Source organism: Lactuca sativa, chromosome 8 (genome assembly GCF_002870075.4).
Source record: "Lactuca sativa cultivar Salinas chromosome 8, Lsat_Salinas_v11, whole genome shotgun sequence".
Classification (NCBI taxonomy): Eukaryota; Viridiplantae; Streptophyta; class Magnoliopsida; order Asterales; family Asteraceae; genus Lactuca; species Lactuca sativa.
This window is the reverse complement of record NC_056630.2, coordinates 312,196,171-313,349,603: the sequence shown is the minus strand read 5'-3', so window position 1 is coordinate 313,349,603 and position 1,153,433 is coordinate 312,196,171. Positions and strand designations below refer to the sequence as shown.

The 1,153,433-nt window shown below is 38.3% G+C and overlaps 2 protein-coding genes and 1 non-coding gene across 3 annotated transcripts; all 3 read left to right on the top strand.

The window, feature by feature from the left end:
* The first annotated feature begins 452,926 nt into the window (after positions 1-452,926).
* LOC111882343 (small nucleolar RNA R71) lies at positions 452,927-453,033 on the top strand. Its single transcript, XR_002847142.1, has one exon. It is a non-coding gene; the product is annotated as a small nucleolar RNA R71 (small nucleolar RNA).
* Positions 453,034-965,655: 512,622 nt separating this feature from the next.
* Positions 965,656-966,532, top strand: LOC111882339 (zinc finger protein 5). Its single transcript, XM_023878701.3, has one exon. The coding sequence runs from the start codon at positions 965,735-965,737 to the stop codon at positions 966,386-966,388; it is 654 nt and encodes a 217-aa protein (XP_023734469.1). The 5' UTR covers positions 965,656-965,734; the 3' UTR covers positions 966,389-966,532.
* A 14,352-nt stretch (positions 966,533-980,884) lies between these two features.
* Positions 980,885-985,714, top strand: LOC111882338 (chaperone protein dnaJ 16). The gene is made up of 10 exons (XM_023878700.2): positions 980,885-981,266; positions 981,541-981,664; positions 981,746-981,828; positions 981,921-982,032; positions 982,126-982,230; positions 982,322-982,372; positions 982,485-982,574; positions 982,650-982,755; positions 982,862-983,064; positions 985,251-985,714. The coding sequence occupies exons 1-10, from the start codon at positions 981,130-981,132 to the stop codon at positions 985,443-985,445; spliced, it is 1,206 nt and encodes a 401-aa protein (XP_023734468.1). The 5' UTR covers positions 980,885-981,129; the 3' UTR covers positions 985,446-985,714.
* The last annotated feature ends 167,719 nt before the right edge of the window (positions 985,715-1,153,433 follow it).

The following is a 1,153,433-nucleotide window of genomic DNA, read 5'->3' as shown; positions in this document are numbered from 1 at the left end:
GTTGAAGGATTTCTTGCTCTCTAGAATTATAGGCGCAGTAAAGAGGTAAATGGAGTATCACGTTGCCTTTTATACTGTGGGTAAAGGAGAGAGAAAAATCTTCCCAAATCTTCGATTGAAAAACGAAGGGTTTTTCGGAGGTGACTGACGTGTGACAGTTGGCGTAGCCGATGATCACGCATGAGAGAGAATGTCAGGCCCTAATTACACGCCTTCCCATCAGACGCTGTTTGGATATGAAACGGTTCCTATTCGCACGCGGTTCCCTGTTGCGCCGTTTGAAAGCAAATCGATTGGACTCCCGCCGTTTGAAATCATTTCGTCATCTTATCCCTTTAGAATGAAACTGCATCTTTAAAATTAAATCGCCACGTGGATCAATATTAACCACAACTTTTGATAACAGCCAACCCAATTAAAATTCCTTAGAATTAATGAAACCGGAATTTTGGAAAATCAAAAAGATTTTCGTGCTGAGTGTGTAAAAGAAAAAGAAATAAAGCAGCACTTTTGAGGGATTATGTGATGTCAATAAAGACACGAAGCAGTGGATCCCGGGCACGAATCTCTTCCTTCAGAGTCAAGAGAGACTTTAAAGTGTTTGTGTGGTTTCCCATTGAATAACGATCAGACACTTATGAAGAAGTGTTGAAAGGCTTCTTTTAATTAGGCTTATGAGGGTGGCTTTCGCTTCGATTCAGAATTCCTAAGCTTGATATAAGATAGAGATCGAACGAAGTACTTGTGAGACCAATGTAGTCTGTTGAACAAGTAGGTTGGAGATAATTTAATTGGCAAGGTAAACTACTGTACGTGAAATCTCAAAAAAAAATTAAAATTGGATCCCAAGGGAAGAAATGTTATTGGACTTAACAATTTCATAGGAATCACTCAAAAGAAAAAAATAGAGATTTCATGTTGTACCCCCATGGAGAAGTTCGTCAATTCATTAGTGAAAGCTAGAGCAAATTAATTGTTCACCGTCAATGCATAATGGGTATTGAATTTTGGGTTTCACTTAGCACGTAGTGACACAAAGCTAAGATCATGAACACAGAAATTGTGCAACCATAAACCTCAGTGGTAATGTCTGAGAGTCTCAAGGGTTATGTTTGTGAAACGAGTGAGATGGAGAAAAATGATGTAGATGGTATAAAGAAACCAAAGTACCTCTGCTATAAAAATAGGGACCAAGCAGACAACTCTTATCTCATGTGAGAAGAGAGTTAGTTAGCTCATAATTAGAATAATTATGAGAGCCTAATTGGGAAGACAAGGTTTGTTTGTACCAAGTCAGTAAGGCTATTATTCAGAATCAGATGAGGCTTTGGACACATACAACAGCATGCTTCTATGGACACTTAGCTAGTGAAATAATTTACCCAAAACAAGACATAAAAATAAAATAAAAAAAATAAGAGCCAATAAAAAATTGTTTTAGAGTTTTTGAATTTATATAAAAAAATTGAATTAAAAAAATTGGTTTTTGGAATTTTTGACAAAATAAAAAAATAAGACATAAAAAAAATTATACAAAAAAAATGTTGGAACCGAACTCGAGCGTTCGGTTTATTTCGGTTGAGAAAAATTTGGAACCGAACCCGAGCGTTCGGTCTATTTCGGGTGAGAAAAAGTTTGGAATCGAACCCGAGCGTTCGGTCTATTTCGGTTGCCAAAAAAAATTAGATTGAAAAGGAGAAGAATTTTGACAATAAGATAAATGAATTAAGAAAAATGATACAAAAGATTTACAACCATAGAAACTACCTTTGAGTGATAGGCGAAAATTAGATGATACAACCGAACCCGAGCGTTCGGTCTATTTCGGCACACCAGATCAAGACCCGAACTCGAACGTTCGGTCTATTTCGCTTCTTACTTTTGATCTTGAGAGGTAATTTTTGGTACTGACTCCGATTCCATCATTCCAAGCCCTTGTAGAATTTTGTTAAAAGATGCTTCAGGGAGAGCTTTGGTGAAGATGTCAGCCAGTTGATCAGTGGTTCGAACAAAATGAATTTCGACGTTCCCATCTTCCACATGATCCTTAATGAAGTGATACCTCAATGCGATGTGCTTAGTCTTGGAATGTTGAACTGGGTTATGACAAATCCTAATTGCACTTTCAGAGTCGCAATATAGTGGGATCTTTTTAATATTGAGTCCATAATCCCGGAGTTGGCTTTGGATCCAAATCACTTGAGATGTACAGGAGGCAGCTGCGATGTATTCTGCTTCAGCGGTAGACAAAGATACACATGTCTGTTTCTTTGATTGCCAGCTAAACAACTTCCCATCAAGGAATTGGCAGCCTCCAGTGGCGCTTTTCCTGTCTAGTCCACAACCTCCAAGGTCTGCATCTGAGTAGGCTTGAACGAAAAAACCTGAGTTTGATGGATACCATAAACCGAGAGAGGTAGTTCGTTTGAGATACCGGAGTATGTTCTTCACTGCAAGCATATGAGGTTCACGAGGATTCGCCTGAAATCTAGCACAATAACAAATAGAAAACATTATATCAGGCCTGCTAGCAGTAAGGTACATTAGAGAACCGATCATCTGGCGATATAGCGTAATATCGACTGCTGGCTTATCCAAGGATGGAGTGAGCTTGGTGCCGAACGCCATTGGAACTTTAACCTTTGAGTCTCCCATCATGCCGAATTTAGCAAGGAGAGTCTTGGTGTAAGCTTCCTAGTTAATAAAGATGCCTACGGGTCCCTATCTGATATTTAAACCAAGGAAAAAGTGAATCGGACCCATTGAGCTCATTTCGAATTTAGTCTCCATCATCTTTCTGAATTCAACTGTTATGCTAGGATTCGTTGAGCCAAAGATGATATCATCGACATAGATTTAAACAATCATAAGGTGGTTACCTTCCTTCTTACGAAAGAAGGTTGGGTCAACCGAACCTTGTTTGAATTTGAATATCTTTAAAAACTTGGTTAGCGTTTCATACCAGGCCCTAGGTGCTTGTTTCAGTCCATAAACTGCTTTGTCTAGAATATAGCAGTGATTGGGATATTTTTCATTAACAAATCCCGGAGGTTGCTTCACGTACACCATTTCTTCGATTTCTCCATTTAGAAATGCGTACTTTACGTCTATTTGGTAGACCTCAAAGTTCTTGTGTGCAGCATAGGCAACAAATATTCGAACATATTCCAACCTAGCTATAGGAGCAAAAGTTTCCTCATAGTCGATTCCTTCCTCCTGGCAGTATCCTTTCACCATTAGTCGAGCTTTGTTCCTTATCACATTGCCTTCCTTGTCCATTTTGTTCCTAAAGACCCATTTGAGACCAACAACCGATGCATCTTAAGGAGTTGGAATGAGGCGGGTAATTTGGATCTAATTTGGATCATATGATGGATCTAATTCAGCATTTACCATCTCTTCTAGTTCGGATTGACTGTCATCGTCATAAAACATGTCGGTATTCTCCCCCTCGACTGATGAGCTTTCAGGTAAATCTTGACTTTCCGGAGCAACAGGAGTTTCGGGTGGTGTCGAGCTTTCGGGTGTTGTAGTACCTTCGGGTGCAGTAGAGCTTTCGGGAGCTACAGTACCTTCGGGTGCAGTAGAGCTTTCGGGTGTAGCTGGAGAAGAGTTCTCCCCCTCAACTTGTGAACTTGGCTATTTTGAAGAAGATGGATTCTCCCCCTCAGCTGAAGCACCATGCTGAGAAGGTTCAGTTGGAACTGATCCTCCTTCACCCAGTCGTTTGGCAGCGTCATCGACGATTTGCTTCAGATGATCAACTTTGTTGTCCGCTGCATTAGCTTCAGAGAGTAGCCTTCTCCGGTTCATTGAACAACTCCATAAACTGCTCAAACAAATTTGCAATCGAGGCTGTGACTTGGCCTGTTTGAGAGAAGATTTCTCCAACTATTTCTTCCATGGCCTTCAGCTTCTTGACATAGCTTTCATCGAAAGTCACATAATACGTTTCTTCAATCTTCCTCGAACGCTTGTTTAAAACCCTGTATGCTTTCGAAGTGAGAGAATATCCTATAAAAATCCCTTCATCAGCTTTTACGTCGAACTTGTTACGATGTTCTTTAGAATTGAAGATAAAGCATCGTGAGCCGAATACGTGGAAGAATTTGACGTTTGGTTTTCTATTATTGATGATCTCATAAGGAGTAAGAGTGAAACGCTTATTGAGATAGGACCTGTTCTGTGTAAAACATGCTGCAGCAATAGCATCAGCCCATAAATATAGAGGTAGAGAAGTGAAACTTAGCATAGTTCGTGCTGCCTCACACAAAGATCGGTTTCGTCTTTCGACAATCCCGTTTTGTTGAGGGGTGTACGGAGCTGAGAAGTTGTGGCTGGTCCCTTTTTCAGCTAAAAAGTCTTCAAATTCTTTCTTCTTGAACTCCAGCCCATTGTCGCTTCTGATGTTGCGAACGACTTTCCTCAGCTGCACTTCAACCTGCTTGATGAACATCTTTAGCTTGAGAGTTACTTCAGATTTGTGCTTCAGAAAGAACACCCAAGTAAAACGTGAAAAGTCATCAACAATAACAAGAATATACTTGCTACCACCAATGCTTTCGATAGACGATGGACCACACAAGTCAATGTGAATCAACTCAAGTGGTTCAACGACTTTAGTGTTTATGATGGATGGGTGACTTTGACGACTCTGCTTCCCCATTTCACACGCAGCGCACAAATGTTCTCGATCAAACTTGAGCAATGGAAGACCCCGAACATGACCTCCGATGACAAGTTTGTTGATATCCTTAAAGTTGAGATAGGAGAGCCTTCGGTGCCACAACCAGCTTTCGTCAGAGTGTGCTTTGGATAACAGACAAATAGTTGGATTTCCTTTGATAGGTTTGAGATTAAGAGGAAACATTTCGCCTTTGGGCTCCGATTTGAGAATCAATCTTTTTGTTTTCTTCTCTATTATTTCCGAACCCTCATCATCAAACGAAACTTTAAGACCGGTACCTCCAACAAGCTGAGATACACTGATGAGGTTATGTTGTAGTCCTTCAACATATGCAACTTTTCTAATCGTGAAGTCTCCATTTGTAATCATCCCATAACCTTTTATTGTGCCGTATGAGTTGTTCCCAAATTTGACATTCCCGCCGTTTGGAAGAGATCAAAATTCCCTCAGTTCTTCCTTCCTCCCTGTCATGTGACGTGAGCAGCCACTGTCAATATACCATTCTTCGTCGAACTGCTCGTCACTGATAACCTACAAAAATCAAGCAGGTTTAGGAATCCAAAGTTTCTTGGGTCCACGTGAGCCTTTCACAGGAACAGGAATAGTAAGAGAGATGTCAACAAGATATGTTCTTTTTATTAAAGTTGTATCATCTTTCTTTTTAATGGTGAAAACTTTAATTTTGTTGGGATTTGTTACAGACGGTTTAGGTTCAGGATTTGACGTTTGGGCCTTGGAATGCTTTTGAACATTCTTGACTGAGGAAACCTTCGATTTTCCTTTCAAATCTGTTGAATGTTTTGGATTTTGAGTTTGAACAGAATTGGATTTATAATGGGGTTGAGAAGAATTAGAACGAGAGAAGTTAGACTGAGAAATTTTCTTGACTTGAGGTTCTAGGTGCCCCTTTTGTTTTTGGTCATTAGTGGGACCAAACCTTGAACCTTGATTGCTTTTGCTCTCGGAACCGAACCTATGCTTTCGGTAGCTGGTGTTCTCCGAACCGAACCTTTCCCTTCGGTTGTTATTCCTTTCAGAACTGAACCTGTCCTTTCGGTTGTAACTACTTTCTGGCATTCTCATAGTACTTTTCTCTGACTTGGAATTTTTGGCATGATAAGAGAAATGGGCGTTTTGAGATCGCCAAAACTGTTTTCGTTCTGAGAGATTCTTCTTGTATCTCAGATTCCTTTGCTGCTTCTGATCCTTTACTTGCTTCGGTTGTCGGTGGATGTGGCTTTTTGCTTTTGCTTTTTGTCAGCCGGTTCACTTTGAACTGATGATGTTTCGCTTAAGGGAGTGACTTCTTCTACAGGAACTTCTTTTGTATCACTAGTACTTCGCACGTCGAAGTTATCAGGCTTGTTTAGCGGCTCTGGCACATATCTGCCTTTGGTTTTCCAGGAAGTCCACTCTGACAGACCAACAGTTTCGTCTGCATTATCTATAGGAGCAGACCAACAGTTCGGCTGTCTGATGTTCGGTTACTCATGTGACCTTATATCCCTGATTTGGTGTTTTTCTCACCTTTTGGTACACAACAGCCTTTTCTTCTAGAATCGGGGACTTATTTTGGGACAAACGAGCAAACTCCACATAATTTTCAGAAATAAGATTTTTGTGGTTTTCTGGTTCGCTCTTGATAAACTCAGAACAGTCAACTTCATCCTCTACAAAAATTTCAGTCATATCATCATCCTCATTAAGCTCAGACGCGTTTTCAACATCTATTTTATTTTATGAGCTCAAGTTGGCATTCAATGAGTCAAATTTTTGTATGGTTTCAGTCCTTAGTTTCAGTTTATCATTTTCATCCAAAAGGTTTTTCAGCATGTCCTTATGGTTCTTGGATTTTATGAAAGATTCAATTTTGTCTAGACCATACATGTAGGTTGGATTCACATCATCAAACGAAACTACACTTTCGCAATTATATGCTTCAGCGTTGATTTCATCCTCCTTGAATTCAAGGAAGGGCAAAATCATGTGATGAATTTTCTGTCCTATTTCACAGTTCAAATGAAGCTGAATGATGTTAGAATAAAGACGCTTAGCAATTAAACAAAACACATTTCTTTGTTTCAAAAGTTTCAAATTGTCTCTTTGTAAATAAATGTTTTCGTCTTTGGATTTAATCAGCTCCGACTCCTTCAGCTCTATCCACATCCTCCGTTCCTCACTCTTTGATGATACCCTGCTTATTTGGTCAGTTAAGTTAGAATTGGTGACCCGTGTTTGAGTTAAAATGCTATCTAGATTTGAGATTCTTGAGTTTAAGCTTTTCAATTCTTTTTCATATGAGTTTTGTGGGACATTATATGAAATAAAAACGGATTGTACCTTCTTGATTAATTCATCAAGCTCATTGAATTGCACGCTGAGAGGTTTTGCTTTGAAGCATAAGTCCTCTCGCTCCTTCGTTTCTTCATTCCCACCGTCTGTATTGTATCCCCTCATTTGAGATACATTTGTCACCATCAAGCACTTCCCACTGCTTTCTTCACCTCTAGCAACATACGCCTTTCCATGAGATGGCTTCCTGACCTCATCATCCTCTGATTCGGTTGACCAGACCTGCACAACACCGAACTCATCATCCGCTGCCGAACCCTGCACAATTAAAGCATTCATTGAAGGGTTAGCAGTAGCTTTCTTTCTCTTGATATCTTCCAGCTTTTTCATCAGCACAGCCTCTTCATCATTTTCCTCGTCCTTCTCTACCATTTTCTTCAAGACACAGTCTTTGGCATAGTGGTTCTTTCCTCCACAGTAGTAGCAGTTCACACCAGAATCTCATTCAGCTTTCGGCTCTTTCTTTGGTTCTTCTGCCTTCGGTTCCTTCCTCACCTTTTTAGAACTATAGCTTTCCTGCCAATTCCGATTCTTATTTGTAGGTAATCTTTTCTTAATGAACCTCTTTGGATTTGACACCATCATTGCATAATCCTCAGATGTCAGATCATAATCTTCTAAGTTGAGATCTTCATCCTCTACTACACTTTTGCTTTTGGACAGAAGAGCCAAAGATCCCAAGCTTGAAACCACACTTTTCTCTTGTAAGACTATCTTTTCTTGGGATTTGAGAATCCCTACTAGCTTTGCCAAAGAATAAGATTTGAATTGCTCATGAGCTTTTACAGTGGATACAACTGCTCTCCATCTCAGATCTAAGACCATTCAAAAAGGTAACCTTTTGTTCAATCAGCTTCCTTTCTATATCGTGTTTGATCATCTTACTAAGAAGATGATTGAAGCAATCGAACGTCTGAGTAACAGTTTCATCGGGATTCTGCTTAAATTCGCCAAACTATGATAAGAGTAAAGTCTGAATTGAATGCTCTTGATCTTCATCTGTGGAATATAACTCTCGCAGCCTATCCTAGATCTCTTTAGTAGTGCTGCATGAACTCACTAGCCTGAACGTATCGGATTGAAGAGCGAATCGAATTAGTCTCAATGCTTTAATGTTGCACTAAAACTTTTCCTTTTCGTCTTGAGCAACATCATTTACGTCTTTTAACAGATCATTGTACTCTTTCTGAGTTTTAATGATTTTTGACGTTGTAGAATGAGCAAATGGTCCAGAAACTATTGCTTCCCAAATAAGGTATCTATTGTCTTCCGATCCAATGACATAATCTTTGAAGTGATGTGCCCAGACTTCATAATACTGGGTGTAAAGAATAGGAATCTTCGTCGTTGATCCGATGCTGTTTGAGATATTGATGGGATTTGATTGTGACTCGTCCATGCTTGATCGTTTAACCTGTTTGAAAGATCAGACTTGTAATGAATAATATTAGGTCAAAACAAATAAATGTTGAGTTACGTCAATTATTGAATGACGGCTCAATAAATATTAGTTAATGCGGAATAACCCTAATCGCAAACTCTTTCACAGAAAAGATGTGTATGAATTACACAGCCTCCTGCTCTGATACCAATTGATAAGTTATTAATTAATTTGATGATCGATTAGATCTATGTAACAGGTAAGCGATGAATATATAAACAGTAAATAACCCAAGTATGAATCAAGATGTGTTGAATGATTAGATTACTCAATCCTCAGCAGAGCTCGACTAAGAACTTCCGCTGTAGAGGATTCTAGGGTTACAAAAGATAAGAACTTGTACGCTATCAAATCTCTATCAATCTTACGTTAAGAATGCATGCAAGCATCTATATATAATAAACCCTAAACAAAACTCATGGATGGACAGGCCTATACCAGAGATACATATTAGACTAACTAACGAGCCCAATAGACGCAACACAAAATGCGACCCAACACTATGCATGAGTACTTTGGTGTTTTGAAATGACGGCTTCGCTACAAGACGTTTACTGATAAAGAGATGTACGTATGAAGTTGTTTTCGTGAGGATCAAATTGAATTGAGTCGTATGATAATGTTGGAATCATAAGGACACTTTAATACATTAGATTTGAACATAAGGCGTTATAGACAAACACCACAATGTAACCATCAACAGAGTTACAATACTTTAGACTTACTACAAGACTATTGCTACAAATATGGTATACTACAAAACACAAGTATACGCTGCACGAGCATCCCTATACCGACAGGATCTCGCAAAAGGTAAGACTCTAGTTGCACTAGTTCTGGATGTTTCATAAGTCTGTTACAATGAAACGCCTAAATTACATTAACTTGGGTTCGGAGCAGGTTCTCCTGCAGCTGTGATCCTGAGAATCTTCCCGTCTGTGCCAGAGTTCTTTGTTATAGGGCAATCCTTCTTGAAGTGCCCTGTCTCACCACATTGGTGGCATGACTGGCTAGTACTAGCATTGGTGGTGGTAGTGCGGTGTTTAGCCAGTGTTATGTGGACACGAGTGCCTTCCTCATTACTCCACCTTGGAAATTGCTTCCTAAAGCGTTCTGCTGGAGTTGCCACTTGTTGTTGTGGCATGGCAAGTCTCGCTCCTTTAGGGCTTGACGATATCGTGTCTTCCTTTCGGTCTTACGGCTTTGCAAGTCCATGACTGTTGCCATTTGTTTGTTTCCTGGTTTGGTACCACCATCATGATTTTCGACTCCTTTGCCAGTCTTGCTTGTGTTGCCAGAGTTGATGTGTGTAAGGAAAGTTGCCACAGCAGCTGCTACTGCGGCTTGTAATGTAGCGGCTTCAATTTGGAGGATAAGGGTTTCATTGCTCGACTGATTGTTTCCGGATGACGACATGATTCTGTAACACGAAAGATAAGGATTTTGTGAGCGATTCTGGTTGACTCTAGATGTACTTCGATTGTTCAAGTAAGGAGTAAGAGTATGTTCTCGAAAGTTTGACCAACATCCCTATGACGCAGTCCTAGCACAGAACGGAATTATGTTTCCGAAGGTTTGACCTACATCCCTATGATGCAGTCCTAGTACTGAGTGGAAGAGTGTTTATGAAGGTTGACCTACATCCCTATGATGCAGTCCTAGTAATGGGTGGAAGAAAGTTCTAACAATGGTCTCAAGACGTTTGACGTTCAGGCCGAGGTATCGTTGGTTGGTGAATAACATGATCCAGCCACTGACAGAGACTTGGAAATGTCTCTGGAGCTAAATTACTCTAGTCCAATGACTTGACTAAAGCATGTTTCAGATAGACTCCAATGAAAGTATGATAAGAGTACTTGAATAAAGAATGACACATAAGTTAGCCGATTGTCAATATCTTTGATATTCACGACGTAAAGATTCGGGAAAATGACCTTGTAAAAGTCTTACATCATATCCAGAGAAGATAGTCCTTGACAACATAAAGCCCTAACCAACAGTACTTACTGTACAAGATAGTTTCATAGAAAATGCCTCATCGGGCAAAGACAAAAAAACGATTCCTTCGTAACAAGGAAAATAAAGTAAGGCATCTACTACTGGCGACGGTCATCCCTCTGGTGAATTCTCAGTTCAGCCAGTTGACGTTCCATATCAAGTAGGTGTCTTTCGTACACCCTCTGGCGTACTCGGAGCTCTATGACTTCAGCTCGTGATTCGGCCAGTGCTCGCAGTAGGGTTTCATGGTTTCTCTCAGATCTCTTGCGAGCATCTTCTAGACGAATGGTGCGGAGGGTATGCATTCTCGCATCGGCGACTACTTTAGTGATCTGTTTTAGGGCTGTCCTGCCTTGAATCTCATTTCGGGCCACTCTACGGAACAAGATTGGCAAGATTCTGTCTGCTGAGCCCCCAATTACTCAGGTCATAGAAGCTTCGGTCGCCATTAAATGGCATGGGCTGATCTTGTCCTTGGCTCCATGTTTCCAAGCTTTCCACCCACTCAGGCTTCGGGCCTTGAAAAGCTAGACGAGGGTTAGGAATTGGAAAGGGAGCTGCCTGGGGTAGGTTCTCAACCTCGGGTTCGGAGTTAGCATCGTCTGAAAGGTCTTCATCATGGTGATCATTCACAGGGATAGGATGATCATTCTCTGGCTCTTCTTCAAACCATCCAACAATGACCGCGTTCGGAAGGTACGGGTTACCGTGGGGATGGAGTCCAGCCATGTTATCTATGCGAGAATTGGGGTAAGAAAATAATCATTAGATGAACTATATAGATAATTATTTAGAAAATCTTCATTAGTTACATCACTATTTGTGAAGTGCATACCCGTTATATGTAATCGAAACAGGATAGGCCTTCGAATAAGTGATCTTAACTCCAAATTCACACAGAATAGGGGTAAAGCAGAATTTTCATAGATTCTAAGTCTATAACATGCTAGTGACATATAGCCTTAGTGTATCCACTTAGCAACTATCAAGTTAGTAATGAAGATCCCTTTTTAGTTCTCAAGTATAAAGTACTGATAGTAACACCAAATACCCCTACGGTATTTTAAATTTAATGTTATGTTCTACTGTTCTCATTGTGGTATTGTTGGTAAGATTTTAGACTTGTTGCAACCACACAACTACACTTAGGCACATGCTAGTCAACCCTCGGATAATATAGGTGATCAGGCTATATCTTCCCAGTTTTGACCATATGTCTCTAAGTCCACATGTGTTGCCCAACAATCGTAATTCTTTTGTATTGTCCTAGCAACACTTATTTTAGTATGAATGCAGGCACGTATACTTACTTAAATATTTTATTATTTAAAGTATAAACTCTTGGTCAGAGTATTTTAATCCCAATGTATTTATAGTTAGTATATCTTTTATGGGTTGATATACTTAATTCACTATAAACAATGCTCTGATACCAATCTGTCACACGCCAAAACCATGAACGGCGGAAACGTTCTAGGGCGGAGGACATAATGTACAGTATCACAACAATGAAAGGTAGTAAACAAGCAACAACATCATCCCTAAACCTTGCATCGGTACCTGTCTATGGTTGACCTGAGGATACAAGTGTGTACTGTCAAATTGTAATAGACACTAAAGAATAAATCAAAATGAAAGATGCGTCTTGAACGAGCACCATCTTCCCTAAACCTTGCATCGGTACCTGTCTATGGTTGACCTGAGGATACAAGTTATTTTGAAAGCGAGTATCAGCTATAAAACTGGTGAGATCATAAGTATTTTAGTGTCTCATTTTTTATGTAAGTATTTGTATGTATGTGAACTGTAAGTATTGAAAATGTTTTGTATGATCCTTGGATGCCCTATATTTCCTACTAATCGTATCCTTATACCAAGGCATCTAGTATATGTGTGTGTGGCTCTTGTAAGAGTGTGTATTTTCCCAAATCTGACTATGATTAACCAAAAATATAGTTTCTACATTACCGTGCGTTGTGTGAATGTTCACGAAGTGAATGTAATGGGAAAATGAAATAGTACTATGGTGTAGTGTGGAACTACGACCGTACTAATTACCTTAAGTCTAGGGTAATCTCATAAGTATTGTAGTATTTGTAATAAGTGACTACCTTTGTACTCCTATTGCCTTATTTGAGGGATAAGGCATAATGTGGTGGCTAGATCCCAGGCTAAACACTCCCCTGTCAAAGGGATTTTAGGACCTTTACACGATGCCTGCCTGTATGCAAGCCGTGAACATCCACATTACTATGATCATGTATACCCGATATAACTACCACAATGCGTTATGATTCATCGGTATAGTTAGATCCTGAACTTGTTCTATGCTATAGCACCTAGTGATGTCTGTCCTATCAAAGTATATATAACCGCACTCATGTAAACATATATATGTAAACGTACTCATGTAAGTGTAATCATGTAAAACATATCTATGTAATAGTATAGTAATGTACTGTAATGTTCTGCGTGTGCTAGCTGTAACCTGTGTTCTCTCTCTATCTAGCATTAGCAATGTACTATGTGTACTAGCTGTAATGTATGTTCTCTCTATCTAGCAAGTATTGACTCATGAATGGACTGACTCATTGTAGGATATTGCGTTCTAGTAATAGTCCTAGTATCTTCTTAAACTACCCATACGGTAGCTTACTAGTAATGTAACTGGTATGTATAAACATGGATGTGTACCCTTGCTACCCAAGGTTATTGAACTGAACTGGAAGAACCTTTATAACGATATAAGTACACATGATATATAACTAATATTTGAACGACCTTCGGACGAATACCCGATATCCCGCCAGACCACATCTCAAGCACGAAAAGGAAATAGGGTGAATAGCCTTCTTAAGTTATTTAAACATTTCTTATATAACCATACATATATAGGCATGCAATGGACAATATAAAAGCATAAAATAATTTTTGTAAAACCTTTTGAACAGGATTACTATCTAAGCAAAGATTGACTTGATGTCAATCTATAAAATGGGTCGGAAGTATTTATCGAACAAAACAGTTTTAAATACAAAGAAACATTTGTTTGAAACATAATTGTAAATGAGTTTGAAATGAAACATACAGTGTATAATGAACAATTAAATCAGGAGTTTTAAACATGTAAAAACATATATGAAAATCCTTTGAATAACAATTGTTTGGTAAAACAGCTAATGTGTAGCAAATCATTCAAATGTGGCTTATTAATCACATGTGATTGATATAATAACTAGCATGATTCTACTCGTATCCCCCCATAAAACATTTCAAAAACATTTAAATTATTGATTAAGGGGTATGAACTCACCTGTTGTTGGTGATACGGATGAACTGAAGAGGTAGGACTGCTAGGTGAAGTGAAGTCTTGAACACACTCTATGATCCTAGTTAACATATAATATCACATATATGTAACAAATTAGTCTAAAAACAACTAATAAACAAGTCAAGACACCCTGGGACATGCTAAACACCTTTATCAAGTTTTATTAGCCTCTAGGATTGCATCTAAGTGTTTGTAGGGGAAGCTATTGTGTGTAGGGCTCAAGGAAAACTCCACCATGAAGTTCATGGCCCTAATGAAACTACGAAATGAGTTTACGGTTGTAAACTCATGAGTTTACGGCCGTAAGCTCATACTTAGGTGACCATGTTGTGTTTGATGCTCTACAATACTCTAAGAAGCATTTCTACTTAATGGCTTGGTCTATGGAAGAGTTTGGGGCATTATATAACTCCTTTTAGGAGTTTACGGCCCTAGGACCAAATCCCATGGAGATTACGGCCGTAATATCCCTTGGATGGGTGTTCTTGGTGTTTTCAAGTCCCTAAATGAACTAGGAACTAAACTATGCTAGTGTACAAAGCTTTAGAAGAGTTTATAGCACCATTTGGCACTATTGTTTGGAGTTCACGGCCCTGGAACTTCTTGGGCCGTGAACACCTTACTCTTGGTGTTCTAAAGGTGTTTGCTAGTCCTAAACACATTATGGTACATGTCTAAACTAGTCTCTTGCCTTAAGGAAGGCTTTTAGGGTGTTTTGGCACCTTAAAATGGAGTTCACGGCCCAAGAACATCCTTGGCCGTGAACTCACTTCTAGTCTTTGTTTCTAAATGAATTTCTGGTGTAAACATGTCATGGTAGCTCTAGGTTGAGTTCCAAGGCTTTGAGGGGCATTGGGCACACTTTGGACCTTTTATAAGAGTTTACTCCCCAAGGTGTTCTTGGGCGGTAAACTCTCAGATCTTTGTGTTTTCCTATGATTTCTAGTGTATTAAGCATATAAGAAGCTTTAAAACAACAGTAGATAGAAGTACTCACTTTCCAGAACGAAAGTCCGAAGATCATTGAGAGAGAATTCGGCTTTTTATCTAGTTGGAAATGTTACTAATGAATAAATATGGTTCATAATTCTCTATATAGTCCTGCGATTTTTGGCAGAAAATATTTTATTCTTGAAATGAACTCTAATATCATAGAGTTTTGGAATAACAGTGTTGGACAAAACCCTAGTGAATCACTCTCCTGATATCTCCTTAAGTGTAAATCCTGAAAAACTATCAAACTTATACCCAAAAGTCTGGAACTTCACTGTAATTGTTCTAACTTCTATTGACTTGATATGGTTTGTACAGAATCGAAATTTCGGGTTGTCACATCAGCCCACCGACATGCCGAGTCCATTCATTAAACACATCATCAGGCGCGATCCTACTTGATGAGTTGAGGCACCAACTCGTCGAGTCCCTCTCCAAAATCCAATATATTTAAATAAAATAATATACCTAGAAATTTGGATGTTATAATTCTCCCCCACTAGGATCAGACTTCGCTCTCGAAGTCATGCTCCACAAATAACTCGGGATCATGCTCTCGCATCTCTGACTCCGACTCCCAAGTCAAATCATACCCCATACGATGCTGCCACTGGACCTGAACCAGGGGCGCTTCCTTATTTCTCAAAACCTTTACCTTCCTATCCAACACTACGATCGGTCTCTCAGCATAATTCAGGCTCGCATCGATCTAAATGTCCTCCAGCGTGACAATTGCAGTCTCATCGGCCACATACTTCCTCAATGGGTACGTGGAGGGTGTTATGAATCTGCCTCAACTCCTCAGGTAGCTCTATGTGACATCCCCATATTCACGACCAGAATAGACCGATTTTGTTTATGCTTTGTTTGAAAATCAGAGTAACATTTTAAATAAAAGTGTTGCGGAATTTGTCCCAAAACAAAATATGATAAAGATTTATCAAAAGCATTTCCAAGGAAATGTATTTCATTAAAAGACTTGGGATGTCATGTTTGATATAGATCAAAAGCATAAACAGTACAATATAAGCCTTACTACATTATTCCGTATCTACATGCCTATATCCGTAATCCCTCATCCCAAAACATCTCATCTATGCTCCTGCACCACTACCTGTCATACAAGAAACTGAGTGGGTCAGGCTGGGGAGCCTGGTGAGGACATTGGGTTTTCAAGCCACAATAAATAAGTTTATTAATTTCATCAATCAACACTAACCCGATTACACATTCCCGTTATCCTCACTTTACGTCCCTAAACACCTATCATAAGGGACCTAGCCTAAGGATCATCATCGGGATGGACACTACTGCTAAGGGGATTCCTTACCAATAACTGTTCTAAAGGCAACCATGTGGGGGATGGAGTACATCGGTGAACACATCGTTCACAAACACCTACAGGTTGCAAGCCTGCTAGCGTTCCACTGGACTGTCTAGAAGAGTCTGTGGTGGTCATCCATATTCCGCTAGATGACAGAATCAACAACATCAACATCGAGGCCTCTCATCATTTTATCACACATCACTTATTACATCCACCCACGTTTCACCCCAACATTGCCGTAGATGTAAAATAGATATACAGTTTAAATCATGGAAAACATGTATAAAAACGTTCATCCAGCATAGATAGCAAGTATTCAGATAATATGCACACATAGCACGTAATTTATATAAAATAATTCATATCTATGTGTAAGCTGAAAGTAACTATGCACTCACCTGATTAGGTGGTGACTTGGTACTCGGACAACACTTCGTTATCTCAAAATAATTTTTCCCTCGGCAAAACCTAGTATCAATATCACCAGGGTTTAGTCTAACGTTAACCGTGACTAATTAATAGTCCATCTATTATTATTATATAAGCGTTAAACAACGCTCTATATAAATCATAATAATAGCCCAAGTAATTATTTTAACGGACTTAATAACATTACTATAATTATTTAAAAGCTATATTTAAAATAGCGTACGCGTAGCTCACTTACAACGGGTTTTAAAGAAAACTGTTCTCCGCTGGAGCAACATTCCCGAGCCGAAAGGCTCTTCTTCTTGGAGCCGTCGGGCACTCCAGGGCTTCCGCCTCATGCTAGGGAGGTTCCCTAGGCTTTTCGAGGGGTTTCGGGGCTAGAGAGAAGTTCTAGAGAGTGGGGGGAGTGAGGGGAGAAGTGAGGAATGAATGGAGGCCTCACCACTTATTTATAGGGGCTGGAGGAAGGTTAACATCGTGAATTTTTAATATTCACGTCGTGAGCCAGGCTGGCTACAGCCAGGTGTAGCCTGGTGCTGACACGTGGCATCGCACACAGGGTGGAAATCAGCCGATTTTTAAAAATTCATAACTTTCGCATACGAACTCCGTTTTTGACGTTCGCTATATCCACGCGCAGGTAAAAACAAGATCTACAACATTCATTTAGACTCCGTCGGCTAATTCTCGACCGATCTCAAATTTAACAGTAGAAGGAGTTTAGACTGCTAAATGACCGCGAAGAATTCGTAACTCCTTCATACGGAATCCGTTTTCGTCTATCTTTTTACTGTTGAGTTCTTATTAATGAGATATTCAACTCTCGTTTAGGTCGCGTAACCAAAAACCGCTCGAACTAAAATTCGAGCTTTGGGCCGTGCACTGCTACGCCAAATCTTAGAAAATTCATAACTTCCTCACTAAGGCTAAAAAGTCCTCCATCATAAATTCACTATTTACTTCTCCCGGTGTCGTGTCGGTTTTGCCATAAAACTTCAACGGGCCATAACTCCTTCGTTGTAACTCAGATTTCGACATTCTTTATATCCCCGGAATCCTTGTTTCGACCACTACAACTTTATGTAAAGATATCGGGCTTATCTCACACTTTAATTTTCACTCTTATTTTTATCTTTTATTTATTAAATATTTATAAATACATAATAAGCATAAAAGTTCACATAATTCACATAATACTGAAATATTTCATCTTTATTACTTCAAAAAGAGTTACAATAGTTGACCTAGACTATTACATTGTCTAAAAATGCTTAGCCCTGAAACCCGCGCGTTACACTCTAGCTGATAGGCTACGTTGCCCACCCTGTCGATCACCCTAAACGGTCCAATGTATCGAGGCCCCAAGTTTCCCCGCTTCCTGAACCGGATCACCCATTTCCATGGGGAAACCTTCAGGAGCACAAAATCTCCGACTTGAAACTCAAGCTCGGAGCGTCTCCTGTCTGCATAACACTTTTGACGACTCTTGGCTGTCAGTAACCTCTGTCCGACCTGTTGAATCTGCTCGGTTGTCTTCAGCATTATATCAGTGCCGCCCATAACTCTTTTCCCCACCTCTCCATAACAGATGGGAGTACGACGCCTCTTCCCATACAGGAGCTCAAAGGGAGGCATACCAATGCTCGAGTGATGGCTGTTGTTGTACGAAAACTCAGCCAGTGGTAAATAAGTGTCCCAACTTCCTCCGAATTCCACGACACAAGCGTGCAACATATCCTCGAGCGTCTGGATTGTCCGCTCACTCTGTCCATATGTTTGCAGTTGGTATGCAGTACTGAAATGCAAGCGCGTGCCCAACTCCTTGTGAAATTTCTTCCAAAACCTGGTAGTAAAACGCACGTCTTGATCTGACACAATCGAGATCGGCACTCCATGCCGAGATACCACTTCCTTCACATAAATCTTAGCCAACTTTTCGACTGAAGAGCTCTCAATAATGGCAAGAAAATGAGCACTCTTGGTCAGTCGATCCATAATCACCAAAATTGCGTAAACTCCATGCGCCGTCCTCGGTAACTTGGTGATGAAATCCATAGAGATCGGTTACCACTTCCACTGGGGAATCTCCAAAGGCTGCAATGGACCGTGTGGACCTTGGTGCTTTGCCTTGACCCAACGGCAGGTCAAGCACCTCTCAACTATCCATGCAACATCCCTCTTCATGCAAGGCGACCAATAATCTCTTTTTTGGTCTAAATACATCTTAGTGGCCCCGGGATGGATCGAGAACCTCGATTTGTGCACCTCCTCCATCAGTATGCTACGTGCTTCGCCCGTGTAGGGCACCCAAATCTTCCCTCGAAAGGTCATACGTCCTCGGCTATCCGTCACAAACTCAGATATCTGTCTAATCACCCGCTCCCTCTTGCGGTTCTCCGGTCTCACGACCTCTGCCAGGGCCTCTCGAATGGTATCCAATACCGGAGTTATAACTGTCATCCTCATGCATATATCTCAAATCAAGGCACTCTCCACCCTACGGCTCAAGGCATTGGCTAACACATTAGCCTTGTCTGGATGATACAAAATCTCACAATTAAAATCTTTTACCACATCCAACCACCTCCTCTGGCGCATATTCAGGTTTGGCTGATCCATAAGATACTTCAATCTCTTGTGGTCCGTGTATATGGTACACCAAACCCCAAACTAATAGTGGCGCCATATCGTGAGGGCGAATACCACCACCCCAACTCCATATCATGGGTGGGATACCTCGTCTCATTTGCCTTCAATTGCCTTGAAGTGTAAGCTATCACGTGCCCTCTGTGCATAAGCACTGCACCCAAACCCGATATAGATGCATTGCAGTAAACCACAAAATCCTCCATCCCCTCATGAAGGGCTAACGCTGGAGCTTCGCACAATCTCTGGTGAAGAGTCTCGAATGAGGTCTGCTGCTCGGGAACCCAAACAAAAGAAACACCCTTCCGGGTCAACCTGGTGAGAGGAACGACAATCTTGGAGAAATCTCTGATAAACCTCCGATAGTAATTGACGAACCCAGAAAACTCCTGATCTCGGTGGGGGATCTCGGAACCTCCTAACTCATAACAACCTCAATCTTGGCCGGATCGACCAAAATTCCATTATGACTAACGAGGTGCCCCAAGAACTAGACCTCTCGTAACCAGAAATCGCACTTGGAGAACATGGCATAAAGCCTCTTCGATCTCAATACCCCAAGAATCTCTCTCAAATTCTCCTCGTGATGCTCTCTGGATCTCGAATACACCAAGATATCATCGATGAACACAATCACAGATCGATCCAACATATTCCTGCACACCCAATTCATGAGATCCATGAATGTTGTCAGTGTGTTGCTGAGCCCAAAATGCATCACCACAGACTCGTAATGCCTATAACGAGTCATAAATGTTGTCTTCTGAATATCCTCATCACACACCCTCATCTGATGATACCCAGATGTCAAGTCAATTTTGGAAAACCAAGACGCATCCTGCAACTGATCGAACAAATCGTCGATCCTCGGTAGTGGGTAACGGTTCTTGACCGTCAACTTGCTCAACTCCCGGTAGTCAATCCACATCCGATGTGAACCATCCTTCTTTTTCACAAAAAAGGATCGGAGCTCCCCATGGCGAGCTACTCGGTCTAATGAATCCCTTCCCTAGCAGCTCCTAAAGTTGAGAGGATAATTCCTGCATCTCTGGCGGCGCAAGGCGATAAAGTGCCTTGGCAATCGGCGCCGCACCCAGAATCAGATCAATCCGGAACTCCACCTGCCTCTCAGGAGGCACACCCGAAAAATCATCAGGGAAAACATCAGCAAACTCACACACCATCATCACATCAGAAACAGAACTCGGTATGGCATCAACAACCCGTGTATCCATCATATACGCTACGAAACCCATACAACCCTTCTGTAAACTCTATCTCGCTCGGGCTGTAGAACAAAAGGCTGATCCGGACCTAGTACCCTCGCCATACACCGTAAGCACTCCCCCACTAAGGGCTCGTATCGTCACCAACTGACGCTTGCAGTTTATAACCGCTCCAAATCGACTCAACCAGTCCATGCCCGCAATGCCACAGACATCTCCCATCGTAATCGGTACCAGATCTATCGGAAACTCAACACCGAAAATATCAAGCATACATTCCCGAGACACATCAATAGCATAAACCGCGTGCTCGTCGGTTATGGAAACTCGCAGAGGTCGACTCATCGCCTCTCGTCGGATGCTAATGTGACAGCTAAAGGCTATCGACACGAAGGATCGACTCGCACCCAAGTCAAATAACACCAAAGCAGGTACATAATTCACAAGAAAAGTACCTATACATATAATAATATATGCATAATATATTTCAATAACATAATGAGTAAGAGAATACATACCAGCCACAACATCGGGTGCTGCACGGACCTCCTCTACAATCAACTGAAAAGCTCTACCGCGCCCCTCAGAACCTCGGCCTTCACTGGCCGACTCTCTGTAGCTCATGCAACAACAGTGGTAGATCCCTGTGCTGGTCCCTGCGTCAGCTGTGGGCACTCAGCCTTCCGATGGATAGTCTAATTGGAGTGGAAACAAACCATGAACCCCTTAGGGAAATCCTTGGTTATATGCCCGTCCTTGACACACTTGTAGTAGCAAGCACACGCCCGACAAGTCCCCTCATGTCCCTTGCCGCACTTCACATAAATGCGGCCCTTCTGGCCTCCAGTCCTCGAATCGGCGGGCTTTGCCCGCTTGGCCGCTGGCTGAGACTGTACCGGTCACCTATCCCTCTTCTAAGACTCTGCATCCTCCCTGGCCTGAGTCTTTAGCTCAATCTCCCTCTTCCGACCATTTTCTTGAAGCTCATAAATTGTCTGGTATGCTGAGTTTGCCACGAACTCATGAATTTCCCTCCTCAGTATGCTCAAGTATTGGCTCATTCGTTCCTGCTCAGAAGACACGTGCTCAGGGCAAAACGGTGCCCTGTCATGAAACTGTTGGGTTTTGAGCATTCTAACACTCCTAAGTGTACATGCAACCCTAAATACCTTGGATCTATGTTTTCTCTATTATACATGCAAATAAGAACTTCCAAGGTATTATTCTAATCTAGCATACAAAACAATGACTATAGCAAGATAGAATACATACCTCTTTGATGTAGAAAGTCTTCATGAAGCTTGAGTGCCTAGTGCCCCAAGTGTGACACCTCAAATGGAATCACAATCATCAAAACACTTGGAATGATTTGAGAGAATTCTACACTTTTCAAAATCGGCTAGCCCTTTCTTCACTATCTCTAGTGGCCAATTTTTCCTCAATAATAAGATGCTTATATAGTTACACAATTAGGGTAAACTCTTAATTGTCATGGCTTTCCATTTCCTTGGATCCATGGGTACAAATACACCATGGAGCATCCATGGACCATCCTATGGGTTTTAGCCCAACTTGATTATCCATGGAGCATTAGCCCACTATACAAGTATGGATGATTTACACAATCAACCCATATATTTAATTAGTCTTCTTTTGATCACTTAATTAATCCTAGATTAATTCTTGATCAATACTAATTAAATAATCTTATTATTCTTACTATTAATATACTAGAACTTATAATATATTAATAACCATAAGTGTCTTATTTCTCTCATTCAAGTGCATGATGGTATGCAACCCAAATGGACCATGCTGGGTCGGGTCAAGTCTTACCAAATGTAGTTATGGACTTAGACATTAATCCAACAGTCTCCCACTTGGATAAGTCTAAAACTATTATTGCGTATGACTTCAGGAACCAACCGGCAATCGTAGCTCTCAAAAGCTTCTGTCGAACTCTGACCTTGTAGATGAACTCTGACCTTTGTCAGTGACTTGTCCATTAGATAAGGGATCATATATTCCTCCATTCTAGATATCATATGGACTGAGACATGGGTTATAATCATTCTCTCTGTCCATTTGTTGTTTCCCGATTTCCGATTTATGACAACTGACTAATTGAACAAATCAAATCAGTCCTGGCCCGGCCGAGCACTTCCATTTGTCATCATCAAATCATCGAGGGGCCCACAGATATCGCTTTTATCCCGAAGGTAAAAGGAACGGATAAACTTCGACTCATATGGCTTGTTCTACTACTTGTTGAATCATACACAAAGGCACGTTTTATAGCACCGAGTTACCAAATGCGTTTTCGTGCTATCAATGTACTATCAACTCATAGTAACAACTCATATCTCTAGGTTTGAAGAATATAAGATATTATCGTCTCATGATCACTCGTGATAAAATCCATGAAGTGATTCCAATGAGCGCGGGTTGAATCCAATACTCAGAACTTATGAGCACTCATGATTGTTGTAGCCTTGTCCAACACCTTAGACCTCTACAACCCATCATGACAGTCTTAATTCATATCTACTTCCAAAATACGACCGACTGTGGATGGTTTGAATAACTTAGTCATTCCGGAAGAATAACCTAGTTTATTCGGGAAGTCAAAACATGCAAAGTGAAACACAATAATAATTGAATCCAATATGGTATCAACCCTTTGAACATAAATAAAACACCTTTTATTTATCACCATATGATTACACATTATTCATTGTACACTGTTTCAGCTATCAACTTTATTCTTGAATTTAAAACAATAGTTGTCCCATGCTCCAAGCATGTACACTATGTTTTTTTTCAAAACACTAGTCATGCCACACACCAAGTATGCATACTATGTTTTTCTATGATCTTTACTTTGTGAACTAGATCAATTGAACATAACTTCAATGATTCTCTTTTCACACCCCCAAATCCTTACTGCAAATGCAAGAATTCCAAATTCATGCCATTTACTGAAATCTGTTAGATTCTAAACTTATATGCATTGATCCTCTTGTAATGATTATGCACAAAGTCAGAAAGACTTGACAACAATCATTACAGAGTATTCCAAAGGAGATCAGCTCCTTGGAAACATCCTTCTTGCATTAAGTTTCCTAATCTTAAACAGATTGAAAATTCTAACTTTGAAACATTTCCAGATTCCATTTTGACTATCACTTCTGAACAAGAGTTGCCTCCTTACAGACTATGTCAATATGGTCCTTCCAGAATTATCACTATACTTCCAATTGTCCTTGAGCAACCAATCTTTGGTAAACCTTAGATTGTCCTCGACAATTGTTTAATCCTTTTAGTCATATCCAGTTCTAAACCTTTTCCCTTCTTAATGCCCCAGGCATTTGGAAAATTTTAGAACGGATGAATATAGCACATGTAATCGATCCTATATCCGAAGCATATGGGACACGATTCATGATGTCTTACATAAAGACTAAACCAGTCTTTTGCTATAACATTTCCATTTCAATTTGCCAAGTTCTCATAATTCAGATTATGAAAAGGGATGCCGTAATCATAATCGAATTTTAGAACGCAAATAATGGACTCATATACAGAATTTCCTTATGTTGAGCCATTCCAACATGAAATTCATATATATATCCTTGACTAAATGATTAAAACCTCAGATCTAAACCTTATAGATTTGATATGAAGTATAATTTCCTCTCCCTTAATTATAGCAAAACAACTTTTTCCCAATTGAAATTTTTTGTTTTCTATAATTAACATTGCTAACTTGCAATACTTATCATAATTATCATGCTCCCACTAACATGATGATTATTAGCATAACACTTATGCTCCCACTAGCTTTGACATGTACTCAGAAATCAGCTGACTTTCTTACCAAAGTTCAGATTTCTGATACTAGATTGTTTTGATAAGTCTTTATCAAAATCATACACCTTCCCTTAGATAGCACACTTGTGTATCTAAACAATTATGAAGAGGGATGCCGTAATCATAATGTTTAGACCTTTTTGCCACTTCTCACAAGTCCAGGTTAGTGTGCCGGTTAACCACACGCGCTCCACTAACGACTTTGAGAATGCAAATATCACAATTGCTATCTAGATAAAATCTACTTAGTGAAAGTGTTTCCTCACCATCATTTTCATGAATCGGAGAGAAACCTTATGACACTTAGATTTATATGGTGTATGAGTTCCTATCCATATGAATTTGTCAAACCATAATCACAAGACAAAGATAATGACAAATCCAAAACTATATGGATTGAACTCAATCTTAACTTCTTGCCACCTGGCAGCTCAAGGGCCTGCCATTGCTTCCAAGTTGTTATGCAACAAACTGAGAACTCTAAGAACTCATATGCAAAGCCAACTTTAACTGGAATGGGCACTGATATGTCAACACAATAGATTATAAACCTCAAATTGTGTGCTAGAGAAGAACTTTAGGTTTTATTCTTGATTAGTTCTTGAGACTTTCAAGACCTTTAAGACTCCCACTGTCCTCTTGACATATAAGACTCCCTTGTCAAACATCCAAGAGATAGTGCGGATTCTAATCAAGAAAAACACTTTACCCAATTGGCCTAAGTTGGTCTTTGTTTTATCCAAAACATCACAACTTACCAATTTCAAATGTACAAGAGTAGAAAACTTTTACTCTTACATTTGACAAGTGTTTTAAACCTTCTTTAAGACATGTCACTCAAATGACAATCTTGGAGTATGACTCTAAGACTTGTATTGGAACGAAGTATGACTCATCTTCTTGATTTAACCATTTCAACAATTCAAGTTCCTCTTCTTAGTCATAAGAATGCACTAAGATTTCCTTAGAGAACTAATTTCGATATGGTTTCTTAATCATTAAGATGATCACAAAACTGATACTAAAGTACTCTCCCATCTTTTCAGATTTGAGAAACTTTTATCCTTCTGCCTTATTTGATTCTTCTTATCGATCTTTAGTGGTGGACTTAATCAGTGCACAAGAATGTGTACTCGATCCCTAAGTCTTTTACTTGACTCACACATCCATGTGAACAAGTAATTAGTCTTAATTTTCCAAAACTTGAAAGTTCTCATTCATCATGCGATACAACTTGCATGATTCCAAGTTCCGGTCCAATTGAAACTTGGGTGATGAGAATCTTTCCTTATTTGGTAAATTTAGACATTACCACAAATGAAAGAATCAATTTCATACTTCCACTCTTGCTACTAATGGAATCTTATAAGCAACAAAAATTTCCACAGATGCCATTGTAAGGATATTTTAAAATAAATAAAATCAAAAATTTCCTTTTATTTTAAAACTTTGCGGAAAAACTATCCTTACAATCCATATGAAAACTTGTTGTTATCTATTCCTAAGCAATATCTCATAACTCCTAAGAAGTAGCTCAAGAATCCGATTTTTCAAACTATGCGATAGAAATCCATCTATGCGATCAGATTCAGCATATTCTTCCTTTAAGTTTCTTCACTTTCCTTTGATTCTTAAACCATCACCATGCGACCCGGTCACATCATGTATCAAGAATCTCAGAATAGAAACTTAACAGAGTTAGATAGTGGATTTTACCTGAAGTAGAGTCAAACTTATTGACTTTAACATCCTTAGGTAAATTTGGCAGCTTCGCAACCAATGCCCTTTCTTTGGCAATACAAACATATGGACCCTTTGATAATGGTACACAGGACTATCACAGACTTAGCTTTTCTCTTTACCATTTGGTCAACCGAGTTGACTATAGCCGATCCCTTTCCATTGGGAAGAGAATGCTTTACTGGATATCCAATGTCATCATTGTCAATGTCCATAAAGTTTTAGGAAGTTGATCTTAACAAATAGATAAGATCATTAAGGGTCTTGTCATAGTCTTTTTCATAGGTGTTCCAAAAGAACTCACTATGTGACTTAGAAAGTAGTTGAACCACCAACTTTCTCAAGACTTTGACACCCAACTCTCCCGGCTTGTCAATATGTGACTACATCTCCAAGATGTGACCACACCTAGACCTTGCCTTGCCAATAGGGCCTGAGTGACCTTAAACTTTTCAAGAACTTGTAGGTTAGGGAGAATAATTTGAAGAGGTGAAGAAGTATGATATCCATGGGACATCATCTTCATTAGGAAACCTTGTTTCAAGAGATTTGGGAAGATCATAGGTGTCTAAACCAGACATCTTTTGGGAGATATTCAAGATAGTTGATTTTAAAGTCCTTAATATGACACCCAATATGAAAATATTAAGGCTAGGACCCAACAAACTATTTTATAACTTAGAAGAGGTATGCCGTAATCCAAGCTATAAAATATTTGAAGGTAGGTGAATGACGATTCACCAATTTCCACCAAGATAAACGAAATGTATTATTAGGTTTTAATTGGTTTTGAAACTCCTAGATCTTTGAGATTCATTGAACTTTTCAAAGGCATGTTTCAATCTCGAGTGTGCCCTTCAGGTTTTGTGACTGGGATGCCGAGGATCACAAAACAAGGTGTGAAGTAACCATGCAAATCACTTGGTACCGTTAATAAATTACCCCTCAATCGATGTGCCGGTTAACCACACACGCTCCATCGATACTATGATAAATATTAAGTCACCCTTTACCTACCTTGTTAAGTCCAAGTTAGTGTGCCGGTTAACCACACACGCTCCACTAACGACTTAGACAAAGTGTAAAGTGTAATTTCATGGATTAGCACCTTATTCACATTTTTCCTAAGTAACTAAGATTGGGTATTATTAAGAGTTTAGTTACTTAGTATTTTTCATTAATACTTTTAATGAAGGGAGAATTCTAGTCCTGTCAAACCCGTTCGGCTAACGACCCTCCACCAGTCAAGCAAGCGGTGGGTGAGAGTGGACACCCATTAAGTTGCCATTTTATAGGCAACAACCTTATACCCACCTTATAGACCGGCTTCGTGAATGAGGCGTACTAGCGGTAAGACTGACTTTACTCTTATACATATATATATTATTAACTTATAATATTATAAAGTATAAGGGTTGAATTTTAACTTTTAAAATTCTAAGGGCTAACTTGGAATTAAAGTATTCATTAGAGAAAACTTTACAAATTCCAAAACTTGAGGGCAAGTTTTGAAACTATTCAAAACTAATTAATTCCATAACTTATGTGTTTAAAGTAGTTTTAATCCAAAAACTCTTCAAGTTCCATAACTTGAGGACAAGTTATGGAAGACTTTAAACTAATAAAAGAATTAACTTTTCTTTATTTTATAACTTATGGAATCAATTAAGGTTACACTTTTATTTTATTTTATTTTATTTTATTAAATGAAGAGACTCTTGGTCCTCCATAACTTGAGGACAATTTATGGAGTCATAAAACCATTTAATTAGAACTAGACTCTTCATTTTGTAACCTTTGCCAATTTTTATGAGTTTTATGATTCTTAAATGTGACTTTTCATATAACTTGAGGACAAGTTACAAAAACACATTTTTGAATCAATTCTTAGATTAATTTGGATTGAAACCAACTATCACATAATTTTATTCATTAATCTAAATTCACTCATAAAACAAAGTAACACAAAAAACTTTTGGTGATCCATAACTTATTCTTAAGTTATGGAATCCTTTAAAACATTAACACCAAATTTTTTGTAACTCCATAAAACTTTGAATCAATTTTTTTTTAAAACCTTTTCATATCCATAACTTATGGAGGTTTCAAAAAATAAAACTCTTTAGATCAAACTTTTAAAACTAATAAAATAATCATATTATTTTATCTTTTATTAAATTTGACCTAATTCAACTCATAAAGCAAATTATTCAAATTTTACAAATAATTAGTTTTTCACAAGAACAAGTAATTATCTTAAAATTTGACGAACTTCATGTTTTTTTTTTCTTTTTTTTTTCAACTTTGAAAATAAAATATTTGCATCAATATAACAGAAAACAACCCGTGGCTCTGATACCACTGTTGGGTTTTGAGCATTCTAACACTCCTAAGTGTACATGCAACCCTAAATACCTTGGATCTATGTTTTCTCTATTATACATGCAAATAAGAACTTCCAAGGTATTATTCTAATCTAGCATACAAAACAATGACTATAGCAAGATAGAATACATACCTCTTTGATGTAGAAAGTCTTCATGAAGCTTGAGTGCCTAGTGCCCCAAGTGTGACACCTCAAATGGAATCACAATCATCAAAACACTTGGAATGATTTGAGAGAATTCTACACTTTTCAAAATCGGCTAGCCCTTTCTTCACTATCTCTAGTGGCCAATTTTTCCTCAATAATAAGATGCTTATATAGTTACACAATTAGGGTAAACTCTTAATTGTCATGGCTTTCCATTTCCTTGGATCCATGGGTACAAATACACCATGGAGCATCCATGGACCATCCTATGGGTTTTAGCCCAACTTGATTATCCATGGAGCATTAGCCCACTATACAAGTATGGATGATTTACACAATCAACCCATATATTTAATTAGTCTTCTTTTGATCACTTAATTAATCCTAGATTAATTCTTGATCAATACTAATTAAATAATCTTATTATTCTTACTATTAATATACTAGAACTTATAATATATTAATAACCATAAGTGTCTTATTTCTCTCATTCAAGTGCATGATGGTATGCAACCCAAATGGACCATGCTGGGTCGGGTCAAGTCTTACCAAATGTAGTTATGGACTTAGACATTAATCCAACAGAAACATCCTCAAAATCACTGTCACAGACTCGGTCCCCTGCTTGAGGGACAAGAACTCCTGAGCTAGCCGTTCCCTCTCCATCGGAGGGACATACTCATCACGAAACATAGTGGTGAACCTCTCCTAAGTCACTGCAGTGAGCTCTACTAGATTGAAATCAACTGTCAAAAACTTCCACTAGTCCTTCGCTCCCAAGCCAAGCTGGTGCAGCACGAACCGTACCCTCAGATGTTCCGAGCAGAAACAAGTGTAGAAACATCCCTCCATGTCAGAGATCCACCTCATCGCGGAAATCGGATCCTGGGTCCCATTGAACTCTAGTGGCTTCATGTTGCTGAACTCCCGGTACAACAACGAGTCACCCCCCTGAGGCCTAGTAGCAGTGACCGTTGTAGTGGTTGCAGTAGCAGCCGCCTAAGTAACAACAGCGTATCGCTCATCAAACGTCTCAATCAGTGTGGTCTTAATAGACACAAACACCTCCGGGATAGCCTCATGGATGGCTGCGGCCACCTCCTTGTTGGGTTGCATATTTGTTTAATATTGCGTCATTGGGCTCGGTTAATTGTTCAATTATTTTGTACTCCGATTTGGGCCTGTCCAACCATGAGCCTGTTAGGTTTACTATATAACAATATGCTTGCATGCATATTAGGTTAACGATCTAGAATACAAGATAGAGAATTACGATAGCTTTGATTTTCTTCATCGCTCCTGTAAACCTTTTAACCCTCTACAGTTGATGTTCTTGATCGAGCTCTTCTGAGGGTTGTTTTATAATCATTCGACACGTTTGATTCATTCTTGAGTTGTTTATTGTTTTTGTGTTCTTGCTATTTAATCTTTATGTTACCTATTTGAGATCTAATCGATCTTCAAGATTAAGTTTTAATCTCATCAATTGGTATCAGAGCAGGAGGCTGCGTAATCGATACACTTCTTTTCTGTGAAAAAGGTTTCAATTAGGGTTTTCCGCAATTACTGATATTTATTGAGCCGTCATCTCATTATTGACATATCTTGATATTTATTGTTTTGCCCTAATCTGATTTATTACAAGTCTGATCTTTAAACAGGTTATTCGATAATTATGGATGAGTCGCAATCGAATCCCATCAATATTTCGAACAGCATTGGATCTACCACGAAAATTCCCATCCTGTACACCCATGATTATGAAGTCTGGGCGCATCACTTTGAAGATTACGTTATAGGATCTGAGGATAATGGATACCTCATCTGGCAAGCAATTATTTCTAGACCGTTTTCTCATTCTGCAACTTCAAGGATTATTAAAACTCAAAAAGAGTATAATGATCTTCTGAAAGATGTTAAAGATATTGCACAAGATGAAAAAGATAAATTTCAGTGCAATATCAAGGCGTTAAGATTGATCAGATTCGCACTTCAGTCCGACACTTTTAGACTGGTGAGTTCATGCACGACGGCAAACGAGATTTGGGACAGGTTACGTGAATTGTACTCTACAGACGAGGATCTTGAACACTCTATCCAAACCTTACTCTTGTCTGAGTTTGGAGAATTCAGGCAAGGAGCCGAAGAAACTGTGACCCAAACGTTCGATCGCTTCAATCATCTTCTCAGCAAGATGATCAAACATGACATCGAAAGGAAACTTATTGAGCAGAAGGTTACATTTTTAAACGGTCTAAGATCAGAGTGGAGAGCAGTGGTGTCTACAGTTAAAGCCCATGAGCAATTTAAATCATATTCCTTGGCGAAACTGGTGGGTATTCTCAAATCTCAGGAGAAGATTGTGTTGCAGGAAAAGAATGTGGTTTCAAGCCTAGGTTCGTTAGCCCTCTTGTCCAAAAGTAAAGCTGTAATGGAGGACGAAGACCTCAACTTGGAGGATTATGATCTCACGTCTGAAGATTATGCTATGATGGTATCTAACCCCAAGAGGTTCATCAAGAAGAGATTCCCCAACAAGAAAAACCGAAACTGGCAGGGGAGTTATAGCTCAGAAAAGGTTAAAGACGAACTGAAGGTTGAAGAGTCTAAGAAGGAACCGAAGGCAGAAGGTGATTCTGGAGTAAGCTGCTACTATTGTGGGGGAAAGAACCACTATGCAAAGGATTGTGTCCTCAAAAAGATGGCTGAAAAGGATGAGGAAAAGGATGAAGAAGCTTTGTTGCAGAAAAAGCTTGATGAGATAAGGAAGAAGAAATCTACCGCTAACCCTTCTATGAATGCTCTAATTGTGCAGGGTTCGGTTGTTGATGACGAGTTCGGTGGCGTGGAGGTTTGGTCAACCGATTCTGAAGACGATGAAGTGAGGAAGCCCTCTCATGGAAAGGCTTGTGTGGAAAAAGAGGAAAACAGTGGAGGAAGATGCTTGATGGTGTCTGACGTATCTCAGATGAGGGGATACAACATTGATGGTGGAAGCAATGAACCGAAGGAGCAGCAGGATATGTGCTTTACAGCCAAACCGCTCAGCGTGCAGTTCAACGAGCTCGATGAACTCATCAACAAGGTACAATCGGTGTTTGTTTCATTTAAAGTCCCACAATGCTCATATGAAAAAGAACTAAAAAGCATTAATTCAAGAATTTCTCATCTAGATAGTAGTTTAACTCAAACTCGAGTCACCAATTCTAACCTAACTGATCAATTAAGCAGGGTGTCTTCGAAGAGTGAGGAATGGCGCGTGTGGATCGAATTGAAGGAGTCAAAATTAGTCAAAATAAAAGATGAAAACATTTATTTGCAAAGAGACAATTTAAAGCTTTTGAAACAGCGAAATGTTTTCTGTTTGATTGCTAAACGTCTTTACACTAATATTACTCAGCATCACTTGGATTGTGAAATAGGACAAAAGATTCATCGCATGATTTTGACCTTCCTTGAGTTTAAGGAGGATGAAATTGATGCTGAAGCTTACAATTGTGAGAGTATGATATCATCTGATGACGTCAATCCGACCTATATGTATGGACTGGACAAAATAGAATCTTTCATTAAATCCAAGGACCATAAGGACATGCTTAAAAACCTTTTGGATGAAAATGATAGACTTAAACTGAGAACCGAAACCATACAAAATTTTGACTCTTTAAACTCCAACTTGAGCTCAGAAAACAAAATTGATGTTGAAAATGCATCTGAGCTTAATGAGGATGACAATATGAGTGAAATTTCTGTAGACGACACGGTTGATTGCTCAGAATTTGTGAAAAGCGAACCTGAAAACCACAAGAATCTAATTTTAGAAAATTCAGTGGAGTTCGCTCGATTGTCCCAACAAAAGTCCCCGATCTTAGTAGAAAAAGCCGTTGTATATCAAAAGGTTAGGACCACTCCAAATCAAGTGCACAAGGTCACAAGAGTAACCGAACATCAAACTGTTGAACTCACAACAATTGTAAACGAAGACAATGCTGATGGTTGCGATGAGTTCTTCTGGTCCGCTCCAATCGATAATGCTAATGAAACGGTAGGGTTATCTGAAAGGACCTCATGGAAAAGTAAAGGTAGATACGTACCAGAACCCTGGAACAAGCCAGATAATTTTGATGTGCCAAGTACTAGTGGTACGAAAGACATTCCTCAAGAAAATGGAAGTCCGGCAAAAGAAGTCACAACTTCAAGTGAAACTTCCTCAGTTCAGAGTGAACCAGCCATAGAAAAACCGAACCCGGAAGCTAATATCCATCATCAACCGAAGCAGATGAGAAATCACAAACGTCTGGCAATCCCAGAATGCTTATTTCTCTCATCAAGACAAGAACTTAAAGTATGAGAAAAATCCTGTTGAAATGCACGAGAGCCACAACAACCGAAAGCAAAGGTTCGGTTCAGAGAACGAAACCAACCAAAAGCAAAGGTTCGGTTCTGAGAATAACTCCAACCGAAAGCAAAGGTTTGGTTCAAAGAAGGAAACCAACCGAAAGCAAAGGTTCGGTTCTGAAATCAAAAGAGATCAAACCTCTAAGGTCAGTCCCACAAATGATCAAAAGCAAAAGGGTCACCTAGAGTCTCCAGCCAAGAAGTCATCTCAATCTAAGCCCTCTCAATCTCACTCATCTACTTCTTCTAATTCTTCCAATTATTCTCCACCTCTTTCTAAATTCCATTCTGTTCCTTCTCGAAAATCTCAATCTTCAGCTGAACAAAAAGGGAAACAGAAGGTTTCGGTGTCTAAATCTGAGTCTAAACCGAACGCACCTAATCCTAATAAAATCAAAGTTTTTACCATCAAAAAGAAAGATGAAACAACACTAATAAAATGAACATATCTTGTTGGCATCTCTCTTACTATTCCTGTTCCTGTGAAAGGCTCACGGGGACCCAAGAAACTTTGGGTTCCTAAATCTGCTTAATTTTGCAGGTTATTAGTGACGAGCAGTTTGACGAAGAATGGTACATTGATAGTGGCTGCTCGCGTCACATGACAGGGAGGAAAGAAGAACTAAGGGAATACAGATCTCTTTCAAATGGTGGAAACGTCAAGTTCGGGAACAACTCCTTCGGCACCATAAAAGGATATGGAATGATTACTAACGGTGATTTCACGATAAGGAAGGTTGCATACGTGGAAGGGCTACAACACAACCTCATCAGTGTATCTCAGCTTGTTGGAGGTACCGGTCTCAAAGTCTCGTTTGATGATGAGGGTTCTGAAATAATTGAGAAGAATACGAAAAGAGTCATTCTCAAATCTGAACGCAAAGGTGAAATGTTTCCTCTAAACATCAAACCCATCAAAGGAAACCCAGCTATCTGCTTGTTATCAAAAGTGCAATCTGACGAAAGCTGGCTGTGGCACTGAAGGCTCTCTCATCTTAACTTTAAAGACATCAACAAACTTGTCACTGGAGGTCATGTTCGAGGTCTTCCACTGCTCAAGTATGATAGAGATCATTTGTGTGCTGCATGCGAAATGGGGAAGCAGAGTCGTCAAAGTCATCCATTTATAATAAACACTAAAGTTGTTGAACCACTTGAATTACTTCATGTTGATTTGTGTGGTCCATCATCTATCGAAAGCATTGGTGGTAGCAAGTATATACTTGTTATTGTTGATGACTTTTCGCGTTTTACATGGGTGTTCTTTCTAAAGCTTAAATCTGAAGCGACTCACAAGCTAAAGGTGTTTATCAAGCAGATTGAAGTGCAACTGAAGAAGGTTGTTCGCAACATCAGGAGCGAAAATGGTCTGGAATTCAAAAATAGAGAATTTGAAGAATTCCTGACAGAAAAGGGAATAAGTCATAACTTCTCAGCTCCCTACACACCTCAACAGAACGGAATTGTTGAAAGACGAAACTGATCTTTGTGTGAAGCTGCACGAACCATGCTAAGTTTCGCTTCCTTACCTCTTTATTTTTGGGCTGATGCTATTTCTGCTGCTTGTTTTACACAGAACAGGTCATATCTCAACAAACGATTCACGCTCACACCTTATGAGATTCTCAACAACAGGAAGCCCAATGTAAAATTTTTCCATGTGTTCGGTTCACGGTGTTTCATTTTTAACTCCAAGGAACACCGCAACAAGTTCGATGTCAAAGCCGACGAGGGAATCTTTCTAAGCTATTCTCTCACTTCTAAAGTGTACAGGGTTTTAAACAAGCGTTCAAAGAAAATTGAAGAGACTTACTACGTAACCTTCGATGATAGCTATGTCAAAAAGCTAAAGGCCAGTGAAAACACTGCAGGGGAAATCTTTCCACTAACTGGCCAGGTTACGGTCTCGATCGCTAATCTATACGAGAAGTTTCTGGAGCTATTCAACGAACCAGAGAAAGCCACTCTCTCAGAAGCAGGCGCAGTAGATAATAAAGTAGATCACATGAGGCAAATTGTCGAAAAAGCTGCAAGGAGAATAAATGAAAGAGGATCAATCTCTGACGAACCTCCATCACCCAATGCTTCTGTCGAGGGGGAGAATCCACCATCATCATCCTTGCCAAGCTCACAATTTGAGTGGGAGCCAAGCCCTTTGCTAACCGAGAGTGCTTCACCATCCGAAGGGGCATCAATGCCTGAAAGACCAGCACCACAAGAAACCTCTGAAGCTCAAGATTTTCAAAGTATTCCTGAAAGCTCATCTATCGAGGGGGAGCAAGCTGATATGTCATTCGACTACGAAAGCCAATCTGAGCCAGAAGAAATGATCAATGCTGAACTGGATCCAACCTTTGATCCAAACTACCCTCCTCTCACCAAATGGACCAGAGATCATCCTATCTCTCAAGTTGTTGGTGATGTTTCTGAAAAGGTTCTAACCCGATCACAACTCAAGGCAAAACAAACATCCTTATTTTCCAAAGTTGAATTTTGCATGTTTAACTCATTCGTATCAAAAGTTGAACCGAAGACAGTTAACACTGCTCTTGATCACTCCGATTGGGTTCAAGCAATGCAAGACGAACTGAACGAATTTGAAAGGAACAAAGTCTGGCGCCTCATTCCAACTCCTCCAGGAGCCTCGGTTGATGGTCTCAAATGGGTCTTTAGGAAAAAAATGGACAAGGAAGGAAACGTCATAAGGAACAAAGCTCGTCTAGTAGTCAAAGGATATTGTCAAGAGGAAGGGATTGATTATGAAGAGACTTTCGCTCCTGTAGCTAGGCTTGAATCCGTCAGAATATTCCTTGCCTATGCTGCCCACAAAAACTTTGAAGTTTTCCAAATGGACGTAAAGTGTGCATTTATTAATGGAGAACTCGAAGAAACAGTGTATGTGGAGCAACCTCCTGGGTTCGTGAATGAAAAATATCCAAATCATTGCTACATTCTAGATAAAGTTGTATACGGATTGAAACAAGCTCCGAGAGCCTGGTATGAAACGCTAACTAAATTCTTAAAGATGTCTAAATTCAAACAAGGTTCGTTTGACCCAACCTTCTTTCGCAAAAGGGAAGGTAACGACCTTATGATCGTTCAAATTTATGTCGATGATATCATCTTTGGCTCAACGAATCCCAGCCTAACAGCTGAATTCAGAAAGCTGATGGAGACTAAATTTGAAATGAGCTCAATGGGTCCTATTAACTTTTTCCTTGGCTTAAATATTAGACAGGGACCTAAAGGCATCTTTATCAATCAGGAGGCTTACACGAAGACTCTCCTAGCAAAGTTTGGTATGATGGGAGACTCCAAAGTCAAAGTCCCAATGCCATTCGGCACCAAGCTCACCCCATCCCTGGACAAACCGGCTGTTGATATCACGCTCTATCGATAAATGATAGGCTCACTGATGTATCTCACTGCTAGCAGGCCTGACATTATGTTTTCTGTGTGTTACTGTGCTCGATTTTAGGCAAACCCACGCGAACCTCACATGCTTGCAGTGAAGAACATTTTACGCTATCTCAAGCGAACCACCTCTCTAGGTCTATGGTATTCTTCCAACTCAGGCTTCTTCGTTCAAGCCTACTCAGATGCAGACCTTGGAGGTTGTGGACTTGACAGGAAAAGCACCACTGGTGGCTGCCAATTCCTTGACGGGAAGTTGGTTAGCTAGCAATCAAAGAAACAAATGTGCGTGTCTTTGTCTACTGCCAAAGCTGAATACATAGCAGCTGCATCCTGCACCTCTCAAGTAATTTGGATCCAGATTCAACTTCGAGACTATGGACTCAATATGAAGAAGATCCCACTATATTGTGACTCTGAAAGCGCAATTAGGATCTGTCATAATCCAGTGCAACACTCCAAAACCAAACACATAGCACTAAGGTATCACTTCATCAAAGATCATGTGGAAGATGGAAACGTCGAAGTACACTTTGTTAGAACCACTGATCAACTGGCTGATCTCTTTACCAAAGCTCTTCCTGAAGCATCATTCAACAAAATATTACAAGGGCTAGGTATGATGCAATCAGAGTCAGTACCCCAAACTACCTCTCAACCTCAATCGTAAGAAGCGAAATTGACCGAACGTTCAGGTTCAGTTGCATCATCTGCACTCGCTCATCATTTCAAAGGTAGTTTTCTGGGTTGTAAATTTCTTGTACATAGTTGTTTATCTATTCGTCTAAAGTATTACCTACTTGAATGTCAAAATTCCTTGGTTTCTAAAAATTTTTCAAAACCGAAACCAACCAAAGTTTCGGGTTCGGTTTTCCAAAATTTTTCAAAACCGAAACCAACCGAACGCTCGGGTTCGGTTTTTCAAAATTTTTCAAAACCGAAACCAACCGAACGCTCGGGTTCGGTTTTTCAAAATTTTTCAAAACCGAAACCATCCGAACGCTCGGGTTGGGTTTTTCAATATTTTTCAAAACCGAAACCAACCGAACGCTCGGGTTCGGTTTTTCAAAATTTTTCAAAACCGAAACCAACCGAACGCTCGGGTTCGGTTTTTTTCAAAATTTTTCTCAACCGAAACCAACCGAACGTTCGGGTTCGGTTACCAAATTTTCCAAAGTTTTTTTTAATCTTTCTAAATCTTATTTTTTTCTTCTTGCTTGTTTTTTATTTTAATTTAATTTATTTTTTTTATATATCAAAAACTCCAAAAATATTTTTTTTATTTTATTTGTGTGTTCGTTCGTCTATGGGGATAAAAATTGCTGGATTAGTTAAGTGTCCCTAGAAGCATGCTTCTGTATGTGTCCCAAGCCTCATAAGATTTTTAATAATAGCCTTAATGACCTGGTATAAACAAACCTTGTCTTCCCAATTAGGCTACCACATTTATTCTAATCGTGAGCTACCTCACTCTCTTCTCATATGAGATAAGAGTTTTCTGCTTGGTCCTTATTTTTTTGCAGCTGAGGTACTTTACTTTCTTACATCATCTCCATTACATTTCTCCATTACATTCGTTTCATCAACGTAACCCTTGAGACTCTCAGAAATTACCACTGAGGTTTATGGTTACACAACTACTGTGTTTATGATCTTAGGTTCATGCCACTACGAGCTGAGTGAAACCCAAAATTTAACACCAAATCTGAATTGACGGTGAACAATTAATTTGCTCAAGTTTTCACCAAAGAATTGACGGATGTACCTTGATGAAATCTCAAAATTTATTTTGTGTGATTCCTATGAAATTGTTAAACCCCATAACATTACTTCCCTTGGAATCTAGTTTTATTTTTTTTGTGTTGAGATTTCATATTTTCCAAGCCACTTTAAAATTAATTCCTACCTACTTGTTCAACAGACTACACCGGTCTCACAAGTACTTTGTTCACTTTCTTTCTTATTTCAAGATTAGAATTGTTGCATCAAAGCGAAAGCCACCCTTAAGTAGCTTAATTAAAAGAATCCTTTCAACATTTCTGAATAAGTGTTTGATCGTCATTCAACGGGAAACCATATCAACACTTTAAGGTCTCTCTTGACCTTGAAGGAAGAGATTCGTGCCCGGGATCATTTGTTTCGTGTCATTATTGACATCACATTTATTCCTAAAAAGAGTTGCTTTATTTCTTTTCTTTTTACACTCTTAGCACGAAAATCTTTGATTTTCCAAAATTCTGGTACTAATAATTACAGGCTGTTTTACTGAATTGGAGGTTATTTACAAGTTATGGTCAAAAATAATCCACGTGGGAGACTTATTCAAAAGATGCCATTCAAAAGATAAGATGACGGGTTGCTGACTCAGGCGGGAGATAAACGGATTGAATTTCAAACGGCGGTAAAAAGGGACGCATGCAAATTTGAAACGCCGATTCTTTAATTGACGTTATGGACGCGTGTGCGAAGATGAAGCGGTTCCTCTCTGGCACAAACATGCGCGTGTGAATTTGAAACGGTTTCTTCTGCAATGGCGCTTGTTGGGAGGCGTGTTACAAGGAATGTGACACTCTCTTTCATGCGTGATCATCGCATACCTTAACTATCACGCATCTATCATTCCGGAAAAACCTTTCGTATTTCGATAGAAGATTTGAACATATTTTTCTCTCTCCTTACACCCACTATAAAAGGCAGTCTCCTCTCCCATTTACCTCTTTACTGTATCCGAATTCCCAAGAGAGCAAAAATTCCCTTAAACCCTTACTGTTCATCTTCTTCTTTCCAACTTCAACAATGGCAGAATCATCGTCAGTTCACGCTACTTCCCACATCCTTCCCATTCGCCCTCAACAGTGTTTGGTGATCGATTTAACCCCTCAGGCGTACGATTCCTACATGTTCCCGATTATTGAGTGCCTGAAGTACTCGCCGATCGCTCCTGCACTTTCTAAGGTTGAATCTGTGCCTATGGAGCTCCTTTCGCAGGTGTATGCGACTGCACATTACGATAAAGCAGTCGATAGGGTTTTCTTCGAGGTTTCTGATCACAAGACCTCGATTTCAAAGCAACGATTTGGCGCATTGCTAGGGTTTGCTGCTGACCCTTCCAGGGTTAATCCGGAGACGATTCCGATTGGCCATATCTACAGTATGTTTTACAACATGGGGTACACCGAGGTGCTCACCTCCGTCGCGAAATTTAAAAACTCTTGCTTGCCGCCACAGTGGAACGGTATGTTCACTGTTCTTTTTAAAGGTTTATCTGAACGGAGCTCAGGATCCAATGGCTCTAGTCGACTCTTCCTGTCGATCATGTACGGTGTCTACAACGGGATCAACGTCGATTATGGGTTGGTTCTCTGGCAACAACTCATCCAAAGCCTCTCTTCTTCTTCACGACATTCTGAGGTGTCGTATGCAAGGTTTTGGGCTCTCATCACAAAATGGGTGATGGATAAATTTGATGTCCCCACTGCTGCCGGTGCATCGATGTCTTCGATCGGTACTTTTCATACCACGAAGATTATCGTCTCAGATGCATCAAAGTTCTCATTCATTGGCTCTATTCCGGAGACCATGTACGACGATGTTCCATCTGACAGCCGGATCATCCGGACTATTAAGGAGTACAAACAGTCAGGACCAAGGGAACTCACACAGGAAATGCTCAAGTCCATCCATGATGCAGACAAGCCTGTTCATAGAGGCAAAAAGGCAGATAAAGGGAAGCGAGTGACCAAAGGGGCTAAAGGTCCTTCTCCCAGGAAGCGGAAACCAACCACAGCTGCACAATCCCCGCAGCCGAAGAGGCGAAAGACTCAACCGAAGCGCAAACTCATAATCGCTTCTTCTTCGAGTGACTCAGAAGGCGAGAGTTCGGATTCGGACGGCTCTCAACGAGGCGAAACCCCTCCAAGAGGCAACACCCCACCCCGATCACCTACCCCAGACATGGAAATCCATATCTCACCCATTCCTTCACCCACTCAAACAATCCCTACTTCCATTCCCACCATAAACCCCTCTAACACCATTCCTAAAACCTCTTTCCCTATACCGCCACCCATTTTCACTGATACAACTACAACAACTACTGCAAAGGTTACAACCAACGTATCTGATACGGGGGTTCATACCGATGCAACCGAACCACCACCAGTAACCGAAACCACCCATACTCAACAACCACCCGAACCTACCCCAACTCACACTCAACCTGAACCTACTCACACCACTACACCTCCAGCTTCACCATTACCCCCATCTCCTGGTCATGCCTCTGACGGAGATAACCCTTTCCTTGGAGGGGAAAATATTGTTGGATTAATGTCTAAGTCCATAACTATAATTGGTAAGACTTGACCCGACCCGGCATGGTCCATTTGGGTTGCATACCATCATGCACTTGAATGAGAGAAATAAGACACTTATGGTTATTAATATATTATAAGTTCTAGTATATTAATAATAAGAATAATAAGATTATTTAATTAGTATTGATCAAGAATTAATCTAGGATTAATTAAGTGATCAAAAGAAGACTAATTAAATATATGGGTTGATTGTGTAAATCATCCATACTTGTATAGTGGGCTAATGCTCCATGGATAATCAAGTTGGGCTAAAAACCCATAGGATGGTCCATGGATGCTCCATGGTGTATTTGTACCCATGGATCCAAGGAAATGGAAAGTCATGACAATTAGGGTTTACCCTAATTGTAACACTATATAAAGATCTTATTCTTGACAAAATTGGCGACTAGTATGATTCTAGAAAGGGCTAGCCGATTTTGATAAGTGTAGAATTCTCTCAAGCTATTCTAAGTGTTTTGATGATTGTGATTCCATTTGAGGTGTCACACTTGGGGCACTAGGCACTCAAGCTTAATGAAGATTTTCTACACCAAAGAGGTATGTATTCTATCTTGCTATAGTTATTGTTTTGTATGCTAGATTAGGATAATACCTTGGAAGTTCTTATTTGCATGTATAATAGAGAAAACATAGATCCAAGGTATTTAGGGTTGCATGTACACTTAGGAGTGTTAGAATGCTCAAAACCCAACAGTGGTATCAGAGCCTAGGCTTGCTTTCTCTTATACTTGATGCAAATTGCTGAAAAATGCTGAAGAACTCGATTTTCTGGCTTTCTGGGCACTGTACTCGCCGAGTCCTCTGATGAACTCGCCGAGTACATGAGTAAAATCATCCTACTCGCCGAGTAGGTTGATGCCACTCGCCGAGTAGGAGCCCCAGACAGCATATATTCGAGGTTTTTGGCTAGAAATGGACTAGGAACATTACCCTAAGTTGTTTTTGATCTTATAAACTTGTTTTTGATGTGGTAATGTTCATGCTAATCCATTTTCAAAGATAATTGTCAATAGACTCATGTTTTGTATTAGTTTAAGGTTTAGACTAATTACATGAAAAAGTTTGATTTGAATTATCTTGTTCTTATGAGTTGCTTAGATTAATAGAAATGTTGAGTGAAATAGTTGTTTTCAATCCATTTTAATCTAAGAGTTGAGTATAAAATGTGTTTGTGTAACTTGTCCTCAAGTTACATGAAGAGTCACATTAAAGACTCATAAAATTATTAAGAGTTGGCAATGGTTACAAAATGAAGAGTTTTGTGTCATTGAATAATTTTTATGACTCCATAACTTGTCCTCAAGTTATGGAAGTTCAAGAGTCACTTCATTAAAGAAAAATATGTAACCCTAATTAAATCCATAAGTTATAAAATAAAGGAAAAAGTTAGTTCTTTTATTAGTTTAAAGTCTTCCATAACTTGTCCTCAAGTTATGGAACTTGAAGAGTTTTTGGATTAAAACTACTTTAAACACATAAGTTATGGAATTAATTAGTTTTGAATAGTTTGAAAACTTGCCCTCAAGTTTTGGAATTTGAAAAGTTTTCAAGTATGAATACTTTAATTCCAAGTTAGCCCTTAGAATTTTAAAAGTTAAAATTCAACCCTTATACTTTATAATATTATAAGTTAATAATATATATATATATATATATATATATATATATGTATAAGAGTAAAGTCAGTCTTACCGCTAGTACGCCTCATTCACGAAGCCGGTCTATAAGGTGGGTATAAGGTTGTTGCCTATAAAATGGCAACTTAATGGGTGTCCACTCTCACCCACCGCTTGCTTTACTGGTGGAGGGTCGTTAGCCGAACGGGTTTGACAGGACTAGAATTCTCCCTTCATTAAAAGTATTAATGATAATACTGAGTAACTAAACTCTTAATAATACCCAATCTTAGTTACTTAGGAAAAATGTGAATCAGGTGCTAATCCATGAAATTACACTTTGCACTTTGTTTAAGTCGTTAGTGGAGCGTGTGTGGTTAACCGGCACACTAACTTGGACTTAACAAGGTAGGTAAAGGGTGACTTAATATTTATCTTAGTATCGATGGAGCGTGTGTGGTTAACCGGCACATCGATTGAGGGGTAATTTATTAAGGGTACCAAGTGATTTGCATGGTTACTTCACACCTCGTTTTGTGATCCTCGACATCCCAGTCACAAAACCTGGAGGGCACACTCGAGATTGAAACATGCCTTTGAAAAGTTCAATGAATCTCAAAGATCTAGGAGTTTCAAAAACAATTAAAACCTAATAATACATTTCGTTTATCTTGGTGGAAATTGGTGAATCGTCATTCACCTACCTTCAAATATTTTATAGCTTGGATTACGGCATACCTCTTCTAAGTTATAAAATAGTTTGTTGGGTCCTAGCCTTAATATTTCATATTGGGTGTCATATTAAGGACTTTAAATCAACTATCTTGAATATCTCCCAAAAGTTGTCTGGTTAAGGCACCTATGATCTTCCCAAATCTCTTGAAACAAGGTTTCCTAATGAAGATGATGTCCCATGGATATCATACTTCTTTCACCTCCTCTAATTATTCTCCCTAACCCACAAGTTCTTGAAAAGTTTAAGGTCACTCAAGCCCTATTGGCAAAGCAAGGTCTAGGTGTGATCACATCTTGGAGATGTAGTCACATATTGATAAGCCGGGAGAGTTGGGTGTCAAAGTCTTGAGAAAGTTGGTGGTTCAATCACTTTCTAAGTCACATAGTGAGTTCCTTTAGGACACCTATGAAATAGACTATGACAAGACCCTTAATGATCTTATCTATTTGCTAAGATCAACTTCCTAAAACTTTATGGACATTGACAATGATGACATTGGATATCCAGTAAAGCATTCTCTTCCCAATGGAAAGGGATCGGCCATAGTCAACTCGGTTGACCAAATGGTAAAGAGAAAAAGCTAAGTCTGTGATAGTCTCGTGTACCATTATCAAAGGGGCCATATGTTTGTATTGCCAAAGAAAGGGGCATTGGTTGCGAAGCTGCCAAAATTTACCTAAGGATGTTAAAGTCAATAAGTTTGACTCTACTTCAGGTAAATTCCACTATCTAACTCTGTTAAGTTTCTATTATGAGATTCTTGATACATGATGTGACTGGGTCACATGGTGATGTTTTAAGAATGAAAGAAAAAGTGAAGAAACTTAAAGAAAGAATATGCTGAATCTGATGGCGTAGATGGATTTCTATCGCATAGTTTGAAGATCGGATTCTTGAGCTACTTCTTAGGAGTTATGAGATATTGCTTAGGAATAGATAACAACAAGTTTTCATATGGATTGTAAGGATAAGTTTTTTTTTTCGCAAAGTTTTAAAATAAAATAAGATTTTTGATTTTATTTATTTTAAAATATCCTTACAATGGCATTTGAGGAAAAATTGTTGCTTATATGATTCCATTAAGAGCAAGAGTGGAAATATGAAATTGATTCTTTCATTTGTGGTAATGTCTAGATTTACCAAATAAGGAAAGATTCTCATCACCCAAGTTTCAATTGGACCGGAACTTGGAATCATGCAAGTTGTATAGCATGATGAATGAGAACTTTCAAGTATTGGAAAACTAAGACTAATTACTTGTTCACATGGATGTGTGAGTCAAGTGAAGGACTAAGGGATCGAGTACACATTCTTGTGCACTGGTCAAGTCCACCACAAAAGATTGATTAAACTATTCGTCATAGTTTACAAAAGATCAGTAAATATGATTATACTTACATGCTTAAGTGTAACTCTGAGACATTGGAAAAAAGGTTCCAATGTAAGGCAGAGCGAATAAGAAGAATCAAATTAGGCAGAAGGATAAAAGTTTCTCAAATATGAAAAGATGGGAGAGTACTTTAGTATCAATTTTGTGATCATCTTAATGATTAAGAAACCATAGCACAAGTAGTTCTCTAAGGAAGTCTTAGTGCATTCTTATGACTAAGAAGAGGGATCTTGAAGTGTTGAAATGGTCAAATCAAGAAGATGAGTCATACTGCAAGTCTTAGAGTCATACTCCAAGATTGTAATTTGAGTGACATGTCTTAAAGAAGGTTTAAAACACTTGTCAAATGTAAGAGTAAAAGTTTTCTACTCTTGTACATTTGAAATTGGTGAGTTGTGATGTTTTGGATAAAACAAAGACCAACTTAGGCCAATTGTGTGAAGTGTTTATCTTGATTAGAATCTACACTATCTCTTGGATATTTGACAAGGGAGTCTTATAGGTCAAGAGGACAGTGGGAGTCTTAAAGGTCTTGAAAGTCTCAAGAACTAATCAAGAATAAAACCTGAAGTTCTTCACTAGCACACGACTTGAGGTTTATAACCTATCATGTTGACATATTCTGTGCCCATTCCAGTTAAAGTTGGCTTTGCATATGAGTTCTTAGAGTTCTCAATTGGTTGCACAACAACTTGGAAGCAATGGCAGGCCCTTGCGCTGCCAGGTGGCAAGAAATTAAGATTGAGTTCAATCCATATTAGTTTGGATTTGTTATTATCCTTGTCTTGTGACTATGGTTATGACAATTCACATGGATAAGAACACATACACCAGCAAATCTAAGTGTCATAAGGTTTCTCTCCGATTCATGAAAAATGATGGTGAGGAAACACTTTCACTAAGTAGATTTTAGCTAGATAGCAATTGTGATATTTGCATTCTCAAAGTCGTTAGTGGAGCGCGTGTGGTTAACCGGCACACTAATATGGACTTGTGAGAAGTGGCAAAAAGGTCTAACCATTATGATTACGACATACCTCTTCATAATTGTTTAGACTCACAAGTGTGCTATCTAAGGGAAGGTGTATGTTTTTGATACAGCTTTATCAAAACAATCTAGTATCAGAAATCTGAACTTTGGTAAGAAAGTCAATGAAGTATTGATTTCTAGAAGTCCAGCTGGTTTCTGAGTACATGTCAAAGCTAGTGGGAGCATAAGTGTTATGCTAATAATCATCATGTTAGTGGGAGCATGATCATTATGATAAATATTGCAAGTTAGCAATGTTAATTATCGAAAACAAAAAGTTTCAATTTGTGAGGTTGCAGGGGTTGAACAAGTTGTTTTGCTATAATTAAGGGAGAGGAAATTATACTTCATCTCAAATCTATAAGCTTAGATCGTGAGGTTTTAATCATTTAGTCAAGGAAATATATATGAATTTCATGTTGGAATGGCTCAACATAAGGAAATTCTGTATATGGGTCCATTATTTGCGTTCTAAAATTCGATTATGATTACGGCATCCCTTTTCATAATCTGAATTATGAGAACTTGGCAAATTGAAATGGAAATGTTATAGCAAAAGACTGGTTTAGTCTTTATGTGAGACATCATGAATCGTTTCCCATATGCTTCGGATATAGGATCGATTACATGTGCTATAATCATCCTTTCTAAAATTTTCCAAATGCCTGGGGCATTAAGAAGGGAAAAGGTTTAGAACTGGATATGACTAAAAGGATTAAACAATTGTCGAGGACAATCTAAGGTTTACCAAAGATTGCTTGCTCAAGGACAGTTGGAAGTATAGTGATAATTCTGGAAGGACCATATTGACATAATCTGTAAGGAGGCAACTCCTGGTCAGAAGTGATAGTCAAAATGGAATCTGGAAATGTTTCAAAGTTAGAATTTTTCAATCTGTGTAAGATTAAGGAAACTTAATGCAAGAAGGATGTTTCCAAGGAGCTGATCTCCTTTGGAATACTTTGTAATGATTGTTGTCAAGTCTTTCTGACTTTGTGCATAATCATTACGAGAGGATCAATGCATATAAGTTTAGAATCTGACAGATTTCAGTAAATGGCATGAATTTGGAATTCTTGCATTTGCGGTAAGGATTTGGGAGTGTGAAAAGAGAATCATTGAAGTTATGTTCAATTGATCTAGTTCACAAAGTAAAGATCATAGACAAACATAGTATGCATACTTGGTGTATGGCATGACTAGTGTTTAGAAAACATAGTGTACATGTTTGGAGCATGGGACAACTATTGTTTTAAATTCAAGAATAAAGTTGATAGTTGAAACAGTATACAATGAATAATGTGTAATCATATGGTGATAAATAAAAGGTGTTTTATTTATGTTCAAAGGGTTGATACCATATTGGATTCAATTATTATTGTGTTTCATTTTGCATGTTTTGACTTCCCGAATAAACTGGGTTATTCTTCCGGAATGACTAAGTTATTCAAACCATCCACAGTCGGTCATATGTTGGAAGTAGATATGAATTAAGACTGTCATGATGGGTTGTAGAGGTCTAAGGTGTTGGACAAGGCTACAGCAATCATGAGTGCTCATAAGTTCTGAGTATTGGATTCAACCCGTGCTCATTGGAATCACTTCATGGATTTTATCACGAGTGGTCATGAGATGATAATATCCTATATTCTTCAAACCTAGAGATATGAGTTGTTACTATGTGTTGATAGTACATTGATTGCATGAAAATGCATTTGGTAACTCGGTGCTATAAAACGTGCTTTTGTGTATGATTCAACAAGTAGTAGAACAAGCCATATGAGTCGAAGTTTATCCATTCCTTTTACCTTCGGGATAAAAGCGATATCTGTGGGCCCCTCGATGATTTGATGATGACAAATGGAAGTGCTCGGCCGGGCCAGGACTGATTTGATTTGTTCAATTAGTCAGTCGTCATAAATCGGAAATCGGGAAACAACAAATGGACAGAGAGAATGATTATAATCCATGTCTCAGTCCATATGATATCTAGAATGGAGGAATATATGATCTCTTATCTAATGGACAAGTCACTGACAAAGGTCAGAGTTCATCTACAAGGTCAGAGTTCGACAGAAGCCTTTGAGAGTTACGATTGCCGGTTGGTTCCTGAAGTTATACGCAATAATAGTTTTAGACTTATCCAAGTGTGAGACTGTTGGATTAATGTCTAAGTCCATAACTATAATTGGTAAGACTTGACCCGACCCCGCATGGTCCATTTGGGTTACATACCATCATGCACTTGAATGAGAGAAATAAGACACTTATGGTTATTAATATATTATAAGTTCTGGTATATTAATAATAAGAATAATAAGATTATTTAATTAGTATTGATCAAGAATTAATCTAGGATTAATTAAGTGATCAAAAGAAGACTAATTAAATATATGGGTTGATTGTGTAAATCATCCATACTTGTATAGTGGGCTAATGCTCCATGGATAATCAAGTTGGGCTAAAAACCCATAGGATGGTCCATGGATGCTCCATGGTGTATTTGTACCCATGGATCCAAGGAAATGGAAAGTCATGACAATTAGGGTTTACCCTAATTGTAACACTATATAAAGATCTTATTCTTGACAAAATTGGCGACTAGTATGATTCTAGAAAGGGCTAGCCGATTTTGATAAGTGTAGAATTCTCTCAAGCTATTCTAAGTGTTTTGATGATTGTGATTCCATTTGAGGTGTCACACTTGGGGCACTAGGCACTCAAGCTTAATGAAGATTTTCTACACCAAAGAGGTATGTATTCTATCTTGCTATAGTTATTGTTTTGTATGCTAGATTAGGATAATACCTTGGAAGTTCTTATTTGCATGTATAATAGAGAAAACATAGATCCAAGGTATTTAGGGTTGCATGTACACTTAGGAGTGTTAGAATGCTCAAAACCCAACAAATATGACCTTCGATTCGGTCTACTACAATCCGTTTCAGGTCCAAAGCGACGACGATGAGGAAGCTCCAGTAACAAAGAAACATCTTAAGGAGCTGCATGAGAAGGTTGATCTGCTTATTGCTTCATCCTCTAACTCACAATCCTCTCTCTCTGAAGCCGCTCTTCAGAAGATCGTTGATGCCTTTTCCAGGGCTCAACATGATTCTGTTGCTTCTGCCATTGCAACAATTGACGCTTCGACAAAAGCTTGTGAGGCGGCGACCGAAAAAGTCGATAAACTATTCTCCGACGCCTCTGCCTTATTACAATCTCTACAAGAGAGTGCTGTTGCAACCAAGACAACGCTGGAACCGATTGTTCAACAATTGGCCACGTTCGTCTCAACGGATTTGAAGTCGTTCGCTACCCTTCGCCAATCAATTAGTGACGACAACTCGGCCCTTCGTGCCTCCATTGACGAGCGCCTCTCTAAACTCCAAGAGGATCTCGCTGCAGAAAACTCGTTGATGGACGTTCTTGCAAGCAAAACCACCGCCCTTAAGGTCAAGAGTGCTCAGCTTTCCAACTCGCAGCAACAACTTGACACTCTTCGATCCGAACGGGAGGTCATCAAGACATGTGTTTCGGATGTACACTCAGCCATTTCCAACATCCTGGAAGCACATGATCCAATTCTCAACCAGTCGGTGAGGCGAACCCTTGCTGAAAAACTTGCTCCTGCCCTGGACCTCCTCAGCAAAATAGAAGGGCTACCTAGTTTCGTGTCCACTCCGAAACAAGGGGGAGAAGTGATGTCCGGATCGAAACCACCTCCTTCCTCAAAAGCTGCTCACACAACCGAACCTCCTCCTATTGGTCAAACTTCGGGTTCGGGTGTGAAGGATAAAGGAAAGAAGATAGCTGAGGAAGAAGATGAAGATGATAAAGAAACCATTGCTGACTTGCTGAAACGCAAAAATAGTCGCAATGTTGATAATGACAACATTCGTGTGGCGCGTGAAGCTGAAGAAGACGAACGCAAGAAGAAAGAAGCCCACGATCTCCTCGAGAGCAGGAAGACTCTTTTCCCTGCTTTGACTCGAGAGAGAATGATTAAGGTGGCTATCGATACTCCGAGCATCCTTTGGCTCGAACCAGTGATCTCCTTCAACTGCTACAACTCTATCGACTCGCAGTTCGACATGCCCTTAACCCGAAAGGCGTTTATCTTCCATGCCTTCTCCAACATTTTTGAAGTCCCTCATCCTAATCCTGAGGTTGATCGGGAGTTAATCGATTTCTATCTGAAGGCTGCTCAACCACAGTACCAAACATGGAGCGCTCAGAAGATCGTTAATGTTCGGGTTTTGAAGCCTTATTCTGAGGGGAGATTCATCAACGTTCGGTTCAGAGTGATTCGAGGGTCTGCAAGAACCGAACATCTTATATCCTTAGCAGATCTACTGAACCTCAACCCCCATGACTGGATTGTTCTGCATAACATCCTCTTGACGAATGAAGCTGAATATGGTCCGATTATAGACCATCTCAAAAGGATGTTAGTATGCTATATCATGGAGGTCGCCTTGATGGATCAGGAGGTAGCCACTGTCTTCAAGAAGAAACCGAAGATATCTCCTGTTGGCTCAGCCAGTGATCTGAACCAGATGAAGATGGGCAAGATTGACCCGAGGCGTAATTCGGTCATGTTCACTAGAGCAGAAGGACAGAAATGTCTCTTTGCCTTAGCGGATAAACATCTTTATACCACTGCTTGTCTAGAGCATGTGCTGGAGATCATCCATCGGTGTAAAGAGAATGCAGCGGATGATATCAAATACTTCAATGATATGATTCAATGGTACATCAGATTCAGACAAACGATACTTGCTCTTATCTCTCGTCTGTTTCAGACTGTAAAGAAGAAGGTACTGGCTGCTGCTGCTGGCCCAAGTAAGAAGTGAAGATCTCGCTCCAATTGACGCAAAGGGGGAGATTGTTGGGTTGCAGATTTGTTTAATATTGCGTCATTGGGCTTGGTTAATTGTTCAATTATTTTGTACTCCGGTTTGGGCCTGTCCAACCGTGAGCATGTTAGGTTTACTATATAACAATATGCTTGCATGCATATTAGGTTAACGATCTAGAATACAAGATAGAGAATTACGATAGCTTTGATTTTCTTCATCGTTCCTGTAAACCTTTTAACCCTCTATAGTTGATGTTCTTGATCGAGCTCTTCTGAGGGTTGTTTTATAATCATTCGACACGTTTGATTCATTCTTGAGTTGTTTATTGTTTTCGTGTTCTTGCTGTTTAATCTTTATTTTACCTGTTTGAGATCTAATCGATCTTCAAGATTAAGTTTTAATCTCATCACTCCTCATGAATCATCCAGCATATCTCCTCGTCACTGGAACCACTGGTACCGCTGCCGCCATCTTTGTGGCGCGTAACCACAATGATATCTCTAAGACACAACAGAAAATAATCAGAGACTTAACCGAGATCACTCACACTCAATCACTCACTCCTCCTTGTTCCTTAGCACCCTAAGGATTCTTACTTGGACTACGCACTAACCCAGTGTTTTCAGTAGTACGGGCCCAATACTACCTTCCACACCGCATCTGTATTCATTCCAAGTCTTCCTCCTAGGATCCTAGCTCACAAATACTCTATATCTCATCAGGCATCGACCACTCGCATAGGAGATCTATCACAAGATCATTCCTGCTCCTGCTTGCACTCATGCAAATCACAGATAGCAACCCCTAGGCTAAGGCATCACAAATCAAGCCACTCTAGTCCTAAAACATGAAATACTTAGCCTATTCTCTAGCATGCATATCATATCTCATATCAGTTCATGACACTTAAAGTCAGGGTATTTTGGGAAATCATCATTCGGGCGCTGGCTGATTGTACACACTGCTCGTTTCCTCTTTCTCTTATAATCACTTATTCATTTTTAGGAAAATCATTTCTTTTTCAAGCTTTTCTCAAATCCTCATTTTGAGTCTAGACATACCTGCAGGTGTATCCGAATCCCTCAAACCCAGGCTCTGATACCAAATTGTAACGACCAAAATTTTCAATGAAAATTTACAATTTTATATTCATAAAAACACATGTCACATCATTAATTCTCAAAAGTCAAATCGCAAGTTTCCAAAAACAATCATTCAAATCCAATATCATATCTCCATCTTGATGCAGGTGTACAATCATGCCGGTGCCTTCCCGGAATCCTCTGAAGTACCTGAAACACATACCACGTAACACGGTAAGCATAAATGCTTAGTGAGTTCCCCAAAATACCACATACACATATTAGCCTCTCGAGACTATAGCACTAGATGACCTTCCGGTCAATGTGTCTCAGTGGGACCTTCCGGTCCCACAGCTGTAGTAGACCTTCCAGCCCTACCATGACTTGCCTTCCGGCCCCAACTTTGTTTTCCTTCTGGCCCAATTCATACAACATATACATTTCACAATAAACATATCACATAAGTCACATAACTCATACAAATACATAAGACCTTCCGATCACACATAACTACCATTCCAGGTGATGAGACAAAATCTCTAGATCGTTTACATCTTTCACAGGTAAATCCACAAAGAACAAACAATTAAATCAAAGAAGACGGTGAACATAAGATGGAATCAATATAATGCTTATGATTCAAATGTAGTGACGCATCTGCAGAGCACGATTAATAATTTGCACTGTAGAGGCGAGTTAGGGTTTACAATACTATGATAAGAAATATAAAATCGTCCTTAAACAAAGGATGCATGCATGCACCTTAAATACTAAAACCCTAGAATAAAATAATGCACGGTTGGACAAGCCCAAACCGGTTACAAAACTGGGCTAAAAGGAACGAGCCCAAGACGCAACAACATGATCCCAACAATCTCCCCCTTTGCATCAATTAGGGCAAGACATTCAGTTCGGTTGTGTGACCTTGACTTGCTTCACAACTTTAAACAACCGAGGGATAATAGCAAGAAGCGTCTGCCGAAACTGAATATACCAACGAAGCATATCAGTAAACAACTTCTTGTCAGCTTCACTATTCTAATTACACCTATGGATGATCTCCAAAATATGCTCCAAGCAAGCAGTAAAGAACAGGCGTTTGTCAATAAGAGCAAATAGGCATTTTTGACCTTCGCCCATAATGAACATCACAGTATGAAACTTCGTGTCAATCTTTCCCTTGATCATCGTGTTTACATTCCCAACTCTTCCAATCTGTTTGACCGTAGGACGCTTGTGAATAGCAGTAGAAATCTCTTGATCCATCTTTGCTACTTCATGAATGTAAAAAAAAAGCATCCCTTGATATGATCAATGATCGGCTGATACCCCTGAGGATTGCATATCAGAATATTGTTGAGGAGTATCCAATTGTGTGGGTTTAGATTTGTAAGGTCGGCCAGGGAAATGGTATGAACCGAGCTATCTGAGCCTCGGATCACCTTGAATTTGACATTGATACATTTCCCAGCCGAAGACGGCTTCAATACTCTGACCGTTGTAATTTTCTTCAAGCTTCAAGTCAGGTATTGTTGTTGAGCAAATTCCAGATAAAATTCCAGCAAGTCCCGATCAACCTTCGGGTATGGAGAAGGAACGACAGCGGTCGAGGCAAAACAGTGAAAGATGAATGCCTTTTGGTTGATTGGCATATCGAACTGAGCGTCCTTCGAGTTCTCAAGACGGAACGATAAAACGGGTTCAAGCCAATAAGTACTCGGTTCATCAATGACTTCCTTCTGGAGAGATTTAATAGTCCATTCAGGAAACATTGACTTCTTTTCATCAAGAAGTTCATTCTCTTTCATTTCTTTCTACAACCGATCCATCTTCTCCCGAAGCTCTTGCCTAGAAGGCTTGAATTTTGGATCAGGCTTGGAAGAAGCTCCTGTAACAATATCATCAATATCATCCTCTTCATCTTCATCATCTTCTCCAATTATCTTCTTTTTCTTTTGAATTTTACTTGCCGAAGCTTCATTATCCTTCGGTCTAGTAGTAGCTTTTGGTTCTGGAGGGGGTGGAGGTTGAGATTTGTCAAGTTTGCCTCCTTGTTATTTCTTTTCTCTGCCTTGTTTTGGAAGAAAAACGGTCTCTGAAACACCTTCAATTCAGATGAGAATATCCAAGGCTGGACGTAGATTCTCAGCTAAGTGACGGCGAATGGAGATTGTTAAGATAGAGTCATGGGCCTCTAGGAGATGAAGCAGGATCGAATGGACATCACCAATAGAGTTGAGAATCACTTCTCTTTCAGATTTTAAATCATTAGGCTCTTCAGTTGCGGTACGGAGGTTTAAGTTTTGAATTTTGAGCTGAGAGGTTCGCTTGTCCAGCTCATCCATGACTTTGTTTTCAACTGCAAGCTCTGCCTCAAGTTAAGTTAACCAATCATCAACTTTGGAATGAAGCTCTTCATTAGCAGCTTCAATGGCTTTATGAGCCACGCCAAGTTGTGACAGTTCAGCCTCCAGTGATCATTTGAGAGAATCTACCAAAGCATTCATGGTATGTGTATTTTTCTGATCACCGACTTGAAGGTGTTGGGCTGAAAAGAGTTTTGATGTTGCGTCTTTTGGGCTCGTTGGATTAGCCTTTTATTCTCCGGTTTGGGCCTGTCCAATCGAGAGCCTTTTATGTATTGTATATAAGTTAAATGCTTGCATGCATATTAGGTTAAGATTCTAGAGATTCTCGATACAGCGATTGATCAAGAGTATTATATTTTTCTGTAATCGTTCTTGTAATCTTCTAATCCTTTACAGTTGATGTTCTTAATCGAGCTCTTCTAAGGATTTTATTTAATCATTCGACATATTTGATTCAAGCTGTTTGTTCTTATTATTGCGTTGTTAACTGTTTTATATTCATATACTTGTTCAAGATCTAATCGATCTTCTTAGATTAAAAGTTGTTTTAATCCCATCAATTGGTATCAGAGCAGGAGGCTGTGTAATCGATACACATCTTTTCTGTGAAAAAGATTTCCATTAGGGTTTTCCGCAATCATCGATATTTATTGAGCCGTCATCTTAATTGACGTATCTTAGTATTTATTGTTTTGCCCTAATCTGCTTTATTACAAGTCTGATCTTTGAACAGGTTTTTACGATCATTATGGACGCAACGCAATCAAACCCTATTAATATTTCAAACAGCATCGGTTCGACGACAAAGATTCCAATCTTGTACACCCATGACTATGAAGTATGGGCGCATCATTTCGAAGATTATGTGATTGGATCGGAGGACAATGGTTATCTCATATGGGAAGCCATTATCAGTGGACCGTTTTCTCATTCTACGTTGTCCAGAATCATTAAGACGCAAAAAGAGTACAATGATCTGCTCAAGGACGTGACAAATATCGCGCAAGATGAAAAAGACAAACTCCAGTGCAATATTAAGGCACTTAGGTTGATCAGATTCGCCCTTCAGTCCGACACTTTCAGGCTGGTCAGCTCATGCACTACGGCAAAGGAAGTGTGGGATAGACTTCGCGAACTGTATTCCACAGACGAAGATCTTGAACATTCCATCCAAACCTTACTTCTATCTGAATTTGGTGAATTCAGGCAAGGGGCCCAAGAAACTGTGACCCAGACGTTTGATCGCTTCAATCATCTTCTCAGCAAGATGATCAAACACGACATTGAAAGGAAGCTTATCGAACAAAAGGTTACTTTCTTGAACGGACTACGATCTGAATGGAGAGCAGTTGTTTCCACAGTCAAAGCCCATGAACAGTTTAAATCATATTCTTTGGCGAAACTGGTGGGTATTCTAAAGTCCCAAGAGAAGATTGTGGTTCAAGAAAAGAATGTTGTCTCCAGTCTTGGTTCGTTGGCCCTCCTATCTAAAAGTAAAGCTGTGGTGGAGGATGAAGAGCTCAACTTGGATGAATATGACCTCTCAACTGAGGATTATGCCATGATGGTATCCAATCCTAAGAGGTTCATAAAGAAGAGATTCCCCAGCAACAAAAACCGAAACTGGCAGGGGAGTTTAGCTCAGAAAAAGCAAACAATGAACCGAAAGCTGAGGAGCCCAAAAAGGAACCGAAAGAAGATGGCGATTCCGGAGTAAGCTGTTTCTATTGTGGTGGCAAGAACCACTACGCTAAGGACTGTGTTCTTAAGAAGATGGCTGAAAAGGACAATGGAAATGATGAGGAAGCTGTGCTGCAGAAGAGATTGGATGAGTTAAGAAAGAAGAAGTCTACCGCTAACCCTTCTATTAATGCTCTTATTGTGCAGGGTTCGGTCAATGACGATGAGTTCGGTAGCACTGAAGTTTGGTCTACTGACTCAGAAGACGAAGAAGTGAGAAAGCCTACTCATGGAAAGGCATATGTGGCTAAGGAGGAAAGCAGTGGTGGAAAATGCTTCATGGTGACTGAGGTGTCTCAAATGAGGGGATACAACACCGATGGAGGAAGCAATGGACCGAAGGTGCAGGAGGATATGTGCTTTACGGCTAAACCACTCAGCCAGCAGTTCAATGAACTCGATGAACTGATAAAGAAGGTACAATCTGCTTTTATTTCATTTAAAGTCCACCATCCTCTTACGAGAAAGAACTAAAAAATATCAATACAAGAATTTCTCATTTAGATAGTAGCCTAACTCAAACTCGAGTCACCAATTCTAACCTGACTGATCAATTAAGCAGGGCGGCGTCGAAGAGTGAGGAGCGGCGAATGTGGATTGAGTTAAAAGAGTCGGAATTAATTAAAGTTAAAGACGAAAACATTTATTTGCAGAGAGACAATTTGAAATTGTTAAAACAACGAAATGTTTTTTGTTTAATAGCTAAACGTTTATATTCCAATATTACTCAAGTTCACTTGGACTGTGAGATAGGTCAAAAGATCCATCGCATGATTTTGCCCTTTCTAGAATTTAAGGAGGATGAAATCGATGCCGAAGCTTACAATTGTGAAAGTGTGATATCGTCTTATGATGTCAATCCAACCTATATGTATGGACTGGACAAAATTGAGTCCTTCATTAAGTCCAAAGACCACAAGGACATGCTCAAAAACCTTTTGGACGAAAATGACCGACTTAAACTGAGAACCGAAACCATGCAAAAATTTGACTCTCTTAACGCCAACGTAAGCTCAGAAAACAAAATCGATGTTGAAAATTCATCTGAGCTTAACGAGGACGAAAACATGAGTGAAATTTCTGTGGAGGATACGGTTGACTGCTCAGAATTTGTTAAAAGCGAAACTGAAAACCACAAAAACCTTATTTCTGAAAATTCTGTGGAATTCGCTAGATTGTCCCAACAAAAGTCCCCGAAATTAGTAGAAAAAGCTGTTGTGTATCAAAAGGTCAGGACCACTCCAAATCAAGTATACAAGGTGACTGGAGTAACCGAACATCAAACAGCTGAACTCACAGCTATTGTTAATGAAGACAATGCTGATGGTTGTGATGAGTATTTCTGGGAAGCTCCTATTGATAATGGAAACGAAACCGTTGGTCTTTCTGAAAGAACCTCCTGGATGAAGAAAGGGAGGTACATACCTGAACCCTTGAACAAACCTGATAATTTCAGTGAACCAAGTACAAGTGGTACCAAAGAAATTCCTCAAGAGGATGATTGTTTAGCAAAAGAAGACATTCCTTCAACACCTACAGCTCGAAGCGAAACTTCATCAGATACTCCTTCCACTTCCTCAGGGCAAACTGAATCTTCTTCAGATATTCCATCTGTTCCTTCTGCACAAAGAAAAACTCCTGAAGTTCAAAAGGAATCAGTTAAAGTTACAGCAAAAACAAGAGCGAACGTTCATCATCAACCTAAGCAGATGAGGGATAAGAAGATAGAGAGGAACCAAAGATACAGGAAAAATCTTTCTGAAAGGAAACAATTCTGGCACTCCCAGAACGCATACTATACACACAAGGACAAGAATCTGAAGTATGAAAACAATCCTGTACGAAAGCCTGAAAGTTCCACTAACCGAAAGCCAAGGTTCGGTTCGCAAGAAGATACTAACCGAAAGCCAAGGTTCGGTTCGCAAGAAGATACTAACCGAAAGCCAAGGTTCGGTTCACAAGAAGATACCAACCGAAAGCCAAGGTTCCGTTCTGAAAAGGACTTCGACCGAAACCAAAGGTTCGGTTCCAAGAACAACACCAACCGAACACAGAGGTTCGGCTCCAAAATAAAAAAGGAACAAGACTCAAAGGTTAACCCCACCAACGATCAAAAGCAAAAGGGTCACCTAGAGTCATCAGCAAGGAAAACATCTCAATCCAAATCCAAATCCTCTCTTCCTAATTCTTCTCGTTCTTTTACTTCCACTCATTCATCTCCATCTAGTTCCAAAACTAATCCCGCTTGCCCTCAAAAACCTCATTCTTCAGCTGAACAGAAGGGAAAGCAAAAGGTTGATGAATCCAAACCTGAGTCCAAAACGAACATCCCTAATGTTCATAAAATAAAAGTCTTTACCATTAAAAAGAAAGATGAAACAACTCTAATAAAACGAACATATCTAGTTGACATCTCTCTTACTATTCCTGTTCCCATGAAAAGCTCACATGGACCCAAGAAACTTTGGGTTCCTAAATCTGCTTAATTTTGCAGGTTATAAGTGACGAGCAGTTTGACGAAGAATGGTACATCGACAGTGGCTGCTCGCGTCACATGACAGGGAGGAAAGAGGAGCTTAGGGAATACAGATCCCTTGCAAATGGTGGCAACGTTAAGTTTGGAAATAACTCTTTCGGGACCATAAAGGGATATGGGATGATAACGAATGGTGATTTTACCATAAGAAAGGTGGCCTATGTGGAAGGACTTCAACACAACCTCATCAGTGTATCTCAGCTTGTTGGAGGTACTGGTCTCAAAGTTTCATTCGATGATGAAGGTTCTGAAATCATAGAGAAAAAGACAAAGAAATTGATTCTGAAGTCAGAGCGAAAGGGTGAAATGTTTCCTCTGAACATGAAACCCATCAAAGGAAACCCAGCTATATGTCTACTATCAAAAGCTCAGTCCGACGAAAGCTGGTTGTGGCACCGAAGACTCTCTCATCTCAATTTCAAAGATATCAACCGACTTGTCACTGGAGGTCATGTTAGGGGTCTTCCATTGCTCAAGTTTGACAGAGAGCATTTGTGTGCTGCATGCGAAATGGGAAAGCAGAGTCGTCAAAGTCACCCATCCATAATTAACACAAAAGTTGTTGAACCACTCGAATTGCTTCATATCGATTTGTGTGGTCCTTCATCAATTGAAAGCATCGGTGGTAGCAAGTACATTCTTGTTATCGTTGATGACTTCTCTCGATTTACATGGGTGTTCTTTCTAAAGCTCAAATCTGAAGCGACTCAAAAGCTGAAAGTGTTTATCAAGCAAATTGAAGTCCAGCTCAAGAAGGTCGTTCGCAACATAAGGAGCGACAATTGTCTCGAATTCAAGAACAAAGAGTTTGAAGAGTTTCTTGTAGAAAAGGGAATCAGTCATAATTTCTCAGCTCCCTACACACCACAGCAGAACGGAATAGTCGAAAGACGAAACCGATCGTTGTGTGAAGCTGCCCGAACTATGTTAAGTTTCGCTTCCTTACCTCTTTATTTTTGGGCTGACGCTATTTCTGCTGCGTGTTATACACAAAACAGGTCCTATCTCAACAAGCAATTCACGCTCAGACCATAGGAGATAATAAATAACAGAAAACCCAACGTGAAATTTTTCCACGTGTTTGGCTCAAGGTGTTTCATCTTTAACTCTAAAGAACACCGCAACAAGTTTGATGTCAAGGCTGACGAGGGAATCTTTCTGGGTTACTCACTCACTTCAAAGGCGTACAGGGTTCTAAACAAACGATCAAGAAGGATTGAAGAGACATACTATGTGACCTTCGACGATAGCTATGTCAAGAAGCTACAGGCCATAGATGACACTGCCAGGGAAATCTTTCCTCAAACTGGTCAAGTCACAGTCTCAATCGCCAATATGTACGAGAACTTTCTGGATCTCTTTGACGAACCGGAAAAAGCTTCTCTCTCCGAAGCAGGTGCAGCTGACAACAAGATAGATCATATGAAGAAGATTGTCGAAGAAGCTGCAAGAAGAATACATGAAGGAGAATCGCCCACTGATGACTCTCCAACCAACAATGCTTCAGTCGAGGGGGAGCCAAGTTCTCATATCAAGGGGGAGCAAAGCTCTACAACCTCACCCGAAGGTACTTCTCCAACCGAAGGTGCCCCTCCAAACGAAGGTGCTTCAATGCCTGAAACTCATGTTTCTCAAGACTCATCAATTGAGGGGGAGCATGATGATATGACGCTTGATGACGATAGCCAATCTGAGCCCGAAGAGATGATCAATGCTGAACTAGATCCAACCTTCGATCCGAATTACCCTCCTCTCACAAAATGGACCAAAGATCATCCTATCTCCCAAGTAGTTGGTGATGTATCTGAAAAGGTTCTGACCCGATCTCAACTGAAGGCAAAACAGACATCCTTATTCTCAAAGGTTGAGTTTTGTATGTTTAACTCATTCGTATCAAAAGTTGAACCGAAGACAGTGAACACTGCCCTCGATCACTCTGATTGGGTTCAAGCGATGCAAGACGAACTGAACGAGTTTGAAAGGAACAAAATCTGGCGCCTCATTCCAACTCCTCCAGATGCTTCGGTTGTTGGTCTTAAATGGATTTTTAGAAACAAAATGGACAAGGAAGGTAATGTCATAAGGAACAAGGCTCGTCTGGTTGTCAAGGGATACTGTCAGGAGGAAGGGATTGATTACGAAGAGACGTTCGCTCCAGTAGCTAGGCTAGAATCGGTTAGAATATTTCTGGCCTATGCTGCTCACAAAAACTTTGAGGTTTTCCAAATGGACGTCAAGTGTGCATTTCTCAATGGAGAACTTGAAGAAACTGTGTATGTGGAGCAACCTCCTGGGTTCGTGAACGAAAAGTATCCAAATCATTGCTACATTCTGGATAAAGCTGTGTACGGCCTCAAACAAGCTCCGAGAGCCTGGTATGAAACGCTTACAAAATTTTTGAAGATGTCCAAATTCAAACAAGGTTCGGTTGACCCAACCTTCTTTCGCAAAAAGGAAGGTAACCACCTTATGATAGTTCAAATTTATGTCGATGACATCATCTTTGGCTCCACGAATCCCAGCTTAACAGCTGAATTCAGAAAGTTGAGGGAGACTAAGTTTGAAATGAGCTCAATGGGTCCTATTAACTTTTTCCTTGGTTTAAACATAAGACAGGGACCTGAAGGCATCTTTATCAATCAGGAAGCTTACACGAAGACTCTCCTAGCGAAGTTTGGAATGATGGGAGACTCAAAAGTCAAAGTCCCAATGGCATTCGGCACCAAGCTGACCCCTTCACTAGATAAACCGGCTATTGACATCACGCTTTATCGTCAAATGATAGGCTCATTGATGTATCTAACTGCTAGCAGGCCTGATATCATGTTTTCTGTGTGTTATTGTGCTCGATTTCAGGCTAACCCACGCGAACCTCACATGCTGGCAGTGAAGAACATCCTACGCTATCTCAAGCGAACCGCCTCCTTAGGTCTATGGTATCCATCCAATTCAGGCTTTTTCGTTCAAGCCTATTCTGATGCTGACCTTGGAGGATGTGGACTCGACCGCAAAAGCACAACTGGTGGCTGTCAATTTCTTGATGGGAAGTTGGTCAGCTGGCAATCCATGAAACAAACATGTGTGTCGCTGTCTACTGCTGAAGCGGAATACATTGCCGCTGCATCCTGCACATCACAAGTGATTTGGATCCAGAGTCAACTTCGAGACTATGGACTCAATATGAAGAAGATCCCACTATATTGTGACTCTGAAAGTGCAATTAGGATCTGTCATAACCCAGTGCAACACTCTAAAACCAAACACATAGCACTGAGGTATCACTTCATCAAAGATCATGTGGAAGATGGAAATGTCGAAGTTCACTTCGTAAGAACCACTGATCAACTGGCTGATGTCTTTACCAAAGCTCTTCCTGAAGCATCATTCAATAAAATATTGCAAGGGCTCGGTATGATGGAATCAGAGTCAGTTCCTCACACTACCTCTCAATCTCAACCGTAAGAAGCGAAACCAACCGAACGTTCGGGTTCGGTTCAACCATCTGACTCGCTCATTACTTCAAAGGTAGTTTTTCTGTGTTGTATATTTCTTGTGCAAAATTTATTTTTCTTTACGTAACAAGTTTTTTTTTATCTCTAAACTCCTTGGTTTCTTAAAAATTTTCAAAGACCGGAACTTCAAGAAGGTTCGGGTTCGGTTTTTCAAAATTTTCAAGAACCGAAACCAACCGAAGGTTCGGGTTCGGTTTTTCAAAATTTTCCTGAACCGAAACCAACCGAAGGTTCGGGTTCGGTTCTTCAACTTTTTCCAACCGAAACCAACCGAACGTTCGGGTTCGGTTTTACAATTTTTTTTCTTTCCAGAGTTTTTTTTTAGTCTTATTTTTATTTTAACTCTTACTATTTTTAATTTTTTTTAAACATTTCAAAAACTGCAACAATATTTTATTTATTTGTGTGCTCATTCGTTTATGGGGATATATTTGATGACTTACTTAAGTGTCCCTAGAAGCATGCTGCTGTATGTGTCCCAAGCCTCATAAGATTTTGAATAATGGCCTTCATGACCTGGTATACACAAACCTTGTCTTCCCAATAAGGCTAACTCATTTATTCTAATCGTGAGCTACCTCACTCTTTTCTCACATGAGTTCAGAGTCTCCTGCTTGGTCCTTTTGTTCGCAGCAGAGGTACTATGTCTTCTTTCACCATCCCCATTACACTTCTCCATAACATTCGCTTCATCACTGTAACCCCTGAGACTCTCAGAAACTACCGCTGAGGTTTATGGTTACACAACATCTGTGTTTATGATCTTAGCTTCGTGCCACTACGAGCTGAGTGAAACCCAAAATTCAACACCAATGAATTGACGGTGACCAATTAACTTGATCAAGTTTTCACCAATGAATTGACGAATGTACCTTCATGAAATCTCAATTTTTTTTGATTCCAATGAAATTGTTACACACCATAACATTTCTTCCCATGGTATCCTGTTATAATTCTTTTTTCTGAGATTTTATACTTAACCAAGTCACTTAAAAATCAACTCTACCCTACTTGTTCAACAGACTACACCGGTCTCACAAGTACTTTGTTCACTTTCGTTCTTATATCAAGAATTGAATTGTTGAATCAAAGCGAAACCACCCTTAATTAGCCTTATTAAAAGAAGCCTTTCAACATTTATTAATAAATGTTTGATCGTAATTCAACGGGATTCCACACTAACACTTTGAGGTCTTTCTTGATCTTGAAGGAAGAGATTCGTGCCTGGGATCATCAGTTTCGTGTCATAATTGACATCACAGAGTATCCCAAAAAGAGTTGCTTTATTTCCTTATCTTTTACACTCTTTGCACGAAAATCCTAGATTTTCAAAATTCCGTTACTAATTATTTTACAGGCTGGTTTATTACTGAGGGATTACTAATGAAGTTGTGGCCAAAAATTAGCCACGTGGGTCCTCAATTGAATACAGCTGATTAAAAAGGGGAAAAAGACAAAAAGTTGCTGACGCGGCGGAAGTTCAAAGGATAGATATTCAAACGACGGTAAAAAGGAAGGCGCGTGAATTTGAAGCGGCCGCGCTTTTTCTGACACTTTTGGACGCGTGTGTAGTATTGAAGCGTCATCCATCTGGCATTAATGGCGCGTGTGGAAATGGAAACGGTTCCTCAAAGCCCCAAAACCTTCTCCCAAGAAGCGCAAACAACCGAAGGCTGCTTCGTCACCACAACCGAAAAGGAGGAAGACCCAACAAAAGCGAAAGCTAATCCTTTCCTCCTCATCAAGTGAATCCGAAGTTGAGAGTTTGGACGCTGAGGGATCACAAGGCGATGTCTCTCCTCTACGAGGCAACACACCCCCTCGGTCCCCAACCCCGGAGATGGAACTTCACCAATCCCCAGTTCCTTCCCCTCCACCCACAATACCTATTTCCATTCCCACTATAACCCCTACTATACCACCAACCTCATTCCCTATACCTCCACCCATATTCACCACCTCAACCGAAACACCACCTGTAACCGAAACCCCTCCCGTAACCGAACCTCCACAAACCGAAACCCATACACAACCACCACCCGAAACTAACCCCCCACCTACTCAACCTGAACCAACTAAACCCATAACACCCCCAGCTTCACCACCACCTCAATCTCCAGAAGACGCCTCCGATGGCGATGATCAATTCCTTGGTGGTGATCACATGAACTTTGATTCGGTCTACTATAGTCCGTTTCAAGTTCAGAGTGATGAGGAGGATGATGCTCCAGTGACAAAGAAGCATCTCCGCGATCTTAACGAGAAGGTTGATCAACTTCTCGCCTCCTCTTCAAACCAGCAGTCCACCTTATCTGAAGCTGCCCTTCAGAGGATCGTTGATGCCTTCTCCAGGGCTCAACATGACTCAGTAGCCTCAGCAACTGCTGCGATAGACGCCTCCACCCGAGCCTGTGAGGCAGCGACCGAAAAAGTCGATAAACTATTCTCCGACGCTTCGGACCTGCTAAAGTCTCTGCAGGAAAGCGCCAATGCCACAAAGACGATTCTTGAACCGATTGTTCAACAATTGGCCAAGTTCGTCTCGACGGAGTTGACTTCGTTCGCTACCCTCAGCCAAAACCTCAGCGACGACAACTCGGCACTCCGTGCCTCCATCGATGCCCGTCTGGCAAAACTACAAGAGGATCTTGCGGCAGAGAACTCTCTGATGGACGTTCTGGCAAGTAAAACAACTGCCCTAAAGGTCAAGAGCACGCAGCTTTCCAACTCTGAACAAAAATTGGAAGCTCTTCGATCCGAGAGGGAAGTCATCAAGACGTGTGTTTCGGATGTCCACGCGGCTCTATCCAACATCCTGGAAGCACACGACCCCATCCTTAATCATTCGGTGAGGCGCACCCTCGCTGAAAAGCTCTCCCCGGCCATGGCCCTCTTAAGCAAAATTGAAGGCCTTCCGAGTTTCGTGTCCATTCCGAAACAAGGGGGAGAAGAGAAGAAAGGATCGAAACCACCTCCGTCCTCCAACGCTACTCACACAACCGAACCACCCCAAACTGGTCATGCCTCGGGTTCGGGTGTGAAGAACAAGGGCAAACACATAGCAGAGGATGGAGATGAAGATGAAGATGAAGACAAGGAGACTATTGCGGACATGTTAAAGAGAAAGAACAGTCGCAATACTGATGACGATGTCAGTCGTGTGGCACGTGAAGCTGAAGAAGCCGAACGTAAACAAAAAGAAGCCAACGATCTCCTTGAGAGCCGAAAGTTGCTCTTCCCTGCCTGGACCAAGGATCGGTTGATAAAAGAGGCCATAGAGACTCCATGCATACTATGGCTCGAGCCGGTGATATCGTTCGACTGCAACAACACCATTGATTCGCAGTTCGATATGCCACTGACTCGAAAGGCGTTCATCTTCCACACCTTCTCTAACATTTCTGAAGTCCCGCATCCGAACGATGAGCTTGACAGGGAGCTCATTGACTTCTACCTGGAGGCCGCTCGCCCTCAATTCCTTACATGGAGCGCCCAGAAGATTGTCAATGTTCGGGTGATGAAGCCTTTTGCCGTGGGGAGATTTACAAACGTCAAGTTCAAGCTTATCCGAGGATCTGCAAGAACTGCCCACATGATCTCTCTGGCGGATCTGCCCAATCTGAACCCTCATGATTGGATAGTCTTGTACAACATCCTGCTGACAAACAAAGCCGAATATGGTCCCATCTTAGGCCATGTCAAAAGGATGCTGACATGCTACATCATGGAGGTGGCCCTAATGGATCAGGAGGTTGCCACAGTTTTTAAGAAGAAACCGAAAGTCAAGCCTGTGGGATCGGCCAGTGATCTGAATCAAATGCTAATGGGCAAGATAGATTCGAGGCGAAACTCTGTGATGTTCACTAGAGCCGAAGGACAGAAATGTCTCTTCGTTTTAGCTGACAAACATCTTTACACTACAACTTGCTTGGAGCACATCTTATTCATCATCAAGCAGTGTAAAGACAATTCGGCTGATGATATCAAATACTTCAATGATATGATCAATTGGTACATCCGGTTTAGACAGACCATCCTTTCCATAACCAAGTGTCTGTTTAGTACCGTGAAGAAGAAGGTACCAGCTTCAGCCGCCGGCCCAAGTAGGAAGTGAAAGTCTCGCTCCAAATTGACGCAAAGGGGGAGATTGTTGGGCTGAAAAGAGTTTTGATGTTGCGTCTTTTGGGCTCGTTAGATTAGCCTTTTATTCTCCGGTTTGGGTCTGTCCAACCGAGAGCCTTTTATGTATTGTATATAAGTTAAATGCTTGCATGCATATTAGGTTAAGATTCTAGAGATTATCGATACATCGATTGATCAAGAGTATTATATTTTTCTGTAATCGTTCTTGTAATCTTCTAATCCTTTACAGTTGATGTTCTTAATCGAGCTCTTCTAAGGATTTTATTTAATCATTCGACATATTTGATTCAAGCTGTTTGTTCTTATTATTGCGTTGTTAACTGTTTTATATTCATATACTTGTTCAAGATCTAATCGATCTTCTTAGATTAAAAGTTGTTTTAATCCCATCAGAAGGGAATCTATGAAGATTTGAGCTTCTGAAATTAGTTTTTCGACTTTTGCGGTCGCATCCTTGCAGTCTTTAGTAGAGGCTTCCACAGCAAGCGAAGCCTTTAGGCATTGAGATGTGGAGACATCAATAGCCTTTGCTGCATTGGAGATAGAGGTGTCATGCTCCATAACTGCAGAAGAGAACAGGGCCTTGAGAATCGAACTCCAAGTCCTCACCTCCAAGAACAGTGTTGGTTTCGGTTGAATGGGTAGGAGATGGAGGTTTGGTAGTGATAGGTGTTTCGGGTGGAGAGGAACGAACCCCTGTATTAGATACGTTGGTTTGAACTCCCGTGGTAGTGGTAGTGGTAGCTTCGACAAAAATGGGTGTAGGAATGGGAATAGTGGAAGAAGGTTGGGATGTGATAATTGGGAAAGTAGGAGTAAGGGAAATAGGAATGGAAACAAGTGGAGGAGAAGGTGCTTTAGAGTGAACAAGTACCTTTAGGGTTGGCGATCGAGGAGGGGTATCACCACGAACTGAAACCTCCTCATCAGAGGTTTCGATCTCAGATGCAGTAGGAGAGGGTCATTTATGTTCAATAGGGACATAATCAGAATCTGAATCGATCGAGGACTGAAGAATAAGCCTCCGAGCAGGCTTCTTTGTCTTTTTCTGCTTGGGCTGTGAAGGTGCTTCCTTCTCAGTCTTTCGTTTCTTTGGAGTTTGCCCCTTAGCTCCTTTGATAAACAGTCCTTCATTCTTTTTATCTTGTTTTTTTTCCCCTCTTGGATGGTTTATCGGCTTCCTTAATGGAACGAATCATTGCTTGTGTGAGGTCCCTTGGGCCCGAAGATGGAAGTTTCTTGAATTCTTGAATGATTGCACTCTCTTCAGACACACAGGCATATATGGATCCCGGAACCGATTCAATAAACAGGTACTTGGATGGATCAGTGACTAGGACCTTGATTATGTGAAATGTGGCAATGGAGGAGAGAAGCGAATCTGCCATGATTGGGACATGGAGATGATCCATCGCCCTTTTTGTGACAATAGACCAGAAACTTCCACATGAAACTTCTGAATGGCGTGAAGAAGAGGAAAGCTTTGAACAAGCTGTTGCCATAGAACTGAGCCACAATCCAAATGTACGCCATTATACAAACCATAAAGAATGGTCATAAATGACTTGCTGGCACCAACAGATCCAGCGCTTCGCTCAGAAAGACCTTTGAACAATAATGTGAAGAGGCCATTCCATTGAGGAGGAAGGCAGGATTTCTTGAACTTTGTCACTGTGGTTAGGGTTTCAGTGTATGCCATATTATAGAATATTGAGAACAATTGACCAATGGTGATGGAATTAGGGTTTACCATAGTGGGTTCTTGAGCAAGACCTAGCAGGTTGCAGAAGCGATTCTTGGAAATCGAGTACTTCTCATTTTGAATGCTGAAGTGGAGTCTCTCAGAAACTTTGTCATAGAGCAAGCTCCGCCTGGGATAGAGCGATAACGTGTGGAGAGTATTTGAGGCACTCCACCACTTGCACCATGTAGGGTTCATAGGTTGATGGTGTAAGGTCGATAATGAGATTCTGGTTGGGTTTAATGGCCAGAAGTGTTGAACGAACAGAGGTGTCTTGAACAGAGGAGGATTCAGCCATTGAAGAAGCTTCAGAAGAAGATGATGAATAGTGAAAGAAGGAGAAAGAAAAACTCGCCTGAAATCTTGTCTTTTGTGAAACGGTTCCTGATGCAATGGGGATTAGACAGTTGACAACCCCGATGATGACGCAGGAGAGAGAAAAACGTGTCACTTTTACGCGCCTTCCATAGATATTACCTATTTCAAATCGACGAAAATTTTGGATAACTGTTGACTCATTTGTTGTGCTTTATCTGAAACGTCACCAACATAAATAACTTGAACCTTTATCAACCTGATTGTTTCATTTGAGAACTGACATAACACCTTTAGAGCTCAAGCTATACGAAAAATAACTTATACAAACTAGAACCAGAATTTTGGAAAATCAAAGATTTTCATGTATACACTGTGAATGATAAAGAAATAAATCAAACTTTGTGGGATATTGTGATGTCGATTAAGACATGAAACAGTGGATCCCAGGCACAAATCTTGTCCTTCCAAGTCAAGAGAGACTTCAAAGTGTCTTTGAGGTTTCCCGTTAGAATACGGTCAAGTGCCTTTTAGGAAGCAATGAAAGGCATCTTTTATATATTAGGCTTGTAAGGGTGGCTTTCGCTTCAATTCAAGTTTCAGTTCGTGATATAAGACCAAAAGAGAATGAAGTACTTGTGAGACCAATGTGTCCTATTGAACAAGTAGGTTTAACATGTATTCAATGACTTGTTGAAAAGTAAGAAATCCCAAAAAAATAAAAATGGATCCTTGGGGAAGAAAAGTCTTGGTGATAGACAATTTCAAAAGGATCGCTCAAAATAAAAGAGATTTCATTGGTGAAAGCTAGAACATCGTAATTGTTCACCGTCAATGCATTTAGGGTTCTGAATTGTGGGTTTCACTTAGTACGTAGTGACACAAGACTAAGATCATAAACACAGATTTTTGTGTAACCATAAACCTCAGTGGTAAGTGCTGAGAGTCTCAAGGGTTACATTAATGATTTGAAGTGAGATGGAGAAAAATGATGTAGGTGGTTTAAGAACCAAATGTACCTCTGTTGTAAAAGTAGGACCAAGTAGAAAACTCTAAACTCATTATGAGAAGATTAAGGTAGCACACAATTAGAGAGAATGTAACAGCCTAATTGGGAAAACATGATTTGTATGTATCACATTATTAAGGCTTCACTCAAAATCTTTAGAGGCATTGGTCAACATGCAGCAACATGCATCTAGGGACACTTAACTAATCTGTACAAAAGAATTTATACCTGCTTCAGATCCATCATTGAGAGTAACTTTTATACAAAGAAAAACATCAGAAAAATGAAATAAAATGGAAAATATTTTTGTATTTTGTGAAAAATTTCTAAAGAAAGAGAAATAAGAACAAAAGGAAAATTATTTTTGGATTTTATGAAAATAAAAAAAAATGAAAAGAAAAAACATAAAAATGAGTATGTAAAAGAGTGTACAAGAGAATACAACCAAAATTCCTTTTAGTCAAAATGAAGTGAACTAAGTTCAGTAGGACCGAACCCGAAATAGACCGAGCGTTCGGTTCATTTTGGTTCCCGGGTGAACCGAACCCGAAATAGACTGAGCGTTCGCTCTATTTCACTTCCAACCTTTAATGAAGCGAAGGAAATTTTGGTACTGATTCAGCTTCCATCATTCCAAGGCCTTGTAGGATCTTATTGAAACTTGCTTCAGGTAAGGCCTTAGTAAAGATGTCAGCTAATTGATCAGTGGTTCTAATGAAATGAATTTCTACATTACCATCTTCCACATGATCTTTGATGAAGTGATACCTCAGTGCGATGTGCTTTGTCTTTGAGTGTTGCACTGGGTTATGACAAATCCTAATTGCACTTTCTGAGTCGCAATATAGTGGGATTTTCTTCATGTTCAGACCATAGTCTCTAAGCTGACTTTGTATCCAAACGACCTGAGATATACATGATGTTGTAACTATATATTCTGCTTCATCTGTGGAGAGAGAAACACAGGTTTGTTTCTTTGATTGCCAACTTACTAATTTGCCATCAAGAAATTGGCATCCTCCAGTAGTTCTTTTATGATCTAATCCACAACCCCCTAGGTTAGCATCTGAGAATGCTTGGACAAAACATCCTGAGTTGGCTAGATACCATAGACTGAGAGAGGAGGTTCGCTTCAGATAGCGAAAGATGTTCTTCACTGCCAGCATGTGAGGTTCTCATGGGTTATCTTGGAATTGGGCACAATAGCAGACTGAGACCATTATATATGGCCTACTGGCTGTAAGATACATCAGTGACCCAATCATCTGACGATACATTAGTGACCCAATCACCTTTGAGTCTCCCATAATGACAAACATGGCAAGCAATGTAACAGCCAAGATTCCCAGGTATTATTCATTCTTATATTTTTGGTGATTTGTGGGGAGACTCGGCGAGTTGGAGCCCAAACTCGCCGAGTATGATTGCGGCTATGGGCACGGGTTCGCGTCTAGACTCGGCGAGTCCATGCTGTTTAGTGAAACCCTAATTCCCCGGGTTTGGAGCCTATTTAAGGGCACTTATAGCCTCCCATTGCAGCCACCAGTCTCTTGAGAGAACCCTAAGAGAGCTAAATCGTTTTGGGAGAGAGGAAGTCACTTTTGGGCCCTTGTATTCCTTTTTTAGCAAGAAGAAGGTGGCAAGAGCAAGGAGGAGGTGAGATTCCAGCAGATCCAGAGTCCATAGGCTTCATTTTGAGGTAATAGCTCGAATCTCCTTCAGTTTTAGGGTTGATCTTTAGAGTAAGGGTTTTCTAACCCCTTTGTAGAGTGATTATGTGAAGCAAATGGTCGCTCTTCGAGTTTGTGCCTGGGATCTGGACTCAAAGAGGTCTAGAGACCTTAACCCTTGGAGCTTTTTGGGTTATTATGGAGTTATCTGACCTAGGTTGTCATTTTTGGGAACAAATATCCTTTTTATGCCTTGTGGGAGTTATACAAGCATCAAGTTTCGAACTTTACGTGACATTCATGCTTGGGAAGGCCAGATCTATAGTTTGGGGAAGCAGATCTGACCTCAGAAGGTCAATAGAGTTTGTGCATGGCATGAACTCGCCGAGTTGTTCTTGGGACTCGGCGAGTAGGGTTGGGGTTTCGCGTAAATTGTTCAGCGAGTAGACTCGTCGGGTTGGGGGATGACCCAGTGAGTCAGGGAGAGTCAATAGGGGGTTGAGTCAAGCTGAAACTCGCCGAGTTGTTCTTGAGACTCGGCAAGTTGAGTCGTGGTGGCCCAGTGATTCACGCCAGGTGGAACTCGTCGAGTTAGGGAAGTACTTGACGTGTCAAGAGAGGATCCGAGGGAGTCAGTGAACACGTATAGACTCGCCGAGTCGCTCTAGTGCACTCGCCAAGTCTGGTCAAAGTTGACCGTTGACCATTGACCAGAGTTGACCAGTGTTGACTTGATAGGGTTAGTCAACCTTAGTTGTGAAAGTGTTAATTAGAGATATATTGTGTTATAGGAGGATTTTAGCTCGGAGGATCGAGCGCGAGTGATTTCCTGGATTTGCGAGTTATCGAGATACGCGAGGTGAGTCTTCTCACTATACTTTACCTTGAGTAGGTAATCAGAGTTATGTGACAGAGTACTTGTATGCTATATGTATGTTATGTGTTGTACTACATTTGTAGGGTTTCAAAGCACTCCATGGATGATGGCAATGGGCCCCTTTGATGAATTCTAGGTTAAAAGCCCAAGACTTGTCTTTTCCCTATAAATAGTCATGTATTATTCATTATTAGGGTTAAGAGTGTGGCAAAATGTAGCCGCCACGTGAGGTTTCTTGTAGAGTTAGATTCTTATTTCTTAAGTGTAATTCGTTCCCCACAATTCAATAAATCGAGTGATCATTCAACATAATCTTCATTATTGTGTTTGTTCTTATTTTCCGTATCTTGTTCATCAAATCACAATTAGGGTTTTAATCCCAGCAAGTGGTATCAGAGCGGGTCTTTGAAGATCTATTGATTTTTGAAGTATCGGTTCTTGATTTGATGATTTTCTGCACATATATTGAAGATTTTTGGTGTTTTGGTGGTATGGAATCAAGATTTTTTCAATCAACTGTTCATGGAGAATTATGTTACTGCGCTGTTCATCTGGGTATTTTTTTCTTGACCTGATTCGTATTTTTCTCTGATCTAATAAATCGTTTAGTCCGGAATTAATACATTGCTTTGTGGATCAATCCCTTTCGATTTAGCCCAAAGAGTTATTCTATACTGTTCATCCTACTTCTTCAAAGCCCAATAGTTTCAACTGTTGCTTATTGTTCATCTATCGTTCATCGGTGTTTGAATTCACAAAATTCTGAATCTCGAATGTCAATATTCTTATTCGATTCATGGGTTTAACTTCATGACGATTAAGCGTTCTTTTTGGATTTCACAATTCTTGATTTTTATTTATCTCACTAATAGTTCTGTCCTGAGTTGAGATTTCTGAAAAATATCATTATCAAAATCGATTTTGATTTTGTTCATCTATCATGTTCCAAAATCAACCTGTTTGGCGCGGAGATTAAGTTGAGAAACATTGATTTTGTGTTTGGCGTTAATTGATTTTGGTTGTCAAAGCAGAAAAGTCAAAATCGGTATTCTTGGATTTCTGATTCTGATCATGATCTCATTATCTTAGCCAAATCTGATAATTAGATGAGATTTCGGAAGTAAATGGGCGAGTAATTTCAGAATTGATTTTGGAAGGGACCTGACATCGGAATGAAGGCTGTTGTAATTGCAAATTATGTTTCGCATTTTTCACTCGCAATCGAACAAATGTTTGAGGAATCAGAACTAATATCATAGTTGAACTGGAACTTGCCTTCAGATTTATGCTAGGGAATCTGGACGCATTCTGAATGGAAATTGCATTCGGAATCGGTACACATCAAAACAAAATCGGAATTGGAACTTATCGGAATGATTGAGCATTTGTTCTTGCAGGTCAAACGAAATGTCAAAATCGCTGTGAAATTCTTACCTGTGAATGCTCGTTTACTGTTCTTCTCTTTGGGGTATAATCGTCAAAATTGAAGCGAATCTATGATTGGGTTTGTTTGTTGCCTTGGAACGAAAGAAAGGAAGACAGAAAGCGAACTTGGGTTCGGGTGCTAGCACTTGGAACGAAAGGGGGGAGATTCGCGTTAGCAGCTCATGGAACGAACCTCGATCTTGTGTTCGTGTGTTTATGCTGGGACTGTAATAGGAGATGAACCGAAAGCGAACCTGTGATTCGTGTGACAACCCGATATTTCGAGACAATGTAATGTAAAACCAATCAAATTTAGGTCAAAATATAACTTTCCTAAAATCTTATTTGGGTTAATTAAAGTAGTAGGAACCGTATCAAGGTTTTCGTACATTTAAAGAACCCTAAAATCCGAGTTATAATGAAGAAGTTATGACCAACCGAAGATTCTCGGAAAAACCGGCATCAGCGATTAATCGTAAAACGCGAAATTTCGATGCAATAGTTTTTAGCCTTAAGTATCTAAATGGAAGTTATAGACAACCTCAATCTATGATCGTGCATAAAAAGAACGTACAAATCTGACTTCGGATGTGAAAGTTATGAATTTTAGAAGAAATTCCTTAATCACGTCATTTTAATAAATAAATAATTAAAATAATTTCGGAATTTGCCAACGGAATCTAAACGAAAGTTGTAGATCATGGTCTCACCTTCGCGTGGATATAAAGAACGTCAAAAACGGAGTTCGTATGAGGGAGATATGAATTTTAGAAGTTTAATTAAAATAAATTTAAATTTAATTGTAAATTCCTGGTATTATCCGAAGGGGAGTCATCGGATAGGTCCGAAGTACGCCCTGCGTACCTTCGTACGCCCCGCGTACTGAGATCAAGGGCTTCGGATCGTCCACGTCGCCACTATCCGAAGAATCCGACCCGTCCGACCCGCTGTCCCGTCCGACCCGCCGTCCCATCCGACCCGCGTACCCAGCAACCCGTCCCATCCGAACCGAGGCAGTCGAGGCTTCGGTCATGCATGACGTACGCGTACGCGCTGCGTACGAGCGTACGCCCCGCGTACGGAGGCGGTTCAGCCTTCCTATAAATAGGATGCGAGGCTTTCCGAAAAAGTTGCTCAATTCTCTCATTTCTCTCTCGATCTTGCCTCGTTTTCCGTGCCCGTTATAACCCGAAGCTCTGGTCTTTTTGCTCAAGTCCCGAGGGTCGATTTTACTCCCGAGATTCCCGAGAATCCCGAGGAAAATCCGTTTCCCGAGAGAAAACTCTGCCCGGTTTTCCATCTCGCTATCTTCAAACTTTCATGTGAGTTCATACCCCTTAAATAATGTTTTAAACTACTTTTAAATGCTTTATGGGGGGGGATACAAGTAGAATCATGCTACTTATTATGTCAATCGCATGTGATTAGTAAGTAGGAGTATATTACTTATTACATCAATCACATGTGATTAATATACAACATTCAAAAGATTTGGCTACTCATTAGCCGTTTTACCAAACAGTTTCCTTCAAATGATTTTTATAAACATTTTATATGTTTTAAACTCCTTATTACACTGTACCTCTTACTCTGTTTATCATATTTCAAACTTATTTACAACTGTGTTTCAAACAAATGTTCCTTATACTTATATTGTTTTATCAAACTTATGCCTTCAAATTGTTTTATAGATTGACATCAAGTCGATCTTTCCTTAAACTAATATTTATGTTTCAAATGTTTTACCAAACTTATTTATGCTTTTATATTATAAATTGCATGCCTCTATATGTATAGTTATATAAGAAATGTTTAAAAGACTTAGGAAGGCTATCCACCCTATTTCCTTTTCGCGCCTTGAGATGTGGTCTGGTGGGATATTGGATACTCGTCCGAAGGTCGTTTAAATATTAGTTATATATCATGTGTACATATAAAGTCATAAAAGGTTCTTCTAGTTCATCCTATGCCCTTGGGTAGCAAGGGTATACATCCACGTCCATACGTATCACTTAGATTACTAGTAAGCTACCATTTGGGTAGTTCAGGAAGATACTAGAACCATTACTAGAACGCGATATCATACAACGAGTCAGTTCATTCATGAGTCAATACTTTATAGAACGTTGCTGTGCAATACATATACATCTATATTAGGACGAGAACATATACAATTATACTAGAACACTTACATGACAATACATGCTAGCTAAAGAGATCACACATTACAGCTAGCACACGTAGAACACTTCAGTACACCATAAGTACAATTACGTGATCACACTTACATGAGTACGCTTTCATATACATAGGATAGACGTCACACAGGGCTATAGCTCAGAACCAGTTTAGGATCTAACTATACTGATAAATCACACCACGAATGTGATGGTTATATCGAGTATACATGATCGCAGGTAATGTGGTGCTCACGGCTTGCATTCATGCAGGGGTCGTGTGTGGGTCCTAAAATCCCTCTGATAGGGGAGCGAAACAGTCTGGGATCTAGACATCACATTATACCTTATCCATCAAATAAGGCAAGTTGAGTATCGGTGTATTGATATATATACCAATATATATATCCAAATACTGTGGTACTTGGTAGGTTTACCCTAGATTTAAGGTAATAGGTACGGTCGTAGTTCGACACTACACCATAGTACCATTCCTTTCCCATTACATTCACTTCGCGAATTTTCATAGGAAGCGCGGTAATGTAGATGCTATCTGTTGATAAATAGTAGCCCTTTTAGAGCTACGATTTAGTACTACGTTAATTTTTCCAGTACATATTTCAGTGATAACCTCACTTAAACATAAATATACAAAAGATATTTTGAGTAATGATAGTTATACTTTGGAAAAATACATACTCTTACAAGAGACACATACACACAGAACAGTTAAGTCTTGGTAGAAGACTCCTTTTGTTACTAATAGGAATCATAGGGATTTCTAGGGATTTCCAAACATATACAGTTGAGCTACAAACATTTTCATACTTATACTCGTTTTCTTTCAAAGCAATGTCAAGTCTTAGAAATTATAAGTTTTCACACATTAAGACACATTAATACTTATGATCTCACCAGCTTTAAAGCTGATACTCGCTTTCAAAATTACTTGTATCCTCAGGTCATCATAGACAGGTACCGATGCAAGGAAAAACGGAAGATGGAGCTTATTCAAGACTTATCTTTCATTTTGATTTATGCTCTAGTGTTTATCAAAATTTGTCAGAATACAATTGTATAATAATTATTTTATTAATGCAATGGATGATGTTGTTGCTTGTTTACTACTTTACATTGTTGTTGATATTATACATGACGTCCTCCGCCCCAGAACGTTTCCGCCGTTCTCGGTTTTGGGGTGTGACAATTCGGCTTGGCTAAAATTTCGCTCCTTATTCTAATCGGGATGCTCGGTTTTGCTTTTGAAACTGGGTTCGGTTGTTAATGGTTGGAGCGATCGACGGATGAACCGAAAGCGAAAGGGGTTTCGCCTGATAATGCTTGATTTGAAACGAACCGAACGTTCGGTTCGCGTGATTACATGGCGATCTCGAAACGAACCTTGGTTCGGTTGCTTGTGCTTGAAACGATTGTGGCTCCGTTCGCTTGAAATCTCCTTCCAATCGTGTTCTTTATATTGGGGAAGAAGACTTAATGTTTCATTTTTGGTCCCTGAAACTTCAGCGAATTGGCTCTTTTGGTCCCTGTTGTTTTCACAGTTTGGTATTTTTGGACCATTTGCAGAATTTGTTACATAAAAAAAAAGAGTTTGTTGATGCTGAATTACCATTCCAGCCCCTGTCTTTCAGAAAGTGACAGTTTCGGCCCAATTTTCAGAAAAGTTACTACATTGAGGGCCGGTGAACAGTTTTGGATTCTTTAACGCTCATATTTTTTTGTGAACAGAAAAATAAAGATTCCATCAAGTCTTGGCGGTTCGGAAAGTCGTTTTTTTTTTTTTTTAACGTCAAATTTTTCACGACTTTTTCGGATTTGATACTTCATTGTGTATATCGTTTTGTCGCGGGGGAGCTTAGTAATTTTTTTTTACATTCAAGATCATTCTCATGACCATTTGAAGGCTTTATAATCATGTTTTTGATTATAAATCGGGGGAGAATTTGGTATGGCCATTCGAAATTGGATTTGTGACTTTTCAAAGTCGAAGATTTTTGATAAAGCTTGTGGGAAAATTATGAAGGTAGCTTTTTTTACAGAAGTTCTTTATCGAGCTCTACTAAGGTTTTTACAGAGAAGTATCCTTTACAGCAAGAGTTCTTCATCGAGCTCTGCTAAGGACTTGTTATATCTCCGACTTCTTGTATTTTCTCGATCAAGTGGCGTTACGAATCTTAAAGTTTGGATTGTTACATGATATTTTTTGATGGCTTATATCATTAGCTTATTTGAAGATCGTTGTGACTTGGAGGGGGAGCTCTTCAAAGACAAGAAGTGATTCAGTTTCTTTCTTCTGAGATGGGTTTTATGGCGGGTTTGGTTTTCATGAAGATTCTTTGGGATTACATTCGAAAATGAAGTTTAAAGACATTACTTCAGTGCTTGATTTATATATCCTAGAGCCCGTGTTTGAAGACTATTGAAGAATCAAGATTCGTGGATTGCTTCATATATTCCTCGTTGCAGATCTTTTTATTTGCTAGATGCTTGTTTTGGAAGTTAAAGCATTGTCATCCATTCCATACTTTGAGGGGGAGATTGTAGGGTTTCAAAGCACTCCATGGATGATGGCAATGGGCCCCTTTGATGAATTCTAGGTTAAAAGCCCAAGACTTGTCTTTTCCCTATAAATAGTCATGTATTATTCATTATTAGGGTTAAGAGTGTGGCAAAATGTAGCCGCCACGTGAGGTTTCTTGTAGAGTTAGATTCTTATTTCTTAAGTGTAATTCGTTCCTCACAATTCAATAAATCGAGTAATCATTCGACATAATCTTCATTATTGTGTTTGTTCTTATTTTCCGCATCTTGTTCATCAAATCACAATTAGGGTTTTAATCCCAACAACATTATTTCTATGTGATTTATGTTGTGCATGTTTATAGAGTTGGAACTGGAAGGTTCACTGAGTTAGAACCAGAGGGTTCACAGAGTAGGGTCCACGGACCCACAGAGTTATAGCCTCGAGCGGCTAATATGTGTTATGTGTGGTATTTTGGGGAACTCACTAAGCCTTGTGCTTACAGTGTTTGGTGTTTTTTGTTTCAGGTACTAGTGATGACTGTGGGAAGGCGCCGGCTTGATCAGTATACACAAGGGATTTTTATGTTATGAGATCTTGGGATTTTTATATGTTATGGATTTGAGTTTCAAACACTGATGTTTTTATGAATACTAAATGAATTATGCTTTTATAAAATGCGAAAAATTGTGTAGAAATTTACGGTGTTACAAGTTGGTATCAGAGCCTTGGTTTGAGGGATTCGAGTACACCTTCGGGTGTATTTGAACTCAAACTGAGGATTTGAGAAATATTTTCAAAGAGAGTAAAAGATTTTTGGAAAACACAGAGCATAGTCGTGTGTACGATCAGTCCGCGCCCGAACGGTGATTTCCCAAAATACCCTCATATTATGTGTTATGATATTGATATGATGTATTCCCATGCTAGAGTAGGCTAGGTACTCCTATTAGGACTAGAGTGGCCTGATTTGTGATGCCTTAGCCTAGGGAGAGGTGAGCTGCTATGAGATGCTTGAGAGTGAGTAGGTAGCAGCGAAGAGCTTATGAGAGATCTGATAGAGAGTGTATTATGCATAATAGAGTACTTGGAACTTGGGATCTGAAGAGGAGGACTTGGGGTGTATTCTGATATGGTAGGGACAGTAGTATTGGGCCCGTACTACTAAAAGCACCGGGGCGGTGTACAGCCCAAGTAAGAATCTTTGGAATGCCAAGAATCAAGGAGGAATGAGTTGACGAGTGTGAGTATGCTCAAATGGATTCTAATTTATCGTATGTTGTATTTTAGAGGTAGATCATGGTGAGGACACGTCTTATGCCTAAGAGCAGTGGGGCCAGTGATAAGGAGATCCGTCGGATCATCCATGAGGAGGTGGCTGCGGCCATCAGGGCAGAGATACCAGAGATGTTCGAGTCTATTAAGACCACGTTGATTGAGACTTTCGACGAGCGTTATGCTGCTTTTTTTGAGGATGCTGTTGCTGCGGCCACCACAGCTATTGCTGCCGCGAGGCCGCAGGGTGGTGATGCATTGCTGTTCCGAGAGTTCAGCAACACAAAACCGTCGGAGTTTGATCGGACCCAGGACCCGGTGGCGGCTATGAGATGGATTTCTGACATAGAGGGGTATTTCTTCACTTGCTCATCTCCTGCGCATTTGAGAGTTCGGTTCGCGCTGAACCAGCTTTGCTTGGGAGCGAAGGACTGGTGGAAGTTTGTGATGGCACACTTTACGCTAGATGAGCTTGCGGCAGTGACCTGGGAGAGGTTCACTGCCATTTTCTGAGATGAGTACGTTCCCCAGGTGGAGAGGGAGTGTTTGGCCCAAGAGTTTCTGACCCTCCAGCAGGGTACTGAGTCTGTTATGATGATTACCAGGATGTTCCACGAGAGGGCGATGTTCTGCCCTGAGCACGTGTCCACTGAGCAGGCACGTATGAGCCGATATTTGAGTATTTTGAGGCGAGACATTCGAGAGTTCGTGGCGAACTCCTCCTACCGGACATTTGCTGAGCTTCAGGAAAATGCCCGAAAGAGAGAGATTGAGCTAGAGACTTAGGCAAGGGAGGAGGCGGAGTCTCAGGGGAGGGATCGGCGACGGCACAGTCCCAGCCAGCAGCCAAGCGGGCCAAGCCCGCTGATCCCAAATCGGCGAGCCAGAAGGGCCGCACTTGTGGAAAGCACGGCAAGGGTCATGATGGAGTATGTAGAGTTGGATCTTGCTACAAGTGTGGCAAGGAGGGGCATATGGCCAAGGACTGCCCCAAGGGGTTTGCAGTGTGTTTTCACTGCAACCAGACCGGACACCGGAAGGCGGAGTGCCCGCAGTTGCGGGGATCAGCTCAGGGAGCACTTCAGGGATCTGCCCCTGCTGCCATCAGAGCTACCGAGAGTCGGCCAATGAAGGCCGAGGCGCCGAGGGCACGAGGGAGAGCCTTTCAGTTGACCGCGGAGGAGGTCCGCGCAGCGCCCGATGTCGTGGTTGGTATGTATTCTTTCGTGTATTTATTTTGATGTTTTAGATATTATGCTTATATTATGTTATGCGTAGCTACTTTTCTTGTGAATTCTGTACCTGCCTTGGTGTTATTTGACTCGGGTGCGAGTCAGTCTTTTGTATCTTTGGCTTTTAGCCAGCATATCAGTGTTAGTCGTCAGGCGTTGAGTCGGCCTCTGAGAGTTTCCATAGCTGACGAGAGGGTGATATATGCCACGGAGGTTCTCCGGGGGTGCGTGCTCGAGATCTTCGGTGTTGAGTTCCCGATCGATTTGGTTCCTATTGTGATGGGTGATGTCTGTGTCATTGTGGTCATGGACTGGTTGAGCAGATTCGGTGCGGTTATCGACTCCGAGCGACAGCTGGTGACCATACGAGACCCTAGTGGGGGAGTTCTTACGGTGTACGGCGAGGGTACATGTTCTGGGTCAACGTTTTACTCGGCCGCTAGGGTGAGGCAGTGTCTACAGTAGGGCTGTAAGGGTTTTGTGGTGTATGTGATGGATACGCGGGTGGATTTCGACAGGCCGAGGTCAGTTGAGGAGGTTCTGATAGTGCGTGAGTTCCCGGATGTATTTCCGGAGGAGTTTCCGGGTGTGCCTCTTGTGAGGCAGGTAGAGTTCAGTATCGATTTGGTTCCGGGGGCCGCGCCTATCGCCAAGGTGCCTTATCGCCTTGCACCTCCAGAGATGCAAGAGTTATCCTCGCAGCTTCAGGAGCTGCTGGGAAAGGGGTTTATTCGGCCGAGCAGCTCGTCGTGGGGAGCGGCTATCCTGTTTGTCAAGAAGAAGGATGGTTCACACCGGATGTGCATTGATTACCGAGAGTTGAACAAGCTGACGGTCAACAACCGTTACCCTTTGCCGATGATCGACGATTTGTTCGATCAGTTACAAGGAGCGTCTTGGTTCTCCAAGATCGATTTGAGGTTTGGATATCATCAGGTGAGGGTGCGAGATGAGGACATCCAGAAGACAACGTTCAGGACGCGTTATGGGCATTACGAGTTTGTGGTGATGCCTTTCGGGCTCACCAATGCCCCGACAGTGTTCATGGATCTCATGAACCGATCAGCAGGCCTCCTTTGAGACGCTTTGCCAAAGGTTATGCGAAGCCCCGGTGTTAGCCCTCCCGGAGGGGATGGAGGACTTTGTGGTATACTGTGATGCATCGATCTTGGGGTTGGTAGCGGTGCTAATGCAAAGGGGGCATGTGATAGCATACGCATCGAGGCAGCTGAAACCTCATGAGACGAGGTATCCCACCCATGATCTAGAGTTAGGGGTAGTAGTGTTCTCCCTCAAGATTTGGCGTCACTATCTGTATTCGATAAGAGTCTGAAGTATTCGATGGATCAACCCAACCTAAATATGCGACAGAGGAGGTGGTTGGATGTGGTCAAGGATTATGATTGTGAGATTTTGTACCATCCGGGCAAGGCTAATGTGGTAGCCGACGCCCTGATTCGCATGACAGAGAGCGCCCCATTGCGAGGTGTATGTTTGCGATTGACCATGATGGATCCGGTGTTGGACACCATTCGTGGAGCACAGGTTGAGGCCGTGAAGACGGAGAACCAGAAGAGAGAGCGAGTTGTTGGGTTGGTATCGGAGTTCGTTACTGCTGGTCGGGGGCTTAAGACTTTTCAGGGGCGTACATGGGTACCGTTTGTGGGAGGGGCGCATACCATTTTGATGGAAGAGGCTCATCGGTCGAAATTCTCGATCCATCCTGGGGCCACTAAGATGTATTTGGACCGGAGGAGGGAGTATTGGTGGCCCTGTATGAAGAGGGATGTTGCATGGTTTGTTGAGAGGTGCTTAACCTGCCGTAGGGTTAAGGCCAAGCACCAGAGACCGCATGGTAAGTTGCAGCCGTTGGAGATTCCCGGATGGAAGTGGGAACAAATTACCATGGATTTTATTACCAAATTGCCAAGGACTGCTAGGGGAGTCGATGCAATTTGGGTGATTGTGGACAGGTTGACAAAGAGCACCCACTTCCTTGGTATTAGTGAGAGCTCCTCCGTAGAGAAGTTAGTAAAGATGTACGTGAGGGAAGTGGTATCTCAGCATGGGGTGCCGATCTCGATTGTCTCAGACCAGGATGTACGTTTCACTTCCAGATTCTGGAAGAAGTTTCATGAGGAGTTGGGTACTAGGCTGCATTTTAGTACCGCATATCACCCCCAGACAGATGGACAGAGTGAGCGGACGATTCAAACGCTTGAGGACATGCTCCGGGCATGTGTGTTGGATTTCGGGGGGAGTTGGGATACGTACTTGCCCTAGGCAGAGTTTTCCTACAACAACATCCATCATTCGAGCATTGGTATGCCATCCTTTGAGCTGTTGTATGGGAGGAGGTGTCGGACCCCCATTTGCTGGGAAGAGGTCAGACAGCGTGTGATGGGCAGTACAGAGATCGTACTTCAGACGACAGAGCAAATCCAGCAGGTCAGACATAGGTTGTTGATCGCTCAGAGTCGTCAGAAGAGTTATGCGGACAGACGCCAGTCCGAGCTTGAGTTTCAGGTCGGCGACTTTGTGCTCCTGAAGGTCTCTCCTTGGAAAGGAGTGATTCAATTCAGGAAGAGGGGCAAGTTGGGGCCCCGATACATTGGTCCATTCCGGGTGGTTGTGAGGGTAGGCAGAGTAGCCTATCGTTTGGAATTGCCAGCAAAGTTGGGGCAGATTCACGACACTTTCCATGTGTCACAATTGCGGAAGTGTATAGCCGATGAGTCGGCAGTGGTTCCATTAGAGGATATTCAGGTGGATGCGAGCCTGAATTATGCTGAGAGACCAGTGGCAATCAGAGATCGGAAAATCAAGGTTCTGAGGAACAAGGAGGTACCCTTGGTTTTGGTTCAGTGGCAACATCGGAAGGGGTCCGAGATGACTTGGCAGGCGGAGCGTGCGATACGTGAGTAGCATCCGGAGTTATTTGCAGAGCGAGACTTCGAGGGCGACGTCTATTTCTAGTGTGGGAGAAATGTAACAGCCCGGATTCCCAGGTATTATTCATTTTTATATTTTTGGTGATTTGTGGGGAGACTCGGCGAGTTGGAGCCCAAACTCGCCGAGTATGATCGCGGCTATGGGCACGGGTTCGCGTCTGGACTCGGCGAGTCCACGCTGTTTAGTGAAACCCTAATTCCCCGGGTTTGGAGCCTATTTAAGGGCACTTATAGCCTCCCATTCCGAGTGGTTCTTGGGACTCGGCGAGTAGGGTTGGGGTTTCGCGTAAATTGTTCAGCGAGTAGACTCGCCGGGTTGGGGGATGACCCAGTGAGTCAGGGAGAGTCAACAGGGGGCTGAGTCAAGCCGGAACTCGCCGAGTTGTTCTTGAGACTTGGTGAGTTGAGTCGTGGTGGCCCCACGGTTCACGCCAGGTGGAACTCGTCGAGTTAGGGAAGTACTCGACGTGTCAAGAGAGGATCCGAGGGAGTCAGCGAACACATATAGACTCGCGGAGTCGCTCTAGTGCACTCGCCGAGTCCGGTCAAACTTGACCGTTGACCATTGACCAGAGTTGACCAGTGTTGACTTGATAGGGTTAGTCAACCTTAGTTGTGAAAGTGTTAATTAGAGATATATTGTGTTATACGAGGATTATAGCTCGGGGGATCGAGCGCGAGTGATTTCCGGGATTCGCGAGTTATCGAGATATGCGAGGTGAGTCTTCTCACTATACTTTACCTTGAGTAGGTAATCAGAGTTATGTGACAGAGTACTTGTATCCTATATGTATGTTATGTGTTGTACTGCATTATTTCTATGTGATTTATGTTGTGCATGTTTATAGAGTTGGAACCGGAAGGTTCACAGAGTTAGAACCAAAGGGTTCACAGAGTAGGGTCTACGGACCCACAGAGTTATAGCCTCGAGCGGCTAATATGTGTTATGTGTGGTATTTTGGGGAACTCACTAAGCCTTGTGCTTATAGTGTTTGGTGTTATTTGTTTCAGGTACTAGTGATGACCGTGGGAAGGCGCCGACTTGATTAGTACACACATGGGATTTTTATGATATGAGATCTTGGGATTTTTATATGTTATGGATTTGAGTTTCAAACACTGATGTTTTTATGAATACTAAATGAATTATGCTTTTATAAAATCCAAAAAATTGTTTTTAAATTAACGGTGTTACAAGCAATGTCTTTGTGTACGCCTCCTAATTGATAAAAATGCCTGCGGTTCCCTGTCTAATATTCAAGCCAAGGAAAAAGTTAATCGGACCCATTGAGCTCATCTCAAATTTAGTTTCCATCAACCTCCTGAATTCAGCTGTTAGGCTGGGATTCGTGGAGCCGAAGATGATATCCTCAACATAAATTTGGACTATCATAAGGTGGTTACCCTGTTTCTTACGCAAGAAGGTTGGGTCAACCAAACCTTGTTTAAATTTGGACATTTTTAAGAATCGAGTAAGGGTTTCATACCATGCTCTGGGAGCCTGTTTCAAACCATATACTACCTTGTCCAGAATGTAGCAGTGATGTGGATATTTTCGTTCACGAAGCCTGGCGGTTGCTCTACGTATACCATTTCTTCAAGTTCTCCATTGAGAAAGGCACACTTCATGTCCATTTGATAGACTTCAAAATTCTTGTGTGCAACATAATCAATAAAGATTCGAACTGACTCTAATCTTGCAACTGGAGCGAAGGTCTCTTCATAATCTATACCTTCTTCTTGATAGTATCCTTTCACAAGCAAGCAAGCCTTGTTGTGAATCATGTTCCCTTCCTTGTCCATCTAATTCCTGAATACCCATTTGAGACCGACAACCGAAACATCCTTTGGAGTTGGAATTAGTCGCCATACTTTGTTTCTTTCAAACTCGTTCAGCTCTTCTTGCATGGATTGAACCCAATCACAATGATCAAGAGCTGTATTTATCTTCTTTGGTTCAACTTTGAGACGAAAGAGTTGAACATGAAAAATTCTACTTGATAGAATAATGCAGTTTGCTTCGCTTTCAGTTGTAATCGAGTTACGACGTTTTCAGAAGATTCTCCAATGATTTGACTTTGAGGATGATCTTTGGTCCATTTTATAAGAGGAGGGTAATTTGGATCATAAGAGGGATCCAGGTCTGCATTTATTTCTTCTTCAAGTTCTGATTGTGTATCATCGTCATTAGCATTTGTATTCTCCCCCTCGAATGATGACACGAGTTCAATTTCAGGATCAGAACACTCCCCTTCGTTTGGACTTTCGGTTGAACTTGATGACGGTGATGATGGATTCTCCCCTTCGATTGATGAATCTTGATTATTTGGAAGAGATGAACCCACCCCTTGGATATAAGGACTATCACCGGAAGGTTCGCTTGGGTCTGGCTTTTCAATTGCTCCGGTTGTTCATCTGTCATCTTCTTTACAGCATCGTTAATAATTTGCTTCAAATTATCGACTTGGTTATCTTTAGCCTTGGATTCAAAATCAATAGCTTTTTCTGGTTCATTGAAGAGTAGCATATATTGCTCGAAAATATTTGAAATCGGCACCGTGACTTGACCAGACTTTGCAAAGATTTCTTGCATTGCATCTTCAGTTGTCTTTAACTTCTTGACATAGTTGTCATCGAAAGTGACATAGTATGTTTCTTTCATCTTCTTTGAACGTTTATTCAGAAATCTATATGTCTTTGAGTTCAAGGAGTAGCCCAAAAAGATCCCTTCATCAACCTTAGCATCAAACTTGTTTCGGTTCTCCATTGACTTGAAGATGAAGCATTTTGAACCGAACACGTGAAAGAACTTCACATTTGGCTTGAGGTTGTTCAAGATCTCATAAGGAGTGATTGAGAAGCGCTTGTTCAGATACGATCTATTTTGCTGTAGCAAGCAACAGCAATAGCATCAGCCTAGAAATACAAGGGTAAGGAATCGAAGTTCAGCAAAGTTCGGGCAACTTCATACAAGGAACGGTTTCGCCTTTCAATGATTCCATTTTGTTGTGGAGTATATGGAGCTGAAAAATTATGAGTTGTTCCCTTCTCTACTAGAAATTCTTCAAAATCCTTGTTCTTGAATTCCAAGGCATTTTCGCTTCTCACATTACGAAACACTTTTCGTAGTTGAACCTCTACTTTCTTTTTAAAGAGTTTGAGCTTGGAAGTGGCCACTACTTTTTGCTTCAAGAAAAATATCCATGTGAAGAAAGAGAAATCATCTACAATAACAAGTATGTACTTGTTTCCACCAATGCTTTCGATAGAGGAAGGACCACATAGATCGATATGTAGCAGCTATAATGGTTCTATCACCTTTGTGTTGATAATAGAAGGATGACTTTGTCGACTTTCCTTTCCCATTTTACAAGCTGCACATAGATGTTCTTCATTAAATTTGAGAACTGGAAGACCACGAACGCGATGTCCAAGCACCAGCTTGTTGATATCTTTGAAATTGAGATGTGAGAGTGTAACGCCTGTGTTTCTGGGCTTGTCATTAATGTTGATATAATAGTCTAGGTTAACCTTTGTAACCCATTTTGAAATAATAGAAGTGTATTATTTGAGTATTATGTGTTTTGTGCTTAATTATGTGATTTGATTAATTAAGAATAAAATGAGCGCCAAAATTTAAGTGTAAAATAAACTTGATATCTTTGAATAATGTTGTAGTAGTTGAAACGAGGTTTCCGAATATATATAGAACGCCCAAATCTGACTTCGTATGAGGAAGTTATGATTTTTTGAAGTTTCGACTTAGCGATGTGCAACCCGAATACTCGATTTGAGATCGAGCGGTTTTTAGCCGAAACAATCTAAATGAGAATTGAAGATCTCGTTTTTATTAGCGAAACGATGAAAAGTTAGGCGAGAACGGACGTCGGACGAAGAAGTTATGAATTTATAACGAAGTTTTTCTGTCCAGGCCTTCTAAAAACAAATAATAAAAATATATTCAAAATTAGCCGACGGAGTCTAAACGAAAGTTGTAGAGTGTAGTCTCACCTACGTGTGGATATAAAGAACGTCGAAAACAGAGTTCGTATGAAGAAGATATGAATTTCCGAAGTTTATTAAATATTTAATATTTAAATTTAATTCCAAATCTTGGTATTATCCGAAGAGGAGTCATCAGACTCATCCGAAGTACGCCCAGCGTACTACTGTATGCCCAGCGTACAACGAAGCGTGACGTCCCTTGCACTCGTGTTCTTCGGATACGTAAGCAATGACGAATTCAGACGCGTATGCCCCGCGTACGCCTGTACGCCCAGCGTACTGCGAGGCTCCAGCCTCCTATAAATAGGATGCGAGGCTGCCGAGTTCTTTTGCCATTTTTCTCTTCTCTCTCTCCCGTTTTGCGTCGTTTTGCGAGCCATTTAAGCCCCGAAGCCCCGGTAATATTCCCGAGCCCCGAAGCAAGATCCGAAGCCCCGAGAATTCCGAAGAGCGTTATTCCCGAGCCGAAGCTCTGCCCACGAGAAGTTCGATTTTTTGTGGAGATTTTCCAGATCTACGGAGAATACTACTTCTGCATGCCGTAGTGCTGCCCGATCATCTTCTGATCAAGTGAGTGTGTAGTTACTTTCTTCTAACGCATAATTATGAAGTATTTATATACGAAATATGTGTTATGTGTATAATTTTGTTGTTATGTGTGTCAATGTATATTCACTTTCTTCTATCTCATAAATCCGATTTGTTCTCTATGAAATACATGTTATGTGAGTGTGCCTCATCTGTTATGTGGAATATGTATTGAATGAAAATGTTATACAGGTTTTTAAACTATGTATAAAAATATATATTTTTATCTACTAATATGTTGGGTAGAACATGGGTAGATAGTTGGTTTGTAATAAACAGATGAGAGGCCTCGATGTTGTTGTTGTTGATCTAGTTATTCAGCGGAGTATGGTTAACGACCACAGACTCTTTCTAGATAGTCCAGTGGAACGCTAGCAGGTTCATAACCTTTAGGTGTTGTGAACGATGTGTTCACCGGTGTACTCTATCCCCCTCATGGTTGCCTGTAGGATATCTATTATTGAGGAAACCCCTTAGCAGTAATGTCCTTCTTGATGAAAATCCTAGATTAGGTCCCTTGAGATAGATGTTGTTTTAGGGACGTAAAGTGAGGATAACGGGAAAGGGTAATCGGGATATTGTTGGTTGGTGAAATTAAATATAATTATTTATTGTGGGTTGAAAACCCTATATGCTCACCAGGCTCCCAAGCCTGACCCACTCAGTTTTATTTGTATTACAGGAAGTGGCACAAGGGCATAAGATAGATGAATTATCGAGTTGTTTTGTTTACAAGACTGTATATGTATATATTTGTTGAATGACTTGTAATGTTATCGTTTATGCTTTATGGTCTGTATCGGAACATGACATCCCAAGTTTTGATTATATAATGAAAATGCATCTCTTGATGAAATGCTTTGATAATTATTATTTTATCATATTTTGTTTTGGGAACAAATTCCGCAACTCTTTTAAATCAAAAAGGATTTACTCTGAAATTATTTTAAAAAACATAAATGAAATCGGTCTTTTCTGGCCAAGATTTTGGGGATGTCACGGAGAGCCTTCAATGCCATAACCAGCTTTCGTCTGGGTGTGCCTTCGTTAGCAGGCAAACTGTTGGTTTCCATCGAATTGGATTGAGATTTAGAGGATACATTTCTCCCTTTCGCTTCGACTTTAGCAGAATATTATTTGACTTCTTTTCGACAATTTCTGAGCCTTTGTCAGCAAAGGAGACTTTCAATCTGGTGCAACCTACCAGCTGTGAGACACTGATGAGGTTGTGCTGCAACCCTTCAACGTATGCAACCTTTCTGATCGAGAATTCACCATTTGTAATCACACCATAGCCTTTGATACTTCCAAACAAATTATTGCCATATTTCACCGTTCCACCATCCTTGAGAGACCGAAATTCCCTCAGTTCTTCCTTTCTTCCTGTCATATGACGCGAGCAGCCACTATCAATGTACCATTCTTCGTCGACGTGCTCGTCATGAATAACCTGCAAAATATCAAGCAAATTTAGGAACCCAAAATTTCTTGAGACCTTGTGAAGCTTTTACAGGACAGGGAATAGTAAGATAAATATCAACCAGATAAGTTCATTTTATTAGTGTTGTTTCATCTTTTCTTTTTATGGTAAAAACTTTGATTTTATTTTACTTGGACTCATTTGATTTAGAAGTAGGATTTGTGTTTTTGACGTCTGCATGCTTTTGGGTCTCTTTCGGGCATCTTTCGTATTCTGGAAGGAGCTTTCCCTTCCCTTTTGAATCTTTAGAAGAATGAGAATGAGAATGAGAATGAGAATGAGATGAAAGAGGTTTAGAAGCAAGATTAGATCTTTGATTATTGCTCTTCCTTGGTTGACAATGAAAACTATCTTCCCTTCGGTTCTTCTGACAATTGGATTTGGGACCCATTCTTTCGGTTGCTTACATGTTGAGAACCCAAACCTTCCTTTTGGTTACTGACATGATGTGGACCGAAACCTTCCTTTCGGTTGTTATTGTCACGGGGACCGAAGTTGCCCTTTCAGTTGTTGATCACCCGATGTCCGAAACTATCTTTTCGGTTCTTATGACTTTGTGAACCGAAACTTTGTCCTTGGTTGTTTTCGTGGTATTAGCTGAAATCCTTGTTTCGGTTGTTCTTGCGTCATAAGGGAGACTGCTTTCGGCTGGCTCTTGGTTCTCCTTGTGACTTATTTGTCTTTTCATACCTAACGTAACGAGGTTTCTGGGATCACCAAAACTATTTTCTTTCTGAGAGATTTTTCATGTATCTCAGGTTATGTTGGTGCTTTCGTTCTGCCACCTGTTTTGGATTTTTGTGAATGTTGGCCTTTTTCTTCGATACTTGAGCATGACTTTTGCTCTTTGACGAACATGTCTCACTAGATGCCATCACTGGTTTGCCTGAAGATGCTTTGGTACCGCTTGTACTTGGCATATCATATTGTGTAGGTTCATTAAGTGGTTCTGCCACATATCTACTCTTCTGTAACGCCCCGTTTATTTAAATAAACTAGTAAATGTGAGTCCCGGACTAATTTGTGGAGAATTTTAGAAGTCGGGGGTTAAAAGAGTAAGTTCGGGATTAAATTGAAAAGATTTGAAGGATGAAGGGTTTACTGGTAATGCAGGGATCTATTATGAAAGAAATTTATGGGATTAGGGCTTAAATGTAAGTTTTGGATTCAGTTTGTAAAGATTTTGGAAGGCAGGGTTGAAAGTGTAAAATATGAACTTATTTTGAAAGAAAAGAAGGAAGGAGGGACCAGGATTGCAATTATGGGAAAGTTATAATAAGGACCGGGTATATATATTCCGATGAATCATTTGTGAACCCTAACCCTAAAGAAGTGTTGGCCGCCACCCCTCCACTCCTCTAGCCGCCATCATCGGTTTCTCTCTTGCGCTCCGACCAGATGAGGCCTCAAATGCCTGCCACCTGCTGCCTCACCATTTATATACCATCGGGGTCTTGCTGCTGGTGAAGACACACTGCCACTGTTCCATTGCACCCAATGTAGGAGTTGAGGACCGCCAAGACGAGGGCCAACGAAGACGTGGGATGCGAAGCTCGAGCCATCGCTGTGATCGAGATAAAGTGGACGGATAGCAACCAACCTTCAATCGAAGTTGTTTAGCGCTGCAGAGGAAGTCTCCGAGGCACTGAGCGATAACAATTGGTCACTGCTTTCATTTTTTCGCCTCCCTTTCTTCTTCTACTCCCAGCTCTTGCTGTCGGCGTCGTATGGAGTCGGAAAATCACCGTGAGCCTCCGTTGCTAGCATGGATGAAGCACCTTGCACCAGTCGACATGTTAGGCGAGCTTGAAGTGTTGTTGGGCAGTGGATCTAGAGGAAACGCCACCACCACCGTGAGGTGGTGGCTGTCAAAAGAAAGTTGTCGCCATCTCACGCCTTCACCGCCATGTACGCCAACAGGTGGGTGGCTGTGTTACTGTTCCGGGAAAAGAGTGCTTGTATGTGTTCATTTTAGTGTAGTGGGGGTTTTGTTTAGCCGGATTTCTTGGGAAAAACCACCACCACCACCGTGAGGTGGTGGCTGCCGCCAAGCACCACCACTGCCCACCACGGTGTGGTTGTATGTATGTGTGTTAGTTAGTTAGTGTGTGTTTATCCTTGAGTAAAGCATTGTAATTATAATTTCCAAAAGATTAATGAAAAGAAACTCAAACCACCACCGTGAGTTGGTGGCCGCCGTCGTGAGCCGCCATTGACCACCACCACCCGAAGTGGTAGTGAGTGGTGCCCCGCAAGCAAACCCTAATGGGCTTAGAGATTGGTTTTCGGCCTATTAGGCCATGTTTGGGTGGAAAACCCTAATTATGAGTATTGGGCCTTAGACTAATTTGGCCACTTGTGGGCCATTGCGATTGGATTGTGAATTAAGCCCAAATTATTCCATGTCATTTATCTAGTAGAGTAAAGGACTTAATGGACTAAGTCCTTAATGGGCTAATTGAGAAAATCCTAATATTTGAGAAATTATCAGGACACACACGAGAATTATATAATAAGTGAATATTAAATAATAATCATTGGCAGAAAGTAATCTAAGCAATAATGGACTTAATGGATTAAGTCCTTAATGTATTTAGTCCCTAGTGTGTTAAGTCCTTAGTGCGTTAAGTAAGAAACACTTAACCCTAGTTATCATTTGATGTGAAACCCTAATTTGACTTGGGCTTTGTGTTGGGCCATCCAAGAATAATCAAATGGACTACAGTAATTAGTTGGGCTCTAGGGTAAGGCCCATATGAAGGATTGGGCCCAATTTGGAAAATTGGGCCATAGATGGGCCATAGTTGGGCCTCGTTGGTTGTATGATATTAGGCCGTTAGAAGGAGACATGTTGGACGGGACTGAACAATTGGGCCTTAAGGGAAGTCCATGTAGAGGTTTGGGCCCAATTTGGAAAGTTGGGCCATATGTTGGGCTTTGATCCCTAGCTGACTTTGGGCCTATGGTTTTGGGCCTTGGGATTGGGTAAGCCAAGCTAGGGGTAATGTAGTAATTATCCAAGTATGTATTTATAGTATGTGTTAGGACCCAATTATTAATTGGTTGTTATTTTCGTGTTGACAGTTCGGGAATCTGTCATCCAGCAGCTAGGGTTTAGTCTGCGGGACTTCAGCAATATGAGAATTGTGTCTATGAGACTTCAGCAGTGTGAGGTGAGTTTCCTTCCAGTAGGAACGGGTCTACGGCCACAATGTCGGCCCGTTTAGTTAGTAGTAGTTCCGTACTTCAGTCTGATGCAGTAGTTCAGTATGCTTGGTGTCTTTGTAATACAGACATGGTATGAGTTATGTGTACCGTACTATGGTCCGATACAGTATGCAGTATATGTGTTCATGCTATATGCTATGATTATGTTATGCTATGTTCAGTTAGTTCCGGACCTCGGTCCGATGCAGTAGTTTGGGTGCTTGATGTCTTTGTGATGAAAGCATGTTTTGTGTTATGTGTTATGGACTCTGTTCCGATGCAGTATGCAGTATATGTGTTCATGCTAGTTGACATGTTATGCTATGTTATGATTCAATGAGTTCCGGATTTTAGTCTGATGCAGTTAGTTCCGGACTTCGGTCCAATGCAGGGGACAAGGTCCCAGTAAGTTTCGTACTTTGGTCCGATGCAGTTAGTTCTGGACTTCAGTTCGATGCATATTTTTGGACTTCGGTTCGATGCAGAGGGCAAGGCCCTGGTCAATTTCCGGACTGTGGTCCGATTTAGTTTCCAGACTTCGGTCCACTACAGTGGGCAAGGCCCAATATTTGTTTATATGTTATTTTATGGTATGTGGTAGCTTGGGGGAGCTCACTAAGCTTCGTGCTTACAGTTTTGGTTTCAGGTACTTAGTTTTCAAAAGAGGTGCTCGGGAAGATTGCAGTGCACACACCATTTGTTCAGCCTGGGATGTTTATACTCTGATATACTTGACAGTTGTTATGATATTTTGAGATACATTGCTTATGATATTTATATGATGTTTATCGACTATGGTTTTTATTACTAAATTAAACGAAATTTTCAGACTGTGTATTTGGGATGTTTCAACTTGGTATCAGAGCCTTGGTTTGAGGGATTCGGGCGCACTTCCGAGTGTGTCTGAACTCAAACTAAGGAAGTGGTATAAAGTTTTCAAGAGAAAAACCATGGTTACAAAAGAATTTTGAGAAAATAAAGCAATTTTAGAAAAAGTATAAAGAAAAGAGTTTTAGAAAAAGCGAAAAGAATTTTGAGAAAAGGAAAAAGGGTGCGGTGCATGCGATCAGCCAAGCTCAAGTAAGTACTCCCAAATTACCCATACAAGTTTATGTTATGATTATCAGTTTCATTTTCAGTAGAACGGCATGCTAGATAGGACTAAGGATCTAAGAGGATGCCTTATGTGCCTGCTATATGGTTTTAGGTTTATGAGAATTGCATGTTAGTATTGAGTAGACAGTAGTAGGATAGCATGTTTAGGTTCTACCTGATAGTATTAGCTTAGCATTGTATGCTAGTACAGTTTCTCGTTATGAGAATAGATTTGCTTGAGTAGTTTCCTGTGTCCGAATGCTGCTTTCTTTGTGCTTTGTAGGACTCTGAGTGATGGGAGTTAGCTGTTAGGTGAATACGTCACGTCACATGTGATCAGGGTTGAATAATCTCAGAGTGTTGGATTTGGCCCTATCGCGCAACTCTTGTGTGTGCCTAACTGTTGTAGGGCCGAGTCTTTTACTCAAAGGTTTATCTGAGCCTCACCACATGTGATGGTATTCAGGTGATGGCTAATTAGCATTATAGGGAGGCCTTCACCAACTGAGGACTGGATTGGGGTGGAGTCAGAGATTTCCTTAGGGCAAGCCTAGGATGAGATTAGCAGAGATCAGTAGTAGTAGAAGTGACTTGGTGGAGTTGAGGCATTACTTGAGGAAAGTACGGATAGATGTGGAAGGTAGTATGGGCCCGTACTACTGAAAGCAGAGAATCCGTACTCAAATCAAGGAAGGCTGAGATGAATCCAGTAAATTTGTAGTGTGTGAGATCCCTCGAGTTTTGATGAGTATTGTGATGTTAGTAATGGTATATTGTCGAGTATAGTGACGCTACGTGGTAGACCAGGTGGTAGTTCTGGTGTCGACGAGGGATTAGGATCGGACTCGGTAGTCGGGTAGCCGATGATCAGATGAGGGAGTTCATTCCATCTAAGGTTACGTCCAGTATCATTGATCAGACTCCTGTGATCCTCAGTATGATCAAGGAGGGCACCATAGAGATTGTGATGAGAGGCCGAGTACACTCTGCACTAAGATAGAAGTCGTGATAGGGACGCGTACGTTGGTGTTTCGGAAATTTAGAGTTTATGAAGCTTTAGATTGTCAGGGGGTTAAGGACCCCATTATTAGCAGCAGATGGTTGGTAGATATCACCAACACTTTTTGTACCAGACACTGTCTCGAAAGGAGACAAAATCTGACTTACTTCTTGTCTCCTGAGGGATAGAGCATGAGATTGATAAGAAGAGGTTGGTAGTGAGTCGAGTGATGAAGCAATTGATGCTATGTCATGGGATGACTTTTAGACCAGATTCTGGGCAGAGTGTGCCCAGGAGATTAAGGCGTAGCAGTTGGCGCAAGAGTTATTAGATATCCACCAGACAACCGAGACTATGCAAGAGATCATTGCGAAGTCTCGGGAAAGAGCTTATATGGTACCACAGTATGCAGCAGATGAGGAAATGAAGAAGGTAAGTTATCAGAACATATTGTCGAATGATAACAGGGAGATTGGGAGTATCTCGAGTTGTAAGACCCTGAATGATATGACTTCTAGAGCTCGAGAGCGAGATTGGGAAGTACAACGTCATCTTGGTTTATTCCAACCCTGAATGATATGACTTCTATTCATAATTCGATTTTCTTCACTAGAATTCAAGTGATTTTTACTTTCTCTCTCTAGAAAACCCATTCAAAATCACTTTCTCTCTCCAGAAATCTTCAAGGTTTTGTGATCATGGTGGATTTGCCATATGATTCTTGGATTGTGATTGTTGAAGATATCAAATACGAAGTCAATGAAGATCAATTTTATGGGTTGGTGTTAAGCAAATTGATTTCATGGGGTAATATGGTTTCTTATGGAGGTTTGATGGATGATCATGGAAGCTTGTTATTTCAACCAATTTGTAAGATTGCATGGTTGAATTGCCTTGTCCATATTAGTTCATAGTAGAAATCAAAAGGAAGGAGAAGAAAGAGATTTGTTCAATAAGAAATACATTTCTCTTGTTGAAGACCCAAATGATCTTCGTGCTCTTAAGGTTGTTGAAATTGTTGACAATGGAGTTCAATGTGATGTTATTGATGTTCTTGAAGCTCATGATAAGAAGATTCAATTTGATTCTCAAGATGAAAAAGTTTTTTGCTCGATTGGAGTTCAAACGATGATATTTTGTGTTCTTGTGATTCATTTGAAGGAATGATTCCTTATCGGAAGCCGGTGATCCAAGAAAATCACAAGTATCAAACTCCAAAACATTTGATTCAAACTCAAAATGTTCATGTTGTTGAAAGTGGGTTTGTTCATGAAATCAAGTCTTCAAGATGCATAAAGATGAGAAAGAAAAAGAAGAAGAAGATCAATCGCAAAAACAAGCGGGTTTATTCACAAAAATCGTCAAATGTTGTTGTTAAATCGAAATCCATGAAGCAAATTTGGGTTCCAAAGCAACAATCTCCAAAGGTTGCATTGAATTTGAAGTCAAAACCCAAATGTGTTGGTGATTCTCTTGAAGATGTTCTTAGTTTGATGAAGAACATGAAGAACAAGTTGTACATCTCGCATAATGGGTGGTACAATGTTCAAATTGGAGATTTTCTTGTTCCAACAAAAGAACCAAGATCTTCTAAGTTTGATTCGTTCGTTGCAAATGGATCTCGATTCGTCAAAAAGGTATTACAAATTCTCGAATGGATTCCAAAACATCCATGATTTCAATTCGTGCTTTGCGTTTTTCATTTTTGATCATTTTGTCTCGATTGGATCGAATTTGTTTCAAGCCCAATTGTAGATCCAATCTATTTTCTTTCATAGATCAAACCCAATTCAAAATCAAAATTAAATTCTCAAACGAGATATGTTTACTGTTCACCGAGTCCATCTTGAGAAATCCAAATTGATGCCCAAATCATCATTTGTAACAGTTCATGTTCGGTTAAGATCAATATTAATTTGAATTCATCCGATCCAAATTCGTTTTTCAATATTATTAAGATCTCTTTTGTCTGATCTTTCACGTGTTGCTATTCATATAATCGATCAATGAAGAAATTCGATTTGTTGTATGACTTTGCTCGTTCTATCAAATTCAAGCTAATCGCATTGACATCCAGATCTAATTGCTTATACGATTTTTGATTTATGTTCTGAAAGCAATTTACAAATCTAGTTCTCGTGCATAAACATTGATTCAATTCCGATTCGTGTTATTTCATTTCTCGATCAGTTCATTGGTAGTCTTTTGTTCGTGAGTTTTTGAAATTGAATCGGTTAATTGGCATTCTTTTGTTCGATTGGGATTAAATTGATGATTGGATTTGTGAATCAAATGTTGTGAACGACTCAATTTGATGAGAAATTTCAAAAAGTGATTGTTGATGATTTCTAGTGAAGAACAAACGATGAATATGATGAATTTGGTTGAAAGTGGGTACTTTGATCTGAAAAGGAAACGTAAGTGGAAAAATTGTTGTTTGTCATCAAATGAACGAAAAGTCAAAACAACGAAGGTCAAAATGTGGTTCTTGTGTTCAATATCTCATTTGATTTGAAAGTCAAAGTATATGAAGCGTTAGTCTCTGTGTAATGAATTGGAGAAGAAAACAAATATCTTTCGAAATTGGTCCCTGTAGGTTCGAAGAAATGGCATAACTAGTCAAATTTCGACATTTTTGAAGACAAGTGGACAAATTTTCGAAAGTAGCATCCATAGTTTTGAAAAGTTGGCAGTTTATACCCAAATTCGAAAATGGGGATATAAAGCTGAGAAATTGCAGAATTTTCAGTTCTGGTCCCTGCAGTTTGTGCGAATTTACATTTTCTACCCAGTTTGCCAAAATGGGGGAGAATTTCTCATATTTAGCTATTTTTGGCGCAATGGGTCCCTGTAAGTTTCAGAAAGTAACAATTTCTATCCGGTTTTTGAAAAATCTTGCAACTTTCACCTAAAAAGTCAAAAAATTTCATAAATTGGAAATTTTTTGTGGCTTTTTCGTGATTGTTTTTCCGTGCAAGATTTTTGGTGATTCATTTTTGGTACACATTAAGGGGGAGTATCATGAAGACTATTCCTCGGGCGCTTCTCACCCTTAATGGGTTTTATAATCATTTTTTATTTTAAAAAGGGGGAAAATGATGGGTATTCGAAGCTTCTCGCGTTAGTCGAATATTTATTTGTGGATTTGAAGACCAGTGTTACTTTGAGGGGGAGTTTGGTCTTGATCGCGCTAGCTCGTTAGAGATTGAAGCCGGACATCTAATCCTAACTTTGAGGGGGAGAATGTTAGGGTGAAAAGTCACTTTTGGATGTAGTGTTTTTGGCTTACCCTCTTGTATGTGTAAATGGGTTGAGTCTTACCTATAAATAGGAAGTGAGTGACTCCCATTAAAAAGTGAATCCATTTGGAGTGTTAGACTAGAGAGAGAAATTTTTACAAACCCATTTGTATATTCCTTCTAGATCTAATAAGAGCTCACAAAGATTTATTTACTCCTTGTGTTCTTGATTTTACATGATGATTCACTAGATCTTTCTAATTCCGCACAGGCCATCATAATCAACACCACTACACGATCACTAGATGATTGGTTTGGGAAACTAGGTTGAAGATTTTCTCGGCAGGACATGATATTAGTTAAGATATAAGACTACGGGACAGCCGTAGCATTCACCAGTAGGTGGATAGTACGGGAAGTGTAGCAAGGCTATAGGATGACCATAGTAATCACATTAGATGATAGTTGGTTCCGAAAAACCAGGTTGGAGGATCGCCAATAGGATTCGAGAAAGTCAAGATGCAGATTTAGTGAAGGTCGGACATGGGATGCTTTCAGATTCGTAGGCGGTGTAAGGTCAGAATGGAGAGTGTAGCAGGACTGCGAAATAGCTGCAGCATTCCCCAGCAGCGAGTTAGTGAGGGAAGTGATGTAAGTCTACGGGTATAGCCGTAGCATTCACTAGAAATCCGATAGTATCAGAGTGTTGTAAGTGTACGGGTGTAGCTGTAGCATTCACTAGGTTATTAGATAGTGTGATTGCGTTGTTAGGGCGCGGAAAGAATAGTAGTACCCACCAGTTCGGGTGTAGCAGTAAGGATATGGAAATCCATGGATTGGATTTCGGAATTACCTAGAAGGATTAGATCAGGTTGAGTCAATGATACGACTGCAGGAGTGCCACTGTAGTTGTGGGATCAGGGAAGCAATGGATTGTATAAGATTGATTGTGATATGGGGCTACCATCGGTCAGGTAGTAATCACTTTTAGCCTGCATTTGGTGACGTCAGGATTCGACATACGAACCCGATCGGTTGGATCAGGAGGTTGTTAGAGCCTCAGTGACATGATAACTAGTAGTAACTAGTTCCAGAGAAGGATTTTGTTCAGAAGTTGTGTGAGGCGACTAGATAAGGAGTCATTTGGCTCCGTAGCTGGGCTGGAACCCGATATTTCAGATGGCTGATGAATGAATTGAGACCAAGAAGGTCTCGATAGATGTTGGAAAGCAGCCATGTAGCAGCATGGTGGTCAGGCAGTTCAGTGTTTCGGGCAGTTCAGTGTTCAGGTAGTTCAGTCTTTCAGACAGTCAGTGTTTCAGGCAGTTCAGTGTTTCCAAGTAGACTAGTGATTCGGAAAGCTTGCGATATGCTAAGTCACTTACAACAGGATTATTTGAGTTTTTGTCAATATAAGTGAATCACAAGGATAAGTTGGATCTGTGATTTGTTTTTCTAGTGGGAACCTTGAGTTATTAGGAGATCAGTAGGCAACTAAGAGACAAGTAAAATGGATTCGGCAATAATGATTCAGTAAGAGTGGTCTGTCGGGGATTCAGACCATCTCGAGACAACAGATTTCAGACGGAGTAGATTTGATCTTGTTGCCAAGAATTCGTTCATCTGCAGAATTTAGGGCTTTGCGATGATTGGTCACAACTACCCTGAGAAGACTAGGGTGTGCCCATGATTATGGCCATGTTACATGAGTAGTTAGTGTGTAAGGAATGATTTCGAGGATGAAATCTAATTTAAGTTGGGGAGTGTTGTAACGCCCTGTTTATTTAAATAAACTAGTAAATGTGAGTCCCAGACTAATTTGTGGAGAATTTTAGAAGTCGGGGGTTAAATGAGTAAGTTCGGGATTAAATTGAAAAGATTTGAAGGATGAAGGGTTTACTGGTAATGCAGGGATCTATTATGAAAGAAATTTATGGGATTAGGGCTTAAATGTAAGTTTTGGATTCAGTTTGTAAAGATTTCGGAAGGCAGGGTTGAAAGTGTAAAATATGAACTTATTTTGAAACAAAAGAAGGAAGGAGGGACCAGGATTGCAATTATGGGAAAGTTGTAATAAGGACCGGGTATATATTCCGATGAATCATTTGTGAACCCTAACCCTAAAGAAGTGTCGGCCGCCACCCCTCCACTCCTCTAGCCGCCATCACCGGTTTCTCTCTTGCGCTCCGACCAGATGAAGCCTCAAACGCCTGCCGCCTGCTGCCTCACCATTTATATACCATCAGGGTCTTGCTGCTGGTGAAGACACACTCCCACTGTTCCATTGCACCCGATGTAGGAGTTGAGGACCGCCAAGACTAGGGCCAACGAAGACGTGGGATGCGAAGCTCGAGCCATCGTTGTGATCGAGATAAAGTGGTCAGACAGCAAACAACCTTCAATTGAAGTTGTTTAGCGCTGCAGATGAAGTCTCAGAGGCTCTGAGCGATAACAATCGGTCACTGCTTTCATTTCTTTTCCTCCCTTTCTTCTTCTACTCCTAGCTCTTGCTGCCGGCGTCATATGGAGTCGGAAAATCACCGTAAGCCTCCGTTGCCAACATGGATGAAGCACCTTGCACCAGTCGACATGTTAGGCGATGTTGAAGTCTTGTTGGGCAGTGGATCTAGAGGAAACGCCACCACCACCGTGAGGTGGTGGCTATCAAAACAAAGTTGTCGCCATCTAGTGCCTTCACCGCCATGTACGCCACCAGGTGGGTGGCTGTGTTACTGTTCCAGGAAAAGAGTGCTTGTGTGTGTTCCTTTTAGTGTAGTGGGGGTTTTGTTTATTCGGATTTCTCGGGAAAAACCACCACCGCCGTGAGGTGGTGGCTGCCGCCAAGCTCCACCGCTGGCCACCACGGTGTGGTTGTGTGTGTGTGTGTGTTAGTTAGTTAGTGTGTGTTTATCCTTGAGTAAAGCATTGTAATTGTAATTTCCAAAAGATTAATGAAAAGAAACTCAAAACACCACCGTGAGGTAGTGGACGCCGCCGTGAGCCGCCATTGACCACCACTACTCGAGGTGGTAATGGGTGGTGCCCTGCAAGCAAACCCTAATGGGCTTAGAGATTGGTTATCGGCCTATTGGGCCATGTTTGGGTGGAAAACCCTAATTATGACTGTTGGGCCTTAGACTAACTGGGCCACTTGTGGGCTATTGCGATTGGATTGTGAATTAAGCCCAAATTATTCCATGCTATTTATCTAGTAGAGTAAAGGACTTAATGGACTAAGTCCTTAAATAATAATCATTGGCAGAAATTAATCGAAGCAATAATGGACTTAATGGATTACGTCCTTAATGGATTAAGTCCCTAGTGTGTTAAGTCCTTAGTGGGTTAAGTAAGAAACACTTAACCCTAGTTATCATTTGATGTGAAACCCTAATTTCACTTGGGCTTTGTGTTGGGCCATCCAAGAATAATCAAATGGACTACAGTAATTAGTTGGGCTCTAAGGTAAGGCCCATATGAAGGATTGGGCCCAATTTGGAAAATTGGGCCATAGATGGGCCATAGTTGGGCCTAGTTGGTTGTATGATATTGGGCCCTTAGAATGAGACATGTTGGACTGGACTGAAAAATTGGGCCTTAAGGGAAGTCCATGTAGAGGTTTGGGCCCAATTTAGAAAGTTGGGCCATATGTTGGGCTTTGATCCCTAGCTGACTTTGGGCATATGGTTTTGGGCCTTGGGCTTGGGTAGCCAAGCTAGGGGTAATGTAGTAATTATCCATGTATGTATTTATAGTATGTGTTAGAATGCAATTATTAACTGGGTGTCATTTTGGTGTTGACAGTTCGGGAATCTGTCATCCAGCAGCTAGGATTGAGTCTGCGGGACTTCAGTAGTATGAGAATTGTGTCTACGGGACTTCAACAGTGTTAGGTGAGTTTCCTTCCAGTAGGAACGGTTCTACGGCCACAATGTCGGCCCGTTTAATTAGCAGTAGTTCCAGACTTTAGTCTGATGCAGTAGTTCAGTATGCTTGGTGTCTTTGTAATACAGACATGGTATGAGTTATGTGTACCGGAGTATGGTTCGATGCAGTATGCAGTATATGTGTTCATGCTATATGCTATGATTATGTTATGCTATGTTCATTTAGTTCCGGACCTCGGTCCGATGCAGTAGTTAGGGTGCTTGATGTCTTTGTGATTCAAGCATGTTTTGTGTTATGTGTTCCGGACTCTGTTCCGATGCAGTATGTAGTATATGTGTTCATGATAGTTGACATGTTATGCTATGTTATGATTCAGCGAGTTCTGGATTTCGGTCCGATGCAGTTAGTTTGGGACTTCGGTCCGATGCATGGGACAAGGTCCCAGTTAGTTCTGGACTTCGGTCCGATGCAGTTAGTTCCGGACTTCAGTTCGATGCAGTTTTTCAGACTTCGGGCCGATGCAGAGAGCAAGGCCCTGGTCAGTTTCCGGACTGCGTTCCGATGCAGTTTCCGGACTTCGGTCCGATGCAGTGGGCAAGGCCTAATATTTGTTTATATGTTATTGTATCGTATGTGGTAGTTTGGGGGAGCTCACTAAGCTTCATGCTTACAGTTTTAGTTTTGGTTTCAGGTACTCAGTTTTCAAAAGAGGAGCTCGGGAAGATTGCAGTGCACACACCATTTGTTCAACCTGGGATGTTTATACTTTGATATACTTGACAGTTGTTATGATAATTTGAGATACATTGCTTATGATTTTTATATGAGGTTTATCGACTATGGTTTTTATTATTAAATTTAAAAAAAATTTCAGACTGTGTTTTTGGGATGTTTCATCTTCACCCTCCATGATGCTTTCTGAGATAGACCTTCTATTTCATCGGCGTTATCTATCGGTGCTGACTAGAAAAACTCATCACACCCATTCACATTATCTTCTTCTACCAATGTTGTTAGTTTGGCGACCAATGCTGTTAGTTCGGTTGTCTGTTGTGGTGTAACTCCTTGAACTGTGTAAACTTGATTTGGAGTGGTTTAAACCTTTTGATATACAACAACTTTTGCTTTGAGGACTTTAGTCTTGTCTATCGATGAGCAAGCAAACTCAATAGAGTTTTTAGAAATGAGATTTTTACTTGTTTCGGGTTCGCTCTTGACAAATTCAGAACAGTCCACCACATCCTCTACAAAGAATTCACTCATATCATCATCCTCATTAAGTTCAGATGCATTTTCAACATCAATTTTATTTTCTGAACTTAATTTGGCATTCAACGAGTCAAATTTATGTACAGTTTCGGTTCTGGGTTTCAGTTTATTGTTTTCATCCAACAAATTTTTGAGCATGTCCTTATAGTCTTTTGACTTTATGTAGGACTCTATTTTGTCAAGACCAATTTTGTAGGCAGGAGATATTTCATCAGAAGATACAATATTTTCACAGTTGTAAGCTTCGGCATCGAATTCATCCTCATTCAACTCAAGGAAGGGTAAAATCATGCGATGTATCTTCTTTCCTATTTCACAATCGAGATGTAACTGAGTGATATTAAAATATAATCTCTTAGCAATAAAACATAAGAAATTTCATTGTTTTAAAAGCTTAAGATTGTCTTGTTTCAAATAGATAGATTCATCCTAAACCTAATTAATTCCTTCTCCTTCTACTCAATCCAGATTCCCCTCTCCTCACTCTTCGACGATACCCTGCTAATTTGATTAGTCAGGTTAGAGTTTGTGACACGAGTTTGGGTAAGACTACTACTTAAACTAGAAAGTTTGGATTTTAGTCCATTTAGTTCCTTTTCATAGTTAGTAATAGGAATTTTTAGAGAAATCTGTGCACTGACAGGTTTCGCAGCGAAACATCCGTCCTCTCGCTCCTTCTTATCATTCAGTCCACCATCTGTTGTGTATCCTTGCATCTGTGACACACCATCCGTCACCATCCGTCACCATCAAAGATCTTCCTTCAACCTTTTCTTCTTTCACCAGTAGAGCCTTGCCATTAGTGGGCTTTCTTAATTCTTCGTCTTCTGAATCTGTGGACCACACCTCCACTCCACCAAATTCATCATTATCACCTATATCCTGCACAATTAAAGCATTCATGGTGTTATTGTTAGCTGATGATTTTTTTTTCTTGATCTCCTCCAGTCGTCTCTGGAGGTTCGCTTCTTCATCGTCTTCATCAACTCTTTCAGAATTCTTCTTCAGCATGTAGTCTTTGGCAAAGTGATTCTTTCCTCCACAATAATGGCAATCAAAACCTGAGTTACCACCAATCTTCGTTTCCTTCTTAGATGACCAAATCGATCAAAAGCCTGAATAAGTTTCTCTTCAGGCTTCTGTTTGAAATCACCAAATTCAGAAAGTAACAAAGTTTGAATCGAATGTTCCAGATCTTCATTGGTAGAATACAATTCCTTTAACCTATCCCATATGTCTTTTGCTGTAGCACATGAACTCACCAATCGAAACGTGTCCGATTGTAAAGCAAACTTAATCATTCTTAAAGCTTTAATGTTGAACTGAAACTTCTCAATCTCGTCTTAAGGAATGTCTTTCACATCATTCACGAGCTGATTGTACTCCTTTTGAGTTTTGACAATTTTTGAAGTTCTTGAGTGAGCAAACGGACCAACTGTGATTGCTCCCCAGATCAAATACCAATTATCTTCTGAACCGATTACATAATCTTCGAAATGGTGCGTCCAGACTTCATAATCCTGAGTATATTGTATTGGAATCCTTGTTGTTGATCCAATACTATTGGAGATATTGATCGGATTGGATTGTGAATCGTCCATAGACATTTTGATGATGTTTGATCGATAACTGTTTAAGATCAGACTTGTAATTTATCGTTGCGCAAGATCAACAATTAATGAGATATGCCAATGAGGAATGACAGCTCAATTAATATCAATCAATGTGGAAAACCCTAATAACTTCTTCAACAAAAGAGATGTGTATGAATTACACAGCCTCCTGCTCTGATACCAGTTGATGATACAAAATCTCTAGATCGTTTAGATCTTTCACAGGTTAATCAACTAAGAACAAACAATTAAATCAAACAATACAGTGAACACAAGATGGAATCAATATAATTCTTATGATTCAAACGTAGTCACGCCTCAACAGAGGTCGATTATGAACTTCCGCTGTAGAGGCGAGCTAGGGTTTACAATACTATGATAAGAAATATAAAAGCGTCCTTAAACTAAGGATGCATGCATGCACCTTAAATACTAAAACCCTAGAATAAAATAATGCACGGTTGGATAGGCCGAAACCGGTTACAAAACTGGGCTAAAAGGAACGAGCCCAACACGGAACAACATGATCCTAACACCAGGTAAAGTATGGTGAGAAGACTCACCTCGCAGCTAGAAGAATACCGTCACTCTCTCGGAATCCTGAACTAGCCTCAGCTTAACATATTTAGACAAACATCACATTCATTATCCATCCTTTTACACATAAAACCCTATCGTTCTCTTTCTATCTCTCGGAATGTGTAAAAGACCATTTTACCCCTCCGTGGTCTCAAGTAATCAACTCAAGTCAGCAAAGTTCAGTCTGTTCAGGTCTACCTGACTCGCCGAGTGCACTCCCATGACTTGCCGAGTCCAGTCACATATCATCGAGTCTCGCCCTAGGGTCCACTCAGCTTGTCAAGTTGCCCCTCAACCTCATGAGTTCATACTGAGTTAAAGATATCATGTCAAACCTGCTACGACTCGTCGAGTCATCTTATAGACTAAGCTTCTAGCACCCAATAGTCACGTAAAGGTCCGATTTTAACGTCCATGCATTGTAGATCTAGCTCTGTTTGACAAAATAACTCTCGTAATGGTGCTCTAGACCCAATACTCTTATGTGACCGCATAAAGCTTGAATCATGGGACTCTCTGGACCTCTCAAGGTCCAGATCTGAAGTATAGGACTCAAAGAGGCTTCATATACCTCATAATTTCAACTAAAAGAGGGTAAAGAAACCCAAGTTCATGATATCTACTAATCAAACGAAAATAAGTACATATTTATACCTTAAACAATAGCCTAGAATGGAATGGAAGTAGATCTGAACCCCTCTAGCCAAAATAACTTACAAAATCCCCTTTTTCCTTGTAAGAATTCACCAAGATGATGACAATTAGCTTTCACTTTATCTCTCTCTCTCTCTCTTTTTATGCTCTCAGGACCGATTAGGGTCTCTCAAAGGGAGTGTGGCCACAAATGAAGGCCATAAGCTCCTTTAAATAGACCACATGCCCGGGAAATTAGGGTTTTCCTCAGCAGTGCTGACTCGGCGAGTCAGCCCACCGACTCATCGAGTCCAGTCATTAAACACGTGATCAGGCGCGATCCTACTCGACGAGTTGAGGCACCAACTCGTTGAGTCCCTCCCCAAAATCCAATATATTTAAATAAAATAATATACCTAGAAATCTGGATGTTACACCACCACTGTCAAGTCATCACTCCCACCGAGGGTAAGGACACAATCCTGAGTCCTCCGTAGGTACTTGAGAATTTTCTTTATCGCAGTCTAGTGAGCCTTGCCAGGATTCCCTTCATATCTGCTGACCATGCTCAAAGAAAAGGCCACATCAGGTTGAGTACAAGTCCTAGCCAGTTTTGCATTGCTCTGGATCGGTAAGTCACCTTTCTTGGAATCCATCATTTTGAATCTTTTCAACACCTTTTCCAAGTAGGTACTTTGACTAAGTCCAATTAGTCTCTTGCTCCTGTCTCTCAATATCCTTATCCCAAGAATATAGGCAGCTTCTCCGAGGTCCTTCTTAGAGAAACACTTCTCAAGCCAGAGCTTAACCTCTTGCAAGATTGGGATGTCATTTCCTATGAGAATTATGTCATCCACATACAACACCAGAAAGCTAACTGTACTCACACTAGCCTTGACTTATACACAGGACTCATCCTCGCTTCTTGAAAATCCAAATTCTTTGACTTTCTCATCGAAACAAAAATTCCATCTACGAGATGCTTATTTCAATTCATAAATGGATTTCTCAAGCTTACACACTCTATTAGGGTGCTTTAAACCGACAAAACCCTATGCCTGACTCATGTAAACATCCTCATCCAACTTTCCATTAAGGAAAGCGGTTTTGACATCCATTTGCCATATTTCATAATCATGAAATACACCTATAGCTAGAATAACCCTAATAGACGTAATTTTCGCTACTGGCAAGAAGGTCTCATCATATTCAACTCCCAGAGTTTGAGTAAAGCCCTTCACATCCAGTCGCGCCTTATATGTGTGTACTTTCCCATCCATGTCATTTTTCTTCTTGAAGATCCATTTGCACCCGACTGTCTTACGACCAAATACATTGTCAACCATGTTCTGAACTTGATTGTCATACATGGATTGAATCTCGCTGTCCATCGCCTCTTTCCATTTAACAGACTCGGGGCCGGCCATGGCTTCCTTGTAGTTCTTACGTTCATCCAAATTTATCATTGTGCTTCACTGATAAGTGTATCACCTTCAGTTGTTATATGGAAACCATATGACATAGGTGGATCACTAACTCTACTGGAACGCCTCAGAGGTATAGACTCGTTAATAGGCTCAACAGGAGTTTCGTCCTCAGGTTGATCGCTAGTGTTTGAGGTTCCTTCACCGATTGACTCTTGAAGCTCTTCAAGGTCAATTTGCCTCCCACTGTCTCCTTGGCCTATGAGTTCTCTCCTGTGAAGGACTCCTCTCCTCGCAATGAATACAACACTGTCACTCGGTCTGTAGAAGAGATAACCAAAGGATTTCTACGGGTAGCCGATGAAAACACACAGCTCACTACGAGGTTCGAGCTTATCGTGAGTCTCACATCTCAAGAAAGCCTTGCAAACCCAAACCTTGATGTGTGCTGATGGAACCTTCCATGTCCACATCTCGTGAGGTGTTTTGGCAACCTTCTTAGATGGGACTAGATTTAGGATATGGGTGGCAGTCTCTAAGGCATACCCCTGAAATGAGATAGATAACGAAGCTCGACTCATCATGGAATGAACCATGTCCAAAAATCTTCGATTGCGTCTCTCTGCCACACCATTAAGCTGTGGTGTCCTAGGCGACGTCAATTGTGAAACAATTCTACATTCCTTAAGATAGTCAAGGAACTCGATACTAAGATACTGACCACCTCGATCAGATCGAAGCGTCTTTATCTTCCTTCCCAGGTGATTCTCTACTTCTTATTTAAACTATTTGAATTTCTCAAAGGTTTCTGTCTTATGTATGATTAAGTAGAAATAGCCATATCTACTGTAATCATCAGTAAAAGTCACATAAAAGCGGTTTGCATCCCTTGTGGCAGTTTTGAAGGGCTCACACACATCCGTATGTATGAGATCCAAGAAACCTTCACCCCTTTCACAAGTACTATTGAAAGTTGACTTGGTCATCTTTCCAAGTAAGCAAGATTCGCAAGTGTGATTCGAACTTAAGTCGAATGACTCCAAAACTCCATCCTTTTGGAGTTGGCCTATGCGGTTCTTGCTGACATGTCCAAGATGACAATGCCACAAGCATGCCTTATCCAATTCATTGGAAGAATTAATGTGCAACACATTATTTCCTAGGTTATCTACAACCATCACAGTTTGATATACACCATTAGAAGGTAATTCTTTAAAATAAAAAACACCATTATAAAAAGAATTAATAGCACTAATTTCATTATGAAATGAAAAACTAAAACCTTGTTTGTACAAACCATGAAAATAAATAATATTTCTCACCATTTCAGTCGAGTAGCATCAGTTATTCAAATCTAACTCTAACCCACTACTAAGCAATAAAGAGTAAAATCCAATCTTGGCGACAGGTGAAACCTTCCTGTTCCCCTTGATCAAGTTTATCTTCTCATGCTCCACATCCTTACTTCTTTTTAGGCTCTGGACATCAGAACAAATGTGAAATCCACAACATGTATCAAGGACCCAAGAACAAAAATGTGATGAGTCATTAGATAGAATAGTATAAATACTTGCATGGGTGGCCTTAACATTCCCATCTTTAACATCCTGCAAGAATTTGGGGAAGCTTCACTTCTAGTGCTGTTTCTCATGACAATAGAATGCCTCCTTAGGAATGGTAGAGGGAGCAGCAAAACCAGCCTTGGTCCCACTTGAAGGGGAGCCATCCTCTTATTCCCCTTCCCTTGTCCAGTTGCCAGAACAGGGGCGGTGGTAGGAGTAGTAACAACAGAATTACCTTTGAGACTACTTTCAGCAGTCCTTAAAAGCCCTTGAAGTTTGATAAATGTGACCTCTTCCTTGTTCATATGACAGGTCAGGCAAAAATGATCATAACATGGAGGTAAGAAGTGTACAATGATATCTACAGCCAGCTCCTCATCGAAGTTCACATTCAATTTTAGCAAATGGTCCACAAACCTTTGCATTTTCTACAAGTGGTTCGTGATGGGTTCACCATCCTTCATCTTAGTTGTTATAATGGAAGAGATGATTTCATACCTCTCTTGACAAACACTCTGATGGTATCTTTCCATCAGGGCTTGGTGCATCTTGAAAGGGTAGAAGTCCTCATAGGACTTTTGGAGTTCAACTGTCATGGTGGCCAACATGATACAAGAAAACTTGGCGGCATCCTTATCATGAGTCCTAAACTCAGCGATCTCCTAAGGAGTAGCAGAAGACTCACTGGTACCCTTAAGCTCCTTGTCTAGGACATATTCTTTTTCCTCATAGCGAGTGACCATTCTGATGTTCCCAATCCAGTCATTGAAGTTGGAACCATCAAAGATGACTCTCCTACACAAGTTCATGAGATAGAAGGAGCTAGTAGGGTTTGAGCCAGAAGCAGTGTTGGAAGAGATCTGAAAAGAAAAAAAGACAAAGTTTAGATTAGATAAAAGTCGTTAATATAACACCCACATGATATATTAAGGCTAAGACCCAACACAATATTTAACAATTTGGAAGAGGGACTCCATAATCCAACTTGCAAAATATTTGAAGGTAGGTAAATGACGATTTACCAATTTACACCATAAAAATGAAATAGATTATTAAATTTTAATTGGATTGAAATTCCTAGATTCGTTTGAGATTCATTGAACTTTTCAGTGGCATGTTTAAATTTCGATTATGCCCTTCAGGTTTATGACTGTGATACCAAGGATCAAAAACAAGGTGTGAATAACCATGCAAATTAACTTGGTACACTCGATGCCATTTATAACCTAATCAACGTGTCGGTTAACGAAACGTGCTCCACCGATCTATGATAAACACCAAGCTACGCTTTGCCACCCTTACTAGTCCAAGTTAATGTGCTGGTTAACCACACATGCTCCATTAACGACCTGGCAAGGTGCAAAGTGCAATTTCATGGATTGGCATCAAATCCACATTTTCCTAAAGTAAATAATATTGGGATTTTAATAAAACATTTAGTTACTTTATAATTTTCAATATATATATATATATATATATATATATATATATATATATATATATATATATATATATATATATATATATATATATTAAACCTATAATGTTATAATAGAATAAACGTTGAATTTTAAACTTTTAAAACTCTAGGGGTTTGGAATTAAAGTATTCATAAGTGTGACTTTACAAATTCCAAAAGTTGATGACACGTTTTGACACTATTCAAAACTTTTTATTTTCTTAACTTATTACTTTAATGACTTTTAAAGAAAAGACTTTTGGTTTTCCATAACTTGTGGACAAGTTATGGAGTCCATTAAAACCATTTAGATCATTAATTTAATCAACACAATAATACATACATGATCAAGTTAAACTCATAAGCGTAAGATAATTCATATCATCAATCTTCAAGAAAATAGCTTAATCATATAAACTAATAAAACCTTGAAATTATGACAATTATCTTTTAATTGGACAAGCATGATATCACTACCTTATGAAAAAACATATTTCATGGTTCAAAAACCAGTTTGGGGTAATGATCCTAATCCAATTTTTGGCCAAAACTCGAAATTCTGCACACTGGACCACCAACTCGATGAGTACATGAATTGGACTCGTCGAGTGGGTACATATTTGAGTGGACTCGGCGAGTTCACCTATCTGAATGCAGAAATTAGATTTTCCAAACTTTGAAAACCAATAAAACATCAAGTATAATAGAAAACAATCCTAGGCTCTAGTACCACTAACGAGTTTTGAGCACCCAAACAACCTTAAGGTGCACATACAACCCTAAATTCTTTGGTTCTATGTTCTCTCTAATTACACATGCAATTTGATTTTCCAAAGCATTATCTTAACTAGCATGCAAAACATGGGTACTTGTATAACAAAACTAGTTAGTTGACATACCTTTTCTTGTAGCTTGTTTCCTTGGACCTTTAAGAGCCTAGCACCCCAAATGTGATGCCTCAAATGCTTCACACACCACTACCAAAAATGGAGGACTTGACAGAGGATTACTTGCAGACAAAATCGGGTATGCTCTTCCAAAGATCACTAGATGCCGATTTAAGTAGCCTAGGGTCTTCTTATATAGTATGGATAGGATTAGGGTTACATCTATGTAAACCCTAATGTGCATGACTTTTCGTCTTACTTAGTATCCATGGGTTAAACCTCGATGGAATACCATATTGGTTTAGTCGATCCTAAATAACCATAAGCCTATACCATAAGAATGATTGAGTTACCAAATCAACCCCTTATATTTAATTAGCCTCTTTTGATCACTAAATTAATTCCAAATTAATTCTTGACCAATACTAATTAAATAATAATATGATTTCATATTAATATATTAAACCTTATAATATATTAATAAAGAATAAATATACTCTTCTCAAAAGTCCATCCTTACAAATTGTTTTGGTGACATACAACCCAAATGGACCATGCTACTCTCAGGTTAAGTACATACCAATTATAGGTATGGGCTTAGACACTAAATCCAACAGACATATGGGTCATGGGTCATGTGGTAGTTGGTTATAGTTTCATGGTATACCCATGGATGACATATAGGTCATTAGTCAATGTGGTAGTTTCTTATAGTGTCATGGTAATAACCATGGATGACATATGGGTCATGGGTCAATGTGGTAGTTGATTATAGTGTCATGGTAATACCCATGGTTGACTTATGTGTCATTCGTTAGTGTAGTAGTTGCTTATAGTGTCATGGTAATACCCATGGATGACATATTGTGACATCCCCAAAATTTCGGCCAGAAAAGACCGGTTTCATTTATGCTTTTTAAACATTTTCAGAGTAAATCCTTTTGATTCTAAAAGAGATGCGGAATTTGTTCCCAAAAACAAAACATGATAAAATAGATTTTTATCAAAACATTTCATGAAGAAATATAATTTCATTCCATAATCAAAAACTCGGGATGTCATGTTCCGATACAGATCATAAAGCATAAACGATAACATTATAGGTCATTCAACAAATATATACCTATAGAGACTTGTAAAAAAAACAACTTGATGATTATCCATTTTATGGCCTTGCGCCACTTCCTGTAATACAAAGAAACTGAGTGGGTCAGGCTTGGGAGCCTGGTGAGCATATAGGGTTTTCAACCCATAATAAATAATTAAATTAATATTCATCCACCAACAATAACCCAATTACCCATTCCCGTTATTCTCACTTTATGTCCCTAAAATAACTAATACAAGGGACCTAGTCTAAGAATATTACATCGGCGCGACAACACATGCTTTCGGGGGTTTCCCGGCAATATATGTCAAATATGGCTACCATGGGGGGATGGAGTACAACGAATGAACACCCAAGTTCATTAACACCTACAGGTGGCGAGCCTGCTAGTGTTCCACAAGACTGTCTAGAAAAGTCTGTGGTCGTCATCTAAACTCGGCTAGATGACTGAATCAAAACAACATCGAGGCCTCTCATCTGTTGATCACACATCAACTATCTACCCATGTTCTATCCAACATATTAGTAGATAAAAATATTTACTTTTATACATAGTTTAAAACCTGTATAGCATGCTTTAGTCAATACATATTCCACATAACAGATGAGGCACACACACATAACACGTATTTCATAGAGAATAAATCAGATCTATGAGATAGAAGAGAGTGAATATACATTCACACATATAACAACTAAATATATACACATAGCACGTATTTTATATAAAATACTTAATAATAATGTGTTGGAAGAAAGTAACTACACACTCACTTGATCAAAAGATGATCGGACAGCACTACGGCTTCTAGAAGTAGTGTTTCTCCGTACATCTGGAAGATTTTCACAAAAACCGGGCTCCTCGCGGGCAGGGCTTCGGCTCGGGAATAATGCTCTTCGGGATCCTCGGGACTTCGGATCTTGCTTCAGGGCTCGAGAATGATACCGAGGCTTCAGGATATGATTGACATGCAAATCGAGGCGAAAACTAGAGAGAAGAAAGAGTTTGAACAACAGAAAATGGTTGATCTTGGTTTCTATTTATAAGTTGGTGGGTCTGGGATTACGCTGGGCGTAATTTCAATTTACGCTGGGCGTACTTTGACGTCACTGCATGCGTCAATTGGTGGCACTCGAGTATTGGTCAGGCAACTTGTACCCTTCTGAGTACGCTGGGCGTACTCAAATTACGCTTGGTGTAATTTGACTCGTCAAACTTCTAAATTGCGTAACTTTCGCATACAGGGTCCGTTTTCGACGTTCTTTATGTCCACGCGTAGGTGAGACTACGCTCTACAACTTTTGTTTAGACTCCGTCGACTAATTTTGAATTTATTTTTATTATTTAATTTTAGTAGGCCCGGACAGGAAAACTTCGTTATAAATTTATAACTTCTTCGTCCGACGTCCGTTCTTGCCTAACTTTTCATCGTTTCGCTACTAACAACGAGATCTTCAATTTCCGTTTAGATTGTTTTTGCTATAAACCGCTCGATCTCAAATCGAGGATTCGGGCTGCATACTGCCAAGTCGAAACTTTAGAAAATCATAACTTCCTCATACGAAGTCAGATTGGGGCGTTCTTTTTATGTACGCTCTCGGTTTAACGAACTCTATGACTTTCATTTAGATAACTAAGACTAAATTTCGATAGGTCGTAACTTTCACTTTTTACGTCATTCAGCGATGCCGGTTCTGTCGCAAAATTTCGATAGGTCGTAACTTCTTCGTTATAACTCGGATTTCGGCATTCTTTATATCTTCCGAATACTTGTTTCAACCACTACATCTTTATGCAAAGATATCGGGATTATTTCATACTTTAATTTTGACGCTTATTCTATTCTTAATTCATTAAATTATAATAATTAAGAAAATAAACACATGATTCACATCATTCACATAATACTGAAATAATACATTTTTTTTATTTCAAATTGGGTTACATAGGTTAAACTAGACTATTACATCAAGGATAATGCCTAGCCTGGAAACGCGGGCGTTACAATTCTCTCCCCCTTAGGATGATTCTATCCCCGAAATCACACATCGACAAACAAATTCGGATAGCGACTCAAAATGTCACTCTCCGTTTCCTAAATGAGATTTGTCCCATTCGAATGTTTCCAACGAACAAGCACTAATTCGACCATCTTGCGTCGAAGCTTCTTAGTCTTTCGGTCAATAATTGCCTCTGGTTCTTCAATTAACCTCTTGTTTTCATCAATTCTCAATTCAGAAATTGGAATTAATCAAGAACTTCTCCCATGAACTTCCTCAAATAACACAAATGAAAAATGTTGTTAATACTACTCAGTTCTTCTGGTAGTTCTAGCTTGTAAGCTTGGTTCCCAATCCTCTGAAAAACTTTAAACAGTCCAATAAACCTCGGACCTAACTTTCCCCATTTACCAAACCTTATAAGTCCTTTCCACGACGTGACTTTAAGTAAAACCGAATCTCCAACTTCAAAAGTCATCAGTCTTCGCTTCTTGTCAGCATAGCTCTTTTGACAATCCTGAGCTGCTAACATTTTTTCTCTAATTATTTTCAACTTCTAAGCAGTCTGATTGACCATCTCGGGTCCCATAAACTGCTTTTCTCCCGCCTCAAGCCAACAAGACGGCGTATGACACTTTTGTCCGTACAAAACTTGATAAGGTGTCATCTTTATGCTCGAGTGGAAACTATTATTGTAGGAAAATTCTACTAAAGGTAAGTGTTCATCCCAGTTGCCTAGGAATTCCAGGGTACATGCTCTCAGCATATATTCAAGTGTTTGTATCGTTCTTTCACTCTGACCATCAGTTTGTGGATGGTAAGCTGTACTTAAACACAACATGGTACTCATTTCCTCTTGTAGAGTTTTCCAAAACCTTGAGGTGAAACGACTATCACGATCTGACACATTCGTTATCGGGACACCGTGAAGCCTTACAATTTCCTTCACATAAGAATTCGCAAGTTTATCCATAGACCATTTCTCCTTCGCTGTTATGAAATGCGCACTCTTAGTGAATCGATCAACGACACCCAAATCATGTCGTGACCACTTTTCATTCTGGGTAGTTTAGTGACAAAATCCATCGCAATGTATTCCCATTTACCCATAGGCACATGTAAAGGTTCTAAACTCCCATATGGTTTTTGATGTTGTGTCTTGACTCTTGCACAAGTCACACACTCGACCACATACTTTGCAACATCAAGCTTCATCGTTGGCCACCAGTAGTAGGGTTTCAGGTCCCTATACATTTTAGTGTTGCCATGATGAATTGAGTACATGGTTTTGTGAGCTTCTTCCATCAGAAGATCTCTTATTCCTCCTGACTTAGGTACCCAAATACAATCTTGGAATACCTTCAGTCCATGACCGTTTGTACCAAAGACCAACGTTTTGCCCAAACTTTCCTCCTTTCGCTCATTCTTCTCAGAAGCTTCCTCTTGAGCTTTCTTTATACTTTCCACAATTTTTGAGACAACTTCTATTCTCAACGCTCTTGGCCTTTTTCCTTCAAGATTGACTTTCCGACTGAGAGCATCAGCAACAATATTAGCTTTACCGGGGTGGTAAAGTATCTCACAGTCGTAGTCCATAAGTAATTCTAGCCAGCGTTGTTGCTTCATATTCAATTCTTTCTGACTAAAGAGATATTGGAGACTCTTATGATCAGTGAAAAGTTTTCACTTCGTGCCATAGAGGTAATGCCTCCATATTTTTTGAGCGAAAACTACCGCTGCCAACTCCATATCATGAGTCGGGTAATTCTTTTCATGCTCTTTCAGCTGTCGGGACGCATATGCGATCACCTTATCTCTTTGGGTCAAAATACAACCCAATCCAACCCGAGAGGCATCGCTATAAACAACGAATTCTTCAACTCAATCGGGTAGAGATATAATTGGTGCCTCACATAGCCTCTTCTTTAGCTTCTCAAATGCTTCTTTATGCTTATCACTCCAAGCATAAGTAGCTCCTTTGTGGGTCAAAGCTGATAATGGACTAGCGATCGAAGAAAAGCCTTGGATAGACCTTCGGTAATATCCAGCTAATCCTAGAAAGGTACCTGAAGCGACATCAGCTTCATCTTTCGCAGCCTCAAGTGTCATCTGGAAGGCTCTCGCCTTCGGCTTTGGTGGAATGTTGGGCTTCGCTGCCTCCTTCTTCTTCGGACAGTCTTTCAAAATATGCCCCTCTTCATTACAACCAAAACACAACCTTTTGTTGCTCGGACACTCATTGGCAAAATGTTCAATTTTTCCACACTTGTAGCAGGTTACATCCTCACTAGATTTCCCAAAATGCTTTTTCTTGCACTTCTCACACCATTTTGCTTCGCCTCCCTTTCCTCCAAACTTCTTCGAATTTGACTTCGAAAATTTACCTATCTTATTGGAACTTGAAGTTCCTTCAATTTTTCTCATTTTGCCAACTTCAACCTTGTCGGCGGTCCTTCCCTTGATCATGTCCTCAATAGACTTGGCAGCCCAAATAGCTGCCTCTAGAGTAGGTGCCTGACGCACTGGCAATGCATACTCCCATGGAAGTCATTTTGCGTATCGGTCAACCTTTGTCATCTCATCTGACACGATGTGCAAAGAAAACTCCATCTTATCGGTGAAATCGTTTGTGTATTCATCAACTGACATGCTGCCTTTCGTCAATGTCAGAAACTTATTCTCTAACTCCAACAGATTTTGGGGCGAACAGAACTTGCGCTTGAACTGCACCAAGAATTATGCCCACATTAGTTGCAGTGGCTCATTAGGGCTTAAATTCTTCCCTAGAGTGTTCCACCAACGAACGGCTCCACCTCGGAACTGACGCACTACATAGATAGCCTACAACTTGCCTCGGTAGCCACAAGTCATGAAGGCCAACTCTATTTCTGAGATCCAATCCATAACTCCAATTGGATCCTCCTTTCCATTGAAGGTCTATGGTTTGCAAGTTAGAAAGTCCTTGTACTTGCATCCCATTCCATCATTCCTTCCATCATGGTTGTTTTTCCTAACTATCGGTGGGTTGGCTTGACCAACAGACCCACTGAAGTTTCCGCCTTCCGAGTGCCCTTCATTTAATTCGGGCTCTTCCACTTGAATTGCCAGTTCTTCACGATTCTGTTGAAGCAACCACCTAGTCTCCTCCATTTGACGATCCAACATCGTTTGAATCATCAATTATACACCAGCCATTGTTATCGGCTCAGGTGCTACTGCTACGATAGGTATTTGCTCAATCACTAGTGGTTGATTCCTGTTTTCATCAGCATTTCCAACTCCACTTCTTGTTCTCACCATTTTTGATCTACACACCGAATAAGGTGAAATTAGATCCTCATTCACGATAGATATTCAAATCATCCTTATCACTCCGAAACGTTTACATGCTAATTCTAATGTCCTAGACGTACGCTTAGAATCCTACACACATAAGATTTCCAGATTCGGTCGGCAACAGACCATAGATCCGAACAAATAATATCATATATGGCAAACATATAACATTTAGCACATAAAAGCATTTTATGCAATTTTCCTAAAATAAACTAGTGCTCGTGTCTAAAATATCACAGACATACATCTCAAAATTTCACTTAGCATTTTATGTTTAAGTCTAGAAATCCTACAAATTCCTAGTTCGCTTAAACTAATGCTCTGATGCCAACTGTGACATCCCCAAAATCTCGGCCAGAAAAGACCGGTTTCATTTATGCTTTTTAAACATTTTCAGAGTAAATCCTTTTGATTTTAAAAGAGATGCGGAATTTGTTCCCAAAAACAAAGCATGATAAAATAGATTTTTATCAAAACATTTCATGAAGAAATATAATTTCATTCCATAATCAAAAACCCGGGATGTCATGTTCTGATACAGAACATAAAGCATAAACTATAACATTACAAGTCATTCAACAAATATATACATATACAGACTTGTAAACAAAACAACTTGATGATTATTCATCTTATGCCCTCGCGCCACTTCCTGTAATACAAAGAAACTGAGTGGGTCAGGCTTGGGAGCTTGGTGAGCATATAGGGTTTTCAACCCACAATAAATAATTAAATTAATATTCATCCACCAACAATAACCCAATTACCCATTCCCGTTATTCTCACTTTATGTCCCTAAAATAACTAACGCAAGGGACCTAGTCTAAGAATATTACATCAGGGCGACAACACATGCTTTCGGGGGTTTCCTGGCAATATATGTCAAATAAGGCAACCATGGGGGGATGGGGTACAACGAATGAACACCCATGTTCATTAACACCTACAGGTGGCGAGCCTGCTAGTGGTCCACAAGAATGTCAAGAAAAGTTTGTGGTCGTCATCTAAACTCCGCTAGATGACTGAATCAAAACAACATTGAGGCATCTCATCTGTTTATCACACATCAACTATCTACCCATGTTCTACCCAACATATTAGTAGATAAAAATATTTATTTTATACATAGTTTAAAACCTGTAGAGCATGCTTTAATCAATAAATATTCCACATAACGGATGAGGCACACACAGATAACACGTATTTCCTAGAGAATAAATCAGATCTATGAGATAGAAGAGAGTGAATATACATTCACACATATAACAACAAAATATATACAAATAGCACATATTTTATATAGAATACTTCATAATAATGTGTTGGAAGAATGTAACTATGCACTCACTTGATCAAAAGATGATCGGACAGCACTACGGCTTGTAGAAGTAGTGTTTCTCCGTAGATCTGGAAGATTTTCACAAAAACCGGGCTCCTCGTGGGCAGGGCTTCGGCTCGGGAATAACGCTCTTCGGGATCCTCGGGACTTCGGATCTTGCTTCGGGGCTCAGGAATGATATTGGAGCTTCAGGATATGATTGGCATGCAAATCGAGGCAAAGACTAGAGAGAAAAAAGAGTTTGAACAAGAGAAAATGGTTGATCTCGGTTTCTATTTATAAGCTGGTGGGTCTTGGATTACGCTGGGTGTAATTTCACTTTACGCTGGGCGTACTCAGTACACTAGGCATAACTTGGTTACGCTGGGCGTACTTTGACGTCACTGCATCCGTCAATTGGTGGCACTCCAGTATTGGTCAGGCAACTTGCACCCTTCTGAGTACGCTGGGCGTACTCAAATTACGCTCGGCGTAATTTGAGTCGTCAATCTTCTAAATTGTGTAACATTCACATACGGGCTCCGTTTTCGACGTTCTTTATATCCACGCGTAGGTGAGACTAACATCTACAACTTTTGTTCAGACTCCGTCGGCTAATTTTGACTTTATTTTTAGTATTTTATTTTAGTAGGCCCGGACAGGAAAACTTTGTTATAAATTCATAACTTCTTCGTCCGACGTCCGTTCTCGCCTAACTTTTCATCGTTTCACTACTAACAACGAGATCTTCAATTCCTGTTTAGATTGTTTCGGCTATAAACCGCTCGATCTCAAATCGAGGATTCGGGCTGCATATTGGCAAGTCGAAACTTCAGAAAATCATAACTTCCTTATACGAAGTCAGATTTGGGCGTTCTTTTTATGCACGCTCTCGGTTTAACGAACTCTACGAATTTCGTTTAGATAACTAAGGCTAAATATTGCTCTAACGTAAATTTCACTTTTTACGTCATTCAGCGTTGCCGGTTCTGTCGCAAAATTTCGACTGGTCATAACTTCTTCGTTATAACTTGGATTTCGCCATTCTTTATATCTTCGGAATCCTTGTTTCGACCACTACATCTTTATGCAAAGATATCGGGCTTATTTCATACTTTAATTCTGACGCTTATTTTATTCTTAATTCATTAAATTTTAATAATGAAGATAATAAACACATGATTCACATAATTCACATAATACTCAAATAATACATTTTTTTATTTCAAATTGGGTTACATAGGTTAACCTAGGCTATTACATCAAGGATAATGCCTAGCCTGGAAACGCGGGCGTTACACAATTGGTTCATAGGTCAATATGGTAGTATGGTAATACCGATGTATGACATCTGTGTCATTGGTAAACGTGGTAGTTGCTTATAGTGTCATGGTAATACCCATGTGTGAAATATGGGTTATGGTTCATGTTGTAGTTGCTGATAGTGTCTTGGTAACACCCATGGATGACATATGGGTCATGTGGTAGTTGGTTATAGTATCATGGTAATACACATGGATGACATATGGGTCATTAGTCGATGTGGTAGTTTCTTATAGTTTCATGGTAATACCCATGGATGACATATGGTCATGGGTCAATGGGTAGTTGATTATAGTGTCACGGTAATACCTATTAATGAGATATATGTCATTGGTTAATGTGGTAGTTGCTTATAGTGTCATGGTAATACTCATGGATGACATATGGTTCATGGGTCAATGTGGTAGTATGGTAATACCCATAGATGATATGGTTCATGGGTCAATATGGTAGTTGGTTATAGTGTCATCGTAATACCCATGGATTACATATGTGTCATTGGTCAATTTCGTAGTTGCTTATAGTGTCATGGTAATACCCATGGATGACATATGGATCATGGGTCAATGTGGTAGTATGGTAATACCCATGGATGACATACACCATAACCCTTAAGCCTTAAGCCATATGTTATAATCCACAAGCAATAAGCCATAAGCCATAATCCATAAGACATAAGCCATAAGACATAAGTAATAAGCATAAGCCATGATCCATAATTCTTGAACCCTAAGCCTTAGGATTAAGATTAGGGATAATGCTTTTGCTTAATCCATAATCCATAAGCCTTAAGCATTAAGCCATAAGCCGTAACCCACAAGCCTTAAGCCTTATCCCCTTAACCATAAACTAGAAGCCTTGATTTTTAAGCCCTAGTTGAAAAGTCTAAAGTCTTAAACTCTTTGCATTAAGCCTCGAACTATACTACATAACCTCTTAGATATAAGCCTCATTCCTTAAGCTCTAAACACATAACTCTATACACCGTAATCCATAAGTCATAAGCACTAAGTTCTAAGCCTTAAACCCTAGTCCATAAGATCTAAGCCATATGCCATAGCTGGGTGAGTATACGGTAAGTCAAATGGGTAGGTGTAGGCTATGAACGTAAGGGTGGGGGTTGGTGGGTAAAGGTAAGGGTAGGTAGGAATTTAATTGAAAAATAATACTACTAAATGTTATCTTATAAAAAAATCATAAAAATGTATCTAACATTGTAAAAAAATACCATATATGAAAATTTTAAATTAACAAAGAATATGAAAACCTAATTTTTTTTGAGATACTCAATAATTTTGAAAAAGAAGTCAAATATATGAAAATAAACTGAAAATATGGGCGCCAAATTTGTCGCCATGCTATGTTGCTAACCATTTTCCCATATTTGCTAGATATCAAAACCTTGTTTGTTTTTTGGGTAAACATAGAAGAAATCAGAGCTCCATCGGGTTAGGGAATAGGAGGCGGATGATAGTTGACGTTTGTCATCAATGTAAGGAAGCAACCAAAGAAATTATGGCCCTCAATGTAACACTCTAAAAAATTCAACCAATTTAAACTTTTCGAAAACAACCCAATTTCATAAAGTTATTACAAAAAGGTTTTCAATACAATTATTATCAGAGTCTTCCTAGAACCATATCATAAAACAAAATCATGAGGAGCGGTACAATCACGCCTTTTCCTTGCCACGGTCTCCTGAAGAACCTGAAAAACATTAAACCACAAATGTATGCCCGAAAGCTTAGTGAGATACCCCCAAAATACCAACCACATATACCATACACGCACAACATGCCATATCATAAAAGACACAGAACAATTATGCACTTCGGGTTTACTGTGTGACTAGTCCGCCGCACTGGGCCTTCAATATACCTGGTCCACTCTCTGAGTCTACAATATGACTAGTCCGTCCGCACTGGGCCTTCAATCGGCCTGCTCTACTCTCCGAACCTCGGCACGTTTGGTCCGCCCTCTTGAGGCCTACAGCCTATCCAGACCGCTCGTTGGGCCTTCGGGATAACCGGTCCGCCCTGGGTATGTTGGCCTACAACACAAAGCAGGACCCGCCTCAACCCAACCCCAGTCCAACAACCATGTGCACATAAACATTCAATCATATAACAATTGACATCCAATCAAACCGATCTAGCAGATCACATAGCATAACATCATCCTAACCAGGATACCGACCTAACCGAGTCTCTAACATATACCTCAGTGACATGATAACTAGTGGTAACTAGTTCCAGAGAAGGATTTTGTTCAGAAGTTGTGTGAGGCGACTAGATAAGGAGTCATTTGGCTCTGTAGCCGGGCTGGAACCCGATATTTCAGACGGATGACGAATGAATTGAGACCAAGAAGGTCTCGATAGATGTTGGAAAGCAGCCATGTAGCAGCATGGTGGTCAGGCAATTCAGTGTTTCAGGCAGTTCAATGTTCAAGTAGTTTAGTGTTTCAGACAGTCAGTGTTTCAGGCAGTTCAGTGTTTCCAAGCAGACTAGTGATTCAGAATGCTTGGGATATGCTAAGTCACTTACAACAGGATTATTTGAGTTTTGGTCAATATAAGTGAATGACAAGGATAAGTTGGATCTGTGATTTGTTTTTCTAGTGGGAACCTGGACTTATCAGGAGATCAGTAGGCAACTAAGAGACAAGTAAAATGGATTCGGGAATAATGATTCATTAAGAGTGGTCTGTCAGGGATTCAGACCATCTCGAGACAACAAATTTCAGACGGAGTAGATTTGATCTTGTTGCCAAGAATTCGTTCATCTGCAAAATTTATGGCTTTGCGATGATTGGTCACAACTACCCTGAGAAGACTAGGGTGTGCCCATGATTATGGCCATGTTACATGAGTAGTTAGTGTGTAAGGAATGATTTCGAGGACGAAATCTAATTTAAGTTGGGGAGAGTTGTAATGCCCTGTTTATTTAAATAAACTAGTAAATGTGAGTCCCAGACTAATTTGTGGAGAATTTTAGAAGTCGGGGGTTAAAAGAGTAAGTTCGGGATTAAATTGAAAAGATTTGAAGGATGAAGGGTTTACTGGTAATGCAAGGATCTATTATGAATGAAATTTATGGGATTAGGGCTTAAATGTAAGTTTTGGATTCAGTTTGTAAAGATTTTGGAAGGCAGGGTTGAAAGTGTAAAATATGAACTTATTTTGAAAGAAAAGAAGGAAGGAGGGACCAGGATTGCAATTATGCGAAAGTTGTAATAAGGACCGGGTATATATATTCCGATGAATCATTTGTGAACCCTAACCCTAAAGAAGTGTCGGCCGCCACCCCTCCACTCCTCTAGCCGCCATCACCGGTTTCTCTCTTGCGCTCCGACCAGATGAAGCCTCAAACGCCTGCCGCTTGCTGCCTCACCATTTATATACCATCGGGGTCTTGCTGCTGGTGAAGACACACTCCTACTGTTCCATTGCACCCGATGTAGGAGTTGAGGACCGCCAAGACGAGGGCCAACGAAGACGTGGGATGCGAAGCTCGAGCCATCGCTGTGATCAAGATAAAGTGGTCGGACAGCAACCAACCTTCAATCGAAGTTCTTTAGCGCTGCAAAGGAAGTCTCCGAGGCTCTAAGCGATAACAATCGGTCACTGCTTTCATTTCTACGCCTCCCTTTCTTCTTCTACTCCCAGCTCTTGCTGCCGGCGTCATATAGAGTCGAGTGAGTCGAGTGATGAAGTAATTGATGCTATGTCATGGGATGACTTTTAAATCAGATTCTAGGCAGAGTGTGCCCAGGAGATTAAGGCGTAGCAGTTGGCGCAAGAGTTGTTAGATATCCACCAGACAACTAAGACTATGGAAGAGATCACTACGAAGTCTCGGGAAAGAGCTTATATGGTACCACAGTATGCAGCAGATGAGGAAATGAAGAAGGTAAGTTATCAGAACATACTGTAGAATGATAACAGGGAGATTGTGAGTATCTCGAGCTGCAAGACCCTGAATGATATGACTTCTAGAGTTCGAGAGCGAGATTTGGAAGTACAACGTCATCTTGGTTTATTCCAAGACTGAGGAGCAGCACGAGAAGCAGCTGAGGGAGGTGCTAGAGAATTTGAGGAGGGAGAGAATTTTCACAAGGTTCCCTAATTGTGAGTTCTGGTTGCATGGGGTGCAATTTCTTGGACACCTTGTCAATCAGAAGGATATTTTATTTGATCCAGCCAAGATAGAGGCCGTGATATAGTGGGAGATTCCGAGGTCTCCAATTTAGATTCGGAGCTTCCTAGGTCCAGCAGGTTATTACCAAAGATTTATTCGGATTTTTTTTAGATGTTGGGTGATCTTTTGGATTAGCTGGTGTTGAAAACACTAGGAAGGGTAAGCATGGTTCTAGCAGATTAGTCAAGGGTGGTAAGAAGGATTGGGAATCGTTTCTAGACAGGGAACTGTAAGGAGCTAGTTGAATCGAAGTGGGGGAGGAACCCTCGTATAGTCAGGAACGGAAGAAAGTACGAAGTTCGGATAAGTTCGCATCTTTGTTGAGCATGATAGTAGTCTGAGTGGCTGATCGGATTCAGAAACGCGTGAGTTGGGAGTTGGGAAACTCCCTGGTATTAAGTGAGTGTAATAGCGATCTGTTAGGGTGCAAACTCACTCTTGGATGTAGTGTTTTTGGCTTACCCTCTTGTATTTTTAAATGGGTTGAGTCTTTCCTATAAATAGGAAGTGAGTGACTCCCATTAAAAAGTGAATCCATTTGGAGTGTTAGACTAGAGAGAGAAATTTGTGCAAACCCATTTGTATATTCCTTCTAGATCTAATAAGAGCTTACAAAGATATATTTACTCCTTGTGTTCTTGATTTTACATGATGATTCACTAGATCTTTCTAATTCCGCATAGGCCATCATAATCAACACTACTACAATTGGTATCAGAGCGGGTGTTCTTGATTTGATCAAGAATTGATCCTTGATGGCTTTCTAGATTTGGTGATTCATTTTATGATCTTGGATCTTCATGGTTTATAGAGTTTTTGGATTCTAGAAATCGAATTCATCTTTGATTCTATTCATAATTCGATTTTCTTCACTAGAATTCAAGTGATTTTTACTTTTTCTCTCTAGAAAACCCATTCAAAATCACTTTCTCTCTCCAGAAATCTTCAAGGTTTTGTGATCATGGTGGATTTTCCATATGATTCTTGGATTGTGATTGTTGAAGATATCAAATACGAAGTCAATGAAGATCAATTTTATGGGTTGGTGTTAAGCAAATTGATTTCATGGGGTAATATGGTTTCTTATGGAGGTTTGAAGGATGATCATGGAAGCTTGGTATTTCAACCAATTTCTAAGATTGCATGGTTGAATAAAATTGCCTTTTCCATATTAGTTCATAGTAGAAATCAAAAGGAAGGAGAAGAAAGAGATTTGTTCAATAAGAAATACATTTCTCTTGTTGAAGACCCAAATGATCTTCGTGCTCTTAAGGTTGTTGAAATTGTTGACAATGGAGTTCAATGTGATGTTATTGATGTTCTTGAAGCTCATGATAAGAAGATTCAATTTGATTCTCAAGATGAAATTTTTTTTTGCTCGATTGGAGTTCAAACGATGATATTTTGTGTTCTTGTGATTCATTTGAAGGAATGATTCCTTATCGGAAGCCGGTGATCCAAGAAAATCACAAGTGTCAAACTCCAAAAGATTTGATTCAAACTCAAAATGTTCATGTTGTTGAAAGTGGTTTTGTTCATGAAATCAAGTCTTCAAGATGCAAAAAGATGAGAAAGAAAAAGAAGAAGAAGATCAATCGCAAAAACAAGCGGGTTTATTCACAAAAATCGTCAAATGTTGTTGTTAAATCGAAATTCATGAAGCAAATTTGGGTTCCAAAGCAACAATCTCCAAAGGTTGCATTGAATTTGAAGTCAAAACCCAAATGTGTTGGTGATTCTCTTGACGATGTTCTTAGTTTGATGAAGAACATGAAGAACGAGTTGTACATCTCGCATAATGGGTGGTACAATGTTCAAATTGGAGATTTTCTTGTTCCAACAAAAGAACCAAGATCTTCTAAATTTGATTCTTTCGTTGCAAATGGATCTCGATTCGTCAAAAAGGTATCATAAATTCTCAAATGGATTCCAAAACATCCATGATTTCAATTCGTGCTTTGTGTTTTTCATTTTTGATCATTTTGTCTCGATTGGATCGAATTTGTTTCAAGCCCAATTGTAGATCCAATCTATTTTCTTTCATAGATGAAACCCAATTCAAAATCAAAATTAAATTCTCAAACAAGATCTGTTTACTGTTCACCGAGTCCATCTTGAGAAATCCAAATTGATGCCCAAATCATCATTTGTAACAGTTCATGTTCGGTTAAGCTCAATATTAATTTGAATTCATCCGATCCAAATTCGTTTTTCAGTATTATTAAGATCTCTTTTGTCTGATCTTTCACGTGTTGCTATTCATATAATCGATCAATGAAGAAATTCGATTTATTGTATGACTTTGCTCGTTCTCTCAAATTCAAGCTAATCGCATTGACATCCAGATCTAATTGCTTATACGATTTTTGATTTATGTTCTGAAAGCAATTTACAAATCTAGTTCTCGTGCATAAACATTGATTCAATTCCGATTCGTGTTATTTCATTTATCGACCAGTTCATTGGTAGTCTTTTGTTCGTGAGTTTTTGAAATTGAATCGGTTAATTGGCATTGTTTTGTTCGATTGGGATTAAATTGATGATTGGATTTGTGAATCAAAAATTGTGATCGACTCAATTTGATGAGAAATTTCAAAAAGTGATTGTTGATGATTTCCAGTGAAGAACAAACGATGAATACGATGAATTTGGTTGAAAGTGGGTAGTTTGATCTGAAAAGGAAACGTAAGTGGAAAAATTGTTGTTTGTCATCAAATGAACAAAAAGTCAAAACAACGAAGGTCAAAATTGGGTTCTTGTGTTCAATATCTCATTTTATTTGAAAGTCAAAGTATATGAAGCGTTAGTTTCTATGTAATGAATTGGAGAAGAAAACAAATATCTTTCGAAATTAGTCCCTGTAGGTTCGAAGAAATGGCATAACTGGTCAAATTTCGACATTTTTGAAGACAAGTGGACAAATTTTCGAAAGTAGCATCCATAGTTTTGAAAAGTTGGCAGTTTATACCCAAATTCGTAAATGGGGATATAAAGCTGAGAAATTGCAGAATTTTCAGTTCTGGTCTCTGCAGTTTGTGCGAATTTACATTTTCTACCCAGTTTCACAAATGGGGGAGAATTTCGCATATTTAGGCTATTTTTGGCGCAATGGGTCCCTGTAAGTTTCAGAAAGTGACAATTTCTATCCGGTGTTTGAAAAATCTTGCAACTTTCAACCAAAAAGTCAAAAAATTTCATAAATTGGAAATTTTTTGTGGCTTTTTCGTGATTGTTTTTCCGTGCAAGATTTTTTGTGATTCATTTTTGGTACACATCAAGGGGGAGTATCGTGAAGACTATTCCTCAGGCGCTTCTCACCCTTAATGGGTTTTATAATCATTTTTTATTATAAAAAGGGGGAGAATGATGGGTATTCGAAGCTTCTCGCGTTTGTCGAATATTCATTTGTGGATTTGAAGACCAGTGTTACTTTGAGGGGGAGTTTGGTCTTGATCGCGCTAGCTCGTTAGAGATTGAAGCCGGACATCTAATCCTAACTTTGAGGGGGAGAATGTTAGGGTGCAAAGTCACTCTTGGATGTAGTGTTTTTGGCTTACCCTCTTGTATGTGTAAATGGGTTGAGTCTTACCTATAAATAGGAAGTGAGTGACTCCCATTAAAAAGTGAATCCATTTGGAGTGTTAGACTAGAGAGAGAAATTTGTACAAATCCATTTGTATATTCCTTCTAGATCTAATAAGAGCTTACAAAGATTTATTTACTCCTTGTGTTCTTGATTTTACATGATGATTCACTAGATCTTTCTAATTCCGCACAGACCATCATAATCAACACCATTACACGATCAGTAGATGATTGGTTTGGGAAACCAGGTTGAAGATTTTCTCAGCAGGACGTGATATTAGTTAGGATGTAAGACTACGGGACAGCCGTAGCATTCACCAGCAGGTGGATAGTATGGGAAGTGTAGCGAGGCTACAGGATGACCATAGTAATCACATTAGACGATAGTTGGTTCGGAAAAACCAGGTTGGAGGATCGCATACAGGATTCGAGAAAGTCAAGATGCAGATGTTGGGTTTTGAGCATTCTAACACTTCCTAAGTGTACATGCAACCCTAAATACCTTGGATCTATGTTTTCTCTATTATACATGCAAATAAGAACATCCAAGGTATTATCCTAATCTAGCATACAAAAACTATGAATGTAACAAGATAGAATACATACCTCTTGATGTAGCTTGATGTCTTCAAGCTTTAAGAGCTTAGCCCCAATAGTGTGGAAGCCTCAAGTGGAATCACAAATCACCAAGACACCTTGGAATACTTTAGAGAATACGATTACTTGGTTCTCTCTAGTGAAATTGGCTAGCCTTTCTTTAGTGTATCCACACTAGTGCCAATTTCACCAACCAAAGACATCTTTATATAGTATGGAGGATTAGGGTTAAACCCTAATACCCATGACCTTTCATTTCCTAGGATCCATGGGTTAAACACTCCATGGACTATCCATGAAAGCTTAGCCCAACCTAAATGAACTTGGCCCATTCCATATATATAAGAGTCCATATTTAATTAGTTCCTTTTGATCACTTAATTAATTATAAATTAATTCTTGATCAATACTAATTAAATAATATGATTCCATATTAATATATTAGAACTTATAATATATTAATATTAATCATAAACATACTATTCTCAAAAGATTATCCATATAAATTGTGTCGGTGAAGTGCAACCCAAATGGACCATGCCGGGTCGGGTCAAGTACATACCAAATATAGTTATGGACTTAGACATTAATCCAACAGCAGATTTAGTGAAGTTCGGACATGGGATGCTTTCAGATTAGTAGGCGGTGTAAGGTCAGAATGGAGAGTGTAGCAGGACTGCGGAATAGCTGCAGCATTCCCCAGCAGCGAGTTAGTGAGGGAAGTGATGTAAGTCTGCGGGTGTAGCCGTAGCATTCACTAGAAATCCGATAGTATCAGAGTGTTGTAAGTCTACGGGTGTAGCCGTAGCATTCACTAGCAGCTAGACAGTGATAGATTGTTGTAAGCATGCGGGTGTAGCTATAGCATTCACTAGGTTATTAGATAGTGTGATTGCGTTGTTAGGACGCGGAAAGAATAGTAGTACCCACCAGTTCGGGTGTAGCAGTAAGGATATGGAAATCCACGGATTGGATTTCGGAATTACCCAGAAGGATTAGATCTGGTTGAGTCAATGATACGACTGCAGGAGTGCCACTGAAGTTGTGGGATCAGGGAAGCAATGGATTGTATAAGATTGATTGTGATATGGGGCTACCATCGGTCAGGTAGCAATCACTTTTAGCCTGTATTTGGTAACGTCAGGATTCGACATACGAACCCGATCGGTTGGATCAGGAGGTTGTTAGAGCCTTAGTGACATGATAACTAGTGGTAACTAGTTCCAGAGAAGGATTTTGTTCAGAAGTTGTGTGAGGCGACTAGATAAGGAGTCATTTGGCTCTGTAGCCGGACTGGAACTCGATATTTCAGATGGCTGACGAATGAATTGAGACCAAGAAGGTCTCGATAGATGTTGGAAAGCAGCCATGTAGCAGCATGGTGGTCAGGCAGCTCAGTGTTTCGGGCAGTTCAGTGTTCAGGTAGTTCAGTGTTTCAGACAGTCAGTGTTTCAGGCAGTTCAGTGTTTCCAAGTAGACTAGTGACTCAGAAAGCTTGGGATATGCTAAGTCACTTACAGCAGGACTATTTGATTTTTGGTCAATATAAGTGAATCACAAGGATATGATGGATCTGTGATTTGTTTTTCTAGTGGGAACCTTGAGTTATCAGGAGATCAGTAGGCAACTAAGAGACAAGTAAAATGGATTCGGCAATAATGATTCACTAAGAGTGGTCTGTCGGGGATTCAGACCATCTCGAGACCACAGATTTTCAGACGGAGTAGATTTGATCTTGTTGCCAAGAATTCGTTCATCTGTAGAATTTAGGGCTTGGTGATGATTGGTCACAACTACCCTGAGAAGACTAGGGTGTGCCCAGGATTATGGCCATGTTACATGAGTAGTTAGTGTGTAAGGAATGATTTCGAGGAAGAAATCTAATTTAAGTTGGGGAGAGTTGTAACGCCCTGTTTATTTAAATAAACTAGTAAATGTGAGTCCCAGACTAATTTGTGGAGAATTTTAGAAGTCGGGGGTTAAAAGAGTAAGTTCGGGATTAAATTGAAAAGATTTGAAGGCTGAAGGGTTTACTGGTAATGCAGGGATCTATTATGAAAGAAATTTATGGGATTAGGGCTTAAATATAAGTTTTGGATTCAGTTTGTAAAGATTTCGGAAGGCAGGGTTGAAAGTGTAAAATATGAACTTATTTTGAAAGAAAAGAAGGAAGGAGGGACCAGGATTGCAATTATGGGAATGTTGTAATAAGGACCGGGTATATATATTCCGATGAATCATTTGTGAACCCTAACCCTAAAGAAGTGTCGACCGCCACCCCTCCACTCCTCTAGCCGCCATTCAGCAGCTAGGATTGAGTCTGCGGGACTTCAACAGTATGAGAATTGTGTCTACGGGACATCAGCAGTGTTAGGTGAGTTTCCTTCCAGTAGGAACGGGTCTACGGCCACAATGTCGGCCCGTTTAGTTAGCAGTAGTTCCAGACTTTAGTCCGATGCAGTAGTTCAGTATGCTTGGTGTCTTTGTAATACAGACATGGTATGAGTTATGTGTACCGGACTATGGTTCGATGCAGTATGCAGTATATGTGTTCATGCTATATGCTATGATTATGTTATGCTATGTTCAGTTAGTTCCGGACCTCGGTCTGATACAGTAGTTAGGGTGCTTGATGTCTTTGTGATTCAAGCATGTTTTGTGTTATGTGTTCCGTACTCTGTTCTGATGCAGTATGCAGTATATGTGTTCATGCTAGTTGACATGTTATGCTATGTTATGATTCAGTCAGTTTCGGATTTTGGTCCAATGCAGTTAGTTTCGGACTTCGGTCTGATGCAGGGGACAAGGTCCCAGTTAGTTCTGGACTTCGGTCCGATGCAGTTAGTTTCGGACTTCAGTTCGATGCAGTTTTTCAGAGTTCGGGCCGATGCAGAGAGCAAGGCCCTGGTCAGTTTCCGGACTGCGTTCCGATGCAGTTTTTGGACTTCGGTCCGATGCAGTGGGCAGGGCCTAATATTTGTTTATATGTTATTGTATGGTATATGGTAGTTTGGGGGAGCTCACTAAGCTTCATGCTTACAGTTTCAGTTTTGGTTTCAGGTACTCAGTTTTCAAAAGAGGAGCTCGGGAAGATTGCAGTGCACACACCATTTGTTCAGCCTGGGATGTTTATACTCTGATATACTTGATAGTTGTTATGATATTTTGAGATACATTGCATATGATTTTTATATGAGGTTTATCGACTATGGTTTGTATTATTAAATTAAGCAAAATTTTCAGACTGTGTTTTTGGGATGTTTCATCTTCACTCTCCATGATGCTTTCTGAGATAGACCTTCTGTTTCATCGGCGTTATCTATCGGTGCTGACCAGAAAAACTCATCACACCCATGCACATTATCTTCTTCTACCGATGCTGTTAGTTCAGCGGCCAATGCTATTAGTTCGGCTGTCTGTTGTGGTGTAACTCCTTGAACTGTGTAAACTTGATTTGGAGTGGTTTAAACCTTTTGATATACAACAACTTTTTCGTTGAGGACTTTAGTCTTGTCTATTGATGAGTGAGCGAACTCAATAGAGTTTTCAGAAATGAGATTTTTACCTGTTTTGGGTTCGCTCTTGACAAATTCAGAACAGTCCACCACATCCTCTACAAATATTTCACTAATATCATCATCCTCATTAAGTTCAGATGCATTTTCAACATCAATTTTATTTTCTGAACTTAATTTGGCATTCAACGAGTCAAATTTATGTACAGTTTTGGTTCTGGGTTTCAGTTTATCGTTTTCATCCAACAAATTTTTGAGCATGTCCTTATGGTCTTTTGACTTTATGTAGGACTCTATTTTGTCAAGACCAATTTTGTAGGCAGGAGATATTTCATCAGAAGATACAACATTTTCATAGTTGTAAGCTTCGGCATCGACTTCATCCTCCTTCAACTCAAGGAAGGGTAAAATCATGCGATGTATCTTCTTCCCTATTTCACAATCGAGATGTAACTGAGTGATATAAAAATATAATCTCTTAGCAATAAAACATAAGACATTTCATTGTTTTAAAAGCTTAAGATTGTCTTGTTTCAAATAGATAGATTCATCCCTAGACCTAATTAATTCCTTCTCCTTCTACTCAATCCAGATTCCCCTCTCCTCACTCTTCGACGATACCCTGCTAATTTGATCAGTCAGGTTAGAGTTTGTGACACGAGTTTGGGTAAGACTACTACTTAAAGTAGAAAGTTTGGATTTTAGTCCATTTAGTTCCTTTTCATAGTTAGTAATAGGAATTTTCAAAGAAATCTGTGCACTGATAGGTTTCGCAGCGAAACATCCGTCCTCTCGCTCCTTCTTATCATTCAGTCCACCATCTGTTGTGTATCCTTGCATCTATGACACACCATCCGTCACCATCAAACATCTTCCTTCAACCTTTTCTTCTTTCACCAATAGAGCCTTGCCATGAGTGGGCTTTCTTAATTCTTCGTCCTCTGAATCTGTGGACCACACCTCCACTCCACCAAATTCATCATTATCACCTATATCATGCACAATTAAAGCACTCATGGTGTTATTGTTATTTTACGATTTTTTTTTCTTGATCTCCTCCAGTCGTCTCTGGATGTTTGCTTCCTCATCGTCTTCATCAACTCTTTCAGAATTCTTCTTCAGCATGTAGTCTTTGGCAAAGTGATTCTTGCCTCCACAATAATGGCAATCAAAACCTGAGTTACCACCAATCTTCGTTTCCTTCTTAGATTCTTCAGACTTAGAAACCATCTTCGGTTCCTCCTTCACTTTTTTGGAACTATAACTTACCTGCCAGTTTTGGTTCTTGTTGGCGGGGAACTTCCTTTTGATAAACTTTCTTGGATTGGAAACCATCAGGGCATACTCTTCACCAGTTAGAGCATATTCAGCAAGATCTAATTCTTCTTCATCTTCAATGACACTTTTTCCTTTGGAAATTAGAGCTAACGAACCCAAGCTGGAAACCACATTCGTTTCCTTTGACACTGCACTTTCATGGGACTTCAGTATTCCCACCAGCTTCGCTAGAGAATAAGATTTGAATTGTTCGTGTGCCTTCACTGTAGACACAACTGCCATCCATTCGCGTCTAAGACCATTCATTAAGGCAACCTTCTGCTCAATAACCTTCCTTTCGATCCCATCCTTTATCATCTTACTGAGAAGATGACTAAATCGATCAAAAGCCTGAATAAGTTTCTCTTCAGGCTTCTGTTTGAAATCACCAAATTCAGAAAGTAACAAAGTTTGAATCGAATGTTCCAGATCTTCATTAGTAGAATACAATTCCTTTAACCTATTCCATATCTCTTTTGCTGTAGCACATGAACTCACGAATCGAAACGTGTCCGATTGTAAAGCAAACTTAATCATTCTTAAAGCTTTAATGTTGAACTGAAACTTCTCTTTCTCGTCTTAAGGAATGTCTTTCACATCATTCACGAGCTGATTGTACTCCTTTTGAGTTTTGACAATTTTTGAAGTGCTTGAGTGAGCAAACGGACCAACTGTGATTGCTCCCCAGATCAAATACCCATTATGTTCTCAACCGATTACATAATCTTCGAAATGGTGCGTCCAGACTTCATAATCCTGAGTATATAGGATTGGAATCCTTGTTGTTGATCCAATACTATTGGAGATATTGATCGGATGGGATTGTTAATTGTCCATAGACATTGTGATGATGTTTGATCGATAACCTGTTTAAGATCAAACTTGTAATTTATCGTTTGCGCAAGATCAACAATTAATGAGATATGACAATTAGGAATGACAGCTCAATTAATATCAATCAATGCGGAAGACCCTAATAACTTCTTCAACAAAAGAGATGTGTATGAATTACAAGCCTCCTGCTCTGATACCAGTTGATGATATAAAATCTCTAGATCGTTTAGATCTTTCACAGGTAAATCAACTAAGAATAAACAATTAAATCAAACAATACAGTGAACACAAGATGGAATCAATATAATTCTTATGATTCAAACATAGTCACACCTTAACAGAGGTCGATTATGAACTTCCACTGTAGAGGCAAGCTAGGGTTTACAATACTATGATAAGAAATATAAAAGCATCCTTAAACTAAGGATGCATGCGTGCACCTTAAATACTAAAACCATAGAATAAAATAATGCACGGTTGGATAGGCCGAAACCGGTTACAAAACTAGGGTAAAAGGAACGAGCCCAACATGGAACAACATGATCCTAACACCAGGTAAAGTATGGTGAGAAGACTCACCTCCCAACTAGAAGAATACCGTCAATCTCTCGGAATCCTGAACTAGCCTCAACCTAACATATTTAGACAAGCATCACAATCATTATCCATCCTTTTACACATAAAACCCTGTTGTTGTCTTTCTATTTCTCGGAATGGGTAAAAGACCATTTTACCCCTCCGTGGTCTGAAGTATCCCTTATTGATCCATTAACTAATCAACTGAAGTCAGCAAAATTCAGTCTGTTCAGGTCGACCTGACTCGGCGAGTGCACTCCCATGACTTGCCGAGTCCAGTCACATATCATCGAGTCTCGCCCTAGGGTCCACTCAGCTTGTCAAGTTGGCCCTCAACTCGATGAGTTCATACTGAGTTAAAGATATCATGTCAAACCTGCTACGACTCGTCGAGTCATCTTATAGACTCGACGAGTAAACCCCATGAAATTCTCATTCAGCCTTCTAAGGTCAGATCCGTGAATCTAGCTTATAGATCTAAGCTTCTAGCACCCAATAGTCACGTAAAGGTCCGATTTTAACGTCCATGCATCGTAGATCTAGCTCTGTTTGACAAAATAACTCTCATAATGGTGCTCTAGACCCAATACTCTTATGTGACCGCATAAAGCTTGAATCATGGGACTCTCTGGACCTCTCAAGGTCTAGATCTGAAGTATAGGACTCAAACAGGCTTCATATACCTCATAATTTCAACTAAAAGAGGGTAAAGAAACCCTAGTTCATGATATCTACTAATCATATGAAAATAAGTATATATTTATACCTTAAACAGCAGTGTAGAATGGAATGGAAGTATATCTGAACCCCTCTAGCCAAAATAGCTTGCAAAATCTCCTTTTTCCTTGTAAGAATTCACCAAGATGATGACAATTAGCTTTCTCTCTCTCTCTTTCTATGCTCTAAGGACCGATTAGGGTCTCTAAAAGGGAGTGTGGCCGCAAATGAAGGCCATAAGCTCCTTTAAATAGACCACAGACCCGGGAAATTAGGGTTTTCCTCAGCAGTGCTGACTCGGCGAGTCAGCCCACCGACTCATCGAGTCCAGTCATTAAACACGTGATCAGGCACGATCCTACTCGACGAGTTGAGGAACCAACTCGTTGAGTCCCTCCCCAAAATCCTATATATTTAAATAAAATAATATACCTAGAAATCTGGATGTTACACCACCACTGTCAAGTCATCACTCCCACCGAGGGTAAGGACACAATCCTGAGTCCTCCGTAGGTACTTGAGAATTTTCTTTATCGTAGTCTAGTGAGCCTTGCCAGGATTCCCTTCATATCTGCTGACCATGCTCAAAGAAAAGGCCACATCAGGTTGAGTACAAGTCCTAGCCAGTTTTGCATTGCTCTGGATCGGTAAGTCACCTTTCTTGGAATCCATCATGTTGAATCTTTTCAACACCTTTTCCAAGTAGGTACTTTGACTAAGTCCAATTAGTCTCTTGCTCCTGTCTCTCAATATCCTTATCCCAAGAATATAGGCAGCTTCTCCGAGGTCCTTCTTAGAGAAACACTTCTCAAGCCAGGGCTTAACCTCTTGCAAGATTGGGTTGTCATTTCCTATGAGAAGTATATCATCCACATACAACACTAGAAAGCTAACTGTACTCACACTAGCCTTGACTTATACACAGGACTCATCCTCGCTTCTCGAAAATCCAAATTCTTTGACTTTCTCATCGAAACAAAGATTCCATCTGCGAGATGCTTATTTCAATTCATAAATGGATTTCTCAAGCTTACACACTCTATTAGGGTGTTTTAAACCGACAAAACCCTATGCCTGACTCATGTAAACATCCTCAGCCAACTTTCCATTAAGGAAAGCGGTTTTGACATCCATTTGCCATATTTCATAATCATGAAATACACCTATAGCTAGAATAACCCTAATAGACGTAATTTTCGCTACTGGCAAGAAGGTCTCATCATATTCAACTCCCAGAGTTTGAGTAAATCCCTTCGCATCCAGTCACGCCTTGTATGTGTGTACTTTCCCATCCATGCCATTTTTCTTCTTGAAGATCCATTTGCACCCGACTGTCTTACGACCAAATACATTGTCAACCATGTTCTGAACTTGATTGTCATACATGGACTGAATCTCGCTGTCCATCGCCTCTTTCCATTTAACAGACTCGGGGCCGGCCATGGCTTCCTTGTAGTTCTTACGTTCATCAAAATTTATCATTGTGCTTCACTAATAAATGTATCACCTTCAGTTGTTATATGGAAACCATACGACATAGGTGGATCACTAACTCTGCTGGAACGCCTCAGAGGTACAGACTCGTTAATAGGCTCAATAGGAGTTTTGTCCTCAGGTTGATCGCTAGTGTTTGAGGTTCCTTCACCGATTGACTCTTGAAGCTCTTCAAGGTCTATTTTCCTCCCACTATCTCCTTGGCCTATGAGTTCTCTCCTGTGAAGGACTCCTCTCCTCGCAACGAATACAACACTGTCACTCGGACTGTAGAAGAGATAACCAAAGGATTTCTATGGGTAGCCGATGAAAACACACAGCTCACTACGAGGTTCGAGCTTATCGTGAGTCTCACATCTCAAGAAAGCCTTGCAACCACAAACCTTGATGTGTGTTGATGGAACCTTCCATGTCCACATCTCGTCAGGTGTTTTGGCAACCTTCTTAGTTGGGACTAGATTTAGGATATGGGCGGCAGTCTCTAAGGCATACCCATGAAATGAGAAAGATAACGAAGCTCGACTCATCATGGAACGAACCATGTCCAAAAAGGTTTATTTGCGTCTCTCTGCCACACCATTAAGCCGTGGTGTCCTAGGCGGCGTCAATGGTGAAACAATTCTACATTCCTTAAGATAGTCAAGGAACTTGATACTAAGATACTGACCACCTCGATCAGATCGGAGCATCTTTATCTTCCTTCCCAGGTGATTCTCCACTTCTTATTTAAACTCTTTGAATTTCTCAAAGGTTTCTGTCTTATGTATGATTAAGTAGAAATAGCCATATCTACTGTAATCATCAGTAAAAGTCACATAGAAGCGGTTTGCATCCCTTGTGGCAGTTCTGAAGGGCTCACACACATCCGTATGTATGAGATCCAAGAAACCTTCACCCCTTTCACAAGTACTATTGAAAGTTGACTTGGTCATCTTTCAAAGTAAGCAAGATTCGCAAGTGTGGTTCGAACTTAAGTCGAATGACTCCAAAACTGCATCCTTTTGGAGTTGGCCTATGCGGTTCTTGCTGACATGTCCAAGATGACAATGCCACAAGCATGCCTTATCCAATTCATTGGAAGAATCAATGTGCAACACATTATTTCCTAGGTTATCTACAACCATCACAATTTGATATACACCATTACAAGGTAATGCTTTAAAATAAAAAACACCATTATAAAAAGAATTAATAGCACCAATTTCATTATGAAATGAAAAACTAAAACCTTGTTTGTACAAACCATGAAAATAAATAATATTTCTCACCATTTCAGTCGAGTAGCATCAGTTATTCAAATCTAACTGTAACCCACTACTAAGCAATAAAAAGTAAAATCCAATCTTGGCGACAGGTGAAACCTTCCTGTTCCCCATGATCAAGTTTATCTTCTCATGCTCCACATCCTAACTTCTTTTTAGGCTCTGGACATCAGAACAAATGTGAAATCCACAACCTGTATCAAGGACCCAAGAACAAAAATATGATGAGTTATTAGATAGAATAGTATAAATACCTGCATGGGTGGCCTTAACATTCCCATCTTTAACATCCTGTAAGAATTTGGGGAAGCTTCACTTCTAGTGTTGTTTCTCATGACAATAGAAACAATCTGCCTCCTTAGGAATGGTAGAGGGAGTAGCAAAACCAGCCTTGGTCCCAGTTGAAGAGGATCCATCGAGAGACTTTCCCTTGCGGATCATAGAGCGAGCCATCCTCTTATTCCCCTTCCCTTTTCCAGTTGCCAGAACAGGGGCGGTGGTAGAAGTAGTAACAACGGAATTACCTTTGAGACTACTTTCAGCAGTCCTTAAAAGCCCTTGAAGTTTGATAAATGTGACCTCTTCCTTGTTCATATGACAGGTCATGCAAAAATGATCATAACATGGAGGTAAGAAGTGTACAATGATATCTACCGCCAGCTCCTCATCGAAGTTCACATTCAATTTTCGCAAATGGTCCACAAACCTTTGCATTTTCTACAAGTGGGTCGTGATGGGTTCACCATCCTTCATCTTAGTTGTTATAATGGAAGAGATGATTTCATTCCTCTCTTGACAAACACTCTGATGGTATCTTTCCATGAGGTCTTGGTGCATCTTAAAAGGGTAGAAGTCCTCATAGGACTTTTGGAGTTCAACTGTCATGGTGGCCAACATGATACAAGAAAACTTGGCGGCATCCTTATCATGAGTCCTAAACTCAGCGATCTCCTCAGGAGTAGCAAAAGACTCACTGGTACCCTTAAGCTCCTTGTCTAGGACATATTCCTTTTCCTCATAGCGAGTGACCATCCTGATGTTCCCAATCCTGTCATTGAAGTTGGAACCATCAAAGATGACTTTCCTACACAAGTTTATGAGGTAGAAGGAGCTAGTAGGGTTTGAGCCAGAAGCAGTGTTGGAAGAGATCTGAAAAGAAAAAAAGACAAAGTTTAGATTAGATAAAAGTCGTTAATATAACACCCAAATGATATATTAAGGCTAAGACCCAACACAATATTTAACAATTTGGAAGAGGGACTCCATAATCCAACTTGCAAAATATTTGAAGGTAGGTAAATGACGATTTACCAATTTACACCATAAAAACGAAATAGATTATTAAATTTTAATTGGATTGAAATTCCTAGATTCCTTTGAGATTCATTGAACTTTTCAGTGGCATGTTTAAATTTCGATTGTGCCCTTCAGGTTTATGACTGTGATACCAAGGATCAAAAACAAGGTGTGAATAACCATGCAAATTAACTTGATACACTCGATGCCATTTATAACCTAATCAACGTGTCGGTTAACGAAACGTGCTCCACCGATCTATGATAAACACCAAGCTACCCTTTGCCACCCTTACTAGTCCAAGTTAATGTGCTGGTTAACCACACATGCTCCGTTAACGACCTGGCAAGGTGCAAAGTGCAATTTCATGGATTAGCATCAAATCCACATTTTCCTAAAGTAAATAATATTGGGATTTTAATAAAACATTTAGTTACTTTATAATTTTCATTATATTTTTAACGAGAATTAATGTCCTATCGTACCCGTTCGGCAAACAACCATCCACCAGTCAAGGAAGCGGTGGGTGAGAGTGGATACCCACTAAACCACCATTTTATAGGCAGTAACCTTATACCCACCCCTTATAGACCAGCTTCGTGAATGAGGCCTACTAATAGTAAGATTGACTTGTCTTATATATATATATATATATATATATATATATATATATATATATATATATATATATATATATATATATATTAAACCTATCATGTTATAATAGAATAAACGTTGAATTTTAAACTTTTAAAACTGTAGGGGTTTGGAATTAAAGTATTCATAAGTGTGACTTTACAAATTCCAAAAGTTGATGACACGTTTTCACACTATTCAAAACTTTTCATTTTCTTAACTTATTAGTTTAATGACTTTTAAAGAAAAGACTTTTGGTTTTCCATAACTTGTGGACAAGTTATGGAGTCCATTAAAACCATTTAGATCATTAATTTAATCAACACAATAATACATACATGATCAAGTTAAACTCATAAGCGTAAGATAATTCATATCATCAATCTTCAAGAAAATAGCTTAATCATATAAACTAATACAACCTTTAAATTATGACAATTATCTTTTAATTGGACAAACATGATATCACTACCTTATGAAAAAACATATTTCATGGTTCAAAAAACAGTTTGGGGTAATGATCCTAATCCAATTTCTGGCCAAAACTCGAAATTCTGCACACTGGACCACCAAAACGACAAGTACATGAATTTGATTCGTCGAGTGGGTACATTTCTGAGTGGACTCGTTGAGTCACCCAGTGGACTCGGCGAGTTCACCTATCTGAATGCAGAAATTAGATTTTTCCAACTTTGAAAACCAATAAAACATCAAGTGTAATAGAAAACAATCCTAGGCTCTAGTACCACTAACGAGTTTTGAGCACCCAAACAACCTTAAGGTGCACATACAACCCTAAATTCTTTGGTTCTATGTTCTCTCTAATTACACATGCAATTTGAGTTTCCAAAGCATTATCTTAACTAGCATGAAAAACATGGGTACTTGTATAACAAAACTAGTTAGTTGACATACCTTTTCTTATAGCTTGTTTCCTCGGACCTTTAAGAGCCTAGCACCCCAAATGTGATGCCTCAAATGCTTCACACACCACCACCAAAAATGGAGGACTTAAGAGAGGATTACTTGCACACAAAATCGGGTATGCTCTTCCAAAGATCACTAGATGCCGATTTAAGTAGCCTAGGGTCCTCTTATATAGTGTGGCTAGGATTAGGGTTACATCTATGTAAACCCTAATGTGCATGACTTTTCGTCTTACTTAGGATCCATGGGTTAAACCTCAATGGACTACCATATTGGTTTAGTCGATCCTAAATAACCATAAGCCTACACCATAAGAATGATTGAGTTACCAAATCAACCCTTTATATTTAATTAGTCTCTTTTGATCACTAAATTAATTCCAAATTAATTCTTGACCAATACTAATTAAGTAATAATATGATTTCATAGTACTATATTAAACCTTATAATATATTAATAAATCATAAATATACTTTTCTCAAAAGTCCATCCTTACAAATTGTTCTGGTGACATGCAACCCAAATGGACCATGCTACTCTCAGGTTAAGTACATACCAATTATAGGTATGGGCTTAGCACTAAATCCAACAGACATATGGGTCATGGGTCATGTGGTAGTTGGTTATAGTGTCATGGTATACCCATGGGTGACATATAGGTCATTAGTCAATGTGGTAGTTTCTTATAGTGTCATGGTAATAACCATGGATGACATATGGGTCATCGGTCAATGTGGTAGTTGATTATAGTGTCATGGTAATACCCATGGATGACTTATGTGTCATTCGTCAATGTGGTAGTTGCTTATAGTGTCATGGTAATACCCATGGATGACATATTGTGACATCCCCAAAATCTCGGCCAGAAAAGACCGGTTTCATTTATGCTTTTTAAACATTTTCAGAGTAAATCCTTCTGATTTTAAAAGAGATGCGGAATTTGTTCCCAAAAACAAAACATGATAAAATAGATTTTTATCAAAACATTTCATGAAGAAATATAATTTCATTCCATAATCAAAAACTCGGGATGTCATGTTCCGATACAGATCATAAAGCATAAACGATAACATTACAAGTCATTCAACAAATATATACATATAGAGAGTTGTAAACAAAACAACTTGATGATTATCCATCTTATGTCCTCGCGCCACTTCCTGTAATACAAAGAAACTGAGTGGGTCAGGCTTGGGAGCCTGGTGAGCATATAGGGTTTTCAACCCATAATAAATAATTAAATTAATATTCATCCACCAACAATACCCCAATTACCCATTCCCATTATTCTCACTTTATGTCCCTAAAATAACTAACACAAGGGACCTAGTCTAAGAATATTACATCGGGGCGACAACACATGCTTTCGGGGGTTTCCCGGCAATATATGTCAAATAAGGCAACCATGGGGGGGATGGATGAATACCCAAGTTCATTAACACCTACAGGTGGCGAGCCTGCTAGTGTTCCACAAGACTGTCTAGAAAAGTTTGTGGTCGTCACCTAAACTCGACTAGATGACTGAATCAAAATAACATCGAGGCCTCTGATCTGTTTATCACACATCAACTATCTACCCATGTTCTACCCAACATATTAGTAGATAAAAATATTTATTTTTATACATAGTTTAAAACCTGTATAGCATGCTTTAATCAATACATATTCCACATAACAGATGAGTCACACACACATAACACGTATTTCATAGAGAATAAATCAGATCTATGAGATAGAAGAGAGTGAATATACATTCACACATATAACAACAAAATATATACACATAGCACGCATTTTATATAAAATACTTCATAATAATGTGTTGGAAGAAAGTAACTACACACTCACTTGATCAAAAGATGATCAGACAGCACTACGGCTCGGGAATAACGCTCTTCGGGATCCTCGGGACTTCGGATCTTGCTTCGGGGCTCGGGAATCATACCGAGGCTTCAGGATATGATTGGCACGCAAATCGAGGCAAAAACTAGAGAGAAGAAAGAGTTTGAACAAGAGATAATGGCTAATCTTGGTTTCTATTTATAAGCCGGTGGGTCTGGGATTACGTTGGGCGTAATTTCAATTTACGCTGGGCGTACTTTGACGTCACTGCATGCGTCAATTGGTGGCACTTGAGTATTGGTCAGACAACTTGCACCCTTCTGAGTACGCTGGGCGTACTCAAATTACGCTCGGTGTAATTTGACTTGTCGAACTTCTAAATTGTGTAACTTTCGCATACGGGCTTCGTTTTCGACGTTCTTTATGTCCACGCGTACGTGAGACTACGCTATACAACTTTCTTTTAGACTCTGTCAGCTAATTTTGAATTTACTTTTATTATTTAATTTTAGTAGGCCCGGACAGAAAAACTTCGTTATAAATTCATAACTTCTTCGTCCGATGTCCGTTCTCGCCTAACTTTTCATCGTTTCGCTACTAACAACGAGATCTTCAATTTCTGTTTAGATTGTTTTGGCTATAAACCGCTCGATCTCAAATCGAGGATTCAGGCTGCATACTGCCAAGTCGAAACTTTAGAAAATCATAACTTCCTTATACGAAGTTAGATTTGGGCGTTCTTTTTATGCATGCTCTCGGTTTAACGAACTCTATGACTTTCATTTAGATAACTAAGACTAAATTTCGATAGGTCGTAACTTTCACTTTTTACGTCATTCAGCGTTGCCGGTTCTATCGCGAAATTTCGATACGTCGTAACTTCTTCATTATAACTCGGATTTCGGCATTCTTTATATCTTCGGAATACTTCTTTCGACCACTACATCTTTATGCAAAGATATCTGGATTATTTCATACTTTAATTTTGACGCTTATTTTATTCTTAATTCATTAAATTATAATAATTAAGAAAATAAACACATGATTCACATAATTCACATAATACTCAAATAATACACTTTTTTTTATTTCAAATTGGGTTACATAGGTTAAACTAGACTATTACATCAAGGATAATGCCTAGCCTGGAAACGCGGGCATTACAATTCTCTCCCCCTTAGGATGATTATGTCCCCGAAATCACACATCAACAAACAAATTCGGATAGCGACTCAAAATGTCACTCTCCATTTCCCATATGAGATTTGTCCCATTCGAATGTTTCCAACGAACCAGCACTAATTCGACCATCTTGTGTCGAAGCTTCTTAGTCTTTCGGTCAATAATTGCCTCTGGTTCTTCAGTTAACCTCTTGTTTTCATCAATTCTCAATTCATAAATTGGAATTATATCGAGAACTTCTCCCATGAACTTCCTCAAATAAAACACATGAAAAATGTTGTGAATACCACTCAGTTCTTCTGGTAGTTCTAGCTTGTAAGCTTGGTTCCCAATCCTCTGAAAAACTTTAAACGGTCCAATAAACCTTGGACTTAACTTTCCCCATTTACCAAACCTTATAAGTCCCTTCCACGACGAGACTTTAAGTAAAACCGAATCTCCAACTTCAAAAGTCATTGGTCTTCGCTTCTTGTCAGCATAGCTCTTTTGACAATCCTGAGCTGCTAACATTCTTTCTCTAATTATTTTCAACTTCTAAGCAGTCTGATGGACCATCTCGGGTCCCATAAACTGCTTTTCTCCCGCCTCAAGCCAACAAGACGGCGTATGACACTTTTGTCCGTACAAAGCTTGATTAGGTGCCATCTTTATGCTCGATTGGAAACTATTATTGTAGTAAAATTCTACTAAAGGTAAGTGTTCATCCCAGTTGCCTAGGAATTCCAAGGTACATGCTCTCAACATATCTTCAAGTGTTTGTATCGTTCTTTCACTCTGACCATCAGTCTGTGGATGGTAAGCTATACTTAAACACAACATGGTACCCATTTCCTCTTGTAGAGTTTTCCAAAACCTTGAAGCCTTACAATTTCCTTCACATAAGAATTCGCAAGTTTATCCATAGACCATTTCTCCTTCGCTGTTATGAAATGCGCACTCTTAGTGAATCGATCAACGACACCCAAATCATGTCGTGACAACTTTTCATTCTGGGTAGTTTAGTGACAAAATCCATCGCAATGTATTCCCATTTACCCATAGGCACATGTAAAGGTTCTAAACTCCCATATGGTTTTTGATGTTGTGTCTTGACTCTTACACAAGTCACACACTCGACCACATACTTTGCAACATCAAGCTTCATCGTTGGCCACCAGTAGTTGGGTTTCAGGTCCCTATACATTTTAGTGCTGCCATGATGAATTGAGTACATGGTTTTGTGAGCTTCTTCCATCAGAAGATCTCTTATTCCTCCTGACTTAGGTACCCAAATACGATCTTGGAATACCTTCAGTCCATGACCGTTTGTACCAAAGACCAACGTTTTGCCCAAACTTTCCTCCTTTCGCTCATTCTTCTCAGAAGCTTCCTCTTGAGCTTTCTTTATACTTTCCACAGTTTTCGAGACAACTTCTATTCTCAACGCTCTTGGCCTTTTTCCTTCAAGATTGACTTTCCGACTGAGAGCAACAACAACAATATTAGCTTTACCGGGGTGGTAAAGTATCTCACAGTCGTAGTCCATAAGTAATTCTAGCCAGCGTCGTTTCCTCATATTCAATTCTTTCTGACTAAAAAGATATTGGAGACTCTTATGATCAGTGAAAAGTTTTCACTTCGTGCCATAGAGGTAATGCCTCCATATTTTTTGAGCGAAAACAACCACTGCCAACTCCAAATCATGAGTCGGGTAATTCTTTTCATGCTCTTTCAGCTGTCGGGACGCATATGCGATCACCTTATCTCTTTGGGTCAAAATACAACCCAATCCAACCCCAGAGGCATCGCTATAAACAGCAAATTCTTCAACTCAATCGGGTAGAGATATAATTAGTGCCTCACATAGCCTCTTCTTTAGCTTCTCAAATGCTTCTTTATGCTTATCACTCCAAGCATAAGTAGCTCCTTTGTGGGTCAAAGCTGATAATGGACTAGCGATCGAAGATAAGCCTTGGATAAATCTTTGGTAATATCCGGCTAATCCTAGAAAGCTTCGGATCTCCGTGGGACTTTTTGGCTGTTCCCACGTCATTACAACTTCAATCTTTGCCGGAACAACCATTATCCCTTCTTGGTTGACCACGTGACCCAAGAATTGGACTTCTCGAATCCAAAAATCATATTTGGAGAACTTCACATACAGCTTCTCCTTCTTCAAGACTTCTAACACTTCTCGCAAGTATCTCCCATGCTCCTCTTGGCTTTTCGAGTAAATCAGAATGTTGTCTATGAATACTATCACATATTTATCTAGAAACGGATTACAAACCCTATTCACCAAATCCATCAACGCTGCTGGAGCATTGGTTAGTCTAAATGACATAACCAAGAACTCGTAGTGTCCATATCTAGTTCTGAATGCAGTCTTCTCTATATCCTGCTCTTTCATCTTCAGCTGATGATATCCTGACCTCAGGTCGATCTTTGAAAAATAACTTGAGCCTTGAAGTTGATCGAACAGGTCATCAATCCTCGGCAACGGGTATCTATTCTTTATTGTTGCCTTGTTCAGTTCTCTGTAATCGATGCACATTCTCATACTTCCATCTTTCTTCTTAACAAATAACAACGGAGCTCCCCAGGGTGATGAATTAGGTCTAATGAAACCTTTGTCCAATAACTCCTGAAGTTGCATCATTAGCTCCTTCATCTCCGTCGGTGCTTTTGCAATTGGCGTGGTTCCTGGTAACAAGTCAATACGGAATTCCACTTGTCGATCAGGTGGTAATCCAGGAAGATCTTCGGGAAATACCTCCGGATAATCACACACTACTAGAATACTCTGCATCACCTTCGTTTCCTTCTTAGCATCAATCACGAATGCTAAATATGATGTACATCCCTTGGTCAAACACTTTCTGGCTTTCATTAGAGAAATGATTCCAGAATTTACCCTGCGTTTGTCCCCATACACCATAAATGACTCTTTCCCTGGCAACTTTACTTTTACTATCTTATTTCTGCACAATATCTCGACGTCATTGGTGCTAAGACAATCTATTCCCAAAAAGATGTCGAAACCATTAAGTTCAATAGGAGATAATTCCTCATGAAACTTATTCCCATTCAGGTCGATTAAGATTTTTTTCATACGAAGGCTAACAGGTACGAACTTGCCACTAGCAACTTCGACTAATAAAGCATTATCTAGTCTAACAACAGGCAAAGCTAGTTTTCTACCAAAATCATGCGACATAAAGGAGTAGTTGGCTCCAGAATCAAACAAAATTTGAGCAGGTAGTTCGTTAACAAGAAAGGTACCTGAAGCGACATCAGCTTCATCTTTTGCAGCGTCAAGTGTCATCTGGAAGGCTCTCACCTTCGGCTTTGGTGGAATGTTTGGCTTCGCTTCCTCCTTCTTCTTTGGACAGTCTTTCAAAATATGCCCCTCTTCATTACAACCAAAACACATTCTTTTGTTGCTCGGACACTCATTGGCAAAATGTCCAGTTTTTCCACACTTGTAGCAGGCTACATCCTCACTACATTTCCCAAAATGCTTTTTCTTGAACTTCTCACACCATTTTGCTTCGCCTCCCTTTCCTCCAAACTTCTTCGAATTTGAATTTGAAAATTTACTTTTCTTATTGGAACTTGAAGTTCCTTCAATTTTTCACTTTTTGCCAACTTCAACCTTGTCGGCGGTCCTTCCCTTGATCATGTCCTCAATAGACTTGGCATCCCAAATAGCTGCCTCTAGAGTAGGTGTCTGACACACTGGCACTGCATACTCCCATGGAAGTCATTTTGCGTATCGGTCAACCTTTGTCATCTCATCTGACACGATGCGCAAAGAAAACTCCATCTTATTGGTGAAATCGTTTGTGTATTCATCAACTGACATGCTGCCTTTCGTCAATGTCAGAAACTTATTCTCTAACTCCAACAGATTTTGGGGCGAACAGAACTTGCGCTTGAACTGCACCAAGAATTATGCCCACGTTAGTTGCAGTGGCTCATTAGGGCTTAAAGTCTTCCCTAGAGTGTTCCACCAACGAACGGCTCCACCTCGGAACTGACGCACTACATAGATAGCCTACAACTTGCCTCGGTAGCCACAAGTCATGAAGGCCAACTCTATTTCTGAGATCCAATCCATAACTCCAATTGGATCATCCTTTCCATTGAAGATCTATGGTTTGCAAGTTAGAAAGTCCTTGTACTTGCATCCCATTCCATCATTCCTTCCATCATAGTTGTTTTTCCTAACTATCGGTGCGTTGGCTTGACCAACAGACCCACTGAAGTTTCTGCCTTTCGAGTGCCCTTCATTTAATTCGGGCTCTTCCACTTAAATTGACAGTTCTTCACGATTCTGTTGAAGCAACCACCTAGTCTCCTCCATTTGACGATCCAACATCGTTTGAATCATCAATTATACACCAGCCATTGTTATCGGCTTAGGTGCTATTGCTACGATAGGTATTTGCTCAATCACAGGTGGTTGATTCCTGTTTTCATCAGCATTTCCAACTCCACTTCTTGTTCTCACCATTTTTGATCTACACACCGAATAAGGTGAAATTAGATCCTCATTCACGATAGATATTCAAATCATCCTTATCACTCCGAAACGTTTACATGCTAATTCTAATGTCGTAGACGTACGCTTAGAATCCTACACACATAAGATTTCCAGATTCGGTAGGCAACAGACTGTAGATCCGAACAAATAATATCATATATGGCAAACATATAACATTTAGCACATAAAAGCATTTTAGGAATTTTCCTAAAATAAACTAGTGCTCGTGTCTAAAATATCACAGACATACATCTCAAAATTTCACTTAGAATTTTAAGTTTAAGTCTAGAAATCCTACAAATTCCTAGTTCGCTTAAACTAATGCTTTGATACCAACTGTGACATCCCCAAAATCTCGGCCAGAAAAGACCGGTTTCGCTTTTTAAACATTTTCAGAGTAAATCCTTTTGATTTTAAAAGAGATACGAAATTTGTTCCCAAAAACAAAGCATGATAAAATAGATTTTTATCAAAACATTTCATGAAGAAATATAATTTCATTCCATAATCAAAAACCTGGGATGTCATGTTCTGATACAGAACATAAAGCATAAACTATAACATTACAAGTCATTCAACAAATATATACATATACAGACTTGTAAACAAAACAACTTGATGATTATTCATCTTATGCCCTCGCGCCACTTCCTGTAATACAAAGAAACTGAGTGGGTCAGGCTTAGGAGCCTGGTGAGCATATATGGTTTTCAACCCACAATAAATAATTAGATTAATATTCATCCACCAACAATAACCCAATTACCCATTCCCGTTATTCTCACTTTATGTCCCTAAAATAACTAACACAAGGGACCTAGTCTAAGAATATTACATCGGGGCGACAACACATGCTTTCGGGGGTTTCCTGGTAATATATGTCAAATAAGGCAACCATGGGGGGATGGGGTACAACGAATGAACACCCTTGTTCATTAACACCTACAGGTGGCGAGCCTGCTAGTGGTCCACAAGAATGTCTAGAAAAGTCTGTGGTTGTCATCTAAACTCCGCTATATAACTGAATCAAAACAACATCGAGGCCTCTGATCTGTTTATCACACATCAACTATCTACCCATGTTCTACCCAACATATTAGTAGATAAAAATATTTATTTTTATACATAGATTAAAACCTGTATAGCATGCTTTAATCAATACATATTCCACATAACAGATGAGGCACACACACATAACACGTATTTCATAGAGAATAAATCAGATCTATGAGATAGAAGAGAGTGAATATACATTCACACATATAACAACAAAATATATACAAATAGCACATGTTTTATATAAAATACTTCATAATAATGTGTTGGAAGAATGTAACTACACACTCACTTGATCAAAAGATGATCGGACAGCACTACGGCTTGCAGAAGTAGTGTTTCTCCATAGATCTGGAAGATTTTCACAAAAACCGGGCTCTTTGCGGGCATGGCTTCGGCTCGGGAATAACGCTCTTCGGGATCCTCGGGACTTCGGATCTTGCTTCGGGGCTCGGGAATGATACTGGAGCTTCAGGATATGATTGGCACGCAAATCAAGGCAAAGACTAGAGAGAAAAAAGAGTTTGAACAAGAGAAAATGGCTGATCTCGATTTCTATTTATAAGCTGGTGGGTCTGGGATTCCGCTGGGCGTAATTTCAATTTACACTGGGCGTAACTTGGTTACGCTTGGCGGACTTTGACGTCACTGCATGCGTCAATTGGTGGCACTCCAGTATTCGTCAGGCAACTTGCACTCTTCTGAGTACGCTGGGCGTACTCAAATTACGCTCGGCGTAATTTGAGTCGTCAAACTTCTAAGTTGTGTAACTTTCTCATACGGGCTCCGTTTTCGACGTTCTTTATATCCACGCGTAGGTGACACTAAGTTCTACAACTTTCGTTCAGACTCCGTCGGCTAATATTGACTTTGTTTTTATTATTTAATTTTAGTAGGCCCGGATAGGAAAACATCGTTATAAATTGATAACTTCTTCGTCCGATGTCCGTTCTCGCCTAACTTTTCATCGTTTCGCTACTAACAACGAGATCTTCAATTCCTGTTTAGATTGTTCTGGCTATAAACTGCTCGATCTCAAATCGAAGATTCGAGCTGCATATTGCCAAGTCGAAACTTCAGAAAATCATAACTTCCTTATACGAAGTCAGATTTGGGCGTTCTTTTTATGCATGCTCTCGGTTTAACGAACTCTACGAATTTCATTTAGATAACTAAGGCTAAATATTTCTCCAACGTAAATTTCACTTTTTACGTCATTCAGCGTTGTCGGTTCTGTCGCGAAATTTCGATTGGTCATAACTTCTTCGTTATAACTCGGATTTCGAAATTCTTTATATTTTCGGAATCCTTGTTTCGACCACTACATCTTTATGCAAAGATATCGGGCTTATTTCATACTTTAATTTTGACGCTTATTTTTTTTTTATGTCGAATTGGGTTACATAGGTTAACCTAGGCTATTACATCAAGGATAATGCCTAGCCTGGAAACACGAGCGGTACACATATGGTTCATAGGTCAATATGGTAGTATGGTAATACCGATGTATGACATATGTGTCATTGGTAAACGTGGTAGTTGCTTATAGTGTCATGGTAATACCCATGTGTGAAATATGGGTTATGGTTCATGTTGTAGTTGCTGATAGTGTCTTGGTAACACCCATGGATGACATATGGGTCATGTGGTAGTTGGTTATAGTATCATGGTAATACACATGGATGACATATGGGTCATTAGTCGATGTGGTAGTTTCTTATAGTTTCATGGTAATACCCATGGATGACATATGGTCATGGGTCAATGGGTAGTTGATTATAGTGTCATGGTAATACCCATTAATGAGATATGTGTCATTGGTTAATGTGGTAGTTGCTTATAGTGTCATGGTAATACTCATGGATGACATATGGTTCATGGGTCAATGTGGTAGTATGGTAATACCCATGGATGACATACACCATAACCCTTAAGCCTTAAGCCATATGCTATAATCCACAAGCAATAAGCCATAAGCCATAATCCATAAGACATAAGCCATAAGACATAAGTAATAAGCATAAGCCATGATCCACAATTCTTGAACCATAAGCCTTAGGATTAAGATTAGGGATAATGCTTTTGCTTAATCCATAATCCATAAGCCTTAAGTCTTAAACTCTTTGCATTAAGCCCCTAACTATACTACATAACCTCTTAGATATAAGCCTCATTCCTTAAGCTCTAAACACATAACTCCATACACCGTAATCCATAAGTCATAAGCACTAAGTTCTAAGCCTTAAACCCTAGTCCATAAGATCTAAGCCATATGCCATAGATGGGTGAGTATACGGTAAGTCAAATGGGTAGGTGTAGGCTATGAACGTAAGGGTGGGGGTAGGTGGGTAAAGGTAAGGGTAGGTAGGAATTTAATTGAAAAATAATGCTACTAAATGTTATCTTATAAAAAAATCATAAAAATGTATCTAACATTGTAAAAAATACCATATATGAAAATTTTAAATTAACAAAGAATATGAAATTCTAATTTTTTTTTAGATACTCAACAATTTTGAAAAAAAAGTCAAATATATGAAAATAAACTGAAAATATGGGCGCCAAATTTGTCGCCATGCTATGTTGCTAACCATTTTCCCATATTTGCTAGATATCAAAACCTTGTTTGTTTTTTGGGTAAACATAGAAGAAATCAGAGCAACATCGGGTTAGGGAATAGGAGGCGGATGATAGTTGATGTTTGTCATCAATGTAAGGAAGCAACCAAAGAAATTATGGCCCTTAATGTAACACTCTAAAAATTTCAACCAATTTAAAGTTTTTGAAAACAACCCAGTTTCATAAAGTTATTACAAAAAGGTTTTCAATACAATTATTATCAGAGTCTTCCCAGAACCATATCATAAAACAAAATCATGAGGAGCGGTACGATCACGCCTTTGCCTTGCCATGGTCTCCTGAAGAACCTGAAAAACATTAAACCACAACTGTATGCTCGAAAGCTTAGTGAGATACCCCCAAAATACCAACCACATATACCATACAAGCACAACATGCCATATCATAAAAGACACAGAACATCTATGCACTTCGGGTCTACTATGTGACTAGTCCGCCGCACCGGGCCTTCAATCTACCTGGTCCACTCTCTGAGTCTACAATAAGACTAGTCCGTCTGCACTGGGCCTTCAGTCGGCCTGCTCCACTCTCCGAGCCTCGGCACGTCTGGTCCGCACTCTTAAGGCCTACAGCCTATCCGGACCGCTCGTTGGGCCTTCGAGATAACCAGTCCGCCCTGGGTATGTTGGCCTACAACACAAAGCAGGACCCGCCTCAACCCAACCCCAGTCCAAGAACCATGTGCACATAAACATTCAATCATATAACAATTGACATCCAATCAAACCGATCTAGCAGATCACATAGCATAACATCATCCTAACCAGGATACCGACCTAACCGAGTCTCTAACATATACCATCCTAACTACCAGGATGCAAACATAGCAAAGCAATAACATAACAACGATACCCGGATTACAATCCGATAAAGGGCCGGCCTTGGTGCCGTAGACCCTGTCGATATAGTGAGGATAACTCACCTCGCAACTGCCGACTGAAAAGATAAGACCAAGATGCTTTGACCACTGACACGATCTCCACCACAAGCCGACACCAACACTGAACTCAAAACAAAAGCCAATAATTACCAAAATGCCCCTGGAAGTCAACTGGTCAACCCTTGGTCAAAGTCAATCTCCTGACTGACTCTACTCACCGAGTCAACCCAATGACTCATCGAGTCCCCATGCTCAGAACTTCCTCAATCCACGACTCAACTTGCCGAGTCACCCTGAGACTCGCCGAGTCCAACAACTCTGAGTCCCCTCGCACTCAACCCACCGAGTCATCCCTTGACTCACCGATTCGTGGCTCATCCAGAAGAAGCTTAGGACCTTACGACCAGACTCGCCGAGTCCAAGAACAGACTCGGCGAGTCCAAGGCTATCTTCAACCAACTCGCCAAGTTGTTCTTCCAACTCGCCGAGTTCCTGCCCATCTTCAAGCAACTTGCCGAGTACACCTATGTGACTCGCCGAGTACCTCTAGATCTTAATCCATACAGAAGCTTTCCAGGTCATGCAAATGATCTAAACCACAAGTCTACCCTTCTACAACCCATCCACCACGTAAAGTGGCAAACTTTACATGAATCCAAAAAGATCTAAGCATAAGACACTCTAGGGTTAGGGTTTGGGACAAGATGGCTTCACCAATCACTCAAGAACAGGGACTTTAATGCACTCTAGACCTTCTCAATTCCAGATCTGAGGTAGCAACCTCAGATCTAACCTACAAACTCAAAAAACCACATGCTATCTTTTCCAAAAACTCCAAAATGATGAATAATAGCCCAAGCAACGAAATAATACCTCAAAGGAAAGCTCCAACAGAAGAGAAATCCAAATCCTTGCAAATCCCCTTGCTCCAAGCCTCTTAGCTTTCCAAAATGTCTTCCAAAATCTCTTCTCCAAGGTTCAAAAGCTCTTAAACCACTCACAAACGCGCCTTAGGGTTTTCTGGACTTCAAGAGAGGGAAAAGAGGCTGGGGAGAGGGTGTAATTTCCTTTAAATAGGGCTCATCCTCCGAAATTAGGGTTTTCTCCACTCAGCACCAACTCGCCGAGCCTAGCCGCCGACTCGCCGAGTTGGCTACTTAACACGTGACCAGAGTCATGACCCTACTCGTCGAGTCCACCCATGGACTGGCCGAGTTCCCTTTCACATTTACACTTTGAATCCCTGAACTTGCACTCTTGAGTTACGATTCTCCCCCACTTAAATTAGGCTTCGTCCTCGAAGCCTGCGTCAACATAACTCCAGAATTACTCTCGCAATGCACCTCCTGGCATTAACGAAACCAGGTTCCTCAAAAAACAACCACTGAAACCCGACTCTTCCCCTGCGGCGTTCTGACCACCGCCTCAAGCCGGCCACCGACCTCATCCTCAGATAACCACTCTTAACAGCCAAGTACCACTCCACGATAGTTCACTCGTTCTAGATCACAGCATTCCTTTGACTCATATGAGCTAGAAATGACCCTGAACTACCGGAATCCCGATCTGAGCCCAACTTTATCCACTCCATGCTAACAGGATGACACATCCTTCAGCTTCAGAGCAACTCCCATGAGTTCTCCTCCGCAATCACATACACATGCTGAACTAGCTCTAGCATCCTTGGGTTGGGAATACACGACACACTGACAACACCTCTAAACACCTCCAGGATGAATTACTACTACATACACAATTCCTAGATAAAAATCAAGCTGGGAATCAAAGACTCCATCCCTGCATTCCTTCCGAGCCTCTTGGCCCTATACCCGCGGAATTGCTTTGCGACCTCAGTAGACATCTAACCCGGATGTAATTCCATACCACTGCTGCAAACACGCTGCTTAATGACCATAATTGGAACACCCCAATCATAACCCCACACTACTACTTTCACTTTCGTGAACTTACACTCCCTCTCGGAGCTACATTCTTTTCCCTTTCCTTACCAAGGAAAACCACTTGACTGCCTTGACACTACCACAAGTGCCACGGTGCTCACCCAATACTACACCATTTCCTTATAGCCTAACCGTTATCCCATGCACCCCACATACTCTGAATCCACTCGCAGGGACTCTCGAGTCCATTCAGTACCTCCACTAATCATGATCAATATCCGGGGCTAGACCTTCTGATGCTATCACATCGCGACATACTCATTCCATATCCTCATACAGATCTATCAATACATGTAGAGTCTTCCGCATGACTGGACCGCCTTACCAGGCCTTCAACTCATCTGGACCACTCTCAGAACCTTCAACAGGTCTGGACCGCCCTCCAGGGCCTTTAGCCTGTCTGGATCGTTCTCCGAGCCTTTGGCCTGACTTGTACGCCCACCGACCTTCAGTGTATCCGGACCGCTCAACTAGCATTCATCATCCCGCGTTATCCCTCTAGAAGACTCTCCCATGCATACTGTTCCAGCCCTCTAGGGGTTCCGAACTCTATCTCCACCCTACATACTCAAACCCGGCCTGATCCCAGGCCTTCCACAATTAATCACCCATGGTCTGCATCCCGCCCCACTTGTCTGATACTTGCCCATACCAGCCTACGCTCGGCTGACATAACTACTATTGAATCCCAATAGCTAAAAAACCTCTCATGCTTATCGATCTTCCGGAGAATTCTCCAATTCTCCCCCACTTAGAGCACTGACTATCAACCACCGGTCGCCATCACCGACCTCCCTCGACAACCCTACACAACACAAACCCTTACACACGAACTGATTCCCACCAGAACGAGCAATATTCACAATTTACATAACAACACTGATCATCCCGGGCTCGAAAGAAACCCGATATTCAGCTAACCACTCCTCATACTGCAGATGCTACCCGACATTCAGACCAAAAGCCAGATTCCCACTAATAATCCTTATGAATGATAACGAACGAAATTCCCAACACCAAACTATAACCATACCACAACCCTCAAGGAACAACGACTACAATTCCAAAAATCACACAACGAGACTAGCAGATAAACAATACTCCACAAAAAATCACCAAATAACAAGATCTCAAGAAAGAAACATACCCGCAGCTGCATCTGGCACTGCCCTGACCTCCTCCACTGTAAGCTGAAAATCACGACCCTGAGCCCTTGGGGGCTCCACTCCACCCTGACCTCTACCTGTAATCCTCAAAGTGGTCGGTGCTGGAGCCTGCACCGGTCTTGCAGCAAGCTGTGGACAGTTGACCATCAAGTGTCCAACCTGATGGCAATGATGACAAATCCTCAAATCCCGAACCGGGGCTGTCTGCCGACAATCCCTCTCATAGTGCCCCTCCTTTCCACACTTGCGGCATGCACCAACAGACCTACAAACTCCGATGTGACCTTTCCCACACTTCCCACAAGTGTGGGCTGCTTTGATCTCCCAATCTAGAATCAACGGTCTTGGACCATTTCGGCGCCGGCTACGACTGCACCGGAGCCTGCCTCTGCTCTCACAACTACAACTCAATCTCCAACTCACGCCGCCTGGCGGCCTCCTGCAACTCCAGCAAGGTCTCGCACCTCTGCGTAGACACAAAATGTCTGATATCTCTCTTGAGCATACTCAGATATCGGGACATCTGAGCCTGCTCCGAAGCGAACTCAGTGCAAAACATCTCCCTCTCAGTGAACATCCTGGTGATCTCCTTCACCGACTCCGAATCCTGCTTCAGTTCCAGGAACTCCTGAGCCAACCTCTCTCTCTCTCTCTCAACCCGCGGAACATAATGTGTGCTAAACATCTCCCGGAATTGGTCCCAAGAAATCGCAACCCTTTGCGCATCCGAATATGACCCTATGGTCAATCTCCACCAATCCTTCGCCCCGAGCCTCAACAGGTTCAGAGCACATCTCACCCTCTGATCAGCAGGACATGAACACGAGAAGAAACACCCCTCCATGACCGACAACCATATCATAGCAACAATCGGGTCCTGAACTCCATCGAAGGTAGGGGGCTTCGTATTATCGAAGTCCCGATACTGAAAAACTCGATCGGCTCCTCCCCCTGCTGCTGCTACAGCCGCTGTAGCTACCGCGGCAGCCGTCTCTGTAAGACCGCATATCACTCATCAAAATACTCAACCATGGCGGTCTTGATCGACCCAAACAGCTCCGGCAACTCGGTCTGGAATAACGCAGCAACCTCATCATGCAGGATCTCATGAATCCTAGCATCCAACTCGTTTGTGCTCATCTGACCAATAACCTCGGGCGGTACTGACCCACCCTGACCACCCTCTCCTGCTCCCGATCCTAACCCGGATCTGCTCCCAGCATGCCTCGTAACCACCATACTGAAAAAACACCACAAGATCTCAGATACTTCCCACAAACCCGGGAACCAACCCCCAACCCAACGCTAGAGGTCATGGTTTCTTTGATACATATATGGGTCCGGTGCTTTCAGTAGTACGGGCCCTTACTACCCTCCACACCTACCCATATTTGTATCAAGTATTACCACAACACCCTAGTGAAAAACATATATAACAAGCACTCAACCCTTACTCTTAGAGGAACACCGGAAATCTCCCACAGAGGAACCCTAGGCTAGCAGGCATCATAAATCAGGAAACATTATCGTGAAATCCTGAAGATCCCCAGCCTAGTACTAGCATGCTGATCTATTAAAGCTCAAAAACAAATATCATGTATGGTATTTTGGGGTTACTTACTGGCTCCGGCTAATCGTACCTCCGCGTCCTCCTTTACTCATTTTGAAAACCATTTTAAATTCTCTTTTGAAAACTCTCCTTGATTTGAGACTGGATTCACACGAATGTTCCTCCAATTCACTCAAACCAAGGCTCTGATACCAACTTGTAACACTCTAAAAATTTCAACCAATTTAAACTTTTCGAAAAAAACCCAGTTTCATAAAGTTGTTACAAAAAGGTTTTCAATACAATTATTATCAGAGTCTTCCCAGAACCATATCATAAAACAAAATCATGAGGAGCGGTACGATCACGCCTTTGCATTGCCGCGGTCTCCTGAAGAACCTGAAAAACATTGAACCACAACTGTAAGCCCGAAAGCTTAGAGAGATACCCCGAAAATACCAACCACATATACCATACACGCACAACATGCCATATCATAACAAAACACAGAACAACCATGCACTTCGGGTCTACTGTGTGACTGGTCCGCCGGACCGGGCCTTCAATCCACCTGGTCCACTCTCTGAGTCTACAGTATGACTGGTCCACCCGTACTGGGCCTTCAGTCGGCCTGGTCCACACTCCGAGCCTCGGCACATCTGGTCCGCCCTCTTCGGGCCTACAGCCTATCCGGACTGCTCGTTGGGCCTTTGAGATAACCGGTCAGCCCTAGGTATGTTGGCGTACAGCACAAAGTAGTATCCGCCTCAACCCAACCCCACTCCAACAACTCATGTGCACATAAACATTCAATCATATAACAATTGACATCCAATCAAACCAATCTAGCAGATCACATAACATAACATCATCCTAACCAGGATACCGACCTAACCGGGTCTCTAACATATACCATCCTAACTACCAGGATGCAAACATAGCAAAGAATAACATAACAATGATACCCATATTACAATCCGATAAAGGTCCGGCCTTGGTGTCGTAGATCCAGTCGATATAGTGAGGATAACTCACCTCGCAACTGCCGACTGAAAAGATAAGACCAAGATGCTCCGACCACTGACACGATCTCCACCTCTAGCCGACACCAACACTGAACTCAAAACAAAAGCCAACAATTACCAAAATGCCCCTGGAAGTCAACTGGTCAACCCTTGGTCAAAGTCAATCTCCTGACTGACTCTACTCGCCGAGTCAACCCGATGACTCGTCGAGTCCCCATGCTCAGAACTTCCCCAATCTGCGACTCAACTCGCCGAGTCACCCTGAGACTCGCCGAGTCCAACAACTCTGAGTCCCCTCGCACTCAACCCACCGAGTCCTCCCTTGACTCACCGATTCATGGCTCATCTAGAAGAAGGTTAGGACCTTACGAACAGACAAACCGAGTCCAAGAACAGATTCGCCGAGTCCAAGGCTATCTTCAACCAACTCGCCGAGTTCCTGCCCATCTTCAAGCAACTTGCCAACTACACCTATGTGACTCGTCGAGTACCTCTAGATCTTAATCCATACAGAAGCTTTCCAGGCCATGCAAATGATCCAAACCAAAGATCTACCCTTCTACAACCCATCCATCACGTAAAGTGGCAAACATTACGTGAATCCAAAGAGATCTAAGCATAAGACACTCTAGGGTTAGGGTTTGGGACAAGATAGCTTCACCAATCACTCAAGAACATGGACTTTAATGCACTCTAGACCTTCTCCATTCCAGATCTGAGGTAGCAACCTCAGATCTAACCTACAAACTCAAAACACAACATGCTATCTTTTCCAAAAACTCCAAAACGATGAATAATAGACCATGCAACGAAATAATACCTCAAAGGAAAGCTCCAACAGAAGAGAAATCCAAATCCTTGCAAAGCCCTTTTCTCCAACCCTCTTAGCTTTCCAAAATCTATTCAAAAATCTCTTCTCCAAGGTTCAAAAGCTCTTAAACCACTCACAAACGCGCCTTAGGGTTTTCTGGACTTCAAGAGAGGGTAAAGAGGCTGGGGAGAGGGTATAATGTCCTTTAAATATGGTTCATCCTCCGAAATTAGGGTTTTCTCCACTCAACAGCAACTCGCCGAGTCCAGCCTCCGACTCACCAATTTGGCAACTTAACACACGACCAGAGTCGCGACCTTACTCGCCGAATCCACCCATGGACTCACCGAGTTTCCCTTTCACATTTACACTTTGAACCCCGAACTTGCACTCCTGAACTCGGGATGTTACACTCAACAACCGTCACACATCTGCCACCATCATCTACAACCTCTGAGTGCTTTAATTTCTCATCAATCCAACACTTCAACTTACTCTATACATCGATACATGTAAGTTTGGACAATTTTTCTCAAAACCCGCACAAAAATATGAGTTTTTAACCAATCAATTATGGATTCTTGGTGATTATTTGGAGTAATTGGTTTTATATTTTTGTTAAATCCTCTCTCAGTAAATCATCATTTTCATTAGACTAGAGGCATGTTGGTGAGGTTTTCAAATGAGTTCACCTTGTTTTCACACATACTCTATTGTATGGCTTTTTAACACATTATGTGATTTATCAGTAGTTTTTTACCCTTCTTAACCAGATTTAGTTGAAATTCTTTTTAGTTTAAGATTATTAGACACTATTTGGGCCATTTGTATAGAAATCCCAGTCAACAGGTCACTTATTTCTGAAATGGGTCTTGACTTTTTTGAAATTCTATGATTTTGTTGTTGATTATTGCACTGTAATCTAAACACAAAATCTTATTATGGTGTTTATGTTGGAATAGTGTCTAAGGCTGTAACTATATCCGGTTGTGCATGGTCCTTTTGGGTTGCCTTCACCATAGCAACTTGATAGGATGATTTATTAAGAGAGAATAAATGTTATTAATATATTATGGGAATAATATAATGAATAATATATATTGTTATTTGATTAATATAAGTCATAGAATTAATTAGAATTAATTTGGTGACTTAAAGAGATTAATTAAATAAAGGGGTATAAACTGTCAATTGTTTGATAGTTAAGCTTTAAACTGTAAATCCATTTGGATATACTTTGGACGGATTCTAAGAGCTTTAGGAAAGCTAAAATCGTCCATATACTTATCTATGGAATGGATTTGGATAGCCTTAAGAGAAGATTATCTGATAGGGACTTATCTGTAATCCTTAAGGAGTCTACAAGTATAAATAGACCCCATGGCTGATGGAATTCGACACTTCTGCAAAAGCAAGAGAACTCTGGTCGAATTCCTCCCCTCTCCTCTCTCCTAAATCATCCTCCTTGCTTTGGTGTTTGTAAGCCATTAGAGGAGTGACACTTGTGACTCTAGAAGCTCCAAGACCTCAAGATCAACAAGGAACTCAAAGGTATGATTCTAGATCTGTTTCAATGTTCTTGTTTAATCTAATTAGTAATTAGAAGTCTTGGATTCAAAGCATGTTTATTAGAAAGCCTAGATCCAAGCATTAGGGTTTTGCATGCGCACATAGGAAAGTTCTTATGGCTAAAACCCATCAGTGGTATCAGAGCCTAGCTTGGTTTTCTGTAAATTGTTGCTTGATTAACTGAAACAAACCTGCAAAATTCGATTTTTTGGTTTCTGAGTCATGGACTCGGCGAGTCTCAAAGTGGACTCGGCGAGTAGGCCTGACTCGGCGAGTCCCTTTGTGCACTCGGCGAGTCCAGGCGTCAGGAATGGCCAGATTCGGGATTTCTTTGTGTTTATCTTATCTTAACTTACCATAAACTAATTAGATCAACATTAATTCGTTTTTCTGATAAATATAACTATTATCTTGATCTAGTTAAAGGTAATTATCAACTATTAAATATTTAATTTCCTTATATGATAATTAATTAATTATTTTGATTATTTTGGTAATTATCTTAAAAAGAAATCTTGAATAAATCAAATATAGATAATTAGGATATTAATTGTTAATTGGAATTATTTGTTATTTGATCCTCCATGTTTTAAATGTTTAAAACCTACCCTCATGTTTTGAAATTTACTTTTGTGATTAAAAGCTTTAATTTAGACAACTTAAATTTCAAGCCCTAGATTTTAAAAGTTTTAAAATACAACCCTATACTAATATATGATATTACTAGAATAATATATATATATATATATATATATATATATATATATATATATATGTATAACTAAATGCTAGTCTTACCGTTAGTAGGCCTCATTCACGAAGCCGATCTATAAGGTGGGTATAAGGTTGCGGCCTATAAAATGGCGCTTAATGGGTGTACACTCACACCCACCGCTTGCTTGATTGGTGGAGGGTCGTTAGCCGAACGGGTAGGATAGGGCAACCTCATCCTCTCATTAAAAGTATAATAAGAAATACAAGTAACTACACATATATTTTAAAATTTCCCAATCCTAGTTACTTTAGGAAAAGTGAATTGATGCAATCCCATGAAGTTACACTTTGCACCCTGCTAAGATGTTGGTGGAGCGTGTGTGGTTTACCGGCACACTAATTGGTTCTAAGCGAAGGTGGCAAAGGGTGATTCATTGTTTATCATAGTTCGATGGAGCGTGTGTGGTTTACCGGCACATCGAATAGGTGATCGTTACAATGAAGGCACCATGTGAATTTGCATGGTAATTCACACCCGCTTTGTGATCCTCGGCATCCCAGTCACAAACAAGAGGGGCATATCGAGATTTAAACATGCCATTGAATAGTTTCAATGAATCTCATCCGAACCTAGGAATTCTCAAAAACACTTAGGACTAATAGTTTAAGTTTCGTGATGGAGAATTAGTGAATCGTCATCCACTTACCTTCAATTTATTTACATGTTAGATTACGGCATCCCTTTTCTAGTATGTAAATGTTATTGTTGGATCCTAGCCCTAATTTTCTTATTGGGTGATAATTAGGGATTCTTATTCTAATCTATCTTTGTCCTTTTCTAATTATAGATGTCTAACGCAAACAACGCTGCTGCTAGTTCTTTCACGTTGATGAGCCTTTGCCAAAAGGTCACCTTCGATGGAACGAACTTTAGCGAATGGATAAGATACATTCGCACCATTGCTCGCTATGAGGACAAAGAGTATGTCCTTGATGAGAAACTCGAGAAAATCAACACCGAAATCGCTACTCCAGCCGAAATCACCGCATTTGAAACTCATGAGCGAGATGCAACGAAGGTACATTGCATCATGATCGCCACCATAAACTCCGAATTCCAAAAGTCCTACGAGGACATGTACCCGTACGAGATGCATCAAGACTTATTGGAGAGGTACCACCAAAACGCGAGACAAGAGAGGTACGAGATTTTCACTAACATGATTTCCGCGAAGATGGGTCATGGAGAATCTCTCACCGTGCACTTGCAAAAGATGCAAAGGTATGTCGACCGCCTTCGCAAGTTAAATGTTGACTTCGGTGAGGATTTGGCGATCGACATGGTGCTTCACTCTTTACCTCCGATGTACAATCAATTTAGGATGACCTACCACATGAACAAAGAAGAGGTCACCCTAAGCAAGCTCCAAGGTCTCTTGAGGGTTGCTGAGAGCAACTTTAAAGACAAGTCTGTTGCACCTACTCCCAATCCGCCCGCTGCTCCTGTCTTGGCTATTGGACATGGGAAGGGAAAGAAGAGGAAAGCTTCATCAAAGAACCATCGCAAGGTGAAAGCCCGAGATGGTGCCTCTTCTAGTGGGACCAAAGTTGATCCCGCCAAGCCCTGCTCCAACCCGAAGGAGGCAGAGTGTCACCATTGCCACAAGATAGGACATTGGAAGAGAAGCTGCCCGGATTACCTGCAAGCTATCAAAGAAGGAAAGATCAAGCCATCTTTCGCAGGTATATATACAATCAAATCTAACGATTCTAATCATGCTATTTCTTGGGTTCTTGATACCGGTTGTGGTAATCACATTTGTTCTAATGTGCAGGGACTAAGAAGAAGTAGGGATGTGGAGCAAGGAAGGATCAATCTAATCATGGGGAACAGAAGATCGTCGCCTGTAACCAAGATTGGAGTGTATTCCTTAGTGCTTAGGAATAGTTTAGTTTTAGATTTGAACAATTGTTGTTATTCGCCAGAAATGGCAAGAAACATCATTTCATTTCATGGTTTATTTAGACAAGGATTTAGATTTTCTTTTAATAATGAGAATGGTTCTATTTTGGCTTATCTAAATGGTGTCTTTTACTTTGAAGCTATACCATGTAATGGAATATATGAAACTGTTATGATTGTTGATGACTTTGGAAATGATGTTTTGAATATTGATTCTTCCACTAGTATGGATAAAGCATCCTTGTGGCATTGTCGTCTTGGACATGTCAACAAGAAACGCATAGCCCAACTCCAAAAGGATGGAGTGTTGGAGTCATTCGACCTTAGGGAAGATGACACATGCGAGTCTTGTTTGCTTGGAAAGATGACTAAGTCGCCCTTCACGAGTACTTGTGAAAGGGGCGATGGTCTATTGGACCTAATACATACCGATGTATGTGGACCGTTTAGATCAACCACGAAGGATGGGAACCGCTTCTATGTGACTTTTACCGATGACTATAGTAGATATGGGTATATCTACTTAATCAAGCAAAAGTCAGACACCTTTGAAAAGTTCAAAGAGTTCAAGAATGAAGTGGAGAATCAATTGGGCAGGAAAATCAAAATGCTTCGATCCGATCGAGGAGGAGAGTACCTAAGTCTTGAATTCCACGATTATCTCAAGGAGTGTGGAATAGTTTCACAATTGACGCCTCCTAGGATACCGCAGTTGAATGGTGTGGCAGAAAGGCGTAATCGAACCTTATTGGATATGGTTCGCTCTATGATGAGTCGTGCTTCACTACCAATCTCTTTTTGGGGGTATGCCTTAGAGACTGCCGCCCATATCCTTAACCGAGTCCCTACTAAGAAGGTTGCCAAAACACCTCACGAGATGTGGACAGGGAAAGCTCCCTCGTTGGCACATATCAAGGTTTGGGGTTGCAAGGCTTTCGTAAGACGAGATACTCACGACAAGCTTGAACCTCGAAGTGAGCGATGTATTTTCATCGGCTATCCGCAGACATCCTTTGGATATCTCTTCTATAGACCGAAGGACAATGTTGTCTTCGTTGCAAGGAGAGGAGTTTTCCGAGAGCGAGAACTCATAAGCCAAGGAGACAGTGGGAGGCAAATCGAACTTGAAGAGATTCAAGAGTCGATGGATGAAGGAACCTCTACCGCTGGCACTCAACCCGAGGAGGAAACTCCGGTTGAACCAATTGACGAATCCTTACCTCTTAGACGTTCCGATAGAGTTAGAGTTCATCCCCAGTTTTATGGCTTTCATATTACTACCGAAGGGGACACGTATATTAGTGATGGTACACTAGTAAATCTTGATGAACCTAATAGCTACAAGGAAGCCATGGCAGGCCCGGAGTCTTTAAAGTGGAAAGAGGCAATGGATAGCGAGATCCAATCCATGTATGATAACCAAGTTTGGAATTTGGTTGATTACGTGCCCAGACGTAAGACCATTGGGTGCAAATGGATCTTCAAGAAGAAGACCGACGTGGATGGGAACGTACACACATATAAAGCGCGATTGGTCGCGAAGGGCTTTACTCAAACTCCCGGAGTTGACTATGATGAGACCTTCTCACCAGTTGCGAAGATTAAATCTATTAGAGTGATGTTAGCAATTGACGCATTTCATGATTATGAGATTTGGCAAATGGATGTCAAGACCGCTTTCCTTAATGGAAAGTTGGCTGAGGATGTTTACATGGCTCAGCCAGAGGGGTTTGTGGATCCGAAGCATCCGGATAGAGTGTGTAAGCTTGAGAAGTCCATTTATGGACTTAAGCAAGCATCTCGCAGATGGAATCTTTGTTTCGATGAGAAAGTCAAAGAGTTTGGATTTGTACGAAGCGAAGACGAATCTTGTGTATATGTCAAAGCCAGTGGGAGTATAGTAAGCTTCCTCGTTCTATATGTCGATGACATATTACTCATAGGAAACGACATTCCGACTCTGCAGGAGGTAAAGTCCTGGCTCGGGAAGTGTTTCGCTATGAAGGACCTCGGAGAAGCTTCTTACATTTTGGGAATAAGGATAATAAGAGAAAGAAGTAAGAGACTAATTGGACTTAGTCAGAATACTTACTTAGAGAAGGTACTAAAACGTTTTAGTATGGAAAACTCAAAGAAGGGAGAACTACCGATACAAAGTAATGCCAAGTTGAGTAAGACTCAAAGTCCGAGTACCGAAGCTGAGATAGCAGAAATGAGCCGAGTACCATACGCTTCCGCAGTTGGCTCAATCATGTACGCTATGACTTGTACTCGCCCTGATGTAGCCTTCGCTTTGAGCATGGTTAGCAGATATCAAGGGAATCCTGGCAAAGCACATTGGATTGCGGTGAAGAATATCCTTAAGTATCTTCGGAGGACGAAGGAATGGTTCTTAGTCCTCGGAGGAACTGATGACTTGAAGGTGCGAGGGTACAGTGACGCCAGTTTTCAAACCGACAGGGACAACTACCGTTCACAGTCGGGCTGGGTCTTTACCCTAAATGGAGGAGCAGTGACATGGAAAAGTTCCAAGCAGGAAACAGTAGCTGATTCAACGTGCGAATCAGAGTACATTGCAGCGAGCGAAGCGTCGAAGGAGGCAATATGGCTAAAGAACTTCATCGGTGATCTTGGAGTCGTACCTGCCATAAAGGAGCCAATGGAGATTTTCTGTGATAACGAAGGTGCGGTTGCCTTAACCAAGGAACCGAGGGATCATGGTAGATCAAGACATATCGACAGAAAGTATCACTTCATTAGACATCGTGTAGAAGAAGGACAACTCGTAGTTAAGAGGATATCATCAGAAGATAACCCAGCAGATCCGCTTACGAAGGGACTGAGTAGGGTTAAGCACTTGCAGCATGCTAGGAGTATTGGGCTGAAGGATGATATTAGCATAGATTAGATAGTATTAGAAACGTGTAATAGATAAATGTAATTGACATTTGATGATTAAATAAAGGAGTTTTATTTATGAGTAATGTTACTATCTTATGTTAATTGTTTAGCTATTGTTTCACTTTGCATGTTTTGACTTCCAGAATAATTGAAATTATTAGGAATAATAGAATTGTTCAAATGATCCACAATCATTCATATATTGGAAGTAGATATGAAAGAAGATTGTCATGAATTGGTGTGTAGAATGTCTAAATGGTGTTAGACATAGCAAAGGATTGCTGCAACGTTCATGAGTGCTTATGAACTAGTTTTGAGCATTGGAATAAACCCGCGCTTGCTGGAATCACCTTATGGAATAAGATATAAAAGGTGATCGCAAGACGATAATATCATATAGTCTTAAAACCTAGATATATGGTTTATTATTTGTTAATTGATTGTACATTGATAATACGAAAACGCATCAGTAACTTGGTGTTATAAAACGTATTGTTGTGTATAGTTGGTAAATGAATAAGTAAATGCATATAAGTCGAAGTTTATCTGTAACTTTTATCTAAGAAGGTAAAAGCGATATCTCGGCCGCTCGATGATTTGATTTGACTTATGTGCCGGGCCCGGTCAGAACTGAATTGATGTGTTCGATTAAGTTCTATGTCAAATGAATCAGAGATCGAGAAACCTAAATGCTTGACTAACCATTCCATAGGATTGTCAGCATGATATCTAACAGAGGACTGTACGTTCCCTTATCTAAAGGACAAGATTGATTAGATCAGAGTTGACAGCGTCTTTGAGAGCTACGATTGCAAACCAAATTGTACTTGTATAGTTACTAGACTTATCCAAGTGGGAGACTGTTGGAATAGTGTCTAAGGCTGTAACTATATCCGGTTGTGCATGGTCCTTTTGGGTTGCCTTCACCATAGCAACTTGATAGGATGATTTATTAAGAGAGAATAAATGTTATTAATATATTATGGGAATAATATAATGAATAATATATATTGTTATTTGATTAATATAAGTCATAGAATTAATTAGAATTAATTTGGTGACTTAAAGAGATTAATTAAATAAAGGGGTATAAACTGTCAATTGTTTGATAGTTAAGCTTTAAACTGTAAATCCATTTGGATATACTTTGGACGGATTCTAAGAGCTTTAGGAAAGCTAAAATCGTCCATATACTTATCTATGGAATGGATTTGGATAGCCTTAAGAGAAGATTATCTGATAGGGACTTATCTGTAATCCTTAAGGAGTCTACAAGTATAAATAGACCCCATGGCTGATGGAATTCGACACTTCTGAAAAAGCAAGAGAACTCTGGTCGAATTCCTCCCCTCTCCTCTCTCCTAAATCATCCTCCTTGCTTTGGTGTTTGTAAGCCATTAGAGGAGTGACACTTGTGACTCTAGAAGCTCCAAGACCTCAAGATCAACAAGGAACTCAAAGGTATGATTCTAGATCTGTTTCAATGTTCTTGTTTAATCTAATTAGTAATTAGAAGTCTTGGATTCAAAGCATGTTTATTAGAAAGCCTAGATCCAAGCATTAGGGTTTTGCATGCGCACATAGGAAAGTTCTTATGGCTAAAACCCATCAGTTTAGAGTATTACCCTGATGTTTCATGAGTCAACATGGTTCTCTGAATCACCTTGCTCAGGAACAACAAACATTTCACCTGATTTTGAAGGATCTATAGGTTGCCCCTGTTTCTTCGTCATGCTCCTGGAGCTTCTTAGCTGGTGTTAAACCTGCAATAGGTACATGAGGCCAAATTTAATAAAATGTTATCAACTTTGGAATTTTCTTATTTATAATTGAACTTTTTTTGGTGTAGGGAGATTTAATTGGACTACTTCGAGGAATAGAGAAGTATGGTTCTTTTATGGGACACAAGATCTCTACATACGTCTATTGGTGGATACGCCAGGTGAGGATTACATAAAGGGATTGCATATTGCTAGGTAACCTAAAATTTGTAAATGCTTATAAGTGTTATAATATTACATATTGCAAAATCAATAAAGAAGTTGAAGTATATTCCTATCATGGTAAAGAAATGTAAGTACAATGTGATTATTGTAATAAATGAAACACATTTTGTAAGTTTCAGCTTACATATTGCTATTATCAATAATGCAATGTAAGTATGTTGCTTGCTACTATAAGTATATAAAATGTAATTATTATGCTACAATGGCAAAAAAAAAAGTATGTTATCTATATTGACAGTGAGAGTAAAGTACATATGGTGTGGTTTAACGATTTGGGCTTTTTAGGCCCTTTTGAATCTTCCTTAATTTGTCTTCTTCGGCTTGTGGGTTTGAAAATATTGGAGTTGGATGCAAATAAATTCTCTTACATGGCATCATAATGTAAAATACTTTGCAAAATTAGTACAAAACAACCCCTTTAGCTTTAATTTAATTATATAAATTGTCTCTTTTTACCGAAACACAAATGTATTTTTTTTTATTAAAAATTACAATTTCAAATTTGTTAATAAAGTTAACATGTACTCAAATAAGTATTAATATTTATGGGTTATAATTAAGGGTTTACATGATACAGTTTATGGCTTATAACTTACATCATATGGTCTACGGTATAAGACTTAGTGTTTATAACCCCTAGACATCAATCCAAACTCCTAGGGACAAAAATGTTCCGAAAACATATGAAACTCGTCAAAATACCAACAAAATTTATTTCATTAACATATTTGTAATGAAACATCAACGGTTAATTTACTCTATATCAAAATAGCTAATAAATTGATCTGTAGCAACATAACTATGAATTATTATTCCTTAGCAAAATTGCTAGGGAATTTAATTTCGTAAAAAATTCATCACAAAACAATAATTAACATTTACCCCATTGCAAACCATCTACAGAATCAATTTTCGTATCTAATATATGTTGCTAAATAACTTCAAAATTTTTAATTTCTAACAAATTTCGTAACAAAAGTTGCAACGAATATTGGCTCCATAGTCAAACTTCCACGAGTATTATTATCGTTGCAAATTTCCATTGCTAGCTATGAATTTGAAATTCATTGCAAATTTGCTATGTAATTTAATTTCGTAACAAAATTCTTAACAGCGTAGCTAGGATTTCTTTTCATAGCTAAACAAGCAACGAAAATAAAATATTGTAGCATAATTTTGTAAGTAAGAGCTATGAATGCTACTTCCATAGCGAAACAATTATGGAATTCTATTCCGTTGAAAAATTCCGTTGCAGATTAACCACAATATTTAATTCTACAGTAGAATTACAAAGGAAAGTATGTCGTAAAAAATTTTGTTGAAAATTTGCTACGAATGGTTTTTCCATAGAAATACCAGTAGTAATATACCAATGGATTTTGAGTCAGTAACAATTTCCGTACAAATTCTCATGTTTTCTACAGAAAAATAATTCCATAGAAAATGTGGTAGCGAATAAGCTATGGAACGACATTTCATAGTATGATCTGTTGCAAATTAACAATGGAAAGACGTTCCCTAGTGACCTTCCCTAGCAAAATCGTTTTTTTCTTGTAGTGATTTTTACGACGAATATCTCTTCAGTCATGATTACATAAAAACGAAGAAAACATTTTGGGTATAAATCGGGACTTCTTCATCATAGGTCACCTTTACAAGCAATTTAACTCTCTCTCTCTCTCTCTCTCTCTCTATATATATATATATATATATATATATATATATATATATATAAGACTGCAAATCGTCATCATCCTCAAAGCTTTCACCATGTCAATGTTGGATTAGTGTCTAAGTCCATAACTGTTTTGGTATGTACTTGACCCGATGGTGCATGGTCCTTTTGGATTGCCTTCACTAAAGCAACTTGATAGGATGAATTATAGAGAGAGAAGATTAATTATGATTTAGTAATATATTATGAGAATAATATATTAAAGGAGAAATCATATTGTTTAGTTAATATTAGTCAAGAATTAATTGATAATTAATTTTGTGACTAAAAGAGATTAATTAAACTTAAGGGACTAGAAATGTAATTATAAGATAATTACATTTGGGCTATGGATTACCTTGGAATAAAAGGTTGGACGAATTCTATGGGGAAACCCATTAGAAATCGTCCAACGGATATTCTAAAAGGGTCCATGGGCTGCTTACGGCTTAAGCAGTCAGATTAGGGTTTCCTAATTGAAAACCCTAATAGCCTACATGTATATATAGCACCCTTAAGCCCCAAAAACGTGGTGAAGATTTCCACTAGGGTTTCTACAGGTTTTGGGCAACCTCCTCTCTCCTTATTCTTCATCCTCTTACTCTTGGTAATTGTGAACCATTAGAGGAGTGACACTTGTCACTCTAAGCTTTCTAAAGTCATTACAAGGAGGATTTGAGATTGTTATTGCTACATAACAATCAAGGTAAGATCTAAAAACCCTTTCACATGTGAATACGATTAATTGTATGCTAGAATTATGGTTTAAAGTCTTGGATGAATTGCATGTACAATAGAGAAACCTAGATCCAAGCATTAGCGTTGCATGAGCACATAGGATGTTCTTATGAATAAAATGTTGGATAAGGTGTCTAAGTCCATAACTATTTCTGGTATGTACTTGACCCGACCCGGCATGGTCCATTTGGGTTGCATGGAACCATGAAATTAGAGAGACTAAATGAGAGAAGTAACACTTGTGGTTTATTAATATATTATAAGTTCTAATATATTAATAATATTATTTAATTAGTTTGATCAAAAGATAACTAATTAAATATGTGGGTTGATTATGTAAATCATCCATAACTTATATAGTGGGCTAAGAGGCTCCATGGATAATCAAGTTGGGTTGAACCCATTGGATGCTCCATGGAGGCTCCATGGGAGTTACAAACCCATGGGTCATGGAAATGAAGAGTCATGACACATTAGGGTTTACATGGTGTCACCCAAAATGTGTCAACACTATATAAAGCTAACGTTTCTCCCAAAATCGGATATAGACATGCATACTTGAGGGCTAGAGCCGATTGTTAGAGTGTTATACTTTCTTTCCAAGTTTACTCCATAGCATTTGGTGTTGTGTGAAGCATTTGAGGCATCACACTTGGGGTTCTAGGCTCACAAGGTTTCAAGGATCAAAATCAACAACAAGGTATGTAGTTCTATCTTTTATTCAAGTTAAAATTGTTCCCCATGTATGCTAGATAGGATCATAGCCTTGGAAATTAACTTTGCATGATAATTAGACAAACATAGATCCAAGGTTATTAGGGTTGCATGTACACTTAGGAAGTGTTATAATGCTCAAAACCCATCATAAAACCCATCAGTGGTATCAAAGCCTTGATTGGTTTCTATTGTATTGATGCCTTGGTTAATTTTTCAAGCTTCAAAATCGATTTTTTGGCTCCCTGACTGATGAACTCGGTGAGTTCCAATGTGGACTAGGCGAGTTGCTCCAACTCGGCGAGTCCATAGAGGAACTCGGCGAGTTCGAGCGTCAGTAAGAGCAGATTCCGGGATTTCATGTTGTTTCTCTTGAGGATACTTTCCTTAATTGTTTTGGGTCTTTAATATTCGAACTGTATCTTATATTTGAGTATATCCTTGATTAAACAAAAGATAATTACCAATTGATTAGATAATAACTTACTTATATGATTAAAGATTCATTATTTGTATTAATTCGGTAACTTATCTTGCAAGAAATTGAAATTAGATCAAATATAGATAATGACAAAATTAATTGTTTAATCTCTATTGTTTGTTATTTGATCCTTATGTTGTGAAAAAGTTTCATTTGTGCTAATGTAAGTTTTATGGTTTAAATTTGGACTTAAAGGTTTTGTTTTGAAATTTAAATAGTTGAAACCGTAATGTTTCAAATAACGCCCTTATGGTTTTATTAATTAATGAAGGTGTATAATTAAAAGAGACTTGATAAACCCATAAAGTTTAGGTTTACATTTAACTAAATTAAAAGTATAATTTAGTTGAAACCCTAATGTTTCAAATCATGCCCTTATGGTTTTATTAATTAATTAAGGTGTATAATTAAAAGAGACTTGATAAACCCATAAAGTTTAGGTTTAAATTTAACTACTTTAAAAGTATAATTTATTAAATTAGAACACCTAGTATTTTCAAAGTGTAAAATACACCCAATACTATATATAACATTAAAAGTCTAATATATATGTATGAGTAAAACTCAGTCTTACCGTTAGTAGGCCTCATTCACGAAGCTGGTCTATAAGGGGTGTTTAAGGAAATTGCCTATAAAATGACGATTGAATGGGTATCCACTCTTACCCACTGCACTCTGGACTAGTGGAGGGTCGTTAGCTGAACGGGTAGGATAGGACAGAAACCTTCGATTATAAGTATAATGAAGTACAAAAGTAACTAAATGCTTTTACAAATTTCCAATCTTAGTTACTATAGGCAAAAGTGAATTGTTTCAATTCCATGAAATTACACTTTGTGCCCTTGCGAAGACGTTAGTGGAGCGTGTGTGGTTAACTGGCACACTAAATGGTTCTAAGCAAAGGTAGCAAAGGGTGACTCAATGTTTGTCATAGTTCGGTGGAGCGTGTGTGGTTAACCGACACATCGAATAGGTGACTCTAAAATGTGGTGGCACCATGTAAGTTTGCATGGTTATTCACACCCGCTTTGTGATCCTCAGTATCCCAGTCACAAACTAGAGGGACATATCGAGATTTAAACATGCCATTGAAAATTTCAATGAATCTCAAAAGATCTAGGATTTTTCAATAGATTTAAAACTTAATCTATTTTTCGTTTTTTCATGGTGGAAATTAGTGAATCGTCATTCACTTACCTTAAAATATTCTACAACTAGATCACGACATTCCTTTTCTAGGTTGTAGAGTATTGTGTTGGGTCCTAGCCTTAATATCTCATTTGCGTGATTTATTAAGGACTCAATCAATCAACTAACTTGAATTTAATTTTTCTCCCGTTTTGTAGATGTCAAAGTATGACAACTATGGTCTTCCCAAATCCCGTGGAACAATCTTTTCACATGAAGATGATATTCCACGATTCGATCGAGGAACACGAGATCATGCTTCACTTCCTCCACCTCCTCATATTATTCTCCCTAACCCACAAGTTCAAAAGATTGAAAAGTTCAAACTCACTCAATCCCTTTTGGCAAGTAAACATGAAGAAGGAAAGTCAATGTGTGCACACGTCCTAGAGATGAAGTCACACATTGATAGGTTAAGAATGTTGGGATCTGTTGTCTGTGAGGAGCTGGCTATTGACGGGGTTCTTCAGTCACTTCCTGACTCATATAGTGAGTTTGTAAGAGAGTACTATACGATGAACCATGACGTGTGTAATAACCTGAAATTCCGTATCACTTCTTGTAACTCTTTTCGTAATCCAATTCGACCAATCAACAGTCGTTTTCAAATTCGATTCCGATTTCTTCGTTTAATTAAGTCATTAACTTGTATTGATCTAAAATGACTTAATGGGTGTCTTAATGCAATTAGAAATCATTCTAACACCCCAAATTAGTGATCGGAACATTTCTAGAATCGACCATATCGGGTTACGACAACTTGGCCGGGTGCGACCAAAAGCCCTGTCTAAAGTCGGTATCGAGTAGAATTTCACCGTGTCGAATTACCAAACACTATTTAAAATGTTCTAAACATCCATTTGAAGCTTTTGGCTCTCTCTCACTACTCTCTCTCTAACCTCTCTCCTCACCATAGATCAAGGTCCAAAATCAAAGATTTAAGGCTCCGAATCATAGAGGTAACCTTCCTAGCTTGTTATTCAACCTCTTAAGCCTTCAAATCCGTGTTTAAATTATGATTTAGGACTTGGAACATGTGTTTACGACCAAGGAGCATGCTTAGGCCGTAAACACATAAATATTGGGGTTTTTGAGCAATTTAACCCTTCCAAATCATTGTTGGGACTTAGATATGACCGTGAGGCTTGCAAACTGGGACTTGAAACACCTTAAACTTGGATTTTGAGGGATTAGCATGAGTTTACGTCCAAGGTATGTTCTTGGGCCGTAAACCCCTCAAACATGGGAGTAAACTCACTTTTACATGTTAGAATGCCTTGTAACTTAACCAATAGCCTTGTGGTAAATCCTAGAACCATCTAAAAATAGTTTGGAGACCTTAAACATAACAAAACCTTACATATGAGAGTTTACGGCCATAGAACATGCTCCAGGGCCGTAAACTCCTAAATATATGTTGTTTGATGCCCTAAATTCACCACAAGGCTTGGAAAATTAACTAGAATCACATGTGATTGCCCTAAACATCACAAATTAAATATGGTTTGAGCATGGGAGAGTTTACGGCCATAAACTCCAATTTTACAGCCGTGAACTCTCAAATGTGATGTATATGTTGATACAATTAAATCCATGGCATTAGAAAAATCCATTACAACATTCCCTTGTCCATTTAAGCCATTTTAGCACTCAAAACCACCCAAACATGAGTTCACGGCCGTGAACTCATGTATATAGGGGTATATGGCCGAAAAATCCATTAGGGAGTTTACTCTTGAGGAGTAAACGAAAATCCCAAGTCCCTCGCTACATTTCAAGTCCGTAGATGTCACCCGGGTCACTCCAATCACTCGTTTTGAGGTGTTTTACCTCATTGGAGTGTAATGTTCCATCTAATTAGTGATTTTAAATCTAATTAGATATATTTGGATATTATTTCATTTTGCATAGGAACATCGTGAGTAATCAAGCCCCGAATCAACGTTTAGTGTCCGAAACCGTAACAATTCCTTGTCTGGTGAGTTCATACCCCTGCCCTTTTTCACTGTTTTCACTGTTTTCAGGGGGGAACACAAGCAAAGTACAAGGGATTACTTTTACACTAAAACTTCTTTTCATGTGTGTGTTTCACATTTTATATGCTTTTAACACTGATTGATACAACTGATAACCGTTTGAACATGTAGATCACGTAAACATATTATTTCTGAAATGGGTTTATAAACTGTTATGTTTTATATATTTCGCAAATGGTTTCCACATTTTATCAGTTAAAAGCATGTCATTAGAACTTTTGAAACATAAAACTTGTACATTGTATATCCTCGGTAACACTCCACAGAGATACGCGAGTGGAGGATTATTATATTATTACTAGTAAATTTGTTAGTCCTGTATGATTGGAGACACGTCCTCGGTGAACACTCCATAGAGATATGCGAGTGGAGGACTACAACCGTAACCAGAATCTTTGGGATTAGAGACCGTGACTTGAGTGTATAGATTTATACGGGGCTGACTACCCCACACCTGGCTGCTAGCTACAGCCGAACCGAAATGGTTCAAGGGTAACGAAAGTCATAAGGTGATGTGGGCTACTTATTGCCACAGTTAGTCTATTGTATGGTTATGGAACTCGCAATTAGGATAACAGAGATTTACTTAATAGTAATAATGTACAACATAATACATCTTTCACATTGGTAACCAACATTCAGGAAAGTATGGGACTTTTCTGGGAAAAACATTGAACATAACCACGTGTTACAGAATACATCTTTTACATTGATAACCAACTATTCAGGAAAGTATGGGACTTTCCTAGGGAACAATTAACATAACTAGAAAAGTGTAACAAACCGGATAACTTTACATCGTTTACAATTGGTAACACATAATCAGGAAAGTATGGGACTTTCCTGGGAATACATTGGTACATAACCAGAAAAGTATAATGAACCAGATAACCTAACAATACATTTTCACATGAATAAACGTGTTTCAGTGTACAACTTCACTTTACTTTACATGTCGAGGAACAGTAACCAACCTTCTTAAGAAAATATGGGATTTTCTTGGTGTGTGTAACATTTTCAGAAACAGAAAGGAAACTCGAACATTTTCACAAAACAAAAACCGCTTATGAACTCACCAGCGTTATGCTGATTTTCAAACCGCTTGTGTTCTTAGGTCAATGTTAGAACAGGTACCCGAAGATCATTTTGTTCCAGGTTGGAGTGCGCAGAAGACCAGTTCGTTTTGTTATTATATACTATGTATCACAACTGTATAACTTTACTTTTGGAACAAATGTAAAACTTTTCTTTATGTAATGTAACGGTTGTTCTACTTTACTTACTATGTGCATTGGATTTGATACTCAACGTGGATTGAACCCCGAAAATGTTTCTGCCTTCTATTTTTGGGGTGTGACAACGTGACCCTCATCGATCTCACCTATATGCTTATTTCTGCTGAATCAGCAATGATTTGGCGCACTGGAAAAGCAAAGTTGATTGGTGGATCTGCCTTCCAGACCTCTGTGGATATAGGCAACGAAAGGCATGCCAGGATCAAAAAGTTTGATCATAAGAGAAAGGCAAAGTCAGAAGTAGTTCCATGTGTTGTTCCAAAAGAGTCAATTTGCTTTTATTGCCAAGAGAAGGGGCATTGGAGACGAAGCTGCCCTATGTACCTAAGAGATCTAAGAGATGGGAGAGTCAAAATGTATGACTATACTTTAGGTAAAATCCATTAACTAACTCTTTTAAGTTCCTATTATAGATTCTTAATGCTTGATGTGATAAGATTACATTTTGATGTTTTGTAGGATCAAAGAAAATAGAGGAAGCTTAAGGAAAGAAGTTAGCGGAATCTAATCATGAAGAAATGGATTTCGATCGCATAACTTGAAGATTAGAATCTTAAGCTACTACTTGGAGTTAGAATAAAATTGCTAAGAAATATGTATTAACATAGGTTTTCAACTGAATTGCATTGTAAGGACAAAATGTTTCCGCAATAAAATATATTTTGATTTTATATTGTTTATTTATCCTTGCAATGGCGTGTATGAAAAATTGATGTTTGTAAGTCTCTATTATTAGCAATAATGGATTTGATTCTTAATTATGTTAATTGTGGGAAGGTCAAGAATTTACCGAATAGGGAATGTTTCTCATCGCCCAAGTTTCAATTGGACAGAAACTTGGAATCATACAACTTGGTTGCATGATGAATGAGAAATTTCATATTTGGAAATTAGACTAATTCATTGAAAAGTGTCAAGTGAAGGACTAGGAGATCGAGTACACAAGTTTGTGTGTTGATCAAGTCCACCACAAGAGTAACAAAGATATTCAGCATGATTTACTATGGTTAAGTAAATATGATTATACTTATGAGATTAAGTGTAATTCTCAGTTGATTGAAAGAGTTTCAATAAATAGCAGAACGAATAAAGAAGATTCAAGTAGGCAGAAAGATAAAAGTTTCTCTATTCTAAGAAGAAGGGAGAGTACCTTTTGTTATGTTTTATGATAGGTCTTAATGATTAAGAACCATATCTCAATTGATCCTCTCAAACGAGTCTTAGTGCAATTGTATGTCTGAGAATAGGAATAAAGAATTGAAGAAATGGTTAAATAAAGAAGTAATTCATACTTCGTTCCAAAGACAAGTCTTAGAGTTAAGATTATGAATTGAGTGACAAGTGTTAAGAAGGTTTATACCATTCATCAAATGTGGAATCTGTAAAAGGTTTTCTTATTCTTGTACATTTGAAATTGGAATGTTTTGATAAGAACTACACTAACTCTTGAATATTTGTTTTGTTAAGGAATGTTTCTTGACAAGAGAATTTTATATGTCAAGGAGTCGGTGGGAGTCTCAAAGGTCTTGAAAGGTTTCAAGAAAAAATCAAGAATAAACCTTATCGATCATCACTAGCACACAACTTGAGGTTTACAACCTAACATGTGGACACTATCTTGTTTCTGTGTCGTTCCAATTGAGTTAATTATGCATGTAAGTTCTATGAGTTCTCATTTGAACGCATAAAAGGCAAGCACTTTGATCAATGAAAAGTACATTGATAGGAAAGGGTGAGCTACTTAACTACTTGGAAGACATGGTGGGCAGTCGTGTTACCATAAGGCAAGAGATCAAGCTTGAGAAGGTTCGGTCCATATGAATTTGGATTTGTCGCAAACTTTGTTTTTCACGAATTCGCATGGATAGGAACACATGCACCATAAGAATCTAAGTGTCATAAGATTCCCTCCTTCATGAAGATGATTGTGAGGAAATGCTTTCACTAAGAGAGATTTTAAAAAGATAGTGATTGTGAAATTGTATTCTCAAATTCGGTTATGGTTACGGTATCCCTTTCCATGATTCGAACTGTGAGATTTGGCAATTAGTCTGAATTCTTTAGACACATATATGAGCTATCTAAGGCAAATGTGTATAAGTTTGAGAAACTTAGATAAAGGATTATCAAAGCATTAGGTATTAGAAATATGAACTTAAGAAATTCAATAGGTATTATTTTCTGAAAGTTAAGCTATTTTCTAAATACATGTCAAAGCTAGTGGGACCATAAGTGTTATGCTTATATGATAATAATCATCATGATAGTGGGAGCATAAAAGTTGTGCTTGTATGATTATTAAGTCAAGTATTGCAAGTTAGCAATATTAATTATAGAAAACAAGAGTTATATTTTGCAGAGTCGTAAAGGTTGAATAGTTGTTTTCCTATAATTAAGGGAGAGAATATTATGCTTCATTTCATATCTAACGGCTTAGGTTGTGAAATGTTAACAAATTTAGTCAAGGATACATAGCACATTTAGAGGGAAAAAGGACAAGAATCGGTTTTGACTAAGATAATTAAACAACTATCAAAGGACGATCCAAAGTTCGCTGAGGATTGGTCGCTTATGAGTAGTTGGAAGTATGGTATTGGATGGACCATATCGACATTATTATGAATAGATAAGATTGTATTAAGAATGAGTTGTCATATGGCAAATATGGAAATGTTTCCATATTGGGAGCTGATTATTGAGAATCTATGTCTAGATTAGAAACTTTTATGCAAGAATGATGTTCAAAGGAATGTACTTTGAGTGAGAGACATCATATCTATAGAATTGTTTCTGATAGAGATTGGCCAAGTCTTGATGATTTTGAGCTATGACCTTACAAAAGGATCATTGCATAAAATGTTAGAATCTAGCATATTCTATAAGTCAAAAGAATTTGATATTCTTACACTTGTGATAAGGATTGGGAGTTGTGAAATGAGTATGATTGGAAATGTGTTCATTTGATCTGTTTCACAAAGTAAGGACCATAAGTAAACATTGGGTGCATGCTGAGAGCATGGGACAAGTATAGTAATAATTCAAGAAAGAAGTTGATTACCCGAAACAACAAATAATGAGTAATCAATATGGTGATTAAATAAAATGTTTTATTTATACACAGAGTTTGGGGCCATATGGGATTAGTATTATTCTTGTGTTTCACTTTGCATGTTTTGACTTCCTGAATAATTAAATTGATTCAGAAGAATCAAATTATCCGAACAGACCACAGTCGTTCATATGTTGGAAGTAGGTATGAATGAAGAATCTCGTGAATTGGTGTGTGGATTGTCTAAAGTGTATTAGACATAAGAAAATGTTTGCTGCAACGTTCACGAGTGCTTATGAATATGATTTGAGCATTGGAATAAACCCACGCTCACTTGGATCACTTCATGGATTTTATCATGAGTGATTGGTGAGACGATAATATCTTATATTCTTGAAACCGAGATATGTGAGTTGTATCTTGCGAGTCGGTTACAAATTGATAATATGTAAACGCACCTGTAACTTGGTGTTATAAAACATATTATTGTGTGTGATTCGGTGAGTGAGTGCAACCAAGCATTGAATCAAATTTTATCCGTTCCTTTTATCCAAAGTAGGATGAAAGCGATATCTGTGGGCCCCTTTATGATTTTGTGATGGCACCTAAGCGCTTGGCCAAGCCGAGACTATTAGATGTGTTCAAATGTAGTCTGTTGTCAGTCATCATAAATCGGAAATCGTGAAACAACACATAGATAGAGAGAATGATCTAAATCCATGTCTCAGTCTATACAATATCTAGAATGGAGGAATATATGATCCCTTATCTAAAGGACACATATCTGATAAGATCAGAGTTGACAACGGTTTTTGAAAGCTACAATTGCAGATCAGGATCTACAGTCACACACAGAATAGTTATTAGACTTATCCAAGTGGGAGACTTCTGGATTAGTGTCTAAGTCCATAACTGTTTTGGTATGTACTTGACCCGATGGTCATGGTCCTTTTTGGTTGCCTTCACCAAAGCAACTTGATAAGATGAATTATAGAGAGAGAAGATTAATTATGATTTATTAATATATATTATGAGAATAATATATTAAAGGAGAAATCATATAGTTTAATTAATATTAGTCAAGAATTAATTGATAATTAATTTTGTGACTAAAATAGATTAATTAAACTTAAGGGACTAGAACTGTAATTATAAGATAATTACATTTGGGCTATGGATTACCTTGGAATAATAGGTTGGACGAATTCTATGGGGAAACCCATTAGAAATCGTCCAAGGGATATTCTAAAAGGGTCTATGGGCTGCTTAGGGCTTAAGAAGTCAGATTAGGGTTTCCTAATTGAAAACCCTAATAGCCTACATGTATATATAGTACCCTTAAGCCCCAAAAACGTGGTGAAGAGTTCCACTAGTGTTTCTACACGTTTTGGGCAGCCTCCTCTCTCCTATTCTTCATCCTCTTGCTCTTGGTGTTTGTGAACCATTAGAGGAGTGACACTTGTGACTTTAAGCTTTGTAAAGTCATTGCAAGGAGGATTTGAGATTGTTATTGCTACATAACAATTAAGGTAAGATCTAAAAACCCTTTCACATGTTAATATGATTAATTGTATGCTAGAACTAGGGTTTAAAGTCTTGGATGAATTGCATGTACAATAGAGAAACCTAGATCCAAGCATTAGGGTTGCATTAGCACATAGGATGTTCTTATGAATAAAACCCATCAGTCAAAGCCCTTGTACAAGTTTGCTCGCAGTACAAACATCATCAAAGGTCCTCATGCTTCTGACTCTACCATCGTCATTCAATCCACCAATGTGGTGTTCTCGGATGAAATCCCAAAGCAGTTCGCAAACTTAGGAATCGAAGACTTTGTCGACTATGTCAAAGGTGGTCCTCTTCGATATGCATTCTGTGATTTCCTGGACCCTTTCTACCCTAAACAAGTATGTGAGTTTTACTATACATGCTCTGTTGATACTGATGCTCGAACCATCACTGGAACCACCGGAGATGGATAATATAGGGTTACCATTGATAAGGAGCCTCTTTGAACTGGTCTTTGTCTTCCTCGATTTGAAAGTTACTCTGAAACACCCTATCGGTTCGTGAAAAAATAGGGTATAACTTCAAACTTCTAGGCCTCAATCGTGATCTACACAAGAGCACTCTTCTATAATGTTTTCATGCAGGATGGAAGTACTTAACATGTGTAATTGGAAAATGTCTTCGATACAGGACTGGAATCTTGTTTCAATTGAATCTCTTGAGAAAGGGATACCATATTCAATTGTTTACAACAAGAAACTGAACTTTGCTAAACTTTTTCTTGATCAAATGATTCACTACTTTACTAGGAACAAGAAGCGATTGAATGCCCCTTATCAATGTTGGCTTGGTCTGATCTTGTCTTGTAAAGAAGGCTATATTGAAAGTCATGGGATTATCATTCCAATTCCCGCTCTTTCCTCAAAGATTATTAATGTTGCTCCATCTCAGAATGATTTGCAAATTACAGTAAGGATGCAAAAGTGGATTGAAAAACCCTATGTGGTTGATTCCTCAGACCATGAAGAGGATAATAACAATGATGATGCTGATTATGAAGAAGATAATGATAATAATTCAGAAGCTGATAATAAAGAAGGAGCTAATGGAAGAAGACACCGATAAAGATGAAGAAGACTCAATAGCTGACATAGGATATGACTTCACTTAGAAAATGAACTCTCCTCAAAGGTTGAACAAGTACGTACATTTTTCAACTACTTCTACATCCTCTTCCTCTGTTAATGACACTGAACATCATGGATCAACCTATCCTGTTGGGGATACTACTAAGCCAATGATCCAAGATGAACCTTCTCCAGAACCATCTCCTTTTCCTTAAGCTGGTATTTTTCATTGAGCTGAAATGGTTCCACCTGCATCATCACCCATTATTACTGTTCTTCTTCATTAGGATGCTCAGGGATAATCCAACTCTAACTTTGAAACAATTATGATTTCCCAACTCTCCTTAGTTGTGCAGTTAACTCAGTCAACGGATAAAATGTTGACTAAAGTTGAAAGGGATGTGGTTACAATGAAGAGACTTATGGTTGTGGATGATGATGATGGTGATATGGTTGTTGTTGACACTCCACCAAATTCTCCATGTGATAACCCTCCTCCACCACCTCCTCTACTATCTCATCCTCCTCCAAGAACTCCTTCTCCTCATAACTCTCCTCCCCACTTTAATGCTACCAAAAAGAGGGAGAATTATCGAGAGGGTCCTAAGCCAATGTAAATGCAGGTGGTGATTGCATCTCAGCTTGAGATGACTGGAAAGGTTGAAGCTGAAACTGAAACTGAAAAACTGATTGTTGTTGCTGATGCTGATGCTACAACTGATTAGCCCATTCCAGACACTGGTGACCAATCAGAAACTGATGACTACGAAGGGTTTCTGGATCTTACTTTTATGAAACAAGCTATTGTTTTTGATGTTCCATTAAATCTTGTCTATCATGGTACTTGTTTTGAGGGAGAGATTTATCAAGAGGTTCCTCAAGTAACAGATAGTGACAATGATTCTAATGATGGTGTCCAACTCAATCATCGAAAAAGGAAGGCTTCTTTCTCAGGGGAGTTCTTAACACTGAAGCTAGAAGTTTCTCTGCAGTCGGTCCTCCTAACAAGAAAATCAAGCTCATTTTTTATCTGAATGAGTTAGTAGAAACACGGAGCTTACCTATCGAGGAAGTTAGACATATCATGTTGGAATACAATGCTGCTATCCGAAAAAAGCAACAAGATAGAAAACAAGAATGTTTGTCTCTCAAACTTATTCAAGAACTTGTTTCCACTTATAAGATTGTTGATGTTCAAAGCACTGATAATCAGTTCAAGAAGATAGAGTATGAATATATTGATGCTAAGGAACGAGTCACTAAAGCTTCGCTTGGTAAGAACGAAAATAAAGTATGAATATATTGAAGTTGTAGCTACTCGTGAGTTATTAAAATTTGGCTAGAATATGTAGATGCAAACTCAAGGAATTATAGACAAAAACAAGGGTGTTCGTGCTTAAGAAGTGAAGTTAGAAATCCAACATCTTCTCAACAAAATAAAGAAGCTGAACCAAGTGCCATCCGCTGGTACATCAGCTAGTACATCAAGATCTGCCTCATGAGGAAGAATAAGCGCTCCGAGAAAGTCCAATAATACCAAGTTTATTCTTCCTGATGGCACTAGATACATCAATAATGAATTGACAGCTGGTGTTGAACCTATTAAGTACATGTTTATTACGTAACCAATGTAAGGTCCTGAAAACGGATCTTTACCAATGATCAAGCAATCACACAATCAAATAAAATAAGAAGCAATGTAGAAACAGAATTGAAACAAGCTTGCACATGCTTATATTGCATAAAATGCCTGGTACAACTTGCTCTCTATGACCGTGAACTATTGTGGAATCAACAACCATTAATGACGTACACAACCCCTATATATAGTGGACTTGGGCCGGACACTGGGTTTACAACCGAAAACAGGCTTCCAGCCGTAAACTCACTACTTGGCCATAAACTAACAAACAACCTACCGAAACCTCATAAAGACTCAAAAGAACTTATTACAATGAAAGCCTAGACCAAACCACTAAATAGACCCTTCAATCTCCCCTTGGTTTTGTGCTAGCTTGAGCACAGTCATTGTCGACCACCAACACATCTGACTTACCCATTGCTCCGTTCCATATCCGTTTGTTAATGATTTTCACAACCATAGTTGTAAACTCTTTGGCAGCTGGCTCAAAGATGTCTTATGCAACTTTAATCTGATGATGGCTCAGCTGATGTATATCCCACTTTCCAAACATAAGCAGGTCTCTTTTGTCGTACAAGCGGATGCATCCCTTCTCAAGCTTGATGACAGCAGATGCAATGGTTTCATCAAACACCCAGTACTCCATGGTTCACAGAGATCCATCTGGATGATCCTGAAGGATAGGAATCTGCTTCACTTGTTTGGTAGTTGGCCACATCACAACTCGAAGAGATTGATTGGTTTTAGGATCAATTACGCTTGGGTACACCTTAATAATTGACTCTGCAATCTTCATTGAAGGAAAACCCTTGAGTAATTGATCCTCCATGAAATGATTGAACTGTGTAGTCTGGGGATTTTGAGAGGGATTGACAAAAGGAGCTCGTGACAACTCTGAAAGATCAAACCTGGTCCAAGAATGGAAGTCATAAGCATCTTTATATAGCTTAGTGGTCCCACTCTTACGTCTCACGAGCCACATGTTTAAGGCGTCGTGAAATCCCAATGAGATGATCCCTGACCTATCATCATAGGTATCTTTAAAACAATTCTCTCCAAGATCTATAATGGTGATGGTGGGCTGATCCGCAGGAGCATTCTGATCTGAGCCCCTTTTAAACAAGTATTGACCTTTCTTAGTAGATTTAGCCAGTTTGTCACGTTTTAAGGCCACAACACTTGGAGCTTGAGCTGGCTCTTCTTCAAACCTATCAACAATACGTGATGTTGGAGCAGATGTCACTATAGGATGAGCCTGAATGTGCAGATTGATCCTTGACTCATCAGTGGATGTCTTGAACTTTTCACCAAGTTCCTCTTCTAACTTCTTCTTCAAATCAAAATAACTTGAAGTAAGGAGATTAAAGTGCTCTTGTAAGTCAGAAATCTGCTTGTTCTTCAAAGCTTTATCCTCTTGAAGATCAGAAACTTGAAGCTTCAGATTTACATTCTCGCTCAAAAGATCATTAACTTGAATACTGAGCTCTTTGTTCTTTTGATCAAGTACATTTACTCTCTTTTGAAGCTCATCAATGAATGAATCATCTTCTCCTGAAATACCTTCTCTAAAAGAAATTCCTTTATCTCTAGAAGAAGGTATTTAAGTTTGTTCCTGAGCTAGATGCATGGCTAGCCACACAGAGGCATCATCAAGATCTGGATTAGGAGAAGAAAATCTTGCTTGAGCAGAAGAGCCACCAACCTCAAATGTGGTGCTAGGATCTTCACTAAAAGGTTCTAAAGAGACGATGGCAGGGGTAGATGTTGGTGTAATTGGCAGGCCTTGAGATAAGTCAAAATCCAAAAGCCCATGTCTAGGATCACGTCTTCTTCTCTTTGATGGAGGTTGTAAGGTCTGGATTGTTGCATCATCACTCTCAGTGATTCAGTTATAGGTGAAACAACATCAAGGGGAGGAAACCCTGACACTGTCACCATGGGAGTTGTCGTATCAACCACTTGATCGGTAGTAACAGGTGTTGACTCGAGAATGTCATCAGAGTCCCTTATCTCCGTTGCTGGAAGAGCAACATCATTGATATTGTTATGTAAAGTGTTGAGGTTGAAATTCGACAAAAAGTCTTCATTACTTCCAACATTTGTCAGAATCTCATCTTTATCTAAGCCCGTAAGATCAACGTCTTTATACAGATCAATCTCAGTCATGTTCATAGAAGACCCTTCATTATAGTCACTTTTGACTTGGACAGATTGTAGATTATGCTCCTCAGCTTCAAAAATATTGGGAGCAACTGTCTCTTCTCTTTCTTGGTCTGACACGGTGATCACATCCTCCGATGAAATCACCTATTCTAAGGAAGTAGGCTCAGAGGATATTTTGTCAGAGGATCCATGAGACTCGGATGCCTCATTTGGCTCAGCAAATCTTCCGAACTTCACAAGTGGATAAAGTCCTTGAAAGAAGACCTTTCACTTGCGATTTTGCTTGATGAGCCCAACAGTGTGGGGACATAAGGACTTCATGTCAAGTGTATCTCCCTCCTTGACTATATCAGGAAATTGTCTGTTGATGAATAGCTGAATGAACATGGGATACATCAAAAAGGTATCCCGGGTGATGGCAATTATGTTGACCACGAACTTGTCCAGGATGAACCTCGAAAAGTTGAAGCCAATCCCCGCAACAAGAGAAACGATGGCTCCAATGTTTCTCAGAGATATTTCATCCGCACCAGACCTCCTGCCTGAGATGCAGCTCACGAACACATGAGCTAAGGATCTCCAATAAGGTGACAGAAGCTTCTTCACTGTAGGAGGAGAGTCGCCTTCGTTCCCCATCTTTTTCAGAATCTTCTGAGCATCTTCAATCATGATCTCAGTGGGAAAACTAGGTAAATCATTGATCAGCAACATTTCCCTAATGTGCTCCTCAGTGATCACAACCTTGCATCCCTTAGCAATCGCATCCACAGTCACTGCTCCATCGTCATCTGTTTCATCTTGGCAGTCTTCCATAACTCCCTTATGATGTTCTGATAGACCATAGTGTTCATGGTGATAGCAGAGGCCAGGCAACATTCTCTCAGGCCATGAATCATTGACCTGAATTCTCCATCTGCAACTAGAGGATCTGCCAGTACAATCGCTAAGTTGTGCATGTCTGTGAATTTTAAGCTTGCCATTTGATCTGCACTAAAACAGACCAAGTAAGAAAATAAAAATATTTGAGCAAATAATATTTCAATCTATTTAAATTTAGCCCAAAAATTAATCATTTTGTCCAAAGTTAAGTTCATGGTCAACCAGGAGTTTACGGATAACCTGTAGTTTACGACCGTAAACCCATGGCCGTAAGCTCAGGGCCGCAAACTGAGTTTATGGCCGTAAGCTCCTTGGCCATAAGCTTGGGCCGTAAGCTCCGACAGACATATTTTCGTCGATTTTAGGCTCAAAACTCAACGATTTCGTGAAACAAATAAATATCCATGGTCGGAATCTTACTACCTATGAGATGATCAGAGCAATTTCACAGAAAAAATTAATTTTTTTTCGAAGATGAGAGAGAAAGAGAGAGAATTTGCAGCCGGAAGCTGAAAAGTGAAGAATGAGAGAGTTTCCGGCTGTAAACTCTCTTTTATACCCTTGACTATTTTACCTGCTATCCACACAGTGTAAGGCACAATCCAATATTTCAAATAATTTTCAAAAGTAAAAGTTTTGAGGATTTGAAAAATTAAAATTAACATTAAAATTAAAAAAATAAAAATTTCTAAAATTTAAAAAAATTAAAAAAAAAAAAAAAACTTTGTCAACTTTTAACAATATAATAAAAATTAAAATTAAGATTAAAAAATTAACATACACAAAAATAAAAATAAAAATAAAATAATTTCCAAAATTTAAAATTTTAATTTTTGATAATTACAAAATAAAATTAAAATGAAACAAAAAAAAATTAAAATAATATAGGCAAAACTTATCTAAACAAACATTGAATATAATTTTGTGACTTAGGGATCAAAGTTGTTAGACAGTCTTGGTCTACTTATCAGTACCTTTACCTTAATGTCTATGTCTGATCGATCGTCAGTATTGTGGTCCACTTAAACACGAAAAAATTGCGATAAAATTTGGACAAGCTAATAAAGATAAGATCATTTTGATTCTATATTCTTAAATAAATTTCCTAGGGACCATTTATCTGACGACCACCAGGGATATTGTTGTTCACGTAAATTGAGCAACAATATCTATAGACAATCTACAAGTGTTCAATTTTAATTGTACTAGAACATGTTTCCCGTTTCCTGATATGCTCCAGTAATCAAGAACTTCCAGAATACTCCTTACATCGGGTGAGGAGACAATTTTTAAGAGAGAAGATATATTTAGAATGCATATGTTGTACACCCAATTCGGATCTCTTCCAATCATGCAGAGGATAAAACATATGACTAACTGAAGTTTTAGAGGGATTGAGAGAAAGAATGATGCATATACTGTGTACTGGGTCGGATTGTGAATCACGTAAAGTAGACAGTATATGGCTAACAGATAGTAAGAATTGTGTAGAGAGAAGATACAGAGAGATAAAATAGCATATGTTACAGTCCAGGTCAGATCTTTCGATCATGCAGAGGAGGCAACATATGACTAACAAACAGAAAGAAAGAAAATAACCTTCTACCGACCTAATTTATCTTAATTCCCCAGTCACCCCATCAATACCGGAATTAAGGACAAAATCTGCACATCGAGGAAAAGTTAATCCACAGTTGTAGATACGGGTTCTTTTAATGTGACCAATAGACTCCCATGTATATCTCCCTACTCAACCTATCTGAGCGTCGTATTGTCAGGCTAAACGGATCTACCTAGTTCAAGATTTGTCAAGTCCTTGAATTTCTTAAGTTCAAATCTTCCTAGTCAAGTCCATTTAGAATCTTTTGTTCCTACCAGCGCATCAAACACAAAGCGTAGACAATTTAATTTTGGTACATTATGCAGATTTAGATTGCCTGTTATCACTTGATAATATCACTTCCCAATACATCACCTACAAGCAAGACTATCATCAACATATTTTTGATTTTCTGATTTTTTATTGTTTTTGGATTTTTGAAAATTTTCAATTTTTTGTTTATTTCTCCTCCTAAATTTGTGCGTGGGTGAGAATGAAATCACTAAAATGCGCAAATTTAAACTAATCTAACCAGAAATAAAATAAAATAGAAGATAATAATTAAGAAAATAAAAATAAAAAACTTAAAATAAGTAAAAAGGTAAAAAATAAAATTAATCCGCAAAACGAATCATTTTCCAAAATCCCACAAGCACATCGAATCGAGCTTTGTTAAATGGCTTGGTGAACAGATCCACCACATTATTAGCATTGGGAACCTATTTCAACCGGATGAGTGAACGTCCATAACAGTCTCTGATAAAATGAATTTTGATATCAATGTGCTTGGCTTTGGAATGTTGGACAAGATTTTTAGCAATTTGAATCGCAACCTCATTATCACAGTAAATAGGGGTTTCTAGATAATTCAAACCGTAATCCAACAGCTGATGTTGGATACAGATAACTTGAGAGCAACAAGCAGATGCAGTTGTGTATTCCACTTCAACTATTGAAGTTGAGACAGTGTGTTGCTTCTTGCACTGCCACGACACCAGCCTATCTCCAAGATATTGACACCCTCTTGAAGTAGATTTCCTCTCAAGCTCATAGCCTCCATAATTACTGTCAGAAAAAGCATATAAATCAAATTCTGGATTTTTCAGATACCAAAGACCCAATTTTGGGCTACCTTTGATATACCGAAAAATTCTTTTGACAGCAATAAGATGTGAAAATTTAGGATTAGCCTGATAACGTGCGCATTGACAAACTGCAAACATTATGTCTGGACGGCTTGCAATAAGATACATCAACGATCCGATCATCGATCTGTAGTGTGTCTGATCTACGGATTCGGCATCGATGCAGGTTCAGCGTCTTGAAATCCGAACTTCTCAAGAATATCCTCCACATACTTGGCTTGATGTATCAGGATTCCAGTTGAATTTTGTTTAATCTAAAGCCCCGGAAACATGGTCATTTCTCCCAACGAACTTATCTCAAACCTCTTCTTCATGACGCATTCAAACTCTTTGCATAGTTGCGGACAGGTAGACCCGAATATAATGTCGTCAACATAGATCTGAACCAGAATCTGATCATTAGCAACATGCTTGATGAACAAAGTTTGATCGATAGTGCCACAAGAGTATCCATGCTCGAGCAAGTTCTTTGTGAGAGTTGCATACCACGCTCGAGGAGCTTGATGTAACCCATACAATGCCTTGTCCAACTTGTAGACCTGATTAGGAAACTTAGAGTTAACGAACCCAGGGGGATGATCAACGTAGATTTCTTCCTTCACCTTGCCATATAAGAAGGCTATCTTGACGTCCATTTGATAAACTGGAAGTTCATGTAGGAAGCATATGCAAGGAAGATACGAATACCCTCCAAACGTGCTACTGGAGCATAAACCTTAGTATAATCAAGACCCTCGACTTGTCTAAACCCGCGAACCACCAATCTAGCTTTTTTTCACACTATAAGTCCAAAATCATCCTACTTATTTCGATAGACCCAACGTGTGTCAAGAAACTTTTTTCCCTTTGGTAACTCAACCAATTTCCAAACCCCGAGCTTTTCAAACTGATTCAGCTCTTCATGCATAGTATCTACTCAGCTGGGCTCATTCAGAGCCATTTCAACATTCTTGGGCTCTATTTGAGAGATAAAGCAAGAATAGAGACATGTATTGACATCTACACTCTGACTTCTGGTTTGAAATCCATCGTGCAACTAACCAATGATGTTCGCGATCGGATGATCGCGTTGAATTCTTGAGGGTAACTCCTGACTGATATCATTAAGTGAGACAAGAATATTATGAATATTGACGCCTCCTTCATTTGCTGATTGTTCCACATAAGATGACTCTGCTACAAATTCATTAGAAATGTCTTCAGGAAAGAGTAATTCCATAAAAGTTGAAGTGACAGCGGAAGCATCTGTAGACATGAACTCTCTTTCAACAGGAGAAAGAGCCGTAGCATCAGCATCAGGAGTATCATTCTGAACTGGAGATTTGGGACTATCAGGTGGTACAAATGACTCCCCCTCAGTTGAAGCAGAGGACTCCCCCGCAGATGGTGAAGAGGATACCGTTGGGAGTCTGTAGACAACTTCTTCGTGTTCATCTTCAGAAACATTCTTCAAACCATAGGAAGACCCAGATGAACTATCTACAGACACATTTATAGACTTGAAAAGCGATGTGTAATCAAATAACCAATCCGGACCCACTCGAGCATCCGTTTCATTCTCCTCCAACCAGCACACATCAAAGGATTCCACAATTTGCTTCGTAATCTTATTGTAGACCCAATATGCGGTGCGTGCAACATACCCTACGATGTAAGAATCATCGGCTTTAGCATTAAACTTTAGGTTGGATTCTAGGTGGAGAAGGGTGCAAGGGCAGCCAAATACACGGAAATGACTAACTGATGGCTTGTGACCATATAGAATCTCATATGGTGTCTTCATCTGAGCTTTGTTGATCAACACACGATTCTGAACGTAGCAAGCAATGTTAATCACCTCGGCCCAAAAGAAAACCGGTAACTTGGAGTCACACAACATCATCCTTGCAGCACCTTTTAAAGTGCTATTTCTCCTTTCAGCAACACCATTTTGTTAAGGTGTGTGTGCGGAGCTGTATTGACGCATAATAAGTTTTACAGTGCAAAAATGATCTAGAATAGAATTCTTGAACTCTATTTTGTTGTCGGTACGAAGCGCCTTCAGCCGATTATTGGTTTGGTTCTCAATCAACACTATGAACTTCTTTATCAGATCTTCAACCCCAACTTTGATGGATAAGAAGAAAACCCACGTAAAACGAGAGAAAATCATCAATCACAACCAGACAATACGAACTTCTATTGATGCTTAGGACGTTGACTGGACCGAACAAGTCCATATGTAATAATTGGAGCACCTGGTTGATTGAGTGAACCACGGACCATCTCATTCTTTGCAAGACGATTTAGGATTTTGGCGTTAGCATGACCAAATCTTCGGTGCCATAACATTGCATTTTGTTCTGAGACCTTTGAAAAGAGGCAAGTAACTTGCTCGGGAATTTTTAGAACAATGTTATATCAGGATCGATAGATTCTAAGAAAGCTAATGATTAAGAATGGAATAAAGAACACGAGTATGGCTTTGAATATGTCGTATGATTAATGCTTCAACACCTCAGAAGAGCTCGATTAAGAACTTCAATTGTAGAGGTGTTTTAGGGTTACAAAATAATGAACATGGTAATCAACTGCATATAACGCATACATGCATGCATATATATAGAATAACCCTACTAGCTAATCTAGATAATCATGGATGGATAGGCCCAATCCGGATACAAAACGTAAGGCCCATGACGCAACACTAACAAACTCAACAGGAATGTTGCTATTCATATCAATAATATAAGCATTTCCACCCCTCTTAGATTTGACAAGAATCCATTCTTCCGGGATGGAAATGCCTGGCTTGAGAATCATACATTCCTTGTTAGTGAAATTTAAAGAATAGCCTTTGTCGCATATCTGAGACACATTCAACGAACTATGCTTTAACTCGGGAGCAAAGTTGACATTCTCGAAAATTAACACTCCATTTGTAATGGTTCCTCTCAGAGTGATCTTGCCACCTTCTCCACCCGCAAAGGAATCATATCCCCCATTAAAAGATCGAATGTTGTTCAGTTGGGTGATGTCTCTTGTCATATGCTGGGAGCAGCCGCTGTCGACAAACCAAGGTCTGGCGACATTCCTCCGCAACTGTCCCTGCAAAATGTGCGGGATCATTCAGATTTGGGAACCCATGTCATCACTTTCCCGGGTTAACCCTTCACTTTTTCAGGTTTAACATTATTTACTAACTTTTTAGAGGATGCTAGTGATGGATTAGAATTTATTTTAGGCATCCATTGGTAATTAGGTTTTCTAACAGTCACCGATGGTTTTGAAATAGGTTTCTTATTTTTTTTCATTGAGAACTTGGGTTTTCTACCTGAAGTGGTTGAGGACCCATAGCTGCTCCTTGACGAAACCGATCTTGGCGGAGCCGTGTTCGGTTTTGGCAAACTGTTTGGGACTTTGTTATGAAAAACCCTTTTTTTATTAAACTGCCTTTTTCTACTATGATCATCCTTCCAATCATCATTCCGATAACGAGATCTAGAGGAATTTGTAGTTAAAGACCGTCCTCAAAATTTGTTCTCACCTCTTTGTGACGTATAATGTAAAAACATTATATTAGGACAATTCCTAGCTATATCACCACCAATACCACAATTAAAACAAATATGTTTGTTATTATTAAAACTTGTACTGCCTTTTTCAGATTTATTTTCCATACCAACACCCATACTTTTCTCACATGAACATGAACAAGAAGCAGGTTGTGAGATAAGTGAGGGTGTATCAGATGGAGTGACTTGTGGAATGATGAGTTTATATTACTATCATTACAAACATCAGAATTATCAAACATCTCATCAAACACTTTAAAACAATTCAAACCAGTATCAGCAGGTGCAGAAAAATCACAAAAAACATTGTCACTTTCAACATCAGAAAAAATAAAGTATTTATTTAAAACTAAAACTTCAGGTTCAAACTCAGTTTTATTATCAGAAACAGATCCTTCAACTTCGTGCTTTGACTAATTTAAGGATTGATCTACAAGGGAAGTAGAAACATTAGTATTTTCAGCATTAATAAATCCTACTGAAACAAAACTTGTTGGTTTGCCATAAACCATGAATGGTTCGTTAGCAATCTCCTCTTTAGTCAAAGGGTGATACTGATATGTGTGATTAAAAGGATGAGGTACATTATCGTATCCTAAACCTTCTTTCTAGTTTTGTTTAAACTACAGGCAATGGTCAATCATGTTGGCAACTACCTCGCTTGATACATCATATTTTTTAAAATCAAAGTTTGTTGTATCAAATTTATTCTTTAATGTATCAAGCTCAGCAATGAACTCAACATTTTGTCTCTTGATATAATTATAGTTTTCACATTTATTACTGTAGTCTTCTTGGAGTCTCCTAAAGTCCTTTATTTTTGTCTCTAATTGGGCCTTTAAGGGTTTTTGTCATTTTCTAAGTTGATAGCCCTCATATCTAAGGTCCTCTACTTCTCTACGTAATGATTGTATTTCCTCACGAAGAATTTTAAAATAATCAATACAATCTTGACAGCAAGAAGGCAAACTTACCTCATTTTTTTTCCGTTTAGAAGTAGAAGATACCATCAACGCAAACTACAGCTCCATCATCTTTTCTTCAGCTGCAACACTCTCCATGGAAGCTTCATCCTTAACTTGTTCCAAGTGAGCATTTTCAGGTTTTGAAATGTTCAGGGCCTGAATCTGGTCCTCCCAGTCAAATGACTAAGCAACCATAGCCTACTCACTATTGACCTGAGCACCTCCTCGATTGTTTCCCACTACAACCATTGTCCGATCATTGTTTAATATTCTATCCGACTTCGGGCACTCACGAGCAAAATGACCCGGCTCGTGACAGTTGAAACAACACAACTTCCCTTTGTTGACCCCTACCTCTTTATTAGCATTCATGCCCCAGTTGTTCTTCCCATTTTTCTTGGTAAACTGCTTAGCCCTGAATACAGCTATGGCTATCTGCCATGTGATGTCCATCTCTTCCACATCTTCTAGATGAATCTGATCCAGATCAGCAAATGACAACTGAGGTGGAAGTTCTCCAGCAAGAAGGGAATTATACAGTTAACAATTCCTGCAACAAAGCCAATATTTTCATCACACTCCTTTGCGTTTGAGGAAGAGGCCACAACTGGGACACTAGAGGAGGGAGCAACTTGAGGAGTGACATGCAACTGCCTTTGCGAATGAGACGTCGATGACGCATCAACATTTGTTTGGATCTGAGGCTGCTGAACAACAAATGCTTGACCTCAGGAAGGAATGACTGATGAAAGAACATTGTGAGAGGAAATCCCCAGGTTTGTAGTTGAATACGAACTCACATGATTTATCTCCCGCTGTTTGTCATCAATATCACAAGCCTTGATGATCGCCATTATTTTAGCAAGAGTAAGACGATTTAGATCCTTGGTCTTCTTAATGACAATTACATTCATGTCCCATGACTTTGGAAGAGCATTCAGTAGCTTTTTATTTATTTCATACTTGTTCAGGAAGATCCCAATTATAGTCATCGCAATGCTGAGAGTTGTGAATCGTTGCATCTGTGCCTCCAGGGTTTCTCCAGGAATGTAGTTGAACATGTTGAACCTTTGACGCAACATATCCTTGCGACTTTCCTTCATGTCTTCATTACCTTCATATACCTCAATCAGGGCTTCCCAGGAGGCGTTAGCTGAAGTATACTCTCTGAAACCTTGAGCAATATCAGGAGATAAAGCCATGGTTAGAGTGGCCAAAGCCCTTTCCTGTTCTTCCACTTTCTCAAAATCTTCATCTATGTAGTTTTCAACTGCTTTGTCAACTACTTGTCCTGCAACAGTGATGGTAATTCTGACAGGATTCTTGATAATGCTTCTCCAAATCTTGAAGTCCTTCATTTTAATATATTTTTCAATCCGATATTTCCACTCAGGAAAACCATCTACAAAAAGTAGTCTTGGAATACGTGTAGTGGTGCCCATAATAGAATCCAGCTCATAATGATGGGTTTGACTTTGAGAATCGGTTTATTCTGATTTCAAAACTTAAAAATTAAAAGAAAAAAATTGTCAAAATTGAGTTTACGGTCAGTAGTTTACGACCGTAAACTTTGTTTACGGTCGGGTGTTTACGGTTGGGGTGTTTATGGTTGGGCAGTTTATAATTAAATAAGATGCACTGATTACGGTTTAAGAACACAATTTACGGCTCTTGAATATGCTTCAGTTTATGGCCGTAAACAGGGTTTACGGTCGTAATCTTCTAACAGTAAACTCCCAAAAGTCTCAGAAAACGCAAGTTTGATGCAGTTTTGACCCCCTTTGCGATGAAAGCACCAAACCCTAATGAAGAATATGAGTTTAAATGGCTGAAAAGTTGATTGAATGATGCTTTGACACTGGTCTCGCTCTGATACTAATTGTAAGGTCCTGAAAACGGATCTTTACCAATGATCAAGCAATCACACAATCAAATAGAATAAGAAACATTGTAGAAACAGAATTGAAACAAACTTGCACACGCTTATATTGCATAAAACTTCTGGTACAACTTGCTCTCTATGACCTTGAACTATTGTGGCATCAACAACCATTAATGACCTACACAACCCCTATATATAGTGAACTTGGGCCGAAGACTGGGTTTACGGCCGTAAACAGACTTACAGTCGTAAACTCACTACTTGGCCGTAAACTAACAAACAACCTACCAAAAACTCATAAAGACTCAAAAGAACTTATTACAATGAAAGCCTAGACCAAACCACTAACTACATCCTTCAACCAGAGCATGAGATCTTCTACCTTGACAGTCAAAATTAGATATGCTTTCAACGCATTGATGACCTTTCTTCTGCTCCCACATAGCACTTGTTTCATCTTCGCTTGGAAGGACTAGGGGAGATTGTAAGGTCACACCTGATGATCTGATAGGTAGAGATTGTAAGGTCACACCTTATGATCTGATAAGTCAAATACATGACATACTGATCTATCATCATTAGCATCTACACATCGACAATGCCATCCTATACCAACATCAGCACTTAGTATAGTTATTTTCTGTAATCTTTGTATATTAGTTAATGATATAGATAATTATAGAATTGCTAACAGATCCACTATCTTTGTGATAAGATCGGTTCTTAGTTTAGATTAGATACAATCCTATCATTCATGTGATACACCTATATAGGTGATTATGTATACAACATTAGGGCAAATCCTAATTTGTGTAACACGGATTTGTGTTAATCGTCTTTGTGGCTGTCTTCTTTGTGAAGTCAAAACCTCTTTTCTTTATGAAAGGGAAATTTTGGAGAACTTTTGTGTTATTTAGTTTATGTTAATTATTTTGCTTATATTAGTTTCACGTTTCTTATTCATACTTGAAGTGTATCCGATCATCACAAACCTTCAATTTCCTATTCCATGAATGGTCAGTAAGAGATGTTAAGTTAAGGTTTTTCCGGTTTATGAAGGATGTTACTATGACATCCACATTTTCATGGTCTCTTTAAACTCTTAGTTTATTCTTATTTAAACATTTTTTATTGTGGAATTGGTCCCAAAATATCCTTGACATGATATAATAACAAAATCAAGTCATTTTAGAAGATTTTATATTTTAAAAACCTGGGATGTCATAACGGATACAAGAAACATTAGCAAAAATAGAACCTTACAATGCCTTAATATACTAACGATCTACATCTCCTTGAATCTCTCATCAAGCATGTACCTTTGTATCACTACCTATGATACAAAAAACTGAGTGGCTCATGCTTGGGAATCTGGTGGGCACATAGGGTTTTCAAGAAACGATATTGTTGTATTATTTTATGTATGTTTCAACATGCCAAACAAATTTAATCTGTATTACCCATTCCTATTATTCTCTCTCTTTGATCCGAAAATGATAATCTCAAGGGTTTTATCGTAAGGATCTGTGTAACAATGAGTAGAAAGTATTTCCTCGTGAATTCCTTAGCAATACATGTGAATAAGGCAACCATGAGGAGATAGAGTAATCAAATGAAACACAATCCATACTCTTGGTTTGTGTGATTCATTAACACCAACAGATTCCAAGTCTTTTAGTGTTCCAATAGATTGTCTAGAATAGTTTGTGGTCGTCATTGATACTCTGCTAGATGATTGATCTCAGTAGTACAATGGTACTAGTATCTTTTTCTCTCATGGTCTCTGACCTCTAATATCTCTTTCTCTCATGGTGTCTCACCACTAATGTCTCAACTCGAATGATCTGTTACTCTTATTCTCATTTCTCTTATGGTCTCTCACTTTTACCTCGTCTCTTGAGCTCTCTAATTACTATCTCATATCTTAAGATTTTTCTATACCCTTTTTACCCAATACAATATATGTATGGAAAATTAAATATATAATTACTTCAAGTAAAATCGTTATTTCATTTAGCAAACAATTTAGGAATTCGGATAGTAATCACATAAGGCAGTTATGCATGTTAAATACTTGATATTAGTGGAGAATTTGGCAGCACTTCACCAAATTCCATGACTTTTCCTCTAATGTGGCTTGAATGTCACTAAGTCTTAGTCTAGTATTACCGGTGACAAATAATAGTCTAGATTCCTCACTAATCCCAATGCCTACATCAAGATCTGTCAAGTAGAGAACACCAGGTGGGATCATATCAGAGGTAGGGTCTGTTTGGTATACAAAGTATACTATATGGAAGTTTTACTTTAAACACCTCCCTAATCTAATGTAGAGATCACTCCTATAAGTAGATCAATCAGTATAATAACTTGGGATCACTGATAAATCTTAATTATAGGTTCATAATAACAAATATGACTATAATTAAAAGTTACACTTGAATAAAATAAGTGTAGCTTAACATACAGAGTAAGCTGATGAAAATTGGTTATTAAGTGGATGAAGCTCTGACTCAAGAGTTCCTAATCATTGCCTATCTGACAACGTAGTGCTTCACCGACAAAAATCTTAAGGGAGAAAGGGCTTAAAATTGAGAGAAATCGAGAGAGAAATCTTTGGAGGGTGTGAGAATGGTCTGAGATTCAAATCCTATTAATAGCTGAATTTATATTGCATGTCGTGCACCTGGTCTCCTACACGCCCTGCATTTGGTCGGAAGTGATGACGTGTCATTTTCTATGTGGAGTGTCAGTGTGCGCGACACACTTTATTGTTACGTGCGAGCTTTGCACGAAGAATTTTCGTTTCTTCAAAAATTCATCTCCTCTTCATACAAGCTCTTTTTTTGACGGGTTTTATATCCACACATAGCTATCGACAAGATCTATAACTTTTATTTAGACCTTGTCGGCTAGTTTTGACTTTATTTTTAAATTTATACTCTTAACAGGCTTAGAATGCTGAAGTTTGTTAAAAATTCATAAGTCTCTCGTATAATATCTATTCTCGACCGTCTTTATATCGACATATAGGTATTGACAATGTCTTCAGCTCTAGTTTAGATTGTTTCTTCTAACAATCGACCGAATTCAATTTTAGTTTTTGAGCCGTAACATTGAAATATTAGAAAAATCATAACTTCCTTTCATGAAGTCAGATTCGGGTGTTCTTTATATGTATGGGATCCTTGTCATATATACTATAACTTTGGTTAATATTATTTATCCTAAATAATCTTTTGACAAAATGTCATTCATCGTTTATTATATATTAATTGGCAAGCCCGAATCTACGGGTGTTACAGTTACTATATCTTTGACAAGCATCCCACTTTTGTTCACGGAAGAAGGCATCCTTTTTCATTGTTAGCCAGTAATACCATGTCTTTCAGAACTTGTACAACTTCATGATCTTCCGAACGTCTTAGGTATGGAACTTCCATGGACTTTTTGTATAATTTCCCTTGGATCATCACAAAGCATGAGACCCTCATCTTTAACGCTTTTTTGCTTTTTTCTTCATTTGGGATTGTGCCATATCAAAGGTATTCTATGATACGCTTGCTCCACGATCTTGAAGGATGTTGCTTATTTTGTCTACTAGGATCCTGGCAAGCGGGTTGAGGATCAGGATCTTGAATTGTTGCGATGTTGGCTATCTGATTATGGTTATTGGGATCTTCTTATCTTTTGGTAGGATCATCAATTGTTGGGATCATTAAATAGATTATTGGAATCCTCATGGATGGTGGGGTCCTAAGGGAAGATCCTAAGTTGGCCAATGCATCTGCTTTGGCATTATCTTTCCTGGGAACTTGGTTCAGGATAATGGATTTGAATCTGGAGGCTAATTTTTTTAAGAATTTGAAGATATGATGCTAGCGTTTTGCCTTTAACTGCACATGATCCATTAAAGTGGTTAGTAATTAGTAACGAATCTATGAATACCTGAAGATCTTTGATTTGAAGATCCTTCGCTAGTTGCAATCCCATAATCAGTGCTTCATATTCTGGTTCGTTGTTGGTTGCATCTAACTCATAGCTAACATCCAGGGGTAGTATGTCCCCCCTGTGGTGATTTCAGTATGATCCCATGGCTGGTTCCTATTTGTTTGGATGCTTCATCTGTGAAGAGCGTCCAATTGTTCCATGTTTTCTTCTTCCAGGATTTGTCTTGTCTCCATTTCCTCTTCGGCTTGTAGATCATCATTAAAGTTAAGTACAAAGTCTGTTACTGCTTGTGACTTTATTATACATCTTTCCTCATACTTTATATTGAATGTGTTGAGCTATACCAACCATTTGGCTATTCTTTATGAAAACTATGGTTTTCTCATAACATTCTTAATTGGATAATTAGTTCTTACATGTATGGTATGAGTTTCAATAGTGTCTTAACTTAGTAAAAGTCATTATGAGTTGTAGTATTAGTTTTTTGAGATAAAAATACCTAGTTTCAGCATCCAGTAGACTTTTACTTACATACTAGGTGGGATGTTGGTCACTGTCAAGATCTTTGGCCAAGACTACACTTACGGTGTTCCAGGATACTCAAAGGTTTAGGAGGAGTGGCTCTCCATCTAATTGTTTTAATAGTAGGGGTGTCGAACTTAAATACTTTTTGAGGTCTTTGAAGTCTTTTTCATGTTTTACGTTCCATTCGAACTTCTTGTTACTCTTTAGGATGTCGAAGAACGATTTGCACTTCTTTGAGGATCTTGAAATGAACCTGTTTAGATCCACTACTCTTCCAGCCAACTTTTTGATATCTTTGGTCATAGTTGGGGGTCTTAGATTAATTATGCTTTTGATATGTTCAGGGATGGATTCTATTGCTCTCTTGGTGACCATATATCCAAGATAATTTCCTACCTTTATTCTAAAATTGGCATTTAGGAGGACTCAGTTTCATATTGTATTTGTCTAAAATGTTGAAGGCTCCTTTAAGATCATTGAGGTGATCTTCAACTCTCTTATACTTGACCACCATGTCATCAATGTATACTTCCATGGTGTTCCCTAGTTTGTCCTTGAACATTCCATTAACTAGCCTCTAGTATCTTATTCCTGCATTTTTATTACCAAAAGGCATGGCAATATAACAATATATACATGTGGGGGTTATGAAGGTAGTATCCTCTTGATCAGATGGTTCCATCTTTATTTGTTGGAATCCTGCTGAAGTGTCCATGAATGTTAGTAGCTCGTGTCTTGTCGTGGCATCTATCATTGTGTCTATGTGTGGTAAACGAAAATGGATCCTTAGGGCATGCATTATTTAGATCGATGTAATCCAAATACACTCTCTATTTTCCATTCTCCATTTAGGCCACTACAACGTTAGCTAGCCAGCTTGGGAACTTCACTTCTTTAATCATCCCTATTCTGATAAGTTTTTCAACTTCTTCTAGACTTATTTCGTTCTTTTTTGGATCCTATCAGGTGCAAATTTCCTTCTTTTTTGGTGTATAGGCCTGAAAGAAGGATCTATATTTTGTTTATGAGTTATAATTTTCTTATCTATACCTGTCATATTCTCATGCTTCCAAGCGAAGGTCTTGTTTCATTAAAGATGATCTCCTTGATACTTTTTATCGATGTTTTTGTTGGATTCCTCCTTTCCGTCTTGGACACTTTGGCATGCCTTTTAGCTGAAGAATAACAAGTTCCATAAATTTCAAATCCTCCGAAAATGTCACTCCCCGAAAACCGAAGGCGGAAACATTTCCGGGGTTGACTCCACGTTGAGTATCAAATCCAATGTACATAGTAAGTAAAGTAAATCAACCATTACATTACATATATGAAAGTTTTACATTTGTTTCAAAAGCAAAAGTTATACATGTGATACATAGTATATATAAACAACGCGAAACGAGTCTTCTACGCATTTCTGCTTCACCAAAAGAGATCGTCGGGTACCTATCTAATGTGAACCTGAGAATACAAGCGGTTTGAAAATCAGCAGAAAGCTGGTGAGTTCATAAGCGGTTTTGTTTTCTGAAAATGTACGAGTTCCCTTAGTTTTCTGAAAACGTGGTTATCCAAGAAAATCCGATATTTTCTAATGTAAAGTTAGTTTCCATATCCGAAAAGTAAAGTAAACAATGTATAATGAAAACATGATTGTTCTTGTGAATTGTAGTTCAGTTATTTAACTTATTACACTTTTCTGATTACATACTACTGCTACTCAGGTAAATCCTGTATTTTCCTATATGTGTGTATGTGTGAGCTGTTACTGATTCTGTTTATACAAACTGTTCCCGATTCCAATTTTGTTCAATGTTGTCCCCAGGAAAACCCCATGTTCTCCTGACTATATGTGTGTGAACTATTACCAATTCTGATAATGTTCGATGTTCTTCCCAGGAAAACACCATGTTTCCCTGACTGTGTGTGTATCTTTACCGGTTCTGGTTATATTCAATGTTCTTCTCAGGAAAACCCTATGTTTTCCTAAATGTGTGTGTACTTTTACCAATCTTGTGTATGCTAACTGTTACCGATTCCGAATATGTTCAATGTTATCCCCAGGAAAACCCCATGTTCTCCTGACTGTGTGTATGTGTGTGCCTGTCATCCTTGAACGTACATTAGTTTTATTACGTACAAAAAACTAATAAATACTTGTAAAGTGTTAATAATCCTGATTGCGAGTCCTTAACCGTACTCAGACTAGATATGACTCGGACCAGGGTCAATATCCTTTTTATGACTTTCGTCACCCTTGAACCTTTCGGTTCGGCTGTAGCTAGCAGCCAGGTGTGGGATTGTCAGTCCCGTATAGATCTATACTCTCAAGTCACGCTCTCCTACGTACGGAGATTCTGGTTACAGGGGCAGTCCTCCACTATCTCGTGCCATGGAAGTGTTACGAGGACGTGTCTCCAATCTCTGAGATTCCTCTTTACTTTTCGACTAGGAAAGTAGTATTTATGACTAGCTAAGTTTCTAACGTACCTGTCCTTTACACTCGAGCCTTGGTGTTTTATTAAGGACATTACACTCGAGCCTAGGTGTTATCTAATGATGACTGTCCTTTACACTCGATCCTAGGTGTCTTATTAAGGACGTTACAATTGATTTGTGTGTCATGATGGTATTTATCTTTCACACTCGAACCTAGGTGTATTGTTAAGGACATACAGATATTTCATGTTTTCTGATGGTGTCTGACTTTTACACTCAAACCTTAGTGTTTTGTTACAGACATTACAATGGTTTATGTGTTCTATCAATATATGTGTGAACAATCATATGTAAAGTATACAATATAACAGTATATGATAAGAATTGAAAATCGAGTTAAAACAAACAACACTACAAGTTTTAAACAGTTGTTAAGAGGTTTTCAATTCTTAAAAATGTACAAATATGAAACCATTTAACTAAAATAGTAAGTTTAAGTACAAGATATTCTTGTACTTTTGCTTGTATTCCCCCCCCCCCCCCTGAAAACATTGAAAAAAACCATTGAAAAAGGGTAGGGGTATGAACTCACCGGACGCGGAAGTGTGTCGGTTTCGGATGCTAAACGTCGAATCGAGGCCTGATAACACGCAAGGTTCCTATGTAAAATGAAATGGCATACAAATATATCTAATTAGATTCACAAACTCTAATTAGATATGAAGTTACACTCCAACGAACGAAAATACCTCAAAACGGGTGTTTGGAGTGACCCGGGTGACATCTACGGACATGAATTGAAGCGAGGGACTTGGGATTTGAGTTTACTCCCGAAGAGTAAACTCCCTAATGAAGTTTACGACCTATACACCACTCACACATGAGTTCACGGCCGTGAACTCATGTTGGCAAGATTTATGGTGCTTAAAGGGTCATATATTGCTATTATCACTTGGAAAGGGTTGGAACAATTTTACCTAAGGCTTGGAATGAATTAAAATCACCGAATACAACACTTAAGGGAGTTTACGGCCTTGGCATGGATCCTATGGCTGTAAAATCTCATACTTCCTTGAATAATTGCTTTTAAGGTCCCAAAGTTAATCACATGTGATTCTAAAAATTCCTACAAGCCTTGAAATGATTTTGGACACAAAATGACATGCTTTTAGGAGTTTACGGCCATGGAGCACCTTCTATGGCCGTAAACTCTCAAATGAAGAGTTTTTTTATGTTTAAGGCCCTTAAACTATTTTTGGTTGGTTCTATGATTTATTCCAAGGCTTTTGGTGGTGTTAGATGGCTTTCTAACACTTTAGAAGTGAGTTTACACCCATGATTGAGGAGTTTACGGCCCAAGAACATGCCTTGGCCGTAAACTCATACAAACCCCTCAAAATTTAAGTCTAAGGTGTTCTAGGTCCATAACCAATATTCTAAAAGTCGTATCTAAGTCTTGTTTGAGCCATGGAAGGGTTTAAGAGCTAAAAAACCCTTTAAATATGGGTTTACGGCCTAAGCAGCATCCTGGGCCGTAAACTCATATATAAGGCTCTAAATCATGGTTTGAGGCATTCTAATTCCATTTCATAAAGTCATGTAGCCATATTCAAGGTCTAATTGTGGTTTGGAAGGGTTTTGTTGCTCCAAAAACCCCATTTATATGAGTTTACGGCCTAGGACTGTTCTAGGGCCGTAAACTCTTGATAATGGTCCTAATCCATGGTTTAAACTCGAATTTGAAGGCTCAATATGATGCAAAATGAGTATAGGAAGATACCTTGAAGATTTGAGACCTTAAACTTGAGATTTGGAACTTTAAATCTAGTTTGAGGAGAGAGGTTGGAGTGAAAGTTGTAAAATGGAGAAAAAGCTTCAAAATGAAGACTTGGATCACTTTAAATAGTGTCCAAGTTCGGGACACGGTAGAATTCTACCCGATACCAGCATTAGACGGGGCTTTTAGTCGCACCCGGCCAATTTGCCATAACCCGATATGGTTGATTCTAGAAATCTTCCGATCATTAATATGAGACGTTAGAATGAGTTCTAAGGGTATTAAGACACTCATTAAGTCATATAATAAAATATACATTAATGACTTAATAAAATGCCGGAATCGGAAACGAAATCGGAAACGGCGATTGGATGATCGGAACGAGTCGCGGGTAGGGTTACATTTAGGGATATGAATTTCGGGTTGTTACATTATCCCCCCGTTAGAGGGAATTTCATCACGAAATTCAAAGATTCGAACACAGATCACGAAGTGAAAAGAGATATGAGAATGAATCTACTGCTTCGGGTCTTCAAGCTCCTAGGTGGAATCGGATCTCCTCTTACCATTCCAGCGAACCCTCACTGTCAGGATGTGGCTTTGTTACGCATGGTTAACCTCTCCATCCACGATCTCAATTGATTCATCCATGAAGGTTCGGATGTTTATCGGTTTTTGTCACACCCCAAAACCAAGAACGGCGGAAACGTTCTGAGGCGGAGGACGTCATGTAAAGTATCACAACACAGTAAATGTAAATAAGCAAACAACATCATCCATTGCATTAAATATATAATTTTAATACAAGCATGTTCTGTACAGTTATAGACACCAAAAATAATGTAAATCAAAATAATAAGATGAGTCTTGGATGCGCTCCATCTTCTCAAAAGCTGGCCTCGGTACCTGTCTACTGATGACCTGAGAATACAAGTTATTTTGAAAGAGTTTATCAGCATTAAGCTGGTGAGTTCATAAGTATTTTAGTGTCGGTGTTTGTTATCCAAAAACGTTTGAACATGTGTCAAGTATAAGTTGTAAAATGTAAGTAAATGTTTGTAAGTGTTTGTAAAAGTTTGAATCTCTCAAAAAAATCTATATTTTCTATTAAAGTATCCTTCTACCAAGGCTTAATTGTTTTGTATGCTCGTTTGTTGTAAAAGTGTGTAATTTCCCAAGTGTAACTATCATTTAACAAAATATAGTTTGTACATTAATGTTTAAGTGAAATAATCACTAAATGTATGTAATGGGTAAATCATTGTAGTACTGTAGTGTTGTATTATAGGAACTACTGCTGTACTAACTACCTTAAACCGGATTTATATTAAGGTATAATATGACTAATTGCACCATACTATCGACTGGTAACAACGCCATATGAATGGTCGTAATAACGAAATGACGTTTGGCACCCGCAGACCTGCAGGTCCGGCTGTAGCTAGCAGCAAGGTGTAGGATAGTCAATCCAGTATAGATCTATACGAAAACTCACGCTCTCCCTCCAAGAGAATTCTGGCACAACTCGGGCCATGACATTTAAGTCATGCTCCGATACAGTGGATCCCAATTGTTAACGTATTCTTGTATATGTAATGTAATGTTACTCGTTCTAGTATAGTTGTATATGTTCTCCTCCTAGTATAGTTGTATATGTTCTCTTTCTAGTATAGTTGTATATGTTCTCTTTCTAGTATAGTTGTATATGTTCTCATAGTAATGTAAGGTATAGAATCATAAATGAACTGACTCATTGATCTAGAAATTGTAGTAATATGATCCTGTGTTACCCCGATGGTAACTTACTGATGATGTACTGATAAGTATGAATAAAGGAGTACTTTTATGTCTATATATGTACATTTGATATATAATTAATATTGAAACGACCTTCGGAGGGCTACCCGAAATACCACCAGACCACATCCAAATCGAGAAAAAGGAAATAGGGCGGATGGCCTTCCTAAGCCCTTTAAACATTGCTTATATATCTATACATATATGGGCATGCAATTTATAAGAAGTAAAACAAAGTTTAATAAAAGCATTTGATAAGTAATAGAGTTTGTAAAACATTTTGATGTAAAACAGTTTGATAAACAGTTTGAACAATGATAAAATCATTGGTTTTCTAGTTATTAATCACATGTGATTAATTTAATAACTATAAGCATTTAACTTGTATTCCCCCCCCCCCCATAAAAGTATTTAAAACATTTAAATGTATTTCAAAGGTTAATTAAAGGGGTATGAACTCACTTGTGTGAGTGGATTGGATTGAAGTGTCGGATACCGTGCTAGGTGGCAAACGGAGACTTGTTCACACACATGAGCCTAGTTGTCATATAATGAGCATATATATAACTAATTAGCCAAATAATAACTTAATGAAATAAGTTGGGACACTCAGGAACCTGTAAACACTTGGTATAAGTGTTATAGGTCCTAAGGGTTGCTTCTAGGTTGTTATGGGACAAGGCTAAAGGGGTTTAATGTACCAAAGGGCCTTATATAAGAGTTTACTACCCAATAAACCCCACACAAGGATTTACGGTCGTAAACGCTTGAGTTTACGTTCGTGACCTCCAATTTTGGTGGTAATGTGTGTTTTGAAGTGTTATTTGATTTCTAGAATAAGCCTAACTTGGTGGTTTAATCCTTTGGGTAGTTTAGGGCATAGATAATACTCCTTTGACGAGTTTACGGCCGAAAGACCATATCCCTTAGAGTTTACGGCCGTAAACTCTCATGGGATGGGTGTTTTAATTCTTTCAACTCCCAAACACAAGTAGCATAATTTCTAGGCATTTGTTTAAGGCTATGGAGGACCCTAGGCACACTTTGGTGCCCTTATTTGGTGTTTACGGCCCAAGAGTATTCCTTGGCCGTAAGCTCCCTTTAAGGGGTGTTTTTGATGTGTTAATGTCCCCATATTAGGTAGAAGTAGTTGAGGGTTACTGTCTAAAGCCTTTAGGAGTGATTAGGGCACATTTAAGCCCTTGAATTTGGTGTTCACGGTCCAAGAAACTCTTGGGTCGTAAACACCTAAAGCTATGTGTTCTTGATTGTTTTCTAGTCTCAAATGTGTTGGATTAGTGTCTAAGTCCATAACTATTTTGGTATGTACTTGACCCGATTATGAGCATGGTCCTTTTGGGTTGCCTTCACCATAGCAATATGTAGGACGATTTAAGGAGAGAAAGGTTTAAATGTGATTTATTAATATATTATCAGAATAATATATTAAAGGAGAAATCATATTGTTTAATTAATATTAGTCAAGAATTAATTGTTAATTAATTTTGTGGCTAAAAGAGATTAATTAAACTTAGGGGACTGAAGTTGTAATTATAAGATAATTATAATTGGGCTATGGATCACCTAATAATATATAGGTTGGACGAATTCTATGGGAAGCCCATTAGAAATCGTCCAAGGGATATGTTTAAGGAGTCCATGGGCTGCTTAGGGCCTAAGCAGTCAAATTAGGGTTTCCTAGTTGTAAACCCTAATAGCCTACATGTATATAAAGGGCCCCTATGCCCCAAAAACGTAAACAACACTTTCATTAGGGTTTCCAGCCGTTTTTGGGCAGCCTCTCCTCCTCTCCTCTTCATCCAAGTTGTATATGGTGTTTGTGACTCCATTAGAGGTGCAGCACTTGAGGCACTAAGCTTTCTAAGGCCAATCCAAGCAAGGAATTAATTGTTATTGCTATATAACAATCCAAGGTAATTCTCTAAAGCCTAATTCAGTTTATAATATGTTAGATCTAAGTTTCTTAGTCTTGGATTCAAAGCGTGTACAATAGAGAAACCTAGATACAAGCATTAGGGTTTGTATGAGCACATAGGATTGTTCTTATGCCTAAAACCCATCAGTGGTATCAGAGCCTTGATTGGTTTCAGTTGTATGTGATGCTATGTTGAATTATTTACTGAAAAAACAATTTTTGGCTTCTGCCCGACCTGACTCGGCGAGTCAATGGAGGAACTCGGCGAGTCTGTCTGACTCGGCGAGTCCATTCCCTGACTCGGCGAGTCCAGGGGTCAGACAGAGGGAATTTCGGGTTTTTGCTGCTGTTTTGACTTGGATTTGATGCCTAATTTGTTTTTTGAAGTTAAAATCCATTTTTTTTATCTTAAATTAGTGAATATCCTTGCCAAAACAATAGGTAATTTCAAATCTTTTAAATATTAGTTGTTTATGTGATAAATATGGATTATTTAAAGTTATTTCGTAATTATCTAATGACTAAAATAAGATTAGGTCAAATATAGATAATGAATAAATTAATTGTTTAACTTATATTATTTGTTATTTGATCCCTTGTGATGTGAAAAAGTTTCAATTGCACCCTTTAGGTTTTATAGTTTAAATTCGAACTTAAAAGTTTTGTTTATGAAATTTAAATAAGTTAAACCCTAATGTTTTGAAATGTTTCAAAACTTGTCCTGAAGTTTTGGAATTTTAAATTTGATTAAAAGGTTAATTTTTTGAAATGTTAAATTCTGAGACCCTAGTAATTTGAAAAGTTCAAATCACACCCTTATGGTTTTATTAATTAATTAAAGTGTATAATTAAAAGTGATTTAATAAACCCATAAAGTTTTGGTTTACATTTAATTAAATTAAAAGTATAATTTTACTAAGTTAAACCACCTAGTATTTTAAAAGTGTAAAATACACCCTATACTATATATAACATTAAAAGTCTAGTATTATATATGAGTATACAGTCAGTCTTACCGTTAGTAGGCCTCATTCACGAAGCTGGTCTGTAAGGGGTGTTTAAGGAAATTGCCTATAAAATGGCGATTGAATGGGTATCCACTCTTACCCACCGCACTCTTGACTAGTGGAGGGTCGTTAGCCGAACGGGTAGGATAGGACAGAAACCTTCCATTATAAGTATAATGAAGTATAAAGTAACTAAATGCTTTTTCAAATTCCCAAATCATAGTTACTTTAGGCAAAATGTGAAATTGTATGCTAACCCATGGAATTACACTTCGTACCCTTGTCAAACGTTAGTGGAGCGTGTGTCGTTAACCGGCACACTAATTTGGGGATGACATTGGTAGCGAAGGGTGACTCGATGTTTGTCGTAGATCAATGGAGCGTGTGTGGCTAACCGGCACATTGATTAGATGATTGTAGCATTGGGTGCACCACATGATTCGTATGGTTATTCAAACCTTGTTTGTGATCCTCGGCATCCCAGTCACAAATAGTAGGGCATAATCGAGATTAAACATGCCGTTGAAAAGTTCAATGAATCTCAAAAGATCTAGGAGTTTCAATTCATTTAAAACTTAATCTTCCTTTTTGCTTTTCATGGTGGAAATTGGTAAATCGTCATTTACCTACCTTCAAATATTTTGCAACTAGATTACGGTATCCCTTTTCTAGGTTGTAGAATATTGTGTTGGATCCTAGCTTGATGTTTCATTTGGGTGTTACATCAAGAATTCTAATCAACATAACTTGAATTTTCTCCCGTTTTGTAGATTTCTGAATCTTACAATGGTCTTCCCAAATCCCATGGAACAAGTTTTCCAAATGAAGATGACGTTCCGAGATACGATTAAGGAAATGAGAGTCATGCTTCATTTCCTCCACCTCCTCCAATTCTTCTCCCTGACCCACAAGTTCAAAGGCTTGAAAAGTTCAAGCTCACTCAAGCCCTTTTGGCAAGTAAACACGAAGATGGGAAACCTGTGTGTGCGCACGTCTTAGAGATGAAAACACACATTGATAGGTTAAACATGTTGGGTGTCGAGATTTCAAGTGAGTTGGTTGTTGACTGGGTTCTTCAGTCACTTCCTGAATCATATAGTGAGTTCGTTAGAGAGTACTATATGATGGACCACGACGTGACCCTTATTGATCTCACCTATTTGCTTATAGTTGCTGAATCAGCAATGATTTGGCGTGCTAATCATGCAAATTTGTCTGGTGAATCAAACTCCCAAACTTCAATGGATACTGGCGACATTGGAAGTCCAAAAAGAACTAAGTCTGTGATTGTCCGATGTGCTGTGCCAAAGGAGTCCATTTGCTTTTATTGCCAAGAGAAGGGGCATTGGAGACGAAGTTGCTCTAACTACCTGAGAGATCTAAGAGATGGGAGAGTCAAGATGTATGGCTCTACTTCAGGTAAAATCCATTATCTAACTCTTTTAAGTTCCTATTCTAGATTCTTAATACATGATGTGATAAGATTACATTTTGATGTTTTGTAGGATCGAAGAAAAAAGAGGAAGCATAAGGGAAGAAGTAAGCTGAATCTAATCGTGAAGAAATGGATTTCGATCGCATTACTTGAAGAATGGATTCTTGAGCTACTACTTGGAGTTAGAATAGATTGAATTGCATTGTGAGGACAAATTTTTTCTGCAATAAAATGAATTTTGATTTTATCTTATTTATTTATCCTTGCGATGGCATTTATGAAAAAAATTGATGTTTGAATGTTTCTATTATTAGCAACAATGGATTTGATTCTTAATTATGATTTTTGTGGAAATGTCAAAAGTTTACAAAATAGGGAGAGTTTCTCATCGCCCAAGCTTCAATTGGACAGAAACTTGGAATCATGCAATGTGTATTGTATGATGAATGACTAGGAGATCAAGTACACTAGGTTGTGCGTTGATCAAGTCCACCACAAGAGTGAAAAAGATATTCGTCATGATTTACTAAAGTTTAGTAAATATGATTATACTTATAAGATTAAGTGTAATTATGAGTTGATTGAAATAGTTTCAATCAATAGCAGAACAATAAGAAGAATCAAGAAGGCAGAAAGATAAAAGTTTCTCCATTCTAAGAAGAAGGGAGAGTACCTTTTATTGTGTTTTATGATAAGTCTTAATGATTAAGAACCATGTCTCAATTGATCCTCTAAGTGAGTCTTAGTGCAATTGCATGTCTAAGAAGAGGAATCAAGAATTGTAGAAATGGTTAAATCAATAAGTCAATCATACTTCGTTCCAATATCAAGTCTTAAAGTCAAGATTGTGACATTGAGTGAAAAGTCTTAAGTAGGTTTATAACACTCATCAAATGTGGAATTTGGAAAAGTTTTCTTATTCTTGCACATTTGAAATTGGAAAGTTGTGCTGTCTTGGATAAGACAAAGACCAACTAGGACCAATTTGTGAAGTGTTTTGTCTTGATAAGAACTACACTAACTCTTGAATATTTGCTTTGTCAAGAAATGTTTCTTGACAAGAGAATCTTATATGTCAAGGAGTCAGTGGGAGTCTTAATGGTCTTAAAAGGTTTCAAGAACAAATCAAGAATAAACCTTATAGATCATCACTAGCACACGACTTGAGGTTTACAACCTATCGTGCTGACATTATTTTGTTTCTATGCCATTCCAATTAGGTTAATTGTGTATGTGAGTTCTATGAGATCTCATTTGAATGCATACTAGAGCCTTAGTCGATGGAAAGTACATTGATATGTAAGGACGAGTTACTAAACTACTTGGAAGACATGGTGGGCACTCGTGTTACCATAGGGCAAGAAATCAAGATTAAGAAGGTTCGGTCCATATGAGTTTGGATTTGTTGCAAACCTTGGTTTTGGCAAATTCACATGGATAGGAACTCATACACCATAAAATCTAAGTGTCATAAGATTCCCTCCTTCATGAAAATGACTGTGAGGAAATACTTTCACTAAGAGAGGTTTTAAGAAGATAAATTGTGAAAATTGTATTCTCACATTCGATTATGGTTACGACATCCCTTTCCATAGTTCGAATTGTGAGATTTGGCAATTAGTTTGAACATTTGGAACTTAGTAACATAGATTCTAAATTGATTAAGCACACATATGAGCTATCTAAGGTAAAGGTGCATAAGTTCAAGAAGCTTAGATAAAGGCGTATCGAAGCATCTAGTATTAAAAATATGAATTTTAGAAATTCAACAGGCATTGTTTTTCTGGAAGTTCATTTGTTTTCTGAATACATGTCAAAGCTAGTGGGAGCATAAGTGTTATGCTTATATGATAATAATCATCATGATAGTGGGAGCATAAGTGTTATGCTTGTATGATTATTATGGCGAGTATTGCAAGTTAGCAATATTAATTATAGAAAAACAAAGATTCAATTTGCAAAGTTGCATGGGTTGAAAAGTTGTTTTAATATAATTAAGGGAGATAATATTATACTTCGTTTCAAAATCTAAAGCTTAGATTGAGAAATTTTAATATTTTCAGTCAAAGGATACATTGTGTGTTCTTAAAATTCGATTATGATTACGGCATCCCTCTTCATAGTTTGAATTGTGAGAACATTACACATAAAATATTATGGCAAAAGATTGGTTAAGTATCATATCTTTATGTAAGACATTATGCATCGTGTCCTATACGCTTCGGGTATAGGATCGATTGGAAATGTTATAATATTTTACCATCCTAAATTTTTTCAAATGTCTATCACATTAAAAGGGAAAAAGGACTAGAATGGATTTTGACTAAAATTATTAAACAACTATCAAAGGACGATCCAAAGTTCGCTGAGGATTGGTCGCTTGTGAGTAGTTGGAAGTATGGTATTGGATGGACCATATCCACATTATTATGAATAGATAAGATTCTATTAAGAATGAGCTGTCATATGGAAAATGTGGAAATGTTTCCATATTGGGAGTTGGATATTGAGATTCTGTGTCTAGATTAGAAAACTTTATGCAAGAAGGATGTTCAAAGGAATGTACTTTGAATGTGAGACTTCACGTCTATGGAATTGTCTTGTAACAATTTCTAAGAAAGTACTTTGTAATTTCATTAGCCAAGTCTTGGTGACTTTTGTGCGATGACTTTACGAAAGGATCGTTGCGTAAAATGTTAGAATCTAGCATATTCTAGTAGTGGAAGAACCTTGTGTTCTTACACTAATAATGGGGGATTGAGGAATTGTGAAATAAGAATCATTGGAAAAGTTTTTAATTGTTATATTTCACAAAGCATGGACCATAGGAAACAAAGTGTGCATGCTTAGAGCATGGGACAATTGTTGTTGTAATTCAAGTAATGAGTTGATTATCCGAAACATTAAATGATAAATAATGAGTGATCAATATGGTGGATAAATAGAAGTGTTTTATTTACTCTCACAAGTTTGGGGCCATATAGGATTAAGTATTATTGTCATGTTTCAGTTTGCATGTTTTGACTTCCAGAATAACTAGGTTATTCAAACATCCACAGTCGGTCATACGTTGGGAGTAGGTATGAATAAAGACTGTCATGAATCTGTCTGTAGATTGTCTGAAGTGTTTAGACATGGCACAAGTTTGCTGCAGACTTCATGAGTGCTTTGATAAGATTAGAGTCTTGGATTAAACCCACGCTCACTTGGATCACTTCATGGTTTTATCACAAGTGATTAGTGAGACGATAATATTGTATATTCTTGAAACCAAGACGTGTGAGTTGTTATTTGTTGGTCGGTTACACATTGATAATAAGTAAACGCACCAGTAACTTGGTGTTATAAAACTTATTGTTGTGTGTGATTCGATCAGTAAATTCAAGCGAGCATTTGAGTCGAAGTTTATCCATTCCTTTTACCCAAAGTGGGATAAAAGCGATATATGTGGGCCTCTCGATGATTTAGTGATGACACCTAAGCGCTTGGCCAAGCCGGGACTAAGTTGATGTGTTCAATTGTAGTCTGTTATCAGTCATCATAAATCGGAAGTCGAGAAACAGTATAGAGAGAATGATTGAAATTCATGTCTTTTGTCTATACGATATCTTGAGAATGGAGGAATATATAATCCCTTATCTAGAAGACACGCTATCTAATAAGATCAGAGTTGACAACGGCTTTTGAAAGCTACGATTGCTGATTAGGTTCTAAAGTCATACGGAAAATAGTTATTAGACTTATCCAAGTGGGAGACTGTTGGATTAGTGTCTAAGTCCATAACTATTTTGGTATGTACTTGACCCGATTATGAGCATGGTCCTTTTGGGTTGCCTTCACCATAGCAATATGTAGGATGATTTAAGGAGAGAAAGGTTTAAATATGATTTATTAATATATTATCAGAATAATATATTAAAGGAGAAATCATATTGTTTAATTAATATTAGTCAAGAATTAACTGTTAATTAATTTTGTGGCTAAAAGAGATTAATTAAACTTAGGGGACTGAAGTTGTAATTATAAGATAATTATAATTGGGCTATGGATCACCTAATAATATATAGGTTGGACGAATTCTATGGGAAGCCCATTAGAAATCGTCCAAGGGATATGTTTAAGGAGTCCATGGGCTGCTTAGGGCCTAAGCAGTCAAATTAGGGTTTCCTAGTTGTAAACCCTAATAGCCTACATCTATATAAAGGGCCCCAATTCCCCAAAAACGTAAACAACACTTTCATTAGGGTTTCCAGCCGTTTTTGGGCAGCCTCTCCTCTTCTCCTCTTCATCCAAGTTGTATATGGTGTTTGTGACTCCATTGGAGGTGCAGCACTTGAGGCACTAAGCTTTCTAAGGCCAATCCAAGCAAGGAATTAATTGTTATTGCTATATAACAATCCAAGGTAATTCTCTAAAGCCTAATTCAGTTTATAATATGTTAGATCTAAGTTTCTTAGTCTTGGATTCAAAGCGTGTACAATAGAGAAACCTAGATCCAAGCATTAGGGTTTGTATGAGCACATAGGATTGTTCTTATGCCTAAAACCCATCAAAATGATCATACATATTATCCTAAACTAGTTACCTAACAAGTAAATGGGACTAGATGGCCTTTAAGCTTCATTTTGGACTTTACTCCCCAAGAACGTTCTTGGGCGGTAAACTCCCGAATCACATATATTTGACAAGCAATCTATGTTATTAAGCATAAAACAAGCATTATTAAACAACTAGAGAAGTGTACTCACGATTTGGGATGAAAACCCGAAGATCCTTGAGAGAGAAAATGGCTTTTCTCTAGTTGGAAATGTGAATAATGAATGAATTTAGTTCAGAAATCTATTTATAGTCCTGAAATATTTTGGCAGAAAATATTTTTATTCCGGAATTAGACTCTAATATTATGAAGTTTTGAAATGCTCAAGTTTCACAAATCCACGAGCATCCACTCTCCTGATATCTCCTTAAACATAAACTCTAATGTACACAAACTTATTCGGAAAAGTCTGAAATTCATTGAAACTGGACTAGCTTCTATTGAATAGCTAATGTTCGTACAAAATGGAAATTTCGAGTTGTCACATCATCCCCCCGTTAGAAGGAATTTCGTCCCAAAATTAGATTTAAGCAAACAAGAAGTTACAAACAATTAAGCGAAAAGATGAGGGTATTTCAGTTTCATCTGATCCTCGCGTTCCCAAGTGAATTCCGGTCCTCGCTTTGCGTTCCAGCAAACCTTCACGATAGGGATACGACTTTGCTTCGTCTACTTGACCTCACGGTCCATGATCTCTACCGGTTCTTCCACGAAGTTGTGGCTCTTGTTGATCTCGATCTCCTCGAGTGGGATTACAAGAGTCTCGTCAGACAGACACTCTTTCAAGTTAGATACGTGGAATGTAGAATGTACGTTACGAAGTGCGTCGGGTAGGTCGAGTTTGTAAGCTACGGGGCCGACTCTTGCAAGAATCTCGAAAGGCCCTATGTACCTCGGATTAAGCTTCCCACGCTTTTTGAAGCGTATCAAGCTCTTCCAGGGTGAGACTTTGAGAAGGACTCGGTCTCCCACCTGAAATTCCAAAGGTTTTCTTTGCTTGTCAGCGTAGCTCTTCTGTCGGTCTCTAGAGGCTTTCAATCGTTCACGAATCTGAACGATTTTCTCTATCGTTTCCCGAATGATCTTCGGACCGGTGAGAGTACTTTCGGAAGCTTGCCCCCTGGCTAATTGGGTATCACCCACCTCAGCCCAACACAGAGGGGATCTGCACTTTCGGCCGTAGAGATCTTCAAATGGAGCGGCCTTGATGCTCGTGTTGTAACTGTTATTATAGGAAAACTCGACAAGGGGTAAATGAGTATCCCATGCCTTTCCAAAGTCAATCACATAGGCTCAAAACATATCTTCCAGTGTTTGGATGGTCCTCTCACTCTGTTCGTCGGTCTGTGGATGGTAGGCTGTGCTCATGTCTACCCTTGTTCCTAGGGAATGCTGTAGGGATTGGCAGAATCTTGAGGTGAACATACTATCTCTATCGGAGATAATGGACATAGGTACACCATGTAGCCGTACGATTTCCCTAATGTATGTTCTCGTAAGTTTCTCCATCTTGTCAGTTTCTTTGATAGGCAGGAAGTGTGCAGACTTGGTCAATCTATCGACGATAACCCATATGGTATCAAGTCCACCCGTTGTCTTGGGCAACTTGGTTATGAAATCCATAGTGATCCGCTCCCACTTCCATTCTGGAATCTCTGGTTGTTGCTGTAAACCAGAGGGCTTCTGGTACTCGACCTTAACCTTTGCGCAAGTAAGGCATTTACTTACGAAGGTAGCAATCTCTGCCTTCATATTAGGCCACAAGTATAGCTTTTTAAGATCCATATACATCTTATCTGAACCTGGGTGGACGGAATACCGAGTGTTGTGCGCCTCGTTCATGACCAAGTCTCAGAAACCACCGTGCTTCGGTGTCTAGATCCGGTTCATGAAATATAAGGCTCAGTCACCCTGGGCCGCCTGAATTTGCTTAGACAAGTCTGAATGGATGGTTATTGACAATGAATTGACTTTGCGACCAGAATATTCCTTCCGACTTAAGGCATCTGCTACTACGTTGGCTTTACCCGAATGATAACGAATATCGCATTTGTAGTCACTGAGTAGCTCGACCCACCGTCGTTGTCTCATGTTGAGCTCCTTCTGCTCGAAAATGTGTTGTAAACTCTTGTGGTCGGTAAAAATAGTGCTTTTTGTTCCGTACAAGTAATGTCTCCAGATCTTCAGAGCAAACACCACTGCTCCCAGTTCAAGATCGTGGGTCATGTAGTTAACCTCGTGTGTCTTCAACTGTCTCGAGGCATAGGCGATGACCTTACCTCGCTGCATCAGAACACACCCGAGCCCTTGATTTGATGCATCGCAATAGACTACGAAGTCTTCTATCCCTTCAGGGAGGGATAGTATTGGCACGATGCACAAGGCTCGCTTGAGCGTTTGGAACGCTCTCTCCTGTTTCTCTTCCCAGTCAAAGGTGACGCCTTTCTGGGTCAAGGTTGTAAGGGGTTTCGCTATTCAGGAGAAGTTCTGTATGAATCTACGGTAGTAACCAGCGAGGCCTAGAAATTGACGGATTTCTGTAGGCGTCTTGGGTGCTGACCAGTTCTCAATGGCTTTAATTTTGGATGGGTCCACGTGGATTCCCTCTTCGCTTACCACGTGTCCTAAGAATTCGACTCTTCGGATCCAAAATTCACATTTCGAGAACTTTGCATAAATTTTCTCCTTTCGTAATGTCCCTAGAACTTGTCGCAGGTGATTTCCATGTTCTTCCTTACTTCGGGAGTAGATCAGGATGTTGTTAATGAAAATGATGACGAAATGATCCAAGTAAGGTCGGCATACTCTATTCATCAGATCCATGAAGACTGCGGGCGCATTTGTCAATCCGAGTGGCATCACCACGAACTCATAGTGTGCGTAACGAGTTCAGAAGGCTGTCTTCGACACATCCTCCTCTAGTACTCGTAACTGGTGATATCCGGATCTCAGATCAATTTCGGAAAAATAGCTCGCCCCTTGCAGTTGGTCAAATAGATCGTCTTTGCGAGGCAGAGGGTAACGATTCTTGACCGTCAGTTTGTTGAGTTCTCTATAGTCGATACACATACGGAATGATCCGTCTTTCTTCTTAACGAACAAAACCGGTGCTCCCCAAGGTGAGAAACTTGGTCTTATAAAGCCCATACTGAGCAGTTCGTTAAGTTGACCATAGAGTTCCTGCATCTCAGCTGGTACTAAGCGGTAGGGCGGCTTGGCTACTGCGGTAGCTCCTGGGACTAAGTCGATTCTGAACTTGACCTATCGTTGCGGAGGTAATCTAGGTAGCTCTTCTGGGAAAATGTCGGGGAAGTCGCTCACTACTGGGATGTTCTTTAGTTCTTTCGTTTCGAGGCTCGTGTCGACGACGTGAGCAAGGAATGCATGGTATTCTTTACGCAGATACTTCTGTGCTTGAATACTTGATATTATAAGAAGACTCGCACTAGGTTTGTCACCGTAGACGATAAGAGTTTCGTTAGACAGGAGGTTTAGACGGACTGCTTTCTCGTAGCACATGATGTCGGCGCGATGAAGACTAAACCAATCCATGCCAATGATAACGTCGAAGCTTTTTATTGAGACCGGCATGAGGTCGATTGGGAATGAATGGTTATCTAGAGTTAGGGTACAAATTAATTATATGCTATTCGTACTTTCAGTTTTCCCATTAGCCATCTCTACTGTGAATTGTTCCTTAAGTGTGTGTGGTTGTTGTTTAAGCATGCGAGCAAATTGTGGTTTACGAAGCTTCGCTCTGCACCACTATCGAACAGAATGCATGCATAGGAGTTATCGAGGAGGACCGTACCAGTCACCACTGTCGGGTCAGCAACTGCTTCCCCGTGGCCTATAGTTTGTACCCTCCGTACTCCTCCAACATTCTTCGCTTTGGGGCAGTCCCTCTTAAAGTGGCCTGCTTCGCCACATCCATAGCAGGTCGGGCTCGCGCCAGGGCCGGGGACTTGGGTGATCGGTTTTGCCGGGAACTTACAGAAACGGATGGTGTGTCCTTTCCTGTTGTAGTTGGAGCACTGCATTTCACGACAGGGGCCGTTGTGGTGGAAGTTGCATTTGTTGCACTTAGGCAAACTCCTAACATACTGCTTCATCGGAGCAGTAGCAGCAGCAGGGGTTACCGCGGCATGCACTGCCACAATTTGCTGCTTTTTGGCAGCTCGCTGCTTCTTGTTTTCGTCCCAGAACTTCCGCTTGGTGTCAGCGGGTTTGGAGGGTTCTGGGATGGCTAGGGTTGTTGTGGTTGCAAGGGTTTTTACTCCATGTTCAATGAGTCGTTGGGCCAGTCGCTTGGCACTGTCGAAGGTAGTGGGGTTTCATGATAGGACATTCCCCTGATACGGAGGCACTAGCCCCCATATGTACCTTTCGATCCTTTTCCCTTCAGTGGGAACCATATTGGGGCAGAGGGCCACCAGTTCGCTGTATCGGGCAGTATAAGCGACCACGTTGGTGCCCTTCATAGTCAAGTTCCAAAGTTCCTGCTCCAATTTCTGGACTTCGCCCCTCGGGCAGTATTCCTCCATCATGAGGTCTTTCATCGTCTCCCAGCCCATGTCGTTGGCTACGACGAGGGTTAGAGCTTTAACGTGGCTGTTCCACCACGTCAGGGCCTTTCACTCAAAGGTGCATGCGGCATATTTGACTTTGCTCGCAGCAGGGCATGAACAGATTTCGAAGACTGATTCAGTCTTCTCGAACCATTGCGAGAGGGCAATGAATCCGCCGGTGCCATGGAAAGACTTTGGCTTACAATTGGTGAAATCCTTGTAGGAGCACTCTCTCGAGCGCACAGGGGTTCCACCTCTGCTGGCATCAGATGAGTGATACTGAGCCATGGCAGTTGCCACTGCTGCAGCTACGGCAGCATTCAGGGCTGCAGTATCGATGACCGGAGGCGGAGGAGGCGGTGGAGGTGCAGGGTTATTCCTGGGAGATTTGCGAGGAGGCATCATTCAGCTATAAGTTTATAAAGATAAGAAAAATGGTAAGAATCAATTTGTAAGTAAGGTGAGCGTGACACATGGACTAACTAACCATAGCCCAACAGTTGAATGAGTGTTTGAGATCACATCAAGGAATATTAGTAGGAAAACACAAATGTATCGATTTTTCCCACAGATTAGATGCATGTCAATAATACTGGTATTACTGATGTAATAAGTTCAGGGAAAATCGACCTAACAGTAGGTCTTACATCATACCATACAAAAAAGTTTGAAAGTTCTTAGATTCCTAATTAGAGTACTGAAAGTTAGGAATATTTTATAGACAAGTGCTACATAGAGCACAGATGTTAAAGGCTATTCATTAACCAAAAGACAGAGATGTACTAGACATCATCTAACGGCGATGGGAATTCCTCGGGCGAGCCCTGAGGTCTGACACTTGACGAAACACCTCCTGATCCCTCTGACGGGCTCGAAGTTCCAAGACTTCAGCTCGGGAGGCAGCCAGCTGTTGCTGCAGGGTTTCATTGGTTCTCCGGGTCCGTTCCATGTCTTCTTCAAGACGGCAAATGCGGACTGTGTTGACACCAGAGTTGGCATCAATCTCCATGACCCGGTCGATGGCTGCTCGACCTTGCTCAACATTACGAGCTATTTTGCGGATAATGACGGGCAGAGCTCGAACTACAGAGCCACCATCGCTAACGTGGTAAAAGGTTCGGTCCCCAATGTAAGGTAAGGGTTGACCCTGTTCATCACTCCAGAGATTCAAGTTGGTTGCCCACAAGGGAGTAGGACCTGGAAAAGCTGGTCGGGGGTTGTTGTATGGGGCTTGACCTACTAGCGGTAGGTTGTTGACTTCAGGCTCGAAGTCAGATCCATCAGAAATGCCTTCGGCGAGGTGATCATCCATAGGGATTAGATGCTCATCTTCGGGCTCTTCTTCGATCCACCCGGCATTGCCTTCATTTGGAAAGTACGGGTCGCCGTGATGGAATCCAGCCATTTAAATCTACCCGAGAAGAGAGGTATAAGAATATAGTATACATATAACTAGTAGTACAAAATACACCTATAGTATTTTAAGTTTAAGCTCTACTGATCTTCTTGTGGTATTGTTGGTAAGTTTTTAGACTTGTTAACACATCACAACCATTCTAGGGCATATGCTAATCACTCCTAGGACCAGCATAGTTGATCAGGCTATGCCATTCCCAGGACTGACCATACATCCCTGAGCTCACTTGTGATATTTAACAATCGTAATACTTTTGTTCTTGTCATTGTGACACTTATTTTAGTATGAATGCAGACTAGTATACTTAATTAAATATTTTAATATTTAAAGTATAGACTCTTGGTCAGAGTGCTTTAATCCCTAATGGGTTTATAGTTTAGTATATCTTTTATAGGTTGATATACTTGATTCACTATAAACAATGCTCTGATACCAATCTGTCACACCCCAAAAAAAAAAAGAATGGCAGAAACGTTCTGGGGCGGAGGACGTCATGTAAAGTATCACAACACAGTAAATGTAAATAAGCAAACAACATCATCCATTGCATTAAATATATAATTTTAATACAAGCGTGTTCTGTACAGTTATAGACACCAAAAATAATGTAAATCAAAATAATAAGATGAGTCTTTGATGCGCTCCGTCTTCTGAAAAGCTGGCCTCAGTACCTGTCTACTGATGACCTGAGAATACAAGTTATTTTGAAAGAGTTTATCAGCATTAAGCTGGTGAGTTCATAAGTATTTTAGTGTCGGTGTTTTTTATCCAAAAACATTTGAACATGTCTCAAGTATAAGTTGTAAAATGTAAGAAAATGTTTGTAAGTGTTTGTAAAAGTTTGAATCGCTCAAAAAAATCTATATTTTCTATTAAAGTATCCTTCTACCAAGGCTTAACTGTTTTGTATGCTCGTTTGTTGTAAAAGTGTGTAATTTCCCAAGTGTAACTATCATTTAACAAAATATAGTTTGTATATTAATGTTTAAGTGAAATAATCACTAAATGTATGTAATGGGTAAATCATTGTAGTACTGTAGTGTTGTATTATATGAACTACTGTTGTACTAACTACCTTAAACTGGATTTATATTAAGGTATAATGTGACTAATTCCACCATACTATCAACTGGTAACAACAACATACGAATGGTCGTAATAACGGAATGACGTTTGGCACCCGCAGACCTGCAAGTCCGGATGTAGCTAGCATCAAGGTGTAGGATAGTCAATCCAGTATAGATCTATACGCAAACTTACGCTCTCCCTCCAAGAGAATTTTGGCTACAACTCGGGCCATGACGTTTAAGGCATGCTCCAATATAATGGATCACAATTGTTAATGTATTCTTGTATATGTAATGTAATGTTACTCGTTCTAGTATAGTTCTATATGTTCTCCTCCTAGTATAGTTGTATATTTTCTCTTTCTATTATAGTTGTATATGTTCTCTTTCTAGTATAGTGGTATATGTTCTCATAGTAATGTAATGTATAGACTCATAAATGAACTGACTCATTGATCTAGAAATTGTAGTAGTATGATCCTGTGTTACCCCGATGGTAACTTACTGATGATGTACAGATAAGTATGAATAAAGGAGTACTTTTATGTCTATATATTTACATTTGATATATAATTAATATTGAAACGACCTTCGGAGGGCTACCCGAAATCCCACCAGACCACATCCAAATCGACGAAAAGGAAATAGGGCGGATGGCCTTCCTAAGTCCTTTAAACATTGCTTATATATCTATACATACATGGGCATGCAATTTATAAGAAGTAAAACAAAGTTTAATAAAAGCATTTGATAAGTAATAGAGTTTGTAGAACATTTTGAAGTAAAACAGTTTGAACAGTGATAAAATCATTGGTTTTCTAGTTATTAATCACATGTGATTAATGTAATAACTATAAGCATTTAACTTGTATTCCCCCCAGAAAAGTATTTAAAACATTTAAAAGTATTTCAAAGGTTAATTAAAGGGGTATGAACTCACTTGTGGTGAGTGGATTGGATTGAAGTGTCGGATACCGTGCTAGGTGGCAAACGGAGACTTGTTCACACACATGAGCCTAGTTGTCATATAATGAGCATATATATAACTAATTAGCCAAATAATAACTTAATGAAATAAGTTGGGACACTCAGGAACCTGTAAACACTTGGTATAAGTGTTATAGGTCCTAAGGGTTGCTTCTAGGTTGTTATGGGACAAGGCTAAAGGGGTTTAATGTACCAAAGGGCCTTATATAAGAGTTTACTACCCAATAAACCCCACTCAAGGAGTTTACGGTCGTAAACCCTTGAGTTTACGGCCGTGAACTCCAATCTTGGTGGTAATGTGTGTTTTGAAGTGTTATTTGATTTCTAGAATAAGCCTAACTTGGTGGTTTAATCCTTTGGGTAGTTTAGGGCACATATAATACTCCTTTGAGGAGTTTACGGCCAAAAGACCATATCCCTTAGAGTTTACGGCCGTGAACTCTCATGGGATGGGTGTTTTAATTCTTTCAAGTCCCAAACACAAGTAGGATAATTTCTAGGCATTTGTTTAAGGCTATGGAGGACCCTAGGCACACTTTGGTGCCCTTATTTGGTGTTTGCAGCCCAAGAGTATTCCATGGCCGTAAGCTCCCTTTAAGGGGTGTTTTTGATGTGTTAATGTCCCAATATTAGATAGAAGTAGTTGAGGGTTAAAGTCTAAAGCCTTTAGGAGTGATTAGGGCACATTTAAGCCCTTGAATTTGGTGTTCACGGTCCAAGAAACTCTTGGGCCGTAAACACCTAAAGCTATGTGTTCTTGATTGTTTTCTAGTCTCAAATGATCATACATATTATCCTAACCTAGTTACCTAACAAGGAAATGGAACTAGATGGCCTTTAAGCTTCGTTTTGGAGTTTACTTCCCAAGAACGTTCTTGGGCGGTAAACTCCCGAATCACATATATTTGACAACCAATCTATGTTATTAAGCATAAAACAAGCATTATAAAACAACTAGAGAAGTGTACTCACGATTTGGGATGAAAACCCGAAGATCCGTGAGAGAGAAAATGGCTTTTCTCTAGTTGGAAATGTGTATAATGAATGAATTTAGTTCATAAATCTATTTATAGTCCTACAATATTTTGGCAGAAAATATTTTTATTCCAGAATTGGACTCTAACACTATGAAGTTTTGAAATGCTCAAGTTTCACAAATCCACGAGCATCCACTCTCCTAATATCTCCTTAAACATAAACCCTAATGTACACAAACTTATTCGGAAAAGTCTAAAATTCATTGAAACTGGAATAGCTTCTATTGAATAGCTAATGTTCGTACAAAATGGAAATTTCGAGTTGTCACAGTTTTGACCTCGTCAAGGGTGACTAAGGTTTTCGTCAGGTCGGCAAGCCTTATGAATAAATATGCAGAATATCAGATGGTTGCTACTGAGTCCTGAAGATAGCTCGGAGAGGGCTATGGAATCGATTCCTAACGAATATATCGAAGGGTCTAAGGTTCCACAAGTTATGTTTTCCGCACTTCTTAAGGTGTACTATGTCTTTCCAGGGTAAAACCTCCAACAAGTGGGTACATTGTTACATGGAAGAGTAACTAAGGGTCCGATGGTTCTAAGGGAAACTTCTACACGAGTCTATGATTATAGTCGGCGGAACCCAAGAATCGACAGGTTTCCATGGGTGTTCCTGGTGTCGACTAATTCTTTATTGCTTTAGCTTTTGGAAAGGTTTACGAGTATGACTGCTTTGCTTAACTACATGACCAAGAAAATGGTTCGACCGACGGGCGACACTACTACCTCGTAGTGATCGTATCATGCCCTGATTGTTGCCTTGCACATATCGTGCTTACTGAGGTTTGGCTACGAGGAAATTCCTAGGATTAGGTCGATGCGAGACTGGACTGTGCGTTCGGAAAGAATTACCAAGAATTGTTTTGGAAACAGTATCAGGGAAGGAATCGTAGACTTCTCGTTTCTCGATGATCACTCGGACGAGAAATACATGGAAAGACTTTTTAAGCTTTGATGTACGAAAATCATGAAAGTCGAGTCGGAGGAAGGTTGGAACGAATGGCTTTCTTGAAACTAGGAAAGACAGCATGAATGAGGCTCAGTTATTACATGATAAAGGTGACATCAAAGCATCTCATAAAAAGTTTGCCAATAGGTCGAATGGAAAAGAATAATTGTTTGGATTGAGGATACAATTTACGGATATGACACAAGCGTTCTCGTTCTCACGTGATAACCATCTCGAAGGGGTTAGAAAATTTTCAAATGGATGGTTAATGAATTTCTTTCGGTGCTAGAATCGAAAAGAATCACAGACATATAATTCAACAATGAGAAATATACCTGTGGCAACGGTGGGATCGGTGGCTGTCTCCTCTTGTCTTATTGCTAGAACTCATCCGGTGTTGCCAGGTGTTACAGCCATGGGACAGTTTCGCTTAAGATGTCCAGGTTCTCCACAACCATAGCAGGCTCGACCAATGCCCGCTCCGGAAGTTTGACTCGTTGATTGGGTTGGTGTCTTACAGTTTTTCGCCATGTGACACTTTACGCCACATTTGTTGCAAATTATCTCGATACATGGACTGGAAGGAAGATGATGATAGTTGCACTTGTCACAACTAGGAAGGGTTCCAGTATACCTATTGGCAAGTTTTCGGGTTGAGGATCTATCAACAGACACAGTTGCAGGGGAAGAGGCAGCGTGAACTGCCATCGTTTGTTATCTCTTCAAAGACTCGTGCGATGCCTGACTTTTCTCTTTCTTCCCAAGTTTTCTTTTTTCCCCACTCCTCACTGTCGACTTAGGAGTGGTAGTTGCCTCCTCAAGGTCCTCACTATGATCGATTAGGATCTGTGCTAAGCGTTTGGCGCTGCCATATGTATCCGGCCTCGCTATGATGTTTCCTTTCGTTGGCTGGGTCAGACCCCAGATGAATCTCTCTATCTTCTTACTCTCCGGGGTAACCATTCCCGGGCAGAGTAGTGCCAAGTCGTCGAACCTGGAAGTATAAGCAGTGATATCGGAACCTTTCATCTTCAGGTTCCAGAGTTCGTGTTCTAACTTCTGCATTTCGCCCCGATGGCAGTACTCAACCAACAGAAGTTCCTTCATGGCTTCCCAACCCATGCCGTTGGCTACAGGTAAGGTTATGGATTTGACTCGGCCATTCCATCAAGTCAAGGATTTGTCGATAAAGGTGCAGGCGGCAGAGTTCACCTTGTCTGAATCTGAACAGGCGCAAATTTCGAAGATGGATTCGATCTTCTAGAACCATCGGGTGAGGGAAATGACACCTCCAGTGCCATCAAAGGATGGGGGTTTTGCGTTCATGAAATCCTTATAGGAACCCTCTTTCCAGCGACCCTGTTTGTTTTCTTGGTTTTGGGTTTGGGTATCACCTCCTGAACCACCGGAACCGTCGGAGTTCCGTTGAGACATGGCAGCTGCCACCGCGGCTGTAAGAGCTGCCTGGAATACTACAGGGTCGATTTGAGGAGGAGGTGGTGGTGGAGGGTTGTTGGTCTTGGAGCTGGGTCTCTTTCTTGGAGGCATCTTGATCTAATAAGATCAAGGAATAGAGGATGATAAGTCCTCTGAATTGAATCAAGAGATATGACAGATATATGCTGAATAAGGGATAAAGTAGGATAGAGTTATCAAGACAAGAAAATTATCGCTAAGAGAATGATCAAAGAACAATGTATGAATGAGGATTTCTACCAAGGATTGGCTCGAGAAATACTCCCATAGTATTTCAGGATTCGTTACGACACTAGCTCGATGTTTGTGGTATTAGGGTAAGTTTTAGGCATGCCGCATACCACAGTCACTCCCAAGCACATGTTGGCCGTGTCTCGAATGAATATAGTTGGCCAAGCTATATTGATCCTAGACACGACTACATAACTGCCTAGGTTTAACCACAGCGTACAACACCCATTTACTTATGTTCTGTTCTACTTGTAGTTACGGATCTCGACGGGTCGGTATACTTTTATACTTTCGAAAATACTTATATTTTGAAGGATACTTTTAGTTCACAGCACTTAGGCCCCTCAATGTTTATAGTTTTATACCATGTATGGTTTGGTATACTTCATTCACTATAAACAAGGGCTTTGATACCAATCTGTCACACCTCGAAAACCGAAGGCGGAAACATTTCCGGGGTTGACTCCACGTTGAGTATCAAATCCAATGTACATGGTAAGTAAAGTAAATCAACCATTACATTACATATATGAAAGTTTTACATTTGTTTCAAAAGAAAAAGTTATACATGTGATACATAGTATATATAATAAACGTGAAACGAGTCTTCTACGTATTTCTTCTTCACTAAAAGAGATCGTCGGGTACCTGTCTAATGTGAACTTGAGAATACAAGCGGTTTGAAAATCAGCATAAAGCCGGTGAGTTCATAAGCGATTTTGTTTTCTGAAAATGTACGAGTTCCCTTAGTTTTCTGAAAACGTGGTTATCCAAGAAAATCCCATATTTTCTTATGTAAAGTTAGTTTCCATATCCGAAAAGTAAAGTAAACAATGTATAATGAAAACATGATTGTTCTTGTGAATTGTAGTTCAGTTATTTAACTTATTACACTTTTCTGGTTACATACTACTGCTACTCAGGAAAATCCTGTATTTTCCTATATGTGTGTGTGTGAGCTGTTACTGACTCTGTTTATACAAACTGTTACCGATTCCGATTATGTTCAATGTAGTCCCTAGGAAAACCCCATGTTCTCCTGACTATATGTGTGTGAACTATTACCAATTCTGATTATGTTCGATGTTCTTCCCAGGAAAACCCCATGTTTCCCTGACTGTGTGTGTGTATCTTTACCGGTTCTTGTTATATTCAATGTTCTTCTCAGGAAAACCCCATGTTTTCCTAAATGTGTGTGTACTGCTACCAATCCTATGTATGCTAACTGTTACCAATTCCAAATATGTTCAATGTTATCCCCAGGAAAACCCCATGTTCTCCTGACTATGTGTATGTGTGTGCCTGTCATCCTTGAACGTACATTAGTTTTATTACGTGCATAAAACTAATAAATACTCATAAAGTGTTAATAATCCTGATTGCGAGTCCTTAACCATACTCAGACTAGATATGACTCAGACCAGGGTCAATATCCTTTTTATGACATTCGTCACCCTTGAACCTTTCGGTTCGGCTGTAGCTAGCAGCCGGGTGTGGGATTGTCAGTCCCGTATAGATCTATACACTCAAGCCATGCTCTCCTATGTACGGAGATTCTTGTTACAGGGGCAGTCCTCCACTATCTTGTGCCATGGAAGTGTTACGAGGACGTGTCTCCAATCTTTAGGATTCCTCTTTACTTTTCGACTAGGAAAGTAGTATTTACGACTAGCAAAGTTCCAAACGTACCTCTCCTTTACACTCGAGCCTTGGTGTTTTATTAAGGACATTACACTCGAGCCTAGGTGTTATCTAATGATGACTGTCCTTTACACTCGATCCTAGGTGTCTTATTAAGGACGTTACAATTGATTTGTGTGTCATGATGGTATTTATCTTTCACACTCGAACCTAGGTGTATTGTTAAGGACATACAGATATTTTATGTTTTCCGATGGTGTCTGACTTTTACACTCGAACCTTAGTGTTTTGTTACAGAAATTACAATGGTTTATGTTTTCTATGAATATATGTGTGAACAATCATATGTAAAGTATACAATATAACAGTATATGATAAGAATTGAAAATCGGGTTAAAACAAACAACACTACAAGTTTTAAATAGTTGTTAAGAGGTTTTCAATTCTTAAAAATGTACAAATATGAAACCATTTAACTGAAATCGTAAGTTTAAGTACAAGATATTCTTGTACTTTTGCTTGTATTCCCCCCCTGAAAACATTGAAAAAAAACCATTGAAAAAGGGTAGGGGTATGAACTCACCGGACGCGGAAGTGTGTTGGTTTCGGATGCTAAACGTCGAATCGAGGCCTGATAATGTTGGATTAGTGTCTAAGTCCATAACTATTTTGGTATGTACTTGACCCGATTATGAGCATGGTCCTTTTGGGTTGCCTTCACCATAGCAATATGTAGGATGATTTAAGGAGAGAAAGGTTTAAATATGATTTATTAATATATTATGAGAGTAATATATTAAAGGAGAAATCATATTGTTTAATTAATATTAGTCAAGAATTAATTGTTAATTAATTTTGTGGCTAAAAGAGATTAATTAAACTTAGGGGACTGAAGTTGTAATTATAAGATAGTTATAATTGGGCTATGGATCACCTAATAATATATAGGTTGGACGAATTCTATGGGAAGCCCATTAGAAATCGTCCAAGGGATATGTTTAAGGAGTCCATGGGCTGCTTAGGGCCTAAGCAGTCAAATTAGGGTTTCCTAGTTGTAAACCCTAATAGCCTACATGTATATAAAGGGCCCCTATGCCCCAAAAACGTGGACAAGTCTTCCATTAGGGTTTCCAGCCGTTTTTGGGCAGTCTCTCTTCTTCTCCTCTTCATCCAAGTTGTATATGGTGTTTGTGACTCCATTAGAGGTGCAGCACTTGAGGCACTAAGCTTTCTAAGGCCAATCCAAGCAAGGAATTGATTGTTATTGCTATATAACAATCAAAGGTAATTCTATAAACCCTAATTCAGTTTATAATATGTTAGATCTAAGTTTATTAGTCTTGGATTCAAAGCATGTACAATAGAGAAACCTAGATCCAAGCATTAGGGTTTGTATGAGCACATAGGATTGTTCTTATGCCTAAAACCCATCAAATAACACGCGAGGTTCCTATGTAAAATGAAATGGCATACAAATATATCTAATTAGATTCAAAAACTCTAATTAGATATGAAGTTACACTCCAACGAACGAAAACACCTCAAAACGGGTGTTTGGAGTAACCCGGGTGACATCTACGGACGGGAATTGAAGCGAGGGACTTGGGATTTGAGTTTACTCCCCAAGAGTAAACTCCCTAATGAAGTTTATGGCCTATACACCACTCACACATGAGTTCACAGCCGTGAACTCATGTTGGCAAGATTTGTGGTGCTTAAAGGGTCATATATGTCTATTATCACTTGGAAAGGGTTGGAACAATTTTACCTAAGGCTTGGAATGAATTAAAATCACCAAATATAACACTTAAGGGAGTTTACGGCCTTGGCATGGAGCCAATGGCCGTAAAATCTCATACTCCCTTGAATAATTGTTTTTAAGCTCCAAAAGTTAATCACATGTGATTCTAAAAATTCCTACAAGCCTTGAAATGATTTTTGGACAAAAAATGACATGCTTTTAGGAGTTTACGGCCATGGAGCACCTTCTATGGCCGTAAACTCTCAAATGAAGAGTTTTGTTATGTTTAAGGCCCTTAAACTATTTTTGGTTGGTTCTATGATTTATTCCAAGGCTTTTGGTGGTGTTGGATGGCTTTCTAACACTTTAGGAGTGAGTTTACACCCATGATTGAGCTGTTTATGGCCCAAGCACATGCCTTGGCTGTAAACTCATACAAACCCCTCAAAATTTATGTCTAAGGTGTTCTAGGTCCATAACCAATATTCTAAAAGTCGTATCTAAGTCTTCTTTGAGCCATGGAAGGGTTTAAGGGCTTAAAAACCCTTTAAATATGGGTTTACGGCCTAAGCACCATCCTGGGCCGTAAACTCATATATAAGGCTCTAAATCATGGTTTGAGGCATTCTAATTCCACTTCATAAAGTCATCTAGCCATATTTAAGGTCTAATTGTGGTTTGGAAGGGTTTTGTTGCTCCAAAAACCCCCATTTATATGAGTTTACGGCCTAGGACTGTTCTAGGGCCGTAAACTCTTGATAATGGTCCTAATCCATGGTTTAAACTCGAATTTGAAGGCTCAATATGATGCAAAATGAGTATAGGAAGATACCTTGAAGATTTGAGACCTTAAACTTGAGATTTGGACCTTTAAATCTAGTTTGAGGAGAGAGGTTGGAGTGAAAGTTGTAGAATGGAGCAAAAGCTTCAAAATGAAGACTTGGATCACTTTAAATAGTGTCCAAGTTCGGGACACGGTAGAATTCTACTCGATACCAGCGTTAGACGGGGCTTTTGGTCGCACCCGGCCAATTTGCCATAACCCGATATGGTTGATTCTAGAAATGTTCCGATCATTAATATGAGACGTTAGAATGAGTTCTAAGGGTATTAAGACACTCATTAATTCATAAAATAAAATATACATTAATGACTTAATAAAATGCCGGAATCGGAAACGAAATCGGAAACGGCGATTGGATGATCGGAATGAGTCGCGAGTAGGGTTACATTTAGGGATGTGAATTTCGGGTTGTTACAGAAAATGACATTGGTCACCTTGGTATCGGAAGGAGGGGATCCTGGTTTTTCCTAGATCTTCACAAGGTCTTGCTATTTTTCCCTAGATCTTTCTTTTTTCCTTCCTAGGATTTCTTTGAGATAACCCTTGCTCAGGAGATAAGTAATCTCCTTCTTGAGGGTTATGCAATCCTCATTGTTGTGACCGAAATCCTTGTGATATGCACACCACTAGGATTTGTATTTCCATTTGTTCGACTTTTCTTTTTTTCTTGGCCATCTTGATTTTTCACCAACATCCCGCATGGTAAATATTAGGCCTGAAACATCCACAGAGAAGCAATAATCAATAATTTTAGGAAATTCGTATTCTTCTACTTCATCATAAAGGGCATTAACCCTGTCATGATCGGGTTTGAAATATAGTTTTGACTTATAGGATCTCTGGGTTGAGGATTCATCCTTCCTGTTGGGATTATCATAGAAACTTGGAATGTTGGGCTCTTTTGTATTTTTTTGTCTTCTTCCAATATGATGAACCTTAGTGCTCGACTTCTAACTTCATCCATACGTTTGCATGGAGTCATCACAAGGTCTTCGTAAAATGGGGAATCCCTCTTACTCATCTTAAAGGCCTCCACAGCAGTGACCGTGTCGATGTTTGGTATGTTTAAGGCTTCTCTACGAAACCTGCTTACAATGTCCCTTAAGGATTCTTTGGGATCTTGGACCACCCGATAGAGATAAGTAGTGATTCTTTCAAATATTATGCTATAAGAAAATTGATTATTGAAAAGATTAACTAATTAGGCAAAAGAGGTAATATAATAAGGAGGAACATTAAGACGCCATTTTAAGGTTGTAAGGTTCGATCTGAAGCCTTTGCCTAAACAGGCTTCTTTCAAGTGTGGTAGAATGGGAGCGATATCCATTCTCTCCCTATATTGTGTGATATGTTCTTCAGGATATGTGGTTCGATCGTAAGGCTTTCATGCTAGTAGTTTGGAAGCGCTTAGGAACTTTGGTATCAACTATTGAAGTGAAAAATCATGAGATATTGTGATTGGTGCGGGATGCTTCCGGTATAGGCTTCATCACCCCTGGTGCACTTGAGATCATCTATCTTAGTTGTTGGAGTTCTTTGACAATAATTGGACTTACTCCTGCATAAAGATCCATAGAGTTATTATTAAAGAAGTTACCAATATTTTTGTTATTAGAAGTATTGAAAGTCTCATCACGATCCTGGGCCATACGAGTTTGGATATTTGGGGTTTCTCTCCCTGTTCGGGTTGCAACGAATGTTGGAGGTATCGATTCCTAACATTTCCTTAGGGATCCTGGATTGTCGAAATTCAGGATCCTCAATTGTAAGATTGAAGATGTCACCTCCATGAGGTTTGCGGATCTCTACCCTTATCCTTTCCACTTCCTTAAGTAGCGTTTGTTGTCTACGTGTTGTTGAGCCACTTGTTTTGGCATTGTCTTCATCAAGGTGAAGATTTCGTTATCTGAGAATGAGGTGGAAGGATCCTATGATCCTAAGGATCTTGGAGCAACCGGAGGAGTGTTCTTCTTTGATACATCGAAAGTCTTCTTCTGACCAGGGCGTCTTCTTGGAGGAGGTTGAAGATTTTTTTGAAGGAATAGTGGGAATAGAGGAAGAAGAGACAGTTGGTTGTAAAGACGTGATTTTCGAGGATTATAAACACCACGTCCCCATGGTGGGCACCAAATTGTTGTGGTAAAAAATCTACTGATTAGATATTAACCAATTTGTATGAGAGGCTATGGTGTTGTTTGTAAAGTAATATTCGAAACTAGAACAATATTGCACAAGTGGTTTATAAGGAAAGCCCTTGATTCTTGCTAGGATCTCCAGCACAAAACCTAGGGAGGTGATAAAGATCACCTGCCTTGTTTAATTGTATTGATTGAATAACTTATTATAGAAATGAAAGTAAGTAAATACGTACAAGTATTGCATTGAGTCTAGGTGTGTTTAGCGTGCAAAATACATGTGTATTTATAGTCTAGTATAAGTAAAAACAAGTATGATGTTCTTGGGACCCTCTCGAAGAAAAATGAACACATTGTTTTGATTTGGTATTTCGTGGTTTTTTCATCAATTAAACGTTTCTTCATTGAGAACAGGTCTTATATTGACTAATTTGCACATGTGAGAAAAAGTCTAGAAATATATCTGTTAGAAATGTTAGGAAATAATAGTTATAATAATGGTTCCTGAGATATGTTCGGGATCCTGAATGTTCATGAAGATCCGGGATCCTGAATATTGTTCGGGATCTTGGCCCTTACACATCATTAATTAATAATCAATTTGTTCTTCGTCTTTCTACATTTGTTCTTCATCAATTCTTCATTATGTTCATCAACAGTTGAATCAAAACTAGTTTCATCTCAAATTTTCCGATCGAGCAAACACATATATCGAATTCATTATATCATTTAACCATTTTTTATAGTAAAAATCCAATTTCAGTTATATTCATCTCCATCCCCATCCGTTAAAGTTTCCAGTGAAGAAAGTCAAAATCCCATGTGATCGACCAATAATCACTTCATCTAATCCGAAAAAAATTTAGCAACAACAAATCAATCATCACTAAGAATAAATCAAGATCAATAATAATCAATGATTGATTGTATGAAAACAATCAGATTCTTGTGTTGCAATCACGAGACCTACTACAAATTGATAACTGATGCGAGACTCAAATATGAATGATAATAAAATAGAAACAATATCAATTTGATTTAAGCTTTAATGATTGTAGCGACAAACAATAAAAATCATGATAATCGAACTAGTTTTGAACACAAATCAGATTAGTGCATTAAAGAAAACACGATGAGAAGGAACCAAAACTTATTGGATTATGTAAAAGGGATATCCAAATGAGATTTCATATGAATCAATTGAGATGAATTTGGGTTCAAATGAATGAAAGAATAGTAATCGATCAAAATTAGGATAAAGAAATTGAATATGATGTATATCAAAAGATAAATAAACTTTAGGCTTAATTTTGAATAAAACAAATCAAATTTTGGGTTAAATCAAAAGATAATTGGATTAACAATTTTGGAATTAAAATAAAATAGATCCAACAGAGATACTCACCAAAGATTTCAAATCTTTTAGTAGATTATGCAAAATTGTTGTCATCTAGGATCATTGATCATGAAATAGTTGTTAAACCTCAAAGATTCAGTTCTGATGCCACAAGTAGGATCCCATGGAAGATATCAAAAACCGAAATTAAGAATCAATGCATAATCGAGAATACCCGATCTAACATTTAACCACAAGATGTATAGATAATGGAGTAGTACAAAAATGTAGAAGCATGTGCATGCTTGCTATAATACTCTTTCTCGCTCTCTCTCTCTCTCTCACTTTCTCAATATATATATATATATATATATATATATATATATATATATATAAAAGTAGACTACTCATCAATACGATAGGATCTCTCTTAACCTATATAAAAATATACTGTATAGGCAATCTCAACCCATAACCCATATCGAATAAGGGAAAGCCTAAGACACCATCCAATGAAGAGCTTTGCATCCTAACTTAAGGAATAGTAAATACTCATAGATCCTTGCATTTTGGGGGTAACCTTTTCTATAAAATAGGTTAAGCATTTCCGGTGACTTTAACTTTTTCATTACCTATTAGTTTTCTTTTAAAAGCACATAATTATTTCAGAAATTTTGCGTAATGGGGTGCCTATTTTATAGCATCTGGAAGTGGGATGCTTACCTCAACCTTTCTGAAAAAGTCCAAAATATGTCAGTCCTCCTTTTTTTTGTTGTGCTTTTCAGTCTTGAAGGAGAAGGAGGAGGATTAAGTTTTACCTCAACTTTAGGCTTCTCTTTTTTTATACCTCTTTAGTTAATTCAGCTTCTTGATCAATGACCATCTCTTCTTATTTATCTTCATTCAAATATGGTCTGTTGTAGTTTTTACCACTTCTGAGAGTCACAACACAAGCATTATGCTTTGGGTTTTTCTCAGCTTTAGATGGGAACTTTCCTTGTGCTACCAACTTGCTCATAGAGTCTGCGAGTTGTGATACTTGCTACTTAAGATTTTTGATACTATCCTTGGTGTCATTCTGAAAGGCTTGGTTACTTGTAGCAAGACTTTTTACAATGTCTTATAGAGACATGTTGGAATTGTTGGCTTGTTGTTGAACATGTGGTTGTTAGTAAGTTGGTTGTCGTTGATTTTGCTGAAAAGCAGGTTGGAACCCAGGTGGATGTTGGTACAGTTGTCTTCGTTGGGGCCTTTGCTGAAAGTTGTTGTTATTGAATCCTCCCTAAGCTTGATTGCTGAGAGGTCCGTCAAACTGTCTCTATTGTGCTTGATAACCTCCCATGGGCTGGATTGCTTCAATGTCTTAATGCAATATTGGGTACATATCAATTGGGTGCCCAGTCTTCAAGGATATCCCACAAGATTTGTGTAATGCCCCGATTCTCAGGTATTGATTTAAATAAGAATTTCTTTGGTTTTAAGTCCAACTCGACGAGGTGGTTGCCCTACTCATCAAGTAGCAGCAAGGTGGGATCGCGTGTTTAGTGACCTACTTGCCGAGTCCATTAAGGGACTCGATGAGTACAAGCTGGCAGTTGAAACCCTAAATCCGGTGGTTTTGCACCTTATTTAAGGAACCATAAGCCTCCGTTTGCCTCTTTGCAGTCCATTGAGAGCTCTGAAAACCCAAATTCGTGTGGTGCTTCATTCTTGTGTGTTTAAAGCTTTGGAGAGGGATCTTTTGGGAAGAAGAGCTTGGAGGACAAAAGGCTAGGGGCAAGGCGGTGTGGGAAATCTGAAGTCTACCTCAGATAGCATCATTTGGAGGTATCAAGTCGTCACCTTTACCTCCTCTTTCTTCTAGACCTCTTTTGGTTGAGATCTAGGGCTTTTATGGATCATTGAGTTGACAAGGTGCACTATGGACTAGATCTGAAGTTGTAACTTCGGATCTGGACCCTTCTTAAATCCTAGAGTCATAAAATTTCTGGTTTGGACGTGAATGAAACCTCCCTTGGGTAGGAAAGCCCATTTCGGGTTTGGATTGGACATTTGGAGCCTTTATAGCTATGCATGCACGTAAAGTTTGCAACTTTACGTGAAAAACATGCCTTAGAAGCTTGGATCTGTAGTTTGGAGCCATTGCATGGCTCAAATGAGTCTGTATGGAAAAAAGGACTGAAGGGACTCGGCGAGTTGCATGGTCGGCTCGGCGAGTCATATGAAGATAGGAATGAACTCGACGAGTTAGAAGAACAACTCGGCGAGTCCGTTGGATATTGCCATAGACTCGACGAGTTTTATGAACAACTCCGACGAGTCGGATGAGATTTCCCCAAGTTATGTATGTGTGCGTATCCATCGATTTACATGAAGGAAACTCACCAGTGGTCGTAGAGTTTTGATTGTAAAGCGAAGGAACTCGACGAGTCACCCCGGTGACTCGGCGAGTGGGCACGTAGTTCAAGGAACTCGGCGAGTAGCTGAAGGTACTCAGAGAGTCACGGTCAACATGGATTGTTGATCTTGACTAAGGACTTTGACATCGACCAAGGGTTGAATAGTTGGTTTATGAAGTACTTTGTAAGGTTGAGGACTTACGGCTATATTCGTATTATGGTAATAGGTGGTGGAGTCTTTGGAAAGTGATCCGGGAGTTGGAGTTTATGTACCGAGTCGACATCTGCAAGATGAGTTATCCTTACTGTATCAAAAGGGTCTAAGGCACCAAGGTCAACCCTTTAGTTGTTATGGTTATGATATGATATGTATGAAATTATGATCTGATAGATCGGAATCAGGATAGACAATATGTTATGTTTTTATGAACCTTAGGGATTGGTATGTTAGTGGCCTGCTCGGCCGGTGCTCTTGTTATGAGGGATTGCTATGATTGATGATCAGTAAGATATATATATATATATATATATATATATATATATATATATATATATATATATATATATATATATATATATATATATATTTGATGTCTGTATATATGCCAGTATATGCTAGTAATGTGCACATGATTATTTGCTCGTTGGTTGGGTTGAGGCGGTCCTGCTTTGTGCTGAAGGCCAACATACCCTATGAGCGGTTCCGGGAGACTATAGGGTCACGTGGCAGTCCAGTCATGTCGTAGGCTCGGTATATATTCACTTAGACTGTAGGCCTTGTAGGGCGGTCCAGTCAGGCCGATGGCCCAGTATGCATGTTGATTGATTAATTATTATTGATATGGTATTATCAGTGTGGTATTTGTATTTTGGGGGTAGCTCACTAAGCCCTCAGGCTTACATTTTTCAGTTATTGTTTCAGGTACTTCAGGAGATGATGGCAAGGCGAAGGTGTGACCATACAACTCTTCATCCTTATGATCTGGCTTTTGGGACACTCTGGTTGAATAATGATTTGAAACCATTTTATGTAAACAATACCATTAGGTTTTATCTATGATTGAAAAGGTTTAAATTTGGTGTAAAATTTATGGATGTTATAATTTGGCTTTTGTTTTGTTACCATTTTCTTTTGTCAGTAAGAGAAAAACCTTCATCAATTCTAAAATATAAGACTCAAGGTGGACATCGGTGATCTCTTTTACTCCTATTGGCTGATCTGGGTACCATTCTTCTTCATTTGCATAATTTTTTTATGACGATGTGACAATTTAAAACAATTTTTCATTTTTAAAATGCATATTCTTCATAACATATCTTATAAAAATCTTTTTTATTCAATTACAAAGCACAACACCATAACACGGTAAGCACGAAGGTTAGTGTGTTCCCCAAAATACCACATATAACACATAATATCCACTCGAAGCTATAAATCTGTGGACCCTCCGGTCCTAACTCTGAAGACCCTCTGGTCCTAACTCTGTGAACCTTCCGGTTCTAACTTTGTGAACCTTCCGGTTCTAACTCTGTAAACTCTGGAACATACACGACATGAATCACATAGAAGTAATGTAGTGTATCACAATCACATAAATAACATACAAGATACTCTGTCATATAACTCTAATTACCACTCTAGGTAAAGTATAGTGAGAAGACTCACCTAGGGAGAAGAACATTGTTGGAATAGTGTCTAAGGATGTAACTATATTTGGCAAGTATTTGACCCGGTTGTGCATAGTCCTTTTGGGTTGCCTTCACCATAGCAACTTGACAAGATGATTTATAATGAAAGAAGAAATATTATTAATATATTATGAGAATAATATAAGGAATAATAATATTGTTATTTGATTAATATATGTCATAAATTAATTAGGAATTAATTTGATGACTTAAAGAGATTAATTAAGTAAAGAGGCATAAACTGTCAATTGTATGATAGTTGTATTTTGGGCTGTGATTCCTTATGAATAAGAGGGTGGACGATTTTAGGGTTTGGAAGAGCCTAGAAATCGTCCAAGGCTTATCAATAATGATATTGGATTGCTTAGGGCCTAAGTTATCCAATTAGGGTTTTAAGGGTGAAACCCTAGGAATCTCACTAGTATAAATAGACCCATAAGGTTGAGGAAATAGGCACCGTTGGTATTGGAGTACCCCTGGCCAATTTCTCACCCTCCTCCTCTCTCTCTCTATTATCATCCTCTTTCTAGTTGGTGTTTGTAAGCCATTAGAGGAGTGACAATTGTGACTCTAAGCTCCAAGGACAAGAAGATTCAAGCGAGCAATTCAAGGTAATCCATCAGATCTGATTTCATGTGTTATAATTTGAATGTTTTCATTAGATCTACCAATCAAAGTATTGGATACATTGCATGTTCAATTAGAGAAACCTAGATCCAAGCATTAGGGTTTGTATGTGCACATAGGAATGTTCTTATGGCTCAAACCCATCAGTGGTATCAGAGCCAGGTTGGTTTCTATTGAATTGATGCATTGGTGGCTTGATTGTTGATTGCAAAAATCATTTTTTGTCCTTCTGCCTGATGAACTCAGCGAGTACCACAGTGAACTCAGCGAGTAGGCCTCAACTCGGCGAATCCATTGTGGTACTCAGCGAGTTCGAGCATCAAAAGGAGCTAGTTTCGGGATTTCTTGCTGTTTTTCTTATGGAAAGTTGCCTTAATCTTCATGGGTCAATAAAATCCGATTTTCAACATATATGTGAGTATATCCTTGACCAAAAAAAAGATATTTACCAATTAATTGAATAATAATTTCCTTATATGATATTAATTGATTATTTTAATTAAATTGGTGAATTGTTTTGCAAGAAACATTTAAATAAATCAAATATGGATAATTTTGAGATTAAATGGTTAATTTAAATTATTTGTTATATGATCCCTTATGTTTTTAAAACTTTAAAACTTGTTCTCAAGATTTGAAATTTATGTTTTGTGATTAAAAGTTTAATTTAGACAATCTAAATTTAAAACCCTAGAATTTTACAAGTTTAAAATTCAACCATATACTAATATAATATTACAAGACTAATATATATATATATATATATATATATATATATATGTATGTATAATTAAAATGCTAGTCTTACCGTTAGTAGGCCTCATTCATGAAGCCGGTCTATAAGGTGGGTATAAGGTTGCGGCCTATAGAATGGCGCTTAATGGGTGTACACTCACACCCACCACTTGCTTGATCGGTGGAGGGTCGTTAGCCGAACGTGTAGGATAGGGCAACCCTATCTCCTCATTAAAAGTATAATATTAAAATACAAAGTAACTACATGTTTTTCAAATTCCCAATCCTAGTTATTTTAGGAAAAGTGAATTGATGCAAACCCATGAAATTACACTTTGCACCCTTGCTAAGAAGTTAGTGGAGCGTGTGTGGTTTACCGGCACACTAATTGGTTCTAAGCAAAGGTGGCAAAGGGTGATTCATTGTTTATCATACTTCGGTAGAGCGAGTGTGGTTTACTGGCACATCGAATAAGTGATTGTAAAAATGAAGGCACCGTGTAGATTTGCATGGTTATTCACACCCACTTTGTGATCCTTGGCATCCCAGTCACAAACGAGAGGGGAATATCGAGATTTAAACATGCCATTGAAAAGTTCAATGAATCTCATCGAAACCTAGGAATTCTCAATACATTTAGAACTTAAGGTTATGTTTTCATGGTGGAGAATTAGTGAATCGTCATTCACTTACCTTCAAATTGTTTGCATTTTGGATTACGGCATCCCTTTTCTAATATGTAAATAATGTTGCTGGATCCTAGCCCTAATTTTTCATATTGGGTGATAATTAGGGATTCAATTCTAATCAAACTTTGTCCTTTCTATTTGTGGATGTCGAATGCGAACAACGCTGTTGCTAGCTCATTCATGCTAATGAGCCTTTTCCAAAAGGTGACTTTCGATGGAACGAACTTTAGCGAATGGATAAGATACATTCGAACGATTGCTCGCTACGAGGACAAGGAGTATGTCCTTTACGAGAAGCTCGAGAAGATCAATCCAGAAATCGCTACTCCAGCTGAAATGACTGCTTTTGAAACTCATGAACGTGATGCAACGAAGGTTCATTGCATCATGATAGCCACAATGAACGCCGAATTCGAAAAGTCCTATGAGGACATGTATCCGTACGAGATGCATGAAGACTTGTTGGAGAGATACCATCAAAACGCGAGGCAGGAACGTTACGAGATCTTCACTAACATGATCACTACTAAAATGAGACATGGAGATTCTCTAACCGTACACTTGCAAAAGATGGAAAGGTATGTCGATCGTCTTCGCAAGTTGAATGTCAACTTTGGGGAAGATTTTGCTATCAACATGGTACTTCATTCCTTGCCTCCGTGTTACAACCAATTTAGGATGACCTACCACATGAACAAGGAAGAGGTCACCCTAAGTAAACTCCAAGGTCTCCTAAGGGTTGCTGAGAGCAACCTCAAGGACAAGTCTGTTGCACCAACTCCCAATCCATCCGCTGCTCCTGTTTTGGCTATTGGGCAGGGAAGGGGCAAGAAGAGGAAGGCTCCGTCTAAGAGCCACCGCAAGGGAAAGTCCCGAGATGGTTCCTCTTCTAGTGGGACCAAGGTTGATCCTGCTAAACACAACCCTAACCCGAAGGAGGTAGAGTGCCACCATTGCCACAAAATAGGGAATTGGAAGAGAAGCTGCCCGGAATATCTGCAAGCCATCAAGGATGGAAAGATCAAGCCGTCTTTCGCTGGTATTTGCACAATTAAATCTAATGATTCATCTCATGCTATTTCTTGGGTCCTTGATACCGGGTGTGGTTACCACATTTGTTCTGAATTGCAGGGACTAAGAAGAAATAGGGATGTCGAGCGTGACAGAATAAATCTAATCATAGGGAACAGAAGATCGTCGCCTGTCACCAAGATTAGAGTGTATTCTTTAGTGCTTAGTAATGGATTAAGTTTAGATTTGAATAATTGTTGCTACTCGCCGGATATGGCAAGAAACATCATTTCATTTCATGGTTTGTTTAGACAAGGATTTAGATTTTCTTTTAATAATGAGAATGGTTCGATTTATGTTTATCTAAATGGTGTTTTATATTTTGAAGCAATGTCTTGTAATGGAATTTATGAAACCATTATGATTGTAGATAACCGAGGAAATGATGTTTTATGAATGGATTCTTCCAATAGTATGGATAAAGCATGTTTGTGGAATTGTCGTCTTGGACATGTCAACAAGAAGCGCATAGCCCAACTCCAAAAGGATGGAGTGTTGGAGTCATTCGACCTTAGGGAAGATGACACGTGTGAGTCTTGTTTGCTTGGAAAGATGACCAAGTCACCCTGCACTGGTACTTATGAAAGGGGTGAGGGTTTGTTGGATCTCATACATACCGATGTATGTGGACCCTTTAGATCCGCCACAAAGGATGAAAACCGCTTCTATGTGACTTTCACCGATGATTATAGTAGATATGGGTATGTTTACTTAATCAAGCAAAAGTCAGAAACGTTTGAAAAGTTCAAAGAATTCGAACATGAAGTGGAGAATCAATTGGGCGGGAAAATCAAGATGCTTCGATCCGATTGAGGAGGAGAGTACCTAAGTCTTGAATTCCACGATTATCTCAAAGAATGAGAAATCGTTTCACAATTGACGCCACCTATGACACTGCAGTTGAATGGTGTGGCAGAAAGGTGTAATCGAACCTTGTTGGACATGGTTCGTTCTATGATAAGTCGGGCTTCACTACCTATCTCATTCTGGGGGTATGCCTTAGAGACTGCCGCCCATATCCTCAACTGAGTCTCTACAAAGAAGGTTGCCAAAACACCTCATGAGATATGGACAGGGAAAGCTCCCTCGTTGGCACATATCAAGGTTTGGGGTTGCGAGGCTTTCGTAAGACGAGATACTCATGACAAGCTCGAACCTCGTAGTGAGAGATGTATTTTCATCGGCTACCCGCAGAAATCCTTTGGATATCTCTTCTATAGACCGAATGACAATGTTGTCTTCATTGCAAGAAGAGGGGTTTTCCGAGAGCGAGAACTCATAAGCCAAGGAGACAGTGTGAGGCAGATCGAGCTTGAAGAGATTCAATAATCGAGTGATGAAGGAACCTCCACCGCTGGCGCTCAACCCGAGGAGGAAACTCCGGTTGAACCAATTGACGAGTCCTTACCTCTTAGACGTTCCGAAAGAGTTAGTGTTCAACTCCGGTTGAACCAATTGATGATTCCTTACCTCTTAGATGAACCTAATAGCTATAAGGAAGCCATGGCAGGCCCGGAGTGTGCAAAATGGATAGAGGCAATGGACAGCGAGATTCAATCCATGTATGACAACCAAGATTGGAATTTGGTTGATAACGTGCCCGGACGTAAGACCGTTGGGTGCAAATGGATCTTCAAGAAGAAGACCGATGTGGATGGAAATGTACACACATATAAGGCACGATTGGTTGCGAAGGGCTTTACTCAAACTCCCAGAGTTGACTATGATGAGACCTTCTCACCAGTTGCGAAAATATTGTCTATTAGGGTGATGTTAGCCATTGCTGCATTTCATGATTATGAGATATGGAAAATGGATGTCAAGACCTCTTTCCTTAATGGGAAGTTGGCTGAGGATGTTTACATGGATCAGCCAGAGGGTTTTGTCGATACAAAGCATCCCAATAGAGTGTGCAAGATTGAGAAGTCCATTTATGCACTTAAGCAAGCGTCTCGCAGATGGATTCTCTGCTTCGATGAGAAAAGTCAAAGAGTTTGGATTTCTATGAAGCTAAGATGAATCATGTGTATATGTCAAAGCCAGTGGGAGTATAGTTAGCTTCTTCGTTTTGTATGTCGATGACATACTACTCATAGGAAACGATGTCCTGACACTGCAGGAGGTTAAGTCCTGGCTCGGGAAGTGTTTCACTATGAAGGACCTCGGAGAGGCTTCCAATATCTTGGGAATAAGGATAGTGAGAGAACGAAGTAAGAGACTAATAGTACTTAGTCAGAACACTTACTTAGATAAAGTACTAAAACGTTTTAGTATGAAAAATTCGAAGAAGGGAGAATTACCGATACAAAGTAATGCCAAGTAGAGTAATACTCAAAGTCCGAGTACCGAAGACGAGATAGCAAAAATGAGACGAGTACCATACGCTTCCGCAGCTGGCTCAATCATGTATGCTATGACTTGTACTCGCCCTGATGTAGCCTTTGCTTTGAGCGTGGTCAGTAGTCCTCGGGGGAAGTGATGACTTAAAGGTGCGAGGGTATAGTGACGCCAGCTTCCAGACAGACAGGAACAACTACCATTCGCAGTCGGGCTGGGTCTTTACGCTTAATGGAGTAGCAGTAACTTGGAAAAGTTCCAAGCAGGAAACCGTAGCTGACTCAACATGCGAATCAGAGTACATTGCAGCGAGCGAAGCGTCAAAGGAGGCAGTATGGTTGAAGAACTTCATTGGTGACCTTGGAGTTGTACATGCCATAAAGAAGCCAATGGAAATTTTCTATGATAATGAAGGGGCGGTTGCCTTGACCAAGGAACCGAGGGATCATGGTAGATCTCATCATATCGACAGAAAATATCACTTTATTAGACATCGAGTAGAAGAAGGACAACTCATGGTTTAGAGGATATCATCAGAAGATAACCCAGCAGATCCGCTTACAAAGGGACTGAGTAGGGTTAAGCATTTGCAGCATGCTAGGAGTATTGGGCTAAAGGATGATATTAGTTTAGATTAGATAGTTTTAGAAACTTGTAATAGATAAATGTGATTGACATTTGATGATTAAATAAATGAGTATTATTTATGAGTAAAGTTACTTTCATATGTTAATTGTTTAACTATTGTTTCACTTTGCATGTTTTGACTTCCTGAATAATTGAGTTATTAAGAATAATCGAATTATTCAAATGGTCCACAATCGTTCATATGTTGGAAGTAGATATGAAAGAAGATTGTCATGAATTGGTGTGTAGATTGTCTAAATGGTATTAGACATAGCAAAGGTTTGCTACAACGTTTATGAGTGCTTACGAACTAGTTTTGAGCATTAGAACAAACCCGCACTTGCTGGAATCACTTTAAGGTATATATATATATATATATATATATATATTGTAAGTGATCGCAAGATGATAATATCATATGGTCTTAAAACCTAGATATCTGGTTTGTTATTTATTAATTGGTCGTACATTGAATATGCGAAACCGCATCAGTAAATTCGTGTTATAAAACGCATTGTTGTGTATAATTGGTTAGTGAATAAGTAAACGCATATAAGTCGAAATTTATCTATTACTTTTATCCTAAGAGGGTAAAAATGATCTCTCAGCCACTCGATGATTTGATTTGACTTATGTGTCAGGCCCGGTCATAACTAAATTGATGTGTTCGATTAATTTCTATGTCGAATAAATCTGAGATCGAGAAACTAAACGTTGGACAATGATTATGTCTGCGTGATGTTTGAACAGAGGACTATACGATCCCTTATCTAAAGGACAGGACTGATAGGATCAGAGTTTGACAACGTCTTTGAGAGCTACGGTTGTGAATGGGACTATGCTTGTATATATAGTTACTAGACTTATCCAAGTGGGAGACTATTGGAATAGTGTCTAAGGATGTAACTATATTTGGCAAGTATTTGACCCGGTTGTGGATGGTCCTTTTGGGTTGCCTTCACCATAGCAACTTGACAGGACGATTTATAATGAGAGAAGAAATATTATTAATATATTATGAGAATAATATAAGGAATAATAATATAGTTATTTGATTAATATATGTCATAAATTAATTTGGAATTAATTTGATGACTTAAAGAGATTAATTAAATAAAGAGGCATAAACTGTCATACAATTGAATCATAATAATATAGTTATTTGATTAGGGTTTGAAAGAGCCTAGAAATCGTCCAAGGCTTATCAATAAGGATATTGGATTGATTAGGGCCTAAGTTATCCAATTAGGGTTTTAAGGGTGAAACCCTAGGAAGCTCACTAGTATAAACAGATCCATAGGGTTGAGGAAATCAGCACCCTTGGTATTGGAGTAACCCTGGCCGATTTCTCACCCTCCTTTCTCCCTCTATTATCACCCTCTTGCTAGTTGGTGTTTGTAAGCCATTAGAGGAGTGACAATTGTGACTCTAAGCTCCAAGGACAAGAAGATTCAAGCGAGCAATTCAAGGTAATCCATCAGATCTGATTTCAAGTGTTATAATTTGAATGTTTTCATTAGATCTATCAATCAAAGTCTTGGATATATTGCATGTTCAATTACAGAAACCCAGATCCAAGCATTAGGGTTTGTATGTGCACATAGGAATGTTCTTATGGCTCAAACCCATCAAACATCTCCTACAAACATTGCCACTACGCATTGGCATCTAACCCTATGCCAACCCACCAATTATCTCAATTAGGAGCTAAGCCTAACTCCTCACTTATTGGGTCTAAAGATAGACCACTAACTAGCCCATCACTGCCCTAAACCCATTAGGCCCACCAAGTCCCAATAATAAATGGGCTTCCCCGACGCCCAAACCTCAATCTACAAGACAAGCCTAATACAAGGCCCAAGGCTTAATAATAATATTCTCTACTCATAGTGTCAATTACACAACCCACAGATTCAGGCCCAACATCTAAGGCCCACAACAAGTCTAGCGCAAAAGCGCAAAGAGGGGTTATGTGGGGCGTACCCCTTTGGTACGCATAACGTACCCCAACGTGCTTGAATCTGATTGGGGACCTCAACCCGGTACGCGGGGGGTACTCTCAGTTTGCTAGGTCTGTTTCCCCTGGTCTTAACCCGTTAAGACCTTAGCCCATCTCTTGGATCTAGACTCTCTAACAGTCCTTATTCTATAAAGTCAGAGACTTTTAGCCTTTGCATGGCTGATGTGAACACATCACACAAAATACTCCTTCTCCTTATTCATTAAGCTCTCCACTCATGCATGACTTGATGTTAATCTTCAAGATCTCATTTTTATGAAACTACTCCATCAAAAACACTCAAAAGGATGGATAATTGGCTCTGGAGTTTAACAACTCACAAAGCTTCAAGCTTTGGGACCAAAAACCCTAAAATGGACCATACTAAGCATAAAATAAAAGGAGTATGAAAGCTCTGAACTTTATATCTTCATTTGATGCTCCATCCCCATAAAAGCTCAAATCCAAAGTTTGAACTCCAACTCTTTTCCCTTCAATGCTCCTTCTTAACTTCATGGACTTCATAAAGTCATCCTCAAGGGCCCTCATGCACTCATAATCTCTCATGGACGAAGGTTAAAGGTTTTGGAAGGTTTATTCTCTTGGATGGGTGGCCAGAAATGAGGCCATCTCATTCTTTATATAGGGTCAGTCAAAATATTAGGGTTCCCACTCTGCGCCTAGGACGCCCAACGTACCCCTTGGTACGCCCAACGTACTAGGTGGCTCTTGCTTAAGGATCATGCGCACACATATGCTAAGCGTACACATATGTACGCCCATCGTACTCCGCTGCAACATTTCTCAACTTAGGGGCTCTAATTGCCAAAACCCCAAACTTCCTTAGCTCCCTTGATGCAACTATGATTCCCAATATTCGCATACCTAAAGAAAGGTAACGAGATGTCCTATGCTTCTAGCAACTTGCCGCAACCCGTGACCTCCTCAAGCCCAGCTCGTGGCCCACGATCCTTAACCACGGACAATTCGAAACAGGATGTTACAATTATCCCCCACTTGAATTAGATTTCGCCCTCGAAATCATTCTTTGTTAACACATAGATCGGACCCAACAAACCGAGATGCACCACTGAAGGTCCTCAAACCATACGACAATCACTTCCAAGGATACTTGTTCCCACCGGGGACTTCCGACCTGAAAGGGCATACCCAACTACCGCTGCGGTACCCAATCTGACTCTCCATAACTGAAAACTCTTGCGGTCTAATTCCTTGCCAGACCATCCTCGAAAAATTATCATGTTAATCCCCCACCGACTAAAAGACTCTAAGAACACCCTTCCAACCCTGATTCCCTGATCAATCCCGATCGCAACTCAAAAAGGACGGAAGGGTAATAATCTACCTCTCCCTCCAGTAAACCATGCAAGGGAAATCATCAGGATCCATTAGAGAGAAAGAACCCAAAACTCTAATCTCATATTCAAGGAGAAGATCATGCTCGCCTGGGAATATTCCCTGACCTTTATAAACCCAATAGATGACCCTCAAGCTCACCCATCGCATAACCAAAAAGGTTTCACCGATTCCTATCTTATAATAACCGCCTCAACTCTTAGTGACGCACAAGTCACGCAGTACGCTTTCCCCCAAGCGAATACTACAACTCTATTGAAAATCGGATCACCCCTGAACTCTATCGATTACTGCTCAATAGTTCCGTGCATCCCGATGCACCTCCCGAACCAAGGCCCTGACCTACTCATGTCTAAGACATCAGATGACGAACAATACCCCTCACATGGAACCCACATCCGATTCCAGAATCTCATCTCGTCCATCCAACACAGCACCAGGACTCAACTCAACTCGAGAGTTTGGTCCGACCCGTAGTTGGAACCACTTGTCCCAATGACCCATTCCACTCATGACTCGTGACTCGCAATCCATGCGTACTTCACTTATCCAATTCCTTCGGATTGTGATGTCCACACTTTACTCAGAATATAATGATTCCAAATCATTGAGGAGACCCTGGTCTCACACCTGGTCCGGCCGCCAGGCTCCCATAAACTCATAAATTAGAGCTATTCAAGCCTAAATCTCTTCTGCGTCATGCTCTGATCAATAGTCCTTCATCATAACAACCTCTCGCTAACTAGTGCGTACTACGGCTCCCCGTAGCATCACGACAACCTCTTACTAACTAGTGAGTACTACGGATCCCCATAGCATCACAACACCCCCTCTCTGACTAGTGAGTACTATGGCTCCCTGTAGCATCACAACACCCTCTCTCTGACTAGTGAGTACTACGGCTCCCTGTAGCATCACAACACCCTCTCTCTGACTAGTGAGTAATATGACTCCCCGTAGCATCACAACACCCTATCGCTGACTAGTGAGTACTACGGCTCCCCGTAGCATCACAACAACCTTCCACTCTGACTAGTGAGTACTACGGCTCCCCGTAATATCACAACAACCTTCCACTCTGACTAGTGAGTACTATGGCTCCCCGTAGCATCACATCGACCTTCTCGCTATCTGGTGGATATTACAGCTCCCTGTAGTATCACCAAACCCCTTTGGACTAACTCATTGAACTGCAGCTCTTCGCAGTCTCACCCCACTAACTCTTACCACTTCAAAATCTCATTCTGAGATTGACGCCACACTGTGATCATTACTCATGCTCTGCGGACCATCCATAGCTAGGTGCACGCACCTACCCGAATTATGCACCACTATAACTGATAACAATCTTCATAAGAAAACACCTTTCCTAGCTGCAATCCATTGTCATAAATAATCCACTTTCCATCTCAACTCACGACCCCAAAATTATCCGAAATCCAATACATTAAATTTGGATACCTCGATACACCACCCTAGAACCTCATGATGTCTCGCCTCACCCACTGATCTTCCTGATATACAACCCGAAATTCGGAATATTTCGAATTTTCACCTTCAAATATGGAGGGGTCGTCAAAGACCCAAAACATGTTGATGGCAATCCGAAACTCCTTTTTTGCTCATACCCATGCCAGAATACTCATAATGACTCTGAAATTAGTTGACTAATCAACTTCTGTCCTTTCCAAACTGCATAACAGCCCAAACATTTGAACCAGAATTCTTCCACCGCCGAACCAACCCTACGAACCAACCACCTCGAACAATTCCTATCCACCACAACGTCTTAGACTGATGGCCAATTGCCGTGGAGACATTCAGCCTTTACCAAACATATACCACATGCATTATCTCGCTAAGTACCTTGCTTCAAATACCAATAACTTTGATCACATGAAACCACTCTGCATGTCTCTATATCTAGATCTCTAACCGATGTCGAACAAATCTCTGATCCTTTCAACAAAATACCTGGTCCTCCCCCACTTAGGGTTCGAACCATCACCAAATGGTGCACCAACACTCTATCTCACAGACTGTCTCCACCAGTATCATCGCACCTAATCCCTGATGGTGCTACGCAATGCTCAATGATCTCCATGACAGAGACTAACACCTCCAAATACCCAAATCTCATGTAAACCCTTAGAACCTACCATCATGACTGCCACTAGTCATTCAGAGTCTCACACTATACCACCACCGGACCTCCCAACTATCCAGTATTAACCCTGACTCTTAATCTGGAAATAATGAACCATCATACTCCTCATCCTCGACTCCTTGCCTAACGCTCGGACATGTCCTTATCATAAGTGCAGAAACCACATTTCCACTCTCTATACCCATCAAGGAAAATAAGAGTCACCGCCCTGATATACTCCTCTTGATTGTCCAACGCTGCAGCTAACACATGCCCTACTATAGTCAAATAGGGTGTATACTGGTCCTTGACCATCTCAGTCCCCACTGTCAACCTGCTCAAGCTATATCATTCCCTCGCGACAGACCTACTGCCAAATACTCTGATTGAAAATCACCATCAGAGCGATCCCATAGGGCTCACCCCCAACTCAGAAACTGAAATCTCAACACCTCTTACGTCTCCCACAAGAAACGGAAATAGCACCACTCGGGTCACAGAAGGTGACATATCTACTATCCGCCGGTTTCCAGCTCAGACCATATCCTTCCATAACGAACCGTCCCGACTCATCTCTAAGCCTTGCGACTATACTGGCATATCACCAATAATCCCTCGGAGCTAACTCGGTTTCCCTAACAAGGGATGCTCCACTAAAACTCGCTCACCCTGGCCTTTTGGGCCCATACTCTTTCACATCCGACCTTGGTCTAGATAATCACTGCGGAATAATCGGCAAAACCAAAAGCACTAGCCGCCACATATCACGGTACTCGAACCATGTCTTCTCTTCTCAACCTGCCTGAAATCATGGTACTCGAACCATGACATCACCTCTCGATTTGCTACCAATCATGGTACTCGAACCATGACATCACCTCTCGATCTGCTACCAATCATGGTACTCGAACCATGACATCACCTCTCGATCTGCTACCAATCATGGTGCTCGAACCATGACATCACCTCTCGATCTGCTACCAATCATGGTACTCGAACCATGACATCATCTCTCGATCTGCTACCAATCATGGTACTCGAACCATGACATCACCTCTCGATCTGCTACCAATCATGGTGCTTTAAAGATGGCATCACCTCTCGATCTGCTAGCAATTATGGTACTCGAACCATAACATCACCTCTCGATCTGCTACCAATCATGGTACTTGAACCATGACATCACCTCTCGATCTGCTACCAATCATGGTACTCGAACCATCACATCACCTCTCGATCTGCTACTTAGAACCCCTGGAATACTCCCTGCATCGAGTATGGGTCCTCTACTTTTAGTAGTACAGACCCATACTACCTTCCACATCTACCCATACTCTCTACACGGACCATCCCAGATTCCCTAAGCAGCTTCTTAACTTTCTCATCACCAATGCTCTACTCTGTCAGCGTACTTATCTGACTCAGGTCACTTCCTAGACTCTTTCCAGGTTCTCACACTTCTCCGCCATTAGCTGCTGAGAAACTCCTTATGATGCCAGTCATCTACCTCCTGAACATCGTCACATTCACTTCATAGTTGACTCCCATCATCGGGAGTTCCACAAAGCACGTAACAAGTAGCATTCAGGTGTCGAATTAACACCTATAACCCGCTCAGGTGATAACTCCACTAGCTCTACTCATACTCAAAAGATATCACCGAACTCTGCAACTCTACCCCTGCGGGTGTCTAGCTACTCTCTCAGTAGGCTCCACAAATTCCAATCTAGGTATCTCTCCAAGATTACTCCTTTACCCAAATCCCTTTCTACATAGGATTCCTACTGGATACTCTTACTCAACACATACTCAAAAGTGCATCACATATAACAGCAACTCCTAGGCTAAAACATCACAAATCAGGCCACTCTAGCCCAAAAATATTAAATACCTAGCCTATCTCTAGCATGCATAATATCTCATAGCATATTTCATAATACAAAAGTAAGGGTATTTTGGGAAATCACCGTTCGGCTCTGGCTGATTGTACACACTGTTCCTTCCCGCTTTCTCTTAGAAACTCTTGCTCGTTTTAGTAAAAACATTTTTTTTGAAAATTTCCTCATTTTCCTCAATTTGAGTCCAGATATACCCGAAGGTACATCCGAATCCCTCAAACCAAGGCTCTGATACCAACTTGTGACGACGTGAAAATTTAAAACAATTTTTCATTTTTAAAATGCATATTCTTCATAACATATCTAATAAAAATCTCTTTTATTCAATTACAAAGCACAACTCCATTATAAATCCAGGATCCTCCTAACTCTTCTCTGGTGTGTACAATCAAGTCGGTGCCCTCTCGCGACCCCGAGAAGAAAAACTTGAAACACATAACACATAACACGGTAAGCACGAAGCTTAGTGAGTTCCCCAAAATACCACATATAACACATAATAGCCACTCGAGGCTATAACTCTGTGGACCCTCCGGTCCTAACTCTGTGGACCCTCTTGTCCTAACTCTGTGAACCTTCCGGTTCTAACTCTGTAAACTTTGCAACCTAAACAGCATGAATCACATAGAAATAATGCAGTGTATCACAATCACATAAATAACGTACAAGATACTCTGTCATATAACTCTAATTACCACTCTAGGTAAAGTATAGTAAGAAGACTCACCCCGGGAGAAGAACAACTCCTACAAACACTGCTGCTACACATTGGCCTCTAACACCGTGCCAACCCAACAATTATCTCAATTAGGAGCTAAGCCTAACTCCTCACTTATTAAGTCTAAAGATAGACCACTGACCAGCCCATCACTGCCCTAAACCCATTAGGCCCACTAATAAATGGGCTTCCCCGAGGCCCAAACCTCAATCTATAGGACATGCCCAACACAAGGCCCAAGGCTTAATGATAATATTCTCTACTCGTAGTCTCATTTACACAACCCATAGATTGAGGCTCAACATCTAAGGCCCACAACAACTCTAGCCCAAAAGCCCACAGAGGGGTTACGTGGGGTGTTCCCCTTTGGTACGCTTAGTGTACCCCAGCGTGCATGAATATAATCGGGGACCTCAACGCGGTATGCAGGGTGTACTAAAATTATGTGGGGTGTACTCTCAGTTTGCTAGATTTGTTTCCCCTGGTCTTAACCCGTTAAGATCTTAGCCCATCACTTGGATCTAGGCTCCCTAACAGTCCTTATTCCATAAAGTCAGAGACTTTTAGCTTTTTCATGGCTGATGTGAACACAACACACAAACTACTCCTTCTCCTTACTCATTAAGCTCTCCACTCATGCATGACTTGATCTTAATCTTCAAGATCTCTTTTTTATGAACCTACTCCATCAAAAACACTCAAAAGGATGGATAATGGGCTCCAGAGTTTAACAACTCACAAAGCTTCAAGCTTTGGGACGAAAAACTCTAAAATGGACCATACTAAGCATAAATCAAAAGGAGTATGAAAGCTCTGAACTTTATACCTTCATTTGATGCTCCATCCCCATAAAAGCTCAGATCCAAAGTTTAAACTCCATCTTTTTTCCCTTCAATGCTCCTTCTTCACTTCAAGGACTTCACAAAGTCATCCTCAAGGGCCCTTATGCACTCATAATCTCTCGTGGATGAAGGTTAAAGGTTTTGGAAGGTTTGTTCTCTGGGGTGGGTGGCCAGGAATGAGGCCATCTTATTCTTTGTATAGGGTCACTCAAAATATTAGGGTTCCCACTATGTGCCTAGTATGCCCAACATACCCCCTGGTACGCCCAACGTACTGGGTGGCTCTTTCTTAAGGATCATGTGCACACGTACGCTAAGCGTACACATATGTACACCCAACGCACTTTGCTGCAACATTTCTCAACTTAGGGGCTTTAATTGCCAAAACCCCAAACTTCCTGAGCTCCCTTGATGCAACTGTGATTCCCAATATTTACATACCTAAGGAAAGGTAACGAGATGTCCTACGCTTCTAGCAACTTTCCGCAACCCGAGACTTCCTCATGCCCAGCTCGTGGCCCGCGATCCCTAACCACAGACAATTCGAAACAGGATATTACAATTTTGATTTGATTGCCAATTTTTTATTAATGCCCGGATCTTAGTTGGCATCAAATCTGCAAGTTAACCACCACTAGAAGCATTGATCGATTTCCTCTCCTTTGGTGTTAAGCCTTCACCGAAACACTAACAAAGTTGATAATCACAAATCCCATGTTACGAGTATCAGACTAGCAACTTCTTGAAACGCTCCCAATAGGTGTGGAGAGCTTCACTTTTTCCGTATTTTATGGTGACGATTTCTCTGTGAACATTAGACTCTTTCGCCTCTGGAATGTATTTTACAACAAAAAGCTTTGCCAGCTTGTTCCATGTGGTGATATGTAACGCCCGCAGATTCGGGCTAGTCAATTTAGAGACAATAAGCGTTGAAAAATGACTTTTTGATAGAGTATTATTTAGAATAAATAATCTTAACTTAGTTACAGTATATGTCACAAGGGTTCCATACTTGTAAAGAATGCTGAAATCCCTGTTATAACGAAGAAGTTATGGCATGACAAAGTTTCGCGACAAAACCGACATGACATTTTGTGACGTAAAAAATGAGTTTGCAAAAAAAATACTTTCTAGCCTTAGTGATCTAAACGAAAGTCGTAGTATACGTTAAACTGAGAGCGTGTATAAAACAACGTCCAAATGTGACTTCATATGAGTAAGTTATGATTTTTCTAAGATTTAGCATAATAGTACACAACCCGAAAATCGAATTTCAGATCGTTCGATTTTTATCCGACACAACCTAAATGAGAATTGAAGATCTCGTTAATAGGAGATCAACGATATAAATACAATCGAAAACAGGTTATGAACTTTTAATGGATTTTAACTATCTAAGACTGTTAAACTATAACTTTAAAAATAAATCAAAATTACCAGACGGAGCTTGTATGCAAAAGTTATGGATTTTAGAAGATAATTCATTTTTGGTGTAACCTGCAAGCGACATGTGGCGTGCTCTGAGCAATTGCTTCCTCACCACGGATTGGCACCAGATGATGAAACCTAACCATGAACACCCAACTTTCAATAAGGGAACACCCCACACTCGTACCCGACTTAACCTATAAATAGAGGCGCAAATCACCCAAAAAACTCACACCTTTCCCATTATTTCTCTCTCAAGCACCCCTCTTAGCCCCTCCCATTCCCTAGCACTTCCCAAGTGCTAGGGTCGAGTCCTGAAGCAGTAAAGGGATTCGAGAAGAAGAGCTTCCAGCTCGGAAGTTCTGCCCCCGAAGAGCCCAGTTCCTAGCCAAACCTCCTAGTAAATGAGTTATGCTTACCCTACTTTAAGTATAACTTATGTTTAAGTTCAATATCGTTATCATGAACTTATAAACCATATATGTGTTATAAAATATAGTACAGAAAGTTTGATTATAATATATTTTAACTACTCGCGGTATAGGGCATCTTGTTTGAATGGCCACATACGGTTGTTGGATTTCAGAAGTGCTATAGTGCCAAAATGGTCCTACCCTCTGGCGTTTGATGTCTGACCCCTGTCTGTACATAGTGGTTGAAATGTATTCTTAACACTAATAGAATGATATCACTCGTAAATAGTTGCAATAAATATTATACAAAAATCAAGTGACAATGATACTAGGTTTCGTCGAAGGAACATAGAATTGTTAGAAGCGATGCACTTCCCGAGCTTGGAATAATCACTTTAACAAGTGATTGCATAGTTACTTTCATCTTACACATAGATAGGAAGTGGCCAGTATAAATTATGTGCTATGTGTGCATATTACCTGTGTTCTTGATATCTATGCTGGATGAACAAAATATACATGTTTTACTTGATTTAAACTATATATGTGTTTTATACTTATAAATATGAAGTGGGTAGCAATGGGTGATGCGGGATAGGTGATGATAGAATGGTGATGATAACTTGGTAATGATAGATATGTGATGTGAGATGTGAGATGTGAGGAGATGCGATAACCTTGACCTGCGATGTTGCGATGTGTTGATGTAGTCATCTACCAGAATATACATGGCGACCACGGACTATACTAGACAGTCATGTGGAACCACCAACAGACTCATAACCTTTAGGTGATGAACTATGAGTTCATGCGATGATAGTCTAACCCTTACATTGAATTACGAGTTTAGGCGATGTTTCAACTATGTATTAATGCGATGATACGTTAACCCTTACTAGACACGTATTGGGGGAGTAATCACCAAATAAATATTGTCTATGCGATGTGCGCAATGATCCTTAGGAAAAGTCCATAGGAACAAACATATAATGAAATGTGATGTAAAGATATGAGAGGTAAATACGATGTAGGGGATGAAACTTAGGATAAATCATTAGGGAAGATTAAATGAAGAAAATGGGAATGGGTAATCGGGTTAATTGTTTGATATGAATTATGTGAAGAAACAAATTGATTATATTATTGCGGGTTGAAAACCCTACGTACTCACTATGTTTCCAACCCACTCAGTTTATTTGTATGATAGGTGTCGATACGAGCCTACATTACACTGAGAGATTAAAGAAGATGTAAATCACTAGTGTAAATGAATGTAGGGTCTGTTTATGCTTATGTTTGTATATTAACGATAATATCCCAAAACATTAATATAAACAAAATGCATTTCATCATAAATGCTTTGATAATATATTTATCATGTTTTTTGGGAACAAATTCCGCAATATTATTCTTTAAAATGAATACTCTGTTTTTGAAATAAGCATGAATAAAATTTTTAAAATGACCTTGAATTTGGGGATGTCACAATTAGTATCAGAGCATTAGTTTAAGAGAACTAGGAATAAGGATGTATTTCTAGACATAAACTTAGAATGCGAAGCGATGATTGTGAGTTGAGTGTCTCTAATACAATTTAGGCAGTACACCTGAATAGACACAAGCACTAGCTTATTTAGGGAAGATGCCTAAAATGCTTTTATGTGATAAATGATTTGTGTTGCTTTATGATGCTATCGTTTGATCGGATATATGGTCTATTGCCGACCGGATCAAGAATGTTTATGTGTTCTAATTTCTAAACATTAAATTATGGTATTAGAACTAGAATGTAACTTTTCGCAAAGATAAGGAGATTTATTTGTCTATCGTAACTAAAGCTTTGCTATCTAAATTCTTGTCACTACACACCAAACTTCTGATTTGGTGAATAGATAGACATGGTGAGAACTCGAAGCAGATTTGGAAACTCTAATGGAAATGATAATGCTAATCAGCAGCCTGTGATTGAGCATGCACTAGAGGTAGAAACAACACCCGAGCCAATCACAATCGCATGAGTCCAGGTATTGATTCGGGATACGATGGCTGAACGAAGGGAGGAGATGAGGCAAATGTTTCTTAATAGGGATGAACCTACTATGCCTATTGTGCAGCCCAAACTAAATGAAGAACACTCAGAGGAGGGAAATTATAGTCGTACTGTAAGCCAAGTTGGATCTTGAGTGGTCAGGAGGAACGACCAGGACAGAAGGATTAACAGGGATAGGCACATGTATAAGAACTTCTTGGTTACCAAACCACCAAGTCTTTCTAGAAGCCCAAAGGCAGTAGAAATTATGGACTAGATCTCCAATATGGAAATGGTATTTGAAAGCCGCAACTACAACGATAAGCAAAAGACCGTATTTGCAGTCAGAAAACTAAAGACCGGAGTTTTAAGTTGGTGGAAGTTGTTGGAAGATACAATGCCACGGGGAGAAGCCATGCATATGTCTTGTGAAGCATTCATGGAGAAGTTGATAATGCAATACTGCTCAGAGATAGATTTGATAGACGTAAGCAATTAGTTTCAGAAGTTGAAGAAAAGGAAGATGAGTGTTGATGAGTATGCCACCACATTCACTGAGAGGATGAAGCTATTCCCCTGCTTGTTGCCTATTGAAATCTCCAAGATAGATAGGTTTGCTAATAGATTTCCACCGGACTTTGGACCAACGGTCAAAATGGAAACTACTTTGAAGACTATTGTTAGAGCAGCTAAGAATGTAGAGACCCATATAAGAGAAAAGGATCTAGAAAAACATAAGGCAGGATAAAACAGGAAGATGGAGGTATCCTCAAGATCTGATAAGAAAGGAAGATTCATTAAGTCCAAACTGGACGACCAAAAGTATAGAGGTAGTGGTGAAACCAAGTGGTGTGAGAAGTACAAGAAGAAGCACTTCAAAAGATGCGATAGATAAGTGACTTTCTATAAGTGTGGTAGGGATGGTCACTATTCCAGAGATTGTACATTCGGCAACAGGAAGTGATACGAATATGGAGATGGTGGGCATATTTCAAAGAACTGGCCAAAGAAGAACGAAGTTGTAAGGCAAAATGTGTCGCTGAAGCCAAAGACGAGAGCATTCCAGAAGATCCTTGATGAAGTAGGTGAAAACACAATAGATTAGAAGTAAGGATTAATAAAGTAGCTATATAGTATCATGTGGTGTAGCCTAATATAAGAGGACCTAGTGTAGGGTGAAATTGAATACCCCTGCAATCGTTTTGAGAAGTAATATAAACCTTATTTATGTTATTCGATGTGTTAAATGACTAAGTGAAAATCTTGTATGTTGACATGGAAAGGATGAGTATGAGTAGGTGTGAAAGGTAGTATAGGCCTCTACAGGAAGCACAGGACTCATACTTGGATCTGGGAAAGTCACAAGGTTACCAAAGCGTTAGTAATTGATTCCGTTTTATTCATGTATGTCGTTACCATCGTTTCAGTGATAACTAAGAAGATGAATGTTATTCCGACCCTAATGGTCATATCAAACCGAGTCCGAATAAGATGAGTATGTTATGTGGTTTAGAGAACCAAGATTGATGTAAGATCTAACTTAAGCTAGAAGATGAAAGTAAAAAAAATAAAAAATCGAAGCAATCAATAGAAGTATTGTGATCGTTGTTAAAGTAAGAAGCTTGTAGCTAGAAGTGCTACATGCTAGAATGTGATTATACCTCATTAGAACATGAAGGAAGGAATCATCCACTGTGGAATTTGACTAGAAAAGACCTGAGTCTAAGCATTGCATCATACGACATGAGGTCATTAGAACATGACCCATCGGTCTGTTACGATAGTCGAAGTAAAGAACTTATCTTACTTTAAGAAGAAGTGGGAGTCTCCAATAAGGATTGTTATTGTAGCTCAAAGGTTACGATTTAAAGTCCAATGCGAGATGGAGAGCGGGTGCAAGATTGAGCAACGCCTGCAGTCATGAACTCCAAGAGTTAGATACTCATTCGAAGGAACATAGTAGTTACGATTATTACCTAGGATGAAAAGATAACGTATGGAGTCATTATACAAGCCCTGTCTCGTTGATGATTCCGGGATGTAATCATCCTAAGGGGGAGATAATTGTAACGCCTACAGATTCGGGCTAGTCAATTTAGAGAAAATAAGCATCAAAAAATCACTTTTTGATAGAAGATTATTTAGAATAAATAATCTTAACTAAGTTATAGTATATGTCACAATGGTGCCATACACATAAAGAACGTTGAAATCCAAGTTATAACGAAGAAGGTATGACATGTCAAAGTTTCACGACAAAACTGACACGATGCTGTGTGACGTAAAAAGTGATTTTGCGATAAAATACTTTTTATCCTTAGAAATCTAAAATAAAGTCATATTATATGTTAAACCGGGAACGTGCATAAAAAGAATGTCCAAATATGACATCGTAGAGGAAGTTACGATTTTTCTAAGATTTAGCACAACAACGCACAACCCGGACATCGAATTTTAAATCGATCGATTTTTAGCCGACACAACCTAAATGAGAATTGAATATCTCATTAATAGGAGCTTAACGATATAAAGACATTCGAAAGAAGACGTCGGATGAAAAAGTTATGAATTTTTAACGGATTTTAACTATCTAAGTCTGTTAAAATAAAAGTTTGAAAATAAATTAAAAATTAGCCGACGAAGTCTAAACGAAAGATGTAGATCCTGTCGATTCCTATGCCTGGACATAAAGAACATCAAAAATAGAGCTTGTATGCAAACATTACGAATTTTAGAAGATAATTAGTATTTGGAGTAACCAGCGAGCGAACCATGGCATGATATGAGTCACTGCTTCCTCACCACAATTTTGGCATGAGATGATGACACCTAGCGACGAACGCCCAACGTTCAGGAAGACAACTCCCCACCTTCGCATCAGACACAACCTATAAATAGAGGCGCAAATCACCCCTAAAACTCACACCTTTCCCATTCTTTCTCTCTCAAACACCCCTCTTAGCTCCTCCCATTCCCTAGCACCTCCCAAGTGCTACAGGCGAGTCCCAAAGCGCCAGAAGGCTCCAAGAAGAAGATCTTTCGGCATGGAAGTTCTGCCCCCACAAAGCTCGGTTCCTAGCCAAACTTCTTAGTAAGTGAGTTATGCTTACCCTACTTTATGTATAGTTTATGTTTAAGTTCAATATCCTTATTATGAACTTATAAGCAATATATGTATCATAAAATATAGTACAAAAAGTGTTATTATAATATCTTTTAAGTATTCGTGGTACGAAGAATCTGGTTTGAAAGGCGACATAGGGTTGTTGGATTTCAGCAGTGCTATAATGCCAAAATGGTCCTACCCTCCGATGTTTCATGTATGGCCCCTGTTTATACATAGTGGTTGAAAAGTATTGTTTAACACTTATAAAACAATATCACTAGTAAATAGTCGCAAGAAATATTAGACTAAAATCCGGAGGTAGTGATACTAGGTTTTGTCGAAGGAAAATAGAATTGTTTGAAGCAAAGCGCTCCTCAAGCTTGGAATCATGACTTTAACAAATGAGTGCATAGTTACTTTCATCTTACACATATATATGAAGTATTTCATATAAATTACGTGCAATGTGTGCATATTACCCGTGTTCTTGATATCTATGCTGGATGAACAAAATATACATGTTTTGCTTGATTTAAACTATATATGCCTTTTTATACTTATAAGTATGTATTGGGTAGCGATGGGTGATGAGAGACAGGTGACTATAGAAGGGTGATGATAACTAGGTAACGATAGATAGGTGATGATAAATAGGTGATGTGAGATGTGTGTAGATGCCATAACATTGACCTACGATGTTGTGATAAGGCGATGTAGTCATCCACCAGAGTATAGATGGTGACCATGGACTATTCTAGATAGTCATGTGGAAACACCATCAAACTCATAAGCTTTACATGATGAATTATGAGTTCAGACGATGTTGTAACTACTTATTCATGTGATGATACTCTAACCCTTACTTTGAATTACGAGTTCATGCGATGTTGTAACTACGTATTCATGCGATGATACCCTAACCCTTACTAGACTCGTATTGGGGGAGTAGTCACCAAATCAGTATTGTCTATGCGATATAGGCAAGGATCCCTAGGAAAAGTCCTCAGGAACAAACATATAAGGAAATGTGATGTAAAGAGATGAGAGGTAAATATGATGTAGGAGATGACCCTTACGATTAATATTTAGGGAACATTATATGAAGAAAATGAATTTGGGTAATCGGGTTAATTGTTTGACATGAACTATGTGAAGGAAAAAATTTACTATATTATTGTGGTTTGAAAACCCTATGTTCTCACTACGTTTCCCAACCTGACCCATTCAACTTATTTGTATGGCAGGTGTCGATACGAAGCTACATTACATTGAGAGATTAAAGGAGATGTCAATCACTAGTGTAAATGAATGTAAGGTTTGCTTATGCTTATGTTTCTTTATTGACGATGACATCCCAATGTTTTAATATAAACAAAATACATTTCTTCGAAAATGCTTTGGTAATATATTTATCATGTTTTCTGGGAACAAATTCCGTAATATTATTCTTTAAAATGAATACTCTTATTTCCAAAAAAGCATAAATAGAATTTTTAAATTCACCTTGAATTTGGGGATGTCGAATGATAGATCCATAAGGGAGATCGTATAGCCACTCTTTTGCTGCTTCGTGAACTGAAAACGGGAATGCCCTTAACTTGAGAAATTTAGGCGAGTTTTCATTTTCAAGGCCTCAGAAAGAGGGTAGCAGATGGATTAATCTAGAATTCTGCTCAAGGTTTTGAGGTTCTAGAAAAGTGCTATATAGAGGTTGTTGTATAACCTCTTGTGTTGCCCATTCTTTGACAGTCTTCTGCTTATCATCTCCTACATCACTCATGGGTGGGTTTGTTTTAGATTCTGAATTGGATGATTTGGTGTGCTCGAATTTAACTGAGGGTGTTGTTGAGTATTTTTTTTAATGGGCTGTGGAAAGGCGAAGATGGGGTGTTAGGGTCCAAAGTCACGCTTGGATGTAAATCGTGGTTACCCTCTTGTATTGTGTAATGAGTTGTATTTCCTACAAACAGGAACTGAGTGACACTCATTTATATAACGTTTATTTGGAGAGTTAGACTAGAGAGAGATTTATACAAGATCCACTTTATATTTTCATTCTAGATCTAATGAGAACTTAACCCAGATTTATTTACTACCTGTGTTCATGATGCTTACAATGATTAACTAGATCTAATCAATTCCACATATGTCATCATAGACAACACCACTACAAATGAAGAGTGGGTATTCGAAGCTTCTCGAGTATTCCTTTGCAGATTTGTATCCCGGTAGTACTTCGAGGGGGATTTGGTCTTGTTCGCACTAGCTCGTTGGATATTAAAGTCGGGACATCCAATCCTAACTTTGAGGGGGAGAATGTAAGGGTTCAAAGTCATGCTTGGATGTAATTTTTTCTTACCTTCTTGTATTGTGTAATGAGTTTTCTTTCCTATAAATAGGAAGTGAGTGCCACTCATTTATGTAATGTTCATTTGGAGAGTTAGACGAAACAAAGATTTGTACAAGACCCACTTTGTATTTTCTTTCTAGACCTAATGAGAGCTTAACCCAGATTTATTTACTCCTTGTGTTGATGATTCTTACAATGATTCACTAGATCTAATCAATTCCGCATATTTCATCATAATCAACACCACTACAATTGGTATCAGAGCGGTTGTTGTTGATTAGATCAAGAATTGATTCTTGATGGCATTCTAGATTTGGTGATTCTTCATTTGATTTTTGATCTTGGTGTTTTAGAGATTTTTTGGATTCTAGGAATCAAATTCCTCCTTGATTCAATTCATATTTCTATTTTCTTCACTAGAATTCAAGTGATTTTTGCTTTCTCTTTGTAGAAAACCCATACAAAATCACATTCTCTCTCTAGAAAAACTCAACATCTTATTGATTAAATAAAGATGGTGTACTTGCATTATGATTCTTGGGTTGTGATATTTGAAGATGTCAAATACAAAGTCAATGAAAATCAATTATATAGATTATTACTGAAAGGTGGCTTGATTTCATGGGATGCTATGGCTTCTTGTGGAGGTTTGAAGGACGATCATGGAAGATTGATTTTTCAACCACTTTTGAATATTGGATGCTTGGTTGAAATCTCCTTGATCATGGTTTCTTGGAGTGACAATCACATGGAAGGAGAAGAAATAGATTTGTTTAATAAGAAATACATTTCTCTTATTGAAAACCCAAGTGATCTTCATGCTCTTAAGTAGGTTAGATTTCAAGACAATGGAGTTCAATGTGATGTTCTTGATATTCTTGAAGTTCATGATAAGAAGATTCAAGTTGATTCTCATGAAGATGAAAGAGGTTTTTTCTCGGTTAATGTTCAAACCGATGATATTTTGTGTTCTTGTGATTCGTTTGAAGGAATCATTCCTTATTGAAAGCCGTTAATCCAAGACATTCAAAAATACCAAACTCAAAAGGTATGATCCAGAATTTGTCAAGTTGAAGTTGTGGAAAATGGGGTTGTTCATGAATTCAAATCTTCAAGTTGCAAAAAGATTAAAAAGAAAAAAGAAGAAGAAGATTATACGTAAAAACAAGCGGGTTTATTCACAAAAATAATCAAATGTTGTTGTCAAGCGGAAATCCATGAAGCAAATTTAGGTTACAAAGCAACAGTCTCCAAGTGTTGCATTGAATTTGAAGTCATAACCCAAAAGTGTTGATGGTTCTTCTAAAGATGTTCTCACATCCCTGAAGAACACGTAGAACGACTTGTACAGCACGCATCGTGGGTGGTACAATGTTCAAATTGGAGATTTTCTTATTCCAACAAAAGAAAAAAGATCTTCAAAATTTTATTCACTCGTTGCAAATGGATCTCGTATCGTCAAAAATGTATCTCAAATTCTCAAATAGATTCTAAAATGTCCATGAGTTCGATTCGTGCTTTGTGTTTTTCATTATGGATCGCTTTGTCTCATTGGATCAAATCCGTTTCAACCCCATTAATCTATCTAATTATTTTTATTTACATTAAAGTCCCAAAAATAAAAATCAAATTCAACTTTTTTGTTTTTCTTTCACTATTCATCCAATTCGTAAGCCCAAACCAAATTCTTATTGTTCATGATATGATTTTGAGTCCAATAGTTCATAATTGCTTCATCATTGTTCACCCATCCACAAATATGTTTAATTTTCCAAAAGAGTATCAAATTGATTCTTAGTTTTCTTTTCATTCAAAATCATTGATCAATATTTCTCGATTGTTATTGGTCAATAGTTCTCGATCTTGTTCATAAAGAACTTTCGATATTCTATTCAGATGAATCGATTATATTTTCTTTATCTATTCACTATTCATGAGCCGATCGATCTTTGATTAATCAATTTCATTCTTGATTTTCAATCTTTCTCATGTCGACATTCATTTAATCGAGAAATCAAATAGTGATTCACATCAGGGATTTTGGATTGAGATGATAAAATTGATCTTGCTTCAATATGTATTTTAGTTGTGTTATTTGGAGATATATTGAACGGATTTAAAGAACAACTGGAATAGAATGTTTGATATGAAATTGTTCTAAAAAACTGTCGGTTAGTTGTTTCTCGAAAATTGATTGTAAAAGCCAAAATTGAAAAAGTCAAAATTAGACTTTCAAGTGTTGATTCAAGGGATTAAAGGAGGAATTTGATTGTTAAATGTCGAACAAAGATTGTTTTGTTTTGAAATTGTGTTTGATTGGAGTCGACCTCTGAAATTGATTGGGTTTGTGTTATTGATGTCGAACACTGTGTGAAATTTCATGTTCGCATCTTGAAAGTATTCTGGAAATTAAATGGGAAAGTTGAGTCTCGCATATACGGTGGCTAATAATGAAGGGTATCAGAATAGACATTAGGGTCAAAGTTGAATAACTGAATATCAAAGGTCAATATGGGTTTGACTATCGAATGGTATTAGGTGTTTAGTCGACCTTTGGAATTGACTTGGAACGATTGATTTTGATTTCGAATCATTACTGGTCGATGGTCGATGGTTGAATACGAAATGAGAATATACTTTTGGAGTCAAAATCGACATTAATTTTTGATAAATGATTCGAGGATTGAAGTCTTGATTATTGAAATCGAAGGGTTAAAAACTAAAAGCAAAGGATGTGATTTTGGAATAGGATTGTTTAATAACTAAGTGGGGAAGATAAACACACAAGTTTCGATTTGGGTCATTGATCTTTCAACGATTTGCCAATTTTCACCCAGATTTGGAATGAAGTAAAAAGTTTGTGAAGAAGGAAGAAATTCTCATTTTGTCCCTGCACTTTCAGAATGTTGGCAGAAACTATTCAACTTCAAAATAGGACTAACAATTATGATAAATGAAAAATTTATAGTTCAACCCTTACGGTTAATGCGACTTAATGCCTTATGCCCAGTTTTGCAATTGGAGTAGTGTTTCACATCTGAGATTGTGTTGGCGCAATGGGTCCCTGCAGAATTCTGAAAGTGGTAGCTTTTACCTGGATTTTGTAAAATCATGGAAACCTCACCCAAAAGTTGAATATTTTCACAAAATTGGAAAATTTTCATAACTTTTTCATGATTTTTTTTCCATGCAAGTTTTTCGCGATTTCATTTTTGGCACACATCAAGGGGGAGTTTTGTGAAGATTATTCCTCGGGTGCTTCTCAACCTTAAAGGGTTTTATAAGCATTTTTTATTATAAAAAGGGGGAGAATGAAGATTGGATATTCGAAGCTTCACAGGTATTCATTTGCGGATTTGAAGACCGGTAGTACATCGAGGGGGAGTTGGTCTTGATCGCGTGGGATCGTTGGATATTGTAGCCGGGACATCCAATCCTAACTTTGAGGGGGAGAATGTTAGGGAGCAAAGCCACACTTAAATTTAATTTGTTCTTACCCTCATGTATTATGTAATGAGCTGTCTTTCCTATAAATAGGAAGTGAGTGGCACTCATTTATGTAATGTTCATTTGGAGAGTTAGATTATAGAGAGATTTGTACAAGAAACTATTTGGAGAGTTAACTTAATCCATATTTATTTACTCCTTGTGTTCATGATTCTTACAATGATTCACTAGATCTAATCAATTCTGCATATGTCATCATAATCAACAACACTATAATTGGTATCAGAGCGGGTGTTCTTGATTTGATCAAGAATTGATCCATGATGGCATTCTAGATTTGGTGATCATCATTTGATTTTTTATCTTAGTTTTTTAAAGAGTTTTTGGATACTATAGATCGAATTCGTCCTTGATTCGATTTATAATTTGATTTTCCTCACTAGAATTCAAGTGATTTTTGCATTCTCTCTCTAGAAAACCCATTCAAAATCACTTTGTCTATAGAAAAACTCAAGATCTTATTGATGGATCAAAGATGGTGTACTTGCATTATGATTCTTGGGTTGTGACCATCGAAGATGTCAAATACAAAGTCAACGAAAATCAATTCTATGTATTATTTTTGAAAGGTGGCTTGATTCCATGGGATATTATGGTTTCTTATGGAGGTTTGAAGGATGATCATGGAAGATTAATTTTTCAACCACTTTCGATGATTGGATGCTTGGTTGAAATCTCCTTGATCATGATATCTTGGAGTGACAATCAAACAGAAGGAGAAGAAATGTATTAGTTTAATAAGAAATACATTTCTCTTATTGAAAACCCAAGTGATATTCATGCTTTTAAGTATGTTAAAATTCAAGACTATGGAGTTCAATATGATGTTCTTGATGTTATTGTAGTTCATGATAACAAAATTCAAGTTGATTCTCATGAAGATGAAAAAGATTTTTGCACGAATGGAGTTCAAATCGATGAAATTTTGTGTTCTTGTGATTCGTTTGAAGAATGAGTCCTTATCGAAAGCCATTAATCCAAGAAATTCACAAATATCAAACTCCAAAAGATATGATCCAAACTTTGTCAAGTTGAAGTTGTGGAAAATGGGTTTGTTCATGAATTCAAGTCTTCATGTTCCAAGAAGATGAAAAAGAAAAAGAAGAAGAAGATTAAACATAAAAACAAGCGGGTTTATTCACAAAATAATCAAATGTTGTTGTGAAGCCAAAATCCATGAAGCCAATTTCAGTTACAAAGCAACAATCTCCAAGTGTTGCATTTTATTCCAAGTCAAAACCAAAACGTTTTGATGGTTCTTGTGAAGACGTTCTTAGATCGTTGAAGAACATGAAGAACGAGTTGTACAACACGTATCGTGGGTGGTACAATGTTCAAATTGGAGATTTTCTTATTCCAACAAAAGTACCTAGATCTTCAGAATTTGATATGTTCGTTGCAATTGGAACTCGGATTGTCAAAAAGGTATCTCAAATTCTCAAATGGATTCCAAAGCGTCTGTGATTTCTGTTCTTGATTTGTGTTTTTCATTATTGATCGCTTTGTCTCATTGGATCAAATCCGTTTCTACCCTACTGATTGATCCAATTATTTTAGTTTAGATCAAAATCTTAAAAATAAAAATAAAATTCAAAATTTGTTTTTCTTTTACTATCTATCGGATTCGTAAGCCCAAACCAAATTCTTACGGTTCATGATATGATTTTGAGTCTAATACTCCATAATTGATCGATCACTGTTCATCCATCCACGAAAATGTTTAATTGTCCAAAAGACTATCAAATTGATTCTAGGTCTTCTTTTCATTGACAATCATTGATCAATAGTTCTCGATCATTATTGATCAATCGTTCTCGATGTAGTTCAGAAAGACCTCTTGATATTCTATTCAGATGAATCAATAATATTTTCTTTATCTATTCACTGTTCATGAGCTAATCGATCTTTGATTAATCAATTTCATTCTTGATTTTCAATATTTCTCATGTCAGCATTCATTTAAGTCTTGATTCAAGGGATTGAAGTTAGAAATTGATTGTTAAATGTCGAACAAAGGTTGTTTTGTTTCGAAATTATGTTTGATTGGAGTACTCGATCTCTGAAATTGATTGGGTTTTTGTTATTGATGTCAAACACTGTGTGATGGTTCTTGTTCACATCTTGAAATTATTCTGGAAATCGAATGGGAAAGTTGATTCTTGCATATAAGGTAGCTGATAACCAAGGGTATCAGAATAGACATGAGGGTCAAGGTTGAATAGATGAAAATCGAAGGTCAATTTGGGTTTGAGTATCGAATGCTATTGAATGTTTAGTCGATATTTGGAATTGACTTGGAAGGATTGATTTTGATTTCAAATTGTTACAGGTCGATGGTCAATGGTTGAATACGAACTGGGAATATACTTTTTGAGTCAAAATCGACTTTAATTTTTGATAAATGATTCGAGGATCGAAGGCTTGATTATTAAAATCGAAGGGTTGAAAACTAAAAGCGAAGGATGTGATTTTGGAATAGGAGTGTTTGATAACGAAGTGGGGAAGAAAATAAACAAGTTTCGATTTAGGTCCATGATCTTTCAATGATTTGGCAATTTTCACCCATATTCAAAATGGAGTAAAAATTTTCTGAAGAAGGAAGAATTTCTTATTTAGTCCCTGCAGTTTCGAAATGTTGATTGAAATTATTCAACTCCGAAATAGGACTGAGTATTTTGAGAAATGGATAAATTTATAGTTTAGCCCCTACAGTTAATGTGACTTAACGCTTTATGCCTAATTTCACAATTGGGGTAGTGTTTCGCATCTAAGATTGTTTTTGGCGCAACGGTTCCCTGTAGAATTCTGAAAGTGGTATATTTTGTGACAACCCGACATTTTGAGACAATATAATGTAACACCAGTCAAATTTAGGCCAAAATATTACTTTCCTAAAATATTATTTGGGTTAGATAAAGTGGTAGGAATTGTATCAAGCTTTTCGTACATATAAAGAACACAAAAATCCGGGTTATAACGAAGCAGTTATGACCAATCTAAGATTCGCGACGAAACCCGGCAACACCGATTTAGCGAAAAACGCAAAGTTTCAATACAATAATTTTTAGCCATAGGTATCTAAACGAAAGTCGTAGATTACATTAAACCGTGATCATGCATAAAAAGAACGCCCAAAACGGACTTCGTATGAAGAAGTTACAAATTGTCTAAGTTTCATAACAGCGGTAGACAGCTAAAAATTCGAAATAAAGATCAAGCGATTTTTAGCCGACACAACCTAAACGAAAGTTGAAGACCCCAACAATAGGAGTAAAATGATAAAAAGTCAAACGAAAACCGACGTCGAATAAAGAAACTATGAATTTTTAACGGACTTTAGCAGTCCAGGCGTATTAAAAATATATCATTAAAAATAAATTCAAAACTAGCCGACAGAGCCTAAATGAAAGTTGTAGAGCATAATCTCACCTACGCGTAGATATAAAGAACGCGAAAAACGGAGCACGTACGCGAAAGTTACGGAATTTAGAAGATGGGAGACTGGATTACGCCCAGCGTACTAGACCCCGTGTCAAGTCCCATCGGCTCGAGTGCTCTACGCTAGCTAGACCGAAGTCGTAAGCCGTGATGCATTTTTTACGCCCCGTGTAACGCGTACGCCCAGCGTACTCCAGTGGTACGCCCCGCGTACGCGATCCTACAGCACTATAAATAGAGGGTTTGAGCTACGGGTTTTGACACATATCTCTCATATCCTCTCTCACTTTCACACACCCTAGAGCTCCAGAGACCATCCCGACACCCTCGGTTTCCGTACCAGAGCCCCCGACGAAAGATCTACGCTACCGAGATCCCCGAAGAGCCCGAAGACGCAGCTTTCCGCGGTCGAAGTTCTGCTCAACTCTAGCCTCTCTCTCTTTAAACCAAACGAGTGAGTTCATACCCCTATAAACTACAATGTTAAATGTGTTATCAATACTTTTTATATACGCTATTAAGGGGGGGGGGGAGAATACAAGTAAACACACGATTTTTATCGTGTGCAACCCAAAGTTTCTCTAAATACTCATTTTTATCAAGTAAATCATATGTAATTCATAAACACTACATGGAACCTTTCGTACGCGAAACTTATCACGATATCATCTTGTCCCTTGAAATTAAATATGTTGTTTTACATATACGAACCAAACACTTTATTTATACTTTGAGTATGTGTGCTCATTTATGTCACTACAAAAGTTACACTTTACATTACAAGTGAGCATTTCACTAGGGTTTATTATATAACGAAACAAACTTTTGGAAAAACTATAATAGTTTACGACAAACATTTTTACATGTTAAAAACTCTTTATCAAATTGTCTTACATACTTTATGTTTCCTTTCAAACGCTGTTAGAATCGTGTTTCAAACAAAAGTCTTCTTATACTTAAAATTGTTCTTATCAAACAAACTACTTTCAAATCGTTTTATAAACTGACATCAAGTCATCATCTCTTATTTATTAAACTTTTCAAAGGTTTTACAAAACTTTTGTTATATTTTTATTGTTAAATGCATGCGTGTATATATATATATATATATATATCATGTATACATATATATACATAAAAGTTTCCATCAGTTGGTTCAATACCTTTGGGTAGCAAAGGCATACTTCGGTTATACATGCACAATACTAGTAACTATAATAGGTATAGTTAGGATATACTACATACCATTCCAAGTACAAGGAATTACACAAGAGTCAGTTTATTAATGAGTCTATACTAATACATTACATACTATATGAAGAGATACGATTATATACAATTACAAGGCATACAAATTTCAAGACAATACAATTACAAGAGATACGATTACATCAGATAGTGTACTAGATATACATAAAATTTTACATACTACAAGTACCATATCAAAGAGATATTTTCATATACAAGAACAAATGGACATTTTCATACGTAAATCTGCTTTATACTAGGTTTTGTGAGACATTTCACGTACTTTCGAGTATGCATTATTAATTCATGTATTGTATACCATAATCCCTTGTAGGGGGAGCGTGATACTTGTGTATAAATCTATATGGGATTGACAATCCCGCACCTAAACTGTTAGCTACAGTTAGACCGGCAGGTCTGGGGTGATACTTGTGTATAAACTTTTACGCAAATAATGGACTCATATACAAAATTTCCTTATGTTGAGCCATTCCAACATGAAATTCATATATATCCTTGACTAAATGATTAAGACCTCACGATCTAAGCTTATAGATTTGAGATGAAGTATAATTTCCTCTCCCTTAATTATAGCAAAACAACTCTTTCCCAATTGAAACTTTTGTTTTCTATAATTAACATTGCTAACTTGCAATACTTATCATAATTGTCATGCTCCCACTAACATGATGATTATTAGCATAACACTTATGCTCCCACTAGCTTTGACATGTACTCAGAAATCAGCTGGACTTCTAGAAATCAATACTTCATTGACTTTCTTACCAAAGTTCAGATTTCTGATACTAGATTGTTTTCATAAGACTTTATCAAAATCATAGACCTTCCCTCAGATAGCACACTTGTGTGTCTAAACAATTATGAAGAGGGATGCCGTAATCATAATTGTTAGACCTTTTTGCCACTTCTCACAAGTCCAGGTTAATGTGCCGGTAAACCACACACGCTTCACTAACGACTTTGAGAATGCAAATATCACAATTGCTATCTAGCTAAAATCTACTTAGTGAAAGTGTTTCCTCACCATCATTTTCATGAATCGGAGAGAAACCTTATGACACTTAGATTTAATGGTGTATGTGTTCTTATCCATGTGAATTGTCAAAACCATAGTCACAAGGCAAGGATAATGACAAATCCAAACTCATATGGACTGAACTCAATCTTAATTTCTTGCCACCTGGTAGCTCAAGGGCCTGCCATTGCTTCCAAGTTGTTGTGCAACTAATTGAGAACTCTAAGAACTCATATGCAAAGCCAACTTTAACTAGAATGGGCACAAAATATGTCAACACGATAGGTTACAAACCTCAAGTCGTGTTCTAGTGAAGAACTTCAGGTTTTATTCTTGATTAGTTCTTGAGACTTTCAAGACCTTTAAGACTCCCACTGTCCTCTTGACATATTAGACTTTCTTGTCAGTTATTCAAGAGATAGTGTGGATTCTAATCAAGACAAACACTTCACAAAATTGGCCTAAGTTGGTCTTTGTTTTATTCAAAACATCACAACTTACCAATTTCAAATGTACAAGAGTAGAAAACTTTTACTCTTACATTTGACAAGTGTTTTAAACCTTCTTTAAGACATGTCACTCAAGTTACAATCTTGGAGTATGACTCTAAGACTTGTATTGGAACGAAGTATGACTCATCTTCTTGATTTAACCATTTCAACAATTCAAGTTCCTCTTCTTAGTCATAAGAATACACTAATATTTCCTTAGAGAACTAACTTTGATATGGTTTCTTAATCATTAAGATGATCACAAAAACTGGTACTAAAGTACTCTCCCATCTTTTCAGATTTGAGAAACTTTTATCCTTCTGCCTAAGTTGATTCTTCTTATTCTCTCTACCTTACATCAAAACTTTTCCAATGTCTCAGAATTATACTTTAGCCTGTATGTATAATCATATTTACTAAGCTTTAGTAAATTATGACGAGTAATCTTATCGATCTTTTGTGGTGGACTTAATCAGTGCACAAGAATGTGTACTCGATCCCTTAGTCCATTACTTGACTCACACATCCATGTCAACAAGTAGTTAGTCTTAATTTTCCAATACTTGAAAGTTCTCATTCATCATGCTATACAACTTGCATGATTCCAAGTTCCGGTCCAATTGAAACTTGGGTGATGAGAATCTTTCCTTATTTGGTAAATTTAGACATTACCACAAATGAAAGAATCAATTTCATATTTCCACTCTTCCTATTAATGGAATCATGTAAGCAACAATTTTTTTTCCTCAAATGCCATTATAAGGATATTTTAAAATAAATAAAATCAAAAATTTTCCTTTTATTTTAAAACTATGCGGAAAAACTTATCCTTACAATCCATATGAAAACTTGTTGTTATCTATTCCTAAGCAATATCTCATAACTTCTAAGAAGTAGCTCAAGAATCCGATCTTCAAACTATGCGATAGAAATCCATCTACGCCATCCGATTCAGCATATTCTTTCTTTAAGTTTCTTCACTTTTCTTTGATTCTTAAAACATCACCATGTGACCCAGTCACATCATGTATTAAGAATCTCATAATAGAAACTTAGCAGAGTTAGATAGTGGACTTTACCTGAAGTAGAGTCAAACTTATTGACTTTAACATCCTTAGGTAAATTTGGCAGCTTCGCAACCAATGCCCCTTTCTTTGGCAATATAAACATATGGACCCTTTGATGATGGTACACGGTACTATCACAGACTTAGCTTTTCTCTTTACCATTCGGTCAACCGAGTTGACTATGGCCGATCCCTATCCATTGGGAAGAGAATGGTTTTCTGGATTTCATGTGTCACTATTGTCAATGTCCATTAAGTTTTGAGGAAGTTGATCTTATCAAACAGATAAGATCATTAAGGGTCTTGTCATAGTCTGTTTCATAGGTGTTCCAAAGGAACTCACTATGTGACTTAGAAAGTAGTTGAACCACCAACTTTCTCAAGACTTTGACACCCAACTCTCCCGGCTTGTCAATACGTGACTACATTTCCAAGACGTGACCACACCTAGACCTTGCCTTGCCAATTGGGCTTGAGTGACCTTAAACTTTTTCAAGAACTTGTGGGTTGGGGAGAGTAAATGGAGGAGCTGAATGAAGTATGATTTCCATGGGACATCATCTTCATTTAGGAAAGCTTGTTTCAAGAGATTTGGGAAGATCATAAATGTCTAAACCAGACATCTTTTGGGAGATATTCAAGATAATTGATCTTAAGTCCTTAATATGACACCCAATATGAAATATTAAGGCTAGGAAACAACAAACTATTTTATAACTTAGAAGAGGTATGCCGTAATCCAAGCTATAAAATATTTGAAGGTAGGTGAATGACGATTCACCAATTTCCACCAAGATAAACGAAATGTATTATTAGGTTTTAATTGGTTTTGAAACTCCTGGATCTTTGAGATTCATTGAACTGTTCAATGGCGTGTTTCAATCTCGAGTGTGCCCTTCAGGTTTTGTGACTGGGATGCCGAGGATCACAAAACAAGGTGTCAAGTAACCATGCAAATTACTTGGTACCCTTAAGTGTTTACCCCTCAATCGATGTGCCAGTTAACCACACACGCTCCATCGATACTAAGATAAACATTAAGTCACCCTTTACCTACCTTGTTAAATACGAGTTAGTGTGCCGGTTAACCACACATGCTCCACTAACCGACTTAAAACAAAGTGCAAAGTGTAATTTCATGGATTAGCACCTTATTCACATTTTCCTAAGTAACTAAGATTGGGTATTATTAAGAGTTTAGTTACTTAGTATTTATCATTAGTACTTTTAATGAAGGGAGAATTCTAGTCCTGTCAAACCCGTTCGGCTAACGACCCTCCACCAGTCAAGCAAGCGGTGGGTGAGAGTGGACACCCATTAAGTTGCCATTTTATAGGCAACAACCTTATACCCACCTTATAGACCGGCTTCATGAATGAGGCGTACTAGCGGTAAGACTGACTTGCTCTTATACATATATATATTATTAACTTATAATATTATAAAGTATAAGGGTTGAATTTTAACTCTTTAAAATTCTAAGGGCTAACTTGGAATTAAAGTATTCATAATAGAAAACGTTACAAATTCCAAAACTTGAGGGCAAGTTTAGAAACTATTCAAAACTAATTAATTCCATAACTTATGTGTTTAAAGTAGTTTTAATCCAAAAACTCTTCAAGTTCCATAACTTGAGGACAAGTTATGGAAGACTTTAAACTAATAAAAGAATTAACTTTTCTTTATTTTATAACTTATGGAATTAATTAAGGTTACACTTTTATTTATTTATTTATTATTTAATGAAGAGACTCTTGGTCCTCCATAACCTGAGGACAAGTTATGGAGTCATAAAACCATTAATTAGAACTAGACTCTTCATTTTTTGTAACCTTTGCCAACTTTTATGAGTTTTATGAAACTTAAATGTGACTTTTCATATAACTTGAGGACAAGTTACAAAAACACATTTTAGAATCAACTCTTAGATTAATTTGGATTGAAAACAACTATTTCACTCAACTTTTCAATTAATCTAAGCAACTCATAAGAACAAGATAATTCAAATCAAACTTTTTCATGTAATTAGTCTAAACCTTAAACTAATACAAAACATGAATCTATTGACAATTATCTTTGAGATTGGATTAGCATGAACATTACCACATCAAAAACAAGTTTATAAGTTCAAAAACATCTTAGGGTAATGTTCCTAGTCCAATTCCAGCCAAAAAAGTCGAATTTATGCTGTCTGGGGGTCCAACTCGTCGAGTGCATGAACCAACTCGGCGAGTTGGATCGACTTGATCACTTTTTAGGCATGGAGTCGCCGAGTCTCCTGATGGACTCGCCGAGTCTGATGATTAGACAACAACAATTTCGATTTTTTAAGCAGTTTTGCAAGTATAACAAGAAAACAAGCCTAGGCTCTGATACCACTGTTGGGTTTTGAGCATTCTAACACTCTTAAGTGTACATGCAACCCTAAATACCTTGGATCTATGTTTTCTCTATTACACACACAAATATGAACATCCAAGGTATTATCCTAATCTAGCATATAAAATAATGAATATAACAAGATAGAATACATACCTCTTTCATGTAGAAAGTCTTCATGAAGCTTGAGTGCCAAGTTCCCCCAATGTGACACCTCAAATGGTTCACACAACACCAAATACACTTGGAATAACTTGAGAGAATTCTACACTTCATGAAAATCGGCTAGCCCTTTCTTACTCTCTCTAGTGGCCGATTTTGGTGAATAATATGATGCTTATAGAGAATTTTGGGTTGTCACATACCACATACATCATATTTGCTACTCGAGGCTAGCTCAATATGACCCTGCCGTCAATGTGTCTTAGTGGAATCCTCTTGTTCCACAACTTGGGTGTACCCTCTAGTCCTATCCCACAATGCACATGATAATATACGACATAAATCACAAAACAGAATGCAAGATATCATGTATCTCAGTATAAGCACATAAGATCAACATATACATAGATTACTATAATAGCATAAGTCACAAAGACAGTATGCATGATGAAACATATCATAGTATAATAATTAAAACCCTCTAGTCAATAAAGTATCAAAACCCACTGGTCAATAATGTACTAAGACCCTCCGGTCCACAATACACTACTCTGACTGGACCCTCTGGTCCCATCTCAATACAACACAACACAACATAAGCATAAATCACAAAATCACAAAATGCGACCATCGGGGTTCTCGGCCACAAATACACACAATCCACATCACAAATATCAATAACAACCATTACAATCAAACATAAGCACAATCAGCCACCACTTGGCGTCAGGCGTCACTAGAAAATGCAACAGTGGCACATTCAACCACCTCTTAGGTGGCAGCGACGACTCCGACGTCACACTCACAGAAGAATGAGGGAGAGAAGGAGCAAGGATGGGTTACAACTGAACTAACCGTGGGTTTCCAGTGACTCACGACCCAAACACGACAACCTAGCGCCTCCTTCCGATTGGCGTACTCTCGACTGATCTCGGCGTCGCTGGCAGCAGGTTGTGGTGGCGGTTCTTCAACGACACGGTAGCAAAAGGCGGATGACACAACAGGTGGCGGCGACTAACAGAGCTCCATGGAGGCGGCTGATCAAGATTAGCTTTAGTGTTCATACGCTCCAATGAGAGAAGGAAAAGGAGTCACCGCTCTAATCCCATGCCTTCATTCAAACATTTGATCATTTTTACAACATTAGCCCCTCCCCCACAAGATCTTTTCAAAACCGAACCATAAGTTACCATAAAGCCCTTGATTCTATAATATCCTTTGATTTTAGGTCCAAAACTTACCATGTATCCCCTGAGCCTCACAAATCTCTTCAAATTAAGTCCCAATAATTTACCAACTTCTAAAATTGTATCAATTGGCTCCCCAACAGCAACACCCTGCTAAATATTATTTACTTTAGGATAATTATGTTGGGTTTTGAGCATTCTAACACTCCTAAGTGTACATGCAACCCTAAATACCTTGGATCTATGTTTTCTCTATTATACATGCAAATAAGAATATCCAAGGTATCATCCTAATCTATCATACAAAACATGAATATATCAAGATAGAATACATACCTCTTTGATGTAGAAAGTCTTCATGAAGCTTGAGTGCCTAGCCCCAATAGTGTGGAAGCCTCAAATGGAATCACAATCATCAAAACTCTTAGAATAACTTGAGAGAGTCCTACACTTCATGAAATCGGCTAGCCCTTTGTTACACTCTCTAGTCACCGATTTTTGTCAAGAATAATATCATTATATAGTGTTACAATTAGGGTAAATCCTTAATTGTCATGGCTTTCCATTTCTTTGGATCCATGGGTTCAAATACACCATGGAGTACCCATGGACCATCCTATGGGTTTTAGCCCAACTTGATTATCCATGGAGCATTAGCCCACTATATAAGTATGGATGATTTACACAATCAACCCATATATTTAATTAGTCTTCTTTTGATCACTTAATTAATCCTAGATTAATTCTTGATCAATACTAATTAAATAATCTTATTATTCTTATTATTAATATACTAGAACTTATAATATATTAATAACCATAAGTGTCTTATTTCTCTCATTATAGTCTATCCAAGTGCATGATGGTATGCAACCCAAATGGACCATGCCGGGTCGGGTCAAGTCTTACCAATTATAGTTATGGACTTAGACATTAATCCAACAGTCTCCCACTTGGATAAGTCTAAAACTATTATTGCGTATGACTTCAGGAACCAACCGACAATCGTAGCTCTCAAAAGCTTCTGTCGAACTCTGACCTTGTAGATGAACTCTGATCTTGTCAATGACTTGTCCATTTTAGATAAGGGATCATATAATCCTCTGTTCTCATGATATCAGCCGGACAAATACATGGAACAACGTCGTACTTATTGTCCAGCAGTTTGTTTCCCGATTTTCGATTTGTTTGACAAAGAACTTAATCGAACACATCAATTCAGTTCTGACCGGCCGGTACATAGGTCACAACAAAATCATCGAGGGGCCCAGATATCGCTTCTATTTCTAGAAGGAACAGATAAACTTCGACTCATATGCTTGTTCTACTACTTGTTGAATTGTACACAAAGGCACGTTTTATAACATCAAGTTACTGATGCGTTTACGTGCAATCAATGCACAACCAACTCATAGGTAACAACTCATATCTCTAGGTTTGAAGATTTATATGATATTATCGTCTCACGATCACTCGAGATAAATTCCATGAAGTGATACAAGTGAGCGTGGGTTTATTCCAATACTCATAACTTATGAGTACTCATGAATGTTGTAGCAACCATTGCCATGACTAAACTCATTTAGCCATCTACAAACCCGATTCATGACAGTCTTGATTCATACCTACTTCCAACATATGAACGACTGTGGAGTGTTTAAATAACTTAGTCATCCGGAAAGAATAACCTAGCTATTTTGGAAGTCAAAACATGCAAAGTGAAATACAATAATAATCGAATCTAATATGGTCTCAGAACCCTTTTGAATATAAATAAAACCACTTTTTATTTATCACCATATTGATTACACATTATTCAATGTTTCAAATAATCAACTTAAGACTTGAATAAAAACAACAGTCGTCCCATGCTCCTAGCATGTACACTTTGTTTTCTAAACAATAGTTATGCCATACCCCAAGTATGCACACTATGTTTGTCTATGATCCTTACATTGTGATGTAGATCAATTGAACATGATTCCAATGATACTCATTTCACAATCCCAAATCCTTATTGTAAATGCAAGAATTCCAAATTTATGTCATTTACTGAAATCTGTTAGATTCTAAACTTATATGCATTGATCCTCTTGTAATGATTATGCACAAAGTCAGAAAGACTTGACAACAACCATTACAGAGCATTCCAAAGGAGATCAGCTCCTTGGGAACATCCTTTTTGCATTAAGTTTCCTAATCTTACATAGATTGAATCACTTCCACCTATGGAGACATTTCCATAGTCCTATTTGACTATCACTTCCGAACAAGAGTTACCTCTTTTCAGAAAATGTCGATATGGTCCTACCAAAATTAACACTAGACTTCCAAATGTCCCTGAGCAACCAATCTTTGGCGAACCTCAGATTGTCCTCGACAATTGCTTAATCACTTTAGTCATATCCAGTTCTAGACTTTTCCCTTCTAAATGCCTTAAGCATTTGGAAAATTTAGAAAGGATGAATATTATAGCACATGAAATCGATCCTATATCCGAAGCATATGGGATACTATTCATGATGTTTGACATAAAGACATGACACTAGACCAGTCTTTTGCTACAATATTTTTTATTTGCCATGTTTTCAAAATTTAACTATGAAGAGGGATGCCGTAATCATAATCGAATTTTGAAAATGCAATATATATAGAATTTCTTCAAGTTGAACCATTCCAACACAAAATTCACATATATTCTTGACTAAAGATGATTAAAATCTCAATCTAAGCTTTAGAATTGACATGAAGTATAATTTCCTCTCCCTTAATTATAGCAAAACAACTTTTCAACCCCTGCAACTTCACGGATTGAAACTTTGTTTTCTATAATTAACATTGCTAGCTTGCAATACTAATCATAATAGTCATGCTCCCACTAACATGATGATTATCAGCATAACACTTATGCTCCCACTAGCTCTGACACATTTCCAGAAATCTGTTGGACTTCTGAAATTTAGATTCATACACCCTTTCTTAGATAGCTCACATGTGTGTCTAAACAATTTTCAGAACTATGAAAAGGGATGCCGTAATCATAGTCTCAATTGCTTAGTCATTTGCCATTTCTCACAAGTCCATGTTAGTGTGCCGGTTAACCACACGCGCTCCACTAATGACTTTTGAAAATGCAAATGACACAATTGATATCTACTTAAAATCTATTTAGTGAAAGCATTTCCTCGCCATCATTTTCATGAATCGGAGAGAAACCTTATGACACTTAGATTTAATAGTGTATGAGTTCCTATCCATGCGAATTTGTCAAAACCATAATCACAAGATAAGGTTAGTGACAAATTCAGCCCTACATGGATTAAACTTATTCAATCTTAGTTTCTTGTCACCTTGGTAACACAAGGCCCACCAATGCTTCCAAGTTGAACTCTGATAACTCACATGTAAATTCAACTTATTTGAAGTAGGTACAGAAATAAGAATTATGTCAACACGATAGGTTGAAAACCTTAAGTCGTGTGCTAGTGATAAATTACAGGTTTTACTCTTGATTAAATCTTGAAACTCTTTCAGGATCTTTAAGGCTCCCACTGTCCCCTTGACATATAAGTTTTCCTAGTCAAGAACCATTCCTTGATAAAACAAATATTCAAGGGATAGTGCGGATTCTTATCAAGACTAACACTTCACACAATTGGTCTTAGTTGGTCTTTGTCTCATCCAAGACATCACAACTTACCAATCTCAAATGTACAAGAGTAGAAAACATTTTACTCTTACATTTGATAAGTGTTTTAAACCTTCTTTAAGACATGTCACTCAAATTACAATCTTGGAGTGTGACTCCAAGACTTGTATTGGAACGAAGTATGATTCATCTTCTTGATTTAACCATTTCAACAATTTCAAGATCCCTTCTTCTTAGTCATAAGAATGCACTAAGACTTTCTTAGAGAACAAATTTTGATATGGTTTCTTAATCATTAAGATGATCACAAAGCTGATACTAAAGTACTCTCCCGTCCTTTCAGATTTGAGAAACTTTTATCTTTCTGCCTAATTTGATTCTTCTTATTCGTTTTCCAATGTTACAAAATTATACTTAACCTTCTAAGTATAATCATATTTACTAATCTTTAGTAAATCATGACAAATCAATCTTTGTGGTGGACCTTGACCAGCGCACACCCAGTGTACCTAATTCCTTAGTCCTTCAATTGACTCACATATACATGTGATCAAAGAATTAGTCTTAATTTTTCAAAGATGAAGATTCTCATTCATCATACAATACAACTTGTATGATTCCAAGTTTCTGTCCAATTGAAACTTGGGTGATGAAAAACTTTCTTCATTTGGTAAATTCAGACACTACCACAAATGAAAGAATCAAATCCACTTTCCAATATTGCTATTACTGGAAACATATAAGCAACAATTTTCCACCGATGCCATTGTAAGGATATTTTTAAAATAAATAAAATTAAAACCTTTTTTTTTCTTTTATTTTAAAACTTTGCGGAAAAACTTATCCTTACAATCCACATGAAAACCTTGTTGTTATCTATTCACAAGCAATATATTATAACTCTTAAGCAACAGCTCAAAATTCTGATTACCGAACCATGCGATCGAAACCCATCTTCGCAATCAGAATCAGCATATACTTACTTTAAGCTTCCTATCTTTTCTTTGATTCTTAAAAGACATCAGCATGTGACCCATTCACATTATGTAATAAGAATCTCCAAATAGGAACTTAACAGAGTTATACAGTGTATTTTACCCGAAGTAGAGTCAAACCTCTTGACTTGATCAACCTTATGACCTTTCAGGTAAATAGGGCAGCTTCGCAACCAATGCCCCTTTCTTTGGCAATATAAACATATGGAGACCCTTTGATAATGGCACATGAGACTATTTCAGACTTAGCCTTTCTCTTTACCATTTGGTCAACCGAGTTGACTATGGCCGATCCCTTTCCATTGGGAAGAGAAATGCTTTTCTAGATATCCAATGCTACCATTGCCAATGTCCATTTAAGGTTTGGGAAGTTGATCTTCTAACAAAATTTGCTTTACTAGTGTTCCAAATCATTGCTGATTCCACAGCACAAAACAAATAGATAAGATCATTAAGGCTCGTGTCATAGTCTGTCTCATAGTAGTCCCAAAGTGACCTGCTATGTTACTAAGAAAGTGATTGAACATCCAACTTTCACGAGACTTTGACACCCAACTCTCCCGTCTTGTCAATATGTGACTACATCTCCAAGATGTGACCACACCAAGACCTTAACTTGCCAATAGGGCTTGAGTGACTTTAAACTTTTCAAGAACTTGTGGGTGAGGGAGAATAATTGGAGGAGATAAAGGAAGTGAAGCATGATGTTGAGGAACATCATCTTCAAGAGATTTGGGAAGATCATAAATGTCTAAACCAGACATGTTTTGGGAGATATTCAAGATAGTTGATTTAAAATCCTTAATATGACACCCAATATGAAATATTAAGGCTAGGACCCAACAAACTATTTTATAACTTAGAAGAGGGATGCCGTAATCCAAGCTATAAAATATTTGAAGGTAGGCGAATGACGATTCACCAATTTCCACCATGAAAAACGAAATAATTTATTAGGTTTTAATTGGATTTGAAATTCCTAGATCTTTTGAGATTCATTGAACTTTTCAATGGCATGTTTCAATCTCGAGTGTGCCCTCTCAAATTTTGTGACTGGGATGCCGAGGATCACAAAACAAGGTGTGAATAACCATACCAATTGACTTGGTATCCTTAATATTATCACCTAATCAATGTGCCGGTTAACCACACACGCTCCATTGATCTATGACAAACATTAAGTCACCCTTCGTGGTCCTTACTAGTCCAAGTTAGTGTGCCGGTTAACCACACACGCTCCACCAACGACTTGGTAAGGTACAAAGTGTGAATTCCATGGGTTAGCACCAAATTCACATTTTTCCTAAAGTAACTAAGATTGGGAATTATTAAGATTTTAGTTACTTTAGTATTTATCATTAATACTTTTAATGAAGGGAGAATTTAAAGTCATTGTCCTACCCGTTCGGCTAACGACCCTCCACCAGTCAAGCAAGCGGTGGGTGAGAGTAGACACCCATTAAGTCGCCATTTTATAGGCAACAACCTTATACCCACCTTATAGACCGGCTTCGTGAATGAGGCCTACTAACGGTAAAACGACTTGTTCTTATACATATATATAATAATTAACCATTAATGTTATAAATAGTATAAGTGTTGAATTTTAACTTTTTTAAAATTCTAAGGGCTAACTTGGAATTAAAGTATTCATAAGTGAAAACTTTTCAAATTCCAAAACTTGAGGGCAAGTTTTGAAACTATTCAAAACTAATTAATTCCATAACTTATGTGTTTAAAGTAGTTTTAATCCAAAAAACTCTTCAAGTTCCATAACTTATGGAAGACTTTAAACTAATAAAAGAATTAATCTTTTCTTTATTTTATAACTTATGGAATTAATTAAGGTTACACTTTATTTATTTATTTATTTATTAATGAAGTGACTCTTGAATTTCCATAACTTGAGGACAAGTTATGGAGTCATAAAAAAAAGTTCAATGACACAAGACTCTTCATTTTGTAACCATTACCAACTTTTATGAGTTTTATGAGTCTTTAATGTGACTCTTCATGTAACTTGAGGACAAGTTACACAAACACATTTTATACTCAACTCTTAGATTAAAATGGATTGAAAACAACTATTTCACTCAACATTTCTATTAATCTAAGCAACTCATAAGAACAAGATAATTCAAATCAATCCTTTTCATGTAATTAGTCTAAACCTTAAACTAATACAAAACATGAATCTATTGACAATTATCTTTGAAAATGGATTAGCATGAACATTACCACATCAAAAAAAAGTTTATAAGATCAAAAACAACTTAGGGTAATGTTCCTAGTCCATTTCTAGCCAAAAAACCCGAAAATATGCTGTCTGGGGGTCCAACTCGTCGAGTGCATGAACAAACTCGGCGAGTTGGATCGAATTCATCACTTTTTAGGCATGGACTCGTCGAGTCTCCTGATGGACTCGCCGAGTCTGATGGCCAGACAGCACCAGATTCGTTTTTTCAGCTTCTATTGCAGGTATAACAAGAAAACAAGCCTAGGCTCTGATACCACTGTTGGGTTTTGAGCATTCTAACACTCCTAAGTGTACATGCAACCCTAAATACCTTGGATCTATGTTTTCTCTATTATACATGCAAATAAGAATATCCAAGGTATCATCCTAATCTATCATACAAAACATGAATATATCAAGATAGAATACATACCTCTTTGATGTAGAAAGTCTTCATGAAGCTTGAGTGCCTAGCCCCAATAGTGTGGAAGCCTCAAATGGAATCACAATCATCAAAACTCTTAGAATAACTTGAGAGAGTCCTACACTTCATGAAATCGGCTAGCCCTTTGTTACACTCTCTAGTCACCGATTTTTGTCAAGAATAATATCATTATATAGTGTTACAATTAGGGTAAATCCTTAATTGTCATGGCTTTCCATTTCTTTGGATCCATGGGTTCAAATACACCATGGAGTACCCATGGACCATCCTATGGGTTTTAGCCCAACTTGATTATCCATGGAGCATTAGCCCACTATATAAGTATGGATGATTTACACAATCAACCCATATATTTAATTAGTCTTCTTTTGATCACTTAATTAATCCTAGATTAATTCTTGATCAATACTAATTAAATAATCTTATTATTCTTATTATTAATATACTAGAACTTATAATATATTAATAACCATAAGTGTCTTATTTCTCTCATTATAGTCTATCCAAGTGCATGATGATATGCAACCCAAATGGACCATGCCGGGTCGGGTCAAGTCTTACCAATTATAGTTATGGACTTAGACATTAATCCAACAAATTATTCATAATAACCCTTATCTATTTATTTATATAATATACGGGATGTTACAAATCAGCTTAGGTTAAGTAAGTCTTCCCAAAATACCCATATAAGTCATATATTTTATGTTATGATATGATAAGTGCATGCTAGATTACGGATAAAGATATGCTCACGATGGCATGATAGAATTCTAGGAGAGATACCTTTATATGCCAATATGTATGAGCTTTTAGATTTGCGTGCTAACATCATATCAGTTACTTGTTAGCAAGGCATGTATAGGGTATTGTGACAACCCGAAACTTTTTCAGTTTCTGTCACGCGATTTTCGTTAATAAAGTTTCGAATTCATTAATTTTTCCGTCAAAATTTTAGTTTAATAAAATAATCTAGTTATATTTAATTAAACTATTAACGAGTCGGAACCAAAAATCGCGCGGAAACCCGAATATGTCGAGAAAACTACATTTTCGGTCTAAAATGGGATTACGACCGTAAACAAGTTTACGGCCGTAAACTCGTTTACGATCAGTGGAAAGTGGACCCCTCACCTCACCCCTATAAATACGATGCCTCCACCTTCATTAGAAGATTTTTGGCCAAAAACTCTCTCTCTCTCTCTTTCTCTCTAGACCTCGGTCATAAACACTCAAAACACCTTCAAACTTCGGAGAGCATCGAGAAAACCACGTTTGGAGTCTTTTGGAACGTCTGGAATCACTCAGCTCGTCGAAATCAGCATCCAAAACTCATTTTCAGAGCTTACGGTCCAGCCTTCAAAGACCGTAAACTCAGTTCTTGAGTTTACGGCCGTAAACTCGGCAAAATACAAAATCCATAGACTCGTGTTCTAAGGCCGTAACTCATCTTCAGAATCCGTACATTCGTGTTTTAAGGCTGTCAACTCATTTCTTCGATTCAAGCAAGTCTCGGTAACATTCATCAACCAAATTCAAGTGTTTCCGACACTTTATTTATCGAAATCGCTAATTTAGATAAATATACATATTTATTTGATAATAGGATTTCGTTAAGTGTCACACACAACAACTTGGGAATTTTAATTTCAGTCAACAACTCCACGAAACAACTGTGAGTTCATACCCCTATGTTTTTCCGAGTTATTTTTATGTTTTAAGGGGAGGGGGGAATACAAGCAAAAGTACAAGGAAACTTGTGCTCAAAATATATTATTTTGTTTAAGATAACCATATTTCAACATGCTTTTGGCACGAAAAATAGTTTTACCAAACGATTAAGAAGTCAACTCGTAGAAACAGTTTTTTTTTTTCAAAGCTAAAACAAGGAAATTATGAAGCATATAGTAAACTGTATTATTTTATAAAGGATTCATGCAAATCACAAACAGGATTTTCGGTGTTATTACATGTAAATTTGTTAGGCTATGTTTGAGACACGCCCTTGGTAACACTCACCACATTAAACAGAGTGGAGGACTAGCCCTTGTTACCAGAATCTGTAGTAGGGAGAGCATGATTTTTGTGTATAGATCTATACGGGACTGACAATCCCGCACCTCACTGCTAGCTACAGTTGGACCGGCAGGTCTGCGGGTGAAAAAGTCATTAAGGATATCGGCCGTTGTGGGCCATGTCCAGTCAGTTATGGTTACGAAACTCACAACCTACATAATAGGAATTTACTTTGTAATTATGAATCAAATGAACTAACCTCAAAGTAACAATCGTTAGGTTACTGACGGGTATTAATAATACCTTCAGGACTTAGTTCATCACGGTTTCTTTTATTTAGCTTTTAAGACTAATATATCTCTGGGAGTAAGCAGGGTCTTTAAAAGAAAACTACTTATATATATATATATATATATATATATATATATATATATATATATATATATATATATATATATATATATATACACGACTATGGTAGATACTTGCAAACCTCAGTTTAAAACGGATAATCAACCAACCACCTTTAGGGAAAATATTGGTTTTTCCCGGGATAAACCGGCTATTCAAAACGAACTGTTTTCCAACCAACGAATATTTATATTCATTCCACGACACATTGGATTGTACATGTTCTGTACGAACCTGGAAGTCATGGAATGAATGGGTTTTCAAACGCGCTTTTCATAAGAAAATATAGGATTTTCTTGAGGAACACTTTTCAAAAAGGATTCAAAGAAAACTTTTCCACCAAAACTAAATGCTTATGAACTCACCAGCTTTATGTTGACTTTCAAACTGCTTGTATTCTCAGGAAATTAGTAGATAGGTACTTCCAGGAGTTCGGAGAAGTCAAAGCGTTAGTGTCGTGAATTTCTACTTTACCTTTGACAAGAACAAAAGTATGTATTAAACAATGTGAACCTTTTTCACATATGTATTCAATGCCTGGTTGTGTTTACTATGCTTGGTGTTATTCATTGGTTGTGATGCTATGCATGATGTCACCTCCGCCTCGGAATGTTTCCGCCATCAGTTTCAGGGTGTGACAGATTGGTATCAGAGCCCTTGTTTATAATGAACTAAGTATACCGAACCTTACATGGTATACAACTATAAATATTAAGGGGCCTAAGTGCTCTAAACTAAAAAGTATACTTTCGAAAATACAAGTATTTTTATAAAAGTATATAAGTATACCAGAGTATCAGAATCCGTGTCGTGAGTAGAACAAAACAAAAGTATTTTGATGTTGGACACTGCAGTTAAACTTGGGCAGTTATGTAATCATGTCTAGGGTCAATATAGCCTGATCAACTATAATCATTTGAGACATGACCGACATGTGCTCGGGAGTAACTATGGCGTTGCAACAAGTCTAAAAGTTACCTAGATACCAGAAGAGTTCTAGAACCAAGCATCAGGATTAAAATACTGTAGGAGTATTTTAGAGTGCTATAATGACCGAACCAGAGATTAACCCAGGAGAAGCAATCATGTAACTATAACACATTAGAAGTATTATAGATTCGATGCCTATTAACTATTCCTTTACCCTCGCCTCACGTAGATAGCATGGCTGGATTCCATGTTCATAGCATTGCCGAACCATTTCCTGAAGAGACTGACTCGGAACCAGAAGTTGAGAACTTACCCCCAGTGTCCCCAATACCAAATCCCAACCCTCAGCTTGTACTCGAAGGCCCAATGCCCATGTGGGTTTGAAGCCTGGATTGGTGGAGTCACGAACAAGGCCAACCCCGCCCGTATAATGGGGATCGCTACTTCTACAATGTGGACGGAGGAGGCTCCACAGATAGAGCCCTTCCAATCATATGCTGCCGAGTAGCCCGCAATGTCGAGATGAATGTGCTGGCCATTCAACGAACTGTGGAACTCGAGGCAGACTCGGATACCAACACAAACCGTATTCGTAGTCTCGAGGTTGCTTATGGGATGATTTTCAGAGACAACGAAGCCCAGCAGTGAGAACTAGCTGCAACTCGAGCTGAAGTCATGGAGCTCCGATCACGTCAATCAATATACGAGAGTCGCCTGCTTGAAATGGAGCGCCAGTTGTCTAAGCTAAGGTTCCTCCCGAGAAGTGCCCGTCGCCAATAGGAAATATCCTACTTGTCTTCCTTTTGGTCTAAAGAATAGCTTCCCTATTTATGTTCCAAGTAGCTCCTTTCTCTGTAGACATTCTTGCTTTGCAAGTTCTTTATGTTGTCAAATTGTTCCTCTGTTGGTATGTGGTAGACCTACCCCTAGGTCAAATTCTTCAAACTATGTGTAATATTGATATCGATAATGGTGGCAACTATCATATTTCAGTTAAAGATTTTCATTGTCAAAAGTGTACATTAGATTGATAGCATGAAAAGTAAGCAACTTTATCAAGGTCCCATCACTATTTTATCCTCAAAATGTGAATCATAAGATGTACTTAGACGATTATTCCTTTCCCCATCTATTTCGTGTCAGCTTCGATATCCTAATTGGCACGAAATGGTTAAACCTCAAATCATGCTGATATCCCTTGCTTCGGGGAAAGCAATTCATCCCTTCAACGAAATCCGCACTGGTCTTAGTGATAAGATTTTTCAAACCTTCGTATCATTTCCTGCGTCAAGTCTAGGAGCATCTGCGAAAGGAATGTTATGCATTCTTGGCTCATGTTGACAATGAGACACAAGAAGTTAAAGACCGCGAGAGCATCTTCGAAGTCTGCAACTTTCCCGATGTCTTCCCCAAAGACATTCCAGGGATTTATTCCGAGTGCCAAGTTGAATCCCATACCGACTTGATCCTCGGAACTACCCTTATAGCCAAATCTCCATATTTTCATAAGCCGACAAAAATGTGGGAGTTACTCAGCCAGTCCGATGAGCTGAGCAACTAGGAGTTCGTAAACTTATTATATGTGAACTTTGTGTGTTCAAACCTTTTCTATCATAGCTAAGACCACATCATGGGGATGTGGGTCGAATCACTGAGAGACCGATAGCTTAACGGGAAATCTCAACGCATAGATGAGCATTTAGGATATATCCGGGGGCAACCATTGTTGCTCACAATCTTCTTTCCTTGATATGTAGAAGATCATGACTTCGAAGAAACGTAACCAACCCACCATTAAGACACCAATCATCCAGATAGACCCATCTACGTTCCAAGCTGCCGTCACAGTAGCTGTAGCAGCCGCCCTAGCTGTTCTTAACGCTAACAACACGAATGTGGGTGGAAGTGTGAATGGCAATCTGAATCTTGGTGTTAACCAATCTCAACAACAACTGCCTACTAGAAAGGACACACCTAATCTCCCACCTAATATCCTAAAACGAAAGTTAAACGGGAGTTGTTCAACCCAAAGATCGACTGAGAGGCAACAAATTGGGACAGTCAGTACCCCAGTCAGCTCTGTTGTTCCCACACCAACCATACCCTACTGTGGAAATCTCCCGCACTGCAACAAATGCAACTACCATCATCATGGGGTCTGCCGAGTGCTGCATTACAGCAGATGCAATAGGAAGGGACACACCTCCTGCGGTTGTAGAACACTAGTCAAGTTCATCACTCCAACTACCAATGCTGGGACAAGTCCAACCTGTTACCTCTGTGGAAGTTTAGGACATTTCAAAAGAGACTGCCTAACAGAAAAGAGCAATGGAGAAACAGGAGGAGTCTGACCTCAGAGAATGAGGAAGCATCAACGAACCCTGCTATGTTTTGGTACGTTTTCGAAAACCCTTATAATTGTTCATAATTGTGATTAATTTCTCGTACAAATTCAATTGCGACATTCCTATAAGATTTAAAAGCCCTAATGAACAAATTATGATAACTTAGTGAATACGCTAGGGTCAGTTGTAATTATACACGGTTTGTGTACACCAAACAATCATAGGGAAATCTAGTAAGAACCATTTCATGAAAGTTCATAGATTGAAGACATCAGAACCCTCGTTTTAGTAGTACTTGTTAATTTCGAATTCAACACAACAAACACCAGAGACATGCACCCGGAGGCATCAATGTGCTAACGAAACGATCTTTCTGGATGAAATTAACGCGCGATCCTAAAACGTCGTCCAGTTTAGTCTGATCGAGTCTATGTCATACTAAACCCTTTTGTCTTAAAATCGTTCAATCGCAAAACTCCCGTTCCTCATAACGGAAAATTATATGCGAACCTCAAAAATCCATCCCTCTTCGAAGTCCTCTATGGTCATAAGTACAGATCCCATGTGTGCTGGGCTGAGGTAGATGACACGCAACTAGTCAAGAGTTAAGTTCCCGGCAGCACTTTCACAAGTCCTGAAATCATCCGACAGACGACCGAGAAGATCGTGCAAAAGTGGCTACGCCGATGAGAGACAAAAACCATTGGAGATCCAGATGGGTGGACGCATCTCTTGCGGGTCTCACCCTAGAAAGGCCTGATATGCTTCGGAAAGTGTGGAAAGCAAAAATGAAGACACGTTGGACCGACCAAGATCCTTGCTAGGATCGGTCCCGTAAGCATACAAACGCCTGTTACCCCGAGAACTCAACAAAGTCCATCCCTTCTTTCTCGTGTCGAACCAAAAATAGTGTCCATCCGATGAGACACCTGCAAATTCCCCTCGAAAACCACAAGTTAGACTAGAGTCTACACTTTGTGTGAGAGTCACTTGAACTCATGGATCGAGAAGTCAAGCGAACAAAATAACGTCGTATCCCGATAGTGAAGGTCCGCTGGAATGTTAAATAGGAACTTGGATTCACTTAAGAGCAAGATGATCAGATGAAGCAGAAGTATCCACATCTCTTTCCAAATCCATTATTTGTATTCCATGTTCATATTTCGGGATGAAATTCCCTCTAGCGGGGGGATGATGTGACAATCCGAAACTTTATCCGTTTCTATCATGCGATTTCTGTTAATAAAGTTTCGAATTCATTAATTTTTCCGTCAAAATTTTGGTTTAATAAAATAATCTAGTTATATTTAATTAAACTATTAACGAGTCGGAACCAAAAATCGCACGGAAACCCGAATATCTCGATAAAACTACATTTTCGGTCTAAAATGGGATTACGACCGTAAACTCGTTTACGACCGTAAACATGTTTATGGTCAGTGGAAATTGGACCCTCACCTCACCCCTATAAATACGATGCCCCCACCTTCATTATAATATTTCTGGCCAAAAACTCTCTCTCTCTCTCTCTTTCTCTCTCTAGACCTCGGCCGTAAACACTCAAAACGCCTTCAAACTTCGGAGAGCATCGATAAAACCATGTTTGGAGTCTTTCGAAACGTCTGGAATCACTCAGCTCGTCGAAATCAGCATCCAAACCCCATTTTCCGAGTTTACGGTCCAGCCTTCAAAGACCGTAAATTCAGTTCATGAGTTTATGACCGTAAACTTGGCAAACTGTAGAAACCGTAAACTCGTGTTCTAAGGCCGTAAACTCACCTTCAAAATCTGTAAATTCGTGTTTTAAGGCTGTCAACTCATTCCTTCGATTCAAGCAAGTCTCGGTAACATTCATCAACCAAATTCAAGTGTTTTCGACACTTTATTTATCGAAATCGCTAATTTAGATACATATACATATTCATATGATAATAGGATTTCGTTAAGTGTCACGCACAACAAATCGGTAATCTTCATTTCAGTCAACAACTCCACGAAACAATTGTGAATTCATACCCCTACGTTTTTCCGAGTTATTTTTATGTTTTAAGGGGGGGGATACAAGCAAAAGTACAAGGAAACTGGTGCTCAAAATATATTATTTTGTTTAAGATAACCATATTTCAACATGTTTTTGACACGAAAAATAGTCTTACTAAATGATTAAGAAGTCAACTCGTAGAAAGAGTTTTTTTTTTCAAAAATAGAACAAGGAACTTGTGAAGCATATAGTAAAATGTATTCTTTTATAAAGGATTCATGCAAATCATAAACAGGATTTTCGGTGTTTTTACATGTAAATTTGTTAGGCAATGTTTGAGACACGTCCTTGGTAACACTCACCACATTAAACAGAGTGGAGGAATAGCCCTCGTAACCAGAATCTCTTGTAGGGAGAGTGTGACTGTTGTGTATTAATAATAACTTCAGGACTTAGTTGGACCGACAATCCCACACCTCACTGCTAGCTACAGTTGGACTGACAGGTCTGCGGGTGACAAAGTCCTTAAGGGTATCGGCCATTGCGGGCCATGTCCAGCCAGTTATGGTTACAAAACTCACAACCTAGATAACAAGAATTTACTTTGTAATCATGAATCAAATGACCTAACCTCAAAGAAACAACCGTTAGGTTACTAGAGGGTATTAATAATACCTTCAGGACATAGTTCATCACGGTTTCTTTTATTTAGCTTTTAAGACTAATATATCTCTAGGTGTAACCAGGTTCTTTAAAAGAAAACTGCTTATATATATACACGACTATGGTAGACACTTGCAAACCTCAGTTTAAAACGGATAATCAACCAACCACCTTTTGGGAAAATATAGGATTTTCCCGGGATAAATCGGCTATTCAAAACGGATTGTTTTTCAACCAACGGATATTCATATTCATTCCACGACACATTGGATTGTACACGTTCTGTACGAACTTGGAAGTCATGGAATGAATGGGTTTTCAAACGCGCTTTTCATAAGAAAATATAGGATTTTCTTAAGGAACACTTTTCAAAAAGGATTCAAAGAACACTTTTCCACCAAAACTAAATGCTTATGAACTCAACAGCTTTATGCTGACTTTCAAACTGCTTGTATTCTTAGGAAATTAGTAGACAGGTACTTCCAGGAGTTCGGAGAAGTCAAAGCATTACTGTCGTGAATTTCTATTTTACCTTTGATAAGAACAAAACTATGTATGAAACAATGTAAACCTTTTTCAAATATGTATTCAATGTCTGGTTGTGTTTACTATGCTTGTTATTATTCATTGGTTGTGATGCTATGCATGACGTCACCTCCGCCCCGGAACGTTTCCGCCATCGGGTTTGGGGTGTGACAGGTATGTTTTGAGTTAAATTTTATGATGCTCGAATGTTGCATGCTTTTGCCTTAGTAAATTATGTTGGTACTAGCTAACTAGTGGATGATTGCGTTACGTTACATATTATTGTGATTGGATAATTTTAGAAGGATACGTTTAACTCTATTGCAAAACTCTTGTTTGACTCCAACCGTTGTAATGTGGTAACGGTCATCTGAAGAATTATCTAGTACCAGTAGTATGTAATTGTGTTCATGCAGTAGTTAGGTTATATTTATAGAAGTTCATTGTGCAGTTGATAGCAGAGACAGTTGAGAAAGGGAGTCTTAATGAGTCCCTATGAGATGTTTTGGTCCATAGGATGCCTTATAGTTTGAGAAATGTAATAGTTGGGAATAATGACTTGGAAGATTCGGGGTAGTCCTTGAGGAGGGTGTAAATAGGTGTGGAAGGTAGTATTGGGTCTATACTACTGAAAGCCCATTATTTATACCTAAGACCAGGAAGACCACGATGAATCTAGTAAATTCAATAGTGTGAACCTTCTCTTGTTTTTGCTAATCATATATATGGTTATGTTTTAGTATGGTGGTGACACGTCACGGAATAGGAGGTTCAGGATCTGGACCTGGTTCGGGCACGGGCACCGAACCAATTGATAACGAATTACGTGAGTTCATTGCACCAGAGATTACTAAAGCCATGGTGATGTTCGGGTCGATCGAGGATGGTATCATGGAGCTGATGGAGGATCGCCTTCAGATCTTTAGGGACGATTTGGTTGCTATCTAGTCAAGGGCCCACACACTCTCCTTCAAGGATTATAGGGGATGTTGGGCACTATATTTCTTTGGGGTCAAGGACTCCATTGCATCAAGGCGTTGTATATCCGACACTGAGTATGCTCATATGATGAGCTTCTACCCCGAAAGGTAGAAGGTCAAGTTTGCTACATGATGTTTGAGGGACAGAGCCTGAGATTGGTAGGAGGAGGTCGTCTATGACTTGGGAGCCCCGACCATTGAGTCCATAACTTGGCCAGATTTTGTGACCCGGTTTCGAGTGGAGTTTGCACCAACTGTCAAGGTACAACAATTAGCCAGGGAGTTTCTTAACATGAGGCAGACGATTGAGACTGTGGCAGAGATCACCACCAAGTTCAAAAAGAGGGCATTGTTGGTACCCTAATATTCAGCTGATGAGGAGACGAGGAAGACTTGATATCATGATATGTTGAGATCTGACATAAAGGAGTTAGTTAGTTTTTCAGTCATCCTCTAGATGATATGATATCCAGGGTACGGGAGCGAGACATTGATCTTGAACACATATGGAATAGGAAGGCAGATCCTGGGTATACAGTTGGTGTTTTAGCGAAGAAACCCAAGGGTTTCGACTCTAGGTCGAAGGGACAACATGCATGAAGTCGTTGTGGCAGGTCGCATGAAAGGGTTTGTAGGGCGGGTGGTTCGGGCAGCTACATGTACGGCAAGTCAGGCCACTTTAGCAAGGATTGTACTGCTACTATCACCACCACACAGACATCAGACCTGATTTGCTTTCATTGTAATCAGAGGGTCCACGAGAAGTCCAACTGCCTGAGTTAAGCTTTAAGTGGAACAGTAGCAGCACCTACTCCAACGACCCTACGAATTGCAGATGGCTTCCAGGGCAAGGCAGATGCGCCTGTTGTGAGGAGTAGGGCCTTTCAGCTGACAGCCGAGGAAGCACATGTTGCACCAGATGTTGTGACAGGTATGCATTTTCTCCTTAACTCTTTATTTATGTGTAGTGGTGTTATTCAGGATGACGTATTTAGAATATTAAATGATTTAGTGAATCATACAAGAATAATGAACATGAACAACACACGAGTAAATAAATCTCGTTTAAGCTCTTATTAGTTTTTAGAAAGAGTACAAATGGGTTTACAATGATTCTCTCTCTCTCTCTCAACTAATCTCTCATAAAGTTCCTTACATTAAATGAGTGTCACTTACTTCCTTATAAAGGAAAGACAACTTATTACATACATACAAAGATGTAAGCACACACGACATCCAAGAGTGACTTTGCACCCTAACATTCTCCCCTTCAAAGTTAGGATTGGATGTCAAGGCTTCAGTATCCGACGATCTCGCATGGTCAAGACCAACTTCCCCTCGAAGTATGTCGGTCATCAAATCCATAAATAAATACCCCGAGAAGCTTCGAATATCCACTCTACATTCTCCCCCTTTTTATAATTAACAAATGATTATAAAATCCACTAACTTTGATAAGCGCCCGGGGAATAAACTTCACAGATATCCACTTGATGTGTGCCAAAAATAAAACCACGAAAAACTTGCATGAAAAAGAAAATCATGAAAAGTCATGAAAATTTTCAAGTTTTTGTGAAAATTTTCAAATTTTGGGTGAGAGCTGCAAGAATTTCGAAAATCAGGGTAAAAATTGCCAATATCATAATTCTACAGGGATCTGTTGTGCCAAAAACTGTCTCAGATGCAAAACTGGTCATAAAGTGTCATTTCGCATTAACTACAGGGGTCTGTTTCAAAAATATTCCCATTTCTCAGAATTTTCACCCCAATTTCGAAACTAGGTAAATTCTGCCAATACTTCAAAACTTCAGCGCTGCAACACGAAAATTCTTCATTCTTCACAAATGTTTATCTCCGTTTCGAATTTAGGTGTATTTTGCCATTTCTTAAAAGTTCGAGGGTTGCATATTGAAACTGTTTTTCTTCCCCAATTGTTAGAAACGAAGGTGAGTGTTGACCATAGAAAAGTCAAAATTGATTTACCCATGGCCAAGTCATTCGACATCAACCTCGATTACCCTTCTGCCCTTTCATTATTAGCCACTCCTAGTCGACTATCGACATCAATATCGACCAAGTATCACCTTCCCATTCGAATCCCAATACTAAACTCCAAACCATGACCGAATTTTTAAGTCTTCAAAATCGACACTCGACATCGAATACATATCCTTCGCTTTCAGTAACTCAACCTCGACATCGAATACATAGACTTCACTTTTAGTCACTCAACCTTGACATCAGGTTATGACCATCGATTCCTTATAAAAGCTTTGACCTCCAATTCGCTTTCCAGATAATAAAGGAACCCACACATCGAACAATACCCTTAGAATCAATCTTCCTATTCAATGACCATCGACATCAACATCGATACCCAAATATCACCAAATTCAACTCTAAAGTTCACCAATCGACATCAAATTGAATTTGAATACCAAAGTAACCCTTCGAATTCAATTCCAAGTGACATTGACTATTGACTCCAATACTCGGTAACAACCTTCGAAATCAGATTACAACCATCAACATCGATGCCATTGACAGACCCTCGACATCAATTTACGATCGATCGATTCCAAGGTTCGTCTCTAATACTGTTCGATTCTAGTTCATCTTCTTTCGTTCCCAAGCCGTGTACATTCACTTACATTCGATATCAAAAACTGATTCCACACCAAAATTAACAGCACATGTCAAAATGACTCTTCTCAACATCAAGTCTCCATATTTCGAAATCATCATTGACCATAAGAGTTCAATTTCCAAATCATTGTTTAAGTGTCAAATGAAACTCATTTACTATGTTCGACATCAAGAACGTAGACCCAGCCAATTTTCGAAATCGAACCCCAAATCAAACTTAATTTCGACATCCATAGCCCAAATACAACTCGTATTCATTGATTCGTCACAAAAAAAACCAGTTTCACATTTTATGTGCTTGACTTTTCAAAGTCAAAGATCAACAAACATGAAATTGATGATTCTAACAACAAATTTCGGATCAAAACGTGATCAATCAAATGTTCTTCATCATATTCAAGTGTTCGTCAATTTCATCAAAATCAAAACATCACTTGATGATTTCTCAACTTCAATTTGAACAAAATTGACTTGGCATAGAACACATCTTAAGAAATGGATATACAACTCCAGATTATCAAAAAATACTAATCGGTTAAAAGAAACAAGAAAATGAGAACGAGAACTCAAGAAAAATTGTGATCATTAATTGAAAGAAAAAAAAAACTTGGACCGAACAACATCTTAAAGCTATGACGAAACAATTGGGTTTAACGTCACAGGAATTTAATCCTTGGGCTCAACTAATGAAATCAGATTAAAAAAATATATGGGCTCAAAATTATTCATGAACAATAATGTTCAAAATCATGGGCTTTGGATGATGGATCATGAGCATGAATTTTTTTTTAATCATTTGATTTTGAATTTGGTTTGGACATGATCATTGAAGGAAAATAGATTGGATCTTGAATTGGGTTTTGAAACAAATTTGATCTAACCGAGACAAAACGATCAAAATGAAAAACACAAAGCACGAATCAAAATCATGAACGTATTGGAATCCATTTGATCATTTCATATACATTTTTCATGATCCGAGTTCCATTTTGAAATGAATGAATCAAGCTTTAAAGATCTTGGTTCTTTAGTTAGAACAAGGAAATCACCAAATCGAACATTTTACCATCCATGATGCGTGTTGTACAGCTTGTTCTTCATTTTCTTCAACGATCTAACACCATCTTCGTAAGAGCAATCAACATTTTTGGGTTTTGAATTGAAATTCATTACAACATTTGGACATTGTTGCTTTGGAACCCAAATTTGTTTAATGGATTTTGGTTTCACAACAACATTTTATGATTTTTGTGAATAAACCCACTTGTTCTTACGTTTGATCTTCTTCTTCTTTTTCTTTCTCATCTTTTTGCATCTTGAATATTTGGATTCAAGAACAACTTCAACTTTTAAAGTTTGAATCAAATCTTTTGGAGTTTGATATTTGTGAATTTCTTGGATTGACGACTTTCGATAAGAAATCATTCCTTCAAACGAGTCACAAGAACACAAAATATCATCGGTTTGAACTCCAATCGAGAAAAAAACATTTTCATCTTTAGGAGAATCAACTTGAATCTTCTTGTCATGAACTTAAAGAACATCAAGAACATCACATTGAACTCCATAGTATTCAACTTTAACATACTTAAGAGCATGAAAATCAATTGAATTAAACATTCAATCTTCCAAAGTGGTTGAAATAAGAGAAGTGTATTTCTTATCAAAAAATCCTCTATCTCCTCCATCGTTTTATTTTCACTCAAAGTAAATATGTTCAAGATGATTTGAATTAAACATTCAATCTTCCAAAGTGGTTGAATTATCAGTCTTCCATGATCATCTTTCAGCCCTCCATAAGAAACCAAAGTTGTCCGTCAAATCAACCCACCTTTCAACAATAATCCATAGAATTGATTTTCCTTGACTTTGTATTTGACATCTTCAATGATCACAATCCAAGAATCATAACACAAGTTCACCATCTTTGATCAATCGATAAGATCTTGGGTTTTTCTAGAGAGAGAAAGCAAAAATCACTTGAATTGTAGTGAAGAAAATCGAATTATGAAATGAATCAAGGAAAAATTCAATTTCTAGAATCCAAAAACTCTCTAAAACACGAAGATCAAATAACAATGAAGAATCACCAAATCAAAATTTTTATCATGGATAAACTCTTGAGAAAATCAAGAACACCCGCTTTGATACCAATTGTAGTGGTGCTAATCATGATGAAGAATGCAGACTATGAAATGACTTAGTGAATAATATAAGAATCATGAACTTGAAGAACACAAAAGTTAATAAATATCTTGTAAGTTCTTATTAGTTTTTAGAAAGTGTAGAAATGGGTTTCCAATAATTCACTTTCTCTAAACTAATCTCTTTTAAAGCTCCTTACATAAATTGAGTGTCAATTACCTCCTTATAAAGGAAACACAACTCATTACACACATACAAAGGAGTAAGCAGACATGAAATCCAAAAGTGACTGTGCACCCTAACATTATCTTGATTTGTATGCTTATATTTGTATGTTTTGTTTAAGGACCGTTTCTTATGAACAACATATCTGCTTTGATATTGTTTGATTTGGGTGCTACCCGATCTTTCATGTCTCTTGCACTCAGCAAGAGGTTTGTTCTTGCTCCTAGTGAGTTGGATCATCCCTAAGAGGTTAAGACTGAGGATGATCGATCTGTCTGAGTATTGACGGTTTATCGGGATTGCTTTCTAGAGATGTTTAACAAGTGGTATTCAATCGACTAGGTTCCCTTTCCTTTGTGCGGGAACAAGCTTATAGTGGGGATGGATTAGCCGAGCCCCAATGGGGTGGTGATTGATTGTGAGTGCTAGTTGGTGCATGTGTTGGATAAGGTGTCTAAGTCCATAACTATTTCTGGTATGTACTTGACCCGACCCGACATGGTACATTTGGGTTGCATGGCACCATGCAATTGGATAGACCAAATGAGAGAAATAACACTTGTGGTTTATTAATATATTATAAGTTCTAATATATTAATAATATTATTTAATTAGTTTGATCAAGAATTAATTTTAGAATTAATTAAGTGATCAAAAGATAACTAATTAAATATATGGGTTGATTATGTAAATCATCCGTAACTTATATAGTGGGCTAAGAGGCTCCATGGATAATCAAGTTAGGTTGAACCCATTGGATGCTCCATTGAGGCTCCATGGGAGTTACAAACCCATGGGTCATGGTGTAACCCTAAATGTGTCAACACTATATAAAGCTCATGTTTCTCCCAAAATCGACTACACATGCATACTTGAGGGCTAGAGCCGATTTTTAGAGTGTTATACTTTCTCTCCAAGTTAGTCCATAGCATTTGGTGTTGTGTGAAGCATTTGAGGCATCACACTTGGGGTGCTAGGCTCACAAGGTTTCAAGGATCAAAATCAACAACAAGGTATGTAGTTCTATCTTTTATTCAATTTAAAATTGTTCCCCATGTATGCTAGATAGGATCATAGCCTTGGAAATCAACTTTTCATAATAATTAGACAAACATAGATCCAAGGTTATTAGGGTTGCATGTACACTTAGGAAGTGTTAGAGTGTTCAAAACCCATCAGTAGTATCAGAGCCTAGGCTTGTTTGTTTGTTATTTCTGCTAAATAGTTGAAAAGAGTCGATTTTGTGCAATCTGCCTGATGAAATCGCCGAGTCCATGGGGGGACTCGCCGTGTTCATGTGTATCTTCAACCTACTCGCCGAGTAGGTTCGTGCACTCGGCGAGTAGGAGCCACAAAATGCAAATTTTCGACTTTTGCTACTGGAAATGGACTAGAAACATTACCCTAAACTGTTTTGGTGTTATAAAACTTGTTTTAGATGGTGTAATGTTTGTTCTAATCCATTTACAATGGCAAATATCAATTTTCTTGATTATATGTGTTCATATGGACTTGAAACTTTGATACGGATATTCGTGTTCTTGATCTTATGAATTTAGATGATCATAGGAATTACGTGTAACCTACTTGGTAGTTTCATTCTTGATCATAATGTGTTTTAATGGAGTCCATAACTTATCCTCAAGTTATGGAAAACCAAGAGTCACACTTGAATTAAAACCATTAAAAGAACACAAGAGTTAGAAAAATGAAGAGTCTTCATTTTTTAATACTCTAATTAACTCATAAGTTACAAGAAATGAAAAGTCTTGAAAGTTTACCAAAACATGCCCTCAAGTTTTGGAACAAGTAAAGTCTTGATTAAAACTTTATTTCCAACCCTTAGAATTTTAAAAGTTAAAATTCAACCCTTATATTTATAATATTATAAGTTAATAATAATATGTATATGTATAAGATCAAAGTCGTCTTACCGCTAGTACGCCTCATTCACGAAGTCAGTCTATAAGGTGGGTATACGGTTGCTGCCTATAAAATGGCAACTTAATGGGTGTCCACTCTCACCCACCGCTTGCTTGACTGGTGGAGGGTCGTTAGCCGAAGGGGTAGGACAATGATTTAAAAATTCTCATTAAAAATATAATGATTATTATAAAGTAACTAAATGTTTTATAAATTCGCAATCTTAGTTACTTTAGCAAAAATGTGACTAAGGTGCTAATCCATGAAATTACACTTTGCACCTTGTTTAAGTCGTTGGTGGAGTGTGTGTGGTTTACCGGCACACTAACTTGGACTAAACAAGGAAGGCAAAGGGTGACTTAAGGTTTTTCATGAGGTCAGAAGGAGCGCGTGTGGTTTACCGGCACAACGATTCAGTGAAAAACATTAAGGGTACCAAGTAATTTGCATGGTTACTTCACACCTTGTTTTGAGATCCTCGGTATCCTAGTCACAAAACATGAAGGGCACACTCGAGATTGAAACATGCCATTGAAAAGCTCAATGAATCTCAAAGAATCTAGGAATTTCTAAAAAACCAAATAAAACCTAATAATTTATATTTCGTTTTCATGGTGGAAATTGGTGAATCGTCATTCACCTACCTTTCAAATATGTTATAACTTGGATTACGACATCCCTCTTCTAGGTTATAATATGTTGTGATTGGATCCTAGCCTTAATATTACATTTGGGTGTTTTATTAATGACTATCTCTATATCTAAACTAAACCTATCTTTTTTCTCTTCAGATGCCTTCCAATAATTCTACTCCTGGCTCAAACCCTACTGGCTCCTTCTCTCTCATAAATCTTTGTGGGAGAGTCATCTTTGATGGATCCAACTTTACTGACTGGATCACAAACATCAGGATGGTCACTCGTTACGAGAACAAGGAATATGTTCTTGACAAGGAGCTCAAGGTGCTTGAGCCAGTTGATACTCATGAGGAGCTTGTTGAATATGAGGTTCAAGAAAGAGACGCTACCAAAGTTGCATGCATCATGATGGCCACCATGACAGCCGAGCTCCAAAAGTCCTATGAGGACTACTATCCTTTTTAGATGCACCAGGATTTGATGGACCGCTACCATCAGAGTTCTCCTCAAGAGCGATATGAAATCATCTCCTCTATGATCACAACCCGAATGAAAGATGGCGAACCCATCACAAGCCACATGCAGAAAATGCAAATGTATGTGGATCGATTGATGAAGTTGAATGTGAACTTCCCTGAGGAGTTAGCAATAGATATTATTTTGCACTCCTTACCTTCGTGTTATGATCATTTCCGCATGACATACCACATGAATAAGGAGGAAGTTACACTTAGCAAACTTCATGGACTCCTGAAGACCGCAGAATCAGGTCTTAAAGGTAAGTCGGTTGTGACCACTCCTGCTACTACTCCAAACTCAGCACCTGTCCTGGCAATCGGGAAAGGTAGAGGGAAGAAGAGAAAGAACCCTTCGAAGGGTACCAAGGGTAAGACACTTGATGGCTCCTCTTCTAGCGGAACCATGAAAGGTTTCGTTACACCTTCTTCTGATCCCAAAGAGGCCGAATGCTTCTATTGCCACGAAAAGGCGCACTGGAAGCGTAACTGTCCAAAATACCAGCAAGATTTGAAGGATGGGAAAGTAAAACCGAACCATGCAGGTATTTACACTATATCATCTAATAATTCACTCTATTCTAACTCTTGGATCCTTGATACCGGTTGCAGTATTCATATTTGTTCTGAATTGCAGGGACTAAGAAGAAGTGAGAATGTGGACCATGGAAAGATAAACTTAATCATGGGGAATAGGAAAGTTTCACCTGTCACCAAGATTGGAGTTTATACTTTCTTGCTTAGTAGTGGATTTACTTTAGATTTGAATAAATGTTGTTATTCGCCAGAAATGGCAAGAAATGGTATTTCCTTTCATGCTTTGTACAAAAAAGGTTTTACCTCTTCTTTTGATAATGAAATTGGTGGAATAAATTCTTTCTTTAATAATGTGTTTTATTTTAAAGCATTACCTTGTGATGGTGTGTATGAAGCTGTGTCTGTTGTAGATAACTTAGGAAATAATATAATATGTATTGATTCTTCTAATGATAATAACTTGGATAAAGCATCATTATGGCATTGTCGTCTTGGACATATAAGCAAGAAACGCATAGGCCAACTCCAAAAGGATGGAGTCTTGGAGTCATTTGACCTAAGGTAAGATGATAGTTGCGAGTCACGCTTACTTGGAAAAATGACAAAGTCACCCTTCATAGGTTCGTGTGAGAGGGGTGAAGGTTTGTTGGATCTTGTACACACAGATGTGTGTGGGCCCGTCAAACATGCCACAAGGGATGCTAATCGTTATTATTTGACTTTTACTGATGATTACAGTAGATATGGATATGTCTACTTAACCAAGCATAAGTGAGAGACTTTCGAAAATTTTAAGGAATTTAAACAGGAAGTCGAGAATCAATTGGGCAGGAACATTAGGATGCTTCGATCCGATCGTGGTGGAGAGTATCTTAGTACTGAGTTCCTCGACTATCTAAGGGAATGTGGGATTTTCTCACAATTGACACATCCTAGGACACCACAGTTAAATGGTGTAGCTGAGAGACGTAATCGAACCTTGTTGGACATGGTTCTGTTGGGTTTTGAGCATTCTAACACTTCCTAAGTGTACGTGCAACCCTAATAAACCTTGGATCTATGTTTGTCTAAGATACATGCAAATAATTATTTTCCAAGGTTTATATCCTAACTAGCATGGCATGGGGAACATGAATCAAATAAAGCTAGAAGACATACTTACCTTGTAGTTGATGTTGATTGCTTGGAGTTTTAGAACCTAGCACCAATAGTGTGGATGCCTCAAATGAAAGTCACAAATCACCACAAACTTGGAACTTTGAGAGAATAGTCACTACTATCTTGAAATTTCCCTCACCTCAACAAGTGTCAACTAGTGTCATTTCAAGAACCAAGACCTCTTTTATATAGTGTGGTGGATTAGGGTTACATCCATGTAAACCCTAATACCCATGTCTCTTAATTTACATGAGATCCATGGGTTAAAGCTCCATGGAGTATCCATGGACTTCTCCATGCAAGCCTAGCCCATTCCAAATAAGCATAAGCCCACACTATATAAATATAGAAGCCCATATTTAATTAGTAATATCTTTGATCACTAAATTAATCCTAGATTCATTATAGATCACTATTAATTAAATAATATGATCTTATATTAATATATTAGAACTTATAATATATTAATAAATCATAACTTGTACTATTCTCAAATATTATCCATAAATTGTTCGGGTGAAGTGCAACCCAAATGGACCATGCCGAGTCGGGTCAAGTACATACCAAATATAGTTATGGACTTAGACACTATATCCAACAGTCTCCCACTTGCATAAGTCTAGTAACTATATTTGCAAGTATAACTTCAGGAACCGATCAGCAATCGTAGCTCTTTAAACTCTGTTGAACTAGAACGCGCCATTTAGATAAGTGATCATATAATCCTCTATTCTAGATATCAGCCGGACAAATACATGGAACATGGTCTTGCTTATTGTCCAGCATTTTGTTTCCCGATTTCCGATTTGTTTGACATGGAACTCAATTGAACACATCAATTTAGTTCTGAAACGCAAGTTCCGACAGATGTTGGATCGGTCTATGATGGTATTCATTGATGACATCATGGTCTATTCCAAGACCTAGGAGTAGCATGACGAGCACTTGCGAGAGATGTTGGAGAACTTGAGGAAGGAGAGACTGTGTACGAAGTCTCCAAGTGTGAGTTATGGTTACACGAGGTGCAGTATCTGGGGCACCTTGTTATCCAGAATGGTATTCTGGTCGATCCGTCCAAGCGAGAGGTCGTGATGAGGTGGGAGGTTCTAAGGTCTCAATCTGAGATTCAGATTTTCCTTGCGTTCGCAGGATATTACCGGAGATTTATTCAGGATTTATTCAAGATAGTGGTTCCCCTGACACGGCTGACGAAGAAGACTGCCACTTTTTGCTGGGGGCCTGGTCATCAGGCAACATTTGGGACCCTAAGACAGAGATTGTGCGAGTAACTGATTCTGACCCTACCATAAGGTGTTGAGGATTTTGTGGTTTTTTGTGACGCGTCCATCATGGGCTTGGACACATTCTTGATGTAGAGGGGTCGTGTTATTACATATGCTTCGAGGCAGCTAAAATGTCATGAGGCGAACTATCAGACACATGATTTAGAGATGGGGGTTGTGGTTTTCGGCCTCATGATTTGGCGAGATTACCTGTATGGGGTCCACTGTAATATTTACATGGATCACAAGAGCCTGAGGTAATTTATGGATCATCCGAATATGAATATGAGGTAGCGTTGGTGGTTGAATCTGGTGAAGGATTATGAATATGAGATCCTTTCCCATTTGGGGAAGGCCAATGTGGTAGCCGATGCTCTTAGCTATAAGGCGGTCATGGCTTTGATTAGGGATATTTGTCTGAGGACGACGATGATTATTTTGACTTAGTGTCTAAGTCCATAACTATAATTGGTATGTACTTGACACGATTGAGCGTGGTCCATTTGGGTTGCATGGCATCAGAACAATTTGGATAAACATTTGTGAGAAGAGTATATTTATGATTTATTAATATATTATAAGTTCTAATATATTAATAATATTTAATTATTATTGGTTAAGAATTAGATTGGAATTAATTTTGTCATCAAAAGAGACTAATTAAACAAACGGGGATTGATTTGGTAAATCATTCATTATTATAAAGTGGGCATATGATCCATAGTTCTTCACGTTGGGCTAAACTCATGTGGTGACCCATGGATACTCCATGGAGGTTAAAACCCATGGATTATGAGGAATATGGAAATTCATGAGTTACATGGTGTAACTCTAATGTGTACACTATATAAGAGGCCTCACAGCTCATGAAATTGGCACTAGAGAGTGACTAACGATAGACACATGAGGGTTAGCCGATTTTGAGTGTGTATAATCTTCTCTCAAGTTATTCCAATTGTTGGTGGTATTGTGTGAACCATTTAAGGTGCAAAACTTGGGGAACTAAGCTCTTTAAGTTCGAAGGAATCAAGCTACAACAACAGGTATGTCATTTAACTATATTTTGTATTCTATATACTCCATAATATGCTAGTTAGGATGATACCTTGGAAAACTGATATTTGCATGCATAATAGACAAAATATAGATCCAAGGTATATAGGGTTGCATGTACACCATAGGACTGTTAGAATGCTCCAAACCCAACAGTAGACTTGCCGAGTCCGCTGGGGGACTTGTCGATTCCAAGTACAAACTCATCCAACTCTCTAAGTTGGTTCATACACTCGACGAGTTGGAGCCCTTAACAACATATTTTCGATGTTTTGGCTGGAATCGGACTACGATCATTACCCTAAACTGTTTTTGAACTTATAAACCTTTTTTTTATGTGGTAATGATCATGCTAATCCAATTTAAAAGATAATTGTCAAAGTTTCATGTTTTGTATTAGTTTATATGGTTAGGAAAATTACATGAAATTTGTTTGATATGAATTGTCTTTTGCTTATGTGTTTAATTTAGATCATAGATAAATTGATTGTATTTTGTATGTTACAATTTTGGTCTGAATGTTTTTTGATGATATCCATAACTTTTCCTCAAGTTATGGAAAAGTGAAAAGTCTTTCTTTTAAAAGTCATTAAAACTCATAGGTTATATGTAGCACCTGGTTCTTGTTATGTATTATGTTAGTAAATCTTCGTTTATTTTCGCATTTTAGCCTTGGACTCGGCGAGTCGAAGGACTGACTCGCCGAGTAGAAGCAGGATGAGGCGCGTGGTTTGAGATGCGGACTCGGCGAGTCGGGTCCGAAACCCGGCGAGTAGCCATTGTTTTGACAAAAACCCTAATGTAGGGGTTTGCACCCTATTTAAACGACCTTATGCAGCCTCATTTCCCCCTTTATGCTCCCAAACACTCCTCATAGCAAACCGTAGCTGTTTTTGAGTAGATCTAAGGCTTTTTGAGTGATTCTTGTGAGTTTTGACCTCAAGGAAGAAGGAAGAGCATAGAAGGATCAAGAGGGGACTGAAGGATTCCAGTTTGGTTCATCATTAGCGGTCTTTGGAAGCTGGAGGATTTCCGGAGCAGTAGCGACATCAGTTAGAGGATTCCAGCACAGTTCAGCAGCTATGAGGTGAGTTACCTTCCAGTAGGGGTGGGTCTAAGGCCACAATGTCGGCCCCACCATTGAGGAGTATTTAAAAGATGATTGTCTTTGTGATAATTTATCTTTGTCTGGTATGTGTTGGTTATGAGTTATATCTATATGATATGTTGCATGATAGGGATAGTTTCCCTGATAGTGGTCCTTAGGACCAAGAGGTAGGTCAGTACCCGGATATGTCTGGTTGTGTGCTTATATCTTGCTATTGTATGCTAGTGGTAGGGGGTGGAATAGTCCCCAGTTACCGGTTGAAAGATACCGATGACGATTACCGGTTGAAAGATACCGATGACGATTACTGGTTGAAAGATAACGATGGTGATTACCGGTTGAAAGATACCGATGATGATTACCAGTTGAAAGATACTGATGGTATTGTATGGTATGTGGTGTGATGGGGGAACTCACTAAGCTTTGTTCTTACGGTTTCAGTTTTGGTTTCAGGTACCTCTTCTGGGATTGTACTCTGATATGACATTTGTTCATGGTTGTGGGTTTCTAATCTGATACTTGGTTTTGAGATGACGTGTTTATACAATATGTTCAGATGAATGTTTTATGAATTAATTAATCAAAAATGAAATTTTTCGGCTTGAATTTTGGGATGTTACAAGTTGGTATCAGAGCCCTGGTTTGAGGGATTCGGACACACCCTCGGGGGTGTCTGGACTCAAACTAAGGGGCTAAAAGATTTTTACAATAAAATGGTTTTCTAAAAATCTAAACGGAAGGATTTTACGAAAGACAAGGTGTGTGATGCATGCGACCGGCCGGGCTCAATTAAGTTTTCCCCAAGATTCCCATAGATGTTATGTTATGCTATATGGCTTGATTTAGAATTGCATGCTAGAATAGGACAAAGGATCTAGTAAGATGCCTTGTGTGCCTGATATATGATTCTGATAATCGCATGGTAGTTAGGGCTAAGTATCTAGGAGGATGCCTTATATGCCTATTGTATGAGCTGTGTGCTAGGACTGTTTAGGTAGCAGTAGGATGGCCTGTATAGGTTATGCCTGATTTTATTACTCGATGCACGAATGCTGCTTGCTTTGTGCTATGGGAGTTCTGGCTATTTCCAACTATCTATGGAGCGGATATGTAACAGTACCTGCAAGTTAGTTAGGTGGAAATGGGAGGGGCTCCTGGTTCAGCTGATGGCGGAGTGTAGGTCAGAGAGTGCCCTAGGGAAGCCTAGGATGAGGTTAGTGGAAAGCACCTGGTGAAGTCGAAGCAATCCTTGAGGAAAGCACGGGTAGATATGGAAGGTAGTATGGGCCCGTACTACTGAAAGCAGAGGACCCGTACTCAAATCAAGGAGGGCCTAGATGAAATCGGGAACCTTGGAGAGCATGTTAGATCCCTCAAGTATATATATGATCCTGACTTTTATGTGTGTGTTTTCAGTATGGTGACCACACGACTTGGAGCAGGAGGTTCCAGATTAGGATCAGGATCGGGCTCGGGTTCGGGATCCGAGCAGGTTGATGACATGCTACGTGATTTCATCGCGTCTGAGATCACGAGAGGCATCCCTATTATCTTCGGGTTGATCAAGGAGGGGATTGTTAAGCTGATGGAGGATCATCTCCAGTCATTCAGGAGTGATATGGCGTCTGGCCAGGTGGGTACACGCACATTGTCCTTTAGGGACTCTTACGGAAGTGGTGCGCCGGATTTCCATGGGGTGAAAGACCCCATTGCTGCTAGGAGATGGATCATAGACATTGAGTATGCGCAGCTGACGAGCTTCTGCCTATAGGGGTCGAAGGTGAGATATGTAGAAGGATGCTTGTGAGACAGGGCTAGTGATTGGTGGGAGTCTGTTGGTGACACATTGGGAGCCTCGGCTGTTAAGGCTATGACTTGGTCGGACTTTGTGACCAGATTCAGGGCGGAGTTTGCGCCAGTTGTAGAGCTTCAACGGCTGGCCAGGGAGTTTTTGGATATGAGGCAGACTACGGAGACTGTGGTGAAGATCACCGCCAAGTTCCGGGAGAGGGCATTGTTGGTGCCCCAGTATGCGGGTGATGAGGATATGAGGGGGACCCGCTACCACGACATGCTACAAGCTGACATTCGGGAGCATGTTAGTTTTTCAGCTTTCCCTACCTTGGATTCCATGATTGCCAGGGCTAGGGAGAGGGAGATTGATCTGGAGCACGTCTTGAAGAGGAAGGCAGTGGAAGGGCTGACGACTGGGGCTTCGGGGAAGAAGCCCAAGGGATCTGATGGTAGGCCAAAAGGCCAGGCAGGACGGGACCGCTGTGGGAAATGCGATCGGTCACACGAGGGAGCTTGTCGCACTGGGCCGAGTTTGGGCTGCTATAAGTGTGGCATAGTGCATTTTGGCAAGGATTGTACTGCCCCTACCCCTGCGGTACAGATGACTGACCTGATTTGCTTCCATTGCAATCAGAGGGGCCACAAAAGGGCCAATTACCCAAGATTGACAGCAGTGTCAGCAGCGGTGCCAGCGACAGCGCCAATCTTAGTGACGGCGCGGGTTACAGATGGCCGCAAGGTCAAGGCAGAGGCTCCAGTGGTGCGGAGCTGAGGATTTCAGCTGACAGCCGAGGAGGCACGCGTTGCACCTGATGTGGTGACGGGTATAATTCTTTCCCTCTTATCTTCTTTTTGCTGTGTTGTGATATTGATATGTGCTCTGTTTAGGATCGTTCCATGTGAAAGACATCCCGATTTAGGTATTGTTTGACTTGGGTGCTACCCGATCATTTGTGTCTCTTGCGCTTAGCAAGTGATTTTCCGAGTCTTCGGGCATGTTGGATTTCCCTCTAGAGGTAGAGATTGCAGACGACCGTTCGGTGCGTGCATCGACGGAATTTCGAGATTGTGTGCTGAGGTTATTTGAGGAGCGCTACTTGGTAGACTTGGTTCCCACTCCATTGCGTGGGAACAAGGTGATTATAGGCATGGATTGGCTCAGCCCTAATGGGGTAGTGATCGACTATGCGCAGCAGTTGGTGTGGGTCAGGACCCCAAGTGGGGGAGAGCTGGTGATTCAAGGTGAGAGGCCACATCGAGGACCAGGTTTATGTTTAGCAGCGAGAGCTACGCGTTACCTTCAGCAGGGTTGCGCAGGTTATGTCATGTATGTTATGGATACCCGGGAAACAGGTAGGGCAATGGTGGACAATGTACCTATGGTACGGGAGTTTGCGGATGTATTCCCCAAGGAGTTGCCTAGGATACCTCCGGAACGACAGGTGGAATTCAGGATCGACCTAGTTCCTGGTGCGGCTCCGATAGCCAAGGCACCGTATCGGTTGGCTCCTCCTAAGATGTAGGAGTTGTCTACACAGCTGCAAGAGCTGTTAGACAAAGGTTTCACTAGACCGAGCAGTTCACCCTGGGGAGCCCCGATTCTGTTTGTGAGGAAGAAGGACGGGTCACATCGGATGTGTATAGATTATCGGGAGCTGAACAAGGTAACGGTGAAGAACCGCTACCCACTCCCGAGGATTGATGACCTCTTTGACCAACTACAGGGAGCATCTTGGTTCTCCAAGATTGATTTGTGTTCAGGGTATCATCAGATGAGGGTCAGAGAGGACGATGTGCAGAAGACCGTATTTCGGACGCGTTATGATCATTATGAATTTGTGGTTATGCCTTTCGAGCTCACCAATGCTCCTGCCGCATTCATGGATCTCATGAACCGCGTGTGTAGACGGATGTTAGATCGGTCTATGATAGTATTTATTGATGACATCTTGGTTTACTCCAAGACGCAGGAGCAGCATGAGGAGCATCTGCGGGAGGTTTTGGAGACTTTGAGGAGGGAGAACTTGTATGCTAAGTTCTCCAAGTGTGAGTTCTGGTTGCGCGAGGTGCGGTTTCATGGGCACCTTGTCAACCAAAACAAGATTGCGGTAGATCTGGCCAGCGTAGAGGCCGTAATGAATTGGGAGGTTCTGAGGTCTCCATCTGAGATTCGGAGCTTTCTAGGATTGGCAGGCTATGATCGCTGATTCATTCAGGACTTCTCCAAGATAGCGGTTCCGCTCACCCGACTGACTAAGAAGTCGGTGGTGTATCACTGGGGGCCTGAGCAGCAGGCCACATTTGAGACGCTGAGACAGAGATTGCGCGAGGTGCCAATCTTAGCCTTGCCAGAGGGCATGGAGGATTTCGTTGTGTATTGTGATGCATCCATCACAGGTTTGGGAGCGGTATTGATGTAGAGGGGGCATGTCATCGCCTACGCGTCAAGGCAGTTGAAGCCTCACTAGGCAAACTACCCGACCCATGATTTGGAGTTGGGGGTTATTGTGTTCGCCCTCAAGATTTGGCATCATTACCTCTATGGGGTTCGTTGTACGATTTACACGGATTACAAGAGTTTGAGGAATCTCATGGACCAGCCAAATCTGAATATGAGGCAGCGTCGGTGGCTTGATGTGGTGATGGATTATGATTGTGAGATCCTCTACCATCCAGGGAAGGCCAATGTCGTGGCCGATGCGCTTAGCCGCAAGGCAACACCGATCAGGGATATCTGTCTAAGGATGACAGTGGTGACTCCATTTCTGGAACGGATGCTGGAGGCTCAGCAGGAGGCTATGAAGGAGGAACATCGGAAGAGTGAGCGGATTGCGGGCCAGGTTTCCTCCTTCGACTATGACAGCCGAGGGTTATTGACTCTTCACCATATGGTGTGGGTCCCTTATCATGGAGGTGTGCGCCAGGTCCTGATGGAGGAGGCGCACAAATCCGGATTCTCCAATCGACCCGGGGTGACGAAGATGTATAGGGATCTTCGTCTGGACTATTGGTGGCCCTGCATGAAGCGGGATGTGGCATGGTACGTGGAGCAGTGCTTGACCTGCAGGAAGGTCAAGGCCGAGCATCAGAGACCACACGGCAAGATGCGGCCGTTGGATATTCTGCTATGGAAATGGGAGGATATTACGATGGATTTTATAACGAAGCTTCCCAGGACCACGTGGGGGATAGATTCGATATGGGTCATCGTGGATCGATTGACCAAGAGCACCCACTTTATTCCGATTCAGGAGAGCATCTCGGCTGAGAAATTGGCCGATATCTTATCAGGGAGGTGGTGGCGCGGCACTGAGTGCCAGTATCAGTGATTTCAGATAGAGATGTGCAGTTTACTTCCAGGTTTTGGAGGAAGTTTCATGACGAGCTAGGTACTCGTCTGCATTTAGCACCGCTTTTCACCTGCAGAAGGATGGACAGAGCGAGCGGACCATCCAGACTCTGTAGGATATGCTGCGGGCATGCATTTTAGATTTCGGAGGTAGTTGGGATACCTACCTCCCATTGGCGGACTTCTCGTATAATAACTGCTATCATGCGAGTATCAACCATCCTCCCTTCGAGATGTTGTATGGGAGGAGGTGCAGGACCCTGATATGTTGGGGCGAGGTTGGCCAGAGAGTCATGGGGAGCACCGATACGACGTCTCTCAGCTGCGGAAGTGCCTAGTGGACGATACGACGGTGGTACCCTTGGAGGACATTCAGGTTGATGGCAGCCTGAATTACATCGAGCGGCCTGTAGCGATCCTTGACCGGAAGTCGAAGGATCTGAGGAACAAAAGAGTAGAACTCGTGAAGGTACAATGGCAGCACCGGAAGGGGTCGGAGTGGACTTGGGAGCCGATAAGTGAGATGATGGAGCACTACGCCGAGCAGTTTCAGGATCGAGCGGCAGACTTCGAGGACGAAGTCTAAAATAAGTGGGGGAGATTTGTAGCACCTGGTTCTTGGTATGTATTCTGTTATTAAATCTTCATTTATTTTTGCATTTTAGCCTTCGACTCGGTGAGTCGAAGGATTGACTCGCCGAGTAGAAGCGGGATGAGGCGCGGAGTTTGAGCTGCGGACTCGGCGAGTCGGGTCCCGGACTCGGCGAGTAGCCGCTGTTTGGACAAAAACCCAAATCTAGGGGTTTACACCCTATTTAAACGACCTTATGCAGCCTCATTTCCCCCTTTATGCTCCCAAACACTCCTCATAGTGAACCGTAGCTGTTTTTGAGTAGATCTAAGGCTTTTTGAGTGATTCTTGTGAGTTTTGACCTCAAGGAAGAAGGAAGAGAATAGAAGGATCAAGAGGGGACTAAAGGATTCGATTTTGGTTCATCATTTGTAGTATTTGGAAGCCAGGGGATTTCCGGGGCAGCAGCGACATCAGTCAGAGGATTCCCGCACAGTTCAGCAGTTACGAGGTGAGTTACCTTCTAGTAGGGGTGGGTCTAAGGCCACAATGGCGGCCCACCATTGAGGAGTACTTAAAAGATGATTTGTCTTTGTGATAATTTATCTTGGTCTGGTATGTGTTGGTTTTGAGTTATATCTATATGATATGTTGCATGATAGGGATAGTTTCCCTGATAGTGGTCCTTAGGACCAAGGGGTAGGTCAGTACCCCAATATATCTGGCTGTGTGCATATATCTTGCTATTGTATACTAGTGGTAGGGGTTGGAATAGTCCCCAGTTACCGGTTGAAAGATACCGATGACGATTACCGGTTGAAAGATACCGATGGTGATTACCGGTTGAAAGATACCGATGATGATTACTAGTTGAAAGATACTGATGGTATTGTATGGTATGTGGTATGATGGGGGAACTCACTAAGCTTTGTGCTTACGATTTCAGTTTTGGTTTTAGGTACCTCTTCATCTAAGGGGAATGAGCCGGCGGTGTAGCATGGCATCACACACACACACATATGATTTTCCGCATAGTGTTTTCTGGGATTGTACTCTGATATGACATTTGTTCATGGTTGTGGGTTTCTAATATGATACTTGGTTTTGAGATGACGTGTTTATACAATATTTACTGATGAATGTTTTATGAACTAATTAATCAAAATTTAAATTTTTGGGCTTGAATTTTGGGATGTTACATTATATGTCACACCCCCAATCCGGAACGGCGGAAACGTTCGGGGGTGGTTGACGACCTGCGTAGTATCACAACAATTGTATCGTAGCAAGCATAGTAAACACAACCAAACATTGAATACATATATGAATAAGGTTTACATTGTATTAGTACATAGTTTTGTTCATGACAAAAGTAAAATCGAAAGATGTGACTCTAACACGCCGACTTCTCCAAAAGCCTGGAAGTACCTGTCTACTAAATCCATGAGAATACAAGCAGTTTTGAAAGAATATCAGTATAAAGCTGCTGAGTTCATAAGCATTAAGTTTTGGTGGAAAATGTTTCCTTGAATCCTTTTGTAAAGTGTTCCTCAAGAAAATCCTATATTTTCTTATGAAAAGCGTGTTTGAAAACCCATTTCTTCCGTGACTCCTAGATTCATACAAGGTATGTACAATCCAAGGAGTGGTTGGATGAATATGAATATCCATTAGTACATGTAAAAACAAGTCGTTTATGAATAGCCGAGTTATCCCGGGAAAATCCTATATTTTGCCTAAAAGTTGATGGTTGGTTATCCCTTCAAACCTGAGGTGTACATGTATCTACCATACTTATATCGATAAACGTAGTTTTCTTTTAAAAACCTTGGATACTCCTAGTGAGGTGTATTAGCCCTATTTTATAAATAAAACTAATAAAGGAAAACGTGTTGAACTAAATCCTGAAGGTACTATTAATACCCTCCAGTAATCAAATCGGTTATTACTTTGAGGTTAGTTCACTTGATTCATTATTACAAAAGTAAATCGCTGCTATCAAGGTTGTGATTGTCATGACCATAACTAATTGGATATGGCCCGCAACGACCGATATCCTTTATGACTTTGTCACCTGTAGACCTGCCGGTCCAACTGTAGCTAGCATCAAGGTGCGGGATTGTCAATCCCGTATAGATCTATACACAACAGTCACACTCTCCTTACAAGATATTTTGGTCACAATTGCTAGTCCTACACTCTGTTTCTTGTGGTGAGTGTTACCAATGACGTGTCTCTAACTTACACTAACAATTTTACAAGTAATAATATAGAAAATCCATTTCTGGTTAACATGAATCCTTTATAAAACGATACATTTGGCTACATGATTCATAAGTTCATTGCTCTAGTTTAGAAAAATGTTTCTACGAGTTGATTTGTTAATCGTGTGGTAAAACTGTTTTCCATGTTAAAAGCATACTAAAAATATAATTATATTAAACAAAATAATATTTTTTTGAGCACAAGTTTCCTTGTACTTTTTCTTGTATTCCCCCTGAAAACATGAAAACTCGGAAAAACATAGGGGTATGAACTCACCTCGTGCGATTTGAATGGAAGATTGATACAGAATGTCGGATGGTCAAGTGCAGTTGTGAACACGATTGGATCCTAATTAACATGTAGTGACAGATAAAGTTGTTAAATGAAGGTATTTCTATACTAAATGTGATGGAGAACCACTCTAAGAACTTGGGACTACTTGCACTAAGTGCTAGAACATTAAAGGATTGCATGAGGGCGGTGTATGGCCACCATAAGGGTGTGTACGGCCATGCGTGTGCGGGCCTACACTCATGATAGAAGGTACTTTTGAGATGTTTTCAACGTCCATACTTGCATCCATTAAGTGTTGTAAGTCCCTAATTTGCCTGTGTATCAGTCAGATCCGTTTGATGGTGCGGAATCCCAATCAAACAAATGATGTAAGATCAAAAATATAAGAGAAGGAGAAGATGAATTAATATGAATCCTTTATGTATTGATATGAATTATAATCTGGATACAAAAGATTCACACACGATTTCTCTCCCTGACCGTAAACTACTTCGTGTTCATCAATCTTTACTCCTCACCCTAACACCTCTATTTATACTTGAATATGGGCCGGACAAAACTAATGGGCCGTAAATGAGTTTACGGCCGTAAGGTGTTTACGACCGTAAACTCAGCCGTAAAACTAGGCCAAAAACTCCACAATTATTACAGAAAAATACAATTGCCCAGAAAAGTAAAGGATAAACCATATTTTGACCCAACAATCTCCCCCTTTGTTTATAACTTTCTTTTCTTAACTGACCCAACAAGCTCCCCCTAAAAAGTAGCTGGCTTTCTTGATAATCTTCATTGGGAACTTGGCTTCAACATTAATCTTCACATTCTTCATGACTTCAAGATGAACTTGATGAATCTTCAATGAATGACTTCATCTTGAGCGGTTGGGAATTTCTTCAGAATTTGGCTTTGAACGCACGTTGGGTGAGGAGGCTTGATGTACTGATTCTTGAAAGATTGCGCTTTCAGCTTGAGAATCTTCAGAGAGAACATCAGAGAGAACTAAATCTTCTAGATCACTTCAGTAGGTACAACAATAGCAACAGACTGATTGAGGAGGCTTCAATGCAATCCGTCACATAATCTTCAATTGCAGCTTCACCTTGCTTCTGGGGTTGAAGGATTGAATGTTGAAAGAATGATCTTCATTTCTTGCTCCTTCGAATGCGAATTCTTCAATGCTCACGGACGAAGCCTTTGGCTCATAAATCTTCAACACAAACTCCATGAGTCTTATCTATACCTGAAATCACTTTTCAAGACAAAACAAAACTAAAAGAAAACTTAGCACACAAATTAAAACAGAAACAAAAATATTTTTGGATTTTTGATTTTTCTGAACGACAAAATAAAACAGAAATAACACTATTTTTTGAATTTTTTTTTTTATTTTTCTGATTTTTCTTTGATTTTTTAATTAAATTTTTTTAATTTTTTTTTTAATTTTTGATTTTCATTATTTTTTTTTAATTCTCCCCTAATATTTAAATTAGACGAAACTATGACAAATTTAACAAAAATAAAAATGATATCTAACTTTAAGAGTGATTTGGGATCAAAGTTTTTAGACAGCCTTTATCCACTTGTTGGTACCTTCCATATCCACATCTTTTTCTGGTTGATCGTCGGTATTGTGGTCCACTTAAACACGAAAAATTGTGACTTATTTAGGACATACTATTTGATACAAGACAAGGTGAACTTAAGTTCCTAAAAATTATATCTGATCCTAATTCCTTAGATACTATATCTTAAGGACCATTCATCTGACGACGACCAGGGATATTGTTGTCCACCTAAATTGAGCAGCGAGATCTATAGACAATCTGTATGTGTTCAATTTTAAGTGTACTGGAACGTGTTTCCCGCTTCCTAATATGCCCCGTCCATCAAGAACTTCCAGAGTACTCCTTACACCAGGTGAGCAGACAACCATTCAGAGAGAGAAGAGATTCATAATTCTATTGCTAACTACTTCAGAGGGGTTGAGAAGAAGAAGGTTGCATATGCTGTGTACCAGGTCAGATTAGAAGTCGCGCAAAGGAGACAACATATGGCTAATAGATGAGAAGTATTTCACACATATATTTCACACACACATACACACACACACACACATATATATATATATATATATATATATATATATATATATATATATATATATATATATATATATATATAGCCTGTAGAGAAATAGAGTTGCATATGTTGTGTACCAGGTCGGGTTAGAAGTCACGCAAAGGAGACAACATATGACTAACAGATGCAAAGAAAGAAAATGATATTCTACAGACCTAATTTATCGGAATTTACCAGTCGCCCCATCCAACCGGAATTAAGGACAAAATCCGCACATCGAGGAAAAGTTAAGCCACGGTTCCAAGTACGGGTTCAATTAATGTGACGAGTAGATTCCCATATATATCTCCCTACTCAACCTATCCGAGCGTCGTATTGTCAGGCTGAACGTATCTAACTAGGTCAAGATTTGTTAAGTCTATAAATTTCCTAAGTTCAACTCTGCCTACTCATGTCCATTTAAAATTTTTCGTGCCTACCGACGCATCAAGTCAGAGCATAGACCCTTCAACTTCGGGTACGTTACGTAGACTCAGGTTGCCTGTTATCACTTGATAATATCACTTCCCAAAAGATCTCCCTCAAACACAGATTCATAACCAATATATTTTTTTATTTCTGATTTTCTGATGGTTTTGGATTTTTTAAAATTTTCTAATTTTTGTTTTGTTTTTATTTCTCCCCCTAAATTTGTGCATAGGAGAGAAACGAAAGTAAATGCGCAAATTTAAACTATCCTAAAAAAAAAATTTGTCTTTGAAACGAATCAGAGTAAGAAAAACTCAGGAGTATAGAGAAGAAAATGCAAACCGTAATTCACCGATTGAATCTGCATTCAGAAGGTCTGAGAACAGCAAGCATAACCTCATAACAGATCCAAAAATTCTTCATGTCTTTAAGCACAAACCCCGTGTGATCCCTTATTTTCTTCCTTTCCCGCAAAAGGACACATGCTCTCAAACAATGTTATGAGTGTTGTACAGTTGAGAGATGTCCCCAATCATATGCCAGGAACAGCCACTACCAACAAATTGAAGTTTGATGATATGCCTCCATAGCTGCTCCAGCACAGAGCGCGATCAGTTGGTCTTCGGAACCTAGTCCATTTTGAAACTGGGTTGACCTTTGTCATCAATGCACGATACTCTCTCCCATGACATATCCTGCTTATCACAAACAGAAGATGTAGAAACGTTAGAAGCATTAGGAGATTTGGGAGTTTTCACCTTTGGTACCCATCTATATTCGGGTTTAACCCATTTCTTGTTCGATCCGATGGGTGCCTCGGCAGTTGATTTGGCACTTGAAGCCAATCTTCGAGATGACTTTGACCTAGCCGGTCTTGGCTTTATAGGAGGATCTCTTGAACTGGGCTTGTTGGCTGACATTTCCTTCTTGCCCTTGGGATTCGGATGCTTGTCCTTTGGAGTTTGATTCTTGGCCTTGGGGGTTACATTCTTGGCCTTCTTGGCATTCCAATCGTCAATGTCTGAACGTGATCTCGAGGGGTATCTTTTGGAGTGTCTCCCTCTTGGCCTACACGCGATTAGGACAATTTCTGGCAATGTGTCCAGGTGTTCCACAGTGAAAACATGTCTTTTTCTTCACTGTGAAGTTATTTATTCTTGCGCCTGGTGGCGTATCCTTGCCTCGTTTCTTGTTGTTCCCACATGCATACTTGCAACAAGCACTCTGTTGCGTTGGAATTGGAGGCCTGTATTTACCAACGGCAGGTTGAGCATAAGCAGCAGATTTACAGTTCAAGGGGTCGTTGGTTTGTTCAGAAGAAATCTCCTTGTTCTCATCCTCTGCTACTTTACCTGCACATGTAACAGAAACATCAATATTTTCAACATTAATAACCCCTCCTGACACAAATCCAGCTGGTTTTCCGTATTTAAGATGTGTCTCCCTATCAATTTCTTCTTGTTTCATAGGGATGGATGTGTAGTTATAATTGTAAGGAGGAGGTACACTATGATACCCTAGACCCTTGTGTTGATTCCTTTTAAACTGCATGCTTTGGTCTATCATATTTGCAACCACCTCACTTGAGAAATCATATTTTATAACATCAAGTTTGGCAGTTTCAAACTTTCCTTTCAAAGATTCAACTTCAGCCACTAGCTCAGCATTTTGTTTGACTACATAATCATATTTTTCACATTTGTTACTGTAGTCTTCCTGAAGTTTCCTAAAGTCCTTGGTTTTAGCTTCTAACTCAACCTTCAGGGGTTTCTGTCCTTTCCTGAGTTGACATCCTTCATATCTCAGGTCCTCAACTTCTCTTTTAAATAAATCAATTTGTTCCCGAAGAAATTTAATCGTATCTTCACATGATTGAGAACATGAAACTTCACATGAATGAGAACATGACACTTCATTGACCGGAAGATTTACATAACTCTTTAAAGCGTCAAGCTCTTCAATTACTACAGCCATACTAAGACGATTGAGATCTTTTGTCTTCTTGATGAGAGCTACATTCATATCCCACGATTTTGGAAGTGAATTCAATAGCCTTTTGTTTATCTCAAATTTAGACAAGAAGATCCCAGCTATATTCATCTCAGTAGTGAGTGTAGTAAACCTCTACAATTGAGTTTCGAGGGTTTCTCCAGGGATATAATCGAAAATGTTGAAATTTTGTCTTAACATATCCTGACGACTTTCTTTCATGTTTTCAACTCCCTCGTAGACCTTAAAATCAATAATAATAATAAAAAAAACTAGAAGCTAAAATAAAAATTAAACGTCAAATTTAAAATGCCTTTTTTTGTTTTTTTTTTATTTTTAAAAACAACCTTAAAAGTCAAATTTAAAAAATCAAACTCAAAAGTTGAACTTGAAAAGTCAAACTTAAAAGTCAAATCGAAAAGCTAAATTTGAAAATTTAAAAATTAAACGAAAAAGTCAAAGTTTAAAATCAAAGGTCAAACCTGAAAGTCAAAATCAAAATTTGAAATAAAAAGTCAAAAATAAAGAAAAAAAAATAGAAACAATTTATTATTATTATAATTATTATTATTATTTTTATTATTATTATTATTTTAATTTTGGATGAAAAATGAATTTTAAAATAAAAGGAAATTGATTTTTGGGTTAAAAGTGTCAAAATTCGAAATTTGGTGCGAAAAAGACGGGTTATATTTTAATTTTCGAAGGAATGTAACAAGTTATCAGCTAGTGGAGATGGTTAAGGCGCTGTACTTCTATGGGGGAGACCCGAGTTCGAATCCCTGCACCCCTTAAATCGTTGCACGCCCTTCTTTTTATTGAAGCGCCGCTGCCGAGCCGAGCCGATTCTTCAAGCCGCTAAGCCGCCGAGCCGAATTACGAGGCGAGAACTTCCAACTGAGCCGCAAACTCCGAGCCGCAAACACGAATCCGCCGCCGGCCGTAAACAGTTTCCGGCCGTAAACTCCGGCCGTGAACTGTTTCCGGCAGTAAGCTCCGGCCGAAAACCCTTCAACAATTACGTGAAAAACAGCGATTTTTCGACTTTGAAGCTCCAAAAGTCAATCAAAAACCCATTTTTATGAAAAACACAAAGAACAAACACCCCTTATTTTTGCAAGATCTATCCAAAAACGCAAAAATATTTCGAAAATAAGATCAAATATTGATCCAAATAGAGTTTACGACCCAAGAACTCGGTGTTTACGGCCGTAAGCTTGGACCATAAACACCAACTATTCAGATTCCAAACGAAAAAATAAAACCTTTTGACTGATACAACTTGGCTCTGATACCAATTGTAAGTCCCTAAGTTTCCCGTGTATCAGTCAGATCCGTTTGATGGTGCGGAATCCCAATCAAACGGATGATGTAAGATCAAAAATAGAAGAGAAGGAGAAGAAGAATTAATATGAATCTTGTATGTATTGATATGAATTATAATCCGGATACAAAAGATTCACACACGATTTCTCTCTTTGGTCGTAAACTACTTCGTGTTCATCAATCTTTACTCCTCACCCTAACACCCCTATTTATACTTGAATATGGGTCGGACAAAACAAATGGGCCGTAAATGAGTTTACGGCCGTAAGGTGTTTACGGCCGTAAACTCAGCCGTAAAACTAGGCCAAAAACTCCACAATTATTACAGAAAAAAACAATTGCCCAGAAAAGTAAAGTATAAACCATATTTTGACCCAACAAGTGTTCTAGGTCTATACTCGATTGAAGTGCAAGTTAAGGGTCCTAGAAGTGGGTTTGTGGTCCTAGGGTGTGTGTGTGGTTGCACACGGGAGTGTGCTACCGCACAAGGTTGTGTGCGGCTGTACACAGGTGTGTGCGACCATACAGCCTACATGATGATGTCTAAAAAGCATATTCTAAGGTGCTGCAAGGCTTTGGTCATGTCTAACTCGAAGATCGAAGTCCAACTCTCACTTTGGAGGGTCTTTTAGGAGTGTGAGGCCACCTTGTGTTGGTGTGCGGCTGCACTCCTTCAAAGAGATTAATAACATGACGGGACTCAATGATTCTTGGCTTAGATTAAGTGGTTCTTCAGGAACAACAAGCTAAGGGATTGATTAGTCACGTTTTTGAAGTCTTTGGAGGGTTTGTGGTTGAAGAAGCCTGAGAGAGAGAGAGGTGTGTGCGGTTGAGGAGAGGGGAAATGAAGTGAAAATGAGCCTCCTATATATATATATATATATATATATATATATATATATATATATATATATAGATAGATAGATAGATAGATAGATAGATAATAGGTGTGTGGCCATACACTCGGGTGTGCGGCCACACACTCATGTGTGGGGCCATCCACTCGGGTGTCCGGCCACACACTCATGTGTGCGGCCATACACTCGGGTGTACGGCCACACACTCATTTGTGTGGCCGCACACTCCTTTTGATGGAGTGTTTGGCCTTTTTGTAACCCTAAATCTTAAGCCAACACATCCCTAATTCAAACTTTGGTTGTACTCAAGGCTTTAAATTCTTAAATGAGCCCTTAATTAGTGTTAGCAGTTCAAAGGAACGAGTTTAACTTACATTAACTGACTAGATGTACCAGGTAGAAGTTTCGGGTTGTCACATCATCCCCTCGTTAGAGAAATTTTGGCCCCGAAATTCAAGAATAGTGATACGACTAGCGGACCTAGAAAAAATGGGGGTACTTCTGTTTCCTTGGATTCTCTTGCTCCCAAGTGAATTCAACTTCTCGTTTGGTATCCCAGTGAACCTTCACTAACTGGATATGACGTTCGTCTCGTGCGCTGGACTTCCTGGTCTATGAGTTCCAATGATTCCTACATGAAGTGTAGACTCTCGTTTAACTCGATATTGTCAAGGGGAATCATAAGTGTCTCATCGAACAGACACTTATTTAGGTTTGACACATGAAATACGGGATGTACATTGCTATGTTCTCGAGGTAAACTTGCTAACCCAATCGGAGGCCATGATTACAGGTATCCCATGAAAACGGATTACTTCTCAAAGGTATATGCAGGTGAGTCTCTCCTTTTTGTACTCGGGATCTCGCAAGATGTTTCAGCGGATCTTCACTGTCGTATTCGTTGGTTCAAATTCACACTCTTCGCATGAATACCTTCAGGTTTCAAAGAGAGATGAATTTTCTAAGTTCGCATCTAATTGTCATTACGATTGATGGAAGTTTTGCGAAAGAAAGATTTAAGAAAAAAGGGTTTGGTATAACATAGACTCAGTCGGACTAAACAGGATGACGTCGTAGAATCGCACGTTAAGTTCATCCGGAATGATCGTTTCGTTAGCACATTGGTGCCTCTGGATGAATGTCTTTGGTGTTTGTTGTGCTTAATTCGAAGTTCACAGGTACTACTAACACGAGGGTTCTGATGTCTTGAAACTATGAACTTTCATGAAATGGTTCTTACTAAATCTCTCTATGATCGTTTGGTGTACACAAGCCGTGTATAATTACAACTGAACTTAAGGTATTCATTAAGCTGTCATAACTTACTCATTGGAGCTTTAAATCTTATAAGAATGTCGTGATTTAATTTGGACGTGGAAATTATCACGATTATGAGCAATTATAGGGGTTTTCGAAAGCTTACTAAAACATAGCAGGGTTCTTTGACGCTTCCTCATTCTCTAAAGTCAGACTCCTCCTGTTTCTTCATTGTTCTTCTCTGTTGGGCAGTCTCTTTTGAAATGTCCAACACTTCCACAGAGGTAACAGGTTGGACTTGTCCCAACATTGGTAGTCGAAGTGATGAACCTAACTAGGGTTCTACAACTGCGGGCGGTGTGTCCCTTCCTGTTGCATCTAGTGCAATGCAACACTCGGTAGACTCCATGAAGATGGTAGTTGCATTTGCTGCAGTGTGGGAGATTTCCACAGTAAGGTATGGTTGGTGTTGGAACAGTAGGGATGACTTGGATACTGATTGTCCCAATTCGTTGCCTCTCAGTAGGCCTTTGGGTTGAACAACTTCCTTTCAACTTTCATTTTAGGATGTTAGGTTGGAGATCAGGTGTGTCCTTTCTAGTAGTCACTTGTTGTTGATATTGGTCAACACCAAGACTTGGATTGCCATTCATACTTGCACCCACATTTGTGTTGTTAGCGTTAAGAACAGCTAGGAAAGCTGCCACCGCTACGGTGACAGTAACTTGGAACATAGCTGAGTCCATCTGGAGGATTAGCGTCTTACTTGTGGGTTGGTTATGTTTCTTCAGAGGCATGATCTGCCACATGTCAAGAAAAGGAGATTTTGAGCAACGATGGTTGCCTCTGTATGTATCCTAAATGTTTATTTATGCATTAAGTTTTCCGGTTTTGCTATCAGACTCTCATTGATTCAACTCACATCCCCATGATGTGGTCCTAACAAGAATAAATAAAGATTTGATCGCAATAATGTCCACATACAATAAACTAACGAACTCCTTGTTGTTCAGTTCATTACGCTGGCTGGATAACTCTCACATTTTCGTCGACTCTAGACGTTATAGAGATTTAGTTATAAGGGTAGTTCTAGGGATCAAGTCGATACGGGATTCAACTTTACACTCGGAAGAAATCCCTGGAATGTCCTTGGGGAAGACATCAGGAATGTGGAAGACTTCGGGGATGCTCTCAAGTTCTTTAACTTTTTGCATCTCATCAACCACATGAGCCAGGAATGCATGGAATCCCTTTCGCAGATACTTCTGGGCCTTGGCGCAAGAAATGATACGAAGGTTCAAAGAAATCTTATCACTATAACCAGTGAGGGATTTGTCAGGGGAAAATATTGAGACGAGTCACCCTTTCGAGTGCAAAGGACATCATCACGATTTGGGGCTCAACCATCTCATGTTGATTATGACATCAAAGCTTTTCATGGAGACTGATATGAAATCGATGGGGAAAAGGAATGATGGTCTAAGTATATCCTAGGATACATGTTTTGAGGACAAAATAGTGATAGGACCTTCATAAAGTTGCTTAATTTGCATGCTATCGATCTAAAATATACTTTAAACAATGATGATCTTTAACTGATACATGCTTGTTGCCACTATAACTGAAACTGAAATTACACATTTTTCAGGATTCTTGACCTAAAAGTAAGTCTAAGTCAAACTAATAAAGAGAAAAATCTTGGCAACATGAAAGACAGAGATGTTTACGGAAAAGTACTACTCAACATATAGATATGAAAGTTATTCCTTAGACTAAAAAGGAAGGATGAGTAAAGTATTCTCCTATCGGCGACGGGTACTCCTCGGACGGATCCTTAAGATAGCCAGCTAGCGCTCCATGTCAAGCAGGCAGCTCTCGTATATTTTCTAGCGTGCTCGGAGCTCTACGACCTCAACTCGAGTGGTAGCTAGCTCTTGTTACATAGCTTGATTATCCCGTATAGTTCTCCCATGATCAACTTCAAGATTTCGAATGCGGTTTATGTTGGCATCCGAGTCTGCCTCAGGCTCCATAGTTCGTTGAATGACTGCCACATTTAGTTCAACGTTGCGGCCCACTCGGCGGACTATGAGTGGAATGGATCTGTCTGTGGAGCCTCCCTCGATCGCATTATAGAAGCGGAAATCCCCATTATACGGGCGGGGTTGGCCTTGTTTATGACTCCACCTATCCAGGCTTCCGACCCACATAGGCTTTGGGACTTCAAACTCAGGTTGGGGGTTAGGATTTGGTATTGGGGCTACTTGAGGTACGTTCTCGACTTCGGGTTCTAAGTCAGTCTCTTTAGGAAATGGTTCGGCGAAGTCATCGTCCAAAGGAATCTCATGGTTCTCTTCTAGCGCTGGTTCGAGCCATCCATCATCTCCTTAGTTGGGAAAGTACGGGTCGTCAGGGAGATGGAATCCGGCCATGCTATCTATGCGAGATAAGGGGTAAAGGGATAGTTATTAGGCATCAAATATAATAATACTTCCAATGTATTATGGCTACATGATTGATTCTTGAGGGATGGATTCTTGGGTAAGTCTCTTGTTCGGTCGTTATAGCATCCGAAAATACTCCTATAGTATTTTAACCCTTATGTTCGATTCCAGAACTCTTCTGGTTTCTAGGTAAGTTTTAGGCTTGCTGCAACACCACAGTCACTCCCAAGAACATGTTGGTTATGTATCGAATGAATACTGTTGATCAGGCTATATTAACCCTAGATATGATTACATAACTGCCCAGGTTCAACCGCGATGTCCAACATCCAAATAATTTTATTTTTTTCGACTTATGACGCTGATTCAGGTATTTAAGTATACTTGTATACTTTTATAAAAATACTTATATTTTGAAAGTATACTTTTAGCTTAGAGCACTTACGCCCCTTGATGTTTATAGTTGTATACCATGTAAGGTTTGTTATACTTAGTTCACTATAAACAAGAGCTCTGATACCAATTTGTCACACCCCCAAACCGGAATGGCAGAAACATTCGGGGGTGGTTGACGTCATGCGTAGTATCACAAAAGTTGTATAATAGCAATCATAGTAAACACAAAAAAACACTGTATACATATATGAATAAGGTTTACATTGCCTTAGTACATAGTTTTGTTCATGACAGAAGTAAAATCGAAAGACGTTACACTAACGCGCCGACTTCTCCAAAAGCCTGGAAGTACTTATCTACTAAATCCCTGAGACTACAAGAAGTTTTGAAAAGCATAAAGCTGGTGAGTTCATAAGCATTAAGTTTTGGTGCAAAAATGTTTCCTTGAATCCTTTTGAAAATTGTTCCTCAAGAAAATCGTTTATTTTCTTATGAAAACCGTGTTTGAAAACCCATTCCTTCGATGACTCCCAGATTCATACAAGGTATGTACAATCCAAGGAGTCGTGGAATGAATATGAATATCCGTTAGTACATGTCAAAACAATCCGTTTATGAATAGCCAAGTTATCCCAGGAAAATCCTATATTTTCCCAAAAAGTTGATGGTTGGTTATCCGTTCTAAACTGAGGTGTACATGTATCTACCATACTTATATCGGTAAACGTAGTTTTCTTTTAAAAACCCTGGTTACTCCCAGTGAGGTATATTAGCCCTATTTTATAAATAAAACTAATAAAGGAAAACGTGTTGAACTAAATCCTGAAGGTACTATTAATACCCTCCAGTAATCAAACCGGTTATTACTTTGAGGTTAGTTCACTTGAATCATTATTACAAAAGTAAATCTCTACTATCAAGGTTGTGATTGGCATCACCATAACTGACTGGATATGGTCCGCAACAGCCGATATCCTTTATGAATTTGTCACCCGTAGACCTGCCGTTCCGACTGTAGCTAGCAGCAAGGTGCGGGATTGTCAGTCCCATATAGATCTATACACAACAATCACGCTCTCCCTACAAGATATTTTGGTCACAAGTGCTAGTCCTACACTCTTTTTCTTGTGGTGAGTATGGCCACGTACTCGTTTTGATGGAGTGTTTGGCGTTTTTGCAACCCTATATCTTAAGCCAACCCATCCCTAATTCAAACATTGGTTGTACTCAAGGATTTAAATGCTGAAATGAGCCCTTAATCAGTGTTAGGAGTTAAAAGGAACGAGTTTAACTTAGATTAACTGACTATATGTACCAGGTAGAAGTTTCAGTTTGTCACATTATAGAAAATGAAGAGTCTTTTTCATAAATGGTTTTATGAATTCCATAACTTCTCCTCAAGTTATGGATTTTCAGGAGTCTTTTAATTTAAACCTATATTAAACTCGTAAGTTATGGATTCCAAAAGTTTTTTGAATTGTTCAAAACTTGCCCTCAAGTTTTGGAATCTGTAAATGTAAAAGTCTAACTTTTGAAACATTTAGTTCCAAACCGTAGAATTTTAAAAGTTTAAAATTCAACCCTTATACTATTATAATATTATAGGTTTAATATTTATCTAAATGTAGAAGATCAAAGTCAATTTACCATTAGTATGCCTCATTCACGAAGCCGGTCTATAAGGGGGGTATAAGGTAACTACCTATAAAATGGTAGTTTAATTGGTGTCTACTCTCACCCACCGCTTCCTTGACTGGTGGAGGGTCGTTAGCCGAACGGGTAGGATATGACTCTAATTCTCCCTTAATTAAATGTATAATGATAAATATAATGTAACTAAACCCTCATAAATTCCCAAATCTTAGTTACTTAGGAAAATGTGAATATGGTGCTAACCCAAGAAATTGCACTTTGCACCTTGTTAAGTCGGTATTGGAGCGTGTGTGGTTAAACGGTACACTAATCAGGACATATAGTGAGTGGCAAATGGTAGCTTGATGTTAATCATAGATCATTGGAGTGTGTGTGGTTAATCGACACATTGATTAGGCGGTTTAATATTGGGTGTACCAAGTTATTTTGCATGGTTATTCACATCTTGTTTGTGATCCTCGACATCCAAGTCACAAAATTGAAGGGCACAATCGAGATTTGAACATGCCATTGAATTGTTCAATGAATCTCAAAGGATCTAGGAGTTTCAATTCAATTAAAACCTAAAATTCTTTTTCTGTTTTCATGATGGAAATTGGTAATCGTCATTTACCTACCTTCAAATATTTTGCAGTGTGGAATACAACATCCCGCTTCCAAATTGTAAAATATTGTGTTGGCTCCTAGCCTTAATATTTCATTTGGGTGTTATATTAAGGACTAAAATCAACTAAACTTGAATTTCTCCCATTGTAGATGTCTTGTTCAAACAACTATGGTCTTCCCAAATCTTTAAGAATAAGCTTTCCTCATGAAAATGATATTCCACAAGACAATCAAGGTTAAAGATTAATCCCTGCTTTGTGATGTAGTGAAACTTCACTTCCTCAACCTCCTCAAAAGAATTCTCCCTAACCCACAAGTTGTAGGTCACTCAAATCCTTATTGGCAGGAAAGAAAGTTTGTATGTGCTCACGTATTAGAGATCAAATTACATATTGACAAGCTGGGAGAGTTAGGTGTTGTGTTCCCAAGGAAGTTAGTTGTTGACTGGGTTCATCATTCACTTTAGGACCACTATCTGACAGACCACGACGTGACCCTTATTGATATTACCTATTTGCTAATTGTTGTTGAATCAGAAATGATTTGGCGCACTGGTAATGCAAATTTGGTTGGAAGATCTACTTTTCAAACTTCCATGGACATTGATAATGGGAACACTGGAAGTCCAGAAAATCTTTCACTTCCCAATGGGAAGGGACCAACCATAGTCAACCCGATTGACCAAATGGTAAAGAGAAGGGCTAAGTCCGAAATTGTCCCATGTGCCAAAGAGTCCATATGTTTCTGTTGCCAAGAGAAGAGGCATTGGTTGCGAAGCTGCCATATTAACCTGAAAGACCACAGGGATGGTAAAGCCAAAGCTTGACTCTACTTCAGGTAAGTCTATTGTCTAACTTTATTAAGATCATATTTGGTGATTCCTAATACATGATGTGACTAGTTCGCATCTTGATGTTTTGTAGAATCAAAGAATAAAGAGGAAGCTTAAGAGTAAGAGCATGCTGAGTCTGATCGCGAAGAAATGGATTTCGATCGCATGATTCGATGATCAGATTCTTGAGCTGCTACTTAAGAGTTATGACAGACTTCTTAGGAATAGATAACAACATCTTTTTAGTTGTATTTGTTTTGTAAGGATAAGTTTTCCGCAATTTTTACAAATAAAGGAAATTTTTCAAATTTATCTTATTTTAAAATTTCCTTACAATGACATTTGTGAAAAATTGTTGCTTATATGGTTCCATTAATAGCAGTCTTGGAAATATGAATTTGATTCATTGGTTTGTGGTAGTGTCATAACTTACCAAATAAGGAAAGATTATCATCACCCAAGTTTCAATTGGAAAGAAACTTGGAATCATGCAAGTTGTATAGTATGATGAATGGGAATTTTCATCTTTGGTAAATTCAGACTAATTCCTTTTTCACATGTATATGTGAGTTAAGTGAAGGATTAGAGGCTCAAGTACACTAGGTGTGCGTTGGTCAAGATCCACCACAGAGATCAATAAGACTATTTGTCACAACCTGAAATTTATTCCGTTGTTGTAACCCGTTTCCGTTAATAGAATATTCTATTTTTATTACGATTCCGTTAATATTGGGGTGGACAAATAAATAAGTGTTTTATTTTATTTTATTTATTTTATTATTTTCGTAATGAAATAAATAAGAACACGTAAAATACCCTCCAATTTATTTGGAAAAAGTTTTTAATTACGACCATTTAATCGGGTAAAATTTTAAACCCCGTCTAACGTTAGTATCGGGTAGATTCCCACCTAGCCCCAAACCCAACCCCTATATAAAGGGTGAGTGGGAACTAGATGGAGCTTTTTACCACTCTAGTCACTCTCTCTCTACTTTCTCTCTCTACAAGTGGGTTTGTTCAAGAATCACCTCATTCAAGCTCCAAATCGTAGGAAATACTCCCTAACTTGTTGTCTAGCATTGCATTCATACAAACTCGAGATTTAATCACTCAAAAACCTTAAAAACTCAAGTTTACGATTTGGGAATACCTCCCAAAAATCTTAAACACCCTTAAGAGGGTTTTTGAAGCCCGAAATCCCTCGAAAACTCTTCTAATACTCGTCCTTGACTTAGAAACATACATGCATGAAGATAGAAACCAAAAATCGGGCCTTTAGGAGGGTAAACACGGGTTTACGGTCCATGAATATTCATGAACCATAAACACAAAAACCGTAAACACCAAAAGTGGTGTTTTGGTGCCCCTAACTCCTTCCTTAGCATGATTCTTGGGCTAGAGACTTGTATGTTTGAGCTTAGGGCCACAAAAATGAAGTGAATGATGTTCTAAAGGGTTTACAGCCATAAACCCTACTGTTTACGACCGTAAACTCCCAAGGAGTGGTCCAAGGACCGCAAACTCCAAGGGAGTGCCCCATTTGAACCCTAAACACCCCTCAAGCCTTGGATTTGACCCTATAACCCTTCATAGTGATACAAGAAACCTTAAGGAACACAAATATACTCCTCCCATGAGTTTACAGCTGTAAACTCATGGGGGAAAAGGTCCCTCAACCGTAAACTCACCTAAGGTGAGTATTTGAGGAGTAAACTCCATAGTGAGGCTTTACACAAGTTCCTTGCAACCCAATAGCCTTCTAGCATTTAAAACAAAGTGTTTCATGCATTAAGGTGTAATTACTTACTTATTTAGTGATTAGATAACTAATTAGACACCATTATGTGTCACTACGTGTTTCATAGGATCCGTGTGAGTGTTCATATTCTCATTTGGCGTCTAGCATTCTACCCGGCAACTTCACCCACTAAACTCGCTGCAGGTGAGTTCATACCCCTTAATGAATCTGTTCAAATGTTTTTACATGTTTTAGGGGGGATATAAGTTAAATTCAACAAGCGTTAATACCAAATCACATGTGATTTATAACCTACAACTAAAAAATGATTTTCTATATTTTTAGCTACTTATCAATAAAACTGTTTTAAATACTTATCAAACGCATTTTCAAGGTTAGATTGTTGTTAAACTATTTTCAAACTGTGTCTACACTAATATATTTATATAAGTAAGACTTGAAGGACTTAGGATCGATAGCTCGCCTTATTTCCTGTTCTTGTTTGATTGTCGTCTTAGGGTATAGTGTTATCCGTCCGACGGTCATTGATTTCTTAGTTATATATCATGTATATTTGTGTTAGATATGAAAGTCTTCATCTTATTCGATACCTTGGTAAATCAAAGGCATGAAATCGGACACTCTATTTAACTATAAGAGGTTTTGTTAAGACTACTGCTCGTTACCTCTATCACTACTATGCTCACTATAACTGCTACCACTACAAGTTAACGCATGTTGAAGAAAACACTCTAAGAAATATACTAAAAGTTTACTATACTATAACACAAGGGAATACAGTAATCTAGAGTATAACACACTATCCCTATATGGCATTCTACTACGCAAATACCATGTAACCAGAGCTTCCCAGAAGGAAAGCAATATAACATGTATAGATCTATACAGGACGGACACTATTACATCCCGACTTTTAACTACAGTCCGAGCTGACTAGGCCCAGGGGTGGCACTACATCACTACACTACGTATGTCCGAGAAGGTCATCAGACCCCCTCTTATCACTCAGTTTGTTTACATGAGAGATCTCATTCATATCTAAATTAACACACTAGGACTTAAAGTCTAAGCAAATTTCTCGAAGTAAATAAATACATATTACTAATTGAAGTTTGCAACACTGCTACATCCAACCGGAAATACTTTTCCTCATTTACATTACTTGAAGGAAGTTTCAATGGAAATACTTTTACACACATGAAGGATTTAACTTACAAATGCTCAATTTTGGAAAATATAGGATTTTCTTATATTCTCAAACAGTAATTACAGCTTTTACATTACATGATGGTATACACTTTTATACAAACAACGACACTAAATTCTTATGAACTTACCAGCTTTATGCTGATACTCGTTTTCAAAACAACTTGTATCCTCAGGTCAAAGATAGACAGGTACTGGTGCAGCTTTTGGGAAGATGGAGCTTATACGACATTCATCTTTTATTTTTGTTTATACTTTTGGTGTCTATTAATTGTGCAGAACACGTTTGTAATTATAATCACTATATTAATGAAATGGTTGTTGTTGCTTGTTTTTACTATTATGCAATGGTTATGATACTGTACATGACGTCCTCCACCCCAGAACGTATTCCGCCGTTCTCAGTTTTGGGGTGTGACAGATTGGTATCAAAGCATTGTTTATAGTGAATCAAGTATATCAACCCATAAAAGATATACGAACTATAAACACTTCGGGACTAAAACACTCTGATAAAATATATATACTCTTAAATACTAAAACATTTAATTAAGTATATATATATATATATATATATATATATATATATATATATACATTCACCCATACAAAGGGTCAGTATCATACTACAACAGAACAAAAGTATTAAGATTGTTGAACAACACAATTAATCTTAGAGACATATAGTCACATCTGGGTGGATGTAGCCTGATCAACTACATATTTCTAGGAGTGACTAGCATGTGCCTAAGAGTGGTTGTGGTGTTTCAACAAGTCTAAAAACTTACCAATACTACCACAAGAACGTTAGAACAAGAATATTATAGGAGTATTCTGCCTTCTACTAACTACATATGTGATAACGAAAAGGGTCGTTACTAGTACGACAATAGTTGCTAAGTGGATACACCACGGTTACATGTGACTAGGGCGCTATAGACTTAGAATCTGTGACCTTTGCTTCATTTCCTATTCTTGTTTGATTGGGGATCTGGAGTTAGGGTCGCTTATTCGAAGGACTATCTTGCTTCAGTTACATGTAATTGGTATGCATTATGCAAGTATTGGGTCGACTAATAACGATCATCTTATAAGTATCGTAGATTAGTACGTATATTAACCTTTCTTTCCCCATTCTCGCGTAGATAGCATGGCTGGCTTTCACCATCCCAACGATCCGTACTACCCAAACCAAGGCAATGGGGGATGGCTCGATGAGGAGTCAGAAGATGACCACCCGATTCCTTTGGATGATCACCATGCAGAAGGCTTTTCGGATAGCTGCAGCTCCAAGCCAGAAGTTAACAACCTACCCCTTGTAGCTCCAAACCCTAACCCCCGTCCGACATTTCAAGGTCCCACTCCCAAGTGGGCAATAACCTTGAACCGATGGAGCGATGAGCAGGGTCAGCCCGTACCTTTCAATGGAGACCGAAGCTTCTACAACATAAGCGAAGGAGGATCATCGAACCGAGTTTTGCACATCATGGTCCGAAGGATTTCCAGGAACGTCGAGCAAGGTCAAGCAGCTATTGGCCGAGTTGTGGAAGTTGATGCCAACTCTAACATCAACACTGTTTGCATTCGCCAACTGGAAGAAGCTATGGATTAGACGAGGAAAGCCAATGAGGCTCTACAACAACAGCTAGCTGCATCCCGAGCCGAAGTTAGGGAACTCTGAGCACGTCAAAGGGCTCATGAACGACATATTCAGGAATTTGTGCGCCAACTAGCTGATCTGAGGGTTCACCCAATGGGTAGCCATCGCCAGTAGAGGATGTCAAAACATCTCACTCTTTTGTTTAAGTACTAGCCTTTTCTTTTCTATGCTCGGTCGAGCGCTTGTCTGTAAACATCCCTAACTTTGAAAGTACTCTAATTAGGCCTCTATACTGCCAACATTTTCCCTTATGGTTTGATGTAAGACCTACTGTTAGGTCACTTTTCCCGAACTTGTATTACATCATTAATACCAGTAAATTTGGCAGTTAATTACTATGTTGCTATGACTCTCTCTCTGATTATTGGGCTATGTTGATTTAGTCCATAAAACACTCTTATCATACTTGCAATAGACTCTTACTATTGTCATCATCTGTATGAACTTTCAATAAAAGATGCCTCCTCGCAAGCGCCCGAACAGAGGCAGACCTGCGACTCAGACCCCACCTCCTCCTCCCAGTTCAATCCAGTGTTGTTTCAAACAGCTGTGATGGCAGCCATGGCCCAAATGAATTCTGGCGATGCTAGTGGAGCTGGAATGGGCACCAACTCCAGACATGGTGAAATTCCCTCACGTACACATGGGTGTACTTATAAGGACTTCATGAACTGTAACCAACATTTTTCAATGGGACCGGAGGAATCCTTGATCTCTCCCAATGGATTGAAAGAGCCGAAGCCGTTTCGAAATGTGCTCATGCCCCGAAGAAAGCAAAATCAAGTTCGTCGCTGCCACCTTCACTAAAAGGGCCCTGGCATGGTTGAATGGCCATGTCAATTCACTCTCTTTAGTAATAGCCAATGCCATGGGTTGGGACACACTAAAGGACCTACTGAGAAGGGAGTACTGCCCTAGAGGTGAGGTTCAGAAGCTTGAGGAGGAACTCTGGAAACTCAAGATGAAGGGAACAGACATAGTGGCTTATACGGCCAGGTTCTGCGACTTGGTAGCTATTGAAGGGTTTTTTGAGCATTCTAACACTTCCTAAGTGTACATGCAACCCTAATAAACCTTGGATCTATGTTTGTCTAAGATACATGCAAATAATTATTTTTCCAAGGTTCATATCTTAACTAGCATGGCATGGGGAACATGAATCAAATAAAGCTAGTAGAAATGCTTACCTTGAAGTTGTAGTTGATTGCTTGGAGTTTTAGAGCCTAGCACCAATAATGTGGATGCCTCAAATGAAAGTCACAAATCACCACAAACTTGGAACTTTGAGAGAATAAATACTACTATCTTGAAATCGGCCTCACCTCAACAAGTGTCAACTAGTATGATTTCAAGAACCAAAGCCTCCTTTATATAGTGTGGTGGATTAGGGTTACATCCATGTAAACCCTAATACCCATGTCTCTTCATTTCCATGAGATCCATGGGTCAAAGCTCCATGGAGTATCCATGGACTTTTCCATCCAAGCCTAGCCCATTCTAAATAAGCATTAGCCCACACAATATAAATATAGAAGCCCATATTTAATTAGTAATATCTTTGATCACTAAATTAATCCTAGATTAATTATAGATCACTACTAATTAAATAATATGATCTTATATTAATATATTAGAACTTATAATATATTAATAAATCATAACTTGTACTATTCTCAAATATTATCCATAAATTGTTCGGGTGAAGTGCAACCCAAATGGACCATGCCGGGTCGGGTCAAGTACATACCAAATATAGTTATGGGCTTAGACACTATATCCAACAGTCTCCCACTTGGATAAGTCTAGTAACTATATTTGCAAGTATAACTTCAGGAACCGATCAGCAATCGTAGCTCTTTAAACTCTGTTGAACTAGAACGCGCCATTTAGATAAGTGATCATATAATCCTCTGTTCTAGATATCAGCCGGACAAATACATGGAACATTGTCTTACTTATTGTCCAGCAGTTTGTTTCCCGATTTCTGATTTGTTTGACAAAGAACTTAATTGAACACATCAACTTAGTTCTGACCGGGCCCGGTACATAGGTCAAAACAAAATCATCGAGTGGCCCAGATATCAGCTTCTAATCCAAGAAGGAACAGATAAACTTCGACTCATATGTTTGTTCTACCACTCATTGAATTACACACAAAAGCACGTTTTATAACATCGAGTTACCAATGCGTTTTCGTACAATCAATGCATAACCAACTCGTAAGTAACAAATCATATCTCTAGGTTTGAAGACTTATATGATATTACCGTCTCACGATCACTCGAGATAAAATTCCATGAAGTGATTCCAGTGAGCGTGGGTTGAGTCCAATGCTCAGAACTTATGAGCACTCATGATTGTTGTAGCCTTGTCCAACACCTTAGACCTCTGCAACCAATCATGACAGTCTTGATTCATACCTACTTCCGACATATGACCGACTGTGGAGGTTTGAATAATATGATATACCAAACATAATTATTCTGGAAGTCAAAACATGCAAAAGAAATATAGTAAAAGATCGACAAGAGATAGCAACACTTTACTCATAAATAAAACACCTTTTATTCATCATCAAATGTCAATTACACTTTACAAATTTCTGGGTTATCTAACTACTAAAACTTATATCATCCTTCAGCCCTATGCTCCGAGCATGCTGGAGATGCTTAACCCTACTCAGTCCCTTCGTGAGGGGATCTGCCGGGTTCTCATCCGATGATACCCTCTTCGCCATGAGGAGTCCTTCTTCAATTCGATGTCTGATAAAATGGTATTTTCTGTCGATGTGTCTGGATCTCCCGTGATCCCTTGGTTCCTTGGCTAAGGCAACCGCACTATTGCTGTCACAGAAAATCTCCATTGGCTCTTTTATAGCTGGTACAACTCCAAGGTCTCCGATGAAGTTCTTTAGCCATATAGCCTCCTTTGCTGCCTCGCTTGCTGCTATATACTCTGATTCACAAGTTGAATCTGCCACTGTCTCTTGCTTGGAACTCTTCCAAGAAATTGCTCCTCCGTTTAGGGTAAAGACCCAGCCTGACTGAGAGCGGAAATTATCCCTATCAGTCTGGAAACTAGCATCACTATACCCTACAACTCTCAAGTCATCACTCCCACCGAGGGTAAGGACCCAGTCCTTAGTCCTTCGCAGGTACTTGAGGATATTCTTTACCGCAGTCCAGTGTTCCTTGCCAGGGTTCCCCTGATACCTGCTAACCATGCTTAAAGCAAAGGCTACATCAGGTCGAGTACACGTCATAGCATACATGATCGATCCTACAGCTGAAGCATAAGGTAGTCGACTCATTTCTGCTATCTCAGCCTCAGTGCTAGGGCTTTGTGTCTTACTCAATCTGGCATTACTCTGAATAGGTAACTCACCTTTCTTGGAGTTATGCATGTTGAATCTTTTCAACACTTTGTCCACATAGGTGCTTTGACTAAGTCCAATTAGTCTTTTACTCCTGTTTCTCAAAATCCTTATCCCTAGGATATAGGCAGCTTCACCAAGGTCCTTCATAGCAAAACACTTCCCAAGCCAGGACTTCACTTCCTGCAAGGTTGGGATGTCATTTCCTATGAGTAGTATGTCATCCACATACAGTACCAAAAAACTGACTATGCTCCCACTAGCCTTGATATAGACGCAAGATTCATCTTCACTCCTTGAAAAGCCAAATTCCTTGACTTTCTCATCAAAGCAAAGATTCCATCTGCGAGGTGCCTGTTTCAATCCATAAATGGATTTCTCGAGCTTACACACTCTATTGGGGTACTCTGTACTGACAAAACCCTCTGGCTGAACCATGTAAACATCCTCAGCCAACTTTCCATTAAGGAAGGCAGTTTTGACATCCATTTGCCATATTTCATAATCATGAAATGCAGCAATGGCTAACAGAACCCTAATAGACTTTATCTTGGCCACTGGTGAAAAGGTTTCATCATAATCAACTCCCAGAGTTTGAGAATAACCTTTTGCAACCAGTCGTGCCTTATAAGTGTGTACATTACCGTCCATGTCGGTCTTCTTCTTGAAGATCCATTTGCACCCCACTGTCTTACGACCTGGTACATTTTCAACCAAGTTCCAAACTTGATTGTCATACATGGATTGTATCTCGCTATCCATTGCCTCTTTCCACTTGGCAGCCTCAGGGCCTGCCATGGCTTCCGTGTAGCTGTTAGGTTCATCCAGACCTACTAGTGTCTCATCACTAATAAGTGTCTCACCTTCCACAGTAATATGAAAGCCATAATAATGCTCAGGTGCATTCCTAACTCTTGTGGAACGCCTAAGAGGTACAGGCACATCAACTGGCTCAACAGGAGTTTCCTCCTCAAGTTGAGGGCTAGTGTTTGAAGTTCCTTCACCGCTTGACTCTTGAATTTCTTCAAGATCAATTTGCCTCCCACTGTCCCCTTGGCTTATAAATTCTCTCTCTCGAAAAACTCCTCTTCTTGCTACAAAGACCACATTATCACTAGGTCTGTAGAAGAGGTAACCAAAGGATTGTTGTGGGTAGCCGATGAAAATACACCTCTCGCTTCGAGGTTCGAGCTTATCATGAGTCTCGCGTCTCACGAAAGCCTCACAACCCCAAATCTTGATGTGGTCTAGCTTAGGTACTTTCCCAGTCCACATCTCGTGAGGAGTTTTGGCAACTTTCTTTGTAGGGACAAGATTAAGAATATGGGCGGCAGTCTCTAAGGCATACCCCCAGAATGAGATTGGTAGCGTAGCTCGACTCATCATGGAACGAACCATATCCAACAAGGTTCGATTACGCCTCTCAGCCACACCATTCAACTGTGGTGTCCTGGGAGGTGTCAATTGTGAGACAATCCCACATTCCCTAAGATAGTCGAGGAACTCTGAACTAAGATACTCACCTCCTCGATCGGATCGAAGCATCTTAATGTTCCTGCCCAATTGATTCTCGACTTCCTGTTTAAATTCCTTAAACCTCTCGAAAGTCTCTGACTTATGCTTGATTAAGTAGACATATCCATATCTACTGTAATCATCAGTAAAAGTCAAATAATAACGATTAGCATCCCTTGTGGCATGTTTGAATGGTCCACACACATCCGTGTGTATAAGGTCCAACAAACCTGCACCCCTCTCACACGAGCCTGTGAAGGGTGACTTTGTCATTTTTCCAAGTAAGCATGATTCGCAACTATCATCTGACTTTAGGTCAAACGACTCCAAGACTCCATCCTTTTGGAGTTGGCCTATGCGTTTCTTGCTTATATGTCCAAGACGACAATGCCATAATGATGCTTTATCCAAGTTATTATAATTAGTAGAATCAATACACAAAACATTATTTCCTAAGTTATCTATAACAGATACAGCTTCATACACACCATCACAAGGTAATGCTTTAAAATAAAAAACATTATTATAGAAAACATCTATAGAACCAACTTCATTATTAAATGAAAAGGTAAACCCTTGTTTGTACAAAGCATGAAAGGAAATAATATTTCTTGCCATTCCTGGCGAATAACAACATTTATTCAAATCTAAATTAAACCCACTACTTAGCGATAAAGTATAAACTCCAATCTTGGTAACAGGTAAAGCTTTCCTATTCCCCATGATCAAGTTTATTCTTCCTTGCTCCACATTCTCACTTCTTCATAGTCCCTGCAAGTCACAACAAATATGAATACCACAACCGGTATCAAGGACCCAAGATTTAGAATGGGGTGAGTTATTAGAAATGATAGTGTAAGTACCTGCATGGTTGGGTTTGACTTTCCCATCCTTCACATCCTGCTGGTACTTTGGGCAGTTCCGCTTCCAATGAGATTTTTCATGGCAATAGAAGCATTCAGCCTCTTTTGGGTCAGAAGAAGGAGTGACGAAACCTTTCTTGGTTCCACTTGAAGAAGAGCCATCAAGGGTCCGAGCCTTGGTACCCTTCGAGGACCTCTTTCTCTTCCTCCATCGATTTTTCCCAATTGCTAAAACCGGAGTTGAGTTTGGAGTAGGAATGATAGCAACCGACTTCCCCTTAAGACCTTATTCTGCGGTCTTGAGAAGTCCCTGAAGTTTGCTGAGTGTGACCTCTTCCTTATTCATGTGATATGTCATGCGGAATTGATCATAGCACGATGGTAAGGAGTGCAAAATGATATCTATTGCAAGATCCTCAGGGAAGTTCACATTAAGCTTCAGCAAACGATCCACATACCTTTGCATTTTCTGCATGTGGCTCGTGACGGATTCCCCGTCCTTCATCATGGTTGTTATCATGGAGCAGATGATTTCATACCTCTCTTGTCTTGCACTTTGATGGTATCTTTCCATCAAATCTTGGTGCATTTCATAAGGGTAGAAATCCTCATAAGACTTTTGGAGTTCCGCTGTCATCGTGGCCATCATGATGCAAGCCACTTTCGTAGCATCCCTTTCATGTGCCCGAAAGTCAGCGATCTCCTGAGGAGTTGCAGTGGTCTCATCAATCTCCTTAAGCTCCTTGTCAAGGACATATTCTTTGTCCTCGTAGCGGGTAATCATCCTGATGTTTCTGATCCACTCATTGAAGTTGGATCCATCAAAGGTGACTTTCCCACACAAGTTCATAAGGGTAAAGGAGCCATTAGGATTAGAGCCAGAAGCATTGTTTGAAGACATCTGAAAAGAAGAGAACAAGATTAGTTTAGATATAAGAGAGTCCTTAATAAAACACCCAAATGTAATATTAAGGCTAGGATCCAATCACAATATAATATAACTTAGAAGAGGTATGCCGTAATCTAAGCTATACCATATTTGAAAGGTAGGTGAATGACGATTCACCAATTTCCACCACGAAAACCGAAATGTTTAAATATTAGGTTTTTGATTGGTTCTTAGAAATTCCTAGATTCTTTGAGATTCAATGAACTTTTCAAAGGCATGTTTCAATCTCAAGTGTGCCCTCCAAGTTTTGTGACTGGGATGCCGAGGATCACAAAACGAGGTGTGAAGTAACCATGCAAATCACTTGGTACCCTTAAGGTTTATCACTCAATCGATGTGCCGGTAAACCACACACGCTCCACCGATACTATAATAAACCTTTAAGTCACCCTTTACCTACCTTGTTAAGTCCAAGTTAGTGTGCCGGTTAACCACACACGCTCCACCAACGACTTAATCAAAGTGTAAAGTGTAATTTCATGGATTAGCACCTTATTCACATTTTTCCTAAAGTAACTAAGATTGAGAATTTAATAAAACATTTAGTTACTTTATAATATTCATCATACTTTGAATGAGAATTTATAAGTCCTTGTCTTACCCGTTCGGCTAACGACCCTCCACCAGTCAAGCAAGCGGTGGGTGAGAGTGGACACCCATTAAGTCACCATTTTATAGGCAACAACCTTATACCCACCTTATAGACCGGCTTCGTGAATGAGGCGTACTAGCGGTAAGACGACTTTGTTCTTATACATATATATATAATTATTAAATCATACTAATATAAGTATAAGGGTTGAATTTTAACTTTTAAAATTCTAAGGGTTGGAACTAAAGTTTTAACTTAACTTTACTTGTTCCAAAACTTGAGGGCAAGTTTTGTAAACTTTCAAAACTTTTCATATCTTGTAACTTATGAGTTTAATAGAGTAATAAAATGAAGACTCTTCATTTTTCTAACTCTTATGTTCTTTTAATGGTTTTTAATCCAAGAGACTTTTGGTTTTCCATAACTTGAGGACAAGTTATGGACTCCATTAAAACACATTATGATCAAGAATTAAATTACCACATAGGTTACAAATAATTCCTATGATCATCTAAACATCATAAGAACAAGAATATGAATATGAACACTTTCAAGAATCAAAATCACATAAAACTTTGTAATTTTGATAACTAGTTGTTGTAAATGAATTAGCAAAAACATTACTCCATCTAAAACAAGTTTTCAAGTACCAAAACAGTTTAGAGTAATGTTTCCAATCCATTTCCAGCAACTAAAGCCGAAATTCCGTTTTTTTTTTTTTTTTTTTTTTTTTTTTTTTTTTTTTTCCTTTTTTTTTTTTCCGACTTTTCCAATTTTTTTTTTTGCATCAAGTATCAAACAAATAAACCTAGGCTCTGATACCACTGAAGGGTTTTTTGAGCATTCTAACACTTCCTAAGTGTACATGCAACCCTAATAAACCTTGGATCTATGTTTGTCTAAGATACATGCAAATAATTATTTTTCCAAGGTTCATATCTTAACTAGCATGGCATGGGGAACATGAATCAAATAAAGCTAGTAGAAATGCTTACCTTGAAGTTGTAGTTGATTGCTTGGAGTTTTAGAGCCTAGCACCAATAATGTGGATGCCTCAAATGAAAGTCACAAATCACCACAAACTTGGAACTTTGAGAGAATAAATACTACTATCTTGAAATCGGCCTCACCTCAACAAGTGTCAACTAGTATGATTTCAAGAACCAAAGCCTCCTTTATATAGTGTGGTGGATTAGGGTTACATCCATGTAAACCCTAATACCCATGTCTCTTCATTTCCATGAGATCCATGGGTCAAAGCTCCATGGAGTATCCATGGACTTTTCCATCCAAGCCTAGCCCATTCTAAATAAGCATTAGCCCACACAATATAAATATAGAAGCCCATATTTAATTAGTAATATCTTTGATCACTAAATTAATCCTAGATTAATTATAGATCACTACTAATTAAATAATATGATCTTATATTAATATATTAGAACTTATAATATATTAATAAATCATAACTTGTACTATTCTCAAATATTATCCATAAATTGTTCGGGTGAAGTGCAACCCAAATGGACCATGCCGGGTCGGGTCAAGTACATACCAAATATAGTTATGGGCTTAGACACTATATCCAACAGCTATGTGCCCTAACATGATCCCTTCTGAGAGCAAGAAAATTGTACGATACATCTGGGGTTTACTGCCCCCGTATCAAGGAAACCTTCTATCTTCACATCCTGCAACCTTTGACAGCGCCAAGGAGTTGGCCCACAGGTTGATTGATCATGAAACTCCTTCCACCCCATCAACAACAACAACAATTGCCGCTGCACCGCTCAAGGCATCCGAAAACAAGAGGAAAAGGTGGGACAAAAAGAGGGACAAGAAAGCTCAATCCTCTTCCAAAAACCAACAAGTAGTGGTTCTCCATGCCACCACCACTCCTACTACCCCTATACCAGAAAAAACCTATGTTGGGAACCTACCCAAGTGCCCCAAGTGCCCCTTCCATCACAACGGCCCCTGCCGTGAATTTCACTGCACCAACTGCGACCGGAAGGGCCATACCGTCCGGTTTTGCAGATCCCAACCCAAATCCATTTCTCAGGTCTCCGGCTCGGGAGTAAGCCAGGCCTGCTATGGATGCGGTGAAGTTCGCCATTTCAAGAAAAACTATCTGAGGGCTGGGAATGCAGGTGGAACAGGAAGACTACTCGCTATTGGCCACAATGAAGCAGTAGCGGACCCCACAGTAGTCACCGGTACGTTCCTTCTCAACAACTCTTATGCTTGTATCTTATTCGATAGTGGTGCAGAAAGAAGCTTCATAAACCAAAACTTTAAACACATACTTAAACAATCCCCTCAACCACTAAAGGAAATATTCGTCATAGAAATGGCTAACAGCAAGACAGAAAGCTCTAACGAAATCTACATAGGATGCACTCTCACGCTAGATGATCATTTATTCCCAATCGACCTCATACCAGTTTGGATCAAGAGTTTCGATGTCATTGTTGGCATGGACTGGTTGAGTATCCATCGCGCAGATATCCTATGCTTCGACAAAGCCATCCGCCTAAATCTGCCAAATAGCGAAACCTTGTTAATCTACGGAGACAAACCCAGTACGAGCCTCTGTATCATCTCAAGTATTCAAGCCTAGAAGTACTTACATAAGGAATATCGTGCGTTCCTTGCACACGTCGTTGACACGAACCAGAAAACTATAGATCTAAAAGACTTCCCCGTCGTATGCGATTTCCCCGACGTCTTTCCAGAGGAGCTCCCAGGTTTACCTTCCAAACATCAGGTTGAGTTCAGAATCGACCTAGCCCCAGGAGCTACCCCAGTAGCTAAATCGCCTTATCGTTTAGCGCCGACAGAGATGCAAGAACTGTCCGGTCAACTTAACGAGCTGCTCAGCAAGGGCTTTATAAGACCGAGCTTCTCACCCTGGGGAGCTCCGGTCTTGTTTGTGAAGAAGAAGGATGGATCGTTCCATATGTGGATCGATTATAGGGAGCTCAACAAACTCACGGTAAAAAATCGCTACCCTCTTCCCCGTATAGATGACATATTCGACCAACTGCAAGGGGCAGATTACTTTTCCAAGATTGATCTTAGGTCCGGGTATCACCGGTTACGAGTGCTTGAGGAGGATGTTCCGAAAACAGCCTTCCGAACTCGTTACGGACACTAAGAGTTCGTAGTGATGCCCTTCGGACTAACTAACGCACCCGCAATATTCATGGACTTGATGAATAGGGTGTGTCATCCTTACTTAGATCAGTTCGTCATGGTCTTTATTGATGACATACTTGTCTACTCTCGGAGTGAGGAAGAACATAAAGATCATCTACAATGAGTCCTAGAAACCCTACAATTGGAGAAATTATACGCGAAGTTCTCTAAGTGCAAATTTTGGATCCGAAGAGTCGAATTCTTAGGACATGTGGTTAGTGAGGAAGGAATCCACGTGGACCCATCCAAGATTAAAGCTATCGAGATCTGGTCGGCATCGAAGACGCCTACTGATATTCGTCAATTCCTAGGCCTCGATGGCTAATACCATAGATTCATTCAGAAGTTCTCTCGGATTGCGAAACCTCTCACCACATTGACTCAGAAAGGCGTGACATTTGACTGGGAAGTGAAACAGGAGAAGGCATTCCAAACCCTGAAGCGAGCCTTATGCACCGCACCGGTATTGTCCCTTCCCGAAGGGACAGATGATTTCGTGGTGTACTGCGATGCATCAAACCAAGGACTCGGTTGTGTCCTGATGCAATGAGGTAAGTTCATCGCCTATGCCTCATGGTAGCTAAAGACACATGAGGTTAACTACACCACACACGACCTCAAGTTAGGAGTGGTGGTATTCACTCTAAAGATCTGGAGATATTACCTGTATGGTACGAAGAGCACCATATACACTGACCACAAAAGCCTCCAACACATACTGAACCAGAAGGAGCTCAATATGAACCAACGACGGTGGGTCGAGCTACTCAATGATTACGACTGCGAGATTCGTTATCACCCGGGAAAAGCCAATGTGGTAGTAGACGCCCTAAGTAGAAAAGAGTATTCTGGACAAAGAGTCAAGTCGTTAACCATGACTATCCATTCGCATCTATTCGCAAAGATTAAGGAAGCTCAGCTCGAAGCTTTGAAGCCTGAGAATGTGGCGGGAGAATCCCAACGAGGAATGGATAAGAACTTGGAGGTCAAGGGTAACGGGGCCTTATATCTCATGGACCGAATCTGGACACCGCGTCACATTGGTTTCAGAGACTTGATCATGATGGAAGCACACAACACTCGATATTCCGTTCACCCAGGTTCAGATAAGATGTATCTGGATCTCAAAAAGTTATACTGGTGGCCTAACATGAAAGCAGAGATTGCTACCTTCTTGAGTAAATGCCTTACTTGCGCGAAGGTCAAGGTCGAATACCAAAAGCCATCAGGTCTCTCCAGCAACCGGAGATACCAGAGTGGAAGTGGGAGCGGATCACTATGGATTTCATAACCAGGCTACCCAAGACAACAGGTGGGCTTGATACCATATGGGTCATCGTCGACAAATTGACCAAGTCCGCACACTTCCTACCCATCAAAGAGACAAAAAAGATGGAGAAACTCACAAGAACATACATTAAGGATATTGTACGGCTGCACGGTGTCCCTATATCTATTATCTCCGATAGAGACAGTAGGTTCACTTTGAGATTTTGGCAATCGCTACGAAGCGCCTTAGGGACGAGGTTGGACATGAGTACAGCCTACCATCCGCAGACTGACAGGCAAAGTGAGAGGACCATCCAAACCCTGGAGGACATGTTGCGGGCCTGTGTGATCGACTTTGGTAAGGCATGGAATACCTACTTACCCCTTTTAGAGTTTTCTTACAATAACAGTTATCACACGAGCATCAAGGCAGCCCCGTTCGAAGCCCTCTACGGCTGGAAGTGCAGATCCCCTTTGTGCTAGGCTGAGGTGGGTAACACTCAGTTAGCTAAAGGACGATTTCCTGACAGCGCTCTCACGGGTCCGGAGATCATTCGAGAAACGACCGAGAAGATTTTACAAATTTGCGAACGATTAAATGCCACTAGAGATCGACAGAAAAGCTATGCAGACAAACGGAGAAAACCCTTGGAATTCTAGGTGGGAGACCGAGTCCTTGTGAAAGTCTCACCCTGGAAGGGCGCGATACGCTTTGGAAAGCGTGGAAAGCTGAACCCAAGGTACATAGGGCCTTTCGAGATTCTCGCCAGAATCGGCCCCGTAGCTTACAATCTCAACATACCTCGTGAGCTCAGTAACATACATCCTACCTTCCATGTCTCTAACCTGAAGAAATGCCTATCTGACAAGACTCCCGTAATCCCACTTGATGAGATCGAGGTCAACAAGGGCCTCAACTTCGTCGAAGAACCTATAGAGATCATCGACCGAGTGGTCAAAAGAACGAAACTGAGCCGCATCTCAATTGTGAAGGTTTGCTGGAACGCTAAACGGGGACTGGATTTCACATGGGAGCGCAAGGATCAAATGAAACATAAATATCCTCATCTCTTTTCTTAGTTGTGTTGTAATACTTAGCTGCTTGAATTCTAAATTTCGGGACAAAATTTCCTCTAACGGGGGGATGATGTGACAACCCGAAACTTATTCCGTTGTTGTAACCCGTTTCCATTAATAGAATATTCTAATTTTATTAAGATTCTGTTAATATTGGGGTGGACAAATAAATAAGTGTTCTATTTTATTTTATTTATTTTATTATTTTCATAATGAAATAAATAAGAACACGTAAAATACCCTCCAATTTATTTGGAAAAAGTCTTTAATTACGACCATTTAATCGGGTAAAATTTTAAACCCCGTCTAATGTCAGTATCGGGTAGATTCCCACCTAGCCCCAAACCCAACCCCTATATAAAGGGTGAGTGGGCACTAGATCGAGCTTTTTACCACTCTAGTCACTCTCTCTACTTTCTCTCTCTAGAAGTGGGTTTATTCAAGAATCACCTCATTCAAGCTCCAAATCGTAGGTAATACTCCCTAACTTGTTGTCTAGCTTTGCATTCGTACAAACTCGAGATTTAATCGCTCGAAAACCTTAAAAACTCGAGTTTACGGTTTGGGAATACCTCCCAAAAATCGTAAACACCCTTAAGGGGGTTTCTAAAGCCTGAAATCCCTCTGAAACTCTTCTAATACTCGTCGTTCACTTAGAAACATACATGCATGAAGCTAGAAACCAAAAATCGGGCGTTTAGGAGGGTAAAATGGGTTTACGGTCCATGAATATTCATTAACCGTAAACACAAAAACCGTAAACACCAAAAGTGGTGTTTTGGTGCCCCTAACTCCTTCCTTAACATGATTCTTGGGCTAGAGACTTGTATGTTTGAGCTTAGGGCCACAAAACACGAAGTGAATGATGTGCTAAAGGGTTTACGGCCGTAAACCCTAGTGTTTACAACCGTAAACTCCCAAGGACTGGTCCAAGGACCGCAAACTCCAAGGGAGTGCTCCATTTGAACCCTAAACACCCCTCAAGCGTTGGATTTGACCCTAGAACCCTTCATAGTGATAGAAGAAACCTTAAGGCACACAAATATACTCCTCCCATTATTTTACGGCCGTAAACTCATGGGGGAATAGGTCCCTCAACCGTAAACTCACCTAAGGTGAGTATTTGAGGAGTAAACTCCATAGTGAGGCTTTACACTAGTTCCTTGCAACCCAATAGCCTTCTAGCATTTAAAACAAAGTGTTTCATGGATTAAGGTGTAATTAGTTACTTATTTAGTGATTATATAACTAATTAGACACCATTATGTGTCACTACGTGTCTCATAGGATTCGTGTGAGTGTTCACATTCTCATTTGACGTCTAGCATTCTACCCGGCAACTTCACCCACTAAACTCGCTGCAGGTGAGTTCATACCCCTTAATGAATCTTTTCAAATGTTTTTACATGTTTTAGGGGTGGATATAAGTTAAATGCAACAAGCGTTAATACCAAATCACATGTGATTTATAACCTGCAACTAAAAAACGATTTTCTATACTTTTAGCTACTTATCAACAAAATTGTTTTAAATACTTATCAAACGCATTTTCAAGGTTAGATTGTTGTTAAACTATTTTCAAACTGTGTCTACCCTAATATATTTATATAAGTAAGACTTGAAGGACTTAGGATCGATAGCTCGCCTTATTTCCTGTTCTTGTTTGATTGTCGTCTTAGGGTATAGTGTTATCCGTCCGACGGTCATTGATTTCTTAGTTATATATCATGTATATTTGTGTTAGATATGAAAGTCTTCATCTTATTCGATACCCTGGTAAATCAAAGGCATGAAATCCCACACTCTATTTAACTATAATAGGTATAGTTAAGACTACTGCTCGTTACCTGTATCACTACTATGCTCACTATAACTACTACTACTATAATTTAACGCATGTTGAAGAGAACACTCTAAGAAATATACTAAAAGTTTACTATACTATAACACAAGAGAATACACTAATCTAAAGTATAACACTCTATCCCTATTCGACATTCTACTACGCAAATACCATGTAACCAGAGCTTCCCATAAGGAAACCAATACTACATGTATAGATCTATACAGGATGGACACTATTACATCCCGACTGTTAACTATAGTCCGAGTCAACTAGGCCCAGGGGTGGCACTACATCACTACACTACATATGACCGGGAAGGTCATCAGACCCCCTCTTATCATTCAGTTTGGTTACATGAGAGATCTCATTCATATCTAAATTAACACACTAAGACTTAAAGTCTAAGCAAATTTCTCGAAGTAAATAAATACATATTACTAATTGAAGTTTGCAACACTGCTACAGCCAACCGGCAATACTTTTCCTCATTTACGTTACTTGAAGGAAGTTTCAATCGAAATACTTTGACACACATGAAGGATTTAACTTATAAATGCTCAATTTTGGAAAATATAGGATTTTCTTCTATTCTAAAACAGTAATTACAGCTTTTACATTACATGATCGTAAACACCTTTATACAAACAACGACACTAAATTATAACGAACTCACCAGCTTTATGTTGATACTCGTTTTCAAAATAACTTGTAGCCTCAGGTCAAAGATACACAGGTACTGGTGCAGCTTTTGGGAAGATGGAACTTCTACAAGATTCATCTTTTATTTTTGTTTATACTTTTGGTGTCTATTAACTATGCAGAACACATTTGTAATTATAATTACTATATTAATGAAATGGTTGTTATCGTTTGTTTTTACTATTATGCAATGGTTATGATATTGTACATGACGTCCTCCACCCCAGAACGTATTCCGCCGTTCTCGGTTTTGGGCTGTGACACTATTCGTCATGATTTACTAAAGTTTAGTAAAAATGGTTATGCTTACAAGTTTAAGTATAATTCTGAAGCATTGGAAAAAGGTTCAATGTATGGCAGAGTGAATGAGAAGAATTAAATTAGGCAGAAAGATAAAAGTTTCTCCAATCTGAAAAGACAGGAGAGTACTTTAGTATCGTGTTTTATGACCATCTTAATGATTATGAAAAAAACCATGTCGCAATTGATCCTCTAAGGATATCTTAGTGCATTTTTATGGCTAAGAAGAGGAATCGTGAATTGTTGAAATGGTTAAATCAATAAGATGATTCATACTTTGTTTCCAAAACAAATCTTAGAGTCATATTCCAAGATTGTGACTTGAGTGAAATTAAATTAAGAAAGGTTTAAAACACTTATCTAATGTAGAGTAAATGTTTTCTACTCTTGTACATTTGAAATTAGTAAGTTGTGATGTTTTGGATAAAACAAAGACCAACTAAGGCCAATTGTGTGAAGTGAATGTCTTAATAAAAATTTGCACTAACTCTTGATTATTTGATTCGTCAATGAATGGTTCATGACAAGAGAATCTTATATGTCAAGAGGTCAGTGGAGTCCTAAAGATCTTGAATGTTTCAAAAACTAATCATGAGCAAACCTATTGTTAAACACTAGTACACGACTTGAGGTTTGTAACCTATCATTTTGACATATTCTTGTTTCGTTACCCATTTCAGTTAAAGTTGACTATGCATGTGAGTTCTATGAGTTCTCAGTTGTTTGCATAACTACTTGGAAGCAATGGCAGGCCCATGTGCTGCCAGGTGGCAAGAAATTAAGAATGAACAAGTTCAGTCCATATGAGTTTGGATTTGTCACAAACCTTGTCTTATGATTATGGTCATGAAAAATTCACATGGATAAGAACACATACACCATAAAACCTAAGTGTCATAAGGTTTCTCTCAAATTCATCAAAATGATTATGAGGAAATGCTTTCACTAAGTAGATTTTAAGGATATAGCAATTGTGACATTTTCATTCTCAAATTCGATTATGATGATGACATCCCTTTTCATAATTCAAATTATGAGAAATGGAAAAGGGTCTAAACATTTGAGACTTATTGTTGTAAGTTCTTAAATTATTTAGACACACATGTGAGTTATTTAAGGAAAGGTGTATGAGTTTGAGAAGCCTAGATAAAGTCTTATCGAAGCGTCTCATATCAGAAATCTGAACTTTGGTAATGAAAGTCAATAAGTATCGATTTCTAGAAGTCCAACCGATTTCTGAGTACATGCCAAAGCTAGTGGGAGCATAAGTGCTATGCTAGTAATATAATAATTATAATGCTAGTGGGAGCATAATTATTATGCTAAGTGTTGCAAGATAGCAATGTTAATTATGGAAAACAAAAGTTTCAATTTACAAAGTTGTTGATTTGAAAATTTTGCTTTGCTATAATTAAGGGAGAGGAATTTATACTTCATTTCAATTCTAAAAGCTTAGATTGAGATTTTAATCAATTTTAGTCAAATATATAAGAATGTTGTGTTGGAATGGTTCAACATAAGGAAATTCTATATTTATGGAAAGGTTAATTGCATTCTCAAAAATTTGGTTATGATTACGGAATCCCTCTTCATAATCAATTTTTTTTATAACATGGCAAATAGAAATATTATGGAAAAGAATGATCAAGTATCATGTCTTTATGTTAGACATTATGAATCGTGTCCCATATGCTTCGAGTTTACGATCGATTGCATATGCTATAATATTCTTGTGTTCTAAATTTTCCAAATGCCTAAGGCATTAACAGGGAAAGAGGAATAGAACTGGATATGACTAAAGTGGTTAAACAACTGTTAAGGACAATCTATGGTTCGCCAAACATAGGTCGCTTAAAGGACAGTTGGAAGTTAGTAATGGATGAACCATATTGACGTTATTATGAATAGAGATGAGTCTATTAACAATGAGTTGTCGTATGGAAAATATAGAATGTTTCCATATTGGGGGTTGAAGAATAGATGAGAAAATTAAAAACTTTTATTGAAGAAGGATGTTCAAAGGAATGTACTTTGAATTTGAGACTTTATTTACATGGAATTGTCTTGTAACAATCTCCAAAGGAATAATTTTGTAATATCATTGGTCAAGTCTCTGTGACTTTTGGCAACTGGTCATTACAAAAGAATCATTGCATGATACTTTAAGATCTAACACACTCTGGCAGTGACAAGAATTTGGAATTCTTACACTTGCAATAAGGATTTGGAATTTTGAAATGAGCATCATTGAAATGTATATCAATTGATCTATTTCACAAACTAAGGACCATAGACAAACATAATGTGCATGCTTAGTGCATGGCATTACTATTGTTTAGACAAACATAATGTGCATGCTTGGAGAATGTCATAACTAGTGTTTTAATTCAAGTATTAAGTTGATTATTCGAACCATAATATAATGAATAATGACTAATCAATATGACTCAAATTTTTTTGGGGCCATATAGGATTAGTATATACTTGTGTTTCACTTTTCATGTTTTGACTTCATGAATAACTATGTTATTCAAACCATCCACAGTCTATCATACTTTGGAAGTAGGTATTGAGGCAACACAATCATGAATGGGTCTGTAGTTTTTCTAGGACAAAGTGGCTGCAATGTTCATGAGTACTCCTGGAATAAGATTCGAGTATTGGATTCAACCCACGCTCATTTGAATCACTTCATGGATTTTATCACGAGTGATCATGAGACGATAATATCTTATATTCTTCAAACAGAGACGTGTGATTTGTAGTTGCGAGTCGGTTTCACATTAACATATGTAAACGCGCCAATAACTTGGATGTTATAAAACATATCATTCGGTGTAATTTGATGAGTAAGTACAAGCGAACATTTGGGTCGAAGTTTATCCGTTCCATTTACCCCATGCGGATAAAAGCGATATATGTGGGCCCCTCGATGATTTAGTGATGACACTCCTAAGTGTTTGGCCAAGCCTGGATTGATTTAATTTGTTCAATTAGTCGGTCATCATAAATCGAAAATTAGGAAACAATAGATGGACAAAGAGAATGATTATAATCCATGTCTCAGTCCATATGATATCCAAAATGGAGGAATAAATGATCCCTTATCTAATGGACACGTCATTGACTAGGTCAGAGTTCGACAACGACTTTAAGAGTTACAATTTCTAGTCTGGTTGGAGTCGTACTTGAAATAATAGTTATTAGACTTATCCAAGTAGGAGACTGTTGGAATTGTGTCTAAGTCCATAGCTATAACTGGTATGTACTTGACCCGATTGAGCATGGTCCATTTGGGTTGCATGGCATCGGAACAATTTAGATATACTTTTGTGAGAAGAGGATATTTATGATTTATTAATATATTATAAGTTCTAATATATTAATAATATTTAATTAGTATTGATCAAGAATTAGTTCGGAATTAATTTTGTCATCAAAAGGGACTAATTAAATAAATGGGGATTGATTTGGTAAATCATTCATTCTTATAAAATGGGCTTATGACCCATAGTTCTTCATGTTGGGCTAAACCCATGTGGTGACCCATGGATACTCCATGGAGGTTAAAACCCATGGATCATGAGGAATATGGAAACTCATGTGTTACATGGTGTAACCCTAATGTGCATACTATATAAGAAGCTTCATAGCTCATGAAATTGGCACAAGAGAGTGACTAGTGATAAACACATGAGGGCTAGCCGATTTTGAGTGTGTATAATCTTCTCTCAAGTTATTTTGATTGTTAGTGGTGTTGTGTGAACCATTTGAGGAGCAACACTTATAGCACTAAGCTCTTTAAGGTCCAAGGAATCAAGCTACAACAAAAAGTATGTCATTTAACTATATTTTGTATTGTATATACTCCATAATATGCTAGTTAGGATGATACCTTGGAAAATTGATATTTGCATGTATAATAGAGAAAACATAGATCCAAGGTATATAAGGTTGGATTTATTGATGGGTTTTGAGCATTCTAACACTTCTAAGTGTACATGCAACCCTAAATACCTTGGATCTATGTCTTCTCTATTATACATGCAAATATGAACTTTCCAAGGTATTCATCCTAACTAGCATAATAATATTGATTCAAATGAATATATTGATGGGTTTTATACAAACAATCCTAAGTGTGCATGCAACCCTAGTTTGGATCTATGTTTTCACTATTAGATACACAACATTATGAACACAAGAATAAAACCCTAATGTGCATTGCTATTTTCGAAATTAACATATAAGGTTGGATTACATACCTCTTGTTGTTATATTGCAATAACAACTTAAATCTTCAAATCCTAAGTCTTGAAAGCAAGCACCACAAGTGTAGTGCCTCTAATGGCTCACAAACACCACAAGCAATTGGAGAGGCTTAAGATAGAGGAGGGAGGAGATGGAATTTGTCCTTGGGACCTCTTAGGAGCATGTAATCGAATTCTAAAGGCCTAGGGGTCTTTATATAGGGTTTAGATTAGGGTTTCAGTCCTTATCCTTATCCGGTTGCTTGCCCACCAAGCAACCACAAGATAAGCCTTGAAAAACCCTTATCTACTTATCCTTGGACGATTTTAAGGTTATCCTTATCCTTGAATTCGTCCATCCTTTAACAAGGATAAATATTGCCCTATCTTGCAACTATCTTATAATTACAATTCAGCCCCTCTAGTTTAATTAATTACACTTGATCACAAAATTAATTCCTAATTAATTATTGACCAATAATAATTAAACAAATATGATTTTTCCTTTAATATATTATTCTTATAACATATTAATAAATCACAATAACCTCTCTCTCTATTTAATTTCTCCAGTCAAGTTGCTTAGGTGAAGGCAACCCAAAAGGACCATGTACAACTGGGTCAAGTACTTACCAAATATGGTTACGAGCTTAGACACTAATCCAACAGTCTCCCACTTGGATAATTCTAGTAACCAGAAATGTAACGTGCAACCCGATTAACAGTCGTAGCTCTCAAAGACGCTGTAAAACTCTGATCTTATCAGTAACCTGTCCTCTAGATAAGGGATCGTATAGTCCTCTGTTAGATATCATGCTGACAATTCTATGGAATGATTAGTCAACCATTTAGGTTTTTCGATCTCCGATTTATTTGACATAGAACTTAATCGAACACATCAATTTAGTTCTGACCGGGCCCGACACATAAGTCAAATCATATCATCGAGTGGCCGAGATATCTCTGTTACCCTCTTAGGATAAAATTTACAGATAAACTTCGACTTATATGCATTTACTTGTTCAATAATCAACTATACAACAATGCGTTTTATAACATTGAGTTACCAATGCATTTTCGCATTATCAATGTACAATCAATTAGAAAATAATAAACCATATATCTAGGTTTTAAGACTATATGATATTATCGTCTTGCGATCACCTCTTATATATCATATTCCATACGGTGATTCTAGCAAGCGCGGGTTTATTCCAATGCTCAAAACCAGTTCATAAGCACTCATGAATGTCGCAGCAACCCTTTGCTATGTCTAATACCATTTAGACAATCTACACACCAATTCATGACAATCTTCATTCATATCTACTTCCAACACATGAACGATTGTGGACAATTTGAATAATTCGATTATTCCTAAAAAACTCAATTATTATGGAAGTCAAAACATGCAAAAATTGAAACATGCAAAAATTGCAAAAATTGTCAATTACATTTATCTGTTACACGTTTCTAAAACTATCTAATCTATGCTAATACCATCCTTCAGCCCAATACTCCTAGCATGCAGCAAGTGCTTAACCCTACTCAGTCCCTTCATAAGCGGATCTGCTGGGTTATCTTCTGATGATATCCTCTTCACTACGAGTTGTCCTTCTTCTACACGATGTCTGATGAAGTGATATTTTCTGTCGATATGTCGAGATCTACCATGATCCCTCGGTTCCTTGGTCAAGGCAACCGCTCCTTCATTATCACAGAAAATCTCCATGGGCTCCTTTGTAGCGGGTACAACTCCAAGGTCACCAATGAAGTTCTTCATCCATATTGCCTCCTTCGACGCTTCGCTCGCTGCTATGTACTCTGATTCGCACGTTGAATCACCTACTGTTTCCTGTTTGGAACTCTTCCAAGTCACTGCTCCTCCATTTAGGGTAAAGACCCAGCCCCATTGCAAACAATAGTTGTCCTTATCGGTTTGGAAGCTGGCATCACTGTACCCTCGCACCTTCAAGTCATCACTCCCTCCGAGGACTAAAAACCATTCCTACGCCCTCCGAAGTTACTTAGGATATTCTTCACAGCAATCCAATGTGCTCTGCCAGGGTTCCCTTTATATCTACTAACCATGCTCAAAGCAAAGGCTACATCAGGGCGAGTACAAGTCATAGCGTACATGATTGAGCCAACTGCGGAAGCGTATGGAACTTGGCTCATTTCAGCTATCTCAACTTCGGTACTCAGACTTTGAGTCTTACTCAATTTGGCAATGCTTTGTATCGGTAATTCTCCCTTCTTTGAGTTTTCCATACTAAAACGTTTTAGTACTTTCTCTAAGTAAGTGTTCTGACTAAGTCCAATTAGTCTCTTACTTCTTTCTCTTACTATCCTTATTCCTAAAATGTAAGAAGCTTCTCCGAGGTCCTTCATAGCGAAGCGCTTCCCGAGCCAGGACTTAACCTCCTGCAAAGTCGGGATGTCGTTTCCTATGAGTAATATGTCATCGACATATAAAACTTGAAAGCTTACTATACTCCCACTGGCTTTGACATATACACACGACTCATCTTCGCTTCGTACAAATCCAAACTCTTTGACTTTCTCATCGAAGCAGTGATTCCATCTGTGAGATGCTTTCTTAAGTCCATAAATGGACTTCTCAAGCTGACACACTCTATTTGGATGCTCCGGATCCACAAACCCTTCTGGCTGAGCCATGTAAACATCCTCAGCCAACTTTCCATTAAGGAAAGCGGTCTTGACATCCATTTGCCAAATCTCATAATCATGAAGTGCGGCAATAGCTAGCATCGCTCTAATAGATTTTATCTTCGCAACTGGTGAGAAGGTCTCTTCATCATCAACTCCGGGAGTTTGAGTAAATCCCTTCGCAACCAATCGCGCTTTATATGTGTGTACCTTTCCATCCACGCCGGTCTTCTTCTTGAAGATCCACTTACACCCAACAGTCTTACGTTCGGGCACATGATCAACCAAATTCCAAACTTGGTTATCACACATGGATTGGATCTCGCTATCCATTGCCTCTTTCCATTTCATAGACTTCGGGCCTGCCATGGCTTCCTTATAGCTATTAGGTTCATCAAGATTTATTAGTGTACCATCACTAATATACGTGTCCCCTTCAGTAGTAATATGAAAACCATAAAACTGGGGTTGAACTCTAACTCTATCGGAACGTCTAAGAGGTAAGGACTCGTCAATTGGTTCAATCGGAGTTTCCTCCTCGGGTTGAGTGCCAGCGGTAGAGGTTCCTTCATCGATCGACTCTTGAATCTCTTCAAGCTCGATTTGCCTCCCACTGTCCTCTTGGCCTATGAGTTCTCGCTCTCGGAAAACTCCTATCCTCGCAACAAAGACAACATTGTTCTTCGGTCTATAGAAGAGATATCCAAAGGATTTCTACGGGTAGCCGATGAAAATACATCGCTCACTTCGAGGTTCATGTTTGTCGTGAGTGTCTCGTCTTACGAAAGCCTCGCAACCCCAAACCTTGATATGTGCCAATGAAGGAGCTTTCCCTGTCCACATCTCGTGAGGTGTTTTGGCAACCTTCTTAGTAGGGACACGGTTAAGGATATGGGCGGCAGTCTCTAAGGAATACCCCCAAAAAGAGATTGGTAGTGAATCATGACTCATCATAGAGCGAACCATATCCAATAAGGTTCGATTACGCCTTTCTGCCACACCATTCAACTGCGGTGTCCTAGGAGGCGTCAATTGTGAAACTATTCCACACTCCTTGAGATAATCGTGGAATTCAAGAATTAGGTACTCTCCTCCTCGATCGGATCGAAGCATCTTGATCTTCCTGCCCAATTGATTCTCCACTTCATTCTTAAACTCTTTGAACTTTTCAAAAGTTTCTGACTTTTGCTTGATTAAATAGATATACCCATATCTACTATAGTCATCGGTAAAAGTCACGTAGAAGCGGTTCCCATCCTTCGTGGTTGATCTAAACGGTCCACATACATCGGTATGTATTAGGTCCAATAAACCTTCACCCCTTTCGCACGTACCAGCGAAGGGTGACTTAGTCATCTTTCCAAGCAAACAAGGGTCGCACGTGTCATCTTCCCTAAGGTCGAATGACTCCAACACTCTATCCTTTTGGAGTTGGGTTATGTGTTTCTTGTTAACATGTCCAAGAAGACTATGCCACAAGGATGCTTTATCCAAACTATTGGAAGAATCTATATTCAAAACATCATTTCCTAAGTTATCAACAATCATAACAGTTTCATAAATTCCATTGCATGGTATAGCTTCAAAGAAAAAGACACCATTTAGATAAGCTAAAATAGAACCATTCTCATTATTAAAAGAAAATCTAAAACCTTGTCTATATAAACCATGAAATGAAATGATGTTTCTAGCCATTTCTAGCGAATAGCAACAATTGTTCAAATCTAAACATAAATTATTCCTAAGCACTAAAGAATACACTCCAATCTTGGTCACATGTGACGATCTTCTGTTCCCCATGATTAGATTGATTCTTCCTTGCTCCACATCCCTACTTCTTCTTAGTCCCTGCACATTAGAACAAATGTGGTAACCACAACCGATATCAAGAACCCAAGAAATAGCATGACTAGAATCGTTAGATTTAATTGTGTATATACCTGCGAAAGATGGCTTGATTTTTCCTTCTTTGATGGCTTGTAGGTACTCTGGGCAGCTTCTCTTCCAATGTCCTATCTTGTGGCAGTGGTGGCACTCTGCCTCCTTAGGGTTAGGGCAGGGCTTAGGGGGATCAACTTTGGTCCCACTAGAAGAGGCACCATCTCGGGATTTAACCTTGCGATAGTTTTTAGACGAAGCCTTCCTCTTCTTTCCGTTTCCTTGACCAATAGCCAAGACAGGAGCAACGGGTGGATTGGGAGTTGGTGCAACAGACTTGTCCTTGAAGTTGCTCTCAGCGACCCTCAAGAGACCTTGGAGTTTGCTTAGGGTGACCTCTTCTTTGTTCATGTGGTAGGTCATCCTAAATTGATTGTACATCGGAGGCAATGAGTGAAGCACCATGTCGATCGCCAAGTCTTCCCCAAAGATAACATTCAACTTGCGAAGACGATCGACATACCTTTGCATATTTTGCAGGTGCACGGTAAGAGACTCTCCATGACCCATCTTAGCGGAAATCATGTTAGTGAAAATCTCATAACGCTCTTGTCTCGCATTTTGGTGGTATCTCTCCAATAAGTCTTCGTGCATCTCGTATGGATACATGTCCTCATAGGACTTTTGGAATTCGGAGTTCATTGTGGCTATCATGATCCAGTGAACCTTCGTTGCATCACACTCATGAGTCTCAAAAGCACTCATTTCAGCCGGAGTAGCGATTTCTGGTTTGATCTTCTCGAGTTTTTCATCAAGGACATACTCCTTGTCCTCGTAGCGAGCAATTGTGCGAATGTATCTTATCCATTCGCTAAAGTTCGTTCCATCGAAAGTAACCTTTTGGCAAAGGCTCATCAATGAGAAGGAACTATCGGCAGTGTTGTTTGATTTCGACATCTACAAAGGAAAAGGAGAAGATAGATTAGAATACGAATCCCTAATTATCACCCAATAACAAAAATTAGGGCTAGGATCCAACAACAATATTTACATCTTAGAAAAGGGGTGCCGTAATCTAAATGCAAATAACTTGAAGGTAAGTGAATGACGATTCACTAGTTCTCCATCATGAAAAACTTAACTCTAAGTTCTAAATGTATTGAGAATTCCTAGGTTCGGATGAGATTCATTGAAACTTTTCAATGGCATGTTTAAATCTCGATATGCCCCTCTCATTTGTGACTGGGATACCGAGGATCACAAAGCGGGTGTGAATTACCATGCAAATTCACATGGTGCCTTCGTTGTAAGGATCAGCTATTCGATGTGCCGGTAAACCACACACGCTCCATCGAACTATGATAAACAACGAATCACCCTTTTCCACCTTCGCTTAGAATCAATTAGTGTGCCGGTAAACCACACACGCTCCACTAACTTCTTAGCAAGGTGCAAAGTGTAATTTCATGGAATTGCATCAAATTCACTTTTCCTAAAGTAACTAAGATTGGGAAATTTTAGAAAACATGTAGTTACTTTGTATTTCTTATTATACTTTTAATGAGAGAATGAGGTTGCCCTATCCTACCCGTTCGGCTAACGACCCTCCACCGATCAAGCAAGCGGTGGGTGTGAGTGTACACCCATTAAGCACCATTTTATAGGCTGCAACCTTATACCCACCTTATAGACCGGCTTCGTGAATGAACCTACTAATGGTAAGACTAGCATTTTAATTATACATATATATATATATATATATATATATATATATATATATATATATATATATATATATATATATATATATTTATTAAGCTTGTAATAATATAATAGTATAGGGTGTATTTTAAACATTTCAAAAATACTAGGGTTTTAATCTTCAATTAAAATTTTCGAAATTTAATGTCACTTAAATTAAAATTTTAATTATTAAAACTCTTGATTTAATAATTATCTTAAATGAAACTATTAATTTAAATTATCAAATCATAAGGGATTATCTAAATCTAAAAGATAATTACCATTTAAACATTTAAGTTATCATAATCCCTTAAATCCTTGTATAAATTTCAAAAATAGGGATGGGATAATTCATGATCTTTAATTACCATATTTAACTATTAAAGGATAATTACAACATATGGGATTATCCAAATCCCCAAAATTTAGGATCTTATCTTGGGGAAGGAGGCAAATCTCGAAATCTAAGGGTTTGCAAACCCTAGATTTCGAAATCTTGGATTGAAAGGAAAGGATTCAAAAACCCTTTCAAGATTTTCGCAAATTAGGGTTAGGAAACCCTAATCTCGAAATCTATGGCCTCCTAGGGTTTATTGGCTATAAACACTAATTTGTCAAGTTCGTACAATTGAATAAAACTAATTGAAAACAAGTTAACCAAAGTCTCTGATACCACTGATGGGTTTTATACAAACAATCCTAAGTGTGCATGCAACCCTAGTTTGGATCTATGTTTTCACTATTAGATACACAACATTATGAACACAAGAATAAAACCCTAATGTGCATTGCTATTTTCGAAATTAACATATAAGGTTGGATTACATACCTCTTGTTGTTATATTGCAATAACAACTTAAATCTTCAAATCCTAAGTCTTGAAAGCAAGCACCACAAGTGTAGTGCCTCTAATGGCTCACAAACACCACAAGCAATTGGAGAGGCTTAAGATAGAGGAGGGAGGAGATGGAATTCGTCCTTGGGACCTCTTAGGAGCATGTACTCGAATTCTAAAGGCCTAGGGGTCTTTATATAGGGTTTAGATTAGGGTTTCAGTCCTTATCCTTATCCAGTTGCTTGCCCACCAAGCAACCACAAGATAAGCCTTGAAAAACCCTTATCTACTTATCCTTGGATGATTTTAAGGATATCCTTATCCTTGAATTCTTCCATCCTTTAACAAGGATAAATATTGCCCTATCTTGCAACTATCTTATAATTACAATTCAGCCCCTCTAGTTTAATTAATTACACTTGATCACAAAATTAATTCCTAATTAATTATTGACCAATATTAATTAAACAAATATGATTTTTCCTTTAATATATTATTCTTATACCATATTAATAAATCACAATAACCTCTCTCTCTATTTAATTTCTCTAGTCAAGTTGCTTTGGTGAAGACAACCCAAAAGGACCATGCACAACCGGGTCAAGTACTTACAAAATATGGTTACGGGCTTAGACACTAATCCAACATATATCAAGTTAGAATTACATACCTCTTGGATGTAGAAAGTCTTCATGAAGCTTGAGTGCCTAGTTCCCCAAGTGTGACACCTCAAATGGTTCAGACAACACAAAATACAAATGGAATGACTTGAGAGAACTTCACACTTCATGAAAATCGGCTAGCCCTTTCACTCACACTTAGTGGTCGATTTTCCAAATGATATGATCTTTATATAGTGTCACAATTAGGGTAAACCCTAATGGTCATGTTCTTCCATTTCCTTGAATCCATGGGTTCCAATACACCATGGAGCATCCTATGGGTTTTAGCCTAACTTGATAATCCATGGAGCATTAGCCCACTTTACAAGTATGGATGATTTACACAATCAACCCATATATTTAATAGTCTTCTTTTGATCACTTAATTAATTCTTGATCAATACTAACTAAATAATCCTATTAATATATTATAACTTATAATATATTAATAATCCTTAAGTGTTATTTCTCTCATTATAGTCTATCCAAATGCATGACGCCATGCAACCCAAATGGACCATACCGGGTCGGGTCAAGTCTTACCAATTATAGTTATGGACTTAGACATTAATCCAACATGTACACCATGGGAGTGTTAGAATGATCCAAACCCAACAAATTACTCCACTTTTGGAGCAGGTTCGAGAGGCACAAATTAAGGTTATGAAGGTTAAGCACCGGATGAGTGAGCGCATAGTGGGTCAGGTGACTTCCTTTGATTATGATAGTCGAGGGTTATTGAATCTTCATCGGTGAGTATGAGTTCTATGTTAGGGTGTTGTGCATCAAATTCTGAATGAAGAGGCGCACAAGTCAAGATTCTCCATTCATCTTGGGGTGACGAAGATGTATAGGATCTTTGTCCTAAATATTGGTGGACCTGCATGAAGTGGGATGTATCTTGGTACATGGAGAGGTGCTTGACTTTCAGGAAACTCAAGGCTGAGCATCAGCGACCTCATGAATAGATGCAGCCGTTAGGTATGGCCGTTTGGAAATGGGAGGAGATTACTATGGACTTCATTATGAACTTGCCACAGACTACGCGCGGAGTTCACTCGATTAGGGTAATCGTAGATCTACTGACCAAGAGCCCTCATTTTATCCCGATTAAGGAGAGTATCTTAGCAGAGAAGTTGTTGAGATATACATCAGGGAGGTCATAGTATGGCATGGGGTGCCAGTTTCTATGGTTTCTGACAGGGACGTCTGATTTACTTCCAGATTTTGGAAGAGGTTCCACGACGAGTTTGGTACTCGTCTTCATTTAAGTATGACCTTCCACCCGCAGACCGAAGGTTAGACCAAGCGGACTGGAGGATATGCTTCAGGCGTGTATTTTGGATTTTGGTCGAAGTTGGGATATGTATTTCCCTTTGGCGGAGTTTTCGTATAACAACATCGATAGACCTACTTTTACGGTTATCTATGGGAGGAAATGCAGGACCCAGATATATTGGGGCAAGGTCGGTCAGCGAGTCATGGGGAGTATCAAGGTTGTACTCAAGACCACTGATTTGATTTGGTAGGTTCGTAGAAGACTTCAAACAGCTTAGAGTCGGCTGAAGAGCTATGCAGAGAAGCGCTGATCAAACTTGGAGTTTCAGATTAGGGATACAGTTCTCCTAAAGGTGTCACCTTGGAAAGGTGTCATCTACTTCAAGAAGCGGGGCAATATGGGCCCCGGGTGTATCAGTCCTTTTATGGTTATAGCCTGAGTGGGCAGGGCAACGTATCGATTGGATCTTTTGGAGGAACTCATTTAGATTAATATTACATTTCATGTCTCATAGTTGTGGAAATGTTTGGCTGATGCTTCTGTTGTGGTTCCATTGGAGGACATTTAGTTGGAAGACCGCCAGAACTACGTCCAGAGACTAGTAACGATCCTCGACAAGATGACAAAGACCCTGAGGAACAAGGTGGTTGAGTTGGCTAAGGTGCAGTGGCTACACCACAATGGCTTAAAACGGACGTCAGAGCCAGAGGATAAAATGAGGAAGCATTACCCAGACTTATTTTCCGATAGCGGACTTCGAGGACGAATTCTGGTTCAAGTGAGGGAGAATTTTAGCACTCGAGTCGCTAGGTATGAGTTATTGGTTCATTCAATGATTAATTCAAATACAATGTGTTATAGTATTGTGAGTATGATTAGCGTACACTAGGTACACAGGTCGTACTCCATGCATATGCATCATCGGGGGATCCTCGGTGTATGTTGGGCATAATCGAGCCAGGGGAAAACCCTAATTTTTTGGGTTTACACCCTATTTAAAGACCTTCAGTCCCTCAAGTCCTCTACCCTTTCAGCCTCGACTTCCCTTTTAGTGAAAATATCGAACCCTAGCCTCTTTATGTGCATTTTGAGCATGCCTTGAGTGTTTATAGTGTTCTTTGGTGGTTTTGAAGGAGAAGGAAGTTTGGGAGGAAGAAAAGGAGAAGAAGGAGCTTGTAGATCCAAAGCTTGTGCACCATTTCCAGCCTAGTGAAGGTATAAAGTTTCAACCTTGATTGTTACAATCTTACATCTAGGTTTAAGGTAGAATATGGCATCTTTTGCTCCCATAGTTTGGTTTCTTGGAGTATGAGCAACTATAGGCCATTTAAGGTGGCCTTTTGGAATCTTATGAGTGTTTTGATTCATAAAAATTGAATCTTGGTGGTTAAGACTCAACCATGCAAGTGTTAGTAACCATCCAAGTGAGTTAATGGACTTAATTCATGATTTGAGCCCCATCCACGCGTGCAAGAGCATAAAGTTTGCAACTTTATGGATTAAGACGTTATTTTGAGCGTGGATCTATGTTTTGGACATAATGGCTCAGGGGATTAAGACTTGGAAATAAGTATGGGCTAACTGGCCAGTACGTTGGGCGTACTAGGTCAGTGCCTCAATTTCGGTTGGTCATCAACATATGTTGGGCATACAAGCCATGTACACCGCATGTACCTAGTTTGTGTTGGGCTCGATTCGTGTTGAGCCTTTTGGATTTGTTTGAGTATGGGCCTCGGGCACCTGATGGTAGCAGGTCATTTGTGGGCTTAAGGCCATGTTTAGGGTTCTTAGGCCACATTGGGCCGTAGAGGCCTTGTAGTTTTGTTTGGATGCCTTTTGGGCTTTTTTATGGAGTTAGGCCTTAAGGGGGAGGGAGGCCCATTGAGGCAAGAATAAATGAGCCCTTTTTACCTTATGTTATATTGTGACCTAATTTCTAATTAGGGTTTTATGCTTCTGCGTTAGGAAGAGGTTTTCGTGAGTCATTCGCTGAGTACAATTTAATATATTCAGTATGAGGTATGTATTCCTTCGCATTATCCATGGGTCGAAGGCACCAATGTTGGCCCACTAGTTTATGGTGTAGTGTGATGATTATCTTTGTGACCATTATTATTTGTGCCTGTATTTACTTGATGACTCTGTAATTTCTGTTTTGATAATATGTGGTAGTAGTAGGTGTGAAATAGACCCGATATCTGGTTGAAATAAACCGAAGGGGATTGCGAGCACCCATATATGATTTATAGTATCCAGTTGATATAAATCGAAGGGGTAGGCAAGCACCCAGATATGATTGATAGTATTTAGTTGAAATAGACCGAAGGGCTAGGCAAGCACCCATATATGCTTGGCAGCATAATTGTTTAGTATGTGGTATTTTAGGTGGAACTCACTAAGCTTTATGCTTACAGTTCTCAGATTATGTTTCAGGTACTTCCAGTTTGAAGGGGAAGGGCCCGACCTGATTGCACTGCATCACCCTATGATTTCAGCATTTAGAGATTTTGGGAATTTGTAATGTGATAACATGTTACTGTGATACTCTTTTGACTATTTTGCTATTAGTATTATGTGATTTGAACTAAATTAAAAACAAAATTTTATCTATATTTTTATTATGTCACATATAAGGAATATCCAAATCTAACTTTATATAAGGAAATTATGATTTTTCGAAGTTTTAGCGTACCAATGTGCGACTGAGAAACCGAAATTAAAATGTTGATTTTTCGGCAAAACAATCTAAACAAGAGTTGAAATCTAGTTGATAGGATTTTTTCTTTATAAAGACAGTCGAGAACGGATATCGTATGGAAGATTTATGATTTGTTGAGAGAACAACTTCAGGAAACACTTGAACAAACGTTGGTACAAGTAGATAATTGTGGAATAAGTTAATCTTAAAGGATCATGAAAGCTCAAATATAATAAGTTAGATGTTTGATTGGCTAGTTGCAGAAATGTAAAGTGTTGAATATAAAGAAAATGTAAAAGAAAAGTTATATCAAGTAAATACCAAACTGATACGAAACATGGTTTACAAACAAACACGAGTTAGTAAGTGAGATCAGTTTAAAGTGAAGATCTTCGATGATGATCAGTAAGTATGATTGAGGTATGAGATATAAGAAGTGATAAGTAATAAGAGATAAGGAGTAGAGAAGATAATTCAGATGTGATTAGAAATTGCAGAAGTGGTAGTTGATACAATGAGAGAGCAATCTATATATAGAGTCGCGAAGAATTACAATAAAGATAAACTATTAAGAAACATTGGCTAAAAACACCATACAATGTCTAATGGATAAACAAATGCTATCACGTGAGTACAAAATCAAAGTCTTCATTGTGGTTCACATCTGAGTTGCGGTAGTAGGGAAGAGATTGCGGTAGAGACAAGTGTTACGATAGTGGAGAAGCAGATTGTGCTAGACTGAGAGGATTGTGGATGACAAAGTTTAAGAGGGTCACTTTTTGCATTAACATTTCCCCTTTAAGTGACCTCTTCAAGTTATTTTCATTACTTTTTGAGCTTCAGAAACTTGATAACCAGCCATCAAAACATCCACACTTCTCAGAGCCATGTAATCCTCCCAGTGATCTCGAATTTCACTTCATTTATTGTATTATTGGTTCTCTTAACTGAAGTCAAGGTGACTTCAAGTTGTCTGGGGGTTAGGTGGTGCATAGCAGTGATGGGAATGAAGTATTTGACATCGTTGTTCGCTCTCTTGTACACAACTGTGACAACTCAATATTTTTCTAGTCAACAAAAGTCAAATCCTATTAAATAAAATTTTGAATTTTATTTGTTTCGTTAAATTCTTGTGGATTAGAAAATCATTTAATTTATATAAGTTTCGGAACCAAAATCACTCTAAAAATCAAGTTTTCCTTTGAAAAATCACCAAACTCGTTCAGCCATGCGTTTACTGCCGTAGACCGTTGGGCCGCAAACCCTTGGGCCATAAACCCGTTTACCGCCGAGAACCCAATTCTGACCACAAACCCAACCTGTATAAAGGTTTTTCTCGGAGAGATATCTCATTTTTCATCTTTTTCACCCAAAAACTCTCTCAAATTGCTCCTAAGAACCTCCCAAGAACATTCATATCATCAAGATAAAACCTTCAGATCTTTAAGTTGTTCACCAAGAACAGCCTTCATATCTTCAAGGGCTGCAAACTAGTTCATGACTGCAAACCCGTTCACAGCCTCAAACCGTTCACAACCACAAATAGTTTACGACCGCAAACCCAAGATCCCAACCACAAACAGCCTTGAACCGTGAACCTTGGCTGAAAACCCTCTTTTCCCACTTCAAACAAGTCTTGGTAACATTCCTAACCTAGAAACAAGTGTTTTCTAACACTATAATTAACGGTTTCGCTAATTAAAATACAATTATGTGTTTAATTATCATTAGGATACCGTTAATTCCACATACAACAACTCAAGGGACATCTTTCTAGTCTCGCTGTCCGACACATACACATAACCAACTGTGAGTTCATATGCCTATGCTTTTACTATTTGAACGTTTTTAGGGGGAGAATACAAGCCAAACACGTGATAAAAATTGTGATTTATACAAAGGATTTCAACATAATTAAAACTTATGCAATTGATACAACTAAGAGATCACTACTTTTTTTTTATAAAATATTTAGATATTTTATCCCTTTTGTAACATGCAGTGCATAAGGGATGTTTTCAACTACGACCATAATTGCAAAGTTTTCACCTACGCGGTTTTATCAATACCAGAGCTTATACATTAACAAAAATATAAACTATGATATATGTAGTTTAGGACATACGATACTATTTCCCGAACACAAGAGTACAACACTAAATAATTATTTAAGTATACTTATTTTTACTCTACAAGTATACATAGAGTTTCAAGTACAAGAGAACACTACAACACTACACGTAAAGTAGTTAATACAAGATTGTGAGGCACTGCTTCAATTGTACCCTTCGGGGTGCAGACTAAATCCTACCATAGTATAACCAGAGTGTCCTGAAGGGAGAGCATGAGATTTGTGAATAGATCTATTCGGGACTGACAATCCTACACGTAAACTGCTAGCTACAAATAGGCAGGCATGCCTCATGTGACAAATATCATACCATTTTGATGCCTGAAAAACTTCACAGAGGTCACTAGGTTATATCAAGCATGCTTATACCAAACTCATGTTGAAACATAAAAGTGACCCTCTTAAACTATGATACCGCAACCATCTATCTACCGTAACGGTTCACCATCCGCGATCATCTCAGCACCCGGAGTCAGTTCTTCTTCAGCATCTGCAGTCCATTGTTATGTTTTTCTTATCTTTATGAAATGTACTCTATTATCCAGCATGCCTTGCACGGCTGCTTATAGAGTAGTTGTTTATTTCTGAGACTCTATAAATAGAGACTCTTTCTGATGTATTAATACAACTTCGTACTACACACGATTTCTTCTTCAACCGTCTCTCTTATCACTCGATGACTTGTGAATTATTCTGAATATATTTCCCCAAGTTATCTTCTTCATTTCTCTATCCTTATACTTTTCTTACTCTAAATTGCTACTAAAACATATCAAACTATAACCTCTCTCCGGAGCAAGTCTTTAAGACTTAATCACTAAACTTGATTTTCCTTATTAACTCGAAGTGAATGCATTCCTTGTTACGAATCAGTTTAAGTGTATTCTTGATATAACAATTGTTGTCATTTATACTTCTTTACTTTCCGCAACTAACTATCTAACTATCTAACTATATTATTGTTGAGCGTTTAGATCCTTTGAGATTAACTATTCCGCAATATACTTGTTCTAACGTTTGTTCAAGTGTGTCTCCAAGTTTTTCTCTCAACAACTCACAACAGTATAAACGAACCATATGTTTAAAGGTTCTTATTCTTAATTAGTTTTTTTTCATTAATAGAACTATTATACACTACAACTGGAGGATTCCAAGGGATACAACACTTGGTTTTATTTTAAGTAATAAAACTATTTTACATACTAGTGGTAGCTAGGGTTTTCATACAAAAAAATGTTATACAATACAGCTGGTGGTAACCAGGCACACAAACTAACATTTTCATACACTACTATAGAATACAGTAACAAACATACATTTTAGTCTTAGGGTTTAAGACTACCATTCACTTAAAAAGAAATATCGGGTTTCTTGGGAAACAAACAAACAATATTACAGATTCAATGGCAGGTTTTCATTACAAAATCATTCTTATGAACTCACCAAGTTAAATGTTGATACACTTTCAAAATCGCTTGTACTCTCAGGGAATCAGTAGAGAGGTCCTCCCGCGAGCTTTTGAGAAGACAAAGCATATAGAGTCACGTCTTTTACATTTTTTTATACAAAATATGTACCAAACCGATATAAATACCTTATATATATTCAATGTAATGGTTGTGTTTACTTTGATTACTATGATGCAATTGTTGTGATACTGCACATGACGTCCTTCACCCTCGAACATTTCCGCCGCATCGGTTTGGGGGTGTGACAGATTGGTATCAGAGCTATTGTTTATAGTGAACTAAGTATATCAAGCCTTACATGATATACAACTATAAACACTAAGGGGCCGAAGTGCTTTGAACTAAAAGTATAGTTTAAAAATATAAGTATTTTATAAGAAGTATACAAGTATCTATACATACCAGAAACAATATTACAAGGAGAACAAAAAAAAGTATTTAGATGTTGGACACTGTAGTTACACATGGATAGTTATGTAATCATATCTTGGATAAATATAGCTTGATGAACTATATTTATTTGAGATACGACCAACATTTGTTTGGGAGTGATTGTGGTGTTACAGCAAGTCTAAAACTTACGTAACTCTATACAAGAAGGGAACAATAGAACAGAACACACAACCTAACATACTATAGGATTATTTTATCTACAGCCAAACACAGTGTACAGATTTCATTCTAAGCATTGCTATTTATTTTCTAGCGATTGTTTACTTGTATTAGTTGAATTCCTCTATAATTTCTTAGTAGAACACTTTATCTATCAGGTTGAGATATATCTTAGTCAATATCACCTGACTCTGAACAGGGTCGGCCTTATGTTTAATTATGTAAAGGTAGGGCTTAGGGCCCCAAATTTTGAGGGGCCCCATTTAGTTTCAATCCATCCATGTCCGATACTCAATACCCCCATTCCCCAAAAAAAATTACGTTGCAAACTGCCGATTCATTCACATAAACGTCGAACGATTCAACTTCCCTTCTTATCTCCAATTCTCCATAGTCGGACACTGGGAATCAATTCTACCATTCTTCAATTCTTCTTCGATCATTTCTTCCAAGTGCTCCACAGTCTCGCATTATTGGCTTCTCATCTCTTGATGTCTCGTGCTCTCGGCTTCTTTGAGCCTGTCACTAATTAACAATTTGAAGGTACAATCCATCTCTAATCTCTTGTTTGCTAATCTAGTCTATCGTTTATTTAGGTTGCTGAAGGATGAAGAACTTCAAGACATGAAAGAACTTTCTTGGTCTTTGTATAAACATTTGGTTTGGTTGAACTTGGTCAAACTTTTGTAGTAGTGATCATATATGGTTGATTCTAGTCAAATATGATCGGTTTATTTCAACTGATTTGGATTAAATTTTACTCTTGTAGTAGTGCTTAATTATATTAGAAAAAATTAATATGAACTCACCAACGAACGATTATGCCATATGTTACAGTTACACTTCCAATTTATGGTCCATTGACCAAATCAACAATAGATTGGCATGCCATATAAATATTTGCTTTGTCTATTATATTTTATCTTTTATGAAATTGTTAGGATAAAGCTATACAAGTAAACATAGTAACAAAGGGTTTATAACATTAAGTATAGTTAATTTCAAAGGGCCCCAAATTTTTAGTTCGCTTAGAGCCCCCAAACTCGTTGAGCCGACCCTGACTCTGAATCATAAAGGACTTACCATCCTTTTTCTTTAATTATTTTAGAGTAAGATGCCTCCAAAGAAGAGACCCAACAAAAAGAACATCAACCCTCCGACAAATCCGTCGCTGCCACTTCCTCAGTGCGATCCTGCTGTATTTCAAGCACAAGTAACAGTCGCCGTAGATGCCGCCATGTCCTTGATCAATGCTATTGGCACTAGCTGGGCAAGTAGTGGTGCCAACCCATCCAATCTCGGTGACAGTCATAGACACATGAAGGAGTGTTCATACCAAGATTTCACAAACGCCAAACCTCGGTCTTTCGATGTCACTGGAGGTGTCATTGCCCTAACCCGTTGGTTCGAGAAGACCAAATAAATTTTCGAGATATGTGCTTTCCATGAATCCAACAAGGTGAATTTCGCAGCCTGCACGTTCAACGACAGAGCACAAACTTGGTGGAATAGCCAAGTCAAATCCCTAACTCTTTCGGTTGTTAATGCCATGAGTTGGGATGATTTGATGGAGTTGATGCTCGCCGAATACTCCCCGTGGGGCGAGATGAAGAAGCTAGAGCAGGAGCTATGGAGCCTAAAGATGAAGGGCTCCGATAGTACTGAAAACACTGAAAGATTTAGTAATCTCGCTCTTCTATGCCCGGGGATGGTCACCACGGAGAGCAAGAAGGTAGAGAGATTTATACGGGGATTAACTCCCCAAACACAAGGGAATGTGATGGCTGCCAACCCACTGGCGTTTAATAGTGCTAAACGATTGGTGCAGACATTGATATACCATGGGGATCATCAAGATCCTGTGCCAACCACCCACGAACCACCCAAGGAGAGCGGTGGAAAGAAAAAGTTCTAGAACAAGCACAAGGGAAAATCTTTGCGGGAGCCCTCCAAGAAACAACAGATAGTGGCAGTTCATGCTGCTACCACTCCTGCTGCTGCCCCCAAAACTCAAGCACCTGCCAGTAGATATATTGGAACCCTCCTAAGGTGCGACAAGTGTAATTTCCATAATCACGGGCCGTGTTGTGTTATGCAATCGAACAACTGTGGCAGAAAAGGGCATACAACCCGTTTTTGCGAGACACAAGTCCAACCAACTAATCAGGCTCCTGGATCTGGAGTAAGCCAAGCCGGCTATGGTTGTGGTGAAACTGGGCACTTCAAGAGGAATTTCCCTAAGGAAACGATAGATGGCAAAACAGGGAGCGTGTCAGCTACGGGCCAGGAGGAGGCAGTCGATGATCCCACTATAGTTATGGGTATGTTCCTCCTCGACAGCTCTTATGCATGCATTCTTTTTTATAGTTGTGCGGAGAGAATTTTTTTAGTCATGCAGTTAAGCACCTTCTCAAACACAAATCCCAACCTCTAACTGAAACATTCATTGTCGAGATAGCTAACGGAAAGAAAGAGAGCACTAATGACGTATTCATAGGCTATACCCTTACCCTAAATGGTTATTCCTTTCCTATCGATCTTATGTCGGTCTCCATTAAGAGCTTCGATGTCATCATCGGCATGGACTAGTTAAGTCTTCACCATGTGGATATTCTTTGTTTTGAAAAAGCCATTCGCCTCAATCTGCCAAATGGCGAAGCCCTCATCATCTATGGCGATAAACTTAGCACAGAACTTCGTATCATATCATGCATTAAAATCCAAAAATATATGTGATAGGAGTGTCATGCATTCCTAACCCATGTAGTTAAAAAAAAGCAGGAAGTTAAAGTCCTTGAGAGCATCCCCAAAGTCAACAAATTTCTGGATATCTTCCCCGAAAATCTTCCAGGAGTTCCTCCCGAACGTCAAGTCGAGTTCCGAATCGACTTAATCCCCGGAGCTACCCCTGTTCCAAATCCCTTTACCGTCTAGTGCCGAAGCCAGCTAAATTAACTACTCCACAAGGGATTCATTAGACCCAGCTTCTCACCCTGGGGATCACCGATCTTATTTGTGAAAAAGAAGGATGGATCCTTCCGGATGTGCATAGATTATCGCGAAATAAACAAGGTCACCATCAAGAACCGCTACCCTCTTACCCCGAATCGGAGACCTCTTTGATCAACTCCAAAGAGCCAGCTACTTCTCAAAAATAGACCTGAGATCAGGGTACCATCAATTATGAGTCCGTGAGGGTGATATTCCTAAGACAACATTTCGGGATCGATATGGTCACTACGAGTTTGTAGTAATGCCCTTTGGTCTAACCAATGCACCTGTTGTATTCATGGATCTAATGAATCGGGTGTGCCGCCCCTTCCTAGACATGTTCATGATAGTATTCATAGATGATATACTTTTCTATTCTTGGAGTGAGGAAGATCATAGACAATACTTGAGACAAGTGCTAGAAACTTTAAGGGTGGAGAAATTATATGAAAAATTCTCAAAGTGTGAATTCTGGATTAGAAAGATAACTTTCCTCGATCACGTGTTTAGCAAAGAAGGCATACACATGGACCCTTCAAAAATTAATGCGATTGAGAGTTGGTCAGCACCGAAGACGCCCACGGAAATCCATCAATTTTTTAGTCTTGTTGGCTACTATCGCAGGTTTATCCAGAACTTCTCTAGGATTGCTAAGCCTCTTACCACCCTGACTCAGAAAAGGTGTAGCCTTTAGTTGGGCAGACAAACAAGACACTGCATTACAAACAATGAAGAAGGCCTTATGCAGCGCACCTATGTTGTCTCTTCCAAAAGGGACGAAGGACTTCGTTGTCTTCTGTGATGCAACCAATCAGGGGCTAGGCTGTGTGCTCATGCAGAGAGGAAAATTTATTGAATATGCCTCAAGATAGTTGAAGGCACACGAAGTCAATTATACAATTCACGATCTGGAGTTGGGAGAAATGGTCTTCACATTAAAGATATGGAGGCATTACCTCTACAGAACCAAGTGTACCATCTTCACCGGCAACAAAAGCCTTCAGCACATTTTTTATCAGAAGGAGCTGACCATGAGGCAATGGCAATGGGTAGAGCTACTCAATGATTATGAGTGTGAAATACGCTATCATTCCGGCAAGGCCAATGTGGTAGCAGCTGCCACGGAAAGATTACTCAGGTCGTAGAATGAAGGCACTGACCATGACCATTGTAACACCCAAAATTTTCAAATAATTTTTCACGTTTTAAAAACACACTTCCATTCATAATTGCTATAAAAATATCATTGTCTCACATAATAATCCATAACATCACATCCCAAGATCAAAATGCATAAAAACTCCTCGTGTGTGTACTGATCAAGCCGGCGATTTCCTGCAATCCTCACTGATACCTGAAACACATATTAGCCACTCGAGGCTATAACTCTGGTTGACCCTCTGGTCAATGAGTCTCAGTGGGACCCTCTGGTCCCATAACTTTGTGGGGCCCTCTATCCCTAACTCTGTGGACCTTCCGGTCCTAACTCTGAAAACTCTGTAACATGCATAGCATAAATCACATAGAAACCACATCATGCAAAAGCATACAAAATACTCTGTCACATAACTCTAATTACCAGTCTAGGTAAAGTATAGTGAGAATACTCACCTCGGGTAACTCGATAATCTCGAACTCTGTAATAATCTAGTCTAGCCTCCACCTAATCATATGAAATAAATACTCTTAATAAATACATCTCTCAAGGCTATACTATACTCTCTCTCTCTTAGCACTCTTAGAGGGTAAAAGACCATTTTACCCCTCTCATGGCTCAAAGACTCTAAATTTGACCAAACCCTAAAAGTCAACAAAAGTCAACTCTCCGAGCTACGCGGCGCGTACCAAAAGTGTACGTTGGGCGTACCCAGCGTCCTCAGAGAAACGGGGTGTGCGACCCCTTACGCCGCGCGTACTGGGATTACGCCCCACGTAAGTCCCAGTCTCAGAGTCTAAGCTCTTGAGGTCTTAAACAGTTAAGACCCATGTCCAACTTCTAGATCTGACCATTTCTAAGCCTCTTAATCCAAAAAGTTGGTGACTTTAAGCCTTTGCCTGGCTGAACACGTCACTAACACCCATAACATTCCATTTACCAACTCTAGAAAGCTCATAACTCCAGCATGACCTCATAACAACGAACAAGATGGAAATTTATGGATCTATAACATAAATATCACTGAAATGGGACAGATCTAGGTCCATGGAGTACATTACACTCATAAAGTCTTCACATTTGGGACTTTTAACCCTAGAAATGGTTCATGCACTCATCAAACCAAATAAAGAGGAAAGTTTTGAACTTTATACCTCTAGATGAAGCTCCTTTCTCTGTAGGTCTCAGATCCAAACTTGCACTTCAATCCCTAGCCTCCACAAGCTCTTCTCCTTCTTCTTCACTAACACACCAAGACACTTTTAGCTCCAAAACACACACACACGCACTCAAGCTAAGAACAATGAAAGGCTCTCTCGTAGGGTTTCACTCACTGATATGGAGGCTAGGAAATGAGCCTTGGCATCCTTTAAATAGTGCACAAGCCAAACATTTAGGGTTTGCATGTGGACCCTTTACGCCTAGCGTAACCCGGGGTACGCCCAGCGCACCCAGGCAAGTTCACGTCCAACTTAAGTGCATGAGTACGCGCAGCATACCCTGGTACGCCCAGCGTACTTATGTGCTACAAGAACTCACTCAAGGACTAATCTTGACCATTTGACAAAAAGGAAGGGCTAAATAGCCTTACCTGAATTTTGGGATGTTACAATTCTCCCCCACTAGAACTAGACTTCGCCCACGAAGTCTCATGTTGTAAACAACTCCGGATGCTGCTGCCGTGTCTCTGACTCTGTTTCCCAAGTTAGCTCGGACCCCTTCCAATTCCGCCATTGGACCTGAACCAGTGACACCTCTTTGTTCCTCAGGGCCTTGAAATTTCGGTCCAAGTTCGCGATTTGTCTCTCGACATAATTCAGACCCGTGTCCACCTGGATATCCTCCAACGGTACCACTACCGAATCATCGGCTATTCACTTCCTCAGTTGAGACACGTGGAAGGTATCGTGGATCTGGCTCAACTCCGCAAGTAGCTCCTTCGATACGCTACCCTGCCCACCCTCGCGATCACCCTAAACGGTCCAACGTATCAGGGCCCCATCTTGCCCCTTTTCCTGAATCGGATCACTCCTTTCCAAGGAGACACTTTCTGGAGCACAAAATCTCCAACCTGAAACTCTAGCTCGGACCGACACCTATCCACATAACTCTTCTGGTGACTCTGGGCCATCAGCAACCTCTGTCTAACTTGTTGTATCTGCTCTGTCGTTAGAAGCACTATCTCAGTGCTACCCATCACTCGCTGTCCCACCTCTCCCCAACAGATGGGAGTCCGACACCTCCTCCCATACAACAACTCAAAGGGAGGCATGTCGATGCTCTAATGGTGGCTGTTGTTATATAAAAACTCAGCCAAAGGCAGATACGTGTCCCAACTCCCTCCGAAGTCCAAAACACATGCCCGAAGCATGTCCTCGAGCGTATAAATCATCCGCTCACTCTGTCCATCCGTCTATGGGTGGTAAGCGGTACTGAAATGCAACCTAGTACCCAACTCCTCATGGAACTTCTTCCAGAACTTGGAAGTGAAACGCATATCTCGATCTGACATAATCGAGATTAGTACACCATGTCACGATACCACCTCCCTCACATACACCTCTGCCAACCTCTCCGCAGAAGAGCTCTCACTGATAGCAAGAAAATGGGCGCTCTTTGTCAGCCGGTCAACGATCACCCAAATTGCATCGACTCCTCTCGCAATCCTCGGCAATTTGGTGATAAAATCCATGGAAATATGTTCCCACTTCCACTCGGGAACCTCAAGCGGCTGCAACTTGCCATGCAGACAATGGTGCTCGGCCACCAATAGTCTCTTTTCAGGTCTAAATACATCTTAGTAGCCCCAGGATGTATCGAAAACCTCGGCTTGTGCGCCCCCTCCATCAAAATGGCACGTGCCCCACCCTCGTATGGCACCCAAATTTGGCCCTGGAAAGTCATAAGCCCACGGCTATCGACAACGAACTCAGATATCTGACCGATCACCCACTCCCTTTTGCTGTTCTCCGGTCTCATAGCCACCACCTGGGCCTCCCTCATGGTGTCCAAAATCGGAGTCATCACTGTCATCCTCAAACAAACCTCTCGCAATGGGGCACTCTCTGCCCTACGACTCAAGACATCGGCTACCACGTTAGCCTTGCCCGGGTGGTACAGGATCTCACACTCTTAAACCGTTACCACGTCAAACCATCTCCTCTAGCGCATGTTCAGGTTGGGCTGATCCATTAGATACTTCAAGCTCTTGTGGTCCGTGTATATGGTACACTGAGCCCCATACAAATAGTGGCGCCAGATCTTGAGGGCAAACACCATAGCCCCCAACTCCAAATCGTGAGTAGGATACCACGTCTCATGAGCCTTCAACTTCCTCGATGGTTATACTATCACATGACCCCTCTGTATCAGCACTGCAACCAATCCCGATATCGATGCGTCACAATATACCACAAAATCCTCCATTCCCTCCGGAAGGGCTAAAACTAGTGCTTCGCACAATCTCTGGCGAAGTGTCTCGAATAAGGCCTTCTGCTCCGGGCCCCAACTAAAAGCCACGCCCTTCCGGGTCAGCCTGGTGAGAGGGACAACAATCCTGGAGAAATCCTGGATGAATCTCCGATAATAACCGGCCAACCAGAGGAAACTCCTGATCTCCGAAGGGGATCTCGGCACCTCCCAACTCATCATCGCCTCAATCTAGGCCGGATCGACCAATATCCCATTCTGATTGACGAGGTGTCCCAGAAACTGAACCTCTCATAACCAGAAATCGCACTTGGAGAGTTTGGCATAAATCCTCTTCAATCTCAAATGTCCAAGGATCTCCCTCAAATGCTCCTCATGCTGTTCTCTGGATCTCGAGTACACCAATATATCATCAATGAACACGATCACCCAACGATCCAACATGAGCCCGAAGGGCATCGCCACGAACTCATAATTCCCGTAATGAGTCCTGAACGTTGTCTTCTGAATATCCTCGTCACGCACCCTCATCTTATGATATTCAGACCTCAAATCAATCTTGGAGAACCAAGACGCTCCCTGCAACTGATCAAACAAATCGTCGATCCTTGGTAAAGGGTAATGTTTATTGACCGTCAGCTTGTTCAACTCCCGGTAATCAATGCACATCCGATGTGAACCATCCTTTTTCTTGACAAAAAGGATCGATGCTCCCCACGGCGAGCTACTCGGCTGTATACATCCTTTTCCCAGCAGCTCCTGAATCTGCGAGGATAACTCCTGCATCTCTGGAGGTGAAAGGCGATAGGGCGCCTTGGCGATAGACGCTGCCCCCAGAACCAAATCGTTACGGAACTCCACCCGCCTCTTGGGAGGCACACCCGGCAACTCCTCGGGGAAAACATCCGGGAAGTCATGCACTATCGGGACCTCATCGATCGACCTCGGCCTCTTTGCACCTACCCTCATATCCACATATAAGCCACATACCCACTACAACCCTACTGTAGACTTTGCCTCACTCTCGCGGCTGAACAAAATGCCGACCCAGATTGGGTACCCTCGCCATAAACTGTAAGAACTCCCCCAGTAGGGTCTCGTATGGTCACCAGCTATCGCTCGCAGTCGATAACCGCTCCAAATCTACTCAACTAGTCCATGACCACAATGACATAGACATCTCCCATGGCAATCGGGACTAAATCAATCGGAAACTCAACTCCAAAGATCTCGAGTACACATCCTCGAATCACCTCAGTGGCATACACCGCTCTCTCGTCAGCTATGGAAACTCGCAAAGGTCGACTCAACGCCTCTCGACGAATACTGATGTGCTGACTAAAGGCTAACGACACAAAAGACCGACTCGTACCCGAGTCAAATAACACCAAAGTAGGTACAGAACTCACAAGAAATGTACCTACGCATATCATAATATAAGCATAACACCACAAACTCAAAATAAACAGATGAAAGAATACATACCAGCCACAACATCGGGTGTTGTGCGGACCTCTTCTTCTGTCAACTGGAAGGCTCTCCCACGAGCCTTCGGCGTCTCGGCCTTCACCGGCCGACTCTCCGTAGCTCGCACAGCAGCAAGAACAGATCCCTGAGAAGCTCCCTGAGCTGACCATCGTAACTGCGGACACTTGGCCTTTCGTTGTCCGGTCTGGTTGCAGTGAAAACAAACTACAAACTCCTAGGGGAAATCCTTGGCCATATGCCCCTCTTTGCCACACTTGTAGCAAGACCCTGCTCTGCACACCCCCTCATGAATCTTGTCGCACTTACCACAAGTGCGGCCCTTCTGGTTCCCTGATCTCGAATCGGCGGGCTTGGCCCGCTTGGCAGCCGGATGGGACTGTGTCGGTCGCCGATCCCTCCCCTGAGACTCCGCCTCCTCCTTGGCCTGATTCTCCAGCTCAATCTCCCTCGTCCGGGCACTTGCCTGAAGCTCGGAAAATGTCCGGTACGTCGAGTTCGCCACGGAATCATGGATGTCTCTCCTCAAAATACTCAAATACCGACTCATACGTGCCTGCTCGGAAGACACGTGCTCAGGGCAGAACATCGCCCTCTCATGAAACATCCCAGAGATCACAGTAACATACTAAGTACCCTGCTTGAGGATCAAGAACTCCTGGGCCAAACGCTCCCTTTAAACCGGGGGAACGTACTCGTCATGAAACATAGCGGTGAACCTCTCCCAGGTCACTGCAGCAAGCTCTGCAGAAGAATAGTGCGCTATCACAAACTTCCACCAGTTCTTCGCCCCCAAGCAAAGTTGGTTCAGCGCAAACCGAACTCTCAGATGCTTCGGACATGAAAATGTGTAGAAGCACCCCTCAATGTCAGAGATCCACCTCATCATGGCTATTGGACTGAGTACCATCAAACTCTGGTGGCTTCGTGTTACTGAACTCCCGGTATAGCAACACGTCACCCCCTTGCGGCCTGGCAGCCGCAACGACTGCAGTGGCTGCAGCAACAACAACATCAGTAAGAGCAGCATACCGCTCGTCAAAAGACACAATCAGTGTGGTCTTGATAGACCCAAACATCTCTGGTATCTCAGTGTGGATGGGCGCAACCACCTCATCATGAATCATCTGGCGGAGCTCCTCATTGCTCACGTCCCCTTGTTTGTCCCTGGCCTGAGGTGTGTCCCAACCATGATGTCTCTCTAAAATACAACACAAGATATCAGATTCTCGCTCGAGTGTTCACACACTCAATATCCCATTCCTACTTGGTCTCTGGTACCCTAAGGATTCTTACTTGGGTTGCGCACTGATACGCTATCCTCGGTAGTACGGGCCCAATACTATCGTCCACACCGCATCAATATTCACCCCAAGTCCTCCTCCTAGGATCCCAAGTCCCAAGTACTCTACTCTCTCTATACATAGCCTACTCTTTAGTAGGTCTCTCATAAGCTCCTCGCTGCTATGTATTCACTCTCAAGCATCTCCTAGCAGCAAAATCCCTAGGCTAAGGCATCACAAATCAGGCCACTCTAGTCCTAATAAGAATACCTAGCCTACTCTAGCATGCATATCATATCATAACATATCTCATAACTCATAATGTAAGGGTATTTTGGGAAATCACCGTTCGGGCGCAGGCTACTCGTACACACTGCTCTGCTCTGCTCTTTCATAAACTTTTTACTCTTGAGAAAAATTTGTGAATTTTTATTTTGAAAATCTCTCATATCCTCAGTTTGAGCTCAGATACCCCCAAAGGTGCACCTGAATCCCTCAAACCAAGGCTCTGATACCAACTTTTAACATCTAAAATTTTCAAATAATTTTCACGTTTTAAAAACACACTTCCATTCATAATTGTTATAAAAATATCATTGTATCACATAATAATCCATAACATCACATCCCAAGATCAAAATGCATAAAAACTCCTTGTGTGTGTATTGATCAAGCCGGCGGCTTCCTGCGATCCTCACTAATACCTGAAACACATAACACAACACTATAAGCATAAATGCTTAGTGAGTTCCCCAAAATACCACACACAACACATATTAGCCACTCAAGGCTATAACTCTGTTTGACCCTCTGGTCAATGTGTCTCAGTGGGACCCTCCAGTCCCATAACTCTGTGGGCCCTCTGGACCTAACTCTGTGGACCTTCCGGTCCTAACTCTGAAAACTTTGTAACATACATAGCATAAATCACATAGAAACCACATCATGCAAAAACATACAAAATACTCTGTCACATAACTCAAATTACCACTCTAGGTAAAGTGTAGTGAGAAGACTCACCTTGAGTAACTCGATAATCTCGAACTCTGTAATAATTTGGTTTACCCTCCGCCTAATCATACGAAATAAATACTCTTAATCAATACATCTATCAAGGCTAGACTATACTCTCTCTCTTAGCACTCTTAGTGGGTAAAAGACCATTTTACCCCTCTCATAGCTCGAAGCCTCTAAAGTTGACCAAACCCTAAAAGTCAATAAAAGTCAACTCTCCGGGCTACGCTGCGTGAACCAAACATGTACGTTGGGCATACCCGGCGTCCTCACAGAAACAGGGTGCGCGACCCCTAATGTCGCGCGTGCTGGGATTACGCCCCGAGTAACTCCCAGTTTCAGATCCTAAGCTCTTGAGGTCTTAAAAAAGTTAAGACCCACGTCCAACTTCTAGATCTGACCATTTCTAAGCCTCTTAATCCATGAAGTTGGTGACTTTAAGCCTTTGCATGGCTGAACAAGTCACTAACACCCATAACATTCCATTTCCCAACTCTAGAAAGCTGATAACTCCAGCATGACCTCATAACAACAACAAAGATGTAAACTTTATTGATCTATATTACAAATATCACTGAAATGGGACAGATCTAGGTCTATGGAGTACATTACACTCATAAAGTCTCCACCTTTGGGACTTTTAACCCTATAAATGGTACATGCACTCATAAAAACCAAATAAAGAGGAAAGTTTTGAACTTTATACCTCTAGATGGAGCTCCTTTCTCTGTAGATCTCAGATCCAAACTTTCACTTCAAGCCCTAGCCTCCACAAGCTCTTCTTCTTCTTCTTCTTCACTAACACACCAAGACACTTTTAGCTCCAAAACACATACACTCAAGCTAAGAATGATGGAAGGCTCTCTCTTAGGGTTTTACTCTCTGATATGGGGGCTGGGAAATGAGCTTTAGCATCCTTTAAATAGTGCACAATCCAAACATTTAGGGTTTTCATATTTACCCTTTACGCCCAGCGTAACCATGGGTATGCCCAGCGTACCCAGGTGAGTCCGCATCAAACTTAAGTGCATGAGTACGCCCAGCGTACTCATGTGCTACAAGAACTCACTCAATGACTAATCTTGACCATTTGACAAAAAGGAAGGGCTAAATAGTCTTACCTGAATTTCGGGATGTTACAACCATCCAATCCCATCTGTCCTTCCAGATCAGAAAGGCTTAGCTGGAAGCCTTAAAACCAGAGAACGTGATGGACGAAGCCTTGAGGTGAATGGAGAAGAACTTAGAGATCAAGGGAGACGGAGTTTACTATTTCATGAACCAGATCTAGACCCCAAAGTTTGGTGGTTACAAGGAAGTTGTCATGAATGAAGCTTACAGGACTCAGTACTCCGTTCACCCAACACTACTAGAAAAACAACCTTTTACGACGCACAATGCATGTTGTAAAATGATCACACGACACACAAATGCGTGTCAAGGAAGGCCCTATCTTAACGAGAGACGACACGATTTTGTGTGTCGTCTCTTTATGATGCGCATTTACGACGCGCAATTACGACACGCATTTACGACGCGCGTTTACGGCACGCATTGCGTGTCAAGGAAGGCCTTGTCATAAAGGAAGATGACACGCATTTGTGTGTCGTATCCTTATGACACGAATTTTGGACATGCATTGCGTATCATTAAATCCCCTATCATAAATGAAGATGACACCCATTTGCGTGTCATAAACTTCAGCAACCATTTACGATATACATTAACGATGCGTCTTTACAATACTCATTTACGCATAATACAAAAATATAGAAAAAATATATACCAAAACAATCAATTTCAACCAATAACATCATGTCAAAAAATTGTAATACATTGGTATTAAGGGGATCTGATTGTACATTGTTATTAATATGTTTTCCCTAACTATATAACCTAGTACTACATTGTTATTAAGGAACACCTTCTTGTTTCTACTTCTTATTATTATGCATTTGTTTCCACAAGATACCTGTTTTCATCATCAACACATTAGTATTCAGAAAGGCATCAAGCATCATCAATCTATGTTATAAAATATTAAAATTTAATACACATGTAGTAAAATACCTTTTGCCAAGAATCCAGGGTTCAATACAGCCCATACATGTATAAAATATTAAAATTTAATACACATGTAGATTATAAAAGTTAATATAAAAGAGTGAAATAGTAAAATACCTTTTGTCAATTATCATTGCAGCAATTCAATACAGCCCATACCTGAATAAAATAATAAAATTTAGCTTGGAGCCATACTCTAGACAAAAGGATAAATTTGAAGCCATCATAAAGTTTCATACCTGTTTTCAACAGAATTTATGTAAGAAAGAAAAATATGATTCATGTTTCCAATATACAATATAAGTTACCTCACTAGAATTGACAATGTCCTAGGGATAGATAATGTGGTAATTTGAGATGACAAAAAGGTCTTTAAGTGAGAAAGAAAGTTTACTCACTAATCACTACCTACTAGATGAAAGAGGTCCTATTTTCTGATGTCCCCCTGATAAGTCCTCAGTAATGTTGATCAGACCTACCATAAATAGCCCAAAATCTGACAGCTTTAACAAATAATCATTTTATATTTATAACAAATTCAGTTTATTTTTTTCTTTAAACAAAGATGTTTACCTTGATATGGCAATCTATACCAATCAACAACTTGTTTGGCTCCAGGTCTCGGTGAATGATATTCAAAGAATGTAAATACTCCAATGCAAGGACCTAAAAGCAATAAAAAAATATGAAGTTGGAGAAAAGAAGACCAAAGTGCCTGTAAAAGCAAAACCTACTTTACTCTCTTTTCAATACCAATATGAATGAAGATCTACTTAGTGTTTACCCATAATAGAAGAAAACAAAGTACATTTGTTATACCAGAAAAGAAAAGGAAAAACTCAGTGTAATAGATTCTCTATAATTCTACCAAATGTTTCCACAATAAGGGAATCCACCTTTCTGTCCTGGATAGCATATGTATGGTTTGTTAAACGATCAAGCATGATCTCCAGAGTACTGGACTCATTAGTGTTAATACTTGCCACAAATCTAGATATTTGTAGTAGCTTGTGAATCTGTCATTTCAAGGATGTTTTCAGCATCATAACTTCTAATCATATGTCAAAAACAATATCAATATAGAAATTGGTGCAGGAAGAAAGCTTCATGTGAGACTAATTACACTACATGCTACCAGTTTTCATGCTCAGATAATCTAGGACTCAAGCTTCCACCTGATGAGGCTTTGTGACATGTGACAGGTGTCAAGTTTCCACATGTTTCACTATTCATGTCTGGTAAACTTTGCATGGAAGGCTTGCTCATCTAAACTTTTTATATGTGAACGATCTTGTTTCTGGTGAAATGGTCAGAGATTTACATCTCTTCAAGTTTTAAAACGACCATCTATGTGCTGCCTGTGAATCTGGAAAGCAATCGAAGAAAGGTCATCCTGTCATTATTGAAAAATCAATCTCGGAACCATTAGAGATGCTACACATTGATCTATGTGGATCCTCCATGGTAGAAAGTCTACATCATAAGAAATACATTGTTGTGATTGTGGATGATTTTACAAGGTTCACCTTGGTTTTCTTCCTCAGGCTAAAGTCAGAAAATGCCTCGGAACTTATTACCTTCATCATGGTATTGAACTTCTTGTAAAATTGTCTGTTTGTCGAATCCAAAATAATAATGGCTCGGAGTTTACTAATGTCAACATTGAGAGATTCCATTCCGAGAAACGAATTGACCATAACTTCTATGCTCCTTATACTCCACAACAAAACAGTTTAGTTGAAAGATGCAACATAACACTATTTGAAGCTGCTCGATCTATGCTTAACTTTGAAAATCTTCCACTTTATCTCTGGGCCGAAGTCATGGCAACAACTTGCATCACTCAGAATCAGAGTATCATTAATCAACGCCTTAATGTGACACTGTACGAAGCCATGAACGGTCGTAAGCGGAGTATCTCTTTCCATCACGTTTTCAGATGCAGATGCTTCATAAAAGGCAACTGTGATCAGCTTACAAAGTTTTAACCCAAAGTCGATGAAGAAATCTTTCTTAGATACGCAGCCAATTCAAAAGCTTACCGAGTTCTAAACCATCGAACCTATGTTCTTAAAGAAAGTTTTGATGTCACCTTTCATGACAACTACATTCAGATTCTGGCCCAACTCATGTTACTACCCACATCATGGACTCCGATGCTCCAGCTCCAGGATGTCCAAACTAACAAACAATTTATGAAGTTGACTTTAAACTTTGTTCGGACCTTAAACAACTCTTGATTTTGAATCTCGTACAAGACAAATCTCGTCAACTGAAGCTCCTGTTTCACAAAATGTTTCAGGTCCGACACCCAACTTTTATTCATTTGATTAAGAACCATTTCAACCTTCTCATGTTGAGGGGGAGAATGGTCAACCCTCCCTTGAATCAAATGTGTATGGATTCCAAGATGCAGCAGATTAATTTGTTGAATTTGATACCACTTCGATCAACAACAACGAAGATGCAAAGTTCTTTGATTTCCCACGTGATGACGACGTAAATGTGTCTGGTTCAGAAGTTCATAGGGAGCATCATCTGCAATTTCAAATTATTCAGGGGGTGAAACCTAAACTGATCGTAGATATAAGATCTTTTGCTGCTCAAAAACTTCCTAGACTACACATCTGGACTAAGGATCACCCTCCGAACCAAGTGATTGGAAACCTAAACATCGACATTCAAACTCGTTCTGCCACAAATACTCAAGAATAATGTCATTTCTCAGCATTCATCTCAATGGTTGAACCCAAATCCATCAAGGAAGCGTTAGATCATGTTGATTGGATTACAACCATGCAGGAAGAGTTAGAAAAATTTTAACGAAACAAAGTATGGACTCTCGTTCCTCCTCCTCAAAATCATCCCATTGTTGGTACAAGATAGGTGTTTCAAAACAAGCTAGACGATGTTGGAGTCATCATTCAGAATAAAGCAATATTGGTGGCCAAAGGATTCACATAGATCAAAGGGCTTGACTACGATGAGACCTTTGCTCCTGTTGCCCGTCTTGATGCCATCATAATCTTTCTTGCTTATCCAGCTCACAAAGGGTTTAAGGTCTACCAAATGGACGTCAAAAGTGCCTTTCTAAATGGTGGACTAGATACTTCAAGTTTATACTAATTTAGTTATGAGCTTAAGCACCTGAATCCAATAGTCTACCACTTAGATAAGTCTACAACTACAATTGCAAGTATAACCAAAACACAAAGAGTACTTTCCAAAGCCACTTTCAAACTCTAATCTAATCATACATTGCCCTAACATAATGGATAAGATATTCCTTTGTTCTACAAGATATCGTACGGACATGGGACATGTATTCGAATCAATGACATGGCCCAAGATTTTATTTCTCGATTTCCTGATTTTTGACGGCTGAATTCAAAGTATTAATTGAACACATCAATTCATTACGAGCTTGGCCAAGCACTTCCAATTATGTGGTTGCATATTAATCGAACACAAGCACTTCAAAGTATTAATTAAACACAACAAATCAATGAGGAGTTAAAAGATATCGCTTTTCCCGTTAGAGCAAAAGGAGCAAATAAACTTCCAATTATATGTTGGCATATTTTACTCACCAAATCATGCATCACACTACATTTTATGACATCACGTTATTGATGCGCTTTTGCAATACCTATACACAACCAACTTGCAGATTACAACTCATGTATCTCCGTTTTAAGAATAAAAGATATTATCGTCACATAATTACTCATGATAGAATCTATGAAGTAATTCTCTGAGCGTGGGCTTATCTAATACTCAAAATCCCCAGTTTTCTAAGTACTCATGAACATTATAGAAATCTTATTGCAATTTGTAATCCTCATAGACAAAATACAACTCAATTCATGATTATCTTAATTCACTACTTACTTCAAAAACTAAGAGCGACTTTGGAATTTCGAATAATCAAATCATTCAGGAAGTAAAAGATGCAAAATGAAACACAATAATAAACTAATTAACTATGTTCTCAAAACTATTGAATATAAATAATCTCTATTATTTAATCACTATAGTAATTACGAATTTATTCATTGTATAATGTTTTGAGTAATTAACTAACCACTTGAATTAAACATCAGTCATACCATGTTATGAACATGCATATTATGCCTCTCTATGGTCCTTCCTTTGTGAACATATCAACTAGACATTATTCCAATGATGCCCATTTCACAATTTCTAATTCTTATGACTATCCAAGATGTGATGGAATTCTAACTTTACATGAATTAATATCCTGTGATATCGAGATTCCAAAGTCTCAAACACTGAATCGTTGATATTACAAAATATCCCATTGGAACTTGATTACTAAAAACAATTCCTTGGTAATGAAGGTTTAGATTCAAGCTACAATCCTTGAACACCTTTTCTTGCATTAAAGTTACCAACTTACATGTAGATTTTACAAGTATCTCTCATCATAGAAACATTTCCATATTTCCATATGATCGTCAATTTTGATCAAGAGTCATCTCAATCCAGAATCATGTCAATATGATCCATCCAAATTAACGTAAGCTACGGTTCAACAAGCTCAAACTCTTAAAGGTGGTGCTGGTCCATATCAGCCTTCAAATGCTAAGAAACATGGCTCAAATGCTAACTGCGATTGAAATCATTTCAAGTTCTATGTTTGGACTTGATGATCTAGATGTTGATGAAATCGATCAGCCTGCTCATTCAGATGATTTTGTAATGATCTTTGATGAAGAAGAAGAGTCAAGTGGCTCCCAACATTCCACCTCCAAGCCTAAAGAAAAGAAGAAAAAGAAGAAGTTGACAGTATCTCGAAAGGAATTTATCTCCCTACAGTCTAAGGTCGACCAAATTTTGGCCGCAGTCACAATTCTTCAACCGCAATAGTCAAAAATTGTTGGGCCGCAGTCCCTAGCAGAGCGGGTGGAAAGATTAGAAGCTAGAGAGCGTCTAGCTACGAAGATGGGTATTCGAACCCTTGACAACGCTCGTAATGTGGATCACAAACAGTTCCTTTCAACAGCTGAAACTCTTATTCAAGAGATGACAGCAATCAAAAAGAGAGCAAGTACACTCTTGACCGTCAAGCTGCTAACTTTTAGAACCTAGTACACGAAACGCACAATGAGTATGCATCTGCCCTGGCAGTGCTTCACTCAACCATCTATAGCTTGAGACGTTCTCTCATGGCTAACTCAAGTGTTGACAAGATCTTGAGGTTAACCAAAGAGATTTACAACTTGCTGTTAAATGTCGACATTCCTTCCAATGCTCAAATCTCCGATGTGATCAAGTCTCGGTTTTATCAAAAACTTTCTATGATTGATGGCCTCAGACAGTGGTTTGAGGAGCAACAAGTTGTTTCTTCCTCAAAAGGGGGAAGTGAACACTTGAATCCTTAACATCATCAATCTACAGCAACAATTCCTATTCCAAATTTTGGTCCATCCCATTTTGGTACATCTCATAAAAGGATTGAAACTCAGCAACCAACACCGCAACCTTCTCCCAAACTACTCTAGTGCAATCTCCAGTGCAATCTCATCATTCTCCTCCTCTACAACAAAACTCCCCGGAACAAGTTCAACATCAATCCCCTGCTCGTCAAGAAACTCCTCCACAGTTCAAAAATTTTGAATCATCAATGTCATCAGCTCACTCCATTGACTCTCCTACCACTCTTCAAAGGAAACAAGACTAGAGAGCTGCAAACTTTTCTGAAAAAGTAAGGAGGGATCATGGATTTAACATGACTATGGATGAAACCCTGATTTACTCCTGGTTTAATCCTACAAGAAGATTGCTCGATGAAGACTATAGGCCAATTCTGACATATGCAGAACCACCTTCGGATGGATATTGGGATATCTCGATCTCTCCCAATGCCAAATTTTTCACTATCTTTGAACCCTTCGACCGCAGTCTTCCTGATGACCAAAGGCTACCTCTTGAGTTTAAATGATTAAACAGATTCCACGCCAAGCATGGATCTACTTTTGAGAGCATTTGGTTTAACGATATACCCTCTACAGTCAAGAGTTTCAACATAAGGAAATTTATAAAGATAAAATTCATCCAGTACACACTGGCAATAAGAGGCGACGATTACATCAAGACACAAGCAGATTTTCCTTGCATGAAAATCTACAGGTTGTCCATCATATAGAAGTTGTGAAGTCTAAAGTTGAACTTAAGAAGTTTGCTGATGGAGAAATTTTTTTAAAGCCAATGGGGTTAGTCTTTTCAGAAAAAGACAAGAAGGGAAAAACAAAGAGACTTTTATTTCAAGCTTCAGAAGTTGAAAGATATACAACAACTCAGTATACGAACTTTATTGTTCGTATGAAAAACTGTAAAAAAGAAAAACGAAGGTAATAAAGCTGAATAAAAGAAGATGATGAGATGGTACACCGAAATTTGAAGAATGATGCATTTTGTTGCTCAAATTCTCACAAACTAAAGTTCAACACTGATTACAAAGGGGAAGAATGTTGAGTCAAATATGTTGTAATGTGTCAAAGTTTGGTGAGTCAGTTTCAAATGTTATGTAATCTATTTACTAATTCATTTTAGTTTCGATGTCTAAATGTCGTGTCCTTAGTATTTTTGTATAATTTCAGTTCTCTTATAAATAGGAATGATACTCTAAGATAGATAGAACTCTAGCATCAATTATGTCTAATCATTTTATGTTGAAAGTATAATTGAGCTGAAACAAGATCTTATTTACTTTGTATGTTCCAATTACATTGTTTTACTCTGATTTATTTCATACACTCGATTAATCACTTCTATAATTTAAACAATAATTAAGGAAACAAGATAAAACTATGGGTTATTGCAATTTTAATAATTCTATTTTAAGGATATTAAAACTATAATTAAGGAAACAAGATAAAATCTAAAGTAACTCCCCATTTTTGAAAATATAGAAAAGGAGGCTAGGGTTTTAAGAGACCCTAGCAAAATCGAAAATACACGGCTATTAGGGTTTAATTTCTATAAATCCTAATTTTGATCTATTCACTATTGTGCACAATCAAATAGAAAACTATGGCTCTGATACCACTGATGGGATTTATAGGTTAAAAATCAATGCATGAGGCGGAAAAATACTTAACTCTTAAGTTCACATGCAACCTATTTGTATATATGTTTTTTCTATTGATAGCAATAACCTATGAGAATCAAGAACCCTAAGGGGACTCTATAATATTCAAAATTTACATAGAATTAGGGTCTACATACCTCTTGATTATTGTAGCAAATAATCACACCAATATCCTTCTTGAAAACCTTGGAAAGCAAGCAATAGAAATCTAATGTCTCCAATGACACACACCAAAACCCTAGAAACCCTAGAATGAAGAGAAGAGAGACAATATAGGAATCATTTTCGTTCCATTGTTTATTAAGAAGGTCATGAGAGAAAACTAATGGTCTTAAGGACCTATTTGTAGTTTAAGTAACTTGCAAGCAAAGCAGGACCTGAATTGATTAAATAATAGATTTAATCATAATTCAACTCTTTTCCTTTTATGCAACCAGGAGGCTTCTAGAAACTTTAGAGGAACCTCCAAAATCGTCCATGCCATGGAGGTTTCTAGAATTGCTTCTTTTGTTCAACTATTACACAATTACAATTCACCCCTTGCACATTTAATTAATTCTAATTAATTCCAAATTAATTGTAGATTAGTTCTGATTAATAATTAATTAATTCTAATTGATTTTTTATTAAATTATCAACCACATAAATTAGCAAATCAATTATAAAACTATTTATCTCATGTTAATTTATTAATCACATAACAAATTATCATATCAATTATCTATTCCAAGTTAATATATTAATCACATAATATATGTAAGGATGTAAATTTTCAAAACAATTTTTCTCATGTTAAAATCATAACACAACTCATATCATAGTTCTCAAATCACTTATGTCTCAAATGTCAACAAATAAAACACAAATCCCAGAATCATAAAGACAATCTCTCACCAGTGTGTACAATCATGTCGGTGCCTTACCGTGATCCTCGAAACAACCTGAAACACATAACACATAACACGGTAAGAATAATGCTTAGTGAGTTCCCAAAATACCATATATCACACAATAGCCACTCGAAGCTATAACTCTATAGGACCCTCCGGTCAATGTGTCTCGGTAGGGCATGTCGGTCCTACAACTCAAGTGGACCCTCTAGTCCATCAATTCAACAACTCAATATAATACACAGTAAACACTACTAGAAAAACATCCTTTTACGACGCTCATTGCGCGTCGTAAAAGGCTCAGACGACGTGCAAATGCGCGTCAAGGAAGTCCCTGTCATAAAGAGAGACGACGCGCATTTACGACGCTCATTTACGACGCGCAATTACGATGCACGTTTACGACACGCAATGCGTATCAAGGAAGGCCCTGTCATAAAGGAAGACGACACGCATTCGCGTGTCGTAACCTTACGACGCGCATGTTAATGACACGTAATGCGTATTAAGAAAGCCCCTGTCATGAAAGACCATGTCATAAATGAAGATGACACACATTTTTGCATATCATAATTTCAAATGTTTAAAAAAATAATCTTTATAGGTTTACTTATTTTCTAATTAAATTTGTATTTAATGTTTCATAATAGAAAATAAAATATCATATACAAAAAATAGAATACATTGCTTAAATTTAATGTTATACAATTCTATTTCTTACAATATATAAATTTGCATCTAATCTACTATGCACATCAAATTCGAACTAAGTAACTTCACTTGCAGGAGGAATCAACTCCATGCTTCAAATCACCAATAGAATAATAACAAACTGCACCTAGAGTAGACTACCTTCTTTTGGCTCCATTACTTCCCTAAGAGATTGACTCCTTCCATAACACCAGATTGTAATTCCTCCTTATCATTGGTATTGGAAATATCACAGAACTTGGTCTATTCCAAGATAATCAGATATCCTTAGTGCTAGGAGATGTTGGTGGGCATTAACCAATCGACCAATGAGAACTGATGGTGTAAGCAACTAAAGAACATATTAAAAGCATCAATGTAATAAATAATAATTATGAAAATTAATATATTAATGACATAATCTGTTTTAGCTAACTGATAGAGTTGTTATATAAATATGTTATTAACTAATATTATCATATCAACATTACAAACAGCAGATAAAAGATATAGCACCTTGAGTCATAGTTATGATTTAACATAAAAAATGATATTTTTAAATATTTGGTGCTAAAATTAAAAATAATCACCTTTGCGTTCCATTTCATGTTCTTTAACTTCCCATTTAGTATTAGCACTTCGATCAGCATACCTGCCAAGGGGCAGTTTAGACCTTTACCAATTCATATTTTCAGACTCTGCACTTTTCTTCATAATCCACTTGGACACAGTTTCATAGTCCACAAGGCGATGAGTTTCTTTTGTACACTACAACAATAGCAACAAAAATATTTTATCTTTTATATAGAAAAAACATAAACTAATATTTTAAACTTTTATAAAAATGCATGAATTATGCAAAAGTTGTATGAGCAATAGCAAGTTACATTATAGCTTCCACTTCCAAGATCAAACTCAATAGCACAATCACGTCCAGGAGCAAGTTAGAAAAATCTTTTTTTAAAGTAGCCAACAAGATTCAGACTACAATTACAGAAAATAAAAAAAGTACCATGTATGGTCAAAACAAGATTCAGACTACAATTATAAAATTTTTTTTTTAAAAGTAGCCAACAAGAGTTGTCAAGAAAATAAACTTACAGTGACAGATCGCAAATATCTTCTCTGAAACAAATTGAATATTTTGCCCTTCGGGAGCTTTTGTAGTGTTTCTATATAATCCTATCAACATATTCAAGACCCCATTGATAACACATAAAAAGAATTCTATAATTTTTATTCGTTAACAAAAATAAGAAAAAAAGTTGAGAGCTTTGAAATGAACACTTGGATTTCATCCGCCTCCTCAGATATATTAGCATCCTTCCTTCTAAGTTTTCTTAAGGCTGCATCAAACTCTTTCTTTCTTCCAATCTTTGCCTGCATGCATGATGTCAAACATAATTTCTTGAAGATAAATTAAACAGCTTCATGAATCATGATACTTCACATACCAACCATCTAGGAGATTCTGGTACAAAGAAAAGTCCCACTAATAGAACAGCACAAGGGATTAATCCTGCAAACAGAACACTAGAATTCATCACCATTTATTTTCTTTATCCATAAGAATGCCACTAGTAGTAAATAAATATAATTTAGACTAATTTAAAACCTGTCAATGCCAAGGTCCTCCATGTTAGCACTGTACCAATTATAAAGGCAACAGACACTCCTATACATATCTTGAATTCCACTAGTAGTAAATAAATTTAATTTTGGTGCACATCCCTGTAGTGTAGTGTACCAATCAATTGACAAATCAATTTTTTATTTTTTTATTACTAATATATGGTGAAAATATGTATCGCGTGCAACAACTAGGAAAAGCAGAGATTTTCATTTTTATTTTTTGTTGTAGGAAGGGTATATCATGCAACATTTAAACTTTAAATGCTCCCCTCCTTTACTTCCAATTTTCAATTTCCTATTTCCTAATAATAATTAGTTATACCTGAAAAGGGTGTGAATATCAGCTGTTGTAAAGAAGCCTCTTCCATTAAGATCTAAACATCATTAAAGATATGTAATTCCCTCTGGAGTGTCTTTGTTTTCCAGGGCTAGAACAAAGTCAAGAAAACTCTCAAAGCCCATCTCCCGAGCATTTCCTCTTCCCGTTTTACCCCTACGCACATGCTCATCAAAAGTTATTGGACAAATTAATATCACAAGTCATTTTAAATATATATAAATTATCAGATTGAAAAAATAACAGAAAAAGATAAAATAAGAAAGTAATTCTTAGTTCTTACCCCTCTTGATAAAAAGCAATAGAATAATGTTCGGGTGATGCCTGATATAAAAAGAAACCATGTAAGTAAAGTCTGAAAGCATGAAATTCTTATGCATCAAGAAAAGATTTCATGCAGCAAATAAGTTATATAAAGAACATTAAGATTGAAGGGAATTGCTAGTTGCTATTCAAAAAGTGCAAAGAAGAGTCTATAGCTTTTGATTCTTGAAAACTTTCTGAATTCTTGGAAAGACTCCTGACTGATTCTAAAAACTATTAAGTAATCAAATGCCCTTTATTATCTATAACATAAATCAAAACTCATATTTTTTTGTTCAGTTTCTTTTCATTTTGTTTTTTGGGTGATGTGTAACATGGTTTTCTACAAATATATATAAAAAAGCCACCATATGAAGCAAAAAGAGGAAGTTTATGCCCAAGAACTCTAAAGAACATAGGGGGTTGCTATACTAGCAGTAAGATACTACCTAGATGGATGCTCGATCATCATCATGAGGAATGACATTGTCTACATCCATGGTATCGATACCTGTAGAAGCAGCCAAACCTCTATTAACTGTAGTTGATGGATGCTCTTGGATAGCTGATGATTGAGCAACAACTGTTTCACTATCACCCATAGTAAATAGGTGATTGATTGTATCTTAAACCTGTATAGAAGATAACAACCGTGAACAACCAAGGTAACCATACAAAGGTGATAGCAGTTCCAAATTCTCAACCATGTAACATCTAATCAGTCCAAATAAACACAAAAAGTGCAAAAAGTTATATATTTTAACTTGGCAATACAAGTAGAGGTCTAAATGAAGAACTAGATAACCTAATCATAATAATATTTCCAGTTAGCTATATTTGTGATACAGTTGCATGAAGAAAAAAAAAAGTCGCCACAACTTTTGCAAGAGTAGACTCAGTATGTTAAATAGGAATACAATATTGAAACATGAAAGCCTATGAAACTATATCAGTGTTTGTTTGAGTGTGGAGTACCTACTACATAATTAGAGATAATCCATTCATCAGCCAAGGAAACTCTATACTCTAGTCTTTTTATAAGTTCTTCAGTTAAGCTTTCTCATTAAAATTTCCATATCTCTGTAACAATCAACCTTAACGCAAACCCTAAAGGTTGTCGTCTCTGTGGCAATTAACATGTAGAAGTTATATATTAAGCAGTAACAAAACCTAAACAAAGAATACCAATTGTATCTTTTGATTTTGATCAACTGTTAATAGTTATATTCCTTTCGTTATCCTATATCACTTTTCCGTCCATATGAAGCTCTTCGGACCCACACATATTCAAAGTTCACAAGTACGATGAAGTGAATAGGTGAATCTTCGGTTGCCTATGTATACATTATAAAAAAAATGTTAAAAACCTGATGCAAGTAGGGTCTTCTGATAGCAGTCTCAAAATCAATAATCTTGGAATCAAATTCTTTAGCCTTCTTGTACAGCTCTTCTCTAATGGAAATATAAGACTCCACCTCTTCAGCTTCTGTTACACCTTCACTTATAGGTTTAGAAGGTTTCTCCACTGCATCCGGATGAAATTCCCATTCACTTTCTTCAATATTGGCTTCGTCTTTAGAATTTGTTGCAGCCGCAACTTCCTCAGGGTTTTTCAATTCAGATAAAGGGCGACTTGCTATTAATCCCTAAATCCGTAAACTGTAGGAAAGAGTATGACCATGTTTAGTTTATTTTGGACCTAACAAAAGCTAGAGGCTCTTCTAGGTAAAAAAATTTATATCACCTGTTATAATAGCGGTCCAATTGCTGATTAGGATGCTCCGATATCCGTGTGTATATCAATGTAAGATTGGACCACTATTGTTGTTGGTACTCGTATTCGATGTATTTATCCCATAAAGGAAAACATATATAGGTAATCAGTTCCAGCAGAAGCACGTATTTGATGTATTTGGAGATCAAAATCAGAATGTCGCCATCATTAGATTAACTGCCTGGCACAAGATCTTGTTCGATTAAATTTCTGAAAGAAGAACGCAAAAAACTGGGAGGATATAAGAACCAAGGTCGACGGCAGGTGGGGCGAGTGGAGGTAGCGAATGTTGTAGAGAGCACTCCCGTTTGGTTTCTTCTTGAAAAAAATCCCTAGATTTGGACGCCTTTTGTAATTGAGGATAATGGTGGTGACGGTCGATTGTGTAGAGGTGAGTATGAGGTAAGGTGGAATGAGATCTTATGAAAAAAAAAAGCCCTAGATTTGGACGCCTTTTGTAATTGAGGATAATGGATGTGCGTTTGGTAAAAGAATTATAAAATGACGCCTTTACTATCCAGAAGGTGGAGTATAGAGATGAGAGAAAACCTGGTGGAGAAGGAGAGACAAGAAGGTGGTGGTGTGGATTAGGGGTTGTTCAACTGGTAGCTTCGATTAGGGGGTGGAGACGAGGGAGAAGAAGGCGGGGGTTTAAAAAATTTGGAGATTTCATTTTCCCTCTAAGGAGAAGCGTGTTCCTTAAAAAAATATAAAACGAAATTCATAGACGGCGCACCTTTTAGATAAAGTGCCCTCCGTGTTTTTAATTTTTTTACATGAGACACTAATTTAAGGGCAGGCAATAATGCGCGACCTAAATTCTTAAAATTTTTGAAGAGATAACACTTTTTTAATGTCACTCTCTTTTGTGTAACATAAATCTCCGAGTGTCGTTGTTTGCGCGTTGTAAAAGGGTCTTTTTCTTGTAGTGAAACATATCACAATACAAATAGCAGGATATCTCAATACTAAGCACATGCACAAAAGACCCATCGGTCACATATAATTTACCACTCAAGGTAAGTATAGTGAGAAGACTCACCTCGTAAGCTAGTGAATGAAAATCTCGTACTCGGGATCTCGAACTCTACCCCCCGCTCTAGCCTCCTCCTAACACATAATAGTTATCCCTAATTAATATTGGCCCTCAATAAGTTAGACTATCCCTTCTACAACTCACAAAAGGGTAAAAGACCATTTTACCCCCTCCAAAGGCTTAATAGTCCTTAATCTTGACCAAACCCTAAAAGCCAACGAAAGTCAATAGCAGGGAGTACACTGCGCGTCCCACCTCCCAATGTTGGGCGTACTTGGCTGCTAAACAAAATCGGGGCGGGGGGTGCTCGACCAGTACGTTGCGTGTACTTGGGGTTACGTCCAGCGTACGCCCCAGTTTTACACTCCTCATGTTTTTGGTCTTAATCAGTTAAGACATGGACTCATATTCCATATCCGGTCACTCTAAATCCCTTAATTCATAAAGTCGGTGACTTTAAGCCTTTACATGGCTGAAAAGGTCACCAACACTCAAAACACACAGCCCCCTTTCCTTAAGAAGCTCACATCTCATGCATGGCTCACTCTTAACGTCCAAGAAGGGATGTTTATGACTCTATGTCACAATATACACTGGAAAGGGGTAGATCAAGGTCCTTGGAGCACATTCACTCATAAAGTCTCCACCTTTTGGGACTAAAACCATAAATACATCAAATGAAAGAACCAAAGCAAAGGAGAAGAAAGCTTGAAGCTTTATACCTCAATAAGAAGCTTCCCACTCTGATTTGCTCGGATCCAGAAGCATGGACTCCAACGCCTCCTTCTTCAAGACCTTCTCTCCTCTTCAAAATCACACAAACACTCTCAAGGCTCAAACACACACACACACACACTCACACAACCTTTAGAACGAGGGTTAGGGCACTCTTAGGGTTTTCTCTCTGGGAATAGTGGCCAGAAATGAGGTCATCATATCCCTTATATATGGGACTCACCCCAAATTAGGGTTGTACCCTGGGCCTAGTACGCCCAGCGTACTCACTGGTACGCCCAGCATACTAGGTGGCCTCCGCATCACATGCACGCTGACGAGTACCCTAAGCGTACACCTCAGGTACGCCCCGCGTACTCGTTTTTACTCTTTTTATATTAAGGTCTAAAATAGACAATAGCCTAATAGATCAAGGTTCTCAAAGTATATCTGGACTTGGGATGTTACAATTATCCCCCACTAGAATTAGATTTCGTCGTCGAAGTCGTGCTCCACGAATAACTCTGGATGCTGCTCTCGCATCTCCGACTCTGGCTCCCAAGTCAGTTCGGACCCTCTCCGATGTTGTCACTGGACCTGAACCAGAGGCACTTCCTTTTTCCTCAGAACCTTAATTTTCCGATCCAAAATCACAATCGGCCTCTCGATGTAATTCAGGCTCGTATCTATCTAAATATCATCTAGCGGTACCACTGCCGTCTCATCGGCCACACAACTCCTCAACTAGGACACGTGGAAGGTGTTATGGATCTGGCTCAACTCCGCAGGTAGCTCTAAACGATACACTACCTTACCCACTCTAGCCGTCACCCTGAAGGGGCCGATGTATCGGGGTCCCAGCTTGCCCCTCTTCTTGAACCGTATCACCCCTTTCCACGGGGATACCCTCTGGAGAACGAAATCTCCAACCTGAAACTCGAGCTCGGATCGTCGCATGTCCGCATAACTCTTATGGCGACTTTGAGCTGTCAGTAACCTCTGTCTGACTTGTTGAATCTGCTCAGTCGTCTTTAGCACTATCTCAGTGTTACCCATCACTCTCTGCCCCAGCTCTCCCCAACAGATGGGGGTCCGAAACCTCCTCCCATAAAGAAGCTAAAAAGGAGGCATACCCATAGTGGAATGGTGGTTGTTTTAAGAAAACTCAGCCAAGGGTAGGTATGTGTCCCAACTTCCACCGAAGTCGAAAACACATGCTCCAAGCATGTCATCGGGCGTTTGAATCCTCCGCTCACTGTGTCCGTCTGTCTGAGGGTGGTAGGCTATACTAAAACGCAATCGCATTGCCAAGTCCTCATGGAACTTCTTCCACAATCTGCAAGTAAAACGCACATCCTGATCGGACACTATAGATGTCGGCACTCCATGTCGAGCTACCACCTCTCTCACATATATCTCTGCCAGCCTCTCAGCAGAAGATCTCTCACTGATAGCAAGAAAGTGAGCGCTCTTCGTGAACCGACCCACAATCACCCAAATCGCGCCGATACCCCGTGCGGTCCTCGGCAACTTGGTGATAAAATCCATGGAAATTTGTTCCCATTTCGACTGGGGAACCTCTAGTGGCTGCAACTTTCCATGCAGATGCTGGTGCTCGGCCTTAACCCGATGAAAGGTCAAGCACCTGTCGACCACCCAAGCCACATCCCTCTTCATACAGGGCCACCAATAGTCTCTTTTCAGGTCCATATACATCTTAGTGGCCCTAGGGTGGATCGAGAATTTCGATCTGTGCGCCTCCTCCATCAGTACACGCCGTGCTCCACCCGAAAAGGGCACCCAAATCCTCCCTTGAAAGGTCATAAGCCCCCGGTTGTCTGTCACAAATTTGGACACTTGCCCAATCACCCACTCTCTCTTGCGGTTCGCTGGTCTCGCAGCCTCCGCCTTGGCCTCTTGAATGATATTAAAGAATGGAGTCATCACTGTCATCCTCATGCAAACGTATCGGATCGGGGTACTCTCTGCTCTACGACTCTGGGCGTCGGCTACCATATTAGCCTTTCCCGGATGATACAGGATCTCGCACTCATAATCTTTCACCACATCCAACCATCTCCTCTGTCTCATGTTAAGGTTGGGCTGATCCATAAGATACTTCAAACTCTTGTGGTCCGTGTATATGGTACACCGAACTCCATAAAGATAGTGATGCCAGATCTTGAGGGCAAACACCACTGCCCCCAGCTCCAGGTCATTGGTGGGATATCTAGTCTCATGAGGCTTCAACTGAGTCAATACATACGCTATCACGTGCCCTCTCTGCATCAGTACCACACCCATGCCAGAAATAGATGCATCGCAATAAACTACAAAATCATCCATTCCCTCCAGAAAGGCTAATACGGGAGCCTCGCACAGTCTTTGGCGAAGGGTCTCAAATGAGGCCTACTGCTCGGGACCCCAAGTAAACACGACGCCCTTCCGGGTCAAACTGGTGAAAGGGACGACAATCTTGGAGAAACCCCTGATAAACCTCCGATAGTACCCGGCCAACCCTAGAAAACTCCTAATCTCAGAGAATGATATCAGCACCTACCATATCATAACTGCCTCAATCTTAGCCGGATCGACCAAAATACCTTCTTATTAACGATGTGTCCCAGGAACTAGACCTCTCGTAACCAGAAGTCACACTTGGAGAACATGGCGTAGAGCCTCTCCGATCTCAGTACCCCCAGAATCTCTCTTGGATGCTCCTCATGCTGCTCTCTAGACCTCGAATACACCAAGATATCGTCGATGAACACAATCACCGAACGATCCAACATGGGCCTACACACCGGGTTCATTAGATCCATGAACGCCGCCGGTGTGTTAGTGATCCCGAAGGGCATCACCGTGAACTCATAGTGCCTATAACATGTCCTGAAGGCCGTCTTCAGGACATCCTCCTCGCAAACCATCATTTGATGATACTTAGACCTCAAATCGATCTTCGAAAACCAAGATGCACCCTGCAACTGATCGAATAGATCTTCAATCCTTATAGGTAGATAACGGTTCTTGATCGTCAGCTTGTTCAGCTCCCGGTAATCAATGCACATCCGGTGTGAACCATCCTTTTTCTTAACAAAAAGAATCGAAGCTCCCCAGGGCGAGCTACTCGGTCTGATAAACCCTTTCCCCAGCAGCTCCTGGAGCTGTGAGGATAACTCATGCATCTCTGGTGGCCCAAGGCGATAGGGTGCATTGGCAATAGGAGCTGCACCCGACACCAAATCAATCGGGAACTCCACCTGCCTCTTAGGAGTAACACCCGGTAACTCCTCGGGAAAAAATATGGAAATTCGCACACTATCGGAAACTTGGAGATGGAACTCAATCTCTCCGCAGTAGCTCGTGCATCTATCACATATGCCAGAAACCCCATACATACCTGTTGTAAACTCTGCCTCGCCCTGGCAGCAGAGTAGAGTGCTGATCCAGATCTGGTACCCTCGTTGTATATCGTAAGTACTCTCCTACTAGGGTCTCGTATAGCCACCAACTAACGCTCACAGTCGATCACAGCTCCAAATCGACTCAACCAATCCATGCCCATGATGAAACGGACATCCCTCATCACGATCACCACCAGATCTATCGAAAACTCAAACTCGAAAATCTCAACCACACATCCTTGGATAACATTAGTTGAAAACACCGCATGCTCGTTTGCTATGGAAAGTCTCAGAGGTCGACTCAACGCCTCTCCACGGATACTGAGGTGTTGACTAAAAGCTAGAGATATGAAAGACCGATTTGAACCCGAGTCAAACAATACCGAGGCAAGCACATAACTCAAAAGAAAATTACCTATACACAAACACAATATAAGTACCAAAAATTTTAAAAGAATAAAATAATAATACGTACTGGCCACAACGTCAGGTGTTGCACAGACCTCCTCCGTCGTCAGCTGAAACACTATCCCACAAACCCTCGTGTCTCGACATTCACTGGCCAGCTCTCAGTAGCACGCACAGAAGTAGGTGCAGATCCCTGGGCTGATCCATACACGAGCTGGGGGCACTCAGCCTTCTAGTGGCCGGTCTGGTTGCAATGAAATCAAACCGTGAATCCCTTGGGGAAATCCTTCGCCATGTGCCCCTCTTTTCTGCATTTGTAGCAAATCCTCTATCGGCAAGAACCCTCATGGCTCTTTACTCACTTTCTACAAGTGCGTCCCGTTTAGCCCCCTACTCTGGTATCAGCGGGCTTGGCTTTCTTCGTCTGCGGTTGCGACTGCACTGGTCTTTGGTCCCTCCCCTGTGACTCCTCCTCATCCTCCCTGGTCTACAACTCAAGCTCATACTCCCTCCTCCTGGCATTGGCCTGAAGCTCGGCCAATGTCCGGTACGACGAGTTCGCCACAAACTCTCATATATCCCTCCTCAGTATGCTCAGATATCGGCTCACACGTGCCTGCTCAGTGGACACGTGTTCAGGGCAAAACATCGCCCTCTCATGGAACATCCTCGAGATCTCAGTCACTAACTCTGTCTTCTGCCTTAGAGACAGAAACTACTGCGCCAAATGTTCCCTCTCTACTGGAGGAACATACTTGTCCCAGAACATCATAACAAACCTCTCCCATGTCACTGCAGCATGATCTGTAATGGTAAAACCATCTATCGCAAACTTCCACCAGTCGCTCGCTCCCAAGCGAAGCTGGTTCAGCGCAAACCGAACTCTCAAATGGTCAGGACACGAACACTTGTAAAAACATCCCTCGATATCAGAGATCCACCTCATCACAATAATTGGATCCTGCGTCCCATCAAAATCTAGTGGCTTCGTGTTGCTAAACTCCCGGAACAACAGTGAATCACCTCCCTAAGGCCTAGCAGTGACGACAGCTGCAGTGGCCGCGGCAGCAGCAGCCTCAATGATAGCAGCATATCGCTCATCAAACGTCTGTATCAAGGTGTTCTTGATAGACCCAAACATCTCTCGAATCTCTGCTCGGATAGCTACAGCCACCTCCTCGTGGATCATCCTCCGTATCTCCTAATTGGTACTCCAACTGCCCCCAGGATTATGGCAAGTTCCCACCATGATGTCTATGAAATACAACACAAAATTATCAGAGACTTGCCCGAGCATACTCGCACTCAATCACTCGTCCATACTTTTTCCTTAGCATCCTAAGGATTCCTACTTGGACTGCTCACAGATCCGGTGCTTCCAGTAGTACGGGCCCAATACCACCTTCGACACCCAATCAGTGTTCACCCCAAGTCCTCCTCCTCGGATCCCAATCACAAGTAATCTATGTCTCACAAGCTACTCTCACAGAAAACCTTCTCACTGGCTCGCTCTTGCTAAATACTCATACTCAAAGAAAATCACTGATAGCAGAAATCCCTAGGCTAAGGCATCACAAATCAGGCCACCCTACTCCTAATATCCAAACACACCCGAGGGTGCATCAGAATCCCTCAAACCAAGGCTCTGATACCAACTTATAACGACGTAAATTTTCAAAACAAATTTTCTCATTTTAAAAACATAACATAACTCATTTCATAGTTCTTAAATCACATATGTCTCAAATGTCAACAAATAAAACACAAATCCCAGAATCATAAAGACAATCTCTAGCCGGTGTGTACAATCATGCCAGTACCTTGTTGCGATCCTCGGAACCACCTAAAACACATAACACATAACATGATAAGCATAAAGCTTAAAGAGTTTCCCAAAATACCACATATCACACATTAGCCACTCGAGGCTATAACTCTGTAGGACCCTCTAGTCAATGTGTCTCAGTGGGGCCCTCCATTCCACAACTCAGGTGGACCCTCTGGTCCCTCAATTCAGCAAATCAATATACTACACAGTAAACATATCACAACACAAATAGCAAGATATCTCAATACTAAGCACATGCACATAAGACCCAGTAGTTACACATAAGTTACCACTCAAGGTAAGTATGGTGAGAAGACTCACCTTGTAAGCTAGTGAATGAAAATCTCGTACTCGGGATCTCGAGCTCTACCCGCCGGTCTAACCTCCGCCTAAACACATAATAATTATCCCTAATTAATATTGGCCCTCAAGAAGCTAGACTATCCCTTCTACAACTCACAGAAGGGTAAAAGACCATTTTACCCCTCCATAGGCTTAATAGTCCTTAATCTTAACCAAACCCTAAAAGTCAACCAAAGTCAACAACAGGGAGTACACTGCGCGTGCCACCTCCCTACGCTAGGCGTACTCCGCTGCTACACAGAGTCGGTGGGTGCTCGACCAAAACGATGCGCGTACTTGGGGTTATGCCTAGCGTACACCCCAGTTTCACACTCCTCATGTTTTTGGTCTTAATCAGTTAAGACATGGACTCATATTTCAGATCTGGTCATTCTAAAGTCCCTTAATTCATAAAGTCAGTGACTTTAAGCCTTTGCATGGCTAAAAAGGTCAACAACACTCAAAACACACAACCCCCTTTCCTTAAGAAGCTCACATCTCATGCATGGCTCACTCTTAACGTCCAATATGGGATATTTATGCCTCTATGTCACAATATACACTGAAAAGGGGTAGATCAAGGTGCTTGGAGCTCATATACTCATAAAGTCTCCACCTTTTGGGACTAAAACCCTAAATACTATTGGGTTTTGAGTATTCTAACACTCCTAAGTGTACATGCAACCCTAAATACCTTGGATTTATGTTTTCACTATTATACATGCAAATATGAACATCCAAGGTATTATCCTAATCTAAGCTATAAAACAATGAATATAACAAGATAGAATACATACCTCTTTGATGTAGAATGTCTTCATGAAGCTTGAGTGCCTAGTGCCCCAAGTGTGACACCTCAAATGGTTCACACAGCACCAAATACAAATGGAATGACTTGAGAGAACTTCACACTTCATGAAAATCGGCTATCCCTTCTCTAGCATGATACTAGTGCCCATTTTGGTCAAGAATAAGATGCATATATAGTTAGGGTTACACCATGTAAACCCTAATTGACATGGCCTTTCATTTCCATGATCCATGGGTACAAAAACACCATGGAGCATCATATGGGTTTTAGCCCAACTAGATAATCATGGAGCATTAGCCCACTATATAAGTATGGATGATTTGCACAATCGACCCATATATTTAATTAGTCTTCTTTTGATCACTTAATTAATCCTAGATTAATTCTTGATCAATACTAATTAAATAATCTTATTATTCTTATTATTAATATACTAGAACTTATAATATATTAATAACCATAAGTGTCTTATTTCTCTCATTTAGTCTATCCAAGTGCATGATGCCATGCAACCCAAATGGACCATGTCGGGTCGGGTCAAGTCTTACCAATTATAGTTATGGACTTAGACATTAATCCGACAGTCTCCCACTTAGATAAGTCTAAAACTATTATTGCGTATGACTTCAGGAACCGACTGGCAATCGTAGCTCTCAAAAGCTTCTATCGAACTCTGACCTTGTCAATAAACTCTGACCTTTGTCAATGACTTGTCCATTAGATAAGGGATCATATATTCCTGCATTCTAGATATCATATGGACTGAGACATGGATTATAATCATTCTCTATGTCCATTTGTTGTTTCCTGATATCCGATTTATGACGACTGACTAATTGAACAAATCAAATCAGTCCTGGCCCGGCCAAGCACTTCCACTTGTCATCATCAAATCATCGAGGGGCCCACAGATATCGCTTTTATCCCGAAGGTAAAAGGAATGGATAAACTTCGAATCATATGGCTTGTTCTACTGCTTGTTAAATTATACACAAAGACACGTTTTATAACATCGAGTTACCAATGCGTTTTCGTGCAATCAATGTACTATCAACTCATAGTAACAACTCATATCTCTAGGTTTTAAGAATATAAGATATTATCGTCTCGTGATAAAATCCATGAAGTGATTCCAATGAGCGCGGGTTGAATCCAATACTCAGAACTTATGAGCACTCATGAGTGTTGTATCCCTTTGTCCAACACCTTAGACCTCTACAAGCCAACCCATGACAGTCTTAATTCATATCTACTTCCAACATATGACCGACTGTGGATGGTTTGAATAACTTACTCATTCCGGAAGAATATCCTAGTTTATTCTGGAAGTCAAAACATGCAAAATGAAACACAAGAATAATTGAATCCAATATGGTATCAAAACCTATGAACATATATAAAACACCTTTTATTTATCACCATATGATTACACATTATTCATTGTATACTGTTTCAGCTATAACCTTTATTCATGAATTTAAAACAATAGTTGTCCCAAGCTCCAAGCATGTACACTATGTTTTCTAAACACTAGTCATGCCACACACCAAGTATGCATACTATGTTTGTCTATGATCTTTACTTTGTGAAATAGATCAACTGAACATAACTCCAATGATCCTCTTTTCACAGTCCCAAATCCTTACTGCAAATGCAAGAATTCCAAATTCATGTCATTTACTAAAATCTGTTAGATTCTAAACTTATATGCATTGATCCTCTTGTAATGATTATGCACAAAGTCAGAAAGACTTAACAACAACCATTACAGAGCATTCCAAAGGAGATCAGCTCCTTGGAAACATCCTTCTTGCATTAAGTTTCCTAATCTTACACAGATTAAATAATTTCTAACTTTGAAACATTTCCAGATTCCATTTTGACTATCACTTCTGAACAAGAGTTGCCTCCTTACACATTATGTCAATATGGTCCTTCCAGAATTATCACTATACTTCCAACTGTCCTTGAGCAACCAATCTTTGGTAAACCTTAGATTGTCCTCAACAATTGCTTAATCCTTTTAGTCATATCCAATTCTATACCTTTTCCTTTCTTAATGCCCCAGGCATTAGGAAAATTTTAGAAAGGATAAATATAGCACATGTAATCGATCCTATATCCGAAGCATATGGGACACGATTCATGATGTCTCACATAAAGACTAAACCAGTCTTTTGCTATAACATTTCCATTTCTATTTGCCAAGTTCTCATACTTCAGATTATGAAAAGGGATGTCGTAATCATAATCGAATTTTAGAACGCAAATAATGGACCCGTATACAGAATTTCCTTATGTTGAGCCATTCAACCATTAAATTCGTATATATATATATATATATATATATATATATATATATATATATATATATATATATATATATATCCTTGACTAAATGATTAAAACCTCACGATTTAAGCTTATAGATTTGAGATGAAGTATAATTTCCTCTCCCTTAATTATAGCAAAACAACTATTTCGTAATTGAAACTTTTGTTTTCTATAATTAACATTGCTAACTTGCAATACTTATCATAATTATCATGCTCCCACTAACATGATGATTATTAGCATAACACTTACGCTCCCACTAGCATTGACATGTACTCAGAAATCAGCTCGACTTCTAGAAATCAATACTTTATTCACTTTCTTACCAAAGTTCAGATTTCTGATACTAGATTGCTTTGATAAAACTTTATCATAATCATACACCTTATCTTAGATAGCTCACAGGTGTGTCTAAACAATTTTTAAGAACTATGAAAAGGGATGTCGTAATCATAGTCTTAATTGTTTAGACCTTTACCACTTCTCACAGGTCCATGTTAGTGTGCCGGTAAACCACACACGCTCCACTAACGACTTTGAGAATGCAAATATCACAATTGCTATCTAGCTAAAATCTGCTTAGTGAAAGTGTGTCATCACCATCATTTTCATGAATCGGAGAGAAACCTTATGACACTTAGATTTAATGGTGTATGTGTTCTTATCCATTTGAATTGTCAAAACCATAGTCACAGGACAAGGATAATGACAAATCCAAACTCATATGGCCTGAACTCAATCAAATTTCTTGCCATCTGGCAGCTCAAGGGCCTGTCATTGCTTCCAAGTTGCTATGCACCCAATTGAGAACTCTAAGAACTCATATGCAAAGCCAACTTTAACTGGAATGGGCACAGAATATGTCAACACGATAGGTTATAAACCTCAAGTTGTCTGCTAGTGAAGAACTTTAGTTTTTATTCTTGATTAGTTCTTGAGACTTTCAAAACTTTTAAGACTCCCACTGTCCTCTTGACATATAAGACTTTCTTGTCAGATATTCAAGAGATAGTGTGGATTCTAATCAAGACAAACACTTCACACAATTGGCCTAAGTTGGTCTTTGTTTTATCCAAAACATCACAATTTACCAATTTCAAATGCACAAGAGTAGAAAACTTTACTCTTACATTTGCCATGTGTTTTAAACCTTCTCTAAGACATGTCACTCAAATTACAATCTTGGAGTATGACTCTAACACTTGTATTGGAACGAAGTATGACTCATCTTCTTGATTTAACCACTTCAACAATTCATAGCTCCTCTTCTTAGCTATAAGAAGGCACATAGAGGATGAATTATGATAAGGTCTCTAAATCAATAAGATGATCATAAAAACTGATACTAAAGTACTCTCCCATCTTTTTAGATTTGAGAAACTTTTATCCTTCTGCCTAATTTGATTCTTCTTATTCTCTCTGCCTTACATTTGAACCTTTTCCAATGTCTTAGAATTACACTTAAGCTTGTAAGTATGACCATATTTATTGAGCTTTAGTAAATTATGACGAATAATCTTATCGATCTTTTGTGTTGGACTTGACCAGTGCACAAGAATGTGTACTCGATCCCTTAGTCCTTCACTTGACTCACACATCCATGTGAACAAGTAATTAGTCTTAATTTTCCAATACTTGAAAGTTCTCATTCATCATGCTATACACCTTGCATGATTCCAAGTTCCGGTCCAATTGAAACTTGGGTGATGAGAATCTTTCCTTATTTGGTAAATTTAGACATTACCACAAATGAAAGAATCAATTTCATATTTCCACTCTTGCTATTAATGGAATCATATAAGCAGCAATTTCTACTCAAATGCCATTGTAAGGATATTTTAAAATAAATAAAATCATCATTTTTCCTTTTATTTTAAAAACTTTGCGGAAAAACTATCCTTACAATCCATATGAAAACTTATTGTTATCTATTCCTAAGTAATAGCTCATATCTCTTAAGAAATAGCTCAAGAATTCGATCTTCAAACTTGTAACGCTCTAAAAATTTCGAACAATTTAAACTTTTCAAAAACAACCCCATTTGATTAAGTTATTACAAAAAGGTTTTCAATACAATTATTATCAGAGTCTTCCCTGAACCACGTCATAAAACATAATCATGAAGAGCGGTACGATCACGCCTTTGCCTTGTCACGGTCTCCTGAAGAACCTAAAAAACATTAAACCACAACTGTAAGCCCGAAAGCTTAGTGAGATACCCCCAAAATACCAACCACAAATACCATACACGCACAACATGCCATATCATAACAGAACACAGAACAGCCATGCGCTTTGGGTCTACTGTGTGATTGGTCCGCCACACCGGCCTTCAGTCCACCTGGTCCACCCTCCGAGTCTAGCCATACATATCGAGTCTACAGTGTGATTGGTCCGCTCGCATCGGGCCTTCAATCCACCTGGTCCACTCTTTGAGTCTACAGTATGACTGTTCCGCCCGCACTGGGCCTTCAGTCAGCCTGGTCCACTCTCCGAGCCTCGGCACGTCTGGTCCGCCCTCTTGGGGCCTACAGCCTATCCGGACCGCTCGCTGGGCCTTCGGGACAACCGGTCCGCCCGGGGTATGTTGGCCTACAGCACAAAGCAGGACCAGCCTCAACCCAACTCCAGTCGAACAACCATGTGCACATAAACATTCAATCATATAATAGTTCACATTCAATCAAGCCGATCTAGCAGATCACATAATATAACATAATCCTAACCAGGATACCGACCTAACCGGTCACTAACATAGCATCATCCTATATACCAGGATACCGACCTTAACCAGGTCTCTAACATAATACCATCCTAACTAACATGATGCAAACATAGCAAAGCAATAACATAACAACGATACCCGGATCACAATCCGATAAAGGGTTGGCCTTGGTGCCATAGACCTGTCGATATAGTGAGGATAACTCACCTCGCAACTGCCGACTGAAAAGATACGACCGAACTGCTCCGACCACTGACACGATCTCCATCACTAGCCAACACCAACACTGAACTCCAAACAAATGCCAACAATTACCAAAATGCCCCTGGAAGTCAACTGGTCAACCCTTGGACAAAGCTAAAGTCAAAGTCAACCTCTGACTGACTCTACTCGCCGAGTCAACCCGATGACTCGCCGAGTCCCCATGCACAGAACTTCCCCAAACCGCGACTCAACTCGTCGAGTCACCCCGCGACTCGCCGAGTCCAACACCTCTAAGTCCCCTCGCACTCAACTCACCGAGTCCTCCCTTGACTCACTGATTTACGGCTCAACCAGAAGAAGGTTAGGACCTCACAACCAGACTCGCCGAGTCCAAAAACAGACTCGCCGAGTCCAAGGCTATCTTCAACCAACTCACCGAGTTGTTCTTCCAACTCGTCGAGTTCCTGCCCATCTTCAAGCAACTCGCCGAGTACACCTTTGTGACTCGCCGAGTACCCCTAGATCTTAATCCTTAAATAAGCTTTCTAGGCCATGCAGATGATCCAAACCATAGATCTACCCTTCTACAACCCCTCCATCACGTAAAGTGGCAAACTTTACGTGAATCCAAGTACATCTAAGCATTTTACACTCTAGGGCTAGGGTTTGGGACAAAAGGACTTCACCTACAACTCTTGTGCATAGACTTTATGGCTTTCTAGATTAATAACAACCTAGATTTGAGGTAGCAACCTCAGATCTTACACCAAACTTGAGATGGACCTCATTTATGCCCCAAAACCCCCACAAATGATAGATCTAGATGCACAAAAGCTCAATCAGCATATTATTACCTCAAATGAAAGCGCCAACTGAAGAATAAGCTGAATCTCTGCAAAGCCCCTTGCTCTAACCTTCTTGCTCTTCGATTTCTCCCCAAGATTCCCTCCACAAAGGCTCCAATCTCTCACAAGGAAAGCACACACGAATCTAGGGCTTCTGGAACACAAGGGAAAGGTAAAGAGGCTGGGGGAGAGGACATCATGTTCTTTATATAGGGCTCAACCCCCGAATTAGGGTTTTCTCAACTCAGCACCAACTCGTCGAGTCCAGCCACCGACTCGCCGAGTTGGCCACTAAACACGTGACCAAAATCGCGAACCTACTCGCCGAGTCCACCCATGGACTCGCCGAGTTGCCCTTTCACATTTTCACTTTGAACCCTGAACTTGCACTCCTGAACTCGGGGTGTTACAAAACTATGCGATAGAAATCCATCTACGCAATCAGATTCAACATATTCTTTCTTTAAGTTTCTTTACTTTTCTTTGATTCTTAAAACATCAACATGTGACCTAGTCACATCATATATCAAGAATTTCAGAATAGAAACTTAGCAGAGTTAGATAGTGGACTTTACCTGAAGTAGATTCAAACTTATTGACTTTAACACCCTTATGTAAATTGGCAGCTTCGCAACCAATGCCCCTTCCTTTGGCAATATAAACATATGGACCCTTTGGTAATGGTACACGGGACTATCACAGACTTAGCTTTTCTCATTACCATTTGGTCAACCGAGTTGACTATGGCCGATCCCTTTCCATTGTGAAGAGAGAGCTTTACTGCATATCCAATGTCACCATTGTCAATGTCCATAAAGTTGTAGGAAGATGATCTTAGCAAATAGATAAGATCATTAAGGGTCTTGTCATAGTCTGTTTCATACGAGTTCCAAAGAAACTCACTATGTGACTTAGAAAGTGATTGAGCCACCAACTTTCTCAAGACTTTGACACCCAACTCTCCGGGCTTGCCAATATGTAACTACATCTCCAAGATGTGATCACACCTAGACATTGCCTTGCCAATAGGTCTTGAGTGACCTTGAACTTGTGGGTTAGGGAGAATAATTGGAGGAGGTGAAAGAAGTATGATTTCCATAGGACATCATCTTCATTTAGGAAAGCTTGTTTCAAGAGATTTGGGAGGATCATAAATGTCCAAACCAGACATATTTTGGGAGATATTCAAGATAGTTGATTTAAAGTCCTTAATATGACACCCAATATGAAATATTAAGGCTAGGACCCAACAAACAATTTTATAACTTAGAAGAGCGATGCCATAATCCAAGTTATAAAATATTTGAAGGTAGGTGAATGACGATTCACCAATTTCCACCAAGATAAACGAAACGTGTTATTAGGTTTTAATAGGATTTGAAACTCCTAGATCTTTTGAGATTCATTGAACTATTCAATGGAATGTTTCAATCTCAAGTGTGCCCTTCAGATTTTATGACTGGGATGCCAAGGATCACAAAACAAGGTGTAAAGTAACCATGCAAATTACTTGGTACCCTTAAGTGTTTACCCCTCAATCGATGTGCCGGTTAACCACACACGCTCCATCGATACTATGATAAAAATTATGTTACCATTTCCCTACCTTGTTAAATACGAGTTAGTGTGCCGGTTAACCACACACACTCCACTAACCGACTTAAACAAAGTGTAAAGTGTAATTTCATGGATTAGCAACTTATTCACATTTTCCTAAGTAATTAAGATTGGGTATTATTAAGAGTTTAGTTACTTACTATTTATCATTAATACTTTTAATGAAGGGAGAATTATAGTCCTGTCAAACCCGTTCGGCTAACGACCCTCCACCAGTCAAGGAAGCGGTGGGTGAGAGTGGACACCCATTAAACTGCCATTTTATAGGCAGTAACCTTATACCCCCCTTATAGACCGGCTTCGTGAATGAGGTCTACTAATGATAAGACTGACTTTACTCTTATATATATATATATATATATATATATATATATATATATATATATATATATATATATATATATATATATATATATATTATTAACTTATAATATTATAAAGTATAAGGGTTGAATTTTAACTTTTAAAATTCTAAGGGCTAACATGGAATTAAATTATTCATAAGTGAAAACTTTTCAAGTTCCAAAACTTGAGGGCAAGTTTTGAAACTATTCAAAACTAATTAATTTCATAACTTATATGTTTAAAGTAGTTTTAATCCAAAAACTCTTCAAGTTCCATAACTTGAGGACAAGTTATGGAAGACTTTAAACTAATAAAATAATTAACTTTTCTTTATTTTATAACTTATGGAATTAATTAAGGTTACACTTTTTTTTACTATTATTTAATGAAGAAACTCTTGGTCCTCCATAACTTGAGGACAAGTTATGGAGTCATAAAACCATTTAATTAGAACTAGACTCTTCATTTTGTAACCTTTGCCAACTTTTATGAGTTTTATGAAACTTAAATGTGACTTTTCATATAACTTGAGCACAAGTTACAAAAACACATTTTAGAATCAATTCTTAGATTAGTTTGGATTGAAAACAACTATTTCACTCAACTTTTCTATTAATCTAAGCAACTCATAAGAACAAGTTAATTCAAATCAAACTTTTTCATGTAATTAGTCTAAACCTTAAACTAATACAAAACATGAATCTATTAACAATTATCTTTGAAATTGGATTAGCATGAACATTACCACATCAAAAACAAGTTTATAAGTCCAAAAACATCTTAGGGTAATGTTCCTAGTCCAATTCCAGCCAAAAAAGTCGAATTTATGATGTCTGGGGGTCCAACTCATTGGGTGCACGAACCAACTCGGCGAGTTGGATGCATTTTGCCTTGGACTCAGCGAGTCCATTCATGGACTCGGCGAGTCTGCTGGGCAGACAACATCAATACTCGATTTTTCAGCTACTTTTACAAGTATAACAAGAAAACAAGCCTAGGCTCTGATACCACTGTTGGTTTTTGATCATTCTAACGTTCCTAAGTGTACATGCAACCCGAAATACCTTGGATCTATGTTTTCACTATTATACATGCAAATATGAACATCCAAGGTATTATCCTAATCTAAGCTATAAAACAATGAATATAACAAGATAGAATACATACCTCTTTGATGTAGAATGTCTTCATGAAGCTTCAGTGCCTAGTGCCCCAAGTGTGACACCTCAAATGGTTCACACAACACCAAATACAAATGGAATGACTTAAAAGAACTTCACACTTCATGAAAATCGGCTAGCCCTTCTCTAGCATGATACCAGTGCCCATTTTGGTCAAGAATAAGATGTATATATAGTTAGGACTACACCATGTAAACCCTAATTGACATGGCCTTTCATTTCCAAGATCCATGGGTACAAAAACACCATGGAGAATCCATGGAGCATCATATGGGTTTTAGCCCAACTAGATAATCCATGGAGCATTAGCCCACTATATAACTATGGATGATTTGCACAATCAACCCATATATTTAATTAGTCTTCTTTTGACCACTTAATTAATCCTAGATTAATTCTTGATCAATACTAATTAAATAATCTTATTATTATTATTAATAATATACTAGAACTTATAATATATTAATAACCATAAGTGTCTTATTTCTCTCATTTAGTCTATCCAAGTGCATGATGCCATGCAACCCAAATGGACCATGTCGGGTCGGGTCAAGTCTTACCAATTATAGTTATGGACTTAGACATTAATCCAACAAATACACCAAACGAAAGAACCAAAGCAAAGGAGAAGAAAGCTTGAAGCTTTATACCTCAATAAGAAGCTTCTCACTCTAATTTGCTCGGATCTAGAAGCTTGGACTCCAACTCCTCCTTCTTCAAGACCTTATCTCCTCTTCAAAATCACACAAACACTCTCAAGGCTCAACCACACACACACAAGCTTTAGAACGAGGGTTAGGGCACTCTTAGGGTTTTCTCTATGGGAATGGTAGCCATAAATGAGGCCATAATATCCCTTATATAGGGGACTCATCCCAAATTAGGGTTGCACTCTGGGCCTAGTACGCCCAGCATACTCACGGGTATGCCCAACATACTAGGTAACCTCCACGTCACATGCACGCTGACGAGTACGCTAAGCGTACACCTCAGGTACGCCCCGCATACTCATTTTTACTCTTTATATTAAGGGCTAGAATAGACAATAACTTGATAGATCAAGGTTCTCGAAGTATACCTGGACTTGTGATGTTACAATATATGAACAAAACATCTCTCTCTCTCTCTCTCTCTCTCTCTCTCTCTCCTCTAATATAACTTCTAGCTATTTCTAATTATGATGCCAACTCAAAAGAACTTTGCTTCTATTTTCAAGTTTATACCAATTTAGTTATGAGCCTAGATACCTTAATCCAACATACAATTGGTTTATCCCAGATAACATCTCTAAAGCCTAACAAAATATAACCACAATAAATAAAAACTAAGGTTTTTCTAGTTGTATTACATGAAAACTGAAACAACTTTTAGTTAAAATTCAATAAGAAAATAACATGGTCAAGAGCAATGTGAAAACATAAAAAATAGCATGAAACCATCTAAAAAGTAATAGTTAAAGGTTAAAAGCAACCTTTTTGTTGTGATAAGAGTCAGGATAAAGAGCCGAGTCAAGTATAAGATTATAAGGTTCGAGTATGGAAAATAAGATCTAGTTGTACTTTATGTTGCATATTTTGAACATGATTTATTAAAAATATAGTATTATACGGATATTAGAAATAGATAAGACCAATAATAATCCAATTTTGATAATCCTCATAAACCCAACGGTTTGAAATTGCGACCCAAGTTATTGCAATAAATCAAAAACTCCCACTTCATACGGATTCAATCAACACAAACAATAATCCATTTGCTTTCAAATTAAAACTAATAGATACCTACTTCCTACAAAATAATATAAGTATAACATGGCTTATTGATTCATTTTTGTAATTTATCCATATCCTGCAAAATGTAAGGAAGTATATCATATGTATATGAATGAAGATTAGAATCAGACACTGAAAACGTCTTTTATCATATGTATATGAATGAAGATTAGAATCAGACACTGAAAACGTCTTTTGTAAAAATATATGAATGATTATCATTATGTATTGGCTTTTAAGGTGTATGAATTTTAAAAAATTCCATTGAGGAAATTAAGAATTATTACTTATTTGATCTAGCAATGAAAAAAATCATTAGATCTTCAAAGAAACACCAAATATGGTTTGAGATTATATTGAAGATTGATGTACATACCTTTCAGTAGAAATGCGGTATGTTGCAACCTTGTATGAAGCACCAGGCCTAAGGTCACCATTGGGATCAAGAATCTGTCAGGAAAACTAAAAAGAACATCAAATCCATACCTTAACTAATGAAAAGATTTAAAATCTAAAGGCTTCATCATTGTATTCATAACAGACACCTATGGTTCTTCTCGAGGCAGACTCCATTCTAGATTAGGTCCACATAATCAATGAATTGTAAAAATTTTGTTGTTTTAGATACTAGATTTGATAAGAGCAGTAGTTTAAAATCAAAGTGTTGATTTCATGGTTTATAATTTTTCGTCTGTTTCATGGAAGGAAACAACCATTTACAATTGTCAAGATTATGTGGTTAACAATTATAGACATACAACAGGAAATTCAACATATAATCTAAAGATTGAAACTTCTATCAGCAACATGGATACAAATTGAAAGTAGTAAGCCTGTTTCTTTATTAGTGACTTGGAAATATGAAAAAGGTCAGATAAGAACTGAGTAAAAGTAATGAAAGAAATATATAGGATTTTGAAACCAACGATCTTGTTAAAAAGGTGGCTAATCTACTAAATACAAGTTCATATGGTATATATGTTTATGATTTGGTTTTTATTTAGCAGCATACCTTTTGAAAGTGAAGATTTTCTCAGCAACATGGAGAAAAAGTAAAGCTACTGAACCTGTTTCTAGACTCCTGATTCACAAAAATGAAAAGTGTATGATTGGGGAATCGAATAAAAGCAATTGAAAATTATGAGTCAACTTTTTTTCACCAACATACCTTCTGAAGATTGAGGAATGCGTCAACAACATGGACACAAATTGAAGTTCCAGGACATATTTCTTGACTAGTCATTCAGAACATGAAAACAGTAAGATTGGAAGCGATCATATGTAATTAAAAAAATGAATAAAGTTGTGATATTGAGAAGTGCAGTCAAACAGAAGTGCAGTCAAACAAAAGATTGAGGAATGTGTCAACAACATGGACACAAATTGAAGTTCTAGGACATACTTCGACTACTAACCATCAAATGCGCTTGATTTTGAGAAGTGCAGTCAAACAGAAGTACAACCACAAGCATGTTCAAAGTTTAAGTAGAACCAGAAGCAAATATTAGAAAAAAAAAAGTAGAGTTTAACTAACTTTTTTAGTATTTTGATGCTTCCTTTATTAACACAGAATTACTCTGCACTTTACTTTTGTCAGTTCCATTACCTTATGGACACATATTGAAGTTGCAATGTTTGTTTATTAACTCACGAATCACAAACTAATGACAATATGATTCGAATTCAATTCAATAAAAACAATGAAAAAAAGTAGATAAAGTTCTGACGTTATGGTATGATTTGACTACTACAAACACACAATTCCTCTGTACGTTATTTCTTGAAGGGTAAATGCTTGTTTTTTTCTCTTCCTTGACCCTAAACCGTTTTGTAAGCACTTCACTTGGAATTGAAAAGTTTACAGACAGGACGACAATTAGAGGAAAGTAATCGGTGCGGTAGATAGAGGGAAAAGAAAGGAATTCAAAAATACCATACGAAGACAATCACGAGGCCAATGAAGTTTGGTAGAAAAAAACAAAGAAAGCAAATGCAAGGGCCGGGAACAAAGAAAGTATGGAGTGAAACTTCAATCAATTTAGTATCTAAGGTGAAGCTTCAATCAATTTAAAAGAACATACAATAGATGGAAGACATTAATGATTTCGATTTCAGATCAAAGTCAGTGAGAGAGTCGATTTAGTGTTTGATGGGTTGGATGAAAGAGGAGTGGTGGAAAGACATAGCATAAAGATGAGATGGTAGTGATAGCAAAATAGATGAAATTAGGATAACGATGCCATTATACACATAGATGGATTAAAACAACTGGATGCAGAAAGCGGTGAAGCAGACAGATAACAAAAGAACACATTGTCAATGAAAAACACTTGAATCTAAACCACCTAGTGGTGTTGCAGCCCAAGGACCAAAAATGCCAATGTAACAAATTATTGTGGCCAAAGTCTAAAATAACAGAAGTTTACTATGCATAACTCCATATATATATATATATATATATATATATATATATATATATATATATATATATATATATATATGTGTGTGTGTGTGTGTGTGTGTGTGTATGTGTGTGTGGATGGAGTTATGAATAGGGTATTTTAGACGTTGGCTACAATAATTTGTTACATTGATAGTTTTGGTCCCTGGGCTCCAACACCAGGTGGTTTTCATCGGCAACATGTTCTTAAGTTTAAATGTGGATTGACATCTATTGTGCGGACGTGTGGACAATGCTATTATGTGAGAATGACAAAGAAAATATGTTGTTTGATAATCTGATTATGTTCAATTTTACATAACTATTTTCATTATCACGCATTTTTACTAATTGAATCGTCTATAAGATTATTATAAACTTTTTTTATTATTTTCATTCTGTCAGAATGTTTATTGGCTATTTTGTAGCACTGAAAATAAGTGAAAAACGATGCGTCAGAACAAAAATGAATAAGAATTTGTAAGAATTCATGGAAGTGACAATGGTTGTGAGGTTGAATGTATTCACATTACTAAACAACTTATTCTCTTAGTAATTCTTATAGAATAACATTGTTCATACGTCCACACAATATTTGTCCATCCACATTATAACTTTTATATATATATATATATATATATATATATATATATATATATATATATATATATATATATATATATATATATATATATATATATATATATATAAACCCAATTTAAAAAAGGCTCAATATTAAATAGAGCTTTTATGCTAACGATTCCATTTTAATTTAGGTTAAAAGCCTGTTTGATTTGATCAGAAATGATTCGATGGTAATAACAGAATAAAAGACCTTCAAAAGACAAAGAAAATGTTTAATTTTGATTTTAACAGTACTAACATATTAAATAACTAATTAATTCCAATAATGTAATATGTTTATGATGACACCATACCTACTTGGAATTTTTCCTTTAAAGCAATCCGAAAAGATTACAATTCTTTTAAAGAAGTGGGAATTGAATTTAGTGATCTAATGGTGGTGGGAAGTAATTTATCCACCAAATTTGAAGATTATTTTTTTCTAGTATGAGACAATGGAATAAAACAAGAGATTTAAATATATCATAATTAAGATTTTATTATTATTAAAAACATGCCCAAAAAGCATTAAAATCTATTTTGTTGGGCCCACTTTCTAACATTTGTCTACACCAAACGTAGCTTGTCTATTAAAAAATAAAAGTCATGACTTTGATCCACTTAAATATATGCTTTTAGGGTATTGATTAATGTGGTTTGTTTGGTCCAAGAAGATATGCCTAGATCTCAATGAAGACTCTCGCTAATTTTATATTAATACTGGCTTTTGTAAATAACTTAAAAAATATATTTTAAGCATATAAGAATTATTTTAAAAAAAAAAAATCAGAAATTCAAAATCTGTATATATTATATAATTGAAAAACTGCAATAAAGTTTTTACATATTATCCTTATAATTGATTTAGTCTTTATATATATATTTTTATTCAATTAAGTCCCAAATATCGGTAATCATATTCAATTTAACCCTTTGACTCGTCAACAGTTCATCCAATTTTCAAAAATTATATTTTTGACTCAAATTTCAAAATTTATTAGAAATTTAGTCCAAAATTTATACTTTTGGCCCAGATTCTAAATTTTGTTACAAATTTGGTCCAAACTTTATCCTTTTTCCTAAATTTTGAAATTTTATTATGAATTCATCCTAACTTTAGCTTTTTTACAACTTTTTTTTTTCTCAAAAAATTGTTTCTAATATGTTTTTTCTTTATAAAATCATATTTATACAAATAAAAAACGTATTTTCATATAAAAATCTTATATTTTCTATATAAAAGCTTTTTTAAAAAGTTTTTTATATATAAAATATCTAGTTATAAAAATATATATATTTATTAAGTATATAAATATATACAAATCCGTTTTTATAAAAAAGATGTATAAAAAAAGTATTTTAAAAAAAAAATGTACACAAACACCTATCACCTATATGTATATATATATATATATATATATATATATATATATATATATATATATATATATATAGAGAGAGAGAGAGAGAGAGAGAGAGAGACAAATATGTGTGTATCTATATTTTTTTTATAAGATTTTGTTTGTTTATATTTTTTATATAAAAATGTGTTTGAATAATTTTTTATATAATACGCGTTTGTATACATTTTATAAAATCGTGTTTGTATACATTTTATAAAAACGTGTTTGAATAATTTTTTATATAATACGTGTTTGTATATATTTTATAAAATCGTGTTTGTGTACATTTTATAAAATGTATACAAAAACATATTATATAAAAAATTATTCAAACATGTTTTAAAAAAAAAATGTGAACAAAAACGATTTTATAAAAAAATGTAGATAAAATAGGTGTTTGTAAACATTTTTTTTTTTGTAAAATACGTTATAGAACGGATTTGTATATATTTATATTCTTAATAAATACTTATTTTTATAACTAGATATTTCATACACAAAAAACTTTTAAAAAAACTTTTTATATAGAAAATATAAGATTTTTATGTGAAAATAGATTTTTTTTTTGTATAAATATGATTTTATAAAGAAAAAACATATTAGAAACAATTCTTTGAGAAAAAAATTTGTACAAAAACTAAAATTATGATGAATTCATAATAAAATTTTAAATTTTGGGGGAAAATGGTAAGGTTTTTACCAAATTTGTAACAAAAATTAAAATCTGGGCCAAAAGTGTAAATTTTGGATCAAATTTGTTATAAATTTTGAAATCTGGGCCAAAAATGTATTTTTTAAAAGTTGGATGACCTGTTGACCGGGTCATAGGGTTGAATTGAATACGATTACCGATATTTGATACTTAATTGACTAATATATATATATATATATATATATATATATATATATATATATATATATATATATAGAGAGAGAGAGAGAGAGAGAGAGAGAGAGACTAAATCGATTATAAAGCTAATATGTTGGGACTTTATTGCAGTTTTCCCGTTATATAATTGAGAGATGATTCGTTTGCACTAATTTTTCTTCGTTCATAACAATTTATCTATTAAAAAGTTATATTATAAAACTTTATAAAATATAAATTATTGTTTATTATTAAAAACAGTTTTAGCAAGTCACTTCTATTGTATAATTACATGGTTAAATGTAAAAATAAACAAATCAGGATTCACTGTATTCTAATTAGGGCATCAAGGCTTGAAAATCACAAGCTTGAATGTTTAAAAAGTGTATTCATCTTTTATAAGTTTGAAATGAATGGCATCATTTTTATCATACTCTTTTGTCTGCCACATCATCGTTGTATTAAACCCACCTCAAATTTACCGTAATTTCATTATTTCATGCCACACACATGAAATGGTCACCATTATCCATTGATTTTTCTATAATTCTTTTTATTCTATTTAATTTGATTAAGACTTAAAGTTCATTAAGTTATATTAAAAATACATTACATGTAATAAAAACAACTAAAAACTTATAACTAAAAAACATAACATGAAACTAGAAAACCTAAAAACTTAAAAAAAAACATCAAATTAAAAATATCTAAGAACTAAAAGAAAAAAAAAAACATAGATGAAGGTTATATCTCTTCCTAATGTCATACAACGACATATTTATTTTTTTAATTTTATTTAAACAATTTAATATAGATAAAAACTAAGTTTTTTATAAACTAAAACATGTTTCGAAAATGATAAAAAAAAAAAATGTATTTGTTATCACTTTATAAACAAACGTTAGAAAATTTCATAATAATATATTTATAAAAAAATCAATAAGCAACGATTTTATTTAATTATAACATGAAATTTGAAACATAAAAAATTTAAAAACAATACACAAAATGAAAGAGCTATTTTTTATTGTGGTAAAATTGATGAAGGGTATTATATAAAGTAAAAAATGAATTTAAAAAAAAAAAAGGAGAGAGAGAGAGAGAGAGAGAGAGAGAGAGAGAGAGAGAGAGAGAGAGAGAGAAAGAGAAAGAGAGAGAGACGAAAGGCTTGGGGGTGCCGAGCTTAACCTAAGCTAAAGAGAGAGAGAGAGAGAGAGAGAGAGAGAGAGAGAGAGAGAGAGAGAGAGAGAGAGAGAGAGAGATAGAGAGACACGAAAGGCTTGGGGGTGCCGAGCTTAACCTAAGCTATAGAGAGAGAGAGAGAGAGAGAGAGAGAGAGAGAGAGAGAGAGAGAGAGAGAGAGAGAGACGAAAGGCTTGGGGGTGCCGAGCTTAACCTAAGCTACATATTAGAGAAGATGTGTGACATGGCTTATGTGATATACCGTTGTCTAAGTCACAAGCACAACCAAACACAACCACTCCGACCAGTCTAATATGACTAGAATTGAATATTATTATTTATGCTTATCTATGATTGTCATTTTAATATCAATGACAGCCGACTTTAAACCAAAGATCATATAAATCATTATATGATTTCTTTTTGTAAAGTTGATCATAAATAGTAAATACATATTTCAGGATAATCGTTTTATTTTTGAGTAAATTACATGAATGGTCCCTATGGTTTAGGGTAATTTATGTGTTTAGTCTCTAACTTGTTTTTTTAACTCGGAATGTCCATACTGTTTGTTTTTGTTACGCGCTTGTCCTTGTCTTACCTAAAAATGCTATTTTGTCCTTGATTTTTTAATTTATTTAAATAAGCACACCTCCAACCTCACCCCCCTTCACCTTATCTTACATATTCTATCATTTTTTCCTATTTAAATAATAGTCTTTTTATGTAAGATAAGGACCAAGCACGTAATAAAAACAAATAGTAGTGACCAAACACGTAACAAAAACAAACAGTAAGGACCTTTTAAGTTAAAAAAATATGTTAGGGATCAAACGCGCAAATTATCCCAAACCATAGGGACCATTCATGTAATTTCCTCTTTATTTTTCGAAATATATAAAATAACCTCTGATACCATGAAACAAAGGTATTGTGTTCGTTTGAACTAGTTTTAATTTTTTTTTTGTGAACTCGTTTTACTTGACTTCTGATGAACGTTAATAATTTGACATAGAAAAGATAAAAAAAAAAAACACTAATATTTATTCAATGACAAATTCCTAATAAAAAAACAAAAAACAAAAAACAAAAAAACTCTTAACATTGCCTTTTGATATTTTGCCGTTACATTATAAACGATTATGATAAACTATAATAGGTATAGTTTATGTTTCATTACATATCAAACTCTTTATCAAAGGTTCTCAGTTTACGTAAATCTGTTAATGAATAAATTGTGAGACACTCGCTTTGTGTTACATCCATGTAACAAAATCAAAAGTCATGTAAATTGTAACCAGAGTCTCCTATAGGGAGAACGTGATAATTGTGTATAGATCTATATTGGGTCTGACAAACCCACACCTGAGCTGCATGCAATAGCTAGACCGGCAGGTCTGAGGTGACAAGTGTTATTTAACTTGCGACGCCTGAAGAACGTTGTATTACGAGGCTGTCTGAGTCATAGTATTGTTATAATAACTCACATGTGGTATTAACAAACAAAAGATTTACGGGTTTTACTTCTAAATTTAACGAGTTTATGTCGATTTAAACTTGCACAAATTTCCTTAAGTATGGTAAAATACTTGTACATTTCGGTCTTGACTTTTAAGATTACAATGCATTACGTAAGAAAATATGAGATTTTTCTTGAACAAACATTACTTTTACAAGGAAAGGATTTTATTATCACCTTCAAAAACTTATGAACTCACCAACATTTGTGTTGACACTTTTTCAAAACTACCTGTATTCTCAGGGAACCACTAAACAGATAATCAAGTGCTTTTGAGGATGGACGTTAAGGCGTTAAACATTTTCATTTTTGTCAACATAATGTAATTGATTTAGAAACATGTAAACTCATACAATGATGTAACTCTTTCAATTATATTTATGTTGGTTGTGTTTACTTTAATGACTATTACAATTGTTGTTATGATACTTTATATGAAGTCCTCCACCCCCGGACGTTTTCGCCATCCTTGGTTTGGGGGTGTGACAAATTGGTATCAGAGCACGGTTTATAGTGAATTAAGTATATCAAACCACATAAGATATACAAACTATAGACACAATTGGGACTAAAAGTATCTGATTTGAACATTTTTCAATTGGTTATACTTTTAGAAAATAAATAGTTTTCTTGTTTAAAGTATACATACATGCTCGCATAGTGTCGTAACCAGGGAGAACATAAAGTAAAAGAAGAGGAGTTGAACACTACGAGTATGCCTTGGCATGTGTAATCAGTTTTGGGAAGGATATAGCCTGATCAACTATATCCGTTCGAGAAGCGACTTGCACATACTGGGGGATAGTCGTAATGGGCAACAAATCTAACGACCTAACTTCACTCTACAAAGAATGCTCTAAAAACAAAATCTAAACACTTAAAATACTATAGGAGTATTTTATGTTGCTATAGCGCAATATTATTATTATATTTATCCGTTACATGCTTCTTACAACCCAAATTCTCGCGCAGACGACATGGCCAGATTTTGATGGGTTTTGAGCATTCTAACATTCCTAAGTGTACATGCAACCCTAAATACCATGGACCTATGTTTTTCTCTATTATACATGCAAATATGAACTTTCCAAGGTATTACCCTATCTAGCATACAATACTTGATACTTGGGTAATCAAATGGATAGAATACATAACTTTGTTTGATGTAGCTTGTCTTCATGAAGCTTGAGTGCCTAGTGCCCCAAGTGTAACACCTCAAATGGTTCACACAACATCAAGTGCACATGGAATGACTTGAGAGACTGGAACACTCCTTGAAATCGTCTAGCCCTCATACACACACTAGTGCACGATTTCTTGAGCCATATGATTCTTTTATATGGTGGCTATTAGGGTTACACCATGCAACTCATAACTTTACCCATTCCTCATGCTCCATGGATTTTAACCTCCATGGAGTATCCATGGATCACCCCATGGACTTAGTCCACCATAAGGAATCTTGGATCACAAGCCCACATATATAAGAATGAATGATTTACACAATCAACCCATATATTTAATTAGTCTCCTTTTGATCACTTAATTCATTCCAAACTAATTCTTGATCAATACTAATTAAATAACCGTATTAATATATTAGAAATTAGAACATATTAACAAACCTTAAGTGTTATTTCTCTCATTATAGTCTATCCAAATGCATGATGCCATGTAACCCAACTGGACGATGCCGGGTCGGGTCAAGTCTTACCAATTATAGTTATGGACTTAGACATTAATCCAAAAGATTTAACCTAACTGGAGACCCTTACTTCCCTAATGAGGGAAACGTCGGATGGATCGAGGCAGAACTCGAGGAGGTAATCGAGGAGGATCCTGAGGAGGACCTGGAGGAGATTGACTAAGAAGAAGAACCTGAGGAGGAAGATGATATAGAGGATGAAGAAGAAGAATTGAAAGAGGAAGAAGAAGAAGAGGAACCAGAGGAGGAAGTCTTCAGCCCTCCTTACATCGCCAGGGTGCCTGCGAACTACTTCGGTCACAAAGGGCCTGAGCCCCGTTGGGCAACAATGATCGAGAGGTGGAGCCGACAACAACGCCAACGGTCACCATCTGGAGACCAATGTGGTTACTACGACCTCAGCCATAAGGGACCAAATGATAGAGCCCTCCCCGTCATGGTCCAGCATATCACAAATTTGGGGAACCAGAGTAGGAAATGGCAGATCATGTTCGAAATCTCAACGCTGTTACGGCAGCCACCGATGTACGCACCAGGGAGTTGGAAAGGAACTTCTATCCAGTGGACCTACTTATCGAGGACCTTACCACTGCTCGAGCGGAGGTAAGGGAGTACCAGGAGAGGCACACAGCTCCCGAGGAGAGAGTGATCGTGGCCGAACGCCGGATTACGGAGCTTCAGGGAGCCTCGACCTCATCTCAGGGCCACCATGGACCAGATGCCACCCGCCGCGAGTAGTGTTTGCACTGATCATGTTTTGTTATAAAACTAGGATTTCAAGTATGCGTTGGTGCTACTCTTTCTTGCGAATAGATTGACCCCGCGACTAAGTGATTGCACTAGTCAAAGGGCTTTTGTGCTGCCAAAAATTATCCTTTATATTGATGTAATGTGGACCCCTATGAGGTCAAATTTTCCCTAAAACAATATGTACTAAAAGTTTATCAATGAATTTGGCATACATTTTATTTCATTGGATGTTTGGCACTAGATCTTACTAGTGAATTCATAAGTTTATTCATATAGATTTTTACTATGAATTTGTTGCAAACATATGGAAGTTGGGAAATACTATACTTAAAAACTAATGAACTAATTTCATGACACTCGACTTATATCCATTACTAAAAGACTTATACCCATTTCATCTTTGATATTTAATGATAGAAAAATGCCACCTCGTAGATCTGCTAGACGCACTGAGAGAATGCAAACAAATTCACCCCCGCCGCCTCCCCAGTATGATCCTGTTATGTTCCAGGCTACGGTTACAGCCGCAGTGGCAGCTGATATGTCCCAAATCAGCACTGACGGTGCCAAAAGGACAGGTAGTGGTATTAACATCTCTACCCAAGGGGATAGCGAAGGGAGTTCGAGAGAATGTTCTTATAAAGACTTCACAAATGGCAAACCCTATTCTTTCAATGGAAGCGGGGGCATCGTTGCTTTGATGCAGTGGTTCGAGAAGACTAAATCCGTCTTTGAGATTTTTACATGCCCCGAAACAGACAAAGTCAAATCCGTAGCTTTCACTTTCTCCGGCAGGGTCCTCACTTGGTGGAACGGCCACGTTAAATCGCTGACACTCTCTATGGCCAATTCGTCAAGTTGGGAAGAATTGAAAACTATGATGCTGAAGGAATATTGCCCAAGGGGTGAAGTGCAAAAATTAAAACAGGAACGGTGGAATCTCAAGATGACGCGCTCTGACCTTGCAGCTTACACCACCCGATTCAATGATCTAGCATTGCTCTGTCCGACGATGGTTACACCGGAAAACAAGAAGGTGGAACGATATCTCTGGGGCCTATCACCCCAGATTCAAGATAGCGTGTTGGCCTCAAGGCCAACCACTTTTGACAGTGCCAAGGAGCTGGCACAACAACTCATTGATCATCGGTCCAGCCATGTCATGGTGCCAACCCCTCCGATCAAGCAAAGGGAGGGAACAACAAGAGGAAGTTCTGAACCATAAAAATAAGCAACCAGCGCAGGACCCCGCAAAGAAACAAGAAACTATTTCCATCCATGTTGTCACTACTCCCTCCACTCCAGCCCCACAGAAGCAATACGCCAAAACTCTTCCCAAGTGCAAAAAGTGAAACTTCCACCACACCGGTGCTTGTCGGGAAATGCACTGCAGTAATTGCAACAAGAAGGGACACACTGCACGATTCTGTAAAGTGCCAGCTCAATCCGTCACTCAAGCCGCCCCGACCGCTAACACCGGAGCAAGCCAAACCTGTTACGGCTGTGGAGAGGCAGGGCACTTCAAAAGAAACTGCCCAAAAGCACGAAAAACAAATGCTAGAGGTGCAGGAAGAGTCCTAGATTTAGGGCATGGAGAAGCAGTCAAGGACCCCACGGTGGTTATTGGTACGTTCCTCCTCAATAACTCTTATGCATGCGTACTTTTCGATTGTCAGGCAGAAAGGAGTTTCGTGAGCCACCAATTCAAACATTTACTTAAAGAAAATCCCCAGTCATTAAAAGATTCATACGTCGTAGAAATGGCAAACGGAAAGGTTGAGCGGACTAATGATATTTCCATAGGGTGTACCCTCACTCTAGACAACCATTCGTTCAAAATCGATCTAATTCCAGTCAGAATAAAAAGTTTCGACATCATCATTGGTATGGATTGGTTAAGTTCTAATCATTCCAAAATTTTATGTTACGAAAGGGTCGTCCGCCTTAATATGCCAAATGGCGAAACCATTCTCGTCTACGGCGATAAACCCAATACAAATCTACAAATCATTTCTTGTGTCAAGGCTCAAAAGTACCTTTGAAAGGAATACCATGCATTCTTAGCCCACGTCATAGATAAGAAAAAAGGGGTGAAGGATATCAAAGACATTCCAGAAGTGTGCAATTTCCCGACGTATTCCCAGAAGATCTGCCAGGTGTAACACTCGCACGACATGTTGAATTCATAATCGACTTGGTTCCTGGAGCTACCCCCGTAGCCAAACTTCCATATCGCCTTGCACTGGCAGAAATGCAAGAACTGTCTAGTCAATTGAACGAACTATTAAGAAAGGGGTTCATCAGACCAAGCTTTTCACCCTGGGGTGTACCAGTCGAATTTCTGAAAAACAAGGATGGATCCTTTTGTATGTGCATCGACTATCGGGACTTAAACAAACTTACTATCAATAATGGATATCCCCTACCCCGAATCGACGACCTCTTCGATCAACTTCAGGGAGCAAGCTACTTTTCAAAAATCGACTTGAGGTCGGGTTACCACCAACTGCCTGTTCAAGAGGATGATATTCCTAAGACAGCTTTCAGAACGCGCTACGGACATTACGAATTTGTCGTGATGCCCTTTGGAATAACAAATGCATCTGCGATATTCATGGATCTGATGAACCGAGTGTGTCGACCCATCTTAGAGAAATTCATGATCGTATTTATCGATGATATCTTGGTCTATTCGCAAAGCAAAGAAGAGCACAGCCAACATCTGCGACTAGTATTGGAGACTCTAAGAATTGAGAAGCTTTATGCTAAATTTTCAAAGTGAGAATTTTGGCTCCGAGAAGTAGGATTCCTTGGCCACTTGGTTAGCGAGAAAGGGATACATGTGGACCCCTCAAAAATCAAAGTGATCGAAAACTGGTCAGCACCTACAATGCCGACAGAAATCCGACAATTTTTAGGACTCGCGAGATACTACCGAAGGTTCATCCAAAACTTCTCCAAGATCACTAAACTACTCACCACCTTGACTCAAAAAGGTGTGATGTTTAAGTGGGGAGATAAACAAGTAGGCACCTTTGAAACATTAAAACAAGTCCTATGCAGTGCGCCAGTCTTGTCTCTTCCAGAAGGAACCGATGATTTCGTGGTGTGTTGCGATGCTTCAAATCAAGGTCTCGGATGTGTGCTCATGCAGAGATGGAAGGTCATCGCTTACGCGTCAAGGCAACTTAAGACAAACGAGATTAATTATACTATGCACGACCTTGAACTGGGAGCAGTAGTGTTCGCCCTAAAGATCTGGAGGCACTACTTCTAAAACACAAAGTGCACTATCTTCACCGATCACAAAAGTATTCAGCATATCCTCAATCAAAAAGAGCTCAACATGCGGCAAAGAAGATGGGTAGAGCTGCTGAATGACTACGAGTGTGAAATTCGCTATCATTCGGGCAAGGAAAATGTTGTAGTCGATGCCCTAAGCAGGAAGCAATATTCGGGTCATCGGGTGAAGTCATTAACGGTGACGATCCATTCACATCTGTTCACACAAATCAAGGAAGCTCAACTTGAAGCCTTGAAACTAGAAAACGTGACAGGTGAGGCATTGAGAGGGATGGATAAAAACTTAGAAGTTAAGGAAGATGGAGTTCATTACCTCATGAACCGGATCTGGACACCGAAGTTTGGTGGGTTCCGAAACGTTGTCATGAACGAAGCACACAAGACTCGATATTCCATCAATCTAGGTTCAGATAAGATGTATCTAGACCTCAAGAAGTTGTACTGGTGGGCGAACATGAAAGCTGAGATTGCTACTTATGTGGGCAAGTGTCTGACTTGCGCCAAGGTCAAAGTGGAATACCAGAAACCCTCCGGACTACTACAACAGCCTAATATATCGGATTGGAAGTGGCAACGAATAACCATGGATTTCATAACCAAGATGCCTGAAATATCAGGCGGACTTGATAGCATATGGGTAATCGTCGACAGACTGACCAAGTCAGCCCACTTTCTACCAATGAAAGAGACTGACAAGATGGAGAAACTGACAAAGCTGTACATCAAGGAAATCCTTAGATTGCATGGGGTACCAAAGTCCATTATCTCAGATCGGGATAGTCGATCTACCTCGCGATTCTGGTAATCACTTCAGAAATCCTTGGGAACTAGGTGTTGGATAAGGTGTCTAAGTCCATAACTATTTCTGGTATGTACTTGACTCGAGCCGGTATGGTCCATTTGGGTTGCATGGCACCATGCAATTGGATAAACTAAATGAGAGAAATAACACATATGGTTTATTAATATATTATAAGTTCTAATATATTAATAATATTATTTAATTAGTTTTGATCAAGAATTAATTTAGAATTAGTTAAGTGATCAAAAGGATAACTAATTAAATATATGGGTAGATTATGTAAATCTTCCATATCTTATATAGTGGGCTAAAAGGCTCCATGGATTATCAAGTTGGGTTCCACCCATAGGATGCTCCATAGATGCTCCATGGAGTTAACCCATGGATTGAGAAATGAGGAGTCATGTTACATTAGGGTTTTAGCTAATGCAACACACTATATAAAGACCACGTCTCTCCCTAAAATCGGCTACACAAGTGAAACAAGAGGGCTTGGCCGATTTTGAGTGTGTTAGAGTATTCTCTCAAGTTTAAACTTTGCATTTGGTGTTGTGTGAAGCATTTGAGGCATCACACTTGAGGTGCTAGGCTCACAAGGTTTCAAGGAACACTATCAACAACAAGGTATGTAGTTCTATCTATTATTCAAGTTAAAATTGTTCCCCATGTATACTAGATAGGATCATAGCCTTGGAAATCAACTTTGCATGATAATTAGACAAACATAGATCCAAGGTTATTAGGGTTGCATGTACACTTAGGAAGTGTTAGAATGCTCAAAACCCATCAGTGGTATCAGAGCCTAGGCTTGCTTGTTTGATTTTTGTGCAAACTGCTTGAAAAATCGAGTTTTCTGCTTTCTGCCCGTATGAACTCGCCGAGTCCATGGGGGGACTCGACGAGTCCATGACCAAATGCAAGCTACTCGTCGAGTCAGTTCATGCACTCGACGAGTAGAGGCTGCAGTTTTCAGAATTTCGATATTTGTTGCTGGAAATGGACTAGGAACGTTACCCTAAATTGTTTTGGTGTTTTAAAACTTGTTTTAGTTGGTGTAATGTTCATGTTAATCCATTTACAATGACAAATTATCAAAATTACAAGTTTTAAGTGTAATTTTTTATTGATGAAAGTGTTCATATTCATATTCTTGAACTTATGATGTGTAGATGATCATAGGAATTATTTGTAACCTATGTGGTAGATTAATTCATGATCATTATGTGTTTTAATGGAGTGCATAACTTGTCCTCAAGTTATGGAAAACCAAAAGTCACTTTGTTTAAAAACCATTCAAAGAACACATGGGTTATAAAAATGAAGAGTCTTCATTTTTAATACTCTAATTAACTCATAATTTACAAGAAATGAAAAGTTTTGAAAGTTTACAAAACTTGCCCTCAAGTTTTGGAACAAGTAAAGTCTTGATTAAAACTTTAGTTCCAACCCTTAGAATTTTAAAAGTTAAAATTCAACCCTTATACTTATAATATTATAAGTTAATAATAATATATATATGTATAAGATCAAAGTCGTCTTACCGCTAGTACGCCTCATTCACGAAGCCGATCTATAAGGTGGGTATAAGGTTGTTGCCTATAAAATGACAACTTAATGGGTGTCCACTCTCACCCACTACTTGCTTGACTGGTGGAGGGTCGTTAGCCGAACGGGTAAGACAAAGACTTATAAATTATCATTAAAAGTATGATGAATATTATATAGTAACTAAATGTTTTATTAAATTCCCAATCTTAGTTACTTTAGGAAAAATGTGAATAAGGTGCTAAACCATGAAATTACACCTTACACTTTGTCTAAGTCGTTAGTGGAGCGTGTGTGGTTAACCGACAAACTAACTTGGACTTAACAAGGTAGGTAAAGGGCGACTTAAGATTTATCATAGTATCGATGGAGCGTGTGTGGGTAACCGGCACATCGATTGAGGGGTAAACATTAAGGGTACCAAGTAATTTGCATGGTTACTTCGCACCTCGTTTTGTGATCCTCGGCATCCCAGTCACAAAACTTGGAGGGCACACTCGAGATTGAAACATGCCTTTGAAAAGTTCATTGAATCTCAAAGGAATCTATGAGTTTCTAAAAACAAAATTAAATATTTTTTAATATTTCGTCTTTAGTGGAAATTGGTGAATTGTCATTCAACTACCTTTCAAATATGTTATTACTTAGATTACGGCATACCTCTTCTAAGTATAATATATTGTGATTGGGTCCTAGCCTTAATACTACATTTGGGTGTTTTATTAAGGACTATCTCTATATCTAAACTAAATCCCTTCTTTCTTCTCTTTTCAGATGTCTACAAACACCGCTGCTTCTGGCTCTAATCCTAGTGGCTCCTTTTCTCTTATGAAGTTGTGTGGGAAAGTCACTTTTGATGGATCCAACTTTAATGAATGGATCAGAAACATCAAAATGATTACTCGCTACGAGGACAAGGAATATGTCCTCGATAAGGAGCTTAAAGAGATTGATGATACAATTGCTACTCCTCTAGAGATCGCTGATTTTAGGGTACATGAAAGAGATACCACCAAAGTGGCATGCATCATGATGGCCACTATGACCGCGGATCTCCAAAAATCCTATGAAGATTTCTACCCCTATGAGATGAACCAAGACTTGATGGAAAGATACCATCAAAGTGCTCGTCAAGAGAGGCATGAAATCATCTCCTCCATGATAACAACTCGCATGAAGGATGGTGAACCCATCACGGGCCACATGCAGAAAATGCAAAGATTTGTGGATCGTTTACTGAAGCTTAATGTGAACTTCCCTGAGGAGCTTGCAATAGATATCATTTTGCACTCCTTACCTTGATGTTATGATCAATTCCGCATGACATACCACATGAACAAGGAAGAGGTCACTCTCAGCAAACTTCAAGGACTCTTAAAGACCGCGGAAAGTGGTCTTAAGCGTAAGGCGGTTGTTACTACTCCTACTCCTACCAACTCCGCCCCTGTCTTGGCAATCGGGAAAGGACGAGGGAAGAAGAGAAAAAGTTCTTCGAAGGGTACCAAGGTTAGGACCCTTGATGGCTCTTCTTCAAGTGGAACCAAGAAAGGTTTCATCACTCCTTCTCCTGACCCAAAAGAGGCTGAATGCTTCTATTTCCATGAAAAGGCACATTGGAAGCGGAACTGCCGAAAGTACTCGCAAGATATGAAGGATGGGAAAGTCAAACCCAACCATGCAGTTATTTACACTATCTTATCTAATAACTCACCCCATTCTAACTCATGGGTCCTTGATACTGGTTGTGGTATTCATATTTGTTGTGACTTGCAGGGACTAAGAAGAAGTGAGAATGTGGAGCAAGGAAGAATAAACTTAATCATGGGGAATAGGAAAGTTACACCTGTCACCAAGATTGGAGTTTATACTTTATCGCTAAGTAGTGGGTTTAATTTAGATTTAAATAAGTGTTGTTACTCGCCAGAAATGGCAAGAAATATTATTTCCTTTCATGCATTGTATAAACAAAGTTTTACCTTTTCATTTAATAATGAAGTTGGTTCTATTGATGCTTTCTTTAATAATGTTCTTTATTTTAAAGCATTACCTTGTGATGGTGTGTATGAAGCTGTGTCTGTTGTAGATAACTTAGGAAATAATGTGATGTTTCTTGATTCTATTAATAATAATAACTTGGATAAAGCATCATTATGGCATTGTCGTCTTGGACATATAAGTAAGAAACGCATAGGCCAACTCCAAAATGATGGAGTCTTGGAGTCATTTGACCTAAAGTCAGATGATAGTTGCGAATCATGCTTACTTGCAAAAATGAAAAAGTCACTCTTCACATGTTCTTGTGAGAGGGGTGAAGGCTTGTTGGACCTTGTACGCACGGATGTGTGTGGACCATTCAAACATGCCACAAGGGATGATAATAGTTATTATTTAACTTTTACTGATGATTACAGTAGATATGGATATGTCTACTTAATCAAGCATAAGTCAGAGACTTTCGAAAGGTTTAAGGAATTTAAACAGGAAGTCAAGAATCAATTGGGCAGGAACATTAAGATGCTTTGATCCGATCGAGGTGGTGAGTATCTTAGCTCAAAGTTGCTCGACTATCTTAGGGAATGTGGGATTGTCTCAAAATTGACACCTCCCAGGACACCACAGTTGAATGGTGTAGCTGAGAGGCGTAATCGAACCTTTTTGGATATGGTTCTTTCCACGATGAGTCGAGCTTCGCTACCAATCTCATTTTGGGGGTATGCCTTAGAGATTCTCGCCCATATCCTTACTCTAGTCCCTACAAAGAAAGTTGTCTAAACTCCTCACGAGATGTGGACTGGTAAAGTACCCAAACTAGACCACATCAAGATTTGGGGTTGTGAAGCTTTCGTGAGACGTGAAACTCGTGATAAGCTTAAACCCCGAAGCGAGAGGTGTATTTTCATCGGCTACCCACAAAGATCCTTTGGTTACCTCTTCTACAGACCTAGTGATAATGTGGTCTTTGTAGCAAGAAGAGGAGTCTTTCGTGAGAGAGAATTCATAAGCCAAGGAGACAGTGGGAGGTAAATTGACCTTGAAGAACTTAAAGAGTCAAGTGGTGAAGGAACTTCAAACCCAAGCCCTCAACTTGAGGAGGAAACTCTTGTTGAGCCAATTGACGAGTCTATAGCTCTGAGGCGTTTCACGATTGTTAGGAATGCACCTGAGCATTACTATGGTTTTCATATTACTGCGGAAGGTGAGACACTTATTAGTGATGAGACACTAGTAGGTCTGGATGATCCTAACAGTTACGCGGAAGCCATGGTAGTCCCCGAGTCTGTGAAATGGAAAGAGGCTATGGATAGCGAGATACAATCCATGTATGACAATCAAGTTTGGAACTTGGTTGAGAATGTAACGGGTCGTAAGACTGTAGGGTGCAAATGGATCTCCAAGAAGAAGACTGACATGGATGGTAATGTACACACTTATAGGGTTCGACTGGTTGCAAATGGATCTCCAAGAAGAAAACGCATTGGTAACTCGATGTTATAAAATGTGCTTTTGTGTATGATTCAACTAGTAGTAGAACAAACATATGAGTCGAAGTTTATCTGTTCCTTCTTGGATTAGAAGTTGATATATGGGCCCCTCGATGATTTTGTTTTGACCTATGTACTGGGCCCGGTCAGAACTAAGTTGATGTGTTCAATTTAGTTCTTTGTCAAACAAATCAGAAATCGGGAAACAAACTGCTGGACAATAAGTAAGACATTGTTCCATGTAACTGTTCGGCTCATATCTAGAACAGAGGGTTATATGGTCACTTATCTTAAATGGTGTATCAACATCTTCTCAGTTCCGAGAGACCTTGAAAGAGCTACGATTGCCGATCGGTTCCTGAAGTACTGCAGTTATAGTTATTAGACTTATCCAAGTGGGAGACTGTTGGATAAGGTGTCTAAGTCCATAACTATTTCTGGTATGTACTTGACCCGACCCGGTATGGTCCATTTGGGTTGCATGGCACCATGCAATTGGATAAACTAAATGAGAGAAATAACACATATGGTTTATTAATATATTATAAGTTCTAATATATTAATAATATTATTTAATTACTTTTGATCAAGAATTAATTTTGAATTAATTAAGTAATCAAAAGGATAACTAATTAAATATATGGGTAGATTATGTAAATCTTCCATATCTTATATAGTGGGCTAAAAGCCTCCATGGATTATCAAGTTGGGCTCCACCCATAGGATGTTCCATGGATGCTCCATGGAGTTAACCCATGGATTGAGACATGAAGAGTCATGTTACATTAGGGTTTTACCTAATGCAACACACTATATAAAGACCATGTCTCTCCCCAAAATCGGCTACACAAGTGAAAGAAGAGGGCTTGGACGATTTTGAGTGTGTTAGAGTATTCTCTCAAGTTTATACTTTGCATTTGGTGTTGTGTGAAGCATTTGAGGCATCACACTTGAGGTGCTAGGCTCACAAGGTTTCAAGGAACACTATCAACAACAAGGTATGTAGTTCTATCTATTATTCAAGTTAAATTGTTCCCCATGTATACTAGATAGGATCATAGACTTGGAAATCAACTTTGGATGATAATTAGACGAACATAGATCCAAGGTTATTAGGTTTGCATGTACACTTAGGAAGTGTTAGAATGCTAAAAACCCATCACTAGGTTGGACATGAGTACAACTTATCACCCACAAACCGATGGACAGAGCGAGCGAACCATACAAAAGCTTGAAGACATGTTGAGAGCCTATGTGATAGATTTTGGTAATGCAAGGGATACCCATTTACCACTTATCGAATTCTCCTACAGTAACAGCTATCACACTACCATCAAAGTCGCCCTATTCGAAGCTCTTTATGGTCACAAGTGCCGATCACCCCTATGTTGGGCAGAAGTGGGGGACACTCAGCTAGCTAGGGGGCAAGTCCCTAATAGCACCCTCACTGGTCCTAAAATCATAAGGGACACCACATAAAAGATTGTTCAAATTCGGGAAAGACTGAAAGCATCCCGAGATCGGCAAAAGAGTTACGCGGATAAATGACTCAAACCCTTGGAATTCCAGGTCGGTGATCGGGTACTATTGAAAGTTTCCCCTTGGAATGGAATGATACGTTTCGGTAAACGTGGGAAACTAAACCCAAGGTACATCGTTCCGTTTGAAATCCTTGTCAAGATTGGTCTCGTGGCGTACAAACTCCGACTACCACAAGAACTTAATAACTACACCCTACCTTCCACGTATCAAACATGAAAAAGTGCCTATCCGACGAGACCCTCGTAATACCACTTGAGGAAATCAAATTTAACGAGAATCTCCACTTCGTGGAAGAATCGGTTGAGATCATGGATCGGGAAATCAAAAGAACAAAGCAAAGTCGTATTGCCATTGTGAAGGTTTTTATGGAATGCAAAACGAGGACCCGAGTTCATCTGGGAACGCGAGGATCAAATGAAATAAAAATACCCACATCTCTTCCCGAACTCTTGAAGTCCCAGCTAAAATGCAAATTTTGGGACGAAATTCCCTCTAACGAGGGGATGATGTGACAACCGTCAAATTCTGGTCAAGTCAAAGTCAACCAGTCAAACCGGTCAACTCAGTTAACCCTTGTATACTAGGGTTTACGCTATGTAATTACAATATAACTCGCTATTCTAATAAGAAATCATCAACTGAAAAGTTTGTATATCTAGATTTCATAACCTAGAACTGTGGCAAGTAATGAACCAAACCGATAAAACAATGTTGCATACTCATCGGGAGTGTGTAAGATCCTTAAACATGGCTTAACGGGGCTTGCGGACCTTGCGATGCGAAGCCAAACACTCAAAAAGGTCACAAAGAAGTCTCTATAAATCCCTTTCACTCTATCTCTCTATATTAAAAATCTCTCCCAAATCTCTCTCTGTATGTGAAATCTCTCCAAGTATGTCAAATCTCTCCCATATCTCTTCAAGAATGTCGAATCTCTCCCAAATCTCTCTCCGTATGTGAAATCTCTCCAAGTATGTCAAATCTCTCCCAAATCTCTCCAAGAATGTGGAATCTCTCCCAAATCTCTCTCCGTATGTGAAATCTCTCCAAGTATGTGAAATGTCTCCCAAGTCTGTCTCAAAACGTCTTTTGAGTTTTATAATCATTTGGGGCATCCCGACACTTGACTTGGTGAAAAACCACTCGAAAAGGGGTGATATCTTGGAAAATAGCCTTTTAGAGCCGAAGCCTCTTTATAGGGGCCAAACCCTCCTTGAACCGAGGTCCCAAGAAGCAAAATCGGAGTCTCCTTGAGTAGCCGCAACCATCTGACCGCAGCCCCTTAAGGAACCGCAGCCTTCGGCCTGCAATGGTTAAGGACTGGAGCTGCGAGGTCGAGGCTGCTGAAGACTGCAGCGGAACCGAACCTGGAACCTCACACCGCAACCAACCTTCTCTTCGGACCCTCCTGACAAACCCACCTGCGGTACCTGCTCGGACCGTAGTCCGTTACCCTTCGTATCCACTTCAGCGACCAAAACCCACTTCGGACCTAAGGCTGTTAAGACCGGAGTCACCCTGTTGACTTCGGATTTTCCACTTTTCACCCGGTTTTCGACCACGACTCCGTTTTAAGCCCATTTTTTTATTATTTTAAAGGGGGATTTTCACCCAAACTAATATTTTGACATATAAGGTCCCATGTATTCATAAATTCAACATATTTTTAAGGAAATCCTTATTTAAGAAAAAAATCCATTAAGTAAGATCTTGTGGTAGAGTGTTGACTTTCCCATAGTGTTAAACACAAGCAACCACCCCCATACCCACTCCATGACTAACCCAGACCCCTCCCCACCATACCTGGTCATTCAAGAGTACTTTTCCCACTCATTTCTCAGCCATAATGATGTCCTAAGAGCTGGACAACCCCCTCTCTCACCTCACACTTCCCTCATTCTCTCATTTTTCCTCCAAGGATCACACTCCAAATTCACTCACAATTCTCTCCAAATTTCGAGACTTCCAAGGCTGATCATCAAACTTTCTTCCACTCTTGGTAAATATAATTCATTCATCTTATGATTATTACACACCCTTCTACTCAAAATCATAAGAACCTTACACAAACATCGTCACCTTCATGTTAGGTTCTCGGTTCTTCAAGGTATCTTCTAAGTGTTCTTGAGTTGAACACTTCTCTTCTTCAATATCCATCCACTGAAATCAAATAAGGTGAGTTCATACCCCTATCTTTCCATGTTTTCTTAATTTTTAAGGGGAGAATACAAGTTAGAACAACAAGAAAACAACTAAACTCTTCCAACAGCTTTCATCAGAAAAGTTGGACTCCATTCACGGACAGTTTTGGGCAACTTAAACATTTTAGTTTTCAAAACTATACTAGGTGAAAATAGTTCAAGTTCTTAAATTTAAAATGACTACTTGCACATCTCCATACTATTTTTCTACAATATATGGTGATTTTTACAAAACTGTCTATCATTTCAAGAACGAATCTGGACCAGTATGTGATTATGGACTTTTTTCACACAAGTTTGAGGTCACTAAAAATCATAATAAAAATTATGAACAAACTAGACTCATTTTCCAAACTGCCAGAATTTACGGATTTTGATTTGGACCTTTGATAATTTTTCAATAAATTTTCTAAGAACAGCAATAGAAAATTTTAACAACAGAAAAATGCTATCAATTTCATTCCACCTTGTAATTTGTTGATCAAGGTGTATATCATTATGTGATCATATATTATTACATTATATGCTATTTTGTCTTGGTAATTAGACATGTATCAGTAGAAAAATAGATTTTTACCTTCTCAAGAATGGTAAATTACTTTAATGTTATAAACAAAGTTTACAACCATGGCATGCAAATATTTGATAAACTATCGAAGTATATTTTATCTTGTTGTTACATTATAAACGATTATAATAAACTATACTAGGTATAGTTTATGTTTCATTACATATCAAACTCTTTACCAAAGGTTCTCAGTTCACGTAAATCTGTTAATGAATAAATTTTTGAGACACTCGATTTGTGTTACATCCATATAACAAAATCAAAAGTCCTGTAAATTGTAACCAGAGTCTCTTGTAGGGAGAACGTGATAGTTGTGTATAGATCTATATTGGGTCTAACAAACCCACACCTGAGCTGCATGCAACAGCTAGACCGGCAGGTCTGAGGTTACAAGTGTCATTTAACTTGCAACGCCTGAAGAACGTTGTATTACGAGGCCGTTTGTGTCATAGTTGTTGGATAAGGTGTCTAAGTCCATAACTATTTCTGGTATGTACTTGACCCGACCCGGCATGGTCCATTTGGGTTGCATGGCACCATGAAATTGGATAAACTAAATGAGAAAAATAACACATATGGTTTATTAATATATTATAAGTTCTAATATATTAATAATATTATTTAATTTTTTTTGATCAAGAATTAATTTAGAATTAATTAAGTGATCAAAAGGATAACTAATTAAATATATGGGTAGATTATGTAAATTTTCCATATCTTATATAGTGGGCTAAAAGGCTCCATGGATTATCAAGTTGGGCTCCACCCATAGGATGTTCCATGGATGCTCCATCGATTTAACCCATGGATTGAGAAATGAAGAGTCATGTTACATTAGGGTTTTACCTAATGCAACACACTATATAAAGACCAAGTCAGCCCACTTTCTACCAATGAAAGAGACCGACAAGATGGAGAAACTGACAAAGCTGTACATCAAGGAAATCCTTAGATTGCATGGGGTACCAAAGTCCATTATCTCAGATCGGGATAGTCGATCTACCTCGCGATTCTGGTAATCACTTCAGAAATCCTTGGGAACTAGGTGTTGGATAAGGTGTCTAAGTCCATAACTATTTCTGGTATGTACTTGACTCGAGCCGGTATGGTCCATTTGGGTTGCATGGCACCATGCAATTGGATAAACTAAATGAGAGAAATAACACATATGGTTTATTAATATATTATAAGTTCTAATATATTAATAATATTATTTAATTAGTTTTGATCAAGAATTAATTTAGAATTAGTTAAGTGATCAAAAGGATAACTAATTAAATATATGGGTAGATTATGTAAATCTTCCATATCTTATATAGTGGGCTAAAAGGCTCCATGGATTATCAAGTTGGGTTCCACCCATAGGATGCTCCATAGATGCTCCATGGAGTTAACCCATGGATTGAGAAATGAGGAGTCATGTTACATTAGGGTTTTACCTAATGCATCACACTATATAAAGACCACGTCTCTCCCTAAAATCGGCTACACAAGTGAAACAAGAGGGCTTGGCCGATTTTGAGTGTGTTAGAGTATTCTCTCAAGTTTAAACTTTGCATTTGGTGTTGTGTGAAGCATTTGAGGCATCACACTTGAGGTGCTAGGCTCACAAGGTTTCAAGGAACACTATCAACAACAAGGTATGTAGTTCTATCTATTATTCAAGTTAAAATTGTTCCCCATGTATGCTAGATAGGATCATAGCCTTGGAAATCAACTTTGCATGATAATTAGACAAACATAGATCCAAGGTTATTAGGGTTGCATGTACACTTAGGAAGTGTTAGAATGCTCAAAACCTGTCAGTGGTATCAAAGCCTAGGCTTGCTTGTTTGATTTTTGTGCAAATTGCTTGAAAAATCGAGTTTTCTGCTTTCTGCCCGTATGAACTCGCCGAGTCCATGGGGGGACTCGACGAGTCCATGACCAAATGCAAGCTACTCGTCGAGTCAGTTCATGCACTCGACGAGTAGAGGCTGTAGTTTTCAGAATTTCGATATTTGTTGCTGGAAATGGACTAGGAACATTACCCTAAATTGTTTTGGTGTTTTAAAACTTGTTTTAGTTGGTGTAATGGTCATGTTAATCCATTTACAATGACAAATTATCATAATTACAAGTTTTAAGTGTAATTTTTGATTCATGAAAGTGTTCATATTCATGTTCTTGATCTGATGATGTTTAGATGATCATAGGAATTATTTGTAACCTATGTGGTAGATTAATTCGTGATCATTATGTGTTTTAATGGAGTCCATAACTTGTCCTCAAGTTATGGCAAACCAAAAGTCACTTTGTTTAAAAACCATTAAAAGAACACATGGGTTATAAAAATGAAGAGTCTTCATTTTTAATACTCTAATTAACTCATAAGTTACAAGAAATGAAAAGTTTTGAAAGTTTACAAAACTTGCCCTAAAGTTTTGGAACAAGTAAAGTCTTGATTAAAACTTTAGTTCCAACCCTTAGAATTTTAAAAGTTAAAATTCAACCCTTATACTTATAATATTATAAGTTAATAATAATATATATATGTATAAGATCAAAGTCGTCTTACCGCTAGTACGCCTCATTCACGAAGCCGGTCTATAAGGTGGGTATAAGGTTGCTGCCTATAAAATGGCAACTTAATGGGTGTCCACTCTCCCCCACCGCTTGCTTGACTTGGGGAGGGTCGTTAGCCGAACGGGTAAGACAAGGACTTATAAATTCTCATTAAAAGTATGATGAATATTATAAGGTAACTAAATGTTTTATTAAATTCCCAATCTTAGTTACTTTAGGAAAAATGTGAATAAGGTTCTAATCCATGAAATTACACTTTAAACTTTGTCTAAGTCGTTAGTGGAGTGTGTGTGGTTAACCAACACACTAACTTGGACTTAACAAGGTAGGTAAAGCGTGACTTAATATTTATCATAGTATCGATGGAGCGTGTGTGGTTAACCGACACATCGATTGAGGGGTAAACATTAAGGGTACCAAGTAATTTGCATGGTTACTTTACACCTTGTTTTGTGATCCTCGGCATCCCAGTCACAAAACTTGGAGGGCACACTCGAGATTGAAACATGCCTTTGAAAAGTTCATTGAATCTCAAAAGAATCTAGGAGTTTCTAAAAACCAAATTAAATATTTTTTAATATTTCGCCTTTAGTGGAAATTGGTGAATCGTCATTCACCTACCTTTCAAATATGTTATTACTTAGATTACGGCATACATCTTCTAAGTATAATATATTGTGATTGGGTCCTAGCCTTAATACTATATTTGGGTGTTTTATTAAGGACTATCTCTATATCTAAACTAAATCCCTTCTTTCTTCTCTTTTCAGATGTCTACAAACACCACTGCTTCTGGCTCTAATCCTAGTGGCTCCTTTTCTCTTATGAAGTTGTGTGGGAAAGTCACTTTTGATGGATCCAACTTTAATGAATAGATCAGAAACATCAGAATGATTACTCGCTACGAGGACAAGGAATATGTCCTCGATAAGGAGCTTAAGGAGATTGATGAGACAGTTGCTACTCCTCTAGAGATCGCTGATTTTAGGGCACATGAAAGAGATACCACCAAAGTTGCATGCATCATGATGGCCACTATGACCGCGAATCTCCAAAAATCCTATGAAGATTTCTACCCTATGAGATGAACCAAGACTTGATGGAAAGATACCATCAAAGTGCTCGTCAAGAGAGGTATGAAATCATCTCCTCCATGATAACAACTCGCATGAAGGATGGTGAACCCATCACGGGCCACATGCAGAAAATGCAAAGATTTGTTGACCGTTTGCTGAAGCTTAGTGTGAACTTCCTCGAGGAGCTTGCAATAGATATCATTTTGCACTCCTTACCTTCATGTTATGATCAATTCCGCATGACATACCACATGAACAAGGAAGAGGTCACTCTCAGCAAACTTCAAGGACTCTTAATGACCGCGGAAAGTGGTCTTAAGGGTAAGGCGGTTGTTACTACTCCTACTCCTACCAACTCCGCCCCTGTCTTGGCAATCGGGAAAGGACGAGGGAAGAAGAGAAAGATTTCTTCGAAGGGTACCAAGGTTAGGACCCTTGATGGCTCTTCTTCAAGTGGAACCAAGAAAGGTTTCATCACTCCTTCTTCTGACACAAAAGAGGTCGAATGCTTCTATTGTCATGAAATGACACATTGGAAGCGGAACTGCCCAAAGTACCAGCAAGATGTGAAGGATGGGAGGTATTTACACTATCTTATCTAATAAATCACCCCATTCTAACTCATGGGTCCTTGATACCGGTTGTGGTATTCATATTTGTTGTGACTTGCAGGGACTAAGAAGAAGTGAGAATGTGGAGCAAGGAAGAATAAACTTAATCACGGGGAATAGGAAAGTTACACCTGTCACCAAGATTGGAGTTTATACTTTATTGCTAAGTAGTGGGTTTAATTTATATTTGAATAAGTTTTGTTACTCGCCAGAAATGGAAAGAAATATTATTTCCTTTCATGCATTGTATAAACAAAGTTTTACCTTTTCATTTAATAATGAAGTTGGTTCTATTGATGCTTTCTTTAATAATGTTCTTTATTTTAAAGCATTACCTTGTGATGGTGTGTATGAAGTTGTGTCTGTTGTAGATAACTTAGGAAATAATGTGATGTGTATTGATTCTATTAATAATAATAACTTGGATAAAGCATCATTATGGTATTGTCGTCTTGGACATTGATGTGCACAAAAGTACCCACTAAATTTAATATTTATAACCTAACAAACTTAAACTAACTATGCACTTATAGGCAGTGTACCTAGTCAGATTATAGTATAGCTTGGGTAAGTCAGGTGTCGATCACAGGGAACGGTGTTACTAATTAATTTACTTACTATTAAATTAACCTAATTATTAACAAGTTTAAAAGGCGTTTTATCTGATTTTACAAGATCAGACGAACTTAAATCAAATTCAATAAGTAAAAACACACTCTTGTTTAGATTGAATCCACTTCTTTCTTATGGCTAGCTAATGATTATGGATTATCAAGTTTGTTTTAATTATATTAGCAATTTAGTTCTAACTTTACCAATAATTAACTAATTCATGTAAAACCATGTATGTTCACACACAATTAAACACATAACTAATTATGAATGCAAATATGTTATGTAAGATTTGTTTATAAAAACGCAATTATAGTCACAATACACGTTCTCTAGCATAGCTAAGCTCCTTTACTCTAATTACTAACTAAAATTGGTCAATCCTAGCTCTAACAATTCAATGTTCACTAAATCATTAGGTAAACAAGTTCATGCAGTTAATGGTCACTAAGCTACATAGAACATGCAATCAAGTAATTAAAGCAACAAACATAAGCATGCTAGGTAATACAAATCAAACACAAGCAATTTTACCAACTAAATAAATCCATAAAAATTGAGCTATTCATAAGTTAGAAGCTTCATCTAGCTAAACAAGAGTAGCTAGATTCAGCTGCTCATCATAGCAACTATCATCCTAACACAAATTAAAGTAATAAAAAGCATGTTCATAATTAACTAAAATATAAACCTTTACTCTTTTTGGTGTTGAAAACCTTTTTCCAGAACCTTTCTTTTGTTCCAAATCGTCTTCTGGAACTCCTTTCTTCAGCCAAAAAGTTGCCCTTTCGTAATGATCAATAATACTTAAATAGTCTCAAAAATCTCGCGCCACGTCGTGGCTATCCAGGCCACGTCGTGGGCTTCAAGTTATCTGTACCGGGCAAGGATTCCTCTAGAACGCGATCTTTTTCTTCTAGAATTCTCATGCCACGTCGTGGCTGACTTTGCCACATCGTGGATTTAGTATCTTTCGTGGATTTATTCATTTCTTGTCTTCCAAGTATCCCATGTTCTAGATATTGTCACTTTTGGTCCCTTTCTTCGAAAATCCTTTTAATTGACTGAAAATAACAATTTAAATTCATAAGTAACATTATTCTAAACATATTATCAACTTATTAATAAAAATGTACTTAAATATTGCCTAAAAATAAGTATAAATATAGCAATATCAAAATACCCCACACTTAGGCTTTGCTTGCCCTCAAGCAAATTTAAACTTAACCCTTAATTACTAACATCACATATAACAATCCGACTCCAGCTTAGCCATTATGCAAAGACCTCAACGCATGAATTTGTGTCTAAAATTTTCCTAAAGTACCCCCATACTTTAAATACTCACAGTCTTCATAAACACTCGCCCACTTTTTCCGAACAATGCTCATTTTATGCAACCCTCCAAATCCATCCGCAGAAAACCTCCTTATCCTCAAGGTATTTTTAGTTGAGCAACCTAAGCATACCTAATCTAGAATTACAATCTATGATACCACTATGGAGCTCTTTTGGAATTCTTCACTTCCTTGATAATTTGATCTTTGATTTCTTTGAATTCACCACCTTTGTTGTTTGATTTCTTGTATCTTCAGCTTTTTGGAATTTCTTGGAATTTTGATCTTTTGATCTTCACTTTATTTGCTCCAAAATTCTTCAAACTTTTCTTGCAATTCTCTTTTTTTTTTTTCAACATGTACCTCACTTTTTCAATCAAACCCTACATGCTTAAGCAGAGGTGCTCAACCTCAACATTTATTGGTTAATGATAAGAATTTTCCTGGATACATTTTAGGTTTAGGCTGCTAAACATATTGCATCCCTCAAACCGAGTGGGGTTATGTTTTTGTTCCATGATTTCACTAAAATAAGGGAAGCCACAAATGCATTATAATGTATATTGGCTCAACTAAACATTTGATCTTTTATCGGATCATCCCATATAACACTAGCAACTACAGTTTATTATTATTACTAGATTCATTTATTAAAAATTTCAATTTTTTAAATTTTCAATTTTTACTATCAAATTCTATCATTATCTAGCAACTTACTTTTTCTACACCTACCCCACACTTATTTCATACAATGCCCTCATTGTATGCATAAAAATAAATCAAAATTAAAGAAAAGGGAGAAAAAGGAACAGACTCCCCTGGGATAGTGGTGTAAACATCTCCAAAAGTGTGGAAAACATGCATCCTGAAGATGGACCTCCAGAAAATATAGAAAGTTGGTGTAGAACTGGACGAATATGTAAATAAACCACAAACATGACTCGAAACTTCTATTCTTCAAAGTGGATGCTAGTAAGTAGAAGAATGTGGGAAAGGATAAACTAATACACGTCGTGGAAAAGAGCACCACGTCGTGATATTAGATGACAACGCGAACAACATGCTGCTTTAATTCTTCAAGTTTCATGAGCGCCACGACGTGGCGGAAAGAGCCCACGTCGTGGACACTGGACATCAACAAAAATGCCTTATTGCTTGATGCATCCTAGCAGCTTGACCAATGTCTAAATGGTTTAAGACTCTTCTATGTAAACATACTTCCCAACTGTAACCTCTCTCCTACTAACGTACCCCATACTTATTTTGAATTGTGGGTTCCAACTCATGACTCTAAGCTGCCTTAACTTGACTAGACAAACACGACTCTAGACTTATCCTTATATGCTCCTGAGAATTCCAATGCTAATCTGAAAAAAATCGAACAACCCAAATAAAAGAGTAACATCATAGTTCAAGAAAGTGTTACATTACAAACCAAACTCAAACATAAAAGAAAACACTACTTAAAACAAAAAATAAAATAAAATCAATCATCATCTCCTTGGTCCTGCGCTCCACTTGGTCCTGCCTCGTCATTTTGTGGACGCCAAAGCTCCTCCCATGTCGGAAAATAAGGATACTGTGGTGGCATAGAAGGCAGCCGGGTCACACCCAAATGCGAATAAATACCCTCAGTAAGTTGGGTATGATAAATGGCGTGCCCCCGAAGGTTATCCAAATAAGTTCCCACCTGACTCTGAAAAGGGTCGGTGGGCACTCCCTGTACATGATGTGAAGTAGCAGGCTCTCTCTCCATCTCTCCTCTAGCTCGTACATTTCGACGCCGCAGTCTGGATGGTGGTTGCTGCCCTGGCTGCGCCTCCTCTTGCTCCTCATCTATCGGCGGTATAACAAAACGACCATCGATATTCACCACTGCCCGCATAACTCCCAAGACATGAATAGTTAAATCAGTTTCCGGGAATCGGGTAAGATTCCTCACAAAGTTGTGGGTCAAAATATGATACGACCTAGCAAGGCGAGTAACCAAATGTCCCCCTGTAATCGGACTCCTGGGCCTAGAATTAGCCGCTTTCTTCCCCATGGAACCTCGCCAACATATACGGTAAATCACAGCAAACCCGAGGGGTAATAAGAGTCCACAGATAAAACAAATTCTGAATAGGGACTTTATCGCCATGATGCTTGTGATTTATAGAAAAAGTGATCAGGCGATGTAGGAATCGGAAAATAGGATTCCGAGTTTGTGACTCACTCAAGTCACGAGTGTTATACTCATGGTTTGAAATACCCCGCCAGAATTGGACATCCATAATACCGGGATTAAAATCCCGAACACATCCAAGGAGGAATGGTATGAAAAATGGAATTGAGTCTCCACTTCGGTATAAAGCCCCATCTGCCAAGCGAATTCCCGAAGACTACACTCTCTATAAACACCACCCAAACGAAACACTAGTGCCCGGTTGTAAGTAAAATCAATGGTGCATTCCTCGAAGCATACGGTAGAGAAAAACTCCACCGATAACTCCCGATATACGGGTTCTTGAATTGCAAACAAATTCCTCCTCCCGTGACAAGTGAAAGAAAATTGATCCCCTTCGTATGTTTTCGTCCAATAGTGTTCCAACTCAGCAACCATCTCCACACCACCGAGCCATCCCCAATCGATAATTGGGGCTATTGCAAATTCCCTATTATACAACCATCCCAACCGATTTTCATATGTAGTTAACAATGGTCGAGGAATGTTTTGAGGAAACTGATATAAAGGATGTATATTCGCCACATCAATCGGGTTTTCCTCCTGTGGAATTGCTCTTCGAGGCCCCATTTTTGCATCCAAAATTAAACCAAAGAAGCAAACACCCAATAAATTAAAAATAAATAAAAAAATAAAACTGTTTGCCAGGAATCACGACGTGGCCAGGCTCGCCACGTTGTGGATCGCAGTCGGAACCTGTGTATACATCGGTTAATTTGTATGCGATTTCAACCAAAAATAATGCTTGGGGTTTGTTCCTATAGATATTTAAGGGACATGCAACCTAGAATCAACAACTAGTTTCAACCAATTTCATGAATCTCATTATTCACATAAACCCTAACCATCAAAATTTAAAATTGTAAGATATAACTACAATTAATGGGTAGAACACATACCAAGTAGAGTTAAATGACAAGAACTTGCAAGGAATTTGGAAGAAAATTAAGAAATTGGCTGTGGGGACCTTGTTCACGTTCGTGCGACAGTAGCAAATGGGGAATGGGGAGTGTGCGGTCAAAGGGTTTTAAAGAAATGGTCCCCCCGTGACTTTTTTAAAGGCCACGTCGTGGCTGGCTTTGCCACGTCGTGGATTTTGAAATTTCCATCTGATCCCGTGATTATACTTTTTACCACGATGTGGCTCTATCAGACAATGACGTGACATATGCCTAATCGCAAAATTTTGTAAAATCACACATTTTACTAACTACTTTGCATTTTATTTATTAATTAAAGCTCCCCACAACTAATTCTTTACTAAGTATCAGTTATTACACGATGAGTTGATATCTTTCCTAAAAAAACTCAAAAATTAAAAGAAAAGAAAATGCAAACCAAGCTCGGGTTGCCTCCCGAGAAGCGCTTCTTTTTCTTGGAGTCTTGAGCTGGAATTCGTGCCTTCTACGTTGAATCTTCTGAAGAGTCCACCACTAAAATCTTTTGTTCCTTGAATCGCCTCTTGTAAGCTTGAAGTCGCCTTTTATATGCCTTCTTTGAATTCTCCTTTTTAGCTTTGACCTCTTCTTCAAGCTTGCGTTTTGTGCCCTTAGCCTCTTCTTTGCACTCTATAGCATCCTCCTCTTCTTTCACCGCCGACTTTGTCACTCTTGAAGTGCCCTCCTCTTCATCACTTGTCATTTCCTCATCCTCTTTGCTCACCCAAGAAGGCAGACTCTTGTAAGCTATGAATTCAACCAAAAATGGAACATATGCCCTCAGTTTTGTTCTTTTGACTTGATGAACTGCCTTGATCTCTTCTTCCATAAGCTTTTCCAGTTCTTCTAGTTCATTGTCTTTGTTAATTGTGAACACCTCTTCTTGAACATGATCCTCTTGGAAGTCATCTTGTATTCCAAAAACTTCTTGTTCATCTCCAACCCTCAAAGTGAGTTTAGACTCACGAATATCAACAAGAGCTGCAGCAGTGTTCAGCAATGGACGACCAAGGATAATTGGGACATCGGGATCTTCCTTCATATCCAACACTACAAAATCTATTGGAAAAACAAATTTTCCAATTTTTACCAAAATATCCTCCACTATGCCCCGGGGTTGTGTCACTCAACGGTTTGCCATGTGAATCGTCATTTTGTAGCCTTCATCTTCTGAATTTCCAATTTTTGATACAATGAAAAAGGCATCAAATTAATGCTAGCCCCCAAATCGGCTAAAACATTAACCTTCATTTTATTACCAAACTCACACGGAAGAGTGAGGCGTCCAGGATCCCCCATATTCTCTGGTGTCTCTCCCAACATGGCTTTTGAGCTTTGTTCACTTAGAACCACCTTAGACTTCTTCTTTAATTTCTCGCGAGTGTCTATCAAATCTTGCAGTAAACTCTAGTGCTTGGGAATTTTGGATAAGAACTCGACAAAGGGATTATTGATTGGGATCCCCCTCACACGCTTGACAAACTCTATATTCTCCTTCTCCAGTAGACTAAGTGCAGCTCGGGATGGATATGGCAAGGGCGGCTGATAAACCGGAATGGGTTCAAAGACTTTTTGATCAGACTTGGGCCACATCGTCGCCAGAGGAGTGCCACGTCATGGCGAAGCTGTTTCAGAAACCCTTTCACTTTCTAACTTTGGCTTCTTTGGTTTTGGATCGGGCTGTTGTGGTTCTTATCCAATGCCTCCAGGAACTCAGAGATTGCTTCTTCTTCAGTATCGATGGCCATTACATGAGATTAGGTTTTTACTTCGGGATTTTTTGGGGACAATTTTTCATGAACCAAAGTGGCTAATTGACCAAATTGTACTTCAAGGTTATGGATGGAGGCTTGCTGATTCTTTATTAAAGTTTGTTGTTCCATAATAGCAGAATCAGTGGCATCGTGTCTCTTCTCCGAAGCTTCCATAAACTTCATCAAAATGGTCTCTAGATCGGGTTTCTTCTCGGCTGGTGGCTGCTCCTTTTGATAAAAGCCTCGACCTGTCTGCCTAAACTTCTCTTCTTTTTGCTTCTTATACTCTTCATATGGCAACCACTCCTTCTTCGGTTTTTTCCAGTCCTCATCAAACTTATCCCCAATAGAGTAGCAGACTTGAGCTTTTCTGTTCCCAAACTCATCTACATTGCAGTCCTTTGTCAAGTGTGGACCACTACATTTCTCGCAACCCACTCTTATGGCATGTATTGACTGGTCCATTTGTGTTATCCTTCGATCCAAATTATTCAGCATGGCCATTACAGCTGCTATTTCTTCAGTTTGGGCCCCTCCACCGCCTTTGACTCCATCTTGCCTAGGGTTGTGGTATTCGCAAGAGTGCTTCGCGAATTCTTCAATCAGCTCCTTAACCTCCCTTGGATATTTCTTTGTCAAAGGTACCTGAGAATCAAGGAGTTGTCTCGTCATAATGTTGACCCCATCATAGAAGATTGACATCTCTTGTTGCACATTTAGATCATGCTGAGGGCAATTTATGAGCAAGCCCTTGTACCGCTCCCATGCTTCATATAATGACTCCCCCGATTGTTGCTCAAAGTTGGCTATTGCCTTCTTGAGTTTGGCTATCTTGGACGGCGGGCAAAACTGGTCCAGGAATTGCTCTTGCATTTGATCCCAAGTGGTAATTGTACCCGGTGGGAGTGACTTTAAGCACTCCTTAGCAGCTCCTTTGAAAGTGATGGGAAGCATCCTAAGCAAGATTGTGTTTCTGTTGACATTTGGGACATTGCAGTAATACGCAATGTCGTTGACTTCATCTAGATGCTTAAATGCATTCTCATGATCTTTCCCAAAAAATGGGATATCCTTCAGTGCAGTCAATATGTGCCCCTTCAACTCGAATGTGGCAGTGCCAGGTATTGCGGGTTGGACTAAACCGGGACCCATATCTTCTCGGATCCGCTTCTTGTAAGCTCCCATGGATATCTCTTCAATTGCTGCCATCTCGTTCCTTGCCTCGTTCTCGGGTTCGCTTGTGTGCTCTTCAAATTCCGGCTCGGTATCGTATTCGGACTTGGTTTGGACGGGTGTTTGATCCAAATGCAGAAAATTGCTCTTGTGCCTCGCAGATGAACTTGACTCTCCTGTCTTCTTTCCCGACTTCCTTGAAAAAGCTGACATCAATTCTTGTAAGGGCGTCTTTTTCTTGTGAATTGCAGACTTGGGATCTTCAAGTGGTGGCACCAAGGGTGTGTTTGAGCCTCTGGTCATGAACTCCTGCAACTTGCTAAAAAAACGTAAAACTGAACTAAAATAAGAAAAACTAACTAACAACTAAGAATCTAGTGTTTTACATGTCCACGTCGTGGTACGTATCTGGCCACGTCGTGGACTCTGTGACTGAAAGAAAAATTATACTTTGCTGAAAAATTAACTTTTTGTGGTTTTTACTCCACAAGAAGGATCGATTAATTTAATGCAAATAAATAAGCTAAAAACTAAGCCGTTCCCTGGCAACGGTGCCAAAAACTTGATGTGCACAAAAGTAACCACTAAATTTAATATTTATAACCTAACAAACTTAAACTAACTACGCACTTATAGGTAGTGTACCTAATCAGATTACAATATAACTTGGGTAAGTTGGGTGTCGATCACAGGGAACAGTGTTACTAATTAATTTACTTACTATTAAATTAACCTAATTATTAACAAGTTTAAAAGAGGTTTTATCTGATTTTACAAGATCAGATGAACTTAAATCAAATTCAATAAGTAAAAACACACTCTTGTTTAGATTGAATCCACTTCTTTCTTATGGCTAACTAATGATTATGGATTATCAAGTTGGTTTTAATTATATTAGTAATTTTGTTCTAACTTTACCAATAATTAACTAATTCATGTAAAACCATGTATATTCACACACAATTAAACATAGAACTAATTATGAATGTAAATATGCCATGTAAGATTTGTTTATAAAAACGCAATTATAGTCACAATACACGTTCTCTAGCATAGAGAAATCTCCTTTACTCTAATTACTAACTAAAATTGGTCAATCCTAGCTCTAACAATTCAATGTTCACTAAATCATTAGGTAAACAAGTTCATGCAGTTAATGGTCACTAAGCTACACAGAACATGCAATCAAGTAATTAAAGCAACAAACATAAGCATGCTAGGTAATACAAATCAAACACAAGCAATTTTACCAACTAAATAAATCCATAAAAATTGAGCTATTCATAAGTTAGAAGCTTCATCTAGCTAAACAAGAGTAGCTAGATTCAGCTGCTCATCATAGCAACTATCATCCTAACACAAATTAAAGTAATAAAAAGCATGTTCTTAATTAACTAAAATATAAACCTTTACTCTTTTTGGTGTTGAAAACCTTTTTCCAGAACCTTTCTTTCGCTCCAAATCGTCTTCTAGAACTCCTTTCTTTAGCCAAAAAGTTTCCCTTTCGTAATGATCAATAATACTTAAATAGACTCAAAAATCTCGCGCCACGTCGTGGCTATCCAGGCCACGTCGTGGGCTTCAAGTTATCCGTACTGGGCAAGGATTCCTCCATAACGCGATCTTTATCTTCTAGAATTATCATGCCACGTTGTGGCCGACCTTGCCACGTCGTGGGTTTAGTATCTTTCGTGGATTTATTCATTTCTTGTCTTCCAAGTCTCCCATGTTCTACATATTGTCACTTTTGGTCCCTTTCTTCGAAAATCCTTTTAATTGACTGAAAATAACAATTTAAAGTCATAAGTACCATTATTCTAAACATATTATCAAGTTATTAATAAAAATGTACTTAAATATTGCCTAAAAATAAGTATAAATATAGCAATATCAGACATATAAGCAAGAAACGCATAGGCCAACTCCAAAAGGATGGAGTCTTGGAGTCATTTGACCTAAAGTCAGATGATAGTTGCGAATCATGCTTACTTGGAAAAATGAAAAAGTCACCCTACAGAGGTTCTTGTGAGAGGGGTGAAGGTTTGTTGGACCTTGTACACACGGATGTGTGTGGACCATTCAAACATGCCACAAGGGATCCTAATCATTATTATTTGACTTTTACTGATGATTACAGTAGATATGGATATGTCTAATTAATCAAGCATAAGTTAGAGACTTTCGAAAGGTTTAAGGAATTTGAACAGGAAGTCGAGAATCAATTGGGCATGAACATTAAGATGCTTCGATCCGATCGAGGTGGTGAGTATCTTAGTTCAGAGTTCCTCTACTATCTTAGGGAATGTGGGATTGTCTCATAATTGACACCTCCTAGGACACCGCAGTTGAATGGTGTAGCTGAGAGGCATAATCGAACCTTGTTGGATATGGTTCGTTCCATGATGAGTCGAGCTTCGCTACCAATCTCATTTTGGGGGTATGCCTTAGAGACTGCCGCCCATATCCTTAATCTAGTCCCTACAAAGAAAGTTGCCAAAACTCCTCACGAGATGTGGATTGGTAAAGTACCCAAACTAGACCACATCAAGATTTGGGGTTGTGAAGCTTTCGTGAGACGTGAGACTCTTGATAAGCTTGAACCCCTAAGCGAGAGGTGTATTTTCATCGGCTACCCACAAAGATCCTTTGGTTACCTCTTCTACAGACCTAGTGATAATGTGGTCTTTGTAGCAAGAAGATGAGTCTTTTGTGAGAGAGAATTCATAAGCCAAGGAGACAGTGGGAGGCAAATTGACCTTGAAGAACTTCAAGAGTCAAGTGGTGAAGGAACTTCAAACCCTATCCCTCAACTTGAGGAGGAAACTCCTGTTGAGTCAATTGACGAGTCTGTACCTCTGAGGCATTCCACGAGAGTTAGGAATGCACCTGAGCATTACTATGTTTTTCATATTACTGCGGAAGGTGAGACACTTATTAGTGATGAGACACTAGTAGGTCTGGATGAACCTAACAGTTACACGGAAGCCATGGCAGGCCCTGAGTCTGCGAAATAGAAAGAGGCTATGGATAGCGAGATACAATCCATGTATGATAATCATGTTTAGAACTTTGTTAAGAATGTACCAGGTCGTAAGATTGTAGGGTGCAAATGGATCTTCAGGAAGAAGACCGACATGGATGGTAATGTACACACTTATAAGGCTCGACTGGTTGCAAAGGGTTTCTCTCAAACTCCTAGAGTGGATTATGATGAGACCTTTTCACCAGTAGCCAAGATTAAGTCTATTATGTTTATGTTAGCCATAGCTGCATTTCATGACTATGAAATTTGGCTAATGGATGTCAAAACCGCCTTCCTTAATGGAAAGCTGACTGAAGATGTTTACATGAGTTAGCCAGAAGGTTTTGTTAGCAACGAGTACCCTAATAGAGTGTGTAAGCTTGAGAAATCCATTTATGGATTAAAGCAAGCACCTCGCCGACGGAATCTTTGCTTTGATGAAAAGGTCAAGGAATTTGGCTTTTCTAGGAGTGAAGATGAATCTTGTGTATATGTCAAGGCTAGTGGGAGTTTAGTTAGCTTTTTGGTGTTGTATGTGGATGACATACCACTCATAGGAAATGACATCCCAACTCTACAGGAAGTTAAATCCTGGCTTGGGAAGTGTTTCTCTATGAAGGAACTAGGAGAAGCTGCCTATATTCTAGGGATAAGGATTTTGAGAAACCGGAGTAAAAGACTAATTGGACTTAGTCAAAGTACATACTTGGACAAAGTGTTGAAGAGATTCAGCATGCAGAACTCCAAGAAAGGAGAAGTACCTATCCAGAGTAATGCCAGACTGAGTAAGACACAAAGCCCTAGTACTGAGGCTGAGATAGCAGAAATGAGTCGAGTACCTTATGCTTCGGCAGTAGGCTCAATCATGTATGCTGTGACTTGTACTCGACCTGATGTAGCCGTTGCCTTGAGCATGGTTAGCAGGTATCAGGGGAACCCTGGCAAGGCTCACTAGACTGCGGTAAAGAATATCCTCAAGTACCTACGGAAGACTAAGGATTGGGTCCTTACCCTCGGTGGGAGTGATGACATGAGAGTTGTAGGGTATTGTGATTCTCGTTTCTAGACTGATAGGGATAATTTCCGCTCTCAGTCGGGCTAGGTCTTCACCCTAAACGGAGGAGCAATCACTTGGAAGAGTTCCAAGCAGGAGACAGTGTGAATCAGAGTATATAGCAGCGAGTGAGGCAGCAAAGGAGGCTATATGGTTGAAGAACTTCATTGGAGACCTTGGAGTTGTACCAGCTATAAAGGAGCCCATGGAAATTTTCTGTGATAGTGAAAGTGTTGTAGCCTTAGCCAAGGAACCAAGGGATCATGGGAGATCCACACACATTGACAGAAAATATCATTTTATCATACATCGCATAGAAGAAGGAATCCTCGTGGCAAAGAGGGTATCATCAGATGAGAACCCAACAGATCCCCTCACGTAGGGACTGAGTAGGGTTAAGCATCTTCAGCATGCTCGGAGCATAGGGCTAAAGGATGATATAAGTTTTAGTAGTTAGATAAATTATGAATTTTGTAAAGTGTAATTGACATTTGATGATGAATAAAAGTTGTGTATATTTATGAGTAAAGTGTTACTATCTTTTGTCAATCGTTTACTATAATTTCTTTTGCATGTTTTGACTTCCAGAATTGTTTGTTATGATTTTACATATTATTCCAATTTTCCACAGTCATTCATATGTTGGAAGTAGATATGAAGTAAGACTATCATGATTGGTTGCAGAGGTCTAAGGTGTTGGACGTGGCTACGGCAATCATGAATGCTCATAAGTTCTGAGTATTGGAATCAACCCACGCTCACTGGAATCACTTCATGGAATTTTATCTCGAGTGATCGTGAGACGGTAATATCATATAAGTCTTCAAACCTAGAGATATGATTTGTTGCCTATGAATTGGTTATGCATTGATTGTACGAAAACGCATTGATAACTCGATGTTATAAAACGTGCTTTTGTGTATGATTCAACCAATAGTAGAACAAACATAAGAGTCGAAGTTTATCTGTTCCTTCTTGGATTAGAAGCTGATATCTAGGCCCCTCGATGATCTTGTTTTGACCTATGTACCGGGCCTGGTCAGAACCTAATTGATGTGTTCAATTTAGTTCTTTGTCAAACAAATCAGAAATCGGGAAACAAACTGCTGGACAATAAGTAAGACATTGTTCCATGTAATTGTCCGGCTAATATCAAGAACAGAGGTTTATATGATCACTTATCTTAAATGGCGTATCAACATCTTCTCAGTTCCGAGAGACCTTGAAAGAGCTACGATTGCCGATCGGTTCCTGAAGTACTACAGTTATAGTTGTTAGACTTATCCAAGTGGGAGACTGTTGGATAAGGTGTCTAAGTCCATAACTATTTCTAGTATGTAGTTGACCCGACCCAGCATGGTCCATTTGGGCTGCATGGCACCATGCAATTGGATAAACTAAATGAGAGAAATAACACATATGGTTTATTAATATATTATAAGTTCTAATATATTAATAATATTATTTAATTAGTTTTGATCAAGAATTAATTTAGAATTAATTAAGTGATCAAAAGGATAACTAATTAAATATATGCGTAGATTATGTAAATCTTCCATATCTTATATACTGGGCAAAAAGGCTCCATGGATTATCTAGTTGGGTTCCACCCATAAGATGCTCCACGGATGCTCCATGGAGTTAACCCATGGATTGAGAAATGAAGAGTCATGTTAAATTAGGGTTTTACCTAATGAAACACACTATATAAAGACCATGTCTCTCCCCAAAATCGGCTACACAAGTGAAACAAGAGGGCTTGGCCGATTTTGAGTGTGTTAGAGTATTCTCTCAAGTTTACACTTTGCATTTGGTGTTGTGTGATGCATTTGAGGCATCACACTTGAGGTGCTAGGCTCACAAGGTTTCAAGGAACACTATCAACAACAAGGTATGTAGTTCTATGTATTATTCAAGTTAAAATTGTTCCCCATGTATGCTAGATAGGATCATAGCCATGGAAATCAACTTTGCATGATAATTAGACAAACATAGATCCAAGGTTATTAGGGTTGCATGTACACTTAGGAAGTGTTAGAATGCTCAAAACCCATCAATAGTATGGTTATAATAACTCACATGTGGTATTAACAAACATAAGATTTACGGGTTTTACTTCTAAATTTAACGAGTTTATGTCAATTTAAACTTGCACAAATTTCCTTAAGTATGGTAAAATACTTGTACATTTCGGTCTTGACTTTTAAGATTACAACGCATTACGTAAGAATATATGGGATTTTTATTGAACAAACATTACCTTTACAAGGAAAGGATTTTAGTATCACCTTCAAAAACTTATGAACTCACCAACCTTTGTGTTGACACTTTTTTCAAAAATTAGTTGTATTCTCAAGCAACCACTAAACAGGTAATCAAGTGCTTTTGAGGATGGAACGTTAAGGCATCAAACATTTCATTTTTGTCAACATAATGTAATTGATTTGGAAACATGTAAACTCATACAAAGATGTAACTCTTTCAATTATATTTATGTTGGTTGTGTTTACTTTAATCACTATTACAATTGTTATTATGATACTATACATGAAGTCCTCCACCCCCAGACGTTTCCCCCATCCTTGGTTTAGGGGTGTGACAAACCTCAAATAAGCCGTAATCATTTCACTCTTGGTAATTTTGGCTCATTTTGGGCGGTTTTGGTGCTTTTGGGAAAGAAGTGAGGAAGAATTGGTGCAAGGATCAAGCAAGAAACAGTTTATCATCTTGGTTATGACCTTCTTGACCATTTGTAAGGATTCAAGTCTCTCATTTTGAATTATTCACTTAGATCTAGGTTGTTTTTGTCCCTTTTTAGTTTATTGAGTTGATTAAGTGAATGGATGGAATAAAGTTGGCAACTTTATTTCTCTCTGGTGTCCCTTGAGTGTCATATCTTATGTATATGAAGTTTGGTGGTGATTAGTGAATCTTGCATAACTTTAGGTCATTTTCTTGCCATTTGACCTAAGAAGAGTTAAGGACATGCATGGGGCATGCATGTACATCATGTAATCATTTTTATGGACCTTTGGTTCCCCTTTTAGCTTTTGGAAGAGTTGGGGTTAAGGACTTTTTAGGATTACAAGCTTAATGGTTAAGACATTATGGATTTTGGCTTTATTTAGACCTAGGGTTTGAGATCTTGATCTCTTTGGGTGTCTTAATTAATAAAATTGGAAACTTTATTCATTTAGACCATAACTTGGACCAGATCTGAGCTTTGGAGCTCTTAAAATCGACAAATGCAGCTTAATCCATTAAGTAGTTGGAACCCCAATGCCTACGACGTGGCCATGGGTTGCCACGGCGTGGCGACTAGGAATTTCATGTAAGTTAGTTGGGTGAAGCCCACGACGTGGCGGTGATCTAAAGTCAACTTTAACCATAGAATTGGACCGCTGATTTTTTGTACGGGTTGAATTTTTGGCGAATCTCAATTTTTGGAAGGTTTAGGGTTTGCCTTATAAGGATTGGCAGGAGGTGTTTTGCACCCATCTTTTTCCAGGAAAACAGTTAGCCGTGGTTGATGCAGTTTTGAGCTATGTTATTCGGTTTTGTGATTCGGGTGAGTCTCCTCACTATACCCGTGGATCGAAAGCACTACTGTCGGCCCATTAGGATTTGTTATGCTAGTTGTCTTTGTGACTCTTGCATGGTATATTGGGCTAGGCCCATTGGATGACGGGCTAGGCCTACTTTATGACAGTCTAAGCCTACTTGTATGATGGGCTAGGCCCATGGATCAGGAAGGGCTAGGCCTAATGTGTGTTATGTAGGATGATAGTTGTCTCTATGAATCTCGCATTGTATGTTGGGCTAAAACCATTATATGACGGGCTAGTTCAATTACCGTGGGTGGGGCCCAATGTGAGGGCTAGGCCCAAGGATATGTGTGGTATGTGTTATTTTGGGGAACTCACTAAGATTTCTGCTTATGGTTTTTATGTTTATGGTTTCAGGTACTTCGGGTGCGACAGGGAAGGGTCTGGCTTGATTGCAGCGCATCCACCCATGTTTCCGTAATTATATGATTTTGGGATTGTACTCTGATAACTATATTATTCTGAAATACTTTTTGAATGATTGGAAAAAGGATAATTAGTGTTTCTGGTTGAACTAAAATGAAAATGTTATCTTATGGTTTTTGTGTCGTTACAAGTTGGTATCAGAGCCTTGGTTTGATGGATTCGGGCACATTTTCGGGTCTGACTGTACTCAAACTGAGGAGTTGGTAATCTTTTAAAAGAAAATAATTTTCTTAAAAGACTTTTATAAAGAAAAAGGGGGTGTGGTTCATGCAATCAGCTGAGCTCAAATAAGTGATTCCCAGAATACTCACACATGTGATATGTTATATGATATGAATGTTTGCAAGCTAAGATAAGGCTAGGGATACTTTCAGGAATTGCATGATAGATTGGCCTGATATGTGATTCCTTGTAGCCTATGAAGCATTGGTTGCAATGATTAGGAATATGTATTGGTAACAATAATTACTAAGTGTATGCTTTAAAAATTGTTTACGATTAGGATCATATAGCTCTAGAATAACTGAGTTGGCCTTATTTCATGGTCCTCGTTGGGTTGTGGTCTTAGGGTAGAGTCTTTTATTCGACGATCTATTTGATCCAGTGTTGTGTATATTTTGCATGCATAAGGCAACCGACTATGAGAGTGGAAGTTCCTTGCATGGTTGTAGTAAGTGAGCTTGGCATGTTATTTGTCTGTTCTGTGGCTTGGAGTGTTACTGCATGAATGCTGTTTGCTTTATGCTTTCTGGAACTCGTATTAATGTGAGATAATTATTTTATTAATATGTATTTTTATGATTTCTAGGGTTTTTTTGTTTTCCGTATAACCCTTACCTCTCTCTCTCTCTCTCTCTCTATATATATATATATATATATATATATATATATATATATATATATATATATATAAAACTCAATAAAAAAATATAACTAACCATGTGTACCGTTCCGACTAACTCTGTGTTATTTTCTTCCGTTTGGACAATCAATGGGTTATTTATTTATTTTTTTCATTTTGACCATCTTTATGTTATTTTTTTTCATCCGAACTTCATGTGTTATTTTTTTGTTCGTACTATGATTCATTTATTCTGTTCGTTTGGACTATTCTTGCGTTAATTTTTTTCGGTTAGATTATCCTTATTATTTTTGTTCGGACTATGCATGCATATGTTTGTGTTATTTTCTCGTTTATCAATGTGTGATTTTTTTGTTCCAACTATATTTCTGTTATTTTTTTGGTCGGGCTAACTATGTATTATTTTTTTTCATTCCGATAACCATGTGTTTTTTTTTTGTTTAAAAAAAATTATGAACAAATATATGTATGTTTTTGTGTGGGTTTTACTTACCGGCTACAAAAATCGCAACAAAATAATAACACAAGATAGTTCGAACTAAAAAAATAATACAATGATAGTTTTAACGAAAAAAATAATACATGGATAGTCTTAATGAAAAAAATAATATAATAATAGTTCAAACGAAAAAAATAACACATAGATAGTGGAAGGAAAAAACACAAAGATAGTACGAGAAAAATATCACATTGATAATTGGAATGGAAAAATAATATAATGATAGTCAGAACGAAATAATAACACATGGTATTATGAATGGAAAAATAACATAAAAATAGTCTAAACAGAGAAATAAAATAGAAATAGTCAGAATGAAAAAATTACACAAGAATTGTCCATACAAAAAGAAAAATTAATGAATGAATAGTTTAAAAGAAAAATAACATTGGAAACTCTAACCGAAAAAAACAACGCAAAGATAGTCGGATAAAAAAAATAACACAGTAATAAGTCCGAACGAAAAATTAACATTGTGATAATCTGAATGAAAAAATAATACAAAAATAATCTGAAACAAAGGTAGTCGGCGTTGGAGAAAGGTACCCACAGTTGCAACAATTGATAACATTACTATTAATAGTAGTGTGACATTTTCAGTTTCTCGGCCAGAAAACACCGATTTATTTATGCATTATTTGAAAATTAGAGTATAGTTTTGAAGAAATATGTTGCGAATTTGCTCCCAAAATTATGATAAGTAAATTATCAAAGCATTTTTGAAGAAATGTGTTTTCATTATATTAAAAACGTTGGGATGTCCTATGCTCTATTGTCACTACCTGTAATACAAGAAGCTGAGTGGTTTAAGCTTGGGAGCCTGATGAACACATAGAGTTTTCAACCCACAATAATGAAATTTATCAATTTCATCAAATCATTCAACCCGATTACCCGTTTCCGTTATCCTAACTTTCTGTCCTTAAAAAATCTAATTCAAGGGACCTAGGTTAAGGATCATCATCAGGATGAGATTACTGCTTAGGGGATTCTTCAGCAATATATATTAGTAAGGCAACCATGAGGGGGATGGAGTACACCAGTGAACACATCGTTCACAAACACCTACAGGTTGTGAGCCTACCATCGTTCTGCTAGACTGTCTAGAATAGTCCGTGGTCGTCATCTATACTCCGCTAGATGACTAAATCGACTTAATCATCGAGGTCTCTCATTGTTTATTTCATCATCTGTATCATCTACGCATCTTTACTCATCATAATATACGTATAAAATACATATACAGTTTAAATCAAATAAAACATGAAAATTTTGTTCATCTAACATAGATATCAAGAACATAGATAATATGAACACATAGCACGTAATTTATATTAAATTCATCATATCTATATGTAAGATGAAAGTAACTATGCACTCACTTGTTAAATTGATGATTCCAAAATCGGGAAGCGTTTCGCTTCTAACAAATTTATTTTCCTTCGACGAAACCTAGTATCATTATCACTAGATTTTAGTCTAATATTTGTTGCGACTAATTATTAGTCTGGATTTATCATTAACTCGAGCTCTACGAATAATATTGTTTTTCTTGTATTATATAAGTGTTAAACAATACTTTTCGACTACTATGTACAAACAGGGGCTAGACATGAAACACCGGAGGGCATGACCATTTTGGCCTTTGAGCTTTTCCGAAATCCAACAACCCTATGCGACCATTGAAACCAGATTCCCCGTACAGCGAACAGTTAAAAGATATTATAATAACACTTTGTATAATTTATAATACTTAGCTCATGTATTGTTTATAGGTTCATAATAATGATAATGAACTTAAACATAAGTTATACTTAAAGTAGGGTAAGCATAACGCACTTACAATAGGGTTTAGCGAGGAGTCGGGCTCTACAGGGGCAAAACTACTAAGTCGAAAGCTCTTCTTCTCAAATACTTCTGGCGCTCCAGGACTCGCCTCTAACACTTGGGAAGTGCTAGGGAAGGGGAGGGGCTAAGAGGGGTATTTGAGAGAGAAAGAATGGGAAAGGTGTGAGAAAAATGGAAGATTTGTGCCTTTATTTTTTAGCTGCAAGCTCGGAGTATGCGGGCTGTAACTTCGGATTGTGTTGGGCGTACGAAACCCTATGCTGGGCATACGCAGGACAGGTGTCACAATCCGATGCGAAGTCGTGGATAGAAACGCAGGGTGCAGATCTTGCCACGTGTTAGCCTCGCATCATAATCCCATAACTTAATTAACTTCTAAATTTCGTAACAATCACGTACGAGCTCCGTTTTTTAAATTCTTTATATCCATGTGTAGGTAGTGACGTGATACCACTTTCGTTTCGACTATGTTGGCTAATTTTGACTTTATTTTTAAAGTTACATTTTAACAAACTTAGACAGATAAAGTTGGTTAAAAATTCATAACTTTTTCATCCGACGTCCGTTTTCATCTGTCTTTATATCGTTGAGTTCCTGTTAACCAAATCTTCAATTCTCGTTTAGATTGTGTCAGCTAAAAATCGATCGATCTAAAATTCAATTTCAGGTTGTGCACTGTTATGCCAAATCTTAGAAAAATCATAACTTCCTTTAACGAAGTCATATTTGGACGTTCTCTATATGCACCCTCTCGGTTTAACGTGTACTACAACTTTCATTTAGATCGCTAAGGCTAAAAATTATTTTATCGCAAACTCACTTTTTACGACACACAGCGTCGTGCCTGTTTTGTTTCAAAACTTTGTCGAGTCATAAATTCTTCGTTATAAGTCGGATTTCTATATTTTTTATATCCCTGAAATCCTTGTTGCGACCACTTCAACATTCTTCATAGATATTGAGTCTATCTATTATTTCATTTTTGATGCATATTTTATTATTATTTTATTACATCGTTATAAGCACGTATATTTCATATAATCATATAAAACACATAATACTCAAATAATTCCTCTTCATTACTTCAAAAGAGTTTACAATTATTAACCCTAACTATTACATTATAATATTAATGGTTAGCCTAGAAATACGGGCTTTACAGGTAGGGTCCTTTTAGGTTACACGCAAGGACAAAAATAAGCAAAAAATGGCATGGAAAATTTATAAAGAGTTTATTTGTTGATTAAGTAATAGTCTTTAGATATTTAAATGAAATCCATAAGTTCTAGAATGTTATAGAGGATTAAATAAAATAATTAAGCAGTCAGATAATTACCAATTATATGGATAATTATTAGGTGACTAGATAATTATCTTTTAGGGTTTTATATACTTTCCTATAAAAATAGAGAACTATGGAAAAATTTAGATGATGAAGTTTTCTCAAAAACCTAAGAGAAATTTGGCTGCCTGTGTTCATTCCCATAACCACCAAATCTCAATTCCTATGTCGTTGTGGCATCATCGTTCGGGTAGCTATGGATTTTGGAGCCTTCATTCGTAGTGTTTGTTGCATGGGTTGTTGTCTAATGTTGTTGATATGAGTGCCATGGGTGCAACTAAGAAAGAGGAGCTCTATGTTGAACTTCATCTCTCATCAATAAATCAAGGATCTATGAGGGTTTCTACAAACCTTAAAAGGTATGAATTCTCGCATATTAAAGTCGTATTATATAGGTTGTTCATAGATTTGGTTTAGGGCTTATTGAGGATCAATATTTATTGCTTCCCTTGAACCTTTAATGTTGTTTAATGATCCTCATAACCCTTTAGGGTTTCTACACACATTGTGTCCTTACAGGTTCAAAATTCATTGTAAGTCTTACCAATACTATGCTCACCTACTCTACATGCTAAGGTTTAAGGAGGTCCCTTTGATTCCTAATGAGGTTGGCTATTAAAAGGCATTTAGTGCTCGCCACCCTCACTGCCATCGTGCTATCTCTGAGTAGAGTTACCAAAAGGGTTTGATAGGACACTTGACTTTTTAAAAGTATTAACATTATAAGTATTAAAACAAAAATCCCTTTGTATATTAAAATGTGAATCTTATGCTTTCCATGGAAACTACGCCTTGTAGTATGTATTCTCTTGGAGTTATGCATGGGTGGTTTACTGGCATATCAAATAAAAATATTTTTAGAACATGGTATATGGTAATTGTGATTCTCAAGCGTTACTTGAGCCGAATATCATGTTGCTTCTCATTGTCGCTTCATCATTTGGATTGATGATCCTTGGCTAATCCAGTCATGAATGCTAAATTAGCATAAAAAGAGATTAATATATTATTGACATGGTGCCAGTAAATCTCGCAAGATCTAGGAATCTCATAAATATTGAGATTGATAATTATTTGTCTTCCTAAATAGCTTCTTGTTGCGATTTTTGGTTAATCCACTTCACATCATGGAGTGAAATATGGATCCTAGCTTTGTTTGAAGTAATTTAACAATTAGGTAATTATTCATTAAAGATCAATAAAACAAACATGATCTAATCCTTAACTTCATGATGTCTTAAAAGTATCCACTAAAAGTTAACTGATATAATGCTTTTAAAAGGATAAGCTAGAAGGAATAGTCAATCTTGTTCGTGGTTTGAGAATAACTCTCTTAAATGAAAAGAAAGATCATACCTTTAGCTATAGGAAGGAGCAAGTATCAAATACACTTAGTACATCAATAGCATTGATGCAACATGGAATTCCATCAGGTTAGGAGTTGACTATGGAAACATAACAAACTAGCTAACATGTACATATAATTAGGTTATTCTGACTTGATATGAACAACTTGGGAAAATCCATCTTAGAAAATACTAAGTGTACAAATTGAAGAAATATGGAATTCCATCTTTGTGGGAGATGACTATGGTAACTTAACCAACTAGCCAACTAATGCATATTATCAGGTGATTCTGATATAAGCTGTTTGGAAAGATCCATTGTGGAAGTACATTTCGTGCTGAGTAGCTTTGGAATTTACATGGAAAAGTAGAGAGACTCTAAGCTTCAATGGGTTAAGTACATTGATAGGATTAAGGGAATGTGGAATTCCACGCCTTGGGAATTGGCTATGATCAGGTGATTCTGACTAGGCATGAACAACTTGGAAATATCCATTGTGGAGTTGCATAGCACACTAAGAACCTTTTTAGAACTAACATGACTAAGCATAGAACTCAAAGCTTCAAATGCTCCTATGATTTGCTATCATGAAAGAAGTGTTAAGAAGAATAAATCCAGTTAGCCATAGGTAAAAGGGTGTTCTAAGTTGGTATACCTAACCACAAACTCAAATGCAAAGGACAATAGGTAGGCCTATTTTGAGAAATATTATGATAAGCTAATTGATTACTAAGACAAATAAAAGGAATAAGGAAAGCACAAACACCTAAAGTATATAATGTATATTCAAACCTAAATAAGAGTTGATTGATCATCGATAATGAGGCCCCACATTATTTTTAAATATCAAGAGTCAACTAGTTCTTCTAGGTGTTTCGCCTATAATCAGAATAATGAATTCATAAAACCTTGTAATGTATGTTGCCAAGTCTTTGTGACTTATGTGCATATTCATTGCAAGAGGATCATTGCATAAAAGTTTAGAATCTACCAAGATTATGGTAAATGACAAGAATTTGGTGTTGTTACATTTATTGTTAAGGATTTGGGATTGTGAAATGAGCATCATTGAAATGTTGTCAATCGATCTGTTTCACAAAGAGAGGAACATATGTAAACATAATGTGCATACTTGGAGTAAGGCATAGCTATTGTTTGGACGAACATAGTGGGCATGCTTGGAGCATGGCATGAGTATTGTTTCAATTTAAGTATTAAGTTGATGCTTAGATAAAAGGGTTTTTATTTACACTCAAAGTGTTAAGGCCATACAATATTAGTATTATTTTGTGTTGCACTTTGCATGTTTTGACTTCCAGAAAAATTATTTTATTCAAACCATCCATAGTCGGTCATATGTTGGAAGTAGATATGAATCAAGACTGTCATGAATCTGGCTTGTAAGATTTTTCTAAGGTGAACTAGACATAGAAATGGTTGATACAACATTCATGAGTGCGCATAAGTTCTGAGTATTGGATTCAACCCACGCTCATTTGAATCACTTCATGGATTTTATCACGAGTGAATCATGAGACAATAATATCTTATATTTTTCAAACCTAGAGATATGAGTTGTTGACTATGGTTTGGTTATACATTGATTGCATGTAAACGCACTGGTAACTCGATGTTATAAAATGTGCCTTTGTGTATGATTCAACAAGTAGTCAGTACAAGAATATGAGTCGAAGCCTATCCATTCCGTTTACCCTCAAAGGGATAAAAGCGATATTTGTGAGCCCCTTGATGATTTAGTGATGACAAAATCGAAGTGCTCGGCCGGGCCTGGACTGATTTGATTTGTTCAATTAGTTAGTCGTCATAAATCAGAAATCGAGAAACAACAAATGGACAGATAGAATGATTATAATCCATATGATATCTAGAGTGGAGGAATATGTGATCACTTATCTGATGGACGTGTCATTGATTTGTTCAGAGTTCGACAACGACTTTTGAGAGCTACAATTGCTAGTCGGGTTATGAAGTGGTACTTTCAATAATAGTTTTAAACTTATCCAAGTGGGAGACTGTTGGATTAGTGTCTAAGTCCATAACTATAATTGGTATATACTTGACCCGACCCGTCATGGTCCATTTGGGTTGCATGGCATCATGCAATAGACTAAAATGAGAGAAATAACACTTAAGGTTTATTAATATATTATAAGTTCTAATATATTAATAAGATTATTTTATTAGTATTGATCAAGAATTAATCTAGAAATAATTAAGTGATCAAAAGAAGACTAATTAAATATATGGGTTGATTGTGTAGATCATCCATACTTATATAATGGGCTAATGCTCCATGGATTATCAAGTTGGGGTAAAACCAATAGGATGCTTCATGGTGTATTTGAACCCATGGATCCAAGGAAATGGAAAGCCATGAAAATTAGGGTTTACCCTAATTATGACTAACTATATAATGATCTTATTATTGAAGAAATCGGCCACTAGTGAAACACGTGAGGGCAAACCAATTTTTGAAATGTTCTATTTTTCTCTCTAAGTTATTCCAAATGCATTTGATGTATGTGAACCATTTGAGGTGTCACACTTGGGGCATTAGGCTCTCAAGCTACATGGAATCAAGCACCAACAAAGAGGTATGTCATTCTACTAGATTCTATATTATTTGTACTTCATAATATGCTAGTTAGGATAAATACCTTGGAAATTGATATTTGCATGTATAATAGAGAAAACATTGATCCAAGGTATATAGGGTTGCATGTACACTTAGGAGTGTTAGAATGCTCAAAACCCAATAAAAACATGCAAAGTGAAACGATAGTAAATAATTGACACAAAACAATAACTTTACTTATAAATAAAAATCCTTTTATTCAATCGTCAAAAATCTATTACATTTTAGCTATTACAAGTTTCTAAATGTCTATTTAATCATTAAAACTAATATCGTCCTTCAGCCCGATACATATAGCGTGCTACAAGTGCTTAACCCTACTCAGTCCCTTCGTAAGGGGATCTGCTGGGTTTTCCTCTGACGATAACCTCTTCACTATGAGGAGTCCCTCTCTACTTGATGTCTAATGAAGTCATATTTTCTGTTGATGTTCCTGGATCTACTATGATCTCTTGGTTCCTTGGATAAGGCGATTGCACTCTTGCTATCACATAAAATATTCATGGGCTCCTTTACAGTTGGTACAACTCCAAGGTCTCTGATGAAGCTCTTTAGTCATATCGCCTCCTTCGATGCTTCACTTGCTGCTATATACTCTGATTCACAATTTGACTCGGCTATAGTCTCCTGTTTGGAACTTTTCCAAGTTATTGCTCCTCCATTTAGGGTAAATAATCAGCCCAAATGAGAGCGAAAATTATTTCTGTCGGTCTGAAAGTTGGCATCACTGTAACCTGTCACTCTCAATTCATCACTCCCACCGAGGGTAAGAATCCAATCTTCAATCTTCCGCAGGTACTTAAAAATGTTCTTTAACGCAGTCTAGTGAGATTTACCAGGATTCCGTTGATATCTGCTAACCATGATCAATGCAAAGGCTACATCAGGGCGAGTATATGTCAAATCATACATGATCGATCCAATTGCAAAAGCATATGGTATCGACTCATTTATGCTATCTCAACATCGCTACTCGGACTCCGAGTCTTACTCAGTTTGACATTGCTCTAGATAGGTAATTGTCATATCTTTACCATGCTGAAACGTTTCAACACTTTGTCCAAGTAGGTACTTTGACTAAGTCCTATTTGCCTTTTCCTCCCATTTCTCAAAATCCTTATCCCTATAATATAAGCAGCTTCTCCGAGGTCCTTCATAGAGAAAAACTTCCCAAGCCAGGACTTAATCTCCTGCAAGGTTGGGATGTCATTTCATATGAGCAATATATCATCTACATACAAAACCAGAAAGCTAACTATACTCCCACTAGCTTTGATATATACACATAACTCATGTTCACTTCTTGAAAATCCAAACTCTTTGGCTTTCTCATCGAAACAAATATTCCATCTGCGAGATGCTTGCATTAATCCATAAATGAATTTCTCAAGCTTACACACTCTATTAGGGTACTTTACATTGACAAAAACCTTTAGTTGATTCATGTAAACATCTTCAGCCAACTTCCCATTAAGGAAAGCAGTTTTGACATCCATTTTCCATATTTCATAATCATGAAATGTAGCTATGGATAGCATAACACTTAAATATTTAATCTTGGCCACTGGTGAGAAGGCCTCGTCATAGTCAACTCTAGAAGCTTGAGTAAAGCCCTTTGCAACCAATCGCGCCTTCTAAGTGTGTACTTTCCCATCCATGTTGGTGTTCTTCTTGAAGATCCATTTGCACCCGACCGTCTTACGACCTGGTACATTGTCACCAAGTTCCAAACTTGATTGCCATACATGGACTGAATTTTGCTATGCATTTCTTCTTTCCATTTAGCAGACTCAGGGCCTGCCGTGGCTTCCTGTAGTTGTTAGGGTCATCCAAATATATCAGTGTACTATCACTGATGAATGTATCACCTTCAGCTGCTATATGAAAACCATATAACACAGGTGGAACATTGACTCTACTGGAACGTCTCAGAGGTACAGACTAGTCAATTGGTTCAACAGGAGTTTCCACTTCGGGTTGAGCGCTAGTGTTTGAGGTTCCTTCATCACTTAACTCTTGAAGTCCTTCAAGGTCAATTTACCACTCACTGTCCTCTTAACATATAGGTTCTCTCTTGCAGAAGACTCCTCTTCTCGTAACTAAGGCAACATTGTCACTCGGTCTATAGAAAAGATATCCATAGGATTTATGTGGATAGCCGATGAAAATACAATGCTCACTACGAGGTTCGAGTTTGTCGCGAGTCTCTCACCTTACGAAAGTCTCGCAACCCCAAACCTTGATGTGTTCTAACGATGGAACCTTCCATGTCCACATTTTGTGAGGTGTTTTGGAAACCTTTTTTGTTGGGACTAGATTAAGGATATTGGCGGCAGTCTGTAAGGCATACCCCCATAATGAGATAGGTAACGAAGCTCGACTCATCATGGAACGAACCATGTCTAGCAAGGTTCGATTGCTCCTCTCAGTCACAACATTAAGCTGTGGTGTTCTAGGTGGCATCAATTGTGAAACAATTCCACATTCATTAAGACAGTCTTGGAACTCGATACAAATATACTCTCCTCCTCGATCGGATCGGAGCATCTTTATCTTCCTGCCTAGGTGATTCTCCACTTCTTGTTTAAACTCTTTGAACTTTTCAAAGGTTTCTGAATTATGCTTGATTAAGTAGATATACCCATATCTACTGTAATCATTAGTAAAAGTCACATAGAAGTGGTTAGCATCCCTTGTTCCAGATCTGAAGGGTCCACACACATCGGTGTGTATGAGATCCAACAAACCCTCACCCCTTTCACAACTACCAATGAAGGGTGACTTGGACATCTTTCCAAGCAAACAAGACTCACAAGTGTCATCCGACGTTAATTCAAATGACTCCAATACTCCATCCTTTTGGAGTTGGGCTATGCACTTCTTGTTGACATGTCCAAGACGACAATGCCATAAGCATGCTTTATCCAAACCATTGGACAAATCAATATGCAACACATTATCTCCTTAGTTATCTACAACCATCACATTTTCATATACACCATTGCAATGCAATGCTTCAAAATAAAATACACCATTATAATAAGAATTAATACTAACAATTTCATTATTAAAAAGAAAAGGTAAAACCTGATTTATACAAACTATGAAAGGAAATAACATTTCTCGCCATATCAGACAAGTAGCAACAATTATTCAAATCTAAATTTAACCCACTACTATGAAATAAAGAATAAACTCCAATCTTGGTGACATGCGACTTTTTCCGATTCCACATGATCAAGTTCGTCTTCCCGTGCTCCACATCCCTAGTTCTTTTTAGACCCTACAAATCAAAACAAATGTGAAAACCACATCCAGTATCAAGGACCCAAAAATTAGCATGTGATGAGTTATTAGACATAATAATATAAATACCTACAAAGGATGGTTTGATCATCCCATCCTTTATGTCCTACGTGTAATTGGGGAAGCTTCGTCTCCAGTACCCTTTTTCATGACAGTGGAAGCACTCTGTTTTCTTTGGATTTGGAGAGGGGGACAGAACTAACTTTGGTCCCACTAGAAGAGGATCTAACATGGGACATTCCCTTGTCGCTCTTTGAGGGAGCCTTTCTCTTTTTTCCCTTTCCATGTCCAATTGCCAAGACCAGGGCAATAGTAGTAGGAGTAGGTACAACATATTTGCCATTCAAACTGCTTTCATCAGTTCTCAAGAGGCCTTGAAGCTTGCTTACAGTGACCTCCTCCTTGTTTATATGATAGCTCATACGAAACTGATCATAAAAGAAGGGAAAGAGTGTAGAATAATGTCTATGGACAACTCTTCACCGAAGTTGACATTCAACTTCAACAAGCGATCCACAAATCTTTGCATCTTCTCCAAGTGGGCTGTGATGGACTCTCCATCCTTCATTTTGGTTGTAATCAAGGAGGCTATAATTTCATACCTTTCCTGTCTTTCATTTTGATGGTACCTTTCCATCAAATATTGGTGCATTTCATAAGGCCAAAAGTCCTCATAACACTTCTGAAGATCAAGAGTCATGGTAGCAATCATAATACATGACAATTTGGTCGCGTCCCTCTCATGGGTCTTGTATTCAACAATTTGTTCGGGAGTAGCGGTAGATTCATCAATCTCCTTAAGCTCTTTATCTAGGACATATTCTTTGTCCTCATAGCGAATAGCCATTCAGATGTTTCGAATCTAATCATTGAAGTTCGATCCATCAAATATGACCCTCCCATATAAGTTCATGAGGGAGAAAGAGCCGGAGGGAATTTGGTTGGAAGCATTGTTTGAAGTAGACATTTGAAAAGAAAGACAATGTTTAGATTAGATAAAGATCCTTAATATAGCACCCAAATGAAATAATATTGCTAGGACCCAGCACAATATTTTACAATTCGGAAGAGGGATGTCGTAATCCAATTGTAAAATACTTGAAGGTAGGTAAGTGACGATATACCAATTTCCACCATGAAAAATGAAATTGAAGATTAGGTTTTAAATGAATTGAAATTCCTAGATTCTTTTGAGATTCATTTAACTTTTCAATGGCGTGTTTAAATCTCTATTATGCCCTTCAAGCTTGTGACTGGGATGCCAGGGATCACAAATATTATGAACCAAAACAGTTTGTGGTAATGATCCTAATCCAAAACTGGTCAAAAACTCGAAAATTCTTCCATCTGATGACCCAAATCGTCGAGTGAACTAATGAACTTGACGGGTTCATCTTCATAAGGCACCTGATCGTCGAGTTCATAGATGGATTCGTCGAGTTGGCCCTGGCAGAATCCAAAAATGTCATTTTTCAGATTTTTAAAATGTAACATCTGGATTCCCAGGTATATTATTTATTCTTTTATTTTTGGAGGTTGTGAGGGGGCTCGGCGAGTTGGTGCTTAGACTCACTGACTAAGGTCGCGGATTCTTATCCGGGTTCATGGCTGGACTCGGCGAGTTCAGGAGGTGGACTCGGCGAGTCCACACTGTGTAATGAAACCCTAATTTCATGGGCTTGGGACATATTTAAAGGCCCTTAGGCCATCAATTGCGGCTACCGAACCCCAAAGAGAAACCCTAAAGGAGCTACAGCGTTTATGAGAGGATAGGTGCCATTTCTTGATCTTTGTTTTTGATTCTTGCAAGAAGGAGGTGCTTCCAGCTTAGAGGAGACGAAGGAGGTTGTGCATCTGTGGATTTGGAGCAAGAGACTTCATCTTTGAGGTATTATATCACTCCTTTATCTGTGTTGTGGAAGGAATCCATAGATGTAGAGTTTTATGACCTTTATTGGAAGAAGATTGTGAGGATATGGCCCTATTCACTTTGATATTTCAGATCTGGACCCATAGTGGTCTATGGAGCTTATCTCATCCGGCTTTATGTTGAGATATGGGGGTGTTGAGCTAAGGATGTTGCTTTTGGGGCAAAATCGTCAAGTGAAGCCTCCTAGACGTCCCATGAGTGTCAAGACTCGAACTTTATGTGTTTATCAGGCTTGGGAAGGTCAGATCTATGGATTCAAGGAACAGATCTGACCTCAGGAGGCCATTTGAGTTTGTGCATGGCATGAACTCGCCGAGTGCAAGGGCATACTCGACGAGTAGGGTTAGGGTTTCCCGTTAATCACTCAGTGAGTGGACTTTCCGAGTTGGCAGAATAACACAGTGAGTCAGGGGGGGAATCAGAGGAGTAAAGTTCAAAGCGGAACTTGCTGAGTTGGTCTTGAGACTCAACGAGTTGAGTCGGGGTGGCCCCATGATTCATGTCAGGTGGGACTCATCGAGCAAAGGGAAGGACTCGACGTGCCAAACGAGACTAAAAGGTTAGTGGACACGTGTAGACTCACCGAGTCACCCAAGTGCACTCGACGAGTCGGGTCAAAGTTTGACCGTTGACTTTTGTTGACTGATAGGATTTTGTCAACATTGTGGCCTTTGAGTCAGAGAGGGGTAAAATGGTCTTTTGCCCTTCTGAGGGTGCCGAGAGTGGGCTGAGTCTAGTCCCGAGAGATATATTTATGAGAGTATTTACTTTATGTGATTAGGTGAAGGCTAAATCATATTTCTTCTGAGTCAGAGATTTAATGAGACATCTGAGGTGAGTCTTCTCACTATACTGTACCTGGAAGGGTACCTATGTGTGACCGAAAGCTCTGGTATGCTATGAGATATACGGATTATATGCTATGAGTTGCCTGTTTCGTATGCGCTATGTATGTGATATGTAATCTATGCTTGATATGGGCCGGAAGGCATTATGATATGGGCCGGAAGGCAATATGATGTGGACTGGAAGGTTAGGGAGCTATGGATCGGAAGGTCGACACGGGTAGGACCGGAAGGTTTACCGGGTCAGGACGGAAGTCCCCTGAGACACATGGATCGGAAGGTCGTGTGGAGTATGGCCTGGAAAGGCGTATGTATGTAAGTGGTATATTGGGGAGCTCACTAAGCTTCTTGATTAGAGTGTTTATGTGTAATGTGTTTCAGGTACTACTGAGGACCGTGGGAAGGCACCGGCATGACTCGTACACACACAGGCGGAATTGGATGTGATTGATCTTGGGATTGATATGTTTTGTATTATGACCATGTTACATTGGATTTTATGGTTTGTCTTGAATGAAATTATGTTTTAAAGAAATGAAAAATTGTTTTGAAAATTTACGTTGTTACATAAAAATCACAAAATTGAATCAATATAATAGAAAACACCCAGGGCTCTGATACCACTGATAGGTTTTATGTACTCTAACATCCATATGGTGCACATACAACCCTAATGCTTTGGATCTAAGTTTTCTTTGATTATATATGAAATAAACATTTTTCCAAAGGGTGAAGCCTAAGCTATCATTCAAGGTGATATTTGAATAATTAAAACTAGTTAGAATATTACCTTGTGTTGTTGCTTGTAGAAATTGGCCTTAAGAAAGCTTAGTACCTCAAGTGTGATGCCTCAAATAGTTCACAAAACACCACGAGCAATTGGATAAATATATTCTAGGTTAAGGAGACTCAAAATAAGATTCTTCTTCTTGGAATACAAGTGTTAACCGATTTTAGGCATTAGGGTATATATTTATAGTGTAGAATTCAAAGAGTCACATGTAACTCTAGTTCATACACTTAGGTTTATGATCCAATTGATTTGGACTACAACTTTATGGACTATGTTATAAGCTTATCCCACCAACAAATCAATCATGGAACATTAGCCCAATCCATATGTATCACTGATTCACATAATCAGTCCCTAGAAATATAGATAGTCTCTTTTGATCACTAAATTAATTCTTAATCAATACTAATTAAACAATATGATTTATCAATTAATATATTATACTTATAATATATTAATAAATCACAAATAACCTCTTTCAAAAATATCTTTCTAACAAATCACTTTGATTAATGCAACCCAAATGGGCCATGCTACTATCGGGTCAAGTACACGCCAATTATATCTATGGTTGAGCATCGATATAGTGTACCTTGCGAAGGAAATTGAGTTTAGATCCCGAGGAGTTTGACTGGTGAGCGGACAGTTGCAGTCATAGGAGTTGATGAAAAGTGGAGATGATACGCCGTGGAGGATTGTAGTCTGGGTTAAGTGATCGGCCGATGGTTGAGATGTCACTTTCTGTGACGAGAATTACACTATTTCTATTTCCCGTGTGGTGTGAAGTTGAGAATTTGGAGGTAAACCCTGTGAAGTTGCATTTAGTTGAGATATTTTCACTAGAGTATGTGTGGTATGTCTACTGCGAGGCATTCATATATCATGAGAGAGTCACCAGAGGGGACTGAGTGTTGGATTAGTGTCTAAGTCCATAACTATTTTGGTATGTACTTGACCCAATGGTGCATGGTCCTTTTGGGTTGCCTTCACCAAAGCAACTTGAGAGGATGAATTATGGAGAGAAAGGATTAAATATGATTTATTAATATATTATGAGAATAATATATTAAAGGAGAAATCATGTTGTTTAATTAATATTAGTCAAGAATTAATAAGAATTAAGTTTGTGACTAAAAGAGATTAATTAAACTTAAGGGACTGGAATTGTAATTATAAGATAATTGCAATTGGGCCATGGATTGCCTTATATTATAAGGATGGACGAATTCTATGGGGAAACCCATTAGAAATCGTCCAAGGCCTTTAAGGAAAGGAGTCCATGGGTTGCTTAAGGCTTAAGCATCCAAATTAGGGTTTCCTTGTTAGATAACCCTAATAGCCTCACTATATATATAACCCTTATGCCCCAAAAACGTGGTGAACTAGTTCTCTAGGGTTTCCACATGTTTTGGGCAGCCTCCTTCTCTTCTCCTCTTCATCCTCTTGCTCTTGGTGTTTGTGAACCATTAGAGGAGTGACATTTTTGACTCTAAGCTTTCTAAAGTCATTACAAGGAGGGATTGTGATTGTTATTGCTACATAACAATCAAGGTAATATCTTAAACCCATTATTATGTTAATATGATTAATTGTATGCTAGAATTAGGGTTTATAATCTTGGATGAATTGCATCTACAATAGAGAAATCTAGATCCAAGCATTAGGGTTTGTATGAACACATATGATGTTCTTCTAGCTAAAACCCATAAGTGGTATCAGAGCCTTGATTGGTTTCTATTGTATTGATGCATTATGTAGCTGAAAATCATATTCTGGCTTACTGTTCGACCTGACTCGGCGAGTCACTACTTGGACTCGGCGAGTCAACCCTACTCGGTGAGTTCCAAAGTGTGACTCGGCGAGGCGGAGCATCAGACAGAGGAAACTTTGGATTTTGTTGCTGTTTTGCTTAAGGATAATTACCATATTCGTTTTAAACCTATAAAATACGAATTTTATTGTTTATTAATGAATATCCTTGCCAAAACACAAGATAATTACCAATTGATTAGATAATAACTTCCTTATATGACAAAGATTGGATTATTTGTATTAATTGGGTAACTTATTTTGCAAGAAATTGAAAATTAGGTCAAATATAGATAATGATGAAATTAATTGTCTATTTATATTATTTGTTATTTGATCCTTGTTTTATGAAAAATTTCAATTTTTTCCCTTTAGGTTTTATAGTTTAAATTTAAACTCAAAAGTTTAGTTTTCAAATTTAAATAGTTGAAACCCTAATGTTTTGAAAAGGTTTCAAAACTTGCCCTCAACTTTTGGAATTTAAATCATGATTAAAAGTTTAATTTGATGTATATTTAAATTCTAAACCCTAATGTTTTGAAATGTTTCAAAACTTGCCCTCAAGTTTTGGACTTTAAAAGTTGATTAAAAGTTTAATTTAGGAATGTTAAATTCTAAAACCTTAGTATTGTTTTGAAAAGTTCAAATCACATCCTTATGGTTTTATTAATTAATTAAGGTGTATAATTAAAGGAGGTTTAATAAATCCATAAAAGTTTAGGTTTACAATTTAATTGAATTAAAAGTATAATTGTTAAATTAGACCACATAGTATTTTTAAAAGTGTAAAATACACCATATACTATATATATCATTAAAAGTATAACATTATATATATGTATAAGTAAAAGTCAGTCTTACTGTTAGTAGGCCTCATTCACGAAGCTGGTCTATAAGGGGTGTTTAAGGAAATTGCCTATAAAATGGCGATTGAATGGGTATCCACTCTTACCCACCGCACTCTTGACTAGTGGAGGGTCGTTAGCCGAACGGGTAGGATAGGACAAAACCTTCCATTATAAGTATAATGAAGTACAAAAGTAACTAAATTATTTACAAATTCCCAATCTTAGTTACTTAGGCAAAAATGAATTGATGTAATTCCATGAAATTACACTTTGTACTCTTGTGAAGACGTTAGTGGAGCGTGTGTGGTTTACTAGCACACTAAATGGTTCTAAGAAAAGGTAGCAAAGGGTGACTCAATGTTTGTCATAGTTCATTGGAGCGTGTGTGGTTTACCGGCATATCGAATAGGTGACTGTAACATGTGAGGGTACCATGTAAGTTTGCATGGTTATTCACACCCGCTTTCTGATCCTCGGCATACCAGTCACAAACAAGAGGGGCATATTGAGATTTAAACATGCCATTGAAATGTTCAATGAATCTCAAAGGATCTAGGAGTTTTCATATATTTAAAACTTCAATTTCTTTTTCATTTTTCATGGTGGAAATTAGTGAATCGTCATTCACTTACCTTCAAATATTCTACAACTAGATTACGACATCCCTTTTCTAGGTTGTAGCATATTGTGTTGGGTCTTAGCCTTAGTATCTCATTTGGGTGATTTACTAAGGACTCAATCAATCAACTAACTTGAATTCGTTTTCTCTCGTTTTGTAGATGTCAAAGTACGACAACTATGGTCTTCCCAAATCCCGTGGAACAAGCATTCCACATGAAGATGATATTCCACGATTCGATCAAGGAACAAGAAATCATGCTTCACTTGCTCCACCTCCTCGAATTATTCTTTCTAACCCACAAGTTCGAAGGCTTGAAAAGTTCAAGCTCATTCAAGCGCTTTTGGCAAGTAAACATAAAGAAGGAAAGTCGGTTTGTGCACATGTCGTAGGGATGAAGTCACACATTGATAGGTTAAGAATGTTGGGATCCGTTGTCTGTGAGGAGATGGCTGTTGATTGGGTTCTTCAGTCACTTCCTAACTCATATAGTGAGTACGTAAGAGAGTACTATATGATGAACTGTGACGTGACCCTTATAGATCTCACCTATATGCTTATTGCCGCTGAATCAACAATGGTTTGGCACAACAGAAAAGCAAAGTTGATTGGTGAATCTACCTTCAAGACCTTTATGGATATAGACAATGACAACGAATGACATGCCATTATCGAAGAGTTTGATCATAAGAGAAAGGCAATGTATGAAGTAGTTCCATGTGTTGTTCAAAAAGAGTCAATTTGCTTATATTGCGAAGAGAAGGGGCATTGGAGACGAAGCTGCCCTGTTTACCTAAGAGATGAGAGAGTCAAAATGTATGGCTCTGCTTAGGTAAAATCCATTGACTAACTCTTTTAAGCTCCTATTCTAGATTCTTAATACATAATTTGATAAGATTACAATTCATGTTTTGTAGGATCAAAGAAAAGAGAGGAAGCTTTAGGGAAGAAGTGAGCAGAATCTAACCGTGAAGGAATGGATTTCGATCACATTACTTGAAGATTAGATTCTTGAGCTGCTACCTAGAGTTAGAATTAGATTGCTAAGAAAGATGTATTAGCATAGTTTTTCAAAGAATTGCATTGTAAGGACAAATTTTTTCCACAATAAAATAAATTTTGATTTTATATTATTTATTTATCCTTGCAATGGCGTGTATGAAAAAATTGATGTTAAAATGTTTCTATTATTAGCAATAATGGATTTGATTCTTAATTATGTTATTTGTGGAAATGTCGGAAATTTACCGAATAGGGAAGGTTTCTCATCGCCCAAGTTTCAATTGGACAGAAACTTGGAATCATGCAACTTGGTTGCACGATGAATGAGAAATTTCACATTTGGAAATTAGACTAATTCATTGACAAAGCGTCAAGTGAAGGACTAGGAGATTGAGTACACAAAGTTGTGTGCTGATCAAGTCCACCACAGGAATCATAAAGATATTCGTCATGATTTACTAAAGGTTTAGTAAATGTGATTATACTTACAAGATTAAGTGTAATTCTGAATTGATTAAAGGGTTTAGATCAATAGCAAAACGAATAAGAAGAATCAAGTAGGCAGAAAGATAAAAGTTTCTCTTTTCTAAGAAGAAGGGAGAGTACCTTTTATGCTTTATGATATGTATTAATGATTAAGAACCATATCTCAATTGATCCTCTAAGTGAGTCTTAGTGCAATTGTATATCTAAGAAGAGGAATCAAGAATTGAAGAAATGGTTAAATCAAAAAGTCAATCATACTTCGTTCCGAAACAAGTCTTAGAGTTAAGATTGTTATATTGAGTGACAAGTATTAGGAAGGTTTATAACATTCATCAAATATGGAAAGTTGTGATGTCTCGGATAAGACAAAGACCAACTAGGACCAATTTATGAAGTGTTTTGATAAAAACTACACTAACTTTTGAATATTTGTTTGTCAAGAAATGTTTATTGACAAGAGAATCTTATATCTCAAGGAGTTAGTGGGAGTCTTAATGGTCTTGAAAGGTTTCAAGAATAAATCAAAATAAATCTTATCGGTCATCACTAGCACACGAGTTGAGGTTTACAACCTATTGTGTTGACACTATTTTGTTTCTGTGCCATTCCAATTAAGTTAATTATGCATGTGAGTTCTATGAGTTCTCATTTGAGCGCATAAAAGGTAGGCACCTTGATCAATGGAAAGTACATTGATAGGAAAGGGTGAGCTGCTTAACTACTTGGAAGACATGGTGGGCAGCTGTGTTACCATAAGGAAAGAAGTCAAGATTAAGAAAGTTCGGTCCATATGAGTTAGAATTTGTCGTAAACTTTGGTTTTGACAAATTCACATGGATAGGAACACATACACCATTAAAATCTAAGTGTCATAAGATTCCCTCCTTCATGAAAATGACTGTGAGGAAATGCTTTGACTAAGAGAGATTTTAAAAAGATAGTGACTGTGAAAACTGGATTCTCGAATTCGATTATGGTTACGGTATCCCTTTACATGATTCGAATTGTGTGACTTGGCAATTAGTCTGAATTGTTTAGACACACATATGAGCTATCTAAGGGAAAGGTGTATAAGCTTAGATAAAGGATTATCAAAGCATTAGGTATTAGAAACATGAACTTAAGAAATTCAATAAGCATTGTTTTTCTGGAAGTTAAGTTGGTTTCTGAATACATGTCAAAGCTAGTGGGAGCATAAGTGTTATGTCTATAATAATTAGCATGATAGTGGGAGCATAAATGTTATGATTGCATGATTATTATGGAAAGTATTGCAAGTTAGCAATATTAATTATAGAAAAACAAAAGTCATACCTTGCAAAGTTGTAAAGGTTGAATAGTTGTTTTTCTATAATTAAGGGAGAGAATATTATGCTTCATTTAAAATTTAAAGGCTTAGATTGTGGAATGTTAATAATTTAGTCAAGGGAACATAGTGCGTGTTGGGTTTTGAGCATTCTAACACTCCTAAGTGTACATGCAACCTTAAATACCTTGGATCTATGTTTTCTCTATTATACATGCAAATAAGAACTTCCAAGGTATTATCCTAATCTAGCATACAAAACAATGACTTAGCAAGATAGAATACATACCTCTTTTGATGTAGCTTGATGTCTTCAAGCTTTAAGAGCTTAGCCCCAATAGTGTGGAAGCCTCAAGTGGAATCACAAATCACCAAGACACCTTGGAAGACTTTAGAGAATATGGATACTTGGTTCTCTCTAGTGAAATTGGCTAGCCCTTCTTAGTGTACCACACTAGTACCCATTTCACCAACCAAGGACATCTTTTTATAGTGTGGAGGATTAGGGTTAAACCCTAATACCCATGGCCTTCCATTTCCTAGGATCCATGGGTTAAACACTCCATGGACTATCCATGAAAGCTTAGCCCAACCTAAATGAACTTGGCCCATTCCATATATATAAGAGTCCATATTTAATTAGTTCCTTTTGATCACTTAATTAATTATAAATTAATTCTTGATCAATACTAATTAAATAATATGATTCCATATTAATATATTAGAACTTATAATATATTAATATTAATCATAAACATACTATTCTCAAAAGATTATCCATATAAATTGTGTCGGTGAAGTGCAACCCAAATGGACCATGCCGGGTCGGGTCAAGTACATACCAAATATAGTTATGCACTTAGACATTAATCCAACAGTCTCGCACTTGGATAAGTCTAAAACTATTATTACGTATGACTTCAAACCTAACTGGCAATCGTAGCTCTTAAAGTCGCTGTCGAACTCTGATCTTGTCAACGAACTTGTCCATTAGATAAGGGATCATATATTCCTCCATTCTAGATATCATATGGACTGAGACATGGATTATAATCATTCTCTCTGTCCATTTGTTGTTTCCCGATTTCTGATTTATGATGACTGACTAATTGAACAAATCAAATCAGTCCCGGCCCGGCCGAGCACTTCCATTTGTCATCATCAAATCATCGAGGGGCGCATAGATATCGCTTTTATCCCGAAGGTAAAAGGAACGGATAAACTTCGACTCATATGGCTTGTTCTACTACTTGTTGAATCATACACAAAGGCACGTTTTATAGCACCGAGTTACCAAATGCGTTTTCGTGCAATCAATGTACAACCAACTCATAGTAACAACTCATATCTCTAGGTTTGAAGAATATAAGATATTATCGTCTCATGATCACTCGTGATAAAATCCATGAAGTGATTCCAATGAGCGCGGGTTGAATCCAATACTCATAACTTATGATCACTCATGAGTGTTGTAGCCCTTTTTCCAACACCTTAGACCTCTACAAGCCAACCCATGACAGTCTTAATTCATATATACTTCCTACATATGACCGACTGTGGATGGTTTGAATAACTTAGTCATTCCGGAAGAATAACCTAGTTTATTCGGGAAGTCAAAACGTGCAAAGTGAAACACAATAATAATTGAATCCAATATGGTATCAAACCCTATGAAGATAAATAAAACACCTTTTATTTATCACCATATGATTACACATTATTCATTGTATACTGTTTCAGCTATCAACTTTATTCTTGAATTTAAAACAATAGTTGTCCCGTGCTCCAAGTATGTACACTATGTTTTTTCTAAACACTAGTCATGCCATACACCAAGTATGCATACTATGTTTGTCTGTGATCTTTACTTTGTGAACTAGATCCATTGAACATAACTTCGATGATTCTCTTTTCACACTCCCAAATCCTTACTGCAAATACAAGAATTCCAAATTCATGCCATTTACTGAAATCTGTTAGATTCTAAACTTATATGCATTGATCCCCTTGTAATGATTATGCACAAAGTCAGAAAGACTTGACAACAATCATTACAGAGTATTTCAAAGGAGATCAGCTCCTTGGAGACATCCTTCTTGCATTAAGTTTCCTAATCTTACACAGATTGAATAATTTCTAACTTTGAAACATTTCCATATTCCATTTTGACTATCACTTCTGAACAAGAGTTGACTCCTTACAGATTATGTCAATATGGCCCTTCCAGAATTATCACTATACTTCCAGCTGTCCTTGAGCAACCAATCTTTGGTAAACCTTAGATTGTCCTCGACAATTGTTTAATCCTTTTAGTCATATCCAGCTCTAAATCTTTTCCCTTCTTAATGCCCCAGGCATTTGGAAAATTTTAGAAAGGATGAATATAGCACATGTAATCGATCCTATATCCGAAGCATATGGGAATCGATTCATGATGTCTCACATAAAGACTAAACCAGTCTTTTGCTATAATATTTCCATTTCAATTTGCCAAGTTCTCATAATTCAAATTATGAAAAGGGATGCCGTAATCATAATCGAATTTTAGAACGCAAATAATGGACCCATATACAAAATTTCCTTATGTTGAGCCATTCCAACATGAAATTCATATATATCCTTGACTAAATGATTAAAACCTCACGATCTAAGCTTATAGATTTGAGATGAAGTATAATTTCCTCTCCCTTAATTATAGCAAAACAACTCTTTCCCAATTGAAACTTTTGTTTTCTATAATTAACATTGCTAACTTGCAATACTTATCATAATTATCATGCTCCCACTAACATAATGATTATTAGCATAACACTTATGCTCCCACTAGCTTTGACATATACTCAGAAATCAGGTGACTTTATTACCAAAGTTTAGATTTCTGATACTAGATTGTTGTGATAAAACTTTATCAAAATCATACACCTTCCCTTAGATAGCACACTTGTGTGTCTAAACAATTATGAAGAGGGATGTCGTAATCATAATGGTTAGACCTTTTTGCTACTTCTCACAAGTCCAGGTTAGTGTGTCGGTTAACCACACACGCTCCACTAACGACTTTGAGAATGAAAATATCACAATTGCTATCTAGCTAAAATCTACTTAGTGAAAGTGTTTCCTCACCATCATTTTCATGAATCGGAGAGAAACCTTATAACACTTTGATTTAGTGGTGTATGTGTTCTTATACATGTGAATTATCAAAACCATAGTCGCAAGACAAGGATAATGAAAAATCCAAACTCATATGGATTGAACTCAATCTTAATTTCTTGCCACCTGGCAGCTCAAGGGCCTGCCATTGCTTCCAAGTTGTTGTGCAACAAATTGAGAACTCTAAGAACTCATATGCAAAGCCAACTTTAACTGGAATGGGCACAGAATATGTCAACACGATAGGTTATAAACCGCAAGTCGTGTGCTAGTGAAGAACTTCAGGTTCTATTCTTGATTAGTTCTTGAGACTTTCAAGACCTTTAAGACTCCCACTGTCCTCTTTACCTATAAGACTCCCTTGTCAAATATCCAAGAGATAGTGTGAATTCTAATCAAGACAAACACTTCACACAATTGGTCTTAGTTGGTCTTTGTTTTATCCAAAACATCACAACTTACCAATTTCAAATGTACAAGAGTAGAAAACTTTTACTCTTACATTTGACAAGTGTTTTAAACCTTCTTTAAGACATGTCACTCAAGTTACAATCTTGGAGGATAACTCTCAAAATTGTTTTTGGAACGAAGTATGACTCATCTTCATGATTTAACCATTTCAACAATTCAAGTTCCTCTTCTTAGTCATAAGAATGCACTAAGATTTCCTTAGAGAACTAATTTTAATATGGTTTCTTAATCATTAAGATGATCACAAAACCGATACTAAAGTACTCTCCCATCTTTTCAGATTTGAGAAACTTTTATCCTTCTGCCTAATTTGATTCTTCTTATTCGCTCTGCCATACACTGGAACCTTTTCCAATGTCTCAGAATTACACTTAAGCTTGTAAATATAACCATATTTACTAAGCTTTAGTAAATTATGACGAATAATGTTATCGATCTTTTGTGGTTGACTTGACCAGTGCACAAGAATGTGTACTCGATCCCTTAGTCCTTCACTTAACTCACACATCCATGTGAGCAAGTAATTAGTCTTAATTTTCCAATACTTGAAGGTTCTCATTCATCATGCTATACAACTTGCAGGATTCCAAGTTCCGGTCCAATTGAAACTTGGGTGATGAGAATCTTTCCTTATTTGGTAAATCTAGACATTACCACAAATGAAAGAATCAATTTCATATTTCCACTCTTGCTATTAATGGAATCATATAAGCAAAAATTTTTCCTCATATGCCATTGTAAGGATATTTTAAAATAAATAAAATCAAAAATTTTCTTTTATTTTAAAACTATGCGGAAAAACTTATCCTTACAATCCATATGAAAACTTGTTGTTATCTATTCCTAAGCAATATCTTATACCTCCTAAGAAGTAGCTCAAGAATCCGATCTTCAAACTATGCGATACAAATCCATATACGCCATCAGATTCAACATATTCTTTCTTTAAGTTTCTTCACTTTTCTTTAATTCTTAAAACATCACCATGTGACCTAATCACATCATGTATCAGGAATCTCAGAATCGAAACTTAGCAGAGTTAGATAGTGGACTTTACCTGAAGTAGAGTCAAACTTATTGACTTTAACTTCCTTAGGTAAATTTGGCAGCTACGCAACCAATGCCCCTTCCTTTGGAAATATAAACATATGGACCCTTTGATAATGGTACACGGGACTATCACAGACTTAGCTTTTCTCTTTACCATTTGGTCAACCGAGTTGACTATGGCCGATCCCTTTCCATTGGGAAGAGAATGCTTTCCGGGATTTCCTGTGTCACTATTGTCAATGTCCATCAAGTTTTAAGGAAGTTGATCTTAACAAATAGATAAGATCATTAAGGGTCTTGTCATAGCCTGTTTCATAGGTGTCCCAAAGGAACTCGCTATGTTCCTTAGAAAGTGATTGAACCACCAACTTTCTCAAGACTTTGACACCCAACTCTCCCGGCTTGTCAATATGTGACTACATCTCCAAGATGTGACCACACCTAGACCTTGCCTTGCCAATAGGGCCTGAGTGACCTTAAAGTTTTCAAGAACTTGTGGGTTAGGGAGAATAATTGGAGGAGGTGGAAGAAGTATGATTTCCTAGGGACATCATCTTCATTTAGGAAAGCTTGTTTCAAGAGATTTGGGAAGATCATAAATGTCTAAACCAGACATCTTTTGGGAGACATTCAAGATAGTTGATCTTAAGTCCTTAATATGAGACCCAATCTGAAATATTAAGGCTAGGACCCAACAAACTATTTTATAACTTATAAGAGGTATGCCGTAATCCAAGCTATAAAATATTTGAAGGTAGGTGAATGATGATTCACCAATTTCCACCAAGATAAACGAAATGTATTATTAGGTTTTAATTGGATTTGAAACTCCTAGATCTTTGAGATTCATTGAACTGTTCAAAGGCATGTTTCAATCTCGAGTGTGCCCTTCAGGTTTTGTGACTGGGATGCCGAGGATCACAAAACAAGGTGTGAAGTAACCATGCAAATCAATTGGTACCCTTAATAAATTACCCCTCAATCGATGTGCCGGTAAACCACACATGCTCCATCAATACTATGATAAATATTAAGTCACCCTTTACCTACCTTGTTAAGTCCAGGTTAGTGTGCCGGTTAACCACACACGCTCTACTAACGACTTAGACAAAGTGTAAAGTGTAATTTCATGGATTAGCACCTTATTCACATTTTCCTAAGTAACTAAGATTGGGTATTATTAAGAGTTTAGTTACTTAGTATTTATCATTAATACTTTTAATGAAGGGAGAATTATAGTCCTGTCAAACCCGTTCGGCTAACGACCCTCCACCAGTCAAGCAAGCGGTGGGTGAGAGTGGACACCCATTAAGTTGCCATTTTATAGGCAACAACCTTATACCCACCATATAGACCGGCTTCGTGAATGAGGCGTACTAGCGGTAAGACTGACTTTACTCTTATACATATATATATATATATTATTAACTTATAATATTATAAAGTATAAGGGTTGAATTTTAAATCTTTAAAATTCTAAGGGCTAACTTGGAATTAAAGTATTCATAAGTGAAAACTTTTCAAATTCCAAAACTTGAGGGCAAGTTTTGAAACTATTCAAAACTAATTAATTCCATAACTTATGTGTTTAAAGTAGTTTTAATCCAAAAACTCTTCAAGTTCCATAACTTGAGGACAAGTTATGGAAGACTTTAAACTAATAAAAGAATTAACTTTTCTTTATTTTATAACTTATGAAATTAATTAAGGTTACACTTTATTTATTTATTTATTAATGAAGTGACTCTTGAACCTCCATAACTTAAGGACAAGACTCTTCATCTTTTGTAACCATTGCCAACTTTTATGAGTTTTATGAAACTTAAATGTGACTTTTCATATAACTTGAGGAGAAGTTACAAAAACACATTTTAGAATCAACTCTTAGATTAATTTGGATTGAAAACAACTATTCCACTCAACTTTTCTATTAATCTAAGCAATTCATAAGAACAAGATAATTCAAATCAAACTTTTTCATGTAATTAGTCTAAACCTTAAACTAATACAAAACATGAATCTATTGACAATTATCTTTGAAATTGGATTAGCATGAACATTACCACATCAAAAACAAGTTTATAAGTCCAAAAACATCTTAGGGTAATGTTCCTAGTCCATTTCTAGCCAAAAAAGTCGAATATATGTTGTCTGGGGCTCCTACTCGTCGAGTGCATGAACCTACTCGGCGAGTGGGATGATTTTAATCATGCACTCGGCGAGTTCATCAGTGGACTCGGCGAGTCCAGTGTCCAGAAAGCCAGAAAATCGAGTTTTTCAGCATTTTTCAGCAATTTGCATCAAGTATAATTGAAAACAAGCCTTGGCTCTGATACCACTGTTGGGTTTTGAGCATTCTAACACTCCTAAGTGTACATGCAACCCTAAATACCTTGGATCTATGTTTTCTCTATTATACATGCAAATAAGAACTTCCAAGGTATTATCCTAATCTAGCATACAAAACAATGACTTAGCAAGATAGAATACATACCTCTTTTGATGTAGCTTGATGTCTTCAAGCTTTAAGAGCTTAGCCCCAATAGTGTGGAAGCCTCAAGTGGAATCACAAATCACCAAGACACCTTGGAAGACTTTAGAGAATATGGATACTTGGTTCTCTCTAGTGAAATTGGCTAGCCCTTCTTAGTGTACCACACTAGTACCCATTTCACCAACCAAGGACATCTTTATATAGTGTGGAGGATTAGGGTTAAACCCTAATACCCATGGTCTTCCATTTCCTAGGATCCATGGGTTAAACACTCCATGGACTATCCATGAAAGCTTAGCCCAACCTAAATGAACTTGGCCCATTCCATATATATAAGAGTCCATATTTAATTAGTTCCTTTTGATCACTTAATTAATTATAAATTAATTCTTGATCAATACTAATTAAATAATATGATTCCATATTAATATATTAGAACTTATAATATATTAATATTAATCATAAACATACTATTCTCAAAAGATTATCCATATAAATTGTGTCGGTGAAGTGCAACCCAAATGGACCATGCCGGGTCGGGTCAAGTACATACCAAATATAGTTATGCACTTAGACATTAATCCAACAGTCTCCCACTTGGATAAGTCTAAAACTATTATTACGTATGACTTCAAACCTAACTGGCAATCGTAGCTCTTAAAGTCGCTGTCGAACTCTGATCTTGTCAACGAACTTGTCCATTAGATAAGGGATCATATATTCCTCCATTCTAGATATCATATGGACTGAGACATGGATTATAATCATTCTCTCTGTCCATTTGTTGTTTCCCGATTTCTGATTTATGATGACTAACTAATTGAACAAATCAAATCAGTCCCGGCCCGGCCGAGCACTTCCATTTGTCATCATCAAATCATCGAGGGGCCCATAGATATCGCTTTTATCCCGAAGGTAAAAGGAACGGATAAACTTCGACTCATATGGCTTGTTCTACTACTTGTTGAATCATACACAAAGGCACGTTTTATAGCACCGAGTTACCAAATGCGTTTTCGTGCAATCAATGTACAACCAACTAATAGTAACAACTCATATCTCTAGGTTTGAAGAATATAAGATATTATCGTCTCATGATCACTCGTGATAAAATCCATGAAGTGATTCCAATGAGCGCGGGTTGAATCCAATACTCATAACTTATGATCACTCATGAGTGTTGTAGCCCTTTTTCCAACACCTTAGACCTCTACAAGCCAACCCATGATAGTCTTAATTCATATATACTTCCTACATATGACCGACTGTGGATGGTTTGAATAACTTAGTCATTCCGGAAGAATAACCTAGTTTATTTGGGAAGTCAAAACATGCAAAGTGAAACACAATAATAATTGAATCCAATATGGTATCAAACCCTATGAAGATAAATAAAACACCTTTTATTTATCACCATATGATTACACATTATTCATTGTATACTGTTTCAGCTATCAACTTTATTCTTGAATTTAAAACAATAGTTGTCCCATGCTCCAAGTATGTACACTATGTTTTTTCTAAACACTAGTCATGCCATACACCAAGTATGCATACTATGTTTGTCTGTGATCTTTACTTTGTGAACTAGATCCATTGAACATAACTTCAATGATTCTCTTTTCACACTCCCAAATCCTTACTGCAAATACAAGAATTCCAAATTCATGCCATTTACTGAAATCTGTTAGATTCTAAACTTATATGCATTGATCCCCTTGTAATGATTATGCACAAAGTCAGAAAGACTTGACAACAATCATTACAGAGTATTTAAAAGGAGATCAGCTCCTTGGAAACATCGTTCTTGCATTAAGTTTCCTAATCTTACACAGATTGAATAATTTCTAACTTTGAAACATTTCCATATTCCATTTTGACTATCACTTCTGAACAAGAGTTGACTCCTTACAGATTATGTCAATATGGCCCTTGCAGAATTATCACTATACTTCCAGCTGTCCTTGAGCAACCAATCTTTGGTAAACCTTAGATTGTCCTCGACAATTGTTTAATCCTTTTAGTCATATCCAGTTCTAAATCTTTTCCCTTCTTAATGCCCCAGGCATTTGGAAAATTTTAGAAAGGATGAATATAGCACATGTAATCGATCCTATATCCGAAGCATATGGGAATCGATTCATGATGTCTCACATAAAGACTAAACCAGTCTTTTGCTATAATATTTCCATTTCAATTTGCCAAGTTCTCATAATTCAAATTATGAAAAGGGATGCCGTAATCATAATCGAATTTTAGAATGCAAATAATGGACCCATATACAAAATTTCCTTATGTTGAGCCATTCCAACATGAAATTCATATATATCCTTGACTAAATGATTAAAACCTCACGATCTAAGCTTATAGATTTGAGATGAAGTATAATTTCCTCTCCCTTAATTATAGCAAAACAACTCTTTCCCAATTGAAACTTTTGTTTTCTATAATTAACATTGCTAACTTGCAATACTTATCATAATTATCATGCTCCCACTAACATGATGATTATTAGCATAACACTTATGCTCCCACTAGCTTTGACATGTACTCAGAAATCAGGTGACTTTATTACCAAAGTTTAGATTTCTGATACTAGATTGTTTTGATAAAACTTTATCAAAATCATACACCTTCCCTTAGATAGCACACTTGTGTGTCTAAACAATTATGAAGAGGGATGCCGTAATCATAATGGTTAGACCTTTTTGCTACTTCTCACAAGTCCAGGTTAGTGTGTCGGTTAACCACACACGCTCCACTAACGACTTTGAGAATGAAAATATCACAATTGCTATCTAGCTAAAATTTACTTAGTGAAAGTGTTTCCTCACCATCATTTTCATGAATCGGAGAGAAACCTTATAACACTTTGATTTAGTGGTGTATGTGTTCTTATACATGTGAATTATCAAAACCATAGTCGCAAGACAAGGATAATGAAAAATCCAAACTCATATGGATTGAACTCAATCTTAATTTCTTGCCACCTGGCAGCTCAAGGGCCTGCCATTGCTTCCAAGTTGTTGTGCAACAAATTGAGAACTCTAAGAACTCATATGCAAAGCCAACTTTAACTGGAATGGGCACAGAATATGTCAACACGATAGGTTATAAACCGCAAGTCGTGTGCTAGTGAAGAACTTCAGGTTCTATTCTTGATTAGTTCTTGAGACTTTCAAGACCTTTAAGACTCCCACTGTCCTCTTTACATATAAGACTCCCTTGTCAAATATCCAAGAGATAGTGTGAATTCTAATCAAGACAAACACTTCACACAATTGGTCTTAGTTGGTCTTTGTTTTATCCAAAACATCACAACTTACCAATTTCAAATGTACAAGAGTAGAAAACTTTTACTCTTACATTTGACAAGTGTTTTAAACCTTCTTTAAGACATGTCACTCAAGTTACAATCGGCGAGTTCATCAGTGGACTCGGCGAGTCCAGTGCCCAGAAAGCCAGAAAATCGAGTTTTTCAGCATTTTTCAGCAATTTGCATCAAGTATAATTGAAAACAAGCCTTGGCTCTGATACCACTGTTGGGTTTTGAGCATTCTAACACTCCTAAGTGTACATGCAACCCTAAATACCTTGGATCTATGTTTTCTCTATTATACATGCAAATAAGAACTTCCAAGGTATTATCCTAATCTAGCATACAAAACAATGACTTAGCAAGATAGAATACATACCTCTTTTGATGTAGCTTGATGTCTTCAAGCTTTAAGAGCTTAGCCCCAATAGTGTGGAAGCCTCAAGTGGAATCACAAATCACCAAGACACCTTGGAAGACTTTAGAGAATATGGATACTTGGTTCTCTCTAGTGAAATTGGCTAGCCCTTCTTAGTGTACCACACTAGTGACCATTTCACCAACCAAGGACATCTTTATATAGTGTGGAGGATTAGGGTTAAACCCTAATACCCATGGCCTTCCATTTCCTAGGATCCATGGGTTAAACACTCCATGGACTATCCATGAAAGCTTAGCCCAACCTAAATGAACTTGGCCCATTCCATATATATAAGAGTCCATATTTAATTAGTTCCTTTTGATCACTTAATTAATTATAAATTAATTCTTGATCAATACTAATTAAATAATATGATTCCATATTAATATATTAGAACTTATAATATATTAATATTAATCATAAACATACTATTTTCAAAAGATTATCCATATAAATTGTGTCGGTGAAGTGCAACCCAAATGGACCATGTCGGGTCGGGTCAAGTACATACCAAATATAGTTATGGAATTAGACATTAATCCAACGGTGCATTCTTAAAAATTCAATTATGATTACGGCATTCCTCTTCATAGTTCGAATTTTGAGAACGTAGCACATCAAATATTATGGCAGAAGATTGATAAAGTATCGAATCTTCATGTAAGGCATTATGCATCGTGTCCCATACACTTTGGGTATAGGATTGATTGCAAATGCTATAATATTTGACCATTCTAAAATTTTCCAAATGTCTAGCGCATTTAGACGGAAAAAGGACGAGAATCGGTTTTGACTAAGATAATTAAACAACTATCAAAGGACAATCCAAAGTTCGCGAGGATTGGTCGCTTGTGAGTAGTTGGAAGTATAGTATTGGATGGACCATATTGACATTATTATGAATAGATAAGATTCTATTGATAATGAGTTGTCATATGGTAAGTATGGAATGGTTTCCATATTGGGAGTTGGATATTAAGAATCAATGTCTAGATTAGAAATTTTATGCAAAAGGATGTTCAAAGGAATGTAATTTGAGTGAGAGACATCACATCTAAGGAATTGTATTGTAACAATCTCCGATAGAGGACTTTGTGATTTCATTGGCAACAGTCATTGTGACTTTAGTGCAGTGACATTACAAAAGGATCGTTGCATAAAATGTTAGAATCTAGCATATTCAATAAGTGGCAAGAATTTGATATTCTTTCACTTATGAAAAGGATTTGGAGTTGTGAAATGAGTTTGATTGGAAATGTGTTTGTTTGATCTATTTCACAAAGTAAGAACCATAGGTAAACATTGTGTGCATGCTAAGAGCATGGGACAAGTGTTGTAATAATTCAAGTAAGAAGTTGATTACCCGAAACAACAAATAATGAGTAATCGATATGGTGCTAAATAAAAGGTGTTTTATTTATACTCAAAGGTTTGAGGCCATATGGGATTAGTATTATCCTTGTGTTTCACTTTGCATGTTTTGACTTCCTGAATAATTTAACTGGTTTAGAACAGTCAAATTATTCGAACGGACCACAGTCGTTCATATGTTGGAAATAGGTATGAATAAAGACTGTCGTGAATTGGTGTGTGGATTGTCTAAAGAGTATTATAAATAAGCAAATGTTTGCTGCAACGTTCATGAGTTCTTATGAATATGGTTTGAGCATTGGATTAAACCCACGCTCACTTGGATCACTCCATGAATTGTATCACAAGTGATTGGTGAGACGATAACATCTTATATTCTTGAAACCGAGATGTGTGAGTTGTATCTTGCGAATCGGTTACACATTGATAATATGTAAACGTACCAGTAACTTGGTGTTATAAAACATATTGTTGTGTGTCATTCGGTGAGTGAGTTCAACCGAGCATTGAATCAAAGTTTATCCGTTCCTTTTATCCAAAGTAGGATAAAAGCGATATCTTTGGGCCCCTTGATGATTTAGCGATGACAAACGTAAATGCTGGGCCGGGCTAGGGCTAATTTGATTTGTTCAATTAGTCAGTCGTCATAAATCGGAAGTCGAGAAATAGTACAGAGAGAATGATTAGAAATCATGTCTCATAAGATATCTAGAATGGAGGAATATATGATCCCTTATCTAAAGGAACGCGTATCTGATAGGATCAGAGTTGACAGCGGCTTTGGAAAGCTTCAATTGCAGATCAGGATCTGAAGTCATACGCATAATAGTTATTAGACTTACCCAAGTGGGAGACTGTTGGATTAATGTCTAAGTCCATAACTATTTGTATGTACTTGACCCGATGGTGCATGGTCCTTTTGGGTTGCCTTCACCAAAGCAACTTGATAGGATGAATTATGCAGAGAAAGGATTAAATATGATTTATTAATATATTATGAGAATAATATATTAAAGGAGAAATCATGTTGTTTAATTAATATCAGCCAAGAATTAATAAGAATTAAGTTTGTGACTAAAAGAGATTAATTAAACTTAAGGGACTGGAATTGTAATTATAAGATAATTGCAATTGGGCCATGGATTGCCTTATATTATAAGGATGCACGAATTCTATGGGGAAACCCATTAGAAATCGTCCAAGGCCTTTAAGGAAAGGAGTCCATGGGTTGCTTAGGGCTTAAGCATCCAAATTAGGGTTTCCTTGTTAGATCACCCTAATAGCCTCACTATATATAGAACCCTTATGCCCCAAAAACGTGGTTAACTAGTTCTCTAGGGTTTCCACATGTTTTGGGCAGCCTCCTTCTCTTCTCCTTTTCATCCTCTTGCTCTTGGTGTTTGTGAACCATTAGAGGAGTGACATTTGTGACTCTAAGCTTTCTAAAGTCATTACAAGGAGGAATTTGGATTGTTATTGCTACATAACAATCAAGGTAATATCTTAAACCCATTCTTATGTTAATATGATTACTTGTATGCTAGAATTAGGGTTTATAGTCTTGGATGAATTGCATGTACAATGGAGAAACCTAGATCCAAGTATTAGGGTTTGTATGAGCACATAGGATGTTCTTATAGCTAAAACCCATCACTGAGATGGATGTGGACAAGGATATGCCTTAGATGAGTATAGTAAGGCACATTTTTATAGCAGTTCCAGGTAATCAAGAGGAGTATATCGGGACGACGGCCCTCGTTGTTTGCGTTGTATATCTACTGTGAGAGTGAGGTCTCCTGCTTTTATGATAATTCACACGATGGCATGGTGGCTGATTAATCAGAGATGAGGTGTGAGTGTGATAGTTCATTACTCTCAGGTTGAGAGACGTTACTAATTCGAGATAGTCGAGATGTTTGGTGAGGTGTCGGTATGAGATTTTGGGTAACTAGAGGCAGTCACATTGGGAGGATTTTAAGGTTTTCATTTGAGATACGGGATACTTGGAGTTATTTGGTCATTATTTGGAAGACGATCGAGTGTTGCGTGGTACTTTCCATGAGTCGGGAATGGTACATCTGGTGAGCCAGTCTGTAGTGTTGTTTGTTTGGTATGTCAAGGGATAATGGTTTGAACCCTAAGTGGGGGAGAAATGGGTATTCTGTGGGGAGGATCCTCAATCTGATGTGGTACAGAAGTTTAGGTTATGGGGATCTGTAGTCCGAGTATATGAGACGGAATTCATGTGATAGTCAAGGCAAGTACATAACAAAGAGGATGTGTGTTGCATAGGCTCAGGAGAGAATGAGTGTCTTCACGGCAGGTGACCGTTTGATAGGAATCTAATTATGGTCTGTGTTCTTCGAGTTTTCCAATGTTGGAGTTTCGTGACAGTCGGGTTGCTGAGGTCAAGTTTCGATTACTGAGAGATGGATATTTCTGCGTATAGATTGCTACCTGTACTCTGGGAAGGGCAGCAGTTGATTTTTCAATCAACTTCAGGGTCGGTATGAGTAGTTTCGCATGGGCCTGGTCGGTAGAGGATGGGGTTTTAGATTGTCTTCAACGCGTTTTTAGTCATTGATAATTCCTTCATGCTTCAAGTTTTGAGCTAGAGTACTTCAAGGCTTCGATTTGTTTGAGTGGAAGATTAGTGGTCATGGAAAGACATTGTGAGATTCTATGATGGTGTATCGAGGTATCCGAGTATGATGCCCTAATTTGTTGGATTACTATGAGACTTGGGTCTGTAAGATGGCAAGTGGAGCATCAAGCGAATATATTTCCAGATGTGAGATAATCAGTTAATTGTTTCCATATAGGGATTATCCAGGGGTGTGAACTGTACTCAGGGAAAGTGCTTTGTCTACGATAATTTTTCATCAAGAGTAATGATGCATAATTTAGGAAAGTGAGCGCACCTATTTATGTTGGACCGTAGAGCATGAGTTAGTGAATGTGGTATCGTGATAGCTTGATGGTGAGATTGTGGGGTGACAAGAGAGTAAGTGGATCCAGGTTGGAGTAATCACTTAGGGCTATCAGGGAAAACTATGGGGTGAGCCCATGGCGAGTATGAGAGAGTATCCTAATACTACGACAAGCCGTGCCATTCACGAGTCAGTAAGAAAAAGTATCGTAATACTATAGGGAGCCTTAGCATTCACAAGTCAATGAGGGAGAGTATCGTAAGACTACGGGGAACCGTAGCATTCACGAGTCAATAAGAGGGAGTGTTGTAAGACTATGGGGAGCCGTAGCACCCAGAAGTCAGCGAGAGAGTGATATAAGACTGAGGGGAGCCATAGCATTCTCTAGTCAAAGTGTGACGCAGAGGGGTTTCAGACTTGAGTAGCCTTGCCAATTGAGTCTGTGGGAACCTGGTGGCCGAACCAGGGGCGAGACTGAGGTCTGAGCAATGGTCGGAAGCCGTTGTGTGCTGAGTTAGAGAGGGTTTGTCGCAAATCGGAAGGATTGAGGTTTAATGCGTGCGTAGATTCGTGGAACATGGCTCATGAGTTGAGTACTAGGTTGGGACGAGTAGTTCCAGTTCTATATCAGACAAGACTCTTGTGGGTAAGTTTGGCTCTATCTGTGTGGAGGACGAGCAGGTTGGTGATTTCGGAGTTTTCAGATGGATTTCATTTTGAGTGGGATGTGTTTCCTATTTGATGTTTTAGACTTACGTGAATCAGTTTGTTGGTTTGAGGAGGACCACGACGCGCATGAAGTAGCAAGTAGTAGACGACCGAGGTCATATGTGGGGTGCGATTGCAAATCGGTTGTAGTAATCACTTGTAGTAAAGTGAACTTTGTGATTGTGGGGTTCAGTGTGATTGGATGAGTCAGATCGGTTGGATAGGATGACTATGAAGTCGTATTGCAGGATGGGCTGGGGTAGCCATGGAGATTCAACTCTTAGGTCGAGAGCTGACCTGGGACTCAGTGTTGGGAGGAACATTGAGAGGAAGCAGGGGCTTATGGTTGTAGAGATCAGTACATAGTTCCGACCGGGCATGGTCATTCTTCTAGTGCCTTAGATCAGAGTATTGAGATTCATTTTTCAGATTGTTTCTGACAACAATACCGGTGGTTGGTCCTTGGTGAGATGTGACCCCTCCGTTCCTTTTGAGTTACGATCGGGATCACCTAGTATGTTTGGTGTGAGTGATCAAGAACCAATTATGGACAGGGAGTTGTCCCCATCAGTCGTGATGAGATAATATGTATTGGGAGTATTATTGGTCCAAGATTTGATGCGCGATTGGGATGGTGATATTCTGCATGGGCGGTCTTTCGAGGAGATAGACCATTACAATTTCCGAGTTTTGTAGAGTCAGAGCCGATGCTGCATCGGAAACGGGGTCCGTCCTTTTGGGTTGGGAGTTCCTGTCAGTTTCGATTGTCTTGGGAAGGAGATCATTGTATGATATGAGATTTTCCGGTGGTGCTTCTCGGGTTATTTGTTTCGATCGATGTGTTGATAAAGATTGATTTCGAAGGCGAAATCTATTTCAAGTGGTGGAGAATTGTAACACCCCGATTTCCTAGATGTGGAAACTTGAGGATTTAGTGCAAGTTGAAGGGCCTACTCGATGAGTTGGTTGGCCCCAATTCTTCGTGTATGAGTTGATCAAGACGCGTGGGTTAGGAATCCTACTCGTCGAGTTGGAGGGATAGACTTGATGAGTTGAGGTTGTGTGATGAAACCCTAATTTCTCGGATGTGGAACCTATTTAAAGGACCTTAAGTCCTTTACCTTGCCTCCCTTACCACCTTTCATGTCCTGAGAGTAACCCTAGCAAGCTAAGTGTGTGTGTGTGTGTGTGAGGCCAAATGTGTGTTTTTGGAGCATTCCTTGAAGACGCTTGAGGACGTAGAGGCTTGGAACGAGGGAAAGCTTGTAGATCCAACATCTACATCGTGTTGGGATCCATTGGGTGGTAAAAAGTCTATACCTTGGCTTTCCATTCCTTCGATCTCTTCTTATGCGAGTTTATGGGCTTTTGGTGCAAAATGAGGGCCATTCTCGAGTTAAGCTTCCCAAAGGGTATGAGTTTCAGATCTGGACTTTTCTAGGTCCCATGTACCTAAAGCTTCAAGCTTTTATGAAGCTTTGACCCATCTTGATGTCGTAAACCCTTCTTTAGCTTAGTTTTTGGTTATTTAGCCTTGGGAGCCCTTGCATGATCATAAAGTTAGCAACTTTACGTGGTAACTCCATCCTAGGAGGTTGGATCTGGAGTTTGAAGCATTGGAATCGACTGGAATGAGTTTAATGAGAACGGGTTGAGGAACTCGACGATTTGGGCATCCAACTCGATGAGTTGAGTGGGGTTTTCCCGTTTCTGGTTTCAGAGTGAAATTGACGAGTTGATGAGACAACTCGATGAGTGGTTACCTTTTTTCCCCGGTCTTCTGGACTCTGCATGGACTCGATGAGTTGGTTAGGAAATCGATGAGTTGACTCAGGTTTTCGTGACTTCTGAGTACCGAGGACTTGATGAGTTCATGAGCTGCACTTGAGGAGTTGAGTTAACATGGATTGTTGACTTGAGTGTTGACTTTCGTTGACTTTTAGGATTGGGTCAAGTTGTGGATTTTGGAGATCATTGAGGGGTAAAAATGGTCTTTCACCCTTTCAAGAGATTTTGTAGAGGAGTTAGCTTAACGTTTTATATAATTGTTAAGTAGAGATGATTTTGATATTTGTAGGCGGAGTCTAGACCAGCAGTTCAAGTGTGGGATATATTGATTTACTCCGTGAGGTGAGTCTGTTGGTATGTACTTGACCCGAGAGTAGCATGGTCCATTTCGGGGGTCCTTCATTAAAGCAATTTCACAGGATAAATATTTGAGAAAGAGGTTATTTGTGATTTACTAATATATTATAAGCATAATATATTAATTGAGAAATCATATTGTTTAATTAATATTGGTCAATAATTAATTTGGAGTTAATTTAGTGATCAAAAGAGAGTAATTAAATTTGCAGGGACTGATGAGGTAAATCAATGATATTTCTAGTTTGGGCTAATGATCCATGTTGATTAGGATTAGACTAAATCTTTGTGAGAGTCGATGAAGAGTTAGTCCAAAAGGCTAATTAGTTATTAGATTAAAATCCTAAGTGATTTAGGGTTTACAAGTTGAATCCCTAGGAACTCGAAACTATAAATTGAACCCCTAAGCTTGCAAAATTGGCCACTAGTATTCGAAGGTGTAAACCTAGTCGTTTTTGGTGCTCCTAGCCCCTCTCTCATTATCCTCCAATTGCTCTTGGTGTTTGTGACTTGTTTGAGGCATCACACTTGAGGTGCTAAGCTCTTGAAAAGCCAAGTTCTAAAAGCTATAACCAAGAGGTAATCTTCCAACTAGTTTTTATGATTCATGTATCAACGTTTGTATGCTAGTTAGGCTTCATGCTTTGTAAAATAATATTGCATGTATAACTAGAGAAAACTTAGATCCAAAGCAGTAGGATTGTATGTGCACCATAGGGATGTTAGAGTACATAAAACCCAACAGTGGTATTAGAGCCATGGGTGTTTTCTGTTATATAGATGCATTGGTTGATTGTTCAAAGCAAACCTTTTTTGGAATCTAACAGATGACAATGATGTGGTTAAAGTTACCATGACGTGGTGGACCATCTGTGTGTAGATTTTCATGTTTTTGGCCATTTTTGGATTAGAATCATTACCACAAACTGCTTTGGTCTTTTAAAATTAGTTTTTCTTATAAGGTAATGATTATCCTCATCCAATTAAAAGATAAATTGTCAAATTATAAAATAATTACTGGATTATATGATAAACTAGTTATTTGTATTATTTGATTTATCTTGCTACATGAATTGTAATTAGCTCAAATTGGTAAAATATAATATGATTATTTTATTCGTTAAAACTTGATCTAAATGGTTTTGAGAGGTTGCAAAACTTGCCATCAAGTTTTGGAACTCAAAAGTTTTTTTTAAGGAGTTACAAAACTTGTCATCAAATTTGGAATCCAAACGTTTTTCAAGACTTACAAAACATGCCATCAAGTTTTGGAACTTAAAAGGTCTTTTTTATGAAACATTAACTCTAGTAATTGAAAAGGTGCGACTCTTGGGTTCATAACTTCAAAAATTAATTAAATAGTTTTAATTTAGAATTTTGTATTTAGAGCCTTAATGTTTCCTTTGAATAGTTCAAATTACACTCTTATGGACTTTATTAAATTGATTAAATGTTTAATTAAAAGAGAAATTTCATAAATCCATAATCATATGTGTAACATCCGGATTCCCATGTATCTTATTTTAAGTATTTTATATTGAATTTTAGAGAAGGACTCAGCGAGTAGGCGTCCAGACTCGCCGAGTAGGATCGCGATGTTCTGGCCTGATTTATTGGAGGATTCGGCGAGTCCATATGTGAACTCGTCGATTCCATGCTGTTTAATGAAACCCTAATTTCTCGGGTTTGGGACCTATTTATGGACCCTTATAGCCACCATTTGCGGCTACCAGACCCTTGAGAGAAACTATAAGTGTGCTTGAGTGTTTGTGAGGAGGAAGAAGCCATTTTTGATCTTTGTGGGTTGATTTTTGCAAGAAAGAAGGAAGGAGGGAAAACAAGGAAGGTTGAGGAGCTCAAATCTATCACCCATTTCATCAGAGGAGGCTACTTGAGGTACTAATATGTGCTCAATCTCGTCTTCTTGGCGTTCTAGTTGAATCTAGGGTTTTCTTATGCCTTATTGGGATTGGGTTCGATGTTTGTGAGTTCCCATGGTGGAGACCTTCTTAGATCTGGACCTTAAGAGGTCCAGAGAGTCCTATGCATTTGGCTTTTTGTTATTCCTTTAGAGATATGGCCCTACGTTGCCATTTTAGTGGTCATTTCACCCAAAGAAGCTTTATGGTCATTGCATGAGTGTAAAGGTCGTACCTTTACGTGATTATAGTCGTTACTGATAGATCACTCAAATGTATATTGGATGATATTGCTCCTGAAATTCTAATTAAGTTGGAAACAGATGTGGGAATTAGTTCAGATATGGGAACAAGATCAGTAAATATTGTTTCTTTCAAGGAAGTTGATCCTAATGATGTTGAAGCTGAAAAATAAGAACAATTAAAGAAAGATGAAGAACTAGAAAGAATGAGGTAGTTGGAGATTGAGTTAAATCGTCAAGATGCAAAGAAAAGAGAGAAAGAAGCAATAGAAACTACTCTAAAAGCTTCGTGGCCAGAATGGACCATTGAAAGAATTTGGAATGAAACCATAAAGAAAGTTGAAAAATATTTGGTTAAACCTCAATCACCATTTTTGGTACAAAAACACGTGATTGTCATTTGGATTTCCCAAAGCAATCAAAAGCATTTCTCTTTATGTATTTTTCAAATACTTATTGGATTGCTCTATCCAACAGTGTCGCAAACAAGAAGCTCTTTACGTTCTACATTACTTTTTCAAATCTGCAGTATGAAGTATGGATGTTAAATAAGATTAGTGTTGTGAAGAAGATTGGAGAAATAAGGTTGGGAGAATATACAAGCTTCAAATTCACTGTTCTGAGAGGCACAAACAATGAATTATTACTTTTTACTTTTGTTAATGTCCCCATTAATAATCCTAATGACTGGATCATGTTTTTCATAATGTTAAAGAAAAACGAGTCTAAGTTTGGATCTCAATTCCAACACTTGAAGCGAATGATCATATCGTTATTGCATGGAGTTATGTAAGATGGATTTTGAAGTTGCTAGGTCCTTGCATAAACACACAAGTTTAAAACCTTGTGCTCAACCAAGTGACATTAATGATATTTGAGATGGTTTTATCCAAAAAGAACCATGGGGAATAGTTTATAAACTAAATGAAGATAGAAGAGTTCAGAACATAATGGTGTTTCTAATGGGTTTTGAGCATTCTAACACTTCCTAAGTGATAAGTTATTAATTAACTCTTTGGTCGATTAGATCTTTGTAACAGGTATGCGATGAACACAAAAAACAGTAAACAAAACACAAGTATGAATCAAGATGTGTTGAATGATTAGATTACTCAATCCTCAGCAGAGCTCGACTAAGAACTTCCGCTGTAGAGGATACTTAGGGTTACAAAAACAAGAACGATAACTTTGCTGAACAAATAAACCTCTAAACGTTACTTATCGTCCTCATTCTAAGATGCATGCAATCACCTATATATACAAAACCCTACTAAACTCACGGATGGACAGGCCCATACCGGAGAGACATATTAAACTAACTAATGAGCCTAATAGACGCAACACAAAATACGACCCAACAATCTCCCCCTTTGCGTCAAATTGGAGCGAGACTACTTCTTCTTCTTGCTTGGGCCAGCAGCGGGAGCCTTCTTTACGGTATCAAACAGACGTGTGATAAAAGCAAGGATAGTCTGTCTGAACTGAATGTACCATTGAATCATATCATCAAAGTACTTGATATCATCCGCTGTGTTCTGCTTGCATCGATGGATGATCCCTAAAACGTGTTCCAAACATGCAGTGGAGAAAAGGCATTTCTGTCCTTCATTCCTGGTAAACATGACGGAGTTTCTCTTTGGGTCAATCTTCCCTATCTGCATCATGTTGAGATCACTGGCAGAGCCAACAGGAGATATGGTAGGCTTCTTCTTAAATATGCTCGCAATCTCCTGATCCATCAAAGCAACTTCCATGATATAGCATACAAGCATCCTCTTAAAATGGTCGATGATCGGACCATATTCAGCTTCGTTTGTCAGAAGGATGTTGTGCAAGATAATCCAATCATGGGGATTAAGGTTGGGAAGATCTGCAAGTGAGATGGCATGTTCGGCTTTGGCAGATCCCCTTAGTACCTTGAATCGAACGTTGGTGAAGTTGCCTTCCCTGTACGGCTTCAGGACCCGAACATTGACAATTTTCTGAGCGCTCCATGTCTGGTATTCGGGTTGAGCGGCCTTCAGATAAAATTCGATTAAGTTCCGATCAACCTGTGGATGAGGATGAGGGAACTCTGCAATGTTGTCAAAGGCATGAAAAACAAACGCCTTTCGGGTCAGTGGCATGACGAACTGTGAGTCGACAGTGTTAGAACGATCTAAAGAGATCACACATTCTTGCCACAAGATACTTGGTGTGTCAATGGCTTCTTTAATCAGCCTCTCAAGAGTCCACGGTGGAAAAAGAGTTTTCCTGCTCTCAAGAAGGTCGTGGGCTTCTTTATGTCTTCTTTCGGCTTCTTCAGCCTCTCTAGCCACACGAGCACTAATGTCAGCCTCTTTATCTCGACCTTGACGCTTCAGAAGGTCGGCAGTTGTCTCTTTATCATCATCATCACTCTCCTCAGCAATATTTTTGCCTTTGTCTTTCACACCAAAACCGGAGGCTTGGCCTACTGGAGGAGGTTCGGTGGTGTGTGTTGCTGTTGAAGTGGGAGGTGGTTGAGACACTTGTTCTTTTTCTCCACCTTGTTTCGGAATGGACACGAAATCAAGTAGCCCTTCGATTTTGTTGAGTAGAGAAAGGGCGGGAGCGAGCTTCTCTGTAAGGGTACGGTGTACTGAATAATTGATGATTGGGTCATGTGCTTCAAGGATGTTGGAAATAGAAAAGTGGACATTCGAAACACACGATTTAACCACCTCTCTTTCAGATCGAAGAGAGTCAATCTCCTGTTGATAGGTGGAGAGTTGAGTACCCTTGACCTTCAGAGCGGTAGTCTTCCTTGCGAGAGCATCCATGAGAGAGTTCTCGGCAGCTAAGTCTTCTTGAAGCTTGGAGAGACGCTCCTCAATGGTGGTTCTGAAAGCTGAGTTATCGTCCGAAATAGACTGTCTGAGAGAAGCGAACGACTTCAGCTCAGAAGCGACTGATGTAGCCAACTGGTTGATAATGCGTTCCAGCGTAGTGTTGGTGGCTTCAGCACTTTCCTGTAAAGATTTCAATAGGGAAGAGGCATCAGTAAATAGTTTATTGACCCAATAGACGCAACTCAAAATATGACCCAACACTAAGTGTACATGCAACCCTAACAACCTTGGATCTATGTTTGTCTAATTATCATGCAAAGTTGATTTCCAAGGCTATGATCCTATCTAGCATACATGGGGAACAATTTTAACTTGAATAAAAGATAGAATTACATACCTTGTTGTTGATTTTGATCCTTGAAACCTTGTGAGCCTAGCACCCCAAGTGTGATGCCTCAAATGCTTCACACAACAGCAAATGCTATGGAGTAAACTTGGAGAGAAAGTATAACACACTAAAATCGGCTCTAGCCCTCTTGTTTCTTGTCTAACCGATTTTGGGAGAACACATGAGCTTTATATAGTGTTGACACATCTAGGGTTACACCATGTAAACCCTAATGTGTCATGACTCTTCATTTCCATGACCCATGGGTTTGTAACTCCCATGGAGCATCCAATGGGTTTAACCCAACTTGACTATCCATGGAGTCTCTTAGCCCACTATATAAGTTATGGATGATTTACATAATCAACCCATATATTTAATTAGTTATCGATTGATCACTTAATTAATACCAAGATTAATTCTTGATCAAACTAATTAAATAATATTATTAATATATTAGAACTTATAATATATTAATAACCACAAGTGTTATTTCTCTCATTTAGTCTATCCAATTGCATGGTGCCATGCAACCCAAATGGACCATGCCGGGTCAGGTCAAGTACATACCAGAAATAGTTATGGACTTAGACACCTTATCCAACAGTTTCTCTAAGATAAACATTGTTATAGCTCAAATACACTCAATGAAATTCTTATTAGAGCTGAGATGTGTAAGATGAATTCTAAAGAAAATTTTGAAGGGTTTTGGGCATTCCAGCACTTCTAAGGTGTACGTGCAACTCTATAAACCTTGGTTCTATGTTTTCTCTATTATACATGCAAATATTCAATATTCCAAGGTTTCATCCTAACTAGCATAATATGAAGCAACTATACTACACGAAACTAGTAGAAGCACATACCTTTTGATGGAGCTTGAAGTCTTGAAGCTTTAAGAGCCTAGTGCCCCAAGTGTTGCACCTCAAATGGTTCACACAACATCAAGAACCCTTGGAATAATTTGAGAATAAGTATACTTGAACTAAAATCGGTTTTTCCCTCATCTTTACATACACTAGTGCCCATTTCATGAACTAGGGACCTCTTTATATAGTGTGGAGGATTAGGGTTACATTCATGTAAACCCTATACCCATGACCTTTCATTTCCATTGAAGCCATGGGTTAAACACTCCATGGACTATCCATGAAAGCTTTAGCCCAACCTAAATGAAATTGGCCCATCCTATATATATGAGAGTCCATATTTAATTAGTTCCTTTTTGATCACTAAATGAACTATAAATTAATTCTTGATCAATACTAATTAAATAATAAGATTTCATATTAATATATTAGAACTTATAATATATTAATATAAATCACTAGTATCTTTTTTCTCATTTTTGTCTATCCAATTGTTCCGATGCCATGAAACCCAAATGGACCATGCCAAATCGGGTCAAGTACATACCAATTATAGTTATGGACTTAGACACTAATTCAACATTCTCCCACTTGGATAAGTCTAAAACTATTATTGCGTATGACTCCAAAACTCGACTAGACATCGTAGCTCTTAAAGCCATTGTCGAACTCTGACCTAGTCAATGACTTTTCCATTAGATAAGGGATCATATATTCATCCATTATAGATATCATATGGACAGAGACATGGATTATAATCCTTCTCACTGTCCATTTGTTGTTTCCCGATTTCCGATTTATGACGACTGACTAATTGAACAAATCTAATGAGTCCAGGCTAGGCCAAGAACTTACGGGTGTCATCACTAAATCATCGAGAATCCCACAAATATCGCTTTTATCCCTCCAAAGGTGAAAGGAACGGATACACTTCGACTCATATGCTTGTTCTACTACTTGTTGCATCATACACAAAGGCACGTTTTATAAGATCGAGTTACCAATGCGTTTTCATGCAGTCAATGTATAACCAACTCATAGTCAACAACTCATCTATCTAGGTTTAAAGAATATAAGATATTATCGTCTCATGATAACTCATGATAAAATCCATGAAGTGATTCAAATGAGCGTGGGTTTAATCCAATACTCAGAACTTATGACCACTCATGAATGTTGTAGCAACTCTTGCTATGTCCAACACCTTAGACATCTACAAGCCAGGTTCATGACAGTCGTGATTCATACCTACTTCATAATATGACCGACTGTGGATGGTTTGAATAACTTACTCATTTGGGAATAATGACCTAGTTATTCTGGAAGTCAAAACATGCAAAGTGAAACACAAGAATAATCGAATTCGATATGGTCTCAGAACTTGTGAATATAAATAGAATACATTTTATTTATCACCATATTGATTACACATTAGTCATTGCATAATGTTTCAAATTTATCAACTTAATACTTGAATTAAAACAATATTTGTCCCATGCTCCAAGCATGTACTCAATGTTTTCTAAACAATAGTTATGCCATACACCAAGTATGCACCCTATATTTGCCTATGATCCTTACTTTCTGAAATAGACCAATTGAACATGATCCCAATGATGCTCATTTCGCAAACCCAAATCTTTACCGTAAATGTAAGAACTCCAAATTCCTGCCATTTACCGAAATATGTTAGATTCTAAACTTTTATGCATTGATCGTCTTTTTAATGACTATGCACAAAGTCTCAAAGACATGTCAACAGACATTACAGAGTATTCCAATGGAGATCAATTCCATGGATCAAAGTCTCAAATTCAAAGTAAATTGCTTTGAACATCCTTCTTGCATTAAGTTTTCAAATCTTACATAGATTTAATGGATAACTTCCACCTGTGAAACATTTCCAAATTCCCATTTTGAGTATCACTTCTAAACAAGAGTAGTATCTTTTCATAATATATTAATATGGTCCTTTCCAAAAATTTACAACATACATCTAACTGTCCATGAGCAACCAATCTTTGGTGAACCTCAGATTGTTATTGACAATTGCTTAATCATCTTAGTCAAATCCAATTCTAGACCTTTTCCACTCTTAATGCCCTGGGCATTTGGAAAATTTAGAAAGGATAAATATTATAGAACATGTAACCGATCCTATACCCGAAGCATATGGGACACGATTCATTATGTCTCACATAAAGACATGATCCTAGATCAGTCTTTTGCTACAATATATTTTTTATTTGCCATGTTTTCATAATTCAACTATGAAGAGGGGTGTCGTAATCATAATCGAATTTAAGAACGCAATATATATAGAATTTCCATAAGTTGAGTCATTCCAACATAAAATTCATATATATACTTGACTAAATTTGATTAAAATCTCACGATCTAAGATTTTAGATTTGAAATGATGTATAATTTCCTCTCCCTTAATTATATCAAAACAACTTTTCCCAGTTGAAACTTTTTGTTTTCTATAGTTAACATTGCTAACTTGCAACACTTACCATAATTATCATGCTCCCACTAACATGATGATTACTAGCATAACACTTATGCTCCCACTAGCTTTGACAGGTACTTAGAAATCAGCTGGACTTCTAGAAATCAATACATTATTGACTTTCTCACCAAAGTTCAGATTTCTGATACAAGATGCTTTGATAAAACTTTATCAAAATCATACACCTTTCCTAAGATAGCACCCATGTGTGTAAATAATTTTAGAACTATGAAAAGGGATAACATAATCATAGTCACAATTTTTTAGACCTTTGCCATTTCTCACAAATCCATGTTAGCGTGCCAGTTAACCACACATGCTCCACTAACGACTTTGAGAATGCAAATATCACAATTGCTATCTACTTAAAATCACTTAGTGAAAGCCTTTCCTCCCATGATTTTCATGAATCAGAGAGAAACCTTATGACACTTAGATTTTATGGTGTATGTGTTCCTATCCATGTGAATTTGTCAAAACCATAATCACAAGACAAGGTTATTGACAAATCCAAACTCATATGGACTGAACTTGTTTATTTTTAATTTCTTGCCACCTGGCAGCATAAGGGTCTGCCATTGCTTCCAAGTAGTTAGGCAAACAACTCACAAATTGTAGAACTCAGATGCATAGTCAACTTTAACTGGAATGGGCACAAAAATAGGAATATGTTAACACGATAGGTTAGAAATCTCAGGTCATGTGCTAGTGATAAACTACAAGTTTTATTCTTGATTAGATCTTGAAACCTTTTGAAGATCTTTTAGACTCCAACTGTCCTCTTGACATATAAGACTCTCTTGCCAAGACCCATTCCTTGACAAACAAATACTCAAGAGGTAGTGTGGATTCTTATCAAGACAAACACTTCACACAATTGGCCTTAGTTGGTCTTTGTTTTAACCAAAACATCATAACTTACCAATTTCAAATGTACAAGAGTAGAAAACATTTTACTCTTATATTTGATAAGTGTTAATAACCTTCTTTAGGATGTGTCACTCAAGTTACAATCTTGGAGTATGACTCTAAGACTTGTTTTGGAACGAAGTATGACTCATCTTCTTGATTTAGCGACTTCAACAATTCATGACTCATCTTCTTAGCCATAAGAATGCACTAAGATGTCCTTAGAGGATGAATTGTGATATGGTCTCACAATTATTAAGATTATCATAAAACATAATACTAAAGTACTCTTCCATCTTTTCATACTTGAGAAACTTTTATCTTTCTGCCAAATTTTATTTTTCTCATTCGTTATTCCATACATCGAAACTTTTTCAATGCTTCAGAATTATACTTAAACTTGTACGTAAAACCATATTTACTAAACTTTAGTAAATCATGACGAATAGTCTTTATCTATCTTTTGTGGTGGGCTTGACCAGTGCACAAGAATGTGTACTCGATCCCTTAGTCCTTCACTTGACTCACATATACATGTGAACAAGGAATTAGTCTTAATTTTCCAAAGATGAAAATTCTCATTCATCATACAACTTGCATGATTCCAAGTTTCGTTCCAATTGAAAAACTTGGGTGACGAGAATCTCTCCTTATTTGGTAAATTTAGACACTACCACAAATGAAATAATCGAATTCATATTTCCATTACTGATAGAAACGTACAAACATCAATTTTCCATTAATGCCATTGGAAGGAGATATAAAATAAAGTAAAACAAAATTTTATTTATTTATAAATGCGGAAAAAACCTTTTCCTTACAATGCAACTTTAAATGAAAACTATGCTATTACATATTTTCTAGCAATCTATCATAACTCCTAATTAGTAGCTCAAGAATCCGATCTTCGAACCATGCGATTCAAAATCAATCTTCCTGATCAGATTCATCATACACTTCATTTAAGTTTCCTTCCCTTTTCTTGATCCTTCCAAACATCAAAATGTAACCGAGTCACATTTTGTGTTAAGAATCATCAATTAGGAACTTAACAGAGTTAGATAGTGGTCTTATCTGAAGTAGAGTCAAATTTTTTTTGATTCTTCCTTCTCTCAGATCCTTCAGGTAGCTAGGGCAGCTTCTCAACCAATGTCCCTTCCTTTGGCAATAGAAACATATGGACTCTTTCGCAATGGTACATGAGACTATCTCAGACTTAGCCTTTCTCTTTACCATTTGGTCAACCGAGTTGACTATGGTCGATCCCTTTCCATTAGGAAGAGAACGCTTTTCTGGATATCCAATGTTACCATTGTGAATGTCCATGGAAGTTTGGGAAGTTGATCTTCTAAATAAATTTGCTTTATTAGTTCTCCAAATCATTGTTGATTCAGCAGCATCAAGAAAATAGGTAAGATCATTAAGGGTCGTGTCATAGCCTGTTACATACTAGTCCTTAAAGAACTCACTATGTGACATAGAAAGTGATTGAAGAACCTAGTCAACAACCAACTTCCTCAAGACTTTGACACCCAACTCTCCCGGCTTGTCAATATGTGACTTCATCTCCAAGATGTGAGCACACATAGACTTTACTTGCCAATAATGCTTGAGTGACCTTGAACTATTCAAGAACTTGTGGGTTAGGGATAATAATTGGAGGAGGTGGAGGAAGAGAAGTATTATTTCCATTATCCAACCACGGAACATCATTATCATTAGGAAAGCTTGTTCCAAGAGATTTGGGAAGATCACAATTGTATGAACCAGACATCTTTCGGGAGATATTCAAGTAAGTTGATTTAAGTCCTTAATATAACACCCAATATGAAATATTAAGGCTAGTACCCAACACAATATTTTGTAACTAGGAAGAGGGATGTCGTAATCCAAGATATAAGATATTTGAAGGTAGGCAAATGACGATTCACCAATTTCCACCATGAAAAACAAAATAATTTATTAGGTTTTAATTGGATTTGAAACTCCTAGATCTTTTGAAATTCATTGAACTTTTCAATGGCATGTTTCAACCTTGATTGTGCCCTCTCAAGTTTATGACTAGGATGCCGAGGATCACAAACAAGGTGTGAATAACCATGCAAATATACTTCGTACTCTTAATTTTTATCACCTAATCGATGTGTCGGTTAACCACACGCGCTCCACCGATTCAATGATAAACCTTAAGCCACCCTTTTCCAACCTTGTTAAATCTAGGTTAGTGTGCCAGTTAACCACACACGGTCCATTAACGACTTAAGCAAAGTGCAAAGTGTAATTTCATGGGTTAGCACCAAATTCACATTTTCCTAAAGTAACTAAGATTGGGAATTTAGAAAAGGTTTAGTTACTTTATATTTATCATTATACTTATACTTAAGGGAGAACTAGAGTCTTGTCAAACCCGTTCGGCTAACGACCCTCCACTAGTCAAGGAAGCGGTGGGTGAGAGTGGACACCCATCAAACTGCCATTTTAAAGGCTATAACCTTATACCCCCCCCCCCCCCCCCCTTATAGACTGGCTTCATGAATGAGGCCTAGTAACCGTAAAACTGACATCGTTCTTAAACATAAATATAAATATAAACTATTAATATTATAATAGTACAAGGGTTGAATTTTAACTTTTAAAATTCTAAGGGGTTAACTTGGAATTAAAGTATTCATGAAGGGAAACTTTACAAATCCCAAAATCGAGGGCAAGTTTTTAACAATTCAAAAACTTTTTTATTTTTCATAACTTATGAGTTTATTTAAGGTTTTTAAAACTTTTAATGAAGAGACTATTGAACATCCATAACTTGAGGACAAGTTATGGAGTCCATAAAACTATTTATGAGAAAATACTCTTCAATTATGTAACCTATGGCTTTTTAATGGATCTTTAAAAGAAATCACTTTCGGTAATCCATAACTTGAGAACAAATTATGGACTCCATTAAAACACATTTAGATCAAGAATTAACTTACAACAATTTGCAAATAATTCCTATGATCTACCTTAACTCATAAGTGTATGAAGAATCATATCAACAATTCCAAGAATTACATAAACACACATAAACTTGAAATTCTATTAATAACCTTGAAATTGGTTTAGCATAATCATCACCACATTAAAAACAGGTTTATATGTTCAAAAGCAGCTTAGGGTAATGATTCTAGTCCAATTCTAGCTTTAAAAGTCAAAAATATGCTGTCAGGGGGTTCAACTCGTCGAGTGCATGAACCAACTCGACGAGTTGTATGATTTTATGCATGGAATTGGCGAGTCCATTTGTGGACTCGGCGAGTCCACTGCCCAAAACAGCAGAAAATCGACTTTTTCAACATTTTTCAACAATTTGCATCTAGTATAATTAAAAATAAGCCTAGGCTCTGATACTACTGAAGGGTTTTGAGCATTGTAACACTCCTAAGGTGTACATGCAACCCTATAAACCTTGGATCTATGTTTTCTCTATTATACATGCAAATATTCTTTATTCCAAGGTTTCATCCTAACTAGCATAATATGAAGTGACTATACTACAAGAAACTAGTAGAATGACATACCTTTTGATGGAGCTTGAAGTCTTGAACCTTTAAGAGCCTAGTTGCCCAAGTGTTGCACCTCAAATGGTTCACAAAACATCAAGAACCCTTGGAATAACTTGATAATAAGGATACTTGCAATAAAATCGGTTTTGCCCTCATGTGTAATACACTAGTGCCCATATCATGATCTAAGGACCTCTTTATATAATGTGGAGGATTAGGGTTCCATTCATGTAAACCATAATACCCATGACCTTTCATGATCCATGGGTTAAACACTCCATGGACTATCCATGTAAGCTTAGCCCAACCTAAATGAACTTGGCCCATCCTATATATATATATATATATATATATATATATATATATATATATATAAGAGTCCATATTTAATTAGTTCCTTTTTTATCACTAAATTAATTCTAAATTAAATCTTGACCAATACTAGCTAAATAATATGATTTCATATTAATATATAAGAACTTATAATATATTAATATAAATCATAAGTATCACTTTCTCAGTTTGTCTATCAAACTGTTCCAATGCCATGCAACCCAAATGGACAACGCCAAATCGGGTCAAGTACATACCAATTTTAGTTATAGACTTAGACACTAATTCAACATATATCAAATGTGTCTTTGATATGATTAGATGGTGGTTAAGAATTTGCATTGTTATTCTTGAAGTTTTTGATGAAGTCAAGTGAAGATTGATTTTGCAACTCAACATAAAGGGGGAGATTGATGGATTTTGCAATTGCATATATTGTGTTTGAGTTCATAATCAAAAGGGTGTTCGTAGTCTTATTTCATAGGTCTTCACTTGTAGATGTGAAGAGATAGTCTGTGTTTGTATTTTTTTTTGTAAACTTAGGTTTAACAGTTTTATATTAGCTTCTTTTGACAGTTGTGTTAGCCTACGTGTCCTGATCTTATTAGTCAAAGCCTAACTAACTCCTTTGTATGCATTGTATAAGGGATATTTAGTTGGAAGTAGAGGGTATTTTTTTAAGTTATCTTACTTCTTTTTAATAGCATACCTTTACTCTCATAATGAAATATCATATCTTATTTACATTCTCTTATTCATTTTGTTTACATAATCAAATCTTTATTTCCATGTTATATAATCTAAATGTTCTTACAAATCATTTTGTGACACTCTTAATTGTTGGAATTAATTCACGCTAATTTTCCGTTCAAGATTGATCACAAAACGAAGTTCATAATCAACGGAGCAAAATGATAAGAAACAAAGTGCACAAAACAATGTATTTCCAAAAGAAATAGAGTTGGATAGAGAAATAAATCATTGTATGATTTGTAATTGATGTGTCAGATTATGCATAGAAACAATTCATGGATTATATCACGAATAAGTGTTACAAGAGTCTTTGGTCGATTACTATCTAAAAACGTTTTATCAAACACTTCATGGAATAGATTATTTCATTAGACGTCCCAACTATGTTTTTGAAACCCTCTGAGAACAATGTATTTTTTGCTATAGGGTAGTCTTTCGAAAGAGAAAGTTTATATCCAAAAGAACTCGTGGGTGCCACATTGATCTTGATAGGAATCTAGAATTAATTAATGAACAACCTTCAGAAACATACTCATACTTAATTAGAGGTTAAAAACAATTAAAGAAAAAGAGATCCTTCTACATATTCCACACAGGTCTAATAGGTGACATCATAGACCTTCTTGGCTCCAAGTCACTAGGGAAGTAAGTCACAGATATACTATGATTTAACTCTATCAACTATGAGGAATGAGATTTAGTCTATGTTAGAAATTTGAATTGATCAAACACTTGGTGTTAAACCCATATAGTGTTTTTAGATCTTCAAAAGATGACAAACATGGAAAGAAACATACATATAGTCTAACCAACATTCTTGTGAAAGATATGTAGGCCATGGATTCTAACAAGCATATCATGGTTAGATCATTTGCTTTGATGAGAAATTCAAAAGTTGAACTACGAGAAACAAAAAATAGTCCATATAAATGTCGAATCCAGTGGGAGTAATATTGTCCCTTGGATTCGACATTTATACGGTGTCCTAACTTTGCTCCCACAGGTCAGTTTCGAGAAACAAAATCTTGAACGTTTGAGATTGACTATATCCATGTCTCACATTCATATAGATATCTTGAAGAACAAGGGAATATTTTATCACTTATCTAAGGGCTATATCATGACTCGATGTCATGAGTATGGCAGGTACATTTGATTGTATGTTCTGTACACATTACTAGTTAATATTAGATCATATAGTGTTGGTAACTTGTGCAAGTGTGTGTGTCGAAGAATGGTGCCTACAGTTACAACACAATTACAACAATTGGTAATATTACTATTAATAGTAGGGTCCTTTTGGGTTATACGTAATAAATAAACAATAAATAACTTGGGAAAATTATAAGGAGTTGATTTGTTAATTAATTAATAGCATTTAATTAATTAAATGAAATCTAGAAGTTATGGAATGGTCAGGTGGATTAAATAAGATAATTTAAGTAGTCAAATAATTACCAATTATATGTATAATTATTATGTGACTACATAATTATCTTTTAGGGTTTAATATCCATCCCTATAAATAGAGATATTAGATTGCCGCTCTTCATTCACATAACCACTAAATCACTGTTCCAACAGCTATAAATTTTGGAGCCTTAGTTCATAGTTTTCGTTGCGTGGGTTGTTGTAGAATGTTGCTGATCTAAGTGCCTTGGGTACGACTACGAAAGAGGAGTTCTACGTTGTACTATTAGCTCTCATCAGTCAGTCAAGGATATACGAAGATTTCTACAAACCTTAAAAGCTATGAATTATCGCATATTAAAGTTGCATTAGATTGGTTGTTCATATATCTTGTTTAGGTTTTATTGAAGATCAATAATTGTTGTTTCCACTTTCCCTTTAATGTGACTTAATGATCCCCATAACCCTTCAGTCGGAACAAAAAAAAAATAACACAGTGATAATATGAATGAAAAAAAGAATACAAAAATAATCGAAACTGTGACAACCCGAAATTTCTATCTTGTAAAGCCGTTCAATTCAATCACAAGTCAGACTTGTTTTTGCTATCTTTTAGCATTGTTAAGAGTCTGTTTGAGTGTTCAAAGCCTAGTACATTCAAAGATTGGGTGTTAGGAAGTATCTTCTAGAGTTCAGTGTGCAGCATTCAGCCGGAAAACTCCATCACTTGGAGCTTACGACCGTAAACAAGATATTACGGCCGTAATCTCATTGTTGGGCATGAACTCCTTCCTTATGTAGGATATTCCTTCATTACTCAAGAACACTCATTTCTCTCTCAAGTATCATCAATAACACTTCTAATTCTCGACAAATTTGTAAGTGATTCTTCCATTTATTAGTTGATACCTTTCTTAATCTAGTAAAACCCTATGATTTCATACCCCTAACTTATCTTTTAAATGATTTTAAATGCTTTTATTGGGGGGGGGGGGGGGATACAAGAAGAAAACATTATAGTTATTATATTAATCACATGTGATTAATAACTATCAAAAAAGTGGATTTCTTATACTTTAAACTGTGTTATCAAACAAACTATTTCAAAACATTTTATAAACTGACATCAAGTGATCTATAACCATTCAAATGGTTAAAACTCTTTTATATGCTAAACTCTTTACCAAACTTTTTTAAACTTATATATTGTAAAAATCATGTCTATATAGATATAGTAATATAAATAAGGTTGAAAGGGCTTAGGACTGATAACTCACTTTAGGGCATCGGTTGTTTGTCCGAGTGTCGTTTGAATCTTAGTTATATTTTATGTATATATATATATATATATATATATATATATATATATATATATATATATATATATATATATATATATAAGTTCTTACATCAGTTCAACACCTTTGGGTAGCAAAGGTGTACAAACATACTCAGTCATTCAAACAACATTACTAGTACACTATGTTGAGAGAAAAACTTGAGACAGACTTGAACAAACGTTAGAAAAAGTATAGTTGCAGAATTAGTTAATCTGAAAGGATCCAAAAGCTCAACAATAATAAGTTAATATGTTAGATAGTTAGATAGTTAGTTGCAGAAATGTAAGGAAACATAAATGACAGTAAGATATATATCAAGTAAACACATAAGTTGATTCATAATATTGAATGCATTCAGACCAAGTTAGCGAGTGAGATCAATCTTAGTGATAAGTCACGAATGACTTACTTCGAAGAGAAGTATTAATCAGTGAAGTTGGAGAGGTTTTTAGAGAGTAAGAAAGATATGAGATGCGTAAGGAAAACTTGAAGATAATTCAGATTTAGAGATGGGTAAAGAGAGATTTTTATTGATTGATAAGGTGTGAGCTCTATTTATAGAGACTCAAGAAATACAAGTGATCCACTCTCTAAGAGTAGCCATTCAAGGCATACTGGACAATAGAGAGTATTACAGAAAGATAGATAAAAATAAACTAAGTACAGAAAGAAGACTGTGGTCCTTTAGATGACTTCGAATGTGGCTGCCGATGGAAGCTTGACTGCGGATGATTGTAGGCTGCGGTAGGCAAAATTAAGAGGGTCACTTCATGTATCAACAATTTCCCCCTAAGTAACCTCTAAATTTCTTCACTTATCAAGTTTAAGGAACTTGATTAGGATCCACCAAAACTTCCTGATATTTTCCAACCAAGTGATCCTCCTTAAAATCTCGAACTTGACTTCGGCAGTTATATGTTTCGATTTTTCCATTGCGGTTCGACAGATTTCAAGTTGTTTCTTTGTGAGGAGGTTCATGCAGGCCATGGAGATGACGTACTTGACTTGATCAGTCTTTCTTTTGAAGATGACTCCAAGTTCAGGAAAGTTTGTTGCACCAAGGGATCTTTTTTCATAACCTTCAGTTGGCATCAGTGCGGGATCAAGAGGAGGTAGATCAAACTTCTTGGCAATGACTGGGTGGATATCTGCATCGATCTTTGCGAAGTCACAAACAGTTTCTTTTAGGTAAGTACTTTCCCTTTCAAGTGTTATCTTCATCTTCGGATGCTTTTCAAACTTGTTCTGGAACACCTTCGCTATCAGGAAAACTTCTTTTGGGTTCATACAGGGGAAGTCAGCTTGGGTGCGGACATAGTCCTGATTCCTTCTAGTGAGTGTGTATTGCACAAAGTCGGTCTTCATGAATTTGCGAGGTTTGAAGTTCTTGACTGCTGATGGTGTGTCGTTGGACCAGATCTTCTCAATGGGAGAGACATGCTTTGCATAGAATCGGTTTAGTCTCTCGAACTCCATTGGTAGTCTTTTATGATCAGGAAGGTTGCGGTCAAACTTTTGAAATACTGTGCAGTATTTAGCATTTGGGGAGATAGGAACATCCCAGTAGCCGTCCGAAGGGGGTTCGTCATACATGAGGTATGGTTTGTAGTCGTCATCCAGAAGTCTGTGGTGGGGATTGATCCAGGAATTTATCAAGGATTCATCCATCACAGTGTCAAAACCGCGTTCTCTCTACATAAGCTTTGTAAGTTTAACTGCTTTCCAGTCAACTTTTTTCTTTTTAGTGACAGGAGAGTCATTTGAGCTTGGAGAATACATGTGATCCGCCAGATTCTTGAAATGGGGGGGGGGGGGGAGTTTTAGGTCGTTCAGGGGAAGGAACAATTTTTTGTTGCGGTGGTGGAGATTGATATGGAGGAGATTGATGTTGCGATGAGGGTTGTGGAGAAGGGATTTTCCGAGAACCACTATTCGAATGATGATCTTCTTCATAGTCTTCTTCTCGATGGTCTTCTTTACTTCCCCTCGTTGAAGAGTTCAGACCCGGAGGCTCCTCAAGCCATTTTTTGAGGCCATCGTATTTAGCACACACCTCCTCGAAATGGACTTTGAGAACCTCAACCAGTTGCTGATTGTCAGGAATGGTGGTGTTGAAGAGCTGCCGATGAATCTCCTTTGTTAGTTGGAGAATTTCGGGGCCATGGAAGTTTGATGAGAAGGAACGTTGGAGTTTGTTAATGGTTGCATGGAGGACTGAAATAGAGGACTCATATGCAGTGTGAGTCTCAGCTATCAGTTTATGGGATAGAGTAGATTGGTCCGCAATGGTTTCCTACACGTTGTCTTTGATTGTGGATACCTCAGATATGAGGCGCTCCGCAGCAGCCATAAATTCCTTGTGATCCTCTTGACTGTTGTTATCAAGGGACCAAATTCCCATTTCAACCTTGAGAGAAATTCTCTCAACAGCCAATCGTTCCCTTGTTTCCAGTCGTTTAATCCTTTCGATCAAGGACTGTGGCACATTGTAACATCCCGAAATATCAAGAGTGGAAGTTGAAGGGCTAAAAGAGTAAATATGGAAAGAGCGACTCAGCGAGTCCATGGGTGGACTCGGCGAGTAGAGTCGCGACTTGGTTGCGTTTTAAGTAGCCGACTCGGCGAGTCAGTAAGATGGACTCGGCGAGTAGGCGCTGAGCGGAGAAAACCCTAATTCTCGGGGTTGAGCCCTATATAAAGAACATAACATCCATTCCCCCAGCCTCTTTACTTATCCTCAAGTCCAGAAACCCTTAACTTCGTATGTGAGTGGATCAAGTTGCATTTGGGAGCTTGGAGAAGCAATTGTTGAGGAAATCTTGAAGGGTAGGAGGCTTGTAGCAAGGGGCTTTGCTTGGATTCGAGTTCTATTGCAGTTGGGGCGTTCATTTGAGGTAATATCTCGTCCTTGGGCTGTTACTCTTATGGATTCATCATTTTGGGGTTTGTGGGGAGCTTATCTTGGTATGTTGTGGAGTTTGGAAGTTAGATCTGAGGTTGCTACCTCAGATCTGGAGTGGTGATGGTCCAAATGTGCATAAAGTCCTTGTGTTGAGTGCTGGGTGAAGCTATCATGTCCCAAACCCTAGCCCTAATGTGCAAAATGCATAGATCTCTTTGGATTCACGTAAAGTTTGCCACTTTACGTGATGGATGGTTTGTAGGAGGCTAGATCTATGTTTTGGATCAATTGCATGGCCTGGAGTGCTTCTGTATGGATTCAGACCGGTGGTACTCGGCGAGTCACATGGGTGGACTCGACGAGTTGCTTGAAGATGAGCTGGAACTCGACGATTTGGAAGAACAACTCAGCGAGTTGGATGAAGATGGCCTGGAACTCGACGAGTTGTATGAACAACTCGGCGAGTCTGTTCTTGGACTCGGCGAGTCTTCTCGAAGAGTCCCAATATTTTCTGGTTGAGTCGAGAATCGGCGAATCAAGGGATGACTCGGTGAGTTGTGGGCGAGTGGACTCAGAGTTGTTGGACTCGAAGAGTCTCGGGGTGACTCGGCGAGTTAGGTCGCGGATTGAGGGAAGTTCTGAGTATGGGGACTCGGCGAGTCATCGGGTTGACTCGGCGAGTAGAGTCAATCAGGGGTTGACTTTGACCTTGTCTTTGACCAAGGGTTAACCAGTGGTTTCCAGGGGCATTTTGGTAATTGTTGGTTATTGTTTTGAGTTCAGTGATTTGTTGTTGTTCTGTGGAGGAGTTCGTGTCAGTGGTCGGAGCAGCTTGAGTTATCTGTTCAGTCGGCAGTATCGAGGTGAGTTATCCTCACTATATCAACAGGGTCTAAGGCACCAAGGCCGTCCCTTATCGGATTGAGATCCGGGTAGATGTTGTTGTGTTACTGCTTTGATATGTTTGCATCCTGAGAGCTAGGATGGTATATGTTAGAGACCTGATTGAGATCAGTATTTTCAAAGATAGGGTGATGCTATGCTAGTGACCTGTTAGGTCGGTATCCTGTTTAGGATGATGATATGTTATCTGATCTGTTGATCTGCTTGTTGACTATGAATTGATATATGATTGTATGTATATGTGCACGTGGTTGTTTGGACTGGAGTTGGGTTGAGGCGGGTCCTGATTTGTGCTATAGGCCAAGATACCCAGGGCGGACCGGTTGTTCCGAAGGCCCAGCGAGCAGTCCGGATAGGCTGTAGGCCCCAAGAGGGCGGACCAGACGTGCCGAGGCTCGGAGAGTGGACCAGGCCGACTGAAGGCCCGGTGCGGGCGGACCAGTCATAATGTAGACTCAGAGAGTGGACCAGGTGGATTGAAGGCCCGGTGCGGGCGGACCAATCACACTGCAGACTCGATGTATGTGGTTAGATTCGGAGAGTGGACCAGGTGGATTGAAGACCCGGTGCGGGCGGACCAATCACACTACAGACTCGATGTATGTGGTTAGATTCGGAGAGTGGACCAGGTGGATTGAAGGTTCGGTGCGAGCGGACCAATCACACTGTAGACCCGAAGTGCATGGCTGTTCTGTGATCATATATGTTGTGGCATGTTATGCATGTATAGTATGAGTGGTTGGTATTTTGGGGATATCTCACTAAGCTTTCGGGCTTACAGTTGTGGTTTATGTTTTTCAGGTTCTTCAGGAGACCGTGGCAAGGCGAAGGCGTGATCGTACTGCTCCTCATGATTTTGTCATAATGTGATTATGGGAATACGCTAAATGTTTTGTATTGAAAACCTTTTTGTAATGATTTAATGGAATCGAGTTGTTTTTGAAAAATTTAAAATTGGTTGTATTTTTCGGTCGTTACACACATAATTGTCTTCAGATTGCGGTTGGGTAGACTTGACTGCGGCTAGAATTTGGTCAACCTTGGATTGAAGATTGAGGAATTCTTTGTTGGATTAGTTTCTAAGGCTGTAACTATATTTGGTAAGTACTTGACCCGATTGTGCATAGTCCTTTTGGGTTGCCTTCACCATAGCAACTTGACAGGGTGATTTAGAGAGAAGAGATATTATAATTAATATATTATAAGAATAATATATTAAAAGAATAATATTATTATTTGATTAATATAAGTCATAAATTAATTAGGAATTAATTTGGTGACTTAAAGAGATTAATTGAATAAAGGGGTATAAACTGTCAAATGTATGAAAGTTGTATTTTGAGCTGATAATCCTTATGGATATGGGGTTGGACGATTTTAGGGATATGGATCACCTAGAAATCGTCCAAGGGCTTATCCAGGAAGGGATTTGGATTGCTTTGAGGCTAAGTTATCCAATTAGGGTTTAAGGGTGAAACCCTAGGAGCTTACAATATAAATAGACCCATAGGGTTGAGAAAATTGGCCATCATCATTGATTGGAGAAACCCTAGAGCCGATTTCCCTCTTCCTCATCTCTCTCAAGTCACCTTCTTGCTAGTTGGTGTTGGTAAGCCATTAGAGGAGTGACACTTGTGACTCTTAGCTCCAAGAAGAAGAAGGTTTCAAGCAAGTAACTCAAGGTATTATTCTAGATCTTTTTTCAAATGTTTTGTTGTTAGATCTAGCCATGAAAGTCTTGGAATTATTGCATGTTCAATTAGTGAAACCTAGATCCAAGTTATAGGGTTGTATGTGCACATATGTAAAGTTCATATGTCCAAAATCCATTAGTGGTATCAGAGACTCGTTGTTTTCAATTGAATATGATGCTTAACTGTTTTACTTGCTGAAAATCGTTTTTCTTGCCCTCTGTCGACTCAACTCAGCGAGTCAGTTTTTTGGACTCGGCGAGTCCCAAAGCTAGACTTGGCGAGTCCGAGTGTCAGACAGAGGATAATTCTGGATTTTGTTGCTGTTTTGTCTTGGATTGATACCTAAATCGTTTTATTATGTAAAAATCTGAATTTTAACTTAATTTAATGAGTATCGTTGACGTAAATAAAGATAATTTCAAATCTTTTAAATATTGATTATTTATATGATAAATATTGGACTATTTAAGATTATTTGGTAATTATCTAATGACTAATATTGGATTATTTCAAATATAGATAATTATGAAATTAGTTGTTTAATTTGAATTATTTGTTATTTGATCCCTATTGTTTGAAAAGTTCAATTTCTATCCCGAAGTTTTGAAATTTGAATTTTGTGATTAATAGTTTAATTTAGAAAATTTAAATTTCAACCCCTAGAGTTTTACAAGTTTAAAATTAAACCTTATAGTATTATATTATTAAAAGCTTAATAAATATATAAGTAAGATTAAAATGCTAGTCTTACCGTTTGTAGGCCTCATTCACGAAGCGGATCTATAAGGTGGGTATAAGGATGCTGCATATAAAATGGCACTTAATGGGTGTACACTCACACCCACCGCTTGCTTGATCGGTGGAGGATCGTTAGCCGAACGGGTAGGATACGACAACTCTTTCTCCTCATTAATAAGTATAATGAATCTATAAAGTAACTAAACTATTTTATAAATTCCCAATCTTAGTAACTTTAGGAAAAGTGAATTGATGCAATCCCATGAAATTGCACTTTGCACCCTTGCTAAGAAGTTAGTGGAACGTCTGTGGTTTACTGGCACACTAATTGGTTCTAAGCAAAGGTGGCAAAGGGTGATTCATTATTTATCATAGTTCGATGGAGCGTGTGTGGTTTACCGGCACATCGAATAGATGATTGTAACAATCAAGGCACCATGTAGATTTGCATGGTAATTCACACCCGCTTTGTGATCCTCGGTATCCCAGTCACAAACTAGAGGGGCATATCGAGATTTAAACATGCCATTGAAAGGTTCAATGAATCTCTAAAATCTAGGAATTCTCAATAAAACTTAACGTTATGTTTTCGTGGTGAAGAATTAGTGAATCGTCATTCACTTACCTCCAAATTATTTCCATGTTTGGATTACGGCATCCCTTTTCTAATATGTGAATAACGTTGTTGGGTCCTAGCCCTAATTTTTCATTTTGGGTGTTTAATTAGGTATCCAAATTCTAATCAAACTTTGTCCTTTCTATTGGTAGATGTCGAACGCAAACAACGCTGCTGCCAACTCATTCACCTTAATGAGTCTTTGCCAAAAGGTGACCTTCGATGGTACCAACTTTAGCGAATGGATAAGATACATTCGCACCATTGCACGCTATGCGGACAAAGAGTATGTCCTGGACGAAAAGCTCGAGAAGGTCAACCTGGAAATCGCTACTCCCGAAGAGATGGTTGTCTTTGAGACACACGAATGTGATGCAACGAAAGTACATTGCATCATGATAGCCACAATGAACCAAGAATTCCAAAAGTCCTATGAGGACATGTATCCGTATTAAATGCATCAAGACTTGATGGAGAGGTACCACGAAAGCGTGAGGCAAGAGCGCTACAAGATCATCACTAATATGATCACCGCTAAGATGGGAAATGGACAATCGTTGACTGTGTGCTTGCAAAAGATGCAACGATATGTTGATCGTCTTTGCAAGTTAAATGTTAACTTTGGGGAGGATTTGGCCATCGACATCGTTCTTCATTCCTTGCCTTCATGCTACAACTAATTTAGGATAACCTACCACATGAACAAGGAAGAGGTCACCCTAAGCAAGCTCCAAGGACACCTTAGGACTGTTGAGAGCAACCTAAAGGACAAGTTTGTTGCACCATCTCCCGTACTAACCGCTGCCTCTGTTTTGGCTATAGGGTAGGGAAGGGGTAAGAAGAGGAAGGATCCGTTAAAGAGCCACCGCAAGGGAAAGTCCCAAGACGGTTCCTCCTCTAGTGGGACCAAAGTTGATCCTGCTAAGCCCAACCCTAACCCGAAGGAGATTGAGTGCCACCACTGCCACAACATAGGGAATTGGAAGGGAAGCTGCCCGGAATACCTGCAAGCCATCAAGGAGGGAAAGATCAAGCCATCTTTTGTAGGTATATACACAATTAAATCTAGTAATTCATCTTACACTATTTCTTGGGTTCTTGATACAGGATGTGGTTACCACATTTGTTCTGATTTGCAGGGACCAAGAAGAAATAGAGATGTGGAGCAAGGAAGAATAAATCTAATAATGGGAAACAGAAGATCGTCGCCTGTCACCAAGATTGGAGTGTATTCTTTAGTGCTTAGTAATGGATTAGGTCTAGATTTAAATAATTGTTGCTACTCGCCTGATATGGCAAGAAACATCATTTCATTTCATGGTTTGTTTAGACAAGGATTTAGATATTAGTTTGATGATATGAATGGTTCTATTTATGCTTATCTAAATGGTGTTTTATACTTTGAAGCAATGCCTTGTAATGGAATTTATGAGACTTTTATGGTTGTAGATAACCTAGGAAATGATGTGTTGTGTATAGATTCTTCCAACAGTATGGATAAGGCATCTTTGTGGCATTGTAGTCTTGAACATGTCAACAAGAAGCGCATAGCCCAACTCCAAAAGGATGAAGTGTTGGAGTCATTCAACCTTAGGGAAGATGACACGTGCGAATCTTGTTTACTAGGAAAGATGACCAAGTCACCCTTCACTGGAACTTGTGAGAGGGGTGAGGGTTTATTGGATCTCATACATGCCGATGTATGTGGGCCCTTTAGATCCACCACAAAGGATGGAATCCGCTTCTACGTGACTTTCACCGATGATTATAGTAGATATGGGTATATTTACTTAATCAAGCACAAGTCTGAAACATTTGAAAAGTTCAAAGAGTTCAAGAATGAAGTGGAGAATCAATTGGGCAGGAAAATCAAGATGCTTCGATCCGTTCGAGGAGGAGAGTACCTAAGTCTTGAATTCCACGACTATCTCAAGGAATGTGGAATAGTTTCGCAATTGACGCCTCCTAGGACACCGTAGTTAAATGGTGTGGCAGAAAGGCGCAATCGAACCTTGTTGGACATGGTTCATTCTATGATGAGTCGTGCTTCACTATCTATCTCATTTTGGGGGTATGCCTTAGAGACTGCCGCCCATATCCTTAACCGAGTCCCTACTAAGAAGGTTGCCAAAACACCTCACGAGATGTGAACAGTGAAAGCTCCCTCGTTGGTACATATCAAGGTTTGGGTTTGTGAAGTTTTTGTAAGACGATAAACTCATGACAAGCTCGAACCTCGTAGTGAGCGATGTATTTTCATCGGCTACTCGCAGAAATCCTTTGGATATCTCTTCTTAGACCGAGTGACAATGTGGTCTTCGTTGCGAGGAGAGGGGTTTTTCGAGAGAGAGAACTCATAAGCCAAGGAGACAGTGGGAGGCAAATCGATCTTGAAGAGATTCAAGAGTCGAATGATGAAGGAACCTCAACCGCTGGCGCTCAACTCGAGGAGGAAACTCTGGTTGAACCCATTGACGAGTCATTACCTCTTAGAGGTTCCGAAAGAGTTAGAGTTCAACCCTACTTTTATGGTTTTCATATTACTACTGAAGAGGACACGTATATTAGTGATGGTACACTAATAAATCTAGATGAACCTAATAGCTATAAGGAAGCCATGGCAGGCCCGTAGTCTGAAAAATGGAAAGAGGCAATGGACAACGAGATTTAGTCCATGTATGACAACCAAGTTTGGAATTTGGTTGACAATGTGCCCGGACGTAAGACGGTTGGGTGCAAATGGATCTTCAAGAAGAAGACCGACATGGATGGGAATGTGCACACGTACAAGGCGCGATTGGTTGTGAAGGGCTTTACTCAAACTCCCGGAGTTGACTATGATGAGACCTTCTCACCAGTTGAGAAGATAAAGTCTATTAGAGTGATGCTAGCTATTGTCGCATTTCATGATTATGAGATATGGCAAATGGATGTCAAGACTGCTTTCCTTAATGGGAAGTTGGCTGAGGATGTTTACATGGCTCAGCCAGAGGGTTTTATCGATCCGAAGCATCCGAATAGAGTGTGCAAGCTTGAGAAGTCCATCTATGGACTTAAGCAAGCGTCTCGCAGATGGAATCTTTGCTTTGATGAAAAAGTCAAAGAGTTTGGATATGTACGAAGCGAAGATGAATCATGTGTATATGTCAAAGCCAGTGGGAGCATAGTTAGCTTTCTCGTTTTGTATGTCAATGACATACCGCTCATAGGAAACGACATCCCGACTCTGCAGTAGGTCAAGTCCTGGCTCGGGAAGTGTTTCGCTATGAAGGACCTCGGAGAGGCTTCCTATATTTTGGGAATAAGGATAGTAAGAGAAAGAAGTAAGAGACTAATAGGACTTAGTTAGAATACTTACTTAGATAAGGTACTAAAACGTTTTCGTATGGAAAACTCGAAGAAGGGAGAACTACCGATACAGAGTAATACCAAATTCAGTAAGACTCAAAGTCTGAGTACCGAAGCTGAGATAGCTGAGATGAGCCGAGTACCTGACACTTCCGCACTTGGCTCGATCATGTATGCTATGACTTGTACTCGACCTGATGTGGTCTTCGCTTTGAGCATGGTCAGTAAATATCAAGGGAATCCTGGTAGAGCGCATTGGATTGCGGTCAAGAACATTCTTAAGTACCTTCGGAGGACCAAGGAATGGTTTCTAGTCCTCGGAGTGAGTGATGACTTAAAGGTGCGAGGGTATAGTGACGCCAGTTTCCAGACCGACAGGGACAACTACCGTTCGCAGTCGGGATGGGTCTTTACCCTTAATGGAGGAGCAGTAACTTGGAAAAGTTCCAAACAGGAAACTGTAGCTGACTCAACGTGCGAATCAGAGTATATTGCAGCGAGCGAAGCGTCAAAGGAGGCAATATGGTTGAAGAACTTCATTGGCGATCTTGGAGTTGTGCCAGCCATTAAGGAGCCCATGGAGATTTTCTGTGGTAATGAAGGAGCGGTTTCCCTGACCAAGGAACCGAGGGATCATGGTAGATCTCGGCATATCGACATAAAATATCACTTTATTAGGCATCGAGTAGAAGAAGGACACCTCGTGGTTAAGAGGATATCATCAGAAGATAACCCAGCAGATCCGCTTACGAAGGGACTGAGTAGGGTCATGCACTTGCAGCATGCTAGGAGTATTGGGGTGTGGGATGATATTAGTTTAGATTAGATAGTATTAGAAACATGTAATAGATAAATGTAATTGACATTTGATGATTAAATAAAGGAGTGTTATTTATAAGTATTGTTACTGTCTTATGTTAATTGTTTAGCTATTGTTTCACTTTGCAAGTTTTGACTTCTAGAATAATTAAGTTTATTAAGAATAATCGAATTATTCAAACAGTCCACAATCGTTCATATGTTGGAAGTAGGTATGAATGAAGATTGTCATGAATTGGTGTGTAGATTCTCTAAATGGTATTAGACATAGCAAAGGGTTGTTGCAACGTTCATGAGTGCTTATGAACAAGTTTTGAGCATTGGAATAAACCCACGCTTGCTGGAATCACTTTGGAGTGATCACAAGACGATAATATCATATGGTCTTAAAACCTAGATGTATGGTTTATTATTTACTAATTAGTTGTACATTGATAATGCGAAACTGCATCAGTAAATTGATGTCATAAAACACATTGTTGTGTATATTTGGTTAGTTGATAAGTAAATGCATATAAGTCGAAGTTTATCTGTTACTTTTATCCTAAGAAGGTAAAAGCGGTATCACAGCCGCATGATGATTTGATTTGACTTATGTGTCGGGCCCAGTCAGGACTAAATTGATGTGTTCAATTAAGTTCTATGTCAAATAAATCTGAGATCAAGAAAAAGTTGCTCGACGATGAGAATGACTATGTCTCATGAAATCGTCTGCACGATATCAAAACAGAGGGTTGTACGATCCCATATCTATATGGCAGGGTACTGATAAGATCAGAGTTGACAGTGTCTATGAGAGCTACGATTGCTATTCGGATTGTGTTTGCGTTTATAGTTACTAGACTTATCCAAGCGGGAGACTGTTGGATTAGTGTCTAATGTTGTAAGTATATTTGGTAAGTACTTGACCCGATTGTGCATAGTCCTTTTGGGTTGCCTTCACCATAGCAACTTGACAGGGTGATTTAGAGAGAAGAGATATTATAATTAATATATTATAAGAATAATAGATTAAAAGAATAATATTATTATTTGATTAATATAAGTCATAAATTAATTAGGAATTAATTTGGTGACTTAAAGAGATTAATTGAATAAAGGGGTATAAACTGTCAAATGTATGAAAGTTGTATTTTGAGCTGATAATCCTTATGGATATGGGGTTGGACGATTTTAGGGATATGGATCACCTAGAAATCGTCCAAGGGCTTATCCAGGAAGGGATTTGGATTGCTTTGAGGCTAAGTTATCCAATTAGGGTTTAAGGGTGAAACCCTAGGAGCTCACAATATAAATAGACCCATAGGGTAGAGGAAATCGGCCATCATCATTGAGTGGAGAAACCCTAGAGCTGATTTCCCTCTTCCTCATCTCTCTCAAGTCACCTTCTTGCTAGTTGGTGTTGGTAAGCCATTAGAGGAGTGACATTCGTGACTCTTAGCTCCTAGAAGAAGAAGGTTTCAAGCAAGTAACTGAAGATATTATTCTAGATCATTTTTCATATGTTTTGTTGTTAGATCCAGCCATGAAAGTCTTGGAATTATTGCATGTTCAATTAGTGAAACCTAGATCCAAGCTATAGGGTTGTTTGTGCACATAGGTAAAGTTCTTATGTCCAAAACCCATCATTCTTTTCTTGAGACGACCATCTTTTTCTTCTTCTTTTTTTCCTTAGGCTTAGAGGTTGAGTGCTGAGAGCCACTCGATTCCTCTTCTTCAACGTGCATCATGAGGTCATCATCCAAAGGATTAGGCTGATTGACCTCTTGTAGATCAACATCGTCAAAACTGAAGTTGGGAGCAGAGCTAACTTCGATTTCAGTGCCTACATCTTGTGAGTCTTTGACAGTTGGAGATAGAGGAGGCTTTGAAGGAGTCTGATTAGCAGTCGCCTCTTGAGCCTTGCAGATGGTATCAACCATGTTCTCCATTATGGTATTGACCTTGCAGAAAGTAGCTACGGTATTGGCATTGTTGATTGCTTCTGCCCAATACTTAGCTACAGATTGAATTTCTTGTTGTTTCTGTTGAAGCTGCTTTGTTTGTCTTGCCTTTCTTTCTTGGAATGACCTACGGAAAGTGACATATCTCTTGGATTCGACTTCATTGGATGGTTGATACTTATTCCATGAGCCATTCAAATCTATATAGTCAATTCTTTGGTATCGCACCGAGGTGTCCCTCGGGTTCACGGATCCTTGCACATTTGTGCTCATCGTGCCTAAACCACCTGCTACTGATGTAAGCAGAGTAGGATTTCCTGAGCTTCCTTGGTCTCCTTGACCTAAAGTCAAGTATAGCCTTGGCTTAGTTCTGGCAAAGGCTGAAGAGTCACCTTGTGGTTGGGATGGTGTTTGAAGTGTTTGGGTGACAGGAAAAAGAATGGAGCGCAACTCCTCAGGGGGAAAGAAATGAAGACGATAAGCCTTGGAGACCTTACGGCGGGATCCGGATCCATCCTCTTAGGATTGACCTAAGGGGGCGTCTCCATCTTGCGGTGAATTAGACGCACCACTTGTGCCTGAGTGGTATAGGATGGTTGTTTCGAATGGATGTGCGGCCATCCCAAGGACTACCGGAGCCTGTTGAGAGGCTGAGATATCAGTCTGGTCATGCATATGACTTGTGGGATCGGTCTTTCATTTCTTGAGGATTGAGATAGGTTGATCATCCTCATCAGAATCACTACTAGAGGGACGTTTGCTTGGTTCGACTAGTGTTATTACAGGTGGAGTGATTTTCCTTTTCTTGGAGGGATTGGTTTGCTTGGAAGCATCCTTTTTGGGAGTTCCTAGTTTCTTGGTGTTGCGGGGGCCTTGACGAGCAGAGACTATCTTCTTGTGTCTTTAGGAGAATGATATGTTGGAAAGAGTTGTTGAAGATGGGACTACGATACTAGCTGGGTCAATGATTGTGGATGGGGTTTGAAGAGGAGGGGTAGGAAGGTATGGGGAAATACCTTTCGTAGCCTCAATGTGATCCGAGACATCGACAGTCTCAAGACCGAGGGAAGATAGAATGTCGTTGCCCATGCTGATTCCTGCATCCGCATGGAGGTCTGAGATGCAGAGAGACCAAAACCTTGCAAAAGTGAGTTCGTTAGGGTTTGCTCTTGCGCTTTCTTTTGGAATGTATTGCAGAAAATCATCCCATAGAATCTGACCGTAGTTGACGTCATGGCCCGTGAAGATGCTCCATAAGAGTTCTAGGAGCTCGAGTCCCATGTTGTCTATGCCTCCGGTTCTGCCGGATAGACTGCGGATAATGAAATTACAAACGAATTGCCAGACCGTAGGCAATTGGTTTTTCTTGAATTCCCTAATTCCTTTGATTTTCTTCTGGTATCCCATTTGGTAGAGCGTAGAAAGTATGTCCGCCATTGATGGAGTAATGATCTTGATGGGTGGATGAACAAGAAGGTTAATGGTAGTGAGAAATTTCTCTTTGGTCAGAATGACCAAAGAATCGTTGATTAGGTTAAGATGCAGTTCTTGAAGATTCTCGAGTGGTCGATAGGCTGAAAAAGCACACTTGAAGAGGGTTGAGAGAGGAACAACGCCTAAATCAAAGGGTCCAAACAGTGGGTGATTGGACAGGAACTTGATGATCAGTTTTGTAGGGGCATTGTAGGAGGAATGATCTTCGAACACAGCTCTAAAGTTGCTTGATGAAATCGTCGGCATGGGATGTCTTGAGGCAGAGTATGAACCAGTGGGGTTCACTAATCCAGATTCCTTGGAGGGTTTCTTGGATGCACCCGATTTCACCATTGTTGAGTTTTCGAAGAAGCTTTGAAGGAAGGAAAACATAATGCAAGAGAAAGGTGTATGGTTTAGAGAGCATAAACTTTTCTTTGGGAAGAAGAAAAGGTGTTTATAGTGACTTAAGGGAACGGGAAACGTTTTTTTGCCCTAAGTGAATTTGGGTAAAACATTTGGGTGTTTATTTCGAATTAAGAGCGTTAATCTTAGCCACAGATTAAGAAAAGATTAAATCTGTATTTTGAGATTTACCAAAAAGGTTTGCATTTAATGAAATGTCAGATTATTGACCACGTCTGGAGAACGTGTGGTGAGGGTGAGATCAGTCCGTTGGTTAAAGGGAAGTTGTAATGGATTTGATGTTTTAGGGTAATAGGAAGAGACATATTAAAAAGGATTTGATTTGGAAAATCTTTCTTCTTGTCATCATACCTAAAATAGGTCTGACACGGGGTCTATTCAAAAGAATGAGACGGATGCACAAATAATGTTTTTCTTTAATGCTTTCTCTATTTAATGAACGATCATTAAATAGCACACCATGTTTTTTTTATATTTTTCAAAAGAATGTAACAGTCTGAAAATCAATTAAAGTGACAACGGATTGAAACTTTATTGTGGATGGATCATATGTCATCGGATGGATGACTGATGTAGATGAACTGAGAGGAACACTTGAACAAAGATTAGTAATAACAAACAATAAAGAGCATTGAAGTATAATTATGATATATATGGTTGCGGTACATAGTATATATCAAAACCATCTAACATAAATAACTTCAACTAGGACCGCAACGGAGACCAAGGATGGTCTGCGGTACCTATCAATTTAAAAGGATTTGTGGGTCCGGATTCATCATTCCTAACATTTGTAAGAAAGTGTTGAGTTTTGTAGACTCAAGTACCTTTGTGAATACATCAGCAATCTCTTCATGAGTATGGAAAAAAAATAGTTCAATGTTACCTTTCAGGATGTGGTCTTTGATGCAGTGATACCGTAGTTCAATATGCTTGGTCTTGGAGTGCTGAATAGGATTGTGAGAAATCGTTATGGCACTTTCAGAGTCACAATAGATTGGTATCCGTAACATTTTGTATCTGTAGTCTAGTAGTTGTGTTTTCATCCATAAGACTTGAGAACAACAGCTGCCTGCGGCCACATATTCAGCTTTTGCGGTAGACAATGATACACAATTTTGTTTCCTTGAGGACCAACTGACTAGTCTTGCACCTAGAAATTGACATCCACCTGAGGTGCTCTTGCGATCAAGTTTGCATCCAACATGATCCGCATTTGTGAATGCTTGAAGACTGAAATCATTTCCTACGGGGTACCATAATCCAAGAGTTTTGCTTCCCTTTAAGTATCGTAGAATTTGTTTGGCTGCGGTCATATGAGACACTTTTGGGTCAGCCTGGTACATTGTGCATACACCCGTTGCAAAGACTATATCCGGTCGGCTTGCAGTGAGGTACATCAGAGACCCAATACTACCTCTATAAAACTTGTGATCAACAGATTCACCAGAGGGATCAACAAATATCTTATAACCGAAGGCCATGGGGACCTTAGCCGAAGAACAATTGTCCATTGAATATTTCTTCAACAGTTTTGAGGTGTATTTTTCTTGATGAATGAATATCCCTTGAGGGACTTGTTTCACTTGAAGTCCTAGAAAGAAATTAATCTCTCTATTCATGCTCATTTGGAACTTGTTGGTCATGAACTTAGCAAATTCATCCACCATCATATATTTGTACAAGCATATTGATGATCACCATTTCCTTTTCGAAATAAAGTGGGATCAATCACTCCTTGTTTGTAACCGGAAGAGACAAGAAATTCAGATAGAGTCTCATACCATGCTCTAGGGGCTTGTTTTAAATCGTAGACTGCTTTTTCGAGCTTGTAGGAGTGGTTTGGGAATTCAATGCTTTCAAAACCCGGAGGTTGCTGAAGATAAACCTCTTCTTTTAATTCGCCATTGAGAAAACCACTCGTCACATCTATCTGATGAACCTTGATGTCTTTTTGTGCTATGTATGCTAAGAAGATCCGGATGGCTTCCATTCGTGCTACCGGAGCATACGTTTCATCATAGTCAATAACTTAAAGTTGACTATACCCCTTGCCAACTAGTCTTGCCTTGGTTCTGACGACCGCACCAAATTCATCTAACTTATTCTTGTACACCCATCTAGTGCCAACAATGGTGTGGCCTTGCCAATATCCCTTGCCAATATATCCCTTGCCAACTAGTCTTGCCTTGGATGATCGAGTCTGGATTCCTGTGGATAGGTTGCCAATAATTTCACCTGGTCGGTGGTCTCTCGTCCATACGTGTAGACGAGGTTGCAGATGATCAGCAGCTACGGTGGAGGGAATGTCTTCAATATCAGAAAACTCTGCGGTTGGAGAAGGCAGTTCCCCCAGGACTTGAGAACATCCTGCAGAATTGTCTTGAACTGGGAAGGCAAGATTAGATTTATCTTGGGCAGATAGAAAAGGTTCCCCCTGGATTGCGGATGAGTGTGTGATAACCCTTGAGTCTGTTCTTGTGTCAATGTTTTCTATGTTTTCATCATCCGAATCCAAAGAAACATTTGATGGTTGAAATATTTTGTGGATTAGAACTTCATTTTTTGGTACTAGAACTTCATCTTCATGGAGGCTGAAGTTTATTTTTCGGAAACAATACTCGTGTTAGATCTTTCTGGAGAGTGTAAGAGAGGGATAAATAGAGCGAAGAAAATCAGAACGTGGATTCAAAAGAAGTTTTACATGGCGGTGGTTGCCAGAGACAAAGAGGGGGGAAAAAGCGAGGGACGACAACCTCTTTATCGAGAAAAGGAGGACGGACCTTGTAGCAACTGAAACACATAGAGAAGCAAAGCGAGGAACACCGACGAATAAACTCATGATCCAAAATTGATTATCAGCCTTGAATATGCTGGATATGGGAGAAAACCATGGTCGTTGTCGTGATTTAGGATGAGAGAAAGACAGGAGAAGAGCACATGAAAATAAATCGGTTAGAGGCGGTGGAGGGGACAAATATTTAGTGTAGGTAGAGAACGCGTAGCCTCCACACCGACCAAATCACAGGGAGGATAAATTCGGAAGTTTTAGACGAAGACGGATGATAGGTAAGGAAGACGGATAAACATGAAGTACAGTAACAAAGCATGCACGATCATCAACACGTGTACACATAATAGGATTATTTCCATAAAATACCCTCACACCAAAAATAATCCAAAACTGCAACATCACCTATAATGCGAGGACCATTTGTGCCAACGTCCTAGAAACTTTACTGTTCCTAAGACGTCTACAACTTTAATATATATATATATATATATATATATATATATATATATATATATATATATATATATATATATATATATATATATATATATTCATTAAAAATTTTAAAAAAATTTAAAAATAAATAAAAATTCAGAGGGGTAAACCAAGGGTATGAGAAGAATTTTATTTTTTGTACATAATAGGGTCTATGAAACAACAAAAAAGATAAAATATGTTTTATCAAAAGGATGATACACTAAAAAAAATATTAAATTTTTATATGCATTTTTACGTAAAGTTTCACGAGTAATAAATGACGTATTTTCAAACCTACATAACCAAAATGGACACAAAAACACAAAAACGTCATATATGGTGAAAATATCATTATTTGGATCACTCATAAAAATCACGATACCTTTTGCTTTAATTTCAATATTACATACTCAATGACATACTAAAAAGTAAAAACGATAAATTTTAATAATCCGTGTCAAACATTTGTCAACAATTTGTTAAAATAATATCACAAAATAAAAAATGACAATCCCTTTAAAACGCAAATCATATAAAATAATACTACTATAATAAAGTAGGGAATGCTTTAATCACCATGCATACACTTTTAATTATTCCTTCTTTTGGCAACAACTCTTGCATTATATTTTATGAGCATCCCCTAAAGATGGAAAACTTAGGTTTAGTTTTGGCATTTCTTGAATAATAATTAATAATTATTATGTGTAGGTGGTGAAGATAAATCCAAACAAACTTCATTTTCTTTAGATTGATGAATAATCAAGAATCTAGACACTTCAAACATTGTATATGAACATGATCTTCTTATCATCCTGTCGATGATGGGACTCATCACCACCTCTATATATATATATATATATATATATATATATATATATATATATATATATATATATATATATATATATATATATATATATATATATATATATATATATATATATATATATATATATATATTTTAATAGATAATGATAATTAACAAAGAAACAAGAAACAATCGTAAGCGTCGGAAATCATAATGTTCAACGGCTAAAGAAATAGATGTACATTAATACATTTGATCGTACGTACACCAAATTATACCAAAAAATTCACATCTTTTCCAAAAAACTCACCTTTTTTTTTCGTTTAGAATTTTTTTTAAGCAACATTTTTTATCGAAAAAAGAAACCGAATATACCATTGTTCTCGATTTTTCGTCCACTTTCCATAAAGATCCATATTAATATACAAAAAAACCGATTTTTTTCGAAAAAAACTCAATTCATTTTGTTAGTTTTTTCAATATTTAAGTTTATTTTTATAAAAAAAGAAACTAATTATATCAAAAATATTTATTTTTTGTACTCTATTAATAAACATCAACACCGACTAAAAAAAACCTCGATCCTTGTAGTTTCACACTGTGAATCTAAACTGTATATTTTTTAAATTTTAACATTTACAATGTGAAAAAGTTCGATCTGTTCAGATTTATATAGTGAATCTGACTTGCTATTATGCACACTGTGAATCTGAGAAGGTTCACAATGTGAATCTGAACATAAATATCGATTTTTTTTAACATCAATATGAAACTATGTTTAACGAGTACCAAAAGTATGAATTTTGATATATTTATTAATTTGTTTCTATAAAAAATAGATCTATTTTTCAACAAACAAAGAAAATGAAGTAGTTTTTTGAAAAAAAAATCATTTTTTTTATATCAATATGGATTTGTATGGAAAGAGAATGAAAAATCAAAACAACGGTATATTCGATTTTTTTTTCTTTTGATAAAAAACATGGCCTAAAAAAATTAAACTAAAAAAAAATAAGTAAGTTTTGTTATAATCCGTTGTTGTGCGTCCATTGTAAAAGTCTACAACCCTTCCTTTTGCCGTTGATTGCTTTAAATTTCGAAGCTTTGGATTAGTTCCTGGGTTCCTTTATTAATAATTGTTCTCTATTGAACTTTTTCATATATGTATGTGTGTGTTTGTGTGTGTGTGTATATATATATATATATATATATATATATATATATATATATATATATATATATATATAGGGCTAGGTTAAAGTGTTTTTTACATTTATTGTTGTCACACCCCAAAACCGGAACGGCGGAAACATTCTGGGGTGGATGACGTCATGTCAAGTATCACAACATATGCAGTATAGTAATCAAAGTAAAACAACCATTGCACTAATAGTAATAATTTTACATAGTTTACATTTCATAGCAACATCAAAGTAATACAAGAAATATGATAGATGCAGCTCGGTTCTAGGCTGTCTTCGCAAAAGCTCCCGAGATGTACATGTGTATGCTGTGAGTCCATAAGTATTCAATGTCATTTGTATAAGTAAGCATTTTTATTCAAAATAACTTTATGAAAGATAGTAGTTTACAATCTATGTTGTATTAGCGTCCTTTCAATAAAATTCTATATTTTCTAAATGAAAGCAGTCTTCTACCAAGACCCGACAGAGTTATGTTTTAAGGAGTAATTTTCCCCAAAATACTATCATTACCAAAATACGGTATTGACTTTAAAGAAAATATGAGAATATTACTAGTAAAAATATTAAGGGAAAATATCATATGCCTCAGCAGTAATACTGCTGACTAAGGCAAAAGAAATCATACACTCCAGGAGAGTATTGAATAAATGATACGCCTGACACAGTCAAACTAAAGGAAGCACAGACTCCAGACAGTGTCGAATGGACGACACAACAAGCAAAGTCTAAAACAAGGAAATACAGACTCCAGATAGTATCGAATGAACGACACAGCTAGCAAAGTCTAAAACAAGGAAATACAGACTCCAGATAGTATTGAATGAACGACACAGCTAGCAAAGTCTAAAACAAGGAAATATAGACTCCAGACAGCATCGAATGAATGACACAGCTACCAAAGTCTAAAACAAGGAAATACAGACTCCAGACAGCATCGAATGAACGACACAACTAGCAAAGTCTAAAATATTCGGTAATCCTAAGTGGGTTGTTTCAAAATACCGTGTTACCTTAAGGCCATGAATTATTAGGTAAACGTAGAGATACTCGTAACCATACTGATCGATAATAGAGTACTTGACGCCCTGCAAGCGTCGGAATAAATGTGACATTTCGTATTTTGACTTTGGCTTGGTAGGCCGGGGATTGTAGCTAGCAGTCAGGGTGTGGGAGTGTCAGTCCCATATAGATCTATACACACAATGCCCGCTCTCCCTCCAGGAGACTCTGGTTACCAACTTGACGACGGGGAGATTCGTGTCTTGAAGATGCATCTCGTATTTTGAATTCTATTGTAAGTACTGGAATAATGATATAGACTCACGTATGAACTGACTCCTTTGGAATTCTCCATACTAGAAAGAGTAAATAGAATCTCCTAATTATTTCTATAATAGTTATTAGCGTTTATGGTCTATGAATGATGAATGGAAGGGTGCCCTTGCTACCCAAGGGAAATGAACTTGTCGATGTAAACCTTTAGGTCTATACATGTATACATTATATATAAATAATGTTTAAACGACCTTCAGACGAATATCCGATACCCACCAGACCACATCCCAACGAGGAAAAGGAAATAGGGCGAACTAGCCTTGTTAAGTCCTTTAAACATTATTTATATAACTATACAAATATAGTCATGAATTTAACGAAATAGAAGCATAGAAGAAAACTTGGCTAAAACCTTTGGAAAACCTTTAAAAATAAGAATTTACGACTTGATGTCATATTTATAAAACAAGCTTTGAAAATCTTTGGAAATCCTTTGAAGAACCTTTTGTAAACAACTTTGAAAAATGATTTGTATAAAACAGTTTAAGTGAAGAAAACCTTTGCTAAGAATTACGACTGGATGTCTCTTAAGTAAACAAAATTTGAAAAACTTTGGATAACCTTTGATGATCTAAAAAGAGATATCCATATTTTAACAAGATTTGAAGACATGATTTGGAAACCTTTAATCTGGATAAACAGTTTGACATGCAAAAATCTATTTTGCTATATAGTTATTAATCACATGTGATTTATCTAATAACTGTACAGTTCAACTTGTATTCCCCCCTATAAAAGCAGTTAAAATCATTTTAAAGGTTAATTCAGGGGTATGAACTCACCTGTCGTGGGTGATTCGGATGAATGGACGGTATAGGATGCAAAGTGTCAAGTGAGGACTTGACCACACACGCAATTCCTATTTAACATGTAATTATACATTTAATTATCCAATTAGTCATTTAACAATTAATTATGCAAGTTAGGACGCCCAACTACTTGAAAACACTTTGCTACAAGTGCTAGGAGTACTAAAGATTGCATATAAGGAGAGTATAGTCTCACTTTGGAGTTTACTCCTCAAATGGTAGTGTCTAGGGGTGTTTACGGTTTTGGAACCATATCCCCCATGAGTTTACGGCCGTAAACTCATGGGTAGTGTGTTCTTGGATGGATAAAGGTCTTACAATACTTGTGGAAGTAGGCTAGGTTCAATTCTAGGGCATAGGAAGTGGTTTAATCATCAACTGGACCATTATGGGGAGTTTACGGCAGTAAACATAGAGTTTACCGCCGTAAACTCTTACTTACCCTTTTCTTTTGTGTTTTGGTGGTCCTATGTTAAGCACAAGTGGTTCTAGTCCAATGTACAAGCCATGGAAGGAAGTTAGGGCACCATTTGACCACTATAGAGGAGTTTACGGCCCAGGAACCATTCCTTGGGGGGTTTACGGTCGTAATCTCCTAAGGAAGTGGTTTATCTCATGTTTAAGGTCCCTATCACAATGGAGGTTGGTTCTAGACATTATTCCAAGGCATAGGAGGTGTTTAAGGAGCATTTTAACACTTTAAAAGGTGTTTATGGTCCTTGAAGGTGTGTTTACGGTCCAAGAATGTTCTTGGTCCGTAAAGTCATGTTTACTCCCCAAAATCAAGATTTTGGTGTTCTAAGTCCTTTGATGTTAGCCCCTGAGTCATAACTAAGCTCCATAAGTGGTTTGGAAGGGTTTTTGGGCATCAAAGCCCTCTTTCAAGGTGTTTACGGTTTTGGGATGTTCCCAAATCGTAAACTCTTGTTCTTGGCGTTTTTGGATGTTTAAGACACGAATTTGCAAGTGTGATAAGCTAAACAACAAGCTAGGAATGTTAACTTACCGTTTTGAAGCTCGAAGGGGTGATTTTTGACCAAAACCCGATTTGTAGAGAGAGAAAGTAGAGAGAGGAGGTGTCTAAGGTATGAAAAAGGTTGGGATGAAACCCACTCAACCCTTATATAGGGTTGAGTTTACAGCCTACGTGGGGGTCCACCCAACACTAACCGCAAACGGGGTTTTTCGCGACTTCCGTTAAACACGGAAAATTTTAAATTATACCTCCTTATTTTTGGTTCGCTTGACAAATATTATTTAAAATATTCCAACGGGCTTAAATCCGGCCAAAAATATTTTTGAAATAAAATTGGCTAATTTTTGATGTGCTTAGTTACGACGTTAAAATAAACAGAAATTTTTGGTTGTCACAATTGTGTGCTAGAATGTACCAATATAAATTTAGCAAAATTATATTATTATTTAATTAAATAATGATAGATATTAAATGGTTTCTATAATTGTATGTACAACAAATGATATCCATAATTATAATTTTCTTTTTATGGAAATTAATTAAATTCGTCATTAATGTCAGCAATAACATTTTTTCAGAATGAGTTCGTATCTACGTTTTTATGTCAGCAATAACATTATTTCAGGACTCACTCACTTAAAATATAATAAAGTTGTATGGAATATGAAGAATGAAGGTGTATTCTAGTAGAATATACTCTCATTCTCCTAGAATACACTTTTATTTTTTTATATATGAATTCATTCTGAAAGAATATTATTATTGACATTAATGACGAATTAAATTAGTCTCCATAAAAAGAAATTATAAATATGGATATCATTTAATATACATTTAATGTTTACTCAATTCTTATTGGTGAATTCTAGCACATAATAGATGTGAGAAACAATTGAACCTCTCTCTCTCTCTCTCTCTCTCTATATATATATATATATATATATACATATATATATATATATATATATATATATATATATATATATATATATATATATATATATATATAGATAAGTTCAATAGAGAACCATTATTAATCAACAAACCAATCCAATGCTTCAGAAATTAAAATTGTCAATGACAAAAGGAATGATTTTAGACTTTTACAATGGACGCACATGCACCGGATTATAACAAAACCTACTTATTTTTTTTAGTTTAATTTTTAGGTAAGGTTTTTTATCATGAAAAAAAACTGAATATACCGTTGTTCATGATTTTTTGTTATCTTTCCATAGAATTCAAAATTGATATATAAAAAATGAACCTTTTTTTTTTTCAGAAAACCCACTCCATTTTCATTATTTTTTGAAAAGATAAGGTCTACTTTTTATCCAAAAAAATTAATAAATATATCCAAATTCATATTTTTGTACTCTTTAAACATAGGTTCATAGTGATGTTTAAGAAAACAAAATATTATAAAGTGTATGGAAATATATTTTGATTCATATGTGAATAATTTCATTTTTTGATTTTACAAACTATTTTACGAGTATTCAAAATGCTAAAATATTATAAAGTATATGGAAATATATTTTGATTCATATGTAAATTTCACTTAATTTGTGAATGATCAAATATTTGAAATTTTGTGCCACGACGTGGTGCAATGATACCCGTGATGTGGCAAAGATTAGAAGGATCATGTGTCTTTGTGGACCACCACGACCTGGCTAAGGATTGTCATGACGTGACAGGTGTTCTGTCCTAAGCCGATGATTCTTTTAGGGTTTTCTTTGTATTTAAGCCCCTCTAAGCCATTTTTACGGTTCATTACAAGCCTCCAACACCCTTATACCTCACATAAACCTAATCTCTCATTCCCTTCGTGATTTGTGGCCATTTTGAGCATTGTTGGCTTGGAGAAGAAAAGAAAAAGGATAAGAAGGTGCTCTATTGGTGGAACTTTGAAGGAACCAACATCATCAGCATCTCACAAAGCTTTTAGACCTTTGTAAGTGCCAAAGGATCAAAGTTTATGGCTTAATGTGATTGGATCTAGGATATTGTCCAATGTTCTTCATGTTTGATCAAGTTTGAAAGGAAGCAACATATGATTCGTATCATTGCATGAGTTTTTGAGAATTTTTTCCTTATTATGACCTAAAATGGATTCTACACATGTTTTGGATATGCATATCTATAAAGCCTCCACCTTTATTCTGGAACTGGTATTAAAAGCTTCCTTGAGTGGTTACGTTAAGGACTTTTTGAACATTCTAACACTCCTATGGTGTACATGCAACCTTATAAACCTTGAATCTATGTTTTCTCTATTATACATGCAAATATTTGATGCAAATTACTGAAAAATCCTAAAAAAAATTGATTTTCTGCTGTTCTGGATAGTGGACTTGCCGAATCCACTGATGGACTCGCCGAGTCCATGCATAAAATCATCAAACTTGTCGAGTTAGTTCATGCACTCGACGAGTTGGACCCTTAGACAACATATTTTTGAGTTTTTTTGGCTGGAATTGAACTAGGACCATTATCCTAAGTTGCTTTTGAACTTGTAAACCTGTTTTTGATCTGGTAATGTTCATGCTAATCGAATTTCAAAGATAATTGTGAATAGATTCATGTTTTGTATTAGTTTAATGGTTAGTCTAATTTCATGAAAATTGTTTTATTTGAATTATCTTGTTCTTATGAGTTGATTTAGATTAATAGAAAAGTTATGTGATAATATGTTTTCAATACAAATTGATCTAAAAGTTGTTCATAATATGTGTTTTTGTAACTTTTCCTCAAGTTATATGAAAAGTCACATATATGATTATTTAAACTCATAAGATCTCCATCAGTTATGAAAATGAAGAGTCTCACTTTTTAAATGTTTTAAAGTCTTCCATAACTTGTCCTCAAGTTATGGAACTTGAAGAGTTTTTCATTAAAACTACTATAAACTCATAAGTTATGGAATTGAATAGTTTTTGAATTGTTCAAAACTTGCCCTCAAGTTTTGGAATTTTTAATGTTTCCCCTCATGAATACTTCAATTCCAAGTTAAAACCTTAGAATTTTTAAAGTTAAAATTCAACCCTTATACTATTATAATATTAATAGTTAATAGTTATATATATATATATATATATATATATATATATATATATATATATATATATATATATATATATATATAAGAACAAAGTCAGTCTTACCATTTAGTAGGCCTCATTCACGAAGCCACCCTATAAGGGGGGTATAAGGTTACTGCCTTTAAAATGACAGTTTAATGGGTGTCCAATCTCACCCACCGCTTCCTTGACTGGTGGAGGGTCGTTAGCTGAGCCGGTTTGACAGGACCCTAATTCTCCCTTCATTATAAGTATAATGATAAATATAAAGTAACTAAAACTTTTATAAATTCCCAATCTTAGTTACTTTACGAAAAGGTGAATTTGGTGCTAGCCCATGAAATTACACTTTGCACTTTGCTTAACTCGTTAGTGGAGTGTCTATGGTTAACCGACACACTAACCTGGATTTAATAAGGTTGGAAAAGGGTGGCTTAAGGTTTATCATAGATCGGTGGAGCACGTGTAGTTAACCAACACATCAAACAAGTGATAAAAATTATGAGTACCAAGTATATTTTCATGGTTATTCACACCTTGTTTTGTGATCCTCGGCATCCCAGTCACAAAACTTGAGAGAGCACAATCGAGATTGAAACATGCCATTGAAAAGTTCAATGAATCTCAAAAGATTCAGGAGTTTTAAACCAAATAAAACCTAATACCTATTTCATTTTTCATTGTGGAAATTGGTGAATCGTCATTCGCCTACCTTCAAATATTTTGTAGCTTGGATTACAACATCCCTCTTCCAAGTTATAAAATATTATGTTGTGTCCTAGCGTTAATATTGCATATTGGGTGTTCTATTAAGGACTTAAATCAACTAACTTGAATTTATCCTATTGTAGATGTCTGGTTCAGACAATTATGATCTTCCCAAATCTCTTGGAACAAGCTTTTCTAATGAAGATGATGTCCCACGATTGAATCATGGAAATCATATTTCTCTTCCTCCACCTCCTCCAATTACTCTCCCTGACCCACAAGCTCGGAGACTTGAAAAGTTCAAGATCACTCAAGCCCTGCTCGCAATGAAACATAAAGATACAAGACTCGTGTGTACTCATGTCTTAGGAATGAAGTCACACATTGACAGGTTGAGAATGTTGGGTGTCGTTGTCCCAAGGAAGTTGGCTATTGACTAGGTTCTTCGGTACTTCCTCATTCATATAGTGAGTTCATTAAGAACTACTATGTGACAGACCACGACATGACCCTAATAGATCTATCCTATTTGCTTGATGCTGCTGAATCGGAAATGATTTGGCACAATGGTCACACAAATATGGGTGGAAGGTATATTTCTCAAACTTCCATGGACATTAAGAATGGTAACATTGGAAGTCCAGAAAAGCATTCTCTTCCCAATGGAAAGGGATCGGCGTTGGTCAACCCGGTTGACCAAAAGGTAAAGGGAAAGGCTAAGTCTGTGATAGCCATGTGTACCATTCCCAAAGAGTCTATTTGTTTTCATTGCTTATAGAAGGGGAATTGGTTGCGAAGCTGCCCTAACTACCTGAAGGATCTGAGAGAAAGAAGAATCCAAAAGTTTGACTCTGCTTCAGGTAAGTCCAATATCTAACTCTTTTAAGTTCCTAGTTGATGATTCTTAATACAAAATGTGACTCGGTTACATTTTGATGTTTGGCTGGATCAAGCAAAGGGAAGGAAACTTAAAGGAAGTGTATGCTGAATCCGATCGCAAAAATGGATTCCAATCGCATGGTTTGAAGATCTAATTCTTGAGATACTACTTAGGAGTTATGATAGATTGCTAGAAAATATGTGATAGCATAGTTTTAATTTAAAGTGGCATTGCAAGGAAAAAGTTTTTTTTTCCACATTTATAAATAAAGAAAATTTTGTTTTAGTTTATTTTATATCTCCTTGCAAAGGCATTTATGGAAAATTGATGTTTGTATATTTCTAGCAATAATGGAAATATGAATTTGAGTCTTTCATTTGTGGTAGTGTCTAAATTTACCAAATAAGGAAAGATTCTCATCACCGAAGTTTTCAATTGGACCGAAACTTCGAACCATGCAAGTTGTATGATGAATGAGAATTTTCATCTTTGGAAAATTAAAACTAATTCCTTGTTCACATGTATATGAGAATCAAGTGAAGGACTAAGGGATCGAGTACACATTCTTGTGCACTGGTCAAGCCCACCACAAAATATCGATAAGAATATTCGTAATGATTTACTAAAGTTTAGTAAATATGGTTATACTTACAAGTTTAAGTATAATTCTGAAGCACTGGAATAGTTTCGATGTATGGCAGAACGAATGAGTAGAATCAAATTTGCAGGAAGATAAAAGTTTCTCAAATCTGAAAAGATGGGAGAGTACTTTAGTATAATGTTTTATGATCATCTTAATGATTGTGAGACCATATCACAATTCATCCTCTAAGGACATCTTAGTGCATTCTTATGGCTATGAAGAGTAAAATGTGTTCTACTCTTGTACATTTGAAATTGGTAAGCTGTGATGTTTGGATAAAACAAAGACCAAATAAGGCCAATTGTGTGAAGTGTTTGTCTTGATAAGAATCCACACTATCTCTTGAATATTTGTTTGTCAAAGAATGGGTCTTGGCAAGAGAGTCTTATATATCAAGAGGTCAGTGGGAGTCTTAAAGATCTTGAAAAAGTTTCAAGAACTAATCAAGAATAAAACTTGTTGGTTATCACTAGCACACAACTTAAGGTTTGTAAGCTATCATGTTGACACATTCTTATTTCTGTTCCCATTCCAGTCAAAAGTAGGTATGCATCTAAGCTCTACAAGTTCACAGTCGTTTGCATAACTACTAGGAAGCAATGCCAGGCCCTTGTGATGCCAGGTGGCAATAAGTTAAGATTGCATAAGTTTAGTCCATATGAGTTTGGATTTGTCACTAACCTTGTCTTGTGATTATGGTTACGACAAATTCACATGGATAGGAACACATACACCATAAAATCTAAGTGTCATAAGGTTTCTGTCCGATTCATGAAAATGATCGTGAGGAAACACTTTTACTAAGTGATTTTAAGTAGATAGCAATTGTGATATTTGCATTCTCAAAGTCGTTAGTGGAGCGTGTGTGGTTAACCGGCACACTAACATGGACTTGTGAGAAATTACAAAGGTCTAAACAATTGTGACTATGATTACGACATCCCTTTTCATAGTTCTAAAATTGTTTAGACACACATGGGTGCTATCTTAGGAAAGGTGTATGATTTTGATAAAGTTTTATCAAAGCATCTCGTATTAGAAGTCTGAAATTTGCTGAGAAAGTAAATAAAGTATTGATTACTAGAAGTCCAACGTATTTTTGAGTACAAGTCAAAGATAGTGGGAGCATAAGTGTTATGCTCATAATCATCATGTTAGTGGGAGCATGATAATTATGGTAAGTGTTGCAAGTTAGCAATGTTAATTATAGAAAAAAAAGTTTCAATTGGGAAAAGTTGTTTTGCTATAATTAAGGGAGAGGGAATTATACTTCATTTCAAATCTAAAAGCTTAGATCGTGAGATTTCAATCAAATTTAGTCAAGTATATATATATATATATATATATATATATATATATATATATATATATATATATATATATATATATATATATATATATATGAATGTTATGTTGGAATGGTTAAACTTAAGGAAATTATATATATATATATATATATATATATATATATATATATATATATATATATATATATATATATATATATATATTTATATTGCGTTCTCAAATTCGATTATGATTACGACACCCCTCTTCATAGTCGAATTCTGAAAACATGGCAAATAAAAAATATATTGTAGCAAAAGACTGAACTAGGATCATGTCTTTATGTGAGACATCATGAATCGTATCACATATGCTTTGGGTATAGGATCGATTACATGTGCTATAATATTTATCCTTTCTAAATTTTCCAAATGTCCAGGACATTAAGAGGGGAAAATGTCTAGAATTTTATATGACTAAGATGATTAAGAAATTGTCGAGGGCAATCTGAGGTTCACCAAAGATTGGTTGCTCATGGACAGGTGGAAGTATAGTGTAAATTTTTGGAAAGGACCATACTGACATATTCTGAAAAGAGGCCACTCTTGTTCAGAAGTGATAGGCAAAATGGGAATATGAAAATGTTTCATAGGTGGATGTTATCCATTAAATATGTGTAAGATTAGAAAAATTAATGCAAGAAGGTTGTTCAAAGCAATGTAATTTGAATTTGAGACTTCGTTTCCATGGAATTGATCTCCATTGGAATACTTTGTAATGTCTGTTGACAAGTCTTTATAACTTTGTGCATAGTCATTACAAGAGGATCAATGCATATAAGTTTAGAATCTAATAGATTTTGATAAATGGCAGAAATTTAGAATTCTTACATTTAAAATAAGGATTTAGGATTGTGAAATGAGAATCATTGGAATTATGTTCAATTGATCTATTCCACAAAGTAGGGATCATAGACAAACATAGGGTGCATACTTGGTGTATGGCATAATTATAGTTTGAATAAACATAGTGTGCATGCTTAGAGCATGACATGACTACTGTTTTAATTCAAGTATTAAGTTGATTATTTGAAAAATAAAAGGTGTTCTATTTATATTCATAAGTTCTAAGATCATATTGGATTCGATTATTCTTGTGTTTCACTTTGCATATTTTGACTTCCAAAACAACTAGGTCATTCTTCCCGAATGACTAAATTATTCAAACCATCCATAGTCGGTCATATGTTGGAAGTAGGTATGAATAAAGACTGTCGTGAAGTTGGCTTGTGGATGCCTAAGGTGTTGGACATAGCAAGAGTTGCTACAACATTCATGAGTGCTCATCAGTTCTGAGTATTGGATTAAACCCACGCTCATTTGAATCACTTCATTGATTTTATTACGAGTGATCATGAGACGATAATATCTTATATTCTTCAAACCTAGAGATATGAGTTGTTGACTATGAGTTGGTTATACATTGATTGCACGAAAACGCATTGGTAACTCGATGTTATAAAACGTGCCTTTGTGTATGATTCAACAAGTAGTAGAACAAGAATATGAATCAAAGTTTATCCATTCCTTTTACCCTTGGAGGGATAAAAGCGATATATGTGGGCCCCTCGATGATTTAGTGATGACACGCCTATGTGCTTGGCCAAGCCTAGACGGATTTGATTTGTTCAATTAGTCAGTCATCATAAATCAGAATCAGGAAACAACAAATGGACAAAGAGAATGATTATACTTCATGTCTCAGTCCATATGATATCTAGAATGGAGGAATATATGATCCCTTATCTAGTGGACATGTCATTGACTAGGTTAGAGTTCGACAGCCGCCTTAAGAGCAACGATTGCTAGTCTGGTTTTGGAGTCATACGCAATAATAGTTTTAGACTTATCCAAGTAGGAGGCTGTTGGATTAGTGTCTAAGTCCATAACTATAATTGGTATGTACTTGAGCTGATTTGGCATGGTCCATTTGGGTTGCATGGCATCAGAAAAATTGGATAGACAAAAATGAGAAAAAGGATACTAGTGATTTATAGTAATATACTATAAGTTCTAATATATTAATATGAAATCATGTTATTTAGTTAGTTTTGATCGAGAATTTATTTAGAATTAATTTAGTGATAAAAAGGAACTAATTAAATATGCAAGCTTATATATATATATATATATATATATATATATATATATATATATATATATATATATATATATATATAGGATGGGCCAAGTTCATTTAGGTTGGGCTAAGCTTTCATGGATAGTCCATGGAGTGTTTAACCCATGGATCCTATGGAAATGAAAGGTCGTGGGTATTAGGGTTTACATGAATGTAACCCTAATCCTCCACACTATATAAAGAGGTCCCTATTTCATGAAATGAGCACTAGTATGTGTACACAAGAGGGAAAACCCGATTTTGTTGCAAATTTCCTTATGCTCAAGTTATTCCAAGGGTTTTTGGTGTTGTGTGAACCATTTGTGGTGCATCACTTGGGCACTAAGCTCTTAAAGTTTCAAGACTTCAACTCCATCAAAAGGTATGTCATTCTACTAGATTCTTGTAGTATTGTTGCTTTATATTATGCTAGTTAGGATGAAACGTTGGAATACCAAATATTTGCATGTATAATAGAGAAAACATAGATCTAAGGTTTATAGGGTTGCATGTACACCATAAGAGTGTTGGTATGTTCAAAACCCATCATTTTTCTGCATTTGACTATTTATGATTTTTACTTTGATTTTCAATTGATATAAACACTTTCATTAGTTTTGGAACAACTCTTTTGTATGGTTAAATTGCTTTTAGATTGAAAATTTTACTGTGAATTTTTTGGGACGTTACAAGTTGGTATCAGAGCCTTGGTTTGAGGGATTTGGGCACACTCTCGGGTGTGACTGAAGTCAAACTTTGGAATTGGTAAATTTTTGAAAGAATAGAAGTTTGTAAAAAGATTTTTATAAAGAAAAAGGGGTTGTGATGTGTGCAATCGGCCAAGCTCAAGTAAGTGATGACGGGTTTTGAGCATTCTAACACTCCTATGGTGTACATGCAAACCTAGAAACCTTGGATCTATTGTTTCTTTAATATTCATAAAAATAAATATTTTCCAAGGTTTACATCCTAACTTGCATGGCATGGGGTACTTGTAATATAAAAACTAGTAGAATGACATACCTTTGTAGTTGCTTGGATTCCTTAAGACTTAGTGAGCCTAGCACCTCAAGTGTGATGCCTCAAATGTTTCACACAACACCACAACTCTTGGAATAACTTGAGAGAAGAACACTTTGATCACAAAATCGGCTAGCCCTCCTTGTCTTGCAATAGTTGCCGATTTTACTGGCTATGGAGCTTCTTATATAGTGTGCAACATGTAGCAATACTAGAAAAACAACCTTTTATGACGCGCAATGCGTGTCATAAAAGGCTCAGACGACGCGCAAATGTGTGTCAAGAAAGGCCCTGTTATAACGAGATACAACATGCTATTGCGCGTCGTCTATTTACGATGAACATTTACGACGTGCATTACGACACGCATTTACGACGCGCGTTTACGATACGCATTGCGTATCAAGGAAGGCCCTGTCATAAATGAAGATGACACACATTTGCGTGTCGTAACCTTACGACGCGCATTTACGACTCGCATTGCGTATCATTAAAGCCCCTGTCAAGAAAGGTCATGTCATAAATGAAGACGACACACATTTTTGTGTATCATAATTTTATATGTTTAAAAAAATATTATTTATAGATTTACTAATTTTCAAATTAAATTTGTATTCAATGTCTCATAATAGAAAATAAAATATCATATACAAAAAATACAATCAATTGCATAAAATTTAATGTCATATAAATAATTGTTAAATGGAAAGATAAAACAAATCAATAGAAGTTGTAACAAAAATTTACAAACTAATTAGATACAAGAAATATAAAAAATATACCCTCAAATGCTTTTCAAAGTCTAATTTCCATGTCAGGTCTTCAACTCACTTCTCCAGTTTGTCCTTTGCTTCTCTAAGAGCTCTAGCATCTCTTGTAGCCTATGACAACATATTATAATTTTGTAATTACTATTTATTCTTATAATTCAAAGCATTTAGATAAAATTGTAATATATAATGCTTAGATTTTTTACATAAAATCCACTCACCAGCTTCAACATTCTTAATTCTTTCCTTGCTACCTTTGAGGAAACTCTCTTTACTTGATAACTTTCAGCTGCATTAAGACAAAATACAAATCATTATATTTCTACCTTGTTCTTATTTTTAACCTTTAATTGAATTTCAAAATGAAAATGACAAAATTTTCTGACATTGTCCATTTAACAAGTCTAGGCCTCTCTCATGTAAAATCTTCAAGTGAAAAACGTATCCAGACAAGAAAAAATCAACACTTGCTTCATATGGACAATATTTCATTCCATAATCCTTCTCAAGACTAAACACAACATAATAAAAAACATTTGAATATATGAAAACAAGTAAAGATAATGTGCAATCCAGGGAAAATATGAGAATAATGAAAAGGAAAGAGCTAAACTTGGACTTTGACTTCAAACTGACTCCTTTTCAACTTCAGTATTCAAGCTTTTCTAGGTGAATTCACTAACTCCTCTTTTGACCTGTACTAAAAATCATGTCTAGTGGTCCTACCAGGCATGTTAACTAATTATAAAACAAATCATATCGATATCTCAACTTTTTAACTAATGAAAAAATTAGTGTTTTTGACTTTGAGATAACAGAAGCACGCTGGTTACTAATTTTTTGATCATAGACTGATACAGCCCATAATTGATTATTAGAGGGTGAATGATAAAAGTTTGGCTTCAGCCTGTGACTGGTTAAATTATAATTAACTCCCAACATTTCATTATTTCTAATCATATACAATTTTCAAAAACTTGAGTTATTATTTATCAAATATGTATAAATCTTACAAAGGTGTGTAAACAGGTATTCCAGCCTCAAGATGCAAAGTGACATGATTTTCCATATATGATAAGAGTGACATGTGCTTGATTTCAGTATACCCCTATAAAAAATAAACCGTAATAAAATAAGGAAAAAATATAAAATCAAATTTTAAAATACAAAAAATATAAAGACTCACAATGCTCTTGGCAAGTGCCTTTGCAAGAAGCTCTACTGGTGTTAGGCCGGAATTTTTAACAACTCTTCAGCAGCCAACTTGAAAATAGGGATCACACTACAAAAAGAAATTTAACAACCATGTTATTTAAAAAGTCAAGGTTATAATCGTAAAATCACTACCAACGTATTTTACCTATCAACAACTTGAATTATAGCTTCTGTAGCATCACCACCAACAGCTTTAGCAATATCGCAGGTTGAGGGGCGGATATGTGTTCAAATTTCACACCTACCTCCCTCTCTAATTTTGAAATATTTGAATTTCTGGGCTTATAAAGTGTAATTGCAACACCCGAATTTCCCGCCCTTCTTGTCCTCCCAGATCGGTGAATGTAGTCTTCAACATCACGTAGTGGTTCACACTGAAGGGGTAAAATAGTAATTTCAGCAAAAACAAAAAAAAATTGTGATATATAATTGATTTGAAAGAATGTACCTAGATGATTAACTGAACATCATTAATGTCTAGGCCTCTTGTTGCAACATTCGTGGCCACTAGTGTCATAAACCTGCCAGATCGGAATCCCGCAAGTGTTGCTATTATTATTATATATAAAAAAATATCATGAAAAGAAGTTTAAAACTTTATACAAAAATAATAAATAGAGTAGAATGATTTTGATTTAAATGCACCTCACCAAAAGATTGTTGAATGTCTCCATGAAGAGGGCGTGCTCCCGCTAGCACACAAGAAAGTTCAGTGAAAACCATTGTTCTTCCTCCACTGAAAAAAACAAAATCAAAAATTAAAGATGAGAATTTACAAAATTAGCCCCAAAAACTAGCAGAGTCCTGAAATTCAATTTTCAACTAACCTGCTATGATGAAGAATGATGTCAGTAATGAGTTGTGACCTAGTTGACCAAGAGCAAGGTTTGATGATGTGTCTGACGTTTTCAAGATCATGGCTTTGTTCAAGACAAATGTGAGTTTAATAAAATTTGTTCATTACTTAAACACCAAAGCCATTGAATAGCATTCTGTCCACACGTGATCTGTGAGATCCAATATCTAAGAAGGAAATCATTCTCTAATTATGATCAACCACTCAAGTTTTGACTAAGAGCATAAAGTTTCCCAGATTTTGTAATAATTACCAAACAGTCCTTAGATTCTTACCAGGCGAGTTTCATAGCGAAATGATCTGCAATAGAGTGAGAAGAAATTGGCCCACTCCCTACAACAACCCTTCTTTATTTGAAGAAGCTACACCCTGAAAGTGTTGGGTTTTGAGCATTCTAACACTTCCTAAGTGTACATGCAACCCTAAATACCTTGGATCTATGTTTTCTCTATTATACATGCAAATAAGAACTTCCAAGGTATTATCCTAATCTAGCATATAAAACAATGGATATAGTAGGATAGAATACATACCTTTTTGGTGTAGTAAGTCTTCATGAAGCTTGAGTGCTTAGTGCCCCAAGTGTGACACCTCAAATGGAATCACAATCATCAAAACACTTGGAATGACTTGAGAGAATTCTACACTCATCAAAATCGGCTAGCCCTTTCTTCACTATCTCTAGTGGCCAATTTTTCCTCAATAATAAGATGCTTATATAGTTACACAATTAGGGTAAACTCTTAATTGTCATGGCTTTCCATTTCCTTGGATCCATGGGTACAAATACACCATGGAGCATCCATGGACCATCCTATGGGTTTAGCCCAACTTGATTATCCATGGAGCATTAGCCCACTATACAAGTATGGATGATTTACACAATCAACCCATATATTTAATTAGTCTTCTTTTGATCACTTAATTAATCCTAGATTAATTCTTGATCAATACTAATTAAATAATCTTATTATTCTTATTATTAATATACTAGAACTTATAATATATTAATAACCATAAGTGTCTTATTTCTCTCATTCAAGTGCATGATGGTATGCAACCCAAATGGACCATGCCGGGTCGGGTCAAGTCTTACCAAATATAGTTATGGACTTAGACATTAATCCAACAGTCTCCCACTTGGATAAGTCTAAAACTATTATTGCGTATGACTTCAGGAACCAACTGGCAATCGTAGCTCTCAAAAGCTTCTGTCGAACTCTAACCTTGTCGATGAACTCTGACCTTTGTCAGTGACTTGTCCATTAGATAAGGGATCATATATTCCTCCATTCTAGATATCATATGGACTGAGACATGGATTATAATCATTCTCTCTGTCCATTTGTTGTTTCCCGATTTCCGATTTATGACAACTGACTAATTGAACAAATCAAATCAGTCCTGGCCCGGCCGAGCACTTCCATTTGTCATCATCAAATCATCGAGGGGCCCACAGATATCGCTTTTATCCCGAAGGTAAAAGGAACGGATAAACTTCGACTCATATGGCTTGTTCTACTACTTGTTGAATCATACACAAAGGCACGTTTTATAGCACCGAGTTACCAAATGCGTTTTCGTGCTATCAATGTACTATCAACTCATAGTAACAACTCATATCTCTAGGTTTGAAGAATATAAGATATTATCGTCTCATGATCACTCGTGATAAAATCCATGAAGTGATTCCAATGAGCGCGGGTTGAATCCAATACTCAGAACTTATGAGCACTCATGATTGTTGTAGCCTTGTCCAACACCTTAGACCTCTACAACCCATCATGACAGTGTTAATTCATATATACTTCCAAAATATGACCGACTGTGGATGGTTTGAATAACTTAGTCATTCCGGAAGAATAACCCAATTTATTCGGGAAGTCAAAACATGCAAAGTGAAACACAATAATAATAGAATCCAATATGGTATCAACCCTTTGAACATAAATAAAACACCTTTTATTTATCACCATATGATTACACATTATTCATTGTATACTGTTTCAGCTATCAACTTTATTCTTGAATTTAAAACAATAGTTGTCCCATGCTCCAAGCATGTACACTATGTTTTCTTAAACACTAGTCATGCCATACACCAAGTATGCATACTATGTTTGTCTATGATCTTTACTTTGTGAACTAGATCCATTGAACATAACTTCAATGATTCTCTTTTCACACTCCCAAATCCTTACCGCAAATGCAGGAATTCCAAATTCATGCCATTTACTGAAATCTGTTAGATTCTAAACTTATATGCATTGATCCTCTCGTAATGATTATGCACAAAGTCATAAAGACTTGGCAACAATCATTACAGAGTATTCCAAAGGAGATCAACTCCATGGAAATATTCTTCTTGCATTAAGTTTCCTTAATCTTACACAGATTGACGATTCTAACTTTGAAACATTTCCAGATTCCATTTTGACTATCACTTCTGAACAAGAGTTGCCTCCTTACAGATTATGTCAATATGGTCCTTCCAGAATTATCACTATACTTCCAATTGTCCTTGAGTAACCAATCTTTGGTAAACCTTAGATTGTCCTCGACAATTGTTTAATCCTTTTAGTCATATCCAGTTCTAAACCTTTTCCCTTCTTAATGCCCCAGGCATTTTTGAAAATTTTAGAACGGATGATTATAGCACATGTAATCGATCCTATATCCGAAGCATATGGGACACGATTCATGATGTCTCACATAAAGACTAAACCAGTCTTTTGCTATAACATTTCCATTTCAATTTGCCAAGTTCTCATAATTCAGATTATGAAAAGGGATGCCGTAATCATAATCGAATTTTAGAACGCAAATAATGGACTCATATACAGAATTTCCTTATGTTGAGTCATTCCAACATGAAATTCATATATATATCCTTGACTAAATGATTAAAACCTCAAATCTAAACCTTATAGATTTGATATGAAGTATAATTTCCTCTCCCTTAATTATAGCAAAACAACTCTTTCCCAATTGAAACTTTTGTTTTCTATAATTAACATTGCTAACTTGCAATACTTATCATAATTATCATGCTCCCACTAACATGATGATTAATAGCATAACACTTATGTTCCCACTAGCTTTGACATGTACTCAGAAATCAGCTGACTTTCTTACCAAAGTTCAGATTTCTGATACTAGATTGTTTTGATAAGTCTTTATCAAAATCATACACCTTCCCTTAGATAGCACACTTGTGTATCTAAACAATTATGAAGAGGGATGCCGTAATCATAATGTTTAGACCTTTTTGCCACTTCTCACAAGTCCAGGTTAGTGTGCCGGTTAACCACACGCGCTCCACTAACGACTTTGAGAATGCAAATATCACAATTGCTATCTAGATAAAATCTACTTAGTGAAAGTGTTTCCTCACCATCATTTTCATGAATCGGAGAGAAACCTTATGACACTTAGATTTATATGGTGTATGAGTTCCTACCCATATGAATTTGTCAAACCATAATCACAAGACAAAGATAATGACAAATCCAAAACCATATGGATTGAACTCAATCTTAACTTCTTGCCACCTGGCAGCTCAAGGGCCTGCCATTGCTTCCAAGTTGTTATGCAACAAACTGAGAACTCTAAGAACTCATATGCAAAGCCAACTTTAACTGGAATGGGCACAGATATGTCAACACGATAGGTTATAAACCTCAAGTCGTGTGCTAGCGAAGAACTTCAGGTTTTATTCTTGATTATTTCTTGAGACTTTCAAGACCTTTAAGACTCCCACTGTCCTCTTGACATATAAGACTCCCTTGTCAAACATCTAAGAGATAGTGCGGATTCTAATCAAGAAAAACACTTTACCCAATTGGCCTAAGTTGGTCTTTGTTTTATCCAAAACATCACAACTTACCAATTTCAAATGTACAAGAGTAGAAAAACTTTTACTCTTACATTTGACAAGTGTTTTAAACCTTCTTTAAGACATGTCACTCAAATGACAATCTTGGAGTATGACTCTAAGACTTGTATTGGAACGAAGGATGACTCATCTTCTTGATTTAACCATTTCAACAATTCAAGTTTCTCTTCTTAGTCATAAGAATGCACTAAGATTTCCTTAGAGAACTAATTTTGATATGGTTTCTTAATCATTAAGATGATCTCAAAACTGATACTAAAGTACTCTCCCATCTTTTCAGATATGAGAAACTTTTATCCTTCTGCCTAATTTGATTCTTCTTAACGATCTTTAGTGGTGGACTTAATCAGTGCACAAGAATGTGTACTCGATCCCTAAGTCCTTTACTTGACTCACACATCCATGTGAACAAGTAATTAGTCTTAATTTTCCAAAACTTGAAAGTTCTCATTCATCATGCTATACAACTTGCATGATTCCAAGTTCCGGTCCAATTGAACCTTGGATGATGAGAATCTTTCCTTATTTGGTAAATTTAGACATTACCACAAATGAAAGAATCAATTTCATATTTCCACTCTTGCTCTTAACGGAATTATATAAGCAACAATTTTTCCTCAAATGCCATCGTAAGGATATTTTAAAATAAATAAAATCAAAAAATTTTCTTTTATTTTAAAACTTTGCGGAAAAAACTTATCCTTACAATCCATATGAGAACTTGTTGTTATCTATTCCTAGGCAATATCTCATAACTCCTAAGAAGTAGCTCAAGAATCCGATTTTTCAAACTATGCGATAGAAATCCATCTACGCGATCAGATTCAGCATATTCTTTCTTTAAGTTTCTTCACTTTTTTTCCTTTGATTCTTAAAACATCTCCATGTGACCCAGTCACATCATGTATCAAGAATCTCAGAATAGAAACTTAACAGAGTTAGATAGTGGATTTTACCTGAAGTAGAGTCAAACTTATTGACTTTAACATCCTTAGGTAAATTTGGCAGCTTCGCAACCAATGCCCTTTCTTTGGCAATACAAACATATGGACCCTTTGATAATGGTACACAGGACTATCACAGACTTAGCTTTTCTCTTTACCATTTGGTCAACCGAGTTGACTATAGTCGATCCCTTTCCATTGGGAAGAGAATGCTTTACTGGATATCCAATGTCATCATTGTCAATGTCCATAAAGTTTTAGGAAGTTGATCTTAGCAAATAGATAAGATCATTAAGAGTCTTGTCATAGTCTGTTTCATAGGTGTCCCAAAGGAACTCACTATGTGACTTAGAAAGTGATTGAGCCACCAACTTTCTCAAGACTTTGACACCCAACTCTCCCGGCTTGTCAATATGTGACTACATCTCCAAGATGTGACCACACCTAGACCTTGCCTTGCCTAATAGGGCCTGAGTGACCTTAAACTTTTCAAGAACTTGTGGGTTAGGGAGAATAATTTGAAGAGGTGAAGAAGTATGATATCCATGGGACATCATCTTCATTAGGAAACCTTGTTTCAAGAGATTTGGGAAGATCATAGGTGTCTAAACCAGACATCTTTTGGGAGATATTCAAGATAGTTGATTTAAAGTCCTTAATATGACACCCAATATGAAATATTAAGGCTAGGACCCAACAAACTATTTTATAACTTAGAAGAGGTATGCCGTAATCCAAGCTATAAAATATTTGAAGGTAGGTGAATGACGATTCACCAATTTCCACCAAGATAAACGAAATGTATTATTAGGTTTTAATTGGTTTTGAAACTCCTAGATCTTTGAGATTCATTGAACTTTTCAAAGGCATGTTTCAATCTCGAGTGTGCCCTTCAGGTTTTGTGACTGGGATGCCGAGGATCACAAAACAAGGTGTGAAGTAACCATGCAAATCACTTGGTACCCTTAATAAATTACCCCTCAATCGATGTGCCGGTTAACCACACACGCTCCATCGATACTATGATAAATATTAAGTCACCCTTTACCTACCTTGTTAAGTCCAAGTTAGTGTGCCGGTTAACCACACACGCTCCACTAACGACTTAGACAAAGTGTAAAGTGTAATTTCATGGATTAGCACCTTATTCACATTTTTCCTAAGTAACTAAGATTGGGTATTATTAAAAGTTTAGTTACTTAGTATTTTCATTAATACTTTTAATGAAGGGAGCATTATAGTCCTGTCAAACCCGTTCGGCTAACGACCCTCCACCGGTCAAGCAAGCGGTGGGTGAGAGTGGACACCCATTAAGTTGCCATTTTATAGGCAACAACCTTATACCCACCTTATAGACCGGCTTCGTGAATGAGGCGTACTAGCGGTAAGACTGACTTTACTCTTATACATATATATATTATTAACTTATAATATTATAAAGTATAAGGGTTGAATTTTAACTTTTAAAATTCTAAGGGCTAACTTGGATTTAAAGTATTCATTAGAGAAAACTTTACAAATTCCAAAACTTGAGGGCAAGTTTTGAAACTATTCAAAACTAATTAATTCCATAACTTATGTGTTTAAAGTAGTTTTAATCCAAAAACTCTTCAAGTTCCATAACTTGAGGACAAGTTATGAAAGACTTTAAACTAATAAAAGAATTAACTTTTCTTTATTTTATAACTTATGGAATTAATTAAGGTTACACTTTTTTTTTATTTTTTTTTATTAAATGAAGAGACTCTTGGTCCTCCATAACTTGAGGACAAGTTATGGAGTCATAAAGCCATTTAATTAGAACTAGACTCTTCATTTTTGTAACCTTTGCCAACTTTTATGAGTTTTAAGATTCATAAATGTGACATATAAGTTACATAAACACATTTTATGAACTTCTTTTAGATTAATTTGGATTAAAACCAACTATCACATAATTTTATTCATTAATCTAAATTCACTCATAAAATAAGGTAACACAAAAAACTTTTGGTGATCCATAACTTATTCTTAAGTTATGGAATCCTTTAAAACATTAACACCAAATTTTTTGTAACTCCATAAAACTTTGAATCAATTTTTTTTTAAAAACCTTTTCATATCCATAACTTATGGAGGTTTCAAAAAAAATAAAACTCTTTAGATCAAACTTTTAAAACTAATAAAATAATCATATTATTTTATCTTTTATTAAATTTGACCTAATTCAACTCATAAAGCACATTATTCAAATTTTACAAATAATTAGTTTTTCACAAGAACAAGTAATTATCTTAAAATTTGACAAACTTCATGTTTTTTTTTCATTTTTTTTTCCAACTTTGAAAATAAAATATTTGCATCAATATAACAGAAAACAACCCGTGGCTCTGATACCACTGTTGGGTTTTGAGCATTCTAACACTTCCTAAGTGTACATGCAACCCTAAATACCTTGGATCTATGTTTTCTCTATTATACATGCAAATAAGAACTTCCAAGGTATTATCCTAATCTAGCATATAAAACAATGGATATAGTAGGATAGAATACATACCTTTTTGGTGTAGTAAGTCTTCATGAAGCTTGAGTGCTTAGTGCCCCAAGTGTGACACCTCAAATGGAATCACAATCATCAAAACACTTGGAATGACTTGAGAGAATTCTACACTCATCAAAATCGGCTAGCCCTTTCTTCACTATCTCTAGTGGCCAATTTTTCCTCAATAATAAGATGCTTATATAGTTACACAATTAGGGTAAACTCTTAATTGTCATGGCTTTCCATTTCCTTGGATCCATGGGTACAAATACACCATGGAGCATCCATGGACCATCCTATGGGTTTAGCCCAACTTGATTATCCATGGAGCATTAGCCCACTATACAAGTATGGATGATTTACACAATCAACCCATATATTTAATTAGTCTTCTTTTGATCACTTAATTAATCCTAGATTAATTCTTGATCAATACTAATTAAATAATCTTATTATTCTTATTATTAATATACTAGAACTTATAATATATTAATAACCATAAGTGTCTTATTTCTCTCATTCAAGTGCATGATGGTATGCAACCCAAATGGACCATGCCGGGTCGGGTCAAGTCTTACCAAATATAGTTATGGACTTAGACATTAATCCAACAGAAAGATGACATGAGTTTAAAGAATCAGAAAGTGATTTTAAAAAGTTAAAAAAAAATTGTGTACCTTTATAGGATCATTATACTGTGAAAAATGGGTGATTCATGAACATGATCTACAACTGGTCCAAGGAAAAATACATATGAGAAAATAAAGAAAAGAAAGGGATTAAATTACTCAAGAAATAATAATTTTTTATGCCCCTCAAGCGATAGCTCTCAGGTTGTAATGTAAGGCCTAATGGCCCTTATGGACTAAGCATTTTGCATGAGTACATGGACTAATATGAAAAGGAGTTATTCAAACCATTTATTGCATTGGCATAATTACCCTCGATCACATCAATGCTCAGTAAGTCTTTCCTCCCATTCTTTTCTAAACTTGTAAGTTCCACCTTAATGCTCAGTAAGATTCGTTTAAAATGAAAATATGTCAAGAATTTAATGCAATAAAACACGCTGCTTGTTTACGTTCGTTTTAGAAGTAAATCTAGTTCAGTTATGCGTCCAGCATTACCAAATACTTCATCTTTGGGCTCGCAGATTTCACCCCTTCAAACATCAAAACAGATCCCGATGAACAAGCACACATCGTGAAAAAGATATGTCCACGGCTCAACGCATATGGACGAAAAATAGTATCTGAGGATCATGAGTAAAAGCGTTTTACAATTTATGTAATCTTAAGCTATGAACTTTTCGTAATTTTGATATATAGCCAGTCTTACCAAGCAAACAACACAAGTTAGACTGTATTCCAGAGCTACATAATCTGGAAGCACCAATTTCAATACAAGTTTTGAAATTATAACACTGAGATCACAAGAGAAATAACTACAAAGCTCACAACAGATCATTTCATTTGATTCACTGAAATTCATATAAGAAGCCACCAGTTCAATAAACCATGTTGATTGTAAGATCTCCAAGTGTTCGGCCTGCAGATTAGACCTGAAGTTCACACCACTTACAAAGTTGTGCACCTGAAAAACAAACATAAATCATAATCGCAACACATCAATCCAAAAAGAAAAGAAAAAACAGAAATCTAAAGAAAGAATAGGATATTTGCTTACTTTGTCGTATTTCTTAAGAATTTTCCTAAGAGCTATAGCATTCATGATAACATATTTGATTAACATCTGCCCTTCCAGTACAAGTGCTTGTTGATCATTTTTGAAACATTGAAACAAGTGTGGTAACTATCTTGGCATACCAATTTTGCAATGAAGCTGGACAAGATGTCTGACTCTAGAGCTAATACACCCCATTATATCAGAATTTTCTTTCATTATCTTGCTGAAGAACATTCGATCACACCCTATATTCATAAACAAATCAATAATAAAAACACCACAATCATATATAATACATAAGACACATATTCATGATATGTTCTTAAAATTTACGTAATGTCAAAATTGGTAGTTTATAAGAGTCTAAAAGTGTAAAGAGCAGGATTACTAATTATAAACAATACAAACAAATGCATTAAGAATCGCAGAATCATACTTTGATGCTAAGGATGGAACTTCCCAGTTCCCACCACCAACAATAAGAAGTACTCTCATCCAATCTAGTTATAGTGTCCCATGACAATCTGATCCTAATCGACTAGTCAAATCTCCAATACTTTTTGAGTTAAAAAAGTTTGTCCTGTGCAAAAAGTTAGGTTAAAAATGATGGTTGATAAATTATAATGATGTTTTTGTCCAGAAAGCTTCATATAACCTTCTAATCAGATTACTAATAAAATGGATTTATTAGGATAATTGAACCTAGATACCAAGTCTTGTAGTTCAATCATCTTGTGATCGAGTCATTTTGTTGCATATAGATAGACAAGGTAGCCAAAAGTGGTCTCATTAGGGTGAAAACCTAACAGAGACACTATGTTGAGCACCTTGTGTGCATCAGTAACCGATTCTTGTTGAAGGCAACAACCCTACAAAATTGTGTTATAAGCAGATAAATTATGTTTGTGATATATCAACCAATAAATCTGATAGTGCATAAAAAATATCTAAAATGAAAAAAAACATGTTTATATACCTTCCCTGTACCATCAATGGCAACTATAAGGGTGTAAGTTCGTTTAGAAGGAGAGGAGAGAGGTATGTGAGAATTGATATTTTGGATGGGTGATTGAGTTATGAAGAGTGAAGTGGAGTCGAGCATCGAAGAGAAGTAGATCCCAGAGAAAATAGGCGGAGTAGCAGCGGGGAATTTAGGACCAGAGAGTTGGGATGCTGGGGGTAAGAGAATTTGAAATCATCGCCAAAGTAAACCCTAATTCAGAGCTTGGAGTCCATAAAAATGGTGATAGCTGGTAGCAAGTGGTGAATGGGGGGACGGATGAGTATTGAACATGATCTAAGGTTCATTGTTGCTTATAGTTGATACCATGGTTGCAGAGCACAAAAAATATGAAAGGGAGAAAGATTCACAACTACACAGTGCTAATAGGGTTTCTTCGATAGAGGATTTTACATCAGAAGGAGGAGATGCATCATTATGATAACATCAACATCAAAACGATTGAGGCGTGATAGGGTTTCTTCTATAGAGGATTGTACATCAGAAGGGAGAGGATCGGAAAACAAGCGGGGTTTTGAATTTTTTGGGATTTTATTTCCCACCTTGTAATAAAGGATGGAGGCGCATTTCACCCAAAAAATTATAAAACAAGATTCTTACATGACACCCGTTTAACATAGGTGCCCTCCATGTTTGTAAATTTTTTTCTGTTGGACGCCAACTTTAGGGCACGCAAAAATGCGCGTCCACTACCCTTCATATTTTTAAAAAATTATATTATTTTTAGGACATACAAAAAAAGGGTATCGTAAATCAGTGCGTTTCATTGTTCGCACGTCATTAAAGTGTTGTTTTCTATTAGTGTAGGGTTACACCATGTAAAACTTAATGTGCATGGCTTTCATTTTCCCCATGATCCATGGGTTATAACCTCCATGGAGCATCCAGGGAGCACCTAATGGGTCTTAGCCCAATGTAGTGAATCATGAACCATAAACCCACTTTATATAAAAATGAATGATTTACGAATCAAACACCATATATTTAATTAGTCTCTTTTTTTACCACAAATTAATTCCAAATTAATTCTTGATCAACACTAATTAAATAATATGATTTCATATTAATATATTAGAACTTATAATATATTAACAAATCATAAGCATCCTTTTTCTCATTCTGTCTATCCAACAGTTGAGATGAAGATGCAACCTAAATGGACCATGCCAACTGGGTCTAGTACATCTCAGAAATTGTTATGGGCTTTGATACCTAATTTAGCTGTCTCCCACTTGGATAAGTCTAATAACTATAATTGCAAGTATGACTTCAGGAACCCATCAGCAATCGTAGCTTTTTCAAAGTCTTGTGGAACTAAGATGATGATGCACCATTTAAGATAAGGGATCATATAATCCTCTGTTCTAGATATTAGCCGGATAAATACATGGAACAATGTCGTACTTATTGTCTAGCAGTTTGTTTCTTGATTTTTGATTTGTTTGACATAAAACTAAACTGAACACATAAATCTGTTTCTGATCGGGCCAGGCACATAGGTCAAAACAAAATCACCGAAGGGCCTAGATATCAATTTTAATCCTCCAAGAGCTATAAGGAACAAATAAACTGTTCAAACATGAAGTGACCCTCTTAACTTAGTGTACCACAACCCACAAGGATCCGCAGTCAAGCTCCCATCAGCAGCCTCATCCGAAGTCATCTATCCAACTGCAATCTTACTTACTTTACTTAGTTTAATTTTATCTATCTTTTCTGTAATACTCTCTATTGTCCAGTATGCCTTGCATGGCTACTCATAGAGAGTGGATCAAATGTAACTCCTGAGTCTCTATATATAGAGCTCATTCATTCACAGTTTATAAGGATCTTTCACATCTTTCAATCTAAACTATCTTCAAGTAAATAAATTACATTTCTCTTACGCATCCCATATCTTTCTTACTCTCTAAATCCTCTCGAACCTAACTGATAATTACTTCTCTTCGGAGCAAGTCATTCGTGACTTTATCACTAAGTTTGATCTCACTCACTAACTTGGTTTGAATGCATTCCATGTTATGAATCAACTTATGTGTTTACTTGATATATCTCCTGCTGTCATTTATGCTTCCTTACATTTTTGCAACTAACTATCTAACTATCTAACTCGTTAACTTATTACTGTTGAGCTTTTAGATCCATTGAGATTAACTAATTCCGTAACTATACTTGTTCTAATGTTTGTTTAAGTGTGTCTCAACAATTGGTATCAGAGACATAGTGGTTGCTTTTTGAAAAAAAACCTCTGATTTTCAAAGGGCCTTCTATATCACTGAAGCTCATTTGTTAAAAAAAACAAAGAAGAAAGGCACAAGCACTTTCTATGAATTTTTCCAACAATGTTGGTGGTTCAAATCGAGCTCCAATATTGGTGGCAAATGAATACCATCACTAGTCTCAAAGAATGGAAAGATACTTAAAGAGACTTGGTAGAGATGTATGGCGATCTGTTGAATAAGGACCACATGTCCCTGTTCTTACACCTGTTCAAACTGATGGCGCCATAGCCAGACTAGGAGGAGGACAACCAGTCATGAACTGTCCCACCAAAGATGATCTTGATAAAATGAAAAATGATGTTGTTGCTTTTTATGAAATCTCTTATGGAGTTGCTCCTGACAACTTCGACATTATCATAAACTGTAAATCAACAAAAGAGATTTGGGATGTTATCATGAAATTGTATGAAGGCTCAAAACTAGCTCAAGATAAGAAGCTTACAACTGCACTCAATGAATTCAACAACTTCAAGGCTCATACTGGAGAAAGTTTAGAAGACTCTTTCAAAAGGTTCAATCTGATAGTCACTAAGTTATCAAATGTTGGCACGATCTGCAGTAACCATGAAACAAACCGTCAATTTCTCAATGGTGTATGAAGACATTGGACTACAGCTAAAATGATAGTTCAAAGAGATAGAAAGATTCATTCCTTGTCTCTCTACAAGCTTTATGGAGAACTGCAAGCACAAGAATTCACTGTACTCAAAGACTATGCTGACTTCGGAGGACCACTTGCTCTTGTAGCACAAGCTCCTCATAATCAATCTTACTCTCCCTCGTATAACACTTCACCGCAGTCATACGAATCCGACTCAGAGTATGATGATGAAGAAGAATTTCAGAAGGCTATTGCTCTTGTTAGTAAACAGTTCAACCCGCTACCACCTCCCTCTTTTCGTAAGAATCAACAATTCAATAAACCTCCTTTCAACCGTAACTTCAATTCACAAAAGAATCACTCTCATTACCCTAAAAGTTCTCACCCACCACCGCAATCTCAAAACACTCAACCAAAGGAGGCACCGCAGTCTATTCAAACCTCTGACTCCGGTACTCCTTCTGAAGTCAAAAGTGATGTTTTAATATGTCACAAGTGCAACAAAGAGAATCATTTTGCAAAGGATTGCAAAGCTAATGTGGTGAAAGACAAAGCATTCTACCTTAGAATGGCTCAAGAATTTGAGGAAAAGGAAAAGGAAAAGGAAAAGGATAGGGCGTATGTGGCTCATGTCAAAAGAGACCATCAAGTTTGATCATCCAGAGATGAAGAAGAAACCATCAGCAATATCAAAGGAAAAGGAGAGATCTGCATGCTAGCAACTGCTGATGATGATGGGTCTACAAAACTAGAAAGAAACTACTGCTACGTGGCAAAGGATGGAACTCTAAGCATCGTCGAACAGGTAGAACTCATGATCCAAACTCTAAACTATAACATGCATGACTGTCAACCTTTCATAGACAATATTAATGACACATGTGATGTCGTCCTTACAGACTACAACACATACAATTGAGGTTGGTCCGATAGATATCCTATCGCAAAGTATTCCTCACCCCGGTTTAACAAAGAGCGACTTTATGTCCCTCCGGACCAAGAATTTCATTTTCCAGTCAATGAAAAGACTTTTCCAAAAGATATCAGAACCCACTTCGGTAGACTTCATCAACTAAGTAATAATTGTGTCATTGAGGAAATTGTACCTGAGGTCTCGGATCACACATGTGATCAAACTCCTATCTGTTGCACAATTAACTCAAATTATCAGAATTCATCTGTTGTTGTAACATCCCGAGTTCAGGACTGCAAGTTTAGGGTTCAAAGTGAAAATGTATAAGGGCAACTCGGCGAGTCCATGGGTGAACTCGGCGAGCAGAGTTGCGACTCTGGCCGCGTGTTAAGTGGCCAACTCGGCGAGTCGGCGGTTGGACTCGACGAGTTGGTCCTGGGTGAAGAAAACCCTAATCTTCGGGGTTTGCCCCCTATTTAAAGGATGTTATGCCTTCTCTTCAGCCTCTATTTACCCTGAGAGTTCCAGAGAAAACCCTAATCGTGAGAAACTCCATTATTGAGAGGATTGAAGCTTGGAAGAAGGAATTTGTGAAGAGAAGTTGGAGGAATTCGAGGATAGCACCAAGAGGGCTTGTGGATCTGAAATCTACATCAGTTTAACCTCATCTTTGGGGTAAGAATCCTCTATATTGAACCCCTTTTTCCCTTATTGTCATCCAGGGTGGTTTTTTTGGGGTTTTTGGAGGATTTCATGAGTCATTTCGGGATTGGAAGATGGATCTGAGGATGCTACCTCAGATCTGGAGTAGTGGTGATCCAAAATCGCATAAAGTCCCTGTGATAAGTTATTGGTGAAGATATCTTGTCCCAAACCCAAACCCTTAAGTGTAAAATGCCTAGATCTCTTTGGATTCATGTAAAGTTTGCCACTTTACATGATGGATGGGTTGTAGGAGGCTAGATCTACATTTTGGATCAATTGCATGGCCTGGAAGGTTCTGTTTGGAATGAGATCTAGAGGCACTCGGCGAGTCACAAGGGTGTACTCGGCGAGTTGATTGAAGATGTTCTAGAACTCGGTGAGTTGGATGAACAACTCGGCGAGTAGGTTGAAGATAGCCTTGGACTCGGCGAGTCTGGTCGTAAGGTCCTATCCTTTCTTCTGGTTGAGTTATGAATCAGTGAGTCAAGGGATGACTCGGTGAGTCGAGTGTGAAAGGGCTCAGAGTTGTTGGACTCGGCGAGTTGAGTCGCGGATTAGGGAAAATTCTGAGCATGGGGACTCGACGAGTCATCGGGTGGACTCGGTGAGTAGAGTCAATCAGGGGTTGACTTTGACTTTGACCAAGGGTTGACGAGTTGACTTCCAGGGGCATTTTGGTAATTGTTGGTTATTGTTTTGAGTTCAGTGTTTTGGTGGTTGTCCAGTGGTGGAGATCGTATCCGTGGTTGGAGTAGCTTGGGTTTATCTGTTCAGTCGGTAATTTCGAGGTGAGTTATCCTCACTATATCAACAGGGTCTAGGGCACGAAGGCCGGCCCTTTATCGGATTGAGATCCGGGTATTTGTTGTTATGATATTGCATTGATATATTGCATCCTGGTAGCTAGGATGGTATATGTTAGGGACCTGGTTGAGGTCGGTATCCTGAGATGTAGGGTGATGCTATGCTAGTTACCGGTTAGGTCGGTATCCTGGTTAGGCTGGTGATATGTTATGTGATCTGTTTTATCGGTTTGTTGTCTGTGAATTGTTATATGATTGTATAGTTATGTGCACATGGTTGATTGGACTGGAGTTGGGTTGAGGCAGGTCCTGCTTTGTGCTGTAGGCCAAGATACCTAGGGCGGACCGGTTGCCCCGAAGGCCCAGCGAGCGGTCCGGATAGGCTGTAGGCCCCAAGAGGGCGGAGCAGGCGTGCCGAGGCTCGGAGAGTGGAGCAGGCCGACTGAAGGCCCGATGCGGGCGAACCAGTCATACTGTAGAGTCAGAGAGTGGACCAGGTGGATAGAAGGCCTGGTGCGGGCGGACCAATCACACTGCACTCTCGATGTATGTGGCTAGATTCGGAGAGTGGCCCAGGTGGATTGAAGGCCCGGTGCGGGCGGACCAATCACACTGCTGACTCGAGGCATATGGCTTGACTCGGAGGGTGGACCAGGTGGACTGTTGGCCGGTGCGGTGGACTAGTCACACAGTAGACCTAAGGTGGATGGCTGTTCTGTGATCGGATATGATATGGCATGTTATGCGTGTTTGGTATATATGGTTGGTATTTTGGGGATATCTCACTAAGCTTTCGGGCTTACAGTTGTGGCTTTATGTTTTTTTCAGGTTCTTTAGGAGACTGTGGCAAGGCGAAGGCATGATCATACCGCTCCTCATGTTTATATTGTGATGGGATTCTGGGAATACTCTAAATGAATTGTATTGAAAACCTTTTTGTAATAATTTAATGAAATCGGGTTGTTTTAAAAAAGTTAAAATTGGTTGGAATTTTTCGGTTGTTACAAGTTGGTATCAGAGCCTTGGTTTGAGTGAATTGGAGGAACACTCGTGTGACTCCAGTCTCAAATCGAGGAGGGTTTTCAACAGAGAATTTAAAACGGTTTTGAAGATGAGTAAAAGGAGGACGTGGGAGTACAATCAGCCAGAGCCAATAAGTAACCCCAAAATACCATACATGATATTTGTTTTCGAGTATTGTTAGAACAACATGCTAGTGCTAGGCTAGGGATCTTCAAGATTTCATGATAATGTTGCCTATTAGCCTAGGGTTTCCTTGTGGGAGATTTCCAGTGTTCCTCTAGTAGTGAGGGTTGAGCGCTTGTTTTGTATGTTTTCACTAGGGTGTTGTGGTAGTACTTCATGCAAATATGGGTAGGTGTGGAAGGTAGTATGGGCCCGTACTACTGAAAGCACAGGACCCATATGTGTATCAGGGAAACCATGACCTCTAGGGTTGGGTTGAGAGTTGGTTCTCGGCTTAGTGGGAAGTGTCTGAGATTTTGTGGTGTTATTTCAGTATGGAGATTTGAGACATGCTGGGAGTGGATCCAGGTCGGGATCGGGAGCAGGCGAGGGAGTTCCGGGCGGGTCAGTACCACCCGAGGTTATTGGTCAGATGAGCATGTGCGAGTTGGATGCGAGGATTCGTGAGATCCTGCATGATGAGGTTGCTGCGTTGTTTCGGGCCGAGTTGCCGGAACTGTTTGGGTCAATCAAGACTGCTCTCACAGAGACAGCTGCCGCGGCGGCTACAACGACTGTAGCAGCGATAAGGGGGAGGAGCTCGTCGGGGTTTTCAGTATCAGGACTTCGATAATACGAAGCCTCCCACCTTTGATGGAGTTCAGGACCCGATTGTTGCTATGAGATGGTTATCAGACGTGGAGGGGTGTTTCTTCACGTGTTCATGCCCTGCTGATCAGAGGGTGAGGTGTGCTCTGAACCTGTTGAGGCTCGGGGCGAAGGATTGGTGGAGATTGAGCACGGGGTCATATTCGGATGCGCATAGGGCTGCGGTTTCATGGGACCACTTCAGAGAGATGTTCAGCACTCGTTATGTTCCGCCGGTTGAGAGAGAGAGATTGGCTCAGGAGTTCCTTGAGCTGAAGCAGGGTTCGGAGTCGGTGACTGAGATCACCAGGATGTTCAGTGAGAGGGCGATGTTCTTCCCTGAGTTCGCTTCGGAGCAGGCTCAGATGTCTCAATATCTGAGCATTCTCAAGAGGGATATCAGACAGTTTGTGTCTACGCAGAGGTGCGAGACTTTGTTGGAGTTGCAGGAGGCCGCCAGGCGGCGTGAGTTAGAGATTGAGTTGCAGTTACGTGAGCTGGGGCAGGTTCCGGTGCAGTCACAGACGGCGCCGAAACGGTCTAAGACCGTTGATTATAGGGTGGAATATTTGAGCAGCCACACTTGTGGGAAGTGTGGGAGGGGTCACACCGGAGTTTTTAGGTCCGTTGGTGCATGCCGTAAGTGCGGAAAGTAGGGGCACTATGTGAGGGATTATCGACAGTCAGCGCCGGTTCGGGATTTGAGGATTTTTTATCATTGTCATCAGGTTGGGCACTTGAGGGCCAACTGTCCGCAGCTTGCTGCAGGACCGGTGCAGGCTCCAGCACCGACCGCTTTGAGGATCACGGGTGGAGGTCAGGATGGAGCGGAGCCCCCAAGGGCTCAAGGTCGTGCTTTTCAGCTTGCAGCAGAGGAGGTAAGAGCAGTGCCAGAGGCGGCTGCGGGTATGTTTCTTTCTTGATGTCTTGATTATTGTGGAGTATTGTTTAAATGCTAGTCTCTTTGTGTGGATTTCGGTGTGGTATTCGTTGTTCTTTGAGGGTTATGGTATGGTTGTGGGTTAGTGATAGGATTTTCGTTGGTTATCATACATGAGGGCTATTAGTGGAAATCTGGCATTGGTCTGAATGTCGGGTAGTATCTGTTTTCTGAGGAGAGGTTAGCTGCAGATTGAGTTTCTTTCGAGCGGGATGATCAGTGTGGAAATGTGATTTTGTGAAGATTGCTAGTGCTAGTGGGAATCAGTCTGCGTGTAAGTGTTGGTTTTGTGCACGGTTGTTTTGGGAGGTCGGGATAGCGACCAGTGGTTGTTAGTCAGTGCCCTAAGTGGGGGAGAATTGGAAAATTCTCTGGAGGATCGATGAGCATGTGAGGTTGTTTAGCTGTTTGGGATTCAGCAGTGTTCTGTCAGCCAAGAGCGTAGGCTGGTATGGGTAAGTGGTAGACATGCGGGGCGGGATGCAGACGAAGGGTATTTGATTGTGGAGGGCCTGGGATCAGGCTGAGATTAAGTATGTATGATGGAGATAGAGTTCGGAACCCCTAGAAGGCTAGAACAGTATGCATGGGAGGATTTCCCAGAGAGATAACTCGGAATGATGAATGTTAGTGGAGCGGTCCAGATAGACTGAAGTCCGGTAGGCGTACCAGTCAGGCCGAAGGCTCGGAGAATGGTCCAGCCTGACTGAAGGCCCTGGAGGGCGGTCCAGATTGGCTGAAGGTTCCGAGAGTGGTCCAGATTAGCTGAAGGCCTGGTAAGGCGGTCCGGTCATGCTGAAGACTCTGTAGGTATCGTTAGACGGGTTCGAGGAAAGGGATTGTGTTTGTTGCGATGTGTTAGCATTAGAAGGTCTGGCCCCGGGTATTGATCTTGATTAGTGGAGATGGTGCATGGACTCGAGAGTCATTGCGAGCAGATTCAGAGCATGTGTGTTGCATGGATAGAGGTTAAGCTATAAAGGAGTGGTTTAGCGTTGGGCGAGCACTGTGGCACTTGTCGTAGTGATAAGGCGGCCAAGTGGATTTCCTTGGTAAAGGAAAGAGAGAGGAGTGTAACTCCGAGAGGGGGTGCAAATTCACGGAAGTGAAAGCGGGAGAGCAGAGTTATGATTAGAGTGATCTAATTATGGTCTTTCAGCAGCATGATTGCAGCAGTAGCATGGAATCACATCCGGATGGGATGTCGGCTGAGGTCGAGGAAGGGATTTCGCGGGTATAGAGCCAAGAGACTCGGAAGGGATGCAAGGATGGAGTCTTGGACTTCCAGCTTGATTTTGATCAAGGAGTTGTGTATGTAATGGTGGTTCATCCGTGGGTTTTGAGCAATCTAACACTTCCTAAGTGTGCATGCAACCCTAATAAACCTTGGATCTATGTTTGTCTAAATACATGCAAAATAATAATTTTTCCAAGGTTCATAACCTATCTAACATGGCATGGGGTACTTTTAAACATAAAAGAATTAGATGAGATTACATACCTTTTTGATGATGAGTTTGATTCCTAAGGAGTTTGAGGGCCAAGCATCAATAGTGTGAATGCCTCAAATGGAATCACAAATCACCACAAACTCTTGGAAAACTTTGAGAGAGTGTATACACACTTATAAAATCGGCCACACACAAACACACACACTAGTGGCTATTTCATGCAACATAAGCATGCTTATATAGTGTACATGGTCAGGGTGAAACCCTAATAACCCATGACCTTTCCTTTTCCAAGGATCCATGGGTTAAAAGCTCCATGGATCATCCATGGACTTCCATATAAGCCTAGCCCATTAACAAATGAGTGTTAGCCCACACTATATAAAACCAATAGCCTGCAATCTAATTAGTCTTCCTTTTAATCTCTAAATTAATTCATAATTAATTTAAGACTAAGACTAATTAAATAACATGACTTCATATTAATATATTATAACTTATAATATATTAATAAACATATGTGTATAACTCTCATAAAATTATCCATAAATAGTTCGGGTGAAGTGCAACCCAAATGGACCATGCCGGGTCGGGTCAAGTGTATACCAAATAAGTTATGGAGTTAGACACCTTATCCAACAGAATCCCACTTGGATAAGTCTAATAACTATATTTGCCTATATAACATAAGGAACCAACCAGCAATCGTAGCTCTCGAAAACTCTGTTGAACTATAAAGCGCCATTTTAGATAAGTGATCATATAATCCTCTGTTCTCATGATATCAGCCGGACAAATACATGGAACAACGTCGTACTTATTGTCCAACAGTTTGTTTCCCGATTTCCGATTTGTTTGACAAAGAACTTAATCGAACACATCAATTTAGTTCTGACCGGCCGGTACATAGGTCACAACAAAATCATCGAGGGGCCCAGATATCGCTTCTATTTCTAGAAGGAACAGATAAACTTCGACTTATATGCTTGTTCTACTACTTGTTGAATTGTACACAAAGGCACGTTTTATAACATTAAGTTACTGATGCGTTTACGTGCAATCAATGCACAACCAACTCATAGGTAACAACTCATATCTCTAGGTTTGAAGATTTATATGATATTACCATCTCACGATCACTCGAGATAAATTCCATGAAGTGATACAAGTGAGCGTGGGTTTATTCCAATACTCATAACTTATGAGCACTCATGAATGTTGTAGCAACCATTGCTATGACTAAACCCATTTAGCCATCTACAAACTCGATTCATGACAGTCTTGATTCATACCTACTTCCAACATATGAACGACTGTGGAGTGTTTAAATAACTTAGTCATTCAGAAAGAATAACCTAGCTATTTTGGAAGTCAAAAGATGCAAAGTGAAACACAATAATAATCGAATCCAATATGGTCTCAGAACCCTTTTGAATATAAATAGAACCACCTTTTATTTATCACTATATTGATTACACATTATTCATTGTATAATGTTTCAAACAATCAACTTAAGACTTGAATAAAAAACAACAGTCGTCCCATGCTCCTAGCATGTACACTTTGCTTTTCTAAACAATAGTTTTGCCATACTCCAAGTATGCACACTATGTTTGTCTATGATCCTTACATTGTGATATAGATCGATTGAACATGATTCCATTGATACTCATTTCACAATCTCAAATCCTTATTGTAAATGTGAGAATCCCCAATTCCTATCATTTACCAAAAAGTCTGTTAGATTTTAAACTTTTATGCAATGTTCCTCTTGTAATGATTATCTGCAAAGTCACCAAAACCTTGTCACCAGTCATTACAGAGTATTCCAAAGAAGGTCAACTTCTATGGAACGGAAGTCTCAAATTCAAAGTACATTGCTTTGAACATCCTTCTTGCATTAAGGTTTTCTAATCTTACATAGATTGAATAACTTGCACCTATGGAGACATTTCCATAGTCCCATTTTGACTATCACTTCCGAACAAGAGTTACTACTTTTCAAAAATATGTCAATATGGTCCTTTCCGACAACTTACATCATACTTCCAACTTTCCCTGAGCAACCAATCTTTGGCGAACCTCAGATTGTCCTCGACAATTGCTTAATCACTTTAGTCATATCCAGTTCTAGACTTTTCCCTTTTCAATGCCTTAAGCATTTGGAAAATTTAGAAAAGATGAATATTATAGCACATGAAATCGATCCTATATCCGAAGCATATGGGACACGATTCATGATGTCTCACATAAAGACATGATACTAGACCAATCTTTTGCAACAATATTTTTTTTATTTGCCATGTTTTCAAAATTTAACTATGAAGAGGGATGCCGTAGTCATAATTGAATTTTGAGAACGCAATATATATAGAATTTCCTTAAGTCGAACCATTCAGACATAAAATTCATATATATGTCCTTGACTAAAGATGATTAAAATCTCAATCTAAGCTTCTAGAATTGAAATGAAGTATAATTTCCTCTCCCTTAATTATAGCAAAACAACTTTTCAACCCCTGCAACTTCACAAATTGAAACTTTGTTCTTTTATAATTAACATTGCTAACTTGCAACACTAAACGTAATAATCATGCTCCCACTAACATGATGATTATCAGCATAACACTTATACTCCCACTAGCTCTGACATATTTCCAGAAATCTGCTGGACTTCTGAAATTTAGATTCATACACCCTTTCTTAGATAGCTCACATGTGTGTCTAAACAATTTTCAGAACTATGAAAAGGGATGTCGTAATCATAGTCTCAATTTCTTACACCTTTGCCATTTCTCACATGTCCATGTTAGTGCGCCGGTTAACCACACACGCTCCACTAACGACTTTTGAAAATGCAAATAACACAATTGATATCTACGTAAAATCTACTTAGTGAAAGCGTTTCCTTACCATCATTTTCATGAATCAGAGAGAAACCTTATGACACTTAGATTTTATAGTGTATGAGTTCCTATCCATGTGAATTTGTCAAAACCATAATCACAAGATAAGGTTAGTGACAAATTCAGCCTTACATGGATTAAACTTGTTCAGTCTTAGTTTCTTGTCACCTTGGTAGCACAAGGCCCACCAATGCTTCCAAGTTGAACTCTGATAACTCACATGCAAATTCAACTTATTTGAAGTAGGTACATAAATAATAATTATGTCAACACGATAGGTTGCAAACCTTAAGTCGTGTGCTAGTGATAAATTACAGGTTTTACTCTTGATTAAATCTTAAAACTCTTTCAGGATCTTTAAGGCTCACACTGTCCCCTTGACATATAAGTTTCCCCAGTCAAGAACCATTCCTTGACAAAACAAATATTTTAGGGATAGTGCGGATTCTTATCAAGACTTACACTTCACACAATTGGTCTTAGTTGGTCTTTGTCTCATCCAAGACATCACAACTTACCAATCTCAAATGTACAAGGGTAGAAACATTCTACACCACATTTGATAAGTGTTTTAAACCTTACTTTATGTCACTCAATGTTACAATCTTGGAGTATGACTCTAAGAATTGTTTTGGAACGAAGTATGACTCATCTTCTTGATTTTAACCAATCCAACAATTCATGACCTCTCTTCTTAGCCATAACAATACATTAAGACGTCCTTAGAGTATGAGTTTGTGATATGGTTTCATAATCATTAAGATGATCATGAAATATGATACTAAAGTACTCTCCCATCCTTTCAGATTTCAGAAACTTTTATCTTTCTGCCTAATTTGATTCTTCTCGATTTTATTTTGTCATACATTGTAACCTTTCCAATGTTATATAATTATACTTAACCTTATAAGTATAATCATATTTACTAATCTTTAGTAAATCATGACAAATCAATCTTTGTGGTGGACCTTGACCAGCGCACACCCAGTGTACCTAATTCCTTAGTCCTTCAATTGACTCACATATACATGTGATCAAAGAATTAGTCTTAATTTTCATGGATGAAAATTCTCATTCATCATACAATACAACTGGTATGATTCCAAGCTTCTGTCCCATTGAAACTTGGGTGATGAAAAACTTTCTTCATTTGGTAAATTCAGACACTACCACAAATGAAAGAATCAAATCCACTTTCCAGTATTGCTATTACTGGAAACATATAAGCAACAATTTTCCACAGATGCCATTGTAAGGATATTTTTAAAATAAATAAAATTAAAACCCTTTTTTTATTTTAAAACTTTGCGGAAAAACTTATCCTTACAATCCACATGAAAACCTTGTTGTTATCTATTCATAAGCAATATATTATAACTCTTAAGCAACAACTCAAAATTCTGATTGTCGAACCATGCGATCGAAACCCACCTTTGCAATCAGAATCAACATATACTTACTTTAAGCTTCCTATCTTTTCTTTGATTCTTAAAAACATCAGCATGTGACCCATTCACATTATGTAATAAGAATCTCCAAATAGGAACTTAATAGAGTTAGACAGTGGACTTTACGCGAAGTAGAGTCAAACCTCTTGACTTGATCAACCTTATGACCTTTTAGGTGAATAGGGCAGCTTCGCAACCAATGCCCCTTCCTTTGGCAACAAAACACATGGACCCTTTGGTAATGACACATGAGACTATCTCAGACTTAGCCTTTCTCTTTACCATTTGGTCAACCGAGTTGACTATGGCCGATCCCTTTCCATTGGGAAGAGAAATCTTTTTCTAGATATCCAATGCTACCATTGTCAATGTCCATTTAAGACTTGGGAAGTTGTTCTTTTAATCAAATTTGCTTTGCTGGTGTTCCAAATCATTGCTGATTCCACAACACCAAGCAAATAGATAACATCATTAAGGGTAATGTCATAGTCCGCCTCATAGTAGTCCCAAAGAGACTCACTATGTTACTAAGAAAGCGATTGAACCTCCAACTTTCACGGGATTTTGACACCCAACACTCCCGGCTTGTCAATATGTAACTTTATCTCCAAGATGTGAGCACACATAGACTATGCTTGCCAATAGGGATTGAGTGACTTTAAACTTTTCAAGAACTTGTGGGTGAGGGAGAATAATTGGAGGAGGTGGAGGAAGTGAAGCATGATGTTGAGGGACACCATCTTCAAGAGATTTGGGAAGATCATAGTTGTCTGAACCAGACATCTATAATGGGAGAAAATCAAGTTAGTTGATTCAAAGTCCTTAATATAACACCCAATATGAAATATTAAGGCTAGGACCCAACACAATATTTTATAATTTGGAAGAGGGATGCCGTAATCCAAGCTATAAAATATTTGAAGGTAGGCGAATGACGATTCACCAATTTCCACCATGAAAAACTAAATAATTTATTAGGTTTTAATTGGATTTGAAATTCCTAGATCTTTTGAGATTCATTGAACTTTTCGATGGCATGTTTCTATCTCGAGTGTGCCCTCTCAAATTTTGTGAATGGGATGTCGAGGATCACAAAACAAGGTGTTAATAACCATACCAATTCACTTGGTACCCTTAATATTATCACCTAATCAATGTGCCGGTTAACCACACACGCTCCATTGATCTATGAAAAACATTAAGTCACCCTTCGTGATCCTTACTAGTCCAAGTTAGTGTGTCGGTTAACCACACACGCTCCACCAACGACTTGGTAAGGTACAAAGTGTGAGTTCCATGGGCTAGCACCAAGTTCACATTTTTCCTAAAATAACCAAGATTGGGAATTAAATAAAATCATTTAGTTACTTTATAATAATCATTATACTTTTAATGAGAATTTAAAGTCATTGTCCTACCCGTTCGGCTAACGACCCTCCACCAGTCAAGCAAGCGGTGGGTGAGAGTGGACACCCATTAAGTTGCCATTTTCTAGGCAACAAACTTATACCCACCTTATAGACCGGCTTCGTGAATGAGGCCTACTAACGGTAGAACGACTTATTCTTATACATATATATAATAATTAACCATTAATGTTATAAATAGTATAAGGGTTGAATTTTAACTATTAAAACTCTAAGGGTTGGAATTAAAGTTTATTAAAGTGTGTGAAACTTTACAAATTCCAAAACTTGAGGGCAAGTTTTGTAACTATCCAAAAACTTTTCATTTCATAACTTATGAATTAAAGGTTCATAAATGAAGACTCTTCATTTTCATGTAACTTATGTGTTTAAATATGTGGTAAAGAAAAGTGACCTTCGGATATCCATAACTTCAGGACAAATTATGGACTCCATTAAAACACATAAATGATCAAGAATTAATTCCAAACAATTCAGCAAATAATTCCTATCATCTTCTAAATTCATAAGAACATGAACATGATCATCAAAATTTCAAGAATTATATGAACACATAAAAATCATGGAATTTTGATATATGCTATTGTAAATGGATTAGAACAACCATTACACCAACTAAAACAAGTTTTAAAACATCAAAACAGTTTAGGGTAATGTTTCTAGTCCATTTCCAGTAGCAAAAGTCGAAATTCTACATTCCGATCATTCTACCTTTTTTTTTTTTTTTTTTTTTTTTTTTTTTTACTATTTTGCATCGAGTATCAAACAAGCAAACCAGGCTCTGATACCACTGTTGGGTTTTGAGTAATCTAACACTTCCTAAGTGTGCATGCAACCCTAATAAACCTTGGATCTATGTTTGTCTAAATACATGCAAAATAATAATTTTTCCAAGGTTCATAACCTATCTAACATGGCATGGGGTACTTTTAAACATAAAAGAATTAGATGAGATTACATTACCTTTTTGATGATGAGTTTGATTCCTAAGGAGTTTGAGGGCCAAGCACCAATAGTGTGAATGCCTCAAATGGAATCACAAATCACCACACACTCTTGGAAAACTTTGAGACTGTGTATACACACTTATAAAATCGGCCACACACAAACACACACTAGTGGCTATTTCATGCAACATAAGGATGCTTATATAGTGTACATGGTTAGGGTGAAACCCTAATAACCCATGACCTTTCCTTTTCCAAGGATCCATGGGTTAAAAGCTCCATGGATCATCCATGGACTTCCATATAAGCCTAGCCCATTAACAAATGAGTGTTAGCCCACACTATATAAAACCAATAGCCCACCATCTAATTAGTCTTCCTTTTAATCTCTAAATTAATTCATAATTAATTTAAGACTAAGACTAATTAAATAACATGACTTCATATTAATATATTATAACTTATAATATATTAATAAACATATGTGTATAACTCTCATAAAATTATCCATAAATAGTTCGGGTGAAGTGCAACCCAAATGGACCATGCCGGGTCAGGTCAAGTATATACCAAATAAGTTATGGACTTAGACACCTTATCCAACAGTCAGTGTGTCGGGTTTTCCAAACCCGAGAGTACTAGGCATAGTTCATCATGTGCGTGTGATTGCAAAAAGAGAACTCATGGGAGTTGCTCTGAGACTGAAGGATGTGTTCTTCTGTCAACCTGGAGTGGTTAGAGATGGACTCAGATCAGGATTCCGGTGGTTCATGGTTATTTCTAGCTCATATGGGCCAAGTGATTGTTGTGATTTGGAGCAGTGTTGCTTTATGGGTAGTACTCAGTTGATAAGTGTGGTTTTCAGAGGTCAAAGCCGGTGGGCGGCTTGAAGCGGTGGTCGGGACACCGCGGGAAGGAAAAGTGAGTTTCGGGTTTCTATGGTTGTGCTTTGAGGAACCTGGTTTGGTTAATGACCAGGTGGTGCGTTGCGGGAGTATTTATGGAGTTGAGTTGTCGTAGGCTTCGAGGACGAAGCCTAATTTAAGTGGGGGAGAATTGTAACATCCCGAGTTTAGGACTACAAGTTCAGGGTTCAAAGTGAAAATGTATAAGGACAACTCGGCGAGTCCATGGGTGAACTCGGCGAGTAGAGTCGCGACTCTGGTCGCGTGTTAAGTGGCCAACTCGGCAAGTCGGCGGCTGGACTCGGCGAGTTGGTGCTGGGTGAAGAAAACCCTAATCTTCGGGGTTTACCCCGTATTTAAATGACATTATGCCTTCTCTTCAGCCTCTATTTACCCTGAGAGTTCCAGAGAAAACCCTAATCATGAGAAACTCCATTATTGAAAGGATTGAAGCTTGGAAGAAGGAATTTGTGAAGAGAAGTTCGAGGAATTCTAGGATAGCACCAAGAGGGCTTCTGGATCTGAAGTCTACATAGGTTTAGGCTGATCTTTGGGGTAAGAATCCTCTGTATTGAACCCCTTTTTCCCTTATTATCATCCATGGTAGTTGTTTTGTGGTTTTTGGAGGATTTCATGAGTCATTTCGGGATTGGAAGATGGATCTGAGGATGCTACCTCAGATCTGGAGTAGTGATGATCCAAAATCACATAAAGTCCCTGTGATAACTGATTGGTGAAGCTATCTTGTCCCAAACCCAAACCCTAAAGTGTAAAATGCCAAGATCTCTTTGGATTCACGTAAAGTTTGCCACTGTACTAGATAGATGGGTTGTAGGAGGCTAGATCTACGTTTTTGATCAATTGCATGGCCTGCAAGGTTCTATTTGGAATGAGATCTAGAGGCACTCGGCGAGTCACAAGGTTGTACTCGACGAGTTGCTTGAAGATGTTCTAGAACTCGGCGAGTTGGAAGAACAACTCGGCAAGTAGGTTGAAGATAGCCTTGGACTCGGCGAGTCTGTTCTTGGACTAGGCGAGTCTGGTCGTAAGGTCCTATCCTTTCTTCTGGTTGAGCTGTGAATCAGTGAGTCAAGGGATGACTCGGTGATTCGAGTGTGAAAGGACTCAGAGTTGTTGGACTCGGCGAGTTGAGTCGCGGATTGGCGAAAATTCTGAGCATGGGGACTCGGCGAGTCATCGGGTTGACTCGGCGAGTAGAGTAAGTCAGGGGTTGACTTTGACTTTGACCAAGGGTTGACCAGTTGACTTCCAAGGGCATTTTGGTAATTGTTGGTTATTGCTTTGAGTTAAGTGTTTTGGTGTTTGTCCAGTGGTGGAGATCGTATCAGTGGTTGGAGTAGCTCGGGTTTATCTGTTCAGTCGGCAATTTCGAGGTGAGTTATCCTCACTATATCAACAGGGTCTAGGGCACCAAGGCTGGCCCTTTATCAGATTGAGATACGGGTATTTGTTGTTATGATATTGCTTTGATATGTTGCATCCTGGTAGCTAGGATGGTATATGTTAGGGACCTGGTTGAGGTCGGTATCCTGAGATGTAGGGTGATGCTATGCTAGTGACCGGTTAGGTCGGTATCCTGGTTAGGCTGATGATCTGTTATCTGATCTGTTTGATCGTTTTGTTGTATGTGAATTGTTATATGATTGTATGGTTATGTGCACATGGTTGATTGGACTGGAGTTCGGTTGAGGCGGGTCCTGCTTTGTGCTGTAGGCCAAGATACCCAGGGCGGACCGGTTGTCCCGAAGGCCCAGCGAGCGGTCCAGATAGGTTGTAGGCCCCAAGAGGGCGGACCAGACGTGCCGAGGCTCGGAGAGTGGACCAGGCTGACTGAAGGCCCGGTGCGGGCGGACCAGTCATACTGTAGAGTCATAGAGTGGACCAGGTGGATTGAAGGCCCGGTGTGGGCGGACCAATCACACTGCAGACTCGCTGTATGTGGCTAGATTCAGAGAGTGGACTAGGTGGACTGAAGGCCCGATGCGCGCGAACCAATCACACTGCAGACTCAAGGTATATGGCTAGACTCGGAGGGTGCACCAGGTGGACTGTTGGCCGATGCGGCGGACCAGTCACACAGTAGACCCGAAGTGCATGGCTGTTCTGTGATTGGATATGATATGGCATGTTATGCGTGTATGGTATATGTGGTTGGTATTTTGGGGATATCTCACTAAGCTTTCGGGCTTACTGTTGTGGCTTTATGTTTTTTTCAGGTTCTTCAGGAGACCGTGGCAAGGGGAAGGCGTGATCGTACCGCTCCTCATGTTTATGTTGTGATGTGATTCTGGGAATAGTCTAAATGAATTGTATTGAAAACTTTTTTGTAATAATTTAATGAAATCGGGTTGTTTTAAAAAAGTTTAAATTGGTTGGAATTTTTCGGTTGTTACAGTTGTTGATGAAGAAATTGTCCTAGAAAGTCCTGAAGTCTTACGTGACTTTCCACCTTTGTCCTCAAACTGAAGTTCCCCTCACCGCAGTCATGATCCTCATGATCCCACTCCAGTCACAACTCAGACTTACGCTACGGTAACAAAGTCTTCCTCACCAAAGTCCACAATCAAAAGCTCAGTGAATCTTCAACCAATTCACTATGAATTACCTATAGAAAACTTTGAAGTAGGTCAATGTTCTCAAAACACTGAATCTTCAAGTTCTGATGAGTCAAGCCCTCGTTGTCAAAAATTTTCAAATGTTTCTAGGAAACCGCAGTTGAACACTAATGACTGCGGTTCTACAAAAACTTTAGCAAAAAAGGATTTCAAAGAGGATATTCGATCTCGAGGCACAAATCGACAAACCTTTTCTAAAAATAAAAGACACATAAGATTTCCAAAATCTAAAAGTACAGAAATTTTTTTTTTGCTCACTATTTTTCAAAAAACTCTCCTATCAAGAATACATGCAAAAACAAATGTACAGTTTCAATATCCATTCCTAACTCATCCGACACAACCCAAAAGAAAGAAAGGTCTTTTTGAAGCTATGTTTTTCAAATCTATTCCTCAGATGATCCTAAATGGAAGGGTATCTTACCCACTCCAACACTTTTAAAATCACATCAAAATTTCAACAAGTGGAAGGGCATTTTACCAAATCCTAGAAAAAGGTCCAAAGTATCTACACGTGCTAAATCTTCTTCGAAACAAACTTTTTCAAATTCCAACAGCACACATGTCAGATCTTACCAACCTCGGACCAGTCACAAATCAACCACATCCTTCCGACCGCTGACCAAACGAAATGCCAAAACAAAGGTTAAAATTTCAGCTTGTCAATGTCAATGTAGTTGTCAGAAAAGGTTATCTCATGTCAAAACTGATCCTTTTCAGAAACCTCGTAACTTTTCAAAAAGGCACAACACTCCAAAAACTCACAAAAACCCAGGACTAGGATTAAAATTTGACACAAAACCAGTCCCTGCAACCTCGTTTCATGCATCAGTCAGAAACTCATCTTTTGTCCTAAGCTCCAAACTAGTTTGGATGCCTAAACTAACCGTGTAATTTTTAGGCCTTATGCAAGGAGGAACAAGAAGAAGAATGGTTAATCAACAGCTCCTCCTCCTTGCACATGACAAGAAGGTTAGAATACCTTCGAGATTTCAGGTCAATTTGCAACGGTGGAAATGTCACATTCGGGAACAATGCGAATGGGATAATCTGAGGTTATGGTGTCCTCACTACCAGAAATTTTTCTATTCGAAAGGTTGCTTATGTAGAAGGCCTTAAACACAATCTTATAAGTGTTGGTCAACTATGTAAAGAAGGCTATCGTGTTGAATTTGATGACCAATTTTTCTATGTGATGACAAGAGATAGGTGCACTTGTCTGATCAAGTCCTAATCCGAAGGTACTATGTATCCTCTGGATGTATCTCTAATCATAGGAAAACCGCAGTTATGCTTCCTTTCCAAAGCAGTATCTGAAGTCAGCTGGCTATGGCACCGCAAGCTCGCTCATCTTAACTTCAGATACATCAACAATTTGGTCACCGGAGAACTAGTTAGAGGTCTTCCAATCCTCAAGTTCAACAATGATACTCTCTGTCCTGCATGTGAGTTTGGAAAACAATTCAAGGAAAGTCACCCCACGGTAATTGACTCCTCAGTTTCTGAACCATTGGAACTCATACACATTGATCTCTGTGGTCCATCTATCATAGTCAGTCTTCATCACAAAAAATACATACTGGTTATAGTGGATGGCTACTCCACTAACAAGGTTGCTTTTCGAGTTCTCATTCGACGCACAAGTTTGATAATTGAAAGTTTCGATGTGAAATTTGATGACTATCACAACCGCAACACCGCTCCATCAACCGAAACCACAACAGTTCTAGAAAGTGATATTCCTGCCTCTTCCGGTCCATTAAATCTAGTTGAAGTAAACTATGACGATATCTTCGATCCGGTAGATACAATCAAGTTATCCGAAGTTCTTGTGTCTCTAGAAGCTCAGCAACAACATGCTGATGTATCTGGTCCAACATTGTCCGAAGAAGTACCACTAAATACTTCCACCTCGCCGGTTGAGGGGGAACACTCAACTCCGGACCATACAACAACCATCGAGGTTCTAGTACTAGAAGATGAGACTCCAATCCGCAGAGAGTTTTGAACCATCAAACGTTTCTTCAGATTCGGATGATGAAAACATAGAACACATTGACACAAGAACAGATTCGAGGATTATCACACTCCCTTCTGCAATCCAGAGGGAACCTTCGCATGTTCAAGACGAATTCCCTTCTACACTCCAGGGGGAACCTTCGCCATCTGCCCAAGAAAACTCTGATCCCTTCTTCCCAGTTCAAGACAATTCAGCAGTAGGTTCTCATGTCCAGGGGGAACTGCCATCTCCAACCACAAAGTCTTCTGATATTGAAGACATTCCCTCCACCGCAGCTGCTGATCATCTGCAACCTCGTCTACACGTATGGAAAAGAGACCACCCACCAGGTCATTGTCACTATGCAACGTTTCTGTCCTCGGTCGAACCCCGGACAATAAAAGAAACATTACTTGAACCAGATTGGATATCCGCAATGCAAGAAGAGCTAGAAGAATTCAAAAAGGAATAAGGTATGGCAGCTCGTTCCAAAACCTCAAGGCCACACCATTATTGGAACTAGATGGATGTATATGAATAAGTTGGATAAATCTAGTGCGGTCATCAGAAACAAGGCAAGACTAGTTGCCAAAGGACATAGTCAACTTGAAGGCATTGACTATGATGAAACGTATGCACTGGTAGCACGAATGGAAGCCATTCTGATCTTCATAGCATACGCAGAGCACAAGAACATCACGGCTCATCAAATGGATGTGAAAAATGCTAATCTCAACGGCCAATTAAAAGAGGAGGTTTATCTTCAGCAACCTCCGGGCTTCGAAAGACTTGAATTCCCAGACCACTACTACAAGCTTGAAAAAGCAGTCTACGGTCTAAAAAAAGCCCCAAGAGCATGGTACGATAATCCCTCTGAATTTCTTGTTTCGTCCAGATACAAACGTGGAGTGATTGATCCCACTTTATTTAGAAAAGCAAATGGTGATCATCTAATGCTTGTACAAATATATGTGGATGATATCATTTTCAGCTCATCTGATCAGAAGATGGTGAATGAATTTGCTAAGCTCATGACCAAAAAACTCCAAATGAACATTAATAGAGAGATTAACTTCTTTCTAGGACTTCAAGTGAAACAAGTCCCTCATGGGATATTCATTCATCAAGAAAAATACACCTTAGACCCGTTAAAAGAAATACGCAATGGACAATTGTTCTTCGGCTAAGGTCCCCATGGCCTTTGGATATAAGATATCTGTTGATCCCTTAGGCGAATATGTTGATCAGAAGACTTATAGAGGTATTATTGGCTCTTTGATGTACCTCACCGCAAGCCGACCATATACAGTCTTTGCAATGGGTGTATGCGCTAGGTACCAATCCGACCCAAAAATGACACACATGGCCGTAGCAAAGCAAATTCTACAGTACTTAAAGGGTAGCAAAACGCTTGGATTATGGTACCCTGCAAGAAACGATTTCAGTCTTCAAGCATTCACAGATGTGGATCATGCCGAATGTAAACTTGATCACAAAAGCACCTCAGGTGGATGTCAATTTCTGGGTGGAAGGCTCGTCAGTTGGTCATCAAGGAAACAAAATTGTGTATCATTGTCTACCGCGCGAAGCTGAATATGTGGTCGCAGCCAGCTGTTGTTCACAAGTCTTAAGGATGAAAACACATCTATCAGACTACGGATACAGAATGTTGCGAATACCAATCAATTGTGACTCTGAAGGCACCATAGCGATTTCTCACAATCCTATTCAACACTCTAAGACCAAGCATATTGAACTACAATATCACTTCATCAAAGACCACATCCTAAAGGTAACATTAAACTAATTTTTGTCCATACTCATGAAGAGATTGCTGATGTATTCACAAAGGCACTTGAATATACAAAACTCAACAGTTTATTACAAATGAGGAATGATGAATCCGGACCCACAATTCTTTTTGAATCGCTAGGTACCGCATACCATCCTTGGTCTCTGTTGCAGTCCTAATTGAAGTTATCTATGATAGATGGTTTTGATATATCCTATGTACCGCAACCATATATCATACTTATACTTCAATGGTCCTTTTTGTTTGTTATTACTAATCATTGTTCAAGTGCTCCTCTCAGTTATTTTATCGCAGTCATCCATCCGACGACAAATGATCCATCCGCAATGAAGTTTCAATCCGTAGTCACTTTCTCAATCTACAGTCACCTTAATTGATTTTCAAACTGTTACATTTAAAAAAAAACATGGTGTGCTATTTAATGATCCTTCATTAAATAGAGAAAACATTAAAAAAATTCTTTGTATAACTGTCTCATTCTTTTTGAATAAACCTCTTGTCAGACCTATTTTAGGTATGATGAAAAAAAGAGAGACTTCCCAAAATCAAACCCGTTTTAATCTGTCTCTTCCAATTACCCTAAAACATCTAATCCGTTACAACTTCCCTTTACCCAACGGATTAATCTCTCCCTCACCACACGTTCTCCAGACATGGGTTTTGATCCTGGCATATCATTAAATGCAAACCCTTTTTTGGTAAATCTCAAAAATATAGATTTAATCCTTTTTCTTCATTGGTGGCTGAGATTAACTCTCTTAATCCAAGAAAAACACCCAAACGTTTTACCCAAATTCACTTAGGGTAAAATCGTTTCCCGCTCCAATAAGCCACTATAGAACCTCCTTCTTCTTCCCCAAGAAAAGTTTACGCTTTCTGAAATTCAAACCTTTCTCTTGCACTCTGTTTTTCTATTGCAAAGTTCCTTCAACCTCCTACAATGGTGAAATCAAGCATCTCCATGAAACACTCCAAGGCATCTTCATCAGCAAACCCTACTGGTTCAGACTCTGCTTCAAGACATACAACGCCTACGATTGCCTTAAGCAATTTCACGGCTGTGTTTGAAGAGCATTCCTTCTACAATGCTCCAACAAAGTTGATGATCAAGTTTCTGTCCAATCACGCACTGTTTGGACCCTTTGATTCGTTCAAAGATGTAGTCCCTCTTTCAACCCTGTTCAAGTGTGCATTCTCAACCTATCGACCGCTCGATAATCCTCAAGAAGTGCATCTTAAACTAGTTAATGATTCTTTGGTCATTCTGACTAAAGAAAAGTTTCTCACTGCCATCAATCTCTTTGTTCTTCTTTCAATCAAGGATTTCTCTCCAAGCATGGCTGACATCCTTTTTGCACTTTACTAGATGGGTTATCAAAAGACAATCAAAGGAATTGGAGAATTCAAGAAAAATCAATTGCCTGCGGTTTGGCAATTTGTTTGCCAGTTTGTGATCCGAAGTCTGTCCGATAGAACTGGAGGCACAGATAATATGGGACTCAAGCTCCTAGAGTTAATGTGGAGTATCTTCACTGGCCATGACGTCAACTACGGTCAGATACTATGGGACGGCTTCTTACAATATATTCCAAAGGAAAGACCAAGAGAGAACCCTACCGAACATACGTTTGCAAGGTTCTGGTCTCTATGCATCTCAGATCTGCATGTGGATGCAGGACTCAGCATGGGCAAGGATATATCTCTTTGTCACCAAGGATCTCAAAAGGTACAATCCCTCTTCTGATCAATCTGTTTTTGGACCCATTAGAAGACTACCAGTCCACATTCTCTCTACTCTTGGTCTTGAAACTGCTGATGTCTCAGACCATATTGAGGCTATGGAAGGTATTGCCCCATACCTTCCTACCCCGCCTATACAAACCCCATCCGCAATCACTGCCCCTGGTAGTACTACAGTTTCGTCTTCCACCACTCTTTCCAACCTGTCTTTATCACAAAGATGCAAACAGTTAGCCTCTGCTCATCAAGGCCCCCGCCACACCAAGAAACAAGGCACTCCTAAGTAAAAGGATGTTCCCAATCAAGCTAATCCTTCAAAGAAAAGGAAAATCACCCCACCTGTGCTAACAAATGTCGAACCAAGCAAAGATCAATCTCCCACTCCTTCTAGTAATTATTCTGATGAGGACGATCAACCCATCTCAATCCTCAAGAAAAGAAAAACCAATCCCACAGGCCAAATGTGTGACCGGACTGATACCGCAGCCTCTCAAAAGGCTCTGGTAGTCCTTGGGGTAGCCGCACACCCATTCAAATCAACCATCCAATACCACTCAGATGCAGGTGGTGTGTCTGCTTCACCACAACATGGAGATTCACCCCCAGGTCAATCCCAAAGGGATGGAACTGGCTCCTGCCCTAAGATCTCCAGGGCTTCCCGTCTATATTTCTTTTCCCCATATGAGTTGAACTCCATACTATTGTCTGTTACTCAAAAACTTCAAACACCTTCCCAACCACAAGGAGACTCTTCAGCCTTTGCCAGAACTAAGCCGAGGCCAGACATAACCCTAGGTCAAGGAGACTGAGGAAGCTTAGGAAATCCTACTCTGCTTACATCTGTAACAGGTGGTTTAGGCACGGTGAGCACCAATGTGCAAGGATCCGTGAACCCGAGGGACACCTCGGTGCGATACCAAGGAATTGACGAAATTGACCTCAATGATTCATGGAGCAAGTATCAACCATCAAATGAAGCCGAAGCCAAGAAATATGCAGCTTTCCGTAGGGCATTCCAAACAAGAAAGGCATGCAAACAAAGCAGCTTCAACAGAAACAACGAGTAATCCAGTCCGTAGCGAAGTATTGGGCAGACGCAATCAATAATGCCAATATCGTATCTACTATCTGCAAAGTTCAAGCGTTAATGGACAACATGGCTGATAACATCCGCAAAGTTCAACATGCGACTGCTGATCAAACTCCTTTAAACCCCCTCCATCTCCAACTACCAAAGACTCTCAAGATGCAGGCACCAAAATCGAAGTAAGCTCTGCTCCCACCTTCGGTTTTGATGACATTGATCTAAATTAAGTCAATCAACCCAGTCCTTCGGATGATGAACTCATGATGTTTGATGAAGAAGAGGAATCGAGTGGTTCTCAACAATCAACCTCTAAGCCCAAGGAGAAAAAGAAAAAGAAGAAGATGGTTGTTTCAAGAAAAGAATTCTTGAGTCTACAATCCAAAGTAGATCAAATTCTTACTGTAGTCCTTGATCGAAAGGATTGAATGATTGGAGACCAGGGAACGTCTAGCTACTAAGAGAATTTCTCTCAAAGTAGAAATGGGAATTCAGTCTCTTGACAACGATCGCCAAGCAGATAACAAGGAATTCATGGCTGCTGCAGAGCGCCTCATCTCTAAGGTATTCACAATCAAATACAATCTGCAAAAAACAATTGCGGAGCAATCCTCTCTTTCTCATAAAATGATAGCTGAGACTCAAACTGCTTATGAGTCCACTATTTCATTCCTTCATGCAACCATCAACAGACTCCAACGATCCCTATCTTCAAATTTCCATGGTCCTGAAATTCTCCAACACCACCATTCCTGACTGCAACCATCAACAGATTCACCTGCTACTCTTCAACACCACCATTCCTGACAATCAGCAACTGACTGATGTTGTCAAAGCTCACTTTCAAGAGGTGTGTGCCAAGGTTGATGGTCTCAAACAATGGCTTGAGGAGGCTTCGGGTCTGAACTCCTCAAGAGGGGGAAGTGAAGAAGACCATCGAGAAAAAGAACTTCAAGAAGAAGAAAATCAATCCAACAGTTCTTCTCAGAAAATTCCTTCACTACAACTGTCACTACAACCACCTCCTCACAAGTGTCCAAGCAATCAGTCTCCTCCACGGCAACAAAAAATCATTCCCTCTCCTAAACGACCTGATACCCCCCTCACTTCAAGAATCTAGTGGATCACATGTCATCTCCAAGCTCAAATGACTCTCTGTCACCAAACAGAAGAAAGCTGACTAGAAAGCAGCTAAACTTGATGAGCTCATATGGAGAGAATGCGGTTTCAACACTGTCATGGATGAATCCTTGATAAACTCTTGGATTAATCCCCACCACAGATTTCTAGACGATGACTACAAACCATATCTCACCTATGCTAAGCCCCCCTCTGATGGCTACTGTGATGTTCCAATCTCCCTAAATGCTAAATACTTCACAGTATTTGAGCAGTTTGTATGTAGCCTTCCGGATCACAAAAGACTGCTAATGGAATTCTAGAGACTCAATCGATTCTATGCCAAACATGCCTCTCCCATAGAGAAAATTTGGTCTAAGATTTGCAGTCAAGAACTTCAAGCCCTAGAAATTTATGAAGGTTGAATTCGTTCAATACACACTCACAATAAGGAATCAGGATTATGTCCGCGCCCAAGCTGACTTCCCCTATACGAACCCAGAAGAAGTCTTTCTTATAGCAAAGGTGTTCCAAAACAAGTGTGAAAAGTATCCTAAAATGAAGATAGCACTTGAAAGGGCAAACATTTATCTGAAGGAAACCGTCTGCGACTTTGCAAAGATTGATCTGGACATCCACCAAACCATTTCCAAGAAGCTCGATCTACCACCACTAGATCCTACACCGATGCCTACCGAAGGTTATCAAGAAAGATCCCTCGGTGCAACAAACTTCTCTGAACTTGGTGTCATCTTCAAAAGGAAGACCGATGAGGTCAAATTCTTCAATCCCATGACCTCCATGAATCGTCTTTCAAAGAAGCAACTTGAAATCTTTCGAACCGCAGTACAAAAATCGAAACACACGACTGCCGAAGTCAAGTTCGAGATTTTAAGAAGGATCGCCTGGTTGGAAAATATCAGGAAGTTTTGGTGGATTCTGATCAATTTCCTTGAACTTGATAGGTGAAGAACAATTTGGATGTCACTTAGGGGGAAATTGTTGAAATATATAAAGACCATCTTAACTTAGTCTACCGCAGCCCACAAGGATCCGCAATCAACCTCCCATCAGCACCCTCATCTGAATCATCTATCCAACTGCAGACTTACTTACTTTACTTAATTTAATTTTATCTATCTTTTCTATAATACTCTCTATTGTCTAGTATGCCTAGCATGGCTACTCTTAGAGAGTGGATCAAATGTAATTCTTGAGTCTCTATATATAGAGCTAATTCTTTCAAAGTTTATAAGAATCATTCACATCTTTCAATCTAAACTATCTTCAAGTATATCAATTAAATTTCTCTTATGCATCCCATATCTTTCTTACTCTCTAAATCCTATCGAACCTAACTGATAATTACTTCACTTCGGAGCAAGTCATTCATGACTTTATCACTAAGTTTGATCTCACTCACTAACTTGGTTTGAATGCATTCCATGTTATGAATCAACTTATGTGTTTACTTGATATATCACCTGCTGTTATTTATGCTTCCATACATTTCCGCAAGTAACTATCTAACTATCTAACTCGTTAACTTATTATTGTTGAGATTTTAGATCCTTTGATATTAACTAATTCCGCAACTATACTTGTTCTAACATTTGTTCAAGTGCGTCTCAAGTATTTCTTTCAACATAAAATTCGACTCATATGCTTGTTCTACTACTTTTTGAAGCATACACAAAGGCACATTTTATAACATCGAGTCATCAATGCCTTTTCGTACAATCAATGTATAATCAACTCATAGTGAACAACTCATATCTCAAGGTTTGAAGACTTATATGATATTACCGTCTCACGATCACTCGAGATAAATTCTATGACGTGATACAAGTGAGCGTGGGATGATACCAATACTTAGATCTTATGAGTACACATAAATTTTGTATCAACCATTTGCTATGTCTAGCACCTTAGACATCAACAAACCCAATTCATGAAAGTCTTGATTCATATGTACTTCCAACATATGACCGACTGTGGAGAGTTTGAATAAAGAAACTATTTTGGAAGTAGGAACATGCAAAATTGAAACAATAGTAAATAATTAACACAAGAAAGCAAACCTTACTTATAAATAAACAACAACTTTTATTCTATCATCTAATTTCAATTTACATTTTACAAGTTTGAGAGATAGCTATCTAATCTGTAAAACTAATATCATCCTTCAGTCCAATGCGCTTCACATGCTACAAATGCTTAATCCTACATAGTCCCTTCGTGAGGGGATCTGCTGGGTTCTCATCTGATCATACCCTCTTCACCTCGAGGATTCCTTCTTCTATCCAATGTCTAATAAAATGGTATTTTCTGTCGATATGTCTGGATCTCCCATGATCCCTTGGTTCCTTCGCTAAGGCAACGTAACGCTCGTTGTCACAAAAAATCTCCATAGGCTCCTTAATAGCTGGTACAACTCCAAGGTCTCCAATGAAGTTCTTTATCCATATAGCCTCCTTTGCCACCTCGCGTGCTGCTATTTACCCTGATTTGCAAGTTGAATCAACCACTGTTTCCTGCTTGGAACTTTTCCAAGTAATCGCTCCCCCATTTAGGGTAAGGACCCAACCGGACTGAGAGCGGAAATTATCCCTATGAGTCTGGAAGCCATCATCACTATACCCCACCACTCTCAAGTCATCACTCCCACCAAGGGTAAGGACCTAGTTCCTAGTCCTTCGTAGGTACTTAAGATTATTTTTCACTGCAGTCCAGTGAGACTTGCCTGGATTCCCTTGATATTTGCTAACCATGCTCAAAGCAAAGGCCACATCAGGGTGAGTACAAGTCATAGGATACATCACTGAGCCTACAGCTGAAGCATACGACACTTGACTCATCTCAGCTATCTCAGCCTCTATACTCGGGCTCTGATTCTTACTCAGTTTGGAGTTAGTATGTATCACTAATTCACCTTTCTTGGAATTTTGCATGCTGAACTTTTTCAGCACCTTCTCCAAGTAGGTCTTTGACTAAGTCCAATTAGTCTTTTACCCCTTTCTCTCAATATCCTTATCCCTAGGATATAGGCAGCTTCTCCAAGGCCCTTCATATCGAAACACTTCCCAAGTTAGGATTTAACTACACACAAGGTTGGGATGTCATTTCCTATGAGTATTATATCATCCACATATAGTACCAAAAAGCTAACTATACTCCCACTAGCTTTAACATATACACAAGACTCATCTTCGCTCCTTGAAAAACCAAACTCTTTGACTTTCTCATCGAAACAAAGATTCCATCTGCGAGATGCTTGTATCAATCCATAGATGGATTTCTCAAGCTTACACACTCTATTAGGGTACTTTGCATTGACAAAACCCTCTACCTGACTCATGTAAACATCCTCAGCCAACTTTCCATTAAGGAAAGCGGTTTTGACATCTATTTTCCATATTTCATAATCGTGAAATGCATTTATGGCTAGCAAAACCCTAATAGACTTAATCTTTGCTACTGGTAAGAAGGTCTCATCATAGTCAACTCCCGGAGTTTGAGTAAAACCCTTCGTAACCAGTCGCGCTTTATAAGTGTGTACATTACCATCCATGTCAGTCTTCTTTTTGAAGATCCATTTGCACCCGATCGTATTACAACCTGGTACATTGTCAACCAAGTTCCAAACTTGATTGTCATACATGGATTGAATCTCGCTGTCCATGGCCTCTTTCCGTTTGGCGGACTAAGGGCCTGTCATGGCTTCCTTAAAGTTGTTAGGCTCATCCAGATTTAACAGTGTCCTATCACTGATAAATTCATCACCTACCTCAGTAATATGAAAACCATAGTAATTCTCAGGCGGATTCCTAACTGTTGTGGAACGCCTCAGAGGTACGGACTCATCAACAGGAGTTACCTCCTCAGGTTGATTGCTAGGGTTTGAGGTTCCCTCATCACTTGACTCTTGAATTTCTTCAAGATGAATTTGCCTCCCACTTTTTCCTTGGCTTATGAATTCTGTCTCATGAAAGACCCCTCTTCTTGCCACAAAGACCACATTCTTACTGGGTCTGTATAAGAGGTAACCTAAAGAATTATGTGGGTAGCCGATGAAAATATATCGCTCACTTCGTGGTTCGAGCTTGTCCAGAGTATCATGTCTCACAAAAGCTTCGCAACCCTAAATTTTGATCTGGTCCAAATTTGGAACTTTCCCAGACCACATCTCGTGAGGTGTTTTGGCAACCTTCTTAGTAGGGACTAGATTAAGGATATTGTCGGCAGTCTTTAAGGCATACCCCCAGAATGAGATTGGTAACGAAGCTCGACTCATCATGGAACGAACCATGTCTAACAAGGTTCGATTGGCCTCTCAGCCACACCATTAAGCTGTGGTGTCTTGGGAGGTGTCAATTATGAAACAATTCCATATTCCTTAAAATAGTCAAGGAAATTTGTAGTAAGATACTCTCCTCCTCGATCGGATCGGAGCATCTTAATGTTCCTGCCCAGTTGATTATCCACTTCCTGTTTAAACTCTTTGAACTTTTCAAAAATTTCTGACTTATTCTTGATTAAATAGACATAACCATATCTACTATAATCATCTATAAAAGTGAAATAAAAGCGGTTAGCATCACTTGTGGTGGTTCTGAAGGGTCCACACAAATCTGTGTGTATGAGGTCCAACAAACCTTCACCCCTAGAACAAGAACCAGTGAAGGGTGACTTTGTCATTTTTCCAAGTAAACAAGACTCGCAACTATCATCTGACTCTAAGTCAAACGACTCCAAAACTCCAGCCTTCTGGAGTTGGCCTATGTGCTTCTTGTTGACATGTCCAAGATAACAATGTCGCAAGGATGCTTTGTCCAAACTAGTGGAAGAATCGATATGTAATACATTATTTCCTAAGTTGTCTACAACCGACACAGTTTCATATACATCATTACAAGGTAATGCTTTAAAATAAAGAATATTATTATAAAAAGCATTAATACCACCAAATTCATTATCAAATGAAAAAGTAAATCTTTGTTTGTACAAACCATGAAAGGAAATAATATTTTTTGCCATTTCAGATGAGTAACAAAATTTATTCAAATCTAACACTAACCCACTATCTAGCAACCAAGAATAAAGTCCAATCTTGGTAACAAGTGAAGCTTTCCTTTTCCCCATGATCAAGTTTGTCTTTCTATGCTCCATATCCTCACTTCTTTTTAGGCCCTGCATATCAGAACATATATGAATACCACAACCTATATCCAGAACCCAACAAGTAGAATGTGATGAGTTATTGGACAATATAGTGTAAATACCTGCATGGGTAGGTTGGACCTTCCCATCCTGAACATATTCCAGCTACTTGGGGTAGTTTCGTTTCTAGTGCCCTTTTTCCTGACAATTGAAGCATTGAGCTTCTTTTAGGTTGGAAGAATGAGTGATGGAACCACCATTGGTTCCACTTGAAGAGGATCCATTAAGAGACTTTCCCTTGGTACCCTTCGAAGGGGTCTTCCTCTTCTTCCCTCTACTTTACCCAATTTCTAGAACAGGGGCGGTGGAAGGAGTAGGAGCAGTAACAACCGATTTTCCCTTAAGACCAGTTTCAACGGTCTTCAAAAGCCTTGAAGTTTGCTGAGTGTAACCTCCTCCTTATTCATGTGATATGTCATTCAGAATTGTTCATAACAAGAAGCTAAGGAGTACAGTATGATATCAATAGCAAACTCCTTAGGGAAGTTCACATTCAGCTTCAGTAAATGGTCCACATACCTTTGCATTTTCTGCATGTGGCCTGTCATGGGTTCACCATCCTTCATTCAGGTTGTTATCATGGAAGAGATGATTTCATACCTCTCTTGATGAGGACTTTAATGGTAGCGGTCCATCAAGTCCATGTGCATCTCAAAAGGGTAAAAGTCCTCATAGGACTTCTGGAGTTCAACTTTCATTGTGGCCAACATGATACATGCCACTTTGGTAGCATCTCTCTCATGTGCCCTAAAGTCAGCGATTTCCTCTGGAGTAGCAGTAGAGTCATCAATTTTCTTCAGCTCCTTGTTGAGGACATATTCCTTGTCCTTGTAACGAGTGACCATCCTGATGTTCCTGATCCAATCATTATAGTTTGAACCATCAAAGATGACTCTCCCACAAAGGTTCATGAGAGAGAAGGAGTCGGTAGGGTTTGAGCCAGAAGCAACATTGTTGGAAGACATCTGAAAAGAAGAAAGACAAGTTTAGATTAGATATAGAATCCTTAATAAGACACCCAAATGTAATATTAAGGCTAGGACCGAACACAATATTTTATAAATTGGAAGAGTGATGCCATAATCCAAGCTATAAAATATTTGAAGGTAGGTGAATGACGATTCACCGATTTCCACCATGAAAAACGAAATTAATTATTAGGTTTTAATTGGAATGAAACTCCTAGATTCTTTTGAGATTCATTGAACTTTTCAATGACATGTTTAAATCTTGATTGTGCCCTCTCAAGTTTGTGACTGGGATGTCGAGGATCACAAACAAGGTGTGAGTAACCATGCAAATTTACTTTGTACCCTTAATGTTTATCACCTAATCAATGTGTTGGTTACCCACACATGCTCCACACAATCTATGATAAATATTAAGTCACCCTTTGCCACTCTTAGTAGTCCATGTTAGTGTGTCGGTTACCGACACACGCTCCACCAATGACTTGGTAAGGTACAAAGTGTAATTTCAAGGGTCAGCACCAATTTCACATTTTCCTAAAGTAACTAAGATTGGGAATTTATAATAGGTTTAGTTAGTTTATATTTTTCATTATACTTTTAATGAGGATTATAGTCCTTATCCTACCCGTTCGGCTAACGACCCTCTACCGGTCAAGGAAGCGGTGGGTGAGAGTGGACACCCATTAAGCTGTCATTTTATAGGCAACAACCTTATACCCCCTTTATAGACCCATGAAGCTACCATTTTATAGGCAACAACCTTATACCGCCCTTATAGACCCATTAAGCTGCCATATATATATATATATATATATATATATATATATATATATATATATATATATATATTATTAACTTATAATATTATAAAGTATAAGGATTGAATTGTAACTTTTAAAACTCTAGGTGTATGTAAATAAAGTTTTATAAAGTGACTTTACAAATTCCAAAACTTTAGGGCAAGTAATGAAACTATTCAAAACCTTTCATATTCATAACTTATGATTTTAATGGTTTATTAAATTGAAGACTCCTCATTTTATGTAACCTATGGTTCTTTAATGACTTTTAAAGAAGTGACTTTTGCTAATCCATAACTTGAGGACAAATTATGGATTCCATCAATGAAATTTAGATCAAGAATCCACTAACAAACAATTTGCAAATAATTCCTATGATCTTCTAAAACTTATAAGTATGAACATTCATATAAATAGTTTCAAGAACAGGTTTTATAAGTCCAAAACAGTTTAGGGTAATGTTTCTAGTCCATTTCCTGTGCAAAACTCGAAAAACTGCACTTAGGGCCTCCTACTCGTCGAGTGCATAAACCTATATGCATGGACTTGGCAAGTTCACTTAACAAAATGCATATTTTTTGAATTTTTTCAACAATTTGCATCAAGTATTAAGAAAACAAGCCTAGGCTCTAATACCACTAATGGGTTTTGAGCATTCTAACACTCCTATGATGTACATGCAACCCTAGAAACCTTGGATCTATTTTTTCTCTAATATTCATGCAAATAAGAATTTTGCAAGGTTTACATCCTAACTTGCATGGCATGGGGTACTTGTAATATAAAAACTAGTAGAATGACATACCTTTGTAGTTGCTTGGATTCCTTAAGACTTGGTGAGCCTAGCACCTCAAGTGTGATGGATCAAATGTTTCACACAACACCACAACTCTTGAAATAACTTGAGAGAAGAACACATTGATCAAAAAATCGGCTAGCCCTCCTTGTCTTGCAGTAATGGCCTATTTTTCTAGCTATGGAGCTTCTTATATAGTGTGTCACATGTAGGGTTACACCATGTAAACCCTAATGTGCATGGCTTTTCATTTTCCCCATGATCCATGGGTTATAACCTCCATGTAGCACCCAATGGTTCGTAGCCCAATCTAATGAATCATGAACCATAAGACCACTTTATATAAGAATGAGTGATTTACAAATAAAGCCCCATATATTTAATTCGTCTCTTTTTTTATCACAAATGAATTGCAAATTAATTCTTGATCAACACTAACTAAATAATATGATTTCATATTAATATATTAGAACTTATAATATATTAAAAAATCATAAGTGTCCATTTTCTCATTCTGTCTATCCAACAGTTGAGATGAAGATGTAACTGAAATGGACCATGCTAACTCGGTCAACTACATACCAGAAATAGTTATGGGCTTAGACACTTAATCCAACAAGTGATTACCATAATACCCTTTCATGTTGATATGTTATATGATACATAATGTTTGCATGCTAGGATAAGAATAAGGATGCTTTCAGGAAATGCATGATAGATTTGCCTTTTTTGTGATGCCTTGTAGCATTGAAACAATTGGATGTTGTGATGGATTTGGAATCTATATTGGTGGAGGTGATTTCTAAGTGTAAGATTTAAAAATTGTATACAGTTAGGATCATATAACCATAGAGTGACAAATTTAGCCTTATTTCATGTTCCTAAGGTTGAGTCATTTATTCAAAAGTCTATTTGATCCTATATTGATCCTATATTGTGTATAATTTGCATGCATAAGGCAACTGGTTGTAAAAGAGGAAATTCCTACCATAGTAGTAGTAAGTGATATTGGGATTTCCTTTGATTTTTTTGTGGCATGGAGTGTTATTGCATGAATGTTGCTTGCTTTGTGCTTTTGGGGACTCTTGTTGATGCGAGTTAAGTATTAAGAGAATACGTCAAGTTACATGCTGCAAAGGTTAAATAATCTCAAAGTGAATGATTAGGCCCTATTACGCAAATTTTGTCTGAGTCCAACCATTCTAGGGTTAAGTATTTTTGTCAAATGATTATCTAAGCTTTGTTGCATGCAATTGTATTCATGAAGTAGTTAACTGACATAAGTGGGAGTTCTTCCACAGCTGATAGCATAGCGAGTTTGGGATCCTAGGAGAGTCTAGGAAGTATTTAGTGGCTATTAGTGGGTACTTGGACTACCAGTGTGAGAGGGTGACTTTGAGAATTCAGGTTAATTCTTGAGGAAAGTATGGATAGGTGTGGAAGGTTGTATTGGGCCAGTACTACTAAAAGCACAGGATCCATACTCGTACCAAGGAAATTCGCGGTGAATCTAAGAAGCATGTAGGATGCGGAAATTTTGTGGGTATAACGTGATAGCATGATGAGGAAACTTTAGTTTTGTGATGATGTTTTTTTATCTTTATTTGGTAAAATGCTAATGTCTGGGCGGGAGGTGGATTTTTCTGGGATTGGATGCACACAACGAATGTAACAACCATCAATTTTGGTCAAGAAAAGTCTACCAAGGCAACTCATCTAGTACCAGTACGTTAGGGTTTACGTTATGTTTTCCTAATGCACAACTTACTATTATATTACAAAGTGACACTCGAGGATTTCAAATTCCAAATGTAAACTCTAAATAGAGTGAATAATGTAACAACTTGATAAAACCCAACCATGTATCCTACTAGGTTGTATAACACTCATAACACGACGTAATGGGGTTTATAATCCTAACGCTACAGGGCAAAACAATAACAATGGCTACAAACAAAATCTCTTTCTATCTCTCTCAATTTCTCTCTCTCTCTCTCTCTCTCTCTCTCTCTCTCTCGCTCCCAAATCTCCCTTTGTAGAAAATAGCTCAAAACTGAAGAAGAAAACCAAAAAGACCAAGAATGGTTCGCTGGTTACTGTTTACCTGCGCACCTTCGCAGACCTTCGCATCCTTCCGACCACTTTCAGTTCTGATCGGAAACTTTCGCATCCCAACCGGCAACTTTCGCATCCTGCTCGATGACTTTCGCATGTACTCGACAACTTTCGCATTTATAACCTCGGCTCGTTTTGCATCGGGTACCTTCGCAGGGGGCAACTCTTGCAACACAACCTCATATAGCAGTCAGACACTTTCGCATGCGAACCTCTCACAGCGAACCAAGAAATTTCACATGCAAACTTCTCGCAGCGAACCACCTTTTCGCTGGCTAGCAGCCTTCGCACCTTCGGACCTTATTCTGGATTTTGGCAGTTTCGCGCTTTTCGTCAGTTTTTGGAGTTTTTGACGTGGGATTTTTATCCAACTCATATTTTTCACATCTTAGACCCCCTAAACATATTTTATCCACATCTTGAGGATTTATTATATATAAATCATAGTTTTACATTAAGAAATATCTAATGATAAATGGATATTATATGATGCAAGTGGGTCAAGTGGATCCCTACTTTTAACATTTATGTCACTTCTTCACTTCCATTGGTGAAATCATTATCCATTACACATTTTAACACCATCCACTTGCTTTATTCTAGCATATAAAATACTTCTAGGAGATTATTTCTTCATCTTTCCACACTTCACTCCAAAAACCCACTTTTTCTACACAAAGGAACTCTCGTTTTCTCTCCAATCCAACCACATTTTTGGACATGTTCTTGAGTTATTTCCTAATTTTTGGTAAGTATTTCTTCCAAATTCTATTATTCCTAGATAACTCCGTAACAATCTTGTATCATTTACACACATTAACGTTAATAGGATCATCAAAATCTCCATGCATCTTCAAGTGTTCTTGACTTTTAACTCCTCATCCTCAACCTTCCACTCATCAGAACATCACATAAAGTGAGTTCATATCCCTAAATTTTCAAGTTTTCTTTAAGTTTTAGGGGGGGGGGGGGGAATACAAGGTACACCACTAAAATATAATCTAAACTTAAATAACAAATTTCTACATAAAAGTTATGATCTTTTCACGAACTGTTTTACCCATATTTAACTTAATATGTTTTAAAAAAAAATACATTATGAAAGTAGGTAAGGTTTATACCTTTCTAAGGACTAGTCGCACGCATTCATATGATTTTTCTACAATTTATGGCGATTTTTACAAAACAACCTATGATTTCAGAATAGTTATCAGACCAGAAAGTAAAAATGAACATTTTCACACTGGTTAGAGACAACTAAAGGTCATAATAAAAATTATGGAAAACGTAGACTTATTTATACACTCTCAAAGTTTACAGATCTTGATTTCGACTTGCGATGATTTTTCTATAAATGTTATAACAACATGGATAGAAAAGTTAATAACTAGGAAAATTATTTATGATTTATCAACACTTTGTAACATGTTGAGCAATGTTTATAATATTAAGGAAATGTATACTTAGTATTTTCATGCCATTTTATTTCCATAAAAAAGGGATAATCATGCATATAAAGGTTTTCATCACAACAAAACAACTATTAAAAACTATAATCGGTATAGTTTATGGGTCAGTTACACTATAAAACATACTATGGAAGGTTATTATTCCACTACAAAAAGGGGTCTCTCACTTACACTACACGTAAACTCGTTGGATCAAATTTGTGAGCTAAAGTCTTCACATACAAATTTAGTGTACCTACAGACGTCCTATATTGTAACCGAGTCTCAAGTAAGAGAGTGTGATAGTTGTGTATAGATCTATATTGGGACTGATAATCCCGCACCTAAGCTTCTTACAACGCCAGACCGGCAAGTCTGGGGTGACAAATTTCATAACATTCCGATGCCTGAAGAACGTTGATACAGGCCATCTATGGCACTTAGCACGGTGATAATAACTCACATGGGGAAAAAACAATACATAAAGTTTACGAGGATATTTTCACTCGATCAGTTTTACATAATTTAAAACGGCATACACTATCATAAGTATGGTAATACTTCAACATTTCGGTCTTTGGGTCTTAATACTACAAATCATTTTATAAGGAAAATAATGGATTTTTCTGGAACAAACACTACTTTTATAAATAATGGATTTCAACTCTTCATACAAATGCTTATGAACTCACCAAGTTAATTGTTGATAATCTTTCAAAACAACTATTTTTCTCATGTAATCCCTTAAACAAGTATCTACCAGCTTTTGAGGATGGAATGCTAAGGCGTCAGAAAAACCATTTTTTTATCATCATATTGTAATTGATTTTGAAACATGCAAATCGTGAAACAATGTAACCTTTTCAATTATATTTATGATGTTTGTGTTTACTTGGTCGCTATTATACTCGTTGTTTTGATATTATACATGAAGTCACCCACCCTGGACGTTTCTGCCATCATGATTTGGGGGTATGACACATTGGTATCAGAGCATTGTTTATAGTGAACTAAGTATATCAAACCACATATGATATACAAACTATAAATACAATGGGACTAAAACTCTCTGACATAACATTTTCATACAAGTATACTTTAAAATATTATGATATTTTTATAAAAGTATAAGTACAATCATACTCACTAGTTCAGTGTCGTAACAGTAACAAAACAAAAAGTATTGAGATGAGTTGAACACTATGGGTAGGACTGGGAGCATGTAAATCAGATCGGGGATAAATATAGACTGATCAACTATATTTATCCGGGATGTGACCAACGTATGCCGAGGAATGGTCATAATGAACGACAAGTCTAAAACTTACCAACAAACCATACCAAAAATCTCTAAATTTAAAATACTATAGGAGTATTTTATGATACTATAAAACCACACACTTAGATTCTTTATGTACTTCTTACGTCTATTCTCGAATAGACTCTATGGTAGGATTTCATCTACCTGGAGACCCCTATTTCCCTAACCAGGGAAATGTTAGTTAGATCGTAAAGGATCCCGAAGAGGATCCTGAGGATTTGATGGAAGAAGACCCTAAAGAGGAATCAGAGGAGGAAGAAGACAAAGAGGAGGAGGTATTCCGGTCTAGTTAGACCGAAGGCCAAATAGCGGTAGTTCTGCATGATTGTATGTTTATCGTATGGGGTATTTTGGGGGAAACTCACTAAGCCTTATGCTTATCCAGTTGTTTATGGTTTTAGGTATCATCGTTGATTACGGGAAGGTGAAGGTGGGATTGTACACACTCATCTGCAACATTGACAATTCCGTGTTTTCTATGATACTTTCACTTTTAATAAATGTAATTTGGAATAAATGATTTTTCTTAAATAGTGGATTAATAAAATGGAAAGTTCTACCTTAATAAAAATGGTAAATTTCGGTTATAAAAATGGGACGTTATAAGTTGGTATCAGTGCCCTGGTTTGAGTGAATCTAGTCTCAAACTAGGATCCAAGACTTTTTGTAAAATGTTTTCAAAGAAATGATTTTTAATAAAAAGGGTTGTGCTAAGGACATGGGCTCAATCTCTTTTCATGTTCTTGTTTGATTGTTGGCTTGGGATCGGGAACGTGGCTTTTGGCTTAACTTTGGCTTTTCAGGAGGATACGGTGTGTACAGTCAGCCAAAGCCTGAATAGGAGAGTGGCTCCTCAAATACGCATATTGTTTACATTTGTTGAGTTTTTATTTTTGATGATATGTGAATTGTTAGAGAAGCATGCTAGTGGATAAGATTCTTTTAGAATCTACTAGATAGAAATGCCTGATTTCTGTGATGCCTTATGATATAGAAAGTTGCTTGTTTGATGTCTACTAGTCGTTTTGTGTTTTTTGCATGTATGTTGATTAGTTTTATATGGCCGGATTAGATTGCCCTAGAATTATCTACTTCGACTTCTTCATGTTCCTTGTTTGGTTGTAAACTTAGGGAAAAGTCGATTATTCAAAAGTCTATCTGATCTCGTGTTGTGTACAACAAGCATGCACAAAAGCAACTGGTGGTGCGAGAGTGTGGGTGATCCTAGGAAGAGTGCCTTGGAAGTAAGTTGTAGCTCGTAGCAGAAGTGGTAGTAGCTTATCTAGGAGTGGTCTAGTGCAGTGACTTAGGACCTTGGGAGGAATTCTAAATCGACTATGGATAGGTGTGGAAGGTAGTATGGGCCCGTACTACTGAAATCACAGGATCAATATGAGATTCATGAGGAATTTCGAGGCTGCTAAGTGACTAATAGGAGTGGGGCCTGGCATGCAGTGCTCTATGTTGTAATGTTAGATCTTTTCTTGGTATATTTCAACAAGGGATGTATTGGAGGTTTAGGATTAGGAGCCAGAGCAGGTGGCCAGGATGGGCCAGGATTGACTTAAGAACGGGTCAGGGAGATCATTTGCGAGGAGGTTGTTTCTTTTTTTCCTTAGAGCAGATACCGAAGCTGGTTGGGTCTATCAAGGATGCTATGATGGAGTACTTCAATGACCGATATGATACTCTTTCTAAGTTTGATGCTGCTGCAGCTACCGCGGTGGTTGTTGCCGTTAGGGTTCGAGGAGAAAGAGCTTTCCAATATTGGGATTTCGATGATACGAATCCCCTGGTGTTTGTCAGAGTGCAAGATCCAATCATTTCCATGAGGTGGCTGCCATATGTGGAGGGATATTTCTTTACCTGCTCTTGCCCAGCTGACCAGAAGTTGAAGTACACCCTAAACCTTCTTTGGTCGGGAGCAAAGGATTGGTAGAGGCTGTTTACTAGTTCATACACCCCGGAACTGTGAGTTGCAGTATCAAGGGAGCAGTTCTCTAGTATTTTCTGCTCGAGATATGTTCTATTGGTGGAGTGGGAGAGGTTGGCCCAGGAGTTTATGGATCTGAGGTAGAGGTCCAAGTCTGTGACGGAGATCACCAAGAAGTTCACAGAGAGAGCTATGTTTTTCTTTGGGTTTGCAGCTTCTGAGCAATCTGAGATGACCCGATATTTAGGCATGCTCAAGTAAGAAATTTCGTAATTTGTGTCTACTCAACGCTATGGTTCACTGTTGGATTTGAACAAGGCCATCAGGCGGCGGGAGATTGACATGGAGCTCTAGGCGAGGGAGCAGAGGCAGTCCCTGTTGCAGTCGCAGCCAACAACGAAGCGGTTAAAGCGCGTTATCCATAGTTCGGGATCATTTGGTAAGAGGCACAAATCTATTATGCATCGTAGGTGTGGTGAGGAGGGTCATTTGGGCGGAGATTGTAGGTAGGGTGCGCTAGTCTGTTTCCATTCCATCCAGGAGGGCCGTTTCAGATCTAGTTGTCCTTTTCTTGCGTTCGGTAAGGTGCTGAGCCCTACACCCTTGGCTTGGCCGCTACCCGACGGTCGTCATGGGACGCCCTAAGTACCTGAGACCGGGAGTTGAGGTTGTTATCTTTTCTTTTTAGAATTTGGGGTAGTGTTGGTATTCATCTGTAATTTTCGTTTATGTTTAAAAGTTCAATGGTAATCTCGGGTGATCAAGTTAAATGGAAGTATCTTAGTTGGTCTTGGTTAATTAAATTGCATGTGGGAATGAATAAATTATATTTGTGATCAGATGGTGTGTGTATTGGGGTTTACGAATGTCATGCGGATCAGATTCTCTGCGTATTTGGATACCTGTGGTTGGGATCAAGTTGTCAGGTTATAGCATATTGCAAGTGGGGGAGAGTGGAACTTAGCAGGAGGAAGAACCTGTGGAAAGGTTCAGTTGCCAATCAGTTTTCTCCGAGTTCAAGGCTTCCTCACAACTACTAAATTTTTCGGTTTCGCATCAAGGTCATTATCAGTTGTAATTTCGACAAGTCTTTGAGCTTAAATCAACTACATGGTGGTTGATTGGCGGTTTGGGAAATATACAAGTTGTATCATAGCAGGAAGTGGGTGTTCAGGGAGCTCATCATAGCCAACGATTTTTCTGTCTGGGATGCCAAATAATAGTTGAGGTAGCTTTATCCTGAGTATTCGTTGCAGCAAACTTCGAGGACGAAGTGTTAGTCAAATGGGGGAAAATTGTAACTTCCCGATGATGAGATAATTCTAATTTTAACCCAATAATTGATCTATGTTGCCTTTTGGTCCCTAAGTTCAAGAAGGAGTGCAAAAAGGGCACTAGTGGCATTTTCATAAAATTAGCCTTCGGGAGTAAGCCATGCGTACACATGTACGTTGAGTGTACTAGGACACGCCCTAGTATGTTGGATGTACATATCGTATGTTGGTCGTACTTTCCAGATATGGAAACCTTATTATTTTGGGGTGTAGCTCATATTTAAACATCATTATTGTCCCCCTTCCCATCACTTCATCAGCCCCCATCCTCTTAGAACGTTTTGCAACTTTAATTTACCATGTGAAGCCATTCCAAGCTTAAGGCAGTGTTTTTTTGTGCCTTGGAGAAGACGGAAGGAAGTAGAGCTCATCTTGCAGGCGTAAAGCACTTTGAATCTAGGATTTCTACCTCATTTGCATCCTTTTGAAGGTATAAAGCTTGCAAATTTACTATGACAACCCGTTAATTTCAATCTTGCAAAAATTCAAACTTGGGTCAACTAATGTCAAACTTATTGTTTTGATCTATCTTATTAAGTTTAGATTTAAAATCTCTATGTGTTTAAACCTTTTATTAGAAGTGTTACATAAATTGGAAGTGAATTGCATAAATCTGAGATGTCTCGCTAGAATGGAAAACCTTCGCATGGCTTCAAGACTTCGGACCAAAAACTCACCTCGGGCCGAAAACGTGTGAGACTGCAAACCATTTTCAGTCCAGAACCCTTAAACCGCAAATAAGCTTGGACCACAAATGGTCTCCAACCGAGAACCCTCGGTCTTATCCTTTCGGTTCGCAATTCCATGCATGTGTCACGTCAAGCTTATTCTCCTATATGGGCAAGAAACCGAAAGCACATCCTTACTTCTTCACCTTCTGACCGAAAGCACAATATTTACTCTCAAGATCTTCAACCGAAAATCCACCATTCTCTCTCAACTATCTACCGAAAAAGCCTTGTATCTCCTTAGGATCTTTCTAAGAACACCAAGTGCTCTTCATTTCTTCAATATATCACCTTCCTTTTTTCATGATCTTCAATCGAAAACGCTTAAATCACCTTGGTTCACCAAGAACACCAAGAACACACCACTTGAATCTTCATGTGACCGAAATTCCAAGGATGACTGAAAACACATTGCAGCCTCACGAAATCACTTCTAGCATTCCTATTTGTAAGTAAAACTTAAAAATTAGTCTATTTCCTTAACATACTTGTCATTATATTCACTAATAGTATACATATATGTTACGAGAAATGCTTTTAGGTCTCGTTTTTGTCACAGAATCTCACTTGTGGAGTTAACTTCCTATATTGAACCTTCAATCGAATCACTCACATGAGGTGACTTCATACCCCCACAATTTACCCTTTTCAATGTTTTTAGGGGGGGAATACAAGTAAAAGACAATATAATTGTGTGAACACTTACATGTGAAAGCAAACAAACAAATGAACTCTTATGCTTATAAATATTGTTAAAACCATTTTCAAACTCTTTTTAAACTATTTTAGAATTCTGTTTTATATCAAAATCATATGCATTTGTATATTTATGTTTAATTATGCTTTAACGGACTGAGGACTATTGCTAATACTGTAACTTCCGTTCCTTGTTTGTTTGTGAGCTTAGGGTAGGATCATTAGTCTGACTGTCGGCTAAATCATAATTATACATGCTAAATATATACATGAGTATTAAAACTCATTTAAAAAACATACTTAACTCATTTGTACATGCTGACCAAATGGGTATTTTCTCCCAATCATCAACAGTTCAAACAAACATACTAGTAAACTAGAATGGGTATAGTTTAGAGAATCAATTCATACTCTTTTCTAGATCAGAGAAACATTACATGAATCAATACATACATACTATTACTTTTCATTACAAAGTAAACTATTCATTTACAGAACAAGAAGGCACATACATACTCTACGTAAACAAGTTAACTAGAATGTGAAGTACTACTTCTTGGTACTTAGCAAAATCCTTGCTAAGTCATGTTTTATAACCAGAGTCTCCTGGAGGTAGAGTGTGAATTTGTGTATAGATCTATATGAGACTGATAATCCCGCACCTTGGTTGTTAGCTACAGTTGGGACCGGCAGGTCTACGGGTGACAAATGCCATATCTTTTTCGACGTCTGAAGAACGTTGTGTATTATACTAGTCAATTAAGTATGGTTATAACCTCATTCACATTAAACATTAACTAAACAATTCGGTGTACAAGACAAACATTTCTTCAGTGGTTTTATTTTAAACAAAACTACTAAAAGATTTTTTCTTCCATCACATACATACAGTGATGTTCATGTTGGATTAATGTCTAAGTCCATAACTATAATTGGTAAGACTTGACCCGACCCGGCATGGTCTATTTGGGTTGCATGGCATCATGCACTTGGATAGACTATAATGAGAGAAATAAGACACTTATGGTTATTAATATATTATAACTTCGAGTATATTAATAATAAGAATAATAAGATTATTTAATTAGTATTGATCAAGAATTAATCTAGGATTAATTAAGTGATCAAAAGAAGACTAATTAAATATATGGATTGATTGTGTATATCATCCATACTTGTATAGTGGACTAATGCTCCATGGATAATCAAGTTGGGCTAAAACCCATAGGATGGTCCATGGATGCTCCATGGTGTATTTGAACCCATGGATCCAAGGAAATGGAAAGTCATGACAATTAGGGTTTACCTAATTGTAACACTATATAAAGATCTTATTCTTGACAAAATTGGCGACTAGTATGAATCTAGAGAGGGCTAGCCGATTTCATGAAGTGGAGAATTCTCTCAAGTTATTCCAAGTGTATTTGGTGTTGTGTGAACCATTTGAGGTGTCACACTTGGGGCACTAGGCACTCAAGCTTCATGAAGACTTTCTACATGAAAAAGGTATGTATTCTATCTTGTTATATCCATTGTTTTGTATGCTAGATTAGGATAATACCTTGGATGTTCATATTAGCATGTATAATAGAGAAAACATAGATCCAAAATATTTAGGGTTGCATGTACACTTAGGAGTGTTAGAATGCTCAAAACCCAACAGTGGTATCAGAGTCTAGGCTTGTTTTCTTGTTATACTTGCAAAAGTAGCTGAAAAATCGAGTTTTGATGTTGTCTGCCTAGCAGACTCGCCGAGTCCATGAATGGACTCACCGAGTCCAAGGCAAAATGCATCCAACTCGCCAAGTTGGTTCGTGCACTCGACGAGTTGGACACCCAAATAGCATAAATTCGACTTTTTTGGCTGGAATTGGACTAGGAACATTACCCTAACATGTTTTTGAACTTATAAACTTGTTTTTGATGTGGTAATGTTCATGCTAATCCAATTTCAAAGATAATTGTCAATAGATTCATGTTTTTTATTAGTTTAAGGTTTAGACTAATTACATGAAAAAGTTTGATTTGAATTATCTTGTTCTTATGAGTTGCTTAGATTAATAGAAAAGTTGAGTGAAATAGTTGTTTTCAATCCAAATTAATCTAAGAGTTGATTCTAAAATGTGTTTTTCTAACTTGTCCTCAAGTTATATGAAAAGTCACATTTAATTTTCATAAAACTCATAAAAGTTGGCAAAGGTTACAAAAATGAAGAGTCTAGTTCTAATTAAATGGTTTTATGACTCCATAACTTGTCCTCAAGTTACGGAGGACCAAGAATCTCTTCATTAAATAATAAATAAATAAAAAGTGTAACCTTAACTAATTCCATAAGTAATAAAATAAAGAAGAAGTTAATTCTTTTATTACTTTAAAGTCTTCCATAACTTGTCCTCAAGTTATGGAACTTGAAGAGTTTTTGGATTAAAACTACTTTAAACACATAAGTTATGGAATTAATTACTTTTGAATAGTTTTAAAACTTGCCCTCAAGTTTTGGAATTTGTAAAGTTTTCTCTTACAAATATTTTAATTCCAAGTTAGCCCTTAGAATTTTAAAGAGTTAAAATTCAACCCTTATACTTTATAATATTATAAGTTAATAATATATATATATATATATATATATATATATATATATATATATATAAGAGTAAAGTCAGTCTTACCGCTAGTACGCCTCATTCACGAAGCTGGTTTATAAGGTGGGTATAAGGTTGTTGTCTATAAAATGGCAACTTAATGGGTGTCTACTCTCACCCACCGCTTGCTTGACTGGTGGAGGGTCGTTAGCCGAACGGGTTTGACAGGACTATAATTCTCCCTTCATTAAAAGTATTAATGATAAATACTAAGTAACTAAACTCTTAATAATACCCAATCTTAGTTACTTAGGAAAAATGTGAATAAGGTGCTAATCCATGAAATTACACTTTGCACTTTGTTTAAGTCGGTTAGTGGAGCGTGTGTGGTTAACCGGCACACTAACTCGTATTTAAAAAGGTAGGTAAAGGGTAACTTATTGTTTATCATAGTATCGATGGAGCGTGTGTGGTTAACCGACACATTGATTGAGGGGTAAACACTTAAGGGTACCAAGTAATTTGAATGGTTACTTCACACCTTGTTTTGTGATCCTCGGCATCCCAGTCACAAAACCTGAAGGGCACACTCGAGATTGAAACACGCCATTGAACAGTTCAATGAATCTCACTAGATCTAGGAGTTTCAAAACCAATTAAAACCTAATAATACATTTCGTTTATCTTGGTGGAAATTGGTGAATCGTCATTCACCTACCTTCAAATATTTTATAGCTTGGATTACGGCATCCCTCTTCTAAGTTATAAAATAGTTTGTTGGGTCCTAGCCTTAATATTTCATATTGGGTGTTATATTAAGGACTTTAGATCAACTATCTTGAATATCTCCCAAAAGATGTCTGGTTTAGACATTTATGATCTTCCCAAATCTCTTGAAACAAGCTTTCCTAAATGAAGATGATGTCCCATGGAAATCATACTTCTTTCACCTCCTCCAATTATTCTCCCTAACCCACAAATTCTTGAAAAGTTTAAGGTCACTCAAGCCCTATTGGCAAGGCAAGGTCTAGGTGTGATCACATCTTGGAGATGTAGTCACATATTGACAAGCCGGGAGAGTTGGGTGTCAAAGTCTTGAGAAAGTTGGTGGCTCAATCACCTTCTAAGTCACATAGTGAGTTCTTTTGGGATTCCTATGAAACAGACTATGACAAGACCCTTAATGATCTTATCTATTTGTTAACATCAACATCCTTAAAACTTGATGGACATTGACAATAGTGACACAGGAAATCCCAGAAAAGCATTCTCTTCCCAATGGAAAGGGATCGGCCACAGTCAACTCGGTTGACCAAATGGTAAAGAGAAAAGCTAAGTCTGTGATAGTCCCGTGTACCATTATCAAAGGGTCCATATGTTTATATTGCCAAAGAAAGGGGCATTGGTTGCGAAGCTGCCAAATTTACCTAAGGATGTTAAAGTAAATAAATTTGACTCTACTTCAGGTAAAGTCCACTATCTAACTCTGTTAAATTCTATTCTGAGATTCCTGATACATGATGTGACTGGGTCACATGGTGATGTTTTAAGAATTAAAGAAAAGTGAAGAAACTTAAAGAAAGAATATGCTGAATTTGATCGCGTAGATGGATTTCTATCGCATAGTTTGAAGATCGGATTCTTGAGCTACTTCTTAGGAGTTATGAGATATTGCTTAGGAATAGATAACAACAAGTTTTCCTATGGGTTGTAAGGATATGTTTTTCCGCAAAGTTTTAAAATAAAAGGAAAATTTTTGATTTTATTTATTTTAAAATATCCTTACAATTGCATTTGAGTAAAAATTGTTGCTTATATGATTCCATTAATAGCAAGAGTGGAAATATGTAATTGATTCTTTCATTTGTGGTAATGTCTAAATTTACCAAATAAGGAAAGATTCTCATCACCCAAGTTTCAATTGGACCGGAACTTGGAATCATGCAAGTTGTATAGCATGATGAATGAGAACTTTCAAGTATTGGAAAATTAAGACGAATTACTCGTTCACATGAATGTGAGAGTCAAGTAAAGGACTAAGGGATCGAGTACACATTCTTGTGCACTGATTAAGTCCACCACAAAAGATTGATAAGACTATTCGACATAGTTTACTAAAGCTCAGTAAATATGATTATACTTACAAGCTTAACTGTAAATCTAAGACATTGGAAAAGGTTCCAATGTAAGGCAAAGCGAATAAGAAGAATCAAATTAGGCAGAAGGATAAAAGTTTCTCACATCTGAAAAGATGGGAGAGTACTTTAGTATCAGTTTTGTGTTCATCTAAATGATTAAGAAACCATATCAAAGTTAGTTCTCTAAGGAAATCTTAGTGTATTCTTATGACTAAGAAGAGGAACTTGAATTGTTGAAATGGTTAAATCAAGAAGATGAGTCATACTTCGTTCCAATACAAGTCTTAGAGTCATACTCCAAGATTGTAACTTGAGTGACATGTCTTAAAGAAGGTTTAAAAGACTTTTCAAATGTAAGAGTAAAAGTTTTCCACTCTTGTACATTTGAAATTGGTAAGTTGTGATGTTTTAGATAAAACAAAGACCAACTTAGGCCAATTGTTTGAAGTGTTTGTCTTGGTTAGAATCCACACTATCTCTTGGATGTTTGACTAGAAAGTCTTATATGTCAGGAGGACAGTGGGAGTCTTAAAAGTTTTGAAAGTCTCAAGAACTAATCAAGAGTAAAACCTAAAGTTCTTCACTAGCACATGACTTGAGGTTTATAACCTATCGTGTTGACATAGTCTATGCCCATTCCAGTTAAAGTTGGCTTTACATATGAGTTCTTAGAGTTCTCAATGTGTTTCACAACAACTTGGAATCAATGGCAGACCCTTGAGCTGCCAGGTGGCAAGAAGTTAAGATTGAGTTCCATCCATATGAGTTTGGATTTGTCATTATCCTTGTCTTGTGACTATGGTTTTGACAATTCACATGGATAAGAAAACATACACCATAAAAATCTAAGTGTCATAAGGTTTTTCTCCGATTCATGAAAATGATGGTGAGGAAACACTTTCACTAAGTAGATTTTAGCTAGATAGCAATTGTGATATTTGCATTCTCAAAGTCGTTAGTGGAGCATGTGTGGTTTACCGGCACACTAACCTGGACTTGTGAGAAGTGGCAAAAAGGTCTAACTATTATGATTACGGCATCCCTCTTCATAATTGTTTAGATACACAAGTATGCTATCTAAGGGAAGGTGTATGATTTTGATAAAGTTTTATCAAAACAATCTAGCATCAGAAATTTGAACTTTGGTAAGAAAGTCAATGAAGTATTGATTTCTAGAAGTCCAGCTGATTTCTGAGTACATGTCAAAGCTAGTGGGAGCATAAGTGTTATGCTAACAATCATCATGTTAGTGGGAGCATGATAATTATGATAAGTATTGCAAGTTAGCAATGTTAATTATAGAAAACAAAAGTTTCAATTGGGAAAGAGTTGTTTTGCTATAATTAAGGGAGAGGAAATTATACTTCATCTCAAATCTATAAGCTTAGATCGTGAGGTTTTAATCATTTAGTCAAGGATATATATGAATTTCATGTTGGAATGGCTCAACATAAGGAAATTTTGTATATGAGTCCATTATTTGCGTTCTAAACTTCGATTATGATTACGGCATCCCTTTTCATAATCTGAATTATGAGAACTTGGCAAATTGAATGGAAATGTTATAGCAAAAGACTGGCTTAGTCTTTATGTGAGACATCATGAATCGACTCCCATATGCTTCGGATATAGGATTGATTACATGTGCTATATTCATTCTTTCTAAAAAATTTCCAAATGCCTGGGGCATTAAGAAGGGAAAAGGTTTAGAACTGGATATGACTAAAAGGATTAAACAGTTGTCGGGGACAATCTAAGGTTTACTAAAGATTGGTTGCTCAAGGACAGTTGGAAGTATAGTGATAATTCTGGAAGGACCATATTGACATAATCTGTAAGGAGGGAACTCTTGTTCAGAAGTGATAGTCAAAATGGAATCTGGAAATGTTTCAAAGTTAGAATTTTCAATATGTTTAAGATTAGGAAACTTAATGCAAGAAGGATGTTCCCAAGGAGCTGATCTCCTTTGGAATGGTCTGTAATGGTTGTTGTCAAGTCCTTCTGACTTTGTGCATAATCATTACAAGAGGTTCAATGCATATAAGTTTAGAATTTGACAGATTTCAGTAAATGGCATGAATTTGGAATTCTTGCATTTGCAGTAAGGATTTAGGAGTGTGAAAAGAGAATCATTGAAGTTATGTTCAATTGATCTAGTTCACAAAGTAAAGATCATAGACAAACATAGTATGCATACTTGGTGTATGGCATGACTAGTGTTTAGAAAACATAGTGTACATGCTTGAAGCATGGGACAACTATTGTTTTTAAATTCAAGAATAAAGTTGATAGCTAAAACAGTATACAATGAATAATGTGTAATCATATGGTGATAAATAAAAGGTGTTTTATTTATGTTCATAGGTTTTGATACCATATTGGATTCAATTATTATTGTGTTTCACTTTGCATGTTTTGACTACCCGAATAAACTAGGTTATTCTTCCGGAATGACTAAGTTATTCAAACCATCCACATTCGGTCATATGTTGGAAGTAGATATGAATTAAGACTGTCATGGGTTGGCTTGTAGAGGTCTAAGGTGTTGGACAAAGGGCTACAACACTCATGAGTGCTCATAAGTTCTGAGTATTGGATTCAACCCGCGCTCAATGGAATCACTTCATGGATTTTATCACGAGTGATCATGAGACAATAATATCTTATATTCTTCAAACCTAGAGATATGAGTTGTTACTATGAGTTGGTTGTACATTGATTGCACGAAAACGCATTTGGTAACTCGGTGCTATAAAACGTGCCTTTGTGTATGATTCAACAAGTAGTAGAACAAGCCATATGAGTCATAGTTTATCCATTCCTTTTACCTTCGGGATAAAAGCGATATCTGTGGGCCCCTCGATGATTTGATGACGACAAATGGAAGTGCTCAACTGGGCCAGGACTGATTTGATTTGTTCAATTACTCAGTCGTCATAAATCGGAAATCGGGAAACAACAAATGGAAAGAGACAATGATGATAATCCATGTCTCAGTCCATATGATATCTAGAATGGAGGAATATATGATCCCTTATCTAATGGACAAGTCATAGACAAAGGTCAGAGTTCATTGACAAGGTCAGAGTTCGATAGAAGCTTTTGAGAGCTACGATTGCCAGTTGGTTCTTGAATTCATACACAATAATAGTTTTAGACTTATCCAAGTGGGAGACTGTTGGATTAATGTCTAAGTCCATAACTATAATTGGTAAGACTTGACCCGACCCGACATGGTCCATTTGGGTTGCATGGCATCATGCACTTGGATAGACTATAATGAGAGAAATAAGACACTTATGGTTATTAATATATTATAACTTCTAGTATATTAATAATAAGAATAATAAAATTATTTAATTAGTATTGATCAAGAATTAATCTAGGATTAATTAAGTGATCAAAAGAAGAATAATTAAATATATGGGTTGATTGTGTAAATCATCCATACTTGTATAGTGGGCTAATGCTCAATGGATAATCAAGTTGGGCTAAAACCCATAGGATGGTCCATGGATGCTCCATGGTGTATTTGAACCCATGGATCCAAGGAAATGGAAAGTCATGACAATTAGGGTTTACCCTAATTGTAACACTATATAAAGATCTTATTCTTGACAAAATTGGTGACTAGTATGATTCTAGAAAGGGCTAGCCGATTTCATGAAGTGGAGAATTCTCTCAAGTTATTCCAAGTGTATTTGGTGTTGTGTGAACCATTTGAGGTGTCACACTTGGGGCACTAGGCACTCAAGCTTCATGAAGACTTTCTACATGAAAAAGGTATGTATTCTATCTTGTTATATCCATTGTTTTGTATGCTAGATTAGGATAATACATTGGATGTTCATATTTGCATGTATAATAGAGAAAACATAGATCCAAGGTATTTAGGGTTGCATGTACACTTAGGAGTGTTAGAATGCTCAAAACCCAACAGTTCACACATAAAAAAGGCATACTTTTTTCTAGTAAAGATAGTTCACAAATATGGAAAACATACAATTACACTATTCCAAGTACAAACATACATTTTACACTATTTTAAGATAACATAACATACAAACAGTTGGTGGGTCTTGGGTAAAAGACTACTTTTCATTTTAAGTAGAAAAATATAGGATTTTATGGGAAGTATACTAACATTTTCATGAAAAAATACAAACATTAGACACTAAATACTTGAGAACTCACCAACTTAAATGTTGATACTCTCTTTTCAAAAATAACTTGTATTCCCAGGAAAGCAGTAGGTAGGTACACTAGTACAAATTTTGAGAAGACGGAGCATGTTCAAGACTCGTCTTTTATTTTCCTATACATTTTGGTGTCATAAAACTATACAAAGAACACACATGTATTAAATATATTATTAATGCAATGGATGTTTTTGCTTGTTTTACTAATGTGCATTGTTATGATACTGTACATGATGTCCTCCACCCCCGAATGTTTCCGCCATCACGGTTTGGGGGTGTGACATTTACCCCTCTATCATATAGATTTGGTAATAGGTGTTTTAAAGATGCTTTTTGGTCCTGAAATGTTAGATATTGAACATGGAATGTGATGGGTTTTGAGCATAACAAAAAATCATATGTGTGCATGCAACCCTAGTATAGATCTATGTTTTCTCTAAATGAACATACAATATGAACAACAATATGTAAACCCTAGATCTCTAGTAAACAATCTAAAGTTACACAATGAGGGTTATAATGCATACCTTTGATTGTCATGTAGTAATATCAATACAAAAAACCTTGAAGATGTTGAAGCTTGAGAGTAAGTGTGATAAGTGTAACACCTCTGATGAATCACAAACACACTTAACAAGAGAATGAGATATGAGAGAGGAGGAATGAGCTTCAATTTTCAACTACTCTTCTCATGGTTTCATCTCCCAGAAAATACAAAGGGTGAGGCTCTTTATATAGCGAGGTAGCATAGATTTAAAGCTAGGGTTTTATGAGGAAACCCTAATTCCTTATCTTAAGGACCAAGCAAGCCCATGAACTCCCATCCTAGAGCCCTTGGACGAAAATTCTACGGCCTTCCTAGAGATTTTATTTCAATCACTTCTAGGGAGGTTCTAGAGCCCAATTCCTCAAATATTAATAAAGTGCCAAACATCCCCTGCACTTTTAATTAATAAAATTAATTTCAATTAATTTTTTATTAACTATAATTTAAATAATATTATTTCCAATTAATATATTATTTCCAAAATAAATTAATAAATCATTCATTTCAATGTATTAATAAAATAATAAATTCTACCTCTTTCTGAATATGTCATCCTGTCTAGTTGCTAGTATGAAGGCAACCCAAAAGGACTATGCTACTATCAATCCAAGTATATGCTAATTATAGTTATAGGCTTCGACACCTAATCCAGTAGTCACCCACTTGGATAAGTCTATTAACTATAATTGTCAGTATAACTTCAAAAAGCAATTCGTAAATTGTAGCTCTCGAAGTTGCTATCAAACTCTGACATAGTCAAATACGTGTCCTAAGATAAGTGATCATATATCCCTCCGTTCTACAAGATATCGTACGGACATGAGACATGGATTATGATCAATTTCACTCTCCAAGTTTTGTTTCCTAATTTCTCATTTATCACGATTGAGATCAGACTACTAATTGAACACATCAATTCAATCCAGGCTTGGCCAAGCGCTTTAGATGTTGGCATCAAATCATCGAGGGCCCACGTATATCGCTTTTCCTGTTAGGGCAAAAGGAATGGATAAACATAGACTTATATACTTTCACTATTCACTCATCAAATCACACACAATAGTACATTTTATAACATTAAGTTACTAATGTGGTTACGTATTATCAATGCATATCTGACTTGTAAACAATGACTCATATATCTCCGTTTCAAGAATATAAGATATTATCGTCTCAAAATTACTCGTGATAAAATCCATAAAGTATTTCTCTGAGCTTGTTAATCCAATACTTAAAATCCCCATTTCAAAACACTCATGAATATTGTAGGAAAACCATTGTTATGTGTAATCTCCATAGACAATCTACAATTCAATGCATGACAATCTTAATTCGCTACTTACTTCCGAAAGTACGATCGACTTTGGAGTTTTGAGTAATCCAATTATTCGGGAAGTAAAACATGCGAAGTGAAAAACAATAATACCTAATTAACTATGGGCTCAAAACTATTGAATATAAATAAAACTCTTATTATTTAATTACCATACTAATTATACTTTATTCATTGTATAATGTTTCACCTAATCAACTAAACACCTAAATTAAACATCAGTCATGCCATATTATAAACATGCATACTATGTCTCTCTATGGTTTTTCCTTTATGAACATATCAATTGGACACTATTCCTATGATGCTCATTTCACAATTTCAAATTCTTGTTACTACTTGAATGTGTTTGAGTTCAACCTTAAATACATTGTCCTTCGGTGATGTCAAAGCTTTAAAGTCACAAAGACCCGTCCAATGATATTAAAGAATGTTCCATTAGAGCTTTGTTACCAAAAACAATTCCAAAGTAATGAATTTTCAAATTCAAGGCACATTCCTTGAAAACCTTCCATGCATTAAAGTTTCTAACTCATATGTAGACTCTAATCATCAACTCCCATTATGGAAACATTTCCATACACCCATATGACTGTCAATTCTGAACAAGAGTCACCTCCACTCAGAATTATGTTATTATGGTCCGTCTAAATTAATACTATTCTTCCAACTTTCCAATACCAACCAATCTTCAGTAAACCTCAGAGTGTCCTTGACAGTTGTTTAACAACTTTAGTCTCATTACGTGCTAGTCCTTTTCCTCAATATCCAAGGCATTTGTAAAAATCAGAATAAGTGAATATTATAGCAGATGTAATCAATCCTATATCCAAAGCATATGAGACTTGATTCATAATGTCTTACATAAAGACCTGATATCTATTCAATCTTTATTTCTATAATATTTCCATATACCGAATTTCCTATGTTAAACCATTTCAACACGACATTTATATGTATGTCTAAGAATAAGTTCCATTAAAACTTCATTCTAAACTTTTAGATTCTAAATGAAGTATGAGTGCCCTCTCCCGTAATTCTTTATGTAGCAAAATAATTACCAAAGTTTGCAATTTTCAAAATTTGAAATCTTTGTTTCCCACAATTAGTATTGCTAACTCGGAACACTTAGCATGACAACTGTACTCCTACCAGTATAATTATGCTTCCAATAGTGAAACAATTATGCTACCACTAGCTTTGAAATGTATCCAAAAATCAACTGGACTTCTACACATGAATACTTTTTTACTTTCTTACTAAAGTGCATATTTCTTATACGTAATGCTTGGATAAGTCTTAACCATACTTCTCACGCTCATACACGTTTGATTAGATAGAATATGTGTGTGTTTAAACCCATTTAAGAACTTATAGTTATAAATCCCATACGTTCAAAATATTTGTTTCCATTTCTCACCAATCGAACTATAAAAAGGGATGTCGTAATCATATTGCAAATTTGAGAACACAATTAACACAACAATTAATCAAAATTATATTTATCAAATCTTTAAAATTTGCTAGCGAAAGTGTTTCCTCGTAATAGTTTTCATGAATTAGAGCGAAAATTTTGACACTTATATTTTATGGTGTATACATTCCTATCCATGTGAATCTATCATTTCTAACCTACAATCAAAAGGTAATGTTTATGAAAAATTCAAATTCTAATTTATCTCTCATTTTACTTGTTCTTAATTTCATGCCTTCTGGTAGCACAAGGGCCTACCAGCACTTCCATGTTGTTTAAGCAACTCACCCCCATTGACCAATGTACTATTGTTGACCAATGTACTCTACCTTTTGCAGTCAAATGAGAATCATAGAACTTATGCGCATTGCCAACCCAATTGGAAGATGCACAAAAACAAGAATGTGTCAACTTAACACGATATGTTGTCAACCTTAGGTTGTGTTATACTAATAACTAAAAGGTTTATTCTTGATTAACTCTTGAAATTCTTCAGAATCAATAAGACTCCCACTGGCTTCTTGACATATAAGTTTCTCTCTAAAGGAACAATCCTTGACGAGCAAAACAAATATTCAAAAGTTAGTGTGGATTCTTGACAAGAAACACTTCATGGAATTGGCCTAAGTTCACCGTTTGTTTTAACCACACATCACAAATTCCAATTCCAATATGCTTGGGTATTGTTACTCCACATTTCATGAGGTGTTATAAATCTAATTAGTACAAAACAAGCTTCAAGACACGATTTATAGTCACTAGATTATGACTCTAAAATTTTAACTAGATACGAAGTATAACTCATCTCATGATTGAACCATTTCAGTAATATCCAATTCCTTTTCTTAGTCAAACAATTGCACTAAGATGTTCTTAGAGGATCAATTTATGACATGGTTCCATAATCACTAAGATGATCATAAAACATGATACTAAAGTACTCTCCTTTCCTTTAGATTGGAGAAACCTTTATCTTTCTACCTAACAGGTTCTTATTATTCGTTCTGGCACTTTTTGAAACTTCTCAAAGTATCAGAATTATGCTTAATCTTATAAACACAACCATGGTTACTGAAGCATCAGTAAATCATGAAGAATAATGTTATCATCCTTTGTAGCGGATCTGAATAATCCACATCAATGTGTATTGGATCCTTTAGTTCTTCATTTGACTCAGATGAACTTGGGATCAACAAATTAGTCATAATTTTCCAATGATCAAGATTCTCATACATCACACTATTCAAATTGCATGACTCCAAGTTTCTATTGAATTAAAACTTTGGTGATGAGAATTCCTTTTCACTTGTTTAAGTATGACAATACCACAAATGATATAATCAAGAGTCAAATCCACATTTAACATTGCTAATAATAGAAATGTAACCACTAATTTTCATAAATGTCATTGCAAGGAAATATAAAGTAAACTATATAAATAAAAAATTCACTTTTATTGATAATAAGCGAAAAAATTGATCCTTACAATGCAAAAAGATGAAAACAATGTTTCTAGACATTTTATAAACAATCTACTAAATCATCTTAACTCTTATGAGTAGCTTCCAAAATCTAATCATCGAGCCATGCGACCGAAATCCATCTCCCATGATCAGATTCTGCTCACTCTTCTTAAGCTTCCTTCTTTCTCTTAGATCCTTCAAAACATCAAAATGTGATCACCACATGATGTATTAAGAATATATGAATAGGAACTTAATAAAATAATGGAGTTAGATAATGGATGTACCTGAAGTAGAGTATGGGCAGCTTCACATCTAATGCCTCTTCGTTTCGCAATAGAAACATATGAACTTTTCAGGAATAACACATGGAGCTATCTCAGAACTAGCCTTTATCTTTACCAAATGGTCAAACAGTTTAGCCTTGGTCGATCCCCTTCCATTGGGAAGAGAAACCTTTTTTGTCCTACCATTGTTGCTATTGTTGATTTCCATGCAAATTTTGGAGAGATATAATTCACACATTTTTGCTTGACTTGTGCTTTTAAACATTTATGCTTCAGCGGTAATCAACATATATCTTAGACCAATTAGGGTTACATCGTTCTCCTTCATATAATAGTCTTTGATAAAGTGACTATATGATTCAGGAAGTGAAAGTAGAACCAAGTCAATGGCTAACTCTCTTGGGAAAATGACACGCAATATTCCCAATTTGTCAATAGGCGATTTCATTTTCAAAACATGCGCACACACAAACTTTTCATCTTGATGTTTACATGCCAACATGGCTTAAGTAACTTTGTATTTTGTAAGGAAACTTGACTTAGGGAGAGTCACTCGAGGAGGAGGAGGAAGAGTTGGAGAAGCATGATTCTGAGTTCCACCATTTCTTGAAGAAGGGAACATTCTTTCACCTGATCAACATGTGGAAGATCATCTTCAGATAAAGGAAAAACATTTCCAGAAGAATGTGGAAGACCATTGTTGTCTGAACATGACATCTACAATAGGAGAAAAAGAGAATTCTAGCCAGTAGATTTTACCCATTAATTATTAACCCATAAATTTAAATTAAGGCTAGGATCCATATTTTTAATTCGAACTTTGAATAGGGATGTCATAATTAACTTTGAAACTATTTTAGGTTGGTAAGGCCTTTACCAATTTCAATCTTATGAAACTCCTAGATCTTTGAGATTCATTGAACTATTCAATGGCAAGTTTAATCTCAATTATGCTCTCACTTTTGTGACTGGGATGTCGAGGATCATAAACAAGATGTGAATAACCACGCAATGTGTGATTGATCTCTCATTGCCACCCTTTATTAGTCCATACTAGTGTTGGTTAGCCACACATGCTCCATTAATCAATGATAATTTATGGGACACTTATTGCCACCCTTTATTAGTCCATATTAGTATCTCAATTAACCACACACAGTCCACTAACAACTTATATAAAGTGCAATGTGCAATTTCATGGATTAGCATCAAATTCACAATTTTTTTTCCCTAAAGCAACTAAGAGTGGGATTTTAGAAAATAGTTTAGCCACTTTTCATTATTATACTTTTAATGAGGTTATGTCCTATCAATATCGTTCGGCTAACGACCCTAAACCAATCAAGTGAGCGGTGGGTAAGAGTGGACACCCAATGGCAGTCATTTTATAAGTCACTTCCTTAAACTCCCTTATAGATCAAGTTTGTGAATGAGGCATAATAGCAGTTCGACTGACTTTTTTTATAGATGTAGTAAATATTAAGCATTTTTTTACATATAATATAATGTGTATTTTAAAACATTTCAAAATAGTAAGGGTTTAATCTTATAATAAGTTAAACCTTTAATTTAATTAAATTTAAACGTTTTATGGATTTATCAATTATCCTTTAACTAATCATTTAATTAAATTAATAATATCATCCATAAGGATGTATTTTAAAATTTTGAAAATACTAGGGTTATATTTTAAAATTTCAAAATTAATATCCAATTAATTAAATTGAAAAATAAAACCAATTATGAATTTAGGATAACGATATCAAATTACATTTTGAAATATTCAGATTTATAGAATTAAACAATATTATAAAAGGTAATTATCCTAATCTAGTAATGAGATATCTTAAAAATTAGAATTTTATGATCTGACAACCCACCAGGTTGTTGTAAACTATACCATGTTGAGGTGAAGGCAAAATCGAAGGTCTCCAGATCGTGGTGTCGGAACAGAATGAGGATTATGTTTGCTTCTCCTTATTCAAGTTAATATTAGTATTAGTTCAATAGAAAACTAAACTTAGGCTCTAATACTACTGATGGGTTTTGGATATCACAAACAATCCTATGTGTGCATGCAACCCTAATATAGATCTATGTTTTCTCTAATTGAACATACAATATGAACAACAATGTGTAAACTCTAGATCTCTAGTAAACAGTCGAAAATCAGATAACGAGGCCTATAATAGACACCTTTGATTGTTATGTAGTAATAAAAATCCAAAAAACATTCAAGATGTTGAAGCTTTACAGCAAGTGTAAGTGTAACACCTCTAATGAATCACAATGTCACAACTGGAAATTTTGTGTCATGTAATCTATACATTCAAGCTAATGTAAATCAAAAACTTCAATCAAATACATCATACAAGTACTACAAATAGTCATCAAACAATTGGAGACCCTAAAAGTCCTTGTTTAAGTCCATTTTGGACTAGGACTCCCCTATTGGATCCAAATGGACCAATAAGCTTCCAATTAGACTATCATGGGCTTAGAACCCTAATTGGGCTCTAATTGGACCCACACTAATTTATTTCAACATTTTGGGCCATGTTGGGCCTAGAATGAAATGAATTGAAAGCTTTGATCCATGATTAACCTAATCTAGTTTAATAAAGCATAAAAATCACAATTTTATTTTATAAGGCCAATAAACACCCAAGCTACTTCTAGTATTGGGTTTAGGGGCAAAAAGCCCAAAAATCCTTTCTTCTCTCCCCATTCTCGGCCCAATCCCAAGGAAAAAGGGAGAGTTGACCTTGGGTTGCCACCTCACTTTTATTTGTTGGGTTTCCATGCACATAACTCATGTTTCCAAGCAAGCATCATATCAAGATCACTTCTTTCTTCTTATCTCTCTCACTCTCGGCCATACACCTGTTGGGTTTTGAGCATTCTAACACTCCTAAGTGTACATGCAACCCTAAATACCTTGGATCTATGTTTTCTCTATTATACATGCAAATAAGAACTTCCAAGGTATTATCCTAATCTAGCATACAAACACAATGACTATAGCAAGATAGAATACGTACCTCTTTGGAGAAGAAAGTCTTCATGAAGCTAGAGTGCCTAGTGCCCCAAGTGTGACACCTCAAATGGAATCACAATCATCAAAACACTTGGAATGACTTGAGAGAATTCTACACTCATCAAAATCGGCTAGCCCTCTCTAGAATCATACTAGTCACCAATTTTGCCAAGAATAATATCTTTATATAGTGTTACAATTAGCGCAAACCCTAATTGTCATGACTTTCCATTTCCTTGGATCCATGGGTTCAAATACACCATGGAGCATCCATGAACCATCCTATGGGTTTTAGCCCAACTTGATTATCCATGGAGCATTAGCCCACTATACAAGTATGGATGATTTACACAATCAACCCATATATTTAATTAGTCTTCTTTTGATCACTTAATTAATCCTAGATTAATTCTTGATCAATACTAATTAAATAATCTTATTATTCTTATTATTAATATACTAGAACTTATAATATATTAATAACCATAAGTGTCTTATTTCTCTCATCCAAGTGCATGATGGTATGCAACCCAAATGGACCATGCCGGGTCGGGTCAAGTCTTACCAAATATAGTTATGGACTTAGACATTAATCCAACAGTCTCCCACTTGGATAAGTCTAAAACTATTATTGCGTATGACTTCAGGAACCAACTGGCAATCGTAGCTCTCAAAAGCTTCTGTCGAACTCTGACCTTGTAGATGAACTCTGACCTTTGTCAGTGACTTGTCCATTAGATAAGGGATCATATATTCCTCCATTCTAGATATCATATGGACTGAGACATGGATTATATTCATTCTCTCTGTCCATTTGTTGTTTCCCGATTTCCGATTTATGACAACTGACTAATTGAACAAATCAAATCAGTCCTGGCCCGGCCGAGCACTTCCATTTGTCATCATCAAATCATCGAGCGGCCCACATATATCACTTTTATCCCGAAGGTAAAAGGAATGGATAAACTTCGACTCATATGGCTTGTTTTACTACTTGTTGAATCATACACAAAAGCACGTTTTATAGCACAGAGTTACCAAATGCGGTTTCGTGCAATCAATGTACTATCAACTCATAGTAACAACTCATATCTCTAGGTTTGAAGAATATAAGATATTATCGTCTCATGATCACTCGTGATAAAATCCATGAAGTGATTCCAATGAGCGCGGGTTGAATCCAATACTCAGAACTTATGAGCACTCATGATTGTTGTAGCCTTGTCCAACACCTTAGACCTCTACAACCTATCATGACAATCTTAATTCATATCTACTTCCAACATATGACCGACTGTGGATGGTTTGAATAACTTAGTCATTCCGGAAGAATAACCCAGTTTATTCGGGAAGTCAAAACATGCAAAATGAAACACAATAATAATTGAATCCAATATGGTATCAACCCTTTGAACATAAATAAAACACCTTTTATTTATCACCATATGATTACACATTATTCATTGTATACTGTTTCAACTATCAACTTTATTCTTGAATTTAAAACAATAGTTGTCCCATGCTCCAAGCATGTACACTATGTTTTCTAAACACTAGTCATGCCATACACCAAGTATGCATACTATGTTTGTCTATGATCTTTACTTTGTGAACTAGATCAATTGAACATAACTTCAATGATTCTCTTTTCACACTCCCAAATCCTTACCGCAAATGCAAGAATTCCAAATTCATGCCATTTACTGAAATTTGTTAGATTCTAAACTTATATGCATTGATCCTCTTGTAATGATTATGCACAAAGTCATAAAGACTTGACAACAATCATTACAGAGTATTCCAAAGGAGATCAACTCCTTGGAAATATCCTTCTTGCATTAAGTTTCCTTAATCTTACACAGATTGAAAATTCTAACTTTGAAACATTTCCAGATTCCATTTTGACCATCACTTCTGAACAAGAGTTGCCTCCTTACAGACTATGTCAACATGGTCCTTCCAGAATTATCACTATACTTCCAACTGTCCTTGAGCAACCAATCTTTGGTAAACCTTAGATTGTCCTCGACAATTGTTTAATCCTTTTAGTCATATCCAGTTCTAAACCTTTTCCCTTCTTAATGCCCCAGGCATTTTGAAATTTTTTGAATGGATGATTATAGCACATGTAATCGATCCTATATCCGAAGCATATGGGACACGATTCATGATGTCTCACATAAAGACTAAACTAGTCTTTTGCTATAATATGTCCATTTCAATTTGCCAAGTTCTCATAATTCAGATTATGAAAAGGGATGCCGTAATCATAATCGAATTTTAGAACGCAAATAATGGACCCATATATAGAATTTCCTTATGTTGAGCCATTCCAACATGAAATTCATATATATATATCCTTGACTAAATGATTAAAACCTCACGATCTAAGCTTATAGATTTGAGATGAAGTATAATTTCCTCTCCCTTAATTATAGCAAAACAACTTTTCCCAATTGAGACCTTTTGTTTTCTATAATTAACATTGCTAACTTGCAATACTTAACATAATTATCATGCTCCCACTAACATGATGATTATTAGCATAGCACTTATGCTCCCACTAGCTTTGACATGTACCCAGAAATCAGCTGGACTTCTAGAAATCAATACTTCATTGACTTTCTTACCAAAGTTCAGATTTCTGATACTAGATTGTTTTGATAAAACTTTATCAAAAATCATACACCTTCCCTTAGATAGCACACTTGTGTGTCTAAACAGTTATGAAGAGGTATGTCGTAATCATAATGGTTAGACCTTTTCGTCACTTCTCACAAGTCCATATTAGTGTGCCGGTTAACCACACACGCTCCACTAACGACTTTGAGAATGCAAATATCACAATTGCTATCTAGATAAAATCTACTTATTGAAAGTGTTTCCTCACCATCATTTTCATGAATCGGAGAGAAACCTTATGACACTTAGATTTAATGGTGTATGTGTTCTTATCCATGTGAATTGTCAAAATCATAGTCACAAGACAAGGATAATGACAAATCCAAACTCATATGGACTGAACTCAATCTTAATTTCTTGCCACCTGGCAGCTCAAGGGCCTACCATTGCTTCCAAGTTGTTGTGCAACCAATTGAGAACTCTAAGAACTCATATGCAAAGCCAACTTTAACTGGAATGGGCACAGAATATGTTAACATGATAGGTTGTAGACCTCAAGTCGTGTGCTAGTGAAGAACTTCAGGTTCTCTTCTTGATTGGTTCTTGAGACTTTCAAGACCTTTAAGACTCCCACTGTCCTCTTGACCTATAAGACTCCCTTGTCAAATATCCAAGAGATAGTGTAGATTCTAATCAAGATAAACACTTCACACAATTGGCCTAAGTTGGTCTTTGTTTTATCCAAAACATCACAACTCACCAATTTCAAATGTACAAGAGTAGAAAACTTTTACTCTTACATTTGACAAGTGTTTTAAACCTTCTTTTGAGACATGTCACTCAAGTTACAATCTTGGAGTATGACTCTAAGACTTGTATTGGAACGAAGTATGACTCATCTTCTTGATTTAACCATTTCAACAATTCAAGATCCCTCTTCTTAGTCATAAGAATGCACTAAGATTTCCTTAGAGAACTAATTTTGATATGGTTTCTTAATCATTAAGATGATCACAAAACTGATACTAAAGTACTCTCCCATCTTTTCAGATTTGAGAAACTTTTATCCTTCTGCCTAATTTGATTCTTCTTATTCGCTCTGCCATACATTGGAACCTTTTCCAATGTCTCAGAGTTACACTTAAGCTTGTAAGTATAATCATATTTACTGAGCTTTAGTAAACTATGACGAATATTCTTATCAATCTTTTGTGGTGGACTTAATCAGTGCACAAGAATGTGTACTTGATCCCTTAGTCCTTTACTTGACTCACACATCCATGTGAACAAGTAATTAGTTTTAATTTTCCAAAACTTGAAAGTTCTCATTCATCATGCTATACAACTTGCATGATTCCAAGTTCCGGTCCAATTGAAACTTGGGTGATGAGAATCTTTCCTTATTTGGTAAATCTAGACATTACCACAAATGAAAGAATCAATTTCATATTTCCACTCTTGCTCTTAATGGAATCATATAAGCAACAATTTTTTCCTCAAATGCCATTGTAAGGATATTTTAAAATAAATAAAATCAAAAATTTTTCTTTTATTTTAAAACTTTGCGGAAAAAATTATCCTTACAATCCATATGAAAACTTGTTGTTATCGATTCCTAAGAAATATCTCATAACTCCTAAGAAATAGCTCAAGAATTCGATCTTCAAGCTACACGATAGATATCCATCTACACGATCAGATTCAGCATATTCTTTCTTTAAGTTTCTTCACTTTTTCTTTGACTCTTAAACATCACCATGTGACCCAGTCACATCATGTATCAAGAATCTCAGAATACAAACTTAACAGAGTTAGATAGTGGAATTTACCTGAAGTAGAGTCAAACTTATTGACTTTAACATCCTTAGGTAAATTTTGGCAGCTTCGCAACCAATGCCCCTTTCTTTGGCAATACAAACATATGGACCCTTTGATAATGGTACACAGGACTATCACAGACTTAGCTTTTCTCTTTACCATTTGACTATGGCCGATCCCTTTCCACTGGGAAGAGAGAGCTTTACTAGATATCCAATGTCATCATTGTCAATGTCCATAAAGATTTAGGAAGTTGATCTTAGCAGATAGATAAGATCATTAAGGGTCTTGTCATAGTCTGTTTCATAGGTGTCCCAAAGGAACTCACTATGTCACTTAGAAAGTGATTGAACCACCAACTTTCTCAAGACTTTGACACCCAACTCTCCCGGCTTGTCAATATGTGACTACATCTCCAAGATGTGACCACACCTAGAACTTGCCTTGCCAATAGGGCCTGAGTGACCTTAAACTTTTCAAGAACTTGTGGGTTAGGGAGAATAGTTGGAGGAGGAGAAAGAAGTATGATTTCCAAGGGACATCATCTTCATTTAGGAAAGCTTGTTTCAAAAGATTTGGGAAGATCATAGGTGTCTAAACCAGACATCTTTTGGGAGATATTCAAGATAGTTGATTTAAAGTCCTTAATATAACACCCAATATGAAATATTAAGGCTAGGACCCAACAAACTATTTTATAACTTAGAAGAGGTATGCCGTAATCCAAGCTATAGAATATTTGAAGGTAGGTGAATGACGATTCACCAGTTTCCACCAAGATAAACGAAATGTATTATTAGGTTTTAATTGGTTTTGAAACTCCTAGATCTTTGAGATTCATTGAACTGTTCAATGGCATGTTTCAATCTCGAGTGTGCCCTTCAGGTTTTGTGACTGGGATGCCGAGGATCATAAAACAAGGTGTGAAGTAACCATGCAAATCACTTGGTACCCTTAATAAATTACCCCTCAATCGATGTGCCGGTTAACCACACACGCTCCATCGATACTATGATAAATGTTAAGTCACCCTTTACCTACCTTGTTAAGTCCAAGTTAGTGTGCCGGTTAACCACACACGCTCCACTAACGACTTTGACAAAGTGTAAAGTGTAATTTCATGGATTAGCACCTTATTCACATTTTCCTAAGTAACTAAGATTGGGTATTATTAAGAGTTTAGTTACTTAGTATTATCATTAATACTTTTAATGAAGGGAGAATTCTAGTCCTGTCAAACCCGTTCGGCTAACAACCCTCCACCAGTCAAGCAAGCGGTGGGTGAGAGTGGACACCCATTAAGTTGCCATTTTATAGGCAACACCCTTATACCCACCTTATAGACCGGCTTCGTGAATGAGGCGTACTAGCGGTAAGACTGACTTTACTCTTATACATATATATATTATTAACTTATAATATTATAAAGTATAAGGGTTGAATTTTAACTTTTAAAATTCTAAGGGCTAACTTGGAATTAAAGTATTCATAAGGAAAACTTTTCAAATTCCAAAACTTGAGGGCAAGTTTTGAAACTATTCAAAACTAATTAATTCCATAACTTATGTGTTTAAAGTAGTTTTAATCCAAAAACTCTTCAAGTTCCATAACTTGAGGACAAGTTATGGAAGACTTTAAACTAATAAAAGAACTAACTTTTTCCTTTATTTTATAACTTATGGATTTAATTATGGTTACATATTTTTCTTTAATGAAGTGACTCTTGAACTTCCATAACTTGAGGACAAGTTATGGAGTCATAAAAATTATTCAATGACACAAGACTCTTCATTTTGTAACCATTGCCAACTCTTATGAATTTTATGAGTCTTTAATGTGACTCTTTATGTAACTTGAGGACAAGTTACACAAACACATTTTATACTTAACTCTTAGATTAAAATGGATTGAAAACAACTATTTCACTCAACATTTCTGTTAATCTAAGCAACTCATAAGAACAAGATAATTCAAATCAAACTTTTTCATGTAATTAGTCTAAACCTTAAACTAATACAAAACATGAGTCTATTGACAATTATCTTTGAAAATGGATTAGCATGAACATTACCACATCAAAAACAAGTTTATAAGATCAAAAACAACTTAGGGTAATGTTCCTAGTCCATTTCTAGCCAAAAACCTCGAATATATGCTGTCTGGGGCTCCTACTCGGCGAGTGGCATCAACCTACTCGGCGAGTAGGATGATTTTACTCATGTACTCGGCGAGTTCATCAGTGGACTCGGCGAGTACAGTGCCCAGAAAGCCAGAAAATCGAGTTTTTCAGCATTTTTCAGCAATTTGCATCAAGTATAAGAGAAAGCAAGCCTAGGCTCTGATACCACTGTTGGGTTTTGAGCATTCTAACACTCCTAAGTGTACATGCGACGCTAAATACTTTGGATCTATGTTTTCTCTATTATACATGCAAATAAGAACTTCCAAGGTATTATCCTAATCTAGCATACAAACACAATGACTATAGCAAGATAGAATACATACCTCTTTGGAGAAGAAAGTCTTCATGAAGCTAGAGTGCCTAGTGCCCCAAGTGTGACACCTCAAATGGAATCACAATCATCAAAACACTTGGAATGACTTGAGAGAATTCTACACTCATCAAAATCGGCTAGCCCTCTCTAGAATCATACTAGTCACCAATTTTGCCAAGAATAATATCTTTATATAGTGTTACAATTAGGGCAAACCCTAATTGTCATGACTTTCCATTTCCTTGGATCCATGGGTTCAAATACACCATGGAGCATCCATGAACCATCCTATGGGTTTTAGCCCAACTTGATTATCCATGGAGCATTAGCCCACTATACAAGTATGGATGATTTACACAATCAACCCATATATTTAATTAGTCTTCTTTTGATCACTTAATTAATCCTAGATTAATTCTTGATCAATACTAATTAAATAATCTTATTATTCTTATTATTAATATACTAGAACTTATAATATATTAATAACCATAAGTGTCTTATTTCTCTCATCCAAGTGCATGATGGTATGCAACCCAAATGGACCATGTCGGGTCGGGTCAAGTCTTACCAAATATAGTTATGGACTTAGACATTAATCCAACAACACCCACACACACACAAAAATCTCTCAAATTCTCTCTAGATCATCTCAAGAACTCTCCTTCCTCTCCACTTAAAAATCTCGAGTTTTAGGAAGCATTCAAGAGGAAATTATCACAAAATTCTTCATCTAAGGTAAGAAATGCTTGGATCTATGAATTAAATTCTTTGTTTTATCAAAATCCTTTCCTAATCTATGCAAAAATCGTGATCTTGCATCCTAGAACCATCTCAAACTCGAGATCTTCATCAAAGGGAGCTAAGGCCAAGAAAACACTTCATTTTCCTTCCATTTTCTTTGCAAAACCGAGCCCCCACACCCAAGGTGAGCTTCATACCCCCTATTTTCTGTTTTTATGAGTTTTGTGGGGGGGGGGGGATACAAGTGAAAGTGTAGATCTATATGTGTTTTGTATGCCTTGTATGATTTCCATGCTTATATGTATGCATTTGTGTGTTATAATGTTAGATCTAGCCATAAACCCCTCAAAACCGAGATATATCTTGTGTTAAATGATTTTAGCTTCAAATATATTTCTAAATACAAAGTGTTTCAAGAAAAATGTCTAAGTGGTTTAGTAACAATTTTCTTTGGGTTAAAAACACAAATTTTGGGCCTAAAATGTGAAAAATACAAAATTAAACAGTTTCCATAAATCAATTTCTGGAAATATACTCATTTAGGGGATTAAAAACATAAATTCCAAGCTTAATGGGCTAAAAATGACATTTTCGGCCCAATGAGGCCCATTATGCGAATTTTTCTGTTTTGGAGGGCCAAAACTGTGATTTTCTGTAAAACAGTGGACCATAAGTGATCCAAGTCCTTTTCAAAGGTTTAAAATGCTTTTTAAAATTTAAAAAGGACCAAAGTTGCAAAAATTTTCCAATTTGGGCCAAAATTGTCAAAGTTGCGAAAAGAAGGGATTAAAACCGAGAAAACTGCATTTTCAGGGACTTAAACTGTTTTCTATGAAAAATATGCTAAAAAATATTATTTTTAATAATTTTTGGTGTTAAAATGTCAAGAAAATTAATTTAAGGACCAAACCGGGAAATATTAAATAAAAGGGTTGAAAATGTAAATTTTACAAATAATGAGGGGCTGAAAACAGAAATATTTCAAGGCTAATTCAATATACGCAATTTGATCAAATAATGGCACCGCGGCTATCGACGAAATACAATACATTACAATACCAAAAGTCGTTGTTAAACGAATTGGCTCGGTCTCGAGCCAATAGAAATCTACAACTACTAACACTAGGACAATACGATTCATACAAGTAACGTTTGGTAATACATTATACATGCGAGTGTGCACAGACGTCTACGCACCATCTTTGGGCCCCAAAAGTGTAAAATCTTGTTCGTTGAGCCTAGCTAGCCCAATGACCTGATCTTAAGGCCCGAAGACATTTTTTTACGGAGTGTTGGGTTTTACCGATCCGACACAACGTAAATGGACTTTCAATGGCTTGTATACTACTGGTCCCCAAGGGTCCTTTGGTATTGGTAGTAAAGTCTACATTTCATGCGAGGCGGGTCGGGGACCCCTCGTACATTTTTATCCCCAACCGGTTAATGGAGTCACCGGGGTCTTCGTGACCTCTTTCTCTTCGGATGTGGGACTACACCTAGTCAAGCCGATTGGATAACGTGATTAGTACGGACGACGCCTTCGGGATCGTTAGTATAGCTATAAACTGGGCATTTGTGTAATGCGGGTTTGTAGTAATTAATCATGCTCAAGAACTTTCCAACGTCGCCTGGGACTGACACTATACGCTATGCAATGGTTTCAATGTAACTTCATGTAATTCAAGGAACTAGGAGAACATCGGGTTTTCCTAGGGTTTTCAATACATACAGATTTGAAATGCATACAACTTCAATGAACATTTTTTTTACAAGTATAGAAACAAACAAGCATACCTATGGATCTTCACAAACCTTTTCAAAAGCTTTTCTTTTCAGAAAATATCGGATTTTTTGGTGGTTTTTCAAACAGTACAAACATTGGATTTCAAACACTACTTATGAACTCACCAACATTTCATATGTTGACGTTTTTTCAAAATACTTGTATTCTCAGGGAACCAGTGAATCAAAGGAAATCATATTCAGTGACGGCTTGCAGTTTATTTATGTACGAACCGAACAATTTAACTTTTGGGAATGTAATGTTTAAACAATGTATGACATGTAAACGCTATTGGTTGTACTATATTAATGAATGGTGACGAATGTTGTTATGTTTCATATATATTCAATGTTATGGTATTCAATTGGGTCACGACAGCCCCCGGACGTTTCCGCCGTCTGGTTCGGGGGTGTGACAAACAAACACACTAATAGAATGAGATATGAGGGAGGAGGAAGGAGCTTCAATTTCCGGCTACTCTTCTTAAGGTTTCATCTCTCCGAAAAAGCCAAGGATGAGGCTCTTTATATAGTGAGCTAGCTTAGAGCCAAAGCTAGGGTTTTATGAGTAAACCCGAATTCCTTAGCTTAAGGACCAAGCAAGCCCATTAACTCCCATCCATGAGCCCTTGGATGAAAATTCTAAGGACTTCCTAGAGTTTTTTTTGCAGCCTCATCTAGGGAGGTTCTATAGCCCACTACCTCAACTATTAATAAATTGCGAAACACCCCTTGTAGTTTTAATTAATACAATTATTCCCAAAATTAATTTCAATTCATTTCTGATTAACTATTAATTTAATAATATGATTTCCAATTAATATATTATTTCCATAATACATTAATAAATCATTCATTTCAATTAATTAATCAAATAATAAATTTTTCCTCTTTCTCAATAGGTCATCCTGTCTAGTTGCTAGTATGAAGGCAACCCTAAAGGACTATGCTACTATCAATTCAAGTATATACCAATTATAGTTATGGGCTTAAACACCTAATCCAATAAAATGCTCTTCACCCATTCAGTTGTATTTCATACCTTAGTAGAGGTGTTAAGTCATAAAAATTGAGTCCCAATAGTTGGTGTTGTCGCAGGCATGTTATGGAGAGTTTTAAGGCATTAAGATGTTGTGTTTTTATGGATTTAGAACTTGTTGAGCATTTTGACATTTTGACATTGGATCTGCATTTGGACGTATTAAGTCATTATATTAAGCACTTTATGGGAAGAAATTGAAGTCTAGGAATTACGCCCCGTGTACCTGGGAGTATGCCTAGCATAAAGGGTCAAGAGCTCGATATCTTTCAATGGTGGAGTACATCCAACGTACCTCCAGAGTATTTTCCGCGTATGCTCACTGGGTTGACCTGGATTTGGTTGAATCAACTAACTTATGGATTTTTAACCAGTTTGACCTTGGACATTGATTCTTGTTGACCCTGTTGACTTTTGACCAAGTTTGACTTAGGTCAAACTTAAGGGTTTGGATTGGTGATTGAGATATTATATGGTTATGATATTAGTGGATCCGTTGGAGAAAGCAGTGTAGTAGGAATTGGAATGCGGTGTTCATAGGATTCTTCATTCCAGGTGAGTTTTGCCTCATTTTACCGTTGGTCGAAGGCACCAATGTCGGCCCACTAGTTTTCTGTTATTTATTAGTAGAGGGATGTCATAGGGACTGTGTATAGTCACATAGGATACACTAAGGACTCTTGATCTAGTCACACTTCCTATTCCTTGTTTAGTTGTGTTTCTAGGGTAGTATCATCTATCGGGGTGGCTATTTCACCTCTAGTTATAAACAGTCAGGCATTTCATAGATTGTTGCTACCTAGTATGACACGGTGCTTTAGTGATTTGTTAGCTCTGTATTCTGCTATCGAGTGCCCTGTTATGCTATATTGATCTTTTAGATATGTATTCTGGTATCGAGTATGCTGTTATGCTAGGGTGAACTGTTAGATCTATATTTTGGTGTCGAGTATGTTGTTATGTTGTAGTGATATGTTTGATCGGTATCCTAGTATGTAGGATGTTATTGTACTATAGTGCACTGTTGGATCGGTATGTTATATATACTTACTGGTTATCATCTGGTGGAGTGCCCTAGGAACTATCTATGGTTGTGTAGGATAGCCTGAGAACACTTGGTCTAGGCTCACTTGCTTGTTCCTTGTTTGGTTGTTGCTCTAGCGTAGGATCATATGTTCGGGTGTCTATCTCTCCTCTGGATAGTTATGGTTATGTATTTCATGGAGTTTAGCTTGTAGTGGGGCCCTATGTTATGAGAGGATTAGTAGGAGAGAGTGAGTTGTATGACTAATGTTTACCTGTTTTATGTGCCTACTTGATTGTTTCTTGTTTACATGTTGATATGTGGTGGTGGTAGTGGTCGGTTGAGGCAGTCCTGCTTTGTGTTGTAGGCAAACATACCTTGTGCGGGCTAGCTGTAAGCCAAACATACGGAAGCTCGGACATAACGGTTGGGTTGAGGTGGTAGCCTAATAAACCCTAGTATTTCGGTCTGATTAGACCAAAGGCCAAAGAGTGGCAATTCTGTGTGCTTGTATGTTTATCGTACGGGTTATTTTGAGGGAAACTCACTAAGCCTTATGCTTACGCAATTGTTTATGGTTTCAGGTATCATAGGTGATTACGAGAAAGGAAGGCGGGATTGTACACACTCATCAAAAACATTGAAGAACTTGTGTTTTCAATGATACTCTAGCTTTTAATAAATGTAAATTGGAATAAATGGTTTTTCTGAAATAATGAATTAATAAATTGGAAAGTTCTACCTTAATAAAAATGGAAAATTATGGTTATAAAAATGGGACGTTACGTGATTCAGATCGGTTAAGCTCGTTATTATTAAGGACCAAAGACGTATTTTTTGAGGAAACCATGTACCACGATGTAGTGTAAGGATTCCCAAAACGTGGAAATGATTAGAAGGATCATGTGTCCTTGTGAACAACCATGGCGTGACCAAGGATTTCTATGACGTGGCAGGTATTATGCCTAAGGATTGCTACGACGTAGCAGGTGTTCTGGCCTAACCCCTCTAAGCCATTTCTAGGGTTCATTACCAGCCTCCAACACCCTTATACCTCAGAGAAACCCTATCTCTCATTCTATTGGTGACTTGTGGGATTTTTGGAGCATTATTGGCTTTGAGAATAAGAGAAGAATGACAAAAAGGTGCTCCACTGGTGGAACTTGTAAGGAACCAACATCATCATCATCTCACACAACTTCTGGACCTTTCTATGTGCCAAAGGTTCAAACGTTATGGCTTAAAGTAGTTACATCTAGGATAGTGTCCCATGTTCTTCATGTTTGAGAAAGTTTGAAAGGATTGAACACATAAATTTCGCAACTATATGACTCTCCTGAGTCCCCTCAACAATATATGTTGTAGATGTAGACTTTGGTTGAAGTTCTTATCATTGCTTGATTTTTTGAGAATTTTTTGCTTATTATGAACTAAAATGGATTCTAAACATGTTTTGGATATGAATCTCTATAAATCTTTTGCATTTATGATAGATCTGGTAATAAAACACTCCTTGAGTAGTTGGGTTAAGGACTTTTTCAAAATAAGGGCTTAATGGTTAAGACATTGTGGTATTTGGATTTATTTGGACCAAGGGTTGGAGATCTTGATGTTTTTAGGTGTCTTAGTGGATAAACTGGGAAATTTTATCCATTCAGACCATAGAAAGGAAAAATCTTAGCTTTGGAGCTCTTGGAATCAAAGACAACGACTTAATGCATTAATTTGTTGGAAACCCATCGCCCACGGTGTGGCCATAGGTCGTCACAACGTGATGACAGGGAACTAACCACTTGTTCGATCGTATGAGGGCCACAACGTGTCCAAGGAAGGCCATGTTGACTATTAACTTTAACTGTTGACTTTTGACCTAGATGGCTTTTGGTCAAGATGGTTGATTTTAGTATGTAGACTAAGGTTGGACCTTGTATGATGTGATAGGAGTCCTATAGCAGCATTGCAAGGCTTTCAACTGTGGTTTAGCTGATTCATGAGTTAGTTGACTCTTCTCGTTGTACCTGTGGGTCGAAGGCACTAATATCGGCCCATTGGATTGTGTAGGATGCTAGTTGTCTTCGTGATAGTTTCATGGAAGACCTCGGGGGTACCCTGTAACATTTTTACGAAAGACTATGGGGTAGGCCATGGCAATTGCATGAAAGACCATAAGGGTAGCCCATGACACTTTTACATTAGACCATGAGGGTAGCCCATGACATTTCAAAGAAAGACCATGGGGGTAGCCCATGTCATATCAAGGAAAAGAATATGGGGATAGCCCCAGGCATTTGTATGTATGGTATGTGGTATTTTGGGGAACTTACTATATTGTGTGCTTACAGTTTTATGTTTATGGTTTCAGGCACTTCCGATACCAAAGGGAAGGCCCGACATGACTAGACCGCATCCCCCATAGTTTTTCAGCATTTGACTAATTATGATTTTTACTATGAATTTTTGCGATGTTACAAGTTTGTATCTGTGCCTTGGTTTGAGGGATTTAGACTCACTGTCGGGGGTGACTGAACGCAAACCGATGAATTGGTAAATTGTTGAAAGAATGCTTGTTTGTAAAAAGATTTTTATAAATAAAAATTGGGTGGCATGCATGCAATCGGCTGAGCTCAAGTAAGTGATTCCGAAAATACCCATACATGTTGATACATTATATGATATGAAATATTTGCATTCTAGGATAAGACTAAGGATGCTTTCAGGAAATGCATGATAGATTGCTTGTTATGTGAAGCCTTGTAGTGTAGGAGGAATTGGATGTTATGATGTATTTGGAATTTGTATTGATGGAAGTGATTTCTTAGTGTATGCTTTAAAATAGTATACATTTAGGATCATATAGCCCTAGAATGACTGATTTAGCCTTGTTTCATGTTCCTAAGGTTGAGTCATTTATTCGACAATCTATTTGATCCTATATTTTGTAAAATTTTCAAGCATAAGGCAACTAGTAGTAAGAGTGGAAGTTCCTAGCATGGTCGTAGTAAGTGACTTTGGGATTTCCTTTGATTTTTTGTGGCATGGAGTGTTACTGCACAAATGTTGCTTTCTTTGTGCTTTGCGGGACTCTTGTTGATGTGAGTTAACTATTAAAAGAATATGTCAAGTTACATGCTGCAAAGGTTAAATGATCTCAAAGTGATTGACTTGGCCGTATTATGCAGATTTTGTCTGAGTCCAACCATTCTAGGGTTAAGTATTTTGGTCGAACGATTATCTAAGCTTTGTTTTATGTAAATTGTATTTATGAAGTAGTTAACTAACATAAGTGGGAGTTCTTTAGCAGCTGATGGAAGAGTGAGTTTGGGATCCTAGGAGAGCCTAGGAAGTGTTTAGTGGGTTTGGGTGTGCTGTTAGCGGGTACTCAGAATACCAGTTTGAGAGGGTGACTTAGAGGATTTGGGATAATTCTTGAGGAAAGTATGGATAGGTGTGGAAGGTAGTATTGGGCTAGTACTACTAAAAGCATAGGATCCAGACTCGAATCAAGGAAAGTCACCAAGAATTTAAGAAGCCTGTAGGATGAGGAAATTTTGTGGGCATAACATGATAGCTTAATGGGGACACTTGAGTTTTGTGATGATGTTATTTTGTTTTTATTTTTTAAAATGTTGATGACTGGGAGGGAGGCGGATATCTCTGGGATTGATGCAAGCAAGGAAGTACTATGTGATAGGAATGTCGTTGAGGTTTCAAAAAATTTACTGGAAGAGTTGCCTGGTATCATTGGTCGAATCTCTGACAGGTTGGCAGTCAAGCTTGAGGAACGAATTATAGTTACTCGGACTGTGACAAAGATTTCTGAGACGACTAGGGAGGGTAATCTTGAAGTGGGAACGCGACAAGGGAAAAAAGTGGGAATGTAATTTAGCACTTCCGATGATGAGCGAGGAGTTCAATGTGGATGTCCTGGGTATTGGATTTCTGAGGGACTTCGACATTTGCAGCAAGTGTGGAGGAACCCATGGGTTTGCTTGCTACAAGTTCAAATGCTAGAGATGTGGATAGAAAATGCATGTAGTGCGCGATTACCAAATGGATCGGATGTGTTTCAATATTACTAGCCGCTTCGTCTTAATCTTGACTGTCCTGCATGGGTCGTGGAAAGATTGCCAACCCCAGCACCTATTGTTCCGGTAGTCAAGGTTGAGCCATAGGAAATCACTAGTATGTATTTGGCCTTTATTATATCTAATTTCGGCATGTTATTTTTTAGTAGGTTAAAATTATTATTGGAACGTCAATAATTTTCAATGTATCTGAGATTCAACCCGTAGAGTGCTTCATAAAACAGATGGTGTATAGATCGCTTTCGACGGGTTTGAAGATGTAATTTTTCAAAGTTTCAAATGTAACAACTTGAGGATTTTAGTTCTTAATGATTTTATGGTTATCATCAACGTTGGTTCTTCGTATGCTATTTTGCATATCGAGAGTCATGCTTGAAGTTTAGCTGGTTGATCCGATGATATGTGTTAGTTCGAGTGGCGGTGGGCAGCAATGGTATGAGCAAAGACAGAAGCAATCTATGTTTCCTGCTCGGAGGACCAGCAGTCAGATCAATGTGTTAGATTCAACATGATGGGTCGGAAGGAGTTGTAGTCTATTTACGTTGGATCAGTGTAATTCAAGATGGTTGGGATCTCTCTATTGGATAAGGTGTCTAAGTCCATAACTATTTTGGCTATGTACTTGACCCAACCCGGCATGGTCCATTTGGGTTGCATGGCACCATGCAATTGGATAAACTAAATGAGAGAAATAACACATATGGTTTATTAATATATTATAAGTTATAATATATTAATAATATTATTTAATTAGTTTTGATCAAGAATTAATTTAGAATTAATTATGTGATTAAAAGGATAACTAATTAAATATATGGGTAGCTTATGTAAATCTTCCATATCTTATATAGTGGGCTAAAAGGCTCCATGGATTATCAAGTTGGGTTCCACCCATATGATGCTCCATGGAGTTAACCCATGGATTGAGAAATGAAGAGTCATGTTACATTAGGGTTTTACCTAATGCAACACACTATATAAAGACCATGTCTCTCCCTAAAATCGGCTACACAAGTGAAACAAGAGGGCTTGGCCGATTTTGAGTGTGTTAGAGTATTCTCTCAAGTTTATACTTTGCATTTGGTGTTGTGTGAAGCATTTGAGGCATCACACTTGAGGTGCTAGGCTCACAAGGTTTCAAGGAACACTATCAACAACAAGGTATGTAGTTCTATCTATTATTCAAGTTACAATTGTTCCCCATGTATGCTAGATATGATCATAGCCTTGGAAATCAACTTTGCATGATAATTAGACAAACATAGATCCAAGGTTATTATCATTGCATGTACACTTAGAAAGTGTTAGAATGCTCAAAACCCATCAGTGGTATCAGAGCCTAGGCTTGCTTGTTTGATTTTTGTGCAAATTGCTTGAAAAATCGAGTTTTCTTCTTTCTGCCCGTATGAACTCGCCGAGTCCATGGGGGGACTCGACGAGTCCATGACCAAATGCAAGCTACTCGTCGAGTCAGTTAATGCACTCGACGAGTAGAGGCTGCAGTTTTTAGAATTTCGATCTTTATTGCTGAAAATGGACTAGGAACATTACCCTAAAATGTTTTGGTGTTTTAAACCTTGTTTTAGTTGGTGTAATGTTCATGTTAATCCATTTACAATGACAAATTATCAAAATTACAAGTTTTAAGTGTAATTTTTGATTCATGAAAGTGTTCATATTCATGTTCTTGATCTTATGATGTTTAGATGATCATGGGAATTATTTGTCACCTATGTGGTAGATTAATTCATGATCATTATGTGTTTTAATGGAGTGCATAACTTGTCCTCAAGTTATGGAAAACCAAAAGTCACTTTGTTTAAAAACCATTAAAAGAACACATGGGTTATAAAAATGAAGAGTCTTCAATTTTAATACTCTAATTAACTCATAAGTTACAAGAAATGAAAAGTTTTGAAAGTTTACAAAACTTGCCCTCAAGTTTTGGAACAAGTAAACTCTTGATTAAAACTTTAGTTCCAACCCTTAGAATTTTAAAAGTTAAAATTCAACCCTTATACTTATAATATTATAAGTTAATAATATATATATATATATATATATATATATATATATATATATATATATATATATATATATGTATAAGATCAAAGTCGTCTAACCGCTAGTACGCCTCATTCACGAAGCCGGTCTATAAGGTGGGTATAAGGTTGTTGCCTATAAAATGACAACTTAATGGGTGTCCACTCTCACCCACCGCTTGCTTGACTGGTGGAGGGTCGTTAGCTGAACGGGTAGGACAAGGACTTATAAATTCTCATTAAAAGTATGATGAATATTATAAAGTAACTAAATGTTTTATTAAATTCCCAATCTTAGTTACTTTAGGAAAAATGTGAATAAGGTGCTAATCCATGAAGTTACACATTACACTTTGTCTAAGTTGTTAGTGGAGCGTGTGTGGTTAAGCGGCACACTAACTTGGACTTAACAAAGTAGGTAAAGGGTTACTTAATATTTATCATAGTATTGATCGAGTGTGTGTGGTTAACCGACACATCGATTGAGGGGTAAACATTAAGGGTACCAAGTAATTTGCATGGTTACTTCACACCTCGTTTTGTGATCCTCGGCATCCCAGTAAAAAAAACTTGGAGGGCACACTCGAGATTGAAACATGCCTTTGAAAAGTTCATTGAATCTCAAAAGAATGTAGGAGTTTCTAAAAACCAAATTAAATATTTTTTAATATTTCGTCTTTGGTGGAAATTGGTGAATCGTCATTCACCTACCTTTCAAATATGTTATTACTTAGATTACGACATACCTCTTTTAAGTATAATATATTGTGATTGGGTCTTAGCCTTAATACTACATTTGGGTGTTTTATTAAGGACTATCTCTATATCTAAACTAAATCCCTTATTTCTTCTCTTTTTAGATGTCTACAAACACCGCTGCTTCTGGCTCTAATCCTAGTGGCTCCTTTTCTCTTATGAACTTGTGTGTCAAAGTCACTTTTGATGGATCCAACTTTAATGAATGGATCAGAAACATCAGAATGATTACTCGCTACGAGGACAAGGAATATGTCCTCGATAAGGAGCTTAAGGAGATTGATGAGACAATTGCTACTCCTCAAGAGATCGTTGAGTTTAGGGCACATGAAAGAGATGCCACCAAAGTGGCATGCATCATGATGGCCACCATGACCGCGGTTGTCCAGAAATCCTATGAAGATTTCTACCCCTATGAGATGTACGAAGACTTGATGGAAAGATACCATAAAAGTGCTCGTCAAGAGAGGTATGAAATCATCTCCTCCATGATAACAACTCGTATGAAGGATGGTGAACCCATCACGGGCCACATGCAGAAAATGCAAAGATTTGTGGACCGTTTGCTAAAGCTTAATGTGAACTTCCTCGAGGAGCTTGCAATATATATCATTTTGCACTCCTTACCTTCATGTTATGATCAATTCCGCATGACATACCACATGAACAAGGAAGAGGTCACTCTCAGCAAACTTCAAGGACATTTAAAGACCGCGGAAAGTGTTCTTAAGGGTAAGGCGGTTGTTACTACTCCTACTCCTACCAACACCACCCCTGTCTTGGCAGTCGGGAAAGGACGGGGGAAGAAGAGAAAGAGTTCTTCGAAGGGTACCAAGGCTAGGACCCTTGATGGATCTTCTTCAAGTGGAACCAAGAAAGGTTTCATCACTCCTTCTGCTGACCCAAAAGAGGTTGAATGCTTCTATTGTCATGAAAAGGCACATTGGAAGCGGAACTGCCCAAAGTACCAGCAAGATGTGAAGGATGGGAAAGTTAAACCCAACCATGTAGGTATTTACACTATCTTATCTAATAACTCACCCCATTCTAACTCATGGGTCCTTGATACCGGTTGTGGTATTCATATTTGTTTTGACTTCCACGGAATAAGAAGAAGTGAGAATGTGGAGCAACGAAGAATAAACTTAATCATGGGGAATAGGAAAGTTACACCTGTCACCAAGATTGGAGTTTATACTTTATCGCTAAGTAGTGGGTTTAATTTAGATTTGAATATGTGTTGTTACTCGCCAGAAATGGCAAGAAATATTATTTCCTTTCATTCATTGTATAAACAAGGTTTTACCTTTTCATTTAATAATGAAGTTGATTCTATTGATGCTTTCTTTAATAATGTTCTTTATAGTAAAGCATTAGCTTGTGACGGTGTGGATGAATAACTTGGATAAAGCATCATTATGGCATTGTTGTCTTGGACATTTAAGCAAGAAACGCATAGGCCAACTCCGAAAGGATGGAGTCTTGGAGTCATTTGACCTAAAGTCAGATGATAGTTGCGAATCTTGCTTACTTGGAAAAATGACAAAGTCACCCTTCAAAGGTTCTTGTGAGAGGGGTGAAGGTTTGTTGGACCTTGTACACACGGATGTGTGTGGACCATTCAAACATGCCACAAGGGATGCTAATCGTTATTATTTGACTTTTACTGATGATTATAGTAGATATGGATATGTCTACTTAATCAAGCATAAGTCAGAGACTTTTGAAAGGTTTAAGGAATTTAAACAGGAAGTCGAGAATCAATTGGGAAGGAACATTAAGATGCTTCAATCCGATCGAGGTGATGAATATCTTAGTTCAAAGTTCCTCGACTATCTTAGGGAATGTGGGATTGTCTCACAATTGACACCTCCCAGGACAGCGCAGTTGAATGGTGTAGCTGAGAGGCGTAATCAAACCTTGTTGGATATGGTTCGTTCCATGATGAGTCGAGCTTCGCTACCAATCTCATTTTGGGGGTATGCCTTAGAGACTGCCGCCTATATCCTTAAGCTAGTCCCTACAAAGAAAGTTGCCAAAACTCCTCACGAGATGTGGACTGCTAAAGTACCCAAACTAGACCACATCAAGATTTGGGGTTGTGAAGCTTTCATGAGACGTGAAACTCATGATAAGCTTGAACCCCGAAGCAAGAGGTGTATTTTCATCGGCTACCCACAAAGATCTTTTGGTTACCTCTTCTACAGAACTAGTGATAATGTGGTCTTTGTATCAAGAAGAGGAGTCTTTCGTGAGAGACAATTCATAAGCCAAGGAGACAGTGGGAGGCAAATTGACCTTGAAGAACTTCAAGAGTCAAGTGGTGAGGGAACTTCAAACCCTAGGCCTCAACTTGAGGAGCAAACTCCTGTTGAGCCAATTGACGAGTCTGTACCTCTAAGACGTTCCACGAGAGTTAGGAATGAACCTGAGCATTACTATGGTTTTCATATTACTGCGGAAGGTGAGACACTTATTAGTGATGAGACACTAGTAGTTCTGGATGAACCTAACAGTTACGCGGAAGCCATGGCAGGCCCCGAGTCTGCGAAATGGAAATAGGCTATGGATAGCGAGATACAATCCATGTATGACAATCAAGTTTGGAACTTGGTTGAGAATGTACCAGGTCGTAAGACTGTAGGGTGAAAATGGATCTTGAAGAAGAAGACCGACATGGATGGTAATGTACACACTTATAAGGCTCGACTGGTTGCAAAGGGTTTCTCTCAAACTCCTGGAGTGGATTATGATGAGACCTTTTCTCCAGTAGCCAAGATTAAGTCTATTAGGGTTATGTTAGCCATAGCTGCATTTCATGACTATGAAATTTGGCAAATGGATGTCAAAACCGCTTTCCTAAATGGAAATCTGACTGAAGATGTTTACATGAGTCAGCCAAAAGGTTTTTTCAGCAACGAGTACCTTAATAGAGGGTGTAAGCTTGAGAAATCCATTTATGGATTAAAGCAAGCACCTCGCCAATGGAATCTTTGCTTTGATGAAAAGGTCAAGGAATTTGGCTTTTCTAGGAGTGAAGATGAATCTTGTGTATATGTCAAGGCTAGTGGGAGTATAGTTAGCTTTTTGGTATTGTATGTGGATGACATACTACTCATAGGAAATGACATGCCAACTCTGCAGGAAGTTAAATCCTGGCTTGGGAAGTGTTTCTCTATGAAGGACCTAGGAGAAGCTGTCTATATTCTACGGATAAGGATTTTGAGAAACCGGAGTAAAAGACTAATTGGACGTAGTCAAAGTACATACTTGGACAAAGTGTTGAAGAGATTCAGCATGCAGAACTCCAAGAAAGGAGAGTTACCTATCCAGAGTAACGCCAGACTGAGTAAGACACAAAGCCCTAGTACTGAGGCTGAGATAGCAGAAATGAGTCGAGTACCTTATGCTTCGGCAGTAGGATCGATCATATATGCTATGACTTGTACTCGACCTGATGTAGCCTTTGCCTTGAGCATGTTTAGTAGGTATCAGGGGAACCCTGGCAAGGCTCACTGGACTGCGGTAAAGAATATCCTCAAGTACCTACGGAGGACTAAGGACTGGGTCCTTACCCTTGTTGGGAGTGATGAATTGAGAGTTGTAGGGTATTGTGATGTTGGTTTCCAGACTGATAGGGATAATTTCCGCTCTCAGTCGGGCTGGGTCTTTACCCTAAACGGAGGAGCAATCACTTGGAAGAGTTCCAAGCAGGAGACAATGGCTGATTCCACTTGTGAATCAGAGTATATAGCAGCGAGCGAGGCAGCAAAGGAGGCTATATGGCTGAAGAACTTCATTGGAGACCTTGGAGTTGTACCAGCTATAAAGGAGCCCACAGAAACTTTCTATGATAGTGAAAGTGCTGTTTCCTTAGCCAAGGAACCAAGGGATCATGGGAGATCCAGACACATCGACAGAAAATATCATTTTATCAGACATCACATAGAAGAAGGAATCCTCATGGCAAAGAGGGTATCATCAGATGAGAACCCAGCAGATCCCCTCACGAAGGGAATGAGTACGGTTAAGCATCTTCAGCATGGTCGGAGCATAGGGCTAAAGGATGATATAAGTTTTAGTAGTTAGATAAATTATGAAATTTGTAAAGTGTAATTGTCATTTGATGATGAATAAAAGTTGTGTTTATTTATGAGTAAAGTGTTACTGTCTTTTCTGAATCATTTACTATAATTTCTTTTGCATGTTTTGACTTCCAGAATAGTATGTTGTGATTTTACATATTATTCAAATTTTCCACAGTCAGTCATATGTTGGAAGTAGATATGAAGCAAGACTGTCATGATTGGTTGCAGAGGTCTAAGGTGTTGGACATGGCTACAACAATCATGAATGCTCACAAGTTCTGAGTATTGGAATCAACCCACGCTCACTGGAATCACTTCATGGAATTTTATCTCGAGTGACCGTGAGACGGTAATATCATATAAGTCTTCAAACCTAGAGATATGATTTCTTGCCTATGAGTTGGTTATGCATTGATTGTACGAAAACGCATTGGTAACTCGATGTTATAAAACGTGCTTTTGTGTATGATTCAACTAGTAGTAGAACAAACATATGAGTTGAAGTTTATCTATTCCTTCTTGGATTAGAAGCTGATATCTGGGCCCCTCGATGATTTTGTTATGACCTATGTACCGGGCCCGGTCAGAACCTAATTGATGTGTTCAATTTAGTTCTTTGTCAAACAAATCGGAAATCAAGAAACAAACTGCTGGACAATAAGTAAGACATTGTTCCATCTAATTGTCTGACTGATATCTAGAACAGAGTATTATATGATCACTTATCTTAAATGGCGTATCAACATCTTCTCAGTTCCGAGAGACCTTGAAAGAGCTATGATTGCCGATCGGTTCCTGAAGTACTGCAGTTATAGTTATTAGACTTATCCAAGTGGGAGACTGTTGGATAAGGTGTCTAAGTCCATGACTATTTCTGGTATGCACTTGACCCGACCCGACATGGTCCATTTGGGTTGCATGGCACCATGCAATTGGATAAACTAAATGAGAGAAATAACACATATGGTTTATTAATATATTATAAGTTCTAATATATTAATAGTATTATTTAATTAGTTTTGATCAAGAATTAATTTAGAATTAATTAAGTGATCAAAAGGATAACTAATTAAATATATGGGTAGATTATGTAAATCTTCCATATCTTATATAGTGGGCTAAAAGGCTCCATGGATTATCAAGTTGGGTTCCACCCATATGATGCTCCATGGAGTTAACCCATGGATTGAGAAATGAAGAGTCATGTTACATTAGGGTTTTACCTAATGCAACACACTATATAAAGACCTTGTCTCTCCCCAAAATCGGCTACACAAGTGAAACAAGAGGGCTTGGCCGATTTTGAGTGTGTTAGAGTATTCTCTAATGTTTATACTTTGCATTTGGTGTTGTGTGAAGCATTTGAGGTATCACACTTGAGGTGCTAGGCTCACAAGGTTCCAAGGAACACTATCAACAACAAGGTGTGTAGTTCTATCTATTATTCAAGTTAAAATTGTTCCCCATGTATGCTAGATAGGATCATAGCCTTGGAAATCAACTTTGCATGATAATTAGACAAACATAGATCCAAGGTTATTATGGCTGCATGTACACTTAAGAAGTGTTAGAATGCTCAAAACCCATCACTCTCATGATCGAGAAGTGTAACAAATTGATCAGAATGTGAGTGTATGGCAAGATGTTGCTAGGTTCATGTTTTTAGCATCATAAGATTTCATGCCAAAATCTGATGGTAGTTGGTTTTTCCTTCTGGAAAGGGAAGTAAGATTTCCTAGTACATATGTCGCTCCGGTTGGATTTTGGTTGATAGTTGATTAGCTAATTGATCCAATCACTACCATTTATGAGGTAACAGTAGTAGTGACCTATCACTCCTAGGTGTGAGGGAAGCATCATTTGCGAGGGTTTGTTCAGTCGCTGGAATGGTCAAAGGATTCGAACTGTATCTGTTCGCGGCGTTCCAAGTGCGTCGGACTTTGGCAAGTAAGTTGCTGGATTGGTGATCTGACTGATTCGATCATGAGTTAATTTGTCTTTTCTCAGTAGTTGATGTTACTCAAGGATTTGGAATAGTATCAAGGGAATGTGCTTTAGGTGAAACGATATTTTTACTGCAAGGGTAGCGAAATTTCTGATCCAGTTTGGGGAGTGGATACCGTAGGTCGTTTAGTTTTGGAACCTTAGCTCTTGTAAGCTTAGGAGGATAGTAGTGTGGTGGTAAGGTTTGAAGATGGTTTGAAAATATATTGATTACATGGTTCGTGGAGCGTAGTTTAATCCATGTGGAGGAGAACCGTTTGGACTGAGGGTTGCACAAGGAATGAGGTTTCAAGTTATCGTACCAAATATGTGACACATCAGTAGTGGCGAATGGCAGATATTCGATTAGGTTGAGGTTGAGGGTTGTGTTAGAGCCTCTCTGTCTGTTGTTGTTTGATTAAGGCTTCAAGGTTCGAAGCATAACCCGATAACATAATGGGGTATAGTCAGATGGGGGTTCGACTAATGATTGATTATGGTTTTTTATGTTATATGGAGGGTAAGAACATGGTTGGGCCCTTGGCTGCTATGGAAGTGTTGTATGACTACGGGTAGCCATTACATACATAAGGTTGAAAGGTTGTTAAGGAAGTGTTGTAAGACTAAGGGTAACCAAAGCATACATAGGGTTCAGATGTAGTTATGGAAGTGTTGTAAGTATATGATGGAGTTCTTGATAGGTTTTGAGCATTCTAACACTTCCTAAGTGTACACGCAACCCTAATAACCTTGGATCTATGTTTATCTAATGATCATGCAAAGTTGAATTCCAAGGTTATGTTCCCATCTAGCATACATGCAGAACAATTTTTTGCTTTGAATGAAAGATAGAACTACATAACTTGTTGTTGAAAGTGTTCCTTAAAACCTTGTGTGCCTAGCACCTCAAGTGTGATGCCTCAAATTCTTCACACAACACCAAATGCAACGAACAAACTTGAGAGAAAACTCTAATACTTGCAAAATCGGCCAAGCCCTCTTCTTCTAGTTAGTGTAGCCGATTTTGGGGATAAACACATTGCTTATATAGTGTGTTGCATTAGGTAAACCCTAATGTAACATGAATCTTCAATTCTTAATCCATGGGTTAACTCCATGGAGCATCCTATGGGTGGAACCCAACTTGACAATCCATGGAGCCTCTTAGCCCACTATATAAGATATGGAAGATTACATAATCTACCCATATATCTAATTAGTTACCTTTTGATCACTTAATTAATTCTAAATTAATTCTTAATCAAAACTAATTAAATAATATTATTAATATATTAGAACTTATAATATATTAATAAACCATAAGTGTTACTTCTCTCATTTAGTTTATTCAATTGCATGATGCCATGCAACCCAAATGGACCATGTCGGGTCGGGTCAAGTACATACAAGAAATAGTTATGGGCTTAGACACCTTATCCAACAGTCTCACATATGGATAAGTCTAATAACTATAATTGTAATACTTCAGGAACCGATCAACAATCGTAGCTCTTTCAAGGTTTCTTCGAACTGAGAAAATATTGATACGCCATTAAAGATAAGTGATCACATAATCCTCTGTTCTACATATTAGCTGGAAAAATACATGGAACAATGTCTTACTTATTGTCCAGCAGTTTGTTTCTTGATTTCTGATTTGTTTAACAAAGAACGTAATTGAACACATCAAATTAGTTCTGACCGGTCCCGGTTCATAGGTCAAAACAAAATCATCGAGGGGCCCATATATCAGCTTCTAATCCAAGAAGGAACCGATAAACTTTGACTCATATGTTTGTTCTACTACTCATTGAATTATACACAAAATCACGTTTTATAACATCGAGTTACCAATGCGTTTATGTACAATCAGTGCATAACCAACTCATAAGTAACAAATCATATCTCTTGGTTTGAAGACTTATGTGATATTACCGTCTCACGATCACTCGAAATAAATTCCATGAAGTGATTCCAGTAATCGTGGGTTGATTCCAGTACTCAGAACTTATGGGTAGTCATGAAGTGTTGTCCTTAACCTTGACACCTACAACCAACTGCATGACAGTCTTAATTCATATCTACTTCCAACATATGACTGACTGTAGAGATTTGAATAATATGTAGAAACATAACATAGTATTCTGGAAGTCAAAAAATGCAAAAGAAATTATAGTAAATGATTGACAAAAGATAGTAACACTTTACTCATAAATAAACAACCAACTATTATTTATCCTCAAATGTCAATTACACTTTACAAATTTCATAATTTATTTAACTACTAGAACTTATATCATCCTTTAGCCCTATGCTCCGAGCATGCTGAAGATGCTTAGCCCTACTCAGTACCTTTGTGAGGGGATCTGCTGTGTTCTCATCTGATGATACCCTCTTTGAAACGAGGATTCCTTCTTCTATGCGATGTCTGATAAAATGCTATTCTCTGTCGATGTGTCTGGATCTCCCGTGATCCCTTGGTTCCTTAGCTAAGGCAACAACACTTTCACTATCACAGAAAATTTCCATAGGCTCCTTTATAGCTGCTACAACTCCAAGGTCTCCAATGAAGTTCTTCAGGAATATTGCCTCCTTTGTTGCTTCGCTCGCTGCTATATACTCTGATTTACAAGTGGAATCAGCCACTGTCTCTTGCTTGGAAATCTTCCAAGTGATTGCTCCTCCGGTTAGGGTAATGACCCAACCTGACTGAGAGCGGAAATTATCCCTATCAGTCTAGAAGCTAGCATCACTATAGCCTATAACTCCAAAGTCATCACTCCCGCCGAGGTTAAGGACCTAGTTCTTAGTCCTCCGTAGGTACTTGACGATATTCTTTACCGCAGTCTACATCAGGTACACGTCATAGCATACATGATCGATCCTACAGCCGAAGCATATGGTACTTGACTCATTTATGCTATCTCAGCCTCAGTACTTGAGCTCTGAGATTTACTCAATCTGGCATTACTCTGGATAGGTAATTCTCCTTTCTTGGAGTTCTACATGCTGAATCTCTTCAGCACCTTGTCCAAGTAGGTACTTTGACTAAGTCGAATTAGTCTTTTACTCCGGTTTCTCAAAATCCTTATCCCTAGAATATAGGCAGCTTCTCCTAGGTTCTTCATAGAGAAACACTTCCGAAGCCAGGACTTGACTTCCTACAGAATTGGGATGTCATTTCCTATGAGTAGTATGTCATCCATATACAATACAAAAAGCTAACTATACTCCCACTAGCCTTGACATACACACAAGATTCATCTTCACTCATAGAAAAAACTAAATACCTTGACTTTCTCATCAAAGCAAAGATTCCATCTGCAAGGTGCTTGCTTTAATCCATAAATGGATTTCTCAAGCTTACACACTCTATTAGGGTACTCGTTGCTGACAAAACCTTCTGGCTAACTCATGTAAACATCTTCAGTCAACTTTCCACTAAGGAAAGCGGTTTTGACATCCATTTGCCAAATTTCATAGTCATGAAATGCAGCTATGGCTAACATAACCCTAATAGACTTAATCTTGGCTACTGGAGAAAAGGTCTCATCATAATCCACTCCAGGAGTTTGAGAGAAACCCTTTGCAACCAGTCGAGCCTTATAAGTGTGTACATTACCATCCATGTCGGTCTTCTTCTTCAAGATCCATTTGCACCCTACAGTCTTACGACCTGGTACATTCTCAACCAAGTTCCAAACTTGATTGTCATACATGGATTGTATCTCGCTATCCATAGCCTATTTCCATTTCGCAGACTCGGGGCCTGCCATGGCTTCCACGTAACTGTTAGGTTCATCCAGAACTACTAGTGTCTCATCACTAATAAGTGTCTCACCTTCCGCAGTAATATGAAAACCATGGTAATGCTTAGGTTCATTCCTAACTCTCGTGGAACGTCTTAGAGGTACAGACTCGTCAATTGGATCAACAGGAGTTTCCTCCTCAAGTTGAGGGCTAGGGTTTGAAGTTCCTTCACCGCTTGACACTTGAAGTTCTTCAAGGTCAATTTGCATCCCGCTATCTCCTTGGCTTATAAATTCTCTCTCACGAAAGACTCCTCTTATTGCTACAAAGACCACATTATCACTTGGTCTGTAGAAGAGGTAACCAAAGGATTTTTGTGGGTAGCCGACGAAAATACACCTCTCGCTTCGGGGTTCAAGCTTATCATGAGTCTCTAGTTTGGGTACTTTACCAGTCCACATCTCGTGAGGAGTTTTGGCAACTTTCTTTGTAGGGACTAGATTAAGGATATGGGCGGCAGTCTCTAAGGCATACCCCAGAATGAGATTGGTTGCGAAGCTCGACTCATCATGGAACGAACCATATCTAACAAGGTTCGATTGCGCCTCTCAGCCACACCATTCAAATGCGGTGTCCTAGGAGGTCTCAATTGTGAGCCAATCCCACATCCCCTAAGATAGTCGAGGAACTCTGAACTAAGATACTCACCACCTCGATCCGATCGAAGCATCTTAATGTTCCTACCGAATTGATTCTCGACTTCCTGTTTAAATTCCTTAAACCTTTCGAAAGTCTCTGACTTATTCTTGATTAAGTAGATATATCCATATCTACTGTAATCATCAGTAAAAGTCAAATAATAACAATTAGCATCCCTTGTGGCATGTTTGAAGGGTCCGCACACATCCATGTGTACAAGATCCAAAAACCCTTCACCACTCTCGCAGGAACCTGTGAAGGGTGATTTTGTCATTTTTCCGAGTAAGCATGAATGGCAACTGTCATCTGACTTTAGGTCAAATCACTCCAAGACTCCATCCTTTTGGAGTTGGCCTATGTGTTTCTTGCTTATATGTCCAAGACGACAATGCCATAATGATGCTTTATCCAAGTTATTATTATTAACAGAATCAATACACAATACATTATTTCCTAAGTTATCAACCAAGGATACAGTTTCATACATGCCATCACAAGGTAATGCTTTAAAATAAAGAACATTATTAAAGAAAGCATTAACCGAACCAACTTCATTATCAAATGAAAAGGTGAAACCTAGTTTATACAATGCATGAAAGGAAATAATGTTTCTTGCCATTTCTGGCGAACAACAACATTTATTCAAATCTAAACTAAACCCACTACTTAGCGATAAAGTATAAACTCCAATCTTGGTGACAGGTGAAGCTTTCTTGTTTCCCATGGTCAAGTTTATTCTTCCTTGCTCCACATTTTCACTTCTTCTTAGTCCTTACAAATCAGAACAGATATGAATTTCACAACCGGTATCAAGGACCCATGAGTTAGAATGGGATGAGTTATTAGATAAGATAGCGTAAATACCTGCATGGTTGGGTTTAACTCTCCCATCATTCACATCTTGCTGGTACTTTGGGCAGTTCTGCTTCCAATGTGCATTTTCATGTTAATAGAAGCATTCAGCCTCTTTTGGGTTAGAAGAAGGAGTAACAAAACCTTTCTTGGTACCACTTGAAGAAGAGCCACCAAGGGTCCTAGCCTTGGTACCCTTCGAAGAACTCTTTCTCTTCTTCCTTCGTCCTTTCCCGATTGCCAAGACAGGGGTGGGGTTGGTACGAGTAAGAGTAGTAACAACCGCCTTACCCTTAAGACCACTTTCCGCGGTCTTTAAGAGTCCTTGAAGTTGGCTGAGAGTGACCTCTTCCTTGTTCATGTGATATGTCATGCGGAATTGATCGTAGCACGATGGTAAGGAGTGCAAAATGATATCTATTGCATGCTCCTCAGGGAAGTTCACATTGAGCTTCAGCTACCGGTCCACAAATCTTTTCATTTTCTGCATGTGACCCGTGATGGGTTCACCATCCTTCATTTGGGTTGTTATCATGGAGGAGATGATTTCATACCTCTCTTCTCTTGCACTTTAATGGTATCTTTCCATCAAATCTTGGTGCATTTCAAAAGGGTAGAAGTCCTTGTAGGACTTTTGGAGATTGGCTGTCATAGTAGCCATCATGATGCATGCCACCTTGGTGGCATCCCTTTCATGTGCCCTAAAGTCAGCGATCTCTTGAGGAGTAGCAATTGTCTCATCAATCTCCTTAAGCTCCTTATCGAGAACATATTCTTTGTCCTCATAGCGGGTAATCATTCGGATGTTTTTGATCCATTCATTCAAGTTGGACCCATCAAAAGTGACTTTCCCAAACAAGTTCATTATAGAAAAGGAGCCATTAGGATTAGAGCCAGAAGCAGCAGTGTTTGTAGACATCTGAAAAGAAGAACAGTTTAGTTTAGATATTTAGATAGTCCTTAATAAAACACCCAAATGTAATATTAAGTCTATGACCCAATCACAATATATTATACTTAGAATAGGTATGTCGTAATCTAAGTAATAACATATTTGAAAGGTAGGTGAATGACGATTCAACAATTTCCACCATGAAAAACGAAATATTGATATTAGGTTTTTAATTGTTTTTTAGAAATTCCTAGATTCTTTGAGATTAATTGAAATTTTCAATGGCATGTTTCAATCTCGAGTGTGCCCTCCATGTTTTGTGACTGGGATGCTGAGGATCACAAAACGAGGTGTGAAGTAACCATGCAAATCACTTGGTACCCTTAAAGTATTACCCCTCAATCGATGTGCTGGTTAACCACACACGCTCGATCGATACTATGATAAACATTAAGTCACCCTTTACCTACCTTGTTAAGTTCAAGTTAGTGTGTCGGTTAACCACACACGCTCCACTAATGACTTAAACAAAGTGTAAAGTGTAATTTCATGGATTAGCACCTTATTCACATTTTTCCTAAAGTAACTAAGATTGGTAATTTAATAAAAGCATTTAGTTACTTTAATATATTCATCATACTTTTAATGAGAATTTATAAGTCCTTGTCCTACCCGTTCGGCTAACGACCCTCCACCGATTATGGAAGCGGTGTGTGAGAGTGGACACCCATTAAGTTGCCATTTTATCGGCAACAACCTTATACCCCCCCTTATAGATCGGCATCGTGAATGAGGCGTACTAGCGGTATGACGACTTGATCTTATACATATATATTATTAACTTATAATATTATAAAGTATAAGGGTTGAATTTTAACTTTTAAAATTCTAAGGGTTGGAACTAAAGTTTTAATCAAGACTTTACTTGTTCCCAAACTTGAGGGCAAGTTTTGTAAACTTTCAAAACTTTTCGTTTCTTGTAACTTATGAGTTAATAGAGTATTGAAAATGAATACTCTTCATTTTTTATAACTCACGTGTTCTTGTAATGGCTTTTAACAAAGTGACTTTTCGTTTTCCATAACTTGAGGATAGGTTATGGACTCCATTAAAACACATAATGATCATGAATTAATCTACCACATAGGTTATAAACAATTCCTATGATCATCTAAACATCATAAGAACAAGAACATGAATATAAACACTTTCAAGAATAAAAAATTACACTTAAAAACTAGTAATTTTGATAATTGTCATTGTAAATGGATTAGCATAAACATTACACCGTCTAAAACATGTTTTCAAGTACCAAAACAATTTAGGGTAATGTTTCTAGTCCATTTCCTGCAACAAAAGTCGAAATTCTGAAAACGGCAGCTTCTACTCGTCAAGTGCAAGAACAAAATCGATGAGTAGCTTGCATTTGTCATGGACTCGTCGAGTCGCGAGTTTATACGAGCAGAAAGCAGAAAATCGAATTTTTTAAGCAGTTTGCACAAATAATCAACAAACAAGCCTAGGCTCTGATACCACTAATGGGTTTTGAGCATTCTAACACTTCTTAAGTGTACATGCAACCCTAATAACCTTGGATCTATGTTTGTCTAATTATCATACAAAGTTGAATTCCAAGGTTATGTTCCTATCTAGCATACATGGGGAACAATTTTTTTCTTTGAATGAAAGATAGAACTACATACCTTGTTGTTGAAAGTGTTCCTTAAAACCTTGTGAGCCTAGCACCTCAAGTATGATGCCTTAAATGCTTCACACAACACCAAATGCAATGAACAAACTTGAGAGAAAACTCTAACACTTGCATAGTGTGTTGCAAGTGTGTTGCATTAGGTAAACCCTAATGTAACATGACTCTTCATTTCATGATCCATGGGTTAACACCATGGAGCATCCTATGGGTGGAACCCAACTTGAAAATCCATGGAGCCTCTTAGCCCACTATATAAGATATGGAAGATTTACATAATCTACTGTAACGCCCGCAAATCTGGGCTAGTCAAATTTGAGGCAATAGGGGTCGAAAACGACTTTTTGACAAAAGATTATTTAGAATAAATAATCTTAACCAAGTTGTAGAGTATGTTACAAGGTTTTCGTACATATAAAGGACGCCGAAAACCGAGTTATAACGAAAAAGTTATGACCCGTTGAAGTTTCGCGACGGAACCGGCACGATACCGGGAAACGTAAATAGTGAATTTATGATAGAGCGAGATTTAGCCTTAGCGATCTAAACGAAAGTCGTAGAACATGTTAAACTAAGAACATCAATAAAAAGAACGCCCAAATCTGACTTCGTATGAGGAAGTTATGATTTTTCTAAGATTTAGCATAGCAGTGCACAGCCCGAAATCTGAATTTTAGATCGGTCGATTTTTAGCCGACGGGATCTAAATGAAAGTTGTAGTACTCGTAAATACCAACGCGTGGATATAAAGAACGTCGATAATAGAGCTCGTATGCAAAAGTTATGGATGAAGCTTAGTCCCTACTTTTCGAGCGTGGCGAATTCGATACAGTTTCGTAAATACGAGATAGAATGAGAATTAGCCAACGAGGTCTAAATGAGAGTTGAAGATCTCGTTAATAGGAACTCAACGGTAAAAAGACAGACAAAAATGGAGCTCGTATGCGAAAGTTATGGACGAAGCTTAGTCCCTACTTTTCGAGCGCGGCGAATTCGATACAGTTTTGTAAATCCGAGATAGAATGAGAATTAGCCAACGAGGTCTAAATGAAAGTTGAAGATCTCATTAATAGGAACTCAACGGTAAAAAGACAGACAAAAACGGAGCTCGTACGCAAAAGTTACGGACGAAGCTTAGAGACTACTTTACTATAAAACTCCTATAAATACAAGGGTGAACTCCTCATATTTTCTTCACACCATAAGCCTCTCTTTCTCTCTCTAACTTCTCTCTAGCCTCCCTAAACCCCTCCCAAGTCTACGGAACCTCCCTAGCACGAGAAGAAAGCCCCGGAGCGCCCGACGGCTCCGAGAAGAAAAGCTTTCGGCTTGGAAACGCTGCTCCAGCGAAGCCCGGTTTTTAATAAAAACTCGCTGTAAGTGAGCTACGCCTATACTATATTTAATATAGATTTTATTTAATTATAGTAACATTATTAGGACCTTAAAATAATTATTTGGGCTATTATTATGAGTTATATTGAGTGTTATTTAACGCTTATATAATAGTAATAATAGCTAGACTATTAATTAGTCGTGGTTAACGTTAAAAACTAAACCCTAGTGGTATTGATACTAGGTTTTGTCGAGGAAAATTGTTTTGAGATAACGAAGTGCTGTCTGAGTTCGGAATCACCACCTAATCAGGTGAGTGCATGGTCTCTTTCATCTTACACATAGATATGAAGTATTTTAATATAAATTACGTGTTATGTGTGCATATTGTCTGAATACTAGTTGTCTATGCTGGTGAAAGATTTTTATACATGTTTTAAAAGATGTAAACTGTATAAAGTATTTTATATCTACAAAATATGTTGGGTAAAACATGGGTAGATGAATGATGATGGATAAAAGCTGAAATAGAGGAACATTAGTAGTACGGACCTAGTGCCCTATAGGTATACATTGGCAGCAGTGGACCTAGTACCCTATAGATGAGCACTGACAGCTGCGCCACAACCCGTAGATGATTTAGATCTACGGTAAACGTCCTAGCAGCTGCGCTATAAGGATAGTATCGGCAGCTGCGCCTAATAGGGAGCCTTATGACCATGACAGTAGTGTTTAAAGGTCAATACCGGCAGAAGCGCCTAATAGACTTCATTGGCAACAATGGACTTCATGTTGTTTCCTTAGGATGATCCTTAGGAATGAATGAATGAGAAATAGCTGATTCTTAGGGTAGATCCTTAAGAATAAAGAAGATAATGGGGATGGGTAATTGGGTTGATTGTTTGATTGTTTAAACATAATAATTATATTATTGTGGGTTGAAAACCCTATGTACTCACCAGGTTTCCCAACCTGACCCACTCAGTTTATTTATATCACAGGTGTTGATATGAAGTGACATTACACTGAGAGATTTAAAGAGATGTAGATCACTAGTGTAAATAATTGTAAGTTCTGTTTATGCTTATGTTTCTGTATTAACGATGACATCCCAAACGTTTTAAAATGAAATAAATACGTTTCTTCGAAAATGTTTTAATAACGTATTTACCATGTTTTTCTGGGAACAAATTCCGCAACATTTTTATAAAATGAAGTACTCTGATTTTTATAAAGCATAAACAACATCGGTCTTTTCTGGCCGTGAAAATAGGGATGTCACAGTTGGTATCAGAGCATTAGTTTAAGCGAACTAGGAATATGGATTTATTTCTAGACTTAAACTTAGAATGCTAAGCGATGATTGTGAGGTGTGAGCACTAGCTTATTTTAGGAATTATGCCTAAAATGCTTTTATGTGCTAAATGCTTTATGCCTTATATGCTGTTATTTATTCGGATCTATGGTCTGTTGCCGACCGGATCTGGAAACCTTATATGTTTAGGATTCTAAACGTACGACTACGATATTAGAACTAGCATGTAAACGTTTCGGAGTGATAAGGATGATTTAAACGTCAATCCTAAGTAAAGGTCTAGATTCACCTTATTCGGTGTATAGATCAAGATGGCAAGGACCCGTAGCGGAAACGTGAATGCAAATGAGAATAGGAACCAACCCCTAGTGGTTCAGCAAATACCTGTTGTAGAAGAAGTTGCACCTGAGCCAGTCACGATGGGTAGAGTTCAAGCCATGATTCGGGCTATGCGAACTGAATAAAAGGAAGAAATGAGGAGGATGTCGAATAGGGACGAACCTACTATGCCCAATGAGCAACCCGAGCTGATTCCCGAGCAATCGGAGGAAGGGAACTACAGTCGCCAAGTGAGTCAAGTGGGGACTCAAGATGGCCTGGAGAGGAGAAACGACAAGGATGGGCGAATGTACAAGAATTTCTTGGGTGCGAAACCACCAAGTCTCTCAGGAAGCCCAAAGCCTGTTGAGATTATGGATTGGATCTCCGAGATGGAAATGGTGTTTGAGAGCTGCGACTGTAGCGAGAAACAGAAGAATGTCTTCGCCGTAAGACAACTGAAAACTGGAGTCTTGAGCTGGTGGAAGCTATTGGCAGATACGATGCCACGAGGAGAAGCCTTAAGGATGTCATGGGAAGAGTTCTTGGAACAGTTGAAAATGCAGTACTGCTCGGAGATAGATCTGATAGACCTAAACAACAAGTTTCAGAACCTGAAGAAAGGGAAGATGAGTGTTGATGAGTATGCCACCGCATTCACCAAGAGGATGAAGCTATTCCCCTACTTGGTGCCTTCTAAACTCTCCAAGATTGATAGGTTTGCTAACGGACTGCCCACTGACTTTGGCCCAATGGTCAAAATGGCAACTACCTTGAAAACAGCTGTTAGGGCAGCTAAGAACATAGAGGCCCAGGTAAGAGAAAATGGTCTAGAAAAAGATAAGTCAGGAGAGAAGCGGAAGTTTGAAGGATCTTCAAGATCCAAAAAGGAAAGCAAGACTACCCAAAGAGAGAGGGGGCTACAAAGCCATATGTGCCGCCAAAGCAAAAGGCGAGAACATTTCAAATGATTCTTGACGAAGCAGATGACAATGCGAAGATTCAGGAGTTAACGCTTGACGTCCAAGGATCGAGTTATGGAGTAATCGTGTAGATAGTACCTCGCGATGTAGCCTGTTAGGGGCATAGTTTAGGGTGAACTTGAACACCTATGTAAACATTTTAAGGAATAATATAAAACCTTCATTTTGATATTTTATGTGTTAAACTGTTATGTGATTTTCTTGTATGGTGACTTGGAAAACTGCGAGACAATACTTGGGACGGGTATGAGTAGGTGTGGATGGTAGTAGAGGCCTATACTACCGGAAGCACAGGACTCACACTTGGATCAGGGAAAGTCACAAGGTTACCAAGAAGCTAGTAATTGATTTCGTTTTATTCAAGTGTGTTGTTACCATCGTTTCGGTAATGACTAAGAAGATTGTTGATATTCCGACCCTAGTGGTCATATCGAATCGAGTCCGACTACGATGAGTATGTTGTGTGGTTCAGAGAACCAAGTTTGATGTAGCGTCTGACTTAAACCAAACGGTTGAAATCAAAGCGATCAATAGAAGTATGGCACTTGTTGTTAAAGAAGTTGGTGGTTAGAAATGCCTAATGTTAAAGTGTGATTATATCACATTAGAACATGAAGGAAGGCATAGTCTGTTTTAGAATTTAACTCTAAGAGACCTAAGTCTAAGTGTTGCAACATACGATGATAGGTCATTAGAATATGACACATCGATCTATAGTAGTAATAAAAGAACTTATCTCAAGTCCATATCCAGCAAGGATCGAGATTGTGACTTGAAGGTCATAATTTGGAGTCTAACCTGAGGTAGAGAGCAGGTGCACGATCGAGTACTCTTACAGTCAATGAGTTTAAGAGATAGAATTGAAGGAATGTAGAAGTTATAATTATTACCTAGGATGAAGAGATGACGTATGGAGTCATTATACGACCCTGTTTCATTGATGATTCCGGGACGTAATCATCCTAAGGGGGAGATAATTGTAACGCCCGCAAATCTGGGCTAGTCAAATTTGAGGCAATAGGGGTCGAAAACGACTTTTCGACAAAAGATTATTTAGAATAAATAATCTTAACCAAGTTGTAGAGTATGTTACAAGGTTTTCGTACATATAAAGGACGCCGAAAACCGAGTTATAACGAAGAAGTTATGACCCGTTGAAGTTTCGCGACGGAACCGGCACGATACCGGGAAACGTAAATAGTGAATTTATGATAGAGCGAGATTTAGCCTTAGCGATCTAAACGAAAGTCGTAGAACATGTTAAACTAAGAACATCAATAAAAAGAACGCCCAAATCTGACTTCGTATGAGGAAGTTATGATTTTTCTAAGATTTAGCATAGCAGTGCACAGCCCGAAATCTGAATTTTAGATCGGTCGACTTTTAGCCGACGGGATCTAAATGAAAGTTGTAGTACTCGTAAATACCAACGCGTGGATATAAAGAACGTCGATAATAGAGCTCGTATGCAAAAGTTATGGATGAAGCTTAGTCCCTACTTTTCGAGCGCGGCGAATTCGATACAGTTTCGTAAATACGAGATAAAATGAGAATTAGCCAACGAGGTCTAAATGAGAGTTGAAGATCTCGTTAATAGGAACTCAACGGTAAAAAGACAGACAAAAATGGAGCTCGTATGCGAAAGTTATGGACGAAGCTTAGTCCCTACTTTTCGAGCGCGGCGAATTCGATACAGTTTTGTAAATCCGAGATAGAATGAGAATTAGCCAACGAGGTCTAAATGAAAGTTGAAGATCTCATTAATAGGAACTCAACGGTAAAAAGACAGACAAAAACGGAGCTCGTATGCAAAAGTTACGGACGAAGCTTAGAGACTACTTTACTATAAAACTCCTATAAATACAAGGGTGAACTCCTCATATTTTCTTCACACCATAAGCCTCTCTTTCTCTCTCTAACTTCTCTCTAGCCTCCCTAAACCCCTCCCAAGTCTACGGAACCTCCCTAGCACGAGAAGAAAGCCCCGGAGCGCCCGACGGCTCCGAGAAGAAAAGCTTTCGGCTTGGAAACGCTGCTCCAGCGAAGCCCGGTTTTTAATAAAAACTCGTTGTAAGTGAGCTACGCCTATACTATATTTAATATAGATTTTATTTAATTATAGTAACATTATTAGGACCTTAAAATAATTATTTGGGCTATTATTATGAGTTATATTGAGTGTTATTTAACGCTTATATAATAGTAATAATAGCTAGACTATTAATTAGTCGTGGTTAACGTTAAAAACTAAACCCTAGTGGTATTGATACTAGGTTTTGTCGAGGAAAATTGTTTTGAGATAACGAAGTGCTGTCTGAGTTCGGAATCACCACGTAATTAGGTGAGTGCATGGTCTCTTTCATCTTACACATAGATATGAAGTATTTTAATATAAATTACGTGTTATGTGTGCATATTGTCTGAATACTTGTTGTCTATGCTGGTGAAAGATTTTTATACATGTTTTAAAAGATGTAAACTGTATAAAGTATTTTATATCTACAAAATATGTTGGGTAAAACATGGGTAGATGAATGATGATGGATAAAAGCTGAAATAGAGGAACATTAGTAGTACGGACCTAGTGCCCTATAGGTATACATTGGTAGCAGTGGACCTAGTACCCTATAGATGAGCACTGGCAGCTGCGCCACAACCCGTAGATGATTTAGATCTACGGTAAACGTCCTAGCAGCTGCGCTATAAGGATAGTATCGGCAGCTGCGCCTAATAGGGAGCCTTATGACCATGACAGTAGTGTTTAAAGGTCAATACCGGCAGAAGCGCCTAATAGACTTCATTGGCAACAATGGACTTCATGTTGTTTCCTTAGGATGATCCTTAGGAATGAATGAATGAGAAATAGCTGATTCTTAGGGTAGATCCTTAAGAATAAAGAAGATAATGGGGATGGGTAATTGGGTTGATTGTTTGATTGTTTAAACATAATAATTATATTATTGTGGGTTGAAAACCCTATGTACTCACCAGGTTTCCCAACCTGACCCACTCAGTTTATTTATATCACAGGTGTTGATATGAAGTGACATTACACTGAGAGATTTAAAGAGATGTAGATCACTAGTGTAAATAATTGTAAGTTCTGTTTATGCTTATGTTTCTGTATTAACGATGACATCCCAAACGTTTTAAAATGAAATAAATACGTTTCTTCGAAAATGTTTTAATAACGTATTTACCATGTTTTTCTGGGAACAAATTCCGCAACATTTTTATAAAATGAAGTACTCTGATTTTTATAAAGCATAAACAACATCGGTCTTTTCTGGCCGTGAAAATAGGGATGTCACAGTTGGTATCAGAGCATTAGTTTAAGCGAACTAGGAATATGGATTTATTTCTAGACTTAAACTTAGAATGCTAAGCGATGATTGTGAGGTGTGAGCACTAGCTTATTTTAGGAATTATGCCTAAAATGCTTTTATGTGCTAAATGCTTTATGCCTTATATGCTGTTATTTATTCGGATCTATGGTCTGTTGCCGACCGGATCTGGAAACCTTATATGTTTAGGATTCTAAACGTACGACTACGATATTAGAACTAGCATGTAAACGTTTCGGAGTGATAAGGATGATTTAAACGTCAATCCTAAGTAAAGGTCTAGATTCACCTTATTCGGTGTATAGATCAAGATGGCAAGGACCCGTAGCGGAAACGTGAATGCAAATGAGAATAGGAACCAACCCCTAGTGGTTCAGCAAATACCTGTTGTAGAAGAAGTTGCACCTGAGCCAGTCACGATGGGTAGAGTTCAAGCCATGATTCGGGCTATGCGAACTGAATAAAGGGAAGAAATGAGGAGGATGTCGAATAGGGACGAACCTACTATGCCCAATGAGCAACCCGAGCTGATTCCCGAGCAATCGGAGGAAGGGAACTACAGTCGCCAAGTGAGTCAAGTGGGGACTCAAGATGGCCTGGAGAGGAGAAACGACAAGGATGGGCGAATGTACAAGAATTTCTTGGGTGCGAAACCACCAAGTCTCTCAGGAAGCCCAAAGCCTGTTGAGATTATGGATTGGATCTCCGAGATGGAAATGGTGTTTGAGAGCTGCGACTGTAGCGAGAAACAGAAGAATGTCTTCGCCGTAAGACAACTGAAAACTGGAGTCTTGAGCTGGTGGAAGCTATTGGCAGATACGATGCCACGAGGAGAAGCCTTAAGGATGTCATGGGAAGAGTTCTTGGAACAGTTGAAAATGCAGTACTGCTCGGAGATAGATCTGATAGACCTAAACAACAAGTTTCAGAACCTGAAGAAAGGGAAGATGAGTGTTGATGAGTATGCCACCGCATTCACCAAGAGGATGAAGCTATTCCCCTACTTGGTGCCTTCTAAACTCTCCAAGATTGATAGGTTTGCTAACGGACTGCCCACTGACTTTGGCCCAATGGTCAAAATGGCAACTACCTTGAAAACAGTTGTTAGGGCAGCTAAGAACATAGAGGCCCAGGTAAGAGAAAATGGTCTAGAAAAAGATAAGTCAGGAGAGAAGCGGAAGTTTGAAGGATCTTCAAGATCCAAAAAGGAAAGCAAGACTACCCAAAGAGAGAGGGGGCTACAAAGCCATATGTGCCGCCAAAGCAAAAGGCGAGAACATTTCAAATGATTCTTGACGAAGCAGATGACAATGCGAAGATTCAGGAGTTAACGCTTGACATCCAAGGATCGAGTTATGGAGTAATCGTGTAGATAGTACCTCGCGATGTAGCCTGTTAGGGGCATAGTTTAGGGTGAACTTGAACACCTATGAAAACATTTTAAGGAATAATATAAAACCTTCATTTTGATATTTTATGTGTTAAACTATTATGTGATTTTCTTGTATGGTGACTTGGAAAACTGCGAGACAATACTTGGGACGGGTATGAGTAGGTGTGGATGGTAGTAGAGGCCTATACTACCGGAAGCACAGGACTCACACTTGGATCAGGGAAAGTCACAAGGTTACCAAGAAGCTAGTAATTGATTTCGTTTTATTCAAGTGTGTTGTTACCATCGTTTCGGTAATGACTAAGAAGATTGTTGATATTCCGACCCTAGTGGTCATATCGAATCGAGTCCGACTACGATGAGTATGTTGTGTGGTTCAGAGAACCAAGTTTGATGTAGCGTCTGACTTAAACCAAACGGTTGAAATCAAAGCGATCAATAGAAGTATGGCACTTGTTGTTAAAGAAGTTGGTGGTTAGAAATGCCTAATGTTAAAGTGTGATTATATCACATTAGAACATGAAGGAAGGCATAGTCTGTTTTAGAATTTAACTCTAAGAGACCTAAGTCTAAGTGTTGCAACATACGATGATAGGTCATTAGAATATGACACATCGATCTATAGTAGTAATAAAAGAACTTATCTCAAGTCCGTATCCAGCAAGGATCGAGATTGTGACTTGAAGGTCATAATTTGGAGTCTAACCTGAGGTAGAGAGCAGGTGCACGATCGAGTACTCTTACAGTCAATGAGTTTAAGAGATAGAATTGAAGGAATGTAGAAGTTATAATTATTACCTAGGATGAAGAGATGACGTATGGAGTCATTATACGACCCTGTTTCATTGATGATTCCGGGACGTAATCATCCTAAGGGGGAGATAATTGTAACGCCCGCAAATCTGGGCTAGTCAAATTTGAGGCAATAGGGGTCGAAAACGACTTTTCGTACATATAAAGGACGCCGAAAACCGAGTTATAAGGTTTTCGTACATATAAAGGACGCCGAAAACCGAGTTATAACGAAGAAGTTATGACCCGTTGAAGTTTCGCGACGGAACCGGCACGATACCGGGAAACGTAAATAGTGAATTTATGATAGAGCGAGATTTAGCCTTAGCGATCTAAACGAAAGTCGTAGAACATGTTAAACTAAGAACATCAATAAAAAGAACGCCCAAATCTGACTTCGTATGAGGAAGTTATGATTTTTCTAAGATTTAGCATAGCAGTGCACAGCCCGAAATCTGAATTTTAGATCGGTCGATTTTTAGCCGACGGGATCTAAATGAAAGTTGTAGTACTCGTAAATACCAACGCGTGGATATAAAGAACGTCGATAATAGAGCTCGTATGCAAAAGTTATGGATGAAGCTTAGTCCCTACTTTTCGAGCGCGGCGAATTCGATACAGTTTCGTAAATACGAGATAGAATGAGAATTAGCCAACGAGGTCTAAATGAGAGTTGAAGATCTCGTTAATAGGAACTCAACGGTAAAAAGACAGACAAAAATGGAGCTCGTATGCGAAAGTTATGGACGAAGCTTAGTCCCTACTTTTCGAGCGCGGCGAATTCGATACAGTTTTGTAAATCCGAGATAGAATGAGAATTAGCCAACGAGGTCTAAATGAAAGTTGAAGATCTCATTAATAGGAACTCAACGGTAAAAAGACAGACAAAAACGGAGCTCGTATGCAAAAGTTACGGACGAAGCTTAGAGACTACTTTACTATAAAACTCCTATAAATACAAGGGTGAACTCCTCATATTTTCTTCACACCATAAGCCTCTCTTTCTCTCTCTAACTTCTCTCTAGCCTCCCTAAACCCCTCCCAAGTCTACGGAACCTCCCTAGCACGAGAAGAAAGCCTCGGAGCGCCCGACGGCTCCGAGAAGAAAAGCTTTCGGCTTGGAAACGTTGCTCCAGCGAAGCCCGGTTTTTAATAAAAACTCGTTGTAAGTGAGCTATTATTATGAGTTATATTGAGTGTTATTTAACGCTTATATAATAGTAATAATAGCTAGACTATTAATTAGTCGTGGTTAACGTTAAAAACTAAACCCTAGTGGTATTGATACTAGGTTTTGTCGAGGAAAATTGTTTTGAGATAACGAAGTGCTGTCTGAGTTCGGAATCACCACGTAATCAGGTGAGTGCATGGTCTCTTTCATCTTACACATAGATATGAAGTATTTTAATATAAATTACGTGTTATGTGTGCATATTGTCTGAATACTTGTTGTCTATGCTAGTGAAAGATTTTTATACATGTTTTAAAAGATGTAAACTGTATAAAGTATTTTATATCTACAAAATATGTTGGGTAAAACATGGGTAGATGAATGATGATGGATAAAAGCTGAAATAGAGGAACATTAGTCGTACGGACCTAGTGCCCTATAGGTATACATTGGCAGCAGTGGACCTAGTACCCTATAGATGAGCACTGGCAGCTGCGCCACAACCCGTAGATGATTTAGATCTACGGTAAACGTCCTAGCAGCTGTGCTATAAGGATAGTATCGGCAGCTGCGCCTAATAGGGAGCCTTATGACCATGACAGTAGTGTTTAAAGGTCAATACCGGCAGAAGCGCCTAATAGACTTCATTGGCAACAATGGACTTCATGTTGTTTCCTTAGGATGATCCTTAGGAATGAATGAATGAGAAATAGCTGATTCTTAGGGTAGATCCTTAAGAATAAAGAAGATAATGGGGATGGGTAATTGGGTTGATTGTTTGATTGTTTAAACATAATAATTATATTATTGTGGGTTGAAAACCCTATGTACTCACCAGGTTTCCCAACCTGACCCACTCAGTTTATTTATATCACAGGTGTTGATATGAAGTGACATTACACTGAGAGATTTAAAGAGATGTAGATCACTAGTGTAAATAATTGTAAGTTCTGTTTATGCTTATGTTTCTGTATTAACGATGACATCCCAAACGTTTTAAAATGAAATAAATACGTTTCTTCGAAAATGTTTTAATAACGTATTTACCATGTTTTTCTGGGAACAAATTCCGCAACATTTTTATAAAATGAAGTACTCTGATTTTTATAAAGCATAAACAACATCGGTCTTTTCTGGCCGTGAAAATGGGGATGTCACATCTACCCATATATCTAATTAGTTATCTTTTGATCACTTAATTAATTCTAAATTAATTCTTGATCAAAACTAATTAAATAATATTATTAATATATTAGAACTTATAATATATTAATAAACCATAAGTGTTATTTCTCTCATTTAGTTTATTCAGTTACATGATGCCATGCAACCCAAATGGACCATGCCGGGTCGGGTCAAGTACATCCTAAAAATAGTTATAGACTTAGACACCTTATCTAACAGTTGTAGCATTCACCAGGATGAGATAAACCATTGTAGGAGTGGTTGATGAACTGTAAGAGGATCACAGTGCAAGCATGGGTCGAGCTGGATCGTTATTGTTGGTTGACCAATCCTTGTTGGGAATGAGGATTGTTAGAGTTGTGATGATGTTTTAGTCTTGTATATCCCTTAGGTGGGTGAGGCCCATTCGATTATGTAGATTGAGTGAGATCAATGGGCGAGGCCTGGTTGGTTATGATAGTATGGGTGAAACCCATGGGAAAGGACCGATTAGTTAGGTTAACTTGGGTGATATGACTATCCAGACGTTTGAGGATATGCGTAGGGCAGGAAGTGATATTCGTAAGCCTCCGGACCAGTGACAGAATGATGGCGATATAATCGTGATCTGCTATCTTGAGTGTCCTATCAGATTAGATGGTATCGCGGTTGATCGTGAAGCAGTAAGTGCGTGACTCTTGAAAATGGGACCCGATAGTAATTGGCTTTGTTAAGGTTATAGATCACGATTACAGCATGGAGACTTTGTGACCAACGGATTGAATATATGTGGTAATTAGGCTAGGGTAGCCTTTATCAGTTATATTCTGTGGAGGAGTCTCGTGGTGCGACCAAGCATGAGATTGTCCGTCTCAGTGGATGGTTGAGGATTTTGCATCCCATTTTAGTAGAAGATCACCATGGAATCAGAAGATCTCGGATAGAATGGATATGCAAATTTTTAGTTATCGGGATGTAAGTTATATATTGCTTTGGTAATTATAGGTGAGACTCGCATTGGTAGTCACCCTTGTTTTCAAATGAAAGGTTTTCAACAACAATTAATGGTCACGGATTCTATTTTCTAGTGGTTTCAACATTTGGCTTGAGGAGTGAGGTCATATTGATTGTGTTTCATAATGGTTGTGCTTGTTTGGAAGTCAGACAAGCTATTGGATTTTCGGATTTCAGGTAGAGTAGTGATGATTATTCTTCATTAATTAAAGTTAGTGAGTCCAGAATGCGTTCTTCGCCGGGGTATGTGATTCCTGCTAAGTTTGGATTTTGATTGTAGTATAGGAAGGTCTTTGTATGCATGAGTCGACTTTTTAGTTCGAATTGGGGTTCTGGGAGAATTGATCAAATTGTTTGAGGTGCCTAGAAAGTAGTACGGAGTAATTTCAAAGACAAAATCTAATTTAAGTGGGGGAGAGTTGTAACACTCGTGTTTCAGATTGCTTAATCTTACTTTTATTAAGGAACAAAGATGACGTTTTCGAGGAAACTCTGTGCCACGACGTAGTGTAGGGATGCCTATGACGTGGCAATTATTAGAAGGATCGTGTGTCTTGGTGGACCACCACGGCTTGCCCAAGGATTGCGACGGTGTGGTAGCTGTTCTGGTCCAAGCTCATGATTCTTTTAGGGTTTGTTTCGTATTTAAACCCCTCTAAGCCATTTCTAAGGTTCATTACCAACATCCAACACCGTTTTACCTCATAAAAACCCTAGCTCTCATTCCCTTGGTTATTTGTGGCCTTTTTGGAGCATTGTTGGCTTAGATAAGAAGAGAAGAAGGAGAAGAAGGTGCTTTATTGGTGGAACTTGCAAGGAACGAACATCATCAACATCTCACGTAGCTTATAGACCTTTATAAGTGCCAATGGCTCAAACTTTATGGCTTAAAGTGGTTGAATCTAGGATATTGTACCATGTTCTTCATGTTTGAGCATGTTTGAAAGGAAGGAAGACATAATGTTGGCAACATTATAACTGTCCTGAGGCCCATTAGCAACATATGTTGTAGATCAAGACTTTGGTTGAAGTTCTTATCATTATATGATTTTTAGAGCATTTTTATCTTATTATGACCTAAAATAGATTCTATACACGTTTTGGATATGCATGTCTATAAAGCTTCCAAGTTTATGATAGGTCCGGTATTAAAAACCCTCCTTGACTTGGTTGGGTTAAGGACTTTTTAAGAATATTGGCTTAATAGTTATGTTATTGTGGTATTTGGATTTATTTGGATCTTGGGTTGGAGATCTTGATCTCTTTGGGTGTCTTAATGGATGAAGTTGGAAACTTTATCCATTTACACCATAGAATGGACCAGATCTAAGCTTTATTGAAGAAAACGGCTTAGTCTATTAACTTGTAGGAAACCCAGTGCCCACGGCATGGCCATAGGTCGCCACGACGTGGCGACTGGGAACTGCCCTCCTTTTCGATCGTATGAGGGCCACGACGTGGCCAAGGAAGGCCATGACTGTTGAATTAGTGTCTAAGCCCATAACTATATTTTTTAAGTACTTGACCCAATTGTGCATGGTCCTTTTGGGTTGCCTTCACCAAAGAAACATGATAGGATGATTTGTCAAGTGAGAGGTTATTATGTTATATATATATATATATATATATATATATATATATATATATATATATATATATATATATGAATAATATATTAAAGGAGAAATCATATGGTTAGTTAATATTAGACAAGAATTAATTAAGAATTAATTATGTGGCTAAAAGACATTAATTAAATAAAGGGGACTTAAACTGTTAAATGTGTGATAGTTGAGTCTTGGGCTGAGAAGGTTTATGGAACTAGGGTTGGACAAAATTAGGGATGCGTCCATCCTAATTTCGGCCAAGAGGCCCTATTCCAGAAGCTTCCTTTGACTGCTTAAGGTTAAGTTGTCCATTTGGGTTTTAACTGAAACCCTAGCAACACCAGTATAAATAGGACCCCAGGGCATCCAATTTTCGGCCACTTGAACCCTAAGAGTCTTCATAGCCGAAATTGTGCCTCTCCCCTCTCTATCAATTAGCATCCTCTTGCTTGTGGTGTTTGTAATTCGTTTGAGCAGTGACACTTGTGGCTCTAAGCTCCAAGGGCAAGACGATTCAAGCTTTGAAGAAGAGGTAATCATCTTGATCTGATTTCTTATATCAATTTCGAAATATATACACTAGATCTAGGGTTTGTAAGTCTTGGATGATTTGCATCTACAATAGGGAAAACTAGATCCAAGAATTAGGGTTTGCATGATCACATAGGATGTTATTTTGGCTAAAACCCATAAGTTGTATTAGAGCCTTGTTTGCTTTCTACTGTATTGATGCCTTGTGTGTTTATTCATGCTTTGAAATTCGTTTTTTGGGCTCTCTATCTGATGAACTCGACAAGTTCTACTGAGAACTCGACGAGTATAGCTATCAGACAGAGGATATCTTAGGATTTCTTGCTGTTTTACTAAAGGATAATTACCAAAAGTGTTTTTGACGAATAAAATATGATTTTTATTGTTCTTATACGATTATCCTTTACAAAACAAAAGATAATTACCTTTTCTTTGAATAATAAATTTCTTATGTGATAAAACATGATTATTTGATTATTTGAAGAATTATCTTGTGACTAAAATAGAATAGATCAAATTTAGATAATCATTAAATTAAATGTTTAACTTAAATTATTTGCTATATGATCCCATGTGTTTTGAAAAGTTCAAAACTTGCCCTCAAGTTTTGAAATTTAAATTTTTATTTAAAAGTTTAATTTGAACAATTTAAATTTCAAACCCTAGAATTTTACAAGTTTAAAATTCAACCTTATACTTTAATATATATATATATATATATATATATATATATATATATATATATGTGTGTGTGTGTGTGTGTGTGTGTGTGTGTGTGTGTGTATGTGTGTATAGCTAAAATGCTAATCTAACCGTTAGTAGGCCTCATTCATGAAGTCGATCTATAAGGGGGTATAAGGTTATGGCCTATAAAACGGACGTTTAATAGGTGTCCACTCCCACCCACTGCTTCCTTGATTGGTGGAGGGTCATTAGCCGAACGGGTAGGATAGGGCAACCCTTTCCTCATCAAAAGTGTAATGAATCTATGAAAGTAACTAAATGTTTTTACAAAATTCCAAATCTTAGTTACTTTAGTCAAAAGTCAATTGATGTAATTCCATGAAATTACACTTTATACCCTTGCTAAGACGTTAGTAGAGCGTGTGTGGTTAACCGAAACACTAATTGGGTTCTAGGAAAAGGTGGCAAAGGGTGAGTCATTGTTTTTCCTATTTCAGTGGAGCCTGTGTGGTTAACCGGCATATCCAGTAGGTGACTGTAACAATGAGGGCACCATGTACATTTTCATGGTTATTCACACCCGCTTTGTGATACTCAGCATCCCAGTTACAAACTTGAGGGACATATCCAGATTTAAACATGCTATTCAAACATTCAATGAATCTCAAAAGATCTAGGAGTTTTCAAGACATTTAAAACTTAATCTATTTTTCGTTTTTTGTGGACGAAAATTAGTGAATCGTCGTTCACTTACCTTCGAATTATTTAGTTGTTAGATTACGACATCCCTTCTCTAATTTGTAAATAATGTTGTTGGATCCTAACCCTAATTTCTCACTTGGGTGTTTAATTAGGGATTCATTTCTAATCAAACTTTGTTCTTTTTCCTTTTCGGATGTCAAACGTCAACAATAACGCTTCCGGCTCAAATTCCTCCGGTTCGTTCTCACTCATGAACTTGTGTGGGAGAGTGTTATTTGACAGGTCCAATTTCAATGATTGGATCCGCAACATCCGAATGGTCACTCATTTCGAGGACAAAGAATATATCCTCGATGAAAAGCTGAACAAAATCAACATCAACACTACCTCTGCTGAAAAGATCACGGCCTTTGAGGCCCATGAGTGTGATGCTACAAAAGTCCATTGCATCATGCTGACGACTATGACTGCAGATCTCCAGAAGACCTATGAGGACATGTATCCCTATGAGATGCATTAAGATCTGCTGGACAGGTACCACCAGAGCGCTAGGCAAGAAAGGTACAAGATCATCACTTCGATGATCACTGCCAAAATGGGTAGTGGAGAGCCCTTACCGCTCATCTGCAAAAGATGCAGAGATATGTCAATAGCCTGGTAAAGTTAAATGTTAATTTTGATGAAGAGCTGGCAATTGACATCATCCTTCACTCCTTGCCTCCTTGCTACAACCAGTTCCTCATGACTGACCACATCAATAAAGAAGAGGTCACTGTGAGCAAGCTTCAAGGCTTGCTAAGGACTGCTGAGAGAAATCTGAAAGACATGTCTGTTGCATCAAATCCTTCTCCTATTGCTGCCCCTGTCTTGGCAATTGGGAAAGGGAAGGGTAAGAAGAGGGAGGCTCCCTCAAAGAGCAACCACAAGGGAAAGTCCCAAGACGGTACGTCTTCTAGTGGAACCAAGGTTGGTTCTGCTAAATACAACTCCAACCCCAAGGAGACAGAGTGCCACCACTGCCACAAGATAGGGCACTGGAAACGAAGCTTCCCAAAATATTTGCAAGAAATCAAGGATGGGAAGATCAAGCCATGCTACGCAGGTATATACAATATTAAATCTAATGATTCATCACATGCTATTTCTTCGGTACTTGATACAGGATGTGGTTTTCATATTTGTTCTGATTTGAAGGGCCTAAGAAGAAATAGGGATGTGGAGCATGGGAATATAAATTTGATCATGGGGAACAGAAGATCATCTTCTGTCACCAAGATCGTAGTTTACTCTTTGATGCTCAGTAGTGGATTAGGACTAGATTTAAATAATTGTTGTTATTCGCCAGATATGGCAAGAATCATCATTTCATTTCATGCTTTGTATAGACAAGGTTTTAGATATTCTTTTAATAATGAAAAGGGTTCTATTAATGCTTATCTTAATGGTGTTTTCTATTTTGAAGCATTGCCTTGTAATGGAATATATGAAACTGTGATGGTTGTAGACAATTTAGGAAATGATGTGTTGTGTATTGATTCTTCCAATGGTTTGGATAAAGCATGCTTGTGGCATTGTTTCCTTGGACATGTCAACGAGAAACGGATAGCCCAACACCAAAAGGATGGAGTGTTGGAGTCATTCGACCTTAGGGACGATCACGTGTGCGAGTCTTGTTTATTTGGAAAGAAGACCAAGTCATCCTTCACTAGCACTTGTGAAAGGGGTGAGGATTTAATGCATCTCATACACACCGATGTGTGTGGGCCCTTTAGATCCACCACAAGAGATGCAAGCCGCTTCTATGTGACATTCACCGATGATTAGAGCAGATATGGGGACATCTACTTAATCAAGCACAAGTCAGAAACCTTTGAAAAGTTCAAAGAGTTTAAACAAGAAGTGGAGAATCAGTTGGGCAGGAAAATCAAGATGCTTCGATCCGATCGAGGTGGAGAATACCTAAGTTGAATGGTATGGCTGAGAGGCGTAATCGATCCTTGCTAGACATGGTTCGTTCCATGATGAGTCATGCTTCGCTACGTATCTCATTCTGAGGGTATGCCTTAGAGACTGCCGCCCATATCCTTAACTTAGTCCCCACGAAGAAGGTTGCCAAAACACCTCACGAGATGTGGATAGGGAAAGCTCCCTTGTTAGCACATATCAAGGTTTGGGGTTGCGAGGCTTTCATAAGACTAGAGACTCACGACAAGCTCGAACCTCATAGTGAATGGTGTATTTTCATCGGCTATCTGCAGAAGTCCTTTGGATATCTCTTCTATAGACTGAGTGACAATGTTGTCTTCGTTGCGAGGAGAAGTGTTTTCCCAGAGCGAGAACTCATAAGCCAAGGGGCAGTGGGAGGCAAATCAATCTTGAAGTGATTCAAGAGTCGATCGATGAAGGAACCTCTAACGTTGACGCTCAAACCGAGGAGGAAACTCCGGTTGAACCGATTGACGAGTCCTTACATCTTAGATGTTTGAAAAGAGTTATGTTTCAATCCCAGTTTTATGGTTTTCATATTACTACAGAAGGGGATACGTTAATTTGTGATTGTACACTAGTCAATTTGGACGAACCTAACAGTTATGAGGAAGACATGGCATGCCCGAAGTCTGTAAAAAGGAAAGAGGATATGGACAGTGATATTCAGTCCAAGTATCACAACCAAGTTTGGAATTTGGTTGACAATGTACCAGGTCGTAAGACATTCGGATACAAGTGGATCTTCAAGAAGAAGACCGACATGGATGGGAATGTACACACCTATAAGGCGCGGTTGGTTGCAAAGGCTTTCACTCAAACTCCCGGAGTTTACTATGATGAAACCTTCTAACTGGTTGCGAAGATAAAGTCTATTAGGGTGATGCTAGCCATTGTTGCATTTCATGACTATGAGATATGGCAGATGGATGTCAAAACCGCTTTCCTTAACGGGAAGTTGGCTGAGGATGTTTACATTGCTCAGCCAGAGGGTTTTGTCGATGCGAAGCACCCTGATAGAGTGTGTAAGCTTGAGAAGTCCATTTATGGACTGAAACAAGTGTCTCGCAGATGGAATCTTTGTTTCAATGAGAAACTCAAAGAGTTTGGTTTTCTACGAAGCGAGGATGAATCATGTGTGTATGTCAAAGCCAGTGGTAGTATAGTAAGCTCCCTCGTATTGTATCCCGATGCTGCAAGAAGTCAAGTCCTGGCTTGGGAAGTGCTTCGTTATGAAGGAACTCGGAGAGGCTGCCTATATTCTAGGAATAAGGATAGTGAGAAACAGAAGTAAAACACAAATAGGACTTAGTCATAATACCTACTTCGACAAGGTACTAAAGGATTTTAGTATGGAGAACTCAAACAAACGGGATTCACCGATCCAAATTAGTGCCAAGTTGAGTAAGACTCAAAGCCCGAGTACCGAAGTCGAGATCGCAGAAATGAGACGAGTACCATACGCTTCTGTAGTTTACTCGATTGTGTATGCTATGACCTGTACTCTCTATGATGTGGCCTTCATTTTGAGCATGGTCAGCAGATATCAAGGGAACCCTAGCAAAGCACATTGGACCGCAGTCAAGAATATTCTTAAGTACCTTTATAGGACCAAGGAATAGTTTCTTGTCCTCGGTGGGAGTGATGACTTAAGGGTGTGAGGATATAGTGACGCTAGCTTTCAGACCGTCAGGGAAAACTACCATTCGCAGTTGGACTGGGTCTTTACCCTAAATGGAGGAGTAGTGACTTGGAAAAGTTCCAAGCAGGAGACTATAGCTGATTCAACTTGTGAACCAGAGTATATAGCGGCGAGTGAATCGTCAAAGGAGGCAATATGGTTGAAGAACTTCATTGGAGACCTTAGAGTTGTGCCAGCCATAAAGGAGCCCATGGAAATTTTCTATGATAATGAGGGAGCGGTTGCCTTGACCAAGGAACTGAGGGATTATGTCAGATCTCGACATATCATTAGAAAATATCACTTTATTTATGGCAGACTCCTCGTAGTGAAGAGGGTATCGTCATAGGATAACCCAACAGATCCACTTACAAAGGGATTATGTAGGGTTAAGCACTTGTAGCATGCTAAGAGCATCTGGCTGAAGGACGATATTAGTTTATATTAGATAGAGTCGAAACGTGTAATAGATAAATGTAATTGACATTTGATGATTAAATAAAAGAAGTATTATCTATGAGTAAAGTTTACTGTCTTATGTTGATTGTTTACCTATTGTTTCACTTTGCATGTTTTGACTTCCTGAATAATAAGATTATTCGAATGTTCCACAGTGGCTCATACATTCGGAGTAGGTATGAAAAAAGATTGTCATGAATTGGTGTGCAGATTGTCTAAAGTGTATTAGACATAGCAGAGGTTTGATGTAACGTTCATGAGTTCTTATGAACTTGATTTGAGCATTGGATTAAACCCACGCTTGCTGGAATCACTTCATGGAATCTATCTCGAGTGATCACAAGACGATAATATCTTATGGTCTTAAAATCTAAATATATGATTTATTGTTTTCTAATTGGTTGTGCATTGATAATGCGTAAATGCATGAGTAACTTGATGTTATAAAACACAATGTTGTGTATGATTTAATTAGTGAATAGTAAATGCATATAAGGCGAAGTTTATCTATTCCTTGTATCATAATAGGGTAAAAGCGATATCTAGGCCCCTCGATGATTTGGTTTGACTTATGTGCCAGGCCTGGTCAAGATTGAGTTGATGTGTTCAATTAAGTTCTATGTCAAATGAATCAGAGATCGAAAAACAAACTGCTGGACAATAAGTATGACTATGTTCCATGTAATCGTCTGCACGATATCTAGAACAAAGGACTATACTGTGACAACCCGAAATTTGCATTTGTTTTATCTCCGTAATTAAGCACTTTAAAAATTAGCCAAATTTATCCCAAAATATTTTTGGCCGGATATAAGCCCGTTGGAATATTTTAGATAATATTCGTCAAGCGAACCAAAAATAACGAAGCATAATTTAGAATTGTCGTGTTTAACGTAAGTCACGAAACTCCAAAAATTTGGAATTTTGCAGACGTAAACTCGGAGTTTTTGACTGCACACCCCCAAGAGTATAAATATGACACTTAGTCATTTTCTCTCATTTTCCAACTTCCAACCTCAAGAACACCCAAGGATTCTCTCTCAACTATCATAAATTCATCCCGTCAAATCCGCCAAAATCGATCATCCAAGCTCCTAGATCGTAAGCCTAGCATCTTGTGTGCTTAATAAGAACTTGTTTACACTTGAAATCATCCAAGAAACACTGAGAATAAGGTGTTTACTGTCCAAGGTGTTCTTGGACCGTAAACCCTAAAATGGGTGCTAAAGTGTGCCTTGGTTCATTCTAAGCCTTGACAACTAGCATATATCCCTTCCTTGATGAGTTTAACACTCGAAAATCATCATTTTCCCTATGTTCATATGGGTTTACGGTTTGGGGAGGCCATCCTAAAACCGTAAACACCTCCAAAAGGTGTTTAGATGCCCCTAATGCCTTCAAATGGTTGTGTAATGGAGTAGAACCTTACTTGCAAGAACTAGGGACCCCAAGAGCATGAAATAAAGGGACAAAGATGACTTTACGGTTTGGGAAGGTCTCCCAAAAAAGTAAACACCTTCTAAAGGTGTTTAAGTGCCCTTAACCCCTTCCAATGCTTGTATAAGTGACTAGAACCTTGCATGCATAGCCTAGAACCACCAAAGCACAAGAGAAATGGAAAAACATGAGTTTACGACCATAAACTCATGTGTTTACGTTCGTAAACTCCCAACGGAGTGATCCAAGGACCATAAACTCCAAAAGGTGCCCATTTCAAGCCCTAGTCACTTCCTTAGCCCTTGATTTTAGTCTAGCATAATTCCTTGAGTGATATCAGACCTTCAAACACCCAATGACACCACAACCATGAGTTTACGGCCGTAAACTCATGGGGGTTATGGTCCAGAAACCTAAACATCCCTAAGGGCCATCATTTGAAGGGTAAACTCCAATGTGAGTCCATACTCTCTTTGTATGCAACCCTTGGTACTCCTAGCACTTGTAGCAAAGTGTTTCCATGCCTTAGGATGACCTTACTTGCTTAATTAGGTATTAAATGACTACTTAGAAACTTAAATGTATCGTTACTTGTTAAATAGGATCCAAGTGTGTGTTCAAGTCCCCAATTGACACATAGCATCCTACAGCGTCCGTTCATCCGAATCACCAAAGTCAAGTGAGTTCATACCCCTGAATCAACCTTTCAAAATATTTTAAATGCTTTTATGGGGGGGGAATACAAGTTGAACTATCGATTTATTAGATCAATCACATGTGATTAATAACTGTATAGAAAAATAGATTTTGCTTGTTATGCTGCTTTTTCAGCTAAAGGTTTTTGACTCTCGTTTTCAAAACTCGTGTAAGGCATGAATATCTCTTTTTACATTATTAAAGAATTTCCAAAAGGTTTTCAAAGCTTGTTGTATAAACTGATATCAAGTCATAAATTCTTATTGATAGATTTTCCAAAGGTTTTACCAAAAGCTATTTTATGCTTGTATGTTGTAAAGTGCATGCTTATGTACGTATAGTTATATAAGCAATGTTTGAAGGACTTAGGAAGGCTATCTTCGCTTAAATTCCTTTTCCTTGTTTGGATGTAGTTTAGAGTATCGATTATCCGTCTGGAGGTCGTCTAAATATTTGTTATATATCATGTATACATATGTACTCATAAAAGTTCTCTCAGCCAGTTCATCTCTGTTGGGTAGCAAATGCATCCTTCCATTATTCATATGTCTAAAACACCAGTAACTATTATAGGAATAGTTAGGAGATTCTATTTACTCACTCTCTCTCACTCTCTCTCACACTCTCTCTCTCCCTCTCTCTCTCTCTATCTCTCTCTCTCACTAGTACGAAGAATTACTTAGGAGTCAGTTTAGTAGTGAGTCTATACTATTATTGTAATACTTTAACTAGAATGTGACACACTATTCCCCGATACGACGCTTCAAAGCGCCATCGTCGTGTAACCAGAGTCTCCTAAAGGGAGAGCGGACATCATGTGTATAGATCTATACGGGACAGACACTTCTGCATCCTGACTGCTAGCCACAGTCCGAGCTGGTAAGGGCCATGCGTGACATAATGTTACTAACCCTACGCGTGACCTGGAGGGTCATCATGGATTCGATCATCAATCAGCATGGTTACATACGAGTTCACATTCACCCTTTTATCCAATCTTTTATTTAGACTGAGCCAGGCATATCATTCATTCGATACCCTCCTGGAGTCTATGTTTTCCCTTGTTTCAGACTTTGTTAGCTGTATCCTTTATTTGATACTGTCTGGAGTCTGTGTTTTTTATTTCACACTTTGCTAGCTGTATCCTTCATTTGATACTATCTGGAGTCTATGTTTCTTTTTTTAAACTTTGCTAGTTGTATAGTTCATCCGATACCCTCCTGGAGTCTATGTTTTCCCTTGTTTCAGACTTTGCTAGCTGTATCCTTCATTTGATACTGTCTGGAGTCTGTGTTTCTTGTTTCAGACTTTGCTAGCTGTATCCTTCATTTGATACTGCTTGGAGTCTGTGTTTTCTTGTCGTAGACTGAGCCAAGCGTATTGTCCTTTCAATACCCTCCTGGAGTCTAAATTTTATTTACTTTTAAGCCAGCAGTGTTCTTGCTGACGAAAAATATGATTTTCCCTTATTATTTTTACATGATGCTTTTCTCATAACTCTTTTAAAGTAAAAACTATATTTTGATAATGATAGTACTTTTGGGGAAATTACTCCTTAAACATAATCAATTGAGTCTCGGTAGAAGACTCAATTATTTAGAAAATATTGGATTTTCTAGGAAGAATTCTAATACTCTGTAGATTCTAAACTATTATGTTTCATAAGGTTGTCTTGAATAAATATGTGTATTTATACTAATTTCATTAAATACTTATGAACTCACCAACATTTAAATATGCTGATACTCGCTTTCAAAATAACTTGTATTCTCAGGTCATCGATAGACAGTTACATCCCGGGAGCTTTTGCAAAGACAGCCTAGTACCAAACCGCATCTATTTTATTCTCTGCATTTACTTTGATGTTGCTATGGAATGTAACCTATGTAAAAATTATTACTATTAATGCAATGGTTGTTGTACTTTGATTACTATACTACATATGTTGTGATACTTGACATGACGTCCTCCACCCCAGAACGTATTCCGCCGTTCTCGGTTTTGGGGTGTGACAGATTGGTATCAGAGCATTGTTTATAGTGAGCTCAGTATATCTAATCGTAAAAGATATACAACCTATAAATAAATCTAGGATAAAACACTTTGACCAAGAATTATACTTTAAAATATAACCATATTTTACAAAAGTATAAGAACATCCAGAATCTAAATACCCGAACAAAGTATAACAAGAAGAACAAGAATAAAAGTCTTTGGATGTTGACCATTACCATCAAACCTGGGCAATTATGTAATTGTAAGCTGGAATAAATGTAACCTGATCAACTACATTTATTCGAGATACGACTAACGTGTGCTTGGGAGTGATGGTGGTGTTGCAACGAATCTGAAACTTACCAAATAGGAATGCTAGAGCCAAACATAAAGTTTAAAATACTATGGGAGTATTTTAAGATACTAAAAGACTCACATTATTCCCAGAATCATATTCAGAAGTTAAGAGTCAAACAAGTAATTAAAAATACCATAGGGGTATTTTAGGAACCATAAATAACCTTGTGTGAAGAACTAAAAAGATCTTTATTGATAAACCTACGATTACAAAGTGTGTACTCCCAAGGTTATATATAGTGAGGTTCTCATAGGCTAAGAATGTGTGGTTTCACTCTACTTCCTTTTCCTTGTTTGGATGTGGATATAGAGTAGTATCACATATTCGAAGGCCTATTAGATCTAAGTTATATATGATTTGTATACACATTGGAATTGTAGCAGGACTCGATATGGATCACCCAATGAAACGTTTTAATAATCTCTTAGGATTCTTTAGACATTTCCATTCTCGCACGAAACCCTTTAGAGAACCTTATCCACTTCAGTGATCGACAGAAGAGTTGATTCAGACCTAGAAGAGGTTCACTGAGAAGATTTCCAGTTCGGAAATAAATGAACTAGGATGAGACTATTGAAACCACCAAGTGCCTATACCTTTTAGGGACATCGGAGGGAAATTCTCCTGAACTTCTGAGATTTCCAGTCATCCATCATGAAGCGATGACACTCAGGCTCAGGATCAGAAGTAAGGCAGTGATGACACTCAGAGTCAAAATTGGAAGTAAGACGGAGTAGAAATCCAATATGTCTACACGAGAAGAGAACCCTAGGTAACTACCCGAAGAAAACCAATGCCGGTCCCAGTCAAGAATAAGAGGTAGACAGAGGGAGCCAATACATGGAACCCGAGAAGTGTTTTTTCCTCATTATCGTCACGCTAATACACCCATAAAATAATACAATTTAGGGAGTTAGTGATTACACAACTCACACTATGTGCTAGGCCAATCGCCTTTCCCCGTCTCAAGTAATACGAATAGATCGGGTCTCAGAACCTCGATTAAGAGTGTCTAGCCATAAGTTGTCATGAGCCTTTTCTTCCGTGGTTTTCGTTCCGAACTTCTGTCAGATCCTTTCAAAACCAGAGAGCGAACCTCTCTAGTTTAAAGACAACTTAATAGGAACAACACCCATTTTATGGCTTTCCGATGCACTTACTCCTACCTTGTTACCAGACTGCATCATAGGGATGTAGGTAGGCACTCAGATAACCATAATCTGAGGCATGGGAAAATTTATGTCTATTGTAATAAAGAAAGATACGTCTACGATTAACCATCATCTCTCATCAGCTTGTTTTCGTTTTCGTGTAGGAAAAACCATGCCTCCGAAGTAAAGTAACCCACCCGTTAGTAAGACACCAGTCCTTCTATTTGATGAAGCTACATTTCAATATGAAGTCTCAGCACCCATAGCAGCTGTCATGGCTCACCTAAATGCTAACAACGCCAATGTTAGAAGGAGCCCTATCGGGATCTCTGATCAAAGCAGTGAACAGCAGCAACCAGCACCAGTGCGTGCAGCCACCCGAGAACCTCAACCAAATCCACTGAAGAGAAAGTGTAAGAACGAGGAAGGAGGTACCTCAACTGAAGGACCACCCAAAGGGCAACGAGTTGAGGTAGTCAAATCCCCTGGCAACACTTCCGCCTCGACTCCAAGAAGACCATACCTAGGAAACCTTCCCCGTTGCAGCAAGTGTAGCTACCATCATCATGGTATCTACCGAGAACTCTTTTGTGTTAGGTGCAACATGAAGGGACATACCGCTCACGTCTGTAGAACCCCGGTTGAGTTCATTAGATCAACCAACAATGTGAGGTAGGGTCCAGCGTGCCACCTATGTGGTGAAATTGGACACTTCAAAAGGGACTACCCAACTGAAAGAAGTGACAAGGGCGCAAGAGGAGTCTAACACTAATGCCTAGAGAGAAGCATCAAAGAACCCGGTAGAATTTTTGGTACGTCTCTCTCTCTATCCAGAGTAGTTAACCGAAAACATTAAATGATTAATCCTAATTCTAGTTACTCTCTCGTTAAGGCGAAAGTCGCAGCACTATTGTAAAATTCAAAAATCCATCACGTGAAATTATGATGGCTTGGTATATTTGTTAAGGCCATTTATAATTAATATTGATAGACCTCGAGTGAGTGATGCTGCCTTATCTCCTATTGCTTGTTTGGTTGTGGATTTAGGGCGGAGTCGCTCGGTCAACAGTCCTTTTAAATTTAATTATCCATGACTAGTGTATACTAGCCGATTATAGAGAGGCCTCGTGAGAAATCCAATCATGAAAAGTACATTGTTCCGAAACATTAGGACCCCTATAGTTCCTCGTCGATTCCATCGGCCCAAGTATCCGTGATAGTGATACCATGGACAAAACCGGAGACGCTAAGAACTTGTGTGCCCTGTTCAGCACATGGTCCTATCGATCTTCATCCCATATCGTGTCGATGCCTGTTAAATTCGACATTGCCGTCAATAATGGTTCGAATTGGTGCGACCATGTGAAAATACCTAGTGTTGTGTAAATAGAACTTTCACCATAGCCTCTGCGTCAAATAAAGATTCTTCCGAACCTAATAAGAAAACCTAATGCGAACCGTCAGTCGTCTCTCTTATTTATGCCTTCCGAGGTAACCAGAAGGAGGGTACCCCGCGCCATTAACTACCCCCCCCCCTTAGAGAAATAGAACCCGAAGCGAAAGGCACTGCAGGTATCCTAGAAGACAATAACAGCCTGAAGCCTACTCGGTAGATCCCTCCGAAAGACCCTTAGCACCTCTCAAACTAGATTCGTGAATCAAGAGAAAGAGCTCGTGGGATTAACTTGGTAATACTGAGTATATGAATTAGAGCAGTATATAATTTAGATCAATAAGATTTAAGATGTGTGCTTCCTCCCTACCCCATATTCCCTGTTTGGTTGTGAGTCTTGGGTGGAGCCACACATCTGAATGCCCCGTCAGTCTCAATTATATATCACTTGCATACACCGAGTATTAGTGATTAAACCGAGTATGAGGATTACCATGAACCTTATAATAATACCCTTCATCCTATCCCATAGAAAAGGAGCTTGATTCAAGAGAACCACTGCGGGTTGAGCTACTAAAATGACCACAAATGGGAAATTTGTTGTCATCTACGCCAGACCAACATAGTAGCTAACACCCTCGGTTAGGAAAGCAACTCAAGTCATAAGAGTCAAGGACATTGACTATGACCATCCGTTCACGCTTAACCCCACGAATTAAGCATCTCAGCAAATATCCCGAAAACCCGGAAGTTGTGATAGGTTAAACTCTGAGAAGAGTGGATGAAGAAATTAGAAGTTCCGAGTTATGGAACCCTGTACTCTCTAGATTTAATCTAGATCGAGGAAACTCTAAAACACCAGAAGAGTAGTTGCAGAAGATACTCGCACTACTCAGGCACTTCGTCCATCCCATTACAGACGAGTAGTGTCTAGGATACACCGCCTCCTCATGCGAGATAAGTCACCCACACCCTTTAGACGATGGACCGCATTCATCGGAGTGAATACTAGATTGCCAAGAACCACAGGATAACCAACGCGACCAAGAGTACATGAGAAAAGTAAGCGATAAGTTGTGTCAAACTATATAACCCAGGTTGTAAAGAGATTTTAGACTCGACACCGGTGTTAGTGCTAGTCGATGGGTTATACGAGAGCACGTGCTTCCTACGAATCGGAGACAGTCCCGACACCTTATGCGGGCATGTCTTAGAGATTCGTTGGGGCTACTAGGTGTTCCAAGGAATACTATCTCGAAAGAGATAGTAGAACCACCTCCTGAAATAGCCTAACACTTCAGAAAATCTCTAAAGGCTAAGATTAGCTATGATCAGAGACTGATATCCATGAAACAAGAAGCGAGTAAGAGCATCATTCTTTCCAGTTAGGAATCGTACTGTGAAAGCATCTGTTAGACGATAATGAAAACTAAACCTTTCTAAACATCATCTAGTAAAACCCTATCTCACTGACTTTGCAAATTTCCGATAGAAACACCTCGAGAGTCAGAAGTGCATGTCCATTTTTGCACTATGTCGAGATAGATGCCACAAAACCAGTAGATTCCAGTAGCAACCAATACATCCGATGATCCAGAAAACCTTCGAAGGCCAATCAGTAAGGAATACGAATCCGAAGTTAACCTGAGTCTTCTAAGAACAAACTCGGGAACTACACCTTCAGTAAGAAAGAACTTTCAAAACTTCAGAATGGCAATCACGCCAAGTGATGATCTAACCATTGAAGTACATCATGTTCTGAGTACTAAAACATCCTATCTTCCCAAGAGCTTAGGACCACCGAGGATTCTTGTCAAGAATCGGTTCAGCTTCCATCAAACGTTGACTACTTTTGGAACTCCATAAATTCCACCCTAGTCTATTCACGTCTCTAGCATGGACAAGGTGTTTGTCCGACGTGACTCTCCAAATCCCACTCGTGAAGGTCGAAATCAATGAGAACCCAACTTCGTGTAGGAATCCGTAGGAATCATGAACCGAGAGGTCAAGCGAACGAACCGAATCCGCATCCCGTTAGTGAAGGTTCGCTGGAACGCCAAGCGAAGACCTTAGTTCACTTGGGAGCTTGAGGACCAATCGAATAAGAAGTACCCTCATCTCCTTACTCGATTGTTCATGCCTACTTCCTTGCCTAAACTCTAATTTTTGGACGAAATTCCCACTAATGGGGGGATGATGTGACAATCCGAAATTTTCATTTTGTTTTATCTCCGTAATTAAGCACTTTAAAAATTAGCCAAATTTATCCTAAAATATTTTTGGCCGGATTTAAGCTCGTTGGAATATTTTAAATAATATTCATCAAGCGAACCAAAAATAAGGAAGCATAATTTAGAGTTGTCGTGTTTAACGTAAGTCGCGAAACTCCAAAAATTTGGAATTTACGGATGTAAACTCGGAGTTGTTGACCGGAAACCCCCGAGAGTATAAATATAAAACATAGTCATTTTCTCTCATTATCCAAATTCCAACCACAAGAACACCCAAGGATTCTCTCTCAACTATCATAAATTCATCCCGTTAAATCCGGCAAAATCGATCATCCAAGCTCCTATATCGTAAGTACACTTACCCTAGCTTCTTGTGTGCTTAATAGGAACTTGTTTACAATTGAAATCATCCAAGAAACACCAAGAACAAGGTGTTCTTGGACCGTAAACCCTAAAATGGTTGCCAAAGTGTGCCTTAGTTCATTCTAAGCCTTGACAACTAGCATAGATCCCTTCCTTGATGAGTTTAACCTCGAAAATCATCATTTTCCCCATGTTCTTATGGGTTTACGGTTTGGGGAGGCCATCCCAAAACCGTAAACACCTCCAAAAGGTGTTTAGATGCCCTAATGCCTTCAAATGGTTGCGTAATGGAGTAGAACCTTACTCGCATGAACTAGGGATCCCAAGAACATGAAATAAAAGGACAAAGATGAGTTTACGGTTTGGGAAGGTCTCCCAAAACCGTAAACACCTTCTAAAGGTGTTTAAGTGCCCTTAACGCCTTCCAATGCTTGTATAAGTGACTAGAACCTTTCATGCATAGCCTAGAACCACCAAAGAACAAGAGAAATGGAAAAAGATGAGTTTACGACCATAAACTCATGTGTTTACGGCCATAAACTCCCAAGGGAGTGGTCCAAGGTCCATAAACTCCAAAAGGTTCCCATTTAAAGCCCTAGTCACTTCCTTAACCCTTGATTATAGTTTAGCATAATTCCTTGAGTGATATAAGACCTTCAAACACCCAATGACACCACAACCATGAGTTTACGGCCGTAAACTCATGGGGGTTGTGGTCCAGAAACCGTAAACATCCCTAAGGGCCATCATTTGAAGGGTAAAGTCCAATGTGAGGCCATACTCTCTTTATAAGCAACCCTTGGTACTCCTAGAACTTTTAGCAAAGTGTTTCCATGCCTTAGGATGTCCTTACTTGCTTAATTAGGATGTGAGTGTGTGTTCAAGTCCCCAATTGACACATAGCATCCTATACCGTCCGTTCATCCGAATCACCCAAGTCAAGTGAGTTCATACCCCTGAATCAACCTTTTAAATGATTTTAAATGCTTTATGGGGGGGATACAAGTTGAACTATAGAGTTATTAGATCAATCCCATGTGATTAATAACTGTATAGCAAAATAGATTTTGCTTGTTAAGATGCTTTATTCAGCTAAAGGTTTTTGACTCTCCTTTTCAAATCTAGTTTAAGGCATGAATATCTCCTTTTAGATTATTAAAGAATTTCCAAAAGGTTTTCAAAGCTTGTTTTATAAAATGACATCAAGTCATAAATTCTTATTGATAGATTTTCCAAAGGTTTTACCAAAAGCTCTTTTATGCATGTATATTATAAAGTGCATGCCTATGTACGTATAGTTATATAAGCAATCTTTGAAGGACTTAGGAAGGCTAACTTTGCATAAATTCCTTTTCCTTGTTTGGATGTGCTTTAGAGTATCGGTTATCCGTCCGAAGGTCGTCTAAATATTGGTTATATATCATGTATACATATGTATTCGTAAAAGTTCTCTCAGCCCATTCATCACTGTTGGGTAGCAAATGCATCCTTCCATTATTCATATGTCTAAAACACCAGTAACTATTATAGGAATAGTTAGGAGATTCTATTTACTCACTCTCTCTCACTCTATTTCTCTCTCTCACTAGTACGAAGAATTACTTAGGATTCAGTTCAGTAGTGAGTCTATACTATTATTGTAATGCTTTAAATAGAATGTGACACACTATTCCCCGATACGACGATTCATAGCGCCATCGCCGTGTAACCAGAGTCTCTTGAAGGGAGATCGGACATCATGTGTATAGATCTAAATGGGACAGACACTCCCGCATCCTGAATGCTAGCCACAGTCCGAGCCTGTCACACCCCGAAACCGATGGCGGAAACGTTCCGGGGCGGAGGACGTCATGAAGTATCGCAACCAATGTACATAGTAAGCATAGTAAACACAAAACACTACATTCCATAGGAAATTTACATTTGTTTGAAAGTAAAGTGTTACAAGTGTTATACATATAAGTATCATATGAACAAAATCTAAGACAGGTCTTCTATACGCTACGACTTCCAAAAGATCGAGGGGTACCTGTCTAATGTGGACCTGAGAATACAAGCAGTTTAAAAATCAGCATAAACCTGGTGAGTTCATAAGCAGATTGTTTTTCTTAAAATGAACGAGTTTCCTTTGGTTTTCTGTAAAAGTTATGAATCCAAGAAAATCCCATATTTTCATAAAAGTAAATTTTAGTTATCCATTAGTTACACGGTCTAGTTAAGAATAGTTCAGTTGTCCTAGGAAAAACCCTTATTTTCCTAAAAGTAAAGTTTAGTTATCCATTAGTTACACGGTCTAGTTAAGAACAGTTCAGTTATCCCAGGAAAAATCCTGATTTTCCTAAAAGTTTTTGTTTGGTTATCGAATCCAAAATGTAATGTACAAGTATCTACCATACTTAAAATGTTTGTGTGAGGTTTCCTAAAAGCCTGGTTATCCTTGAAACGTATGTTAGTTTTAACACGTATATAAAACTATTGTGTGGAAAGTAAACTAATTCTTAAGGTTATTAGCTTACTAAATTCATTATTACCAACAAGTAAATCTTTGTTATCTAAATTGTGAGTTCCATAACCATGTGATAGACTAAAAATGGCAATAAGTAGTCCATCATCAATTTATGACTTTCGTCACCCTTGAACCTTTCGGTTTGACTGTAGCTAGCAGCCAGGTGTGGGGTAGTCAGCCCCGTATATATCTATACACTCAATTCACACTCTCCCTCTTGGAGATTCTGGTGACGGGGGCGGTCCTCCACTCGCGTATCTCTGTGGAGTGTTACAGAGGACGTGTCTCTAATTATTAAGATTAACGAATTTACAAGTAATAATGCGGAAAATCCTGTTATAGATTCTAATTACAAAGGGCGGTCCTCCACTCGCGTATCTCTGTGGAGTGTTATAGTGGACAAAATCAAAAGTACTAACGTAATGCCTTTAACAATAATAAAGTGGAAAATCGTGTGAGAAACATATATTATAACAATATATAATAAGATTTGAAAACTAACTCTGCAAATCAAACTGTTGGTTAATACGGTTTTGATTGTTAAAAGCATGTGGAATATGAAACATTTCAAATGAAATAATAAGTTTGAGTACAAGATATCCTTGTACTTTTGCTTGTATTCCCCCCCCCCCCCCCAAAAAAAAACATTAAAAAACACGGAAAAAGGTGTAGGGGTATGAACTCACCAATCGCAGAATGTGTCGGTTTGGATGCTAAACACGCGAGGTTCCTGTGTAATATGAAAACATACACAATTGTATCTAATTAGGATTTGAACTACTATTTAATTGAGAATATACACTTCGAGACGCGAAATCACTCTATTTCAAGTGTTTAGAATGATCCGGGTTGCATTTGAGGGTGTGTAGGGCCTAGATAAGGAGTTTACTCTTAAAGAGTAATCCCTTAGGGGAGTTTACGGTCAAATGACCATATCCCCATGTGTTTACGGCCGTAAACTCATGGGTGGAGTGTTCTTGGGTGCTAAGTGGTCTTACAATGCACAAGGGAAGGTTCTACGTTTGATTCTGTGGCTTAGGAAGTGATTGGGACTTTAATTGACTTAGAAAAAAGAGTTTACGGTCTAAGAAGATGTTCTTGGTGAGTTTACTACCTTAAACACATGAGTTTACAGCCATAAACTCATGTTTGTCCATGAATCATGAGTTTTGGTGGTTGTAGTTTAAGCACACAAAGTTCTAGGTCCAATTCTACGTCATACTAGGTGTTAAGGGCACTTTAACACCCTTTGGAGGTGTTTATGGTCTAAGAATGGGAGTTTACGGTCCAAAAATGTTCTTGGGCTATAAAATCATGTGTGAATCATTTGTGTATGTTTTGGTGCATCTCATGAAGGAATATAAGGTTCTATGCACTCATGGAAGCTCATAGAAGCTTTTGGAGGTGTTTATGGGGAAATTTAACACCTTAAAAGGTGTTTATGGTCAATGAATGAGGGTTTACGGTCCAAGCATGTTCTTAGACCATAAACACAAGTTTACCCACTAAATGGTAAGATTTTGGTGTTCTAAGTCCATTCCTGCAAGTCCAAAGGTCATAACTAAGCACTAGAAGTGGTTTAGAAGGGTTATGGGGCTCCAAAACCCCATTTATAGGTGTTCACGGTTTGGGAAGGTCCCTAGACCGTAAACACAAGTTCTTCGTCCTATTTTATGTTTTAAACACGAATTTGAAAGCCAAACATGCTATACTATGAGCTAGGATGGATTTCTTACCAAATTGGAGCTTGAAATGGATGATTTTGGATCAAAGTCGAATTTTAGAGATAGAGTAGTGAGAGAAAGTTTTTTAAGAGGGTGAAAAAGCTTCAAAATGTGGTCACTCAATCCCTAATATAGGGGTTGAGTTGATGGCCCGATGGAAATCTACCCGATACCGAGGTTAGACGAGGCTTTTGGTCGCACCTGATTAAGTTGTTGTAACCCGAAGTGGTCGAAACTATAAATTTTTTAAATAATAATTTGGGATGTTTTCATGGGTTTCTAACGTGTTTCGATACGAATTAAGTCATAATGGAAGTCTAAAAAATAATCACTTAATTTAAAAACTTAAACGGAAACAATTCGAAAAAGATGAATTTTATGGACGGAAACGCGTTACGGCGATGGAGAAAACTTCGGGTTGTCACATTATCCCCCCGTTAGAGGGAATTTTGTCCCGAAATTCAAACTTTAGATACGACTCAAGGATTTGGAAAGAGATACGGATACTTCTGTTTCAACAGATCTTCACGCTCCCAAGTGGATTCGGATCTTTCAGTTATCGGGATACGGCTTTGTTTCGTACGTTTAATCTCTCGATCTATCATTTCGATTGGTTCTTCCATGGGGTTCAGACTTTCGTTGGTCTCGATCTCATAAGAGGGATTACTAGGGTTTCATCGGATAAGCACTATTTAATAATAGAGACGTGGAGGACAGGGTGAATGTTGCTAACATCTGAAGGTAATCGGAGTTTGTAGGCTATGGAATCGATCCTATGCACCTCAGGTTAAGTTTTCTGCATCTTCCAAGCGTATTATGCCCTTCTAGGGAGAGACCTTTATCAGGACACCGTCTTCAACAGAAGAGTACACCTTTCTGTATCAGAGTGGTTAGGGGTTTGGCAATTTTGGAAAAGTTTTGAGTGAATCTATGATAATAGTCGACGAGACCCAAGAATTTATAGAATTCTGTGAGTGTCATCGGTGCCGACTAATTCTCTATCGCTTGGGTCTTGGACGGGTCCACGTGTATGCCTTCCTAGCTTACCACGTGACCAGGGTTTGACTACAAAGGTAGCTACAGGAATTTGGTCGATGCGAAACTTGACTTGACATTCGGTAGGAATTTCTAGAAGCTTTTCGGGAAAGTCACCAGGAAAAATTGCAGACTTCGGGGATGCAACTTCCTGTTTCTCGATGGTCACATAGGCTAGGAATTTATGGCACTCCCTTCAGGGAAGCCTTTTGAGATTCGATGTACGAAATGATGCAAAGGCTGAAACTAATTTTATCGTCGTAGATTATAAGAGTTTGACCAAGGGGAAAGTTGAGATGGATAGATTTTTCGGAACAAAAGATATCAGCACGATTGAGACTTAATCAATTCATGCCAATGATAACATCAAATCTCTTTATTGAAAACCGGCATAAGATTGATGGGGAAAGAATGATCATCGAGGGTAAGGGTACAACCTATGAATATATCACTGGCGTTCTCTTTCTCACTAATAACCATTTCAACGGAACATGTTTCGGTTGTTAGTGGAGGACAAAGATTAAGATGATGTTTGAATGAATAGATAACAGATTTTCTTTCAGCACTATAACCGAAAAGGTTTGCAAGTATAGGGGCTGTTAAGGAGGTATATACATGTGGCAACGGTAGGATCGGAGGCTGCCTCATTTTGTCCCATAGCTAGGACTCCTCCAGTGTTGCTAGTTGTTGCTGTTTTGGGGAAGTTTCTCTTGTAATGACCAACTTCACCACAACCATAACAGGTCTGACCGACACCTGCTTCAGAAGCTTGATTGTTTGATTGGGTTGGCGCTTTGCAAAATCGAATAGTATGCCCCTTTTTACCACAGTTGGAGCATGACAGTTCACGGCAGGGGCTGGGGTTATGGTGGTATTTACACTTGTTGTCACACCCCAAAACCAAGAACGGCTGAAACGTTCTGGGACGGAGGACGTCATGTAAAGTATCACAACAATGAAAAGTAGTAAACAAGCAACAACATCATCCATTGCATTAATAATATAATTATTATACAAGTGTGTTCTGTCAAATTTTGATAAACACTAAAGCATAAATCAAAATGAAAGACGAGTCTTGAACGAGCTCCATCTTCTCTAACCTCGCATCGGTACCTTTCTATGTTTGACCTGAGGATACAAGTTATTTTGAAAGAGAGTATCAACTTTGAAGCTGGTGAGATCATACATATTTTAGTGTATTAATTTGTATGTATATGAACTATAAGTATAAGAATGTATATGAATTGTAAGTATGAAAATGTTTGTAAAACAACTTTAAATGTTTGAGAAACCCTAGAAATGCCTATGAAAGAGTTTAGGGCATAATATAACTCCTTTTAGGAGTTTACGGCCCTGGGACCATATCCCTTGGAGATTACGGCCGTAATCTCCCTTGGGAGGATGTTTCTGGTGTTTTCAAGTCCCTAAATTAACTAAGAATGAAGGAAGGAAATTGTCCAAGGCTTTAGGGGAGTTTGTAGCACCATTTGGCACTATTTTATGGAGTTCACGGCCCTAGAAATTCTTGGGCCATGAACAACTTACTCTTGGTGTTCTAAGGGTGTTTTCTAGTCCTAAACTCATTCAGGTACATGTCTAAATTAGTCTCTTGTCTTAAGGAAGGTTTTTAGGGTGTTTTGGCACCTAAAAATCGAGTTCACGGCCCAAGAACTTCCTTGGACGTGAACTCACTTTCACCCTTTGTTTCTAATTGATTTGGTGGTCTAAACATGTTTTGGTGGCTTCAACTTTGAGTTCCAAGGCTTTGAGGGACATTAGGAACACTTTTGGCCCATAAAAAGGAGTTTACTCTCCAAGTGTTCATAGGCGGTAAACTCCCGAATCTTGGGGTTTTGATCCGATTTTGATGTTATAAAACACAATATAAGCTATACAATACAACTAGATAGAAGTACTCACAATTTGGAATAAAAACCCAAAGATCCGTGAGAGAGAAATTGATTTTTCTCTAGTTGGAAATGTAACTAATGAGTGAATATGGTTCAGATTTCTATATATAGTCCTGGGATTTTTGGCAGAAAATATTTTTATTCCCGGAATAAACTCGAATATCCTAGAGTATTGGAATAACAGTGTTGCACAAAACCCTAGTGCATCCACTCTCCTGATAACTCCTTAAGTGCTAAACCTGAAATACTCAAACTTATACCCAAAGTCTGGAATTTCACTGTAACTATTCTAACTTATATGGCTTCATATCGTTTGTTCAGAATGGAAATTTCGGGTTGTCACATCATCCCCCAGTTGAAGGGAATTTCGTCCCGAAATTAGAGTTTAGGCAAGGAAGTAGGTACGAATGATCGAGTCATGAGGAGGAAACTTCCTAATTGATTGGTTCTAATGCTCCTAAGTGAAATCAGGTTCTCGGTTCGTATCCCAACAAACCTTCACTAATGGGCGACGGCGTTGCTTTGTCCGCTTGACCTCTCGGTCGAGGGTTACTACGGTTCTAATACGAAGGCGAGGATCTCGACGAGTGGACTTACAAGAGTCCTAACAGAAAGGTATGGTTTCAAGTTCGAGACGCAAAAGGTAAAATGTACGTTACTGAGTTCGCGGAGTAGGTCTAGTTTGCAAGGCACAGGACCGATTCTGGTAAGAATCTTGGAGGTCCCAACTATATTGGATCTAGCTTTCCACGCGATACGAAGCGTATTAAGCCATTCCCAGAGTGAGTTTTTCCTAAAGAACTTGGTCTCTCACTTGGAATTTCCAAGGTTTCTTCTTCTATTTTTTTTAACTTCCCCGTTAAGGGCCACTCCTTGCTGGGTCAAGGTCGTACGGTTTTCTGTGATTTGCGAGGGATTCTGGATGAACTATGACAGTAGGTCTGTAGGACCTTGAATTTGGCAAATGGTTGTTGGCGTCTCTGGTGTCGACAAATTCTCAACAGTTTTGACAAATTGAAAGAGTACTCAAAAATTCCGACATCACTAACAGTGTGTCATAAGAACCTGACTCTTCAATTTCAATACTTGTGCTTAGAGAACTTCGCGAAAGTTCCTCTGAAGGTAATGTTTCCATGGGTTCCTTCTTACCACGTGGATAGATAAGTAAGTCGTTACATGAAGAATGACGAACTGATCCAAGTAAGAAAGACGGACTCTATTCATTAAGCTCATGAATACTATGGGCGTATTGGTCCTATCCGAAGGGTATCACTACAGACTCGATGTGTCCGCATCGAGTTCGGAAGATAGTCTTCCAGACATCCTTCCCTAACACTCGAACTGGTGATATTCGGATCTTAGGTCCATTTCTAAAAGTAATTCTTTCCTTGCGTTTTCTTAACCAAATCATCTATGTGAGGCAGAGACCACGATGCTAACGAAAAAAATTGGACGGAGCCCTCGATAGCCGAGGCACCTATGATGCAATCCGTCGATCTCTAGAAGAATATGACCAGGGTTCTCTAGGGTGAGAAGCATATTCTTCTTATTCTATCACTGTGTGGTTTGCTAAGTTGTACGAGCTGTTCTGGTATCTCCGTAGGTGTTTAGACTGTAGGGCGATCGGTTTACAGGAGTCGTACTGGGTTCTAAGTTTGTTCACATGACTATCCGATTACTCGCAGTCTTGAGAAGTTCTCCGTCTGAAGTTCATATTAGAATTCATACATGGTTTCACAATCACAATTTCGTGTATACGAGTCGTATATAATTAAGATTGAAAAGGTAGTCGAATAACTAGTTTTTCTTTAAGCTCACATCCCTTCAAGGAAAAAAGAAGTTAAATTGGAATCATCAATTCTAAACCTGTAGAACCTTGATTATATATCATTCTTATGTATACATTCCTTAGTGATAGATCAACCGTATGAATCCTTGGATTGAACTTGACGTACTACACGAGTGGTACTTCGAGGATTTCTTCAGAAACGAGAACTAAGAGGTACTCCACGCATGATTACTTCGGTGTTCTGAAATGACGGTTTCGCTAAAAAGACATATAATGATAAGGAGACGTACGTATGAAGCTGTTTTTGTGAGGATCAAATTGAATCGAGTCGTATGATAATCTCGGAATCATACTGAAACTTAAAGACATTAGGTTTGAACATAAGACGTTTTACAGACAAAACACAACCGTGTAACCATTAACAGAGTTATATTACTTTAGACTTACTACAAGGTTATTGCTGCGAATAAGGTATACTACAAAAGACAAGTATACGCAGCACGAGCAGCCCTATACGGAAGGGATCTCGCAAAAGACAAGACTCTAGTTGCACTAGTTTTGGATAGTTTATAAGTCTGTTACAACAACACGCCTAAGTTACATTAACATGGTTTCAGAGTAGGTTCTCCTGCAGCTGTGATCCTGAGAATCTTCCCATCTGCGACAAAGTTCTTTGTTATAGGGCAATCTTTCTTGCGGTGTCCAATTTCACCGCATTGGTGACATATCTGCACAGCACCAACATTGGTGGTGGAAGTGAGGTGTTTAACCAGTGTTATGTGGACACGAGTGCCTTCCTCATTATTCCACCTTGGAAATTGCTTCCTAAAGAGTTCGGATTTATCACTCCTCTCGTGTGTAGGGTTGGTCCCGATGAAAGGGACTCGAGTGATGGGTCGTGTAGGTGCTCCACAACTACGAGCATGGTGCCATATTTTTAGGCAATTGCAACATTGCATCTCATGGCAAGCCCCATGATGATGGAAACTACACTTATCACACTTCATGAGTTTTCCCTCGTATGGCCTGTTCGGTACGGGGATGGCAGGGGTTTCCGCTTGCTGTTGTTGCATGACCAGCCTTTGGGATTTCTTGCGTTCCTTCTGGGCTTGACGCTTTCGTTCTTTGTTCCTTGTTTTTCGGCTTTGCGAGCCTGTGGCTGTTACCGTTTGACGACTTCCTTGATTGATACTATGATTGGAATCTTCAATCCCAACATCAACATTGCTTGTGCTGATAGCGCTATGGTGCGCAAGGACAGCTGTCACGGCAGCCATCACGGCAGTTGTAACTGCGGTTTGGAAGGTAGCGGCGTCCATAGGAAATGTAGAGGTTTCGTTGTTCGACTGATTACTTCCAGATGAAGACATGATTCTGTAACACGAAAGACATGGATTTTGTGAGCGATTTTGGCTGACCCTAGATGTACTTCGATTGCTCAATCAAAGAGTATGTTCTTGAAAGATTGACCTACATCCCAATGATGTAGTCCTAGTAGGGATTGGAGGTATGATCGTGAAGGTTTGACCTACATCCCTATGATGCAATCCTAGTACGGAATGGAATTGAATTCATAGAATGGTCTCAAGATGTTTGTCGTTCAAGCGGATGTATCGTGGGTTGGTGAATAACAAGATACAACCACTAAAAGAGACTTGGAATGTCTCCGGAGATAAATTACTATAGTCTAATGACTTGACTAACGTAGGTTTCAGATAGACTCCAATGAAAGTATGATGAGAGTACTTAAATAAAGAAGGACACGGAAGTTAGCCGACTGTCAAAATCTTTGATATTCATGACGTAAAAGTTCGGGAAAATGACCTTGCAGAAGGTCTTACATCATATCCAGAGAAGATAGTCCTTGACAGTATAAAGACCGAACCAAAAGTACTTACAGTACAATATAATTTCATAGAAAATGCCTCATCGGGCATATACAGAAAAACGATTCCTTTTAACAAGGACAATAAAGTAAAACATCTACTACTGGCGACGGTCATCCCTCTGGTGAACTCTCACTTTAGCCAGTTGACGTTCTATATCAAGTAGGTGTCTTTCGTACACCCTCTGGCGTACTCGGAGCTCTATGACTTCGTCTCGTGATTCAGCCGGTGCTTGCAGCAGGGTTTCATGGTTTCTCTCAGATCTCTCGCGAGCATCTTCTAGACGAATGGTGCGGAGAGTATGCATTCTCGCATCGGTGACAACTTCGGTGATATGATGTAGGGCTGTCCTGCCTTGAATCTCATTTTGGGCCACTATACGGACCAAGATAGGCAAGATTCTGTCTGCTGAGCCCCCATTGCTCAGGTCATAAAAGCTTCGGTCACCATTAAATGGCATGGGCTGATCTTGTCCTTGGCTCCATGTTTCTAAGCATTCCACCCATTCAGGTGTCGGGCCATGAAAAGTCGGACGAGGGTTAGGAATTGGAAAGGGAGCTACTTGAGGTAGGTTCTCAACCTCGGGTTCAGAGTTAGCATCATCCGAAAGGTCTTCATCCTGGTGATCATTCAAAGGGATAGGATGATCATTCTCTGGTTCTTCTCCAAACCAACCAGCAATGACTTCGTTCGGAAGATACTGGTTGTCGTGGGGATGGAGTCCAGCCATGTTATCTACGCGAGAATTGGGGTAAGAAAATAATTATTAGACAAACTATCTAGAAAATTATTTAGAAAATATTCATTAGTTACATTGCTATTTGTGAAGTGCATCCCAGTTATATGTAATCTAAACAGGATAGGCCTTCGAATAAGTGACCTTAACTCCAAATTCACTCTGAATAAGGGTAAAGTAAATTTTTCACAGATTCTAAGTCTATAACATCCTAATTACATATAGCCTTAGTGTATCCACTTAGCAACTATCAACTTAGTAATGAAGATCCCGTTTTAGTTCTCAACTATAACGTACTTATAGTAACACCGAATACTCCTATAGTATTTTATGTTTAATGTTATGTTCTACTGTTCTCATTGTGGTAGGGTTGGTAAGATTTTAGACTTGTTGCAACCACACAATTAAACTTAGTCACATGCTACTCAACCCTCGGATAATATAGGTGATCAGGCTATATGTTTCCAGTTTTGACCATATGTCTCTAAGCCCACCTATGTTGCCCAACAATCGTAATTCTTTTGTACTGTCCTAGTGACACTGATTTTAGTATGAATGCAGGCACGTATACTTTATTAAATATTTTATTATTTAAAGTATAAACTCTTGGTTAGAGTAGTTTTAATCCCTTATGTATTTATAGTTAGTATATCTTTTATGGGTTGATATACTTAATTCACTATAAACAATGCTCTGATACCAATCTATCACACCCTAAAACCAAGAACGGCGGAAATGTTATGGAGCAGAGGACATCATGTACAGTATCACAACAATGAAAAGTAGTAAAAAAGCAACAACATCATCCATTGCATTAATAATATAATTATTATACAAGTGTGTTCTGTCAAATTTATATAAACACTAAAGCATAAATGAAAATGAAAGACGTGTCTTGAACGAGCTCCATCTTCTCTAACCTTGCATCGGTACCTGTCTATGTTTGACCTGAGGATACAAGTTATTTAGAAAGAGAGTATCAACTTTGAAGCTGGGGAGATCATAAGTATTTTAGTGTCTTAATTTGTATGTAAGAATTTGTATGTATATGAACTGTAAGTATTAAAATGTATATGAATTATAAGTATGAAAAAGTTTGTAAAACAACTGTAAATGTTTGAAAAACCCTAGAAATCCCTATGATTCCTATTATAACAGGGAGTCTTCTACCAAGACTTAACTCATCTATACGTAGCCTTCTACCAAGGCATCTAGTGTCTGTGTGTGTCTCTTGTAAGAGCGTATTTTCCCAAGTCTGACTACCATTAATCAAAAAGATAGTTTCTACAATACCGTGCATTATGTGAATGTTCACGAAGTGAATGTAATGGGAATATGAAATAGTACTATGGTGTAGTGTCGAACTACAACCGTACCAATTACCTAAAGTCTAGGGTAATTCTTCTAAGTACTGTAGTATTTGATATAAATAACTACATCGGTACTCAACTGCCTTATTTGATGGATAAGGTATAATGTGATGTCTAGATCCCATGCTATATGCTCCCGTGTCAAAGGGATTTTGGGACCTACCCACGACGCCTGCATGTATGCAAGCCATGAGCATCCACATTACTCTGACCATGTATACCTGATATAACGATCACAATTGCATTGTCATTCATCGGTATAGTTAGATCCTGAGTTGGTTCCATGCTGTAACACCTGGTGATGTCTGTTCTATGTATATGTAAGCGTACTCATGTAAGTGTGATCATGTAATTATACTCATGTAAGTGTGAGCATCTAATTGTATCTATGTAATAGTATAGTAATGTACTGTAATGTTCTACGTGTGCTAGCTGTAATGTGTGTTCTCTCTCTATCTAGCATGTATAGTAATGTATTGTAATGTTCTAGCTATAATATATGCTCTCTCTATCTAGCAAGTATAGTAATGTACTGGAAAGTATTGACTCATGAATGAACTGACTCATTGTATGATATCACGTTCTAGTAATAGTTCTAGTATCTTCCTAAACTACCCATATGGTAGTTTACTAATAATCTAACTGGTATGTATCGACCTGGATGTATATCCTTGCTACCCAAGGGCATTGGATGAACTGGAAGGACCTTTATGACTATATATGTACACATGATATATAACAAATATTTAAATGACCTTTGGACAAGTACCCGATAAGGGAGTTCACGACCCTAATGACACTACCAAATGAGTTTACGGTCGTAAAATCATGAGTTTACAGCCGTAAGCTCGTACCTAGGTTACCATTTGATGTTTGATGCTCTATAAGGCCCTAATAAGCATTTCTACTTAATGGCTTCGTCTATGGAAGAGTTTAGGGCATAGTGTAACTCCTTTTAGGAGTTTACAGACCTAGGACCACATCCCTTGGGGATTACGGCCGTAATCTCCCTTGGGAGGATGTTTATAGTGCTTTCAAGTCCCTAAGCTAACTAAGAATGAAGCAAGGAAATTTTCCAAGGCTTTAGGAGAGTTTATAGCACCATTTGGCACTATTTTGTGGTGTTCAAGGCCCTAGAACTTCTTGGGCCGTGAACACCTTACTCTTGGTGTTCTAAGGGTGTTTGCTAGTCCTAAACTCATTTAGGTACATGTCTAAATTAGTCTCTTGGCTTAAGGAAGGCTTTTAGGGTGTTTTGGCACATAAAATGGAGTTCACGGCCCAAGAACTTCCTTGGCCGTGAACTCACTTTCACCCTTTGTTTCTAATTGATTTGGTGGTCTAAACATGTATTGGTGGCTTCTAGTTCAAGTTCCAAGGCTTTGAGGGACATTAGGCACACTTTTGGCCCTTAAAAAGGAGTTTACTCTCCAAGTGTTCTTGGGCGTTAAAATCCTGAATCTTGGGGTTTTGATCCGATTTTGATGTTATAAAACACAATCTAAGCTATACAAAACAACTATATAGAAGTACTCACAATTTGGGATAAAAACCCGAAGATCCGTGAGAGAGAAATTGACTTTTCTCTAGTTGGAAATGTAACTAATGAATGAATATGGTTCAGATTTCTATATATAGTCCTGCGATTTTTGGCAGAAAATATTTTTATTCCCGGAATGAACTCGAATATCCTAGAGTATTGAAATAACAGTGTTGCACAAAACCCTAATGCATCCACTCTCCTGATAACTCCTTAAGCGCTAAACCTTAAATACTCAAACTTATACCCAAAGTTTTCTTCTTCTTCTTCTTCTTCTTCCAAAATTTTCTTTCCTCACCTCTCCTCTCTACCGGCTTAGGAGGGGTGGCTGCTTCCTCTAGGTAATCGCTATGGTCGATCAGGGTTTGTGCTAATCATTTGGCGCTATCATAGGTGTCTGGCTTCGCAGCCAAGACATTTCCCTTGGTTGGCTGGGTCAACCCCCAGATGAACCTCTCAATCTTTGTACTCTCCGGGGTAACCATTCCCAGACAAAGTAGCGCCAAGTCATGAAATCTTGAAGTGTAAGCGGCGATATCGGAACCCTTCATCTTCAGGTTCCATAGTTCGTGCTCTAGCTTCTGCATTTCGCCCCGAGGGCAATACTCTGCAAGCAGAAGTTCCTTTATGGCCTCCCAACCCATGGCATTGGCTACAGGTAGGGTTAGGGATTTGACTCGACCGTTCCACCAAGTTTGGGCTTTATCGGTGAAAGTGCAGGGGGCGAACTTCACCTTATCAGCTTCAGAACAGACATAAATTTCGAAAATAGATTCGATTTTCTCGAACCATTGGGTTAGGGCAATGACACTTCCAGTGCCATCGAAAGATTTGGGTTTCGCATTCATAAAGTCCTTATAGGAACACTCACTTTTGGTGTCCCTGGCTACCTTCCTGGTTTTGGGGCTAAGGATGACCTCCTGGACCACCGGGGCCACCGGGGTTCCTTCGGGACATGGCGGCTGCCACTGCTATAGCAACAGCTTCCTGGAACATTACGGGATCAAATTGGGGAGGAGGTGGTGGTGGAGGATTGTTGTTATTTGAGCTAGGTCTCTTTCTTGGATGCATCTTGATCTAAAAAGATCAGGAAAGAGAGGATGGTCAGTCCTCTAAATTGAATCAAGAGATATGATACAAGGAATATCTCATTATGACAGATATAGAATTCTATTAAGCGATAAAGCAGGAAAGAGTTATCCAAGCAGATAAACTATCGCTAAAGGAATGATTGAGGAGCAACGCTGGAATAAGGATTTCTATAACGAAGTTGGCTCTAGAAATACTCTCATAGTATTACATGTTTCGCTGCGACAACGGCTCATTGTTTGGGTATTGGGTATGTTTTAGGCATGCTGGACACCATAGTCACTCCCAAGCACATGTTGTCTGTCTCTCGAATGCATATAGTTGATCAGGCTATATTGACCCTAGACACGACTACATAACTACCCAGGTTTAACTGCAATGTGCAACACCCATTTACTTATGTTTTGTTCTACTTATAATTACGGAATCCGGCGGTTAGGTATACATGTACACTTTTGAAAATACTTATATTTAAAAGTATACCTTTAGTTCAGAGCACTTAGGCCCCTTAGTGTTTATAGTCTTATACCATGTAAGGTTTGGTATACTACTTCACTATAAACAAGGGCTCTGATACCAATCTGTCACACCCCGAAACCGATGGCGGAAAAGTTCCAGGGCGGAGGACGTCATGAAGTATCGCAACCAATGTACATAGTAAGCATAGTAAACACAAAACATTACATTACATAGGAAATTTACATTTGTTTGAAAGTAAAGTGTTACAAGTGTGATGATGGGTTATGAGCAAAACATCACTCCTATGGTGTACATGCAAACCCTAATAGCTTTTAGATCTAGTTTGTCTAATGAACTTGCAATTGAATATCCAACGCTATAAACCCTAGATCTAGCATACAATTAATCATATTAACATAAGAATGGGGTTTTAGATCTTATCTTCATTGTTATGTAGCAATAACAATCTCAAATCCTCCTTGTAATGGATTTATAAAGCTTAGAGTCACAAATGTCACTCCTCTAATGCCTCACAAACACCAAGAGCAAGAGGATGAAGAATGAAAAGAGAGGAGGCACCCAAAAACGTGTGGAAACCCTAAGGAAACTCTTGGCCACGTTTTTGGTGCCCTAGGGGTCCTTAAATAGTGAGGCTATTAGGGTTATCTAACAAGGAAACCCTAATTTGACTGCTTAGGCCCTAAGCAACCCATGGACTCTCTCCTTAGAGGCCTTGGACGATTTCTAATGGGTTTCCCCATAGAATTTGTCCACTCCATCCTCTATGGAGTCCATTAGCTCAATATTCAACTATCACACAATTGACGGTTCTAGTCTCCTTTATTTAATTAATCTCTTTTAGCCACAAAATTAATTCTTATTAATTATTGACTAATATTAATTAAACAATATGATTTCTCCTTTAATATATTATTCTTCTAATATATTAATAAATCATAATTAATCATCTCTCTCCATAATTCATCCTATAAAGTTGCTTTGGTGAAGGCAACCCAAAAGGACCATGCACCATTGGGTCAAGTACATACCAAAATGGTTATGGACTTAGACACTAATCGAACAATCTCCCACTTGGATAAGTCTAATAACTATTCTGCGTATGACTTTAGATCCTGATCTGCAATCGTAGCTTTCAAAAGCCGCTGTCAACTCTGATCTTATCAGATATGCGTCCTTTAGATAAGGGATCATATATTCGTCCATTCTAGATATCGTATAGACTGAGACATGGATTGAAATCATTATCTCTATACTGTTTTCCTGAATTCCGATTTATGACAACTGACAATAGACTACAATTGAACACATCAAATTAGTCCCGGCTTGGCCAAGCGCTTAGTTGCCATCACTAAATCATCGAGGGGCCCACATATATTGCTTTCATTCCACTTTGGATAAAAGGAACAGATAAACTTTGATTCAATGTTTGCTTGCACTCACTCACCAAATCATACACAACAATATGTTTTATGACACCAAGTTACTGGTACGTTTACAAATTATTAATGTGTAACCGACTCGCAAGATACAACTCACACATCTCGGTTTCAAGAATATAAGATATTATCGTCTCACCAATCACTCGTGATAAAATCCATGAAGTGATCCGAGTGAGCGTAGGTTTAATCTAATGCTCAAATCATATTCATAAGCACTCATGAACGTTACAACAAACATTTGCTTATGTCTAATACACTTTAGACATTCCTCACACCAATTCACGACAGTCTTCATTCATACCTACTTCCAACATATGAACGACTATGGTCCATTCGAATAATTTGATTGTTATGAATTAATTTAATTATTCAAGAAGTCAAAACATGCAAAGTGAAACAAAAGAATAATACTAATCCCGTATGGCCCCAATCTCTGGGTATAAATAGTATAGTTTATTTAATTACCATATTGATTACTCATTATTTCTTGTTTCGGGTAATCAACTTCTTACTTGAATTATTATTACATTTGTCCCATGCTCTCAACATGCACACAATGTTTACCTACGGTCCTTACTTTGTGAGATAGATCAAATGAACATATTTCCAATCATACTCATTTCACAACTCCCAATCCTTATCATAAGTATAAGAATATCAAATTCTTGTTACTTATGCTAGATTCTAACATTTTATGCAATGATCCTTTCGTAAAGTCATAGCTCAAAATCATCAATACTTGGCCAATCTCTATCAGAAACAATTCTATAGATATGATGTCTCTCACTCAATGTATATTCCTTTGAACATCCTTCTTGCATAAAAGTTTCTAATCTAGATATAGATTTTCAATATCCAACTCCCAATATGGAAACATTTCCATATTAGCCATATGACAATTCATTCTTAATAGAATCTTATCTATTCACAATAATGTCATCCAACACCATACTTCCAACTACTCACAAGCGACCAATCCTCAACGAGCTTTGGATCGTCCTTTGATAGTTGTTTAATTATTTTAGTCAAAACCGATTCTAGTCCTTTTTCCGTCTAAATGCGCTAGACATTTAGAAAATTTTAGAATGGTCAAATATAATAGCACTGGCAATCAATCCTATACCTGAAGCATATGGGACACGATGCATAATGTCTTACATAAAGATATGATATTTTATTAATCTTCTGCCATAATATTTTATGTGTCACATTCTTACAATTCGAACTATGAAGAGGGATACCGTAGTCATAATCGAAATTTAAGAACATAATATGTATCCTTTGACTAAAGTTTTTTAAAATTTCTCAATCTAAGCTTTAGATTTTGAAACGAAGTACAATATTCTCTCCATTAAGTATAGCAAAACAACTTTTCAACCCTTATGACTTTGCAAAATATGACTCTTGTTTTCTATAATTAATATTGCAAACTTGCAATACTTGCCTTAATAATCATACAAGAAAAACATTTATGCTCCCACTATCATGATGATTATTATCATATAACCATAACAATTATGATCCCACTAGCTTTGACATGTTTTAGAAAACAACTGAACTTCTAGAAAACAATACTTATTGAATTTCTGAAGTTCATCTTTCTAATACCTAATGCTTTGATAATCCTTTATCCAAGCTTCTTAAACTTATACACCTTTGCCTTAGATAGCTTATATGTGTGTCTAAACAATTCAGACTAATTACCAAATCTCACAATTCGAATTATGGAAAGGGACACCGTTACCATAATCGAATTCAAGAATAAAATTTTCCCAATCACTATCTTCTTAAAATCTCTCTTAGTGAAAGCATTTCTTCACAGTCATTTTCATGAAGGGGGAATCTTATGACACTTAGATTTTAATGGTGTATGTGTTCCTATCCATGCGAATTTTTCAAAACCAAAGTTTGCGACAAATCCAAACTCATATGGAATGAACTTTCACAATCTTGATTTCTTGCCTTATGGTAACACGAGTGCCCACCATGTCTTGCATGTAGTTAAGCAGCTCACCCTTTCCTATCAATTTACTTTTCATTGATCAAGGTGCTTGCCTTTTATGCATTCAAATGAGAACTCATAGAACTCACATGCATAATTAACTCAATTGGAATGGCACAGAAACAAAATAATGTCAACATGATAGGTTGTAAACCTCAAGTCGTGTGCTAGTGATGATCGATAAGGTTTATTCTTGATTAGTTCTTGAAACTTTTCAAGACCATTAAGACTCCTACTGACTCCTTGACATATAAGATTCTTTTGTCAATAAACATTTCTCGACAAACAAATATTCAAGAGTTAGTGTAGCTTTTATCAAAACACTTCACAAAATTGGTCCTAGTTGGTCTTTGTCTTATCCAAGACATCACAACTTTACAATTTCAAATGTGCAAGAATAAGAAAACCTTTTCAAATTCCACATTTGATGAATGTTATATACCTTTTAAGACTTTTCACTCAATTAACAATCTTAACTCTAGGACTTGATATTGAAACGAAGTATGATTGACTTCATGATTTAACCATTTCTTAAATTCTTGATTCCTTTTCTCGGACGTACAATTGCACTAAGACTCACTTAGAGGATCAATTGAGATATGCTTCGTAATCATTAAGACCTGTCATAAAATATAATAAAAAGTATTCTCCCTTCTTCTTCGAATAGAGAAATTTTTATCTTTCTGCCTACTTGATTCTTCTCATTCGTTCTGCTATTGATTTAAACTCTTTCAATCAACTCGGAATTACACTTAATCTTATAAGTAGAATCATATTTACTACACCTTTAGTAAATCATGACAAATATCTTTGTCACTCTTGTGGTTGACTTGATCAACACACAACCTTGTGTACTCGATCTCCTAGTGCTTCACTTGACACTTCGTCAACGAATGAGTCTAATTTCCAAATATGAAATTTCTCATTCATCATGCAACCAAGTTGTATGATTCCAAGTTTCTGTCGAATTGAAACTTGGGCGATGAGAAACTTTCCCTATTTGGTAAATTCTTTACCTTTCCACAATTAGCATAATTAAGAATCAAATCCATTATTGCTAATAATAGAAACTTACAAACATCAATTTTTCATACACGCCATTGCAAGGATAAATAAATAATATAAAATCAAAATTTATTTTATTGCGGAAAAATTTGTCCTTGCAATTCAACTGAAAAACTATGTTATTACATATTCCTTAGCAATCTATTCTAACTCCAAGTAATAGCTAAAGAATCTAATCTTTAAGCAATGCGATCAAAATCCATTTCTTCACGATTAGATTCACTCACTTCTTCCCTTAAGCTTCCTCTCTTTTCTTCGATCCTACAAAACATCGAAATGTAATCTTATCACATCATGTATTAAGAATCTAGAATAGGAACTTAAAAGAGTTAGTTAATGGATTTTACCTAAAGTTGGGCCATACATTTTGACTCTCCCATCTCTTAGATCTCTTAGGTAAATTGGGTAGTTTCGTCTCCAATGCACCTTCTCTTGGCAATAGAAGCAAATTGACACTTTTGGAACAACACATGGAACTACTTCTGACTTTTCCTTTCTCTTATGATAAAACTTTTCGATCATGGCATGCCTTTCGTTGCCATTGCCTATATCCATAGAGGTCTGGAAGGCAGATCCACCAATTAACTTTGCTTTTCCAGTGTGCCAAATCATTGTTGATTCAACAGCAATAAGCATATAGGTGAGATCGATTAGGGTTACGTCGTGGTTCATCATATAGTACTCTCTTACGAACTCACTATATGAGTCAGGAACTGACTGAAGAACCCAGTCAACAGCCAGCTCCTCACAGACAACAGATCCTAACATTCTTAACCTATCAATGTGTCACTTCATCTCTAGGACGTGTGCACAAACTAACTTTCCTTCTTCATGTTTACTTGCCAAAAGGGCTTGAGTGAGTTTGAACTTTTCAGTCTTTCGAACTTGTGGGTTATGGAGAACAATAGGAGGAGGTGGAGGAAGTGAAGCATGATCTCTTGTTCCCCGATCGAATCGTGGAATATCATCTTCATGTGGAAAGCATGTTCCATGGGATTTGGGAAGACCATAATTGTCATACTTTGACATCTACAAAATGGGAGAAAATTCAAGTTAAGTTGATTAGGATCCTCGATGTGACACCCAAATGAATCATCGAGGCTAGGATGCAACACAATACTCTACAACCTAGAAGAGGGATGCCGTAATCTAGTTGCAGAATATTTGAAGGTAGGTAAATGACGATTTACCAATTTCCACCATGAAAAAAGAAAAATTAATTTAAGTTTTAAATCTATTGAAAATTCCTAGATCTTTTGAGATTCATTGAACTTTTCAATGGCATGTTTAAATGTCGATATGCCCCTCGATTTGTGACTTGGATGCCGAGGATCACAAAACAGGGTGTGAATAACCATGCAAACTTACATGGTGCCCCCAATGTTACAGTCACCTATTCGATGTGTCGGTTAACCACACACGCTCCACCGAACTATGACAAACATTGAGTCACCCTTTGCTACCTTTGCTTCGAACCATTTAGTGTGCCGGTTAACCATACACACTCCACTAACGTCTTCGCAAGAGCACAAAGTGTAATTTCATGGAATTGCATGAATTCAGTTTTGCCTAAAGTAACTAAGATTAGGAATTTTGTAAAAGCATTTAGTTACTTTTTTACTTCATTATACTTATAATGGAAGGTTTCTGTCCTATCCTACCCGTTTGGCTAATGACCCTCCACTAGTCAAGAGTGCAGTGGGTAAGAGTGGATATCCGTTCAATCGCCATTTTGTAGGCAATTTACGTAACACCCCTTATAGACCAGCTTCGTTGAATCACCATTTTGTAGGCAATTTACTCATACATATATAATAATATACTTTTAATGTTATATATAGTATAGGGTGTATTTTACACTTTTAAAATACTAGGTGGTCTAATTTAATAAATTATACTTTTAATTTAATTAAATATAAACCAAAACATTATGGGTTTATTAAATCTCCTTTAATTATACACTTTTATTGATTAATAAAACCATAAGGGTGTAATATGAACTTTTCAAAACAATACTAGGGTTTAGAATTTAACATTTCTATTAAACTTTTAATCAACTTTTAAATTCTAAAACTTGAGGGCAAGTTTTGAAACATTTCAAAACATTAGGGTTTAACTTATTTAAATTGCAAAACCAAAACTTTTAAGTTCAAATTTAAACTATAAAACCTAAAGGGATTAATTTGAAACTTTTCCAAACATTGTCAAGAATATTCTAGATCACAAAATTCAAATAAGGCAATTAACAATTAATTGGTGGTTATCTAATTTGACCTAGTCCAAATTCTTGCAAGATAATTCACCAAAAAATTCAAATAATTAAATCTAATCATATAAGGAAAAAATTATTTAACTAATATGAAGTTATCTTTAATTTTGGCAAAGATAATCACCCAATATCATAAAAATCTGATTTGTATCAATAAAAAACGTTTTGGTAACTATCCCACAGCCAAAAGAGCACAAAACCCCATTTTCCCTCTTTCTGACCAGCTAACTCATCAAGTCAGGCATGGACTAGGCGAGTTCACCATGGAATTGGTAAGTTCATCTATGGACTCGGCGAGTTCAGCCCCCAGAAACCCTAAATTTCGATCTTTAAGCAAGGATAATTCACAATAGCATCAAATACATCAAACAAACAGCCATGGCTCTGATACCACTGATGGGTTATGAGCAAAACATCATTCCTATGGTGTACATGCAAACCCTAATAGCTTTTGGATCTAGTTTGTCTAATGAACATGCAATTGAATATCCAAAGCTATAAACCCTAGATCTAGCATACAATTAAACATATTAACATAAGAATGGGGTTCTAGATCTTATCTTCATTGTTATGTAGCGATAACAATCTCGAATCCTCCTTGTAATGGATTTATAAAGCTTAGAGTCACAAATGTCACTCCTCTAATGGCTCACAAACACCAAGAGCAAGAGGATGAAGAATAAGAAGAGAGAAGGCACCCAAAAACGTGTGGAAACCCTAAGGAAACTGTTGGCCACATTTTTGGTGCCCTAGGGGTCCTCAAATAGTGAGGCTATTAGGGTTATCTAACAAGGAAACCCTAATTTGACAACTTAGGCCCTAAGAAACCCATGGACTCCCTCCTTAAAGGCCTTAGACGATTTCTAATGGGTTTCCCCATAGAATTTTCCACTCCATCCTCTATGGAGTCCATTAGCTCAATATTCAACTATCACATAATTAACAGTTCTAGACCCCTTTGTTTAATCTCTTTTTTGCCACAAAATTAATTCTTATTAATTATTGACTAATATTAATTAAAAAATATGATTTATCCTTTAATATATTATTCTCATAATATATGAATAAATCATAATTAATCATCTCTCTCCATAATTCATCCTATCAAGTAGCTTTGGTGAAGGCAACCCAAAAGGACCATGCACCATCGGGTCAAGTACATACAAAAATGGTTATGGACTTAGACACTAATCCAACATGTTATACATATAAGTATCATATGAACAAAAGCTAAGAAGGGTCTTCTATACGCTCCGACTTCCAAAAGATCGCGAGGTACCTGTCTAATGTGGACCTGAGAATACAAGAAGTTTAAAAATCAGCATAAACCTGGTGAGTTCATAAGCAGTTTGTTTTTCTGAAAATGAACGAGTTTCCTTTGGTTTTCTGTAAAAGTTATGAATCCAAGAAAATCCCATATTTTCTTAAAAGTAAAGTTTAGTTATCCATTAGTTACACGGTCTAGTTAAGAACAATTCAGTTATCCCAGGAAAAACCCTTATTTTCCTAAAAGTAAAGTTTAGTTATCCATTATTTACACGGTCTAGTTAAGAGCAGTTCAGTTATCCTAGGAAAAACCCTTATTTTCCTAAAAGTTTGTGTTTGGTTATCGAATCCAAAATGTAATGAACAAGTATCTACCATACGTAAAATGTTCATGTGAGGTTTCCTGAAAGCCTGGTTATCCTTGAAATGTATGTTAGTTTTAACACGTATATAAAACTATTGTGTGGAAAGTAAACTAATTCTTAAGGTTATTAGCTTACTAAATTCATTATTACCAACAAGTAAATCTCCGTTATCAAAATTGCAAGTTCCATAACCATACAATAGACTAAAAATGGCAATAAGTAGTCCATCATCAATTTATGACTTTCGTCACCCTTGAACCTTTCGGTTCGGCTGTAGCTAGCAACCAGGTGTAGGGTAGTCAGCCCCATATAGATCTATACACTCAAGTCACGCTCTCCTTCCAGGAGATTCTGGTTACGCTGGCGGTCCTCCACTCGTGTATCTCTCTGGAGTGTTACAGAGGACGTGTCTCCAATTATTAAGATTAACGAATTTACAAGTAATAATGCGGAGAATCCTATTTTAGACTCTAATTACAAGGGGAGGTCCTCCACCCGTGTATCTCTGTGGAGTGTTTTAGAGGACAAAATCAAAAGTACTAAACTAATGCCTTTAACAGTACTAAAGTGGAAAATCATGTGAGAAACATATATTATAACAATATATAATAAGATTTGAAAACTAACTCTGCAAATCAAATTGTTGGTTAATACGGTTTTGATTGTTAAAAGCATGTGGAATATGAAACATTTCAAATGAAATAATAAGTTTGAGTACAAGATATCCTTGTACTTTTGCCTGTATTCCCCCTGAAAACATTGAAACACACGGAAAAAGGTGTAGGGGTATGAACTCACCAATCGCGAAATGTGTCGGTTTGGATGCTAAATGTCAGTTCGGGGCTTGAAAACACACAACGTTCCTATGTCATATGAAAAGATACACATTTGTATCTAATTAGGCTTGGAACTACTATTTAATTGAAAATATACACTCCGAGAGGCGAAATCACTCTATTTCAAGTGTTTAGAATGATCTAGGTTGCATTTGAGGGTCTGTAGGGCCTAGATACGGAGTTTACTCTTCAAGAGTAAGCCCTTAGGGGAGTTTACGGTCCAATGACCATATCCCCATGAGTTTACAGCCGTAAACTCATGGTTGGAGTGTTCTTGGGTGCTAAGTGGTCTTACAATGCACAAGGGAAGGTTCTAGGGTTGATTCAATGCCTTAGGAAGTGATTGGGACTTGAATTGACTTAGAAAAAGGAGTTTACAGTCTAAGAAGATGTTCTTGGTGAGTTTACTACCTTAAACACATGATTTTACGGCCGTAAACTCATGTTTGTCCATGTATCATGAGTTTTGGTGGTTGTAGGTTAAGCACACAAAGTTCTAGGTCCAATTCTATGTCATACTAGGTATTAAGGGCACTTTAACACCCTTTGGAGGTGTTTATGGTCTAATAAGGGGTGCTTACGGTCCAAGAATGTTCTTAGGCCGTAAAATCAAGTGTGAATCACCTGTGTGTGTATTGGTGCATCTCATGAAGGAATATAAGGTTCTATGCACTCATAGAAGCTCATAGAAGCTTTTGGAGGTGTTTAAGGGCCAATTTAACACCTTAAAAGGTCTTTATGTTCTATGAATGAGGGTTTATGGTCCAAGCATGTTCTTAGACCATAAACTCAAGTTTACCCCCTAAATGGTAAGATATTGGTGCTCTAAGTCCATTCCTGCAAGTCCAAAGGTCATAACTAAGCACTAGAAGTGGTTTCGAAGGGTTTTGGGGCTCCAAAACCCTATTTATAGGTGTTCAGGGTTTGGGAAGGTCCCTAGACGATAAACACGAGTTCTTCGTCCTATTTTATGATTTAAACACGAATTTGAAATTCGAACATGCTATATTATGAGCAAGGATGGATTTCTTACCAAATTGGAGCTTGAAATGGATGATTTTGGATCAAAGTCAAGTTTTAGAGAGAGAGTAGTGAGAGAAAGTGTTTTAAGAGAGTGAAAAAGCTTCAAAATGGGGTCACTCAATCCCTTATATAGGGGTTGAGTTAATGGCCCGGTGGAAATCTACCCGATACCGACATTAGACGACGGTTTTAGTCGCACCTGATTAAGTTGTTGTAACCTGATGTGGTCGAAACTATAAATTTTCTAAATAATAATTTGGGATGTTTTCATGGGTGTCTAGCGTGTTTGGATACCAATTAAGTCATAATGGAAGTCTCAAAAATAATGATTTAATTTAAAAACATAAACGGAAACAATTCGAAAAAGATAAATTTTATGGACGAAAACGGGTTACGATGATGGAGCAAACTTCGGGTTGTCACAGAGCTGGTAACGCCCATGGGTGACATAATGTTACTAACCCTACGCGTGACCCGGAGGGTCATCATGGATTCAATCGTCAATCAGCATGGTTACATACGAGTTCACATTCACCCTTTTATCCACTCTTTTATTTAGACTGAGCCAGGCATATCGTTCATTCCATACCCTCCTGGAGTGTATGTTTTCCCTTATTTCAGACTTTGCTAGCTGTATCCTTCATTTGATACTGTCTGGAGTCTGTGTTTCTTATTTCAGACTTTGCTAGCTGTATCCTTCATTTGATACTGTCTAGAGTCTGTGTTTCTTGTTTTAGACTTTGCTAGTTGTATCATTCATTCAATACCCTCCTGGAGTCTATGTTTTCCCTTTTTTCAGACTTTGCTAGCTGTATCCTTCATTTGATATTGTCTGAAGTCTGTGTTTCTTCTTTCAAACTTTGCTAGCTGTATCCTTCATTTGATACTATCAGGAGTCTGTGTTTTCTTATCTTAGACTGAGCCAAGCGTATTGTCCTTTCAATACCCTCCTGGAGTATAAATTTCATTTACTTTGAAGCCAGCAATGTTCCTACTGAGGAAAAATATGATTTTCCCTTATTATTTTTACTTGAGGCTTTTCTCATAACCCTTTTAAAGTAAAAACTACATTTTGATAATGATACTACTTTTGGGGAAATTACTCCTTAAACATAATCAATTGAGTCTTGGTAGAAGACTGCTTTTATTTTGAAAATATAGGATTTTCTGGGAAGAATTCTAATACTCTGTAGATTCTAAACCATTATCTTTCATAAGGTTATCTTGAATAAATATGTGTATTTATACTAATGTCATTAAATACTTATGAACTCAACACCATTTAAATATGCTGATACTCACTTTCAAAATAAATTGTATTCTCAGGTCATCGATAGTCAGGTACATCCTGGGAGCTTTTGCAAAGACAGCCTAGTACCAAGCTGCATCTATGTTATTCTCTGCATTTACTTTGATGTTGCTATGGAATGTAACATATGTACAAATTATTACTATTAATGCGATTGTAGTTGTACTTTTATTACTATACTGCATATGTTGTGATACTTGACATGACGTCCTCCACCCCAGAACGTATTCCGTCGTTCCCGGTTTTGGGGTGTGACATATACGATCGCTTATCTAAAGGAGAGGTTACTGATAAGATCAGAGTTTGACAGCGTCTTTGAGAGCTACGATTGCTAATCGGATTGTACTTACATTTGTAGTTACTTGACTCATCCAAGTGGGAGACTATTGGATTGGTTTGCTAAGCTCATAACTATATTTGGTAACCACTTGACCTGGTTGTGCATGGTCCTTTTGGGTTGCATTCACCAAAGCAACATGATAGGATGATTTAGCAAGTGAGAGGTTATTATCGTTTATTAATATATTATATGAATAATACATTAAAGGAGAAATCATATGGTTTAATTAATATTAGACAATAATTAATTAAGAATTAATTTTGTGGCTAAAACACATTAATTAAATAAAGGGGACCTAAACTGTCAAATGTGTGATAGTTGAGTATTGGGCTGAGAAGGCTTATGGAACTAGGCTAGGACGAAGTTAGGGATGTGTCCATCCTAATTTCGGCTAAGAGTTCCTATTCCAGAAGCTTCTTTGGATTGCTTAAGGCCCAAGTTGTCCATTAGGGTTTTGACTGAAACCCTAGCAGCACCAGTATAAATAGCACCCTATGGCATCCAATTTTCGGCCACTTGAACCGTAAGAGTCTTGAGAGCCAAAATTGTGCCTCTCTGTTGGAACCTGAAAGTGAACCTCTAGCAATCCTAAGCATATTCCGGAGGCTGTAGATTCAGAAGAAGTAGATGCTCCGGAACATGTCCGGAGTAGGAGAAAAGGTGCGAAGAAACAAGAATAGAAGAAATCCATTCTGGAGTGTCTCTCACATCCGGAATGCTTTCTGGTCCAAAGAATGTTATTTTGTCTCTTGTCATTTATTATATTTGTATTGATGTAACATCTCATAGGACTTAGCTTTTTGTACTCATAGAAATCAGAATGTCAGAAATAGTTCTTTTGTCCAGTCCTATGTAACTTACTTGGTTAATTCGCTGTAATAGTCTCTCCTATATATAGGAGCATTCAATACAAGTTAATGACGAATCTTTTCTCTCACTTTTGGCAATTTTATCTTTATCACATCAAATACATTCTTCTTGTTCATTTATTGATCTTTCCTTGATCATTTTTTACTTATTCGTACTTAATGTCTTGATCATTTGTTGAATTAATTATCTAAGACTTGACTGGTCTTTCCAGCCTTGACTTGAACATCTATTTGCAAGCAGACATTGACCTGAAGCATTCACTCAAGGTTTGAGTTCTCAAACCTTGTCCCTGTGCAAAGATCTTGTTCTCTCAATTGGTATTAGAGCTTGAGTGGTTGTCCTTTGAATCCATAAGATCATATTATATTTGGTTTGAACTTACCTTGGTATTTCAACCATTTCTTCTATATACCACTTAAGCTTGAAGATATCTTGTCTTCAATGGCTGCTTCAAATCCTCAACAAATGATTTCAATGCAAATCGCAAATAGCGTGGGTGGCCCTACACGTGCCCCATTGCTAGTTGTGGAAGAATATGATCACTGGAAAGTCAGAATGGAAAGATTTCTTTTGCCCAAAGATAAAGGTGAAGAGATTTGGATATCAATAAAAGAAGGTCCACATATTCCTGTTAGAACCGTTGTAAGAGATGTTGCTGCTCAGCTTATGGGTCAAGATGAAGCTCGTCCAGCTCCTCTAACTACAGATGATGTTGAAAAGTTGCATGCATATCAAGTTGCCTTCATGGAAATGGTGTTTGGTGTTCCTCCATCACTCTTTGAGCACATCAAGCTGTGCAAATCAGCCAAAGAAATTTGGGACACTCTTCAAGATCTGATTTAAGGTTCCGAAAATATGAAGGACAAATGTCTCACCTCGGTTCTCAATGACTTTGACACTTTCACTACTACTCCAGGTGAATCCGTAGCCTCAGCCTCTAACCGATATCGAATCGTTGTCAACAACATGACTGCTCATGGGATTGTTCGAACTCCTCTCAAGTACAATCTCAAGTTCATTAACAGTCTTGGTAAAGGATGGGGAAATGTAAAATCTTGTCTTCAAAGTAATGGTTCCCAAAAAAAATTGAAATTGTATCAACTTTTTGATGAGCTTCAGGGACACGAATCTAATGTTTCCCAAACCATAAGAGAACTTTCCGGAGGACAACTTGCTCTAGTTAGTTCCTTTAAATCAACCATTCTGAATCCACATGCTCCGGAACCTTACAAACCCACTGTTCCTCTAACACAGTCATCCTTACCTCCTTATCCACTCATATCTATCCTAACGATGATTCCAAAACTTCGGATTCTAAACTTCGTTTTCAACAAGAGTTTGCTCTGCTTTCCATGAAATACAAACGTCCTTTCAATCCCTCTTACAAACCATACCAAAACAGGTTCAGTGCTCCTCACCAAAACCAACCTCAACCATATTCTGCTTCGGATCCAAAACATACCTCCGAAAACCCTCCAGCATACTAGCCTAACCTCTCTAAACCAAACTCAGCTCTGGAATCTTCTCAAAACTCAAACTCAGAAATACCAAAGATACTATGTCACAAATGTGGTCATGCAAACCATTTTGCCAAATATTGTCTAGCTAATGCTCCACAAAAACAAAAAATCAAGGACACAACTTATTATGTCCGAAAAGCACAAGAAATGGCTGAAAGTGAGAAAGCATTTGTTACTACTGTTTGAAGAGATGTAGAAGGATATTGGTCATCCGGAGATGATGAATATTTGGTGTCTGGAAGGAATATGTGTTTGCTAGCAAGATAAACAGTTGAATGTGATGAAGGATATTGGTATAATGGGTCCGAAGATGAAGATGATGGTGTTGAACCTCACTACTGCTACATGGCCACCAATGATCCACCAGGTCGAAGCATTGTTCAGCAGGTAAAATCCATGATCTCTGATAATAATTTTGATTTGACTTTATGTGAAACTTATCTGACTCAAATTCAAACAGATATGAACACTATCTATAAAGCCTATGAGTCTGCCATAGAAGCCAGTGAGAAGAAAGATTGTGAACTAATTCCTCTCAGACTACGTTTTTAGGATATGAAATTGAAAATCTAGTCTCTAGAACATGAACTTGTAATGTCAAAAGATGATTGTATCATTTTGAAGGATAAATGTTAAATCACTTATTCTGAACGAAACATTTTGATTTCTGATAACAAACGTCTCAATGAGAAAATAGATACTTTACATAACTCCATAGACATGCTTGAAGCAAACATTCGAATGACTCATAATTTTCGTCATCCATGGTCAAAAGCTCCTGGTCTTGGAAGCGAGTTTCTGAAACCAATTAATAGTCCCCTGAAGGAATTGCAAAATTTGTCATTTATTTGAGAGGTTCCGAACATCAAAAATTAAGATACTCCTGTTTCCCCATTATCACCCCTTGAAGAGGATAAAAGGTCTTTTGAGTCCCTAATTCCTGAGTTCCAACCAATAGTTGTTAAGTGTCCTGATTCCACGCCTCTCCGCCTTTGATAAACCTGGACCTGAATCGGACCACAGAATATCATCATAGTCTCTCAAATTCTGTGGACCATGTTCCTATAAGCAATCACGTCAACAACTGCATGATTGTGGAAATTATTCCGGAAATAACTGAAGTCAATGCCTCAGAATTCGTATGGGCATCCCTAGATGATAAAATTGAGGTCTCAAGTATTGTGTCCTCTGATTCATGTGGATCGGACTCTTTAGTTCTTTCAAAAAACAAATTGGTTCCCATCACTCCCAAATTTTCAAATCCATCCAAAGGACAATCCTCTGGATCCTATCCTCATCCTATGAGAAAACCAACGTTGAATAGAAATGATGTTGTAGATCCCAAGGTTGAAGCTATAAATGCTTCCAAAAAGGAAGTTAGAACTAGACAAGATTCCAGATTCCTTGCTAATTCTAAACCAAGTTCGTTCCAAAATCCTCGTGTCTTCACTCATAGTCAAAACTCCTTTATTCCTACAAAGATCATGAAGAGACCTTCCGAACCTCCTGTTCGTTCAAAACCAAAAGAATTCCTTAGCTCCAAATTACCCCAAACTCATGCTAATTTCAATGTCAAAACTATGACAACCCGAAATTTCTATTCTGTACAAACAATGTCAAGTCAATAGAAGTTAGAACAGTTGCAGTAAATTTTCAGACTTTTTAGAATAAATTTGAGTATTTCAGGATATACACTTAAAGAGATATCAGGAGAGAGAGGATGCATTAGGGTTTTGTGCAACTCTGTTATTTCAAAACTCTATGATATTAGAGTTCATTGCTTGAATAAAATATTTTCTGCCAAAAATCCCAGGATTATATATATGATTCTGAGCCATAATTATTCATTAGTTCAATTTCCAACTAGAGAAAAGCCGAATTCTCTCTCACGGATCTTCAGACTTTCATCCCAAAATGTGAGTACTTCCATCTAGTTGTATTATAGAGCTTATTATGTGCTTAATAACCTAGAAATCATATCAAAACAACAAGATTTAAGAGTTTACGGCCCAAGAACATCTTGGACCGTAAACCCTTCTTTAGGGGACAAATGAGTGCCAAGAACACTAAGAACACCAAGAGTAAGGTGTTCACGGCCCAAGAAGTTCTTTGACCGTGAACTCCAAACTCAAGGGCCAAAAGGTGCTTTAAACCCTTCCAAATACTTGGACACTAGCCTAGATTCACTCCTAGTTAATTTAGGGACTTGAAATCACCAAAAACGCACCCCCATGAGAGATTACGGCCGTAATCTTTAAGGGTTATGGTTCTTGCGCTGTGAACATCAAATAAGGGTACCAAACTGTGCCTAAGGCCTTCATTAGCCTTCGATAATTGTCTAAAACCTATCCTAGAAGAGCATGGGACTTGAAAACATAAAAATACCCCTTTCCATATGGGTTTACGGCAGTAAACCCAAAAGGAAATGGCCTTGGGGCCGTAAACTCCTCAAAGGAGTGTATTAATGCCCTAAAACCTTCCAAGGATTAAACCATCAAGTAGAAATGCTTCTAGGGAACATGTAAAGCTTCAAAGCACCAAATAACCTAAGGCTTAGGAGCTTACGGACGTAAACTCAAGGGTTTATGAACGTAAACTCCTTGTGTGTTGGTTCTTGGAGAGTAAACTCAAGAATGGAGTCCCTTGGAACCCTAAACCCACTAGCCTTGTCCTACAATAACTTAGATGCAGTCCTTAAGGCTTATAACACTTATATAATGTGTTTATCATGTTCTATGATGTCTTAACATTTTCAATTAGTATTCTTAGACTAATTGGGTACATATATGTGTGATTATATGTTAACTAGGATCATAGAGTATGTTCAGGACTTCACTTAACACCTAGCAATCCTACGTCTTCAGTTCATCCGTACCACTCACTGCAGGTGAGTTCATACCCCTTAATCAATGGTTTAAATGTTTTTAAATGCCTTATGGGGGGGGGAATACAAGTTGAATACTTATAGTTATTACATCAATCACATGTGATTAATAACTACAAAACCAATGATTTTCTTACTGTTCAAACTGTTTATCAAACTGTTTTGCTTCAAACTGTTTTACCAATTCTTATACTTATCAAATACATTTACTTAAACTCTGTTATATTTATTATCAATTGCATGTCTATGTATGTATAGTTATATAATCAATGTTTAAAAGGCTTAGGAAGGCATGCCCGCCTTATTTCCTTTTCGCCGTTGAGATGTGGTCAGGTGGGGTATCGGGTACCCGTCCGAAGGTCGTTTAAATATTAGTTATATATATCATGTGTACGTATATAGTCATAAAGGTTCTTTCAGTTCATTCAGTATCCTTGGTTAGCAAGGGTATACTTCCATGTTCATACGTACCAGTTACATCACTAGTAAGTTACCATAGGGGTAGCAAAGGAGGATACTAATACTATTACTAGAACAATGAAACACACAATGAGTCAGTTCATTCATGAGTCAGTACGAGTAATACATACAGTACATTACTATACATATTAGATAGAGAGAACATGCATTACACCTAGCACACGCAGAACATTTCTGTACATACAGGCTAGACAGAGAAAGAGTACACTTTTAGTTAGCACATTTAGTACATATACATTAATGCAGTTATGTGAACCATTAAGCGGGTCATGACACTTCCTGCCATGACCGCTCTTGTATCCCGAATCTCCATAATTGGGGAGCATATGAGTTTGCGTATAGATATATACTGGATTGACTATCCTACACCTTGTTGCTCGCTACGGTGGGACTTGCAAGTCTATGGGTGCCAAATGTCATTTCTTACAGCGTCTTACATCGTCGTTTTACTAGAGTCAGTAGCAGGATACAGGTCGATCACATGTTACTTGGAACCCCTTTTGTTTTAAGGTAGTTAGTACCACGGTAGTCACTTATTACAAATACTACGGTACGATAATATTTTCCCACTACATTCACTTCGTGAATATTCACACGATGCATGGTAATGTAGAAACTATATTTTTGGTTATTGATAGTGAGAATTGGGAAAACACACACTCTAACAAGATACATACACACAGACACGAGATGCCTTGGTAGAAGGCTACAGTTAGTAGGAACATAGGGTTTTCTAGGAGAGTTCAAACATTATACAAAACATTATACAAAACATTGTACAAAACATCTTACATAAACATCTTACAAACGTTTTCATACAAACTCAGACATTAATATACTTATGATCTCACTAGCATTAAGCTGATACTCGCTTTCAAAATAACTTGTATTCTTAGGTCACCACAAGACAGGTACAGGTGCCAGGCTATTGAGAAGATGGAGTTCGTTCAAGACTCATCTTTTTTTTTAATAAGTATATTTTTGGTGTCTACAACTTTGACAGAACACTCATGTATGAAATTATATTATTAATGCAATGGATGATGTTCTTGCTTGTTTACTACTATTCATTGTTGTGATAGTGTACATGACGTCCTCTGCCCCAGAATGTTTCCGTCATTCATGCTTTTGGGGTGTGACAGATTGGTATCATAGCATTGTTTATAGTGAATTCAGTATATCAACCCATAAAAGATATACTAACTATAAATACATTGGGATTAAAATACTTTGACTAAGAGTTTATACTTTAAATATTAAAATATTTAATTAAGTATACGTGCCTATATTCATACTAAAATCAATGTCACTAAGATTGTACAAAAGTATTACGATTGTTGGGCAACACAATTAGACTTAGAGACATATGGTCAAAACTACGAAGATATAGCCTGATCAACTATATTATCCGAGGGTTGACTAGCATGTGCCTAAGTGTGGTTGTGAGGTTGCAACAAGTCTAAAAACTTACCTATAATACCACAATGAGAACAACAGAACCTAAACTTAAAATACTATAGGAGTATTTTCCATTACTATAAGTTACTTATGTGCTAGATTCTTATACCTCCCTTCGCGCGTAGATTTAATGGCTGGATTCCACATTCCCGGAGACCCGTACTATCCCAACACGACAATGCAGGATGGCTAGAAGATGAACCAGAAGATGATCACCCAATTCCTTTGGATGATCATGAAGCTGAAGGCTTTTCTGATGGTTCTGACTCAGAGCCAGAAGTCAACAACCTGCCCCCAGCTGATCAAAACCCCGACCCTCATCCAGCATTTCAAGGACCCACACCCCTATGGGCAACAAACTTGAATATGTGCAGTCATGAACAGGGTCAACCCATTCCCTACAATGGAGACATAAGTTTCTACAACCTCACTAATGGAGGTTCTACTGACAAAGTCCTACCCATCAAGGTTTGTAGGATTTCTCGGAACACGATACAGGGTCAATCATCTATCAACCGAGTCTTGAACATTGATGCCAACACTGGTGTTAACACTGTCCGCATTTGCTAGCTAGAGTCTGTTCATGAAAGGACTCTGGTCCACAATGTAGCTCTTTAGAGGGAACTCACTGAAATGTGAGCTGAAGTCAGAGAACTTCGAGCTCAGCAAGCAAGGGCTGATAGGCGTATGAGGGACATAGAACATCTTCTGTCGGGATCAAGGACGCACTCTGGTAGTTCTCGTCGCCGATAGATTCTCATCAACTTCTCCCTTTTAGATATAACCTAGTTATGTAAAAATATGGTCTAATTCCTTATCTTGTAAATCGTAGGCCTGGTAGGTCTTGGTTAGGTTGTAATTCGTCGTCCTAAATTATTTCTGTTTTGTTTCTAAATTTAGTCATTAAATTTGAGTTTGCTATTATGACTTAATAATTGTCTAAACATATTAGAAACTCGTGGCATATATAAAGTTGAGAGAGCCTCATTTGAAGCCTTTTCCGTCACGTTATAAAACAGTTAAAACGGGTGTGACCAAAAGCCTCACTTAGCATCAGTATCGGGTAGAATTCCACCGTGTCCCAAACTTTAGGCATATATAAAGTTGAGAGAGCCTCATTTGAAGCCTTTTCCACTCTCTCTCTACTCCCTCTCTCTCTCTTTACTTTCTCTCTCTAAAACTCGAAATCAATCCAAAATCATCCAAATCAAGCTCCAAATCATCAATGTAACTATCCTAGATCCTAGTATAACACTTTTAGCCTTCAAATTCGTGATTTGTATGAGAAATAGGACCATGATTATGTGTTTATGGTCCTGGAACCTCCTTAGGCCGTGAACACATGTAATGGGGGGTTTTGAGCCTTAAAACCCTTCCAAAACTCATTTGGAGCTTAGATATGACTAAGGGACTTATTTGCATGGACTTAGAACACCTTAAACTCTTCACTTAGGGTATGAACATGATTTTATAGCCCAATCATATGCTTGGACCGTAAACACCAATTCATGGGGAGTAAACTCCTTTTTAGGTTTTAAAATGCCACTTACACACCTCATAAGCCTTAGAATGAAGTCTAGAAGCAACCAAAATCAAGTTAAGGACCTTAAACATGCTAAAACTACTCCCACAGGAGCTTACGGCCGTAAACCCCCCCAAGAATGGGTTCTTAGGCCGTAAACTCCTAAAACATGGTCAAATGGTACCTTAAACTCATCCCAAGGCTTGTATAATGACTTAGAAACACTTGTGAAGGACCTAGGACTACCAAAATACCTTAAGACTTGGCATATAATAGTTTACGGCTGTAAACTCCTAGTTTACTGCTGTAAACTCCTCAAACGGTCCTTAGGATATTCAAAACCCATTCCAATGCCTTAAAACCAAGCCTAGCATAAACCCTTAAGTGATATAAGGCCATTTAGCACCCTAGAACACCCCACCATGAGTTTACAGCCGTAAACTCATGGGGAGTGGTTCACTAGGGCCGTAAACCCTCTTATGAAGAGTAAACTCCATATCCAAGCCGTGTATGTCCATAGATGTCACCCGGGTCACTCCAAACACTTGTAATGAAGTGTTTTCGCGTCTTAGAGTGTATAATCATATCTCAATTGTAGTTCAAATCCTAATTAGATAAAAATGTGTACCTTTTCATATTACATAGGGACCTCACACGTGTTCAAGCCCTGAACTAACATTTAGCATACAAATCAGGTACATTCTTCAATCGGTGAGTTCATACCCCTACCTTTTTTTCAATGTTTTTCAATGTTTTCAGGGGGGAATACAAGCAAAAGTACAAGGAAATCTTGTAATCAAACTTATTATTTTATTTAAACTATTTCATATGTCGTATGCTTTTAACACGAGAAACCATATTAACAATTCATTCAACTTGCAGAGTAAATCGTCATGTTGTTTGTGAAACTCGTTCTAAAATGTTATATTTAATATTTCACAAATGATTTTCCATATAATTGTTGTTAAAAGCATGAATCTTAAAACATTAAAATGTTCTTGATATAAGCTCCCCGTAGATACGAAAGTATAGTTAGAAACAGAACGAATACGAAAGTATAACCAAGAATAGAACGAATACGAAAGTATAGTTAGAAAAAGGACGAATACGAATACGAATACGAATACGAATAAGAATGGGAATAGGAATATGAATACGAATACGAATACGAATAGGTATATGGATACGAATACGAAAGCACACCTTTGGATGACGCCAACACTTCGAATATACAGTTAGTGTACACCTTGAGTGTCACCAGAGTTTCGAAAATAATTCGAAAGTACGCCTCTGGACATCGACTGAGTTTCGAAATCATACGCCTTTGGATGTCGATAGAGTTTCAAAGATACGTCTAATGTACTCTTTTAGAAATCAGCAGAACATCGAATATATAGTTAATGTACGATTCTGAGTGTATCCAAATATTCGAAAATACAACTAAGTATAGTAGATAATCGATATTCGAATGTAGGGTAACCAAGATATAAGAATACCTAACTAATACTATAAGTATGGTAGATACTAGTACATCGAAATCCAATCTAAGAACTAACCGCAATGTTTAGGAAAATATGGGATTTTCCTGGGATAACATAACAACTCGTAATCAAATTAAGTAACGAATGGAAAACTAAACTAATAGGAAAATATGGGATTTTCCTGGGAAAACATAACTGATGGGTTTTAGCCATATGAACATTCCTATGTGCACATGCAACCCTAATGCTTGGATCTAGGTTTCTCTAATTAAACATGCATTCAATCCAAGACTTCTAATGGCTAATAGACAATATGAAATCAGAATTAGAAGTTTACCTTGAATTACTTGCTTGATCTTCTTGTTCTTGGAGCTTTAGAGTCACAATTGTCACTCCTCTAATGGCTTACAAACACCAACTAGCAAGGAGGATGATTTGAGAGAGAGGAGGGAAGAGAAATTCGGCCAGGGTTTCTTCTCTAAGCACAAGTGCCGATTTCCCTTCACCCTTGGGGTCTATTTATACTTGTAAGGCTCCTAGGGTTTCACCCTTAAACCCTAATTGGATAACTTAAGGCGTAAGCAATCCAAATCCTTTCCATTATAAGCTTTGGACAATTTTATGGCTATCCTTATCCCTAGAAATCGTCCACCCCTTATCCATAAAGGATATGTAGCCCAAAGTAGAACTATCAAACAATTGACGGTTAATCCCCCTTTATTTAATTAATCTCTTTAAGTCACCAAATTAATTCCTAATTAATTTATGACTTATATTAATCAAATAACAATATTATTATTCCTTATATTATTCTCATAATATATTAATAATATTCCTTCTCTCATAATAAATCATCCTGTCAAGTTGCTATGGTGAAGGCAACCCAAAAGGACGATGCACAACCGGGTCAAATACTTGCCTAATATAGTTGCAGCCTTAGATACTATTCCAACAGTCTCCCACTTGGATAAGTCTAGTAACTATATACAAGTATATTCCGATTAGCAATCATATCTCTCAAAGACGCTGTCAAACTCTGATCTAATCAATCTTGTCCTTTAGATAAGGGATCCTACAGACCTTTGTTAGATATCATGCTGACAATTCTATGGAACAATTAGTCTAGCATTTGGTTTCTCGATCTCCGATTTATTTGACATAGAACTTAATCGAACACATCAATTCAGTTCTGACCGGGCCCGACACATAAGTCAAATCAAATCATCAAGCGACCGAGATATCGCTTTTACCCTCTTAGGATAAAAGTAAGAGATAAACTTCGACTTATATGCATTTACTTATTCATTTATCAATCATACACAACAATGCGTTTTATAACATCAAGTGACTGATGCGGTTTCGCATTATCAATGTACAACCCATTAACAAAATAACAAACCATATATCTTGGTTTTAAGACCATATGATATTATCGTCTTGCGATCACCCTTTCTATCACATTCCATAAAGTGATTCCAGCAAGTGCGGGTTTGTTTCAATGCTCAAAACTAATTCATAAGCACTCATAAACGTTAAAGCAAACTTTTGCTATGTCTAACACCATTTAGACAATCTACATACCAATTCATGACAATCTTCATTCATACCTACTTCCAACATATGCACGATTGTGGACAATTTGAATAATTCGATTATTCTTAATAAACTCAATTATTCTAGAAGTCAAAACATGCAAAGTGAAACAGTAGTTAAAAAATTAACATAAGACAGTAACATTACTCATAAATAATACTCTTTTATTTAATCATCAAATGTTAATTACATTTATCTGTTACACGTTTCTACTACTATCTAATCTATACTAATATCATCCTTCAGCCCATTACTCCTAGCATGCTGCAAGTGCTTAACCCTACTCAGTCCATTCGTAAGCGGATCTGCTGGATTATCTTCTGATGATATTCTCTTCACTACGAGTTGTCCTTCTTCTACACGATGTATAATAAAGTCATATTTTCTGTCGATATGTCTAGAACTACCGTGATCCCTCGGTTCATTGGTCAAGGCAACCATTCCTTCATTATCACAGAAAATTTCCATGGGCTCCTTTATGGCAGGTACAACTCCAAGATCACCGATGAAGTTCTTCAACCATATTGCCTCCTTCGACGCTTCGCTCGCTGCAATGTACTCTGATTCGCACGTTGAATCAGCTACAGTTTCCTGCTTAGAACTTTTCCAAGTCACTGCTCCTCCATTCAGGGTAAAGACCCAGCCCGACTGCGAACGGTAGTTGTCCCTGTCGGTCTAAAAACTGGCGTCACTATACCCTCGCACCTTCAAGTCATCACTCCATCCGAGGACTAAGAACCATTCCTTCGTCCTCCGAAGGAACTTAAGGATATTCTTAACCACAATCCAATGGGCTCTGCCAGGATTCCCTTGATATCTGCTAACCATGCTCAAAGAAAAGCTTACATCAGAGCGAGTACAAGTCATAGCATACATGATTGAGCCAACTGCGGAAGCGTATGGTACTCGGCTCATTTATGCTATTTCAGCTTCGGTACTTGGACTTTGAGTCTTACTCAATTTGGCATTACTTTGTATCAGTAATTCTCCCTTCTTCGAGTTTTCCATACTAAAACGTTTCAGTACTTTATCCAAGTAAGTTTTCTGACGAAGTCCTATTAGTCACTTACTTCGTTCTCTCACTATCCTTATTCCCAAAATATAGGAAGCCTCTCCGAGGTCCTTCATAGCGAAGCACTTCCCGAGCCAGGACTTAACCTCCTGTAGAGTTGGGACATCATTTCCTATGAGTAGAATGTCATCGACATACAAAACGAGGAAGCTTACTATACTCCCACTGGCTTTGACATATACACATGATTCATCTTCGCTTCATACAAATCCAAACTCTTTGACTTTCTCATCGAAGCAAAGATTCCATCTGCGAGACGCTTGCTTAAGTCCATAAATGGACTTCTCAAGCTTACACACTCTATTTGGATGCTTCAGATCGACAAAACCCTCTGGCTGAGCCATGTAAACATCCTCAGCCAACTTCCCATTAAGAAAAGCGATCTTGACATCCATTTGCCAAATCTCATAATCATGAAATGCAGCAATAGCTAGCATCACTCTAATAAATTTTATCTTCGCAACTGGTGAGAAGGTCTCATCATAGTCAACTTTGGGAGTTTGAGTAAATCCCTTCGCAACCAATCGTGCCTTATATATGTGTACGTTTCCATCCACGTCGGTCTTCTTCTTGAAGATCCATTTGCACCCAACGGTCTTACGTCCAGGCACATTATCAACCAAATTCCAAACTTGGTTGTCATACATGGACTGGATCTCGTTGTCCATCGCCTCTTTCCATTTTGCAGACTCCGGGCCTGCCATGGCTTCCTTATAGCTATTAGGTTCATCTAGATTTATTAGTGTACCATCACTAATATACGTGTCCCCTTCGGTAGTAATACGAAAACCATAAAACTGGGGTTGAACTCTAACTCTTTCGGAACGTCTAAGAGGTAATGACTCGTTAATCGGCTCAACCGGAGTTTCCTCCTCGGGTTGAGCGCCAACGGTAGAGGTTCCTTCATCTATCAACTCTTGAATCTCTTCAAGCTCGATTTACCTCCCACTGTCTCCTTGGCTTATGAGTTCTTGCTCTCGGAAAACTCCTCTCCTCGCAACAAACACAACATTGTCCTTCGGTCTATAGAAGAGATATCCAAAGGATTTCTGCGGGTAGCCGATGAAAATACATCGCTCACTACGAGGTTCAAGCTTGTCATGAGTATCTCGTCTTCCAAAAGCCTCGCAACCCCAAACCTTGATATGTGCCAATGAGGGAGCTTTCCCTGTCCACATCTCGTGAGGTGTTTTGGCAACCTTCTTAGTAGGGACTCGGTTAAGGATATGGGCAGCAGTCTCTAAGGTATACCCCCAAAAAGAGATAGGTAGTGAAGCACAAATCATCATAGAGCGAACCATGTCCAACAAGGTTCGATTACGCCTTTCTGCCACACCATTCAACTGCGGTGTCCTAGGTGGCGTCAATTGTGAAACTATTCCACACTCCTTGAGATAATCGTGGAATTCAAGACTTAGGTACTCTCCTCCTCGATCGGATCGAAGCATCTTGATTTTCCTGCCCAATCGATTCTCCACTTCATTCTTGAACTCTTTGAACTTTTCAAAAGTTTCCAACTTTTGCTTGATTAAGTAGATATACCCATATCTACTATAGTCATCGGTAAATGTCACATAGAAGCGGTTCCCATCCTTCGTGGTTGATCTAAACGATCCACAAACATCGGTATGTATTAGGTCCAATAGACCCTCACCTCTTTCACATGTACTTGTGAAGGGTGACTTAGTCATCTTTCCAAGCAAACAAGACTCGCATGTGTGATCTTCCCTAAGGTCGAACGACTCCAACACTCCATCCTTTTGGAGTTGGGCTATGCGCTTCTTGTTGACATGTCCAAGACGACAATGCCACAAGGATGCTCTATCCATACCATTGGAAGAATCCATGCATAAAACTGATGGGTTTAGGTCATAAGAACATCCTATGTGCTCATACAAACCCTAATGCTTGGATCTAGGTTTCTCTATTGTACATGAAGTTATCCAAGACTATAAACCCTAATTCTAGCATACAAGTAATCATATTAACATAAGAATGGGTTTAAGATCATTCCTTGATTGTTATATAGCAATAACAATCCCAATTCCTCCTTGTATTGACTTTAGAAAGCTTAGAGTCACAAATGTCACTCCTCTAATGGTTCACAAACACCAAGAGCAAGAGGATGAGGAGGAGAGAGGATGGAGGCTGCCCTAAAATGTGTGAAACCCTTGAAGTATGCTTAGCCACGTTTTTGAGTCATAAGGGATCTATATATATAGGAGGCTATTAGGGTTATCTAACAAGGAAACCCTCATTTGGATGCTTAAGCCTTAAGCAACCCATGGACTCCTTTCCTTAAGGCCTTGGACGATTTCCTCATGGGTTTCCCCATAGAATTCGTCCACTCCTTAATAAAAGGCAATCCATGGCCCAAATTGCAATTATCTTATAATTACAATTCCAATCCCTTAAGTTTAATTAATCTCTTTTAGTCACAAAACTAATTACCAATTAATTATTGACTAATATTAATTAAACAATATGATTTCTCCTTTAATATATTATTCTCATAATATATTAATAAATAATATTTAATCCTTTCTCTCCATAATTCATCTTATCAAGTTGCTTTGGTGAAGGCAACCCAAAAGGACCATGCACCATCGGCTCAAGTACATACCAAAATAGTTATGGACTTAGACACTAATCCAACAGTCTCCCACTTGGATAAGTCTAATGACTATTATGCGTATGACTTCAGATCCTGATCAGCAATCGTAGCTTTCCAAAGCCGCTGTCAACTCTGATCCTATCAGATACGCGTGTCCTTTAGATAAGGGATCATGTATTCCTCCATTCTAGATATCATATGAGCCATGATTTATGATCATTCTCTTTGTACAATTTCTCGACTTCTGATTTATGACGACTAACTAATTGAACAAATCAAATTAGCCCTGGCCCGGCCGAGCATTTACGTTTGTCATCACTAAATCGTCGAGGGGTCAAAAGATATCACTTTTATCCTTCTTTGGGTAAAAGGAAGGGATAAACTTTGATTCAATGCTTGATTTCACTCACTCACCGAATTACACACAACAATATGTTTTATAACACCAAGCTACTGGTGCATTTACATATTATCAATGTGCAACCGATTTGCAAGATACAACTCACACATCTCGGTTTCAAGAATATAAGATGTTATCGTCTCTCCAATCACTCGTGACACAATCCATAGAGTGATCCAAGTAAGCGTGGGTTTAATCCAATGCTCAAATTCATATTCATAAGCACTCATGAACGTTGCAACAAACATTTGGTTATGTCTAATACTCTTTTAGACATTCCACACACCAATTCATCACAGTCTTCATTCATACCTACTTTCAACATATGAACGACTAAGGCCCGTTCGAATAATTTGACTGTTCTTAACCAATTAAATTATTCAGGAAGGCAAAACATGCAAAGTGAAACACAAGAATAATACTAATCCCATATGGCCTCAACCCTTTGAGCATAAATAAAACACCTTTTATTTATCACCATATCGATTACTCATTATTTGTCGTTTCGGGTAATCAACTTCTTACTTGAATTATTACACTTGTCCCATGCTCTTAGCATGCACACAATGTTTACCTATGGTTCTTACTTTGTGAAATAGATCAAATTGAACACATTTCCAATCATTCTCATTTCACAACTCCTAATTCCTTTCCATAAATAAAAGAATATCAAATTCTTGCCACTTATAGAATATATTAGATTCTAACATTTTATGCAATGATCCTTTCGTAATGTCACTGCACCAAAGTCACAAAGACTATTGCCAATGATATTACAAAAACCTCTATCAGAGATTGTTACAATAGAATTCCTTAGATATGATGTCTCTCACTCAAAGTACATTCCTTTGAACATCCTATTGCATAAAAGTTTCTAATCTAGTCATGGATTTTCAATATTTAATTCCCAATATGGACATGTTTCCATATTTCCCATATGACAACTCATTCTTAATAGAATCTTATCTATTCATAATAATGTTGATATGGTCCATCCAATATGGAAACATTTCCATATCTTTCAATACTATATTTCCAACTACTCACAAGCGACCAAGCCTCGGCGAACTTTGGATTGTCCTTTGATAGTTGTTTAATTATCTTAGTCAAAACCGATTCTTGTCCTTTTTCCCTCTAAATGCGCTAGACATTTGGAAAATTTTAGAATGGTCAAATATTATAGCATTTGCAATCGATCCTATACCCGAAGCGTATGGGACACAATGCATAATGTCTTACATAAATATTTTATTTGCTATGTTCTCAAAATTAGAATTGTGAAGAGGAATGTCGTAATCATAATTGAAATTTTAAGAACACACTATGTACCCTTGACTAAATTTATTAACATTCTACAACCTAAGCCTTTAGATTTGAAATGAAGCATAATATTCTCTCCTTTAATTATAGCAACACAACTTTACAACTCTTGCGACTTTGCAAAGTATAACTCTTGTTTTCTATAATTAATATTGCCAACTTGCAATATTTTCCTTAATAATCATACAATCATAACATTTATGTTCCCACTATCATGATGATTATTATAAACATAACACTTATGCTCCCACTAGCTTTGGCATGCATTCAGAAACAGCTTAACTTTCAGAAAAACAAGACTTATTGAATTTCTTAAGTTCATGTTTCCAATACCTAATGCTTTGATGATCTTTTATCAAGGCTTCTTGAACTTATACACCTTTGCCTTAGATAGTTTATATGTGTGTCTAAACAATTAAGAATAATTGCCAGAACTCACAATTCAAATTATGGAAGGGATACCGTAACCATAATCGAATTCGAGAATACAATTTCACAATCACTATCTTCTTAAAATCTATCTTAGTGAAAGTATTTCCTCACAGTCATTTTCATGAAGGAGAAAATCTTATGACACTTAGATTTAAATGGTGTATGTGTTCCTATCCATGTGAATTTTTCAAAAACAAAGTTCACGACAAATTCAAACTCATATGGACCGAACTTTCTTAGTCTTGATTTCTTGCCTTATGGTAGCACAGCTGCCCACCATGTCTTCCAAGTAGTTAAGCAGTTCACCCTTTCCTATCAAGGTCCTTGCCTTTTATGCATTTAAACGAGAACTCATAGGACTCACATGCATAATTAACTTAACTGGAATGGCACAAAAACAAAATAATGTCAACACGATAGGTTGTAAACCTCAACTCGTGTGCTAGTGATGATCGATAAGGTTTATTTGATTTGTTCTTGAAACCTTTCAAGACCGTTAAGACTCCCACTGACTCCTTGACATATAAGATTCTCTTGTCAATAACCATTTCTTGACAAACAAATATTCAAGAGTTAGTGTAGCTTTTATCAAAACACTTCATAAATTGGTCCTAGTTGGTCTTTGTCTTATCCAAGACATCACAACTTACCAATTTCAAATGTACAAGAATAAGAAAACCTTTTTCCATATTCTACATTTGATGAATGTTATAAACCTTCTTAATACTTGTTACTCATTGTCACAATCTTAACTTTAAGACTTGTTATTGGAACGAAGTATGATTGACTTCTTGATTTAACCATTTCTTAAATCCTTGATTCCTCTTCTTAGACATGCAATTGTACTAGGACTCACTTAGAGGATCAATTGAGATATGGTACTTAATCATTAAGACCTATCATAAAACATAAAAGGTACTCTCCCTTCTTCTTAGAATGGAGAAACTTTTATCTTTCTGCCTACTTTATTCTTCTTATTCGTTCTGCTATTGATTTAAACCTTTTCAATCAATTCAGAATTACACTTAATCTTATAAGTGTAAGTAAATCATGACGAATATCTTTGTTACTCTTATGGTGGACTTTGATCAACACACAACTTTGTGTACCAGATCTCCTAGTCATTTCACTTGACACTTTGTCAACGAATTAGTCTAATTTCCAAATATGAAATTTCTCATTCATCATGCAACCATGTTGCGTGATTCCAAATTTCTGTCCAATTGAAACTTAGTCGATGAGAAACTTTCCCTATTTGGTAAATTCTCGTCATTTCCATAATTAACATAAATAAGAATCATATCCATTCATTGTAGAAATATGCAAACATCAATTTTGATAACGATTTCATTGCAAGGAAATAAACAAATAAATAAATAAGTCAAACCAAAATTTATTTTATTTATAAAAGCAGTGGAAAACATTTGTCCTTAGAATGCAAAATCAACTGAAAACTATGTATTCAAAAAGAAGAATCCTAACAACTCTATCATAACTATCTAAGCTCAAAATCTAATCTTCAGGTCCATGCGATCAAGATCCATTTCTTGTGATTAGATTCATCTTGCTCTTTCACCAAGCTTCCTTTCTTTTCACCGATCCTACAAAACATTCAAATGCATTCTTATCACATCATGTATTAAGAATCAATGAATAGGAACTTAACGAAGTTACATAGTGGATTTTACCTGAAGCGCAGCTATACTCTTTGACTCTCCCATCTTCTGGACTCTTCAGGCTCCTTGGGCAGACTTGTATCCAAGGCCCTTTCTTTTGGCAGCAAACGCAGGTCGGTTCTCCTAGAACGTCCTTGGAAGCATGGTCGGTTGACTTTCCCAACAAATACGCTCCATTGCTCCGCCAAATCATTTCTGATTCAGCAGCAATGAGCATGTAAGTTAGGTCAATGAGGTTATCGTCATGATCCATCATACAATACCTTCTTTTGAACTCATTATACGATTCAGGGAGTGACTGCAAAATCCAGTTCACATCCAACTCATTCGGGAATGACACACCCAACATTATCAACCTATCAATGTGTGATTTGATTCCTAGAACGTGGGCACACACGGGTTTACCATCTTCATGTTTCATTTCCAATAGGGATTTAGTGATATTGAACCTTTCAATTCTTCGATCTTGTGGGTTAGGGAGAACAATTGGAGGAGATGGAGGATGTGAAGCATGATTTCTTGTTCCTCGATCGAATCGTGGAATACCATCTTCATGTGGAATGCTTGTTCCACGGGATTTGGGAAGACCATAGTTGTCCAACTAGACATCTACAAAACGGGAGAAAATGAATTCAAGTTAGTTGATTGATTGAGTCCTTAGTAAATCACCCAAATGAGATACTAAGGCTAGGACCCAACACAATATTCTACAACTCGGGAGATGGATGCCGTAACCCAAATTGCAGAACATTTGAAAGTAAGTGAATGGCGATTCACTAATTTCCACCATGAAAAACGAAAAAAAGGAAATTTAAGTTTTATATCTATGAAAACTCCTAGATCCTATGAGATTCATTGAACATTTCAATGGCATGTTTAAATCTCGATATGCCCCTCTTGTTTGTGACTGGGATGCCGAGGATCACAAAGCAGGTGTGAATAACCATGCAAACTACATGGTGCCCCCACATGTTACAGTCACCTATTCGATGTACCGGTAAACCACACACGCTCCACTGAACTATGAAAAACATTGAGTCACCCTTTGCTACCTTTGCTTAGAACCTTTTAGTGTGCCGGTAAACCACACACACTCCACTAACGCCTTCGCAAGGGCACAAAGTGTAATTTCATGGAATTGCATCAATTCACTTTTGCCTAAGTAACTAAGATTGGGAATTTGTAAAACATTTAGTTACTTTTATACTTCATTATACTTATAATGGAAGGTTTCGTCCTATCCTACCCGTTCGGCTAACGACCCTCCACTAGTCAAGAGTGCGGTGGGTAAGAGTGGATACCCATTCAATTGCCATTTTATAGGCAATTTCCTTAAACACCCCTTATAGACCAGCTTCGTGACTGAGGCCTACTAACGGTAAGACTGACTTTTACTCATACATATATATAATGTTAGACTTTTAATGTTATATATAGTATAGGGTGTATTTTATACTTTTTAAAATACTAGGTGGTCTAATTTAACAATTATACTTTTAATTCAATTAAATTGTAAACCAAAACTTTTATGGATTTATTAAACCTCTTTTAATTATACACCTTAATTAATTAATAAAACCATAAGGGTGTGATTTGAACTTTTTCGAAACAATACTAGGGTTTTAGAATTTATCATTCCTAATTAAACTTTTAATCAACTTTTAAATTCCAAAACTAGAGGGCAAGTTTTGAAACATTTCAAAACATTAGGGTTTAGAATTTAAATATACATCAAAATTAAACTATTAATCAAAATTTAAATTCCAAAACTTGAGGGCAAGTTTTGAAACCTTTTTCAAACTATTAGAATTTCAACTATTTAAATTTCAAAACGACAAAACCTTTGAGGTCAAATTTAAAATATAAAACCTAAAGGGGAAAACGTGAAACTTTTCATAACACAAGGATCAAATAACAAATAATCTTAATTAACAATTAACCACATAATTATCCATATTTGATTTATTTAATGATTTCTTGCAAAACAATTTACCAATTTAATCAAAATAATTAATCAATTATCACATAAGGAAACAAATATTTTATTAATTGATAAATATCTTCAATTAGATCAAGAATATAGTCATATATATCAAAAAAATCGGATTTATATTGATCTAATATGATAAGGTAAGTATCCTCAAGCAAAAACAGCAAGAAATCCCAGTTTTCCCTCATTCTGACCAGCCGACTCGTCGAGTCAGGCATGGACTCGTCGAGTCAGCATGGACTCGGCGAGTTCATCTAGAGACTCGGCGAGTTCAGCAAGCAAAACCACAATAAAACGAATTCTTTTTAACATACAAGGCATCAATACAATAGAAACCAATCTAGGCTCTGATACCACTGATGGGTTTATGTCATAAGAACATCTTATGTGCTCATACAAACCCTAATGCTTGGATCTAGGTTTCTCTATTGTACATGCAAGTTATCCAAGACTATAAACCCTAATTCTAGCATACAAGTAATCATATTAACATAAGAATGAGTTTAAGATCATACCTTGATTGTTATATAGCAATAACAATCCCAATTCCTCCTTGTATTGACTTTAGAAAGATTAGAGTCACAAATGTCACTCTTCTAATGGTTCACAAACACCAAGAGCAAGATGATGAGGCGGAGAGAGGATGGAGGCTGCCCTAAAATGTGTGAAACCCTTGAAGGATGCTTAGCCACGGTTTTTAGTCATCAGGGATCTATATATATAGGAGGCTATTAGGGTTATCTAACAAGGAAACCCTAATTTGGATGCTTAAGCCCTAAGCAACCAATGGACTCCTTTCCTTAAGGCCTTGGACGATTTCCTCATGGGTTTCCCCATAGAATTCGTCCACTCCTTAATAAAAGGCAATCCATGGCCCAAATTGGAATTATGTTATAATTACAATTCCAGTCCCTTAAGTTTAATTAATCTCTTTTAGTTACAAAACTAATTACCAATTAATTATTGACTAATATTAATTAAACAATACGATTTCTCCTTTAATATATTATTCTCATAATATATTAATAAATCATATTTAATCCTTTCTCTCCATAATTCATCCTATCAAGTTGTTTTGGTAAAGGCAACCCAAAAGGACCATGCACCATCAGGTCAATTACATACCAAAATAGTTATGGACTTAGACACTAATGCAACCAAAACATCATTACCTAAGTTATCTATAATCATAACAGTTTCATAAATTCCATTACACGATATTGCTTCAAAATATAAGACTCCATTTAGATAAGCAAGAATAGAACCATTCTCATTATTAAAAGAAAATCTAAAGCCTTGTCTAAACAAACCATGAAAAGAAATGATGTTTCTAGCCATTTCTGGCGAATAGCAACAATTGTTTAAATCTAAAGGTAAACCATTCCTAAGCACTAAAGAATACACTCCAATCTTGGTCACATGCGATGATCTTATGTTCCCCATGATTAGATTTATTCTTCCATGCTCCACATCCCTATTTCTTCTTAGTCCCTGCAAATCAGAACAAATGTGGTAACCACAACCGGTATCAAGGACCCAAGAAATAGAATGAGATGAGTCATTAGATTTAATTGTATATATACCTGCGAAAGATGGCTTGATCTTTCCTTCCCTGATGGCTTGCAGGTAGTCTGGGTAGCTTCTCTTCCAATGCCTTATTTTATAGCAATGATGGCACTCTGCCTCCTTAGGGTTAGGACACGGTTTACCAGGATCCACTTAGGTCCCACTAGAAGAGGAACCATCTCGGGACTTTCCTTTGCGGTGGCTCTTAGACGGAGCCTTCCTCTTCTTACCTCTTCCTTGCCCAATAGCCAAAACAGGAGCAACGGGTGGATTGGGAGCGGGTGCAACAGACTTGTCCTTGAGGTTGCTTTCAGAAACCCTAAGGAGACCTTGGAGCTTGGTTAGGATGACCTCTTCTTTGTTCATGTGGTAGGTCATCCTAAATTGATTGTAACACGGAGGCAAAGAGTGAAGCACCTTGTCGATCGCCAAGTCTTCCCCAAAGTCAACATTCAACTTGCGAAGGCGATCGATATACCTTTACATCTTTTGCAGGTGCACGGTAAGAGATTCTCCATGACCCATTTTGGCGGAAATCATGTTAGTGAAAATCTCGTAACGCTCTAGCCTCGCTTTTTGGTGGTATCTCTGCAACAAGTCTTGGTGCATTTCGTACGGATACATGTCCTCATAGGACTTTTGGAATTCGGCATTCATGGTGGCCATCATGATGCAATGTACCTTCGTTGCATCACGTTCATGAGTTTCAAAAGCAGTCATTTCAGTCGGAGTAGTGATTTATGGGTTGATCTTCTCGAGCTTCTCATCGAGGACATACTCCTTGTCCTCGTAGCGAGCAATTGTGCGAATGTATCTTATCCATTCGCTAAAGTTCGTCCCATCGAAAGTCACCTTTTGACAAAGGCTCATCAATGTAAATGAACTAGCAGGAGCGTTGTTTGCGTTCGACGTCTACAAATAGAAAGGACAAAGATAGATTAGAACATGAATCCCTAATTATCACCCAACAAGAAAATTAGGGCTGGGATCCAACAACAATATTTACATATTAAAAAAGGGATGCCGTAATCTAACATGCAAATAATATGAAGGTAACTGAATGACGATTCACTAATTCTCCGCCATGAAAACATAACTTTAAGTTCTAAATGTATTGAGAATTCCTAGGTTTTGATGAGATTCATTGAAACTTTTCAATGACATGTTTAAATCTCGATATGCCCCTCTCGTTTGTGACTGGGACACTGAGGATCACAAAGTGGTTGTGAATTACCATGCAAATTCACATGGTGCCTTCATTGTAACAATCACCTATTCGATGTGCCGGTAAACAACACACGCTCCATCGAACTATGATAAACAATGAATCACCCTTTGCCACCTTTGCTTAGAACCAATTAGTGTGCCGGTAAACCACACACGCTCCACTAACTTCTTAGCAAGGGTGCAAAGTGTAATTTCATGGGATTGCATCAATTTACTTTTCCTAAAGTAACTAAGATTGGGAAATTTTGAAAAACATGTAGTTACTTTGTATTTCATATTATACTTTTAATGAAGAGATGAGGTTGCCCTATCCTACCCGTTCGGCTAACGACTCTCCACCGATCAAGCAAGCGGTGGGTGTGAGTGTACACCCATTAAGCGCCATTTTATAGGCAACAACCTTATACCCACCTTATAGACCAGCTTCGTGAATGTGGCCTACTAACGGTAAGACTAGCATTTTAATTATACATATATATATATATATATATATATATATATATATATATATATATATATATATATATTAATCTTGTAATATTATATTAGTATAGGGTTGAATTTTAAACTTGTAACAATTCTAGGGTTTGAAATTTAAATTGTCCAAATTAAACTTTTAATTACAAAACATAAATTTCAAATCTTGAGGGCAAGTTTTAAACTTTTTAAAACATAAGGGATCAAATAACAAATAATCTAAATTAACAATTAATCACATAATTATCCATATTTGATTTATTTAATGATTTCTTGCAAAACAATTTACCAATTAAATTAAAATAATTAATCAATTATCACATAAGGAAATAAATATTTTATTAATTGATAAATACTTTAATTAGGTTAAGAATATACTCATATATATCATAAAATCGGATTTATATTGATCTAATATGATTAAGGCAAGTATCTCAAAGATAAACAGCAAGAAATCCCGAAGTTTCCTCTTTCTGACGCTCGAACTCGCCGAGTACCCAGATGGACTCGCCGAGTTAAGCCTACTTGCCGAGTACCACCATGGGACTCACCGAGTTCATCTAGCAGAGGGAAAAAAATGATTTTTCAAGCAACAAACAAGCAATCAACGCATCAATTCAATAGAAACCAATCTAGACTCTGATACCACTTATGGGTTTTTGCCATATGAACATTCCTATGTGCACATGCAACCCTAATGCTTGGATCTAGGTTTCTCTAATTAAACATGCATTCAATCCAAGACTTCTAATGGCTAATAGACAATATGAAATCAGAATTAGAAGTTTACCTTGAATTACTTGCTTGATCTTCTTATTCTTGGAGCTTTAGAGTCACAATTGTCACTCCTCTAATGGCTTACAAACACCAACTAGCAAGGAGGATGATTTGAGAGAGAGGAGGGAAGAGAAATTTGGCCAGGGTTTCTTCTCTAAGCACAAGTGCCGATTTCCCTTCACCCTTTGGGGTCTATTTATACTTGTAAGGCTCCTAGGGTTTCACCCTTAAACCCTAATTGGATAACTTAAGCCCTAAGCAATCCAAATCCTTTCCATTATAAGCTTTGGACGATTTTATGGCTATCCTTAGCCCTAGAAATTGTCCACCCCTTATCCATAAAGGATATATAGCCCAAAGTGCAACTATCAAAAAATTGACAATTTATCCCCCTTTATTTAATTAATCTCTTTAAGTCACCAAATTAATTCCTAATTAATTTATGACTTATATTAATCAAATAACAATATTATTATTCCTTATATTATTCTCATAATATATTAATAATATTCCTTCTCTCATAATAAATCATCCTATCAAGTTGCTATGGTGAAGGCAACCCAAAAGGACCAAGCACAACCCGGTCAAATACTTTTCTAATATAGTTGCAGCCTTAGACACTATTCCAACAATAACAACTCGTAATCGAATTAAGTAACGAATGGAAAACTAAACTAATAGGAAAATATGGGATTTTCCTGGGATAACATAACAACTGATAATCAAATTGGTAATAAATGATAACTAAACTGTTTTTATAAGACAATATGGGATTTTCTTGGATAACAACTTTTTAGAAAACCAAAAGGGAACTCATGCTTTTCAAAACTAAACCACTTATGAACTCACCAGCTTTATGCTGATTTTCAAACTGCTTGTATTCTCAGGTCAGCATTAGACAGGTACACCGCCATCTTTTGGAGAAGACGGAGCGCTTGGAAGACTCGTCTTTGTTTTTGTTCATATGATATATATGTATAACCTTTGTAACTCTTTATTTTCAAACAATGTAAATATTTCTATGTAATGTAATGTTTTGTGTTTACTATGCTTACTATATACATTAGTTGCGATATTCATGACGTCCTCCACCCCGGAACGTTTCCACCCTGGGTTTCGGGGTGTGACACACTGGAGGAGGGACCCTTGTTCAGTCTGTTCAGGGTGTAGCTCTTGTGCGCTCGAGAGAGTGCTCCTACAAGGACTTCACGAACTGTAAGCCATTGTCCTTCAAGGGGACTAGCGGAGTCATTGCTCTCTCGCAATGGTTCGAGAAAACCGAATCGGTTTTCAAAATCTGCTCTTGTTCTGAGGAGAGCAAGGTGAAGTTCGCTACTTGCACCTTCGAAACCAAAGCCCTAACATGGTGGAATGTCCATGTTAAGTCACTATCTCTTATAGTGGCTAATGCGATGGGTTGGGAAACTTTGAAAGACCTCATGATTGAGGAGTACTGCCTGAGGGGCAAGATCCAAAAGCTGGAGGTAGAGCTATGGAGCCTAACCATGAAGGGCTTCAACGTAGTCTCTGTTGGGTTTTGAGCATTCTAACACTCCTATGGTGTACATGCAACCCTATAAACCTTGGATCTATGTTTTCTCTATAATAACTACAAATAAGAACTTTCCAAGGCTTTAATCCTAACTAGCATATTATGAAGTTCTTAAACTACAAAGTACTAGTTAGATGACATACCTTTTGATGTAGCTTGATGTCTTCAAGCTTTAAGAGCTTAGCCCCAATAATGTGGAAGCCTCAAATGGAATCACAAATCACCAAAACACCTTGGAAGACTTTAAAGAATATGGATACTTGGTTATCTCTAGTGAAATTGGCTAGCCCTTTTTAGTGTACCACACTAGTGCCAATTTCACCAACCAAGGACATCTTTATATAGTATGCAGGATTAAGGTTAAACCCTAATACCCATGACCTTTCATTTCCTAGGATCCATGGGTTAAACACTCCATGGACTATCCATGAAAGCTTAGCCCAACCTAAATGAACTTGGCCCATTCCATATATATAAGAGTCCATATTTAATTAGTTCCTTTTGATCACTTAATTAATTATAAATTAATTCTTGATCAATACTAATTAAATAATATGATTCCATATTAATATATTAGAACTTATAATATATTAATATTAATCATAAACATACTATTCTCAAAAGATTATCCATATAAATTGTGTTGGTGAAGTGCAACCCAAATGGACCATGCCGGGTCGGGTCAAGTACATACCAAATATAGTTATGGACTTAGACATTAATCCAACAGTCTCCCACTTGGATAAGTCTAAAACTATTATTACGTATGAATTCAAACCTAACTGGGAATCATAGCTGTTAAAGCTACTGTCGAACTCTGATCTTGTCAACGAATTTGTCCATTAGATAAGGGATCATATATTCCTCCATTCTAGATATCATATGGACTGAGACATGGATTATAATCATTCTCTCTGTCCATTTGTTGTTTCCCGATTTCCGATTTATGACGACTGACTAATTGAACAAATCAACTCAGTCCTGGCTCGGCCGAGCACTTCCATTTATCATCATCAAATCATCGAGGGGCCCATAGATATCGCTTTTATCCCGAAGGTAAAAGGAATGGATAAACTTCGACTCATATGGCTTGTTCTACTACTAGTTGAATCATACACAAAGGCACGTTTTATAGCACCGAGTTACCAAATGCGTTTCCGTGCAATCAATGTACTATCAACTCATAGTAACAACTCATATCTCTAGGTTTGAAGAATATAAGATATTATCGTCTCATGATCACTCGTGATAAAATCCATGAAGTGATTCCAATGAGCACGGGTTCAATCCAATACTCAGAACTTTTGAGCACTCATGAGTGTTGTAGCCCTTTGTCCAACACCTTAGACCTCTACAAGCCAACCCATGACAGTATTAATTCATATCTACTTCCAACATATGACCGATTGTGGATGGTTTGAACAACTTAGTCATTCCGGAAGAATAACCCAGTTTATTCGGGAAGTCAAAACATGCAAAGTGAAACACAATAATAATTGAATCCAATATGGTATCAAAACCTATGAACATAAATAAAACACCTTTTATTTATCACCATATGGTTACACATTATTCATTGTATATACTGTTTCAGCTATCAACTTTATTCTTGAATTTAAAACAATAGTTGTCCCATGCTCCAAGCATCTACACTATGTTTTCTAAACACTAGTCATGCCATACACCAAGTGTGCATACTATGTTTGTCTATGATCTTCACTTTGTGAACTAGATCAATTGAACATAACTCCAATGATCCTCTTTTCACAGTCCCAAATCCTTACTACAAATGCAAGAATTCCAAATTCATGCCATTTACTGAAATCTGTTAGATTCTAAACTTATATGCATTGATCTTCTTGTAATGATTATGTACAAAGTCAGAAAGACTTGACAACCATCATTACAGAGTATTCGAAAGGAGATCAGCTCCTTGGAAACATCCTTCTTGCATTAAGTTTCCTAATCTTAAACAGATTGAAAATTCTAACTTTGAAACATTTCCAGATTCCATTTTGACTATCAGTTCTGAACAAGAGTTGCCTCCTTACAGACTATGTCAATATGGTCCTTCCAGAATTATCACTATACTTCCAACTGTCCTTGAGCAACCAATCTTTGGTAAACCTTAGATTGTCCTCGACAATTGTTTAATCCTTTTAGTCATATCCAGTTCTAAACCTTTTCCCTTTTTAATGGCCTAGGCATTTGGAAAATTTTAGAAAGGATGAATATAGCACATGTAATCGATCCTATATCCGAAGCATATGGGACACGATTTCATGATGTCTCACAAAAAGACTAAACAAGTCTTTTGCTATAACATTTCCATTTCTATTTGCCATGTTCTCATAATTCAGATTATGAGAAGGGATGCCGTAATCATAATCGAATTCTAGAACGCAAATAATGGACCCATATACCGAATTTCCTTATGTTGAGCCATTCCAACATGAAATTCATATATATATATCCTTGACTAAATACGATTAAAACCTCAATCTAAGCTTTTAGATTTGAGATGAAGTTTAATTTCCTCTCCCTTAATTATAGCAAAACAACTTTTCCCAATTGAAACCTTTTGTTTTCTATAATTAACATTGCTAACTTGCAACCTTTATCATAATTATCATGCTCCCACTAACATGATGATTATTAGCATAACACTTATGCTCCCACTAGCTTTGACATGTACTCAGAAATCAGTAGACTTTCTTACCAAAGTTCATTCTGATACTAGATTGTTTTGATAAAACTTTATCAAAATCATACACCTTCCCTTAGATAGCACACTTGTGTGTCTAAGCAATTATGAAGAGGGATGCCGTAATCATAATGGTTAGACCTTTTTTCCACTTCTCACAAGTCCAGGTTAGTGTGTCGGTAAACCACACACGCTCCACTAACGACTTTGAGAATGCAAATATCACAATTGCTATCTAGCTAAAATCTACTTAGTGAAAGTGTTTCCTCACCATCATTTCCATGAATCGGAGAGAAACCTTAGGACACTTAGATTTAATGGTGTATGTGTTCTTATCCATGTGAATTGTCAAAACCATAGTCACAAGGCAAGGATAATGACAAATCCAAACTCATATGGACTGAACTCAATCTTAATTTCTTGCCACCTGGCAGCTCAAGGGCCTGCCATTGCTTCCAAGTTGTTGTGCAAAAAATTGAGAACTCTAAGAACTCATATGCAAAGCCAACTTTAACTGGAATGGGCACAAAATATGTCAACACGATAGGTTATAAACCTCAAGTCGTGTGCTAGTGAAGAACTTCAGGTTTTATTCTTGATTAGTTCTTGACACTTTCAAGACCTTTAAGACTCCCACTGTCCTCTTGACCTATAAGACTCCCTTATCAAACATCCAAGAGATAGTGTGGATTCTAACCAAGACAAACCCTTCACACAATTGGCCTAAGTTGGTCTTTGTTTTATCCAAAACATCAAAACTTACCAATTTCAGATGTACAAGAGTAGAAAACTTTTACTCTTACATTTGACAAGTGTTTTAAACCTTCTTTGAGACATGTCACTCAAGTTACAATCTTGGAGTATGACTCTAAGACTTGTATTGGAACGAAGTATGACTCATCTTCTTGATTTAACCACTTCAACAATTCAAGTTTCTCTTCTTAGTCATAAGAATGCACTAAGATTTCCTTAGAGAACTAATTATGCTATGGTTTCTTAATCATTAAGATGATCACAAAAACTGATACTAAAGTACTCTCCCATCTTTTCAGATTTGAGAAACTTTTATCCTTCTGCCTAATTTGATTCTTCTTATTCGCTCTGCCATACATTGGAACCTTTTCCAATGTCTCAGAGTTACACTTAAGCTTGTAAGTATAATGATATTTACTTAGCTTTAGTAAACTATGACGAATAGTCTTATCAATCTTTTGTGGTGGACTTAATCAGTGCACAAGAATGTGTACTCGATCCCTTAGTCCTTTACTCGAATCACACATCCATGTGACCAAGTAATTAGTCTTAATTTTTCCAATACTTGAAAGTTCTCATTCATCATGCTATACAACTTGCATGATTCCAAGTTACGGTCCAATTGAAACTTGGGTGATGAGAATCTTTCCATATTTGGTAAATTTAGACATTACCACAAATGAAAGAATCAATTTCATATTTCCACTCTTGCTATTAATGGAATCATATAAGCAACAATTTTTCCTCAAATGCCATTGTAAGGATATTTTAAAATAAATAAAATCAAAATTTTTCTTTTATTTTAAAACTATGCGGAAAAACTTATCCTTACAATCCATATGAAAACTTGTTGTTATCTATTCCTAAGCAATATCTCATAACTCCTAAGAAGTATCTCAAGAATCTGATCTTCAAGCTACGCGATAGAAATCCATCTACGCGATCAGATTCAACATATTCTTTCTTTAAGTTTCTTCACTTTTCTTTGATTCTTAAAACATCACCATGTGACCCAGTCACATCATGTATCAAGAATCTCATAATAGAAACTTAACAAAGTTAGATAGTGGACTTACCTGAAGTAGAGTCAAACTTATCGACTTTAACATCCTTAGGTAAATTTGGCAGCTTCGCAACCAATGCCCCTTCCTTTGGCAATATAAACATATGGACCCTTTGATAATGGTACATCGGACTATCACAGACTTAGCTTTTCTATTTACCATTTGGACAACCAAGTTGACTATGGCCGATCCCTTTCCATTGGGAAGAGAATGCTTTTCTGGATTTCCTATGTCACTATTGTCAATATCCATCAAGTGTTAAGGAAGTTGACCTTAACAAATAGATAAGATCATTAAGGGTCTTGTCATAGTCTGTTTCATAGGTGTCCCAAAGGAACTCACTATGTGACTTAGAAAGTGATTGAACCACCAACTTTCTCAAGACTTTGACACCCAACTCTCCCGGCTTGTCAATATGTGACCACATCTCCAAGATGTGACCACACCTAGACCTTGCCTTGCCAATAGGGCTTGAGTGACCTTAAACTTTTTAAGAACTTGTGGGGTTGGGGAGAATAATTGGAGGAGGTGAAAGAAGTATGATTTCCATGGGACATCATCTTCATTTAGGAAAGTTTGTTTCAAGAGATTTGGGAAGATCATAAATGTCTAAACCAGACATCTTTTGGGAGATATTCAAGATAGTTGATCTTAAGTCCTTAATATGACACCCAATATGAAATATTAAGGCTAGGACCCAACAAACTATTTTATAACTTAGAAGAGGTATGCCGTAATCCAAACTATAAAATATTTGAAGGTAGGTGAATGACGATTCACCAATTTCCACCAAGATAAATGAAATGTATTATTAGGTTTTAATTGGTTTTTCAAACTCCTAGATCTTTTGAGATTCATTGAACTGTTCAATGGCATGTTTCAATCTCGAGTGTGCCCTTCATGTTTTGTGACTGGGATGCCGAGGATCACAAAACAAGGTGTGAAGTAACCATGCAAATTACTTGATACCCTTAAGTGTTTACCCCTCAATCGATGTGCCGGTTAACCACACACGCTCCATCGATACTATGATAAACATTAAGTTACCCTTTGCCTACCTTGTTAAATACGAGTTAGTGTGCTGGTTAACCACACACGCTCCACTAACCGACTTAAACAAAGTGCAAAGTGTAATTTCATGGATTAGCACCTTATTCACATTTTCCTAAGTAACTAAGATTGGGTATTATTAAGAGTTTAGTTACTTAGTATTTATCATTAATACTTTTAATGAAGGGAGAATTATAGTCCTGTCAAACCCGTTCGGCTAACGACCCTCCACCAGTCAAGCAAGCGGTGGGTGAGAGTGGACACCCATTAAGTTGCCATTTTATAGGCAACCACCTTATACCCACCTTATAGACCGGCTTCGTGAATGAGGCATACTAGCGGTAAGACTGACTTTACTCTTATACATATATATATTATTAACTTATAATATTATAAAGTATAAGGGTTGAATTTTAACTTTTAAAATTCTAAGGGCTAACTTGGAATTAAAGTATTCATAAGAGGCAACTTTACAAATTCCAAAACTTGAGGGCAAGTTTTGAAACTATTCAAAACTAATTAATTCCATAACTTATGTGTTTAAAGTAGTTTTAATCCAAAAACTCTTCAAGTTCCATAACTTGAGGACAAGTTATGGAAGACTTTAAACTAATAAAAGAATTAACTTTTCTTTATTTTATAACTTACGGAATTAATTAAGGTTACACTTTTTTTTTAATTAATTATTTAATGAAGAGACTCTTGGTCCTCCATAACTTGAGGACAAATTATGGAGTCATAACACCATTTAATTAGAACTAGACTCTTCATTTTGTAACCTTTGCCAACTTTTTATGAGTTTTATGAAACTTAAATGTGACTTTTCATATAACTTGAGGACAAGTTACAAAACACATTTTAGAATCAACTCTTAGATTAATTTGGATTGAAAACAACTATTTCACTCAACTTTTCTATTAATCTAAGCAGTAAGAACAAGATAAATCAAATCAAACTTTTTCATGTAATTAGTCTAAACCTTAAACTAATACAAAACATGAATCTATTGACAATTATCTTTGAAATTTGATTAGCATGAACATTACAACATCAAAAACAAGTTTATAAGTTCAAAAACATCTTAGGGTAATGTTCCTAGTCCAATTCCAACCAAAAAAGTTGAATTTATGTTGTCTGGGGGTCCAACTCGTCAAGTGCATGAACCAACTCGGCAAGTTGGATCGATTTGATCACTTTTTAGGCATGGACTCGCCGAGTCTCCTGATGGACTCGCTGAGTCTGATGATCAGACAGCAACAATTTCGATTTTTTAAGCAGTTTTGCAAGTATAACAAGAAAACAAGCCTAGGCTTTGATACCACTGTTGGTTTTTGAGCATTCTAACACTCCTATGGTGTACATGCAACCCTATAAACCTTGGATCTATGTTTTCTCTATAATAGATGCAAATAAGAACTTTCCAAGGCTTTAATCCTAACTAGCATATTATGAAGTTCTTAAACTACAAAGTACTAGTTAGATGACATACCTTTTGATGTAGCTTGATGTCTTCAAGCTTTAAGAGCTTAGCCCCAATAGTGTGGAAGCCTTAAATGGAATCATAAATCACCAAAACACCTTGGAAGACTTTAGATAATATGGATACTTGGTTCTCTCTAGTGAAATTGGCTAGCCCTTTTTAGTGTACCACACTAGTGCCAATTTCACCAACCAAGGACATCTTTATATAGTATGGAGGATTAAGGTTAAACCCTAATACCCATGACCTTTCATTTCCTAGGATCCATGGGTTAAACACTCCATGGACTATCCATGAAAGCTTAGCCCAACCTAAATAAACTTGGCCCATTCCATATATATAAGAGTCCATATTTAATTAGTTCCTTTTGATCACTTAATTAATTATAAATTAATTCTTGATCAATACTAATTAAATAATATGATTCCATATTAATATATTATAACTTATAATATATTAATATTAATCATAAACATACTATTCTCAAAAAATTATCCATATAAATTGTGTCGGTGAAGTGCAACCCAAATGGACCATGTCGGGTCGGGTCAAGTACATACCAAATATAGTTATGGACTTAGACATTAATCCAACAGTCTCCTACACCACCAGGTTCTGTGAACTGGTGGCCCTCTGTCCCAACATGAATCCTTTAGAGGGAAAGAAGATTGAGAGATACATATGGGGACTGGTGCACCCATACCAGGGAAATGTTTTGGCATCACACCCCACTACATTTGATAGTGCCAAGTGATTGGCACAGCGGCTCATAGATCACGGGGTTCGTACCCCGGCCGCAAAAACTACCCTGGCCATCTCAGAACCTGCAAGAACCGCTGACTCCAAGCGGAAGTTTTGGGATGACAAGAAGAAGGTAAAGGCTGCCAAAAAGCAGCAGGTCGTGGTAGTACATGCTACGATAGCACCTGTCGCTGCTGCTTCCATCACGTGGGCGCATGCCGGGAGATGTAGTGTCTGAACTGTAACGGGAAGGGGCACACAACCCATTTCTGTAAAGCTCTGGCGAAGCCAATCAACCAAGCCCCTAGTGCTGGAGCGGGCCAAACTTGCTACGGATGTGGCAAGGTAGGTCACTTCAAGAGAAACTGCCCGAAGGCAGGTTTTGCCGGTGGAGCGGCAAGAGTTCTAGCCATAGGCCATGAGGAAGCGGTAGCCGACCCTACAGTGGTCACTGGTACGTTCCTCCTCGATAACTCTTATGTATGCATTCTATTTGATATTGGAGCGGAGAGGAGTTTCGTGAACCAAAAATTTGCTCATTTACTTAAGCAAAAATCACAAGCACTTAATGAACCGTTCACTATAGAAATGGCTAATGGAAAGACAAGGAGCACTAGCAGTATATTCGTAGGGTGTACCCTAACTTTAGACAACCATTCATTTTCTATCAATCTTATGCGGGTCTCAATTAAAAGTTTCGACGTCATTATCGACATGGATTGGTTGAGTCTTCATCGTGCCGATATCATGTGTTACGAAAAGGCTCTCCGCCTTAATCTACTGTCTGGCGAAACCTTAGTAGTTTATAGCGACAAACCCGACACGAACCTTCGTATCATCTCGAGCATCCAAGCTCAGAAATTCTTGCGGAAGGAATGTCGTGCATTCCTTTCTCATGTGGTCGATGTGAGCCAAGAAACGAAGGACATTCAGAACATTCCAATAGTACGCGACTTTCCAGACATATTTCCAAAAGAACTCCCAGGATTACCTCCGCAACGTCAAGTCGAGTTCCGAATCGACTTAGTTCCAGGGACTAACCCACTAGCCAAATCGCCCTATTGTCTAGCACCTGCAGAGATGCAAGAACTATCCGGTCGACTTAACGAACTGCTCAACAAGGGCTTTATAAGACCAAGCTTCTCACCCTGGGGAGCTCCAGTCTTGTTCGTCCAAAAGAAAGACAGATCGTTTCGTATGTGCATCGACTACAGGGAGCTCAACAAACTGACTGTCAAAAATCGTTATCCTTTGCCTCAGATCGACGACTTCTTTGACCAACTTCAAGGGGCGAACTTCTTTTCAAAAATCGACTTGAGATCCGGATATCACCAACTACAAGTGCTAGGGGAGGATGTTCCAAAGACATCCTTCCGAACTCCTTATGGGCACTACGAATTCGTAGTGATGTCGTTCGGATTGACTAACGCACCCGCATTATTCATGGACTTAATGAATAGGGTGTGTCGTCCTTACTTAGATCAGTTCGTCATTGTCTTCATTGATGACATACTTATCTACTCTCGTACTAAGGAGGAGCATAGTCAACATTTGCGACAAGTCCTCGAAACATTACGTTCGGAGAAGCTCTATGCCAAGTTCTCAAAATGCGAGTTTTGGATTCGACGAGTCGAATTTTTAGGGCACGCGGTTAGCGAAGAGGGTATACGCATGGACCCTTCCAAAATCAAGGCCATTCAGAACTGGTCAGCACCCAAGACGCCTACAAAAATTCGTCAATTTCTAGGCCTCGCTGGCTACTATCGTAGGTTCATTCAAAACTTCTCACACATAGCAAAACCTCTTACAACACTGACCCAGAAGGGCGTGGTCCTTGACTAGGAAGAGAAGCAGGAGAGAGCGTTCCAAATGCTCAAACGAGCCTTGTGCACCGCGCCAATACTATCCCTTCCCGAAGGAATATAAGACTTCGTCGTCTATTGCGATGCGTCGAATCAAGGACTCGGATGTGTTCTGATACAGCGAGGTAAGTTCATCGCCTACGCCTTGAGACAGCTAAAGACACATGAGGTCAACTACACGACCCACGATCTTGAACTAGGAGCAGTTGCATTTGCTCTGAAGATTTGGAGACATTACTTGTATGGAACGAAGAGCACTATCTTTACAGAGCAAAAGAGCTTACAACACATCTTCGACCAGAAGGAGCTCAACATGAGACAACGACGGTGGTTCGAGCTACTCAGTGATTACGAATGCGAAATTCGTTATCATCCGGGTAAAGCCAACGTAGTAGTTGACGCCCTGATTCGGAAGGAATATTCTGGTCGTAGAGTCAAATCATTGACAATGACTATCCATTCACACTTGTCCACACAAATTAAGGCAGCTCAGCTCGATGCTTTGAAGCCTGAAAATGTGCCGGGTGAATCCCTAAGAGGGATGGATAAGAACTTGGATGTTAAGGGTGGCGGAGCTTATTATTTCATGGACCGGATCTGGACCCCAAAACTAGGAGGTTTCAGAGACTTGGTCATGAATGAGGCGCACAACACTCGTTATTACGTGCACCCGAGATCACATAAGATGTATCTGGACCTCAAAAACTTATACTGGTGGCCTAACGTGAAAGCAGAGATTTCTACCTTCGTGAGTAAATGCCTTACTTGCGCAAAGGTCAAGGTCGAATACCAGAAACCCTTCGGTCTACTACAACAGCCTGAGATACTGGAATGAAAGTGGGAGCGGATAACTATGGATTTCATAACCATGTTGCCCAAGATGATGGGTGGACTTGATTCCATATGGGTCATCGTCGATAGACTGACCAAGTCTGCACACTTCCGGCCGATCAAAGAAACAGACAAGATGGAGAAACTTAGAAGGAATTACATTAAGGAGATTGTAAGATTGCATGGTGTTCCCTTATCCATTATCTCAGACAGAGATAGTAGATTCACTTCGAGGTTCCAGCAATCGTTACAAAGCTCCCTAGGAACTAGGTTGGACATGAGTATAGCCTACCATCCACAAACCGACGGGCAAAGTGAGAGAACTATCCAAACCTTAGAAGATATGTTGCGAGCCTATGTGATAGACTTCGGGAAAGCATGGGATACTCATTTACCCATTGTCGAATTTTCCTACAACAACAGTTATCACACTAGCATAAAGGTTGCTCCATTCGAGGCCCTCTATGGCCGGAAGTGCAGATCAACTCTGTGTTGGGCTGAGGTGGGTGATACCCAGTTAGCTAAAGGAAGAATTCCTGAAAGCACTCTCACAGGTCCGGAGATCATACGGGAAACGACGGAGAAGATCGTTCAGATTCATGAACGATTGAAAGCTTCCAGAGACTGACAGAAAAGCTACGCTGATAAACGTAGGAAACCGTTGGAATTCCAGGTGAGCGACCGTGTTCTATTGAAGGTCTCACCCTGGAAGGGCTTGATACGCTTCGGAAAGCGGGGAAAGCTAAATCCAAGGTACATTGGGCCTTTTGAGATTCTCACAAGAATTAGCCCAGTAGCTTACAAACTTAACTTATCGCGCGAACTCAGTAACGTACACTCTACCTTTCACGTATCGAACTTGAAAAAGTGTCTGTCCGATGAGACTCTTGTTATTCCACTCGACAAGATCGAGATCAATGAGAGCCTCAACTTCATGGAGGAACCAGTAGAGATCATGGACCGAGAGGTCAAGCAAACGAAGCAAAGTCGTATCCCGATAGTGAAGGTTAGCTGGAATGCCAAGCAAGGACCAGAATTCACTTGGGAGCGTGAGGATCAGATGAAACTGAAATATCCTCATCTTTTTACTTAGTTATTTGTAACTAGTTATTTGCTTAAACTCTAATTTCGGGACAAAATTCCTTCTAAGGAGGGGATGATGTGACAACCCGAAATTTCTATTATGTACAAACAATGTCAAGTCAATAGAAGGCAGAACAGTTGCAGTAAATTTTCAGACTTTTTAGAATAAGTTTGAGTATTTCATGATTTACACTTAAAGAGATATCAGGAGAGAGGGTTTTGTGCAGCTCTATTATTTCAAAACTCTATGATATTAGAGTTCATTGCTTGAAAAAAATATTTTCTGCCAAAAACCGCAGGAGTATATATATGATTCTGAGCCATAATTATTCATTAGTTCCATTTCCAACTAGAGAAAAGCCGAATTCTCTCTCACGGATCTTCGGACTTTCATCCCAAAATGTGAGTACTTCCATCTAGTTGTATTATAGAGCTTATTATGTGCTTAATAACCTAGAAATCATATCAAAACAACAAGATTTAAGAGTTTACGGCCCATGAACATCTTGGACCGTAAACCCTTCTTTAAGGGACAAATGAGTGCCTAGTCCTTTCCTTGTGCAAGGGAACTAGCCTAGACTTGTATCCTATTGTATGTAGGACTAGAAAACACCCAAGAAAACCAAGAGAAAGGTGTTCACGGCCCAAGAAGTTCTTTGACCGTGAACTCCAAACTCAAGGGCCAAAAGGTGCTTTAAACCCTACAAAAGCCTTGGACACTATCCTAGATTCACTCCTAGTTAATTTAGGGACTTGAAATCACCAAAAACCCACCCCCATGAGAGATTACGGCCGTAATCTCTAAGGGTTATGGTTCTTGGGCCGTGAACATCAAATAAGGGTACCAAACTGTCCCTAAGGCCTTCATCAGCCTTAGATAATTGTCTAAAACCTATCCTAGAAGAGCATGGGACTGGAAAACATAAAAATACCCCTTTCCATGTGGGTTTATGGCACTAAAAGCAAAAGGAAATGGCCTTGGGGCCGTAAACTCCTCAAAGGAGTGTATTAATGCCCTAAACCCTTCCAAGGATTAAACAATCAAGTAGAAATGCTTCTAGGGCACATGTAAAGCTTCACAACACCAAATAACCTAAGGCTTAGGAGATTATGGCCAAAAAATCAAGGGTTGACAACTGTAAACTCCTTGTGTGTTGGTTCTTGGAGAGTAAACTCAAGAATGGGGTCCTTTGGAACCCTAAACCCACTAGCCTTGTCCTACAATAACTTAGATGCAATCCTTAAGGCTTATAACACTTGTATAAAGTGTTTATCATGTTCTAAGATGTCTTAACATTTTCAATTAGTAGTTTTAGACTAATTGGGTACATATATGTGTGATTATATGTTAACTAGGATCATAGAATATGTTCAGAACTTCACTTGACATCCAGCAATCCTGCGTCTGCAGTTCATCCGTACCACTCACTACAGGTGAGTTCATACCCCTTAATCAATGGTTTAAATGTTTTTAAATGCTTTATGGGGGGGGGGGGGGAATACAAGTTGAATACTTATAGTTATTACATCAATCACATGTGATTAATAACTACAAAACCAATGATTTTCTTACTGCTCAAACTGTTTATCAAACTGTTTTGCATCAAACTCTTTTACCAATTCTTATACTTATGAAATACATTTACTTAAGCTCTGTTATATTTATTATCAATTGCATGTCTATGTATATTTTGAAGTATAATACCTAGTTATCCAACAAATAAAAATGATGTGGCAAGCAAAAGTCAACCCTTCTTCTAGGGCTTGTAGTTTGGGCCGAGAGAGAGGAGAAAAGAGAAGAAATTTTGGGCTTTTTTCCCTTAAGCCCACATTATTGATAATTTATATGTTGCTAGGCCCAAATAAATCAAGGTGCAATTTGTATGATTCATTAGGGCTAAATTAATTTGGTTGTGACCCATTAAGGCCCATTAAAGTTAACCTAGTATATTTTGTGCTCATAAGGCCAATAAATATTAAGTTTCATGTATATGGGTCCAACTAGGGACCATTTGAGAGTTCTAGGTTCAAGATGGATAAATTGGAAGTTTATTAGTCCATTAGGCCCAATAAGGAAATCCTAGTCCAGAATGGACTTACACCGGGATTTCAATGGTTTCCAATTCTTTGTTGACCATTTATAGTGCTAGAATAAATTATTTGATGAAGTTTTGTTGTTATAGAATAAGCATCATGCATGCTTTCATGTTATTGATTCATATTTGTTATAAGTGTTGTAGTTACAAGGCCTCAAAATTCCTAGTTGTGACATCATCCGCCCGTTAGAGGAAATTTCGTCCTGAAATTCTTTTGAAAGCTAGATTTGAGAATGCGAGAATAGATGAGGGTAGTTCTGCTTCATTTGATCTTCGGGTTCCCATGTGAATTTGGTCCGCGTCTGGCATTCCATCAAACTTTCACAATTGGAATGCGGCTCTGCTTGGTACGCTTTACCTCTCGATCCATGATTTCAACCGGCTCCTCGATGAACAGAAGGTTCTCGTGATTTCAATTTCCTCTAATGGAATGACAAGAGTCTCGTCGGATAAGCACTTCTTCAAGTTGGAGACATGGAACACAGGGTGTACACTGCTGAGCTCGGCGGGTAGTTACAATCTATAAGCCAGTGGACCGATTCGGGAAAGAATCTTGAAAGGTCCAATGTATCGAGGGTTCAGTTTGCCCGACTTCCCAAAACGAATCACTCCTTTCCAAGGAGAGACTTTTAGTAACACCCTATCTCCAACTTCGAATTCCAAGGGCTTTCGTCGTTTATCGGCGTAGCTATTTTGTCTATCTCGTGACGATTGCAGCCATGCTCTGATCTGAATTATCTTCTCGGTCTTCTCGCTTATAATTTATGGTCCCGTTAAGGGGTTGTTTGGAGTCTACCCTCCCGTTAGTTGGGTGTCTCCTACCTCACCGTTCAGCCCAACTGAACGGTGATCTACATTTATGCCCATATAATGCTTCGAAAGGGGAAACCTTGATACTCGAATGATAACTATTGTTATACGAGAACTCGATCAAAGGCAAGTGGGTATCCCATGATCTTCCAAAGTCTATTACACACACTCGGAGCATATCTTCTAGTGTTTGAATGGTTCGCTCGCTTTGACCATCCGTTTGTGGGTTGTAGGCAGTGCTCATATCGAGTTGTGTTCCCATAGCTTTCTGAAGCGATTGCCAAAAGCGTGAAGTAAATATACTATCTCTATCTGAGATGATAGATACCGGTACTCCGTGGAGTCTCACGATTTATTTGATGTAGATTCTTGTCAGGCGCTCCATCTTGTATGATTCTTTTATTGGTAGGAAATGGGTGGATTTCGTTAGTCTATAAACTATTACCCAGATCGAGTCCAAACCGTCCGTCTACTTGTGTAGTTTGGTCACAAAATCCATGGTAATCCGTTCCCATTTCCACTCAGGAATTACTGGCTGCTGTTGTAATCCAGAGGGCTTCTGATATTCCACCTTTACTTTAGCGCAAGTGAGGCACTTGCTCACGTAAGTGGCAATCTCTGCCTTCATATTTGGCCACCAATAATGTTGCTTAACATCCAAGTACATTTTTTCTGAAACCAGGTGGATGGAGTACCGCGTCTTGTGAGCTTCGTTCATGACTACCTCTCTGAATCCCCCAAGTTTAGGGACCCATATGCGGTTCATGAAGTAATATGCTTCGTCTTCCTTCACCTCCAAGTTCTTCTCCATTCCACGCAGCGCTTCACTTTTTTTGTTTTCCGCCTTCATGGCATCTGACTGGGCTATTCTGATTTGTGAGGTCAGGTGGGATTGGATGGTCATCGAGAGTGTTTTCACACGACAATTTTAGTATTGTTTTCGACTCAAGGCATCGGCTACCACGTTAGCCTTGTCTGGATGGTACTTGATTTTGCACTCGTAGTCGTTTAGCAGTTCGACCCATCTTCATTGCCTCATGTTTAGCTCTTTTTTATTCAAGATGTGCTAGAGACTTTTGTGGTCGGTGAAGATAGTGCACTAGGTACCGTATAGGTAGTGTCTCCAAATCTTCAGGGCGAAGACCACTGCTCCCAGCTCCAGATCGTGGGTCGTGTAATTCACTTCGTGCATCTTTAGTTGCCAGGACGCGTAAGCTATCGCCTTTCCATGCTGCATGAGTACACAGCCTAAACCCTGATTTGACGCATCACAGTAGACTATAAAGTCATCTGTTCCTTCGGGTAGTTATAGCACCGGCGCACTGCAGAGTGCTTGCTTCAGAGATTGAAACGCGACTTCCTGCTTATCCGTCCATACGAAGGGTACGCCCTTTTGTGTAAGCATGGTAAGCGGTTTGGCCATCTTAGAGAAGTTCTGGATGAACCTCCTATAATAGCCTGTGAGACCCATAAATTGGCGAATTTTTGTGGGTGTTGTTGGGATTGCCCATCCTTCAATAACTTGGATTTTAGAAGGATCCACGTGAATTCCTTCCTGACTAACAACATGTCCCAAAAAGTTCACGCTTCGGAGCCAAAACTCGAACTTGGAGAGTTTTGCGTACAACTTTTCAGTTCGCAGGGTTTCTAGGATTTGTTGAAGATGTTGGTTGTGTTCTTCTTCGCTTCGGGAATATACTAGGAAATCATCGATGAAAACGATTACGAAATTATCAAGAAAAGGTTGACAGATTTGATTCATTAGGTCCATGAATGCAGCAGGAGCATTCGTTAGACCGAAGGGCATTATGACAAATTCATAATGTCCGTAATGAGTTCGGAAGGCGGTTTTTGGAATATCCTCCTCCCGGACGTTGAGTTGGTGGTATCCAGATCGCAGATCTATCTTTAAGAAGTTACTAGCTCCTTGGAGCTGGTCAAATAGGTCATCTATTCGTGGGAATGGATATCGGTTTTTGACAGTGAGCTTGTTAAGTTCTCTGTAGTCGATACACATCCTGAAGGTATCGTCTTTCTTCTTAACGAAGAGAACCGGAGCTCCCCGAGGTGAGAAACTGGGTCAGATGAATCCTTTATCCAGAAGCTCACTGAGTTGGCTGAACAACTCTTGCATTTCCGCAGGAGCCAATATGTAGGGCGTTTTGGCGATGGGGCTAGCTCCTGGTACAAGGTCAATTCGAAACTCGACTTGTCTTTCTGGGGGTATCCCCGGAAGATCATCAGGAAAGACATCTGGGAACTCACAAGCTACTGGAATGTCTTGAATTTTGACCTCTTCCTTGGATTTGTCTACTATGTGAGCCAGGAACGTCAAGTCCTTCTTTCATAGGTACTTCTGTGCTTTAATGCACGAGATAAGACGAAGGTTAGTACTGGTTTTGTTCCCGTAAACAACTAGGGTTTTGCGATTTGGGAGATGAAGGCGAAAAGCCTTCTCGTGACACATAATTTCAGCATGGTGGGGGCTTAACCAATCCATGCCAATAATCACATCAAAACTCCTAATTGAAATAGGCATTAAGTTTATTTGAAAGACATGGTGATTTAGGGCTAGGGTACATCCGATATAGATTTCCCCAGTGGATTTTGTCTTCCCATTAGTCGTTTCCACCGTGAATGTTTTCATTAAGCTTCTGGGGTTGTTGATTTAACAAGTGTTTGAATTTATTGCTCACAAAACTCTGTTCTGCTCCGGTGTCAAATAGGATGCAAGCATAAGCGGTGCAAATTCAGCAGCATAACGGCTCTATGAGTAGTGTAATCACTTAAACATAGAGTCGGGGTATATAACATAAATCCTAGTGACATAGTACTAAAGACGGGTATGACTAGTCCTAGTCATGGTGGGATGTGCCAGGGAGTGGTGCTGAGGAAGTGGATGCTCCCTGAAGACGAGCTACCTATCGTTTCGCATCTCAGAGTCAAGCCTCCCACCTCGCCTGTCTCATGTGGAACTCTAGGATAACCTCTCGCGTTTCCTACTCCGCACGCTCGACCCTAGTCTGCAGCTAGTGCATCTGATCGGCGGTGCTCTGGGCTAAGTCGCCAGTGTTCCACAATCATCTCACCATGACTGGAAGAGCACGATCGGCCGGTCTTCCATCCCTCAGGTCATAGAACTCGCGTGACATGCCGAACGGGGTCGCTGTCCCTGCTGCCTGCTCCACCTCCAAAGGTCGATACCCTAGGAAGGTGTAGGACTAGTGGGGCCTACCTGACAAGCGAGCACCCTAACCGGATAAGGGGGGTTAATGACTTCGGACTCTATGTCTGAATCACCATCTTCGTCTTCGCTGGGTTCCTCCTAGAGACCTACTTTGGCTTCCTCCTCCTCCTCTTGGTCCACCACTGGCTCGGCAGGTCCGCGTTCGGCTTCCGCCTCAGGTTCCCCTTCGGATTCCTCCTCGGGGTCTTCCTTGGGTTTCTCTTCAGACTCCACCTCGAGGTCCTCTTCAGGTTCCTCCTCGGATTCTTCCAGCCATCCGTTATTCCCCTGATTAGGGAAATAATGATCTCCGGGGTGATGCAAACCAGCCATGCTCTCTGCGAGGGTGTATAAACATGCTAATATCATTCCTAAGACGTATAGATTGAGTTGTTGTTCTCTTTTTGGTGATAAATGGGTATGCTTTTAGGTTTTCCTACCATCATGATTTCCTCGGGACACGTGATAGTTGTACGTTGGAGGAAATGTAGTTGATCAGGCTACATCCTCTCCTCGATACAACCGTGAACGGTCCCGGCTTACCCGAGATGATAGCATTATCTTGTTTGGTTTGGTATTATATTATGTTTCCTAATTCACACAGGCGAAGATATTTTATAGTTATGTTCTTATTTGTTTTTTTTTGTTTAGAGTTAGGTTAGTCCCTTTTTGGTTTATAGTTGCATATCAATGTGTGGTTAGATATGCTAGTTCAGTATAAACAATGCTCTGATACCAACCTGTCACACCCCCGAACCAGACGGCAGAAACATCTGAGGGCTCGCGTGACTTAAATTGAATATCATCACACTGAATATACATGAATCATAACATAAACGTCACCATGCATCAATATATTACAACTGGAAGTGTTCACATCAAGTGCATTGTTTTTACATTACACATTCATAACATAAATTGTTTGAGTGCTTTTAACAACATAACATCCTAACATTACTTCATATTAGTCTTCTGCTTACCTGTTACCTAAGAATACAAGTTATTTTGGAAAAACGTCAACATATGAAATGTTGGTGAGTTCATAAGCAATGTTGTGATAAAATGATTTGTATAGTTTGTAAAACCCAGAAAATCCGATATTTTTTGAAAAGACTTTTTTTTTTTTTTTTATCAAAGTGTGAAGATCCATAACTGTGCATGAATGATTTCAAAAACATATATATATATATATATATATATATATATATATATATATATATATATATATATATGAAGCGTATTTTGTATTATAGTTATAAGATTTCGAGCGAGTAGTATTGAATTCCCCAAAAAATCCGATGTTTTCCGATGTTGATATGTATTCGTGATTACTGATTTTTGTATTGTCTTAACGAATGAATATTGATTAATCCACATTGTATATCGTCCTAATTTTGTCTACTTTGATTTCTCGTAAGCCTTAGCAAACGAAGAGAAGGGGGCATCATGTCCCACTACCATCGTAACTACCTTAGGCTGTCGTGGATGTGAAAGACACGATGGTCCAACTCGCATTTGATTACTGTTACCTTACTAGCTTTTCTAACAGGACACTTTGGCCTACTAGCACATAAAAGCTATTGAAAGTCCTTTTATAAAATATTGGGTCATTGAAGGCCCAATAACATATAAGCGTTATCCCTTTTGGCCCTAAGATCATGTTGGTGGGCTTGCAAGGCCCAAATAGCATGATTTGAAACTCATAAGCCCAAAGTTTGTAGGTTTATTCATTTTAGTCATCACATATCTATTGGAGAGTTCTGATTTAGCGATTGTTGTTTTGTATTGATTCGAGACCGAATCAATTCGTTTATAACGATATTTGGTATTGAAGGTGTATTCGTTTTCCGTTTTGTCGCTAGTCGGGTATCTTGTATTTTGTCTTAATGAATTAATTTGTTTAAAAGTTTGATTTTGGCCTTTTCACTACCTTTCTTTTATAAAAATAACACTTTTAGTCCTTTATATAAAAGAATTTCATTTTTAGTCCTTAAAACATTTTCTTGACACTTTTGTATCATAAACTTGTTGAAAAGACAGTTTTAACCCAAATTTTATTTTGTAAACGGCTTTAGCCCTTCCAAAATGGAGTTTCTCGGTTAGAACCCCATATTTTGCAACTTTTACAGTTTTGGCCCAAAATATAAAAAGTTTACATTTTTGATCCTTTTTGGAATTGAAAAGTATTTTTGACCTTTAAAATAGTTTTATTTCACTTCTTATCCCCTGTTTTGCAGAATGTTACATTTCAGCACCTTTAAACTTCAAATTTCGCAATTATGGGCTTATTGGGCCGAAAAGCCCAAATTTAGCCCATTAAGCTAAATTTTTGCATTTCGAGTCCTTTAAAAATTCTAATATTCAGAAAATGATTATAGAAACTGTTTTCACTCTTTTGACCCTCAAGAAACCATGAATTGACAGTTTTTAACCCAAGTTTTGTATTTTTGACAATTTAAGCCCTAAAATGGGTTTTATGTTAGAATATGTTTCTCATAACCTTATAAGCTATTTTTCTTGACTTTTTTAGTGTAAAATAACTTAGATTATGTTTTTTTTTTCCTTTGTCATGTCATAGATCTCGAGTTAACACCCCACTTGGTTACATATTTATCACAAAAACACATAAAATCACACACATACATGCATAAAATCACACATAGCATACACATACACATGGATCTACACATTTTCTTGTATTCTCCCCCATAAAACATATGAAAACCGAAAAGAGAGGGGTATGAAGCTCACCTTGAGTTGTAGTTTCGGTTTTGAAGAGAGAAAATGAGGAGGTTTCGATCCTAGTAAGCTTTCTTGGAGGATCTCGAACTTAGATGCTTCTAAGCTGCAAGATCACAAGTTGGAGTAGATTTAGAAGAGATTTTTGATGAAATGAAGTAGCTAGATTATGGATCCAAGCAATATCTTACCTTAGATGATGAATTACTTAATGAAAACCTCTTGAAACACAAGCAAATTTCGAGATTTTTGGATGAAGAAGAAGGGATATGTCTTGAGTGATTTAGAGAGAATTTTTGTTGTGAAGTGTGTGTTTGAGAGACTCTCGGCCGAAAGGAAAAAGAGAGAGAAGTGAGGTTGCATGGAAGTATGAGAGAGAGCTTGGATGTTTGAACTATAATACCTAGTTATCCAACAAATAAAAATGATGTGGCAAGCAAAAGTCAACCCTTCTTCTTGGGCTTGTAGTTTGGGCCAAGAGAGAGGAGAAAAGAGAAGAAATTTTGGGCTTTTTGACCTTAAGCCCACATTATAGATAATTTAGATGTTGCTTGGCCCAAATAAATCAAGTTGCAATTTTTATGATTCATTAGGGCTAAATTAATTTGGTTGTGACCCATTAAGGCCCATTAAAGTTACCCTAGTATATTTTAGGCTCATAAGGCCCAGAAATATTAAGTTTCATGTATATGGGTCCAACTAGGGCCCATTTGAGAGTTCTAGGTTCAAGATGGATAAATTGGAAGTTTATTAGTCCATTAGTGTCACACCCCGAAACCGATGGCGGAAACGTTTCGGGGCGGAGGACATCATGTATATCGCAACCAATGTACATAGTAAGCGTAGTAAACACAAAAAATTACATTACATAGAATTATTACATTTGTTTGAAATCAAAGTGATACAAGTGTTATACATATATATCATATGAACAAAAGTTAAGACGAGTCTTCTATACGCTTCGTCTTACCCAAAAGATCGTGGGTACCTATCTAATGCGGACCTGAGAATACAAGCAGTTTAAAAATCAGCATAAAGTTGGTGAGTTCATAAGCGGTTTGTTTTCTGAAAATGAACAAGTTTCCTTTGGTTTTCTGAAAAAGTTATGAATCCAAGAAAATCCCATATTTTCTTAAAAGTAAAGTTTAGTTATCCATTAGTTACATGGTCTAGTTAAGAACAGTTCAGTTATCCCAGCAAAAACCCTTATTTTCCTAAAAGTTTGTGTTTGGTTATCGAATCCAAATGTAATGTACAAGTATCTACCATAGTTAAAATGTTTGTGTAAAGTTTCCTGAAAGCCTGGTTGTCCTTGAAATGTATGTTAGTTTTAACACATATATAAAACTATTGTGTGGAAAGTAAACTAATTCTCAAGGTTATTAGCTTACTAAATTCATTATTACCAACAAGTAAATCTTCGTTATCTAAATTGCGAGTTCCATAACCATACAATAGACTAAATATAACAATAAGTAGTCCATCATCAATTTATGACTTTCGTCACCCTTGAACCTTTTGGTTCGGCCGTAGCTAGCAGCCAGGTGCGGGGTAGTCAGCCACGTATAAATCTATACACTCAAGTCACGCTCTCCCTCCAGGAGATTCTGGTTACGGGGGCGGTCCTCCACTCGCATATCTCTGTGGAGTGTTACAGAGGACGTGTCTCCAATTATTAAGATTAACGAATTTACAAGTAACAATGTGGAAAATCCTGTTTTAGATTCTACTTACAAAGCGCGGTCCTCCACTCGCGTATCTCTGTGGAGTCTTATAGAGGACGAATCAAAAGTTCTAAAATAATTCCTTTAACAATAATAAAGTGGAAAATCATGTGAGAAACATATATTATAACAATATATAATAAGATTTCAAAACTAACTCTACAAGTCAAACAATTGGTTAATACGACTTTGGTTGTTAAAAGCATGTGGAATATGAAACATTTCAAATGAAATAATAAGTTTGAGTACAAGATATCCTTGTACTTTTGCTTGTATTCCCCCCCCCCCCCCCCGAAACATTGAAAAACACGAAGAAAGGTGTAGGGGTATGAACTCACCGGTCAAGGAACATGTCGGATTGGATGCTAAACGTCGGTTCAGGGCTTGAGAATGTGCGAGGTTCCTATGTGATATAAAATGATACATATTTGTATCTAATTAGATCTTGATCTACTAATTAAAATTAATAAACACTCCGAGGCGCGAAAACACTTCAATTCAAGTGTTTGGAGTGACCCGGGTGACATCTACGCACGTATAGGGCATAGATATGGAGTTTTCTCTTCAATAGTAAAGTCCTAAGGGATTTTTAGGCCCTAAGACCATGTTCCCATGAGTTTACGGCCGTAAACTCATGGTTGATGGGTTCTTGGTTGCTAAATGGCCTTATAACACTTGGGGAAATTAGCTAGGATCAAATATAGGGTATAGGGAAGAATTAAACCATCAAAGGGACCATTTAATGGAGCTTACGGCCATGAACTAGGAGTTGATGGCCATAAGCTCCTAAGTACTCTTTCCTTTCATGTTTTGGTGGCCCTAGATTAATCACATGTGATTCAAACTCATTTTACAAGTCATGGGGTGAAGTTAGGGCACATTTTGACCAAGTTATAGGAGTTTACGGCCCATGAACCTATCCTTGGGGGGTTTACAGCCGTGAACTCCTAAAGGAGGGGTTTTTATCAAGTTTAAGGCTCCTAACTCATTTGTGGTTGCTTCTAGACTTTATTCCAAGGCTTAGAAGGTGTTTAAGGGCATCTTAACACCTTAGAAGGTGTTTACGACCTAAGAATTGGTGTGTTATGGCCCAAGCGTGTTCTCGGGCAGTAAACTCATGGTTACACCTCAAATGTTAAGTTTTAGGTGTTCTAAGTCCAGTATGGTAAGCCCCTAAGTCGTATCTATGCTCCAAATGTGGTTTGGAAGGGTTTTAAGGCTCAAAAACCCCATTTTTATGAGATTGCGGCCCAAGGGTGTTCCAGGGCCGTAAACACATGTATTTGGTCCTATTTCATGATTTAACCACAAATTTGCAAGCTAAACTTGTTAATCTATGAGTTAGGAAGGATTACACACCAATTTGGGGTTTGAAATGGGTGATTTTGGATCCAAGATTGAGTTTCTAGTGAGAGAGTAGAGAGAGAGAGTGGAAAAGATTGAAATGAAGCCCACTCAACTTTCAATAGGGTTTGGGTTTGGGGCTCAGTGGAATTCTACCCGATACTGACGTTAAACGGGGCTTTTGGTCGTACCCGATTTAATTGTCGTAACCCGACGTGGTCTAAACTAAAAATTTTCCAATTACTAATTTGGGATGCTTTTGCATGTGTTTCTAACGAGTTTGGATACTTACGAGGTCATAATAAAATTCTTAAATTAATTGACTTAATCCAAAAACGAAATCGGAACAATTCACAAATGACGAGTTTTTATGGACAGAATAGGTAACAGCGTTGGAATAAACTTCGGATTGTCACAATTAGGCCCAATAAGGAAATCCTAGTCCATAATGGACTTACACCGGGATTTGATTCCAATTCTTTTTTGACCATTTGTAGTGCTAGAATGAATTATTTGATGAAGTTTTGTTGTTATAGAATAAGCATCATGCATGCTTTCATGTTATTGATTCATAGTTGCTATAAGTGTTATAGTTACAAGGCCTCAAAATTCCTAGTTGTGACAATCCACCGCCTGTTTCACTCAAAATCGAAGCATCATCAATCGACATCTCAACATGACACCATACGAAGCAATGAATGGTCGCAAGCCAACTATCTCGTTTCTATAAATATCTTCGGATGCAGATGCTTCATCAAAAACAACCGTGATCCGCTTACAAAATTTAAACGCAAATCCGATGAAGCTATCTTTCTTGGGTACTCTTCAAAATCCAAGGCTTACAGAGTTCTCAATCGAAGAACTCGTGTTCTAGAAGAAAGCTTTGACTTTACCTTTAATGACCACTTCGCTCGGAATTCTGGCCCCTCTCACATCACTACTCACATTATGGAGTCTGATGCTCCTCTTACAAGATGTCCTAACCCTCAAACTATCCTCGAACTTGATTTTGAAACCCTCTTTGGCCCTTCCAAAACCCCTATTGATTCCGAATCTCAATCAAAAGCATCTCCAATTCAAATTCCTCCTTCGGAAGCCCCAGTTTCTCACAACCTATCCGGTCCTCTTCCGAGCCTATCACCATTTGATTCTGAACCATTTCAACCTTCACAGGTTGAGGGGTAGAATAATACTAATCCCTTTCGTGAATCAAATGTGGATGGCTTCCAAGATGCAGCTGCTGAATTCGATGACTCCAATCCAATCAACAATGATGACAACGAAAATTTCTTTGAGTTTTCCTCAGATATTGATGTAAATATCTCTAGTTTAGAAGTTCAGGGGGAGCATCATCCTCAAATTCAAATCATTCAGGGGGAGCAACTAAATCCTATTGTTGATATTGAATCGACAGCTGCTCAAGAACTTCCCAAATTGCACGTTTGGACCAAGGATCATCCTCCCAACCAAGTAATTGGAAATCTTAATGCTGGTGTATAGACTCGCTCTGCTTCAAGTATCCAAAATGAATGTCATTTCTCAGCCTTCATTTCTATGATCGAACCAAAATCCATTAAGGAAGCAGTGGAGCATACTGACTGGATTACGGCCATGCAAGAAGAATTGGCTGAATTTGACCGAAACGAAGTATGGACTCTTGTTCGTCCTCCCTCGAACCACCCTGTTGTCGTCATAATATGGGTGTATCGCAACAAACTAGACGATGCAGTATTTATCATCCGAAATAAGGCAAGATTGGTAGCTAAAGGTTTCATTCAAATTGAAGGTCTTGACTATGACGAAACATTTTCTCCTGTTGCACGACTAGAAGCTATCAGAATCTTTCTTCCATATGCATCCCATAACGGTTTCAAAGTTTATCAAATAGATGTTAAGAGTGCTTTTCTTAGTGGTGAGCTTGACACCGAAGTATATCTTCAAAAGCCTCCCGGTTTCATTAATCTATCATTTCCGAACTATGGCTACAAGCTCCGTAAAGCTATCTATGGTCTCAAGCAAGCTCCTCGTGCCTGGTACGAGATCCTTACCGACTTTCTCAAACGCTCAGGCTTTCAAAGAGGAATTCTAGATCTGACTCTATTCAGAAGATCAAATGGAAGACATCTCATGTTGGTTCAAATATATGTGGACGACATCATTTTTGGATCTACGGACTCATCCATGGTTGAAGATTTTGCAAACTTAATGATCAAACGATTTCAGATGAGCATGAACAGAGAATTAGCTTCTTTCTAGGCCTTCAAGTTAAACAAACTAACAAAGGCATCTTCATCCACCAAGAGAAGTACATTTCTGAGCTTCTCAAGAAATACTCTATGGACTCCTGTGCCTCAGCCAAGGTACCGATGGGCTGAGGTCACAAAATCTTTGCTGACCCCTCAGGGGTTTCTGTAGATGAAAAAAAGTATCGTGGAATGATTGGATCATTACTTTATCTCACTGCAAGTCGTCCGGACATAATGTTCTCAACATGCCTATGTGCCAGATTTCAAGTCAATCCAAAGATGTCTCATCTTTTGGCTGTGAAGCAAATTTTAGGATACCTCAAACCTACAAAGAATCTCGGAATCTGGTATCCAGCAAATGAAAGTTTCTTTCTGCAAGCTTACTTGGATTCAAACTATGGTGGTCTTCAACTCGATAGGAAAAGTACATCAGGAGGATGTCAATTCCTAGGTGGTCGTTTAGTCAGCTGGTCATCCAAGAAACAGAACTACATTGTTCTCTACAGCCGAAGCTAAATACGTTGTTGCTGCTAGTTGTACCTGTCAAGTTCTTTGGATGAAATCTCAACTCTTGGATTATGGTTACCGATTCCAACGCATTCCTATCTACTGTGATTCTCAAAGTGCCATTGCCATCTCTCACAACCCAATCCAGCACTCCATGACGAAGCACATTGACATCCAGTACCATTTTATTAAAGATCATGTTCTAAATGGCAATATTGAACTTATTTTTGTTCCATCTGACGGTGAAATTGCTGATGTCTTTACCAAGGCATTAGACGAAACCAAATTTAATGGTTTTCTGAACAAAATGGGTATGATGATGCCTGATCCTCAAATCTTTCGGGAGATATATTCTCTTTGATAGAAGTATTCAGAAGAAGTATATGCACTGAACTGACTTGTTTTGCTTCGAAACTATTTTTCCTCTAAATACACAGGACCCTTTTACTTGTCTCTTTTACTAATTATCAGTTGAGTTTCTTGAGTTAAACAGTTTATTGTCTTCTTCACGACGATCTGGATCGACCATCATCAGAATCATAGTGCTCCGGAATTTTCAAAATCCTATCCGGAATTTTAAACTTGCTCCGGAATTTTCAAAATGTTTCCGGAATTTCAAAAAGAACTCCGGAATTTCAAAAATTGCTCCGGAATTTTCAAGTCTCATCCAGAATTTCAAATTGCTTTGGATTTTCAAAATAAATTTAAAAATCTCTCCGGAACATTTCTCACTCTGGAACTGCCTCAAAAGAATAAATTCAGAACTCGCCCTTCTACCTATTGGATCTTAATTATCCCTGATTTACTCATCCGGAATACCAAAAGGTTTTACACTGAACCGTCACCAACAGTTACTTTTCGGAATCCTTATCTTTTTCTCGTTGATGCTCAAGCCATGACTGTACCAACCCTAAAAGTAAACATCATATCGCTGATTGCTATTCCATTTTCAACTTCGAACCACTCAATCTTTCACGTTCCTGTCACCTCACTCTCCAAAGAGGGATAAACTCATTTAATGCAACTCGATTAACTTCGGATCCTCATCATTACCTTTTTCAACACGACCCATTCTCATTTACCTATAAATACCCGCTGACACCCTCACTTTACCTCTTTACGCTCACTCAACTGCAAATCTCCCAAAATCCATCTTATTCTTCATGATCTTAAAGAATTCATCACTCTTCAACAATGGAGTCCTCACAAAACCCAATCAGAACCGCTTCCACTCCCAAGAAATTGATTGCCAGGAAGAAGTCATCCAAAGGTTCTAAAGGTTCATCTTCTTCTGAAGATCAAGAACCCTTCTTGAGAGATACAACCCAACTCTTCTCTTTAAACCCATAGGACTATGATGAATCGATCAGAATGATGATCAAGTTCATTGCTAAACAACCAATTTCCATCCCACTTACCAAAATTCCTGATCCACCACTACCACTTCATCATCTTCATCGTGCATTCACAAGTATCAAGTTTGAAGATGGAGTTCTGGAAACCAACATCATTAGAGATCGCTCCATGTAAGTCCCTAAAATGCATGTGTATCAATCAGATTCGTTTGACGGTGCGGAATCCCAATCAAACGGATGATGTCAGATCAAGTAGAAGAGAAGGAGAAGAAGAATTAATATGAGTCTTGTATGTATTGATATGAATTATGATCCGGATACAAGAGATTCACACACACACATAAAAGCTCATATTTCTCTCTGGCCGAAAACTCTCTACTGTTAATCACTCTCTACTCCTCACCCTAACACCTCTATTTATACTTGGAATACGGGCCAGATAACACATGGTCTGTAAATGAGTTTACGGCCGTAAGGTGTTTACGGCCGTAAACTCAGCCGTAAACGAGACCATAAATTCATAAAATATAACACAAAAATATAATTGCCCAGAAAAGCAAAGTATAAACCATATTTTGACCTAACAGTCTCCCCCTTGGTTTATAGCTTTCTTTTCTTAATGACCCAACAAGCTCCCCCTAAAAAGTAGCTGGCTTTTCTTGTTAATCTTCAATGGGAGCTTTGTCTTCAACTTTAATCTTCGATTTCTTCACAGCATCAGGTTGAATATATGAATCTTCAATGAATGACTTCATCTTGACCACTTGAGGTTTTCTTCAGAATTTGGCATTGAGCGCACATTAGGTGAGGAGGCTTGACGTACTGATTCTTGAAAGATGATGCTTTCAGCTTGAGAATCTTCAGAGAGAACATCAGAGAGAAATAAATCTTCTAGATCACTTCAGCAGGTACAACGATAGCAGCAGACTGATTGAGGAGGCATCAATGCAATCCGTCACATATTCTTCAATTTCATCTTCACCTTGCCTCTGGAGTTGAAAGATTGAATGCCGAAAGAATAATCTTCATTTCTTGCTCCTTCGAATTCGAATTCTTCGATGCTCACGGACGAGGCCTTGGCTCAGAAATCTTCAACACAAACTCCATGAGTCTTATCTATACCTGAAATCATTATTCAAGACAAAAACAAAACTAAAAGAAAACTTAGCACATAAATTAAAATAGAAACAAAAATATTTTTGGATTTTTGATTTTTCTGAACAAGAAATGAAACAGAAATAACATTATTTTTGGATTTTTTTAATTTTTCTGATTTTTTCTTTGATTTTTAATTTTTAATTCTCCCCTAATATTTAAATTAGAAGAAACTATGAAAAACTTAACAAAAATAGAAATGATATCTAACTTTAAGAGTGATTTGGGATCAAAGTCTTTAGACAACCTTTATCCACTTGTCGGTACCCTTATCTTCACATCTTCGTCTGACCGATTGCCAGTATTGTGGTCCACTTAAACACGAAAAATTTGTGACGTTTTTGGACATTTTACCAATGACATGATTCAGGCATATATCTAATTGTAAATTTCTGTAATTATGATACCTCCTAAATCTTAAATAAATTCACCTTATCACCATTTAACTGACTACAACCAGGGATATTGTTGTCCACCTAAATCGAGCAGCGAGATCTACAGACAATCTGTATGAGTTCAATTTTAAGTGTACTGGAACGTGTTTCCCGCTTCCTGATATGCCCCAGCCATCAAGAACTTCCAGAGTACTCCTTACACCGGGTGAGCAGACAACCATTCAGAGAGAGAAGAGATTCAGAATTCTATTGCTAACTACTTCAGAGGGGTTGAGAAGAAGAAGGTTGCATATGCTGTGTACCAGGTCGTATTAGAAGTCACGCAAAGGAGACTTCATATGGCTAACAGATAAGAAGTATTTCACACACACACACACACACACACACACACATATATATATATATATATATATATATATATATATATATATATATATATATATATATATATATATATATATATATATAGCCTACAGAGAAATAGAGTTGCATATGTTGTGTACCAGGTCGGATTAGAAGTCGCGCAAAGGAGACAACATATGGTTAACAGACGGAAAGAAAGAAAATGATATTCTACAGACCTAATTTATCGGAATTTACCAGTCGCCCCATCCAACCGGAATTAACGACAGAATCCGCACATCGAGGAAAAGTTAAGCCACGGTTCCAAGTACAGGTTCAATTAATGTGACGAGTAGATTGTCATGTATATCTCCCTGCTCAACCTATCCGAGCTTCGTGACATCAGGTTAAACGTATCTAACTAGGTCAAAGTTCGTCAAGTCCTTTAAATTCATTAGGTTCAACTTTCCTAGTCAAGTCCATTTAAAATCTTTCGTGCCTACCAGCACATCGAGTACAGAGCGTAGACGATTCAACTTAGGTACGTTACGCCGATTCAGGTTGCCCTTTATCACTTGTTAATTTCATTTCCCATCACAATACTTACAACCGAAATTTGTCAACAATAAATTTTAAAATGCTGAACAGAAATGGCACTATTTTTGGATTTTTAATAATTTTTGTTTTTTGTTGTTTTTGGATTTTTATTTCTCCCCCTAAATTTGTGCATGGGTGAGAATACGAAACAAAAATAATGCGCAAATTTTAAACTATCCTAAAACAAAAAATTAAAATCTAAACTAATAAAGCCAAAATTAAATTGAGAAAAGAAAAAAAACAGAAAAAAAACTTAATCCTCAAAACGTATCATTTTTAGAAATCCGACAAGCACATCGAAACGAGCTTTGTTAAATGGCTTTGTGAACAAGTCCGCCACATTGGTATCAGTGTGGACTTGTTCGATTTGAATTAACGATCGTTCATAACAGTCTCTGATAAAGTGAATTTTAATGTCGATGTGCTTGGTTTTAGAGTGTTGGACTGGGTTTTTAGCTATTTGAATTGTCGCTTCATTATCACAATAGATAGGGGTTTTGAAGTAATTCAAACCGTATTCCAACAGCTGATGTTGGATCCAGATAACTTGAGAGCAGCAAGCTGATGCAGCAACGTATTCCGCCTCTGCTGTTGAGGTCGAGACAGTGTGCTGTTTCTTGCATTGCCATGAAACTAATCTGTCACCTAGGTATTGACATCCTTCTGAAATTGATTTCCAGTCAAGCTCACAGCCTCCATAATTACTGTCATTAAAAGCATAAAGATTAAATTCAGAATTCTTCGGATACCAAAGACCCAATTTAGGGCTTCCTTTGATATACCGAAAAATTCTTTTAACAGCAATAAGATGAGAAAGTTTAGGATTAGCCTGATATCGTGCGCATTGACAAACTGCAAACATAATGTCAGGTCGACTTGCAGTAAGATACATCAGCGATCCGATCATCGATCGATAGAGACTTTGATCTACGAAATCGCCTTCAGGATCTGGAGACAGGAGAGGTCATTCAGCCATCGGTGTAGAAGCAGATTTAGCATGGTGAAGCGCAAACTTCTCAAGAATATCCTCCACATACTTGGCTTGATGTAGCAGGATTCCGGTTGAATTATGTTTAACCTGAAGCCCCAAAAACATGGTCATTTCTCCTAACGAACTCATTTCAAATCTTTTCTTCATTAAACTTTCGAACTCTTTGCAAAGCTTTTGGCTTGTTGATCCAAAGATTATGTCATCGACGTATATTTCTACGAGTATCTGGTCCTTGTCGAGATGCTTTATGAACAGTGTTTGATCGATATTGCCGCGAGTATAACCATGTTCGAGCAAGTGCTTTGTTAGTGTTGCATACCATGCTCTAGGAGCTTGATGCAGCCCATATAACGCTTTGTCCAACATGTAGACATGATTAGGATACTTCGAGTCGACAAACCCTGGAGGTTGATCAACGTAGATTTCTTCCTTCACCTTGCCATACAAGAAGGCAGTCTTAACATTCATTTGAAAGACAGTAAAGTTCATATACGAAGCATACACTAGGAAGATACGAATAGCCTCCAGGCGAGCTACTGGAGCATAAACTTCAGTGTAGTCAAGACCGTCGACTTGTCGAAACCCACGAACTACCAGTCTGGCTTTGTTTCGCACAATAACTCCTGAATCGTCCTGTTTGTTGCGATAGACCCATCGTGTGTCAAGAGACTTCTTGCCCCTAGGTAACTCAACCAACTTCCAAACACCGAGTTTTTTAAATTGATGCAATTCTTCATGCATTGCATCCACCCAACTAGGTTCGTTTAGAGCCATTTCTACATTCTTGGGCTCAATTTGAGAAATAAAGCAAGAGTACAGACATGTATTCACGTCTCCACTCTGACTTCTAGTTTTAACACCATCATCTATCTGGCCAATGACGTTTTCGATCGGATGATCCCGTTGACCCCTAGAAGGTATTTCTTGGCTGATGTCATTGAGAGATACAGGTAGAGTGTGAATGTTGAGACCTCCTTCATTTGCTGGTTGAGTAGTACCAGATGGTTCTACGACATACTCATCTGCAATAAAATCAGGGAAGAGTAAGTCCATAAGGGTTGAAAAGACAGCGGAAGCATCATTTGGAACGAACTCTTTCTCTGAACATATGTGAGGTGTCGATTCAGCATCAGAATAATCAGTGTAGACTAATTGAGGATTATCATGTTCCAAGAACAACCCCCCTTGAGGAGCAGCAGAGGACTTTCCCGAAGATGTTGTAGAAGACTCCCCCTCAATTGCAGCATAAGGCTCCCCCTCAGTTGCAGCCGAAGGCTCCCCCTCAGATGCAGCAGAAGATCCTCCCTTGTGCGAGTCAGAGGACTCTCCTACAAGCGAAGCATTAGATTTTCCTTTCGATGAATCAGAAGGTTTAGATACAGGTTTGTACACGACTTCTTCGTCTTCATCTTCAGAGATACTCTTCCAATGCGAACCAGTTCTAGATACATCATTTGAATACACGTTTAAGCATTTGAAAAGTGACGTATAATCAAACAACCAATTTGGACCCACTCTTGCGTCTGTCTCATTCTCTTCCAACCAACGCACATCATAGGATTCCACAATCTGTTTGGTTTTCTTATTGTAGACTCTATAAGCGATGCGAGCAGCATACCCTAAAAAATAGTAGTCATCGGCTTTGGCATTAAACTTCGGGTTGGCATCTAGGTGAAGAAGGGTGCAAGGACAACCAAATACTCGGAAGTGACTGACTGACGGCTTGTGTCCATAGTAAATTTCATACGGACTTTTCATTTGAGCTTTGTTGATAAGCACTCTATTCTGAACATAACAGGCAATGTTTATCGCCTCCTCCCAAAAGAAAACATGCAACTTTGACTCACACAGCATCGTTCTTGCAGCGTCTTTGAGTGTTCTGTTCCGCCTTTCAGCAACACCATTTTGTTGAGGTGTATGAGCTGAACTAAATTGACGCAGGATACCCTTTTCAGCGCAGAAGTGATTGAGAACGGAATTCTTGAACTCTGTTCCATTATCGGTACGAAGTGCCTTCACCCTATGATTGGTCTGATTCTCAACAAGTACAACGAACTTCTTGATCAATTCAGTGACACCAGCTTTGTTGGATAGAAAGAAAACCCACGTAAATCGAGAGAAATCATTAATCACAACTAAATAGTAAGAACTTCTGTTGATGCTTAGCACGTTCACTGGACCAAACAAATCCATGTGAAGTAATTGAAGAACCTGACTGATTGCGTTAACCTGTTTTAGCAAGTGCGGCTTTCGATGGTGCTTTCCTTGAGCGCATGACACACATTTTTCAAACGTGATAAAGTCCTTGACGGGCAATCCACAGACCATCTCATTTTTCGCAAGACGATTCAGATTCTTGGCGTTAGCATGACCTAATCTTTGGTGCCAGAGCATTGCAGTTTTCTCGGAGATCTTGGAGAATAGTCAAGTAACTTGTTCTGGGAGATTTCTATTCATATCAATAATATAGGCATTCCCATCCCTTTTTGATTTTATGAGAATCCATTCTTCAGGGATGACAAAGTCTGGCTTTAAGACCATGCCTTCCTTGTTAGTGAAATGTGTAGAATAGCCCTTGTCACAAATCTGAGAAACGCTTAACAAACTGTGTTTCAACTCGGGAGCAAAATTCACGTTTTTGAAACTTCGAACTCCATTAGACACAGTTCCTCTTTGAGTGATTTTCCCTCCATCTCCACCCACAAAAGAGACATACCCCCATTAAATGATTGAATGTTGTGCAGTTGGGTGATATCTCCTGTCATATGCCAGGAACAGCCACTGTCGACGAACTAGGGTCTAACGACATTTCCCCGCAACTGTCCCTACAAAATGTGCGGGTTTAATTAGATTTGGGCACCCAGGTCATGATCTTCCTGGGTGATCCCGATGCCTTTCCAGATTTATTGCACTTAAACTTCTCTGAGGACACAGATGATGTATTGGGAGCAGGTTTGGGCCTCCATTTATAATTAGGTTTTCTGAGAAACTCAGTTAACTTTGTCATTTTATGCTTAACAATCTGCTTAAAGCATGTGTGACTTCTACCAGAGTTGGTTGAAGATCCATTACTGCTTTGGGATGAGCTTGACCTTGGCGTGGCTATGCTCTTTTTTGGCAGACTGCTCGGGACATGGTGATTAAAAACCTTTTTATGTCTGTGAAAAATATCCCTTTTTCTATTTCGTTCATCTGCCCAATAATCATTTCGAGAGCGACTTCTAGAGGAATTTCTATTTAAAGACCTTCCTCTAAACTCGTTCTCCCCTCTTGGAAGATTATGACTCACAAACATTCGGTTAAGACAATTTCTAGCAATATGACCACTAGTACCACAATTAAAACAAATCTACTTGTTATTGTTAGAACTTGTGCTGCATTTATCACATTCGTTTTCCCTACAAACACCCTTGCTTGTCTCACAAGAACATGCAACATTATTAGGTTGTGAAGCAAGTGAGGGTGCTATACTCGTGGAGGGTTGTGAAACTAGTGGTGTCTCAACATTTTTATCACAAACATTCAAATTGTCAACCAAATTGTTCAAAAAATTATGAAACAAATTAGAAGCACTCAAGACAGTATCAGAAGTAACAACTACTATATCAGAAGAATTAAAAACACCACAAGAAATATTGTCACTTAAAACATTTGAAAAAGAATTGTCTTTATTTAAAATGAAAAATTCAGGTTTAGACTCGATTTTATTTTCAGAAACACATCCTTCAACTTCGTGCTTTGACTAATTGAAGGATTGATCTGCAGGAGAAGTAGAAATGTTAGTACTTTCAACATTAATAAATCCTCCCGAAATAAAACCGGAGGGCTTGCCATAAACCGTAAATGATTCATTGGCAATCTCTTCTTTGGACAAAGGCTTGGACACATATGAATGATTGAAAGGAGGGGGTACATGATTATACCCTAGACCTTTTGACTGATTCCTTTTAAACTGCATACTTTGGTCTATCATATTTGCAACCACCTCACTTGAGAAATCATATTTTCTAACATCAAGTTTGGCGGTTTCAAATTTTCCTTTCAAAGATTCAACTTCAGCCACTAGCTCAGCATTTTGTTTGACTACATAATCATAGTTTTCACATTTGTTACTGTAGTCTTCCTGGAGTCTCCTAAAGTCCTTAATTTTCGATTCTAGTTGAGCTTTAAGTGGTTTTTGTCCTTTTCGAAGTTGGTAGCCTTCATATCTAAGGTCTTCTACGTTTCTTATTAATTTTTCATTAAGTTCACGAAGAATCCTAAGATTTTCTACTTCATTGCCTAATGTCTCAATTTTATCCTGTAAAATTTTTACATAATCTATACAAGCCTTAGAGCATGATGGAAAACTTACCTTAGACGAATTAGGTTCATGGGAAGAGGAAACCATCAAAGCAAACTGTAGCTTCATCACACTGTCTTCAGCTGCTACAATCCCTGCTGGAGCATCATCCCTTACCTGTGCCAGATGAGCATTTTCTGGTCTAGTTAAGATGAGAGCTTGTATTTGATTAACCCTTCTATCGGCTGCTCCCAACTGCAACCATTGTTCTGTCATTATTAACCCTTCTATCGGGGTGTGGGCAATCACGAGCAAAATGCCCTGACTCGTGGCAATTGAAACACCGAAGCTTTCCTTTGTTGAATCCAACCTTCTTATCAGTGCTCATTCCCCAATTGTTCTTCCACGTCTTTTTGGCAAACTGTTTTGCCCTAAATACAGCCATGGCAATTTGCCATGTGATGTCCATTTCCTCAACGTCCTCAGGATGAATTTGATCAAGATCTACAAATGACAATTGAGGCGGAAGCTCCCAAGCTACAAGTGCATTGTAGCAATTCACTAGCCCTGCTGCAAAGACAAGGTTTTCATCACCCTCCTTTCCTTTTGAACAAGAGGCTACATTTGAAGATGGAGCAGGTTGGGTAGACAGGAATGGTTGACTTTGTGGGTAGGGAATGACTGGTGCAAAGGAAGATGAACCTGCAGGGGTATAAGAGAAAGAAGAAAGAGCATTGTTAGTTGAAATGCCAAGGTTGGCAGCTGAGTAGGAGTTCACATGATTGATCTCTAGCTGCTTGTCATCAATATCACACGCTTTGATGACAACCATCACTTCAACTAGAGAAAGGCGATTGAGATCCTTAGTCTTCTTAATCACAGCTACGTTCATGTCCCAAGATTTTGGGAGAGCATTTAGTAGCTTCTTATTAATTTCTGACTTTGTATAGAAGATCCCTGCCACAGTCATCTCCGTGTTGAGAGTTGTGAATCGCTGTAGCTGAGCCTCGAGAGTCTCTCCAGGCACATAGTTAAACATGTTGAATCGTTGCCTCAGCATATCTTGGCGACTCTCTCACATGTCTTCATTTCCCTCATATACTTCAATAAGGGCTTCCCACAGTGCTTTAGCAGAAGTATACTCTCTGAATCCTTGAGCAATGTTTGGAGATAGGGCCATAGTCAAAATGGCCAAAGCCTTTTCTTGTTCTTCTACACTCTCAAAATCTTCATCAGTGTAGTTTTCAATTTTCTTGTCAACGACCTGCCCCCCAACTGTAGTGGTGATTCTGACTGGATCCTTTATAACACATTTCCAAATCTTGAAGTCCTTCATCTTTATATATTTCTCAATTCTATATTTCCACTCGGGGAAACCATCAGTGGACATGAGTCTTGGAATGCGCATGGTTGTTCCCATCACAGCATCGAGTTCTTGATATTGATTAGGATTTTGTGATTCCATTCTTTTAAATTAAAGTTAATTAATTATTAAATAAAACTTAATTTTCGATTTAAAAAATTTAATTAATGTACTGTTTACCATGAATTCAAAAAATTACTTAACTAAGATTCAAGACAAGTTTACTGCCGAAATATGTTTACGGCCGTAAACTCCTAGTTTACGGCCCGTGAACCTTTTGAATTTTGAAACAGAAAAATTAAAGATGCAATTTATCTAAAATCGATTATCAGGTAATCGATTGACGGCCAATGATTTTCTGTTAATTTTTTTTTTTTGAGAATTTATATGCAATGAAATATGATTATTAAAGACTTAAATCAGGAACTCGATTTGCTGGAGAAGAAAATCGTTTGCGGTGTTTGAGCCTTGAATAGCTTGCGGCCGTGAACTTGGTGTTTCCGGCCGTAAGCTCGGACCGTGCACTTCTGAACACACGAAATTCGACTGAAATAAAACCCTTCTTTCGCTGTGAATATCGTTTTGAGCAAAATCGCAACTATAGGATGTCTTTGACACTGTTCTTGCTCTGATACCAATTGTAAGTCCCTAAAATGTATGTGTATCAATCAGATCCGTTTGATGGTGCGGAATCCCAATCAAACGGATGATGTCAGATCAAGTAGAAGAGAAGGAGAAGAAGAATTAATATGAATCTTGTATGTATTGATATGAATTATGATCCGGATACAAGAGATTCAGACACACATAAAAGCTCCTGTTTCTCTCTGGCCGAAAACTCTCTACTGTTCATCACTCTCTACTCCTCACCCTAACACCTCTATTTATACTTGGAATATGGGCCGGATAACACATGGGCCGTAAATGAGTTTCGGCGGTAAGGTGTTTACGGCCATAAACTAGACAATAATTCATGGATATTCATTATCTTAGCAACTTTCAAATTAAAGTTGTTGAAGAGGTTTATGAGGAAGGAGCCAAGGTGTACACAACAATGATCGAGAAGATTCTAAGCAAGAGAATGTGGAATGGAGTGATGGGCCAGATGGACGTGATGATTGTCGACAAAGGAATGGGTTCGAGCTAGTCCAAACCAAGTGGGAGATTGAAAGACCTTTTGTAATGGTTTGGTCTAGGCATACTAGTTAGTGGTAGTGATTGGGCAGTAAAAACCGATTTTGTTTAGTTTACGGTTGTTATGTGTTTACGGCCGTAAACTCCTTACGACCGTAAGCTCCTTGCGGTTGTAAGTCAGGCCTATAAAATAGGGCGTTGTGTCAGATTTTAAAGGTTGTTGATGCCTTCGTGTTTTCTCCAAGTTGTATCTGACGTTTTATTGCTTTAAGGCGTATGCAAGCTTGGTTCGTTTGTTATTTGCTTATTATTTTATCTTTTGCTTCTGTTATTTGTCTTTGATCATTGGTAGATCCGTTTTCGGGCTTTACACTCCATTCCCATCTACAAATCAACGTTTCTCAAGGCGATTGGTGTCAAACCTAATCCCAAAGGTTTCAAAGTAGTTGAACCAACGACTGAAGAGTTTCAGAACTTTCTGCGATACATTCGGTAAACCCAAGAATACAGGGCAAAATAATTCATCTCATCATCCGTGATGTATCTGGCAAGCACGGAGGAACGGACACATTGAGCAAGGACTGGCTGAATGTCGTCTTCAACATCTACTCCGGACGTGACAACGCTGTTGATCTCCCTGAAGCCTTATGGCAAGACTTCTGTAAGTTTTCTATTAAGAGAAAAGTAAACGAAATTTCAAGCCCTAGGTTTTGGGCTCTGGCAATAGAGCAAGTCTTCAAGGAACTCAATGTTCCCATTCCGGTGAACACCATTCCTCCGGAGGTATGTATTTCCTTCAAACTTGTTAAGGCCTATAGAATTCTGGAACAATCTTCATGTGGTCCGGTCAGACGACTTCCAGACCACATGTTGGCTATTATCCCTTCCGATTCTCCTTACTTAAAACAGCACTTAGAGTCTTCGGTTGTGTTTGACCCAACACTACCTGCCCCGGTCTCTGTTGAACCCACTTCGGAAGAGGCCAACCCTATTGTGTCTGGATCCAAACCTAAAAAATCAGCCAAGAGAAAATCTTCTCCCACCAAACCCAAAGCCAAAAAGAAAACCAAAGTCAGCGCCACCTCTCCATAGGAGGGCACCCATGACATTCCGGCTGATCCTGGCCGTTCGCACACCCCCCATGTCCACTCATCTGAGGTACCCCTCGATGTTTCAACATCACATGCACACACTCACGGGGAGTATCTACATAATCCACCCTCACCCTCTCGGAAGGGTGATGTTGTTGTTGATCAAAGTTCCTTGCAGCCCCCTGGAACACACCCACGAGTCACTTTTGATAATCCTATTATTTCTTCAACATGCACACACTCCGGAACCATTGTTCTGGACCCCAAGCATCCGGAAAGAGGACTAATCCCTCCCACTTCTGATGCCTCAACTAGTCTGATACCTGGAAGGAGTAAAGGACGACCAGGGGTAAATGATCACGATTGGACAGATTATGTTAACAGGGCTGCGTCCAAGCGTCCGGATCTCACCCGAGATCAAGTGGAATCCACTCTGATTTCAATGAGAAATAGGGCCATTCAGAGCAATTTGCCCTATACTCCTCCTACTGATGCTGACGCAGATGATGAACTCACTTCCACACAACCTCCTATCACCGCTCACCAAAGTCCTTTCCACGTTGATCCGGAAGAAGAAATTTCCGAAGAAGTATTGTTGGACACCGATGCCAGGCACATTCTGGAATTCACCTTCAAAATATCTACTCACTTCCAATCCAAACCATCCGGTTCTAAGTCTGCATTTGACTTCAGATCTTCATCCTCCATCTCTCCATATGGGTACTCTCCCTCAAAACATCAGGAAGACGATGCAACCACCAAACCAGGTCCTTCAACTCATCCTCACAAGTCCTCACAAGATCCGAACTACTGTCTCTGACACAATAGCAAAAGTGTCATCGGTTGAAAACTCAGTCACTCCACTGAACAACAAACTGGATCAACAAGTCTCCGGACTCGATGCGAAAGTTGATGCCATTCTCCAATGTCTCTCAAAATTGTCTGGACCATCTGTTGAAGAAAGAGAAGCCCAGTTGGACCAATTAATCTCTCTCCGCCTAAAGCACACCATAGAGAAAATTGACTCAAAATATGATGGTCTGGTCGATAACTACCTCAACACCATATCTTCTATGCTCAAGGTTCATGACGACCTTGTGTCTGCTACCAACGATCTAATCAAGCAAACTCGTGTTCGTCATGAGAAACAAATTCAACGATTAGAGAAGGAGATCCGGAAGAAGGATGAAATGAAGTTGATTATTCAACAAGTCCTTATCAAACTTCTTCGTTCGACTTGCAACTTTGTTGATGTTCCGAACCAGAAGTTTGATAAGATGATTTCTATTCTCAGCACCACCTTCAAACACCTTTCTTAGCAAGCTCCCACTGCCGAAGCCTATGACACGCTATCTCTTCAACTCACTTCCGGCCTTCAAAAAGTGTTTTCCAAGTTTGATGATCTCAAGGACTCTCTGTTCCTTGCACCGGTTCAAAGGTTTACCGATGCAAAAGGGGGAGAAGGACCCAGTCACCCATGGAAGCCTTCTACTCAGTTCTCTCTCCGAGATGAAGAAATGTCATCTGATGAAGAACTTCAGATTCTCTCTGGATCTCCTCTCAAAAGTTCCAAAGATGAAACAAGTGAAGATGAAAAGGAATATGTCCCTAATAACGCTCCTAAGAGCATCCTCGTTCTTCAAGCTCCCAAGTTGGCTATTTCGACGGTCATTTATGAAGAACAAAAAAGGATATGGTCCGCAGTCGCTTGGCCATCCTCACTTCCAGAAGTTTTTGACCAAGCTGTCAAAATGGCTAAGGCCAAATCGCTTATAACCATCCAAGCTTTCCGGGCTACTACTTCAGTACAGCCTCCTATTCCGAAACCCAAAATTGCTCCAATTGATCAGGGCTCTCCACTACGGACCCCTGATGACATTCCGGAAGAACCATTCCCAAATACTACTCCAAAATTTATAGTTGATGAAAATATGAAGATGGTTATCTCTGCTCTTCATAAAAACTAAGGAAAGAAACCAATGACAACTGAAGAATCAGCATTGCACTCCGGACCTCCTCTCAAACACAAATATGGATGGTCTCAAGAGGAAATTAACCAAGCCCTTTGTAACACCTTAAATTTTAAAACAATTTTTCGCTTTTTAAAACCATACAAATCCATTCATAATTACTTTTAAGAAAAACATTATATCAACATTATCTCATTACAAATCCCAAGATCAAATCATAATAAACTCCGCGAGTGTGTGTACAGATCATGTTGGCGCCTTCCCGCGATCATCACCGGTACCTGAAACACATAACACGTAACACTGTAAGCATAAAAGCTTAGTGAGTTCCCTAAAATACCACTCTAACACATATTAGCCACTCCAGGCTATAGCTCTGCTGACCCTCTGGTCAGTGTGTCTGAGTAGGACCCTCCGGTCCCAACTCTCTATGGGCTCTCTAGCCCAAACTCTATGGACCCATTGGTCCTATCTCTGGAAACTCTGAATCATGCATATCACATATCACAATAACACATAAATAGCATACAGATACACTCGCACATAACTCAACAGTACACTAACACATAACTTTGTTACCACTCTAGTTAAAGTATAGTGAGAAGACTCACCTCAGCTGTCTCGGTAAATCTCTGACTCGGTAGGAATATGATCTAGCCCCCGCCTAATCACATAAAGTAAATACTCTCATAAATATAACTCTCGAGACTAGACTCAACCCTCTCTTGGCACCCTTAAAAGGGAAAAAGACCATCTTACCCCTCACTTGACACAAAGGCCTCATTGTTGACCAAACCCTCAAAGTCAACAAAGTCAATGGTCAAACTTTGACCCGACTCACCGAGTGCACTTGGGCGACTCGGCGAGTCTACGCGTGTCCAAAGACCCTCTAGACTCGCATGACACGTTGAGTCTTTCTCTTGCTCGACAGGTTACACCTGGCATAAATCCCGGGGCCACCCCGACTGAACTCGCCGAGTCCCAATATGAACTCGGCGAGTTCTACCGTAAACTCCAGTCCTCTAGTTCCCTCTGACTCACCGAGTCATTCCCCCAACTTGGCAAGTACTCAATGAGTGAACTATGGGGAAACCCTAACCCTAATCGTCGAGTCTGCTCTTGGTACTTGGCGAGTTCAACCCATGCTCGAGCTTAAATGACCTCTTGAGGTCAGATCCGTTCCTCTAACTCATAGATCTAGCCTCCTTAAGCAATATAAACATGTAAAGTATGGACCTCTTTGGATCCAGATCCGAATCCTCAACACAAGAAGCTCATATCACCCCATATCACCCCATAAAGATCAAGGGGTTTAGGTCTCTGGACCTCTTTGGATCCAGATCTGAATCCTCAACACAAGAAGGGACCAATTCCACCATCATTCTTACTCTAAATGGGCTAGAAACCTTAACTCTATAGGATTAACACCCAAAACTGAAGAAGGATCGAATATATACCTCAATGTTAAGTCCTTAAGCTCTGAAATCCACAAAATAGCACCCTCTTCAGCTTCCTCTTGCCTTGGTCACATTCTTCTTGCAAAAACACCCACACAAGGATAAAAAATGGCCTCTTCTTCCTCACAAATGCTCTAGATCGCTACGGTTTCACTCAGGGGTCTGGTAGCCGCAATTGGTGGCTATAAGCCCCTTTAAATAGGCCTCAAACCTGGGGATTGGGGTTTCATTAAACAGCATGGACTCGCCGAGTCCACTATTCGACTCGCCTTGTCCAATCATTAATCCGGATGGAATTCGCGACTCTACTTGGCGAGTCTAAGCATCAACTCGCCGAGTCTCTCCAAAATCTCCAAAATAAAATGAATAAATAATGAACCTAGAAATCCGGATGTTACAATTCTCCCCCACTAGAATCAGACTTCGCCCTCGAAGTCTCTTTCCACAAATAACTCTGGATACTGCTCGCGCATCTCAAACTCCGGCTCCCAGGTCATCTCGGAACCTTTCCGATGCTACCACTGGACCTGAACCAATGGAACCTCCTTGTTTCTCAAAGTCTTTATCCTTCTATCCTGAATCTCAATCGGCCTCTCAACATAGTTTAAGCTTGCATCCAACTGAATGTCCTCTAATGGAACCATTGTCGACTTATCATCGATGCACTTTCTCAACTGAGACACGTGGAAGGTATCGTGAATCTGACTCAACTCCGCAGGTAGCTCCAAACGGTACGCTACCCTGCCCACCCTGGCGGTCACCCTTAAAGGACCAATATACCGAGGCCCAACTTGCCTCTCTTCCATAATCGGATCACTCCTTTCCAGGGAGATACCTTCAGGAGTACAAAATCACCAACTTGGAACTCGAGCTCCGAGCGACGTCTGTCTGCGTAGCGCTTCTGACGACTCTTAGCCGTCAGTAATATCTTCCAGACCTGCTGAATCTGCTCAGTCATCTGAAGTACTATCTCGGTACTACCCATCACACGCTGGTCGACCTCACCCCAGCAAATGAGAGTCCGACACCTCCTCTCATACAACAGCTCAAAGGGTGGCATACCGATGCTCGAATGATGGCTGTTGTTATATGAAAACTCAGCCAAAGGTAAAAATGTGTCCCAACTCCCTCGGAAGTCTAGTACACATGCCCGAAGCATGTCCTCGAGTGTCTGAATTGTCCGCTCGCTCTGCCCGTCGGTTTGTGTAATGCCCACGTTTCCAGGTTCGACATTTTCGTTGATGTAATAGTCTAGGTTAACCTTTGTAACCCGTATTGAAATAATAGAAGTATATTATTTGAGTATTATGTGTTTTGTGCTTAATTGCTTAATTATGTGATTTGATTAATTAAGAATAAAATGAGCGTCAAAATTTAAGTGTAAAATAAACTTGATATCTTTAGATAATGTTGTAGTAGTTGAAAAGTGGTTTCTGAATATATAAAGAACGCCCAAATCTGACTTCGTATGGGGAAGTTATGATTTATTGAAGTTTCGACTTAGTGGTATGCAACCCGAAATGCTCGCTTTGAGATCGAGCGGTTTTTAGTCGAATCAATTTAAACGAGAATCGAAGATCTCGTTGTTGGTATCGAAGCGATGAAAAGTTAGGCGAGAACGGACGTCAAACAAAGAAGTTATGAATTTATAACGAAGTTTTTCTGTCCCGGCCTACTAAAAATAATTAATAACAATAAAGTCAAAATTAGACGACGGAGACTAAACGGAAGTTGTAGAACGTAGTCTCACCTACGCGTGGATATAAACAACGTCGAAAACGGAGTTCGTATGAAGAAGATATGAATTTCTGAAGTTTATTAAATAATTTGTATTTAAATTTAATCTTTAATTCGGATGTATATCCGAAGGAGTCACCGATCTGATCCGAAGTACGCCCAGCGTACAGCGAAGCATGACACGCCTCGCACACGAGTTCTTTGGATGACGCATGCCATGACGATTCAGACGCGTATGCCCTGCGTACTGTTGTACACCCAGCGTACTCTGAGGCACCAGCCTCCTATAAATAGGATGCGAGGGCAGCCGGCTCATTTGCTCTTTTTCTCTCTTCTCTCTCCCGTTTTGCATCGTTTTGCGTGCCAGAAGTACCCCGAAGACTCGATATTATTCCTGAGCCCCGAAGCAAGTCTCGAAGCCCCGAAGATCCCAAGAAGTGCGATTCCCGAGCCGAAGCTCTGCCCTCGAGAAGTCCAGTTTTTTTATGAAGATCTTCCAGATCTGCTTAAGCATACTACTACTATAAGTCGTAGTGCTGTCCGATCATCTTCTGATCAAGTGAGTGTGTGGTTACTTTCTTCTATCGCATAATTATAAAGTATTTTATACGAAATACGTGTGATGTGTATATTTTGTTTTAGATGTGTGAATGTATATTCACCCTCTTCTATCTCATAGATCTGATTTGTTTTCTATGAGATACGTGGTATGTGTGTGTGCCTCATTTGTTATGTGGAATATGCATTGATTAAAGCATGTTGTACAATTTTTTTTAACTATGTATAAAAATGCATATTCTTATCTACTAATATGTTGGGTAGAACATGGGTAGATAGTTGGTGTGTAATAAACAGATGAGAGGCATCGTTGTTGTTTTGATTTAGTCATCTAGCGGAGTTTAGATGACGACCACAAACTTTTCTAGACAGTCATGTGGAACACTAGCAGGGTCGCCAGCTGTAGGTGTTAATGAACTTGGGCGTTCATTCGCTGTACTCCATCCCCCTCATGGTTGCCTTATTTGACTTATATTGCTGAGAAACCCCCGAAGCATGTGTTGTTGCCCCGATGAAATATTCTTAGACTAGATTCCCTTATGTCAGTTGTCTTAGGGATGTAAAGTGAAAATAACGAGAATGGGTAATTGGGTTATTGTTGGTTGTTGAATTAAATATAATTATTTATTGTGGGTTGAAAACCCTATATGCTCACCAGGCTCCGAAGCCTGACCCACTCAGTTTTATTTGTATTACAGGTAGTGGCGCAAGGGCATAAGATGGATGAACCATCAAGTAGTTTTCTTTACAAGTCTGTATATGTATATATTTGTTGAATGACTTGTAATGTTATCGTTTTTGCTTTATGGTCTGTATCGGAACATGACATCTCGAGTTTCGATTATACAATGAAAATACATTTCTTTTATGAAATGCTTTGGTAAACATAGTTTTATTACATTTTGTTTTTGGAAACAAATTCCGCAACTCTTTCAAATCAAAAGGATTTACTCTAAAATTATTTTAAAAGCATAAATGAAAATCGGTCTTTTCTGGCCGAGATTTTGGGGATGTCACAGTTGGTATCAGAGCATTAGTTTAAGCGAACTAGGAATTTGTAGGATTTCTAGACTTAAACTTAGAATGCTAAGTGAAATTTTGAGATATGTGTCTGTTATGTTTTAGACACGAGCACTAGTTTATTTTAGGAAAGTTGCCTAAAATGCTTTATGTGATAAATGTTATATGTTGCCATATATGATATTATTTGTTCGAATCTATGGTTTGTTGCCGATCGGATCTAGAAACTTTATGTGTGTAGGATTCTAAGCGTACTTCTACGATATTAGAACTAGCATGTACACATTTCGGAGTTATAAGGATGATTTGAATATCTATCGCGAATGAGGATCTAATTGTTGGATAAGGTGTCTAAGTCCATAACTTATTTGGTATATATACTTGACCCGACCCGACATGGTCCATTTGGGTTGCATTTCATCCAAACTATTAATGGATAATTTTATGAGAGTTATACACATATGTTTATTAATATATTATAAGTTATAATATATTAATATGAAGTCATGTTATTTAATTAGTCTTAGTCTTAAATTAATTATGAATTAATTTAGAGATTAAAAGAAAGACTAATTAGATTATGGGCTATTGGTTTTATATGGTGTGGGCTAACACTCATTTGTTAATGGGCTAGGCTTATATGGAAGTCCATGGATGATCCATGGAGATTTTAACCCATGGATCCTTGGAAGGGAAAGGTCATGGGTTATTAGGGTTTCACCCTAACCATGCACAATATATAAGCATCCTTATGGGGCATGAAATGGCAACTAGTGACACTAGTGTGGTTTTGTGTGTGTGGACGATTTTCTATGTGTGTATACACTCTCTCTAAAGTTTTCCAAGAGTTTGTGGTGATTTGTGATTCCATTTGAGGCATTCACACTATTGGTGCTTGGCCCTCAAACTCCTTAGGAATCAAACTCGTCATCAAAAGGTATGTAATCTCATCTAATTCTTTTATGTTTAAAAGTACCCCATGCCATGTTAGATAGGTTATGAACCTTGGAAAAATTATTATTTTGCATGTATTAGACAAACATAGATCCATGGTTTATTAGGGTTGCATGCACACTTAGGAAGTGTTAGATTGCTCAAAACCCAACAGTGGTATCAGAGCCTAGGCTTGCTTGTTTAATACTTGATGCAAAATAGTGAAAAAGGTTGAAATTGTTGCTGTCTGGCTGATGGACTCGCCGAGTCCATGGGGAGACTCGCCGAGTTCAAGGCAAAATTCATCCTACTCGGCGAGTAGGTTCGTGCACTCGGCGAGTAGAATGATCAGAATGCAAAATTTCGACTTTTGCTGCTGGAAATGGACTAGAAACATTACCCTAAACTATTTTGGTGTTTTAAAACTTGTTTTAGTTGGTGTAATGGTTGTTTTAATCCATTTACAATAGAATATATCAAAATTCAATGATTTTTATGTGTTCATATAATTCTTGAAATTTTGATGATCATGTTCATGTTCATATGAATTTAGAAGATGATAGGAATTATTTGTTGAATTGTTTAGAATTAATTCTTGATCATTTATGTGTTTTAATGGAGTCCATAATTTGTCCTCAAGTTATGGATATCCAAAGGTCACTTTTCTTTAACACACACTTAAAACACATAAGTTACATGAAAATGAAGAGTCTTCATTTTTATGAACCTTTAATTCATAAGTTATGAAATGAAAAGTTTTGGATGGTTACAAAAGATGAAGAGTCTTGTCCTTAAGTTATGGAGGTTCAAGAGTCACTTCATTAATAAATATATAAATAAAGTGTAACCTTAATTAATTCCATAAGTTATAAAATAAAGAAGAGTAATTCTTTTATTAGTTTAAAGTCTTCCATAACTTGTCCTCAAGTTATGGAACTTGAAGAGTTTTTGGATTAAAACTACTTTAAACACATAAATCATGGAATTAATTAGTTTTGAATAGTTTCAAAACTTGCCCTCAAGTTTTGGAATTTGTAAAGTTTCACACACTTTAATAAACTTTAACTCCAACCCTTAGAAGTTTTAAAAGTTAAAATTCTACCCTTATACTATTATAAGATTAATGGTTAATTATTATATATATGTATAAGAACAAGTTGTTTTACCGTTAGTAGGCCTCATTCACGAAACCGGTCTATAAGGTGGGTATAAGGTTGTTGCCTATAAAATGGCGACTTAATGGGTGTCCACTCTCACCCACCGCTTGCTTGATCGGTGGAGGGTCGGTAGCCGAACGGGTAGGACAATGATTTTAAATCCTCATTAAAAGTATAATGATTATTATAAAGTAACTAAATATTTTTTATTTAATTCCCAATCTTAGTTACTTTAGGAAAAATGTGAATTTGGTGCTAGCCCATGGAATTCACACTTTCTACCTTACCAAGTCGTTGGTGGAGCGTGTGTGGTTAACCGGCACACTAACTTGGACTAGTAAGGATCACGAAGGGTGACTTAATGTTTGTCATAGATCAATGGAGCGTGTGTGGTTAACCGGCACATTGATTGGGTGATAATATTAAGGGTACCAAGAGAATTGGTATGGTTATTCACACCTTGTTTTGTGATCCTCGGCATCCCAGTCACAAAATTTGAGAGGGCACACTCGAGATTGAAACATGCCATTGAAAAGTTCAATGAATCTCAAAAGATCTAGGAATTTCAAATCCAATTAAAACCTAATAAATTATTTCGTTTTTCATGGTGGAAATTGGTGAATCATCATTCGCCTACCTTCAAATATTTTATAGCTTGGATTACGGCATCCCTCTTCCAAATTATAAAATATTGTGTTGGGTCCTAGCCTTAATATTTCATATTGGGTGTTATATTAACGACTTTGAATCAACTAACTTGATTTTCTCCCATTATAGATGTCTGGTTCAGACAACTATGATCTTCCCAAATCTCTTGAAGATGGTGTCCCTCAACATCATGCTTCACTTCCTCCACCTCCTCTAATTATTCTCCCTCACCCACAAGTTCTTGAAAAGTTTAAAGTCACTCAATCCCTATTGGCAAGCATAGTCTGTGTGTGCTCACATCTTGGAGATAAAGTCACATATTGACAAGCCGGGAGAGATGGGTGTCAAAGTCTCGTGAAAGTTGGATGTTCAATCACTTTCTTAGTAACATAGTGAGTCTCTTTGGGACTACTATGAGACAGACTATGACATGAACCTTAATGATGTTATCTATTTGCTTGGTGTTGTGGAATCAGAAATGATTCAGAACACCAGTAAAGCTAATTTGATTACAAGAACAACTTCCCAAGTCTTAAATGGATACTGACAATGGTAGCATTGGATATCTAGAAAAAGATTTCTCTTCCCAATGGAAAGGGATCGGCTATAGTCAACTCGGTTGACCAAATAGTAAAGAGAAAGGCAAATTTTGAGATAGTCTCATGTGCCATTACCAAAGGGTCCATGTGTTTTGTTGCCAAAGGAAGGGGCATTGGTTGCGAAGCTGCCCTATTCACCTGAAAGATCATAAGATTGATCAAGCCAAAAAGTTTGACTCTACTTCGGGTAAAGTCCACTGTCTAACTCTATTAAGTTCCTATTTGGAGATTCTTATTACATAATGTGAATGGGTCACATGTTGATGGTTTTAAGAATCAAAGAAAATATAGGAAGCTTAAAGTAAGTATATGTTGATTCTGATTGCAAATGTGGGTTTTCGATCGCATGGTTTGACAATCAGAATTTTGAGCTGTTGCTTAAGAGTTATAATATATTGCTTATGAATAGATAACAACAAGGTTTTCATGTGGATTGTAAGGATAAGTTTTTCCACAAAGTTTTAAAATAAAAGAAAAAAAAGGGTTTTAAGTTTATTTATTTTAAAAATATCCTTACAATGGCATCTGTGGAAAATCGTTGCTTATATGTTTCCAGTAATAGCAATATTGGAATGTGGATTTGATTCTTTCATTTGTGGTAGTGTCTGAATTTACCAAATGAAGAAAGTTTTTCATCACCCAAGTTTCAATTGGACAGAAACTTGGAATCATACAAGTTGTATTGTATGATGAATGAGAATCTTCATCTTTGAAAATTAAGACTAATTCTTTGATCACATGTATATGTGATTCAATTGAAGGACTAAGGAATTAGGTACACTGGGTTTGCGCTGGTCAAGGTCCACCACAAAGATTGATTTGTCATGATTTACTGAAGATTAGTAAATATGATTATACTTATAAGGTTAAGTATAATTTTGTAACATTGGAAAGGTTACAATGTATGACAAAACAAATGAGAAGAATCAAATTAGGTAGAAAGATAAAAGTTTCTCAAATCTGAAAGGATGGGAGAGTACTTTAGTATCGTATTTCATGATCATCTTAATGATTATGAAACCATATCACAAATTCATACTCTAAGGACGTCTTAGTGCATTGTTATGGCTAAGAAGAGAGGTCATGAATTGTTGGATTGGTTAAGATCGAGAAGATGAGTCATACTTTGTTCCAAAACAATTCTTAGAGTCATACTCCAAGATTGTAACATTGAGTGACATAAAGTAAGGTTTAAAACACTTATCAAATGTAGTGTAGAATGTTTCTACCCTTGTACATTTGAGATTGGTAAGTTGTGATGTCTTGGATGAGACAAAGACCAACTAAGACCAATTGTGTGAAGTGTTAGTCATGATAAGAATCCGCACTATCCCTTCAATATTTGTTTTGTCAAGGAATGGTTCTTGACTGGGGAAACTTATATGTCAAGGGGACAATGGGAGCCTTAAATATCCTGAAAGAGTTTCAAGATTTAATCAAGAGTAAAACCTGTAATTTATCACTAGCACACGACTTAAGGTTTGCAACCTATCGTGTTGACATAATTCTTATTTCTGTACCTACTTCAAATAAGTTGAATTTGCATGTAAGTTATCAGAGTTCGACTTGGAAGCATTGGTGGGCCTTATGCTACCAAGGTGACAAGAAACTAAGATTGAACAAGTTTAATCCATGTAAGGCTGAATTTGTCACTAACCTTATCTTGTGATAATGGTTTTGACACATTCACATGGATAGGAACTCATACACTATAAAATCTAAGTGTCATAAGGTTTCTCTCCGATTCATGAAAATGATGGTGAGGAAATGCTTTCACTAAGTAGATTTTACGTAAATATCAATTGTGTTATTTGCATTTTCAAAAGTCGTTAGTGGAGCGCGTGTGGTTAACCGGCACACTAACACGAACTTGTGAGAAATGGAAAATGCCTAAGGAATTGAGACTATAATTACGACATCCCTTTTCATAGTTCTGAAAATTGTTTAGACACACATGTGAGCTATCTAAGAACGGGTGTATAAATCTAAATTTAAGAAGTCCAGCAAATTTCTGGAAATATGTCAGAGCTAGTGGGAGCATAAGTGTTATGCTGATAATCATCATGTTAGTGGGAGCATGATTATTAAGTTTAGTATTGCAAGCTAGCAATGTTAATTATAGAAAAACAAAAGTTTCAATTCATGCAGTTGCAGGGGTTGAAAAAGTCGTTTTGCTATAATTAAGGGAGAGGAAATTATACTTCATTTCAATTCTAGAAGCTTAGATTGAGATTTTAATCATCTTTAGTCAAGGACATATATATGAATTTTATGTCTGAATGGTTCTACTTAAGGAAATTATATATATATATATATATATATATATATATATATATATATATATATATATATATATATTGCGTTCTCAAAATTCAATTATGACTACGGCATCCCTCTTCATAGTTAAATTTTGAAAACATGGCAAATAAAAAATATTGTAGCAAAAGACTTGTCTAGTATCATGTCTTTATGTAAAACATCATGAATCGTGTCCCATATGCTTCGGATATAGGATCGATTGCATGTGCTATAATATTCATCTTTTCTAAATTTTCCAAATGCTTAAGGCATTGAGAAGGGAAAAGTCTAGAACTGGATATGACTAAAGTGATTAAGCAATTGTCGAGGACAAATCTTAGGTTCGCTAAAGATTGGTTGCTCAGGGAAAGTTGGAAGTATGATGCAAGTTGTCGGAAAGGACCGTATTGACATGTTCTGAAAAGAAGTAACTCTTGTTCGGAAGTGATAGTCAAAATGGGACTATGGAAATGTCTCCATATGTGGAAGTTATTCAATCGATGTAAGATTAGAAAACCTTCACGCAAGAAGGATGTTCAAAGCAATGTACTTTGAATATGAGACTTCCGTTCCATAGAAGTTGACCTTCTTTGGAATACTCTGTAATGACTGGTGACAAGGTTTTGGTGACTTTGTGCATAATCATTACAAGAGGAACATTGCATAAAAGTTTAAAATCTAACAGTTTTTTTGGTAAATGATAGGAATCGGGGATTCTCACATTTACAATAAGGATTTGGGATTGTGAAATGAGTATCATTGGAATCATGTTCAATTGATCTACATCACAATGTAAGGATCATAGACAAACATAGTGTGCATACTTGGAGTATGGCATAACTATTGTTTAGAAAAACAAAGTGTACATGCTAGGAGCATGTGACGACTGCTGTTTTTATTCAAGTCTTAAGTTGATTGTTTGAAACATTATACAATGAATAATGTGTAATCAATATGGTGATAAATAAAAGGTGGTTCTATTTATATTCAAAAGGGTTCTGAGACCATATTGGATTCGATTATTATTGTGTTTCACTTTGCATGTTTTGACTTCCAAAATAGCTAGGTTATTCTTTACGAATGACTAAGTTATTTAAACACTCTACAGTCGTTCATATGTTGGAAGTAGGTATGAATCAAGACTGTCATGAATCGAGTTTGTAGATGGCTAAATGGGTTTAGTCATAGCAATGGTTGCTACAACATTCATGAGTGCTCATAAGTTATGAGTATTGGAATAAACCCACACTCACTTGTACCACTTCACGGAATTTATCTTGAGTGATCGTGAGACGGTAATATCATATAAATCTTCAAACCTAGAGATATGAGTTGTTACCTATGAGTTGCTTGTGCATTGATTGCACGTAAACGCATCAGTAACTTGATGTTATAAAACGTGCCTTTGTGTACAATTCAACAAGTAGTAGAACTGTTGGATATAGTGTCTCAGTCCATAACTATATTTGGTATGTACTTGACCCGACCCGGCATGGTCCATTTGAGTTGCACTTCACCCGAACAATTTGGGGATAATATTTGAGAATAGTACAAGTTATGATTTATTAATATATTATAAGTTCTAATATATTAATATAAGATCATATTATTTAATTAGTAGTGATCTATAATTAATCTAGGATTAATTTAGTGATCAAAGATATTACTAATTAAATATGGGCTTCTATATTTATATAGTGTGGGCTTATGCTTATTTGGAATGGGCTAGGCTTGCATGGAGAAGTCAATGGATACTCCATGGAGCTTTAACCCATGGATCTCATGGAAATGAAGAGACATGGGTATTAGGGTTTACATGGATGTAACCCTAATCCACCACACTATATAAAGGAGGTCTTGGTTCTTGAAATGACACTAGTTGACACTTGTTGAGGTGAGGGCAATTTCAAGATAGTAGTGACTATTCTCTCAAAGTTCCAAGTTTGTGGTGATTTGTGACTTTCATTTGAGACATCCACACTATTGGTGCTAGGCTCTAAAACTCCAAGCAATCAACATCAACTACAAGGTAAGTATGTCTTCTAGCTTTATTTGATTCATGTTCCCCATGCCATGCTAGTTAGGATATAAACCTTGGAAAATAATTATGTGGTAGGCAACAACCTTATACCACATAGGTTACAAATAATTCCTATGATCATCTAAACATCATAAGAACAAGATCATGAACATGAACAATTTCATATATCAAAATCACACTTAGTCTTTGTAATTTTGATAACTAGTTGTTGTAAATGAGTTAGAAAAGACATTACACCATCTAAAACAAGTTTTCAAGTACCAAAACAGTTTAGGGTAATGTTTCTAATCCATTTCCAGCAACTAAAGTCGAAAATCTGCACTCTGTCGACCCTACTCGCCGAGTGCATGAACCTACTCGGCGAGTAGGTTGAAGATACAAGTGAACTCGGCGAGTCCCCCCATGGACTCGGCGAGTCCAGCAGTCAGACAACAAGTTTTCCAACTTTTTCAAGCATATTGCAACAACTATCAAACAAACAAACCTAGGCTCTGATACCACTGTTGGGTTTTGAGCATTCTAACACTTCCTAAGTGTACATGCAACCCTAATAAACCTTGGATCTATGTTTGTCTAAGATACATGCAAATAATTATTTTCCAAGGTTTATATCCTAACTAGCATGGCATGGGGAACATGAATCAAATAAAGCTAGAAGACATACTTACCTTGTAGTTGATGTTGATTGCTTGGAGTTTTAGAGCCTAGCACCAATAGTGTGGATGCCTCAAATGAAAGTCACAAATCACCACAAACTTGGAACTTTGAGAGAATAGTCACTACTATCTTGAAATTGCCCTCACCTCAACAAGTGTCAACTAGTGTCATTTCAAGAACCAAGACCTCTTTTATATAGTGTGGTGGATTAGGGTTACATCCATGTAAACCCTAATACCCATGTCTCTTCATTTCCATGAGATCCATGGGTTAAAGCTCCATGGAGTATCCATTGACTTCTCCATGCAAGCCTAGCCCATTCCAAATAAGCATAAGCCCACACTATATAAATATAGAAGCCCATATTTAATTAGTAATATCTTTGATCACTAAATTAATCCTAGATTAATTATAGATCACTACTAATTAAATAATATGATCTTATATTAATATATTAGAACTTATAATATATTAATAAATCATAACTTGTACTATTCTCAAATATTATCCCCAAATTGTTCGGGTGAAGTGCAACTCAAATGGACCATGCCGGGTCGGGTCAAGTACATACCAAATATAGTTATGGACTGAGACACTATATCCAACAGTTCTACTACTTGTTGAATTGTACACAAAGGCACGTTTTATAACATCAAGTTACTGATGCGTTTACGTGCAATCAATGCACAAGCAACTCATAGGTAACAACTCATATCTCTAGGTTTGAAGATTTATATGATATTACCGTCTCACGATCACTCGAGATAAATTCCGTGAAGTGGTACAAGTGAGTGTGGGTTTATTCCAATACTCATAACTTATGAGCACTCATGAATGTTGTAGCAACCATTGCTATGACTAAACCCATTTAGCCATCTACAAACTCGATTCATGAAAGTCTTGATTCATACCTACTTCCAACATATGAACGACTGTAGAGTGTTTAAATCTCGAGTGTGCCCTCCAAGTTTTGTGACTGGGATGCCGAGGATCACAAAACGAGGTGTGAAGTAACCATGCAAATCACTTGGTACCCTTAAAGTTTATCACTCAATCGATGTGCCAGTAAACCACACACGCTCCATCGATACTATAATAAACCTTAAGTCACCCTTTACCTACCTTGTTAAGTCCAAGTTAGTGTGCCGGTTAACCATACACGCTCCACCAACGACTTAAACAAAGTGTAAAGTGTAATTTCATGGATTAGCACCTTATTCACATTTTTCCTAAAGTAACTAAGATTGGGAATTTAATAAAACATTTAGTTACTTTATAATATTCATCATACTTTAAATGAGAATTTATAAGTCCTTGTCTTACCCGTTCGGCTAACGACCCTCCACCAGTCAAGCTAGCGGTGGGTTAGAGTGGACACCCATTAAGTCACCATTTTATAGGCAACAACCTTATACCCACCTTATAGACCGGCTTCGTGAATGAGGCGTACTAGCGGTAAGACGACTTTGTTCTTATACATATATATATATATATATATATATATATATATATATATATATATATATATAATTATTAAATCATAATAATATAAGTATAAGGGTTGAATTTTAACTTTTAAAATTCTGAGGGTTGGAACTAAAGTTTTAACTTGACTTTACTTGTTCCAAAACTTGAGGGCAAGTTTTGTAAACTTTCAAAAACTTTTCATTTCTTGTAACTTATGAGTTTCATAGAGTAATAAAATGAAGACTCTTCACTTTTCTAACTCTTGTGTTCTTTTAATGGTTTTCAATCCAAGAGACTTTTGGTTTTCCATAACTTGAGGACAAGTTATGGACTCCATTAAATCACATTATGATAAAGAATTAATCTACCACATAGGTTACAAATAATTCCTATGATCATCTAAACATCATAAGAACAAGATCATGAACATGAACACTTTCATATATCAAAATCACACTTAGTCGTTGTAATTTTGATAACTAGTTGTTGTAAATGAGTTAGAAAAGACATTACACCATCTAAAACAAGTTTTCAAGTACCAAAATAGTTTAGGGTAATGTTTCTAATCCATTTCCAGCAACTAAAGTCGAAAATCTGCACTCTATCGACCCTACTCGCCGAGTGCATGAACCTACTCGGCGAGTAGGTTGAAGATACAAGTGAACTCGGCGAGTCCCCCCATGGACTCGGCGAGTCCAGCAGTCAGATAGCAAGTTTTCCGACTTTTTCAAGAATATTGCAACAAGTATCAAACAAACAAACCTAGGCTCTGATACCACTGATGGGTTTTGAGCATTCTAACACTTCCTAAGTGTACATGCAACCCTAATAAACCTTGGATCTATGTTTGTCTAAGATACATGCAAATAATTATTTTCCAAGGTTTATATCCTAACTAGCATGGCATGGGGAACATGAATCAAATAAAGCTAGAATACGTACTTACCTTGTAGTTGATGTTGATTGCTTGGAGTTTTAGAGCCTAGCACCAATAGTGTGGATGCCTCAAATGAAAGTCACAAATCACCACAAACTTGGAACTTTGAGAGAATAGTCACTACTATCTTGAAATTGCCCTCACCTCAACAAGTGTCAACTAGTGTCATTTCAAGAACCAAGACCTCCTTTATATAGTGTGGTGGATTAGGGTTACATCCATGTAAACCCTAATACCCATGTCTCTTCATTTCCATGAGATCCATGGGTTAAAGCTCGATGGAGTATCCATGGACTTCTCCATGCAAGCCTAGCCCATTCCAAATAAGCATAAGCCCACACTATATAAATATAGAAGCCCATATTTAATTAGTAATATCTTTGATCACTAAATTAATCCTAGATTAATTATAGATCACTACTAATTAAATAATATGATCTTATATTAATATATTAGAACTTATAATATATTAATAAATCATAACTTGTACTATTCTCAAATATTATCCATAAATTGTTCGGGTGAAGTGCAACCCAAATGGACCATGCCGGGTCGAGTCAAGTACATACCAAATATAGTTATGGGCTTAGACACTATATCCAACATGAACACCACTGCCACCAACTCCAGATCGTGGGTGGGATACCTCATTTCATGAGGCTTCAGCTGCCTCGATGCGTATGCTATCACATGCCCTCTCTACATAAGCACCATTCCCAACCCCGATATCGACGTGTCACAATACACTATGAAGTCCTCCATCCATTCTGGAAGGGCTAACACCGGGACTTCGCATAGTCTCTGGCGAAGTGTCTCGAAGGAGGCCTGCTGCTCTGGGCCCCATGAAAAAGCAACACCCTTCCGGGTCAACTTGGTGAGTGGCACGGCGATCTTAGAGAAATCCCTGATGAATCTCCTATAATAGCCAGCCAACCCTAGGAAACTCCTGATCTCGGTGGGGGATCTCGGCACCTCCCAACTCTTCACTGCCACAATCTTGGCCGGATCGACCAATATCCCATTCTGGTTAACGAGGTGCCCAAGGAACTGGACCTCCCGTAACCAGAAATCACTCTTGGAGAATTTGGCGTAAAGCCTCTCCGATCTCAGAACTCCAAGGATCTCCCTCAAGTGCTCCTCATACTGCTCTCTGGATTTCGAATACACCAATATATCATCGATGAACACCATCATCAAGCGGTCCAACATCAGCCTGCACACCCTGTTCAGGAGATCCATGAATGTTGCCGATGCATTAGTGAGCACAGAAGGCATCACCACGAACTCGTAATGCCCATAACGAGTCCTGAATGTTGTCTTCTGGATATCCTCATCTCGCACCCTCATCTGATGATATCCAGACCTCAAGTCAATCTTGGAGAACCAATATGCTCCCTACAATTGATCGAACAAATCGTTGATCCTCGGCAACGGGTAACGGTTCTTGACCGTCAACTTGTTCAACTCCCGGTAATCAATGCACATCCATTGTGAACCATCCTTTTTCTTGACAAAGAGGATAGGCGCTCCCCACGGCGAACTGCTCGGCCGAATAAACTCCTTCCCCAGTAGCTCGTGAAGCTGCGAGGATAACTCCTGCATCTTTGGAGGTGCAAGGCGATAGGGCGCCTTGGCGATAGGTGCTGCCCCCGGAACCAAATCGATACGAAACTCTACCTCCCTCTCAGGAGGCACGCCCGGCAACTCCTCCGAGAACTCTCGTACTTTCGGAACCTCCTCAACTGTCATCGGCCTCCCTAAATCAACCCTCGTATCAATCACATACGCCACAAACCCACTACAACCCTGCTGTAGACTCTGCCTTGCTCTAGCGGCCGAACAAAATGCTGACCCGGAACGTGTACCCTCGCCGTACACCGTAAGAACTCCCCCACTAGGGTCTCGTATGGTCACCAATTGTCTCTCGCAATCGATTACCACTCCAAATTTTCTCATCCAGTCCATGCCCACGAGGACACATACATCTCCCATCGCAATAGGAACTAAATCAATCGGAAACTCAACGCCGAAAATCTCGAGTACACATCCACGGTTCACCTCGGTGGCGTACACCGCCCTCTCGTCAGCTATGGAAACTCTCAGAGGTCAACTCAACACCTCTCGACTAATACTGATGTGTTGACTAAAAGCCAAAGATACAAAATACCGACTCGCACCTGAGTCAAATAACACCAAAGCAGGTACAGAACTCACAAGAAACGTACCTACGCATAACATAATATAAACACAATATCTCAAACATCAAAATAAATACATGAAAGAATACATACCAGCCATGACATAGGGCTCTGCGCGGACCTCCTCCGTGGTGAACTGAAAGGCGCTCCCTCGTGCCTTCGGTGCCTCGGCTTTCACTGGCCGGCTCTCAGTAGCTTTGATAGCAGCAGGGGTCGATCCCTAAGATGCTCCCTGAGCTGTCCCTCGCAACTGTGGACACTCTGCCTTCTAGTGTCCGGTCTGGTTGCAGTGAAAGCATACTGCAAGCCCCTTGGGGCAATCCATGGCCATATTCCCCTCCTTGCCACATTTGTAGCAAGACCCCGCTCTACACACCCCATCGTGGCTCTTGCCGCACTTTCCACAAGTGCGGCCCCTCTGACTCCCAGATCTCGAATCAGCGGGCCTGGCCCGCTTGGCTGCCGATTGAGACTGCGTCGGTCACCGATCCCTCCCCTGAGATTCAGCCACCTCCCTATCCTGAGTCTCCAGCTCTATCTCCCTCTTCCGAGCATTAGCCTGAAGCTTAGCAAATGTCCGATACGTCGAGTTCGCCACGAACTCCCGTATATCTCTCCTCAAAATGCTCAGATATCGGCTCATACGTGCCTGCTCGGAGGACACGTGCTCTGAGTAGAACATCACCCGCTCATGGAACATCCTCGTAATCACTGTAAAAGACTCAATACCCTGCTTGAGGGCCAGAAACTCCTGGGCCAAATGCTCCCTCTCCACCTGGGGAACGTACTCATCTTGAAACATAGCAGTGAACCTCTCCCAGGTCACTATGGCAAACTCAGCAGGTGAATAATGCGCCGTCACAAACTTCCACCAGTCCTTCGCTCCCAAGCCAAGCTGGTTTAACGCGAATCGGACTCTCTAATGCTCAGGAGACGACCAAGTGAAGAAACACCCCTCAATGTTTGAGATCAACCTCATACCCGCAATTAGGTCCTGGGTCCCATCAAACTTCGGTGGTTTTGTGTTGCTGAACTCCCGGAACAGCAACGCATCACAACCTTGCGGTCCGGCCGCAGCTACAGCTGCAGTGGCCGCAACAACAACAGCATCAGAAAGAGCAGCATATCTCTCGTCAAATGTCTCTATTAGGGTGGTCTTGGTAGACCCGAACATCTCTGGAATCTCAGCGCGGATGGCAGCAGCCACCTCATCATGAATCATCTGGCGGAGCTCCTCGTCGCTCACACCCCCCTCACTAGTCCCTGGCTTGTGGTGTGTCCCCACCATGATGTCTCTCTAAAATACAACACAAGATATCAGAGACTCGCTCGAGTGTACACACACACTCGATATGCCATTCCTACTTGATCTCTGGTCCACACCACATCAGCATTCACCCCAAGTCCTCCTCCCAGAGTCCCAAATTCCAAGTACTCTACTCTCTTAATTCATATCATACTCACTAGTTGATCTCTCATAAGCTCCTCGCTACTATCTAAACAATCTCCATCATCCCTAGCAGTAAAACTCCTAGACTAAGGCATCATATATCAGGCCACTCTAGTCCTAATAAGAATACCTAGTCTACTCTAACATGCATAATATAGCTCATCGTATAACATAATGTATCTCATAACACTTATTGCAAGGGTATTTTGGGAAATTACCGTTCGGGCGCTGGCTGATCATACACATGACTCTGGTCTGTTTGTCTCAAAAGACTTTTCACTCTTTTAAAAATTGTTTTGTTATCAAAAAATTTCTCAAATCCTCCGTTTGAGTTTAGATGCGCCCGAATATGCATCTGAATCCCTCAAACCAACGCTCTGATACCAACTTGTAACACCGTAAATTTTAAAACAATTTTTTGCTTTTTAAAACCATACAAATGCATTCATAATTACTTTTAAGAAAAATATTGTATAAACATTATCTCATTATAAATCCCAAGATCAAATCATCATAAACTCTACGAGTGTGTGTACAGATCATGCTGGCGCCTTCCCGCGAACATCACTGGTACCTAAAACACATAACACATAACACTGTAAGCATAAAAGCTTAGTGAGTTCCCCAAAATACCACTCTAACTCATATTAGCCACTCCAGGCTATAGCTCTGCTGACCCTCTGGTCAGTGTGTCTGAGTGGGACCCTCCAGTCCCAACTCTCTGTGGGCTCTCTAGCCCTAACTCTATGGACCCACTGGTCCTATCTCTGGAAACTCTGAATTATGCATATCATATATCACAATAACACATAAATAGCATACAAATACACTGGCACATAACTCAACAATACGCTAACACATAACTTTGTTACCACTTTAGGTAAAGTATAGTGACAAGACTCACCTCAGCTGTCTCGGTAAATCTCTGACTCGGTAGAAATATGATCTAGCCTCCGCCTAATCACATAAAGTAAATACTCTCATAAATATAACTCTCGAGACTAGACTCAACCCTCTATTGGCACCCTCAGAAGGGTAAAAGACCATCTTATCCCTCACTTGACACAAAGGCCCCATTGTTGACCAAACCTTCAAAGTCGATAAAGTCAACGGTCAAAAGACCCTCTAGACTCGCATGACACGTCGAGTCTTTCTCCTTCTCGATGGGTTACACCTGTCATGAATCGTGGGGCCAGCCCTACTCAACTTGCAGAGTCCCAATATGAACTCGGCGAGTTCCGCCTTGAACTCCAGTCCTGTAATTCCCTCTGACTCACTGAGTCATTCCCCCAACTCGGCGAGTACTCACTGAGTGAACTATGGGGAAACCATAACCCTACTCATCGAGTCTGCTCTTGGTACTCGGCGAGTTCCTGCCATGATCGGGCTCAAATGACCTCCTGAGGTCAGATCCGTTTCTCTAACTCATACATCTGGCCTCCTTAAGCAATATAAACACGTAAAGTTTTGATCTTGATACCCATGCAAAGACCTAATGGCTCTATTTGAAGAAATGGCCTTAATATGTCACCATAAGCTCATATCACCCCATATCACCCCATAAAGATCAAGGGGTTTAGGTCTTTGGACCTCTTTGGATCCACATTCGAATCCTCAACACAAGAAGGGCCCAATTGCACAATCATTCTTACTCTAAATGGGCTAGAAACCTTAACTCTAAAAGATTAACACCCAAAACTGAAGAAGGATCGAATATATACCTCAATGCGAAGTCCTTAATCTCTGAAATCCACAGAATAGCACCCTCTTCAGCTTCTTCTTGCCTTGGTCACCTTCTTCTTGCAAAAACACCTACACAAGGATCAAAAATGGCCTCTTCTTCCTCACAAATGCTCTAGATCGCTAGGGTTTCACTCAGGGGTCTGGTAGCCGCAATTGGTGGCTATAAGCCCCTTTAAATAGGCCTCAAACCCCGAGGATTAGGGTTTCATTGAACAACATGGACTCGCCGGGTCCACTATTCGACTCGCTGAGTCCGGTCATTAATCCGGATGGAATTCGCGACTCTACTCAGCGAGTCTAAGCATCAACTCGCCGAGTCTTTCCAAAATCTCCAAAATAAAATGAATAAATAATGTACCTGGAATCCGGATGTTACACCCTTGAAGAAAGCATTCGGATTCAGGCTCTAAAAGATAATCCTGATCCATTGCGTGTGATATCTCCTCTTTGCCATGAAGGCATCCTCCAAGATCACCGAATCAATCCGGTCATGTCCTATGACATTCCCACAAGTGATCTTGAGCAATTGGATCTTCCTCTTTCGCTCCACTCCATCCTACAGATCCTCCTGAAGTAATCACGCGTACAGAAAGAGAAAGACTTGATACGTTCTATTCTAAGAATGCCTTGCCATTCAAGGACGTATGGTCAAAGAAGAGGATCACTCAGGTCTCGGGCTTCGGAAGAAAAATCCTAGTAAATTTTGAACTAAATTATACATTGTTTCAGTTTCACATTTTCCGGAACAAACATGTTCCTCGGACTCTTTTCGATGCGGATTTCCTCTCCATGAATTCGAACGATGTTCTTACCCTAGTCGCATACTTCAGAGAAAATCAATGGGATGACCTCAGTATCGGAGCCTATCATGCTGCTTTAAGCTTCTTAAAAGATTATGTTGCAGAGTTCAGCCAAAGAGACTATGAACTTGGTCATCTTTACGGAACAGAACAATTTGTTCTGAAAATTGACTTCATCCTTCCGAAAGCTGAACTCCTTGTTGATGGTCCCATTGAAGAGCCTGTTCTAGGGTTTGTCTACACTACAAGAAAATCAAACAAGAAGGACTACTTCCGAGTTATAGACAAACAGCTGATCCCTACCAAAGCACTTAAGAAGTTCATTTCGTGTGCATCCAAGTCTGATGCTCCGGAACACATTAAGGCAAAGTTTGTGAGTCAGGAATCGTATGTTGAAGTCCGTGATTGGCTGTTCCGAGCCTACACCTTCATCAAGGGAGAAATGAACTGAACTTATTGGATTGCTAAGTTCACTTAGGGGGAGATTTTTTGAACATGAAAGTGAACCTCTAGAATTCCTAAGCATATTCCGAAGGCTGTAGATTCAGAATAAGTAGATGCTCCGGAACATATCCGGAGTAGGAGAAAAGGTGCGAAGAAACAAGAAGAGAAGAAATCCATTCCGGAGTGTCTCTCACATCCGGAATGCTTGCTGATCCAAAGAATGCTATTTTGTCTCTTGTCATTTGTTATATTTGTATTGATGTAACATCTCATAGGACTTAGCTTTTTGTACTCATAGACAATTAGAATGTCAGAAATAGTTCTTTTGTCCAGTCCTATGTAAGTTACTTGGTTAATTCGCTGTAATACTCTCTCCTATATATAGGAGCATTCAATACAAGTCAATGACGGATCTATTCTCTCACTTTTGGCATTTTTATCTTTATCACATCAAATACATTCTTGTTGTTCATTTATTGATCTTTCCTTGATCATTGTTTACTTATTCGTACTTAATATCTTGATCATTTTTTGAATTATTTATCTAAGACTTGACTGGTCTTTCCAGCCTTGACTTGAGCATTTATTTGCAAGCAGACATTGATCTCAAGCATTCATTCAAGGTTTGAGTTCTCAAACCTTGTCCCTGCACAAAGATCTAGTTCTCTCACTCTCCCCTCCCTCTCAATTAGCTTCCTCTTGCTTGTGGTGTTTGTAAGCCATTAGAGGAGTGACACTTGTGACTCTAAGCTCCAAGGACAAGAAGATTCAAGCTTTGAAGAAGAGGTAATCATCTAGATCTTATTTATTGTATCAATTTCAAAATATATACACTAAATATAGGGTTTGTAAGTCTTGGATGAATTGCATGTACAATAGAGAAACCTAGATCCAAGCATTAGGGTTTGCATGAGCACATATGATGTTCTTTTGGATAAAACCCATCAATGACATGGCGGTTTACAGAAGTATGTATGGTAGCCCATCACATGCCAAGGAAAACACATGGGGGTAGCCCATGGCACTTGTATGTATGGTATACGATATTTTGGGGAATACACTAAGCTACGTACTAATGGGAAGGGCCCGTCGTGACTACACAACAACATCCCCATAGGTTTTTCGCATTTGTATATTTATGATTTTTACTCTGATGTTCAATTGATATAAATGCTTTCATTGGTTTTGGAACAAATCATTTGTATTGTTAAAGTTCTTTTAAAATGAAAAGTTAACTATGATTTTTGGGACATTACAGGTTGGTACACCTGGGTAAAAATACGATGATTCGAACAATGAATGCATCTCATGGGCATCCTCTCGGAGGACAGAATTTTGTGATTAATCCGAAAAGCCTATTCCAAGAACGCTCGATTGGAATGACACATCTCAAACCACTTCACGTAAAACCTACAAAAGTGGTTTCCTTTATTCTTGAGACAATTAAAGGAGATATTTTTGGACCAATTTAACCAACATGCTAACCACTTATATATTTCATGGTATTGGTTGATGGATCAACAAGATGGTCACACGTCGCTTTGTTATCCACAAGGAATGTAGCATTTCCTAAACTCCTAACCTAGATAATTAAACTGAGGGCCCATCATCCCAATTATCCAATAAAGTCAATTCGACTTGATAATGTCAGGGATTTTACGTCGAAAACGATCAATAACTATTGATTTGACATTGGGCATGGATCTTGAACACCCCTTTGCGTATGTTCATTCCCAAAATGGACTTGCAAAATATTTAATTAAATAGAAACAAATAAATTCAAGAACTTTGGTTATGTGCACCAAAGTTCCCATTTCTACATGGGGTTATGTAATATTGCATGCAGGTGCATTTGCTTGTCTGAGGCTCATGGCCACCCAACCGCTTTCTGCATACTAGCTGGTAACTGGATATGAGCCTGATATCTCATCTCTACGTGTATTTGGGTGTTTAGTCAATATTTCAATTGAACCTCAAAAGTGATCAAAATTTAGACCTCAGAAACAATACGGAATATATGTTGGTTATGAATCCCCGTCCATCATATGTTATTAAGAGCCCTTGACAAACGATCTCTTTAATGCTAGACATGTGGATTGTGACTTTGATGATACAATCTTGCAGTCGTTAGAGGGATATTTTCAAGTTAACGTTGATGAGGAACGACGTGAAACAATGTGGCATGTACACAATATGTCTCATATGGATCCCTCAACTGCACATGATGATAAGGAAGTGCAAGTAATCTGAAGTCTGCAAAATGTTGCTAATTAGCTACCAGACACATTTAATGACTTAGCAAATGTCACGAGATCAAATATACTTACTACAAATGTGCATGCAAGGATAGACGTCCCTGTGAGACGTCATGTTCTATTTGAACATGTTGAACTGGTTGTACACACCGTGCAAAGGATGCTACCATCGGTAGTCCAGTCCTCCATTCTTCCCAAGAAAAAAGATGATCGGTCAGTTCCAAGGATGTTCTGACTCAAAAAAGAGAAATCATGTTGCATCCATTTTGCCACACAATATCATTAAGATCACGGGAATGTATTAGAAGAGCGTGTTCCCAATGAATCACAAATTCCTCATCATCCCGATAGTATTGAAATACTTGTCGAGTATGCTAGCTTAGACGATATTTTGAAGCGAAACGAGACCGTCATCGATGATGTGTTCATATACACAATGGCCACTCACATTATCAGCAATGGTGTAATGGAACCACGTACTATTTTTGAGTGTCAACGTAGAATGGACTAGCCTCAACGGAAATAGGCAATCCATGTAGAATTGGATTCCTTTGCGAAAAGAAGAGTGTTCGAACCCATTGCTCCAACACCACCCACTGTTAAACTAATTGGTTATAAATGGGTATTTGTAACGAAGCGTAATCATAATAATGAGATTGTAAACCCTATGTGCTCATCAAGATCCCAAGCTTGGCCCACACAGTTTCTTGTATTACTGGTAGTGGCACAAGAGCACAAGTGTGATGATCACATGAGAGATTTATGGATTATAGTCCAGTAGAATAATAGATGTTTGTAAGGATTGTACTATTTCCATTTATGCTTATGTATTTTATTAATGATGACATCCCAATGTTTTTAATACAAATAAAATATATTTCTTCAGAAATGCTTTGATAATATCTTTATCATATTTTTTGGAACGAATTCCGCAATATTACTCTTCAAAAAACATACTCTGATTTTAAATAAGCATAAATAAATCGGTCTTTTATGGCCATGAAATTGGGGATGTCACAGTTGGTATCAGAGAATTAGTTTAAGCGAACAAGGAATTTGTAGGATTTCTAGACTTAAACTTAGAATGCTAAGCGATGATTATGAGATGAGTGTCTGCTATATTTAGGAAATATGTCTGAATAGACACAAGCACTAGCTTATTTTAGGAAAGACGCCTAAATTATTTTTATGTGATAAATGATTAATGTTTTAGCTATAAGATATCTTATATGCTTTAGGATGCTATTGTTTGATCGGATCTATGGTCTATTGCCAACCGTATCTGGAAATTTTATGTGTTCAGGTTTCTAAACGTTTAATTACGGTATTATAACTAGCATGTAACTTTTCGGTGTAATATGGTGGACTTATTCGTCTATCATAAATGAAACCTTCCCTATCTATATTCTCATCTCGATACGTCGTACGCCTATTTTGGTGTATAGAATGTCATAGTAAGGACTCGTGGCAGACTAGGAAATATTAGCAGAACTCGATAGCTTGAACCTAAGCATGTGATAGGAGATGCATCAGTCGTTGCACCTGCACCTGAACCTATCAAAAAGGCATAAGTTCATGAAAAAATGTGAACCATGTTAAACTGAGCAAAAGAGGAAATGAGGAGGCTTACAATAGTGAATGACACCTACCAGAAGATATCGATGATAAAACTTTTCGTGTAATCCCTAAAGTCATCCCATCATCTAGCATTTCCACCACCAATGAAGTTTAAGCAAACTTGTTGTTGAAGATACGCATGGAAAAAGTCCTAATAGAGTTTATGAAAAAATTTATTCATATGTCTTAAATCGTTTTTTGATTTTAGGAAATAAGAACTTGGGTACTGTGAGGCAAAACTTGGGATGAGTATGAGTAGGTGTGAAAGTTTGTAGAAGCCTATACTACCAGAGGCACCTGACTCATATATGGATCAGGAAGAGTCACAAGGTTACTAAGGCACTTGTAATTGATTACGTTTTGTTCATATATGTTGTTACCATCATTTCGGTAATGACTAAGAGGATGATTGTTATTTTGACGCTAGTGGTCATATCAAATCTTGTTCGGCTAAAATAAGTTTGTTACTTGGTTCAAAGAAGCAAGTTTGATGTAGCTATCGACTTAAGCCAGAAGATTGAAGTAAATGATAATCGAAGCGATCAATAGAAGTATCGTGATTGCTATTAAAGTAAGAAGCTGATAGCTAGAACTTCTACATGCTAGAATGTGATTATATCACATTAGAACATGAAAGAAGGTATCTTCCATTCTGTAATCTGACTCAAAAAGACCCGAGTCTATCTGTTGCATCATACATTGAGAGGTTATTAGAACATGACCTATTGTTTTGTTACGGTAGTCGAAGTAAGGAAATTATTTTAGGTTAAAAATAGAAGGAACCTCCAACGGTGATCAAATTTAGAAGGAAGAGTAACTGTAGGACCATCAACGGTCAAGAAGTGTAAAAGTTAGAAACTCGTTAGAAAATACAAGAGAGTTACGGTTATCACCTAGGACGGAAAGGTAATGTGTGGAGTCATTATACAAGCCATGTTTTTTTGATAATTTTGGGATGTAATCATCCTAAGGGGGAGATAATTGTAACGCCCGCAAATTTGGGCTAGTCAATTTAGAGATAATAAGCATTAAAAATTACTTTTTGATAGAAGATTATTTAGGACAAATAATCTTTACAATAGTCATAGTATATGTGAGAGGGATTTCATACATATAAGGATGCTTAAATTCAACTTATAATGAAAAAGTTATGACCTGTTGAAGTTTCGCTGTTAAACCTGATGGGTTTTAGGCATAAGAACATACTATGTGCTCATGTAAACCCTAATGCTTGGATCTAGTTTTCTCTATTGTACATGCAATTCAGCCAAGACTTTAAACCCTAGTTCTAGCATACAATTAATCATATTAACATGAGAAAAGGTTTTTAGATCTTACCTTTATTGTTATGTAGTAATAACAATCTTAAATCCTCCTTGTAATGACTTTAGAAAGCTTAGAGTCACAAGTGTCACTTCTCTAATGGTTCACAAACACCAAGAGCAAGAGGATGAAGAATAAGGAGAGAGGAGCCTGCCCAAAACGTGTGGAAACCCTAGTGGAACTCTTACCCACGTTTTTAGGGCTGAAGGGTACTATATATACATGTAGGCTATTAGGGTTTTCAACTAAGAAACCCTAATTTGACTATTTAAGCCCTAAGCAGCCCATGGACCCTTTTAGAATATCCCATGGACGATTTCTAATAGGTTTCCCCATAGAATTCGTCAAACCTATTATTCCTAGGTAATCCATAGCCCAAATACAATTATCTTATAATTACAGTTCCAATCCCTTAAGTTTAATTAATCTCTTTTAGCCACAAAATTAATTATCAATTAATTATTTACTAATATTAATTAAACAATATGATTTCTCCTTTAATATATTATTCTCATAATAGAATAATAAATCATAATTAATCTTCTATCTCCATAATTCATCCTATCAAGTTGCTTTGGTGAAGGCAACCCAAAAGGACCATGCACTATCGGGTCAAGTACATATACCAAAATAGTTATGGACTTAGACACTAATCCAACAGTCTCCCACTTGGATAAGTCTAATAACTATTATGCGTATGACTTCAGATCCTGATCTGCAATCGTAGCTTTCAAAAGCCGCTGTCAACTCTAATCTTATCAGATACGCATCCTTTAGATAAGGAATCATATATTCCTCCATTCTAGATATCGTATAGACTGAGACATGGATTTAAATCATTCTCTCTGTCTATGTGTTGTTTCTCGATTTCCGATTTATGATGACTGACAACAGACTACATTTGAACACATCAAATTAGTCTCGGCTTGGCCAAGTGCTTAGGGTGTCATCACTAATTCATCGAGGGCCCAAAGATATCGCTTTCATCCTACTTTGGATAAAAGGAACGGATAAAATTTGATTCAATGCTTGCTTGCACTCACTCACCGAATCACACACAACAATATGTTTTATGACACGAAGTTACTGGTGCATTTATATATTATCAATGTGTAATCGACTCGCATGATACAACTCACACATCTCGGTTTCAAGAATATAAGATGTTATCGTCTCACCAATCACTCATGATAAAATCCATGAAGTGATCCAAGTGAGCGCGGGTTTAATCCAATGCTCAAACTCATATTAATAAGCACTCATGAATGTTGCATCAAACATTTGCTTATGTCTAATAAACTTTAGACAATCCACACACCAATTCACGACAGTCTTCATTCATACCTACTTCCAACATATGAACGACTGTGGTCCGTTCGAATAATTTGATTGTTCTGAACCAATTTAATTATTTAGGAAGTCAAAACATGCAAAGTGAAACACAAGAATAATATTAATCCCATATGACCCCAAACATTGGGTATAAATAAAACATTTTATTTAATCACCATATTGATTACTCATTATTTGTTGTTTCGGGTAATCAACTTCTTACTTGAATTATTACTACACTTGTCCTATGCTCTCGGCATGCACACAATGTTTACCTACGGTCCTTACTTTGTGAAATAGATCAAATGAACACATTTCCAATCATACTCATTTCACAACTCCCAATCCTTATCATAAGTATAAGAATATCAAATTCTAACATTTTATGCAATGATTCTTTCATAAAGTCACAGATCAAAATCATCAAGACTTGGGTAATCTCTATCAGAAACAATTCTATGGATATGATGTCTCTCACTCAAAGTACATTCCTTTGAACATCCTTCTTGCATAATAGGTTTCTAATATAGATTCTCAATATCCAACTCCCAATATGGAAACATTTCCATATTTTCCATATGACAAATCATTCTTAATAGAATCTTATCTATCCATAATAATGTTGATATGGTCCATCCAATACCATACTTCCAACTACTCACAAGCGACCAATCCTCAGCTAACTTTGGATCGTCCTTGGATAGTTGTTTAATTATCTTAGTGAAAACCGATTCTTGTCCTTTTTCCCTCTAAATGCGCTAGACATTTGGAAAATTTTAGAATGGTCAAATATTATAGCATCTGCAATCGATCCTTTACCCGAAGCGTATGGGATACAATGCATAATGTCTTACATAAAGATACAATACTTTATCAATCTTTTGCCATAATATTTTATGTGTCACATTCTCACAATTCGAACTATGAAGAGGGATGCCACAATCATAATCGAAATTTTGAGAACGCACAATGTACTCTTGACTAAATTTATTAACATTTCACAACCTAAGCCTTTAGATTTAAAATGAAGCATAATATTCTCTCCCTTAATTATAGCAAAACAACTATTCAACCCTTACGACTTTGCAAAGTATAACTCTTGTTTTCTATAATTAATATTGCTAACTTGCAATACTTGCCTTAATAATCATACAAGCACAACATTTATGCTCCCACTATCATGATGATTATTATCATATAAGCATAACACTTATGCTCCCACTAGCTTTGAAATGATAATCCTTTGCCTTAGATAGCTCATATGTGTGTCTAAACAATTCAGACTAATTTCCAAATCTCACAATTCGAATTATGGAAAGGGATACCGTAACCATAATCGAATTCGAGAATACAATTTTCACAATCACTATCTTCTTAAAATCTCTCTTAGCGAAAGCATTTCCTTACAGTCATTCTTATGAAGGAGGAAATCTTATGACACTTAGATTTTAATGGTGTATGTGTTCCTATCCACATGAATTTTCAAAACCAAAGTTGCGACAAATCCAAATTCATATGGACCGAACCTTCTCAATCTTGATCTCTTGCCTTATGGTAACACGGCTGCCCACCATGTCTTCCAAGTAGTTAAGCAGCTCACCCTTTTTTATCAATGTACTTTTCATTGATCAAGGTGCTTGCCTTTTATGCATTCAAATGAAAACTCATAGAACTTACATACATAATTAACTTAATCGGAACAGCACAGAAACAAGATAGTGTCAACACGATAGGTTGTAAACCTCAAGTCATGTGCTAGTGATGATCGATAAGGTTTATTCTTGATTAGTTCTTGAAACTTTTCAAGACCATTAAGACTCCCACCGACTCCTTGACATATAAGATTCTCTTTTCAATCAACATTTCTTCGACAAACAAATATTCAAGAGTTAGTGTAGCTTTTATCAAGACTAAACATTTCACAAAATTGGTCCTATTTGGTCTTTGTCTTACCTAAGACATCACAACTTTCCAATTTCAAATGTCCAGTAATAAGAAAACCCTTTTTCAAATTCCACATTTGATGAATGTTATAAACCTTCTTAAGACTTGTCACTCATTGTCACAATCTTAACTCGAAGACTTGGTTTTGGAACGAAGTATGATTGACTTCTTGATTTAACCATTTCTTCAATTCTTGATTCCTCTTCTCAGACATACAATTGCACTAAGACACACTTAGTGGAACAATTGAGATATGGCTCTTAATCATTAAGACCTATCATAAAACATAATAAAGGTACTCTCCCTTCTTCTTACAATAGAGAAACTTTTATCTTTCTACCTACTTGATTCTTGTTATCCATTCTGCTATTGATTTAAACTATTTCAAATCAACATGGAATTATACTTAATCTTATAAGTATAATCATATCCACTAAACCTTTAGTAAATCATGACGGATATCTTTGTCACTCTTGTGGTAGATTTGATCAACACACAACCTTGTGTACTTGATCTCCTAGTCCTTCACTCGACACTTTGTCAACGAATTAGTCTAATTTCAAAATATGATACTTCTCATTCATCAGGCAATACTTTTTGTATGATTCCAAGTTTCTATCCAATTGAAACTTGGGCGATGAGAAAGTTTCCCTATTTGGTAAATTCTTGACCTTTCCACAAATAACATAATTAAGAATCAAATCCATTATTGCTAATAATAGAAACTTTCAAACATCAATTTTTCATACACGCCATTGTAAGGATAAATAAATAATATAAAAAATCAAAATTTATTTTATTGCGGAAAAAATTTATCCTTACAATGCAATTCAATTGAAAAACTATGTTAATACATATTTCTTAGCAATCTTATTCTAACTCCAAGTAGTAGCTCAAGATTCTAATCTTCAAGTAATGCGATCGAAATCCATTTCTTCACGATTAGATTGCGCTCACTTCTTCCCTTAAGCTTCCTCTCTTTTCTTCGATCCTACAAGACATCGAAATGTAATCTTATCACATCATGTATTAAGAATCTAGTAAAGGAACTTAAGAGAGTTAGTTAATGGATTTTACCTAAAGCAGAGCCATACGTTTTGAATCTCCCATCTCTTATATCTCTTAGGTAAATAGGGCAGCTTCGTCTCCAATGCCCCTTCTCTTGACAATAAAAGCAAATTTACTCTTTTGGAACACATAACTACTTCTAACTTTACCTTTCTCTTATGATCAAACTTTTCGATCATGGAATGCCTTTCGTTGCCGTTGCCTATATCCATAGAGGTCTGGAAGGCCGATCCACCAATCAACTTTGCTTTTCAAGTGCACGAAAACATTGCTGATTCAGCAACAATAAGCATATAGGTGAGATCAATGAGGGTTACGTCGTGGTTCATCATATAGTACTCTCTTATAAACTCACTATATGAGCTAAGAAGTGACTAAAGAACCTAGTCAACAGCCAGCTCCTCACAGATAACAGATCCCAACATTCTTAAACTATCAATGTGTGACTTCATCTCTAGGATGTGTGCACACACTGACTTTCATTCTTCATGTTTACTTGTCAAAAGGGCTTGAGTGAGTTTGAACTTTTCAATCTTTTGAACTTGTGGTTTAGGGAGAATAATAGGACGAGGTGGAGGAAGTGAAGTATGATCTCGTGTTCCTCGATCGAATCGTGGAATATCATCTTCATGTGAAAAGCTTGTTCCACGGGACTTGGGAAGACCATAGTTGTCATACTTTGACATCTATAAAACGGGAGAAAAAAACTTAAATTCAAGTTAGTTGATTGATTGAGTCCTTAAAAAATCACCCAAATGAGATATTAAGGTTGGGACCTAACACAATACTCTACAACCAAGAAAAGGGATGATGTAATCTAGTTGCAGAATATTTGAAGGTAAGTGAATGACAATTCACTAATTTCCACCATGAAAAACGAAAACAAAATTTAAGTTTTAAATCTATTGAAAATTCCTAGATCTTTGGAGATTCATTGAACTTTTCAATGGCATGTTTAAATCTCGATATGTCCCTCTAGTTTGTGACTGGCATACCGAGGATCACAAATCGGGTGTGAATAACCATGCAAACTTACATGGTGCCCCCACATATTACAATCATCTATTTGATGTTCCGGTTAACCACACACGCTCCACCGAACTATGACAAACATTGAGTCACCCTTTTCTACCTTTGCTTAGAACCATTTAGTGTGCCGGTTAACCATACACACTCCACTAACGTCTTCGCAAGGGCACAAAGTGTAATTTCATGGAATTGCATCAATTCACTTTTGCCTAACGTAACTAAGATTGGGAATTTGTAAAAGTGTTTAGTTACTTTTGTACTTCATTATACTTATAATGGAAGCTTTCTGTCCTATCCTACCCGTTCGGCTAACGACCCTCCACTAGTCAAGAGTGCGGTGGCTAAGAGTGGATACCCATTCAATCGCCATTTTATAGGCAATTTCCTTAAACAGCCCTTATAGACCAGCATCGTGAATGAGGCCTACTAACAGTAAGACTGACTGTTTACTCATACATATATAATACTAGACTTTTAATGTTATATATAGTATAGGGTGTATTTTACACTTTTAAAATACTAGCTGTTCTAATTTAATAAATTATACTTTTAATTTAATTAAATGTAAACCAAAACTTTATGGGTTTATTAAGTCTCTTTTAATTATACACCTTAATTAATTAATAAAACCATAAGGGCGTGATTTGAACCTTTTCAAAACAATACTAGGGTTTTAGAATTTAACATTTCTAAATTAAACTTTTAATCAACTTTTAAATTCCAAAACTTAAGGGCAAGTTTTGAAACATTTCAAAACATTAGGGTTTAACTTATTTAAATTTCAAAACCAAAACTTTTAAGTTATAATTTAAACTATAAAAACTAAAGGGATTAATTTGAAACTTTTCCAAACTTTGTCAAGAATATTCTAGATCACATAATTCAAATAAGGCAATTAACTATTAATTGGTGGTTATCTAATTAGATCTAGTTCAAATTCTTGTAAGATAATGATCAAATAACTCATATAATTTAACATTTATCAAATAAGGTAACAATTATCTAATTATATGACCAAAATCTTTTATTTTGACAAAGATAATCATAAGGGATCAACAAAATTCGAATTTTATCAATTTTAAACAATTATGGCAATTATCCTAAGTCAAAATAGGTAAAAATCCCGAAAATCCGCCTGTCTGACAGCTAAACTCGCTGAGTCCCCTTATGGACTCGCCGAGTTCACCCTACTCGACAAGTCCACATTGGAACTCGAAGAGTTTGTCAGGAAAATGGCCAAAAAGTCGATCTTGCAACATGAATGAATGTACTAGGCATCAATACAATAAAAAACCAATCATGGCTCTGATAACACTGATGGGTTTTAGCCATAAGAACATCCTATGTGCTCATGCAAACCCTAATGCTTGGATCTAGGTTTCTATATTGTATATGCAATTCATCCAAGACTTTAAACCCTAGTTCTAGCATACAATTAATCATATTAACATGAGAAAGGGTTCTTAGATCTTACCTTGATTGTTATGTAGCACTAACAATCTCAAATTCTCCTTGTAATGACTTTAAAAAGCTTAGAGTCACAATGTCACTCCTCTAATGGTTTACAAACACCAAGAGCAACAGAATGAAGAATAAGGAGAGAGGACGTTGCCCAAAACCTGTGGAAACCCTAGTGGAACTCTTAGCCACGTTTTTGGGGCTTAAGGGTACTATATATACATGTAGGCTATTAGGGTTTTCAAATAGGAAACCCTAATTTGACTGCTTAAGCCCTAAGCAGCCCATGAACCCTTTTAGAATATCCCTTGGGCGATTTCTAATGGGTTTCCCCATAGAATTCGTCCAACCTATTATTCCAAGGTAATCTATAGCCCAAATGCAATTATATTGTAATTACAGTTCCAGTCCCTTAAGTTTAATTAATCTCTTTTAGCCACAAAATTAATTATCAATTAATTCTAGACTAATATTAATTAAACAATATGATTTCTCCTTTAATATATTATTCTCATAATAGAATAATAAATCATAATTAATCTTCTATCTCCATAATTCATCCTATCAAGTTGCTTTGGTGAAGGCAACCCAAAAGGACCATGCACCATCGGGTCAAGTACATACCAAAATAGTTATGGACTTAGACACTAATCCAACAAAACCAACATGGCTCTGTATATCGTAAAAAGTGAGATTTTGATATAATGTTGTTTAGCCTTAATGATCTAAACGAATGTCATAGTATTCGGTAAAATGAGAGTTTGCATATAGAGAATATCCAAATATGTTTTCAATATAGGAAATTTTGATTTTTCTAAGATTCATCTTAGTAGTATATAGTTTAGAAATCAAATTTTAGATCGGTTAATTTTTAGCCGAAATAATCTAAATGAGAGTTGAAGATCTCATTAATAGGAGTTCAATCATATAAAGACAGTCAAAAACAGACATTGGATGACAAAGTTATGAATTTTTAACGGGCTTTAACAGTTTAAGGTTGTTAAAATATAACTTTAGAAATAAAGTCAAAATAAACCGACGAGAATCTAAACAAAAGTTATAGATCTCTTCAATAGCTTTGCGTGGAAATAAAGAACGTCAAAAACGGAGCTCATATACGAAAGTTATGAATTTTACAAGATAATTAATTTTCAGAAAACGAGGGTGTGACACGTGTTGCGATCTGGCACACCCCCTTCCTCTACACGGTTTGCGACCAGATGCTGACACGTGGCACATTACGCCCAACGTACTACCCCCTGGAAGCCTATAAATAGATAATGATTTGCACTCATTTTCTTCACAACTCCTCATCCAAAATCTTTCAAACCCTCCCAAGGTCCCAAGGGCTTATTTTAGTACTTCCTAGTTGTTAGTAGCGAAGCTCTTGAGCGTTAGAAAGCCCCAAGAAATAGAGCTTTTAGTTTTGAATTTATGCCCGTGTAAAGTACGATTTTTCGCTAAACAACCTGTAAGTTGAGTTATGCTTACCGTGATTTAATTATGACTTATATTTATGTTTATAATCATTATAATGAGGATATAAATAAGATTTATCTGTGATTCCAAGTCGTTATACTGATTGATCTACTTACCGGGATGATGACAAGGCTAGATTTTGAGAGGCGTTTAAAGTGGGATTCCAAACAGTATACTCTATATACCAAACGCACCCTACCTCCGACATGAGCTTAACTGTTTGTACCTTATCAATTATAGATTAGTAGACTTTGAATTAACGATGAATATGGACTAATAATTAGTCGTAAGAAATGTTAGACTAAGACTTAGTGATAATGACACTAGGTTACGTCAAAGGAAAAGATAGTTGCTAGAAGCGAAGCGCTGCCCGAGTTTCAAGTCATAAGTTTAACAAGTGAGTGCATAGTTACTTTCATCTTACACATAGATATTATGTATTTGATAACTACATTCTATATGTGTTGGATTATGTGTCTAATCCCATAACTATAATTCGTATGTACTTGACCTGATAGTAGCATGGTCTATTTTGGGTTACCTTCACCGAAGCAATTTGATAGGATGGATATTTGAGAAAGAGGTTTTTTGTGATTTATTAATATATTGCAAGTATAATATATTAATTTAGAAATCATATTATTTAATTGATATTGATCAAGAATTAACTTGGAATTACTTTAGTGATCAAAAGAGAGTAATTAAATTAACGAGACTGATTATGTAACTCAGTGATACATATACTTTGGGCTAATTATACATGATTGATTAGTAATGGACTAAGCTTATGTGAAAGTTAATGAAGTGTTAGTCCAAATGAATTATTGGATCAAAGCCTAAGTGTATGGATTTGGGTTTACAAATGACCTTTGGAATTCTACACTATATATGTAACCCCCTAGCCCTAAAATCGATACTTGTGCATTCTAAGTAGAAGCTAGCCGATTTTTGGTGCCTCCAACCTCTCTCTCATTGTCCTCCATTGTTCTTGGTGTTTGTGACACATTTGAAGCATCACACTTGAGGTGCTAAGCTCTTGTAAGGCCAAGTTCTACAAGCTACGACAAACAGGTAATCATCTAACTTGTTTTTACATTTCATTTATCAAAGTTGTATGCTAGTTAGGCTTCATGCTTTGGAAAAATGAAATTGCATGTATAATTAGAGAAAATTTAGATCCAAAGCATTATGGTTGTATGTGAACTATAGAGATGTTATTGTGCTCAAAACGCATCAGTGGTATCAGAGCCTAGGGTGTTTTCTGTTATATTGATGCAATTGTTTGATTTTCAAAGCTGAAAAAAAAAAAGACATATTTGTCCTCTGAATGTTGGACTCGATGAGTCCCATGAGTGGACTAGACGAGTTTCGTCGTATGATGATGAACTCGACGAGTCCATTTCCTAACTCGATGAGTTGGATCACCTGTTTGAATTTTCTCGGTTTTTTTGGCCAGAATTGGATTAGGATTGTTACCACAAATTGTTTTGACTCATAAAATTCAATTTTATTGATAAGGTAATGATTATCCTCATCCAATTAAATGATGTTTGTCAAATTTGAAGATAATCACTTGATTTTGTGAAAAACTAATTATGTGTAGAATTTGAATCATTTTGCTATATGAGTAGAATTAGGTCTAGTTGCTAAAGGATAAATTATGTGACTATTTTATTAGTTTAAAAATTTGATCTAAAGAGGTTTTGAAACCCCTTAAGTTATGGAACTTGAAAAGTCTCATTTATGAAACATTAAGTTCTAAAATCCAAAAGGTCTTGAAGAGTTACAAAACTTGCCATCAAGTTTTGGAATTCAAAAGGTTTTGAAGAGTTTCAAAACCTGCCCTCAAGTTTTGGAATTTAAAATTTTATTAAAAGTTTTAATTGTGAAATATTAATGTAACACCTGGTTCCCGGTACATATTTAAATTCAAGTAAGTGTATGTTTTGCTCTGGGACTCGGCGCGTTGGAGGCCCAACTTGTTGAGTAGACTCGATTTTCACCGGGAAGTTTAATGATCTACTTGACGAGTCGGGAGACTGAATCGACGAGTAGAAGTTGTCTGGATGAAACCCTAATATATAGGGTTTGCACCCTATTTAAACGACCTATTCTTCCTAAATCAACCCCCATCATCCCTCCCAACCCAGAGAAAACCCTAACTCAAAACCCTAAGCCTTATTTGAGCCTTCTTGAGCTCTTTGGTGCCTTTTGTGTGTATTTGAAGTTGGAAAAGGAGAAGGAAGTTTGGGAGATCAAGAGAGAGAAAGTAGATCAAGAAGTCTTGGCACATTTCCTGCTCATTTGAGGTATGAAGTTGATAAATTGGCTATTCATTACTTAGATCATCATTTGGGGCTATTTTCTACCTTTTCTAAGCTTCAAAGAAGCTATACTCGGATTTGTATGTATATTTGGACTTGTAATTCAGATCTGGAACCATTAAGGGTTCCCACAGTGTAAAGGCGCCAACTTTATGGCTATGGGAGACCCATGCAACATATAAACCCATCTTTATGGATTCTTGAGCCAAGGACCCCATGCATGGACATGAAGTTCGTAGCTTTACATATAATGTGGACCCTAGGAGGTAAGACAAAGAGGTACTCGGTGAGTCATTCATAGGACTCGGTGAGGCGGGACGTATTTTCCACCAAATCCTTTTTGTTAAAGGACCAAATGATAAGATTGAAGATCACTCAGTTGTCTATGCTCTTTAGGGACCTGGAAATCATAGAACTCGGGGAGTGGATGAGCTAACTCGGCAAATTCAAGGCAATGTCCCAACCACATGAAGACGAACTCGATGAGTACAGGGAGAATTCGTCGAGTCATAGACTAAATATCTTCATACAGATGAAGATGAACTCGACAAGTTCAAGGACGAACTTGGCGAGTAGTTGAAGAAGGTCTTGATGTTTGTTAAAGGAGAACTTGTTAAGCTCTTGCTAGACTCGACGAGTAGGGACGGGATTGTAGCCTTTGGTGGACGTGGGACTCGGCGAGTTGGTGGACCAACTAGGTGAGTCGAGTCAACGAGATGTTGACTTTGACCAAAGTTAACTTTGACCAAGGTTTTGACCTTGACTTTGACTTGGACATTGAGTTGACCCTAGTAGGGATTATGAGTATGAAATAGTAACTTAGAAAGGATGTTGTGTAGGGATCGAGGAGTCAACAAGAGTTGATTTCCGTATCGAGGATAGTGCAGACACTACACGACATTGAGGTGAGTTACCTTCCAGTAAAAGTGGGTCTAAGGCACCAAGGCCGACCCACTATTAGTTTATTACAGTGGAGATGATTTTCTATGTGATAATTGTATGGCTTGCTATTATTTGATGTGTTCTATGTACCAATATGATATGTTCTATGTGCTAGTGGTAGTAGGAGGGGGAATAGTCCCTGATTCGGTCATTAGGACCGAAGGGTAGGTCGAACACCCCAGATATGTTTGACATCATGATTATGATATATTATATATGACAGTAGTAGGGGGTGAAATAGTCCCCGTGACTGGGTGAGATAGACCGGAGGGTAGGCAGGCACCCCAGAATGGCCTGACACACGTAAGTCAGCACCCAGAATGGCCTGACATAGGTAGGTCAGCACCCCAGAATGGCTTGACATGGGTACGTCAGCACCCCAGAATGGCTTCACATGGGTAGGACGGGCACCCCAGAACTGTCAGGCAGTATGTATGGTTGTATGGTATGTGGTATGTGTTGGATTAGGTGTCTAAGTTCATAACTATTTCTGTAATGTACTTGACCCGATTAGCATGGTCCATTTGGTTTGCATGGCATCATGCATTTAGATAGACTAAATTGAGAGAAATAACACTTAAGGTTTATTAATATATTTTAAGTTCTAATATATTAATAATATTATTTAATTAGTATTGATCAAGAATTAATTTGGAATTAATTAAGTGAACAAAAGAAGACTAATTAAATATTTGGGTTGATTGTGTAAATCATCCATACTTGCATAGTGGGCTAATGTTCCATCGATTATAAAGTTGGGCTAAAACCCATAGGATGCTTTATGGAGGCTCCATGGTGTTTTTGAACCCATGGATCCAAGAAATGAAAAGTCATTACGATTAGGGTTTACATGGTGTAACTCTAATTATGACACACTATATAAGCAACATGTTGTAGACCAAAATCGGCACTAGAGAGTGAGAACAAGAGGAGATAGCTGATTTTAGAAGTGTTATATTTCTTTCAAGGTTATTGCAAGCATATTTGGCATTGTGTGAGACATTTGAGGCATCACACTTGAGGTGCTAGGCTCACAAGGTTCTTAAGGAATTCAAGCAACTAAAGGTATGTATTTCTTACTATCTTTTATGTTTAAAAGTTCCCCATGTATGATAGATAGTTTATGAACCTTGGAAAAACAAATTTGCATGTATCGTAGAAAAACATAGATCCAAGGTTTCTAGGGTTGCATGTACACCATAGGAGTGTTAGAATGCTCAAAACCCTTCAGTGGTATCAGAGCCTAGGCTTTTTTGTTTGATACTTGATGCAAAATTATGAAAAAACAATCAGTTTTTATGCACTCTGCAGCATGAACTCACCGAGTCCATGAGTAAACTCATCCTACTCGCCGAGTAGGTTCATGCACTCGACGAGTATGAGCCCCAAAATGCAGATTTTCGAGTTTTGCTGCTGGAAATGGACTAGAAATATTACCCTAAACTGCTTTGGTGTTATAAAACTTGTTTTAGATGGTGTAATGGTTATGCTAATCCATTTTTAATAGCTATTATCAAAATTTCAAGTTTCATATAAGGTTAATTTATGATTCTTGAAATTGTTGATATGCATGTTCATGAACTTATGAGTTTAGAAGTTCATAGGAATTATTTGTAACTTGCTATTATCAAAATACCAAAAGTCACACATTTAAAGACCATTAAAGAAACACATAGGTTACATAAAATGAAAAGTCACTCATTTTATTAAACCATTAACTCATAACTTATGAAATGAAAATTTTTGTAAAGTTACAAAACATGCCCTCAAGTTTTGGAACATGTAAATTCACTCTAAAAACTTTAGTTCCAACCCCTAGAATTTTTAAAGGTAAAATTCAACCCCTATACTTTATAATATTATAAGTTTAATAATAATTATATATGCATAAGAAAAAGTTGTTTACCGTTAGTAGGCTTCATTCATGAAGCCGGTCTATAAGGGGGGGTATAAGGTTGTTGCCTATAAAATGGCAACTTAATGGGTGTCTATTCTCACCCACCGCTTCCTTGATCGGTGGAGGGTCGTTTGCCGAATGGGTAAGACAAGGACTTTAAAACTTCATTAAAAATATGATGAATATAAAGTAACTAAATATTTTTATGAATTCCCAATCTTAGTTACTTTAGGAAAATGTGAATAAGGTGCTAACCCATGATATTACACTTTGCACTTTGATTAAGTCGTAGTGGAGCGTATGTGGTTAACCGACACACTAACCTGGACTTAACAAGGTAGGCAAAGGGTAACTTAATGTTTATCATAGTATCGGTGGAGCGAGTGTGGTTAACCGGCACATCAATTGAGGGGTGAATATTAAGGGTACCAAGTAATTTGCATGGTTACTTCACACCTTGTTTTGTGATCCTCGACATCCCAGTCACAAAACCTGAAGGGAACACTCGAGATTGAAACATACCATTGAAAAGTTCAATGAATCTCAAAGAATCTAGGAGTTTCAAAAGCAATTAAAACCTAATAATCTATTTCGTTTTTCATTGTGGAAATTGGTGAATCGTCATTAACCTACCTTCAAATATTTTCACTACTAGAAAATAGACCTTTAATGACGCGCTTTTTACGACACACGCTGATTAATGATACGCAAAAGGATGTGCCCTTAAAATAGTGTCATCTCTCCAAAAAATTTAAGGATTTACGTCACGCATTATTGCGTGCCCTTAATTTAGTGTCTCAAGAAAAAAAATTAAAAACACGGAGGGCGCTTTATCTTAAACGCGCGTCATCTGTACCTGTCGCTTTATAATTTTAATGAAATGCGCTTTTAGTTAATGAAGGGGGAAACGAAATCCCCAAATTTTGAAAACGCGCCTTGTTTTTTTTTATCTTCTATCTACTTTTCATCCTTGCAATCCACTCTCCCTTCTCTGATACTCTCTCTTCTAGATCTCCTTTCATTCTCTACCTCCCGTCTCTCTGTAAACCTCGAAGGTGAATCGTAATTGAACTGCGAGGTCTCCTTCTTTTTCTTTGTTTTCTCAGGTAGGACATCATCCCAATCCATTAACCCCTTTCATTTTTCATTAAAAAAACCCTAATTAACTTGGCTAGTTCATGAACCAGATGTAGCACATTCCAAACTGGGGATTTAACCAAACCCGATAGAGCCATTGACGGAATCTTTGGATTCAGTCAACAAGGACTCTCTGTAATCGCACAACTTTCTTCACAAGGGATCACTCCAGGTCTTCAATCTATCAATCTATAATGGCCATTGTCTAGGTTTATTCCATCTTTTAAGGTTTCCATGTAAACCTTGGACCTCGTTTGCAGGTTTCGTTCTCTGATCAAGTTGTTGTTGTTCGGGAAGGAATAACGAGTTCATCCTCTCCACCAGCCGACAACTTTCACTGTCTCCTTCTCCTTTTCTCTGTAAAACCTAATCCACCTCCAACACTACCGAATCCCTTTTGTTTATCTTAAAGAATAACGCAACGAAGCTCGCATCTCATATCAAGTACTCCGGCGTGGAGTTAATAATTGTTCCTTCACCCAGCTTGGCTATGGATTCACGATATGGCATCACACCCCTACTGTTGGATTAATGTCTAAGTCCATAACTATATTTGGTATGTACTTGACCCGACCCGGCATGGTCCATTTGGGTTGCACTTCACCGACACAATTTATATGGATAATCTTTTGAGAATAGTATGTTTATGATTAATATTAATATATTATAAGTTCTAATATATTAATATGGAATCATATTATTTAATTAGTATTGATCAAGAATTAATTTATAATTAATTAAGTGATCAAAAGGAACTAATTAAATATGGACTCTTATATATATATGGAATGGGCCAAGTTCATTTAGGTTGGGCTAAGCTTTCATGGATAGTCCATGGAGTGTTTAACCCATGGATCCTAGGAAATGAAAGGTCATGGGTGTTAGGGTTTAACCCTAATCCTCCATACTATATAAAGATGTCTTTGGTTGGTGAAATTGGCACTAGTGTGGATACACTAAAGAAGGGCTAGCCAATTTCACTAGAGAGAACCAAGTAATCATATTCTCTAAAGTATTCCAAGGTGTCTTGGTGATTTGTGATTCCACTTGAGGCTTCCACACTATTGGGGCTAAGCTCTTAAAGCTTGAAGACATCAAGCTACATCAAGAGGTATGTATTCTATCTTGTTACATTCATAGTTTTTGTATGCTAGATTAGGATAATACCTTGGATGTTCTTATTTGCATGTATAATAGAGAAAACATAGATCCAAGGTATTTAGGGTTGCATGTACACTTAGGAAGTGTTAGAATGCTCAAAACCCAACAGTGGTATCAGAGCCACGGGTTGTTTTCTGTTATATTGATGCAAATATTATATTTTCAAAGTTGAAAAAAAAACATGAAGTTTGTCAAATTTTAAGATAATTACTTGTTCTTGTGAAAAACTAATTATTTGTAAAATTTGAATAATTTGCTTTATGAGTTGAATTAGGTCAAATTTAATAAAAGATAAAATAATATGATTATTTTATTAGTTTTAAAAGTTTGATCTAAAGAGTTTTATTTTTTGAAACCTCCATAAGTTATGGATATGAAAAGGTTTTAAAAAAAAAAAATTGATTCAAAGTTTTTTTGGAGTTACAAAATTTGGTGTTAATGTTTTAAAGGATTCCATAACTTAAGAATAAGTTATGGATCACCAAAAGTTTTTTGTGTTACCTTGTTTTATGAGTGAATTTAGATTAATGAATAAAATTATGTGATAGTTGGTTTTAATCCAAATTAATCTAAGAATTGATTCTAAAATGTGTTTTTGTAACTTGTCCTCAAGTTATATGAAAAGTCACATTTAAGAATCATAAAACTCATAAAAATTGGCAAAGGTTACAAAAATGAAGAGTCTAGTTCTAATTAAATGGTTTTATGACTCCATAACTTGTCCTCAAGTTATGGAGGACCAAGAGTCTCTTCATTTAATAAAATAAAATAAAATAAAATAAAAGGTGTAACCTTAATTAATTCCATAAGTTATAAAATAAAGAAAAGTTAATTCTTTTATTAGTTTAAAGTCTTCCATAACTTGTCCTCAAGTTATGGAACTTGAAGAGTTTTTGGATTAAAACTACTTTAAACACATAAGTTATGGAATTAATTAGTTTTGAATAGTTTCAAAACTTGCCCTCAAGTTTTGGAATTTGTAAAGTTTTCACTTATGAATACTTTAATTCCAAGTTAGCCCTTAGAATTTTAAAAGTTAAAATTCAACCCTTATACTTTATAATATTATAAGTTAATAATATATATATGTATAAGAGTAAAGTCAGTCTTACCGCTAGTACGCCTCATTCACGAAGCCGGTCTATAAGGTGGGTATAAGGTTGTTGCCTATAAAATGGCAACTTAATGGGTGTCCACTCTCACCCACCGCTTGCTTGACTGGTGGAGGGTCGTTAGCCGAACGGGTTTGACAGGACTAGAATTCTCCCTTCATTAAAAGTATTAATGATAATACTAAGTAACTAAACTCTTAATAATACCCAATCTTAGTTACTTAGGAAAAATGTGAATAAGGTGCTAACCCATGAAATTACACTTTACACTTTGTCTAAGTCGTTAGTGGAGCGTGTGTGGTTAACCGGCACACTAACTTGGACTTAACAAGGTAGGTAAAGGGTGACTTAATATTTATCATAGTATCGATGGAGCGTGTGTGGTTAACCGGCACATCGATTGAGGGGTAATTTATTAAGGGTACCAAGTGATTTGCATGGTTACTTCACACCTTGTTTTGTGATCCTCGGCATCCCAGTCACAAAACCTGAAGGGCACACTCGAGATTGAAACATGCCTTTGAAAAGTTCAATGAATCTCAAAGATCTAGGAGTTTCAAAACCAATTAAAACCTAATAATTCATTTCGTTTATCTTGGTGGAAATTGGTGAATCGTCATTCACCTACCTTCAAATATTTTATAGCTTGGATTACGGCATACCTCTTCTAAGTTATAAAATAGTTTGTTGGGTCCTAGCCTTAATATTTCATATTGGGTGTCATATTAAGGACTTTAAATCAACTATCTTGAATATCTCCCAAAAGATGTCTGTAATAGACACCTATGATCTTCCCAAATCTAGTGAAACAAGGTTTCCTAAATGAAGATGATGTCCTTTGGAAATCATACTTCTTTCACCTCCTCCAATTATTCTCCCCAACCCACAAGTTCTTGAAAAGTTTAAGGTCACTCAAGCCCTATTGGCAAGGCAAGGTCTAGGTGTGAACACATCTTGGAGATGTAGTCACATATTGACAAGCCGGGAGAGTTGGGTGTCAAAGTCTTGAGAAAGTTGGTGGTTCAATCACTTTCTGAGTCATATAGTGAGTTCCTTTGGGACACCTATGAAACAGACTATGACAAGACCCTTAATGATCTTATCTATTTGTTAAGATCAACTTCCTTAAAACTTGATGGACATTGACAATAGTGACACAGGATATCCAGAAAAGCATTCTCTTCCCAATGGAAAGGGATCGGCCATAGTCAACTCGGTTGACCAAATGGTAAAGAGAAAAACTAAGTCTGTGATAGTCCTGTGCACCTTTATCAAAGGGTCCATATGTTTATATTGCCAAAGAAAGGGGCATTGGTTGCAAAGCTGCCAAATTTACCTAAGGAGGTTAAAGTCAATAAGTTTGACTCTACTTCAGGTAAAGACCACTATCTAACTCTGTTAAGTTTCTATTCTGAGATTCCTGATACATGATGTGACTGGGTCACATGGTGATGTTTTAAGAATCAAAGAAAAGTGAAGAAACTTAAAGAAAGAATATGCTGAATCTGATCGCGTAGATGGATTTCTATCGCATAGTTTGAAGATCGGATTCTTGAGCAACTTCTTAGGAGTTATGAGATATTGCTTAGGAATAGATAACAACAAGTTTTCATATGGATTGTAAGGATAAGTTTTTCCGCAAAGTTTTAAAATAAAAGAAAAATTTTTTGATTTTATTTATTTTAAAATATCCTTACAATGGCTTTTGAGGAAAAATTGTTGCTTATATGATTCCATTAAGAGCAAGAGTGGAAATATGAAATTGATTCTTTCATTTGTGGTAATGTCTAGATTTACCAAATAAGGAAAGATTCTCATCACCCAAGTATCAATTGGACCGGAACTTGGAATCATGCAAGTTGTATAGCATGATGAATGAGAACTTTCAAGTTTTGGAAAATTAAGACTAATTACTCGGCCACATGGATGTGTGAGTCAAGTAAAGGACTAAGGGATCGAGTACACATTCTTGTGCACTGATTAAGTCCACCACAAAAGATTGATAAGACTATTCGTCATAGTTTACTAAAGCTCAGTAAATATGATTATACTTACAAGCTTAAGTGTAACTCTGAGACATTGGAAAAGGTTCCAATGTATGGCAGGGCGAATAAGAAGAATCAAATTAGGCAGAAGGATAAAAGTTTCTCATATCTGAAAAGATGGAAGAGTACTTTAGTATCAGTTTTGTGATCATCTTAATGATTAAGAAACCATATCAAAATTAGTTCTCTAAGGAAATCTTAGTGCATTCTTATGACTAAGAAGAGGAACTTGAATTGTTGAAATGGTTAAATCAAGAAGATGAGTCATACTTCATTCCAATACAAGTCTTAGAGTCATACTCCAAGATTGTCATTTGAGCGACATGTCTTAAAGAAGGTTTAAAACACTTGTCAAATGTAAGAGTAAAAGTTTTCTACTCTTGTACATTTGAAATTGGTAAGTTGTGATGTTTTGGATAAAACAAAGACCAACTTAGGCCAATTGGGTAAAGTGTTTTTCTTGATTAGAATCCGCACTATCTCTTGGATGTTTGACAAGGGAGTCTTATATGTCAAGAGGACAGTGGGAGTCTTAAAGGTCTTGAAAGTCTCAAGAAATAATCAAGAATAAAACCTGAAGTTCTTCACTAGCACACGACTTGAGGTTTATAACCTATCGTGTTGACATATCTGTGCCCATTCCAGTTAAAGTTGGCTTTGCATATGAGTTCTTAGAGTTCTCAGTTTGTTGCATAACAACTTGGAAGCAATGGCAGGCCCTTGAGCTGCCAGGTGGCAAGAAGTTAAGATTGAGTTCAATCCATATGGTTTTGGATTTGTCATTATCTTTGTCTTGTGATTATGGTTTGAAAAATTCATATGGGTAGGAACTCATACACCATATAAATCTAAGTGTCATAAGGTTTCTCTCCGATTCATGAAAATGATGGTGAGGAAACGCTTTCACTAAGTAGATTTTACGAAGATATCAATTGTGTTATTTGCATTTTCAAAAGTCGTTAGTGGAGCGCGTGTGGTTAACCGGCACACTAACATGGACTTGTGAGAAATGGCAAATGCCTAAGCAATTGAGACCATGATTACGGTATCCCTTTTCATGGTTCTTGAAATTGCTTAGACACACAGGTGAGCTATCTACGGAAAGGGTGTATGAATCTAAATTTCAGACTATCCAGCTGATTTCTGAGTACATGTCAAAGCTAGTGGGAGCATAAGTGTTATGCTAATAATCATCATGTTAGTGGGAGCATGATAATTATGATAAGTATTGCAAGTTAGCAATGTTAATTATAGAAAACAAAAGTTTCAATTGGGAAAAAGTTGTTTTGCTATAATTAAGGGAGAGGAAATTATGCTTCATCTCAAATCTATAAGCTTAGATCGTGAGGTTTTAATCATTTAGTCAAGGATATATATGAATTTCATGTTGGAATGGCTCAACATAAGGAAATTCTGTATATGGGACCATTATTTGCGTTCTAAAATTCGATTATGATTACGGCATCCCTTTTCATAATCTGAATTGTGAGAACTTGGCAAATTGAAATGGAAATATTATAGCAAAAGACTGGTTTAGTCTTTATGTAAGACATCATGAATCGTGTCCCATATGCTTCGGATATAGGATCGATTACATGTGCTATATTCATCCGTTCTAAAATTTTCCAAATGTCTGGGGCATTAAGAAGGGAAAAGGTTTAGAACTGGATATGACTAAAAGGATTAAACAATTGTCGAGGACAATCTAAGGTTTACCAAAGATTGGTTACTCAAGGACAATTGGAAGTATAGTGATAATTCTGGAAGGACCATATTGACATAATCTGTAAGGAGGCAACTCTTGTTCAGAAGTGATAGTCAAAATGGAATCTGGAAATGTTTCAAAGTTAGAATTTTCAATCTGTGTAAGATTAAGGGAACTTAATGCAAGAAGGATATTTCCAAGGAGTTGATCCCCTTTGGAATACTCTGTAATGATTGTTGCCAAGTCTTTGTGACTTTGTGCATAATCGTTACAAGAGGATCAATGCATATAAGTTTAGAATCTAACAGATTTCTGTAAATGGCATGAATTTGGAATTCTTGCATTTGCAGTAAGGATTTGGGAGTGTGAAAAGAGAATCATTGAAGTTATGTTCAATTGATCTAGTTCACAAAGTAAAGATCATAGACAAACATAGTATGCATACTTGGTGTGTGGCATGACTAGTGTTTAAGAAAACATAGTGTACATGCTTGGAGCATGGGACAACTATTGTTTTAAATTCAAGAATAAAGTTGATAGCTGAAACAGTATACAATGAATAATGTGTAATCATATGGTGATAAATAAAAGGTGTTTTATTTATGTTCAAAGGGTTGATACCATATTGGATTCAATTATTATTGTGTTTTATTTTGCATGTTTTGACTTCCCGAATAAACTGGGTTATTCTTCCTGAATGACTAAGCTATTCAAACATCCACAGTCGGTCATATGTTGGAAGTAGATATGAATTAAGACTGTCATGGGTTGGCTTGTAGAGGTCTAAGGTGTTGGACAAAGGGCTACAACACTCATGAGTGCTCATAAGTTCTGAGTATTGGATTCAACCCGCGCTCATTGGAATCACTTCATGGATTTTATCACGAGTGATCATGAGACGATAATATCTTATATTCTTCAAACCTAGAGATATGAGTTGTTACTATGAGTTGATAGTACATTGATTGCACGAAAACGCATTTGGTAACTCGGTGCTATAAAACGTGCCTTTGTGTATGATTCAACAAGTAGTAGAACAAGCCATATGAGTCGAAGTTTATCCGTTCCTTTTACCTTCGGGATAAAAGCGATATCTGTGGGCCCCTCGATGATTTGATGATGACAAATGGAAGTGCTCGGCCGGGCCAGGACTGATTTGATTTGTTCAATTAGTCAGTCGTCATAAATCGGAAATCGGGAAACAACAAATGGACAGAGAGAATGATTATAATCCATGTCTCAGTCCATATGATATCTAGAATGGAGGAATATATGATCCCTTATCTAATGGACAAGTTCGTTGACAAGATCAGAGTTCGACAGCAGCTTTAAGAGCTACGATTGCCAGTTAGGTTTGAAGTCATACGCAATAATAGTTTTAGACTTATCCAAGTGGGAGACTGTTGGATTAATGTCTAAGTCCATAACTATATTTGGTATGTACTTGACCCGACCCGGCATGGTCCATTTGGGTTGCACTTCACCGACACAATTTATATGGATAATCTTTTGAGAATAGTATGTTTATGATTAATATTAATATATTATAAGTTCTAATATATTAATATGGAATCATATTATTTAATTAGTATTGATCAAGAATTAATTTATAATTAATTAAGTGATCAAAAGGAACTAATTAAATATGGACTCTTATATATATATGGAATGGGCCAAGTTCATTTAGGTTGGGCTAAGCTTTCATGGATAGTCCATGGAGTGTTTAACCCATGGATCCTAGGAAATGAAAGGTCATGGGTGTTAGGGTTTAACCCTAATCCTCCATACTATATAAAGATGTCTTTGGTTGGTGAAATTGGCACTAGTGTGGATACACTAAAGAAGGGCTAGCCAATTTCACTAGAGAGAACCAAGTAATCATATTCTCTAAAGTATTCCAAGGTGTCTTGGTGATTTGTGATTCCACTTGAGGCTTCCACACTATTGGGGCTAAGCTCTTAAAGCTTGAAGACATCAAGCTACATCAAGAGGTATGTATTCTATCTTGTTACATTCATAGTTTTTGTATGCTAGATTAGGATAATACCTTGGATGTTCTTATTTGCATGTATAATAGAGAAAACATAGATCCAAGGTATTTAGGGTTGCATGTACACTTAGGAAGTGTTAGAATGCTCAAAACCCAACACCTACGACCTGGTTACTCTCGAGCCTAATAGGGTCGTTGAAACCCTCAAGAATCTCACCACAAGGTTTTGTGACTACAGAGTGGTTGATGTCGTGAACTTGTTACCCACTGCCAATGATGGAACCATCACGCATTTATATATGCAGGTGAGTAATCAAATCTTAGTATAGTCATCAGTAAACACTTTGTTTTTATGAATTACGATGTTTGTAAATCTTTTGAATCTTCTAAACACAGTTGATATTTTATTTTTCTACGCTCCTACAACTCAGGATACTGCTTGTTATTTCTGGTTGCTTCGTTACTATATAAGACAACAACCTAGTAATCTTTAAATAATTAATCACTGCCTGCTTAGGGATACTTTGTGGTGAACACCAACTGTTTGATAAAATGCCCCAATGAGTGACTCTTGCGTTTTCATGCTATATTATATATTTTGAGCAAGGAACTACACATGTTTTTATTAAATTTGAAGTGTAATGTACAATAGCAATAACATTGAGGTAGATTACATGTATTGTTCTTTTATGTGTTATTGTGTTTTGAAGTAGTTCTTGCACATCTTGAGCAGGTAGAATTTGCACATTCATTTCTTTTGGTAAAATCATAAATGTATTTTTCTTTTCTTCTTCCCTAATTGATGTTTGATCTGCTGCATTTCAGCTGCTGAACTTGTTAGATAAGATCATTGACAATGCGGAAAGCAAGCAAGCTCCTGCTCCTGAAGAATAACCTGCTCAGATGTCCACACTAAATGCTGATGATGCTGGTGGCTTAGGCTCAAATACCAAATCAACCAAAGCTGATCATGCCTCTAAGCCTTCATCTTCTGGTGCTAATACAGAATATGACTCCCACATTATGCTGCTAAACTTTCCACAAGAAAAACTATGTCTTCTATGCTCAATGCTTGCACGTGAATGGTATGTGATCACCACTTCACTTCACTTTTCTCATTATATGTTAAATCATATGGGAACATGTTGTGTTAAACTATAAACTTTGTTGTTTTAGTTTGTCGAATAATGCATATGCTCTTGTGGCGGAGGTATTGAAGAAGCTGGTGACAATCGCTCTTGTGTATTACAGGGGACTATTTTAGACACAGCCAAGTCGCTTATATTTCCTCTTCCACTCGTGGCTGCTGCTCATCAACAATTCCTAGCAGGTATGCTCTACATCAATAACATTTTATGAATGCTAAAATCCAATGAATAATCAGTGATTCTTGTTTGTGTTCATATTGAACAGGCTGTAGACATGCAGATGCAAATGGTCTCGATGGTTTAAAGGTTCAGATTATATTCTGTTTCAACTAGGTTTAGTTTCAAAATATTTTCTTGCATATTTTGAAAATTGCTAATATTTAATTTCTCTTTTTTGGGCATGATAGTAGATGAAACATAGCTACATATCAAGGGCCATCATACATGGGAATCATATGGTAAGTTTTATTAAAATATATTAATCTCAAACCTATAAATGCTTTTCCCATATCTTTGTTGAAATGAATTTATCCCATAGTTAGTAAAACCCCCCATTTGCATTTTTTAGTAAAATACTCACTGATTATTTCAAAACTCCTTTCTTTCCTTGAAGCAAATGCATTTATTTATTAATTTATTTATGGTTAATAAAATTTCAGACACGCAAGAGAGTGTTGATTAATGCGTTCACTATGCGTGATACATTTCCTCCTGCTAGATGAGCAGGTCAATTTACTTTGGTTTTATATTTTCCCCCAATGAAATTACTTAATTAATTATCAATCTTTCTTTCTATATATAAATATTTTTTCTAAAATACAAATACTCATTCTGGGGGTGGCAGGTATAATGGCTCTATGTGCCACCAGCTCGTATTTTGAACCCCAAGAGATTGCAGCTCGTATACTGCCAAATGTTGTTGTTCTCACAATTGATCCTCACAGGTTATCTTATTTTCCTTTAGTTGTATTAGCTAGTGTTTAATTTTCCAAATTAAAATTAAATTTTTTTGATTTTCTACAGTGATGTCCGGTCAAAGGCTTTCCAAGCAGTTGAACAGTTTTTGTAGATAGTTAAGCAGTACCATGAAAAGGTTGTTGTTTCATTTTCTTTTTGGAATCCCTGGCTATATTATATTATATATCATTGGTTATTATTAAACAACGTGTTTAATACTATGTTTTTGTAGACATTTGGTGGGGGTAGCAGTGAGGGTATGGGGTCCACAATTTCATCACTTCCAGGGAACGCATGTATACTTGGGTATGTAATCTATTTATTTTGTTTCATGCTGGCTTTAAAAAGTAAGACTGAAACCCAACCAACAATACATGCAATTGTAATTTATAATTTTATAATACAGATGGGCAATGAACTCTTTGACAACAAAAGGCAAACCCTCTGAACAAACCACACAAGCAATGCCTCCAAAATCCACGTCACCTCTTGTTTCTGTTGTCCCCACTACATGTAAACATTGTTGTAACAAACACTACACTAGACACAAACATAAGTTTAATTTTTTTATGGTAAAATAATTACTGGATTTGTATCATCTTAGTAGTAGTATCAAGTACACATACCCAAAGTACAACAACACTAGTCCGAGGTGGAAGTTTAGATTATGGTGGTGACATGGCGGATCAACCTGCACCGGTGTCACCTACCTCGACTGACGACTGGGGGGAGCTCGAGAACAGTATCGGTATTCATGAAGATGAAGAGATTGAAAAAGACGGGTGGGACGATATGTTTCCACTAGAAGACGAAAAGTTGCCACCTGCTCTTGCAAACATCGAAGCAGCTCAAAAACGGCTTGTCGTACACACAAAACCACAAGGTATTATTTATTTATTCATTTTCTAACTTTTATGATATGTTTATTTATTTGTTAATTTTATAGAATTGTATTTGTTTTTTCTTTCCAGGATCAATTCCTCGGCCGAAATCTACGTCACATGTGAGCAAAGATGCATATGATGATTTATGGGGCTCAATAACTGCCCCTGACCCAGCTCCTGCCCCAAAATTGGCTTCAAGGTCTTCAAATTTGAATGTGAAAGCAGCAGTAGCAGGAGGGAGTGGGAGTGGGTGTGTTGTTGATGAGGATGATCCATGGGCTACTATTGCAGCACCAGCACCAGCAAAAGGGTATTCTTACAAGACTTCTCTGATTGTAGGTGTTGCTGATGCTGTCCAAAAAGAAAGTCTACACTTCTGTGTAAGTAACTATTTTATTCTGTTCTTGTTCCATTGTCTAGTGATCACCAGGAAATACGGGTAGCTGCAATGAGCTGTATTGAAGGTTCAACACAAAAAATATGGGTACCTGCAATGAGCTGTATTGGATCTAGTTAGCTAATATTTGAGTCGCCTTATAACATTTTATATTACCTTTTCTACAGGGAGAAGTGCAATATGGAGTCATTTTCTTGGAGAAGTGCAATATGGAGTCATTAATTAATGTCTCTTTTTGTGAAGTTAAGTTTTATGGTTGTCACTTGATGTCTATTTAAGTTATTACATATCATATACATCATGACCAAACCAACATATTGTCCAAAGTACCCTGAATTAGTTCTTGCCAATAAATTCTATGTTTATTTGTAATAGTGTTAGCACATGAATTAAAGTGTTTTTATGGAAATTATCTTAAGGTGCATACATATATGTTTCCTGGAAAAAAAAATTTGATAGAGAGGTTAAAGAGCCATGATAGAGAGGTTAAAGATAAAGAAAGAGAAAGACAAAGAAAAAGAAAAAGAAAAAGAAAGGGAAATTAGAGAACCTGATCGTGATCGTGAAAGCAGGTATTTTTTTATGTTCTTGTTCTCTCTTTACTTTCTGTTTGTATTGATAATATGTGCTTTATGCTTTGTGGCAAGTATCTCTCTTTACTTTGACATGAATAATTATTAATACACCAATAACTTGTTTAAACAAATAGAAGAGTGTATGACAATAGAGACAGCATGAAATGTTCAAATACCACTAATGGCCCACCATATTCCGGGTAACAGTTGTTTTCCCTGGGCCAATAGAGACATCAAATGCACCTGCTACAAGCACAACATCCAAGGAGGTTAGTTTCATATCATGTTCCATCACCTGCTGCTAAAATAATGCCTGATATTTGTTATAAAGGGAAAAACTCCAACAAACTATGCCCATTGTTTCATATTAGGTCCTTATGGGTTGGTAATAGCAGGTTTACAGGTTAAGTCAACTTTAAAATGTTGACTCTTCTATAGCCACAAAAACACTTGTTCAATGACCTAATGTGGACACAAAAAAGTTCCTGACTAATCTGGGACAATGGGTATAGTTTTTTGGAGTTTTTACGACTTTACCCCTGTTATAAATTCAATGGCATGTTGATTATTTTGTATCGTAGATAGATAAAATCTGATGAATACTAGGATATTTGTGTCTAGGATTGAATTGCACATGCACTCTTCTGGTAGAATTTACTAGAATTATATGTACAATATATAACAGTCTCCCATTTGGTAATGAATTGTTGCTTCCAAAACAAAAAAAATTATCATAACATGTCAAAATCAATTGCTAAAGCAACCATGTGTAAGTTTTACTTGCAAACACAGTTTATTATACCACAAGAGTAAGCTTCAAATTGATCATAAAGTTGAGTAATATATAGCAGTCTCCTATTTGACTTTTTTTAGATTCTTTATGATTTGTATTTAGTTTAATCTTCTATCCAAACCAAATTATCCTTGAAAGGAGTTATTAATGATCATCATTTTTGGCGCATCTTGTGAAATTGTTCATAGCTGGGCTGTTAATGTTCCTGTTTGTTTTCATTTATGCAGGTAACAATTTTGTTGAAAGGACTTACGAATCAAATGTTAATGGTAACAAGTTTAACACTCGAGTCCATACAATTAGATGTTAATGGTAATGTACAAGTTTAACACATGTGTCTTTGTTATACATACAGATTAAATGCAATGGATTGTATTTTTTGTATATGATATTTTATTTTATGTTATGCAATGGATTGTATTTTGTGTATATGGGATTTTATTTCTATTATGAGAGATTAAATGCAAATTTAATTTATAAATTAATAAATATATAAATATATTTAAAAAAAAAATTAAAATAACGATACGCAAAAATGTGTGTCGTCTTCATTTATGACATGGCCTTTCTTGACTGGGGCTTCCTTGATACGCATTGCGTGTCATAAACACGCGCGTCGTAAGGTTTCGACACGCAAATGTGTGTCGTCTTCCTTTATGACAGGGCCTTCCTTGATACGCATTGCGTGTCATAACCGCGCATCGTAAATGCACGTCATAAATGTGCGTCGTAAATGCGCGTCATCTATAGACGATGCGCAAAAGCGCATCGTCTCTCTATATGACAGGGCCTTCCTTGACGCACATTTGCGCGTCGTCTGAGTGTTTTATGACACGCAATGAGCATCGTAAAAGGCCTTTTTTCTAGTAGTGTTTATAGCTTGGACTACAGCAACCCTCCTTTAATTTATAAAATATTGTGTTAGGTCCTAACCTTAATATTACATGTGGGTGTTTTAATAAGGACTATCTTTATATCTAATCTAAACTTTTCTTTCTTCTTTTTCAAATGTCTTCCAACAATGTTGCTTCTAGCTCAAACAATACCGGCTCCTTCCCTCTAATGAACCTTTGTAGGAGAGTCATCTTTGATGGATCCAACTTTATTGATTAGATCAGGAACATCAGGATGGTAACTCGGTATGAGGACAAAGAATATGTCCTCGACAAGGATCTTAAAGAACTCGAGCCTTCTGCTACTCCTGAGGAGATCATTGAATATCAGACCCATGAAATAGATTCTACCAAAGTGGCATGCATCATGTTGGCCACTATGACAGTCGAGCTCCAAAAGTCCTATGACGACTACTATCCTTGTGAGATGCACCAGGATTTGATGGAACACTACCATCAGAGTGCTCGTCAAGAGCGATATGAAATCATCTCCTATATGATAACATCCCGAATGAAGGAAGGTGAACCCATCACGGGCCATATGCAGAAAATGCAAAGGTATGTGTAGTGTTTGCTGAAACTGAAAGTGAACTTCCCCCATGAGTTAGGAATAGACATCATTTTGCACTCCTTACCTTCATGTTATGATTAATTCCATATGACATACCACATGAACAAGAAGGAAGTTACACTCATCAAACATCAAGGACTTTTGAAGACCACAAAATGTGGTCTTAAAGGTAAGTCGGTTGTTACCACTCATACTCCTACCGCGGACCCTATCTTGGCAATCGGGCAAGGCAAAGGAAAGAAGAGGAAAAGCCCTTCGAAGGGCACCAAGGGGAATACCCTTGATGGCTCCTCTTCAATTGGAACCAAGAAAGGTTTCATCACTCCTTCTGCTAACCCTAAAGAGGAGGAATGATTCTATTGCCATGAAAAGTCGCACTGGAAGCGAAACTGCCTAAACTACCAGGAAGATGTGAAGGATGGGAAAGTTAAACTCAAACATGCAGGTACATACACTATATTGTCTAATAATTCACCTCATTCTAATTCTTGGGTCCTTGATACAGGTTGTGGTATTCACATATGTACTGATTTGAAGGGACTAAGAAGAAGTGAGAATGTGGAGAATGGGAAGATAAACTTGATCATGGGGAATAGCAAAGCTTCACCTGTCACCAAGATTGGAGTTTATTCTTGATTGCTAAGTAGTGGATTAGTATTAGATTTGAATAAATGTTGTTACTCGTCTGAAATGGTGAGAAATATTATTTCCTTTCATGGTTTGTACAAACAAGGTTTTACCTTTTCATTTGATAATGATAGTGGTGGTATTAATGCTTTCTTTAATAATGTTTTTTATTTTAAAGCATTACCTTGTGATGGTGTATATGAAACTGTGTCGGTTTTTGATAACCTAGGAAATAATGTATTGTGTATCGATTCATCCACTAGCTTGGATAAAACATCTTTATGGAATTGTTGTCTTGGACATCTAAGCAAGAAACGCATAGGCCAACTCCAAAAGGATGGAGTCTTGGAGTCGTTTAACCTAAAGTCAGATGATAGTTGTGAATCTTGTTTTCTTCAGAAAATGACAAAGTCACTCTTCGCTGGTACTTGTGCTAGAGGTGAGGTTTTGTTGGACCTCACACACTGATGTGTATGGACCCTTCAGAACTGCCACAAGAGATGTTAATCGCTTCTATGTGACTTTTACTGATGATTTTAGTAGATATGGATATGTCTACTTAATCAAGCATAAGGCAGAGACCTTTGAAAGATTCAAAGAGTTCAAGCAGGAAGTGGAGAATCAGTTGGGCAGGAACATTAAGATGTTTCGATCCGATTGAGGTGGAGAGTATCTTAGTACAAAGTTCCTTGACTATCTTAAGGAATGTGGGATTATCTCACAATTGACTCCTCCCAGGACACCACAGCTTAATGGTGTGGCTGAGAGGCGCAATAGAACCTTGTTGGATATGGTTCGTTCCATGATGAGTCGAGATTCGCTACCAATATCATTTTGGAGAATGCCTTAGAGACGGCCGACCATATTCTTAATCTAGTCCCTAAAAAGAAGGTTGCCAAAACACCTCATGAGATGTGGACCGGAAAAGTTCCCAATCTAAACCACATCAAGATTTGGGGTTGCGAGGCTTTTGAGAGGCGCGAGTCTCACGATAAGCTCAAACCTCGAAGTGAGAGGTGTATTTTCATCGGATATCCACAGAGATCCTTTGGTTACGTCTTCTACAGACCCAGTGATAATGTGGTATTTGTAGCAAGAAGAGGAGTCTTTCTCGAGAGAGAGTTCATAAGCCAAGGAAACAGTGGGAGGCAAATTGACCTTGAAGAAATTCAAGAGTCAAGTGGTGAAGGAACCTCAAACCCTAGAAATCAACCTGAGGAGGAAATCCTATTGATTCGACTGACGAGTCTGTACCACTGAGGCGTTCCACAAGAGTGAGGATTGCACCTAAGCATTACTATGGTTTCCATATTACTGTGGAAGGTGATACACTTATCAGTGATAGCACACTGGTAAGTCTGGATGAACCTAACAGCTACATGGAAGCCATGGCAGGCCCTAAGGCTGCTAAATGGAAAGAGGCTATGGATAGCGAGATATAATCCATGTATGAAAATCAAGTTTTAAACATGGTTGACAATGTACCGGGTCGCAAGATAGTCGGGTGCAAATGGATCATCAAGAAGAAGACCGACATGGATGGTAATGTACATACTTATAAGGCGCGACTGGTTGCAAAGGGCTTTTCTAAAACTCCGTGAGTTGATTATGATGAGATCTTTTCACCAGTAGCGAAAATTAAGCCTATTAGGGTTATGTTATCCATTTTTGCATTTCATGATTATGAAATATGGCAAATGGATGTCAAAACCGCTTTCCTTAATGGAAAGTTGGCTGAGGATGTTTACATGAGTCAGCCAGAGGGTTTTGTCAGTACAGAGTACACTAATAGAGTGTGTAAGCTTGAGAAATCCATTTATGGATTAAAGCAAGCACCTCGCGGATGGAATCTTTGCTTCGATGAGAAAGTCAAAGAGTTTGGCTTTTCGAGGAGTGAAGATGACTCATTTGTATATGTCAGGGCTAGTGGGAGTATAGTCATCTTTTTGGTATTGTATGTGGATGACATACTACTCATAGGAAATGACATCCCAACTTTGCAGGAAGTTAAGTCTTGGCTTGGGAAGTGTTTCAATATGAAGGACCTTGGAGAAGCTGCCTATATCCTAGGGATAAGGATTCTAAGAGGCAGGAGTAAAAGACTAATTGGACTTAGTCAGAGTACCTACTTGGAGAAGGTGTTGAATAGATTCAACATGTAAAATTCCAAGAAAGGAGAGTTACCGATCCAGAGTAACGCCAGACTGAGTAAAACTTAGAGTCCGAGTACAGAGGTCGAGATAGCAGAAATGAATAGAGTACCGTATGCCTCCGTTGTAGGCTCGATCATGTATGCTATGACTTGTACTCATCCTGATGTGGCCTTTACACTGAGCATGGTTAGCAGATATCATGTAACATCCCAAAATTCAAGGCCAAAAATTTCATTTTTAAATAAATTATTACATAAAACCATCAGTATAAAACATTCATAATAATATCTTGTGTCAAAAAAAAAGTGTCAGTAATCAAAACATATTATCATAAAACCATATCAGAGTGTAATCTCCACAGATCTCATGTGCGGAAAACATAGTGTGATGCGCTGCGATCAAGCCGGCTCCTCTCCTTTGAAAACGAGTACCTGAAACCAAAATTGTAAACCGTAAGCACGAAGCTTAGTGAGTTACCCCATTATGCCACATACCATACAATATACTGTCAGGAAATTCTGGGGCGCCTGACTTACCCAGGTCAAACCATTCTGGGGAGTTTGACGTACCCAGGTCAAACCATTATGGGGTGTTTGACGTACACAGGTCAAGCCATTCTGGGGTGCTTGACGTACCCGTCGGTCTTTTTCACACGACTACTGGGGACTATTTCACCCCCTACTACTACCACATAACATAACATAATGTACTGTCAGACAATTCTGGGGTGTCTGACTTACCCAGGTCAAGCCATTCTTGGGTGCTTGACGTACCCGTCGGTCTATTTCTCCCGACTACCGGGGACTATTTCACCCCCTATTGCTACTATCACATATATGATAACATATCAAGCCAGCATATAAACATATCATCACAAACTTTCAGACATATCTGGGGTGTCTGACCTACCCTTTGGTCCTAACAACCGAACTCTACTACTATCACATATAACATATCATGCCAGCATATAACATATCAGGTAGTAGCAAACCTACATGATATCACAAAGACAATCATCTAACATACAAATAATTCTGGTGGGCCGGAATTGTGGCCGTAGACCCACCGCTACTAGAAGGTAACTCACCTCACATTGCTGAAGTCCTGAAAACACACAATCCCGCACTTGCTGAAGTCCCGCAGACTCGACCCCAGCTGCTGGAGGACAGATTCCCGAACTGTCAACACCAAAATAACACCCAATTAATAATTGGGTCCCACTACATAACCATAAGTACATTCTTTGGGTAATTACTACATTACCCCTAGCCTGGCTTATTCAAGCCCAAGGCCCAATCCGTAGGCCCAAAGTCAATTAGGAAATCAAAGCCCAACACATGGCCCAATTTTCCAAATTAGGCCTAGGCCTATACATCGTCTCATTCTAAGCCCAAACATCAAATAATCATTAAGGCCCAAACTATGGCCCATCTATGGCCCAATTTTCCAAATTGGGCCCAAACCCCTTACATGGGCCTTACCTTAGGCCCATTAATTTACTCTAGACCATTTGCTTCATCTTGGATAACCCATTTAATAACTCAATCATCAAGGCCGAATAGAGAGGCCAAACAATAAACCCAAGTGAAATTAGGGTTTCACATAAAATGATGATTAGGGTTAAATTTCCTACTTAACCCGTTAAGGACTTAATCCATTAAGTCCAATATTGCTTAGATTAATTTATGCCAATGATTATTATTTAATATCTCAAGTTATTAGATAATTCTCGTGTGCCCCGATTAATTTCCCAAAATTAGGGTTTTCATTGCATTAGGGTTTTCCAACCTAAATACTAGCCCATTTATTAATTTGTTGGACTTTTAGGTTATTTAGGGCTTTATTGGGCCTATCAAGCCCATTAGAATGTCATCAAGCCCAATAGGGTTTTATTGGGTCAATCAGAGTCCATTAGACTCATTAGAGTTTTCACTAAGCCCATTTGGCTTTATTGGGCCCATTAGGCTAATAAGGCCCATTAGGGATTCAAGCATCCCCAATCGAGTCAACTCACAAGACAAGCACACCACCACCCGACACGGCAGCCGGTGGTGGCAGCCACCACCCTAGGGTGGTGGTTTCTAATTTCATTCCATTATTTTGCTTTTGAGTTACAATTTACAATGAAAATGCCAAAATAAATGCACACACTACACTTAATAAACACACACGCAACCACCCTTGTGGTGGTTGGTGGTGGTACACGGTGGTAGCCACCATTGTTGGCGACCATGCTGGTTTTCTTCTTCATTTTCCGGCCATCAAAACACACACTTTCTCGGGAATGCACAAGACCACCCACCTCACGGTGGCACACAGAGGCTCGGCAACAACAGCAACATGGTGGCGATCATGGTGCACGACTGTTGGGGGATATGACGGCGGCTAGGGCTTAACGGCGCCTCCCCTTGATCTTGACGGTGCCTCCCAACAACCCCCGCTTAACATGTCGACGGCGTCAAGAGTTGAGTATAAAAGAAGATAGGGTGGCGAGAAATGAGAGTACCGATCGGTTATCGTCGTTCCAAGCCTTGAAGGCTTCTTTTGCAGCACTAAGCATCGCTGGTCGGAGGATGAAAGTGGTGGTCGGACTCGACACCGACGATGACAAGACGGTAGAACAGTGGCAGTGGACTCCGACCACGGTTTGGAGGTTAGATCTCTTACACACTCAACCACTCTAGTAATATGGTCACCATTATGGGTACACCCTAGCCTTCCCAGGGTAGTTGTGTCCCATCTACGCAAAGCCCTAAAACTCGTTAATGAACGAATCTCTCTCAACAAGATCACATCTACTCTGTCTGAATCTATTGTCTCGAGATGGTATGAATCCCTGGCAGACCACTCATACTGCATAATTGTCTTTGAATCCAATCAGTTTATCTCATAACTGACTACTCAACTTCTGATCACTCGCGGTTCCCACTATAAAACAGGGTCATAGACCCAGTTATCCTTGCATAACACTTAGACACGGCCAAAGCTCAACTAATTCCGATGCGAGTGACTTGGCATAACCCAAACAATCTTTTATTCTGTCCGAACTTGCAATCCCAAACACAAATACTAATATTGCCCAGACGTTGAAACTGCCCGAACACTGAACTGCCTGAAGCAGTATGCTGCCACATGGCTACTTCCCACAAGCTACCGAGACCTCATGGGTCTCAATTCGCTCGCCAATCCTCTAAAATACTGGGTTTCTGTCTAGTTGCGGAGCCCAAGGACTCCCACTTCGTTGCCTCACACGATTTCTGAACGATATCCTTCTCTAGAACTAGTTGCCACTAGTTATCATGCCACTGCGACTCTACCACTTTTTGATCTAACCGGTCGGGTCCATGCATCGAATCCTGACATCATCAAATCCAAAACTATAAGTGATTGCCACCTAACCAATGATAGACATATATCACAATTAGCATCATACGGTCCATTGATTTTCTGATCTCATAGTTGTAGTGGCGGCCCTACCTTCTCATTCCTTGCTTAACCAAGTCTAATCCATTTGGGTAAATCCGAAATCCAATCTGTAGATTTCCATATCCTCACTGCTACACCTGAACCGGTGGGTACTACTGTTCTTTCCGCGTTCTAACAACATGCTCTTGCCATCTACCAACCTAGTGAATGCCACGGCTACACCCGCAATCTCACGGAACTCTATCACTCTCCGACCGCTAGTGAATGTTACGGCTACCCCCGCAGTCTTACAACACTTCCCATGCTAACTAACCACTAGTGAATGCTACGGCTACCCCTGCAGTCTTACATCAATTTCCATACTATCTGACTACTAGTGAATGCTACGACTACCCCCGTAGTCTTACAATACTTTCCATACCGGGTCGAACACGCACTCGACCTAACACATCGCTAAACTAGAGTCCTAACCAGAACTCTGACATGGTTCCTGGAACCTGCTATCATGTGACCCCACTGTATCAGTACCGTACCCATGCCCGTGATCAAAGCGTCACAGTAAACCACGAAATCATCTACACCCTCTTGCAGGGTGAGAATCAGTGCCTCGCACAACTGCTGTCTGAGAGTATCGAAGGTTGCCTGCTACTCAGGCCCTCAACGAAAGGCCACCGACTTCTTGGTCAATCGGGTCAAAGGAACCACAATCTCAGAGAAGTCTTGTATAAGTCTCTGGTAATAACCTGCTAGACCCAGGAACTCCGAATCTCGGATGGAGACCTCGAAATCTCCCACTGCATCACGACCTCTATCTTGGCCGGATCAACTAGAATACCCTTCTGGTTGACAAGGTGCCCAAGAGATTGCACCCCGCACAACCAGAACTCACATTTGGAGAACTTTATAAAAAGTATCTCGCCCACTTTGATTCGACTAAGTCTTCACTACACGCGAGAATTGAAGGATTGCCAATCCTTCTCGCTTCCTAGTATCCCCTTGATGACAACCTGTACTTACCAATGTTAGCGATCTATGAACAATCAAACCTTACAATCGCCAATCCTCATAAATCTTGAAGAGTACTCTTGAAATCTGGTCCAATCTGACGCCTCAATCCATCTCCCATGCTATCAATTCAAGGTCTGAATCTTCACTCTGGCTGACGAATCCTAGTTCTCATTTCCAATTTTACAGTACCACTGAACTCTAACCGAACACAGCCCATGCAAAAATACAATTCTCTTGAACATGCGATGACCAACCACTTATGCATCTAACACCCGCAACTAACACTACCCTTTTCATGTCACCAGATCTTCCCTAGAAACGATAGTGCCTTGAACTCCAAAGTTCATCCATAGACAATTACTGACCATACCTGAACAATGATAGAACCCCTGAAAGCTAACTTCACTAGAGAACTATCACTCTAACCCTGAACGAGGACCTTCCAAACAATACTCCTGCACGAATCTTGGCAAAGATCCGAAATGATAACGGTACACGCTGAACCCGCTCCGTAAGATGCATCCCTCTGTGGGTTCATCAAGGACTTTTCGGCATGCAGGATGGCATATATGATACTTGATAACCCAAAAACTAACAGGAAACCGACCCGAGATCTAATTTATCCAAACTTACTCATAACTCCAACGCGATACGTATCCCCAACATCCATCTAGCAGCAATAGAAGATGACATACTCGCAACATCTGGAGGAGTACTAATCACCTTCTACTGACATGATCAACCTTGCTACCCTGAAGTAGCCTAAACCCTCGGAGCGACAAACTCCCTTTTGCACTGTCATGTACGTGCTGCACTGACTCCGGCCCTGCTCGCCTTTCATCTGATGAACAGAAATCATGGGTCTCTTCCGGGGGCCCTTACTATACACACCTAGCACAAACCTCTCTTCTCAAAGTGCTCCAAATCGATCTCGCATATACAACTTCAAGGAAATCATATCCCTCAGGGTGTGACACCCTACCATGGTCACTAACTCACTTGCCAATGGCTAAGCTACAACAATTGGAACATCCTCTGTCCCCAAACTTGGTCACAAACTCTTCCCTGAAGCTTCTCAGATTCTCCAAGACTCTCACTGATTCGAGTATGAATCCTGTGCTTTCAGTAGTACGGGCCCAATACTACCTTCCACACTTATCCATACTTTCCTCAGCAATCCTCACGGATCCTCCGAGTCACTTCCTCAACTGGTACACCCAAGTCTAACAGAGCTTCACTACTATCTCACTGAAATATATCCTAGGCTTCCCTAGGTTCCCGAACTCACCCAGTCCTCAGCTGCTGAAAGATTCCCAGTAATGTCAACTAGCTACCTCATGAATATAGCCACATGCAACAGAGATCAGATAATCCTTCAAGTAACAGACTCATCCCTATAACGGTTAGACTCAAACAAGAGCTGTGCAATAGGGTCAAATCTATCACTCTGAGATTATCCAGCCTGTGCCACATGTGACTTAGCATATTCACTTAATAGCTAACTCACATTACTAAGAGTCCCACAAAGCACAAAGCAAGCAACATTCAGACAATGGAAAATCCAGCCATCATATTCCAATCAAATCATTATATCCTCTAATCAGGAATCTATACATGCAATTCAAAGGCTCGTACAATACGGCATAACCTAAACAGGCTATCCTATTACTGACTGATCAGTACTAACATGCAAGTCTACAAGCATATACAATAGGCATATAAGGCATCCTCCTAGATCCTCAGCCCTAATCTAGCATGCAGTTCTCATAACCATATCATATCATATCATAACATAACATGTATGGGCATCTTGGGGAAAACTTACTAGAGCTCGGCTGATTGCACGCATCACACACTTTGTTCTTTTCAAAGTTTAGCTCCTTTCTCAAATTCTTTTCACTTCTTTTTATAAAAGGGATTTACTTTGGAGACTATTTATACCAAGTCCTTAGTTTGAGTTCAGACACACCAAAGAGTGTACCCGAATCCCTCAAACCAAGGCTCTGATACCAACTTGTAACATCCAAAAATTCAAGGCCAAAAATTTCATTTTTAAATAAATTATTACATAAAAACCATCAGTATAAAAACATTCATAATAATATCTCGTGTCAGTAATCAAAACATATTATCATAAAACCATATTAGAGTGTAATCCCCAAAGATCTCATCTGCAGAAAACATAGTGTGATGCGATGCGATCAAGCCGGCTCCTTTCCTTTGAAAACGAGTACCTGAAACCAAAATTGTAAACCGTAAGCACGAAGCTTAGTGAGTTACCCCATTATACCACATACCATACAATATACTGTCAGGCAATTTTGGGACGCCTGACTTACCCAGGTCAAACCATTCTGGGGTGTTTGACGTACCCAGGTCAAACCATTCTGGGGTCTTTGATGTACCCATGCCAAGCCATTCTGGGTGCTTGACGTACCCGTCGGTCTATTTCACCCGACTACCGGGGACTATTTCACCCCTACTACTACCACATAACATAACATAATGTACTGTCAGACAATTCTGGGGTGTCTGACTTACCCAGGTCAAGCCATTCTGGGGTGCTTGACGTACCCGAAAATCTATTTCACCCGACTACCAGGGACTATTTCACCCCTACAGCTACTATCACATATATCATAAAATATGATGCCAACATATAAACATATCATCACAAACTGTCAGACATATCTGGGGTGTCTGACCTACCTTTCGGTCCTAACAACCGAACTCTACTACTATCACATATATCATATCATGCCAACATATAACATATCAGGTAGTATCAAACCTAGATGATATCACAAAGACAATCATCTAACATACAACTCCTACTGGTGGGCCGACATTGTGGCCGTAGACCCACCGCTACTGGAAGGTAACTCACCTCACACTGCTGAAGTCACAAAGACACAATCCCACACTTGCTGAAGTCCCGCAGACTCGACCCAAGCTGCTGAAGGACAGATTCCCGAACTGTCAAGACCAAAATAACACCCAATTAATAATTGGGTCCCACTACATAACCATAGGTACATTCTTTGGGAAATTATTACATTACCCCTAGCCTGGCTTATTCAAGCCCAAGGCCCAAACCATAGGCCCAAAGTCAATTAGGAAATCAAAACCCAACACATGGCTAAATTTTCCAAATTGGGCCTCGGCCTATACATGGTCTCATTCTAAGGCCGAACATCATATAATCATTAAGACCCAAACTATGGCCCATCTATAAGCCAATTTTCCAAATAGGGCCCAAACCCCTTACATGGGCCTTAACCTAGGCCCATTAATTTACTCTAGACCATTTGCTTCATCTTGGATAACCCATTTAATAACCCAATCATCAAGGCCCAATAGAGAGGCCCAATAATAAGCCAAGTGAAATTAGGGTTTATATAAAATGATGATTAGGGTTAAGTTTCCTACTTAACCCATTAAGGACTTAATCCATTAAGTCCAATATTGCTTAGATTAATTTACGCCAATGATTATTATATAATATCTCAAGTTATTAAATAATTCTCGTGTGTCCCGATTAATTTCCCAAAATTAGGGTTTTGATTGCATTAGGGTTTTCCAACCTAAATACTAGCCCTTTTTATTAATTTTTTGGACTTTTAGGTTATTTAGGGCTTTGTTGGGCCTATCAAGCCCATTAGAATGTCATCAAGCCCATTAGGGTTTTATTGGGTCAATTAGAGTCCATTAGACTCATTAGAGTTTTCACTAAGCCCATTTGGCTTCATTGGGCCCATTAGGCTAACAAGGCCCATTATGGTTTCAAGCATCCCCAATCGACTCAACTCACAAGACAAGCACACCGCCACCCGACACAACGGTCGGCGGCGGCAGCCACCACCCTAGGGTGGTGGTTTCTAATTTCATTCCATTATTTTGCTTTTGAGTTACAATTTACAATGAAAATGCCAAAATAAAGGCACACACACTACACTAAATAAACACACACGCAACCACGCTTGTGGTGGTTGGTGGTGGTACACGGCGGTAGCCACCATGGCTGGCAACCATGGTGGTTTTCTTCTCCATTTTCCAGCCATCAAAACACACACTTGCTCGGGAATGCACAAGACCACCCACCTCATGGTGGCACACGGAGGCCCGGAAACAACAGCAACATGGCGGCGATCATGGTGCACGACTGTTGGGGGATATGACGGCGGCTAGGGCTTAACGGTGCCTCCCCTTGATCTTGACGGTGCCTCCCAACAACCCCCACTTAACATGTCGATGGCGTCAAGAGTTGAGTGTAGAAGAATATAGGGTGGCAAGAAATGAGAGTAGCAATCGGTCATCATTGTTCCAAGCCTTGAAGGCTTATTTTGCAGCGCTAAGCATCGCTGGTCGGAGGCTGAAAGTGGTGGTCGGACTCGACACCGACGATGGCGAGACGGTAGAACAGTGGCAGCGGACTCCGACCATGGTTTGGAGGTTACATCTCGACGGCTCGATATTTTCGACAATAGCGCTGTTGCGGCATCCGACGGTTGGCAACCTCAACGGAGGTGGTGGTGCGACGCCATAGTTTGAAAGGGTGAGAGCGGCGGCTATCGGAAGTGAAGAAAGAAGGAAGGTGGCGGCTGGAACATAAGGGAGGGTTTAGGGTTAAGGTTTGCCCGATAGAAGAGTTATATACCTGGTACCTCAGTTATCTTTGCCATAATGACAGCTTCGGCCCCTCCTCCATAAAATCCTTTCATTAGAAGTCTATAAGTTACCATTTGAACCCCACCATCTAAAACCCTTTACAAATTAGGTATGCAATTTACCAACCAGTTCCCCAATGTCTTAATTATAACATAATCAGCCCCTCCACCTCATTTCTTTTAAAAATAATTTCTCGGTAATTACCACAGAGCCCCTGTCTTCATAAATATTTATAAAATGAATCCCAAACTCATGCTTTTAACCCCCGACTTCTAAAAACGTGGAAATTAACTCCTCGAACCCAACACCCTGCATATATATAATTATTTATTTTAGGCTACCGTCCGTTCATTAATTTATTTATTTAATTAATAAATAAACAAGTGTTACATATCAGGGGAACCCTGGCAAGGCTCATTGGACTGCGGTAAAGAACATTATCAAGTACCTGCGGAGGACTAAGGACTGGGTCCTTACCCTCGGTGGGAGTGATGACTTGAGAGTATTAGGGTATAGTGATGCTAGCTTTCAGATTGATAGGGATAATTTCCGCTCTCAGTCAGGCTGAGTCTTTACCTTAAACGGAGGAGCAATTTCTTGGAAAAGTTCCAAGCAGGAGACAGTAGTTAATTCAACTTGCGAATCTGATTATATAGCAGCAAGCGAGGCAGCGAAGGAGGCTATATGGCTAAAGAACTTCATTGGAGACCTTGGAGTTATACCAGCTATAAAGGAGCCTATAGAGATTTTCTATGATAATGAAAGCGCAGTTGCCTTAGCAAAGGAACCATGGGATCACGGGAGATACAGACACATCGACAGAAAATACCATTTTATCATACATCGAATAGAAGGACTTCTCGTGGCAAATAGGGTATCATCGGTTGAGAACCTGGCAGATCCCCTCACGAAGGGACTGGGCAAGGCTAAGCATCTCCAAAATGCAAGACGCATAGGTCTGATGGATTTATTTGTGAGTAAAGTGTTTCTTTTAAATGTGTAAAGTGTAATTGACATTTGATGATGAATAAAAGCTGTATTTATTTATGATTAAAGTGTTGCTATCCTTTGTCATTCGTTTACTATCATTTTATTTTGCATCTTTTGACTTCCACAATAATTATGTTATGTTATTTCATATTATTCAAATTCTCCACAGTCGGTCATATGTTGGAAGTAGACATGAATCAAGACTATCATGGGCTGGCTTGTAGAGGTCTAAGATGTTGGACATTAGTGGTGCTACAACACTCATGAGTGCTCATAAGTTCTAAGTACTGGATTCAACCCATGCTTACTGGTATCACTTCATGGAATTTATCTCGAGTGATCATGAGACGGTAATATCATATAGGTCTTCAAACCTAGAGATATGACTTGTTGCCTATGATTTGGTTATACATTAATTGTATGAAAACGCATCGGTAACTCGATGTTATAAAATGTGCCTTTGTGTATAATTCAAAAAGTAGTAGAACAAGCATATGAGTCGAAGTTTATCTGTTCCTTCTTGGATTAGAAGCAATATCTTGGCCCCTCGATGATTTTCTGTTGACCCATGTACCAGGCCCGGTCAGAACTAAGGTGATGTGTTCAATTAAGTTCTATGTCAAACAAATCAGAAATCGAGAAACAAACTGCTGGACAATAAGTAAGACATTGTTACATGTATTTGTCCAGCTGATATCTAAAATAGAGGATTATATGATCACTTATCTTAAATGGTGTATCATCATCATCTCAGATCCGCAAGACCTTGAAAGAACTACGATTGTTGATCGATTCCTGAAGTCATTCTTGTAGTTATAGTTATTCGACTTATCCAAGTGGGAGACTGTTGGACTAGGTGTCTAAGTTCATAACTATTTCTGGAATGTACTTGACCCTATTAGCCTAGTCCATTTGGGTTGCATGGCATCATGCATTTGGATAGACTAAATTGAGAGAAATAACACTTAGGGTTTATTGATATATTATAAGTTCTAATATATTAATAATATTATTTAATTAGTATTGATCAAGAATTAATTTGGAATTAATTAAGTGATCAAAAGAAGACTAATTAAATATATGGGTTGATTGTGTAAATCATCTATACTTTTATAGTGGGCTAATGCTCCATGGATTATCAAGTTTGGCTAAAACCCATAGGATGCTCCATGGAGGCTCCATGGTGTTTTGAACCCATGGATCCAAGAAATGAAGAGTCATGTCAATTAGGGTTTACATGGTGTAACCCTAATTATGACACACTATATAAGCAACATGTTGTAGACCAAAATTGGCACTAGAGAGTGAGAACAAGAGGGCATAGCCGATTTTAGAAGTGTTATATTTCTCTCAAGGTTATTCCAAGAGTATTTGGTATTGTGTGAGACATTTTAGGCATCACACTTGAGGTGCTAGGCTCACAAGGTTCTCAAGGAATTCAAGCAAATAAAGGTATGTATTTGTAACTATCTTTTATGTGTAAAAGTTCCCCATGTATGATAGATAATTTATGAACCTTGGAAAAACAAATTTGCATGTATCATAGAAAAATATAGATCTAAGATTTCTAGGGTTGCATGTACACCATAGGAGTGTTAGAATGATCAAAACCCTTCAGTATGATGGGGAAACTCACTAAGCTTTGTGCTTAGGTTTTTCAGTTTTGGTTTTAGGTACCGCTTCATCTAAAGGGAAGGAGCCAGCAGGGTAGCAGCGCATCGCACACACATGATTCCACATTTGAGAACCCTAGGATTGTACTCTAACCTTATACTATTTGACAATATGGTTTTTGAAACATGTAACTATGGTTTTGTGGTTCGAAGTGATATCAGTAATGTTTTACTCAAACTGGTTTACAAGTATTAGAATTAAAAACAAAAATTTTCGGTCTCGATTTTTGGGATGTTACAATTAAATACTAAAACCATTTGGTTTCATAACAAAAATTTAGAATTAAAAGGTTTCAATTATGGCTTTGTTGATAATTAATTAAAATATTAATTAAAAGTGTATTAATAAATCCATAATAGAATGGTTTAAAGTTTTAATCGAATTAAAAGTCTGATTTAATTAAAAGATTAAACCTCTTAGTATTTTAAAGGTTTAAAATACACCCTTATACTATATAAAATTAAAAGTCTAACATATTATATATGTATAAGTTAAAAGTCAGTCTTACCGTTAGTAGGTCTCATTCACGAAGCTGGTCTATAAGGGGTGTTTAAGGAAGCAGCATGTAAAAAGGCCGCCATTGGGTATCCACTCTTACCCACCGCACCCTTGACCAGTGGAGGGTTGTTAGCCGAATGGGTTTGATAGGACATTTAAATCGTCATTAAAAGTATAGTGAAATATAAAGTAACTAAACCTTTTATAAATTCCCAATCTTAGTTACTTTAGGAAAAATGTGAATTTGATGCTAACTCATGAAAGTGCACATTGCACCTTATAGTTCATTAGTGGAGCATGTCTGGTAACTAACACACTAATGTGGGACTAATGAAGGATGGCAATGGGTAGCTCGTAAATTATCATTGATTAATGGAGCGTGTATGTTAACCGGCATATTGATTAGGTGATTAATGACATCGAGAGTACCAAGCTAATTTGCATGGTTATTCACACCTGTTTGTGTTCCTCGGTATCCCAGTAACAAACTTGAATAGCATAATCGAGATTAAACATACCATTGAAAAATTCAATGAATCTCAAAAGATCTAGGAGTTTCATTTAAAACCTAATTCGTTTAAAAATTATCGTTTTCGTGGTGGAATTGGTAAATCGTTATTTACCTACTAACAAATAGTTTGCAATTGGATTATGACATCCCTCTTCCGAATTGTAAATTATTTTTTCGTGTCCTAGCCTTAATATATATCATTTAGGTGTTATATTAAGGAATTAAATCAACTTACTTGAATTTCTCCTCTTGTAGATGTCTAATTTTACAACTATGGTCTTCCTTATCTTTTTGGTAAAAGCTTTCATCATGATGATGATATTCCATATGGCGATCAAAGTGAAAGATCAATATCTTTGCCGTGTATTGATGGAACTAGAAATCATACTTTAGTTCCTCCACCTCCTCCAATTATTCTTCCTGACCCACGAGTTCGTCGAATTGAAAAGTTCAAGGTCACTCAAGCCCTATTGGCAAGCAAACATGAAGATGAAAAGTCTGTATGTGCTCACGTCATGGAGATGAAGTTGCACATTGATAGGTTGGGAATGTTGGGTGTCATTTTCCAAAGGAAGTTGGCTTTTGACTTGGCTCTTCAATCACTTCCTGAGTCATATGGTCAGTTTGTTAAAGATTACTATATGACAGATCAGGACGTAACCCTTATTGATATAACATATTTGCTAATTGTGGTTGAATCAACAATGATTTGGCGCACTGATCAAGCGAATTCGATTAGAAGATCTACATCCCAAATTGCCAAGGACATAGGCAATGACATAGACATCCCATAAATGATTCTTTCTCCTAAGAGAAAGGAATTGGCCATGGTCAAAATATTTGACCATAAGAGAAAAACCAGTTCTGATATAGTTTCATGTGTGAATGCCCAAGAGTCCACTTGTTTCTACTGCCATTTAAAAGGGCATTGGAAGAAAAGCTGCCCTGACTACCTAAGAGATCTAAGAGAGGGTAAAATCAAATTGTATGGTTCTACTTCACGTAAGTCCATAATCTCACTTTATTAAGTTCCTATTCATAGATTCATAATACATGATGTGATAAGATTGCATTTTGATGTTTTGTAGGATCAAAGAAAAGAAAGGAAGCTTAAAGGAAGACTAAGCTGAGTCTGGTTGCAAAGAAATGGATTTTGATCGCATGGTTTAGTGATCAGATTTTTGAGCTGCTGCTTAGAAGTTATGATAGATTGCTTAGGAATGTTTAGAAACATAGTTTTCATATGTATCTGCATTGTAAGGACAAGTTTTCCGCATTTTTTAAATAAATAAAAAAATTATATTTTTTTATGTTTCCTTGCAATGGCATTTGTGAAAAATTTTGTTTGTATATCGATTGTGGTAGTGTCGTAATTTTCTATGTAAGGAAAGATTATCATCGCCCAATTTTCAATTGGACAGAAACTTGGAATCATGTGATTTGAATTATATGACGTATGAAAATGTTAGTAGTTGAGAAAATTGGGACTAATTCATTGTTCGCATATGTATGTGAGTAGAGTGAAGGAATAAAGGAGATCTAGTACACATTGTTATGAACTGGTCAGGTCCACTACAAAGAATTTAAAAAAACTATTCATCATAATTTACTAAAAGTTTAGTAAATATGATTATGCTTACAAGATTAAGTATAATTCTAACACTTTGCGAAAATTTCAATGTATAGCAGAATGAATAAGAAGCATCAATTAGGCAGAAAGATAAAAGTTTCTCCAATCTGAAAGGAAAGGAGAGTACTTTAACATCGTGTTTTATGATCATTCTAATGATTATGGAACCACGTCACAATTGATCCTCAAAGTACACCTTAGTGCATTTAGACAACTAAGAAGAGGTATCAAGAATTGTTAAAATGGTTAAAATCAACAGGATGAGTCATACTTCGTTCCAAAATCGAGTCTTAGAGTTATACTCTAAGATTGTGTCTTGAGTGACATATCCTAAGTAGGTTTGTAACACATCATGAAGTGTCGAGGAGAAAAGTTTTCTTATTCATGCACATTTTTAATTGGTAGTTGTGATATCTTGGATAAGAAAAAGACCAATTGAGACCAATTATATGAAGTGTGATTCTTTATAAGAATCTGCACTAACTCTTGAATATATGTTTGTCAAGAAATGTTTCTTGAGAAGGGAATCTTATATGTCAAGAGGTCAGTGGGAGTCTTAAAGATCTTGAAAAGTTTCAAGAACTAATCAAGAGTAAACCTAATGTTAATCACTAGCGCACGATTTGAGGTTCGTAACCTATCCTATTGACATATTCTTGTTTTTGTGCTCACTCCAGTTAAAGTTGACTATGCATGTGAGTTTTATGAGTTCTCAATTGTTTGCATAAGGCAAAGCACCTGGAGCGGTGAAAGTACATTGATCACTAAGGGTGAGTTGCTAATTAACTTGGAAAACTGGTAGGCCTTTGTGCCACCACATGGCAAGCAATTAAGATTGAATAAGCTCAGTCCATATGAGTTCGGATTTGTCATAACCTTGTCTTGTGATTATGGTAATGACAAATTCGCATGGATAGGAACGCATACACCATAAAATCTAAGTGAAATAAGGTTTCTCTCCACTTCATTAAAATGATTGCGAGGAAACACTTTCACTAAGTAGAATTAAAGAGATAGCAGTTCTGTTAATTGCATTCTCAAATTCGATTATGATTAGGGAATCCCTCTTTATAGTTCGAATTGGAAGAAATGGAAAATTAGTCTAATTATTCTGGACTTATCGCTATATGTTCTGAAATGGTTTACACACACATGTGCTTTCTAATAGAAGGTGTATGAGCTTCGATAAAGACTTATCAAAGCATCTCGTATCAGAAAATTAAACTTTGGAAATGAAGTCAATAAGTACTGATTTCCAGAAGTCCAGCTAATTTCTGGGTACATATCAAAGCTAGTGGGAGCATAAGTGTTATGCGAGTAAGGACATAATTATTATGCTAGTGGGAGCATAATCATAATGATAAGTGTTGCAAGTTCGTGATGCTATTTATAAGAAACAAAGTTTTAAATTTGCAAGGTTGCAGAGGAGGAAAAGTAGTTTTGCTATAGATAGTCTAAGGGAAAGGAACTAATACTTCATTTTGAATCTAAAAGCTTAGATTGAGATTTTAATAGAATCTAGTCATGTACATAGATAAATGTTATGTTGAAATGATTTAACATAAGGAAATTTTTGTATGTGGAAATATTATAGCAAAGGACTGGTCGAGTATCATGTCTTTATGTAAGATATTATGAATCATATCCCATATGCTTCGGGTATAGGATCGATTGCATATGCTATAATATTCACATGTTCTGATTTTTCCAAATGCCTAGCGCATTAAGAGGAAAAAGGACCAAAACTTGATATGACTAAAGTTATTAAACAGCTATCAATGACAATCTAAGGTTCACCGAAGATTGGTTGCTTGTGAACAGTTGGAGGTATAGTAATTGATGGACCAAAATTGATATAATTCGGAATAGATAGGATTCTATTTAGAATCGATGGTCGTATGGCAATTTGTTTCAATAATGGGAGTTGGATGTTAAGAATCTATGTGTAGAAACTTTGATGCAAGAAGGATGTTCACAGGAATGTACTTTGATTATGAGACTTTGTATCCATGGATTTGTTCCGTAACAAATCTGTTGTGGAATTCTTTGTAATATCCTTGTCCAAGTCTCTATAACTTTGATACCTTGACATTACAAAAGGATTATTTCATGAAAGTTTAGACTTTAACATATCCCAATAGTGGAAGAATTTGGTATTCTTACACTTATAATAAGGATTAGGGAATTGTGAAATGAGCATCATTGGAACTGTGTTCAATTGATCTATTTCACAAGGTGAGGACCACATGCAAACATAGTAAGCATGCTTGAAGCATGGGATAACTGTTGTTTTAATTCAAGTATTAAGTTGACTAATCGAAACATTATACAAAGAATAATGTGTAGTCAATATGGTTGAGTCCATATTGGATTGGATTGTTCTTATGTTTCACTTTGCATGTTTTAACTTCCTGAATAATAAGATTATTCAAACAGCCAGAGTCAATCATTCTTTGGAAGTAAGTAATGAGGTAAGATTGTCATGAATCTAACTGTAGATTGTCTAAGTGTTAGGCATAGCACAGGTTTGCTGCAGTGTTCATGAGTACTCTCGTAATAAGATTTGGGTATTGGATTAAACCCACGCTCATCTGAATCACTACATGGACTTTATCATGAGTGATTGTGAGACGATACTATCTTATATTCTTGAAACGGAGAGATATGAGTTGTTGTTTACAAGTCGGTTTCACATTGATAATATGTAAATGCATCAGTAACTTGATGTTATAAAATGTATTGTTTTGTGTGATTTGATGAGTAAATAGTACAAGCATATGAGTCGAAGTTTATCCATTCCTTTTACCCTTAGAGGGATAAAAGCGATATCAGTGGGCCACTAGATGTAGTCTGTTATTAGTCGTCATAAATCGGAAGTCGGGAAAGAACACATGGATAGAGAGAATGATTATAATCCATGTCTCAGTCCATACGATGTCTTGAAGAATGGAGGAATATATTATCCTTTATCTAAAGGACGCGTTACGGATTATATCGAAGTTCAACAGCGGCTTTTGAGAGCTACGATTGCTAATTGGATTCTGAAGTCGTGCTTGTAATAATAGTTATTAGACTTATCCAAGTGGGAGACTGTTGGATTAGGTGTCTAAGCCCATAACCATAATTGGTATGTACTTGACCCGATAGTAGCATGGTCCATTTCGGGTTACCTTCACTGAAGCAATTTGATTGGATGGATATTTGAGAAAGAGGTTTTTTGTGATTTATTAATATATTGAAAGTACAATATATTAATTTAGAAATCATATTATTTAATTGGTATTGATCATGAATTAACTTGGAATTAATTTAGTAATCAAAAGAGACTAATTAAATTAACGGGACTGATTATGTAAATCAGTGATACGTATACTTTGGGCTAACTATGCATGACTGATTAGTAATAGACTAAGCTTATGTGAATGTTCATGAAGTGTTAGTCCAAATGAATTATTGGATCAAAGTCTAAGTGTACGGATAAGGGTTTACAAATGACCTTTGGTATTCTACACTATATATGTAACCCCTAAGCCCTAAAATCGACACTTGTGCATTCTAAGAAGAAGCTAGCCGATTTTTGGCGCCTCCAACCTCTCTCTCATTGTCCTCCATTTTTCTTGGTGTTTGTGACACATTTAATGCATCATACTTGAGGTGCTAAGCTCTTGTAAGGCCAAGTTCTACAAGCTAGATGTCACACCCCGAAAACCGAAGGCGGAAACGTTTCCGGGGTAGACTCCATGTTGAGTATCAAATCCAATGTACATAGTAAGTAAAGTGAAACAAACATTACATTACATATTTAAAGTTTTACAATTTGTTTTAAAAGACACAGTTTATACGGTTGTGATACATAATATAGACATAAACAAAACGAACGAGCCTTGCACGCACACTATCCTGAATCAAGTAAGTCTTCGGGTACCTGTACTATCGTTGACTTGAGAACACAAGCAATTTGAAAATCAGCATAACGCTGGTGAGTTCATAAGTAGTTTTATTTTGGGAAAATGTTTATGTTTCCTTTCTGTTTCTGAAAATGTAATGCATGCCAAGAAAATCCCATATTTTCTTAAAAGTTGGTTATTGTTTCACAAAAGTAAAGTATAGTTTGATTATCCAATTCATTGATCTATTTCTTTTATGTATCAGTGTATTCCCAGGAAAGTCCCATACATTCCTGAATGTTAGTTATTGTAAAAGATGAAATGTTATTCAGTTGGTTACACATTTCTGGTTTTGTATATGTTACCCAGGAATGCCCCATGCTTTCTTGTATGTTGATTTTCAATGTGAAAGATGTATTCTGTTAAACCTGGTTATGTGCAAAGTTTTCCCCAGGAAGGTCCCATACCTTCCTGAATGTTGGTTATCTTATTGTAAAAGATGTAAAAGATGTAAAAGATGTAAAGGATGTAAACTGAAACCTGGTTATCTGTAAAATGTAGTAAATCGTTCATTATTACTATAAGTAAATCTCTGTTATCCTAGTTGCGAGTTCCATAACCATACTAAAGACTGAACCTGTGGCAATAAGTAGTCCACAATCTTATGACTTTCATCACCCTTGAACCATTTCGGTTCGGCTGTAGCTAGCAGCCAGGTGTGGGGTAGTCAGCCCCGTATAGATCTATACACTCAAGTCACGCTCTCTAAATTCCAGAGATTCTGGTTACAGGTGTAGTCCTCCACTCGCGTATCTCTGTGGAGTGTTCGCCGAGGACGTGTCTCCAATCATACGAAATAACAAATTTACTAGTAATAATAGGATAATCCTCCATTCGTGTATCTCTGTGGAATGTTACCGAGGACAAAATTGTGTACGAATTATATTGTCATGTGTTATAATGTCATGCTTTTAACTGATAAAATGTGGAAACCATTTGTGAAATATATAAAACATAATGGTTTATAATACTCATTTCACAAATAAATGTTTATGTGATCTATATGTTCTACCAATTATCAGTTGCATATATCAGTATAAAAAGCATATAAATTATGAAACACACACACACGAAAATAAGTTTTGAGTACAAGAACCCTTGTACTTTGCTTGTGTTCCCCCCTGAAAACAGTGAAAAACAGTGAAAAAGGTAGGGGTATGAACTTACCGGACTCAGAATTGTGTCGGTTTTGGATACTAGACGTTGGTTCGGGGATTGTTTACTCGCGATGTCCCTATGTAAGATGTAATAATGTCCATATAATACTAATTAGATTTACAATCACTGATTATTTAGGACATTACACTCCAACGAGGTTAAACACCTCAAAATGAGCGTTTGGAGTGACCCGGGTGACATCTACGGACGTGATATGGCATTAGGGACTTGGGACTTGAGTTTACTCTCCAAACGTAAACATTTAAATGAGTTTACAACCACAAAACACACCCACACATGAGTTTACGGCCGTAAACTCATGTTGGTGTGATTTTGAGGGTTTAATGGCTTAAATGGACATGGGGATTGCTAGAATGGATATCTAAAATGCCTTGGAACACTTGGAATGAATTAACATCATTTAAAAAGGGAGTTTACGGCCACACTCTTGGATTTTACGGCCGTAAACTCACCCATGGCCAAGAATGATTGATTTGAACTACAAAGGACAATCACATGTGATTCTAACTAATTTTCTAAGCATTGTTATGAATTTAGGTTACCATTTAACAAACTTTTAGGAGTTTACGGCCTAGAGGCATGTTCTATGGCCGTAAACTCTCCTTATGCTCTTGAAAAATTAGATTTTGATGTTTAAAACACTCATATGTAATTCTAGAAATTTTTCCAAGCCTCTAGGGTGGTTTATAACATCATTTGACACACTTATAGGAGTTTACGGCCTAGGAGGAGTTCTTTGGCCGTAAACTCACTTATGTATGGCATTTGATGTGTTTAAGGTCTCCAAATCATTTTTAGTTGAATCTAGGATTTACCACAAGGCCATTGGTTGAGTTTCAAAGCATTTGGACATGATTAAAGGAACTAAATCCCCATTAAAGAGGAGTTTACGGCCCAAGAACATACCTTGGCCGTAAACTCTCTTTTGTCCCTTATAGTTCAAGTTTTAATTGTTTTTAGTCTAGATTTGCAAGCCTTATTGTCATATCTAAGTCCCAACTTTGATTTGGAAGGGTAATTTGGCTTAAAAACCCCATTAAATGGAGTTTACGGCCCAAGCTTGCTCCTTGGCCGTAAACTCATGTTCTTGGTCCCAAAACTCAAATAATTCATCAAATTGAAGGCTAAAGATGTTGAATAACATGCTAGGGAGGTTACCTCAAGGATTTGAAGCCTTAAACTTGAGATTTGGACCTTAATTCTAGCTTGAGGAGAGAGGTTGTGAGAGTTTAATGAGCAATTGGCCAAATGCTTCAAATGAAGTCTTAAAACACTTTATATAGTGTTCGGGAATTGGACACGACAGAATTCTACCCGATACCGACGTTAAGTGGAGCTTTTGGTCATACCCGACCAAATTGTCGTGACTCGATATGGTCGATTCTATAATTATTCCGATTACTAAAGTGGGGTGTTAAAATGATTTCTAAATGTATTAAGACACCCATTAAGTCATTTTAGGTTGATATAAGCTAATGACTTAATAAAATGACGAAATCGGAAACGAATTTGGAAATGACGTTTGGTTGATCAAATTGGATTACAAGTTGAGTTTCAAGAAGTGATATGAAATTTCGGGTTGTTACACTAGAACATAGAGGTAATCATCTAACTTTTTTTATGTTCCATTTATCAAAGTTGTATGCTAGTTAGGCTTCATGCTTTGGAAAAAATGAAATTGCATGTATAATTAGAGAAAACTTAGATCCAAAGCATTAGGGTTGTATGTGCACCATAGGGATGTTATAGTGATCAAAATCCATCAGTATGTGCCTATTATCTATGCTAGATGAACGATTTATACATGTTTTACTTGACTTAAACTATATATTTATTTTTCTACATATAAATATATTATGTAAAGATGGGTAAATGAAAGATGAAATGAATGATGAGTGGCCTTGACTTTGATGATGATCCAGTCATTTAGCGGAGTGCAGATGGTGACCATAGCCTATTCTAGATAGTGTAGTGGAATGCTAGCAGGCTCGCAACCTGTGTGTGTTTTTAAACTAAGTGTTCACCAGGTGTACTCCATCCCCCATGGTTGCCTTACTAACATATATTGCTAAGGAATGCCCTAAGCATTGTTTTATATCTCGAAGATAATCCTTATGAGAAGTCCCTTGAATTAGATGCTTTAAGGATAGAAAGTGAGGATAACGGGAATGGGTAATCGGGTTAAATGCTTTAATGAAAATATATAATTAAAAGAATTAAATTATTGTGGGTTGAAAACCCTATGTGCTCACCAGGCTCCCAAGCCTAACCTATTCAGTTTCTTGTATTACACATAGTGGCACAGGAGCACATGTGTGATGATCAAATGAAAGATTAATAGATTATATGCCAGTAGAATAATAGATGTTTGTAAGGCTTGTACTATTTCCGTTTATGCTTATGTATTGTATTAACGATGACACCCAACATTTTTAATATAAATAAAATATATTTCTTTGGAAATGTTTTACTAATATCTTTATGATATTTTTGGGAACAAATTTCGCAATATTATTCTTCAAAAATGATACTCTAATTTTAATAAGCATCAACAAATCAGTCTTTTCTAACTGTGAAATTGGGGATGTCACAGATCGAGCATCGTAAAGATGGGATTTTCCTCTGTCAAGAAAACTACACCCAAAATCTGTTGAAACGCTTTAGTCTTCATGAAACAAACTGTCATTTACTCCCATGGACTTTCATTCTCTAGACATTAAAAAGGACCCATTCCATCCAAACGAAGACGATGAAGAGATATTGAGCCTCGGTTGTTCATATATGGGTGCAATATGCACATTATTGTACTTTACCCAATGTAGTAAACCCGACATCTCGTTTGTTGTGAATTGTCTTGATCGACACAACAATGTGCCAAATTGCCACCATTGGAATGGTATTAAAGACGTCTTCCATTATCTTAAAGGTACTACGAATATGGTTTTATTTTATCCCTACGCGTCATCAAGTAGGTCAAGTTTGAATGATGCTCGACATAACAAAACCCTTGTCGGCTATGCCGATGTAGGTTACTTATCATACTTGTATAAAGGACGTTTCAATTTGGTTATGTCTTTACCTTTGGGAACACAACAATATCCAGGAGATCTTGTAAACAGACTCTAGTTGCTACTTCGACAAATCACTCTGAACTACTTGCACTCTATGAGGAGACTACAGAGTGTCGATGGCTTCGAGTCGTAATTGTCCATATTCAAAGTACAAGTGATTTGGCTTATGATCCCAATGAACCAGTTGTCATATATGAAGATAACATTGTTGTTATTGACCAAGCAAAACATGGTTACATTAAAGGTGATAACACTAAACACATCTCACTAAAATTGTTCTTTACACATGAACAACACACATTTCAAAAGATTAAAGTGCAACATATCAAATCAGATAAGAATCATGCAGCCTTGTTCACCAAGTCACTACCGAAGTATTCTTTTCCAAAAATATGTCAAAGCTATTGGACTTAGGAAGCTCTCTGAGCGACCTAAACGACATGTATCATGCACCCAGTTGTGTTTAAATAAGACTTGCATCTTGATGTACGCTTTGCACCACCCTATTGATTACATGTGAGCCGTAACGGAGATTCCCAAACAGTTTAATGCATTAAGTTGTTTTCATCAATTACAAGATCTCCAAAGCGAATTATGTAAGTCCTAAATGGCTTAATAATGCAATGACTTAACCAATAAGCACTTATTCCATAAAGTATGAAGTCCATCCTTTCCAAACGTGATTCTAGCACCAAAACTAACCTAAATGCTGGTACTTTATAGACATGCATGTCGAATGCATGTCTTGAACCCATATTATGTCAAAATAAGGCTCTATGCCCTAAATCTCATGCATGGCTTGAAAGCCCAAACAAGCTCTAGATCTAAGGCACAAAGTCTACCAAATGTCCCAAAAATTCATAAAGTTGCTAAATTTACGAGATATCCGTAGGGGTCGAATGTATATAGTGAGCAGCCAAATTGGTCAGAGGCTATAAAGTGTTGAAATCAACATGACTTCGACACTCTATCTATTTTACAAGGCATTGTTATTTCGATACGTGAATGTTTAGTCTTTGTAACTTTTTGTAAGTCAAATGTATCCTTCAAATAGGGTAGATGCATACAGTAAAGCAAGATTCGAAAACTTATAGAATTCACTTGTACTATTTTCTTTCGTGTACTCATTTAGACTAATTGAGCAAAACAAACATTATTTACATCTTGTGTTCATTTACTTCATTAAATGTGTTAATGTTTTGATTTCGTAATCAGTTATAACATACTATAATTGGTGTTGGTGCGCGATTATGTCAATCGATTGTAGTTTTCTTTTGTTATTCATTTCTTTTTTGAGTCGTTACTTCCGGTTCAAAATTTTTCGCAATTTGAATCAGAAAACTTGTGTTGATCGATTGTCTTTAATAAATTATGCACTCCGCATCTTAGATCGATTGATTTCTGATCAATCTTTGTTTGATTTCCTTCTTAAATCTCATTTTAAATCCAGAATCCTCTTTCTTCTAAAATTCGTACAACAATGGCAAACTTCAATCGAACTTCTCTCACTTGCTCGGATCATCAACTAAGATTTTGATATTAATTCCTGAGTACTATGAACAATGGGCTGGTAGGATGGAAGACTATCTGAATAGGATCGATGAATATTTTATGCGATCCATCAACAAAGGTCCATTGCCTTCTGAGATGCTTGTTACTGTTGGAACTGATACTACAAATGATGATATGATCACTCAAGAGAACAAGATGAAGGAGAATGATAAGAAATGTCTACATGAATTATGTGATGCTATTCCACCAGCAGTCTATAATTATGTTCGTGGATGCTCTACAACCAAGCAACTTTGGGATACCTTGAAGGAGAAGTATGAAGGTAATGAGAAAATGAAGAAACGTTATGTGAAACAGTGCTTGCTAGAGTTAGGAAAGTTCAAACTGAAGGAAAATGAATCAATCAAATCATACTATGATCGATTAAATTGTGAAAACCTTAAATTTCTATTATGTACAAACAATATCAAGTGCATAGAAGTTAGAATAGTTGCAGTAAATTTTCAGACTTTTTAGTATAAGTTTGAGTATTTCAGGATTTACTCTCAAATAGATATCATGAGAGAGGATGCACTAGGGTTTTTTGCAACTCTGTTATTTCAAAACTCTACGATATTAGAGTTCATTGCATGAATAAAATATTTTCTGCCAAAAATCCCAGGAGTATATATATGATTCTGAGCCATAATTATTCATTAGTTCCATTTCCAGCTAGAGAAAAGCAGAATTCTCTCTCACGGATCTTTGAACTTTCATCCCAAAACGTGATTACTTCTATCTAGGAGTCTAATAGAGCTTGTTATGTGTCTAATACACTAGAAATCGTACCAAAACCACAAGATCAAAGAGTTTACGGCCCAAGAACCTCTGGGACCGTAAACCCTTCTTTAAGGGCCAAATGATGCCCTAGTCCCTTCCTCTTGCAATGAAACTAGCTTAGACTTGTATCCTAATGTATTTAGGACTAGAAAACACCCAAGAACATCAAGAGTAAGGTGTTCACGGCCCAAGAAGTTCTTGGACCGTGAACTCCAAACTCAAGTGCCAAAAGGTGCTTTAAACCCTCCAAAAGCCTTGGACACTGGCCTAGATTCACTCCTAGTTAATTTTGGGACTTGAAATCACCAAATATCCATCCCCATGAGAGATTATGGCCATAATATCTAAGGGAATTGGTCCCCAGGCCGTGAACTCCTCAAAGGGGTTGAAAGGTGCTCTAATCTCTTCCAAGGACTAAACCATCAAGTAGCAATGCTTCTAAAGGACATGTAAGACTCCAAAACACCAAATAAACCTAAGCTTAGGAGCTTACGGCCGTAAACTCAAGGATTTATGACCGTAAACTCCTTATTGTTATGGTATTGGAGAGTAAACTCAAGAATGGGGTCCTTTGGAACCCTAAACCCACTAGCCTTGTCCTACAACAACATAGATGTGATCCTTAGGGCTTATAGCACTTATATAAGGTGTTTATAAAGTTCTAGGATGTCTTAACATTTTCAATTAGTAATTTAAGACTAATTGGGTGCATATATGTGTGATTATATGTTAACTACGATCTTTGGGTGTGTACAAGTTTTCACTTGACACTTAGCAATCCTACACCGTTCAGTTCATTCAAACCACCATCTACAAGTGAGTTCATACCCCTTAATCAATGTTTTAAATGATTTTAAATGCTTTAATGGGGGGATACAAGTAGAAAACAGCATGCTATAGAATCAATCACATGTGATTTATAATTGTGTTTTCATCCAACTGATTTCACATGCTTCAAAATGTGATGTATGAAATGGTTTTCTATCTTAAAAATACTTTGTTATCAAATGTATTACTTTTGAAATGTTTATTAAAATGACATCAAGTTATTGTTAATTATTGTTCAAAACTCTTAAATGTCTTACAAAACCATTTTTATCTTCTTAAACAAAACTATATCTATACACTTATGTTCTTATATATGTATTGATATGATAGCTTTCATCCTTCATTCAGTTTCCCACACTCTTTTGTAGCAAGGGTGTATAAACCTGCTTGGACAAACAATTACCTTCCAGTTAACTATTATAGGGATAGTTAGGAGATATAAAACATTATTCCTATTACAAGGAATTACACCAGAGTCAGTTCATTCATGAGTCTACACTATACATTACATGTTACATGAGTACGTCTACATCGATACGCTTACATGAATACATTTACATATATATATATATATATATATATATATATATATATATATATATATATATATATATATATATATACATTTATTTGTATACACTTACATGGATACTTGTACCTAGATTCTATATGATGAGTTACTAGTACATACAATATGTGTAAATTGTTCTGCCTATCCTAATGCAAAAGGATAACTAGACGGGACTAACCATTCCGGAACCCACCTATTAGCAACAGAGGTAATGAACATCTACGGATGCCTACAGTTAATACTTATACTAGGAGTACCTTTACGGGACTAACCATTCCTTAAACCTGCTGCTAGCTACAGAGGAAAATGAATAATATACGGATGTTCAAGGTTATACATTTCGGCAGTCGCGATGTCGAGTTGATCCTAATACAAAAGGATAACACTTACATGACTATATTTTTCCTATTACTTTATTTTGTGATACATTCACATAAACAATGAGTTAGACTAAGTACTGTTAGTAATAGTCAAAAAGAGGGAAAAACTATCATTGTTATAGCAAAACATTCGGGTCTTGGTAGAAGACTATATTTTATACTAGTAGGAAATATGGGATTTTCTAGGGTTTTCATACTTATATCAAATGTTTCATTCAAAGATTTACATGGCATTCATAACAGCTTTCCAAAACAAGGCAATGACACTTAAATACTTATGAATCCACCAGCTTTACGCTGATACTCGCTTTCAAAATAACTTGTATTCTCAGGTCACCAGTAGACAGGTACGATGGCCAGGTTTTGAGAAGACAGAGCACAGACAAGACTCGTCTTTTATTTTGATTACATATTTTGGTGTCTTATTACAATGAAAGAAAACACATGTATCAAAACTTTACTTTCAATGCAATGGATGATGTTGTTGCTTTTTTACTACTTTACACTGTTATGATACTTCACATGACGTCCTCCACCTAGGAAAGTTTCCGCCGTTCTTGGTTTTGGGGTGTTACAGATTGGTATCAGAGCATTGTTTATAGTGAATATAGTATATCAACCCATAAAAGATATACTAACTATAAATACATTGGGATTAAAACACTCTGTCTAAGAGTTTATACTTTTAAATACTAGAATATTTAAGTAAGTATACGTGCCTGCATTCATACTAAAATCGGTGTCACGACGACAAGAACAAAAGTATTACGATTGTTGAATATCACAAGTAAGCCTGGGGATATATGGTCAGTCTTGGGAATGGCATAACCTGATCAACTATGCTGATCCAAGGAGTGATTAGCATATGCCCAAGAATGGTTGTGATGTGCCAACAAGTCTAAAAACTTACCAACACAACCACAAAGAAATACCATAGGGGTATTTGGTCTTACTGTAATTATCTTAGTTAGTTCCTTTAGTTAGTTAATTCTTATATCCCTTTTCTCGCGTACATTTTAATGTCTTGATTTCACCACGGCGACCCGTACTTCCCAAACCAATACAACGTTGGATGGCTAGAGGAAGAACCAGAAGATGATCACCCAATCCCTTCGGATGATCACCATGCTGAGGGTTTTTCAGATAGTTCTGACTCGGAGCCGGAAGTCAAAAACCTACCTCCATCTGCTCAAAACCCAAACCTGAATCCCCGTCCCACATTTCAAGGACCCACACCTCTGTAGGCCACAGACTTGAATAGATGGATTCCTGAACAGGGTCAACCTATCCCCTACAACGGAGACAGAAGCTTCTACAACCTTACTGAGGGGGGTTCTGCTGACAGGGTCCTACCCATCATGGTTCGTAGGATTTCTCGGAACACGATACTGGGTCTATCAACTATCGATCGAGTCTTGGAGATTGACGCCAACTCCGGTGTTAACGCAGTCCACATACGCCAACTAGAGTCTGCTCATGAAAGGACTCTGGTCCATAATGCAGCTCTGCAGAGAGAACTCACTGAACCGCAAGCTGAAGTCAGAGAACTTCGAGCTCAGCAAGCAAGAGCTGACAGGCGTATGAGGGACATAGAACGCCTACTGTCGGGATCAAGAACTCATGCTAGCAGTTCCTATCTTTGTAAATCTTAGACCCGTCAGGTCTTGATCTAATCATAATTCTGTCAAAATTTTCCTATCTTGGTTGATGTAAGGCCTACTTCTAGGCCATTTTTCCCGAACTTGTTACATCTGTAATCCCAGTATTATTGACATATATCTAATCATATGGAAATTATTATCCAAATGTTATCATCTTCATTCAGTTATACTATTCATTGTGTTGTTGGACTATGGAGAGTTAGTCCATGAGTCACCCTCATTATTCAATTATTCTTATCCATGTTGTCATCTTTTCATCGTATAGTTAAAGATGCCGCCACGCAGGAATCTCAGGCGTAACCCAAGTAACGAAACACCGATACCACCACCTCAACCTCCTCAACCACCTTCTCCTTTCGATGCCACTATGTTCCAGGCAGCCTTCACAGCAGCAGTAGCAACTGCTCTGTCAGCCATCAATGCTCATGTCCCTAGTGGATCGGGAATAGGTGCACATCCCTCAAACCATGGAAAAATCCATGGACATCCGCAGGAATGCACCTACAAGGACTTCACGAACACCAAACCCCGAAAATTCAATGGAACCGGTGGGGTTATGGTATTAAGACAATGGATTGAAAATACGGAAGCAGTCTTTGAAATCTGTGCTTGCCCAGAGGGCAACAAGGTCAAGTTTGCAACTTGTACCTTCTCTGATAGAGCACTAACATGGTGGAATGGCCATGTTAAGTCTTTGACTATAGTGGTGGCAAATTCCATCAGCTGGGAACACTTGAAGGCCATGCTGATGAGAGAGTACTGTCCTCGAGGTGAAATACAAAAACTCAAACAGGAACTCTGGGGTCTACAAATGGTTGGATCCGACATATCAACCTACACAAATGGGTTCTGTGATCTGGCAATCCTATGCCCTGATATGGTTGCTCTCGAAAGCAAGAAGATATAGAGATATATCTGGGGACTGTCTCCCAAGATCCAGCCAAGTGTGTTAGCTTCCAAGCCTCTCACTTTTGATAGTGCCAAGGAGTTGGCACAATCTCTTATAGACCATAGGAAAACCGGAAACCAACAATCCCTACACCCCAGCCACAAAAGGACAACAACAACAAGAAGCAGTGGAACAAGAGGAAAAGAGGGGCTTCGCAAGAATCCTCCAAGAGACAACAACTTGTGGCAATAAATGATGCCACGGTAACTCTCGTTGTCCCTACGAACCCCTTACCAGCAAGAACTTATGCTGGAACTCTCCCGAAGTACAACAGATGCAACTTCCACCACTACGGACTTTGCAAGGACATGCAGTGCTCTAAATTCAACAGGAAGGGGCATACAGCCCGTTTCTGCAAGGTACCAGCAGCGCAGACCGCCCAAGTTCCTAACGCCGGTGTGGGCCAAGCTTGCTACGGTTGTGGCGAGGTGGGCCACTACAAGAGGAACTGCCCTAAGGCGGGGATGGCTAGAGGAGTGGGAAGAGTTATGGCCATGGGCCATGAGGAAGCGGTAGCTGATCCTACGATAGTTACGTGTACGTTTCTCCTCGATAACTCATATACTTGCATACTTTTTGATAGTGGAGCAGAGAAAAGTTTCGTAAGTCATAAATTTGCACACCTACTTAAACAAAAACCATGTGCGTTACATAATTCATTCCTGGTAGAAATGGCAAACGGGAAAACGGAATGTACTAACTGCATATACGTAGGTTGTACTTTAACTTTAGATGGCCATACTTTCAAGATTGACCTCATGTCGGTCCCAATTAAATGTTTCGACGTTATCATCGGCATGGATTGGTTGAGTCTTCTTCGCGCCGACATCATGTGCTTTGAAAAAGCAGTTCGTCTTAACCTTCCTAACAACGAAACCTTAGTTATCTACGGCGACAAACCTAGTACGATCCTTCACATCATTTCGTGCATTCAAGCTCAGAAGTGCTTACGCAAGGAATATCATGCATTCCTCGCACACGTCGTTGATACGAGTCAAGAAATGAAAGACATTCAGAACTTCCCAGAAGTACGCGACTTTCCCGACGTATTTCCAGAAGAACTCCCAGGATTACCACCACAATGCCAAGTCGAGTTTAGAATCGACTTAGTGCCAGGAGCTACTCCCGTAGCCAAATCTCCTAATCGTCTGGCACCGGCAGAGATGCAGGAACTTTCCAGTCAACTCAACGAACTTCTCAAGAAGGTATTTACTAGCCAAGCTTCTCACCATGGGGAGCACTGTTCTTGTTCGTCAAGAAGAAAGATCGATCGTTTCGCATGTGCATCGACTATAGGGAACTCAACAAGCTTACCATTAAAAATCGTTATCCTTTGCCCCGCATTGATGATTTATTTGATCAACATCAAGGAGCCAACTACTTCTCGAAGATAGATCTGCGATTCGGATATCACGAACAACGAGTGTTAGAGGAGGATGTTCCCAATACAGGCTTCCGAACTCGTTATGGACACTACGAGTTTGTAGTGATGCCGTGCGGATTAACTTCGCCCGCAGTATTCATGGATCTGATGAATAGGGTGTGTCATCCTTACTTGGATCAGTTCGTCATCGTCTTCATTGATGACATACTCATCTACTCTCGAAGTAAGGAGGAACATCGTCAACATCTTCGTAGAGTCTTAGAAACATTGCGAGCAGAGAAGCTCTATGCGAAGTTCTCCAAGTGTGAATTTTGGATACGACGAGTCGAGTTCTTGGGCCATATTGTTAGCGAAGAAGTAATACACGTGGACCCTTCCAAAATCAAGGCCATTGAGAACTGGTCGGCACCGAAGACACCTACAGAAATTCGTCAATTTCTAGGTCTTGCTGGCTACTATCGCAGGGTCATTCAGAACTTCTCACGCGTAGTGAAACCTCTTACGACCCTGACCCAGAAAGGTGTGGCCTTTGATTGGGAAGAGAAACAGGAAAGAGCGTTCCAAACGCTCAAGCGATCCTTGTGCACCGTACCAATATTATCCCTCCCCGAAGGGATAGAAGACTTCGTTGTCTATTGCGATGCATCAAATCAAGGACTCGGATGTGTTCTGATGCAGCGAGGTAAATTCATAGCATATGCCTCGAGACAGCTGAAGACACATGAGGTTAACTATACTACCCACGATCTTGAGCTTGGAGCAGTTGTGTTTGCTCTGAAGATCTGGAGACACTACCTGTATGGTACAAAAAGCACGATCTTTACAGACCACAAAAGTCTACAACACATTTTCGACCAGAAGGAGCTCAACATGAGACAACGACGTTGGGTCGAACTACTCAGTGATTACGAATGCGAAATCTGTTATCATCCGGGTAAATCCAATGTAGTAGCCGACGCCCTAAGTTGGAAAGAACTTTCTGGTCGTAGAGTCAAATCTTTGACTCTAACTATCCATTCATACTTGTCCACGCAAATTAAGGAGGCTCAGCTCGACGCTTTGAAACCTGAAAATGTGGCAAGTGAATCCCTGAGAGGGTTGGATAAGAATTTAGAAATCAAGGGTGGTGGAGCTTTATAGCTCGTGGATCGGATCTGGACACCAAAACACGGTGGCTTCAGAGACTTGGTCATGACCGAAGCACACAACACTCGTTATTTCGTCCACCCAGGTTCAGATAAGATGTATCTGGATCTTAAAAAGATATACTAGTGGCTTAACATGAAAGCAGATATTGCAACCTTCGTAAGTAAATGCCTTACTTGCGCGAAGGTAAAGGTCGAATACCAGAAACCCTCCGGTCTTCTACAGCAACCAGAGATACGAGAATGGAAGTGGGAGCGGATCACTATGGACTTCATAACCAAGTTTCCCAAGACAACTGGTGGACTGGATACCATATGGGTCAACTTCGATAGATAGACCAAGTCTGCACACTTCCTACCCATCAAAGAAACCGACAAAATGGAGAAACTTACGAAAACCGACTGCACGGTGTTCCCATATCCATTATCTCAGATAGAGATAGTAGATTCACTTCTAGGTTCTGGCAGTCGCTACAAAGTTCCCTAGGAACTAGGCTGGACATGAGTACAGCCTACCATCCACAGACCGACGGACAAAGTGAGAGAACTATCCAAACCTTGCAATATATGTTGCGAGCCTGTGTGATTGAATTTGGGAAAGCTTGGGATACTCATCTACCCCTTGTCGAATTTTCCTACAACAACAGTTACCACACGAGCATAAAGGCAGCTCCTTTCGAAGCCCTCTATGGCTGAAAGTGCAGATCCCCTCTATGCTGGGCTGAGGTGGGTGATACCCAGTTAGCTAAGGGACGAGTTCCCGAAAGCACTCTCACGGGTCCGGAGATCATTCGGGAAACGACAGAGAAGATCGTTCAAATTCATGAACGATTGAAAGCCTCTAGAGACCGATAGAAAAGCTACGCTGACAAGAGAAGTAAACCGTTGGAATTCCAGGTAGGCGACCGAGTTCTACTGAAGGTCTCACCCTGGAAGGGCTTGATACGCTTCGAAAAGCGTGGGAAGCTCAATCCAAGATACATAGGGCCTTTCGAGATTCTTGCCCGAATCGGCCCAGTAGCTTACAAACTCAATCTACCGCGCAAACTCAATAACATACATTCTACCTTCCACGTATCGAACTTGAAAAAGTGTCTGTCCGATGAGACTCTTGTTATTCCACTCGACGAGATCGAGATCAACGAGAGCCTCAACTTCGTGGAAGAACCCGTAGAGATCATGGACCGAGAGGTCAAGCAAACAAAGCAGATCTGTATCCTGATAGTGAAGTTTCGCTGGAACGCAAAGCGAGGACCAGAATTCACTTGGGAGCGTGAGGATCAGATGAAACTGAAATATCCTCGTCTTTTTACTTAGTTATTTGTAACTACTTATTCGCTTAAATTCTAATTTCGGGACGAAATTCCTTCTAAGGAGGGGATGATGTGACAACCCGAAATTTCTATTCTGTACAAACAATATCAAGTCCATAGAAGTTAGAACAGTTGTAGTAAATTTTCAGACTTTTTAGTATAAGTTTGAGTATTTCAGGATTTACTCTCAAAGAGATATCTGGAGAGAGGATGCACTAGGGTTTTGTGCAACTCTGTTATTTTAAAACTCTATGATATTATAGTTCATTGCGTGAATAAAATATTTTCTGCCAAAAATCCCAGGAGTATATATATGATTCTGAGCCATAATTATTCATTAGTTCCATTTCCAACTAGAGAAAAGCAGAATTCCCTCTCACGAATCTTCGGACTTTCGTCCCAAAACGTGAGTACTTCTATCTAAGAGTATAATAGAGCTTGTTATGTGTCTAGTACACTAGAAATCGTACCAAAACCACAAGATCAAAGAGTTTACGGCCCAAGAACCTCTTGCACCGTAAACCCTTCTTTAAGGGCCAAATGATGCCCTAGTCTCTTCCTCTTGCAATGAAACTAGCTTAGACTTGTATCCTAATGTATTTAGGACTAGAAAACACCCAAGAACATCAAGAGTAAGGTGTTCACGGCCCAAGAAGTTCTTGGACCGTGAACTCCAAACTCAAGTGCCAAAAGGTGCTTTAAACCCTCCAAAAGCCTTGGACACTAGCCTAGATTCACTCCTAGTTAATTTTGGGACTTGAAATCACCAAATATCCATCCCCATGATAGATTATGGCCATAATATCTAAGGGAATTGGTCCCAGGGCCGTGAACTCCTCAAAGGAGTTGAAAGGTGCCCTAATCTTTTCCAAGGACTAGACCATCAAGTAGCAATGCTTCTAAAGGACATGTAAGAGTCCAAAACACCAAATAAACCTAAGATTAGGAGCTTATGGCCGTAAACTCAAGGGTTTACGACCGTAAAATCCTTATTGTTATGGTATTGGAGAGTAAACTCAAGAATGGGGTCCTTTGCAACCCTAAACCCACTAGCCTTGTCCTACAACAACTTAGATGCGATCCTTAGGGCTTATAACACTTATATAAGGTGTTTATTTTGTTCTAGGATGTCTTAACATTTTCAATTAGTAATTTAAGACTAATTAGGTGCATATATGTGTGATTATATGTTAACTAGGATCTTTGGGTGTGTACAAGTTTTCACTTGACACTTAGCAATCTTACACCGTTCAGTTCATTCAAACCACCATCTACAGGTGAGTCCATACCCCTTAATCAATGTTTTAAATGATTTTAAATGCTTTAATGGGGGGGGGGATACAAGTAGAAAACAGCATGCTATAGAATCAATCATATGTGATTTATAACTGTGTTTTCATCCAACTGATTTCACATGCTTCAAAATGTGATGTATGAAATGGTTTTCTATCTTAAAAATACTTTGTTATCAAATGTATTACTTTTGAAATGTTTATTAAAATGACATCAAGTTATTGTTAATTATTGTTCAAAACTCTTAAATGTCTTACAAAACCATTTTTATCTTCTTAAACAAAACTATATATATACACTTATGTTCTTATATATGTATTGATATGATAGCTTTCATCCTTCATTCAGTTTCCCACACTCTTTTGTAGCAAGGGTGTATAAACCTGCTTGGACAAACAATTACCTTTCAGTTAACTATTATAGGGATAGTTAGGAGATATAAAACATTATTCCTATTACAAGGAATTACACCAGAGTTAGTTCATTCATGAGTCTACACTATACATTACATGTTACATGAATACGTCTACATCGATACGCTTACATGAATACATTTACATATATATATATATATATATACATTTACTTGTATACACTTACATGGATACTTGTACCTAGATTCTATATGATGAGTTACTAGTACATACAATACGTGTAAATTGTTCTGCCTATCCTAATGCAAAAGGATAACTAGACGGGACTAACCATTCCAGAACCCACCTATTAGCAACAGAGGTAATGAACATCTACGGATGCCTACAGTTAATACTTATACTAGGAGTACCTTTACGGGACTAACCATTCCTTAAACCTGCTGCCAGGTACAGAGGAAAATGAATAATCTACGGATGTTCAAGCTTATACATTTCGGTAGTCGCGATGTCGAGTTGATCCTAATACAAAAGGATAACACTTACATGACTATATTTTTCCTATTACTTTATTTTGTGATACATTCACATAAACAATGAGTTAGACTAAGTACTGTTAGTAATAGTCAAAAAGAGGGAAAAACTATCATTGTTATAGCAAAACATTCGGGTCTTGGTAGAAGACTATATTTTATACTAGCAGGAAATATGGGATTTTCTAGGGTTTTCATACTTATATCAAATGTTTCATTCAAAGATTTACATGGCATTCATAACAGCTTTCCAAAACAAGGCAATGACACTTAAATACTTATGAATGGACCAGCTTTACGCTGATACTCTGAAGAGTTAAACAACTTACTTGAAGATCGATTAGATCTTATGACAGGTAAAATAATAAATACGAAAACTGTAAACAACTCAAGTATGGATCGAAGAATGCCGAATGATTAATCAACAATCCTCAGCAGAGCTCGATAAAGAACTTCCATTGTAGATGATTTAGGGTTTACAAGAACGATGAAGAAAATAATCTATGATCTGTCGTAATCGCTATCAATCGTTAACCTAATATGCATGCAAGCATATATATTTATATTAAACCCTATCAGCTCACGGTTGGACAGGCCCAAACCGGAGTAACAAAACTTGGACTATTAACCGAGCCCAATGGACGCAATACATCAAAAAGCTACGCTACCCAACAATCTCCCCCTTTGCGTCAAATTGGAGCGAGATTACTTCTTCTTCATACTTGGGCCAGCAGCGGGAACCTTCTTCTTTACAGTTTCAAACAGACGTGAGATGAGCGCGAGGATTGTCTGTCTGAACCGAATGTACAATTGTATCATGTCGTCAAAATACTTGATATCATCCGCTGTATTTTCCTTGCATCTGTGGATGATCCCCAGCACATGCTCTAGACAAGCAGTGGTATAAAGATGTTTATCAGCTAAGGCAAAGAGACATTTCTGTCCTTCACTCCTAGTGAACATGACTGAGTTTCGCCACGGGTCAATTTTTCCCATCTTCATCTGGTTTAGATCACTGGCCGAGCCAACAGGAGAGATCTTCGGGTTCTTCTTGAATACGGTTGCAATCTCCTGATCCATCAGTGCGACCTCCATGATATAGCACACCAACATCCTCTTGAGATGGTCAATGATCGGACCATATTCAGCTTCGTTGGTCAGAAGGATGTTGTGCAGAACAATCCAATCATGTGGATTGAGGTTCGGTAGATCTGCTAAAGAAATGGCATGTTCGGTTTTTGCAGATCCCCTGAGCACCTTGAACCGAACATTGATAAACTTCCCTTCAGTGTATGGTTTCAGGACCCGAACGTTGATGATCTTCTGAGCGCTCCAGGTTTGGTATTGGGGTTGAGCAGCCTTCAGATAGAGTTCAATCAATTCCCGATCAACCTCCGGATGAGGATGAGGGAACTCAGCAACGTTGGCGAAGGCGTGAAAGAAGAACGCCTTTCGGGTAAGTGGCATGTCGAACTGAGAGTCGACAGAATTGTAACAGTCAAATGAGATAACTGGTTCAAGCCACAAGATGCTCGGGGTGTCGATTGCCTCCTTTATCATCCTCTCGTGAGTCCAAGCAGGAAAAAGAGTTTTCCTACTCTCGAGAAGGTCGTGGGCTTCTTTCTTTTTGCGTTCAGCTTCTTCAGCTTCTCTTGCCACACGATCACTTTCATCTGCATCATTGCGTCGATTCTTGCGTTTTAACAAGTCGGTAATGGTTTCTTGATCATCTTCCTCTTCTTCCTCAGCAATCTTCTTGCCTTTGTCTTTCACACCCGAACCGGAGGCTTGGCCTATAGGAGGAGGTTCGGTTGTGTGAGTTGCCTTTGAGGAATGAGGTGGTTGAGATGCAGACTCCTTTTCTCCCCCTTGTTTTGGAATGGACACGAAATCGGGTAGCCCTTCAATTTTGCTTAACAGGTCTAGGGAAGGAGCGAGCTTCTCTGCAAGGGTACGCATCACAGAATGATTAAGTATAGGATCATGTGCTTCTAGGATGTTGGAGATGGCTGAGTGGACATCCGAAACACACGTCTTGATTACCTCCCGTTCGGACCGAAGAGTGTCAATCTGTTGTTGAGAATTAGAGAGTTGAGCACTCTTGACCTTCAGAGCAGTGGTCTTCTTTGCCAAAACATCCATCAACGAGTTCTCAGCCGCCAAATCTTCTTGAAGCTTTGAGAGATGCTCGTCAATAGAAGCACGAAATGCTGAGTTGTCGTCTGTAAGCGATTGACGAAGTGAAGCAAAGGACTTCAACTCAGTAGAGACAAACGTGGCCAACTGTTGAACAATTGGTTCCAACGTAGTCTTGGTGGCATCAACACTCTCCTGTAAAGACTTTAACAGGGCAGAGGCATCAGAAAATAGTTTATCGACTTTTTCGGCCGCAGCCTGACAGGCTTTCGTTGAGACATCGATGGCGGTGGTGGCAGCAGCGACAGAGTCTTGCTGAGCCCTTGAGAAAGCATCAACAAGCTTTTGAATGGCAGCTTCAGAGAGGGATGATTGAGACGTAGAGGAAGAGGCAATGAGCAAGTCGACCTTGTCATGGAGCTCCTTAAGATGTTTCTTTATGACTGGAGCATCATCATCATCATCGCTCTAGACTTGAAACGGACTGTAGTAGACCGAATCAAACGTCATGTTTTCCCCGCCAAGGAAAGGGTTATCTCCGTCAGAGACATGACCGGGAGATGGTGGTGGTGGTGAAGCTAGTGGTACAGTGGTGTGGGTAGGTCCGGGTTGGGTTGTTTCGGGTGTAGGTGTAGGTGTAGGTTCAGGTTGGTTTTGGGTAGGGGTAGATTCGGGTGCTTTTTGGGTTTCGGTTGTGTGTATGGTTTCGGGTGCTGGTGGTGGTTCGGTTGCATCAGTAGAACCCCCGTATCAGATACGTTGGCTCTAACATCTACAGTGGATGTTGTGGTTGCTTCAGTGAATATTGGTGGTGGCATTGGGATGGAGGTGTTTGGAATGTGGGTGAAGGGGTTTATGGTGGGAATGGAAGTAGGAATAGTTTGAGTAGGAGAGGGAATTGGAGAAGTATGGATTTGCATTTCAGGGGTAGGTGATCTAGGTGGTGTGTTGCCTCTTGGAGAGCCGTCAGAATCCGAACTCTCACCCTCTGACTCACTGGAAGAGGAAGCGATAATCAGCTTTCTCTTTGGTCGAGTTTTTCGCCTCTTGTGCTGCGGAGATTGAGCAGCTTTCGTAGGTTTCCTCTTCTTGGGGGAAGGGACTTTAGCCCCTTTCGCCACCTGTTTCCCTTTGTCTGCCTTCTTGCCTCTTGGAGAAGGGTTGTCGGCGTCGTGGATCGATTTCAACATCTCCTGTGTGAGATCCCTCGGGCCAGAACGTTTGAACTCTTTGTAGGTTCTGATAATCCGGCTGTCAGCTGGAACATCAGCATACATGGTTTCCGGAATGGAACCATTGAAAGGGAATTTCGAAGCATCTGAAATGATGATCTTCGTGGTATGGAATGTACCAATCGAAGACATCGGTGCACCGGCGACAGTGGGGATGTTGTACTTGTCCATTACCCACTTCGTGATCAGGGTCCAAAAACGAGCATACGACACCTCTGAATGCCGCAAAGAAGATGAGAGACTCTGGATGAGTTGTTGCCAAAGAACAAACCCATTGTCGACATTGATGCCATTGTAGACCCCATATAAGATGGACAGGAACAGTCGATTGGAACCATCTGAGCCAGAGCTCCTTTCAGAAAGACCTTTGAATAGCACAGTGAACATCCCGTTCCACTGTGGCGGCAAGCATGACTTCTTGAACTTGGCGACGGAAGTAAGCACCTCCGTATAACCCATGTTGTAAAACATATTAAACAGGTGCCCCATGGGAATTGTCTCTGGATTAACCCTTGTTGGATCAGCTTCAAACCCTAACAGAGAGCAAAAGTGTTGCTTGGAGATAGACGCTTTATGATGAGAAACGTCAAAGAAGATCCTATCAACCACTTTGTCGTAATGAGCAGTCGCATAGATCTGCGACAGGAATTCCATGGGCACTGATTCCACCCTTGATAGTGCAGGAGAAATTGGCGAATACTTCAAGCACTCGATGATGGCAAACATGTAGGAATCATAGACATGAGGGGTTAGATCGATAATGAGGCATTGTTGAGGGCGAATGGGAAGAATGTGGGAAGTGGCGTGAATAGAGAATGAATATGCCATTATTGAAGAGAGTGAAGAAGATGATGAACAGCTAGGGTTCAGGAAATTCTTGCGCTCTGGTATTCTTGATTGCCATAAAGAGGTAAATGGTAGATGATGTCGCCTTTTATACTGGGGTTTAAGGAGAGAGAAAAATCTTCCCAAATCTTCTATCGAAATACGAAGGGTTTTTCCGGAATTTGACTGATGCGTGACAGTTAGGGAAACCGATGATCACGCATGAGAGAGAGTGTCAAATTCCTTAGAACACGCCTCCCATCAAGCGCCGGTTGGATAGAAATCGTTTCAGATTCACACGCGCCCTTTCAGTGCTTTTTAGAGAAGAACCGTTTCAAATTCGCACACGCGTCTGCGACGTCATTTGGAGATTGGACGTTTCAAATTAGCACGCGTTCCCTTTTTACCGCCGTTTGAAATCAGATCAATTAGACTCCCGCCTGAGTCAGCAACGCTTCATTTTATCCCTGTAATGGCATCTTTTGAATAATACGCCCACGTGGATGAAAATTGACCACAGCTTATAATTAACCACCAATCCAATGAAAAAGCCTGTAATTATTAGAACCAGAATTTTGGAAAATCAAAGATTTTCGTGCTAAGAGTGTAAAAGGAAAGAAATAAAACAATCCTTTTTAGGAAAAAGTGTGATGTCAATAAAGACATGAAACAAATGATCCCGGGCACGAATCTCATCCTTCAAAGTCAAGAAAGACCTTAAAGTGTTAATGTGGTTTCTCGTTGAATAACGATCAAACACCTATTAAGAAGTGTTGAAAGGCATCTTTTAATTAAGCTTTTTAGGGTGGCTTTTACTTTGATTCAACAGTCCTAATCTTGAAATAAGATAGAAAGTGAACAAAGTACTTGTGAGACCGGTGTAGTTCGTTGAACAAGTAGGTTTGAAATAATTTTAAAGTGGCTGGGAAATATAAAATCTCAACAAAAAAAATTAAAAACTGGATCCCAAGGGAAGAAATGTTATGGTTTTTAACAATTTCATAGGAATCACACAAAAGAAAAGTATAAATTAATTGTTCACCGTCAATTCAGATTGGGTATTGAATTTTGGGTTTCACTCAGCTCGTAGTGGCACGAAACTAAGATCATAAATGCAGTTTTTGAGTAACCATAAACCTCAGTGGTAATTTCTGAGAGTCTCATGGGTTACGTTTATGAAACGAATTTAATGGAGAAATGCAATAGAGATGGTGTAAGAAATTAAAGTACCTCTGCTATAAAAGGTAGAACCAAGCAGAAAACTCTTATCTCATGTGAGAAGAGAGTTAGGTAGCTCACGATTAGAATAAATGAGATAGCCTAATTGGGAAGACAAGGTTTGTGTATACCAAGTCATTAAGGCTATTATTCAAAATCTGATGAGGCTTTGGGCACATACAGCAACATGCTTCTAGGGACACTTAACTAATTCGACAAATTCCCCATAAACAAACACACAAATAAAATTAAAGTCAAAAAGTAAATAAAGAACAAAATATTTTTGGAGTTTTTGATATTAAAAGAAAATAAATGAAAAACCGAACCCGAGCGTTCGGTTGGTTTCGGTTTTGAAAAATTTTGAAAAACCGAACCCGAGCGTTCGGTTGATTTTGGTTACCGAAGAAATTAGATTTTAAAAAAGGAAATACTTTTGAGAATAAAATAAATAATTTTAAAACAATTGTACATGAAATTTACAACCAAGAAAACTACCTTTAGTTGATGAGCGAGAGGCAGATGATCCAACCGAACCCGAACGTTCGGTCTGTTTCGCTTCTTATGTTTGTGATTGAGAGGTAGTTTGTGGTACTGACTCTGATTCCATCATTCCTAGCCCTTGTAGAATTTTTTTGAACGACGCTTCAGGAAGGGCTTTGGTAAAGACATCAGCCAGTTGATCAGTGGTTCTAACATAGTGAATTTCAATGTTTCCATCTTCCACATGATCTTTAATGAAGTGATACCTCAGTGCTATGTGCTTAGTCTTGGAGTGTTGCACTGGGTTATGACAAATCCTAATTGCACTTTCAGAGTCGCAATATAGTGGGATCTTTTTCATATTAAGTTCATAGTCTCTGAGTTGACTTTGGATCCAAATCACTTGAGAAGTACAGGATGCAGCTGCAATGTATTCTGCTTCAGCTGTAGACAAAGATACACACGTTTGTTTCTTTGATTGCTAGCTAAGCAACTTCCCGTCAATGAATTGGCAGCCGCCTGTGGTGCTTTTCCTGTCTAGTCCACAACCTCCAAGGTCTGCATCTGACTAGGCCTGAACGAAGAAGCAGGAGTTGGATGGATACCATAGACCTAAAGAGGTAGTTCGCTTGAGATATCGTAGAATATTCTTCACTGCAAGCATGTGAGGTTCGCGTGGGTTCGCCTGAAATCTAGCACAGTAACAAACAGAGAACATTATGTCAGGCCTGCTAGCAGTAAGATACATCAGAGAACCGATCATTTGGCGATAAAGTGTAATTTCAACTGCCGGTTTATCCAAGGATGGAGTGAGCTTGGTGTCGAACGCCATTGGAACTTTGACCTTTGAATCTCCCATCATGCCAAATTTTGCAAGGAGAGTCTTCGTGTAAGCTGCCTGATTGATAAAGATGCCTTCGGGTCCCTGTCTAATATTTAAACCAAGGAGAAAGTTAATTGGACCCATTGAGCTCATTTCAAATTTAGTCTCCATCAGCTTTCTGAATTCAGCTGTTAAGCTGGGATTCGTAGAGCCAAAGATGATATCATCGACGTAAATTTGAACAATCATAAGGTGGTTACCTTCCTTCTTACGAAAGAAGGTTGGATCAACCGAACCTTGTTTGAATTTTGACATCTTTAAAAACTTTGTCAGCGTTTCATACCAGTCTCTCGGAGCTTGTTTCAGTCCATACACGGCTTTGTCCAAGATATAACAATGATTAGGATACCTTTCCTTTACGAAGCCAGGAGGTTGCTCCACGTACACTGTTTCTTCAAGTTCACCATTGAGAAATGCACACTTAACGTCCATTTGGTAGACTTCAAAGTTTTTGTGTGCAGCATAGGCAAGAAAGATTCTAACGGATTCCAGCCTAGCAACAGGAGCGAAAGTCTCTTCATAGTCAATTCCTTCCTCCTGACAGTATCCTTTCACAACCAGACGAGCTTTGTTTCGTATCACGTTCCCTTCTTTGTCCATTTTGTTCCAGAAGACCCATTTGAGACCAAAAACTAAGGCATCTGGAGGAGTTGGAATTAGTCGCCAAACTTTGTTCCTTTTGAATTCATTCAATTCGTCTTGCATAGCTTGAACCCAATCGGAGTGATCAAGAGCAGTGTTAACTGTCTTTGGTTCAACTTTTGAGACGAAGGAGTTAAACATACAGAATTCTACTTTTGAGAACAAGGAAGTTTGTTTTGCTTTGAGTTGTGATCGGGTCAGAACCTTTTCAGATACATTCCCAACAACTTGAGAGACAGGATGATCTCTGGTCCATTTGGTGAGAGGAGGGTAGTTTGGATCAAAGGATGGATCCAATTCAGCGTCTATCATCTCTTCTGGTTCGGATGGACTTTCATCGTCATAAAGCGTATCGGCATGCTCCCCCTCGACAGATAAGCTTTCAGGAATGTCTTGAGTGTCTTGTGCTACAGAGGTTTCTGCTGGTGCTGCGCTTTCGGGTGTTGATGCACCTTCGGGTGATGAGTCACTTTCGCTTGGTGTGGTATTTTTGGTTGATAATGTGCGTTCGGGAGCAGCTTGAGAACTGTTCTCCCCTTCAACATGTGAGCTCGGCTGTGATGATGATGGCGGATCCTCCCCCTCGACTGAAGCATTGTGTTGCGAAGGGTCGTCAGAACTTGATCCTCCTTCATTCATTCTCTTTGCAGCATCATCGATAAGTTGCTTCAGATGATCTACCTTGTTGTCAGCTGCGTTGGCTTCTGAGAGAGTTGCCTTCTCTGGTTCATCAAATAACTCAACGAACTTCTCAAAGAGGTTTGCAATAGAGGCGGTGACTTGGCCAGTTTGAGGAAAAATTTCTCTAGTTGTGTCTTCGTTGGCCTTTAGCTTTTTGACATAGCTATCATCAAAAGTCACATAATAAGTTTCTTCTATTTTTCTCGAGTGCTTGTTTAATACCCTGTACGCTTTAGAAGTTAGAGAATAGCCCAGAAATATCCCCTCGTCGGCTTTGACATCAAACTTGTTGCGGTTTTCTTTAGAATTGAAGATGAAACACCGTGAACCGAACACATGGAAAAACTTGACATTTGGCTTCCTGTTGTTGATGATCTCATAAGGAGTGAGAGTGAAGCGCTTATTGAGATATGACCTGTTCTGTCTAAAACAAGCAGCAGAAATAGCATCAGCCCAAAAATATAAAGGTAAGGAAGCGAAACTTAGCATAGTTCGGGCCGCTTCACACAAAGATCGGTTTCGTCTTTCGATAATTCCATTTTGTTGAGGAGTGTAGGGAGCCGAGAAGTTATGACTGGTTCCCTTTTCAGCCAAGAATTCTTCAAATTCTTTATTTTTGAACTCCAGCCCATTATCGCTCCTGATGTTGCGAACGACTTTCTTCAACTGTACTTCAACCTGCTTAATGAACGTCTTTAGTTTGAGAGTCGCTTCATATTTTTGCTTCAGAAAGAACACCCATGTAAAACGCGAAAAGTCATCAACAATAACAAGAATGTACTTGCTACCACCGATACTTTCGATAGATGATGGACCACACAGATCAATATGAAGTAATTCTAATGGTTCAACAACTTTAGTGTTTATTATAGATGGATGACTTTGACAACTCTGCTTCCCCATTTCACATGCAGCACACAAATGTTCTCTATCGTACTTGAGCAATGGAAGACCTCTAACATGACCTCCAGTGACAAGTTTATTGATGTCTTTAAAGTTGAGATGAGAGAGCCTTCGGTGCCACAACCAGCTTTCGTCAGATTGTGCTTTGGATAACAGGCAGATAGTTGGGTTCCCTTTGATAGGTTTGAGGTTCAGGGGAAACATTTCACCTTTACGCTCCGATTTGAGAATAACTCTTTTCGTCTTCTTCTCAATTATTTCAGAACCCTCATCATCGAATGAAACTTTGAGACCGGTACCTCCAACTAGCTAAGATACACTGATGAGGTTATGCTGTAGTCCTTCCACATATGCAACCTTTCTAATCGTGAAATCACCATTTATAATCATTCCATAGCCTTTTATGGTGCCGAAGGAGTTGTTCCCGAATTTGACATTTCCACCATTTGAAAGAGATCTGTATTCCATTAGCTCTTCCTTTCTTCCTGTCATGTGACGCGAGCAGCCACTGTAAATGTACCATTCTTCGTCAAACTGCTCGTCACTGATAACCTGCAAAAATCAAGCAGATTTAGGAACCCAAAGTTTCTTGGGTCCTCGTGAGCCTTTCATAGGAACAGGAATAGTAAGAGACATGTCAACAAAATATGTTCTTTTTATTAGTGTTGTTTCATCTTTCTTTTTGATGGTGAATACTTTAATTTTATTGGGATTCGTTGCTTTTGGTTTGCACTCTGGTTTAACTGATGAAACCTTCGATTTTCCTTTCGCTTCAGTTGATGATTGAGGTTTTTGAGAATGAACAAAATGGAATTTAGAACGAGGTAGAGAGGAATTAGAAGAGTTTGAAGAATTAGAAGAGTTAGAATGAGAGAACTTAGACTGAGATGGTTGCTTGACTTGAGATTCTAGGTGACCTTTTTGCTTTTGATCATTAGTGGGACCAAACCTAGAATTTTGATCTCTTTTGTTCTTTGAACCGAACCTTTGCTTTTGGTTGATGTTGTTTTCTGAACCGAACCTCTGCTTTCGGTTGTTGTTGCTCTCTTGTGATTCAACAGGACTTTTCTCTGACTTTAAGTTCCTGTCATGATGTGAGAAATAGGCATTTTGAGATTGCCAAAACTATTTTCTTTCAGAGAGATTCTTCTTGTATCTCTGATTCCTTTGCTGTTTTTTATTTCTCATCTGCTTCGGTTGATGATGGATATTGGCTTTTGGTTTCGGTTTCCCTTTAGCTGGTTCACTCTGAACTGATGACGTTTCGCTTAAAGGAGTGACCTCTTTTGCAGGAATTCCTTTTTCTTGAGGAATATCTTTTGTACCACTAGTACTTGGCACATCGAAGCTGTCAGGCTTATTTAAAGGTTCTGACACATATCTGCCTTTGCTTTTCCATGAAGTTCTTTCAGACAGACCTACTGTTTCATCAGCATTGTCAATTGGAGCTGACCAGAAGAACTCGTCGCATCCATCAGCATTGTCTTCGTTTACAATGGCTGTGAGTTCAGCAGTCTGATGTTCGGTTATGCCTGTGATCTTATACACCTGATTTGGAGTGGTCCTAACTTTTTGATATACTACTGCCTTTTCTGCAAGGATCGGGGACTTTTGTTGGGACAAACGAGCAAACTCTACAGAATTTTCTGAGATGAGATTCTTGTGGTTTTCGGGTTCGCTCTTAACAAATTCTGAACAATCAACTATGTCCTCTACAGAAATTTCACTCATATTGTCGTCCTCATTAAGCTCAGGTGCATTTTCAACATCAATTTTATTTTCTAAACTCAAGTTGGAATTTAATGAGTCAAATTTTTGTATGGTTTCGGTCCTCAGTTTCAGTTTATCATTTTCATCCAAAAGGTTTTTAAGCATGTCCTTATGGTCCTTGGACTTAATGAAAGATTCAATTTTGTCTAGTCCATACATATACGTCAGATTAACTTCCTCAGACGAAATAACACTTTCACAATTATACGCTTCAGCATCAATTTCATCCTCCTTAAACTCAAGGAAGGGTAAAATCATGCAATGAATCTTTTGTCCTATTTCACAGTCCAAATGAAGCTGAGTGATATTAGTATAAAGACGTTTAGCAATCAAGCAAAAAACATTTCTCTGTTTTAAAAGCTTTAAATTGTCTCTTTGCAAATAAATGTTTTCATCTTTGGTTTTGATTAACTCCGACTCCTTCAGTTCGATCCACAATCTCCGTTCCTCACTCTTCGAAGACACCCTGCTTATTTGGTCAGTTAGGTTAGAATTGGTGACTCGAGTTTTAGTTAAACTACTGTCTAGATGAGAGATTCTTGAATTGACACTTTTTAATTCTTTTTCGTATGAGCATTGTGGGACTTTGAATGAAACAAAAACGGATTGTACCTTCTTGATCAGTTCATCAAGCTCGGTGAACTGCACGCTGAGCGGTCTTGCTGTGAAGCACAAGTCCTCTCGCTCCTTTGCGTCTCCGTTCCCACTGTCTGTGTTGTATCCCTTCATCTGAGACACGTCTGTCACCATCAAGCATTTTCCACGGCTGCCCTCATCTTTCGCCACATAAGCCTTTCCATGAGAAGGCTTCCTCACTTCATCATCTTCATAGTCGGTTGACCAGACCTGCACGCCACCGAACTCATCATCCGCTACCGAACCCTGCACAATTAAAGCATTCATAGAAGGGTTAGCAGTAGATTTCTTCTTCCTGATCTCATCCAGCTTTCTCTGCAACAAAGCTTCTTCATCCTTTTCGTCATCCTTTTCTGTCATTTTCTTGAGGACGCAATCTTTTGAATAGTGGTTCTTTCCTCCACAGTAATAGCAGCTCACTCCCGAATCTCCTTCAGCTTTCGGTTCCTTCTTTGATTCTTCTGCTTTCGGTTCATCTTTGACCTTTTCAGAACTATAACTTCCCTGCCAATTTCTATTCTTATTTGTGGGAAATCTTTTCTTGATGAACCTCTTGGGGTTTGACACCATCATAGCATAGTCTTCAGAAGTGAGGTCGTAGTCCTCCAAGTTGAGATCTTCTTCTTCCATCACCGCTTTGCTTTTGCACAAAAGAGCCAACGAACCCAAGCCTGAGACCACACTCTTCTCCTGTAACACGATCTTTTCTTGAGATTTCAGGATGCCTACCAGTTTCGCCAAAGAGTAGGATTTAAATTGCTCATGCGCTTTAACAGTGGACACAACAGCTCTCCACTCATATCTGAGGCCATTCAAAAATGTAACTTTCTGCTCAATAAGCTTCCTTTCAATGTCATGTTTAATCATCTTGCTAAGAAGATGATTGAAGCGATCGAACGTTTGAGTCACGGTCTCTTCGGCCCCCTACTTGAATTCACCAAACTCAGACAAGAGTAAGGTTTGAATGGAGTGTTCAAGATCTTCGTCCGTAGAATACAATTCTCGTAGCCTGTCCCATATTTCTTTTGCAGTCGTGCATGAACTCACCAGCCTGAAAGTATCAGATTGAAGAGCGAATCTGATTAATCTCAACGCTTTGATATTGCACTGAAATTTATCTTTTTTGTCTTGAGCAATATCTTTAACGTCTTTCAAAAGATCATTATACTCCTTCTGAGTTTTAATAATCCTTAAAGTTGCTGAATGAGCGAAAGGTCCAGAAACGATTGCTTCCCAGATGAAGTATCCATTGTCCTCAGATCCTATAACATAGCCTTCAAAGTGATGTGCCCAGACTTCATAATCGTGGGTGTAAAGGATGGGAATCTTCGTTGTTGATCCATTGTTGTTCGAAATATTAATTGGATTGGATTGCGACTCGTCCATGCTAGATCGAATAACCTGTTAAAAGATCAGACTTGTAATGTATTAAATTAGGGCAAAACAATAAATATTGAGTTACGTCAATTATGGGATGACGGCTCAATAAATATCAGTAAATGCGGAATAACCCTAATCGAAACCTTTTTCACAGAAAAGAAGTGTATGAATTACACAGCCTCCTACTCTGATACCAATTGAAGAGTTAAACAACTAACTTGAAGATCGATTAGATCTTATAACAGGTAAAATAATAAATACGAAAACTGTAAACAACTCAAGTATGGATCGAAGAATGTCGAATGATTAATCAACAATCCTCAGCAGAGCTCGATAAAGAACTTCTACTGTAAAGGATTTAGGGTTTACAAGAACGATGAAGAAAATAATCTGTGATCTGTCGTAATCGCTATCAATTGTTAACCTAATATGCATGCAAGCATATATATTTATATTAAACCCTATCAGCTCACGGTTGGACATGCCCAAACCGGAGTAACAAAACTTGGACTATTAACCGAGCCCAATGGACGCAATACATCAAAAAGCTACGCTACCCAACATACTCGCTTTCAAAATAACTTGTATTCTCAGGTCACCAGTAGACAGGTACGATGGCCAGGTTTTGAGAAGACGGAGCACAGACAAGACTCGTCTTTTATTTTGATTACATATTTTGGTGTCTTATTACAATGAAAGAAAACACATGTATCAAAACTTTAATTTTAATTCAATGGATGATGTTGTTGCTTGTTTAATACTTTACACTGTTATGATACTTCACACGACGTCCTCTACCCCGGAACGTTTCTGCTGTTCTTGGTTTTGGGGTGTGACATAAATGAACTAATTTTCAAGTGTTCTCGATTAATGTAACTCATTCGACCCTGGAGTTCAATCTCAATTTTCTTATGGGATTGTGAAAGGAGTGGAGAAACATCAGTTTGATGATTAAAACTCAAGAAAGTTTTGATGGTTACTCTCTTGCAAATCTATATAATGTCTTGAAAGCTCATGAAAGCGAGATTAATGGCATTGCTGAAGAAAGCAAGTTGAGTCTTGGAGGACCATTAACTTTGGTATCGAAAGTTGTTGGTAAGGAGTCTGAGTCAGAAGAAGAAGCAAAGGATAGAGAAAAGGGATTTCTATTCAACTCTGATGATGAAGCGGTCGCATACGATTCTAACAACAAGGTGAAGAAATTCTTCAAGAAGCCTTTCAATGGAAAGTTTAGGAACAATTCTGAGAACAAAGGTGTGACTTCGACTGGAAAGAGTGTGAATGATGAGTCAAAAGTGGAGAAGAAAGATGTTCAGAGTATGTATGAGAAGAAGAAGGAGTTGAAGCTGAAAGGAGACTAGGGTTACGATTGGAACTTTTGCAATGGATCGAATCGTATGGCAAAGGACTGCATGATCAGAAAGAAAGAAGAGAAGAAGAACAAAGTTAAGGATGAAGCGTACTATGCTGAGAAGATAGAGGTGATTAGAGCTCAAAGTAATGGTGTTTCTTTGGTGGCGAGATGAGGTAATGAAGAAGAAGGAAATTATCAAATTTGGTCTTCTGGATCAGATGTTGATGAGACGCAAAACTCGACTCACGGAGCCATGCATGTGAACTGGAGGAAGCTGACAAGGAGAAAGTTTCTTTTGATGAGATGAGTGATGAAGAGATTGTTGGATTAATGTCTAAGTCCATAACTATAATTGGTAAGACTTGACCCGACCTGGCATGGTCCATTTGGGTTGCATACCATCATGCACTTGAATGAGAGAAATAAGACACTTATGGTTATTAATATATTATAAGTTCTAGTATATTAATAATAAGAATAATAAGATTATTTAATTAGTATTGATCAAGAATTAATCTAGGATTAATTAAGTGATCAAAAGAAGACTAATTAAATATATGGGTTGATTGTGTAAATCATCCATACTTGTATAGTGGGCTAATGCTCCATGGATAATCAAGTTGGGCTAAAACCCATAGGATGGTTCATGGATGCTCCATGGTGTATTTGAACCCATGGATCCAAGGAAATGGAAAGTCATGACAATTAGGGTTTGCCCTAATTGTAACACTATATAAAGATATTATTCTTGGCAAAATTGGGGGCTAGTATGATTCTAGAAAGGGCTAGCCGATTTTGATGAGTGTAGAATTCTCTCAAGTCATTCCAAGTGTTTTGATGATTGTGATTCCATTTGAGGTGTCACACTTGGGGCACTAGGCACTCAAGCTTCATGAAGACTTTCTACATCAAAGAGGTATGTATTCTATCTTGCTATAGTCATTGTTTTGTATGCTAGATTAGGATAATACCTTGGAAGTTCTTATTTGCATGTATAATAGAGAAAACATAGATCCAAGGTATTTAGGGTTGCATGTACACTTAGGAGTGTTAGAATGCTCAAAACCCAATAGTGGTATCAGAGCCTAGGCTTGCTTTCTCTTATACTTGATGCAAATTGCTGAAAAATGCTGAAAAACTCGATTTTCTGGCTTTCTGGGCACTGTACTCGCCGAGTCCACTGATGAACTCGCCGAGTACATGAGTAAAATCATCCTACTCACCGAGTAGGTTGATGCCACTCGCCGAGTAGGAGCCCCAGACAGCATATATTCGAGGTTTTTGGCTAGAAATGGACTAGGAACATTACCCTAAGTTGTTTTTGAACTTATAAACTTGTTTTTGGTGTGGTAATGTTCATGCTAATCCATTTTCAAAGATAATTGTCAATAGATTCATGTTTTGTATTAGTTTAAGGTTTAGACTAATTACATGAAAAAGTTTGATTTGATTATCTTGTTCTTATGAGTTGCTTAGATTAATAGAAAAGTTAATTGAAATAGTTGTTTTCAATCCAAATTAATCTAAGAGTTGATTCTAAAATGTGTTTGTGTAACTTGTCCTCAAGTTATATGAAAAGTCACATTTAAGTTTCATAAAATTCATAAGAGTTGGCAATGGTTACAAAATGAAGAGTCTTGTGTCATTGAATAATTTTTATGACTCCATAACTTGTCCTCAAGTTATGGAAGTTCAAGAGTCACTTCATTAAAAGAAAAATATGTAACCATAATTAAATCCATAAGTTATAAAATAAAGAAAAAGTTAGTTCTTTTATTAGTTTAAAGTCTTCCATAACTTGTCCTCAAGTTATGGAACCTGAAGAGTTTTTGGATTAAAACTACTTTAAACACATAAATTATGGAATTAATTAGTTTTGAATAGTTTCAAAACTTGCCCTCAAGTTTTGGAATTTGAAAAGTTTTCATGAATACTTTAATTCCAAGTTAGCCCTTAGAATTTTAAAAGTTAAAATTCAACCCTTATACTTTATAATATTATAAGTTAATAATATATATATGTATAAGAGTAAAGTCAGTCTTACCGCTAGTACGCCTCATTCACGAAGTCGGTCTATAAGGTGGGTATAAGGTTGTTGCCTATAAAATGGCAACTTAATGGGTGTCCACTCTCACCCACCGCTTGCTTGACTGGTGGAGGGTCGTTAGCCGAACGGGTTTGACAGGACTAGAATTCTCCCTTCATTAAAAGTATTAATGATAATACTAAGTAACTAAACTCTTAATAATACCCAATCTTAGTTACTTAGGAAAATGTGAATAAGGTGCTAATCCATGAAATTACACTTTACACTTTGTCAAAGTCGTTAGTGGAGCGTGTGTGGTTAACCGGCACACTAACTTGGACTTAACAAGGTAGGTAAAGGGTGACTTAATATTTATCATAGTATCGATGGAGCGTGTGTGGTTAACCGGCACATCGATTGAGGGGTAATTTATTAAGGGTACCAAGTGATTTGCATGGTTACTTCACACCTTGGTTTGTGATCCTCGGCATCCCAGTCACAAAACCTGAAGGGCACACTCGAGATTGAAACATGCCTTTGAAAAGTTCAATGAATCTCAAAGATCTAGGAGTTTCAAAACCAATTAAAACCTAATAATACATTTCGTTTATCTTGGTGGAAATTGGTGAATCGTCATTCACCTACCTTCAAATATTTTATAGCTTGGATTACGGCATACCTCTTCTAAGTTATAAAATAGTTTGTTGGGTCCTAGCCTTAATATTTCATATTGGGTGTCATATTAAGGACTTTAAATCAACTATCTTGAATATCTCCCAAAAGATGTCTGGTTTAGACACCTATGATCTTCCCGAATCTCTTGAAACAAGGTTTCCTAATGAAGATGATGTCCCATGGATATCATACTTCTTTCTCCTCCTCCAATTATTCTCCTAAACCCACAAGTTCTTGAAAAGTTTAAGGTCACTCAAGCCCTATTGGAAAGGCAAGGTCTAGGTGTGATCACATCTTGGAGATGTAGTCACATATTGACAAGCCGGGAGAGTTGGGTGTCAAAGTCTTGAGAAAGTTGGTGGTTCAATCACTTTCTAAGTCACATAGTGAGTTCCTTTGGGACACCTATGAAACAGACTATGACAAGACCCTTAACGATCTTATCTATTTGCTAAGATCAACTTCCTAAAACTTTATGGACATTGACAATGATGACATTGGATATCCAGTAAAGCATTCTCTTCCCAATGGAAAGGGATCGGCCATAGTCAACTCGGTTGACCAAATGGTAAAGAGAAAAGCTAAGTCTGTGATAGTCCTGTGTACCATTATCAAAGGGTCCATATGTTTGTATTGCCAAAGAAAGGGGCATTGGTTGGGAAGCTGCCAAAATTTACCTAAGGATGTTAAAGTCAATAAGTTTGACTCTACTTCAGGTAAATTCCACTATCTAACTCTGTTAAGTTTCTATTCTGAGATTCTTGATACATGATGTGACTGGGTCACATGGTGATGTTTTAAGAATCAAAGAAAAGTGAAGAAACTTAAAGAAAGAATATGTTGAATCTGATGGCGTAGATGGATTTCTATCGCATAGTTTGAAGATCGGATTCTTGAGCTACTTCTCAGGAGTTATGAGATATTGCTTAGGAATCGATAACAACAAGTTTTCATATGGATTGTAAGGATAAGTTTTTCTGCAAAGTTTTAAAATAAAAGAAAAATTTTTGATTTTATTTATTTTAAAATATCCTTACAATGGCATTTGAGGAAAAATTGTTGCTTATATGATTCCATTAAAAGCAAGAGTGGAAATATGAAATTGATTCTTTCATCTGTGGTAATGTTTAAATTTACCAAATAAGAAAAGATTCTCATCACCCAAGTTTCAATTGGACCGGAACTTGGAATCATGCAAGTTGTATAGCATGATGAATGAGAACTTTCAAGCATTCGAAAATTAAGACTAATTACTTGTTCACATGGATGTGTGAGTCAAGTAATGGACTAAGGGATCGAGTACATAGTCTTGTGCACTGATTTAGTCCACCACAAAAGATTGATAAGAATATTCATCATAGTTTACTAAAGCTCATTAAATATGATTATACTTACAAGCTTAAGTGTAACTCTGAGACATTGGAAAAGGTTCCAATGTATGGCAGAGTGAATAAGAAGAATCAAATTAGGCAGAAGGATAAAAGTTTCTCAAATCTGAAAAGATAGGAGAGTACTTTAGTATCAATTTTTGATCATCTTAATGATTAAGAAACCATATCAAAATTAGTTCTCTAAGGAAATCTTAGTGCATTCTTATGACTAAGAAGAGGGATCTTGAATTGTTGAAATGGTTAAATCAAGAAGATGAGTCATACTTCGTTCCAATACAAGTCTTAGAGTCATACTCCAAGATTGTAACTTGAGTGACATGTCTCAAAAGAAGGTTTAAAACACTTGTCAAATGTAAGAGTAAAAGTTTTCTACTCTTGTACAAAGACCAACTTAGGCCAATTGTGTGAAGTGTTTATCTTGATTAGAATCTACACTATCTCTTGGATATTTGACAAGGGAGTCTTATAGGTCAAGAGGACAGTGGGAGTCTTAAAGGTCTTGAAAGTCTCAAGAACCAATCAAGAAGAGAACCTGAAGTTCTTCACTAGCACACGACTTGAGGTCTACAACCTATCGTGTTGACATATTCTGTGCCCATTCCAGTTAAAGTTGGCTTTGCATATGAGTTCTTAGAGTTCTCAATTGGTTGCACAACAACTTGGAAGCAATGGTAGGCCCTTGAGCTGCCAGGTGGCAAGAAATTAAGATTGAGTTCAGTCCATATGAGTTTGGATTTGTCATTATCCTTGTCTTGTGACTATGATTTTGACAATTCACATGGATAAGAACACATACACCATTAAATCTAAGTGTCATAAGGTTTCTCTCCGATTCATGAAAATGATGGTGAGGAAACACTTTCACTAAGTAGATTTTAGCTAGATAGCAATTGTGATATTTGCATTCTCAAAGTCGTTAGTGGAGCGCGTGTGATTAACCGGCACACTAACATGGACTTGTGAGAAGTGGCAAAAAGGTCTAAACATTATGATTACGGCATCCCTCTTCATAATTGTTTAGATACACAAGTGTGCTATCTAAGGGAAGGTGTATGATTTTGATAAAGTCTTATCAAAACAATCTAGTATCAGAAATCTGAACTTTGGTAAGAAAGTCAATGAAGTATTGATTCCTAGAAGTCCAGCTGATTTCTGGGTACATGTCAAAGCTAGTGGGACATAAGTGTTATGCTAATAATCATCATGTTAGTGGGAGCATGATAATTATGTTAAGTATTGCAAGTTAGCAATGTTAATTATAGAAAACAAAAGGTCTCAATTGGGAAAAGTTGTTTTGCTATAATTAAGGGAGAGGAAATTATACTTCATCTCAAATCTATAAGCTTAGATCGTGAGGTTTTAATCATTTAGTCAAGGATATATATATGAATTTCATGTTGGAATGGCTCAACATAAGGAAATTCTATATATGGGTCCATTATTTGCGTTCTAAAATTCGATTATGATTACGGCATCCCTTTTCATAATCTGAATTATGAGAACTTGGCAAATTGAAATGGACATATTATAGCAAAAGACTAGTTTAGTCTTTATGTGAGACATCATGAATCATGTCCCATATGCTTCGGATATAGGATCGATTACATGTGCTATAATCATCCGTTCTAAAATTTTCAAAATGCCTGGGGCATTAAGAAGGGAAAAGGTTTAGAACTGGATATGACTAAAAGGATTAAACAATTGTCGAGGACAATCTAAGGTTTACCAAAGATTGGTTGCTCAAGGACAGTTGGAAGTATAGTGATAATTCTGGAAGGACCATGTTGACATAGTCTGTAAGGAGGCAACTCTTGTTCAGAAGTGATGGTCAAAATGGAATCTGGAAATGTTTCAAAGTTAGAATTTTCAATATGTGTAAGATTAAGGAAACTTAATGCAAGAAGGATATTTCCAAGGAGTTGATCTCCTTTGGAATACTCTGTAATGATTGTTGTCAAGTCTTTATGACTTTGTGCATAATCATTACAAGAGGATCAATGCATATAAGTTTAGAATCTAACAGATTTCAGTAAATGGCATGAATTTGGAATTCTTGCATTTGCGGTAAGGATTTGGGAGTGTGAAAAGAGAATCATTGAAGTTATGTTCAATTGATCTAGTTCACAAAGTAAAGATCATAGACAAACATAGTATGCATACTTGGTGTATGGCATGACTAGTGTTTAGAAAACATAGTGTGCATGCTTGGAGCATGGGACAACTATTGTTCTAAGTTCAAGAATAAAGTTGATAGTTGAAACAGTATACAATGAATAATGTGTAATCATATGGTGATAAATAAAAGGTGTTTTATTTATGTTCAAAGGGTTGATACCATATTGGATTCTATTATTATTGTGTTTCACTTTGCATGTTTTGACTTCCCGAATAAACTGGGTTATTCTTCTGGAATGACTAAGTTATCCAAACTATCCACAGTCGGTCATATGTTGGAAGTAGATATGAATTAAGACTGTCATGATAGGTTGTAGAGGTCTAAGGTGTTGGACAAGGCTACAACAATCATGAGTGCTCATAAGTTCTGAGTATTGGATTCAACCCGCGCTCATTGGAATCACTTCATGGATTTTATCACGAGTGATCATGAGACGATAATATCTTATATTCTTCAAACCTAGAGATATGAGTTGTTACTATGAGTTGATAGTACATTGATTGCACGAAACCGCATTTGGTAACTCTATGCTATAAAACGTGCTTTTGTGTATGATTCAACAAGTAGTAGAACAAGCCATATGAGTCGAAGTTTATCCATTCCTTTTACCTTCGGGATAAAAGTGATATCTATGGGCCCCTCGATGATTTGATGATGACAAATGGAAGTGCTCGGCCGGGCCAGGACTGATTTGATTTGTTCAATTAGTCAGTTGTCATAAATCGGAAATCGGGAAACAACAAATGGACAGAGAGAATGAATATAATCCATGTCTCAGTCCATATGATATCTAGAATGGAGGAATATATGATCCCTTATCTAATGGACAAGTCACTGACAAAGGTCAGAGTTCATCTACAAGGTCAGAGTTCGACAGAAGCCTTTGAGAGCTACGATTGCCGGTTGGTTCCTGAAGTTATACGCAATAATAGTTTTAGACTTATCCAAGTGGGAGACTGTTGGATTAATGTCTAAGTCCATAACTATAATTGGTAAGACTTGACCCGACCTGGCATGGTCCATTTGGGTTGCATACCATCATGCACTTGAATGAGAGAAATAAGACACTTATGGTTATTAATATATTATAAGTTCTAGTATATTAATAATAAGAATAATAAGATTATTTAATTAGTATTGATCAAGAATTAATCTAGGATTAATTAAGTGATCAAAAGAAGACTAATTAAATATATGGGTTGATTGTGTAAATCATCCATACTTGTATAGTGGGCTAATGCTCCATGGATAATCAAGTTGGGCTAAAACCCATAGGATGGTTCATGGATGCTCCATGGTGTATTTGAACCCATGGATCCAAGGAAATGGAAAGTCATGACAATTAGGGTTTGCCCTAATTGTAACACTATATAAAGATATTATTCTTGGCAAAATTGGGGACTAGTATGATTCTAGAAAGGGCTAGCCGATTTTGATGAGTGTAGAATTCTCTCAAGTCATTCCAAGTGTTTTGATGATTGTGATTCCATTTGAGGTGTCACACTTGGGGCACTAGGCACTCAAGCTTCATGAAGACTTTCTACATCAAAGAGGTATGTATTCTATCTTGCTATAGTCATTGTTTTGTATGCTAGATTAGGATAATACCTTGGAAGTTCTTATTTGCATGTATAATAGAGAAAACATAGATCCAAGGTATTTAGGGTTGCATGTACACTTAGGAGTGTTAGAATGCTCAAAACCCAACAGAGATTATTGGCCGGTGTTTTGTGTCTACTGACTTGACAAAATCACCAATGACTGCTAAGGTACATGATATTCTTAACTCATTTTAAATTCCTTCATCTTCTTATAGTGATTTTTAGACTGAATTTGATAATACTTGTGCTTATCTTAATGACACGTTAATCTCCATAAGTAGTGATGTAGAAAAATCCAAGTCCCTTTACTATGAAGCTAAAAATAAGTTAGAAGAAAATAAGGGTGTAATAGAATCTTTAGGCTTAAGAATCATAAATTTCATGACTAATAGGGATTTTATATGTATGGACAACATTATGCTAGTTAAACAGCACAACTTTTATTGTATTTCTGCTAGGAGACTATATGCTAAAATGACTGAACTTCATCATTCTGCTAAAATTTGTAGTGAACAACATCATAAAATACTTCCTTTTCTTTCTTTCAAAAGATAATAAATAGATGAAACTCCTTATGATTGTGAAAATAAGATAGCAGATTATGATAAAGTCCCAAATGATCCATATATGTATGGGATTGTAAATACTAACGAAATATGAACACTGATGATCTTGTGCATATTATGAATGAGACCTTAACTAAAAACAAAAAAGTCAAGATTTTGAACATGACTGGAAATTCAACACTTGATCTCAACAAAATTTTGCTGATATCAAAGATGATTCTGACAATATCAGTGAAATTGAGGTTGAGGAGTGTGTCGATTGCTCACAATTGTCTGTCATTAATGTTAACTCATTGGATAAGGATAAAAATGTAATGATTCAATATCAAAAGTAAAAAGTGATCAACCTTCAACATCCAAAGTTTGTGATCCTCATGATCACGTTGTGGTTGAGGACTATATGAGTAATGAGGATGATGTTTCGAATGAGAAACCACATCCTAGAGTTGTTGTCGAACACATCTTCAAAAAAATCAAAAGAGTACAAGAAAGTGTTGAAAGACAAAGGAAAACATTATCTTGAATCAAACATAGTGATTTATCCTAAGCTCAAGGATACAAATAATGTTGTGTTTCCAAATCAAGTATTCGTTACCCAAGGAAATGTAGATAAAGTAAAACCTGAATTGCAAAAGCTGGTAGAAGATGACAATGAGGATGTGAAAAAAGAAGGATTTTATTCGACCCAAAACACAGTCGAAATAGTTTGAACAAAAACTCAAAAATTTTCAACAACAAAAACCAAAATGTGTTTGGGCCATGAAAACTGAAAAGTCTATTACTAATGATAAAAACAAAGAAAAAGGTGTCGACTCTTTAACCAATGATTCAAAATATCAAAAGGTGAAAACACAAACTTCCAAACAAATGTAGAAAATGTGGTTTATCAGGAAGGAATCTCAAAATCAAAATCACAAAATAAAGTTTATTGGAAAAATGTAAAAGCTTTTCATCAACAAAATGTTTTTCAACGAAAATCCCATGAATCAATTAAAAAGTTTTCACATGATGCAAAGAGCTTTCAAAACAAACAATCTCAAAAACAAAATGGTTTTCAAAAGAGTTAAAACTATGTCTAAAGTCAATTTTAATCAAATTATTTTCAAAGAAATGGTCAATATATTGGACAAAAGACTTTTATTCAAAACCATGACCAAAGGAGTTTTGGTTAACGTTATGGAAATGGTAATTTTGTTCAAAATCATGGACAAAAGTATTTTGGTCCAAATCATGCACAAAGAAGCTTTGATCAAAATAGAAACATTTTCAACAGAATTGTGTTGGTTTTTGAAATCAGTATAAATGTAACACCCGGATTCCCAGGTATGATATTTTGCTCTTTTATTTTTGGGTTTGTGAGGGGGACTCGGCGAATTGGCGTCTACACTCGCCGAGTATGGTCGTCGAGTTGTACGCGAGTTCACAGCTGGACTGCGAGTTCATGAGTGGACTCGGCGAGTCCATGCTGTTTAATGAAACCCTAATTTCCAACGTTTGAGAATTATTTAAAGGGGCTTATGGCCGTCATTTGCGGCCACCAACCCCAGAGAGAAACCCTAAAGAGATCTAGAGCGTTTGTGAGGAAGGAGAGGCCAATCTTGATATTTGGTGGGTGTTTTTGCAAGAAGGAAGTGTTTAAGGCAAGAGGAGGCTGAAGGAGGTGCGGTTTTTGGTGGTTTTGAGCTCATAGAGATTGCATTGAGGTATTATTGTTGGACTTTCTTCAGTTTTGGTGTTGATTCTTAGTGTTATGGTTTTTCTAACCCTTTTAGAGATTGATTAAGTGGTGTATTTGGTCCCTCCTCAAGTTTGTGTTCTGGGTCTGGACCCAAAGAGGTCCAGAGACCTTAAACCTTGGAGCTTTATGAGTCATTTTGGAAGTCATGAGCTTGGAATGTCATTTTTGGGGCTAAATCACCATTTTGGACCATTCTATGTTATATGTGTGTCAAGGTCCGAACTTTACGTGATTATCATGCTTGGGGAGGCCAGATCTATGATTGTATGGAATAGATCTGACCTCAAAAGTTGTTTTGAGTTTGTGCATGGCATGAACTCGCCGAGTCCCAAGAACAGACTCGGCGAGTAGTATGAAGGTTGCCCGTTAGTCACTCGGTGAGTGGACTTGCCGAGTTGGGGGAATGACTCGGTGAGTCAGGGAGAGTCAGGGGCCTGAGTTCAAGTTGGAACTCGCCGAGTTGTTCTTGAGACTCGGCGAGTTGAGTCGGGGTGGCCCTGCGATTCATGCAAGGTGGAACTCGTCGAGTCAAGGGAAGTACTCGACGTGCCAAGAGAGAATCTGAGAGAGTCAGTGGACACGTGTAGACTCGCCGAGTCGCCCTTGTGCACTCTCCGAGTCGGGTCAAGTTGACCGTTGACCTTGTTGACCTTTAGGGTTGAGTTCAGTTGTATTTATGAGAATATTACTTTATGTGATTAGGCGGAGGCTAGATCATACTTCTTCCGAGTCAGATATTTTCCGAGACATCGAGGTGAGTTTTCTCACTATATGTTACCTAGAGTGGTACTATGTGATGACCAGGGGGTCTTATGTGTTACGTATGAGATTATGTGCTATGTGATATTCGTAAGTTGTATGATGATATAGACCAGACCGGAGGTTCCAACGAGCTACGGGACTGGAAGGTCCCGCTGAGACACATTGACCGGAGGGTCGTATTATAGCCTTGAGTGGTGTATGTGTTGTATCTGGTATTTTGGGGAACTCACTAAGCATATATGCTTACAGTTGTTGTGTTATGTGTTTCAGGTACTAGTGATGAGTGCGGGAAGGTGTCGGCATGATTCGTACACACACACGCATTGGAGTTATTGTAGAGATTATGGGGAAAAGTTTTGCGATAATAACATTTGATACAATGTGTTGACATTATTTATGAATGAATGAATGTTTTAAAAATGAAAAATTATTTTGAAAAATCACGTTGTTACAAGTTGGTAGAAGAGCCTTGGTTTGAGGGATTCGTATGCATCTTCGGGCGTATCTGAACTCAAACTGAGGATTTCAGGAAAAAATTTTGATAATGAAGTAAAACTTTTGAAAAGAGTAAAAAGAGTTTTGAGACAAACAGAGCAGAGTCGTGTGTACGATCAGCCAGCACCCGAACGATGAATCCCCAAAACTACCCTTACATTATGTGTTATGCGATATGTTATATGTTATCCATGCTAGAGTAGGCTAGGTATACATATTAGGACTAGATTGGCCTGATTTGTGATGCCCTAGCCTAGGAGATTTCTGTTGTTGAGATGCTTTGAGAGTAGAGTACTTGTAATCCAAGATCCAAGGAGGAGGGCTTGGAGTGAATACTGATGCGGTGTGGTCTGTAGTATTGGGCCAGTGCTACTAGAGACACCGGATCAGTGGGCATTCCAAGTAAGAATCTTTCGGACAACGGAGGACAAGTAGGGTTGCGTCATCGAGTATGTGTATGCTTGATCAAGTCTCTGATAATTTTTGTTGTATTTCAGAAGCATCATGGTTGGGACTCGACACACACCTGAGAGTAGTGGTGTCAGCGACGAGGAGATCCGTCGATTGATTCATGAGGAGGTTGCTGCTGCCATTCGAGCTGAGATTCCCGAGATGTTTTGGAACATCAATACCACATTGATTAAGACTTTTGATGAGCGGTACGCAGCATTGACTGAGGCTGCTGCAGTTGCAGCTATTGCTGCTGTTGCTGCTGCCAGACCTCCGGGAGGTGACTCGTTGTTGTTCCGGGAGTTCAGCAACACGAAGCCACCAGAGTTCGACGGGACGCAGGACACGATTGCCGCTATGAGATGGATCTCGGACATCGAGGGATGTTTCTATACGTGCTCTTTTCCAGAGCACTTGAGGGTTCGGTTCACCATGAACCAGCTCCGCCTGGGAGCGAAGGATTGGTAGAAGTTCGTGACGGTGAACTTTACTTTGGCTAAGATTTCTGAGGTGACCTGCAAGAGGTTCACTGCTATGTTCAGAGAGGAGTATGTTCCCCCGGTGGAGAGGGAACGATTGATTCAGTGGCAGTCATCACCAGGAAGTTTCATGAGAGGGAGATGTTTTGCCCTGAGCAGGTATCGTCTGAGCAGGCTCGTATGAGCCGTTATCTGAGTGTGCTGAGGAGAGATATTCGGGAGTTCGTGGCAAACTCGACTTACCGGACATTTGCTGAGCTCCAGGAAAATGCCCGAAAGAGGGAGATCGAGTTGGAGACTCAGGGCAGGGAGGAGGCCGACTCTCAAAGGATGGATCGGCGACCGGCTCAGTCTCAGCCGGCAGCCAAGCGGGCTAGACCCACTGATTCGAGATCTGGTGGCGCGAAGGGCCGCACCTATGGGAAGTGCGGTAAGAGTCATGAGGGGACGTGCAGGTCTGGGGTGTGCTACAAGTGTGGGTAGGAGAGGCACATCGCGAGGGATTACCCCAAGGGATTTTCGGTGTGCTTTCATTGCAACCAGATCGGCCATCGGAAGGCCGAGTGCCCGCAGCTTCTTCAGGGATCTGCGCCTGCTGCTTGGGTTACCGAGGTTCGACCGGCGAAGATCGAGGCTCCGAAGGCTCATGGGAGGGCATTTCAGTTGACCGCGGAGGAGATCCGCGCGGCGCCCGATGTTGTGGCTGGTATGTATTCTCTTTTCATCTTTTATTTGAGTTGAGTTTTTATGCTTATATGATGATATGCGTAGGTACTTTTCTTATGATTTTTGTGCCTGCGTTGGTATTATTTGACACGAGTGTGAGTCGGTCGTTTGTTTCCATAGCATTTAGTCAGCATATTAGTGTCCGTCGAGAGGTGTTGGATCGGCCTCTGCGAGTTTCCATAGCTATTGAGCAAGTAGTGTATGCTTCGGATGTTATTCGAGGATGTGTCCTTGAGATCTTCGGTGTGAAGTTCCCGACAGATCTGGTTCCGATCGCGATCGGGGACGTGTGTGTTATAGTGGGTATGGATTCGTTGAGCCGATACGGAGTTGTGATAGACTGCGAGCGTCAATTCGTGACAATTCGAGACCCTTGTGGGGGAGTTCTTACAGTGCACGGCGAGGGTACACGTGTGGGGTCAGCATTTTGTTCGGCCTCCAAAGCGAGACAGAGTCTACAGCAGGGCTGTAGAGGATTTGTGGAATATGTGATGGATGCGAGGGTTGTTTTCAGAGAGACTGAAGTCGGTGGATGAGTTTCCGATAGTGCGCGAGTTTCCGGATGTGTTTCCAGAGGAATTGTCGGGTGTGCCTCCGGAGAGGCAGGTAGAGTTCGGTATTGAGTTGGTTCCAGGAGCTGCGCCTATCGATAAGGCGTCGTATCGCCTTGCGCCTCCAGAGATGCAGGAGTTATCCTCGCAGCTTCAGGAGCTGCTGGGGAAGGGGTTTATCAGGCCAAGTAGTTCGCCATGGGGGCGCATATCCTTTTTGTCAAGTAGAACGATGGCTCGCTCCGGATATGCATTGATTATCGTGAACTGCATAACCTAACGATCAATAACCGTTACCCATTGTTGAGGATCGATGATTTGTTTGATCAGTTGCAGGGAGCATCTTGGCTCTCCAAGATCGATTTGAGGTTGGGGTATCATCAAGTAAGGGTGCGGGAGGAGGACGTCCAGAAGACAGCATTCCGAACTCGTTATGGGCATTACGAGTTCGTGCTGATGCCTTTCGGACTCACCAACGCACCGGTGGTGTTCATGGATCTCATGAATAGAGTGTGCAGACCGATGTTGGATCGCTCAGTGATCGTGTTCATCGACGACATTTTGGTGTATTCGAGATCCAGAGAGCATCATGAGGAGCATTTGAGGGAGATCCTCGGAGTTCTTACATCGGAGAGGCTTTATGCCAAGTTCTCTAAATGTGAGTTCTGGCTACGAGAGGTTCAGTTTCTGGGACACCTCGTTAACTAGAATGAGATATTGGTCGATCCGGCCAAGATTAAGGCGGTCATGATATGGGAGGTGTCGAGGTCACCCACCGAGATCAGGAGTTTTCTGGGTTTGGCCGGCTATTATCGGAGATTTATTAAGGATTTCTCCAAGATCGCCGTGTCACTCACCAAGTTGACCCGGAAGGGTGTTGCGTTTTCTTGGGGTCCGGAACAGCAGACCTCGTTCGAGACACTTCGCCAGAAATTATGCGAGGCCCCAGTGTTGGCTCTTCCGGAAGGGATGGAAGATTTTGTGGTATATTGTGATGCATCGATATCCGGATTGGGAGCGGTGCTTATGCAGAGGGGTCATGTGATTGCATATGCATTGAGGCAGCTTAAGCCTCATGAGTCGAGATACCCCACTCATGATTTGGAGTCGGGGGCGGTAGTGTTCGCTCTCAAGATCTGGCGACATTATATGTATGGGGTTCGGTGTACGATATACACGGACCACAAGAGCTTGAAGTATTTGATGGATCAGCCCATCCTGAATATGCGCCAGAGGAGGTGGTTGGACGTGGTCAAGGATTATGATTGTGAGATCCTGTACCACCCGGGCAAGGCTAATGTGGTAGCCGATGCATTGAGCCATATGGCGGAGGGCGCCCCAATTCGAAATGCTTGTTTGAGATTGTCAATGATGACCCCGGTGTTGGATACTATTCGTGGGGCCTAGGTTGAGGCTGTGAAGCCAGAGAGCCAGAAGAGGGAGCGAGTTGTCGGGCTGGTATCGGAATTTGTTACCGATAGCCGGGGGCTTATGACATTTCAGGGCCGGATTTGGGTACCATCTGTGGGCAGAACGCATACCATTTTGTTGGAAGAGGCTCATCGATCGAAATTCTTGATCCATCCCGGGGCCACTAAGATGTTTTTGGACCTGAAGAAGGATTATTGGTGGCCCTGTATGAAGAGGGATGTCACATGGTTTGTAGAGAGGTGCTTGACCTGTCGTAGGGTGAAGGCCGAGCACCAGTGTCCACATGGTAAGCTGCAGCCATTAGAGATTTCCGAATGGAAATGGGAACAGATTACCATGGATTTCATCACCAAATTGCCAAGAACTGCGAGGGGTGTCGATGCAATTGGGTGATTGTGGACAGACTGACGAAGAGTGCTCACTTCCTGGCCATCAGTGAGAGCTCTTCCGCGGAGAAGTTAGCAGAGATGTACATGAGAGAGGTGGTATCGCGGCATGGAGTGCCGATCTCAATTGTCTCAGATCGAGATATACGTTTCACTTCCAGATTTTGGAAGAAGTTTCATGATGAATTGGGTACGAAACTGCATTTTAGTACCGTATACCACCCGCAGACTGACGGGGAAAGTGAGCGGACGATTCAGACGCTCGAGGACATGCTCAGGGCATGTGTGTTGGATTTTGGTGGGAGTTGGGACACGTATTTGCCCTTGGCAGAGTTTTCTTATAACAACAGCCATCATTCGAGCATTGGCATGCCGCCCTTTGAGCTGTTGTATGGGAGGAGGTGTCGAACCCCTATTTGCTGGGGAGAAGTAGGGCGGCGTGTGATGGGCAGCACCGAGATTATACTTTAGATGACAGAGCAGATCCAGCAACTCAGGAAGAGGCTGTTGACCGCTTAGAGTCGTCAGAAGAGTTATGCGGACAGACGTCGGTCCGAGCTCGAGCTTCAGGTCGGCGACTTCATGCTCCTGAAGGTCTCTCCTTGGAAAGGAGTGATCCGATTCAGGAAGAGGGGCAAGTTGGGGCCCCGATATATTGGACCTTTCAGGGTGATCACGAGGGTAGGCAGGGTAGCCTATCGTTTGGAGTTGCCAGCAGAGTTGGGTCAGATTCATGACACTTTCCACGTGTCGCAGTTGCGAAAATATATAGTCGACGAGTCGGCAGTGGTGCCATTAGAAGATATTCAGGTGGATGCGAGCCTGAATTATGCCGAGAGACCGGTGGCAATCAGGGATCGGAAGATCAAGGTTTTGAGGAACAAGGAAGTGCCGCTGGTGCAGGTCCAGTGGAAGCATCAAAAAGGGTAAAAGTTGACTTGGGAACCGGAGCGTGAGATGCGGGAGCAGCATCCGGAGTTTTTTGCAGAGTGAGACTTCGAGGGTGAAGTCTGATTCTAGTAGGGGAGAATTGTAACACCCGGATTCCCAGGTATGATATTTTGCTCTTTTATTTTTTGGGTTTGTGGGGGAACTCGGCGAGTTGGTGTCTAGACTCGCCGAGTATGGTCGCGGAGTTGTACGCGAGTTCACAGATGGACTCGGCGAGTTCATGAGTGGACTCGGCGAGTCCATGCTGTTTAATGAAACCCTAATTTCCAGGGTTTGAGTCCTATTTAAAGGGGCTTATGGCAGTCATTTCCGGCCACCAACCCTAGAGAGAAACCCTAAAGAGATCTAGAGCGTTTGTGAGGAAGGAGAGGCCAATCTTGATATTTGGTGGGTGTTTTTACAAGAAGGAAGTGTTTAAGGCAAGAGGAGGCTGAAGGAGATGCGATTTTTGGTGGTTTTGAGCTCATGGAGATTGCATTGAGGTATTATTCTCGGACTTTCTTCAGTTTTGGTGTTGATTCTTAGTGTTAGGGTTTTTCTAACCCTTTTAGAGATTGATTAAGTGGTGTATTTGGTCCCTCCTCGAGTTTGTCCTCTGGATCTGGACCCAAAGAGGTCTAGAGACCTTAAACCTTGGAGCTTTATGAGTCATTTTGGATGTCATGAGCTTGGAATGTCATTTTTGGGGATAAATCACCATTTTGGACCATTTCTAAGTTATATGTGTGTCAAGGTCCGAACTTTACGTGATTATCATGCTTGGGGAGGCCAGATCTATGATTGTATGGAACAGATCTGACCTCAGAAGTTGTTTTGAGTTTGTGCATGGCATGAACTTGCCGAGTCCCAAGAACAGACTCGGCGAGTAGTATGAAGGTTGCCCGTTAATCACTCAGTGAGTAGACTTGCCAAGTTGAGGGAATGACTCGGTGAGTCAGGGAGAGTCAGGGGCCTGAGTTCAAGTTAGAACTCGCCGAGTTGTTCTTGAGACTCGGCGAGTTGAGTTGGGGTGGCCCCGCAATTCATGCCACGTGGAACTCGTCGAGTCAAGGGAAGTACTCGACGTGCCAAGAGAGAATCTGAGAGAGTTAGTTGACACGTGTAGACTCGCCGAGTCGCCCTTGTGCACTCACCAAGTTGGGTCAAGTTGACCGTTGACCTTGTTGACCTTTAGGGTTGAGTTCAGTTGTATTTATGAGAATATTACTTTATGTGATTAGGCGGAGGCTAGATCATACTTCTTCCGAGTCAGATATTTTCCGAGACATCGAGGTGAGTCTTCTCACTATACGTTACCTAGAGTGGTATTATGTGATGTCCAGGGGGTCTTATGTGTTATGTATGAGATTATGTGCTATGTGATATTTGTATGTTGTATGATGATATAGACCGGACCGGCGGGTCCAACGAGCTATGACCGGACCTAAGGGTCCAACGAGCTACGGGACTGGAGGGTGCCGCTGAGACACATTGACCGGAGGGTCGTATTATAGTCTTGAGTAGCGTATATGTTGTATGTGGGATTTTGGGGAACTCACTAAGCATTTATGCTTACAGTTGTTGTGTTATGTGTTTCAGGTACTAGCGATGAGCACGGGAAGGCACCGGCATGATTCGTACACACACACGCAGTGGAGTAATTGTAGAGATTCTAGGGAAAAGTTTTGTGATAATAACATTTGATACAATGTGTTGACATTATTTATGAATGAATGAATGTTTTAAAAATGAAAATTTATTTTGAAAATTCACGTTGTTACAATAAAAATCAACCAAAAAGGTCATTTCCAAAAAGAGAATTTGAAAAAGTGGAAGTTAAAGGAAAGAAAAGTGAATCATTCAAACCTAGAAATCCACATTTTCCAAATCCCGATTTGAAAAAAAAAAATGAAAGCGATATTCTCAAAAGGAAAAAGTGATCATAAGAACATCAATCATTTTCTTAAAAGAAGGAAAACAATATCAATTAGGAATGTATTCTCAAGAGAAAATTCAATCTACCTATGAGAAGTATTTGAATGATTCGATATGTGGAAGTACTTCGTCTCAAGAATCATTTCCCACAGTGTGAAAGTGGAATGAAATTTCAAAGAAGAAAGTTGAGACTTCTCAGAAAAAGGATGATAAAGTGAAAGACAATGTTGAATATTCTACATTAAATGATTACATTTTGATCCCTAAAGGTAATGAAATTGACTTAATTTATAGTTTCAAATCGTAATTTCATAATTGGGTCTTAGGCTCTTTACTTCATAATATGTTCCAAACTAATGTCCAAACACCCAAAAGGTCTTGGGGACCTAAATTCTTCTAATGGGTCGCAAATTCTTTGTGACAAGCAATATGACGAAAGTTGGTATATTGATACTAGATGCTCACATCACATAACTGGAAGGAAGGAGAATTTGGGTGATTTTCTAAAATTGGACGATGCTGGAGTTGTAAAGTTTGGAAACAACAAGTGTAAAGTCAAAGGTTGTGGAAAAGTAACGAATGGGAAAATCACTATGAATGGAGTTGGCTATGTTGAAGGCTTAAAGCACAATCTGATGAGTGCTTCGCAAATAGTTGTTAGCACTTGAAATCAGGTTCTATTTGATGAGGAAGAAATTAATATCTCCAACAAGGAAACGAAGGAGGTTCTACAGAAGTCGAAACAAAAGCGATACATGCTCACTCTTGACTTGAAACCAATTGTGTGTTTGCTATCTAAATTGTCCTCCGATCATAGCTAGTTATGGAATCGACATCTTTGTCATCTCAACTACAAAAATCTAATGAAACTTATTCTTAATCATCCTGTTTTGTGGTTTACCTGTTTTCGAATTTGACAATGATTCTTTGTGTGTTGCATGTGAACAGGGAAAACAACATCGTCAAGGTTATCCGATCATCATAGATTCAAACATCGAACCTTTGTAACTTCTTAAGATTAACTTGTGTGCGCCATTGACTACTGAGACTCTCAATAAGAAGAAGTATATACTAGTGATTGTTGATGATATTTCCAACTTTACTTGGGTTTTCTTTCTTCGACAGAAGTCTGAAACTTATTAAGTGATGATTTTTTTATCAAGAAGATCAAATTGAGCTTAAAAAGGAAAGTTCGTAAGATAAAGAATGATAATGGAACGAAGTTCAAAAATTGAATTCTAGATTCATTTTTGACTGACCTAGGTATATCTCATAATTATTCATCTGCACACCATAATAAAATGGTGTTGTCGAAAGGAGAAATTGCTCATTATATGAAGTGGCGAGAACAATGCTTACTTATGCGAATTTTCCCCAATACTTTTAGGCAAAAGTGGTTTTGACTGCTTGCTTTATGCAAAATCGCTCTTTCATTCATCGCCGTTTTAAAATAACACCTTATGAAATTATAAACGAAATGAAACCTAATGTTCAATTTTTCCATGTTTTTGGGTGTCGATGTTTTATTATGAATCTCAAGGGTTATCTTTCCTAATTTCATTCAAAAGTTGATGAGGGTATTCTCTTGGAATATTCTCAAAATTTTGTAGCTTATAGGGTGTTAAACAAGAGAACCAGGAAACTCGAAGAATTTCAACCTCGCATTCGATGATCATTATGTTAAACGAATTGAACAGACTTTTATTTAAAAACCAATTACTGCAGGCTCAAATGTTGAATATGAAATAATAAGTACTTATGATATTGATCCTGATTTGATTTTTGGGATTCCTGATAGGGACAGTGATGCAAAAATCCATGTTGATGATAATAAGGTTTGTTAGGCATCAAAACACTCTGGTGATTCGTCAGTCACAAATGAAGAAAATGTTGCACATTCTTCATCGACCTCAAGAGTACATATCGAAAGAATACCTATTTCGACTAGATCAAGTGAAGGGGAGCACTTGAATTTGACATCTCAAAACAAAATACATGATTTGACTATTGATGGGGAGCCTATGTCATCTCAATCTCATATCATGGGGGAGCATACGCATAACCATGTTGATGTTGAGGGGGAGCATCAAATCTCAAATACATTGGTCGAAGGGGATCCACGTGGATCAAATCATGATCATGATAATGATCAAAATAATGATTTTCATGATGTAGTTTATAATATCCAAATTGCAGGAGAAGGTTCAGAAGTTTATGAAATTTTCAAAGATGCACCTTTGGATTTCGATCCTGCATATCCACCATTAGATAAGTGGACAAGAGATTATCAGAAAGAATAGATTTTTGGTGATCCAGATTATGGTGTCTTGACTCGAGCCATAAATTCAGTGTTGAATGTTCATAAAAAATTTTGTATAAATAATTCTTTCATTTCAAAATTCGAACCAAAAACAGTTAAGCTTACATTAGAACACTTTGACTGGGTTGTTGCAATGAAATATGAAGTTGATGGATTCGAACGAAACAAGGTTTGGAGATTGAATCCTAAACCTAAAGATGTTTCATTGATTGGTCTAAAATGATTTTTAAAAACAAAATTGATAAAGAAGGCAATATTATTCGAAACAAAAGGAGACTAGTCGTAAAAGGTTATTCTCAACAAGAGGGTATCGATTATGAGGAAAATTTTCTTTTCTATGCAGCTCAAAAGGATTTTGACGTTTATCAGATGGATGTCAAATGTGCATTCCTCAATGGTGTTCTGGAAGAAACAGTATCTATGGCACCGCTACCTGGTTTCGTTAATGATAAGTATCACGATCACTTTTATATTTTAGACAAGGAAATCTAAGGTTTGAAGCAAGCACCTTGTGCTTGGTATGCAACTCTGATAAATTTTTTGGAAATCGCTAAATTTAAACAAGGATCGGTTCATCCTACTTTATTTCGAAAGAAAGTAGGCGTTCATTTGATGCTCGTTCAAATTTATGTCGATGACATTATTTTTGGTTCGACTGGTCCTTCATTGTCTAAGGAATTTGAGGAACTCATGAAAAGTCAATTCGAAATGAGTATGACGAGGAAAATCAATAACTTTTTGTGTTTGCATATTTTTCAAGGAAAGGAATAAGTTTTTATCAATCAAGAGAAATATACTTGAAAAGTTTGGCATGACGAATAGCACGAAAGTTAAAGTACTTATGGTAGTTGGCGAACGCTTAAGTCCTTCGTTAGATAAGCCTATTGTGGATCTAACGTCGTATAGAAGCATGACCAGTTCCCTTTTTTATTTAATTGCAGGTCGACCTCATATTATGTTTGTTGTATGTAATTGTGTCAAGTATCGATCGAACCCAAGAGAGACCCATCTCAATGCAGTTAAGAATATATTTCGATACCTCAAAGGAATAGTTTCGTTGGGATTATGGTATCTTTCAAACATAGCATTCTTTATCCAGGCATTCTCTGATGCAGACCTGGGCAGATATCAATTGGATCGAAAGAGCACACCAGGAGGGTGTCAATTATTAGATGGGAAGCTTGTGAGCTGCAATCGAAAAGGAAAACTTGTGTTTCGATTTCGACTGTTGAGGCAGTGTATGTTGTTGTGGCTGCATGTACCTCTTAAGTAATTTGGATTCAAAGCCAATTACTTGATTATGAAATCAACATGAATAAAATACCTTTGTATTGCGATCCACAAAGTGCAATTCGAATTTGTCATAATCCAGTCCAACACTCAAGAACAGAACATATTACTTTTTGATATCATTTGATTAAAGACCATGTTGGAGATGGCAACATTAAAGTACAATTTGTCAAAACCACAGATCAACTTGTTGACATTTTCGCAAAACCTTTAGATGAAAAATCATTCTTAAGGATTTTGAATGGTGTGGATACGATGGAAGCATCTTCAGTTCCACATTCTAATTGACTCTAACACAAACATAAGTTCTATCTTATATTGATTATTAGGTATTTTCTTTGGATGTTTTAACTCAATTCCTCTTGTTTGTGATCCATTGAAAGGTTACTATTCATGTCCATCGTTCAACTGCATTCACATTCGACTTCTCTATGAATCATCCAGTAAAGAATTCTAATTTGCGTCTGTGGAAAGGCTTGTGATGCTCAACTCATGTTTACAACTATAAGATCATGAGTCGAATACACGTAGGTAACCTCTTTTTTTTGTTTCTTTTTGTTCTTGCTAAGTTTTTCAAAAATCAAAAATCCAAAAAGATTTTTTTTGTATTGAGTTTTTAAAAAAAATCTAAAAACATTTTCTTATTTTATCATCTTTTTTCAAAAATTTAAAAAAAATCAAAAAGATTTTCTTAAATTTATTTTTATTTGATAAAACCAAAAATACAAAAATATTGTCTTTGAAGTTTCATTGTAACATGGAGCTATTTTGCAGGCCAAACGCATATATTCCTCAAGGGAACAAGTACTACTCAAAAATTGTGTACTAGCTATGTGTCCCTAGAATCATGTTGTTGTATGTTGTCCTCTAAGCCTGTAACACTTAAATTTGGTATGTGTTAGGGTTGAAGTCTTGTAAAGAGTCGAATTGTGTTTAGTCTTTTTCGTATGTAATGTATTTACTAAGTCACTTTTGTACGAAGCATAATGGTTCTAGACTTAGTATATTTTGTACTCTCATGTTCTCTATAAATAGGGACTGAGCTTTGGTTTAGACTAACAAGTTTTCCATATTTCGTAGTCTCGGTTTTGTAATCAAGCTTATAGAGAGTAATAAAAACTTCAAAGTCTTATTTACTTTCTGACTTCATTACATTGATTAATCTTGTTCTTAATCGATTTCTCGTATACAATTCGTCTACAATTGGTATCAGAGCAGGAATCAAACTGCATTGATCTGATTTTCTTTCTGAATCATCTGATTTTGAGTCATTTTTTTTGTCTAAAAAGTTTCCACGATTTTGGTTCTGAAAATCTCGTCTGATCTACAGATTTGATTAGATTCTGCATTCAAATTGTATAATCAAGTGATCGATTATAAGTTTCTGATCAATTCGTTTGTTCAAATCCCAAATTCATCAAGTTTTCTGTGATTTCTAAATTTTTTCTTATGTTTTCATCAATGGCGAACTTCAACATGAACACAATAACTTCGTATTCTCATTTGCTTGGATCATCAACCAAAATTCCAATGCTGATTCCAGAATACTATGATCAGTGGGCTGATCGTATACAAGACTGCTTGAATGGTCTATATGAAGAATTGTGGAATTGCATCAAAGGAACACTTCAACCTCCATCAAATGTTCAAAATATTGGTTCATCTAGAACTACTTCTGTTGTTGGAGAGCAACAAACAAGACTGGACAAACATGAAAAGCGTTGTATGGGAGAATTGAGAGGTTCTTTGCCACCTGTTGTTTATAACTACATTCGTGGTTGTAAAACTGCTAAGGATATCTGGAATACTCTCAAGTAAAAGTATCAAGGAAGCGAGAAGACTAAGATCAATTCTGTTAAGCAATGTTTGGTTGAGCTGAAAGAGTTCAAACAGAAGGAAACTGAAACAATTGAAGTTTACTATGATCATTTAAATGAGTTGATCTACAGATGTAATCGCTATGGAATCACAAGGTCTCTAATGGAGTATAATCTTACTTTTATTATGGGACTTAGGAAGAAATGGAGGAGTGTTTGTATGATGATCAAAATCAACAGATATTTGATACTTCTTCATTGAATGATGTTTACAATCAGCTGAAGAGACACGAAAGTGAAGTATCTAAGATAATGGAAGAAGCAAAACAGAGTTTAGGAGGACCACTAGTTCTGGTTTCGAAAGTGTCAGTAGTGGAATTTGTTGAAAAGGAGAATTCAGATGAAGAAGGTTTCCTTTTGAATTCGGATGATGAAGCTATTGCTTTTTATTCGAATAATAGTGTTAAGAAGTTTTTCAAAAAGCCTTTTAATTCTAAGGGAAAGCAGAGTGAGATGAAAGGAAATCTTATGAAGTCTGGTGTGGAAGAGAAAAAGAAATTTGAAAAGCCTGAGAAGAATGATGACAAGGTGAAAGAGTTGAAGGCAGAAAAGAAATTGAAAGGAGATTCTGGTATAGATTGTCATTACTGTAATGGTGCGAATCACTTTGCAGATGATTGTATGCTTCAAAAGAAAGAAAAAAAGAAGAATAGAGTGAAGGACGAAGCATATTATGCTGAAAACTGTAGGAAGTTTCTGAAAAGGCCAAGGGACTGTCTCTTGTGGCAAGAGGAGAGAATGAAGATGAAGAAAATGGTACTTATCATATTTGGCCATCCGGGTCTGATGATGAGGAGATGAGGCATCCTACTCATGGTGCCATGTTTGTAGAATTTGAGGATGGAGAAAAAGAAGAGATATCTAGACATTGCTTCGTTTCGAAGTCAAGTGACAAATATCCAATGACAACAAAGGTACGCTCTATACTTGAATCTTTTAATATTCCTTTACATGCATATGATTCTGAAATAATAGCTTTTGATGATACTGTTGCTTACTTTGATACTATTGTTGTGTCTGCTAGTAATGAGGCAAAGAAACTTAATAATCAATTGCTTGAGACTCAAAAGTTGCTAGACATGAAACGGTGCAGGGTAGAGTATCTAGAGCTGCAATTAAGAAATGCCAATCATGATAGAAAGAATCTAGATAAAGATGTAAGAATGTTGTTGGCTCAACGTAACATCTATTATAATTCTGCAAAACGGTTGTATGCAAAATTAACAGCATTACATCATTCTTCTGAAATTAGCAAAGAACAACATCGTAAACTATTTCCTTTTCTTGCATTCAAACGAGAAAAATTTGATGTTATGTCATATGATTGTGAAAACACAATAGCTGATTTTAACAAAGTACCAGACGATAGGTTTGCTTATGGTATTGTTAAGATAGATGAGTTTTTAAATACTGATGAATTGGTAAATATTGTTAATGAAAGTTTGACAAAAAATGAACAAGTGAAAATTTTGAAAAGAACTGAACATTCAAAACATGATTCACAACTCAATTTTGCTGATGTTGATGAGAATTTGGATATTCTCAGCGAAATCAGTGAAATTGAAGAAGAAGAAAGTATTGATTGTTCTCAGTTGTCTATCATTAACATCACATCTAAGGTCAAAGGTAAAGAAATTGTTAATGATTCGATGGTTGAGGATGACATTGGAAAACCCTCTACTTCGAAATCTTTTAACTTTGATGATGTGGAAGTTCGAGATAGTCAGACAAATAGTAGTGATGATGAGGAGGACGAAATCAAACCTTCGAATGTTCATAAAATAGAAAAGAATGTTTCACCTAAAACTTCAATTCCAAGAGTTGTTGTTGAACAAGTTTATGGTGAAACTGAAAAATTTGACAAGGTGATGAATGAAAAAGGTGCTCACTATTTGGAAACTCATTCTGTCGTGTATCTGAATTTTACATGCACAAATGATGTAGTTTTTCCAAATCAAGTATTTGTCAGAACTGGGAATGTTGAGAACGTCAAGCCCGAATTTAACAAATTAGTAGAAGAAGACAATAAGCGATCGACTGATGAAGGATTCTTTTCAAATCAAAACACAGTTGAATACAATCTCACTAAGAATTCGTATGTTTTTCAAAAACGAAACTCAAAACAAAAATGGGTTGTAAAATCAGAAAAAGGAAAAGATGTTGTTACAAAAGAAGTTGTTTATTCAACTCCAATTGTGAACTCAATTCAAACGAATTCAAAGTGCTTGTTAACAACTTTTCAAAAGAACGCAAAGTTTCAAAAAGAACGACACGAAAAGTAATTTTTTGGCAAGTGGTGTCTAATGAAAAACCCACTCTGACTAAATCCAAAGTTTCGTATGAGACAGTCAGTGTTTCTAAACCTAATTTCTCAAATTCTTTAAAAACTAAGAATTCTCAAAAACCAATTGTCACAGAAAAACAAAAGGACGCGTCTTTTCATCATCCAGTGAGTGTAATAGACAAATTTCCAATAAACCAAAAGGTTGAACATATTCGAAAATTTAATAACATTCGAAAGTATGAGAAATCACACAAAGTTGTGAATGATCAAAAATTTAATTTCAAAAAACAACGAATTGTCAACAATTTCCAAACAAAACTTTCAAATCCAAAGTTACATTTACTCCACAAAAGCCAAAATTTCCAAATCCTTCAATTACACAACCAACAAATGCTCAATTGAAAAATCAAAAATTCATTCTATCAATAATTGGCTTGAAGGACAAGGCAAAAGGTATCAGTCTGGGAGGTTTTCTCAAGTTTAGATCAAAACAGCTTATGAAAAGTATTTGAATGAGTAAACCACTAGAAGTTTATCTTATCAAGATTCAGATATTCCGATATAGAGATGGAAACCAATCAACAAATTAACAAGAATTCAGAAGCCTGAGGTGAAATCTAATGAAAATCCAAAACTATCGAAAAATTATGTTTCATTATCTTTAGACAATGATGTTGATTTAATTGATAGTATAACTGCAAAAATTCAAACTTGGGTTTTTAGTTCTAAACTTCACTCCTTGTTTCAAACTAATAACCAAGGACCCAAAAAGCCTTGGGTACCTAAATTCTTTAATTAAATGTCGGTACTATGTGACGAGCAATATGATACGAAGTGGTATATTGATAGTGGTTGCTCACATCACATGACTAGAAGGAAGGAGAACTTAAGAGATTTTCGAAGTATTGAAAATGTTGGAGTAGTGAAGTTTGGTAATAATCAAAAATGTCAAGTGAAAGGATATGGCAAAGTAACGAATGGGCAATTCACAGTAAATCGCGTTGCATATGTGGAAGGTCTTCAACATAACATGATTAGTGTTTCACAATTAGTTGTGGGCATAGGAAATCAGGTGGTGTTTAACGAAGAAGGGAGTATAATCTCAAAAGTCGAGACGAATGAAGTATTACTAAAATCGAAACGATGTGGCGATATGTTCACACTGGATATTAAACCAATAGTGGGCACACCATCTGTTTGTCTACTTTTGAAAGCTTCAAGTGATGTCAGTTGGTTATGGCATAGACGTTTATCTCATTTAAACTTTCGAAATCTAAACAAGCTGGTTACAGAAGATTTAGTTCGTGGTCTTCCTGTGTTAAAATTTGATAATAATACTCTTTGTGCAGCTTGCGAACAAGGAAAACAACATCGCAAAGGACATCCTATCTTGATAGACTAAAAAATTGTTGACCCGTTGGAACTTCTTCATATTGACCTGTGTGGACCTTCGACTGTTGAAACAACTAACAAGAAACGGTACATTTTGGTTATAATTGATGATTTTTCACGTTTCACATGGGTATTTTTTCTCAGGTTAAAATCTGAAGTAGCTCAAACAATGATTGATTTTATCAAAAATATAGAAAGGAGTCTGAAAAAAGAATATGCGTAGAATAAAGAGTGATAATGGGTATGAGTTTAAGAATAAGATGCTGGATTTATTCATAACGAAAAAAAATTTCACATAATTTCTCATCACCATATACACCATAACAAAATGGTGTTGTTCAAAGAAGAAACAGATCATTATGTGAGGCAGCAAGAACAATGTTGACATATGCAAATCTTCCTCGGTATCTATGGGTTGTAGCCGTTTCATCAGCATGTTTTACTCAAAATCGTTCTTTTATTCATAAAAGATTTAATATCACTCCTTATGAAATAATAAATAATCGGAAACCTAATGTCAAATTTTTCCATGTTTTTGGTTGCAGATGTTTCATAACGAATCTTAAAGACAATCTTTCAAAGTTTGCAGCTAAAGCTGATGAAGGCATATTTTTGGGATATTCGCATACTTCTGTTGCATATCGAGTGTTGAACAAATGAACTCGCAAAGTTGATAAACTTTTAATCTTACCTTTCATGATTACTATGTTAAACAAGTAGAAAGAAAGTTTGAACAAAAATCAATTCTTGTTGAATCAAACAATCAAACTGAGAATGAAAATTCAATTGATTTTGATTATGATCTCATTTTTGGTGTTCCAGGTAGGGCGATTGATGTTGAAGTTCATGCTGATGATAATCAAACACCCGAATCATCAAAACATACTAATGATTCAACAATCACTTCGGATACTACTGAAAATAGTGAATGTATGCTAGATGTTCGAATTGAAGGGGAGCATACATCTATTCCTCTAAATGTTGAGGGGGAGCGTCCTTTCGAAGGGGAGAAAAGTAGTATGAATCAAGAATTTGAGGGGGAGCATCAAAATGATAATCATGTTGAGGGGGAGCATGATGATACAGATGCAATTAATATTGATCAAAATGATGAATTTCATGAATTTGATGATAATATGTCTGTGGCAAGTACTGAAAATGAAGAAATGTATGAAGATGCACCATTGGAATTTGATCCTGCATATCCACCACTTGAGAAATGGACGAAGAATCATCCAAAAGAGCAAGTTATACGAAATCCACAAGATGGAGTTTTAACAAGAGCTCAGATTCGTGCGAAAAAATGAGGTGCTCAACACGCATCAAGAATTTTGCATGTTTAATGTTTTTATTTCAAAAATAGAGCCAAAAACAATTAAGATTTCTATGGAACACTCAGATTGGGTTGTTGCTATGCAATCTGAACTTGCTGAATTCGATCGAAACAAGGTTTGGAGACTTGTTCCAAAACCTAATGATGTTTCGATTGTCGGGCTAAAATGTATTTTCAAAAATAAAACCGACAAAGAGGGAAATATTATTCGAAACAAAGCTAGGCTTGTAGTTAAAGGTTATTCGCAAAAAGAAGGTATCGATTATGAAGAAACCTTTGCCCCTGTCGCCAGACTCGAGGCTGTTCGAATATTTTTAGCCTATGCAGCACACAAAGACTTTGATGTTTATCAAATGGATGTCAAATGCGTATTCTTGAATGGAGAGCTCGAACAAACAGTATATGTTGAAGAACCACCAGGTTTCGTTAATGAAGAATATCCTAATCATGTTTACATTTTAGATAAGGTTGTGTATCGGTTAAAACAAGCACCAAGAGCATGGTATGCAACTCTTACAAATTTCTTAAAACAGTCCAAATTTAAACAAGGATCAGTTGATCTCACATTATTTCGTAAGAAAGTTGGGGATCAGATCATGCTTGTTCAAATTTATGTTGATGATATTATTTTTGGCTCTACTGACCCAGCTTTGTCTAATGAATTCGAGAATTTTATGAAGAGTAAATTCGAAATGAGCATGATGGGGAAAATCAACAATTTTCTTGGGTTAAATATACGTCAAAGCAGAGAAGGAATTTTCATTAACCAAGAAAAATACACGAAGAATTTGCTTGAAAAGTTTGGAATGACTAATAGCACGAAGCTAAGAGTACCAATTGCAGTAGGAACAAATTTAACACCTTCGTTAGATTCACTTGCTGTTGATCTTACATTATTTTGCAGCATGATAGGTTCTCTACTTTATTTAACTGCAAGTAGACCTGATATCATGTTTTCTGTGTGCAATTATGCAAGGTATCAAGCAAATCCAAGAGAACCACATCATGTTCTCTACTTTATTTAACTGTTGTGAAGAATATCCTAATCCAAGTAGACCTGATATCATGTTCTCTACTTTATTTAACTGCTGTGAAGAATATTTTTCGTTATCTCAAAGGAACAGTTTCATTAGGATTGTGGTATCCTTCGAAATCTAGATTTTTTATTCAAGCCTTTTCGGATTCGGACCTTGGTGGATGTACTCTCGACAGAAAAATTACAAGTGGAGGATGTCAATTACTGGATGGGAAGTTGGTAAGTTGGCAATCAAAGAAACAAACTTGTGTAGTTATTTCTACTGCTGAAGCTGAATACATTTCTGCTACTGCTTGCACTTCTTAAATTATTTAGATTCAAAGCCAATTGCGTGATTATGCAATTAATAAGAAAAAAGATTCCTTTGTATTGTGATTTACAAAGTTCTATTCGCATTTGTCATAATCTAGTACAACATTCAAAAACGAAACACATTGCTCTTCGTTATCATTTTATAAAAGATCATGTGGAAGATGGAAACATTGAAGTTCATTTTGTGAAAACTACTAATCAACTTGCTGATATTTTCACTAAACCACTTGATGAAAAATCTTTTGTGAGAATTTTAGTAGGTTTGGGAACGTTAGATGTGAATTCGGTACCAGTATCAAATACTCAAAATTAACGAAATGTTGTTGGTGAAAAAGGTGTCAATTCAGAGGCTTGCTGACTGAACCATTCAGTGGTTACTGTGCGTTAAGAGGCTTCGACACGCTTCGTTTTCATATCTTGATACTAAAAAGTTTCGCATGCTTTATTCTATCATTTATTTTCATTAGTTTAGAATTTGTTCATTGAAAAACTGAAAAATCAAAAATATTTTTATTTCTTTGTATTAATTTTCGAAAAATCAAAAATATCAAAAGGATTTTCTTTTGTTGCATGTTTTATTTCTCGAAAAACTCAAAATCACAAAAATATTTTTTTTGTTTGTTTTTGTTCAAAAATAGAAAATTCAAAAAGATTTTTGGTTACTTTGTTTTTTTAGGTATTCAAGAACATTTTCAAGACAATTCTTCAAAGGGTCATGCTTGTATTTCTATGAGAAGGTAATTCTCTTAAATCTTTGTACTAGTTAAGATGTCCCTAGAAGCATACTGCTGCATGTCGACTCAAGCCTCGACTGACTCTATGTGTGTTACGAAAGCATTAATGAAATTTTTCATACAAAATTTTCTTCCAAATTAGGGTTACATTCGCATTAGTCCAATGAGCTACCTTACTCTTCTCAAATAAGTTAAGAGTTATCTGTTTGGTCCATATATAATAGAGGTACATTCAAATCTTAACCAATCTTTGTCATCACAAAATTTTTTAACACATTTCACACATAAAGACACATGTTTAAGAGGTCATTGATCAAACCAATTGTGACTTAAACATGTCAAAAATCTGTGTTAATGATCTTAAATCATGACACCGTGATGCAAGTGAAACCCAAATACCTGAACTTAATAAGGGATTGACGGGGAACTATGTTCCAGATTCTTAAGAAACACTTGTTTCTGTACCAAAGTTTCGTATACTCCAAATTACATTCTTTCGTATGAGTGGTTTTGATCAAATGTTCGAAACCCACGACATTTGTTTCCCAACAAAATCCAAATTAACTAATTTTTCCTTGAATGTGATTTCAGTGTGAGTATCAATTATTTTCTCTAGTCACTTTCACAAATTTTACAAAGCCACTTGTCACTGACTACACTAGTCAAACAAGTAATTTCGTTTACAATTACTCACCTTATGTTTAGGATGATATGTAACAAAATTCGTAAGCCACCCGTTGCAGCCTTGAAAAAGAAGCCCTTTGATACTTCTCTAAAAAGTATTCGATTGTAATTCACGGGAAAATACACAAGCTATTAGTTATCTCTTTTGATATTAACGAAGCAACCTTTGCCTGGGGTTTAACTTCTTTCGTGTCAACATTTTTGACATCACAGATCCAAATTTTTTTTAATTTGCTTCTTATCCTTTTCCATTGAATTACTGCACTCACGAAATCCTTGAGGCTCTAAGTAATACCAACTTAGGCTGATGATTTCACAAGACTGGCAAATGACTTCGTTTCGAATCCCAAAAATGAATGAGCCCAACCTCAAATCTGAAACGTTTGATCTTATCCAAAAGTACTCACGAACAGTCTCAAAGTAACCGTTTGGTAACCTGGCCCTAGTTTCAAGGAACTTTATCTGACATTGCTACAATAACAGCTACTGGTGCGCGTTTTAAGGGATGACGTGATCAACTTCTTAATGACAAATGGTTCAAATTATTTTGGCTTACTTATAAAAGGAAAATCTACTTTCCTTTTGAAATTACACGTTTAAGAATTCAGAGAAGATCAAAAAGCCCTAAATTTTTTTAACCTTCAAATCAACTTGCAAATGGCTGCTGTTCAGAATTCCACTACTGAAGAAATTGCATCCCAACCTCTGATGAAGATACAAAGCAACAACTATCAGGTTGAATCAAATGTCTCGTTGTATCCAGATGATCTCAAAATGCTGATAGTGCATTGAAACGATCAGTTCTAGCCACCGCTATGTTTAAATCCTTTGCAGTGTCGTTAACTTGGTTGTCAATGGCTGCTTCCACTGCTTCATTCAATAAAGGAACCGATTTACTGACTTTCAATTTAGTGAATGAGAAACGGATTCGTCTCACCAAGAAGATGTTCTCACAGTTCCTGGAGTTACCCAATGCACCACCCTTTTTCAAACCTTCTAACCCTCAGATCTTGTATATGTTCAACGAGATGGGTCACCGGCCCCCACTCGAAAAAATAAGTGATTTCAAAAAGTCTGGGCTTCCCTGCATATGGAATTTCTTGTTTGGAATTTTTCTACGGTGTTTAACAGGAAGAAAAGTGGGTCTTGACAAGGGAAGACAAGAAGTATATGTTATGGTCATGGGTTTGTATTACAACTTGAGTGTGGATTATGCCACTCAGTTGTGGAAATAATTTACAAAAAGCTTGGAAAGTACAAGTGTAGCTAAGGGAATTTCTTGTGCTAGATACTGGAGTTTGATTTTGGAGAAGGTGTATGAGAAAGAGGGAATTCAAGTTCCTCAAGGTAAAGACATTGTTGAATTTACAAAGTATCAATTCCCAAAGAATGTTAAAGATGATTAGCACATATTTACAAGTGTTGCACGAATTCCAGATGCAATGCTAAAGAAGGTGAATCCTACGCACAAGATTCTTGTTAAGTATTTGCAGACGGTAAACCCTAATGTTGAAACTGGGGTGTTACTTGAAATCGAAGCTGGCTCTTCCAAGCCATCCAAGAAAACAAAGTCTGATGAGAACCCTGTGAAAGCTATAAAGCCGAAATATTCGCCCAAGACCGTTGAGGGTGATGATATGCAGAAAGTAGAAGAGAATGAAGCTCAGCCTTCGAAAGAAGTTGTTCCGTCAAAATCAGGAATTCTTAAACAAATTCATAGGAAATCATCTAAACGAACTTCGTCTGATGATTCTCCGATGGTTCGTAAGACTCAGATTAGTAGTAAAGGAGTGGTAGTTCGTGAAATACCTGCTCCTGTTTCACCGTTATCCAAAAAGAGGTGTGCTCATGATGTTGCGAAGCACATTACAGAAAAACGATACAAGCGAAAGCTTGTCATAAGAGATGATTCTTCCGACAACGAAGTTGTTCCTTATACTCATGTTGCTTCGACTTCTCCTGTGGTAACTTCAACACCTATCATCTCTTCAATTTCAAATGTTTCTACCATTTCTCCTACTTCAACCATTCCACTCGAAATAGTGATTACCGAATCAGTCACTGAGGAGGTTCCTATTTCTAACATCACTGCTAACATATCTGATACGGGAGCAAATGTTACAATGAGTGTCAACATTTCACAACCAATTGTTCTTTCTTCTTCACTACCACCTATTATGTCTACTCTATTTGTTTCATTACCACCACCCATTTCCACTTCTACTTCATCTCCACTCTTTGAGACTATCCTTCAACAATCAATTACTACTCTTTTTCCATCACAATCCACTGACACACCCAAACCTCATTCCGATGGTGAAACCGAAGGAAGAGGTTTTGGAGGAACTTTCGAAGACTTGCAATTTGATTCGGAACAGGAGGATATTCCTGATCATATGTTAATGTCAGGAAAACAATTTAAAATCTTGAACAAGAAGTTAAACTCACTTCTTCAATCACAAGCTGATTCAGGAGCAAAACATTCAGTTTCGGGTCTTGAAGTTGAATTAATGATGAAGTCAGCTGAACGAAGACTTCATGAGAAGATAGATCTTTCTGATCAAAATAGTGAGCTTCGTATCAAGACTCAGGAAGGAAATTTTGATGGGGCCTTAAAAGATTTGAAGGTTGTTGCGAAGGAACGTCATATTCTCTTCGTACAAGATGTCAAAAAGGTTCATGAAGATGTCAACTAGAAACTCGAAGAGTTGAAGAAGGAAGTATCTCAGGAAATTGTGAATATGAATTCTCAGTACAATTCAATTCAAGAAAAGGTTGATATAATTGTTGGGGCAGTTACAAATTTTGTCAAGACACAATGTCGAAGTTAGAAACAAAAGCAACTGAAGACACCAATCAGCTTGCAAAATTGCAAACTCTTCTTGATGAGTTAAAAGGAATTGTTTCGAAGCCTACTCCAACTTTGTTTTTAACTCCTGAGTTCCTTACTCAGAAGTTGAATCTACTTGATCAGGTTATTCAGAAAGCGGTTGCTCCTATTTCCAAATTTGCTCAAATGTGGCCACAAAATGCCCCACCTGTTGGAAAAGTGTTTTCTACACAAATTCCTATTACAATTCCGATGAAGTCTGATACTATCTCAACAACAATTGTTACCACAAAACCTTTTACAAAACCAAAAGGAATTGTGATTGGTTCGGCTATAGTATGAGGTAGTTCAAGTTCCTTAAAACCAAATCAGGATTCGAAATACAAAGGGAAGGGTGTGCTAGTCGAAAAGTCTAAAGAAGAAAAGAAAGCAGAGGTGGAGGCTGAAATCGAACTTCAAAGACATATATAAAGTATTCTGAGGTTGAGAGAAAGTGATCCACCTGGTATGGACAAAGGTGATCCCAAAAATTTGTATTCGTATGAATCAATCAAATCGAGAGTTGCATTCAATCATATGTATACGTTAGAAAAGAAGCCTAGGAAAAGCTATTCGATTGCTAACACTGATTTTTGTCACCTAGACATTCTGATAAACGAAATGACGTTTATCACCGCTCAATAAAAGGTGAGTGAGAAATTCAAAAACCCAGACGATTATACACACATGAAAAATCATTTTCATGTTGTACTTGGAAAAGAGAAAGATGAAGTGTGGTCTCTGATCAAGATCAAGAAAGTAGTTGCTATTAAGAAAGATGTCTTGTTCGAAGACATGATACAAAATTTCAGGTATCATGTAATTCGTGCAAACAATCAAGCAACCGATTTCAGTGTTGCAGACTTCCCTCTAATGAACTTGAATGATCTTATTCAAGTTTCATTACTTTTAAAAGAAATGGAGGCATCACAACTCAATGGTACAGATAAAGAAGTGTTCAGACTAGGTCTTGCTCACATTAAAGTCTTCATTGACAATTATTATGATTGTCTTGCCCTGACTGGCGAAGAGTTGGCTTCGAGTATGGATAGGAAAATAAATTTTACAATGGAACTTTTGAAGACACAAGCTGAGTTTAAAAAGTATGTTGATGGGGAAATATGTTTAAAACCATTTGGGTTGGTGTTTGCTGGGAAGGACACCAAAGGGAAGACTAAGAGATTTCTCTTTCAAGTTGCTGAGATTGAAAGATATACAACGTCACAATATACGAACTTTATTGTTCGTATGAACAACTGCTCGAAAAACAACGATGGTGACAAGAAGGAGTTAAAGAAGGTTTTAACGTGGTATTCTGAGATACGAAGGTTGATGCACTTTGCTGCACAGATTCTCACGAACTGAGTAGTTCGACTCATTTACAAATGGGGATATTGTTAGGGTCGAAGTCTTGTAAAGAGTCGAATTGTGTTTAGTCTTTTTCATATGTAATGTATTTACTAAGTCACTTTTGTACGAAGTGTAATGGTTCAAGACTTATTATATTTTGTACTCTCATGTTCCCTATAAATAGGGACTGAGCTTTGGTTTAGACTAACAAGTTTTCCAAATTTCGAAGTCTAAGTTTTGTAATCAAGTTACAGAGGGTAATAAAACCTTCAAAGTCTTATTTACTTTATGACTTCATTACATTGATTAATCTTGTTGTTAATCGATTTCTCGTATACAATTCGTCTACAGTATGTGTTGGATATAGTGTCTAAGTCCATAACTATATTTGGTATGTACTTGACCCGACCCGGCATGGTCCATTTGGGTTGCACTTCACCCAAACAATTTATGGATAATATTTCAGAATAGTACAAGTTATGATTTATTAATATATTATAAGTTCTAATATATTAATATAAGATCATATTATTTAATTAGTAGTGATCTATAATTAATCTAGGATTAATTTAGTGATCAAAGATATTACTAATTAAATATGGGCTTCTATATTTATATAGTGTGGGCTTATGCTTATTTGGAATGGTCTAGGCTTGCATGGAGAAGTCCATGGATACTCCATGGAGCTTTAACCCATGGATCTCATGTAAATGAAGAGACATGGGTATTAGGGTTTACATGGATGTAACCCTAATCCACCACACTATATAAAGGAGGTCTTGGTTCTTGAAATGACACTAGTTGACACTTGTTGAGGTGAGGGCAATTTCAAGATAGTAGTGACTATTCTCTCAAAGTTCCAAGTTTGTGGTGATTTGTGACTTTCATTTGAGGCATCCACACTATTGGTGCTAGGCTCTAAAACTCCAAGCAATCAACATCAACTACAAGGTAAGTATGTCTTCTAGCTTTATTTGATTCATGTTCCCCATGCCATGCTAGTTCGGATATAAACCTTGGAAAATAATTATTTGCATGTATCTTAGACAAACATAGATCCAAGGTTTATTAGGGTTGCATGTACACTTAGGAAGTGTTAGAATGCTCAAATACCAACAGTGGTATCAGAGCCTAGGTTTGTTTGTTTGATACTTGTTGCAATATGCTTGAAAAAGTCGGAAAACTTACTGTCTGACTGTTGGACTCGCCGAGTCCATGGGGGGACTCGCCGAGTTCACTTGTATCTTCAACCTACTCGCCGAGTAGGTTCATGCACTCGGCGAGTAGGGTCGACAGAGTGCAGATTTTCGACTTTAGTTGCTGGAAATGGATTAGAAACATTACCCTAAACTGTTTTGGTACTTGAAAACTTGTTTTAGATGGTGTAATGTCTTTTCTAACTCATTTACAACAACTAGTTATCAAAATTACAAAGACTAAGTGTGATTTTGATATATGAAAGTGTTCATGTTCATGATCTTGTTCTTATGATGTTTAGATGATCATAGGAATTATTTGTAACCTATGTGGTAGATTAATTCTTGATCATAATGTGATTTAATGGAGTCCATAACTTGTCCTCAAGTTATGGAAAACCAAAATTCTCTTGGATTGAAAACCATTAAAAGAACACAAGAGTTAGAAAAGTGAAGAGTCTTCATTTTATTACTCTATGAAACTCATAAGTTACAAGAAATGAAACGTTTTTGAAAGTTTACAAAACTTGCCCTCAAGTTTTGGAACAAGTAAAGTCAAGTTAAAACTTTAGTTCCAACCCTTAGAATTTTAAAAGTTAAAATTCAACCCTTATACTTATATTATTATGATTTAATAATTATATATATATATATATATATATATATATATATATATATATATATGTATAAGAACAAAGTCGTCTTACCGCTAGTACTCCTCATTCACGAAGCCGGTCTATAAGGTGGGTATAAGGTTGTTGCCTATAAAATGGTGACTTAATGGGTGTCCACTCTCACCCACCGCTTGCTTGACTGGTGGAGGGTCGTTAGCCGAACGGGTAAGACAAGGACTTATAAATTCTCATTTAAAGTATGATGAATATTATAAAGTAACTAAATGTTTTATTAAATTCCTAATCTTAGTTACTTTAGGAAAAATGTGAATAAGGTGCTAATCCATGAAATTACACTATACACTTTGTTTAAGTCGTTGGTGGAGCGTGTGTGGTTAACCGGCACACTAACTTGGACTTAACAAGGTAGGTAAAGGGTGACTTAAGGTTTATTATAGTATCGATGGAGCGTGTGTGGTTTACCGGCACATCGATTGAGTGATAAACTTTAAGGGCACCAAGTGATTTGCATGGTTACTTCACACCTCGTTTTGTGATCCTCGGCATCCCAGTCACAAAACTTGGAGGGCACACTCGAGAATGAAACATGCCTTTGAAAAGTTCATTGAATCTCAAAGAATCTAGGAATTTCTAAGAACCAATCAAAAACCTAATATTTAAAATATTTCGGTTTTCGTGGTGGAAATTGGTGAATCGTCATTCACCTAGCCTTAATATTACATTTGGGTGTTTTATTAAGGACTCTCTTATATCTAAACTAATCTTGTTCTCTTCTCTTCAGATGTCTTCAAACAATGTTCCTTCTGGCTCTAACCCTAATAGCTCCTTTACCCTTATGAACTTGTGTAGGAAAGTCACCTTTGATGGATCCAACTTCAATGAGTGGATCAGAAACATCAGGATGATTACCCGCTACGAGGACAAAGAATATGTCCTTGACAAGGAGCTTAAGGAGATTGATGAGACCACTGCAACTCCTCAGGAGATCGCTGACTTTCGGGCTCATGAAAGGGATGCTACGAAAGTGGCTTGCATCATGATGGCCACGATGACAGCGGAACTCCAAAAGTCTTATGAGGATTTCTACCCTTATGAAATGCACCAAGATTTGATGGAAAGATACCATCAAAGTGCACGACAAGAGAGGTATGAAATCATTTGCTCCATGATAACAGCCATGATGAAGGACGGGGAATCCGTCACGAGCCACATGCAGAAAATGCAAAGGTATGTGGATCGTTTGCTGAAGCTTAATGTGAACTTCCCAGAGGATCTTGCAATAGATATCATTTTGCACTCCTTACCATCGTGCTATGATCAATTCCGCATGACATATCACATGAATAAGGAAGAGGTCACACTCAGCAAACTTCAGGGACTTCTCAAGACCGTAGAATCAGGTCTTAAGGGGAAGTCGGTTGCTATCACTCCTACTCCAAACTCAACTCCGGTTTTGGTAATTGGGAAAAGTCGATGGAGGAAGAGAAAGAGATCCTCGAAGGGTACCAAGGCTCGGACCCTTGATGGCTCTTCTTCAAGTGGAACCAAGAAAGGTTTCATCACTCCTTCTTCTGACCCAAAAGAGGCTGAATGCTTCTATTGCCATGAAAAAGCTCATTGGAAGCAGAACTGCCCAAAGTACCAGCAGGATGTAAAGGATGGGAAAGTTAAACCCAACCATGCAGGTATTTACACTATCATTTCTAATAACTCACCCCATTCTAAATCTTGGGTCCTTGATACCGGGTGTGGTATTCATATTTGTTGTGACTTGCAGGGACTAAGAAGAAGTGAGGATGTGGAGCAAGGAAGAATAAACTTGATCATGGGGAATAGGAAAGCTTCACCTGTCACCAAGATTGGAGTTTATACTTTATCGCTAAGTAGTGGGTTTGAATAAATGTTGTTACTCGCTAGGAATGGCAAGAAATATTATTTCCTTTCATGCTTTGTACAAACAAGGGTTTACCTTTTCATTTAATAATGAAGTTGGTTCTATTGATGTTTGCTTTAATAATGTTTTTTTATTTTAAAGCATTACCTTGTGATGGTGTGTATGAAGTTGTATCTGTTGTAGATAACTTAGGGAATAATGTTTTTTGTATTGATTCTACTAATCATAATAACTTGGATAAAGCATCATTATGGCATTGTCGCCTTGGACATATAAGCAAGAAACACATAGGCCAACTCCAAAAGGATGGAGTCTTGGAGTCATTTGACCTAAAGTCAGATGATAGTTGCGAATCATGCTTACTTGGAAAAATGACAAAGTCACCCTTCACAGGATCGTGTGAGAGGGGTGAAGGTTTGTTGGATCTTGTACACACGGATGTGTGTGGACCATTCAAACATGCCACAAGGGATGCTAATCGTTATTATTTAACTTTTATTGATGATTACAGTAGATATGGTTATGTCTACTTAATCAAGCATAAGTCAGAGACTTTCGAGAGGTTTAAGGAATTTAAACAGGAAGTCGAGAATCAATTGGGCAGGATCATTAAGATGCTTCGATCCGATCGAGGAGGTGAGTATCTTAGTTCATAGTTCCTCGACTATCTTAGGGAATGTGGGATTGTCTCACAATTGACACCTCCCAGGACACCACAGTTGAATGGTGTGGCTGAGAGGCGTAATCGAACCTTGTTGGATACGGTTCGTTCCATGATGAGTTGAGCTACGCTACCAATCTCATTCTGGGGGTATGCCTTAGAGACTGCCGCCCATATTCTTAATCTAGTCCCTACAAAGAAAGTTGCCAAAACTCCTCACAAGATGTGGACTGGTAAAGTACCTAAGCTAGACCACATCAAGATTTGGGGTTGTGAGATTTTCGTGAGACGCGAGACTCATTATAAGCTTGAACCTCGAAGCGAGAGGTGTATTTTCATCGGCTACCCACAGCAATCCTTTGGTTACCTCTTCTACAGACCTAGTGATAATGTGGTCTTTGTAGCAAGAAGAGGAGTCTTTCGAGAGAGAGAATTTATAAGCCAAAGAGACAGTGGGAGGCAAATTGATCTTGAAGAAATTCAAGAGTCATGTGGTGAAGGAACTTCGAACCCTAGCCCTCAACTTGAGGAGGAAACTCCTGTTGAGCCAGTTGATGTGCCTGTACCTCTGAGGTGTTCCACGAGAGTGAGGAATGCACCTGAGCATTATTATGGCTTCCATATTACTGCGGAAGGTGAGACACTTATTAGTGATGAGACACTAGTAGGTCTAGATAAAACTAACAGCTACACGGAAGCTATGGCAGGCCCTGAGGCTGCTAAATGGAAAGAGGCTATGGATAGAGAGATACAATCCATGCATGACAATCAAGTTTGGAACTTGGTTGAAAATGTACCCGGTCGTAAGACTGTAGGGTGCAAATGGATCTTCAAGAAGAAGACCGACATGGATGGTAATGTACACACCTATAAGGCACGACTGGTTGCAAAAGGTTATTCTCAAACTCCGGGAGTTGATTATGATGAAACCTTTTCACCAGTGGCCAAGATAAAGTCTATTAGGGTTCTGTTAGCCATTGCTGCATTTCATGATTATGAAATATGGCAAATGGATGTCAAAACCGCTTTCCTTAATGGAAAGTTGGCTGAGGATGTTTACATGGTTCAGCCAGAGGGTTTTGTCAGTACAGAGTACCCCAATAGAGTGTGTAAACTCGAGAAATCCATTTATGGATTGAAACAGGCACCTCGCAGGTGGAATCTTTGCTTTGATGAGAAAGTCAAGGAATTTGGCTTTTCAAGGAGTGAAGATGAATCTTGTGTCTATATCAAGGCTAGTGGGAGCATAGTTAGTTTCTTGGTACTGTATGTGGACGACATACTACTCATAGGAAATGACATCCCAACTCTGCAGGAAGTAAAGTCCTGGCTTGGGAAGTGTTTCGCTATGAAGGACCTTGGTGAAGCTGCCTATATCCTAGGGATAAAGATTTTGAGAAACAGGAGTAAAAGATTAATTGGACTTAGTCAAAGCACCTATGTGGAAAAAGTGTTGAAAAGATTCAACATTCATAACTCCAAGAAAGGTGAGTTACCCATTCAGAGTAATGCCAGATTGAGTAAGACACAAAGCCCTAGTACTGAGGCTAAGATAGCATAAATGAGTCGACTTCCTTATGCTTCAGTTGTAGGATCGATCATGTATGCTATGACGTGTACTCGACCTGATGTAGCCTTTGCTTTGAGCATGGTTAGCAGGTATCAGGCGAACCCTGGCAAGGAACACTGGACTGCGGTAAAGAATATCCTCAAGTACCTGCGAAGGACTAAGGACTGGGTCCTTACCTTCGGTGGGAGTGATGACTTGAGAGCTGTAGGGTATAGTGATGCTAGCTTCCAGACTGATAGGGATAATTTCCGCTCTCAGTCAGGCTGGGTCTTTACCTTAAATGGAGGAGCAATCACTTGGAAGAGTTCCAAGCAGGAGACAGTGGCTGATTCTACTTGTGAATCAGAGTATATAGCGGCAAGCGAGGTAGCAAAGGAGGCTATATGGCTGAAGAACTTCATCGGAGACCTTGGAGTTGTACCAGCTATAAAAGAACCAATGGAGATTTTCTGTGACAGCAATAGTGCGGTTGCCTTAGCCAAGGAACCAAGAGATCATGGGAGATCCAGACACATTGACAGAAAATATCACTTCATCAGACATCGAATAGAAGAAGGACTCCTCGTGGCAAAGAGGGTATCATCGGATGAGAACCCAGCAGATCCCCTCACGAAGGGACTGAGTAGGGTTAAGCATCTCCAGCATGCTCGGGGCATAGGGTTGAAGGATGATATAAGTTTTAGTAGTTAGATAACCCAGAAATTTGTAAAGTGTAATTGACATTAGATGATGAATAAAAGGTGTTTTATTTATGAGTAAAGTGTTGCTATCTCTTGTCGATCATTTACTATATTTCTTTTGCATGTTTTGACTTCCAAAATAATTATGTTTGGTATATCATATTATTCAAACCTCCACAGTCGGTCATATGTCGGAAGTAGGTATGAATCAAGGCTGTCATGATTGGTTGCAGAGGTCTAAGGTGTTGGACATGGCTACAACAATCATGAGTGCTCATAAGTTCTGAGCATTGGACTCAACCCACGCTCACTGGAATCACTTCATGGAATTTTATCTCGAGTGATCGTGAGATGGTAATATCATATAAGTCTTCAAACCTAGAGATATGATTTGTTACTTACGAGTTGGTTGTGCATTGATTGTACGAAAACGCATTGGTAACTCGATGTTATAAAACGTGCTTTTGTGTGTAATTCAATAAGTGGTAGAACAAACATATGAGTCGAATTTTATCTGTTCCTTCTTGGATTAGAAGCTGATATCTGGGCCCCTCGATGATTTTGTTTTGACCTATGTACCGGGCCCGGTCAGAACTAAATTGATGTGTTCAATTGAGTTGTATGTCAAACAAATCGGAAATCGGGAAACAAAATGTTGGACAATAAGCAAGACCATGTTCCATGTATTTGTCCGGCTGATATCTAGAACAGAGGATTATATGATCACTTATCTAAATGGCGCGTTCTAGTTCAACAGAGTTTAAAGAGCTACGATTGCTGATCGGTTCCTGAAGTTATACTTGCAAATATAGTTACTAGACTTATCCAAGTGGGAGACTGTTGGATATAGTGTCTAAGTCCATAACTATATTTGGTATGTACTTGACCCGACCCGGCATGGTCCATTTGGGTTGCACTTCACCCGAACAATTTATGGATAATATTTGAGAATAGTACAAGTTATGATTTATTAATATATTATAAGTTCTAATATATTAATATAAGATCATATTATTTAATTAGTAGTGATCTATAATTAATCTAGGATTAATTTAGTGATCAAAGATATTACTAATTAAATATGGGCTTCTATATTTATATAGTGTGGGCTTATGCTTATTTGGAATGGTCTAGGCTTGCATGGAGAAGTCCATGGATACTCCATGGAGCTTTAACCCATGGATCTCATGTAAATGAAGAGACATGGGTATTAGGGTTTACATGGATGTAACCCTAATCCACCACACTATATAAAGGAGGTCTTGGTTCTTGAAATGACACTAGTTGACACTTGTTGAGGTGAGGGCAATTTCAAGATAGTAGTGACTATTCTCTCAAAGTTCCAAGTTTGTGGTGATTTGTGACTTTCATTTGAGGCATCCACACTATTGGTGCTAGGCTCTAAAACTCCAAGCAATCAACATCAACTACAAGGTAAGTATGTCTTCTAGCTTTATTTGATTCATGTTCCCCATGCCATGCTAGTTCGGATATAAACCTTGGAAAATAATTATTTGCATGTATCTTAGACAAACATAGATCCAAGGTTTATTAGGGTTGCATGTACACTTAGGAAGTGTTAGAATGCTCAAATCCCAACAGTATGTTCCCTTTAAACCCTTCTATTTATGTGCATTTCACTTTTTGTCCTTATGGTTAGTACACAGTGCGTACCATAGGGTACGCTTAGCGTACTAGCTGAGAAGCTAGTACGCGAGGCATACCATGTGTGTACTCTTACTATACTAGTGCGAGGTTGGATCGTGTCATCGGGTGCATACGCTTTTGTATGCGGGGCATACGTGCGTGTAAATGAAACCCTAATTTTAGGGTGTTGCACCCTATATAATCGATGCGATAGCCTCTTTTGGTCATGTTTACTCAGCCACCTTACCCTTGAAAACCCTAATTCGTCCATTTGCTTTGTGAGGTGCTCTTAAGCTTTGGTTTTGATCTTTGGTGGGTTTTGTAATCTTGGAAGTGATAGAAGAAGAAGTGGAAGACTCATTCCTTGGAGGGGAGCTTAGAGATCTAGAATTGGCTCCATCTTTTGGTAACTTTTGAGGTATAAAGTCCATACCTTGTCTACTCCTTGTTTTGATCTACTCTTTAGCTTGTTATGGTCCTTTTTGGTCCCTTTTGGTTGGTCTTGATTAGTTAAGGCCGTTTTAGAAGCTAAACCTTGTAGATTTGGGTGTTTTGAGGGTTCCTTTGGCATAAAAATGCGAACTTTATTGTATTGGTGGTCTCATGCATGCATTAAGTCATTTGTTAAGTCCTTTTGTGCTTTAATAGCATCATTAAGCCATGCATGCATGTAAAGTTGGGAACTTTACATGATAAACCACCTTAAGGAAGTCAGATCTAAGTGTTGGGGTGAAGTCTTGACCATTTAAGAGTTGAATGAGAAAGTTGGCCAAACAGGGGGTAGTATATTGGGCGTACAAGCTGGTATGTTGTGCATACAATCCCTCAAGCGAGTACGCTTAGCGTACAAGCTGAGTATGCCCTGCGTACTCAGTAGTGGGCTAGAAAAGTTGGGCTTTTCGGTATTGGGCTTTTTTGGACCTTAGAAGTCTAGGGCTTTATTTTTGGCCATCAGAATGTTATTTTGGGTTAAGAATATTTTTACACATTGGTTTAAGGCCCATGGAGGGGTTCAGGCCCAATTTGGAAAATTGGGCCATAGTGGGCCTTGGGTGATTATTTTAGAATTTGGCCTTTGGACAATTTGGATTGGGCCTGGGCCTTGGGATAAATATAGGGAAGAGTAAAAAGGTCTTTTAACCTAGTTTGGACTCTTAGGGAGAGTCAATATCCAATTATTAATTAGATGATGTTTTGTGATTAAAACGCGGGGTTTTTAGCGGGCCAGCAACCGGAGATTTATCTATGAGATTCAATAGTGCGAGTTGAGTTTCCTCGCCATGTTAGCAGGTCTAAGGCACCAATTCCAACCCATGATTAGTGATGCTAGGATACTAGATGTTTGTGTGACTCTTGTATGTGTTTGTGCTTGTATGATTTACATGTTGGGTGGGGCCCATTATACTCAATAGGAGGGGCTCATTATGTGAGTGTGGGCGGGAGCCGATACACTCCTTAGGGGGGGCCCATTATATGTTTATTTATGTATGTTATGTGGTATGTTGGGGAACTCACTAAGCTTTGTGCTTATAGTTTTCAGTTTATGTTTCAGGTACTTCTGGTTCCAAAGGGAAGAGCTCAGGTTGATTGCAAATCACACACCACTCGATTCTGTATTTTGTGATTTACTCTGATGATATTTGATGTATTGATACAATTTTTTACCTTTGTTTTATAAAAATGATATGGTTTACTATCTTATTAATCTAAAAATGAAAATTTTCCAGGCCTTATTTTTAGGACGTTACAAGTTGGTATCAGAGCCTTGGTTTTAAGGATTCAGACATACTCTCAGGTTTGTCCGAACTCAAACTAAGAAATTGGTAAAGTTTTTCAAAAAGAAATATTTTAAAAAGGAAAAAAAATTCTAATATAATAAAGGGTGTGGTCCATGCAATCGACCGAGCTCAAGTAAAAGATTCCCAAAATACCCATATGTTATCTGATATGATTTGATCTGTGAATCTGTGAATCGCATGCTAGTTAGGACTAAGGATCTGCTCAATATTTTCATGATAGAATGCTAGGAGAGTTGCCTTTGTATTCCTATTGTATAAGCTTGTAAACTTGCATGCTAGTACTGATCATTCAGTTATATGATGGTCTGATTAGGTGATGCTTGGTTCTGATTTGATGCTCAAATGTTGCTTTCTTTGTGCTTTTTAGGACTTCTCTCTAGCTTCAGCTAACTAGTAAGCGAATATACTAAGTTACATATTATGGGAACCAAATTTTTTTTGAAGGCTAGGTTTTAACCTTATTGCACAACTCTTATCTAAGTCCAACCGTTATAGTGTGAGACCTCTCATTCGAAGAATTATCAGGTTTTATTGATATGTAATTGTATTCGTCAGCTATTTAGAGGAAGTTAGCGGGGGTTCCTTCTGCAGCTGATGGTGGAGAGTGGTGTAGAGTTTTCCCTAGGGAAACCTAGGATGAGATCTAGTGTTGGGAGCCTTATCTTGAGGAGGGTTAATTGTATGGATATAAAGTGACTTAGCGGATTCATGGAATTCCTTGAGTTAAGTATGGATAGATGTGGAAGGGAGTATGGGCTCGTACTACTGGAAGATGAGGATTCGTACTTGAATCAAGGAGAGCTGTGATGAAACCAGAAAGTTTTTAGAGTTTGTTATCCCTCTATATATTCTAATGCTTATTCCAATGGTTTATATGCTCTATTTTCAGCATGGTGACTCTATGGGGTGGATATGTTGGCAGTTATGTTGCTGGAGAGGGCTCGGGTTTAGGTTCTGGAGCTGGGCAGATAGATGATCATACTAGGGAGTTCATCTCATTTGAGATCACAGATTACATTCTTGAGCAGACTCCTATGATCTTTGGTATGGTCAAGGAAGGCATTCTGGAGCTTTTGGATGAGCGGTTGAGCTCGTTTCGTTTTGAGATAATAGCATTGGTGGGAGTGCATTCTTTGACCTTCAAGGAGATCCCCACATGTGGAGCTCTGGACTATAATGAGGTGGAGGACCTGATAGTGAGCAGGAGGTGGTTAACGGATGTTGCTAACACCTTCCGCACCAACAGTTTCCCCAAGGAGGCAAATGTCAGACTTGATTCCTGTCTTTTGAAGGACATGGGCACAAGATTGGCCAGAGGAGGACGGGCGCTCAGTTGGTGATGGTGCGGTTGATTCGATGACTTGGGATGATTTTGTGAACAGGTTCAGGGCTGAGTTTGCACTGGTGATTGAGGTGCAGTAGTTGGCGTGAGAGTTTCAGGATCTCCACCAGACTATTAAGACGGTGGCTAAGATCACCACAACCTTTCGAGAGAGGGCACCTTTTTTCCGCAGTATGTGGTGGTTGAGGAGATGAAGAAGGCTATGTATCATGAAATGTTGAGGATTGATATTCGGCAGTTTGTGAGCTGATACAGCTGCAAGATATTGGAGGATATGATAGTGAGGATTAGGGAGAGAGAGATTGATCATGAAATGGAGAGGAAGAGGCAGTCGGATGAGGCTTAGGTATCTGGTGGTTCGGGCAAAAGAACCAAGCTTGTTGATGCGAGAGGGAAGGTCCAACAGGGTCGGGGCCGTTATGGCAAGTGCAGAAGGATGCATCATGGGGCATGTAGGGTGGGTGGTTCTAGCTACTTCAAGTGCGGCCGAACATGTCATATTAGTAGGGATTGCACTGCTACTACCACCACCACCCCGGTATCTGATCTGATTTTCTTTCATTGAAATCAGAGGGGACACAAAAACACCCATTGTTCAAGTATGGATACAGCAGGACTGGTGTCAGCACCCGCTCCTACAACTCTTCGGATTACTGATGGCCGCCAGGGCCCGGCAGATGCCCCTGTGATGAAGAGCAGGGATTTTCAGTTGACAACCAAGGAGGCTCGTGTGACTCCTGATGTGGTGACGGTTATGTATATTCTACTTATCTCTTTATTCATATTGATTTATCTGCTTATATTTATGTGTTTTATTTTAGGATCGTTCCTCGTGAAAGATATGTATGCTTTGGTATTGTTAGATTCGGGGGCTACCCGATCCTTTGTATCGCTTATGCTTAGCAAGATGTTTGCTAGAACTCTGGGAGAGCTGGATTGTTTGTTAGATGTCAAGATTGCAAATGATAGGTTTGTTTGGGTTGCGAGGGTTCATCGGTGTTGTACCCTTCAGTTGTTTAGTCTGGAGTATTCAATTTATTTGGTTCCCATTCCTTTCTATGGGAATAAGGTTATTGTGGGTATGGATTGGCTGATCCCCAATGGGACGGTCATCGAGTGTGAGCAGCAGCTACTCCGGATTCGAACCCCAAGTGGGGGAGAATTAGTGGTTAAGGGAGAGAAAGCCCAGAGTGGGTCGTTATCGTGTTCAGCAGTGAGGGCTAGACGATATATTCAGTAGGGTTGTTTAGGATTTTTCGCCTATGTTATGGATATCCAGGATAAGGGTAAGGCAACTATGGATGATGTGTCGATTGTGCGGGATTATCCCAATGTGTTTGCAGAGGATTTTCCTGGGGTGCCTCTGAAGAGCCAAGTTGAGTTCAGGACTGATCTTGTTCTAGGTGCGGCTCCGATAGCCAAAGCATTGTATCGTTTGTCTCCTCCCGAGATGTAGGAGTTGTCTACACAGTCGCAGGAGCTGTTAGGCAAGGGATTCATTCGACTGAGCAGTTCGCCATGGGGAGAACCGGTGTTGTTTGTCAAGAAGAAGGATGGGTCATATCGTATGTGCATTAACTACCGGGTGTTGAATAAGGTAATGGTGAAGAACCGTTATCTACTCCCGAAAATTTATGATATTTTGATCAACTTCAGGGTGTATCTTGGTTTTCCAAGATTGATTTTCGATTGGGTTATCATCAGATGAGGGTCAGAGAGGAGGATGTGCAGAATATAGCTTTACGGACTCGTTATCGTCATTATGAGGTTGTGGTAATGCCTTTTGGGCTCACCAATGCTCCAGCCGCGTTCATGGATCTCATTAACCTCGTGTGCAAGCTGATGCTAGAATGATCTTTGATTGTGTTTATCGATGATATCTTGGTCTATTCCAAGACTCAGGAGCAGCATGAGGAGCACTTGAGGGAAAAGTTGGAGACATTGAGGAGGGAGAGACATTTTGCAAAAATCTCCAAGTGCGAGTTCTGGTTTCGTGAGGTACAATTTCTAAGGCACCTTATCAACCAAAATGGTATTCTGGTCGATCCGGCCAAGGTCGAGGCCGTGATGCAATGGGAGGTTCCGAGGTCTCCATCTGAGATTCAAAGTTACCTTGGTCATGCTAGTTACTATTGGAGATTTATTCAGGATTTCTCCAAGATAGTTGTTCCTTTGTCTTGGTTGACAACGAAGACGGATACATTTCACTAGGGGCCTGCGAAGCAGGCAACTTTTGAGACCTTGAGATAGCGGTTGTGTGAGGCACCGATTTTGACCCTACCGAAGGGTGTTGAGGATTTTGTGATTTATTGTGATGTGTCGATCACAAGTTTGGGAGTGGTATTGATGTAGAGGGGTCGCGTGATCACTTATGCTTCGAGGCAGTTGAAGCCTCATGAGGCGAGTTATCCAACACATGACTTGGAGTTGGGGGCTGTAGTTTGCGCCCTCAAGATTTGATAGCATTACATATATGGGGTCCGTTGTACTATTTACACGGATCACAAGAGCCTGAAGATTTGATACCATTACCTCTTTTTCACCCGAGGAAGGCCACTATGGTGACCGATGCTCTCATCCGTAAGACAGTCGCGGCTCTAATCAGAGACATATGTTTGAGGATGACCGTGATTACTCCATTTTTGGAGCAGATCCATGAGGCTCAGATCAAGGCTATGAAGGAAGAGCACCGGAAGAGTAAGCGTATTGTGGGTTAAGTAGCTTTCTTTGGTTATGATAGTCGTGGGCTGTTGACTCTTCATCGGAAGGTTTGGGTTTTGTATTGAGGCAGTGTGTTTTAGGTTCTGATGGAGGAGGCACATAATTCTAGATTCTCCATTCATCCCGGAGTGACGAAGATGTATAGAGATCTTCGTCCTGATTATTGGTGGCCCTACATGAAGTAGGATGTGGCTTGGTATGTGGCATGGTGCTTCACTTGCCAGAAAGTCAAGGCCGAGCATCAGAGACCTCGCAGCAAGATGCAACCGTTGGATATTCCCATATGGAAATGGGAGGATATGACCATGGATTTCATCATGAAGTTACCCCGGACTGTGCGTGGAGTTGATTCGATCTAGGCCATCGTGGATCGGTTAACCAAGAGCACACAATTCATTCCGATTCAAGAGAGTATTTCTGCAGAGAAATTGGCTAAGATTTATATCAGGGAGGTTGTAGAATGTCATGGGGTGTCGGTTTAGGTGGTTTCTGACAGAGATGTCCGGTTTACTTCCAAGTTTTGGAAGAGGTTTAATGACGAGTTGGGCACTCGTCTCCATTTCAGCACAACAGTCTATCCGCAGACCAATGGTCAGAGCGAGCAGACGATTAAAACATTAGAGGATATGCTTTGCGCGTGTGTTTTGGACATTGGTGGGAGGTGGGATGCACATATTCTGTTAGCGGAATTTTTGTATAACAATAGTTATCATGCCAACATCGAACGACCTCCTTTCGAGATGCTCTACGAGAGGAAATGTCGGACCCCGATTTGTTGGGGTGAGGTCGGTTAGTGGGTCATGGGGAGTACTGAGGTGGTACTCAAGACCACTGAGTTGATTCAGCAGGTTCGGAGTAAGCTCTAGATAGATCAGAGTCGGCAGAAGATTTATGTCAATAGACGCCGCTCAGACTTAGAGTTCCAGGTGGGGGATATGGTTCTCCTGATGGTGTCATCTTGGAAAGGTGTCATCCGATTCAAGAAGCGGCGCAAGCTGGGCCCCAAGTATATTGGTCCCTGCAGGGTTATCGCTTGGATCTTCTGTATGAGCTCAGTCAGATACATAGCACATTCCATGTCTCTCAGTTGTAGAAGTGCTTAGTGGATGCTTCCGCAGTGGTACCGTTGGAGGATATTTCAGGTCGATGACCGCCTGAACTATATCAAAAGACCGGTGGCAATTGTTAACCGGAAGATGAAAACCTTATGGAACAAGGTTGTGGAGTTGGTTAAGGTGCAACAGCAGCGCCGCAAGGGTTCGGATTGGACTTGGGAACCGCATGAGGAGATGAGGGAGCACTAATCGAAATTATTCGGAGCAGCAAACTTCGAGGACGAAGTCTGATTCAAGTGGGGGATAATTATAACACTTGAATTTGGTATGTTCCCTTCCAACCCTTCTATTTATGAGCATTTCACTTTGGTCCTTGTGGTTAGTACGCGAGACGTATCATAGGGTACGCTTAGCGTACTAGCTAAGAAGCTAGTATGCGGGGCGTACTATGTATGTACGCTTAGCATGCCAGTGTGAGGTTGGATCACGCCTTCGGGTACGTATACGGAGCGTACGCTTGTGTATGCGGGGCATACATGCGTTTAAATGAAACCCTAATTTTAGGGTGTTGCACACTATATAATCCATGTGATAGCCTCTTTTGGACATGTTTACTCAGCCTCCTTACCCTTGAAAGCCCTAATTAGTCCATTTGCTTTGTGAGGTGCTCTTGAGCTTTGGTTTTGATCTTTGGTGGCTTTTGTACTCTTTAAAGTGATAGAAGAAGAAGTGAAGACTCATTCCTTGGAGGGGAGCTTAGAGATCCAGAATTAGCTCCATCTTTTGGTGACTTTTGATGTATAAAGTCCATACCTTATCTACTCCTTTCTTTGATCTACTCTTTAGCTTGTCATGGTCCTTTTTGGTCCATTTTGGTTGGTCTTGATGTGTTAAGGCCGTTTTAGAAGCTAAACCTTGTAGATCTGGATGTTTTGAGGGTTCCTTTGGCATAAAAATGTAAAGTTTATGGTATTGGTGGTCTCATGCATGCATTACGTCATTTATTAAGTCATTTTGAGCTTTACAAGTTGGTATCAGAGCCTTGGTTTGAGGGATTTGGATGAATACTCATGAGATTCCAAACTCAAACTATGGATCTGAGAGTTTTATAAACCTTTTTGGAAAAACATTTGTTTCAAGAGAAGAAAATAGAAGATGCAATGTGTACAGTCACCCAAAGCTTGAAAAGTGATTTCCCAAATATCCATACTTGCTTTATATGTCGTAACTGAATTGCTGCTATTTGTGTTATAGTATGATGTGCATACTATGAGTTAGGCTAAAGTGCCTCCTTAGAGAGATGCTTTTTGTGAGTGATATATGAGCTGTTAGAGATACAGGATAATGTATAGGCTAAGGATCCTTATGATGCCTTTTTACCTGTTGTAATCTACTCGAATGTTGCTTTCTTTATGCTATGTGAAACTTATATTGATGTTAGTTAGATTTTAAGCGAATGTTACGTTACATGCCACAAAGATAAAATAGTTTTAGAATGTTTGATTTGGCCTATTGCGTAACTCTTGTTTGAGTCCAACCATTGTAGTGCAAGATCTTTCAGTCGAAAGACTATATAATCTTTGTTGCATGTAATTGTATTTGCAAGATAGTTAGTTGGTATCAATAGAAGTTTCTTTTGCAGTTGATAGCTGTGCGGGGTAAGTATCCCGTGTGGCCCTTGGAGAAGCGTTATAGTGTGTTGGTGTGAGCACTTGCATTTGAGGAAGTCTGAGCTTGGAATCTAGGCGGTTGTGGTGGTTTTTTAGGTGTATGGGTGTGCTGATACACTTGGTAGTGGTAGAGTTCCTAGAAAAGCATTCTAGTGTATGCTCATGTGTGAGAAGAATCCTAGATGGAGAGACTATATGATGAGTGATAGTGTGTTCCAAGGGTGGCATGGTATCTAAGATTGATGGTGGTTTGGTGTAGTGACTTAGAGACTTTAAGACAGTTCTCAAGACACATACGAATAGGTGTGGAAGGTAGTAGTGGCCCATACTACTAAAAGCACAAGATCCATACGGGGACCAAGAAAGGTTGAAAAGGTTTTAAGGAACTGGGGAAGGACCGAAGGATATATGTGTGGTATAAAATTAGTGTTAGTTAGAGTTATCTCTATCGCTGTTGGCCTGTCGGCCATGATTTTTTAGAATGAGACTGATAATTGATCGGGCTTTAGTGTCCGTGGAAGTTTAGGACTGAATGGGCAAATTTGTGTGAGTTAGCTGATACATAGGTCTCGGGGATCTTACTCGAAGTAGTGCTGGTTTGAGTCGCGGGACTCAAGAAGAATGCCATTGTGATGATCGACTAGAGGATTGCAACATGAGGTTGAGTGGCCAGCCGATGGCAAGGGGTGTTATTTGTAACGCCCCGTTCCTAAGAGTACTTAATTGTGAGTCCCCGGGATTTAAGAGGAAGGGTATTTTGGTCATCTTGTGGGAAAATTGGAAAAAGAGGGCCAAATATGAAATTTGGGGACACGTCGAGTACGCCCAGCGTAAGTGTGTAATTGGACGCGGGTGCAAGGTTGAGTACGCCCAGCGTACTCTCAAAGTTCTAAAACCCTAAAATTAGGGTCAGCCACTATATAAGGAACATGTTGGTTCATACCCTAGCCTCCATAAGCTCTCTCTTAACCTCAGAAACCCTAGATAGCCGTTCCACCTCCATTGTTGGGTGTGTTTGGCCTTGGAAAGCTTATTTTGGCAAAGGAGAGGCTAAAAGAAGAAAGAGGAAGTTGTCAAAGAAGGAGTTGAGTGGCTAGAGCTTATAGTTCTGGAAAGATATCATCCTTTGGAGCCTATCTGAGGTATAAAGCTTATTGCTTGTCATTTATATTGCATAGATCTAAGTGTTGTGAATTTTTGACATCATTCTTGTCCCAAAAGTCCTCATCTTGATGCATGTTTTGAGTTGGTCGAGATTATCTGTCCTTTCAGACCTTTGGAGAGGTCTTGAGTGAGAAAAATGAGGTCCCAAGGGTTGTGGTTGTTCCATGTGTGAGATATGTAGGTCTTAATGGATTAAGACCTTGGATTAAGAGCTTTATGGACATCCCAAGTGATAAAGTTTGAGACTTTATGAATCTTAGGCATATTTGGCCTAAGGATCTGAAGTTTGGGCTTAAGAGCTTAAGCCATCAAGAAGTTATGTGGACTTAATGAGCAGCGAAGTTACGCCCCGCGTAGCGGGTCAGTGCCCTGATCCCCAGTTGCGAATCAGCGTGTACGCCCAGCGTACTCCCTCTGTTGGGTTTTTCATTTTGGGCCTTAGGGATTGGGCTGTTATTGGGCTACTGGATTTTGGGCCGTGACTGGACATTATGGATGGAGTATTGTGGACCCATTAGTTGTTATGGACCATGGGTCTACGCCCATTTGGTGAGGTGGGCCCAATTTAGTAAATTGGGCAAATAGTGGGCTTTGCTTCGGACTTTTGGAATTTGGGCCATTAGTGGGCTTGAGAGCTTATCCAGTGTTGGGCCGGAATGAGTTAAGGGTAAATTGGTCAATTTACCCTTGGAAGGGTATTGTGCTTAGCCTAATGATTATCTGTGCTATGATGGCTAGTTCGGGATTTTCGGTGAGGCGGTGATTCGGGAATCTGCTTCTTCAGTTCATAGTTTCGGCAGTGTGAGGTGAGTTATCCTCACTATATCAACAGGGTCTAAGGCACCAAGGCCGGCCCTTTATCGGATTGAGATCCAGGTATTTGTTGTTATGTTATTGCTTTGATATGTTTGCATCCTGGTAGCTAGGATGGTATATGTTAGAGACCTGGTTAAGGTCGGTATCCTGTTATGTAGAGTGATGTTATGCTAGTGACCGGTTAGGTCGGTATCCTGGTTAGGATGATGATATGTTATGTGATCTTCTAGATCGGCTTGTTGACTGTGAATTGTTATATGATTGTATGTTTATGTGCACATGGTTATTGGACTGGGGTTGGGTTGAGGCGGGTCCTGCTTTGTGCTGTAGGCCAAGATACCCAGGGCGGACCGGTTGTCCCGAAGGCCCAGCGAGCAGTCCGGATATGCTGTAGGCCCCAAGAGGGTGGACCAGACGTGCCGAGGCTCGAAGAGTGGACCAGGCCGACTGAAGGCCCGGTGCGGGCGGACCAGTCATATTGTAGACCCAGAGAGTGGACCAGGTGGATTGAAGGCCCGGAGCGGGCGGACCAATCACACTGCAGACTCGATGTATATGGCTAGACTCGGAGGGTGGACCAGGTGGACTGTTGGCCGGTGCGGCGGACCAGTCACACAGTAGACCCGAAGTGCATGGCTGTTCTGTGAACGGATATAATATGGCATGTGATAAGATATAATAACAAACGTGAAGATCAATTAGATCTTTGTAACAGGTATTGCGATGAACACAAAACAATAAATAAGACAAGAGTGGATCAAAATATGTCGAATGATTAGATCAAACAATCCTCAGCAGAGCTCAACTAAGAACTTCCACTGTAGAGGATTTAGGGTTACAAGAACGATAATAATAAACTTCTGAATAATGCTCTGATCGTTCTATTCTATCGTTTTTTTAAGATGCATGCAAGCACCTATATTTATACTAAACCCTACTAAGACTTATGGATGGACAGGCCCATACCGGAGATACAAAATGGACTAACTAACGAGCCTAATAGACGCAACACTTTATACAAAACACGACCCAACAATCTCCCCCTTTGCGTCAAATTGGAGCGAGACTACTTCTTCTTCGGGCCAGCAGCAGGAGCCTTCTTTATAGTATCAAACAGACGTGTGATAAGAGCGAGAATAGTCTGTCTGAACCGAATGTACCATTGAATCATATCATCAAAGTACTTGATATCATCTGTTGTGTTTTGCTTGCATCTGTGGATGATCCCCAAAACGTGCTCTAAACAAGCAGTGGTGTAAAGGTGTTTGTCAGCCAAGGCGAAAAGACATTTCTGTCCTTCGTTCCTGGTGAACATGACCGAATTCCTTCTCGAGTCAATTTTACCCATCTGCATTTGGTTGAGATCACTGGCAGAGCCAACAAGAGATATTGTTGGTTTCTTCTTAAATACGCTTGCAATCTCCTGATCCATCAGTGCAACTTCCATGATGTAGCACACGAGCATCCTCTTGAAATGGTCGATGATCGGACCGTATTCAGCTTCGTTGGTGAGTAGGATGTTGTGCTAGATAATCCAATCATGGGGATTAAGGTTGGGAAGATCTGCAAGGGAAATAGCATGTTCGGTTTTGGCAGATCCCCGAAGTACCTTGAACCGAATGTTGATGAAGTTCCCTTCACTATACGGCTTCAAGACCCGAACGTTGACAATTTTCTGAGCGCTCCAAGTCTGATATTGAGGTTGAGCAGCGTTCAGATAAAAATTGATTAAGTCCCGATCAACCTGTGGAAGAGGATGAGGGAATTCTGCAACGTTGGAAAAGGCATGAAAGATGAAAGCCTTTCGGGTCAATGGCATGTCGAACTGTGAGTCGACAGTGTTGGAACAATCAAGAGAGATTACAGGTTCCATCCACAAGATACTCGGTGTGTCAATGGCTTCTTTTATCATCCTCTCGAGATTCCAGGCAGGAAAAAGAGTTTTCCTACTCTCAAGAAGGTCGTGGGCTTCCTTCTGTTTACGTTCGGCTTCTTCAGCCTCTCTTGCCACACGAGCACTGATATCAGCCTCATTGCGTCGACTTTTACGCTTCAACAAGTCGGCGATTGTTTCTTTATCTTCTTCTTCTTCCTCTTCCTCAGCAATCTTTTTGCCTTTGTCTTTCACACCAGAACCGGAGGCTTGGCCTACTGGAGGAGGTTCGGTTGTGTGAGTTGCCTTTGAGGTAGGAGGTGGTTGAGACATTGTTTCTTTATCTTCTTCTTCTTCCTCTTCCTCAGCAATCTTTTTGCCTTTGTCTTTCATACCAGAACTGGAGGCTTGGCCTACTGGAGGAGGTTCGGTTGTGTGAGTTGCCTTTGAGGTAGGAGGTGGTTGAGACATTGTTTCCTTCTCTCTCCCTTCTTTCGGAATGGACACGAAATCAAGGAGCCCTTCGAGTTTGCTGAGCAGAGCAAGGGTGGGAGCGAGCTTTTCTGCAAGGTCACGCCTCACAATATAGTTAAGAATAGGATCATGTGCTTCGAGGATGTTGGAGATGGCAGAGTGGACATCCGAAACACACGACTTTATCACCTCCCTTTCAGACCGAAGAGAGTCAATCTCCTGTTGAGAGTTGGAGAGTTGAACGCTCTTGACCTTCAGAGCAGTGGTCTTCCTGGCAAGAACATCCATAAGAGAGTTCTCAGCAGCCAAATCTTCTTGTAGCTTCGAGAGATGCTCGTCAATGGTTGTGCGAAAGGTTGAGTTGTCGTCTGAAAGCATTTGACGAAAAGAAGCGAAGGACTTCAACTCAGTGGAGACTGACGTTGCCAGCTGGTGAACAATAGGTTCCAACGTAGTCTTGGCAGCATTTGCACTCTCCTGTAAAGACTTTAACAGGGAAGAGGCATCAGAAAATAGTTTATCGACTTTTTCGGTCACAGCCTGACAGGCTTTTGTTGAGGCATCTATGGCGGAGGTTGCAGAAGCAATGGAATCTTGTTGAGCTTTAGAGAAGGCGTCAACAATCTTCTGAACTGCATTTTCATATAGGGATGACTGAGAAGAGGAAGAGGAGGCGATGAGCAAGTCAATCTTGTCATGGAGCTCCTTGAGATGTCTTTTTGTGACAGGAGCGTCGTCATCGTCATCACTCTGTACTTGAAACGGACTATAGTAGACCGAGTCAAACGTCATATCCTCCCCGCTAAGGAATGGTTCTTCTCCCTCTGAAGCATGACCAGGAGAAGGTGGTGGTGGTGAAGCTGGTGGTTTAGTAGTATGGGTAGGTTCGGGTTGGGTTGTTTCGGGTGTTGGTGTAGGTTCGGGTGCTTTTGTGGTTTCGGGTGCTGTAGTGGTTTCGGGTGCATCAGTATGAACCCCCGTATCAGATACGTTGGCACTAACATCTGCAGTGGATGTTGTGGTTGCGTCGGTGAATATTGGTGTTGGTATTGGGATGGAACTGGGTGGTATTGAAGTAGTGGAAGTTATGGGGGGAATAGAAATAGGAATGGTTTTAGGTGGAGAGGAAATTGGAGAAGTAGATGCATGAAATTCTGGGGTATGAGATCTGGGTGGAGTGTTGCCACGTGGAGAGTCATCAGAATCTGAACTCTCACCCTCAGACTGGCTTGAGGAGGAAGCGATAATCAGCTTTCGTCGCGGTTGGGTTTTTCTCCTCTTTTGCTGTGGAGACTGAGCAGCTCTGGTGGGTTTCCTCTTCTTTGGAGACGGGCCTTTCGCTCCTTTTTCCACCTGTTTCCCCTTATCAGCCTTTTTGCCACTTGGAGCAGGCTTGTCGGTGTCATGTATTGACTTCAACATCTCTGGAGTAAGATCCCTCGGACCAGAACGCTTGAACCCTTTGTACGTCTGGATAATCCGGCTGTCAGCAGGAACATCCCCATACATGGTTTCCGGAATAGACCCGTTGAACGGAAACTTTGAAGCGTCCGACACAATGATCTTCGTGGTATGGAAGGTACCAATCGAAGACATTGGAGCACCAGCAACAATGGGGACGTGGTACTTGTCCATCACCCATTTCGTGATAAGAGTCCAGAACCTAGCATACGAAATTTCTGAATGTCTGGAGGTAGAGGAGAGACTCTGAATGAGTTGTTGCCACAGAACAGACCCATAGTCCATGTTGATGCCATTGTAGATACTATACATGATGTAGAGAAATAAACGGCTGGCTCCATCAGACCCGGCACTTCGTTCAGATAATCCCTTGAACAATACAGTGAACAGCCCATTCCACTGTGGAGGTAGGCACGACTTCTTGAATTTCGTGACCGTATAAAGCACCTCCGTATAACCCATATTATAGAACATGTTGAACAAGTGACCCATTGGAATCGTTTCAGGGTTAACCCTCGAAGAATCAGGTTCAAACCCTAACAGCGAGCAAAACCTTTGCTTTGAAATTGATGCCTTGTGCTCAAAGACATCAAAGAAGATTCTGTCAACGACTTTGTCGTAGTGAGCAGTTGCAAAGATCTGCGACAGGAACTCCATCGGAACAGTCTCAGCTCTGGTAAGTGCAGGAGCGATCGGAGAAAACTTCAAACACTCGATGATGGGGAACATGAAGGCGTCGTAAGCATGAGGGGTTAAATCGATGATTAGGCTTTGTTGTGGGCGAATGGGCAAAATGTGGGATGTTGCGTGAACGGAAGATGAATCTGCCATTGCTTGAAGAAAGTGAAGGAGATGATGAACAGTGAAGGTTTAGGGATTTCTTGCGCTCTGGGAATTATAATTGTAGTAAAGAGGTAAATGGTGGAGGATGTTGCCTTTTATACTGTGGTTTAAGGAGAAAGAAAGATCTTCCCAAATCTTCTATTGAAAAACGAAGGGTTTTTCGGAGTTGACTGATGCGTGACAGTTGGGGTTGCCGATTATCACGCATGAGAGAGAATGTCAGGTCCCTAATAACACGCCTTCCCATCAGGCGCTGTTTGGAGACGAGACGGTTCAGATTCACACGCGCCCCTCTTGCGCCGTTTGGGGATGAAACGGTTCCGATTCGCATGCTTTCCCTTTTAGCGCCGTTTGAAATCAAATCGATTAGACTCCCGCCTGCGTCAGCATGTCATCATCTTATCCCTTTAAATTGTAACGGCATCTTTTGAAAAATGCTCCCACGTGGATTAAAATCAACCACAGCCTTTAATCAACCGCCAAACCAAGTAAAATGCCTTGTAATTAATAGAACTTGATTTTAGGAAAATCAAAGATTTTCGTGCTTAGGGTGTAAAAGAAAAGAAATAAAGCAATATTTTTGGGAAAATATGTGATGTCAATTAAGACACGAAACAAAAGATCCCGGGCACGAATCTCTTCCTTCAAAGTCAAGAGAGACATTAAAGTGTTTGTGTGGTTTCCCATTGAATAACGATCAAACACTTATTAAGAAGTGTTTAAAGGCTTCTTTTAACTAGGCTTATTATGGTGGCTTTCGCTTCGATTCAAACTTCCTAATCTTGATATAAGATAGAAAGCGAACGAAGTACTTGTGAGACCGGTGTAGTCTATTGAACAAGTAGGTTGGAGATAATTTAATTTGGCTAGGAAATATGTATATAAAATCTCAACAAAAATTTAAAACTGGATCCCAAGGGAAGAAATGTTATTGGTGTTAACAATTTCATAGGAATCACACAAAAGAAAATTTTGAGATTTCATGGAGGTACGTCCGTCAATGCATTAGTGAAAACTAGAGCAAATTAATTGTTCACCGTCAATTCGTATTGGGTATTGAATTTTGGGTTTCACTTAGATCGTAGTGGCACGAAACTAAGATCATGAACACAGTAATTGTGCAACCACAAACCTCAGTGGTAATTTCTGAGAGTCTCAAGGGTTACGTTTGTGAAGTGAATGTGATGGAGAAATGCAACATAGATAGTGTAAAGAAATGAAAGTACCTCTGCTGTGAAAAATAGGACCAAGCAGAAAACTCTTATCTCATGTGAGAAGAGAGTTAGGTAGCTCATGATTATAATAAATAAGAAAGCCTAATTGGGAAGACAAGGTTTGTGTATACCAAGTCATTGAGGCTATTATTCAGAATCAGGTGAGGCTTTGGACACATACAGCAGCATGCTTCTAGGGACACTTAGCTAATTCAACAATTTCCCCATAAACGAACACACAAATAAAAAAAATAAAAAATAAAGAACGAAATATTTTTGGAGTTTTTGAATTTATAAAAAAAATATTTTTGGAATTTTTGATAATAATAAAAAATAAGATGAAATAAAAAATAAGACTAAAGAAATACAGAGAAAAAAATTTGGAACCGAACCCGAGCGTTCGGTTTATTTCGGTTGTGAAAAACTTTGGAACCGAACCCGAGCGTTAAAAATTTTGGAACCGAACCCGAACGTTCGGTATATTTCGGTTGCCAAAGAAAATAGGTTTTAAAAAGAGAATAACTTTGACAATAAGATAAATGCATTGGGAACAATTATACATAAGATCTACAACCAAGGAAACTACCTTTGATTGATGAGCGAAAAGCAGATTATTCAACCGAACCCGAGCGTTCGGTTCATTTTGGTACATTAGTATAAGACCCGAACCCGAACGTTCGGTCTATTTCGCTTCTTACTTTTGAGTTTGAGAGGTAATTTTTGTTACTGACTCCAATTCCATCATACCTAGCCCTTGTAGAATTTTGTTGAACAACGCTTCAGGAAGAGCTTTGGTGAAGATGTCAGCCAGTTGATCAGTGGTTCGAACAAAATGAATTTCGACGTTCCCATCTTCCACATGATCCTTAATGAAGTGATACCTCAGTGCTATGTGCTTAGTCTTGGAGTGTTGTACTGGGTTATGACAGATCCTAATTGCACTTTCAGAGTCACAATATAGTGGGATCTTTTTCATATTGAGTCCATAGTCCCGGAGTTGACTTTGGATCCAAATCACTTGAGAAGTACAGGAGGCAGCTGCAATGTATTCTGCTTCAGCTGTAGACAAAGACACACAAGTTTGTTTCTTTGATTGCCAGCTAACTAACTTCCCGTCAAGGAATTGGCAGCCTCCCGTGGTGCTTTTCCTGTCTAGTCCACAACCTCCAAGGTCTGCATCTGAATAGGCTTGAACGAAGAAGCCTGAGTTGGATGGATACCATAGGCCTAAAGAGGTAGTTCGCTTGAGATAACGGAGTATGTTCTTCACTGCAAGCATATGAGGTTCACGTGGATTCGCCTGAAATCTAGCACAGTAACAAATAGAGAACATTATATCAGGCCTGCTAGCAGTAAGATACATCATAGAACCGATCATCTGGCGATATAGCGTAATGTCGACTGCCGGCTTCTCCAAGGATGGAGTGAGCTTGGTGCCGAACGCCATTGGAACTTCAACCTTTGAATCTCCCATCATGCCAATTTTTGCAAGGAGAGTCTTCGTGTAAGCTTCCTGATTAATAAAGATGCCTTCGGGTCCCTGTCTAATATTCAAACCAAGAAAAAAGTTAATTGGACCCATTGAGCTCATTTCAAATTTAGTCTCCATCAACTTTCTGAATTCAGCCGTTAAGCTAGGATTCGTTGAGCCAAAGATAATATCATCGACATAGATTTGAACAATCATAAGGTGGTTACCTTCCTTCTTACGAAAGAAGGTTGGGTCAACCGAACCTTGTTTGAATTTGGACATCTTTAAAAACTTAGTTAGCGTTTCATACCAGGCCCTCGGAGCTTGTTTCAGTCCATATACGGCTTTGTCCAGAATATAACAGTGATTCGGATATTTTTCATTGACGAAACCAGGAGGTTGCTCCACGTACACCGTTTCTTCGAGCTCTCCATTTAGAAATGCACACTTTACGTCCATTTGGTAGACCTCAAAGTTCTTGTGCAGCATAGGCAAGAAATATTCGAACAGATTCCAGCCTAGCCACAGGAGCAAAAGTTTCTTCATAGTCGATTCCTTCCTCCTGACAGTATCCTTTCACCACCAGACGGGCTTTGTTTCGTATCACGTTGCCTTCCATGTCCATCTTATTTCTGAAGACCCATTTGAGACCAACAACTGAGGCATCTTGAGGAGTTGGAATGAGGCGCCAAACTTTATTCCTTTCGAATTCATTCAGTTCGTCTTGCATAGCTTGAACCCAATCGGAGTGATCAAGAGCAGTGTTAACTGTCTTTGGTTCAACTTTTGAGACGAAGGAGTTAAACATACAGAATTCTACTTTTGAAAATAAGGAATTTTGTTTTGCCTTTAGTTGTGATCGGGTCAGGACCTTTTCAAATACATTACCGACAACCTGGGAAACAGGATGATCTCTGGTCCATTTGACAAGAGGAGGGTAATTTGGATCATAAGATGGATCCAATTCAGCATTTGCCATCTCTTCTAGTTCAGATTGACTATCATCGTCATAAAGCATATCGGCATTCTCCCCCTCGACAGATAAGGTTTCAGGTGTGTCTTGAGTTTCCGGAGCTACAGGGGTTTCGAGTGGTGTCGAGCTTTCAGGTGTTGACGCACCTTCGGGTGTTGTAGCACTTTCGAGTGTTGTAGTACCTTCGGGTGTTGTAGCACCTTCGGGTGTTGTAGCATTTTCGGGTACTGTTGTGCGTTCGGGAGCAGCTTGAGAACTGTTCTCCCCCTCAACATGTGAGCTCGGCTGTGATGACGAAGATGGGTCCTCCCCCTCAACTGAAGCATCATGTTGTGGAGGTTCATTAGAACTTGATCCTCCTTCATTCATTTGCTTGGCAGCATCTTCGATGAGTTGCTTCAGATGATCTACTTTGTTGTCTGCTGCACCGGCTTCCGAGAGAGTAGCTCTCTCTGGTTCATCGAATAACTCGACAAACTTCTCAAATAGGTTTGCGGTCGAGGCTGTGACTTGGCCTGTTTGAGAAAAGATTTCTCCAACTGTGTCTTCGTTGGCCTTTAGCTTTTTGACATAGCTATCATCAAAAGTCACATAATAAGTTTCTTCTATTTTCCTCGAGTGCTTGTTTAATACCCTGTAGGCTTTAGAAGTGAGAGAATAGCCCAGAAATATCCCTTCATCGGCTTTGACATCGAACTTGTTACGATGTTCTTTAGAATTGAAGATGAAACATCGGGAGCCGAATACATGGAAAAATTTGACATTTAGCTTCCTGTTGTTGATGATCTCATAAGGAGTGAGAGTGAATCGCTTATTGAGATATGACCTGTTCTGCGTAAAACATGTTGCAGCAATAGCATCATCCCAAAAATATAAAGGTAAAGAAGCAAAACTTAGCATGGTTCGAGCCGCCTCACACAAAGATCGGTTTCGTCTTTCGACAATCCCATTTTGTTGAGGTGTGTAGGGAGCTGAGAAGTTGTGACTGGTTCCTTTTTCGGCCAAGAATTCTTCGAATTCTTTATTTTTGAACTCCAGACCATTGTCGCTCCTGATGTTGCGAACGACTTTCTTCAGCTGTACTTCAACCTGCTTGATAAACATCTTTAGCTTGAAAGTCGCTTCATATTTGTGCTTCAGAAAGAACACCCATGTAAAATGCGAAAAGTCATCAACAATGATAAGAATATACTTGCTACCGCCAATGCTTTCGATAGATGATGGACCACACAAATCAACGTGAATTAACTCTAGCGGTTCAACAACTTTAGTGTTTACAATTGATGGGTGACTTTGACATCTCTGCTTCCCCATTTCACATGCAGCACATAAATGTTCTCGATTGTATTTGAGCAATGGAAGACCTCGAACGTGACCTCCAGTGACAAGTTTGTTGATATCCTTAAAGTTGAGATGAGAGAGCCTTCGGTGCCACAGCCAGCTTTCGTCAGATTGTGCTTTGGATAACAGGCAGATAGCTGGATTCCCTTTGATGGGTTTGAGGTTCAGGGGAAACATTTCGCCTTTGCGCTCTGATTTTAGAATTACTCTTTTCGTTTTCTTTTCAATTATTTCCGAACCCTCATCATCGAATGAGACCTTGAGACCGGTACCTCCAACAAGCTGAGATACACTGATAAGGTTGTGCTATAGTCCTTCAACATATGCGACCTTCCTAATCGTAAAATCACCATTTGTTATCATTCCATAGCCTTTTATTGTGCCGAATGAGTTGTTCCCGAACTTGACATTTCCACCGTTTGAAAGAGACCAAAATTCCCTCAGCTCTTCCTTCCTTCCTGTCATGTGACGTGAGCAGCCACTGTCAATATACCATTCTTCGTCAAACTGCTCGTCACTGATAACCTGCAAAAATTAAGCAGATTTAGGAACCCAAAGTTTCTTGGGTCCACGTGAGCCTTTCACAGCAACAGGAATAGTAAGAGAGATGTCAACAAGATATGTTCTTTTTATTAACGTTGTTTCATCTTTCTTTTTAATGGTGAAAACCTTAATTTTATTGGGATTTGTTACAGTCGGTTTGGATTCAGGTTTAGGCACTGGGACATTGGAATGCTTTTGATCGGTTTTGACTGAGGAAACCTTCGATTTTCCTTTCAAATCTGTTGAAGATTTTGGATTTTGAGTATTAACAGAATTGGATTTATAGAGGGGTTGAGAAGAATTAGAAGAATTAGAAGAAGTAGAACAAGAGAATTTAGACTGAGATAGTTTCTTGACTTGAGGTTCTAAGTGACCCTTTTGTTTTTGATCATTAGTGGGACCGAACCTAGAACTTTGGTTGCTTTTGCTCTCAGAACCGAACTTATGCTTTCGGTAGCTTGTGTTCTCTGAACCGAACCTTTCCTTTCGGTTATTGTGATCCTTAAAACCGAACCTATGCTTTCGGTAGCTTGTGTTTTCTGAACCAAACCTTTGCCTTCGGTTATCATAATTTTCAGAACCGAACGTATCCTTTCGGTTGTTATGACTTTCTTGCGATCTAACAGTACTTTTCTCTGACTTTGAATTTCTGTCATGATAAGAGAAATGGGCGTTTTGAGATTGCCAAAACTGTTTTCGTTCTGAGAGATTCTTCTTGTATCTCATATTCCTTTGCTGCTTCTGATTCTTCACTTGCTTCGGTTGTCGATGGATATTTGCTTTTTGCTTTTGCTTTTTGTCAGCCGGTTCACTCTGAACTGATGAAGTTTCTCTTGAAGGAGTGACTTCTTTTGCAGGATCTCCTTTTTCTTCAGGAACATCTTTTGTACCACTAGTACTTGGCAAGTCAAAGTTATCAGGCTTGTTCAGAGGCTCTGGTACATATCTGCCTTTGGTTTTCCAGGACGTCCGATCAGACAGACCAACGGTTTCGTCAGCATTGTCGATAGGGGCGGACCAGAAGAACTCATCACAACCATCAGCATTATCTTCGTTTACAATGGCTGTGAGTTTAGCTGTCTGATGTTTGGTTACTCTTGTGACCTTATAGACTTGATTTGGAGTCGTCCTTACCTTTTGGTATACAACAGCCTTTTCTTCAAGGATCGGGGACTTTTGTTGGGACAAACGAGCAAACTCCACAGAATTTTCTGAAATAAGATTTTTGTGGTTTTTGGGTTTGCTCTTGACAAACTCAGAACAGTCAACTACATCCTCTACAGAAATTTCACTCATATCATCATCCTCATTAAGCTCAGATGCATTTTCAACATCAATTTTATTTTCTGAGCTCAAGTTGGCTTTCAATGAGTCAAACTTTTGTATGGTTTCGGTCCTTAGTTTCAATTGATCATTTTCATCCAAAAGGTTTTTCAGCATGTCCTTATGGTCCTTGGACTTTATGAAATATTCGATTGTGTCTAGTCCATACATATAAGTCGGATTTACATCCTCAGACGAAACTACACTTTCACAATTATATGCTTCAGCATCGATTTCATCCTCCTTAAACTCAAGGAAGGGCAAAATCATGCGATGAATTTTCTACCCTATTTCACAGTTCAAATGAAGTTGAGTGATATTAGTGTAAAGACGCTTAGCAATTAAACAAAAGACATTTCTCTGTTTTAAAAGTTTCAAATTGTCTCTTTGTAAATAAATGTTTTCGTCCTTGGATTTGATTAACTCGGACTCCTTCAGCTCGATCCATATCCTCCGTTCCTCACTCTTTGAAGACACCCTGCTTATTTGGTCAGTTAGGTTAGAATTGGTGACCCGTGTTTGAGTTAAACTGTTGTCTAGATGCGAGATTCTTGAATTTACATTTGTTAATTCTTTTTCATATGAACTTTGTGGGACTTTGAATGAAACAAAAATGGATTGTACCTTCTTGATTAATTCATCAAGCTCGTTAAACTGCACGCTGAGAGGTTTTGCTGTGAAGCACAAGTCCTCTCGCTCCTTTGTGTCTTCATTCCCACCGTCTGTGTTGTATCCCCTCATTTGAGATACATCCGACACCATCAAGCACTTTCCACCGCTTCCTTCATCTTTCGCAACATAAGCCTTTCCATGAGATGGCTTCCTTACTTCATCATCCTCAGATTCGGTTGACCAGACCTCCACGCCACCGAACTCATCATCTGCTACCGAACCCTGCACAATTAAAGCATTCATTGAAGGGTTAGTGACAGCTTTCTTTTTCTTGATCTCTTCCAGCTTTTTCATTAACACAGCTTCTTCATCTTTCTCCTCATCCTTTTCTGCTATTTTCTTGAGGACACAATCTTTGGCATAGTGGTTCTTTCCTCCACAATAGTAGCAGTTCACACCTGAATCTCCTTTAGCTTTCGGTTCCTTCTTTGGTTCTTCTGCCTTCGGTTCTTCCCTGACCTTTTCAGAACTATAACTTCCCTGCCAATTTCGGTTCTTATTGGTAGGAAACCTTTTCTTGATGAACCTCTTCGGGTTTGACACCATCATTGCATAGTCTTCAGAGGTAAGGTCATAGTCCTTTAAGTTAAGGTCTTCATCTTCCATCACACCTTTGCTTTTGGACAGAAGGGCCAATGATCCCAAGCTTGAAACTACATTTTTCTCCTGCAAGACAATCTTTTATTGGGATTTCAAAATCCCTACCAGCTTTGCCATTGAGTAAGATTTGAATTGCTCATGTGCTTTAACAGTGGACACAACCGCTCTCCACTCAGATCTAAGACCGTTTAAAAACGTAAGCTTTTGTTCAATCAACTTCCTTTCAATATCATGTTTAATCATCTTACTAAGAAGATGATTGAAGCGATCGAACGTCTGAGTTACAGTTTCTTCAGGACTCTGCTTGAATTCACCAAACTCGGACAAAAGTAAGGTTTGAATGGAATGCTCGAGATCTTCGTCTGTGGAATATAACTCTCACAGCCTATCCCATATTTCTTTAGCAGTGTTGCACGAACTCACTAGCCTGAAAGTATCAGATTGAAGAGCGAATCTGATTAGTCTCAATGCTTTAATATTGCACTGAAATTTATCTTTTTCGTCTTGGGCAATATCTTTTACATCTTTCAACAGATCATTATACTCTTTATGAGTTTTAATGATTCTTGATGTTGTTGAATGAGCGAATGGTCCAGACACGATTGCTTCCCAAATAAGATACCCGTTGTCCTCAGATCCAATGACATAATCTTCAAAGTGATGTGCCCAGACTTCGTAATCCTAGGTGTAAAGGATGGGAGTCTTCGTCGTTGATCCAATTTTGTTTGAGATGTTAATGGGATTTGATTGTGACTCGTCCATGCTAGATCGAATAACCTATTTAAAAGATCAGACTTGTAATATATTAAATTAGGGAAAAACGAATAAATGCTGAGTTATGTCAATTATGGGATGACGGCTCAATAAATATTAGTTAATGCAGAATAACCCTAATCGCAACCTTTTTCACAGAAAAGATGTGTATGAATTACACAGCCTCCTGCTCTGATACCAATTGATAAGATATAATAACAAACATGAAGATCGATTAGATCTTTGTAACAGGTATTGCGATGAACACAAAACAATAAATAAGACAAGAGTGGATCAAAATATGTCGAATGATTAGATCAAACAATCCTCAACAGAGCTCGACTAAGAACTTCCACTGTAGAGGATTTAGGGTTACAAGAACGATAATAATAAACTTCTAAATAATGCTCTGATCGTTCTATTCTATCGTTTTTTTAAGATGCATGCAAGCACCTATATTTATACTAAACCCTACTAAGACTCACGGATGGACAGGCCCATACCGAAGATACGAAATGGACTAACTAACGAGCCCAATAGACGCAACACTTTATACAAAACACGACCCAACAGCATGTTATGCGTGTATGGTATATGTGGTTGGTATTTTGGGGATATCTCACTAAGCTTTTGGGCTTACAGTTGTGGTTTAATGTTTTTCAGGTTCTTCAGGAGACCGTGGCAAGGCAAAGACGTGATCGTACCGCTCCTCATGTTTATGTTGTGATGTGATTCTGGGAATACTCTAAATTAATTATATTGAAAACCTTTTGTAATAATTTAATGAAATCGGGTTGTTTTTGAAAAGTTTAAATTGGTTGGAATTTTATGGTCGTTACATTATTTTTTGCATCGAGGTTGTGTTTTTCCTGTCTCCTCTGCTCGAGAGAGGAGAGAGATTGGATGTGGGTCATTCAATGGTTGAGATGGGAGATGGTTATCTCTTTATCGGCTCTGTTCTAAGAATGTGAAGTTAGTTCGTAGTAAATCGTCTCGGTGTTACGACAAAGGGATGTTTGAGACTCGATGGTTCTTGTGGTTTGATGGCCAAGGTGAAGGAAATGTGAAAGGCGAAATATGTATCATAGGTTCTAGAAGATCGGGTGTACCAAAGAGGCATCTAGTTATTCCTGTCTTAGGACTTAGGACATGAGAGCTATGGAGATATTATGACCTTGTTGATGCTATGTTTTGAGCATCTGTGGGGAAATTCTTGAAGTTTCAAGAGAAGGATGAGGTTATGGGTCAAGTCCACAATTACAAGGTTTTTGTGCGTAAGTTCAGTTTGTTAGGTACCTTGTCAATCCAAGGGTATTTTGATGGATTTCATTGAGACTGCGACAACGATGTCGGGGAAGAGTTTCCAAGGTTTTCATCTGAAATTCAGGGTTTTCTTTACGATTTGTTGGTCTTTATGTGGAAGATTTTCATATGCCATTTTGCATACCGGAAGTTAATGTTGACGCATATCTGGCTGTGTTGGTGCGAGGCTTTGGTATAGCAAAGGTTAGCCGATAATGGTTCAAACTCGAAGTGGGGGAGAACTGAAACAAAAATATGCTTGGAAGATCATTGGTCGATCCGTTTTTTATGGTTTCATTGCGATGGGTCAGAGTAACTTGCAGTTCATGAAAGTTAGAATTCGGTCTAGGGTTGATGGATTACAATCTTTGGTTCACCCACTCATTACTCTATATAAAGGGTTGGCATGTACTCTTGTAATACATATTCACATCGTCTAATGAGAATCTTTGCATGATCTTTAAGGTGAACTAATTTGCGTTACAACAATATGAATTTATTTTGTGTTCAAAAATACAATTATTTTTTCTTTTCTTTACAACTTGTGAATTTTATATTATTTATTTTATTTATTAAAATATTAAACTGTTTATTTATACCAAAACTACAAACGCGAGCGTACAAAACAATGACAAACTAAATTTATTATGTAACAGCCCGGAATTCCAAGTATCTTTATTGATTTGATTATTTTGTGTTTTGAGAGGGGACTCGGCGAGTTGGAGCTCAGACTCGTCGAGTAGGGTCGCGATTCTGGACACGGGATTCGTTTGGACTCGGCGAGTCCAGGATATGGACTCGGCGAGTCTGCGCTGTTTAATGAAACCCTAATTTCCCGGTCCTGAGCCCTATTTAAAGGACCTTATGGCCCTCATTTGCGGCCACCTTGAACCCTAAGAGCCCCCATACGGCTGTGAGTCTTGTGAGTGTATTTGGAGGCCATTTGTTCACCATTTTGTGTGATATTGCAAGAAAGGAGGGAGAGGATCAAACTTGAGGAGTTGGGGAGCTTGGATCTGTTGCTAATTCATCAAGGGAGTCTTCTTGAGGTAACTTTCAGAGCCAAACTTCGTGTTTTGTGTTGATGTGTCAAATCTAGGGTTTCTTCTTGCATTTCTTGGCTTAAATTGGAAGTATGAAAGGTTCCATGGAGATATGGAACCTAGATCTGGGCCTTAGCAGGTCCAGGAGACCCCATATGACTAGCTTTATGTCCATCCTTTTTAGTTAGAAGCTAAGGTGGTCATATTAGAGGTTGTTTCCCCAAAATAAGCCTTGTACGCATTGCATGGCAACCAAGACTGAGACTTTACGTGACAAATAAGCTTGGGAAGGCCAGATCTATGAATGGATGGAACGGATCTGACCGCAAAAGCCAGTTTTGGCTGGTGCATGGCATGGACTCGCCGAGTCTGATGAACAGACTCGACGAGTCGCTTGAAGATTGTCCTTGAGGACACCCAGTGTGTAGTCCTGACCGGGTTATGGTTGACTCAGTGAGTCAGGACGAGTTAGAGAGGGTCGACAGGTGGACTGAGTCGAGCTGGGACTCGCCGAGTTGTTCTTGAGACTCGGCGAGTTGAGTCGGGGTGGCCCCGCGACTCTCCCAGGTGGAACTCGTCGAGTCAGGGGAAGTACCCGACGAGTAAGAAGGGAATCCTATGGAGTTGGCGGATGCGTCTAGACTCGCCGAGTTGCCCTTGTGCACTCGCCGAGTCCGGTCAAGTTGACCGTTGACCGTTGACCAAAGTTGACCTATGTTTGACTTCTTAGGGATAGTCAAACTTAGAAGATAAAAGTGTTAATAAGAGATGCATGATGTTATAGGGAGATTGTAGCTCGGCGGATCGAGCACGAGGGACTTCGGGATTTGCTAGCTTTCGATATTTACGAGGTGAGTCTTCCCACTATACCGTACCCGGAAGGGTTTGACTGTGTGACCGGAAGGTCGGATATGATATGAGATATATGTGCTATATGTGATAAGTTAATTGTTATACGTGCTATGTATGTTATGTGGGCCGGAAGGCATTATGTTAAGGGCCGGAAGGCGATTATGTTATGGGCCGGAAGGCGTTGTGAGTCTTGGACCGTAAGGTTGGCGTGGGTAGGACCGGAAGGTTTACCCAGCAGGGACGGAAGTCCCCTGAGACACATGGACCGGAAGGTCAGGGCCTGGAAAGGCGTATGTGCGTAAGTTGTATTTTGGGGAACTCACTAAGCAATTATGCTTACAGTTGTTGTGTATGTGTTTCAGGTACTAGCGAGGACCGTGGGAAGGCGCCGGCGTGATCTGTACACACTGATAGATGTTTTGTGATCTTGGGATTCGTATGATTTGTATTCTGTTATAACACATGAAATGTTTATGCCTTGTTTTGAATGAAAATACTTTAATCTGAAATGAAAAATTACGTTGTTACATATTATGAACTAACTATATAAAAATAATAAGAGATTGATAAATAAGGAATTTAAAATCATATTTGACTAATTATAGCATTTGTGGGGGAATATATTAAAGATTATGCAAGAGAATATTTAATTTACAAGAATTAACCCACTAATTGTTGGTCAAGTAAAGTAATATTAAAAAACTAATCAATATTTAAAAGCACTAGATTTGCTGCAGTTGAAGACCTCTTTCTTTCCAGGTGATTACATCCCCCTTTCTTTGACTTTTGTTTTTCTTTAAAATTATTAAAATACTATTAGGTATGGAATATATGATCAAGTGGTACCATAATTGCTCTTTTTAAACTTGAATTTGAATTAATTAAATTTCAAGATTTAAACTCGTTTGTGTTTTTCTTTAAAAACTATTCACGAAAAATCATATGATCATTAAGGTTTTTATATTAGATTATTTGGCTATAATTATTTTAAAACAGTACATTACAAATATATCTAGTTAAATTATCGTTTATGGGATTGTATATATGTTTCTAACTTAATGCCTTTTTTTTTTGGGTTTTATCATAACCCTAATCTTAAAATTATGGGACTATTTACCATTTAGAGTGACAATTAACGACCATTTCTTTAAAAAAACGTTTTTTGTGAAATAAGTCATACTGATATAATAATTAAAAAAAAAAAAAAAAAAAAATCTTAAAAAAAAACTGATTTCAAAATCAAATTTAGACTTTTTTAAAGTGGTATTAACCTCTTAATATAAGGCATGTCTCCTACTTTAGGTGAAAGAGATCTTCAACAAATATTGCTTTTAGACAACCTTCCTCCCCCTATCTTGACTATTTCCTCTCTCTTTCTTTATTTTATATGTTTGTTCTTTACCCTTATTGTGTTTTAAATAATAATACATAATCTACACATTTGTAAAATAAATAAGAATCAATTTCTTTAGTTGCTATAAAAGGAAGAGGGGCAATACCCCATTTTGGTACATCAATTTCAAACCCCAATTTACAACATATATTTTCAAGAAAATGGGAAAAAAAGTATGTCATGATCTTCTTTCATCAACATGGGAAGAAGGAGATGCAAGAGATCAACTCTCAACACAAACATATGTTGAGAAAAAACTCAAAATCTTCGGGTTTGAGCTACAACATACTTCCCTTGACGAAAGTACCATCAAAACCAACCATTTAAGGCCAACGGAAGGGGAAGAGAGCGTAAATTCATCATCAACAACGATTGAAAAGAATGATCTTCCTACAGAGGTTAAAAAGTTCGAGTGCCAATATTGTTTCAAAGAGTTTGTAAACTCGCAAGCGTTAGGAGGTCACCAGAATGCACACAAGAAGGAAAGATTGAAGAAAAAACGATTGCAATTACAAGCTAGAAGGGAAAGAATCAACTACTACCTCCAACCTTATACCCATAACAAACATGGGATGAATTTTGATTTTCATGGTTATTATGATTCAGAGTTCGAGTCTAATATTAGTTTTAGTCGGTATGATGATGATCTATTGTCGTTTAGAGATCCATGCAATTTTACTCTTACACATGTAGATAGGTCAAGAGGCAACTACATACCAGTCTCTATGAAACCAGCTCCTCGAGTTGTTGAATTAAAACAAAACCATGCAGATTTGGATCTGCAGTTGAGTTTGAGCTCGAACTCCATCATGTAAAACAAGAAAAGTGAAAAGCCATGAATTTCTCATGATCATATGTAAGTAAATTAGTATCTTGAAACTAATATTCAAATCATTGTTTTTGTATGATTTTTTGATGACGAACAAGAGCATCATTGGATGCATAACTACTGTATAGTATATTTCTCTTTTTATTTATTTATTTTTGTATGTTCGGTAGCCTATAAATTAAACATAGTATTATTTAATAACGCAAGCAAGACAAGAAAGAAATATATTTTAGTATCAATTATGTTGCTTGATTACTAGGGTTTCTTTAGAAGATAACCAAAGATTTAGGGAACCATTCTTTTCATGGGTTTTTGTTTATTATCATTTTTGTTTTAAATTAGTTCTTCAGGGTTAATTTAATTCTTTATATATGTGTGTAGGGTATTTTTATTATATTTATTATGTGCGCGCTAGCGCGTGTCTATCTCAAGAAGTAAAGGGTTGATCAGGTGTGACTAATTAAAAAACCGTTTCGTCACCTTCTTCTAGATAATTCTTGGTTTATAGTTTATTAATCAAAATATAAAATTAATATATAGAAAAGAAAGATTAGAGGACACCAGATTTCTTTTGATAAAAGGTGTTACTAATTAACTAATGTACAGTACAACATCACAACAAACTGTCTTATCCTGGAAATCTTTAGGCCCATTTGATAAATATATTTCATAAAAATGGTTTTTTTTCCAATAAGAGATGTTTTTTCAAAAAAAACCTCAAAATTATATTTTTCTGTCTTTCTAAATAGATTGGAAAAACAATTATGCTCCAAACCTTTTCTCTTTCTTTCTTGAATTACTAATTTCTTTTAAATAAATTTTTTATTGGGTTATTATTTTTTTACTGAATTATTATATATTAATAAATATTATTTTTAATATATAATATCTATGTATTAATAAATTTTATTTTATTGGACTATTATTTTTTTAAATAATTTTATTACTATCATTTTTATAGATAAATTCTATTTTATTAGATTATTATATGTTAATAAATATAAAAATAAATAAATAAATATTATTTATAATATACAATATTTTTATATATTAATAAATATTACTTTATCGGATTATTAATTTCTTTTAGTTATTTTTTAATTTATTTTTACTGGATTAATTATTTTTTTTACAACACGACCATTATCCTAATTTATTTTAAAAAATTTCATCCATGTCATCACTATCGGACATAAACCAGGTCAAGAATCGCACATTAAGTTATAAAAAAATGGATAGAAAGAACAACAACGTAACATTAACTTGAAAAACAATAAACTAAAAACAACATAATCAACATTTTATTTAGATTTTAATTGTTTTACATTTAATTACTTTGTATGACAATTTATATGTTTTTATAATTATTCAACAACTTCATCAATCACAATATATAAATATATGATAATTTGATCATTTTTAATCATTCAACAGTCAATCAAATGTAAAATCACACCACATAATTTATTTCCTAGTCAGAAAACTTTCTCATATAACACTTTTTCAGATAGTATTTTTCCGGCCAACAAATAACAAACGAGACCTTAGTAACGCATTTACTGACATATCTTTTCAAATTTACTGATAGGTAAACCAATAACTAGTTATTAATGGACTACCGATATTTTGATTTTACCGAAAAATTATCGATAATATCCCCATACCAAGAGTAGTGACATAGTAGATTTATCGAAGGATTACCGATGGTTATATTTTTATCCATGAGTAATTTAATGTTTTTTACAAAAAGAATGCACAGAAAAATAGAAAAATCTAGATTTTTCTATAATAAGTACATAAAAATCTAATATAACAAATAATAATTCCAAATTCTACAATACAAGACAAAATAATAAACGTAAATCTATAAAGTTTTCAATACAAAATTTAAAAAGCATAAACTACTAAAACAAGCCAAGTGTGTTACCGTTCGGTGTCCTCGTCACCACAAAGTGTGGAACCAAGTATCCTACCCTAAAAACTCAAACCTTCTTTCTCTCACTTGCATATCGCTCCCACAGTTCATCATCAACCGAAGAATAACTACTTCATAGTAAGATCTTCATCATACTTCTCATTCAATTCCTTCTCATACCCTTCACACAAGTTACCAAAATAACATGATCAATATTTTACTAAAAACCACGAATTAATACAAATAAACACATCCAACAAAATATCTAAAGGGATAAAGATAACTTACGTATATTCTCCAAGAATATAAATAGGGGTGCAAACGAGCCGAGCCGAGCTCGAGCCTGGCCGAGCTCGGCTCGGACTCGTTTTAGTTATACGAGGTTCAAGCTCGAGCTCAGCTCGAGCTCATAAAAAATTATAAAAGTTTGGCTCGGGCGATGTGCCTAAATAAGCTTAAGCTCGGCTCAAGCTCGTTAAGAAGCTCGTTTACTAATACCCAAAATCCATAATTTCCCAAATATGTTTTTATTTTAATATATGAAAATAATAATAAATTATATTATATAAAAGCTCGTTTAGGCTCGCGAGCCTAATCGAGCTTAGTGACATAGGCTCGAGCTCAAGTTCGTTTAATAAATGAACTTAATATTAAGCTCGAGCTCGGCTCGGGCCCGTTTAAAACCGGTTTCGAGTCGAGCTTTTAACGAGCCGATCCCGAGTAGCTCACGAGTAGCTTGGCTCGTTTGCACCCCTAAATATAATAACCTCCTTAGCCTGGCTTCTAGTTGATTTTATGGAACTCCTTTCCAGGTGTGTCGTCTTAAAAACTCATGACCACGAGGGATGATGCCCTTTCTCCTTAGCTTGCAAAAACCACAATGAAATAATGTAATTTATGTTAAAGTAGAAAAACATATTTAAATTTATATAAATTATTAGCTTACCAATTGTAAGCGATGTCGGTATATAGTAATGAATATCTTACTATACTTATAAATGATGCATTTTTCTTTGAACCTCATGCATTTGAAACCCCCAAAAAAATTTGCAAACACCTCATGCATTTGAATAATCTTATTTTAATGAATATCATTCAAAAGTCTCTTAATAATGATTAACAATTCAAATGTTTTATAACTTATATAATATATTTAATAAACAACTAATTGACAAACTATTATAAAAATGCCAATATCTTTGAGTAGACACATAAATACAAATCACATAAAGTTTTCACAAAGAAAATAATTTTAAATTATTTGTGTTGGTTTGAGAGTTTTGAACCATTTTTCGATCTATGTTATTATGTTGAAGTTTTTAATTTGTAAGTTTGTTATATACTAATTGTTTTTTGTATTTTCTTGGTTTAAGTATTATTTTAAGAATATCATTGTATGTTGTGGTTGAAATTTTAATGTAAATTAGATTAGATTCATATTATCGATCATACGTTATGGAAGGTAATATATATAATATTTAATTAGCTATTGTATATATGTTTGTATGTTCGTGTTGCTTCAAAGCAATAATTAGTTAAAAATCATGGATATGTCATATTATCCATATTATCCATGTAAGTTTTTTTTTAAAATAAAAATTGTCTATCTTATCACTTTATATTTTAGGATTTTTTAACATTTTAATTATAATAATAAGTCTTTTTTAAAACTTTATTTCACTTATTAATAATAATAACTGGTTTCAAAATTTATGAAAGAGTAGTAGCCCTGAAATCCATATTATTCAACGAGATGTTGGTTTTGGGAGCCAAATGTTATAATTTTAGAAGTTGGGGGTTAAAAGTGTAAGCTCTAGATTTAATTTGAAAATGATTTCAGAAGTCGGGGTGCATTTGGTAATTATTGGGTTTGGATTGAAAAGAATTTTGAAATGTTGAGGGTTAATTGATAACTTATGGGACTTGAATTGTTAAGAATTTATAATGTTGGGGGCTATGTTGTAACTTATAGACCTAAGTGAGAAGAAATTGAGAAGGAGGGACTAAAAGTGAAATTTGGGCTTAAGTTGGAATTGGACGGGGTCATAACCCGTCACCCTTCTTCTTGGCATCCATTTAAAAGCATGGCTTCAAACAACCCTAACCCTAGGACCATTTTTCAGCCGCCACATCTCGTCTCCAGCCGCCACCACCCCACCTTCGTGTTTTTCCGACCAGGTGAGACCGGCGAGTTCCAGCCGACTGCCGCCGCTGCTTCGCCATCCAAAGCCACAGCCGCTGCCGGTGACGTCGTGGGTAGCCGAGGGAGGCTGTTGAAGATCGGGGATGGGATCATAGGTGGCTGCCACTCCCGTTGAAGACGTCGCAGTCGCTGGGCGTCGCGACCGCTCCTTTCCGACGTCACCCTCCGACCGTTTTATTGCTACCACCACTCCCAACCGTTCCACTACCATCGTTACGTGCTGTTGTTCCGCCGCTACTTCTGTCGTTGGCAATGAATCACAAGTAGCCGTCGCTCCGTCGATGCTGTGACCGTCGAAACCCTGACGCCGCCACCCTATAGCCATTAAAATCGAAGACCGATAGATGTTGCTGCTGTTGTCCGTTTACCTTGCGCAACCGCCGCCACCATCGCAAGATCTTGATGGGTGTGTTCTTTTTCATGCTCAGCTCAAGAGAGTGGGTGTTTTGGTGTTGCCGGACAAAGGAGGGTATGCTTGTTGGCCGGAAACCACCATGGCAGCCAACCATGGTGGCTGTCACCACTTACCACCACCGGCCACCACAAGGGTGGTTGTGTGTGTGTGTCTAATTAGATTAGTGTGTGTGTATATGTTTATCGGATTTGCATTGTAAATTGTAACAAGAATGGTATTATGAATAGAAATGGAAAACCACCACCATAGGGTGGTGGCTGTCGCCTCCTACCGCCACCGGCCGCCGTGTCAGGTGGCGGTGTGCTCGTCTTGTGAGTTGACTCGATTGGGGATGCTTGAAACCCTATTGGGCCTTGTGAGCCTAAAGGGCCCGATGAAGCCAAATGGGCTTAGAGAAAACTCTAATGAGTCTAATGGACTCTATTTGACCCAATAATACCCTAATGGACTTGATGACATTCTAGTGGGCTTGATAAGCCCAATAAAGCCCTAAATAACCTAAAAGTCCAATAAATAAATAAATGGGCTAGTATATGGGTTGGAAAACCCTAATGCAATGAAACACTAATTTGGGATAATCGGGACACACAAGAAACTATTTAATAACTTGAGATATTAAATAATAATCATTGGTAAAGATTAATCTAAGCAATATTGGACTTAATGGATTAAGTCCTTAATGGAGTAAGCCCTTAATGGATTAAGTCCTTAATGGGTTAAGCAGGAAACTTAACCCTAATCATCATTTTATGTGAAACCCTAATTTCACTTGGGTTTATTGTTGGGCCTTTTTATTGGGCCTAAATGATTGAGAAAATAATGGACCATCCAAGAGCAAGCAATTGAACTAGAGTAATTTAATGGGCTTAGGGTAAGGCCCATGTAAGGGGTTTAGGCCCAATTTGGAAAATTGAGCCATAGTATGGGCCTTAATAATTACATGATGTTGGGCCTCAGAATAAGACCATGTATAGGCCTAGGCCTAATTTGGAAAATTGGGCCATGTGTTGGGCTTTGATTCCTAATTGATTTTGGGCCTACGGATTGGGCCTTGGGCTTGAATAAGCCAAGCGAGGGGCAATGTAGCAATTACCCAAAGAATGTACTTATGGTTATGCTTTGGGACCTAATTATTAATTGGGTGTTATTTTGGTGTTGACAGTTCGGGAATCTGTCAGCCAGCAGCTGGGGTCGAGTCTGCGGGACTTCAGCAAGTGTGGGATTGTGTCTTCGGGACTTCAGCAGTGTGAGGTGAGTTACCTTCCAGTAGTGGTGGGTCTACGGCCACAATGTCGGCCCACCAGTAGGAGTTGTATGTTAGATGATTGTCTTTGTGATATCATCTAGGTTTGCTGCTACCCGATCTGTTATACGTTGGCATGATATGTTATATGTGATGGTGGTAGTAGGAGGGGGAATAGTCCCCAAGTCCGGTTGTTAGGACCGAAGGGTAGTTCGGACACCCCAGATATGTCTGATAGTATGTTTGTGTTATGATATTTGTGATATTATCTGAGTGTGGGCAAGGCCCGTATCTCAGAGATAGTGGAGTGTGGGCGAGGCCCGTACCTCCATGAGTGTGGGCGAGACCCGTATCTTCTAGCTGTTTAGTATATGATTGTATATACTTGTATGCTATGGTTTAGTGGCTGAGTGTGGGCGAGGCCCGTATCTCAGAGATAGTGGAGTGTGGGCAAGGCCCGTATCTCCTAGCTAGCGGAGCGTGGGTGAGGCCCGTACATCCATGAGTGTGGGCGATGCCCGTATCTCCTAGCTGTTTAGTATATGATTGTATATACTTTTATGCTATGGTTTAGTGGCTGAATGTGGGCGAGGTCCGTATCTCAGAGATAGTGGAGTGTGGGCAAGGCCCGTATCTCCCAGCTAGCGGAGCGTGGGTGAGGCCCGTACCTCCATGAGCCTGGGCGAGGCCCGTATCTCCTAGCTGTTCATTATATGATTGTATGGTATGTGGTATGATGGGGGAACTCACTAAGCTTCGTGCTTACGGTTTTCAGTTTTGGTTTCAGGTACTTCGTGTTTAAAGGAAAGGAGCCGGCTTGATCGCAACGCATCACACTATGGTTTTCCACACATGAGATCTTTGGGATTACACTCTGATATTGTTTTATGATAAAACGTTTGATTATTCCTACTCGGTTTTGACATGACATGGTATTACAGATGTTTTATCACACTGTTGGTTTTATAATGACGTATTTAAAAATGAAATTTTTGGCCTGTATTTTTGGGATGTTACACCTATCTTCTTCTTTACCCGATCTCATAATCGAAGAATTAATAAAAGGGTTTGTAGCCAAGGAATTATCCCTCACCAACCCTCGAAATACTTGCAAGTTGTCATTGGTTTCCTTCCTTTTTGGGTTAGCGGTGGAATGGGACATCATGGGAGATTTCCTTGTCGTTGGATTACCAGAAGATTGTAATGGATGCGGAAGACGGTGGTTGTTTCTTAAGTTTTTCTTCCAAGAAACAGTTATATCTTCGTCACTGTGATCATCCCCTCACCATTGATGGTGCAGTAAGGTTAAATTCTATATTTTCTGTTCATTCCCCTGTCAAATCGGTAACAGATCAAAGGGGCTTTGGAAATTCTAGTGGCAGAGGAACAAAGGATTCTTGTGACCCAAGAACATAACACACACATACACAAACTGTTTTCTTGATAGAGCTTCAGTTCCAGAAATGATAGATCTGCAACATCAAATTCGAAAAGAGTGAAGGATTGTGATCGATTAGAAAAGGAGGACCAAACCTATTATCCAGGAAATATAAAAATAGATGAGAGCCCGATCGAAACCCTAAATTTGAATCAAAACTGAGATCGGTGTGTGTTTGTATGAATGAAGAAAGGATGAAGGGAAATAAATTTTGACTTAGGTACAGAGACGGAAAGGGGTATATCTTTCATGCTCTTTGTGGTTCTTGACTTCATGTTTGTGGTTATTTAAGGTGTATTTTTTGTAAATTCTGAAATCGGGTGTGTTTGTGGTTCTTGGTTTCATTTTCATTGCTCAAGAACAACTTTTTTTAGTATAAATCTTTCAGATTCATGTTCTTCTGTTCATTCATCTTTTTTTTTTTCTATAAATCTTTCATATTCATGTTTTGCATTCATCCTTAGAAGGCCATAAACGAGATAGAAAAGGGGAGAGAGAGAGAAAGAGAGAGAAGAGAGAGAGCCATATTTTTGAGATGGTTTTTTTAGTGGAGAGAGAGAGGGAGAGAAAGAAGAGAGAGAGAGTATTTTAATTTAGAATTTTCTTTAATTGTTGGAAATAAAAGAAAATGAAAAAAACAAAATTAAAAGGGCAAATCCATCATTTGAAATAGACAAAATTGCAAAAATGGTCCCTGTGGTTTGCATTTTTTCAGGAAAAAAGTCCAAACCACGAGTTTTTTGGTTTTGTGGTCCTTTTGGACTGGTTTGTTTGTGAGAATGGTCCCTATACTTAACACCCGTTAAAAAAAATCCGTTAACCCCCTCATGTGCCTTGCACGTGAGGGTATTTTTGTCTTTTTACTTACAGGGACCATTTTGGCATACAAATGTCAACACTTCCTTCTACCTTTTATCCCTCATTTACAATCCCAAACACCCGTCAACTCCCCACCTCCCTCCTTCTTCCTTCTGCTCCATTAAACCTGCAAAAAAAAAAGTCGTTATCCAAAGAACCTAATCGAAGCAAAAGGAGACAAGGTCATACTTTAAAGTCGAAATGGTGTACGTAATGTGGCAGATCAGACCAAAAAATGAAGTTGTCGACGTATCATCCTTATATGGTAAGTTGCTCTGTTTTCTTAAACATTCCTATTTTTCATTTTACCCTTGATTTATACTAAAATCCGCCAAATTTTGACTTTGTTATCATGTACAATTTTGACTTGTAGCGGGTGCACCCACATGGTTTAGTATTAAGCTTCATCATGGTGGGAAGTTTACTAAGTTACCTGACATAAAGTATACTGGAGGTGAAGTGCGTTATGTTGATTATGTGGACATAGATGAGTTTTCTGTACATGAACTTGATGCCATAATGCTTGACCTAGGTTACCCAGACCCACGGATGATTGAATTGAGTGTTGAATCCCCAGTGATATACTACCATTTCAGGATACCCAATGGTGACTTTCAATTTGGTCTTAGAGCTTTAGGGAATGATCAGGATGTTATCAATCTTTCTAAATTTATTCAAAATAACAAGTTGATTGAAGTGTACACAGAACATGGGAAGACAAATCTACTCACATACTTCATGTCTCCAAATGCAAAGGGTAAAGTTGTCATTGAGGAATTACCAAAAAATGATGATCAAGGGGCTAAATATGAGGCTGAAGTTCATGTAGAATCTCCATTGAGAAATATGAACCATGTCAATGATGAACCAATTGGTGAGTACATGTCTTTGATTCTTTTTGGGAGTAAAACTGATGCATTCTCTCCAGAGTATAGAAGGGGTAGAGTTGGGAATTCAAAAAGAGAGGAAGGTTCTTGTAGCAAGAGGCTTAATTTAGAGGATATTGATGATTTAAAAGAGAAGGAAAACACTAATGAGGGTGTTAAGGAGGTTCATGAGGCTGCAACTGTTGTTGAAGGATGCTACAATCCATTTACTTCAAATATTGCTAATGTAGGGGATGAGATGATTGGGGTTTATGATAATGACCATATTGATGGATGCTACAACACCCCACCCATTAATGATGATGAACAATATAATGAACTTTTTGACAACCTTATGGAAAATTTAAATGGAAGTGATGAGTATGTTGAAGAGTATGAAGGGGATGTTGAATCTGAAGAGAGTGATGAAGAGTATGAAAAGGATGAAGGTGATGATCATGATGGGAAACAATCAGAAAATGAAGATAAAGTGGATGACATAATGGATGAGGAGAACAATATAGAAGATGTTGATGTGGACATGGCAGACTTCTTTCTAAATGTTGAAAGTGATGTTGAAGGAGCATGTATTAATGATGGTCATGAACCTGAAGATATGGAAGTGATCAACAATGAGGAGTTCGAATCATTGGATGAAGGATCAGACCAAGACAGAGAAAGAAGAGCTCTCATAAGAAATTTAAGAAAAGAAAAAAGGTGCAGCCTTGGGTCAGTACATATACAGTCATTCTCAGTGGGACAAAAGTTTAAAAGTAAAAAAGCATTAAAGGAGTTAATTGATGTGCACGCACTAGAAACAAGAAGGAATCTATTCTTTAAAAAAAATGACAGTCAAAGGCTTAGGGCACAGTGCAGAGGAGTTGTACCTGTCATCAATAAAGGTCAAGTGGGGACTCAACCTACCACTTCAAAAAGCAAGGGCAAAGACGTAAAGACACAAAAAGAAACATGTGGTTGGTATATACATGCATCTAGGTCAAACCCCGAATCTGACTGGTTTATAAGGACCTTAAACCAAACTCATACATGCTTACAAACAAGAAAACTCAGAGCTTGTACTGCTTCATTAATCTGCAAGAAAATCATAGATCAAGTTGAGGCAGATCCGAAGATTCCTTTGAGAGCCATACAAGATCACTTTCAAAAGACCTACCAGGTGGGTATTTCGATGGATAAGGTGTTTAGGGCAAAAGATATGGCAAGAAAGCATGTAACTGGGGACTACACAAAACAGTTTGAGTTGTTGAGGGACTATGCTCTTGAACTTCAAGCTACAAACCCAGACACAACAGTCAAGATAGATGTGTGTCCTAATGGCAACCCTGCATCCCCAACAAGGCAGTTTAGAAGGATTTATGTATGCTTGGGTCCACTGAAAAAAGGTTTCAAAGCATGTCTTAGAGACTTAGTAGGTTTGGATGGTGCCTTCATGAAAGGCCCATTCCCTGGTCAGGTTCTTACAGCAGTTGGTCTAGATTCCAACAATGGAATTTATCCCTTAGCCTATGCAATTGTTGAGTCTGAAAACACAACTAGCTGGAAGTGGTTTTTAGAAAACCTTGGGGATGACTTGGAGCTTGGGAGCAACTCAAACTATACTTTCATAAGTGACAGGCAAAAGGTAAATTAAAACTCATCAATTGATCATTTAGATTGTGTTTTTTTTACCAAGAAATTAATTCTAATTATTGTATGTTGAGTCATGTAGGGATTACAAATTACAGTTGATCAATTGTTTCCCAATGCTGAGCATAGGTATTGTATTAGACATATTCATGACAATATGAGAAAGAAGTGGGGGCTAACTGAGTACAGGGACCATTTATGGAGGTGTGCATCAGCAACCACCATTCCTGAGTTTGAACATTTGATGAAAGAGTTTAGTGAGTATGATAAGGAGGCATGTCAATGGTTGAAGCAAATTCCTCCTGTACATTGGGCAAGGAGTCATTTCTCAGGTAATTGTATATGTTTGCATATGGTAAAGATTATGTGTTTCAGTTATTTATCAGCATTATTGTAATGTGCAGGAAGAGCTGTTTCTGATGTGTTGATTTCAAACATGTGTGAAGTGTTTAATGGGAAGATAGAGAAAGGCAGAGACAAACCTGTAATTTCATGTTTAGAGTTCATTAAGGAGTATCTAATGAAGAGGATATGCAATGTCATGAAGGCAATGAAGAAGGCTAAAGGTCCACTAACACCTACATCAACAGACATCCTAGATGCAAGGAAAAAAGGTGCTTCACAATATATTGCTAGGTGGAATGGGGCAAACAAGTATCAAGTCACTGGAGCATTGCAAGATCAACATGTGGTGGATGTTAGGAACCAAACATGTACTTGCAGAAAGTGGGAATTAATGGGAATACCTTGCAGGCATGCAATTGCAACTCTGAATGAAATGAGCAAAGACCCTGAGGCTGAGCTTGACATTTACAAGTGGGTACACAAGGTGTATTGGCTAGAGACATGGCAAAAAGCTTATTCATTTAAGGTGGAACCAATTAAAGGGAGACCCATGTGGCCTAAAAGTAATTGTCCAACAAAGCTAATCCCTCCTCCACATCACACTCAGGTGGGAAGGCCTAAGAAAAAAAGAAGACAAAGTGAGGGTGAAAGGTTAAGCAAAAGGCAGAAGGCAAGTGAAGGTGATGGAGTCAATGAGATGCAAGGAGAAAATTCCCAAGGGCCAACAAATGATGGAGTGCAGAAGCTATCAAGGAAACATATTAGTGTTACTTGTAGCAAATGCAAGAATAAAGGACACAACTCTAGGACCTGTAAAGGGCAAGGAGGGAATCAATCTAAGAAGTGATTATGGTTATTTGTTGTGGTGCAATGACTATTTAGTTTCTTGTTGTTAAAAACTGTTTGTTTTTGAAAACTTTAGTTATGGTTTGATGATGTGGTTATGTATGGTGCACAGACACTTGTATGCTTAACTTGGTAATGGTTTTTGGTTCCACTCATGTGGTTAATGGAATGTTCATTTTGGTAAATTTATGACATGTATTTTGGTAATGTACTTTTGTTACATTTTGGTTCTATTTATGTGCTTATATCTGACAACTGATACACATTTTGAACACATTTTCACACTTGAATATCATTTATATCATTAACAACATTGGAATTCATTACAAACATGATGAAGTCAAATTACAACAAAATTATACCATTTTTACCCTGCATCACTTGATCAACAAAAATCCCCACATTTGCCTAACCCTATCCCTTACATAGACCAAGTACTAAAGATAACAATCACAAACATAAACCAACTTGCACATAAATACATCTTCAGCTTGAAACCTTCATCCTTCAATGCATCACACCTTGCCTCCAACATGTTGTTCCTGCTCAAAAGTCCATTGCACTGTTCCTGTAACATGTTGATACTTCTTACCAGCCCATTACATCTTTCCTCCAATGTATTTATGTTTCTTAGAAGACCAGGTATGATGGTTTTACTCCTAGCACACATAGGTGGGTCAACCCACCCGATAAACCCACAAACAGAATCCTTAGTAGGGCAAGCATAAAACCTCCTGCCGGGATTCAGTGGTGTCCAAGACGTTTTCACCAAAGCAAGCTTTCCACAAAAACAAACCACCATTGTTCGATTGCAAGTCAGGAAAGGAGAAATGGAAGAGAAGAGTCGTTGGGGAAGAACAATTAAGAACGTTGGGGAAGAAGATTTGTTGGGGAAGAAGCTGGGAAAAGAAAACGATATATAAAGGATGTTTTATTTTTCCATATGCAAAAATGGTCCCTATAAGTAAAAGGACAGAAATACCCTCACGTGCAAGGCACATGAGGGGGTTAACAGATTCTATTTAACGGATGTTAAGTACAGGGACCATTCTCACAAACAAACCAGTCCAAAAGGACCACAAAACCAAAAAACTCGTGGTTTGGACTTGTTTCCTGAAAAAATGCAAACCACAGGGACTATTTTTGCAGTTTTGTCTTTGAAATATTTTCAAACAATTTTGGACTAAACATGCAATAGAATTCTTATTTTGGACCAGTGGTGCAACTCCAAAACTTTTTGGATCAAAGTTCCAATTTTCCACATACCACAGGGACCAAATTTACAGTTTTGTCTTTTAATAATAATATTAAGTAGTTCTTAAGAGTCTTCTTTAACTTATTATTAATAATAAGTGGTTTAAAATTAATTAATAATAATTTTTAAAGATAATAACATCAAATTATAAATTACATTCAACTACAAATAAATTGTATTTTAAATGAACATCATTATTGAAATTAGAAAATGATCGTATAAGAAAAAATATAATTAATCAATCATAATAATTGTTAAAAATAATACTAAATAGATAATTATATTTAATTCTATTAATGAAAAAGGTTGGTTGATGTCAATGAATATTATTGTTCAAAATAATTGCAATTGTATATATATATATATATATATATATATATATATATATATATATATATAGTGTATTTCAAAGTTAATGTCAATAATATAACCATTTTAAATATATATTTTTCAATATTTTAACAATATGTTTTTAAACTGCGCTGCGCAACGTACGGGATATATTTGGAGATGGAACCATTAATAACATTGTTCTTATTGTTCCTTCCACTTTCAAACTTCCTTTTCCAATGGTTAGTATTCAATCCATGTTTATTAAAAATATTGGTTTATATGTATGATAACATAAAATGTACTATATATAATATTATATATAGTAAACAATAATGTATTCTTCACGTACCTTGCACATCGGCTACCACAACTACAAAACTGATTCGATGGGGACAATGTAACTTAATTATAACTCCTCCAATATTTGATCATTTGTTATAAATAAATATCTTATAGCATCAAACAACATTTCACAGTTGAAACATGAAAAGAAGAGCCATTACCTTTAAACATATCGAATAGGCTTATGAGATCTAAAGACTAAATATCAGGTAAGCTTGTGTTAGAATATAGTTCTAAAAAAATAGATAGTTAACCATGAAAATTCTCTCATAACTATTTGAGCTAGCTTGATTGAAAAAGTGATAAATATATGCATCTAGGAGGTGTTTGGCTTAGCTTTTTATATGCAAAAGAACTTTTAGTAAAAGATCAAAGCCAAAAGATGTTTGACAAAACACTTTTAAAAGCAACTTTTGAATTTTTGATAGAAAAATAATCAACTTTTTGGAAAAGCCAGAAAACCTGACTTTTTGTAACTTTTTGGAAAATGACTTTTATGCTGTAAAAAACTAAGCCAAACACCCCCCTATATATGACCTTCATGAAATAAATGACATCACCTACCAAAACCCTTTGAATGGGCGGAGGACTACAAAGAATTAAGCCAACAAACATCCATATTTGAACTTCGTAAAAATAGAAACTTATTGTAATGTCTTTAAAATGATTATTGAGAAAAATAGAGGGACTAAATTTTAATAATGTAAAGCTCAAGGTAATGAAGTGTAAAATATAAATAATGAGAGAGATTACATGGAAAAGAGTTCCAACTAATTTCCCCTCCATTTCTTCGATTTCTAACTTCGTTTTCCCAAAAAGAATTCTACATCTTCTCCTCCAACGAGGAAGCCCTGCCAACAAATCAAAGGAGCTGCGATCTGTTACCAGGGTTTCTCCAAATGATCATGTTTTATGCTTCTTCGTCTTCTTCATGATCACAAACAAGTTTTTGTAGAGAAAGATTTCTCTTTTCTTGAACACATTTTAGGGTTTTTAGGTTGATTTTCAAAATTGCTTGAAAATGCCAGCTCACAGATCAAAATCGGAGAAGAACGAGGAAGAAATTCAATTAAGGAGAGACCCTTATGATGTTCTTGGTGTTTCTCGTAGCTCCACAGATCAAGAAATCAAAACCGCTTACCGTAAATTAGCTTTGAAGTATGTTTTCTTACTTTGTCGATTGTTCTCTTTTCCCCCTTTTTAGGTTCTTTAATCTTATTGTTCCTTTTATCCAATTGATCTATGTATATACCATATTATAAGATTCACGTATATTCAATATCGGCCTGTTATTTTTCTGTAAATTCAAGGATAGTAATTATTAAATACGTTACAAAGCTACATATCTCACTTTTGATACTCAAAAACTTCAATTTTATTGTTATCCATGATACATATTAATTACAGATGTATCTATTTATCTTTATTCAAGGTATCATCCAGACAAAAATGCAAATGACCCTAAATCAGCTGATATGTTTAACGAGATCACTTATTCCTATAATATATTATCCGATCCAGACAAAAGACAACAGTATGATAGTGCTGGTTTTGAGGTGACCATTTCATTATTGAATTTTAATAAAATTTATAAGCTTTTATTTCATTTTGACACTATAATAATAATAATCATTCAGGCTGTTGAAGCTGAAAATCAAGATTTGGAGCTCGATCTTTCAAGTTTGGGAGCTATGAACACCATGTTTGCTGCAATTTTTAGGTCTTTTTTACATTCTTGATTCCTACCCTTTTCTTGATTTTGAATCGGTTTTATAAATAACTTGAGATTATACATATTATATATTGTTACAGTAAACTTGGAGTTCCAATAAAAACTATTGTATCAGCTACTGTGTTGGAGGAGGCAATAAATGGTTCAGTTCCTACACTTCCATTAACTTTGGGGAAATCTGTTTCTAGAAAGGTAGATTCTGAATACTTGAAAACTAAACCCAATTTAATTTTATAAAAAAACTGTGATTGTTTGTTCATATAAAATCTTGTATTTTTTTAACAGGTTGAAAAGCAATGTGCGCATTTCTATTCTATTAGGATAACAGAGAAAGAAGCACAGGCTGGAATAGTTTGTCGAGTGCAATCAGCAGACAAGAGCAAGTTCAAGGTTTTGCAAATTTACTGTTTTGTCCTTTTAGAAAACTCGTATTAAGGGTGAAAACTCGTAAATAGGGTTTTGATTTTTTGATTTTTTGCAGCTTTTGTATTTTGATCAAGACGAAAATGGTGGATTGTATCTCGCTTTGCAGGTATACACCATTGTACTTTGACTACTTTCTGTTTTTCTTCTTGTTAGGGGTAGTTTTGGAAAACGCAATTAGTAAAAAACTAAAAGGACAAAGGTGTCTTTTCATGTTTCAGGAAGATAGTGCAAAAAAAGGAAAACTGACATCTGCTGGGATGTATTTCCTCGGTTTCCCAGTCTATAAATTGGATCAACCATCTAACACAGTGAGTAAAAGACGAAAATACCCCCAAACTTTTAACATTTGAATTGTATTTCATTTCATTATCTATCGGCTCCAGATGATTAAAAGAGACCCAGATGCTGCTTTCTTCAAAAAGCTCGAAGGATTTCAGCCATGTGAAATTAGCGAATTAAAAGCTGGAGTTCATACATTTGCTGTTTATGGTTAGATTTATGAAATATATGAATTTACCCATTTGAGATTATTATATTGGTTTTATTTTATACATGATTCTAATTATTATTGTTATTAATTTATGATTTGGGTTAGGTGACAATTTCTTTAAAAGTGCTAATTACACAATTGAAGTGCTTTGTGCGGGTTCTTTTGTTGATGAAAAGGAGAATCTTCGTGTTGTTGAAGCTCAGATTTCTTCAAAAAGAACAGAAATTTCTAAATTTGAAAGTGAATATAAACAAGTTATTGCACAATTTACAGAGATGACAAACAAATATGCACAAGAAATGCAAACGGTGAGTTTAATAATCAATTTCTTGTTTTAGTTTTTATGTTTGGTTGGATGGAATGGAATCACGAAGGAATGGAATGGAATGGATATTCGTATAAGTTTTTTTTTTTTTTTTTTTTTTTTTTTTTTTTATAAGTTAGATGTAAATAAAAGGTATACTTTTAAGTTTTAACAATATTCTATGTATTATGTAATTTTAATGATAGAATTCGTTATTTACACTAAAACCCAAATAAGTTTATAATAAAAACATTATTTTCTAGTTAGTTTTAGAAAATGAAACTATAGTTTGTATATAAGAATGTATTATAATACAATTTTCAAGCCATCCTAAGATGGAATGGAAATTAAAAGGATGAAAGGAATCAGATTCCTTTTCATTCCATTATGCATAGCAAACCGCATTCTTTTTTTTTTTTTTCATTCAAATGGAATGAGCCATTCCATTCCTTCTTTGATTCCATCGTATCAAACGCTACCTAGATTCTTGTCTCTTTGCCTACATAAACATCCTAATTTTCTTTTGAGTAAATTACACGAATGGTCCTTATGGTTTGGGGTGATTTGCGCGCTTGGTCCCTAACTTATTTTTTTAACTCGGAAGGTCCCTACTATTTGTTTTTGTTACGCGCTTGGTCCCTATTTTTTGTTTTTTTGTTACGTGTTTGGTCATTGTCTTATCTAAAAAGACTATTATTTAAATATGGAAAAATGGTGGGGTAGGTAAGGTAAGGTGAATGGGTGGGGTTGGGTGTGTGTTTATTTAAATAAATTAAAAAATCAAAGGAAAAAATAGTCTTTTTAGGTAAGACAGAGACCAACTGCATAACAAAAACAAATAATAGGGATTTTCCGAGTTAAAAAAAAAATAAGTCAGAGACCAAACACGCAAATTACTCTAAACCATAGGGACCATTCTTGTAATTTACTCTTTTCTTTTACATGCTATCACAACATGATACCTTTGTAAAGGGGTAAAGTTGTCTTTTAAGTAAATTTTCTTTCATCCGTTTCGAGTATAGTCATATCCTTAGAAATGGTTGCCAAAACCACATGACATAAGAGAAGCAAATTTTCCCTCAAGACGATTTTACCCATTAAAAATACATACAAACCGTATAGTGTTAGTTGTTGCATTGACCACATTCTCTTTATTGAAATTCTATAGTGAGATCAACTCTAGAGATGCACAAAGACCCCTTTTAGAATATAATTAAACATTTCCTTTTTCCAAACAAAAAAACCAATTTCATTATCTTTTTACTTTTAATTTTCTTTTTTTATTAGGCCCCGTTTCTTGTTCTTGTGAGTGCATGATCAGTTTTAGTTTTGGACTGTTTTTTAACGGTAAATAGCACAAAAGACACTAAGTTTACACCAAAATTCTAATTTGACACTGTTAGTTTTTTTTTTTTTTTTTTAATTCTGACCATTTTACAGGTCAACCAAGTTGCCAACTGACGTGGCGTGATTACATGTTAATTTTGATGATATTGTATGCTGACATTACATGCTTACTTTTTCCCACCAAAAACATTAAGTTTCAGTTTTTCGATTTTCACACTGAGTTTAACTTTTTTTTTTCAGTTTTGACACTTTTTTTTGCTCAAAATCGAACGTCATTTTTTCCAATTTTGTTCAATGTTGACCATTTTCCATTTGAAATCGTATAAATATTTTTTATAAATAATGTAACTAATCCATATTTATGCATAACATCTTGTTTTGAATGTAAAAAAAACCTTGTATTTATAACAAAAATGTGGTTTTTAAACGAAAAAAAATGTATTTATACGGTTTAAAATGTAATAAAGAATATATTTATATTGTTTCAAATGGAAAATTGTCAACAATGAACAAAATTGGAAAAAATGACGTTTAATTTGGAACAAAAAAATCGTGTCAAAATTGGAAAAAAAAAATTAAACTTAGTATCAAAATCGAAAAAAATGAAAATTTAGTGTCTTGTAGGTAAAAAAATTTAATTTTGACACGTCAACATGCCATGTCATCAAAATTGACATGTCATCATGCCACATCAGCTGGTAACTCGGTTGACCGGTAACGTTATCAGAATTATAAAAAAATTGAAATTTTAGTGTAAACTTAGTGTCGTTTGTGCTATTTACCTTTTTGTTCATCTATAATTAAATCAAAGCTAATATTATATATATATTATGATTCTTGTAGATTGATGAGCTTCTTAAACAAAGAAACGAAATACACGCATCATACACAGTTACCTCACAAACAAAGCGTAATAGTAGCAGTAGAAGTAAGAAAAAGGTTGTTTTAAAAGATGAAAAAAAAGCATCCATAAAAGATGGATCAAAGAAAAAATGGTACAATATTCAAGTAAAGCTCGACAAGAGAAAACCCGGCTGACGTCATCAATCTTGTAAAGATTTAGTCTTCTTGTTGAAAATTACTACACAAAGAAAGAAAAGACTGGAGTTTAGCTTGGCCACATCACCACGCATGTTTCACTTGTACAATTGGATACGTAATGTACAAGTGCTTAATGCACAAATTTGACGTTTTTGATGGAGGGATATGTCTAGGTGGGGTAGGGTCTGTATGTCTTGTTTTCTTCTTCTTTTTGGTATAAACAGCATGTAACTGTATATTGAACAAAGTAAAATTCAAGTTAAACACGTTTCTTGGTGTCTTTTTCCTCGGTGAATAGTGTCGACGTTTTTAGGTGTTTCTAGGTTTAAGGGTATTTAGTTTTTACTCTTTTTGGAAGATGGTTGTTGTCTTTTTGTAAGAATAGTATAGGATTCGAATAAGATCTTGGTATGACAAAAATGTATGAGTGATGTTTGATATAATATTTGTTTAGTTTTGAATTATTAGGGATGGGTATAGATTGATGAATGAAGACAGAAGATCCCTACCACCATGCTTATAATTATCCATGTGAATGGCGTTTTTTGGGGAAGACTTGTGGGTCTATCGTACATATAAAATATCTACAAATTCATTCGCTTTTATTAAAAGATGACAAGAATTTTATGACAATCATACCAAGCTAGGTTGATAGCAAGGCTTTCGGTTAGATTTGATTGCTTGGGGACATTGAAAATACTCATTATAAATAAGCTTAATTTGAAAACTTGATCAAAATTAAAATTTGGTGACTCGATAAAACTTTACATTTTAGGAGTCTTATTAACTTTTTACATATTACATGGCTCTTTAGCGTTGAACATTAAGTGGGGTCATCGGTTGCATACCTAATAGACGCCATCGTGTGACTTGAAAAAGCAGGGCCGATTCATAGGTTTTTGTTACCCTGGGCAAAAAGGCTTAACAATGCCCCTATATCTAAACTGAAAACTACACACCATCTACCCTAATAAATGAAAATGATTTTACCACATGTCATTCTCTCATAAAATTAGTCACATGTCATTTTTTCATAATTTGATATATATTTATTTTCCACTTGTCATTACTTTAATTTTCATTTTCAATATATCATTAATTTAGTTTCCATAAATTAAACCTACCATAATGACTATTAATTTCAAATTTTAAATTTTAAATTTTAAATTTCAAATAAATTTACAGTTCAAACCTTTGTGTTTATAATTTTGTTATAATTAACCCGTTTAGTATACACTAAACACATAATTTTAATTTATTTATTTTTTGCATATTTTTTTTTCCTCGTAATTTTCATTTATTTCAATTTCAAATTCAAATAAAATTTATATTTAATCGTTGGTACTTAACATTTTGTTTTAATCAACTCGTATAATATACGGATGTCACAACTAGTAAACTTATAAAATGTAACTGAATAAAATTTTTATTTAGAAACTCGTATTCATACATTCTTTTTTATTTAAAAAACTCGTCTCCATGTAAACTAATGCCAAGTGGTTGAATAAAAAAAGCAACCATCAAACAATTAATAGCAATCAGTTACCTTTTGAGGTTCATACAAACTAAAAGTCAATAAATAATCATTTATTTGTAGTTGTTCTTCAAGCAAAAGCAACTATCCTATCACAATGGACATTTTGAAGAGAAGTGACTAAAAATAAAAGTTGTACAAATATAAAACTGGATAAACAAATTATACAAATTTTTCCTAATTTACCAAACTAAAAGAATTTAACCGTTAAACTAAATTACCTTAATAAGCTACATAAAACTTAGAACCATTGTCTTGAGAGCCATTTAACGAATCAACAATTTAAAAATCACCATCCCTTACCACTTCCAAAACAAACATACAAGCCTGTTTTTGTGAACAAAAATGGTATTAGAATCAATTAGTCATTACTTAGTTAAAATTAACAAAACAGCAAAATCATAAAAATGAATAAACAATAAGTAAATTAGCTATTTACTACAATAAAAATAAGAAACCACTGATGAGTTATGTCTTACCAAGTCTTCAAGACAAAGGGCAACCGGGAAAAGTCTTTATCTGCTTGGCAAATTCGTCTGTCAAGAATCAAAGCCAAAGGGGAAAAAACCCAACTCCAAGTTCGTTTTCAAGAATTCAAGATAAAGGGCAATAAAAACAAAAGTCATTTGAAAACAAAAAAGTGAAAGACCGAAACAAAAGAACCAAAGTTTATGTTTATGTTTTTACTTTCAAGATGTTAACTGACCTGAAAAATGAATAATGAAATCATAAAATGAATCATTTTAAAAAAAAAATATTGTGAAATAGCAACAATGGAAAATTATATACCTACTTGTGTCTTCTAATAAAAAAAAACAAAATAATTAGAATTCTAATTGATTATTATTCGGTATACATATAGCCTCCTGGATCACAAAACATAAAACAAAAATTAGTAACTTCAATTGATTATTATATGATATACCTAAAAACGGAATCATGGATTTAAGAATTACCAAGTAAGAAGGCCTCAAACTCCATTCTACAACTCTTTCAAATACGGAAATTTGAACCAAAGGCTTCGACCTCCTTGTCTCAAGCAGTCCAATTTCGAACTTCAAGTGTACTAATCATACAGATCAGGAAACTGGAATAACCAGATGAGAATAGTGATCAGATAATGAGAATAGGAGAAAAGAATCACCAAACAGAAAATGGTATACCTCATATGAGAATCAATGAATCAGAAAATCAAAAATCTAATCGTAAAAGAGAAACTGGAATCGCCAAATCCTTACAAAGCCCTAAAGATATTTAGAAATTGGAGAGAAGAAAAGAAAAATAGAAACTAGATTCAAAACGAGCATTCATTGATTTGAATTTGATGAGGATGCCCCTTCATCTTCTAAAGCTTCTAGATTTCTAGGTGTACTCGATTGGCAATCAACCAATGACACATGTGGATTACAACTTTCGCCCCACTAATTATTTTTTGCTTTCCCGCCCCATCTTGCAGGCCTTGCGCTGGAAAAGAGTATCAAGGATATTAGTTTTTTTGGGCCAAAACATATATATACATACTATTAGTTATTGTGCTAAGATGATGCCCTCCTTTTTGTGCTGCACTGGGCCTTTGCCCATCTCGCCCATGTATTTGGGCCGGGCCTGTGAACAAGGTTCCTTTTTGTATTACTCTATGCACGGCATCAACAGACCTTGAAGCGGTCTTTGTGGTCGATTATGTCATTGCCAACACTTCGATGGCATGACCCATGGAGAGTTGCTTGGTCTCTTGGATATGGAAGTCTTTCATGATCATGTTCTTTTTTACTCTAACTAATTGTTTTGCTTCTTTAAATGATTGTCTTTCATGTGTCGACTTTTCGGTGCGTGGTAGGCTATATCGAAGATGAATGCTACCTAGTTGATCTTACCGGTAGTCATATGTTTATCTCTTGGATATGGAAGTCTTTCATGTGTAAGTACGAACAAATTCAAGCCACGAAACTGCGAATGGCTCATTAAATCAGTTATGATTTATTTGATGATATCCACTACCTCGGATAATCTTGGTAATTCGAAAGCTAATACATTTAACGGACCATGAATTCTATAAGAAATACATTTATTAGATAAAAGTTTGACGTGGGATCTGCCTATTCTTGTGATGATCCATGATAACTCAAAGGATGTCTCGACCATTGTGTCAGCGACACATCAATCATATTTTTTATCCTATCAACTTTCGATGGGAGGATAATGGTCTACTATGTTGGTGACAAGGTGACAAATAATTAGGGTTCGAATCCAGAGATGGGGACTAAGAAACAACTACCACATCCAACGAAGGAAGCATACATGCAAATTATCCAATCCTAACACAAGGAGTTGTGACAATAAATAACAATATGGGCTCAATTGAGTCTAAAATGAGTACAATCTAACTCCCTTAATGAGAATACATTGGAGGGCAAGGCTAGTGCCAACTACCAAAATAATTTACTAATTCTATCTTTGATAACATATATTTAAGTTGTGACAATTAAAAAGATCATAGTGGGACTTTTGGTTGGGTCGGCCGGTATGCCTCATGTGTGTATCCCTCCTCAAGCTTACCCAAGAGGCATGAAAGCACATCCTAGGCAGTGTATATTATGTCTACTACTTTTGCAAGGCTATACCAACAATACTTGCAGGTTGTCTAGTTTTAGGATTTTCCACAACTATGAAACATGATAAGAATAAATCCTTAATGATCGAATAGATTAAAAACAGTAAACAAGAACACAATGTGATCAAACTGGTGCTGAATGATTAACAGTCACGCCTCAGAAGAACTCGATGAAGAATTGCTTTTGTAGAGGCGTAAAATAGGGTTACAAAGATAATTATAAAAGTTAACAAAAATACGTTGTAACATCCATAAATTTTACGCCAAATTTAAACTTTTTCAAACATAAATAAAAACCAAATAGCATTGTTTACAAAATGTTTTCAAATCATTTTCCATCAGAGTGTCCCAAAAATCATAACATAAGGATGAGGAGCGGTACGGTCACGCCTTCGCCTTTCCATGATCTCCAGAAGTACCTGAAACAATAAACTGAAAACTGTAAGCCCGAGGGCTTAGTGAGCTACCCCCAAAATGGACTAAACAAAACAGGCCCAATGATGCAACATTAAGGTGCTGTTTGTTTGTTTTTTTAAAAAAACCACTTCAGACCACTTATTGTTGCGCCATGCAGCACACGCGCAACACTTGTCCCTTCGCAACTATTTGTTTTTCAAAAGACTTCTGACGTAAAAACTACTACGCGTGTGCTGCGTGGCGCAGCACTAAACCAACTTCTTCATACCTCTTCACGCCTTAGTTTAACTTACTACAGCAGTTTGTAGACGTTAAAAAACAAACATACTTTTTATTAAATGCTGCATTCATTTGTTCCACCTTTTCTCCTATAGAGGATTGCAGAGGTGGTCCGCAGATTTCAGACATTTTATCTTCGTAAAAACAAACAACACCTAAATCTTCAACAATCCCCCCCTTTGCGTCAATTGAGACCATAGCCATTTAGTTCTTGATTCGCTTCTGCACGTCGTAGACTTTGGGAATGAAGCTCAACAATAGCTTGGAAACTTGAATATACCATGTAATCACATCCGTGAAACGCTTCACGTCATCCTTGTTGTTGCCCTTAAACCTCGCAACCAGCTCGAAAATAAACTCCAGACAAGTAGTAGTAAATAGATGTTTGTCTTTGAGATGAAAGTATAACTTGCGTTGATTTTCTTCTGGACGATCTCTAGACGTGTATACCATAAACCATCCTTCCTTGTAAAATTTTCCTGTCTTGAGCTTCTCGAAGTCTTTCGGAGCTTCCTTTGGAACAACACTTGGTTTTTGCCTCAGAACAGTGGCAATATCCACATCCATCATTCTAACTTCCTGAATATATGACTTGATCAAAAGTTCAAGATGGGACACCACATGTTTGTACTTCTCCTTTTGTCTCAACAGAATATTATATATCACCATCCAGTCATGGGGGTTCAAGAAAGGCAAGTCTGCGAGAGTGAATTCGTAGGCTTGACATGCCGATCCTCTCGCAACTTTAAACTTCGCATTAGGGAAGCTTTCAGTCTCGATTGCCCCAGTGACCTTCACAGCAACAATCTTGCTCGCACTCCAAGTCTCAAACTGGGGCTTCATGTGCTTCAAGTAGAAGGTAAACAACATTTGATCTGCAATGCTGTCTGTGAAAGGTACATTAGCAACCTTTACAAAAGGACGAAACCTGAACACCTTTGGTGTGATTGGTAGGTCTAATTGCGAATCCTGTGTATTTTAGATTTCAAAAGAAGCAATTGGATCCAACCAATACTGGCTTGGCATATCCACGACTTGGTTTTGAATGTGCTTCAGGGTCCACTTAGGAAATATTAACATTTTGCTTTTAAGAGTGGCCTGAGCTTCCTTTTCGGCTCTTTCTTTTTCTTCTGCCTCTTTGACAATGCGAGCATGTTCGTCTATCTCTGCCTCGCGAGCCTTCCGCCTTTTGAGCTCAGCTTCATCAGGCTCTTCGTCTTCGCTATCATCAATAATGGGTTCTTCATTGAACAATTTTTCTTTTCTATTTTGTTCTTGCTTGATGACAGGAGGTTTAATTGGAGCTTTGGGGTTTTCATTCGTTTGAACTTTGGAGCTACCTTCTCCCCCTTGTTTCAGAAAATACATCGGCGTCAAAACAGCCTCCAAACGGTGTAACATAGCACACACCGGTCTTATCTTTTTAGCCAAATGTGTCTTTACTGTGATTGAGATCATGGGATCACGAGTCTAAATGATATAAGAGAGCAGTCCAGTCACGTCGAAGATACAACTTCTCGTGACTGCCTTCTCTACTAGCAAATCATCGACCTTCTTTGCAGTGTAGTGAAGCTTGGTTTCCAACACTTTACACTTTTCCTCCTTGATGGCGAGAGCATCCATAATCTCGTTTTCTGCCACCAGATCCTCCTGAAGCTTTGTGATTTTCGCAGTGTTATGATCAGACTGAAGCGCTTTTCGAAGTTTGACAAAGTTCTCCTTTTCCGCTTGGAACATGGTACCAACATTCTGAATAGCCTTGTTTGTAGTCACTATGTTGGCGTTGTAGATGTTCTTGTAATCCTCCATGAATTCTATTGTATCAATAATTAGTTTATCGAATTTTTCGGTCGTTGTCTTGCAGACACCAATAGATTTAGAGACTACCTTGGACAAAAGTAGAGACATTAGCAGTATGTTCCTTCGTAACGCGCTCAAGAATTGACTAAACAACGGCTTTGGAGTAAGCCTCAGAAGTAGAGACTTTGGATGCGACAATCAGCTGGTCAATCTTCTCATGAAGAGATTTGAGTTCCCCTTTTGTAGTAGAGACTTCATCTTCATTGTCAATCCTTATTTGAAAAGGACCGTAAGCGAATCTGTCCAAATCATCATCTTGATCATCTCCGAAAATCATTTCCGGGTCATTGGTGCAAATGGGAGAGATGGGTGGTGTAACATGACTTGAAAAACCTGAAGTGTTAGCCCCCTTATCAGATACGTTGACTGAACTTGCAGGTGCAACATAGGTGTGGGACGAAATAGTTGATTCTGCAAAAATAGGGATTAAGACTGGAATAGTGGTGGGTGGTTGAGATGATATTGGTAGAGGAAGAGGTGCGATGGTGATTGGGATAGAAGTAGTTGTTTTTGGTGAGGGAGGTGGAGAAGGAATATAATCATTAAGTGGTGGAGTTACCTCATTGTCACAACTGGCATTTTGCTAGGAAATTCTATTCCCATGTAAGCATCATCCATTGTAAAAGCCTATACTCTATTCTTGTTCAAATACATCTCATATGTTCAACTAGGGGTTGGAAACCCTAGACATCCCGGTTCAAGTTTACATTGGACTAGGATTCTTTTATTGGGCCTAAGGGACCAATAAATCATCAACTCATCAATCTATAACATTTTGGGCCATTTGGGCCTAGAATAATTCATTCTACCTCTAATGGACCATGATGGGCCATAAATGAATTAATTAACCCTAATGGGCCATAACCCATTTATCTATACCATATTGGGCCGTGAACCATCCTAAGGGCCCAATGGGCCGAAAAATATTATTAGGCCTATGAAATTCGATCAAATCCAAGGATTTGAGCCCAAAGCTATTTCACCTTCATTCATTGAGCTCATTCTTGGCCCAATGTGTTAATATTTATAAAAAAAAAAGTGAAAAGAAGTGGAAGGAGGATGGATTAGGCTCATGACAACACATAATTGTTTAACATATATCTAGGAATCACATACATCTATGAAGCTTATTACCCTCCATGCAAGAAAATCAATCCTCCCCTCTCTTCATAATACTCTCGGCCAAACACCCCACAACACCACCTCTAATTCTTTCTTTCAAACTCTCTCAAGAACCCTTCATACTCCTCTAAAATTTTTTGAGATTGTGGGCATCTCCAAGAAGGTTTTTCCACTAAGATCATCATTTCTGGTAAGTTCATACTTGGATCTATGATTTAGTTTCTTTATTAGTTCAAAAATCTCTTCTTAACTCATAATATTTCATGATCTATACTCTTAAACTTCATAGAATTCGAAAACTCCTTCAAGGAGCTTGTTAGGGCTGAGAATCACATCACCTCCTACCATTTCTTCTTCAAACCAAGAACAACAAAGAAAGGTGAGTTCATACCCCATTGTTTTTGGTTTTTACTTGTTTTTGGGGGAGAATACAAGTTGATTTGTGTAGATCTATGTGTATATGCATGACTATGTGTGTTTTCCATGAATTATTTGGTGATTATGTGTTGATTACTTCATTAATCTAAAAATATGTTAAGAACTTGAAGTTTATCCCTTGGATATTTATAAGAACTTTGAGAAAAGTATGTTTTATCACATATATTACATATAAACTAGTAGATCTGGGATTTCTACACTTTAAATAACAAAAATGAGTGTTGTGTTCTAGGATCCATAATTTAAACTCATAAAACAGCCCTTGACAGAAACGTTTTGGTCCAATCTCGGATTGTTTTGAACCTCTTAATGGAAATATTATTCAAAACTGTTTTACATGGATAGAGTTCAGATTTATACCTTTAAAATGACCACTCTCACGTTTTCATACGATTTTTCTACAATTTTTGGCAAATTTTACAAAACTGTCTATCATATTTGAAATATTTTCGGACCAACCTGTGAAGGTGAGAAATTTCACACTTTTTAGAAGCTATTAAAAATTATGAACAAAGTAGACAAAAGTTCCAAACTTCCAGAATTTACGGATCCAAATTTCGACTTACGATGATTTTTCTACAAATTTTCCGAAAACTAGGTCGGAAAAGCCCAAAATCAGAAAAATGTGTATTTTCACAAAGATCAAGCCAAAAATGATATTTTTGACAATAATGGGTTTAAAATGTTATTTTTACGACAAACTAGTCATCAACACAAGTTTTGAACAAGATGGAGACTAAAGTGTTATTCTTACAAAAATTGGGCCTTAATTGTAAACTTTTCGCTTATTGGGCCAAGAACGTCATTTTTACAAAAAGTGGACTTTTATGCTATTTAAGTGAATACTAGAACCAAAACCAACGATAAACTAACAAATGGATTAATTTGATCATTTTCTAAGTTATCGGGCCTTAGTGGCCCATTTTCATGTGTGATAGGTCCTGTATACTATTTATATGTTTATTGGGCCTCATTGACCCATTAACATGTGAGACAGACCTTGGATACTATTTGCGTGCTATTTGGGCCTGTAAATACCTTACATGTGAAATGGGCCTTATTTGTCCTTTTACATATATTTCGGGCCCATTTTATATAATCTCATTGGGTCTTGAAATGATTTCATGTTTAGCGATGCCTTAGTGGTTCACTTACATGGATCATTGGGCCTAGAATGAGTTTATACTTTTTCTTCGCATAAATTCGATTAAGGATCTAGTGAGTTTTTATCAGTTGGCACCTATTAAGTGTACGATCGTAACCTGTAGTTATCACCAGAGTCTCTTGAAGGGAGAGCGGGGATTTGTGTATAGATCTATACAGGGATGGCACCCCACACCTGAGCTGTTCACTATAGTTAGACTAACTCAGTCTAGGGTGACGAAAAACTTATTCTATTTTCCGTCGGTGTCCAACGACGCTAAGGTAGGTGAAATTGTCATTAATTAGTATGCTTATCACGGCTCGCTTATAGGAATTAACGTTATGAAGTTTACGGAAGACCATTCTCTTTTCTCTTGGATTACTCGGAAGCATTCTCTTACTAGTACTCAACCTCGGGGGTTAGTATCGCAACTTTCTCTTTTACAGAAAACATCGGGTTGTCTGGGAATATTCTCTTTACATGCTCTTTACATTCTCTCTACATTCTCTTTACCCCTTTTAGTCAAATAAACCAAAGCATACATGCATTAATACAAGATCTGACACAAACATACTAAACAGTTTTCAGAAAATAACGGATTTTATGGTGGTTTTCAAACTTATACAAATCATTTTCAAAAACATGCTTATGAACTCACCAACATTTTTATGTTGACCATTTTCAAAATAACTTGTATTCTCAGAAAACCGTTGAAGCAGGATGAATGAAACAAACTAATGGATATTGTGTTATATTTTGTTTTCATCATACTCTTGCTATTTTGGCATGTAATATTCAAATACAATACTCGGTGTAAACAATGAATGTTGTTATATTACATGTGTGATGATTATGATGTTATGTTTCAATTATATTCACTGTAATGATATTTCTAGATGAAGTCACGAACAAGCCCCAGGACGTTTCGGCTGTCTGGTTCGGGGGTGTGACACTCACGATTCGGAGATGGAGATTCAGTGCGAACAGGCTCATCTACTGCATTACGAACAAAGGGATCCTCCTCAATGCGAATCTCCAACTTAGTATCGGATTCAGAATTGTCTCCTTCACTCTGAGATGAAGTAGGAGTTGGAGACTTTTGCCTTTTAGCTAGTTGCTTCCTTCGCTTTGGTGCAGCACTAGAAGCAGCAGGAGCCTTTCGCTTTTTAGAGGGAGGTTTTGCAGCCTCAGAAGGTCCTTCTTTCGTAGTGTCTTTCTTGGCAGCTTTCTTTGACCCTCTTCCCCCTTTCTTGGCTTTATATGCCTCAGCCAAAATTGCTTGAAATTCTTCAGCCAATAGACGAGGTCCTGAAGGAGTAAGAGAACGATAAACCTATAGAATTTTACTGGAGGGAGGAACATCACGAAACATAGCTTCCGGAATCGATCCAATGAAAGAAAACTTTGATCTATCAGCCATAATGATACTAGTTGTATGGAGTGTCGCAATAGAAGCCATCAGTGCATCAGACATGACTGGAATTTTGAGCTGCTTAATTGCCTTGTTAACGATGATGGTCCAGAATCTCGCACATGAGATCTCACTATGACAAGTAACAGAATGAGTGCTCTGGATAAGTTGAGCCCATAGGATAGAACCGTAGTCAACATTTTGACCAGTATAAAGGCCAAACATCAGACCCATGAAGAGCTTGCTCAGTCTTTGCCAGTGATCCTTTCAGAAAAAGCTTTAAACAAGATAGTGAATTGGGTGTTCCATATAGGTGGAAGATTGGGTTTCTTGAACTTGGAAACAACAATGAGAGTTTCCTTGTACCCCCATTTGATAAAACATTTCCAAGATAGCAACATTGGAAATGGTTTTCGGGTTGACCATGTTTTCTAACTGAGGAAACCCTAACAGATTGCAGAAACGGGTTTTGGAAATCGAGGTTGTATGATTATGAATGTCGAAGTATATCCATTGTTCTTCCTTGACATAGTTGGCCGTTGTGTATGATTTGGAGAGAATCAATATGGGAACATTCTCAACTTGAGTCAAAGCAATGGTGAGAGGGGAGTATTTCAGGCACTCAATTAGAGGTAGTAGAAAGGGATCATATCTAGCTGGATCCAGATCGATGATGAGGTTTTGATGTTGCTTAATGGCCAGAAGAGTTGAATGAGTAGTTTGGTCTTGAACAGAAAGATTCTCAGATGAAGCCGCCATTGATGAAGCTTAAAGAAGAAGATGAACAGTGGAGAGCTTTGTGATCGCCAGAAACCGTTTAGAGATTTTGAAAGTGGTAAAGAGATATGGAACCATCAAAACCTTTATATACGATTGGATTTGGTGAGGAAAATCCAGAGAGAGAGTATCTCGAATGATGAACCGTCGCCCGAAAAAGCGCAATTTGACAGTTGTGATAAGTCAGAAGCTTGCGTCACACGACATATTAACATCTGTTTGTTTAACTTTGCACACACCCATTTGAATTCTTATCTTTTAAAACTTGCCACGTCAGCTCATCTCCTTTCGCAGTAAAGAAAGCACGTTGAATTCATACACCTCGGACGTTTAGTGTCACTAATCATGAGTACAATTGCGAACCTGAAAATTATTTGTAACCATGAACTAGACTTTTGGATAATCACTAGGATCTTCGTGCAAGAGTGTTAAAGAAAAATAAATAAAACAAAGTTTATCTGTGGGATGTGTGATGTCTAATGAGAGTCATAAATCTATTGATCCCAGGCAAAGATCTCTTTCTTCGTAGTCAAGAGAGATGAAGAAGTGTCTGTGTGGTTTCCTGTTGAATACGTTCAAATGTTTGATGAGAAACACTGAAAGGCATCTTTTAGTAAGGCTTATAAATATGGTTCATCCTTCATCCAAACTACGAACTTGACATAAGTGCAAAAGAGGAGGTACTCGTGTGACTAGTGTAGTCAGTTGAACGAGTAGGTTTCGAATTTATGTAAGTGACTTGGAAAAATATTGAAATCTCAAAAAAAAAAAAAACTGGATCCATTGGAAGAAATGTCTTGGGATGAGAACACTTTATTAGGATCTCTCAAAAGAAAAGAGATTTCTTGGTACTGACCACGAATGTGGACTTTCGTTAATTCTTGGGTGAAAATACTAGAACGTTTGCTTGTTCACTGTCAACTCATATAAGGTATTGATATTTGGGTTTCACTCAGTTCATGGTAGAACGAAACTAAGATCATTAACATAGATGTTTGTGTAACCATAAAACTCAGTGGTAATTCCTGAGAGTCTCAAGGATTACATGTATGGATGTGAAAATGATGAAGACGAGAGTAGATGGTTACAAGAAAGTGAAAGTACCTCTGCAATGCGAAAGTGACCATCCAGATAACTTTTAACTTAATGTGAGAAGAGTAAGGTAGCTCATGACTAATGTGAATTCATAGTCTGATTTGGTAGAATTGATTGGTAGTATCAACTCATTAAGGCTTCACAGTCGAGTCGTTGAGGCTTAGGTCAACATGCAACAGCATGCTTCTAGGGACACTTAGCTAATACATAACTAACGAGATTTATACCTGCCCCATCACACAAGTTGATAAATGTTGTGAACATCTTCTTTTATGATCTTGGTGTGAATCTATCGTTTTTGCAGTTTTTTAATATTTTGTAAAAAGAAAAGAAATAAAAATAGACACAAATTAAAAATATTTTTGTGATTTTTATTTTTCTGAAAAACATTAAAAATAAAACAAATAATTATTTTTGGTTTTGGAGATTTTCTGAAGATGAAATAAAAATAAATAAATAAATAAATAAACTTAAATTACAAAAAAATATACAAATTGAAAATAAAGATAAGCAATGATATACAAAATGTACAAAAGGATATATGAAATACCAATCCATGAATGCACAGTGCTCTGCAAACTACTACGAATGTTCGCATTGATTCGCATCAATAAAATGGATTGTGAATGAACAGTTAACTACGAAAGCCTGCGAACATTCGTACTGATTCGCAGTGAAGATTTTATGAGTGCGATAATGGATTTGGTATTGAATCAGCTTCATTCATTCCCAGCCCTTGAAGGATTCTATTAAATGTTGTTTCAGGTAGGGCCTTGGTAAATATGTCAGCCAATTGATCAGCGGATCTTACGAAACGAATCTCGACATTACCATCTTCCACATGATCCTTGGTAAAGTGATACCTCAGTGCTATGTGTTTCGTCTTTGAGTGTTGCATTGGGTTGTGACAAATGCGAATGGCACTTTCGGAGTCACAATAGAGAGGAATTCTTCTCATACTTAAGCCATAATCGCGAAGTTGGCTTTAAATCCAAATGACTTGAGATGTGCACGAAGCTACAGCTATGTATTCAGCCTCAACTGTTGAAAACGAAACACATGTTTGTTTCTTTGATTGCCAACTCACCAGCTTGCCATCAAGAAATTGGCATCCACCAGTTGTGCTTTTTCTATCTAAATCGCAACCGCCTAGGCCAGCACCTGAAAATGCTTGTACGAAAAAACCTAAGTTCGCAGGATACCATATTCCAAGAGATGACGTTCGTTTTAGATACTAAAAGATATTCTTGACAGCCACCATATGAGGTTCACGTGGGTTGGCTTGGAACCTAGCACAATAACAAACTGAAAACATAATATCTAGTCTACTAGCTATTAGATACATGAGAGAACCTATCATCTGACGATAAAGGGTCATATCAGCAGCTGGTTTATCCAGCGAAGGAGTCAGTTTTGTTCCGAATTCCTTTGGAACCTTCGTCTTTGAGTCTCCCAACATTCCAAACTTAGCAAGTAGGGTCTTCGTGTAAACCTCCTAATTAATGAAAATTCCTTCCAGTCCCTGTCTAATGTTTAGGCCAAGAAAAAAGTTAATTGGACCTATTGAGCTCATCTCAAATTTAGTTTCCACCAGCTTTCGGAACTCAGCTATTAGGCTGCGATTAGTAGATCCAAAGATGATGTCATCAACATAAATTTGTACGATCATCAAGTGGTCACTCTCTTTCTTGCGAAAGAAGGTTGGTTCAACCGAACCTTGCTTGAATTTGGACATTTTAAGAAAATGAGTAAGTGTTTCATACCAGGATCTTGGAGCTTGCTTTAGACCGTAAACTGCTTTGTCAAGAATATAACAGTGGTTGGGATATTTTTCATTTACAAATCCAGGTGGTTGCTCGACATAAACGGTCTCTTCCAGTTCGCCATTTAAGACTGCACACTTCACATCCGTTTGAAAAACTTCAAAATTTTTGTGTGCTACATATGCCAAGAAGATGCAAACTAATTCCAACCTTGCAACGGGTGCGAAGGTCTCTTCGTAGTCAATTCCTTCTCCCTAGCAATAACCTTTCACCACGAGTCTAGCTTTGTTCCTGATCACATTCCCTTCTTTATCCATTTTATTTCGAAAAACCCACTTTTAACCAAGAACCGATGCATCTGGGGGAGTTGGAATCAGTCTCCAAACTTTGTTTCGTTCGAACTCATTGAGTTCATCTTGTATTGCTTGCACCCAGTCGGAGTGATCGAGAGCAGTGTTGACGGTTTTGGGTTCAATCTTGGATATGAACGAATTAAACATACAAAATTCTACTTTCGAGAATAATGTAGTTTTCTTTGCTTTCAGTTGAGCATAGGTAAGGACACTTGTAGAGGATTCACCAATAACTTGAGCTTTTATGTGATCTCTTGTCCATTTGATCATAGGAGGATAATTTGGATCTAAGGATGGATTTAATTTAGCATTTACTTCCTCGAATTCAGATTGAATAGATTGAGCATCCGAGAAATCATTTGCTTCTTTATTCTCCCCCTCGAATGATGTGAACTCGCTGACCTCAGGAATTGAATCATCAGCTGCGAATGGAGATTCGTGGGTCATAGTTGGTGGGGAACAATCTGCATCAGAAGGAGGCTCAATAGAAATAGGTGATGCAAAATCCTCCCCCTGCAGAGAACCATTCATGGTTAGAGGTGTAGCATCCTCCCCCTGGAATTGTGTGTTAGACCCAGAATTCTCCCCTTGGAAAGTGGTGTGCCTGTCTCGAGCGACATTCGCAGTGGATGGTTGCTGTGATATGTCTTTCGCAGCATCATTGATAATCTTCTTAAGTTCATCGACTTTATTATTCGCTGCCTTAGCTTCAGATGTGATAGCTTTCTCAGGTTCATCAAAGAGCAACATGAATTCTTCATAAAGATTGGAAATAGGAATAACGGCTGGACAAGGTTTAGGAAAGATTTCCACGATCTAGATTTCGTTCGACTGAATTCGCTTTAGATAATTGTCGTCAAACGTGACATAGTAGGTTTCTTCTATCTTCTTAGAGTGTTTGTTGAGAACCGTATATGCCTTGGATGTTAGTGAATAACCCAAGAATATACTTTTCAGGAAGTTCTTTCAGATAAACCAACGGTTTTGTCAGCATTATCTATGGGAACTGACCAGAAGAGTTCATCACATCCGTCTTTGTTGTCTTTTTCAACAATGGTATTCAGCTCGACGGTTTGATTTTCGGTTACCCCATTGACTATAAAAAATTTATTTGGCGTTCTTTGAACTTTTGGAAAAACAGTTGCTTTTTCTTTTTAAATTTCAGGTTTGTTTTGAACAACTCTTGCGAACTCAACAAAATTTTCAGACATAAGAGCTTTCGCAGGTTGAGATTCACTTTTAACAAACTTTAAGCAGTCAACCTCATCCTCTACAAAAATGTCACTCATATCACTATCCTCATCGAATTCCGAAGTGCTTTCAGCATTTATTTTATTTTCTGAACTCAAATTGGCGTTCAACGAATCAAATTTTTGCACAGTATCAAATTTGATCTGCTTTTTATCATTTTCATCCAAAATTTGTTTCAACATGTTTTTATGGTCCTTGGACTTAATGTAATTTTCAATACGTTCAAGTCCGACTTTGTATGCATCAGAAGTTTCTTCAGACGAAACAATAGATTCGCAATTATAGAAGTCTGTGTCTATTTCGTCTTCCTTTAATTCGAGAAATGCCAAAATCATTTTATGGATTTTCTTATTGATTTCACAATCAAGGTGCAGTTGGGTGATATTAAAGTAAAGACTTTTTGCAATCAAACAAAAAATGTTTCGCTGTTTTAAAAGCATTAAATTATCTGTCTGCAAATAAATACATTCGTCCCTAGACTTAGGAAAATCCAACTAAACCTTCTGGATCTACATACGTCTCTCCTCACTCTTGGATGTTGCCCTGCTCAACTGATCGTTTAGGTTAGATTTTGATAACCGAGTTTGCTTTAAACTATCGCTTATACTTGAAAAGGTGAATTTTAGATTGTTAAGTTCTGTTTCGTAAATAGATAAAGGAATATTAAGCGATTCAAGAATGGAATTTACCTTATTGATCAGCTATTCGCATTCGTTGATCTGTTCTGGAACATGCCCGAAACAACTATCCTCGCTCCTTCCACTCCCACTTGCATTCTCCTGCATCTGTGATCTACCATCAGTCACCATCAAGCATCTTCCCGAGTACTATGAATTCTGTTCTTTCACAACAAACGTCCTTCCGTGTTTGGGCTTGCGTACTTCTTCATCCTCTGAGTATGTTGACCAGAATTCCAATCCTCCAAACTCAACCTGAGCTAAGTTTTCCTATAAAATAAAAGTAGGCATAGAATTATCATTAGATTTCTTTTTCTTAATCTCTTCCAGCTTCCGCATGTGATAGGCCTCCTCATCCTCTCCTTCATTCTTTTCATTCTTCCTTCTCAACATGCACTCCTTTGCAAGATGGTTTTTACCATGACAATAATTGCAATCATATGTGGAGTCACCAAATACCTTTTTCTCTTTCTTCTCTTCCTCTTTATGGGAACCACTTTTGTTCTCCTCTCTCATTTTCTCTGAGCTATAGCTTCCCTACCAGTTCCTATTTTTGCTTGAGGGAAACTTCTTCCTAGCAAATGGCTTAGGGTTAGACACCATTAAAGCATAATATTTGTTTGGGAGCTCGTACTCAGAATGATTTGAATCAGATCCGTCATCAGCAACAGTCTTGCCTTTTGCAACTAAGGCTAAAGACCCCATCACATATACCACATTTGCTTCTTTCATTACTTCACTCTCTCGCGCCTTCAGAATTCCCACAAGCCTCGCAAGAGTATAGTTCTTGAACTGTTCGTGTGCTTTAACAGTTGACACCACTACTTTCCACTATGATCGTAGTCCGTTCATGAACATGACCTTTTGATCAATTAGTTCACGTTCAATCCCGTGCTTCATCATCTTGCTGAGAGTATGATTATATCGATTGAAAGTGGCACTCAGAGTTTCATCTGGCTTTTTAACGAACTCGTCAAACTCGGATAACAAGAGCGTTTGAGTCAAGTGTTCTAGATCTACATCTGTGGAATAGAGCTCTCTCAACCTATCCCATATAGCCTTCGCCGTGTCACATGAACTAACGAGACGGTATTCAGCTCGACGGTTAGATTTTCGGTTACCCCATTGACTATAAAAATTTTATTTGGCGTTGTTTGAACTTTTGGAAAAACAGCTGCCTTTTCTTTTTAAATTTCAGGTTTGTTTTGAACAACTCTTGCGAACTCAACAAAATTTTCAGAAATAAGAGCTTTCGCAGGTTGAGATTCACTTTTAACAAACTTTGAGCAGTCAACCTCATCCTCTACAAAAATGTCACTCATATCACTATCCTCATCGAATTCCGAAGTGCTTTCAGCATTTATTTTATTTTCTAAACTCAAATTGGCGTTAAATGAATCAAATTTTTGCACAGTCTCAGATTTGATCTGCTTTTTATCATTTTCATCCAAAATTTGTTTCAACATGTTTTTATGGTCCTTGGACTTAATGTAATTTTCAATACGTTCAAGTCCGACTTTGTATGCATCAGAAGTTTCTTCAGACGAAACAATAGATTCACAATTGTAGAAGTCTGTGTCTATTTCGTCTTCCTTTTATTCGAGAAATGGAAAAATCATTTTATGGATTTTCTTATTGATTTCACAATCAAGGTGCAGTTGAGTGATATTAAAGTAAAGACTTTTTGCAATCAAACAAAAAATGTTTCGCTATTTTAAAAGCATTAAATTATGTATCTGCAAATAAATAGATTAGTCCCTAGACTTAGAAAAATCCAACTAAACCTTCTGGATCTACATACGTCTTTCCTCACTCTTGGATGTTGCCCTGCTCAACTGATCGTTTAGGTTAGAGTTTGATAACTGAGTTTGCTTTAAACTATCGCTTATACTTGAAAAGGTGAATTTTAGATCATTAAGTTCTGTTTCGTATCTAGATACAGGAATATTAAGCGATTCAAGAATGGAATTTACCTTATTGATCAACTGTTCGCATTCGTTGATATGTTCTGGAACATGCCTTGCCGCGAAACAACTATCTTCGCTCCTTCCACTCCCACTTGCATTCTCCTGCATCTATGATCTACCATCAGTCACCATCAAGCATCTTCCCGAGTACTGCGAATTTTGTTCTTTCACAACAAACATCCTTCCGTGTTTGGGCTTGCGTACTTCTTCATCCTCTGAGTCTGTTGACCAGAATTCCAATCCTCCAAACTCAACCTGAGCCAAGTTTTCCTATAAAATAAAATTAGGCATAGAATTATCATTAGATTTCTTTTTCTTAATCTCTTCCAGCTTCCGCATGTGATAGGCCTCCTCATCCTCTCCTTCATTCTTCTCCTTCTTCCTTCTCAACATGCACTCCTTTGCAAGATGGTTTTTACCATGACAATAATTGCAATCATATGTGGAGTCACCAAATACCTTTTTCTCTTTCTTCTCTTCCTCTTTATGGGAACCACTTTTGTTCTCCTCTCTCATTTTCTCTGAGCTATAGCTTCCCTGCCAGTTCCTATTTTTGCTTGAGGGAAACTTCTTCCTAGCAAATGGCTTAGGGTTAGACACCATTAAAGCATAATCTTTGTTTGGGAGCTCATACTCAGAATTATTTGAATCATATCCGTCATCAGCAATAGTCTTGCCTTTCGCAACTAAGGCTAAAGACCCCATCCCAGATACCACATTTGCTCCTTTCATTACTTCACTCTCTCGTGCCTTTAGAATTGCCACAAGCCTCGCAAGAGTAAAGTTCTTGAACTGTTCGTGTGCTTTAACAGTTGACACCACTGCTTTCCCCTATGATCGTAGTCCGTTCATGAACATGACCTTTTTCTCAATTAGTTCAAGTTCAATCCCGTGCTTCATCATCTTGCTGAGAGTATGATTATATCGATTGAAAGTGGCACTCAGAGTTTCTTCAGGCTTTTGAACGAACTCGTCAAACTCGGATAACAAGAGCGTTTGAGTCAAGTGTTCTAGATCTACATCTGTGGAATAGAGCTCTCTCAACCTATCCCATATAGCCTTCACTGTGTCACATGAACTAACGAGATGAAAAGTATCTGCTTGCAAAGCGAATCTGATGATCCTCATTCCTTTAATGTTGCTCATGAGTTTGTCTTTTTCGTCATGAGGCACGTCCTTCACATCAAGAAGTAGTTGGTTGTATTCTTTCTGGGTATTGATTTTTCTTTTGGTCTTTGTGTGAACAAACAGACCTAGAGCGATTGCTTCCCAAAATCAGATAACCATTCTCTTCTGAACCTAAAACTTAATCTTCAAAGTGCAGCGCTCAGACTTCATATTCATGAGGAAAAAGAATCGGGATTCTGGTTGTTGATCTGATGCTGCTTGAGATATTCAAGGAGTTGATGTTTGAATCGTTGTTCTGCATAGTGAATAATCTTTTATTACCTGCAATTAATCAGACTGTAAACACTTATTAGGTTAATATTGAGATCACAGAGTAACGTCAATAAATCAGTGACGACTCTTAACAGATCCAATATTTGCGGAAACCGTAATAATTTCTTCACACAGAAGAGTTGCGTATTAAGTACACAGTCTCCTGCTCTGATACCAATTGATAAGAATAAATCCTTAATGATCGAATAGATTAAAACAGGTAAACAAGAACACAATGTGATCAAACTGGTGCTGAATGATTAACAGTCATGCCTCAGAAGAACTCAATGAAGAATTGATTCTATAGAGGCGTAAAATAGGGTTATAAAGATAATTATAAAAGTTAACAAAAATACGTAGCATGCTTGCACCTTATATACTATAACCCTAGCAGTAAATACGAGTGGATAGGCATAACTTGTTTATACAAAATGGACTAAACAAAACGGGCCAAATGACGCAACATTAAATCTTCAACAAAATACCAAAAAAATCGAATTGTTTCTTTTTGTAGGTCATTAGGATGGATTCTCCTATGAATTTGGGCATAATATAACATTAATAAAAAATACCCGAATGTTATTTACATCTGAATCATGCCTAAACATCATCAAGTCATCGAAACCGCACCACTGATAAATACTTGGAGAGTTAGGGGGTATAAAGGAAGAATTCTCACCTCAAAACCAACGGAAATAAATTCCCTTCTATATGGGAAAAATGACATGAGAACCAACATAGTTCTCTATTGAACTTGCTTATACACAGACACACACACACACACACATATATATATATATATATATACACACGCACAACATGGTGAATGAATATTCACATATGAATATTACATCGTATATTTACTTTATGTGTTTCATCACAAGGTTGGAGTGTACATAAGTTGATGACATATTCACATGTGAATATAATATTTATATGTTATTTAGATATGAGTTACATACAATCTCTGCAGATTTTCTCTTTGATTTTTAAAAACACATATTAGTTCCTGTATGAAGGAATATTCACATGTGAATATGATGTGTTATGTTCATTTTATGCGTTTCATCAAATAGTTGGAGTGCATACAAGTTTACTTTTATAATTGTGAAAAAACCTTCACAAATAAACTATTTTGACTTTATAAACCTATAGGTCAATATAGAATTATAAGAAACCAACATTTTTTCAAAAAAAAACAAAACTTTATAGAGCATTTCATCAAACAATTGGTGAGTAGAAAACTAACTTATAAAATTTAGAAAAATCTTCACATATACATTATTTAAACTTCATAGATATGTAGATTCTGATATAAAAGAACTCAAATTATTGTTTTTCTAACCTTAATTTTGATATTTGTCTTGACATAAAAAAGTTTGAATGTGATGATCGACATTAAGATTTGTGTTGGTGATCAATGATGGATATATGATGATGTTGAAGTAAAATTGATTGATGAAGTTGAAGATATGAAATGTCGAAATATATTCGATTGATAAAGATAGAGATATGATGATGTTTAAAGAAAACTAATCGATTAAGAGGTTATGATCGATCTGGTGTGTTGAAGATATGTGATAGTGTATTGATGCGGAGCACATAGATGATCTGACAGAAGCGCTTATGCAAAAGTGAGAGAAAGACAAATGGGACCAAAAGAGGCCAACTTAAAACGAAATATATTCTGTTTTAATGACATAATATCAGTTTCCTTAATTTTCAAATAATTCCCATTTTTATTTTATTTTGTTTTAATGACAAAATATCCGCTTTCCTTAATTTTTTTGATACCAGCCACATTTAGCATCACCCTTTATAAAGGGTTCTTGTAAGCCAATATAGGCATCTTGAATTTTAGTAATAAAAAACTTTTGAGTTTTTCTCTATTGTTTTCTTTTGTTCCACGTCAGTTGGCATCAGAGCATATTTGCATCCTGATGGCGAACAATGTGTTGAAGGTGGTCCACAACCAAACCCTAATGGTGGGGGCCGCATAGTTGAGGATCTTTGGCAGGTAGTTGATGCTCTCACTACCCAACTTACAGAACTACGCGTTATGATCGTAATGGCCATGAAAATCATGAGGTTGGAAATAATGTCAGAAATCAAAGATAATACAAAAACAACCGTGGTTGTGGTGCTAGATGAGGTCGTCGCCCTTTTGTCAACAATAGAAGAGCAACCCAATTGAATGACTTTTCTGATGTCGAAGATGAAGAAGTTTTTGACAATCGGCATGGTAGACGTGGAAAAAATGATTATGGGCCAAGTTACTGTATTACGGCTGAGATCCCTGACTTCAACGACATTATTGAACTAGAGGGCATCCTTGATTGGTTGTATGAGGTCGAGAAATTCTTCGATATTATGGACTTTCCAGAAGATTGCCAGGTGAAGATTTTTGCTTACAAACTTCGTGCTGGAGTCGCAGCTTGGTGGGACCATGTCCAGGAGGGACGAAGGTAACATGAAAAATGTCCAATGCAAGAATGGTACCGAATGAAGTTGTTGATCAAGGGAAAATTCCTACCCCCTGATTATGTGCTGATCCTCTACCAAAAGTATCACAATTGCACTCAAGGAACACGATATGTCGCTGACTATACAATAGAGTTTATGCGACTACAATGCATATGCGACCTGAATAAGACTGATGAACAGTAAGCGGCTCGATACATCAATGGTTTGAAGTATAATATCCAGGACCACATGGGTCTGCAGCCTATTTAGTGTGTCGATTAAGCCCAAAACCTAGCCCTAAAGGAAGAGAGGTTGATGTCCAGACCCACCTATGTTCCTTGCTGATCAACAAATGAGACAACCTACACATGTAATTCTATGTATCGCACAAACTAACCAAACTTCCCTATTATATCATTTGCAACCCAAAAAGGGGCCAAAAGTACCTACCAGAAGTGGAATTAATAGAGCCATTACTAGTCAGTTCCCTAAACCCACAACCAACCCATATGACAAGTCGAGAGTGATTAAGTGTTATATGTATGGAAAAGAGGGTCACTGATCCAATGAGTGTCCAAAACAAAGACAGACCCTATTGGTTGATTTTGATGGTGACGATGATGAAGAAATCATGACAGAGGAGTTTAATGAAGATGTGGATGAGTATACTGAAGTTGAAGGTGAACCAGTAACTTTTGTGGTCCAACGGATTCTATGTTCTCCAAAGGTACAAGATACATCACACCACAACAATATCTTTCAATCTAAGTGCTCAATCAACTAGAAGGTTTGTACCTTAATCATAGATAGTTGCAGCTGTGAAAACCTTGTGTCAAAGACCCTAGTTAGTCACTTGAAACTAACTACATAACCACATCCAAGACCATATCATATTGGTTGGATAAAAAAAGGTCCAAAAATCAAAGTGACATAGATTTGTAGACTTCTTATCTCTATTGGAAAGACCTATAAGGAGGAGGTAATATGTGATTTAGTGGACATGTATACCTGCCTGTTTTATTGAGGAGACCATGGCAACATGACGTGAATGCGATCCATAAGGGAAGGAAAAATATGTATATTTTCACATGTGAAGGATAGAAGATAGTTTTTCTAACCACAAGGACTACTATTCCTTCACTGTCAAAGATAAAAGGTAAGGCTCTTTTAACTATAAAAAAATCTCACCATGAGTTCTATGTGGAAATCAAGGAGACATGGTCAACATTTACCCTAGTTGTGAAGGGAGAATACAAGGAAAAAACGAATGCACCCTCCCCCCCCCCGAGAAGCTAAAACCATTATTGAAAGAATTCCATAAATTTCTTATAAAAGATACCCATGATAGGTTGCCACCATGTAATACCCTGTTCCGAATTGTTTCCTAATACGAGGTTGTGACCCAAAGATCGGTTATCATAAGGCTTAGGGCCTTTGGGAAAGAGAGATTTAGACCCTTTTGGGTGTGGGTAAGATAAGTTAAATGATCTGGGAGTCCGGTTTGTGATTTGGAGCCAAGGGTATTAAAGGTTTGTCAATGATCGAATAGACTTCAAGTACGAATGAAACATAAAATAAATGACACAAGAACTACTCCAAATGTTACTTTCACCAAGAAAAGAGGTTTGTCTTCACCAAGAAGATGGGGTTTCTCACAAAGACATTTGACACAAAGCCACGAACTCTAGCACTCAACCTTTATACATTAGGGTGTTCCCTAATGTACTATATATACCAATCTGTACATGTATATCCCTTGATTGATCAGATTGTATCTAATCTATACTAAGAACTGATCTTATCATAAAGATACGAGATCTGATCTATTCTGTATTTATCTATAATAATTCCCTAATACACAAAATATTACAATAGAACAACTATAAGCCGACACTATTGAATTTGTTAAGCTGGCGCTAGCGCTATAGACTCGTAGACGTTGATGCTGATGGATCAACATGTTATGTGTTTGACTCATTAAATCATAAGATGTGAGCTTACAATATCCCCTATCCGATGATATAAAAACAAATCTTTAATGAATTCTTTGACTCGTGCTCCCCTTTTAACTCTTCAACTTTAACGAATGCTTCTAACTCTTTAGCTTTAACAAATGCTCTTAGCTCTTCAACAGACAAGTAAGATTGAGCAGAGATTAACTTTAGCTTGAGTTGAATCCCTATTAGAATATGCTTTTCTATAGTTCTAGTGGCGATATTTCTTCAACAAGATTTCCTATTTTACCAATATTCTCTCCCCCTTTTGACATCAGTAGCTAACTTCAAGCAGAATAGAATATCAACTTGTAGTCTAGTAAGATTGTGATGTCTCTTGATAGTGTGGGCTTAAACTACCATTCACCGACATAGTATTTTGAGATCTCATCAGCATGTGGTTTCATATATGACGGCCAATGATATACCCGTCAGCACATATTTCTCATGCTCTCATCAGCATAAGGTACATTAAGTTGAATCATATAACTTTAAAGAAGAATATAAGGGCGAGAATGGATTGTTTCAGTCACGCTGTGGTGAAATTAGCGTGAATCATTAACAATTTAACTCATCAACAAGAAGTGGTTTAAACTTCCGTATCATAGAGTAAGTTGCAATCTTGAATCAAAGATTCACCGTTAATTCATAATGGTACCATGTCTACCTCAAACTAGGAGGCCAGGGACATGAACAACCCTTTGTCTTTTAAGGACATGACAAGTATCTCTTATGCTAATGACTATGGAATCAGGGTAAGCCATTGGGTTATGCTCAATGTTTCAGCAAATGATGAGACTTGATTCATACATCAAACATGCTTCCCGGGACAGGTTCAGGTAAAGATGATTAACTCAAAAATAATAAACACCCTATCCTTTTTATCAATGTTTTTCATTGGACCAGGCTATCTCACTTCTAAGAGTTTAGAAAATGCTAGACAATCTGCATGAGATGGCGACTCAATGTTCTCAACAGATGGTCTTGCTGATGAGAGACTTAGAGATATTTAATCACATACAACAACATGCTTCTAGGGTAGATGATATGTTAAAAGTTGTTTACTAGGCTTAAATTTCCCCCGTCAGATTCCTTTTATATAGCATGGTATAAGAGATTAATATAAGAATATAAACAAAAGAATTAGTCAAACAAGAAATAGTTTAAATAGAAAAAATGTGCAACTTTTTCATAAAAAGTGATAAAGACTTGATCCATCAAATCTTTGGAATTCAATGGTCATTAATGCCCTTCCATTTTGTGAGATATCTACCACATGAAATTTCAGCTATAAAAGAGAGAAAAAAAAGGTAAGTGCATCATCAAGCAAGTCAGAATTGATGAAGTCTTTTATCATTAAAGCGTCACAGATGGATTTCAAGCTTTATTAGGGGCAAGAGAGAAGCAAAGATAAGCCTTTTTAACAAAAAAAATTAACTGACTTGAATCCATAAAACCATTGTGTCTTCAAGATTAACACGAAGGCATATGAGGTTTTATTGGATCGTGAGTCAGTAGATGAAGCTAAGACTTACTGCTTTGATGGTTGCTCTTTGCATCCATAACAGTGAGTAGAGGAGAAAGAGGGTATCGGTAAGAGGAAAAGGATATGATGCCATTTTTTTCTCAATACCAAGAGCATTGAGATACTTCAAGACAGCTTCAATCCTTTGAAATAAGATGCAGAAAAATCTTAGATAGGTTTGAAAAGGAAATACATGTAAATAGTAAATGTAAGAATTTGCATTCATAATGAAAGAAGCACTTGTTTGTTTTTGAGTTTTTCATAAGATAAAAAAGAAGTTAATTAACAATTAAACCATAGAAAGCATGCCAAGATCAATAATTAATTTTTTCAAACTCTTTTCACCCAATGCCTTGGTGAAGATATCAGATAGTTGACCAGTAGATGAAATATAGAGCAATTCCACTTTTCCCTTTTGAACTATGTCCCTGATGAAATGATGTTGAATGTCGATGTGCTTAGTCTTGGAATGTTGCACTGGATTTTGAATCATCTGAATGACACTGGTGTTAGCACAACAGATGGGTGTATTTGAGAAATTCAAACCATAATCCAAGAGTTGATTCTGAATCCATAGAATATGGGCACAATACCTTCCAACGACAACATATTCATCCTCAATGGTAGAACAAGCCATTGAGGTCTCTTTTTTGCTAGACCAACTTACCAATCTATTTTCAAGCATTTGAGATCCTTCTGAAGTGCTTTTACGATTAATAACACACCCACCATGATCGAAGTTAATGTATCCCGCAAGCTTGAATTCAGAGTCATGAGGATACCATAACCCAAGTTTGGGTGTATGTTTTAAGTATCGGAAGATACTCTGTACATCATGAAGATGAGACTCCTTAGGACTGGCCTGATAGCGAGCACACATTATGGTGAAAAACATAATGTCAGAGCGACTAGCTATAATGTAGAGTGGAGAGCCTATCATTCCTCAAAATAGAGTTACGTTCACATCAGTTCCACTTAGATTAGTGCTAATAGATGTTGATGAAGACATTGGTGTCTTTTACAGTTTGCAATGGATGAAACCATAATTCTTCAACATATATGTAATATATTTAGCTTGAGAAACGAAAATACCAGTAGTTAGTTGTTTGACCTGCAAGCCCAAAAAGAAAGTTAGTTCAACCATCATGCTCATTTCAAGTTTCTTGGCCAAGATTTGGGATGATTTGGAGGATTCAAGATGATTCTTTAGGAAAGTATGGATAGGTGTGGAATTTAGTATTGGGCTCAATACTACTGAAAGCACATTATCCATACTCGAATTGAGGTGAGTCTTGGAGAATCTAGAAAACCTGTGGGATGTGGATTCTGATGGGTTTTGAGCATTCTAACACTCCTATGGTGTACATGCAACCCTAGATGCTTTGGATCTATGTTTTCTCTAATATACATGCAAACTTTCAAAAATTCCAAAGCATCATCCTAACTAGCATACAATGGAGTATCTATAATACAAAATTTTAGTTAGATGACATACCTTTTAGTGTAGTTCAAAACCTTGATACTTTAAAAGCCTACCACCAATAATGTGAATGCCTCAAATGGAACCACAAATCACCACCAACAAATGGAAGAACTAGAGAGAGAATTCCTTGCTTCACAAAATCATCTAGAACTCTTCTAAGTTCACTTAGGTGCCAATTTTGGTAGCCTTAGGGTCTCTTATATAGTGTGGCAAACTAGGGTTACACCATGTAAACCCTAATGACCTTCCATATCCCTAATGCTCCATGGGTTAAAATCTCCATGGAGTATCCATGGGTCGCCACATGTGTTTAGTCAAACATAAAGAACTATGGATCATTATCCCACTTTATAAGAATGAATGATTTACCATATCAACCCCTTATATTTAATTAGTCTCTCTTTTGATCAAAAAATCTATTCCAAATTAATTCTTGATCAATACTAATTAAATAATATGATTTCATATTAATATATTAGAAATTATAATATATTAATAAATCATCATTATCCTCTTCTCAAAATTCCATCCTTCAAATTGTCCGGGTGAAGTGCAACCCAAATGGACCATGCTACTCTCGGGTCAAGTACATACCAAATATTTGGTTATATTCTGATCATTCGTATGACTGTTTTGTTTCAAAGTGACGATGAGCTCACATGGAGGAGGTTTAGGTTCTGGTTCTGGCTCAGGTGCAGGTACTGAGCTGATTGATGAGCGGTTGCGAGAGTTCATCTCGTTGGAGACGTTATTTTAGAGCGGACTCTGAAGATTTTTAGAATGGTCAAGGAGGGGATTATGGAGATTTTAGATTAGCATCTGAGCGACTTCTGTACCAAGGTTATGGCTATTTTTAGCAGTAACACTCTTTCTTTTTGTGAGTTCCGTGCTTGTCGAGCTCCCGAGCTCTTTGGGGAGAAGGACCACATTGCTAGTATGAGATGGTTTGCGGATATGGTGAACACTTTCCGAATGAGTTTCTACCCTGAGGGGTCGAAGGTCAAATTAGCCTCTTGTCTTTTGAAAGACAGAGCCCAAGATTGGTGGGAAGAGGTAGAATTTGCTTTGGGAGGCGAATCCTTGGAGACGATGACTTGGGATGAGTTTGCGACCCAGTTTAGGGCCGAGTTTGCACCTACTATTGAGGTACATCAGTTGGCGAGGGATTTTCAGGACCTTCGCCAGACGAAAGAGACTGTGGAAGAGATAACTACCACATTCTGAGAGAGAGCTTTGTTGGTTCCACAATATGAAACAAATGAGAAGAAGAAGAAGGTTAGGTATCATGACATGCTGAGGGATGACATCAGGGAGTTTAAGAGTTTGTCAGGGTGCGAGACGCTGATTGATATGATAGCTAGAGCCCGAGAGTGGGAGGTCAATTTGGAGCACCTCCAGAAGAGAAAGTCTAAGCAGACTCAGATCGCAGTGGGCAAGGTGAAGAGGCCCAAGACTCAGGATTCACATTCGGGCCCAAGAGTCAGGATTCATGAGGGAGGATTTCGAGAGATAGGCCGATGATGTTTCTGATGGGTTATGGGCATAACTATAAATCCTATGTGTTCATGCAACCCTAAGATTAAGGATCTAGGTTTTCACTAGTTGAACATGACAACTTGAATATCAAATAGTAAACCCTAATGAACTATATATAATAAAAATTGACCAAATAAATGAGTTTAGATGTGTACCTTACTTGTTATGTAGTAATAACAAGAAAAACCTCGTAGATCTTGAACTCTTGAATGCAAGTGCCTCAAATGTGACACCTCTAATGGCTTACAAACACTCTTTTCAAGAGGACGAGAAAGAGAGGGAAGGAGGCACACTAGTTAGTCCCAAAGCTAGGGTTTTTAGGTGGGAACCCTAATTCCCTGATTAAGGCCAAAGAAGCCTATGGAATCCCTAATATGAAGCCTTGGAAAAAAACTTATAGGGCCACCCTATAATTTTCGTCCACTCCTATCTAAGGAATCCAAGAGCCCAGTTTCACAATGATCAATGATTTGCAAACCCGCCCATGTACTTTTAACTAATTCCTGTAATCCCAAAATTAATTCCAAATTAATTTTTGATTAAATATTAATTAAATAACATGATTTCCAATTAATATATTATCTTCATAACATTTGAATAAAGCATTTAACTTATCTCCAAAAGTCATCCTGTCTAGTTGCAAGAGTGAAGGCAACCCAAAAGGACTTGTGCTTCTATCAATTCAAGTATATACAGATTATAGTTATGGGCTTAGACACCTAATCCAATAGTATCAGTTGTGGTCAAATGGGTCATTTTAGTAGGGATTGCCTCTATGGATCTGTTGCGATGTGTTTTCACTACAACCCGGTGGGCCACAAGAAGGCCGACTGTCCGATGTTGAGGGGTGGAGCAGTGAGTTCACCTGCTCCAGTTACTTTGAGGACCACTGAGGGTCGTGAGGGTAAGGCAAGAGCCCCAATAATGAGGAGCCAAGCTTATCAGTGTTAGTCGGGGGAGACCAGAGTTTCATCAGATGCTGTCACGGGTATGTTATCTTTTTTATTCCTCCATGCCTTATTATCAGTATTTATAGTTGCTTTGGAATCTTGTGTCAGTATTTGTAAGTATCATCTTTAGTTTATTTCTCTTTTATTGTCTGGGTTATCATTGAGAATTAGTATATGCCAGTTTTAAATGCCAGGAGTTATTAGTGGGTCATATCTTGCTTAGCGGGATTCAGTTTGTTCGGTTGTTGTTTCGATTCTTTGATGGGATCAATTCAAGGGTATCGATAGGAAGATATATGGTCGAATTAGCTGGATTAGTTCATCAACGGAGTCAGAGTTCAAACGTGTCAGCATTTGTTCAGGTAGGATCAACAATCGTCTATGGAAGGACTTTTGGGTCCAATCACTACTGTTTCTAGGGAAGAATTAGTAGCAAGAAGATTAAGTTGGGAGTCACATGAGTTTGTTTGGACAATGGAAGTGCTAGGGAAATGTCATAATCGCAAGGGTTGAAGATGGTCAGAATGCAGAGATCTTCGGAGAGTGAGAAGTTGGAGTGAAGATTTTCCAGTTCCGGTCCAGGAATATAGTCTTTGTCACTAGCATAAAGGACTTAAGGATGTGTAACGCCCGAGTTTCAGGGCTAAGCATTTTTAGACAATGTAATAGTCTAGGTCAACTATTGTAAATCTTTTAGAAGTAATGAAGATGAAATATTTGAATTCTATGTGAATTATGTGTATTTGTGTGCTTATTACTTAATTATAAAGATATAATTAATAAAGGATAAAAATAATCGAAAAAATTAAAGTGTGAGATAAGCCCGATATCTTTAGAAAAAGTTTTCGTGGTTGAAACAATGATCCCGGGAATATAAAGAACGCCGAAATCCGAGTTATAACGAAGAAGTTATGACCCGTCGAAGTTTCGCGACGGAACCGACACGATATCAGGAAGCGTAAATAGTGAATTTACGATAGAGCGAGATTTAGCCTTAGTGATCTAAATGAAAGTCGTAGAATACGTTAAACCAAGAGCGTCCATAAAAAGAACGCCCAAATCTGACTTCGTATGAGGAAGTTATGATTTTTCGAAGTTTCGGCTTAATAGTGTACAACCCGAAATTCGAATATTAGATTGAGCGGTTTGTAGCCGACACCACCTAAACGAGAATTGAAGATCTCGTTGATTGTAGTGTAACGATAAAAAGACAGACGAAAACGGATGCTGGATGAAGAAGTTATGAGAATTTAACGGACCAGTTCTGTCCCGGCCTGTTAATAATATATCTTTTAAAATAATATCAAAATTAGCCGACAGATTCTAAACGAAAGTTGTAGAGTGCATCCCCGCCTTCGTGTGGATATAAAGAACGTCGAAAACAGAGCTCGTACGCGAAAGTTACTAATTTTTAAAGTCGAGAGTGCAATTTTGCAAAATCTGATGCAAGACGCGATGACGTGGCCCAATCTCGGCCTTCCCTTTCTCCCCACGGTCTAGCATCTGATGAACGCCACCTCGCTTCGACCTACGCCACACGTCCAAGACTACTACGCCCAACGTACCTTCGGACCTGATCCTCTTGCGAGTGCAAGCCAGCTGTGCCAAGCTGGCACCCTTAACCGAAGTTATGCCCCGTGTAACCTGCTGAGCGCCACATGTAGATCCGAGGCTTCGCCCCTATAAATACCATGCGAACTCTCCCGGATTTTTCACACATTATCACAACTCTTTCTCTCTCTACTTTCTCTCACTACCCCTTTTACCCCCCTAAACCCTAGAAAAAAATCCCTAGCACCCAAAGGAAGCACCAAGGCTCCCGGAGTTCTGAGAAAAAGGGTCTTTCGGTTTCGAAACGCTGCTCCGAGCAAAGCCCGATTTTCCTTAAAATCTGCTGTAAGTGAGCTACGCTTACGCAATTTTTAATATAGCTTTCAAATAATTATAGTAATGTTATTAGGTCCTCAAAATAATTATTTGGGCTATTATTATGAGTTATATAAGTCTTGTTTAACGCTTATATAATAGTAATAATAGTTAGACAACTAATTTGTCGCAGTTATCGTTAGACTAAACCCTAGTGGTATTGATACTAGGTTTTATAGAAAGAAAATTGTTTTGAGAGTATCGAAGCGCTGTCCGAGTGCTGAGTCACCACCTTTCAAGTGAGTGCATAGTTACTTTCAGCTTACACATAGATATGAAGTATTTATATAAATTACATGCTGTGTGTGCATATTATCTGTATACTTTCTATCTATGCTGGATGAACAATTTTATACATGTTTTAAATGATTTAAAATGTATCCATATTTTATATCTACAAAATGTGTTGGGTAAAACATGAGTAGCTGTAATAGTTGCTTTGTGACAAAATAAAATGATGAGAGGTCTCGTTATAGATGTTATTGATGATCCGTCATCTAGCAGAGTATAGATGACGACCATAGACTATTCTAGGCAATCCAATGGAACACTAGCAGGTGTACTCCGTCCCCCACATGGTTGCCGTAAGGACATTTATTGCTGAGGAATCCCCTTAGCAGTAGTGTCCATCCTGATGAAATTCCTTAGACTAGGTCCCTTGTGTTAGATGTTTTAGGGACGTAAAGTGAGGATAACGAGAATGGGTAATCGAGTTTGTTTGATTTGATAAAGTTAATAAACTTAATTATTGTCGGTTGAAAACCCTATGTGCTCACCAGACTCCCAAGCCTGACCCACTCAGTTTCTTGTATTACAGGTAGTGGCGAATGTGCATAGATGTGATGTCTTGGGATGAGAAATTAAGGGATTTTAGGCCTGTAAATACGGAATAATATAGTAAGGCCTATGCTGTATTGTTTATGCTTATGATCTGTATCGAACATGGCATCCTGAGTCTTTTTTATGAAATACATTTCTATGGAAATGCTTTGGATAAATCTTTATTATATTTTGTTTTGGGACAAATTCCACAACACTTTTATTTCTGATTTTCAAACAAAGCATAAACAAAATTGGTCTTTTCTGGCCGTGAAAATGGGGATGTCACAGGATGCGGTGCTCTATCATGGGAAGCGATTGTGGTTATCGGATGGGTAGTGTTCATCTGGATTTTAAGAGTTTATGAAACCATTGATATTGGCTAGTAATGGAACGCTGACATTTTTAAGCTCAGGTTGTCAACAATTTGAATCATAAGGTTGTGAGATGAATTGGAAATCCGTCAAATCTTGAGTATTGAAAGCACACAGTTGAACCAAAGTGGGGGAGAATCGTTGGTCTAAGGGATTGAACAAGAAAGGATATTCGGGTTTCATTAGACATCAGTAGTGACACATTGCGGGTATGTGGATGGACCCAGGTCGAGGGTGGTGTTAGAGCCTCTCTTCCTGTTGTTGTCTGATTACGACTTTGGGGTTTGAAGCGTGACCCGTGTTGGATTAATGTCTAAGTCCATAACTATAATTGGTAAGACTTGACCCGACCCGGCATGGTCCATTTGGGTTGCATGGCTTCATGCATTTGGATAGACCATAATGAGAGAAATAACATTTACGGTTTGTTAATATATTATAAGCTCTAATATATTAATAAGATTATTTAATTAGTATTGATCAAGAATTAATCTAGGATTAATTAAGTGATCAAAAGAAGACTAATTAAATATATGGGTTGATTGTGTAAATCATCCATACTTGTATAGTGGGCTAAGACTCCATGGATTATCAAGTTGGGCTAAAACCCATAGGATGCTCCATGGTGTATTTGAACCCATGGATACAAGGAAATGGAAACCCATTAGGGTTTACCCTAATTGTGACACTATATAAAGATCATATTCTTGGGAAAATCGGCGACTATCTGTGAGAATGAAGGGCTAGCCGATTTCATGAAGTGTGAAGTTCTCTCAAGTCATTTCATGTGTATTTGGTGTTGTGTGAACCATTTGAGGTGTCACACTTGGGGCACTAGGCACTCAAGCTTCATGAGGACATTCTACATCAAAGAGGTAAGTAATTCTAACTTGAGATATTCACATGAATCAATGTTATTATGCTAGTTAGGATGAATACCCTGGAAAGTTCATATTTGCATGTATAATAGAGAAAACATAGATCCAAGGTATTTAGGGTTGCATATACACTTAGGAGTGTTAGAATGCTTAAAACCCAACAGTGGTATTAGAGCCTAAGCTTGCTTTCTCTTATACTTGATGCAAATACATTTTTCGAAGCCAAGAAGCTGTCCAGACAGAAAACTCGACGAGTTCATGGTTTATTGCAAGAACTCGACGATTTTTGGCTGGAATTGGACTAGGAACATTACCATAAGCTGTTTTTGAACTTATAAACTTGTTTTTGATGTGTTAATGTTCATGCTAATCCAATTTCAAAGATAATTGTCAATAGATTCATGTTTTGTATCAGTTTAAAAGTTATGCTAATTACATGAAAAAATTTGATGTGAATTATCTTTGTTCATATGAGTTGCTTAGATTAATAGATAAGTTAATTGCTTATGTGTTTTCAATCCATTTTAATCTAAGAGTTGATTCTAAAATATGCTTTTGTAACTTGTCCTCAAGTTATATGAAAAGTCACATTTAAGTTTCATAAAACTCATAAAAGTTGGCAATAGTTACAAAAATGAAGAGTCTTGTCCTCAAGTTATGGAGGTTCAAGAGTGTGACAACCCGATATTTCAACTCTATGCAATGACCTAAAAAGTCAAATATTGTAACCACTTTTGATATCATGAAATTAACTTCGAAAATAAAATGTCCAAAAGTCTCAAATAAATTACTACTATGTTAGATGTCATTAAACCGTGATCGTACGTAAAAAGAACGCCTAAATCTGACTTCGTATAAGGAAGTTATGATTTTTCCAAGTTCGGCTTAGCGACAGACAGCTAAAAAGTCGAAACAGAGACCGAGAGACTTTTGACCGGAATGACCTCAATGAGAAACGCAGGTCTCAACAATGGTTTTTCAACGGTAAAAAGTCTGGAAAAAATAGACGTCAGATAAAGAAGTTATCAATTTCTAACGAAATTTTCTTATCGCGACCTTTTAAAAATAAATAATAAAAATAATTTCAAAATTTGCCAACGGAATCTAAACGAAAGTTGTAGAGCGTAGTCTCACCTACGCGTGGATATAAAGAACGTCGAAAACGGAGTTTGTATGAAGAAGATATGAATTTTTGAAGTTTATTAAGTAATTAAAATATAAATTTTATTATTTAATCTCGGCATTATCCGAAGGAGGAGTCACCAAGTCGATCCGAGTTACGCCCAGCTTACGTTCGTATGCCCAGCGTACTCGAGGACTAGGCCTCGGATCGTCCACATCGCCCCTATGCGAGGCTATGCCCCGTCCCATCCGAGCTCTGAGGCAGTCGAGGATTCGGTCATGCATGACTCATGCGTACGCCCAGCGTATCGAGGCGGTTCCCAGCCCTTATAAAAGGGATGCGAGGGTTCAGAAGAAAGGGCTCATTTCTCTCTCAACTTCCTTGCATTTTGCCTCGTTTTCCATGCAAGTGATATCCCGAAGTCCCGGTTACCTTGCTCAAGTCCCGAAGGTCGTTTGTGCTCCCGAGATTCCCGAGAATCCCGAGAAAATTCGCTTTCTCGGGTCGAAGTTCTGCTCGGTTTTCATCTCGCCTTCTTCAATCTTCCAAGTGAGTTCATACCCCGATAATCCACACTTTTAAATGTTTTATAAATACTTTTATATGCTTTTAAGGGGGGGGGGGGGGGAATACAAGTAAAACACACGATTATTATCATGTGTTATATAAAGTTTTATTATACACTTTTTATCAATGGAATCATATGTGATTTATAACTATTATAAGGAAACTTTCATATGCAAAATATATCACGATAACATCTTGTCTTTCGAAATGAAAAATGTTGTTATATATATATATATATATATATATATATATATATATATATATATATATATATATATATATATATATATATATATATATATATATATATATATATATATATAAGTCAAACACCCTGCTTGTACTGTATGTATATATGTCCATTTTTGGCACTACAAAAGTTATACTTTCATAACAAGTGAACATTTCACTAGGGTGTACTATACAAATGAGACACACTTTCAGGAAACTATAATAGGTATAGTTTTACGAGCACATCATGAACTTTTACATACTAGAAACACTATTGCAAGGAGATACATTCATATACAATAACAAACGAACATTTTCATACGTTAATCTATTTTATACTAAATTTTTGTGAGACATTAAACTTCACATACGTTCGAGTACACATTTCAAGTCCTGTATTATATACCAAAATCCCTTGGAGGGGAGCATGGTGTTTGTGTATAGATCTATACGGGATTGGTAACCCCGCGCCCTGATTGTTAGCTACAGTACACCATTTGGGGTGACAAACGTCAGAACATTCCAACGCCTGAAGAACATTGTGTATAGGCAAATTCAGTCAATAGCATGGTTATAAAAATCACATGGAGTATTAAAAACACATTGATTTACGGGGTTTTTCAGACGTTTTGGTGACCTTACACATACTTAAATTTTCTAGAAACAAACATTGGTCTTGCTAGAAGACTACATTTATACTAGTAGAAAATATGGGATTTTCTAGGAAGAAACAAACAAAAACAAAACATTTCATTTTAGTTCATACAAACATTGTCATTTAAATAATTATGAAACTCACCAGCTTAAATGCTGATCTACTCTTTCAAAACTACTTGTATGTCCCAGGGATTCAGTAATTATAGGTAACAAACAGCTTTTGTAGAAGGGATGCTGCGACATCAGTTTAAATTCATATTTTGACATCATATTGTAATTGGTTTTGAACATGTATCTTTCAACAATGTAAACTTTCAATTATATATATGATGGTTATGTGGCTTTCTTTACTATGTATTCAATTGTTACAGTACTACATGAAGTTATCCGCCCCCGAACGTTTCCGCCGTTCCGGTTTGGGGGTGTGACAGATTGGTATCAGAGCATTGTTTATAGTGAACTAAGTATATCGAACCACATAAGATATACAAACTATAAATCCTTAAGGGGCTAATACCCTCTGGCAAAACATTTTTTTGTTTTACGCCTAAGCCGCATTTCATTTAACTTAAATTGTTAGTTCATTTAAGTACAAATACATGCATACATCGACTTATTTTCATAATTATAACCATACAAGAAGTATTTAGACAAGTTGGACACTACGATTAAGACTCTATATATGTAATTAGATTTGGGCCAAATATAGCATGATCAACTATATTTGTCCGAGATCGGGCCAATGTATATCGAGGAATGCTCGTAGTGAGCAACACGTCAAAACTTACCAAAACATCAAAAGAAGCAAACACACGAATTTAAATACTATAGGAGTATTTATTACATAAAATAGCTTAACATACATGTTTAGTCTTACATGTTCCAAACTTTATTCAATTCTTATAACCCTATTCTCGTACAGTCAAATGGCTGGATTTCACCACCCCGACGACCTCTACTGTGACATCCCCATTTTCACGGCCAGAAAAGACCGATTTTGTTTATGCTTTATAAAAATCAGAGTACTTCTTTTAATAAAAATGTTGCGGAATTTGTCCCTAGAAAAACATGATAAATACGTTATTAAAACATTTTCGAAGAAACGTATTTTATTCATTTTAAAAAGTTTGGGATGTCATCGTTAATACAGAAACATAAGCATAAACAGAACTTGCATTTATTTACACTAGTGATCTACATCTCTTTAAATCTCTCAGTGTAATGTGACTTCATATCAACACCCGTGATATAAATAAACAGAGTGGGTCAGGTTGGGAAACCTGGTGAGTACATAGGGTTTTCAACCCAAAATAATATAATTATTATGTTTAAACAATCAAGAAATTAAACCCCATTACCCATCCCCATTATATTTTCTATTCTTAAGGACTTACCCTAAGAATTAGATATTCCTCGTTCATTCATTCCTAAGGATCATCCTAAGGAATCGGCATGAAGTCCATCGTTGCCATGGTCTACATAACAGGCACCAAGTCTGCATAGTCTCCAGGGTTTAGGCACTAAGTCTGCATAGTCGCCAGGGTTTAGGCATCAAGTCTGCATGATCACCAAGGTTTTGGCACCAAGTCTGCATGGTCACCAAGGTTTATAGTACACCGGGTGAACACATCATTCACAACACCTACAGGTTGCGAGCCTGCTAGTGTTCCACTGGACTGTCTAGAATAGTCCGTTGTTGTCATCCATACTCTGCTGAATCATGGGGACATCGTTTGGGAAAAAGGCTTCTCACATCGTACACCTCCCACCCCTACCTCTTGGTCTATATCACCTCTCAACTCAGCTTCCAACTCATGATTCATCTATTATATCTACCCATGTTTTACCCTAAAATTTTAGTAGATATAAAATACATATAAAGTTTAAATAATTTAAAACATATATAAAATTTTTCACCGAGCATAGACAGCAAGTAACCAGATAATATGCACACATAGCACGTAGTAAATACTTCATATCTATGTGTTAGTTGAAGGGGACCATGCACTCACTTGATAAGGTGGTGAGTCGGCACTCGGACAACACTTTGTTACTCTTAAAACAACTATCCCTTGACGATATCTAGTATCAACACCACTAGGGTTTAGTCTAACGATAACCGCGACAATTTAATAGTCTAGCTATTATTATTATCATATAAGCGTTAAATAACACTCAAGATAACTCAAAATAATAGCCCAAATACTTATTATAAGTTCCTAATAACGTTACTATATTAAAACATAAGCTATACTAAAGATAGGGTAGGCATAGCTCACTTACAGTAGGTTTTCTCGAAAACCGGGCTTCGCTGGAGCAGCGTTCCTGAGCCGAAAGGCTCTTTTCTCGGGACTCCGAGAGCCTCGGGGCTTCCTTCGGGTGCTAGGGGGTTTACCTAGGCTTTTAGGGGGCTAGAGAGAGAGTCTAGAGAGAGAAATAATGGTTTGGAAAGGTTCCCTTGATATCTACTGACCATGCTCAAAGCAAAGGCCACATCAGGGCGAGTACAAGTCATAGCATACATGATCGAGCGCATAGAAGAAACGTATGGTATATGACTCATTTCAGCTATCTTAGCCTCTGTACTCGGACTCTGAGTCTTACTTAGCTTGGCATTACTCTGGATTGGTAATTCTCCTTTCTTGGAATCTTGCATACTGAACCTCTTCAGTAACTTATCCATATAAGTACTTTGACTAAGTCCAATTAGTCTCTTACTCCTATCTCTCAATATCCTTATCCCTAGGATATAGGTAGCTTCCCCAAGTTCTTTCATAGCAAAACACTTTCCAAGCCAGGCCTTAACCTCCTGCAAAGTTGGGATGTCGTTTCCTATGAGAAGTATGTCATCCACATACAACACCAAGAAGCTAACTATGCTCCCACTAGCCCTGACATACACACAAGACTCATGCTCACTCCTAGAAAAGCCAAACTCTTTGACTTTCTCATCAAAGCAAAGATTCCACCTGCGAGATGCTTGTTTGAATCCATAAATGGATTTTTCAAGCTTACACACTCTATTAGGGTATTTTGGATCGACAGAACCCTCTGGCTTAGCCATGTAAACATCCTCAGCCAACTTCCCATTAAGGAAAGTGGTTTTGACATCCATTTGCCATATTTCATAGTCATGAAATGCAGCTATGGCTAACGACACTCTAATAGACTTAATCTTAGCTACTGGTGAGAAGGTCTCATCATAGTCAACTCTCGGAGTTTGAGTGAAGCCCTTCGCAACCAGTCATGCTTTATAAGTGTGTACTTTCCCGTCCATGTCAGTCTTCTTCTTGAAGATCTATTTGCACCCAACTGTCTTACGACCTGATACATTGTCAACCAAGTTCCAAACTTGATTGTCATACATGGACTGAATCTCGCTGTCCATAGCCTCCTTCCATTTCGTAGACTCAGGGCCTGCCATGGCTTCCTTATAATTATTAGGTTCATCCAAATCTATCAGTGTACTATCACTGATAAATGTATCACCTTCATTGGTGATGTGATAACCATAATAAAATTCAGGTGTGTTCCTCACCCTAGTGGAACGTCTTGGAGGTACAGACTCATCTATCGGCTCAACAGGAGTTTCCTCCTCAAGTTGGCTGACAACATTTGAGGTTCCTTCACCACTTAACTCTTGAAGCTCTTCAAGGTCAATTTGCGTCCCACTATCCCCTTGGATTATGAATTCTCTCTCATGAAAGACTCCTGTTCTTGCTACAAAGACCACATTGTCGCTGGGTCTGTAGAAGAGGTAACCAAAGGATCTCTTTCGGTAGCCGATGAAAATACACCTCTCGCTTCGGGGTTCAAGCTTGTCATGAGTCTCACGCCTCACAAAAGCTGCACAACCCCAAATCTTGATGTGGTTCAAATTGGGCACTTTCCCAGTCCACATCTCATGAGGTGTTTTGGCAACCTTTTTAGTAGGGACTAGATTAAGGATATGGGCGGCAGTCTCTAAGGCATACCCCCAAAAAGAGATTGGTAACGAAGCTCGACTCATCATGGAACGAACCATATCCAACAGGTTTCGATTGCGCCTCTCAGCCACACCATTCAACTGTGGTGTCCTGAGAGGTGTCAATTGTGAGACAATCCCACATTCCTTAAGAGAGTCATAGAACTGAATGCTAAGATACTCTCCTCCCTGATCGGATCAGAGCATCTTGATGTTCCTGCCCAATTGATTCTCAACCTTCTGCTTAAACTCTTTGAACTTTTCAAAGGTTTCTGACTTATGCTTGATTAAGTAAATATATCCATATCTACTGTAATCATCAGTAAAAGTCACATAATAATGATTAGCATCCCTTGTAGCAACTCTGAAGGGCCCACACACATCCATGTGTACAAGGTCCAACAAACCTTCACTCCTATCACAAGTATTTGTGAAGGGCGACTTTGTCATTTTTCCAAGTAAACAAGACTCGCAACTGTCATCTGACGTGAGGTTAAATGATTCCAAGACTCCAGCCTTTTGGAGTTGGCCTATGCGCTTCTTGCTAACATGTCCAAGATGACAATGCCACAAGGATGATTTATCCAAGCTATCAGAAGAATCAATATACAACACATTATTTCCTAGATTGTCTACAACATTCACGGCTTCATATACACCATCACAAGGTATTGCTTTAAAGTAAAATACATCATTGTAATAAACTTTAATAGCACCATTTTTATTATCAAATGAAAATGTAAAACCTTGTTTGTACAAGCCATGAAAAGAAATAATATTTCTCGCCATTTCGGGCAAGTAACAACACTTATTCAAATCTAACATTAACCCATTATTAAGCAATAAAGAATAAACTCCTATCTTGGTAACAGGTGAGGCTTTCCTGTTGCCCATGACTAAGTTTATCTTCCCATGCTCTACTTGCTTACTTCTTCTTAGTGCCTGCAAATCAGTACAAATGTGAATACCACACCCTGTATCAAGCACCCAAGAATTAGCATTAGATGAGTTGTTAGACAATATTGTGTAAATACCTGCATGGGTGGGTTTAACCTTCCCATCCTTTACGTCTTGCAGATATTTGGTACAACTTCGCTTGAAGTGTCCCTTATCTTGGCAATAGAAGCACTGTGCTTCCTTTGGGTTCGAAGAAGGAGTAATGGGACCTTTCTTTGTCCCACTTGAAGAGGAACCATCAACAGTCTTACCCTTGGTACCCTTTGAAGGGCTTTTCCTCTTCTTACCCTTCCCTTGCCCAATTGCAAGAACAGGGGTTGTTAAAGGCGTAGAAGTAGCAATCGCTTTACCCTTAAGGCCATTTTCAGCTATCCTTAAGTGTCCTTGAAGTTTGATAAGTGTGACTTCCTCCTTATTCATATGATAAGTCATACGAAACTGATCATAACTTGAAGGTAAGGAATGGAGAATGATGTCAATCGCCAATTCCTTAGGGAAGTCAACATTGAGCTTTAGCAACCGGTCAACGAACCTCTGCATCTTTTGCAAGTGACCGGTGATGGTTTCACCATCCTTCATCCTTGCGGTTATCATGGAGGAAATGATTTCATACCTCTCTTGATGTGCGCTCTGATGGTACTTTTCCATCAGATCTAGGTGCATCTCATAGGGGTAGAAATCTTCATAAGATTTTTGGAGTCCCGGAGTCATTGTCCCCATCATGATGCAAGACACCTTGGTGGCATCCTTCTCATGCACAATGAACTCCACAAGCTCTTATGGAGTAGCAGTGGCTTCATTAACAACCTTAAGCTCCCTATCAAGGACATATTCTTTGTCCTCATAGCGGGTAATCATCCTGATGTTTCTGATCCACTCATTAAAGTTGGATCCATCAAAGATGACCTTACCACACAAGTTGATTAGGGAAAAGGAGCCTGTAGGGTTTGAGCCAGCAGCATTATTGGAAGACATCTGGAATAAAAGGAAGATAAGTTTCATTAGATTAAGAATCCTTAATAAGTCACCCAAATGAAATATTAAGGCTAGGATCCAACAAACTATTTATAAGTGGAAGAGGGATGCCGTAATCCACACTATAAAATATTTGAAGGTAGGTAAATGACGATTTACCAATTTCCACCATAAGAACGAAATATTTTATTATTAGGTTTTATTGGTTTTGAAACTCCTAGATCTTTTGAGATACATTGAACTTTTCAATGGCATGTTTGAATCTCGAATGTGCCTTCTCAAGTTTGTGATTGGGATGCCGAGGATCACAAACAAGGTGTGAATAACCATACAAATTGACTTGGTACCCTTAACAATATTACCTAATCGATGTGCCGGTTAACCACACACGCTCCACCGATCTATAATAAAGTCAAGTTACCCTTTGCCACTCTTACTAGTCCATGTTAGTGTTCCGGTTAACCACACATGCTCCACTAACGACTTGGTAAGGTACAAAGTGTAATTTTATGGGCTAGCACCAATTTCACATTTTCCTAAAGTAACTAAGAGTGGGAATTTATAATGTATAGTTACTTTATAATTCATTATACTTTTAATGAGAATTTAAAGTCATATCCTACCCGTTCGGCTAACGACCCTCCACCAATCAAGGAAGCGGTGGGTGAGAGTGGACACCCATTAAGTCACCATTTTATAGGCAACAATCTTATACCCCCCTTATAGACCGGCTTCGTGAATGAGGCCTACTAACGGTAAGAACGACATATTCTTATACATATCTATATAATAAAATTATAATAATAGTATAAGTGTTGATTTTTAAACTTTTTAAAAATCTAAGGTTTAATTTGGAATTAAAGCATTAGAGTGTAAGACTTTTCAAATTCCAAAACTTGAGGGCAAGAATTGAAACTATTCCAAGTCTCTTCATTTTTGTAACTTATGAGTTTTAATGGTTCATAAAAATGAAGACTCTTCATTTTATGAAACCTCTTTAGTTCTTTAATCATAATTTAAAGAAGTGACTTTTGGTTATCCATAACTTGAGGACAAGTTATGAACACCATCATTACAATTAAGATCAAGAATTAAACTCACATGGTGGTTACACATAATTCCTATGATCCTCTAAAAACTCATAAGAACACAAATTCATGTCGCAATTTCGAGAAATCATATGAACATATATAATACTTTGAAATTGTTAAAAGTCATGTAAAATGGATTAACATAATCATTATCATTTTGAAAAACAGATTTTACAAGTCCAAAATAGATTGGGATAATGATTTTAATCCATTTCCAGCAACAAAACACGAAAAGACTGCCCAACACGCACCTACTCGTCGAGTGCATGATCCTACTCGACGAGTAGGATGAATTTGTACATGGACTCGGCGAGTCCTCCCCATGAACTCGGCGAGTCCAGTCGACAGTGAGCAGAATTTTCGATTTTCAAGTAGTTTTGCATCAAGTATACAGAAAACAATCCTAGGCTCTGATACCACTGATGAGTTTTGAGCATTCTAACACTTCCTAAGTGTACATGCAACCCTAATAACCTTGAATCTATGTTTTCTCTATATACATGCAAATTTCTTTTTCAAGGTTATTTCCTAACTAGCATGGCATGGGGAATATATGAAACATAAAAACTAGTAGAAATACATACCTTGTTGTTGCTTGGATTCCTTCAAGACTTTGTGAGCCTAGCACCCCAAATGTTGTGCCTCAAATGCTTCACAGAACACCACAAAACTTGGAATAACTTGAGAGAATACTTCTAGCACTCAAAATCGGTTATGCCCTCTCTAGTAACCTTACTAGGTCCGATTTCACTAGCCAAAGGGTCCCTTTTATAGTGGAGTCACAATTAGGGTTTTCACATGAATACTCTTAATTGTCATGACTCTTCATTTCTCATGACCCATGGGTTTGTAACTACCATGGACTATCCATGGTGCTCCAAATGGTTACCTCCATAACCCATAAACCATGGATCATTAATCCACCATAAAAGAATTGATGATTGTCATAATCAACACTATATATTTAATTAGTCTCACTTTGATCACCAAATTAATACTAGATTAATAATTGATCAAATACTAATTAAATGATACTATTATTAATATATTATAACTTATAATATATTAATAATCATAAGTGCCATATTCTCTCATTTAGTCTATCCAAGTATTGCAATGCCATGCAACCCAAATGGACCATGCCGGGTCGGATCAAGTACATACCAAATAAAGTTATGGACTTAGACACTATATCCAACATAAATTTGGACTCAGATCAGGATTCCGGTGGATCAAGATTTTCACTAGCTCGTATGAGCCAAGTGGTTGTTGTGAATTGGAGCGAGTGATCGGTTGATAAGTGTGGTTATCAGGGGATGAGGCCAGTGGCCGGCTTGAAGCGGTGGTCAGAACAGTGCAAGAAAGGGAAAGTTGGGTTTCGGGTTTCAGTGGTTGTGTCTTGAGGAACCTGGTCTGGTTAATGGCAGGTGGTGCATTGCGGGAGTAGTTCTAGAGTTGAGTTGCCGCAGGCTTCGAGGACGAAGCCTAATTTAAGTGGGGGAGAATTGTAACGCCCCGTTCTTAAAGTACTTATTTATAAGTCCCCGGGATTTAAGAGGAAGGGTATTTTGGTCCTTTTATGGGAAATGGGTTTCATCCGAGAAGGTTTCGGACTAGGGTATGTATCTATAATTGTAGGGCTTCTCGCCACCTCTTCGTAGATATAAAGTTCATCGAAAACGGAGCTAGAATGAGGGAGTTATGACACTTTGAAGATATTAGCATTTATGGCCCTTAATGGAAAAAGTTGACAATGTAAGCCATGCATGCATGAGACACGCATGGGTACGCCCAACGTAGGCTGGGTTACGCCCAACGTATTGGGTAAATGGACGCAGGTGCAAGGTCGAGTACACCCAACGTACTCTCAGAGTCTTAAAACCCTAATTTTAAGGGCAACCACTATATAAGGAACATAATGGTTCCCTCCTCAGCCTCCATAGACACTCTCTTACCCTCAGAAACCCTAGACACGCGTCTTACCTCCATTGTTGGGTGTGGTTGACCTTGGAAAGCTTGGATTAGCAAAGGAAAGCATAAAGGAAGAAAGGAGAAGTTGTCAAAGAAGGAGTAGAGTGGCTGGAACTTATAGATTTGGAATGACATCATCCTTTGGAGCCTATCTGAGGTATAAAGCTTCTTGCTTGACATTCATATTGTATAGATCTATGTGTTGTGATGTATTGACACCATTCTTGTCCCAAAAGTCCTCATCTTGATGCATGTTTCGAGTTGGTCGAGATTATATGTCCTTTCAGACCTTAGGAGGCGTCTTGAGTAAAAAAAATAAGGTCCCAAGGGCTGTGGCTATCCCATGTGTGGGATAAGTAGGTCTTAATGGATTAAGACCTTGGGTTAAGAGCTTTATAGACGTCCCAAGCAATAAAGTTTAAGACTATGAATCCTAGGTATATTTGGCCTATGGATCTGAAGTTTGGACTTATGAGGTTAAGCCATTTAGAACCTATGAGGATTTGAAGTCAGCGAGATTACGCCCTGCGTAATCTTATGTACGCCCCGCGTAGTGATTATGAGTCCCGATTGCAACTCGTGTGTAACGACTGACAAATACAACCAATTTTAAATTTTTCAAAAACATCTCGATTCCATTAAATCTTTACAAAAAGGTTTTCAATACAAAACACTTAACGTGTTCCCAGAATCCCAATACTACAAAATCATGAGGAGCGGTACGATCACGCCTTCGCCTTTCCACGGTCTCCTGAAGAACCTGAAAAACATAAAACCACAACTGTAAGCCCGAAAGCTTAGTGAGATATCCCCAAAATACCAACCACATACACCATACACGCATAACATGCCACAACATATCATATCACAGAACAATCATGTACTTCGGGTATACTGTGTGACTGGTCCGCCGCACCGGCCTACAGTCCACCTGGTCCACCCTCTGAGTCTATCTACATACATCGAGTCTGCTGTGTGATTGGTCCGCCCGCTCTCGGGCCTTCAATCCACCTGGTCCACTCTCTGAGTCTATAGTATGACTGGTCCGCCCGCACCGGGCCTTCAGTCTATCTATTCCACTCTCCGAGCCTTTGGCACGTCTGGTCCGCCCTGGGTATCTTGGCCTACAGCACACAGCAGGACCCGCCTCAACCCAACTCCAGTCCAAACAACCATGTGCACATATACATACAATCATATAGCAATTCACAGTCAACAAGCAGATCAAACAGATCACATAACATACCACCATCCTAACCTGGATATCGACCTAACAGGTCACTAACACAGCATCTCCCTATCTCTCAGGATACCGATCTCAATCAGGTCTCTAACACATACCATCCTAACTCACAGGATGCAAACATATAAAAGCAGTAACATAATAACAACTACCCGGATCTCAATCCGATAAGGGCCGGCCTTGGTGCCTTAGACCCTGTTGATATAGTGAGGATAACTCACCTCGAAACTGCCGACTGAACAGATAACCCAAGCTGCTCCGATCACTGATACGATCTCCACCACTGGACAACCACCAATGCACTGAACTCAAAACAATAATCAACAATTACCAAAATGCCCCTGGAAACCACTGGTCAACCCTTGGTCAAAGACAAGGTCAAAGTCAACCCCTGACTGACTCTACTCGCCAAGTCAACCCGATGACTCGCCGAGTCCCCATACTCAGAACTTCCCTCAATCCGCGACCTAACTGGTCGAGTCACCCCGAGACTCGCCGAGTCCAACAACTCTGAGTCCACTCTCACACAACTCACCGAGTCATCCCTTGACTCATCGATTCTCGACTCGACCAGAAAATATTAGGACTCTTCGACAAGACTCGCCGAGTCCAAGAACAGACTCGCCGAGTCTAAGGCTATCTTCAACCTACTCGCTGAGTTGTTCATACAACTCGCCGAGTTCTAGACCATCTTCATCCAACTCGTCGAGTTGTTCTTCCAACTCGTCGAGTTCCAGCTCATCTTCAAGCAACTCGTCGAGTACACCCATGTGACTCGCCGAGTACCACCGGTCTGAATCCATTCAGAAGCATTCCAGGCCATTCAATTGCTCCAAAACATAGATCTAGCCTCCTACAACTCATCCATCACGTAAAGTGCCAAACTTTACGTGAATCCAAAGAGATCTATGCATTTTGCACATTAGGGCTAAGGTTTGTGACATGATAGCTTCATCCAAAACTCAACATAGGGACTTTCATGCATTCCAACTCTTCTCGATTCTAGATCTGAGGTAGCAACCTCAGATCTAACCTCTAAACTCCAACACATCCAAATATATAATCTCTAATACCCCCAAAATGATGCATAAAGGAAATAACAGCTCAAAGACGAGATATTACCTCAAAAGAACGCCCCAACTGCAATGAAACTTGAATCCAAGCAAAGCCCCTTGCTCCAAGCCTCTCCTTCTCTAAGATCTCTTCAACAACCACCTCTCCAAGCTCCAATTTGCTCAACAATGGGGTTTCTCCACGAAATTAGGGTTTCTGGGACTCAAGGGGGTGATAAAGAGGCTGGAAAGGAAACATAATGTTCTCTATATAGGGCTCAACCCCGGGAATTAGGGTTTTCTCCACTCAGCGCCTACTCACCGAGTCCACCTCATTGACTTGCCGAGTCGTCTAATTAACACACGGCCAAATCGCGACTCTACTCGCCGAGTCACTCTTTCCCAATTTACTCTTTTAGCCCTTCAACTCTACTCTTGATATTTCGGGATGTTACACCGTGAACTTTGAGTTACGCCCAACGTACCAAGAGGGGTACACCCAACATACTCCCTCTGTTGAGTTCTTTGTTTTAGGCCTTTAGAGTTTGGGCTGTTATTGGGCCATTAGAGTTTGGGCCGTGGCTGGACATTATGGATGTAGTGTTATGGACTCTATAATTGTATGGACCTGGGATCTAGGCCCATTTAGAGAGATGGGCCCAATTTGGTAAATTGGGCCAATATTGGGCTTTGCTTTGAATTCTGGATCATTGGGCCTTCGTGGGCCATCAAGAGTAAGGGATAAGAGCCAAATATGTATGTTGGGTCTAGAGTAAGGCCCAATTAAGAGAATGGGCCCAATGTAGCAAATTGGGCCATTAATAGGCCATTGGTGGGCTTAAGAGCTTATCGGGTGATTGGGCCTTTCATATTTTGGTTTTGGGCCTTTGTCATGGACTAGATTGAGTTAAGGGTAAATTGGTCAATTTACCCTTAGAGGGATGTTGTGCTTGAGCTAATGGTTATTTGCTTTTCTGGATAGTTCAGGATTATCGGTGAGACGGTGGTTCGGGCATCTGCTTCGTCGGTTCAGATCGGTGTATTGAGGTGAGTTATCCTCACTATATCAACAGGGTCTAAGGCACCAAGGCCGGCCCTTTATCGGATTGTGATCCGGGTATCGTTGTTATGTTATTGAATTGTTATGTTGACATCCTGGTAGTTAGGATGGTATATGTTAGAGACCTGGTTAAGGTTGGTATCCTGGTATATAGGATGGTATATGTTAGAGACCTGGTTAAGGTCAGTATCCTGGTTAGGATGATGTTATGCTATGTGATCTGCTAGATCGCTTTGATTGAATGTGAATTGTTATATGTTTGAATGTTTATGTGCACATGGTTGTGGGACTGGGGTTGGGTTGAGGCGGGTCCTGCTTTGTGCTGTAGGCTAACATACCCATGGCAGACCGGTTATCCCGAAGGCCCAACGAGCGGTCCGGATAGGCTGTAGGCCCCAAGAGGGCGGACCAGACGTGCCGAGGCTCGGAGAGTGGACCAGGCCGAATGAAGGCCCGGTGCGGGCGGAACAGTCATACTGTAGACTCAGAGAGTTGACTAGGTGGATTGAAGGCCCGGTGCGGGCTGACCAATCACACTATAGACTCGATGTATGTGGCTAGATTCGGAGGGTGGACCAGGTGGACTGAAGGCCGGTGCGGCGGACCAGTCACATAGTAGACCCGAAGTGCATGGCTGTTCTGTGTTCTGTTATGATATGACATTTTATGCGTGTATGGTATATGTGGTTGGTATTTTGGGGATATCTCACTAAGCTTTCGGGTTTATAGTTGTGGTTTAATGTTTTTCAGGTTCTCAGGAGACCATGGCAAGGCAAAGGCGTGATCATGCCGCTCCTCATGATTATGTTTTATGTTGTGGTTCTGGGAAGATTATGATAATAATTGTATTGAAAACCTTTTTGTAATAACTTTATGAAACCGGGTTGTTTTTGAAAAGTTTAAATTGGCTTAAATTTTTAGAGTGTTACAGATCATAAGGATGGTAAAGTTAAAATGTATGACTCTGTTTTAGGTTAGTCCACTATCTAACTCTATTAAGTTCCTGTTTGAAGATTCTTAATACATGATGTGATGAGATCACATTTTGATATTTTGTAGAATCGAAGAAGAGAAAGGAAGCTTAAGGAAATAGCAGGCTGAGTCTGATCGCGAAGAGATGAATTTCGATCGCATGATTCGATGATCAGAGTTTTGAGCTGCTGCTTAGGAGTTATGATAGATTGGTTAGGAATATTTAGAAACATACTTTTCGTATGTACTTTCATTGTAAGGAAAAATTTTCCGCATTTTGTAAATATATATTTTTTAATTTCCTTGCAATGGCATTTGTGAAAATTGATGTTTGTATATTTCTATTTTTAGCAATATGGATTTGATTCTTTCGTTTGTGGTAGTGTCTAAATTTACCAAGTAAGGAAAGATTCTCATCACCAAGTTTCAATTGAACAGAAACTTGGAATCATGCAACTTGTATTGTATGATGAATGAGAACCTTCATCTTTGGGAAATTAAGACTAATTCCTTGTTCACATATAAATGTGAGTCAAGTGAAGGACCAGGGGATCTAGTACAAATTGTTGTGCACTGGTCGGGTCCACCACAAAGAACGATAAGACTATTCGTCATGATTTACTAAAATTTTAGTAAATATGGTTATGTTTACAAGTTTAGGTGTACTTCTGAAACATTGCAAAAGTTTCAAGGTATAACAGAATGAATAAGAAGATTCAAATTAGGTAGAAAGATAAAAAGTTTCTCCAATCTTAAAGGAAAGGAGAGTTCTTTAGTATTGTGCTTTATGATCAACTTAATGATTATGAAAACCATATCTCAGTTGATCCTCTAAGGACACCTTAGTATAGTTGCATCACTAAGAAGAGGAATCAAGAATTGTTGAAATGGATAAATCAAAAAGGTGAGTCATACTTCGTTCCAAAATCGAGTCTTAGAGTCATACTCCAAGATTGTACATTCAGTGACATATCTTAAGTTGGTTTATAATGCCTCATGAAATGTGGAATAGAAATGTTTCTTAATCTTGCATATTTGAAATTGGTAGTTGCAATGTTTTGGATAAAAAAAAGATAAACTAACACTAATTACATGAAGTGTTGTCTTGATAAGATCTCACACTAGCTCTTGAATATTAGTTTGTCAAGGGAAAGTTTCTTGACAAGAAAATCTTATATGTCAAGAGGTCAGTGGGAGTCTTAATGATTCTGAATAGTTTCAATAATTAATCAAGATTAAACCTATTTGTTTATCACTAGAGCACGACTTGAGGTTTATATCCTATTGTGTTGACATATTCATATTTCTATGCCTATTCTAGTTAATTTGACTAGGTCTATAAGATCTCAATTGCTTGCATAAGGCAAAGCACCTTGATTAGTGAAAGTTCATTAATCAGTAAGGGTGAGATGCTTAACAACTTGGAAGACATGGTAGGCCCTTGTGCTTCCAAGTGGCAAGAAAATTAAGATTGAACAAGTTCAGTCCATATGAGTTTGAATTTGCCATAGACCTTGTCTTATGATAATGGTTGGGAATGACAGATTCACATTGATAGGAACACATACACCATAAAATCTAAGTGTTATAAGGTTTCTCTCCAACTCATGAAAATGATTGCTAGGAAACACTTTCACTAATTAGATTTTAAGGAGATAACAGTTGTATTAATTGTGTTCTCAAATTCGATTATGATTACGACATCCCTCTTCATAGTTCGAATTCTGAGAAATGTCAAATAGTTTGAACATTTAAAAATTATTGTTGTAAGTTCTGAATAGTTTAGACGCACATATGAGATTTCTAATAAAAGGTGTATGAGCTTAGATAAAGGCCTATCAAAGTATCTCGTATCAGAAATCTGAACTTTTGTAAGAAATTCAATAAGTAGTGATTTCTAGAAGTCTAGCTGACGTTTGGATATATGTCAAAGCTAGTGGGAGCATAAGTGTTATGCTAGTAAGAATATAATTATCATGATAGTGGGAGCATGATTATTATGTGAAGTGTTGGAAGTTAGCAATACTGGGTATAGGAAACAAAGGTTAAGAATTTGCAAAGTTGAAAATTTTGAAAAGTTTTTTCGCTATAGTAATGGAGAGGATACTTATACTTTATTTTGAATCTAAAAGTTTAGATTGAAGTATTAATCAAACTTATTCATGGAGATATGAATACCATGTTGAAATATTTCACCATTAGAAATTCTATTTATGGAAATATTATATCAAAAAACTGGTCAAGTATCATTTCTTTATGTAAGACATTGTGAATCGTGTTCCGTATGCTTCGGGTATAGGATCGATTGCATACACTATAATATACATATGTTCTAATTTTCCAAATGCCTAGGGCATTAAGAGGGAAAAGGGAGCAGAACTGGTTATGACTGAAAGTTATTAAACAACTGTTAAGGACAATGCAAGGTTCTCTAAGGATTAGTCACTTGTGGGCAATTGTAAGTATAGTAATGGATGGACCATGTTGACATTATTATGAATAGACAGGTTTCAATTTATAATGAATTGTCATATGGCATATATGGAAATGTTTCCACAATGGGAGTTGGATATCAAGAATCTATGAGTAAGTTAGAAACGTTTATGCAAGAAGGATGTTCAAAGGAATGTGCTTTGAATATAAGACTTCGTATCTATGGAATTGTCTTGTAACAATTTCCAATGCAAATTTTGTAATTGGCAAAATCCTGGTGACTTGTGTGCATAGTCCTTACAAAAGGATCATTGCATATAAGCTTAGAATCTAACATATTACATGTAACACCCAGAATCAGGAAGACTAAGAAAGGAAAGCAAAACCCTAAGTCAAAGGGGTCAACTCGTCGAGTCCAGGGTGGAACTCGACGAGTTCGAGCGGGATCCAGGTCGAGGAGTAAGTGACCGACTCGACGAGTCCGAGCGGGATCCAGGTCGAGGAGTAAGTGACCGACTCGACGAGTTAGAGAGTGGACTCGGCGAGTCCGGTTTGGATTAGGAAAACCCTAAGTTTGGGACTTGGTGCCCTATTTAAACGTCTCATTCTCTTCCCTAGGGTTCCTATACAGTCTCTCTCACCCAGAATACCGAACCCTAGGCACCATATCCATTTTAAGCAAGATCTAGCCTTGGTGAAGTGATTTGAAGCTTGGAAGAGAAGGAGGTTCATAGTGGTGCAAGAGGAAGACTTGGATACATAGTTGGTGTGACTTTTCAGATCGTTTGAGATAATAAGCTGACCTTATTGCATTATCATCTATCTTATGATTGAGATTTGGGCATTTTGAGTATGGAGAAGGTTTATTACGAGTTTGGAGTAGATATGAGGTTACTACCTCAGATCTAGGCAATTAAGGACCCAGAAAGCCATAAAGTTTATGCCAACAAGTTGTTGGTGAAGCCCCTTTGTCACAAACCCTAGCTCAAGAGTGTTCTAAGCCTATAGCCCCTTAGTTTCACGTAAAGTTTGCAACTTTACACGAGGAATAGACTTTGGAAGAGTGGATCTAGAAGATGGAGCCCCTGCATGGCTCGAAAAGCCAATTTATAGATTAAGAGCTGAAGCTACTCAGCGAGTCATATGGGTGGACTCGACAGGTTGGATGAAGATAGGCAGAAACTCGACAATTTGGAAGAACAACTCGGCGAGTCTGTTGAATATTGCCATGGACTCGGCGAGTCTGTTCTTGGACTCGACGAGTTGGATCGCAGAACCTCAACCTTTCTGGTTAAGACTTAGATCGGTGAGTTGAGTGGTGACTCAGCGAGTTGGGCAGGATGAGACTTAGAGATCGTTGAACTTGATGAGTCTTGGGGTGACTCGGCGAGTTGAGTCGTTTTAATGGAGTTTCTGAATTCATGGACTCGACGAGTCTTGGGGTGACTCGGCGAGTAGATTCAGTCAAGAGGGTTGACTTTGACCAGGAATTTGACTTTGGAAAGAGTGGACTTAGAAGGGTTCTAAGAGTTCTATTTGGATCTAAGTGTTATGTATATTGATATTGATAGCTCGGGGAGCTAATGGAGCAGCGGTTCAGAGAATTGTCGGTCAGCAGTCAGAGCGTTATCAACATGAGTTCCACAGTGCAAGTGAGTTTCCCTTTTGTGTGAATGGGTCTAAGGACACAATGTTGGCCCATGTGGTTATGTGTAGGAAGACTCGGGGGTTAGCCCTAGGCACTGTTAGCTATTATGATATTCAGGACCAAGGTCCGATGTCGGGCAGGTGCCCAAGGAATGGCTGCATGATAGAGTATACTTGTTGTCTCTGTGATGCATGTATGTGCCTGGTAGGAAGGTGAGTGTGGGCGAGGTACCGTATCTCACCAATAGCAGAGTATGGACGGTGTTCCATAACTCATTAGTAGTAGAGCATGGGCGAGGGCTGAGATAAGTATGGTGTGAGTGTGGGCATGGGCGCGTATCTCACTTACAGTAGGAGCATGGACGGGGTTCCATGACTCACTAGTGACAGGATAGGGGCGACGCCCAAGACAGGCAAGACCTAAGGACAGGATTACAGTACGGTATGTTCTGTTATGTGTTATATGCTAATTTTATTATGTGGTTAGCGAGCGGGGCCTAGAGACAGGAGAGGACTAAGAGAAACAGATTTGAATCCGAGCGGGGCTCGAAGCCAGGCAGGGCCTGGTGCGGAGGGGCCGTTGTAGCGGTTTGAGTTGAGTCAGAGGTTTCCCTAGGGTAAGACTAGGATGGGATAGTGCTGGGAGCTGTAGTAGTAGAGAAAGGGACCTGGTGGAGTCGAAGTAGTTCTTGAGGAAAGTATGGATAGATGTGGAAGGTAGTATGGGCCCGTACTACTGAAAGCAGAGGATCGGTACTCGATTCGAAAATGGCCGAGATGAGACCGGTAAACTTGTAGTGTGTGTATGATCCCTCAGCAGTGATGAGTATTCTGATAGTTACAGTGATATGTTTCCAGCATGGTGACGTTGCGAGAGAGACCAGTGGGCGGATTAGGCGCCGGAGAGGGATCAGGCTCGGGTTCAGGGGCCGAGCAGCTCGAGAAGTGGATGGGGGAGTTGATATCAGCTGAGGTTACACGTAGTATCTTAGATCAGACTCCTGTGATCTTTGGCACAATCAAGGAGGGTATATTGGAGATCTTGGATGAGAGTCTAGGAGTCTTTCTTACCGATATAATGGCTTTGATGGGAGCGCGTACTATGACATTCTGAGAGTTTAGAGCTTGCGGAGCGCCAGATTATCATGGGGCTAGGGACCACATCGCTAGCAGCAGGTAGTTGGCCGATGTTGCCAACGCATTTCGTACGAGTCAGTGTCCCGGGGGGGGGGGGGCATGGTCAGACTTACCTCCTGTCTTCTGAAGGATAGAGTGAGGGATTAGTGGGAGGAGGTTGGTCAATCCATTGGTGATGATGCCGCATTAGACGCGATGAAATGGAGAGATTTGTCGGCCAGGTTCAGGGCTGAGTTTTCGCCGATTATTGAGGTGCAGCATCTGGCACGAGAGTTTCAGGATTTGACGCAGACTACTGAGACTGTGGTGGAGATCACCACCAAGTTCAGAGATAGGGCCCTTCTTGTCCCGTAGTATGTCGCGGACGAGGAGGTGAAGAAGGCCCGATACCAAGATATGTTGAGGGCTGACATCAGGGAGATCGTGAGCAGGTCTGGCTGTAAGACGCTGGAAGATATGATTTCTCGAGCTAGAGAGAGAGGAAGCCGGATGAGTTTCAGGTAGCCACAAGTTCGGGAAAAAGGCCCAAGGGGTCAGATTCGAGATCGAGGGATTACCATAGCAGCAACCAATGCGGGAGGTGCGGCATGATGCACGAGGGTGCATGTAGGAGTGGTAGTGGTGGAGATTCGGGCTGCTTCAAGTTCGGCCGGACTGGTCATCTTAGCAGGGATTGTATTGTTACCACCACACAGGGATCAGACTTGATATGTTTCCACTGCAATCAGCGGAGCCACAAGAAGGCCAGTGCCCCAGTTTGTTTTCGACAGGACGGGTGATAGCACCTGCCCCTGCAACTCTGAGGATCACAGATGGCCGTCAGGGCCGAGCAGAGGCGCCTGCGGTACGAGGCAGGGCTTTTCAGATGACTACCATGGAGACGCGAGCAGTTCCGAATGTTGCAGGTATGAGGCTTCCGTTTTCTGCTTAGTCTATTCATGATTATATTGTTATGGTTCTGCATCGTTTTTGGTATAATTATTTTAGAATTGAGCGGATTGCTTGCGATTTAGTTATATGCCATCTGCATACCTTGGATAATAAACTGGTAGTTAAGGGGGTGGTGCCTTAGGGAAGCAGGTTACTTAGGATGAAGTAACTATAGCATGCTTGTGTGGAACTCAGTAGTGACCCGTTGGATTCAGAAAGGTGTTATTGAGTGATGGATCGGTTAGACCCCCTAGCTATGGCAAGCTTGGTTCTTCAGCAGATTGATTGTTGTATAGCAGAGAAGATTTGGAATTCTTCTCAAGCATTGAGCAATGAGGTATAAGCAGGATCAAAGCGTGGGAGAACCATCCGAGTGTACAAGGGTAAGAGCATGTAGATCCAGAATGAGTACACGACCTCTGAGAAGGAAAAGAAGTAGCACAACGATTGATGGGTTGAGGAGTTCAGCGTTGGGTGTTTGCGAGACTTCCCAACAGTTAGTTCATATAATCAAGATGGTTAGTATCTGGTTGGGAATTCGGGTTGGAGGATTGCCTGTAGGACTCGAGAAAGTTGGAAGAAGGATTTTGAGAATGGTTAGCATGGGATGCTTTCGTGTTCGTAGTCAGTGGCAGAGACATCATGTAGAGCATGGTAGAGCGGCGGGAGAGCCGCAACATTTTTTTCGTTAGCAAGCCATAGGTGGAAGGTGTTGTAAGACTATGGGGAGGCCATAACATTCACTAGCAGCAAGTGAGTATGGAAGGTGTTGCAGGACTACGGGTGAGCCGTAGCATTCCCTAGCATCTTAGTTAGCGGAGTGTGGGCGGAGGCCCGTATCTCCTAGTTAGCGGATTTTGGGTGAGGCCCTTATCTCCTAAATGATCAAGGTGGGTGTAACATCCCAAGTCAGAAACAAGAGTTCGGGGGGGGGGGGGGGGGGTTAAAATGTAAGTTTGGAAAAGAGGAACTCGGCGAGTGGGATTTGCAACTCATCGAGTCTAAGCGTGTGCCGGTCACATGTTATGTGACCGGACTCGCTGAGTCGGAGGTTGGACTCGACGCGTCCGTGTTGGAATGAGAAACCCTAATTTCTAGGGTTTGCACCCTATATAAGGAAGCTTAAGCCCCACCCTAGCCTCTTTAGCACTCCCTTTGAAGTCCAAAAGCTTTCTTCATCGATTTTAAACCCTAAATTGAGAGTGAAAAGGATTTAAGTGTGTTTTGGAGCTTGGAGAAGAAGGATACTTGAAGCAAGAGTTGGTGCGATCATATAGGAGCGAAGTGGATCTGATTTCTTTGCTTGTTCGCATCAGATTGAAGGTAAAAAGTTGTTGCCTTGACCTTGTTGTGCTTAGAATGTTCATAGATGAAGTTTTAGGGCCAAATTGTCATATATGAGTCTCTTTACGAGTATTGGGTTTTGATATGAGGTTTGGGGCTTGATTGAGAATGTCCTTGCCTTAACCTTCAGTTTTAGCTTGTTGGAGCTTGTTGAGCCTTGCATACACGTAAAGTTGGAAACTTTATGTGTGAATATGACCCTAGGAGTCCACATCTATGTATTGGAAGCAATGGAACGGTCTGTGATCGTCTGAATGAAGATGTCACGAATGGACTTGGCGAGTCTGGGAGATGACTCGGCGAGTCGGGCTATGGATCAGACTTTGAGTCACGTAGTGACTTGGCCAGTCACATGGGTGACTCGGCGATGAGTATGATGATAAGCTTGGACTTGGCGAGTTGGAAGAACAACTCGGCGAGTCTGTTGAAGATTTCCTTGGACTCAACGAGTCTGTTCTTGGACTCGGCTAGTCTGGTCGTGAAGTCCTAACCTTGTCTGGTTGAGCTATCAATCGTTGAGTCGAGGGATGACTCGGTGAGTTGAGTAGGAAGGGAATCAAAGCTTGTTGAACTCGACGAGTCTTGGGGTGACTTGGCGAGTTGAGTCGTGGCCTGGAGAGTTCTGAGCATAGGAACTCGACGAGTCAACGGGTTGACTCGGTGAGTAGGGTCCACCAGGAAGGTTGACTTTGATTGTGGACTTTGACTTGGACCAAGGGTTGACCAGTTGTCATCCAGGGGTATTTTGGTAATTATTTGTTTTGGTTATTTGGTAATGACCAGTGGTGGAGTTCGTGCTGGTGGTCGAAGCAGCGTCGTCTTATTTCTTCAAGTCGGTAGTTGCAGGTGAGTTATCCTCACTATTTCGACAGGGTCTAAGGCACCAACGTCGACCCTTTATCGGATGGGAATTCGGGTAGTTGTTTGTTATGTTATTGCTTTACTATGTCCGCATCTAGGTATTTAGGATGGTATATGTTAGAGACCTGGTTAAGGTCGGTATCCTGGTATTTAGGATGGTATATGTTAGAGACCTAGTTAAGGTCGGTATCCTGGTATTTACTATGTCTGCATCTTGACTCATGAATCTGCAAAGTCATAGCTTTGGGGCTTGATTGAGAATGTCCTTGCCTTAACCTTCAGTTTTAGCTTGTTGGAGCTTGTTGAGCCTTGCATACACGTAAAGTTGGAAACTTTATGTGTGAATATGACCCTAGGAATCCACATCTGTGTATTGGAAGCAATGGAACGGTCTGTGATCGTCTGAATGAAGATGTCACAAATGGACTTGGCGAGTCTGGGAGATGACTCGGCGAGTCGGGCTATGGATTAGACTTTGAGTCGCGTAGTGACTTGGCCAGTCACATGGGTGACTCGGCGAGGAGTATCATGAGAAGCTTGGACTTGGCGAGTTGGAAGAACAACTCGGCGAGTCTATTGAAGATTTCCTTGGACTCAACGAGTCTGTTCTTGGACTCGGCTAGTCTGGTCGTGAAGTCCTAACCTTGTCTGGTTGAGCTATCAATCGGTGAGTCGAGGGATGACTCGGTGAGTTGAGCAGGAAGGGAATCAGAGCTTGTTGAACTCGATGAGTCTTGGGGCAACTTGGCGAGTTGAGTCGTGGCCTGGAGAGTTCTGAGCATAGGAACTCGACGAGTCAACGGGTTGACTCGGCGAGTAGGGTCCACCAGGAAGATTGACTTTGATTGTGGACTTTGACTTGGACCAAGGGTTGACCAGTTGTCATCCAAGGGTATTTTGGTAATTATTTGTTTTGGTTATTTGGTAATGATCAGTGGTGGAGTTCGTGCTGGTGGTCGAAGCAGCGTCGTCTTATTTCTTCAAGTCGGCAGTTGCAGGTGAGTTATCCTCACTATTTCGATAGGGTCTAAGGCACCAACGTCGACCCTTTATCGGATGGGAATTCGGGTAGTTGTTTTGTTATGTTATTGCTTTACTATGTCTGCATCTTGGTATTTAGGATGGTATATGTTAGAGACCTGGTTAAGGTCGGTATCCTGGTATTTAGGATGGTATATGTTAGAGACCTAGTTAAGGTCGGTATCCTGGTATTTGGGATGATATATGTTAGAGACCTGGTTAAGGTTGGTATCCTCGTATATAGGATGATGCTATGTTAGTGACCGGTTACGTCGGTATCCTGGTTAGGATGTTGCTATGTTATGTGATCTGCTAGATCGGTTGATTAGTTGTGAATTGCTATATGATTATATGTTTATGTGCACATGGTTGTTGGACTGGGGTTGGGTTGAGGCGGGTCCTGCTTTGTGCTGTAGGCCAACATGCCCAGGCGGACCGGTTAGACCGAAGGCCCGACGAGCGGTCCGGATAGGCTGAAGGCCCCAAGAGGACGGACCAGACATGCCGAGGCTCAGAGTTTGGACCATACAGACTGAAGGCCCAATACGAGCGAACCGGTCATACTGTAGACTCAGAGAGTGGACCAGGTGGACCGAATGCTCGGTGCGGGCGGACCAGTCATACGGTAGACTCGGAATGAGAGTAGACTGGGTGGACTGAAGGCCTGGTGCAGGCGAGCCAGTCACACTATAGAATCGATATGCACGGCTGTTCTGTTTATGATAGGATATGTTATGTGCATGGTTTTGTGGTTGGTATTTTGGGGGTAACTCACTAAGCTTTCGTGCTTACAGTTTCAGTGTATTGTTTCAGGTGCTTCAGGAGAATGTGGCAAGGCGAAGGCATGATCGTACCGTTCCTCATTTTTATGTTGATGTTTCTGGGATACTCTAATAATAAATGAACCGAAAACCATTTTGTAATAACTTAATGAATATGGGTTGTTTTTGAAAGTTTAAATTGGTTGTAAATTTTTGTATGTTACAAGTTGGTATCAGACCCTTGGTTTGAGTGAATTGGAGGAACATTCGTGTGAATCCAGTCTCAAACCAAGGAGAGTTTTTAAAGTGAAATTGAAATGGTTTTCAAAAATAAGTAGAGGAGGAGCGGAGGTACGATCAGCCAGAGCCAGTAAGTAGACCCCAAAATACCATGCAAGTTATTTGATTATTTGATATGTTAGAACAACATGCTAGTACTTGGCTAGGGATCTTCTGGATTTTTCATGATAGAATTGCCTGATTATATGATGCCTGCTAGCCTAGGGTTTCCTTGTATTAAATTGACATCATTATTGTAGTTATTTAGTGTATGCATCACGTCCATATATAATTAAGATCCTGTAGCCTGAGAATGTTTGATTTGGCCTTATGTTCTGTTTTTTTTTATTGGGAGCTTAGGGTAGGATTGGATATTCGAAAGTCTATGGGGTCCAACGTTATGTATGGCTAGCATACACTAGTGCTACAGGGTTGGTGGACGTTTCATGGATGGGTGGGTTGCGAGAGACTGGTAGGTCAGTTATAGGATAATGGTGCTCCTCTAGGAGTGGGGATCGAGTGTTCATTATGTATATGTTATTGTTAGGGTGTTGTGGTGATACTTGATTCAAATATGGGTAGGTGTGGAAGGTAGTATGGGCCCGTACTACTGAAACGTATCAAGGAAGTCACAACCCTAGGGTTTGCTGGGAGCTAGTTCTCGGGATTATTATGAGGAATGCCTAATATTCTTGTGTAACGACCCAAAAATCATAACTAAAAATTTCTTTTTAAAACATTACTAAAACCATATTTATAAAAACGTATCATAAGTCATAACATAACTTTCGAGTATTAGATTCAAAACATAATCTCATTATCAGAGTAAAACATTTCCCAGGCTAACTGACTATGGTGTGTGCACTGCAATCTCTCCGAGCTCCTCTTTTGAAAACTGAGTACCTGAAACCAAAACTGAAAACCGTAAGCACGAAGCTTAGTGAGCTCCCCCAAACTACCACATACCGTACAATAACATATAAAACACATACTGGGCCTTGCCCACTGCATCGGACCGAGGTACGGACTAACTGGGGCCTTGCCCCCTGCATCGGACCGAAGTCCGGAAACTGACTGGGACCTTGTCCCCTGCATCGTATCAAAGTCCGGACTAACTAGGGCCTTGCCCCTGCACCGGACCGAAGTCCGGACTAACTGACTGGGACCTTGTCCCCTGCATCGGACCGAAGTTCGGACTAACTGGGGCCTTGCCCCCTGCATCGGACCGAAGTCCGGACTAACTGGGGCCTTGCCCCCTGCATCGGACCGAAGTCCGGAACTAACTAAATAGAACATAACATAAACATATCAACTAGCATGAACACACATATACTGTATAATGCATCGGGCCGTAGCCCGGAACACATAACACATAAATCCTGTCTGAGCCATGAAGGCATCAAACATACTAACTACTGCATCAGACTAAAATCCGGAAACTACTGCTAGCTAAATGGGCCAGCATTGTGGCCTTAGACCCGTTCCTACTGGAAGGAAACTCACCTGAACTGCTGAGCTCTGCTGATAATCCTCTGGCTGCTACTCGACAATCCCCTGAGCCGCTGCTCCTTTAGCTCTCCGAGCTATCAATATCAATATGACACTTAGTCTGACAGTCCTCTAAAAGTCAACTAAGTCAACTCTGGTCAAGGTCAAAATCCTGGTCAAAGTCAACCTTCCAGGTCAACCTTACTCGCCGAGTCCACCTACTGACTCGCCGAGGTCATATGCTCAGGATCCTTCTATTCGCGACTCGACTCGCCGAGTCAGTCCATGACTCGCCGACTCCAACTATTTCCGAGTCCTGACCTGTCCAACTCGTTGAGTCTCCACCCGACTCACTGATTCGAGTTTCAACTCGAAGGGTTTGGGGTTTTGCGACCTGACTCGCCGAGTCCAAGAATAGACTCGCCAAGCCCAAGGCAATCTTCAACCAACTCGTCGAGTTGTTCTTCCAAATCGCCGAGTTCATGCCTAACTTCATCCGACTCGACGAGTTGTTCATCCCACTCATCGAGTTCCTCCTCATCTTCATGCTACTCGCTGAATCCACTCGAAGGATTCGCCGAGTCCATTCAGATCTACATACATGCAGAGGACTTTTGAGTCATGCATGGACTCCAAACTGTAGATCCACTCTTCTAAAGCCTATTCCTTACGTAAAGTGGAAAACTTTACATGTGGCTAACGAGATCTAGGCTCAAATCACTATAAACTAGGGTTTGAGACAAAGGGGCTCAACAATCAACCCATAGACTGATGCTTTATGATTCTCTAGGCCAAGATACACATAGATCTGAAGTAGCAACTTCAGATATGGGCTTTTAACTCGAAATGGTTCATAAACTTGTCCTAAAAGCCCCAAATCCCATGATAAAGGTTGATCTATATGCAAAAGAGGGAAGGTAGCGACTCATTATCGTCAAATGCTCTGGAAGACCTCACAAACTCTGGATCTACTGCCAATTCTTGAATCCCCAATGTGTGCCTTCTTCCTTCTTCCTTCAAATCACCCAAAATGGCAAGAAAGCTTGAATGAGCAACAATGGAGGCTTGGGGTTTCTGGTTCTGGACTACAGGGTCGCAAATGAGCCCTAGGGAAGAGAATAAGATGCTTAAATAGGGTACCAAGTCCCGAAATTAGGGTTTCCTCGTTCAGACCCAACTCGCCGAGTTCACGAGCCGACTCGCTGAGTTGGTCACTTACTCGATCCCCCGGATCCCGCTCCGACTTGTCGAGTTCCTCCCTGGGCTCGACGAGTCCACTCCTTGACTTAAGGTTTCTTTCCTTTTCTTGGACTATCTGATCTTGGGTGTTACAACTCTCCCCCACTTAAACTAAACTTCGTCCTCGAAGTTTTCTATGGCCAACTGTCCTGCGAACTGCCTCCAACTCTCTGTCTGGGAAAACTAACACCCTTTTGTCCATCACTCCAGCCACTCACAGTACTGGTCACTACTGTTGGTAAATACTGAATTCTTCTCTTTTCCATAATTTCCTCAACATTACTTCCTCCGACTGAAAATTATGTTACCCCTCATCCGCCTACCGGATGCACTGAGACCACCCTCATCCAACTAATCTGTCGATATCTGAGTTACCGGACTCCCACCGGTCACTGCACTCCATCGCAATCTCCTAGTTGCTCCCAACGACTCCTGAAGATAGTTCGACTACCTATAACTGTTCTATCCATTCTGCCACTCATACTGAAACGATGCTGCTGGAACCAACTTGCTTATCTCCCATCTGATTACTCAAATCCTACTAACTCGAGCCTTCCATCCTGAAAGGAAAACTACCTAACTAGCTATCCTTACAGATCACTTATACTTGGCAGAAGGCTCAACTGATCCTGCTTAGAGGGACTTGCCATTTCCAAATCAACCAACTATACTAATACTGACCCTCACACTGCAACTATCCGAAACACGGAACTGCCTGCAACACCGAACTGCCTAAAACACTGAACATGCCTGAAACTCTGAATACGCCTGAATCGCTGAGTTGCCCGAAACACTGCTTCCCAATTATCTCAAGACCTTCCTGGTTACCAATCATTCATCGATTATTTGCAACACTGAGTTCCAACTCAACTGTGGAGTCAAAGGACTCCTCACTTAGTCGCTCCCACAGCTTCTGGACGAAATCTTTCTTTGGAACTAGTTTCCACTAGTTATCTTGTCACTGTGGCTCTAACAACCTTCCGATCCAACCGATCGGGTCCATACGTCACATCCTGACATCATCAATTCCACGACAAACAACATGATGGCTCCCAGACTGACGGTAGCCCTTAACATACCCGAACCCCAACGGTCCACTGCTACTCTGGTCTCATAACTGATGTGACGATCTATAGCCAAATTGCTGACTTAACCATAACTGAACCATTTGGGAAATCCGAAATCTAACCCGGGATTCCCATATCTTCACTGCTGCACCCGAACTGGTGGGTACTACTATTTCCCCCGCGTCCAATAACACGCTCATGCTATCTACCAACCTGATAAAGGCCACGGCTATACCTGCATACTTACAACTCTCTAATACTATCTGGCTGCTAGTGAATGCTACGGCTACCCCCGCAGACTTACAACACTCTACTACTATTTGACTGCTAGTGAATGATACGGCTACCCCCACAGACTTACAACACTACTACTACTATCTGACTGCTAGTGAATGCTACAGCTACCCCCGCAGATTTACAACACTACTACTCCTACTATCTGAGGACATTCTGACTATCCCTTGACCTGCTAGGGATTCCTCATCCTGATTTCTCAAAACCAGCCCTCAGTCTTTGAATTCTGCATCAACCTCGACATATTATATCCTTGTTATACTTAGCGCTTCGTCGAGGAATTCTTCGGCTTGGTTCCCAAACCAACCGCCTACTAATCCGGATACAAGAAGCTATTTTTGGGAAGTTTCCAAAATTCCAACTCCTGAATCTACACAATCCTGCATGCTGACTCTGTCACTGGCTACTAATACGAAAGCATCTCTTGCTAACCGTTCTCAGGATCCTCATTCCGACTCACTTGAGCCCTACAGGTGGTCCTCCAATCCTGGATTCCCAACCAGCTTCTAACCATCTCGATTACATGAACTAACTGTTGGGAAGGTCCTCGAACTCCCAATTCTGAACTTCTCAATCCATCTATCATTGTGATACTATCTTTTCTTCTCAGAGGCCGCGCACTAATTCTGGGTCTACGTGGCTCTTATCCTTGTATACTCGGAGAGTTCTCCCCCGCTTGGATTCGGCTAATTCCTTACTACTCACTGGTGGAAAGGATTCCCAACCTTCCTTCCATTAAAAGGGCGATACGCTGTCTGCCAACGTTTACCCTTGCCAGCGCTCCAACTAACTCTTACTAGATCCGCACCCTTCTTGCTATCTGACTGAGCACCCTTCGATCCTTAATTGTATTTGCTTTAGGGACTACATCTCGAGAACCTGCGTTTGGGGTGCACATCCCCAACCCACTTCCTTACTAACCGCTACTCCACTAAGAACTCTGGATTATCACTACTGAGAATATAACTGATCATTACCTGACTAACGCCTTCCGTAAGTAGTAAGGCACTACTAAATCTTACGCATACATGTTACAATCACCGCATCTGAAGTAACCTGATCTAGAGGGAACGACCTCCAATTCACCATTCTAATCCCATGGTATGCAGATGGCATAAAGCTCCGTCACAAGTAGGTAATATAATACCCCCAACACATATGCTTATTGATATTAATTCAACAACATAACAAATAATAACATGAATAATAATTGACAGGGAGGTAGAAGATACATACCTCCATCACTCAGCGCTGCTCGAATCCTTGCTGAAATCAACTGGAAAACTCGGTTCCGAGCCGTGGGCGCCCTTGCCCGGCCTCGGCAACCACTGGCGGTACTTGAAGTCCCAAGGGCAGGAGCTGGCACCTGCCCTGCTGTATATAAACTCGGACAGTGGGCCTTCTTGTGGCCCCTCTGATTGTAATGGAAACATATCAGATCAAGTCCATGGGCGATGGTAACAGTACAATCTCTGCTAAAATGGCCAATCTGGCCGCACTTGAAACATCCAGCATCACCACCACTTCTACGCCTGCATGAACCCATGTGCGTCCTACCAAACTTCCCGCATCGACTGCGGCTCTGATATTTCCTCGTCCTCAAATCCGACCCCTTGGGCCTCTTGCCCGAACCTGCGGCTTCCCGAGTCTCATCCGCTTTCCTCTTCCTTTCCGATTCCCTGCCCTTCTCTCGTTCCTGCGTTCCCTTGTTGACACCGCCTGTCGACTGATCAACAGCTGTCTGATCCTGGAGCTTCGCAATCAACCTATCAGTGATCCTCACAACCATGTCGGGCAGATCCTCGCGAATGGCTCGCGTAACCTCCTCAACTATCCAATCATGCAAAGGTCTCTCTTGGAGACAGGGTGCCCCACTCACTCCTGTCCCCTGATAACAAAAACTAGAAATGGGATCTCCTTTCCCAATGGATCTCTGAACTCCATAAGAATCGGGGTCTAGACGAGCCCCAATCTGTCCTGAAACTATCCCGGCCTTAAAGGCCTCAAGATGACTCTCCATGAGCTCCACAATGGTCTCTCTAACCGAACCGAAAATCACTGGAGTCTGATCAATGATGTTGCGCATTATCTCTGCGGAAATGAAATCCCTCATCTGATCCTCAAGCTGCCCAGCTCTAGAGCCTGAGCCAGATCCCTCCCCGGCACCTGAACTGCCAACTGATATCTCGCGCAACGTCACCATGCTGAAAATATAACAATTCCTGATCAATTTACGCACTACTGCTGAGGGATCTCTCACACACTCTACTAGTTTCATGGTTTTTCCTTGACCCCTCTTGAATCAAGTACGGATCCTCTACTTTCAGTAGTACGGGCCCATACTACCTTCCACATATATCCGTACTTTCCTCAAGAGTTACCTCAACTCCACCAAGTCCCCTTTTCTCTACTACTGATCTCTGCTACTCTAATCATAGGTTTGCCCTAGGGAACCTCTGATTCCACCCAAACCAATCCTTAGCTACTGAAGGCCTCCTCGTAATGCCAATTAGCCACCACCTGAAAACCATCACATGCAATGAGGTACGGATAATCCTTCGAGTAAAAGTCTCGTCCCTACAACGGTTAGACTCAAACGAGAGCTGCGCAGTAGGGCCAAATCTAGCACTCTGAGATTATTAAACCCTGATCACATGTGATGTGACGTATACACCTAATGGCTAACTCCCATCACTCATAGTCCCAGAAAGCACAAAGCAAGCAACATTCGAATAAAGGAAACATACTCAGGAAAAACTATTCTCATAACAGGAAACTGTACTAGCATACAATGCTAAGCTCATACTATCAGGCATAACCTACACATGCTATCCTACTACTGTCTACTCAATACTAGCATGAAATTCTTATCAAGCTGAAACATATAAAGCAGGCACATAAGGCATCCTCCTAGATCCTTAGTCCTATACTAGCATGCTGTTCTACTGAAACTGAAACTGGAACTAAAACTGAAACTGAAACTAATGATCATAAACTTGTATGGGTAATTTAGGAGTACTTACTTGAGCTCGACTGATTGCATGCACCACACCCTTTTCTCTTTTCAAAATTCTTTTCGCTTTTTCTAAAACTCTATTCTTCATACTTTTTCTAAAATTGTTTTCTTTTCTCAAAATTCTTTTGTAACCATGGTTTTTCTCTTGAAAACTTTATATCTCATCCTTAGTTTGAGTTCAGACACACTCGGGAGTGCGCCCGAATCCCTCAAACCAAGGCTCTGATACCAACTTGTAACGACCCAAAAATCATACCTAAAAATTTCTTTTTAAAACATTACTAAAACCATATTTATAAAAACGTATCATAAGTCATAACATAACTTTCGAGTATTAGATTCAAAACATAATCTCATTATCAGAGTAAAACATTTCCCAGGCTAACTGACTATGGTGTGTGCACTGCAATCTCTCCGAGCTCCTCTTTTGAAAACTGAGTACCTGAAACCAAAACTGAAAACCGTAAGCACAAAGCTTAGTGAGCTCCCCCGAACTACCACATACCGCACAATAACATATAAAACACATACTGGGCCTTGTCCACTGCATCGGACCGAGGTCCGGACTAACTGGGCCTTGCCCCCTGCATCGGACCGAAGTCCGGAAACTGACTGGGACCTTGTCCCCTGCATCAGACCAAAGTCCGGACTAACTGGGGCCTTGCCCCCTGCACCGGACCGAAGTCCAGACTAACTGACTGGGACCTTGTCCCCTGCATCGGACCGAAGTCCGGACTAACTGGGGCCTTGCCCCTGCATCGGACCGAAGTCCGGAACTAACTGAACAGAACATAACATAAACATATCAACTAGCATGAACACACATATATTGCATACTGCATCGGGCCGTAGCCCGGAACACATAACACATAAATCCTGTCTGAGCCACGAAGGCATCAAACATACTAACTACTGCATCAGACTAAAATACGGAAACTACTACTAGCTAAACGGACCGGCATTGTGGCCTTAGACCCGTTCCTACTGGAAGGAAACTCACCTGAACTGCTGAGCTCTGCTGATAATCCTCTGGCTGCTACTCGACAATCCCCTGAGCCGCTGCTCCTCTAGCTCTCTGAGCTATCAATATCAATATGACACTTAGTCTGACAATCCTCTAAAAGTCAACTCTGGTCAAGGTCAAAATCCTGGTCAAAGTCAACCTTCCAGGTCAACCCTACTCGCCGAGTCCACCTACTGACTTACCGAGTTCATATGCTCAGGATCCTTCTATTTGCGACTCGACTCGCTGAGTCAGTCCATGACTCCCCGAGTCCAACTATTTCCGAGTCCTGACCTGTCCAACTCGTTGAGTTTCCACCCGACTCACTGATTCGAGTTTCAACTCGAAGGGTTTGGGGTTTTGCGACCTGACTCGCCGAGTCCAAGAATAGACTCTCCGAGCGCAGGGCAAACTTCAACCAACTCATCGAGTTGTTCTTCCAACTCGCCGAGTTCATGCCTAACTTCATCTGACTCGACGAGTTGCTCATCCCACTCGTCGAGTTCCTCCTCATCTTCATGCTACTCGTCGAGTCCACTCGAAGGACTCGCCGAGTCCATTCAGATCTACATACATGCAGAGGACTTTTGAGTCATGCTTGGACTCCAAACTGTAGATCCACTCTTCTAAAGCCTATTCCTTACGTAAAGTAGCAAACTTTAAGTGTAGCTAACGAGATCTAGGCTCAAATCACTATAAACTAGGTTTTGAGACAAAGGGGCTCAACAATCAACCCATATTCTGATGCTTTATGATTCTCTAGGCCAAGATACACATAGATCTGAAGTAGCAACTTCAGATCTGGGCTTCTAACTCGAAATGGTTCATAAACTTGTCCTAAAAGCCCCAAATCCCATGATAAAGGTTGATCTATATGCAAAAGAGGGAAGGTAGCGACTCATTACCCAAAATGTGTGCCTTCTTCCTTCTTCCTTCAAATCACCCAAAATGGCAAGAAAGCTTGAATGAGCAACAATGGAGGCTTAGGGTTTCTGGTTCTGGACTACATGGCCGCAAACGAGCCCTAGGGAAGAGAATAAGATGCTTAAATAGGGTACCAAGTCCCGAAATTAGGGTTTCCTCATTCAGACCCAACTCGCCGAGTTCACGAGCCGACTCGCCGAGTTGGTCACTTACTCGATCCCCCGGATCCCGCTCCGACTCGTCGAGTTCCTCCCTGGGCTCGACGGGTCCACTCCTTGACTTAAGGTTTCTTTCCTTTTCTTGGACATTCTGATCTTGGGTGTTACATCTTGTGGCGTATTTTCAGTATGGTGGTTACGAGGCATGCTGGGGGTGGATCCAGATCAGGATCGGGATCAGGAGAGGGCGGTCAGGGTGGATTTGTGCCACCCTAGGTCATTGGTTAGATGAGTACGGATGAGTTGGATGCCAGGATTTGTGAGATCGTGCATGATGAGGTTGCTGCTATGTTCCGGGTTGAGTTGCCGGATATGTTTCGGTCGATCAAGACCGTCATGGTTGATTACTTTGATGAGCACTATGCAGCTCTTACAGAGGCGGTTGCCGCGGCAGCTACAACGGCTATATCAGCGGCAGGGGAGGAACCGGTCGAGTTTTTCAGTATCGGAACTTCGATAATACGAAGCCCCCTACATTTGATGGAGTTCAGGATCCGATCATTGCTATGAGATAGTTGTCGGATGTGGAGGGGTGCTTCTTCATGTGTTCATGCCCTGCAGATTAGAGGGTGAGGTGTGCTCTGAACCTATTGAGGCTCGGGGCGAAGGATTGGTGGAGGTTGACCACGGGATCTTATTTGGATGCGCAGCGGGCTGCGATTTCTTGGGATCAGTTTCGGGAGATGTTTAGTACCCGTTATTTTTCGTGAGTTGAGAATGAGAGGTTGGCTCAAGGGTTCTTGGAACTGAAGCAGGATTCAGAGTCGGTGACGGAGATCACTAGGATGTTCACTGAGAGGGCAATGTTTTTCCCTAAATTTGCTTCAGAGCAGGCTCAGATGTCCCGATATCTAAGTATGCTCAAGAGGGATATTAGGTAGTTTGTGTCCATGCAGAGGTGCGAGACCTTGCTGGAGTTGCAGGAGGCCGCTAGGCGGTGTGAGTTGGAGATTGAGTTGTAGTTGCGAGAGTGGAGGCAGGCCCCGGTGCAGTCGCAGCCGGCGCCGAAACGGTCCAAGACCGGTTATTTCAGGTTGGGAAGTCAGGGTAGCCACACTTGTGGGAAGTGTCGGAGGGGTCATATCGGAGTTTGTAGGTCCGGTGGTGCATGCCACAAGTGTAGGAGAGAGGGGCATTACGCGAGGGATTGCCGCCAGTCAGCCCCAATTCAGGATTTGAGGATTTGTTATCATTGCCATTAAGTTGGTCACTTGAGGGCCAACTATCCACAGCTTGTTTCCAGATCGGTGCAGGTTCCAGCACCATCTTCTGTGAGGATTACTGGTGGGGGTCAGGGTGGAGCGGAGCCTCCGAGGGCTCAGGGGCGTGCTTTTCAGCTTACAACAGAGGAGGTCAGGGCAGAGCCAAATGTAGTTGCGGGTATGTTTTTGTTTTGTTGTTGTCTGATTATCTTGTTATTTATGTAGTGTTGTATTTTATCCGCCGTTCTGCGTGTTTCATGGTATGGATAAGGGCGATAGTTGCTAGAAGTTGTAGGCGGTTAGCATCCAAGTAATTTATGGTCAGAATTTGTTTGGATGGTCTGGTTGTCGGGGATAGCATTTCGGATTTGGGAAGTGTTCAGCTGAGAGTTGAACTCCCTTAGAGTTCGTGATGCGTGATGTCGGGAAGTGATTTTGTGGAGTTTGCTCGTTCCAGAGGTAATCAGTTCATGGATAAGAGGAGTATGTTGAGTAGGGATGATTGATTTATGTTGGTCGTGTCACCGGTGGCTGGTAGTCAGTGTTCTAAGTTGGGAGAATTGGAAAAATTCTCAGAAGGATCGACAAGGATTAGAGGTTGGTTAGCTGTTTGGGATTCAGCAGTATTTCAGTCAGCCAAGGGCGTGGGCTGGTATGAGTAGTGATAGGAAAACGGGGCAGGGTACAGACCAAGGTTTTCGGAAAAGGTGATTGGTTGTTGTGAGGTCTAGGATTAGGCCGGGATCTGAGTAGATGGAATGGAGTTAGAGTTTAGAACCCCTAGAGGGCTAGAACAGTATGTACGAGAAAGATTCCCAGGAAGGATAGTTCAGGATGATGTATGATAGTTTGAGCGGTCCGGGTAAAGTCCGGTGGGCGTCCCAGTCAGGCCGAAGGCTCGGAGAACGGTCCAGATAGGTTGAATGACCTGGAGGGCGGTCCAGACATGCTGAAGGTTCTGAGAGTGGTCCAGATCGGATGAAGGCCTGGTAAGCCGGTCTAGTAATGCTGAAGACTCTGTATGTGTTGATATATCTATATAAGGAGATGGATTGAGCATGTTGAGATGCAATAGCAGACAGTAGGTCTAGCCCCGGGTATTGATCGTGTTATTGGAAGGCAGTGCATGGAACCAAGAGTCCTTGCGGGCAGATTCAGAGCATGTGTGATGCATTGAATAGCGGTTACTCTACAAGGGAATAGTGTAGAGTGGGGTGTGAGCACCGTGGCACTTTCTTGAAGTGGAAAGGTTGGCAAGCAGACTTCCTTGGATAAGGAAAAGGAAAGGTATGTAACTCCGGGGGGGGGGGGGGTGTTGGTTCACGTAAGTGAAAGCAATAGTGATAATGGATGATTGAGAGTATTTCAATTAAGGTTGTTGAGCACTGTGATTGTGCTAGTGGTATGGAAGCACATCCGGATTGGGTGTCTGTTGAGGTTGCAGAAGAATTTCTGGTGGTGTAGAACCAGTGGAGTTTGGAAGGGAAGCAAGGATGGAACCTTGGAGTTTCGGTACAGTTACGATCAGGAGGTTATGTATGTAGCGGTAATTCATCCTGGGGATTTCTGGAGGTATCGTCAGTATGTTGGGTTTTTCCGGCCCGAGGATGTTAGAGCAGGTTCAACATTTGTATGTGATTGCAGAGGAGAGCTCATGGGAGTTTCTCAGGAGCTGAAGGATGTGTCAACCTGTCAGCACCAAAAGAAACGAAATGGATCCGGAAAGGAATGTGGGATAAGTCCCGGAAGTGAATGCGATAAAGGATATGCCAGTCGAGGAAAGGGGTAGTAGATTGGTACCAGGTCAGGACCCGGTGGTTCAGGGTGATCATTGGTTGATGAGTGTTGTTATCAGAGAAAGAAGCCAATGGCCAGCTTGAAGCAGTGGTCGTGAATCTGTGAGGGAAGAGTTAGACTTTATAGAGGTTTGATAGCAGTGTTCGGAGGAACCTGGGTTGATTGATACCAGGAGGTGCATTGTGGGAATAGTATCCGTAATTGTATGTTGCAGCAGGCTTCAAGGGCGTAGCCTAATTTAAGTGGGGGAGAATTGTAACATCCCAAGTTAGAAACAAGAGTTCAGGGGGGGGGGGGGGGTAAAGTGTAAGTTTGGAAAAGAGGAACTCGGCGAGTGGGAATTGCAACTCGTCGAATCTAAGCGTGTGCCGGGCACTTGTTAAGTGACCGGACTTGCCGAGTTGGAGGCCTGTACCTGACGAGTCTGTGCTGGAATGAGAAACCCTAATTTCTAGGGTTTGCACCCTATATAAGGAACCTTAAGCCCCACCCCAGCCTCTTTAGCACACCCTTTGACGTCCAGAAGCATTCCCCATCGATTTCAGTCCCTAAATTGAGAGTGAGAAGGATTTAAGTGTGTTTTGGAGCTTGGAGAAGAAGGATACTTGAAGCAAGAGTTGGTGGGATCATAGAGGAGCGAAGTGGATTTGATTTCTTTGCTTGTTGGCATTAGATTGAAGGTAAAAAGTTGTTGCCTTGACCTTGTTATGCTTAGATTATTCATAGATGAAGTTTTAGGGCCAAATTGTCATATATGAGTCTCTTTTCCTGTATTAGGTTCAGATCTGAGGTTGCTACTACAGATCTAGACTGATCTTGACTCATGAATCTGGAAAGTCTTAGCTTTGGGGCATGATTGAGAATGTCCTTGCCTTAAACCTTCATTTTTAGCTTGTTGGAGCTTGTTGAGCCTTGCATACACGTTAAGTTGGAAAATTTACGTGTGAATCTGACCCTAGGAGTCCACATCTATGTATTGGAAGAAATGGAATGGCCTGTGATCGTCTTAATGAAGATGTCCCGAATGGACTCGGCGAGTCTGGGAGATGACTCGGCGAGTCGGCCTATGGATCAAATGTTGAGTCGCGTAGTTACTTGGTGAGTCACATGGGTGACTCGCCGAGGAGTATGATGATAAGCTTGGACTCGGCGAGTTGGAAGAACGAATCGGTGAGTCTGTTCAAGATTGCCTTGGACTCGACGAGTCAGGTCGTGAAGTCCTAACCTTGTCTGGTTGAGCTGTCAATCGGTGAGTCGAGGGATGACTCGGTGAGTTGAGCAGGAAGGGACTCAGAGCTTGTTGAACTCGACGATTCTTGGGGCGACTCGGCGAGTTGATTCGTGGTCTGTGGAGTTCTGAGCATAGGAAATCGACGAGACAACAGGTTGAATCGGCGAGTAGGGTCAACCAGGAAGGTTGACTTTGATTGATGACTTTGACTTGGACAAAGGGTTGACCAGTTGTCTTCTAGGGGTATTTTGGCAATTATTGGTGTTTATTGGTTTTGGTTATTTGGTAATGATCAATGGTGGAGTTCGTGCTGGTGGTCGAAACAGCGTGGTTTTATTTATTCAAGTCGGCAGTTACAGGTGAGTTTTCCTCAATATATCAACAGGGTCTAAGGCACCAAGGCCGACCCTTTATCGGATGGTAATCCGGGTAGTTGTTTGTTATGTTATTGCTTTGCTATGTCTATATCCTGGTATTTAGGATGATATATGTTAGAGACCTGGTTAAGGTCGGTATCCTTTTATTTAGGATGGTATATGTTAGAGACCTGGTTAAGGTCGGTATCCTGGTATTTAGGATGGTATATGTTAGAGACCTGGTTAAGGTCGGTATCCTGGTATGTAGGATGATGCTATGTTAGTGACCGGTTAGCTCGGTATCCTGGTTAGGATGTTGTTATGTTATGTGATCTGCTAGATCGGTTGATTAATTGTGAATTGATATATGAATATATGTTTATCTGCACATGGTTGTTGGACTGGGGTTAGGTTGAGGCAGGTCCTTCTTTGTGCTGTAGGCCAACATACTCAGGGCGGACCGGTTAGACCGAATGCCCGACGAGCGGTCCGGATAGGCTGAAGGCCCCAAGAGGGCGGACCAGACATGTCGAGGCTCGGCAGAGTGGACTAGGCAGACTGAAGGCCCGGTGCGGGCGGACCAGTCATATTGTAGACTTAGAGAGTGGACCAGGTGGACTGAAGGCTCGGTGCGGCCAGACCAGTCATATTGTAGACTCAGAGAGAGTAGACCGGGTGGACTGAAGGCTTGGTGCAGGCGGACCAGTCACACTGTAGACTCGATATGCATGGCTGTTCTGTTTAGGATATGATATGTTATGTGAATGGTATTGTGGTTGTTATTTTGGGGGTAACTCGCTAAGCTTTCGGGCTTACAGTTTTAATGCATTGTTTCATGTACTTCAGGAGACCGTGGCAAGGCGAAGGCGTGATCGTACCGTTCCTCAGTTTTATGTTGATGTTTCTAGGATACTCTGATAATAAATGAACCGAAAACCTTTTTGTAATAACTTGATGAATATGGGATGTTTTTGAAAAGTTTAAATTGGTTGTAAATTTTCGGATGTTACAGTGCGGATCAGGAATGGGAAGTAGATGGGAATAGTATAATCGGGTGAGACCCGTGGGCGAGGCCCGTATGTAAGTAGCAGTATAGGTGAGACCTGAGAGCAGGGTTGCTCAATAGTATAGTCGGGTGAGACCCGTGGACGAGGCCCGTATATGAGTAGCAGTATAGGTGAGACTTGAGAGCAGGGTTGCTCAATAGTATAGTCGGATGAGACCCGTGGGTGAGGCCCGTATGTGAGTAGCAATATAGGTGAGACCTGAGAGCTGGGTTGCTCAATAGTATAGTCGGGTGAGACCCGTGAGCGAGGCCCGTATGAGAGTAGCAGTATAGGTGAGACCTGAGAGCAGGGTTGCTCAGTAGTATAGTCGGGTGGGAGTCGTGGGCGAGGCCTGTGAGTTTTAGTAGCACAGGTGGGACCTGGTAAGGACCTTAAGGTCAAGTTAGCGGGATCGAGGATCCCAGGACTGGTAGCGCCAGAGTGGCAGAGTAGAGGGGACAATATTAGGTAGCCTAAGTTTCCTGGTAAATCGCTGGGAGCGACTAGAAGTTTGTGTTGGGGCTAGCGACCGGTGGGAGTTGGTATTCCCGATATTGATAGATCAGTAGGGACCAAAGTAGTCTCGGTTCATCCGGAAGGCGGATAAGGGATAGCAGAAATTTTCAGTCAGTGGCAGTAATGGTAAGCAGACTATGGTGGAATACAGTTAGCTGATCGAGGGGTGCTATCCACATCACATCAGGTTGGATAATCTCAGAGGGAAGGGTTTGACCCTATTGCGAAGCTCTCATCTGAGTCTAACCGTAGCACGGATGAATCTTTTACTCGAAGCATTATCTGAACCATTCGCTGGGCGGGGTTCTCAGCACTAAGTTATAGTAGTCAGAAGTGTCCAGTGGATACTGGCGGTAATGACCCGTACTGGAAGTAGACGTAGTAATGGAGTTGGTGAAGGATAGGACCTTCACAGTGGCAGAGGAAGTAGTTGGTTATGCAACGTTGCCTGGGGGAGGCCAGAAAACGCACAAGGAAAAAGGGGTGAACCCCTAGGGTGTCCAACATAAGTACTCGAGGAGTACCAAAACGATTGTTAGTTGAGTAAGTTGTGTTTCCAGAATGGTCAGGGTTAGGGTTGACCCGATAATATTATCCACAAGGATTAATCTTAGTCAGAATGACCGGGCGGAAGGCCAGCGAAGGTAGTCAGCGGGTGTTAGGTCTACCAAGCAGAGTGTTGAAAGCATATTGCAGGGCGATTGGCCGTAGAGAAACTTCGAGGACGAAGTTTAGTTTAAGTGGGGGAGAGTTGTAACAACCAGAATCAGAAATACTAAGAAAGGAAAGGAAAACCCTAAGTCAAAGGGGTCAACTCGTCGAGTCCATGGTGGAACTCGAAAAGTCCGAGCGGGATCCGAGTCGAAGAGTAAGTGACCGACTCGACGATTCGGAGAGTGGACTCGGCGAGTACGGTCTAGATTGCGAAAACCCTATGTTTGGGACTTGGTGCCCTATTTAAACGTGTTATTCTCTTCCCTAGGGTTCCTATACAGTCTCTCTCACCTAGAATACCGAACTCTAGCCACCATATCCATTTTGAGAGAGATCTAGCCTTGGTGAAGTGATTTGAAGCTTGGAAGAAAAGGAGGTTCATAGTGGTGCAAGAGGAAGCCTTGGATACAGAGTTGGTGTGACTTTTCAGATCCTTTGAGGTAATAAGCTAACCTTATTGCATTAAGATCTATCTTATGATTGAGATTTGGGCATTTTGAGTATGGAGAAGGTTTATTTCGAGTTTGGAGTAGATCCAAGGTTACTACCTCAAATCTATGCAATGTAGGATCCAGAAAGCCATAAAGTTTATGCCAATAAGTTGTTGGTGAAGCCCCTTTGTCACAAACCCTAGCTCAAGAGTGTTCTAAGCCTATAGCCCCTTAGTTTCATGTAAAGTTTGCAACTTTACGTGAGGAATAGACTTTGGAAGAGTGGATCTACAAGATGGAGCCCTTACATGGCTCGAAAAGCCACTGTATGGATTAAGAGCTGAAGCTACTCGGCGAGTTGGATGAAGATAGGCAGGAACTCGACGAGTTGGAAGAACAACTCGACAAGTCTGTTGAATATTGTCATGGACTCAATGAGTCTGTTCTTGGACTCGACGAGTTGGATCGCAGAACCTCAACCTTTTCTAGTTTAGACTTAGATAGGTGAGTTGAGTGGTGACTCAGTGAGTAAGCCAGGATGAGACTCAGAGATTGTTGAACTCGACGAGTTGAGTCGTTTTATGAGAGTTTCTGAATTCATGGAATCGACGAGTCTTGGGGTGACTCAACGAGTAGAGTCAGTCAAGAGGGTTGACTTTGACCAGGAATTTAACTTTGGCAAGAGTGGACTTAGACGGATTCTAAGAGTTTTGTTTGGATCTAAGTGTTATGTATATTGATATTGGTAGCTTGGGGAGCTAGTGGAGCATCGGTTCAGAGAATTGTCGATCAGCAGTCAGAGGGTTATCAGCAAGAGTTCCACAGTGTAGGTGGGTTTACCTTTTGTGTGAATGGGTCTAAGGCCACAATGACGACCCATGTAATTATGAATAGGAAGACCTGGGGGTTAGCCCTAGGCACTGTTTGCTATTATGATATTCAAGATCCAGGTCCGATGTCGGGCGGGTGCCTAAGAAATGGTTTCCATGATAGAGTATACTTGTTGTCTGTGTGATGCATGTATGTGCCTGGTAGGAAGGTGAGTGTGAGCGAGGTCTTGTATCTCACCTATAGCAGAGTATGGATGGTGTTTCATATCTCATTAGTAGCAGAGCATGGGTGAGGACCGAGATAGGTATGGAATGAGTGTGGGCGTGGGCCCGTATCTCACTTACAGTACGGGCTGGGACGGGGTTCCATGACTCACTAGTGACAGGATAGGGGCGAGGCCCAAGACAGGAAATGCCTAAGGACAAGATTACAGTAGGGTATGTTCAGATATGTGTTATATGCTAATTGTATTATATGGTTAGCGGGCGGGGCCCAGAGATAGGCGAGGCCTAAGAGAAACAGATTTGTATCCGAGCGGGGCTCGAAGCCAGGCGGGGCCTGGAGCGGCGGGGCCATTGTAATGGGCGAGGCCCGAAGTAGCGGGTGTGGCCCAGTATGTGCAGTATGTGTTTATGCAGGGTATGTGGTAGGTTGGGGGAACTCACTAAGCTTCGTTCTTACGGTTTTCAGTTTTGTTTTCAGGTACTTCCGGTAGCGGAAGGAAGAGCTCGGGGTGATCGCATGGCACAGACCATTGATTTGTCAGCCTGGGATGTTTTAATCGGATATTGAAATTATGTTTTGGAATTAATACTATATATTATGTTATGCTTTATGATATGTTTTTATAAAAATGGTTTCAGTAATGATTTAAAGAAAATATTTGGTACGGATTTTTTGGATGTTACATTACAGTAAGTGGCAAGGACTTGGTGTTCTTACAGTTGTGATAAGGATTTGGAATTGTGAAATGAGTGCCATTGGAAATGTTTACATTTGATCTATTTCACAAAGTATGGACCATAGGTAAACATAGTGTGCATGCTTGGAGCATGGGATGAATATTGTTTTAATTCATGTATTAAGTTGACCAGTCGAAACATTATACAATGAATAATGTGTAATCGATATGATGATTAAATAAAAGGTGTTTTATTTATATTCAAAAGTTCTGAGACCATATTGGATTTGATTATTCTTGTTTTTCATTTCGCATGTTTTGACTTCCCGAATAATAAGATTATTCAAACCATCCACAGTCCATCATACTTTGACAGTAGGTATTGAGGCTAGACTGTCATGAATCCATCTATAGATTGTCTAAGCGTTAGACATAGCACAAGTTTGCTACAGTATTCATGAGTACTCCTGTAATAAGATTTGAGTATTGGATAAAACCCATGCTCAACTGAATCACTTCATGGATTTTATCACGAGTGATTGTGAGACGACAATATCTTATATTCCTGAAACAGAGACACATAAATTGTAGTTTGCAAGTCGGTTGCACATTGATGATGGGTAAATGCACCAGTAACTTGGTGTTATAAAACGTATCATTTTCATACGATATTTAGAATGGAGGAACATATCATCCCTTATCTAATGGATGTGTATTTAACTAGTTCACAGTTCGACAACGGCTTTTTAGAGCTACAATTGCTAGTCGGGTTTTGAAGTCATGATTGTAGTTATAGTTATTAGACTTATCCAAGTGGGAGAATGTTGGATTAGGTGTCTAAGCCCATAACTATAATTGGTATGTACTTGACCCGAGAGTAGCATGGTCCATTTCGGGTTGCCTTCAGTAGAATAATTTGATAGGATTGATATTTGAGAAAGAGGTTATTTATGATTTACTAATACATTATAAGAAGAATATATCAATTGAGAAATCATATTAGTTAATTAGTATTAGTCAAGGATTATTTTGGAATTAATTTAGTGATAAAAAAAGACTAACTAAATTTGCAGGGACTGATTAGGTAAATCAGTGATATTTATAGTTTGGGCTAATGATCCATGTTGATTAGGATTTGGCTAATTCTTTGTGAGAGTCCACGAATAATTAGTACAAAAGGCTAATGAGTTTTTGGATTAAAAGCCCAAGTGAGTTAGCATTTACAAGTTGAATCCCTGGAATTCCAAACTATAAATTGAACCCCTAAACTTACAAAATTGGCCACTAGTACTCCAAGGTGTAAAACTAGTCATTTTTGGTTCTCTTGACCTCTCTCTCATTATCCTCCAATTGCTCTTGGTGTTTGTGACTTCTTTGAGGCATCACACTTGAGGTGCTAAGTTCTTGAAAGGCCAAGTTCCACAAGCTACAACAAAGAGGCAATCTTCTAACTAGTTTTTATGATTCATGTATCAAATTTTGTATGCTAGTTAGGCTTCATGTTTTGGAAAATAATATTGCATGTATAACTAGAGAAAACTTAGATCCAAAGCATTAGGGTTGTATGTGCACCATAGGGATGTTAGAGTACATTAAATCCAACATAAAGTTCTTTCCTTTGATGAAGATTCAATAGAAAAATTAAGAAATTATGATGATAGCCTCAAGAGATCTCTTACACGATGTGTGGGGTAGAGGAGTAGGGAAAAGAAAAGTGATTTTGATCCTTTTAGGGTTATAAAATTATACCGACTTTAAATTTTCCATGTCATGGAAAATAGGCTCCACACCCTGGCTTTTCTTTAAATCATGATTTTAGTTTTTGGACCAGTTTCCACAACGTGGAAACAGCTCATCCGTAGCATGTAAACTGGGATTTCCAAAAAAATATTTAATATTTTCATTTAAAATACCAGTTTCACACCCGACACTTTGTTGGTTGTTGGACCTGACAGGAACCATAATTAAAGAGAATGAAAACAGTGAAAAACCACAAAAAACAGATAAAGAAAAAAAAATTAAAATGAATACTAAAAAGGAAAAAAATCGAAAAACTAAACCATGAGTTGCATAGGAGTCTTGAGCTAGAATCGTTCCCGCTCTACGTTGTAGTGGCTGTCTTAAGGATCATTTCCTCCTCTTCGTTGTCTTTGTGTATCACTCCTTAGTAATGTTTGACTCGATTCCCGTTAACCTTAAATGTTGTTTTGACTTCATTGAAAAGCTCAACCGCTCCATGAGGGAGTGCTTCTTTATTACATCTCAAGCTTGCATCTTGCCATCAAGCTTGCATCATGCCATTTCTTGGTCTTATCCTTATAAATGAGAGAATTAGCATATGACTCGTTCCTTAATTCTTCCAAGGCATCTGCATTAAACAGTTAGTATGTAATTCCAATAATTCAAAGTTATATGTTTTAAGTGATGGGTTTTAGCCATAAGAACATCCTATGTGCTCATAGAAACCCTAATGCTTGGATCTAGGTTTCTCTATTGTACATGCAATTCATCCAAGACTATAAACCGTAGATCTAGCATAAGATGATCAACATAACATATGAATTAGGGTTTAGATCATACCTTGATTGTTATGTAGCAATAACAATCTCAAATTCTCCTTGTAATGACTTTAGAAAGCTTAGAGTCACAAATGCCACTCCTCTAGTGGTTCACAAACACCAAGAGCAAGAGGATGAAGAAGAGAAGAGAAGGAGGCTGCCCAAAATGTGTAGAAACCCTAGAGAACAAGTTCACCACGTTTTTGAGCCATAAGGGTCCTTTAAATAGAGAGGCTATTAGGGTTATCTAACAAGGAAACCCATGGACTCCTTCCTTAAAGGCCTAGGACGATTTCTAATGGGTTTCCCCATAGAATTCGTCCACCCCTTTAATATGGAGTTCATTAGCTCAATATTCAACTATCATACAATTGACAGTTCTAGTCCCTTAAGTTTAATTTATCTCTTTTAGCCACAAACTTAATTCTTATTAATTCTTGACTAATATTAATTAAACAATATGATTTCTCCTTTAATATATTATTCTTATACTATATTAATATATCATAATTAATCCTTTCTCTCCATAATTCATCCTATCAAGTTGCTTTGGTGAAGGCAACCTAAAAGGACCATGCACCATCAGGTCAAGTACATACCAAAATAGTTATGGAATTAGACACTAATCCAACAGTCTCCCACTTGGATAAGTCTAATAACTATTATGCATATGACTTCGGATCTTGATCTGTAATCATAGCTTTCAAAAGCCGCTGTCAACTCTAATCTTATCAGCTACGCGTCCTTTAGATAAGAGATCATATATTCCTCCATTCTAGATACCGTATAGACTGAGACATGGATTTAAATCATTCTCTCTGTCTATGTGTTGTTTCTCGATTTCCGATTTATGACGACTGACAACAGACTAGAATTGAACACATCAAATTAGTCCCGGCTTGGCCAAGCGCTTAGGTGTCATCACTAAATCATCGAGGAGCCCACATATATCGCTTTTATCCCACTTTGGGTAAAAGGAACGGATAAACTTTGACTAAATGTTTGCTTCCACTCACTCACCAAATTACACACAACAATAAGTTTTATAACACTGAGTTACCGGTGCGTTTACATAATATCAATGTGCAACCGATTCGCAAGATACAACTCGCATATCTCGGTTTCAAGAATATAAGATATTATCATCTCACCAATCACTCGTGATAAAATCCATGAAGTGATCCAAGTAAGTGTGGGTTTAATCCAATGCTCAAATCATATTCATAAGCACTCATGAACGTTGCAACAAACATTTGCTTATGTCTAATACACTTTAGACAATCCACACACCAATTCGCGACAGTCTTCATTCGTACCTACTTCCAACATATGAACGACTGTGGTCCGTTCGAATAATTTGATTATTCTGAAATAATTAATTATTCAGGAAGTCAAAACATGCAAAGTGAAACACAAGAATAATACTAATCCCACATGGTCCCAAACCCTTGAGTTTAAATAAAAGACAATTTATTTATCACCATATCAATTACTCATTATTTGTTGTTTTGGGTAATCAACTTCTTACTTGAATTTTACTACACTTGTCCCATGCTCTTATCATGCACACAGTGTTTACCTATGGTCCTTACTTTGTGAAATAGATCAAATGAACACATTTCCAATCATACTCATTTCACAACTCCCAATCCCTATCACAAGTGTAAGAATATCAAATTCTTTCGTAAATTCATAGCTCAAAATAATCAAGACTTGGACAATCTCTATAAGAAACAATTCTATAGATATGATGTCTCTCACTCAAAGTACATTCCTTTGAACATCCTTTCTTGCATAAAAGTTCTAATCTAGATATAGATTCTCAATATCCAACTCCCAATACGGAAACATTTCCATATTTTCCATATGACAACTCATTTTTAACAGAATCCTATCTATTCATAATAATGTCGATATGGTCCATCCAATATCATACTTCTAACTACTCACAAACGACCAATCCTCGACGAACTTTGGATTGTCCTTTGATAGTTGTTTAACTATCTTAGTCAAAACCGATTCTTGTCATTTTCCCTCTAAATGCGCTAGACATTTGGAAAATTTTAGAATGGTCAAATATTATAGCATTTGCAATCGATCCTATGTTCGAAGCGTATGGGACACGATGCATAATGTCTTACATGAAGATTTGATACTTTATCAATCTTCTGCCATAATATTTAATGTGCTATGTTCTCACAATTCGAACTAGGAAGAGGAATGTCGTAATCATAATCGAAATTTAAGAAGGCACTATGTATCATTGACTAATTTATTAACATTCCACAACCTAAGCCTTTAGATTTGAAATGAAGCATAATATTCTCTCCCTTAATTATAGCAAAACAACTATTTAACCGCTGTGACTTTGCAAAGTATAACTCTTGTTTTCTATAATTAATATTGCTAACTTGCAATACTTGCCTTAATAATCATACAATCATAACATTTATGCTCCCACTATCACGATGATTATTATAAACATAACAATTATGCTCCCAATAGCTTTGACATGTATTCAGAAACCAGCTTAACTTCTAGAAAAACAATACTTATTGAATTTCTTGAGTTCATGTTTCTAATACCTAATGCTTTGATAATCTTTTATCAAGGCTTCTTGAACTTATACACCTTTGTCTTAGATAGCTCATATGTGTGTCTAAACAATTCAGACTAATTGCCAAACCTCACAATTCGAATCATGGAAAGGGATACCGTAACCATAATCGAATTCAAGAATACAATTTCACAAACACTATCTTCTTAAAATCTCCCTTAGTGAAAGCATTTCATCACAGTCATTTCCATGAAGTAGGAAATCTTATGACACTTAGATTTTAATGGTGTATGTGTTCCTATCCATGTGAATTTGTTAAAACCAAAGTTTATGACAAACTCAAACTCATATGGACTGAACTCTTAATCTTGATTTCTTGCCTTATGGTAACACAGCTTCCCACCATGTCTTCCAAGTAGTTAAGCAGCTCACCCTTTCCTATCAATGTACTTTTCATTGATCAAGGTGCTTTCCTTTTATGCGTTCAAATCAGAACTCATAGAACTCATATGCATAATTAAATCGATTGGAACGACATAGAAACAAGATAGTGTCTACATGATAGGCTGTAAACCTTAACTCGTGTGCTAGTGATGATCGATAAGGTTTATTCTTGATTAGTTCTTAAACTTTTTAGGACCATTAAGACTCCCACTGACTCCTTGACATATAAGATTCTGTTGTTAATAAACATTTCTTGACAACCAAATATTCAAGAGTTAGTGTAGCTTTTATCAAGACAAATCACAAATTGGTCCTCGTTGGTCTTTGTCTAATCCAAGACATCACAACTTACCAATTACAAATGTTCAAGAATAAGAAAACCCTTTTCCATATTCTACATTTGATGAGTGTTATAAACCTTTTTAAGACTTGTCACTCAATGTCACAATCTTAACTCTAAGACTTGTTTTGGAACGAAGTATGATTGACTTCTTGATTTAACCATTTCTTCAATTGTTGATTCCTCTTCTCAGACATACAATTGTACTAATACTCACTTAGAGAATCAATTGAGATATGGTTATTAATCATCAAGACATATCATAAAGCATAAAATTACTCTCCCTTCTTCTTAGAATAGAGAAACTTTTATCTTTCTGCATACTTGATTCTTCTTATTCGTTCTGCTATTGATTTAAACTTCTTCAATCAATTCAGAATTACACTTAATCTTGTAAGTATAATCACATTTACTAAACTTTTAGTAAATCTTGAGGAATATCTTTGTTACTCTTGTGGTGGACTTAATCAACACACAACTTTGTGTACTCGATCTCTTAGTCCTTCACTTGACACTTGGTCAATGAATTAGTCTAATTTACAAATATGAAATTTCTCATTCATCTTGCAACCAAGTTGCATGATTTCAAGTTTCCGTCCAATTGAACCTTGGGTGATGAGAAACTCTCCCTATTTGGTAAATTCTCGACATTTCCACAAACAACATAATTAAGAATCACATCCATCAATTTTTCATAATGATTTCATTGCAAGGAAATAAATAAATAAATGAGTCAAACCAAAATTTATTTTATTCATAAAAGCAGCGGAAAACATTTGTCCTTACAATGCAAAATCAACTGAAAAACTATGTAGTCAAATATTCCTAACAATTGTATCATAAATTTCTAATCTCAAAATCCAATCTTCAAGTCCATGCGATCGAGATCCATTTCTTTGTGATTAGATTCATCTTGCTCTCTCATTAAGCTTCCTCTCTTTTCATTGATCCTCCAAAACATTCAAATGTAATCTTATCACATTATGTATTAAGAATCAACGAATAGGAACTTAATGGAGTTAGATAGTGGATTTTTTTTTTACCTGAAGCACATTCATACTCTTTGACTCTCCCATCTTCTGGACTCTTCAGGCTCTTAGGGCAGACTTGTATCCAACGCCCTTTCTCTTAGCAGCAAATGCAGGTCGGTTCTCCTAGAACGTCCTCGGAAGCATGGTTGGTTGACTTTCCCAACAAATACGCTCCATTGTTTTGCCAAATCATTTTTGATTCAGCAGCAATGAGTATGTAAGTTAGGTCAATGAGGTTTTCGTCATGATCCATCATATAATACTTTCTTTTGAACTCATTATATGATTCAGGGAGTGACTGCAGAACCCAGTTCATAGCCAACTTATCAGGGAATGACGCACCCAACATTATCAACCTATCGATGTGTGATTTCATTCCTAGAATGTGGGCACACACGCGTTTACCATCTTCATGTTTCATTTCCAATTGGGCTTTAGTGACATTGAACCTTTCAATTCTTCGATCTTGTGGCTTAGGGAGAATAATTAGAGGAGGTAGAGGAAGTGAAGCATGATTTCTTGTTCCTGGATCGAATCGTGGAATATCATCTTCATGTGGAATGCTTGTTCCACGGGATTTGGGAAGAGCATAGTTGTCGAACTTTGACATCTACAAAATGGGAGAAAAATAAATTCAAGTTAGTTGATTGATTGAGTCCTTAGTAAATCACCCAAATGAGATACTAAGGCCAGGACCCAACACAATATTCCATAACTCGGGGGAGGGATGCCGTAACCCAAATTGCAGAGCATTTTAAGGTAAGTGAATGACGATTCACTAATTTCCACCATGAAAAACAGAAAAACGATTAAGTTTGAAATGTATTGAAAACTCCTAGATCCTTTGAGATTTATTGAACTTTTCAATGGCATATTTAAATCTCGATATGCCCCTCTAGTTTGTGACTGGGATGCCGAGGATCACAAAGCGGGTGTGAATAACCATGCAAACTTACATGGTGCCCCCACATGTTACAATCACCTATTCGATGTGCTGGTAAACCACACACGCTCCACCGAACTAAGACAAACATTGAGTCACCCTTTGCTACCTTTGCTTAGAACCATTTAGTGTGCCGGTAAACCACACACGCTCCACTAACGTCTTTGCAAGGGTACAAAGTGTAATTTCATGGAATTGCATCAATTCACTTTTGCCTAAAGTATCTAAGATTGGGAATTTGTAAAACATTTAGTTACTTTAGTGCTTCATTATACTTATAATGGAAAGTTATGTCCTATCCTACCCATTCGGCTAACGACCCTCCACTAGTCAAGAGTGCGGTGGGTAAGAGTGGATACCCATTCAATCGTGATTTTATAGGCAACTTCCTTACACACTCTTTATAGACCAGCTTCGTGAATGAGGCCTACTAATGGTAAGACAGACTTTTTACTCATACATAGCATAGGGTGTATTTTACACTTTTAAAATACTATGTGGTCAATTTAATAATTATACTTTTAATTCAATTAAATTGTAAACCAAAACTTTTATGGATTTATTAAACCTCTTTTAATTATACACCTTAATTAATTAATAAAACCATAAGGGTGTGAGTTGAACTTTTCAAAACAATATTAGGGTTTTAGAATTTAACATTACTAAATTAAACTTTTAATCAACTTTTAAATTCCAAAACTTGAGGGCAAGTTTTGAAACATTTCAAAACATTAGGGTTTAACTATTTAAATTTCAAAAACAAAACTTTTAAGTTCAAATTTAAATTATAAAACCTAAGGGGAAAATTGAAACTTTTCATAACACAAGGATCAAATAACAAATAATATAAATTACACAATTAATTTTGTCATTATCTATATTTGACCTAATTTCAATTTCTTGCAAAATAAGTTACCCAATTAATACAAATAATCAAACTTTATCATATAAGGAAGTTATTATCTAATCAATTGGTAATTATCTTTTGTTTAATCAAGGATATACTCATAAATATGTATAAAATCGGATTTTAATGATCTAAAACAGATAAGGCAAGTATCATGAGTAAAACAGCAAGAAATCCCGAAATCCCCTCTTTCTGACGCTTGAACTCGCCGAGTACCCCTATGGACTCGCCGAGTAGGGGCCTACTCGCCGAGTCCACAATGGGACTTGCCGAGTTCATCAGGAAGATGGGTCAAAAATTGATTTTGCAGCTTGAACAAACACATGATGCATCAATACAATAGAAACCAATCAAGGCTCTGATACCACTGATGGGTTTTAGCCATAAGAACATCCTATGTGCTCATACAAACCCTAATGCTTGGATCTAGGTTTCTCTATTGTACATGCAATTCATCCAAGACTATAAACCATAGATCTAGCATAAGATGATCAACATAACATTTGAATTAGGGTTTAGATCATACCTTGATTGTTATGTAGCAATAACAATCTCAAATTCTCCTTGTAATGACTTTAGAAAGCTTAGAGTCACAAATGTCACTCCTCTAATAGTTCACAAACACCAAGAGCAAGAGGATGAAGAAGAGAAGAGAAGGAGGCTGCCCAAAACGTGTAGAAACCCTAGAGAACAAGTTCACCACGTTTTTGAGCCATAAGGGTCCTTTAAATAGAGAGGCTATTAGGGTTATCTAACAAGGAAACCCATGGACTCCTTCCTTAAAGGACTAGAACGATTTCTAATGGGTTTCCCCATTGAATTCGTCCACCCCTTTAATATGGAGTTCATTAGCTCAATATTCAACTATCATACAATTGACAGTTCTAGTCCCTTAAGTTTCCCAAAAGTAGTATTTGAGGTCGGAAAAGTGTTAGGTTTCGAAAATTGTTGTGTTAACGTTGTAGTTTAATGAAATTTATTAGTCTTTGTTTAATTCCAAATTTAGTATGTTGTTTTTAGAATTTTATGCATCCTTTCAAGTTCTCTTTTCACGCCCTATATGTAGAGGACTTGTTAGTAGAATAAGCATGATGTTCTTAGGAGCATTTTCATCAAATAGTTTTGAACTCTTGTAACAAACTGTTCTTCAGTGCTTATTAATCAAATGAGATCTTATTTACTTGCTGTTGTTCAAGTCTTTTAACATAACTCTTTGTTTACATTTTAGTTATATAATCTTTCGTTCCTTAAATTCTATCCAGTGGTATCAGAGCGGGAGATTTTGTGTACTTGTTTTGAGTTAGGTGTTCTTCGTTTTTCTCAGATTTACTTTTATTTCCAGATCGATTCTGCAATTTGCAATTTCTTTTTTTGCAAATTGATCTTTGAATTTAAATCTAAATCTTTCATATCCTATTTGTTACTGGATTCAAGTTTACAGATTAGATTCTATTATCTTTTTTATTTAAAATGTCGAAAGAAGATTCTCATTCGTTCTCTTTTAGTCTTCCAAGTAGTATTGGTTCAATCACAAGAATTCCTATTCACTTTCCAGAAGATTATGAAGTATGGGCTCTTCATTTTGAAGATTATGTGTTAGGAACTAAAACACATGGATCTAAAATTTGGCACGCAACCACATAAGAAACATACAAATATTCCAAAACAAAAGCTGAAATCAAAACTTAAGCAGATTACAATGCTCTTATCGCAGTAGAAGATGCTCCAAATGATGAAAAGAAAAAGTTAACGTGCAATCTAAAGGCTATGAGAATCAATCGATTGACTCTTCCTCCAAATAATTTTTGATTGGTCAATCTGTATGATACAACAAAGAAGATTTGGGACAAATTAGAGGAATTATATTATGGTGATGACGATTTAAAGCATTCTTTGCAAACAACATACTTATCAGAATTTGGTTCTTTTAAGCAAAAGCCAGATGAGAATTTCGAACAAACTGCTAACCGTTTCTGTCATGTTTTAAGTAGATTTCTTAAAAATAATTTGAAACGTCAAGATATTGAAGAAAAACTAACTTTCATGAATAGTCTTATATCATAATAGAAGACAATTGTGTCAACAGTCAAAGCTCAAGAACAAAAATTAGTTGGAATTCTGAAGTCTCACGAAGAAGAAGTCATGAAAGAAGCATAACTCATTTCTGATGTTGGTTCATCGACATTGGTTACTAAAAGTGAAAAACAAAAGAAATCAAATGTAGTAATTGAAGAATCTGAATCAGATATTTCTGATGGTGAACTTTCAAAGGAAGATAAGGTGTTAATGGTGACGAATCCAAAGAAAATTTTCAAGAAAAATATCTCTCGTTTTAAAAAGGACAAAAGAGGAAAGTTATAAAGGTTTTCAAAAGGATGAAGAGAAGAAGGAGAAGAAGTTGCTTGGAGATTCTACTTATGATTGTAACTATTGTCATGGTAAAAATAATTTTGGAAAAATATATATTTTGAGGAAGATGAGTGTGAAGAAGGAGAAAAATAAGGATGAAGCATATTATTCACAAAAGATTTAGAAACTTCGAAAGAAGACTGCAGGAAAACCTGTTCTGATGGTACAAGAAGAAAGTGATGAAGGGAAGATAGAAGTTTGGTCAACAGATTCTGAAAATGAGGAAGCTAGGAGGCTTACTCATGGGGAATGTTTTGGTACTAAATCAATAGAGAAAAGAAATGAAGGAAGGTGTCTGATTATGCAAGTCATTAGTTCGGAAGACAAAGGCAATTTCACTGATGGAGGGAAGAGTTCTGAAGGAGGAAAGGTTTCTGCTAACTGTTTTTCTGCTAAATCAATCAAGGAGCAAGTAGTTGAGTGTGAGACGGTTGTCGATAAGGTACATTTTATCCTTAAGTCTCTTAATATTGCCATCTCTCGTTATGATAATGAATTGAGTGATTTATGATATACAATTTTTGATTTTAGTGATACATTAAAAAGGATTCGTATTAGTAATTCTAATTGGAATGATAATCTTAGCAGGGTTTCTTTTAAAAATGAAGGGAGAAGAATAAAAATAGAAGCATTGGAGATCGAACTAAATAGTAGTAGGGAGGATGTAATTTTACTTAAATGAGACAATAGGGTAATTCAGAAACAACGCAATATCATTGGTCTGATTTCACAACATTTGTACTTTAATATTACTTAACTCCATTTAGATTGTGAAATAAAGAAGAACATGCATAAAATGATTTTATATTTTCTTGAATTAAAGGAGGATGAAATGGACACTGAATGTTACAGGTGTGAATCAATGGTTTCGTTTTGTGAATGTGTTTCTGATTCATATAGGGTTAGATTTGAGAAAATTGAAGAATATATTGAATCCAAATAAAACAAAAACATGATGAAATATATTTTAACCGAAGAGGATAAAAAACATATCAAATTGCGTGTGATACAGAAACATAACTTGTTATGCAAGAGATTAGATTCATAAAATAGACTCAATTCTGAGATTGTTTCTGAATTTGATGAAAGTGAAATAAGTGAAATATCTGTTAAAGATGAAATTGGTTGTTTTTCTTTTATGAAAAATATAGATGAATCAAAAAAAATATGTTTTTTTGACGATTCAGTTGAATTTATTGAAATTGTTGAAAACAATGGTTTGAAAATTTTAAAAGAAAAAGCAACTATTTTTCCAAAAGTTCAGAAAACTCCAAATCAAGTTTTAGTGGCAACTGGATTAAACAAAAGCGATACACCAGAATTAACGTCAATGGAAAACCTTGATAATGAGAAAGAATGTGTTGATTGCTTTTGGTCCATACCACTTGATAATGCTCATGAAACAAAAGGTCTATCAGAAAAGACAGCCTAGAAAGCAAAAGGAAAATATGTTTCAGAATCGTTATGTTGTATGAATAGAAATAATGATGAGGTTGGAACAAGTGGTACAAAATAGATTCAAAGTGACATTTCAATGGAAAAGGATGAGAAGTTGAAAAGAAGAGAAACCAAAAGTCAATATCCGTAAATAAATTGAAAAAATAATTACAAAGAAGAAAGAAATGAATGCTAGATATAAAAGAAATTTGATTAAAAGGAAACAAATTTTGAAGAATAAAGAAAATCATAATGAAAATAAGAAAGCTCTTGTTCATTCTCAGAAGTCAAATTTGAGTTTTCCTAATTCAACAAAATCCTTTAATCAAAAGAGTATTTCATCTCATATTCTAAAGTCAAACTCAAACTTTTCACCAAATTTATTCTATTCCAAGAAAGAGAAAAGCTCAAAAGATGTCAAAATTTTAAGTGAAAAGGTTTCTGGTCAAAATGATACTCTTAAAAAGTTTGAAGCAAAAATCAAAAAGGAAGAAAGGGATTTTTCAAAAAAGATGGTTCCAAAATACAAATAGTTTATTCAAAGAAAATCTTCTTTTGTTGAAGTAAATCTTTGTGATAAAAGAATGAAAATTTACAAAATTGAAAAAGGATGAATAATTTTGTGATTAAGACATTATCTTGGATTGACAAAACTAAGGTTTTTCCTATTTATTTTTAGAAATAAAAAATCTCACAAGGGCCCAAGATGGTTTGGGTACCTAAATTTGTTAAATCTTTTGTAGGTTATGTGTGACGAGTAGTTTGATTCGGAATGGTATATTAATAGTGGTTGTTTTCGTCACATGACTGGAAGTCAGAATTAAGAGAGTATCAGACTTTAAAAAATGGAGGAAAAGTAAAATATGGGAATAATGAAACAGGTGAAATTAAAGGATATGGCATGATTTCAAATGGGGAATTCACAATTCAGAAGGTAGCTTATGTTGAAGGCTTGCAACACAATTTAATAAGTGTTTTTCAATTGGTTGTAGGTACAGGTCTCAAAGTATCTTTTGATGAAGAAGGTTCATAAATCATTAAAAAAAATAATAATGTTATTTTGAAATAAAAGACAAAAAGAGAGATATATATGCTCAATTTTAATCTGATTCAAGGAAAACCATCTATTTGTCTGCATGTAAAAGCTTCTATGGATGATAGTTGGTTGTGGCACAGAAGGCTATCATATCTTAACTTCAAAGATAAACAAGCATCTTGTTGGTGATATTTTTCGAGGTCTTCCACTTCTAAATTATTAAAAGGATCATTTATGTGTTGCTTCTCAGTTAGGTATACAAAGCCGAAAGATTCATTCTTCAATAATGAATGCCAAAATAATCGAACCACTGGAATTAATGCATACTGATCTTTGTGGTCCATATTCTATTGAAAAAATTGGTGGTAACAAATGCATTTTGGTTATTGTTGATGATTTTTCTCGATTTATGTGGGTATCTTTTCTTAAACAGAAATCTGAAGCGACTCAGAAACTAATTGATTTTATCAAGCAAGTTGAGCTTCAATTGCAAAAACATGTTTGGAAAATAAGAAGTGATAATGGTTCAAAATTCAAAAATCAAGTTTTTGAAGGGTTTTTAACAAACAAAGGTATTGTTCATAATTTTTCGTTAGCATACACGCCTCAATAGAATGGAGTAGTGGAAAGAAGAAACCGATATTGATACGAAGCAGCAAGAACGATGTTATCATTTGCGAATTTAACATTATATTTTTGGGCACATGTTATTGTTGCTGCTTGTTTCACTCGAAATCGTTCATACATTAACAAGAGTTTTCCGATTACTCCTTATGATATTCAGAATAATCGAAAGCCTAACGTCAAATTTTTTCTTGTGTTTGGTTCCAGGTGTTTCTTATATAATTCAAAAGAACATCGAAACAAGTTTTATATAAAAGAAGATGAAGAAATCTTTTAGGTTATTCATTAACTTCAAAAGCTTATCGATTTCTCAATAAAAAGACTAGGAAAATTGAATTTTGACGATAAATACATCAAATCATATCGGATAAATCCAAGTCAAGATGAAGAAAATTTTCCAAGTCAAGATGAAGAAAATTGAATTTTGACGATAAATACATCAAATCATATCGGATAAATCCAAGTCAAGATGAAGAAAATTTTCCATCAATAGTTTCAAAAACAATTCTGATTATGACTTTATATGAGGATTTTCTGAATTTTTTTGATAAATCCAGAATGGATAATCATGAAGATGAATTATTGAAACTAGTGGATCAGGCTACGGAAATTATTGAAACTCATGAAGATGATGTTGTTCTGAATTCAACAGGAATTCCAACTAAAATGAATAATCATTCTGATCATGGTGCTCACATCGAGGGGGAGAGTTCACATAGGAATTCTAACTTTAGTACAAATATACAGGGGAAGAATATTGAAAATGACAAATCTGAAGTGAAACCGGAAGTTAAAGAGATTGTAGCTGAGTTAGATCCAGTTTATGATCAGATTTATCCACCTTTTATAAAATGGACTAAGTATCATTCTAAAACTCAAGTGATCGGTGACACTTATTCTGGGGTTTTGAATCGTGCTCAACAGAAAGAGAAACAAACTGCATTATTTTCTAAATTGTAATTTTGCATGTTTAGTTTTTTTATTTCAAAAATTGAACCTAAAATTGTTAATATTGATCTTGATCATGCAGATTGGGTTAAAACAATGCAATATGAACTTATTGAATTTGAGAGAAATAAAGTCTGGAGACTGATTCCGACTCCAGAAAATGCTTCAGTTGTTGGTTTGAAATGGTTTTTTCGAAATATAATGGATAAAGAAGGAAATGTTATTCGCAATAAGGCACGTCTTATGGTCAAAGGATATTGTCAAGAAGAAGCTATTGATTACAAAGAGACATTTTCTCCAGTTGCATGACTTGAATCAAATTCGAATCTTTTTAGCATATGTTGCTCATAAAAATTTTGAAGTATTTCAAATGAATGTGAAGTGCGCATTTCTGAATGGTGAACTTGAAGAAATAGTCTATGTTGAACAACCACCAGGTTTTGTTAACGAAAAATTTCCAATGGATAAAGTTGTATATGGTCTTAAAGAAGCTCTGAGGGTATGGTATTAAACTCTTACTCGTTTCTTAAAACAATCTAAGTTTAAACAAGGTTCTGTTGATCCTACATTATTTTGTATGAAAAATGGTAACCATTTAATGATTGTTCAAATTCATGTTGATGATATTGGTTTTGGATCAACAAATCCTAGCTTAAGTGCTGAATTCCGAAATTTCATGAAGACGAAATTTAAAGTGAGTTCTATGGGTCCAAATAATTTTTTTTCCTTGGATTAAATATAAGACATAGTAGGGAAGGAATATTCATTAACCAAGAAGCTTTTACGAAGACTCTACTAGCGAAATTCGGTATGAATGGTGATTCAAAAATCAAAGTTCTAATGGAGTTCCGAACGAAGCCGACTCCTTCACTCGACAAACCGGCAACATATATTACTTTATATCGCCAGGTGCTAGGTTCTTTATTATATCTAACATCTAGCCGACCGGATATAATGTTTGATATATGTTATTGTGCTAGGTTTCAAGCAAATCCAAGGGAACCACATATGATGGAATTTAAGAATATATTTAGATATCTCAAAACAACATCTTCACTTGGTTTATGGTATGCATCTAAGAAACAAACTTTTGTTTCCTTATCAACGACAGAAGCTGAATATATTGTTGCTGCTTTGTGTACTTCTCAAATAATCAAAATACAAAGTTAGTTACGAGATTATGGGATTAGTATGAAAAAGATTCCATTTTACTGTGATTCCGAAAGTGTTATACGTATTTCTCATAATCTAGTACAACATTCAAATACGAAACACATTGCACTACGATATCACTTTAAAATGGATCATGTTCAAAACGGAAACATTAAAGTTCATTTCATCAAATCAACAGATCAATTAGTTGATATTTTTACAAAAGCTTTACCAAAAGTATCTTTAAATCGAATCTTACATTGACTAGGCGTGATTGAAGCTAAATCTGTTCCGAAGTCAATAGATTAGATCCGTTCAGAATTTACTATTCATTTTTCGAATCATTCCGAGCCTCGAAGCTATTTCGGAGTCACTATTCATTAAAGGATCATTATGATCTTTAGAATTTGTAAGTATTTGTTTTTGCATTTAATTTTCATAAATACAAAATTCCAAATATATTTTCTTTATTTTTGCATTTAATTTTAAAAAATAAAAAAATCCAAAAATATTTTCTTTGGTTTTGCATTTAATTTTCAAAAATAAAAAATCCAAAAATGTTTTCTTTATTTTATCATTTAATTTTAAAAAATTTAAAAACCTAAAAATATATATTTTTTTGTTTTAAAAAATCAAAAATACCAAAAATATTGTAATTCTATGGAATTGACGATCAATATTATACATTCTATCAACCATAACTTTTCACGACTTTCATGTAGCCCATTATTATTGAATTAATATCTGCTTTGATATAGGGCTACAAACATTTTGTGTTTATGATCATAAGTCATTGATACCATGATTTTTGTGAGACCCACCATCCATTCTTTTCCAATATCTTATTCTCCATTAATTCTAGTTCATACATTATAATTCTAAAACTCCTGGTAAAAACCAGCTAGGGTCAAGATTACAAAAAACCCTTTGTTTATGAACTTGATGTTGTTATCACCATGACTTCAGTGAAACCCAACAAACAACTCCTTGTTAATTGACGATGAACAATTTATTGTTCTAGTTTTTTACTTACTGAATTGACAGAGAACAAGTCTCTTGTTCTAGATGTTTTACTTAATGAATTGACGGTGTACCAAAATTTGTTGATATCTCAAATATTCTTTTGCGTGATCTTAATGAGATGATTGAATCTCAAATGTTTTTTTTCCAAATAAATCCAGCTTTCAAATTCAAAATTTTGAGATCTTTCTTTGATTAATCTCGGTGTTACATCCAATGAGCCATGTTTCATATTTTTCTTGATTCGGATCACATTGATCAATCAATGTTTCACATTTGTATCTCTTTATTTCTCTTAAGATATATCTACAGATGAAAACAAGTCTACCAAAGAGACTAATTAAAAGAATCATTTCACAATTCCTTAACAAATTTGCAATTGTAATTCAATGGGAAACCAAACATGCACTTCTAGTCTATCCTGACTAATAAGGAAGAGATCATTGCCCAGGATCACACTGTTTTTCATATCAAATAATTTTGATATCACAAATCACACATTATTTTAATTTGTGTAATTATTTTTCTTTGGCACACTCTTGCACTAAAATCTTCGTGATTTTACAAACTCCGAATACCGTTCTGAACAGTGTTACAATTCCAAAGATGAATTTTGATTTTAATTCCAATGGAAACTATTTTGGCTTATGCAAAGCTGAAGGGGAGATCAATGATTCTGAAATGAAGCAAATTGAAACGAGCATGTTCAAATAAAGATAATTCAAATGATGGTGTGTCCTTTTGTATTTTGTGATATATGCTTTGTAAGCTCAAACGACACTTGACGGTTACAGGGAGATGTTGAGTTGGCATTTAGTTATTGGTTCTAATTTAGACATGAAAAACATGTTAAGTGTCTAAAGATTTAATTTCTACCAGTTCAACTAAAGTTCCGACATTTATCGAAAGTTTGTCTACTTTTCATCATCTTCTTGCACAATCATGGCTTCATATGAGCATATTCCTTTTGTTGATCAGTCTATTTCAACTATTATGTTGAAAATCAAAGCAAATCAAAACCTTATTGCTAACATTGATGCTTCGAAATACAAGACACTGATCAAGCCCTTAATCGAATGTCTATGTTATTCTCCCTTGATGAAGGCTCAGACAATGCATGAAGAAGTTTTTGGATATAGTGTCTAAGTCCATAACTATATTTGGTATGTACTTGACCCGACCCGACATGGTCCATTTGCGTTGCACTTCACCCAAACAATTTACGGATAATCTTTTCAGAATTGTATAAGTTATGATTTATTAATATATTATAAGTTCTAATATATTAATATAAAATCATAATATTTAATTAGTATTAATCTATAATTAATCAAGAATTAATTTAGAGATCAAATGTATTACTACTTAAATATGGGCTCTTGTATTTATATAGTGTGGGCTAATGCTTATTTGGAATGGGCTAGACTTGCATGGAAAGTCCAAGGATACTCCATGGAGCTTTAACCCATGGATCTCATGGAAATGAAAAGACTTAGGTATTAGGGTTTACATGGATGTAACTCTAATCCACCACACTATATAAAAGTGGCTTTGGTTCTTGAAATCACACTAGTTGTGGTGAGTAAAGCAAGAGGGCCGATTTCAAGAAAGAAGATTACTATTCTCTTAAAGTTCCAAGTTTGTGGTGATTTGTGATTTCCATTTGAGGCATCCACACTATTGGTGCTAGGCTCTAAAACTCCAAACAATCAACTACAACTACAAGGTAAGTAATTCTACTAGCTTTATTTGATTCAAGTTCTCCATGTCATGCTAGATAGGATAAGAACCTTGGAAAAAATAATTAGTTGTATGTATCTTAGTCAAACAAAGATCCAAGGTTTTTAGTGTTGCATGTACACCATAGGAGTGTAAGAATGCTCAAAACCGATCAGTGGTATCAGAGCCTAGGTTTGTTTACTTGATACTTGATGCAAATAGCTTATAAATCGATTTTTTTTGTTCATTGCCGTATGAACTCGCCGAGTGCATGGGGGGACTCAATGAGTCCATGAAGAAACGCATGCTACTCGTCGAGTGTATTCATACACTCGACGAGTAGAGGCTGCAGTGTCCTTAACATGAGCTAGAAACATTACCCTAAACTGTTTTGGTGTTATAAAACTTGTTTTAGATGTTGTAATGTTTATGCTAATCCATTTACAATGGCTATAATAAAAAAATTACAAGTTTTATGAGTAATTTTATGATTCTTGAAATGTTCATATTCATCTTCTTGAACTTATGAAAATTAGATGATCATAGGAATTTAATTCTTGATCATTATGTGTTTTAATGGAGTCCATAACTTGTCCTCAAGTTATGGAAAACCAAAGGTCACACTTTAATAAAATCTATTAAAACAACACAAGAGTTAGAAAAATGAAGAGTCTTCATTTTAATAGTCAATTAAATTCATAAGTTATATGAAATGAAAAGTTTTGAAAGTTTACAAAACTTGCCCTCAAGTTTTGGAACAAGTAAAGTCATGTTTAAAACTTTAGTTCCAACCCTTAGAATTTTAAAAGTTAAAATTCAACCGTTATACTTTATAATATTATCAGTTAATAATATATATATATATATATATATATATATATATATATATATATATATATGTATAAGATCAATTCGTTTTTACCGTCACTACGCCTCATTCACGAAGCCGGTCTATAAGGGAGGTATAAGGTTGTTGCCTATAAAATGGAAGCTTAATGGGTGTCAACTCTCACCCACCGCTTCCTTGATCGGTGGAGGGTCGTTAGTCGAAGGGGTAGGACAAGGACTTAGAAATTCTCATTAAAAGTGTAATGATAATACTAAAGTAACTAAACTTTATTGAATTCGCAATTTTAGTTATTTTAGGAAAATGTGAATAAGGTGCTAATCCATGAAATTACGCTTTACACTTTGTTTAAGTCATTATCGGAGCGTGTGTGGTTAATCGGCATACTAACTTGAACTTAACAAGGTAGGTAAAGGGTGACTTAATGTTTATCATAGTATCAATGGAGCGTGTGTGGTTAACCAGCACATCGATTGAGGGGTAATACATAAGGGTACCAAGTAATTTGCATGGTTACTTTACACCTTGTTTTGTGATCCTCGGCATCCCAGTAACAAAACTTAACGGGCACACTCGAGATTGAAACATGCCATTGAAGAGAGTTCTATGAATCTCAAAGAATCTAGGAGTTTCTAAACCAATTAAAACCTAATTAAATATTTTGTTTTTCATGGTGGAAATTGGTGAATCGTCATTCACCTACCTTCAAATATCTTATATCTTAGATTACGGCATCCCTCTTCTAAGTTATAAAATATTGTGTTGGGTCCTAGCCTTAATATTACATTTGGGTGTTTTATTAAGGACTATCTCTATATCTAATCTAATCTATTCCTTCTACTTTTTAGATGTCTTCCAATAACAATGCTTCTGGCTCAAACCCTACTAGCTTCTTCTCTCTCATGAATCTTTATGGGAGAGTCATCTTTGATGGGTCCAACTTTATAGATTGGATCAGAAACATCAGGATGGTCACTCGGTATGAGAACAAAGAATATGTTCTCAACAAGGAGCCGCACGTACCCGAGCCAACTGCCACTCCTGAAAAGCTTGCTGAATATGAGGTACATGAAAGAGATGGTACAAAAGTGGCATGCATCATGATGGCCACCATGACAACCGAGCTCCAAAAGTCCTATGAGGACTATTATCCTTTTGAGATGCACCAGGACTTGATGGACCGCTACCATCAAAGTTCTCGTCAAGAGCGATATGAAGTAATCTCCTCCATGATAACAACTCGAACGAAAGATGGTGAACCCATCACGGGCCACATGCAGAAAATAGAAAGGTATGTGGACCATTTACTGAAACTGAATGTGAAATCCCATGAGGAGTTAGCAATGGACATCATTTTGCACACCTTACCATCGTGTTATGATCAATTCTGCATGACATATCACATGAACAAGGAAGAAGTCACCCTCAGCAAACTTCAAGGACTCTTGAAGACTGTCGAAAGTGGTCTAAAGGGTAAGTCGGTTGTTACTACTCCTACTCCTACTCTAACTGCGGCCAATTTCTTGGCAATCGAGCATGGCAAAGGGAAGAAGAGAAAAAACCCTTCTAAGGGTACCAAGGGTAAGACCCTTGAAGGCTCATCTTCAAGCAAAACCAAGAAAGGTTTTGCCACTCCTTCTACTAAAACCCAACCATGAAGGTATATACACTATATTGTCTAATAACTGACCTCATTCTAAGTCTTGGGTCCTTGATACAGGTTGTGGTATTCACATATGTTGTGATTTGCAGGGACTAAAAAGAAGTGAGAATGTGGAGCAGGGAAAGATAAACTTGATCATGGGAAACAAGAAAGCTTCACTTGTCACCAAGATAGGAGTTTATTCCTTAGTGGTAAATAGTGGGTTTACATTAGATTTGAATAAATGTTATTATTCGTCAGAAATGGCAAGAAATGTTATTTCCTTTCATGCATTGTATAAACAAGGTTTTACCTTTTATTTTGATAATAATAATGGTAGTATTGATGCTTTCTTTAATAATGTTCTTTATTTTAAAGCGTTACCTTGTGATGGTGTGTATGAAACTGTATCTGTTGTAGATAAACTAGGAAATAATGTATTGTGTATTGACTCTCCACTAGCTTAGATAAAGCATCTTTATGGCATTGTCGTCTTGAACATGTAAGCAAGAAACACATAGGCCAACTCCAAAAGTATGGAGTCTTAGCGTCATTTGACCTAAAGTCGGATGATAGTTCTGAATCTTGTTTGCTTGGTAAAATTACAATGTCACCTTTTACTGGAACTTGTGCTAGGGGTGAAGGTGTGTTGGACCTCATACACACGGATGTGTATGGACTCTTCAGAACCGCCACAAGAGATGCTAATCGGTTCTATGTGACTTTTACTGATGATTTTAGTAGATATGGATATGTATACCTAATCAAGCATAAGTCAGAAACCTTTGACAAATTCAAAGAGTTTAAGAAAGAAGTGGAGAATTAGTTGAGCAAGAGCATTAAGATGCTTTGATCCAATCGTGGTGGTGAGTATCTTAGTACTGAGTTCCTTGACTATCTTAAGGAATGTGGGATTGTCTCACAGTTGACACCTCCTAGGATACCACAGTTGAATGGTGTAGCTGAGAGGCACAATCGGACCTTATTGGACATGGTTCGTTCCATGATGAGTCGAGCTTCACTACCAATTTCATTTTGGGGGTATGCCTTAGAGGCTGCCGCCCATATCCTTAATCCAGTCCCCACAAAGAAGGTTGCCAAAACACCTCACGAGGTGTGGACTGGAAAAGTTCCTAATCTAGACCACATCAAGATTTGGGGTTGCGAGGCTTTTGTGAGATGCGAGACTCACAATAAGCTCGAACCCCAAAGCGAAAGGTGTATTTTCATCGGTTACCCACAGAAAGCCTTTGGTTACATCTTCTACAGACCTAGTGATAATGTGGTCCTTTTAGCAAGAAGAGGATTCTTTCGAGAGACCGAATTCATTAGCCAAGGAGACAGTGGGAGGCAAATTTACCTTGAGGATATTCAAGAGTCAAGTGGTGAAGGAACCTCAAACCCTAGCCCTCAACCTGAGGAGGAAACTCCTGTTGTGCCAACTGAAGTATCTATACCTCTGAGATGTTCCACCAGAGTTAGCAATGCACCTGAGCATTATTATGGTTTTCATATTACTACAGAAGGTGAGACACTTATAAGTGATAACACACTGGTAAATCTGGATGAGCCTAACAGCTACAAAGAAGCCATGGCAGGCCATGAGGCTACTAAATGGAAAGAGGCAATGGATAGCGAGATACAGTCCATGTACGACAGTCAAGTTTGGAACTTGGTTGACAATGTACCTGATCATAAGATACTTGGGTGCAAATCGATCTTCAATAAGAAGACCAAAATGGATGGTAATGTACACACTTATAAGGCAAGACTGGTTACAAAGGGTTATTCTCAAACTTCGGGAGTTGATTATGATGAGACCTTTTCACCAGTGGCCAAGATTAAGTTTATTAGGGTTCTGTTAGCCATTGCTACATTTCATGACTATAAAATATGGCAAATGGATGTCAAAACAGCTTTCCTTAATGGAAAGTTGGCTGAAGATGTTTACATGGTTTAGCCAGAGGGTTTTTTTCAATACAGAGTACCCTAATAGAGTGTGTAAGCTCGAGAAATCCATTTATGGATTGAAATAGGCACCTCGCAGATGGAATCTTTGCCTTGAGAAAGTCAAAGAATTTGGCTTTTCAAGGAGTGAAGATGAATCTTGTGTCTATATCAAGGCTAGTGGGAGTATAGTCAGCTTTTTGGTACTATATGTGGATGACATACTACTCATAGGAAAATGAAATCCCAACCTTGCAGGAAATTAAGTCATGGCTTGGGAAGTGTTTCTCTATGAAGGACCTTGGAGAAGCTACCTATATTCTAGGGATAAGGATTTTGAGAAACAAAGTAAAAGAATAACTGGACTTAGTCAAAGCACATATATGGACAAAGTGTTGAAAAGGTTCAACATGCATAACTCCAAGAAATGAGAGTTACCCATCCAGAGTAACACCAGATTGAGTAAGACACAAAGCCCTAGTATTGAGGCTGAGATAGTAGAAATGAGTCAAATACCTTATGCTTCAGCTGTAGGATCGATCATGTATGCTATGACATGTACTCAACCTGATGTAGCGTTTTCTTTGGGAGTGATGACTTGAGAGTTGTAGGGTACAGTGATGCTAGCTTTCAGACTGACATGGATGATTTCCGCTCTCAGCCGGGCTGGGTCTGTACCCTAAACGGAGGGGCAATTACTTGGAAAAGTTCCACGCAGGAGACAATGGCTAATTCCACTTGTGAATCAGAGTATATAGCAGCAACCGAGGCAGCAAAGGAGGCTATATGACTAAATAACTTCATCGGAGACCTTGGAGCTATACCAGCTATAAAGGAGCCAATGGAGATTTTCTGTGACAACAATAGTGCGGTTGCCTTAGGAAAGGAACCAAGAGATCATCGGAGATCCAAACAAATTGACAGAAAATATCACTTCATCAGACATCGAATAGAAGATGGAATCCTCGTGGCAAAGAGGGTATCATCGGATGAGAACTTAGCAGATCCCCTCACGAAGGGACTGACTCAGGCTAAGCATCTCCAGCATGCTCGGAGCATAGGGCTGAAGGATGATATTAGTTTTAGTAGTTTGATAATCTTGAAATTTGTAAAATGTAATTGACATTTGATGATAAATAAATGCTGTTATTTATGAGTAAAGTGTTGTTATCTCTTGTCAATCATTTACTATTATTTCTTTTTGCATGTTTTGACTTCCAGAATAACTATGTTATGGTTTATATCATATTATTCAAACTCTAGACACGGTCGGTCATATGTTGGAAGTAGATATGAATCAAGACTGTCATGGGTTGGCTTGTAGAGGTCTAAGATGTTAGACAAAGCGGGGCTACCACACTCATGAGTGCTCATAAGTTCTGAGTATTGGATTAAACCCATGCTCACTTGTATCACTTCATGGAATTTATATCGAGTGATCGTGAGACGGTAATATCATATAAGCCTTCAAACCTGGATATATGATTTATTGCCTATGAGTTGGTTATGCATTGATTGCACGAAAACACATTGGTAACTCGATGTTATAAACCGTGCCTTTGTGTGTAATTCAACAAGTAGTAGAGCAAAGATATGAGTCGGAGTTTATCGGTTCCTTCTAGGATTAGAAGCGATATCTGGACCCGTCGATGATTTTGTGTTGACCTATGTACCGGGCCCGGTCAGAACTAAAATGATGTGTTCAGTTAAGTTCTATGTCAAAAAAATCGGAAATTGGGAAACAAATGTTGGATAATAAGTGAGACCATGTTCCATGTATTTGTCCGGCTGATATCTAGAACAAAGGATTATATAATCACTTATCTAAAATGGCGCGTTCTCGTTCAACAGAGTTTAAAGAGCTACGATTGCTGATCGGTTCCTGAAGTCATACTTGCAACTATAATTATTAGACTTATCTAAGTGGGAGACTTTTGGATATAGTGTCTAAGTCCATAACTATATTTGGTATGTACTTGACCCGACCCGGCATGGTCCATTTGGGTTGTAATTCACCCGAACAATTTACAGATAATCTTTTGAGAATAGTATAAGTTATGATTTATTAATATATTATAAGTTCTAATATATTAATATAAAATCATATTATTTAATTAGTATTGATCTATAATTAATCAAGAATTAATTTAGAGATCAAAAGTATTACTAATTAAATATGGGCTCTTGTATTTATATAGTGTGGGCTAACGCTTATTTGGAATGGACTAGACTTGCATGGAAAGTCCATGGGTACTCCATGTAGCTTTAACCCATGGATCTCATGGAAATGAAAAGACATCGGTATTAGGGTTTACATGGATGTAACCCTAATCCACCACACTATATAAAGAAGGCTTTGGTTCTTGAAATCACACTAGTTGTGGTGAGTAAAAACAAGAGGGCCGATTTCAACAAAAAAAAAATTACTATTCTCTCAAAGTTCCAAGTTTGTGGTGATTTGTGATTTCCATTTGAGGCATCCACACTATTGGTGCTAGGCTCTAAAACTCCAAGCAATCAACTACAACTACAAGGTAAGTAATTCTACTAGCTTTATTTGATTCAAGTTCCCCATGCCATGCTAGATAGGATAAGAACCTTGGAAAAATTAATTATTTGCATGTATCTTCGTTAAACATAGATCCAAGGTTTTTAGGGTTGCATGCACACCATAGGATTGTTAGAATGCTCAAAACCCATCAGAAGTTCCTCTTTTTCACCTCTCACAGGCGTATTCTACTGCAATTTTAAACAAATCACCGAAGGTTGTCAATTTTGAGGTTGCTGGGCACAAAACATCAATCTCAAAAATGCATTTTTGTCAATTGCTAGGGCTCCAAGTTTCTACTGAGTCTGTTGATCCATAATCGATTCAATCAACAAAGATGATTAAGGTGTTTTTTCCAGATGGGGTATACTTCTGAAATTTCAATGCTCTCAAAATTTAGAAAATCATATTTGGCACCAATTTGGAATGGTTTGTTTACCATTTTGTTCAAAAGTTTATCGTAGAGGATTTCAACCACAGATAGTGCAAGTAAGCTCTTTTACACACTGATTTATGGGCTTTTCACTAGCACAAAGGTTGATTTTGGTACAATTACATGGCTTCAGTTTGCTCGGAGTGTTAATTCTACTACCCAACACATGGAAATTTCTTGTGCTTGATTTTGTTCTATAGTAATTAAGAGAGCTCTTCTTCATTATAAAGTTCCAGAGAAGAAAGATTCTTTGATGGCTGAAATTTCGATGATGTAGACAACCACGGTTGTTACTACTGATCCGATGAATTTTGATTTTGTTGGGTCTTTTCTTGAGGTGATGTTGGAGAAAATCACTTTGAACAATGTAATTATTAGGGATTATCATAAATTGTTTGTTTCTGGTGTTCAAGAACTTCCTATTGTGTTAAAGAAGATTACTGAAGCTGGTGATTTACCGAAGCGTGGAGGAAAACGGAAAGCCAAAGCAGCTGTAACTGTTGCTGTGTATTTTTCTAAGAAAATTAAAAAGATGGTGAAAAAGCCAAAGTTACAGCACCTGTGTTTAACGAAGATTCCGATGAGAGAACATTTAGTGATGTTCAAGGTGAAGATGTGATTCAAAATGATGAAGATGATATTGCTAATAATAATGAGATTCCAATTGTTTAGGAAACTTCTACAACAGAGGCATTTTCACAGGTATCTACTCCACCATCTTCATCTGTTCCACCCGACTCAAATATTTTTAGAATATTGATTCATTTTTAAATTTATCTCCAACTCCTCCATCACCACCTCTTTTTTCTACATCTACTTCACCTATTACCACATGCATTCTGATTTCATTCATTCCACCTTTACCAGCATTTAGTACAATAAATTCTTCACGACATCATATTTCAGTATCTTTCTCCACTCCAATATTTACTAAATGCACTACAACTCCTACAACAAGCACCACTGAGAATCCACTAGAAGTTTCTATTTTCAAATCCGCTAAGGAGGAGAATAGATCTCAGGCATCACTGATAAAGCATATAATGTGGAATCAAATGTTAATATTGGTGTATTTGGGCACATTCCAACAACAAATGTTAATGATGATGTACTTTTTCGGGACGATCCAGATGCAATAGATGCTTTTGATCTTCCATCCTTAACTATGAACTTGATAGTAATGATGATGATGCTCCAATGACGAAAGGTCGGTTCAAAGAGTTGAATCACAAACTTGATTCAATATTGCTTCATAGAGAAACTTTTTGCACATCCAAACGGGAAAATCTTCTGTCAACTCATTTGGCTACAGTTGAGTTGTTGACTTCTGAAAATGGAGAAGTTCATGAAGAAATAAGGAAGATAGCTCCAAATTCTGCAAAACGAATTTCTGAAGCAACTAAAAATTTTGAAAAGCTTTTGACCGAAGTACAGGAGTTTATGAATGATTTTAGAACTTCTTCATACAAGAGTGTTGCTGATATGAACAAAGCAATCAAAGGTTTTAGTATTTCATTTTAATCAGAGAAAGATTTTTTGTCTAGTTTAGAGTTTGAAATTTAGAAGGATAATATAGAGCATCATACATCTATTTACAATACGACTCTTTGCATGCAAAATGATCTTGCTTCTAAAAACAATAATATGGATGAACTATCTTTACAAACTCAGAAAGCGAAAGTTTTGATGGAGGAACTCAAGAATGCTTCTATTAATCTTGCAAAAGCTCAAGAAGAGATGAATCCAATTCATCGAAGAAATTTTGAAATTAACAAACGATTGTTAGCAATTGTTGAATCCAGGGATGCTCCATTTGTTGATTACATTGGTCAAATAATAGATGGCAAGTTGAAACCGATCATGGAAAAGCTTAATAATATTCAAAATATTTTGAGAAACGGGGCTTCTGCGAAGCAAGGAGGAGAACTGAAGGTGAATATTAAAGATCCTTATCAAACTGTGTTGGAAACTGAAAGTGAACCTCTAGAAATCCTAAGTCCACATTCCGAAGCTCATACATTCTAGAGTAGGTGTTTCAGACTCAATGATGAAGGAGTGATCCGGAACATAGTCCGGACCAGAAAAGAAGATGAAGAGAAGACTGAAGACTTTTCGGAGTGACTCTCACGTCCGGAATGAATGCTGATCTGAAAGAATCTTATTTTTTCTTAAAGTATTTATTGTATTTGTACTTGTTTTGATGTAACGTTTCATAGGACTTAGTCTATTATCTTATTTGGACAATCAGAATGTTAGAAATATTTCTTTTGTCCAGTCCTATGTAAACATTGTAGTTAATTCGCTGTAACCTTTACTCCTATTTAAAGGAGCATTTAATACAAGTCAACTATGGATCTTTCACTTACTTTTGGCATCTTTATTAAGTTATGTCAAACATTCTTCTAATTCTTCATTTATTAACATTACTTTGATCATTTACTATCTCATTCTTCATTTAATGTCTTGATCATTTGTTGAATATTCTATCTAAGACTTGACTTGTCTTTCCAGGCTAGACTTTAACTACTAGTAGCAAGCAGATATTGATCTTAAGCATTCATTCAAGGTTTGAGCTCTCAAACCTTGTCCCTGTGCATCGATCTTGTTCTCTCAATTGGTATCAGATCTTGAGTGGTTGTCCTTTGAATCCATAAAGATCATATTATAGTTGATTTGAACTCACCTTGGTGTTTCAATCGTGTTTGTGTCCAGGATAAAAGTTCTTCTATATACCACTTTAGCTTGAAGATATCTTAACTTTAATGGCTACTTCTAATCCCCAGTAAATGATTTCAATGCAAATCGCAAATAGTGTGGGTGGCCCTACACATGCCCCATTACTAGTTGTGGAAGAATATGATCACTGGAAAGTTAAAATGGAAAAATTTTTACTCTCCGAAGAAAAAGGTGAAGAAATCTGGAGATCCATCACAAAAGGTCCACATGTTCCTGTTAGAATAGTTGTAAGAGATGCAACTGCTTAGCTCATGCGTGAAGATGAAACTTGCCCAACTCCTCTAACTGCCGATGATATCGAAAAGTTGCATGTTGATCTAGTTGCTTTCTCAGAAATGGTGTTTGGTGTTCCTCGTTCACTCATTAAGCATATCAAGCTATGCAAATCAGCTAAAGAGATATGGGACACTCTTTAGGACCTAATTGAACGATCTGAAAACATGAAAGACAAGCACCTCACCTCAGTTGTCAACGACTTTGACACCTTCACCACCACTCTTGGAGAATCGATCGCCTCTGGTTCCAACCGTTATCGCATTGTGGTAAACAACATGACTGCTCATGGGATTGTCCGAACTCCTTTGGAGTACAATCTCAAATTCATAAACAGTCTGGGCAAAGGATGGGGAAATGTAAAATCTTGTCTACAAAATAGTGGCTCCTTGAAAAAGCTGAAGCTTTATCAACTCTTTGATGAACTTCAAGGCCATGAGTCCAATGTTGCTCAAACCATAAGCGAACTCTCCGGAGGTCCTCTTGCTCTTGTCAGCTCTTTCGAATCAACCATTCCGAACTCATCTACTTCGGATACCTTAAAACCCATTGTTCCATCTGTTCAAACACCCACACCTACCTTACCCACACAAATCTATCCTGTTGATGACTCCGAAGCTATGGACTCTGAACTCCGTTTCCAACAGGAGCTCGCATTACTTTCAATGAAGTACAAACATCCTTTCAATCCTTCTTACAAACCATACCAATACTGATTCCATGCTCCTCACCAAAACAATCCTCAACCATACTCAGCTCCGGAACCTAAACCCACTTCGGAAAATCCTCCAGCATACAAACCAAACCTCTCTAAACCAAACTCTTCTTCGGAACCCTCTCAGAGTTCAAAATAAGACAAACCAAAAATTATGTGTCATAATTTTGAACATGCAAACCATTTTGCTAAAGATTTTCAGGCTGATGCTCCACAAAAGCCAAAAATCAAGGACTCTGCCTACTACGTCCGAAGAGCATAAGAGATAGCTGAAAGTGAAAAAGCCTTTGTTACAACCATTTCAAGAGATGTTGAAGGATATTGGTCCCCCGGGGATGATGATGATATGCAAACCGAAAGGAATATGTGTCTGATGGATAGAAAAACGGTTGAATGTGGTGAAGGTTATTGGTCTTCAAGGTTAGAAGATGAAGATGATAGTGATGAACCTTACTATTGCTACATGGCGACCAATGATCCAACAGGTCGAAGCATCAATGCTAGGCAGGTAAAATCTATGATCTCTGATAATAAAATTTGACTTCTCTCTCTGTGAACCTTATCAAACCCAAATTCAAACAGATATGAACACCATCTATAAAGCCTATGAGTCCGCAATAGACACGAGTGAGAAGGAGTGTAAGTTAAATCGTATTAGGTTACGTTTCGAGGACAAAAAGTTAAAAATCGAGTCATTAGAGTGTGAACTTGTAATGTTAAGCGATGAACATATCATTTTGAAAGATAAATGTGAAATCACCTAATCTGAACGAAATGTTTTGATATCTGATAATAAACGTCTCAATGCCAAAATTGATGCTTTGCATAATTCTTTTGACATGCTTAAAGCGGACATTCGGATGACTCAAAATATTCGTCATCCATGGTCTAAAACACTTGGTCTCGGAAGTGAGTAACCGAAACCAACTGTTAGTCCCCTGAAGGAATTGCAAGATTTGACATTCATGAGAGAGCTTCTGAACATTAAACCTCCGGACATGCCTGTTTCTTCTTTGTCACCTCTTCCGGAGACTATAGATAATTTTGAGTCGCTAATTCCTGAGTTCAAACCAATTGTTGTCAAATGTCCTGATTCTAGACAAATTCCGCCTCTGACAAACCTGGACCTGAATCGGACCATGAAATTTCATTATAGTCCTCCAAATTGCATAGACCATGTTCCTAGAAGCATTCACACAAAAAATTGTGTCGTTGAAGAAATTCTTACCCTGACAACGGAAACTGATACCTCTGAGTTTCTATGCGCATCATTAGATGATAAATTTGGAAAATAAGCAGTTTCTCCTTTGATTCTTGCGAATCAGATTCGTTAGTTATCTCAAAAACTAAGTTGGTTCCCATTACTCCTAAGTTTGATAGTCCATTCGCAGGACAAAACTCAATGTCCTTGTTTCACACTAAGAGAAAACCAATTCTGAATGGGAAGGATATTGTAGATCCCAAAGTTGAAGCTAGAAATGCACCTAAGAAGGAAGTTAAGACTAGACAAAATTCCAGGTTCATTGCCAGCTCCAAACTAAGTGTTTCCAGAAACTCTCTTGCATCAACTCATAGTCAAAACTCCTTTACACCCATTATGATCAGTCAAAAGACCTTATGTATCTCATAGTCGTATAGAACCTGAGAAAGTATAGAATTTTGCTCAGCCTAAAACTCGTGTGAATGTCACAACACTCCAAAACACCCATCCTCTGACAAATTCATCTGTTTTTATTGCAAAATCTGATGGCACAATTTTTAAACCAAATCTTTCAAAACCTAATGTGTCATCAAGCAAATCCACAAATGAAAAGAAAACCTCTTTTTTAAAATCTTCAAATTTTTTTTTGTGTGGAAAGTCAAAACTCCCATTGATGAAAAACAAATTCCAGAGGTGAGAAATGTTACCAACACTCCGGAAGTCAAAAGTCCGAAGCAGACTATTCAGAAACTCAAAGTCATTGAATATGACTACCGGATAGATGAAAAGACATTAGCCTTCTGTCTGTTTCAAAAGGATTCAAAGAATTCCACTCAGAAACACAAAGTTGTTCCAAAATCACAATCAAAATCCAATGCCCGTGCCTATGTCCCAAAGTCCATTTCGGAGCTTAAAAACTCCATTACTCACTAATTTTGCAGGCACTTTGTGCTTTAGAGATAGAAATAACATGCTATATTGATAGTGCTTGCTCTATGCACTTGACGGGGCAGAAAGACTTTCTAAGAGACATAAAGCTTACTCTAAATGCTGGTTACATGACCTATGGAAACAAATCAAATTCTCAAATTTGTGGTTATGGGATCCTCACCAATGGAAACTTCTCTATTTCAAATGTGGCTTATATAGTTGATATGGAACACAATTTGATAAGTGTTGCTCAGCTCACTGACTCAAATCGAGTTGTAGAATTTTGCAAAAAGTACAGCTATGTAATGACCGAAGACCGGAAAGAGTGATTAATCAAGTCACTTCGCAACAAGAACATGTACCTGCTCGACATCAACTTAATTATTGGCAAACCGCAACTCTGCCTCCTCTCTAAAGTTGTTCCCGATGTTAGTTGGTTATGGCACCGCAGGCTCGCTCATCTAAACTTTTGTTACATGAATGATCTTGTATCTGGCGAAATGGTAAGAGGTTTACCTCTTCTCAAATTCAAAAATGATCATTTATGTGCTGCTTGTGAGTGTGGTAAGCAATCAAAGAAGGATCATCCTGTTATCATCGAAAAATCCACTTCGGAACCATTGAAGCTTCTACACATTGATCTTTGTGGACCGTCCCACTATATAAAGTCTTGATCATAAGAAATACATTCTTGTGATTGTTGATGACTTTACACGGTTCACTTGGGTCTTCTTCCTTCGGCTTAAATCCGACACAGCCTCGGAGCTCATCAATTTTATCAAGGGAATAGAAGTTCTCATCAAACTCCTAGTTAGGAGAATCTGAAGTGACAATGGAACGGAATTCACTAATTCCACCATTGAAAAGTTTCTCAACGAAAAAGGAATTGACCACAACTTCTCAGCTCCTTATACCCCACAACAAAACGGTGTAGTCAAACGATGAAATAGAACTCTTGTTGAAGCTGCCCGATCCATGCTGAACTTCGCAAATCTGCCACTCTACCTATGGGCTGAAGCAGTATCTACTGCCTGCTTCACTCAAAATCGAAGTATCATCAATCGACGCCTCAACATGACACCGTACGAAGCAATGAATGGTCGGAAGCCAACAGTCTCGTTTCTACATGTTTTCAGATGTACGTGCTTCATCAAGATCAACCGAGATCAGCTTACCAAGTTTCAACCTAAAGCTGATGAAGCCATCTTCCTTGGGTACTCCTCAAAATCGAAAGCTTATAGGGTTCTTAACCAAAGAACTCGTGTTCTGGAAGAAAGCTTTGATGTCACTTTCGATGACAACTTCGTCCAGAATTCTGGCCCAACTCACATCACCACTCACATTATGGAGTCCGATGTTCCTCCGCCAGGATGTTCAAACTCTCAAACAATCCTAGAAGTTGATTTTGAAGCACTTTTTGGTCCTTCCGAAACAGCTCTTGATTGGGAATCTCGATCAAAACAAAACCTCATCCCAATCCCTACTTTGGAAGTTCCTATCTAACAAAATGTCTCCGGTCCGATCCCAAGCCTCCCTCCATTTGATTCCGAACCATTTCAACCTTCTCAGATTGACGGGGAGAATGATCATTCCTCGCTTGAATCAAATGTGGATGGCTTCCAAGATGCAGCTGTAGAGTTCGATGACTCTAATCCTCTCAACAATGATGAAAATGAAAACTTCTTTGAATTTCCTTCTAATGATGATGTTAATCTGTCATGTTCAGAAGTTCAAGGGGAGCATCATCCCAACATTCAAACCATTCAGGGGGGGGGGGGCAAATCAGTTCCACTATTGATATTGGATGGTCGGTTGCACAAGAACTACCACGATTACATGTTTGGACCAAGGATCATCCTAGGAACCAAGTAATTGGTAATCCCAATGTTGGTGTATAGAATCGTTCTACTACAAGTGTCCAAAATGAAAGTCATTTTTCAGCATTAATATCCATGGTTGAAACCAAATCCATCAAGGAAGCATTCGCGCATGCTGGCTGGATTACAACCATGCAAGATGAAATGGCAAAATTTGACACGAAATGAATTTTGGACTCTCGTACCTCCTCGTTAGAATCGTCCCATTTTCGGTACAAGATGGGTATTTCTCAATAAGATAGATGACACAGGAGTTATTATTCGAAATAACGCAAGACTGGTGGAAAAAGGATTTACTCAGATCGAAGGGCTTGACTACGATGACACCTTTGCTCCGGTTGCACGTCTTGAAACTATCAGAATTTTTCTTGCTTATGCTGCTCATAAAGGCTTTAGAGTTTACCAAATGGATGTTAAGAGTGCATTTCTTAATGGTGAACTTGACACTGAAGTGTACCTTCAACAGCCCCATGGATTTATTAATCTCTCCTTTCCGAATCACTGCTATAAACTCCATAAGGCTGTCTATGGACTAAAGCAAGAACCTCGGGCGTGGTACGAGACCCTCACTGATTTTCTCAAACTCTCCGGTTTTCAAAGAGGTATTTTAGACCCCACTTTAATCCGAAGATTAAATGGTAAGCATCTCATGCTAGTGCAAATTTATGTGGATGACATCATCTTTGGATCTACGAATCCATCTATGGTTGCTGACTTTGCTAAACTTATGATAAGTCGATTCCAAATGAGCATGAATTGGGAGTTAAGCTTCTTTCTTGGTCTTCAAGTCAAACAGACTGTCAGAGGAATTTTCATTCACCAAGAGAAGTACAATTCGGAAGTCCTCAAGAAATATTCAATGGCCACCTGTGCCTTCGCCAAGGTACCAATGGGCTTTGGAGACAAGATCTTCGCCGAACCTTCGGGTGCTCCTGTTGATGAAAAGAAGTACCGTGGAATGATTGGATCCTTACTTTATCTCACAGCAGGTCGCCCGGATATAATGTTTTCCGCATGCCTATGTGCCAGATTTCAAGTCAACCCAAATACGTCTCATCTTTCGGTTGTGAAACAAAGTTTCCGATACCTCAAAGGCACCAAGAGCCTCAAAAATCCAGTATCCAGCAAATGAGAGCTTCCTACTCCAAGCCTATTCAGATTCAAACTATAGTGGTCTTCAACTTGATAGAAAAAGCACTTCAGGTGGCTGTCATTTCTTAGGTGGTCGTTTGGTCAGTTGGTCATCCAAGAAATAGAACTGCATTGCACACTCTACAGCTGAAGCTGAATACATTGTGATTCTCAAAGTGCCATTGTGATTTCTCACAATTTAATTCAACACTCAATGATTAAGCACATCGATATAAAGTACCATTACGTAAAAGATCATGTACTTAATGGTAACATTGAACTCATTTTTGTTCCATCTGATGATGAGATTGCTGATGTCTTTACTAAGGCATTAGACGAAACCAAATTCAATGGTTTTCTGAACAAGATGGGTATTATAATACTAGATCCGTAGTTCTTTCAAGGTACATGTTCTCTTTAATAGTTGTATTTGAAGTAAATCTAGTTCCGATCTTAAAATATTTTCATTTGGGAACTAGTTTCTCTCGAAAAACATAGGATCATTTTACTTATCTTTATTTCTGATTATCACTTGAGTTTTTAAGTTGTACAGTTCATTCTGATTGATTGTCGTATTAAGCCCACATTCATCTTGAATTCGGAACGTTATCTCGGAATATACTTCATAATGGCATCCCGAAATTCCACTCCGGAAAAGGAATTTCAAAAGTGCTCCAGAATTTCAAAAAAACGACTCCGGAATTTCAAAAGTGCTCCAGAATTTCAAAATCGACTCCAGGAGTTTCAAAAATGAAAACGGCTCCGGAACCTTTTAGAAAAAATGCTCCGAACTCACCAACTCTTTCGAATCAAACTAAAATTTACTCCGGAATACTTCTCATTTTGGACTTCCTTTTAAAGAAAAATATGTTCCAGAACACAACTGTTTGTCTGGATCACACTTTGTCCAAAATAGATCATACGGAAGTCCAAAGGATAATAAGGTGAAACATTTTTTTTAACAGATACTTTTTTAGGAAGATCTCTATCCTATCTTCCTCCATTTTCGTGATACGATTGCACGCCTCTATAATCGCAGCCATCAACTCGACGGTTGCATTTTCCATTTTTAGCCACAAATAGTGTCACCTTTCATCTCCCAGGTCACCTCAGCCCCCAAAAATCCCTTTATCATTTAAAATGACCCATTTTCCATTCGGATCCTCATCATCACATTCACCGACCCGACCCACTAGCCACACCTATAAATGCCTTTCAAACCCCCCCTTTTCACTACTTTATGCGCTCAATACCTCCAAACCCTTATTTCTCTCTGAGTTCTTAGTGTTCTTCAAGAAATCATCCACCTACAACAATGGCGTCTTCACAAAACCCTTCTCAAACTGCTGCAACCCAAAAGAAATCAATTGCAAGGAAGAAATCATCCAAAGGATCAAAGGGTTCATACTCATTTGCTGATCAAGAACCCTTTTTGAGAGACACTACCCATTTGTTCTCCCTAAATCCACTGGAGTATGATGAATCGATCAGGGTGATGATCGAGTTTATTGCAAACCACCCCATCTCCATTCCCCTCACCAGAATCCCTGAACCACCACTACTGCTTCATCACCTTCATCGCGCTTTCACCAGCATCAGACTCAAAGATGGTGCTTTAGAAACCCCAATCATCGTTGATAGGATCGTTCCCATCTAAAACTCGACCTTCCTCAAGGCGATTGGTGTTAAATCAAACCTAAAGGGCTTCAATGTCATCGAATCAATGACTGAAGAGTTTCAGACATTCCTGAATTACATTGGCTACACTCAAGACTACAAGGCCAATGATTTCAAGAAATCTATTGTATCTGGACTATGGACCGCACTCATGCACCTCATCATTAGAGGACTATCCGGAAAGCATGGAGGTACTTATACCTTGAGCAAGGACTGGCTCAATTTCATCTTTAGCATCTATTCCGGACGCGAAAATGTCGTGGATCTTTCGGAGTTCTTATGGCAAGATTTATGCAAATTTGCCGTCAAAAGAAAGAACAATGAAATTTTGAGCCCTAGGTGTTGGATAAGGTGTCTAAGTCCATAACTTATTTGGTATATACTTGACCCGACCCGGCATGGTCCATTTGGGTTGCATCTCACCCGAACTATTTATGGATAATTTTATGAGAGTTATACATATATGTTTATTAATATATTATAAGTTATAATATATTAATATGAAGTTATGTTATTTAATTAGTATTAGTCTTAAATTAATTATGAATTAATTTAGAGATTATAAGGAAGACTAATTAGATTATGGGCTATTGGTTTTATATGGTGTGGGCTAACACTCATTTGTTAATGGGCTAGGCTTATATGGAAGTCCATGGATGATCCATGGAGCTTTTAACCCATGGATCCTTGGGAAAGGAAAGGTCATGGGTTATTAGGGTTTCACCCTAACCATGCACACTATATAAGCATGCTTATGGAGCATGAAATGGCAACTAGTGAACTAGTGTGTGTGTGTGTGTGTGTGTGTGTGTGCTTGTGTGTGGCCGAAAATACAAGTGTGTATACTCTCTCAAAGTTTTCCAAGACTTTGTGGTGATTTGTGATTCCATTTGAGGCATTTACACTATTGGTGCTTGGCCCTCAAACTCCTTAGGAATTGAAATCATCATCAAAATGTATGTAATCTTATCTAATTCTTTTATGTTTAAAAGTACCCCATGCCATGTTAGATAGGTTATGAACCTTGGAAAATTATTATTTTGCATGTATTTAGACAAACATAGATCCAAGGTTTATTAGGGTTGCATGCACACTTAGGAAGTGTTAGATTGCTCAAAACCCAACAGTGGTATCAGAGCCTAGGCTTGGTTGTTTGATACTTGATGTAAAATAGTTGAAAAAGTCAAAAAACTTGCTGTCTGCCTGATGAACTCACCGAGTCCATGGGGGGACTCGCCGAGTCCATGTGTATCTTTAACCTACTCGTCGAGTAGGTTCATGCACTCGACGAGTAGGAGCCACAGAGTGCAGATTTTCGACTTTTGCTGCTGGAAATGGACTAGAAACATTACCCTAAACTGTTTTGGTGTTTTAAAACTTGTTTTAGTTGGTGTAATGGTTGTTCTAATCCATTTACAATAGCATATATTAAAATTCCATGATTTTTATGTGTTCATATAATTCTTGAAATTTTGATGATCATGTTCATGTTCTTATGAATTTAGAAGATGATAGGAATTATTTGTGGAATTGTTTAGAATTAATTCTTGATCATTTATGTGTTTTAATGGAGTCCATAATTTGTCCTCAAGTTATGGATATCCAAAGGTCACTTTTCTTTAACACACATTTAAACACATAAGTTACATGAAAATGAAGAGTCTTCATTTTTATGAACCTTTAATTCATAAGTTATGAAATGAAAAGTTTTGGATAGTTACAAAACTTGCCCTCAAGTTTTGGAATTTGTAAAGTTTCACACACTTTAATAAACTTTAATTCCAACCCTTAGAGTTTTAATAGTTAAAATTCAACCCTTATACTATTTATAACATTAATGGTTAATTATTATATATATGTATAAGAACAAGTCGTCTTACCGTTAGTAGACCTCATTCACGAAGCCGGTCTATAAGGTGGGTATATGGTTGTTGCCTATAAAATGGCAACTTAATGGGTGTCCACTCTCACCCACCGCTTGCTTGATCAGTGGAGGGTTGTTAGCCGAACAGGTAGGACAATGACTTTAAATTCTCATTAAAAGTATAATGATTGTTATAAAGTAACTAAATATTTTTTTTATTTAATTCCCAATCTTAGTTACTTTAGGAAAAATGTGAATTTGGTGCTAGCCCATGGAATTCACACTTTGTACCTTACCAAGTCGTTGGTGGAGCGTGTGTGGTTAACCGACACATTGATTAGGTGATAATATTAAGGGTATCAAGTGAATTGTTATGGTTATTCACACCTTGTTTTGTGATCCTCGGCATCCCAGTCACAAAATTTGAGAGGGCACACTCGAGATTGAAACATGCCATTGAAAAGTTCAATGTATCTCAAAAGATCTAGGAATTTCAAATCCAATTAAAACCTAATAAATTATTTCGTTTTCATGGTGGAAATTGGTGAATCGTCATTCGCCTACCTTCAAATATTTTATAGATTGGATTACGGCATCCCTCTTCTACATTATAAAATATTGTGTTGGGTCCTAGCCTTAGTATTTCATATTGGGTGTTATGTTAAGGACTTTGAATCAACTAACTTGATTTTCTCCCATTATAGATGTCTGGTTCAGACAACTATGATCTTCCCAAATCTCTTGAAGATGGTGTCCCTCAACATCATGCTTCACTTCCTCCACCTCCTCCAATTATTCTCCCTCACCCACAAGTTCTTGAAAAGTTTAAAGTCACTCAATCCCTATTGGCAAGCATAGTCTATGTGTGCTCACAACTTGGAGATAAAGTCACATATTGACAAGCCGGGAGAGTTGGGTGTCAAAGTCCCGTGAAAGTTGGATGTTCAATCACTATCTTAGTAACATAGTGAGTCTCTTTGGGACTACTATGAGGCAGACTATGACACGACCCTTAATGATGTTATCTATTTTCTTGGTGTTGTGGAATCAGCAATGTTTTGGAACACCAGTAAAGCAAATTTGATTAAAAGAACAACTTCCCAAGTCTACATGGACATTGACAATGGTAGCATTGGATATCTAGAAAAGGATTTCTCTTCCCAATGGAAAGGGATCGGCTATAGTCAACTCGGTTGACCAAATAGTAAAGAGAAAGGCAAATTCTGAGATAGTCTCATGTGCCATTGCCAAAGGGTCCATGTGTTTTGTTGCCAAAGGAAGGGGCATTGGTTGCGAAGCTGCCCTATTCACCTGAAAGGTCATAAGGTTGATCAAGTCAAGAGGTTTGACTCTACTTCGGGTAAAGTCCACTGTCTAACTCTATTAAGTTCCTCTTTGGAGATTCTTATTACATAATGTGAATGGGTTACATGCTGATGTTTTAAGAATCAAAGAAAATATAGGAAGCTTAAAGTAAGTATATGTTGATTCTGATTGCCAAGGTGGGTTTTCGATCGCATGGTTCGGCAATCAGATGTTTGAGCTGTTGCTTAAGAGTTATAATATATTGCTTATGAATAGATAACAACAAGGTTTTCATGTGGATTGTAAGGATAAGTTTTTCCGCAAAGTTTTAAAATAAAAGAAAAAAAGGGTTTTAAGTTTATTTATTTTAAAAATATCCTTACAATGGCATCTGTGGAAAATTGTTGCTTATATGTTTCCTGTAATAGCAATATTGGAAAGTGGATTTGATTCTTTCATTTGTGGTAGTGTCTGAATTTACCAAATGAAGAAAGTTTTTCATCACCCAAGTTTCAATTGGACAGAAACTTGGAATCATACAAGTTGTATTGTATGATGAATGAGAGTTTTCATCTTTGAAAATTAAGACTAATTCTTTGATCACATGTATATGTGAGTCAATTGAAGGACTAAGGAATTAGGTACTGTGACAACCCGAAATTTCCATTGTACGAACATCATCTATTCAATAGAAGCTAGTTCAGTTTCAGTGATTTTCAAGCTTTTCCGAACAAGTTTGTGTACATTAGGGTTTCTGTTTTAGATGATATCAAGAGAGTGGATACTCCTGGTTTTGTGAAACTTGGGCATTTCAAGTTTCATACTGTTACAGTCCAATATCAGGAATGAAAATATTTTCTGTTAAAATATTCCAGGACTATAAATAGTTTTCTGAATTAAATTAATTCATTATTCACAATTCCAAATAGAGAAAAGCCATATTCTCTCTGACGGATCTTCGGGTTTTCATCCCAGATTATGAGTCTACTTTTCTATATGTGTTCCAATACTTGTTTAATGCATATTAACAACAATTACTTGTCTAGATATCAAGATCCGGGAGTTTACCGCCCAAGAACGTTCTTGGGGAGTAAACTCCAAAATGGAACATAAATGCTTCCTAGTCCCGATTCCTTGTTAGAAAACTTGTTTAGGGGTTAGAGTATGATCTTTGTAGCTTAGAAATCATCCAAGAAACATAAGTTATAGGAGTTTACGGCCAAGGAACTCCCTTGGGCCGTAAACCCCTTTTTAAAGGCTTAAAGTGCCCCAAATCTTCCCCAAATGCTTAAGGACTTTAACTACTAGTACTTGTGCTTGTTTAGAACACCAAAAGCCCATAAAAACCATAAGTTTTTAGGAGTTTATGGCCAAGAACCCTTCTTGGGCCGTAAACCCCATTTTGTGGGACAAAAATCATTCCAAGCTATCCTTAAGCCTCTAGACAATTTACCTTGCACCTTTGGGACTAGAATGGAGAGTAGAACACATCTAAACCACTCCTTGAAAGGAGTTTACGGCCAAGGAACATGGCTTGGGCCGTAAACTCCAAGTGAAGGCACCAAAGTGTGCCTCTTGTCCCCATTAGCCTTAGATAAAATCATGGATGCCATTCTTGATGTTTAAGAGCCTCAAATCAATTAATTTCCTAGAGTTTACGGCCGTAAACTCTAAGGTGAAGGACCTTAGGCCGTAAACTCTCTTATGGAGTGTTCTAGAGCCTTAAAACTACTTCATGCATTATTCCAATAAGGATAGAAGTGTTCTAGATGCAAGATAACACCACAAAACACCCAAAAACACCATTTGAGGAGTTCACGGCCATAAACCTATGAGTTTACGGCCGTAAACTCCAAGGTGTGGGGTTTGTTGGATGGTGAACCCCTATACAAGGCCCTTTGATGTTTCAAACCCTTTTGCCTTGTCCCGTAGCAACTTAGATGCAACCATTTGGACCATAAACACTCATAAAAGTGTTTAAATGTTTTCTAAGTGTCTTAACTTATTTATTTAAGTTATTATATGTCTAATTAGTTATATATATGCTTATTATATGATAACTAGGCTCGTGCGTGTAAACCAGTCTCCGTTTGTCACCTAGCACGGTAGCCGACACTGCAATTCAAACGATTCACCGCAAGTGAGTTCATACCCCTTGAATCAACCTTTGAAATGATTTTAAGTGTTTTAAATACTTTATGGGGGTGGGGGGGAATACAAGTCAAATACTTATAAGTTATTGCTCCAATCACATGTGATTGCATTTAATCACATGTGATTAATAACTAGGAAAACAACGATTTTTACCACTGTTCAAACTGTTTATCAAAATGCCTTACTTTGAAATGTTTTACAAACTGTTTTACTATCCAAACTTACTTATAGACTGTGATTTAAACAAATGCTTCTTATACTTAAACTGTTTTATTAACCTATGCCTTCAAATTGTTTTATAGATCGACATCAAGTCGATCTCCTCTTGAAATCATATTTATGCTTCAAATGTTTTATGAAAACTTATTCATGCTTTATATATATTCAATTGCATGCCCATATATGTATAGATGTATAAATAATGTTTAAAGGACTTAGGAAGGCCATCCGCCCTATTTCCTTTTCGCGCCTTGAGATGTGGTCTGGTGGGATTTCGGGTGACCATCCGAAGGTCGTTTCAATATTACTTATAAATCATACATACATATATTGACATAAAAGTACTTCCATATTCATACTCATCAGTACATCATTAGCTGGTTACCATCGGGGTAACGCAGGATCATACATATACAGATATACTAGAAACAATACATATACAGATATACTAGAAACAATACATATACAGATATACTAGAAACAATACATACACAGATATACTAGAAACAATACATATACAGATATACGAGAAACAATACATATACAAATATACTAGAAACAATACATATACAGATATACTAGAAACAATACATATACAGATATACTAGAAACAATACATACACAGATATACTAGAAACAATACATATACAAATATACGAGAAACAATACATATACATAAATACGTAATAATTGTGATCCACTGTATCGGGCATGCCTTAAATGTCATGGCCCGAGTTGTAGCCAGAATTCTCTTGGAGGGAGAGCGTGAGTTTGCGTATAGATCTATACTGGATTGACTATCCTACACCTTGCTGCTAGCTACAGCCGGACCTGCAGGTCTTCGGGTGCCAAACGTCATTTCTTATTACGACCATTCATTATGTCGTTGATTTCCAGTCGATAGCATGGTACAATTTATCACATTATGCCTTAATATAAATCCGGTTTAAGGTAGTAGTATTTAGTACAGCAGTAGTCTTATTATACAAAGCTACAGTACTACAATGATTTACCCATTACATATTTTAGTGATAATCTCACTTAAGCATTAGTGTACAAACTATATTTTTAATAAATGATAGTTATACTTGGGTAATTACACACTTTTACAACAGACAAGTTTACAAAACAGTTTAGCCTTGGTAGAAGGTTACTTTTATAGAAAATATAGGATTTTCTGAGAGATCCAAACTTTTACAAACACTTTCAAACATTTGCTTACATTTTTACAAACTTATACATTGAGACAGGTTCAAACGTTTTTACAAGAAACATTGACACTAAAATACTTATGAACTCACCAGCTTAATGCTGATAAACTCTTTCAAAATAACTTGTATTCTCAGGTCATCAGTAGACAGGTACCGAGGCCAGCTTTTGAGAAGATGGAGTGCATTCAAGACTCATCTCATATTATTTTGTGTTTCATTATTTTGGTGTCTATAACTGTGCAGAACACAATTGTATTAAAATTATTTATTTAATGCAATGGATGATGTTGTTTGCTTATTTACATTTAATGTGTTGTGATACTATACATGACGTCCTCCGCCCCAGAACGTTTCCGCCGTTCTTGGTTTTGGGGTGTGACAGGTACACTGGGTGTGCGCTGGTCAAGGTCCACCACAAAGATTGATTTGTCATGATTTACTAAAGATTAGTAAATACGATTATACTTATGAGGTTAAGTATAATTCTGTAACATTGGAAAGGTTACAATGTATGACAAAACAAATGAGAAGAATCAAATTAGGCAGAAAGATAAAAGTTTCTCAAATCTGAAAGGATGGGAGAGTACTTTAGTATCGTATTTCATGATCATCTTAATGATTATGAAACCAAATCACAAATTCATACTCTAACGATGTCTTAGTGCATTGTTATGGCTAAGAAGAGAGGTCATGAATTGTTGGATTGGTTAAGATCAAGAGGATGAGTCATACTTCGTTCCAAAACAATTCTTAGAGTCATACTCCAAGATTGTAACTTTGAGTGACATAAAGGAGGATTTATTAACACTAGTCAAATGTAAGAGTAAAATGTTTTCTACTCTTGTACATTTGAGATTGGTAAGTTGTGATGTCTTGGATGAGACAAAGACCAACTAAGACCAATTGTGTGAAGTGTTAGTCTTGATAAGAATCCGAACTGTCCCTTGAGTATTTGTTTTGTTAAGGAATGGTTCTTGACTGGGGAAACTTATATGTCAAGGGGACAGTGGGAGCCTTAAAGATCCTGAAAGCGTTTCAAGATTTAATCAAGAGTAAAACCTGTAATTTATCACTAGCAAACAACTTAAGGTTTGCAACCTATCGTGTTGACATAATTCTTATTTCTGTACCTACTTCAAATAAGTTGAATTTGCATGTGAGTTATCAGAGTTCAACTTGGAAGCATTTGTGGGCCTTGTGCTACCAAGGTGACAAGAAACTAAAATTGAACAAGTTTAATCCATGTAAGGCTGAATTTGTCACTAACCTTATCTTGTGATTATGGTTTTGACAAATTCACATGGATAGCAACTCATACACTATAAAATCTAAGTGTCATAAGGTTTCTCTCCGATTCATGAAAATGATGGTGAGGAAACGCTTTCACTAAGTAGATTTTACATAGATATCAATTGTGTTATTTGCATTTTCAAAAGTCGTTAGTGGAGCGCGTGTGGTTAACCGGCACACTAACATGGACTTGTGCGAAATGGAAAATGCCTAAGCAATTGAGACTATGATTACGGCATCCCTTTTCATAGTTCTGAAAATTGTTTAGACACACCTGTGAGCTATCTAAGAAAGGGTGTATGAATCTAAATTTCAGAAGTCCAACAAATTTCCGGAAATATGTCAGAGCTAGTGGGAGCATAAGTGTTATGCTGATAATCATCATGTTAGTGGGAGCATGACTATTACGTTTAGTGTTGCAAGTTAGCAATGTTAATTATAGAAAACAAAGTTTCAATTCGTGAAGTTGCAGGGGTTGAAAAGTTGTCTTGCTATAATTAAGGGAGAGGAAATTATACTTTGTTTCAATTCTAAAGCTTAGATTGAGATTTTAATCATCTTTAGTCAAGAATATATATATATATATATATATATATATATATATATATATATATATATATATATATATATATATGTTTTTATGTTGGAATGGTTCAACTTGAAGAAATTCTATATATATTGCGTTTTCAAAATTCGATTATGATTACGGCATCCCTCTTCATAGTTAAATTTTGAAAACATGGCAAATAAAAATATTGTAGCAAAAGACTGGTCTAGTATCATGTCTTTATGTCAAACATCATGAATCGTGTCCCATATGCTTCGGATATGGGGTCGATTGCATGTGCTATAATATTCATCTTTTCTAAATTTTCCAAATGCTTAAGGCATTGAGAAGTGAAAAGTCTAGAACTGTATATGACTAAAGTGATTAAGCAATTGTCGAGGACAATCTGAGGTTCGCCAAAGATTGGTTGCTCAGGGAAAGTTGGAAGTATGATGTAAGTTGTCGGAAAGGACCATATTGACGTATTCTGAAAAGAAGTAACTCTTGTTCGGAAGTTATAGTCAAAATGGGACTATGGAAATGTCTCCATAGGTGGAAGTTATTTAATTTATGTAAGATTAGAAAACCTTAATCAAGAAGGATGTTCAAAGCAATGTACTTTGAATATGAGACTTCCGTTCCATAGAAGTTGACCTTCTTTGGAATACTCTGTAATGACTGGTGACAAGTTTTTGGTGACTTTATGAATAATCATTACAAGAGGAACATTGCATAAAAGTTTAAAATCTAACAGATTTTTTGGTAAATGATACGAATCGGGGATTCTCACATTTACAATAAGGATTTGGGATTGTGAAATGAGTATCATTGGAATCATGTTCAATTGATCTACATCACAATGTAAGGATCATAGACAAACATTGTGTGCATACTTGGAGTATGGCATAACTATTGTTTAGAAAAGCAAAGTGTACATGCTAGGAGCATGGGACGACTGTTGTTTTTATTCAAGTTTTAAGTTGATTGTTTGAAACATTATACAATAATGTGTAATCAATATGGTGATAAATAAAAGGTGGTTCTATTTATATTCAAAAGGGTTCTGAGACCATATTGGATTCGATTATTACTGTGTTTCACTTTGCATGTTTTGACTTCCAAAATAGCTAGGTTATTCTTTCCGAATGACTAAGTTATTTAAACACTCCACAGTCGTTCATATGTTGGAAGTAGGTATGAATCAAGACTGTCATGAATCGAGATTATAGATGGCTAAATGGGTTTAGTCATAGCAATGGTTGCTGCAACATTCATGAGTGCTCATAAGTTATGAGTATTGGATTAAACCAACGCTCACTTGTATCACTTCATGGAATTTATCTCGAGTGATTGTGAGACGGTAATATCATACAAATCTTCAAACCTAGAGATATGAGTTGTTACCTATGAGTTGGTTGTGCATTGATTGCACGTAAACGCATCAGTAACTTGATGTTATAAAACGTGCGTTTGTGTACAATTCAACAAGTAGTAGAACAAGCATATGAGTCGAAGTTTATTTGTTCCTTCTAGAAATAGAAGCGATATCTGGGCCCCTCGATGATTTTGTTGTGACCTATGTACCGGCCGGTCAGAAATAAAATTGATGTGTTCGATTAAGTTCTTTGTAAAACAAATTGAAAATCGGGAAACAAACTGCTAGACAATAAGTACGACGTTGTTCCATGTATTTTTCCGGCTGATATCATGAGAACAGAGGATTATATGATCACTTATCTAAAATGGCGCTTCATAGTTCAACGGAGTTTTCGAGAGCTACGTTTGCCGGTTGGTTCCTGAAGTAACATACGCAAATATAGTTATTAGACTTATCTAAGTGGGAGTCTGTTGGATAAGGTGTCTAAGTCCATAACTTAGTTGGTATATACTTGACCCGACCCGACATGGTCCATTTGGGTTGCATCTCACCCGAACTATTTATGGATAATTTTATGAGAGTTATACACATATGTTTATTAATATATTATAAGTTATAATATATTAATATGAAGTTATGTTATTTAATTAGTGTTAGTCTTAAATTAATTATGAATTAATTTAGAGATTAAAAGGAAGACTAATTAGATTATGGGCTATTGGTTTTATATGGTGTGGGCTAACACTCAATTGTTAATGGGCTAGGCTTATATGGAAGTCCATGGATGATCCATGGAGCTTTTAACCCATGGATCCTTGGGAAAGGAAATGTCATGGGTTATCAGGGTTTCACCCTAACCATGCACACTATATAAGCATGCTTATGGAGCATGAAATGGCAACTAGTGAACTAGTGTGTGTGTGCTTGTGTGTGGCCGAAAATACAAGTGTGTCTACTCTCTCAAAGTTTTCCAAGAGTTTGTGGTGTTTTGTGATTCCATTTGAGGCATTCACACTATTGGTGCTTGGCCCTAAAACTCCTTAGGAATTGAACTCATCATCAAAAGGTATGTAATCTCATCTAATTCTTTTATGTTTAAAAGTACCCCATGCCATGTTAGATAGGTTATGAACCTTGGAAAATTATTATTTTGCATGTATTTAGACAAACATAGATCCAAGGTTTATTAGGGTTACATGCACACTTAGGAAGTGTTAGATTGCTCAAAACCCAACACTAGGTTCTGGGCTCTGACTCTCCAACAAATCTTCAAAGAGCTTTCCGAACCACTTCTAGTGAACACCATTCCTCCAGAGGTATGTGTCTCTTTCAAAATAGTTAAGGCCTATAGGATTCCAGACCAATCCTCTTTTGGTCCGGTCAGACGCCTTCCGGACCATATGTTGGGCCTCATTCCTTCTGATTCTCTTTATTTAAAACAACATCTTGAGACTTCGGTTATGTTCGACCCAACACAACCTGTCCCTGTCTCTGGTGAGCCTATTTCGGAAGAGGCCAATATCACTAAGTCCAGACCAAAAATCAAGAAGCCGGCCAACCGAAAGGCGTCTCCCACAAAGCCAAAAACTAAAAAGAAAGCCTAAGTCGGTACTTCCTCTCAACAGGAAGGCAACCATGACATTCCGGTTGATTCTGGCCGTCTGCACACCCCTCCTACCCACTCATATGAGGTACTCCTCGATGTTTCAAAATCACTCACACACACTCGTATGGAGTCTCCACACAATCCACCCTCACCTTCCCCAAAAGGTGATGCAGGTGTTGAACATAGTTCCTTGCAACCCCTTGGAACAAACCCACGTGTCACCTTTGATGATCCTAACATCTCTTCTACACGCATACACTCCAGAAAGCCTGTTACGGACCCCAAGCATTCTGGAGATGGAGGAGTCTCTCCAACTCCAGAAGCCTCAACTGGTTTGATACCTGGACGGCGTACAGGACAAGCAAGTACTAATGATCCTATTTGGGAAGGCTTTGTCAATAGGGCCGCATCCAAGCATTCGGATCTCACCAGAACTCAAGTGGAATCCACACTTATTTCTATGAGAAACAGCGCCACTCAAAGCAACACACCTTATGTTCCTCCCTTTGATGCCGATGCAGTAAACGAACTGACTTCAGAGCTACCGCCCATTACCTCTCATCAAAGTGTTTTCCATACAAACCCGGATGATTAAATTTATGAGGAAGTTATGCTTGATGATGAAGCCAAAAGTATTCCGACCACAACCTTCATGACCTCAAAACACTTTCAATCCAAATCATCTGCATCCAAGTCTGCTTATGACTTCGGATCTTCATCATCAACCACTCCTGATGCTACTCTCAACTCCAAAATGTCGAAAGATGATGATGCAACCAAGCCAAGTCCTTCAACAAACATTTCCTCAAAAGCTCCTCCAAACAACTCATATTTTGATTCCGAATCCTCCGCTGGTGAATACATAGACCCCTTCTCACTCCTCGAGATCCAAACGAATGTGTCTGACACCATGCAGAAAGTGGCCTCCATTGAAACTTTTGTCACTAAGCTAAATACAAAGACGGATCAAATGGTCTCCGGATTTGATTCCAAGCTTGATGCCTTTCTTCAATCTCTTTCTCAACAGTCCAGACCATCTGTTACTGAGAGAGAAGCTTAACTAGATCAACTGATCTCTCTCCGACTCAAACGAACAAGTGAAGATGTGGACTACACATACAAAATTCTGTTTGATAACTATCTCAACACAATCACTTCCATGTTGAAGGTCCATGACGACTTGGTGCCTAGTGAAGACTTCAAAGGCTCTAAGATCGATTAGATCTTTCACAAGTGCGATAAAAGCAATAAAACAGTTTAAGATCAATACGAGTATGAACACTGAATAGAATCAAACTTATGCTTATGATTCAAAACTGAGTCACGCCTCAACAGAGCTCGATGAAGAACTTCCGCTATAGAGGCGAGCTGGGGTTTACAAACGATGTGAAATAAAAACAATGAAAGTGATAACATCTAAGTCTGCATGCATGCAGCTTATATACTAAACCCTAATACAAAATAATGCACGGTTGGACAGGCCCAATACTGGCAATCTAACTAGGCTATGGATCGAGCCCATGACACAACTCAATAGACCCAACAATCTCCCCCTTTGCGTCAAATGAGACGAGAGATTATTTCTTCTGAGTGGGCCTCACCGTCTTTATAACTTTAAATAGACGAGGAATAATGGTAAGAAGAGTTTGTCTAAACTAAATGTATCACCTCAGCAGCACTATTCTGATCACACCTCTAAATAGTCTCTAAGATGTGCTCCAGACAAGACGTCGAGAAGAGGTGTTTGTCGACAAGAGCGAATAGACATTTTTGACCTTCGCCCCTGAGAAACATAACTATGTGATACTTGGAATCTATCTTCCCCTTGATCATGGTGTTGACATTGCCAGCTCTGCCCATGGTCTTGATCGTTGGTCACTTGTGTATGGCAGAAGCAATCTCCTGGTCCATCTTCGCTACCTCATGTATGTAGAAAACAAGCATACGCTTGACATGATCGATAATTGGCTGGTTCTCCTGGGGATTCGATAGAAGAATGTTGTTGAGGAGTATCCAGTCATGGGGATTGAGCCTTCGGTTCCTCGAGTCACCCTGAATTTAACATTAATAAATGTCCCAGCTGAATAGGGCTTCATCACCTTGACTATAGTAATCTTCTTTGAGCTCCAAGTCTGGTATTGGGGTTGACCAAACTCCAAGTAAAACTCTAAAAGATCCATATCTACCTTGGGTCCGGAGATGGATTGCTTTGCTACGAATAACATTCCCTTCTTTATCCATCTTGTTTCTGAATACCCATTTGAGACCGACGACTGAATCATCCTTTGGAGTTCGAATAAGTCGCCATACCTTGTTTCGTTCAAACTCATTTAACTCATCCTGCATGGCTTGAACCCAGTCTGAATGATCAAGAGCTGAATTAACAGTCTTTGGTTCAATTTTGGACACGAATGAATTGAACATACAAAACTTGACTTTCGAAAATAGGGCAGCCTGTTTCGCTTTGATTTGAGAGCGAGTTAGCACCTTTTCTGAGGATTCTCCAATAATTTGAGTTTGAGGATGATCTTTGGTCCATTTGATAAGTGGAGGAAACTTTGGATCATAGATAGGATCCAATTCGGCATCGAGTTCTTCCTCTAGTTCAGACATAATGTCATCATCACCAATAGTAGTATTCTCCCCCTCGACGAGTATTTCTTGCTTAGGACCAGCACTTGATTCCCCTTCATCGACTAAAATTTCAATAGAGCTTGATGTATTTAACGACGAATTCTCCCCTGGAATGAAGAACCTTGATCATGATGGGGAGATGAACACTCCCCCTGGACAGTAGGACATCCACCAGAAGATTCGCTTGCGTCTGCACCTTCTGTTCCTTTGGATTGATCATCAGCCATCTTCTTAGCAACATCATCTATAACTTGTTTTAGATTATCAACTTTGTTGTCTTTTGCAGTTGATTCAGAGTCAATCGTCTTTTGAGGCTCATCAAAAAACAGCAGGAATTGGTCGAAAAAGTTTGAGAGTGAGATAGTAACTTGACCATTCTTTTGAAATATGTCTTGTGATGCAAATTCTGTTCCTATTATCTTCTTGACTTAACTATCGTCAAAAGTGACATAGTTTGTTAATTTTCTTCGAGAATTTATTGAGAACTCTATATGCCTTGGAGTTCAGGGAGTAGCCTAAGAAAATTCCTTCATCCGCCTTAGTAGCGAACTTGTTTCGATTCTCTTTGGAGTTGAAAATGAAGCATCTTGAACTGAACACATGAAAGAATTTCACGTTTGGTTTTCGATTTTTCATGATCTCATAAGGAGTGATTGAGAACCGTTTATTCAACTATGATCGATTCTGAGTATAACATGCAGCCGCAATTGCATCAGCCTAGAAATATAATGGCAAGGACGTGAAGCATAACATGGTGCGAGTAGCTTCACATAGGGATCGATTTCTCCTTTCAACAATGCCATTTTGCTATGGAGTATAGGGAGCTGAGAAATTATGAGTCGTCCCCTTTTCAGCAAGAAAACCTTCAATGTCTTTGTTCTTGAATTCCATGCCATTGTCGCTCCTTATATTACAAACTACCTTTCTTAGTTGCGTCTCGATCTGTTTAATGAAGAGCTTGAGCTTTGGAGTAGCTTTAGACTTTTGCTTTAGAAAGAAGGTCCATGTGAACCTTGAGAAGTCGTCCACTATAACCAGAATATATTTGTTTCCCCCAATTCTTTCGATTGACGATGAACCACATAGATCAATATGCAGTAACTCCAATGGTTCTATTGATGGGTTTTGAGCATTCTAACACTTACTAAGTGTACATGCAAACCTAATAAACCTTGGATCTATGTTTGTCTAAGATACATGCAAATAATTATATTTCCAAGGTTCATATCCTAACTAGCATGGCATGGGGAACTTGAATCAAATAAAGCTAGTAGAAACACTTACCTTGTAGTTGTAGTTGATTCCTTGGAGTTTTAGAGCCTAGCACCAATTGTGTGGATGCCTCAAATGGAAATCACAAATCACCACAAACTTGGAACTTTGAGAGAATAGTCACTACTATGTTGAAATCGGCCATCACCTCAACAAGTGTCTACTAGTATGATTTCAAGAACCAAAGCCTCCTTTATATAGTTTGATGGATTAGGGTTACATCCATGTAAACCGTAATACCCATGTCTCTTCATTTCCATGAGATCCATGGGTTAACGCTCCATGGAGTATCCATGGACTTTCCCATGCAAGCCTAGCCTATTCCAAATAAGCATTAGCCCACACTATATAAATATAGAAGCCCATATTTAATTAGTAATATCTTTGATCTCTAAATTAATCCTAGATTAATTATAGATCAATACTAATTAAATAATATGATCTTATATTAATATATTAGAACTTATAATATATTAATAAATCCTAACCTGTACTATTCTAAAATATTATCCATAAATTGTTCGGGTGAAGTGCAACCCAAATGGACAATGTCGGGTCGGGTCAAGTACATACCAAATATAGTTATGGACTTAGACACTATATCCAATAGTCTCCCACATGGATAAGTCTAATAACTATAGTTGCAAGTATGACTTCAGGAACCGATCAGCAATCGTAGCTCTTTAAACTCTGTTGAACTAGAACGCGCCATTTAGATAAGTGATCATATAATCCTCTGTTCTAGATATCAGCCAGACAAATACATGGAACAATGTCTTGCTTATTGTCCAACAGTTTGTTTCCTTATTTCCGATTTGTTTGACAAAGAACTTAATTGAACACATAAACTTAGTACTGACCGGGCCCGGTACATAGGTTAAAACACAATCATCGAGGGGCCCAGATATCAGCTTCTAATCCAAGAAGGAACAGATAAACTTCGACTCATATGTTTGTTCTACCACTCATTTAATTATACACAAAGGCACGTTTTATAACATCGAGTTACCAATGCGTTTTCGTACAATCAATGCATAATCAACTCGTAAGTAACAAATCATATCTCTAGGTTTGAAGACTTATATGATATTACCGTCTCACGATCACTCGAGATAAAATTCCATGAAGTGATTCCAGTGAGCGTGGGTTGAGTCCATTGCTCAGAACTTATGAGCACTCATGATTGTTGTAGCCATGTCCAACTCCTTAGACCTCTGCAACCAATCATGACAGTCTTGATTCATACCTACTTCCGACATATGACCGACTATGGAGGTTTGAATAATATGATCTATGAAACATAATTATTCTGGAAGTCAAAACATGCAAAAAGAAATATAGTAAATGATTGACAAGAGATAGCTACACTTTACTCATAAATAGAACACCTTTTATTCATCATATAATGTCAATTACACTTTACAAATTTCATAATTTATCTAACTACTAAAAATCACATCATCCTTCAGCCCTATGCTCCGAGCATGCTGGAGATGCTTAACCCTACTCAGTCCCTTCGTGAGGGGATCTGCTGGGTTCTCATCCGATGATACCCTCTTAGCCACGAGAATTCCTTCTTCTATTCGATGTCTGATGAAGTGATATTTTCTGTCAATGTGTCTAGATCTCCCATGATCTCTTGGTTCCTTGGCTAAGGCAACCACACTATTGTTGTCACAGAAAATCTCCATTGGCTCTTGTATAGCTGGTACAACTCCAAGGTCTCCGATGAAATTCTTTAGCCATATAGCCTCCTTTGCTACCTTGCTTGCTGCTATATACTCTGATTCACAAGTGGAATCAGCCACCGTCTCCTGCTTGGAACTCTTCCAAGTGATTGCTCCCCCGTTTAAGGTAAAGACCCAGCCCAACTGAGAGCAGAAATTATCCCTATCAGTCTGGAAGCTAGCATCACTATACCCTACAACTCTCAAGTCATCACTCCCACCGAAGGTAAGGACCCAGTCCTTAGTCCTTCGTAGGTACTTGAGGATATTCTTTACCGCAGTCCAGTGCTCCTTGCCAGGGTTCCCCTGATACCTGCTAACCATGCTAAAAGCAAAGGCTACATCCAGTCGAGTACACGTCATAGCATACATGATCGATCCTACAACTGAAGCATAAGGAAGTCGACTCATTTCTGCTATCTCAGCCTCAGTACTAGGGCTTTGTGTCTTACTCAGTCTGGCGTTACTCTGAATGGGTAACTCACCTTTCTTGGAGTTATACATGTTGAATCTTTTCAAAACTTTGTCCAAGTAGGTACTTTGACTAAGTCCAATTAGTCTTTTACTGCGGTCTCTCAAAATCCTTATCCCTAGAATATAGGCAGCTTCTCATAGGTCCTTCATAGAGAAACGCTTCCCAAGCCAGGACTTTAGTTCTTGCAAAGTTGGGATGTCATTTCCTATGAATAGTATGTCATCCACATACAATACCAAGAAGCTAACTATACTCCCACTAGCCTTGACATAAACACAAGATTCATCTTCACTCCTAGAAAAGCCAAATTCCCTGACCTTTTCATCAAAGCAAAGATTCCGTCTGCGAGGTGCTTGCTTCAATCCATAAATGGATTTCTCAAGCTTACACACTCTATTAGGGTACTCGTTGCTGACAAAACCCTCTGGCTAACGCATGTAAACATCTTCAGCCAACTTTCCATTAAGGAAAGCGATTTTGACATCCATTTGCCATATTTCATAGTCATGAAATGCAGCTATGGCTAACAGAACCCGAATAGACTTAATCTTGGCTACTGGAGAAAAGGTCTCATCATAGTCCACTCCAGGAATTTGAGAGAAGCCCTTTGCAACCAGTCTAGCCTTATAAGTGTGTACTTTACCATCCATGTCGGTCTTCTTCTTGAAGACCCATTTGCACCTGGTACATTCTCAACCAAGTTCCAAACTTGATTGTCCTACATGGATTGTATCTCGCTATCCATAGCCTCTTTCCATTTCGCAGACTCGGGGCTTGCCATGACATCCGCGTAACTGTTAGGTTCATCCAGACCTACTAGTGTCTCATCACTAATATGTGTCTCACCTTCCGCAGTAATATGAAAACCATAGTAGTGCTCAGGTGCATTGCTAACTCTCATGGAACGTCTCAGAGGTACAAAATCGTCAATTGGCTCAACAGGAGTTTCCTCCTCAAGTTGAGGGCTAGGGTTTGAAGTTCCTTCACCACTTGACTCTTGAAGTTCTTCAAGGTCAATTTTCCTCCCACTGCCTCCTTGGCTTATAAATTCTCTCTCACAAAAGACTCCTCTTCTTGCTACAAAGACCACATTATCACTAGGTCTGTAAAAGAGGTAACCAAAGGATCTTTGTGGGTAGCCGACGAAAATACACCTCTCGCTTCGGGGTTCTAGCTTATAATGAGACTCGCGCCTCACAAAAGCTTCGCAACCCCAAATCTTGATGTGGTCTAGTTTGGGTACTTTACCAGTCCACATCTCGTGAGGAGTTTTGGCAACTTTCTTTGTAGGGAATAGATTAAGGATATGGGCAGCAGTCTCTAAGGCATACCCCCAAAATGAGATTGGTAGCGAAGCTCGACTCATCATGGAACGAACCATATCCAACAAGGTTCGATTACGCCTCTCAGCTACACCATTCAACTGTGGTGTCTTGGGAGGTGTCAATTGTGAGACTATCCCACATTCCCTTAGATAGTCGAGGAACTCTGAACTAAGATACTCACTACCATGATCGGATCGAAGCATCTTAATGTTCTTGCGCAATTGATTCTCGACTTCCTGTTTAAATTCCTTAAACCTTTCGAAAGTCTCTGATTTATGCTTGATTAAATAGACATATCCATATCTACTGTAATCATCAGTAAAAGTCAAATAATAACGATTAGCATCCCTTGTGGCATGTTTGAGTGGTCCACACACATCCGTGTATACTAGGTACAACAAACCTTCACCCCTCTCACAAGAACCTGTGAAGGGTGACTTTGTCATTTTTCCAGGTAAGCACGATTCGCAACTATCATCTGACTTTAGGTCAAATGATTCCAAGACTCCATCCTTTTGGAGTTGGGCTACGCGCTTCTTGCTTATATGTCCAAGTCGACAATGCCATAATGATGCTTTATCCAAGTTATTATTATTAATAGAATTAATACACATCACATTATTTCCTAAGTTATAAACCACAGATACTGTTTCATACACGCCATCACCAGGTAATGCTTTAAAATAAAGAACATTATTAAAGAAAGCATCAATAGAACCAACTTCATTATTAAATGAAAAGGTAAAACCTTGTTTATACAATGCAAGAAAGGAAATAATATTTCTTGCCATTTCTGGCGAATAACAACATTTATTCAAATCTAAACTAAACCCACTACATAGCGACTAAGTATAAACTCCAATCTTGGTGACAAGTGTAATTTTCCTATTCCCCATGATTAAGTTTATTCTTCCTTGCTCCACATTCTCACTTCTTCTTAGTCCCTGCAAGTCACAACAAATATGAATACCACAACCGGTATCAAGGACCCAAGATTTAGAATGGGGTGAGTTATTAGAAATGATAGTGTAAATACCTGCATGGTTGGGTTTAACTTTCCCATCCTTTACATCTTGCTGGTACTTTGGGCAGTTCCGCTTCCAATGTGCTTTTTCATGGCAATAGAAGCATTCAGCCTCTTTTGGGTCAGAAGAAGGAGTGATGAAACCTTTCTTGGTTCCACTTGAAGAAGAGCCATCAAGGGTCCTAACCTTGGTACCCTTCGAAGAACTCTTTCTCTTCTTCCCTCGTCCTTTCCCGATTGCCAAGACAGGGGTGGAGTTTGTAGGAGTAGGAGTAGCAACAACCGCCTTACCCTTAAGACCTCTTTCCGCGGTCTTTAAGAGTCCTTGAAGTTTGCTAAGTGTGACCTCTTCCTTGTTCATGTGGTATGTCATGCAGAATTGATCATAACATGAAGGTAAGGAGTGCAAAATGATATCTATTGCAAGCTCCTCGGGGAAGTTCACATTAAGCTTCAGCAAACGGTCCACAGATCTTTGCATTTTCTGAATGTGGCCCGTGATGGGTTCACCGTCCTTCATGCGAGTTGTTATCATGGAGGAGGTGATCTCATACCTCTCTTGACGAGCACTTTGATGGTATCTTTCCATCAAGTCTTAGTGCATCTCATAGGGGTAGAAATCTTCATAAGATTTTTGGAGATCCGCAGTCATTGTGGCCATCATGATGCATGCCACTTTGGTGGCATCTCTTTCATGTGCCCTAAACTCAGCGATCTCTTGAGGAGTAGAAACTGACGCATCAATCTCCTTAAGTTCCTTATCGAGGACATATTCCTTGTCCTCGTAGCGAGTAATCATTCTGATGTTTCTGATCCATTCATTAAAGTTGGATCCATCAAAAGTGACTTTCCCAGATAAGTTCATAAGGGTAAAGGAGCCATTGGGATTAGAGCTAGAAGCAGTAGTGTTTGCAGACATCTGAAAAAGAAGAAAGAAGGTTTTAATTTAGATATAGAGATAGTCCTTAATAAAACACCCAAATGTAGTATTAAGGCTAGGATCCAATCACAATATATTATAACTTACAAGAGGTATGCCGTAGTCTAAGTAATAACATATTTGAAAGGTAGGTGAATGACGATTCACCAATTTGCACCAAAAAACGAAATATTAAATATTAAGTTTTTGATTTGGTACTTAGAAATTTCTAGATTCTTTTGAGATTCAATGAACTTTTCAAAGGCATGTTTCAATCTCGAGTGTGCCCTCCATGTTTTGTGACTGGGATGCCGAGGATCACAAAACGAGGTGTGAAGTAACCATGCAAATTACTTGGTACCCTTAATAAATTACCCATCAATCGATGTGCCGGTTAACCACACACGCTCCATCGATACTCTGATAAATATTAAGTCACCCTTTACCTACCTTGTTAAGTCCAAGTTAGTGTGCTGGTTAACCACATACGCTCCACTAACGACTTAGACAAAGTGTAAAGTGTAATTTCATGGATTAGCACCTTATTCACATTTTTCCTAAAGTAACTAAGATTGGGAATTTAATAAAACATTTAGTTACTTTATAATATTCATCATACTTTTAATGTGAATTTATAAGTCCTTGTCTTACCCGTTCGGCTAACGACCCTCCATCGGTTAAGCAAGCGGTGGGTGAGAGTGGACACCCATTAAGTTGCCATTTTATAGGCAACAACCTTATACCCACCTTATAGACCGGCTTCGTGAATGAGGCGTACTAGCGGTAAGACGACTTTGTTCTTATACATATATATATATATATATATATATATATATATATATATATATATATATATATATATATATATATATATATATAATTATTAAATCATAATAATATAAGTATAAGGGTTGAATTTTAACTTTTAAAATTCTAAGGTTTGGAACTAAAGTTTTTAATATGACTTTACTTGTTCCACAACTTGAGGGCAAGTTTTGTAAACTTTCAAAACTTTTCATTTCTTGTAACTTATGAGTTTAATAGAGTAATAAAATGAAGACTCTTCATTTTTCTAACTCTTGTGTTCTTTTAATGGTTTTTAATTCAAGTGTGACTCTTGGTTTTCCATAACTTGAGGACAAGTTATGGACTCCATTAAAACACATTATGATCAAGAATTAAACTACCACATAGGTTACAAATAATTCCTATGATCATCTAAACATCATAAGTTCAAGAACATGAATATGAACACTTTCATGAATCAACAATTACACATAAGACTTTGTAATTTTGATAAAAAGTTGTTGTAAATGGATTAGCAAAGACATTACACCATCTAAAACAAGTTTTCAAGTACCAAAACAGTTTAGGGTAATGTTTCTAGTCCATTTCCAGCAACTAATGTCGAAAATCTGCACTCTGTGGCTTCTACTCGCCGAGTGCATGAACCTACTCGGCGAGTATGTTGAAGAAACACATGAACTAGGCGATTCCCCCCATCGACTCGGCGAGTTCATCAGGCAGACAACAAGTTTTTCGACTTTTTCAACTATTTTGCATCAAGTATCAAACAAACAAGCCTAGGCTCTGATACCACTGATGGGTTTTGAGCATTCTAACACTTCCTAAGTGTACATGCAACCCTAATAAACCTTGGATCTATGTTTGTCTAAGATACATGCAAATAATTACTTTTCCAAGGTTCATATCCTAACTAGCATGGCATGGGGAACTTGAATCAAATAAAGCTAGTAGAAACACTTACCTTGTAGTTGTAGTTGATTCCTTGGAGTTTTAGAGCCTAGCACCAGTAGTGTGGATGCCTCAAATGGAAATCACAAATCACCACAAACTTGGAACTATGAGAGAATAGTCACTACTATCTTGAAATCGGCCCTCACCTCAACAAGTGTCAACTAGTATGATTTCAAGAACCAAAGCCTCCTTTATATAGTGTGATGGATTAGGGTTACATCCATGTAAACCCTAATACCCATGTCTCTTCATTTCCATGAGATCCATGGGTTAAAGCTCCATGGAGTATCCATGGACTTTCCCATGAAAGCCTAGCCCATTCCAAATAAGCATTAGCCCACACTATATAAATATAGAAGCCCATATTTAATTAGTAATATCTTTGATCTCTAAATTAATCCTAGATTAATTATAGATCAATACTAATAAATAATATGATCTTATATTAATATATTAGAACTTATAATATATTAATAAATCATAACCTGTACTATTCTCAAATATTATCCATAAATTGTTCGAGTGAAGTGCAACCCAAATGGACCATGTCGGGTCGGGTCAAGTACATACCAAATATAGTTATGGACTTAAACACTATATCCAACACTATTAACTTAGTGTTGATAATAGAAGGATGACTCTGGCGACTCTGCTTTCCCATTTCACACGCTGCACATAGATGTTCTTTATCGAATTTCAGAACTAGAAGCCCTCGAACATGATCACCTAAGACCAATTTTTTGATGTCCTTGAAGTTTAGATGAGAAAGCCTTCTTTGCCATAACCAACTTTCATCAGAGTGAGCTGTTGTGACTAGGCACACTACTGTTTTGCCTCTTATCGGATTGAGGTTCAGGGGATACATTTCCCCTTTTCGCTTTGATTTCAACAGAATGTTGTTTGAGCCTTTTTCGACAATTTCTGATCCTTCATCGTCGAATGATACTTTTAATCCGGTACCTACCACCAGCTGTGATACGCTGATGAGGTTGTGTTGGAGCCCTTCAACATATGCAACCTTGCTTATGGAGAACTTGCCATTAGTGATCATTCAATAGCCTTTAATAGTTCCAAAAGAGTTGTTGCCATACTTTACAATACCACCATCTTTGAGAGAACGAAACTCTCTTAGTTCCTCCTTCCTTCCTTTCATGTGATGTGAGCAGCCACTATCGATGTACCATTCTTCGTCAAACTGCTCATCACGTATAACCTGCAAAAAATTAAGCAGATTTAGGAACCAAAAGTTTCTTGGGTCCTTGTGAGCCTTTTACAGGAAATGGAATAGTAAGAGAGATATCAACCATATATGTGCGTTTAACTAAAGTTGTTTCATCTTTCCTTTTAATGGTGAACACTTTTATTTTTTTTGACTTAGGAGGACTGGGGTTTTTGACTGAAAGATTGGAATTCAAAGATTTGGATTTAGGAGAGGCATTAGATTCCTGGTTTTGATGTTTAGACTTGCAGGCCTGAGGACTGAAATTGCTATTTCGTTTTCCATGGGATGAAGGACCGAAACTCTCCTTTCGGTTGTTTTTGGATGAGGGACCGAAACCGCTCTTTCGGTTGTTGATTGATGATGGACCGAAACCTCTATTTTGGTAGTTGATGAATGATGGATCGAAACCACTCTTTCAGTTGTTGTAGGAAGATGGACTGAAACCACTCTTTCGGTTGTTATAGGAAGATGGACCGAAACCACCCTTTCGGTTGTTGTAGGAAGATGGACCGAAACCACTCTTTCAGTAGGTATCGTAACAGTTCTTTTGGTTCCTTGAGTTGTCTTCCAATTTAGACTTCCTTTCAATCCTTACAAAATCAGGATTCTGAGAGTTCCAAAATCGCTTTCTTTCAGATAGATTCTTCTTATATCTCATATTTCGTGGATGCTTTCGATCAGCCACCTGTTTTGGATTTCTATGAATGTTGGCCTTTCTTTTAGTAGCATGAGCACAACATTCACTCTTTGTTGAAGAAGTATCACTCGTGGTTTGCATCGGTTCATCTATAGATGGTTTAGTTCCACTTGTGCTCGGCACATCGTACTTTGTAGGCTCATTTAGTGGTTCAGGTATATATCTACCTTTCACTCTCTATGAGGTTTTCTGAGAAAAATCCTTCGTCTCGTCTACGTTGTCTATTGGGGCTGACCAAAAGAATTCATCGCATCCACCAGCATTGTCTTCTTCAACCATAGCGGTTAACTCTGCAATTTGTTGTGGAGTGACTCCCGGCACAGTGTAGACTTGATTTGGGGTAATCTGAACCTTTTGGTACACAACAACTTTAGCTTTGAGAACTTTGGACTTGTTGGTAGAGGAACGAGCAAACTCAGCAGAGTTTTCAGAAATTAGGTTTTTATGGGACTTGGGTTCGTTTTTGGCTAATTCAGAACAATCTACCAAATCTTCTATAGAAATTTCACTCATATCATCATCCTCATTAAAATCAGATGTATTTTCAGCATTAATTTTGTTTTCTGAACTTAAATTAGCATTCAAGGTGTCAAATTTTTGTATAGTTTCAATCTATCATTTTCATCTAGCAGATTTTTGAGCATGTCCTTGTGGTCCTTGGACTTTATGTATGGTTCAATTTTGTCTAGACCTATTTTATACGCTAGAGACACTTCGTCAGAAGATACAACACTTTCACAGTTGTATGCTTCGGCATCGATTTCATCCTCCTTTAATTCAAGGAAAGGTAAAATCATACGATGTATTTTCTTCCCTATTTTCACAATCAAGATGCAACTGAGTGATGTTAAAATAGAGTCTCTTAGCAATTAAACAAAAAACATTTCTTTGTTTAAGAAGTTTAAGATTGTCTCTCTGCAAATAAATAGAATCATCTTTGGATCTAATTAACTCCTTTTCCTTCTGCTTGATCCACATTCTTCGTTCCTCACTTTTCGAAGAAATCCTGCTGATTTGATCAGTTAGGTTAGAATTTGTGACACGGGTTTGGGTGAGACTGCTACTTATGCTAGAGAATTTTGACTTTAAGTTATTTAATTTTTTTTCATAATCATGAACCAGTATTTTTAGAGAAGTAAGAATATTTTGTACCTTTTTGATCAACTGATCACATTTGTTGATCTGAGCACTAACAGGCTTGGCCACAAAACATCTGTCCTCTCACTCCCTTTCCTCTTCAATTTCCCCATCAGCTGTGTATCCTCTCATTTGAGACACACCCTCGGTCACTACAAAGCATCTCCCCATTGCCTGTTCTGCTTTTTCCATCATGGCTTTTCCGTGAGTAGGCTTCCTAACTTCATCATCCTTAGAATATGTGGATCAGACCTCCACACCGCCAAACTCATCACTGTTATTTGAACCCTGCACAATTAAAGCATTCATGGTAGAGTTATTAACAGCAGACTTTCTTTTCTTTATGTCCTCCAATCTTCCTAGGAGGCTCGCTTCCTCATCTTCTTCGTTTGTCTTTTCTTCTTTCTTTCTCAGCATGCAGTCTTTAGCAAAGTGTATTTTGCCTCCACAGTAATGGCAGTCAAATCCCGAGTCTCCTCTAACTTTAGCTTCCTTCTTTGACTCTTCGAACTTTGACCCCATCTTCGGTTCCTCCTTGATCCTTTCGGCGCTGTAACTTCCCTACCAGTTTTGGTTCTTATTGGCTGGGAATTTCTTCTTAATGAATTTTCTGGGACTTTGACCCCATCTTGTTCTTATGAGTTGCTGAAATTAATAGAAAGTTATGTGAAATTGTTGTTTTCAATCCAAATTAATCTAAGAGTTGATTCTAAAATGTGTTTTTGTAACTTGTCCTCAAGTTATATGAAAAGTCACATTTAAGTTTCATAAAATCATAAAAATTGGCAATGGTTACAAAATATGAAGAGTCTTGTCCTTAAGTTATGGAGGTTCAAGAGTCACTTCATTAAATAAAAAAAAGTGTAACCTTAATTAATTCCATAAGTTATAAAATAAAGATAAGTTAATTCTTTTATTAGGTTAAAGTCTTCCATAACTTGTCCTCAAGTTATGGAACTTGAAGGGTTTTTGGATTAAAACTACTTTAAACACATAAGTTATAGAATTAATTAGTTTTGAATAGTTTCAAAACATGCCCTCAAGTTTTGGAATTCGTAAAGTTTTCTCTTATGAATATTTTAATTCCAAGTTAGCCCTTCGAATTTTAAAAGTTAAAATTCAACCCCTATACTTTATAATATTATAAGTTAATAATATATATATATATATATATATATATATATATATATATATATATATATATATGTGTGTGTGTGTGTGTGTGTATAAGAGCATATCAGTCTTACTGTTAGTAGGCCTCATTCACGAAGCCGGTCTATAAGGTGGGTATAAGGTTACTGCCTATAAAATGGCAGTTTAATGGGTGTCCACTCTCACCCACCGCTTCCTTGACTTCTGGAGGGTCGTTAGCCGAACGGGTTTGATAGGACTATAATTCTCCCTTCATTAAAAGTATTAATGATAAATACTAAGTAACTAAACTCTTAATAATACCCAATCTTAGTGACTTAGGAAAATGTGAATAAGGTGTTAATCCATGAAATTACACTTTGCACTTTGTTTAAGTCGGTTAGTGGAGCGTGTGTGGCTAACCGGCACACTAACTCGTATTTAACAACGTAGACAAAGGGTAATTTAATGTTTATCATAGTATCGATGGAGCGTGTGTGGTTAACTGACACATCGATTGAGGGGTAAACACTTAAGGGTACCAAGTAATTTGCATGGTTATTCACACCTTGTTTTGTGATCCTCGTCATCCCAGTCACAAAACCTGAAGGGCACACTCGAGATTGAAACATGCCATTGAACAGTTCAATAAATCTCAAAGATCTAGGAGTTTCAAATCCAATTAAAACCTAATAATACATTTCGTTTATCTTGGTGGAAATTGGTGAATCGTCATTCACCTACCTTCAAATATTTTATAGCTTGGATTACGGCATCCCTCTTCCAAGTTATAAAAATATTGTGTTGGGTCCTAGCCTTCATATTTCATATTGGGTGTCATATTAAGGACTTTAAATCAACTATCTTGAATATCTCCCAAAAAGATGTCTGGTTTAGACATTTATGATCTTCCCATATCTCTTGAAACAAGCTTTCCTAAATGAAGATGATATCCCATGGAAATCATACTTCTTTCACCTCCTCCAATTATTCTCCCTAACCCACAAGTTCTTGAAAAGTTTAAGGTCACTCAAGCCCTATTGGCAAGCAAAGGTCTATGTGTGATCACGTCTTGGAGATGTAGTCACATATTGACAAGCCGGGAGAGTTGGGTGTCAAAGTCTTGAGAAAGTTAGTGGCTAAATCACTTTCTAAGTCACATAGTGAGTTTCTTTGGAACTCCTATGAAACAGACTATGACAAGACCCTTAATGATCTTATTTATTTCCTAAGATCAACTTCCTAAAACTTTATGGAGATTGACAATGATGACATTGGATATCCAATAAAACTCTATCTTCTCAAGGAAAGGGATTGACCATAGTCAACTAGGTTGACTAAATGGTAAAAAGAAATGCTAAGTCTGTGATAGTCCCATGTACCATTACCAAAGCGTCCATATGTTAAATTGCCAAAGAAAAGGGAATTGGTTGCGAAGCTGCCAAATTTACCTAAGGATAGTAAAGTCAATAAGTTTGACTCTATTTCTGGTAAAGTCCACTATATAACTCTGCTAAGTTTCTTTCCTGATATTCTTGATACATGATGTGACTGGGTCACATGTTGATGTTTTAAGAATCAAAGGAAAGTAAAGAAACTTAAAGAAAGAATATGCTGAATCTGATCGCGTAGATGGATTTCTATCGCATAGTTTGAAGATCGGATTCTTGAGCTACTTCTTAGGAGTTATGAGATATTGCTTAGGAATAGATAACAACACGTTTTCATATGGATTGTAAGGATAGTTTTTCCGCTAACTTTTTAAAATAAAAGGAAATTTTTGATTTTATTTATTTTAAAATATCCTTACAATGGCATTTGTGAAAAACTGTGTTGCTTATAAGATTCCATTAAGAGCAAAGGTAGAAATATGAAATTGATTCTTTCATTTGTGGTAATGTCTAAATTTACCAAATAAGGAAAGATTCTCATCACCCAAGTTTCAGTTGGACCGGAACTTGGAATCATGCAAGTTGTATAGCATGAGGAATGAGAACTTTCAAGTATTGGAAAATTAAGACTAATTACTTGTTCACATGGATGTGTGAGTCAAGTAATGGACTAAGGGATCGAGTACACATTCTTGTGCACTGATTAAGTCCACAACAAAAGATCGATAAGACTATTCGTCATAGTTTACTAAAGCTCAGTAAATATGATTATACTTACAAGCTTAAGTGTAATTCTGAGACATTGGAAAAGGTTCCAATGTAAGGCAGAGCGAATAAGAAGAATCAACTTAGGCAGAAAGATAAAAGTTTCTCAAATCAGAAAAGATGGGAGAGTACTTTAGTATCAGTTTTGTGATCATCTTAATGATTAAGAAACCATAGCACAATTAGTTTTCTAAGGAAATATTAGTGCATTCTTATGACTAAGAAGAGGAACTTGAATTGTTGAAATGGTTAAATCAAGAAGATGTGTCAAATGTAAGAGTAAAAGTTTTCTACTCTTGTACATTTGAAGTTGGTAAGTTGTGATGTTTTGGATAAAACAAAGACCAACTTAGGCCAATTGAGTGAAGTGTTTGTATTAGAATCCGCACTAACTCTTGGATGTTTGACAAGGAAGTCTTATATGTCAAGAGGACAGTGGGAGTCTTAAAGGTCTTGAAAGACTCAAGAACTAATAGAGAATAAAACCTGAAGTTCTCCACTAGCACGCGACTTGAGGTTCATAACCTATCGTGTTGACATATTTTGTGCCCATTCCAGTTAAAGTTGGCTTTGAATATGAGTTCTTAGAGTTCTCAATTGGTTGCACAACAACTTGGAAGCAATGGCAGGCCCTTGAGCTGCCAGGTGGCAAGAAATTAAGATTGAGTTCAATCCATATGAGTTTAGATTTGTCATTGTCCTTGTCTTGTGTTTATGGTTTTGACAAATTCATATGGGTAGGAACTCATACACCATAAAAATCTAAGTGTCATAAGGTTCTCTCCGATTCATGAAAATGATGGTGAGGAAACACTTTCACTAAGTAGATTTTATCTAGATAGCAATTGCGATATTTGCATTCTCAAATTCGTTAGTGGAGCATGTGTGGTTAACCGGCACACTAACCTGGACTTGTAAGAAGTGGCAAAAAGGTCTAACCATTATGATTACGACATCCCTCTTCATAATTTTTTAGAGACACAAGTGTGCTATCTAAGGGAAAGTGTATGATTTTGATAAAGTTTTATCAAAACAATCTAGTATCAGAAATCTCAACTTTGGTAAGAAAGTCAGCTAATTTCTGAGTACATGGAAAAGCTAGTGGGAGCATAAGTGTTATGCTAATAATCATCATGTTAGTGGGAGCATGATAATTATGATAAGTATCTCAAGTTAGCAATGTTAATTATAGAAAACAAAAGTTTCAATTTGTGAGGTTGCAGTGGTTGAAAAAGTTGTTTTGCTATAATTAAGGGAGAGGAAATTATACTTTATCTAAAATCTAAAAGCTTAGATTGAGGTTTTAATCGTATTTAGTCAAGGATATATATATATATATATATATATATATATATATATATATATATATATATATGAATTTCATGTTGGAATGGCTCAACATAAGGAAATTCTGTATATGGTTCCATTATTTGCGTTCTAAAATTCAATTATGATTACGGAATCCCTTTTCATAATTTGAATTATGAGAACTTGGCAAATAGAAATGGAAATGTTATAGCAAAAGGCTGGTTTAGTCTTTATGTGAGACATCATGAATCGTGTCCCATATGCTTCAGATATAGGATCGATTACATGTGCTATATATTCATCCTTTCTAAAATTTTCCAAATGCCCGGGGCATTAAGAAGGGAAAAGGTCTAGAATTGGATGTGACTAAAAGGATTAAAGAATTGTTGAGGACAATCTAAGGTTTACCAAAGATTGGTTGCTCAATGACAGTTGGAAGTATAGTGATAATTCTGGAAGGACCATATTGACATAATCTGTAAGGAAGCAACTCTTGTTCAGAAGTGATAGTCAAAATGGAATATGGAAATGTTTCAAAGTTAGAAATTATTCAAGTTGAATGATTAGGAAACTTAATGCAAGAAGGATGTTTCCAAGGAGTTGATCTCCTTTGGAAAAATTTGTAATGTTTGTTGTCAAGTCCTTGTGATTTTGTGCATAATCATTACAAGAGGATTAATGCATATAAGTTTAGATTCTAACAGATTTCAGTAAATGGCATGAATTTGGAATTCTTGCATTTGCAGTAAGGAGTTGGGAATGTGAAAAGAAGATCATTGGAGTTATGTTCAATTGATCTAGTTCACAAAGTGAAGATCATAGAGAAACATAGTATGCATACTTGGTGTATGGCATGACTAGTGTTTAGAAAACATAGTGTACATACTTGGAGCATGGGACAACTATTGTTTTAAATTCAAGAATAAAGTTGATAGCTGAAACAATATAAAATGAATAATGTGTAATCATAAGGTGATAAATAAAAGGTGTTTTATTTATGTTCATAGGTTTTGATACCATATTGGATTCAATTATTATTGTGTTTCATTTTGCATGTTTTGACTTCCAGAATAAACTAGGTTATTCTTCCGGAATGACTAAGTTATTCAAATCATCCACAGTCGGTCATATATTGGAAGTGGATATGAATTAAGACTGTCATGGGTTGGCTTGTAGAGGTCTAAGGTGTTGGACAAAGGGTTACAACACTCATGAGTGCTCATAAGTTCTGAGTATTGGATTCAACCCGCACTCATTGGAATCACTTCATGGATTTTATCACGAGTGATCATGAGACGATAATATCTTATATTCTTCAAACCTAGAGATATGAGTTGTTACTATGAGTTGGTTGTACATTGATTGCATGAAAACGCATTTGGTAACTCGGTGCTATAAAACGTGCTTTTGTGTATGATTCAAAAAATAGTAGAACAAGCCATATGAGTCGAATTTTATCCATTCCTTTTACCTTCGGGATAAAAGCGATATCTGAGGGCCCCTCGATGATTTGATGATGACAAATAGAAGTGCTCGGCCGGACCAGGACTGATTTGATTTGTTCAATTAGTCAGTCGTCATAAATCGGAAATCAGGAAACAACAAATGGACAACGAGAATGATTATAATCCATGTCTCAGTCCATATGATATCTAGAATGGAGGAATATATGATCCCTTATCTAATGGACAAGTCATTGACAAAGGTCAGAGTTCATCTACAAGGTTAGAGTTCGACAGAAGCTTCTGAGAGCTACGATTGCCAGTCGGTTCTTGAAGTCATACACAATAATAGTTTTAGACTTATCCAAGTGGGAGACTGTTGGATTAATGTCTAAGTCCATAACTATAATTGGTAAGACTTGACCCGACCCGACATGGTCCATTTGGGTTGCATGGCATCATGCACTCGGATAGACTAAATGAGAGAAATAAGACACTTATGGTTATTAATATATTATAAGTTCTAGTATATTAATAATAAGAATAATAAGATTATTTAATTAGTATTGATCAAGAATTAATTTAGGATTAATTAAGAGATCAAAAGAAGACTAATTAAATATATGGGTTGACTGTGTAAATCATCCATACTTATATAGTGGGCTATTGCTCCATGGATTATCTAGTTGGGCTAAAACCCATATGATACTTCATGGATGCTCCATGGTGTTTTTGTACCCATGAATCATGGAAATGAAAGGCCACGTCAATTAGGGTTTACATGGTGTAACCCTAACTGTATATGCATCTTATGCTTGACCAAAATCAGCCACTAGAGTGCATAAAAAAAGGGCCAGCCGATTTTCATAAAGTGTAGAATTCTCTCAAGTTATTCCAAGTGTATTTGGTGTTGTGTGAACCATTTGAGGTGTCACACTTGAGGCACTAGGCACTCAAGCTTCATGAATACATTCTACATCAAAGAGGTATGTATTCTATCTTGTTATATTCATTGTTTTGTATGCTAGATTAGGATAATACCTTGGAAGTTCATATTTGCATGTATAATAGAGAAAACATAGATCCAAGGTATTTAGGGTTGCATGTACACTTAGGAGTGTTAGAATGCTCAAAACCCAACGCTAATTCCTCTTCTTCATCAACCAAACTCTTTCCTTTGGAGACAAGAGCTAAAGAACCCAAACTCGAGACCACATTCGTTTCCTTTGATAAGGCATTTTCATGGGATTTTAAAATACCCACAAGTTTTGCCAGAGAGTAAGACTTGAACTATTCATGAGCTTTGATAGTTGACACATTAGCCATCCATTCAGACCTGAGACCGTTCATGAAGGTGACCTTTTTTTCTATTACCTTTCATTCAATTCCATGTTTTATCATCTTACTCAAAAGATGATTGAAACGATCGAAAGTTTGGACAAGTTTTTCATCAGGATTTTGCTTAAAGTCACCAAACTCAGATAACAAGAGAGTTTGGATAGAGTGTTCTAGATCTTCATCTGTGGAATATAATTCCTTTAATCTATCCCAGATCTCCTTAGCTGTAGCACAAGAACTCACTAAACGAAATGTATCCGATTGCAACGCAAACCTTATCATCCTTAGAGCTTTGATATTGCACTGAAACTTCTCTTTTTCATCCTGAGGAATGTCTTTGACGTCATTGACAAGCTGATTGTATTCTTTCTATGTTTTAACAATCTTTGATGTGCTTGAGTGAGCGAATGGGCCTGAAGTGATTGCTTCCCAGATTAAATACCCATTTTCCTCCAATCCAATCACATAGTCTTCAAAGCGATGCGTCCATACTTCATAGTCTTGCGTATACAAGATCGGTATTCTTGTTGTAGACCCTATGCTGTTGGAGATATTGATCGGATTGGTTTGTGAACCATCCATAGACATTGTGAATACTTTTGATCGATAACCTGTAAAAGATCAGACTTGTAATTTTTCGTTAGGGTTAGATTAAAAATTAATGAGATACGCCAATAAAGAGTGACGGCTCAAGAAACATCAATCAATGCGGAATTAAAACCCTATGAACTTCTTCGACAGAAGAGGTGCGTATGGATTACACAGTCTCCTGCTCTGATACCAATTGAAGAGTTCAAAAACTCTAAGATCAATTAGATCTTTCACAAGTACGATAAAAGCAATAAAACAGTTTAAGATCAATATGAGTATGAACACTAATAGAATCAAACTTATGCTTATGATTCAAAACTGAGTCACGCCTCAGCAGAGCTCGATGAAGAACTTCTGCTGTAGAGGGGAACTAGGGTTTACAAACGATGTGAAATAAAAACAATGAAAGTGATACCATCTAAGTCTTTATGCATGCAGCTTATATACTAAACCCTAATACAAAATAATGCACGGCTGGACAGGCCCAATACCGGCAATCTAACTAGGCTATGGACCGAGCCCATGACGCAACTCAATAGACCCAACCGCTGGTACCAAACACATAATAAAGCAAACCCACATTCGTCATGAGAAACAAATTCAAATTCTAGAGAAGGAGATTAAACAGAAGGATGAGATGAACCTGATAATTCTGATGGGTTTTAGCCATAAGAACTTTCCTATGTGCACATGCAAACCCTATAGCTCCGATCTAGGTTTCTCTAATTGAACATGCAATATATCCAAGACTTTCATGAGGAGATTTAATGTAAACTAACAATCAAATACATATGAAAACAGACCTAGAAGAATACCTTGAGTTACTTGCTTGAAAACTTCTTCTTCGTGGAGCTTAGAGTCACAATTGTCACTCCTTTAATGGCTTACAAATACCAACTAGCAAGAAGATGATCTGAGAGAGGGAGAGGAGTGAGAAATCGGCTCCAGGGTTTCCTCAAACATACAGTGGCCGATTTCTCCAACCCTATGGGTCTATTTATACTGTGAGCTCCTAGGGTTTCACCCTAAAACCCTAATTGGATAACTTAGCCTCAAAGCAATCCAATGATCCTTCTAGATAATGCCTTGGACGATTTCTAGGTGATCCATATCCCAAAAATCGTCCACCCTATATCCATAAGGATTCATAGCCCAAAATACAACTATCACACATTTGACAGTTTATTAATCAAATAATATTATTATTCCTTTAACATATTATTCTTATAATACATTAATAATAATATCTCTTCTCTTTATATAAATCACCCTGTCAAGTTGCTATGGTGAAGGCAACCCAAAAGGACCATGCTCAATCAGGTCAAATACTTACCAAATATAGTTACAGCCTTAGACACTAATCCAACAGTCTCCTACACGGACAAGTCTAGTAACTATAAATGCAAACACAATCTGATTAGCAATCGTAGCTCTCAAAGACGCTGTCAACTCTGATCTTATCAGTAACCTGGCCTTTAGATAAGGGATCGTACAGTCCTCTGTTTCAATATCGTGCAGACGATTTCATGAAACATTGTCATACTTATTGTCCAGCAACTATTTTCTCGATCTCAGATTTATTCGATATAGAACTTAATTGAACACATCAATTCAGTCCTGACCGGGCCCGACACATAAGTCAAATCAAATCATCGAGCAGCCGTGATATCACTTTTACCCTCTTAGGATAAAAGTAACAGATAAACTTCGACTTATATGCATTTACTTATTGATTAATCAGTTATACACAACAATGCATTTTATGAAATCAATTTACTGATGCGGTTTTGCATTATCAATGTACAACCAATTATTAAATAATAAACCATATATCTAGGTTTTTAGACCATATGATATTATCGTCTTGCGATCACTTTAAGGTGATTCTAGCAAGAGCAAGTTTATTCCAATGCTCAAAACTTGTTCATAAGCACTCATGAACGTTGCAGCAAACCTTTGTTATGTCTAATACCCTTTTAGACAATCTACACACCAATTCAAGACAATCTTCATTCATACCTACTTCCAACATATGAACGATTGTGAACTATTCTAATAATTTGATTATTCTTAATAACTCAATTATTCAGGAAGTCAAAACATGCAAATTGAAACAATAGTTAAACAATCGACATAACACAGTAGCTTTACTCATAAATAATACTCTTTTATTTAATCATCAAATGTCAATTACATTTATCTATTACATGTTTCCAAACTATCTAATCTAAACTAATATCATCTTTCAGCCCAATGCTCCTAGCGTGCTGCAAATGCTTAACCCTGCCCAGTCCCTTCGTATGCGGATCTGCTGGGTTATCCTATGACGATACCCTCTTTACTATGAGGTGTCCTTCTACTTGACGTCTAATAAAGTGATATTTTCTGTCGATATGCCGAGATCTACCATGATCCCTTGGTCCCTTGGTTAAGGCAACCGCTCCTTCATTATCATAGAAAATATCCATAGGCTCCTTTATAGTAGGTACAACTCCAAGGTCACCAATGAAGTTCTTCAACCACATCGCCTCTTTTGATGCTTCGCTCGCTGCAATGTACTCTGATTCGCACGTTGAATCAGCTACGGTCTCTTGTTTGGAACTTTTCCAATTCACTGCTCCTCCATTAAGGGTAAATACCTAGCCCGACTGCGAACGATAGTTGTCCCTATCGGTCTGGAAGCTGGCATCACTATACCCTCGCACCTTTAAATCATCACTCCCTCCAAGTACTAGAAACCATTCCTTGGTCCTCCGAAGGTACTTAAGGATATTCTAGACCACAATCCAATGCGCTCTTCCTGGATTCCCTTGATATCTACTGACCATGCTCAAAGCAAAAGGCCACATCAGGGTGAGTACAATTCACAGCATACATGATTGAGCCAACTGCGGAAGCATAAGGTACTCGGCTCATCTCAGCTATCTCGGCTTCGGTACTCGGACTTTGAGTCTTACACAACGTGGTATTACTTTGTATTGGTAGTTCTCCGTTTTTTGATTTTTCCATACTAAAACGTTTTAGTACCTTATCTAAGTAAGTATTCTGACTAAGTCCTATTAGTCTCTCCGAGATCCTTCATAGCGAAGCACTTCCCGAGCTAGGACTTAACCTCCTGCAGAGTCAGGATGTCATTTCCTATGAGTAGTATGTCATCGACATACAAAACGAGGAAGCTAACTATACTCCCACTGGCCTTGATATATACACATGATTCATCTTTGCTTCGTACAAATCCAAACTCTTTGACTTTCTCATCAAAGCAAAGATTCCATCTGCTAGACGCTTGTTTAAGTCCATAAATGGACTTTTCAAGTTTGCACATTGTATTTGGATGCTTTGGATCGACAAAACCCTCTAGCTGAGCCATGTAAACATCCTCAGCCAACTTCCCATTGAGGAAATCGGTCTTGACATCCATTTTCCATATCTCATAATCATGAAATGCGGCAATAGCTAGCATCACCCTTATAGACTTTATTTTCGCAACTGGTGAGAAGGTCTCATCATAGTCAACTCCGGGAGTTTGAGTAAAGCCCTTCGCCACCAATCGCGCCTTATACGTGTGTACATTCCCATCCACGTCGGTCTTCTTCTTGAAGATCCATTTGCACCCAACCGTCTTAGGTCCAGGCAAATTGTCAACCAAATTCCAAACTTGGTTGTCATACATGGACAGAATCTCGCTGTCCATCGCTTCTTTCCATTTTGCAGAATTTGGGCCTGCCGTGGATTCCTTATAGCTATTAGGTTCATCTAGGTTTATTAGTGTACCATCACTAATATACGTGTCCCCTTCAATAGTAATATGAAAACCATAAAACTATGGTTGAACTCTAACTCTTTCGGAACGTCTAAGAGGTAATGACTCGTCAATCGGTTCAACCGGAGTTTCCTCCTCGGGTTGAGCGCCAGGGGTAGAAGTTCCTTCATCACTCGACTCTTGAATCTCTTCAAGATCGATTTGCCTCCCACTGTCTCCTTGGTTTATGAGTTCTCGCTCTCGGAAACAGAAGCAGCAGTTGGTGCAGGAGATGGTGCAGCATACTTGTCCTTTAGGTTGCTCTCAGCAGTTCTAAGGAGTCCTTGGAGTTTGCTTAAGGTGACCTCTTCCTTGTTCATGTGGTAGGTCATCCTAAATTGGTTGTAGCATCAAGGCAAGGAGTGAAGAACAATGTCGATGGCCAAATTCTCCCCAAAGTTAACATTTAACTTGCGAAGACGATCAACATATCTTTGCATCTTTTGCAAGCGCACAGTTAATGATTCTCCACTTCCCATCTTGACGGTGATCATTTTGGTGATGATCTTGTAGCGCTCTTGCCTCATGCTTTGGTGGTACCTCTCCATCAAGTCTTGATGCATTTCATAAGGATACATGTCCTCGTAGGACTTTTGGAATTCTTGGTTCATAGTGGCTATCATGATGCAATGGACTTTCGTTGCATCACGTTCGTGGGTCTTAAAGGCAACCATCTCTTCAGGATTAGCGATTTCTGGGTTGACCTTCTCGAGCTTTTCGTCGAGGACATACTCTTTGTCCTCATAGAGTGCAATGGGGCGAATGTATCTTATCCATTCGCTGAAGTTCGTACCATCGAAGGTCACCTTTTAGCAAAGACTCATTAACGTGAATGAGTTGGCAGCAATGTTGTTCGCGTTCGACATCTACAAATAGAAAGGACAAAGTTTGATTAGAATTGAGTCCCTAATTAAACACCTAAAATGAAAAATTAGGGCTAGGACCCAACAACATTATTTACATATTAGAAAAGGGATGTCATAATCGAACATGCAAATAATTTGGACGTATGTGAATGACGGTTCACTAATTCTTCACCATAACCTAACCTTAAGTTTTAAATGCATTTAGAATTCCTAGATTTTCTTTGAGATTCATTGAACTTTTCAATGACATGTTTAAATCTCGATATGCCCCTCTCGTTTGTGACTGGGATGCGGAGGATCACAAAGTGGGTGTGAATAACCATGCAAATCTACACGGTGCCTTCATTATTACAATCACCTATTCGATGTGCCGGTAAACCACACACGCTCCATCGAACTATGATAAACAATTAATCACCCTTTTCCACCATTGCATAGAACCAATTAGTGTGCCGGTGAACCACACACGCTCCACTAACTTCTTAGCAAGGGTGCAAAGTGTAATTTCATGGGATTTCATCAATTCACTTTTCCTAAAGTAACTAGGATTGGGAATTTTTTTTAAAAAATGTAGTTACTTTATATTTTAACATTATACTTTTAATGAGGAGAGAGAGTTGCCTTATCCTACCCATTCAGCTAACGACCCTCCACCAGTCAAGCAAGCGGTGGGTATGAGTGTACACCCATTAAGCGCCATTTTATAGGCAGCAACCTTATACCCACCTTATAGACCGGCTTCGTGAATGAGGTGTACTAATGGTAAGACTAGCATTTTAATTTTACTTATATATTTATTAAGCTTTTAATAATATAATAGTATAGGGTTGAATTTTAAACTTGTAAAACTCTAGGGGTTGAAATTTCAATTCATCTAAATTAAACTATTAATCACAAAATTCAAATTTCAAAACTTCGGGATAAATTTTGAACTTTTCAAAACAATAGGGATCAAATAACAAATAATTCAAATTAAACAATTAATTTCATAATTATCTATATTTGACCTAATCCAATTTTAGTCATTAGATAATTACCAAATAATCTTAAATAGTCCATATTTATCATATAAATAATCAATATTCAAAAGATTTGAAATTATCTATTGTTATGTCAAGGATAATCATTGAATTAGATTAAAATTCGGATTTTTAAATAATAAAACGATTTAGGTATCAATCCAAGACAAAACAGCAACAAAATCCTGAGTTATCCTCTGTATGACGCTCGGACTCGCCGAGTCAAGCTTTGGACTCGCCGAGTAGGGCCAACTCGCCGAGTCCAAACACTGACTCGCCGAGTTGGGTCGGACAGAGGTGAAGAAAAGCAATTTTCAGCAAGCAAAACAATTAAGCATCACATTCAATTGAAACCAATCAAGGCTCTGATACCAATGATGGGTTTTAGCCATAAGAACTTTCCTATGTGCACATGCAAACCCTATAGCTTGGATCTAGGTTTCTCTAATTGAACATGCAATATATCCAAGACTTTCATGACTAGATCTAATGTAAACTAACAATCAAATACATATGAAAACAGATCTAGAAGAATACCTTGAGTTACTTGCTTGAAAACTTCTTCTTCTTTAAGCTTAGAGTCACAATTGTCACTCCTTTAATGGCCTACAAACACCAACTAGCAAGAAGATGATTTGAGAGAGGGAGAGGGGTGAGAAATCGGCTCCAGGGTTTCCCCAAACATACAGTGGCCAATTTCTCCAACCCTATGGGTCTATTTATATTGTGAGCTCCTAGGGTTTCACCCTAAAACCCTAATTGGATAACTTAGCCTCAAAGCACTCCAATGATCCTTCTAGATAATTCCTTATATGATTTCTAGGTGATCCATATCCCTAAAATCGTCCACCCTATATCCATAAGGATTCTTAGCCCAAAATACAACTATCACACATTTGACAGTTTATGCCCCTTTATTCAATTAATCTCTTTAAGACACCAAATTAATTCCTAATTAATTTATGACTTGTATTAATCAAATAATATTATTATTCCTTTAACATATTATTCTTATAATACATTAATAATAATATCTCTTCTCTCTATATAAATCACCCTATCAAGTTACTATGGTGAAGGCAACCCAAAAGGACCATGCTCAATCGGGTCAAGTACTTACCAAATATAGTTACAACCTTAGACACTAATCCAACAAATTCAACAAGTCCTTATCAAATTTCTTCACTCAACTTGGAACATAGTTGATGTTTTGAACCGGAAGTTTGATGAGATGATATCCATCCTCAGTGACATATTCAAACACCTTGCTGCTCAGGCCCCAACATCCGAAGCTTATGACACCCTCACCCTTCAACTTAACACTGGCCTTCATAGAGTCTTCTCCAAATTTAACGAGCTTAAGGATTCCTTGTTACTTGCACCGGTTCCAAGGGCCACGTATGCAAGAGGGGGAGAAGGACCAAGTAAACCATGCAAACCTACCTTGGTGTTCAAACTCCATGATGAAGACTTGGATTCCGTTGATGAAGTCCAAATCGTGTCCAGACGTCTAGGAAACTCTTCTACTAATGAAGAAGACAGTGACGAAGATATGTACGTCAAAAATGGAGTTTTAGGCCTTGAATCTCCTATGAAGATATTTCCAAAGGTTCTATCTGAGGAAGAGAAAAGAATTTGGTCAGCAACCTCCTAACCAATTTCTTTACCAGATGCCTTTCAAAAGGCAGTTAAACTTGCCAAAGCAAAATCCCTCCTCACCACACAAGCCTTCCAAGCCACTCCCTCCATGCAGCCTCCCATTCTGGAACAAAAAATTGATCCGATCGACCAGGGTTCTCCTCTCCTGATCCCTGATGATATTCTGGAAGAAGCACTTCCAAATCCCACTCCAGAATTTATGATCGATGAGAACATGAAGCATGTCATGGAAGCTCTAAAAAGAGATAAAGGGAAGAAGCCTATGACTGCCGATCAACAAGCTCTTTATTTCGGACTTCCCCTCAACCAAAAACTTGGATGGTCGTAGGAAGAAATCAATCAGGCACTAGAGGACAACATTCGGATCCAAGCCCTGAAAGACAATCCTGATCCAATGGTAGGCATCTCTCCTCTTTGCCGTGAAGGTATTCTCAAGGCTGGGGAAATAATTCCTTGCATTTACTATGTCATCTCTTCAAATGATTCCGATCAGCTAGATCTTCCTCTGTCTCCCTTCAACAAATTTTACACTAAGTTTGCTCCTCCTCACCCATCAGACCATCCGCAAGTGACTATCCAGACCGAAAGAGAGAGACTCAAAACCTTCTATTCCAAACATGATCAACCTCTCAAGGAAGTCTGGTCAAGGAAAAGAATCACCAAGGTGGAAGGCTTTAGAAGAAAAATACTTGTGAAGTTTGAGCTCAACTGCCCTCTCTTCCGTTTTCACATCCTCCGGAACAAGCCCGCTCCCCGAACTGTTACTGATGCAGACTTCCCATCCATGAACCCAAATGACATCCTCACTTTATGTCACACCCCAAAACCAGGAACGGCGGAAACGTTCTGGGGTGGAGGATGTCATGTAATGTATCACAACAATGCAAAGTAGTAAACAAGCAACAACATCATCGATTGCATTAATAGTATAACTTTAATTACATTGGAGTTCTTTCATAGTATAATTCTAGAAAATGAGTATTCAAAATAAAAGACGAGTCTTGACCGCTCCGTCTTCACAGAACCTGGTAGTCGTACCTGTCTATCTGTGTCCTGGGAATACAAGTTATTTTGAAAGCGAGTATCAGCAATAATGCTGGTGAATTCATAAGTATTTATGTGACTTTGATTTGTAAAGCTGTAAAGAAAGACCTGTAAATGTTTGAAGGGAAGTTTGTACCAATCAACATGTTTGTAAGTAATCGTAAATGTTTGAAAACCCTAAAAATCACATATTTTGTACTAGTATAAAATGTAGCCTTCTACCAAGACCCGACTGTTTTGAATGTTTGCTTCAGAAATCCAATATTTGTTTATAAGTGGGTGGTAGTTTAAAAGTCCCAAAAATGAACTACAATGGTGTTTTTCATGTCTAAAATAGTAGATTTGTGTATGTATATAATCGCTAAGGTATTTGATAACCCCGTAAATCAACATGTTTTTAATACTCCATGTGAGTTTTATAACCATGCTAATGACCCAGACAGCCTGTAACAACCTTCTTCAGGTGTTGGAATGTTATGACATTTGTCACCCCCAGACCTGCTGGTCTAACTGTAGCTAATAGTTTAGGTGCGGGATTGTCAATCCCGTATAGATCTATACACAAGTATCACGCTCCCCCTACAACAAATTATGGTATATAATACAGGACTTAATAATGCATACTCGAAAGTACGTGAAATGTCTCACAGACCTAGAATAAAACAGATTTACGTGTGAAAATGTCCATTTGTTCCTGTATATGAAAATCTCTTTGATATGGTACTTGTAGTATGTAAAATTTCATGAATATCTAGTACACTATCTTATGTAATCGTATCTCTTGTAATTTTATGTCTTGAAATTTGTATGCCTTGTAATTGTATGTAATCGTATCTCTTCATATAGTATGTAATGTAATAGTATAAACTCATTAATAAACTGACTCTTGTGTGATTCCTTGTACTTGGAATGGTAAGTAGTATATCCTAACTATACCTATTATAGTTACTAGTATTGTGCGTGTATAACTAAAGTATGCCTTTGCTACTCAAAGGTACTGAACCAACTGATGGAAACTTTTGTGTCTATATATGTATACAGGATATATATATATATATATATATATATATATATATATATATATATATATATATATATATATATATATATATATGCGTGTATTTGACAATAAAAATATAAAAGAAGTTTTGTAAAACCTTTGAAAAGTTTAATAAATAAGAGATGATGACTTGATGTCAGTTTATAAAACGATTTGAAAGTAGTTTGTTTGATAAGAACAATTACTAGTATAAGAAGACTTTTGTTTGAAACACGATTCTAACAGCGTTTGAAAGGAAACATAAAGTATGTAAGACATTTTGATACAGAGTTCTTAACATGTAAAAATGTTTGTCGTAAACTATTATAGTTTTTCCAAAAGTTTGTTTCGTTATATAATAAACCCTAGTGAAATGCTCACTTAAATGAACATAAATGAACATATATACTCCAAGTATAGATAAAGTGTTTGATTCGTATATGTTTAGCAACATATTTAATTTAAAAAGACAAGATGTTATCGTGATATATTTTGTGTATGAAAGTTTCCATGTAGTAGTTATGAATCACATATGGTTTACTTGATAAAAAGAGTATATAATGAAACTTTAGGTTACACACGATAATAACCGTGTGTTTACTTGATAAAAAGAGTATATAATGAAACTTTAGGTTACACACGATAATAACCGCGTGTTTACTTGTATTCCCCCCATTAAAAGTGTATAAAAGCATTGATAACACATTTGAAAATGTAGTTTATAGGGGTATGAACTCACCGAAGAAAGTGCATGATTTGAAGAAAACAAGATTTTCCCGGGCGGCACCTCGACCGGAAAGTGACGAGATTCTCGGGAATCTCGGGGCTTCGGACCCTCGTCGGGGCTTAGATATGAAACCGGGAAGTCGGGATATTGTCGGCACGAAAAACAAGGTTAAAATGTGAGAGAAGTGAAGAAAATGAGCAAGGATGGCCGGCACCCTTGCATTCTATTTATAGGGTGCTGAAAGACGGATTACGTTGGGCGTAAAATCGGAGTATGATGGGCGTAATTTCGGAGTACGCGGGGCGTACTCGTTGCGTTGGGCGTTATTTCGGAGTACGATGGGCGTACTAGTTATGCTGGGCGTAATTTCGGAGTACGTTGGGCGTACGCGACGTCAGCTCTTACCGCATCCTCGGGCGGAGCATTGGATGGGACCCTGAGCGACGTGGACGAACCGAGGCCTAGCACTCGAGTACGCTGGGCGTAGAGGGTACGCTGGGCGTAAATTGTCTTGGTGTGTGTGCCTCGAACTTGTAAATTCCATAACTTTCGCATACGGGCTCCGTTTTTTACGTTCTTTATATCCACGCGAAGGTGAGAAAATACTCTACAGCTTTCATTTAGACTCCGTCGGCTAATTTTGACTTTATTTTATTATTATATTTTAATTAATAGGCCGGGACACGATAACTTTGTTAAAAATCCATAACTTCTTTATCCGACATCCGTTTTTGTTTGTCTTTTTACCATCGAACTACTATTGTCGAGACCTTCAACTCTCATTTAAGTTGTGTTGGCTAAAAAACGCTCGATCTTTATTTCGAGTTTTTAGCTGTCTAACATTGTTACGAAATATAGAAAATTTGTAACTTCTTCATACGAAGTCCGTTTTGGGCGTTCTTTTTATGCATGATCACGATTTAGCGTAATCTATGACTTTCGTTTAGATACCTAAGGCTAAAAATTTTTGTATCGAAACTTTGCGTTTTACGTCTATCAGCATTGTCGGTTTTTGTCGCGAATCTTAGATTGGTCATAACTTTTTCGTTGTAACTCGGATTTTATTGTTCTTTATATGTACGAAAACCTTGATACAATTCCTACCACTTTATTTAATGCAAATAAGATTTTAGGAAAGTTAAATTTTCACCTAAATTTGACTGGTGTTACATTATATTGTCTCAAAATGTCGGGTTGTCACACTTTTGCTGCCTACTTCAGAGAAAATCAATAGGATGACATAAATATGAGAGCATACCACGCCACTCTAAGCTTTCTGAAGGATTATGTTGCAGAATTATGCCAATGTGACTACGAGCTTGCACACCTCTACGGAACATAACCATTCGTTGCCAAGATGGGCTTCGTTCTTCCAGAAGCCGAAGTTCTTGCTGATGGTCCCATTGAAGAACCGGTTCTAGGTTTTGTTTACACCATAAGGAAAACAAACAAAAAGGGAAAACATCTAGTTCCGAACAAGGCCCTGAAGAAGTTCATATCCCGGACATCCTAGTCTGATGCTCTAGAGCATGTCAGCACAAATTTTGTAAGTCATTTGGCGTGGTACATAGAGGTCCGAGAGTGGTTATTCCGAGCATACACATTCATCAAGGAATAAATGAACTAAGCTTGCTGGATTGCTAATTTCACTTAGGGGGAGATTGTTAGAACCTAAAAGTGAACCTATAGCAATCCTAAGTCCACATTCCGAAGCTCAGGCATTCTGGAGTAGGTGTTCCAGAGTCAATAATAAAGGAGTAGTCCGGAACATAGTCCAGACCATAAATAAAGATGAAGAGAAGACTGAAGACATTCCGGAGTGACTCTCACGTCCGGAATGAATGGTGATCCGGAAGAACCTTATTTTGTGTTAAAGTATTTATTGTATTTGTACTTGTTTTTATGTAACGTTTCATAGGACTTAGTCTATTATCTTATTTGAGCAATCAGAATGTCAGAAATATTTCTTTTCTCCGGTCCTATGTAAACATTGTTGTTAATTCGATGTAGCCTTTACTCTTATTTAAAGGAGCATTCAATACAAGTCAACCACAGATCTTTCACTTACTTTTGGCATATTTATTAAGTTAATTGAAACATTCTTCTTATTCTTCATTTATTAACTTTACTTTGATCATTTACTATCTCATTCTTCATTTAATGTCTTGATTATTTGTTGAATATTTTCTCTAAGACTTGACTGGTCTTTCCGGGCTAGACTTGAACTATCAGTAGCAAGCAGACATTGATCTTAAGAATTCATTCAAGGTTTGAGTTCTTAAACCTTGTCCCTGTGCATCGATCTTGTTTTCTCAAACTGGTTTCATGGAGAAAACAGATGATGCTGACATAGTTGAGCTTGAAAAGAAAAGGCTTTCTGAAAAGATAAAGGAAGTTAAGACGCTCGAAAGGTTAATGTAACTTTTGGATCAAGAAAAGGAAATGTAAATGTTATTACTGAGGAGGTTTTTGAATTGTATCCTCAGATGACTTAGAATGAATGAATTTAGAAAAAGAAAAGATACAAGTAACTAGATGAGCTTAATGCACGAAAAGTGAAATTCGATGCAGAAGATGATGAGCTTAAGAATGCTGAACAAATTCTTGCAAGAAAGAAAATGTTATTTCTGAATGGATGCTTGATCGGATGCAAAAAGAGGCAATTGATGATCCGAACTTGTTTTGGCTAGAACCGAAGACATTCTTTGATACTAAAAACAATGTTGAGTGTCATTTCGATTTTACGATCACTCTTGGAGTTTTTCTAGTAAATTCTTTGAAAATATAGAGAAAGTTCCTCTATCAAATGCTATAACAAAGAAGAAACTCTTTTTGTTTTATCTAAAGTTTTCTAAGCCATGGTAGGAATCCTGGAGTCTGAAGAGAATTGTAGGACTCAAGGTTGGGCTTACTGAGAAGGCTGATGGCTTTCCGAATATTCACTTCAAAGCTTACAGAGGTCAAAACCGCATCATTCATGAGTTTACTATGGATGACTTTCCTTTTAGAAGCCCTTATGATTGGATTTTAATGTTCAATATTGTTGGAAAAGATATGGAGAAGTATGATCCAATTTATTAACATCTGAGGAAAATGATCAAATGTTACATTTTGGAAATGTCAAAAAGGGATGTGGAGATTGCAGCAGTGCTAAAAAGGACACGTATCTAAAGCCATTTGAACAACCTGATAATATTTAAATTATTAAGGCTGGAATAATAGATAAAGAAAAATGGAGTAGTGCTGACAAGGAACAGGAAGAAAAGGTGATCAAGACTTAATCTTTTTATTTCAGAGATAAGCATTTATATTCTACAACAACTTTGAATCAAATCTTAGCGAGAGAAGAAGCAAAGACGTCAAATCTAGCTGAAGATACGAAGTGTGTTTCTGATATGATAAAGTGGTACATAACTATTAGAATGGCTATTTTGAAGATTATTCCAAAGGTTTTCAAAGTTCAAAAGAAGGAATAAATAAAGACTACAACTGCTGCAAATTAACACAAAGGGGGAGATTGTTAGGTTTCGGAAATTGTTGTGTCAATGTTTGTTGGATTAGTGTCTAAGCCCGTAACTATATTTGGTAAGTACTTGACCCGGTTGTGCATGGTCCTTTTGGATTGCCTTCACCAAAGCAACATGATAGGATAATTTGTTAAATGAGAGGTTATTATGATTTATTAATATATTATATGAATAATATATTAAAGGAGAAATCATATAATTAAATTAATATTAGACAAGAATTAATTAAGAAATTAATTTTGTGGCTAAAAGACATTAATTTAATATCAAGGACTTCAACTGTCAAATGTGTGACAGTTGAGTATTGGGCTGAGGAGCCTCTTGGACTAGGCATGGAAGAAATTGGGATGTGTCCATCCATAATTTTAGCCATAAGGCCCTTATTTCAGAAGCTTCCTTGAACTGCTTATGGCCTAAGTTATCCATTAGCGTTTTGTTTGAAACCCTAGTAGCACCAGTATAAATAGGACCCCCAAGGCATCCATATTTCGGCCACTTGATACCCTAGAGAGTGCTGAAATTGTGCCTCTCCACTCTCTCCATTATCATCCTCTTGCTTGTGTGGTGTTTGGAATCAATTAGAAGAGTGACATTTGTGACTCTAAGCTCCAAGGACAAGAAGATTCAAGCTTTGAAGAAGAGGTAATCATCTAGGTATGTTTTCTTATGCCAATTTTGAATCATGTACTCTAGATCTAGGGTTTATACATCTTGGATGAATTGCATGTACAATAGAGAAGTGTAGATCAGCGCTTTAGGGTTTACATGAGCACATAGGATGTTATTTTCTATAAAACCCATCAATGGTATCAGAGTCATGATTGGCTTCTTTTGTATTGATGCTTTGTGTTTCATTCTTGCTTGAAAATCAAGTTTTTGTGTCTTCTGCCTGAAAGACTCTGCGAGTCCCAATGTGGGCTCGACGAGTAGGATGAACTCGACGAGTCCATAAGGGGTCTCGACGAGTCGGGTCGTCAGACAGAGGGATTTTTGGGATTTCTTGCTCTTTTGTTGAAGGATAATTTCCAAAATCGTTTTTGACTAATAAAATCCGAATTTTATTGTTGTTATATGTTTATCCTTACAAAAACAAAAGATAATTACCAATTATTTGAATAATTGATTCCTTATATGATAATATTTGATTATTTAAAAATTTGATGAATTATCTTGTAAATAAAATTGATTAGGTCAAATTTAGATAATCATTAAATTAAATGTTTAATTTCAATTATTTTCTATTTGATCCTATGTGTTTTGAAAAAGTTCAAAACTTGCCCACAAGTTTTGAAATTTAAATTTCAACCCCTAGAATGAGATTTTAATATATATATATATATATATATATATATATATATATATATATATATATATATATATATATATATATATGGGAAAAGTGAATATACCCTTAATGGTATATAAGATTAGGTACCCAAACCTATAATAATACATCGTTTTGTTTCATATAGTAATTATAATGTTTTTAAACTTCAATTCTAACTTGATATAATTTCAAGATTTTCAAGATTTCACTATTATCTTCCTCTTACATTACATATTTTTGTTGAACACCTACTAGGTTATATATATTATAATTGAAAATGAAAATTATGTAAGAGGAAGATAAATGTGAAATTTATAAAAATCTTGGAAGTAAATCAAGTTAGAAGTTGAATTATAAGAATATTGGAGAGTTACAATATATTTATATATATATATATATATATATATATATATATATATATATATATATATATATATATGAAACAAAACGACGTAGTATGGTGAGCTTGGGTACCTAAACTTATATACCTTTAAGGGTATATTCACTTTTCACACACATATATACACATATATATATATATATATATATATATATATATATATATATATATATATATATATATATATATATATGTATGTATGTATAAGTTAAATGCTAGTCTTACAGTTAGTAGGCCTCATTCACGAAGCCGATCTACAATGGGGGTATAAGGATATAGCCTATAAAATGGCCGTTTAATGGGTGTCCACTCTTACCCACCGCTTCCTTGATTGGTGGAGGGTCGTTAGCCGAACGGGTCAGCTAGGGCAACCCTTTCCTCATTAAAAGTACAATGAATCTATAAAAGTAACTAAATGTATTTACAAAATTCCTAATCTTAGTTACTTTAGGCAAAAGTGAATTGATGCAATTCCATGAAATTACACTTTGTACCTTTGCTAAGACGTTGGTGGATTGTGTGTGGTTAACCGGCACACTAATTGGGTTTTAAGCTAAGGTGGAGTGTGTGTAGTTAACCGACACATCGAATAAGTGACTGTAACAATGAGGGCACCATATACATTTGCATGGTTATTCACACCCGCTTTGTGATCTTCAACATCCCAGTCACAAACTTGAGGGGCATATCGAGATTTAAACATGTCATTGAGAAGTTCAATGAATCTCAAAAGATCTAGGAGTTTTCATTGCATTTAAAACTTAATCCCTTTTTTGTTTTTCATGGTGGAAAATTAGTGAATCGTCATTCACTTATCTTCAAATAATTTACTTGTTAGACTGCATCCCTCTTCTAATTTGTAAATAATGTTGTTGGATTATAACCCTAATTTCTCATTTGGGTGTTTAATTGGGGATTCATTTCTAATAAAACTTTGTTCTTTTTCCTTTTCAGATGTCCAACGTCTACAACAACACTTCAGGATCAAATTCCTCAGCTCGTTGTCACTCATGAACTTGTGCGGGAGAGTGATCTTTGACGGGACCAATTTCATTGATTGGATCCGCAACACCCGAATGGTCACTCGTTACAACGACAAAGAGTATGTCCTTGATGAGAAGCTAAAGGAAATCAATATCAACACTGCCTCTGCTGAAGTGATCACGGCCTTTAAGGCTCATGTGCATGATGCTACGAAAGCCCATTGCATCATGATGGCGACTATGATTGCAGAACTCCAGAAGTACTATGAGGACATGTATCCCTATGAGATGCATCAAGATTTCTTGGACCGGTACCTCCAGAGGGCTAGGCAAGAAAGGTACGAGATCATCACTTCGATGATCACTGCCAAAATGGGTAGCGGAGAGTCCCTTACCGCCCATCTGCAAAAGATGAAGAGATATGTCGATCGCCTGCTAAAGTTGAATGTGAACTTTGATGAAGAGCTGGAAATTGACATCATCCTTCACTCCTTGCCTCTCTGCTACAACCAATTCCGCGTGACCTACCACATGAATAAGGAACAGGTCACTTTGAGCAAGCTTCAAGGATTGCTAAGGACTACTGAGAGCAATCTCAAAGATAAGTCTGTTGCATCATCTCCTTCTACCGCTGCTGCCCCAGTCCTAGCAATTGGGCAAGGGAAGGGTATGAAGAGGAAGGCTCCCTCAAAGAGCCACCATACGGGAAACTCCCAAGATGGTACCTCTTCTAGTGGAACCAAGGTTGGTTCTGCAAAACCCAACTCCAACCCCAAGGAGGCAGAGTACCACCACTACCACAAGATATGGCATTGGAAACGAAGCTGCCCAGAGTATCTGCAAGCAATCAAGGATGGGAAGATCAAGCCATCCTACGTAAGTATATACACTATTAAATCTAATGATTAATCACATGCTATTTCTTGGGTACTTGATACAGGATGTGGTTTTCACATTTGTTCTGATTTGCAGCGCCTAAGAAGAAATAGGGATGTGGAGCATGGGAAGAAAAATTTGGTCATGGGGAACAACAGATCGTCGCCTGTCAGCAAGATTGGAGTTTAATCTTTGATGCTCAGTAGTGGATTAGGATTAGATTTAAATAATTGTTTCTATTTGCCAGATTGGCAAGAAACATCATTTCATTTCATGGTTTGTATAGACATGGTTTTAGATATTGATAATGAAAAAGGTTCTATTAATGCTTATCTTAATGGTGTTTTCTATTTTGAAGCATTGCCTTGTAATGGAATTTATGAAACTGTGATGGTTGTAGACAATTTAGGAAATGATTTATTGTGTATTGATTCTTCCAATGGTTTGGATATATCATGCTTGTAGCATTGTCATCTTGGACATGTCAATAAGAAACGTACATCCCAAATCCAAAACGGTGGAGTTTTGGAGTCATTCGACCTTAGGGATGATGACGTGTGCGAGTCTTGTTTACTTGGAAAGATGACCAAGTCACCCTTCACTGGCACTTGTGAAAGGGGTGAGGGTCTATTGGATCTCATACACACCGATGTGGGTGGGCCCTTTAGATCCAACACAAGGGATGCAAGCCGATTTTCTGTGACTTTTACCGATGATTATAGCAAATATGGGTATATCTAGTTAATCAAACACAAGTCAGAAACCTTTGAAAAATTCAAAGAGTTTAAACAAGAAGTGGAGAATCAGTTGTGCAGGAAAATCAAGATCCTTCGATCTGATCGAGGTGGAGAGTTCCTAAGCCTTGAATTCCATGACGACCTCAAGGAATGCAGAATCGTTTCGCAATTGATGCCACTTAGGACACCGTAGTTGAACAGTGTGGCTGCGAGGCATAATCAAACGTTGCAAGACATGGTTCGTTCCATGATGATTCGTACTTCGCTACCTATCTCATTCTGGAGGTATGCCTTAGAGATTGTTGCCCATATCCTTAAATTAGTGCCTACGAAGAAGGTTGCCAAAACACCTCACGAGATGTGAACAGGGAAAGCTCCCTCGTTGGCACATATCAAGGTTTGGGGTTCCGAGGCTTCTGTAAGACGAGAGACTCACGACAAGCTTGAACCTCGTAGTGAACGTGTATTTTCATCGGCTACCCATAGAAGTCCTTTGGATATCTCTTCTATAGACTGAGTGACAATGTTTTC

Bases quoted from the DNA above. Each gene is read 5' to 3' on its own strand.
- LOC111882339 (XM_023878701.3), top strand. From the start codon at position 965,735: ATGGGAAAAAAAGTATGTCATGATCTTCTTTCATCAACATGGGAAGAA.
- LOC111882338 (XM_023878700.2), top strand. From the start codon at position 981,130: ATGCCAGCTCACAGATCAAAATCGGAGAAGAACGAGGAAGAAATTCAA. The intron at 981,267-981,540 runs GTATGTTTTCTT...TCTTTATTCAAG, and splicing joins TACCGTAAATTAGCTTTGAA to GTATCATCCAGACAAAAATG. The intron at 981,829-981,920 runs GTCTTTTTTACA...ATATTGTTACAG, and splicing joins ATGTTTGCTGCAATTTTTAG to TAAACTTGGAGTTCCAATAA.